At 44.1% G+C, this 1,110,163-nt stretch overlaps 8 protein-coding genes and 1 long non-coding RNA gene across 47 annotated transcripts; 4 read left to right on the top strand and 5 right to left on the bottom strand.

Moving 5' to 3' along the window:
• Positions 1-29,706: 29,706 nt before the first annotated feature.
• On the bottom strand, positions 29,707-56,685 carry CAPN14 (calpain 14). The gene is given in 21 exon segments (XM_050948545.1): positions 29,707-29,733; positions 30,467-30,522; positions 31,152-31,268; positions 32,682-32,760; positions 33,929-33,997; positions 34,383-34,447; positions 36,270-36,327; positions 37,945-38,007; positions 38,544-38,580; positions 39,234-39,439; positions 41,447-41,458; positions 42,647-42,810; positions 43,514-43,677; positions 44,373-44,447; positions 46,299-46,384; positions 49,234-49,299; positions 50,730-50,904; positions 52,171-52,307; positions 52,908-53,026; positions 54,150-54,219; positions 56,449-56,685. Coding segments are annotated over 21 exon segments (2,082 nt in total).
• A 14,923-nt stretch (positions 56,686-71,608) lies between these two features.
• EHD3 (EH domain containing 3) lies at positions 71,609-106,989 on the top strand. Of its 2 annotated transcripts, XM_050948563.1 has the most exons (7): positions 71,609-72,619; positions 80,361-80,537; positions 88,529-88,626; positions 92,844-92,888; positions 100,408-100,820; positions 102,485-102,649; positions 104,854-106,989. In XM_050948563.1, exons 1-7 carry the CDS (start codon positions 72,393-72,395, stop codon positions 105,379-105,381), a joined length of 1,653 nt encoding a protein of 550 aa, XP_050804520.1. In that variant the 5' UTR covers positions 71,609-72,392; the 3' UTR covers positions 105,382-106,989. The 2 variants fall into 2 exon arrangements, with proteins under 2 accessions (XP_050804520.1, XP_050804521.1); XM_050948564.1 differs by lacking the exon at positions 92,844-92,888 and having other exon boundaries at positions 71,611-72,619.
• A 48,211-nt stretch (positions 106,990-155,200) lies between these two features.
• On the bottom strand, positions 155,201-1,010,737 carry XDH (xanthine dehydrogenase). 4 transcript variants are annotated; one of them, XM_050948427.1, is made up of 37 exons: positions 233,268-233,781; positions 232,360-232,464; positions 221,936-221,993; positions 218,462-218,558; positions 217,364-217,472; positions 215,062-215,188; positions 213,816-213,877; positions 212,639-212,764; positions 211,502-211,588; positions 210,577-210,718; positions 209,594-209,686; positions 207,520-207,671; positions 205,584-205,677; positions 203,376-203,485; positions 198,031-198,215; positions 196,880-197,054; positions 196,110-196,199; positions 195,175-195,344; positions 192,537-192,660; positions 191,920-192,039; positions 188,583-188,679; positions 186,430-186,554; positions 184,617-184,750; positions 182,956-183,043; positions 182,106-182,192; positions 175,667-175,858; positions 174,998-175,143; positions 171,220-171,301; positions 170,443-170,538; positions 168,470-168,598; positions 166,448-166,522; positions 165,239-165,291; positions 163,739-163,853; positions 162,961-163,026; positions 161,374-161,562; positions 160,167-160,334; positions 155,201-157,374 (listed from the first exon to the last, which is right to left on the bottom strand). In XM_050948427.1, exons 2-37 carry the CDS (start codon positions 232,411-232,413, stop codon positions 157,324-157,326), a joined length of 4,068 nt encoding a protein of 1,355 aa, XP_050804384.1. In that variant the 5' UTR covers positions 232,414-232,464; positions 233,268-233,781; the 3' UTR covers positions 155,201-157,323. The 4 variants fall into 4 exon arrangements, with proteins under 4 accessions (XP_050804384.1, XP_050804386.1, XP_050804385.1 ...); XM_050948429.1 differs by lacking the exons at positions 232,360-232,464; positions 233,268-233,781 and adding an exon at positions 1,010,694-1,010,737; XM_050948428.1 differs by lacking the exons at positions 232,360-232,464; positions 233,268-233,781 and adding an exon at positions 231,901-231,967.
• Positions 284,068-291,169, top strand: LOC127048772 (uncharacterized). 2 transcript variants are annotated; one of them, XR_007773772.1, is made up of 3 exons: positions 284,068-284,355; positions 288,189-288,359; positions 291,015-291,169. It is a non-coding gene; the product is annotated as an uncharacterized LOC127048772 (long non-coding RNA). The 2 variants fall into 2 exon arrangements; XR_007773771.1 differs by lacking the exon at positions 284,068-284,355 and adding an exon at positions 288,025-288,075.
• On the top strand, positions 313,759-676,329 carry CDC42BPA (CDC42 binding protein kinase alpha). Of its 4 annotated transcripts, XM_050948407.1 has the most exons (38): positions 313,759-315,278; positions 416,521-416,612; positions 428,600-428,683; positions 453,522-453,617; positions 464,750-464,898; positions 528,342-528,435; positions 529,335-529,535; positions 530,131-530,379; positions 539,375-539,454; positions 541,905-542,071; positions 547,770-547,892; positions 558,277-558,410; positions 562,159-562,401; positions 562,684-562,794; positions 569,313-569,560; positions 588,507-588,612; positions 596,833-596,957; positions 606,105-606,210; positions 606,874-607,022; positions 609,149-609,240; positions 613,571-613,647; positions 627,892-628,011; positions 628,740-628,820; positions 631,254-631,359; positions 633,781-633,917; positions 634,644-634,783; positions 635,522-635,603; positions 640,292-640,508; positions 643,010-643,072; positions 644,005-644,598; positions 646,723-646,820; positions 648,182-648,266; positions 652,819-652,942; positions 654,323-654,440; positions 663,253-663,435; positions 669,578-669,695; positions 670,360-670,517; positions 671,970-676,329. In XM_050948407.1, the coding sequence occupies exons 1-38, from the start codon at positions 315,101-315,103 to the stop codon at positions 672,099-672,101; spliced, it is 5,460 nt and encodes a 1,819-aa protein (XP_050804364.1). In that variant the 5' UTR covers positions 313,759-315,100; the 3' UTR covers positions 672,102-676,329. The 4 variants fall into 4 exon arrangements, with proteins under 4 accessions (XP_050804364.1, XP_050804363.1, XP_050804362.1 ...); XM_050948405.1 differs by lacking the exon at positions 663,253-663,435 and having other exon boundaries at positions 313,761-315,278; positions 652,822-652,942; XM_050948404.1 differs by lacking the exon at positions 663,253-663,435 and having other exon boundaries at positions 313,762-315,278.
• COQ8A (coenzyme Q8A) lies at positions 681,120-841,984 on the bottom strand. 4 transcript variants are annotated; one of them, XM_050948539.1, is made up of 15 exons: positions 841,975-841,984; positions 734,064-734,258; positions 730,644-731,054; positions 729,288-729,354; positions 718,867-718,941; positions 702,808-702,930; positions 696,611-696,696; positions 695,178-695,318; positions 691,767-691,848; positions 689,694-689,787; positions 688,260-688,401; positions 685,954-686,061; positions 684,549-684,614; positions 683,267-683,353; positions 681,120-682,539 (listed from the first exon to the last, which is right to left on the bottom strand). In XM_050948539.1, exons 2-15 carry the CDS (start codon positions 734,238-734,240, stop codon positions 682,252-682,254), a joined length of 1,947 nt encoding a protein of 648 aa, XP_050804496.1. In that variant the 5' UTR covers positions 734,241-734,258; positions 841,975-841,984; the 3' UTR covers positions 681,120-682,251. The 4 variants fall into 4 exon arrangements, with proteins under 4 accessions (XP_050804496.1, XP_050804495.1, XP_050804497.1 ...); XM_050948538.1 differs by lacking the exon at positions 841,975-841,984 and adding an exon at positions 759,549-759,663; XM_050948540.1 differs by lacking the exons at positions 702,808-702,930; positions 841,975-841,984 and adding an exon at positions 759,549-759,663.
• Positions 778,832-807,165, bottom strand: PSEN2 (presenilin 2). Its single transcript, XM_050948583.1, has 12 exons — positions 807,048-807,165; positions 805,883-805,949; positions 801,123-801,287; positions 800,154-800,380; positions 798,688-798,829; positions 797,044-797,111; positions 794,882-795,102; positions 794,084-794,182; positions 790,269-790,346; positions 786,252-786,374; positions 784,508-784,626; positions 778,832-779,297 (listed from the first exon to the last, which is right to left on the bottom strand). The coding sequence occupies exons 3-12, from the start codon at positions 801,267-801,269 to the stop codon at positions 779,142-779,144; spliced, it is 1,380 nt and encodes a 459-aa protein (XP_050804540.1). The 5' UTR covers positions 801,270-801,287; positions 805,883-805,949; positions 807,048-807,165; the 3' UTR covers positions 778,832-779,141.
• ITPKB (inositol-trisphosphate 3-kinase B) lies at positions 841,975-959,163 on the top strand. 25 transcript variants are annotated; one of them, XM_050948463.1, is made up of 11 exons: positions 841,975-842,988; positions 843,034-843,078; positions 843,124-843,258; positions 843,304-843,348; positions 843,394-844,001; positions 932,664-932,763; positions 933,374-933,587; positions 941,782-941,986; positions 950,691-950,792; positions 952,132-952,203; positions 955,471-959,163. In XM_050948463.1, exons 1-11 carry the CDS (start codon positions 842,004-842,006, stop codon positions 955,684-955,686), a joined length of 2,727 nt encoding a protein of 908 aa, XP_050804420.1. In that variant the 5' UTR covers positions 841,975-842,003; the 3' UTR covers positions 955,687-959,163. The 25 variants fall into 25 exon arrangements, with proteins under 25 accessions (XP_050804420.1, XP_050804433.1, XP_050804434.1 ...); XM_050948476.1 differs by lacking the exon at positions 843,034-843,078 and having other exon boundaries at positions 843,214-843,258; XM_050948477.1 differs by lacking the exons at positions 843,034-843,078; positions 843,124-843,258 and adding an exon at positions 843,079-843,123.
• Positions 1,010,738-1,025,067: 14,330 nt separating the features above from the next.
• Positions 1,025,068-1,109,873, bottom strand: STUM (stum, mechanosensory transduction mediator homolog). Of its 4 annotated transcripts, none has more exons than XM_050948651.1 (4): positions 1,109,535-1,109,873; positions 1,109,036-1,109,479; positions 1,047,802-1,047,981; positions 1,025,068-1,030,797 (listed from the first exon to the last, which is right to left on the bottom strand). In XM_050948651.1, exons 2-4 carry the CDS (start codon positions 1,109,232-1,109,234, stop codon positions 1,030,763-1,030,765), a joined length of 414 nt encoding a protein of 137 aa, XP_050804608.1. In that variant the 5' UTR covers positions 1,109,235-1,109,479; positions 1,109,535-1,109,873; the 3' UTR covers positions 1,025,068-1,030,762. The 4 variants fall into 4 exon arrangements, with proteins under 4 accessions (XP_050804608.1, XP_050804607.1, XP_050804606.1 ...); XM_050948650.1 differs by having other exon boundaries at positions 1,025,068-1,030,635; XM_050948649.1 differs by having other exon boundaries at positions 1,025,068-1,030,635; positions 1,047,793-1,047,981; positions 1,109,535-1,109,747.
• Positions 1,109,874-1,110,163: the final 290 nt, after the last annotated feature.

Genomic DNA, 1,110,163 nt, shown 5'->3' with positions numbered 1-1,110,163 from the left:
CCCTCCGGCTTCTGCAGCCGCTGGGCCGGGCCCTGCAGCGCGGGGCGAGCGCTCGGCTCTGGGGCAAGGCTCCGCGGCGGGGCTGGTTCGGGGAGATCGGGGATAGGAAAAGCTCCGAGCCTGCCGCGGGAACTGCTGGCGAACCGGACTGCGGGGCAGGGGCCCTGCAACTTTCCAGCACTCCTGAGCTGAGCGGGAAGCCTCCAGGTTTGGCTCAACGCTCCGGGGCAGGGGCAACCTGCAGCCAAGCAGCCTCTCGCTGCAAGCTTGAGCTGCCCGGCTCGTGCCAGGCCGCCTGGCCAGTGCTGTGCACGGCGCTGCTCGGAGCCCGCCATGGGATGGGGGCTGCTTCCAGGGGCAGGAGAGTTATACTCCAGCAGGGTCACTGCCCATTACAGTGCGCCTGATTAGATGTTCCCTCCACCCCGGTACCTTCAGGGAAGGTGGTGGAGCTACCTCCAGCCTGAGGCTGGGGTGATGAATCAGGTTGTGTGCCGGCAGCCTTCTAGTTCATGAGTGAGAGCCTGTGTCCGCCCTCCTGCCTCGGGGGAGTTAGGGTTTTTTAAGCAAGTGGGGGCCTTATTTCAGTGGTGGGGTGAGGGAGCACGAAGAGGGCATGTTCCTTGGACATTACAGCACTGAGGGAGAGTGGTGGTAACTCTAAGCAAAGGATAAGGTACTGCTAATACAAGAGCCAGGGCTGATGAACAGTAGCTAAGGCCTTGCTCCTGCAAGTGGTTCCCTGATATAGGATTTCTGCACTCACCCAGAGTCCCAATGACTTCAATAGGGCTCTGTGTAGATACAGGGGTTTACCTGCAGTGAACAATTTACAGGGTAAGGGCTTAAGATAGGCTATTGGAATTGGAGCTCAGTCAGGATCATATGCTACTAGAAAGATGATAGCAACAACAAAAAGTCACATTTCAGAACCCGGTTTAGTACTCTTTCCCAACTTATTATTTTTCATTACTAACCTTGGCCAGAAGTGAGTAAGCTGACACTTCCCCTGCTAGAGAAGATGGAATAAATTAGATAGAGCAGATGTGAAGCATTTGTGTTAGTATCAAAGCGATAGAACAAAACCCTATAAAAACAGGAACCCATGCATAAAGCAACATATGGAAGGAATCAGTGATAAGCTGTCAGAAAGCTGGGCAGTCCACTGCACATGTTGCAAACACTCTCTTACTGTGCATTTTTCCCACTGCTCCTGTTTTTATGATTTCCTCCAGTTGTTCGTGTCACATTAATTTACTGTTTGTATTCTCCATCCTTTGTCCTCTTTTGATTTATTCCAACGCTCACTGACTCCTCTCTTTCTCTTAATGTAATCCATGCCTCTTAGGCCTGATGTGCTTAGAAAGATGTCCAGATAAAAATTTCATTAACAACAACAAAGAGACATTTAATCTTGTCTTTGTTTTAAGGGTGTGAGACTTTTCTGCCCAGGGGGTTTGTAGAAGGATAAAGTGATGAAATCCATGTCCATATGCAGAAGTCTTTAACAATGACAGAAGCAGTTGGTCCTAGTGTAGAGAAGACTGTCTTTGCAGCTAAGCAGGGAGGGTTGAGCTCGCTCAGCATGTGACTAAGGAAAACACAGGTGCTGCAAGATGTGGGGTTAGTAAATGTGATTCTACCACTCTTCTTACTGAGTCATTCTCCTAGCAGGCTGTATGCAGGTGAAGAGGGCCATTTTTTTTCCAGGAGACAATACAGAGATTCTTTTCCCCTTGTGAAAAATAAATTAATGTTCTTCTGCCAGTTAACATGGTTAAAGAGTCCAATGTTCTAGCAAGATTTCAGTTGGGGCGATTCCATTTACTTATAATCTTTCCCCCTAGTTTCAAAAACAGTATTCTCAGGTTCCCATCTTACACTGTTTGGCGCTATTTAATGGAGTGGAGAACAGGCTTGTAAAAGTTGCAGACAACACCACTGGGGGAGAGAGGCTGCCAGCCCCTTGAAGGACTGGATTTGAGTTCAAACTGACCTTGATAAATTGGAGACTTGGTCTGAAAAATCAACAAAAATGAAATTCAGTAAAGATAAAGTACTCCATGTAGGAAGGAACAAAAAAATCAAATACACATATACAAAATGTGGAATAACTGGCTAGGTGATAGTATTGCCTAAAAGCCTCTGGGAGTTGGAGAGGATCACACACTGAATAGGAGTCACTCTGATGCAGCTGCAAAAAAGGCTAATATTCTGGGGTGTATGAGTAGGAGTGTAATATGGGAGAATAATTGTCCTGCTCCAGGCAGCACTGGTGATGATGCCTCAACTCTAGCACTGTTCCCAATTCTGCATACCACGATTTAGGCAAGATGTAGATAAATTAGGGAGAGAGTCTAGAGGAGATCAACAAAGGTGATAAAGAAGTTTGCAAAACCTGGCCAATGAGGAAAGGGTAAAAAAAGACTGGAGCTGGTTAGTTTTGAGAACCAAAGACTGAGTAAGGACCTGATAAGTCTTCAGATATATTAAGGGCTGTTATAAAGAGGATGCGATCAATTGTTCTCCATGTCCATTCACGGCAAGACATCTTACTTTAATCTGCAGCAAAGGCTATTTAGGTGAGATAGTAGGGAAAAGTTTAACTATAAGAGTAGTTAGTCTCTGGAATAGGCTTCCAAGGGAGGATGTGGAATCCCTATCCCTAGAGCTTTTAAAGAACAGATTAGACAGACCCCTGTCAGGGATGGTCAAGTTTTACTTGACCCTGCCTCAGCAGAGGGTGCTGAACTTAGACATCTTGAGGCCTACAGATGTATGATTCTATTCATATTCTTCTCACTTACATTGTGCTCCCACCCCCTACCCCCATCTACTTCTTGTATCCAGTGACTGTCACACACTTTGTTATAAGCCTTTTATGGAAGAGCCCATCTCTTTATTAGATCAGGGTACCGGGTCTGGCACGTTGGAACTCTGATACAGTACCACCATACAAACTACCATTTACTTTGGTATGGGCATAGGTCCTCTGGTGCTGTCAGTGCAACACAGCTATTGCAGTTTTTAATTGACTAATAATTTTGTTCCCACCTGGTCATCAACATTTTTCTAGAAGATTTCACAGTGGGTCAAAAGGTTAAAAAAATGCAGAAGGAACTTGAGCAGGACAACTCACTTGTGGATTAAAATCTTGTCCTTTTTATGGTACAAACTTTTCAATAAAAAGTTTAACAATATAGAATGGCAAAGGAAATACAGTACAAATTAGATTACAGGTAAAGGTAATAAATAAGACATTCCTGACAAAGAAAATGCAATCAGATGATGCTCTCTCATTACGTTGAGAAACAACTCCCTCTACTGAGGAAAAGAGTTATTAACAGGGGCCCTGCTAATGCAATAAATAGCCAATGATTTATGTAGGATAAGTAGCTTGGGGCCCGTTCTCCAGTGCCTTGCACCTCGTGGTCATTTACACCTGTGTAAGGTGGATGTAGCACCACTACTGAGACTGCAGAATTCCAATCTGATAATGTTCTATAGTTGCTTTGCACAGATGCCAGTGACTCTGCAAAGTACAAGGAAATCCCTAATGGTGGACCTATGAACCATGCACGGTTCTTGCATCTGTAGGCTGAGGCAAATGGCACACAGTAATATATTTAGCAAGCGATCATGCAAGCCACAGAAAAAACAGTTCAGAGAAGGAGAAAATACATTCATTAGTTGGGAAGTTATATTTAGAGCCTGATTTTTTACACTCTCTCTCTCACACACACACACAAATGAGTTGTAGCAGCAGTGAGAAGAATTTGGTCCTTTGTATCTAGGTAGTGAATAGCAATGGGGAAGACTGGGTCCAGCGAAGCTTGATGTGTTCCAATAAGAGAGCACCTGCCTACTTCTGAATATTTTAACCCTGGGCCTGTTTCCAACAGGTTGAATATTTTGGATTGACTGTCAAGAGCAGCTCTTGGAGGAACATCAGACAGCAGGTGGACATGTCCATTTCCCCAGTTTGCTGCTCCTCTGCTGGTGCAGTAGCAGTGAGACTGCAGAAAAGCCACACACTCAGAAAGCTGTTACAGCAACAGATAGGTGACTTATACAGTATTTAGGTCAACCTAGAGCCAAAGACAACCGTAAGGGCTCTAAGAGAAGGAATTTCAGGCAAGTTTGAGGTGTAGGAAGCAGTCACCTTAGGAATGGGTCACTATGTTAGTTAATTCCAGGGACAGGGGAAATCAGGGGAGTATAACCAGGATCTGATTTTCTGGATGGAAAGGGGGCAGGTCTTAAAGCTCCAGCTCCAAGTTGCTACCTGTGGTGCTTTGTGAATGTCATGGAGTGGGTGGAGAGAAAAAAAGAAAGAATACTTGCTTCCAAGCATTTCAATGTTTGACTGTGCAGAGCTGGTTGGAATGTTTGATAAAATTAAGTTTTAACAAAATAAGCTGTGCCATCAAAGGCAAAACATTTCAAGGAGAGATTGGTTTTGACAAAGTTGTTCTCCCCAAGGTTTGAGAGGTCCAGGGCTTTCTGCTTACTTCTGACCAGAGAGACCCCCTCCCCCCCAAATCAAAAGTCTGGGCTTCTTGATTCTCCAAACAAAATTGCATCAGAGTCTGTTTTCCAAAGCCTTTGACAGGCTTTGGGTTTGCTCCAATGAGGAAGGAAAATAAAGTTTGAACCCTGAAAAGCGGTCATGAAATGGAACGGTTGTCCTCCAGACAGCACTAGATGTGTGGGCCCGCTGGGGAGGTCTGGCTGAATATTGCCACTTGCTCTGCCTGTAGCAATTTGAGCAGGGCAAGACTGAAGCACAATTCTTAGAATGTTGGGGATTTGCTGTCTAAAGAGAACCTGACAATGGGAACACAGAGGCCAGATGTCACCACTGGCCTAAGGGGGTGCAGTTCTGCTGATTTCAGCAGGCGTTGCCTCTGCTTATGCCAGGGCTGAGCTTTGTCAGAAGAGTTTCTCCTTCCACATGAATACAGACCAAGCTAGCAAAGACAACATGGACGGGGAGTACCTATCCTAGGGCCAACCTGCTGACATAGCCAAGCAAGGGGATTAGATAGTATTTCTTCATCCCCTAGCTCCTGATAAGCATGCAGCAGAACTATGATGATCTGAGACCAGGGGGTGGGCGGGAAAAATGGTGAGTAGATATTTCCCTCTTCACCCATTCCCTTCTCAGCCCCTGGGCGGAGGCAGACTGGTTCTACTGCACACTCAACCTACCTGAGGCGGTAGGTGTGAGTGGGACGTAGATGGGAGGAGGGAGACTGAGATAGAGCACATCTCAAGTTGCTTTTAAGCTGCCCGTTCTGGCACATGCTCCATGTTAGAGTTCAGAGGAATCCAGCCCTCCTTTGCCAGAGGAGGGATTAGTTATGGGGTGTATGGAAAGATGAAATCCTGGAAGAGCTCCAGAACAAGCCTACCCATTTAGAAAAAGGTAGATTCTGTGCTCCCTCTCCCATCCAAATGCCCTTGCACTGTAGCTTTCCTAGAAGAGTCACATTAAATAATCTGCACAACATCATACTCTAGACTAGCAAGCCCCTCAAATGGGTCCTCAGCTACAGCCCTGGAGGAGGAATTCCTGACCTTAGCTGACTGAGAATGCTTACGGGCTTGAAAGTGTTTGTAAGTGGAGAATTAGCTCAGGCCCATGAAATCTTTTAAACAAAACAGCAGTTGAGACATTTTGAACTTGCAGTGAATGTGCCTAACCATCAGTGAAGCGCCCCTGAGACCCAGGCAACGTGTTTGATATTGAAGCTTGCTGGACTGAGGATGTGTGCCCAGATTTCAATCATTGGGCCAGATTCTCAGCTAGTGTAGGTTGGCATAAGATCCACTGGAGTCAGAGCAACACTAGTTTGTACCCGCTGAGGATCTGGCCCACACAGTGTCCAAGGGGCTCACAATGGGTGAGGCCAATTAAACTAATATGTCTAAACTCAGTGACACCCCTACTCCATGATCTAGTATAGCAATTGCAATCAAGTTGGCCACTTGAACTAACAGGCCCATATTAAAGCCTGAAAGGGCCTAGTAACTAGTTTTGTTGGCTTGAGTGATACAGCGATATCTCATGGCTTAGTTTTGGTCACTGTCTCCTTTATGAGGGGGGAATTTTAAATGAAACTTGGAGGGGACACTAACATTCTTATTTTACCTACCTAAATTCACCTTCCAACTGTAACTGGATACTGCTGTCTATTTCCTGCCCTAAACCACTATGCAATAGTGCTGAACTGCTGCTGAGTTCCACCATAGAAGTGACTGAGCAAGCCCTGTCCACAGACACACACACACGTTAAGATCATTTATGATGAGGCGCTACAGAGCGCATACAAAGAACTGCTAAAATAATATTATAAAGGCTGCAAAATCAGAAAATAGCAAATGCCAGATGATGCAAAAGACTCTGGAGTGTTTGGGATAGTACAATTGGAATGGTCACAAAATTTGGAGGAGCCAGTGGTTCTTCCCCCTCCCCAATTCTGTAACTTGACCATATCTGAATTTTCAGGTGGACAGCAACAGATACCTCTGAGCCCACAACTATACCCCCCGCCAAGGTTCAGGTTGGTTTCAGTGTAGTTTTCAGACCAGTTCAGAAAAAAGATTACAAAAATAAAATAAACTACTTGTTGTTCCTAGCCTCTGTCTTGATTATAAATGGTTCGGGCCTCTTGAATTATTCTTTTAAATATCAATCTCAGAGAGCATTCATAGAAAATTTCAGACAATGCTCAAGTTTTGCTAGAATTAAAAGCAATGGAAGAGAGACAGTGTTAGGCAACCTTAAGAGAGATGCTGCTCCCACAAAAGAGTGCTCAGATATCCATAAGGACATTCCCCATTTAAAAAACAAAAAAGACACTATTTCTTTGTTGAAGTTTAGCTGCCTTTAATTCTTTTGGGGAGATCAGTCATTCCTCAGGAAGAGTTCCCAGCTGTGGGAGTCTGACACAAGAGAGCGCGGTGTACTCTAGTGTTGCCTTCCTTCCAGTGCAATGAAAGAGTGCTCTTGATGTTGCCTTTCCTTTGAGGGGACACTACACATGCAAAAACCATCCACACCATAGAGCGAAACAGAAATCATGCTGGATATTTCCAAAGTCTTCTAAGAGACAGACAGACACAGTGATTTTTCTTTTTCATGGAAGGTGGTGTCTATCTAAATCCCCTAGATTTAGACAGACACCGAAAAACATCTCAAACCTGCTCCTAACCACAGCCACATTGAAGCTTAAAAGACTCCTGCACTGAGGGCTGCAGATGAAGGCACTGAAATCTTCAGCACAATTGTCTAGCTCTGCTGCGCATATTGCATAGAACACCACTTCATTTCAGGAAGCCTTGGAGTGGATGCCTAGGAACTCTACTGATGGCCCAAAAATACATGCCAGAAAGATACGCTTCACCCTTTGCAGTGTCTTTGTAATGCAATACAAATGCATTTCTCTTTGTTCCTATGAGTCAGTTTGGTTTAGTCCTTCCAGAAGGTAGCTCCTGCGCAGAGCAATGAATTCTCCAAATATTGTATCCCCAAGGAGAAATTGTACAAAACAATTGCTTCTGTTTATGAGCATACTGAGTGTATAGAAAGTTTTCAGTACCTTTTTCATTGTCAAGCTAACTGAATTCTGGCTTGTTTCACAGCTGCAGCCTGAATTGGAGATTCAAATGTGATGCTTTAAAGTGCTTTATTTTCCACCAGAGCTGTCTTGTCAATACTGCACATCGCGTTAGCATTAAATGCATCAAAGCTGGAAATGGAGGAATTCTCGTGGGCTTCTCTTCACTCTTATTAGGAATAAATTGCAAATAGATTCCCCCCCCCCACTAACTATTGAGGATCTTTTTTAATTAAATCACAAACAGTCTTCTCTGGCAAACTTTCCTTGACGACGTCTCCAGTTAATTAAAAGGGTTAAGCTGTGAGGGTTAAGCTGTAAGCTATGCATAAAAAAATTAAAGAGGAGAGCTTCTTTAGTAGTGATGGTTAATTGAAGATCTCCTCAGACTTCCACAGTAACGTGCTGTTCCACACATATGGAGTCAGGAGGATTAAGACTCAATCAAGGGTTAATTAACAGAATTGTCTAATAGGCCTGGAAGCTGGACTCTTGCTTTCATTCTAATTCACACTGAACTAATTAAGAACAATGTAAGAATTCCTCCACTGTAGAAGGTAAGTGCAAGAACTTCTATCACGGTGTTAGTGGCACTTAAGTTGTCTGGAGAGCCTTTTATAAACCCTGTTTGCATGGACAGAGAAGAGTAAAAAAAACCCAGTCCTTGATGATATATTAAAGCTTTCCAATCTTTAGCATTGGTAGTCCAATTACTGATGCGTATGAAGTGCCGTTCATGCGCATATCCCCCCCTTGCTGTAACTGATTGGCCAGAAGTAAACCAGACATTGGCATTTTTACCAGTGTTATTTAACCCTGTTCCAAGCAGGTCTCAGTGTCATGGTGATGAAACTGTGAGAGCAGACTGATCATTAGCATTCCTACCTTTGCTGGCACTGATTTAGAGCGATGGGAGGAGACTACAGAAAAAGAAAACCCTCACTTTAAAGATCACTGCACAAACTGGGGGATGTTTTAAGAAGTCATCCAGTGGTGAACAGCCTCTGCGTCTAACTACATTAAAGTCAGTCGTACATGGGGTTTAAATTCATGACTGTGTCTCTTTAACGGTCTTGCCTATTGCCTTAGTGCCCCAAAATGTGGTGGGAGCAATAACCAGGTTCAGATGCCCAACCTCTTTGGACTGGATGCTTTTTTCCACATTAAGCAATAGGGTACGTCTACACTACAGGATAAATTCGAATTAGCTTAAACCGATTTTAAAAAACAAATATTATAAAGTCGATTGTGCGCGTCCACACTAGGCACATTAATTCGGTGGTGTGCATCCGTGGTCCGAGGCTAGCATCGATTTCTGGAGCAGTGCACTGTGGGTAGCTACTGTAAAAGAATGAGGCCAATAATGTCGATTTGCGTCCATACTAACCCTAAATCGATATAGTAATATTGATTTTAGCGTTACTCCTCATTTTGTAGGAGTACAGAAATCGATTTGAAGAGCCCTTTAAATCGATATAAAGAGCAGCGTAGTGTGGACAGGTGCAGCATTAAATCGATTTAACGCTGTTAAAATCAGTTTAACAGCGTAGTGTGGACCAGGCCATAGTCAGGTGAAGCAAAGCACAGAGCCTCAGTGCAGTTTCTTGCCCAGAAGGATGGGAAAAGCAGTTTGCAGAGGTCAAGGATGACAAATGCTCAGGGAGTTGCTGGGTTGGGCTCTTGGCAGACTTGACTCTGAATCAGGGCAATAGGCAGAGGATTGAAGCCACTCAAGGCAGCCAGGAAGTCACCAGCAGCTGAGCAAGGGAAAATGGGAGTGGCATCTTTTTTCCTTTCTGTGCTAAGTTACAGCTTTCGATTCACCTGTAGACTAGCGCAGCAGAATTAGCGGCTTATGTCAAAGCTACTCACCCAGTGCCTGGTGCTATCACCTTTTGCTTTCACAGACTTCAGTGTGGGAGCTCAGCATCACACAGGAGCAGGCCTCTGAGAAGCCTGGTGTCTTAATTCCAGGTCAGACCAATGGAAGGACCCAGCAGCACTGGTGGGGCAACAGTGAGAGTGTAATATACCTGCAAGACAGCACAAATATATCCTGGTCAGTTTATCATGGGGAGCACCCTGCTGACAGCTCCCTACTAATACTGTAGTGAATCTGTCACCACAGACATCACAGTTGTCATTAGACTGCACTCCATGGCCCCTGGCAGCTGTGCCCAGTTCTCGGACCCTCTTGCTCAAAAAGAACACTTGAGCTAAAGGAGGATCTTGTTTCACAGCAGTACAGGGCTTATGCTGATGCAGTTGAGCAGTTCCGATTCCATCCAGTAGAGGGCAGTGATGTGCATATACCCCCCAACTGAACATAGCTCTAATGAACATTGTCTGTCTGAGCCACATTTCAGATCAAAGCTTATCTGGATGTGAATGCATCAGCTCATCAGTCTCTCATCTGGCTGCATGATTATCCAGTCGCCACATTCAGAAATAGAATCACTTCAGACAGGTGTGTCATAACATTTTTTCCCAGATCTGGACCTTAGCGTCCAAAATATGGGTGTTAGCATGAAAACCTCCAAGCTTAGTTACCAGCTTGGACCTGGTAATGCTGCCACCAGCCAGGAATTATACAGTGCCTAGCTCACTGTGGTCTCCCCAAAACCTTCCCTGGGGGACCCCCAGACTCAGATTCCTTGAGTCTCACAACAAAGGGAAATAACCCCCCCCCCTTGTTTCCCTGTTACTTCCTCCCAGGCTTCCCTCCCTGGACAACGCTAGGAGATTCCCTGCTTCCAGTCCTGGAAACACAAGTACCGAGAGAGCTAATCTCTCTCCCCCACTCACCCAGAGGATATGCAAAGTCAGGCTTAGTAAATCTAACACAAAGAGATTTTCCCCCTGACTTCTTCCTCCCACCAATTTCCTGGTGAGCTGCAGACTCAATTCCCTGGAGTCCCCACTAAAGAAAAACTCCAACAGGTCTTAAAAAGAAAGCTTTATATAAAAAAGAAAGAAAAAGACATTAAACATAGTCTCTGTATACAGGTGACAATATACAGGGTCAATTGCTTAAAAGAAAAATGAATAAACAGCCTTATCCAAAAAGAATACACTCCAGCAACTACACACATGTAAATACAAAAAAACAATATAAACCTATTGTCTTACTATCCTTGTACTTACAACTTGGAAACAGAAGATTAGAAAGCCTGGAGATAGAAAAATCACTCTCAGAGCCGAAAGGGTCAGACAAGAACAAAGGACTCACACCCAAAACTTCCCTCCACCCAGATTTGAAAAAGTCTTGTTTCCTGATTGGTCCTCTGGTCAGGTGTTTGGTTCCCTGTGTTAACTCTTTACAGGTAAGAGAACATTAACCCTTAGCTATCTGTTTATGACAAGGTGAAATTCAGAGAGAAAAATAAAGAACCAAGCAAAACACTTTTATCTTAATTGGGTGTTGTCCCTTTACCACTATCCCATAATGTAGACACTGAGTAGTGTTTGGAGCCCAGTCTCTTCAGGCAGCTCTTTGGTCTGATGCTGGTGAGCATTCAGGCTTCAATTAACACAGCTGGCAATGTGTAGCTTTACACCTCCTTTTTGTAGATAGGAGTGTTTTCGTACTTGGACACCAGGCTTTGCCCCACATCTTCCTCCTGGTAAAGCTTGTAAGCATGCACAACCCTGACAAGAAAGCTTAAGGTATCAGGTGACAAAGCATGCAAACTTTCTTTAAAACACACTTCTAAGCAAAAATCAGAAGAGATTCATGCCCCCTAACTCCCCACAAAATGAGAGATCAAATAGCCCAGCTAGGCAGCTTTGAGACAGCTATCTGCTCAGGAGCAACTCTCAGCCCTAGCTACCCTATGAAATTCACTGTGTAAGTGTAGTTGTTTAATAAGCTTGGACAGTGCCTCATTTGTAATGAAAGAGGTACCAGGGCACAAGAAAACTTTTTACATTCATAACTGATGCGGGAAGTCCAGAGGCGCCAGCACTATGAACTGCCAGGCCCAGAGGTGCCAGGGCTCAGCCTTAGCACAAATTAAGCACTGAAGGAGGGGGCAGTCATGCAACAAACAGTGCAATCTTGCTTGGGAGCAGATGAAAATTTCCAGGGCTCACTCATGGCTTTATAAGTCTATGATAAGAATTCAGTCTCATCCACGTAGCTTGGACTTTGCCTGGGTTAGAACATGGCCAAGTCTAATACACAAGGTGCAGAGCTGAAATGTATAAACGCCTGTTTTTTGAGCTCAGGAGCTTCTAGCGCTAGGAAATGCACATGACCCCAGTTTAAGCCATCTCCATAAGTGCTGAAAACTAATTATCCCTTTGATCTATGGACTGACACACTGTACACAGCACAGAACGGAAAGCTCATCCAGGTACTTTGTTTCTTAGATGAAAAATTCACTCGTCCTCTTGTCTGATACTATCAAAGTTGTGTAAGTGCAAAGACTGGGTGACCTGCCATCTGATCACACCACCCTTGCTTTCTCAAAGCATCAGCTCCAAAGTACCAGCAACGGACATCTATACCTAACTACTCAGCAACCTGAAAGGCACACACAAGCAAGAGGTAGTTGTGATCAGAAGAGCAGGATAATCAGGAGGTGTCAGTCTGTCCCCGTGCAACTTTGAGTCACATCCATTTATTTCAGTGGCACAAGCACGTGCTTACCTCTGCAGAGCCAGTACCGCTATGGTAGAACAAGCTGGATTCTATTCAGGCTCATGCATATTCATCAGAACTGACAGCTAAATTCTGATTGCAGGGCCATTACTACTCATTGTCTATGAGGCAGGAACACAGCTTGATTTTCAGATCTCAGGCTGAGGTCTCAGGGCTACTGGTTAGGAAAAATAAAAATGATCTTTCAACTTGTCAATAGTGTGAATTTGATCTGGAGTCACTGAGGAAAAATTAAAAAAACCTTAGGAATCCAACAGTGTTTTTTTTTAGTTAAAACCATAAAACCTGAATCATCATCATAAAAACACTTCAATAACATACAAACTGTTAGAACTTGTTAGTCCCAAAGGCTGTTTTTTTAAAACCAGAAAGACCAACAGATACAAACAAAGCAGGTAAAGACAGGCAGTCCGTGTTCTAGCAGGTCTGAACTAAAGCCCAGCAAGGCACTGTAATAATTTCCACTGAATAAGCAATTAAACAAAGAGTGATACAGGACAAGGAGGATTTCTAGGTAGGATCAATCCAAACAGGGTGACAAGAAAGGAGAAGCCGATTCGACTTAATTGCACTGGGAGGATATTGCTCTAACTGGCAAAATATGTTCCAGCCAGAGTGGGTTGTGAGGGGCGGGGCTGGGGGCGGGGGGATGTTTCACAGGAATAGACATTGGAGACATGCAGAGGAACCCATTCCAAAATGGGCAGATAATTATGCTCAAGCATATGCATCATCTAAGAACGGTAAAACCTGGAAGGTTTCCAAACTCCATGGCAATTACCAACTTTTAAAAAATTAAAATAACCTTCCTTTGGGTGTCGGGCTATTATTCAAAGTGTCTTACGTCATTACAGTTAGCACAAGCAGCAGGGTAGGAAACGAGAGGGTTGCCTTCAGTTAGCAGCAGATGCAGTCCCTGGGAGGAGGAAATACTGCCATCCAGCTGCTGTTGCAGGGACATCACAAATCCCCCATAGATCCTTTATGAGAACAGAAACAAGAGGAGTAGGGAGCGCGTGAGTCTCAGCTTGGGCTCCCATGTTGCTCCTTGGGCCTCTTTGGCTGAGAATGTTCATGGACAGAGCTACCCTGGGTAAACAGATTCAGTAAATAGATGTGGCAATTACACAGACTATCATTCTCAGTGGAACAGCAGTAGGGAAGATGATTTGCATAAGAAATGTGGGATTATTCATGTAAATGAATGTGTTATTTGTTTACAAAAGCAGATTAAGATGTGTCTGAAGGCCTAGAACTAAGCTATACGTAAGAGTTAGAACTTAGCTAATGCCTTACGCACTTCAAAGTGCTCGGATGCATTTAGCTAATTAATAATGGGTGTGTCCACACAGTCTATTTTGTTTGGATTTTGCTCCTCATGGAGAGGGTAAATATTCCCCATCATTAAGGTGATAGTCACCTTTGTGGTAGGTGCTTGATTTTGGCAGCCACTAAAAATACTTGTTTCAAAATATATACATATAGAGTCTTTTTAGCAAACAGAGGTGGGTGTCAGGAAAAATCAGAAGAGTTCTTTCTGGGATACAGAAATTTGAACTCATGGATGAGTTTTTTAAAGCACACACACAAGAATGGTTTGGCTAATAGGCTAGCTTCTCTTCTGTGCCAGAACTCTGCTCAGCACTGGGAGGCGGCGGGGCTAGGGGAGTCCAGGCGTTGCATCTACTTCCTGGTTTTCAGGGCTGACCCCAGCCCTGAGGCAACTAAGCAGCCCAGCACCTGCTTTAAGCTGTGCCACTGATGTTGGGACCTTCTGGTGGAGATACTGACACCATACCCCCTCCCTAAGCCTCCCTTTCACCTTCAGCACACCCCCTTCACAGATGCAGGACCTGGCCTTGGCACAGTCATACCAACAGGAAGTTCTCCTCTGACAACTCTGCTGGACATTTGCAGCCAGAAAACAACCGCTTTGTACCACTTGAGCAGTGCAATGGGCTGTAGCACAGCACAGAATCTGTATGGGAATGAAAGATTTTAGGAAGGCTGCAAGTGTAGCTTTGAGCAGTTTTCACACAATTCAAGCAGGAGACCAACCTAAGTCTCATTACACAGTTACAATGAATTATCCAAGTTTTAAAGACAGGCAACAAAAGGTTCCATACGGGCAGTCTTGTTTCCTTGCTGGCTGCTCACAAGTAACACAATTAACACTAGGTAAATAATGTTATTGGAGAGAAGTTTGTAAATAAGTCCAACACCCACACACCCAGGACATGCTCCTTTAAGGTCAGACTTTAAAAAAAAATACACACACAACAACACAGAAGCTGGAAGTATGGAAATACAGAGTTAGAGTAGGCCACACAACTGTCATTCTGCCCCAGATCTCAGACACCCTATGAGCCCTCTGGCTTCATCCTTTTATCCCAGGATTGGGTTTGACACTCCCATACTCTTAAATAGGTAAGCAGGAGTACTGCAGATGCTCAGCCTCACCTCTGAATTACTGCCATGACTCAAAACTATGTTCCTCTCTCTCCAGGTTAGTTCAACTTACACACACACCCACATTTATTCCCTGCAGCACATGAATTATTTTCTATGTAAATTTAGCCTATAAATTCTTTATATGCTTAGCTGTTCCTGACTTTCATAGAAGGCCCCTTTCTTCTTGTGTTTGATGCAATTAGAGCAGTGAAAAACTCAGCAATTTCAGTTGTCAGAGGGTCATGCAAGTTACAAAACGCTGATCCAGCTTTCAGATACAATGATGTCCAAGGTGGCTCAGATCTGGGGGTTTGATTCAGTCATGTACACAGATGGGGAGGCGGAAATGAAATCAGTATTGTCAACCTGAAGTGTTCAAAACTCAACAGTCTGGCCCCAAAATTCATGCACTTTTAGAAAATAAACTCTCAATTTTTAAACCCAGACTTTTTAGGTTCTTTGTGTTTGCCATCTGGTCTTTGAGCATTTAGGGTTCATGTTTTCCCCCTCCCCCACAAGAGGACTAAAAGCTTACTTTTTTAAACTAAGATTTACACATGATCACCTGATGCCAGGAGCAAAGCCTTTAAGAGAAGACCACAGAGATTAGGAGACTTGTTATAAAATTGCAAGAGTTGGCAACAATGACTGACTCTCCAACATGAGGTAGTGGTCTATAAAGGTTCATTGAAAAGAAACGAGCAGTGGGGTGGAATTCATCCATGTTTACAATGGGCTTCACTTTTAACACACCCTGAGAAAAGCAAGTGGCCTCCTTCTTTAAAGGTGACCTGCCAAGGAGATTTAGAACACTGGGCTTGGGACTCTTTAGGGATGTCTACAGAAAGCCTGGAAGGTTAAGAAGAGTGGGAAACAATGTAGTTTAATTTTAGGGTCTTTAATTGATAAAAATCAGCCACCCCTTAGCCCCCATGATTTTGCCACAGGATTTCCTGCAGGGGGTTGGACTAGATGACCTCCTGAGGGCCCTTCCAACCCTGATATTCTATGATTCTAGGAATCCCCCTCCCGGGATGCCACCTGATGTGCTGGGGTCTCAATGAGCCCACCCTTTCCACCAGCCTGGGTTTCCTCACCCTGTTCTCTGTGCTAGGCTCTCAAGCCTTCTCCAGCACACACAGGTAAGGCCACACCCAGCTGCAGGCACAGACTGAAATCAGCTCTGTGTGGGATGGCTTAGCTAAAGGAACAGCCAGCACTCACATGCACAACTCCTTTGGGGTATAAACCCAAAATAATATTGTCTTGTGCTGTATAAAAAAAGAAAAAAGAAAAAGACCTGCACAGCACACACTCAAAAATTCACCCCCTCCCTCAATGTGGAGCAGGATACGTACAACTTTTTGGCGCCTCCCCTCAGACTTGAATTGCACAAACTGAGTTCTGTAATAAACAAAAAATGTTTAACTACAAAAAAATGTAAATTTTAAATGATTATAAGGGATAGCAAACAGAACAAAGCAGATCACTGAGCAAATAAAACAAACACACACAAACTAAGCTTAATACACTCAAGAAACAGGTAACAAAATGTAATTTCTCACACTAAATGTTTTAGGCAGGTTGCAGAGTTTCTGTAGCTTAGAGTTCTAGTTATTTCTCTTTGTAGAGTAGATCTCTGTCTTGGGCTGAACTCAGCCCTTGCCTTTCCCTCAGCTTAGTTCCTTTTCCTTCAGACGTTTTTAGCAATCTTCTTTCTTGGACAGGAAGGGTTCTGTCTTCTTCTTCTGGGAGAAGAGTCCTGACTGACTTATTTCCCAGCCTTAAAATAGAATTTACATGAGGCAAGAATCTTTTGTTTCTCAGTCTGACTCCTCCACCCTTACATCCCTTCTTAATGGAAAAACACTGAAAGTCCAAGATGGGGGGTCTAGTACCAGATGACCCAGTCACCTGACCCTGTAGTGCCAAAGCAGCAACCCTAGCAGCTTCTCAGGAAGGCAGGAGATTAGTATCTTCCAAGTCTTATTGTTCTTCCTAATGGCCCATTGAGGCCGATTGCCTACTGTCTGGTGGGTGTTCCCCCAAATGCACACACAGTTGTAATTGTTACAATATCAATATTCCTAACCTTAGATACAGAAATTATACATGCACACAAATTGGATAAACACACAAATCTTTTCAATGATACCTCTCATGACCCATCTTGCATAAAACATTTTAGTTGGACCATATTCTTATCATAACAATACTTCTATGAAGAATATGGGGTGCAGTGCAACAAAGGGAACTGGGTGTTGTATCTTTAGCGAAACCATGTCTCCAGAGTGTTCATCAGGCAATGGAGTTAAACAGGTGTTAACAAAAACAAATAGTTGAAGTAGTCCGACTGAGGAGTTCTTTCCTCTTTCATTTACTCGGCATAATTCTAGATAAAACAGTGTTTAAAGAAATTAAAGCACCCATTGGTGCCTTATCCAGGTTAGCACTTACATTTTTTCATTGTTGCAGTTGCATATAAGGGGAATGGGCTAGTGCAGGCACAGCTTTGAAGTCTTTTAGGCTAGGCAAGTCCTGAATTTCTAGTGGTAAAAAAAATAAAAACTTGTTTTGGGGTTGGGTGGGGGGAGAGGGATGACCATTTATGAGTCATCTTTAAAGGCTCAGATACAAAAGGTTTTCTTCAACCACAATCCAAAAAGAACAGCACCATCAGAGTTTCCTTCAGCCAAAGTCAGAACAAACTGATCAGAAATTTCTAATCCCCATTTTCTCACTCACCGGTTTCAACTCTTGCACCACATTCTCAAGGCCTTCTCAATTTCTTTTCTCCTTCCTTTCAGCAACAGCTGGCTTATGCCCATAAGTATCTTACAAAAAGGAGATAAATTCTGCATCTTCTCATGAAAGAAAGCTATTGGAGGAGGGAATCCCCTCTTTATTTTGTCAAGCCTTAATGAGCACCACTTGGAAAGATCTTCCTCTTCCATAACTGGCAGCTCTGCTGGGTAGGGAGGAGCATCTCCATATTTCTTTCTGCAGGTGATTAACCTCTTCATGCCTGTCTTGATGGGGGAGAAGGGGGATGTACTCTCTACCACAAGCCCATTATTAAATTGGATCTACATCAAGGTTCAGATTCAAGGCCCCCCTCAAAGAAGGGGGTTGCATTTATGGTTATGGTTTGGACCAGTGTTTAATTTTGCAAACCTTATTATGGGTTGAGGGGTTTGTTCTTGTGGGTTTGTGCTAGGGCTGGTTGCAAATTTTCATTCAAAATGGTTTTTCAAGGGAAAAATGATGTTTTCATGAAGTAAAATTTTGTATTGAAAATTTCTGAAGGGAGAAAAATCCCTTTTTCTCACTAGCTTTATTTTTCACATCTGGAATGTTGCTTTGAAGGAATCCTCCTACCTCCAGCCCCAAAGCAGATCTCAGCTAATGCTGCCGCATTTTACATAATTTTAAGATGAAACCACAATGTATCACATTGTTCCCCTGGTAAAACCAGCCCATACTGCACTGAAAGTCAACCTGGGAGTGTGGAAATCTTTGCAAAGCTTGGCAAAAAATAATAGCACTGACTTCTTATATCACTAGATCTCAAAGCACTTTGCAAAGGAGGGCAGTATCTTTAACCCCATTTTACAGACTGGCAAATTCCAAGATCCACAAATCAACTTCTATTGAAATGAATGGAAGTTAGGAGCCTAAATCACATGGTGATCCAGGGCGGAGGTCACTGGTAGTACAAGGAATAGAACCCAGAGCTCCTAAGTTCCACTCTAGCACCATATCTATTAGGCCACACTGCCTATATGGTAAGGTTTGGGTTCAGAATGACGGCCCCAACCATTTTGCTGCAGGGCTGTCATACAGTTCCAGCTCCCTAGACCAGTGTTTCCCAAACTTGGGGTGCCGCTTGTTTAGGGAAAGCCCCTGGCGGGCCGGTCGGTTTGTTTACCTGCCGCGTCCACAGGTCCAGCCGATCACGGCTCCCACTGGCCGTGGTTCGCTGCTCCAGACCAATGTGAACTGCTGGAAGCAGCGACCAGTACATCCCTCGGCCAATGGGAGCCACGATCGGCTGGACCTGCGGATGCGGCAGGTAAACAAACCAGCCCGGCGCACCAGGGGCTTTCCCTACACAAGCGGCACGCCAAGTTTGGGAAATACTGCCCTAGACTGTAAACAGCTGACCATTCAGATAGCTTTAACTTGCACCAGGGAGCAGACCAGCCTCAGGATCACTGCAGTGAAAAAGTGTCTTAAACCCACTCTCTTTTGGTGCTGAACACAGCTCAGCTGGATCAGAGGATTTGCCTCACTCTCTGTATGTTATGTAATCAGTAGATAAACAGGGAACTTCATTCTCATTCATCTGAGACATTTCACCAGCAGTCAACAAAAATCTACATCACCAAACAGATAGCTTCTGCCCACCTCAGATGGTTACAGCCACCGAAGTGCCAGTGCCAGCCATGGGTAGTCCAAGGCCATGCTCTGTATTCCGTGTGGCATTAATCTCTGGAGTTGCCTTGCTGGGGCAGTGAAGTTGTATTTTATAGGCTTTTCCCCCTTCATATGTGGAAAGTCAGCTTCTTCCATTACACAGATGATCGGAGAAAAACCGAGATTTGCCCGGAATGGGAGACATTCGTTCCCCTGGAATAGATGATGTAACAAATCAATCCCAACTGCACTGCTAAATTGGACTTCCAGCTTGGTGAGGCTCCTTCACAGGTGTGATCCAGTGTAAGACACAGCAGGAAGCCAAGCACAGAGAAGCATCATTTTTAGCATCTTATTTAGTGAAAAGCAGCTTGCTGGGAAAAACATTTCCTTCTCCCCGTCCCCCCCTTGTGTCACAACATCTGAGAAATGTAATAAGCTCTGTCTATCTGTCTGTGTGCGTGGCCAGGTGGCGGGGCCTTCCCTGATCCCTGCTGAACAACAGTTAATTTAAAATGAGCTCCTCTCGCCCCTCCCCATTTTCAGGTGAGGGATCGTAAATGGGGTGCTAGGGATAGAAGGGACGTCTACGCTGACCACTCCATATGGCAGCATGTTGAGTACATACCCACATAGGCCCCCAGCATGGGTATAACTAGTAATGTAGACGGTGAAGGACTGCTTAGGTGAGTAAAGACATACCTGAACCCTAGTGTATGTACTGTGATGGGGCAAGGCCAGATGGCTACAGTAAAGTACTGAGAAACAGGTATGTTAGCCCCAGGCTAAACAAATCCCTAGGACCCTGGTAACTAGGCCCCTGCCCCGTGGACCCAATCGGCCCCCTCACCCTTTCACTGCCAGCCGGCTGCATGATCTGCAGCTGGTTTTGTTCCAGACCGCGCCACGGAAACATCTGTACTTGCTCGTGCTCCATACCCTTCACTACCTCACCCTCGCGTCCTGCCCCGATACCAAATGGCGGGACCTCCTGCCACCTCTCGAGGGTGAGGAGCCCCGGTGGGCCAGCTTGTACTCTGCCCTGGTCCCGAGGCCCGCCGGGGATATCAGTTGGCGGCTCCTTCACGGAGCCGTGAGCACGGGCGTGTACTTGGCGCGGTTCACATCTGTCCCTAGCACCTGCCCTTTCTGTGGTGAGAAGGAGACCTTGGCGCACGTTTATTTGGAGTGCGCCAGGTTGCAGCCCCTGTTCCGGCTCCTCCTGAATATTTTCCTGCGTTTTGGTTGCACTTTTCCCCTCACCTTTTTATCTACACGCTCCCCATCCGTGGCCCCACGAAGTCGCGGGATCTCCTTCTCAACCTCCTCTTGGCCCTGGCCAAACTGACCATCTACAACACCAGGGAGAGGAGGTTGGCTGACGGGATTTCCTGCGACTGTGGGGCCTATTTCCGTTCCTCCGTCTGCTCTCGCATCCGGGCAGAGTTCCTCTGGGCGGCGTCCACTGGCTCCCTTGATGCCTTCGAGGAGCAGTGGGCATTGTCCGGGGTTCTCTGCTCGGTGTCCCCATCGGGTTCCCTTCGTTTAGTCCTATGACCTCACTCCTGATCCTGTTTTTTTCATTAGTTGTCCCCCGTAATTATTTGGTGTCCCAGACCTGTGGGTCCTCCCCTTAGGCTGGGGGGAGGCCCTTTAGAAGTGGGCGGGCTTTGCCCGCCCACCCCCGCTGGATGCCAATAGGACCCTGGTAACTAAACGGCAGGTGCTCCAGGTTAATCAAGGCACCTGGGGCCAATTAAGATCTTTCTAGAAGGCAGTGGAGATAGCTACTTTAATTAGAACACCTGCAGCCAATCAAGGCAGGCTAATCAGGGCACCCGGGTTTAAAAAGGAGCTTACCTCCCCCTCCCTGGGGTCAGGCAGGGAGGAGAAGGAATGTGTGTGAGGAGCAAGGAGTGAACTGCTGGAGGATTGAGGAGGACAAGCATTATCAGACACCAGGAGGAAGGTCCTGTGGTGAGGATAAAGAAGGTGTTTGGAGGCGGCCATGGGGAAGTAGCCCAGGGAGTTGTAGCTGTCATGCAGCTGTTACAGGAGACACTATAGACAGCTGTGATCCACAGGGCTTGGAGATGGAACCTGGAGTAGAAGGTGGGCCCAGGTTCCCTTGCAAACCTCCCAACTCCTGATCAGACACAGGAGGAGCTGACCCAGACTGTGGGTTCTACAAGAGGGGAAGATCACTGAGGTGAGCAAATCTGCCAATAAGTGCAGGACCCACCAAGGTAGAGGAGGAACTTTGTCACAGCACCCTACACAGCTCTCTACACACCCAAGCTGTGCCTCCCACAGCTATACTGCCATTTTTCAGTAGTGTAGCATCCCACTTGCCTTCCTGCTGCTTGAGTCTTTCCCTGCTGTGGGGAAAGGCTCTGGCTGCAGGAAAGCAGTGGGGAAAGGCTCTGGCAGCTCCCCACTGCTGAAGTTTTTCCCCACCACAGGGAGCTGCTGGAGACTCTCCACATCACAGGGAAATACTCTGGCAGGTAGAGGCAGCAGGGAAAGGCTCTGGCAGTATCCACATAAGACCAGCATCCCCGAGGCTGGAGTAGTTTCTCTGCTGCCTCCCCTCTACCATTGCTGTTCATTGCCACGTGTAGCTACACGCCGCAGTTTGGATGCAGCCTTCTTTTCACTTTGGCAACTACCTGGATGTAGCCTACGTGCCCCCCACCAGCAGTGTTCAATGTAGCCGAACCTAGAGAGAGAGGATACTGCCCATGGGAAAACAGGGCTCGTAACAGTGTTATGACCTCAACGTTGAGAGAGCTTTCTGTTACAGAAAGAAAGAATAAGCCTGTTATTAATGCACTGAACTGGGACACATGAGAGCTAGGTTGAACTGCAGGCTCTGCTACAGGTTTCCCTGGGTGACCTTGAGCAAGTCACTTAATCTCCTTGTGCCTCGATTACCCAGCTGTAAAAAGACTAAAAATACCTCTGTTCTCCCACCCTTTGCTATCTTGACTGTAAGCTCTTTGGGGCAGGGACTGTGATCAGTGACTAGCTCAACAGGGTCCTGATCTGAGTCAGGCCCCTATGCGCTACTCCAGTATAAATAACAACAGCAATTCTGTTTTTTTTGGCTTCTCAAAACTTGTTTTGATTTCAAGTTCTAAATATTATCCCTTGTGGGAACCCTCCCCGCCACATACCCCACATCTGTTGCTTGCACCTGTGTTTTGTTTAGGGGCAGTCAGTGCAGCAGCACAAAGCTTGGGAAGAAAAGAGTTATCCTACAAGCAGATAGACTCTCTCTGCCCAGCTCCTAATGGCTGTGGCCACGCATGCAACGTTGGCAGATGTAGCAGGGAGGCCACGGACAGAGGGGAGTGTGGGAGGGAGTTACCACCTCCTTCAGGTCAGCCCTGGAGCACTTTATGGGAACAATGGGACTCTGCTTTGTGGTGTCTATAGCAGTGACGGCCATTCAGTACCAGCCTGGGCAGGATTCAAACGGGTGATGCTCAGAAATGCAATGAGGCCCAGCATTGCCAACTCATGTGATTTTATTGCAAATCTTGTGCTATTGGATGTTGTTCCTAAAGCCCCAGCTCCTGGGGTAATTTTATGGGAGAATTGCAACTTTCATTTTTAAAACCAAGGAAGTTTCTATCCCTCATTGTAGAAGCAGTGACCCTTAAGGCCCCAAGCCCCAGAAGAAAATTAAAAGGACCCAACCTTTACAATTTTTTAAATCTCATGAATTTTAAGCCAATCATGATTTTGAGGGAGCTGACCCTTATGAATGTTTGGGTTTGGCAATATTGTATTTCATATCCCATCACCAGGCTCTTGATCCACCCCACAGCTGACTTTTCCTAAGCTGCAAAAGGAAAAGGATACCTTATGCCTTGTCGTTTTAAATATCCATCCATCCAACTGTATTTCCTAAGGGAAAACATTTTTCTCAGGATCTCATACTACTTTGGTTGTGTTTAAGACGGGCAGTCTTCCCTATCAGGATGGCGCACCATCTAGTGGTGATTTGTGTAATTCATGGAGATATTATTACTATTCATTACTAATGAAAATCTTCTCATAACGAAAAACCTGTTTCCGGACCTTAATGTCTGTTACTGTCTCAACGTATATGAAAACTGTGATGGTGGTGTATGTGATAACTGCGTGCATACAATGTCTTCCATCAAGGATCTTAAAGTGCTTTTCAGAAAGGTGGATGAGTTTATTACAAATGGGGATATTGAGACTTAGAAAAGATCAGTAACTTGCCCAAAGCAACAAAGAGTCCTGTGGCACCTTATAGACTAACAGATGTATTGGAGCATGAGCTTTTGTGGGTGAATACCCACTTCATCAGATGCATCCGACGAAGTGGGTATTCCCCCACAAAAGCTCACGCTGAAGACATCTGTTAGTCTGGATCTGTAAAAGCAACAAATAGTCCTGTGGCACCTTATAGACTAACACGTCTACCCTTCTGATACTTAACTTGCCCAAAGTTACACAGGAAGGCAACAGCATTCAGAAAAAGGACTCCACTCTCCAGCGCCCCAAGCCCTTGCTATAACCAATAGGAATCAGCCTGAAAACCACCAATTCATCTTATATATCTAGCCAGAAGCGTTCAGTGTCTGAAGGCTGTTTGGTGGAGTCAAGAGGTGTAGAGCCCCCATGCTGCCTTGGCACGTACAGGATTAATATGAAAACTGCATACTCATCTGAGGCTGATTGGGGGCCTCAAAGCAACTGTAAAGATAAAAGCCCTTCAAGGCAGAAGGGCAGGGAGGCCACCAGAGTGTGGATCTCCCTTCAACAGATTGATAAGGAGCTGCTAGGGAAGTTGGCCTTCTAGAGAAAACCTACAGAGGAAATAAGGTAGAGAGCAGCAAGGCAGTGGTTCTAGCTGCTCAAACTGTGTCCCTGAATTGGAAACCAGTGAAGTGGGCAGGTGGGAGTCCCCCACCACCTCCAACAGATGGCACAGTCAGAGACTACCCTGTGCTAAAGCCATGGGCCTTCTGACTCTATCACAGTGAAAGGGCCCATGTTATAACTTCAGCTCTCTGGGTGGGTCCTCATCAGGCCCAGCCAGAGAGGTGAGGTTATAACAAGGACTCTGTGTTTGCCACAGAGATCTGGCAGTCATGGATCCCGTGACTTTCTACGACCTCTGTGGCTTGTGGGGCGGCCAGTGTGGCTGACCCCAGGGCCACCCAAGCAACTGGCTCCAGGACAGCAGCTGCTCTGGCTTCCCCCAGGACTGCTACTTGGGGCCAGGGGGCGCAGCCTCACCAGCCCCTGCTGGAGCAGCGCCAGGGCCAGCTGCCCCGTCCACTGCTTGGGTAGCCCCAGGCAGTTAGCCCCCAGGGATGGCCCAAGCAGTGGCCAGTGCAGCTGTTCCCTTGGGACCGCCCAAGCAGCAGTCCTGGGGGAGGCCAGAGCAGCTGCTGTCAGCAGACCCTGGCAGTGGTCCCAGGGCAGCCAAAGCAGCTGCTGCTCAGTGGCCCCTGGCAGCTGGAGCCACTGGCTCCGTGCCCCCCAACAGCAGCCCCCTAGCAGTGGCCCTGTTTACAGTACAAGTCATGGACAGGTCATGGGCCGTGAATTTTTATTGCCCATGACCTGTCCATGACTTTTACTAAAAATACACATGACAAAATCATAGTCTTAGTTATAGCAAGAAATTGATAGACATAGAACTAAATGACTGGCTGTGTGAAGGGGAGAAACGGACGCGGAGTCAGTGTGGCACCCCACACAGCTCTGAGAGGGTGCTAGTGGGTGAAGGCTGTCTCAGACAGGTGACCTAGCCCTCTTAGATTTGAATTCATAGCCCAGAAGTAGAAAGGTAGGAATTGCCAGACTGGATCAGACCAGGGGTCCAGATAGTCCAGTACCCTGTCTTCAACAGAGGCCAATGATGGTTGCCAGAAACCATGCAGTAATTTGTAATAGGATAATTTGTCCCCTGGGAAAATTCCACCAGCTAAGTGTGTATGTGTGAAAAAGGAAACTTGCTCCCTTTCAGTTTCATGTAATGTCTCCTTGCTCTTGTACTCAGAGAAGCCATTGCTAGTCACCTTCTCTACATTATCCATTATTTTGTATACCTGTATCATGTCCCTGGTTGTTCATCTCCACTCTAGGTAAATCATTTCAATCCTTTCATCAAAGGCTCTGTATTCCCACTACTATTCCTCTGAGGCATCCAGTCCAATCTTCTGCTCCTTCCTACTCATCCGCTATAGCAACATCGCCCATTGCAAAGATCAGCATCTCTGTAAATGCCGGTGGTTACAAATGAATGCATCCTACAGAAACCTTTTATATCATTTTCCATGATGCACATTGTAAACGAGGAGTAACAGATCTTCAGCATTACCCAGGAAATGTTACTCTGCGAGCGACATAAAAGCTTTACAACATCTGAGTATGCATCATTGCCAAAACATTTTATTGTGATCCCGATAATGCCATTTGCACTGTACACATTTTTGTATAATAATTCCAGTAAAACATTCTTTACAATTGTGTAAGAGCAAGTCACATGGTTCAGTGTAGTTTATTGTTACAAATGCTTAGTTATACATGGCACAGATGAATTCTGTTCCTTTTCTGGATCAAATAATCAATAGTAAAATAATCTCTCTGCAATTACGTTGCTCAGCAGTAAATGGTGAGAAAATAAATATGTATAAAATAAATTGGATATAGGCAACAATCATACCACTGTATAACATAACGACCTTGGAAATGGGTCCTCCACCCCAATTCTAAGTATAACCCATGCAAGAGGCTATTCAAACCATGTCCAGCTTTAATCCTATTATTTTTGGCAAACTCCCCCAGCTGAAAATGATTCCTGTTCACCCTGAGCCCACTTTACAAAACAAACTAAGTGGCAGGCCTTTCCCATCTGGAATGCCAGGCGTCAATCTGCAATGAACTAACTGCCTACCCCAGGAGTGTCTGGGCAAAGCTTATGGCAAGATCAAAGCCCGTGATTCCTCAAATGTCCATGTGGTTCATATGCTGTTGGTATTACACTCAGTAAATCAGTGAGCTGAGTGAAAATTAAATCAGCCTTGTTTAGTTTGCACTGTCCCAACATGTTCATCTGCAGGTCAGGAAGGAGGCTAGAGGGTTGCTTGCTTGTGGAAAGCTGCATGCTTTGTCACAGGATCTGCTAAAAGAACCTTGGAGGGGGCATTCTGGATCTGGGATCGCTGGAACGACACCTATGCTCAGGAAACCATGCCATTTTCTATGCACCATACACATCTCTGCTAACCCAGGGATGGGCACATTGGAGAGATCTGAGCACTGGTATTTATCTATGTCGCAGCAGGCCACACAGGCAGACATGTTGTCTATTATAAATAAAACCGGATACAAAAAGTACAAAAATAAATATTTGAACAAGAATACTTTAAGTTAGAGTAACCACATGAGAACAGACTAACTATAACTGTAGAAATAGACTAACTGCTGGGGGACAATGCATCGTACTTTAACTAGTCCAGCTAATGAGCTATAAACATGAGCAGCAGGTGACCATGCCCTTGGGGGAGGCTAGCCCCTGGCTCCACCCCTCTGCCAGAGGCCCCGCTCCTTCTGCTCCCCCACCAGAGCCCAGAGCACACTGCTCCCCCACCCGCAGCCACTGGCCCCCCCGCTCTGCCCTAGTGCTGGGCAGGTGGGCAGCCCAGCCATAATAGCTCCAGCCCTAGGAGGGCAGGCAGGTGGTGTGGCCAAAGCATCCTCAGCCCCAGCATGATCCCAGTGCCAGGAGGGCAGGCAGCATGGCATGGCCCCAGCCTCGGGGTCTTGTGCACTGCAGCCCTCAGCCTGCCCGCCCCAGTCTCTTGGCCACAGAATGGAACTTGCAGACAGGAGGGGGGTGCTGGACCATGAGCGGGGTCATGCCAGGCTATTTGGGGAGGCACAGCCTCCCCCGCCTATGATACCTGCCACTATAAAGATTATCTAATCTATAGGCGGTGGCATGTTATTAAGGGCCAATTCTCCACTCATTACACATGTGCTGCTCCGTGGACTTTACTGGGGTATTGTACAGTATTTGCTAATCAGGATCTGAATTTGGCTCAGTTTCTTGTATTCTCTCTCTCTCTCTCTCTCTCACACACACACACACACACACACACACACACACACACACACACACACACACACACACGACCACTAGTGAGGCTGCCTGCGTACACGTCATTTGTCCCCCTTGTGCGTCTGCATTATGATACAGTCTTTAATCCATGGTCACATGCTCTGCCCCACACAGACGCAACCCCTGGCTCATTCAGTGCACAGGCTGGACTTGCTCTGGGGATGAGTCAGGGTTGTACAATGCAGGAGGACCCCTGCTTCATTTTCTGCTGAGCTGGAAGGTGTGTAATCAAAGAGGCAGGGAATTGCAGGAAGAGAAAGGTTAAGGCAGCTGAATGCCACCCTGGGAAACTGGATTTTGCCCCTGTCTATGCCACACAGTCCCTGTGTGATGCTGGGCAAGTCATTTCAACCAAACTTACTCTGTGATTGTGTGACTGAAAGACTGTTTCATAAGGCATACACACAAGGGGGCTGAATAAAGGCTGTAGATGCAAGCTTAATTCTGGCATTTCCTAACTTCTGAGTGCTTGACTTTGCAACCTCAGTAATCTTCTTTGAATGTAGTTAGTGACTTCCTAGATTTTAAAACAGAACACTGCAAAAACCAGCAATTCCGTTGTGTAGCACCGTCTTGATGCCCACATGGGTCAATCAGAAGAGTGGGGACCTTTAGATCCATCGCACAGCCCTGTGCCACTTCAGCTAGCAGACTACCTGAGAACAGGAATATGTTCCAACTCTCATTGTGGACCAGCACTAGAGGGGGATGGGACATTCTGGCAGTGAGTATCACAGCTATTCGCTGACAGCAGAGGAATGTGAGACTCAGGAATCTCTGGTTCCAGTCCCCATTCTGGAGAGGAGTGTGCTTTAGTGGGCACAAACTCTTCTGTCCATTCCCCCCGTGATCCCTTTTACCTATATCTTCCAGCCTGCTCTCATCTCAGTCCTGTGCCTTCTCCAACCCTGGTTCCTTGTCCCAATCCCATTCTTCTCTCTTAGCCAGGCCCAGTCTCTACTCCTCAGGCTTCTCATCCACCTCCCAAGTCTTCTTGTAGACAGTCCTAGTCTCTCCTCCTCTTCCAGTCCCTAGCCCCTTGCCCAGAGCATCCCAGTTCCCCCTTCCTTGCTCCTCCCCCAATCTGACTCTTTCCTTCTGCACCTGGCCTCCAGTCACCTCATGCCCATGTTCCCATCCCCACTGGCTTCCAGTCCCACCCAGGCTCCTCATCCAATCAGTTCCCATCCTGGCTCTTTGCCCAGCCAGTCCAGGTCCTGCCTCCCGCCCCTCAATTCCTAGTCCCAGATTCCCTTGTCATCCCACCCCCATCCCCACCTATAATATAGAGGACCAAATTCTGATCTCAAATCCACACACAATTCCCACTATTTAGACAAAGCAAGTGCATAATTAGACCTCACCTATGGGTATCTACATCATCGATAACAAATGCTCAGACTGCTGACTGCACACGAATTCTTCTACTACATTGGAAAATAGTGACATTAATGCTTAGAACACTGTTATTGCACCAAACAGTCCTTCACTGTCCTTTGCAGTCTGTAACTGGAAGTCATTACCCACCTTCTTATACAAACAATGATGTCTCAGCCCTAAACAACCAATAAGGGGGCCAGATCATCAACTGGCTTAATGAGCATAGGTCCATTGACTTCAATTTCCACCTGAGGATCCGGCCCTAAATCTTAGACTTCGGCTGCCAAACTCATTGATAGTTTTCAGTGATTCTTTTTACCCTTGGAGGGAGGAAAGGACCTGGATTACATTTGCCTGGAGCGGTTGTGGAATTTGAATGTGTTTGCATCTTTAGCACATAAGCCATTTGGGGCAAGGATCGTCTCTTTTCTAGGTTTGTCCATCACCCAGCATAGTGTGGGCCCAGTCCTAGCTGGAGCCTTTGGGCATTACCACAATATACACATCTATTACTAATTTAAGTGTCCAACTACAATCAACCTGAAAACTATGGGGAGCCTTACAGATTCAGGGCATCCAATAAGGGACTTTTCATCCTGGTATCTTTGCTAGTTATAAGAACTATGTGCCACCCTGGTCTCTGCAGTCCCATTCTAACAGTGGATTCTCAGAGGTGTCTGAAATGATGCATTAAAAATAAAAGCCAATCTTCATTTCACTGCATCTCGGGTCTTTAGATCCAATCTGTTCATAAAAGTAGATCCCCATGGGATAAAATCTATCCATGTGGAAAGAGCCTGATCCAGCAACCTGTATTCACTTCAGTTGTCCTAACACATTTAAGCCACCCCACTGGCTGACCGAGGACTGCTCGCATGAGTGGGGATTGCAGGGTTGGCCCAAAGTATCCAGCATGTATAACAAGTTGATAAGGAACAACCCTCCATGTCCTGGGAGGGGCCAATGTGTCTAAGTCCAACTCCTTCCTCCTCCGCTGCTTTGCTTTAGGAATAGAGAGTCATCATCATCCACTGTAAAATAACGGGGAAAGTGGTTTGAACTAGCACATCCAACTGGACTGCAGTAACATTCACTATTGAATGGGAGGGTTGTGGATTCTCTGTCTGTGGTGACACAGTATGAGGACCTCACATATGGCTGAATCCTGCTCACATTAGCGTCAATGAGGGCTTTACCATTGACTACAGTGGGATCACAATTAGGCCCACAGAGCAGGAACTAAGATCTGTGCTCTTCAGATCCCAAAACACATAACCCACCCCAAGGGTTCAAGAGAAGCAGCTCCATTACTACCAGCAACCTATGCACACTGGAGCCCGTGTAGTATCGATTCATCCAGCAGCAGATAGTGATGTGAACACATGCACACATCCAAACCATTTGCTACATTCTATAGCCCCAATTAGCCCTCCAAGAAAGTTTGATCTCTTGCATTTTATTGGTGGGCAGATGAACTTATGGCTAATGCAAAGGTTTGGGACTTGGGAGGTCTCCGCATTAATTGCTGTGTGACTGTAGTCGCTCCATGGTTCAGTTTCCCCCATGTATAAAATGGAGATAACTAACACTTCCCTACCTCACATGGGTGTTGTGAGGCCTGGTTAATGATGGTAGCATTTTACAGTCAAAGGTGCATGGCTGTGCTGAGTCAGGCCCTGTTGTTCTAATAAACCCTTTACTACAGCAGGCAAAGAGGTCTCAGACATGGTGTATTTCAGGGAATGGGCAAGTGCATGGCCTTACCTCAGATTCCTGGAGATATATCCCTTTGCCGTCTGTAGTTAAGTTCCGAAAGGCCTCTGTGAAGAAACAGAATGAGGAAAATTAATTCGATGGCCAACGGGGACAAGGACAACTCAGACTCGCCAGCCCAGGAGTGAACTGAAATGCGGAGCCTCTAGCAGTTCTAGGGGGACTCCATCCCATTCAGGATAGTTTGAAATGCCTGTGTGGTGCATATGGGACATTCGCCAGTGACATGTGGGGTACAGTATGAGCTGCCTCATGGTGCTGTGATGATTTGACTCCCAGGGAGATCAGAAGGTTTCCCTCTCTATGGCAGCTCTGGCTGGGACATATCAGAGGTCCTCCTGCTTCCTGCATAATAGGAACATCTCTTATTCCCTTAACTCCTTGCACAAGCAAACACTGCAGTGCCAGATACAAGACTTGCTCTCTCCACAGAACCAAACCTCTCCAGGTTGCCTGACCTAGGAGTCTGGGAAAGAGGCTTAGGGCCTGATTCTCCTCTAATTCACTTCATGATTTCAGTGGGGCTACTCTTGCTCTACACTAGTTTATCTGAGAAGAGAACCAGGCCCCATATCTTGGATCTTACAGCCCTGCGGACTGAGCTGAATGGCTTTGCAAGGGGCCCCAGACTTGTTCTGGAGTCCAGCATCAGAGACATGCTGAGTAACTTCCATACCCCCCATGATCTCCACTCGCAGCATGAAACAGACGAAGCTCTCAAAGCTGATTTTCAGGTCAGGGTTGCCGTATCTAATCGCCATTAGGTTACAGACTTCGTTGCTGAGCGAAATACCTATAGAAAGGAAGATAGGGACCAATAAGGCACCTCGCAGCCATTCAGAGCATCACAGGATAATTGCAAAGCTAACAGGACTTTACCCTTCTCCAGCATCTTTCATGTGAGGATCTCAAAGTGCTTGATAGACATTAACTATGCCTCAAATGAGGGATTGACCTAAACCAGGTCCTCAGATCCAAATGTAACCCCCAAACTTCGAGTGGTTCAAAATCTGGATCATCTCTACTCACAATATCCATGGGAGGTAGCGCAATATAACAGATCCCTCTACCTGCCACTGCAATGCAGCCACCTCTGGGGTAAGGCACAGAAATTGTTTAGCAGCAATATAACACAAGAGTTTAGGAAAATAGGTGAAGAAGAATATCCAGCTGAAACTAGTGGGGAAAATTATCCCTACACCATTTTCAGGGTCTGGATATCTCTCCACGTCCAGGTGGTTGTTTTTTTGTCTCACAAATAAATGCAGGTGAATTCACCCCAAGAGTCTTTCAGTATTTGTGCCTGGAAAGCACAACCCTTATGTTTTAATGTAAATAATGGCAATACATGGATTTGAAGGTTATCTTTCACCTCTTCATTATAGCTACAGTTTTGAATGTTGCCAAGCAAAATGACTTTAATTAACCAGATGGAGGCAAACTGCCAATAAATCCTGAGCATTTAAAAGCCTTGATCCTTAAAAGAACTGCATGAGTGAATCCTTTCTCCCACACAGAGCCTCACTGAAGTCAGCATGGCTCTGACCAGATGCAGGGGTCCATCTGTCTGGTTCTCCTGGCAGGATTGGGGCAAAGATTTTAAAGGAATAAAGTCTGACACTGCTACTGCTTGTGTGCTTGTCTAGCTGACATAGAGGGCCAGATCCTCAGCAGCTGTAAATCAGCATTAGCACCTCTGACTTTGATGGGGCTGTACTGATTTGTACCAGCTCAGGATCTGGCTCTCAAATATATGCCACCCCTCCACACACACACAACCAATTGGTTAAGGTAAAGTTAGTTATGACTCTGTGGGGAGCGTATAGGTTTCACAATAGGGCTTATAATGGAGTGTTAACTATGGAGTGGTTGCCTTCCTACCCCAGCAGAGAGCTGTTAATGAGACATGGATATACTGTACACAGAGCTAAAGTGAAACGTCAGGCTGCAAATCACTTTCAGAAGCCAAGGTCTGGGGTCCTTGTGACACTGATAAAGTATGGTTAACCTGACTGCTGGGAAAGTGCTTGGGAGAGAAGCTAGAGGGAGTAGCAGAAGTAGCTATGGTTAAGGGGGAGAGCGAGTTCTGTGTGTTTGCTCCTCTTACTGGCATTTGGTACAGTCTTTTAGTTCTTTCCCAGTTGGGGGGATTTTCCAGGCTTTTCTGAGGATGTGGTTACTTGCCAAAAGTCAGTGACCTGCTCACCTGTCTCCTGCACAGCTGCATGCAATTCCACTAAGTCCAGATTTCCTGATCTATCAACATCTTTCTTCTGGAAAACTTCCTGTTTTTTTAAAATAAATCAAATAAGTGAAAGAAACAAAAGTGAATCTGAGCATCTTAGAAGGGGAGATCTGTTGGTCAGCAGCATTGACACACAAACCCCACTTTGCTATGTGTGGGGCTCATCAACGTGGAGGTTTCAAAGCAATTCATATACTTAGTAGTAGAAATAATATAGGAAAGTAGTAGATTTTTCCAGGAATCTCTATTAACTTACTCTGCAAAGCAGCCACAGAGTTGGGACTTGTACCTGGAAAAGTTAAGGTCAAAAGTCTGTCTTTATTTACAATCTGACTCCAGTGGGATTTCACAGGGGGTGAAGTCAGGGCAGAATTTGGACCCAAGAAATCTGTTTGCAATGTGCGGATGAAGCACCTATTCAGGGATATGGTGTTCCCACGTGCAAGAATACGCCCTGACTAAAGTTTGTAGGGTCCAGAGTTCTGATCCCAGATGAACCAGTGACTCACTATGGAACCTTTCTCTAAATCAGTTGGGGCTAGATCCATGAAGGAACTTATGCATTGCAATGCCTAACTTCTAGTGTTCTGCTGCCAGGTGGAATTCACAGCCCTGACTTAGACGCCCAGGCTCCCTATACCAATGAACAGAGAGAGTTAGGCACCTAAGAATGGGATTCTCAGAAGCCAGCAAGCTGAGTGGAGAGTTGCCTAAACTAGCCAACATAAAATGCTGGGGAGAGGAGCAAGGCCTAAGCTCTGCTCCCAGGAGTAGCTCGGTGCATAACTCCAGGCCAGAGAGAGGTGCCTATATCTGCTCAGGATTCACAGCCATAAATGGTCTCCTGGAGCTGGATGCCTCAATCCCTTTGTGGATCCTAGCCCCCGACTTTCTTGTGTGTCAGTCACAGAGAGCAGGTCAACTGGGTTTTAAAAGCAGGCACCTCAGTGAGAACAAATGCTGCACCAGCACTGATCTTTCCTGGCTATCTCCATTCTTGCTGGATCCTCCCTCACCTCTGGCGACTGCCCTGCTTAAGACTATGTATTGCCCTGTGTCTTGACAAGCAGGCAACTTTCCCATCCAGTTCACATCCTTATGAGTCTTCATAGCTCCCCAGAGATCAGACTGGTTTCTTGGGATTTAACTGTTTCCTAGCCAACACCGATTGAGAAGTATACAGGGAGGCAAGTAAAATATTTTTGTACCAGATAGAAAAGCAGCCTCTTCCACAGGACCCTGAATTCCTGAATACTCAGTGTGCCAGTGGCATTAAGCTTAGTGGAGGAGTTAAGGTCGATGATGTCTTGGTTAAGGGGCAGAGACTCCAAAATTGAAAAAAAAAGTCAGTCAGTATAATTTTATGATGGTGGTGATGCTGATTCTGGGAAGTTCCCCCTTCACTATGAGCCAGCTCCTGCTCCCACTGAAATCAATGAGTGTTTTGCTACTGATTTCAAGGAGAGCACAATCTGGTCCTTTACAAAACAAACCCCGTTTCTTCCTGACTGAATTGTTGTTGTTGGGAGTTAGGAAATAAGTGAGCAAGGCAATGTCCCAATGATGTAGAAATCACAGTGTAAGTCCCTCCCCCATGAAGAATAAAGCTCAGGTAAAGTATTAGGTGCATCAAATAAATATACAGCCCAAGCTAAAGGATACGTCCAGCAGTGCCAGGATACCTTGGCAGGCATCCAGACTAAACCTCAGCCGAAAGCTCTGGAGATCTGGAAAAGAGAGGATTGTTCCGGTGAATCACTGAACACTGCTCAGAAAAATAGACTCCCAGGGCCTGAGCCTGCGACCCTTGAAACTCCGTGGTGAAACTGCCATTCATTTCACTGGGGATAGTACTGGGGCCCCCCAAACCTTCTGTGACACAGTTCCTCTGATTCACAAGTTTCATCACTTGTGATTCAACGAGGGCAATGGACAAATGTGAGACAGTGGGCCAGATTCCACTTTCAGCTGCATGAGTGTAATTCCCATGGAAGCCAATGGGAGCTCCCTGCGGCCATGTGATGAAGAGCGGAATATGACCCATTACCTGTAGCTAATACAGGAAATAGCAGTGAAAGAGCACCCCAAATATGATTTACTGGGTGACCTGGAGCATTCACTTGATCTTCTTAGGCCTAATTCATCTGTGGTGCAGCTTCACTAGCCACAACAAATTGAAACCCTTGTGCTTAGTGTTTCTCTCTGTCTCTCTTACAGACAGGCAGCTCTTAAACTCACAAGCGTCATTGAAAGCCTAATTCTGAGCATTCCTGGGCCATACACGAGTTACGGGAAAAGAAACAAAAAGAAACTAATCTTGTTGCAACTCATGATTACTGATTGCCTGTAGGCTTCCACGGAGCAGATGCCATAACTCACAAATCACTACTCTACAGAAAGCGAAGATGCTGTAATCTCATTATAGCTCTGTTTATTAAATATGCATCACATAAAGTAAAAGTTTTGAAACAAATGTCTTCAAACTGATTGCCTAGGAAGAGTAAAGACACTCCACCTGGCTTGGTTAGTTTCCTTACAGATTTCACAACACCCAACGGGTCACTTTCGAAAGATACTGACATGAAGATAATAAAGCAATCTTCATTCACCCTTGAGAAAATTAAAGGAACTTGCAACCCTTCAGATGTTTTATCTACCCAGAGACAGGTGCAATGAAAGAGACTAGTGCTGGTAAAACCCATTATTAGAACTGATCAGGAATTCTATTGTCTGCAAATGCCAATTTGTCAAATCAAAACTTTTCATGGGAAAGGGTCAGTTTTGACAATTTTTTTTACTTGAAAAATTTTAGGAAAAAAAGTTTTGAAATTGTCAAAACTTTTAATTTTGATATTTTCTAACAAAGAATTCTGGTTTTCTGGTTTGAAGCTGGATTGAAGATGGATCAGTTGATGATTACCTGTTCTGTTCATTCCCTCTGAAGCACCTGGCATTGGTCGCTATCAGAAGACAGGATACTGGACTGGATGGACCATTGGCCTGACCTAGTATGGCCAATCTTATGTTCTTAAGCAACTTTTGTCTTTAATTTAAGCTAATTATAATAAAAAGTCAAAATTGAAAATAAATGTTTCAACTGAATCCCGTTTTTTTTCCAAACTTTTAGTTTGTGAAAATATTTGAGATTTCGACTTTTTATTCCCATTTTTTATGGGAAAATTTGTTGAAGTCTCAAAAGTTTGTGGCATGAGAAAGCCATTTCCCACTCAGTTCTACTCATTACCCTCCCATGCCTACATCAGCCCCTATCTGCATAAGTATAAAGACACTCAGCCAACTTATTGCTCAAACTTTTCAGGCACTGTATTTTTGGGCCACATCTGTACCAAATCCTGAGAACTGATCCTTGCCAGTTTGGAATCCAATTTGGAACCTAAATTATCGGAAAAGATTCAAATCCGGGGTTTCAAACCAGCTCCTCTACTCCCAGAACTCAAGGAGGGAGTTTGGGAGTTATGGGTCCACTTCAGGCTCATTTCTAATTAGTACCTAATTAATGTTACTAAACTATTATCTCCTAGCACTTACGTGTCCAGACAACGTTATTCAGGATCCTCTGGAGTTGCACAGCGTTTATTTCAGGATGCTAGGGGAGACAAATACTATTGTAATAAATTTCCCCTCCTCTGGATTTCTCAGCATGTCCTGTCTTCACTATCTGCCTTTTCAACCCCACTCCAACTCCCACAGAAAGACACTCATTGACTCTGGGAGTGTTCAATTAGACCTGTAGATTGTTAAAAGCACATTCTCATCTGGTATAAAATGGTCGAAGCTCCACAGACATTCATGCATTTACAGTTATTTACACCAGCTAAAAATCTGGTCCATTATTTTCAAAAGACCCTCTTTCTCTTTTGTGTCATCTGTCACATCAAGCACATAGTCAGCAAAGATGGAAAATTTAAAAAATATTTCCCCTTCAGTTTTCAAAACAGAATTTTGTTTGTTTTATCAATTTTTTCATGGTTTCCAAAAACTGAAATTGAATTTTCTGGAAACTTTTGATTGCTGAAAAACTTCAGTTGCTGAAACCAAAACCTGTCCAAATCACAGAGAAACCCCCTGTGAAAGACAGATGCAATGAGTGTAGCAAGTATTTATGTGCACACTCATCCAACCAAGGAATCAAGAAAACACCCCATGACAACAATCAAAAGTTACATACGAAATGAAAATAATTTTGAAAAACCTGGAAAAAAATCTCAATTTGTTTTCATGAAAAATTAAGCCTCAACATTTTTCAAAAATGTTTACAACCAAAAAATGTTGTCAGAACCAAAAAGTTTTTGTGGAAATTTTCATTTGTGAACATATGCTGTTTTTTATGTGCAAAAAAATTATGTGCAAAATTATGCACAAAATTTTGACCAGCTCTAATTCTCAGAGTTAAACAGGGCCTGATCTTTAGAAGAACTGAACAGCTGCAGCTGGTATCAGTGGGAACTGCCAGCACTCAGCACCTCTGAAAATCAGATCTATAATAATAATAATTAACAATCTGTAATAATAAATATTGTTTCTCTATGAGCAAGACTATTAATCAATTAATAGATTCTGGGGTCCATTGTGGTCATCTAGTGTGACCTCCTATAGAACACAGGCCACAGAACTTCCCCAAAATGATTCTAAGAGCAGAGTTTTTAGAAAAATATCCCATCTTGACTTAAAAATTGTCAGTGATGGAGAATCCACCACATTGCTAAATTGTTCCAGTGGTTAATTACTCTCATCATTAAACAGTTATGCCTTATTTCCAGTCTGAATTTGTCTACCTTCAACGATTGTGTTATACCTTTCTCTGTTAGACTAAAGAGCCCACTATTAAATTATTGTTCCCCATACATACCAGATGATGGGAGTGGCTTTGCTAATGCCTATGTTAACTTTCTGAGCACACCCAGAGTAAATTAGTGGTTTTCAGAAGCCTAAGCAGACCCAAAGTGAGCTGAGTGCTCGTGAATTTAATGAAGAGTGCTTTTCACTAACTGGCATATTTCTCAGCTGCTTACATATTGCACAACTCCTTGAGTGACATTCATGCTGTACCCTTATGCCAATCTCCTACATTCCCCACCAGTTTCCAGCACACTCCAGCTCCCAATTTCCCCAGTATATTCTGACTTTTCTTTGCACAATTGTTCTGGCAGCACAAGCAGCTGGCCTTGAAGAATTTCCTTTGGCAGTTAATGTGTACACTTACATATTCAAAATGCTTATTGAAGAAATCCTCCCAAATCTTGCCTTCATGTTTATCAATTATTTCCTTTAGGGAACAAAAATGTCAATGTTAACTGAAGAAACAGAAGCAGGAGTATCCAACATACAATCACATTCTTCCCAAATTTCACTGCATTCCCTGTTCTGCTATCACCACTGCAATTACTTGCCCAGCCCCCAATGTGGTTTCAACTTTGCTAGTACACAAAAGGAGAAGAGTGGGGAGGAACACAAGTAAATAAAAGGGAGACCCTGTGCAGGCAGATGGAAAAGAAAGAGTGAAGATGAATTGTGATGACCTTGCCAAAAAGAATGGTTTACAGAGTAGTGAAAAAGCATCTGTCTTTTGGTTTGTCTGTCTTGTTCTGGGCGTTTATACCATGTTCACCTTCATGGTACAAGAGATTCTATCTATAGAACAAGACATGGCCTCTCATTTTTAAAGTGCTGTAACATGAGGTCTCACATTCCAACTCAACCCCGACCCATCGCTGCCCCAGAAGAGCACTGCCACAGGAGAAAAGCCAAAGTCCTGATCTGAAACACAGCTTCCGACAGTCCACCTCCCTCATTCCAACTAACCTTGGAAAGGATGAAGCTTGAATTTCTGCCCATTTCGCTGAAAATGGAAAACAACGGAAATGTTAGAGGGTGTCTCCCTTATCACATGTGATTCTCCACCTGCCAAGCAAAATGCCTTCCTCTGCTTCCCAGGCAGGGACCCCAACCTGCCCACACACAGCTGCTGTGTCTACAATAGGGATCCTCCCCAGCAGTGCAATGCCATTAGTGGAAGCAGTAGTGTCAATATGGCTCCAGGCAGCTGCTGGCATTTAAAGCACTGTATCAGCTAACCCTGCACAGAACAGGTCTCCTGGATGTGGTGGAAAGAAGGCCAGTGGCTGGTTGGGCCTAGTCTGCATTAGAGCTTTCGCGGTTGCTACCAATCATGGTGATGAACCAGTCGTAGCAATGGTGGAAAATGTAAGGGGAAATATCCTAATATAGACAAGACCAGTGTCCTGCGTCTCCCCATACAGTATGCACAGTGTCCCAAGTGCCCCTAGTTCAGTGACCTTGTCCTGTTGCACTTCTCTGGAAAGAATAGGACTAATAGCATTGTTTAGGCTATGGAGCAGGTACTTATTCTAAGCTTCATCCAGCCCAGTAGCAGACAGCACTGACCTGTGACTCCACCATCCCGATGGAAAGGCACAACTATTCCAGGAGCACCAAGAAAACACTACAAGCAAGGGAATGGCATCATCTCACCGGAGGACGTGCTTCCTGGAGAAAACTCGCAGGATGAACTCGGACTCCTGCTGGGGTTCTGCGGTGGAGGGAACGATGACATAGACCCCAGGCTGCAGCCGGAAATCCTGAGTCACTTCCCGCTCATTCAGGAAGAGATGCCTTTGGTTGATGGAGGGGTTCCTAGCAAAGAACGCTGGCGCCAGCCTTTTGTTGCTTTTGTGGTACTGTCCAGGGAAGAAACACTGGTTTCAGGTGAAAGTCATGTGGAGAACCTGAGGGGCATGCTTAAAGAAAACCTGCCATAGCACATCCAGTTTCCATAATCCACAAGCAAAGGAGGCAAACATTAAAGATCTAATCAGAGAGCCGAAAGACCAATTCTCCTTGTCTGTCCTCCTGCCAGATTGTCCTTATGGTACATTCTCATTGTCCAGTTTTAAAAGTCACCAAGCAATGGGGCTTCCACCCAAGTCCCTCCGCAGCCTACTCAGATCTCACTAGGAACAGTGGCCTAGAACTTGTTGGGGAGACGGGGCAAGAGTGGCCTTAGGCCACTTTTGCACCCTTCTTATTCTGGGCTGCTGCAGGGGTCATTTCAGCCCCCAGTGAAATTTATAACATCCAGGGGATGCCCTAAACTCCAGCAGCCTTTTGAGCACTGCATTACCCAGAGCAGCACAGAACACCCTATGTTGAGGGCTACATCCTCAGCTTTTTCGTCATGCGCCACAGCTCTGTCCCAGCATGCCCCATGCACAAGAGTTTTTTTTTGGGGGGAAACGGGAGTCGTGGACTTATAGGGTCACATATAGTGGTGGTCCTACACCGTATCTGCACTAGGACAAAGTGCTCCAGAACCTTAGTGGGGTGAGGGGAGAATTCCACCTTAAGTCTTTGCTACAGCTCCCAGGCCTCCGTGTGTGTATGTATCCTTTTGTGTGTATGTATCCCCAATATCCCAGGTCCTACTCAAGGATGCAGCACTCTTTGCTCTTACAAATGGTTTTTATTCTGCAGGACAAAATACTGCAGCCTCCTTATATGAGGTGTGCCACAAAACTGCTCAGACGTTTCACTCTCTTGCAGAATGATGGGGTTCCTATTCTTCTCCCTTTGTCTATATTTCTCTCATGATAATGCAGCAATCTCTCATCTAGAGGGACATGGGGTTGCCCCTTACCACGCATCATATATTACATTCATAGCTTTTATGCCTCTGTCAATACCATGATTCACTATAGTTCCAATTCCAAAAACGGTCTCGGTCTCAGCATTAATCCCGGTGTTCAATACAAACCTGAAACTGAACTCCCCACCACCACCATCCCTGGTCTCCCCATTAGCATGGATGCAGCACAGACAGTGCTGCGGTGTTTTCTTAATCCATGTCAGGCCCATGTGTGCTAGCAAATTTAAACTCACTTGTATTCCTAATGGTGCCCTAACATACCTAGTTCAGAAAGAGCCCATATCTAGGGCTACTGTTTCTAACACAAGGTAATTAACATTGCAAACATGCTGGGGTGACTGTTCGCTAAAGTTAATTCTTTCCAATCCAAGTTCCTGGGGACACTGATTTTGGAAGTGAGTTAAGTGGTTAGCAGGGCAGTCGGTGCAGGATTCCTAGATACAAGATCAGAGCTAGATCCTGCCCTGGCTTATACCTGCTATAGCCCCTTTCAGATCAAGGGATGTAAGTCAGGGCAAACTCACTCCTCAGTTTTTAAGTCCCAGCAGCCCAGCTCAGGTCCCAAATTTCCATGAGGAGGTGAAAGGGCTAAGAACATCCTGAAAATGTTGGCAAAGCCCAGGTGGCAGAAGACACCTGCAGCCTTTTCTCCAGGAGATCCCCAACCATGAGCTGGTGGGAGGGTGAACCACCTTGAGACTCCTCTAACTAACACTGGGCACCACCCCAGACCTTGGCTGATCCCAAGAGTGGGAGGGTGGTGTGCCACCTTTCCCTCCCCTTTGCCCCATCGCTGCTCAGAGCACAGCTCAGATGCAGCTCAGGAGCAGGGCCTGAATGCTGAATTGAGGTACACTCCTCTCGACACTGCCCAAGTCAGAGCTCTGTATTAATGGTGATTTCTTGTAATGCCTTCTAAAGCTTGTATTAAGGCATTTTGAACTGTGTGTCAAGAAACAAAGGCACTCATAGCTCCACAGGTGGTGACATAGAGTCTGAATGGCCCCCATGTGATGCCTACGGAAAGCAGAGAGGGACTTACCTCTGGGCCCACCTAAAGGGGAAGAAAGAGAGAGCATCCATCAGTCAGGGAGTTCACAGCCCTTTGGCTCACAGCTAACAGCAGATGTAGTTTAACAACTGGAGGCAATTCAGTCGGGCTCCTTAGCTTAAAAAGCCCAGATTTCCTCTCTTCAAAAACCTTTCCCAGGCCATCCACAGCCCATTCACCAGGCTAGGGTTGCTGAAACATGTGGTAGCAACAGGACCCTCAGCACTTTCAACAGTCAGGAAGGAGGCTCCCTATGGAAGGAGGTCCCTTGCTAATGTGGCCCATAGGACTGTGGTGCTATGGCTGGAGGAGCACAACGCCCCAGCGGGAAATATGGGAGGCTTTGTACCTGACTAAGGCACAGTGGCCCTAGTTTTCAGAACAGCTGAGCACCCACAACTCCAGCTGAAATCTGCGGAAGCTGGGGCTGCACACAATCTCTGAGGTTGCACATCCCCTCAGAGGAATTGATGCTATGGGCCACATCCCTTCCAAATGTGATGACTGCCGCATCAGGGATTGAACCAGGGACCTCCAGAGCTAAAAGCAGGATCTGCGACATCTTGAGCTAAACCTCACCAGCAGGAGCTGTTATTGATCAAAATCCTTTATGGCTGGGGCATAGAGGGGGAACCTATAGCACTCATTCACCAGGGTGTTACACATGGCTGCAACATCATACCCATGGCCAGCTCCCTGCCCCTCCCCACCCTCTGTGGGGTGATTTTGCCAATATGGATGGTAGCCTGAAAAGGACTCTGTATCCAGCGTTTTCTCAGGAGGCTCCTAGCCCTTCCCTCAGCCCTGGTGCACACACGTGTGTGTGCACACAGACAAACACACACACAGCTGGGCCCGGTGAAGCCCAGTGCACACTGGGGTAGTTGGAGCTCCTTGGCAGCCCTGCAGTCTGACAAAGACTATGCAAACACAGATCACATCCTGAGCTTGATGAAAAGCTCAAGGAAAGCTGTGTCTGAAGGAGCCCAACCGCACCAATTCAAGAGGAGATTCTTGAATGAATGGGAGCCACATGCAGACAGGGAGGTGAGAACACAGAGCCCATTGAGTTTTGCAGGAGGTATAACTCTGAGGGTCTGCAGAGCTCTCACTTGGTTTGGAGAGTTAGGAAGGTTCTCGCGCTGGGCAGGGCAACCTATTTATTCTACCACAGACCAGATTTCTACCCACCTTGAAGATGGAAAACCCTATGGGGAGGTGAGGTGCCCGGTTTCGGTGTTTGCTGCTGGGTTTCTGGATCAGGGACACCAGCACACTGCAGGAATGCAGGGACCTTTTGCTGCCGTCACCCTGCAAAACTTCCAGCCAGTACTGGGGATTCATCCAAAATGTGTCTGAGAAGCAAAACATAAAGACCTTCTGGCCATGTTTTCCATCACATGTTTTGTTGTCGTGTTTCCACGTGAGACCTGGCTTCAGGCTGAGTGGGGGAAGCAGCTCATTTATAATCCCCAGAGGCCCCAACCAAGGTCAGAGCCCTACTGTGCTAGGTAATACACAAACATGTAGTGAGAGAGAGGCCCTGCCATGGAAGATCTCACAGTCTAAGCAGACAAGACAAAGGGTGGGAAGAAGGAAGAATTATTTCCCCTCACTTTAGTGGGAACTGAATCACTGGGGCACCAATTGCCAGGGGTGCTGAGCAGCTGTGATTCTCACTGATTTCAACTGGACTAGTGAATGTTCTACATCCCTGAAAAAAATCAAATCTTAAGCGGTTTGCCCAAGTCACAGAGTCAGGAATTGAAACCAGTTCTTCCAAGTGCCGCAACAGGCCCATAACCACAAGACAATCCTATCTTTCCTTAGGAAACAACCTGATTTCAGTGGTAATGGAGAATAAGCTGGCTCCCTTGCCTGTTCATTGCCAGGCTTTCTAACCTTTTTTAAAAGGTGTCGAATGTTGGTTATGATAGTAACATTGGACTTTGGGTCTTGAGCTAAACTTTTCTTTGCGTGAACAAATTCCTTTCTTTACTATTTACACAGAAAAGTCTAAATCCGGATCCCCTAAAGTGCCATCCAAGTGCCATTCACCTTTGTAGGGCCTCATCCTGCCACCTGCTGTGCTTCCTTTGACCCATCTCCCAATCTGCAGAGAATACATCCACTTCTTCCCATCTTCCTGGCTCATCAGGTCGGGAGTTAATTTACAGATCATCAGATCTACGAAGTGGGTCTTAAAATCATGCAAAGACATCCTGTGAACAGACAGCCACAAGATGCTTAGTCAGCAGCCAATCCGTGTGGTTAAAAAGTAGAGGCTGGATATCCTCAGCACTGCCCCATTCTGAGTTACATATGGTAACCCTTACACATTATTAGCAAGTAAAGAAGTTAATGTTTGCTCCCACAGCAACATGCAGCAGTGGTGAATGCATAACTAAAGGCCCAACAAGGACAGCAGCAGAGAGATACTATTATGAGAATACAAGCAAAAGAACAAGTATAATGAAACTGGATGCAACATTGCCACCTAGTGGCAAAAATATATGGGACTGGGAAGCAGTTGAACAAACACTGTCTGCCTGACAAAGCTTTGCCTGGGTTTGTGTTGAAAATATAATGACAAAAATAGACTTTAAGGGAAGAAGGGACTGACAAAGATTCTTCCTCTGCTCTTAAAAGCGCTCTTAACTTCACATAGAACCACGCTTGTATCATACAGGCTGTTTCTCATGTCCCTTTACCACCAGATGGCAATGTAGCAGCCCCATGTCATTTATCCCTTTGTTTCGTTAAAAAACAAAAAGCGTTCCAATTGCTATAAAGCATCATGTACAGATCTCATCTTAGAGCACAGTAGAGAGAGACAGCAGGTTTAGCTTCAGCATTAGCTGTGGCCTTGGCACTGGGTGGAGGAGGAGTGGAGCTCAGATATTCACAGTTCCATTACCAGAATTCTCCATCATCTTGGTTTCTCCGCAGCAAAATCTTCTCCTTTGGGCTGAGCAGCTCCCAGTTCCCAGAGCTAGGGACAGAAACAAGGCAGCTGATTTTGAAGTGATAACTAAATAAATGCTCCAAATCTATCTTCAAGTTCAAGAAGCTCAATACAGACGTCTGCCATAAGATCAGTTCCCGCTGTAACAAATCTCTGGCCTCAAGCAGTTCACCGTTCGCACTAGACACTGCACCGTGGACACTTAGAATGGCATGGCAGAAGCAGGGCTAGAACCTAAATCCCCCTAGACCTAAAGCAGAGGCTTGAGCTAGAGGCAAATCTCCATTAACTGCTAGCCATAGAGGTCCTATGTAAAACAGCAGTTCTGAGCAGTTCTGATTTTCTTCTTTAGAGAGCACTAATGTTGGATAGCACACTGGCCAGAAGAGCTAGGGGTTGTCCCATTCCATGAGAATTTTTGAGATTTTGAATTTTTTTCCTGTCTTGAAAGAATGAAATGTTAAAATCTGAAAAAAAAGTATATACATTTTTACTATAAATTCACTTATGTTTCTAAAGAAAGTCATTTTGACTTGAAAAGTTGAAGTTTTTCATTTTGAAAATATCAAAATGGAACCTTTCAACAATTTAGAAACTTTTTTTTTTCATTTTTTTTAAATGAAGATGGGAAGTTCATCGAAACTGGCCCTCTCCTGAAAACAGTTTTGGTTTCAACTAATCAACATTTTCCAAAGAAAAAACATGTCAGAAAATTCCCAACCGGCTTTACTGGCCAGTTCATTAGATTATTCATGCTACTTCCAAATGTTTAAAATACAGAAGTTGGATTCTATTTTGTTTGTCAATTCTGTGTCAAAGGACACGTAATCAGAAGAATATTCTGCATCAAGTACCAGAGGCAGCTGGAAGTTATTTACAAGTCAGGCCTACGGTATGCTCTTCATTCCTTCTTCAGAGTGGCCAGCTTTCATGTTATCATGTGACAGACGCAGATCAGAGGAAAGTTACTCTCTCTTCATGCAAGGCAAAATCCAGACATGTTCACAACATCCCTTCATAAAACCTGAGCAAAGAGGATTTGTGCAGGGAACTAACTGGAGCTGCCAAAGAAGGAATCCGCCCCAACCTAAAATGAGGGTAGGTTGCAGCTCTACAGCACAGTACTTTTGCAGCTGTCACTGCAGCCTCTGAGCTGGAATAGCAGCCACAGTCCCTCTGTGACTGAGGGGCAGTGGCTACTATACTTACTATGCCCTCTGTAGAGGTAAAGGAAGTTCCCAGCTGCTGCATCCATGTAAACAGAGATTCAGGGGCTCTTCCACCACTTCCCTTGCCATCTCTACTTGTGCCTTCCACTTTGTCATATTCAGAGCCAGCCTGATGCCTACTTCGCTGAAAAGCAAGTAGCTCAGGCCCTGCAACCACTCTAATCTCAGAATCCTAGAAGCTGCAGTATATAGAAGGTCTTGCTTGATCCGCAGACAAAGGGGTGAATGTTCTGATATAGGATGGCAGATCACCTTACTATTCTAGTTGTCCTGGGATCAGCCTCGCTGGTAATAAGAAAACACCTGTGTCTGATGCTAGATCCCACCGTGTTCATCATTTTGCATTCTGAAGAACCCCCTTGACATTATGTGTCCTTTGACAAAAAAAAGCAGAACCAAAGTTCTGTGTTTTAAATGCTCGGAAGCAGCATGTGTGAAATAACTAAGTTAGTTGAACTGCATTAGCACTGGCTGATCTAGCAAAATACCTCCATGAAGTCATTGCCTTGAAACCAAAGGATATCTGAAAGCAGCCCCACCTGTTCTATTAATGCAGATGTCATCAGCACTAATTTATGCCTGCAGGTGGCAGCACTATTTCATCCACCCAAATCTCTCCTCAACATTAGCCCTGCCCTGTTTCACTCACCTATCGCTCCAGTCTCCTTTCCATTCAGTTTTTCCCCATGGATTTCTCAGTCTCACTAAATTTTCTGGTCCATATTTGCAAGTCACCTGCACAAAACAAATAACATTGAGTTTACCCAGGTCTCTGCAGCCTTTGTCTGGTTTATATTTGCATAATATGCCATGGTGACTCCTCTCCTTTTACTGAGTGTCAACTCGCGCTATTCTTTTCAATTACTCTGCTCAACACGGAACTCTGAACTGAGGCCCGGAGTGATTAAGTGTCTTGCCCTCGGTCATGCAGAAAGCCTGTGGCTGAGCCAGGAACAGAGCCCAGAGCTCCAGAGTCCTAGTTCAGGGTCTTAACAATAAAACCATCCTCACACTACAACATCTGTGTAACTCCCTAGCAATCAACCTGGAGTAGTGCCTGCATAGCCGAGGGCAGGGCTGGGCCATGAAGACTAATTCTATCAGTAGGATGAATAATCCAAGGCAACCTAGAACGTTGCTACAAGAATCTTAATTTTAGCACTTCCTGAAGTTGAATATAACTGGGGGAATGGAGGGGAGGGACATTGTGCCTGGCCTAGGGGGCAGAGAGAGAGTGAAAGGAGTTTCCTCTCTCCACACTCGCCTTCTTGTGTCTTTGCGCAGGTTCTAGGCACAGCAGCCACACTTGTGCTCTCCTGCATGGAAAGACTGTTACAAGGCAAGTGTTGCTGCTGCTAGCCCTCCCAGACATGACAGGGCTGTGGTCCCCAGCCACTAGGCATGCTGGAGTCAGGCACTCTGCACCTTGTGAATGGGATTCTCACTGAGCCGTTTCACCTCTCGTTCCGAAGGCACCTCATGTCTGCAATGACCTAACACTGTTGTAACAGACACCCATTTGGTGGCCTGATGAACTGAGTCTCAGTCCATTTCCAAACAGTGATCATACAAACCGCTACCAGAACTGGCTCCCATCTCAGCAAAGACACCAAGGAATAAATGGGGGCCAGGGAGGTTAACTCCTCTTTACCAGCAGAGGTTGAACCTTTGGGTCAGGGATGAGCCCAATGAGCAGGGTGAGGAGTGAGGACACTGCCTCCCCCACTTTGTGCACCTGCTAATGAATAAATAGAATGCTGATCACCGAGATGATCTTTCACTCTGTGTTTGCCTCATGGCCCAGGATCCGGGAGACCTGAGGTGGGTAGTGGCTTGCCAAGCCATCTGTTTGGTGGCCTTTTCTCCCCCAATAACAGCAACAAGAGCTCTTCCCACCCATGCTCCATCCTATCCAGTTGGCTTTGGGTCCAATGCTCGCTCTACTGCCTATCTCTTCCACTAATCCCTCCCTGCGATGAACTGAACCGATCCAATCTGGAGGCCAGGCTGTCTGATCAGTTGCAGGCTTGGATAGGGCTTCTTCGGTGCTTTTCCCTTAATCTTTATATCCTGCTGTGACACTAAGTGGTGAGACATTCTACCACTTAGTGAAGGTGAGCAACCCCAGTGGGCCAGCCTTTGCTTCACAGTGGTCCCACAGACAACCAGAGATGTTAACTGGAGGCTCCTCATGGAGCTGTGAGCATGAGCCCGTGGTTGTTGCCATCCACAGACACCCCTAATGCCTGCAACTTCTGCGGCACACCCTGGCACGGATCTATCCAGAGTGCATTAGGCTGCAGCACCTCTTGCTGGGATTATGGCTGCACTTTTCCCCACATTTGTCCCTTTATGCATTCCATGCCTGTGGCCCACAAAGTCACAGAGCCTCCTTGGCAGTCTTCTCCTGGTGCTGGACAAGATGGCCAGCCATCAGTCCAGAAAGATGCCAAGTGCTGAGGGTCTCAAACCCCAGTTCACAGGGCTCTTAGGAGCCTGTATGTTCCAACCCACCACTCAGTGACCTGTTAACAACGACCGGCAATCAAAGCTCAAGTCTGACAGAGCCCTGGGATCTGAATGGTGGAACACCAGGGATCCTGACTGGTTCCTTGCTTCTATTTAAACAAAACAGAGAAGCAAGAAGTCAACAGTGCAAGTAGATTTTCCTCGCTGAGGACTGCCTCCCCTGTGCTACCTGCTCCTATTGCCTGACTCAGATCTCCTGGTAATCTCACCCTGCCTGATTTCTGATGCCTGACTCTTGGTCTGCCCTCTAGGCTGTCTTGGCCTCTGATATCCTGGTATCCTGACCTGGTCTGGCTTCTGATTCCTCTTCTGACCACTAGGCCTGACTCCTATTCCAAACACTAGGTCCAACCACCCATGTTCCAGTCATGATCAAGGAGGAAGCTTGAGGGGAAGGTGCTCTGATTGTGGGGCCTATTCCCGTAACTTGCTCACAACATGTATCTGGGCAGAGTTCCTCTGGGCAGTATCCACCATCTCTTCGAATTGCTTAGTGGAACAGTGGGTGCTGTCTGGGGTTCTGTGCTTTGTGTCCCCATCCAGTTTCTTCATTTTAAACCTATGCCCCCATGTTCCTATTCCTGGTTTTCATTTTCCGTCCCATGCATTCAGATGGCTTCTGGGCTCTGTGGCCCCTCACTCAGTTGCATGGGTGTCCTAGGTAGGCTTAGGCCCACTTGCCCAGAATTCAAATAGGCCAGCCCCTTTCACTTTAAGATAAAGGGAATTTAGACAGCTCGGCTTAGCATGCTCTTGTAGGTTATACTGTCAGCAGAGCCCATGAGTCAATTACAGCCTGAGATTTACCCTAGGTCGAGCCAGTGTCCCCTATGTTTTAGTCCTGCTGGTAAAAAGAAGGCAGTTTTGAAAGCAAACCTGTCTGAAGCACTCCTCATTTTCAAGCCACCTGGACATCACTTAAAAGAGAGTGGATGGCGCATGAGGCTCCCCCAGCAAAGCACACAGCCTGCTCATGGTCTGACCAAAGGCTGCAACAGGGAATGCTGCTGGCATTAGAGACAAGTTTGGAGCTAGAGAACCAGCGTTGTCCTTACCTTTCTAATTCCAGTGACTGTGTAGGCATGGCCAGCCACCAGCCCATTCTCTAGGACCCTTGCTGTCTGCATACAGAGAAGAAAAAGAGAAAAAACTGCAATAAATGTATTAATAAAGCAACAGCTGAGCCCAATGCTGCCCTCAGTTCTGTGGATGCGGCTCCCAGTGGAGTCAAAGAGAGCTATACTTGTGTACATGAAGATGGAATTTGGCCCAGTGTAACTACAGACTGGTTCCAGCCAGAGGTGAAAGTAAGCTAGTATGATCCGGTATGGTGTACCGGCAAGAGTTGGTATGCCGTGCCAGACTGGACCAGCTTCTCCAACGGTGATTTAAAGGGCCCAGGGCTCCAGCCACTGCAGGAAGCACCAGGCCCTTTAAATTACCGCCAGAGTTCTGGCAGCCGGGCTCGGGTGGGGATTTAAAGAGCCAGAGGCTCCGGCTGCTGTGGGGAGCCCCGAGCTCTTTAAAGCGCCGCCCGAACCCTGCTGCCAGAGCTCCGGCGGCACTTCAAAGGGCCCAGGGTTCCCCACAGCAGCCGGAGCCTCTGGTCCTTTAAATCGCTGCCGGAGCCCTTCTGCCGCTACCCCAGGGATGGCAGAGCTCCAGCGTGATTTAAAGGGCCCACCGTGGCAGGAGCACCGAGCCCTTTAAATCCCCACCTGAGCCCAGCTGCTGGAGCCCCAGGAGCCGGGCTTCAGTGGGGATTTAAAGAGCCCAGGGCTTCCTGCAGCGGCTGGAGCCCCAGGCCCTTTAAATCACCACCTGAGCCCTGCTGCCGCTACCCCAGCCGCAGCCCTAGCCCGAGCCCTGCTGCCCCAGGGTAGTGGCAGAAGGGCTCCCACAGTGATTTAAAGGGCCTGGAGCTCCGCGGCAGCAGGAGCCCCGAGCCCTTTAATTTGCCCTTTAGCCCTGGGGCTCTGCCTCTGCAGCTGGTAGCTCCGGGGTGATTTAAAGGCCCTGGGGCTCCCAGCCACAGATAGAGCCCCAGGGCCTTTAAATCTTGAAAGGTCCTGCTTCTTCTGGTTGAAGTTATGCCTCTTCCGGTTAAGTTACTTTCACCCCTGGCTCCTGCTGCAAAATTCGGATCTGGGCTCCCAACACCGCCTCGTCTGCAGGGCATTTAGAATGGGGGTTTTAGTTGAGCCCATTACAAGATGGGGGCCATTTGCAAATCTCAGACGTAGGTTTGCAGTTCAACTCCACTGCCTACCCCAAACCCAGACCCATCTCTGACTGTAAGAAATGTGGAACGCCAAGGGCAGTTTAGAAAAGACATACAAACTTAAAAAGAAATCTGTGATTTTTAAATAAAGAATGTGAAACATACTCATGTGCATCATCTTAGATACCACAGAGATGGCAGCTATAGAAAAATGAGAGAGAGATCAGTATAATAATAAACTGCTGCTCAGGTTGGTGGAGGGAAATATTCCCAGGAAAGATGGGGCTGGTTTTAGCCCATCCATCCATTTGACATCAGATTGGGTCTCACCCCTACATGTGTCTGGCAACCCATGAGAGATCTGCTGTAGGTTGCTCTTGTCAGTATATCCCACAGATCAGGAGGAGCCTCTGCCAGTTTTATTGTCATATTAACTCCGCCTGTAAAATCCACCAGCGCTTCTGACACTTGTCCAATCTGCAGATCTTCATAGGAGCCATAGAGCCTAGCAAGAGAGATATCAGTTTATCTGCTATTAATCTGTGGTACAAACGTAGCTAATAGGGATGCAGTGATATTAGAGAGGGGCAAACTCCAGGATGGGCTTGCAAAACCAAAGTGAAGATTGAAATCCATGATTCATTTTATATGAATCCTCAACATTCAGGAGGAGGGGAAAACACTTAATGGATTTCAGGTTTGGAAGGAACTTCTGGTTTCCTCTATTTCTAGTCTAAGTCCCTTCACTAGGAAGTCCTGAAAGGATCTCCTACACTATTCCTTTCGTAATCGTATCTTAGCTAGTTTCTTCGGAATATCTACTGCATTTTAAGACTTTAATCCACTGTCCAATTTTCCTCACCATTAACATATTATTTCAAAATAGCAAAGCCAAATGGAATTGGCTCAAATTTTAGCTAGTCTCTCATTGACAGAAGGCTAGTGTCCAGTGAAGTTTAATTAATTTTCCCTCTTTCATATGGTCTCCCTTCTAATATCTATTTAGAATTCTCTCCCATTCTTGGGATCGTTTTTCAGACCAAATACATTAAGCTCCTTCACTGTCTCCATGTAAGATTATGAAGGTCATGGATCATCTAATTTGCTCTTCTCAGTGTTGTCTCATTTTTAATGTTGATGAATGAAGCTGGATTAACAGCCCGGGAGGAGTGGACTGGAGTGTTCAAACGTGACTTTGTGGAGTGGTTCCAAGCGAGTCCTTCCATTTTTGGGTGCCCAACTGGAGTCATCTTAAAAGGGCCTGATATTTAGAGGGTGGCTGCTCAGTCCTGTCTGAAAATGAGGCCCCTCTAAGGTGTCTCAATTTGGATAGCCAAAAAATGGAGGCACCCCAAATCACCAGTCATTTTTTGCAAATCTTGGCCTAAAGAACTATACGAGTCACAGAATAAGTACAGTGTTTACAGTGGCAATGTAAAGTTCCCCACCCCACCAACCATTTCAAGCCTACCCTAGAAGAACCTTCTCCCAGAGTGAGAGTGTATTTCTGTCTCCATGACCACTGCTTCTTAGGCTCCTATACAAGGGTTCTAACTGGGGCTAATCATCACGTAATTATCATTACACCAAAAAAAAAAAAGCTAGATTTGGTAGGTTTTAATTTTTAAAGTATAGAGATCAGAACCACACACAATATTCCAGATATTGCAAATTTTATAATACCTATTTGTTAGAGAGAAATAAATGCATATGCAGGAGGCAACAAATTGTAGACAGAGATTATCTGCATAAAGCATGACGATTCACTTACTTGGCATATGCCTTCTCCAAAAGGGCTCCCCAGAAGAGATTCTTACAAACAGAGGAGAGAAAAACCAGCTGACCAGCCTCGTTCACTGGCAGTCGGTCATCGACCACCACATCAACCCATTCGCCAAAGTGCCAAAACTGCAAGGGGACAGGAACGAGCAAATATTTCACTGGGAAGTAACCTGCTCTTCATCAATAGAAAAGGACCCATCTATTAGCTATGGGCTGTAACAGGCTGTCAGAGTAACATGTAACCTGTTAAAGGGTGATGAGTCTATTGTGGTCAGTGGGTTCTACCTCCTCACAGATGCCGCTAGTTTTTATACATGGGTGGGGTAAAGAGAGATGGGAGTAGCTCTCAGGCTAAAAGAGAGACCAAGTGTGTTAAGATTTGGAACAGATGGGTCCTGATTGCAGCCATGCTGAGGGGTGTAGGAGTGGCGAAGACTTAGGCTGGAGTATGGTAACCACAGGGGTAGCCAAAGCTGGATAGAAGGATTGAGCATAAGCTTTTTATATTCACCAAGAGGGGGGACTTTGACTCTCTGAGTGTGTCACTTCATTTAAAGAGGGGTTGGGATGACACCCACTTCCTGACTTGAGTTACCTATTCAGAGCGCTCACTGAGGGCAACGGGAATTCACATGGACTATCTGAGAACATGATCTTAATCACGGCACTGTCAAGTATAAGGAATAATTTTTGAGGACCTCCAGTGCTAGGGGGAAGAACGCTCACCCGGAAATGGAAAATGCCAGCGTACTTCCTATCAAAGCTTTGGTTTTGCGGCACGACCATGGCCAAGATGTCTTGGTGGAACGTCAGTGCTTCCAGCGCGGCCAGGAACTAACAGTTTTCTGTACCAAAAGAATGAGCAATTACACTGGGGTGGAATCAAGACAGAATGATTGCTGTCATTGACAAATATTTTTGGAGGAGGCAGCGTGTTGGATGCTTTTAAGTTATAACTACACCAAAAAAAATTGGGATGAGCTAGATTTGTGTTTTATTAAATCAAAACAGGTTTAGTGCTTTACTGTCCTCTCATAGCCTTTTCATTTGGAATGGAGTACAAATGAATTTGGAATGTCACAAAAAAAGTTTTCAGTGAAAAAAACCACCTTTTTTAAAAAAACAAACCTTTTTTTTTTCTCCTGTTTCCAACAACCAGAATTGTCCAAACCCTCAAACTGTTGGGGGCTTTCTATGAAAACTTGAAATTTTTCACAGGGAAAAAATCAGTTCCTGATCAGCTCTAACTGTAACAATCTGCATTTATTATACCTCAAAGCACTTTACAAATGTAACGAAGCCTAAGAACATCTGTTACCCTTTTAACCTGGGTAAACTGAAGCACAAATATGACTTGTCCAACCAGTAAGTCAGTGGTGGAGTTGAGAATAGAACTTGGCAGTTCTGCTCTCACCACTAGACAACACTAACATTTAGAAGTGAACAAATCTTACACACCTTCACTAACTTACCCACCCTTCCTCTTCTCACTTCATAACAGATGCAAGTCAAGGTTGACACAAAGCCTGCTTTGTGCCCACATACACGTATCGCAGTAGTCACAGGCCTTTCTGCTGTTTATGTGATATGAAATATATTACATGCTCTAGTGACTAGGCACAGTGACGAAGCTCCTATTGTTATCATTTGCATAGGATGCATGGCACTTTATAGCCTAGTATGAAGATAAGGTCAGTTCATGTTCCAGCACCAACATTAATAAAAGTCATGTTTATGGCATACAGTGGAGCTTTCAACTAGTTGGGACACTTCCCACCTCTTTGGATCACATCTTAGCCTAGAACATTAGCTTCTTTGTTGAGCATATTGCATAATTACTTAATCCATCTTATGCAGAGCTGGAATGATATTGAAATCAACACCCTTTATATGCAGTCTTACAGAGTTCAAATTAAGCTCAAATTGCTCCGTGTATAGTTATATATACAAAAGAGAAAGTAGCCGTACCAACCAATCCTTGGCAGAGATCAAGCCGTCTTGTGTTTGCAGTATAAAATATTGGAGTTTTATGCAGCTCCTGGAAGGTACAAGACCAAAAAAGAGAGAGAGAGAGAATGTCAAATCATTGCAGTGGTCCTGCAAAACTTTGAGGACTGGATGGCTTCTTCTGAAGCCACTTCACCACTAATGGAGTGAGTTTCTGAGGAGTAAAAGGTCTCTGACATTCAACCGCATTCCTTCTGGAAGTCTGTATCATGTGTCTAGAAGAGGGAAGTCACCTCATTCCTTTCTGACTAGACCTGGTCAAATCAGGGATTTTTTGCTTTGCTGGCAATTTTAAAAAGTCAGAAAAAATATCATTTTGGGTTGAACAAAACGTTTTGTCTCACTTTGAACGATTTGTAAATGTTTCATGATTTTTTTTTAATAATATGAGTGGAAACTGCAAAACCAAAAAACCAAAATGTTTCATTTTGAAAATGTTACAGTGAAATAATGTTTGAAATGAACAATTTGGTGAAACTGACACAAATTTGCAAAACAACAGTATTGCCAAATCGGCATTTATCATCAAAAAAAGAGTTTTGACTGAAAAATTTTACCCAGCTCTATTTCTAACAGGGCTACTTCTGCGGCTGAGCAGGTCGGATATCAGATCCTATACTGATGCCATGAAATAACTATACGATTATCACCAAGACATTGTGGTTCCAGAGTAAACTGATTTTTAAAGATACCTTAGGGATTTTTTTCTCCCTTTGTTCCTCTCATAGTATAAATACATAGCAGAGTTGAGATTGTTTCAGTGCCATAACTATGCATTTATTGCCTTAACATGTTTGGATTTCTTTTAGGTGTAGCCTTAACTTTGAATTTCCTGAGTTTGAATTGCCTGATTTGTAGATAATTAAAACAATCCCTATAAGGTTTTTCATTCTTGGGTTACTAACACGTATATTCAGATGTAACTTGGAATTCTATGCTGATGCTCATTCTTTTACTCTTAGTACTGAGATTCCAATGATGTAATTCACAACAGAGGCTACCTCCTGTCATGTCTTCAACAGCTATGGCTAGTAACTAGGCTAGACAATGAAGAAAAAAAACTAACTGATAGCTGCTGAAGAACTTTCTGTGGCCATAAAAACTCTGTGAGTAATAGTTCAGAAAGAAGACATATTATTACCTCTCCAGGCAAATTCATAAAATAAATGCCAAACTTCTCTTTCACTATTATGATCCACAAATTCCTGACTGTCCCCCAGAACCTCACCCCCATTCAACCCCATTTCCCCACCACCACCATCCACACTCCTGCCCCCTGACCACCACCCTGAACTTCCCTGCCCTCTATCCAACCCCCCCTGCTCCCTGCCCCCTTACTGCACTGCCTGGAGCACCAGGGACTGGTGGCACTACAGCCACACCGCCCAGCTGGAGAAGGGCCATGCCACCGCCGCCACCACACAGCACAGAGACCAGCACAGGCCAGGCTCTGCAGCTGTGCTGCCCCAGGAGCTCACAACCCCAGGAGCTCACAGCCCTGCCCCCCAGAGCATTGCACAGGTGGCGGAGCAAGCAAGCTGAAGCTGTGGGGGAGGGGGACAGTGGCGGAAGGGTCAGGGCTAGCCTCCCAGACCAGGAGCTTGGGGGCCGGGCAGGACAGTCCCACAGGCCGGATGTGGCCCAGAGGCCGTAGTTTGCTCTCTCCTGCTTTAAGACATAATTAAATGAAGACTGCAGACGAGTGGCCACCTCACACCACACCTGGTAGCCCCAAGGCAGCCCTGCAGGCAGCCTCTCACCTCATTTTCCCTTCTTGGGTCCTCAAATAAATTCCACATAGGATTTTTCCAGTCAAATCACACCAGCTCTGCTGATTTATTAACTTGAAGTTCAAAACTAGACACAACAGTGTTCCCTCCAGCCTTCATCTGGGTACAGCCGAAACTCCCCTGGTCTGGTCAAAGTCCTTCCCACCTTAGCCCTCCCCAGCTGAAGCAATTCCCTGACCTCAGGGTCTTTCCTGCAGGAGACTTTTGCTCTCTCTGCAGTCTCAGTACAGCCTTCTGAGCGTCCCCCTTACTGTAGCCACTTTCTCCTCTTTATAGGAAATTGCCTGATTCGCCTCAGGTGGGACTCATTCTGTAACCAGGGTTAACTTGCCCTAGGATCTTCAGCCCAAGGGCAAGCCACCTTGTTTCAAAGACCTATTAGTAGGTTGTTCCGTGCTAACACGGAACATTAATGGCTATCCAGCATAAATAATCCCTCACATAAGAGACATTCACTGAACATCACTTACATGTGGCCTCTTCCATTGTAGCTTTGGGGGCAGTTTCTGCAGCAATGATCCCATTCCAATGGAACGAAGGTCAGCTGGGAAGTTCTCATCCTTGAACAGGCATTTATTCTTCAAGCATGTCTCCAGCAAGGTCTCGTAATTCTGATGAAGAAGTTTGTTGGGTTTTTGAAAGGCTCCCTTGCATGAAGGCACCCGTGGCTTTGATTTCCCTCGCCTCAGGAACGAGAGCAAGGCCATGGTGGTGGTAGGAGAAATTCCCAGCTAATGACAATTTAGGGGTCTTGTCACCACACAATGCCACAGGACTCTCTTGACCTTCCTTGTGTGGAAAAGTGTCTCCTTCAGCAGAGTTCCTGGCTGTTAAAGTAATTGTAACAAGCAAGTTTAGTCATAACTGGTTAGTGCATTTTTCAAGAATAACCAGCAGGGAGAGATGACTCTCAAAAGCAGAGTGGGCATCTTACCATCTGACTAGCATAGGTTCTACCATTGCACCCAACACTGTGATATCTGAGGCTTCAACTCTGTAGACCTGATCCAACGCACTTTGAAGTCAAAGGAAGGACTCTCATTGACTTCAGTGGACATTGAATTGGGCCTTAAATGCAAGACCTTGATTTTAAGCAACACACAAGGATATTCTGAGTCTCTCCCCATATTACCTCCCAGGTGCAGTAGACTATTCTAAATCCCTTCTAAGACCTTTTCCTATCATGCCACAATCTTAGTAACACCTCTATTCTAGTCACCTGGAGTCATGCAGACATTACTAACAAAATGCCCATCTCTGGTGGCATAACTAAATGAAGACCTAGGAGTAGGTTGTTCCATGCCAACATATAACGTTGCTAGCTATCAATCTTAAAAATCTCTTTATACAAGAACCATTTACTGTACAACAACAAATCAAAGAATAATACTAGCTAGAGAAAACAGAAAGCCATTACTCATAACCTGCTTTTGGATATCCTCTGCTGAGTTTTCTTCCTCTTTCTAAGTTTTGTTAGATGGTAAATCCTTCTATTCTAATAGCCATTCCACCCTGCTGAATGCAACACACCCACTATAGAAATCACACCGAGGTTTCTCTTCCGTTTACATTCAAGTCAAGACAAGAATTTCTCCTCTCCTCTTATCTGCTGTGAGCCACATCACAAGTGATAATAATGATCTTGCACATATTTTTTATGCCACATGCCTGTTGGATTTCCTTTAGCAGCCATGCTAAAAGCTAACAGAACAACATCCTTTAGCTTAAGTGGCAGCGTCCCCTGTGCATGGAGCAAGAGAATCCGAGTTCTATTCCTGCTGTGACTGGGAATTTCCACACAGCACAGGTGCACATCTTAGTGATAACCAGGAAGTTCCTAAGGGACCCTGGTTATGCTACTACAGTATAGACTGAAAAAATGAATTTGTCGTGAAAGAAAAGTAGCTCCCAGGCAGTAATGAGAGGGTGAGCATTTGAGAGGCTCTGCTGCAACAGACACTCTGCAAAATTAAATTTCATTGCATCACAGTAACCTCAGAAATTGTACTCACTTGGAATCAGGCATTCCAGGCTCAAATGTGGCTCTCATCAAGGAACTCAAGTTGAGCTGCTTTCCCCATTGATAGCGCCTCAAGATTCAGAAGCCAGCCAAAGTGCTATATTCTACCTTCACTCCACTGGCACAGACAGGAGTTTTAACACAAAGAATAGAGGGGAGAATGTGACCCAGAGGCTGCAGTTTGTGTGGCTAGTGCCAAAGGACCTGAGGTGAAAAGATAGGCCTCTTTTATTTTAAGTGTTATGGGATTTTTCTTGTGTTGTGATTACCAGCCATTGACTTCAGTGGAGCTATGCTGAGTTACACCCACCAAGGAGCTGACACATGAGGTCTGATTTTTCAGATGTCCAGAGCACCCACAATGCTATATTAAGTCACTTGCAGCCCTACCCTTCTCTGTGCCTCAGTTTATCAATTCATTACATTTGTAAAATATCCACATTTTACAGGCATGTTTTGAAGCGTATTAATTATAAAAGCTAAGACATTCAAAAAGGGGTGCCTAAAATTAGACTCCTAGATCCACATTTAGGTGCCTAAATAAATGGCCTAAATTTTCAAACCTGCTGATCCAGCTACTCCTAGTGACTCCAGTAGGACTCACTGAAAGTCAATGACATTTGTGTTCCTAAATACCTTGCACATAGGGTGGCCAGGTGAGATGAAGAAAATACTGGGACACATCGAGGGAGGGGGGACAGGAAAAAAAAAAGCCGAGTGCAGTTGGCAGACATCCCCCCTCCCCGCAAAAAAACCCCCAATGCTGCCGGTGGAGCGAAATACTGGGACAAATTGCATCCTGACCAAAGATCAGTCGGGGTGCAGGACAACCACTCAAATATCAGAACAGACCCAATTTTATTGGGATGTCTGGTCACCCTACTTGCGTACCTTTGAAAATTTCCCCCTAGGAATCTAATTTTAGGCACCTAATTTTGAGCATCTTTGCCAAATTGCTTTGAGATCTTTGGATGACAGATGCCATGTAAATTAAAAGTAATGCAACACCTAATTACTTAGGTCATGGGCAATTATTACTAAGATGGCTACAGGATCCTTTCCCCACTTGTTTTAATCTTCTTCTTTCCCAATAGTCTCAGAGCCTTGGATGGAAGGGGCTGAAGATGTGCAAAGTACAGTGTATACAGAAGCCTGCGTGTATGTCTGTCAGTAATGTTACTGAATGTGGCTCTGAGCATACACTACTTATGCCACCTCCTGTAGTGGGGGCGGAATATGGTATGTGTCTTCCTTTTCAGTAAGTGTAGTTTCTAAGGACGAGCAGCTGTGGGTAACAGACAGAGGATAAGTGCTTTAACTGAAAGCTGTGAATGAGAAGGCTGGCTAGATCTGGCCCTGTTCTCTTTTCACATCTCCCTCTGGTATGTTTACTACTGGAAGCAGTGTGTCATCTGACTTACACCTCAGCACTACAGATTAGCAGTATGTGACCTCACCTGACCTTTCTCACACTGTTAGATGCTCTGAAGCTGCCAGGTGCTGGGAATGAGTGTCTCAACGACCCACAAAGGTTTTGCATGTAGTAAAAGCAGTCAGTGTACAAAGTAACTCTCTGAAAGCCTCTCTCTTCCTCTTTGCCCTGTGAGTGCACTTAAGCCAGCAAATCCTGAAGCAGGTTGTTTTCAGGGGCAAGATCCTCAACTGACGTAAACCAGTCTCGCTCCATTCAAGTCTTTACACTGGCTCTGCTCCTAAGTCTGTAGCTGTTAGGAGTGTAACAACCGCCTCTATGCTAAAAGGTGAATTTAGTGGACAATGCAATAGTCCTATCTTTTATAGCTGGTCATTCGTCGTAGCAGAATGTTAGGTATGAAAACAAAACACCAGTAATCAATCTGGAAACCTCACAACAAAGCTGAGTTTCCTAGGCTTTGGTAAAACTTGCAAGCCCACAATAATACATTGTGAAGACAGCACAGCAGGCACAACATCCAATCTTTGATTAAACAAGTGCATGAGTATTTTGGCACCAAAACTCTAATCCTGTGAGCTGATTTTCAGTGGCACTCACACTACCGGGTCCTGGCCACCAGTCTGGAGGACTCTGCATTTTAATTTTAAATTGAGCTTCTTAAATATTTTAAAAAACCTTATTTACTTTACATACAATAATAGTTTCATTCTATATTATAGACTTATAGAAAGAGACCTTCTGAAAATGTTAAAATCTACTACTGGCATGCAAAACCTTAAATTAGAGTGAATAAATGAAGACTCGGCAACCACTCCTGAAAGGTTGCTGACCCCTGATCTACATGCTGGGATTCTCATAGCAGCTTTTAAGCATCTTGGCTGAAATTTTCAAATTACCATTCAGATCATCAGATGCCACCCGAGCCCCATGGAAACCCATGACAATAAGCCATTTACACCTGCAGAAGATCTGGCCTGCAGTGCTCGTAGTTAAGCACCTGAATCCATATTTAGGCACCTTAATAACTGTTGTGATTATCAGAGGTGCCGAGCACATATAACTCCAATGTAGTCAATGGGCCCTTCTAATCTCTGCAACATGGATTGTGGCCAAATGTAGCCTAATGTCCCCGAAATGTATAGCTCTTGATCTTGAAATGGAAGTGTGCACAAGGTGTACATTAGTCATCTCCTCGCCCCCCAGCCCAATTCTCAGGAATTTGGTGGGCAAGAGCCTTTGATGTGTGGAACCCAGATCATTTGATCAAGTCAGTCTAGTTGTTAATCTAACATTGATTGCATCTGTTCTCTTGTTTGAAATGATCCGATATGAAAATACCCCGACTTCTCTTTCTTTCCCATCTCCCATTAAAGAGCAAAGAACAGCAGCAGCTTCTCTGTTCAGTACAGCTAATCGCAACATGTTGCAAATATGCCCATTTGAGCTGCTAAAAGAACTTCATCCAAGCATGATAAAAGAAAAGTAACTACAGCAGCACCAGCCGCGCGCCTCTCCTCCACTTGGAAAATCCTAATCTTCATAAGCGCATGCAGGCACCAGACATCCTCTGAACTTCAGCACCAAATCACTCCAACTACCACTTACAGTTTAAATGTCCTACCTTCTTCCAGGTGGCTTTGCTTCCTCACAAGAAACAGTAACATTCCACTGTCAACAACACTCCAATGGCACCTGTTTTATATATATACACTGTATATATATGCATGTGGTATATCCTGTCTATGCAAATCTGACATGTAGTTTCCACCTATCAAGCATAAGAGAGGGGAAAGAAAATAGGTTTAGTGGTATTGAGCAATAATAGGCATTTTCTGGAGACCTGCCCAGGAGGCAATGTCCTGGTCCCACTGGTGGACGTGAAAGAACACGTCAGTTCGTCACCTTTACCAGAAACTGACACATTCATTCTTTAAATGGAAGGCAGTTTCCTTGTTTGTAAAGTTGCTTTTCTACAGAATCTCAAAGATGAAACAGGTGACACTGTTCACATCCCGCTGATAATGCATGATGGGTGGATTTATTTGACTCCGTCCACATGCATTTACACTTGATTTCAAGAAAGGAATCCAGCTCAGAGTGGATTGAGCCTGTACAGTGTTTAGAATTGTGTCACATTGATGATTAAGACAAGTGCGGTTTCTGAAAAAATGGAAATTCCAGGGATATGATCATCTGGTACCACCATACAAATCATCAGAATTATTCAATAGCTATGGTCAAACCCTGTCAGCTCTCTAGACAGAAAGGATGGTCTTGTGGCTAAAAGAGGGTCTGTCTTGCTGCATGGAGCTCAGGTGATCTGAGTCTTTGGCAAACTCACTGTGTGAGACCTTTGGCAAGTACCTCAATGTCACTGTGCCTCTGACACCCCTGTGTAAAACAGGGTTAATAATACATAGCTATTCAGATTGTAAGCTCTTGGGGCAGGGGCTCTCTCACACTTGTGTATGTACAGTGTCTAGCACAATGGGGTCTTTGCACCCATCATAATATAAGTGATACTAAGATATTAACAAGCAGGAAGAGGTCATCTAGCTTTATTTGCCAACTACAAATCCTTGACTTTATCAGTTAACAGTTATTTATCCACATGCTGCAGTGCACGTATCCAGCATATTATGGTAGCCAATGTTCATACTGATAATCTAGACAGCTGTTCCAATAGAAGTCTCCTGCAAATCAAGCCAGTAGAAGCTGGGCTGAGATTATCATAGCTACAAATTGTCTCTTTACAAGTATTAAACCATCTTATCTTACCAGTCTTTTTATTGCTCTGTTTTAAAAAAATGAATTATAATTCAATTATTTATCATATGAATATACCATTGAATGCAATATTAATTCCTAGCCAGACAGGACAATCTCTGCAAGAGAAAATAGGCTGCTCAGGGTTTCCTTGGTGCTTTAGAAATGTGTTGTCTTGACAGGTGGGAAGAAGAAACCTCCTCCACCTGAAGCAAAGAGGATGTAGGAACATATGGAACAATAGAGTGAGATAGTAGAAGGGCAGAGCAGTGGAGAGAGAAAGGGTAGAGGGACATTTGCTATGTGGGCACTAGACACCCTAAAAGGAAATTGTCCCCACTTAGACACACATTTCTTCTGTCTCTCCATTGCAGCTCAGAAATCTCCCTCTCTTCCATCTATTGCCCTCATCGCGTCTTCTCTTCCATTCCACCTCAGATACTTAATGTTTCTCCCTCAATTACTCCCAATACTGGGATATTGAGAGGCTTGATCCATAGGTAAAAATGCATCAAGGGAAACTCTCCTTCCCATATATATTAAATTAATGACTGGTTTAACATTGGGGAACCCTATTACCCCTCACCTCCCACCTAGCCCCAGAAGTGCTGGAAGTAAGGGTGCTGCCACACCGCCTGGCTTGAAGTAACACGCCATTATATACAGGGTTTACAGTTTGGTTCAATGGCTCTCAGCACCCCCACTATACAAATTGTTCCAGCACCCCTGCCTAGCCCCTGCTCATTCTCCACCCATTGCTACCTAAACTCTTTGACACTTTTCATTAGGCATTTATGCTTAGTAATGAACAGGCCTCAATGCCTCTGTGACTGTTCTGCTAGGAAGTGGGTTTTTTCTGAATATATTCCTTCCTCAAACCTCCTGGAAAAGAGACAAAAAGCCAGGAGTTTATGGGACTGACTGAATCACCATTTGTTTTCAAAGCGAGGTGCCTTGCTCACCTTACCTTGACCTCAGATGGAGTCAACAGAAGACACACCTTCCAATACAACAGGGAAGCAGACAAAAAACAAAATCCCAAAACACTGTGTCATCGACACTGTGCATCGACGTGACCTTAGGTGAAACTAGCTGAATCTCGACAATGTTGTCTTTAAACAAGACTCACCTCCTTCCTATTTTACAGGAATGTGGGTGTTATTAGATTAAGAACACTAAGGGCCTGATTCCACCACCCTTCTTCATACAAACAAGTACCTTATCTAGCAAACCTAGACAGCTTCCCCATTTATGTGACCGTCATCATCTTAACAGGAGAGATTGAACCAGGGACCTATAGAGCTAAAAGCATCAGCTGCTACAGCTTGATCTGAAAAACGAACCTCAGCAGCTGGGCGCTGTAATAGACTGACATCCCCTCTGTATCTGGGACACGACACAACATGGACTGACTAGTGGGTTACTAGGAGAGTATATAAATTGTGACCTTACCACTAGTACTGATCAAACCATTTTATTGAAAACTGCCCTGTTCTCAACACTGACATTTTTCATGAAAACTCATTGGTTTTTGGAAATTTTTATCAATTTTAAAATCTTTTTTAAAATAAGGCATTCTCAAAAATTATTTTTACACATTTTTTATATAATTTTTCCTAGCCATATGACTAACCTGAACACATAATCACATCTGAAAATGCCCTGTTTCAAAAGATTAACAACAGTAAACAATAAAAACTGGATTAAACTTTTCAATGAATAGGTGGGAAAATGAAACAAAAATTATTCTGACATTTTTCTCACTTTTTTTCTGCCTTATTTTTCAATCCATTCTACTTTCCACAGGGTAAGGAGACTTTGAGAGACCATCTAAACAGACTGTCTCCCCCCTGGAAGGAGTTAGCAAGTAAGTCATTTTTTTTTAACCTTTGTAAAGATTGGGGGGTAGACACCTTTGAAAAATGTCTGAAAAAATTGTGAGGCTGTGGGCTCGTTTTGCTGAAATGAAGACCCCAAACTGGCGAACATTCGGTTCATAAAAGTTAAGGATGTGCATTTTGTTTCTTATTGTTTGGCCTGTGACATTTGTGATCAGCTTAGTGGTTAATATAAAACTCCTTTTCTAAGTGTCTGACTACTTCTCAGCTATAGTGGTTAGTTAGCTTAACTTTCACAACAAAAGTCTTGAACCCCTGTCCTGCAATTCATGGCTCACAGACACTGACAGTTGCAGGATTGGAAACTTCGTTCAGTATCGGATAAGCACAGTTCAACCAAATTTTCTACCTTGACTTTCCTAATAATACTAGCAGATGACATGTTCACATTCTCCTTATTTGGAAGATTGTCAGATCTTTTCAGCTATACTAAACATGAACTGAAAAAAGGCATATTTCATGTCTTGACTACAGTTCAAGATACTAGTGAAGTAGGTCAAACCTCTGACCAGCAATAGGCAGGTAATGTTATCATCTTAAGGTTCTGCAAATACTGTATGTACATAATATGTTATACCTGGATGACTAGTCTCTTAATAGATCACTTTAATTTGTTTTGTATGCATTTTTAACTAGACTCTCTCTTGTGGTTAGTTAGGACTGGGCAGAAAAACAAAAACAAAATGTATGAAGTTGTTTTTGTTTTTTAAATATTTAGATGGAATTGTTCTGACCAGCTATAGTAATGGTTAAAAGTGAACATCAATCCAATAAGTAAGAACACCCACAATAAAAGCTGTGAGCTCGATTCTGCTCTGATACATCAGAGTAAAGCCAGTGTAATTCTGTTACAGACTGCTGACTTCAATGTATTTAAGTGGATTTACACCTGGGTAACAGAGCAAAATCTGGCTTCATTGTATTGATCAATTTATACTAATAATCTCAGTAAATACTCTGCAATAACTCTGTTGCTCTCTCTTTTACTATTTATTAAAGTTCCCTTAACAGTATCGTTTTCATCAACATCAAAGCTATTGGGGACAATGTACATTTTAAGAGAGCATAATGTTCGTTAGAGGCAGATTGTATTGCACAGTGCAGAATAACAAAGCCTGGAAGTAGAGCTGACTGAAAACTTTTCTATAGATTGTTTTTCCATTGGAAAATGCTGTATTGTTGAAACTGAATTTATTCATGGAAATGTGTCAATTTCAATGAAATTTCACTTTGGAAAAAAACGAAAAAAGCATTTTGATAACATAATGTTTTCATTTGACATTTTCAGAATGGAACATTTTGATTTTTTTGTTTCAAAATAAATTTTTAGTTTTGAATAACCCAAAATATTTTCTGAAAAAAAATTCATTTTGTGGGAATTTTCCAAATTCTTTCTAGTTGTCCCAATTCAGAACAAAACCAAAAGTTGAAATCACTGAATATCCTGAAAAAATGGAAATTCCAGTTCCTGTCCAGCTCTATTTTGGAGCCACTTAGCCACACTAACCCCGTTAACAACAACAGTTATAACATTTTTTTGCCACTGTATAGCTTAACTTTAGTTTCAGACACTGCCTAGTCACTTTAATGTGTCAAGCTGCCATGAAAGCCTGATAGTGCAGCATTTTTAAGGACATATCCCTATTAAAATAACGTGACTGTACAATGCAAAATTCACTAGGTATATAAAGAGAGGTATCAATAACAGTTACAGACAGCCCACAAAGGTTGATCATATGACTGGTTTTATATGGCAGCTGTATTTATCTGTCAGTTTTCAAGCAGGCTAAACCAAATACCTTGGACAAGCAGTATTTCGCCAAGCTGCTCCACTGCCTGGGAAGTAGGAAAGAGAACAGGCTTTTATATTGACACCACTTCCAGAAAGGTGAGGTAGTGTTTGTGTAGAGCTGTTTGAGCAAAATATTGTAATTATTACAATTTGCGTTATGTAAAGCACCTATGGGGCCATTAGAAATCAGGGACTCACTGTGCTTGGTGCTGTACAAACACAGAGAGAGACAGTCCCTGACCTAATGAATTTACAATCTAAACACACAAACTTGGAGGGGAAACCAAGGCACAGAGCGGTAAAGTGAATTGCCCAAGATCACACAAGCAAGTCAGTGGCAGAGCCAGAAATAAAACACGTCTCCTGTCTCCTAGTCTCAAACTCTATCCACCAGACCAGGGGTGGGCAAACTTTTTGGCCTGAGGGCCACATCGGGGTATGGAAATTGTATGGTGAGCCATGAATGCTCAGGAAATTGGGGGCAGGAGTGCAGGAGGGGGTGAGGGCTCTCACTTGGGGTGTGAGCTCTGGGGTGGGGCCAGAAATGAGGAGTTCAGGGTGCAGGAGGGGGCTCCGGGTTGGGATGCAGGTGGTGAGGGCTCTGGGGTGGGGCTGGGGATGAGGGGTTTGGGGTGCAGTAGTGGGTTCCAGGCTGGGACCAAGAGGTTCAGAGGATTGGAGGGGGAAATCAGGGCTGGGGCAGAGAGTTGGGGTATGGGGAGGAGTGTGAGGGCTCCAACTGGGGGTGTGGGCTCTGGGGTACGGCTAGTAATGAGTGGTTTGGGGTGCAGGAGGGTGCTGCGGGCTGGGACCAATGGGTTCAGAGGGTGGGAGGGGGTTCTGGGATGGGGCAGGCTGTTGGGGCATGGGGAGGGGGTGAGGGCTCTGGCTGGGGGCGTGGGCTCTGAGGTGAGATTGGGGATGAGGGGCTTGGGGTGCAAGAGGGGACTCTGGACTGGGATTGAGGAGTTCAGAGGGCAGGAGGGGGATCAGGACTGTGGCAGGAGATTGGGGCACTGAAAGGCTCAGGGTGCAGGCTCTGGGCAGCACCTACCACAAGCAGCTCCCAGAAGCATGTCCCCTCTCCAGCTCTGAGGTGCGGCCAGGCGCCAGCCCTGAAGCTCCCATTGGCTGGGAACCGCGGCCAATGGGAGCTGCGGGGTGCACCTGTGGATGGGGTAGCGCACAGAGCCACCTGGCCAAGCCTCCATGTACTACAAAGGAGCCAGGGGGGTCAAGCCGGGGACAGAATACCAAATGCTTGACTTCCAGTGTGTTTAATCTCCTGAGGTATGATATGTCCAGCTACCTGACAAATTTAATGACACAAAGTTTGTGGCCATTATTTAATGTCTATACTTTTAAGATAGAAATAGAGATAATCATAGTGGCTGTTAGACCTAAAGAATTAGTATTTTCCTAGCATTTTTCATCCACTAATCTCATGGATATTAGATGTATGTTCCTGTGGGATAGACAAAGGATACATACAAATAATGTTCACTTCACCCAGCACTAAAATATATCCACCCTGGAGTGGAGCCTTGTAGCTGTTTAACATCAACACAAGGAACAGGTTTAAACAGGAAACAAAGAAAACAATATCCATTTGAAACAGCAAGGGAAATTTAGGTTGGTAAGATGTAATAATACCAGAAGCAGAATTTAACAGAGGCCTGGTCTACACTACGATTTTAGGTCGAATTTAGCAGTGTTACTTCGATTTAAGCCTGGACCCATCCACACGACAAAGCCCTTATTTCCGACTTAAAGGGCTCTTTAAATTGATTTCTTTACTCCACCTCTACTGAGGGAATTAGTGCTGAAATCGGCTTCGCTGGGTCGAATTTGGGGTAGTGTGGATGCAATTCGACAGTATTGGCCTCTGGGAGCTATCCCAGAGTGCTCCATTGTGACTGCTCTGGACAGCACTCTCAACTCAGATGCACTGGGCAGGTAGACAGGAAAAGGCCCACAAACTTTTGAAACTCATTTCCTGTCTAGCCAGCATGGCAAGGTGCAGGTGAGTGCAGATCTCATCAACAGAGGTGACCATGATGGAGTCCCAGAATCGCAAAAGAGCTCCAGCATGGACTGAACGGGAAGTATGGGATCTTCTCACCATATGAGGAGACGAATCCATGCTAGCTGAACTCCGTTGCAGTAAACGAAATGCCAAAACATTAGAAAAAGTCTCAAAGGGCATGAAGGACAGAGGCCATAACAGGGATGCGCAGCACTGCCGCATGAAAATTAAGGAGCTAAGGCAAACCTATCACAAAACCAGAGAGGCAAACGGAAGGTCCAGGGCAGAGCCACAGACATGCTGCTTCTATGCTGAGCGGCATGCCATGCTAGGGGGTGCAGCCACCACTACCCCAACCCTGTGCTTTGACTCCGTCAATGGAGAATCACACAACAAGAAAGCGGGTTTGGGGGAGGAGGAAGATGATGATGAAGAGATTGAAGATAGCTCACAGCAAGGAAGCAGAGACACCGGTTTTCCCAACAGCCAAGATATGTTTTTCACCCTGGACCTGGAGCCAGTACCCCCCGGACCCACCCAAGGCATGCTCACGGACCCTGTAGGTGGAGAAGGGACCTCTGGTGAGTGTACCTTTGTAAATATTACACAAGGTTTAAAAGAAAGCATGTTTAATGATTAATCTGCCCTGGCCTCCGGCCACCCAGCCACTCCACCCCAGAGGATTTCCCAAGCAACAGAAGGCTGGCCCTCAATAAGTTTTAAAGTTTTTAAGTTTAAGTTTTAAAGTTCAGTGTGGCCTTGTCCTTCCCTCCGCCTCCCCCCTTCCAGGCTACCTTGGCAGTTATCCCCCATTTGTGTGATTAATTAATAAAGAATGCATAAATATGAAGCAACAATGACTTTATTGCCTCTGCAAGCAGTGATCGAAGGGGGGAGGGGAGGGTGTTTAGCTTACCGGAAAGTAGAGTGAACCAGGGGGAGGGGGGAGAGTCATCAAGGAGAAACAAACAGAACTTTCACACCGTAGCCGGGCCAGTCGTGAAACTGGTTTTCAAAGTTTCTCTGATGCACAGCGCATCCTGCTGTGCTCTTCTAACCGCCCTGGTGTCTGACTGTGCATAATCAGTGGCCAGGTGATTTGCCTCAACCTCCCACCCCACATAAACGTCTCCCCCTTACTCTCACAGATATTGTGGAGCACACAGCAAGCAGTAATAACAATGGGAATATTGCTTTCGCTGAGGTCTATCCAAGTCAGTAACGTGCACTAACGTGCTTTTAAATGTCCAAATGCACATTCTACCGCCATTCTGCACTTGCTCAGCCTATAGTTGAACAGCTCTTGACTACTGTCCAGGCTGCCTCCGTATGGCTTCATGAGCCACGGCATCAAGGGGTAGGCTGGGTCCCCAAGGATAACTATAAGCATTTCAACATCCCCAATGGTCATTTTCTGGTCTGGGAAGAAAGTCTCTTCCTGCAGCTTTTGAAACAGACCAGAGTTCCTGAAGAAGTGAGCGACATGTACCTTTCCCAGCCATCCCACGTTGATGTTTCAAGTTCAGCAGCTGCATATCACTGGAGCACCAAGCCAGCGAGTACATAAACCGAAAGCGGTACTTTTCAATGCTGCAGATGATGCATTACGATCGGTAGCCATCATTGTCATATTCCTGGGTGCTCTTTTAACCGACCTCGGTGAGAACGGTCAGGGGCACCTGGGCAGACATGGGAGTGACTCAGCCAGGTCATTCCCATCTTCTGCCAAGCACTCAGGATGATGACAGCTAGCAGTTATAATGCAGCATCTTCTGCCGAGCACCCAGGAACTGATGATGACTAGCTGTCGAAGTGCACCATCTGCTGCCACCCTAAAGATGTAAAAGATAGATGGAGTGGATCAAAATAAGAAATAGACTCGATTTGTTTTGTATTCATTTGCTTCCTCCCTCCCTTCCTCCGTGAAATCAACGGCCTGCTAAACCCAGGGTTTTGAGTTCGATCCTTGAGGGGGCCATTCTGTGTGACAGTTGTTTGTGTTTCTCACTGATGCAAAGCCACCCCCTTTGTGGACTGTAATTCCCTGTAAGCCATGTCGTCAGTCACCCTGCCCTCCGTCACAACAGACAATTGTTTCGCGCCTTTTTTCAGCCCAGACACCATAGCACTGGGATCATGGAGCCCACTCAGATCACCGCAGCAATTATGAGCACTGTAAACACCATGCGCAGTATCCTGGAGTATATGCAGAGCCAGAACCTGCCAAAGCAAAACTAGGCAAGGAGGCGACGGCAGGGCGGTGACAAGAGTGATGAGGACATAGACATGGACATAGACTTCTCGCAAAGTACGGGCCCTGGCACTGTGCACATCATAATGTTAATGGGGCAGGTTCATGCGGTGGAACGCTGATTCTGGGCCCAGGAAACAAACACAGACTGGTGGGATCACATAGTGTTGCAGGTCTGGGACAATTCCCAGTGGCTGTGAAACTTTCGCATGCGTAAGGGCACTTTCATGGAACCTTGTGACTTGCTTTCCCCTGCCCTGAAGCACCCAGAATAGCAATATAAGAGCAGCCCTCACAGTTGAGAAGCGAGTGGTGACAGCCCTGTGGAAGCTTGCAACGCCAGATAGCTATTGGTCAGTCGGGCATCAATTTGGAGTGGGCAAATCTATTGTGGGGGCTGCTGTGATCCAAGTAGCCCACGCAATAAAAGATCTGCTGATATCAAGGGCAGTGACTCTGGGAAATGTGCAGGTCATAGTGGATGGCTTTGCTGCAATGGGATTCCCTAACTGTGGTGGAGCGATAGATGGAACCCATGTCCCTATCTTGGCACCAGAGCACTGATATGCAGCTGATATGCAAATTAGATACAATTAATTTAGGTTTGAACAAAGACTGGGAATGGTTGGTCCATTACTCCAGTCTATTTCCCCATGTTAAGTATCCTCACACCTTCTACTGGTCATCTCGATTATTACTTCAATAGCCTTTTTTTCTCCTTCTGATGACAGCTCATCTCAATTTATTGGCCTCTTACAGTTGGTATGGCTACTTTCACTTTTTCATGTTCTCTGTATGTATAAATATCTTCTTGCTGTATGTTCCAGTCTATGCATCCGATGAAGTGGGCTGTAGCCCACAAAAGCTTATGCTCAAATAAATTTGTTAGTCTCTAAGGTGCCACAACTACTCCTATTTTTTTTACGTATAAAAATGAAATCCACCACAATACAACGTTGCTGGCAGGCTCTGCGAAGACATCAAAGCCCAAAGAGGCCTTTGAAACTGAACTACCTTCTCGACCCCAGAGGTCATTCCTATGGGTCAGAACTGAGGTACATTTTGGAGGCAGTATGAAAGATCCTAAGGCTTCTCTCTCACGCAAGTAGATATACAGTTAAAGAGCTCTGTCATTCTAGATTCTTTGGGATGACAAGCACCATAATACACATACATTACAGTCCAGATTCTAACCAGACCTGCCTCGTCACATCACTTTTGCAGTCAGTGGAGCTATGCCAATGTATGCCAGATTAAAAATGAAAAACGAAGTATTTTAAATCAATAAACCGTGTCTCTGTGTAATCTGCTAATCGAGATCCTTGCGTCTCCCTCCAGAGGGCGCTGTGTCCTGATCCTCTCCCACCCCCGAGATGACTTTGTGCTTGATCGCAGCTTGCAATCTGACCATGCCCAGCAAACCCTGAGCAGGAGCAAAGCCAGCTCCTCCTCCAAACATGGTGCTTCCCTGCTCAGCCTCACCCTGCCCGCGAGAAAGGCCAGACCTTGCCAGGAGCTGATGACTTCCGTCGCTTGTCAATTTCCTGAAAGGCTGGCATTTAAACCCCAGCTGCGGCACCAGGGGAGGATGCTGTTGTGAGTCAGCCACCTCTTCTCCAGAGCTGCAGTATGCACCCTCCGGGAGCAAATCGGCGCCTCAGTCCCACTTCTACGATCTGAAAGGAGAGAGTGAATGAAGTTTAGCTTTTAACTGCCTCGCAAACCGGGCTGGGGGGGGGGGTTTCCTTTTGCATTATAATTGCAATTCAAGATGAGTTTTTATGCAAATGCTTAAAAAAGCCTACCTATTGCAGATTTAAAACAACAAAACAATCAAAACTCCAGTTGTGGATAACGAGAGATCCTGGAGGAAATCAAGGGGAGTCATCTCATCTTCCATTGATGCAAGAAAAAGGACGTTGTTTTGCAGCCGCTACGGGTATTTCATCCCCCCCTCTCCACTGCATCCCGCCCTAGTGTCTTGCTTTGCATTACAGAGAATGCTGTTTCCGAGAGGATAACCAGCAACCTCTGGAGATAAACAGAAATTTGCTGCTTTAACATAAACAAATATACAGAGACTAAATTTAGGAATTGCTGCCTGGAACCCTCCCTAGAAAGAGCTCCAGCTGAGCTATATACCTCTTCTGCTCTGTGCTTTGAAGACCAAGCTTCACTGAAAAGGAGAGAGCACTGAAAGGCAGACCCCTCTCCGGCCATTCCAGCATGTTCAGCTGGTTGGGTACCGATGACAGGAGGAGGAAAGACCCTGAAGTGTTCCAGACGGTGAGCGAGGGTCTCAAAAAGCTCTACAAAACCAAGCTGCTCCCTTTGGAAGACTACTACAAATTCCACGAGTTTCATTCGCCAGCCCTGGAAGATGCTGACTTTGATAATAAGCCAATGGTGCTGCTGGTGGGGCAGTATTCAACTGGGAAGACCACCTTTATCAGGTAATAACTTAACCTATTTATTTGAGGGGTGGAAAGTTTTGATGGGGTGGAAGCAGCCAGTTTTGCTGTCTGATACACATACAATTCCCATCACTGTCAATAGGGGTGGTACGGGTCTCTCCCAGGGCAGGTTTTGGCCAATTGTATTCTTTTGCTTATGTTTGAGGGCAAGAACAGCCCTGGTTCTCTTTCATTCATCTCCTGTGGTGCCAGCCACCAATGACTTACAAAAAGACTGCTTCATAGGAAATTATCAGAGCTGTTTCTTTAAAATAATGGGTAAGTCAAATTCTAACATGGCAGGAATGCACACTACTCAGATCAGGACCAAATGACCCACAGCAAAAGTGCTGGAGAGTTAGGGCATCACCCACAAGAAATAAGATGCATTGACACTTTTTTATTAGGTTTGCAAAACATTTATGCTTCGGTGCATGGTAAGCGTGACCCCTAATGTGGCCTTTCTATCGAATATCCCTCTGGCTTTTGGAAGGTGGTGGAACAGTGGACATTTCTCTCTCTAGGAATTCATTGATTTCTCAACTGACAAGTCCTGGATAAAACTTATTGTGGGTTCTTTGAGATTTATAATTTTTACATTATTTTAGGATTGTTTTTTCTTTGTATAGTGCCCTGGGGTGCCCCTATGAAGAAGGGTGGGAGGGTGAGGCGGTGGGTGTGAAAAAGGATGGTCAAACTTCAAGGCTCTAAAAGCAGCCCCTCCTACCTGTTTCAGATCCATCTAGCACCTATGTACTGACTGTGCTGCTGCAGGTGTCCAGTACATCCTAAAGGTGAACTGATTTCAGTGGAAGGTTAATGACAGATAGCAGCTCTGGTGGAAGACCAGCAGAGGGAGGGTTAAACATATTCACAATCTCAGGATAAGCTGGTCTTGATTGCAGGTCAATTCAGATGCACCACTTATATACCTCAGCGGTGATACTAACCCCAGGACAGCTCCCAGTATCCTCTCTCCTCAGATCATACTTGGGCTGCACCTTCTCCATTTCCTCTCTGGATTCACAAGATGAATATCTTGGGTCAGATTCACTACTGAATATCTCTAGTGTGATGCTGGGGTAACTGCATTGAAATCAAAGGAGTAACACGGGCATAAAACCACAGTAAGCTAGAGGTGAGGCCAACCCTTTATCTACCTGGGAGGAAGCTTTACTTTGTACCGACATTTGAACAGGAGTGTGGGGAGAATAGGAGAGGGCCAGTGAAACTGGCTGTGCCTGAACAACCTTGTGGGATGCTGGCATTTTTACCTGTTCTAATATTCCTGCAATCTAGTGCTGTAACCAAGAGCGAGACACAGAATGAATTTGCAATGCCCAGCCAGCCACCTGGCTGGTGCATGGCCCCTGTGTGCTAGAAAGCAGACAGTGCAGGGATCTTGCTTGGTCTCGTGAAATTATTTTTAAAGGTGGGTTGGGTGCGGGGAGGGAATTGCCCTGCATAAAGTGAAGCCAGACTGGGGGAGCTAACCCTGCCCTCCTCTCCTCCACACACCTGACCTGAATCTTTGTTCTTAAACTCTGCTTTGGACTTCTTGGAAGATCTGAAAGGTGTGGTGGGGATCACATGCTGGATCCCTCCTCATTTTCATCCTCAGCCACACTTCGGAGCGTAGCTGACTCCAGATTTGGGGAGGTCATTAATTCTTCCCTTCTAAGCTCGCTGCCTGCACATCCACTCCCTCTTTGCCTCTCAGCCCCCATATATACCCAGTGCTTCCTCCCTGGTCTCTGCAGCCCCCACTGGCTTCCCCCCACACTGTCTCCTACTTCCATCACTAACCCCAGCAGCACAAGACTCACCACCACCTACCCGCCTTCCCTCCTAGATCCCCTCTCTCACTCAATTCCTCTCTTCTCTCCAGGCCTGAGAGCTGGGCTGCTCACTAGGTGAGTACACCCAGGTGACACAAGTGAGACTCCACAATCGCTATGGCATAATTAGTGGCCTGAGGAGGTAGCATCCCCTCACCTCTTGGATTGATGCACTTGTTTGGTGAGTCGGCTTTCTCTCCTGAAGCAGCAAATTCTCATTAGTTACCCCATGCCTGGCTGCTCTGCTTTCTGCTCCTGCTGTGGACACAGATGTGATGAACACATTTGGGAGTCCTGGGCAGAGCAGAAGAGGCCAGCCTGTTTCTTCTCGGCAGCAGCTCCACCAGGAGGATGAGTGGGCCTTTTGAAGTGTGTCTGTCCCTCTGCATATGCCAATGGGTGGTGGGTGTAATTCGGGGGATGTAGGGGTGCTGGGACTGGATACAAAACCATAAAATAAAGTAAGAGGCTGGTCTCCAGGTAGTTCCAGCCTGTCGGAAGCAGGAAATGCCAGGAAGCTTTTTAGAGGTTTCCAGCCCGAGCTTGCAGACCCTGTGGGTCCAGATAGCTTCTGATGCTTTTATCCAGACTAACCACAACAGCAGAGAGGTAAGAGACAACTCCTCTGCCTCAGCATTAGGATGAAACTAGCAATGGCTCTGACCCATCCTGGGGACATTCCCCTCCAGATTTTTGAGCGGGACTCTGGAACAATGAAAGGACAGGCTCCCCCCAGAGAATCCTTCTTATCTTTGTGCTTCAGGGTACGGCTTGGAGAGATTACTCAGTCCTGTTGTGCTGTGCTGTGCAAATATGATCAATAAAACTCAGATACCTGACCATTGAGTCTCAGAGCACTGATTTAAGGAGCTCCCAGCGACAAACAGGACCTAAGCCACAAAATTTGGGTTTGCACCCCAAGCCTCCTCCCTGAAAGCTGAAGGGGGCCATCTATAGTCAAGGTTTAGATCCAGATGAAATGTTAAGGGGGGTCTCTCCCTCTCAAGGGCTAAGCGGCAGCATCTTGTGATCAGACTCTTGCTGTATCTGGAGGTGGGGGTAGAAACAAGACAATCAAGGTCATCTGTGAAATATTTCTAGCGGCCCGGCAGGGGGGAGGCTTGCTGCATGTTTGGAAGTCGGTGAAGTGAGACTGAACTGCTCCCTTTGGTTTTGGTGGAATCAGACTGTTCTCTTGTCTGCCTTTGGAGACGCAGGGGACTGAGCCTTATTTTGCTAGGTGAAAGATGTACTGTCCTGAATTTCAGCTTGTACATTTCAACTCTCCCATCACTCACTCCTCCCATTCCCTCCCAAGGTAGCCTTGGCAGAATTTCCAGATCCACAGAAAGGGCATACGTGCCCGAAGAGATGCTGTGAGCTGGCACTTTTACCTGGGAAGTTAAAAATGCTTCCTTTAACCACTAGCAGCCCAGTCTGATGTTAGCAGTGATGGCAGGATCCTATCAGAGTCTGGCTCTGCAACATTATTACCTTTTATGTTTCCTGCTTGGGGAGGGGACGGCAGGACAGGATGTTACTATTTTAATTAATTAGTGAGCTGTAGTCTCTGCTAAAAACAGCTCTGGCCTGGGTCCAGCCTCCTCGTTAATAAAATAAACAAGGGGCTAGAGCCCTGCTGTCGGTCAGCACAGGTTGCCTTTGGTGCAGCCATCTCCTCACTCCAAACATTCTCATGCTCTGCTCCCCAGGCCAGTTCCAAGCTGCCCCTCCAGCCACTGCTCCCTACCTCCCCTCTACAACCACTACATCATCTCTGCCTCGCCACAGCATCCTGCCTGACTCATCGCTAAAGCAACCCTCCCCTCCCCATACACATCCTGCAGCATCCTTGCATAGAGTGACCAGATGTCCGGATTTTACAGGGACAGTCCCAATTTTGGGGTATTTTTCTTATATAGGCTCCTATTGCCCCCCACTCCATGTCCTGATTTTTCACACTTGCTGTCTGGTCACCCTATCCTTGCATGAAAATCAGCACTTCTGTCCTTTCTAGCAGGAGGCAGCTGTGTCCTGGGGTTAGAACAGAGGAGCCTGCAAGCATGCCTTGGAGAGACTGCCAAGACAGTCTGGACCTGATAGACCACTGGGCAGTGGAGATTTGTCTTCCCTTTTATCCCTAGCAGGGGGTCTCCCTGCTGAGGGTTAAGGCACAGTGGCTGCTGGTTGAAGCTTGCACTGCAGCTGCCCAGTCTTAAGGGGTAGAGAACACTGGTGCTGTCACCCAGCACCTTTCACAAGCCATTACATTCACTGTGCCTGTGTATTTATAGAATTCCCACCACCCCAACTCCCACAAGTGTGTTTTGGTTTTCTTCTTTCAGCGCAGGCCCCTTGCTTCACTGACCATCAGACGAGTGTACGCAGCACTTCAGTAGATCACCTTGTGTTTGCCCACAGCATAGGAGAACACTTGTTCAGTAGTTGCCCTGCTGTACAATGCACCCAAATCTCCCAGAGAGTTCTCCCTGCGCAGTGTAAATTCTTTAGTATCTTAGAATCCACTTCATCAGTTTGATTTCATACCACTTGTTGCACATCAATTAGCTTTAACTTGTAACTCCTTTTGTATCTGTTTGTGTTCTTGGGGTTTTTTTAAGTGTTTTATATAATAAACAAAAACAGTTGAGGGGGTTACTAGATGAGTGAGGATGTGATAAAATTCATCCATTCCAAGTAGAAGAGGATCATTATTTGCTGCTTCTTTCTTAGAGGTCTTGTCTGTAACAAAGGTGAAACCAGAGGCTTTTTTAAAGTCTGTATTCACAGAATAGTTGCATGTTGTCATGGTGCTTGTGCATCACAGAAAGAAATGTAAAAATGATTTTATTGCAAAGTTAAAGGTCATGGTGGAGGTCTTCAAAAGGCACCTAAGTCCTCTTGATGCCTTTATCTCCTCAGACTATAATATCTATTTTCCTATCGCATTTTAAAGTAGGAATTCTAAAATATCTAACTCTGTGGATTCAATCTAGGTCTGTGTGGAGAGAACTTTTGTGTATATTGGCTCAGATAAAAAACATTGCAAAAAGATTAGAGGAAAGCCAATAGAAACAAAAGTATCTTAGGGCTATGCTATTGGTCTAGAGCAGGGGTCGGCAACCTTTCAGAAGTGTGTGCCAAGTCTTCATTTATTCACTCTAATTTAAGGTTTCACGTGCCAGTAATACATTTTAACATTTTTAGAAGGTCTCTTTCTTTAAGTCTATAATATATAACTAAACTCTTGTTGTATGTAAAGTAAATAAGGTTTTTTAAATGTTTAAGAAGCTTCAATTAAATTAAAATGCAGAGCCCTCCAGACTGGTGGCCAGGACCTGGGCAGTTTGAGTGCCACTGAAAATCAGCTTGTCTGCCGCCTTTGGCAATGTGCCATAGGTTGCCTACATCTGGTCTAGGGGCTAGACTTCTGCACTGCCGCACAGGAAGTCTATGTTCAGTTTCTAGAATCCATCAGTACAGCTTCCAAAAATGAGCTTTCCAGGAAGTGAACTAGCCCTTCCTAACGCAGAAAGATAGGCCCAAGGAATTGAATCCAGGTCCATGAAGCACTTGATGGTAGAAAGTTGGCTGGTCATCTAGTGTTGCTAAATCCCAGTAGAGGTAGGAAAACATGGATGTATGTTTTACTAATATTCTTGTACGTAAAGAGCTGCTATAACTGCCACAGAGAACCTCTGATCATGATCAGGAAGGGAAGTGGCTTATACAATCATGAATGAGAGGGGAGCTGAGCCCGTGAGATAATCTCTCTGTTAAGATGTGGCCCATCTACAGTAGAACCTCAGAGTTATGAATTGACCGGTCAACCACACACCTTATTTGGAACTGGAAGTATGCAATCAGGCAGCAGTGGAGATAAAAAAAGAAAAAAGGCAAATACAAATACACTGTGTTAAATGTAAATTGCTAAAAAATAAAGGGAAAGTTTCATTTTTTTGACAAGGTAAGGAAACTCTGTGCTTGCTTAATTTAAATTGGTTAAAAGCAGCATTTTTCTTCTGCAGAGTAAAGTTTCAAAGCTGTATTGAGGCAACGTTCAGCTGTAAACTTTTGAAAGAGCAACTCTAACATTTTGTTCAGAGTTACGAACAACCTCCATTCCCGAAGTGTTCGTAACTCTGAGGTTCTACTGTTCTGGAGAAGTTTGAGAACCTCTACAATAGTCAACTGCTCAGGAATTTCAGGTAGCCTCGTCTAGGAGCTATTGGGCTGTTGTATTTTCTTCTCTTCCTGTCCTAAATTATTTAGTGTTGCTGGGAACTGTTAAGCAGTTTCCACATTTCACCCTAAAGCTCCTTATTTTTCAGCAGTAGGTGAATCTTTCTAGTCTGTACAGAGCTTCGAAAGCACTGGGATGAAAGGCATGCAAGACAAAATGATTGTGATAGGAGAAGCAGGGCAAGACCTGCTCCTGCTGGAAACTGGAGGCTCACCGCTAGAGTTAACGCTGCTGTCGCGGCACTATTTGTTAATTAATCCCTTACAGGATCAATAGCCATCAATCTTGCATGCTTCCTTGCCACATGGCCTTTCAATTGGCTTTTAAATCTTATATTCGTCTGTAGTGTAGCTCCTCCTTGCTCAGCGAGAGTGGAAAATGCAGCTCCAGCCCAGGTCCCAGGAGTACAGTGTATCCAGATGAGCATAAAGGTTGTCATTCCTAATATGTCTATATGGTTTTGCTGGATGAGATGACATTCATTAAGGTGATGAGAAGATGAGAATTCACCCAAACGATTGGCCCATAGACCCTCACATGGAGGATGGATTATGGTGGCATGCCCAGTATCACCCTTCTTCATAAAACTCATCCCATATTAAAACAACATAGCTGTGAAAAGCTATAACCTCCCCCTCCTCGTCTCTCCACTAGCTGTTAAAGACAGTAATCTCAAAATGCAGCCTATTTTTTCCCTGTATTGACTTGCAAAGTCCATACAACATGTATTTTCCCCACCTCATGACAAGGTTCAATGGTGTGCTTTAAGCAACGGGAAAAAAGAAAGTACCAGCTACCTGGCTTTGATGATCAATACAATATTAAACTAAATGTGCACAGTCCAGCACTCTATTGCCTGTAGCAATCCAGTACTCACAAACTAGGCAATGCCAAGTTAGTATGTGCAGCCCTGTATTCACCAGCAGCCTTATAATCAATGCCCCATATACTGTGATAAACTTGCCCTAATTTTTGCAGCGTTCCAGCTTTGTCTACATTAAAAAAAACCTGAGGGTTTTATTGAGGAATGTTCTGTAGCACAGAATTGATAAGTAAACTGACTTACCTCCCCTCTACAGAGGTTTTGTAACACTGCCCCCTATCCTTTTAATGTTCAGTGTGCTATTGTAACAAGAATTGCATTGTAGAAGCTGTCATGGAGGAAGGGAAGAGAGATTTTGACAGCAAAGTATGGGATAGTTGTGGCTTTCAGCATCTGAGAAGCCGTTCTGGATTGTGGGCTGAGCCCATTAGCTGAACATTTCTGCTAAAATGATCAGCAGTGAAGTAATGTTAATATTGAATGTTAGGTTTCAGAGTAAACAGCCCCGCTTGCAATGAATGGGGGCAGTTTGCACTTTTCTTGGATAAAGAAACAGATCAGTTCTAAACTTCTAAGGGTTGTGACACAGACTTACAGAATGACCAATAATGATGAGAATCTCTTCACAGCATCTGACATTCTCTCAGTTTCTTCATCTGATTATGCCGAGGCAGCTGTAGCTCTGAGATCCCAAGTGAAAACCTACCATTGCATTTGCAGATTTCCAGTGCTAAAAATAGTCTCAAGAGGCTGCACCGAGCACCTCAGCAGCAGCTCTGATAGGAATTCAACAGCTCAGATCTCACGCATCATCATGCCCTGTTTTCTCTCTCAAAGGTACCTGCTGGAACAGGATTTCCCAGGGATGAGAATTGGACCAGAGCCTACGACTGACTCCTTCATCGCAGTGATGCAGGGGGACGTGGAGGGTATCATTCCTGGTAATGCACTGGTGGTGGATCCGAAAAAACCCTTCAGGAAACTCAATGCTTTTGGCAATGCTTTTTTAAACAGGTCAGTGTATTGCTCTTGTACACCAAGGTAGAGCTGCTCTGCAGTGTCATAATGAGTCCCCGGTGAACAGTACAATGAGTGTCATGGGGGTAAGACATCACCCAAGCTTCTCCCCACATTGCATTGGTGTGAAGCCACCTCAGTCACACTGGGCAGCACTCCTACCCTACAATTCCTTGTCATGGGCCAGACCATCAAGCATAATGGCCTGAGCTGAGCTGTTTTGTAACACAGACAAGCATTCACTAGAGAGACCTGAGGACACCAAACTTGCCGTGTGTCATATACTGCCTTGAAACTAACAGGGTTGAAGGATCACTGCATACCACTCCCCTGATTTTATATTCCTAGATTTCTCTACTATGCAATCACTTCAGTTCCTTGGCCAAATTAGGCTCTGGTGTAACTCCATTGAAGCCAGCGGAAAAATATCAGAAGTGAAAGATGATAAAGTCATTGCAGAGAAACTAAATGAATTCTTTGCTTCAGTCTTCATGGCTGAGGATGTTAGGGGGATTCCCAAACCTTAGCTGGCTTTTGTAGGTGACAAATCTAAGGAATTGTCACAAATTGAGATGTCACAAGAGGTGGTTTTGGAATTAATTGATAAACTTAACAGTAACAAGTCACTGGGACCAGATGGCATTCACCCAAGAGTTCTGAAGAAACTCAAATGTGAAATTGCAGAACTGCTAACTATGGTTTGTAACCTGTCCTTTAAATCAGCTTCTGTACCCAATGACTGGAGGATAGCTAATGTAACACCAATATTTAAAAATGGCTCTAGAGGTGATCCTGGCAATTACAGACAGGTAAGTCTAACGTAATACGGGGCAAATTAGTTGAAACAATCATAAAGAACAAAATTGTCAGACACATAGAAGAAAACTTATTGGGCAAAAGTCAACATGGTTTCTGTAAAGGGAAATCACGTCTTATTCATCTATTAGAGTTCTTTGGAGGGGTCAAACATGTGGACAAGGGGGATCCTGTGGACATAGTGTACTTAGAGTTCCAGAAGGCCTTTGACAAGGTCCCTCACCAAAGGCTCTTATGTAAATTAAATTGTCATGGGATAAGACTGAGGGAAGATCTTTTCATGGATTGAGAACTGGTTAAAAGACAGGGAACAAAGGGTAGGAATAAATGGTAAATTTTCAGAATAGAGAGGGGTAACTATTGGTGTTCCCCAAGGGTCAGTCCTAAGACTAATCCTATTCAACTTATTCATAAATGATCTGGAGAAAGGGGTAAAAAGTGAGGTGACAGAGTTTACAGATGATACTAAACTGCTCAAGATAGTTAAGACCAAAGCAGACTGTGAAGAACTTCAAAAAGATCTCAAAAAACTATGTGATTGGGCAACAAAATGGCAAATGAAATTTAATGTGGATAAATGTAAAGTAATGCACATTGGGAAAAACAACCCCAACTATACATACAATATGATGGGGGATAATTTAGCTACAACTAATCAGGAAAAATATCTTGGAGTCATTGTGGATAGTTCTCTGAAGACGTCCATGCAATGTGCAGCAGCAGTAAAAAAAGCAAACAGGATGTTCTGAATCATTAAAAACAGGATAGAGAATAAGACAGAGAATATCTTATTGCCCTTATATAAATCCATGGTACATCCACATCTTGAATACTGCGTACAGATGTGATCTCCTCATCTCAAAAAAGATATACTGGCATTAGAAAGGTTCAGAGAAGGGCAACTAAAATGATTAGGGGTTTGGAATGGGTCCCATATGAGGAGAGATTAAAGAGGCTAGGATTTTTCAGCTTGGAAAAGAGACTAATGGCAAATATGATAGAGTTATATAAAATCATGAGTGACGTGGAGAAAGTGAATAAGGAAAAGTTATTTACTTGTTCCCATAATATAAGAACAATGGGTCACCAAATGAAATTAATGGGCAGCAGGTTTAAAACAAATAAAAAGAATTTCTTCTTCACACAGTGTACAGTCAACTTGTGGAACTCCTTGCCTGAGGAGTTGTGAAGGCTAGGGCTATAACAGGGTTTAAAAGAGAACTGGATAAATTCATGGAAGTCAAGTCCATTAATGGCTATTAGCCAGGATGGGTAAGGAATGGAAGCCTCTGTTTGTCAGAGGGTAGTGATGAACGGCAGGAGAGAGATCACTTGATCATTACCTGTTAGGTTCACTCCCTCTGGGGCACCTGGCATTGGCCACTGTCGGTAGACAGGATACTGGGCTGGATGGACCTTTGCCCTTACCCAGTACGGCCATTCTTATGAAACTGGCCCAATGTGTTCATGTTTTATCTCTGGATTTCAGCATTGCTTGAGCATGACTTGAAACAGTATATGGATCTCTCCCTTCTGTTGCACTGGTTACAGATACAAACTGACTAGGGTTCCAGCCCCCCCGGGACAACCTCTGCAAGGAGGGATCTATGCTGTGTCACAGCTAGACGGGGGCCCTAAGCTGTGCTGTTCAGATCTTAACTTCTCCAAAATTCAAGGTCCTTGGTTTGAGCTCATTTCTCCAGGCCCAAGACAGCCAGTGTGAGCATTAGGTCTAAGCAGCCACACAGACCTTCCACACCCCAGGGGCCCAGCAACACACAAACCCTAATCCAGACAGAGCACCAGTCCCAGCCTCTCCCGTGGCCTTGACTGACTCCAGTGCTAGCATTGGCAGCAGAAACTGAGTTTTCTAATTGCCCTTCCTCACTTTCCCTGATGGTTCCTGATACGCAGACACTCTGCCACATGTTCTGCAGCATTGCACTTCGGCTCCACTCCTGGCTCCCAGGCTGTGAAGGTAATCAAAAAACAGCAGTGTTGCCACTAGGAGAGAAACATGGGGGTATTGCTGCAGCCGGGCAGGAGATAGCGTGGGCATACAGGGCAAGGGTAGAGAGGTGTTCTGTGACACAGAGAGTTAGATGGATTCCTGTAGGTGTCAGTTTGCAAACAGCCTCGCTATGCCTTTGGTTGACTGTGAAAGTGACATTTGATCACAGCACTGACAATGCCAATGTGATGTGGCACTAGTTCCAGAGAGATTTCCAGCTGTTTTCAGTGTCCCACAGGGCCCAGAACATCATCTGCATCCAGCTAATGACCAGGACTTGTACCAACCCACACCTTCCTCCAGGATAGGGGGTGGTTTGCACTGTGGAAATAACAGATCCCCTGCTTAGGGCTCAGAGGCATTGGATCAAAAAGACACCATTAAGAGCAGCTCAGAAAGGAGTTGCAGAAGTTTCCTCACCACAGAAAGACAATGCAGGAAACTTGCTGCCAGAAACATTCAGGGTAGAGGACAGGAGCAGTAATAAGGAGGCTACACAAAGTGTGAAATACAAATGGCACCTTACTTTGGCTGCTTGACTTATGCTGATGACCTAGTACAAACCATGAATCTTCATATTGTTGCTAAGCTTCCAGTGGACTAGCTAATCTCATTACACTGTGCTCTGTTCTCTATCATCCTTCTATGCTGAAGGAGCTGGATGGGTGCATTTGTCTGTACCAGTGATTCAATGGCAAGAGGAGAAGCACAGGTCCTCCTGTTGTTTCAGGGAGTAGCCAAGAAATCTGATTAACCTCTCTTTGCCAACACTATGCAGTAAATAGAAAGGGGCAGTGTTTTCTGAACAGCTGGCTGTAGAGACTTGAAAGAGGGAAGCCTGGCACAGTGCACATGGCAGAGTTGGAGGTGCATTTTGCCTAGTGCATACAACTACATAAAGTAACAGCCAACTGCTTCAGAAGATAAGTACATACCTAAAGAATTGTCCTGTTGCTTTATCCGTAAGAGGCCATGGGCCAGATCCTCAGTGAAGTGAACAGTTATACCAGTATGCACCAGCTGAGGATCTGGCCCACAGGCCAGAGGGAGGCAGGGTCTCCAAAAGAAGTAGGAAGCTAATTTTCCAAATGCAGCAAGTGCTGCAGTTGGGGAATATCCTGCTCTTGGTACATAGCTCTCTGCCAGTGAACACCTGCAGGATCTGCATATGCAGGGGAGATGGGGCTGTCATCATCCAGGGAGGCATTGGCTGCTCTATCCCTTTGCATTGTGTTCCATGGGTCATTCCAGAGAATGAATGTGCTGCTCAGTTCATTAGCCTTTCAGGATTTCAGTAAACACACTTCTGGAAAGAACATATCTTACATTCTGACAATTAGGCCATGAATAGTGAAAGCTGGGGAACAGAGAGCCAAATACCATCCTGCTTGGCTAATTCTGCCAACCTAGTAACACCAAGGTGAATTTGGCTCAGTATGTTCAATCTAAGGAGAATGGTATGCGGATACAGAGCTTCTTGGAGTTCAAATCCAACCCAGGCAAGTAGTGGCTACCATCAAATGGCTGAGATTGTTTAGCCATTATATTGCAGAGGCACCCAAAAGTCCCAATCAAGATTGGGAAAGATTATATTCTGTCCTGTATTTATTTCTATTGTTGAACCAAGTTTCATAGCGCATCCCCTGTATTTGTAGTGAACTGTGGCTGGTTATTTTAAGCCATCATTCTGGCACACATGATCAGTTGCCTGTAGAACTCTTGCCCAGCACTACTATTTTTTCCCCCCCTTTTTCCCATGGTAACATTCCTTAAGCAAATTAAGAAAATCAACCCATGTCTGAAGTGGGTGGAATTTCTAACTAAGACAAGAATTTCACCAGCCTGTTAAAGAAAGTAGCAAATATAACTTGGTCTAGTGAATGAGTCATCTGAGTAGTTAATCATAATTGTCAGCCAATCACCATGAAGATCAGACTACCTCTCCTTTGCCCTTGCATTTCAGGGCTGTAGCTGCGTAATGTGCTTGGAATTTTTCCTGGATGAAGATCCTGGTGCCATTTCATTTCACCTTATAGTGAAGTTAGATTCTGAAAAGTGGTATCAGCATGACAGCATAGGGCAGAGATCCCCAAGCTGTGGGAAGCACAGAGAAATGCTTGCGGGGGGGCCCACAGCTGGTCAGATCAGCCCCCAAAAGGAAGGGTCCAGGCCAGATTCAGCCTCCTTACCACATCCCTTTTCCCCCTCCCCCCAAGCCAGAGCCATGACAGGAGCAAGAGGGTACATGAGGTAAAAAGTTTGGGGACCACTGTCATAGGGGTTCATTTTTGTTGTTGTATTGGGCCAGGTTTTCTGCTGCATTCAGCTCCCACAGCAGAGATGGAGTAAGCAGCTAATAACTGTTGCTCTCAGTTTCTACAGAGCACCAGCTGCAGAACCCTCCACCAACTGGGAATCACTGAGGCAACATCATGCTCTGGCCCCTCCTTGACCATGAAATGCAATGGGGGCTGAAGTGAGGGACACACACACACACGCACTTTGTATCAGCTGGGGCTCCCAGACACTTGGAAGTATCCCCAGCAGAGAAGGTATAGGCCATGCCCACACCTAGGGCACCTGAATGGCACAAAGTGCATGGAGCAGGACCAAAAATCTGGCCTATCGCTTTCGCACCAAGTTTGCACCATTGGCCAAACAGAGTCTCCTTGTTTGTGTATTGTCAGCAGTAAGAGACACTCTGGAAACTAGTCTGCCCCCCACATATGATACAATTATGCAATCCTTACCATCTTCACCTGGGTTTGGCTCTGCAGCTGGAATTTAGCTAACAATGCTTGGGCCGGAAGAGAATCCAGCCCTCCTTTTCTTCCTCCACCATTAGAGGGGCGTTCTTACTCTCTGGATAGAGAGGGTATAGCAGGTGGAGTCACAGTCACACCCCCTGAAAGGCAGATCAAAACCCACCAGAGAAACAACAAGGAACCAAAAGAAACATTGCAGACTCAGTCCTGAGAAAACAGCCCAGCCCAGGCATGGTTCCTCCTAACCTTAGGTCCCAAGGCATGAACCAATTGCAGGGCAGCAGCTGCCTTCCACCTCACCACTGTGTCCAAACAAAACAGAAATAGTCTTGCCATGATCGTCTGAGCCTCCGAGGTCCTAGCAGGCCTTAACTTCCACAATTACTCTCCCCTCAGCCTAGGACTATGACAGCTACTGCCTGAGGAGAAACTCTTTTCTCCTCCTCACCCCCCCCCCCACTGCTTCCCTTTTATGGGCTGCTTCACACCCACCCTAGCACAGCTGTCAGTTGCTCCTCTCAGTCTCAAAGTCTGACAAGCTACACCTGCCAGCCCTTTCCCCACCAGATCTAGCAACCCTTCCTGCCCAGAGAAAGCGTTTAACCCCATCCTGGTTTCCACAGCAATGGGTATTAGATTGTATGCTCTGAGGGGCCGGGGCTATGTCTCATTAAGCATGTGAAGTGCTTAGCACAACTAATCAAGCATTATCTGTGGAGTAAGAAGGTGTCACTTGTATGTGGTTCCTTTCTCTGGTATAACCACATTTTAAACTCTGGTTTCATTGATCACTTTAGCAGTGGAATCATAGCAACTACACTGTGGAAAATACATTGCGGCTGCCTCCAAGTGGTGCAGAAAACCCATAATATTTAATAGACAGGCCTGCTTTTTTTTTTTGAGAAAACGGTACCTGAGGTGAGTGTGCTAGTAAATAAAATTCAGCTCAACCCCTCCCTCCCAGCTACATAACTACTGAGACACAACCATCTCTGCAGTGGAACATATTGCTGGCACACAGAACAGCTGCCCACACAACGTTTTAGTGAGGCATAACGTACGCCACCGGACACAACGACAGGATTGAAGAGCGGCCAGGATGCAATTACACGTACTGGCATTCTATTAAATCCCCTTCTTCTGGCCTCAGATCTAATCTCCTCTGTGGAATAGCTTCCCCAAGGAAAGTGCTGAAAGTCCCATTACATGAGTCATTTAAAACTAGCCCTGACAGAGTACTCAGGCATATACTGCAGGCAACAATCCTGTCTTGGCAGGGGATGGGCTATATGTCCTAATGGGTCTTTCTAGCTCTGACTGCACAGTTGATACGTAAGCTATGCAGTGAGAAAGCCATGCCAGAAATGCTGCTGAATACTCCGGTTTTGTTAGCTAACAATCATGCAGTGAGAAATGCCCACTTGCCAAGCTGGGATAGTGTTTGAACTGAAATCCCTAACCGTGTGGGGCAGAAGTTTGTGGGACTCCCATTGCCAGATGACTAAGCTCATTCCTATAAAAAACAGCTGTGTCATAACTTCAGAGTGAAAAGGTATTGAAGAAACAACCAATAGCAGTGGCACTAGTTTGTCCAGATGCCACGGTGACTTCAGCAGCACTGTTGGACTGTGTTCCCCCATCCTGACTGCACCCAGCCGTCCGGTGTGCCAAATTTACTTCTGGGTTGGGCCAAAAGTTCTCCTGGTGCTGCTGCTTCCTCCCATGCAATGCATGGCTGTTACTTTTCATGCCAAATTCCACTGCCTTCCGCCTTGCCCCACACACAACTCCCCTCCCTTGTGATACGATTGCAAAAGGGACACCCATGCAATGCTACCATGGGCCAGCAAGATAAATAACAGTGTATGTGTTTGGTCTTCTTTTGGCTTTCTCATCAGTGAGGTCAGAATGGTCAGTTTTGGTTTCCGTTTATAGCCAGCTTTGCTTTTGGGTTTCCTGGCATTAGCACTATGCTGTTGCTTTTTCAGATATGTTGCTGTTTCAGCTCCGTTGAGTCCAGAACCCTGCAGGGGAATGTTTACAGGAAGAAAAACAAAAATCCTTTCTCACTGCAAGCTCAACAACAAAAGAAAATAGTTTTCTCCACGTTGGGATTCTCACATTGTTTTTCTTTAGCAACCTACATTTGGGGCCCACATGGAAAAAGTGCCACATGCCAACAGAGTGAACATACAAATATTTTCCAGAAGCGCCAAATAAGCATAGAAGGGCCTTGATTCTGGCTTCATTTCTACCTGTGTAAATCCAGAGGAACTCCATTGATGTCAACAGAGTTCTGGATTTACCACAGTGTAAATGAGACCAGGAGCTGAATTATACATACATCCTGAGGTATCAATTTCTCACCAGACTTTTTTCCCCTTCTTTTTATACAGATTTGTATGTGCCCAGCTGCCCAACCCAGTTCTAGAAAGCATCAGTGTGATCGATACTCCAGGGATCCTTTCAGGAGAGAAGCAAAGAATTAGCCGAGGTAAGGGCTAGGCTGTCTTCTGGCTTGGAGACACAAATAGAGCCCAGTATTCAGAGTTTCTTTTCAAACTATTAGAACTCAAGAGGTAGGTAACCATAATGGGAGTCTTCAGAGTTACCTTATGGTCATATTGATCTAATATTGGACTTAGTGTGCAGTATTCCAGAATGGGCTGCCAACAGGGACTGATTTAATTGCATCTCACCCAAGCAGAGATGGGAGAACCTATACAAATGGAATAAGCATTGACCTGGAACCTAAGCTGAACTTTTCTGAGGCTTGAGAAGATCTGGTTTCCTGGTAATTTCCTCAGCATTTTATTTTATTTTATTTTATTTTATTTTCTGCACTGCAGGTTCTGGGTGGGCATTCAGCAGGAGTGTGGGCTGTAACTCACAGGTGTCTGACCTGACTCAAAGCAGAGAGTGGCAAGAGAGCAATGTGGTTCAGTGGTATTCAGGACTCCTTTGTGCTAACCCCAGCTCTGCCCCTCTACCCCTTGCTATGTGCTCTTGGGGGAATCATTTAGGACAGAAATGTCAAAAGTGTCCACTCATTTTGAGTGTCTCCATTTTTGGCAGCCCAGCTTGAAACATGCAGATGCCTCATCTTAGGCACCCAAAAAGAGTGGATAGCCTTCAGTATTTCGGCCATAACATCTCAGAATCTGTTTCTTCATCTGTCAAGTGGGATTGGTGACACTTACATTTCCTGAGATTAGGGTGATACAGCAGTTCATGTCTGCAGAGTGTCTTGATGACAGAAAGTGCTATTCAGGCACTAGGATGAATAACCTAGTAAGCAATACTGACAACCCCAAACACAGTTCTGAAAAAATAAATGTTTGTGAAGGTCATGTTTTAATGCTTGCTAATTAAATTGCAATGCAGGTCTTGCTAATCCCTCTCCCTCATCTTAATGCATGCCCTTCCCCTAATGTTTCTGATGCCCTGAATGCCTTTTCTAGTATTACACTCGTCTCCATTCCATAAATAGGTCTTTTCTTGTGCATTTCACTTTCTCTTGTCATTGAGTAACCAACTCTGCAATGAACAAGATTTAATGCTTTTTGCTGACACCCAGTAGCAAGTTCTCAGTTGAGAAACCAACAGAGGTATAAGATTCACAGACAATATCCTGTAGTAAAATGGACCAGTGTTTTCTGCAATTTCTGCTGTAAATTTCCCCACTGCTTTTCTTTGTACCTCTGAGGGTATGTCTACGCTGCAATCAGAGATGTGACTGCAGTATTGTGGATATTTCCAAGCTAGGTTGGATCTATCTAGCTTGAATAATGACAGCAGTAAAACCATGACAGTGCAGGCTGTACAACCCGACCCAGGAGCCTGTGTATGTACTCGAGTAGCTAGCTCATGCTGCCCAGGGTTATCGGCGCTAGCTAGGGCACAGCTAGCGTGGGTTACTCTGATTGCAGTGTAGACATACCCTGTGTCCTATTCCCCCATCTTAGCTATGGCAGGCAGCATAACGGGAGCTCTCTTGCTTGGAGCATTGTGTGAGTTGTTCACACAGTACCCGTTTGCAGATTACAGGCTGGAGGACTGCTTCAGCACATGGGGTCCAGTTCTTCCCTTGACTCTATTGACTCTAATGCAGTCAGATGGTGATGGATTGGGCCTGTGACTTGAAGTAAAAAATCAAGGGTACTGCTCCAGTTGCATCTTGGATCACCAACAACCGCCTGCCAAACAGTTTGTGTAAGGAAGAACATGGCCATCTGCTGCTGTTTGAGCAGCTAATTGTCCCACATGCCAAAGCCCTTTCTACACTAAAATCATAACCAAGTCAAGGGAAGCAGTAACAGCGTGGTTGTCCCCTGACCACCACCCAATCAAAGGGTACGTTGTAGACGAGACCTCATGTCCCCATAACTGAATTAAAATCCAGGACCATCTGAGGCTTTAGCCAAATTATGGGTATGTGGCTGGGTTGTGTCTACATTCATCTTGTAGCAGGTTGTACAATGAGCGGGTTAGGGTTGTTTGGACTAGATCCTCCACTAGTGTAAATAAGTGTAGCTCTGTTGAAATCAATGGCAAGATGGTGACTTGCACCACCGAAGGATCTGCTTTACAGCACAGAAAGGGTCGAAAGGGTCAGGGTGTGACGCATGAGGGAAGAGGCTGCCCACAGGAAAAACTTTTTCTCTAGGAGGGCACTGGACTGGGTTACCTAGGGAGGTAGTGGAATCTCTTCCTTAGAGGTTTTTAAGGTTCGGCTTGACAAAGCCCTGGCTGGGATGATTTAGTTGGGGACTGGTCCTGCTTTGAGCAGGGGGTTGGACTAGATGACCTCCTGAGGTCCCTTCCAACCCTGATATTCTCTGATTCTCTGATGCACGGCTCTTCTCAAGGAAGCCATCTTTGAAAAGGGGAATTTTAATTCCCAAGTATGATGGAGAAGAAACAAGAAGAGGTGGGGAGGCTGGCCCCACCCACCTGGCTAGCCAGTTGCTCTCATTGGCAAGCTGGTGTCAGAGGTGGGTGGAGCAGCAGTGTGGTTTCTGGAAAGAGAATAGGAAAGTGCCAGGAATTGCTGACATAGCAAAATGCTTCCCCCACCCCCCCCACCTCTCCCCACACACACACCTTGCCAGCTCACTGAGATTTCACTTGGGCACCTAATTGAGACAAATGTCTGGCAGATGTTTCCCAGTGGAGACCTTGAAGTGACTTAGCTGGGAACTCAAAATAGCTTGGAGCGGGGAAGGAATGGCTTTCGTTCGGGGAGCTCACTTGTAACGACTATGAAGCCTTGCTTTCCTCACCCCAGCGTACCTGTGGTGTCGGGTCCTGAAGGGGCAGCTTCCATGGATCCCAATATTTGAAAATTATTTGAAGGGGGAAATAAGGCTGATAATAGAGGTGGTGAAATATGTAGAATGTAGCGGATTTATTTCTCCACTTGAATGAACTAAACCAGAGTTTTATTTTATTTTTTAAACCCTTAAAACTAGGGGTTCTCCTTCCAGCTAGTAACATCTAGCTGGCATCTATAGATCTCCTTCTCCCACTGATGTGGAGTGGGCATTATGGGAAAACGGAGAACTGAACTACACTAGGAGACTCCTGCATGCTGTGTTGAAGGTGTTTAACCCACAGGAGCCTGGCGTGTTTCCACTAGTCCTTAGAAAAGAAGCATAGAAATAATCCCTGTCCCAGTGGTTCAGGGAGTCTTGGGTGCCGCCGGGACACACTGGTTCAAGGCAGAATCAGTACACGTTGGGGTCTGCATGGCCCAGGAGACTGAGAGTGAGGTATGGAGTCTCTCACTAACGTGAACCCAGCGAAGGGTCACGTTGACCAAAACTCACTGCGGTCTTCTAGGGTACTGAACAGCCACTGTCAAATGTGTGTGGGGGGGTGTCACAGTCCATTTCTAGTAGGCAGGTGACCCCTCAGAACACCAGCACACATTAGCACTAACTGCCCCCTTGCTGAGAGTCTCAGTAGAGAGCCTGGAGGTTAGGCACCTCACCCACTCCTAGAGGTGGTCCCTCCCAAGCAGGGATGAGGCACGCAGGAGTGCAGTGTCACAGCCCATGCTGCAGCTGTGCTATGGGTAAACAGAAAGGAAGAGCGTTGGCTTGGAGCTAGGTGCTAACGTTACCAGTGGTCACCCTACCAAAAGAATGTCCTGAGGGTCCTTGAGATTCTGGATGTAGGAACAGTCAGGCGCAGGACGCTGAGGAGCTGAAGGCCCATACTGTCTGTCAGTGCAAAGGTCCGGGGCGTCTAAGTGTGCAGTAAAACTCCATCGCTCGTGCTGCCAGAGTCAGAAGGCTGAGTGCCAGAGGGAAATTACACAGCAGGAGGTAGATGGCTGTGAAATGAGGAAAGGTATGGAACTTTGCCGATGAGCTGCCCATAGCAATCTGCCCTGTTCCACTCCTGGAGCATAGCACGCTCCTTGCCTAGGGATCGCTAGGGTCAACGCTGCTATGCTTCAGGGGTGGAGCTACCTCACTGGGAGGTAAAAGGTGGCTTGATTTAAAGTACCTGAGGGAAGTGTTGCCTGGAAGCCACAGCACAGGGCATCCCTTCACTGCTCTGAGCTCTCCTGGGCATGAGAAGAGTGGTCATTTGTTCTCTCTTTCCCTTGCTGAGATGACTGTCGGTGTCCACGTTTAAAGCATTTGTCATTATCTAGCTCTGTCTCTCACTCCATTTCCTTCCCCTTTCTTTTATTTCCTCCAGCTCAAGAGGAGGGCTATAGCAGTCTGCGTAGATGCCTGTATGGAGGTATTCGTACCAAAGCAGCGATCGCTTTGTAGTCTTGGCCGCTTTGATCATTTGATAATAATACTGAATACTTTGTCTCTTCAAAGCATTGTTCAGATATTGCGTAACTAATCCTCACCACGCTCCTGGGAGGGGAGTTTTATGTGCACCTGTAAAATGTGAATAACTGTGTCACAAGGGAGGAGGGTGCAACTTGTGCCATGTCACACAATGACTCAGTAACAGAGTAGGGACCAGGAGTCAGAGGCTTTGCCTCCTTGTCCCTATGTGCAAATCACTAGGCCATGCTGCCTCTGTTTATTTTGCAGCAATGCTCTGCATGGAGCAGTAAACTGCACCACGCTCCTAAATAAGCCAATAATCCTTTGATAACAATTACTCATCCTCTGCTATAGCAGTGCAGCACTGGAGGGCTAAGCATTGCACACTTTGCTAACCAATGATTGACAGCTTCACGCTGGCCTAAAGATAGCCCTTGGCTAAGCAAATGGAATTCCACTGAATGCAGTGGTGTTCTGGCTGGGCTGTATTGGGCTCCTGGTTGAGGTAAGGTTTGAATAGACATCCAGAAATCTGAGTGCTTGTTTGAACTAAATCTTCTCCTAGTGAAAATTCTTTAAGCCAGTCTGCTTTTCTTCCCCCACTAGCGGCTGAGTGTGAGGCCTGGTCTCCACTTGGGCGGGGAAGGAGGGAGAGGGTGCGATCGATCTAAATTATGCAACTTCAGCTATGTGAATAACGTAGCTGAAGTCCATGTACTTAGATCTATTCACTGCAGTGTCACTGCGGTGAGTCGACAGCTGACACTCCCCTGTCAACTCCGCCTGCGCCTCTCACTCTGATGGAGTACCCCAGAGTCAACGGGAGAGCGCTCTGCAATCAATTTATCACATCTAAACTAGAGGCGATAAATTGCCCCCCCCCCCCCCCCCGCTGTATCGATTGCTGCCTGTCCATCCTGTGAGTAATGTAGACAAGCCCTGAGAGCCTAGCCTGGAGATAAAAGATGAGAGCTGGTAAATTGGCTTTAGGTTTCATTTCCAACACATGCATTTAGCCACGTCCATTTTTGCTGGCTCAAGTCCAGCCCAGGGATCTGCACAGCCAAGAAAATGTATATTCTAGCCCAGATGTCTCTCTTATGAAGAATAAGCATCAGTGGTGAGAAATTCAGGGCAAAGTCATTCTTTTTAGAAGCAAGTCTGTCCATGAGAGTCATGCATTTTCATGGTACAGTGTAAAGTTGAAATCAATAACAATCTTATGTGACTACAGAACCCACCGATAGATTCTGCCTGTAATGGCTGTGCTTGGAGAAGAAAGGAGAGAAGCCAGAGGGCTTTTCACCTCCTATCCTGCACGAAAAATTAAGTTAAATTGACACTATCAACATGGAACTAATTTTACAAGAAGTTTCTTTACCAATATGATACAAAACTACTCAAGATAGTTAAGACCCAGGCGGACTGCAAAAAGCTATAAAAGGATCTCACAAAACTGGGTGATTGGGCAACAAAATGGCAGATTAAATTTAATGTTGATAAATGCAAAGTAATGCACATTGGAAAACATAATTCCAACTATACATATAAAATAATGGGGTCTAAATTAGCTGTTACCACTCAAGAAAGAGATCTTGGAGTCATTTTGGATACTTCTCTGAAAACATTCACTCAATGTGCAGCAGCAGTCAAAAAAGCAAACAGAATGCTGGGAATAATTAAGAAAGGGAGATAATAGGACAGAAAATATCATATTGCCTCTATATAAATCCATGGTATGCACACATCTTGAATACTGCATGCAGATGTGGTCACCCCATCTCAAAAGAGATATATTGGAATTGGAAAAGGTTCAGAAAAGGGCAACAAAAATGATTAAGGATATGGAACAGCTTCCACATGAGGAGAGATTAATAAGACTGGGACTTTTCAGCTTGGAAAAGAGACTACTAAGGGAGGATATGATAGAGGTCTATAAAATCATGAGTGGTGTGGAGAAAGTAGATAAGGAAGTGTTGTTTACACTTTCTCATAACACAAGAACTAGGGGTCACCGAATGAAATTAATAGGCAGCAGTTTTAAAACAAATAAAAAGAAATATTTCTTCACACAACGCACAGTCAACCTGTGGAACTCCTTGCCAGAGGATGTTGTGAAGGCCATAACAGGGTTCAACAGAGAACTAGGTAAATTCATGGGGGGATGTTTGCCAGAAGCTGTTTGCCAGAAGCTGGGAATGAGTGACAGAGTATGGCTCACTTGATGGTTACCTGTTCTGTTCATTCCCTCTAGAGCAACTGGCATTGGCCACTGTCGGAAGACAGGATACTAGGCTAGATGGACCCTTGTTCTGACCCAGCAGGGCTGTTCTTATGTAATATCAAGAACAGTGCGATAACCAACATTAAAAAGGGAAGAATTTTAAACCTGTGCCTAGTCTTCACCACACATGCTGTTTGCTTACATTTTGCTTTTCACTCAACTCCCAGGATGAAATTATATTGGTCAATTTCAACTTCCTCATTCTCATCCATTAGCACAATGCTGTTACAGTATTGCCAGCTCTTGTAATATTATCACAATATTTGGTGTTTTACCAAATGCCTTTGCTCCGGGAGTCATATGATTACATGAAACTCAGGTTTCTTTTTAAAAAAGCAAGTTGTAACCATCCTGGTTGCTGAGAAATGCTTGAAAATGTGACACTAAAGGCTTGGAAACCAGAACAAATAAAAAGAACCCTAGATTTATTTTTAATGTCTCATAATTTTTAAGCCAGTCTCATGATTTTTTTCACGGCCTTACTCATAAATTTTGAATGCTTAGTGATGGAAATGCTGCAGTTGCGTTGTGTTTCCACCAACAGCGGACAGGCAAATGTTGCATTTTTGAAATAAAACATTTTAATTCCTAATAGGTTTCTGTAAGATATTTTATTTTTATAACCATAGTGACTTAGAAAACATCTATAAGTGTCTCATTTATTAATCAGGGAATGTTCTATTATAGTTATGAATCAGATTTTAAATCAGTTCACAGTATTTAAGCAGATCACTTTTTCTTTCAATGCACTGAATAATGATTGATGGTAAAGGTATTTTGAAGTTGTCAGTAGCTGTGGCTGGATAAGTGAAGGTTCCTACTGCAGATGGTCATTAAGGGCTAGATTTTTCCAAGGCCTCAGCACTATCAGTTGGGGCCAGATTTTCAGAAGTCAATATTCGTAAATGGGATCAGATTTTCAAAAGAGACCTGGCCACAAGTGTCACGATAGAAGCTGCTGGATGCTGAGTGCTTTTGAAAATCTGGACCTTATTTATGTGCCTAAATGGGAAATTCGCTCTTCTGAAAATTTGGTCCCAGTTCTGGGTGCTGAGCACTAAAAATCTCACTTTGAACTCTTTTCAAAATGTGGTTCCAAGTGCCAAGAAATGCTTAGTCTGGCTGGTACAAACGATGAGATATAACACTTAAAGAAAGTACAATTATATTTTGTGTAAAAATAAACAGCCTGTTGCCAGGAATGTGGGTTCGGTTTAGAAACATGAGAACTGGCTCATCTCCCCCAAGTTTTACACCCATCTGACTCAAATGCTGTTGTTGAAATTATTCTTGATTTACCCTGTGAGAACAGAATCAGGCCCCTGGTCTCTTCTTAGCCTGAAACAACTACAATAAACACCACAAAAGCAGAGATTGCTCTGTTCCATTCCAAATACTTGTTAATGTAAATGTTAGTGTTATAAAGTTCACATTAACACATCATTCCTGACTGAGAAAGCAGTGAGATTTGTACTGCAGTGTGGTCACTTGTACCTTTGCTTTGGCAACATTTACATATCCAAGATGTGTGAGAGGTTTCCACTACCCAGTTTTTTTTTTCTTCTCTCTCGCTCTCTCTAACACATCCACATCCACCCACCCACCATTTTTCATGCACTATTAGTGCTTTAAATTGCTAGCTCTGTGTTGGATTATTTCCTTAAACACAGGCAAGGGTGGAAGTATCATGATGAGCCCTGCTCTGAGAATGATGACATGTTACATTCATATAAGCTTTTTCATCCTGAAGAGTTCCTATGCACTTTACAAGTACATCTGGAGAGGGAGAGAGAAATATCTTTACCCATCACTGAAATGCAGCCACCTCTGCGGAGGAACAGGGCAGCTGTTTAAAACAATAGGTTAGGACAAGATGTGAAGCAGAATATAGGATCCATCATGTCTCCTTCTATTTTCATCTTCCCTTTTGCCCTCCTGTTGCTGCTGCTCCCCCCAGCTCTAACTATACTCCTCACCCTATCTTCTCCCCATAAATCCACTTATCCTCTTCTCGAGAGGCATCTGCGCAAGCATTGGCCCGCCTGCCTTCCTTCGCACCTTTGTCTCCTCCCTTTCAGCCTTCACCCCCATGCCTCCACCCTTTGTTCCAGTTGGAACAGCCACTCCACCTCGACGACGATCACCACCCCCCATGACCTCCTCAGCTCTCCCTCCCTCCTTCGCCTGGCTCTGGCTGAAACCTAGAATCCCATGTCCCTGCGGCCACTGTCTCCGCAGCATTTTTGCACCCTCCCTACCTTGGTTCATGATAAAGAGCCATGGCAAGGGCACTGGGTTCCTCCTGTTTCCACCTCTAGGCCCTTCCTCTTCCCCCTTCTCACTCCTTCTCTAAAGAACTCTCCATCCAACTCTTCTCCATTTGCCCCCTCCACGTAGCCATCACTTATACCCACCTGACTCCCTGCCACTTCTCCAACACAGCCTTTTGCCTCTCCTTCCACTGCCCAGTTTCCTGCTCTCAACCCTGGTGGTTTCGGCTCCCAGGGTTGATGTTCTGTCTGATCCATTAGAGCCTGCCTCCTTCACCACCTCATTTGATTTCAAACCCTAGATCATCTCTCTGACCAAAGTGGCTCCTCACTCAATTGTCTCACTAAACTCTGATCACTTCGTGTGGCTGCTCTCTCTCCTGACTATCATCTCTGCTCCTTCAACATTGTTCATATGCCCCTCTCTGACTCTGCAACTGACTAACTGTGCAGCCTTGGTCAAGTCACTTAACCTTTCTGTCCCTCAGTGTTCACATCTGTAAACTGGGCATGATAAAACGTCTCTCCCTCCCTGGGGTGTTATGAGACTCAGTTCATTAATTTTTGGAAACGCATTGAGGTCCTTGCTTTAGAGGTGCCAAGTATTATTATTATTTAGGACTGATCCCTCCTACCTGGTGACATCTGATAAGATCATAGGCTGAGGGGGATGCAATGAAAGGATTACTCCAAAGTAGGCTGATGGAAACAGGTTAATGTTGCCTGGTGGGAACTCATTTGGCGTTAGCATGGGCAGTGCCAGTACAGAATGCAAAAGGGCCTAAAATAGTGCTGAAAACTGACCTACAGAGCAATCCCAGGTGTTCCCCAGAGCTGATATACTGTCACAGCAGTTGAGCCTATTAGTATTCAAGTCATGAAATGCCCCACGGGTTTGTAGCCCAGTGTAGGATGCCCTTAGGTATCCAGGAGGAGCTTTTTTGACTCAGAACCAATCTCTCCATGGATGGAAGATGCAATCTCACTTTCTTAGGGTTTTCGTTGGTATAAATTCAATGGCCAGATTCAAATTTGCAGGCAACACCAAAATCTGAGGTGTGCAGGGGTGGAAGTCACCAAAACACTGGTGGACGGAGCCAAACGGCTCAGGAAGCTGTGCCGTTTAGCACAGTGGAGGCTGCTGGCTACGAAAGACAATTGGGGTGAATAAATGGCCTGTCTATTTTATCCCCTCTTAGAGCTTAGTTACATGGGGAAATAAGATCAAGTGCCACAGAGTGTGCATGGAGCTGGGGCTGGCTACGGAGGTGTTCACAACAGGACCTATATCTCTTTAAATTTAGTCCACCCTATGAAAAATCCTCCCCATCAGACTTGCCGATTTGAAATGCTTGTCAGTCCTGGAGCTGGGATAAATCCGTTGACTGCCTCTCAAGCAGGCAGAAGGAAACCTGTCCCATGAAGAAACATCTGACTGAAGCAAATAGTTTTCCTGTTTATCTTGTCTGCTTCCCCTTCCACTGTCGGGACTCATTTTCCATTCATGCTCGAGTCTTGTGTAGCGGCAAGGGAATGTGATTTCAGCGCTAGAGTAAATGCCTGGAGCAGGGCATCCGCTTATATCTCTTGCTACGTTTTGCCAGTGAAGTTCCAGCAATCAGCACCATGAAACTCACTAACTCAAGCAGGCCATGGAAAGCCCAAAGGAATTACATTCTACTCAGCTGTGTTGCATTGCATTTGACATTCAAAGGAATTTATGAGCACAGCTTCTATTTGTACCAAGGAGAGTGATAAATAGCCCTCTAGCATGCACCAATGCTGCATTCCAGTCCTCCCTGTAGTCGTGTGCACTGACAGGCACAGCTAGACTCAGAAGGAAAACACGGGCAGGTGGGGGGAGATTTTTTAAAAAATGACAAAAGAGTTTAGAGAGGAGGAAAAGAGAGGGGTGGGAAATTCTGCACTCTACAGCACAGGACGATCTTTGAAAAGGAAAAGGGGAGATGGGTATGTAACCAAGGCTGGGTGTGGAAATGACTGAGTTGATGCTATAGCTACTCCTTTCATTTGGGTCCTGACAAGGTCATTAAATGTCAGTAAACGTCGTACACACACAAACGGTTGAAAAATATTTCCACTGATAATTGACATTTACAGATAGGCAACATAAGAGAAATGCTGTTTGAGAACTTTAAATTAGAGTTTGATTTAAAGATATTTATATATTTGTATTTTTTGACATGTGATGTTGGCAGTTTTTGTTTTACTAGTTAGAAAGCTTTAACTTTTTGAATTTCAGCATCTGATATCATTAAACAATTATTGTCTGATACCCTCCTATAATTTCCTGCAACTGTGAACATGGATAAAAATCTAAAAAAAATATTTGAAAGTAAACATCCATATTATCCCTCAAAATTATATATATATATAAAAAAATACAAATTGAATTTTGCCCCGGCTAAGTATAGTTAATATGGAGAAAGAAATACACCTCAGAGCAGGCAGGGTACAGGTTATAATTATCCAGAACCCTGCAGCCTTCGTGGGTTACCTTGATGAAAAGTAATTAAAAGGCTAGACTTTCCTGTCATGTGACTGGATATACCAGTTTGCATTCTGAACATGGCAGTTTCTTGTGTGTGTGACTTATAAGACTTGTCTGAGTGCTCCCGTATAGTCAGTCCAGAGGAGAGGACTATTGTCTATAAAAGAAACTGTGCATGTCTTAGGTGAACTAGTGTTGGTCAGAATGAGGTGCGGGAAGAACACATGTTGGAGTCAGGATATGGTGGAGGGGAGAGTGATGTCTCCAGTGCCTTTCTTATCTGGCTCCCACCGAGCTCTGCACAACCTGCAGCATGTTGCCTATTCTTTCTCAGCCTGTCAATGAATACGGCACCGCGTTGCCTCTCTCGTCTCCCATGTGTGTCTCTCTGCTCTTCCTCCTCCCCCATTAGGTTATGACTTTGCAGCCGTGTTGGAGTGGTTTGCAGAGCGGGTTGACCGCATCATTCTCCTCTTCGATGCCCACAAGCTGGACATCTCGGACGAGTTCTCTGACGTCATCAAGGCGCTGAAGAACCACGAGGACAAGATGAGGGTGGTGCTCAACAAGGCTGACCAAATTGAGACCCAGCAGCTGATGCGCGTATATGGCGCCCTCATGTGGTCCCTGGGGAAGATCGTCAACACGCCCGAGGTGATCAGGGTCTATATCGGCTCTTTCTGGTCCCATCCGCTGCTGATCCCTGACAACCGCAAGCTGTTTGAGGCCGAGGAACAGGACCTGTTCAGAGATATTCAAAGCCTGCCCCGCAATGCAGCCCTGCGGAAGCTGAACGATCTCATCAAGCGGGCACGGCTGGCCAAGGTGGGTCTTGCCAGAGAAACTCAGCCTTGTAGAGTGTACAGTGAGGAGGATGGAGGAGAGGTCTTGGCTATTTCAGCTCACTGGGTCATAGCCATTGCCCATCATGTTGCACTGGGGTGGGGGGGAGGGGCACTGTGTATATGAAAAAACAATTGTCCTAGCAGTGACTAGCCCTTGTTGCTGTACCCAGAGGTGCTGTTATAATGTGTGGGAGTAGGGTGAAGCAAAAGCAATCATATCAGGGAGGCTGTCAGCACAGGAAGTGGCAGGCGATGGACACCATCTCTTACAGTCTCTTTGCTTTAAAGTAGCAACTTTAAAATTCACCCCAGATCACCAGACTTAAAAACACACACCAGCACTTGGGCAGCTCTGGGCCTTTGGCTTCCAATTCTGAATAGTCTTAACAGAGCAAATCTGGCTCAGAGGAGACCCATGGGAACAATGCACACCAGAGAAGGAGATACAGTGCAATTCACTGAAACTGCTAGCTCATACTCTGAGCTTAGTAGCACTCTGTGGAAGTGTCGCTCAAAGTAAGTGGTGGAAACCCCCTCACTGGAACTATTTGAACTGGGCCAAATGTAGCTCTTGAAAATATATGGTAGGTCACTATCCTGCTCTGGCTGAAAAGAGGGACCAGGTGATACTTCAGGCTTTTGTATTCTATCTGGACCAGCATAACACACCATACTATTAGGGGAGGAAATAGAAGGATGGCCTCACCCAATACTGTAGGTCAGGTTAGCAATGGAGGCACTGGGACAGAGTCTGCCCTTAGTCACATTGATATAAGTTGATATCAGTGGGATTAGTTCCTCTGGATCGGCAGAATCCTTGCACATAAGATATTCATTTTATGTATTCATATTAAAGTTGGCCACACAGAAAATATGAACCTTAAGATTAAAGTCTAACTAGATCCAAAGTGCATGGTGTCTGCTAACCCAATTAGCATCGCTAGCTGGAAGCAGGGCCGGCACTACCATTTAGGTAGCCTAGGCAGTCGCCTAGGGCGCCAGAATAATTGGTGGGTGGCATTTTGCCGGAGGGGGCAGCAGGCAGCTCCAGTGGAGCTGCCGCAGTGGTGCCTGCGGAGGGTCTGCTGGTCCACGGCTCCAATGGAGCCGCCGCAGTCGTGCCTGCGGACGGTCGGCTCCTCACGCGGCTCCGGTGGACCGCCCACAGGCATGACTGCGGCAGCTCCACCAGAGCCGCGGAGCACCGGACCCTCCACAGGCACCACTGCGGCAGCTCCACCGGAGCTGCGGGACCAATGCGAAGAGCGGCGAAATTGCCATCCGCCTAGGGCGCTCAAACCCCTAGTGCCGGTCCTGGCTGGAAGGATGCTTTATCCTGAAGGGAGGTATAAAATGAAACAAAACAATTCCCTGTGACAGGTGACTTTCAAACATCTCCCAGCATGCACAGTGTTCTTGTGTCAGACCAATCAGGACGCACAATTCAGAACGGTATGTGTTCCGCAGTAGTGATAACCAGCAAGAGCAGGCAGAGAGGAAGAGCTCAGTGAAGGGGAAGGGAGAGAGGATAGGGTTTACTCCAAAGCTTGGATGCATGAGTACCATCTGCTGAAGATAATGCTCAGATGTACCCATTAATGCTCTCCTTGGTCTTCTTTCCCATCTCTTTCTTATGCCCGTCAGGTCCACGCCTACATCATTAGCTCCCTGAAGAAGGAAATGCCATCAGTGTTTGGTAAAGACAATAAGAAGAAGGAGCTTGTGAACAATTTGGGGGAGATTTATAGCCGCATCGAACGGGAGCATCAGATCTCACCAGGAGACTTCCCAAATCTCAGAAAGATGCAGGTAAGCACTGGAATAACAAGGCCGGATAATTGACCAAGGCAAGAACATTATAGCAGCTGTAGGGAGTCGGTCAGAAGCAATGCTGAACTGATGCTGTTACAAGTGTGTCAGGACTTTTGTAAGGCAGAAAGGAAACCTGTGTTATGTCCAGGCTATATTTAGACAGAGATATTTCAACAATGGCAGGTTAACACCCTCAGGAGAGGGAAGACTCCTTCACTTGAATCTATGGCACAAACAGCTCTTACAGTGAGTTACTTAGCTCCTTCTGTCTTATTTCAGACCCCAGGCTTAAAGCTTTCAGGACCAGCCTGGCCTCACAAATGCTACTGATGTAATATTTATAATATTCTGTATTCAAATAGGGGCTATTTTTTTTTTTTTTTTTGCTTTCTGCTCCCTTGCTTGTTTATTTCTGGCAAAGAAAGACTACTGTAGAGAAAGTGGATGTGATAATCAAAGTATCCCTCTCTGTTTTTAAAAGGACAAGCAGGTTTTCTGTGCTACACATTTGGGGACTGCGCCAACGGCCATGTAAGTCAATGGGAGCCTTTCCACTGACTTCAGTGAGTGCCGGATCAGGACCTCATACAGTGTATGCTAACCATGTTGGAGATGTTCAAACCACTGACTGGCTTCAATCCAGGCTGCAGCCTGTCTCCAGCGGTTGCATAGTGAAGATTACCACCACATCTTTATGGAGCAGATGGAATCTGCTGTTCATTTAAAGAGAAGGAAAATACCCTTAAGTCCTTGAGAGCCAGCTGGAGGATCTAGTTCATTAGTTGCTAAGATTGTTGTGAATTTTATACCACTGTTATGAGTAAATGGATGCTATTTAAGAAGGAAGTGGAGGTTGAAGGATAAAGATGTATGTCACTTGGCTTCTCTCAGTAGAGGATGAACTAGTAACAGTTACTCTAAGCACTTTTACTGGGCTGTGAAAAATCAGGCCAGTGGAGTTTGTCACATCAGATAAGTTCCAGGCCAGAAAGCAGGTGTAGAGAGTGACTGGTATCTGATGTTTCAGAGGAAAACAAGTATACACTCAGCCATTTGTACAATGCTGTGCTTAAGGGGAAAACCCCCCACCCCCTTATTCTCATGAGCAATCAGTTTATTCCCTGAAGTACAAGGGGTAGAATGAAATTATAGCTCATGCCAGGCACACCCTCAGTTTGCTCCATAAGATAATGGAGAGGGGCACTCGTGCATTTTTAAAGGAAGGATTACTCCTGAAATGTCACAGTTGCTTCTAAAACTATTTGGATGTAGATTGAACCATGCCTGTCTTTATTGTAATATGAGATAGTACATTCCCCTGCAATACTAGGGTTGTATGTTCCCACACAGTAGTCTGGAGTAGTAATTCCGTAGTACACGCCATAAAGTACTGGCCTCTTTTTCATGTCTTGAAATTGTGGTTCATGGTGGCAAAAATCAAAGCCATATAAATAAACAATTCTTATGGCCCAGCGGTGGCCTCCCTCCTCTGTGGAGAATGGGTGTGGGAGCTCTGCTGTGCAGAGCATCAGAGAGACAAGCTGGGGTGTAGCAAGCCATGCAGAAGTGCTCTGAGACACAGAGGCAGATGTGGGCTGCGGGGAGGGTGCTCTGGATAGTACTACTTGTGCCTGCTTTTGGCAAGAAGGTTCTATTCCTGGTCCTTATGTAAGTCTCTGATCCTCTCTGCATCCTGTCTCTCCCCATCTACAAAACGGGGATAATAATCTTTACCAAGGGTTAAAGTTAAAGTTGAATGAAGCAGGAGTGAGAGCTTTTGCCACATCAGCCAGGAAGGAAGGGGTCTGTCTACCTACTGCATTAGCAGTACCAGCCAAGGGGACAAGAGAGCTCTCCCTTTGCTTTTGACAAAGGAGGGTAGGGGGACCAGACAGCAAGTGTGAAAAATCGGGATGGGGGATAATAGGAGCTTAAATAAGAAAAAGACCCAAAAATTGGGACTGTCCCTATAAAATCAGGACATCTGGTCATCCCAGAGGAGGGGGACCCGTGCTCTCCCCTGGTCCCCCTTACTCAAGTCCCTGATCTTTACACACACCCCTTTATGAAAGTGCTTTGCGATCTATGGCAGAAAAGAGACGTACTGAGCACTGCTGTTGTGTCACCTCCTGCCCGGCAGCCCAGCTAAGTCTCACTAATGCTTGCAGCTTACCCTCTCTTTGTTGTTGTCCTGCTTTAAGGATCAGCTGCAGGGTCAAGATTTCAGCAAATTCCAGCCACTGAAGAGTAAACTCCTGGAAACAGTGGAAGACATGCTGGCCAATGACATTGCACAGCTCATGGTGCTGGTACGCCAGGAAGAGTCCCAAAGACCCATGCAGATGGTGAAGGGAGGTGCCTTTGAGGGCACCCTGCATGGCCCATTTGGACATGGCTATGGTGAAGGAGCGGGAGAAGGAATCGATGATGCAGAGTGGGTGGTGGCCAGGGATAAGCCCATGTATGATGAGATCTTTTACACACTGTCGCCCGTCGATGGTAAAATAACTGGGGCCAACGCCAAGAGGGAGATGGTGAGATCCAAGTTGCCCAACACCGTGCTGGGCAAGATATGGAAACTGGCTGACATCGACAAGGACGGGATGCTGGATGATGAGGAATTTGCCTTGGCTAATCATCTCATTAAGGTCAAGTTAGAAGGTCACGAGCTCCCAAATGAACTTCCTTCCCATCTCCTCCCTCCATCCAAGAGGAAACTGACAGAGTGAAAAGAAGGTCACCAGAGAGACACAAGGGAGGAGGGGGAAAGAGAGACATCCCAGAGACATGTTTACTTAAATTATACCTTTAGATGTGAGGTCACCTTTGGATTTATAACAATTTTAATGTACAAAGGAAAACCTAAAGCAAAACAAAAAAGCCCAGCCCTTTCTCATCATAACATGCAACTAACTCTTCCTATGTAATGTCCTTGCTTCCTAATGTGTAGTCTGTAAAGATGAAGGGAAAAGGAAAGGCTTAGAGACAGTGGCAGAAGCTGACAGAAGGGAGTGGAGGAAAGTATCAAGTAGGCTGTGTCTTCCGGGGTTGGATTAGGCACAAGTTATCTGGGGATAATCTCCAGAATCATTCCTGAACTTCATCCACGCTATTTAGTTGGGTTCAGATGCAGCCTGAGATTTGTGAAATTCCTGGTGGGAAAGGAGAAGCGATATAAAAGTCCCTGAGCTGCAGATTAAAGTAAAAGAGCACATCACCGTTAGTGATGAGCCCCCACAGAAACCCCAGATAAAAGCCCTCATGGACAGGGTCTATAGAGGTGTCTGCAGTCTGGATCCAGATCTAGTTCTGAATTTTCCAAGTGGCCCCTGTCATTAGGGCGGGCTCAGCCAAAACAGCACATCTGAATACACCCAAACTTCAGTGCTTTTGAAATCTGGATCTGAATTCGGCAGCTTGAATTCCTCTAACCACAGTGGGTCAGATCGACCAAGCTACTGAGCACCTTTATCTCCCATTGACACCAGTGGGAGACTCCGACTCAGGGCATGGCCAAGCAGATGATAATACAACCCACAGGAAAACAAAGAGAAGGAGGGGACAAAGGCATGGAAATAGTTGAATGTTTAGAGGCAGAGATCAGATGGTTTAGAGGGGAGGAATTTTCCCTGCTTCATCATCCTCAAATAATCCACTGAATGTGTCGTATGGAACTGCTCAGTGTTTTCCCCTTCTGAAAGCTTTCTGGGCAATGGATGGTATTTATCCTTCCTAGAAAGTGATATGTTTACCTGTTATCATAGAAGTGTGTACAATGAAAACCGCAAGCTCATGTTCTTATCTTATAAAAAAAAATCCAGCACTGTCAGATGAATCATCTATCATGAGTACAGAGGCACCATGTAGCAGTAGGAAGGGCTTGCTGTATTTTCTGTGTCCTTGTGAGCAATAGCCTGGATACCGGTAATGAGCCCCTGCTTAGCCCTCAGACAATTACTCTTTATTCCATCCAGAACTTCCATCCTGAGCCAAGAAATGTTCAACTCTTCCTTTCATTCACTATGACATTTCTGATTTCCTGGGATTTTACTTTGGTAATAATCCCTCCATTTTAGATTTGTTTTTCCCCCTTGCCCTTTTTACTTTTTTCATTTGGGACGGGGTATGGCTTCACTTCTTGTTGTCACTTGATATATGCTGAGTTCCTACTGTGATGAAAAAAACAAGACAAACATAACTTATTTTATATCTGTGTTGATATTATATAGAGAAATATATTCTATGTATGTAGGATGTGCTTACTGCAGTGCATTTATCTTTTAAAAATTAATGCATTAGCCTTTTTGTACCCTAGTCGTAAAACATTATTAAAAAAGTTAAAAAAAATCAGGACTGTTTCTTTCTCTATTCCCTTATATAGTGGAATAAAATATCGGTGGTTTCTTAAAGAGACCTCTGTTCCTGCCTGGAGGCTACCATAGAAGCAAACCATCCCAGGTACCATCCGTATTGCCTGTGTATAGAACAACCTTACTGGGCTTGTGTTGGGTCATGATTGGTTAATAACTGCATTAAAATTTCCTGCTACTTTCTGGGAATCTAATTGTAATCACAGGTATAGCATCACTGGAGCCAGTGAAATTGCACCCAGGATTAGTTTAGCTCAATATATGGGAAGGGTAGAACCCAAATAAGCTCATTTCTGCTCAGCTCAGTTGAAGTTTTGCCACTAGCTTCAGTAGCAGCAGGAATGGTCCCAAGTAATTTCTTTCCTGCCAGTCATGGAAGGAGAAGGTGCCAAAGCTCCACAGCTTCACTGGGACCGGAAATGAACCAAACCACATAGTCCCACAGCCCCTCACATATTCTTCTGAGCTTGCATTAAATCGACCACTGCGAGATGTGATACTTTATTGGAGTGACCTTTATCCCAGGTAACAACACAGTGAGGGCCCATCTGAGTGCTGGTGTAATGCTGGTAACATGTAGAAAGTGGGTGTAAGCAGTAACACAGCACAGATTTAGCATTCAGTGAGTATATCTAATGCTGTCCCGACACTATGAGCTAGGGTAATTCCCAGCGTGTATATGTGTAGTCGCACTAGCTCAATGAGGGCTAGCATGAGTATAAATAGCAGTGTAGCCACGGGAGTGCAGGCAGCTGCAGCATGTCTTAGCTAAGCCACGTAAAAACCCACCTGAACCCTGTCTGGATGTACATGGCCCAGCAAGGCCATGCCTCTGCTACCGTCACTGCTATTTGTACACCAGCTAGCTCTCAGTGAGCATACGCGAGTACACATGCGCAAGCTGGGGATCACAGTAGATATAGCCTTTGGGGGTAGTGTAAACAGAACAGCAATTAACACAAGGTTATATGCTAAAGTAGGCTGTGTCTGCTTTCCCACTCCATTATCAGAGTCCACTATTTTGTCAGTAACAACTGTTTTCCAACTAACTTGCATTGCAATTCACGTGTCAGCTGCATGCTAGTTTTCTCCAAGTTTGGCCACTTGATCTTAGCGGTTTCCGAAAAAGAAGCCAAGGATTGAACAGGCTGGCAGCACAGACAGATTTTGTCCCCAATTGAGGACAAGTCAGCAGAATGGCATGTGGCATGGCCACTGCCCATCCTGTATCCACTGTCTGGATATACAGAGGACTTCAGTCTCCATGACAGCCATTCTAGTAGCTTTCATCAGCTCTCATTTAAAAATGCTAACAGGAGGGATGCACAGAAAAGCTCTACCAACTGTTACAAGTGCCCAAAACACAGAAGATTTGTAGGTTGTAACGCAAAAACCACTTTGCTTGGTTCAAATGTAACTTTTCAGGCCATTTGGAGAAGAAAAACTAAAAAGACGTGAGTTTAGTTGCTTTGAGATCTGATTTATTATGCATTATGGTTTAACAACAAGACAGAAGAGGTGAAGCACCCTCAGCATTCAGTGAAAATGTGATGGTATGAAAGGGCAGGATGCCAAACAGGAAAGTTACAAATAAAAAGAAATCCATGTACAAATAATACTAAATTGCATTTACATGTTACATTTCATCCTCATGGGTTCCAAAATGCCCTGTAAACGATGAGACAGAACAAACCCCTTGGAGGGTAAAAAGATGCTTAAACCCCACACGTCTGCATACATAAAGTACATACAAATTTCTCTGGTAAATAGAGCCAGTCAAAAATAAAGCAAAATTGAAAACTTTTAAAATAAAGTGTTGAAATTTTGGCTATTTGAAAAAGTCTGGCCAAGCTGTAAATTGGATGAAAAACAGGAAAAAGAGACTTTTCAAAAATAATTCTTGCAAATGTTTTTGACCAGCTCTACCGCTGAGTAGGTGGAGTGGCCCCTCCAAACCTATGACCGCCTCAAAACCCACTAGGCAGTCTCATGGAGCTCAACACTCATGCTACGGCAAGCCCCAGGTCTCCTTGGCAGTTCTTCTCCAGACTGAGCCATGCTGCCATTGCCTCCCTATCTGTACCTGTCCCCACTTCCTCTTTCCAGGAGGTGTTTGCCAGAGTGGGGCAAGAAGTCCCCAAGAATTTCTGTGGAGGGCTCAGCATTCATTCGTTCTTCTGGTTTGTTGGAAGATGATGCCAAGCAGAAGAATGTTTCTACCACCATAGTCAGCCACTCTCCTCTCAGTCATGCCCTCCTAAATCTGAGGAGCCCCAAGCAGGCAGAGGAATGTTCCACAGACTCAGAAGGAGGGGATGATAAGATGCTATTTGGCTCAACTCCTATTACTCCCATTTTTTAGCCATTGTAATGGGTTTTCCCTCTACTTCCATTCCTCCCTGGATATCTCTCAGAGGGGACTATCTGGCCCTATGGATGATAGCTGCATTTTAGGGTTGCTGGATGTATATCTAGAGTAAGACAGCCACTTCGTACCGACACCACTACTCAGCAAGTTGTTCCAGGAGAAAATGTAAATAAATGGAATAAATTGTTGTTCCATTAAAACTTTAGGGTGCATTTAGGTTGGCAGAATGCAGTTAATTAGCCAACCTGGTGCTTTGCCAGGACAGTGAGGTCAACATTCCTACTCTGCAGTGGATCTTTAATCAAACAAACAGAACCTGTTTTACATCACATTAACTAACTGGCATAAAACTGCACACAACCAAGAAATTCAGCGTTAAGGCTGAAAACTGCCCTCTGGTAACTCCCGTTCTTATGCGTAAACATTTTGCCTTTGCATAGAGCTGTGGGTGATCTGACTTTACATAGACCATGATCTGCACCACCCACAATACAGCACTGGGGGAATACCAGACGGAGTGTCTGCAAAACTCATCTAGGCGAGTGCTACACATTCTGCCACTTTTCCAGTTGTCTCCCCCACTATTATTTCATGGTTTCCCTTATTATGGGGCTAGCTGTGGGAAGGGAGATTGTGGGGCTATTTATCTGGGCTTTGCCAGGTCAAGAGAACATTGCAGACCCAGTGAAATCTTTCCCCAGCCTTAGGATTGCTAAGTTTGGAGTGTCTGTGCTAGGAAAGAATTGTGGTGAGGAGGAGGAGGATACTGAATTGTTACACAGGAATAGCCGGACAGTAACCTTGTGGGTTATTTTTTATGATGCTTTCATAATACAGCATGCATCTGTTATTTTTGGTCTTTCCCTTTCCTTCCTTGTGCTTCCAAGTCTCTCCCTCCCTCTTTCCCTTCCCAAGGCTGGACTGGGGATGTTCAGACCAGAGTTTAGTTTGAGAACTCTGCACACAGAGAAAGTTCAAGGCTAATGTGGGCAATTCACTCAGCATGTCATTTTCCTATTCCTGCAGGTGGGTCAAATGGAACAATGAATCTGCTATTTCAAGGGAGATGCAGTGTACCTAAAACATCTAATCTCTGCCTAGGGAGAAGGAAATCCCTTGTGAATGTGACCTGCCTGCTCTGGGCTTTATTATATTGTACTGGTCCCTTGGATGGCATGGGCCTAACAACTCTGCAAAAGTTTCCAAGGTTTTAGATCAGGCCCATTTCCACTTAACATGTCATGTAAAGAAATTAGAATAAAAGGCTCCAGTAGCATATTTTAAATGGTCATATTGGCACAAACCACAGGAGGTATTTTTAGGAATAGTCCTGGGTAGTTGTGTGTGTGTGTGTGTGTGTGTGTGTGTGTGTGTGTGTGTGTGTGTGTGTGTGTGTGTGTGTGTGTGTGGTTTCTGTCGGTCTCTTTCCCCCACTGTAGTGAACATTGCATTAAATCAGCTGTAGGGTCTGAGTGTAAAATTCCACTCCTCAGCCTTAGCCCTACATTGATTGCAACACTAATGCTAAGTGGAGATTTTCTATCTATAGCTTTGTACACACTACTTGGCCTATGAAACTATGTCCTTACCAGTAAGATGAGAATGAAATAGGCTCCTACAAATATAGCACATGTAGGGAAAGAAATTGCAGTCACTCGGAGGGATAGGATTAAGCTATCTCACTAGCTTTCCACTGACTTGGACACGTTATTATTTCTGAAGTCAAGAATTTTAAACTCTTCAGAAATAAAGATACAAAGTAGGAATAAAAGTCAGATCCATCTGCATCTGTGTTATTTAAAAGATTCACAGATACAGCAGAGGGAATTCTTCAGATACAAACACCCTCAAAGTTTACATCTCAGGCTTGTAATTTGGGCCCATCTCTAATCTATACCCTAACTATGTCAGTGGACTCTCAAACAGGATATGTAAGGCCACAGGGGCTGGAACTAGGGGTGCTGCTGCACTCCCTGGCTTGAAGTGGTTTCCATCATATACAAGGTTTACAGTTTGGTTCAATGGCTCTTCCACCCCCCCACTCATTATGCAAATTGTTCCAGTCCCACTGTGTAAGACTCTCAAGAGCTTGAATGTAACTGACCCAAAATTTTGACGGAAGACACATATAGCCAGGTACAGATTTCCTCAGTCTGCAAGTTAATTTTTCTCTTCCTGGTAGGACATTCTGTTTCTCTGTACACCCTGAAACGCTACGGAAATGTTATATCCAATGGACATTTTATGCATCCATCTAAATCTAGCATAACAAAAGCATCTGTAAAGTCAGCAAACAAAAGGACAGTGGTGACAGTTCTCTGGCAGTCACAGCTTGTAAGTTCAGCCATAAAAATTATCTAACTCATCCAAGCTTTCTTATTAGCAGGTGCCAGGATCTGCTAGCTGTGGGCATTCATTGACCCCTTCCTTTTCTTTTAAGTCATATATATATATGATCTTTTCTTTTTGACACACATGACAACTCAGTGTCTAATGCTTTAAGGAAAATCTCCTGGACCCCAAGCAGTGTTAATTTTGATCCTGGAGTCTCAGTCCTTGGCTTTTGAGCTGTAAGTGTCTGCTTCTGAGTTGGAGTAAAATGTCCTAATTCTGATGCTAACAGAGCACCTGCTTCGGAGGATCGCTAGTAATTTAAAATGAAATCTCAGAGACTCACTAATACACGTGTGGGTGGAAAGGAGTATCTATAGAACTAGATTTCTTGAAATTGGTGGACTGTTACCACCAGATGTCACAGTGAGCCCTAAATAAAATATTGATATAATGGGCCAAACCCTCTGAGCCTTATGCCCTCTATGCTAGCAAAATTAGCAATGCTCCTTGAGTATTTGCTTGAATGGGCACTCTTTGTGCTGTGTGATTGAATATCAGTCACAGGATAATGTTTCTGCTCCCTATTGGATGATTCCCAAACCCACAAAACACTTCCAAGATAGCTGCCAGATCTGTATGGTGCAAGAACAACATTTGCATGAGCTCTCAGGATGGGTGCCAGCTGCTGCTTTGTTTCTGTGAATATTCTTGTGAACAAAAATGTACTGACATGAACATTTGTAGAAAGGAACTAAAGGGGTTGCCGACACCCTTTGTCACCCACAGCCCTGATTGAGCACCCCTTGGCTGGATACTCACCTGCCTGCTGTGTTTGGGCCTCACACACGGGGCCCGTATGCTCTTAAGCATCTCTTGATCTGAGTAGGCGGCAGTGTTGTCTCTCCCCTTAGCCTCTGTGGTACACTTCCCCAGGCACAGGCTCTCCATTACCCCTTCACAGAAACCAGGCCCTATAAACCAACTACTCTCGGTCTCCAGGACCAATGCTGCACCCCCCCACCAAAAAAAAAAAAACAAAAACAAAAACAAAAAAACAAAAACAAAAACCACAACCTTCCAGTAGCTTGGGAGCACAGCCTTTCCCAGAACTCTAACCTTGTGGGTACTCTGGGTTTACAGTTCACCTCTCCAGGGACATTAAGGACATTCAGGGCATTGGACTAGATGACCCTTGTGGTCCCTTCTAACCTTATGATTCTATGACATGATCATTGAAGCGAATAGACCCAATGGTTTTGCGAAGGTTTCTAAAACACAATCATTCTTTACCTTATATAACACAAAATATATACAGAGCCAGACAAAAAATAAACACACCTACAGACATTTCCCTACTTCAGTTTCCTCACCACTCTGGAGCATTATCTGGGTTTAGGTCAGAGTCCCATAGATTGTTCAAGATCCTTGCCCTGCAGTTCATGACTTCTCCTCTGAATCATGGAGTCTCTTTCTCTCCCTCCTCCAGATTAGCTTCCTTTGGTCTTGGCTAGTTCCTCCATCAAAACCAGTCCCCCATGATACAAAAGCATGCCCTGTTTTGTTCCTATCTTCTGTCAAAGGCTTCCTCTCTCCCTTGCCCTGTGAGTTGCTCGAGTTTGTAAGTCCTGCCACTAATACCTGGTTCCTTTGTCCGCTGCTGGGAAATTCCATTGCTCTGTCCAAACCCCCTGCAGGGAAATTTGAGAAAACTGACTTCCCCTAGACTTCATCCTTCCTATTGTTCTCTGTGGGTCAGATCAGTTCACTAGTTGATAGCCCTGAACCACTATCTCTTTCAAAGACAGATCTGTAGGCAGCATTCCCCTGTTCTTTAGGACAATGGACATGAGGCTGTACACAGTAAAAGACTCTTGTAAGATATATGAATACAGACACTCCATAAAATCAAACTGAAATTCCTAAGTGGAACAGCAGCAAAGAATCCTGTGGCACCTTATAGACTAACAGACGTTTTGGAGCATGAGCTTTCGTGGGTGAATACCCACTTCTTCAGATGCATGTGGTGGAAATTTCCAGGGGCAGGTATATATATGCTAGCAAGCAAGCTAGAGATAACGAGGTCAGTTCAATCAGGGAGGATGAGGCCCTGTTCTAGCAGTTGAGGTGTGAAAACCAAGAGAGGAGAAAAGAAAGTTCACACCTCAACTGCTAGAGCAGGGCCTCATCCTCCCTGATTGAACTGACCTCGTTATCTCTAGCTTGCTTGCTAGCATATATATACCTGCCCTTGGAAATTTCCACCACATGCATCTGAAGAAGTGGGTATTCACCCACGAAAGCTCATGCTCCAAAACGTCTGTTAGTCTATAAGGTGCCACAGGATTCTTTGCTGCTTTTACAGATCCAGACTAACATGGCTACCCCTCTGATACCTAAGTGGAACAGAGATTCTCCAAATTGTCACACCATTGAAATGAATCTGAGGTCTTTATCTGAATAAACGTTTGAATTTTTTTTTGGGGGCGGGGGGGCGAGAGGGCATTTCTAATCAAGACCACCACTGAAATGCAGCCACCTTTCGGGAAAGCGCTCTGCCACTTGCAGACCCCCTCAAAAATTTCAAATGGCGGTGCAGACTCCTTTAGAAATCTTAGACAGTCTGCAGACCCCCAGGGATCCACAGATCACAGGTTGAAAACCACTGCTCTAGCTCTTTATCTGCAGCTGCTTCCTTGGCATTGCCACTGGTGTCAGCCTCCAGCACAGCTATACAAAGAAATTTCTGCTTCGGGGGCGGGGGAGGCTGTTGGAGTGGAGGCAGACCACCCTGATGGGATGAGGCACCTCAAATGTGACCATGGACTCCTTTTTAAAAAAAATCTTCCCTATATACCCCCAGGTTGAACACCTTTCTGGTCTCTTTTTACTTCTTTCTATGGTAGAAGTGTAGTGACACAAACATTCCCCGCCGGCAGATGTGGTGAGACAAGAGGGGTGCGCATCCTGTCCCACAGGGGACCCCTTAGGCTTGGCAGAAGTAGTGGTCCTCACCAAGTGGCCCCTCAGAGTGCCCACCTGTGGGAAATCAGCCAGCTGGCATGCTCAGAAGGGCTTGGGATGTGGCAGAGGTGGCTTCTCAGACCAAAACTCAGAGAGGTCCACTGGAGATGTCAAAGGCAGCTAGTGGAGAATGGAGGGATGGCTTGTGAACCTGTGAAAGTTGGCTGAGACACAGTTCATCAGTGAACCACTCACGCAGACTCAGGCATTTCACATAGCCCTAAAGAGTCTCTGCCAGGACCAGGCCTTTCTGAGTGGCTGCGTCCTGTCACGAGACAAGGGTCAGCCCTCCTCACAGGAGAGGAAGTAGTTGGGTTTGGAGTGTGGGAAGAAAAGCACCTAACATGACAGTGAGGATTCTTTGCCAGGGTTCTTATCCATCTTGGGTGTCCTTGCCTTAACCCTGTAGCTCCTTTAGTAGCATGTATATTTCTAACTGCATTTCTACAATTCTTACAGCTAGATTAGAAAGGGGCAGTATTTTTTCACTGCCTCCTTTTAATGCATGGTTAGGAATAAAACCTGGGATATTATTCCCTTCCAGGTTTAGATTGCTTTAGAATATTCCACAGGTGAAGGAAGCAAGCACTCTCCATGCAGTCTGCAAAATCCCCCGAGAGCCCATGCAGCAGAAATGTAGTTTATTAGATTCTCACTAGAGACAGGCATGAACCTCAGAGTTCAGATCTGCAGCCAGTGCTCCAGAAAGTCAGAGCATTCAGGGCTCATGCGTTTGGTTTCATTCATTATAGAATTGGAGATGAAGTCATTCAGATCTGGAGTTCCCTCAAGTATGGGGCTGTTCAGACTGGTCTTTCATGTTCACAGTCAATTCTTACTTATTTAATGATTTATGTGATTGTTACTACTGTGTAATGATAGAGTGCCCTTCCAGTGATCAGAGCACCCCAGATAGTCTTCTAAAAATTCACAAATAATCAGACGTGTCACTTAGCCCAGATAAATTCAAAACAAATAATCCAGCCCCAGCATAAACATAACCTCCATGCACAACTAGCTGCAAACTACAGCTTCATCCAAAAACGAACCTACCCAGCAGGAAAAAGACTGGTGACATTAGAGGTCAAACAATTACAAAATGGTAACGCATCTGGTCTTGACAATATTTCATCAGACCTGCTGAAACATGGAAGCCTGAACTTAGTTCACTGGCTTCATAGCATTATCTTAGAAGACTGGAAAGGGGGCTGCATCATCCCTTCTTTCCCCAAAAAAGAAGCACACTCAGCTTACTCAAGTTATAGGGGAATTACACTACTGTCAGTCCCAAGAAATGTGTTTATGATCATACTTCTGAATAACTGAAATATTGTCTCAACCCTAAAATGAGATAACCAGTGTGGTTTCTATACAGGTTGTTCTACAATCCATGCTATATATGCTCTGTGGAATGTTAAATAAAAACAACTGGAGCAACAAAAAGGAAGGTAACACTGCATTTATAGACTCTGCAGACACTTTTGACTCGGTACATTGATCAGCACAGTGGATACTGCTATTCCAGTACGGGGTGCCTGATGACTGAGCACACCTAGTGGAAGAATTGTGTTGTGATAAATTTAGCCGTGTGAAGGACAATGGTTGTCTTGCAGACTGACTTTCAGTAGAATCAAGGGTATGCCAGAGATATATACTCTGATCTATGTTATTTAGCATTCTACTATACTAGCTGACAACAAAGGCGAAGAAAGCCAAAGAAAGTAGGGGGTATGAAATTTAAGAATCATCTTTACAGGATCTTAAGTATGAGGATGATATTGACTTATTTGGAGAGACTACTGACCAACTACAGCTAATGCTGGAATACTGCAAAAGAGAGAATCTATGGACGTTAAGGTCAGTGGTGACAAAAGCAAAGCTACGCATGCCTCCTGTAAATTGGAAATGAATGACCTGCTGATGCTGCATGTATATGGCAATGACGTTGAATGGGGTGAATAGTTTTATCTATCTGGGTAGTTGGTTGACAGCAGGCGGTTCTATAATTGCAGAACTTACACGTTAATTCAGTCTTGCTTCAATGGCATTTCAGAGTCTTCAAAGGCCTCTTTTTGGGCAGCAGGATATCTATGTGACAACTAGGAACAACTGTTCAGCGTGATAGTGATGACAGCCCTGTTACATGGAGCAGAAGTATGGCTGTTAAAAACAACTGAGGAGAGGAAACTAAACATTTTTCAGTGTCAAAAGTTACACTGTATTCTTAGGATGTCGGTTTGATTTTGTCACAAACAAGGAGATACGCAGAAGATCCTGACAAGCTGCAGTCTAGCACCAGCAGAGAATAGCACAGCTGCAATGGCAGAGTCATGTCCCACATGCTGAAGAAGGTATGCTTTTATAAAAGGTGTATAGAGCAGAGGTTGAAGGAAGCAGAGCAGGAGGATGATCATGAACGAGGTTAGAAGATGCAATTCTGAAGGATTTAAGAAGCCTAAACCCTCCCATATTGTCAAAGGAAGAAGTCTTGCAAGGAACCATTCAGCTTAAAAGTCCATTCTATGCACCACCACAGCTATATCATAGCCATCTGAATCTGCTGCCACACAAAATCTCTACACAGCCCAGCCCAACATCCTTACCCTCAAGGGCAGGGGAGAAGAGTTGGAGCCAGTCATGCACCCTGAGGACTAATATACTCAAGCTATTATGCACAAGGGGAAGTGAGCTCTGGAGGTCTGGAGCCTTTGTAGAGAATGGCCTGCAAGCCAACCCTCTCTCATACCAGTAAAGCTCCAGCTGAGACACCAATGCTGACCACAACTGTGGTGGTATGTCATTGGGAGAGAGACCATTTCCCACATAGATAGGTCATCACAACCTGTTGTTTTGCATGTTCATATCTGGAGAGCTGCTACTTGAGAAGTTACACCCTTTGAATCATTCTTATTCAATTGTTTACCCAGAAAAGCTGCACTTTGACACTTGACAGAGGAAAAAGCCCTGAGGCACAGGGAGAGGAAGAGTGATTTTACAGCCCCAGAAAAAAGCTATTTACTTCCTAGATAAGTACGACTGGAAACATCTTATCTAATCCAAGGACAAAAAAAGCCATTAGCTATGTTTACTAAGCCTGAGATATGTTTCTTCAAAAAGCCTAGTATAGAGGTAAGCAGATAAAAGACAAAGAGATGCACATACAACGAGAATTTTTATGCTACACATCTTTTTGTATCAACAACTTCTTTAAAAAACACATAAGCCAAGATTCTGAACAACCCAAAGTTTAGACTATAATTAGGCTCCAAAATCCATATTTAGGCACCTATATAGGTGGCCTGCATTCAAAAGTGAGGAATCCCCACAGATGATATTCAAACACCAATGAGAGGCGAGGTGGTCTGTACAATTTACAGTGAAAGAGGAGGTGTTCACAAGACACTCTCTCTGTTAGGATGTGTTCCACTCTATGACAAAGTTTGCAAACTCCTGTACTAAATAATTTCTGCTCAGTAATTTTTCTCCAAGTAAATTGTACTATTGGGACAGGAAGTAGTAAATTTTACTACTCATCTGGGGAACTCAGCTAGAAAGCTTCCAGTTAAGATGGTGACAGAGACCAACTCCAAAAGATTCATGTGAGAATCATCAGAACATTGGACATGAGACATGCAGTGGAAGAGAAATAATATCCCCTGGTGGGATTACTGTATTTGAAGGCAAAAAGAACAAGGAGTACTTGCGGCACCTTAGAGACTAATAAATGTGTTTGACCATAAGCTTCCATGGGCTAAAACCCACTTCATTGGATGCATGCAGTGGCAAATAGAGCAGGAAGACACACACACACACACACACACACACACACACACACACACACGACATGAAAAAATGGGTGTTGTCATACTAACTATAACGAGAGTAATCATTTAAGCTGGGCTATTATCAGCGGGGGAAAAAGTTTGTAGTGATAATCAGGATGGTCCATTTCCAACAGTTGACAAAAAAGTGTGAGTAACAGTAGGGGAAAAAATTAGCATGGGGAAATAGGTTTTACTTTGTGTAATGACCCATCCACTCCTAGTCTTTAGTCAAGCCTAATTTAATGGTGTCAAGTTTGCAAATTAATTTCAATTCTGCAGTTTCTCATTGAAGTCTGTTTTTGAAGTTTTGTTGTTGGAGTATTGCAACTTTGAGGTCTGTAACTGAATGACCAGGGAGGTTGAAGTGTTCTCCAACTGGTTTTTGAATGTTATAATTCTTGACGTCTGATCTGTGGCCATTTATTCTTTTGCGTAGAGACTGTCCGGTTTGGATGGCAGAGGGTCATTGCTGGCACATGATGGCATATATCACATTGGTAGATGTGCAAGTGAATGAGACCATCATAGGACCTAATCACATCAGCCATACTATCAGAGGCTTGTTCACCTGCACATATATCAATGGGAGGAGGGACAGCTCAGTGGTTGGAGTATTGGCGTGCTAAACCCAGGATTGTGAGTTCAGTCCTTGAGAGGGCCACTTAGGGATCTGGGGCAAAAATCAGTACTTGGTCCTGCTAGTGAAGGCAGGGGGCTGGACTTGATGACCTTTCAAGGTTCCTTCCAGTTCTAGGAGATAGGTATATCTCCAATTATTTAAATTTAAAAAAAAATGATGTGTGCCAGCAATGCCCCCCCCCCACAAACTTTACACCATTAAATTAAGCTTGAATAAAGACTAGGAGTGGATGGCTCATTACACAAAGTAAAACTTCTTTCCCCATGCTAATTTTTCCCCCCTACTGTTACTCACACCTTCTTGTCAATTGCTGGAAATAGGCCATCCTGATTATCACTACAAAAGTCTTTTTTTCCTCCTGCTAATAGCCCACCCTAGCTGATTACTCATTATAATTAGTGTGGCAGCACCCATTTTTTCATGTCCTCTGTGTGTGTGTGTATATACATTACACACACACACACAAACACACATACCCCCTTACCTTCCTACTGTATTTTCCACTGCATGCATCCAATGAAGTGAGCTGTAGCCCACGAAAGCTTATGCTCAACTCAATCTGTTAGTCTCTAAGGTGCCACAAGGACTCCTTGTACTTTTTGCTAATACAGACTAACACGGCTACCACTCTGAAACCTGTATTTGAAGTGTCGTGGTTGGAAGTGGATCCTTAAAGTGAGTGGGATAAAGCCTCAGCTGCATTGAGTTCATGTTGAGCTGAGGAGGGGAAAGTGGCTCTGAATATTCACTTTCTGAAAGTGCTGAAATATGGGGAATTGGATCTGGAATACTACTTTGGGCCCATATGAATAAAAAAAACCCTAAAAAACCCAAATCACTTAACCAACGCTTTAAAACCTCAACAAAAAGAGTCAGCTAATATTTTTAACACAAACAGATTTCCCAGGCTTAATGATAATATAAGATGAACAATGTACAGACACTTTGCTCACCACTCAGAGCTTTGAAAGTGGTAACTGAGCAACTGGATGCTATTAATAGGTTCTCTTCTTTTTATTACACACGCACAACACAGTTTGCAAATAATTCCATTGTAAAGATATTCATAATAGGCTTGACCACAGTGATAAGAACAATCCAAAAATACTCAAATATAACAAAAGGGAACTAATATTGGGTAGTGAGCCAGTGCTGCCTGTTCAGTAAGAATTATTAGGTACACTCCAAACCCAAAGAATACATCGCACTCAGCCTCTAAAAGTCAGGCCCCTTTAAGCAGTCTCATGTTGGACGTTTCAAAATTGAGGTGCCCAAAAGTACTTGTCAGTCTTTTATGAAAATCTTAGCCACTGTATATTTTGATATACATATATATATTTATACATACACACAGTATATATACACATACTTTGGGTTTGGAGCACATGGACAGACACATTATTTTATATGCTAAGAGTTTAGCAGATGCTTTTCCAGAGAATTTTATATCTTCTGCATCCCTCCAGATCCCACATTCTATACATACCAATTTCTATTGAATAATAACATACAAAAAGGCTAAGACTGTGTATTTTTTAAAAAGACGCAGGTTCCCTGCTTCCTGTATCTGAATATGGAACAAAAACAGGATCGTAATTTACCATAAAGAACAATGAAAATATTATCAATGTGAATGTACATTGTAAGATAATACAAGCTATTTCCCTTGCCATTTCCACCTTCCTCCACCCCTCTGCCACTACCCCTCCCAGGCAAAGGGCTACTCCTCCTGTTCATGGAAGGCTTGACGCCTATCTCAGACCACAAATTACTCACAAACAGCTCCTTAAAGTAGCAATGACCCTAAAGTAACACTTCCACAAAGCAATAGAACTTCCTGCTGAGCTGATAAGAGTTTCCTGTTTTGAGGTTTTTTAAAATAATTGACTCCCTCAGACTTCTGAGAGAGGACAGCAAGAGTCACCACTAGGTATTTTTCTCCCCCACATTTCTTTCATGCCACATGTACTGATTTGGGTTTGTTAAGTCTCAATTAAGAATTGAGTCTAACTACACAGACCACCAGGACAATTCAGGGAAGAGGTAAGAAGTTCTCGATCCAGGTCCATCACACATTCCAGTGAATGGATTTAGAATGCAGATGGCCTGTAGATCCTACATTTGTCACCTACTGATCTCTACTTCCTTAAGAGCCCAATTTTTTATTTCACAGAATCATAGAAATGTAGGCCGGGAAGGGACTTGGAGAGGTCATCTAGTCCATCCCCTGCTCTCAGGCAGGAACTCCTAGGGTGACGTTAAGTCCGCCACTACTGTAACTGAAGAAGTGACTGATACTGTGATAGTATTAGTTGTCAGTGCTATACAGGGCACAGTGACGGGCTATTCACCCCACACCAGCCCTGAAGGGATTAAGGTGGCCCAGAAGAGGCCAATTAACCTTCACAGTTGCACTTGGGGGGAGGCCCAGGAATTTACAAATACTCATTGTTGAGGAAGCCCAGCTGGGGAAGGAATATAAAGAGGAGGAGCTGCAGGGGGAGAGTCCCCTGTCTCTCACTGACAGCAGAAAAGGGGGGAGAGGGAAAGCCAAACAGGGGGAGAATAAGCCCTGGGATCCTAGCCATGGAAAAAGGGTCAACCCCAGACAAGCTGTGGAGAATGAAAGCCTGAGGAGGCAGGGTCGGAAGACACCAGGAAACAGCAGTAAGGAAGGAGATTGTGTAGCCTTTGCCTGCTGATTACAGGGTCCCTGGGCTGGAACCCAGTGTAGTAGGGGGGCCTGAGTTCCCCTGTCAGCCACTGGGAAGTGGCATAGGACAGCCTGGGGCACCATCCAAACAGCTGGTCCAGCCAGACTTTGAAACCCCGGAAGTGGAGACCATGTAGCAACTTAGCTGGAGGGCTGAGTCAGGAAGAGGCAGCACTGCGAATTACAGGAAGAGAGGCCATTTACAATGATGAAGTGAGCATCGGCAAGGGGAGCTATATGGGAATTATCCACTCTGTCATGCCTGGCCAAGAGAAGACTTCTTGCAGTGAGTGGACCCTGCTACAGGAACTCTCACAGCTAAGGATAGTAATGGTAATTTAGGCCGCATGGTCACTACTTGGTACCAAAAATAACTTGGATGCCAAGAAAGTCAGTGTGGAGACCACCTGTATCATAGGGGTCAACACTGGAATCATGGGCACCAAGGGCATTGGGGTGCACAAATGTTGGTAACAAGAAGTCAGTGCCAGTTGAAATGCGGATCTCGGCCTGTGACAGTACCATATGCGCTCTGACACCTTGTCAAAACCTGGTCTCTGAGGGACCCGATTTGGGCCATTACCCTTTGGCTGAGTAGCCTGAAGACATCTATGCCTTCTTTAACTAAGTCCTGAGGAGGGTGACCTAGGCCTGTGCTTACTGTGGGAATGATGTTCCTCCCCACTCCTTTCCGATAACTGGGTGGAAGATGACATAGCTGCTCTGCCAGTCTTTGTGGATGAAGGTGCTTTTCAAGAGCAAGCCTGAGAGCTGGGCGGTAGCTCACAGGAACACTGACAGATGAAGCCTGTTCAGGCCCAGTAGGTGCCTTCCTCTGATTCTGAGGGGGCTCTCATTGAGTGCTCCAGAGAAAAAAGTTTAGGATTGGCATCTCTTGTCTTCTATGTCCTCATAGAGAAAAAGTGACTGACAGATTGAGCATCTACCAGGGATAGGCCCTTCTCCCAGAGAAAGAGGCACTTCAAGTGCCCTTCCTTCTACAGAATAGGTACATCTCAGGAGGTACATGTACCAAACCCTGGGGACTTTGTTTCAGCCATAGCTTTGTACATTTGACAGTGGATCCATCTCCCCAAGGGGCGGTAGCTAGATTGAACAAAAGCTAACACTGTCTACACCAGAGGTTAGGTTGGCTTAGCTACATTACTTAGGAGTGTGGATTTTTCATACCCCCGAGCAACATAGCTGGGTTGATTTAACTTTTTAGTATAGACCTGGCCTCAAGTACATCTATGGCCCTGCATTACCATAGTGTCTGAGCCTCTCACTGGTTTTAAAGCATTTACTTCACAACATCACTGTGAGGCAGTCTCAAACTCGAGTCTGCTAAGGCCTAGACTAGTACCCCAACCACTGGACCATCCTCCCTCTCTTTGAATACATTGTTGTATTTTTAGTTATTTAAATCAAAATAAATACTGGAGCAATCAGACTAAACCATTACATTTTCCAGATAAACTCATTAAACTGTTATACATTAAAAGGGACAAAATCAGTTTGAAATATAGTCCAGTGCTGGAAATGAGGTAAAAGCAGTTTCAGGTACTACACCTGTCCCTGAGTCGCCCAGCCAAGTTTTGTGGGGTTTATGTATCTATTTTCCTCTGTGTTTTTCTCTCCCCAGATGCTATATGAAAGACCCACAGAAGCAAAAAAAGAAGCAGTTTTTTACAGGGGAAACAGTGACTCTGCCAACAAAGTGCAGTCAAATGCACAAAAGTAAACAAAATGAATTAAAAAGAAATGAAAATGTCTGATTTTAGGTATATTTATAACCACAGAAGATTTAAAATATTTCAGAGAGAAGCCTGATTTTTAAGTTGCTGGTGTCCCCCAAGGAAGTCTTAACACCCTTTTGACTAGTGCTTCTTTAAATCAGAAGGGATTAGACTTTGTTCTATTCCTCCTTTAAAATAAATTGTGAATGTTTGTGTAGTGCATGACTAAGCAAGCAACTACTCACATGCTGTAGCTGGGGCACTCTCATTTTCATTCATTTGGTAGCAGGCTTTCATTCTTCTCCATCCATGGGCCAGGCGCATGGACTGGGTTTTCCTAGCATGAGTCAAGTTCTTGCTTGCTCCGGTAACTGAAAGTTTCATATTTATGGTGAAGTCACTTGGCACATAACTAATTCCAAGTATGAGGGGAAAAATATATAAAATGAACAATACCAGTAAGTTGCAAAGTAAGCATCTTAAAAGATCAGATAGTAATAGAGGCCTTTGTATTGTATCATCCACATCATTTGCAGATATAGATTTCTGCTTTCTCCCCTCAAGTGTAGCCAAAGAAACAGCTAGATGATTGGTAATTACAGAATTCAGGCTCTATTCCCACTCAAATCAGAATGCATAATTTCTGTCTCTCTTCCCAAGCCCAGTGCTCTGTGCACTAGTGTCCAACCACAGGGAGATCTCTCTGTGCACCATAGCCACCTAACTGCCAAAACTTTTGATAGACTTTAGTTGACCCAAACCCTCCCCATATCATTTTCCTTTGTTTCTGCATTTGCCTTTTCTAGTTAAGACTGCAAATACTCCAATGCAAGGAGAAAGGCTGCTCTCAAGACATTTCTGGTCATCTAGGTCTATATCCCACTTGAAATCTCACTGCAAAGCATAGGATTTCCAGTCCAATTTAAATTAAGGGAACAAGCTAAGCATCAGCCTGTGCAGGATTGTTTTTAAACACATATGGCAAACAGGTGGAATGAGTGAGCTTCCAGATGAGAGAGTAGAGTCAAGATTTAGTAATGCATTAAAGAACAAAAGAGAATGAGCACACAGAGTTTAATAAATTAAAGAATTTGCCCACTATCACTTTCACATCAGCCATATTCTTTTTTCTCCCCTGTTAGTACAAAAAACAGTTAGCAATTGGTTGGTTTGAACTTACATTAAGAAGTGTTTAAGATCATGTGGGGGTAAAGATATCATGAAGCCATTCTATACAGAAGAGACCTATGATCTGCTTTGGGTTCAACACAACTATGCAATTACATAGACAAACACATTCACTTGGGCCTTCAAACTTTTTGGTGCCTGCTGTTTATCAGATCTGAACCTTTTGTGATTCCCTCTCCACCCTGTTTTTCCTGAGTCACTTCTTTGACTCATTACTTTCCTGGCTCTTTTACTGTAACTAATACCTACTTTGTTCGTACACTCACTTTCCTAAAACAGCCACCCCCTTCTCTGCTTTAACTCCTTCTTTTAAACTGAGCTGTACTCATCAGTGTCATCTGTGTGGAAGACCCTTCCCCCACTTCTGCACCCAGTCAGCCGACTGTTCACAGGATCAGCAGGTTTAAGCCATCTTTCATTTATGACTGAAAATCCTGTTTTACCACAGACAACCCCCACCGAGGCCTTTAAAAACCTTTCTGTATTCAAAAGTAATTTTAAAGTGATTCTTTCAGGGATCTCTAAAAAGAGATTATGTACAAATGGCATCTTATAAGTCATTCAACAGATTTGCCCCTTGGGTGTAATCAGTCACATCTACTGACTTTAGTGAGTAAGTTTTAGCTGCTTTTTGCTCCTAATAGCCCGGCAGAGCCAGCACAAATGAGAGAGAATGATCTGGGTTTACTTTGTTCTTCTCTCTGATCAACAGAATTGTCTACTAAATACCACTAGTTACACCTGAGCAAACCCACTGGTGCTAATGAAATTGCACAAGTGTCACTGAGGGCTTAATATAGTCTGCAGAACGTTTGCTGCCGGTGATGGTACACAAGAAGGAAAGCCCAGATCCACAAACTGAGGCATTGCAATGCTGGGTATCCCAGCCCCTAACTTTTAAATGCCTAGAAAATCACAGGAATGACAGCGTGCTCCAGAAAGGCAAGTTAGGTGCCTAGGCTCCCTATGCAATAAATGGAGAGAGATACCTGTCCTAGAATGCAGTCCACAAAAGCCAGCATCCTAGGGGGAGAGCACCTACAATAACCATTGCAACACCCCAAGTAGAGGAGTGTGTCCTTAGCCTCACCCCTCTCTCGGACATAGGTGCCTAAGTCCACGCTGTAGGAAGACACATATCTCTGTTTAGTCATCCATGAATGGGATCTCTGGCCCACCGACTGTTCCTTTATGGATAAATACATAATCATTGGGTAAGAAAGAGACAGAGAGACTTTGACATTTAAAACACTTTTCATAAAATTAGTACAGCAACCCAGTAAAAACAAGATCAATTATAAATCCAAAACAATTGCCCATCCCAAACAGTACAAAGTGCCTTTCCAATAGTCTACTGCTGAATAAATTGATCCAAATCACTTGTAAGAGTATAATATCTAAACTCCACATGCAGGTGTAAAACCAATAAAAACCTACAAAACTGAAGAACAATGGCAACCTCAGTACCAAATAATTTACATCATCTGCTTTTTAAAACGATTGTCTTTGCTTGCCTCAAATAAAGTTTGGAAGGCATACCACCGATCTATTTGTGAACCTAAACATAACAGTAAAAATAAACACAGTATGAGAAAAATGAAGGGACAATAACCAGAAAATACCCTGAAATAAAACAAATCATGTCTGAAACCTGAAACAAGTAAGAAACATATGAAAAGAAGACTCCTCCATGTCACAAAAAGGACATGACACTGACACCTCGGGAGTCAGATGATGCACAAACACATTCATGGCAATAGCCTCGTGAAAAAATCTCCATTGGAGATCACCCATCCTCTTTGCAATCAGAAGCTTGCACATGTGAGAACATAAGAATAGCCAAAGGTCCATATAGTCCAGTATTCTGTCTTCCAACAGTGGCCAATGCCAGGTGCCTCAGAAGGAATGAACAGAACAGGTAACCAACAAGTGATCCATCCCCTGTCACCCATTCCCAGCTTCTGGCAAACAGAGGCTAGGGACACCACACAGTTCGCTAGGCTGGATGGCTGGGGCCCATCACCAGCAGCTGTCTCCTCCATATCATATCAGAATAACCAACAAGCATTTGAAAATGATGACTCTTTTACAACAAGCATATACAATGACTTGTGGCTTAAGCTATGAAGAGGACCCATTAAGGGCAAGAAAGCTACAAGACTTGTCAACATCCCAATCCTCAGCAGGAACAACAGGCAAGAAGATAGAAACATTAGTATATTCAGGAATGACTCGCTCAAGGAAGCAACTGGCCAGCCTGGCAATACTGCCCCTAAGAAGGGCTGATTCTGCTTCTGATAAAAACCAAGAAATCCTGCGAATGGAATGAAAACCAAGCTTGACAGCCAAGTTAGCCACTGAGACCCATGTAAAATAAGTAAAATCAATTAAACGAACCAGTTTTGTTACACCTGCTACCATAAAGGAAGAGACAAGACTCCTAGAATCAAGATTATCAATCCTCACAGCATGGTTATAAACAAGGAGTTGCAGCAAACCACCTGTCCTGAAGCCTCAACTTTAAAAATCTCCAAGCATTAAAAGGAGTTTGATAAAAACTGAGTAATACCTCAAAACGGAGGCACTCATGGTCCAACAAAAAAGAGCCCAATCAAACCCCAAATCCCCCACCCGCCGAAGAAAAGCAAAGTCCAGTTGCTTCCAAGGAACAGGCTCATCCACAAACAACAGGTGCTGCAGAGACAGTGATTGAAAAGTAACAACTCTGGTGAAAAGATCAATGAGACCTTGAGCTCCTTCCACAGTAGGCAGATACAAGATACTTTGCCTCTGCCAACGATGGCCACCCCAGAAAAAATTCACAAGAAACTTCTGAACTTTTTCTAAACTTGTGGAGGGGAATCCAAAACAATACACTGATACCACGACACAGAGGCAATTCAATTCTTAATGACTAACACCCCCCCTTGGAAGGAGAGTTGAGGCAAATATCACTTCCACCTTTGCAATCTCCCCTCCAACCTTTCCATAACTCCCTCCCAATTCTGACCCAAATATATCAGCCAGTCCCAGCATAATTCCCAGTGCCCTAAAGTTCCACAATAGCCCCTGCCCCAGCAAAATCTCTTTTGCACTCAGTAAGCTGGCACTGGGGTACACGGGATTACTCAATTGAACCCGGACGAATTGGGGTCACCTAGCACAGTGAAATGCTGTGAGGCTGTTTATTGTCTGAATGATTTTGGGGTGTTGGGAAGGGAAATCATCTTCCAGCTTGTTCTGAAGCATCAAAACCCTAGAGACTTTGCACACAACTAATAGCTTGCAACTTTAGACAAGGCCTTAGCCTACCTTTAAAATCACATCCTGGCCTCACTAGAATATCTCCAAGAAGAACCAGTAGTTGCCACCTGCCAATTGACAAATAGTAAGGTAGGGTGGAAGACCACCTTAGAACACGGGCCTGGGTTCTATTACCAGCTTGGCTACTGGCTGTCTAGATGGGCTTAGAAAGTCATCATTGTCTCCACCTACAATGGTAGGACGATGATGATGATGATACTTCCCCTCCTCACAGGAGCATGGAGTAGTTTAATTAATTCATGCTTTTAAAGCACTTTGAGAATAGATGCTCAGAGGAAAGGCACTACAGAAAGGTGAAATACCATAGCAGTGTTAATTTACAGTACAATTCTCCTTGTAGTGCAGCACCGGTTGCTCATGGAGGAGGACACCAGGAACAAGCAGAATAGTTTAATTTTAGCACAACCCTTACGCAAGCACGTGTGCTTGTGTCTTTCTCCTGTATTTTTAATTCAAACATAAAGTAAAAATAGAATTTCCTGTTGCGCCGATAAGAAAATCCTGTTTTTGCTCTGTCTGGTTGGGGAGCCGGCAGTTGCAGGGTTATTGATGGACTCTCCGAAGGGTGACAGTATTCAGGAGGGGATGGAATCGCATTTGTTACTTGCATTGTTCATGGTCTCCTTAAATATAACAAGCAGTACTACCCCCAAAGTAACTATAATTGGATTACAAATTTCCGGAACAATCTGTGCTTTCGAAAATCTTTCCCCTTAACCCTGATTGGCTAGAGTATTTTTAGTAGCAGGGTTTGTTTTTGCATTCTGCCCAGGTAAGTATTTGTGTGGGGAAAGAGAACATTGTGAGCTCCAAGTGGGCGCATCCTGCTTTTCAATGTCAGTAATTAAATGGGGGGGAAATATAAGCACAGAGGAATATTGTCTTTCTTTCCCTCCCTTTCCTCTCCCCTGCACCATAGCTCCCAGATTCCTCAGTGGATGTGTGAGGCCAGGACAGTCCTACAAGCAGGGTGCTGCCCCTCAATGCTATTCCATGGGTCCACTGGAGAGCAATACGTGGCTCCCATTTGTCTCCCGCCATCAGATCTGAGTGTTTCCCTCTGTGCAGCTTTGTCACGGCGAGGAGCAGAAGATTGAACTTGGACCCCAAATTCAGATCCAGAATTCAGATCTTAAGTCTGGATCTCGAATTTAGAAACCTAAATTTAGGCCACAAGCCTGTGGACACAGGGGCCCAGATCCACAAAGGTATTTGGGCTTCTAACGTCAATGGAAATGAATGGTGGTAAGGAGCCCAGGCACCTTTGTGGATCTGGGCCTGAGTAATGTCACACATGGGAAAGCTAGAGGGGCAAAAAGTTATTCCAGTGTGTTAGCGGAATTGGGGTCCTGCTCAATTTAGATTCAGATCTTGACACTCAGATTTAGCCCCAGAACTCAGATACCAAACTTGGATCCAAAATATGGATAACACAGGATCCAAAATTTGGGTGCAGAGCTTGGATCTTAAATCTGGATGCAGAAATCTGATATCAAATTAGGATCCTGAACTTGGACACCCTCTCCCCACCCACTCCACCCTCTGTCATAAACAGATAGTTAAGGGTTAATGTCTCTTTTACCTGTAAAGGGTTACAAGCAGTGAACCTGGAACACCTGACCAGAGGACCAATCAAGAGACAAGATACTTTCAAATCTCGGTGGAGGGAAGTCTTTGTGTTGTGTTGTTTTTTTGTCCGTTGTTGTCTCTGGGTTCTGAGAGTGACCAGATGTACATACAGGCTCTCTAATCTTCTATTCCAATTTAGTAAGTACAAATTAGAAAGGCGGTTTTAGTCTTTTGATTGTTTTCTCTATTTGTAAATGTGTATTTTGCTGGAAGGATTGTATTTGTGCTGGGGGGAGGACTTTCCCTAGTGTCTATAAGCTGAAAGACCCTGTAACATTTGTCATCTTAATTTTACAGAGACAACTTTTACTTTTTTCTTTCTTTTATTAAAAGCTTTTCTTTTTTACAACCTGATTGATTTTTTGGTTATCTTGTGTAAGACTCCAGGGGAGGCAGTCTGCACTCACCAGGGAATTGGTGGGAGGAAGGAGAGAAGCGGGGAGGAAAAGCCTAATTTCTCTCTATGTTAAGATTACTGTCTCTCTCTCAGGGAGAATCTGGGAGCGGGAGAGAAGGGGAGGGGAAGGTGAATTCCTCTCTGTTTTAAAATTCAAGGAGTTTGAATCACAATGATCTTCCAAGGTAACCCAAGGAGGGCAAGCCTGGGAGAGGCAACGGTGGGGGAAAGGGTTTACTTTCATTGTGTTAAGATCCAGGGGGTCTGGGTCTTGGGGTCCCCTGGGAAGGTTTTGGGGGGGGGACCAGAGTGTACCAGGCACTGCAAGTCCTGGTTAGTGGCAGCACTACAAGATCTAAGCTGGTACCCCATCTTTTGGAAGCTAAGGTTCAGAGTGGGGGTTACACTATGACACCCTCATGGGTATGAATTGTTGTCCAAATGTTGGTCAGGGTTTCAAAAGGAGCTCCATTAGGAAAAAATATCTACTGCATATTGCATTTTAGAATAGTCCATAGATTAATCAGTCATCCCATTCCATATTGTGCTTGGCTATTTATGCAGCTAAACTCACAACTGCCTGCATGTATGATTTCATCATTAATCATACGGGTCTCTTTCTGTCTCCTGCATTCTCTCTCTGCCCAGATTGATGAAATTGTGAGAGTCTAGGGCTAAACAGTCTCCTATGCAGCCCTACTGTCTGGAAGCCCCATCCAGCACAGTTCTTACATCTGTTTATTCTAATCTGCTGTTAGTGTTTCTGTGTTATAGCACCATATACAAATCTGAAAGATTTATAAACCAGTGTGATTTATAAATTTGAAAGGGGCACATGCTCTTCAGCCAGTTGTGCAGCAGTCTTCACAGGATGGCATTCAGCTGGCTTGAGAAAACCATTTTCATTTTTAACACTGAACCAGGCCATCATGAGGAGCCGGGATTAGATATTTTCATAAAGGATCAGAGACAATGGAGCTTTCTCTTCTAAATCACCTGCGGCTTAGTAGGTAAATAACACAGAGAAAGACTTTTCAGGTGTGGGAAACACCACTTGCCACGCCAGTCAAAGATCCCTGGAAAAATACCAGACTCTGCTAGGTATGCAAGTATCTGAGTCTGTCATTTGACATGATGTCCAATGACTGCCGTGTTCTAATTCTAGAACATTCCCAGAAGCGTGATGTTCAATTTCCTTAAAGGCACAGTCTCCATTACCACATATGGAAAACAAGGACATAGTAACTATGAAACTGTGATGCCTTTGTTTTTGATGTACTCTGCCTTTAAACTCTAAGCACTCTGCCTGCACACAGAGAAAGCAGCCATTTTGTCCTCCAACTCACAGCAGCCACTTGCAAAGGAAACCCAAACACTATGCTGTCTCACATGAAGATGTTTTTTAGTGCTCTTGTTTTCCTTAATCTAAAAGAGAGCCATTTGGAGGGAAAGCACATGGCTGCCCTTGCCTAGGGAGAAACATAAGAATTCGGGTGATGAGGATGGGGTGTAAAACAAGAATGTGGCTATTGTCTCTGGAAACAGAATGTTTTAAATGCAGGACAGGAAACAAAGATCTCCCAATTTCAAAACTCCGGGTATCACACAATGTAGGTGGTTAGGCACGGAAAGCTGTTATCTTCTTCAGCAGCTTGGGTGAAATGAGTTAGCTGTTCTCAGTCCAGATCCTTGCTGTAACCATATAGAAAAGACACTAATAACATCAGAATAACTATATAAGAAAGAAACAATTGCAAGTGATTGTTGCTATCAAGGATCTTTCACTCACCAGCCCCTGCTCACTACTGGGCATTTCTTCTGCTTGAATTTCCCTGAAGTCCCTGTTACCGATGAGGTAATGGTCATAGCCAGTCTAAGAGCTAAGGAGAGGAACCAGAAAAATACAGAAATAGGTCATACTTTTCTCAGGCCTCTAACAAGGAAACTTCTCTCAAGCCCTAGAAACCTTCTCACCTGCTCCTGGAGATGAATGGGAAAGGGCTGGTATTTTTGCCTCGGGAAATGGTAGGTATATGTCTGTTTTTAAGCAGAAAAAGTTCTTGATTCTTATACACTGTAGCTAAACGGTGAATGCTGAAATGCATCATAGGCAGTGATGGCTCAAACCTGCTCTTGCTGAAGTCAATGAGAGGGCCCGATCCTGCTCTTACTGCTCGCATTGGTGATCCCCCAGACACACAAACACTGATTCTCCTCCAGCTCGCGCTGGTTTAAATCAGGAGCCTGTGCACTGAAGTCAATAGCACACATTAGCATCTGTGAGAAGAGAATGAGGTGCTCAGGTGGCTCAGGAATAAACCTGAGCTGAAAGCAGTGTGTTGTAACAATGCTGTAACAATGTCTCCTTAGGACAATGCCAGAAATCTTGTTCCTGCCATTTTGAATGTTGGGAAGAGGGAGAGAAAAGACAGTGATAAGAACAGCCTCTCATTAACCCACTACCTCTGGGAGAAAATTCTGGGCTTCACAATAGACCGTGGCAAGACAGAAAGACATTTTGTAAAGTTTCACGATGATCCAAACTTACCAATTCTCCGTTAGTTGGCCAAACCAGAACAGACTCCAAAGACCCTAAAAGTTTGAGAACCTTTGTAGTTAGAACCACTTCCAGAGCTGAGCTTCCCCATGAGGGGCCCATCTCTACTAAATCTATAGCACCTTTGTGTGTGTGTGTGTGTGTGTGTGTGTGTGTGTGTGTGTGTGTGTGTGTGTGTGTGTGATTTTCCAGATCCCCTTTATATGTCAGTAGCATTTGGTACCAAAATTAAAATATTTTATTCTAGCAATGAGACTGAGTAAATGGAAACTCTGAAGCACAAACAGTGATGCGCTGCTGTCAAATCTGATAGTAAAAAAAGACTTTGATCCTCTGAACATGTCATCACTGCATTTTAATGTCTGATCTCGTTATGCCAGTCACAAAAACTAGGCTGGTTTCTATTATGAGTTTTCTAGGCAGATCCCCTGCAATCCCATAATGCAGTAACAGGACATGAACTTGTATTGATAGATCTAGCAAGGACTGACTCACCTACTATGACACCAAAGTGGAGCTCAATAAAGGCAGTCTGATAGGGACAGGGAAGAGGGGAGTGCTTCCCCTTTTATTTTCAAACCTAAAAATAGGCTCAGCCTTCAAAATCTGGGGTACAATTTCCAAAAGCACCTAAATGACAAAATAGGACTTGGGCTCCTAAGTCACTTTTGAAAATGAAACGTAAGCTCCTAGGTCATTTGGGGGCTTTTAAAAACATTGTTCTTGGTCTGTGCAGGGTGTTCATGTCTAGGGCTTGGATTCAGGCTCTTCTCCACTAAAGCTGGGATTTTCAAAGGACCTTCTGGGAGTTATGAACCCATCTCCCACTGGAATTCAATGTGATCTGGGTTGGGTATCTCGCTCCCTAATATCCCAGGATAAATAACTACAGAATGTAATAAGGCTGATTATCCCCATCACAAGGTCTGTTCACACATGTTGTATAGATCATAGAATATCTGAGCTGGGAGGGACCTCAGGAGATCATCTAGTCCAGCCTCCTCCTCAAAGCAGGAGTAATCCCCAGACAGATTTTTGCCCCAGATCCCTAAGTGGCCCCCTCAAGGAATGAACTCACAACCCTGGGTAGGCGGGGCCGCCATGGTGGGGGAATGCAGCAATTGTGTCTCTGAATGGATAATGCAACTTATTATTATTGTTTAGCATCATAAATACACACACATCGCTTTCCAAGGTACACAGAGACATGCCACCTGCCACAAAGATCAGTTTTTACTGAGGCAAATACAATGCCATAAGATTTCAGTGACAGTATGGGAAAAATCCAGGATCCTTGTGAGTGAGAAAAGTGGCACAGACAAGCCTTTATAGAACATCCAGGATTTGAGGGGGGGAATGGGAGTAAGAGAGGGTGAACACTGGGCATAGGGAAGTGACAGTCTGTTTTAAGTGTAGCGAGCAGCATGGAAAGAAAAGCAATATCATGAATGAGAGAAGACAAAGGGAACAGTTATATATTCCCCTTACAGTAGTGCACTGTTTACTGTGCTAGCAACACCCTTCTACGCAGCAAGGACCTGGAGGCAGCTCTGTGATGTGAAAATTTATGATGAGCTGATTCTCTGTCTGTCAACTAAACAAGACGGATAAATGATAGTGATATATATATAGTTCCTTATATCCAAAGCTCCCAAAATAGTCCTCACTCCTCACACTGGTTAATGAGTTCACAAGCACACAGAGCATATGCACATCTCTTCATGCACCTCTGACATTAGCCATCTCTGAGGCTCACTGCAGCAGCAACTTTTAAACTGCACAATAGCACAGGAGAGGCAATTGGGGTGGATTGAGATTTTTCATTCACAACTTATTTTTGGGCAAAAAATGGCTTTGAGGGGGTCAATTTCCACAAGAAATGTCTGATTTAAATGAAATGGGGGGCGGGGAGGTTCATTAATAAAACAAACCAGCTTTTGTTTTCAAGGGAAACTGTAGCGACCTTGTGGCTAAGCTGGAGTGGGGCTTCTGGCCAAGACAAGGCACGCGCAGGAATGCAGCAGGGAAACTCCCTTCTAACCCAGGGGTACCTGTGCAAAACCCCCAGGAACAAATACACACACACACAATGAATAGTAGGATGAATATATCAAAGGAAATATTTATTTACAGAGGGATGAATGGAGAAAAATAGGAGAAAAGCTAGAGGGAGCAGTAAAATAGGGTTACACCCAACACGAGGACCCAGGGGCCAGCGGTACCACAGTATAAAAGGATAACAGATGCACCTACTAATGTGCAAAGAAAAAGAAAATTAATTGAACCAAACTGAGGGACACAAAGAATAAGCAACAAGCTGACTTTTCAAACAGTGTTGTTGGCAGTTAGATAAATATTGCAAATGGTGTGGACTAACTGATCCATGGCCTAATCCATTAACACAGAGCACTCATCTGATACTTTAATATTGTTATATTAACAATGCTGAACTTTGCAACTCAGTCTGGGTCTGGCTCTAAAATTCACTGCTGGGCCTTATCTCTCTGATGCATCAGCTCAGACCCCAAGATCAAAACACCTTTGAGCATTGGGGGAACTCAGCTCTGGATCCAGAAGTGAATTTTGCAGGTTAAGCCCATATCTCTTAATGATGTTTAGGTGCTTCAGTGATTCAAGTAAAGTTGATCTTGAGATCCTGAAAGAGCAGAAGATCAGGTATTGGAACCACCTAGTATTAGAGGCATGTGATATAAACTTGTGTGGGTCACACTGCCCTGTCTTTCTGCCTACCTGCTCCATTCTTGTTGGTGATGTGTCCCTGGAATAGCATGGGAAATGGGTATTGGTTTCTGGTTTACTGTCAGTGTGTTCTGAAACAATGTCATTTACGGGAAGGGGAGGAAGGAGAAGAGGTGACTTCTTGGCACCACTGAGATTGATGATGGCAGGTTGGGTTACATTGTTTTTCCACTAGACTCAGGGCCTCCAGATTTCCTTGGATGTGTTCAGAGGACTTTCAGCCCACAAAAACATGCACTCAGAAGGGGGGGAAGAGGTGGAAAGTGGGTGATGTCAAAGCTCATATGATTCTGTGCAAGCTTGTGGTCGAACTCTACCTTTCCTGCATGTTTGCTCCAATAACCTAACTCTGCAAACAGGGAAAAACAAGGTTACACAGCTCTCCTCTTATTCGTTGTCATCTCAGGCTTGGCACTTAATGAGGGTTCAGGCCTCAAGTGCATAGGCTCCAACTCCGTGGGAGCACCCACAGAAAAAAAGTAATGGGTGCTTAGCACCCACCAGCAGCCAGCTCCCTCCCTCCCCTCCCAATGCCTCCCATCCACTGTCAGTCCTGCCAATTAACTCCTCCCCTCCCTCCCAGTGCCTCCCACCCACCCGCCGTGATCAACTGTTTCGCTGCATGCAGGAGGTGCAGTGGGGGGAGGAACAGGGAGTGTGCTCATAGGAGGGGGCAGAACTGGGTGGGAAAAGGTAGGGTGGGGGAAGATTGGGGGCAGGAAGAGGCAGGGCAGGGTGGGGGCTTGGAGGAAAGGGTGGGTTAGGGGCGGGGCCTGGGGTGGAGCTGGGGCAGGACGAGGCGGGGCATGGGGGCTGGCTTGGGGGTTAGGGAGTGGATGTGGGCGGAGTGGGGGGTTGAGCACCCCGGGGCCCGGAGGAAGCCTGCGCCTGTGCTGAAATATATATCCAATCAAATTCATCCCTGGTGTCTCTCCAATGAGATCAATCCCTTGGCCAACTCTGTTTTTCTTACACTTCTCATCCAAACAGAGGTAGATGTGTCATTTTTCTTTCACAGGACACTGTACAGCCTGATCCCAATATAAACAACCTGGGCCAACTTACTAGGTTATTGTCTGGAAAAAAAGATAAACAAACAGCCATTAAGTCTTCTTCCCCCTTCCATTTCTGGTATGGTAAGGGCAGGGATCAAAGACTCTAGTTTTCCCGAAAACATTATTTATCCAAATTACTCATAACCTGGCTGGAAGTTAGATGTAGAGAAGGCGCAAGGGCTGGTCACTGACTCTATCTAGTATCTATTTGATCTGTAAAATATGCAGCCATCAACCATCTCTGGGCATTTGGACAGTCACTCAACAATATCAGCAAAAAGTGATAAATATCTGCTCGAAAAAGAGCTCATCTCATTCATACCACTCCCTCAAGACTGACTAGGGCCTTGTGGTATACCCTGAAGGGGAACACCCCCTCGGATGGAACAATTCCACAGCTGAGAGCTGCTTGCTGAGAACGTCCTCGCTATGTTAAGCAGTGTATAGTTAATAAGAGAGAGTCCCTGGTCTGGGGAGTTTACAGTCAAAATAGACAAGACAAAGGCAGTAGTATTAGCCCCATTTTTCAAAGGGAAAAGTGAAGCACAGACAATTTAAGTGAACTACCCCAGGAAGTCTGTGACACACCCGGGAATTAAATTCAGCTATTCTGTGTCCTTGTGCAGAGCCTTCACCACAAGATCATCCCTCCTCTCTGGGTTTTTGGGGCAACACAATGCCAGTTTACAGTGGCAGAGAGTTTGTGCCATATTTATTGTAGTCAAATTGCATGTTTGTCTTCTTTTTTGTCTTAAAATGGCAGCACCTAGAAAAACCCTTGATCTTCTTCCCATCTAGAAATGGAGCAATCAATGCCAAATAATTCTCATAGAAGAAATTATCAGAGCCAGATTTTCCACCAGCCTCAGCTGCAGCCTCCGTGTGCCCACAAAAATGTCTGTGCAAATGGGCAGCCAGGCACAAAAGGAGCTGATTTACAACAAGGCAATTACAAGTGTGGCTGCACATGCAGTTTTTGCTTGTGCACCACAGAGGTCCTGGGTATAGGTGGCCACCTCCACTGCAGCTGGCAGAGTAAGAATGAAAACACTGATCCAGTGTAGAGTGATTCATTCCCAGCAAAGCTGGAGGCAGGATCATTAGTGGCAGTTAAGATCAATCCCATGCTTCTCTGATTTACTGTGAATGCTGTCTGCATTTGATCTTATGGTATGGGGATTAGCTGTGTTAGGGCCTGATCCGAAGCCCACTGAAGGCAATGGGAGTCTTTCCACCAGGCTTTGAATAAGGCCCATAGGGAGACTATGCGCTTTGTGACATTCCATGAGAATTTTGGCAGAACTTTTCCTAGCATTTTTTCCCCTTGTGGTGTATTTGTTCAGTAAGAGTAGGAGCTTGGCCCAGATGTTCCGATGACAATGTTTCAGAATCCCAGATTCTTTTCATCTTGAAAATGTAATAAATAAAACAAAACTGTGGCTGTGGCTGACCCCAAGGTACCTGGGGCTCTTTTTTATTCCTGATTCCCTTGGGTAAATCTTAGCTACATCGTGGTAAATCTGGAATAACCACATGAGAGTCAACAACTTTACTCCAGCTTTAAATCAGTGAATTCAGCCCCTTGCATACACTGAACTGCATTCCAATGTGTGGAAATGCCCACCTTTCATGCAATTCTGGTCATCAGGTTTCTGGTTGCCAATAGTTACTTCCCAGTGTCAAACTGAAGAGACAATGAGCCTGTTTCAGTGCTCACCTCAGTTTTATGCCAGCGTAAGTGGGATCAGAATTGGACTTGGTATCTTGTGGAAAAGCACCCTTTCACTCACCCTCTACTGGAAACAGTGGGCCAAATTCTGCTCTCAGTTTTTCATGGTGTAAATGGAAAGTACCTCCATAAAGTCAGGGAAGTTACACCAGATTTGGGCCATTATAAATGAGAGCAAAATTTGTCTGAGTGGGTTTAATTACCATCCAGTATTTTGAGCCAAGGGGAGGGGATGCTGCCGCTAGACAGGAAAGGGCATCTGCTCAGGGAAAGGCTGATACTGTTAACTAGAAGGCCGAAGGAGAAACACCAATCCAGACTAGAGGGTTATTGCCACTAACCAAAGGAGGGGCAGTGCTCCTAGCCAGAGGGTAAGGGACACATGGTTCTCCCAGCCAGAGGTGGTGAGGGAGGGAAGAGATCACAACACCACTGTACTGGGTAGGTTGAAGACAATCCTGTCCACCCCCCTCTCCCTTTCTATGAACACTCTGCAGAGTTAGTAGTCAGCTCACTGAACCAGGCCTTTGTCGCCAGAAGCGTTTCTCTGAGCTGCTTTCTGATTTACAACAGAGTTCTTCTCAGTAAGAGATGAGAGCCTTCGGACAACTGCCATTCTGAGCCACTCGGTTGCCTCTCTTTCTCTTTTTCCACTTCATAGCCAGCTGAGTTGCATCTCTGCCTTTACTTGACTGTGGCCAAAGGCCAGGGTAAAGCAATAACAAAGGCAGAACATGCTCTGTCTTGACCCAGGTCTGCAGTGACAAACACAGGTGACAGCAGCAGTCTCAAAGCGCTGACTCAGGCCCTTCAGCACATACTTTCAGCAGCGGCCAAGCACTATCGGAACAACACAACTTTCATTCAAACAGCTGCTCACTGCCCTGACAGAAAGGTTAGGACCTGGGAAAAACCAAATGGCGGTGCCATGTAGGGAAAGAATCAGCTGTACATAACAACTCTGTTAGTCTGCTTAGCTATACAATTTGTGCTTGTTCTGAAAGTCACTGGGCAGCAAAATGCACATCTACTAATAGGAACTATGTGATGGTAAGAGGGGTGCTTTGCATTTTTCACTGTCACAATCTTGGGATGATTGTTTCACACAAGTGATGGAAAGATCATTACTATTATTTAACTATTATATATGACAGTAGAAAGTTAGAAGCCTCCCCCAAGATCAGAGCCCCACTGTGCTAGGCACTGTACATACACATGGTTAGAGACAGGGACAGCTCTGAAGAACTTCCAATCTCGGCAGACAGAGTGAGAGAAAGTCTGTGTTGTTATCCCCGTTTCACAGGTGGGATGTTGAAGCACTGAGAGAGTGAGGGCTTGTCTAGACAAAGTGCGCAGAATGCTGGAGTATAAATCTACCTCGCACTAGCCTGCCGCACAAGAAGTACATGTGTGGACCCTGCCCCCCGCAGTTCCCCAGTGCACTTTGATCTACTGCCGTTCCAAAGCAAAGGAGGTCAGTGAACACTAGGGAATTTTTAGTGCATGATAGCAGGGTCCACACAGACAGTGAGTGTGCAGCAGACTAGTGCAAGGTGGATTTACACTTCAGCTTACCACGACCTATCAATTCATCTAGTCAAACCCTAAGGAGCTTACCAGAGATCACACAGGAAGCCTGTGGCAAAGCAGAAACACGAAATATGAGGCTCTATGTTCCTGAACCTGTGAGACTCAGTTTGTATAAATGCTGCATCGGTGGTAGTCCAGGGAAGCACATCAACCAGCCTTGCACACATTTACACAAACCTGAACCTCCCCTTCACTTTGGTGCATGGATCACAAGGGAGAGATCAGGCCCTGGCTCCACGAGCAGATGCTTTAGGTTTGATTTTTCCTCTCCCTTCACTTCATTTTCACTTTCTTTTCTAGCAAGCTCTGAAGGCTCTTTGATTTAAGCCTTCTCTGCTCTGCAAGAGCCTCAATCCAGCCAGCATTGCCTCAGATAAAAAACAGAGGGCCTGATCCTGCCGTCAGTTTGTATGAAGAATTCCCATTGGCTTCAATGGGAGTTCCACAGGGGGGATTACCCATTCATTGGGTCACTCCTTCATTCCCTCCTCAACACACACAAAATATTAGGCTAAGGCGAGAAGGAGGGACTCAGACATATTGTGCCATAAATCTGAGTTATTGTGCTGATTATTAGGTGTAGAGGATTATTTCATAGACAACTCCATGGATCTAGCCTGTAATTAGCTAAATCCAAAATAGGATGGTGGTTTGGAAATGATCTGAGTCTGAGAGACTTAAGTGTGTGGAGACCTAAACTCATCATTTACCACCTACCTATTCCAGATCTCCGTGGATCCTAAAATGTAAGGTCAGTAGATAACCACAGCCTAAAGGAGGAGGTAAACTAATGGCCAGCACAGGAGCAGACTTTTCCTTCCCTTTAAAAATAGATGCGCAAGGAGAGGCAGAGAGCTAGATTTTCAGAATTAAGCATGCAGAAATTCACAGCACCTAGTTTGTGTGTGCAAGCATTGTGGCTTCCTGCATGTCTGTGCAGCGCCTTGCACATCTTACAAGTAGTACAGCAGTACAGTGAACCACACTAATAATCCTCTTTAATAACCACAAGTGGCCAGGAGTTCAGTTTCATGTCTCATGAGAAAGAAAGATGAGCCCCTTCTCTGTGGTGGAAGGTGGCAGCTTTGAAATAGTGCACAGCAACTCTATGCAGCTGGTCTGACAGGAGAACCCAATGAGAAGACGCAAACTAGTTGAGAAATACAGCCAGGTTGGACTCTATTCAAACAAATATCACACACACACACACACACACACACACACACACACACACACACACACACACACACACACACACACGTTATTAAGACTGCAAAGTCAAGCAATCAGAGGAAATTAGGAAATGCCAGAATGAAGGTTGCCCAAGCCCAAGCATATGCCTTATGATACTGTCTTTAATAATTACATGATCACATACTGTATTTTACACAGGATTGGGACTCAATCAATGCACAAGATGGACAAGCGCTCACTTAATGAGCTGTAGTAGGTTGTCATCCTGTATGTAAACCAGCATTAGCAGGGTATGAGCCACTCTGCCAGTGGGTTTCACAGATATTTCCTGACATTTCCAGTTCCATCCATCTGAGCCCCCCCAGGCCTCCACTCTTGCCCCCAATGTCCATGTTCCCCATCCTCACTGTCTCCCAGTCCTGATCTCCCTACCCAGGCTCTTCTTCCAACCTCAGTGCCCTCCACCCCAGCTTCCTGTCACAGTCTCCTTGCCCAGCCAGTCCCAGTTCTTGCCCTGCACACCAACTCTTTGTCAGCTTAGTCTCCACTCCCCATCCTCTCCTTCCCCATGCCTCACTCAGTTCTCAGTCCCAGTATCCTTGTCCAGCCAATCCCATTTTGGCAAAGTTATAAACAGCTGAAGGCAGGGTCTTACGATGGGAAGTATATGGCAACCTTAATATTAGATGGCACTAACCAGCTCCATCTATCATTATGGGTCTTATTCTGCTCCAGAGTAAATCAGGATTAAAACTGCTGAAGTGAATGGAGTTACACCAGTGTAAATGGGAGGTGAACTAGGCCCTAAGTATTGTAACATTCATGCAATAAACCTGTGTAGAGCACACTGAAGCACTGATATTTTGGACCAATTTCCAACTCCCAACTGAGGTCAATGGGAGCTGAGCACTTGCACACAGGCCTGAATTTAGCCAACCATGTCCAATTTATTGCTCTGCTGTTACAACACCCCTCATTTACAAGAATTGCATTTATCTTCCCTGATAGTTGAGGCTGTGAGACAACTGGTAACCAATGAGAATAAACCCTGTTGCATACCTGGTTTTGTTCTAACAGGCCTTGCAGATGCATAGCTCCTAAAATGGGAGATGAGGGGGGGCATGACATGACTAGAAATGCAATGGGGGGAGGAGGGTCTCATGTGGCTGAGTCTCAGCTGATTATGTTTATCAATTAAGTATTAATGTTAATGCAGTCTATCTGAGTGGATGTGTGTAACGGCTTACATTGTAATTAAGCAAAGCAGTATCACTAATGGTATGAATCCACATTAAATTACCAATAGTCCCCAGCATCTTGTCAAATCCTTTTATAATAGCCTTAGAAAATAACATTCTGAGCTGGCAAGAAGCCAGCCAGTCTGCATGGCAATAGTTAAGAATCTTGAGTGTTTATGGCCCTTTTCAAAAAAGCTTTACTGAATGCTTCCCCCTACACCCTCCCCAACTCTGTTCCTGGGAGTATTAAAAGCAGCACCTTGACTCAATCCGCCATATAAACATCCTGTTGCCCTCATACAACCTGATATTGTCTTCCTCCCAGGATGAGATGCTGAATAAGAAGTGACAATCACAGCTCCTGGCCAGAGAAAAACAGGAAGTGTCTGAGTTGTACAACCCTTTTAAACATTGTCCTACCTGTTTTACTCCTTGAATGAAATGTGAAATGTCTTTCCTTTCCCCTCTTATGTAACCTCTTCTGACCCAGAAGGATGATTCATCTAGCAATACTATTGCCTGAAGTTGTTCTGAGACTACATAAGGCACTGGGCTTAGGTGGAAGACACATTTGTGACTTGGACCAACCATGCTGCAGGTCTCTTAAAAACATAATGATATTGGCCCAAAGGCCTTGCCCTCAGACTCTTTTCTGATGGCCCCTGAGTGAAATGAGCTTGGTAGCATCAGGCCAGATGCTAGTGGACAAGTGTCCACATCTCCACCTGCTACTTTTGGCCCTGGAAATAAGCACAGAGAAAGGAGCTCAAAGAACGGGCTGATTCCTCAGCACTGCAGCCTGGCTAACTCACTCAGAAACAAAGTTGCTTCCCAAAGCCCCCTGAGTTTTGCCCATAGTGCCACGCTTCCTTCAAGGGCTCCACCTCCATTTGGTGGAGCCAGGCAGTAGAGAACCCAGGAATTCTGGTACCCAGTCCATCGCTTTATGACTGTATCCTTTCTTGATACAGAAAAAAGATTCTTCCCATCTAGAATGCCACTCTTGGAAGAGGGCTATTTATATATCGCCATTTCTTTGGAGCGACTGATGATACAAAGAACTTGGCAGCATTTTCTGTTCTAGAGCATTCAACAATTAGATCTCAAATCCCGGTTTCCAAGTGCCGGCCTCCCAAAAAGAAACAGGAGAAAAAATAGGTTTCCGATCTGCTCCTCCTTCAGGCAGCAGGGTAAAAATATCCCTTGATGAATTGGATGGTATTTGCCATCACATAATAAAGTTCACATTCCCATAAACAGACACCAACACACTCTGCCCTCCTCCACCCACACACAATCCACAAAAGCCATTTTAAGAAGGATTCCAGTGCAGCTTTGTCTGTTACATGCAGTGCAGAACAATAGCCCAGGATTTGCATATTCTTTGTAAAAGTCTTGATATGTAGGAGGAACTCTTGGGACCAAAAATGAGAGTGGTCATTGACACACAAAAATATCTTGGAATGGGGTTAGGTGTCAATGAGCAAAACAGAATCTAGCCCAAATAGTTACCATGTAGTCATCTTTGGGGCCAAATCCTGCAGTCCTCTCTCAGGCGAAGCTGCTGCTGCTTTTTCTTTTGAGGTAGGGAAGCAGTGTTATCACATGCATTTCATTGGGAGTTTTGCCTAAATCAAGAGTACAGGATGTAGCCCTTAATGAGGTGCATTGTCAGATAAGTACCGGATGCACTCTCCAGTATCAGCCATTGTATGTTTGCAATGAACCACACTCTGTGTGTACATTGTCCTTTCTTGGCTGAGTTAAATGCTGGTAATGGATGCTGCATAGACACACTTTACGCCTGGAGTCCTCTAGTCATCTATTTGGAAGTTTCAGGGGAGCAGGGGAGCAGCTATGTGAATTTTCCCACACAATGACCTCACAGTGCATCTCAGCTGTGTCGTGGAGGGTCCACCTCCAGGGGTGCTGATGCAGTCTTCATGCCCCACTCAGTCCATGGCCGCCAGGCCAAGTCAACAAACCAGGAGGCCTGTTGTGGGGACGAAGCTGTTTACAAGGACTCTGGCTGGCTAGGAGAAAGACTGAGACTGAGACCATCAGACTCATTTTACACAGGCCACTGACCTAGTTAGTAACGCCACGTTGTCCTGTTAATCCATTTTTGAGGGGTCTTGAAATTCATCCCCGCCTCAGCGCTAAGGCCAGCACTGGGTCAGAGACAAAGTGACTTGCGCCTCCCCTATTCAGGGGCTTCTCAGTGGTGAGGAAGGGGCAGTTGCTCCCCTGGTGTGGATCAGAGCTGTCTTAATTTGTACCCTTACCTGGAATAGCCCCTGTGGGCCTTGCAGGAGTGGTAAAATGCCATGGTGCAGGATGCCCAGGCCATGCGCCTTCCCTGCCTCAGTCTGCTCCCTGCATGACCCCAGCCTACTGCAGAGTGCCCCAGGCACCAGAGGCTCCTGAGGGGGGCGCTGAGCTTGTCCCTGGGAGTGGGCTTTTAGCATTACTGTCCCTAGTTGCACTGGCTATGCTGGTGCCTATCAGCCTCAGCACAGAGGTCAATTCCCTACTTTGCTTCAAACCAGCCAGACTTCAGAAGCATTCATTTCGAACATTATAATCTGAACCCTCATGTGCCAAGAGTTTGCTGTCCCCAGCACACTTGCTGCCAGAAACAGATGCCGTGAAACTGGGGCCAGACTTGCAGAATCTGTCTGTGGGCACCACCGGTAAATCCCTACTAGGCCATGTAGTCTAGCTCTGCTAGTTCAGCATATTCACAAGCCATGAGAGGGGACAGGACTGGAGCACACGATGGTCCAACGATTCGCTCATTGGCCTTATAGCTCCTGGGAGGCAGGGCATTGCTAACCAGCAGATGTTAGAGCAGCCTTTGGACTGTTCTTACTGTTGGCAGGGGATAGGCCAGATCCAAGAGCAGGGCAGGAAGAAAAGGATGGCTGCTTGTTCAGCTCAGGCCTGGCTGGGGCTTGAGCCCTATGTCTCCGTTACAGGTCTGTGTGAGGACAGGGTTGTATAGAGGTAAGATCATATTGTTCAAGTCCATCTGAGACACAGAACGATCATGTTGGCAGAGCGCTATTGCCAGCATCTGTCATACAATAGCTGCTTCTCACTGCCCCAGCACCGGCCAGCAGACAACACACACAAAAACCACATTTAGGTTCAACCTATTGGCAACCTCTAGTGGCCGTAGTGCAAAACTGCAGGCAGGGTCTAGCTGAATCAAACAGCTTTTGAAATACGTTTATTACACTAGATTAACAAACATGAATCTGAATTTGTGTCGTAATCCTGTTGATGAGAGCCCAGAGACATTTACTCAGCAGAAACAATAAAGCCCCTCACTGAACTCAGTCAGCTCTTTTGATTCACAGCATAATGCTGCTTGTCATCTCTTTGGGGGGTTTTCACTGTACATCAAACCTTGAATACACAGTAGATATAGTTTGCTTATTTCTCATGTTTAGCTTTAGGCTGCCAAAGTTTTATAGACATCACTTTCTTGAAATTAATGTACAAAGGTGGAATACATTTATTTTTCAGCCAGAGACTGTCTCTTCGCTTTTATCTCATGACTTTACCCTGATCAGCCCTGATAAAAATATATTACCCTGTTTCATAGCAGCAGCTCACTTGTAACCCTGTTTGGAATGGCAGAGTTTGGATCAATCCTGTAGAATATGAGAGCATTTTTTAAACAAAGGAGGAGGTGCCATCCAGGTTCCGGTGACAAATGCGTAATAGAGGGAATTCGCCTCACTCTCTTCTGGCCCATCTATTTATTAAACATTTGCTACTGATTAGCAAGAGGTGTTATGTAGCCTACAGGATAGCACACTGGGCTGGGACTCAGGAGACCTGGGCTCTATTGCTGACTCTGACACTGACCTGCTGAGTGACTTTGGGCACATCACTTCACTACTCTGTGCCTCTGTTTCCCCATCTGTAAAATGGGGATAACTATAGTGACCTCCCTTGTTAAGCGCTTTGAGCTCTATGGAGGAAATGTGCTTGATATTATTATTTCCCCTTCATTTGATTCCAGGCATCATCCTCTCCAACAGCATGGAGAAAATAGTTTGTTTCTGTTACCTTCAGGACTGGATCACTCTCTTGCACCGCCATACTGGCTGGACTGTACACTGAATGTTTGATTCCTTACCATGGTTTTGCAACCAGATGCAAAGTTCCATGCCTGTCCTCCACTAGAAAGCGACCAAAGGAACCCATGCTGCTGCTGCTTGGGTAATCTAGTCCCTTTGAGGTCCAAACCCAGGCGCTATTCAAACTGTGTTTCTGTGGGCAATGGTTATAAAATTAGCCCACTACTTCTCTGCATCCCCTGCTGAAAGTTCACCTGTGACTCTGACCTCTTTAGTGCAGTCCTCTGTTGAATTTGTCAGTGCACATGCCGGGGGGTATGCACAGTGGCAGTACTGTATGGGCAGGAATGCTCAGTCCTTGTCTTAGAAATGAGGCCCTGACGCTGAGGGGTGCTCACTGCCTGGCTTCCTCTGTAACACCAGCATACTGTCACGAAAGAATGTTGCCAATGACATTTCTCAGCAACTGCCCAAAATTCCCATCTGAACCCCATGAGCTCATTGAGACCCAGCTGGCTCCTACACCCACAGCCATTACTACAAACTCATCTAACCTAAACATTTATTTATATTGCAGCAGGAAAGGGTCTGTGTTATAAATAACCACATTCTATTCTCTGTTCTCCAGCAGGCACTCAGAAGAATCTGCAATGATTTCTCATGTCTGAAGCCCCCTCTGGTGGAAATATAGAGCTTAACTGCCTGTAGAAATTACAAGGAAACATACAAGATAGGGAAGGTTAGGTGCAGGTTCTGTGCAGCTGGCATGAATGTTCACCATTCCTTCACATGAGACCAGAGTAAGCAAAATGCCCTCTGGGTTTCAGCTTCCTATTTCTACGAGGTTCTTGTGTAACAAAACACTTTTACACACAAAAATATCCCTCCCACAGACTTGCTACCATGCTGCTAGTTCCATAACAGCCACACAACCCGGCATACCAATCACTACATAGGACATTTTGCTATCAGTCTCGAGCTCCCTCCCTCCCTTCCCTGGCTAATAGAAAGTAGCCCCTTTTTCCTGCCTTTAAGTAGCATGGACTCATTGGGTACAGAGGCTAACTAAGCTAAACTGCAACCAATTCCTTCCCATGGAAGAGTGCCTCCCTGAGCTGAAAACTTGTCAGCATGGCTAGGCCTCTCCCAGGAGGCAACATGGCTGCAGGGCTATATGCCATGGATGGAAGCCCCTGGCAAGGAGCACATCTCTGCATGAAGAGAAGGTTAAAAAATACTGATTTTTTACAGCCTTTGTTAACATAAAGATTCATCAGGCACCATCAAATTGGGCCGGAGCAAATCATAGGACTGGAAGGGACCTCGAAAGGACATCTAGTCCAGTACCCTGCACTCATAGCAGGACTACTAAGTATTATCTAGACCATCTCTGTCAGGTGCTTGTATAACCTCCCTAGGCAATTTCCAGTGACAGAGATTCCACAACCTCCCTAGGCAATTTATTCCAGTGCCTAATCACCCTGACAGTAGGAAGTTTTTCTTAATGTCCGACCTAAAGCTCACTTGCTGCAATTTAAGCCCATTGCTTCTTGTCCTATCCTCAGAGGGTAAGGAGAACCCTGTGGACTCCTGGTTGAGCACTGCCACCCTAGATGCCACAGTAGGACAAATAATGATAACATCGCAAGGTGAAAAACAAAACAAAAGCTATTGAGCAGAGTGCCTCAGAATGATCCCATAGGGGGGACCAGACAGGGCTACCCTCTGCCTAATTTCCCTTAGGAATTACGAGGTCATTTCCTTGGTTTGATGGCACTATATCTGCTTGTATACTATTATTTGTATTACCAGAGTGCTTAGGAGCCCTAGTCAGAGACCAGGCCCCCACTGTGCTAGGCAATGTACAAAAAGAACAAAAAGACAGTTCAGAGGGCAAAGAGTTTACAGTCTACATAGAAGACAAGAGACAGCAGCCGGCTAAAGATAGACACAGGTAGAAGACTCCACTGTGTAACCTTTCTGTGGGAATTATTTTCCCCCAGAGGTTTCTCTGACACTGGGGACGGCTATCCGTGAGCTGCGCTGTTGGACAAACAGTACTTTAACCCTGCTCCTGAGTAAACACACAGAGAAATGTTCTCTTGCCTTTATGTCGGGCCCATGCCTGCTCTTGGCTGTCGTTGTCCGCTCCTGGTGGGGCAGCTCAGAGATGCCCAAGATGCGGTTCCTCCTCCGCCTGCTCACCTTGGCTCTGCTTTGCTGCCTTTCCCTCTTGTGGTGGGGGCATTTTCTCAGGAGTCTCCCTCCCCAGCGAAGAGGTAATGTTTGCCTGTTCACAGTGATGCAGGACAGGTCAGAAAAGCTTTGAACATTATTTTCTATTGTCCTTTAAACACCCCAATCTGCCCAGTTTGGTGATGACTGAAATTTGTTACCAGCCGGCAGCTCTTTTATGGCTTTTGTGAAATGAACTGGTGGTTTTCTGTCCAGTTCTTAGTGGACAAATGTCTGCATCATGAAAGACACCCCCCACAACTGGCATTATTGGCCCCTTGTCATCAGCAGAGATGCCAGGGACTGACTAGGCCACAAAGACTGAACTACCCCCTTTCAGCCCTGTACCTCAGGAGCCTGATTCTTTGCTGCACTCCTCCTTGTACAGTCATTTATATCAGTACATGGTGAGAGCAGTGTGGGGATTAAACACTAGCATTCCTTGTGATCACATTGAAAATCCACTTTGCACTGGGGTAGATGACTGCACACAGTGGAGGAGGATGGAGGATCAGGCTCCATAGTTTCCAGTCAGATGGAAGAATATTGGTGGGACAATGTGGGAGGGTGGGGAAAAGGTTGCACTCCTTCTGTACTTCATACCTCTTCAGTGGATGAAGAGATGAATTCTTTCTTCCAGAGTTGTCAGTCCAGCACCAAATTCGGCAGACACCATCCGTTTGAAATGTAGTCAGTCAAAAGAAGTTACAAATAATTCCAGACACCAATTGTGTCCCTGAATCCCTTGCTCCCTGTCTTTCCAATGGGTCTTTCCTAGTTTTAAAGTGTCTTCACTTCCCTGTTGCTGTATGAAAGATCCACCCAAACAACATTGGAATTGGCAAACTATCCAACTATCCAGGGGAAACTGACTATCCCCTAAGAGCTGCCAGATGCATATAGGAACAACTGATAAAATAGAGACTAAGTCTTTTTCTCTAGTCTCTTTTAGCTAGAATAGACATATGAGGAGGGCTACTGGTTTTGGGGGGCAGTTATTAGTGTCATTGTTCAGGCTTTATTTTTAGCAATTTTTGAGTTGTATGTAGGTGTCCAAAAATCAGGGGGGATTGAGGCTTTCTCTTTGTATATACTGTAATGAGTAATGTATATCGTATACATTATGTGTAGTACATACTGTAATGAGTAATTTCTTTGTAATATTCCCTAGTGTGCTTTAATATAGTATTGTTGCTGTTTCAAACAGCACTATGTCAAATTGGAGTCGGAAACCTTTAGTGCACAACAGCAGAGTCTACATGAGCCAAATAATACACAATGTGTTCATGTGCTGTAGAAATTACACCCCGAGGTTCATATTATTGCTCTGTGTAGAGAAATCCTTAGATAAAAGTAACCATTTCTGGTGTTTTTCCAGTGTTTATTGGATAAACACCATTTTCTTCCTTTCTTTCTTTTTTTAAATTAGATGTGTTTTATCAATGCTTATCAGTTAAAACTGAAAATCAGAAGCCTGCCATATGAGTTACCTGTAACAATAGTGAGGAAAACATACCTAACACTCCAGCATTAGTGTGAGTTTTAAGCTGATGGAGTCCCCTTCATTTTAGAAATCAAATTAGAAAAAGTAAGGAGTGAAATTAAATTTTGCCAAATTAACAGCAACCATCACAAAAAAGGACTGGGCAGTTGCTTTTAAAAAAAAATGATTGCAGTAATATTTTCAAAAGTGCCTAAGTGACTTAAGAGCTTAAGTCATTTGAGGGGGAATTTAGGAGCCTCTTTCTTTTTTTTTTAAATGACAAGCTCCTAAGCCACTTTTGGAAATGTTACCTCTAGTCTTTAATTAATATCTCATGATTTAACATACCTTTGATAGCTCCTGAGTCCATAATGTGTTCTGATATTAATAATCAACTCAAAAGAGTTTATCATGGGGTATGTTCTAACTCACAAATCAACTTACCATTCCTATGGTTTTTATAATGTGTCTTACTCTTTTTGCTAGTTTTTAAACCCATCTCAACTAAAACCTGGAATCCTTACACAGGCAAAACTTCTTTAGGCCAAATCCAGATTGTTATTCGTGTTGACACTTAAGATAAAATCTTGCTTAGCTTAAGGCTTGCCTCGGAGCAGGAGTCCCATGATGTTTTGCAGTTAAGATAAAGATGTCTAAAGAAGTATAGAATTTTCTTCTTCAAGCTTACGTCTACCTAACTCTGTAAGCGTCTACATTAAAATGTCTCTTCCGCCAATGTAAGTCGCCCACTACACCAACTTTATAACTCTACCTCCGTGAGCGGCGTGGCACTTAAGTCAATGTGGTTAGGTCGATTCAGTGTCCACGGAGACATTGTGTTGCTTACATTGCCTGTCCCACACCATAGTGTAGAATCCTGCAGCACTGGTATGGGTGGAGAATGTTGCCCTAGGTTTCCTTATGTAGCTGTCTTGTGGGAATAATGCCCAGTATCCAAATGCCGTTTTGCAGGTGATCTGGAAGCAGACATGAAGGATGATTTACCTTTGACATTGGACACCCTCCTCCATGTTCAACAGCTCAGGAAAAAGACACTGAGGTCCTTCTGCAGCAAAACTGCTAAAGTCACCAAGCTTCCAGCCAGCCAGCAACAAGCAGCCAAGGTGCTTTCAAGGATCGCGGTGAGCACCAAGCTGGATTTCCTGTATTGCCAAGTGCCAGCAATTGGGCTGGAAATCTGGGAATGGCTTTTGGAGGTGCTAGAGGAGAAAGCAGATGTGACACTGGAGATGCCAGTTCGCCAGGCCCAGCAGCATGGTCTACAGAAGCGACTCAGTGAGTACAACTTGACAGCAATGGAGGCTATGCTGAGATCCTACACCAAAGTGCTGTTCGTCAGGGACCCTTTCCAGAGACTCATCTCGGCTTACATGCAGAGACTGGCAGATGGCTTAACTTTCAAAGAATTCATCCAGAGCATTTTAAACAGGGGACCCCAGAATGCCAGCCTGGAGTGGAAGCCACTGGTCAGCCTGTGCCGGCCATGCCTCATCCAGTATGACTACGTGATGATGTTTGGCTTCCTCAACAGGGAAGTGTGTCACCTAATGCGTCGCATGGGGCTGCCAATGGACTTCCACCTGCCTGAGTTCACAGACTCGCAGATCCGGAGCACTTATAGCTGGCTATCAGAGCAGTTACTCAGCGAGCTGTCACTCAAAGAAAGGCAGCAGCTGGTCCACTTCTATCGCCGGGACTTTGCTGCCTTCCAGTTTTCTAGCAGTTTGCTTTGGGACCTCCCCAGTACTGAAGGGAGCAAGTAATTAGGAGAACAATTACAGAGAGTAGCCATCCAATGACAGTCCTCAAATATGATAAGGACTATTATAAAGAAGGTGATGATCAATTGTTCTCCCTGTCCACTGAAGGTAGGACAAGAAGTAATGGGCTTAGTCTGCAGGGAAGGAGATTTAAGTTAAATATTAGGAAAAACTTTCTAACAATAAAGGTAATTAATGTCTGGAACAAGCTTCCAAAGGAGGGTGTGGAACACCCAACATTGGAAGTTTTTAAAGACAGGTTGGACAAACACCTGTGAGGGATGGTCTAGGTTTACTTGGTCCTGCCTTAGCGTAGGCAGCTGGACCTAATGACCTCTCGAGGTCCCTTCCAGTTCTATATTTCTATGATTCTGTTATTCTAAAAGCAAATGCTTCACAATTCAAGCTAATCACCAGCTGGAGTCAGGAAAAACCCTCCCTCCATGGTACATTGCAGTATAGTTGTCCAAGTGCACCACGCAGGGCCGCATCTTCCAAAGATGAGTCTAGTACAGACCACTGTCAAAGACAGGATACTAAACTAGACTGATCATTGCCCTGTTTTTAAATACTGCAGTGACAGAGGCTCTAGAAATGCATAGGACAGATTGTGATGGAGTAGGGGCTATCTGTGTGGGGGATGGGAGAGCCGGGGATTACTTTAGGTGAGGGACAAGTGCTCAGCCTGTAACCTGAGCCAGGGAGCAGGGAGGAGTGCCAACACCTTTGTCCGGGAAGGTGGACAAAAGAAGTGGCCGACTGGAGGGAGTGGAGTTCAGTTTCGGTTTTGGGCTGGGTGATTGGAATTCAGGGAATCCTATGCTGGGATCCAAGCACCCTGAACCCCCAGATGGACTCGATTGAGGGGTCCTGGTTGTGCCTCCAAGCTCTGCTATAACCTGCATTCCTGTTGTCCAATAAACCTTCTGTTTTACTGGCTGGGTGAGAGTCAATGTGAGTCCCAGGAAGAGGTGTGCAGGACCGGACTCCCCCACACTCCGTGACACAGATAGATAGGTGTATTTTGATGTAGCACTTCCTATGATTCTTGAGGACTTTTTCCATGAGAAAGCCCATTAAGGACAAGACAACTTTAAGAAAAAACAGTATTTCACGGAGCAGGTTTGCTTAGAGACCACAACAAAGCACAGGCAGTCGCATCTCCATCAACATCATTCCTTCAGCAATCTTCTGTGCCCCAGCGGAGTCCTGAATACCCCCCCACCCGTTTCATTTCCCAGATTCTACCCACCTTTGGGATTGGAAGCGTCTCCCTTTACAGCCTGTAATCATATCCCCACCATACACACATGCCCCAACAAGAAGGGAGTCTGCAAAATAAGCAAAACAACTTGTTCTAGAAAAAATAGAGGCAACATCTAAACTGTGAGGCCCTCTGTGGGGAAAATGCTGACCGTGTTTCCATTCCTGGCATGTCCTGAAGAAGGCCTTGCACTAACCATAGCTTTGCTCTATCTGTTCTACCATTACCAGTTTCCATTTTCATGGGCTCATATCCCTGCTGCTGCATTGGCCAACAGAGCAGACTGGCCCAGAGAGACATGCTCCTTCAGGTGGCACAGTGGTTGCTGTCCCTAGGAACTCTGGGAAGCATTGTGCGTCCTTTCATGGTTCTGGGCTTAATGGGCAAAAATCTCAGTGAGTAGGATCTGTAAGTGCTCACCATTTCACTTTGCTAGGTTACAGATATGTTGTACAGATGAACTACAGTTATTGATATATTACTGTATATTCTATCTTGTCTCAGCCAACTTGACATAACATGTTGAGATGAATAAAGCATCAGCGCTTACCTTAATAAGTGCTTTTCATAACAACACAGCTAAGTGGCTACTATAAACCTCTCTCTGCATAATGTGCACTTCTTGATTGAACATGAAAAGCAAGGGCTCTTAAGGAGAGGCTTTAAAGGAGTGTGACCTCTCTCCAAGAGTACTGGAGTGCAGGTTACCATATTGTGCTAGAGCTACATGGATATTTATGCTCATTATTGGCTCTGAGACGAAGAACTTGTAACAAGTGTGTGGCTGCCCATATGAAAACATGATCAACTGCTAAACTGCAGCAATGCAGCGCGGGAAACTTTTTCTGCTTGTGAGGTACTGAGTGCCCTCAATTGCTTCTGAGGTCAATGGGACATTATGTAGTTTAATTAATAAACACGTCAACCACTGAGCTTTTGAAATGGACAATGCTATTGAAGCACAAAACAGTGAGGCAATGTTGCCTAATGGATAGGGCACAGGCCTGGTACTCAGGAGACCTGATTGCTATTCCTAGCTCTGCCGCTGACCTGCTGGATGATTGTGCTTCAGCTTCTCATCTGTGAAATGGGGATAATCATACTGACTCCTTTGTAGACTGCTTTGAGCTCTATTGTTGAAAAGTGCTATATATGAGCTTGGTATTACTAAAATGTCATTACAAATCTGTTAAAATGTCCATTATTAATGCACTATCTTCTAGAATAACATTTATAAATGTTTATTTTGCAGTCATGTCCAGTTAATGCAGAATTTCATACACATTCATGTGACAAAGGTACCGACAACAACAGTGCTAATTAAACGAATACATGCAGTGTTGTTGTGGCTGGGTATAAATGCAAATATTTGTAATAAAAAATGACATTGTAAAGTGAGCACTGCACACTTTGTATTCTGTGTTGTAACAGAAATCAATGTATTTGAAAATGTAGAAAAACATCCAAAAATATTTAACACATTTCAATTGGAATACTGTTGTTTAACAGTGTGATTAATCACGCTTAATTTTTTCTAATTGTTATTAATTTTTTTGAGTTAATCATGAGTTAATGGCAATTAATCAACAGCCCTAGTAAATTTCCTTTTTTTCAGACAGGCTATATGACAGTCTGTGACATACTAGGGTACAGTCCCGACTAATGTGTGGCTGTGTCACCCCTGCCTTGGAACTTTGGGTGCCTTACAATGCCTTGCTGACATAGCTCCCACTTGGGCCACTCGTAAACAGCCTTCCAGCATGAAAGCCACACCCTGAGTATCTCTGTGCAACTACAGCCTGGCAGCCGCACTTGGATTACACTCTGGTTCTTGCCAGCCTGGGTTATATTGTGGGGTGACCCCAACACACCCTCAGTCTTAGATTTCCCCCCAGAAATGTATGTCTTGTACTAACCAGCCCTCTCCTGCAAGTTACATTAAGTCTGTTATTTCTTTAAAAGGAATAATATGTCACTCTTTATTTCAAGCAGTTATTTAGACACTTCAATTTAAACACACTGGATCAGATAAAACAATGAAAGAAGTTTATTAACTATAAAGAAAGATATTTTAAGTGAATACAAAATTTTAAGTGCGACATAAAAGTCAGAAATGGTTACAAGAAAAATAAAGATAAAATGCAACTCATGCCTAACTTAACAAACTATATTAAATTCAAAGCAAAGTTTTCTCACCACATGCCTTCAACAGTCTTACTTGCCAAACCACTAAGGTCAGGATACCTCTTCCCACAGTTCAACCAATGTTTCCTTTGTTGCTTTGGGTTCAGTGAATGTGATGGGCAAGAAGAGAGATTGGAGTTTTTATAGTTTTTATAGTTTCAGTCCTTCTCTGGAAAAACATTTCCAGCTGGGTACCAGAAGACAAAAAGTCTAGGTGGAAGGATGTTCTTGCTGCTTTTTCCTCACCTATTTAAGCTTCCTTTGTTTCTCCTTCCTGCTTACTGTTTATTGATTAAATGCAAATTAAGTAGAGTACACATTCCTTTGTTTAAGACTGGCCTGTTTGCCAGTCTCAGTTTGGAACATGTGTTAATAATACTATACAGTGAAATCTTATAGCTTCACACACAATGTCACCATACTTATTTCATCAGGATGATACTGATCAGCAAATTATGAGTTTTCAAATAATACTTTCAAGGCATATTTTGTACAAAAATTATTACAATTGGAAGTAGCATGTGAACATGGGGGCATATTCTGTCACTGAGCCATAACGTTTTGAGCTGAATTTTAGATATAAATATTTTTAAATGTCTAGCCTAGAAACTTGGTAAACTGCGTGCAAGCAAACAATATGCGTTCTGCTATACATAAATGTAAATGTATATACCTAAGAACAAAGAATGTAGGATATAGTTACAGAATGGGCGATTCTATTCTGGGAAGCAGTGACCCTGAAAAAGATTTGGGGGTCATGGTGGATAATCAGCTAAACACAGGCTCCCAACATGGCGTTGTGGCCAAAAAAGCTAATGCCATCCTGGGATTCATAAACAGGGAAATCTCGTGTAGGAGTAGAGAGGTTATTTTACCTCTCTATTTGGCACTGGTGTGACTGCTACTAGAATACGATGTCCAGTTCTGGCACCCACAGTTCAAAAAGATTGCTGATAAATCGGAAATGGTTCAGAGACGAGCCACAGGAATGATTAGAAAACATGCCTTATAGTGATAAGCTCAATGAACTCAATTTATTTAGCTTAACAAAGAGAAGTTAAGGGTGACTTGATTACAGTCTGTAAGTACCTACATTGGGAACAAACATTTAGTAATGGGCTCTGCGATCTAGCAGAGAAAGGTAAAATACAATCCAATGGCTGGAAATTAAAGCTAGACAAATTCACACTGGAAATAAGGCATAAATTCTTGACAGAAAGGATAATTAACCATTGGAACGAACAATTTACCAAGGATCATGGTGGATTTTCCATCACTGACAATTTTTAAATCAAGATGGGATGTTTTTCTAAAAGCTCTGCTCTAGAAATCATTTTGGGAAAGTTCTCTGGCCTGTGTTATACAGGAAGTCAGATTAGATGATCACAATGTTTTTTTCTGGCTTTGGAATCTATGAATCAATCAGTGCAGCCATTTAAATGTCATAAAACAGAGACCAAATTCCAACCAGCTGTAAGTGGGCAACACTCCATTTAAGTCAACGAAGTAATATCTGCTTACGCCAGCTCCGATCAGTGACTTCAAAGTGCAAATAGGAAAAAAGGCCATTTTGACTGGATTTAGCACATCCAAGTCCTCCCCAGTTTTACACATCTCAGAGTTTTATAATCATACTTAACAAAAATAAATGTTTTTACAAGCAAGCTTGTCGTAATCATTTCTCTGATTCTTGCAACAAACTTAAATCCTTGTAAGGTTTTTCAATTACACAGACAACAAAGCCATCAGTTTACTCTTCATTTACATTTCCATCCTAGCAATAACCTGCCATCAATACCTTTTCCTCATGAAATTGATGATTCAACAATTAGATTATAGAGCTTCATGAATCAATGGATGAGACACATGAATATAGATTTGTTTTCTGCTACAGAGTTTTTCTTTTTGGTTCCCTGGGGTAAAACCATCTTCACGAACAGACCTTATTCCTTAAACTTCCCATTTATACCCTCACGGACCATGGCTTAAAGGTCTCGGATTTGGCAGATGGACACTGTAAAAAATGAATACAAAAAGTTAAATTGACTGATGGCAGCAACAAATTGGAGGCATACACTGAATTCTTAATGTAGGCAGACTGACCAGATTGTTACCATTTGTGGAAGGTGGGCTTCATACTGTTGAATATCTAAGCTTAGAATCCCCATCAGACAGAGTACAGCAGGGGTACCCAATGCGGGTGCCCATGAGTGCCATCAAAATGTGCCCACGTCCTGGTTGGCGGTTGAGCATCGGTGGCATTTTGGCAGCGACACCTCTGGATGATGCCGCTTGGCACTGACAAGAGGCGTCTCCACCGAAATGCCGCCGAAATTCAGCGGCATTTCAGCAGATGCTCGACCGCTGCCACGGTCCTTCATCTGGTGCCCGCCAATGAAAAGGTTGGAGTCCACTGAAATACAGGATCTGTATCACATAGAACTATCAATGAGAGAACTGCAACAGTTCTGGTTCAGAGGCCGGATGACAAATATGCTGGGCATAATCCTGATATCCTGACACAGAGCTGGATGCTGCTCATCTCATCCACAAGACAAGTAGTAAGGCATGAACAAGGCAAGAAGGATTTGTCCCATAGTGTTTGCCCTTAACTACAATGGGGTTTATATTTGAGTAATGACCAATGCCCCAGTCTTGCAACTGACTGCACGTGGACAGATGCCTGCACAAAACCCCATTAAAGTCAATGGGGCTCCACTGAGATGCAGGGGTCCACCTGCATACACTCCTACTGACTGTAATGGAGCATTGCAAGGAAGCAGGGTCAATGCAGGTTCAGGGCCCGTATGAAGACTTTAAGATAGGCCCACAGATGATCAGAAGACTGGAGAGGTCATAATATTCAATGATGGTGATCAAAGCAGAAAGCACAAAGGCAGGCCTTAGCGGTACTCCTCCATTCTAGTATGGAGACCAACAATGTTAACGATAGACTTGCTAGATGCACTAATGTTTGGGAGGCACTCAGAAATAAGGGTGAGGAGCACCATGGAGATGCCAATGAATCATTTAATCTATGCCTTTGTATTACAGTAAGCTGGAGTCCCTAGGAGTTGCCCTATTCACATTGGTTAGTAGAGCCTGGGAGCAAGCTGAAGTTGAGACACTGTTGCAATTTGTTCTAGCCTGAGCCCCTGTTTTATTAATTAGATTGGAGAGAGAGCTGTGCAGAGAGCTGGCTTCTAAATTTGTTAGAATGCTGTTTTGAGCTCTGTTACTTTGAGAAAACTTTCTCTCTGTTTAATAAAAGCAGTGTAGTCTTCTGAGAAGGAAATCCAAGTGGCTGCTTTAGGATTCTTCAGTACACAGTAAGAATTTCCTCTCAACCCTATAATGCAGATAAATAGAAGGAAGAGTTTATGGGAGCCTTTCCCCCACTCTCCAGGTTCAGCACATGCAATATGGTCTAATAAGAAGATTATTCAGTTAGAGAGACCAGATGGGTGAGGTCATATCTTTTATTGGACCAGCTTCTGTTGGTTAGTGAGACAGGCTTGCGAGCCACACAGAGCTCTTCTTCAGGTCTGGGAAAGGTAATCCCAGCACCACAGCAAAATGAAAGATGGAAAAGATCATTCAGCATAAGTAGTTAGCACACATTGTAAAAGGGACCATTCAAAGCAGAGTGGCCCATTAACACCTCTGCAGTTATAGGACAAAAAGGAGTTAGTGGGTTACAGATCGTTGTAATAAGCCATAAATCCAGTGTCTCTGTTCAGTCCATGATTAGAGTAGTTACTCACTAAGAGAAGTCGGTCCAATAAAAGATATTACCTGACCCACATTGGCTCTCTAATATCCTGGGACCCACACAGCTACAACTACACTGCATACAAGATTCTTCAATACCCACTGTATCTTGTGCTCAATATTGAGCTGTTACTTAACAGGAAATCCAAACCCTCGTATGAAAGATTGTATATATACATTATGCACACACACACTCTTTAAAATTGTACCGATGCTGTTATCATTCCTTTAAATTAAAAATGAAAATATTTCTAAAAATCTATTTTTCATTGTTTATGCTACATATTTTTCACACTTCACTCAGTATAGATGGCATGCAGTGTAGTTGTAGCTGTGTTGGTCCCAGGAGATTGGAGAGCAAGGTAGATGAGGTAATATCTTTTATTAAACCAATTTCTGTTGGTGAGAGAAACAAGCTTTCAAGTCACATAGGGCTGAGGAAGAGCTGTATGTGTCTCAAAAGCTTGTCTCTCTCACCAACAGAAACTGACCCAATAAAAGGTATTACCCCATCCACCTTGGCTTTCGATATAGGCTGGTCAGTTTCATTTCCTGCTTAAATCCAGGGTCAATACTGAGTTCTGTTGCATTAACACTGTGGTGTAGGGGTTGGGTTTACAACACAGCAGAAAAATGTATAAATTAAGGAGATAAAACCTGCATTCATTGACAAGGTTTCCATCCATACTAAATTTTGCAATGTCTGTTCCCTGCCATGAAATTTTATTCTGTGGGTGAGCGGTATCCTGAATTAGGCGGATAATGTCCATTTAACATACTGAAGTCACAATACCACATTGTATGGAGGTCCTTCTTGTAATGGAAGCTCTCCATAAGCAGCTGATGTTTGGATTTGCATCTCTCTTTCAATAGCATCAGACCATTGGACACAATAGAAAGCTGCTATCGCTATTAAATGTCTGAATCTGATCACGCGATCTGCCCCACAGTGACTCATCTACAACCTGGGATGGGATAGTGTTGTTGAATCGGATCATGGAACGTTATGAAACCGAGAAAGCCTAAATACTGTACCAATTTGGTGAACATGTCGACACAGGCATTGCGGATCCTCTCTGGGGTGGCAGGGCTGTCTAGTCTGAATGGCCCTGTCAGGCCAGATTCTGCCCTTGCAGCGAAGATGGCATCTTTAATGGCATAAAACACAGAGGCAGACAGGAACAGGGGAGGCTCACCAACAGCCTGGACAGATAGAACACACGAGAGAATCAGACTGACCCCAAACAGACTCATCGTAGTCTGGATTATGGGTCTATTGGAGGGAGAGGAGGAGCTAGCAGAGGTCATTAGCTGTTCAGCTTACTCTTGACTTCCTTCCTCCTTTCCTGCTAACAGCATGAGTACATGATCATGATTAACATTAATAGACAAAAAATAGCCTTACTGGTTTGCAAGCACGTTTCCCTGGGGCCAGGGAGAAGGAGATGAGTGAGGAGACAGACAAGGTATTAACAAATATTTAGATAATGATGTTCTGGGGTCTCTTTGTGTGCCCCATTGAACTGACAGTAAACTGGACACTCGTTGAACCTGTGCTAGGGTCATATGTCAAGCTGCATACCGCTCAGTCCTAACAATATGACCAGCTAAAGAGAACAAAGATGATCTGCGATGGCAACAGCTGAAGAAAATTTACAATAAATTATTAACCCCTTATGGCGAGGGACCCTGCAACCCCGAAGGAAAAACAGCACTCTGCAACCAATGGGAAAAAAAGATAATGGAACTATAATAAATCTGTGTGGGAGTGACACTTTTGTAAATCTGTAGCTTGACAGTGGTTTCTATGCTGCGTACCACAGTTGCTCAGAGCTTTCAGAACAACAGGAGGAACAGAACTCAGAACACCTGCGCCGAAAGCACAGGCTACGTGAGCTAAAGAAGAATCTTTATTAGTGTTAGCAGTATAGGGTCTAGGACACAGGTGAGCAGTTCAGATTCTCTCCAGTACAGGGCAGTGGTGATAACATATTAGTCATTTCATCATTATATCTTTTAATATGGGTATTATCATTCATATTAACAATTACTGGTAGAAGGAATGCAAACAAACCGATTATAAGATGAACAGCTAATCAAAAGGCTGTGAGCTCTTCAAAGCCGAATACACCATTAACCTTCTCATTACTGTAAATGTGGTCTCTTTGCACAACACTGTTATCAAGTACAGCTTCCACGGAAATAAGGATTAGTAGAGGGCATATGGATGCCAGGAGGATACCTTGGATGAATAAATTGCTTTGCTGTTTGGACAGTCCCGGAGAAGAGAGACATAGAACTCTGTTGGGATGTCTCCAAACGCTGGGATCTTGTACATTCCAGGCCCTCGGGTATACAAATCTCCTTCAGGGGAATAGCGCAACTCCTCCAGGGTAAAGAGCCCAAGGCCTTGGATAAATGCTCCCTCTACCTACAAAAGAAAGAAAGACTAGATCACATTCTTCTTTGGGCTCTTTCATACAAAAAAGCAATGATCAGTCCAAATGGGACTGTCCTGGCCAAATTCCCATATGGATAATTACATTCTGTGTCCTAACATTTCACTTGCATTTGCAAAATGAGGAGGTGCTAGGCAGCTGCAGGGGCCTGCCTGAGAGCTCTGGGAGCCCTCACCACCCATGGGGGCTTGATGCTCCAGGGTTCCCCCCTCGCCCCCAGTTCTGAGCTGAGAGGTACCCCCACCACCAGATGCTGGGAGCTGCGGGGTTCCCCTCACCCGCAGCTGCTTGGAGCATCCAGTGCCCATGGCAGCAAGGAGCTACGGGGGTCTCCAGCCTCCTGCGACAGCCAGGAGCTGCATGGTGCCCCCTGCTACCTGTGGAGGCCAGAAACTCCAGGATCCCCCACCACCTGGGATCTCTGGGGGTTCCCTGCTGGCAGCTGGGGGCTGCAGGGTATGCCACTGCCCATGGCAGCTGGGAGCTGCAGGATACCCACGCCACCTCAGAGCTTGGGGGCCCCGCTGCCTTGGGTGGTGGGGATACCTTGCAGCTCCTGGCCGCCCCAGGCAGTGATGGGACTCTGAAGCTCTGAAGTCATGTTGGCCTTCAGAAGTCACGGATTCCTTGGCTTCCATGACCTCCATGATAAAATCATAGCCTTACTCAGTACTGCTAGTTACTGAAAAGTGTTACTGTGGGCTTGTTACTGTACAGAAGACAGAGGAAAACTCAGTCCCTGCTCAGGGAGCTCACAAGCTAAACTATTAATTCAGGTTTTAATACAGCTCCCAGCACCACTTGGGTATCTGAGCATGTTGGGCACTGATCCTGCAATCCTTACTGATGTAAGTACTCTTTACTCACACCAAACACTCCCATTGATTTTAACTGGACTACACACTGGGGTAAAAACTGCAGGATTGGGGCTTAAATTAGCCATCATACATTGCAGACACAAAACATGCCAGATGAGGATCCAATCTTCATGCAGTGCAAATCTTCTCTTCCCCCCAAACCCAATATGTTCACTTTCTCTAAATTCATTCCTCACTTGGGCTGAGGTGCAGAAAAAAACATCAGTGTGGTGATAACTGAAGGCCACATAGGAGTCTTAATAAACAATACCAAACAAGAGGATATTTCCCCCCTCCCCCAACAACCCTGTGTCTATTCCTGCTCCAATTTTGGTGGTCAGTTATTTCTCATCAGCCAGCCCAATATGCTTCTCTGTTTATACTTGCAGGGCTATGTTTGCAAAGTTATGGCCCGTAGAGAGAAGAACAGGAGAGGTGATCTAGAAATGGCCCAGAGCAGCATAATTTCCTGACCAAACAAAATGAGGTTGAATCGGTGACAGTAACACTTACTTGTCCTATATCTATGGCTGGGTTCAGGCTGGTGCCAACATCCATTACTATGTCCGTGCGAAGGTTCTGAAAGTTACCGGAAGTAAAGAATAAATAAGCACAGAGAATAACTGATCATTGAGCCACTGTGACTTTACACTTTTTAGTTAAGATATCCAACACTATCCACATTTTGGCCAGCATTTCTGTTTTCACATATATATGTGTATGGCATATAAGGACTTCTCACTCCCCATGGGTCATACGTTAAACAAAGCTGATTGTTGTCTTTAAATTTAATATTGAGCTTGAAACCAAATTCAGTCCTGGGGTAACTCAGATGAAGGCAATCAATTTTTCTCAGAGATTTGTTTGACCCATTATCCAGGATGCCAGTGATCAGTGCTTTGTATCTGAACACAACAAATGAAATCGATGTCAGGTTCAACCAAGCATTTTTTAATAAAAATTTCCCAGTCCTACTTTTCATGAATAACTCAATTCTCTAATCTTTTACTGCTGCTTTGGGCTTACATAGTGCTGGCACCTTTGATTTAACAACCTCAAATGGTTCTGCCAGGCTTGTAATACACTTGTGAGGTAGATAATTCTTACTACATTATACCAGCTTTACATACGGTTACACTGAGGAACAGAAAAGTTAAGAAATTTGCTCTGGGTCACAGTGAGTCAATGGCATAGCTGGAAATAGCCTAACTCCCAGTCTTTGATCTAACCACTAGGCAATGTTTTCATCACTTTAACTACATAGGGTTTTTTAATCATCTACCCCACTCACCTTATGGTCACCTGTCAGGCAGTCTATCTCAACCTCGGAGCAAGCAACCCCATAAGAGAAGTAATTGAAAGGACTTCCTTCATTTTTCTCATAGTCATACCAAATGTCAGGAGTTCTTAACAGAAAGAAAACAAAACATTTCTGATTGCATGAACAGCCAAAATAAATAAGTTACCTCCGAACCATTTTGGTCTTCATAAAATTGTATTTTCTTATACTTCATCCATTTTCCCTCTGTGTAGACTAGATATGCAGAAAGTAAAAAAAATAAGGAAATCCGAGGCTATCCTGCACTTCATAAACATAGTAAGACTCCGTGAAGGATTTTTATCAATCAGTTGTTTCTCTGGAACAAACATTTATAATGCTCACATACAGTCTCAATCCCAAGATTCCAATATTAAATACTTTATGCAAGGCATAAATTTGTGCATGTCCCAGAACCAGTTAAATTCTGTGCTGACGTGAAATGGAGCCAAAGAATAAGACTGAGTTGTGGAGCGATTCATTTTTCTGAAGTAGTTCACAGCAAATCCTGTGTTATGCAGCTGTGACCGTTTATGTAAATACTGGTGTTTTGTCAAACACCAACGAAGCCACTTGGCTCGGAGACAAATGCATTTCAAAGATGAAATAGAAATTGGCTCACATCATACATTTCAGTCCCATGTATCTATTGTCAATATCAAGTTTAATGTTTTGTGATGAGTCCTATGCCTTTTATAATGATGGGGTTGGGTTTGCCTCTGACATTAAGGCTGATTGATGGGAGAAATGTTTCATTTTAGAGCTACATAAGAACCAGCATTAAAAAGAAAAACTGTGTTTTTAAAATATGAGAATGAAATTGAAAACAATGGAAACAGCTCATGCACTGGAGGCCAGAATGTGGCTTTATTTAATTGACTGCCTCATCTAGTACCATTCTGAAAGCAACAATGATCCTTTTGGAGGTTTTCCTAAGGGGCAGATTGTGACCCCTTCTCCACTGGGCATGGAAAATCTAAAAGGCAATGAAAATCAGCATTCTTCTAATCTTAAGGGAAGGCAGAAAGCTGTGAGCCAATTGCCTTGCAGACCCCTGGGTCAGATTCACTTATATCTCTTTAAATCTGAACTAACTCCACTGAAGTCAACAGAGTTACTTCAGGTTTATAATAATGAAAATGAGATCTGAACGTGGCCCTACACTTGTCTCAGAGCTATGCTCCACCAATGACTTATCTTCCCTAGCTCAGGAGCATGCTTGAGAGTAGAGGTGTGGCTGATGGATGGGCTGCTACAAGCATCCCTCAGCTGACTCTGACCATGTAGGCCAGGACGTGCAACTGCTGAGACGCCGACTGCAGCCTTCACCGGCCGTAATAGCTGCAGAACAGCTTCATGGCCTGAGAGGAGAGTAATTATCCACACAGTGATCATCATGGAATGCTCCTGCACATAGACTATGTGACTAGGCAAAAGTATTACTGCACTACCCCAGCTTTAATACTCACTCACCTATAAAATCCTGTGGCTGACAGGCTAACACAGTTAACATAGGCTGCTCCCACCTGACAAAGTAAGCAGGTTTTTAAAAAGTTAGTATTATTAAACTAATTCTTGTACAATAACCTTCTGAGAATGCATTCTGAGGAAGCCTGTGGCCCACATACTCAATAGGGCAGTGTTTCCCAAACTTGGGACACCGTTTGTGTGGGGAAAGCCCCTGGCGGGCCGAGCCGGTTTGTTTACCTGCTGCGTGCACAGGTCTGGCCGATCGCGGCTCCCACTGGCTGTAGTTCGCCGCTCCAGGCCAATGGGAGCTGCTGGAAGCACCGGGCAGTACACCCCTCAGCCCACGCCACTTCCCACAGCTCCCGTTGGCCTGGAGCAGTGAACCGCGGCCACTGGAAGCCACGATCGGCCGGACCTGCAAACGCGGCAGGTAAACAAACCAGCCCAGCTTGCTAGGGGCTTTCCCTACACAAGCAGCATCTCAAGTTTGGGAAACACTTTAATAGGGGATGACGGTCACAGTAGAGCAGAGTGAAGAATTGATTTTTTGGGAGCCAAATATCCTCCAATTTCTTGATTTTTTTCATCTTTCTTGGAAGGTCTGCACAATGGTAAAAATATCCCTAAGCACAGGAGACTTGGAACTTGGAATCTGGCTGGGCGATTAACACATGGAGGTATTTCAACTTCAGTAATCCTTGACAATACAATACAAGATGTGCCCATTCTTTAGATGTTGGAGAAAGGAAACTATTGTCCACACTGAGGATGGCTGAAAAGTGTCCTGGAAGTTTCTTACAGAGAAGTCTTATTTTTTTCACAGAATCACTTTGCTGTGAGCAGAGATTTCATTCTCATCAGGACTGCAATATGACCATTGAGATACAATGGAACCATTTGGGATTTTTCTCTTAACTTCATTAGAGATCAGACTTCAGTAAGCCCAAATTAGTAATAAGCAGGTTCCTGTGTGAGAAATCTTCCTTGTAAAACCACAAGTGGAAGCTAGATGTCACACCTTTGGAGTTTACCCCTCTCAAGTATCCTTTTCCTCACAAGCTAAGTTGCTGCTACACTGTCTATCCTAGAGCCTCCTGGAACCTTTCCTACAGGATGAGCAGGGATGGCAGATCTGTCTATACGCTTGATTTACCAACAAAATAATTCTCCGAACAGCCCACATCTAATCGGTACCAGGTATAAACAACTTACCCAGTCCTTCCAGGAGCCTTTGGGGTTTGAATGTTTGAATGGCTCTAGCCTTTCTAAAATAGTCTGACACGCTTTCTAAAAAAGAAAACAAAATAAAGAGCAACACTTTTTAAAGTAGTGTAGTGAGGCTGTGTGGCTTCCTGCCACCCCAGAGCGGGACGAGCCCATCTGGAGACCGGAGTGGGTGGAGCTAGGGAGCTCGGACCCCACCCCTCAGAGGGTCAGACTGAGACCCAGACGTATAAAGGCTCGCCGTCAGAGCTCACTAGGGAGCCAGCCACCGGGCAGACCAGACATCTCCAGCCTAGCCCACGACTGGGAAACCCCCGCAGCCCAAGGTGCATGCCAGGACTGGCCTGATTTGCCCGGCGCTCGCTACCTAAAGGAGTTGCTGGACCTGCCCTGCACCCGTTACCCAGAGAAGTTGCTGGGCCCGCTGCTCGCCCACTACCCCAAGGAACCCATGGTGCTGGACCCCTCGGAGGACAACACCCTGACCCAGGTACTACCCCAGGGGCAGTCTGGAAGTAGCCTGGGGGCAGCCGACTGTAGTCTGGCTGCAGCACTGCCGGAGCCCCTGTCAGTGTGTTGCGGCCAGGATCCCACTGACTCAGCAGCGGGTCTTCTGCTGCTGCTAGGACCCCGGGCTGGGACGCAGTGGAGTGGGTGGGCCTGCGTCCCCCCTGCCTCCCACCTCGCGGGTGGAGTCTCCCCCTCTCCCTAGCTTTGGAGGCTTGGGCCTACTGTTATTGCTCAGCCCTGCCTGAGGGCCTGAGCTCCTGACTCCATATTGCCCCACCCTGACCTAGGGCCTGGGCTTGATACTATTTGTACTGTTACTGCTCAGTCCTGCCTGAGGGCCTGAGCCCCTGACTCACTATTGCACCGCCCTGACCCAGGGCCTGGGCTTACAGTGCTTATTCCAGGTACCGCAAGGGCCACCAGGAAAGACTCCCGCGGCCAGACTAATTCCCCAAACCTCAGCAGTGTGCAGTGAGCCGGGATGGCTCCCCTCCGCCCGGAGAGGGTCGAGCCCCGGCCAGCACCTCTACAAGTAGGCCTTGAAAATGTGAGCTTATTACACAATTGTTCACAGTTACCCTCTACCTAAATCAATGTTGTCCTTAGGACACTGAGGTATCATTAAATGGACAAGGTTCAGTAACTGGGAGAGCTGATCATAAAGAAACAGTTTGACTGGGAAATAAAAAGATTCTAAAGCTGATTGGTTATGTTTATGATAAAGGGAGATCCCAGTGATGGCACGTGGCCTGGCCAATTCTAAGGGTGGGGAAGCAGGGCGACTGTCCGTGGCACCAGCTTGCAGGGGGCACTGTACTGCAGTGGCCTGCCATTTTGGCTCAGCTCTGATTGGCTGGCCATGGTGATTTTGTTTTGTTTTTTGGCTCAGCCACTGTGGGCAGGGTGCCAAAAATGTTTTCCATCCTGGCAGGCGAAATGGCTAAGGCCATTCCTGGTATATGGTCTTGTGAGTCATGACACACACTATTGGATGGATTCTAGTTTATAAAGAAAACTTTGCCTATTTTAATCCCATCTGGCCACTTGAAAATATCTAGCAAGGCGAGTTTGTAGCAACATGGAAATAATTCACCATGCCTTCGTGCAATTCCCTATCCCATGCAACATTCCTGAGGATTTGATGCCAACTGTAGTCCCCAACCCACCTGCATGTTAACAGTATACCATGCTTGCAGTTAACACCACAGACATTACTAGGAAGCTATTTATTTAAATGGATGCCTTTCTTCAATTTACTAATTGGCAATGGACTGAACATGAGAGTTTCATAAAAACCTTGAAATAAATATGGTCATTCATTATCTGCTGCATCCTAATAATTGTGGTCATCACAAGGAATTATGAGGTATTGCGTGTTTAATATTTCCTTTTCAAGGACATTGGGCATCCCTTTTCTTTTTAAAGAAACATGTAGACAGCATATTTTTCTGTTCTGGAGCCATCGCCTAGAGAGAGGTTTGAGTTACTCAGTTGCCTTACAAGGACAGCCATCCCATTGATGTCTGCGCTGACAGAAGCAGCTGTTGCAGAGGTATTTGGAACGGTGTTAGTGCTGGTCTCACTGATGTGAATGCTGGTGGTCGGGATTCTCAGAGTTTTGCTGGCAACCTGCAGAACAACAAAAAATGACTGTCTCGTGTACATATTTGTGAGGCATCCCATTCCCTATCCACAATATCTATGCTGCAACCTTCTCTTCTCTCCCATCCCAAATTTCACCTATTTTGGTTGTTTAGTTGCTGGAGTTAGCTCCAGGGTTGTCACGGTCAAGCCTGAGAATTTGTGTGTTTGTCAAATGTCCTTACAACCATTTCATTATTCAGACATGTTTTTTCTCCAACTCAAGATTCAACAACTTTAGAAGACAGAGAGGAAAAAGTCCCAGTACATCACCCAGTCCATCTTCTTGCCAATGCAAGAAGTTTCGTCGCATCTAGCTTTAAGTGCCCCCAAACAATGAGGGGCATTTGCTACCTGTACATATAAAATATGGAGCAATATATGCAGAAAGTGCCCTTTAATTGCTATAGCATCTATTGCAGTTACTGTTTCTGTAACCTTCCAGAATTTAAGTCCACCCTGGGTATGGGCACTCCTGAGCTTTTACTGCAATTTTCCATTGGTACTGCAAATTTCAAACTCAAAAACATTACGATCTACTTGGCACTCTGTTTAAATGAGCCATTGTGCAAAAGCTTCTGGTTATCAGAAGATGATGCTTGCTGCAATACTGTCCTGCATGAATAGGTCACAATGACTTCCAGATAACTGGCTTTATATATGTCATGTAGTGTCACAGACCAGGTTATGGGAAATCATAGTGAGAAGGAGCAATGGAAGAGCCCAGAAGTTTGGGGTAAAAGATTTCTAAACATCTCTCTCTTAGACGTGAAATAAAACCTTAACATGTTCTTCGAGTCTTAGGGTGAAATCTTGGTTCCTCAGAAGTCCGTGAGAGTTTTGCCATTGACTTCAATGGAGAGAGGATTTCACCCACAGAATTCTAGAACCCATTAAGTTCTAAAATGTTCTGAATTATGGGTTTCAGATTCCCCCATCTCTAGCAAAGCCTTTTAAAGATAATTAAGTCAGATCCTAATTTTGCGTATCCCAATGTAAATCTAGAGCAGGGATCAGCAACCTTTGGCATGTGGCCCATCAGGGAAAGCTGCTGGTGGTCCGAGACAGTTTGTTTACCTGCAGTGTCCACAGGTTCAGCTGATCGCAGCTCCTACTCGCGGTGGGTTGCCATTCCAGGCCAATGGGGGCTGTGGGAAGCAGTTGCCAGCAAATCCCTGGACGCGCACCACTTTCCACAGCCCCCATTGGCCAGGAACGGTAACCCGCGGCCAGTAAGAGCTGCGATCGGCTGAACCTGCGGATGCTGCAGGTAAACAAACCATACCGGTCTGCCTGTGGCTTTGCCTGACAGGCCGCGTGCCAAAGGTTACCAATCCCTGATCTAGAGTAACTCCATCAACATCAGTGGAATTCCTCCAAATTCACACTGCCATAAAATCAACATCTCTCTTCATTAAAAGTTTAACAAGATATGTCAAAATACAAAAGACAAAAAGAAATATTAGTTTAAATATCATGTGAAAATTACAGTTTTATAGGATCAAAAGGAAAAGATGTAGCTTCTGGCAATAAAGAGTACAGCTTTATTCATACTGCATAGTCTGCACAGCTACATTAAACTGAACATATTAGTGTAAACCAATGTGTATAGATAATGCAGATTATAATCTTCACTTCCCATTACAACACCATTTTAGAAATCTAGCACTGGTGCTGATGCAATGAGGGTGATTATTAGAGTTTAGGTCCCTATGTAAACCTACAAGCCATTACAGCAGCTCCCTTCTGCCTGTTGAAAGAATATTAGGGAAGTGAGATTGGAATTTGTTTTAAAAGAGGTCTCATGGTAATGTGTCTAAACTCATCATTACCTGGATCATCTTGGTGTGAAGTCCTTGACCCATCTCAGTCCCACCATGTGTAAGTAGTACTGAACCATCTGTATACACATGTACCAGAGCCCCAGCCTGTAACAGGGATTATTAAAAAGATAAAGAGTCACCATAAATGAGCTAGTAAATTACCTGGCAGATTTCAGTTCCAGGGCACACAAATAAAAGCAGACTTTGGGACTAGACTAAAGAGGCAAATCTGGTGTAAAAGCTATCAGAGTCAAACTCAGGGGGATCATGCTCCTCTTTGGTATAATCCTCTGAGGCCAACGGTGTTCAGACTCACAATGAATTTGGCCCACAATCATCAGTATAACTAGGTTCAAATTACAGAATCAAAACATCAGCCGCAGTTTTCAGCTATGGGAGCTGGATAAGCCAAAATGAACCTGCTGTTAGTTACTTGTGAAACAGAGGAGCACCCTCTCATCCAAACCTGACAGCATCACCCAAAATCCAGCTAGCCCAAGATGTGTATGGACAATAACGATTACTGAATTTCAACAAAGCCAGCATGCTTAACACTGCTATTATTTTTTAAGAGATTGGGGTGGGCGGGAGCATGAAACGGGCTGTGCCGTAGGGTCTTCTGGACATATTTAAACCAGTAACTGTGGCATATAATGTCTGCATTGGTTTTGAAAGAGTCATGTCATTTATCCAGTGGGGACTTTCAGAGAAGGATACAGAAGGAGAACCTGGACTGGTGAGCATAACATCTAGTTAATCTCCTGCAAATTAATGAGACTTGCGGACCTGATTCAAAAAGGAAAGAGTGAAGCTGATCCCAAACTTCGTAGGAATAATGGCTATCCCCCTCTTCTTCCAGCGATTTTGTCTGAAAGAACAAAGCACCGTTAGTACTCCTTCAGCTCTCTTCTGTCAGGCTTTCATCCTAAATAGGACATTGTGCTTTCCTCTAATTCAGTAAAGACAAATACAATCTACTACAGTGAGGAAGGAAAAAAATCAAATGCACAACTACAAAATGGGAAATAATTAGTAAGGCAACAGTACTGCTGAAAAAACTCTGGGGTTATAGTGGGTCAAAAATTTAATATGAGTCACCAACGTGATGCAACTGGGAAAAAGGCTGATATTCTGGGCTATATTAACAACAGGATGGTTGTACGATGGGTTGCCAGGCATCTGGTTTTGGACTAGAACACTCGGTAAAAAGGGATCCTGGCAGCTCAAGTCAGCACCACTGACCGGCCCATTAAAAGTCTGGTCAGCGATGCAGCAGGGCTAAGGCAGGATCCCTGACTGCCCTGGTTCTGCGCAGCTGCTGGAAGTGGCCTGCATGTCCCTGCAGCCCCTAGACGGAGGGGTGATCAGGGAAGCTCTGCACGCTGCCCCCACCCCCAGCACTGGCTCCGCAGCTCCCACTGGCCGGGAACCATGGCCAATGGGAGCTGCAGGGGTGGCACTTGTGGGTGCCGGCAGCGTGCAGAGCCTCCTGGCCCCTCAGCCTAGGGGCTGCAGGGACATGCTGGCCGCATGGGAGCCGGCTGCATGGGAGCCGCATGGAGCCAGAGCAGGCAGGGAGCCTGCCTTAGCCCTGCTGTGCTGCCGACTCGGAGCTGCCTGAGGTAAGAACTGCCTGGCAGGAGCCTGTGCCCTGAACGCCCTCCCACACCCCAACCCCCTGCCCCAGCCCTGCATCCTCTCCTGCACCCTAACTTCCTCCCAGAGCCTGCACCCTTGCCCCAGCCCTGAGCCCCGTCCTGCACCCCAAACCCCTCATCCATAGCCCCACCACAGATCCTGCACCCCCAGACAGAGCCCTCACCCCCTCCTGCACCCCAACATCCTGCTCCAGCCCAGGGCCCCCTCCTGCACCCTGAACCCCTCATTTCTTGCCCCACCCCAGAGACCGCACCCCCAGCAGGAGCCCTCAGCCCCTCCCACACCCCAAACCCCTGCCCCAGCCCAGTGAAAATGAGAGTGGGTGGAGGAGAGCAAGTGACAGCGGGAGGGAGGATGGACTGAATGGGGATGTGGCCTCTGAGAAGGGGCAGGGCAGAGGCAGGGCCTCTGAGAAGGAGCATGGCAGGGCCTCGAGAAGGGACAGGATAGGATGTTTGGTTTTGTGTGATTAGAAAGTTGGCAACCCTAGTCGTATGCAAGTCACAGGAGCTTATTGTCCCATTCTAGGCAACACTGGTAAGGCCTCATCCTCGAGCATTATGTCCAGTTTGGAGACTGCCCTTTAAGAAAGATGTGGGCAAATTGCAGAGAGTTCAAAGGACAGCTACAAAAATAATAAGAGATTTTAAAAATGTGACCTGTGAGGAAAGGCTGAAAGAATTGGGCATGTTTAGCTTAAAGATGAGAAGGCTGAGGGGGGATCTCATAACAGTCTTCAAATATGTAAAAGGCTGGTGATAAAGAGAACAGTGACCAGTTGCTCTCCATGTTCACCAAGGGTGGGACAAAAAACAATCTGCTTAATTTGCAGTGAGGGAGATTTAGTTTAGATCAGCAGATCTCAAACTATGGGGCAGGCCTCCTAAGGGAGGCACAGGAATGTGTCAAGGGAGGCACGAGCTGTGTGCTTTTTTTTTTTTTTCAAAAAGAGCTCTGGCTGTCAGCCCCGGGTGGCTGGGGCTCATGCAGAAGGGCCATGCACACCCGGGAGGTGGGGATAAAGGGGCCAGCCAGAGCCCCACCCCCTGGATTGGAGCTCTCCTTCCCACCCCTCAATCCCTCACCAGGAGGAAGTCCAGGCTTGGGGTCAGGCTCTCTTCCCTCTCACCAGGAGGCAGCAGGTCTCCGGCTGTCAGCCCCAGGGTGGCAGCGGCAGTACAGAAATAAGGATGGCAATGGGGCGCTAAGTCTGCTGTGAAAAGTGATGATAAATATCACTTTTCACATTGCTTCCCTTGCTTCTGCGCGGCTGCACCCTTACCTTTAAGTCTGCTGTGAGAGTGATATTGACAAATCCATATTGCCACCCTTACTTCTGTACCACTGCTGGAGTGCCACAGCCTTCAGAGCTGAGCACCCAGCCAGCAACCGCTGCTCACCACTTTGCCTTTAGAGCTGGGTTGCTGTATATGTCCTTGGCAGGGGCAGGGCACATAAACGACTACAGACACAAAGAAGGGAGGCCTGATCAACTAAGACTGAGAACCATTGGTTTAGATATTAGGAAAAGCTTTCTAAGTCTAGGGCTAGTTAAGTACTGGGAATAGGTTACCCAGGGAGGTTGTGAAATCCCCGTCATGGGAGGTTTTTAAGAACAGGTTAGACAAACATCTGTCAGAGATACCCTACATATACTGAATCCAGCCTCAGTGCAGGGTGATGGGCTAGATGACCTCTCAAGGTCTGCTGTGACAATTGGTCTATAACTTTAGCTTGCTTATACATTTACCATGGAAAGTAGGTCAAGTTATTTTCAAGAAGGAATGTTACAAACAGAGGCAAAAGAACCAGACAGAGACTAAATTAGTCCAAACAAAAAGCCACATTGATATAATCCAAGGGCTGTTGAAATTATGCTTGTTAAAAAACAAATGACGTGGAGCCACAAGTTAATGAACCGAAATTAGTGTGTCAAATATTAGGCCTAATGGGTGGACAAAATAATAAGGGGATGGGCTATTCCACCCATTACACCCTTTATGGGTCCTTAAAGGACAAGATTTTGGAGGGGAAAAGAAAATACAGAAAGAACAGACGAAGAGGAAGATCTATTGGAAGCTACTGAGGTGAGTTTCACCATCCTATCTGCCACACCCACTATCTCCTTCGCCATCCTAATCCTGAGGGATGTCCTGACCAGATCAGGCCAGAGAGAGAGAGAGCCAAATAACATTGCCACCTCTATCGGCACCATCTGAATCCCAACCACCAACTGGGATGAAATAGGATCGGGCTTTAACAGCAGCATCAACAACCACCACTTCAGCCCATCTCATCTACCTTCTCTTTTCCCCAAAAGGATCATTACCGTCTCTGATACCATCTAAGAGACTGTCAGACAATCCTAACCACTCCCTCCAGCTAAAAGGAAAGCGGATAAGGGGTGTTGTTAAAATCAATGCCTTATTTAATACTTTACATTTTACATGTCTTAACTGCTTCTCCTTCTTTTCTGTATCATTAATACAGGGTTAGTACAAGATTTTTAATGGTGTGCTCTCCATGGTACTAAGAAGCCTCATGTCTTTATATTCCAAACCCCTAACTTTGTTTAACACTGTTTAATGTTGGACACTGGCATGGTTACATTAACACCTGTGGCCCATTCATTTCATCTAACTGAATATAACAGGTTCATTGCAGCCCTACCTTTCTAGGATACTAATGTAAAGCATTAGGCCAATTAATCCCAGGTGCAAGTCAATAGGATGACCTTGACCCACTATAGTACTAAGGGTCCTTCTCACAATGGGACTGAAGAGACTTCAAGAAAAGAAAAGGGGGGGAAAAGTCACACCTTTACCACATGACTTTGACTCTAAATCACCCAGGTTACTGATTGGACTTTAGTGCCTGTTATCTCGGCAGAGAGTAAAACACCTACCTATTGAATTCATCAATGATTTTCCTTCTGTGGTAATACTCTGAGTTCACTAGACACTCTTCCCAGCATCTCTGCAAAGTGAACTCTTCAAGCTTTTGGTTAAAATGGGTCAGGTCTCCTTCATTGTAAAGATTCAGCTTTCGCACCTTCCCAAAGAAAGAAATATTGATAGGGCTCATTATGAATAATGAAATCAGTGCTTTAGTCCAAGTCTTTTTATTAAATAATATCAAGAACAAATTGGACTTTAATTGTTCCTCCTCCTTTTCTGGCTCCACTGAAAAATATGTTGAAAGTCCGTGATTCGTTCATGAGAAAACCTGGTGACAAGAATTTAGAGCAGGATTTTCAAGGAAGCCTAAGTGATATAGGAATTCAAATTCCTTTTGGTGGGATTTGGGTTCCTAATTGCCTTAGGTCCCTTTGAAAATCTGAGCCTTAAAGCTGGAGTTACAGAATGAGACACAACTGAAATGACAAAGGAAATTCAGTGAGGCAGAAGATAATGATCCAGATTGCAATTTGGCCTATTGACTTCAATGGGCACATAACTGGGACCCATAACAAAAACAAATAGAGATTTCCTGTGCTTAATATCTAGTTGTAGTTGTGTGTCAAATTCCCAAGACTTAGCTAAAATGCTGCACTACAGTTTCAATTGATTTATACCTGCTCGGCTGGCAAACCACACATCAGGATAATGTCACTCATCCAGCACTCAGTGACCATCATTCCCTGGGGACCTCCAAAGCCACGAAATGCTGTGTTGGAGGGCAAGTTAGTCTTGCAAACTGTACCCACACCTTTGACGTTGGGAATGTTGTAAGAGTTATCCAGGTGAAACAAAGCTCTGTCCATAACCTAATGAAAAAGAAATACAAAACCGGGGGTGGCGGTGAGAGAGAATCACTTAACGTAAATCCCATGTCAGATTTTACACGTCTTGCTAAAGCAGTGATATGATTCAATAAGGCAGCAAGGGCTAATTTACAAAAGGAGGACTGCTTTCTGTGTGAGCCCTGGGATGCAAATCACCCCAAAGGAAAGCAGTGCAGGAAGCAAGGCCAGGCTCCAACCTGGACTGCACGGGCACATGGAGTTGCCGCACCCCAGAAGGAGGAGTTTGCTGCAGCTTCCCAAAGGATAGCGCAGTGTGTACACATACACTGTGCTCTGTGGAGCTCTAGGAGGTATTGTGACTCCTGGAGCAAAGTCCTTCTGAAAACTCCTCCTGGGATGGTGCTGCCCCACATTGGCCCCTAATCTGGACTGCAGCTAAATGCCACAATCCAGCCCTTAAAGAGGCACTATTTGTGAGCCTGACTTTGCTACCCTTACGCAGGTTGAGTAGTATGTTACTGAGCAAGTAGCCCTGCTGGCTTCAGTGTGAATAAGGGAAGCAGAATCTGGGCCCATAAGAATGAGGATGACTGCATGAGTAAGGGTGGTCATGTAGTGTTTGCAGGATCAGGTCCCTTCCCTTCCTTTCTGTCTTGTACAGCACCAAGCACACTGCCAGCACTAGGGTGAGGTTTTCAAAAGCACTCAGCATAGGTGCAACTCAGCTCCCACTCAAGTCCAAGGGAGTTTTACCATTGACTTCAACAGGGATTGGTCCTGCTTTTGGGGATTGGTCCTGCTTTGAGCAGGAGGTTGGACTAGATGACCTCCTGAGGTCCCTTTCAACCCTGATATTCTATGAACAGAGTGAGGCCAATGCTGAGCACTTTTAAAAATCCCATCCTATTTTAATAATGTGAAAGCTGGCTGACCCCCCTTAATAGATTACAAGTGGCCAGTGGGGGAGAGGGGTGAGTACTGCTCATGGACACAGTAGCCTGAATTTTTGCACTCTCTCTTTTCCTCTGCCTCAAAGCAGGAAAATCCTGCGCCAAACCAGTCAGTACTACCCAGATAATGGGAGCATGAGATTTTACACTTACCAATCAAGTATTAACACGCAAGGATCTTTGTCTGAATGTGTATAAAAAGTTTGTGAAATTTATGTAAGACAGAGTCTTTTGTACCAATGTACAGGCTCTCCTTTTTCTGCAGAATAAAGCATTTTTCCTTATCCCTGTCAGGCTGTGAATTGGCTCTCAACTAGGCAGACCCGATATTTCGGTAACAGTTTCTGGCGGCTCCGCCAGGACTCTCCTAGCTCGGACATTGGACTCCAGACAGCTGCGGCGAACTAGGAGCGGTGCCACTGGCGTGCTTAATCCCTCTTCCTCACTTCTCCGCAGCCCCTGGGGTTTGTGCTCCGATAAGGTGAGCCCTAATAGGATAAGGAAATACTATCTGGTTCTGGTTAGAGGCGGGCCTCTTATCTGGTTCTGGTTCTCTTCTGTTTAACTGGTTACTGTTGTTTTTCTGCTCTGTATACATTTGGGCATTAGGAGTGTGGGCGGAACTGAACCTCTCGTTCGTAATTCCTCGGAGTGGAAGCCATGCGCGCGAGGAAGATCTGAGGTCGAATTGAGATCCTTCTGTCCTGTCCCCTGTAGCGGTCAGTGTAATAGAAGTAGAAAAACCTGGATTAGACTGTAATTCCCTCTGTTCTCTGTGTAATTCTCTTTTCTGTTTGAGTGTCAGCAGACAGATGGGTGGGTCTTATGTTAGGAATTATGTTTTGTGTTCTATGTTCTGTCTTGTGGTGTTTGTCTTGTGGCCAGAATTGTTGTGTTTAGTGTTTTTATGGGATGGTCTGGTTTGGAATCAGGCAGAAGGGTTGAATTGAATGAACTCCTCTAAGTGGGTGTGCTTGTCCTAGCTTGTTGCTCCAAAGCTCTGTAATAAGGTTATTTTAGTGGAAGCGTATATGTGGCATACATTGAATAATAAGACTAATGTACTGTATAATGGCAATGTTTATGTGTTTGTTGTTGGGAAAAGGTGTATGAGTGAAGAGTAGAAGTTTCCTTTGTAGGTTAAAAAGAAGCCAAAAAGGGAGAAGGAAAAAGAACAGAATGAGTTAACTGGAAAGAAAAAAATAATAGCTAGCAGGCTGAAGATAAGACACTGGCTCCATTCAAGGACACTGCTCACAGCTAAGACTTGGCTGATAACCAAGAAAAGAGGGGGGGGGGGGGTGAACGTGCCCAAGCAGCTATGAGATCTGCAAAACACTGCCAGGTACTAATGAAATGTGTTAGGTTCCTTTTCTCACAGGTAAAGAAGCGCTACCCAAAGACCCTAGCAGCCCTGCCACTCCTTGGAATCAGGAGACTGGATCAATGTAAAGGTCCACCAACAAAAGACTGCTTTGGCTCCATGCTGAAAAGGCCCTTATTAAGTCTTGCTGACTATCAACACCACTGTGAAGTGCCAAAGACTGACTGCATGGACCCATGATTCTCACTGCAAAAAGACCCCTCCCCCTCGGGAGGATTATCTTACTGATGATTAGCCTATTTCTCCTTCCAGCTCCACTGTGCCTTCTGGACAGCAGGGGAAAAGTACAAGGTGAAGTGCTAGTAACCTCTCCCTTGTCCACTGACAGATCTACTGTGCCTTTGAATTTTTCTAGAAGCAGCAAAACCATTACAGGGTGATGTGCTGGTAACCTCTCCCCTGTAGGATGCTGAACCATGACTGTTTCTGGGAAGAAGAAGGAACGTTCACTCCACTGACATTGCCAAAGTCCAGGAATTCCTGACTAGAAAGGACATTAAGAACTGACCCTGGTGAAGAAACAAAGAATTATACACTGGCAGGAAAAATTTGTGGGACCCATGCTTGGGAATGTGGTATTGATTGGATTTTGGGGTTTGTTCTACAGGCTGCGCCCTGTGCTCTGGATAAATCCTTCAGTATGTATTGCTCTCCCTAATTGGATTTAAAATGACAGGTACCACAGGCACCTTGTTGCCCCTGCCATCTCCCCTGTTACCCTGTAATACACCCCCTCCTAGGCTATTAATGTTAATGCCTTTTTAAAATATTGAGAATAAATAACAGGTGTAATATAGTACTACACCAAGGAAAGATGGTATGAATATCACTGAGGCTGGGAAGGCATTGCAGTGGGATCTAGTATGTTTAGAAATTCAGGATTTCCTGAATGACCAGCTGATGGCCATTCGGAGTGATCTTGAGCACCAGACTTGGCCCACTGCCCTTACAGACACATCAGGAGTACTATCCGATCTGTGGTCATGGAGACATATTTGGACACATTCTGAGTGGAAGTGTGGACATTCACAGTGCTCCTTCCAAGCATTTGGACCAGTTAGGGGGGTGTGCGCTTCCACATACAGAATCCTGACGGGTCCATGGGGAGGATGCATGTGGGACTGGATTATTCACCGAGACATCTGGGAAATTAGACCACCTGGTATACCTAACTGATTTATAGTCAGTGCCCCAATCCCTTAGTTGTCAGACAAACAGGATTCCATTCTTTGTCCGTGCACTTATTCCTGAGTTGGAGGTGGCTAAGCTCAAGAGAGCAGTTGTAAATATTTCTGCAGAGCTTGAAAAAGCAGCTAATGCATTAATAGACGCCTTCCAAAAGTTGCAACAAAAGATTGATGAAGTAGCAGAAGTAGCTATGCAAAATAGACGTGTGCTAGATGCTATGAATGCTAAAAGAGGGGGGGCTTGTGCTCGCATCGGGAAAAAATGCTGTTTTTATGTTAATCATTCTGGCTTAATTGAACAGGATTTACAGGCTATTAAGAACGCTGCTGTTGTTTTTCATGCTATATCTCTTAATCACACCTTTAATTTTGAGAACCTTCTCCCAGACCTTGGGTCATAGTTTACTGGCCTTTTCCATACAATTGTTAAATGGATTATTTTCTGTCTGTTCTTCCTATGTATTGTTTGGATAGTAATACAATGCGCAAAATGTCTGTATAATGCTGTAACCAAAGGTTCTGTTGTCCGTAAGACAACTCAGTACCTGTCTCTTCAGCTTGATCGTAAATTACGTAACGGGCCTGGCAATCTGGGCTTGCCAGGCCCGAAGGGGGGATTGTGAAAGCTGGCTGACCCCCCTTAATAGATTACAAGCGGTCAGGGGGGAGGGGGGTGAGTACTGCTCATGGACACAGTTGCCTGAATTTTTGCACTCTCTCTTTTCCTCAGCCTCAAAGCAGGAAAATCCTGCGCCAAACCAGTCAGTACTACCCAGATAATGGGAGCATGAGATTTTACACTTACCAATCAAGTATTAACACGCAAGGATCTTTGTCTGAATGTGTATAAAAGGTTTGTGAAATTTGTGTAAGACAGAGTCTTTTGTACCAATGTACAGGCTCTCCTTTTTCTGCAGAATAAAGCATTTTTCCTTATCCCTGTCAGGCTGTTAATTGGCTCTCAGCTAGGCAGACCCAATATTTCGGTAACAATAACAAAAGACCCTTAATGGGCAATGAGCTAATCTCTGCGTGAAGGGTCAAAATCCATGTGCTGTTATGTAAAAACCTAATACAGGCTGTGTCAGCAATTTTTACAGGCCCAAAGTCCACAGTTTGGTCAAGAGGCCAGAGGCCCAGTAAACAGTGAACAATATTAGCTAAGAAAAGCAGAGCAAACAAAAGACAACCTTGCTTTTTATTAACATGAACTTGGTCTGCAAATGCCAGATGGGGAGCAATAATTGGTACTTTTATCTGAAGCTGAAAACAGGCCAAAGGAATGAAAGGAGCCCAATATGTTTGTGTCCACTTCTCTGGCAAGAGGAGGTGGTTACTCTCCCCACACATCAACCTTGAGTTTATGTTGGAAGAGGTTCAAACATGTCAGTATGAGATATGATATCCTCCCTCCTGCTTCCCACAGATACCAGTGCCTGCCTTTAGAAGCTCAAATGAGCAACATGGAATAACAGTTTCTATTGCCATATACTTTTTAAATATCTTTTTGTTTTAACCCCTAGGCATGTACCTGTCGGACAATCAGAAGAACTACCTCATTCCTATGGAACTCAAATCAGAATTCAACATATATATTTTATATTAAAGAAAAACACCTGCGTACTAATTGTATGTTACTTGTTAACATGAAACCATGGGCGGAGACATTATGTAATCTTTGACTATTGGCTACTGTACTTACCTTGTCTTGCTGCTAGACCTATCCAGGGGCTCGGGACAACCCACCCCCTTACTTCCCTCTGCCCATGGAAAATCCATATAATCCTTTATAATCAATTGTTTGGTAGTGTCTCTGAGCCTAATAAGCAAACTGACACTCCGCCAGCGCTGTGTGTAATAAACCCACGTGCTTGATTCTACACAGTGTCCATTTTGTTCTTTCACTGTGCTCCCATACAGCATGCCCACCCAGCTCACGATGAGTGCAATGGGAGCGACACTGATGTAATCCAGGGCAAAATGGGTCCCACATACAAAATGCAGGTCACTCTAAGAACCTAACTCCAAAATTGTGTTTAAAATTGTCGAAAAGCTACTGTAGCCCTAAAATTCCATTATTGTACATTTTTACATTTTGTATCATCTAATGCGTGTAAACTAGGTGTATAGAACAAGTGAATCGGTTCTTTTGCAATATGTTGTTTTACTATTTGTAATAATTGAACAGATAAAATCATGTCCAAATGTTAGTCCATGGTTGCAGAGTGCTTTGAAAATATAAAGCACCATATAAGCACTAAGTAGTACTATCAATATCAAATAAAGACATGCATGGTCATTTATTTCATTATATAGTAACTATGACTTTAGGAACTACATTGTTATACTGATAATACAGTATCCATATTGCACTGTGCAACAAATCTACTGCCGCCACCATTTGTGTTCATCTGTCTTATAAAGTAAACTTTCCTGAAGTCTCTTGCACAGTTGAATTCTTACAGCCATAGTGAGGATTGTGTACCATGTGTTATGACAGTCTCTGCTGGAGCTGGCTCAGACAGCAGTTATTGGTACTGCAGAATGGGCACATTCTGTCTTCAGTTACAATGGAGAACAAAATGAGTGAGTGTTGCTGGGGACAGCTGAAAATGAGTGCAACTCTGAAACAAAATGTGGCAGGACTCAGTCTCTAACATGTAGAAACACCGAGACAAGCTTCCTTCCCAACATTTCTGTCAGGTCAGTTTCTCTAGTTAACAGCCAGGACATTTTTTCCTACTTACGGCCATAGAAAGATCTTCAGAGTTGCCCCCGTTGCTGTAGTATGACACCTCCAAACTATTGATCTTACCATTCTTCATGAAGCCGACCTGTGTAAAAACAGTCCCTTCAGGTTTATCCTCACTAGTTGCTTCAGACCGTACAACCCATCCTACTGACATCTTGACAAGAAGATCTCACTCCTCAGGTAAAGAAGACAAAATGTCATAGCAACAACTTTGTTCCAAAAGAAAAACCAAACCCTGAATGGCCCTCATGTTGATAAAAGGTGGCAGCTTGTCAGGCCTGGGGGGTGATGTCTTCTGCTTGGTCACAGAACAACTACATCATAGACAGTACCAGTGGAGGCTTCTCTCACAAGGGGTCCCATCAATAAGCCTCAACCTTCCCCCAGAAGAAACACCTCTTGAGTGAGTGTCATTCATTCATGGTGGCCAAACACTCTTTTTTTCTCCCAAAAGAAAAAAGTCATATATAAAGAGAAGCTCAGTGGGGTTTTGAGAAGACATGAGGTAACAGAACTTTACATCAGTGAACACTAACAAATTCATGGCCAGCTAAAGAGTGTTACATTTGTCAATATGCCACATGTTGTGGTTGCAGTGGAGACAGAACTTAGATACTTCTGCTCCAAAAAAGCTCAAATGCTTCCTTCTTGAGCTAAAGGAGAATCTCAGTTAGGTGTCAGCAGCGTAGGGAATATGACCCAGGTGAGCCTCTCTGAGTCTATCCAGTACATGTCAGTGACATACACACTAGCTAGTTCATTACAATACCTCACTACTTAATTACTCTCATTAATGTGACATTATCTAGATAACAGATGTATATTTCTTCACAATATCTGTGTACCTTATAGTGTCCCAAAAAGGAGTGTCTCCCACCAGTAATCAGCATATCCTCATCTCGATCCAGCATGCATCGTACGGGGTGACCAGTCCTGTTAAAGGATACATTGATCATGCTGAGATCATGTTGAGTCTGAAACTTGCTACCTTCTTGGCACAAGGAATGACTTCTCTCTTTTTGTAAGATTTTTCATTACAACTAAGCTGCAGATTGGCAGTGGCTGCATGAGCTAGGAAACAAATCACCTGGATTATTGTCTTTCCTCTCAAGCAATTAGCAGTATTGATGGGCAGGAGAGGCTAAGATCTTTCTTCTTATAAAGTGGGATTTGGTGTTTTATATTCTTGCAATAGTGCCTAGATACCAGGGCTTCTTAGAAACATGGGTACTAATCATTAAGTAATTCATCATTAATTAACATCCTCTAGCCATCTTAATTATGTAATGGTGCTAAGAGCAACTAGCCTTCTGTTTGACAGCCTGGCTTTAGCTGTTTAGTTATTTAAGCGAGTTTACATTTCATCCCTTAGGAGGAAGAGTTGTTCTTCCTTTCTAATGAGCCTTCTGCCTTTCCTCTGCTTTTTCTGAGGTTTCAGAGCAGAAATGTCCAGGGATATGAAATACTTTATGTGGTTTACAGAGGAAGAACAAATAAATTGTTTTACTGATTCCTCAGAAAAGGCAAGAGATGTTTCTCTACCACAGCAACTAACCCCAGTGGACTCCATCAAAGTTACTGCCGCAGCACAGTCTCCAAGCAGTATCCTCGGCAGAATGCATCCCAGCTTTATGACGGGTTGCACACACATCTCTCACTTCAAGGTACATATTCAGTTACAAAAATGGAAACTGGACAATGAGAGATGGGCCCCCATCAAAGCCCCAGAAACAAAAACCTTAAATTTTGAATTTGTTTGAAATCCTGATCCAAATTTTACAAATGACCATGCTCCTTATGATGGTCTGAACCAAAACCCCAGATCCAAACACCCCTGAATTTGGGGGCAATTGACATTCAGGTTCAGTATTCTGTAGATTGGGCCCATCTCTAGGTACAATCAAAAGGTCAGAGGGTACAGAGAAAGAGCAGGCAGAGAGACACCAGTGGTGGTGTGGGGATACTAATAACAGCAAGAATTAGGATGGGGAACTGGTTGCCATATCCGTCGGTACACAGTGTAGCTGAGGTGAGGTTTGTGCTGGGTTCTGAAAGCGGCTGGGAAATCAGTGAAGTGAAAGAAAGGGACCAAGCATTTCAGATATAGTAGCTATATGGAAACACAGAAGGATCAACAATGCGGCTTTATTTCCTTCAGGTTCCCTCAGTTGATATTAGAGATGGCTATCATCCTGCTACTCTGCCCATCCTAGTCACATGTATTAACAAACCATTCAAGGGCTGCATCTGCTTGAAAGCCATTTAAACTCCCCTTTCCAGCTGAGGATCCCATCAGTGACCAACCCTAGGGATTCTCAACCCTGTTAAAAGCCTTTGGGAGTAAGAAGCTGAGAAAGATTCTGTCCAGGAAGCAAGTGTTTCAGCACCAGTCCTGAATCAAAAGCACTCTGACCTTCCTCATCTTGTTAAAAAGGACAATGGTATGCGACTCCTGGGTCTATGAAGTAGGTGATAAAGGAGCCCACCTCTCAACAGCAAAACTTACTTGAATGCAGCCACAGCTACTGCTGTTGACAAAAGAGTACTTCTGGACTCCTTGCCTCCAAAACCTCCTCCCATTCTCTTCACTCGAACTAAAATTCGATTCGCCGGGACCCCTAATGCACTGGCAACACACTCCTAAAGGGAAAAGGAAAGAGGTTAGTCATGCAGGCAGCAGTGAGGGCACTGGCAGCTAGAAATGAAAACAGCGTCTGTCTTAACTTTCTCTCTCTCCTATGTCTATAGCATCAGCACAGACACTGTGGTCATGGGGGGAGGATCATACAAGGAGACTGATGGATAGATAGATAAGACAAAGCCTCCAGACAAGTTTGTGCATTATCTCCACCTGCAGCAAAGGCTACCTGACCCTGGCTCTGTGTTTTTCAGGCAGGAAGCTTGTAATAAAGGAGCTGGAATCTAAAGTCATCTGCTCGCTAGGTTCCTTACCTATCAATACAGTCTTTTATCAACTTAAGAAGGAACAGAAGATTTGCCAGGCTGGATCAGACCAGCAAGTCCACCTAGCCCAGTATCCTGTCTCCAACAGTGGCCAGAACCAAAAGCTTCTGAGGAAAGGGTAAGACCCCTGCAGAAGGCAGATGTGCGATAATCTACCCCGCACATAGACACCTGGATGAGACCTAATAGTTTGAGATAGGCCCAAGATCTGAAGCATGAGGTTTAATATCCATTCCAAAAGTTTTACCGTAATTAATAACAAGTATGGATATTCCCAATAGCCATGTAAAAGTCCAGTCTCTTTTTGGAGTGATTGTAGAGCTCACTGGAGGTACATTATTGGCTATCTGTCTTCAAGGCTTTAATTTATCCATAAGCATACAAAAGCACAGGCAGAGCTCCCCCACATTTCCCTGCTTGGTCTGAAGTAGGGTGACCAGATGTCCCAATTTTATAGGGACAGTCCAGATATTTGGGACTTTGTCTTATATAGGTGCCTATTACTCCTCGTCTCCAGTCTCGATTTTTCACACCTGCTGTCTGGTCATCCTATTCTGAAGGGATCACCCCTACAGAGGAAAGGGTCATTCCAGTTAATTGGGTTTTATATTACCCCTGTCTCTGTAGTGCAATTCAGCCTCTGTGCCCATTCAACCCTCAGCCTCTCTGCTGAGATAGCCAACAACTAATGCAGGGATGGGCAAACCTTTTGGCCTGAGGGTCACGTCGGGGTATGGAAATTGTATGGTGAGCCATGAATGCTCACGAAATTGGGGGTAGGGATGTGGGAGGGGGCAGAGGCTCCAGCTGGGAATGCAGGGTAGGGCTGGAGATGAGGAGTCTGGGGATACAGGAGGGGGCTCCAGGCTGGGACCAACAGTTTCAGAGGGCAGGAGGAGGATCAGGGATGGGGCAGGGGGTGCAAGGAGGGCTCAGGGGTGCAGGCTCCAGGCAGCACTTACCGCAAGCAGCTCCCGGAAGTATGTCCCCCCTCCGGCTCCAAAACACAGCAAACCCATGACCCTGCTCCCCATCGGGAGCTGAGGGCCAGATCAAAAGGTCTGATGGGCCAGTTGTGGCCCACGGGCCATAGTTTGCCCATCTCTGGATGAGTGCAAGCTAAAATGGAAGGGTTTTTTGCAACATGAACACTTGCCACCAGGAACTGGATTGCAATTGGTGACCTAAATGTAAAAGACTTTATAGCCTAGTCCCATCTCTCTGAGCCAGCTTTCTATTTTCACACAAGAGAAATCTAGCATCTATTGCAGATGAATAGTTTATCCCAGTCTAATAGGAGTGATCTCCACCGCACCAAATTCACCATGGACAGCTGGGTGAATAAAAGAAGTTACCTGTGTCGTGGTAGGATTCTGGGTGGACACAAACAGTTCCATCTCTCCATCTTCACCTTTAGGCACGGCAATGGCGCAGTTAGTCTCCAGATAAAAGTGTTCCTGCCCACCAATGTACATTTCCCCTACAGAACCAAGGAAAAGGTTTGAAGAAACATGCAAGTCTGTGATGCTACAGGGCCGTTTGCAGCTCTGTCCCCTTTCTGGTCTCTCTGAGTGGACCCCCTCAGGTGATAGGCCTCATGTCTTTATCTGTTTTGAGGTGGAATGTCACAAGTCTCACACTATTGGACCAGGATCTGGGTACAACAACCCATCTATGACAGCTTATTACCCTGCAGATTCAACCGGATACCTGTGTTTCTTTCCTTCGGGAGCCAGTAACCAGTGATATATAGTGACCAAACAGCCTTCTTAAAACCAAATTTTTTATTTAGCAGTAGGAACAAAGCATTAGAGAAATGGAATTTTAAGAAAACAATCAAGTCTACACACCTGGCTATCTTATCTAAGGTCCTACTATCCTATAATGGTTACCCTAGGCAGACACCGCACAGCGGGTTCCTGTGTCTGATTCTCCTTCACCTTTGGGAGAATGTCCTTTTCAATCCCTGCCAGAGTTCTTTGTTCTCCTGTGTTTGGCAAGCCATGGCTATTCCATGTCAAGCTAGTTCCAGTGGCTGGCTGGAGGCTGAGGCAGGCGTTCCAGCTAACACTTCTGGCACTGTCCCTGAACAGCTCTTAATTGTTTGCAGATAAGTGGCTATTCTTCTCCTTCCTGCCTATATTCCAAAGATGCCCCTTTTGAGTTAAATCAAGATATTCATACAGACCCCAATAACTAGGTGTGATGGGGTCTCCACCCCACACATGACTTGAGGGAGTTAAGGTGGCCAGATGGGTCAATTAACCCCTCTGGCTGCACCTGGAGGAGGAGTCAGGGAGCAGGGATTGATTAAATGAGTCTCAGTTGGACAGGAACAGTAGGGGACTGTATAAAGCTCAGGAGCTGAGAGAAGAATGGTGCTGCAGGGAAGTAATCTGCAGTCACTCCCTGGGAGAAGGCAGGTGTGCATAGGGCCAGAGATAGGTAGCCTACAGTTCCTCCCTGGGAGCAGGGAGTTTGGGCTGCCAAACCCAGAGAAGGAGGAGAGCCAGAAAGATAGGAGAGGCTTAGGGGAAAGGCAGCAAGATATAGGATATCAGCAGCCAAGCTCTGCCCTGAGAGGGCCCCAGAGCTGGAACCTGGAGTAGAAGACAGGCCCGGGTTCTCCTGTCAGTCACTGAGGAAATGACACACACCAGGTGGTGGAGAGTGGACTGCCTGGGCCAGTTTGCCTTGAAAGACTTTGATACACCAGAAGGGGAGGATCAAAGTGACCTGACCGGAAGGCCAAGTCATTTACGGGAAGCTGCAGCTCTTGGAGTGAGAGGGGCCACAAGATGAGAGAAGAAGATGGGTGGAAAGACCGCCAGAGGAGGGTGCAGCACCTGGATGGAGCTAATCCCCAGAGCAGCCAGGAGAAGGTGCCCTAGTGGTGAGTGCACCCTGCAACACTAGGTCATATATAATATTAATAATTTACTACAGGACAGCTCTGTATTTGTCACAAGACCTAAAGCCAAAAGTCATTGGGGAAAACTTTCAAAAGGGACTATGCCCCCATTTTAAAAAGGGATTTAGGCACTTAGAAGCCTAAACCCATTGATTTTTAAGGAGACACAAGCTTCTGAGGCCTTATCTACATGGAGAAACAGACTGAAATAAACTGTTCCGGTATAGCTCTTTGTTTGAGCATTCTATTTCTGAATAAAAGTTGCTAAGTGGAGTAATTAATTAGCCTATAGTTAAGTGACTTTTATTCCAGAATAGTGTTCACACAGGGATCTATTCCAGTCAATTTCTCCATGTGGATGAAGCCAATGTGTCTAAGTCACTTAAGAAAATTTGATATAGAAGCTTTTGAAAGTTTTACCCATTGTTTATTTACACAGTTAATGAAACCTTGTGCCCAGTCCAACAAACCTTATTTACATGATAAATCTTACTCATTCAATTGCTTCTCTTGATTTCAATGGGATTTCTCACGTGAAGGTTGCAGGATAAGGATCTGTATCTGTTCGAAAAATAGAGTGGATATCTTTGTGCTCACCTTCCACAACACAATCGGATTCTTCAAATCCTTTCTGGACATTTCCTTTCTCAATCTTCTTTGGAGACTGATAAAAGGATTGTTTCTCAATAGCTTCCTGAGAAAACATAGTTACACATTAAGGTTTCCTGGAAAGATAGTAGATCAAAATATTTCAACCAGAGTGGCATCAGTACTTTTCTCTGATTCGCGAGAAAGTATGTGGGACAAAGCCAAGAAAACCTGCTTGAGACTAATTACGTTTTTAATTGTAAAGGCCTGTTGATATCTGAGTTAGGGCTAGTCGAAAATTTTCCATCTAAATTGTCTTTGACAGAGAATTGGGGTTTCAACAAAATATTGTGAAATGTCTGCTTTCTGTGAAAAAAAAATTTTTTTAGTGTTTTGGCCAAAAATAGGAGTTGTCATTTGCTCATCATGTTCCCATTATTCTCTGTGGGCTGAGATCCCCGGCTGGACTACATTTCCTATAATGCACCACAGACAGGGAACCTGTGATGCATATCTTCCCCTCAGCAAGAGAGGGAGACAGTGATGTATTATGAGAGATATAGTCCCATGAGGGATCCCAGCTCCTGAAAAGAATAGGGCCACAAGAAGCAAACTCCCATTTTCAGCCTAAATATTGTTTGTTTTTATCCCAGTGGAAAATTTTCACCAAAATGAAAATGCTTTCATTTTTGACAAAAATTTCCATTAGGAACAAAAATTTGTTTAGACCAGCTGTAATCTGGGCCCTTCCATGATCTAACATTTTATACTAAAGGTCACATCAATTATTTGATAGCCTCCAAAAATGAACAGTTTTCAAATACAGTTTGTGAATTCATAAAACTTCCTCATAAAATACTCCAAAAACATGAAAAGCTCCATTCAAGCTCTGTCAATGAAAGATATGTATATATCTATCCACTTTATACCTGTACAGTCAGATAAACTCATTTCATGTTACAAGTCACATGAACATGCAGCACCTACCATTACAAAATTCACTAGAATCCCATGAGCAGCAAAGAATGCTGCTTTTACAGATCCAGACTAACACGGCTACCCCACTGATACTAGAATCCCATGGTAACTTTAAATCCTTAGAATACTTATAAGTCTTATCAGTATTGTTTCTCTTATCCAGGAGTGATTTATGATTCAATATTGCCATTTGCTTGTATCATCAGAAACACACGCAATGGTCACGAATTGTATATACACAGAGTTCTGCTTTGGAAATTAGATGACTGATTGTATTTTCATGGGTTTGTTCTCAATGTGTCAATGGATATGTATAAAGTAAGTTTCAGGGAGCATTTCCCTAAGTTCATTAGTCTTAGAAAAGAGGCAAAATGTTCTGCAAAGTCTCACATAGAGTTAATACAGTAATGTTGTTAGAGGGCTCAATTTTCCACTCACACCGCTGCAAATTAGGAGTAACCCCAGTGAAGTCTCACCAGGTGTGCCGTCTGAACCAGGCCCAGAACATTGAAAATGAGCCAAATTCTGTGCTGATATACACCTGGTGCACACCCATTGACTTCACACTGACTGCACTATTTCACAGAACTCGAACCATTGCCTTCACAACATGGTATGTATTGGAGCATTCCTAGAATACTCCAGGAGCTGGCTGAGGAGATATCTGAGCCATTAGCGATTATCTTGGAAAACTCATGGAAGACAGGAGAGACTCCAGAGGACTAGAAAAGGGCAAATATAGTGCCCATCTATAAAAAAGGGAATAAGGGCAACCTGGGGAATTACAGACCAGTCAGCTTAATTTCTGTACCCGGAAAGATAATGGAGAAGATAATTAAGCAATCAATTTGCAAACACCTAGAAGATAATAAGGTGATAAATAGCAGTCAGCGTGGATTTGTCAAGAGCAGGGTAACAAGCCTCGTGGATGTGGGGGGAGCAGTAGATGTGGTAGGTCTTGACTTTACTAAGGCTTTTGATACTGTCTCACATGATGGCCTCATAAACAAACTAGGGAAATACAAAATGGGTGATAACTGGCTGGAAGACCATTCCCAGAGAGAAGTTATCAGTAGCTGATAGTTAAGGGGGGAAGATAGCTCAATGGTTTGAGCATTGGCCTGCTAAACGCTGGGTTGTGAGTTCAATCCTTGAAGGGGCAATTTAGGGATCTGGGGAGAAAAAAAAAGTTGGGGATTGGTCCTACTTTGAGCAGGAGGTTAGACTAGATGACCTCCTGAGGTCCTTTCCAACCCTGATATTCTATGATCCTAAGCTGGAAGGACACAACAAGTAGAGTCCTGCAGGGCTCAGGTCTGGTTCTGTTCAATATCTTCATCAATGATTTAGATAATGGCATAGAGAGCACACTTATAAAGCTTGTGGATGATCCCAAGCTGGGAGGAGTTGCAAGTGCTTTTGATGATACGATTAAAATTCAAAATGATCTGGACAAACTGGAGAAATGGTCTGAAGTAAAAAGGATTAAATTCAACAAAGACAAATGCAAAGTACTCCACTTAGGAAGGAACAATCAGTTGCACACACATACAAAATAGGAAATGACTGACTAGGAAGGAGTACTTTGGAAAGGGATCTGCGGGTCATAGTGGATCACAAGCTACACGTGAGTCAATAGTGCAACTCTCTTGCAAAAGAAAGCAAACCATCATTCTGGGATGTATTAGGAGGAGTGTTGTAAGCAAGACACAAGTAGTAATTCTTCCACTTTACTCTGTGCTCATAAGGCCTTAACTGTCCAGTTCTGGGTGCCACATTTCAGGAAAGATGTAGACAAAATAGAGAAAGTCCAGAGAAGAGCAACAAAATTATTAAAGGCCTGGAAAACATGACCTATGAGGAAAGATTGAAAAAAAACTGGGTTTGTTTAGTCTGGAGAAGAGACAACTGAGAGAGACATAACAGTTTTCAAGTACATAAAAGGCTGCTACAAGGAAAAGGTAGGAAAATTGTTCTTGTTAATCTTTGAGGATAGGACAAGAAGCAATGTGTTTAAATTGCAGCAAGAGAGGTTTCAGCTGGACATTAGGAAAAACTTCCTAACTGTCAAGGTAGTTAAGCACAGGAATAAATTGCCATGAGTGCAGGGAGATGGACTAGATGACCTCTTGAGGCCCCTTCCAGTCCTATGATTCCATTCCCAAACAATATAATATCAGAGATTTATTTTGTTTTATTTAGGCTCTTCTACCATACCCATCAGGATAGAGCTATGTCACAAATGCTAAAAACATGAGTGACTTAATATACAACAATCCAATTAGCCAAATTCAGGAAAACAGGACTGAAGCAGGCATTACAGGGTCTTAGACTGACTAATCATATGATCAAATCTGTGCCATCCTACCTGAATGGTGACAATAGGTGTGAGGGCTTCATATTCGATCTTTACAGCTTTAGCAGCTCTTCGGGAATGTTCATGTGTGTCTGCAACCACTCCACCAATGATATGGCCAATACAAGTGACCTATGCATAAAAAGAGATTCCAATACTCACCATAATAAATCACTGAAAGGCTCACATTGATTTCTTTTTGTGCAACATATTTTTTGAGCAAATAATTAAAACCAGCTTCAAGTATAGTGAGAAATATTCTGATTTTATCTACCCTAGTGTAAATCCAGCTTCATGATTTGTTGCCACCAACCTGGGGCTTAAGAGTCACCCAGACAGGTGGAAGTCGGTAAATACTCATATCCCACTGCATGAAAACATGGCACCTTCTATCATTGGTAACAGGACTGGGTGAGTTTGTTGCAGCTGTCTGCAGTTTAAAGAACATTCAGGGGCAGAAAACCTGGCCCCACCAAAGTTAATAGCAAAACTGCCATTGACATCAACAGAGTCAAGATTTCACTCCACATATTGCAGAGAACTTCCCCAGATGTAGTTAACCCTACAATCTCCTGGCCTTTTATATTCCATACAGACTACTTTTTTTAAAAGGATAAGAAACTACATACTGTGTTATCTGCAAAAACAGGTTCATCACGAGCAATCCCAGTGACATTACTCCCAGGAATATCTGTAGCAGAGACGAAACACACAAAACCGGGGACACTCTGGGCTTCAGTTGTATCTATAGAACTGAAGAAGTGAGGAACACAAACAGCAGAGAATTACTATTATTCTTGTACATGGCACTATAAATTTGCATGGCATATTAAAGATTCTACAGGGCCTGATTTTCTGCCCTGACTCGCTTGCCCTCTGTCCAGTCATTCACAGGTGTGCAGGCAGGTGTAGAGTGATGCCAGATCAGAATGGTAACACTTTGTACTGCTTTAGCACAGGTGTAAATGGCTACACAAGGGGCAGGGCAGTGAAGAATCATGCCAATGAAATCCAGGAGTCGGGATGGTCGAACACTCTGGAAGGCTGACTGTCTGGTTGTCGTCAACATCAAGAAATTAGTAGTTCATAAAGGAATATATTTAGATCCTTCTACAATATGCTACTCTGAGAGATAAGCATCTCACTCACATGAATTGTTAACCAATAAGAGAATGCATAAACAAGATATCTTAGTTAATTAGATAAAATAGATATACAGAGAGAGAGCTCTTTGTATTGGGTTAGTTGGGGCCATTTTTCAGCTCGCTTGTAAACCATTTACACTTGCCTGTAAGTGTGATTACAATTTAAAATCATGTAAACAGTCTGATAAAATGGTTGTTTCAGCAACCACTGACAATGACATTTAGCTAAAACTTTTTTTCTGCAGAATTCTGTTTTCAGCTACTGCCAATCAAAGGTGCTTCAGTCATCAATGAACTCTTAGTACACCAACATTTTCCAGACAAATGCATGCTAAGGAGGATGAAAATATCTATTATTATGGTTAATACAGGAAATAACTATTAAATACTCATGTGGTGGTTTTAATATACTGATTTCAAAGTGCTTTCTAAAAGGTATGTACGCACTATTATCTCTGTTTACGGAGGGGAACTGAAGCACAGAGATGTGGAGTGACTTGCCTAAGTTTACACAAGGAACAGAATCCAGTTTGCTTGACTTCCAGTCTGACTCCCAACCACTGAATTAATCTACTTTTCCAGACAATACTGTAATACACATCTTTCAGATAAAACATAACACTGTTTCGGCCTTCTGATCATTGTGGTTCTTAAAAATCTCATGGATCTTTTTGCAAGAGATGGTTTGTGGTTGGATGTGATGGCCAACTAGCCAGTTATATTTTGCCTAACTAAATTCCCCTCCCAGCTGCTATGTCACATTCCAGGTCTGACTAATAGTGCCAGGACTGATCTCTGTATATAGTTTATGAAACATGGGATTCTTCTGGGACAAAAGGTGCAACATAAACACAATAAACAGATCAATTTATCAACACTGAGATGCACCCCTCTCTGAGGAGAAACAGGGCCGGTTGTCTGGACGATGCTTGGGTCCTAAGTGTTCATTTATGATTGATGTGCATTTGAATGGATATGAAAGAAAAGGAACATCCAAAGACAAAAGATTTCATTAAATGTCTTCATTGGTCACCAATAAGGTATTTAGCCAAACATTTGTCTTCAGAAGCTGTATACAGACGTACCATTAAATGTTTGGAAGTGATGGATGGAACAATGACCAAAAAACTCATTGAACAGTTGATTTTTATATAAAGCTTTTCATAAAAACATATTACAAGAGACATTAGAGCTCACTCTGCAGCATTTTGTGATGTCAACGTGTAATTGCCTGGATTATCAATGGAACCATTTGACATAGAAAGGGCTGTGGTTTGTTTGCCCTGACTGAATGATGTATTGTCTTCGGCAAAATAGCTGCAGTATTATCACAGTCTGTTGGTTTAGGTTTCTAACACTCCCACACAAATTGAGCCCTAAAGTGGTAGTTTGTGCTGTGTCTGGACAAAACATGTCTAGAGCCAACTGTCTTTCTAATTAGTAAGGATGTGTATAATTTGTATAGTATACAAAGAGCTTTATTCCTATCATTAGAAACTCGTTCATCCATTCAATTATCATTCCACTGAGGCATGAGCCTGTCCAGATCAGGTGTGCAGCGTTATGTATTTAAGGTAAAAGATTGAAGAACAGGACAGGGGCACAAAGGAACGCAATCCTGCATTACCCAAATGAGTGCTGATGTGCAGCAACCAGTTGCTCCTGCCTAAAAGGTCAGCATGTAGCTAAGCAGGTCCCAACTGTGAATGGAGAATGGTATTTAAATCCATGTACCCTCAGACACACCCATTCAGTGCCCGTCCCTCTCCCCATTTTTACCCTGCACTCTTGAGAATAAAAAAGTGCAAGCGCAAAGGACATGAGACTTCCCTCTGCTTAGTGCAGAGGGCTTTGCCTAGAACTAAACTCACATCCATGCTGAAGCACAGCACTAATTTCACACTCACTGCTGGACACAATGCGTGCATGACCAGGAATGTTTTTTTTTTTCTTTTCTTTAATATTTTCTTTAGGGCGCAAACAGCTGCAACTTCCAATGCTCGACAGTTCAACTGCAGCTAATGATACTCAGTTAGCTAGAACTTCCTCGGAGAACATCCTCCAGCCCAACAGGAATGCTGGGTACACAATACAAACACCAGTGCACAAAAAGGGCACTCACATAATTTTGGCATGGGCTTTTGTGCTGGTGACCAGTGTTAAGTAGCGTTCGTTTTCATAGCAAGGTATGTCATCACAATAGACAGCCTCTCCACATGCCTGTTTGGCTGCTGAAAGGTGCACCATGGGCCGTCCCACCATATCTTCCACAGACTGTCCTGCTGGCACTTCCTGTAACAAAACACACACTAGGTATCCTTGCTCCTACCATAGGATACCCAGATGTTGAGGTTGGGGGCAGGCATCTCCTATGACAGTGATGGGGGAAGTAGGAAGTAGTTGGAGTGGGGAAGGGGAAAGTAAATATGGGTGAGTGAGTATGAGAGTGGAAGAGGTCGATGTTGTGGTAGAGAAAAAGATGGGGCAGGGAAATTTGGCTTAAAGACAACTCTAAGCTAAGGAGAAGAGAAGGGTTTGAAGTGTTCTTTGATATGACCCAACAGCTTGAAGGGAGGGCTAGCATGGGACAGTGCAAATTTAAAAGCATCTTCCCCTCTCTGCTGAGCAGAACTGGCCATGAGTGGAGGGTTAATGTTAGCAGGCAGGGGGTGTTTGTGGATTATGAAGACAGAGGTAGAAGGGAGCCAGCCCAAGAGGTTTTGGAAGCAGAAGCACAGTTTTGAATTGAATTTGGAACTGGATGGGTAGCCAGTGAATTTGACAAGGACGGGGGGAACGATGGAGCTGAATGGAAAGAGCTCTCTAGCTGCAGCCTACTGGGAGTCATACACTTAGACAATCAGGTTTCTGGGAAACTAAGGGAGAGAACATCATAGTACTCCAGTAAGGAAGTGCTTAAAGCCTCAATAAAGATCTCAGCTGTGACAGAATCCAGGCAAGGACAAATGCTGGCCATGCTCAGGAGGTGAAATAGAATAGGGGGAGTCTGGAATCACAGAGGAGGCAAGCCTGGACCGTGTGCATATCGCTACTTACTTGGAAGAGTTGGACATTGGCAACAGGATCTTTATGAAACACCTCAGTGGCACTCACGTATTTGGAGGGGACCAACTCATCAAGGTTATTCTGCCAAAGACATGTTAAAAAATGACCATCCCTTTTATCTGTTTTCTGTTTCCCTTTTCTCATGTCTCCCAGGTAGTCTCTGGCCTCTTCCTCTTTTTCATCTAACTTTCATCCCATACTGTGCAATTTCACATCTAACATGGGATGTAAACCCATCAGTTCAGTGGTGTGATGTGTCCCCTTTACAGGATGGTCCACATTAAGAAGTTAGACAACAGCTACTTTAGCTTAGGCAGTAGAGGCCCATGCTCTTAGGAGAGAAGGTCCAGGGTTCAATCCCCAGTAGGCTCATCCATCTTTGTACAATGCAAGAGGCAATGTTGTCACAGGCCCCTATGGATAGCAACAACCCTGATAACAGTGTGGAGAGAGCAGAAACCTAGGAGCCCACTTGCCTGCTACAGAGCACAGCCCACTGTAGGAGAAGTGAGGGTGGATCTGCTAGGCAGATGCTCTGATCTTTACCCTACACAGAAGAAGCAGCTGCTATTACAACACAGAGCGGCTTGACAGAATGGATTCCTTCTGCACCCTCTCCCCAGCACAGGGCTGTGCATTGAAAACAGCACTTTTAACTATGTGCTGAGAATCTGCTCACTCTGTCTGGGTTCAGTTCCACCATGCAGTCTTTTATTTAACCCTCTCTATTCCAGCCCCAGCAAGGGGAGAGCAGCACTCACATTCCCATTGGGTGGCTTGTTTAATTTCTGAAGCACTATCAGATAAAATTTAAAGAAGAAACTGAGCGTAAGCGTGCGTCGGAACTCCACCATCCCACCGGGAGCTGAAGGAGACAGGTTCATCTCATCTGCCAACAGGCGGCAGGCTTCCTGCAGCAGATTTTCATTCCACTCTCTGCACAGGAACAAATAAATAAATAACAACAATAATATAGAGCACTTCCCTAGCACTCTACATTGTCAAAACATTTGCCAGACATTCACTAACTAATCCTTCCAACACCTCAGCATGAAATCCTCACAATGACAAATCTCTGTCTCATTTCTCATGCCTTACCCTAGCAGAACTCCCACTGATTTAATTAAAATTAAGAGATTATGCAACTATGCACTGCTCTGCAACTGCATAATTGAGACCATTTCTCCATAGTACCTGCTCTGCTTCTGCTCTCTAAAACACTCCCCTGGTAGCCACCATAGCAATGGTATAATCAACAACATTCCAACAGATTGTTTTTCCATCAGAAGATGCTGATTCGATGAAATTGAAAAGTTCCTCCCGGGGAATGTAATGATTTCATCAATATTTAGGAATTACAAAATGTTTCATTTCAACTTTGTTTTGATTATATATGATATAAAAGTCCAAATAATAAATTGAAAAGGGAATTTTTGGAATATTTTGTTTCTCTAAAAATTCTGAAATTTCTGCTTTTCATCATGATTCAGGACTAAATAAAATTTGAAAATCTCAGAATTTCTCAGAGGACAAGAATTCTACTGTTTGACCAGCTCAATCAGTGTATTCAAACAAACAGTGGCAGATCTAAAACATGGCTATGGCTTAATGAAATAGCATAAGTGACAGATTCCACAGTTCTTTGAGGGTGCCTTAGTCCTTGCAAGGAGTACTGGAAATCACATGAGATCATGAAGAGGTCTGGGTAAGGTCAGACAAACCCCCAGAGCTATGCAAGTTTTATCCAAACTTCTCACCCTTCTGTCCCTTGTTTTTCACTACCTCTTACACATACCGTTAAGTGAGGTTTAAGAAAATTTGATCTCCTACTATAAAAATAACCCTTTAAAATGAACACTGTTGCACTAAGAGGCCCTTTTGTGCTAAAAAGATCAGATTAGGATTCTCCTACCTGCTGATAAGATCCTGGCAAGTTTTTTCTGCCAGTACGGTTGTGGGAGCCATTCCTCCATAGGTCAGCTTAATCTCCTGGACTCGGTTGCTACCTTCTTGAAACAAGACTCTCATTCCACAGGTCACTATAGCAATGTCATCCTCCCGACGGGAAGCCTGCTTGAAGGCTGAGAAATACTCATCCTAGAGGAAGAGAAAGAATTTGTTTTCAACTTGGGTCACAAGCAGGCCAGCAGAATGTGGACAGCCTAGTAATCTATCCCTGTGACCAGAATACCCAAGAGAATCCCAGACGGAGAGCTGACTTTGCATTCTGAATGAGGAATTATGCTTCAGACAAGACCATTTTTCACATGATTCAAAGCTGGGTGCTGGCGAGCTAAGAAAGGTCTGGTCCATCAGCTGTTATAAAGTCACTCACTTTGCCTGGGAAGGTTTGAAAACTGTTAGGGAATATTCTTTTGATACTTATCCTCTCTCTTCTCTAGCCTTGGAAAAGAAATTAATGACTATGGATTTTCACACTCCAGCTATATGAGTAACTGATTTTTTTGGTTCACTGGCCAAACCAAAACATTATTTTTAAAAAAATGTTTTAATTTTTTGGCAAACCAATAAGTTGAAAAAATTGTGTGTGTCTGGAAAAAATGTTTCATACAAAACTAAACATTTCATTTTGTTTTTGAGAATTTTTACCTTTTAAAAACATGAAATAAAAGTAAAGTGGATTTCTAAATGAAAAGCCATTTCTATCCAAAACAATCAAACCACTTCAACAGCAAACGTCAAAATGAAATGCTTTGATTTTTTTGTGAAATTTTTCATTTTTTTTGAGCAAAACAATTTGGCAAATTCAATATGAATTCATTAAATGTTTGGGTCACCACCTCTGCCTTTTTTTTTTTTTTTTGGAGAAAAAAGCTTCAGAGGAAAAATTTCACCAAGCTCTATTTCCCTCTCTCAACAATTCCATCTTTTTCTCATGTTAATTAAATACAGGCCTGATTTAAAAAAAATTAGATCCAAATAACCTCAGATCTAGGGAGTCCTTGAAATTTTAACTCAAATACAGAACTAAATTTCACAGCTGGCTGCCAGCTCTAAAATGGGTCAGACTAAGAGCATGGATCCAAACACCTCTTAACTTGTTTGTTCAGTTTGTTCTCTGCCAGGGCTTTATCCAATCTCCAGCAATGGGGCTTCCATCATTCCTTTTACTATTTAAAAAAATCTCAGGCAGTTCTCTTCAGCAGATCCTAGTATCTGGCATGGACTCCCTGTACTGCTCCAACTTATTGCCTCTTCGCCTCATTCCAAAATATTCCTCTTCTTTTCTCCCTTGCTTTCATCTCTTAATTTCTGCCTACTCCTTATACCTAACTGCTCAAAGTTTTTCACCCTGCAAGCCAAATTTGGAGCGAGGCTCCATTTATTAATTAATTCATTAATTAACAAGAACTGCAGGTGGATCAAAGTGTGCACTCAAAAGTCAACATGCATGTGTGTAAAACAGGCAATTGCCGAATTGCTGAGCTAAACACAGATTAAGGGAAATCAGCTAAACATCTGGGGCCAGAATCTAAGGCTATGTCTACACTACCACTTATGTTGGCAAACGTTATATCGCTCAGGGGTGTGAATATTCCACACCCACACACCCGAGTGACATACATTACATTGGCATATGGGCTAGAGTGCACAGCACTATGTAGCGGGAGAGCGTCTAGCGCTGCTTGTTGCGGGTGGATTAATTATGCTGAGGGGAGAGCCGCTCCAGGAGAGATCTTACAGAGGCGCAGCTGCATCAGTACAGCTGTGCCACTGTAAGCTCTCTAGTGTATACATACCTTAGTGTAAATCGGTATAGCTCCAGGGGCACAAGGGAACCCAGTCCTGCTTGACTGGGACTGCTGATGTGTGGCTACAACTTACTCCTATCTAAAAGGTCAGCATGCAGCTAAACTTGTCCAAAGTGCACACAGAGGATGGCATTTGATGGAATAAGGGAGTTGGCGGGCAAGGGGCTTGCAACTTTGTTCTGCCCAGTGCAGAGGACTTTGCCGAGTACTTGACTCACACCTATGCTGGAGCATAACAGCTGCCTCGCATTCGTGCTGTGTACCAGGAGTGCACTAGCAGGAGCCTTTTCTTTTTCAGAATATTTTCTTTAGAGCACAAATAGCTGCAACATACAAAGCACACCAGTTCACCTGCAACTAATGATGCTCAATGTGCACAAATAATGCCAGCTTCAACTAGCTGATAGGGAAGGTCTTAGTTCATATTGGACCTAGTCTTTCCCTGCCATGCAGGGTATGAGAAACTCCCACTGAAATTACTGGTATCCTGTGGTAAGCAAAGAATCAGTCCCTTTATGTCACTCTTTTCAGTGGTTTGCTGTAAAGAGTGTTCAGTGACGGCATGTATGCAAGACACTGAGCAGCAGAAAGTTCTGGTCAGTTAATTATTCCCTGGCAGCAGCAGCCAGAAGTGATCCCTCTATTGTTCGTAATGAGTGCACTCTCTCAAGGGTCTGGTTTTGTGCATTGCGAACTCATTACTGGACGTGCACAGCTGAAGCTTTCATTTCACATCCTGCATGCATCTTTCCACACATGGCCCTAATTAGTGGGCAGCCAGCGGATAATATGAGAGCAGCATGTATTGGTGCCCTCCTTGCCAGCACATCTCAGTGCACTTGGCTTGTTACACTACTTAACTATCAGAAAAGAGAAAATGCAGCCTCTGCCCTCACTTTGCATTTCAATGAGCTTTCCAGTAATGAAATGACAGTGAGAGGTTGACACTCAGCAAATCTCCTGCAGACTCCATATCTGAGGCTATGTCTTCACTGCCCAAAAGGTGCGATTTTTACAGTGAGATAACTAACACAAGCTAAACAAGGCACCTGCAGCTTGCCCCACCGTGTACCTACGCAAGGTCAACACTATGTTCCCCCAACACACTGCTGACCTTGGCTAGCTATACTATGGTAAATCTACCATGCCTTGTCTCCACTAGGATTTTACAGTGGGTTAGCTAACTTGCATTAGTTATTTGGCAGTAAAAACCCACATCTTTTTGACTCCAAGCAGTGAAGACAAAGAGAGAAGAGGTTTTCCCAGTAGCAGCAGGAGTTACAGATGTAAATCAAATGACCCTTTTCTTTCCCCTCCCCCACGTGTCAGATTGCAACATCCCCATCTTACATCACATTAACAACGCCAGCTCAATGGACAAAGTGTAATAGCCAATGTTCACATTTTCAGAGACATCAGTGCCACGTCAGCTTCTTTCCCCATCCCACCCACCTCCTCTCCCTCCCATCAATCATCACAAAAGAGGGAGGTCAGTGGAGATGTCCAATAATAACATTACAATTAGAGGACGCTAATTTGAGAAATGAAGGAGGGACTGGTTGTCACCCTTTGAATTTTCTCCTGCTGGGAAACCAATTTACATCATGAAGCTGAAGATATAGAGCAAAAATCAAGATGAAAAGATCCCAAAATGCAGGTATACAAACTAGAGGGATCAGCATTCACGAATGAAATGCCATCTCCATGGGATAAAACAACAGTGTAAAAAAACTACAGCAACACTGAACAACAGTGAAGATTGCTGAACACGGGGCTTAAAATCTCTATTTTGTTACACCAACTTTACACAGGTGTGACACCAGTGAAATCAACAGAATTACACCAGTATAAAACTGGTGTACCATGATGGAAAATTAGATTGTGTTAGCACTGTGTTAAAATTTAGGTTCTGAGGAGGCCAATTGTATGATTCAGTATTGATAATGCTATATAGAGCCTTTTACTTCTGTGTGACTTGTTAAAATTCAAAACAAGCCAGTAGTGAACAGATCAGATCATTGTTCAGTCTAAAGTGAGTTTCATGGCCTCAGTCCAGGTCCCAGCAGAACAAAGTCCACATTGCAAAAACCACCATCCTGACCAGCCCCTCTGTTTACAGTCTCAGCAAATAGCCCAAGGACTGTATGGATAACAGAGATTGCACAACCTTCTTATCCTGAAAGACTAACTTTTCAGCGCACAGTCAAGAAACATCGATCCATAGATTCCATGGCCAGAAAGGACCATGGTGATCATCTAGTCTGACCTCCTGTATAGCATAGAACATACAACTTCCCCAAAACAATTCCTACAGCTTTTAGAAAAGCATCCAATCTTGATTTAAAAATTGTCAGTGATGGAGAATCCACGACAATCCAAAACTGTTCCAATGGTTAATTACTTTAGAACTGCATGAGGAAGTTTGCAGTTCCACCAGCTTCACTGTGGTCCATAGGGAACTTGAATCTGCAGGAATGTTAAACTAGCACCTTCGGACAGATCTAAACTCACCTGGGGGGAAAAAGAGCCCCAAAACACTCAGGTGAAATGTTCTACTGATCTGATTACTTCCTGTGCTAGTAAAAGGCCTGCATTTGGTAGGCTCCTTTCTCTGTTTTCACTTATGTATAGCTGTGCATTTCTCCACAATGCCTGCTTCCCATGTCAGCCCTACTCTTGTGAGGAATGGCTCACAACTTCATTGGTCAACCGATCGATGCTCTGGTACTTTACCTCTCGAGCTGTCATCCTGCTGCTTATGGAGATGGAACTGAACCACAACACCCCATCACAGTGCAAGCAGAATTGTTTTTGACAATTAACTAGCAGTGAAGAGTCCAAAAAACAGCTGTAGTGGGGAATGGCTGAGGATAACAAGCCCAGTTTGGGACTTTCTTGGGGAAATATCTTGTTAGACTAGCCAAAACACTGGTAGAAAAGCCTTTCAGCTTCTCCCACTCACATCTTTACCCAACTCCTAGAAAATCACCCAGAAGGATGTTGAGATGTTCATAACACTTAAAATGTATTTTTTTAAAATTATATTGTCAGATAGCTTCAGAGAAAAATATTATCAACTATTGCAGTTAAAAATATTCCATTAATTTCCATTGGCTTGTTTTTATCTTCTGTGGAACCACCCACATTTCTTGATAGCCTAAAAGGTTAAGTACATGGAGAAGGTCTGTATGTGTCTGGTGGACAGACACTAGAAGAGACCTACATAACGTCTGGAGTTCCTCATCTGGTGGCGTATTACCATAGCCAAAATGAATACAAAACACTTGTGATCCAGAGAGGAGCAGCCATTCTAAAAATGACCTTCCTTCTAGCTGACCCTATAGGGGGCTAATTAAGCACATCTCTGCTGGAAGTCCATCTTCAAGGAAAGGTCAGTTTAGATTAGACATTTTGGGTCCTCTATAGGGGAACACCAGATCAGTTTTATACAGCCATTAGACTATTGTTAATTCCAGCATCTCACCTTCCTAGAGTAAGGCATCTCAATGGAAAGCAATATCTCCTTAGGCTTTAGTACTGTCTTTCTGTAACCAGTGAAGAACTTTTCATCCATTCTTATAGTCCTTCTGCCCTCTGTAGAACAAGGAAAGGAAAAATAAACATGATTGGGCAAGTGTATCAGGCAATAATCTCCCATTTCATCGAGGTAAAGAATTATTGTCAGGCATGTAGAGAGGACCTTGCAGTTATATAAACTAAATTTGATCTGATCTCTGTTATTTTTCCTCTTAATTTCTAACTCTTTTTAGCCAAATCCTAAACTACTTCCTCAAGTTCAGCTCAGTCCTTACACAGGCACAACTCCCACTGACTTCCATGGGAGTTTTGCCTGCATAAGGACCAAGTTAAACAGGAAATAAAGATTTGAGGACGTGTCCCTTTGATCATAATTCATTGCAAACACCCAAGTGAATCAGTTTCCAACATCCCAATTAGGTATGTGTGAATAAATAATTTTTCAGTTTGCTGGCAATTCCAAAACATTGGAAAAAAATCATCTTCCAGAACACAATTTTTTTCAAAATCTTCAGCAAGTCAAAAAGTAAATAATACTAATTAATCATTTTGTTTCAAGTTCAAGCATTTTTTGACTTTTAAATTTTTCAAAAAATTAAAATGGAAGAAAATTTTGACTTTTTTGGAATTTTTTTTTAAGAAGGAAGATTTTGGCTAAAACAATTTGACAAAACTAACACAAATTCCTAATGTTGTTGTAGCTGTGTTGGTCCCAGGATATCAGACCTGAAGAAGAGCTCTGTATACCTTGAAAGCTTCTCTCTTTCACCAACAGAAGTTAGTACAATAAAAGATATTACCTTACCCATCTTGTCTCACAAGTTCCCAACACATTACAATGTTAGTGAATCTTTATTATTTTCCCCAAAACAGTTTTGTTTGAAAAATTTCAGCCAGCACTTATCCCAATGTGCCTTTTTCACCATTCACAAGGGAACATTACAAATCAGCACTTTTTCTTAATTCCCAAAAGGATCCTATTTAATCTAACCCCTTCAATGTCTTCTGAATAGCAAATACCATACATGATCTTTAACATATTTAGTACGATAGTATGAGTCAACAGTGTAGCACTGTTGCAAAAAAATAAAACATCATTCTGGGATGTATTTGCAAGAGTGTTGTAAGCAAGACCCAAGAAGTAATTCTTCCACTCTACTCTGCGCTGATTAGGCCTCAACTGGAGTATTGTGTCCAGTTCTGGGAACCACATTTCAGAAAGAAGTGGACAAATTGGAGAAAGTCCAGAGAAGAGCAACAAAAATGATTAAATGTCTAGAAAACATGACCTGTGAGGGAAGATTGAAAAAATTGGGTTTGTTTAGTCTGGAAAAGAGAACACTGAGAGGGGACATGATAACAATTTTCAAGTACATAAAAGGTTGTTACAAGGAGAAGGGAGAAAAATTGTTCTTGTTAATCTCTGAGGATACGACAAGAAGCAATGGTCTTAAATTGCAGCAAGAGCAGATTAGGTTGGACATTCAGGAAAACTTCCTGTCAGGCTGGTTAAGCACTGGAATAAATTGTCCAAGGAGGTTGTGGAATCTCCATCACTGGAGATTTTTAAGGGGAGGTTAGCCAAACACCTGTCAGGGATGGTCTAAATAATACTTAGTCCTGCCATGAGTGCAGGGAACTGGACTAGATGAACTCTTGAGGTCCCTTCCAGTCCTATGATTCTATGAAAAGTCAGGCAACAACTCTGATCTCAAAGACCCACAGGGATCATAGAGTCATAGAATCGCAGGACTGGAAGGGACCTTGAGAGGTCATCTAATCCAGTCCCCTGCCCAGTCCATGGAACTACGAGAAACATGGACTTCACTCCCACAGTCAACATAATCCCTTTACTTCTTCCTCAGGAATGGACCTTTTCAGTTAATTTTCTGTGTGTGGCAGGGGAGGAGAAAGGGGTGTTAGTCGGATTCCTCTGAACATCTGCCATAACAAAGGCAAAAGGGATTCTTTATTGAGACTGTTGAACTTGTGCTTCTCCCTGGCTCTTTAACACCCAGACAAACTAAAACAGAGTCCTTAATGTAACATGCAGGGTTTTTTCCCCTATGTTCTGGCCTGAACTAAGCAGTCATAGGAAAGGACTACTGATTACCCTGCATCCCAGACTGTCATTTAAAACTTTGAATAAACTTACCATTTGACACCAAAGTCAATTTGCTGCCACATGCCATAAAGACTGGATTGAGATCGGAAATTGGACTAGCAGTCATTATATTTCCCCCAAGAGCCTGAAATAAAGTAAACCGAACACATGGATTAGAAGACAGCTGGGAAGGTATGTTTAGTGCTACTTCACTAACTATCACTGATTCACATGTAACCCTAGAGCTTGTCTAGATTCAGGTTTTATTTGCTACCGTGACAATTTTAGGTCCTTAATTCGGTTCCAGTGATGAACACACAAAACCCGCAGAGCCAGGATCAATCCTAAGGCATTTGACTGAAATGGTTTTCAAGGATGGTCCTTACCTGTACATAAAAAATGCCTCATGCTCTAATCATTCATGATAATGGTTCCAAAATTCAAACATTGGAACCACGATGAAGGGCCTGATCCTGCAAGGTGCAGAGCACCTCTTGAGAAATGCTCAATGGCTCAGTTCTCATTGGCTGTGCTGGGAATTGAAGACACTTATAACCTTGCAGCATAAGGCCTCATGTCAGGTTTTTCAGCCAGCTTTAAAAGTGATTTTCTTATTTAACAGGTCTCTGAGCCTCAAAAAACATAGCCCTAGATAACTTGCAAAGCACAGAGGAGATATCTAGTAGGATCATTAGATGCTCTCATTCTTGGTTAGCCCTAAAAGCAGGGCTTGAACTGGGCTTTGCAGAGTTCAGGGAAGATGCACCGTCTAAGCGTCAAGGCAGTATCAGCTTCCACACTCATCACTGAGCAGGATGACCATGTTAGAGCCTCACTGAGGTATGACAGGCCTTTCCAACCCACCTCTGCCCATCTCTCATCTTCCTTACAGAGTCAAAACACTGTGGGCATCGGTAGACTCAAACCAGGAAAAAGCCAGGTCAGGTCTGCTTTTCAGCACCCAAAGAGCACCTGGACCCAGGTACGGCCAGTGTCATTCAAACAGCCCTGTCGTAACACCACTCCAGATAAGCCCCTATTGAGGGCTGTCTTCTGAAGCTGTAACAGAGACTGTAGAAGACGGAGTCTCTTTTGCTTACAGAAGAATTATGGGGTCAATGCTCTGAGGCTTCCTGGTCAGGCTTTTGTTTTAATGACCCTTTGCAGTTTTGGATCCACCCTAAATGTTTCTTTGTTAAATGTCTCCTCATTTCCAGGCTGCTCTAGAGTTTTCCCATTTGTCTGGTAATAGTAATGAATGCAGCAGATTCCTTCTGCTTTTCCTTGGTGAGCTGCCCATGTCATATAGCAGTGGCGCTCAACCTTTCCAGACTACTCTACCCCTTTCAGATGTCTGATTTGTCTTGCGTACCCCCAAGTTTCACCTCACTTAAAAAGTACTTGCTTACAAAATCAGACAAAAAATATGAAAGAGTCACAGCGCACTATTACTGAAACATTACTAACGTTCTGATTTTACCATATAATTATCAAATAAATCGATTGGAATGTAAATACTGTACTTATGTTTCAGTGTATAGTATAAAGAGCAGTATAAATAAATCATTGCGTGTATGAAATTTTAGTTTGTACTGACTCCACTAGAGCTTTTTATGCAGCCCGTTATAAAACTAGGCAAATATCTATATGAGTTGATGTACCCCATGGAAGACTTCTGAGTACCCCAGGGGTACGTGTACCCCTTGTTGAGAACCACTGTCATATAGCAAACTAAGACAACACAAGGCAAAATAGTCTATAGCCTACACAGGCTTACAGTAGAATTTTATTGGAAAAGAATCCACAAGCAAGGGACATCATGTCTTTCAAATAGGGGCACAATATCTTTCAGATGTCCTAGCATAATAAGAGAAGCACTAGGCATGTGATACCGTCAGGGTCAATTATTCAATCTGAATAATTTCCTCATTTAAGTTTCCTGCCCCTCCCTCCAGCATTAGCTCACTAGCTTTCCTGAGTCACTTACTGCAACGTTTTTGATCTGTGGGCCTGCAAACCACCGCAGCTGTTCTAGTACAGCCTGGAACAATTCCGTTTTGTAGGAAGGAAGCTCAGCCACAGCTTTTTTCAGCACCACTTCTACACAGCTCAGGGTGCAGGCAGCACCAAAGGTAATACCTACAAGGGAGAACAACAGAATTTTTACCAACAGCCAAGGTGTATGTTTCCCAGGAAGATAGTTACACTGGGGCACTTGCAGAGAAAGGTGCATGAGGCAATGCATTTTTCCCATAAAAAATGTTTTTCATTCATTCACTAATACCATTTTCCGGTTGAAATTTTTCAACCACTTCTGACCGAACATGCACTAAACCACACAGTTCACCAACAACGGGCACACGCACAAACTGCACCCACCAATTAGGAACCACCCACAACTATACCAACCACCACTCTTATGCCAGCACTTACTGGGAGACTAAACGCATGTGGGAATTTCTCATGAGCTACAGAACCTTTCACTCATAGGTTGTCAGTGTAACATACAAGTTGTTCCTATCTAACGGGAGCCCCTATCTGAGATGAGTCTGATGCTTTTAAATTCCAACTCTCACATAATAAACTAAACACTAAGCCTTATATGAGTTGCTAGGCTCAACAAAGAGGTGAAGAACTGCACTGGACCATGGATACTGAATTACTTCTAGGGTATGTCTACACTGCAACCTAAGCCCATGCCTGAGCCTGGACTCAAGCATAATCCCCTTGTGACTACACTGCAAATGTACTAACTCAGGGCTTGGACCCAGGATCTCAGGACCCTGCAGGGCTGGAGGATCCATGCTCAAGTTATGTCGGGACCCAGGGTCCAAACTCTATTGCCCCGCTTGACTAGGATCCTGGAAGTCAGCCAGGAGTATCCCACAATTCCATGGGACAACTTCCTTACTCTTCTTTATCCCAAAAATCTGCCATCCACTCTATTGGAAATGGAAGTCACCCCGCCTTTGCAAGTGGCCGCCGCTAAGGTCAGCATTAACCTATTCTGTTCTGATCACCAATCTGCAAGCGCATGATCAGAGAGCCTCCTGGGTTTGCAAAGGAGCACAGATTGATCATGCCTTTTGCAAAGCGAGCTGCTTCCTGCTAATGTGCAGGGTGGGCAATAAAGTTTTCCCACAGTGCACCAAGGTCATAGAGCTAGAGCATCCATATTTGGGAGTGAGGGGAAGGAGAGGGAGTGGTAGGGACTCTGGGATATGGTTATTTTGACTTGGGTCTGCACCCTGCAGGGCGGATGCCAGAGCCCTAGATTTGAGCTTGGGTTAGAAAAGTCTTAAGACAGGGTTAATATACAACATAGATGCTCCAATCCAAGGTTCCCTAACATGGGTCATCTGACTCAAGTCCCACTAACCCTGTGCTTAAATTGCAGCGTAGACATATCCCTAGAGGTTGAGTCATACCGGCAGGGCAAAGTGTATAGGAAGTTTGCCCTGCTTCTGCCAGCCAGATAAGCTCAGGACTTCATTCATATGGGCTACCAAACCACTGCCTTATAAGCACAATTTTTTAAAACGAAAGATTATGGTCATTTGCAAATTATTTGCTAATATGCAAATTACCCCATTAATTTGCATAAACCATCTCACATGGAACTGCTATGAAATTTCTAATATTTTTTTCCAGTAATGACCATTTCTGGCCCTTACTACTATGTGTTTCCAGATCTTTACAACATCTGGGCACTGTGAAACCTTCGTATTGAAATTTAACTCAGATCTGCCTTCCCCCTCATCTACTCCCAGTAAAGGGGAAACCACTCAATTAGTTAATCTCAGAATAATGATGAGCAGCTAATGCGTGCTTCCCTTACTCATGCAACTTGTCCTATTGATTTCAGTGGGACTCCTAGCATGAATAAGCTGAACTGATCTGGCCTCAGAAAAGGTGATGGGAATAAAAGAAAGGGGCCCTTCATCCTAATCAAAGCAGTTCTATTAGTTTCTCTGTTTTTGGGGCGGTGTCCCCAGCCCCTCCCTTGTACCTTTCCCAAAGACCACACTGACTGTATAGCCTTATGAATACTCATTACCTACCCTCCTTTGTGTGCTGAACAAAGATCATTTCAGGGATCCAAGCTGGTGCTATTATCACTGGATACAGCATGTTCTTTAACCTCATCTCAATACCTCAAAGAAAAACAAGACTCCCTGAGTTAGACGCTTCTCAGGGAAAAGGCAGCATTATTGTGTAACAAAGATCAGTGAACTCCAGTAACCACATCCTATTCCGGTTATGTAACGGCTTAAAGAGTTCCCGAAGAAGGGCCACATTTATCACTGACCAATGGTGGCATTTGTGTAATGACATTTCAGGGCTAGAACCCATGAGATGTCTCTTCAATCTGCAATATCCACCAACCTCTTCCCCTGTGAAGGAGCACCCAAATTGCATGTGGACATTACTGACTCATTGCTATCATCGTGTTAGGCTGAACAGCACTTAACTGGGAAAATCGGATTAGATAGCAGGAGGGGAATTGTTCATGAAATCAGACTGGCTTTGCAAATCTCTCTCTCCCTGTCCACCCACTCCCAAAAAAAAAAAGAAAAAGAAAGGTTGAGAGCACTGCAAACCCTCGCTCCTAAGAGGTTTGCCAAGTCCCTGGACAACTTCAGACAAACAGGCAGAAAGTTTCAGGACTGGATTCACCCAAGTACATTTTCAGTGTCTCTCTTCCCTTCCTGCAAAAATCAGAGCAATCTGTTGTGTATCTGTGTGCCTCTTCTTGTCAACAACCCATTAATAACTGGCACCAAGTTAGAACGAAAGGCCCACCAATCTGAATTAGCACTTATTTAGCTTGCTCCCACAAACAGAACACAAGGATGTTCATGAGACTGATCCATGTGGGAAGAAGTAAAATCCTCCCCGACATGCCCTCCAGAAACCACTCCCACAGGGGTTTAACTCGGGCTGCTTTAAGGAAGTCCAAACTGGTTTTGCATTGTGCTTGGGAAAACCCTTCTGTGGATAACTTTAGCAACTGCTCAAACTGAGCCTCAGCTCTTCCTCTTACCAACTTCTGTGTTCCCTACAACAAGCTTAGCATCAGGGTACTGGGCCTTGAGTGCCAGCAGCTCCTTGAGTGTCGTGGGCCGTATCCACATCACACGCTCGCCTTTGAAGCACAGCTTTTCCTGGGGTTTGTCTTTCTGTGTCTGAGAAAATAAAATGGAACAGACTCAGATCGTGAAATGCTTCCATCAAGAATCCCTGCCCCGGCTTTGTTTTTGCCAATTCTCCTTATCGCGTGACTGCTGCTTATTAGGAAGAGGAAACTAGATAGGAGTCAGCCCAAATTGCTGCCCTCCAGTAACACGGGAACTTCTTACAAATGAAACAGAGGGAGCTGGTGTTGGCATAAACAAACTCATGAAGGGAGCACCAGCGTACTGGCTAATGTTGGGTTGGGTCAGGGGGAGCTGCCAGCAGCCGTAGAACTAACAACTGAGTTTTAAGGGTGATTTGTTAAATGTATAGGAGGTGGAGAACACAACCACCTGGTGGACCCAACCCTGGGCTATGATGGTGCAATCAGTGTGCAGGGCATCTGCTGGTAGAAAGTCTGCCCAGCGTTGGATTGCAGGGACACAAGCCTTCATAATTGTTCCTTCATAGGGAGGTAGGGGATGATCAGAGAGGAAGCCAGAGCAGCTCTGAAAGTGAGTAGTGCTGACTGGAAATGGCCTGGCCTGGGCAGCTAGGGGATGCACTGATTCAGCTTATCCTGTGTATCACATGGAAAGCGTCTCCTGGCAGGGCTCTTATGTGAAAGACTGGAATGCTAATGCCTGCTCTGGGTCAGCAAATGTGTCTTATGTTATTGGTGCCTGTCGTTTACACCGTAAGCTCCTTGGGGCAAGAGCCACATGGGTCACTCAACCCCCGTGTGAGAGAAACAGACCAATGAGCTGCATTCACTGCTGCATGAATGCACCTACCAGCAACTCTGGAGGGAAGATAGGCTCCTGGGTGGGATCCAAAGGCTGGAACTCAGCTGGGTTGAACAAGATGGAGGACACCATTGCCTGTTAAACAAAGCAAAGTGCTGTTAGAGAAATTTCTTTTCTCAAAACAAGAGGACTTAACTACAACACGGCTACCCCTCTGATATTCTACATCTACTTGTAACTCTGGTTCATATTTCCTTTCTGATACAATGCTTTTCATTATTTTATTAAATGATAAACAGTACAACTAATAGAAGCAGCAAACCATTCACAGTTTCTCCTCTCTTGGTTTTCACACCTCAACTGCTAGAACAGGGCCTCATCCTCCCTGATTGAACTGACCTCATTATCTCTAGCTTGCTTGCTAGCATATATATACCTGCCCCTGGAAATTTCCATTACATGCATCTGAGGAAGTGGGTATTCACCCACGAAAGCTCATGCTCCAAAACGTCTGTTAGTCTATAAGGTGCCACAGGATTCTTTGCTGCTTTTACAGATCCAGACTAACACGGCTACCCCTCTGATACTTTACAACTAATAGAGTGGAATTACACAGATGAATTAAACAATGGCCCAGAACTTGAACTCCCCACTTATATTTATTTGTCTTTAGCAGGAGTTTGCTTGGCTAAACACACAGGGTTTTATTCCAGTCTCACTTATAGCAAAGTTAGACTGGGGTAATTGAATGGACTCAGTGGTAGATTTGCCTGAGCACGGATCAAATAAAAGCAAAGTGAGGCCTTGTTGGTTTAACGAAATCGGTCAGAGTGTGAAAAATCCACAATCTGAGCAGCATTGTTAAGATGCCCTGAGTCCCTGTGTAGATAGTGCTAGGTCAACAGAAAAATTCTCTTCAAAAATCAAATTCAACTTAGCTACCATCTCTCAGGGAGGTGGATTACATATGCTGAAGGGAGAGCCCTCCCATTGGCATAGGTAGTGTCTACACTGAAGTGTCACAGGAGTGCTGCTATAGCATTTTACCGGTGCTTTGCCTCAATAAGCTCAGAGTAAAGATTCAGGCTTTGGCACGTACAAAATAAAAGTTGAATTACAAAACTCTAACAAAGGATAGTGAAAAGAAAGAAGAGGAGAAAAAATAAAGGCTTGGCAAGGCCTTACTGCATTGTCTTTTTTCTCGTTCATGCAGCAACCCGAGTCCTTGACTCTTCTACCACAACAGCCTCCATCCTTTCCAGTCATACAGCAGCCTGGGCCATTGATTCCTTTCCCACAGGAACTCCAGTCCTACATGGGCAAAAAATTGCTTAGAGAAAAACCTGTAGATTTCAAGCAAGCTAAATAGGTTTCATCTACTTGCAAAAGCAATTGTTCATCCATTTATAATTTCTATCACAGAAACAGAGAAATTGGAAATGGAAGAGGCCAAATAATTAGGTTTCTCCCTTACAGCGGATTTGAATGGCCCCTTACAGCATATTCTCTGCCATTTAGTTTTATAAACAACTCAAGTAGTGGAGCTTCCACCATCTCCTTTCGGAGATTGCTCCAGTGTCTAATGGATTTCACAATTACCTATATTTTCCTCTCTTTAATTTCATCCATTACACAGAACAAAATACACGTGCACCATGCTAAATCGTTGCTTTATATCTTGGTGTTCGCTACCCATCTGAGGTACATCCATAATACCAATCAGTGTAGTATCTAGATGCTCCATTTCTCCATACAACCCCCGGAGGAGACTTTTTTAAAAATAAGTTTAAAAAGTGTATGGCTGTGCTTAATGCTCCACCCCAGGTGGGTAGTGGGTGCGGGGAGGGGTATACTCAGCGCTGACATTTCAGCTTAACACCATTGTCATTTTAGTTTTGCAGTTCAACTCTCATAAAAGTAATTGCCCAACTGGGCTCTACAGTCATGCACCCTAGTCATGCACCGTAGTTAGGCACCTTTCTATACCTGCACATACCCGGGTGATCTGGGAGCTGCTCTGTTTTGTGGGATGCTGTATTTTTAAGAGCCTTAGCAAAAGCACTGTAAAAAGAGGCCTGCTTACGGGTGACCTGACCCACCGTACTGAGCGCTCTAGTTATTGAAGGGAGCTAAACTGAGCAACTGCTGTTAATGAGTAGGCCTTGTCATGTTATCAATATGTAACACACGTACTGACAGGAGTCAGGGCTGTGTTTAGGATTTGGTTGGGGAGTTAGGGGGCGTTGGTTGGCAAATGTATTTCCTTTTTCTCCCAGTCCAACAGTGTATTTTATCAACAGATGAGCAAGTCAGCCTGTTGAATGCCTTCCAGAAATTGGCAATGTTATCTGAGGCCACTTACTTTAGCAAAAGTCCTGTACCCCTGCAGAATGGGTCTGTATCCTGTACAGCGACACAAGTTTCCTGCATGGCCAGTGCAAAAGGGATAAAGGTTATGAGTCATTCAGTCAAGAATTTCTGTGCACACATTGGAGGCTGATTCTGTGGGGGTTTCCCCAGCTCAACATTAGACAGAGCTGATCAAAAAATGGGAGGAAATGAAATTTTGGGACTATTTCTGCACAAAATCCACCACTTTATTTTTTATGTAGAAATTCAAAATCGCAATGAAAATTTTCTCTGACATTTCAAAAATTTCAACTATCCCTATTTAGCATTCAGCTGCTTTGACTGCACGTGTTTAATCTCAACATGGCGGTTACCTAATGTCTGGAGCAAGAGAGAGCTCATTTCTCTCCTGCGGCTGACCTCTCTTCAGCAGGTGTGGCCACTGTAGTGCTGGTCACAACTCCATGACTCAGCACGAGCCCAATCCCAGCCCCAGCATTAAAGCAGAAAAGAGATTTCTGTAACCTATACAAGAGGAGAATTGGGATAACGGAGTTTTGCTCCTCCTCCCAACCCAGGGCACACCCCTATATGTTGGTGCAGAAGCTATCTCTGCCATCTCCATTGGCTCTATGTCAGCGAGGAGTTTCCCCCACCCATCATAAGGTGATTTATTTAGTTTGTAAGCTCCTTAGGGCAGAGACCACCCTTTTGTTCTGTGTTTGCATAGCACCTAGCACATGGGCTCTGGCATATGACTGGGGCTCCTATGCACTGTGGTAATGCAGATAATTCACAACAACAATGGGAATTCTCCTCTATTTCCAGCCAGAATCTGTTCACTTCACACTTCTGAGCAATGTAATGTGAACAGCCAGGGCTGGCTCCAGGGGTTTTGCCACCCCAAGCAGCCAAAAAAAAAAAAAAAAAAAAAAGCCACGATCGCGATCTGCAGCAATTCAGTGGGAGGTCCTTTGCTCCGAGCAGGAGTGAGCGACCCTCTGCCGAATTGCCACCGAATACCTGAAAGTGCCGCCCCGCTCAGGAGTGGCCACCCCAAGCACCTACTTGATAAGCTGGTGCCTAGATCCGGCCCTGTGAAAAGCTCATTCTGGACAATCTGGGTCTTACTTTGATAGTAACTGGCCAGTTTTAAAGCAATCAGATTAGGTGCACTCTGTCCTACTTGGGGAGGGAAATGTAGCCCCCCAAAAAGCACAAGATGCATGCCTGAAAGTCTGTTCTGGAATAGGCATTACCTTGAAAATTCTCTTCAATCTCCTCCATGTTTGGTTGCGGTCTGTTGCGAAGTAATGCATACATGGACATGACAATGCCAGGAGTGCAAAAGCCACACTGGGATCCATGGCTTTTTGCTATTCTCTCCTAAGAGGAAAAAGTGACCAAAACACAAACAGCTCTTGTTAGCAGCACTACACTGATTTCCTGACCTCATTAGCCAGCACTTCCTCACGTCTCTGGGCTGATCCTCCCAAAGGAGTTAGGGTTTGTCTACACTTACTGGAGGGTTGACGCACAGCGATCGATGTATCAGCAGTCGATTTAGCGCTAAATTGACCACAGATCCCTCTCCCATTGATTCCTGTGCTTCCCTGGATCAAGAAGAGTAAGGGCAGTCAACGGGAGAGCATCTCCCGTCGACATCCTGTAGTGTGGACTGTGTGGTAAGCAGATATAAGCTACATCAACTTGAGTTACACTATTTACGTTAACTCAAATTGCGTCGCTTAGATCGACTTTTCCCTGAAGTGTAGACAAGACCTTAGTCCATTCAGATGGGTTGCAAACAGACTCAAGAGATGAATTCATACTGCAAAATTGGGGTCTGAATTTCAGACACCCTCCTAAATCTTGGCTTACTGAAATTGATGGGAGTTTTGCCATTGAATTCTTTGGGGCCACGATTTTACCCCAGGTGTATTTGAGTCCTTCAGTTTTCATTTGATCCATCATAAAGATAGGGGCTATTGGTCAGAATCAGATGTGTCTTTGGATTTCAAACCCTTTTCCCTCAAAGCTTATGTGTTTGGATCCTGGTGGGAGGGGAGGTGGTAGGGAAAGGAAAAAGCTCTATCCAAGTGGAGCCACTCAATCTCCATCCATCTCACTTTAGGTCTAAGTGTTCTCTTTGTGGTTTACCATCATGGAAAGAATCTGTACAAACTGCTAGCTATGTGCAGAGGAAAACTTAATTTCCATGTCAAGGGCAGCATCTCTGTCAAAGATAAAAAAACTAGTGCCTCCAAAAACTACACTGTAGTATCACTGTATAATAGTAACACGTTCTCTCACAACTTCCAGAACCCTTTGGAAACATTACTGAATTAATCCTCAGCAATGCCCCTGTGAGGGAGGTAAATAGTAATATCCCGATGTTATAGGTAGAGAAAGTGAGGCACGCTGAGTTCCTGACCGAGGTCATCCAGGAAGGCCAAGGCAAAGCCAAGAATAGAACTTAGATTTCCTGACTCTCAGTCAAGACCACACAGAAGTTTAGAGGGACCCAGGAAGGACAAAATCTGAAACTGTGGCCTCCGGCCCTTCCAAAATATTACCATGGAGATGAAAGAGGTTAAAGAAGAGGGGAAGGGATGGCAGGTAAGAGAGGGCCCCAGGCCTGTAGGGTTGTTGCCCACCCCCATGAGGATGTGGGGGTTCTGCCTCCATGCAGCCAAGGGGCTGCTTCCAGTCCTGCCTCTCCCTGAGCTCTGGCCCCACCGCCAGCTGGAGTGGTATTCCCAACCTCTGACCCTACTCCGACCTTTGGGCTCTCAGCATGGTGAGTTACCTCAGGTCTGATTCAATGATGCCAACGCCAGCAACAGTGGGACGTGGGCCCAGCTGGGGCAGGCGTGTGGCTCTTCACACTATTGATGGCGGGCACCAAGCAGGAGTAGCACTGCGACTCCATGTGCCAGGTCACAATGCCTCTCACTCAAATTTGCCGCAGCCACGTATCCATCATTTTGGGGGCCCTTGCGCAAACTGCACTTTTTGTTCTACCTAAGCCCTGCGCAGCCATGGTCCCAGTCCTGTGCTTTACCCACAAGATCACTCCTGGTGTAGGACTTGGATCAATACAACGTTGCAAGGCCAAAGCAAAAACACTAGCAGTGTAGCTGGAATGACACCTAATATCATGCTTGCTTAAAACAGAGAGTTACAATATAGACATGTGAGGAGGTGCCATTCCCACTACCAGAAAAGTCTGTGCACACGGTCTAAGGTGAAACCCACACCCTCCAGCCTTTGGGTTTATTAACATGGAAAGTAAGAACAACCCAACCCCAGGGTAGGCTGTTCCAAGAGTTCCTCCAGTAGAAGCCGACTGTCCCAGGCCCATGGTCCCACTGCCCAAGGAGCTGGTCCCACCTCCCTTCTATCCAGTGCAGAGCTAACAAGCCATGCATGCCCCTAAGGGGTCAGCAGAAAGTAGCAACTTATCAGGTGTTAGAACCGTCCTCTAACAGGATGAGTCCGCAGAAGAGGCCTGCCACAGGTTACATTGTCTTAAGACTTAACAGCAGAGAGACAGCTCACCTGGACGGGATGCAACCTTGTCTTTGTGCTCCCTATGCCTTCAACAGTAGTCACTGCTACGTGATGCAATGCGCAGATGGGGAATAGACAAGCATTTACAGAATAGTGGCTAGAACCACTAGTTAAGGTCACTTCATTTGTAAAATCATTTGCCCACAGTGCTCAACAAAGGAAACAGGGAATCATGATGCTTGCGTGCTTTGCAGTCTCTGATATATAAAGCTGCAATTCCAGGCAGCCTGGTTATGATGAGCAAATGGGCTAAAGAAAGGCAATGTTGCCTGTGACAGAAGAATGGACTCATGACAGCTCCACTCAGGCAAAACAGAGTCCTTGTGAACTTTCCTCATACTTAGCTCTCCTGATCCCTGCAACCTGCTTAGCCTTAAAAATAAATTAAATAAATAAATATTCTGGCTGCTAAGGGACAGAATGATTGAAGGGATTTATTAATGAGATACCATATTTTTTCTTTTCTTGGTCACCCTCTGACCTCATTAGAGATGTTCACCAACTCATGGTAAAATACCCAAGGCATTTTCACTATTTGAAGTTTCTGCCTTTCTCCACAGACAATCAAATACCGAGAAGGACATAATCTCATGTGCCAAACGGAAAGAATTGTTTTGCAGATTAAATGGATAGCTGCAGATACAGTGGATATTGACAGACAGCCAGGTGATTCCAAAAATGTAATAGTAATAAAGATCCTAGCAGGGTAATTGTTATTTTATTCTTGCCAGGGCAAAAGCCGAGCTGCATTGCAACAGGAGAATGCTACATTAGGGTTATAAAGGTTACCACCATACCGGGAAAGACCATCTAAGCTGACATCTGGTCTGTCACAAGAACCTGTGCTCATCCTTCAAGGCAAGATGTAAAATCTTCATAAGCATTGTACAATACTGTTGGAGGAGATAACTTCTTGCACCTGCTGAGTTTATGTCCTGAATTGTGGACTGAGGCTTTGGCAGAAACATAACATTATGTAACTACATTTCTTTAATCATAAACATGCTGCATCCTAAAGGGAAAAACCTGGATTCATGACTATTTTCATTTCCATCTCAGTTTACAGGCTCAGCTTGCAAAGGATACACGATTTTCTTTTGGAAGTTGTCAAACTTGGATATCATAACAGTGCAAGCACCACATCCACCTTCTCCACAGCCTAGCTTGGTTCCAGGTAGCCCCACTGAGAGAACAAGGGTTAAGGAAAATACAGAAGCATAACAATAGCCCTGGCAAACGTACAGCCCACAATCCTTCTACAGCCAAAGTTTTCCAAAGGTTCTGGCTGAAAACTGAGTTCCTAATTTTCTTTACATTTTCCCTTATCAACAACTTAGTTTTTACAGAAGAAAAACCTCAAATACTGATGTGAAGACTACAGGATTGACACATGAAGATCTGATAATAAGGCAGTTAACTACCTAATATGCTTATGCTGGTTACAATTTTTTGAATCTTGACATTTTTCAATAATTTTTCACATTTTGACCAAAAAAAGGGGGGGGATACTGCTGAAATTTGTTTTTTTGTTTGTTTGTTTGTTTGTTTTTGCAGTGTTGTTGTATGCATATTGGTCCTGGGATATGAGAGAGACAAGGAAGGTGAAGTAATGTAGTTTACTGGACCAACATCTGTGGGTGGAAGGTACAAAGTTTAGAGCTACACGAAGTTCTTCTTCAGGTCTGAGGAACGAAATCAGAGTGTCTGAGCTAGACACAAGTTAGGGCTGACTGTTAAGTATAAGGAGTACACGTTGTAGGCAGCCCCTTGAAATGGAGTGGGCAATAAGAATTAGACTGTTATTCAAAAGGGGTTTGAAGTGGACTATTGCAGATTGGCAGGCAGGTGTGTTACAAATTCTCGTAATGAGCCATTAAACCAGGCTCACCTTTTGAAGGTGATGTGCAGGTTTCCTCTGAGGACAAGTCCTGAAAGATCAGGTATGGAGTGATTGCTTTGTCAAAAATGTTTACCCAAGGGTGATTGTAGTGGTTTTGTCTTTTATCATTTTTCTGTGTGAGTTCATTCAAGAGTGTAGATTTGTTATAGGGCATTTAGTGCACTGGATGAGATACACCACATGTTGCAGTAAGTATGTGTAGGACCCATGGATCTTGAAAGGTTTGTTGTGGGGTGTATTGATCATCGTAGCAGTGGATATCCATCTGCAGGTTTTGCATCTATTGTTCTGGCAGGGTCTGGTGCTGCTTTGAGTTGGTGGGTCCTGGTCTGCGGGGAGCCTGGTTCTGATGATGAACTTGACAAGGTTGGGAGAGTTGTTTGAAGGCCCAAAGAGGGGGTTCAGGAAAGATTTGTTTCAGGGTGTGGTCCCCATCAAATATGAGATGTAATTGTTTGATGATACCCCATATGGGTTCTACTGTGAGGCAACAGATGAAAACTAGGGATGTTGAAGTCAGTGTGTGGGGGGAGGGGTGGTTCTGTACTGAAGCAGGTTCTATGTGGGTATATGTTTGTGTACCTGCAGCTGAGATTTTGACACCAATACAAACATGTGGAACAAGTAAGTGAGCAAAAAGGTAGATGCTGGTACATACAAAAACATATATATAACTTGAGAAAACTAAATCAGAAAAAACATAGGTAGCCAATTTTAGTCAGACAGATTTAGAGTCCAGTTTTTCAAAATTTGTTTCTGATGGTCAAATTCAGGAGTCTGTAGAAACAATGCAACTAAAAAGAGTTGATGAAAACAGAAATTCTCTCCTATAAGTGCAATAGCTATGGAGATTCACGGATAACAGGAATTAAAGTAAGGCCTTGATTCAGCAAGATACTTGAGCATTGAGGTCGTCTACTCCGTAAATCCATCACCCATATGTCAGAAAGATGAATATACATGAGCAAATACGTCACACATGCAAAAAAAGTACATGACTGCATGCACAAAAACAAATGAGTTCTTATTTCCTGGGGCTGTATTACCTTTTCCATGGGGACTTCTCCTGCAAAGGGTTCTGGGGCAGCCACAGCCAAGGGAAGTTCTAATGGAGCCCAAAGGAAGGAGGTGCTGGGAGCCAGAGCCAGTAGAGAGACACAGGAGGATCCACCAGGTGCGTGGGCTGGCCCCATTACCTCATCCACAGAGATGGAGAGCATCTCCTATACCACACAACAAGATGATATGGGAAGAATCTACAAGACTATTCTAGTGGTGATTTTCTCTCTCCAATCAGTTCTTGCTCAGGTTGAATTTCACCCTGAGTATATTGGATCCTCCGATCAGTCTTAACTCAAGGCGCAGTCCCATAAGCCCTTTGTACACTGAAATCCCATTGATCTCAACAGGAGTTTCTTACACAGAGAGAACATGCAGCATCGAACCCAGGAAAAATGCCCACTGAAGCCCAGAAACATATAAGGGCTTTTCATATCATCCACAAATCATCTGGGTTTACATGAAGAATGTCAGAAGACAAACTTTTGCAAGCCTTTAGGATGAGAGGTGCTGTGTCAAAATCATATATTATTTATAATTATTTATCATTGTTTATAGTGAACTGGATCGGGCACTGCAGAGCAAGACAGAACTGATTTTCAAGGAGAAACCACCTTTGGTTGCAGTAAATACATGGCCACGCTGAGATAATCAATTTAGGCTTGCCCCTCCACCGTTGAAGTCCATTGCAAATTGACTTCAATGAGAGCAGGATTGGGCCCTTTCATACTAATATCATTGAGGTTCCCACTGGAATTGACCTGAAACTTATCTCTGCACTACTGTGTCTACTATAGCAGAACACAGATTGTTCATGGAAATCCATCAAGGCATAATCTAAGGGTTTTCTCCACCAATGTCATGTCAGTTTTATTAGGATGTGAGTGAAAAGCTCCCCAAGGAGCCAGAATTCAACATGTAGACTTTCCATAAACTCTGGATTTTTAAGAAAACAGAATCAGGAGCTTTCCCCACAGAATACCATCATCCCAAACATTAAATTATTTGAATTAGACATTGACAAGCTCAAACACCTAGGAACAAATAGTGACTCTTCATGAACAGGAGTGCCTGGAGATGGCTGCTGTGTCCTCTCTCTTTCTTCCCCCTTCCCTTGCGCACCCATGCTACATCCAGACAGAACGCTGCTGTTAGCTTTCCCTGAGCACAAGCGGGCTGGTGCCCCACACGCAAAAACCACACATGGCTAATGTCCTCCTTCCTCCTCCAAACCCTGTGCACCTGCCAGAATGTGGCAGCAAGCCTGAAGTAAGTGTGAACTACACCTTGTAAAAGGACACAGAGACAAAATTGGGAATCTCTTTGCACCGATGGCTTTGATGTATTGAAACAGAAATGGAAACAGCCTTAATCTGTCAGTGAGGAAATTGCTACGCAGTTTATATGTGATTAAAAATGAACCGTTCTCTCAATTTTATGGGCCTCTTTTTTGTACGATTCTCTCTCCCTGTCATATCTTGAAACACTAGCAAGTATTGGAGGCTTCCCTTCCAAGTACTAGCTAGATTTGATGCTGCTTAACTTAACAACAAAATGCCATAACCATTTGAAACCATACAGTTCTTCCTGACATTGGATACATTTTCTCCGTAGGTAGGTCAGTAAAGTTGTTTCTGGGTCCACATTTTTTTCCACCACCTGAAAGAAGAGAAAAGTATTGTAAAACATATAATCAAGATTTATATACCTAAAGAGACAGACATACAGACTCTGAAGATGAACTTCAGTCCTAGTGCAACTCCATTAATATCAGCGGCATTACACCAGTGATCTTTGTCCCTTCTTCCACTGCCTGTCACTTTTAAGATCTGCTTATATAGCATAAGAGAGGTCAGGAAAGTGGAATATCCCAGAAATAGGTTTAGCAGCAGATTAAGGCCTTATCTAGATTACACAGTTTTGTCAACAAAAGGCAGCTTTTGTCAACAAAACAGTGGAGGTGTACTCACTCCTTTAACTCTCCTGCTCAGCTGACAAAATTAAAACCACCTCAATGAGAGGTGTAGAGCTTTTTGCTACATAGTTAGAGTGACGCCGTGTCAGCGTAGGCACTGCAGTCCTTACGTTGCTGTAACTGGGTTCCAGGAAATATCCCACAATGCCCAACGTGACTTCTCTGCTCACTGTTTTGAACTCCACAGCCCTGCTGCCAGCTACACAGACATGCGCCCCTCCCCTTTCAAAGCCCCAGGAAGGTTTGAAATTGCTCAACACAGAGAGCTCACATAGCTACTGCCCAGCTGAGCATGCCAGCTCCCTAGCAGCAAACTGCACTCCTGCTGGACTACAGGGGAGGAGGTGGATCTCCTGGGTCTGTGGGTACAGGAAGCTGTAGGAGAACTTGGAGGGAATCTCAGATTCAAAACATTAACGTGGAATCCTGCTCTCCCCAGCAGTAGGACCACAAAAGCAAGTAGACAGGGTGGGCTGATGCTGGTGGTGGGAGGAGAGACTGCTGTGCTATGCAGAGCCGGGGAGGGAGGCAGGGCCTGGTGTCAGGATGTCCCCCACCCCCCTGCCAGTGTACTGGTCTCCACTGAGCTGCGGTGAGAGTTCAGGGAGGTGCCTGTCTGTGCACCAGCTTCTGCCTCACTTGCCCAACACACACACTGTCTCTCTCACACACACTTACTCCCTCAACACAAACACACACACACATTCCCTCTCTCACACACACACACACACACTTCTGTGGGCTTCTTGTGTTAGCGTTCAGCAATGTCAGTTTGGTCATATTACCGGGTGCTACTTTAAGAAGTGATTTAAAATGCATTACTTTTCAGGCACACGCAGCAATCATTACAAGGTTCATGGCACACTGCAAATAAACAATGCCAGGCTCAGCACACTATGGCAACACACATTACTGTGGTTTCGTGTTAATAGACTCCTTCAAGGCATCCCTCAGCCGAATAACCCCCTTCACTGAGCATCTCCTATAGACTTGTGTTCATAACGCACAGCACAATACTGAACAGCAATGCAGGAGCCATGCGTTCTGACAGAGACGGTGGGGTTGCAGGTTACCAGAGCAGTTAAAAAGCGGCTGGCAATCTAGTAGGATGCCCATGGAACAATGGGATTGAGAAACCATCATGTGACTCTGCACCCGCCCCTGTGAGGCAGTGAAATCCCTTCCCAAAACACCTTGTGCCTAGTTGCACAGTGGGATAGCTACCCATGGTGCACTGTTCTCTGTGTCAACACAAGAGCTGCTGCTGTGGATGTGCTCTGCTGACACAACAAGCATATTGTGGCCATACAGCAGCAGTTTAATTACAGCAGTAGCTGTATGTCGACATAATTTAAGTAGACTTAACTTCGTAATGTAGACATAGACTAAGGAGGGACAAAGCACTTGGCATCTTGGAGTTTATCCCATTGTCTCTCCTGCAGAAGCCCTGGTCCAAACACCATGTTCTAATAAATTTGGACGTATGTAAACAAATTCTGTTAGTGATGTGAGACCCTCAAGAAGTTTAGAGGTTTGATTCAGATGAGCAAAGAAATGTTAAGTGATCCAAAGTTCTGGATTGCCTGGATCAGGATTTGGTTTATGTCCATCTCTAATACTGAGTTAACTAATAGTCACTTAAACCCAAATGCTGACCTTAGAAAGTTATTTATTAAGATAAGATGTTTAATGCTTGCTAGATGTCATTTATTAAGGTAACAAGCTATTTAATTCTTGTTGGATCTGGGGATACAACCTAAGATTCAGCACTGATTCTGACTTGACATGTAAAAGCAGCAAAGAATCCTGTGGCACCTTATAGACTAACAGACGTTTTGGAGCATGAGCTTTCGTGGGTGAATACCCACTTCCTCAGATGCATGTAATGGAAATTTCCAGGGGCAGGTATATATATGCTAGCAAGCAAGCTAGAGATAACGAGGTCAGTTCAATCAGGAAGGATGTGGCCCTGTTCTAGCAGTTGAGGTGTGAAAACCAAGAGAGGAGAAACTGGTTCTGTAATTGGCAAGCCATTCACAGTCTTTGTTCAATCCTGAGCTGATGGTGTCAAATTTGCAGATGAACTGAAGCTCAGCAGTTTCTCTTTGAAGTCTGGTCCTGAAGTTTTTTTGCTGCAGGATGGCCACCTTAAGGTCTGCTATAGTGTGGCCAGGGAGGTTGAAGTGCTCTCCTACAGGTTTTTATATATTGCCATTCCTAATGTCTGATTTGTGCCTCTCTGCTATGTACATCTGCCAAACTGGACAGTCTCTACGAAAAAGGATAAATGGACACAAATCAGACATTTATAATGTCAGAGTCCTAAGTATAATCGTTACAGTTTATTTAAGATAATCTCTCTCAGTTTTGAAAGTCTGATTGAAGCAAAGGGCTCTTTTAGAACCTTGTGTTCCCCCTTCAAGATAAGATAATTAACCACCTTCTGTACTTCGAGTTTTTGTTCCCATAAGACCCACATTTTTATAATTAGCTCCTGAAAAATGTAGTTGGGCAGCAGTTACATATACAGCTCCTATATTTGTGACCATAAAACAGATAATTTGCTTGGCAAATGGACTCTGGCACTCATCACTATTGAAATCTTTACAAATATAATCTTTTCAAGTGACTGGCATCACAGAGGTATTTGCAGCATTCCCCTGAAAGTATATCAAGTATGGGGATTACCATCAAAGGTGATAGTAAGCTGGTACAATCTGGTATGGCACACAGGTAAGAAAGTGGCCCCGGTGACTGCACCAGCAGAACCGCTGATGGGCAGGGAGGAGCAGCTGGCCCGGGGCTCCCACCAGCAGCCAGAGCACCTGACCCTTTAAATTGCCACTGGAGTCCTAAGCAGTGTGGGTCAGGCAGTGCTAAAGGGCTGGCTGGGGGAGTCTGGCCCCAGCCCTGCCCCTTCTGCCAGAGGCCCTGCCCCTTGCCCAGAAGCCCGGCCAGCCTGCATACTGGTAAGTCCGTTAAGTTAATTTCACCCCGATTACCATACATAGCTCAGTAATATTGGCTCCTTTCAAGGACAAAGTTGTAAAGATTGTAATGGCATCAGTGTGAAGGTGCATATCAACCTGTTTACTGCACGTGATCTGGGAAAGTAGAGTAACATACTTGCAAAGTCAGGTTTTTGTTAACATGCTGCTGAGCCATTCAGGTTACACTGGGACCAAATTTAAACAGTAAGATGCACAAAGCTGGTCCATATTGTAACATACTCATTTTATAATTGTTAAAAGCGTAGGGTAGTCATAATTACGTTATAATAACGCAAAAGTCCCGAATTTCAGAGTTCATATTCCCACAGCAAATCAGGCCCCGTGGGCCCAGTTTTTCACACAACGCTAGTTATAATAGCTGGATATACACGCCAACATACGTGACTCTGAATTTCCTGAACTTGTGGAATTCTAATTCTAAAGTCTTCACTGCAACAATCTGAAAGAAGGGGCTCGCATCTCACAACCTCCATTTGTTTTTTTAAATAAGCATTCAATCAAAAAGGCACCTACATTCCAGAGAGCTCCGTCCCACACTGCCATTAAGCAATTGCTGAAACTGACGGGTGAAATTCACCCCCCTTCCCTGCCACACACACACAAAGCCCAAGTAAACAGCCTGCAACCCTGCAAGTCTTTGTGTGAGAATTGCTCTGGTGAGTAGGGGCATAGAATCCCCTCTCCCAACCTGGGGCCAGTATTCATGGCTGCCATTCTGGCCTTCAGTGGCTAGTGGCCTCCATTCCACCTGCAGTAAATGGTACCTCATTATGTGTTTATTTCAGTAATGAGAGGCAGTTTCCTATTTCAGATCATTCTGAGAATTACTATTTTTGGATCACACTATTCTCAAGCACTGTAAAATCCACTTCCCTTTCTGTGGTCTATGCACGTGCCCGGTCTGGCCCTTGCAAGCAAAGCTCTTTTTGAGTTATCCAGGCATAAAAAATAAGCCACTGGACAATTTTCTTAATGCTTCAATAAACCCAAAATGGCCAAATAGGTTTTCATGAGACTATCCTAAAAATATGCAATTGTGGACCAAGAATAAACACAATTAGTCTCATCACCAAATGGCCATTATTTGGGAAGTTGTAAATGGCTGAAAATATGGGCTTAGGCCCTGATTCAGCAAAGCCTTTAGACACCAGTTATCCAACAAAGCACTTAAGCATGTGCGTAAGTTTCACGAAAGTTAAATCTTTGCCAAGATGGGGCCTTGGAATGGAAGCGGCTCCTCATCATTGGCGCAAATACATAACACGCTGGGCACCCTCACCGCACCTCCTTTTCAAGTCAATAGACCAAATTCGCCTCTTACTCCTATCCTTGTAAAGCAGCATGAACACCATTATAGTAAATGGCATTTCCTAAACGTAAAACTTGTGTAAGCAGGAGGAATATCAGGCCTAATGGGAGTTATGGTGCTCAACACCACTCGGGATCAAACCCAGGGCTTGAATCAGACCACACACCTGTGTAAGTCAGGAGTGACTTCACTGCATTCCATAAAGTCCCCCGGGGTAAAACTACCGTGAGATCAGAACAAGGCCCCTCTTGTTGGCCCTGCCTTATGACACTGCTGTGAACACTGTTAATCTATGTAACTGCATGAATTTATTACCGTTATTTTGTCCTCCCTAGGGTCTTTCCTCCAACTGTTTGTTAGGCTCATTTGTATTGTCTCTAATTGGCTTTTAAACTCTTTGGGTGGAAATAATGCTTACTTATGTGTTACACAGTGTGTAGCATTATAGGACCACAATATTCATTCTGTCTGTCTGCTTGGGTACTCGATCCTTCAAATAGGATCTGAGTACCTCACACCCATACTCCTGCACAGTGCAAAATGAAATAATCCCCATTGATTTCAGGAGCAACCCCTTACAATTACAGTTCCAATAGGCAATGAAAGAGGACTGCCACCAACCAAGTTCTCTGCTGACTCGGTCCTTCTGTTGTGTTATGTCTTGACACACTTGCATAGGGGCTGATCATGAGGCTGCTTATTTCCAACCAGAGAACTAAAGAATGGCATCTGCCAGAACACTCTACACCAAACCTCGGCTCTCCTCAGACATTGGGTAGGCTCAGATCCAGATGTCATGGCTCAGTGCACTCTTTGTAATAGGTACACACCAGAGCTCATGACTTCAAACATCCTCAAAAGCTTAGGGAAGTTTGGATCCAAATCCAGATTGGGAATCAAATTCACAGCTCAGCCCCATCTCTAGCTGGGATAGGGTCATATCCTGCCCTCATGCACACCACGGCCAAGCTGATTAACTGCACAGCGCACAGCCTTGTTAGGTGAAAGCTGGGATGGTAGAAATCCTGCCCCCAGAATGCAGAACAGCAGCACAGTCACTACTGCAGCCTCTGAACCTAGAAACCATACAGCACGTTCACTCCATGGAAAAGAAAGGCCAGTGAATCAGTGTACTGATTCTCTGGCCCAGCCCCAACTCCTGCTCTACTCCTGAGCAGTGTGCAAGCAATCTCCATAGATCTGTGCTCCACAGTGCACAGGGGGTGCACACCTCGACATGGCTTCCCAGCATGCTAGTCTCTGGGCAGTAGCACTGCACTGGTCTCATTGTATCAATGGCCATAAAAGGAGAGGCAGGGTTTGCCCCACATTGAACATGGACATAGGTAAATTCTATTGAGAGTGCAGTGGAGTGGCAGTCCTGACTTGTTTCAGTGCCATGCAGGATGCAGACCACAATCCTGGTTAGCATTAAACCTCTGCAGAGTGAGGGAATGGTGTGAAAAATGGAATTCACTGTTCAAAGGCTTCCACTGTGTGCAGGAATCACACCACCCACCTCTGAAAGGCAGACACCTCTTGGGTGATCATTGGTATCTGATCGGTGCACTGTATGTGTTTTTATTAGTGCAAAACCAGTTTGATTGTAAACTGTGTTCCAGATGTTTAAATGCAGATGGGATGAATGTTTGACTGGAATTCAATTTCTTATTGCCTACCTTGAAGCACAATCATCTTGAATATATTATATATACACATACACACATCAGATCTGCTTTGGCTATTGAAACAGTTTCAGGTAATTACATAAAATTAGTGCATATCTTTACTTTTATGGTAATGTAACTTTCTAAGAAATGCTATTGAAGTGCAGCGATGTCTTCCCACAATGACCAGTGCTTCAGAAGGAATGAACAGAATGGGTAATTATCAAGTGATCCATCTCCTGTTGCCTAGTCCCAGCTTCTGGCAGCCAGAGGTTTAGGGACATCCAGAGCATAGGTTTGCGTCCCTCAACATCTTGTCTAATAGCCATTGATAGACCTATCCTCCAATCTAATTCTCTTTTGAACTCAGTTATACTTTTGACTTTCACAACATCCCCTCACAGCAAGTTTCTCAGGTCGACTGCATTATGTAAAGAAGTACTTCCTTATGTTTGTTTTAAAACTGCTGCATATTAATTTCATCAGCTGACCCTAAGTTCTTGTATTATGTAAAGGGGTAAATAACACTTCCCTACTCACTTCCTCCACATCATTATGATTTGATAGACCTCTCAAATAGCCCCCTTTAATAATCTCTTTTCTAAGATGGACAGTCCCAGTATTCCTAATCTCTCCTCATATGGAAACTGTTCCATATTCCTAATCATTTTTGTTGCCCTTTTCTGTATCTCTTCCAATTCTAATATATCTTTACTGAGATGGGGCAACCAGAACTGCACACGGTATTCAAAATGTGGGCATACCTCTACCCAGATATAACACAACCCGATATAAGGCGGGTTTGCATACAAGGCAGTAAAGCTCTGACACACTGCTCTGAGCAGCATTAACAGTGTTGGGCCAGGCCAGGGCCGAGGGGGTCAATAAGGGGCAGAGGGTCTCAGGGGCATTCAGGGGCTCCCGCCTCCTGCGGTCTGGGGGGCAGGAGCTGTGGGAGGGCACTTTTGGGGGCCCTGCAGTCCCAGAGTGGCCTGGGGGATTAGCGGGGGGCCAGGAGCAGCCCGCTCTGCTTCCCTCGCCCCTGCCCCAGCCGTGTCGCTCAGGGGAGGGTGCTTGGGGGAAGGGATTGCCCCCCTCCCCCCGCACTCACCAGCAGCGGTGGAAGCAGAGCAGCTCGGCCCCAGCCTGCTCCACTCTGCCAGCTCCCAGCCGCAGTGCTCCGCTTCTCACCACAGGTGAGTACGGGGTGGGGGGGGAACGTCCCTTCCCCAACCTCCCCGCACTCACCTGCGACGGGAAGCAGAGCGCTGTGGCTGAGAGGTGGCAGAGTGAAGCGGGCTGGGGCCGCATTGCTCCGCTTCCCACCACCGGTGACTGCGGAGGGCGTCCTTTCCCCAACCTCCCAGCGGAGCAGCCCAGCCCCCGCCAGCTCCACTCTGCCAGCTCCCAGCCGTGGCACTCTGCTTCCCACCACAGGTGAGTGCAGGACCTTTCACCAGCTGCCCCCCAGCGACACAGCTGGAGCTGGGGCAAGGAAAGCAGAGCAGGCTGGGGCCACGTCGCTCCACTTCCCACTGTAGGTGAGTAGGGGGGGGCATCCTTTTCCCAACCTCTCCACACTCACCGACACCAGGAAGCGGAGCGCCATGGCTGGGAGCTGGCAGGGTGGAGCGGACTGGGGCCAGGCTGCTCTGCTTCCCGCCGCTGCTGGTGAGTGCCTGTCAGGGGGTGGGGGATAGGGGTCAGAGCAGTCAGAGGACAGGGGTGTTGGGTAGAGGGTGGGGTCCTAGGGGTGATTAGGGATGGGGGTCTCTGGAGGGGGGCAGTCTGGGAACAAGGAACGGGGGCGGGGGGCCAAAGCAAGTTTGATATAACGTGGTCTCACCTATAACGCGGTAAGATTTTTTGTCTTCCAAGGACGGTGTTATATTGGGGTAAAGGTGTAGTGGCATTATGATATTGTCTGTCTTATTATCTATCCCATTCCTAAGGGTTCCTAACATTCTGTTAGCTTTTTGGAACGCTTCTGCCCACTGAGTGGATGTTTTCAGAGAACTATCCACAATGACTACAAAATCTCTTTCTTGAGTGACAGAAGCAATTTAGATCCCATCATTTCATATATATAGTTAGGATTATTTTTTCCAATGTGCATTAGTTTGCACTTATATAATTGAATTTCATCTACCATTCTGTAACCCAGTCACCTAGTTTTGTGAGATCCCTTTGTAACTCTTTATAGTCTTCTTTGGACTTAACTATCTTGAGTAATTTTGTATCATCTGTAAACTTTGCCACCTCACTGTTTACCCCATTTTCCCAGATCATTTATGAATATGTTGAACAGCACTGGTCCCAGTACAGATCCTTGAGGGACCCTACTATTTTCCTTTTTCCATTGTGAAAACTTACCATTTACTCCTACCCTGTGTTTCCTGTCTTTTAAGCAGTTACTGATCCATGAGAGGACCTTCCCTGTTTTCCTATGACTGCTTACTTTGCTTAAGAGCCTTTGATTTGGGACCTTGTCAAAGCTTTTCTGAAAGTCCAAGAACACTATATCTACTGAATCACCCTTGTCTACATGCTTGTTGATGCCCTCAGTGAATTCTAATAGATTGGTGAAGCATGATTTCCCTTTATAAAAAACATGTTGACTCTTCCCCAGAAAATCTTGTTCATCTATGTGTCTGATAAGTCTGTTCTTTACTATAGTTTCAACCATTTTGCCTGGTACTGACATTAGGCTTACTGACCTGCAATTGCCAGGATCACCTTTGGAGTCTTTTTAAAAAATCTGCAGTACATTAGCAATCCTCCAGTTATCTGTACAGAGGCTGATTTAGCCGATAGGTTACATACCACCATTAGTAGTTCTGAAATTTCATATTGGGGTCCTTCAGATGTCTTGGATAAATACCATCCTGGTCCTGGTGACTTACTACTATTTAATTTATCAATTTGTTCCAAAACTTCCTCTCCACTGCACCTCAATCCAGGACTGTTCCTAAGATTTGTCACCTAAAAAGAATGGCTCAAGTGTGGGAATGTCTCTCATATCCTCTGCAGTGAAGACCAATGGAAAGAATTCATTTAGTTTCTCCGCAACAGCCTTGTATTCCTTGAGTGCTGCTTTTAGCACCTTGACCATCCACTGGCCCTACTGATTGTTTGGGAGGCTTCCTGCTTCTAATGTACTTGAAAGACTTTTTGCTATTAGTTTTTGTGTATTTTGGTAGTTGCTTTACAAATAGGTTTGTTTGTTTCTGTATTGCCAACCTAATTATATGTTTACACTTGACTTGCCAGAGTTTATGCTTCTTTCTATTTTCCTCAGTAAGATTTGACTTCCAATTTTTAAAGGATGTATTTTTACCTCTAACTATCTCTTTTACTTTGCTGTTTAGCCATTGTGGCATTTTATTTGTTCTCTTACTGTTTTTTTTATACAATTAGTTTGAGTCTCTATTAATTTGTTCTTGTTAAATTTCCATTTAATAGTGTCTTCATTTTTGTGTAGTTTCCTTTTTTGAAGTTAAATGTCACTGTGGTGGGTGGGTTTCATTGGCATCTGTCCCCCCACCCCAAGGATGTTAAATTTAATGATACGGTTGTTATTACCAAGCAGTTTAGCTATAGTTACCTCTTGGACCAGATCCTGTGCTCCAGTTAGTAATAAATCAAGAATTGTCTCTCCCCTTGTGGGTTCCAGGACCAGCTGCTCCAAGAAGCAGTCATTAATGGTGAATAGAAATTTTATCTCTGCACCCTGTCCTACGGTGACATTACCCAGTCAAAACGGAGGTAGTTGAAACCCTCATTATTATTAGGTTTTCTGTTTTTGTAGCCTCTCTAATCTCCTTGAGCATTTCACAATCACAGTCACCATCCTGTCAGGTGGTCAGTAGTAGACTCCTACTGCTATACTTTTATTATTCAAGCATGGAATTTCTATCCATAGAACTATTATGATACAGCCCAAACTTTAAAGGTTGTTGTTGCTGCTCTGTTAGAAAACTTCAGTGGAAGAGAATATGATAAAATGATTAACACAGCCAGGATCCAAGAGCAAAGAGAATTAAAAAGTTGGAATCTCCCTTACCTTTTTGCCGTTCACAAAGAAAACCAGTTGATCGGTTGTCCTTTCTGAAGCCATCCTGTGCACTTGCCCAAATTCACTCTAGAGATCACAGAGCAGGCCTACACACTATAAGAAAGTAAGCACTACTGGCATCAAGACATGCAATGTGTGTCGACGTAGGAATGTTTGACCGTATTTCCACCCCCAAGTTGCATAAGAATCCATCTGGAGGTGTGCCAGTTGCAAGTGGCTAGTGCTTCTGCAGCAGTAATGATAGAATAGGAGAAACTGAAAGAATAAAGTGGCCTGCCCCCCGATATAGCAATAGATTAATTTGAAAAACTATTTAATTTCATTTCCATTCAGAAAGACACTGCCATGCTTGATGCACCCAAAAATCTGGCTCTATTAGAGCTTACAGAATTAACAGCATTTTGTGTTTGAGTTCCACATAGTTTTTCCAACCATTTATCACTGCACTGAACCAAGAACAGTTGTGATTTTTTTATACTTGCCCTTTCCAACAACAACCAACCTCAGCATCAATTTTCCCCCCTCTTAATTTTTACTTCATATACAGAGATCAGTTAGCAGAGTCACTGTGAGATTATTTCATCATTTTTCCGCATACAGTTTGTAACGCTCCAGTGCTTTTCATATGAAAGGAAATTTAAAAAATAAAATAAAATAAAAACACACTCTCTGCATGCTTGTAAAGGACTACTGATAACTAGGTCCTTATGCCCCAATCCAGCTGTGCATTTAAGCACCTGTGACCTTAAGCATGTAAGTAGCCATACAGAGGGCAATGCGGCAACTCACACGCTTAAAATCACAAGTGTTTAAACGTTTTGAGGGATCAAGGGCTAGGCATAATGTTCTCATTTTGGCTCCGAGGGCTTGGCCCTACTAGTTTGTTGTATCCTTACCTTATGTGGGTCTGGCATGTGGCATGACAGAAAACAACAAGGAAACAGTCAATTCCCTGGGTACGAATTTGTGTTCACCTTCCTTGTTTTTGTTTTTTCCCCAGTTTCTCTGTTAAACGACTGTCATTTCTCCTTGGTTTTAAACCTGGCTTCTCATTGGCTGTTCCAGGGCATTCCACAAAGCCCTCCACCAAGGCATGGCAAACTTGTGCTGCTGTGCATTTCTTTACCTAGGAATCATCATCATCATCTTAATTTCTAGTTCCATGTGAATTACCCTGTAGGTTCCAACACAGTTCCAAAAATCGAAGAAGAGAAAAATGGTCACTGTGTAATGACGAATCTTCTTTGCTCTACGCTGCTTTCTGTAACTTTTCCTTTGTTCATTTCCTTTCTTTATAGGCAGTCACTTCCAAGCACTTTGTTTTACTAGTATTAACTGCCTTTAGCATCCTCAAAATACCTGGGAAAGAGTCACTTCCAGCTGTTTTCCACAACTGCTCTGATCAGCTCAAGCAAGTTTAAAAGTGAAACTAAGAAACTGAAAACACCCACCGCACCCAGAAGCAGCGTCATCTTGAGTACTCTGGCAGACTGTCAGAGCAGCCACCACTGGTGCATGCATTATTTTACTAGCACTTGTTTGTTTTCTGCACTCTACCTCATGGGCTACTTAGTAGGAGAGCTGAGGACAATACCTGTCAGCAGTGGGTTTGGCATTGACTCAGCAGCACATTGTGTAAATGCCAGCATAGCCCAGGGCAGACAGCGTTCAGCCCCATTTCAGAGAACTTGGAAGACTTGCTCAAGCAGGTTTCGTGAAATGGAGCTGAACACAGTTTGGCCTGGATTACGTTTGCAGTTAATGCATGTGCATCATCAGAGCCAACTCCATGGGTTTTCGCTGCCCCAAGCAGCAGGGGAAAAAAAGAAAAAAAAATCACGATCGGCGGCAGTTCCACCATGCCGCTTTCTTCTTCAGTGGCAATTCGGCGGCAGGTCCTTCCCTCGGAGAGGGACCGAGGGACCTTTCCATGGGCCGCCCCAAGCACCTGCTTGCTGAGCTGGTGCCTGGAGGCAGCCCTGTGCATCATTCTGAATGGGTGCTGAAAGTGCTGTTGAGACCAGTTTCCTTGCATTCCTTATTCTGCTGTATGCAGTGCCAGCTCCAGCTTTTTGCCGCTCCAAGCAGCAAGGGAAAAAAAAAAACTATTGAGCTGCCGCCAAAGAGCCGCCAAAGAGGAAGACAATGAGTGAAGGACCCACTGCCGAATTGCCGCCCATCCAGAGAAGGCTGATTGAGCTGCCACTAAAGTGCCGCCACCGCCGGTCTGGACGTGCCGCCCTGACAACGGACGGACATGCCACCCCTTTCTATTGGCCACCCCAGGCACCTGCTTCCTTCGCTGTTGCCTGGAGTGGCACTGGCTGCATGGTAGTGTTAGATGAGTCACAATTTTTTTTTCCCCTTGAGGCAATTCTTTTTCCAGGGAATTGTTACATCGGTCGATATATCTGTGTGGTCATATACATATACAATATCCTAATGTAATAAAGGATCAACCTCGAATTCAACGTAATGTTTTAAAATTGGTTTGTAATATTGCAAGTGACAAGTCAAAACCATATGTATTGCAAGTAACAAGTCAAAAACCAAAATGTATCAAAGCCATCTTAAAACACTATAAACATGTAGAGTACTTATTTAAAGATCAAGTATATTTCAGTTTCCTAATCCTTTCTTTTCCCTAATGCAAGATGTTCTTTGTATGTTCAAAGAACACTGACAATTTAATGTGTAAATCACATGTTACTTAAGTAATGCCTGGCTCTGTACTGAATATTTTAGGGTCATGCCCATTGGTAAGGGTGCAACCAGCTCCAGCTTTTCATTATAAGGCTTATTTTAGCTCTGTCTACTTTATCCATGTACATAGCTCTGGACCTCATCACTATAGTATTTGTGCACCACACAAACATTAACGTACTTATTCTCAAGTCACCCCGTTGATACAGGGCAGCGCTATTATCCTCATTTCACAGATGGGGAACTCAGGCATAAAGGAAGACATTTTCAAAAGTCCCTAAATGATTTAGGAGCACATGGAACTTGTTCCCCTAGGTGTCTTAGATGTTTTTGAAAATCCCACCCAAGGATGCTGACTGTTATATGAATTTAGATGCAACAAATGGGCCCAAGAAATCAGCGCTGTTATCATGATCGAGTCGCTGTCCAACATTAAACAGTTTTAAATGAGGTTTGGGATAAAGACACAGAAAAGAAGGGAAAACAGTTAAAGCATTTGATATGTGAAGTATTAAATGAGGGTTTCATTTAAACATCCCCTGTTCCCTTTCCCTTTAGCTGGAGAGAGTTTTTAAAAGGAATAAAACTCTGTTTGACAGTCTCTTAGACGGGATTAACTCGTTTTTTGAGAAAAGAGGAAAGTTAGTTGACATTGTCTGGAACGGTCATTGTTGCTGTTAACAGCACCCCCTCCCCCATTTTCTAGAAGACAAATACACAAAAGGAGAAGAGAAAGAACAGCAAAGGTAGAATAAGCTTTGGTCTCTGGTGTTGACTCTCACTTGCAACCTCAGTGCAGTAAAAACAGACAAAGCATACAATTTTATCAGCTAATATGACATCTGGTGAATTTGTATGAAAATCAGGTTGTTTAGGGCATTGCTTTTAGCTGCCTCTTTCAGATCACAGGCTTATAGTAATGTTGCAAAATATGTGGTCTTGGCCAGCTAAACTAGGCTCTTATTAAACAGAAAGGAAAATGGCAGAGAAAGGGAAGAGATGAGATAAAGTAGAGAGGAGAAAGGACACATTTGGGGGGTGGGGGAAGACAGAAAGTTTCACATCCAAGGTGGTGTTCGGGATTCAGCCAGAGCTGATGGAGGTGGTGATGCTACCTCTCTGGCCTGGTCTGGTCAGGATGTCCATCAGGATCAAGATGATGAAGGCCTGGAATCCCAGGAGACTGTGGCCATGATGGTGAAGCTCACTCCAGCAGCCTGTTTTTTCCTAACACCCCTTTCTTTGAGGATCCCAAAAGGGAGTGAAAGGCAGAATAGCCCATCCCTTCATTATTTTGTCCACCAATTACTCAATCTCTCACATCCCAGTTTTGGTTCATTGCTTTCTGGTCCTCTACTCCTTTTGTTTACCAGTCATAGTCTTAACATAGTGCTTGAGTTATATCCGTAGGTCTTTTTGTTTGTACCATTCAGTCTGTCTCACTTTTGTAATTTTTTCCGTTAACATTTGTTGTGATAGGCTATTGTGACATCCACGAACTTTCATTCACTTCTTACAGCTGAGCTCACAATTAGGATAAATTTGTAGACCCAATTAACACAACAGGCCCAGACCCTCAAAGGTGTTTAGGCATCTAACCCCCACTGACTGCAGCTGACTTGCAGTTAGCGGAAGTTATGTGCCTAAATACCTTTGAGGACCTGTGCTCAAATGACTTGCCAAAGGCCACACATGGATCCTGTGTCAAGACAAGGAACTGAACCAAGAATTCCTAAGTCCAATATCAGTGGTTTAACCATACGACCATCCCCCTCTAACTTTAACAACAAAAGGCATCCCTTTGGTATAAATACCCTCATGTTTAACCTCAGGCTATAAGAGAAGTTTGAGTGTCAGAACATTGATTAGTGGCCACACTATTTTTGGAGGGCACTGAAAGTGTAACCAGTTTCTGACGGGTAAAAAGTGTCCTTTTGTCCACTCATAACTCAGAAGTGGGTTGATTTTACAAGTTCACATTTCCCACACACTCACAACTCCTTACATCACTAGTGCAGAGGGGAGTTTGAAATAAACTGAGTCTAAAACCTAAAAAATTATGGAAGTTTTTTTGCAGTCTGACTGGTTAATCCTGTGGATCTAGCAAGTGCAGTGAATTAATCATCTAATTCGTTAGGTGATTACTATTACTGATTATATATATATATATCACCAGCAGAAGGCCCTCCTTGTGTCAGGATGCAGAGTTTCAGGGACTCTTCCTTTCCAACATCCCCTGGGTCCTGGTTCTGCAATGATCTGCTGCCTCTGTGGCTTAGCCCTCCAGCCAGATCAGCTTTCAGTCCAGACCCCTTCTGAGGTAAGCGAAAACAAAGTAAATCTCAACTCAAAATAGCCACTAACCATTGAAGTCCATAAATATAAACACTAATCCTTCATACAGACCCAAAACCAGGAAAGGGTTACTTGGGTTAAGGCAGGGAGATCCTGTCTTTCCAATCCTGGCTTCATCCAGATCTGGCCTTTATCAAAGCAGCCAGACCTTTTTTCCTAGCCGGCTGGGCTCTGATTGATCTCTGCCTGCTCCTGGCCTTTCTAGATGCTAGAGGATCAACTCTAGCTGATTCTGCCTGCAGCTGAGCTTGAGAAGCCTCTCTAGGCACCCCCTGGAGGCCTGACCTGGCTGCTCTTCCCTTTATTGCATTTTATTTTTACTTAAAGTAAATTTAGTTGTTGTATGACAACATCCATGGGTTCAGCTCTGGTGGCTACAGTCTCAAATTCAACAGAGTTACCTGTGCTTGTTTTAGATTTAGAGCTCACAGGAACACATGAAGCCATGGGCAAGTAACAATTATAAGAACAAGGTCCACTATCTTTTATCCATTTTATTAAAGTTACCAACAAAGTTATGAATGTCAGAACATATACAACTCCTAGATATATCCATGCACCAATTGTAGCTACAGACATACTCACATCCTAATGTTAGGGACTGATGGGTTTCTCATGTATTGATCATCAGCAGAGGGATGGTGCCTGCTGGAGTTTTCCTGCAGGAAGCTCAATTTTCCCACTCTGGGCACCAAATGCTTGGTAGACCCTATTACAAGTGCCATAAAAGTATAAGGAGACACAGTTCCCGCCCTAAGGCATTTACCACCTACACTGGGCAAACACATGGAAGGATAACAACAGTTAACAAACAGATGGAAAAGGAAGCAGAGGGAAAGAGTTACAACAAATAAAGGTGATGAAGATTGGGGTTTTTATGATGTCTTTGCAGCTTATTCTGATTTTTCTGTCAATGGAAATTGGGGAAGTATGTGTGGATAGCACTGGAGGGCAGATTAGTGATGGAAGATTCAGTTGAAGAAGTGGCTTCTGAGTGGAGATTTGAAGGAAAGTGATGTAGATTGGTGCCCTAGAAGGAAGCTGTGGAAAAAAAAGGCATGAAGGCACTAATGAGAGGAGGAGGAGAAGAGAAAAAGAGCATTTCCTAGAAGCAGTCAGACTTTGGAATAGTCGAATATCTTTGGAAAATTGATTCCACAACTGGACACCCTTGATGGAGAATGCCTTCTTTTCAGGTCTCAGTGCTTCCATATTAACCTAAGATACATCTAGAATGATGACTGAGCACAGGTCCAAGCATGTGGTTGTACCAGAATCCCCCTACCTTCAACATCTCAGCTTCAGAAACATGGGTTTCAATGGCATGTACGAGACAAGAATGCTAGCACGTCTGAGCGGTGAACACACCTCTGGCTGTGGCACAGCCCCATACTCACACCAGTGTGTAGTGTGGAAGGGGCATGTACAGTGTCCTGAGTTCAGTAGTCCTCCAGCTCCATTCCTACGCTGTACTGGACTTTCTTCTTCCTGATCCTTTTGTGATCTGCAAAGGTCCCTGTCCCCAAATTCTCACCGGTAGTAGTGACCTGCACTGACCACATCAGAACAATTTTCCACTGCACTCTTTTCACCAGTACATGTGATCATATAAAATGCTCCAACAGCAGCCACCTACTCCGCTGAGCACACCTGGGTGCTCATCAATGTGTGGTCAGCGGACACCGTCCTCCACAACTTTTCCTGCAGCACCAGGAACTTACACCTGTATTAAGAAGTTTTGGAGGAATGCAGTGAGCATTGTACTCGGGCCCAGTGCAAGGCTCTGGTACTGGGGGCAAAAGACTCCAGCTGTCACTCCTGGAGGGGTCCTCCAACATACTCACTCTTCAAGGAACTGAGCCATGTGCTCTCCAGGGCTCCCAGTACTGAGCCTGAAGTGACACACAACCCCCTCCTCAGTCCTGCTGGCCTCACTATCCAACACAATACCCATGAAGGCCAGAAGATGGAGGCAGAGGGGACCACATAGGAAGAGGTGCACATTATCCCACACTTCTACTCAGAGGAGCTAATTCAGCAAGCCCCTCCTGACAAGCCAGAGGAGGATTCCGAGACTCAGCAGGAAGTGGACCCCAAAGCTGATAAGTTCAAATCCCACACTACTCACCAATATCCCCTCCTTCTTTGTCTGGGACTGCATGAAGAACTGGAACGTCAATGGTCCCCAACCAAGACATAACTGTAGATACAACATTTTGTTGAATTACCACAAATAACTATAAATCTTTTGTCAGAAGCCTAAAAAAAAAAATAAAGGGAAAGCAGCATTTTTCTTCGCGTAGTAAAGTTTCAAACCTATATTAAGGCAATGTTCAGATGTAAAATTTTGAAAGAACAACCATAATTTGTTCAGAGTTACTAACATTTCAGAATTACGAATAACCTCCATTTCCGAGGTGTTCATAACTCTGAGGTTCTATTGTATCAGCAAACTATCATATTGCCCCTGAGTCTGTGCATTTGTCTGCCAATAGGCTGACAGTGAGGGAGGAAGTGGAAAAGTCCAGTTTGGTTCTCCAAAGTTACATCTGTTTTCCGCTTCTTTCAAGATCATAGACATTCACAACAATAACCCTCCCCCCCTAAACACACACACATGGAGCCACACAGAAGGCTAGGTTCAGTTTAGTAGCAGGGCTTGTTACGTACAAGAAGAAGGGGAGTCTTTGCTCCTCCAAGGAATGTGACACAGTCACAGTACAAGTGTTTTCAAGCATCCCACGTCCTCGTGTCCAGAGCCTCCCTGCTCGGAGCCATGCTGCACAATCCAGGAGAAAAGGGGGTAGGTGAATAATCCACTCCAGTGGCTGCAAAAAACACAATGCTGTGTCCCTTTGCGGCAGGGAGCTGAGTGGCTTGTAGTCTTGAAAGTTTAAGGAACAATATACAGTTGTGACATGACTTTCTTTTCCCGTTCCTTTCTCCGCTTTTCGCTGGATGAAAGGGCCAGATTTACTGACACTGCAGGAGCTGGTTTGGAGATGGATGGGCATATGCAATGGTTAGCTTTTCCCACTCCACACAGGCACTGTCTTCTCGCTTACAACATAGTCTATCTCCATTCAAATTGCCTGCCAGTCCCAAAAGCATATGTCAGCAATTTTCTGGTGTTGAAGAAACTCCAGTTGGCTCTTAATGTTCAACAGAAGCACAAGTATGCTCAGTTCACCTTCATAGCTCACTAAGTCCCTCCATTCAGTGATTCATAGGGGGTGGCAAGCAGCGCAAACATCTCTCTGGTACAGAATGTCAGATCCACACTACAGGACTGGAAATTTCTAATTTGGTACTTTCAAAACTGCTATGTTCTCTCACTGATGGCCAGCCTTAAAAGAAGAAATTAAGAACCATTAATGTTGCACCTGAAATAAATGTGCACACAGCCCAGTCATACACAATTTTAGACAATATGTTTAAAAAAAAATTATTCATGCTACCTACCATTTTCAGCAGTGCTCCTTTCTGCAAAAGTTGTCCGCGGACCAAGGATAATGAAACAATTTTGTTCCTGAAATGCTGAGAAGAATCAATATCGTGGCCTTCAACAGCAAAGTTATACTATGGCAAGGCGGATTTCTTACCCACTTTCCAAGGAAAGATAAAATACAATGCTGCTCTTCTGACTGAACTGGCAGGAACAACAGCCCAGGGACAATAGGGGCAGACAGAGGAGGACACTGGAGGACCTGTTCATTGGGATCAATGGAAGGAGTCAGGAACAGTATGAGGAAAAGGGAGAAACGGGCTATTGAGTGGGAGGAAAGGCTGTGCAGCAGGAGGAATGTTTTTTCTGGAGGCCGGAGGCATTAATGATCTGGCTCCTGGAGCAGGTTGTGTGGTTCGGCGAACGGGAGCTTGCCAACAGGGAGCATGCCCTGTTGTAATCCCTGATACAAATGGTAGTGGGATGGATTTGGGTCCCACCTGCCACAACAGCCATTGCCAGTATCTTCTGGCACCTCCTCCTCCGGCTATTGCTCCTCCTGCATCTGCAGCCGACCATGCTCCTGAGGCTGCAAAACTCCAGGCACAATACCCTGCACTGGCACCCAAAACCACTCCCAGTGGGAGCTCTGTGACCATGCGGAAGGGGAACAATGAGCCCAAGACTGTGCCTGAAGGCCAGCATGTGTCTAGCCCCAATCCCCACACAGGAGGTATCCTCATTTTTCCCCTGGAATGTTTTCCACAGCTGTTCTGGGAAATAAAATCGCTTCCTCTCCATTAAATAAAATCCATATCTCCTCAGCACCCTGGTGTCATGAACTTTTCCTGGTGCCTGGCATTAATGTTCATAAACATCCCTTTGTGGTCCACTAAGCCTTGAAGAATAGGTGAGTAGTAACTTTTTCAATTAACATACTGGGTCTTTGTGGTAGGCAGGGCTGCGGCGGCCAGAGAAAGAGGTGACTTTCCCCAGCTCCAGGGCTGTGACTGCCTCAGCTCTGTGGCTGCTGTTGCAGGGGAGAGACCCCCCCTCTCCTTCCCATCCCCAGCTCGGGGCTGCTACAGCAGAGGAGAGAGCGCAGATCTATTGCATTAGAAAGGTAAGACTACTGATATTAAAATATGAGATGTGTGCTTTTACTTGTAGAACAAAAAAACCTTAATTATTAAGTTTTTTTATATAGCACTTTTATCCAAAGTGCTTTACAATAGTTAGCAAATGGTACAAACAACATTTGGAAAGCTCATTAAGTGCTCCCCCAAGACCCTCAGCGATTTTCAAGCGGTCTGCAAAAAAAAAATTTGAGAAGCACTGCCTTAACACATAGCCAGTTGCTTTAAGTTTCCCCTCTCAAAAGAGAGGGCTTGTCACAGAAAGATTTGTGCTGTATTCCTTTCCCAGCTCTCCTCAATCTCCTCTCTCTCTCTGCCTTCCCTATCACTAGCCACCCTGTCACTCAGGCCTGTAACCTGCCTCTTCTCCCTCCATACTATTTCCAAGAACCAGCCTTTTCTGTCTATTCTATGTCAATTAAAGCATGATCCTTGAGATAACATGAGGGAGGCTGACTCAGCAGTGACTTTACAAGAAATTGAAACTCAGTCAGTTGTTGGGGGAGGAGTAAGCTGGGAAAGGGTCCAGAAGATCAAAGTGCCTATCAGTGTAGGAAAGAAACAAGGTACAAGAGTCTTTCATGGGTAGAGTTATTGCAAGAAAGGTCAAGGCACCAAACGGGTGGTGCCTGAGATGAAGAATCTTGGCCGGGGTACTTGTTTTTCCTTTTGGACGATGGGTCAGGCAAGCCAAGGATGTGCGCAGCTGTGCACTCCTCTCTTCGGCCTTACAGAAATAGACAGGGCCCAGGATTAATAACTGGATAGCTGTGTAGCAGCACGTAGCCTCCTGTCTGGCTCATCATTTGCTAATTTGCATTCATTCTTACAACACTCCTCACCTGAACTATGCAGGATGAAGTTCACAGTCAGAAAATCATCTACTAAAACTGCAAAAAAAGGAGATGTAGAAAAGGTCTTGGAGAAGTCAGGCATGGTCTGAAGGGACAGAGTGGGAAAAAATGATAAGCATATTTCTGGGAAAACATGGGGAGAATTGCCATGTATTTGTGCATTCTGTCTTGGTCAGTTTAGATTTATCTACATCTAACCACCTTGTGAAATTTGCATGTCAGATAGTCTGCCAACTTGTCTTGCTCTTGTACTGTAACTGGTTTCACTAGCTGTCCTGAGAAGTTATAAAAAATTAACTTGGAAATCTATATTGTGCAATCAACAGCCTACTAATATTGCACAAGCTGTTTGTGCAGCTGACAAATCTTACATAAGGATACTTTGTAAACATCTTTTGTGTCTGTGTGTGTGTGCGTGTTCATTCACTTATAGCCATTTTTATACATATTATTTACCACAGAGATATAGGACTTTAGCTTATGCTAAATTTTATTTAAATGTTTCCCGTTTCTCAACTCTGTATTTTCAAAATATACCCAGAGAAAGACTCTATTACCTACCTAAAAAAACAGCAGCTTCATTAACACTGAAATATTACGAACCTCAATAAAAAACAAGAAGCCTTTGCCCAAAGCCCTATTCATTGTATCATAAAAGCCAGTCAGGTTCTGAATTTCAACTGACTTTGACCATAAGTGATATCTACAGATTGTACACACATTAGCCACTGCCAGCTGGAGCTGAAAGAATAATTCATATCAAATAATTTACTCAAAAAATCAGCTTTTTTCTGTTTGCAATCTGTCAAAAAGATTGCAATTATCTTGAATTACCTTGTTGTTTGAAATTACTCATCAGATCGTTTCACTCAATGACTCTTGGTCTGTAGATAATTTATAAGCAGATTGTTGCAAATGTTTGCTATTCATAGTTCAAACGGATTTTGGTAGTTGTGATTGGTCTCAAAAGTCATATGATATTGTGTTCATAGAATCACAGAATATCAGGGTTGGAAGGGACCTCAGGAGGTCATCTAGTCCAACCCCCTGCTCAAAGCAGGACCAATTCCCAACTAAATCATCCCAGCCAGGGCTTTGTTCCTTGACTGGAGGTGTCTAGTCAGTGGAGGATTGAGCTAAAGGGGCCTGTGCCCAGGGGCCCCAGCCAATTGAGGGGCCCAGGAAAAATTGGTGCCCCGCACTCCCACCTGCTCCACCTGCCTGCCTGGCACTCCTGCTGGGGAGCAGGGTTGGATGCAAGGGTTTGCCCCGCTTTGCCCACCCAGAGCGCCATCCAGGGAGTGGGGGAAGCCCCATTTCCCCGATAGGAGTGCAGAAGGGGCGGGGGGACTGCAGGAGAAAGGGGTGGGGAGGGGTCCCCACTTGCTCTGGCCCAGGGCTTCACAAAAGTTTAATCTTGCCTCTCTGTCTAACCCTTATCATCAGTTCCCAGTGGTGACTTCTCTTCCTTCCTTGGCTCCCAGGTGAATGCCAGTTCAAATGCAAAATTCTCACTGGCTTGGGCCCAGGCAATATTAGGGACTGTCTCTTTCCACAACCAGGAACTCATGACTTATGTATGCCACAGGGACAGTGAAACTGACTGTTTGGTTATCTAGGTGCCTATTCTACACCCACCATTTTATCTAAGCACCTTTCAGCTCCAGGAGTGAGACTTGGGAGAACAGAAATCAGAGCTTTCTTAGTTGCTTGGCTTTGGAATTCCCTTCCACAAGAGACTAATATGACTCCTCCTTTCAGAGAAAGAGAGTAGAGAATCAGTGATTAAAATGGATAAGATTGCATGGCGGACTCATGTCATTTTCTAAGGGGCTCAGATACCATGATGCAGACCCTTAATACAAATGCCTAAATATGTGGATTGCCATCACTGTGGTATCTTTTATTGTGACTTATATGAAGATTTTTTTTGAAAAGTACCGATCTGCTACTAGTTAAAAATACCTGTACAGCAAAAACAAACCCAGCAGCAACCCTCCACCCGGCCAGAAAACAAGAGCAAAACTCTACCCCTAACACCACCCAACAGAAAGAACTTTTCCAACCCAATCTCCATAAACAATCACTCCCATCAGGCCTTAACCTCTTCAGTCACCCTGACGGTCAACAGTCTTTATCTATTTTGGACCAAAAGTGGATGCTTGTTCCATAGCTGATGGTTCCCCACAAAGAATGTTATACAGCTGGCTCAGCCAGTGTTAAATCAAAGGGGAGTCATTCATCCATGTTAGCCTGGAAATTCCCTCCTTTGATCTTTATTGCTCTTGACAGGTATAGCAAGACAGATAAAAACTAGTTACACACCAACTATCACCTCCCTGGACTGCTGCTTTAGCAGTATCGTTCAGAGAGAGAGAGAGAGAGGCAGTTTTTCAAGCAGGCAGGTCCCAAGCCACTTAGAGCTTTACAGGGTCAAACCCACATGTAAAATGCTATCTGGAAACCCATAAGCAGCCAGTGTAAATCATGGAGAACAGGTGTCATCACCCCTGAAGTAGCAGTAGGAAACAGGGTCACGTTGCTTTCATTAGCTACAAAGCATATGGAACAGTTTGCCCCTCTTCTCCAAATTTTCCCCATTCTTTCTGTTCAGAGGGTCTGCCAACATCATTTTCCTATCTCACTTGAAACATGGTTTTCCCTCAAAACAGACTGAAAGTAATGACTCCTATATACTAAACAGAGCTCCATTGAAACCTAGAGGTTACATTCAGAGAGAAGCCTAAGTGAGTCTAAGATAATATAATTTATTACTTCTCAGACTTTTCAGGCACATCAGCTCCAGCAGCCTGGAGTCTCTCACGGCCACATAGAGCTTACACTTTCTTATGCATCGCCTCTGAAAATGGCCCTAGGTCTCCCTTTGATCTACAGTCTATAAAGGAAATGACTTTCCACTGCTTTCTCTCTCGAAAGATTCATGGCCTAATGCCTATTTTTCATATACTGTTTCAAATGCTCCTCCGCTAGAGAGCCATCAGTTTGACTGGGAGCAGAATTTGACCCACTGATGATGGATTGGGTGGGCTGAGCTATGAGATTTTTCGTCCAAGTCTTCAAGCATTTTATACATTTTTTTTTTATAAAAGAATTAGCCTCATGTCCCTGGCTCAAAATGTCCTAATATATTAAGATTAAAATCCTTATTCTTTCCTATGTAGGTCATGAGCAAAGGGGAACACTGTTCTTCCAGGTACTGCCTTCCATGTCTGGAATGGGATCTCTGTAAATATATGAAGATTATATGCACAGCTTGGTCTAAATATTATATACTACATGATAACTGTGGGAATGTAATGTATTTGTATGTTAACATTTTATCTTCACCTTCCTTTACAATCTCTGGAGCATTTTTCACTTACTGGGGTGCCCCTCTGCTTTGGAATCTCACTTCCCAACAGTAATGTATTACTTCTTCAGGGGGTGGGTTGTTTTTTTTCTTTTTTGGGGCGGGGAATTAAAAGCATAACACTGCATGAAAACCTCTGTGAAAGTGACTCACTACAGAAACTGAATTCAGCTAACTTTGCGCATTCTCTCTCCCCACCCTCCGCCCCCAACACCTTTTTGTTTTAATGTATTTAACATCAGACTCAATCCATCTTGGCAAATCTGGTACTTCCCAGCAGTATTTAAAGGATGTAAGTGTAACAAGTCCTGGGTGTTCGCCATGAGTTAAGCATTTAGATGTAAGTCTACTGGCAGTCTTACTGAAATGAACATGTATGGAAAACTCATGGCCAGGGGCGGCTCTATGTTTTTTGCTGCCCCAAGCATGGCAGGCAGGCGGCTTTCGGTGGCGCGCCTGCGGGGGGTCTGCCGGTCACATGGATTTGGCGGTATGCCTGCGGGAGGTCCGCCGGAGCCGTGCCATCGTCGTCCCCGCTGCCGAATTGCCACCAAAGCCGGGAGACCGGCAGACCTCCCGCAGGCACGCCGCCGAAAGCCTCCTGCCTGCCACCCTCACAGCGACTGGCAGGGTGCCGGCCCGTGGCTTGCCGCCCCAGGCACGGGCTTCCTGCGCTGGTATCTGGAGCCGCCTCTGCTCATGACACGGAGTTTGTTAATGAACTGTAAACACCACACATGTAGAATGCTTAAATCCAATGAACAAATCCATGTAATGCCAGAAGCTGGTCTTTATAATACTGCTCTCCTGAAAAACGGTGTCCTTAACGTTACCTTCCAGCTAAAGCAGCTGAACTGGAAAATGTGTGTCTATACAAGGTGGCAGAATGGTATGATTAGAAGCTCTGTCTCACCAAACACAGAACAAGATCTGTTACCCCTAAAAATTCCTTTTTTAAGCTAAATGACAAAATTGGCTGATTAATCATGAAAGTTCATAGAAAAGGTCTATTCTGTGGACAATACATTGTATCTTTATAGTATAGTGTTCTGTGACGTGCACATCTGTAGAAAAGGATACGGTAGAGACCATTTAGAAGTTTATATTTCCTGTAAAGTTATCATTCCAAATCAAGTTTAAAAGATCAGAGTTAAGGGTGTAATTTCAGTTTTTCAGTTTGATTTGCATATTAAAAGGCGCTGCAATTAGGGAATAAGGAATATAGAAAATTCTCTGAAATATTTGGTTTGACTGTAACTATGAAAAAAACTTAACTTTAAGCTAATTAGTATTTATACATCACTTTGGACTTCTAGATTGTTGTAAAATGGCAAAATGTCATTATTATTTTTCATGTCATACCATGCATGCCTATAGCTCTCAGGATCTGCAATCATTTTACAAACATTAATTAAGATTTACCCAACCCCCTAAGAGGTAGTTATCCCCATTTTACACATGAGAAAAAGTGAGGTACCTAAAGTGACTCTCTGATCATATAGTGAATCAGAGGCATCACTAGGAATAGACCCCAGAAATGGTGACTCCCCATCCTGTAACAACAAGTCTATGCTTGTTCCTGGTTCAGTTTGAGTGAATATAGTGTACTGTCAAACACTCCAATCATTTCAGAATTTTTTAAACTAACCTCTGGATTTAGATTTGTTGGGATTGTCTTTAAATTCATCAGCCAAAACCAGTGCACTTTCACTTTAGACCAACCTCCCATTATGAGAAGAATCAGGGCTCCTTCTTGAAATACTGGAGATCAGCTGCTGCATAGTTCCAACAATGAATACAGTTCTAAGAAAGTTCCCAGGATTTCACCTGCTGATGCTAGTCACCGTTGACTTTTGTGGCAAAGACACCAGCGGTAACTCTTGCACTCTCCTTTTGTCTGCAAGTAATCTTTTTCTCTTGCTGTTGACTTTGTCTTGCTTCTGCCCAGGTGTTATTTTGGTTTTGCCAAACTCACTAGTTTGCAGCTGCAGCTTCCCACATCACAATCGCTATATAAAAATGAGCAACAACTTAGTGTCCTTTATGAATAGCCAGCGAAGTTGAGCTTTTATTGGCGTTGGTACAGTGCTGATTGTTGCTACCTTTGCTGAATCATAATATTTGTGATTTTACCTTGCCACTTGGTCTGCATAATAGCTTGAAGGTGCTGCTGATTAATTTTCTCCAGAAGTTTGCTGTACCAGTGGTAACATACCTGTGGTTCACAGCCCAGCCATAGAATAAAGTGAAAAATCAAAACAATTTGTTCAAATAGATTTGGAGCTTATGTGTGACATTGTTCTGGTTCATTCTGTCATATTCCTTTTTAACTTGGGTAATTATTTCTTGGCCACTATTTGGAAAATTCCTTCCCAGTAAATAGATCTCATAATGACAATGAAACTGGCACCATTAATGCAATGCAAGATCCTGTATTTACTTCTCAAAATCTTTGCTTTCCTGTCTTTTGAAGTTTGCTCCTTGCAGATAGCAAAGATGCATGGCTCAAAGACCTTGAGGTCCTGGTTGCATTGATAATTTATCCCAGTTCTAGCCACCGGAGGAAATGCATTGGTACAAATCGCTGGTGGAGACAGCCAAAGCCATCAGTTTCACCAGTGGAATTTATCTCTACTTGAAAATGGTAAACTCCATTGATGCAAATCTTAGCTTATAGTGAATTACTCTGTTTATGTTAGGGATTTGCACATGTCCAGATACACCTGTGGCTGGCTGCAACGCAAATCTTCTGTGCAGACAAGACCTAATTTAGGGACTGCAAGGGTTTGCTGAGAGATGTTCCATTTTTCTTCTAGGAATGCTGCTAGTTCATGGTGTAGCAGGGCGGTCACCCCACTCTGGCCAAGAAGGGGTTAAAAGCCAGCCCTTGGAGAGAGCTGGGGCAGAGAGAAAAACCTAGGCTGATTGGAGAAAGAGCCACAGCTGGGGCCATGCCCCAATCAGGCCATAGCTGGCCCCATAAAAGGGCTGTGAGGCAGCTGCTGAGGCAGACTCTCTCTAGCTTCTGAGAGAGAAGGACTTGGCTGCCTGGGAGCTGAGCAGGATACCTGGGGAAAGGCAAAGGAGTGTGGGAACTCCAGCCTGGCAATACCCCAGGCTGCAGGCCTTGCTAAAGCCCCAAAGCAGGTACTGGGGTTGCAGAGGTGCAGCCCAGGGTTAGTAAAGTGATAAAGAAGACTAACCCCCGGCCCAAAAGCCGGGTTGTAATCAGGGTCATAATCATTTCAAGGCCTTAGGCCTCAATCATACTAACATATAGCAGAGTAAGAAAATTGATTTTCCACTGACCCTCCTGAGGCTCACTCTCTGATTTTACTATACACTATCCTAACATAACTATTATAACACTATTATATTACTAAATGCTGCTAAAATTGCTGCTATATGGGGTTAAAAAACTGGAAGATCCCTAAAATAACCAGTCTACCACTGCCAGAAAACTAACAGCTGTTGGGTCATTATAGGTTATTAAGTAGCTCCTGCAAGCATAAAATATAAATCATAATAACTCAACTAACAGAACAAATAAGTATTTTTGGAACATAAGTTCCCCAAAATTACTTGAGAACCAGCTGCTTAAAACGCAAGTGAGGAATAACCGGGGTGTCAAGGTCTTGGCAATAGAAGGAGCTTCCTAAGAGGAAGTAAAAAGGAACAAGCTTAGCAATTTTAGCTCTTTTTGCAATAATTGTTTTGAGAACATGTCATGTATCACCCAAATAAGGCAATGACAGATGTACAAGCTCATATGATAATTTGCGGTTTTAGGCTTTATAAACACAGGTATCTCTGCTGTAAGGTAGAGCGACTTACCTCTTGCTAGAGGACTAGTCGTCTCTCCATGCATATGCATGTATTCTCTGATTAATCAATAAAGGAGCCTCAGGCTGTCTGATCAACTCAACTCGTTGGTGGTCATTTTCCACGACAAAAGGCAGCAGGTCCAAACCCCTCTTGCCGATGATGAGTGGTTTATAGACTGCGGTCTGCCCAGTGAGCAGGGACTAGACAATGACTGGCAGTAGCCACTGAGGCAAGGTGGGGATAGAAGGTTGAGGGTTCCCTGGGGAAGGGAGACCCAGAGACTGTGAGGGTACTGTAGAGGGCAGACCCCTGAGGTAAGGGGCACTGGGGTCCGGAAGGGACACGGGGGCCTGAGGCAAGCAGGATATTGGCTATCACAGGGCACTCTGGAGCTGGACAGCTAATTCCCAGGATGACCAGCAGGAGGCGCCACGCCAATGAGTCATCGCCACACTATACATGGGTACTATAATCAAACCAGTCCTGGTTCCAAATCTGGCTCTCGTTTACATCCATATAACTCCAGTTATTGCTATGAATCCAGCAGTCTCCATTGCATTCTGAGACACACAATATTCATTAGTCTTTTCCTTTATTCTTTTTTGGTCATATTAATAGTTACCAAAGATGGCACTAATATGTGTCATTGGACTAACTTCTGTTGGAGAAAGAGACAAGATTTTGAGCTTACACAGAGTTCTTCATTAGGTCTAGGAAGGGTACTCAAGCGGTACAAGTTGGAACAGATTGTTAAGCATAAGGAGTTAATGCATGTTGCAGCCATATTTAATGCAGTGCTGATGTTCTCAACAAAAGCTTTTTCTGTGTTGAAAGCCTAAGGTATTTAGATATTAATACACTTGGAAGAGCTACCTGAAGCTAGATGCTGGTGTTTCTGGATAATTAAAGATAAGGTTGGTCATAGCAATAAGTCTAGCATTTTGCTCCAGATGTGGCTTTAGCAATTGTGGCATATTGCAGCCTCTGTGCCTGATGATATTATAATCAATAAGGGCTAGCATTTACTCCATAAGTGGTATCATGACATTTTGTGTGTTGAAGGGCAGTCTGAAGATAGTACTTATAGTTGTCAAATTATGATCATGACAGTTATTGATTAGCAGAAACCATTGCTGATTATCTTACACATAACATTGTGTCCAGGCCTCTCTTGAATAGTCACTTCCAAGTCAGGTTTCAGAGTGGTAGTCGTGTTCATCTGTATCAGCAAAAAGAACAAGGAGTACTTGTGGCACCTTAGAGACTAACAAATTTATAAATTTGTTAGTCTCTAAGGCCTGGTCTACACTACGAGTTTAGGTTGAATTTAGAAGCATTAAATCAAATTAACCCTGCACCCGTCCACACAATGAAGCCATTTTTGTCGAGATAAAGGGCTCTTAAAATCGATTTCTGTACTCCTCCCCGACAAGGGGAGTAGCACTGAAATCGACATTGCTGGTTCGAATTAGGGTTAGTGTGAACGCAATTCGACAGTATTGGCCTCCGGGAGCTATCCCACAGTGCACCATTGTGACCACTCTGGACAGCAATCTGAACTCAGATGCACTGACCAGGTAGACAGGAAAAGCCTCGTGAACTTTTGAATTTCATTTCCTGTTTGTCTGGCGTGGAAAGCTGACCAGCACAGGTCACCATGCAGAGCTCATCAGCACAGGTGACCATGCAGTTCCAGAATCGAAAAAGAGCTCCAGCGTGGACCGTACGGGAGGTACTGGATCTGATTGCTGTATGAGGAGACAAATCTGTGCTATCAGAACTCCGTTCCAAAAGATGGAATGCCAGAACACTTGAAAAAATCTCCAAGGCCATGATGAACAGAGCCCACAACGGAGACTCAACACAGTGTCGCGTGAAACTTAAGGAGCTGAGACACACATACCAGAAAGCCAAAGAATCAAACGGATGCTCTGGGACAGAGGCACAGACATGCCGCTTCTACACTGAGCTGCAGGCAATTCTAGGGAGGGCCGCCACTAGGGTGACCAGACAGCAAAGTGCGAAAAATCGGGACAGGAGTGGGGAGTAATAGGAGCCTATATAAGAAAAAGACCCAAAAATCTGGACTGTCCCTATAAAATCGGGACATCTGGTCACCCTAGCTGCCACCACTACCCACTCCTGTCCATGGACTCTGATGATGGGGTACTCTCAGTTGACATGCCTGAGGATTTTGCAGATGGGGAAGATGAGGAGGAGGAGGAGGAGAAGCAGGAGGACGAGGTTGAGGAGAGCACACAGCACACTGTTCTCTCCGACAGTCAGGATCTTTTTCTCACCCTCATTGAAATATTCTCCCAACCCTCCCAAGACGATATCCCGGACCATGAAGCCACAGAAGGGACCTCTGTTGAGTGTACCTTTGTAAATATAAAACATGGTTTAAAAGCAAGTGTCTTTTAATGATTAATTTGCCCTGAGGACTTGGGATGCATTCGGGCCAGTACAGCTACTGGAAAAGTCTGTTAACATGTCTGGGGATCAAGTGGAAATCCTCCAGGGACATCTCCATGAAGCTCTCCTGGAGGTACTTTAAAAGCCTTTGCAGAAGGTTTCTGGGGAGAGCAGCCTTATTCTGTCCTCCATGGTAGGACACTTGACCACATAGCAAGTAATCTGGTATCATTGCATGACAAAGCCTGACAGTGTATGGTCCCGGTGCTTGCTGGCATTCAAGCAACATCAGTTCTTTATCTCCCTGTGTTATTCTCAGGAGAGTGATATCGTTCATTGTAATCTGGTTGAAATACAGGAATTTAATTAAGGGGACATTCAGAAGTGGCCATTCCTACTGGGCTGTTTGCCTATGGCAGAAAATAAATCCTCCTCGCAGTTAGTCAAGCGGTGGGGGGTGGGAATTGGCACTGAGCTGTTTGCATTTGGCTAGCAGGGATCTTCCCTGATACCAGCCATGCAGTGCGGTGGGAGGAGTGTTAAAGCAGTCATCCCAGAGAAAAGGATGAGGGGTTAGTTTGGTTTCTACTGCCGCGTGTTAACATGAAAACCACAGCCTTAAATGAACAACTCATCAGGCTTTGCTTGGTATGGGAAAGGAGGGCACGGCTGTTATGAAGATTGCAGAAGCTGAAAGGTTATGGCTTACCATGGCCACCTGAAAGCCAAATTCTGTTGCCCAGCATGTTTGATCTCTAACACCAAAGCCGCAGGCACTCAATATAAAATGCAAAAAATGACCTTGTACCAAAATCACATGTACTATGTAATGTGAATAGTGTTGTTCACCATGGAAGAATATACCTATTGTTCTGTAAAATGTATCTTTTAAAAGACTTCTCTCCCTTTTTTTCTCCCACAGCTCCAAATGTTTCAAGCCTCCCTCCTCTGTCCCAAAGGCTATCTCAGATAAGGTGGCAAAAAAAACGCACATGCGATGAAATATTCTCTGAGCTCACGCAGGCGTCCTGCACTGAAAGAGCTCAGCAGAAAGTGTAGCACAGGACAGGAAAGCAGCCAGTGAACGTGAGGAGAGGTGGCGGCAGGAAGATCAGAGGAGGCAGGATGCAACTCTGGGGCTACTGCGGGAACAAACGGACATGATCCAGCATCTGCTGGAGGTTCAGGAACGTCAGCTGGAGAGACTGCCACTGCAACCAGTTTAACCATCCTCTCTCCTCCCCAAGTTCCATAACTGCCTCCTCACCCAGATGCCCAAGAACGCGGGGAGGGGGGAGGCTCCAGGCACCCAACCACTCCACCCCAGTGGACAGAAGGCTGTCATTCAACAAGTATTGAAGTGGCCTTTTCCTTCCCTCCTCCCACACCCCACACAGGCTACCTTGTGAGTTATCTCCCTATTTTTATAATCAATTAATAAAGAATATGTGGTTTTTAAATAATAGTAACTTTATTTCCAAGCTGTGATCATAGTGGGGAGGGCGGTTGACTTACAGGGAATGACAGTCAACCAAGGGGGGGCAGGTTTTCATCAAGGAGAAACAAATAGAGCTGTCACACAGTACCCTGGCCAGTCATGAAACTGGTTTTCAAAGCTTCTCTGATGTGCAGCACTTCCTGATGTGCTCTTCTAATTGCCCTGGTGTCTGGCTACATGTAATCAGCAGCCAGGCAATTTGCCTCAACCTCCAACCCCATCATAAACATCTTCTCCTTACTCTCACAGAGGTTGTGGAGCACCCAGCAAGCAGCAATAACAATGGGAATATTGGTTTCGCTGAGGTCTGAGCAAGTCAGTAAACTCTGCCAGCGACCCTTCAAACGTACACTCTACCACCATTCTGCACTTGCTCAGCCTATAGTTGAACAGCTCCTTACTACTGTCCAGGGTGTCTGTGTACGGGTTCATGAGCCAGGGCATTAAGGGGTAGGATGGGACCCCAAGGATAACTATAGGCATTTCAACATCCCCAACAGTTATCTTCTGGTCTGGGAAGAAAATCTTTCTGCAGCTGTTTATAGATTCATAGACTCTAGGACTGGAAGGGACCTTGAGAGGTCATCCAGTCCAGTCCCCTGCCATCATAGCAAGCATAGAATATTATGGTTAGAAGGGACCTCAGGAGGTCATCTAGTCCAACCCTCTGCTCAAAGCAGGACTAATCTCCAGAGTTTTACCTCAGTTCCCCCAAAGGGCCCTCTCAAGGATTGAACTTACAAGCCTGGGTTTAGCAGGCCAATGCTCAAACCCCTGAGCTATCCTTCCCCCTCAGGGGTTTAAACAGATCAGAGTTCCTGAAGACATAAGCGTCATGAACCTTTCCCAGCCATCCCACATTGATGTTGGTGAAATGTCCCTCGTGATCCACCAGTGCTTGCATCGCCATTGAACAGTACCCCTTGTGGTTTATGTACTGGCTGCCTTGGGGATACAGTGCCAAGATAGGGATATGGGTTCCGTTTATCACCCCACCACAGTTAGGGAATCCCATCGCAGCAAAGCCATCTACTATGACCTGCACATTTCCCAGAGTCACTACCTTTGATAGCAGAAGCTCAGTGATTGCTCTGGCTACTTGCATGACAGCAACCCCCACAATAGATTTGTCCACTCCAAATTGATTCCCGACTGACCGGTTGCTGTCTGGCATTGCTAGTTTCCAGAGGGCCATCGCCACTCACTTGTGAATGGTGAGGGCTGCTCTCAACTTGGTATTCTTGTGGTTCAGGGCAGGGGAAAGCAAGTCAAAGTTCCATGAAAGTGCCCTTACGAATGCGAAAGTTTCGGAGCCACTGGGAATCATCCCAGACCTGCAACACTATGTGATCCCACCAGCCTGTGCTTGTTTCCCGGGCCCAGAATTGGCATTCCACGGCATGAATCTGCCCTATTAACACCATGATGTCCACATTGCCGGGGCCCACGCTTTGAGAGAAGTCTGTGTCCGTGTCCTCATCACTCTTGTCACCACGCTGCCATCGCCTCCTGGCCTGGTTTTTCAGCTTCTGGTTCTGCATAAACGATAATGTGCGAGGTGTTTACAATGCTCATAACTGCTGCAGTGAGCTGAATGGGCTCCATGCTTGCCATACTATGGCGTCTGCTTGGGCAATCCAGGGAAAAGGGCATGAGATGATTGTCTGCCGTTGCTTTCACGAAGGGAGGGTTGAATGACGAAGTTTACCCATAACCACCCATGACAACTTTTTGGCCCCATCAGGCATTGGGAGCTCAACTCAGAATTCCAATGGGCAGTGGGGACTGTGAGAACTGTGGAATAGCTACTATAGTGCACTGCTCAGAATGTCGACGCTTGCCACAGTACTATGGACGCACACTGCCGAATTAATGTGCTTAGTGTGGACGCATGCACTCTACTTTATACAATGTGTTCCCAAAAATCAACTTCTGTAAAATCGGAGTAATTTCACAGTGTAGACATACCCCAATGTGCCACAAGTACTCCTCGTTCTTTCTACTTCCAAGTCAGGCATTGAAGTAACCTAGAATGATGTGTTTGCCAACATTTGAAGTGAGTCTAGTAGCTTTATTTAATGCACTCAGGCTGTTCCTTTGCCTTGTTGCCACTAGTTGTAGTAATGAGTAACTGCAGTGACTAATCCTGATAGCGTGCCTTTCTCCTTGAACTCACAACATCTGGGCTCCAAGATGTTCACTTATTCCCTTTGGTAAGCTGTGACTCTCATGAAAGCCTGTCAGCTTACAAAGCCCCAAGTTAGAATAAATAATTATTAATAATCCTAGCACTTTGATAAGGATTTACTTGAGAAAATGTTTCTACACGTCTAGCTTCCTCTTGTTGTTTGCCACATCAGAGACAGGCGTATCCCACACCGACTCCAATGAAATGAGCCTCCACCACAAGTCTAGTGTCACTATTAGACATATATTTAGAGTATGTGGTACCATGTTCTCTCTCTAGCAATCAGGTAAGAGGGAACTTTTAGGGTATGTCTACACTACGAAATTAGGTCGATTTTATAGAAGTCTATTTTTAGAAATCAATTTGATACAGTCGATTGCGTATGTCCACACTAAGTGCATTAAGTCAGCAGAGTGCGTCCTCACTACTGTGGCTAGCATCGACTTACAGAAAGGTGCACTGTGGGTAGCTATCCCACAGTTTCCACAGTCTCCACCAGCTATTGGAATTCTAGGTTAAGCTCCCAATGCCTAATGGGGCAAAAACATTGTCATGGGTGGTTTTGAGTACATGTTGTTAGTCGCCCCTCCCTCTGTGAAAGCAACGGCTGACAATTGTTTTGCGCCAGACACCAGGGTGATTAGAAGAGCACAGCAAGGCGCGCTGCGCATCAGAGAGGCTTTGAAAACTAGTTTCATGGCTGGCCAGGCTATGGTGTGACAGTTGTGTGTGTTTCTCCTTGATGCAAACCCCACCCCTTTTGTTGATTTTAATTCCCTGTAAGCCAACTACCCTCCCCCCTTCGAAGTAAAGTAACTATTGTTTTGAAATCATGCATTCTTTATTAATTAATTTTTTTTAATGAGATAACGGACAAGGTAGCCCAGGTGGGGTGGGGGAGCAGGGAAGGACACAGCCGCATTGATTTTTAGTATGACTACAATAAGCAAACTGTTTGAATGACAGCCTTCTGTTGCTTGGGCCATCTTCTGCAGTGGAGTGGCTGGGTCTCCCCCCCACTCCCCGCAGTGTTCTTGGGGGTCTGCGAGAGGAGGCTATGGAACACGGGGAGGAGGGGAGGCAGTTATACAACGGATGCAGCAGGAGTCTGTGCTCTTGTTGGCTTTCCTGCAGCTCCAACAGATGCTTCATCATGTCTGTTTGCTCCTCCATTAACCTCAGCATCGTGTCTTGCCTCCACTCTTCGTGCTCACTTAATTCTTTCCTGGCCTCTGCCACTGAATGCCTCCATACATTAAGCTGTCCCCTATCAGTGCAGGAGGACTGCATGAGCTCAGAAAACATGTCATCACGAGTGTGTTTTTTTCCCACCTTCTAATCTGTGATAACCTCAGGGACGGAGATGATAGGGGGAGCGTAGAAACATTCTATTCTCTACAATTCTAAGGGGATTGCAAGGTCTCCTGTGCTGTTGAGTTCACCATGCTGAACAAACAGGAAATGAAATTCAAAAGTTTCTGGGGCTTTTCCTATGTACATCAGAGTTCAAAGGGATGTCCAGAGTGGTCACAAAGGAGCACTCTGGGATAGCTCCCAGAGGCCAATACCATCGATTTGCATCCACACTACCCCAAATTCGACCCAGCAAAGTCGATTTTAGCGCTACTCCCCTCACCAGGGAGGAGTACAGAAGTTGATTTTAAGAGCCCTTTAGGTCAACAGAACTGGGTTGGTTGTGTGGAGGAATTCATTTTTAAATTGACCTAGTGCGGCTAAATTCGACCTAACACTGTAGTGTAGTCCAGGTCTTACTGATCTGAAGTATCCTGGAGTTGCTTATCAGTTCCTTGATACTTATTTTTGTAGTCACTATCTAGATGACTTATCAGCAGTGAAATTCTAACCTGGTTAAAGGAAGCAGAATTTGTGACATCTTACCCAGCCTCTTCTCTACTTAAGTTGAGTGATACAAGCCTAAATAGAGCCACCAAATCTTCCAGGGTATACCAAACACTGTTGCTACTTCCAATTTGAACAGTAAGTGACTAATTTAAGATTTATCGGTGACTGGAAATTTCCATATCATGACTCCCCTTAGCTAATGGAATACAAAACTGCCAGGCTGGAACTGCCAAACTGGAGCCATCTGAAGGAGAATGATGTAGCTTAGAGACCTGGAAGAGAGAGGCTGTGTTTATTATTTAAAAAAAAATGAAAGCACTAGTGGGAGGAAGAGGAGCAGAGAAAAAGAGTATTTTATAAAATTGATCAGATTTTGCAATTGTCTAATATCCTTGGGAAATTGGGTTCAAAGCTGGACACCTCTGGCAGAGCATGCCTTCTTTCCAGGTCTTAGTGTGTCCACAAAAAACTCATATGGATCTTTGTCCCCTTCTAGTGGCTGAACCAGGAATTACAAGTTTATGAAATGCCTATTGCTCCCATACTAGTGAATGTTAAATAGAACCTCACTCCTTTAGATCCAGAGATTCCCTGGTTTGGTTTGAGCAGATGACCCATATAAGGCAGTGCATTAGCCTTCATTTTTAAAATGTAAGCTTCATGCCTTTCCCTTGGAAAGATTCCCCTTCAGAATGTAAGTTTGGGTGATGGGCCTGAAAGTCTGTCATAGTTTAAATGTATCTTTGCTTCAAAGTAATGGTAGAAGTGGGAGGAAGTGCATGCACTCTGTTAACAAATTGACAATGTTAATTTTTGTCATTAATTTTATAATGAGCAGGTTAATTATTCCCGGTACAAACCCAGCTTTGAAAGAAGTTCATGATTACAACTTACGATTGTGGATTCTCACTTAGGGTTATCAGTGAATATTACATCATTATTGAATGAATGATAGTGTTCTGAGCTGCAGTATTACAGTATGTTGTAATTATATGAATATTACAGTGTTTTGTGGATTATAAATCACTGAAAGTTATAATCTCCTCACCAGCAACTTGAAAATGGGTGGAGTTTAATTACAGGCTTAATTCTAGCATTACCAGGTGGCTTCCCCCAACAGGAATAAGGCAGGGATACAAACAAGGTTAGCACACCATGCCTTTTGATGAAAGGCCTGACTTATTACCACCAGCCTCTAGAAGTTTCAGTAGTTGGCAGAATCTCAAGATCTCTGAATTCTTTCTTCTCCTTCCATAATATAGCTCCAAATTATGATGAGGTGGCAATTTCAAATTTCTATCCTTCTGAAAAATTTCCTTTTCTAATCAGCCAGATACTTTAATTCTTCCTCTTTGTCTATCTGCCTTTTCAACTGTTTCGGCACTTGTCTGTCTTCTTTACTGAGTACAGCCTCTAGGCTACATTAGGATGGCCCAACATGGATGCACCAGAAGGGGGCAAGGTACGATCTGTTCCCCCAGCTTGCATCCCTGTGCAGAGGCCAGCCATGATCTTTGTCAGGAGTGGAGCTACTCTTCTAACTAGCTGTGCTAGCCCCCTGGAAAGAGAAGTTTCCAAGCAGAACGCTGAAACAAAATGGCAATTCAAAAAGACATTTCAAAACAAAAACAAAATGAAATGTTGGCACAGTTTGTTTTGAAATGTCAAAACTAATTTGACTTTTTCCAGAAAGTTTCCCTTCATTTTTAATTCAGCCAAATTCAAGCCACATTCACAAATAGTTTGGGTTAATCCAAAACTCCATTTTTCACCAAATTTACCTTTTGACTGAAAAATATTCACCCAGCTCTACTCAGAATTAATTAATTATGCAGATATAGTCCAAGAATAGTTTCAGCCAGTGAGAGCATTAAACAATTATTAGAGGGATAATTAAGGAACCATTAGTGAAATCACACATACACCTAGTTAACCACAGCAATATCACCATGGCATACATGTAATCTCAAGACACTTGACTAAAGTAACTCTAACTAAGCAAATACAGTCCAAACTCTCTCTCCAGCCTTGGTCCCTGGGCCCAGATGAAGAACACCTCCTTCTCTCTGCAAGAATGACACCTGGTTCAGGCTTTCCTGTGGTCACACACCCAGGCTGCTCCTCAGTCTGCCTCTCAGCTCTGCCTGGGTTTGGACTTACTGTATCCCTGCAGCCAACACCATATAGTCATCATGCAGCCCTGCCCTGCATGTCCTTTTCCAAAGCTATCTGAAACAGTTGATTGGCCCAGAGCAGACCAGGTGGTGGCCCATAACCAATTACATGTCCCCACTTAGGAAGGGCTGTGTTCCTCATCTAGAGTGGCACTCTCACTGGCAGCAGAACTCAGGGGTAGGATTTTCCTGTCAGTCCCCAAATCAATCATGGCTCAGAGCAGTGGAGAGGCCAGATGCCCAAAGTCAAACCGGTCTCTAGGGTAAGGGGCAACCCCTTCACAGCAAGCGTCAGACCCATGCAGCAGGTCTCCCATTGTGCAGACAGGGGGCTCATTTCTGTATGGTTCTCATTCCTATTGCCTTCACTGAGAACACTCAGCACTTTGTGAGAGGCACTCAGCAATCTGAAGGGTCTAGTCCCGTTTTAAAGTAACAAACTATATATTAATGTTTGCAAAGCGTCCAGATGGACTGCTGGAGTGGGTGACAGCAATGGAAGGGTGACCAAAAGATGAGTCTTGAGGAGGGATTTGAAGGAAAGCATGTGGTTGTCTAGTATCAGGGAAGGTATTCCAAGCATTGGCTGTGTTCTTGGAGCTGTTTGCAGGAGAAGGAAATGAAGGCTTTCCTTACACTGACCCCTTTGTTAAATCTGTTTTTCAGGCACTGCAATGCATAGACCGGTATGTTACCCAGATGGGTCAGTTGGTTCTATAGGTAGGGCTGGCTCAAGGCACCAGTGCAGCAAGCAGCTGCTTGGGGTTGCCAACAGTGAGAGGCAGCACGTCCGAGTATTCGGCAGCAATTCGGTGGTGGGTCTCTAATTCCCTCTCAGAGCGAAGGACCTGCCGCCAAATTGCTGCCAAACACTGAAGCAGTGGCAGTAGAGCTGCATATCGCAATGGTGGCTTTTTTTTCTTTTATTACCCCCCATTTTTGCTGCTTGGGGCAGCAAAAACCCTGGAGCCGGCCCTGTCTATAGGTGAGGGACTGTTTCCTTTTTTTTGCAGAAAATCCCAAAGATGCATCACATCCTGACTTGAGGAATATTGAATGTAAAAGCATACATCACAACAATTCACTCTCTGCTGCTGGCTTATATCCCCAGGAATCCAAAGACCATGACAGGAAGCTGTTGCATTCTTACTGTCATTCCCCATTTCAATGCCAATTATTTTGGTGTTATGTTCTGTGTTTATATGCTCTCTACCTTGTTCTACGCATTCATTTTGCTGTCTTGTTTTCCTAAGTGTTAAGGCCTCCTCAAAACTCAGGACCTCATATCCTAGTGCTTAGTCTTGCCGAAGCAAGTGAGTGAAGGAAACCGGCCCCAAGCCATAGATGTTGTCTCAACTGCCAGGCATGGAGGTAAAGATCTCCCAGCAGAGCAGGAAAAGTTTGGGAACAGTCGGTGCCCAGGTACAATGCCCAATCTTATTTCCTTTTAAACCAATAGAAGTTTGGCCAATGACTTCAATGAGAGCAGGTTCAAACTCATAAAAGGGAAAATGATCATGTCCTGTCTCTCTTTGTGGTTGTTTAGCTTCTATTCTGCAAAGAAAGGATTGATTGTTTTCCCCCAGAGGAGAGGGAATGCTTTTCTTTTACTGAAGAGAAGATGGACTTGTCCAATGAAATCCTGAGCTAGAAGGTCTTTAAACCCTAACCTGGCTACTGCTGCTCACACAACTGGCTAAATACCTGACGCATCCCACAACCAGTCACCAGCCTGTTTCAATGCTCTTTAAAGATCAGTGATGTGGGCACTGACATTTTTATTTACAGAACTTCATTTCTGGGGTTTGAATCTAACTTATAAATGCCACCTTCCTGTTATAATTGGGTGCCGCAGAAAAATCAATATGGATGCATACTGACAGCTCCTCTTGGAGATCCAGCAAAAGAGAGAGGCTACTGCTTAGTTTTAGGTGACTGGAAACAATTCTGCAAATTTCATCTCATGCCCAGGAGGCCTATAGTTATTTTGAGCTGCTAACAATGGTTTAATTACTTATGGATGCTTTCAAATTCTCAGAACATGGCAGCTTAATTCATGTGATTTTCATTAGCATTCATGGAACTCACATTTGCAAAGCTCCATACATTTATATGAGGTGCCTGATTCTCGTTTACATTAAGGCCTCTTTACGCTGCTTCGGCAGATATTGTATCCTTCGGGATTATTCTCAGCATTGCTCATTTCATGTCATTCCCATTGACATACATGGGAATCCAACATGCAGAGGCAAGGAACTTATTTGTTAGCGATTTGTAGAACACGCATCACTAAAGTAGGATGCCAGAAAATTCAATCTGCACTAGCAAAAGCTGCGTGGTGGCTATGTAGTTAGTGCCTGGCAAAGTATGTTGCAACAGTCTGTGCTGAATATTACAAAGGTGAAGTTAATCAAAGTGAAGTCTTCATCAGGAGCTGGAGGGCAGCCTTACTGGCCAGATACAAAGGACCATTTTGATAATGGAAAGACACCATTGGCTGCTGCAGTCTAGATGCCACCTGCTCTTCAGCATACTTCCCTTACAATACTCCATATCACTTTAACCTAATCTAATACACACTTTTTAAGTGTATATAATATATAGATTTTTAAACTTTTTGGGCCTAAATATCCTCTCACATATATGGGTGTAAACCAAGAGTAACTCCACTGAGATCAATGGAGTTATACTGAGATTAAAGCTGTGTAAAGACTTGACCCACCCATAGAATTTAAGTAGAAAGGCTCCAATTGACTTCACTGGGCTTTGGATCAGGTCCTAGTGAGAGGACAACCAGGCTGTTACCATGCATGGTCCTGAAGATTTATTTACCTTCAGGTCTAGAAAAGTTTGAACAAAATCAAGGTATCCTGGGTCCCACTAAGACAACACTGACTTTTTTCTTAAGTTTCTCACCATTGCTACCACTAGTGAAGTCCTACCATTAGTCTAGGCAGCCATTGGTATGTTAACCATTATATCATTTACCTTGGCTCAGAGTAGGCCCGCATGACATAGTGGTTCAAATGCTGGTGGCTTCTGATATCTTGTTTACAGAGCAACATTGTTATTAGGAACAGTGGGAAATTTTAATAAGAGAAGTCTAGTGAAGGAAAGCACATAGTAAGGAAAACTGGGATTATCACTCAGGAGTTATTGGCTTCTAGATCTGTGCTCAGTAACTTGTCCAAGGCCCCACACACAGGCATGGCTGAGCTGAGATTAGCATTCAGGAGTCCTTCCAGTCCTGTGCTAAGTCCATTGTTGCTGGTTTAAAGGGGGGCTGCAGCCCTGGGACTCCACTTTTCTGAGGTGCTCCAATGCTTGAAATATATATTATCCATAAGGGAGATTTGGATCATATTAGTGCTAACACTAAAAATAAAAGAACAAAAAAAAATCATTTATATCCCCCACTGACATTGATTTTTGTCCCAGTTTCTTACATTTCACAGTTTAAATCACATTTTTCTCAGACGTTCAGTTGTTGGCAGTGCTAATCTCCACTTGCCAGCTGCTAATGACAGCACTGCACAGTACTTCTTTAGTATTGTTTAAACCTTCCTCTAACAAGATGTCTCAGCAACAAATTTCTAATCGGAGTAGAGAAAAGGAAAGCTAAGTTAGAAAGAAATAAAATTGTAAGTAAGTTACCCAAACTTACTAACTATTTCTCTGCTTGTACTGCTTCAGAATCATCTTCCAAAAATGCTGGACTGTCTTTCTCAGAAAACGATAATCAAAGTGAAAATATAGATATGAACTTGTTCCCAAAAGAGAGGGCAGAAGAAAAGGCAAACTTTCCTGAAATCCAGGACAAAAAAAGTGACGATGAAAAAGATGATCCACTTTTCCTATCACATGTCCACATAGGTGGAGAGAATAGTAGTGATAAAGAGGATAATGTTGCTGTTAGCATCAAACAAGATCCTACTAAATGGCCATCTTTGATAATAGAGGAGTTTAGCACCCTGAGTATCAAGAAAGGTCTGCTCTATTTTCAGAATTTCAATGACAAGTTTATAACTTCTGAGCAGCAGTATAAATATCAGAAAAGCTCTCTTGTATCTCTTTTTTTCAAACAAAAACTGTCAGAGGCTTTGGCTGATGTATTCTAATTCCACAGGAGCAGTATTCAGTTTCATCTTCAAACTCTTTTCATTGCCTAAGAAACCTAGCACCTTTGTAACCCCATGCTTTTCCAACTGGAAAAAAGCAGAGAAAATGTGTTCTCATGAAAACAGTGTGGAACATTTGAATGCCATGGTTACACGAATAGCACACATGCAAGACTAGAATCACCTCTACAGGGTGAACGTCTGTTAGTCTATAAGGTGCCACAGGATTCTTTGCTGCTTTTACAGATCCAGACTAACACGGCTACCCCTCTGATACTCTACAGGGTGTTACAGCCACTGCTAACAAACTGTTTACTGGAAGGATGTTATAAAGTGCATTGGCAAGTTACTGGAGAAAGTACATGCCAGCTCAAGCCTGCCACTGCACAATGACCTTTTTAAGCCACCAGCTCCACTTTGCTGTCACGTCGCCCATTATAGTCTCATACACCACGCCAGGATGTTAGGGCAGAAACGCTCTGGTGAGAGGTTTCAGAGTAGCAGCCATGTTTAGTCTGTATCCGCAAAAAGAACAGGAGTACTTGTGGCACCTTAGAGACTAACAAGTTTATTTGAGCATAAGTTTTTGTGTGCTACAGTCCACTTCATCGGATGCATGGAGTGAAAAATACAGTAGGAATATATATATATATACACACACACAGAGAACATGAAACAATGGGTGTTACCATACACACTATAAGGACAGTGATCAGTTAAGGTGAGCTATTACCAGCAGGAGAGAAAAAAAATGTTTTTTAGTGGTAATCAAAATGGTCCATTTGCAACAGTTGACAAGAAGTTGTGAGGATCAGTGGGGAGGGGGTGATAAACATGGGGAAATAGTTTTACTTTGTGTAAGGACCCATCCACTCCCAGTCTTTATTCAAGCCTAATTTAATGGTGTCCAGTTTGCAAATTAATTCCAATTCAGCAGTCTCTTGGAGTCTGTTTTTGAAGTTTTTTTGTTGTAACATTGTGACTTTTAGGTCTGTAATTGAGTGGCCAGGGAGATTGAAGTGTTCTCCAACTGGTTTTTGAATGTTATAATTCTTGACATCTGATTTGTTCCATTTATTCTTTTACTTAGAGACTGTCCGGTTTGGCTAATGTACATGGCAGAGGGGCATTGCTGGCACATGATGGCATATATCACATTGGTAGATGTGCAGGTGAACGAGTCCCTGATGGTGTGGCAGATGTGATTAGGTCCTGTGATGGTATCTCCTGAATAGATATGTGGACAAAGTTGGCAACGGGTTTTGTTGCAAGGATAGGTTCCTGGGTTCATGTTTTTGTTGTGTTGACTGTGGTTGCTGGTGAGTAAGTGCTTCAGGTTGGGGGGCTGTCTGTAAGCAAAGACTGGCCTGTCTCCCAAGAGACACAGGTATTTTTATTAAAAGTCATAGACAGGATGTGGGCAATGAACAATAAAAAATGGATTTATTGAAGCCCAAGTCCTAGCCTTACCATCCAGGGTGGAAGCCCTAGCCCTGTCGCCCAGGACTGAATTATTGGAATTTTCAAGAAGTTGCCAAGATCTCATAAAATCATGTAATCCGCAACACATTCCTAGCATTAGGTCATAGGACATGGGTATGGATTTTGTCATTCCTCTTGATTTGCTGAATTCCATGCAAAAGTTTGTCACAAGTTTACAGTTTACAGTCTCAGTTTGACAATTTTGAGGTGTAAGCAAAAAAATAATTGCTGTAAAGCAAAAAATTTATTTTTGCTATGAGGAAAAAGGAAATTTGAGATTGAAAGCTTTTATGTTGTCCTCAACAAAATAAGGAACTAAAAAGAAGTGAATGTTAGCTGAACTATCCACAAGGTTGGCATTCTTATGTTTCTTGATCAAGTACAAAGTGAAAAGGAAATGAAAATATGCCCTTAAGCATTGCTTAACACTCATCTAAATGATCAAAAACCTGAGCTTTTCACCACTATATATCAGTTTTCAACATTTATAAGATATTGTAACATGGATAACAGTACTACTGGAATCATCAAATTTATGCACAACAGAGAGCTGAGTAACATCTTCCCACATACTTTCATGGAGTTGAGACTGTATCCATTGCCAGTTGTGAAGCAGAGCAATTGTTCTCTAAGCTTGCCTTAATAAAAAAAAAAGTCTTTGGTGAACTATGGTAGAAATGAAGCTTAAGGCTCTTGCTATCATGTCAATTGAACAGGATTTACTTCACACAGTTGTTGAGGATACAATAACTGAATTCGCGGCATTGAAAGTTTGCAATACGTCAGTTTAATCACGCAGCATTTCATTTGACTCTTAATGTTTTCTGTTGACATCATATACAAAGGAGAGCAATAAAAATAGAGTATTTACATTTTCTGGTCCCTTTCTCCCAATAGCATCTAGGCAACTAATATATAATTGGCCAGACTATTCTCAGCTGCACTAGTATAAATCCAGAATAGCTTCACTGTAGTCAGTGGATTTACCCCAAGTTTATACTGGTGTAAGAGAGAGCAGAATTTGGCTCACTATCTCTTTCTAACATTAATTGGCCAGTATGAATCATAGATAAAATCAAACTGCAGCAAGGAAAATTAGAATTTCAAGCATCAATAAAGCTGCAATTCTCCTAAAACCCACAAGATGGCAAGAGCTGCTCAAGAAATCATCTTAAATCAACTCTGAAGGCCTGAATGCTTTTGTAGTTCTCTTCTGGCAAATGATTGCTCCATAAGGAGTTAAATGAAGCCACATTTTTTAATAAGACAGAAGAGCTCTGGCAAAGGCATATCAGTAATTACTTATGGATTTCTCTGAGGCAATGGGATGTTATGCCAGTGATTCAGCAGCAGTGACAAAAGATTTGGGGGAATGTTTCATGTGGGAACAATCTCCAGTATTTGCTGTCGGGTAAGGACAAAAAGCAGCCATAGGAAACAGTTATTGGCTCACGCAAAGATTTTATTTTTTAATATCCCAGCTTGCAGACACACTGCCTGGCACATTCCTTACGTTGCTTGCAGCATGCAGACACAAGAAATCCAGGAGAATGCAGGCAGCTTGTCAAAGCAGAGAGATTTTATTTAGCCCCATTAGTTTCCAGCCTACTTATCCTGGTACCATCCATCTCTTTCCACAAGAGCCTGGCTTCAACAAGCTTGTCCATTAGATCCCGTTACATACCAAGAATACTAGTTTTCAGCTGTGGATATTGCATTGTTGAATATTGATTGATTAATTGTCAGTTATTAATGTAGCTTAGTTGATGGCCCTGGTACTTCACAAAACAAAAATGAAGACAATGTTTTTTTAAAATTGAAAATACTCTTGAAACAACACCTGAAGCAACAGTTCAGATGTGGGAGGCACTTCAGGCTAACCTTGATGCGGCCAGTTTAAGAAGGATTTGCATAAGGAGGAGAGGGAGGCTACTCTGTGAATTAGAGAGAGAAAAATTGCAAATGAATTTAGTGCTGGTGAATGGTGTGAGAACAGCTGCTTCAAAGACAGAACTTCTTTGTCGATCCATAGAATCCATCTAGCACAGGCAGTAGCAAGGCAAGCATTCCCAACTCTACCTGCCAGCATGTCTCAGCTGGGACCTGATAAGACCACTTGTATGAGGAGACATTTCAGGCTTCCTGGCCCATTCAGCTCTTGGCCTCACTGTTGATAGAGCCATAGAGGTGCCTGTTAGTAACAGGAGGTGGACAACAGTCCACTGGACCTCAGTTTTTCTTAGATGGGTGACCAAACAGCCCTCAAAGGGCAATAACTGTTCACTGTCAAGTTTGCGCATTATTAATCCTCTGAACCGTCCGGTCTCTCTTTTCATGCCTTCTTTTACTTTTTTTTTTTAATAATAGAGCTAGAGCCTTTGGCAGACATTCTGCACTATTTCATATTTTACTTACTTAGAACTCAGGGTTGGGTTTTTTTCCTTCTTAGCTATAAATGTTTAAAAATGTATTGGGTTGTTTTTCTATGCTGCCCTTGGAATGCACATGCTTTAAATTCATCAATCTTCCCTGTGCTGTGTGGTTTTATGTCTGGCAGTTACTGACTGGTATTTGTGTTCTCGTCAGGTTTGCTGGAACTAACTCATAGCTGTTATATTAACTGTTCCTGATTCATATATAGTGGAGAGTTTTCTATTTGCCTGGTATTTCCCCCCCTAGTGGCCAGACACTAAATTGGATGTCTCCACTTAAGTCTCCTATTCAGTTGTGTGTGTGTACACACCTCCATTTACAAGTCTCCTATTCAGTTGTCTGTTTGTGCACGTGTGCGCGCTGCACATTGCCCCACCAAAAATGTTAACTGGGACCCCCATGTTCCAGAAGTGACATTTCTCTCCAAAAGGGGAGTTTCCTTCCAGTGGCACCAGAACAAGTCTTGCTAATCTTCTCTCTCTCTCTTTATAACTGGTGAGGACCAGGGTTGACAATATGTCCCCGGTAAGCCCCCAGCCAGGTAGGATGCCCACCTTTTCTTCTCTCACTGCTACCTGCCCTGAACACTTCCCATACATATCAGCACACTGGAGCGCAGTTTTGTGGCTGCCTCTATTACTGCCTGGCAAAGCGGAAGGGCAAAGGCATGTTTTCCTATCTCCCTGCAGTCCTTCCGTGCTACACAGATCTCATCTGTGTAGCAAGAAGGATTAGGGCACAGTCATATAGCAGGAGCCCTGTCCGGAGGTCTGAAAAAAATCATTCCAGCTTGAGTAAGAGAGCATCTTCTTATAAGTGTTTTGCTGGAGGACAGCAGCTCTTGGATAAAGTCTTAGCAAAAGGATAACTAGAGCCTCAGATGCATCTGACTTTATTATAAAGGTGGTCTTAAGCCTCAACATTCAGATTGGATTTTGAATATCTCAAAATTCAAGCATGTTCATAACAGCACGATTTTATGCAAAAACTGAATCCAGGCTTGAATTTCTGGGTCAAACAACCCTTTATAAAGATAGAGACAACTTGAAAATATGTGGCTACAGATATGAGTTCAGATTTCCAACAAACCATCCAAATGTGGGGAGTGTTTGAATCCAGGGGTTTTGAGCAAGTGCATCTCTAACCATACCAGTAATCTTTTATTAACAATAGTAATGATAGCACTTATCATTCATTATATGAGAGCTAAAAATAATCTATGCTCCTTGACCCTATGAGTTGAGATCCAACATCTGCAAATGCTTACACGCATGCTTGTTAACCACTTGGAAAAGTGATAAAAGGATAGAAGCCTTCATTTTTAACTTGGACAAAAAACAGAAGATGTGGTACCAGTTCAGGTCTGGAAAGTACTGGGGACATCCTGAATGTAGAAATGATCAGCAGAAAGGTACACTGAAGGTTTGAGCTTGAAGGAGGGACTACAGGGAGAGGAGGGGGTACTTGGGAGAAAAGAACTGTAAATCTATTCCAAGTTTAAGAGTCAGAATGAAATTGCACAGCTGAGAGCCAGGATTAGAAATGAAGGGTGCTGTGCAGGGAGAGGTTTGACAGGGGACTCTACAGCCTGGGGAAGAGGGAGTTCAGTTCTTATTCAGTTTATAATGTGGGCTTGGTGTAGGTCACTTGACAAACTTTCCATTCTGTTTGTTTTCTTCCTCTGTGTTTTTTAATTATATAAACCAACAAAAGGACTGTTTTCAAAAGTAAATCCATCTCATGTTATGGAGGTTTCATACATGCAAAGGCTTCCTCCTTCCTGAAAGCTGCCCCTGGATATATTGACATTAATCTATTTCAGTGATAGTGTTTCATCAAGCACCAAGTATACTCTTGGCAGCTGGACTGTTTGTGCATCTGGTTATAATAAAGAGTTAGGCTCCAGCTGGTGCAGTGGCTCAGTACACTGAACCACTAGGCGCTAGCTGGTTAGCTTTTTTTTCCTGCATCTTGAGTTCAAATCCCAGCAGCAAGTTGGAAACTGAACACAGAACAATCTCTCAGTCAAGAGAGCCAGACCACAGATGTGGGGGGGGGAGGGCTACCAGGAGTTGATTGGAGATTCATTCTTCTATAGGAGAGTCTCAAAGTAATTAAGTGACCACCTGAAGGAGGGGAAAAACACCCACAGAATGGAGTAAGAGAGTGTACCTTCAAGGGGTCAGGCAGGTAGGACAAGAGAGGAAAAACAATTCCCAAGCAGTGTGGGAGAAAAGAAAGAGGGACACTTGTGATGGGTTCAGTCACAGAGACCCCCTTGGGACTGTCACTTGATGTGCTGAAACTACCTCTGAGCCTGTTTTCTTTGCCAGCTTGGGACTTCAGAATCCTGTTTTGTTGAGTCAGACATACTAGCCTGCTGTAACACACACCCAGGGTCTGAACCATGCCCCCAAAGCTGCAAACTTAACTGAAAATAGCTCACCAAGTACTCCTGTCACCAGCTCCAAGACACCCAGTTCCCAATGGGATCCAAACCCCAAATAAATCCATTTTACTCTGTATGAAGCTTATACTGGTAAACTCATAAATTATCCATCCTCTATAACACTGATATAGAGATATGCACAGCTGTTTGCTCCCCCAGGTATTAATCACTTAGTCTGGGTTCATTAATAAACAAAAGTGAATTTATTAAGTATAAAAAGTAGGATTTAAGTGGTGTGACAAAGTTCTTCCCCTACCTTGGTGGGTCCTGCGCTTATTTGGCAGATTTTTTCACCTCAGTGATCTTCCCCAGTCTGGGTCAACTTCTCCTGTGTCTGATCAGCAGTTGGGAGGTTTGGGGGGAACCTGGGCCTGCCCTCTACTCCAGGTTCCAGCCCAGGACCCTGTGGATTGCAGCTGTCTATAGTGCCTCCTGTAACAGCTGCACAACAGCTAAAACTCCCTCAGCTACTTCCCCATGGCCTCCTTCAAATACCTTCTTTATCCTCACCACAGGACCTTCCTCCTGGTATCTGATAACGCTTGTACTCCTTAGTCCTCCAGCAGCACACCCTCTCACTCTCAGCTCCTTACGCCTCTTGCTCCCAGCTCTTCACATGCACTTCCTCTCCTCTGGCTCCTCCCTGCCTGACTGGAGTGAGCTCCTTTTTAAACCCAGGTGCCCTGATTAGCCTGCCTTGATTGGCTACAGGTGTTCTAATTAAAGTAGCTATCTCCACTGCCTTCTAGAAAGATCTTAATTGGCCCCAGGTTCCTTGATTAACCTAGAGCAACTGCCATTTGGTACCAGGGTCCTATTGGCATCCAGCGGGGGTGGGCGGGCAAAGCCCGCCCACTTCTAAAGGGCCTCCCCCCAGCCTAAGGGGAGGACCCACAGGTCTGGGACACCAAGTAATTACGGGGGACAACTAATGAAAAAACAGGATCGGGAGTGAGGTCATAGGGCTAAACGAAGGGAACCCGATGGGGACACCGAGCAGAGAACCCCGGACAACGCCCACTGCTCCTCGAAGGCGTCAAGTTACCAGGGTCCTAGGGATTTGTTTAGCCTGGGGCTAACATACCTGTTTCTCAGTACTTTACTGTAGCCACCTGGCCTTGCCCCATCACTGTGGTTTCAAGGGATAACAGACAGAACAAAGTTACCAAGCAAAATAAAACAAAACATGCAAATCTAAGCCTAATACATTAAAAAACTGAATACAGGTAAATTTCAACCTCAGAGATGTTCCAATAAGCTTCTTTCACAGACTAGTTTCCTTCCTAGTCTGGGCCCAATCCTTTCCCCAGTACAGTTCTTGTTAGTTACAGCTCAGGTGGTAACTAGGGGATTTATCATGACTGGTAGCCCCTTTGTTCTGTCCCACCCCCTTTTATAACTTTGGCACAAGGTAGGAATCTTTTGTCTCTCTGGTTCCCCACCCATCCTAAATGGAAAAGCACCAGGTTTAAAATGGATTCCAGTTCAGGTGACATGATCACACGTCACTGTAAGACCTCCTTCTTCATTACCTAGTAGCTGGAAGACTGTACATAGGGGTATGGCTACACTTGACATTTCAAAGCGCTGCCGCGGCAGCGCTTTGAAGTGTGAGTGTAGTCGGAGCGCCAGCGCTGGGAGAGAGCTGCGCCAGCGCTGGGAGAGAGCTCTCCCAGCCCTGGGAGAGAGCTCTCCCAGCGCTGCACGTAAACCACATCCCTTACGGGTGTAGCTTGCAGCGCTGGGAGCCGCGCTCCCAGCGCTGCGACACTGATTACACTGCGGCTTTACAGCGCTGTATCTTGCAGCGCTCAGGGGGGTTTTTTCACACTCCTGAGCGCGAAAGTTGCAGCGCTGTAAAGTGCCAGTGTAGCCATGGCCTCAGAAGGCTTGCAGGTAAACAAAACCCATTCACAGTTCATTGATTCTGAAGCACCCTTAATGGCTTCAACTTAACATGTTTATATCTTATTCTCCTAACTCCAGACATAGAAATAATACATGCAAACAGATAGGATGAACACACCTTACATGAGACCTTTTGCATGGGGCATATTCCAGTTACATCATATTCACACTTATAAACATATTTTCATAAAACATATGGAGTGCAATGTCACAACCCTCATGAGAGTGAGAGGGACACCCACAGGAGCATGGGGGCAGGGGAATGAATGCACACAGCACTTCAAAAGTGGGAGCCTAGTTTGGATTATTTATTAAATATAAGGTGGAATTCACCTTGGGTAGAGGGCCAGTACAGGCCTCTTGATCACTTAAGTCTTTAACTTAAGATCCAGCTATGAAAAAGGGCCATAAACCTGCCTTCAGTGGACAGGTGAGGAATCCACCATCAGAGGCAGAAATTCCTGGCTGATGTAGAGCTGGTGTAGCACAAGCAACACCCCCATAGGAGGCATGTCAGAAGTGTGCTGGGGAGGTGGCAAGAATACGTTGCACTCCAGCAGTCCCCAGCTGACAGAATGGCCCCTAGGGGACAGTATCAGGTGGTGGAAGTTAGAGCATCAGAAGGACTGCTCTAACTTCCCCTGGAGATCAAGGCAGCCCAGGGCAGCCCCAGGGATTGAGGAAGCACAGAGATGGCTTAGAGCCACTTTTTCCTTCTCCCTCAAACCCTGTACTAAACACAGCTTGTCCAGGCCCAAGTATTGTTCCATTGACCCATTGTCCACATTGGATTTGTACTGAAGTGAGGGCAGAAACTGGCTCTTAACACTCACAGAATCCAGCTCACTTTCCAATAAGCATATCTGCTCTTCAGCACTCGCAGATGCAAAACATAGTGCAAATCTTCATTTAACCATTATTTGAGCAGATACGACTCTCAGGACACATGGAGGAAACGGATGCGTTGAGTAGGAAAATGCCATTTTTACATTTCTATTCTTCAGTGTTGAGCCAAGTAGATCAGATTGAGCCTAAACTCCTTAGTTACATCATGTAATATTTACAACAGTTACAAGTCTGTGGACAAGTCTTCTTTATCAACCTCAGCACAAGGGGGCAGTGTACCAACACAAATAGGCTATTAAACCATTTTGCCTCATATCTCCCTGCTGATCCACACATACTCCATTTTAGAGTCACATTTGCCTTACTACAACTCCACAAGTCAAGGTTTACTTCTCCTTTAATCCTTTAATCCTTTACATTGGGATGCTAGATTAGCACACAGAGATTATAGTAAAGTTGTTTATTTTGCAGAAATGAAGCCCGAACTAATTTAAACCTCTTGGCACTATTCAACGTTTTCCTCTAAGACTCTGTCCCATATTTGGGCTTTGTCTAGCTGACAGGAATGCAGTCTTTATTTAAAGTGATAGTCAGTTAGTTTAATACCAAAATGGAGGATTTTAAGAACAAAGCCAAAAAAGTTGGCTAATATCCTCTATTCACTTCCTCATAACTTTCCAAAACATTCTTTTTTGGGCTGAAATTTTCCATGTTTGGAACATAGCTTTAGTCCTAAAAATAGGAAAGAAAGTCTATATTTTCTCACAGATAACTCAGAACTATCTGAAGGCCGAAAGTTCTAGGTGTAAAACTGGCACCTTCTTCCCCCACATACTTGCTGCCTGTGTATACTCAGAGTTATGTCTGCTTATTAACAGACAAAAATCAGTTTATACTCTTTGTTATTCCTGTTAGCCCTGCACAGCCAACACAGCTATAGGAAAGTGAGCTGGCTTCTGTTCTGCCTCAGTCAAAAGTTATCAACTAAGGCTGGGATTTTCAAGAGCACTTAACAGAGATGAGCAGCTAACTTCCCTTGACTTGCAATGAACATGGAGTGGTTAACTCCATCAGGCACTTTTTAAAATCCCACCCTAAATTCCAGCTGCTGATTGTATTGCTGGTGATGCACAATCCAGAAAAACCTATCTTAACTGTAAGGTTGCAGGTAGAGCTCCCAGCACAGATAGTTCATTAAAACTGAGCAGATTGGATCTGGAAATCATGTCAAGACCAATGAGGAATGCCAAGATACCATTCTGACAAATCACTTTTCAGAGCAAAGTCCTCACCTTACGCTGTGACTCTTTGAGAATGCAGTTTGGAGCACGAACAGAGCCACTATCAGAATCTGATGAGAGTTTTGCTGGTATAAGGACAAAACTTGTCTGTCTGCAAGTATGGATACACGAGAGGGAGACTGACAGCTACCTATGAAGGTCCATAGATGGAAGAGTGTGCAAGGGGTCAGATTCACAAAGGGACTTACACATTGTGACGCTCACCGTTGCAACATTTAATTGTTAGGCACCTAGAAACTCATTGGGATTCACAAAGCCTGAGCTAGGCACTCAGGCTTCCTATAGAATGAGTGTAGGGAGATAGGTGCTCAAGAATGGGATTCGCGACAGCCAGCATGCTAGGCAGCACCCTGCCTAAGCTAGTCAATGGGAGATGCCAAGGAGATGCATGCATGTTAAGCCCCTCAGGGAGTTTGGCACCTATCTCTGCTTGGGATTCTCATCTGTGAACCCTCTTGGACTCAGGCACTGAAGGTCTTTCTTGCAAGAAGCCAGGGGAGAATGTGGGAAAGACAGCTCCCTGAAAACTTATAGCCCAGTGGTTCACGTACTCACCTGGGATGCAAGAGACCCTCCCCCCACCATGACTAGAAGAGGTTTAAATAGGGATCTGAAACTTCTCAGGTGAGTACCCTGACTGCTGAGCTATGGGATATTCTGATGTGAAGCTCCCTCAACCTCTCCTGTTGAAACCATTCACTTTGGAAGTAGAGTGACTGGGCCAGCTAGAGATAGCCAGCAAGCATGAGAACGATGCTGTAACCCGGTTGTTCGAGCACTCAGCCAGGATGCGGCAGACCCAGGATCCAGTCACTGTACTCCAATAACTGTTTGTTTATCTAAGTGGAACAGCTTCAACAGGAGAGATTGAGGGAACCTCACCCCACCATAGATATGTCAGTGTTTGTGGCCCCTCAGTAAAGAGGTGGTGATCCTGTTCAAGTCTCTTCTCATCAGATAGAGGAAGGAGTTGAACCAGGGGTCTCCCACATCTCAGGTGAGTACCTTAACACCACTAGGCTAGAAGTTATCACACAGCTCCTGGCCCATTTTGTGAGGAGTTAGGCATGCTCAGGCAAACTAGGCAGAGGATCACCTCTTTTCCCTTGGTTTGTGAATGGCACTGGGGATTTGGTGTCCGGATACCTAGATCTAGGCAGCAGCTCATGCGCCCACAGGCAGAAACATAGGCACCTAAGGAATCGTTACTGAAAAAATGGAAGTCCTGAGTGAGTTTAGGCACATACAGGGTTAGCTGGCAGCCAAGCAGGGGTTTTGTGAATAGCAGTGGTGCCTAACTCTGGGACTTATGCATCTAAAGTGGCAAGCCCCTAAGTCTCATTGTGTATCTAGCCCACAGAGCCTCCCTGCCCTTTGGAAAGCAAACACATGGAAGGACTCATTGCTGGGGCATCCTTCATCACTGGTGTGGGATGACACCTCTTTCCCCTCTACAGCCCACGACAACAGCTGTCGTGGCTCTGTGGTGGTTACTTTTCTGAACTGGGGCTTTCTAACTGATCCCATTTTAGTCTCATCCCTTCCAGGGTAACAGAAACCTAATATCCCTGCATCTGGTCCTCAGCCCCATGGTCCTTCCACCTTTCACTCAGGATTTTAAAATCACCCATCTCCTCTAATGTCAGGGGCTTCATGTCACCTTCCCAGTGGCTGGTAGAGGAACCCAGGGCCACCTTCAAGATTAGGTTCCAGCCCAGGGACCCAAAGACAAGCACCTGGAGTCTGCTCTGTCAGACACTTTGCCATTGCATCCATGGACTTCTTCCTACCATTTGCCTTTCTTCAGGCCTTTCCCCCCATCTCCTTCCTGGCATATTTGTAATGAGCAACAGCTCCTCGGCTTCTCCCAGGAGGCCCAGTTCCTACCCTTGTGCCAGGGTCAGTCATAAGTAGCGTTGCCAATTTTGGTTGGTTGCATTCCTGGAGATTTCATCACATGACATAATATTTAATTAAATATTAATCTTTAATTCCTGGAGGCTTGGCAACCCTAGCCACAGGTGCTTGCTCTAATTCTGTGGATTCCAGGTTTCTCCTCTCCTCCACCCCCGCAGGCTTCCTCTTCACCCTGCAGGAGCCTTCCTGTTCCCCACCAATTTCTCTAGTACCCAGAGAGCAACTGCATAGTCCTTCAGTCTCTCCTTGAAGCTCTTTTCTGCTCCAGACTGCATGGCTTCATAGCACCACCAGTCTTCCCTTGTTGGGCTTCATCTTAAATTAGACCTGGCCTGCCCTCCAGGTGTGACCGGGGTGGGGTAAGAGGCCAACTTACATATTAACCCTTTCACCACCTGGAGGGGTAGACACTCCATCACAGCCTGTCAAAATTGCAGTCCGCACACTTGGGGGAGCACAGAATCTGCTTTCTTGTGGCTTTTGACACTTATTATAACATGAGAGGGAAAGGAGTCCAGGAGAGCTGGCTGTATTTTAAAGAATCCTTATGGAGGTTGAAGGAACAAACCATCCCGATGTGTAAACAGAATAATAAATATGGAAGGCGACCAGCTTAGCTTAACAGTGAAATCCTTGCTGATCTTAAACATGAAAAAGAAGCTTACAAGAAGTGGAAGATTGTACAAATGACCAGGGAGGAGTATAAAAATATTGCTCAGGCATGCAGGAATGAAATCAGGAAGGCCAAATCACACTTGGAGTTGCAGCTAGCAAGGGATGTTAAGAGTAACAAGAAGGGTTTCTACAAGTATGTTAGCAACAAGAAGAAGGTCAGGGAATTGAATGGAGGAGGCAACCTAGTAACAGAGGATGTGGAAAAAGCGGATGTATTCAATGCTTTTTTTGCCTCTGTCTTCACGAACAAGGTCAGCTCCCAGACTGCTGCACTGGGCAGCACAGTATGGGGAGGAGGTGGCCAGCCCTCTGTGGAGAAAGAAGTGGTTCAGGACTATTTAGAAAAGATGGACGAGTACAAGTCCATGGGGCTGGATGCACTGCATCCAAGGATGCTAAAGGAGTTGGCAGATGTGACTGTAGAGCCATTGACCATTATCTTTGAAAACTCATGGTAAACGGGGGAGGTCCCAGATGACTGAAAAAGGGCTAATGTAGTGTCTATTTTTAAAAAAGGGAAGGAGGAAGATCCGGGGAACTACAGGCCAGTCAGCCTCACCTCAGTCCCTGGAAAAATCATGCAAGTTAAAGAAGTATGGGTTGGATGAATGCACTATAAGGTGGATGGAAAGCTGGCTAGATCATCGGGCTCAATGGGTAGTGATCAATGGCTCCATGTCTAGTTGGCAGCCAGTATCAAGCAGAGTGCCCCAAGGGTCAGTTCTAGGGCCAGGTTTGTTCAATATCTTCATTAATGATTTGGAGGGTGGCATGGACTGCACCCTCAGCAAGTTTGCAGATGACACTAAACTGGGAGGAGTGGTAGATATCCTGGAGGGTAGGGATAGGATACAGAGGAAGCTAGACAAATTAGAGGATTGGGCCAAAAGAAATATGATGAGGTTCAGCAAGGACAAGTGCAGAGTCCTGCTCTAGTACAGACTCAAGTTACAGTGGGGGCGGTTTAGGTTGGATATTAGGAAACACTATTTCACTAGGAGGGTGGTGAAGCACTGGAATGGGTTACCTAGGAAGGTGGTAGAATCTCCTTCCTTAGAGGTTTTTAAGATCAGGCTTGACAAAGCCCTGGCTGGGATGATTTAGTTGGGAATTGGTCCTGCTTTGAGCAGGGGATGGAACTAGATGAACTCCTGAGGTCCCTTCCAACCCTGATATTCTATGACTCTATGATTAATGTAGATCCAGTAAGATTATTTCTGGACTATTCAATGTGAGTGAACATGAGAAACTTTGGATCTTGTGTGTAAATAAGTTTTATCAAAATCTAAGACCAACAAAAAGGTTTCCAAGAACTACTTTAAAAAAAAAAAAAAGAATCCAGTGGAAACGTTTTTGTTTTTAACTAGTAAGCATTCCCCTGCAGTGTTTGCAACCCAATGCTGCAGCATTCAACTAGGGCATGAAAGGGTAAATCGATTATAACTAAATGAAACCAATTAGTCTATTCTTGTCTGGCCTGAAAAAAAAAACCAGCAAAAAGCAAATAAACATTGAGGCAAATCTTGAAGTCCTTAGATTTTTACTTAGAGACTGATCCTGCTGAATACTACCTTACTCCATGATTTCATTAACATCACTTATGGAAACCAGGTGCTATTCAGCATGACCAAGCAATCAGAATCTGCCTCAGAGCCCATATTCAGGCTAAATTCTCACTAATTTTCAATAGGACTTTTCCTGAGAAAGGGCCGAATAAAAGCAAATTAAGGATAAGGATTTGGCCAAAGGAATGTGTGAAGAGCTTTTGGGGAGAATAACCCTGTATAGAGAAAGAATGAAGATTCAGAGAGAGGGAGGAATGGACAAAAAGAATAAAGTAGAAAGAGAAGGGAAAGGGGACTCCATCCAATATAGGCAGAACTTGCATTGGCCCATTGTTCCATGTCACAAGCACTGGTGAGATGCCAATCAATGGAACTCTCGGCACAAATATATACATAACAATTTAGCCCATCACAGTGGAGTGTGTGTATGTATAAGAGTGAGTAATTTTGTCTGATGAGGAAAAGACACAAAACTGGAGATAATGACGATAAGAGACCAGGATTATTGGACACAGTCTGGCCTTCTCTTATGCCTCAAACTTCATAAGTTCTCCTGTGAAAATTCTTGTAAAGTGTTTGACCATAAAAATTCTAGACTTTACTGTTGGCATAATTGATCTCAGAAATGTCACCACAGAAGGAGACAGAGGAGTATTCATGTGAGACATACTAATCTTGGAGGGAAGCCAAATGTAATATATAGTCTTTCCTTCTCAGAAAACCATGAATGGTGTTTTTGGAATGGGCTTAAGCTTTTAAAACCTGTTATCCAACATCCAAAACATTTAAGGTAAAAAGCTTTCAAGCACATAGTAAAATGCATTTGAATTTGTTGGAACTTTATCTGCCTGGTTTTCAAAAGTTAATTGGTTTATAATGCTGTCTTATTTACTGAAAGGAGGAAAACAAGGAAATTCTTTTTAAAAGTTAAACTCATCCAAGGATTCTGTCAGACTGAAAATCATGGATCAAATTCCCAGCTGGCATAAGTGGAGCAGTGCCCACTTAAATGAGTTATTTGGAGCTTACAGAAGTATTTTGCCCTACTTGAGTTACTGCTAAACTTTAGATTATTACAACTGTAAGAATTTTTTTAATCAATTTACCTTTTACCATTTATGCTGTTAATTTTTTACATTTTACTCCTCTTGGACAGTGGGGACAAATCAGTTTCTAATCAACTTTCTCCATTATGGCCTCCTGGCATCCTTACTTACTTCCCCCACAGTCCAAACTCTCATGCCAACTACATCATGTCCCCTGTTTTTTGAATTCCATCGCTAGCTCCCTTTCTTTTGCCACATGAAGTTCAAGTTCCTCATCCTTTCTTTGAAGGCCTTACTTCACTTCAATTATTGCTGTTATTATACTTTGTAGTTGAGAAGGCCCCAGAGGCCAGAACCAAGATGAGAGCCCCATTGTATTACACTGTAACACATAGGTGGGTAAGGCAATATCTTTGGACCAACTTTTGTCGGTGAAAGGGACAAGCTTTCACATGTACCTTTTCTCTCCAATAATCTGAAACCAACACTGCAAAGTGTAACATGCAGTAAGAGGTTAGCGTAAACAGTCAATACAAAGAAAAAGATGTTAAAAGGAAGCAATATCATTCCCATTTTACAGAAGGGAAAGCCAGCACAAATGCCTATTGAGATTGAGTGACTTGCCCAAAGGCACATGGTAGGACCAGAAACTGAACCCCCCAGTTTCTCCTATTCCCCTAACTCATTCCCTGTGCTTCTCTCACAACTCCCTTCATTACCTTTCACATTTGGTTTCACACCACATCTTTCACACAGCATCCTACTCTCTTTTCAACTATCCAGATATTTCTTTGTTCCTTCATGCTTGTTTTGTGAAACTTCACTATTTTGCAAAGAATGATCTCATCAACTAACTAGGTGTGTGCTCTTTCCCAATTGCTATTTGGTGTATCACTTGTCTAGTAAATCCAAAAAATTACATTAAAAGAATGTCAAGGTTGAAAAATCAAGCACTCGAAAATTAGGAAATGCAAGAATTAAGACTGCCCAGGCAAGCTTAATTTGGCTTCCTGGTGAATATCCATGACAAAAAAATTGAATCACGTAATCAGATACATTTTTTCCCCACAAGATCCCTGTCTCACTGAGTAAAAGGGTAGTTATTCAATATATACTTTTTTATCCTTATCATTTAATGAATGGTCCCATGTTATTTATTACATGCCATCCAAACCCTGCACTGAATACAGAATTATTAATTTCCTCCTAATTTCTATGAGCCAATCATCAAACTTTCTTAGTTCTTTACAAATACATTTCATTCCATAAAACCTCTGCAAGATGATGATGTGTTATTACTCCCTTTTTACACATTGGGAACTGAGGCACAGAAATTAAAGTCAGAATTGTCAGAAATGTCAAATAGTTTCGGGTGCCCAAGCTGAGATGCGGAGGGCCTGATTTTTCAGAATACTTAGTATTGTACAGCACTTCATACACTCAGACACAGCTCCATTGCGACTGGGAATGCTCAGCACTTCTGCAAATCAGACCCCAAGTTTCTCAGACTGAATGGCCAGAAAATGAGGAACTCACAGTGGCCACCTATGGAAACTTTTATATATGTGATTTGTCCATCACCACATAGTGACCCACATTGTTTATACTCCATGAGCTAGACTAAACTGTTTGTGGCTTGAGCCTCATCAGTCATGTACTTGAAAATGTCTGTGTACCCTTACTTCTATACTTCATATACAGCAAGATGCTATTATGTGTGGATTGACAAAACCAAAGGAGAATGTTTAAAGTGATACTATTGAGATAAAAAATATATTTAAAAAAACCCAAAACTTATTTACTTATATTATACAAGCACCTTAGATTATTAAAATAAAAACTCTAATCTGACTTTTACCGTAGCTGCTATTTGCTTGCTTTTCATATTTTTCTCAGCTTGGGAAGTAATAAACTATGTAGTTAGCTTCTCTGTCCTGTCCTTCCTCTTCTGTCATTTCATGCTCTAGTATCTGCTCTGCAAAATGAGACAGACCCAACAAGGACATATGGCCAGGCACTATGGGCCTGGTCCCACTTAAGTCAATAGAAAGCTACCCATGGACTTCACTGGGTTTTGGATCAGATCCTAACAGTTATCAATACAGATCTCCACCAGTGAATCAGAGAAAAGCTTGTTGAGGGAGAACAAAAGAAAACTGTCCTCGGGAAATATTGCCTGCCTACACCCAGGCTTCTCACAAGGTTAAAAGTGGAATTATTTGCCTGAATTGTGTGTGACATCTCACATGAGCATCTTTGAACTGTTAAATTCAGATGGGCTGCAGCTGGTGCCTGCCAATTGTTTGGTGGCCATGACTCACTGAGTGACAAGCAGCCTAGACATTATGCTTCATTGTCCTGTCTTCCTCTGCAGCTTCGCATCTGGGGTCTCAAGAGCAATGATTCTGGTGAAAGAAGTCCCTTGATTCCTGAGCAGTGCAAGACCAGGCTAATGAAGAGTTTGTAGGCAAAGTATTTAGGAAAGTGTCTGCACTTCCCCCATAACCCTTGTTATCTTTACTGAGAGTTGAGAGTGCTCTGTACCTTTGCCAGAGATGTTCAGTACCTCACTGGATCCACTCTCTGATTTGGGGATATTAGGAAACCAACTGACTAAAGAACTAGTTCCTAGAAATGCTAGCAATGCATAGCTCATTGCCAAAGACATGGTAGCAAACTGAGATCCTGAGTGTGAGGCTGAAAAGTGGATACAAACAGGAGTTGTTTAGGATGGTAGGACCATTAAAGCTCCTTTTAGAACAAATGCAATAGATACACATAGTCCCCAAACACAGTTGTGCAGAACTATGGAGTGGGCAATATAGTGTCAAGAACGGTATAAGATAGTGGTCTCCAAACTGTGGGGTGTGTCCTTCCCAGGGGGTGCAGAGGAACATTCGGGGGCAGGGGGCGGGGGTGGCAGGGCCCAGACCAGCAACCCTGGGCGGTGAAGAGGGAGCGCCACACTTCCAGCCCTGCTCCACCCCCAGCCTCACTCCTCCCCCAACTCCATTCAACCCCATTCCTGCTCTATCTCCAGACCTGGGCCAGCCCCATTGGGAGCAGGGAGGGAGAGCCACACTTCCAGCCCTGCTCCACCTCAAGATCAGCTCCACCGTCAGCCTCACTCTTCCCCCAGCTCTGTTCAGTCTCCAGTCCTGCTCTGTCTTCAGGCCTGGGCCAGCCCCCACTGGGAGTAGGGAGGGAGTACCATGCTTCCAGCCCTGCTCCGCCTCCAGACCAGTTCTGCCCCAACCCTGTTCAGCCCCTAGTCCAGCTCCACTTTCAGGCCCAACTCTGCCTCTAGGCCTGCTTCACCCCAACCCCAGCCCTGCCCTCATTCCCTCTCTGCCCCCAGACCAGCTTCATCCAAGTCCCAGCTCTTCCCCCATCCCTAGTTCCACCCCAGCTCTGCTGCTGAGACCCTTGTCTATACCGTAATGGAAGGAGGTTGTGGACAGATTCCATTAATAGTAAGGCGGGGGCCATGAGTGGGAAAGTTTACGCACCGCTGGTATTAAAGCTGAATTACTGTACTGTTATTTTGTTTTCTCTAGACTTCCATCCTGTCATTTGAGGTGCAGATTTGCCCCTGCTCCTGATGCATGGTGCATTATCCTGAGGGGATCTTTTAGGGAGCTGTCTGGGCTGATATATTGTAATTGCTGAGCCAAATGTAAATCTCAGGGACTGAATCAGTGGGGTTGTACAAGTATAACTGAAGTAGAGTTTGTGTGAGTGTCGGTGATTGTTATTAATAACTGTTTATTTCACAGTAGTGCCCAAGTTGTCCTAGCCAGGTCTATTGAGTGAGTATATGTGGAAAGCTCCCAGAGGAAGGAAGAAGCTGCTAAAACAAGCAAATGAGTGAACAGATGGAAAATAAACTGTAAAAAAGAGACATAAGGCATAGCGAGGAAAAAGGAATTACGTTAACAGAGACAAAATCAATGTAGAGGAATTAAAACAGAAGGCAATAAAATGGCTGCCATGCGGACATTTCCAAGTTGTATCTGTGTAAATACAAGAAGTCTGACAAATACAAGAACTAGAAACTTCTGCCTATGGAGGAGCTTCAGCCATCACGGGTTCACGAAACATGGCTGAAAAAAAAATCTGTGAACACTAATGTCTTGATCCTGCAGTCTTTACTGGACGAATAGTCCTATTGATTTCAACAGAGGATGGGGGCCTGAATATTGAGGTATGGAGATGTTTAGAAGGCACACGAGTGAACAGAAGAGGGCAGTGGAGCCCTAAATGTACAGGAAGATCTAATAATGAGATGGAGACTTGGGAATGCTACAGGCAGACTCCAGGTCAACCTGGAATCCATTGATAATGGGAACTAGCTAACATTTACCTGTTCAGAAGGAATACCAAGCAGATTTTTAAAAACAATCTGTGAACAGAGCCAGGTAATGGCAGTAATAAGGTATTTCAGCTACTGGTTTCCCCCTGCGAGAATCTAAAATACAGCAGTATGTAGAGCTACTGATAGCTAATCACAATGGCATATAATTATTCAATTATATAGCATGCCTCATGCAAAGACTTCAGATGTCACTGCATCCTTGTGAGGTAGGAGAACCTATTTCACACAGTAAATCAATGGCAGATTCAGAAATAGAACCAAGGAATCCCAGGTCCCAGTTTCTACATTAATCACTAGACCAGAGGAAGAGAATCTGCACATGCAAAGTGGCCCATGTTAATGGTTCAGGAATTTTCAGAATATTTATTTTACATATCAGAAGAGCAGACCTAAATCCATAATATAGATTGCCACGAAGAATTCTTTTAAGTGACTATTATGAGTTGTTTAAATACATAAAAGCATCTTAAACCCTTAGAACCAAAGTATGGCCTTACTTACACTGATGGAATCTTAGTTACATAGTGTAACCGAGGAGAGAATTTAACTTTTAGTTCCCTCCTATCTCACCACTTGCTGTTAGAGGCTGTCATGGATTCATTCATCTGAGATGTTCTAGGCTTCATGGGCTGGAACCACTGTGATGCGAACACTTTAAAGCACTGTAGTATATAAAATATTGTGTTGGAGAAATACTCACAAAGACTGCTATCGCTTAAACTATGCTCTGCTTTCTCCTTGACTCTGTGTTATGGCTGACACATGCCTTGGAGATCCAGCGGAGAATGAGAAATTTCTCATTAGAATAGAGGATTCCATTATTGCATTAGCCAGTCCATAGAATATACCTAATTTTGCAACACCGTACATTTTAAAACCCAACTAATAATCTGTAGAGAACAAGTGGCATTTTAAAGGAGGGAAATGATGCATTTGATTCTGAGCTGAATAATTACGTTGAATCATTTTGCATTCTAGATGTGACACAGAAATCATTTTGAATGTCACAGACAATGTATTTAATAACAGTTATATTTCTAGAGATGGGATGAGGAAGGTGAATTTGTGTTTTGCTAAGCTTTGTCAGTGGGAAGTTCAGTGTCCATGTTGGTTTATTGCTTGGTCTCTCTGCAGAGATTATATAGGCGTGAATTCTGGTGGTGCTTTTGGGGAGATGGGACACTTGTTCATAGGAAACAAGAATGAAGCCACCAAACTCATTTCACTGAGGCTACCACATATCCATTAAGTAGCTACAATTTATTAACTACTTAGACATGGGCTGGGTTTGAACTGGAAAACCAGAGGTGAAAAGTTCTACAGCCCCTTATCAGCCCCATAGAAATATACTTCCCCCTGGCCCTCACCTTCATCAGCACTAAATTTACTCTTAAAAAAAAAGCAGACTTGGGAGGAAACACATAAATGTGCTGAATGTTTGTTCAGGGAAATGACACACAATCCTTTTTCCAGCATCTGGTTATCCATGAATGACTGACAAACCTTTAGTAGCTTTGTTGACTTGCTGAAAACCGAGATACCTACACTGAGGGGAACCTATGATAAAAAAACAAGTTTGCACTTCAGGGCAGTTTGAATAAAAGTCTGGTGCAAAACGAGAGAGAGGAGGGGCATCTTCATTTGTTGTTTGGTGGCCCAAAAGCATTGACTACCTTCCTATCCAGACTTCTATTTGTAGCCAACCTCCAGAGCTTTAGACCGTATGGATAAATGGGAAGAGGTCAAAGTATCTGCCCTATTTATAGACAAGTACTCTCTGTGACAGGGTGTAGCAGGATGGACTCACCACGGGCTCATCCTTCGCACCTGGGTTTGGCATAGCAGCTCTTTCCTCATCTAGCACTTCTGTCGTCAGCTCCTCTGGTCTTAAAGTGGTCTGCCTCTGCACAGGTTACATTTAAGTTCCACCCCTTTCAGGGTAACCAAAAGCCCAACAAATAACAGTCCAGTGTTTTTACAAATGGTCTTCAGCCCCAACGCTGGGCACTGTGTCCCCATGCTCTTCTCTCAGGGCTCTCAGTCTTCCTTATACCTTTCTTATGGGCCTCACACCACCTTCCTCAGTGGCTGTGAGGGGATCCTAGGCTCACTCTCTATACTAGGTTCCAATCTATGGATGAGCAGCCAAGGTCTGCTCTGTCAGACTTCTTTCTGCTGCCTCCCTGGACTTCTTTCTATCATAGACTGCCATCTGGCATCTCCCACAGCTTCACTAGGTTCATCCTTCTCTCAGGGCCAGGACTCACGGGGCTTTCACCCTGGAATCCCCCAACAAAATGCCAAACTAACAGTAGAAATGTAAACCAACTTTTCCCTTCTCAGGCTTGATCTTTCATCCCTCTTTGTTCCTCATTTAAACACCTACCAGGGCTCTCCCCCTGGAAGTCCAGATCCTGCCCTTTTAGCATGGTTCCTCACCACCAGAGCCTTTGGACCTACTGGCCTCCTGGCCTACTAGCTGCTCACCCCCTCCATTACAACAGATCTCTTCAAGGAACCTACCATAGGTTATCACCCCTGGACAGTATCAAAATATAGGCCTCCTATTTTTTCAGAATACGTTGTTTGGTATCGTTCTATTTTATGTAAAATCAAGTTCAATATCACAGTACTGCACACCTGATAAATATTTATATTATTAATCTGGCAGATAGCATGACAAAGTAAACTTAGACCGAGCATGCAGATTGCCAAGGGTAAAATTGGCACAAATTCTGTAGACTTATGTGAAGCACAGGACTTGTGCTGTCCCGATGCACAAGGGGGAATTTCACCCTAAAAGCCTGTGAACTGAATCTGGCAGCCTAGAGCTCTGTAAGCTTAATGTAAAGCTGTTGGTGTTATGGGACCTGGTAAGATGTGACTGTATCTGCAGGGGAGCATAATAAAATGTGGAGGAGGGGCTGGGGAATTAAATGGGAGGGGATTTGCATTACTGCTTCATCAGAGTTAATCAGCTTTGTCCTTAGAATCTGGCTGCAGCTTGCGGGATGGACATCGTTCTGGTTTCCTGCTCTGGTCAATAGAATCCCGAGGGCTCTGACTTATAAAATGCCCTGCGGAAATACAGGAAGAAAGGAAGCAATTGTTCCAGTTAAGCTAGCTAAGTGCCTACAGAAACAACTCCCTATTTTAAGAATATATTGGCATGCCCAGCCTAGTGACATTGGTTGTTTTTTTTTTCAAAGCAAGCACATTCTAATGAATCCATGTATGGCATTAAGTTAAAAAAAGTAAATACACTTAAAATGTATTTTTTGTGGGCTATACATTTAATTTTTCTTTCTGTGGAAACCAAAATGATCTAGATGATCTAGAAAGTCTTTTTTATATATGTAATCTCATATGAAAACAAAGGCGGAAAAGTCTGGTTGCTCCAGGTTTCCTAATGGAATTCAGCATTCAGTACAGCACCTATAAAACCTCGGAGACCTCCTACATTGTACAGGCCACTAGACATTTCTCTATGGCAAACAAATGTCAATGCATTTCTGTAGTAGGGAGTAGCAATCTCATTTTTGAACCCTATTCTAATGCCATGCATTTGAAAGTGCAGCTCACTCTGAAATGCTGCTGAGCTTATATACATAGGAACCTAAGAATTGTCATATTGGGTGAGACCAGTGTCGGTTCTTATAGTCCAATATCCTTTCTTCAACAGTAGCCAGTACCAGCCACTGCAAAGGAAGGAGCAAGAAAACCTAAAGAGGACAGCTATGGAATAATGCCCCATCAATTAGAGGTTGGCTTAACTTGCACTCTGAAGCATGAGATATCCCTTCCAATCATATTTTATCTTCTCTAATGTAACTGTGGAGGTAACATTCTCCATATAAATGTCCAATTGTTTTTTAGATCCTGCTAAGCTCTTAGTAGAGATGGCTGGAGATAAAAGAAGAGACAGAGGAGCTCAGAAAAAAAGACCATCCAAAATGTAGGATGTAAACAAAGCTGGGATTGGGCAGAGTGACAGACAGAGTCTGAAATGGCAGAAGAATGAAAAACCCTACTGAAAAGCTGAACATGGTACGTATACTATTTCAAGGCACTCATTTGTACAAGCCTAGCCTTTTCTGTTGGAGGCAGAGGTATGGGGTGCAGAGAGTGTCTCCCTTAAAAAATAACAAGCTTGCCTTATGGCTCACAAAACACATAGGGTGACATTATAGGGGCAAATAGTTTGTGAACTCAGAACACTGTCGTTTTGGAAACCCCAAAAATAGGTCAGGAAAAAGGTCACCAGAAAGAGATGAGGAAAATCTCAGACTCCATGAGGTTTGCCTATTTCTATGCAAATTTGATAAGCAAAGATCTGCCTGGAGAGGACAGTGCAGCAGCCACTGGGGTTAATAGAGCCCTGATTAACCAGTATGTAACCATGAAGCGCCTGCAGGCCAGGTGCCCAACAGCTCTACAGAATCCATCCACCCAAAGCCAAATTAATGGGCTTGACATAGAAACAGGATTTGGCTTTTATCAAGTACATAGATCAGTATGGTAAGAGAAAAGTAAGAGTCAATTGACAAAAATGGGAATTGAGAATTGCAGTTGCAGTGAAGTCATCTAGAGTTCAGGGTGCTCTAGACTTGGCAAGATCACACCCTTAATTACTTGTGCCTTAAAAAGATGTCTCAACTTCTTTTCGCTTTTTTGTGATGCCAGTAATGTGGGATTGGTAGGAGGATTATTTCTGGAGACCATATGTGGGGAAAACCTCATGGGACATTGGGAACCCGCAGTAAATGACTGGCAGTGGCCTAAGGAAAGCAATGCCTATGAAATGTAAGGCTACCCGCTATTATGGATCTCATTTTTTTTTGTATATTCTTCCTGTAAGAAATCCAGCTGAAATAGTGATCATCTCTTGGGAGAAATGAGTTAAGAACTACATTACCAGCAGGAGCATGATTCCATAACAAAGCAAGAGAGAAAAGGACTCATAAAATCAGGATTAGATTACCACATTTAGATTAGTAAAAATGTTATAAAAGAGTTTGCAGAATAAATGGTAGATGGAACATGGTGTGCAGGCTATCAGACACAAGCCAGCGACTCATCTTGGTGAGTTCTAGACCACAAAAGCTTATGCCCAAATAAATTTGTTAGTCTCTAAAGTGCCACAAGGACTCCTCGTTGTTTTTGCTGATACAGACTATCACGGCTACCAGTCTGAAACCTACAAATTTGAGGGTCTATGTATCAGTAAGGCCTCTGTGGCCAGATCTACTGGAAGAGTTTAAGACAGGGTTCTCAAACTGGGGCTCTACATATTTAATGAAAATAAATGAATAACCGGACAGGGTGTGGGGCTGGCTGGCTTCGGGCAGGGGGGTGCGGCAGGGGCTGGCTGGACATGGGAGTGTGGGGCTGGCTGGCTTTGGGCAGGGCAGGGTATGTATGAGCTGGTGGGAGATGGGGTGCAGGGTTGGCTGGAGACAGGTGGTGTGGGGCTGGCTGGCTTCGGGCAGGGGGGTGCGGCAGGGGCTGGCTGGACACGGGAGTGTGGGGCTGGCTGGCTTCGGGCTCAGGGGTGCGGCAGGGGTTGGCTGGAGATGGGGGTGTGGGGCTGGCTGGCTTTGGGCAGGGCAGGGTATGTGGAGCTGGTTGGAGATGGGGTGCAGGGTTGGCTGGAGACAGGTGGTGTGGGGCTGGCTGCGGGCAGGGCAGGGGGTGCGGCAGGGGCTGGCTGGAGAAAGGGGATGTGGGGCTGGCTGGAGACGGAGTGTGGGGCTGGCTGCGGGCAGGGCAGGGGGTGTGGGGTTGGCTGGAGACAGGGTGTGTGGGGCTGGCTGCAGACAGGGCAGGGTGTGTGGGGCTGGCTAAGGGGGTGCAGCAGGGGCTGGCTGTGGGCAGGGCAGGGGGTGTGGGGTTGGCTGGATGCAGGGCAGGGGGTGCAGCAGAGGCTGGCTGGAGACAAAGGGTGCGGGGCTGGCGGCAGGCAGTATGGGGCTGGCTTCAGGGAGGACAGGGGGTGCAGCAGGGGCTGGCTGTGGACAGGGTGACGGGTACCAGAGCCGTCCCTAGATATTCTGGGGCCCTACGCAGCCCTCCCCCCATGGGGGGCGTGCCCCAGGCCTCTGTGGGGAAGGCGGGAGCAGGAGCGCCCCAGGCCTCCTCAGGGGGGTGGCGCTGGCTTGGAGGACAGGGGGGAACAGCCCCCCAGCACTCACCAGTGGCGCAGCTGGGGCCAGGTCTCTGCACTTCCCCCCGCCAATGAGTGCAGGCCTAGCCCTGCTGCAGAGCTCAGGGGAGTGGGGTCGGAGCGGGGCTGAGCATGGGTAGGGGCCCTGGGGCAGAGCCAGAGCAGCAGGGAGCAGCGCAGCGCCCCCGGTGGCCAGAGAAGGAATTACATCACTTCCCAGCCTACCAGCTGGAGCTGATCAAAGCGGCAGCACCCCCTCGCACAGCAGCGGGAAGAGGCTCACAGGTTTAGCAGGCACCAGGTGAGCATCCCAGACATTTTGGGCACTGCTTTTTGGTGCCCCCAAATCTTGGCGCCCTAGGTGGCGCCTAGTTTGCCTAGTCGTTGCACAGGCCCTGAGTCAGAGGCTTTCTGTGTGAAAAGGGTCACCAGTAAAAAACTTTGAGAGCCACTGGTTTAACAGACTGAGTAATGACATTTTAAAAGAATCTTCGTTCTGACGGATGTTAACACTGACATTTTACATTTCTTATCTCCAGTTGTTCAGCACTTGTGAAAACAACATGTGACTGCATTTTAAAACTATGCTGGTAATTTGACATTCACAAATGTGTTATCACCTGGAAAAATCTCCTAAATGTAACAGGCAATTATATTAATCTTGTTGAAAATTAATCTTATTTTATCATATCAGTTCTGGAAATAAACTCAATGTTAATACTGATAAATTACTGTTGCTGATGCTTCATTATGCAGAGGAAACATTTGTTTAATTTAGCTGGCCTTGGGGAGCAGAATGCCACTCTTAAAAACATCAATAGTTTGTTCTACATTTAAGTGTTGCAAAAAAGGTGGAAAGAAATTCCGTCCTTTTGGGGAAAAAAAAAGAAAGAACAATTATAAGTTTGGGGAGGATGTGTTTATGGAGCCTCTGGTATACAAGAAGCCACATCCTCAGGTGTAGGCCAACATGCACAGAGCACAGGGCTGAGATGCTGTGCAAAGGTAATACAAAGCTCTCCCTTGATCCTGGTGTTTCTCTATGTATGACCTTACACCAAGCTGTAACAGCCACAATGGACCAAAAATGCAGGCCATGCCCCTTTTCCTCAGTGACACCCACTTTTCCTGCTATGCTGGCAACGAGCAAATAAGTATGTGACATAAGAAAACCCGTTGTCAGCTCTATTGTAACTCCTCCCCATGCTGCTTAGCTCATATTTATGGGCAGATTATGCTGGATGAGAGATGCAAAGTGGCCACATCACACTGGAGGATCTGGTGTAAGGGTTCTATAGCTTTATTCTGGGGCCTACTTCTGCAAGGTGGTGAGCATCCTCAACTCCGGAATCATTTGGCATTGAGACCACCAGTATACTGCACCAGTCCCGACATACTATACTGGATTCAGTCCCTGGTAAGCATGATCTATGATCCATCCATATCTATGTCCAATCATGAGTCTATACATCTGTACAGGAGACATCTGCAAGTCAGGGATTGAACACAATAGCAAACTACTCTAGTGAAGCTTACACTTCTGCCGTACTAGCTCTGTGCACAGAAGACATCAGCATGTCATGCTGTGAATCGAATACCTTTCATGAGCACTAACTTCACTAATGTACTTGCTTTGTGTGTGTGTGATTATCATTTCATGTCCATCTTTTGGCTTAGACTAGGTGTAATATCTCAGGACCCAATCACTCCTTCATGCAAAAATGTAGGAAATGTCAGGAAAGAACATTCTGAGACTTTCTTCCAAATTCTTCCATCATGGTGTTGGGGGGAGGGATTATTATTAAACTTTATTGAAGCAGAAATTAACATCAACCATAAAATGGCATAGACAGAAGTCTCCTTTCAGACATCTCCCAGCCAGCAATTGGCACCCCCAAACCGTTCATACAGAGATATCGTGGGATCTCCTGGAGGCATTGTTCATTTGCACAGTGACCCTTTACCTCTGCACTGACTCTAGGCTCCCCCTACAACTCTCCCATGACTTCCGCTTCACCACAGGTATGGTGCACTGAGAGGGTAGGTTTTTACCACACTAATTCAGTTCTTGGCTTATGCATCAAGACTGCCAACAATGAACCTCACATGATGGTGCAATGTTATTTGGTCTTGTGGTTTATGGGATGTGGACACTGGAAACTGGACTAAGAACACCATCTTTTTCCACATAGGCCACCAAACAGCCATCAGTTGGTAACCACTTCAGCTATTACTGAGCTGGGCTAGATTCAAACCGATGCATAGAGGTAAAAGGTTCTGTGTTCCATTACCTGAGCCAAAATTCTGTTTTCTCACGTGGCTTAAATCATTCCTATGTGTCTTTACGATTTTCAAAAACAGCCATCAGCACTTCATTCTGTATAGCTAATCTAATAAATGCACAAGTAAAACAGTGAGCTGTGAGTGAGTGTGGGTATGGGGTGGGGGGTGAAGAGGGCAGGAAGGAATAATTATCCAAAATTACATGTTAATCTTTGGCTTCCACCCACAGCTTGGGTGAGGGTTAAAGGATTAGTGAAAAAAAAATAACTGTTTTCTAATGCCTGACGATGAAAATAGACATACTGGTAACTGTGAACAAAATGGAAAAAAGAAATTGGATCCATGAAATAAAGTGGCGGGAAAAAAAAGTTCTCAAAGAAAAAGATTCAGAAACTGTATTATATTCTCTGCAGGTTTAAACAGCCAAGGCTTTTTTTTTTTTTTTTGGAAAATTTCCTTTGCATCTGGATCCCCATCAGACTTGGAAGAATGAGACGTTTAGGAAGGCTGTGGTTTGGAATGTTCAGACATTTAATCACACATTGTTCCATCGTCTTTGTAATAATAGCAAATCTCTTGCCTCTGACATATATATGCAGGTCTTTGCTAGTCTTACCTGGGTTGTTTGTCACAGTCCAGAGGCTAAGGAAATTAATATACAGTGAAAGATGAAGGTGGATAATTATCCACAAGTAAGAATCTATCAGACAAGACACACAGATGCTAACTATCTTTGGCCTGCTCTACACTACGTGTTTATACCGATTTTAGCAGCGATAAACTGATTTAACACAGCACCCGTCCACACTACGATGCCCTTTAAATCGATATAAAGGGCTCTTTAAATCGGTTTCTGTACTCCTCCTCAACGAGAGGAGTAGCGCTAAAATCGGTATTATTATATCGGATTAGGGTTAGTGTGGCCGCAAATCAATGGTATTGGCCTCCGGGCCGTATCCCACAGTGCACCACTGACCGCTCTGGACAGCTATCTGAACTCGGATGCACTGGCCAGGTAGACAGGAAAAGTCCTGCGAACTTTTGAATTTCATTTCCTCTTTGGCCAGTGTGGAGCTCTGATCAGCACAGGTGACCACGCAGAGCTCATTAGTACAGGTAACAATGCAGTCTCCTGAGAATAGAAAAAGAGCTCCAGCATGGATCACACGGGAGGTACTGGATCTGATCACTATATGGGGAGAGGATTCAGTGCTAATAGAACTCCGTTCAAAAAGATGAAATGAAAAAACTTTTGAAAAAATTTCCAAGACCATGAAGGAGAGAGGCCACACCAGGGACTCAGTGCAGTGCAGAGTGAAAGTGAAGGAGCTCAGACAAGCCTACCAGAAAACCAAAGAGGCAAACGGAAGGTCTGGGGCAGGGCTGAAAACATGCCGCTTCTACGCTAAGCTGCATGCAATTTTAGGGGCAGGGCCGGCGCTACCATTTAGGTGACCTAGGCAATGGCCTAGGGCGCCAGAATTGGGGGGGGGCACTATTTTGCCGGGGGGGCGGTACGCAGGTCCGGTGGACCTACCGCAGTTATGCTAGCGGACGGTCCGCTGCTGGAAAGGCTCCGGTGGAGCTGCCTCAGTCATTTCGGCAGATGGTGCGCTGGTCTAAAGGCTCCGGTGGACCTACCGCAGTCACGCCTGCGGCAGGTCCACCGGAGCCTTTAGACCAGCGGACCGCCCGCCGGCATCACTGCGGCAGCTCTACCGGAGCCTTTCCAGCAGCGGACCGTCCGCCAGCATGACTGTGGTAGGTCCACCGGGGCGTGGAGGGTGGCGAAATGGCCGTCCGCGTAGGGCATCAGAAACCCTGGCGCCGCTCCTGTTTAGGGGGCTGCGCCACCACTAACCCCCCCCCGTCCTTGGATTCCGTGGTGGGGGTTGTAATCTCAGCCATGCCTGAGGATTATGCAGACGGGGAAGGTGAGGAGGAAGAAGAGGAGGACGAGCTTGAAGAGAGCACACAGCACTCTGTTAGCCCCAACAGCCAGGAGCTTTTTCTGACCCAGACGGAATTACCCTCCCAGCCCTCCCAAGCCACTAGCCCAGACAGTGAAGCCAAGGAAGCGACCTCTGGTGAGTGTACCTTTGGTGAGTGTACCTTTGTAAATATAAAACATGGTTTAAAAGCAAGCTTTTTTTAATGATTGATTTGCCCTGAGGGCTTGGGATGCATTCGCGGTCAGTAAAGTTACTGGAAAAGTTTGTTAACATGTCTGGGGATGGAGCGGAAATCCTCCAGGGACATCTCCACAAAGCTCTCCTGGAGGTACTCCAAAAGCCTTTGCAGAAGGTTTCTGGGCAAAGCAGCCTTGTTCCGTCCACCATGGTAGGACACTTTACCACGCCATGCATGTAGCAAGTAATCGGGTATCATTGCATGACAAAGCATAGCTGCGTATGGTCCCAGTGATTGCAGGCATTCAAGAAACATCCGTTCTTTATCTCACTCTGTTATCCTCAGCAAAGTGATATCGTTCATGGTAACCTGGTTGAAATTCAGGAATTTAATTAAGGGGACAGAGATGACCTTTTTCCTGCAGGGGTGTTTGCCTGTTGCTTACAAGAAATCCTTCCTTGCATGTAGCCAAGCAGGGGGAGGGGAGGAAGGATAGCGCTGAGCTTTCTCGCGTTTGGCTAGCAGGAATCTTCCCAGCTACCAGCCACGCGGTGGGGGGTAGGGGGGTGATTAGCAGTGATCTTCCATGATACCAGCCACGCGGTGGGGGGAGGGGGTAAAGTGATCATCCTAGAGAATTGGAGGGGGGGTGGGGGGGCTTCTGTGAATGGAAGTGAAAGCTGCTGAAGCCGAAAGACAATGGCTTACCATGGCCGCATGCAAGCTGAATTCTGATGCCTGGACCTGCGTCTGTGAGATCTGTAACACCAGAGCCCAGGCACTCAAAGTTATGATGCAAAATGCGACCTTGTAGTGAAATCACATGTGCTGTGTAAGGTGAATAGTGTTGTTCACTGTGAAAGAGTATAACCATTGTTCTGTAAAATGTATCTTTTTAAATACTTCTCTCCCTTTTTTCCCTCCCTCATGCAGCTGCACATTTTTCAAGCCTCCCTACTCCATCCCGAAGGCTAGCTCAGATGAGGCGGAGGAAGAAGAGGATGCGAGATGAAATGTTCTCTGAAATCATGGAAGTAACCCGCAATGAAAGAGCTCATCTGAATCAGTGGAAGGACGTAGTATCAAATTACAGGAAAGATGCCAGTGAACATGAGGACAGGAGAGATGCTTGAGATGAGAGGTGGCGTTAGGAAGATCAGAGGTGTAGGCAGGAAGATCAGCAGTGGCGGAATGAAATGCTGGGGCTGCTGCGTGATCAAACTGACATCCTCCAACATCTGGTGGAGCTTCAGGAAGAGCAGCGAGGTCACAGAGTGCCGCTGCAGCCCCTGTGTCACCACCCTCAGTACTCACCATGTTCCATATCTTCCTCACCCAGACGTGTAAGAACGCGTGGGGGAAGGCTTTGTGCACCCACCCACTCCACCCCCGTGGACAGCCCAACCAAAAGGCTGTCATTACATTGAAATGATTTTAGTGGCCTTTTCCTTCCCTCCTATCCTCCTCCCAAACCGCACCCGGGCTACCTTGCCAGTTCTCTCTCTCTTTTTATAATGAGCTTTTTAATAAAGAATACATGATTTTTAAACGATAGTGACTTTATTTTCTTAAGCAAGCTGTAATCGAAGGGGGAGGGTGAGTTGCTTACAGGGAATGAGTCAATCAAGGGGGGGAGTTCATCAAGGGGAAACAAACACAGCAGTCACACCGTACCCTGGCCCGTGATGAAACTCATTTTCAAAGCTCTGATGCGCACCGCTTCCCGGTGTTCTCTTCTAATTGCTCTGGTGTCTGGCTGCGCGTAATCAGCGGCCAGGTGATTTGCCTCAGCCTCCCACCCCCCCCAAAGGTCTCCCCCTTAATCTCACAGAGATTGTGGAGCACACAGCAAGCAGCAATAACAAAGGGGACATTGGTTTGGCTGAGGTCTGAGCAAGTCTGTAATGTGCGCCAGCACGCCTTTAAACAGCCAAATGCACATTCTACCACCCTTCCGCACTTGCTCAGCCTGTAGTTGAACAGCTCCTGACCACTATAACTTTCCTACTCAGATCTGAACCTTAGAGTTCAGAACATGAGAAGCTAGCATGAAACCTCCAAACTTAATTACCAGCTTGGATCTGATATCGCTGCCACCAGCCAGAAGATTCCAGTGTCTGGCTCACTGTGGTCTCCCCAAAACCTTCCCTGGGGGACCCCAAGACTCAGATTCCTTGAGTCTCACAACAAAGGGGAATAAACCATTTCCCTTCCCCCTCCTCCCCTCCAGGTGTTACCTCCCTGGGTTCCTGGAGAGATATCCAGATTCAAGCTCCATGAATCTAAACAAAGGGATTCCACCCTCTTTACCTCCTCCCAGATTTCCCCGCCCTGGGTACTCTAGGAGATTCCCTGCTTCAAGTCCTTGAAACACCACACCAAGAAATCAAATATTTCTCTCCCCTCACCCAGAGGTAATGCAAATTCAGGCTTAGTAAATCTAACACAAAGAGATTCTCTCTTCCCCCCGTCTTCTTCCTCCCACCAATTCCCTGGTGAGCTGCAGACTCAATCCCCTTGAGCCCCCACTAAAAAAATATCCACAGGTCTTAAAAAGAAAGCTTTATATAAAAAGAAAGAAAAAGACATAAAATGGTCTCTGTATCAAGGTGACAATATACAGGGTCAATTGCTGAAAAGAAAAAATGAATAAACAGCCTTATCCAAAAAGAATACAATTTAAAACATTCCAGCAACTACACATATGTAAATATAAAAAAAACAATATAAACCTATTGTCTTACTATCCTTGTACTTACAACTTGGAAACAGAAGATTAGAAAGCGTGGAGATAAAGAGATCACTCTCAGAGCCGAGAGAGTCACCGAACAGAGACAAAGAATAAAGAACTTACACCCAAACTTCCCTCCACCCAGTTTTGAAAGTATTTTGTCTCCTGATTGGTCCTCTGGTCAGGTGTTTCAGGTCACTGTTTGTTAATCCTTTTATAGGTGAAAGAGACATTAACCCTTAGCTATCTGTTTATGACACAGCTCCTGACCACTGTCCAGGCTGCCTGTGTATGGCTTCATGAGCCATGGCATCAAGGGGTAGGCTGGGTCCCCCAGGATAACTACAGGCATTTCAAGTTATTTTCTGGTCTGGGAAGTAAATTCCTTGCTGCAGCATTTTAAACAGAGCAGTGCTTCTGAAGACGCGAGCGTCATGAACTCTTCCTGGCCATCCCACGTGGATGTTGTTGAAACGTCCCTTGTGATCCACCATTGCTTGCAGCACCATTGAAAAGTACCCCTTGCGGTTTACATACTGGGTGGCCTGGTGCGCCGGTGCCAATATAGGGATATGGGTTCCATCTATCACCCCCCTCAACATTAAGGGAATCCCATTGCAGCAAAGCCATCCACTATGGCCTGCATGTTTCCTAGAGTCACAACCTTTTGTAGCAGTAGCTTAGTGATTGCTTTCGCTACTTGCATCACAGCAGCCCCCACAGTAGATTTGCCCACTCCAAACTGATTCCCGACTGATCGGTAGCTGTCTGGCATTGCAAGCTTCCACAGGGCTATTGCCATTCACTTCTCCACTGTGAGGGCTGCTCTCATCTTGGTATTATGGCATTTCAGGGCAGGGGAAAGCAAGTCACAAAGTTCCATGAAAGTGCTCTTACGCATGCGAAAGTTTCGCAGCCACTCCGAATCGTCCCACATCTGCAAAAATATGCGGTCCCACCAGTCTGTGCTTGTTTCTTGGGCCCAAAATCAGCGTTCAATGGGTAGAACCTGCCCCATTACCAGCAGGAGCTCCAAAGCGCAGGAGCCCGCGGTTAAGGAGAATTCAGTTTCCACGTCCTCATCACTCTCGTCGCCGCGCTGCTGTAGCCGCCTCCTCCTCCTCGCCTGGCTTTGCAGTTCATGGTTCACCATAGACTGCACGAGAATGCGTGAGGTGTTTATAACATTCATGATTGCGGTGTTGATCTGAGCAGGGTCCCTGCTTGCTGTGCTGTGGTGTCTGCACAGTTCACCCAGGAAAAAAGGTGCGAAACGGTTGTCTGCTGCTTTCACTTAGGGAGGGGTGAGGCTGTACCCCGAACCACCCGCGACAATGATTTTTGCCCATCAGGCACTGGGCTCTCAACCCAGAATTCCAAAGGGCAGGGAAGACTGCGGGAACTATGGGATAGCTACGGGATAGCTACCCACAGTGCAACGCTCCAGAAATCGACGCTAGCCTCTGACCATGGATGCACACCACCGAATTAATGTGCCTAGTGTGGATGCGTGCAATCGACTTTATACTATCTGTTTTATAAAACCGGTTTATGTTAAATCGGAATTATCCCGTAGTGTAGACGTACCCTTAGAGGTTGAAGGGACACCAACAGTCTCAGGCTATTGCATTTGCTATACCCACAGACCTTAGTATTGCCCCTATGCCTGCTATTTTGCCCCAGGTGTGAACAAAAACAGCAAAGTAACATTAGCAAGAGATATGTGCTGCACAGATCTTATCAATTCACTTTCTTGCTCTGCTCAAATATGGAATGGAGGAGGGTCTAGAATAAAAAAGTCCATATGCCATGCCAACATATACTAGTCCGATTTAATTCCTGATAAAAATATATTATGGCATATCACAATTGTGTTCAAATCATATCATTCATTGTGTTCAAAGGACATCTTGACATTCAGATTTAGTCAGGTAGTTCATGTTACTGTGTCATTTAGCCCACACATGTGAATGGTGCATTTTAGTGTAAACAAATACAACAAGTGCAGTATATATGTGTATAAAACACCAGGCTGAACATCTGCCCTTCTTTTGAGATCTACTATAACTATGTAAGCACAGATTACATATCTCAGTAATGATATCTTAAAACTGTAAACTAGGAATGTCCATACGTTTTCATTACTTTACAAAAAATATTGTTGAATGTGTGTGTGTGTGTGTGTGTGTGTGAGTGTATACACACACATTCAACAATATTTTATATAATATATATACCCACACACACACACAAATAATTTGAACAAACAACCTGTATACGCTAACTTGTATTTTTTCCTCTTCTTCCTATGATTTGTTTGAACGTGACAAAGTGGTCTGGTCTTTCTTGACATTGCTAGGAGTAATTTCTGCACATAGTGAAAAGATATTACAAAACAGAAATCCTTTTCATTATAACTGCCTCAGATCACTACAATTTCAACGAACTGCTTAACAATTTTGGTTTTTAAGGGAGGGGCAAGAGAGAAAATCATACAATGTGAGAATTATTACTGAGATCATCCTCAGTTTTAAAGGAAAAGAACATGCAGAGCCTTTCATCTTCAGGTCACTAATTCAACTGCAGCCCAGTCGTAAGCAAATAACAATATTAGATGAAAATTGTTACTGGTCTATGTCCAATGAGTTTGGTGATCTCAGTCCTGTTCCTAGTGGACAAATGTCCACAAAACCAAACCAACGCAACTGACATTTTCTGGCATCTCTGAAGGGAGTCTCAATAGAGACATAAAGAAATGAATGGCCCTTAGAAATCACATCCCTCCACTAGAGGTGGTCCAAATACAACAGGACAGTAGCTCTCAACCTTTCCAGACTACTGTGCCCCTTTCAGGAGTCTGATTTGTCTTGTGTATCCCCAAGTTTGACCTCACTTAAAAACTTCTTGCTTACAAAATCAGTTATAGAAATACAAAAGTGTCACAGCACACTATTACTGCAAAATTGCTTACTTTCTCACTTTTACTATATAGTTATAAATCAATTTGAATATAAATACTGTACTTACATTTCAGTGTATAGTATATACAGCAGTATTAACATGTCATTGTGTGTATGAAATTTTAGTTTGTACTGACTTCACTAATTCTTTTTATGTACTCTGTTGTAAAACTAGGCAAATAGCTAGATGAGTTGATGAACCCCTTGGAAGACCTCTGTGTACCCCAAGGGGTATGCCTATCCCGGTGGAGAACCACTGCAGCAGGACATGTTGATGTGTGTGTAAATTTACTTCCCAAGTTGTTCTAGGGAATGAATCTATATGGTCCAGAGAACTGACACAATTCCTATGTATCCCTCTCCTGTCTCTCGTACACACATAGAGCTGGATCCAAAACACTGGTCCCTTAGTTTTCAAAACACAGGATTCCCTCAACTGAACTAAAGAAGATCTGGTGTATGTGTCACTAGGCGACGGTTCATTATCCTTTCTGTGAACTTGACACTAGAGGACAATGTAATCACACACATAAATCCAGCATATTACAACAATATCTACTTCGGTGATAGAGGAGTTCAATTTCCAATGTTATTAATATGGCCCCTTTCATTATTATTACATAAATGTTTATATTAAAAAAATTGTTTAAGACCTGCTTTGCCATCACTGAAATTAAAAGCAACACACTGACTCATTCTGGAAGGTAATTTTATCTCTTTTAAAAAGAATTAAACTCATCAGAGGTCCTGGAACGGAAGAAAAATAAATGTTTCACATTAGTGACTTTCCCTGGCCAGCAAATCTGTAACCTTCAGCATTCTGAGTCAGGTCATTTGAAAGTGAATGTGATGTGTATACATGATAGAGCTTTTCTATTATTGGAAAGTCTAGCAAATTCCAAGAAAGACTATAGGCTTGCAAAGCACATTCTAGCTGCTCATGAATAGTTGCTAAGAACATTCTCCCTCTGAAATTGATGGGATCCAAAGAGCAGGTATTTTCACTAAAGCCAGAGGGTGTCAATGTTTTTTATGTTGTCAGAAGTGGGAGTACAATTCCCACAAATTGTGTCCAAATCAATTATTCTCTCTCTCCAACATAGCCTTCAGTTACACAGTCTCAGTGCTCCATGTTACAAGAAATGCTTTTATCCAAGGCAAAACTATATGTACAGTAAACATGGAACAGCTATCAGATCCATATTTCTATGGATTGTCCTTGTTTAAAACACTCATGAAACTGTACCAGTCCATGCAAAGATAAACAATAATAGGCCTCTCTCTCTATGTACTCATAGTTATATTCTTAGCATACTGTTGGGGCCACACTTAAAACAAATAATTAAACAGTAAAAATACATAGACACCCTCTGAAGAGCAGTGGCTGTCAAATGTTTTATCATCATGACCCACTGCTAGCAAAACAAATTAGCTCAGGCTGTATCTGATGGTGTGCTACAGAAAATGGGTTAGATTTACATACATATTCATATATGTATCAACTAGTAATGAAACACTAGAATACTAAAGTATCTAAAATATATCAACACTGGTCAGCATGCATGAGTTCTATGTGCAACCTGAGAAAGCCAGAAGTACAGTATATTCTTCCCCTCTCATCCACTGAACCCCAGAGCTGCCATGTTTTGTGCAATTCTATGCATGACATTTCTCACCACATGAAAACAGCCTCTGATCTGATTTATCTCTGTGGGGCAGGGGTTTGATCTGTGGGTGCTATCACTCACACTCCACAGATACATGGAGGTGGGGGTGGGGCTGAGGGAGTCATGGGCAACCTGCATTGGGAAGAGAGAGCCTGGGAGAGTTGTTGAGGAACAGAGGGACCTTGGAGCTTTGGGGAGGTGCTTGGCTGGGAGCTGGAAGAACCCTTCCCATTCCGTCCCTGCTGCGCATTACACCCCTCTCCTGAGCTCTCTGTTGCACATCTCATCTCTCCAGCCTGCTTCCCCTTCTGCCCCTGTCCCTTGATTCTGCCCCTCTTACCTGCTAGTGCTGCTGCCTCCTCATCCTTCTCCACATTTTCTTCTCTTTAGAAGTTCCATCCTGGCTGGGCACCAGCAGGGGAGAATGGAGAACAGAGGAAGAGACACTTTCCCTGCTCTCAGTGCTGGTGCTACACCTGACCCCAGGGCCCTATGAGTAGTTATTGCAGGGGAAATGCTGATCAAATCCCAGCAGCCTTGCTGCTTTCATGAGAGAGAGACTCGAGCTGGGATGTAATCATGGCCCTGCTGCCATCAATGGGAGTTTTGCCATTTACTTCGATGTGGCCCAGGATTTCACCAAAGGGAATGTGAAAGAAAATCTGCAGCCATTTGCATTCTCCTTTTTCAAATAAGGGTTTGGAATTTCAGGCCCCATTCAGATGGTGCCTATGTCCTCCACTGGGGCCTGGCTCCAAAGCTTGAGGAAATTTGCTGCATTGTATTGGCCAGACTTTCAGTTTGCTGAGCACCCTGATTTCCCATTACTTTGCTGGGAGATGTAGCATTAATCACTGTGAAAATTAGTTCCCCGTGTGTATATGACTTAGCATATATATTTCATCTCATTTTATTTACTGATGTGAATAGCACTTTTCAATTCTATCCTGTTTGAGATACAAGGATCTCAACAAACATAAATGACCTAAGCCTTCCCTCATAACATCCCTGGGAGTCACTAAATGCTATTAGCTCCATTTCATGAATGGGAAAATTGAGGCACAGAGATTGAGTGGCTTGCCCTAAACCACACAGCATGTCCTGGAAGAGTCAGGAGTGGAATCCAGGAGTCCTGGATTAATCCCCTGCTCTAATCATCAGACAACACTCCCCTCCTCTAAAATAGGACATTTTGATTGAAAACAGATGGTGCACATTTTTGGCACTGTATTTTTACCATATTAAAATGCTCTGAATGAACATGTGCTTATATCATACCTATCTATGTGTGCATAGATATGCATACACACTTTGTCTATGCATACAGAAATAGGCATGACATAAGGACATATTAATTTACATATCATATATAAATTAGTGGGTATGTTGACAGATACTTAACTACAGCTGCACAGCTGAGAAATATTTATATACATATACTGTATTCTTAATTGGTGTTGTAATTACACACTATGTACTCTTCTCTAGCTCTGTTCTTGAGCAAGGGACACTGATGTAATTCATGTCATGATTTTTTTATCTTTTCACATGAAACTCTGGACGGTTTCAAGGAGGAATGAATCACACCTTTTTTCACTGGATCCAACCTCTATCCCCATCCCAGCTTGAATAATGTGGTTATTGTCTCCTATCCTTGCGGTTTATTTTTTTCCAACTGAATCTCTACACGTTACTCAATCATTTTTGCTTTAAATATCAGCCTTTTCACCTCTCCGCAGTTTATTTCTTATCTAACAAGATCGACCTACCTGGTAAACCCTCTCTAAATACTCCCTCATGTGGGTTATTCCCACTCATGGATTGGAGAAACTCTGAGTTCGGATTCACTGAGACATTCTCTATTGCAGCAAAGGTGTTGGGGGCTGTCAAGGATCCAATGTATAGCTCCTTGATTCTCTGCCTGGCATGTCCCGAGCCCTGGCACAAGTTAGGATGGCTGTAACCCATGCCAACCAGTAAAGGACCAGCAAAGTCTGTCCACCAGTTGAGAACAGCCAAACTGCAATAACCCTTCACACATGCCTCCTTCTATCCCCTGCATGTTGCCAGACACTGGTAAGAGGCAGTGAAGTAAGGGGCTAACCACACCAGGAGAATTCTCAGCTGGCTAGATAAGGTTAAATTCTGACCTATTTGCATGAAGGAGCAGTGAACCAGAATAAGGGAGAGAATTTGGCCCTCTAAATTTTGATTTTGCCCCTCCACTCCCCACAGAAAAGACAGCGATATAGAAGCCAGTGCCACTCAAGTGCAGACTCAGAGACTGCCTGCAGATTACTTCTAGCTATCTCTTGCCCAAGGCCATAAAGGACACCAGTGTATCAGAGATGAGATTAGAACTCAGGAGTTCCTGTCTCCCAGTATTGTACCCACAGAAGGGGAAACCGAGCAAGGTTTTTATGGTCAGTCTGCATTAACTCATACTAAATTGGCCCATGGATTATGTAGTAAGGAGAGGAACAGTAATTCTGATATTGGCCACCCCCGAAATCCATTTCCATCTAGAGGCCAAGACCTGGGGAGCACCTGCAGAAGGGCTTTTGTAGGGTCAAAGCAAAGGACAACACGCCATAATCCTTGCTCATCCGTGGCCAGACAGAATACGGGTACATGTTAATTTGCTATAAGAGGAATAGGTTACTCTCCTCTCCTAGGAAGAGGTGAAGCAAAATCCATAAAAATCCAATGAAAATATTACTTATATAAATTGTTCAACTTATTGTTTACTAGTTTCACTGCCGATACTGTAATATTAAAAAAATCTGGATCTTGCTAGCAATTTTGCTTATCAGACAAGACTGTCAGTAGGCAACAGTTAATCAGGAGAGTAATTTTAACTATTTTGATGTGATATATATTAGACCAAGACCAAACAGAAGAGAATATCACTCTAAAGGCACAAACATACCTGTAAACTAAACATTAGCAGATTTTGTATTTCATTTTGCATAGAATGGATTATAATTGTAGTTTCTTTTTTTAAAGCCACAAAACTAATATCCAATTACAGTTACAATCTATTCTTACTAGATAGTTGTCATGCTAATTTCCATATGCATAATAAATGTGTTTTCAATTTATTGGAAAAAATTAGTAAGCATATGTATTCAGGACAGCATTCTTGCAAGACAGCACAGTAAATTATAACCTTGCAAAATTCAGCGTAAAGATCACAACGGAAGAAATTAGGCCCTGATCCTGCAAACACTTTGCTGAAATCCAGGTCCCACTGAAGTCAATGGCACAACTCCTAAAGTGAGGCCCTCCAAACTGCTTTTGCCCCTTTAGGTCTGGTATAAGGGCCCTAAAAGCCCCATATCTGGTCAGCAGAGGCACTGTAGAGACAGTGTTAAGGTTGTCTTGTGAGGACACATTGCAAGCCCCGATATGGGGGCATGTTGGGGCAGACCTGGGCATGAGAGGGTCATATCAAGGCAAGCCTGCAGCATGATGCTGCACTGCAGAGATTCTGGGCAGTGCTCCGACATGAAGGACAGCCCTGGACTTTCTAAAATATGCCAGAGGCCTCTCCCAGAACAGCCCAGGAGTGGGAGGACACAAAGATGATTCAAAAGCATGATAGCCCCCTGCTTTCTCCTCCCCTTTCAACTCCTCTGTGCTGCAGCACAGTATCACTTCCCTTGGCTTCAGTGGGTTCAGGACTGCACCCTTACTGTCGAGAACGCAAATTAACTTTTAAAAATATCTGCCATTTGAACATGTTATCTGATAATTGTCCATGATAATGAAAGATGATTTTTTTTTCATATATAAAGGGAAAATATGACAAACTTTAAGCCTATTGGAAGATGGGAAAGATTCCAAAGGACTGGAAAGGACCAAATATAGTACCAATCTATAAAAAGGGAAATAAGGACAACCTGGGCAATTACAGACCAGTCATCTTAAATTCAGTATCCAGAAAGATAATGGAGCAAATAATTAAGCAATCAATTTGCAAACACCTAGAAAATAATAAGGTGATAAGTAACAGTCAGCATGAATTTGTCAAGAACAAATCATGTCAAGGCAATCTAATAGCTTTCTTTGAGAAGGTAACAGGTCTTGTGGATAGAGGGGAAGCAGTAGGTGTTATATATCTTGCATTTATTAAGGCTTTTGATACTGTCTCGCATGATCTTCTCATAAACAAACTAGGGAAATACAACCTAGATGGAGTTACTATAAAGTAGGTGATAACTGGTTGGAAAACCATTCCCAGCTAGTAGTAATCTGTGGTTCACAGTCAAGATGGAAGGGCATATCAAGTGGGGTCCTGCAGGGACCAGTTCTGGGTCTGGAGGTTCTGTTCAATATCATCATCAATGATTTAGACAATGGCGTAGAGAGTACACTTATAAAGTTTGCAGATGATACCAAGCTCTGAGAGGTTTCAAATGCTTTGGAGGATAGGATTAAAATTCAAAATGATCTGGACAAACTGGAGAAATGGTCTGAAGTAAATATGATAAAATTCAATAAGGACAAATGCAAAGTACTCTACTTAGAAAGGAACAATCAGTTGCACACATACAAAATGGGAAATGACTGCCTAGGAAGGAGTACTGTGGAAAGGAATCTGGGGGTCATAGTGGATCACAAGCTAAATATAAGTCAACAGGGTAACACTATAGCAAAAAAAGCAAACATGATTCTGGGATATATTAGCAGGAGTGTTGTAAGCATGACACAAGAAGTAATTCTTCTGCTCTACTTGGCACTGATTAGGTCTCAACTGGAGTATTGTGTCCAGTTCTGAGTGCCACATTTCAGGAAAGATGTGGACAAATTGGAGAAAGTCAAGAGAAGAGCAACAAAAATGATTAGAAGTCTAGAAAACATGACCTATGAGGGAAGATAGAAAAAATTGGGTTTGTTTAGTCTGGAAAAGAGAACACTGAGAGGGGACATGATAACAGTTTTCAAGTACATAAAAGGTTGTTACAAGGAGGTGGGAGCTAGATTGTTCTCATTAACCTCTGAGGATAGGATTTAAAGCAATGAGCTTAAATTGCAGCAAGGGCAGTTACGGTTGGACATTAGGGAAAAGCTTCCTAACTATCAGGGTAGTTAAGCACTGAAATAAATTGACTAGGGAGGTTGTGGAATTTCTATCACTGGAGATTTTTAAGGGCAGGTTAGACAAGCACCTGTCAGGGATGGTCTAGATAAGTTTCCCAAACCTGGGACACCGCTTGTGTAGGAAAAGCCCCTGGAAGGCTGGGCCAGTTTGTTTACCTGCTGCATCCGCAGGTCTGGCAGATCACTGCTCTCACTGGCCGCAGTTCGCTGCTCCAGGCCAATGGGAGCTGCAGGAAGCAGCCCGGGCTGAGGGACATACTGGCCCCTGCTTCCAGCAGCTCCCATTGGCCTGGAGCTGCAAACAGTGGCCAGTGGGAGCCGTGATTGGTTGGACCTGCGGACGCGGCAGGTAAACAAACAGGCCCAGCCCACCAGGGGCTTTCCCTACACAAGCGGTGTCCCAAGTTTGGGAAACCTTAGTCCTGCCATGAATGCAGGGGACTGGACTAGATGACCTCTCTAGGTCCCTTCAAGTCCTGCGATTCAATGATTTTATTACTTAGAGTATGAGAATACAATTTACATTAGATCTGAAGTAAGTTTGTTTTTTCCTGTATATTGCAGCTTTTAGGAAAAAACAAACTTAATTCAGATCTAATGTAAATTGTTTCCCAAAGTGCCTGTCTCTCTGCCCTCTCCAAACTTTATTTTTATTTTATTGCAGTCTCCTTTCCACAGAATGTGAACCTTTTAACATTTCCCAGTTTACATATGGGAAAATGATGCCACAGAAAGGTTAAATGCTTTGCTCAAGGTCACCCAGTGAACTGATAGGAGATGGAAATGATGCCCTGACTCCCAGTCCCCTGTTCCAACTACTAGATAATCTGTCCTTGGCCCCAGTTCAGCAAAGCACTTAAGAACACGATTAACTTTAAGCATGTGCTTAAGTGCTTTTCTGAATCAGCAACCCTCTACTATTATTATTACTTTAGGTTAAGGTTAATATGGGGAAATGCCTTTAGAGCAGGAAATGAATGGGAGTAATAAATGAAAGCATAGTGGGAGTCATTGTCCTTTAGGGCTGTCAGAGAAACCCTGACCAAAGGGAAAACTAGGTTCTAGAATTATGGGCCAGATCCTTCAGTCTTGATTCAGGAGAACTCCCATTGCCACAATGAGATTAAGGACTGTAAGATTTGGCCCTAAGTTTAGCTATACAGTGAAGGAGTGTCTCATTAAAACATAATGCAGTAGCTAATTTAGAGCATCAACTATTTTCCTCGTTATTCAGTCACATTTGTACAGCTTCAAGCTACTGGAAAGGCTAAAAAAATATTCTTCACAGCCATCATTGTCTTTTTTGATAATGCATATCTCCTAGCTGACTACCATTTCATATTATAAACAATCATTTTCCTTCCTCTGTGATATGGTTTTAAAGATCATTTTATTGCTTCAATAGAAAATCAGTCTTTGTAGCATTTGAAATGAAAGATTCTTCTTCAGAAGACCATCAAGAACTCACAATGATCATTGGGCCTCCAGCTAGCACTGGAATTCACTCTTCTTTGGAGGCATCACAACCTCCATTTGTTAATCTTTCAGGCAAACTGTGAAGTTCAGATTTTGTCTTGGTATTCCAGGAAAAATGGTTTGAGATGTAGATCTATTATGTTTAATATTTCTGAGGCAAGTAAATAGAATATTATACTAAGTTTTACAAGCATACCATTATAGGCAGTGATTTTATTTTATTTCTTGTATACTTTGGCAAGATGTTAGGATGTCATGGAGAGGCAGTAGTTTATCCATAGTTTAAGACTAAAACCAGCTTCCATGATAATATGGTATTCCTCCTGCCCACCTCATAACCTTGACTTGGAAAATGATTTAGTCTGAAAATCGCCGCATGTATGTAAAGACAAACGAGACTGCAGGTGCAAAAACCGAAGAAAATCAGCCAGTCAGCCTTTGAATTATAGGTTATTAAAATGCACCCTGATCTGAAATTTTTCTTTTGACCTAAGTTCCCTCTAAGCTCCAGGCTATTAAGGGCCATGCAGGTCACAGTGGGGAGATGTGCCTCTCCCCCAGCCCCACTGGAGTTGCTGCGATGGGGAGAGGTGCTTTCCCTGAGCCCCAGGCTGCTGCAGCGAGAGAAAGCTGGGGGAAGTCTGCACCCAAATCCCTCATCCTTGGCCCCATCTCAGAGCCTGCATCCCCAGTCAGAGACCTCACTCCACCCTGCACTCAAGCCCTCTGCCCTAGCGCTGAGCCCCCTCCTGCACCCCAAATCCCTCATCCCTGGCCTCACCCCAGAGCCCACACCCCCAGCCAGAGCCCTCACCCACCACCGCACCCCAACTCTCTGCTCCCTCCCACACTCCAAACCCTCAGGCCACCCTCACCACACATCACCTCCATATTGGTGCACATAAAATTAATTCCGACGTAAAAAGTTAGAAGGAACATTGCTTTTGACTAACGTTTCTTTGTCATTGCCGTTACTTAAACTGATTTAGTTAAACCAGGGCAACTCACCAGGTAGGTGTAAACAAGGCTTTATCTTTCTCCTCCTCAGAAAGACTTCATATTCCACATTCAAACTTTCCATATAGTTACGTTTCCTTAAAAATGCATGCACTTGCTATAATATTGAGAAAACGGGTTGGAATCGTGCAAAGTTATTAACTGTTTTTGCTGTGGATAATTCTGGGTCTAAACCAATTCCATTAGTTTCAGAGGTAATTATAGACCCAATCCTGCTTTCACTGATGTCAAAGGCAAAAAAATCCTATTGATTTCAATGGGAGCAGGATTGGGCACCATGCAACTGTGTAACATTTTGCCGTCTGTGGGCTGGTTTCAGTTTAGAAAAAACATAAGTGTCCTTCTATACCACAAAAGTAATAGAAATTTTCTTGGAGCAGCAAAGGCCTGTATTTTCAACAAATGCTTTCCACGACTTTTACAAACCTTCTGGGATGCTTTGATGGGTCAATTCTTTCCACAGAAAAATTTTAAAATTACTAGGAAATTGGTTTGTTTCTAGTCATTATCAGCTTTGTCAGTGTCATTGCCTCTTTTAATTTAAATATTCTGATGATGCCCTCCATGCCATATATTTAACAAAATGATCCCAGTTTAACTACATGAAAGGAAAAAGAAAAAACCTGGGAAATTCCAAAACTAATATTCGTTGTTTTAAAAATATTAAAACTGATCAGCATTTTCCAAATTTTGATTTTTAATAAAAAATTAGGATGATCTTTTGTAAATAACTTTTTTCCTGCACCTTGGCAGGGGGTTAGATTAGATGACCCTTGTGGTCCTTTCTAACACTATGATTCTAAATACTTGGCAAAAAAACCTCAACAACCATGTTTTGACCAGCCCCAATATATACATTATTCTTCAGTTGTTTCATAAAGCACCATATACCCCTATGGCACTATGAAATAATAAGTGCTAAATATTATTCTGGTGCCAGTAAAAATTAGGATGGGGAAAAAATCTGACACACTGTGATTATTTTAGAAACACTGCAACCCAGGACTGGTCCCTTCCCACCCTTCAGTTTTATGAGTCTATGTCAGCATTATTTATTTTTGTATGTCTTATTTCATTGGGAGGCAGCATGGTCTATCTGTTTTGTTGTGTGGCCTTTGCCAAACCTCTCTGATTGTTTGTTTCTCCACCTGCAAAACAGAGATGTTAATACTTCTTACCTCATAGAGGTTTTGTGAGAACTAAACAGTTAGCATATGGACAATGCTGTGAAGTTGAAAAATGTCATTATATAATATGAAGTATTGCTTCTCATTCATTTGTTACAGGGGAATTAGATTCCTCATAGTTTGTGTGACAGAACTGGTGACTAGAAGTATTCTTCAGGTGATGTAATGGGTTGTAATGGAAATCACCTGTATGCTTTTGCATGCAGGCATTCTAGAATAGGCAACTGACTGCAAAGAGGAAAATAATTGCTGGGGCTGAAACAGAGCCACTTGTGAACCACAGAAAGACACATTTTGCCTTCAGATGAACTCTAAAGAGGGAGAATTTGGCTGAAAGCACTTCAAGAAGACCTGGTGTGATGTGCAACCTTCTGCCAGGTGCTGTTACCAGCAACAAGGGCTGGATTCAAATGTCATGCATGTTCACTTAAAATTAACAAACACTACCAGCTCAAGTCCCCACTCAGAAACACGGGGAAAATTAGATACCTTCATTAGGCACCCTTAACAAGCAATAATTCCCCAGTTGCAAGCACAAGACTCAATATAAAATTTGGAAATATTTTTATTGGGGAGAAAGGAACATAGCATTAACATACCAAAACACAGCAACAATATATATAAGTGAATAATAAGTGAAACCCTAGCAGTACGCCCTTAAATTCATTCTCCACTCATCAGCATAAATACCTCATATGCAAATATCTCTTAAATATGTCACTGTCCCCCCTTCCTGGACTGCTACATCTCACTCACAGTTTGGTGTCAGTAGATCATGCAGTCCCAGAGCCTTAGTGCAGTGAGGCAGACCTGTTTCCAGGCCCTAGGGCAAGTACTTGCCCAATTTACACCTGAGCCTCCATCACTTAATACAGCTTTTAGTGGTGGTTGGTAGGAGACCTTTCAGCAGAGTTCACTCAGCACCGTTGCTGCCCTCTATAGCTTCAACAAAGAGTGACCTCAGCACTCTCCCCTCTGTGGTCTTTCTTCCATTATAGGACCCTTGAACAGAGTCCATGCCATGATGGATGCATTCCCTACCACAAATTGGAACCCATTGTTCTGTCTTTTTCAGTTCAGTCCCATTATGCCAGAAATTCAGAATTCATGTACAGTTTTGGTGAGTTCTCAAATTGCAAAGAGGAGTTTTGGATAGGAAGCTTGTGCAAATGAATTCTCTCTGTAATTGTACTTTCCCCTGTTCACCAATAGTTGGGAGTAGAAAGCGCCTTCCTTATAGAACTACTCTCTGGAGTTCTGGATAAACAGCTAATAAAGCAGCTCTGTTCACCAACAGATGGTGGCAGACAGTTTCTTCTCCTATGGAGTTTATTCCATCTGCTCTTTCCACTGTTCACCAGCAAATGATAGTAGGGACTAGGGAACTCCCATCCCTACCCTCTATATCTTCAGGCCACAGGGTTTACAGATAAGATGCTGCCTTGCGTAACTCTAGGCTACTGAAAAGACTCATCTTTCTGTAAGTGTAGGGAAATGCTTTGGAGTTTCTCTTTTGAATCTTGATTGTGTAATGGTTAATTTTTATCTGTGTTTTCTTATTCTTTTGCACATACTGGTACAAATAAAACTTAGTGCTTTATGTTACCCAGTAGGAAAGCTAAGGTAGAAAATACCAGTATTGTATTGACCGTAGTTGTGGCCAAGACCAGCTGAAGCACTTTTGCTGACTGTCCAACTCCAGACATGCACTCCCAAGGACAGGGGGAAGCACAATGTCACTGGAGGGACCCTACCTGTGGAACTTGCTCTCTCTGGAACTCCGGCAGAAATGTACTTAGTTAGCCTTCAGAGAATAGTACAAGTTCACCTTTTCTGCTAAGCCTTTGCTGGATGGGTCTAAACCAAGACAGTGTTTTCTTTTCCTTGCTCTTCTGATGGAAAGGTGGTTACTTTAAGCTTTAAATGTTTCTTGGAGATGATGTTTATTTAAATCCCCCCTGGAGGTTCAATTAGATATTGTATTCTTCACATGGCATCTTTACACTGAATGGCATTGCCATGTGCTATTAAACAGCTGCCATTTTCCACCCCAGAGATGGCTGAATTTCAGTGCTGAGGAAAGTGATTCCTGGTGTGTATTAGGTTGCACTGTGCGATCCTTTGGGATGGAAGGTGTTGTATATAAGTGTAGATGTTCTCACCATGTATGATCAGGTACATTTTAAGAGATTAAATTTTGAAGTTTTTTGAATGTAACAGGGTTAGTATTAGCACCTGAAGCATTTCTAATAATGAGGCACGGCTTCTAGTTAAAAACAAGTAACATGCCTCACACTGCCCTCTGGCTCCTCAGGTGAAATAGGGGATTTTTTTTTTTTTGAGGAGGGGTGTAATTAGAGAAATGCCAAAACCTTGCCACCAAGAGGACATTGAAAGAGCCCAGGTAGCAGCCAAGGGCAGGGACCATGGAGAGAGAAGTTAAGTAGCTGGGGCTAGGTGGGTCTCAAGCCCACCGCTTTTTTTTTTTTTTGGTGGCGAGGGCGGACTAAGGGGGGGGCTGGGCAGCAAGGGTGGGGGGCTCTATGAGCCAGGGAAGCCATCCAGCTCCATCAAGGAGAGACTAGTAGCTCCCATCTCCTGCAGTAGCCCTCGCGCCCTTGCCTCCTGCTCTCCCCTCCTCCTCCCCTCAGTCCGCCTGTATCCCTGCATTCCCTGCTGCAGCAACGGCTCCCCCCGCTGCCCCCCTCCCTGAATCCCATCAGTAGCGGCAGCTCCCAGGCTCAGCGCCGCTCTCTGCAGCTGTGCTCAGCGGCTGCTCCGTCCGCTAGGGCAGGGGAGGCCGCCATGTTGGATCTTGAGAGCCCAGCAGCGGCCGCCGCCGCCTCCTGTGGGTGTGAGTGAGGGGGAGACCCGGGAGCCGGGCCGGCGAAGGGGGGCGTGTGGAGGAGCAGGAGCCGGCGGAGCGGAAAGCGGGGCGCAGGCTGTGAGCCCTCCCTGCCCGCCGCCGGAGGAAGATGCCCTTAGCCCGGTGGGGCGAAGCCGGGGCAGCATCTCTCCATCCCCTGGATTGAAAGCAGCAGCAGCACTTATTAGCACCTGGGGGCCTTACATGTCCAGTATCGTCTAATCTCCTCCAGCAGGAGGGGGGACACCCCGCTCCCCAGGGCCGACACCCGGCAGGAGGACTCGCACAGACATGGGAAGGATTTGACAGGGGTATTAGCCTGCCCCCCACCTTCCCTGGGTGGTGCTGGGATTTCGGGGGGACGCTTAGCGCCCCACTCCACACACAGCGGAGAAGAAGGTGGGGGGATGAAGCCTTTTATTTTTGGGGATCACTGAAAAGCCTTAAGGAGACTCGTTGAGGGGGAGGAGGAGAAAGGAAAAGCCTTCCTCAGACAGGACTTGGCTAAGCCCTAAGGAGGGGCTGCTTCCAGCGACCTGTTCCCCCCACCTTTCCGAAGAAATTGCCACTGATGCATTTACCGAGTGGTGCTGGAGGAGGTGGAGGTGGAGGTGATGGGTATTTTGCAGCCCTTTCCTTCCCCTCCTCTATGCATTTGATTTTCTTCTTCCTTTTATATATTTTTCCTTCTGCTGCTCCTTCCTGGGAAGTGAATTGCTGATGCAAACTGAATGGGGCTTTTACACTTTAATGATGCAGTGGAATTCTTTTCAGGATTGTGTTGCATGATTTGAATTTTGAATGAAGGAGAAGACCTTTTTAAATATATAAAAATATCTATTGCTCTATATATGATAAATTGGTGTCAGTCTTGGTTGAATTTCATTTTAATTATTATTATTTAAATGTCAAGAGCAACTATATATTTTTCTTTTTAAAAGTATTAAAATATTTTTTTTAGAATAACTTTTCTTTCAAATGTGTATATACTGTATATGTGTATGTGAGTGAAACTGACCGAGATTCAGTTTTCAGGCTAGGAACACTGAGGTGGATTGTAAATTCAGCACCACCTTTGCTACATTGACATTTGTTTAACAACATACGTTGTTGATTTTATTTTTTAACAAACCATTTAAAAGTTAGTTTTAAAAAAATTAATAATAATAATTAAAAAAGAAACCCCAATACAAACTGAAACAACCATGTCTGGAGAGGTGCGTTTGAGGCAGTTGGAACAGTTTATTTTGGATGGGCCAACTCGGACTAATGGGCAGTGCTTCAGTGTGGAAACCTTGCTGGATATACTCATCTGCCTTTATGATGAATGTAATAATTCCCCCCTGAGGAGAGAGAAGAATATTCTTGAGTATCTAGAATGGGGTAAGTCAGAATATATTTATTTTGTTTGCATGCTTACATGTTCACATGTGCTTTGTAGTATGTTGTTATCATATACATGTATAGCTGGGATCTGTTCATAGCCTATGTTTTATTCAGGAGTCTTATAATATCTATACTTTACAATTTTAATCATATTTCTTACAATAATTTCACATCAGTTATTGCAGGTGAAGAATTGTCATCTTTAGCGAAACCATCTTTTGACACCACCAAATTCTGGCATGTGGAGTTTTGTTTGTTTTTAGGCCTGCCTAACATAATTTTTTGCATTTGAAGCTTTTTAGGATGATGCTGGGTAGATCCCCTGTTAGGAAAAAAGACAAGTGCACAGTTCTGTAACTTTTCTGTGCAATCAGATTTATGGTCTGTTAAAGTAAAAAGCACTGATAGGAGAGAGGGGGGAAAAGCCAACCTTCTTAAATGATATATGCATTTGAAATGTCTGTTAAAATACAGAAAATATGTCATCTGTTACCTAAGGTCATTGCTGACCTGAATATAATGCCTGGTTTTTGGTAGGGATAATAAAGTTGGAAAGGAGAGTCAAGTTGTCTTCTTTTTTTCCTGCTATTTTGAGATTTTGCACAATAATAGACTGCTTAGAATTTTAATGAAATAGATTAATGATGATAATTAGTGGCTGAACTTTCCTGAATTCACGATAGAGCAGGATGTCCTGTTTTTTCTTCACCTAAATATAGATGTAGCACAGAAGATACAGTCCAACATAAGAATCCTGATGAGGACAGTTACTGTATGTGACCTTCAAGCTTCAAAGTCATGTTGTACTTTTAAATTGAATTTAAATTTATCATCTATATTTCACAAATGTACATAAGCAGATTGCTGTATTTAAGAACACCTTTCCAGTCTTCATAATTAGCATTGTATATGTTAAACACTAGCTGGAGTCTTCATAATGAAGTCACTGAAGGAAGATTATTGTTGGGTCAGCTATCAGTACAGAACTGCTTAGTATGTTTTGTTTGCTAATTTTATTTGTGTGCTCTTTCCTATATTCATACTGACATATAAAGAATATCTGACTCAACAATTGGAATTCTTGAACTCTTCATAATTATATTGGTGTTGTGCTTTTATTAACCTGAATAGCAGACTATAACACATTTTGACAAGCTGAAAAGGTAAATTTTTAATACTTTAAGAATTCATACTCTAAAATTAGTACTGTGACAGTTGTTTGCCATATTCTCTGACAGGGAATGTTTTTTTAAAATTTAGTGGCCCCAAAGAAGTCTTGCATTGGAGAATTTATTGCGCTAACACGGGTTCATTGGTTCAGCAAGTTGATACTTTGTAAATAGATTAAACATATCAATCGGAATGGGATACTGGAGTTTTTAGAACTTTCCGCATTACATCATGCAGTGATAGTCACTTGACATCTGACTCTGTCATCCTAAGATTCTGACAATGATTGCAGATTTTTATGTTAAGTTTGTGAGGGACCTACTAGATTACTTGTAATAGTGCAAACACAAATCAAATGCTATTTTGGAAAGACTGCAATAAACACTCTTGTATACCTGTTTCTGTAACTATTTTCTGCTTCACCACCCTTTTCTCCTCCTCTTGCAAGAGCTCCACACCGAAGACTCTCCACTTAAGGCTGAATTTCTACATTGTTTATAGGCAAGGGTCTGCCATAGTACTGCCATTCTGATTTTTAACTTGTAAATTTCAAATCAGTTTGTCAAGGGTTGGTAAGAGTGAAAAGTTGCAGCAGTGTCCTCTGATACTGAGACGCAAGGGAGGTGACTTATAGAATGAAGCCTTTCCCCTGCAAACCTGTACTCATGTGGGTAGTCCTTTCTCAAGTAAGTATTCCCACTAACTTCACTAACTACTCACATGAGTAAGGATTTGCAGGGTTTGGTGGTTGTTGAGATCTCATTATATTTAGGTATTAGAATGTATAATAAAATGTTACCTGGTTCTATTTTATAAGGTAGTCACACTCACACACTTAACAGTTCAGAGACGGGACAGGAATAGTGGGTGGAGGTGGGGGCAGTTACACATGTGTTTAGTGTCAGAGGCACCATTGGGATAGTGGTCTGAGCATGAGGATGGCAGCCAGGAAATCTCATTCTCCTGGCTCTGTCAGTGACACATGCAAGTCATTTCACATCTCTGTTTCAGCCTCCTCATTTTGTGGATGGGGAATATAAGATCTACTTTTCTCTTGGGGAGTTGAGAGAGCTACAGTTTATAAATCACTTAGAGCTCCTCAGATGAAAAGTGCTATACAAATGCAAAGCATTTGAATCTGTTTTTTCATCCGTGGACTAAAATTGATTAGGGGCCAGATCCTACTTCCACTGGAAGTCCACAGGTTGCTGTGTGGATGCAGAAATCTACTAGCAAAGAGCATTTTGCAAGATTGGGACCTAAGGCCTTATGACGTCCCACCAAAATTAGTGGGGCTACTCATGATTATAAAGTCAAGTGCATGTGTATTGCAGAATTGAGGCCTTGTATATTTTTAGTCTATTATTGAGCACAAGCTATAAACATAAAAAAAAAAGCCTCCTCCAAGTTGTACCATCATGTTTGAAGGTTTCAATAATGTCTTTCAAATGTCATTTTAAAAAAATCTTACTATATTAAGTTACAGCGTGTGTGTGTGTGGGGGGAATAATCAGTAAACTTACAGTTTTTATGCACTCCTATAAGTTAAAAATGTGAATAGATTTTTTGGGTTTTTTTGGAGAGGATGAGTTGGGATTTTGGATTAAGAAAATTGCTTCAGGAATGAGTCCTTTATATATTAAATTTCATGCTGGGTTGAATATTTATAGTGGAGTTCTAAACTCTTGGAAAAAAGTTAGGAGGAGGTTTAAAATGGAAAAGTTAACATAATCGTAGCAATAGCAGTATTATTACAACTATATTTAGTTAAGAATGTTGATGTTCTTGTACTTAGCTAGTCATTGGATCTTTTAGGTCAGTTCTTTGAAATATGTTATCTGTTCTTATTCAATAGTATGATTACTTATAAAGTGAAGCAATGTAGCAATGATGAATATCTTAACCAGGTTTTTCAGCTTTCATTTTGGATTGCTGTGGTGAATTTAACTTGCTAAACTGGGGGGAGGGGAGGAACTAATTTCAGTATAACTAGCCTGTGTTTTAATTTTTATTTAGCTTTCTATCTTTCTTTCAATCATAGTAAGAGTCATTAGAAGAACCTGAAGTATCAGGCTTATTATTTTGTGATTTAAGAATCTGTTTTTTTTTTTAAATCCTAGGTTAGATTTAAAATAAAACTTTTTACTCATGTATTCATATTTTATCAGTGATATGATGTACAATGTAATATGGCTTGATTATATATTCATCACTTATTTCGGTAAGGTAATAAAGACATTACATAACTCATTGATGGAAACAGTCACAGTGTGAATGAGTTCTGAGAGTTAATCAGCATGAATCTTGGAAATAAATGATATAGCCAGACTTGGTCCCACTCTGTGTACTGTGTGTGGTTTTAGTTTTGATGGTCAATTGTATTTCTGGTTCAGACTAGAGAGATTCTCTGGTTGCAGCAACTGGAGCCTGCCAGCAGGCGAGACTGAGAATGCCAGGCATGTTGTTTTTCTTTTCTACAACAGCATTGGTTGTCATTGATGCTTACAAGCCTGGGGGGTGATGGTAATGCAGGCCAGGATGCAGCGGATTAGGAGGAAAAAAATAGTAGTAAAGAGGAGGTGTGTGTTTAAAAAAAAAAAAAAATCAAGATTTATAAATATATTTTTGCTCTTCATTTTTTAAGTACTTTCTTATAGTTATTGATTTGGAATAGTCTCTTAAGAAAAGTGAAGAGAGTCACATTGCTTGGGATACTTTAAATCTAGATCAAAGAGCCTTCTAAAATATACAGGAGGAGAAAAAAATCACTGACAAAGGGATGAAATAGATGACTGTGTAAAGCTCTTTCATCTCTAACTTGTATGAGAAATATAAAATGACTTTCAGTACCATATTTTTTTCTGTTTCTGATAGGTGAAGTTTACTTTCATCACTTTATTTTTAATAGCATGAAATGATTATGGGTTTTTTGTGTGTGCGTGCGCATCGGCATCATTGATGATGGCAGCCCAGTTTTTGAAATGTAACTGTTCCCATTGAGACTGGAAGAGGGATATGTATCTTTTTTATTTTTTTAGTCCTGTAAAAATAATAATTCTGTAATTTAAAATTATTTTTGCTAAGACAATTTTAAAGGTTTAAACTTCTGAACAGTTTGTTTAAGATAAATGGACATAGAAATATAAGAGGATGTATGGTTTGGTTTTAGTTTTAGTTTTTTTTAGATAATTTAAAAAAACAAAACAAAAAGCCAAACTTACTTTCTCTGTCTCCGGTCAGTTGTTCAATCCTTTGTAGGTCATAACAAAAATAACAGGAGTTGTCAGGTACAGTTTACTCGTGTTTGCTTGTACATACAACACAAACCTGATAATTCAAACAAAAAATCCCACCACCACAACAAATCAACCCCCCAAAACAAAATAAACTCCTTAATCAGACCTGACTTCTCTGCAAAGACAGACTAGTTGACCGTTTTAGTTAGGTCTTCTGTTACTAAGGGTTCACTTTTTATAAAATATTGTCCAATATAATTGGTAGTATATAAGCTATTAGAAATAATTAAAAATAAATTATACTATTAAAAATAAATTACATTCTCTCAGGAATTGTCCTTGTGTGTATGTTTATTCACTTAGGACCCAGTCTTTAGTCTAATTGAAATTAATAAAAATGTTGCTATTAGCTTCAGTGGGAGCAGGATTAGCTAAGGAGAGCTAAGGCTTCAGTTCAGCAAGATAGATAGACAGGTGAGGTGCCTACATTTAATCACGAGTTGTTACATTGACTGGGGGGTACAAGCTGAGTATGGGGGTTATCTGTGTGGAGCCCTTGCAGGATTGGAGCCTATTTCACAAATTTCTGGAGCATAATTCGTAATGGGTCCCATCACCAGTCATTTATATGAATTATCAAGGTTCAGTTTTACTTGTTATACATATGGAATTTAAAATGTCTCTTGTATTGCCAAATAGAGGTTTCTGTCTTGCAGTTGTATCTTTTATCAGAGTAATTTGTGAATTTCTATACCAAATTACTTTTTATAAAGTGTAAGTGAATTTAGTGTACGTGAAAGTGAGAACAATAATAGCAACTTGAGCCATTTTGTATTATAAACCATGTAAGCTTGTAGCACACCTTTTTCTGTCTTGAGTGTAGATTACCAATTATGATAAATAAGGCAATAATTACTCTGTGGTCAAATGAACTATGAGACTACCAAACTCATTTTACTTATCTTAGTTTAGGATTTTAAGTCAATCTGCCAAAGAGTAATGTATTAACCCACTGAGCTGTCAGTGAATTTCTTAACTATGCAAGCTCAAGGTATCCTAAGCCTTTAATTTCTAGACTATTGTATGCATTTAAAAAATCCCTCAGAATTTATGAGCAGGTCATCTGCATTTGCAGCTATTCATGGGCTGCATGAAGGGCTCTTTTTGGAACTTTTGTGTTGTGGGGAAGTGTAGATTGTTTTGTTTTTTGATTTGAAAGGAGTACAGCTCTGTTTGATGAATGAGAACAGCACATTAGCATTTAACACATCTTCAGGAATTAGGAATTATTATATTCCTTATGGAAATTCTTAGCATGCTTTGGCTTAACCAAAATGAAAGGAGAAAATAGCATAATATCTCAGATAATTATAACTGTGTGTCATAATCCTCATGACATGATTAATAAACTAATCAGGATAAAACATTTTTCAGGCTAAAGTGTTAATCTGTTTATTTTATTTGTGGTATAAAATCATGATTTGATTTTTAAATATTCTGCTCGGACTGTTTAAAGATGTCTGTATAAATCCTTAACCTCTGTGGGAGGTAGGTGCAGTTTAATTTACAATGCAATGTATGTATCAAAATTAAACTCTTCCTCCGCCTCCCGCCACACACTGCCTCAAAAATACATTATACTAAACTGCATCTTTTATCTCCTATGATACATAAATAATTCACAAAGATATAGTGCTAGAAGGTTAATGGGCTTATTTTGCTCAATATATTAAATAATTTGGGCTCTGTTTTTCAGCAGACTGAGAGGCCCTGCCTCTTTCCTGTTTGCAGGTACAATTTGCACTCACGTATTGGCCCCTGCAATATGAACTGCAGCTGCAAAAATGAGTAACTTCACTTCTAACCATTTGATTTTCACCCATGGTTGGGTAATAATAGGTAGGAATAGGTGCAACTGTTCAGATGTGCTTCTGCTGTTCAGATGGAGGTGCAAAACTCCAAGCACAAAATGGATGGAGACCCTTCTGCAAATTACCCCTCTCCCTTGTCTTGCCTGATCTATAGATTTAGAATTCCCAAGTAACACTCTGAAATGTAGTAGGTTCTTGACCTAAATCAGGCTCAGTATTACTGCTTTGGGAACCCCATGGGGGCATGGCAGTGACAGAAACACTCAGGGAAAACCTTCTGTAATTGTAAAATTTTTTATTATTAAAACGATTAGTCCAATAAGTAAACCAATCCAGACAAGTAAAGTGATGTAATACAACGCTGTTAAGACAGGCAGTACCATTATAGGTATGTACTCACTGTATCCTTGGGAAGAGTTCTAGAAGTTGAGACCGATCATAGTCTGACTCGGTCACGCCGATGAAGAACTCCCAATGGCCATACCTGAGATCAGGGTGTTCTATAGACCTTGACGGTTCAGGCATATGTATTCATAGCTCATCTCTCCTTTACCATATTTTAATTTCCTCACTCACATACTGTTATCCTGTAGGTTAGTATATTAATGAAGATAAACTCATGAACATATATATCAGTTGTATTACTGTGGTTACCAACGATTAAGCATTTGCTAATGTTCCCTCCAAAAATACTCTAAAACTGGTACAAGTTGCCTTCTTGCAACACTTGTGACTGTTACAAAACAATAAACAGAGTTTTATGCCATCTTGTAACTTAAGATCACTGTTAGTTTGCTTACTCATGCCAATGTATTGAGCAACTACACTTACTCAGGTTGTAAGGCCTTATACTTACGCTAACTGCTTAAGCTATTCTTGTAGGTTTAGGCCTATAGGTCTCTTGTGTTCTGCTATCGATTTCTTATTCCTTTGTTTTATTATTACTGCTATAATTACTGTATGGCTATGCTTGTATTTTAGAGGATGATCTATACATTAATGTTTACCTTGCGGCTAGTTCTTTTCATAGTATTAGCCAATATTTTAACATCCTGAATTATATTTAAAAACAGCAGTAATCTATTTTGCCATAACTATGATCAATCTGTATAGAAAACATACAGAAATAATTAGTTGCCGTTGCCAAGCAGCAAAACATACATAGTGAATGGACTATTTCAGTGCTGGGTAGAGTAGGTATTTGAGACTGTGGGTTAGAAATCTTATATGGTATTCTGAAGATTGTAAAAGGCAAAAGATTTATACGATCTGAAGAGAAATATTAGAACACTGCCTTGGTTTTGTCTTTTGGGGGAAAAACTTCCATGAGTATATTATTTACATTAGTTTAAGCAGATTTCTTTTTTCTAGCTGAACATTTGGAATATTTTGTTCCTTTCTTGTCCGAGTTGCCTCCAGGTACATATTTTTTTAAAATCTTAATTAAGCTTGGGAATGCTACTGATGTGGACAAAAATCTTCTAAAAACTGCAGCTGATTTAGGTCAGTCATGCAAACTTTTGCTAACTGCAGGGTTTTTATTTCAAATAGTTTAAACATGACATTAGGCTTAATAATAAGTGCAAAAAACCTCTATTCAGGTAGGTCAGTTTACTTTATTCCTAGTAATAGTCTAATAAGGCTTACTTGCAGTTACCCCCGATAAAATCCAAATGAGTTGCACCCAGACTCTTAAGACTTTCTGTTTCATAAATCTTCTTTATCCGTATCCAGATTTGCAGTTTCATTTGTTACACAATTTAGTTAAACCTCTCTTATTCTCGAGGATTAACTTTTTGATAGGTAGAAGGTACACAGTTCTTCACAGCTCTTAGCATCTATTTAAAAGGTTTTGAATTGCAGCCCTACTTATATTGAAAACTATATTTTTTAGGCCACACTGAAACTAAAATCTTACATGAAATAGTAATTTTTGCATTTCAGCTGTAATTTGATCATAGTCTTATTATTAGAATTTTATGGCAACCATAATGTATTACTGGTTGTTGAGAGAGGAGGACAAGTCAAATTATTGAAGAAAAAATAAGCGTTTGAAAAATATTGTGCAACCATTTTTGTTTCTTCTTTTGAATTTCAGATTTTGTCTATAGTAGTGGTTATGCTTAAAGTGCTTCTAATTGTTTTCTTTTTCTGTGAAATTCTAAGCAGTTTGAGGCCTTGATTATTATGAGTTTTGTTAGGTTAGGCTCTGAGATGTACACTTTCATTACTGGACCTGGTCAACGGCAGTTTCTCTAATATTTCTGGTATAAAGTTAAAATCCCCATTGAAAGGGCCTCTCCCCACCGTTGCTACCATCACCTCCTTCTCCCCAGTTACTGAGGCTAAGCTTTCTTATAACCCGTATGTGTCAGCAACCCTATCCAATCATCTGATCTTGCTTTCCCCACTCTTACCTCATCCCTCACCTCTCCATAATGTGTCCCTAGTACAAGCATGTTTTAGTCTCTATGAAAACAAAAACCACCTTTGACCTCACTTGCTTCTCCAGCTGTTGCCCCATTCTCTCCCCTTCTTCATCTCTGGGCTCATTGAACATGCTGTCTGCAGTTGCCATATCATGTTCCTTTCCTCCAGCTCCATCTTATATCCTTGCCCCTTCTCAATGCCCTCTATATACGCTCTAGGTAATTTCATTCATAAACATAGCTTAAGCTATCATCTGTAGGCTGATAGCTCACAGATATACCTATCCACTCTTCTGTCCAAACCAAGATTTCAGCCTGTCCTCCTTATCTGTGATGAATTTCCAGCTATCAACTCTTTCTCAACATGGCTGAAACTGAGCTCTTGATCTTCCCGTTCCCCCTCCCGACCCTTCTCTACTTTCTCAGTCACCATGGACAGCAGCACCTTCCTCCTTGTCACTCATACTTGTAACCTGGTCATCATCTTTGACTTGGCACTTTCCTTAGACCCATGCAACCAGGCCATGTCTAAATCTTCTTGCCACTTCTTGCACGGTGAAGACCATTGTCATGAGAAATATGTGGCAATTGTGGCAGGAGATGCTGAATGGCATTTATGCATCAAAACATTATCTGTATTCACTGTTGAATTAAATTATAGTGCATAGCTCTCCTTATGTTTATACAAATACATAAGTATTGCAGATATCATGAAAGTGATAAAATTGTCACTGTTTCAATGTCCTGGTGATAAAGGTCTTTAAAAATAACTAATGTAATGATAGATAAGAATTTCAGAATGTACTTATGTGCCAGGGAACATCTGTTCCATTTTTGTAACAGTTAAGAAAATGGTCTCTCTTGGTGTGTAGTGGATAGGAACAATTAGTTTCCTAATATGTAGAGACCTCAGCATCATGATCAGTCTTTTGTAGTCCTTTGTTCAGGCAAAACATTGACTTTTTCAGTCTGCTTAGGCTGAGAATGCTTCTCCCATTAGGTTTTTATTTTTAGCTGGTACTTCATTAAATATGCTACTAATAATACCAGTTTTGGTATGGACCTGTGCATACCTCCTTGGTATTTCCAGTTTTGAGTCCCATAACTCACTGAACAAGCCTCCATTTCTCCTGTGCTAATAGCCAATAAATTTGCTGTTACACTGCTACCCCGATATAATGCTGTCCTCAAGAGCCAAAAAATCTTACCACATTATAGGTGAAACCGCGTTATATCGAACTTGCTTTGATCCGCCAAAGCGCACAGCCCCATCTGCCCCAGAGCGCTGCTTTAGCGCGTTATATCCGAATTTGTGTTCTATCAGGTCGTGTTATTTCGGGGTAGAGGTGTTTATTGCTCCATCATTTGTCTATTTTGACTTCAGGTTTTGCCATTTTCATTTTTTTAGTGTTTCCAGAGGTCTCTGAAAAGTAACTTCTGCTGGTTAACTCGTAATTTGAAATCTTTGGCTCTTGCCAGGTCTAGATGTTTCTGCTGAGCTTTCTTATCAACACTAGAGCTTAAAACTCTGCTTCAAAATCCCATACTTACTTTCAGAGAACTCTTAGTGTTTGATAGGAAACATCTCTAAATAGCTGCTGCATAATCTCTATATTTCCCTACAGAATTCAGGTATTTTAAGAACTGAAAACTGGTTGAAATGTCTTCAGAACTTATTAAAATTTAAGACTGATTTCAGAGTATGTAGATGTGGCCATCATTATCCAAATGTTAAGGTTTTTAGAGACCAGAGATAAATGATAATTAAGAAAACCTATTAGGTAAAGAAATCAGCATTGTAATGAGGAAGGTGGTTACTGAACGCTTTTGTGATCTGGGTTGCACAATGGTTACAGATAATGATGTTAGTACTTTTGGGACAGCATTGTCCCATGGTACTTGCAGCTCTCCCTCATTATAGCTCTTTCCCCATTTACCACACTCCCTTTTGTATTAAAATGCTCTGTTTAAATATTGTGCCAAGTCACATTCATGGTAACAAGTGTGTCAAATAGAAACTGGCATTCTTATTCTAGCTTGCTAGTGCAGTGTTGATTTAGCTGCTTTTTCTGCCACTGTAAGAACAATATCATGCTTTTTTTATATGGCTTTTGAGTCACAGTTTTTACCATGTGCATCTTATGCTGACTGAGGTAACACTCATAGAGTTTTCAGATTCCCATAGGAATAGCTGGACACTCTGTTCCATAAATGGTATTCTTTGTAAGTATGGATAGAATTCCAAAGAAGGGTTATTTCATGTCAAAAATATATATTTCTTGAAATAACTGTCTGTGTATTCATGTGTTCTGTAGCCTGAAGGCAGTTACCTAAAATAGTTCTTGAACACACCCAGAAAATCTGAGTTTTAGCATTTCAGATGGAAAGTGCCACAAGGCAGTTGTGCAGAGATAAGAAATTTTTTTTAGCCTGTTTGCCTTAGATATAGCTCAACTGAAAGACACTGATTCTTGTCTTAGCAGACTTGGAGCAGCTGTGTTATTTCCCCCAGCCCATGAAAAGCACTTGATGAACTATGCCATTCTGTCTTGGGATAATTTGAAAGAGTGTCTTTTATAATCTCAGCAGTGTCTGACACAAAAGACATTTTTTGTTATTCTTGTCATGATTTTATCTGTTAGAGGCAAGTTATGGAAGCAGCTTTCTTATGCAAATAGAGGGAAGTTTATGGAGAGAGCTGCACTTTTTATTGTCATTTTAGGCATCATATTTCAAATTCTTTTTTTACTGTGCATTTGTTTTTTTTCCCCCATGCCTAGAAAACCACCTTTGGCTAGAGAAATAGTAGTCTGTTTTAAACTTCAGTGGCATCTGCCAAAGTTATTTATTAACTCTTTGTGAAAAAAATTGGCCAAACTATCTTTAAAAATTGTCTAGTGGGGTTTAAAATTTTTTTGGTACCTTACTTGCTTTCTTGCATTACACCTGTCTGTAAAACTGAGGAATGATGGAAATCTTGTCAGGGATGAAATTTCAGACTCTTATATTAAAAAACAAACAATCTCCTATATGAAATCATGGCTGCTAAGAAACAACAGTGTATGGTACATGTTGTGTTTTGAAGTTTTTTTTGTTTGTGTTGTTTTTTATTGTCTAGCAATAATTTTATGTGCAATGTAACTACATAAGTAGGTAGATTTGTGTTTCTGTATGGATCATGCATGGCCTTATGCAATCTCTGTAGAGCTTTTCTTGTGAAGTGAGTGAGGAAATAACTAAAAAATAACTCCCTTTTATGAGTTTAGCTGAAATGCTTGTTGAAACACCTGGATAGGTAGCTTTAATTCTGAAACATAGTTTGTTTTTTGGGGGGGGACGAGGGAAGTGGGGGAAATAACACTGTCTGCATAAAACTTCACTGAAAAAAAATGGGAAAAGCATTTAAATTCTGAAAAGATATGGCTTTTGGTTGGTGGCCATTAGTAATTCTGGTAACCTGGCAATTAAGAAATATTCTGCTTCCTATTGGTGTTGATACATCTATTTACAGTCAAAAGAGTTATTAATGATGCTGGTTCACATTAGCTATGTATACTTGTAATGGGTTAGATTGGGCATGGAAGCTGGGGACCAACTGCTCTCTGTAACATCATTTCTTGCTTCCTCCATTAATATCTGCATAGATATGCTATTGAGAATTAATTCTGCCAGCCTTAACCACTGCAAAGTCCCTTCCTTTCAGGGCCAGTCTTAGCGAAAATGGTGCCCTGGGTGAACTTTCTTTGGTGCCCTTTATGTACTACTCACCCAGCAATGGGTGGCCACTCAGCAGTCAGAGAGGCAGCAGGTCGAGCGGTGGCAGAGTCGCAGGTGTCATGCTACTTGGCTCCTGCCCCACAGCCCCCTTTATCCCCTCCTCCTGGCTCCCTGGTGGGCACAGGCCTTTTGCAGCCTCTTGACCACATTGCTGTGCCCCTGACCACAGCATGCTGGGCAGTCCCCATGTCGCCAGCCCTGCTTCCATGACTCCTACTGTAAAGCTATCTGTCTGATTTAGCCAAGGGCCGCATCTTTGTGCTGGAGCTGTATTGTCTGGGGAAAAGAGGGAAGGACCAAATAGGGCATGGATGTGTTGAACTGTTACCCCATCCTGCCCACATGGATGTCAGGGTCTCCTCTTTCTAAGATGCCTGGGGAGCAACAGAGTTGGGTGACCATATTTCCATCTATTTTGTGCTCCCTAAAATTCCCACTAGAGTGGACACATCTTCCGGGAAATACCTTGAGATTAATGCTTTGAACTTTATGTTCACCTCCCCATTAGGTTTTCCATAAAAGAGAGTGATACAGCCCCAGAGTCTTTTGTCCTCTTAGTGCTGCAGAATCACTTATCCTTAGGCTTGACTACTGTTGATCACATGGTTGTCACCCTGTCAGAGTCAGTGACTAGTTGGTTTAAATCCAAAACTATTGGCAGGAGAGAAGCAATCATGCAAAATTGTTTTAAATCACATGTCCTTGTTCTGGCCAGTTAGCCTATTTTGTCAAGAGTGTAAAAAAGATATTTAACCATGTATACGGTCATGATATGAATCACAAATGCTTCTGTTTCTGCAACTATCGCATAAGCTGCTAACTATGGAGTAAATTGTTCCGGAATCTCACAAGCAGGATGCGTTAGATTCTAAAGCACAAAGAACTTTTGAGTATTGCAGTAGTGAACTGTCAATAAAAACTTTATCACATACACAAAAATCACATTACAGTTTAACTTGCCTAACTTATTTGAATATCTTATTTAAGAAGTAATATTGTTAGATGTTTAAACTGTCACTTTTAACATGCTTATTTGCAGCAAAATCAAATATTTAGCTCTCAATCTAAGAGCTATTTGAGCTAGTCTCTTTTAGTAAATGAGAATGTTGATAAAACACAGCTAAAATCTTTAACAACTTGGCTCACTTGTGAGATGGTACAGCTTCTTGGTTCTCTCCTCCACCCCCAAGTTTAAGGAATAATTTCTTGTAAGAGAACATTTGTGTCTATCAAAGGTAGACTAGGTCAGTTGGATGGGGCAAGTAATGTTTTTATGAGAAAGTAGAATAGTTTTGCATCATTATAACCATTCTAGTACGGAGAGTTGAGTATTCTAAGCTGGTAAATTTTCATGACTGTTTTCTAATGTTAAACTAACAGCGGTATTTGTTTTAATTTAGTTTTTCAGTTTTGTGCTCTTAAACTTGTCTTGTCCAGTTCTTTCTCTCTTTCTCCCTCTCAGTGTCAAAGAACATCAGTGCTGTGAAAAGAATGATATGGCAGGATGGGAAGGTCAATCTGTACTGCTATCATAGCATCAAGGGTACAAAAATCATTTCCTGTAGGACAAGGCAGAGGAAAACAGCACCAGGGAGAATATGGTGAATGAAGTAATTCTGGCAAAGCTACAAGGATTTCTTCTTCATAGTGTGCTGACCATTGTTTTTGATAATCCTTTAGGGGACCGGTCTTTGCTGTCATTGAAGTCTATGGCAAAACTCCCATGGGCTTCAATGGGAGCCAATTCAGGCACACCAAACTACAGTAATGTCTTTAGTATTAAACAAGTTAGACTTCCCATTGATTATTGCAAATGTTTGGTATTTAAAAACGTACAGTGTAAATGTTCTGCATTGAGTAATAACCTGCTTGTGTCTTCTACCCCCTTTGATCAGTATTTAAAAAAAATCAATATAGCTAACTAACAGAAGTACAGGTGTTGAAGTACAGTAGTATAGTGTAGCCAGGCTTGCTAGTGGATCTAGGAGGCCAGGTTTTTTTATTTTATAGAAAAGATGGACTGTGTGAAAATATATTCTAGTAATTAGGACAAATTTTTCGTGTTTATAGTGTAAATAGCATGAGGTGACTTATGAGTTATGGGGTCAAAATTGTGACTTATATTGGTAAGAAGAAGGCAATATCTGTGAGCCAAATTCTGCTCTTCATTACACAGATGTAAATGTGGAGTTACGTCATTGATTCCACAGGAATTACTTTGCTTTTAAACTGATGTAAATGCAAGCAGAATTTGGCCTTGGTCTATAGCATTCCAACTCAAAAATTCTTGTACATCATCATTTTGGCATCTTTTCAGAGACAATTTTTTTTAAAAGGGATATTATCAAGTAGTTGCAAACCTTACATTTAATTTGATTGTTAAAATAAAAAAGAGAGGAATAAAGTAGGGGTTACAAAACCAAATAGAAATAGAAATGTCATTATATTTGGAGAAAAAGAAGTCATTTTTTGGGAGTTCTAAACATTTGTTTGTAAATGTTCTGAACTGAAATCGCAGCAGTATTGGAAATAGAAGGTGAAAATGACTAATTTAAGTTTCCAAGCAGAGTTAAGTGCTAAGGTCTGAACAAACATTATAAACAACACAGAAAATAAATCAGATTGTTAAAACATAATTTATTTTAAATCTAAGGTAGTATTAGAATCACATAAAGAAGTTTGTTTTTTTAAATCTATTTTCACCTACTCATGTCCTTTCAAATCTGTTAAACCAAATAAACAGAAACAGAGGAGTCACTTAGGAACCACACTATTTTGATAGTAATTGACATCCTTTTGTGAGTTGTGTATACATTCTTGAGCTCTCTGCATTTAGAGAAGTTGTCAGGGAGAAAGTTGTGAACAGATAATGCTTTACACTTGAGTATAGTGCCTTTTTTGTCTAAATATCAAAAAGTGCTTTATTAAAGGTAAGTATTATCATGCCCTTCTTATATAGAGAGAAACTAAGGCACAGAGGTTATCTGATTTGCTAAAACACAGCAATCCAGTGACAGAATAGTGCATAGGATTAGGTTCATTCATCTGATGCATCTTCACATGCATTAAGGTTTGGATCACAGTTGCCAGCTTTCATGCAGTAAATAAGCACCCTGACTTTCACAATAAGCCAAAAATCAAGGCCAAAACAAGCGAATCTCTAAGAACCCCAACACTCTGACTAGATCACCCCTGTAATGCAGTCTGGAACTGTGGTGGGCCCACTGTGCACCCCGAACTCTCCCCCCGCCCGCCCCTGCTTGCCAGGAGCCAATCAAAAAAAGAGAAGCAGCAAGCTACAAGCCCAACATGTCTGAAGCCAAAAACTAGCCAACAAGCAACTCAAGCCAGTTAAGCCAAAAACAAGCCTCTTTTTTTGCAGATTTGGCATGTCTGGTTTGGATAGGGTTATTTATTATGAGACTACCTGAAAGTTTCTGTGTTTAAACTAGTGATTTTTTTTTTTCAAAATCCTTCAATTTACCATTTGGGAACTACATGGTGTTCCCTCTCTCAGTGTAATAAACTTTACTAGAGAAGTCTGCCTCATAATCTGGAGCCATCATTTTGTGACCTTACTGCTGTGATGTCTCTTTCTGCTTTGGCATAGGAGAGTTAACAGCAGCGGTGCTTATGTTTTTCTTAATCAGCGGAGTACTTTGAAAAAGTATCTTTCAGAAGTCAGGAGGATGTTTGCAACAATCGTATTCAGGGTAGCTGTACATGTGGGTTGAATTGGATCTCCTTTAGCTTTTGCAATGGTTTCATCTTTACCTTTGAAAATATTTCTTCCAGTCTCCCAAGGAGCTAATAATATGCTAGTGATATTATCAAGAAAAGTTATTTCAGAATATAATAATAATAATTGGAGATATACAAATCTCCTAGAACTGGAAGGGACCTTGAAAGGTCATCGAGTCCAGCCCCCTGCCTTTACTAGCAGGACCAAATACTGGTTTTTGCCCCAGATCCCTAAGTGGCCCCCTCAAGGATTGAACTCGCAACCCTGGGTTTAGCAGGCCAATGCTCAAACCCCTGAGCTATCCCTCCGACACAAAAAATCAGGGACCTTCTAACAGTGAGAAATCATAGATTATTAGGGTTGGAAGAGACCTTGAGAGATCATCTAGTCCAACCCCCTGCTCAAAGCAGGACCAAATGGCCATCTCAAGGATTGAGTTTACAACCTTGGATTTAGCAGGCCAATGCTCAAACCACTGAGCTATCCTCCCCTATTTTAAACACTAATTATAAAATCACTTAAGGCCTGATCTAAAGCCTATTGAAGTCAATAGAAGGGTACCTGTTGACTTCAGTGGATTTTGGACCAGACTCTTGGAGTTATTCAGGTAATCGGTTTATTGAACTAGCTGAAATCTAAATCACATAACCCATTTTTGTGCTGTGGAGCTAATTGCTGTAGGGAAGGAAAGGGGAAAGATGTAGCTCTACACCATAATACAATCCCCCTTGGGATTTCTTGGAAGCCCTTCCACTGAAGCTGTGGGGAGAGGGGGGAGTTTGAGGAAGGCAATTCTGAGGATGGAAGAGTAAGATAGCTGAAAACTATACCAAGAAGAATTTCTAACACAGTGAATTACCCATTGGAAATCCTCGTGGGAGTTAGTACTGTCTGAAAGAGTTATTACTTGATGATAACACAGCTTCTCAAGGAGTCTTGCTGCCAGTGGCGAGTGAAGGCAGGAGGACAGCACAGAGGAGCAATTGCTCTATGTGATTGCCTCTGTCAACTAGGAAGTTGCTTTCCTTGCTTGTCCCAGGAGTCTATGCTTCTTGCCCATTCCCACCACCTCTGAAATATCTCACCTTTTAGGAAATGATTCTACAGAAACTCGACACGGTGAACCCAAGTTGTTTCCTGGCCTCTGTGCCTTCTTCCCATGGGTCTTCCACATGGGAGTGGATACATTAGACCTTAGTTAATTTTGTAACAATATGTCATGTTTAAGGATTTTTAAATACCTCAGGGCACCATATAAATGTACGTCTGTCCATATTTATAGTGTCTCACTCATAATGTGCGCAGGATAGAACACTGAATTTTGCTTTCTAGTCCTGTTTAAAAAAGAGAACTATTCATGAGATTGTCCAACACAAGTGGAGTTTATTTCCAGGCACCTCATAATTAATATAATACAAAATGTCTTGTGTAGTACATTAACAACATCAGTGATCTTTTTTGTCTGAAAAATAAAATGATCTCTTTAATAGGGAGATATATTTATTTTTCAGTTTAAGTTTTTAAAAAATAGATTTTGGTTTTATTGTTGTGAAAACTTGCAGTCATTGCAGATTTTTGTTTTATGGTAAATTTGTATCTCCACAATTATTATAGTTTCTTTCTGATCAGTATTCCTAGTTCTAATTGCAAAAGCTGTGTTCATAAATAAATATTCTGTGATGGCTTGGAAATTTCTGACACTTACGCATCTGAGTTAGTGTGCGGGTTTCCTTTGAGGATTTTACCATATTCTTCTGGGGGAAGTGAGAGGTTGGCATTTACCTCCCTGATCTTGCTATCAGCCTGTTTCTCACATCTGCTCTGTTCTGTTCCCCAATCCTACATGAATGTTTTCCAGAACTGTGCAGGAGGTCTTCTAGGGTGATGGAGAATGCTGCTGTGGAGGTGACTATTCCCTGACCCCACTGTTTCCTCATTTATTTGTATTACAGTAGTGCCTAAGGGTCCTGGTGTCTGGTTGGGAATAGGACCTGGGAATCTTCTCTCCTTCCCCATTTGCAGTGGGATATAGCACTTGTATCTAACTCTCTGGAAAATCTTGAGAGAGATTGGATTTTAAATTAACTAACTAATTTTAGTCAATCTTATTATTTTCTCTCCTCCCTGTATAGTTGAACCCATGATACTAATTCATCCTGTCTTTACAAGTGGATAGATACAGAAAATTAGTTCACAATAAAAACATGAACGCTTACTTAAAACAATTATAAGGTAATTCTCTTTAAAGTATGATGTAAACAAAATACATGATGTAGTGTAAAGATTTTCAGCCTGATTGTTCAATACCTTAAACGTTTTATAGTTGTTTACCGTTGTGTAAAATATCAGATCAGAATGACAGTATTTTGTATTCACATTGCACAGACGTTAATGACGGCACAAGATGCAAGCAAGTGGAGAATCAGACCCCATGTTGGTACTTGTTTTGGATTACCTTGATAATGCCTGTTGTGATTAAAGCAGTCATCCCCATCTTATGCTGAGGAAAGCTTTGTACAAAGCTATCATTTCTTTGGTGCATTCTTTCTTTCCACACACACACAAACAGAGAAGTAGGTATGTATTAAATTAATACATAGTCTCTCCTTTGGTGATTCCCTTGAGCTCAACTTCAAGACTAGCTGAAAAGTTATTTTCCTGAGGATTCTTGTCTTTTTCTAGTAACAACAGAGGCTTCCTTTCATATCGTGTGTTGGATATAATGTTTTTTCCCCACCCCAATTGTGAGGTCAGCTTTTCAGTAGGTCAGCTCTGGATTAAGTGAAGAGTAATAGCTTTATATTCTTGTCCTTCAAATTCATTTCCTGCGCCACCTGGTTTGTTCGCCTGGTACTGGTTAATGTGAAAAGTGAATGTTGCAATGCCTCAAAAATGCCATAGACTTTAGTAGTAGTAATAGCAATTCAAATACATAGTTTTCACTTTCAGCAACTTCACTATAAAAATTGTTCCAGCACCACTGAGTGGCCCTGTAGCTAACTGGTGGTAGCACATCAGTTCACATGGAAGGTTATTTTTGCAGTCATGAATAGAGCCCTACCAAGTTCATGGCCATGAAAAATGCATCATAGACTGTCAAATCTGGTCTCCCCCGTGAAATCTTTGTGTGCTTTTATCCTGTAGTATACAGATTTAACGGGAGAGACCAGCGTTTCTCAAATTGGGGGTCCTGACTCAAAAGGGAGTTGCAAGGTTATTTGGGAGGGGAGGGGTGTCACAGTATTGCTGCTATTACTTCTGCCCTGTGTTCAGAGCTGAGTGGCTGGAGAGCAGCAGCTGTTGGCTGGAGAGTGGTGCCTGCTGATTGAGGCCCAGCTCTGCAGGCAGCAGTGCAGAAGTAAGAGTGGCCATACCTAGCCATTCTTACTTCTGTGCTGCTGCTGACAGTGACTCTGCCTTCAGAGCTGGACTCCCGGCCAGCAGCTGCAGTTCTCTAGCTGCCCAGCTCTGAAGGCAGTTGTCACTAGCAGCAGCACAGAAATAAGGGTAGTAGTACTGCAACCCCCCCTACAGTAAGCTTGCAACCCCTCCCCCCAACTCCTTTTTGGGTCAGGACCCTTACAATTACAACACAGTGAAATTTCAGATTTAAATAACGGAAATCATGAAATGTACAATTTTTAAAAATCCTATGACTGTGATATTGACCAAAATGGACTGTGAATTTGGTAGGGCCCTAGTCATGAAGGTTAGCAACTTTTAAAAGAGATTTTAAACTGATGATGATTAGGCGTCTGAATTTCCAGTGACTGCTTCCACGTGCAACTGGTGAGGGGGAAGTAGATTTGTAGGTACAAAATGTACTAGTTCTCCATAGGTGAAAAAAAGGCAGTGCTTTGAATGTTGCTGTCTAGATATTGTATGCAACTTCTGTTGCTGCAGCTAAGAAATTTTCTGACTAAGTAAGAGCTTGAAAAAAATCAAATTTTTCCATAAAGGAACTATAAAAATAGATACTGTGACCCCATGTTGCAAGAGAAAAAACTTTCAGGGAATTCCATATAGCCCTAAAGAAAGGAAGGGTGGTCATGAATCTCTTGGACTTGTTTGCAGCCTCCCCCACCTTCCAGTTAGAATCCATATGTTAAATAAATTTACATTTTGAATGGCATTTTTAAAGTTCCCTGAGTGACTTCCAATGGGTCTTGTACTCCTAAGTCACTTAGATGCTTTGAAAAGGCACCTTTTTGTGAAGTAATTTTCTTTTTACACTGAACACATTTTATTTTTTAATATGTGGATTGTTTTGTAATATAAATATCATGTTGCAAAGTCAAGCACTGAAAAGTTAGAAAATGACAGAATTAAGGTTGTCTCTGTAACCTTAATTCATCTCCATTGTGCATATGTTTTGTAATACAGCCTTTAATTACATATTCACATACTGTTTTTTCCACACAAAGATGAACGTGTTCTCGGGGTGGAACAAGGTTGTGCCGTGAAGGAGGCTGTAGTCTGTAAGACAGACTCCTGCTTTGCTAGTGGGTTTCACATATGTTTGCCGATAGCAGAGGAATGGTGAGTCTCAGGAATTTTGGGATCTGTTCCAGGCTCTAGAGGGGAGTTCACTCCAGGGGGTACAGTCTTCTGTCTGTTACCTCCCCACCCCCATACTTGACCCTTTTTTCCCATTTCCTCCAGCTATCCCTGTCCAAGTCCTGTCTCTTCTTCATCCCTGGCCCACAGCAGTCCAGAGCTGCAATTTCAGGGAAAGTCCTGCTCAATCCCAGGCCTCATGTGGATGGAGTTCTCAAGGAGGTTATCTGTCAATCTCTAGCAAGGCTCTGTTGAGCATGCCTGAAGTGTTTTTTTTTTTTTTCTTTTTTTTCTTCAAAGGCTTATTACTTGGCCAGATTTGGGCAGATTTTCACAGGAACGGCAATAAATAAATAAAATTCCCATCACAAAGGCCACTTTTGTGCCATATTTCAAGTCCCTGCTCCAAAGCATTGGGATACTAAAGCTTCTTAAAGAAAAGATTGCCAGAATTTTTTAACATGGGCAAAACAAAATGTCTTTCTTTAGCTTCATTATCAGAAATGAATGAACCATTTTGGCTGGCTGCGGGCGGGCGGGAGAAGAAATGTCAGCCTCAGGGAGATACCCAGCATGGAAGGTTTCAGCCCAAACAGTTAAAGTTTGATAAAGCTGTAAGCAAGTGAAAACAGGGTTTTATAATGAGAAGTGTTGGGCAACCTTCATAATAAGTAATGCTACCAGCCTTGCTCATAATAAAACAATGTGTACAATATTTTTCAAGTTATTAGGTTTGATACTAGGAGAAATTATCAATCTTCAGTTAATTTGTCTATATTTAATAATAGATTTTAGAACAACATTTTAACTGTTGTCATAAGTTCCTTTTTTAAATTTGGTTCTAAGTTACATGATTCTTTGTTTATGTACCCAAACTAAATCATCTGCATAAATTGTGCACTGCATGAGATTCATGCAGACTATTTTATGTATGGTTGCCATGTTACAATCCATTCATCATTCTTTTATGTAAAATAGATCTGTACAACTAGTTTCTCGGAATATTTCTTTGGGAAGAATGTTTTTTTTATTTAGAAGAGATTAAATATCACCCAGTCACCTTCTTAGAGATAAAGAAGCAGTCATTTGGCACTAAAATCAAGTGAGCAGATAGAGGGGAACCAACTATTTGACCGCCTGGAGTCCGCCCCAAAAATAGAATCAAATAGTGGGACTTTGGGTTTTATTTCTTCCTCCTTGATGTCAGCATTTACCAGTGAACCCTTAGAACTCTTCACATGAGCACTTCTTCCTGACATAGCTTTGTTACAGTCTATAGATGAACATACTCTACTTCTGGGAAGGGCGTCTGCCAATCTACTTTGACGCTTCACAGCTTTTGTCTTTCCTTTTGTAAGATCATAATTCAGGTCTAGTGATGCCGTCCAAAATGTTTTCCTTGATCATTGGCTTTTAAGTTACTTTTGATGGGGGAGCCTGGGGAAACCACAGTTGCTTCAGCAGGCACGATGTTTGACCATTTAAAGTAACATGCTTCAAAGCCAATAGGGAAAACAGCCATATCTCAGTTCCAGCTCCAACCACTTTCTCTGAACTGTACTGTTTCAGCTGTTGTGGCCAAAAGATAATATTCAGCTCCAGTGATAGTGGAAGTTCTATATGTATTCTGTTTAACTATTTTCAGGGCCAGAGCACTATGTTGTTGTTGTTCCTGTGCAAGTGGCAGGGTTGTGTATGTTGGAAATAAACCTCTCTCTCCAAATCTTAAGAAGAGGAGCAACATCTACTTTGTTGCCGAAGTTCAAGGCATTTCTTTATCATAGTTAGGGCTTATTTGTAGTAGGGCTATCATAGTAAGGGCTCACATATTTGTAACAGTGGCTCCTTAGCCCTCTTGCTTATTTGATGGCAGAAGTAGAAGTGTCAGTTACTGGCAGGAAGGAGTTCAGCCCAGCCCCTGAAGAACCAATCAGTTTTGAGTTCTGCCTCCAGGACTTCAGGGAGGCAGTTGCAGAGTTCACTATTCTAGGGTAGAAATTGAAACCAAAAGGAGCGGTTCTTCTAAATGTAGTCCCAGAATATTTGGGGTTGTGCTGCAAGAAGGGAGAGCTCTCCTTTCTATTCAATTGAGACTCCAGTAGCTTGAGCTCCTCTTCTTCATGCAGTTCAGCGTGGAAGATAAACCTAAAATCCTGTTAATATTCCTGCCTGCCTTCAGAGTACAGCGTGGCAGATGAACCTAGAAAGAAAACCAAGCTTGCCCCTCTGTAGCGGGGTGGTTACCCCGTTCCTGCCCTGAAGGGCTTAAAACAGCCCTGGGAGAGGGTTGTGGCAGGGGAAAAGCTGGGCTGACTGGGAAAGTAGCCAGTGCAATTAGGGCCTAGCTGGCCCTTATAAGAGGGCAGTGGGCCAGAAGGATGATCAGTTGGTCTCGCTTCCAGAGAGAGAAGGACTGGCTGCCTGGGAAGCTGAGGAGGATACCTAGGGTGGAGCAGTGCTGGGGGAAGGGCAGAGAGAGCTTGGGAGCTCCAGACTAGCAAAGCCCCAGGCTGCAGGCCGAGTTAAGGGCCCACAAGGGTACTAGGGCTGCAGAGGGGCAGCCCAGGAATAGGCAGAGGCAGCTGGTCCAACCCCCCTTGCCGATGAGTGGCTAACAGACTGCCGTCTGCCCCAGTGAGTGGGGGCTAAATGGAGACTGGCAGTAGCCACTGAGGCAAGGTGGGGATAGTGAGTTGGGGGTTCCCTGGGAGGGGAGACCCAGAATGAGGGGGCAGAATCCCTGGGCAGAGGGGTCGGGAAGGACACGGGGCCAGGAGCAGGCGAGACACTGGCCTGCAGAGGGTGCTCCAGGCTGGAAAGAGCTAATTCCCTGGACGACCAGCAGGAGGTGCTGTGATGGTGAGTCATCGCCCTGCAACACCTTCTCATAGAATATGCGGGTGTAGGTCGTTGTGTCTTGTGCAGTTGGAAGCTGGGTCCCTCATTTATGATCCCATTGTGGGAGGGTCTGCCTCAATCCTTCTCCCTGTTAGCACAAACTCTGGTAAGGAGATGCAGACTCCCCTCATCCTTCAGGGAGATGAGTGCCTAAATTCCCTTTTGATGAGCCAGAAGAAGTCCAACTCTAGGATATTTGAGCCCATGTTCATGATCCCAATCTTATTGAGTGCAGAGCAGATTTCCTGTCTCTCTTGATTCATTAAGATAACCGTGAAAGTTGGGCGACCCTGAAGAGCCAGACAGTAAGCCAGAACAGTGCAGTAAGGGGGCAGAAGACTTTGCATTATTTCAGAGCTGCATCAGCCCTTTAAGCCTATTCCCTCTAGCAGAATGCTTTCTGTAGTTTTACAGTGTGGAAACTTGGTCCCCTGGTAGGTTCAGATCCCTTTACTCTCCTCAGAATCTTGGTTCTGCATAAGGGTAGAACAGTGTGATCCTACTGCCTGGGCTCTGTCCTCCTCAGGGCTGTCTTCACAAATATAGTGATCATCAGGAAGCCAGCTCCTAGAGGCCAACAACATCAGGATCCTATTGTGCTACGGTGCTGTATATGTGCCAGTCCTAGCCCCAAATAACTTTCAGTCTTAAAGACAAGACATAGTATGAGAGAAATCAGTGAGGCAGGGTGGCTGCTGTGGGAAACAAGGTAATAAAAAATATAGGATATTTCCAATTTTTAGTCAGCCCTATCAGGGGCACATTGTAAAGGAGGGAAGTAAAAGTAATTAGCATCCAGCGGTGCTCCGCTCCTCTAAACTCTTAAGGAAGAACAGTCATCAGACTCTTTCCAAGGGAAAATCTATGCCCAAAACACTGGAGCCTGCGCCCACAGCCTCCACCCATAGATTGCAGTGCAACCACATCACCTCCCTTACTGCCTCAGAAAAAACAGAGGAGGATATTTATCTCAGCTCTGATACCAAGGAACAGGGAGAACATAGTAAGGGAGCATTCCCTGTTACCCTACAACCCTTTCTGCTCTTGTAACAGTGTGTCTCCCAGTCAATATTCTCAGATAATGCGGCCGAAATGGGTTGTGCTCTGTAGTGGTCTACTTCAGAGTACATGCTAGCTTTGTAGGGCTGGAGACCGTTTCCCACTGGATAGAGGTAACAAAACTTTTAGTTGTAGGTTATCAACTCTAAAAGAGTGGAGCCATGGGATCTTTCTCAGGGAGCTCAGTTAATGCCCCCAACCCTCATAAGAAATCTCATGCCTTCTTCCTGCAGGCCTACTAAAGGAAACTTGCTTGGTGAGCTGCAGGGAAAGAGAACAGTCTCTGGAAGAAACTAATACACAGCTATGGGAAGAGCAAACAGTGCTCCCCTCTCTTCCCTCCAATCTGAAGATTTCTCCAAGGAGTTCCTTCACTCTGAAGTGAATGGGAAGGAGAGGGAATGAAAGGAAAAGGGGCTACAAAAAGAGGTCCTCCCATTGCAGGCACCCCAAGAAAAGAGTCAATACCCCTATTGGAAGCGGCTGTGTGAAGGAAGACAAACTATCTCTAATTCAGACCAAGGAGGTTGGAACAGAATAGAGCAGTGGTTCTCAAACTTACTTGATTGGGCCCCCCTTTGTGTCTGTAGTCACTTATGGCCCCTGCCCTCTCCGCAAGTAGATATACCACCACCCAGCTCTGAAGGGAGAGCAGAGAGCAGCGACTGCTGGCCAGGCACTCAGCTCTGAAGGCAGCACCATGCCAGCAGCAGCACTGAAGTAAGGGTGGCAGTGTGAAAGATTATATTCATCAATGTCACTTTTCACAGCAGACTTAGCACCCCAGTGCCCACTTAACCTTTGTGCTGTTGCAGGCACATTGGGGCTGAGAGCTGGAGCCCCACCACCTCTAGGTGAGGGATTGGTGTAAGGGGGAAGGAGAGCCTGAACTTGGGCTTCCTCCTGATGAGAGAATTGGGCAGGGGTGAGTCTAGGCAACAGGGCTCTGTCTGTCCTCTATATTCCCTCTACCCATGTGTACATGGCCCTTCTGCACAAGCTCCAGCCGCCTGGGGCTGACAGCCAGAGCTCTTTAAAAAAAAAAACAACCAAAAAATACCAAAACACACACACATACACACACTCTCCTCCCTTGACACGTTTCCGTGCTTCCCTTAGGAGGCCTGCCCCATAGTTTGAGAAGCGCTGATACAGAGAATATCTTAGTCCCCAAAAGGGGAAAGTCAGACAGACTCAGCAGTTCTTCCCTTCTCTTTCCCAAGAAGATCTCAGTCTAGGAAATGCATTCCTTTTCCTGCGTGTTTTGTTTGCAGACATCTTCCTCAAGCTTAGATAGGCCTAAGGCTTGGAAGCCTTTCTCCACCCCATCTAACTGAAGATTTCTCTGGCTGCAGTCTTTATCTGCAGTGCTCTTGATGCATTTCAGAATTCAGGCAGTATAATGGGCTTCAGTACTGTGACTCACTGGCATAGGTGTTTGTTCAACTGGGAATTGGATGTGCAGGCTAAACTATTCCTTGCAGCCTCTGTGAATTCAGGTGGAAAAGTATTGGGATACCTGAAGAACAGGGTGGTGGTGGGACTTGCCAGTTAAGGTCGTGAAGTTACTGATCCTCACTAGACACTATAGAAGAGTACCAGTTTTTTGGCAGAACCTGTCAGGAAAATTCAAGATCAGAAAGAGAAGCTTCTTCAGTGGAAGATGAAGGCTACTTTCCAAGTAGAGCCACATGATCATTTAACCAGTCCATAAAGTTTCTTGCAGCCTAGTCTGGACTGAAACCCTGAGAAGGTGGTAATCTTTTTCAGTTTGTGGATTGTTCTCCACATTAAGCAAATGGATTTTAGAGATGGTTCAAAGGGGATATATTGTAAATCTAGCCAAGTCCCAGGCACAGATTCATCCTGTCTCCATGATCACCCAATCCAGAAAAGAACTGAAACAAACCTGAAGTGATCTGTGATCTGTTGCCTAATAGAATGATATAGCCAGTGCCATTACTCTGTTCCATTCCTGGTTTCAAAGAAATCTGACTGGAACAGATCAGTCCTCAGATTCTATTTCTAATTCTAACTCTGCCATTAATTCTCTTGGTGGCCTTGGGAAAGTCTCTTTTTTCTTCTAAGTTTCTTGATCTAAACATTGTGGACAACACTTGTTATCCATCTCTCAGTTTTGGGAGGCTTCATTAGTTAATGTTTGTGGTGTGCTTTGAAAATGGTAGGTAAAGTGAAATATAATGCTAAGTATTAAAAACCTGTAACTGAATAATTTAATTTTGGTCTGAATCATGCCATTCTGTGGTAAAATCCTCAGGAGGAGAATGAAGGATCAAAGAAAATTGTTGTTAATCTCATCGTTTTCAACGAATGGTTTCCTCGGAGGGGAGGACTTTGAATCCCATGTTCCCATGGGAAGTAAGCTCCAGACATACAGAGGGAGCTGGTCCTCTGCAGAGCTCTCAGGTGCTCTCTAACTCCCCCTCTCCCTTGCAGTCCAGGTTCTTTGAACCATGCTGCCATAATTCCTCTGTTTGTGCCTGCACAATATCCAGGTTTTTCATTCAGAGGTTTGTGCATGGAGTGTGATGTACTGCTGTGGTCTGCCTTGTTCTGAGAGAAACATGCCATGCAGAGCATCAACTCTCCCTGCCACCACTATGCCTCTCTCCAAATTTTTTAGAACGCCCAACAGCACAGTGATGGAGAGGCTGGGCTGTCACTGGTGCAGAGGAAAGGATGTAGTATGCCACACTTACTGCATTACCCTCCTTTCTCCTACTTTTTTTCCCCCCACTTATTTTATTTGCTTTCCTCACCTCCATAGGTTATAGACTCCTATGGCTGTAAATTATGCAGTAATAATTGGCCAGGCAAATCCATTGAATTCCACTTGAGAGTCACTCTGATTTTTTTCAGTAAAATTGTTTCCTTTCACCAGCAGCATGAGCCAGTTTCAGGCAAAAATGTGAGAAGTGGCACAGTTCCAAGATCCAACAGAAACTTGAAATACATCTGCTGCTGAAATCTCTGGCTTTTCTATCTTATAACCTAATTATTACTATCTTTTAAAAGATGCACAGACATAGCTGCTCTGCATGATTTATTAATATGATACAATTTATAACTTTCCTTTTGACATGGTGAGTTATCACTTTGTTTCCTCATGGGGAAATAAAAACAGTGAAACCTGTACAAGAGATCACCCTGATAAGGCAACTACTGTCTTAAAAGACCTCCCCAAGGTATCCTCAAAGGAAGAGTACTGTTGTGCTCCACATTGATTGAAAGACTACCTCTCTTAAGCAACTACATTTTGGTTTGCTCCGTGAATAGTCACTGAAAGGGGAAGGGTGTTGCTGTACACAACATGTCAAGTTTTTGTTGAAAATCTTGTACAACCTTAATGAACCATAACTATAATTTAAAAGGCATCTTATAGTAATCATGTTGCTGCTGATCATATATAAGTGAAACTATTTGTTTTCTGTAGCATCTGTGAACCAATATGCAATTGTTTAGGGTTCAGCCCTAAAAGAGTCAAGATTATAAAGTAATGCAAATTTACATAAGGCTTCTTGTAGTGTGATAGAGAAGTGCCATCATTTTTTTTTTTTATGCTTCTCACTCCAACTCTTTTCTTCACATCAGAAAGCAACTTAACAAGGCAGCCTATAAAGGCAATATTTTGAGTCCTGATAAGCAATGGATTGTTGCCCTTAGTCTTGAAGTGCCTGACTCTTGTGATTTTTTTTTTTTTAAATTGGAGCCATTGTAGGTTCTCAGATATAACTGTGGAGAGCACATTACAAAGCTTGTAAATAAAATAATGGCCATGTTTTTAATATATGTTTAGTGGTCTTTAAGATAAATTCCTATTTAATAGCTGCTAAGACAGAAAGACACACAAAAATTGATTTCATTGATAGTAAGGAAGAGAAAGGAAATTGAATGATTCTATGGAAATTCATAGAAAGGAAATTCTGTGATTCTAAGGAACAGAATGGAAATTGTCCATGTACTAAAAATGGAATTGAGAAGTATTGTTCAAGTTCACTTGATAACCATTGTTGGATTTACCTGACTCCACATTGAGGAGAATTGAGTCTTATAGACTGGTTCTCGTGAGAGAATGAAGCCTAGAAGCTGCTGAGATTTGGAATTTGTCTGAAATGGTAAGCTGGAGACATACCTTTCAGCTATTTGGCTTTGTGATTTTTGGAGTGGGTTTTCACAGTCATTTTTTGGTATTTCTGAAGCCTGCCATCCAAAAATAGCACAAGGAAATTTAAGAACTTTACAACATTTTAAAAAAATGAACCAAATTCAACTTTGTGGAAAGTGCAACTATGTTGGCTTCAGTGGAGTTATTGCTGCAATACTAGTGGTGAATTTGGACCTTTTATTCCTATTGGCCACATACTCTAAGAAACCTTATATCAGAGCACGTTGATGAGATCCTAAAGTTAACTGTTTCTGGATTTAGATATATAGATTTTCTAGACTATCTTAATAGTCAATGTGTGGAACCAGAGTAAACAACGTTTGTGAAGGAGATCAATACAAATAGTAGTGGGGTTGGAATTCATAGACTTAGTAGTGTCTGTGGCCAACTGCATGTCCCCATCATTCAGGGTTTATGACTGTGGGATCTGTAACCTGTGAGAATCCAGAGGCTATAACCTTCCCAATAGCAGGCCTGTCCAGCAATCACCACTTCTACACTCTAAAGAAATCAATTTCAGAATTCCGTTGTATGACCTTGCCCACTTGGTTGCCCTGCTGGGTAGCAGAATCATAGTGGGTCTGTTGTGTTTTGGTCTCTTGTGGCTGTAGAGGGGTCAAAAAGAAGTTCTCATCTACTACAATAGGCTTAAGGGTGTATGGGATTGTTTCAGAAAATTATATTGATTTTTTTTAAATCAAAAACTGTAATGTAGCCAAATAATATAATCCAGTACATGCCACATATTGTCTGCATTTATTTTTTCCTTTTCAGGATAGGCATAGAGTAACTTGTATGTAAGAAAGTGACTGTTTAGTTCTCTCATCAGTTATGGATCCAGTATAGATACAGCTCTCTATAGATTAATTTTAATTGTGTTTATGCTGACTTTGAGTGCATGTTTGGAGCGGGGAGGGGGTTAAATAATTAAACACTTGAGATTTGATTTTGTTTGGACTCATTATAAATACTTTCATGGCCTTCTTTGATTTTGATTGTGGAAGTAGAAGGTTGACAGTGGATTGATATCAGGCAAGTATATTGCTAAAGATTTCTAGTATTTTTTGCTATAGACATTATATTTGAAGAACCTAGTGTAATGGAAAGTAAATTTACTTCCCAGTGACATTTGCTACATCAGTGTTGACACTGACACTTTTCATGGCTGTCTCAGCTGTTAAGTCAAGGCTTGAATGAGTCATAGTGGCTAGACCTTTCCTCTCTTCCGTAGAGATGGTGCCTGCATGTCATCGTAGAGGCATATTTAACACTGTAGTCTAGGGAATCCCTTACTGTGACTCCTGTACCTGTTCCTATAGATTAAAAACAGGACTTATTTTTCTAGTATCTTTTGTTTTTTCTTTTTTCACAAATTCATTTAATTTGTATTTGCTCTCTGCTTTCTGCATTCGTAGATAAAAATAGCATGAGGTGGCCTAGAAGCAAAGTTAAATTTAGGCTAAGTCTACACTGCTATGTAGTTTGGACTATGGGAGTATGAATAGCAGTGTGCACCAAAGTGCTATGATGTAAATCCCCTGTGTGGATGCTGCAGGCGCAAACTGAAAGTTGAGTATGTTAATGCAAACTAGGAACCTTTTTAGTTCGCACCTTCAGCGCCCACATGGGGAAGTTACAGCGCAGCATTTTGGTACATGCTGCTGTTCACTCCCCCATTTCCAAACTGCAGGGCAGGGTAGACAAGCCCTTAGTCTTAGTTCTATGATTTTGAACCAGTGGTCAATATGTGGGGTTATCATAACAAAAGTAGAACATTATGGGTTAAAAACTCAAAAAACTTACTGAAATTAGTTCAGAAGTTAAGTGTCTTATGTAGTAGTAGTAGTAGTAAAGTTAATTTACCCATACCTTGCACATATATGTGCAAATTATGCTCTAAAATGCATCTATGCAACTCCCATTGAAGTCAGGCCCACAAATTCCAACTATCTGAGGGCAGGTTTCGCACATCATATATTGGGTTTACATCAAGGAGTGTAACTAATAATTTTAAGAGAATCCATATACACAGCTTAGTTAAGGTTACACTCTGTTTAGAACACTGAAATACATTGATTAATTTTCATTCTCCTATATGTCATTTTATGTGTTACAGCATTACATCACTTCTTCCTGGATGATAACAGGGTGTACCAGATGAAATATTAAGTAAATACCCTAATTTTAGGGCTAAATGTTCTGTTTTCTCAGATACTGACTATCTGACTTTTACATTATATCAGTAGACAGGAAGGAGTCTTTGTATTTGGAACTTACTGGAGCCTTTGGTTCACAGATTATTTACGTAATTCCAGCACAATGCATGTGGGTGGATTCTTGAGGAAGAAGATTAGCCACCAATCTAATCTAGATATTTTTAAGGGACAACAAACTTTTCAGTTGACCAGTTGAAAAGCATCGAAGATCTTCTCCTACAGCAAAGGCTTAGAGGATTAATTTAAAAGTTGCTGCACTTTTATAGCATTTTTAAAAAAAAATTTAAATCCCTGTTCAGAACATTATTTTGAATTTGAAATGTGTCATCAGGAATTTGTGAGGTCAAATTAGCCTTAGTGGAAGTCAAGGCTTCTACACTGGGAACAAAATAACGAGTATATTAAATGCATATTTCTATCCAGTCCTCTTAGTTAAATACTGAATCCCCCCCAATATTTAGTTTAAATAATGAAACACTTAAATTAGAAATTATTGTAGTCATGTGTTTTAGTTAAAATTATTAGAGTTTATTAATACACTTTATTCAAGCATGGATTTGAAATTTTATAACTACAATACATTATCTACATCAATTGCAATGTAGAATAGGGCCAATTAAGATATTTTAACACTGTGAATTTTAAAAACTTTGTTATTGACTAGAATCATTGTTATTTTAAAATATAAATATGTACTCACTGTGACTGCCTCTCCCACCCACTGTAATCCACTTCTCCATTGTTTTAATTTGTAATGGCTGTGGCGGAAACATTTCCTATAATAAAAAAAAAGAAAGGAAAGGGAAAATAAATAAAACTCTTCTACCAGCTGATTACAGGTTTGGAAAATTTACTGGAAAAAAATAAGGCTTAAAGCTTTCCATTAATAAATATTAATAATTAATTAAGACAACCTGGTCTATAATTTTCAGAATATACCACTGGTACTATTAAATCAAGTTTACTAGGTGTTTTTCAGTTTGTATTCCCTGCTTCTGATCTCAGTGCCTCTTGTTAATTTCCTACCACTTGAAGGTGTTAAATTGATGGTGATATAAATTAACTGTGAGAGGCATGGAAGATCAAGAACAGTAGAAAACTACAAAGAGCTAGTATGTGAAATTGTAAAGGAGAGGCAACAATTTAATTACAATTTACACTGGCATTTTTTTTTCATTAGACACCTCTCTGCACTTTCAGATCCAGATCACTGGGCTGCTACTTTTGCTCTCACAAGATTGGGCAGCAGCGTTAATGAAATGGCTGTCCAAAAGAATTATTTCTGTCTGAGATCTCAAATCATGAGCAGAATGTATGTATGGACTTACTGATTCCAGGTAAATCTGTTTTATATGTGAATTGAAGGACACTGTACCTATCAAAACCCAAGTTCATGGTTCTATCTACCACAGAATGGCTGATGGCCTCAGTAACAGTTAAAATAATGTAAAAAAACCTGCATCCCATAAATAGCTTTTGTGATGGTATCAATTGTTTTGTGGAAAATACAGAATCCAGAACGTAATCTAGCGGGAACTGGGGAAAAGGGGAAGTGGAACTGATTTTTTGTGCACGAGGGCTTATAACTTCTTACACAGGTTTCATATACTGCTACAGTTAAACAGTTCTCTCCACAGTCAACATGTAGACTTTGTTACTAATACATTTGTGCTGAGTAGAATACACCACAGGTTCTGTAGCACAGTTGTTTTTAGTAATCCCCGTCAACACAGGCATTGAAACTGTTCGCTACTGCCATGTTCTTAAACAGCTGTCCAAATGGGGCCGACAGCCACCTTCGAACGTTGCTGTAGCTAACACAGAAGTGCTTCCAGTATAGAGTGTGACAAAAACTCACTCTTTTCCTGATTGATCACAATCTAACCAATCAGAAGAGGATATATCAGGGAGAGGTCCTGTGTTACTGAGATGCAAAGATACTCCTTTCAGAAAAAGTGCCAATGAGACCTAAGCATATGGATGAAGTTAGGTACATGCTTAAGTGCTTTCCTAAAAAAGGATGGACTAACGTGCTTTCTTGAATCTAGGTTGAAGATCCTATTTATGGTTGTCACTCAGTTAAGATAATACACAGAATATTAGCTGTAGCCATGTTATAAGATCTTTTCCAGAAACCAATATAGAAAGCTTATGCTATTTTCAGAGATGCTTTCTTATTGTCAACAGCAAAAAGAGATGGTTGACCCGCATTGCAAAATATAAACATGAGTTTTAAAATAAAATAAATGGGCTTTGCAGAATTTTATTTTTATTTTTGTTTATAATTTTGACTGATAGTAGTAATTTTTAAACTTCTTTTTAGATTATCAAATAAAATTTTCACAGTTGTTGAAAAACTTGGGAATGTCAGACAATAATTATTTAATGACAGGACATTGAGATTCAATAATTTAAAACTTTACAACTGTTAAAACACAAATTGTCAGCATCACGTCAAAATAAATCAAACTAATAAATTCTCAAGCAGCATTTTCTCACTTTGTCTATCTGTAAATTTTTTTTCTCACTTTGTCTATCTGTAAATTTTTGTTATTGATGGAAATATTTGTTGGTTTGTGTGTGTATGGTGAAATAGACATTTACTGATAAAAATCTAATCCTTCCAAGCGTAAAAATAAATTCAGCATACTACAAGAAACTATTTAGGAGAGATCCTGAAAGGGGGAGGTATTCCACTAAAACCTATAATTTCTTCCCAGGAATTCTAGTTTGACAGGATGGGAACTCTACTCAAATTCTGATGGCAAAAAGTGCAAACTGTAATTTTTCTATGTCTATATTAGTGTGAAAATAAATATTTCAAGTATTGCTTAAAAAAAATCCACAGCAATATTTAGTCTGTGTTTAATTCTTCCTCCTCCCCAATCACTGTGCAGGTTTTACTCATCCTTGACAGAACCCTTTCATTTTCCTAGAACCATAACAATTAAAAATGGAAAAGGCCTAGATTGAGGTCATCAAGTGCATCCCCCCCACCAATGAAAGATTTTTCACCAGATTGTCTACCCTTGTGTTTCTGAAGTTACTCGTAGTCATCAGCTTTTTGTCAGAGGAAAACTAGACGAGGACTCCTTTTGGAGTCTGTTCATGCACTTTACTTGGCTAGAGCACTGTCACTTGGCTACTAGATCAGCCTAGCTTTGTCTCAGTTCTGATGTGAGGCCTTGTACTGAATGCATCATGGTACATAAAAAGAATGATTAACAAGGAGCATTTGGCAGATATGTTGTTGTTCGTATTGCCCTTGCATATTTAACATAGTGTCAATCTACTCTAAACCTTTTCTTAGAGGTAATGATAACCTGTTATATTCTCTTAGTTAATCAGTTTCCACTAGTTCATATGGATAACTGTAAAACCACATGTGTCTCCTATTAATGGCTTTTTCTCATGTAACAATTAATATGGTAGAATTTAAGTGAATTACAGGGCTTCTCCACATTGAAAAGACTGTACACCAATTATGTGAATTTTAAATTAATTTTATTATTTGTATTTTTTTAACTTAATTTTGATGCAGCATTGCCCTGTAGAAAATGCATCTGGTGTGGGTTGAAGCCAGATGATACAGACATCTATCCTAGGTAATGAACTGTGAAATTGGATTATATTTTGTGGCCAATAGACACTTATTCGCCCCCTCCCATTTTTAAAAAAACTTCATCTGTGGTGATGAAAATAGACTTGACATTTTTATAACTTTGTGTGCTACTTATTTCATAGTGTGTGCTTCTTTGGAAGACTGTTAATGTCACATGTCTAGCAGTACTATAGTGCTGACCTTGTCTAATTTACCTCACAGTAAAATTAAAGTGGTTTATCTCCACTGTGTCTTTTACATTGAGAAAGCTCATGTGTGTTAGTTACTCCGTGATAAAAGCACATCTTTTTTAACCACTGAAGACAAGGCCAAAAATTGCATTGACTATTTTTCCCCCATTCATTTTGGATTTGAAATGTCATTTTTTCAGGGACATCATCACTCCTCGGACTCTTTCAGAGTTACTTCTTCACTGCTGACTCCCATTTAGTATACGTTGAGGAATATTTTAACCTCATATTTGTTATCCTTTTATTTTTCCAGTGTGACTTTTCCAGAGTCATTCTCATTTTGTTGTTTTCTGCCATTTGTGTTATTCCCCTGTCCTCTGTTTGAAATTCTTTCCAATTTAGTATACTTTGTGAATTTCATTTCTGTTGATATAAGGGCTTGTCTACACAAACACTTAGTCTCCGGCAAGTGAATCTACCCCTTACTAGCTTGCCGTGCACTAGTTGTCCATGTGAACTCTGTAAATTAACAGTTAGTTATTGTGTATTGATTTAGTCCTCTTTGCATGACTAGATTGAAGTGAATTAACGAGCTGTTTTTGCGCGTCGTAGTCCATACAGATAATTGTTCTGTGGCAGGCAAGTGTGGAGTAGATTCAGACCCCAGCTTGTGTAGACAAGGCCTTATATAAAACCTATCCTAATGCCAGTCCTGTGATACCCTGCTGCTCACTTCATCCCAGCTGTAAACAAAGTTCTTCCTCCCATTCTACTCTGTATCCATAGGAAATCAACAATGTGGATTTCTACTGTACATTCCTCAATTAAAAATGTCACTATTGCTAGTTGAAGTTCTTAATGTGCAGAATATGCACTAGAGATCTACTATGTGGATCAGAGAGAACTTTGCCCTGTATATCTACTTTTTAAAAATAGGCTTTGTCTCCATAAGCGTCTTTCTTAACATTTCTTATTGTTGTACTATTACTGGTGCAGCTTCATTTGTGGTAGCAACAGCTGGAGCTCAGAGCAGGTTTAGATGACGTGATTAAATGCTAGTGACTCAGTCTACACCAGCACTCCCAGCATTGCTACGTCTGGTGGACCTGCACTGGTGCCAGTGCAACTTTGGGATGTATTAAGAAAAATACTAGTATACACAAAGCTATAATTTATACATACTCCTAATCTGAATCTACTGTTAATACAGACAAGCAATAGTTTTTGTTGTTGTTTTTTTTAAGTGCATAGAATGAATCAACAGGACATCCTTATGTTATAAATTACATAATTAGAACAGTCAGGCCTCAGTCTATTAGATGAGGTAAGTACTGTATTTAGAATAAACAAAATTTCTTAATGTTTTTATATCTCATGACTTGCATTGTTTGTTACACAACACTCTTGCATTGTTTGACTTGCAGCTGTTGTTTCCTTACTGGTTGGTTGTATATTGAATTTTGATGAACCCACAAAACTGAATCTCTTAAAGCAATACTTTTGAATTGTAGAATATTTATAATCTATGCTATCATTGGTAGATAATCTTTCTTCAGGCAATGCCTGTTGTCAAATGAGTAAGTTCCTTCTGGTTTCCTCCTGGTTTGTCATAGGAAGTCACATTTAATTGATTATGTGACTGTGTGGTAAGTGAGACAACCTCAGGAAATCCTGTGGCTAAAAGACTGGATATGTGCCTTTTTATTTTTATTATAAAAATATAGTGATTGAAAAATATTGCATTTGATTTAAGACTGAAGGACATTAAAAAGCACTATACAATATCAATAAAGCACACATTGAATAGATTAAGAGCTGTCTGACTGATCTCAAAAAGTGGTTGCCAGTGGGAAATCCTCATTGAATGGAGTATTTCTAGTGGGGTTCTCTGAGATTGGTGCTAGACTTGATGCTGTTCAACATTTTAATTAATCATCTGGAAGTAAATATAAAATCTCTACTGATAAATTCTGTAGATGACCCAAAGATTGACTGAGTGGTAACTAATGACAAGGACAGAGTAGTCATACAAAGTGACCTGGATCACTTGGTATGCTGGGATCATTCAGAGAAAATGCGTTTTAATACAGTCAAATGCAAAGTTTTGCATCCAGGAATAAGAAATGTAGGTGATGCCTACAGAATGGGGAACTTGTACATCAGTGACCTAGGCCCTCAGCGTTGGGGCAAAGTCTGTGGCCTCGTCTCAAAGTCAGAAACTGGGATCATACTTTAAACTTAATACAAAACACACTAAATTGTCTGAATGTTATGAAATATTTTGCACATTGAAATAACGTCGAAGAAATGAACTAGTATACTTGGGAAACATAAACTGGAACTAAGTCTTGCAAGATGGACAAAACTCAGTCCATTGGTTGCCTCAGCTTCTGTAATTTGACTGGATGGTTTCTCTTGCTTAGCCTTAAGGAAAATCCTGGCTTCCTCAGGTGACTGAAAGAAACAAGTACTATCTGCAGAATCCAAATGTGGTCTTGGTGGATACAGAACTACCATAGTGACATCTAATAGATGGGTAATTTTCTTGACTTATGCAAAACTCTCTTTCTTCATTTTAGCAGTGAGAGAAAGTGATCTGGGTATATCCCAACACGGGGCCCTTCATATTCAAGTTTTGTTAGTCTGATTGCTCTTAAACATTTATTAATTTGACTACAGTTTGTGCACACATAATTAGAATTGTTCTAGAGTCAATTGAAAGTAGACCTTTTACCTTAAGGACACTCCAACTAGTTTAATTGTTGATAAATACAAGGGCTAATAAGTCATGTTTCATACTTTACAACACAAACATTTGCAGGGTTCCCAGGAACACTGACCAGTCAAAAGTTAATAGCTCTCATTTTATTCTCTTCAGTGTCCTTGTTTTTAAAGTCTTAGTCTATGCCATGAAACTTGTAAAGATTACATCTTGCCCTGAAGCTTTACTTTCAAGATATGTTACTGAAGTTTCCATTTCTAGTAACTTAAATATTTTCCACTTTGCTTTAACAGTGTTAAGAGTCCATTTCCCTTCAATCATTTTTATGCATTTTGTTAAACTCCTGATGCTTGTAGTTTTCAGATCCCACAATTTTGCTTCCCACTCAAGGTCCACTTTCCTGCTGCTTTGGTGGACAGTGCCACCATTTTGAGGCTTCAATCCCTGTTGTCTAAAGAAATTTTCCATAGGAATTGAAGGCTTTTTTTGTTTGTATGTTTGTTTATACTTTCAGCTGCTTCAGTGGAAGTTCTGTTGAAAAGCCGTTTTGCTAAGATGAACAAACCAAGGAATAGATACAGACTGGCAGAGTGAAACAAAATGCATCTGCCTTCTTTCCTGCACATGCCTGTGCTCATGCATTATGTGGTGTATGTTTTTTAAACAAGGCATATTTTTTAATGAAGGATAAAATAGCTTTAAGTATGTTGTTCCTAGCATTGTACTGTGCATATTTTTTTTTACTCTTCCTTGATTGCTGTTATTAAGGGAAATTATTGTGATGATTGGAAATGGGCTAAAGAAAATATGATGCTGGTTCAGGAAAAGTGTCAGTCAAAATAAAGGGTAACAAGTGGTACTATTGTACCTGTCTTACCTTTCATTTAGTGTAAAGTCTCTCTCTTGCGCTTGTGCTCTCTCTCTCTCTCTCTCTCTCTCTCTCTCTCTCTCTCTCTCTCTCTCTCCCATTTAAATCTCTTCAAAATAAAATTCTTGGGCAGCCAAGGTGACTGACATACGGTGAGAGGTATCTTAAAATCTTCTTTCCTAGTAATAAAGTCCATGGTACAAAATACATTAGAGCAAAGTACACACAGCCTGAAAAAAATGCTGTAGCAATATATAAGGGCAGAATAACTTATTTATCCAAATTACGAACAAAATAATATTCCTTTAATTGTAATACTAACAGTACTTGCAATCTGCATTAAAGTAAGAATTCATATTTTAATAGTTCTCATGCCAGGCACTGCAGGTTTTAAAATGAAATTCATGAACTTAGAAATAACGTAGATTAATTCAAGAGGCTGCTAATATCTGAACATTCTGTGGGATGGCTTGAAGAAAGTGTTATCAGTGTTTCAAAATAGTTGTAAGTAGAAAAAAATTATGGGTTTTATGATGTGGCTGTGTGGTTGGGGATTTTTTAATCAGATTGCCAGAAAATGAATGAACACTTTACAAAAATCTTGTGTTTAAGATATGACTTTGCAGAAGACTGTTAATCAATTTAGTAATAAGAATTAAACTTCAGACCCTAAAGTTACCATTGTTTGTTTGTTTGTTATTGTTGTCACTAGTAAATTGTGGAAAAGAGCGTGCTATTTGATAAGTGCTGAGAGTAGGTTCATGATTAGCAGTTATCTAACTTAGTGTTGTAACTCATTGGGTAAGCCTGATTGTTTTGCTCTGAGAAACCTTTGAACTTGGTCTGGCTTCATGACAGAAGGTTTGTCATAACGTCACATCTGATTTGATCTCTTTTATGCCATGTTGGCTATAAAATTCATGGAAGTAGGGGGAAGGACAAGTGTTGAAATGAACAATTTTGATCTTATGATTATCTCCAGGACAAGATAGCCATAACAGGCCCTATCCTGAAAGTTGTTGTCCACCAAGATGTCATTTTGAAGACCTTACGGAATAAGGCCAATGGCATGTTAATACTTTAGAGAAGTTGTAAGGCAATCAGAACTCACTCATGAATTTATTGTAGGGGAAGGATCAGGCTTACTAGTTTCTAGAGTACAAAGGGAGCTTCTGCGGCTGCAAGTTCTTCGAGTGCTTGTTCGCATCCATTCCACATTAGGTGTGCGCGCATAGCAGCTCCCGTCTGGTCGGCAGGGGAGCCCCCTAGAGTGGCATTTCTATGCTGGTGCATATATACCTGTGCCGACTCAACCCCCCTTCAGTTCCTTCTTACCGTCTGTGATGGCGTTGGAAGAACTCTCTCTCGCTTGCGAGTGATCCCTTAGCAAATTTATAGCAGTTATCAGTAGTTAGTTAAGCTTCCTTTGTTTTAGGTGTCTGGAAGTTTGTTTCCAGCACCAGTCCTGGGCTATGGTGCATGCTGCAGGCCCAAGGGTTTAAGGCTTGTGCCACGTGCCACAAGCCTATACCAATCAGTGATCCCCACAACGCGTGTCTCTGCTGTTTGGGGAAATCGCACCAGATTGAGCGCTGGAAGATCTGTAAGGCTTCTAATTCAAGAACCAAGAAAGAAAGAGACTGAGTACTCAGAGGGGCAGTGCGGCCCCAGGACATACACTGGCACTGGTGGCACCAGTGGCTCCGTCGCCCCAGGGCCTGTCGAGCCCCAGGCAAGTGGGTTGAGTGCAGAAGAAGGGCTGGAGGACATCCTAGAACAGCCCTCCACGCCAGATACCTTTGAGGCGGCAAAAGTCCTCATAGAACTGTTGGTGGCAAGCCCCCTCCCTGGCAAGGAGAAGCCTCCGGCACCATCACCAAGGGTGCCGTCGAGAGGCCAGCCAGCAACGGTGTGCCACTCGAGGTCACCGCCCCAGCATCGCTCCTGGTGCCGGTTCCAGTCGAGCTCAGCCTCCATGGACTCCCAGTTACCTTTGACTCAGCAGGACTCGATGGCACCGGAACTGGGCCAGCATACGGCACTGGCTCCGCTGGCGCACCGCTCCCCAGCCCCGTCACTAAGCTGGCACCGAGGGGACATAAGGCCACAGTCCCCAGTCCTGGGCAGAGGGCAGCAATCCTGCTCCCAAGAGCATCAGTATCGATCCCGGTCGGTGAGGAGCCGCTGTCCAGCCTCCTGACGCACTGTGCCATGGCACCGCCTTGGCCTTTGAGGTCGGTGTCCTCAGAATCCGAGGTTGACTCGGGCCACTCCAGCTATGCTTGAAAAGCGCTGGCTAGCAGGGAACCACAAACCACGTGGCATCCCCAATGGGGCCTGCCAGGACAATGGCCCTTTTGGACACTGTGGGCCTATCAGCAGCAGCAAGAGACCTCCTCCAGAGCTTTGAGGTCCAGCTATTTGGTGCATTGGTCAAGGTCCCCACACAGGCAGCCCTCCGCACCCAGGGAGGCTACGGTATCATGCCGCCAGACGCTTATCCGGAACACCGGTGAGCGGAAGCGGCATCGAGCCCAGGGCTGTCTTGGGGACAACCAACCAGGCAGGGCTCGGACATGCCCCTGGCCTATGATGAGGGGCAAGAAGAGCAGATGGAAGAGGCACAGCAGTTCCTCACCTCCTCATCATCCACAGATGAATCTGTGGCGGGTACGGCGCTGTCAGGGTCTCCTCCGATTGACAGAAGGGCACATCAGGAGCTGCTCTGCAAGGTCGCCCACAACTTGGGCTTACAGGTGGAGGAGGCAGTGGAACAGAGGATCCTATGGTGGACATCCGAAGCCCTGAAGGCCCCTCCAGAATTGTGCTCCTGCTCGTAAAGACAATTCAGTCTAACTACAAGATGGTCTGGCAAACCTCAGCCTCCAGCGCACCGACAGCAAGGGGAGTGGAGAGGAAGTACTTCGCCTCTTCCAAGGGATACGAATTCCTATTTTGTCATCTGGCCCCCTGTTCGCTGGTTGTCTCAGCCGTGAATGAACGGGAGCGTCATGGCCAGTCCGCAAGGCCAAGGAGGCTAAACATCTGGACCTCTTCGGAAGGAAGGTCTACTCCTCTGGGGGCTTCCAATTAAGGATTGCGAACCAGCAGGTGATCCTAAAAAGGCACAATTTTAATTCCTGGGCAGCAGCTTCCAAATGTAAAGACTCCTTGCCCCAGGGCTCTCAACCTGAGTTCACGGCCCTTGTGGAAGAGGGAAAGACAGTTGCTAAGATCTCTTTACAGGCTTCTCTGGACTCGGCAGATGCAGCAGCCAGAACAATCGCCTCAGGTGTGGTGATGAGGCACTTGGCGTGGCTTCAGGCCTTCCGCCAGAGGTCCATAATACCATCCAGGACCTCCCCTTCAAAGGGTCTGGCCTCTTTTCCAACCAGACGGATGCCAGGCTGCATACTTTTAAAGACTCCCGGCCAACCTTCAAGTCGTTAGGAATGCACGCCCTGGCAACTCAGAGGAAGCCATTCAAGCCCCAACTGTTGCAGCAACGGCGGTACCAGTCTCGCCCTAGGCAGGAGCCTTATTGCAGGAGGGGCAGAGACAACAGAAGCAGGTGGATTAACACACCTAATCAACGCCAGAGCCAGGGCAAGCCCCAGCCTGGCAACAAGCAGGAGTTTTGAAGGTACACTTGAGGACAGCGTACCAACTCAGCTCCCGGATCTTTCCCCATGTTTCTTGGACCACTTGTCTCACTTTTACCAGGCATGGTCCCTTACAACATTGGACCATTGGGTCTTACGTACAGTACAAGTGGGTTACACGCTGCAGTTCTCCTCCTTCCCTCCTACCCACTCCTCTTCCCCGTTCCTCTTCCGGTACCCTTCTCATGAGCAACTCCTTATGCAGGCGGTACAGTCGCTCCTAGAGGCGGTGGAGGAAGTCCCTCAGGAACTAAGGGGGAAGGGGCTTTACTCCTGTTATTTTCTCATCCCAAAGGCAAAGAGGGGCCTTCAGCCCATTTTAGACCTTCGCGGGCTCAACAATTTCTTAGTCAAGGTCCGCTTCCACATGGTCTCCCGGGGCACTATTATCTCGTCCCTGGATCTGGGGAATTGGTACACTGCCCTCGACATGAAAGATGTGTACTTTCATATCGCTGTTCATCCCGCTCACCGGCGGTTCCTGCTGTTCGCTATAGACCAGCACCATTACGAGTTTATGGTCCTCCTGTTTGGCCCGGCAGCAGCCCCCCACATGTTCATGAAATGCATGTCAGTAGTGGCAGCCTTTCTGCGAAAGAGGAGAATATGGGTTCATTGGGGCAGTGCTGGACTTGGTGTAGGTGCGAGCGAGCCTCCCGGAATACAGGTTCCTGGCTATCCAGTGTGTCATAGACTCGATGCTAAGGTTCTTCACTACCACGGCCAGATGCTGCCTGCAGCTCCTAGGGCACATGGAGGCATGCCCTCACGTATGTGCAGAACGACTCTGGACTTTACAAGCGTGGCTTGCCTGGTCGTATCGCCCGGGCAGAGATCCCTTAGACCTTGTTGTGCCGGTTCTGGCCCAGGTGTTGGACTCCCTACGCTGGTGGCTCAAACGACCGGTAGTATGTGAGGGTATCCCCTTTGCCACACCGCAGCTTGCTGTGATGCTGGTGACAGATGCGTCAGACCTTGGCTGAGGAGTTCACTTAGGGGACCTAAGGACACAGGGCTTGTGGTTCAAGGCCGAGGTGTCGCTCCACATCAATGTGAAGGAGCTCAGGGTGGTTCGTCTAGCCTGCCAAACCTTTCATGCTACTCTGGAAGGTCACAGACTGACAGTTCTGACAGACAACACTACCACCATGTTTTATATAAACAAGCAGGATGGAGCCCGAGAGGCCCTTCTCCTGTGGGATTTTTGTATAGCCCGCTCCATCCATCTCATAGCATCATACCTCCCGGGAGAGCGAAACAAGCTAGTGGACAGCCTCAGCAGGTCGTATCACATGCACAAGTGACCAGTGAGATTGGACATCTTGCAATCAGTCTTCCAGAAGGAGGGTTTTCCCCAAATGGACCTCTTTGCCACCAAGGACAACAGCCAATATCTGCAGTTTTGCTCGTTCCAGAACCACAGTCTGGGCTCAGTTGCAGACGCATTCACGATCCCTTGGAGCGGGAGTCTGAAGTACGTCTTTCCACCGCTCCCACTCATCCAGAGAGTCCTCCTCAAAGTTCGCAGGGATAAGGCAATGATGATTTTGATTGCCCTAGCTTGGCTTTGTCAGCACTGGTTTACAACCCTGCTAGAACTCAAGGGACTGGAGAGAGTGTTCCCCCACTCTCACCCACCCGTCCCTCCCTGGAACCTTACTGGTCCTTTCCAAGCTTATGGGGCACCCGTTTGAGCCCCTGGCCTCTTGCTCTCTCCTTCACCTCTCCTGGAAGGTGGCGTTCCTGGTGGCCATTATTTCGGCGAGGAGGGTATTCGAGTTGTTGAGGGCCCTAACCTCGGAGTCTCCTTATACAGTTTTTTTTTTTTTTTTTTTTTAAATAAGGACAAAGTGCAACTCAGGCCACACCTGAAATTCCTCCCTAAAATAGTCTCTCAATTTCATGTGGGACAGGACATTTGTTTGCCAGGGTTCTTTCCTAAACCACACACAGACTCAAGTCACTGAACCCTGCACACTCTGGATGTTGGAAGAGCCCTGGCATTCTATTTAGAGCGAACTGAATCTTTCCACAAGGCAACGCAGTTGTTTGTCACCATAGCTGATAGAATGAAAGGGCTTCTGGTCTCAGCACAACGTATATCATCGTGGATTGCGGACTGCATCTGCGCATGCCATGAGCTCGCCAAGGTTCTGGCCCCGGCGATCATGGCTTACTAGACAAGGGCACAAGCGTCCTCATCAGCTTTCCTGGCACATGTCCTGATCCAGGAGGTCTGTAAAGCAGCCACCTGGTCATCAGTGCACACATTCAGAGCCCACTATGCAGTCAACCAGCAGGCCAGAGATGACGCGGCAGTTGGCAGGGCTGTTCTTCAATCAATTGCTCCATGACTCCTACCTTCCTCCTATGGTAAGCTTGTGAGTCACCTAATGTGGAATGGACATGAACAAGCACTTGAAGAAGAAAAAACGATTATCTGCTTTTCGTAACTGTTCGAGATGTGTTGTTCACGTCCATTACACTTCCCACCCTCCTTCCCCTCTGTCAGAGTCTCCGGCAAGAAGGAACTGAAGGGGGGTCAGGTTGGTAGGGGTATAGAAGCACCAGCATAGATGCGCCACTCTAGGGGGCTCCCCTGCTGACCCGATGAGAGCCGCTGAGGGAAAAAGTTTCCGACATCCGTGCACGTGGCGCGCACACACCTAATGTGTTATGGACATGAACAACACATCTTGAAGAACAACAGTTACGAAAGGTAGGTAACAGTTTTTTCCACAGGTCTGCATCTGAAGGGCTGCATCTTGTCTGTGAGATCACTACATGGAAACCATTAACAGACACCCATGATGTTTCTTGTCTCCATCTCCTCAGTACTCTTACTTAACCCTCTGTAATTTCTTCACTTCTGAAAGAGATGATTTTGACAATGTATGTGCATCTTTCATATGTTAAGAACAAGCACAGCCTCCCACTTCAGGGATTGAAACCCACCCAGAGATACGAATTATCTTGTGCTCATTCTTCCCTGAGTTCCTTTGAAGCAAGTGAGGTTCCTTTAATGTCAGAACTACACAGAATATAAATACTAGAGCTAAGGGAGACTTTTTTTTTCCCCCTCTTCTGCTTGCATCTCCTGCTCCACGCTGGCACAGTGTAGGACTACAAGGTAGTTAACCTTGATCAAAGCCTATCTGATCCAAATGGGGGCAGTGGGTGCAGAAAACAAACATATATTACAGGGCTGTTAATGGGACCACACAGAATAATAGAAATATAAGACTGGAAGTGGCCTTGAGAGAGCAGCTAGCCCAGTCCCCTGCACTGAGGCAGGGCTAAGTATTTGATGGGTGTTGGTCTAACTTATTTTTAAAAACCTCCAACCATGGAGATTTGACAACTTTCCTAGGTAATTTGTTCAAGTACTTAATAAAAACATCGTAACTGTAAGAGTAGTTAACGTCTAACCTAAATCTACTGTGCTGCAATTTAAGCCCATTACTTCTTGTCCTAGTCTCAGTGGATAAGGAAAACAATTTATCATCCTCCTCTTCATAACAACCTTTTAAATACTTGAAGACAGTTATGTCCCTGCTCAATCTTCTCCAGACTTAAACAAACCCAGTTTTTTCCATATTTACTGATAGGTTATATCTACCAGACCTTTAATCATTTTTGTTGCTCTCCTCTGGACTTCCTACAATTTGTCCTCATCTTTTCCAGGATGATGCCCAGAGCTGGATGCAGTAGTCCAGTCAAGTCCTTGTCATTGCTGAGTAGAGTGGAAGAATTATTTCTCATGTTGTGCTTACAGCACTCTTGCTAATACATCCCAGAATGCTGTTTGTTGTTTTTTTTTGCAACAGTTTTACATTGTCGACCCATATTTATTCTGTGATCCACTATAATCCCCCAGGTCCTTTTCTGCAGTACTCCTTCCTAGGCAGTCATATCCTACTTTATATTTGTGCAATTGATTATTCCTTCCTAAGTGTAGGTCTTTGAATCTGTCCTTATTGAATTTCATCCTGTTTATTTCAGACCCTTTCTCCAGTTCAAGATGATTTTGAGTTCTAATCCTGTCCTCTAAAATGCATGCAATCCCTCTCTGTTTGGTATTCTTCACAAACTTCACAAATGTACTTTTATGCCATTATCTGAATCATTTTATGGAAATATTGGCTAGAACTGAGCCCAGGACAGATCTCTGCAGGATCGCACTCAATATGGCTTTCTAGTTTGACTGTGAACCCTTGATAACTACGTTGAGTACAGTTTTCTAGACAGTTGTGCACCTACATTATAGTAGGAAGCAACAAAGAGTGCTGTGGCACCTTGAAGACTAACAGATGCATTGGAGCATAAGCTTTTGTGAGTGAATACTCACTTCGTCAGACACATGTAATGGAAATTACATGGAGATCAGGATTAAACAGAGACTGTGAATGGCTAGTTTCTCCTCCCTTGGTGTTCACACCTCAACTGCTAGAAGAGGGCTTCATCCTCCCTGATTGAACTAACCTCATTATCTCCAGACTGATTCTTGCCTGGATATTTATACCTACCTCTGGAAATTTCCATTACATGTGTCTGATGAAGTGGGTATTCACCCATGAAAGCTTATGCTTCAATACATCTGTTAGTCTTTAAGGTGCCACAAGACACTCTGTTGCTTTTTACAGATCCAGACTAACATGGCTACCCCTCTGACACTCTACATTATAGTGGGTTTGTCTTTTCCCTAGTTTGTCTTTGAGAAGATTATGTGAGACAGAGTAAAAAGCCTTACTGAAATCAAGATATCACATCTACTGCTTACCCCCATCCATAAAGCTTGTTACCTTGTTGAAGAAGGCTGTTAGGTTGGTTTGACATCATTTGTTTGTGACTGTTACTTATCACCTTATTTTCTAGGTGTTAAATTGTTTACTCCGTGATCTTTCTGGGTACCAAAGTTAAGCTGACTGGCTAATTCCCTGGATTGTCCTCCCCACCCTTTTTTTGATAGATAGTTACTATATTTGTCCTTTTCCAGTCCTCTGGGATCTTTCCCATCCTCCAGAAGTTCTCAAAGATAAATGCTAATGGCTCAGAGATCTCTTTAGCCAGTTCCTTAAATATTGTAGGATATGTTTCTACCAGGCCCTGGTGACTTGAAGACATCTAATATGTCTAAATAAGATCATGTCTACGCTACACAGTTTTGTCAACATAAGCCAGTTTACGTCGACCTAACGGTGGAAGTGTACACACTGTAATGCTCCTCCCGCCACTTTAACTCACCTGTTATGCCAACGTAATAAAACCACCTTGGCAAGAAGTGTAGAGCTTAGGGTGACCTAGAGCGACAGTGTTAGTGTAAACACTGTGTTGCTTATGTTGCCCTGAGTAGCTTCCAGGAGGTATCTCACAGTGTCCCCCCATGATCACTCTGATTATTGTTTTGAAATCCATTGCACTGCAGCCAGGTACACAGATGAATGCCCTTCCCCTGTTAAAGTCCCGGGAAGTTCTGAAGTTGCTCTTCCTGTTTGCTCAGTTTGGATAGCTAACATAGCAACTGCCCAGCTGAGCATGCCGGCTCCACACAGAAAATGCACTCCCAACTGTAGCATATGGGAGGTGGCGGCTCTCTTGGGTCTGTGGGGAGAGGAGGCTGTGCAATCCAATCCCAGCTGCAGGAACTTGCTCGGGGCATGGAGGGGAAGGGCTGTGATAGGCAGAGCCAGCTCTAGGCTTTTTGCCGCCTCAATCACCAAAAAAAACCCAGAACCACCTCCAGGAGCACAACTGTTGAATTGTCCGGAATGCCGCCCCTGAAATTGTGCCGCCCCTGAAATTGTGCCGCCCCAAGCATGTGCTTGGTTACTGGTGCCTAGAGTGGGCCCTGATGATAGGGACACACAGCAGTGCTGTGTAAAATTCAAAGCTGCAGAAGGCAAGGGAGGCAAATAGTTGCCTCTGGTGCAGAACTGCAGACGTGCTGCTTCTACAAGGAGGTGGCTGGGGTCAGTGTGATGGTTGATAGCTCCTGCTTTGAGCTCTGCCGATAGTCTTGTGTTCAAAATGCATAGCATAATACTGAAGAGCAGTGCAGGATCCATGCTTTCTGACACAGATGGGTGGCTAGCAGGTTACGAGGGCAGTTGAAAAGCAGCTGGAAACCTAGTAGGATGCCCATGGAATGATCGCATTGAGAAACCTGCATCCTGAGACACTGAACCTGCCCCCATGAAGCATTGCAAAGCCTTCCTAAAACACTCTCTGGCTGGTGGGATAGCTACCCATGGTGCACTGCTCTGTGTCAACACAAGAGCTGCTACTATGGATGTGCTCTGCTGACATAAGGATCATGGTGTGGACATGCAATAGTGGTTTAATTATAGCGATGGCTGTACGTCGACGTAACTTAAATCGACATAATTTTGTAAAGAGCCTAATTCTTTTTCTTTCCCTATATCAGCCTCAGATCCTACCCCATTTACGCTGATGTTCACAATATTAATCATCCGATCACCCTTACTAATCTTTTTGGTGAGAACTGAAATAAAAAAGGCATTTAATACTTTGGCTGTTGCTGCATTTTCTGTTATTGTCTTTCTCTCCTTATTGAATAATGGGCCTACTCTGCCCATGGGCATTTTCTTGCTTCTAATGTATTTGTCAAATATTTTCTTGTTACCTTTTATGTCCCTAGCTAGTTTAATCTTGTCTTGTGCCTGGGCGTTTCTAATTTTGTCCCTACGATTGTTAGTATTACACATTTCTCTAATTTAAGCAAAACTTTTGGATGGCTGCAGCCTAAAGAAACCTAAGTTAGTTAAAGCACAAGTACATTTACCTGAACATTTTAAAAAAACGGGCCACATCCTCAGCGAGTGTGTATTGGGATAACTCTACAGAAATAACTGAAACTGCCAGTTTATATTGGGTAGGGGGGTAATGGCTTAGTAAATTGAAATCTGTCTAAAATCACTTTATTTTCAGTGCTTTCCCCCAATGATTTTAAAAAAGAATTTGATAATTTTCTATTCCATAGAATAAGCCCAAAGGAATCTACAGATGTACAAAAGTTGAAAGTATTTTTTAAAAAAACCAACCCCCCAAATAATGTTTTTGTTACAGTTGATAGAAAAACGGTGTCGAATTTTTTGGCACTTTAAAGGTGGAAAAAGTTATAAAAACAGTGAGTGCTTACTTTTTTGTTTTAAATTAATTTTCTCTTTGCCCATGTCTTCCTCTTATACAGAGGGGGACAGAATGCCACACCAAGCCAGCATAAGTTACATAGTCTTATTAGGAAGTAGAAAATTTGGATATCACTGTCGTTTGTCTAGCTTTGGGTTGTCTTAAACAAAGGATTATGAGATCACTGTGGGATACAGTAGAATGTAGCATTGGATGGTTAGAGGGAAGTTGTTATTGAAACCCAAATGGTTTATGCTATGGGTAAAGAAGTGGAGATATGGAAAATAACCAGCAATATAAATAACATATCTTGTGTTCATAAATATTTTCTTCTTTAGGTGACTGTCCATTTTTAAGATTGTAGGAGGACATATTTGCTTCCCCCATTTCTGTCATCAAAAAAAAAAAATTCTCAGAGCTGAGTTTTGTTGAAACACTTGAGAATGTGCATAGAGAAAGAGAAAAACCTCTCAGCCTATAATTGTGGTTATAAGGCCAAGCAAATGTCAGTAAATGGGGCACAACCCCAGCAGACAAAACAGAAATCCTAGTTTGGAAGGATTATATTCCTATTTGTAGCATTGTTCTGCTTTGATGTGGAAGATATCTGTCTCCTCCCATGTGTCTGACAAACTGTAGGGAAGAGATGGCTGGAGGGCAGGGAGAGTGAGCAGTACAGTTCTTGACTATACATGGGATGAGAATGCAGTTCTACTTTCAGAAGTATTCCTAATACAGAATTACAAACCAGTGCCAATATATTTTGCTAGGAAGCGTCTTGGAGATTATATCCAAACATTCAGAAAACAAATGTTTTACTCCCACCTACTATGCAACCAGAATAAGTGCATTGAGAGGAGAAAGCATTAACAAGTGATATCTGAAAGCACAAAGAGAAATCTTATACAGAGCTGCATTTTAGGATTAACAGATCTTGGAATGTTAGTATAATTTACTCTTTTTAATTAGGAGGCTGCAGCTGTATATTTACTTTGCTTTCATGTTAATAAAATAGTTAAACACACATTGATTTTAATTTTTTTGGCTTTTAATTGTGGCTTAGCTTCTGTCAGAGACCTAAGAAGACCTATAGTCCCTCTGCTCCTACCTTCAGCCTTTAGGACATATGTTTCATCTGTTCTCCTTTATGTTAAGAAAGACAACCCTGCAATTGGATAACATGATATACGTGTAGTGAAAGATGAGAAAAAATCATTTTCTGGTAATAAGCTTTGTGTAAGTGACTCTGCCCTTGACTACGCGCACAGGTTGTACTACTTTAATTGTACAGGTATAGTTAAAGCAGTACAAACCCAGTAGTATGGATGCAGTTATACTGGTATAAAAGTGCTTATACTGGAACAGTTTATTTCTGTATGGGAAGAGAAATAAGCTACTTCAATCTAAGCACTTTTGTACCACGCTATGGGTTCTACCAATGTAGCTATTTTGGTTTGAAAAAAGAAATCTCCCCACTTCCCCCTTTCCCCCCCAACTGAAATATCTACACTGGTATAAAAACTGAGATTAGACCAGGACTTCAATATTTTTTTCTCCAATTATTTGGTTTTTTTTAAAACTGATGTGCAAGTATGATGATGAGTAATTTGTCTTTTGAAATTAGTTTGTTTTAAAGCTATACATGTGGATATGTGGGCTCTTGGTTTTTGAAGAAACTGACCCTAAGAATCAATCTTCCTTGTAGTGTGATGTGCAGCCAAGTCTGTTAGTAGTGTAAAAAGCAGCAAGCACAGGTACTGGAAATATATGCATACTTCTTTAATAAGAAAGCTGTTCACTTCCTTGGGAGAAATGGACCAGGCTAAATTGAAGGTTAATCTTCAGCTACTTTGCTACTCTCAGCTGTGTCTTCAAGATATTTTTTCTTCTGGAAATTGTTTTCTGTGTATGTCATTTTAATGACTAGGTTGAATAACAGAAGCCTCCTACAGAGAGATAATCATATATGGCATTGGGAATATGGTTCAAATGGACTAATTCCCGCCCCTCCTCCCCCAGTTGAGTGACTGGAACTTTGTGAGCTGTGTTCAAGAAACGCCACTTAACTGCAGGATGTGAAGATGTTTCTGCTTTAACAAATTATTTTACTTCAGTGTTGATGAAGACTGTCAGTATATAAAAATATGAGTAGCCACTCATCAGGGATAGATAATTACAAAATTTTATATAAACGGAATTTGCCCAGTTTAGATGTGGTTTTTTTGTTTGTTTGTTTGTTTTTTTACCATTTAGTCCTGTATTGAACATTTTAGGGCACAATTCCACAAGGCCTTCAGGGATATGTTGAGTGCCCTCCATTCCAAGTGGAGGGTGCTCAGCACCTGACAGGTTGACCCTTAATTAAATGACTAAATATTAGACTAAGCAGAGAGAGCACTTTTAGGGCCTGACCTAAAGCCCAGTAAAGGCTATGGAAAGATTCATCTTTCTTTATGAGTTTTGCATCAGGCCTTTACTGAGCTGAGATTATCAACTCACACAGTAAATTCTGGTGGTCTCTCCTAAGGCTTCTGATCCCAGTCCTAGTCTTCTTGCCCAATGAGTCCTAGTTTCGCCCCTTCTGGTCTCTCCAGTCAGTGCCAGTTCCCTCCCACACTCCTCAGTTTTTCTCTCTCTCTCTCTCTCTCCCCTCTGGCCTCCAGTCGCCTGCTCCCATCACCGCAATGCCCATGTTCCCCGTCCATGTTGGTTCCCAGGTTTCTTATCCAATCTCAGTGTCTTCACCTTGTCCAGCTCCTTATTCCAATGCCTTTGCCCAACCAGTCCCAGTTCTCCCCTGCCTTCTTCTTGTCATATGTCTCCCCTTTGCCCCCACCTGACTGATTCAGTCCTCACATGAGCTCAGTTTCTCCCCCGCTGGTGGCCAGACCAAGTCTCTTTGCCCAGCTAATTACAGTCTCTGCCCCTCTGCCACCGTTCAGTTCCAGTCTCCATCCCTTTTCTCCTCTTCCCCTCTGCAATGCCCTAGACCTGGCTTCTGTCCCTCTACATTTGAATCATACAGATTCCTCCCCCGTGTTGCCTGCATACTAGCAGAAGTGGAACTGAGAGTACAGAAGAGGCAGGCTCTCCCTGGCTCAGTTCCTGTGCCCAGTCCTACCATGACCCTGCAGCATCTTGGAGCACAGCCTTTACAGGGAAAGTCCTGCTTCACCTCTATAGCCCTAGGTAGGAGGGACCTTGCTCATTCACTCTATGAAGATGTTGCGCATGCAGCGGGTTAGCACTGGGATTTGTGAGACTTGAGTATGCTCAGTGAGGATGGTATATGAAGAGGTTGTAGCTGTTATATTTTATTAAGTCTTTCTACTAAGCATGTGCAAAGTGTGATTTTATTTTTTCAAAGGCTTGTTACTTGGCCAAACTTGGGGGAATTGTCACAGGAACAGAGAAAGGTACATCCCTGACGTATGGGCCACCCTCTGCCAAATTTCAGTTTCTTGCTCCAAAGCATCAGAGCACCAGTTTAAAAAAAACAAAAACAAAACAAAAACCATCAGAATTTTAACAATGAAAAATGTGGGTTTCTGTAAACTTTTTTCTCAGAAATGGCTGAAGTGTTTGATGAAAAATTTCAAACCAATCAGCCCAAGTCAGACATTCAGCATGACAAATTTCAGCCCAAACAGTTGAAATTTGGCAGAGTTCTAAGCAACTGAAAACAGGATCTTATATTGGGAAGTGTTAGGCAGCCTTACTACCAGCCCTGCCTATAACATCAGTACATCATTTATACAGCATAACAGAAAAGTTTCATATCTTAAATCCTTCATAGCAGACTCTCTACATCCCAGGGTTTTAGCCATTTGAAGAATTTCTTAATTCTGTATATAACCTTTCTGTACAAAATTGTAATAGTATTTAACTGCTATTGATATCAAAGGATCAAAATGTCCATATTTTGTCACAGATACACATATGTATCAATATTCATGCATCTCATTCACTGGAATTTATTTGAGATAATTTTGTTACGATCCAAGGCACCATGTACAGTATTTCAGAGTTTAAATATAAACGCACTGACATTTGACAAATTTTTATTCTATAAATAACTTATTTCTAAATCTTTGTCCAGCCAGAAATTCAAATCTTCTTCCCTCTGCTGTTCAGTTTCTTGCAACAGTTTTAGTCCCCTTGTAAGCAAAGGAATTTAAGCCTTTTTTTTTTTCCTTCCAGGAACTATCTTTTGTTTGTTTGTTTAATCCCAGACTTGACACTTGATCTTTCATTGTGAGTGATTTAAAAAAAAACTTTCTCTCCTTATGGCATACTGTACACAGATTGTGTACTAATTGTGCTTGTACATTTTTAAACTTGTGTGCTGTTTGTTGTCATATTTAGCTATGGTAAATAAATTGATATTATGTTGTAATTACTCCTTTACAAATATTGATGTGAATTTAGTGCTGGTGAAAGTTGCAAGATCAACAGTTCCATATACTGAAGTCTTTATCATATGTCTTTATCTGCAGAACAGATACAAGTATCAGAGGGGTAGCTGTGTTAGTCTGGATCTGTAAAAGCAGCAAAGAATCCTTATATAGGTGCCACAGGATTCTTTGCTGCTAGAACAGATACAGTACAGGCTGTCCCAATAATGTGCCAAATATCTTTTGGGGGTCATCTCTGGGGGAGTGAATAATTCAATATCCATGCCCTTTCAGCCCATGGTCTCTCTGATGAGACTGTCAGCAGTGATGTGAATTAATGCTAACTATGATGTGTGCACTCAAAACTGGGTGACACAACAAAATCACTTCACAAAGATTATTGAACAACCTTCAATTGTTGAAGATAAGTCAGTATCGACTTGGTCCAAATTCAAGCTACTGACCTGTAGAACTGAAGGGGTCTGTATTCTATTATGAATCCTCTAAGCTTTCCGGTTTTGTCTTACAGCTGAACCTCAGAATTACGAACACCAGAGTTATGAACTGACCAGTCAACCACACACCTAATTTGGAACCAGAAGTATGCAGTTAGGAGCAGAATCAAAAAAGACAAAAAGACCAAAAAAAAGCAAATATAATACAGTACTGTTAAATGTAAACTACTAAAAAAAAAGGAAAGCAGCATTTTTCTTCTGCATAGTAAAGTTTCAAAAGCTGTATTAAGTCAATATTCAGTTGTAAACTTTTCAAAGAACAATTATAACGTTTTGTCTAGAGTTACAAACATTTCAGTGTTATGAACAACCTCCATTTCTGACGTGTTCGTAACGTGTTAACATTAGCTAATTGTTGTGTCTGAATCTGATAATAGCTGGATCTTAATCCCCCAAAACCTCAATATGCAGCCTCTCAAACGCTAACATAAAATTAAAATATGACAATCCAGTATCTAATAGCCACAATGAAAGCAAATAAACAGATCTTGTATATCGTATTATTGGCACTGGGAGAATGAGAGGCAGTTAGAGTTTGGCTCCTATGGCATTATTGAGAATGATGGTCTTTGGGAGGAGATATGTGGATTATATCTTTTTCTTTGTCCTTTGTGGGCAGGTACAGAGGTAAGCTGAAAGGTTTTTTTTTAGGAGATGAGGGCTTGAACTCCTAGATCCTCACTCCATCAGTTCTTGACTTTTTCCCCATTATTTGCCACTAAGTCACTCTTTGCCATTGCATTAATCCCAGAATTGCATATTCTGCTCTGTCTCTGGGACTTACTTGTGTGAGGGTCTGTCTCTCTAGAGGCTGGAGAGAGAGGTGTGGGAGTTATTGAAGCAGCTTGTTCATGTGAAGGGTAGTAACTCAAGGACAAACTAGTCCTCATAAAAACTGTCTTTTTGGGTGCCATCCAAGATTTCTCTACAGCTTTGAGGCCTTTTATGATATAAGATTTCTGTAGCTGTTTTAAAACAAATAAAATACCAAGATTATTAGTATAACTATAAAACATTAAGGGCCAAATTCTAAATGGGCTCCTAAGCCCATATTTAGTCAACTAAGAGTGGGATTTCCAAAACACCTATGTGACGTGGGACCACAGGTCTCACTGAGATCAAAATGGAAACCCTGATGGAGAAGTTTAGCCTGGTTAAAAAATTTCAGCTGTCTTGATTTTTTGGAATTTCAACATGTTGGTAGGTGATGTTGGTTGCAGATCTGCCATGGGCTATTTGTTTTTCAATTGTGTGTTTTAGTGTGTGGTGTTATTGCGGTAAGAGTGATAATGAGGCCTGGGACTTGTTTCGGAACATTATCTTAAACTCTCATACTCTGAGGCAGAATTAATTTACAGAATAGAATCCTCATTGATATGAGAAGAAAGTCACTCCATCAAAAGTCACTAAAGGCTTGCTAGGAGAGGAGAGTAGAAGGATCATAAATAGAAACACACAGTGGAAAATATTTTGTTGCAAAAATGTACAAAAACTTAATTTCAGGATCTAAGATGAGAACTCCGATTTAGAATGTATTTTTTTTAATTTGTCACAGTATTTTTAACATATTACAGGGTTTGGGGGGTATTTAATATATTTTAAGAGGCAGCTATATTGTTAAAAAAAATTTCAGCTGTGTTGTGACATCTGATATTATAATAAATTAGTTGTCACCATAATGTTTTTCTCAAACTTAAAATATATAATTAAGCATTGTGAAGTCAGGGTTTCAATTAGCGACAAACAGATACATTTACTATTGAACTATATTAACTGTTCAGCATGGCAGCTTTGATTTCTGTGTGAACTCTTGCTTTGATCTTTGATATCTTTAGCTCTAAATTTTACTCAAAATTGCTTGTATTTGAGAGCTATTGCAGGGTAATGCCCATTGTGGTCTGCAGGAGAAGCAGTTGTTTGTTTCCAATTTTGGCACCATCTGATCTTCTCTTAAAGGATTCTGCAGCTGTTATTTACCTAGTGCAGTGTAACTAATTTCATTTTGGCTGCTCTAGAACTAATGAATCCTTATTATTTATTATTGAACACCATACATGTACATAATGTTGTACAAACATTACATTGCTCTGTGTCTTTGGGGGAATATGTTTCTCTGGTGCTAATGTATCCTATTTCAGCCATTCTGCATTTTTATTTTGTTTTTTAATTACAATATAGTTGTAATGAAAAACAGTAATCAAAAGTGTACTGATGATTATGTGCAACTCATATAGAGTGGAACATTACTTAGATACCATAAAACGCCTTGGAGAACAATAAAGAGGCCCAAACCCTGGGAATCAGTGCACATCCTGAGTAATGGACTGTGCGTTTGTGATCATCCAGGCTATGGGGCAGCTTGCAGCAGATGCTGCTGTGGCAGCAGCCAGTCTTTCCAAGCTCTGTGGCAAGCCATGCTGGCAGATCCACTTAATGGTGGCGTCACTAAGCTGCCCTGCTACGTGGTGGAGCTTGTGATGCGGTGCTTCAGTCACTGTTAGAATGGCGCCTTCTCCTGGTTGTTATAGGGAATAGCTCACAAGGTTGTCACCACTGCCTGCGGTTGCACACCATCTCTCTCCCTTTCTGGGTCTGCAGCCCCTCTCCTGCTCCACAAGCTGCTGCCGCCTCTTTGTGACTTGGCCTTCAGGCCAGGTCACTGGAAGTCTTCCTCTTCCAGCGTACCAAAGTCTCTTTCAACAATGCTGGGCAGTCTTCCTGTTGACTGCCTCGTAGTGCCACTGCCTCAGTGGCTGGCAGGGGAACCCAGGTCCACCCTCTACTCCGGGTTACTGCTCAGGGACCCTCTAGCCAGCAGTCAAGATCTGATCCTCTTTAGACCTTACAGCCTTTCCCTGAGCTCTCTCCTACCATCTAGCATTCCCCGCTCTCTGGGATTTGCCAGCCTCCCCCGAGTAACTGTGGGCTACCTGTTTCTGTAGCCGCCAAACTCTCCTCCCTTCTCCCAGGGAGTGACTGCAGACTTTCCCAGCAGTCCCCTCAGCTGCCAATTTCCTGTCTTTCTTTCCTCCTCACCTGGGCTCCCTCCTTCAGTCAGGGGATTGCTTAGCCATCTGATTCTCTCAGCTCTGGCTTGTTGAGTTAAATAGTCTCTGTCTTAGGGTATGGCTACACTTGCAGCTGTACAGCGCTGCCGCGGGAGCGCTCCTGCGGCAGCGCTTTGAAGTGCAAGTGTGGTCGTGGCGCCAGCGCTACAGGTACTCCACCTTCCCGTGGGGATTAGCTTACAGCGCTGGGAGCTATGCTCCCAGCGCTGGGGCACTGTTTACACAGCGCTGTAAAGCACCAGTAACTTGCTGCGCTCAGGGAGGTGTTTTTTCACACCCCTGAGCGAGAAAGTTGCAGCGCTATAAAGCGCCAGTGTAACCAAGGCCTTAGTCTTCATAAACCCTTCGTGGGTTAGTGTGGGGTGAACATCCCCTCAGAGAGCTTGACTTGTTATCAATTCTTCATTGTCAGCCAAATGGAAGAGGACTCCTGTTGGCTATGCAAAGGACAAAAATCAATTTAAAAGAGGATACTACAAACACAGGAAACTGATAACATTCATGGAGAAAGAATGGAACCCTTTCTACCATTAATATTTTTGTAAAACTCTCATTGAACCGTATTTTGGTCCATACCTGGAATTAACATAACTCCAAAAAGGACTCTTTCAACTTTGTGTTTGTTTTTTTAAATACATTTCTTTTTAGAAAGTCTTCACTAAGTGTATTTTTTAAAGGCATAATTGTTGAATTTGTCCAAGTCACAGTGAACAGGCTCCTTTCAGTAAATTTAAACCTATTGTAGTAATTTATTATCTGAGACAAAGTAAATTGTTCTAGGAAGCTGTTTACTATGTACTCTTATTTAACTGGCATCCCAAGCTTTCCTTCTCCTTTTGATTCTTAACAGTTCACAAGGATAACACTGCTCTACAGCCAAAATACTTCTGAAATAATTCTGGGTCACTGAGAATGAAAATGATGCTTAAAATTGTTGATTGGCTCTAGTTTTCAAGATATGCTATTGGGTCAATATATACGACCCTTGACTTGGGAATGGCGGAGGATAAATGAGTTATAAAGGGAAGGGATCTCAATTTAAACCAGAAATGACTAAAATACATCTTTGACTGAATCTATGAATAAATCTTACTGGGTTTGGACAGTACTTGCTTTTTAGGCAAAACAATGAATGATGCAATCTGAAGCTGATATTGCGTCATACATGATATGAATTGCATCATGTTATTCCTAGAAGTCATGGATGATGCAATCATAACGAAGCTTACATCACTCTGCTGAACAAATTGCCCTATATCAGCTCTAGAAATCATACAGTGTGGTGCTCTCTTATTTGTCAGTGTTTGATTTTGCAAAGGGACACATTTCTGTTTAGCCAAAGTGAGCAGAGATGCCTCATACTTGTGTGAACAGTGCAGATAACTTCTGCAATGTTTGTGGTGAAGTGACTTTTGCATCACAAAAGGGCAGTATAACCACTATGGTTAAGAAAGCCTATCACCTTTATTTTGGCTGCAAAACTGGAGATCAGGACAAGAGGTGGGCCCCACACATATACTGCAACACTTGTGCAACAAATCTTGGCCAGTGGTTGAACAGGAAAAGGAAATCTATGCCTTTTGCAGTGCCAGTGATTTGGAGAGAGCCAACAGATCATACCAGCAATTGTTACTTCTGCATGGTGCCTCCAGTTGGGAAAGTTGTGTCAAAGAAGAAAAAGTGGACTGTGCGTTATCCAAACATTCCATCAGCTATACGCCCAGTACCTCACGGAGAAGGACTGCCGGTTCCTGATGCACCAGAATCATTCTCACTTGAGTCAGACGAGGAAGAGGATGAAACTTCTGGTCCTGAACCATCAGTGTCACAGGACCCACATTTTTTCCCATCCTCCTCCTCTGAACCACACCTCATAACACAAGGTGAACTGAATGACCTTGTCAGGGATTTGGAACTACCCAAGAGTAAGGCAGAGCTGTTGGGCTCCAGACTACAGCAGTGGAATCTCATGGCAGGCTATCAGGGCAAATGGAGCCCATCAATGTTTGCAGACTATTGCTGGACAGTGACAAGAGGTGCTCCATTTAATGAATATAAGAGACAAGCCAAGAAGCGCCAAGTAGACACTGAATAGGACTAAGCTATGTACAGAATAGTTTTTTGCCTTTTGTTTCATAATAAATTTTATTTATATAACCCTTTTGCTGATTTTTAAAGTGTTACAGAAACAGGACAGGTGAAATATTATCACGTAAAGCAACCATAAACACATGAAAAGACGTAGGTTTACAATGTATGATTAAAACTCTACTATCTACACAATATACATAGACTAAAATGTAAAAACTTAAATATCTTAGAAACAGTAGCCAATCAGTTGTTTTAATTGTCATATTTGAATTCATATCACATCAAAATACATAATAAATATCACATTTTATCTCTGAAGTAGATGACTTCTCAAAAATTATAGACCAGTGTAATTAGTTTTTGGTGGATTAGCTTTAACCACCTCCATAGGAAAATCAATTGTGACCCTTAGGATGTTGTTAGTATAGTAATTTCTTCATTATTTGTTGCACATTTGTTGCACAAGTGTTGCAGTAATTACTATTTAGTACCTTAACTCCATAAATGCCATAGACATGAGCCAATGGAGCATTAGGCAGATGTGTAGGGGAAAGGGGAGTGGCAATATTTTATGAAGATAACTCCTAAAAAAAAATCCAGTTATTATAGTAGTTTGTTTGTGAAAAGTAGCACCAGTAACTCTTAGCAATCTAATCAGTTTATTTAACCAATTGTTATTGGTAACAGATAACAATATGCAGAATGTTAGTTAGAAGAATCCAAAATGATTGGGTTTATCAGTGTGCTGCTGTTCTGTGTATGTGAGTATGGGGAAGGAGTGATCTCTCAGCATATCTGACTCCTCTTTTCATAAAACAGTCTTGTGGATGGCTAACTTCAAATTAAATCTGAGACAATTGATGACTATTTTAAGCTGTAGGGTATCTCAGGGTCACACAGAATAGACTACAGATATTAGTAAAGTGTTCAGAGTTGGATTCAAACTCCCACAGGTCTAGATTCACATAACTAGACTTCATCTATAGGTGATAAATGTTTCTTCAAATGTGGCTTAGTTTGTGGATAGGAGTATAACCTCTTCAGAGACAAACAATGATGACCTAGTCCTCTTTGCTCTGTAACTGTCATACTTTTGGGTTTTTGTGGATATTCCTTTTCCCTGTGGCAAAGGGTTAGCAAACAAAAAATTAGTAATTTCTGTGAATCCCTAATATTCAGAGTGATTGTCACAAATTTAGGGATTTTAGTAGATACATTTTCTAATAACTATTTATCCAGCACACGGAGACAATCAACTTCAGTATATCAAACTGGAATGACAAAATGTGGAATCTTGTTTTACAGAACCTAAAATTTACTTTAACCCTAACAGTGATACTTTAACCCTAAATTGCTGGACAATATGGTACTGTCCTTGTGGCAGTATTGAATGGCTTTGCTGTTAACACTCACTAAATTAGTTAATTTGTTGCTGTTGAATACATTTAGTATTCTATATTCTTCTTTCTGGTTTATAATCACTTAAATGTTTTCACAGTTATATTGCCAGTATGTCTCGTATTTGTTTATTGTGGCTGAATATACCCAGTTGGTCCTTATGTTTCATTCATTTAAATAAGTGTCCCATAGGAAACTGATGCCAGAATACATTCCACTTTCTAATGGTAGTGAATGGGTTACAACAACAAACTGGGGCAGCTGGATCCTGTTTTGGTTTTGATTTGTGAGGAGCCAAGGGACTGAGAGAGTAGGGAAGAGGAAGCCAGTACCAGCTCAGTGAATTCAAATGCGGGGAGGGGAGGAAGCAAACTGTCTCCATCTTTCTCTGAATTTCAACTATTAATAGAAGTAGTAAAGCCTATTCAGAGAGCTGGGTTTTTTCATTTTTTTTTAATTATTTTTTCAGTTTTACTGTGTATGGCCATTGTATCTGAAGAGAACTCTTAACTTATCACATGATGCAGAATTTTCCAGGTCAGACACCCAGTTTAATCGTGAGATCTCCTGGGGTGCAGGAAGCAAGCTAAGAAGTTCTCACAATAACCAGGGAATAACATCCTAGTGGAGAAGCTCCTTCATGGGGGTCACTTCACAGCATGAGAAAGGGGCCCAAGAAGGAAATGGGTATAAAATCCTTTGCAATCTTTAACCCACAGCAATCTTTCAAGGAGCAGTTTAACTATTTGACTCCCACAGTTGTAATTAAAATATTGTCTTCCTTCTTCTGGCAAAATAGGAGCCTTTTCTTTATCCTTTATATTAGTGGTTTTCAACCTGTGATCTTCAGACCACTGGAGATCTGCAGATTATGTCTAAGATTTCAAAAGGGTTCCGCACCTCTATTCAAAATTTTTTTAAGGGCCGCAAATGAAAGAGGTTGTTCAATTATGACAGTATATTTGAGATCATCAGCGGTAGGTGAAGTTATTATATTGAAAAGGATACCTCTATGAATTTGTTCAAAGCGGTGTTGGTCTGACATCTATTATAGGAAGAACTGTCAGTGACATCTATAGTTAAGGTTGCCTAATGCTTTCCATTATAAGAGCCTGTTTTTAACTTGCTTAACATTTTGAAAAACTTCATCCCACATGGCTAAAATTGGGCACCTCGGTATCTGCTTCTCACTGATTTTTTTTAATTTCATTTTTTAAACTTCAGCTAAAACAGCTCTCACTGTTTCCTGGGGCTGCATGAGGTTGGAGAAGAGCAGGGGGAATACTTTTGTTTTACCTATGTTAAAAAATTCTTAAAGTGTTTCAGTGGGAAGAGCTAATGTTCCAAAGCAGGGAGACAGGGACTTGAAATTTGGCAAGATAAAGACCCAGGCCTGAATTAGAAGTTATGTGTAGATTACTAAAAACTTGTTGGTGAAAGAGCATTTTTTAATCTTTGGATCTTATGTGATGCATTTTGCTGTCTCTGTGATAATCTGTTCAGATTTGGCCTAATAATATGCTTCTGAAAATCACTCAGAAAAGGTTTGTCAGCAGCTGGCAGCAAAATTCTGTGAACATTCCGTCTCCAATGAATATGCTTTACCCCCACAGAGCTCATTGAGCAGGTTCCAGACCAGAGATGAGCAGGATTTTTGCTGCTATTGCTCCTCACTGCTGCTGAAGGCACTTTGGCACAGGCCCCCACTCTGAACCTTAGCGTCCAAAAGATGAGGTACCAGCATGAATTCCCCTAAGCTTAATTACCAGCTTTGAACTTGTAGTGCTGCCACCAACCAGGACTTGCAGTGCCTGGTACTCTCTGGTCCCCCCAAAAACCTTCCCAGGGGACCTCAAGACCCAGACCCCCTGGATCTTAACACAAGGAAAGTAAACCCTTTCCCCCACCGTTGCCTCTCCCAGGCTTCCCCTCCCTGGGTCACCCTGGAAGATCACTGGGATTCAAACTCCTTGAATCTTAAAACAGAGAGGAATTCACCTTCCCCTCTCCTTCTCTCCCCCTCCCAGATTCTCCCTGAGAGAGAGACAGTAATCTTAACATGGAGAGAAATCAGGCTTTTCCTCTCCCCCTTTCTCTCCTTCCTCCCACCAATTCCCTGGTGAGTGCAGACTGCCTCCCCTGGGGTCTTACACAAGATAACCAAAAAATCAATCAGGTTGTAAAAAAAGAAAAGCTTTTAATAAAAGAAAGAAAAAAGTAAAAGTTGTCTCTGTAAAATTAATATGGCAAATGTTACAGTGTCTTTCAGCTTATAGACACTAGAGAAAATCCTCCCCCCAGCACAAATACAAGTTTCAGCAACAGAGATACAATCCTTCCAGCAAATACACATTTGCAAATAAAGAAAACAAACAAAAAGACTAAACCGCCTTCCTAATTGGTCCTTACTAAATTGAACAGAAGAGGCTGTTTCAGAAATTTGGAGATATCTGCTTACATGTCTGGTCCCTCTCAGAACCCAGAGAGAACAAAAACCCCGCGAAACAGCCCAAAACAAAGGCTTCCCTCCACCGAGATTTGCAAGTATCTTGTCTCCTGATTGGTCCAATTGTCAGGTGTTTCAGGTTCACTGTTTGTTAACCCTTTACAGGTAAAAGAGACATTAACCCTTAACTATCTGTTTATGACAGCTTTACCCCCACTGAGCTCATTAAGCAGGTTCCAGACCAGAGATGAGCAGGATTTTTGCTGCTGTTGCTCCTCGCTGCTGCTGAAGGCACTTTGGCACAGGCGCTAGAATTGAGAGCGGGAAGACTCTCTCTTCTCTATGCTCACAGTGCTCCCTCTGCCTGTACCTAGGCAGTTTGGAGAAGAAAGAAACAGTTTGGGTGGTATGCAGAGAGTGAGGAGTAGAGCTGGAAAGGAAACCATTTTCCTGTCCAATGAAATGTTTTGAGATTTCAAAAAAATGTCCCTCTCCACATTGAGGTGAAGCTAAGCCCTTTCTAAGTATTTTTGCGAAGAGAAAGAAAGAGACATCAACTATCCCCAGGGGTGACCAGGGCGCTGGATTGTGGGAGACCCAAGTCAAGGCCCTGCTCTGCCTGATTCATGAACTTGGGTCTTCTGCCTCCCAGGTGAGTGCCCCTACCCTTAAGGTATTGGCTGTTGTTGAATTGTTTCATTACTACACAAATAGGAGACTATTTGATCTAGAGGATAAGATATTTCAATCAGTACTAAGTTAAAGGTTGTCCTAAATGAAATGAAATAAAATAAAAGTGATAGAATATTTCAGATGTGGTGTATTATGATATACCATGCGTATAGTAGTAGTACTACACTGGTATCATGAAGTATGGAATCATTCTCAAAACAGATTAAACAAACATTATTGTGCTTGATGTGTTTCCAAGTGTTCTGTAACATGATGGTGCTGTTGTTCAGAATATAATATGCATTTGCTAATAACTGCTAGGAACTATAAATTATTTTGACAAAATAATACCAGATTCTGTTCCCAAATGTATTTGTGTTTTATTGTGTCTAAATTAGAGGACATATAGGCCTTAATTTTGGATAAATCAGAATAATTTCCCTTGAGGTCTTTGGAGTTACATTACTGTAAAGTCAGTATTATAGAGGAGAATTAGACTCCGAGAATATTTCACCTTTGCTTTTGTCATTTTTGTTCACAGCGTCATAAAAAGCATTAGTATGTGTGTTTGTATTTAATAACAGGATTACTTTCACCTCATATCTTGTTTGAAAGAACAGACTGTAGTTTTACATTTTCTACATGATTAAAATATTCAGGAATATAAATATTCATAAAATATGGTATTTACAAGATGAGATAAAGTAAAGAATTGTCCTATTAGTACAGATTTGGATCTTAAATTCATACCTAATGCTTTTGTCACATTTGCCTTATACTGTCCCTGATTAAAAATTATGGATAAAAACACTGATCATGAAAAAGCAGATAAAATCAGGAAAACCAATTAAGTAACTGGAATTTTAATCTAATGGATTAATTCTGTCCGGTATATTTGATAATTGAATTTAAATTAGCTGTTAAAATATCTGTGATTCTTATTAATGTATGCCTCATCAGAGACAATATTAATTTAAACTCACATTTTAATAAATTATCTCAGTGGCTCATACAAACATAGAGGCAGTGTGTTTTGTTTTAATTAAATATTCTTTGTAGAGAAAGAAGATATCAGTGACCTTTTAAAAAGTCAAACTAAAGCAAGGAAGGAAAACTGCTGTTAACTTTTATGTAATGAAAATGAACCGTTTATTGTCCTTGGTCTTCACACATATGATACCAGTGATGCAACAGCAGTCTTGTGTATGTATAGAGGTCATCATACAGAAAGGGCTATGAACAGAGCATTCACTTGTGTTACCATCTTGATAGCTAACACAACAAGGTTGGAAATAGTGGAGATCAGGTGCATTTTCTTTTTAAAGTAGGAAACGGTGAGGTAGTCAGGAGCATTGAAGATGGGATGGAAATGAGTGGTAAGAGCCTCTTGATTGGGGAAAGGAATGAAGGAAGGATATGAAGAAACTAGATCTTTTAGGCAGTTCTTGTATTTCTTCTAAGAATATGTAATATCTGCACTGTCAGTAAATATCCTCAATTGCTGTTGAAGGGAAGTCAGTTTTTCTGTATTTTAAACTATGTAATGTTTCACAGATCAAAAAGAGTATTTCCTTGTTGTTTTGCTAAAATGTAAGAGAGGAAATTGTTTACTGGAACAGTTATTGTGGTCAAAAGATTTTTGGGAAGAAATCTTCCTTTTTATATAACCTAGCCAGCACTGAAACCTTCCTGTTTGATGCTATTTACTAGAGATGGGCAGGGTACTTTTTCTTCTTCATGATGTAGCCTTTGCATTGGCTGCTGGCCATTCACACTGCCATGTGGCTCTGTGGAACTCATACAGTTAGTGAACAAAGTTTAGTTGGATAAGTAACCTATTTTTTTGTCTTTGGAAAACATAGGACTTAAAAATCTTTCCTCCAGCAGGACAAAAATAGAGGATATCTTTTATAACATGTGAGGTTTGGTATTGACTATGATTTTTAGACAACTGTTTGGGTATTTTTTGTATTATACTTCTAGGATTTATTGTTAGAATTGTTCCATTGTAGTTATGTAAAACATTTGGATTTATTTGATGGGATAGGAATTCTTTCTTTATTCCATTTCTATATTCAAATATGCTATCTTCTGAAATCAGAATGCCCCTCTGAGATGTGAATGGTGGATCAGTTTCATTACCCATCTCTACTCCTATGCACAGAGCGCTCATGAGCATGTTAGAGTTGACATTTGCATAGAACTGAGAAAATCAGTTTATTGTTCAAGTAACCTGGAAACAAATTAGTAATAACGTGTTCTGCCTATTTTAGTGTATAAGTAGTTTTAATATCTGAAGAGATAACAATCAGTTCCTCCCACAGATGTCAGGAATATTTGCTTCTTAGATAGGTGAGAGGGATGTTTCAGGTATTTTTTAATGAGCTGGTGAGGAAATGATTTTTTCCCTCCTCAAAAAAAATGTACAAAACCAAATTATTTTGTTTTTAACCATTTTGGGGGAATGGAGTGGGGTATTGAAAATTCTGAAAACCAAAAAAAATTTTCATTTTTTGACAAAACCCCTGTAGAATGAGAAAAGGAGACATTTTCTGTGAAAATTTCCATTTAGTCAAAAAGTCACTTTTTTCCTAAAAATTCAAATGCCTGTACAATTGGATCTGTTTGCTTAGTATCTGTAGAACTGAGGTTACTGCAACAAAATATCCACTAGACAGCTAGATTAAAATAAATAGCAACTGCCGCCTTGGTGTTAAACAAACAAAGTAAAAGACTCATGTTCCGGATGTCAATAATTCTGTCAAGGAATTCTGAACAAGTCAAAAATGTTGTAGCTTTACCTTTTGTGGAAGTAGTTAGTACATGTAGGACTAAGGCCATATCTACCCTGCCTAACTTATGTCAGCACACAGCCACCGCAGTTATTAAATTGCTTGTGTGTGCGCATGCTTGGCTCCTTGTGTTGGCAGTGTGCGTCCCCACTAGGAGCACTTGTATCAATTGCATTGTTAGTATGGGGCATTGTGGGATGGCTCCTGAAAGCCAGTAGCAGTCAATGTAAGCAATGTACTGTCTACACTGATGCTGTGTCAACCTAATTATGTTGACCGTGACTCTACGCTGCTCGGGGCGGGTGTTAGTAAATCAGCATAGAGAGACACTTATGTCAGCGGGAGCCAAATTTAAGTGATAATACTTCCACAGTTAGGTTGATGCAAGGCAGCTTACATTAACCTAACCCTAGGCCTAACTTTTGCTTTTCTATCTAGATGTGTGGGAGAGGGCTGGAGAATAGATGCACAAGGGAACCTTTCCATTTCTCCAGCACCATCATCATCCGTGAGTGCTCACATGCAATGTTTAGGAGTGTGCCATAATTAATGCCCCTAAGGTGCTTTGGTGGGGAAAGAAGAGAGAAAAGTCTAGATAGTTCATCCAATAAAACCTCAAAGTCCAAACAGACCAAGGCCAGCTTTCCATCCTTACACTTGGCTTCGAGTGCTGGGGAGAGGACAGGTGCATAAAGATTTAAATAGCATTACATATTGTGCTCCCTTCAATTCTCTGAGGCTTGCTGATGCCATTCATCCTGAATAAGCAGAGTGTCTCAGAGCACCTCAGTTCCACACTGCTCATATTGCCCCACATCACTGCAGAGTTCCAGAGAAGAAGAGGGAACAGTTTGGTCCTTATTCATATGAAAAGTTATGAACAGTTTTCTGTCAGGAGACCTGATGGAGCTTTTCCAAGTTATTCTCAAAATCTTCGATACCAGTCTTGTCATGTTCTTATTTGTAAGGACATGAGGTGCTTTATAGCACGTGATAGTCTTCATGCATTAGGAAGTTTGTTCTTGTGCATCTAGGGATTGTGTGTAAACAACATCACAGCCTCATTCCACCGTTTCCGATACAAAATCAGAGAATTTTCATCAGCATCATTGAAACTTGCTCATGGGAAACGGCTTCCTAATTCTGACCTTGCTGTCGGTAGGTTTATACTAGAGCTTATGTCGCTCAGGGGTGTGGAATAGTGCCCCTCCCCCGAGCAACGCAAATTTTGTGCTGTCCACACCAGTACTATGTCAGTAGGAAACACTCTCCTGCTGATGCAGCTTCCGCTTGTCACTAAGGTGGAGTAGTTATGCCAATGGGAGAGTGCTCTTCCATCGTCATAGTGCATCTTCATCAGATGAATTACATCGATGCAGTTGTGCTGATGTAGCACTGTAGTGTAGACTTGCCTTGTGTAGAGTAGGTTGGATGTACATGTTAGGATTTTGCTTCCAGTTTCCTTAGATTTTTCAGTCATTTTCTTGATAGTATATGCTTTAGTGGGCCCAAGCAGGCCTTTTGAAGGTGTGCCCAAGGGTGCTATATCAGTTCCCACTTTGGATCTTGTCTCCCCTTTATTTTTGGACTGACTGTCTCACTTCAGCTTAGGGTGGTCCCTCATCACATTGGACCACTGGGTGCTAAATAAGTGGTGGGCAATCATATCCTTCAATTGTCATCCCTCCCACCCAACCATCCCTATCCCTTTTCAGTGATTCTTTTCATGAGTAACTCCTAGCCCAAGAGGTGCAGACCCTCCTACAGATGAGGGCCAAAACTTGAGAGGGAAGGGGTTTTACTCCTGATATTTTCTAATCCCAGAGGCCAAGGGGGCCTTTGGCCCATCCTGGACCTGCCTTGCCTCAATAATTATCTCAAGAAACTGAGGTTCAGCATGGTCTCTCTGGTCTCCATTATTCCCTCCCTCGGTCCAGGGGACTGGTATGCCGTCCCTGACTTGAAGGATGCTTACTTTCACATTTGCATCTTCCATGGTCAAATAAGATTCCTCAGGTTTATTGTAAACCAGACTCATTACCAATTCACCATTCTTCCTTTTGGCCTGTTCGCAGCCCCCCCACGTTTTCACAAAGTGCATGGTGCTGGTAGACGCCTTCCTCAGATTGTGTTCAAGTCTACCCGTACCTCGATGACTGGCTGATCAACGGGCGTTCCGAGGCTCAAGTGTTAAGAACAGCATCAGCATGGTCCAAGCCACCTTCTGAGCCCTGGGCGTGTGGATAAATGAGCAAAAGTTGACTCTGTTTCCAGTTCAGAGAATAGACTTTCTCGGGACAGGGTTTGACTCGACCCAAGCCAGAGCCTTCCTTCTGGAGGCCCGGTTCCAGAATATGTCAGACCTGATATCCAAAGTCATGGTCCATACAATCATGACAGCCCAGGTTTACCTCAAGCTCCTGGGACACATGGCTGCATGCACTTACGTGGTCTGGCACACAAGGCTATGCCTCAGACCCCTGCAGACATGGTTAGCTTCAGTTTACTCTCCAAACAGACACCACTTGGACTCAGTGCTTACTGTTCCAGTCCAAGTCCTTGACTCCCTCGACTGGTGGAAGGACCCACATTCAGTAATGACGCATGTCCTCTTTGTTGCTCCCTTGCCATCAGTGTTCCTAGTCTCAGATGCATCAGACCTAGGTTGGGGAGCCACCACGACAGTCTCAGGACCCAGGGTCTGTAGTCATGGGAAGAAGTCTTCCTGCACATAAACGTCAGGGAGCTCAGGGCAGTCTGCTTAGCTTGCCAAGTGTTCCTTCCCCAGATCTCAGGCAAGATACTGCAAGTACTGACAGACAACACCGGAACCATGTTCTACATTAGCAAGCCATGAGAAACTCGATCCTCTGCTCTGTATCAGGAGGCCATCCTTCTGTAGAACTTCTGTGTGAAGCACTCCATCCACCTTAAGGCTTCACATCTTCCGGGAGCCCGGAACACACTGGCTGATCACCTCAGCAGATCCTTCTCCTCTCACCGCAAGTATTCCCTTCCCCCAGAGGTCACCAGGTTCATCTTCCAAAGGTGGCGGGTCTCTTCAGGTAGACCTGTTACGACCCAGAAGAACAGGAAATGCCTCAGTTTTGCTTGCTGTGTGAGCAGTCTCTCTCCAATGCCTTCCTGCTTCTATGGACAGAGCCCTTTATTCTACACATTCACTCCAGTTCCTCGGGTTCACAAGGTCTTCCTGAAAATCAAGCGGGACAAGGAGAGAGTTATTCTTATAGCCCCAGTGTAGCCACACTAACACTGGTTCGGCATGCTACTTGATCTATTGGCAGCAACCTGCTACCCCTCCTCCAACTTTGCTGGTCAGTTACTCCACCCAGATCTTGACTCCCTTCACCTAATTGCATGGATGTTACATGGCTGAACCTGGAGGATCAGGACTGTTCGGAACAAATTTGACAGGATAGTGATATCTTCGACAGGATAGTAGGAAGTTGTTCACTAGGGCTACCTATCTCGCTAAATGGAAGTGTTTCTCAGCATGGTCATCCCAACGAGACTTCTCTCTGACTCTCTTCCTTTCAGTCTATCCTGGACTACGTGCTCCATCTAAAATACCAAGGGCTGGCTCTCACATCTATCAATTTAGCAGTGTCATGGTATAAACCCCCACTCTGAACCTTAGCGTCCAAAAGATGGGGTACCAGCATGAATTCCTCTAAGCTCAATTACCAGCTTAGAACCTGTAGTGCTGCCACCAACCAGGAATTACAGTGCCTGGTACACTCTGGTCCCCCCAAAACCTTGCCCGGGGACCCCCAAGACCCAGTCCCTCTGGATCTTAACACAAGGAAAGTAAACCCTTTCCCTCACCGTTGCCTCTCCCAGACTTCCCCTCCCTGGGTTACCCTGGAAGATTACTGTGATTCAAACTTCTTGAATCTCAAAGCAGAGAGGAAAATGCACCTTCCCCGCTCCTTCTCCCTCCCCCTCCCAGACTCTCCCTGAGAGAGAAAGTAATCCTAACAGAGAGAGAAATTAACCTTTCTCTCCCCCTTCCCTCCTTTCTCCCCACCAATTCCCTGGTGAGTCCAGACCCCGTCCCCTGGGATCTTACACCAGAATAAAAAAAAAAACAATCAGGTTCTTAAACAAGAAAAGCTTTTAATTAAAGAAAGAAAAACAGTAAAAATTATCTTTGTAAATTTAAGATGGAATATGTTACAATGTCTTTCAGCTATAGACACTGGGAATACCCTCCCAGCCTAAGTATACAAGTGCAAATTAAAATCTTTCCAGCAAAATACAAATTTGAACTCCTTCCAGCCAAATACACATTTGCAAATAAAGAAAACAAACATAAGCCTAACTCGCCTTATTTACCTAGTACTTACTGTTCTGATCATATAAGAGCCTGTATCAGAGAGATTGGAGAGAAACCTGGTTGCACGTCTGGTCCCTCTGAGCCCCCAGAGAGAACAACAACCAAAAACTAACAGCACACACAAAAACTTCCCCCCCTCAAGATTTGAAAGTATCCTGTCCCTGATTGGTCCTCTGGTCAGGTGACAGCCAGGCTCACTGATCTTGTTAACCCTTTACAGGCAAAAGAGATATGAAGTACTCTTGTTCTATTAACTCTTACTTATCTGTTTATGACAAGCAGCAATTTCGGCCTTCCACCCACCAGTGAATGGCAGGTTACTGTTTTCTCACAAGATGACAATCCACTTCCTTAAAGGGTTGGAGAGACTGTATCCTCAGGTCTGTGAACCAATCTCCCCATGGACATAAACCTGATTGCGTTGAGGCTCATGGGTACTCCCTTTGAGTGCTCTCTGCTGCTTCTCTCTTGGAAGCTTGCCTTCATGGTAGCGATCACCTCAGCCAGAAAGGTCTTTGAAATCAAAGCTCTTGCATCAGAGCCTCCGTACATGTTGTTCAAGGACAAGTTCCAGCTGTGCCTCCACCCAGCCTTCCTGCGAAAGGTGGTTTCGCAGTTCCATAGCAACCAGGCCATTTTTCTGACAGTCTTCTTCACAGAGCCTCACAGGAACTCAGAGTGTCGGCTTCACTCATTGGATGTTAGGAATGCCCTCGCCTTCTATATAGAAAAGACTGAATCCTTTTGCGGATCCACGCAACTCTCTTTGTAGCAGAGGCAGAGAGGATAAAAAGCCTTCCAGTGTCAGCCCAGAGAATCTCATCCTGGATAACTTCCTGTATTCGGGCGTGCTGTGAGTAGGTGAATGTCCCATCCCTGGCCATCCTGACCACTCACTCCACGAGTTCTCAGGCCTCCTCAGCAGCATTCCTCATGCAGTTTCCCATTCAAGATCTCTGCAGGGCCGCAACTTGATCATTGGTACCTATCTTTTCTTCCCATTATGCCATTTCCCAACAGTCTCAACACAACACCAGGATCAGGAGAGTATTGTTGCAGTCATCATATCCATGAACTCAAGCCCACCTCCTCAGATACTGCCTGTGAGTCACCTAACGTGGAATGGACATGAGCAAGCACTTGAAGAAAAATGGTTACTAACCCTTCTGTAATTGTTGTTACAATTGTTCTTCAAGATGTGTTGCTCATGTTCATTCCACAACCCACCCTTCTACCCCTCTGCTGGAGATGTCTGGCAAGAAGGAACTGTGAAGGTGTGGGGCCAGTGGTGCATGAGCTTGTGGCACCAGAGGGCGCTAGAGCTGGCTTTACAGTATACCGCTGAGGGGGAAAAATCTCTGGCAACAGCACATGCAGTATGTATGCACTTAATGTGGAATGGACCTGAGCAACACATCTCAAAGAACAACAGTTATGGAAAGGTTAGTATCTGTTTTTTCATCTGTTGACAGTTAAAAGCTACGAGTTATCATAACCTTAGTCCCAGATTTGGACCTTAGCGTCCAAAATATGGGGGTTAGCATGAAAACCTCCAAGCTTAGTTACCAGCTTGGACCTGGTACCTGCTGCCACCACCCAAAAAAATTAGAGTGTTTTGGGGCACTCTGGTCCCCCTGAAAAACCTTCCCTGGGGACCCCAAGACCCAAATCCCTTGAGTCTCACAACAAAGAGAAATAATCCTTTTTCCCTTCCCCCCTCCAGGTGCTCCTGGAGAGATACACAGACACAAGCTCTGTGAATCCAAACAGAGTGAATCTCCCTCTCTGTTCCCAATCCTGGAAACAAAAAGTACTTTCCTATTCCCCCAGAGGGAATGCAAAATCAGGCTAGCAAATCCAACACACAGATCTCCCCGATTTCTTCCTCCCACCAATTCCCTGGTGAGTACAGACTCAATTTCCCTGAAGTAAAGAAAAACTTCAACCGGTCTTAAAAGAAAGCTTTATATAAAAAGAAAGAAAAATACATATAAATGGTCTCTGTATTAAGATGATACAATACAGGGTCGATTGCTTAAAAGAATATTGAATAAACAGCCTTATTCAAAAAGAATACAAATCAAAGCACTCCAGCCCTTATATTCATGCAATTACCAAAGAAAAGAAACCATATAACTTACTATCTGATCTCTTTGTCCTTACACTTAGAAACAGAAGACTAGAAAGTAGAAACTACTTCTCCAAAGCTCAGAGAAAGCAGGCAGACAGACAAAGACTCAGACACAAAATTCCCTCCACCCAAAGTTGAAAAAATCCGGTTTCCTGATTGGTCCTCTGGTCAGGTGCTTCAGGTGAAAGATACATTAACCCTTAGCTATCTGTTTATGACACGAGTAGCACACAGTTCTTGTAACCATTCAGTTGCATTTTATCTCACCCTTTCAAACACTGTTAAAGTTTAAGACTTATGCAGACATGGTGTGGAATTTGTTGGATCCATTTGAGAATAATTGCACTATGGTATTTTTGTTATGTTCACCTTTTCAATAAGGGCTCTGAGGTTGTTCATTGGCACCATGCCTTGAAGAGGCATAGATTGCTTTGAGATTGCATCTGACGAAATGGGTATTCACCCACGAAAGCTCATGCTCCAATACATCTGTTAGTCTATAAGGTGCCACAAGTACTCCTGTTCTTTTTGCAGATACAGACTAACATGACTGCTACTCTGAAATCTCCCACTTTGTGATGCAGCAGCATTTTATTTATTTGAATTCCTCTGATATATGTCAATCACCATTGCTGACATGCACAGCCTTTCAGAGCCATTATAGCAGGCTAACTTGGAGAAAAAATGCTCTGTCATTCTCAATTACTGGTGTCTTTAGAAGTAAGAGGAAAGATTGGGTGTCCTATTTGGAGAGAGAACGTTTAAAGAGGACACAGTCAACTTGAAAAATCACATTTCTGTTTGGAAATATTTTGGTTATTTCAAGTTTTTATTTATACTCATCCTAGATACAAGACATTAGCAAAAAAGTTTTCTCTATATTTTCATTTAATTTACTTTTCGCTTTATGTAATTTTGCTGTTTTTATCATGATCAAGTGTACTTCCTGTCTCCTCTTTTTTCCCCACCGCCCCCGGGACTTCTGCATAGGGTTTTGGAACATAAGACGCTAGCAGGTGATTGTGGGAACCCCCTTCTTCACTCCCCTAACTTCTATTCTGGACTAGGGAGAAATAGCTGCCTGGGGGCAGAGAGTCTCCTCTTCCTTACCTAGAATTGTGCAGAGGGTCAGAGACCAATAGGAGCCTCACTTGGGTATGTTTGGTGGTAGTGTGCTTGGTCCCACACACTTTCCCATGCTGAAAAGAACCTTTAGAACATAATCAAAGAAGCATTAAATTGCTTATAATTTTTTTAATGATTTTTTAAAACACTCAGGACATATTGTTTAGTGTGATGCTGTCAGAAATATGATTTTTTTTTTAAATGTTGTCAGGCTTGCCAGGTTAAGCTGGTAGACGAGTTGCAGTCATCGCTGCATTGCTTGCAGTGTACAGTAAAATTTGAGTAGGCAATGGATTGCTCAGAAACTAAGTAATTGGTATAGAGAGAGTTTTGCGGCTTCACATTTGAAACTAGCCCAGGGTTATTAGTGAGTTAAATTGTTCAAGATTTGATGGCTATTTGGTGGCCTATGTGAAAGGATGTTAGTGGTCTCTGTCCAATTCCCAGTGAGCAAGAGTCACATCACAAAAACTATAACTGTTGGAACTAATTCAAATCCAGATGCATTGGAGATCAGTAACATCCAGTTATAGGGTTCTGTGTTCTGACCTGTCTTTTGGTGTGGTTGGCACTGTTCAGGGTCATGAATGATCTCCAATTAGCTTTATATCAGTGTCAGCTGGCAGGTTGGTCATGCTGGATCTCATTCATGTGAATGAACAGAGGTTGTTGCTTCAATGACTAGATGTGTTGTAGCGATTCCAGTCATACCTACAAGAGTCGGTGGTGCTGGGGCAATTGTGTGGTCACCACTGAAGGATTTGATACTTTATACAGCTCTATGTCGTTTACCCCTAAGACTCTGCCAATTCTGTCTCTAATCTGGAGGAATGTTTGAATGCTATTTCCATTTGGGTATTTCTAAACTACTTTGTCCTCCTCCCTGGGAAAACAAGTGGTAGTACTGACAAAAGTTGTAAGAGCAAGTTGCTTCTCTTTTGTGCCTCCATTTGTTGAGGTGATTTACTTGGAGGTAGTGAATTTGGTTGAGAAACTCTGGCATTAACTTCAGGCAAGCCCTTCCCACGAAAGCTCCATGTATTGAATGTGATATAAAGTGTTTCTCTTAATAGCTGAGTTTACACAGGCTACACCTCTGTTTATCCCATGACAACCTTGCGAAAGCAACACATATACACATGATCAGGAGGCTTGATTATTGTAACTCTGTCTTTGTAGGATTTACGACGGTTTCTCCATCACTTCTGGCTCATTCAGAGTGAAGCAGTTTGTTTGCTCATTGGGACTGAGCCAATTGTGAGCACATTATGTCCACTCTATAGTGTTTACATTGCCTGACTAGAAATTGGTGGATTGACTTTTGGCTGGCAGTATTTACTTTTAAAGCCCTTAAGGTGCAGACCCTGCTATGTTCAAGAACTTCTCCTTAAGGTTCATTCTGACTGCTATTTATAAGTAAACTTTTAAGAATTCTGCCATTGTGTTTATGTCCACAAATTGTTGTATCTTTGATATTGTGGATAGGTGTGTAACTTGCTTACTTCTGAAAAGCATCTTGGTTCAACTCTGTTTTCTTTTTAAAAAGCATCTAAAAGCACTTTTCTCAAAGAGGTTTCTAGAATGACCCAGTGTTGGCTGCCTGTATACTAACTTTCCCTCCCACTTATTTCCTCCCCGTTTTCTTAATCTGAATCTGTCAAATTAGTTTTAATTGTCAGTTTTAATGAATGAGCTTTTAATACCAACTATTTAATTATTTGGTGTAATTTTAACTCACTGTTTTGGATATTTCTGTGGTGCCCTGGATGGGGAGAGCAGAATCAGTAATAAAAGTATTGTTAGCATTTTTGCTAGTTTCAGCAGAGACCAAGAGGGTCATGGAGACAGAAATCACATCAGTTTTTTAGAGGAGACACTCCATTTGAACTGTGATCAGAATATATTCATGAGGACAGCGTAGGGAAACTTGACCTGCTGCTGTACACTAGGATCAACCTGCTTCAAAGACTCAGTCCACTGCTTTTCACAAGCACTAAATTCACTTGCGTACAAAAATACCTTTTAAAAAAAATTACTGTGCAGAGGTAAGGTGGGAACGCAAAAGCTTGATTAATCCTAAGGATCTTTTTCTTAACATTGACATTTTAATTAGTGAGCAATAGTCGTAGCTCCATGGTTCAAATTAAATCTAATTGTCAGTTATATAGATTAAAGGCCAAACTTTTCTCACCTTACTCATGTGACTATAGTAATCCCTTTGCCATCAGTGGTACTAGGTGAACAAGATTTGGCTCTTGGTCAGTGCTCAAGCTAATGGCTGTGCATTTAGGTATACAGACATTCTAGTCTGATTCTTCTTTGTTTCACAGCTGGAGTTGAGATAAAATTTGCTATGAACAAGAAACACTGAGTAAATTAAACCCATACAGACACTGTCTATTTTCATAGGTAATAATTCAATTAAACAAGCATTACAGAGAGCAAGTCTGTCCCTTGAGTTTCATGTCAAGTTCATGTTTAAAATATTTAAAAGGAATTTTATATTAACATATATAGTTCCTTTAGGTTTGCAAGGAAATACTTCAACTTTAACAGAATGTTGATGAAAAGTTTATTTATGCTGACAGCATTTTTACTGTGATTAACAGTATTAACAGAGTTGTGTGAATAAAAGTAAATAAAATACTAATTGTGGGTTAGAACAGATCTGCTAATGTGTGTATATTGTTTCTCAGTAGTTTTAAATCAAATAGCTTTGCACTTTTCTGACTTAAAAGGCTGTGTTACACTAGAGATCCTGTTAGCATTTGAAACAGTACAGAATAGCTCATTCTGTGTTTGGAACTTACTACCAGTGAGATTCCATCTCTTCAATGGCTGTTGATCCTTTGTAGGTTGCTACAGTGAATTAGAATTACTGCAGTTTTCTTGTGCATAGAAACATTGAAGAATTCTAGTAAGAGAAAATTCTTTCCTCAAAATGTAAATTTATTTCAGATGAACCTTCTAGTACTGCAGTTGTTAAGAGAACATACAGTAGCTGATTCCAATATAAACACCTTTTATGCAGGTGTTTTATAACCTGTCTGAAAAAGTTCCATCTTGGCTGAAACTTGGCATTTGAAATCTAGGCCTGGACTGTTTCTCAACCAACTTGGATATAATTTAGCGATGGATGCATAAGTAGACGATGTTTTGAATGACAGAGGTTTTATGTGGGATGTATTTGGAAATATTCAGAAAACTTAAAACTAACCTTCCCCTTAAAGCGGAGGTCTCAAAGTCCCAGCCCGCGGGCCATCTGTGGCCTGAGAACCTCCCCGCTGCGGCCCGTGGAGGAGAGACACATGCAGCCAGACTGCCGGCTCTGTCTGCTGTAGGCGCTGCACCCCAGAGCTCCAATTGGCTGGGAGAGAGGGACAGAGATACCATCACAGTCGGCCATGGAGGCAGTGTCACTTTTTTCCACAATGAATATAAACAAGTCAAAATCCCAAACACAACTATCTGATGCACACCTTGCTGCAATCCTGAAGGTTTCAACTGCTCAGTCACTGAGGGCAAACATCAACAGACTGACAGACCTGAAGCTCTGTCAGTGTCTGACAAACACTAAAAACTCTCTGGCAAGCAGACTTATATAAAGTTTTATGACCGTTTTATTATTTCTAAGAAATTTGAAATAAAAAATACAATATAAACGTTTTCTTTTTTGAACACCATCTTCAGTAACATTATTGGCCCGCTGGGAGGATTTGAGGACTGGCACTGGCCCTAAGGTAAACTGAGTTTGAGACCCCTGCCTTAAAGTAATTGTATATGAGGGATATGAAGTAATTCCATAACACAGGTTCATATATCACATAGCTGTAATTAAAATAAACATTATTTGATTTTTTTGATATATTTAAAATGCATTATACATTATGATGTCTGGTCATTATATTTTATATCACAGTATTTTTATTCCATATATCTAATGTCTCAAAACATGAAGAAACAACCCACAGTTAATTACAAGAAAGAATAAGTTTTCTCAAGCCTGACAAAGCTGTAGAAAGTTTTTCCAGTAGTAGTTGATAATTAGGAAAGGAGATAAATTAATCATTTAGGTAAAAAAGCAACAAATACAAAGAAACGGGAACAAGATGGGGAAAAGGAAAAATTATTCAAATTTAGCTAAATATTAGTTTCTTCCTTGTGAGATCTAGTGCTCCATGATTCATTACATATGGGTTCTTCCCCCTCAACTTCCAGCCACTCTCCTCTCTAGCTTCATAGCGTACTGACAACAGGCAGAGCTGTTCAGAGAACTGATTGCCTCACTAATTCCTGAAAGTCTCACCTCTACTTGGAGAAAGAGAAGGTTTCTTTACGTCTTTCCTCTCTTTCTCCAGGCAGATGCTTATTTCTAGTGTATGTCTTGTGAAAAATGTTTTTTCAGTCTTTCCCTTGGTTTTCTTCCATTAGAACCCTTATGATGGTATGAGACAGGTTAAAATAATACCTGTTTTGCTTCTTGGCTCAGTTTTCATGATGTTTTTAAGTTTCCCTTCCATTTGTGGAGATTTGCTTTAATGCTGGTTATTTCCCATTTGTAATGGAGTCCCAGCTGCCTGTGGGAAAGAATGTTAAAATTTACTTACATACCCATAATTCTGCTTTCTCTAAGTGGGCAACTGGTGCTTTGTGAAACCCCACCTATGAGGTTGCCTAATTTGGTTAATTTGCATTAATTCCTGTTGGAAAGGAAATATCCGTCTTCCCATTTTCCCTAATGACATGTTCCTGGAGAGAGATGCAGAAATCTTTAGATTTCCTCTTCTTAGGATCTTGCTTTAAGATGTCTTTGCTATTTTTTGTTTTATAAATGAAGATGTACATCAAGGGTTCCCAAACTGTGGTACGTGAGCTTGATATTCAATCCATTTACTTCACAACAATTTTTTTAAGAAGGTTGTACATGAAGAAATAAAGTTTGGGAGGTGTTGAAGGAGATAAATGTTAAGGGATCATATCTGGAGATGGTTTATCTTACACAATGTTTAGTCTCTTCTTGGCTATGGCAATTGGCTGAGGGAGTTAGAGTTGTAATTAGTTCTCTGAACAACTCTTCCCAATGGCAGTACTTTGGAAAGCTAGAGAGTGAGAAGTTTAGGAAAAAGATCATCCATATGTGGAGGATGAAGGAGAAGAACCCACTTGTAATGGGTAACAAAATAGCAGGTGATCACGTCAAAGAAAGCACTTTTACAGGTAGGTAAATACATTTTACCTTTTCTCTATCTATAATAGAATCCTCCTCTTCGTCTCTTTCCTGTGTAGCATCTTAAACTTTTGTTGTTGTTTGAGTTGCTTATTCAAAAACATTTTTAAAAATTGCTCTCTCAAGTCAATTGTAATTTTGCAGGATTAAAAAAACAACAGATGCCTGAACACCAATCCAATTCAATTCCTTTTTAAGCAATCCAATTCTATGCTTCCTTTTTTGTTTTACATGGGCTATCTGGGGAAAAATGTACACAATGGCTATCCTAAATATAAATTTCTTTTTGCTTCTATATTTTTTTTCAGTTTAGTGAATGTAATAACTTTATTTTTTCCATGATCATTTTGAAAACATGACAACAACAAAGTAATCCCAGGAGACCAGATTGTATAAAATAGCCCCGTTCATTAAAACCATTAGATAAGCAGCCCATTTCCTGTGAACTAATACTACTGAAATTGCTTACAGTAGGTACTGTATTTGAATTGAATTACTTCTGTATTCTCATTTGGGTGTTTCTCATTGTATAGATGTTTTTGGCCTGCACTTGAAGATAGATGAATTGAATTTAGATGAACAGTTGAGCACTTTTTTTATGACAAACTGGAAAATGATAAGTGTAGAAAGGACTAATCAAAGATAGATAGAAAGGAAAACTGGTGATTTGTGAGTTGTATTGGATAATAAATGTAATTAGTCAACAGTGTTAAACTGTTGAGGGGAACAATAAATGCTATTTTGTGTTTCATAAATCTGAATATTGCATGTAAATAAGGGAGGTGATTATTCTCTTGTATTTAACTAAGGGCTAAACACTCCAAAGTACAGTATTTAGTTTTAATACTCACATTCTATAAAATAAGATATAGACAAAGAACAGCAGCAAAATAATAAAGTCCTAGCAGGGCTGGCTCCAGCGTTTTGGCCGCCCCAAGCGGCAGGGGAAGAAAAAAAAAAAAAGCTGTGATTGGCAGCTTTATTCTTTGGCAGCAGGTACTTTGCTCTGAGAGGCACTGAGGGACCCGCCGCCGAAGAGCTGGACATGCCGCCCTTTTCATTGGCTGCCCCAAGCACCTGCTTGCTGCGCTGGTGTCTGGAGCCAGACCCGAGTCCTAGGAAAGTAAAACTGAAGAGGCAAAATTTTTAAAGCAGTGGGAATGTTCAGTTTAGATGCAAGGACCCAGAGGGAATACAGAATAACAGTCTACAAGTATGTAGAACTATGTTTTAATACTGGAATCAAAATAGTGATTTGAGAAGGGAAGAAGAAATATGTTTAAAGTACTGCGGGGAAATTGTATCCCCAAGTATTAAGGAAAACTTTAGGCAATGGAACATGTTGTATGGAAATAGTCCACAGGTTGGGGTGTAGTATTGCTAACAGAATGCAGACAGCAATATCTGTTAAAGTGGAGGTGTCTTGACATTTAGCCACCAATGCCATGAGGCGGTGTGCCTCAGATAACCCTTCTACACAGCAGCATGGGCCTGTTATGCTTTTGCTGCTGTGCCAAGCTTCCAGTCTGTTTACAGGTATAGGCTGAAAAGTAACGTGCTTGTGGAGCTGTCTTGTTGCCATCCCTAGCATGTACAACAGTTTCTTCCACAAATCAGGTATGTCCAACATCTTTAAAGGGTTTACCAATAGTATGAATTCTTTTGTTTTATCCCATAGGTGAATTAGCAAAAGACACAAGGTTAACAGCAAATCTGTGGTGGACAGGCTTCATTCACTCAATTTGACTTGTTTAGCATCTGTTGTATTTTCCCAGTTCTCTGTGCTCTTCTAATGGAGATTCTTCTGCCTCTTTGGGGAAGGCTTCTAATTCAGGCATATGTTTGAGGCTTTGGCAAGGAGAGGGTGTACAGCAGCCATGCCTGCCCTTGGCCCCTCCCTCTGGAATTTCTCTGGGCTGGACCCCACTCCCTTGTGAAGTTCCACCCGTGCAGAGATTCTCTCTCCCTCCTCCCCGGAGAGAGAGTTTTATCTCTTACAAGTGTAGCAAGAACAACATCTTTGAATGGGGTGCTTTGGACCCCTTTGGGCACCCCTCTTTCTGTTCCCAACAGGTCAGCTGGATGGACACCCTCCCCCGCCCCAGGATACCTGACCCCCAGGTTTCCCTTAAAACCTGATCTACAGGAGGGGGCTGGCATTTTAAATGCATACTTTTCACACTCCTCCTGGGAAAGTCCCTTCCTACCAGGGGCGGCTCCAGGCACCAGCACGCCAAGTGCGTGCCTGGGGCAGCAAGCCACAGGGGGCGCTCTGCTGGTTGCCGTGAGGGCGGCAGGCAGGTTGCCTTCGGCGACATGCCTGCGGCGGGTCCACTGGTCCCACAGCTTCAGCAGACCTCCCGCAGGCTTGCCGCCAAATCCGCGGGACAGGGAACCTCTCGTAGGCAAGCTGCTGAAGGCAGCCTGTCTGCCGTGCTTGGGGCGGCAAAATACCTAGAGCCGCCCCTGCTTCCTACAAAAGGTGGGCAGACTCTCTGCCCCCCCGCCCCCAATCTGGGCTCCCCTCTCTGGGCTTCCCTCTGGGTCAGACACTCCTGTGTCCCCCGAAAGGGAAGATGACCCTGGTCCAGCTAGGAGCTCACAGCTACCAGCTATGGTAGACTCTTCACTGGCCAGCAAAATTCCCCCCTTTTCACTTAGGTTGGGTCTGCTTCCAGCTACAGAGATCTTGGGGTCTGTTTCCACTGCAGTGATCACCAGGACCCCAACGTCCACCTTTGGGACACACCCCTCTATGCACCCCAGGGCAGGCCCTGCCCCCTGCTGACCTGCAACTTCCTGGCAGTCAGCAACTATGGTGGCCCCCCTGTTACAAGGTCCAGCCCTTCCCTCTGGAACTTTCCTTAGCCCTAGGGCTACAGGAACTGGCCATAACCATCCCTGCCCCATAAAGCTGCATTCTTTACTGCTGCAGAGGAATCTAAGAGACACCTTCATATCCCCCCAGCAGTCCATGTAACTTCACCCCCCACCCCTGGGGCTTTTAGCACAAGATTCCTTCTCACTGCTGACCAACCCTGGGACAGATTCTGCCACATTAAAGAAATCATTTCCCAGTAGAAATGGTGCAAAATTGTGTGCCACCGTTGCAGCAGTCAGTTCAGCCTGAAAATCCCGTTTGCATGTGTACTTTAGCTAAAGATGCAAGGACTTTGTAACCTCGGACCAGCTCTAATTCTGCCATTTTACCTGGCAGCAAATCCTTCTCCTGGATCAGGTCCCTCCTGCCCACAGAAATCTCAGTACCCGTGTCCCTCAATCCAAGAAGCACTTCACCATTAATTTTAACAGCATGCATATGCTCATTGCTTGGTTGTGTGGAAGCAAGCTTTACAAATCCTGTGTGGAAAGAGGCCACAGCCTGGCTCTGAGAAGCTGCAGCTTCATGTGTTACCTGTTGCCTGTTTCCACTCAGCAAGGGACACTTTATTCCTCAGGTGCTCAGTGGACTTACAATGATCACACCTCTTGGGCTCCTGTGCTTGCACAGTAAATTTGGGATGAGTACCAGGGGAATGAGGAGGTGACCGCCCAGCCTCCTTTTTCCCAGGGGTAAAACTGTGATTCTGCTTTCCCCCAACCCAGTACCCCTCTGCCAGTGGTTTTATGTTTGATTGCAGCTTGTGCTTGCTCATAAGAGTCTGCATAACCAGCTAAATCACCCACTGCACTGATCTTTTTGTCCCACAAATACTGTTTTACATCATCACTGCACATATTCAGGAAGTGTTCCTGAGTAACCAGATCACACATCCCTTCAAAACTTGTAATGCCTTTCCCCTGCACCCACTTATCTACTAAATCTCTCATTTCATTGGCATAAGCCATATTACTCAGTCCAGATCCCCACTAAAGACTCCTGAATTTAATCCAGTAGGTTTCAGGTGTAACCTGAAACTGTTTCAGAACGAGATCCTTAAATTTACCATAGTTTGAAGCATTATCAATAGGCATCTTATTGAATATGTCCAGAGCTCTGCCAGTCAATTTTGCTATCAGTGTGGTCATCTTTTGATCTTCAGGGATGGCATGGAGGGTGCCCAGTCTCTTGAAGGTGATGAAATATTCGGCAATATCGCTGGATTCCTCATACTGTGGACACAGTCGCTCCCATTTATGGATTTTTGGGAAAGTGGAGCCAGCAGGTGGAGGATTTTGTCTCTTCGACTCCATTACAGCCAGTTCATCCTTCTGGGCTTCCCTCCGGGCCTCCCTAGCTCTCTCGTGGGCAGCATCCTCTGCCTTCACCCTTGCTGTCTCTGCCTTCATAGCTGTCTTGTGAGCAGCCTCCTCCTTCTCCATCAGTCTTTTATGTTCATTTTCTTTCTCTTTTGATTCCAGTCTAGCCAGCTCCAGTTTGTTAGCTGCTTCACTGGTAGTCATTTTCTTAATTTCTTCTGCTGGGCCACACCCCCTCTGCAGTTCACTGAAACTGGGATGCACTCAGCTCAGTGTTCAGACTTTATTTTGTTTCCTTTTCTGTTCCTACTTCCCTCACCCGAAATAAGCAAACAGAAAATAACAAAACAGTAACCACTTTGTCTGTTCTCCAGCCACCTTGCTTAAAACTCACGTAAAATCACTACTAGTACCTCAAAGCAATCAGCTGTGCACAGATCATGCTCGACTACGCCACTGTGACAGGTTGGATCACAGAAACCCTCTTGGGAGCTGTCACTTGATGTGCGAAGACTGCTTCTACCCCTGCTTTCCCTGCCAGTTCAGGACTCCAGCACCTTGTCTTGCTGGCCAGATACTTCCGTCTGCTCCAACACAGACAGAGGGCTTGTCTACATCAGAAAGTTGCAGCGCTGGTGAGGGAGTTACAGCGCTGCAACTTAGGAGGTGTACACATCTGCAGGGCACCACCAGCGCTGCAACTCCCTGTTTGCAGCGCTGGCCGTACTCCCGTTTTGTCTCGGGTGTAGAGGATCCAGCGCTGGTGATCCAGCGCTGGTAATCAAGTATAGACACTTACCAGCGCTTTTCTTGACCTCCGTGGAATAAGCAGGTATCCCAGCATACCTGAGGAAGCCTCTCTGGTAATCAAGCTGGTCTCCTTCCCCGGTTTGCTCTCGCGTTCCCCGAACAAGCAGGTCTCCTTCCCTGCGGTTTGCAGGGTGGTTCCGGGAACGCGAGAGCAAACCGCGGGGAAGGAGACCAGCTTCGCCGCGGTTTGCTCTCGCGTTCCGCGAACCACCCTGCAAACCGCAGGGAAGGAGACCTGCTTGCTCGGCGGTTCGGGAACGCGAGAGCAAACCGGGGAAGGAGACCAGCTTCGCCGCGGTTTGCTCTCGCGTTCCCCGAGCAAGCAGGTCTCCTTCCCTGCGGTTTGCACGGTGGTTCGCGGAACGCGAGAGCAAACCGCGGCGAAGCTGGTCTCCTTACCCGGTTTGCTCTCGCGTTCCCCGAACCCGAGCAAGCAGGTCTCCTTCCCTGCGGTTTGCAGGGTGGTTCGCGGAACGCGAGAGCAAACCGCGGCGAAGCTGGTCTCCTTTCCCGGTTTGCTCTCGCGTTCCCCGAACCCGAGCAAGCAGGTCTCCTTCCCTGCGGTTTGCAGGGTGGTTCGCGGAACGCGAGAGCAAACCGCGGCGAAGCTGGTCTCCTTTCCCGGTTTGCTCTCGCGTTCCCCGAAACCCCTTGAAGCCGCCCAACAGCGCTGCAGTGTGGCCACATCTAACACCACTTGCAGCGCTGGTTGCTGTAAGTGTGGCCACTCTGCAGCGCTGGCCCTATACAGCTGTACTAATACAGCTGTAACAACCAGCGCTGCAAAATTTTAGATGTAGACATGGCCTCAGAGTCTGAATTACTTGCCACAAAGCTGCAGGTTTACCTAACAGAAGCGTTCCTATCTTTAACACTCAGATGCCCAACTTCCAATGGGGTCTAAACCCAAATAAATCCGTTTTACCCTGTATAAAGCTTATACAGGGTAAACTCATAAATTATTCGCCCTATATAACACTGATAGAGAGAGATGCCCAGTTGTTTGCTGCCCCAGGTATTAATACATATTCTGAGTTAATTAATAAGTAAAAAGTTATTTTATTAAATACAGAAAGTAGGATTTATGTGGTTCCAAGCAGTAACAGACAGAACAAAGTAAGTCACCAAGCAAAATAAAATTAAATGTGCAAATCTGTGTCTAATCAAACTGAATACAGACAAGATCCTCACCAGTTCCAGAATGCTCCCTTTTACAGCTCCTTTTAGCCTGGGTCCCCTGTAGTTACTGTCCTTTGTTCCAGTTTCTTTCAAGTATCCTGGGGTGTGGAGAGACTCCCTCTTTAGCCAGCTGAAGACAAAATGGAGGTGTCTCCCAGGCGTTTAAATAGACTTTCTCTTGTGGGTGGAGACCCCCTCCTCACTCTTATGCAAAGTCCAGCTCCAAGATGGAGTTTAGGAGTCACCTGGGCAAGTCACATGTCCATGCATGAATCACAGTTTTTACAGATAGCATCCATTGTTTACATGCTACCTTGAATGTCCTCAAGTAGACTTCTTATGTGGATTAGAGCATTCCAAGATCCATTGTCCTTTAAGTGTTTCTTGATTAGGTACTTAATTTCAACATTCCTTTCTCCAGGAACTGACCAAACGCTCTACTAAGGTTATTTAGAAATCAAGCCAGTACACAGCCAACATTCATAATATTCATAACGTCAAATACAAAAGTGATACATGCATGCAAATAGGATTAGTACATTCAGTAGATCATAACCTTTACGGAGATATGTTACATGGCATATGTAGCATAAAACACATTCTAAGCATATTTCCATAAAGCCTTATAGGAAGTACCATCACAGAGGGACCTTGTCAAAAGCTTTCTGAAAAACTAAGTACACTATAAATACTGGATCTTCCTTGTCCACATGCTTGGTGACCCCCTCAAAGAATTCTAGTAGATTGGTAAGGCATAATTTTCCTTGACAAAAACCATTTTGACTCTTCGCCAACAAATTATGTTCATGTGTGTGTCTGACAATTTTGTTCTTTACTATTGTTTCAACCAATTTGCTCGTTACTTAAGTCAGGCTTACTGGCCTGTAATTGCCAGGATCACTTCTGGAGCCCTTCTTACAGCATTAATTTTCCTATTAGGGTTGCCAGCTTTCTTCTAATAGAAAACTGAACATCCTTGTCCTGCCCCTTCCCAAAGGTCTCGCCTTGCCCCACCCCTTCTCTTAAGCCCTGCCCCATGCTCACTCCATCCTCCCCCGCACTTGCTCTTGGCACCCTCACTCACTAGCTCATTTTCACTAACCTGGGGCAAGGGGTTGAGGTGCAGGAGGAGGTGAGTGCTCTGGCTGGGGGTGTGGGCCAATGAGAGGGTTTGGGTGCAGGAGGGGCTTTGAGCTGAAGCAAGGGGTTGGAGTATGGGAGAGGTACGGGCTCTGGGCTGGGGCCAGAAATGAGGGGTTCAGGTTATTGGATGGGACTCTGGGTTGGGGCAGGGATTGGGGTGCAGGAGGAGGTTCGGGGTGTGGGTTCTGGACAGGCAGCGTTTACCTCAAGTGTCTGGCTCCCAGGAAGTGACTGGTATGTATGGCTCCTAGGTGGAGGCCTGGCCAGGCGGCACTGTGCACTGTCCCCGTCCGCAGGTCCCGCAGCCAATGGGAGGGGCAGGGGCAGCGGCAGCGTGCGGAGTCCCTGTAGCTGCCCCTATGTCTAGAAGCTGGAGGGACATCTTGCTGCTTCTGGGAGCCGCACGGAGCCAGGGAGGGAACCTGCCTGCCCCATTGCACCGCCAACTGGACTTTTTATGGCCTGGTCAGCACCGTCCACCAGAGGTCCTTTTTCAACCAGGTAGTACGGTCGAAAACTGGACATCTGGCAGCCCTATTTCCTCTCCCTACTATGGCAAAATCCAGTATAGCTACTGAAATATGTTACATCAATCACCTCCATTTTTCAGAAGGTGTTTGAAAAATTGTAAAGAACTGTAAACTGCATTCATTCTCTACGTTGATCAAAAATAGTTGTTTATAAATTAAGATATAATGTTTTTTTGATCCTGTAGTAATGAGAAATCCCTTAATTTAGTGTGTTAATAGATAACTGTTTTTTAAAATGTGCTCTCTACTTATACCAAATAAAATAGATGTTTATAGAAAGTTTCATTTTGTCACACTGAGTGGTTCATTTTATGGAGTTTACATTTTGTATAATAAAATGGAGATTTTGACTTTTAGTGTGGTTCTGGACTCTAGAAAGGTGATGCTAAAGATTATTTTATTAGACATACGAATTTAAGCATTTTTAAAATTCCAAGAAAATTTTAGCTCTGTTACAACCTGAGGTCCCAATCATACAAACAGAAGTGCCTGTTCAAGCCTTTGTGACCATATGGATTTCCATTAAGTATGCATGGGCATAAGGGTCTGCCTGCACAGATCCCTTTGTAGGCTGAGTACCTATAATGACTGTGTGAACAATATTGCTAGGACACATGAAAGACAAATTAACAGTGAAAGAAACTGTATATTGAAGCTCATTTGGACAAGGACCATAACTTTATTTTAAATTTTTAAATTTAGGTGTTACCAGAGAAAATTTTTAAATAATAATAATTAATGAAGTAACATGGAGCTCAGAAGTGAAGCAAAACATTCAGACAAGTTCTGTGCTGCAATATAAATAAGTATATAGCTACACTTACAAAATAATTGTATCTGAAGAAAAATGATGTATGTTTTTTTTTCCCCTGGTCTTAGAGCATTTTCTGTAGCTAGTGTTAGACCAGAGGGCAAAAGGCTTATCCAGCTTTCCATAGTTTTTTAATATATTTATTTATTTATTTATATACAGGAAATATGTCTTGTGTAAAAACAAATGATCCTGACTGTTTTCCTTATGTCCCATAAGATACAGTGAAATTCCCAACACCTGATGTAAGAATCAAACTGTCAAACTTAATACATTTATTATAAGCAATTGCTTGAAGATATGTAACTACTTCTTCTCTAAAAATGATGCAAGTAAAAGGAGACCTGACCAAGATTGTGTAGTTGATTTTTTTTTCTCTTTTAAATGTACATACTTTTGTTTAGTTTTAGGTTTTCTGTCAATGCAATGTAAGGAGCTATGCAGTTTAATATTGTTCAAAGCCCTCTCTTTGTTTTATTTGATATTTTAGATTGTTCTTGCCACAAATCAAACCACAATATTTTAACAGTTCGGAAATTGTCCAGGCCGGGTTTCTGCCTTAGGCTGCATACTTTTGGGAAATGTCATCCAAAATGGTTCAGCCATTTCTGAGAATGAGGCTGGTTCAAAATACATTGTATTGCCCATTTAAAAATAATTCTGGAGACCTTTTATTGAGAAACCGTAACATCCCCATGTTTGGAGCAGGTGTGTGAAATTTGGCAAAGGGAGGATGGAGTTTTGTGTCAAGGATGTGCCTTTTGCCATCCCCTTGAAAACCTGCCCAAATCTGGCCAAGTTATAAACCTTTGAGAAACTGCAGTTTGCATACATTTAGGAAAGAATTGCTGGAGCAACTAAACTCTCAGAAGATTCTGTCTACATTAAGCATGCTCCTGCCCAAGGCTTTCCATGCAATTGCTGCTCCTAGCTGTTGTGGGCTGGGCCTGGTCCAGGTGCCAGAACTAGGAACAGAAAGCCTCTCTCTCTCCTGTGGTTTCAATGCCCTTCCTCACGTTAGGCCCAGGCTGTGAAAAGGAGGAAGCGGCTTAATTCAAATGCTGAAGGGGAGAAGAGTGGGACCCAGAGGTGGGAATGGGAGGAGTAGATTGAGACAAGAGGGGACTGGGGAGACTGAGACTGGAGGTTGGCAGTGGGGGAGAGTGAAACTGAGGTTGGCTGGCCAATGAGACTGGAAGCCAGTGGAGCAGAGGAAGCGGGGACTGTTGGACAAGAAGACTGGAATCAATGTGAGAGGAGACTGGAACTGGTTGGGCAAGGAGACTGGAATCGGTGTGAGGGGAGACTGAAACTGGTTGGGCAAGGAAACTGGGAGCTAGAGAGGGAAATGGGGAGGACTGGGAGCCTATGGGCTAGAGAGGGGTAGGGGGAGACAGATTGGATGAGAAGCTGGTCAGGGCAGCTGGAACTTGCTGGGCAAGGGACTGGGACTAGAAATCAGCAGAGCAGATTGAAGAAGGTAGGGAGCAGAGGGGGAAGCTATTAGCAGGAGAGACAGGGTATAGTGGGGACAGCTAGGACTGGCTGGGCAAGGAAACTCGGATGGAGAGTTTGGAGGGAGAGACTGCAGTTGACTAGGTGAGGGGAATGGGGCTGGGATGAGGAGCTGGCATGGGTGAGGGCCAAGAAACAGGAATGGGACAGATTGGAGGAGATAGGCAGAAGGAGTTAAACTTGAGGGGGGATGGAGTGGGCAGGAAAGTCTGTGACCACTAGAGCCCACTTCCCTCTAGAGCCTGAAGGGGATCTTGGGCTCCATAAGTCTCAACATTTCTCTACTATGAGCAAATAACTGTGAAAACCTACTAATAAACTGTGTATTTTATCCCCCACTATTGCTGGTCCATATAGGGAATGACAATTCACTGTTGCTATCTGTTACTCCATTAGCTCAAGCATCAGAGGGCTGTGGTGTGGGTCTAAAGGTTGCAGCCTTGTTGATGAACTATGTGTGTGTCAGTATGACACCACATGATGGAATTTCTGTTTTTCAGTTTTCTTTTTAAGTTATACACAAAACACTGTGTTAAAAGAACATGATTACATTTGCAAAGTGAGGCAATCAAACAAGGAAACCTTTGCCCCTTTTTGTGTATGGATTATGATATGGTCTATAGTCTTTAATTACATGACCACATGCTATTTTTCCACAGGACTCCTGCCTCAGTCAGTGCACAGACTGGATTGTGCTCTCTTAATGAGCATCTCTTCTATATTTTGTTTTTTTCCTTATTGTCCAGGGACTGACCCTGTGCTTTATTTACTGCCCACTATTCAAACTCTGCTCTGAAGACAGAATTATGAATTTCCTCATGGGCTTATCTATGGGGCTTATGATTATAATGTTTCACAAACATTAATGGATGTATTTCACAATATGCAGGTAAGGTGAGGCAGTAGTATTATCCTCATTTTACAGATGGGGAACTGAGGCAGAGAGAGAGAGAGATTAAGGTTAAAAGTATCCACTAATTCTGGGTGCCAAATGTGAGACACCTAGGACCTGATTTTTCAGAGCAACTAACTTTAAATAGCACTTTGTATTTTCAAAGCACAGTTACTGTTGACTTCAGTTGAGGCTGTGAGTGCTGAGCATTTCTGTAAATCAGACCCCAGGGTCTCATGTCAGGCATCCAAAAAATGAAGAACACACAATTAGTTACCATCTGTGAAAAGTGACTTGTCCAGCATCACACAGGAACTTTGTGGCAGATAGAATCCAGTTTTCTAAGTCAATATCCAACTGCCTTAACATCGGCCTTCGGCCATCCTTTCTCTTCCTGCAGTCTACTACCTTGCTCACTATACACCACCTTCTCCTGCAAAAATAAGGCAGGGATCCTACAGACAACAGCCTCTTTTACTATGCAACCATGATTCATCCCCAGAGCAGGTCTATCCTATACACTGAATGAGGCAGGGGTCCTGTGGAAAAGATGGCACATGATTATGTGATTAAAGACTGTATCATAATACATACCCAAAAGCTTGAGGGCTTGACTTTGCATACTTAATAATGTTCTTTAAAGATGGTTTATTTTTGTGGGACGGAGATGCATTTATCCATCTTTGCAGTGGATATTTTGTTAACATTGGAGTTGTTTTGCATGTGATTGTTTTTATATGAAAGTGAAATCTCATTTCTTACCCCGATCTGAAATTCCCTGGTTAAGAATTTTTGGGGATAAGTTGTAGCCAAAGATGGCTGGATGATCTCCAATTGACCTAGCTGGGAGCACATTACTTTTTTTCAGTGTGAATAGGAGCCAGAATATTGTGTGTCTAACTATACCGTTGCAGTACAGGAACTTGCGGGTGTATTTCATATTTGCAGGAACTGCCAGCTTCTCTTAAATTGCACTACGGATGTTGGCACTTACTGTTCATCAGGAAAAATATTTTAAGAAGAATTCCAAAAGAGTGAAAACAGAGTCTTAGCTGTTAAAACTGAGAAGAATTTTGTGGCTTATATTTTACCTTGGTCTAAATAACATTCTATAATCCAGCTTCTATCACTGCTGACTGCAGGGTTTTGCATCTCATGTGCTAAACAGAGAGTTGGCAGCCAGTTCCAACAAAGCTTTTTTTGTGCCTTTGGGCTATCCTGGGGGCAGGGCTTTCTTTATTTTTCCCCACTTGTTTTCTTGTTTCAAGTAAATTGGTCATGTTTTAGACAGCTCCCTCTTGCTCAGTTGCTCACCCTCCCCTTTTTGTTTTTTGAAGTGGTGCTTACTGGAGATGTTTATTTTTTTACAGTGGTTTTGTTTTCTTTTCATCTGCACATCATCAGATCAAGAAGAAAGAATTATGGAAGGCAAGAAAAACAAAAAATCACCAAAAGTACACAGTAGCAGCACTTTGCAGACCTCCACATCAAGCTGATGCTATACCACCTGTACTGTATATGGGCTGCTCTGCCTGTACCAGGCTCTTTGAGTTTTTAGGAAGTAATCCTGTGGGGTTCTGAGCTCTGTCAGTGCCCTTAATAAGTATTGATCACTCTTTCCTTAGCAGTAGAGTCAAAAGGAAACCAGGAAATGCATCACCCGAACGAGACCATTTTTCAAGGCCAATTAGGTCAGAACTTCTGTACTTCAAAGCAGTCTCTTGGATCAACAAGGTCTTTATTGCCTCCATAGTCGTTCTAGAGTCTAACTCTGTGTGCCCACCAGAAAAGATGGAATGCATAGAGGAGAAAGGAGAATGTGAACCTCTGTGTGCTCCTGATCAGGGTATAGTTTCTATATTTCCTAACTCAACCCCCCCTCTCCCCCCAAGGCAGGGATTTCTCCCTAGGGTCCCTCAAGACAAGACAGAATCTCAATCTGTTTGAAAAGCACCCTGCACTTCTCTGGTGCTAAATAAACTGTAAATAATAGTAATAAGCTAATGCACTTCTCTGTGAATACATCAGGCAGAGTAGTGGAATCTTGCAGTCTAATGTAATATTTCAGTGTCTCCTCTTTTGCCTTTCTTCTTCTGGAAAGTTTTTATAGTTCTCTCTCTATTTGGGGTGGAGACTGTCATCATCCTGCATGGTGGTCAGGCTGGCTTGGCAGATGAAGATTTGATTACTACTACTTTGATTTCTCTTTGCATCCATGCTACTAAGCATATAGTTGCTGCAGTTGGAGCTTCAGTTCCAGAGCTTTAAGTAGACATTTCATACAGATTTGTATTGCTCCCCCTTTTTACTTATTTTATCACTCTGATCCATTAGAGGCATAACTGAAATGTTAGAAAATAAAAGGCGGGAAAAGAAGCATTTAATTATAGGATGTCTAGAAGAAACAGATTTGCTAGGGATACATTGTTCAGCAATTTAAGGTATTTTAAGCAGTTAATAGATAGGTTTCTTCTCCTAAGGATGAACTGTTAGATTGGTTTTCCTTATTTGTGATCGACTGGTCCTAGGTAGGGGCAAGTCTGAAAAGAATTGCTCTGGTTGGGTTCTGAGTATCACATAATTGTAGCTGAGTTTGTTTGTTTGTGTTTTTGTTTTGAAAGAAGCTGGTTTCACAGTTCATTGCTGCAGATGAAGGCTTAACTAGTCTGTCTCAGCCAGAATGGTAGGTAGAGCAGAATGGAACATTTTCCTAAAAGAGCTTACTCTAAATACTCAACATCTAGGCTTGGAAGGATTAGATTTTTATTGGTCCATGTCCATAAACGTTGATTTCATTGTACAGACTAATGAAAAAATGCTTTCATTGATGACAATAGATATTTACAGAGAAGCAAAGTAAGAAAAATCTTCTTGAGAGCTTATTAGAGTTTGATTTAAGGATATATATTTTTGTATATTTACATTTGTATATTTTGATGTGTGATCTTGACAGTTTATGTTGACTATAAAGCATTAACTTTTTTAAACGGTGTCTACTCTATTTAAACAATTATTGTCTAACCCATCCATAATTTGCCACAACCTTGAAAATTAATAAAATTTGAAAAAAATTGCTTAAAAACCATAATTTTGCACAACTGTGAACATTTAAATTTATTCAAATTGGGGAGGAGGGGAAAGCTTACAAATAAAAATGGATATTCTCCATTGAAATTATAAACAAAAATCAAATTATACAGCCTATCTATATCACATTTGGTTCACAGCACTAAGGACAAAAAAAATGATGCTCTTTAAAAAAGGGGAAATGGAAAAATCTACTGCCTTAGCTATTGCTATCACTGAGTTGAGGTACCGAAGGAAAGTCACATGCACAATCCTCTGCTCCCACAAATCTTTCATCTTGCTGAATGACAGTGTATCACCCAAAGTATTACTTGTCAAGGAAAACGTATTCCAGATCTTTCAGCTCTCAGGAGGGGTGCATGATTTATTACCACTAAACCTATCTTATTACCAATCTATTTAGCGTAGACAGCCCCTCAAGGGACGCAGTTAGAGAGATTTTCTTAAACCCTTCCCTTGACCTTGCAGTTTGCTTCCTTTGTAATAACTCATATGACCTTGTCAAACAAGTGGCATCAAATCTACCCCCAACTTCATAGCCAGGAGACCAATGTGTGTAAGACTGCTGTCAGAAGATATACCTTCCAATACATTTGACCAGGACCCATTTTCTGTACTTTAAATTATTATGTTGCCACAAGAACTGCAGATGTATGCATAACAAACAATGTTGATGACAAAGCAAATTGGCCTTTCTGTGGTACAAACCATTCTAAAATAAATTGCCTAGGGAATTGATTTTTCTTGGACTAGTAAGTATCTTTCTTTATGGAGCCCGTGGGCCATACATTACCATATCTGTTCTTGAGATAATAAAATAACCAAAAACATTTACAAACCTTCCACTAACATGACACCACGAATCACTATATACAACCTAAACCTATTTTTGTCTGTTGTGTTTTTACATGAGTAGACCTAGTGATGTTTATTTTTCCAGTATCCCTATGGGAACCATGGAAAATTCCAAAATATAATAATTAAAGAATGACAGGCCTTTCCTTGCGGTGAAAAGTGAACAATTGTTTGGTGATTTAAACAGCTATGTTGGTGCTTGTTAACAAGATATTTTACCTTGTACTCCAGCCAGGCCTGTAATGGTCAAAAACCACTGATATCACAAACTGCTCTTTTGTTCTTAGTCTCTCTTCAACATAAAAAACCCAACCTTTTAATGGGGTGCTTTTTATGTATTGAAAAATATTTGAACAATGATATTGACATCTTTACATTGGTTAAAATATTTCAAATGATGTAGTATAATACAATTTATGCTTGGCCAATAAGAAATCTTGTTTTGGTTTCAGCTCAACTATTCAAAAAATGGTTTAAGATATAAAAAGGTTTAAAAACAGAGTGGATGGAAGACGTATATTGTCTATGGAACCCTTGGCTTTAGAAAACCTGGCATCAAGTTCAGACTCTGCAACCCCTGAAACAGGGAAGGCTCCCAGAGGCCTGACCCTGCATTGTGGCATGCAATGAGCTCAACAGAAAGAGAAATTACTGCTGATGTGACTACATTTTAAAAATAATATTTATTATGATTCCTTAATGTAATGCTTTGTAATAGGGGAAGATATTGTAACCCTCTTGAGATAGAATTATTTCATAATAAACAAGTCATGCACTGTCAATATTTACCTAGCTAACCAGTGGAGGTTGTTGTCTTGGTAGTCCAACATACAACTGTTGCATTTTTTTTTCTGTCTTCAAACAGAAAATTCAGTCATTTTTTTTTGTTTGAGGACTTAGTTGTGCAGCGTACAGCAAAGTGTGCAGAGTTGTTGCTCTGCAGTTCATGTAACTGGAAGTCTTACATGGATGCCAGTAATATTAAGCATTTAGAAGTTGTTGTGCTGTGTGGTAGTTAGTCACAAGTCCCCTGTGCACTTGCAAGAATGCAGAATGAAGGATGATTACAGTTAGAAAGTGGCCATGTCTGAGGAAATATGAGTTTCAGTGTAATACTTAGCTTTAAATTTCCCTTTTAGGCTCTGAACCTGCAAAGGCAAGTACATGCTGAACTCAGGGGGACTAATCACATCATTAAAATTAATCCCATGTGTAAGTCTTTGCAAGCTTGGGGCTTTAGACCTTACTACTAATCCGAGAAAGAAAGAAAGTGTGTGTGTGCGTGCGTACGTACGTACGTACATATATAAGAAATTTTGGTGGGGCACAGGGGTAAGGGAAGGCACAACCCTGAAAAGTTTGGGGACCGCTGCTGTAGAACTAAATCCCATTGTCTTAAAATATTCTTCTTTACTTCAGTAGGACTGAAGTATACGAGAAACAGAATTCTGATATCCGATTGATATCCTTCTGGAATAAAAAAAAGCAACTAACTTTAATGAGCAAAGTAATTTTGCCTCGAAAAGGAATGACATTCACAGGGTAAAATATAATTAACCGTAACTTTTTGTGCTGTCTTCACTGGGTGCGTTTAATTGTGAAAATCGCTACAGTTTGAGAATAAATTTGATGAGGCTGTCATAAACAGATAGCTAAGGGTTAATGTCTCTTTCACCTGAAGCACCTGACCAGAGGACCAATCAGGAAACCGGATTTTTTCAACTTTGGGTGGAGGGAATTGAGTGTCTAAGGTCTTTGTTTTCCGTCTGCCTGCTTTCTCTGAGCTTTGGAGAAGTAGTTCTACTTTCTAGTCTTCTGTTTCCAAGTGTAAGGACAAAGAGATCAGATAGTAAGTTATATGGTTTCTTTTCTTTGGTATTTGCATGAATATAAGGGCTGGAGTGCTTTGATTTGTATTCTTTTGGAATAAGGCTGTTTATTCAATATTCTTTTAAGCAATTGACCCTGTGTTGTATCATCTTAATACAGAGAGAACATTTGTACTTATTTTTCTTTCTTTTTATATAAAGCTTTCTTTTAAGACCTGTTGGAGTTTTTCTTTACTTCAGGGAAATTGAGTCTGTACTCACCAGGGAAATGGTGGGAGGAAGAAATCAAGGGGAGATTTGTGTGTTGGATTGCTAGCCTGACTTTGCATTCCCTCTGGGGAAATAGGAAAGTACTTTTTGTTTCCAGGATTGGGAACAGAGAGGGAGATTCACTCTGTTTGGATTCACAGAGCTTGTGTCTGTGTATCTCTCCAGGAGCACCTGGAGGGGGGAAGGGAAAAAGGATTATTTCCCTTTGTTGTGAGACTCAAGGGATTTGGGTCTTGGGGTCCCCAGGGAAGGTTTTTCAGAGGGACCAGAGTGCCCCAAAACACTCTAATTTTTTGGGTGGTGGCAGCAGGTACCAGGTCCAAGCTGGTAACTAAGCTTGGAGGTTTTCATGCTAACCCCCATATTTTGGACGCTAAGGTCCAAATCTGGGACTAAGGTTATGTCAGAGGCTATGAAATTACCTATATCTAATGCCAAACCCTTAATATCCGAGCCTAACTAAGAGCTTTGTGGCGAACTCTTTCTCGAATTGAAACTTGAAAATTGCATTTGAAGTGGACTGGTTTGAATTTTAGTTAGAAGTTGCTGATGTCATTGTAACAGAGTAGAGTCACCATTTTAAAGTCTGTTCTATTATGGTTTCATGGATCCCTATAATATCTATTATGTTCTGTAACAAGACACTCATTGCAGTCTGCTTTCACTGATATGCATGGACATCAGTTTAATTGATGAATACTGTGGGTGCCTCTCTTCTTTGAACAAGCTAATTTAATAACAAGTCTGTCTTGTTTATCAGATGACATTTAGAGCACTTATGAATTTGATTGTCTCACTTATTTATCAAATCTCAGAATTGTGACTTTTCATTTTGTTGAAGTTTGTGTCTGTTTTTCTCAAGAAGGGAAAATATCTAAAACCAAATTTCTTAACTTATCATTTTGTGCTACTTCATTTTGGAGAGGGATTTTGTAAAGCTTTGGAGCAAGTTTTTATATCTGTATAATCTGTCTTGATTTTAAATAAAATGAAATGATTAGCCGGACACTTAAATATTTATTTTCCATCTAGATTGATTCATACTAGTGTTTTATTAAAAAAAAAATCTTTCGGAAAGCAATAACTTTTAATGCTAGGAGAATCCAAATTGGATTTTATTTTCTTTAGCATTTGTGTGGCCAACTTATGACAGCTATGCAATGGCACCTTGTTGCTGCTCTTGTACAGAAGAAGCAATTACTGTTTCCACTTAGAAACTCCTTTCACAGTTCTAGTCCCTGATCCTGGAAGTGAATCTGCCCACACACACCCTATAATGCACACAGTATCCCATTAAATCAATCTGAAAAGATTTGTATAGCCATATTTTCAAATGTCCCTTTTAAATCTTAACCATCATTTTGACATGCCCACCTATCTGCATCTTCAAATGCTATATGCATACAGCTAAGATAGCTTATCTGATTTAGAAAAACATGCCATTTTCCCCTCTCTCTGTCCAGGTACTTGTGTGGTCCTCGTCACTTTAGTATGTAGGCATCTCATTATCCTCTTAACACACTCGTAAGGTAGGGGACTACTTAGGTGGTGACGGTGAGTGTCACCATGCCTGACATTTAGGCACCTAGAAAATCACTGGGATTCATGAAGCCTGAGTTAGGTGCCTAAGCTCCTTATACATTGAATGAGGGAGAAACAGGTGCCTAAGAATGGGATTCACAAAAACCTGGCTTTGTGGTTAGGGAGACCCTCAGTTAAAGTCTCCTTCCACCTGAGCAGGATTTGAACAGGGATCTGCCACTTCTCAGCTGAGTCTCTAATCACTGAGCAATGGGATATTCTGATGTGGGGGGTCCACTAGTCTCTTCTGTTGAAACAGTTCCACTATGGATGAATAATTCAAATAGTCATTGGAGCAGAGGAACTGAATTCTGGGTATCTCACCTCTCAGGAGACCGCTTTAATCATCAAGCTACAGAGTCATTCTCGTGCTTACTCAGTCTCTCTCTAGCCAAGTGACTCTTTTGTTATTTAACCACAGTGGAATAGCCTAAATAGGACAGATTGAGGGAGCTCCCACATCAGAATATCCTGTAGCCTAGTGGTTAGAGCAGTCTCCTGAGAGGTGGCAGATCTCTGTTCAGACACCTTCTTTCCATCAGGCAGAGTGGGGACTTGCACCAAGGATCTCCCAGATCCCAAGTTATGAGGAAGGTCCTCTAGCAGATTTGTGCGAATTTGTATATGGTGTCCAGTCTAGTAGGTGAGTTCTGAGTTGAGTGAGTTTAGTTCCCTGCAGGGTTTGGTGGCAGCTTGGGGCAGTGGTGGTGGGGGTGGGGGATTTGTGAATCATAGTGGGACCCAGTGTCTAAGTTCTTTTGTGAATCTAGATCAAAGTATCTTAAGTATCTAATCCAAGAGCACAGAAGAAGCCTGTGGTGGAGCCGGGAATTGAACCTAAACTTCTCCTAAATCCCATTCCAGTTCCCTATATTCTACATCACCCTTCCTCTTAAATAATAGATCCTGCATTAGTAATGGAATTTACATTGTATGAATTGATAAGAATTCAAATAATTGCTTTATAAAACAAAATATATCAAAACAAGTGGATTTTTTTTAAATAAGTCTATTCATTTACATAATGTTTCTCAAAGAGACATGGCTCATGTCTCCCGGAGGACATGCAGATGGCTAGCCAGGATGGGGTGCAGAAGATTTAAAAATTAGGTGGGTAGGCCATTGACAACACATGGTGTGGGACTGAAAGAGAGACAGTATTAGTTTTCCTAAAATTCTTCTGATTTCATAATCCTGAACTGGAGTTCAGTTTTTAAAGACTAGAGGAATCACAACACCAATATTTGTAAAGTCCTTTGAAGATCCTGAGTGTTTAAATGTCGGTGGGTCAATGAACTTCCCCTCCAGGGAATTTTCTCCAGAACTTTTATTTGGTAGGACATTGCCCTTCAGTGGGAGGGTTCCGTGGCTCTAAGCAATGCATCCTGAAAATTTACCTTTTCATTTTATTGCCCATGGGATTTTGGGGAGAGAGGTTAGCACACTAAGTTAGAAAGAAGGTGTTCCACATGCAGAGAATCCCCTCTGCACATGGATGTAGGTCAGTGGCTCTCAGACTTTTTTATTGGTGACCCCTTTCACATAGCAAGCCTCTGACTGCGACCCCCCCCTTATAAATTAAAAGCACTTTTTTATATATTTAACATCATTATAAATGCTGGGGGCAAAGCGGGAATTGGGGTGGAGGTTGACTGCTCACGACCCCCGATGTAATAACCTCATAACCTGCTGAAGGGTCCCGACCCCCAGTTTGAGAACCTGTGATGTAGGGGATAAACAGTCTGTTATTACCTGTCGAGACGTGAAGCTAGACTTCTGTGTTTCTCTTGGAAGAGTTAATTCCAAACAAGAATGTAGACCAAAATGTTTCCCGGCATTCTCTTTGTGTTAGTACTGAGTTCAACTTAAGAGGGGCAATGCAGAATTCTAAACATGAATCTTGGCACATAATTTAAGGTAGACTTGATTTAAAATAGTCATTTTTACTTAGTTAATTCTCATGGCAATGTTTACCCTGCATTTCCACATAGCTGTAGGTGCTGTTACATAATTAAAACTTGCAAAATTATAAATGAAAACTACATAATGCTTGAGACATACTAGATAATGTTTTTAAATATATTTGTAATGTTTGTGTCTGCACATATGCTCTTAATCATTTGGGATCTAAAAGGCTTTAAAATATTGATTTCTAAACATTTCAGTTCACCTAATTTGTATCTGTTTCAAACTTAGTGTACGTATTATCAGCCTGGATTCAAATTTTCTTTTGGAAAAAGTCTGCTGTTTATAAACTTGACTCTGGAAAAAATACAAAAATTATTATATATATAAACACTAGAATTACCTGTGTGTGAAATGTTTTGTTCAAGTTTGGTCACCAAATTAAAATAAAATTATAATACACTGAAAATATATGACTTAGAAAAAGAATTTGGATGGAAATGGAGGTCAAAGCAAAAAACAAGCAAACCTACTGAACCAAGAGTTAAAGGTTAATTTATTAACCCTTGCACATAAAGTAGTGATCTCTCAGCAAGTATGTATTGATATACCTTCATGGGACAGTGTTAGCAGTCCAGCACCTTTTCATCAGCACTTTAATTTTCCTTAGAGTAAAATATTGATCATTAATATTGAGATAGTATAGAAGTTAGCATATTTCTGTCCAGAGTGAAGTAATAATTTTACCATACTATACTTTCACAACCAGACATACCAGTCTATAACACTTGGACACCTACTATATTGAAAATCACTGTATGGATTTATAAGAAATATAGAAGGATATAGGCAGCTTGATTCTATTTGTAAAAAATAGGTACTCCATAAATTTCCTTTCAGAGCAGACAGAAAGTTTGGCTTAGCTCTTGTTGGTCATTAGTTTCAGCTTTAAAGTTTGTAATATTACTTTTGAGAATAGATGTATATAAGCAAAATGTTCTGTTATTTTCAGGGCTCTTATAACTTAAAATTTTATATTATTTTACCTATTTTTTAATGATTGATATTTTTCTTTGTTTCAGCCAAACCTTTTACATCTAAGGTAAAACAGATGCGACTACATAAAGAAGATTTTGAAATCTTGAAGGTGATTGGTCGAGGAGCCTTTGGGGAGGTAAGGTGTTCTGGAACGTTGAATGTACTACAGAAAATTTTCTGCAGTCAGAAAGTTTTATTGGTACCAAGATATTGAAATATAGGTAATCTAGAAATACTACTAAGTGAGTTGGTAGGGATGCAGGCAGGGACAAAAATTAATTGAATTTGAAGTATTTTCACAAAACATTTCAAGTTCTATAATTCCGCATTTGTCAAAAAAATTACTGATCAGCTCCACTTGTGACCTGCCAAGGCAGTTCATATATTTGGGTACAGGAGGTATTAGTGCCTGCCTTCAGCTACTGTTTGCCAAAATCCATATCTGTGAAAGCATGCACATCTATTTCAGAATGTTTGGCAAAGATGCAGGCTGATGCTCAAAAGATCACCTTAAAAATCTGTATTAAGGCCACTAATCCAAGCATTTGGTCTGGTACAGAAGATTTCAAAAACAGAAAATTTACAGGGTAGGGAATATTTGTCTTTTTGTACTTTTTATCTGAAGATTTGAAAGTGATTTACAAAGTTGAGTAAGTGTTACTCCCATTCTGCATATGGGAAAACTAAGCACAGAATGATTAAGTGATTTGAAAAAGTTACACAGCAAGTTATTGGTCTTCTGTCTGTCTTTAATTTACATTTCTTATTTTGATGAGCAAATGGGGATAGATATGGATAAATCATAATTTCGCTATTGCTTTTTTCCACCAAAAAGATCTCTGCCCACACTCAAATAGGCTTTCCATGGTGGATAGCTGTGGAAGTACCATGGTTTTTGTGCCTGCAGAGCCCAGTCCTTGTTCAGAAGACCAGTGAGAAACTGAATTTCATCTATCTGCGTAGGATTTTTTTTTTAAATCTTAGTTTTATCAGGAAAAAGGGTTTTCACAATTTTCTTTTGTGCGTAGAAAACATTGACAATGATGGATGGATTCTACTGAAATTGTTATAGATTTCTTTGGTTTTCCACCCAGCCTGAGGGTCCTTTGGTCTGAAGTTGTACTGTTGAACTGGGACTGTCAAATGAGCACTTTACTAAACACTTAATGATGTTTTGTTTAGAAGGGTCCCCCCCCCAATCTTTAGTATTTAATGCTAGATAAGGTCAATCATGTTGCCCTTCAGGATGGTCTTGGAAATGTATCGTGACAGATGGAAATATTTGTGGCTCATGTTATCTCTTTTTCAGAATAGATATAATCTGTGACTTTTAATTGTTACAGTATATGTTTTAATCCAAGTGTTTTAGAAACATGAACTATTCCCTTTCTATTCCTCCCAATTTGCTTCCATTTTTGAATGGTTATTTGATTATATTTGCATTATGTTTGTTCTAAAACTAAACCAGACCTTTGTCATGACTCATTTGGTAGCACGTACAGTGGAGTTGTAAAGCTTTAATTTTCTGCTCCTGCTCATTTAACAGCCTAGATCAAAGAGTTTCCCTCTTCAGTTTGAACTTGCCAGACAGGATGACCAGTCACTGGCTTCCAAGGAACTGAACAGCCTGCGGATATAACAGAGACTGAAGTTTGCAGGTTGAAGAAACCTTAGCTTTCAGCCCCTATTTCTTAAGATCCACTAAGTGAACATGTCTCATGATTTCCACATACTAACAAGCAGTGCACATGCAGAATGGGTACTTTTGTGAGCAAACAGGGCCTTGAATTTTTTAACAGCCAAATGCTCTCGGGATAGGACCTCAAGGTGAATCCTCAGCAGAAAACATTCCTTATTGCCTTGGAAAAAAAATCGTAGGCAACAGAAAGCCAATGTTTTTTTTTGTTTGGTTTTGTTTGTTTTTTTTTTTGAGGCAGGGTCTGAGGAATATTCCTGTTGCCAATGGAATTTAAGGGCTTTCAGAATATTATGTGATTTGGGGTCTGTATGATGGCTCCTCTGGAGGGCATATACCATATTTGGGTGGCAGGGAAGAGGGGGCTACAAGGACATTTTATTTTTTTTCATGAGTAAGAATTAGGCTGTGCCTGCTTAGAGTCATGGAAGGCTTAGTTTCTGTAGCTGCTACTAAAGGAACTGTAACTTTTACTTTAATGTAGGTCCCTGCTACTGCTACCACCACCACCATATATACATGTATAAAATGTGAGAACCAGGGCCGGTGTAACCACTAGACGAACTAGGCGGCCGCCTAGGGCACCAAGATTTGGGGGTACCAAAAAGCGGCGCTCCCAAAATTTTTTTACATTATTGCTCCCGGCAGGGGGATGGGCCGCTCGCCCGCAGAGGTAGGTTCTAACATGCCTGCATCCTCTGCAACCGCGGGCCCCGCTGCCTCCCTCCGCCATGCCCCACATCGCTGCCCGCCCGTGCTCCCCGTGCAAGCCCTCAGCCGCCTCCTCCCCGAGCCCCTGGACTGCTGTATCGCTCTCTAGCCTGCTCCCTCCAGCTCTGGCAGTCTCGGACCCCCTGGTGCAGCAGCGGCTGCTGCCCAAGGGCTGCCGCCTGCAGACCAGAGCGAGTGACATCAGCCTCACCTGCAGCTGGCCCTATTTACAGCAATACAGCAGTGGGAGGGGGGCCGGGGTGGGGGAAAGGAAGAGGAGACCGTGGTCACTGGTCCACCTGCGGGGATAGATCATGGCTCTGCCAGAGGATACAGGGCTAAAGAGCTGCAAAAGTGTAACCCAGAATGGGGAAGTAACTTGCCTGAAGTCATCCAGTGAGTTGGTGCCAGGGTGGAGAATAGAAGCCAGATCCTGACTCTCAGCTCTGTTCTCTGATCCCCAAAACATCCCTTTCCAGATCCATGCTGGGGGTGGGGGAGAAAAGGGAACAGGAGGGACTCTAGCCACGTGCAGGAGACCCAAGGCCATTTATTTTCATTAAATATGTAAACTAAATAATGAAATTTATAAATTTTCAAGCCGAACATGTCTTAATTCTAATAAACAATGCTACATTATACAGTATTCATTTTTGAAAGTTTATAATAAGTGATGCTCCGAGGGGAGGGGAAGGTGCAAGATGGAAGTTTCGCCTAGGGCGCAAAATATCTTTGTACCGGCCCTGGTGAGAACCATTAAACAGCAGATACACATTGCAAGGCTACCAGGAGCAAGTACATTGCATTTATTTAAACTGTTGTTCCACTGGGATACGTTAAAGGAACTAGGATTTTTATTCTCTGCAGTCTATTCTCAGGACCATATGTATTGAATCCTAAATCATCTCCTACACTGGCTATCTTTGTGGGAATCAGGAAATTTTGCATTTGGAGTCAGAGTTCCCTCTTAGTGGGTGGTGTATTCCTCTCTACCTCTGAGGAACTGGAAGGTGTTTCAGGCCTATAAGCCCTTGCATCCAAGGAGATCTAGGGAGCTATATTCAGTTTCTCTTTGCAGACACCTTTCAGCTTGATGCACAGGAAGTAATTTTTCTTCTGTAAGATATTATCAAGGGGAGCTCATATTGGCAGATGCCCAACTCTACTCCCTTTTGCTCCTGCTTCAGTTGACTACACTCTCTAGCTCATAACTAAAGCATAATTTTCTCCACCCTCATCTACTGTCAGCTTTAGGCACTAATATGGAGATTCTGCACATAGGGTAGCTCTAGACCAGGGGTCGGCAACCTTTGGCACGCGACCCATCAGGGTAATTTGCTGGTGGGTCGCGAGACATTTTGTTTATGTTGACTGTCCGCAGGCATGGCCCCCTGCAGGTCTCAGTGGCTGCGTTTTTTCATTCCTTGCCAATGGGAGCTGCAGGAAGCAGCAGCCAGCATGGCGAACTGTGGCCACTGGGAGCTGCGGGGGGCTGTGCCTGTGGACGGTCAACATAAACAAAATGTCCCGCGGCCCGCCAACAGATTACTCTGATGGGCCGCATGCTGAAGGTTGCCGACCCCTGCTTTAGACTTTCTTTAGTATTTTTTTTTTAAATCTTCCTTAAAGGGTTACTGTCAACCTATTTAGTTCCTGACACCTGTCTTCCATAAAGGACAGTAACCAGGTAACTCCATGCAATGTTCCTGGAGAGCAATGCATAAAAGTGTCTTTTTAAAAGACTCTGGAATTTATCTTTTTTTTTTTTTTAAATGTTTTGGCTTTCAGTAAAAAGAAATGTTAACAAGCTATGCTGAAACTGGGCAACAGCTTTGTTGTTTAGGACCTTTCTGCTAACTCTCCCAGTCAGTTTGAGAGTGTAATTGACATGTTATTTTACATCTGACTATAATCCGCTCTTAATCTATAAGAAAAAAAATATTTCTGCACCATAGGGTACATTTTTAGCATAGTGCACTAAGATTCAGACACAACTCCCAGTAATATTAATGGACTGGAAGGGCTCAGTCCCCATGGTAAAATATAACTCACAGTGTAAATTTGAAATATGGGCCTCCTTCTTCATTGCAGACTGGAATAATAAACCTAGAAACTCTGTGATGAGCCATCTCTGTAGCAATTCTAGTTGTAGAATGGCAGCAGAACAGGGCCCTAATACTGCAACTAACCTTCAGCATTCCAGTTGAATCTTATCATAAATGACAGGCACTCATTTGCCTGTCTTTTGCATGAAGCAGGAAGAAGTTTATGTTAAGATTTCCTTGCACACTTCTGTAGGCGGTTCCACAACTGCCTATTAACTATTATTATTTAACACTTTTACATAGCACTTTAGGCATAAATATCACATTATCTTCTCTGTAAAGACACTATCCTTGCATTGAGGAATTTGTAATCTAGGTTATTGACGTGACTTGAAGAGGAGGAATAGGGCATCAGATGAGGAATTCTCCATCACTTGCAGTTTAAGTCAAGATTGGTCGTCTTTCTAAAAGAGATGCTATAGCAGTGGTTCTCAGCCAGGGATCTGGGGCCCCCTAGGTGGCCTAGAGCAGGTTTCAGGGGGGCTTCTAAGCAGGGCCTGCATTAGACTCGCTGGGGCCCAGGGCAGAAAGCCGAATCCCCATCGCATATGGCTGAAGCTCAGGTCCCAGAGCCCCGCCACTCGGGGCTGAAGCTGAAGTCTGAGCAATGTAGCTTCGTGGGGTCACTGTGGCATGGAGCCCCAGGCAATTGCCGTGCTTGCTACCTGCTAACGCAAACCTTGGCTTTTATGTGCAGAAAACCAGTTATTGTGGCACAGGTGGGCCATGGAGTTTTTATAGCATGTTGGAGGGGCCTCAGAAAGAACAAGGGTGAGAACTTCTGTGCTATAGCACAAAAAGAGGTGATGGGTTTGATGCAGAAAACACAGGGTAAGTTTCTGTGGCCTTATGATGGGTCCTCTCCTCCCCCCCTCACTCCCCCCAGGGTGCAACCTGGAACTGGGGTACTGCTGAACCCTGTCTCACCAGTCTGGGCTCCCTCTCACACTGTGCTGCTGTGACAAGCTGCAGACCGCTCCTGGTCCTGTTCGCACAAACCTTTACATAGGCAGGGACACACCCAGCTGCAGTTACATGACAGCTTCTCCTCCACCACCACTCATGAACTAACAATAGAGCAATTCCAGCCATTTCACCCTCCAGCTCCACAGCCTAGGTCCCCAGAGCTGTACTGTCTTGCCCTGGGCAAAAGCCTGACCAGTATATGAGTTATTACCCAGTCCAACCCTCCCTCAAAGTGGAGAGGACAATACACAAGCCTTCGTTAACTGATCTGAGATTTTTCCCCAAGCACTTCACTCAAATCACATTGTTTCTAGTTAAATATAAGAGAGATTTTAAGTAATTATAAATAATAGCAAACAGATCAAAATAGATTGTGGATTGGATTTGGCTCAAGTAGTGTTTCACCCTGTTAAATAGTACAAACAGTCTACCAAACTTCCATACACAGGCAGGCTTCCGTCCTTCCTGCCTGGGACCAGCATGTCCCCCAGTTCAGTTTTTGTCCCTGTCATGGTATAATTCCCCACTCTGAACCGTAGCGTCCAAAAGATGGGGTACCAGCATGAATTCCTCTAAGCTCAGTTACCAGCTTAGTACTTGTAGTGCTGCCACCAACCAGGAAATCCAGTGCCTGGTACACTCTGGTCCCCCCAAAACCTTGCTCGGGGACCCCCAAGACCCAGACCCTCTGGATCTTAACACAGGGAAAGTAAACCCTTTCCCTCACCGTTGCCTCTCCCAGACTTCCCCTCCCTGGGTTACCGTGGAAGATCACTGTGATTCAAACTCTTTGAATCTTAAAACAGAGAGGAAAATCCACCTTCCCCCCTTCTTTTCTGTCCCTCTCCCAGACTCTCCCTGAGAGAGAAAGTAATCCTAACACAGAGAGAAAATTAACCTTTCTCTCCCCCTTCCCTCCTTTCTCCCCACCAGTTCCCTGGTGGATCCAGACCCAGTCTCCTGGGGTCTCACCAGAATAAAAAAAACAATCAGGTTCTTAAACAAGAAAAGCTTTTAATTAAAGAAAGAAAAAAACAGTAAAAATTATCTTTGTAAATTTAAGATGGAGTATGTTACAGGGTCCTTCAGCAATAGACACTGGGAATACCCTCCCAGCCTAAGTATACAAGAACAAATTAAAATCCTTTCAGCAAAATACAAATTTGAACTCCTTCCAGCCAAATACACATTTGCAAATAAAGAAAACAAACATAACTTAACTCGCCTGATCTACCTAGTACTCACTATTCTGAACTTATAAGAGCCTGTATTGGAGAGATTGGAGAGAAACCTGGTTGCACGTCTGGTCCCTCTGAGCCCCCGGAGTGAACAACAACCAAACACTAACAGCACACACACAAACTTCCCTCCCTCAAGATTTGAAAGTATCCTGTCCCCTGATTGGTCCTCTGGTCAGCTGACAGCCAGGCTCACTGAACTTGTTTACCTTTTACAGGCAAAAGAGACATGAAGTACTCCTGTTCTATTAACCCTTAACTATCTGTTTATGACAGTCCCTCATGTGTTTGCAGGTGTTCCCTTGTGTGAGGAGTGAGGCCCAGTGGTGATGTCACTTCCTCCTTTTATAGCTTCTTCCATCTTGCTGAAAAGATCTTTTGCTTTGACCTGAGTCAAACAGTTCCCATTGTGGAGTGCTATCTCTGAGAGGTTTCCATTGCTTGCACTTCCTGGTGTAATCCTTGTGAGCATTTGTATTCTTCTCAGTGGGCCATTTGGCCTTTTTATTGTTGTACAGTAACTCCTCCCTTAACGTTGTAGTTATGTTCTTGAAAAATGAGACTCTAAGCGAAACAATGTTAAGCGAATCCAATTTCCCCATAAGAATTAATGTCAGTGAGGTGCGGAGGTTAGGTACCAGGGAAAACTTTTTTGCGAGACAAAAGACATTATATACAGTATGTTTTAAACAAGTTCTAATCAGAGGATTGTCTGAGAATCTGGTCGTGAGCTCCCTGAGCTTCTCCTAAAGCAACCGTGTTGATATCAGGTGAGATATTTCCCAGGGAATGCCTTGCTGCTAAATGATGAACTAGCACACGGCTGAACCCTCAAGAGTTAACACGTTGTTGTTAATGTAGCCTCACACTCTGCAAGGTAGCACCGAGGGAGGCAGGAGGGAGAGGAGACAATAGATGCATGGCAGCAGCTGCAAACACTTCCCATCAGAAACTGAACACGATGATGAACCCATACTATCCTGCTGGAGTGCACCACTTCCTCCTCCATACGGCACATGCACGGCTGCACAGGTGCCAACTTTCCAAAATGCCAGGGAGTGCTCAATCCCCGGCTCTGCCCCAGGCCCACCCTGACTCCACTCCCTCCCCTCAAGCGTGCTGCATCCCTTGCTCCTCCCCTCCCACCCAGCCTCCTGAATGCTGCAAAACAGCTGATTGCTGTGGGCAGGAGGCGCGGGGAGAGAGGGAGAGCCTGCGTACCACATCCTCATTCTTCCCTCCTTTCCCCCCTACCTCCAAGCCTCCTGAATGCCACGAAATGGCTGATTGCTGTGGGCAGGAGGTACGGGAAGAGAGGGGGGAGTTGCTAATTCGCGGGGCTCACCGTCGGGTGGGAAGAACTAGAGGGGAGCTGATGGGGCTGCCGTCCCACTCTGGTTCCAAGCCCTCACCCACTAGCAGTCAGCAGCCAAACAACATTATAAGCAAATATTGCGCAACTTTAAATGTGTATGTTCTCTAATAGATCAGCGACATAACAACGTTAACCAGGAGAAGTGAGGAGTTACTGTACCTGAAAGGCTGATTGTTGGGTGTTTCCAACCTCAGAATATGTTTCAGTGGCACATACATAGCAAAACTTCATCATTTCATATACAATGGTAGCACGTACCACTTAACAGGATATTAATGTTCAACAGATTAAGACTTTTAAAATGATACCTCACAAGGCATACTTTGTACGAAACATATAATTACATCACCAATGGTGAATATGGGATGCAGTGTGTCTTTTTGGGGCACAGAGTGTGTCAGGCCTGTGTTATGAAGCAGGTCAGTCTAGATGACCATAATGGTCCCTTCTGGCTTTAAAAGCTATGAAGTCATCTTTAAAAATGTGTTAGCAGGTTGTGATCAACTCGTAGGGTTAGTCACAACCAGTTAGCATGTTTTTAAACATAAATTGCTCTGTCTAAAATAGTGTTAGTTAAAACATGGATAGCTAACATGTTTTTAAAAACACAACATATTTTTCTACTAAACATGGTCAATTCTGTACTAAGCAACCTTTATTTTATGTAAATCTTCTACCATGTCTCTAGATGAAACTTATTCTGTATACATCATGGACAAAGTCATGTTTAAAACTGTGTTGGCTATGGAGAGTAACTTCCTTTGGGTGTACTGTATTTTGTGTTGTCTATCAAGTTATGTGGTAAGCTTTTTGGTCTAAAGAGTTTGCTTTTACTATGCATTGTGCAACATGAAACACAGTGGTGCTACTCAAATAGTAATCAACAAGGCTGCTATTTTTCTAATCAAAATTAAAATAAAATTCTGAAACATTGTATAGACGTGTGTGTGTGTGTAGATAGCATATGTAATACATATATTCACACAAACACATACACAATGGGCCTTTTTGATGCCCTGCTATCCTCAAAAAAATGTTTTTATCTGTCAAAGAAAGAGAGAACTCCCCTCTTTTCATCATAAAATGTCTGGTTCCTGGAACTTATTAAAACTGGACATTTAAACTTTTTTTAAATTTATTTTTTTTCCTATGAGCAGGCCACTGAAAAATGTTTGGTATGTGCTGATGTAAACATTTTGGTTTTAGTTGGATTTTATTTTCTCTTTCATTCTTCCAACAGTTTTACATATTTCCCACAAACAGCAGTGCTCCCTGGCATGCTGTCAAACTGCTTCTGCCCCTCATTAGCTAGGCTTCTCATCTCTACACTGTATGTGGGCATTTTTCTTTTTGCTTCTTCAAGTATTTTTCTAACAGAAGCTACCAAAAAACCCAAACTGACAATAAATGCCCTCTTGTTTCCCAGGTTAGCTGGGGTAGGGATCACTCTGCAGGCAATGATTGGGAGTTTCAAAGAGATCAAAGGGAGTTAGGGGCCTAAGTTCCATTGAAAGTCAATGGGACTTGGAGATCTAACTCCTTTAGCCCTCCTTGAAAATTGTAGCAGACCTGCTTAGGCCTTGTATCGTTAACAGCCACCATTATGGGCCAATTTGGAAGCACCTAACTCCTTGACAGAGTTTTAAAAGTCCACTTACTTTTTTACTAGTGCCAAGCAGAAGGGTTCCCTGGTAAATGAAGGAGTTTAACTCATTAATTTCTGCAAAAATTAACCTCTTCTTAAAACAAAAGAGAAGCTTTCTAGCCATTATGGTTGTAAAGGTCACCTTCCAAATATGAAAAAAATATAAACTGATGCAGTGTTGTCTTCTTGAATGAGACATCCAGCTCCACTGCCTTTGTTACTGCTCATAGATTTCTCAAGAAGCAAAGAGTGAAACTGAAACTAGTATGTTTCAATACTGCTATTTAGAACCTTGAGACAGTTATGAAACTGACAAGGAATCTAAATTTTTTTCAGTACCAAATTTGAGCAAGTCTTGTGACGCCCTAAGTCTGAACATGAAAGTCTTTTATGAATATGCATCTAAACTGAAGACTGTGGTGGATTTTCAATCATTGGCCATTTTTACCTCAAGACTGGAAGTTTTTCTAAAAAGAACTGCTGTGGTTCAAACAGGAATTATTTTGGGGAAGTTCTATGCCTGGTTTTGCAGTGTGTCAGAGAAAGTGTTCACAGTGGTCCTTTCTAGCCTTGGAATCAATATTTTTGGAATGAATCTTTGTATGGGAAACTAGGTTCATATGCCTGACCTTTATTGGGGGTAGCCTTTAAAAAATGTAGTTTGGAAACTAGTTTTAATAGCGAGGTCTGAGATCTTTTTATTTTCTCCTCTTTTCATTTTTTCTTGAATTTCATTTTATTTTCACAAGGGAGTGGGATGTGATGGAAGGCAGGACTGATTAATGTACCACAGCACCTCTGGGAATTAAGAGCTGTTCTACCCAATTTATAGTTTAGCGAGAGAGAGTATGTTTCTGCTTTAGACATCAATAAGAACTGTAAATGGAGTTCAACATGCACCTATACTAGCTTGATGAAGCTATTTCAGCTGGTGCCATCTTTGAAGAAGGGTTGAAAAGAGCCTTGCGTGACATTTCCTTCATCAAGCTGTCAGCATCTGTTGCATTTTCTTTCCTGTTATTACTTCTCTGGCATGTAGCCAGGTTGCTGAATACGAAAGAGATGGAGAAAGTGTAGAGTTCAACCCATGTATAACTGTGTGTGTGTGTATGTGTCACTAGCCTGCAGGGTAAAGATGATGCTAATCTGTGTGACAACATCCTGGTCTGCAACCAAAACAAAAACAATTGTTTCTCTCCTTAGGCCCTGAGAGTATGCCATTCTTTGCAAGGGAATGGGAATTGGGGTAGATTGATGTATGGATTTTAAAATTTATGAAGCACTGAGCTTTTCATATTTGAAGGTTAATTTTATGGCTCAAGAGGTTAGGAGTCCTGGGTTCTGTTGTTAGCTTTGCTTCAGACTTTCTTTGTTTTTGTGTCTTATCTGAACTAGGGAACTCAGGACTGTACCTATGATGCCTACATTGTGAAAACAAGAAGAATGATATATTTGTTTTGTATAAACGTCCCTACCTCCCACTTGCCCTGCCTCTTTCTTGATATGATCCCATCCTGGCTTTTGTCATATTGTATCTAATCTAGATTGTAAAATCCTCAAGACAAGGAGTTTGGGTTTATTCTCTTGGTAGAGTGCCAAATTTACCTGTGACTCCTAATATAAATGTTAAGTAAGAATCAGAATGTCTTTGTTTTTAAGTTTTCCCATCCAGAAAATGGGGATGATTACACCCCCATGAACTAAGGGAGTATTAAGAGACCTCAATGAGAGCATCATATGGAAAATGGTATAGGAGTGCAGAGTATTATGCTTAATTATTTTTATTTATTATAGCTTCCCCTGTTCATTGAAATGGATCTAGAAGATTTATCCTATAGCAGATCTCCAGTAAATAATTTATTGTACTCGCTGACATTCTAATATTCCTTGGTTTTGGGACCTGACTACTACATTATCAGGAGCTCTTTCTTGTTTGCCGCTGCAGCCATTTAGTTCAGTGATAGAAGAGAGTGGATTCAATAACTATTCCAAGTTCTGGGAACATATCCAGTGATGATATGGCAGTAATAGGATAGAGGGGGAAGGAAGTATGGAACTGATAGAAGTGCCATCTTTCAGCTATGTTCAGCTATTGTAATGGAGGAGGATATACTTTTATGTAGTGGAGGCTTAAAGGGAAGTTAAGAACTTTTACAGAACAAATTCCCTGGACAGCTGTGAAATTACTTTTCATGGTTTGTGATGATGAATGCTTGGTACAGCATCATGTATGGAGAGTGAAGTTATAAATCAAAGAGTCCAAAATCCTATCACAACAAAAATAAATTAAAGCAACTCAGCCGTCTACATATTTCAAAAAAAGGATTATTCTGGCAACCACTTTTTTTCCTATTTTAGGTTATTCATCTGCAATTTCTGTTTTCCAGGTTGCAGTAGTAAAACTGAAAAATGCAGATAAGGTATTTGCCATGAAAATACTGAATAAATGGGAGATGCTGAAGAGAGCTGAGGTAAGACTACAGAAATGTTTTTAGTGTTCATACACTTGCTTGTGAGGACTTTACTCAGTTACTCTTCTTTTTAAAAAAGTTGTGATGAATTTTCATAAAGAAACAAACAAATACAAAAAGGTAGTTGATTTGCAACTTGTATATGTTACCCAAAACCGCATTTTCCAAGAATATCCAATAAATGTATGCAATTACACGGCTTCACAACTGGTCTACCATACAACACAAAATCAGACAGTATTACACAGGCGTAACATGTTAGGGTTGGAGGTAACCAAAAAAAGACACACACAAATAAATAAAAGGGGGAGAATACAGGAAAAGGGAGGGAAATGGCAGAAAGGGTAGGTGCAATGGAACCCTGGCATTATTTGAGCTATCTCAGCATTCTTTATCCAAATGTATAAAGAATCAGGTTCAAAATTTCTTATAAATCATATAATTATTCTCAGTCTCAATGAGTTATTCTTTCTTTTGATGCTAATGCAGAAGGTCTGAATACCACTCCTCTATTCTGGTTATAAGCCTACTCCTCCGCTTTTGTTAAATTTCTGAACCAAATTCTTAGGGCTCATCTACACTGGCAACGCTAAAGCGCTGCCCCTTCATGCTTGAACGTGCCTTGTGTGGTCATTCTCCCAGCGCTCTAAAAAAACCACTTCAGTGAGAGGCATAGCTCCCAGCTCTGGGAGCCCGGCTTCCAGTGCTGGGGCACTGTTTATATTGGTGCATTACAGCGCTAAACTTGCTGCGCTCAGGGGGGTGTTTTTTCACATCTCTGAGTGAGAAAGTTGCAGTGCTGTAAATTGCCAATGTAGACAAGTCCTTAGTGGTGGAGATAAAACCAGGGTGTAGGTACATAACCTGGGACTATAATTTTCAACTGAGTTTTGGTTGCAGAAGTCAACAACTAATTTCACTCTTGAGTCTATCTGTTCTTCTTCGAGTGCTTGCTCATATCCATTCCAATTAGGTGTGCGCGCACTGTGTGCATGTTTGTCGGAAGATTTTTACCCTAGCAACACCCAGTGGGTCAGCTGGGCGCCCCCTGGCGTGGCACCGCTATGGCACCGAATATATACCCCTGCCGACCCGTCTGCTCCTCAGTTCCTTCTTACCGCCCGTGTTAGTCGTTGAAACAGTGGAGCGCGGCTTAGCTGATCTCCACTTCCCTAGCTATTCACTCGTTCTAGTACTTATTGTGTATATAGTTTTATAGTTGTAGTTAATACTTTTATTAACCTTTTGTTAACGTAATTAGTGTATATACTTCAGAGGGTTGGGGATTAGCCCCTTCCCCTCTCCTGGTGCCCAGGCCCATGCCTGGTTCACCGGGCTTCAAACCATGCTCGGCCTGCCGGCAGCCGATGCCAACGGGAGACCCCCACGACTCCTGCCTAAAGTGCCTGAGGGAATCCCATCTTACAGATAAGTGCTGGATTTGCAAGTCATTTAAGCCGCGGACAAAAAAGAAGCGGGACTTTCGTCTTAAGCAGCTCCTAATGGAGGCGGCCCTCACTCCTCCGTCTTTGGCACCGAGTGCCGCACAGTCCGCGCCGGGGAGAAGTGCCTTGTCGGCACCGGAGAGCACTGGCACCGCCAAGGTGCCCCGGCACCAGCCGTCACCAGCCCAGAAGCCAGCCCGGCACCACTCCCTCTCCCCGCGTGCCAAGAAGCTCAAAGCTCCTGCGGCTCCAATATCTACAAAGCAGTCTGAGCATCAGCCAAAACCGAGTCACCCGGCACCAACAACTGCCGCAGCACCGGCAATCTCGGCACCGTTGATTCCGGCCATGCAAGAGCCGTTAAGTCCGGTGCATGACAGCTCCCCGGCACATGCCTCGGTAGAGCTTATTGTTCCCACCATGCCTGAGACCTTTTCGACGGCGAGGGAACTCATTGTCCTAATGGAGCCCACCCTGCCTCAACCCCCGGCACCGCCGGTGCAGCTTGTTGCGTCAACAGGGAAGCCTGCCCTAGTCAGGCCACCTTCCATCGACACCGCAGGCAGGCACCACTCAAGATCGAGGTCTTGCCAGCGTTCCCTATCTCGCCGCCAGTCCCGATCTAGGTGCTGCTCGCAGTCCCGGTACCGATCTCCTTCTCGGTACCAGTCATACTCGCGGCACCGTTCAAGATCCTGCTCTTCGGACTGATACTCCAGACGGTAGTCCAGCTCCCGGCACCGTTCACGCCACAGCCGCTCTCACCATAGAGCTTCACGATCCCGGTCGACCTCCCGGCACCGTGCTGTCGCAGGTCCCGGTCAACCTCTCGGCACCGATATGACTCCCGGTACCGCTCACTGGTGCGGCACGACGTACGGTACCCTGCGCACAGGGCTCCTCCTCACGTGCTTTCTGCTCCACCATGGCCATCACGGCACCCATCTGTGTCTTCGCACGCTGATAGCACCGCATATGGGGATTCAGAACCACAGAGCTGTGTCCTCCAGGAGGCTCAGGGCACGGAACAAGCGCCTCAGTGGTCCTTCTTGGATGCCTTGGGCATATCACCAGGCCCAAGGCGAACCCACGGTTCTATCTCGTTCTGCCCCATCGGAACATTGTGCACCAGAGGCCACTGTTAGCCGCCCTCCTCCAGCAGGTACAGACGATTCAGCTCTGGCACCGGACCCTCAGGTGTTCCTCAGGTGACCCTGATGCTCCTCCGGAACAGGAGTCACTAAATGAGCCATCCGTGCCGGGTCTGTCGTCGTCCTCTTCACCAGACGAGGCAGTAGCCGGTACTTCATCATCTGGCCCGCCCCCGATCGACCTCCCGAGCCCACCAGAACCTTCTCTGATGAGTTTCCTTAAATATCAACCTCCAGGTCGAGGAGGTCCCGGAGGTGGAAGACCTGGTCATAGACATACTGTCGGCGGATGCCCCAACTCGCGTAGCTCTGCCATTCATCCGGTCCATCCAAGCCAAAGCAGACACCATTTAGCAATCTCCGGCGTCTATCGCTCCTACGGCCAGAGGCGTGGAAAGGAAATACATGGTACATACCCATCCTCCTCCATGCTCTCTGGTCGTTCAATCTGTGAATGAGTGAGAGCGCCATGGCCAGCAAGCCCCTGCCCCAAAATCGCGGGAGGCTAGAAGGATGGATCTATTGGGGCGTAAAGTATACTCCGCCGGAGGCCTCCAACTGCGGGTGGCTAACCAACAGGCCCTGCTCAGCAGGTATAATTATAATACCTGGCAATCGGTGGGTAAGTTCGCTGAACTGGTCCCACAGGACTCCCGCCCGGAATTCCAGGCCCTTCTGGAGGAAGGGAAGAAAGTGGCACAGACTTCCTTGCAGGCCTCGCTCGACGCTGCTGATTCAGCTGCCAGAACCGTGGCCTCGGGGATTACAGTGCGGAGAATATCGTGGTTGCAGGTCTCAGGTATACCTCCTGAACTACAACACACTATTCAGGGCCTTCCATTTGATGGACAGGGCCTTTTCTCTCAGAAGACAGACCCTGGACTCCAGAGTCTCAAAGACAATTGCGTCATCATGCATTCCCTCAGGATGCATACTCTGCAAACCCAACGGAGGTCTTTCCGTACCCAGCCTCAGCGCCCTTACCCCCCATCCAGGCCACGACAAGACTTTAGCAGGAGGTGTGGTCATGGGAACCGCAGACGGCAATCAGGTTCCCAAGGGGGCCAGAATAACGGTCCCGCCAAACCATCAGCGGGACCAAAACCCAACTTTTGAAGGTGCGCCCGAGAACAGAGCACCAGTCCTTCCCCAGGATCCCCTTCAGTTCTCCAACTGCCTTTCCTCCTTCCTCCCTGCATGGGCCCAATTAACCTCAGATCATTGGGTCCTACGCACGATGGAATTTGGATACCACCTCCAATTTATTTCGCCCCCTCTCCCCCACTCTCCCTCCTCGTCCCTCTTCAGGGACCCCTCTCACAAGCAATTCCTCTGGCAAGAGGTTCGTACGCTCCTCTCCATCGGAGCTATAGAGGAGGTGCCGGAGGAGTTCATGGGCAAGGGATTTTACTCCCGATATTTCCTAATCCCCAAGGCAAAAGGAGGTCTCCGACCCATCCTGGACCTGCACGGTCTCAACGTCTTTCTGAAGAAGTTGAAGTTCCGCATGGTGTCCCTGGGGACCATCATCCCATCCTTGGATCCCGGAGACTGGTACACTGCTCTCGACATGAAGGATGCATACTTTCACATTACCATTTACCCTCCGCACAGACGGTACCTACAATTTATGGTGCACCATCAACGTTTTCAATTTGCGGTCCTTCCGTTTGGCCTCTCCACCATCCCGCGCATGTTTACAAAGTGCATGGCTGTAGTGGCCGCCTTCTTCCGTCGTCGGCGCATACATGTCTTTCCTTACCTAGACGACTGGCTTATTTGCGGGATCTCCGAGGCCCAAGTCACCAGGCATGTTACCATCATCACGGACCTATTCGAGCGGTTGGGCCTGATGATCAATCTGGCGAAGTCTACTCTAGTGCCCACTCAAAGAATAGAATTCATTGGGGCCATTCTAGACTCCAAACTCGCAACAGCCTGCCTTCCGCTACCCTGGTTTTGGACACTAGTTTCGGTCATAGAAAGCCTTCAGACTTTTCCGACGACCTCGGCCCGTACCTGCCTCAGCCTTCTCGGTCACATGGCCGCGTGCACTTTTATAACCAAGCATGCCAAACTACGCCTGCATCCCCTTCAAACCTGGCTCACCTCAGTTTATCACCCAGGCAGGGACGCCATAGACATGGTCGTCACCGTTCCTCAGAGCGTCTTAGGCTCCCTCAACTGGTGGCCAACACCTTCCCTGATGTGTGCAGGAATGCCGTTCCAACCGAGACAGCTCTCAGTATCCCTAATGACGGACGCGTCGTCTCTCGGCTGGGGGCACACCTAGGCCATCGTCGCATGCATGGCCTCTGGTCATCTCAAGAGCTAGCGTTGCACATAAACGTCTGGGAGCTGAGGGCAGTCCGCCTCGCCTGCCAGATGTTCCAACATCATCTACAGGGCCGTTGTGTTCTAGTACTCATGGACAGCACAACAGCAGTGCACTACATAAACAAGTAGGGAGGGACCCGATCCTCCCCCCTTTGTCAGTAGGCGATCCAACTGTGGGAATTTTGTATAGCCCACTCTATAGACCTTGTAGCGTCCTTCCTCCCAGGGGTCCGGAACACTCTGGCAGACCATCTCAGCAGATCCTTTCTCTCCCACAAGTGGTCGCTTCGCCCGGACATTGTACATTCCATCTTCCAGAAGTGAGGCTTTCCTCACGTAGACCTCTTCGCTTCCCGCAACAACAGGAAGTGTCTGAGGCTCTGCTCCTTCCAGCGTCTTGCCCCGGGCTCAATATCGGATGCCTTCCTAATCTCTTGGGCGAACCACCTGCTTTACGCCTTCCCACCCTTCCCGATGGTGCACAGGGTTCTCGTAAAGCTTTGCAGGGACAGGGCTCGACTGATCCTGATTGTCCCTGCATGACCCCGGCAACACTGGTACACCACGTTGCTGGACCACTCAATAGCCAACCCGATCACCCTGCCCCTTCATCAGGATCTGATAATGCAGGACCACGGCAGGCTTCTCCACCCAGACCTGCAATCCCTCCATCTAACGGCGTGGCTCCTGCATGGTTAACCCAATCGGAATTCTGCTGCTCTGCCCTGGTGCAAGAGATACTCCTGGGTAGCAGGAAACATTCTACTCGGTCTACTTACGTAGCCAAGTGGAAATGGTTTTCTTGCTGGTGTCAAATGTGGGATGTACGGAGATTCCCATCCCCACTATTTTGGACTACCTCTGGTATCTTAAAGAACAAGGCCTCGCTATCTCATCTTTGCGAGTGCACTTGGCGACTATTTCTACTTTCCACCCCGGAGAAGGTGCTTACTCCGTCTTCTCCCATCCTATGGTCTCAAGGTTCCTCAAAGGCCTGGACCTTCTATTTCCCCTGGTACCATGCCTCGCCCCTTCCTGAGACCTCAGTTTAGTTCTGACAAGACTTACGTCCCCCCCGTTCGAGCCATTGGCAACCTGCTCACTCCTATATTTATCATGGAAAATAGCCTTCCTTGTAGCTGTCATAACCTTAGTCCCAGATTTGGACCTTAGCGTCCAAAATATGGGGGTTAGCATGAAAACCTCCAAGCTTAGTTACCAGCTTGGACCTGGTACCTGCTGCCACCACCCAAAAAATTAGAGTGTTTTGGGGCACTCTGGTCCCTCTGAAAAACCTTCCCTGGGGACCCCAAGACCCAAATCCCTTGAGTCTCACAACCAAGGGAAATAATCCTTTTTTCCCTTCCCCCCTCCAGGTGCTCCTGGAGAGATACACAGACACAAGCTCTGTGAATCCAAACAGAGTGACTCCCCCTCTCTGTTCCCAATCCTGGAAACAAAAAGTACTTTCCTATTCCCCCAGAGGGAATGCAAAATCAGGCTAGCAAATCCAACACACACAGATCTCCCCCCCGATTTCTTCCTCCCACCAATTCCCTGGTGAGTACAGACTCAATTTCCCTGAAGTAAAGAAAAACTCCAACAGGTCTTAAAAGAAAGCTTTATATAAAAAGAAAGAAAAATACATACAAATGGTCTCTCTGTATTAAGATGATACAATACAGGGTCAATTGCTTAAAAGAATATTGAATAAACAGCCTTATTCAAAAAGAATACAAATCAAAGCACTCCAGCACTTATATTCATGCAAATACCAAAGAAAAGAAACCATATAACTTACTATCTGATCTCTTTGTCCTTACACTTGGAAACAGAAGACTAGAAAGTAGAAACTACTTCTCCAAAGCTCAGAGAAAGCAGGCAGACGGAAAACAAAGACCTTAGACACTCAATTCCCTCCACCCAAAGTTGAAAAAATCCGGTTTCCTGATTGGTCCTCTGGTCAGGTGCTTCAGGTGAAAGAGACATTAACCCTTAGCTATCTGTTTATGACGCCCCCCAAATTGCAGACAGTGGGGAAGCTCACTGGCGGCGATTTCCTTCTAGAACTTGAAAATAAACAGATTAATACAACACATACACCTTTACATATACTCCTAAGTATATAACTAACAGACTTCTACATTTTAAGAACACTTTTTAACTACTGAATTCTGGGAAACTCTCACGGGAGAGTGCATCAGCTACTTTGTTAGAAGCTCCTGTGATGTGTTGAATTTCAAAATCAAAATCTTGGAGAGCTAAACTCCAACGAAGAAGTTTCTTGTTGTTCCCCGTGGCAGTATGAAGCCACTTTAGTGCAGCATGGTCAGTTTGTAGTTGGAACCGCCGTCCCCAAACATATGGGCGTAGCTTTTCCAGGGCGTACACAATGGCATAGCATTCCTTTTCACTGACTGACCAGTGACTTTCCCTCTCAGACAGTTTCTTGCTGAGAAACACGACAGGATGGAAGTTGTGATCTGTTGCTTCCTGCATGAGCACCGCTCCTATACCACGCTCAGATGCATCTGTGGTTACTAGGAATGGCTTGTCAAAATCCGGGGCCCTGAGCACAGGGTCAGACATGAGTGTTGCCTTAAGTTGGGTAAAGGCCTTTTGACACTCATCAGTCCACTTAACTGCATTTGGCTGGGTCTTTTTGGTCAGGTCGGTCAGTGGGGCAGCGATTTGGCTGTAGTGTGGTACAAATCGCCTGTAGTATCCGGCCAAGCCTAAGAAGGATTGGACCTGCTTCTTGGACCGTGGACAGGCCACTTTTGGATAGAATCCACCTTGGCCTGTAGGGGGTTTATGGTTCCTCGACCCACCTGGTGCCCCAGGTAAGTCACTCTGTTTTGGCCTATTTGACACTTTTTGGCCTTAACAGTTAGTCCTGCCTGCCTGATGCGCTCAAAGACCTTTTCCAGGTGTAGTAGGTGTTCGGGCCAGGAGTCTGAAAAAATGGCCACATCATCGAGGTAGGCAACTGCAAATTCTCCCAGTCCAGCTAGTAGACCATCTACCAGCCTCTGGAAGGTGGCGGGTGCATTTCGAAGGCCGAAAGGAAGGACATTGAATTCATACACCCCCGCATGGGTGACGAATGCTGACCTCTCCTTGGCAGGTTCATCTAGCGGTACTTGCCAGTACCCCTTGGTTAAGTCTATTGTAGAGATGAACTGGGCACGTCCCAACTTTTCCAATAGCTCATCGGTGCGTGGCATTGGATAGTTGTCCGGACGAGTTACCGCATTTAGCTTACGGTAGTCCACGCAGAAGCGTATTTCCCCATCTGGTTTGGGTACCAGAACCACTGGAGATGCCCATGCACTGGTAGATGAGCGGATTATACCCATCTGTAGCATGTTCTGGATCTCCCGTTCTATAGCAGCTTGGGCATGAGGAGACACCCGGTAGGGTGGGGTTCTGATTGGGTGAGCATTACCTGTATCAATGGAGTGGTATGCCCGTTCAGTCCGTCCTGGGATGGCTGAGAACAATGGGGCGAAGCTAGTGCACAGCTCCTTGATTTGTTGCCGCTGCAGACGTTCCAGGGTGGTTGAGAGGTTCACCTCTTCCACGCCACCGTCTTTTTTCCCGTCGTAGTAGACACCGTCAGGCCACTCAGCATCATCTCCCTGGACTGTAAACTGACAAACCTGTAAGTCTCTGGAATAGAAAGGCTTGAGAGAATTAACATGGTACACTTTAGGCTTTAGTGAGGAATTGGGAAATGCTATGAGGTAGTTTACAGCTCCCAGGCGCTCTTGGACCGTGAATGGCCCTTCCCATGATGCTTCCATCTTATGGGCCTGTTGCGCCTTCAAGACCATAACCTGGTCTCCTACCTTGAAGGAACGTTCTCTGGCATGTCTGTCATACTAGGCCTTTTGCTCTTCTTGAGCATCCTTTAGGTTCTCTCTAGCAAGGGCTAAAGAGTGTCGGAGGGTGCTTTGTAGGTTGCTTACAAAGTCCAGAATGTTAGTTCCTGGAGAAGGCGTAAACCCCTCCCATTGCTGCTTCACCAACTGTAATGGCCCCTTAACCTCGTGACCATACACAAGTTCAAATGGTGAAAACCCTAAACTGGGATGTGGTACAGCCCTGTAGGCAAACAGCAACTGCTGCAACACTAGGTCCCAATTATTGGAGAATTCGTTGATGAATTTTCGTATCATGGCCCCCAAAGTTCCATTGAACCTTTCCACCAGGCCATTGGTTTGATGGTGGTACGGGGTGGCAACCAAGTGATTCACCCCATGAGTTTCCCACAGTTTTTCCATGGTCCCTGCCAGGAAATTAGACCCTGAATCTGTAAGGATGTCAGAGGGCCAACCTACCCTGGCAAAGATGTCTGTTAGGGCCAGGCACACAGTGTTAGCCCTGGTGTTGCCTAGAGCTACTGCTTCTGGCCATCGGGTAGCAAAGTCCACTAAAGTCAGTACATACTGCTTTCCTCTGGGCGTCTTTTTTGGGAAAGGACCCAGAATATCCACAGCTACACGCTGAAATGGGACCTCAATTATGGGGAGTGGCTGGAGAGGGGCCTTGACCTGGTCTTGAGGCTTTCCCACTCTTTGGCATACCTCACAAGACCGGACATACTTGGCAACGTCCTTGCCCATCCCCTCCCAGTGGAAGGACTTCCCCAACCGGTCCTTGGTTCTGTTCACCCCAGCATGGCCACTGGGATGATCATGGGCTAAACTTAAGAGCTTCCCCCGGTACTTAGTTGGAACCACCAACTGTTTTTGCGGCTGCCATTCTTCCCGGTGTCCACCAGAAAGAATTTCCTTGTATAAAAGTCCTTGGTCTATAACAAACCGGGATCGATTAGAAGAGCTGAGAGGCGGTGGGGTGCTCCGTGCCGCCGCCCAAGCTTTCTGAAGGCTGTCATCTGCTTCCTGCTCAGTCTGGAACTGTTCCCTTGAGGCTGGGGTCACCAGTTCTTCCTCAGACTGTGGACTAGGGCTTGGTCCCTCTGGAAGCGATGTAGGTGATGGGGTTGTTTCCGTTGCTGGTGAACCGCTCTCCGATGGTGCACCTGAGGGTATTTCAGGCTCTGGCTGAGCCTTTTGGGTATGGCTGTCTTTTGCTTCTGCCAGTTCTGGCTCGCTGGCGCCCTCTGGCGTTGAGTTTGAAGATGTGGTTGCACTTGCTGGTGCTGGTTGCTGTTCCAGTTCCGGGCCTGGGACTGGAGATGCTGTGGCTGTTTCAGTGGTAGGCATGGAATCCGGGTCCACTACCTCTGTCTGGGTCTCTGGTAACACAGACGGGGCCTCTGTGAACGGCTCAGGAACAGGAATGGGTCTGGAAGCTTGCCTGGTTTGGCTACGTGTAACCATTCCCACTCTCTTGGCCCGCCTCACCTGGTTGGCCAAGTCTTCCCCCAGTAGCATGGGGATAGGATAATTGTCATAGACTGCAAAAGTCCACATTCCTGACCAGCCTTTGTACTGGACAGGCAGTTGAGCTGTAGGCAAGTCTACAGCTTGTGACATGAAGGGGTAAATTGTAACTTTGGCCTTTGGGTTGATGAATTTGGGGTCAACGAAGGATTGGTGGATAGCTGACACTTGTGCCCCCGTGTCTCTCCACGCAGTAACCTTCTTTCCGCCCACTCTCAAATTTTCCCTTCGCTCCAAGGGTATTTGAGAGGCATCCGGGCCTGGGATCTTTGGTGTGATGGTGGTGTAATGAATTGCACTCGCATGGTGTTCTTGGGACAGTTGGCCTTGATATGTCCCAGTTCATTACACTTAAAGCATCTTCCATCTGATGGGTCACTGGGCCGAGGTGAGTTACTGGAGACTGCTGAGGTGGAAGAGTAGGGTGTCTGTGGCTTTACTTGGGTGGTATGTGGGGTCTTTGGCTGTCCTCGGTTGTAGGGTTTATGGTCTGTGTGCCCCCTGGGGTAATCGTTCCCCTTGACAGTAGCTTTCTTGCTTTCTGCCGGTTCCATCCATTTGGCTCCAATCTCCCCCGCCTCAGCGATATCTTTGGGATTTCCATCTTGTATGTACCGTGTGATGTCTTCAGGAACACCATCTAAGAACTGCTCCATTTGTATGAGGAGGTGCAGTTCTTCCAAGGTTTGAACGTTGTTTCCTGTTATCCAGGCCTCATAGTTTTTTGCAATGTAGTAGGCGTGTTTGGGAAATGACACCTCTGGTTTCCACTTTTGGGTTCTGAAGCGCCGACGGGCATGATCTGGGGTTATCCCCATTCTGTATCTGGCCTTGGTTTGAAAAAGTTTATAGTCATTCATTTGCTGCTTAGGCATTTCAGCTGCCACCTCTGCTAAAGGTCCACTGAGCTGTGACCTCAATTCTACCATGTACTGGTCTTCGGGGATGTTGTACCCAAGACAGGCTCTTTCAAAATTTTCCAAGAAGGCCTCGGTGTCATCACCTGCCTTGTAGGTGGGAAATTTCCTGTGCTGTGGAGCAATAATTGGCGCCGGGTTGTTAGGGTTGGCTGGCACATGCAGCCCAGCTTTTGCCAACTCCAGTTCATGTTTTCTCTGTTTTTCCTTCTCTTCATTCTCTTTTTGGTGTTTTTCCATTTCTTTTTGGTGTTTTTCCATTTCTTTTTGGTGTTTTTCCATGTCTCGGCGGTGGGCCGCCTCTTCTTCTGCTTGTCTTCTTCGGTAGGCCACCTCTTCTTCTTCTAGTTTTCTTTTGTGTGCTGCCTCTTTGTCTTGTTCTTCTCTTTCTTTCATCTCCATCTCTTTTGTTTTATTTCCAGTTGTCGCCTGTGTTCAGCTTCTTTGATTTGTTCTTCGGCCTCAATTTTTGCCTTAGAAGTCATGGTTCTTGTTTTCTTGGGTTGGGGTGCCCTCCGGTGGTTATCTTCTGAACTGCAGGTTCTCTGTTGCCTCCTGAAGTCTGCCTAGCAACAGTGCCTTTAGCTAATCTTCAATGTTAAGTAAACCTGAAAAACCACTTTATTTGCATATATATAGTGCTGGTACTTGCCTCCTAATGGGAGGGCTATTGTGTGACAAAAGACCCTTAACAGTCTCTTAATGGCTTCTTGCTTATTATGCAAGCCACAAACTGCCAGAGAGAGCAGAAAAAAAAATTCTCTCTGGTTCCCTTTTAAAACCAAACTGTTTCTCTCTGCTAAAAAGCCCTTAGCAGAGAAAAGAAAAATATAATATTCCTACTGGCTTCTGGATTCTGTCTATATCCCACCACTGCTACACCATGTCATAACCTTAGTCCCAGATTTGGACCTTAGCGTCCAAAATATGGGGGTTAGCATGAAAACCTCCAAGCTTAGTTACCAGCTTGGACCTGGTACCTGCTGCCACCACCCAAAAAATTAGAGTGTTTTGGGGCACTCTGGTCCCTCTGAAAAACCTTCCCTGGGGACCCCAAGACCCAAATCCCTTGAGTCTCACAACCAAGGGAAATAATCCTTTTTCCCTTCCCCCCTCCAGGTGCTCCTGGAGAGATACACAGACACAAGCTCTGTGAATCCAAACAGAGTGACTCCCCCTCTCTGTTCCCAATCCTGGAAACAAAAAGTACTTTCCTATTCCCCCAGAGGGAATGCAAAATCAGGCTAGCAAATCCAACACACACAGATCTCCCCCCCTGATTTCTTCCTCCCACCAATTCCCTGGTGAGTACAGACTCAATTTCCCTGAAGTAAAGAAAAACTCCAACAGGTCTTAAAAGAAAGCTTTATATAAAAAGAAAGAAAAATACATACAAATGGTCTCTCTGTATTAAGATGATACAATACAGGGTCAATTGCTTAAAAGAATATTGAATAAACAGCCTTATTCAAAAAGAATACAAATCAAAGCACTCCAGCACTTATATTCATGCAAATACCAAAGAAAAGAAACCATATAACTTACTATCTGATCTCTTTGTCCTTACACTTAGAAACAGAAGACTAGAAAGTAGAAACTACTTCTCCAAAGCTCAGAGAAAGCAGGCAGACAGACAAAAGACTCAGACACTCAATTCCCTCCACCCAAAGTTGAAAAAATCCGGTTTCCTGATTGGTCCTCTGGTCAGGTGCTTCAGGTGAAAGAGACATTAACCCTTAGCTATCTGTTTATGACAGTAGCCATTACATCAGCTAGGAGAGTCTCTGAGCTTCGGGCTCTGATGGTGGACCCACCATACACGGTGTTCCACAAGGACAAGGTGCAGCTACGCCCACGTCCGGCGTACCTCCCTAAAGTAGTCTCGGCCTTTCATCTCAACCAGGACATATTCCTCCCGGTCTTCTTCCCCAAACCGCATACATCTCGTAGGGAGCAGCAGTTACATTCGCTCGACGTTTGTAGGGCACTCGCCTTCTATATTGACCATATGAGGCCCTTCCGCAAAATGCCCCAACTCTTTGTTGCAGTGGTGGACCGGATGAAAGGCCAGCCTATCTCTTCTCAGAGGATTTCGTCCTGGGTAACAGCGTGCATCCGGACTTGCTACGATCTAGCTCATGCCTCTCCGGGTCATATTAGCGCACATTCTACCAGGGCTCAGGCCTCGTCGGCCGCCTTTTTAGCTCAAGTACCTATTCAGGAGATATGTCGAGCACATACATGGTCTTCGGTACACACCTTTACTTCCCATTATGCCTTGGTGCAAAAATCCAGAGACGATGCAGCCTTCGGCTTAGCAGTTTTGCATTCTGCAGTTTCTCACTCCGACCCCACCGCCTAGTTAAGGCTTGGAGTCACCTAATTGGAATGGATGTGAGCAAGCACTCGAAGAAGAAAAGATGGTTACTCACCTTCGTAACTGTTGATCTTCGAGATGTGTTGCTCATATCCATTCCAAAACCCGCCCTCCTTCCCCACTGTTGGAGTAGCTGGCAAGAAGGAACTGAGGAGCAGACGGGTCGGCAGGGGTATATATTCGGTGCCATAGTGGCGCCACGCCAGGGGGCGCCCACCCCACCCGCCGGGTGTTGCTAGGGTAAAAATCTTCCGACAAACATGCACGCGGCGCGCGCACACCTAATTGGAATGGATATGAGCAACACATCTCGAAGAACAACAGTTACAAAGGTGAGTAACCGTCTTTTTCCACAGCTGCCTAGCTATTGGACAGTTCCTAGCGTATATATATCAGGGTTCCTTTTTTTATTTTTTATTTTTTATTTTTTTTAACTACAGCATCAACAAACTTCAGAGGACAAGGCTCCTTGATCGTCCAGCCTCTGTTGAGTCCAGTACATTTTGAATAAAATCTTTTGCTTTATCAGGCATAGCCTGAGATCCACACAAGCATTTTTAACATTCTATAATATGCTCTGCCATTGGGGTACTTTTAAGGGCTGTGTGATAATTCCCCTTCCCACTCTTTCACAGAGAACTCCAGGCCTGGTCTACACTACGCGTTTATACCTAATTTAGCAGTGTTAAACCGATTTAACCCTGCACCCTTCCAGACAACGAAGCCCTTTATATCGATATAAAGGGCTCTTAAAACCGATTTCTGTACTCCTCCCCGATGAGGGGAGTAGCGCTGAAATCGATATTGCCATGTCAGATAAGGGTTAGTGTGGCTGCATTTCGACGGTATTGGCCTCCAGGCGGTATCCCACAGTGCACCATTGTGACCGCTCTGGAAAGCAATCTGAACTCGGATGCACTGGCCAGGTAGACAGGAAAAGCCCCGCGAACTTTTGAATTTCATTTCCTGTTTGCCCAGCGTGGAGCGCTGATCAGCATGGATGGCCATGCAGTCCCAAATCCAAAAAGAGCTCCAGCATGGACCATACAGGAGATACTGGATCTGATCGCTGTATGGGGAGACAAATCTGTTCTATCAGAGCTCCGTTGCAGAAGACGAAATGCCAAAGCATTTGAAAAAATCTCCAGGCTATGATAGACAGAGGCTACAGCAGAGACTCAACACAATGCTGTGTGACAAGCGTAACGGAAGGCCAAAGAATCAAATGGACACTCATGGAGCGAGGGAAGGGGGACTGAGGACTCGAGCTATCCCACAGTTCCTGCAGTCTCCAAAAAGTATTTGCATTCTTGGCTGAGCTCCCAATGCTGGAAGGGTCAAAAACATTGTTGCCAGTGGTTCAGGGAATATGTCATCAATTTACCCCCCCTCAACCTCCCAAGAAAAGGGAAAAAAATCTTTTCTCGCCTCTTTTCAATGTCACTGTGTGTCTACTTGATGCTGCTGGTAGATGGGGTGCTGCAGCACCAAACAGCAGCATCCTCTCCCCTGCCCTCCCCGGTGGCAGACGCTACGGTACAATATGACTGATAGCCGTCCTCGTCTTCATCCTGTGAGTACTCCTGGCTGGCCTTGGTGAGGTCTGCTGGGGGCGCCTGGGCAAAAATGGGAATGACTCCTGGTCATTCCCTTCTTTAAACTTTGTGTCCTGGAGATTCAGTCCTGGCTGGTACCGTCCTCATCATAGCAGCGGGAGGCTGTGCTCCTCTCCCTCCCCACCCTTTAATAAGTAATGAAGATGTCCTGCCTGAAATATCATAGCAGCTGGAGGCTGCCTCCTCCTCATTTTATCTCACTAAAAAGTCAGTGTTTCTTATTCCTGCATTCTTTATTACTTCATCACACAAATGGGGGGATAACTGCCACGGTAGCCCAGGAGGGGTGTGGGAGGAGGGAAGCAACGGGTGGGGTTGTTGCCGGGGCACCCCCTAGAATGGCATGCAGCTTATCATTTCTGCGGGATATCTGGGGCTCTGACCTGGAGCAGCTATGCTCTCTGGTTCTCTAGTAGACTTGCCCCATATTCTAGGGCAAGAACTGACTCTATTTTTAGACAAAACATAAAGAAGGGAATGACCTGGGAAGTCATTCCCATTTTTGTCCATGAGCCCCTGGCCGACCTCAGCGAGGCCAGCCAGGAGCACCCATGACAGCAGCAGACAGTACAATATGACTGGTAACTGTCATCGCCAATTTCCAAAGTAGCAGACGGTGCAATAGGGCTGGTAACCGTTTCTTTAACCTTGCTAAGGCAAATGAATGCTGCTGTGTAGCACTGCAGTACCGCATCTGTCAGCAGCGTCCAGTACACATATGGTGACAGTGAAAAAAGGCTAAACGGGCTCCATGGTTACCATACTATGGCGTCTGCCAGGGTAATCCAGAGAAAAAGGGCACGAAATGAATGTCTACCGTTGCTTTCACGGAGGAAGGATTTTTAGTGACAACATTTACCCAGAATCACCCGCGACACAGTTTTTGCTCCATCATGCATTGTGATCTCAACCCAGAATTTCAATGTGCGGGGGAGACTGTGGGAGCTATGAGATAGCTACCCACAATGCTACGCTCTGGAAATCGACGCTAGCCTCGGTACATGGATGCACACTGCCGAATTAATGTGCTTAGTGTGGCCGCATGCACTTGACTTTATACGATCTGTTTTAAAAAATCGGTTTCTGTAAAATTGGAATAATCCCGTAATGTAGACATACCCCGAGACTGCTGGAGTTCCTCTTCGTTAATAAAGCATACATAGTGGACATGGGCCTGGGGAATGTATGAAACATTCCAGTGGTTCTTAGTAACTCTGGGTCCTGTGGCAGTCCTAGGGCATCCAGACCAAACTGATAAGTTGGCAAATCTTTTAGTTTTTAGTATAGTCACTCAACTAAGGGTGTCAGGTCATATTGTTTCTTGAATGTTAGAAATCTATATCATACCCCTGTTCATCCAGTTTCTCCAAGTTTTTTCCCAGTCTTCAAGTCTGGGTTACCCTAGATAGGTGCTTTTGGAGCACAGCAAGGATTAAATATGTACCTCTTAACTAGGACAGCCCAGACCCTTTCTGCAGCCACTGCTGCAGGCATCCTATTTTTCTCTATCAGACAAAAAGAAAAACTCAGCAGACCCACAGGGGAGGCAGATACATTAATACCTGTTCAGTTTCCACCCAGGTAAGTATAAGGGTGTTAGCATGCTGGAACCAATTTGACATCTGTGACATGATGAAAGGGTAATAGTAATTTTGTAGATCTGGGAGCATAAACCACTCTTGGATATTAGGGAGCTGGAGGTTTTCAAATGATAGTCATGTGTGTTGACCAGGGCCCTGCAGAAACGCTCTAAAAATGTAAATACATTTTTAAAAATGAAACGGGTATATACAGATGGGCCATTTAGAATATAGAGGAGCCTAAACAGAATATTCATTTTTACTGTATTGACCTTCTTGATAGGCTCAGGGACAGAAGATGCCACTTATTTGTGTCATTACTTATTTGAAAGAGTACATGATCTAAAGTTATCTTCACTAGTTTGTTAAAGTTTCTCGGTACTTATACTTGCATACTTAATTACATCAGGTTGCCTGTGGAAATTCTATTAAGAAAAAGCCACATGACATGACAACCAGGAGACTTGCAATATTTTTGATTTTTCCCGATTTATTTTTTAACTAGGTATTGCTCCAAATTTTTGAATTGGTGATAGGAGGGTTAGAATAGTGATTTCAAGTCTGGCTATATACAAAGGGACATTGTCTGCATATAACATCAGTCTGTACTCCATGGAACCAAGTTGCATGCCCTAGGTATCTGGATGAGTTTGTGAAGCTACTGTCCTCTTTAAACAAAAGGAAAGTGAACCTTATTGGGTTTGAGTACAGTATTTGTACCAGTTGTACCTTTGAATCCACCTTACAGTAATTTCATTTAGACAACATTTCCCTAGTTTGTTTATAAGAATGTCGTGTGAGATTGTGTTAAAAGCCTTACTAAAACCAAGATACATCACATATACTGCTTCTCCCCTATCCACTAGGCCGGTGACATTGTCAAAGAAGGAGATCAGGTTGATTTGGCATGATTTGTTCTTGACAAACTCATGCTAGCAATTCCTTATAACCCTGTTATCCTTCAGGTGCTTTCTTCCTGTTTGGAATGCAGCCCTTATTATGGGAAATCTCCCCCCCTCCATACTGAAACAAATACAATTGATTTAGGGAATATGTACACTTAAAACATTATAGCAGCACAGCTGCAGTGCTGCACTTCTGTAGACACTTGCTACAGTGACAGTTGGGGTCTTTCATCGCTGTAGTTAAGCCACCTCCACGAGAGGTGGTATCTAGGTTGACAGAAGAATTCTGCAGTTGTCCTAACACAGTCTTCCCTGGGGATTAGGTCGACAGCTATATCTCTCAAGGGTGTGGATTTTTCATAGCTGTGCTGATGTAAATTTTCAGTGTAGACCAGCCCACAGATATCATCAGTTTATTGAAAGTAGGAAAGGATAAATTATAGTAGTAAAACCATTTTTGTTGTAAATAAATTGTTTTAGAGGCTTAAATTATTTTAACATAGTATGTTTTATAAATGTGTGCTTGTGTAACATTTAAATTGCATAGAGTAAAAGTTAACCTTTGTACATGATGCCAGCAATTCCCCCCAAGTCTGGTATAACATCTTCCAGCTAATGTAATTAGTCCTGTATCTCAAGTGGTAGAAGTCTGTGCTACAGTGCAGAAGACTCAGGATTCAAACCTTGAAGAGATTACTGCAGTTCTGTGTCACAGAATTTTTTTTTCTTTTGTTCTTTAAAACATCCTAGGACATGACTTACAAAAAACTAAATTAAAAAGATATTATGTAGTTAGCAAAGTCAAACACTGAAAATGTCAGATTTAGAGTAGTCCATGCAACCTTAATTTGGCCTCCTGGGTATGGTTATGACATTAATTACATGACCCCATACAATTTTATCCGAATGGCCCCTACCTAATTCGGTGAACAGGTTGGACGCACCAGGATGCTGAACTAAGGTTGCAAGAGCAGTCATAAATCTATCATTTTCTAACTTGCATGCTTGCCTTTGCAACCTAAATACTTCTAACACTTTTTGTATGTAATGTTATTTAGTTTGACAAATGCCTTATGTTGGCTCACTGATCCATACAAGAAATCAATTGGCTGACTGTGCCTTGATCAGGGATCGGCAACCTCAGGCACGCGGCTCGCCAGGGTAAGCACCCTGGCGAGTAGGACCAGTTCATTTACCTGCCGCGTCTGGAGAGTTTGGCCAATCGTGGCTCCCACTGTCCACAGTTCGCCATCCCAGGCCAGTGGGAGCGGCAGGAAGCCGCGGCCAGCACATCCCTTGGTCCGCGCCGCTTCCTACAGCCCCCATTGGCCTGGGATGATGAACCGCGGCCAGTGGGAGCCACAATCGGCTGAACCTGATGGCACGGCAGGTAAACAAACTGGCCTGGCCCACCAGGGTGCTTACCCTGGCGAGCCATGTGCCAGAGGTTGCCGACCCCTGGCCTAGATTGTGGTGTACGTGGGATATAGTCTATCTAATGGAAAAAAAATCAATAAAATTGTACTATCAAAACATGGTAGTTACCCCTTGATCGCTTTCTTTCTCTGTTGTGCTCCTTTCTCTTATCCTCCATCTCTGTTTTGTATTTTTATAGTATAAGCTTTTTACGTGTACTTTGGTATTTGTGCAATATATTGTGTAGACTACTGAATCTTGTTGTTGTTTTTATAATAATAGGGCAGGCACACACTGGAAAAATTGAAAAGAATGACAATTTGCAGATATGTGGGGCACTGAAGGTCACTGTGTAATACAATTTAATTCCAGAAGGTTCTGTTTCCACTTTTTGTCATCTGGTCACCAAACCAGTGGAAAAATAAAGTTGTAGTTCTTTTTAGACTGGCTATGCAGACTTCAAGAAACCCACTGGGACCTGTGGGAAGAGTATTTTAAATACCTTGCAGAGAGAAGATATTTCAAAACTATTTATAACCTCTTTTTAATGGAAAGAAATACAATTTTTAAACTGGCTTTAAGAGGGTACATTTAAAAATAGAATGGAGTTATATTTCTAGTTTTGACTTATCTGAGGTGGCAAAGTTTGCAGATGATACTAAACGGCTGAAGATAGTTAAGACCAAAGCAGACTGTGAAGAACTTCAGAAAAATCTCACAAAACTAAGTGACTGGGCAACAAAATGTCAAATGAAATTTAATATGGATAAATGTAAAGTACTGCACATTGGGAAAAATAACCCCAACTATACATACAATATGATGGGGGCTATTTTAGCTACAACTAATCAGGAAAGAGATCTTGGAGTCATCGTGGATAGTTCTCTGAAGACATCCACACAGTATACAGCAGCAGTCAAAAAAGCAACCAGGATGTTGGGAATCATTAAAAAAAGGATAGAGAATAAGACGGAGAATATCTTATTACCCTTCTATAAATCCATTGTACATCCACATCTTGAATACTGTGTGCAGATCTGGTCTCCTCATCTCAAAAAAGATATACTGGCATTAGAAAATGTTCAGAGAAGGGCAGCTAAAATGAATAGGGGTTTTAAATGGTTCCCATATGAGGAGAGATTAGAGGCTAGGACTCTTCAGCTTGGAAAAGAAGAGACTAAGGGGGGATATGATAGAGGTATATAAAATCATGAGTGATGTGGAGAAAGTGAATAAGGAAAAGTTATTTGCTTGTTCCCATAATATAAGAACAATGGGCCACCAAATGAAATTAACGGGCAGCAGGTTTAAAACAAAAAGAAGTTCTTCACACAGTGCACAATCAACTTGTGGAACTCCTTGCCTGAGGAGGTTGTGAAGGCTAGGACTATAACAGGGTTTAGAAGAAAACTGGTTAAATTCATGGAAGTCAAGTCCATTAATGGCTATTAGGCTGGGTAAGGAATGGTGTCCCTAGCCTCTGTTTGTCAGAGGATGGTGATGGACAGCAGGAGAGAGATCACTTGATCATTACCTGTTAGGTTCATTCCCTCTGGGGCACTTGGCATTGGCCACTGTCGGTAGACAGGATACTGGGCTAGATGGATCTTTGGTCCGATCCAGTGTTGCCATCCTTACGTTCTTATGTTCTTGCTTTCATGCTGAAATAATGAAACATACCACATACTGTAATTTGTTCTAATTGAGGGCGGAGGAGGGAGGAGGATAGAGAACACCTCTAGCGTGGAAACGAGTTCCTGGTCAATGGGAGCTGCAGGATGTTCTGGCCGCCACTTCCTGCAGCTCCCATTGACTGGGAACGGTGAACCGCGGACACTGGGAGCTTCAGGGGGCCGTGGTTGTGGATGGTCAACGTAAACAAAATGTCTAGCGGCCCGCCAGTGGATTACCCTGATGGGCCACATGCCAAAGTTTGCCGACCCCTGGTCTAGGATTACATGGTCCTGCCACAGCACAAGCAACTGGACTTGATTACTTCTCTATATCCCTTCAAGTTCTACATTTCTATGATTCTGTCAATTAATTTGTTTAATGTGATATAATTTTCATAAAACGTTCGGGGCCACATAAATCAACGCTTGGTCTTAATTTTTCTTTGGAAATGCTCTCTAGAAACACAATGGATTTCCCATCAATCTTGCTTATTAAACAGTTGGCTGAGCATGTTGGAGATCATCAGAATATAAACACCAAGATGGAAATAAATTGGAATGCAAAAAACGCAGTTGAATTCCATCATGTGATAGTTATTTACACTGCACTTCATTCTAGGACTTTAACTAAAACAAGCTTTTGGTGTTGCTTAATATGAGGAGACTAAGTGTTGTAGAGCGTTGAGTGCTAAAGATCTAACACTTCATAAAATAGTTCTGATCAATAGATCAGCAAAAGATCTATTGATTAAAATTAAGGTAATATAATTTTGCACTTTACATACATTATCAAGTGTTTGGTAACATACACTGAAGCAATTAGTCATATTTGTCATATTTCCTTGGGCCTTAAATCTAATACTAAATTTGCTTACTGCTCCTTTATTTTATCCTTTAAGGGAAAAAATTAATCTGTCTTAACTTGCTGTCACTCAATCCTGTTGGCCTTCTCCTCAGCTGGGAAAGTAGGAGCACTGCATGACTTGTCCTGCAGATAACCGTTCTCAAGGCCCTGTTATTTATGCAATTTGCATAATTTACCATATACTGAGCACCATTATTATTATATGTTGATGGCCCTACATAATACAGTAGTAGACTCACAGAAAGCATTGGGAATGTCTGACGTGGGGAAGGGAAGGATTGGCAGTCCAAGAGAAGCTGTCCACAGAGTAGAGCCCAGACAAGTCAAGGAAAAAGTGAAGTACAAGAAAATTTGGCCAGACAGGCTGGGGAGAGGCACCCAGTAGTATTATTTACTCTGTCCAGACTAGAGGGAACCTAAGGGATATTAAGTTAAAGCAGATTTCATACATCTAAAATAAATGTTTATTTTTATACACATATGTTTTAAACATTTAGTTTTGATGTGTGTAGGTTGAGATTGTCAAAGCTATCTAAGAGACTTAGATACACATCTTCCCTAAAAGTGAATCCACATGGTAAGCCTCAGAATTTGTGTACTTGGAAAAGTTTCATCCAGCAGGAGCCCAGTGAAGTGGGGCTGAGGATCCAGGGAGAGGTTGAGTCATATGAGAAGAGCAGGAGCCCAAGACGGGTGAGAGAGCTGCTCCAGCTTTCTCCGCCGGGCTATTAAAATTTCAAATGTGACCTACTTCTGCTTCTGCTGCCAGCTCCAGGCATTCTGCCGAGGAGTGAGTGTTTTGGGTGCTCAAGGAATGCAAGCTCTTTTGTGAATTTGTGTCAGAGACGATGGCACAATAAATATTAGATAGACTCACTGTAGAAACCAGCTCCATGCCTCTGTGTAATAACATGCAGTTTGTTTACTTGTCATTTTGTTTGTGGGAATAACAAAGAGTTTATAGTTTCTCATTGTTCTCTATTTCTGGCAAAGACTTAAACAAAACAAAACAAAAAAACAACTCCAACCACTCTTCTCCCAAATTCTTTTTTTGTCCTCATTCTATATCTCGTTTGACTCCCAATAAAGATCTTTTGTTTATCGTGTGGTGTATTTTATTATTGAATCTTGCATCAGGTATTCCTATTCTCTCTTGCATAGTGTTACTATTCAGGTGTAAAAAGTGAGCAAGTGTTTCTTCTTTCTGACCTCTGTATCACATTTGCTCATTTTACTGGTCAAAACAAGGTTTGGTATTTTTTGGTTGCTCTTATAAGTTTAGCTTCAGCTCTGCGCAAAAATAATTAAGCTGCACTCTTCGTTTGTCCCTCTCCAAAGTTCACTGCCAACAATAACCATATTCATTCTGGTATTTGGCTGTTTTTGGAAATGAAGTGGAAAAAGTAATAAGGAAGAAAAACTTTGATTTTTCTTTAAGCTATTGCTTAAATATGAAGACACAGGATATGGTTTAAGCTGATGAAATTGGCCTAAACTGATTAAATGTGTATTTGGAGTAGCAGAATATTTACAGTATATCTTGGCAGAGTTTCTCATCTTCACTTTACGTCCAAATCTCCATCTATCCACTAATCTCCTCCTCTCTTTCATCCTTTTCTAGCCAGCTCCTCCTCAAAATCCAAGAATGTTAAGGTCTCTGCATCTTCAAAAACTAAAACAGTCCATCTGCCTCTTCAACTATCACCCTATGCCTCTTCTGCCTTTCACTCTGAATTCATTGAAGATCATTTATAACCATGGCCTGGAATTCCTGTCCTGCAGTTCCATCTTAGATCCTCTTTAGTTTGGCATCCTTCCTTTCTAATTTAAATCTGCTGTCTCCCAAGATTGCTACTTACATTTTCCTCACCAAGTCTCAAGGATTCTAATCACTTTGATCTGTCTCCTATGTCTGACACTGTTTGTTTTCCTTCTCAGCATTTTATCCTCCCCTGGCTTTCACAACTCTGTGGTTCTCCTGCTTCTCCAGTAATTCCTGAGGATCTCTTGGTGGTTTCTCTTCTCCTTTCCTACCCTGTGTGGGATCTTAGAGGACTCCATCTTTGGCTTGCTCCTCTTCTTGCTTTATACCTTTTCACTGGGTGATCTCATTTGCTGACATGATTTCAACTACTATCTTTAGACCAATGACTCGCAAATCTGCTTCTTTCAGTCCCATCTTGCATCTCAACCTGTCTCTAACATGTCCTCCTGAATGTGTCACCATCAACTTAATTCTAACGTAGCCAAACCCTCAGATATGATGCCAAAAAGAAATTGGCTAGCTTGACTAATAGATTGAGGGCAAGATGGAAGTAGCTGGAGGTTACTTTATTTATAATCATTAGAAAAATATTGCATATATAAAATATGACTACCGGTGTAAATCGGGAGTGACAGTGCTGTGAAATAAGCCCATAATATATAGAGCCAGATACTACTCCTGTGGGCTTCAATTGCCTTTTTATAGGGGTCATTGTGTTTGTGTACCTATATAAACATATTTGTGCTTATAAATTATATAATGCAATTAGTCTCACAGAGAAGCAGCTCTGATTAAAATAAAGAGTCTTGCTGTATTTTTTCAGTGCAGCAAATACATAGGTTGGGGTGAGAATCTGACATTGTCTTGTTGCTGTAGATAAAACAGCACTGTTTTGTACTGAATCAAACAATCTTGCAGTACAATTGTGTTGCAGTAATTTTTTGGACAAGTTATAAATCCTGAAAATGAGTGTTTATAATAGAAACACATATAGCTCACAGAAGAGATTGCGCACATGTAGGGCTAGTTCTGCCCTCAGATACCATAATATAATCTCATTGACTTCCCTATGAACAGGTCCATGAGCAGATTTTGACCTGTGATCTGGAGACAGTGAGCAGAAGAGTCTGTTTTTTCTGTCTTCATCCCAAGAACAATAACTGGGAAGTACAGTTGTACTCCAAGTAGATGTAAAGTGTTGATACACTGCTGGCCCCATGTTCTCAACATGTCAGGAGTGTGGATTAAATGGCTTTTACTGAAGGGGGATAAATGTATCTTGTAATGTCATCCTATGTATTTGATTGCCATTTCATGACATACATTTATTGTTTGATACTAATATCTATTGTAACTAAAATATTCTTTTCTCCCCTTCAGACAGCCTGTTTTCGAGAAGAGAGGGATGTATTAGTGAATGGAGATAACCAATGGATCACAGCATTGCACTATGCCTTCCAGGATGACAACTATTTAGTGAGTGTTCCTTTATATATCTATTAAAGTGATTTTAGGCTTTTAGTCTGTGATATTGAGATACAGATATAGTGTGTGTGCAACGGTTAGCCCTATGTTTGAAATTGAATCTCCATATGCATAAAACCTTGTCAAATGCATTATTAGTACATAAGAACATAAGAACGGCCGTACTGGGTCAGGCCAAGGGTCCATCTAGCCCAGTATCCTGTCTACCGACAGTGGCCAATGCCAGGTGCCCCAGAGGGAGCGAACCTAACAGGTAATGATCAAGTGATCTCTCTCCTGCCATCCATCTTCAGCCTCTGACAAACAGTTTCTAAGGACACCATTCCTTACCCAAATATAATAGAATATCAGGGTTGGAAGGGACCTCAGGAGGTAATTTAGTCCAACCTGCTGCTCAAAGTAGAACCAATCCCCAGACATATTTTTGCCCCAGATCCCAAAATGGCTCCCTCAAGGGTTGAACTCATAACCCTGGGTTTAGCAGGCTAATGCTGAAACCACTGAGCTATCCCTACCCCCATGTATGGAAGCTAGTCAGGGGATTTAGTGAATTTGGCCATGAATATCTCAAGATGCTAGTTTGCTTTGTTCTCTGTACAAGTCTGCAATTATTGGGCAGACTTCTGTAACCAGTAGGTATCAGCTAATCTGATTATTCTCCTTTTGGGAGTGCTCTTGCAATTATATTACATGTACATTTTCTATAATCTTGTCATTTATTTTGTCCCAGTAATCCTGGTCTGATTCACAGAATGAAGTAGCAGTTAATTTTTTCTCCTACTATTAAATGAGAGTTAGATATAAAAGTTTGTTTAATCTCCTTGATTATTGTTATATCTATTAACGGTCCTGTTGATTTGAAATTCACCCAACTGGGCTCTGGCAATGAGTAGAGAGGCATAATTTCAAATCTGAACTGTCTCCTCCTGCTGGCTGGGGGGCTTAACCACAGAAGTCCCAAAAGGGTAAAGAAAGCCATGGTATACCTTAAAAAAGCAACTTTAAAAAAAATCAATTTGCGAAGAATTGAAGATTATAATTGCAGATGAAAGTATCTAAATACGTTTTTGTTAAGAAGTATGTCTGAAATGTAATTGGAATGCCTTTTGGTTTTGTTCTGAAAAGTTCAGGTGGTTGTTATGTTACTTAGCTGTTTAAAAAGATAGTGGTTTGGTACTCTTCATAGTAAACTGAATTATTGCATGCTGATGCTGAAACTTGATGTACATTTCTAAAATGTATTTCCATCATAAATTTTACTGAAAGAATCTAGTCTTTCATATTACATTTAACTGTTAGGTAATATATAGGATTCAAGAAGGAAAATTAATTTATAAAGGATAATCAATTTTTACTAAATCTTTGTCATTTTAAAAAATAAATGGAGCACACTTGAATTGTGTTGCTAAGCTGATCGTATTTACTTTCCTGTCTTGTAAAGTACACTTGATACATACAATTTGCTACTTCCTGGTCATTTCACAGATGAAGTCACATTAACTTCAGTAAGATTACTGTAGTAAAGCATATATGATTTAGTCCTTAAGGTAAAGGAAATTCATGAATGTAGGACTTGTAGAATTGGGACTTTTGGTCATGATCCTGCAGTTGGATGCACTAGCACAGGCTCTTGCAATCTTGCAGCATTCCCTTGACCTCAGTTGGTCTTTCCACAGGTTCAGGGCTTTGCTTGTGTGTATCTGATAGCAGGATCAGGGCCCAGGTTTTCCATTTCCTGATTGAGTAATATGGGCCAGTAAAAACTATAACTGTGTTTTGACTGCTAGCAGTATTACTAAGAAAATATTACATGTTCAGTTCCAGCCTGCCAGAACTAATTTTAATCTAGCTTCTTTCCTTAATATACTCGTTGAGCAGAGCCGCTTCCATTCTTTATCATTGGTGGTCTGTTAACATGTGCTAGTTTTGCAAATAGTTTCATTCAGGAGAAAAAGGCAGGAAAACTGTCTGATTCTCGAAAACAATGAGGAGTCCTTCTGGCACCCTAGAGACTAACAAATTTATTTGGGCATAAGCTTTTCTGGGCTAGAACCCACTTCATCAGATGCATGGAGTGGAAAATACAGTAGCAGGTATATATGCATAGCACATGAAAAGATGGGAGTTGCCTTACCAAGTAAGGGGGTCAGTCTAACAGGACAATTCAGTTAACAGTAGAATACCAAGGGAGGAAATATCACTTTTGTAGTGGTAATGAGGGTGGCCCATTTCAAACAGTTCTCAGTATTTTAATACGTGCTTTGATCGTATTATATACATATTATATACATGGTAAAAGTACCCGTGATACAGAATTTAGGCAGATCTATGACCTGAATTGAATGCCTTTGTGTTAAACTCCAGCAATAAATACCTATTTAACAGCCTTAATTTGCACTTTTACCCTTTTAAACCAGGGCCACCCAGAGGGCAGGGCAAGTGGGGCAATTTGCCCTGGACCCCACAGGGGCCCCCACAAGAGTTTTTTTTGGGGCTCCTGGAGTGCGTCCTCCACTTGCTCCGGGGGCCCCGGAAAACTCTCACAGGGCCCGGGCCCCCGGAGCTTCTTCCGCTCCCGGTCTTCGGCGGCATTTCGGTGGCAGGGGGTCCTTCCGTTCCGGGACCCTCCGCCAAAGTGTCCCGAAGACCTGCGACGGGGGGTCCTTCCGCTCTGGCACCCGCCGCCGAAGTGCTGGGTCTCCAGCAGCAATTTGGTGGAGGGGGGCCCTGAATCCTCTGGGTGACCCTGTTTTAAACAGGTTTTTAAGAAATTGATTAGTTTGATTTTTAATTGTGGAAGCATTGTGATGCTGTGCAGTAGTGACTTGTGCAGTACATAATAATAATTATTAGATATGATGGGTCTGCACACTTTATAAAGGGATATATTGCCCAATTTATTGGTAGTGCAGTTTTTATTATAATGGAAAACTTCAATCTGCAGCTTAATCAACAGTTTTTCCTTCAATCTTTATTTTTTTATTGTCACAACTGTGAAAGCACAAGTGTAAAAAAATGTAAGGAACATTTTTGTGAAGAAGACTTTGACATACTATAAATATGCACAACTGAGTTGGGGTTACTGTGTCCTAGTGGCATCTTAATTTATTTGTACAGATGATATCTAAGTTTCCTTTTCAGCGTATTGTAGTCTCTTCTAAATTTCTCATCTACAGGTTTACTGCTGTCATAAAAATTGAGGGTATTTTAGCTGCTTGTTATCGGGTTACAATATTTTTCAGATTATTTGCTATAAATTTACTCAGAAACTGGAGAATATTTTGAAGGACGAATATTGTAAACTAATACAAATGTGAATTTTAAGTTTTAGGTTTTATTTGCTGTTCTATGTTCGAGTGTAGATAAATTCATATTTTGGTCCAACATTCATTCAGCAACTTCTGTGGAGTGAATTCATTTTCATCATGGTATTTGTATTATTTTGTCTATACAATTTTTTAAGCTGTCTATTAATGGTGAACAGTATATACAATGGACTTGCTGGAGTTGCAGAATAAATTAATATTTGGACCTGCTCTGTTTCCTATTTCATGTTCTTTGACTTGTGACTCTTTTATGAGTGTGGTATAAATGTGCACACTTGCTGATTTGATTCAGTGGTCACTTAAAGGATAGTCGTTTAGTGCTTGAAAAAAGTCATAATTTGGACGTTAGAATATTTTTAAGTCCCTTTAGGAGTATGCTTCCTTTTTCACTTAATCTCTGTATACAAGAGTATTCACACATGAGAATTAGATCTTAGGGAACTGACTTGAAATGAGAGAATATCATCATCTTTGGTTGAAGGATTCCTTGACTAACTCGTTTTTGGTCTGCCAAATGAGAACCAAGGAATTTTTGTGCATAGCTGAGAATTCGTCAGAGTTATATTGGGTAGAAAGGTGTATATATTTGCTATATAAAGAATGTATATGATCAGCTTTTAGTTCTTCTACTTCGCTCGGGATGGAACATGATGTAGGCACAGAAGACATTTGGTGACACTATTCAACTGACAACATGAGAACTGACCAGCCAACCAACTTGTGAAATCCATTGAACTGCACCTTACTACTGTATAGATAAAGAACAGTTTTTAAAAATAGAAATCTCCTCTTCGTAATATTCTTTCTTTGATTTTCTTAACAATCTTGGTTTTAGAAGAAAAAAAATAATGCATTTATGTGAATGAATGATACCACTTGAGGCAGTGGTTTGTATATTGTCCAAAGAAGTCACTCCATTGTTGCATTAAAAATTCACCTTACAAATTTAACTTTGATCCTGAAAATATTCGTGCACACCCTTAACTTCAAGCACATGATTAGTCCCAGTGACTTCAATGTGACTACTTACAGGCTTAGGCATTAGATGATATTTTGTTACCACTTTATTGCTTTTGTTATGCCTGGAAACAATTCTTTTATAATGGAATGAAGGTATAAAAGTGCTGTATAACAAGCAAACAAAAAAATCCCTTTGTATTATGATTGCTTCAACTAAATTTTTTTTGAACAGCTTCCAAATATATTGTATTAAAAAGGGTGAATGATCGCTGTAGACAAATACACAAGATCCTGTTTCAGTGAAGAAAAAGGAATGCTATTGCAGTCTTTTCCAGCATTCTTTCTCAGCAATAAGTAGGCTTGGCAGAATTCCATTTTTAGTTACAATTTTGATGGCCAATCTCAATGTTTATTTTTAAGCATTTTTTTCTGTTTTGATCGATGTAAATTTTCACAGAAATTATGGAGGAGGATCAGAAAATAATTATTTAATGATAGTAGATCTTGAGGTTCAAAAAGTTAAAGCTTTATAACAGTTAAAACACAAATTGTCATTATCACGTCAAAATATACAAACTCTGCGTTCTCAAGCAGCATTTTTCTTTCTTTCCCTGTCTGTAAATTTCTGTTATTAAGGTGAAAATATTTTTTGTCGGTTTGTGTCTGTACAGCAAAATTAATGTTTACCGACATTTACCAATAAAAATCTAATCCTAGCAATAACTAAAGCATGGATGGGTGAGAGCAAAACCACTACACATCAAATCAGTTAATAACCATCACATTCTGTATACAACCACTGCAGCTTTTAAGAAGTATTGCCGGGGAGGCTATCTGATATTACAGATCTCATTTCATTGATTTTTCAGAGCAGTGGTGACCATAGCTTATTTGCCTTCTATAAGGCATGCTGGCAAGACATCTCACAGCATAGCAGGTTTGCAACTCAATGGCAGACAGCAACACGGTAACATTTTGATTATCGATATTTTGAAGACTTTGTAGAAAGACTTTATTCATTTCTCCACAACAACTGGTAAATTAAAAAATGGTTCCCAGGAGGACGTCACAATATGTTTCAAGTTGTTACAGTCCGTGGAGTTCTAAAACACAGAATCCAAAACTATTTTTCTTTTCAACAGAATCTGTTTCCTTTTCAAACAGCATCTAAAATCTTTCAGCAAAAAACCTTAAGGATAACCAAATATGGAGGGGTAAACGTTATTCCTCACAGATGTAGACTCTAATGTTGAGGAGATCCCCCTCTCCCATTGCCTTGCTCACCTCTTAGGCAGGCAAGGCACAAGAGTCCCTACCTGTCCTGAGTTCCCCTGTGAAATTATTCTGGTTTTGCCAATCATTTTGTCCTATTTTAAAATGTTTTTCATTCTTCTGTTGCTGTTCAAAAGACACACACACGAAGGAAAATTGACTGACTGACTATGAAGGAACATTCATGAAATTGACTATCCACAACATGTTGGCACTGAAGTTAGAAATAGGCAGATTGAAAATATACAGCACCGTACCCTTGTGATATATTACTCCTAGATCACTGTATCCTACTGTAAAGAGAGATTATTGGAAACATGGATGTACACTGTTTTCCTTGAAAATAGAGAAATAGAAAATAAAGGATTGAACTTGAGAAAGAGACCGTCAAGTATTACTGTGAATTTTGGTGGAAAATTTGATCAATTAATTAGTCTTTCATCATGATGATCAAGGTTATATTATCCTTTCTTTCTGTAATAGGTGTTGAAAAGTTTAGTCCTATGCAGATTATCCAGACAATTTTCAAACCCAGCTGGATGTTTTTCCAGGGGGACCCATACTGTTAGCAATCTTTGTCAACCATAAATAGTTTTCCTAGCTTCAACAGGGCCAGATAGTCTAATTACACACTATATGTGGAACAATCCAAATTTGCCTCCGAGTTTCACAGAAAAGGTATCGTCATGCCATTTGGAGTGGCTCATGAGTGTGAGTTCTGAACTCAGGGCTGACTATCCAGGAACAGGGCACAAACACCAAACTGGCTGTATGTTCTGTAATTAGATTTCACCAGATAAGTACCAAGTATGAGTACCTAAAGTACTAGAATAGCCTTAACATGGAGTCACAGACACTGCTCTTAGGCACTCTTGTCTATCTTGCCACATAGGCAAGTTTGTCCCTGTGATAGATGGTCCCTTACACCAAAGATCACAATAATATTCAGGTCACTCCCAGTCCTAAAAGGACCAGTCTCTTACTCCAAGTCAACTGTATTTCAGCTCTTAAATCAAAGAAAATGCTTTTAGCGTATACTATAATAAATTATCAAAAGATTTATTAACTAGGAAAAAGAAATGTTTACAAGGTTAAAGCCGATAAACGTACACAAATGAATTAGTCTTAGATTTCAAAAGATAATATAGAGTTTACTTATTATAGAAGTTTCTATGTCCTTTATAGCTAACCCAGACTGAACACAGTTGGAGATCCCTTGCTTATGCCTAGAAATCTTTGCCGCTCAGAGATCAAGCAGTGTAGGGATAACAATTTCTCTTTAACAGTCACTTTTATTGCCTTCCCCCAGGGTTCATGCTAAGATGGGACGAGGGCTTGTGCACATACTACTTCAGGGGTGTGGGGGAAGCAATCAACGAAGTCTTTTGTTCATAGAGGCTTGACTGATGTCTATAGATCTTCTTTTGTTGGGGAGGAGATAACACTTCTTGTGGTAAACTAGCATTTCACACTTGGTAATGCTTCTCTCTTCACTGTGGGGAATTGACTGTCTTAGCAAACATTTTTATAGTTACAGAGCAATCCTATAAGTAGTATTAACACGTGCAGCATCCCACAAGCACTCCGTAAAGCCTAAACACAAAACCATTCTTATAATTCTAATATATATTTTAAGTATACTAGCACACAGGGAAGCCAGTCTGGTTTCCAGCTGTGCATTTGTCAGTGTTCAGTGAGGCATGGGGCCCTGGCAAGAGCTGGCACGGGGTCTGCCAGTGTGACAGATATTGTAAAGGCTTTTCAGCAACAGTGATGGAAACACTTCAGCAATGATACGGTGCCAGTTTTGTTTATTCAGCTGCTGATGAAATTCCGAAAATTAAGCTTTTTTTTTTTCTTTTCCCACTTTGCCTTTTCAGTTGCTATCCGTGATTCCAGAGTCTCAGAGCATGTCTACATGGAAGCAGTAGACTACGGTGATATGAATTGTATAGTGCACAAATGTGTTGCATTCTAACTGCCCTGTGTAAAACCTGCTGGCATAAACTAAAAGGCACCTAGTTTGTGTTGATGCTACCATCAACATGAATTAGGCATCTTTTTGTTCTCACCAGCGGAGTCTGCAAGGAGCAGTTAGGATGCAACATGTTAGAGCTCTCCACAGTTCACACCCCAGTATCCTCACTGTGTTGCTATGTAGACAAGCCCTTGGAGGACTTTTTCAGTTATGGGAAAATGAGGTACTCATAAGTCTGAAACATTTTTAGCTTATTTGATCTGTTTCAGGTCATCTTGACCACAAATTTAAATGCATTTTCAGAGTTTAGTTTGCATAATGTAGGAAAATGGAGTGAGGTTATGGTCTCTTCAAAATCTATGATCATCCCATCCAGTTGGAATCATATTTTATGTTGCATTGGGAAACACATTGACTTAACTTTAAATCAGTAAACTCAAAAACTGCTTTTCTCTGTGATTGAAATTACAAAATGGTAATCCCTTGCACTGTGTGTGGATATGTCCTATACTGTACACAATGTCAACAGCATATGGAATTATAATGTACTATGAACCAGCACTATGCATCTACAAGGAGCCAGTACTATGAACAGGGAATCTGTTGGTCCTTCCCTGTCCCAGAAATCGTTTAAGATAAAGCATTTATTTTCTGAATGCACAGATCATGCTGAGCAGGATCACAGCCCAGGGAGCGGCAGCAGCAATTCTTAAGTCAGAACAACATCTCAGTGGCCACTCAGCCTGACTCTCCGCTCCTTGACACACAGTGCTCACATTTTGACCGGCCAATTTCTCCACCTGACCTGGCTACCTTCACTAACAGCGAGCCTGATATGCAGCAGCAGGCGGAGTTCTCCCCACCTGCCTCTCCTTCTCCACTGGAACCTTTTGCACCTCAGGTCACGGCTCACAACCACCAGCCTCAGTTTCCCTACTTCACCCCCTCATGGGCAGCACCTAACTTCTCTTATCCCATGCCTTGTCCTCAGTGATACCCTTAGCCATCTCCTGCTGCCAGTCATCCTCATGCTTCCTCCACCAGATCATAAGCTTCTTCTGCACCTCTTGTCTCCAGCTCCATCTACTTCTAGAGCTCCTGAACCTACCCCCCACCCCTAGAACGAATCTATCCAGGTTCTAACCAATAATATAGAATGTATGTTTTACATCAACAGACGGGGGAGCACGATTGCACTCCCTATGTATGGAGGCCATCCGATTGTGGAATTGGTGCATACAATACCACATAGAAATTACTGCTTCATACCTACCCGGATGTCGCAACACTACTGCCGACACACTCAGAAGACACTTCTCCAAAGAACACAAATGGGAATTACATCCCACAATACTACAACAGCTCTTCTCCCACTGTGGCACCCCATCAATAGACATCTTTGCCACAACCCAGAAATGCAAATGCCACCTATTTTGCTCCAGAGCGGAATTTGGGACTGCATCCCTAGGAGACGCATTCCTCATCCCGTGGAACAACTCTCTCATGTATGCTGTTCCACCGATCCCTCTGATACACAGGATTCTACGCAAGATCAGAGACAACAAGGCGCAGGTCATACTTATTGCCCTAGCTTGGCCGAGACAAACATAGTATTCTTACTGGCTCTGCATGTCCATTTGTCCTCTGTGGACTTTCCCCAACAGACCAGATCTGCTTTCTCAGTTCAATGGCCGGCTTCTTCACCTGCAGTTCCAGAAACTCCACCTCACAGCGTGGCTCCTTCATGGTTCCAGACCCACTAACTAGGCTGTTCTGAGCAAGTGCAGTATGTCCTCCTGCATAGTAGAAAAGACTCCATTTCTAAGACTCATCTGCAGAAGTGGAAACGCTTCTCCATGTGGTGCTCCCATAAACACTTGACAGCCCATACCGTGACCTTCCCTAACATCCTAGACTACCTTTTAAAACTAAAACAGGATGGGCTCTCGCTCAGCTCCATCAGAGTACACCTTGTGGCCCTCACCACCTTCCATGATTCGCTGGACGGATATTCACTCTTTGCTCACTCCACCAGAAATGCTTTCTCATGAGCCTGAAAAATCTCTACCTTGAGAATTATCCATCGGCAGCTGCCTGGAATCTCAACTTAATTCTTCGTGATCTTATGAAGTCTCTCTTCGAGCCCTTAGTTACCTCATCTCTTCTCCACATATCTATGAAGGTAGGTTTTTTGATTGCTGTAACATCAGCAAGGAAAGTAGCGGAAATAAGCGCTCTGATGGCCTACTCTCCTTACACAACCTTCTCTAAAGATAAAGTTACCTAAGACCCCACCCTAAATTTCTCCCTAAGGTGATGTACACCTTCCATCTTAACCAACCAATATACTTACCTGCATTCTATCCCAAACTTCATGAGACTCCGCATGAAGCAGCTCTACATACCCTTGATGTCTGATGAGCAACTGCCTTTTATCTAGACAGAACTAAACCATTTCCTAAGTCCCCGCGGCTATTTGTCTCCACTACCTAGGGATTGACAGGAGCAGCTATCTCTAAGCAACGCCTTTCCAAGTGGATCTCTGATTGGATCAGCTCCTGTTACCGCATTCAGAATGCCCAACCACCCAAAGGAATCAGAACTCATTCTACTCAAGCTATTTCAACATTGGTTGCCTTCCTCCATAATGTACCTATTACTGATATCTGTAAGGCGGCCGCATGGACATCTGAACATACATTTACCAAACATTATGCTGTCACGCAGGATACCATGGCAGACACCACAGTAGGCCACACGGTATTGTCTACAGTCATCACTGCTGCAACTCCAAAGTCCCACCAGCCATAGTGAGTACTGCTTCACATTCACCTGGCGTGGAGCACCCACAGGGACAGCACTCGAAGAAGAAAAGGTTCCTCACCTTGCAGTAACTGAGGTTCTTCGAGATGTGTGTCCCTGTGGGTTCTCCACTCCCCGCCTTCCTCCTCTCTACTTTGAAGTACTATTCTGACTTCACGGTAGAGAAGGAACTGAGGGGCGATGCGAGACGTGCATGCTCAGGCAGACTCTAACGAGACCGTGAGACAGCAGCTGAGCATGTGTGTCCCGACATTGCTATTGAAGATCTCCAATCAACAGCGCCAGGACGCACCGTCACATGGAGTGGAGCACCCACAGGGGTACACATCTCAAAGAACCTCAGTTACTGCAAGATGAGTAACCTTCTCATGTTAACTTCGTGATCTTGTCTGTTCGATTCTGGAATGATGAACTGAACAGACACTTTCCCTGTCTTTTTGTTTAATTTATTTGGACATAGGTAAATATGAAATCTTTACCAAAAAAAGATTTGCTAAAAACAAGTTTATGGTTTGCAGGATAACAAGGAATGTCAAAGATTATTTGAAAAGTTAAATTTATGAAGGCTATTTTTTTTAAAAATGCTTCTTTTAATGTTTTGTCTCCATTTTAAGAAAATGTCATGATGAGCACTTCAGTGGTGTCTAAAGTATTAATAATTGTCTGCAGTCCATTAGCTATACTTGGATTGTATTGGTCTTTGAGTCATTGTGTAAACAGGTTTTTTTTCCTTTGTGTCTCCCACCGCTCCCCCTTACTCACAGTACCTGGTTATGGATTACTACGTTGGAGGAGATCTGCTCACCCTGCTTAGCAAGTTTGAGGACAGGTTACCTGAAGATATGGCTCGTTTTTATTTGGCTGAAATGGTGATAGCGATTGATTCTGTACATCAGTTACACTACGTCCACAGGTAAGGAAATCCAGCTCAGAAATACAGAGATGATTTAACACTGTGCATTATGGTCCACTTCCTGCAGTTCTAACTTAACCAAACTCCTGTTAAAGTTAAGGGGAGTTTTACCTGAGGGCAAGATTTTGCTTTGTTGGACAACTAGACTGGGAACAACTGGCAAATGTTGACTGAATTGGTGACCACTGTATATGCGGCTTCATCTTTTGAAAGTTCAAAACTGTTGCCAGGCTTGTTCGACATGCTTAAAGATATTTCTTGAAAACTCAAGAACATGTGCAAGTGTGGTCATTGGCATATTCTAAATCAATGTGCATGTTTTTATTTATTAAATTATGTGTTTAACAAAATATGGCTCCGATCCTGCAGTGTGATTTGCTAACTTGGATACCAGACATCTGTGCTGAATCCTGGAGGGTGGGTCGCATTGCACGATCAGGTCTTATGCTTGGATTGTGTCTCTTGTTTAGTTTCTTCTGTGCATAAATAATTCAAAGCACAAAATTAAGGGTTGGATTTTTATTTTTATTTTTTTAGTTTTGTTTTGGATTTGGTAACATAATTTCTAGCAATCTACTGCTGGTGGCTCCATGGTAGTGATTAAGTCATTTGTGCAAATAACTGAAAGCATTTGAACTTAATTTAAATGAAATGTCAAATGCAGTGCATTCATTTGATGTATAAAAATGGCTCATTCCTGCCATTGCTTTTAACAATGTTCTTGCTTACTTCAGTAACAGCTTCATAATGATGGCAGTGGCAGTTCCTGAATGATAATAGGATACTGCCTAAAGAGAGAGAGTGGGATGTCCAAAATTATTCAACATTGAGCTAACTTTGCTCCCATTGAAGTTAATAATAAAACTGCCATTAACTTCAGTTGGAGCAGAGTTAAGTTAACTACATGTAAGCCTTTTGAAAATTCCACCCAAGACTCCTTTTGAGCACAAGCAACACTAGTGATTGTTTGACCATTCATATTGGCCTGATCGCCTCTCCAGAAATGATCACAAGGTTTGCCCTTGGGATCCATTTCAGTTTAGCATGAGTTTGATATGAAGAAGTGTCCTAATGATTGGTTTTATTTTAATTTGAGGTTGCTCTTCATGAAAGCGTTCTAGCTAGGAGCACCTTGTGATTTTATGTTGGTAAGCTCTGATTTGTCTTGCTTAAGCATTGAATTAGGCATCATTGGAATTGGGTTCTTTTAGGTTCCTCATTTGTCATGTGAAATGTGTTTGAAGTCTTGTGACTCACCATTTCCAGAGGAGAAAAGAGCTGGTTGTTCTGTCAAGGGACTGAATTTATGTGGAAAGGAGCTCTTTGTGAAACTTCCTAATGGAAAAGACCCATTAAAAGTATCTTATTTATGATCTTTATGAATTCAAATCATTTCAAGTGTGTGTCTTTGAGAAGGTATGTGTTCTTAAATCATTTTGCACCTGATCCAAAGCTCATTGACGTCGATGGAAAGACTGCCATTGACTTCAATGGGCTTTGGATCAGGCTTTTAAAAAGTAATGTGTATGTGAATTGTTGAGCCTACTGACTATGACTATTTTTGATGGCAGTGAAAGAGCATTTCAGTTGTTAGCTAGGCTGCTAAACTTTTTCTTATAAGTCAGCCTGTAAAGTAGCTGCAGTTCTCAGACAAATAATTTTTAAGACTTTTCTTTCAGAAGACCATGTTGTAATTCCTGTACTGGTAGTACATAATGTACAACATAGGTGACATTTCTGTCTTCAAATTATGTATGGCCCTAATGTTAAATGGATTTGCATGTGAACTTGTGATACACAATTAAATGGCATCCTATTGGAGTTTTACAGCAACAGAACTGTTAGATTTGAAGATAGATGCTTGTAGGAATCAGTGTATGGACATATTAACTTACCCATACTTATTACAAAATAGACAGTCCTTTTGTATTATTATTCACAGCTTTGCCAGTGAGCTGCATGTAGCATATTCAGAAACCTTCTCTTTAAGGTCAGTCCAAAAACGACGCTTTTTATAAGTCAAATAGAAGTAACACAAAGTGTGTTTATAAGGAAAAAAGCTTTTTGCAAAGATGAAAAATTCAAAAGGGCCTTGAGTAAGTGTTAACTGACCAGCCTTTGAAATATGACCCATTTCCCTGTTACTTTATTGAGATGTTTGCAGCTGTTACAGCAGAAGAAAGGAAAACATTTGTAAGTACCAGCAGTGCTCTTTCCTGAAAGAATAACCCTGGTGTCCGCCTCCTTTGGAGGGGTGTGGGAGGGCATGTTGTGGGAGGTGGAGGGCAGGGGAAAGGCAAAATAGAACAAATATTAATAGAAAGTGATAATGTAATATCTGTTGTGGCAGTACTTCTGATAGATAAGCAGTACGCATAGGGATTTGAACTGTGTAAGTAGCTGGTGAATTAGAAACATCATATTCCATACATCTTTCTTTCAAGGTTATTTTGCTATAAAGATTCAGAACTCTACAGGGTTTTATTATTTATTCTTGCTCTTTTGGTATCCCAGTTCTTTCAGGACAGATTTTCACATTGACCACAACCAGTGTCTGTGATGAGAGCACTTCCCCCTCCTGCCTATATTTCTTATATACTTTTTTTATCCTTTATTCCTCATCCCTTTTATCTTTATCCTTCATCCCTTCCAGTCTTTTCTACTGTTCAATAAATGCTTTTGTATTCTAGCTGTAGAAGAGTATCGTTTTTCTGGAGGTTGGTGTTGATCACCATAATAGTGATCCTGCAAGATAACCCAAGAGTTAACGCCCAAGCCATTGTTTTCCTTCCAAAATGGACTATCTGGAAAGCTTATGGACGTGAAACACAAGCAACCGTAGCACTACGTGCCTCTGAAACTATAAACTATTGCAGAGCTCCTCTGCTTTGTGTTGCTGTGTTGCAAGTCCTTAGGCAATTTCTGAGCTGGCATTGCTGGATTGCAGAACCCTTATTTGGAAGTCTGTAAAGTCCAGAGAACGGTAGGTGTTAACTAATATGAAGCTTGTGTGTGTGTGTATCACCACTATATATGCATATATGGGTGCAGATAGACACACACACTTGTGTATATATGCTAGCACGCGCTCTCTCTCTCTCTCTCTCTCTCTCTCTCTCTAAACATCTGAAAGGAGCTGCGTTCAAACTTACATGAGGATTTTTCACCTGTGCTCATGAATTTCAGGGAACAAATTGTGTGGTGTGTTACCCCTTTGTTTTAACAAACTCATAAATTTAATAATCATTTTAACTGCATTTTCTAGTAATACATAGGTTAACTACTTTATTTTTGGTGCAAGTCACTAATGTGTTTTGCATTAACGAATGGCATTGAGAGCTCCATGACTGACTCTGGAAAGATTACTTAACATGAATTACCTTTAATTGAACATGGCTGCATATATACTTCCTGCCTGATTGTGCAGCCTTTACTCAAATAAAACTTTTGTGGGAGCTCATGTAAGAACTGTGTTTACCAGTGATACCTATTTAATTTATTATTTAAAATAAATATTAGATTATGTTCTTTTGGTAGTAGGCCACGGTTGAATATTGCCTTGTGCCATTTGTATATAAGTTATACTTTTCTGTACAGTATATGGTTTAACATGTAGGCAACAGAAACACTGTTAAGCAAAAGGAAAATGAAAAGGATCATAGCATCTTCATTATGTTTCTGATGAAATCTCTCAACTTGTATTAATGCTAGTTTGGTTGTTAAAAGTTTTTCTGTTTCCTCTCTGATTAGGAGTAAATCATTCCCTTTCATATGCATTGCCAGGCTCTGCTTCTATGCATCATTGAGTGTTTTGATGGGAATAAGGGTCAAACATCTTTGTCTTGAATTAGGTAGTTAGTCTTCATTACTGCATGTACAGCAATATGGCTGGCATTATGTCATACACACATGGAATTAGTGTCTCTTTTTCCTGTGAGATTTTAGTTTAGTCTTTTGCTTAAATTAATGCCGAGCCATTGACTATGGGTTGACTTGAGTTATTTAAATTAACACACTACAGTAATATAGATCAAAGATTTCACTTGAGGATAGATGTAACTTTTCATAATGCTCTTTACCTGGGCTGAAAGACTGCTATGTACAGTTAGAGACAGGGCTGTGCTGTAATCCAACCTCTTGTATATCCCATGAACCATGTTCTGATCCTCCAGGAGAATGGTGATATAGGTGATCATCCTGAGTCAAAAGGACACAAATCTCTGCCTTCTCTTGTGTTTGACACATGTCAGCAGCCTTTTTACACTGAATAACATTCAGGAATTCGTGAGCGATTGTGTTTTGCATTTTTTTAAAAATCCACTCACTTGATACTGGTACAGAAAAATAAAAATATTTGTCCATTAATATTGCATGATAATATTCATTTGTTAATATTTTGTTTTCATTTCACTCTGCATTTCACTTCTGCTAGTTTATATTTTTTTATAAATTATTATATTCACATAATCTGAGACTCCACTACAAGATGGAAAGGGTCCTATTCTAATCCAAGCAGTGGCAAAGGTTAAAACCATAATTCAAGTGTATCCTCCTTAGTTTGTGCTAATTTATGGATGCTTATTGGGTGGCCTGCAGAAGCCTTTTACCGTATGTAGATAGAAGCTCAGAAGCCAGTTTAGCAGATGCTAAAACAGATTCATAAAGTTAATGGACACTTCCATAATAGCAATAACAATTAATTTTATTTCTAGAGCTTTTCTTCCCTCTGCACTCAAGCTGTTTTGCAACAATTCATATTAGAACAATACAGTATGGAGAAATGTGTTCAAACTTTTTCTATACTAACGTGCCAAGAAGTGAAAGTTTCTTTTTAAGAAAAATGTTCTTCACTGTAGGTGGTTAAAGCTCCCCTTGAAGAATAGCTATTATCCCTAGGTCCCAATTCAGCGCTTGAATTATGCATGTATATTCCATTGACTGCACTGAGGGCTCTCTGAATGTACCCAATGGGACTTCCATTGAAGAGTTTGACATCTTAAATTGAAGTTTTTGAACAATAAAACCTTTCATTTAATTGTAAAACCATAGTTCTGGTTCCAAAGATAAATAAGAAAAGCCTTTAAAGTTGATATTTGTCAAATAGCAAAACAAGATAATTCTGAAGCAACTGTGTTGCTTAGTGATGAGAGAAGTGGACTAGTTTTTGGGTTCTGTTTTCAGCTCTTCTAATGACTTGCAGTTTGACCATGAGTTAGTAACTTAAACTCCTATCAATAAGCTTATTTTTCTGAAAAGTAAAGATAACACTGAAAAATAATATAAAAGGGTGCTGATGATGAATTAGTTAATATTTATGAAATACTTTAAATCTTCAAAGGGCTACGCTATGTAAACATGACTGAACTAAACCATTCTTTAGACAGAAACAATAGCTTATAGATTTTTAGAACGTCTGTACTTCCATCACTTAAGTTTGTTGAACTGAAATTCAGCATTGTTTGTTTATTCTCTTGGGGCCAAATTGTGTCATCAGATGCCTCTGCATTACCATGATGAAGATCATTAGGAATTGTTTATGCATGGAAACCCAAAATTGGGCCCACGACTAGACATTTTTGCATTGTTTGGTCCCTCTTCTCTGAGCGCAAATTTCAAAAGTAACTAAAGCTAAATCTTGTTACATAGGATTTCTGTTTTCTGTGTCACCAACCAGCTTGTATATAGCCTTTAACTCTGTGAGGTTTAGGCTAGACAGGCTACAGAAAATATTTGCAGCAAGCACATCTTGGGGTGGGGGGGTCGAGAAAGGTCTACTCTGTTTTGTATGCTTCTGACATATTAAGTCAACATTGTTTTTCCTAAAACATGGCCTGATGGCTGTCTCTTTGAACTTCCTTTTGCAGTTTTTTAGCTCAACTGAATCCTAAAGACTCAATTAAAGTTCATTCAATTATGAAGTTGTGTCACTGACATCCATCAACTTCCAGCTGATACTTCTAAATGTAATCTTTATGACACCTGCCTGGAGTTTGTTTTGTAGTTTTTCAAAACAATGTCTGATAAGGTCTCTGTCTTACAAAGGTGATTTCCTTCCTGAGGATCTGCTCTAGGGAAACATTGCAACTTGCTTAATTTTAAGTGTTCAGTTAAGCATCCTTCCTGAATAAGGGTGGTTTTCTGAATCAGAGCCTGAGTACTTAGCTCTTATATTTCATTTCACTGGCCACATCAGGGCTGATACTGTGCGGTGCTGATCAACTTCTGAGACGTGCTGAGGGTCCTCAACTCTGTGACTCTAAAGATAATTGAGGATTCTCAGCAAGTTAGACATATTGAAATCAAAGCTTTGTTCATTCCTCTTCTTCTTTTATATTTAAAAATATTTTAGAGCAGAGTTCTCTAGCTAGACACTTCATGCAAAAATCTGGAGTGTTTAATATTAAACGGGGTGTCTGGTTCTGCAAGGTGAGTTTTCCACCTCTCCTTGACTTCAAAGAGAGCACATAGCAGTCACAAGCTTATTTGCAGGCTTGGGCTCAAATTTTTACTTCTATTTGACAATTCTTAACTTTTGTAACTATTTTTTAAAGCAACATCAGAAGATTTTATGTCTTTTTTTTCAATCTTATTTTAACTCTTCAGCTCTTGAACTGTGCTGTACTTCGTGGTGTATAGTCAGTTAGTTCATATGAGACACTGATGGACTTTTAAAAAGGCAGATGTCCCAAAAGGAAATAAAACAGATTTGATTATAACCTTAAAAGTTCAAGCAGAATATGCCTTTTTTATATATCTAAGAACCTTCCTTTTTTAGCTATGAAATTCTTGTGATACTGTTTTCCTTTCTGACGTAGATTTACTGGTAGAGGCTTTGTACGTTTATGAAACTTCTGATACCAGTTAATGTTGTTCCAGTTAATTTTGAGTTTTAGAGAACAAGGGCCATGTTCATAGGAGAAATTCTTCTGACATTTAAAAAGAAGAGGCTTGTGTACAGATACACTGTGCATACACTTCAGCAATACCACCTTCTTGTTTGAGTGATGTTCCCTGTGTGTATTACACTAGAGGTACAGATACACTCCATGCACCTGAGACTGGAAGATGTTTCATTAGCAGGGTGCATTGATCTGTACCTACTCCCTTCTCCTCCTTGGGCTCTAAAGCAAGGATACAAGATGAATCTCTCTAGTTTTTCTGCTGCCAGTGGTCTAAGATGGAACTTCGCTAGCGTCCGCAGCTTTAGCTAGCATCCTTTTTTTAATTAGTGTAAATACACCTCGATATAATGCTGTCCTTGGGGGCCAAAAAATCTTACCATGTTATAGGTGAAACCATGTTATATTGAACTTGCTTTGATCCACTGGAGTGCGCAGCAGAGCACTGTTTTACCACATTATATCCAAATTCGTGTTATATTGGGTGGCGTTATATCGAGGTAGCAGTGTAGTTGTAAATGCTGTTAGCCTGATAAAATTCTGATTTTAGTGTTAGGGGGTTTTTTTAGTGAATTTTTTAGAGGCTGGGGTACCCCCCCCAATCTCGCTGCATAAGTATCTAGAATGTCCAGGATACCAGGATTCAAGACCTGTGTAGTCTGCCCGTGGGCCTTCCCAGTTGGCGATGGCCACTTGTCTGTGTTGCCTCAAGGAAGCTCATGTCCCCTCCAAGTGTAATATCGAATGGCTCTTCCCTCACTGAATGAATCAGTCCTGTGAGCTCAGAGGTCAAACATTCTTGATGCATCACTCAATGAGGCCATAGTTGGACCCTGACCGATCAAAATCCATGTACATCAGGCAGAGGCACTGAGAAGTGCCCCTTCAAGCACATTGGCTCTGACTACTAGACCTCAGAGAGCAGAGTTTAAGGACTCTAGCAGTAAACAAGGCAGACTGGAGGAGGATTAAAAGTAAGTGTTCTCACAAGGACAGACATGAGAAACCCCTCTGTAAGTCCTCGTCTAAGAAGATAACTTCTTCCCTGACCTGTTTTAAGTTGGTGAGACTCTGCGCCATGGTATGGGTTGTGTCAGGAGCTCAAAAGGAACATGTTACTGGTTCCTCAGAACTAGGATCCAGAAGTGCCTCAGGACTGTCCTCCACAGACGTGGCAAGACTATCCTCCATACTGGCAAAGCAAAGGAGTGAGTGTATGCTGACTTGCATGTCAATTCCCATCACCTATGGAGGATCTGCCCTTCAAGGGAAATAACCTGTTCAGTGACAATGATTTGAAAGATGCTTTTTCCATATAGATATCTGTCCTGCACACAGGCGGTCCCTGCATTTTACCATTGACCTGGACCATTACCAATACAGAATGTTCACAAAGGTATTATTGGTAGTAGTGGCGGCATGTCTGCATCATCAGGGCACTTCAGTATTCCCTTACCTGGAAGACTGGCTGCTCGCAGGAAAGTCATACCAAGAAGTTCAGGTGACAACTTTATTGACACTCTGACTCCTACAATCATTCGGTCTAGAGCAGAGGTTGGCAACATTTCAGAAGTGCTGTGCCGAGTCTTCATTTATTCACTCTAATTTAAGGTTTTGCATGCTAGTAATACATTTTAATATTTTTAGAAGGTTTCTTTCTATAAATCTATAATATGTAACTAAAATGTTGTTGTATGTGACGTAAATAAGGTTTTTAAAATGTTTAAGAAGCTTCATTTAAAATTAAATTAAAATGCAGAGACCCCCGGACCGGTGGCCAGGACCCAAGCAGTGTGAGTGCCACTGAAAATCAGCTCGCATGCCGCAGGTTGTCTACCTCTGGTCTAGAGGTAAAAGCAGAAAAGTCCACTTTAGTTCCTACAAAGACTATAGACTTTATTGGGGCCACCCTGAATTCAGTCACGGCCTTGCCATACCTACCTCAAAACTGGTTGCAGACTATGATGGAATTCATCACTCTACCCAGAGTGAGCCCCTCTCATCCTCCTAGGCCACACTTTCTCAGGTACATATGTGATGTCCTTTGTGAGGCTCCATCTATGAATATCTACAGTAGAGCCCTGCGCAGGACTCATATAGAGCACTGGAAGTGCGCAGCATCTTTCAACAAGAGGATTCCTGGTGAGGGATCTCTTTGCATCTCCTGAGAACAGGAAATGCTCAGCCAACTGTTCCTAAGTGGTCCTGGGCCGCAACTGCAGAGAGGATAAATTTCTAGTCTGGTGGTTGGAACCAGTAATTTATGTGTTTCTGTCTAGCCCTGTCTTAACGTGAGTTCTGAGGAATATCAGAGAAGACAAAGCAACACATCCTCCAGATGGCCATGCGCCCATGTATCCACATTCAGCTCTTGCCAGACCTCTTAGCCCAGGACAGAAGTAAGGTCCTTGAACCCAAGCCAGCATCACTCCATCTGACAATTTGGTATTTGGACAATAAACTTAAAAAAATCCTACTTGGTTTCTGTACAGCCCATCCTTAGCAACAGCAGAAAAGACACAAAGGAAATACTATATAATAAAGTGAAAGATTTTCTGTATGGTGTCAGCATCAGCAGCTGCCCTTGGAGGATTCCGAGATTCCAGCTATACTGGTTTACTTCCTCTCTCTGAAAGTGTCAGGGTTGTCCCTCAGCTCCTTATGAATGTACTTGGCAGCTGTTTCACTCTCCCAGTGGATGACTATACAATCTTTGCTCATCTGATTAAAATTTCTGAAGGACCTAGTCAGAAACTTTCCTCTGGTGTATGGGACCTCAATCTAATCCTATCTGTATTAACAAATTCCCTATTTGAGCATTTTGTCTCATGTTCCTTTGTTCATCTATCTATGAATTTGCCTTTTTGGTTTGTCACCTCAGCCAGAAGCATAGGAGAGCTGAGGGCCCATATGGCAGACCCTCTAAATGCAGTCCTACATAGGGATAAAGTTCCCTAAGGTTACATCCTAAGTTCATTTGGAAGGTGATCTTGGTATTCCATCTGAACCAAGTCATCCACTTTCTTGTCTTCTACCCAAAACCCCATGCCACCAGAGAGGTCAAGAAGTTCTGTCTCTCTGGATGTCCAATGAGTCTTGGCCTTCAACCTACAGAGGACAAAACCCTACAGAAAATCCCCTGTTTTTCTCCTTTGCAAATGCAAAGACTTTGTAAGTGTATTTTCCGATATATTCTGCTTTGCTATGAATTGACCGTGACCCCACCCCAGAATGTGCGAGAGCCAAATTGACTAGAGTCCAAGCTACATCTTCTGGAGATCTGTGGCATAGCAACAGGGGGCTGTGTGCATAACTTTAGTACACATTACACCCTGGCACAGGCTTCTACAGCAGATCCTCCTTTGGCAGAGTGGTCCTTCTGTCAGTGGTACAGCAGGGTCCCTTGCACCTTTTTTCTCAATGAATAGTACTTCTGACTCACCTACAGTGGAGTACACATAAGGACCATCACTCAAAGAAGAAAGACTGGTTACTTACCTGGAGTTCTTCTAGGTGTGTGGTTCCTATGTGTATTCCACTACCTACCCTCCTTCTCTTCTGCTTTGGATCCTTATCCTAGGGCAGCGGTGGGCAAAGTATGGCCTGCGGGCCACATCTGGTCATCAGACCATTTATTCTGGTCCTCAGCTCCTGCCAGGGAGCAGGGTTGGGAGTTTTCCCTGCTCCGGCGCTCCAGCCGGGGAGCAGGATCAGGGGCTTACCCTCACTCCGCGTGGCTCCCAGGAGGCAGCTGGCATGACCCCTCTCCAGCTCCTGTGTAGTACACAGAGGCGTGGCCAGGCGGCTCTGCACACTGCCCCATCCACAGCTCCCGTTGGCCATGGTTCCCGGCCAATGGGAGCTGCAGGGGTGGCACTTGCAGACAGGGCAGCGCATAGAGCTGCCTGGCCATGCCTCGGAGCCAGAGGGGAGACATGCTTATGGGAGCTACTTGCGGTAAGCACCGCCTGGAGCCTGCACCCCTGAGCCAAACCCCCCCGTACGTCAGCCCCTTGTCACAGTCCTGATCCCCCTGAAAACGCCTCGCTCCCAGCCCAGAGCCCCCTCTTGTACCCCAATCCTCTCATTCCCAGCCCCAGCCCAGAGCCCACACCTCCAGCCAGACCCCTCACCCCCTCATGCCCCAAAAGCCTGCCCCATCCCTGATCCCCCTCCTGCCCTCTGAACCCATTGGTCCCAGCCAGGAGCACCCTCCTGTACCCCAAACTCCTCATCTCTGGCCCCACCCCGGAGCCCACACCCTCAGCTGGAGCTCTCACACCCCTCCCCAGTACCCCAGCCCAGATCCCCCTCCTGCCCTCTGAACCCACTGGTCCCAGCCTGGAACCCCCTCCTGCATCCCCAGCCCCACCCCACATCCCTCACACACACACACCCTGCACCCCTAGCCGGAACCCTCACCCCCTCCTGCATCCCTACCCCCACAATTTCCATACTCCAATGTGGCCCTCAGACCAAAAAGTTTTCCTACCTCTGTCCTAAGGTTATTCATGGCAGAGAAGGAACTGAAGAGGTGGTCAGTCTGCACTGCCCCTTATACTCTTTGTTCAGAGCATGAGGAAGAGAAGGCACATGCATGGACCAATGGACACTGCTAATAAAACATCTTCTGGTCTGAAGTGCATGGAGCACATGGGCACCTTGAGTGGAATACACCAAGGGACCACACACTCCAGATACTGTACAAGGTCAGTAGCCAGTCTTTTCCTGTTTCTTTCACATTTAGCATTGTCACAAATGTCATGATGTCCTTGTCACGATACACATCCATGTGTGGGAGATAGGTGACTGCAGTGACGTGTTTTGACAACTGTTGGAAAAGTTTCCATTTTTGTTCTTGTAGTTGATTTTAATAATATTTCAAAAACAAGGTCCTGGAATAAATTGTGGCAGGTTTGAGGGCTATCAATCTCATGATCATAGGGATTCCATACATGGCAGTGAGGAAGAATCAGAGTAGGCAATTTGGTGCACAGTTAAGTTGCCTACTGGAGTGTATTGGGCTATCTCCCTTGGCATAAAGATCGAGGATGCAGGAGTAGGAGGAAGATGGGTTCAGCCTTGGAACTAGGAGGAAGTAGGTGTAAGGGACATTGGATTAGGAGGGACTGTCTGAAAATGTGAGAATATATCTGAGGAAGACAAAGGGACTAGGATGGGAAGAAGAATCTGTGGGAGGAAAGCTGAAAGCAATTCTGTTTGGGAGATTGTACCAGATCCATGTACACCTGGACCTTGTTTAGCCTGGTCTGACCACAGAAAAGGCTACACGGGGAAAAGACTGAATACATTCACAAAGAATAAATTAAAAGTTCAGGTCTAACTTTCTCTTCAAACTTAGTTTTTCACATTCTTAACAAATACTTATTTATTTTTGCCTAAGAATATGTATAGCGATGTTTTTGAGACCCATGTACCACTTACTAAGCTAGAACCTGATCCAGCAAATGACTGCTCATGGGTAGAGTAAAGTCAGTGGTGCTCTATACAAGCTAAATTCTGTGCTATTCTCTTAATAATACTTAACATTTATATATTACTTTACACCAGTGTTTCCCAAACTGTGTTCCGCGGAACACTGGTGTTCCATTAAAGAATCGTAATTAAAAAAAGAAAAAAAGGTTTAAATTTTTTTTACTTTTACATTTGGTATATTGAAGCGTAGTTTGCAACTCTTTTTGAATGACTATAATTAACATAAAACTCTTTTTCCGGTTATTGATAGATCTTGTATTGAATATCATGGCGTAAAGAGAACAAGGCACAGAAGCATGTTGACGTCTACCCCTTTCGGGCATGTTTCAGTTAGTGACGTTATAGCCCTTCAGCTTGAGGCTGTGCAAACTGCAGCGGTATGCACACACCATTCTCTTTACGCCATGTTGAATATAACATTCGCTCAACATGTTCAAACCTGTGGGTCTTTATTGTGTATGCGATAAGCACAACTAAACTAGCTTCACTCGAAACAATATAAATATTTGTGACAAACAAAATTTGACAAAAATCAGTATTTCTAAATATTGTTACTAAACCTAATCACCATGGATTTGTGGCTAAAAGAAGGAACTTTGAAACGACAAGGAAGTTCTTCTGGTACTCCAACTGTGGCCAAAATAAACGAGCAAAATATTGTGACACTTCAAAGTGAGGATGAACAATCGCAGTCTTTTGTTGCCGAAAACTCTGTTAGTGCTAGTGAGTTATCCAAGGTGAAAGAATTTCCACCGAAGTATATCAAAAAACACGAAGAAGCAGATGTTAAAAGACCGAAATGAAAGTATGATGAAAGTTATTTGTCTTTCAGTTTTACGTGTGTTGGAAATAAAGATGTTCCTGATGTGCAGTGCGTTGTGTGCAACAAGATACCAGCAAACAGTTCATTGGCTCCTGCTAAACTTTGTAGGCATTTGGAAACCAAGCATGCTGAATACAAAGACAAAGATGTAAGTTTTTTCAAGAGGCAGTGTGACTCACTTGGAAATTGTAAACTTCTGATGATTAATATTGCTCAAACGGACAACGAAAGTGCAACAGAGGCATCTTATCGAGTAAGTTACTGTGTAGCGCTTGCCGGAGAAGCTCACGCTATTGGAGAAACACTTATCAATCCTTGCGTGAAAGACATTGTAGCGTGCATGTTGAGCGAGCAGTCTGGAAAAAAAATTGGTGCTGTACATTTGTCAAATAATACTGTTGCACACCATATTACAGATCTTGCCAATGACATAGAAAGAGCTAGTTTGCCGACTGAAAATTTGCCATGAATATTCATTGCAGCTAGATGAGTCCACTGATGTTTCAGGATTTGCTGTGCTATTAGTATTTGTCCAATATAGATTTAATAATATTATTGAAGAGGACCTGCTCTTGTATGAATCTCTGCAAAGCAACATGACTGGAGAAGAAATATTCAACTGCATCAACAATTTTAACAGAAAGCATGAAATTAGTTGAGGAAATTGTATTGATGTATATACTGACGGTGCTCGGGCAATGATCGGGAAGATGAAGGGAGTGATAATGCGAATCATAAGTGTGGCACTAGAAAGCACTAAGAGCCATTGTGTTCTATACAGACAAGCACTTGCAATTAAAAAAATACCAGCATATCTGAAAATTGTGCTCGATGAAGCAGTACAAATTATCAATTTTGTCAAATATCAACCATTTCAATCCAGGTTATTTAAAATTTTCTGCAAGGAAATGAGTAGTTAGCACAAAATGCTTTTACATACGGAAGTGAGGTGGCTGTCCAGAGGAAAAGTGCTTGTGAGGTTTTTTGAGCTTCGTAGTGAACTACTAAAAAGAACGGGTACTTGTGGCACCTTAGAGACTAATATTTATTTCAGCATGAGCTTTCGTGAGCTACAGCTCACTTCTTCAGATGCATAGAATGGAACCCACAGACAGGAGATATTTATACATACAGAGAACATGAAAAGGTGGAAGTATGCATACCAACAGGAAGCATCTAATCAATTGAGATGAGCTATCATCAGCAGGAGAAAAAAATAACGTTTGAAGTGATAATTAAGATGACTCATAGAAGATGTGAGGAGAACTTAACACAGGGAAATAGATTCAGTTAGTGTAATGACCCAACCTTTCCCAGTCTCTGTTTAAACCTAAGTTAATTGTATCTAATTTGCATATCAATTCGAGTTCAGCAGTCTCTTTGGAGTCTGTTTTTGAAGTTTTTTTGTTGCAGAATTGCCACCTTCAAGTCACTGAATGGTTAGAGAGGTTGAAGTTTTCTCCCACTGGTTTTTGAATGTTATGATTCCTGATGTCAGATTTGGGTCCATTTATTCTTTTGCGTAGAGACTGTCCGGTTTGGCCAGTGTACATGGCAGAGAGGCATTGCTGGCACATGATGGCATATATCACGTTGGTATATGTGCAGGTGAACGAGCCCCTGATGGCGTGGCTGATGTGATTAGGTCCTACGATGGTGTCACTTGAATAGATATGTGGATAGAGCTGGCATCGGGCTTTGTTGCAAGGATAGGTTCCTGGGTTAGTGTTTTTGTTCTGTGGTGTGCGGTTACTGGTGAGTATTTGCTTCAGGTTGGGAGGCTGTCTATAAGCGAGGACTGGCCTGTCTCCCAAGATCTGTGAGAGTGAGGGATCATCTTTAAGGATAAGTTGTAGATCTTTGATGATGCGCTGGAGAGGTTTTAGTTGGGGGCTGTAGGTGATGGCTAGTGGCGTTCTGTTATTTTCTTTGTTGGGCCTGTCCTGTAGTAGGTGGCTTCTGGGTACTCTTCTGGCTCTTTCAATCTGTTTTTTCACTTCAGTAGGTGAGTATTGTAGTTTTAAGAATGCTTGATAGACATCTTGTAGGTGTTTATCTCTGTCTGAGAGATTGGAGCAAATACGGTTGTATCTTAGAGCTTGGCTGTAGACAATGGATCGTGTGGTGTGTCCTGGATGGAAGCTAGAGGCATGTAGGTAAGTGTAGCTGTCAGTGGGTTTCCGGTATAGGGTGGTGTTTATGTGACCAACTCTTATTAGCACAGTAGTGTCTAGGAAATGGACCGCTTGTGTGGATTGGTCTAGGCTGAGGTTGATGGTGGGATGGAAATTGTTAAAATCACGGTGGAATTCCTTAAGGGCTTCTTTTCCATGAGTCTAGATGATGAAGATGTCATCAATGTAGCGCAAGTAGAGTTAGGGGTGTTAGAGAACGAGAGCTAAGGAAGCATTGTTCTAAGTCAGCCATAAAGATGTTGGCATACTGTGGGGCCATGCGGATACCCATAGCAGTGCCACTGACCTGAAGGTATATATTGTCCCCAAATGTGAAATAGTTGTGGGTGAGGACAAAGTCACAAAGTTCAGCCACCAGGTTAGCCATGATATTATCGGGGATACTATTCCTGAGTGCTTGTAGTCCATCTTTGTGTGGAATGTTGGTGTAGAGGGCTTCCACATCCATAGTGGCCAGGATGGTGTTTTCTGGAAGATCACCGATGGATTGTAGTTTCCTCAGGAAGTCAGTGGTGTCTCGAAGATAGCTGAGAGTGCTGGTAGCATAGGGCCTTAGGAGAGAGTCCACATAGCCAGACAATCCTGCTGTTAAGGTGCCAATGTGAAGTACTGGTATTCTTCACTTCAGATAATTCAGGACGAAAATGTAATAACTATCTGACAAATTCCACATGGCTAATGAGACTTGCATATCTTGCAGATATTTTTGCAAAATTAAATGAAATTAATCTGTCGCTGCAAGGAAAGAATGTGACCATTTCTACTACAATGGATAACATTTTGTTGTTAAAAAAAAAAGTGGAATTCTGGGCATCTTCTGTAGAACAGAATAACTTCGACTGCTTCCCTACAGTACATGAATTTCTGACTGAAATGAATTGTACAGTCCATGAAGAAGTTTGCAGCATCATTTTACAGCACTTAGGTGACTTGCAGGCCTCTTTATTAGAATATTTTCCTACAACTACTGATGATAATGCTTGGGTTCGAAATCCATTTGTAATTACAGCCAAACCAGTCAGCTTTACTGTGCATGATTATGAAAGCCCAATTGACTGAATTTCTGACTCTAATTTGAAACAAAAGTTTAAGGATCTTCTGCTGAATAATTTTTGGAGCACCCTAATAGAAAAGTACCTTAATGTGGCTAAACGTGCAGTTCGAGTGCTCCTTTTTGCTACAACTTATTTGTGTGAGACATGATTTTCGTATTATATGCAGCACAAACCAAATATAGGAATAGACTTGATGCTGTGCCTGACATGAGGATTCAACTTTCCAGCATTATTCCTAATATTAAGCGAATTTGTGATAGAAAAATGTAGAAACACTAATCCTGTTAAATCCAAGTTTGTATTTCTGTTTATAAAAATAGATTTTCCTAGTAAAAATCTAATTTGTTTGGTGTTTGTGTATATATAAAAACAGGTTTTTTTAAGTAGAACACTGTTTTTAATTTTGATTCTTGCGCTTGATTTTTGTACTACTTTATACTGGCTTTCCAGTTAGACATTGTTATTCAAGTTACTGTAAATTTGTATTTTTGCTTTGTTTTATAAAATAAAATATATGTGAGCATAAATAATGCAATTTTTATTTCAAAACCGAAAAAGTCTACAAAATAATATAAGTGTTCCGTAATAGATTAAAAAGAGTTCTATGGCCAAAAAAGTTTGGGAAACGCTGCTTTACACGTTCAAAGCATGTTATAATCATGAATTAATCCTAACTACATATGTATGATGTAAGTGGATAAGTATTCTCCCCATTTTACACATAAGGAAAATAGAGGCAGAAATTCTCACCCCTGCTCCCCTTCAGCCCCTTTATGTTAGGCAAAATGGCCCTAAACGCCCTGGCTCCCCTGAAGAACAGTTCTCCCAGGCACTGCAGAAGATAGTGTGAGGATCCCTCTTGAGCTCTAGCATAGGGGACTGTGAGGGGGTTGGGATTCTCCGCTGCAGCACCTCCCTCTTGTCGCTCTGGGAATTAGCTCAGTCCATAGGGAGCGCCCTCTCCTGGTGGTGTCCCATCCATCCCTCGCCCTCTGTTGGCAGCTGGACCCACGTTGCTCCCTTCTGCTCGCGGCGTCCCCTTCAGGACACTGCTCTCCGGTAGTGCCCCCTAGTCTGTTCTCACCCCCTTCTGGAAGGCTCTGTGTGTGTGTGTGGGAGCTTAACAGCAGTCCTCCACCTGCTGCAGTGGCCATCCACACCCCAAAGTCTAACCCCTTCCATCAGGGGTATAGCGTAGTCTAATATGTCCACTTCCCACAGCTAGGTGCAATATAAGGGGGATGGGGGGGACCCAGGCCTGCCCGCTACTCTGGGTCCCGACCCACGGACCCTCTAGCGGCAGTCTCCTTGCTCTTCTTCTTTCCCCTCGCTTGCTGTCCACTCTCCCTGGGTCACTTCCCCTCTGATCCTTTTCACCCTTTAGGCCCTTCCCTCAGGGCCTGCAGCCTGGCAGGTTGTGGGCTGGAGTTCCCTTCGGCTCCCCCAAGCCTGCCCAGTACTGCGCTATCCCTGGTGCTGGTCTCCTAACTCAGGAGGACAGACCTTCCCTGTTGGAGGTCTGGGAAAGACTGCCTGCTCCTCTCCTAGGCAGCCTTTATATAGTGCTGAGCCTGGCCCTGATTGGCCGCCACTTTCTCAGCCCTCATTGGCTCTCCCACAGGCCTTCCTTGATTGACTGTCTCTCGGCACAACCGCTCTGACCTGCCTTAGCCCAGTCTCTCATAGGGGTGGGGCAGCCGCCCCACTACAAAGACATACCAGGGTGGAGATGGGCATGGTAGAGGCGGGTTGAGATTGGGCTGCACCATTGTGGAGATTTCAGGCATCACTCTGTGGTCCATGGAGTAGCCTAAGAGGCTGCCATTAATTTAGGCCTCTAGGGCTGTCTAAATTACACCAGAAATGTCTTCAGCTCCCAGAGCAGCCCAGCATCAGGAGGCTACAAAGGTGGCTTAAATCCACCTTAGCTTTCACCTCTTGCTGGGCTGCAGCTTCTGTGCCTCTGAGAGCAGGGGTGGACACCTGAGCCTGAGAGAGAGCCAAAATTTACCAATGTACATTTCCAAAGAGCCACAGTAATATGTCAGCAACTGCCCGCAACTTCCACTCTCAGCACCTCCCAACCACCTGCAGCCCTGCCGATCAGCGCCTTCCCCTCCCTTCCCACACCTCCCAATGAGTTGTTTCATGGTGTGCAGGAGGCTCTGGGGAGGAGCAGCGAGGGCATGGCAGGCTCAGGGCAGGAGGTGGGAAGGGATGGAGTAGGGGCAGGGCCTGTGGCAGAGCCAGGGGTTGAGCAGTGAGCACCCCCCGGCACATTAGAAAGTTGGCGCCTGTAGCACCAGTTCCGGAGTTGGGGCCTGTACAAGAAGCTGCATATTAACTTCTGAAGAGTCGCATGTGGCTTAGAGGTTCAAAGCCACACAACGACTCATAGCACACATTATATGGATTAAAAGCTGGCTAACTGATCAGAAGTGGTTCTTGGCCCTATGCTAGCTAACATTTTTATCATTAACCTGGGAGAAAAGATAAAATCATTACTGATAATGTTCGCAGATGACATAAAAATTGTGGGGGGGGTGATCAATAATGAAGAGGACAGGCCACTGATACAAAGCAATCTGGGTCTCTTGGTAAACTGGGTGCAAGCAAACAATATGTGTTTTAATTTGCAGCTAAATGTAAATGTATATATCTAGGAACAAAGAATGTAGACCAGACTTCTAGAATGGGCAACTCTATCCTGGGAAGCAGTACTCTGAAAAATTTTTGGCAGTCGTGCTGGACAGTCAGCTGAACATGAGCTTCCAGTGTGATGCTGTTGCCAAAGGGCTAATGGGATGCTTGGATGCATAAACAGGAGAATCTGAAGTAGGAGTAGAGAGGTTATTTTATCTCTGTATTTGGCACTGGTGAGACTGCTGCTGGAATAGTGTGTCCAGTTCTGGTATCCCCAGTTCAAGAAGGATGTTGATAAATTGGAAAGAGTTCAGAGAAAAGACATGAGAAAGATTAAAGGATTAGAAAACATGCCTTACAGTGACAGATTGAAGGAGCTCAATCTACTTATCTTAACAAAGAGAAGATAAAATGATGACTTGAAAGCAGTGGTGCTCAAATTTTCCTGTCGCTCCCCACCTTACCAGTAATGGAATCTGTCCATGCCCCTCTCCATTACTTCACAGTTGGCTCAGCTGAGGAGCTTGCGCAGACGGGAGAGCTGGGGCCAGTATTGGGGATGAGAGGAGCTGAGGCTAGAGGCGGAGCTGGCCTGGGGTGGAGAGGGAATGAGAGCAGAGTAGGGAGCTGGGCTGGGCTGGGGCTGCCAGCTGGGCCTGAGCTGGGCTGGGAACAGAGCAGGGAACAGATTGGAGCTCTAGCTGGCAGCAGAGCTGGGCTGGGTGATGCTCCCTCCCTGCCCCTCTGAACGTTTTCTCTAGGCCCTCCTGGGGGGGGCATGCCCCACAACTTGGGGACCACTGGTCTATAGGTACCTGCCTGGGGAACAAATACTTGACAATCAGTTTTTCAGTCAATCAAGAGAAAGGTATAACAGGATTCAGTGGCTGGAAGCTGGAGCTAGACAAATTTAGACTAGGAGTAAGGCGTACATTTTTGACACTGAGGATAATCAACCATTGGAACAATGTACCAAGGGTCATGGTAGATTCTCCATCATTGACAATTTTTAAATCATAATTGGATGTTTAAAAAAGCTCTTCTCTAGGAATTATTTTGAGGAAGTTCTCTGACCTGTGTTATACAGGAGGTCAGGCTAGATGATTGCAGTGGTCCTTTCTGGCCTTGGAATGCATGAATCTGAATGTTAGAGCCAGTATTAGAATTTGGGAATATTCAGCTCCTAATCTCATGATACCCCAGATTGTCACGAAGCAATTATAAACATAAGAATATCCACGTACTGGCATGTGCCCGCATATATTGGACATTTTTCTTAGTGACGAATGACAAATCCTCACTTACATCCGTATTGAGAAAATATTTTTGAAAGATTAAACATCTGTGTCCTTTTTGGTCAGTGCTTCAGAAGTGCAGCTAAGTATGGGATCTGAGCTGTCAAGTTCTAGCTATTCATAAATTTTTCCGATTCTTACAGCTGAAAAGATTAAATATGCAAATGATAAACACATGTAATTCCTGAATGCTTTGAACAAGTACACATGGCCCACAACCCTGCTCCATCTTATTTTATTTCTGGACTCCTAAAAGTTGTTCCTATATTTTCTCTGGAATGGAATGTATTTTGACATTTTAAAACCAGAAATATACCAGATCTTCTACTTTTTTTAACTTCAGCTTCTGTTCTGAAATTTAATTTTTAGCTGGACTGTATTAGAGAGCTCTTAAAATGGAGCAGTTGAATTCTCTGCAGAGCTGACATCCTTTCTGCAAGAGAGCTAATGTAAGAATAAATCTGTTAAAAGAATGAAAGCGCTCTCTCCTCTCCAGTCATGATTGCCTCTGCCTTGCTTTTAGTAGGAAAATACCATTTTGTCCTCAGTAAAAATCCTCCTGTGGACATCCCTGAAATATTTCCTTTCACCTAGCAGAGAGTTTAGGATTTAAGATCATTCACAAGATGCCCTTCATTTTTCAGCTATAAACTTTGTTGCCAGTATGTCCATTTTTGATGTGCTGAGTCGGGAGTTTCTTGTCTTCTGGGTGTGTCCTGTATTTCTTGATCATTAATTTGCTTAAGTGGAAAATTTTGGAGTGGAGGGCACATCTGAAAAGTTAGCAGAATTGAGTGGTGTGTGTGAGTCAAGTCGACACAAGAGTGAGCCAAATGTGCTGGGTTTTGGTAAAGTGAACCATAATTGTGGCTTTAAAAGATCACAACTGCATATTTTAAGCATGTTTACCAGACTCTGCAACAGACATAATGTCCAAAACACATGAGAATATGTACTTACCAAGACTGCTGAGAGTGAAGGAAACAGGCAGAGCTGGAAAGGAAAAAATAACATAGATTATTTTAGTAGTCTAGTGAAACTGTATTGCTTTGAATTGTTGTAAGATTTAATTTTACATTACCGAGTATAGGACTGGTATTGATTTTAGTGATCATTCATAAAGCTAATGCTCCTCTATATAAGTTATTCCTTTGTAAAGGTAAAGAAACACTGTGATTCGGAGCTTTTTGAGTTTCCTCCTCATTCTTCCATTGAATAGGGCAGGAAATCAAGGACATTTCCACAGTCTCTGGGTTTCCATATTTCCTCCAGGCCCCTTGGCTACAGATGTCGATATCTTTTCCCAGAGCCACCCTTCAGGGAGGTTTCCAGTCTGTGCAAGCTAATGCTGCCTTGACATAGATTTTCTGGCACCAATGGCTGTTGCTGCCAGGTTTTCCTGAGGAGTTTGGGATGGGATGGAAATATTCTGAAACTACCAGACTCCAGGATACTGATTGTCCAATGGCTTCTGCGCTAGAGGAGATCTAGTCTCATCCAGACATCGAAAGATTTCTTAGAGCATTGTCTCTGCTAGTTCAGCATTCTGTTATGGGGCTTTAACCTAGTTTAATGTTATTAAATACCCATTTAAAATACTACATTCTGTGTTACTCAGGGTTGCATTTTTAGTGGCTGTAACCTTGGTCAGAAGAAACTCAGAATTGGAGGCCCTAGTCACAGAACCATGGTATTGCTTATTCCACACTGATATGTGGTATTAGAGATCTGGTTTTTATTAAACAAGGCCTTTTGCAAGTCACAGGAATTGCCCTGAACTGGTACATCTGGAAGAACAAGAAAAAGCAGTCCTGTTGTCCACAGAACCCTCATGGTGTGCTTAAATATTAAAATCCTCTTCCTTCATCTTCTGACACCCAGCTTTAGAGAAGAAAATCATTGATTACAATATGGCCAAGTTGTAGGAGGCTGGCAAGGCAAGATCTCTCCTACTTTATCTGTTCTAATGAGTCTTTCATTCATAAACTTACCAACCCCTTGGGCTGGGTGGTTATAATCCGAAGAAGAAAACCCTTAGCAAGCTAAGAACTTTTCAGGTAAAAGACACATTTTCCCCTTCTTTATTATCTTTTTATACTTGTTCCCTTTCTCACTGCAGATAGATTTGGCAAATCCCCTGTACACATCAGCTTGCAAGAGGCATAGAAATGGATTTGCTATATTCCCATTTAGAATGGGTTTTAATGTGATTTTTTTTGTAACAAAGGGATGAAGATCATTGCCTTAGGTGAAGATGAAGGATGCAACCAGGAAGTCTTTTTCTTTGACTGAGAAAGGTGCCTGTTAGTCCTGTGTTCTGATTGGAGAGACTTAAAGATCAATTCTACCCACTGATATCTGTATGGCACTTCCACTGAATTGGACCATATAAAAAACTAGCCTTGCCTTCCACGTAATAGTAGTTATAGCAAGGTTTATTAGTAGCTGAGTGGGATGGAGCTCTCAGAGGTACAGCTAATTTGGGCCTGAGGGCTGTTCTTCCTTGGACTATGCAACATCTTTTTTGTTGGTTTTTTTTTAATTGTTATTTGAATAAGCCATCCTCATTTGGAATATTCCTGCTCTGGTGTGAGGATTCTTAAATTACTAGGACACTCAAACTCAGATCTATAATCAACTGTTACTGAACCTAGTTCCTCACTATTGGTGGCATCCCTCCCAACCAGGGTTTGTGAGGACATTTTGATCTAGAGTCAACCAACCCAGATTGGCAGATATAGTGAGCAGAAATTTTGTTTAACTGTGTTTTGGATTGCTGTTACTCAAATCCTTTAATAGGAAATCCTCCTGCTTCCTTTTCTCTGCAGTAGGTTAAGTTAGTTGAAATGTTTCCTCCTTATATCCTTCTAGAGAATTTTCATATGGAGACTCTGAAACAAAAGAATCTGATTGCTAAAAGTGGAGATAAGGAGCTGTCAGTCCAAATGGTCAGAAGTGTATTGGAGAAATCCAAATAGTAGTAAGCATTTCCCTGGCGCTACATCCTCAAAAGATCCTGTATAATGTCATTTTTCTTTAATGACAGAATGTTAATACCTTTTAACTTGCTAGACTAGAAAGATGATTTGAAATGATGTAAATTAGGATATTGCACATGAAGAGAAATTTTTGTATAAGGTCACACTTGGTTTGATGAAGTGAGGCTTTGTGGTTGGGTTCAGTGAAGCTAGGTTTTATATCAAAGTTATATCAAAGGCTTTTATTGACTGAAGTGCAGCAATGTTTATGCTGTTCAGATGTTAATAAAGAAAATTTGGGGGGAACTTTTAGTATTTCCTTGAACAGCAGGACCCTGTGATCTTATTGCCACTATAACTTGGTGCTGGGGAAAAACAACAACAACAAAGGAGAAGAATCCAGCTAGAAGAAGAACTATGTTATGGACAAAATTAAAAAGTGGTGTAATTCCAGTGAGGTCAGCAAAGTTTTTCCCCGTTGAAGACTGAATGTGTACTAATGGCTTTTATACAGAAGACATACTGCCTCTTAGGGCCCAGTCTTGCAGTTCTTTACTCATGCAAAATTGTAGTTAACATTACTAGGAGTTTTGCTTAAGTAAGGACTGAAAGATCAGGCCTTAAACAGACTTTTCAATACACTTCTGGTTTCCATATACATTTAATAAAAATCAGCATTTTATTCTGTAAAACATCTGTGAATCTCAACTTGTTTTATGTATTAGCAGAATATTATGGTGCAGGCTTTGTGATCAAAAAGGCCCTTTGCTTGTGTGACACACAACACTAATATCATGGAATGGTATGCTGGTATAGCTGGAATTACATTGGGAGTTAAGGCACTGTATTTGAAGTTTGAGTGATACATACAGACTCTTAGAAGTTGCTCTAAATCAGGCTATGCACTCAAGAAGGTTGTTTCCATGGACATATGGAATGGTAGGGAGGGGGGTTTTCAGCACCTACACAGTGCGTTTTGGGGTTGACCACTGAAATGGGTGTGTACTGGGAGGCACCTTTAAAGTTAACCTCTTAATAAGCATAATCTAGCAGGAGAGTTCCAGGGAGTTTTTCAAAGTCTGGTTATGATCCGCATCTTCCAGAACCCACTCAGACTGTGTTCATACATCACAGATGTCATTTGTTTTGGCCTATTTACTCCCATCTTTATGGATCATTCAATATCAAATAATCTTTCTAAGAACCAGCGCTTTCATTAAGAAATTTTTTCATAAAAATGAATTATGGCTAGCAAAACAATCAGTCCTCTGACTCAGGGCTTGTCTACACTGAGAGATTTTTTTTGTTTGTTCACTGAATAGCCACACTTTGTGCAAACCCCTGCTGTTGACACACACAAGTGAAGTGGCTTACTCCGGGTTCAAATTAGGGTAAGGTGTATCAGTCTAACTTTTTATGTATAATTAAATATTAATTGGGTGAGAGAGAGAACAAGAGAGACACTTTGACTCTAGAGCCAATTGGTTGGGGCACTTACGTGGGAGGTGAGTGACTCCAGTTCAAGTCCCTGCTTCAATGAATACTTAAAACCATTCCACTTTTTGTAAATAATTAACAGGATCATTTTTCCTATGTTACATTTAATAAAAGGGTGTTTGTGTATAATACGCACATATGTAAGGATATTCTAAGTATGTGCATAAGTGTTTGTGTGTATATATATTTTTATGTTTGTGTAATTGTATGTAAAATAAATATACAAATTATATTGTCTTTGCTATGCAAAGAGCAAATTGCTTTGATAAAATCTCTCACGTTGGACTAACCTGAAGCACTAACATTTTCTACAATTTAAAACAGAACTCTACATGTTTAATGAACTGGCTGATTGACACTTACTCAAAATAAATAAAAAATAGTGAATTTAATGCTCTTTAAAGGTGCCTGACAATGAAGATCTTTCTGTTTCCTGATAGATCAGATACAACATAAACAGTATAAACTTTTTGTCACTGTTCTTCAGGCCTCTGGTGTAGGGACTGCTTCTAGGGATGAAACCCTAAATAATGTCAACACCTACTATAAGGTCCTTTTAGACTGCTAGATTGGTGTAAATAGGTTTTGGTATAAATGAGAATCAGAACCTCTATCCTCTGTTCCACTGTTCCCTGAGTCTTCCAGTTCTTAGCTATTTAGGTTGTTTTTTAATGTAGATAAAAATACAGTAATAATTACTGTCAACTGCTTGCCAGGGTTCTAAACAAGAGACCAGATCATCAGCTGATGTAAATTAACACTGTTTTTCTGATTTATACCAGCTGCAGACCTGGACCAAAATCTTATAGAAAAGTTTGTAAAATTCTGTTCACATGTATCCATACTGACATGATATATGCTATAATGGTTCCAAAGAGTACATTATATTCTATGGAGTAAATGATTCAGAACTTTAATGAACATAATAGATCTGAATAAGCCATTATATCAGCTCACTTACAGGAGCCATTTGTTTTTCTTTTCTATTACTATCATAAATAAAAAGATAGTAAATTAAACCACAAAAACGTGTTTCACAGTAACAGAGAACATCAAATGCACAAACAAGAAAACTTGGAGGTAAGGTTGAAACTCCAGGTTGACATTTAACGTTTTGCTCGTCCTATTGTGTCTCTCAACTGTAGTTTATACATAGCAATGTTCTGAGACCTCTTGCAGTACTGATTTCCTAATCACTTGTGAAAATCAAGTCTCATAGCAGTAAACATCCTGGCTGATTTCTATTTGGGCACCATATGGAACAAGTACAAATGGCATATACTTCTTCCTCACTACCAAAAATCACTCAGATCCTAGGCATTTGTAAAAGCTGCAAAAATAGCATTAATATGCCCCTATATCTGGCCTAGGATAAGCTTTGTGCACAACCCCTTCACATGCTTAATTCCTCCAAGGAAGAATAATTTGCATGGGATTGGAAGGACGGGGAGGAGCTTTGCATATAGTATGCTGTTTAGTTTGGGCAACCATGATGCGTAAATACAAAAATACGGTACATAAAAACCATACCTACTCTACTGATAGCTGTGTCCCTTCCATTATTTCAGACATGAAGCACTTGCAGAGCAGTCTCTTTGCAATTTTCCTGAGAGGCAGAATCAATATATCTAATTTTGTCCTACTCTTCTGTCATTTTTCTGTGTGCATATCATCTGCCAGAATTTCCTCCATAGGTTGTAAATTGGATGGTAACATTTGTAGAACATGTTGGGATCCAGGTGTATGAAAAGTAGTATCTCTATTTGTCTGCCTGCCTATCCTCCTTATGCCATCACCTTTGTATCTTAGTACCTCCCATAATTATGAAGTGTACACAGAGATATGTTTATTTTTCTCCTCCTTCCAGTCAGCATGAATCTAGCACTCCTTTGTTTGCTTGTTTGTTTTCATGTGGTGTTGTGGTAAAATTAATGTAAGATCACCATCATTGCAATGTCTAGATGTGTATTGCAAAGAGCCTGCTGTAAAAGTCTGGAGTTTCAGCCTTAACTTGGAATTTCCTTCCTTTTTATTAGCTACCAACACTAAGCCCCTGTCTGTTAAAAAACAACGTGTAAGGTTTTAACCACATATCTGCCATTCAAATCAATAGGAATTCCCTGCACAACTTTTGAATATGTTACCCCTAATGTTGTTCTGGTTGATTTCTATAATGTAACTTACATAACTCTTATGTTAAGAGTACCAACAGTGCCTTAGCACTCAGGAGTCTTCAGATCTGCTGAGCATCGGAGTGATGATGAAATAATAGTGTAATTGTCAAAAGGCACAGAAGCAGTGTTTATTACCATAGAGAACCAAAAGGATGTCGAGCCCAAATAAAGATGATTCTGGGATCAAACTGGAAAATTTGGGCTAATCCTGGTTTAATTCTATGGTTTTGTTACCAGTGGAACCCTGCTCAAACCAAGCTGCTTTCCTTCACAGTCTCACCAAACTTCAAACCTTCTATTTTACTTTTCAGTTGTTTGCCATGTGTGTAATATATCTTAATTTTACTGATATATCTGGGTTTGGTTTAGCTGGATGTCCATAGCAACCACTTGATACAGCATCTTTTGGAATCTTATGAATAATAAGAATAACTAATAAACATTTTCTGAGCAGAAAATAAAAACCATGTGTGTTTCTAGAGAAAATGGTACCGAATTTTTAAAGCATTGCAGTTAGTGAGGACCAAGTGTGTGCATTTAGAGTAAAAATGAAAGAGGTAAAAGGCCTATTCTGAAATAACATGTTATTATAAATATATTTTTTATGCTGCAGACTTAAGTGTATTAAAGGTTTCTCTACTGTGTTTGTGTTTTACCATAATGGGAATTCTTAGGTTAAATGTCTCTGACTGTGTGACCTTTGTTTTGTGTGGTATTCAGATTTCATCAGTAATACTTCATCTTATCGGGGTTTGTAATTACATTTGCATAATAGATTAAATATAAGAGCTCTGGGTATATCAGCTGCCATGTGCTACTTCACAGAAGGTCAGAGCCAGTCACTTAGATTAGCTTTACGAGGAGGCTTGAAAGCTGACAGTAGACAGACAACAGGCAGATAGAGAACAGAGTGCAGCTTAGGGAAGCAAACATGATTAGCTCAAACAAAATTCAACAACTGGAAAATACTTACTTATTTATTGTTTGTTTTTGTTGAAAGCTGTTCCTTTCTCCCGTGCAGTGTTTTTCACAAGAATGCAGAAAATGGATAGCAGTTGCCATTTACCAATATAATTTTTCTGGCTCTCAAAATAAAATCTTTAACAAAATTAATCTAATTGAGAATTATTTTTTTTCTCCCCTAAATTTCTGCTTTTAGTATTTTTAAATAGTTCCATTCCATTTTATAAAAGGAAAGACAAAGTCTCTTTTTATATGCCTTGCAAAGGTAAACCTTGTGCAGGATAGCTAACTGAAATAGTGCCAAAGGAAGGTTTCATGTTAATGTTACGTCAGTATAGTTTTGCAGTGTTCAGGTCAAATTCAGCAGTGGTGTAAGCAGGTGCATCTCTCATTCGTGGCGTATCTTAATGCCTTAGCTGAATTTGATCAAGACATGATTTTATGTATCATGTAAACCCATTGACTACAGTTGCAAGGTGTGTAATTCAGACCAGAATGTGGGCATTTCTGTTTTAATTATTTTTTAAAAAACAAATCATTGTAAAAGAGTTTTTCCCCCAAATGCCAGAGTGCACTTTCCCACTACTACCATTCTGTAGTCTCTTTAGCTTCAGATCCATTGATACCTTAGAACAGGGGTTCTCAAACTGAGGGTCAGGACCCCTCAGAGGGTCGCGAGGTTATTACATGGGGGGTCGCAAGCTGTCAGCCTCCACCCCGAACCCTGCGTTGCCTCCAGCATTTATAATAATGTTAGATATATTTAAAAGTGTTTTTAATGTATGAGGGGGGTTGCACTAGAGGCTTGCTCTGTGAAAGGGGTCACCAGTACAAAAGTCCCTGAGAACCATTGCCTTAGTCGAAGAGAGATAATCCATACTGGCATTTCAGATTAACTAATCTGTGTGGTTTTGTTTAATGAAAGCAGATGTCTAATTTTTCCTATACCTGTGACATATTGATAACAACCATCATTTATTTTCTAAACATTCAGCTATTCCACATTGAAAGAGGAAATAATAATTTCAGATGAACTTGAGACAGTGTTTAATAGGAAAATGTGTATTTTCCTTTACACCTATAAAAATAAGTATATTATCTGGCCTAAACACTTATGCAGAAATATTCTTTGTCTCCACTAAATATTCTGATCATTGGATTGATAATAACAAGAATTGTAAGAAACATTTTTATTTTTAACAAGCAATAACCTGCTAGCAGCCATTTGGCTGGTAGTGAATTCTGAAAAGTAGAAACAGCATGTATCACAACTGGGGCTGAGTTGGAGGCACCAAGTATGATTTTTGTCTCAACACCTTAAAAACAGGAGTGAAGTTCCTAATTATTGAAATTCTAAGTGTTAAACATTATCTAGAGCTCTGCTAATACAACACATGTGGCCTGGGGGTGGGCTTTGATTTTAATTGGCTTTTCTTGTCTCTGTGCTTATTATAAGGTTGAAGCTTGAAAATGGCTCCTCCCTGCCCTGCAGAAGATAGTTCTCAGTTTAATTTCTAGAGAGGAGGGCAGAGCAATGCTCAAATCTCAGCCAGTGAATAATGGCAAATCCAGTAATCCATCAGGTGGTGATTGATCAAAAAATCACTCAACCCTATAAAAGCAATTGGCTAAAATTATGGTTATTAAATTAGTTCAGAAACACACCTACTTCAGAATTATGTACAGCTGTCACTGAGGACACTTTCTGTGTGTCTTGGTCATTAGAAGTGTAGTAGACAAGTAATGCTACTTAAACATGATGACAACAATTAGATTAACAGTAGGCTAAGTGATTCTGAAAATAGCAACTTCATCCTAGGAGTGACCTATTACTTGAATAGGAAAAAAAAGACATTGGTGTCTCTTTGAATATTTAATTCTATTGTTGTTCTTAATATTCATAAATTGCTTTTACGTTATTAGTGAGTACTCATTCAATACTGTCTCTATTCAGTAGTACTGAGCAGTAGTGTGGGTCTCTTTAAGCAAACTCACCCATTTTCTCTCCCCCTTTTTATACCACATTCATCACACTGGTATCTGACTAAAACTTCTCAAATCTGCTACATATTAATCCTCTACAAAACATTTAGTAATGCTAGTAATTTAATATCATGGTCACCTACTACATTTTCTCAGATTTTTTTTTAACTTCCCAATATTTATTCTGTCACAGGGTCTTAAAAAAGTACCTTAGTGACTTGAGTCAATGGGATTTATGCTCTTAAGTCACTTAGGTGCTTTTTAAAATTCTACCCAAAATGCCTCCTGTACTTAATTAGTCCTTTTCCACTAGGCAATCATCATGTTTTGTTTTTTTCATAATTTTAAAGACTCATAAAATCATCATCCTTGTGTTGTTTGTTTTATTTGTTTGTTTGTTTTTAACTTCAGGTCATTGGTTCGTTTTCCTCCTTTTACAATATCTCCTTATATCCTGTTACATAAGGACAGCCTTGCACAATTCTACTTGTCCAGGGTAAGAGGCTGTTATTAATGGGTATATTTTCCCCTGATAATCATCATTATAGTAAAAGATGAGCAAGTAGATTTTGTGCTTGGACTTGTAAATATTCATGACAACTTGGAAAGACTGCTTAAACATGAACTGTGAATGTAAAGCACAAAAATCAAACATGGATTGGTAAAATTGGACTGTGAGTAAAAACTTGGATTGGTAAAATGGACTGTGGCTGAAACTTGGGAGAAGTCATGTCCCCAGTAATCACAGTAGTAAATGACATTCAGAACATGAGGAATTTGAAACGTTTACTCTTTCTTTGCATATGTTCCCAGTGGTCTAAGTTCTTTGGCTCCTGTTTTTAATGCTGCTGCTCCAGGGACAGTTAGTGACCATGTGTCTATTGGAGAAAACACTACTGGAGTATGGAGCTGACCTGTAAGGATAAAGTATAGTAATATTTTTAACTTCACCTTGTTGTTCTTGTTTTTATTGTAATTGATGAAAGGTGAAATCAAATTCCTAATGCCTTATGGCCACTTAGTATTTCAGAGCTCTCCTTGCAAGAGTAGGGTTTTGTAACAGGGCAGCAAGTTCTAGGACCCTGCACTAGGCTTCTCTGCTGAAACACCCTAACATCTAGTGTTAAAACTGTAAACAATGGCATTACTTTCTGTTATTTCTGCTGACTCATGCTGACAGGTCTGTCTGGACTGCCAAAAGGGTGTGCTTTTCAGTTGTGTTAGCTCAACTGAGTTAGCTCAATCTTTTTAGCTGACCTAAGCTTTACAATCACCTTAAACAAATTAATTTTAAAAATGCACCCATTTTGCTTTTTGCCTGTGATAAACTATCCAGAGCAATCAAGAGAGAGGGAAAGAGTGATCCCCATGAAGAATATATTTCCTATATCTTTCTCTGCTCCTTGACTTTGTTTGGAAAGTTGCATCACTGCTTCTGAGTGACTTCTTCCTTGGCTGTTCAGATACTTCCAGAGGTCAAATTGCTAATGATAAGTGTGTCTCCTTCATAGCTTCCAGGGGTTCCCCTTTAACAAACACACAGATTAGGTAACATTGTTTCAAATGATTTGAAAGGCAATATGTTTGTGTCTAGTGACTTAATATACCTGAGCTGAAGGATTTTTTCAAACTACTTTTTTGGTTTTCTTTTAGCAAAGATCATTGTACAAGTGATTTAAAAATAGATAAGTATTATAGAAGCTGCAAGAGATTATAGGTATTACATTCCAAGAAGCATAGATTTGTGACCTACATGATTAAAAATCCAGAACTGGCAACAAAGTAATGGATTATTTTTCTCCACTTTCTTGTATACCTTCTCTCTTTCTTTTACCTAGAGACAAATTCTCAGTGAATATTGACTGCCTTAGAGACTATTTAATTAGTACATTTAAAATACACTTTGGATGAACCTTTCAACATCTGTCAGGCAGTGATTTGGATAGCCTGGGGCTCGGAGTTGGGAATGGACTTATAAATTCTAGTATGAAAAGCTTTCAGAAGGGTGACGGGGAAATAAATGAAAATTCCATACAGAAGATTTAGAAGCTTGGAATATATTTTAACTTGGTAGTTTGTGAAATGTAGAGAAATAGTGGTGAATATATTCATTAAGGACATTGTTTGCAATTGTGTAGTGACATACAGTAATAGAGATATGTAATTTACTTGGTTCATTTGAAAATTTAATATTTCCTAGGGAAGAGTCTGTACTCCTCATGGAGCTATGAATCCCTCTTCATTTCTTTTTACTTTACTCTCTCACTCGTGGGTTCTTATGTCATGGCTATGTTGCTTTCTATTGGGTGGAACGCTTCAGAGGGACCCAAGGGCATTGAGCAATGAAAGGCACAGTCTTTCTCCTCTGCCTTGGGAAGCAAGAGGCCTGGATCAACTCCGTGTTGACAATGGAGAATTTTACTTTTAGGCACTAGGCTGTCTTAATAAATCATATGTTTCACGTGAAAACCGTAAAAAAGATAAACTTGTTTGTTTTGAATGTGAAATAATTTATACTCTCTATATATTTATATATTTTTAATTTAGTAGCTTTACTTTTCTTTACCTGCCTAGTTTGTCAATAAGCTTCTGTTTCTTTTGTTGCTTTTAGGCTAAAAGTAACAAGAAAAACAAAACCCCACCACATAGTTATTCACCACCAAACCCCCCCGCAAAAAACTAATAGCTGGAAAATTACGATAATAAATGTAATGTCATATTTGCAGCACAGTAAAGAAAGTGATAAAGTTTCAGTAAGAAAAGAAGGCTATCAATTTAGTTTGATCACCATAGATACATGGCTTCTTTGTGCTACAGTGTTCTACTTTTTATCTGCTTACTGTGGATGATTCTTTCTCCCTAGTAAGCATTTAACCTATATACTGTAAATTGGAGCATACTTATTTAGAAGACATGTTTGCAAAGAACCGTGCCTTCATGTCCTATATTATATATCAGTAGTCCTTTCTGCCTTCTATGTATATTTGTCACTTGATAGCTTTAATGACCTTAACTCTATTAAAAGGACAGGAATCATAAAGTTCTGTAATTTAACTACTGAGTAAGTCTTCAGTATATGAAGGGACAAAAAAGAGATGCACCCCTTATCATATTAATATAGCTGGATAATTTTATTTTTAGAAATATTCTTCCCCTTTCTAATCAGTCTCCCCAAAATGTCATGCAACCCGAAGAGGTACTGACCTGAAACAGAGGTAAAGTATACTGAATGCAATGGCTGCTCTAGCTGTGTTACAAGATATAGGAGCAAATACTCCAAGCATATTTTTGTCCTTTTGAGCTGACACTAGTTTTCATGTCACAGTTCAGTAATTTAAACCTTTAGGGTTTATTTTGAAGCCATCCTACTTTCATTCCATTCATTCCCCATGTAAACAGCTCAAGAATGACAACAAACCCCTGGCTCTGTCTTTGTCATTTGCTCTGTCTTCTCCAATGTTTGACAGGTTTTGAAAGTGCATTCTTCTGCTCTTTGGATTGTTTAGTATATTTTTATGGCTTTGGGACTTGTGATGTCTATTGCTGATGGAGTAAATGAAAGGAAGAGGAGTTAGATCAAGTTACTTATATTAAGAATCTATTCCCCTCCTTTGTTAAAACCCATATAACACATACAGTGGTCCTGTTCCTCTTTTTAAGTATATACACACCTTTTTTTCCTCTTGTCTCCCATACCTCTCGATGTATGCAACAGTCATGTACTGATTCTTAGGAGGAGGAGGGCAGGATGGACTATGAGATGAAGCATGGAACCAGCGGAACAATTTGTGTGTTGACCAGTCCCAGAAAACCTACTTGTCCTCAGCTAACAAAGTTGTGCTTCAGCTAAGGAGATTAACAGACATTTCAGATGGCAAAAAAACTGTTTGGTCCTCTTGTACATTCCATTGCATGTCAGTATTCTCCCATGCAATGCTTTGTTTTGCCATCAGTCCATTTCTTTTTGGCAAGTGGATAACAATTTTGGCTGTCATTGTCAAACAGAATCATCGTCCCCTGTTTGTTGTCTAATGTACCCTCCAAATTGTTCAATAAATTGAGATGTCTAAGAGAGGACCTGTAAGGTGGTCCTGAAATACAGAGAACAAAAGTTTCCACAACCTATATTAAATGAACATTGAAATGGAAGAAAGCATTTGTCTACCTAAAAGTATATACTGAGGTTGTAGCATCAGGGAACAATTTATGTTATAACAGCTGAGCATATTCTGGATTCCTCTTCAGCCTCTTTTTCAGGATTTCTTTGACAGATGGTACCCCCAGATGGACATGACATTCTTAAGAAGCTTACTCCCTCTGTGCCTTTATCGGCCAGTAACTCATAGCACCATAGAAATCTAAACGCTTTGACATGAATTAGACTTACTTAGCGGATTTTAATTTTTTAATCTTTAGAATATACTGCTGGGTAGTGGTTGTGGAGTTGTTAAATTGTCTAATTAAGGTCTCAGTAACCAGAATGGAATCAGAACAATAGTTAACATTCCAACACAACAACATCGTATATATTCATTTTTGGTCAGGCCAGTTTGGGTAATGGTTTTTAGTGAGTCATTTTGTAGGTAAAACTGCAAACAAACGGAGAGAACACATTTCAGCAACCTATAAATAACTGTGTCAGCTAGAGCTTCAACATGCTTTTTTATTTTCTAATTATATAAAACCTTGAAACACAACAGTGTTCTATCATGGACATACCCACAATATGTTTTGTCTGTTAGCTAAACTCATCATTACTCATTAATGTAAATTAATTCATTTTTTTCCCCCAGTCCTCTATACTGGGTTCCCACTGCAAGAGCAGTCAGCTACTTGCAGTGTCAATGTTAAAGAATCATGTACAAATTCCATTGTATGGCAATCACGTGACTCCCTTTAAGTTCTTGAGAGCTGAGCTAATACAGAAGCTCAGCTTATTAATGCTCGTGTTTTGGAATCCACACTGCAACACGGGACTGTAACCTGAAAGCCATAATTCTCCGAAGTGTTGAAGCAAATGGGTGAGTTCTGTGTAGCATGTTACTGGTGTTAAGTTTCTTTTGAGGAATGTGAAGGTTGGCCTGAATTGCAGCAAGCAGAATGGTTGACTCAAAAACAAAAGCATTGGGCAGTCTGGCAAGGTATAGATGCAAGAATATCCTCTGCTTTCTGATGAGTCCTGTACTCTCATGATTCAGAAGTTTGTGGAAATGAGAAGAACAGACCGGGGGAGTAAGGATACAAAATCCAAGAAATCACATCCTTTGCTTTTAAAACATTTGTTTAAACAAACAGATACTGTTTTCATCTTGGAATAAAAATTGCTTAATTAGCGTCAGTCTGCCTGTTTCAGGTTATTACTGTTGTCAGGCCCGCTGATAGCAATTCCGGGCCCCAGGGCAGAACATCAATGGGCCCCTGCTGGAGCCCAGTGAGCTGCTGGCTGCGCTGCTGGGCACCTCTTCCAGCATGGCCAGGGCTTCCACATGCCCGCCTGGCTGCCTTCGCCGCTGATGGTACTACCCCACGCTCACTTAGGAGCATAGGCACTGACTTCCAGATTTCCCAGGGGGTGCTTGACCCCCCACTCTGTCCTAAGCCCCTACCCCTCAATGCCCCACCCGCACTCACCTCTTCCCACCCCTGTTCCACCTCCTCCCCCGATGGCATCCGATATACAACTGGTGCCTGCCCATATTGTGGGGGGGCATGATCTAAAGGGCAAGTCACATGTATCCCATCCCCCTGCCCAGCACAGGGCAACCACGCTATCCCTGCATTGTGTTACCTGTGGGAAAGCGCTTTGTTCTCCCACTGCTTCTGCTGCTCTCCCTATCCGCCAGGAACCTAGGCAGGGAGCAGGAGGGAGCCGCTTATAATGCTGGCCCTTCCCGGTCGTTCCTCTGCAGCCCTGCCTGGGAGCTGCTTGAGAGAGCCTGGCTGGGGAGGTGACTTCTGCTCCCTGCTGGGCTTGGCTGCCAGGGTCCCTGGCACCCAAGCCCGGACAGGGAGAGGAAGTCACCTCCCCAACCAGGCTCTCTCAGGCAGCCGCCACGCAGGGCTGCAGAGCAGCATCTCACCAGCTAGAAGGGGCTGGTCCTCCCCCCCCCCCCCGCCCCCATTGCACTCACGGCATCTGGGCCATGTGTCGCCCAGGCCTGCTCCCACCCCGCCTCTTCCCATCCCCGCTGCTCATCCTCCCACCAGAGCCTCCAGCATGCTGCCAAACAGCTAACAGCGGTGGGGGACAAGCTGATCAGCGGGGCCTGCTGCTGGCAGGAGGAGCTGGTGGGAAGGAGAAGCCTGCTGGTGGGTTCTCAGCACCCACTCAGCGTCTATGCCCAGGAGCCCTGTGGCCCACCCGTTTGATTTAAAAGGACCTGGGGCTCCTGGCTGCTGCCACTGCTACTGCAGCAGTGACGGCAGCCAGTGCCCCGGTGCCCTTTTAAGTCCCCAGGCACCTGGGCAATTTCCCTCTTTGCGTTCTCCCCCCACCCCCGCCATCCGATCAGTGAGCCTGGCTGTTGTGTTTTAAGAACGTTACATTATTTGTTGAAAAAAAAAAACCATAAATAAAAGCCCATAGGTTGAAGAGAAAGTGGGGAAGACATGAGTAGGGGAAATCAGAAACTAGGATGGGAGAGGTTGCTGACAGGTGGAAGGATTAGAGGAGGAGAGCAGAGGAGAATCTGTAATTTCAGTGAAGGAGAATAGGGAGAAGGAAAATAGGGGAAGGTGAAAGGAGTTCCTATCAGTTCTTACCAACTTTTTAATTGAAAAAGTCAGCAAGGTCCTAAGCAGACAGGGACGAGAGGAAATGGTTTGAGAAGGGAGTTGAAAGAGGCAAAAAGAGGTGGTTGGTTGAGTCTGTGTCCTAAACTTCCCCAATACTAGAGTGGCAACAAGAAAGGAAAGAATATTTGAGCTGGTTTGACACTTCTCAGTGGCTCTGAAACTGTTTCATTTATAATGGCTTAGTTGCATACACATTCTTTTGCTCAGTTTTGACATGGTGCTCCACATTGTTTGCTTGTCTAAGATACTTATCTGTTGTACAGTGTCTTCTCTGTATATAAAATGAGGATACTTCTTTTAAAAATAATTAGGTTACCTCTGAGGTTTTGCCAAAAGGATGTTAGAGGAAAGTGATCCAGAACTACATACTTTTTTTATTAAAAACAAAACCAAAAGCTATTCTAAGCCTAACATTTTAGTCTGCAAGCTCAGACCATCTTTAAGGAAAATTAGTAAATAAGAGGCTTGTTATGGGATTTTTTCCACTGACTTAAATGGAATCAGGATTAGGCCAAAAGTTAGTAATAACTTGATTCAATGTATAAGGATCTAAAGGAAACAGTTAAGAGGCAGTGTGTAAAGCTGAGTAATGTTGCAGCTTACGTTAGAGTGTTATAATAAAGATTTGCATTTCTATAGAACCTACCATCTGTGGATCTCAAAGCAGTTCACAAACATTAATGGAGTAAATCTCATAACTCCCCTGTGAAATATGTATTATTCTCATTTTACAGATAGGGAAACTGAGGCACAGAGCATGTAATAAGTTGCTCAAGTTCATGCACACAGTCCATGGCAGCATCAGGAATTGAAACACAGATCTCCTGTGTCTTAGATTTTTCAGTATCATTCACCTATCCATTTCTGTGGGTGTTTGTGTGGTCCTTCTCATTGTGAGGCACCCAGCCATGGCAATCATTAATGGATTTTAACGTTACAACACCCTGTGAGGTAGGGAAGTGTTATCTTTATTTTACAGATGGGGAAATGAGATACTTGATAAATCAAGTAAATTTCACAAGTTGTCACAGGAAATCTGTGGCTGAGGAAGGAACTGAATCAGGACTCCTGTGTTTCCCTTACAGCACCTGACTAGATCATCCTCCTTACCCATCACCATAGTATCTGAGCAGTGCACTGGGAAATTAAATCTGCATAGTGAAGTCCATGGAGTTTTCTGTTCTTTCACAGCTTCTCAGCAGCTCTTCTGGTAGATGTATAAAAATAACATGTATATATAAACTTCCTTTTTTTTTGTGGCGAGGAAACTATATAAAAAAGGTGAGGCATGCAGAGTGACTCTCAGTCTCTTTCAGTCCTCTGCTTTAGACATTATTGTTGGGAGTGATATGAGTAAGACAACTTTTGCTATAGAGCTCTAATGGCAGAAATCCTAATAACATTAGAAGACCCTCAGGGCTAGATTCACAAAGGATCTTAAGCATGGCAATGCTCATATTTGCCACACCTAACTTTTAGGCACCTAAAAAAAAATCACAGGTATTTATGAAGCCTGAGCAAGGCACTTGGCTTCCCTAAGCAATGATTGGAGAGAGATAAGCCCTAAGAAGGGATTCACAAAAGGCAATGCGCTTGGCAAAGCTAGCCAGTGGAAGATGCCAAAGTGGGGTATATGTGCAAGCCCCACCCCCTCACAGAAGTTGGCCCTTCGCTTCTGCTGGAGGGAGACACCTCTCTGTGCTTGGGATTCTCAGCTGCACACCCTCCCTTGCTGCTGTTTTTTGCAAGGGGCTGGTGGGAGGGGGGACTACCTCCCTGATAACGTTTAGCCCGGTGGTTAGGGTAATCACCCAGGATGTGAAGAATCCACTCCCCCTGCTCCTATAACTTTTTATTTATTTATCCTCAGTGGAACAGTTTCAACAAAAAAGACCGAGAGAGTTCCACATCAGAATAGCCTATAGCCCAATAGTTAGAGCACTTGTCTGAGAGATGGCAGCTCTCTGTTCAGATCCCTTCTCCCTCTCAGGCAGACAGGGGACTTGAACTGTGGGGGTCTCCTATGTCCCAGCTTGGGACAATTGGGCTAAAAGTTATGAAGGACTTTCTCTTCCTCCAACACACAGACATTCACTCACATTGTGTGAACTTGCCTGTGGGGCCCCGATCCAGTAAACGTGCTTGGATCTCACCTACTGGATTGGGACCTGCAGGCGAGTTACGCAGCAGAACACCTGCCTTCCCTCTGTTCATGTGTCACACTGGGGCTGAGATGTCCAAGTGCCTAGCATGAGGCTGCGCTGCGCATGTGCAGAGGTAGAAACTTAGGTGCCTAGGGATCTTTTATTGCAAAATGTAGGCACCAAGTGAGTTTAGATACCTACAGGGTTCAGCAGCAGCTTAGCATGGGTTTTGTGAATCCCAGTGGGGCCTGATTCTGGGATGTAGACACCAAAAGTGGCAGTTAGGCATGGTAATTCTTGCTTACATGCACAAGGTTGAACTGATCATCAGTTTGGGGACAGGAAGTTATTACTCCAGAACTATCCCCTCACCCTTAGAAGTGATCCATCTGTGTTAAGGTTCAGGTGCATTGGGTTGGGTAGTGTGAGAGTATAAAGGCCATCAGTCTGCAGGGCTGTCAGTCAGGGACCTTTTGCGAATAGTTAAAAATGGTCTTTACTTAAATGTGGGGTACTGTCAGTGAACACTGCTGACTGTCTAAAAATCACGTTCCTGTGAATTTAGGTAAAAACCCTCTATACTCTATGATTGAAACCATGCCAACTGTACTTCCAGTAAGAATGGAAATGTTATATATGGGTGTGTCTACTCTGCAATAAATGACCCTTGCATGGCCATGGCTGGCCTGGGTCAGCTCACTCAGACTAGCAGGGCTTGGGCTATGGGGCTAAAAAATTGCAGTTTAGGCATTTGGGCTTGGACTGGAGCCTGGGCTCTGAGATCCTGTGAGGGAAAGAGTCTCAGAGCTCTGGCTCTGGTTGCCCGAATGTCAACACTGCAATGTTTAGCGCCACAGTCTGAGTCCTATGAGCCTAAGACTGTTGACCTAGGCTCTGAGACTTGGTGCCGTGGGTCTTTTATTGCAGTTTAGACATGGCCTTTAAGGCCACCAGTCACTATGGCTTGGCTTACATTGATTAAATTAAATGCACATTCTATCACTGTCCAAAAAAATACGAAACTATAAATACTATTGCAACTATATATATAAAATCTGTCCTAAATGCATTTGAGAATTGAACGTTGAGAGTTTGCATTATATTAAAACATCATCCTCTTGTGGAGACAGAAAATTGAAAAAGAAGCTTTGCAAATAAACGTAATTCTGGATTAGCTTTAATTAATGAATGGCATGGTACCTCCAGAGCCTTGGAATACTATTCTGTAATTATGTCACAATTTATCTTGTTCCAGCTGAAGATTATTTATCTCATTTCCTCATGATTGTCTCCTCCTTGAGCTTTACAAATTGAATCCAGCTAGCAGCAATTTTTACTAATTTCCCCTGATAATGGTTGGAGTCTTCAGACCAAAACAGTGGTCTTAAAATGGCTTTTATTTTTAATAAAATGGATAATTTTCTTATTAGCTCCCTTTTTTGCTAAACCTTTAAGGTAACCAAAATTTTGCTGTCTTCAGTTTTGTATTCTATTATCCTTCATAAATCACTCACCATAATTTTTCTTCTTTTTATTGATTTTAATTACGGTATTTTATTTTGCTATAGGGCTTCTTGCCTGGTAAAAAATGCCAATAAAAAGCTAAATTAAATTTTAAAGCCCAGCTATTTTAAACTATGGAAATTAATATATGCCAAATGGTGCACAGAGCTGAGTGGACATAGCATAAGTAATTATATAACACACGATATTCCTTCCACCATATTTTTTATATCTGCATTAGTGCACTATCAAAAACTTACTCCTGTGCACTTCACACAGATGAGGTCCACAAAATCCCCATGTGCATATCCAAAGAGAAATTTTGTCCCCAGATGTTTGAAGTGTGTTCAGTTTCCCACAGGTTGTTGCTTTTTAAAATAAAGTATATGGTATAAACATGTTGAAATAGACAGAAAAACTAGTATACAGTCTGAACTGTCAGTGGGATTCCAGTATGAATTTAAACACCCTGGACAAGCAGTTTAATTGATTGTTTGTTTTCTAAAGTACATCCATATTCATCTCAAAAATTAATTTGAATCTGGTAAAACAGCTACAGTTTTTGTTTAAATTAAATATTATTGGCCATTCTGTATTAAAGCAGGCATAATAATGCCAATAGTTTGTTTCATGTTGTATAGATAGTATTCAAACAAAATCCCTCTGATCTAGTTATTTGTAAGTGGTGTTTGTGGGGAAACTGACTCTGAAAGTACATTGCTCTGTACATAACATTCAGGAACACCAAGGACATCTGAGCTCCACTGCCTCATCCTTTGACTTCAGTGGGCTTTGGATCAGACTCCAGTCCAGGGTTTCCTAAACTCTGGCACATGTATTACTGTTGGTTCATGAGTTTAATGTTCCACACAGTCACGTCACAACCATTTTTAAGGTGATATATGGGAGCCACTGCCCTAATCATTTCCATTTCAGTTAATCTGATTTGAGGTGATGCAATGGAAACTGAATGTGGTTGAAGATAAAGCATTGTTTTATAGTTTTTTTTCTGAGCTATTAGGGATTGTCTCGATGATGCATTAGTCTGAACTAGAGGGATGTAAATTCTAGTGTGTCCTAGGCCTGGTCTATGCTACGGGTTTATACCAAATTTAGCAGCATTAAACCGAATTAACCCTGCATCCGTCCACACAACGAAGCCCTTTATATCGATATAAAGGGCTCTTAATATCGATATCTGTACTCCTCCCCGACGAAGGGAGTAGCACTCAAATCAGTATTGCCATTTTCGAATAGGGTTAGTGTGGTCGCAATTCGACAGTATTGGCCTCCGGGAGCTATCCCACAGTGCACCATTGTGACCACTCTGGACGGCAATCTGGAGTTGGATGCACTGGCCAGGTAGACAGGAAAAGCCCTTCAAACTTTTGAATTTTCATTTCCTGTTTGCCCAGAGTTGAGCGCTGATCAGCACGGACTGTACGAGAGATACTGGATCTAATTGCTTTATGGGGAGACAAATCTGTTCTATCAGAGCTCCATTCCAGAAGATGAAATGCCAAAGCATTTGAAAAAATCTCCAGACAGAGGCCACAGCAGGGACTCAACACAGTGCAGCGTGACAAGCATAACGGAAAGCCAAAGAATCAAATGGATGCTCGGGGAGGGAGGGAGGGGGGACTGAGGACTCCAGCTATCCCACAGTCCCTGCAGTCTCTGAAAAGCATTTGCATTTTTGACTGAGCTCACAATGCCTGAAGGGTCAAAAACATTGTCCTGAGTGGTTCAGGGTATATCTCGTCAATTTATTCCCTCCCACCCCCTGTGAAAGAAAAGGGGAAAAAAATAGTTTCTCGCCTTTTTTCAATGTCACCGTATGCCTACTGCATGCTGCTGGTAGACGTGGTGCTGCGGCGCCGAACAGCAGCATCCCCTCTCCTTCCTTTCCTGATGGCAAACCGTATAAAATGGTGGAAAACTGTCCTCATCATCCCGTGAGTGCTCCTGGCTGGCCTCGGTGAGGTCGGCCGGGGGTGCCTGGGCAACAGTGGAAATGACTCCTGGTCATTCCCGGCAGACGATGCAAAAGGATTGAAAACCGTCCTCATCATAGCAACTGGGGGCTGAGCTCCATCAGCCCCCCCCGTTTCATGTCTAATGAAGATTCTGTACTGCCTGGACTATCATAGCAGTGGGAGGCTGCCTCCCCCTCATTTTATCTCACTAAAAAGTCAGTGTTTCTTATTCCTGCATTCTTTATTACTTCATCACACAAATGAGGGGACACTGCCACAGATGCCCAGGAGGGTTGAGGGAGGAGGGAAGCAACAGGTGGGGTTGTTGCAGGGGCACCCCCTAGAATGGCATAATCATTTCTGTGGGATCTCTGGGGCTCTGACCCAGAGCGGCTGTGCTCTCTGGTTCTCTAGTAGACTTTCCCCATATTCTAGGCAGGACTGACTCTATTTTTAGACAAAACTTAAAGAAGGGAATGACCTGGGAACTCATTCCCATTTTTGTCCATGCACCCCTGGGCGACCTCAACGAGGCCAGCCAGGAGCACCCATGACAGCAGCAGATGGTACAAAATGACTGATAAATGTCATCACCAATTTCCAATTGCAGATGGTGCTATAGCTGGTAACGGTCTCTTTAACCTTGCTAAGGCAAATGAATGCTGCTGTGTAGTACTGCAGTACCGCATCTGTCAGTAGCATCCAGTACACATACGTTGACAGTGACAAAAGGCTAAACGAGCTGCATGGTTGCCATGCTATGGCGTCTGCCAGGGCAATCCAGGGATAAAGGGAGCGAAATGATTGTCTGCCATTGCTTTCACGGAGGAAGGATTGAGTGATGACATTTACCTAAGCAGCAAAGAATCCTGTGGCACCTTATAGACTAACAGACGTTTTGGAGCATGAGCTTTCGTGGGTGAATACCCACTTCGTCAGATGCATGCATCTGTTTTTTAAACTAATTTCTGCTGTTCAAACAGCTATTTGTGAAAGGTCAAACTTTTTACCTCCTGCATGCATCTGACGAAGTGGGTATTCACCCACGAAAGCTCATGCTCCAAAACGTCTGTTAATCTATAAGGTGCCACAGGATTCTTTTGCTGCTTTTACAGATCCAGACTAATACGGCTACCCCTCTGATACTTGACATTTACCTAGAATCACCTGCGACACTGTTTTTGCATTGGGATCTCAACCCAGAATTGCAATGGGCGGGGAAGACTGCGGGAACTATGGGATAGCTACAGGATAGCTACCCACAGTGCAACGCTCCGGAAATCGACACTAGCCTCGGTACATGGACACACACCGCCAAAATAATGTGCTTAGTGTGGCCCCATGCACTTGACTTTATACAATCTGTTTTAAAAAAACAGTTTATGTAAAATCGGAATAATCCCATAGTGTAGACATACCCCTAGAATTTATACCTCTCTAGTGTAGACTAACACACCATCTAGACAAGCCCTCTGTCTCTATCCCCTTATAATAGTTTAGGATCCTGTTTGCTTTTTATAACTACTACAGTTCAGTGATCAGACATCTTCATTGAACTATCTGTGCTGATGCCTAGTGCTTTTTCTTTAGAAGTTACAAGTGCTTGAGAGCCCATCATGTTAATGTAGGTGACATCAGACTCATTAGTTATCTTTATATGTACGTGTATTAAGTGAGCAAATTTTGTGTGCTGCAATCTTGTCCAAATTGATTTTTTTAAATTTGGAACTATTTAATCTAAATTTTACCTTTTATATACTGTAAATGCCTTCGATTTAAAACCATGTTTCTTTACAAACCAAACCAAAAAGCCATCCTGTTGCTGTTCTGTGAGGCTCGCAGAAGGATAGAGATGGTTCTTAAACAACAACATAAAGGTTCTGAACTGCTCTTTCTTCACAGTGATAGGTGAAGGGAGCATGTTCTGCAAATAAAAGCCAACCCACCCTCACAAACTCTATCAGCTGATTGGGATTTTGGAGGAGAAACAGTAGCAGCCTGAACTATAACTGCTTTAAAGCCATGATCACTCTCCAGCTGAATGATGCAGGGAACTTATTTTTTATTTTTATTTTTTTAAGTAAGAAGGAAAAGAAAAGAAAAAGATTGAGAGTTTTCAACACACCCTCAGACAAAAGCAGGGTTTTTTTTTTGTGTGTGTTTTAATTAACCCTAATTCTAGGACTACAACATTTTGGAGACATCCAGTATTTTACAGCAAATAAATATATAATGCAACAATTTTCTTTGGCCGATTAGTTTTTAAGATGCTACAGTAAAACATTTTTAATTTTTTTGCTTTTTTAGAAGACTAATTTATAAGTTATTTAAAAATGCCAGGATATATTCATCAGCTAGTATGTGCACGCAGTATGTGTGTTCAGGAATGAACCTCCATTTCTGAACACACCCAAAGTGTGTATATGTTGGCTGGCGAACACACACCCTCTTGTGTGTTGTTGCTTACTTTATTAACATTTGAAATTCATAAAGAAAACCAGATACCAGGAGGTAAAAAGTTTAACCTTTCACAAATAGCTGTTTGAACAGCAGAAATTAGTTTAAAAAACAGTGTAATTCTCCGGAGTAGGATTTTTTTTAATAATGACAAATAAAGTACATCATTGACTTAAAAAAACCCCTAAAATACCAGCCTCTCCTTAAATTTAGATCGGGGGTTCTCATACTGTGGATCGGGACCCCAAAGTGGGTCGCAACCCTGTTTTAATGGGGTTGCCAAGGCTAGCTTGGACTTGCTGGGACCCAAGGCCAAAACCCGAGCCCTACACTGCCTGGGGCCAAAGCCTGAGGCTTCAGCCCTGAGCAGCATAGCTCAGGTTACAGGCCACCTTCCTGGGGCTGAAGAAGTTCTTGAGCTTCGGCTTTGGCCTCCGCACCAGGGCTGATGGGGCTTGAGATTGACTTTGCCCCCCACCCCCAAGGTGGCGGGGCTCGGGCGGGTTAAGGCTTCTGTCCCCCACCCTGGCATTGTGTAGTAATTTTTGTTGCCAGAAGGGGGTCGTGGTGCAATGAAGTTTGAGAACCCCTGGTCTAGATTATGTATATCTTGAGACTCAGGAGATCTGGGTTCGACTCCTGACTCTGCAACCTTGAATGAGGTATATGTACCTTAGTAAAGTGTGGAAAATAATACTGCTTTTCTCCCACCCTTTATCTTTTTAATCTGTTTAACTTGTTGGCTCTTCGTGGTCTCTTTCTTAGTATGTGTATGTAGTGCCTAGTACGTTGGAGCCCTGATTTCTGTTGGAGCCTGTATGCACCATTGTAATACTACTACCAATAATAATCTTAATTTGTTGTGTATAAAACTGTATATGTTGTGAAATCATATACCCATTTTCCATAAATATTCCAGTCTCCAAGGGCTTGGGAGTTGTTCCCTTGAGGCCTGATCCAGCTCTCGTTGTACTCAGTGGGAATCTGTCCATTAACTTTAATGAGAGTTTAGTTTGGGCTCTTAAAGTATTGGGATTCTTCTAAACTAGAGGTGATTTTTAGAGTAATACTGAGAGCAACTGAGTGGTAAAGGCTATATTAGGTAACAGCTAATAAGAAAATAGAGTAAAGTTTACAAACATAGGATAAGATTTTTCTAAAGAATGAAAATTATAAATCTACCCCACAAAAATACAATGTGTAGAATCTGTTCCATTTATCCCCTGTTGATTGTATTTTGTTATGAAGGGCTCAATCCTGCGAATTTTGGGCATGTCTTATTGACTTCAAAACTATTTACATGCTTACATCTTTGCAGGTTCAAACCCTTACGTTGTCAGCTTCATAGGGCAGAGTCTGATTTATATGTAAACATAATGGTGTTGTTTGGGCTCTGTGTTAATAATATTAATACAGGTAAATATATTTTGATCAAAAGGTGATTCTGAGTTTAAGTGAAATAAGTTTTTAGGGGTCCCACGCATGGGAGAAGGGCATGTCTGTTTAGGTAGAGATACAGTGGAGCCTTGATAAGAGGCTTGGTCATAGGAGTGTAACAAAGTCCATTTTTCTTGTGCTGCTATCATGAGCGGTCTTTTTTACTGGGATTACTGGAGAATAGCTGCCAATTACCCAAACCTAATCTGACTGCAGTGTATGCTGCTTTTTTTGCCAGGTGGAGCTTATTTCTAGCTTTGCTTGCTGGAGTTGAGATAAACTTAAACTGGCAGAATATGGCAATTCCAGCATTTGATGTAACTCAGCACAATGTAATGGAAAATAGGAGTAGATTCTCTCTCTTGAATTGCTGTATGTTTAACTGTGACCATTCCAAATCAAGTGTCTCCCAGACTTGTTGGAAGATCACCAAATGTAGCGTTTTGAGTGTCTCTTAGGGCTCACTGTTCTGCATTGCTGAATGTATCAATAAAACCTTTGTAAACAACAAACTGACTTCTTTAGTTGAAAAGTAGCCAAGCATAAATGTGTCTTCATTTTTATTTATGTATTTATTTTTGGTGTGAGCCTAGTTTTATTTCACCAAAGGGTAGTGGGGGAAGAAAAGTTATTTCTGAAACAAAAGAAGGGAGAAGCACTGTTTGCCAGCCTTCTGTCCTAGTAGGGGAAAATCTTTGGTATGGAAGGAACTCTGGAGTGAAGGTTCAGCCATTATGGTAGGCAGGTCTGTGCTAGCATTTTTTCCTAGGGCAGGTAGCTTGGCAAAAAGAATTGCTGCCTATTGTAAAGAGTGAATAATTATAACCAATAAATGTCTGCTTCTGACATGTGGTTTGTAATTGTAGGGAATTCAATACATGTATAATGATTAAATGATCATAGAATATCAGGGTTGGAAGGGACCTCAGGAGATCATCTAGTCCAACCTACTGCTCACAGCAGGACCAATCCCCAGAGAGATTTTTACCCCAGTTCCCTGAATGGCTCCCTCACAGATTAAGCTCACAACCCTGGGTTTAGCAGGCCAATGCTCAAACCACTGAGCTATCCTTCGCCCATGTTCTATAGGACCTTCAGTTAGCAGTAAGCCATCAATATCAGCTTCCCTGTGCTAATGTCTAGCAACTATACCTGAAACCACTATTCTTTCACAAACTAGTAGTTTGGTTTTAACTTTATAACCTAGATAGGAGGGACATAGAGAGAAATACTGAGAATTTGGAGAATTCACAGAAAATCTGTAATACCTGATACAGTTCATGCTTTTTACTTTATGGTTAGCAACAATAGTACATCTTGAGCCTTAGGCCAGGTCTATAAACTTACATCAGTATAACCATATTTCTGAGTGCTGCAGTTATACCAACCTACCCCACAGTGTACACCGAACTATGTCGGTGGGTGGACGTCTTCAACCTAGCTACTGCCTCTCATGGAGGTGGATTAACTACATGAATGGGAGAGGCTATCCCATCAGCGTAGTAGCGTCTTCACTAAAGTGCTACACTGTCATAGCAGCATCTGTGTAGTTGCGCCGCTGCAGCATTTTAGGTGTAGGCCTGCGCTTAGGGTGTGACCCTCCCCCATTGCGGGGTCTCGGAACCCAGGCCCCAGCCTGAGCTTGAATGTCTGCACCTGTCATAAACAGATAGCTAAGGGTTAATGTCTCTTTCACCTATAAAGGGTTAACAAACAGTGACCTGCAAACACCTGACCAGAGGACCAATCAGGGGACAAGATACTTTCAGATCTCATGGAGGGAAGCCTTTGTTTGTGGGTTTTGGGTTTGGCTTTGTTCTCTCTAGGTCCTGGACGAGACTAGAGGTGCAACCAGGTTTCTGCCAATCTCCCTGCTACAGTCTCTTATCTATTCAGAATTGTGAGTAAGAAAAGGTGGTCATAGTCTTTTAATTTGTTTTTTTTTCATTTACATATGTGTACTTGCTGGAAGTAGCTTAAATTGTGTTTCTGCTGGAGAAAGTTTCTTTCTATTGTTTCTAAGTTGAAAGACCCTGTAACTTTTTACCATCTAAAGTGCAGAGATAAACCTTTTACTTTTTTCTTTCTTTCTTATTAAAAGTTTTGCTTTTTAAGACCTGTTGGATTTTTTTCTCCTAGTTAAGATTCAAGGGAATTGGTGGGGAGAAGGGAAGGATAAATTTTCTCTTTGTGTTATATTCACGCAGCTTGTATTACCTCTGGGTGATGGAGAAGGTAACACTCCTCTCGGTGTGGTGATTCAAAAAGTTGAATCAGGCGATCTCCTAGTGTTCCTAGGGCGGGAAGGAGCTGGGAGGAAGAAGGGAGGGGGGAGGGAATGGCTTATTTCCCTTTATTGTGAGACTCAAGGAATCTGGGCCTTGGGGTCCCCTGGGAAGGTTTTGGGGGGACCAGAGGGTATCAGGCCCTAAAAATTCCTGATTGGTGGCAGCCTATCAGATCTAAGCTGGTAATTAAGCTTAGAGGAATTCATGCTAGTACCCATATTGTGGACGCTAAGGTCCAGAATTGGGAATTATACTTGACATGACAAATTAAAAGACTACGATCGCCTTTTCTTACTCACGATTCTGAATAGATAAGACACTGTAGCAGGGAGATTGGCAGAAACCTGGTTGCACCTCTAGTCCCGTCCAGGACCCAGAGAGAACAAAGCCAAACCCCAAACCCACAAACAAAGGCTTCCGTCCACGAGATTTGAAAGTATCTTGTCTCCTGATTGGTCCTCTGGTCAGGTGTTTTCAGGTCACTGTTTGTTAACCCTTTATAGGTGAAAGAGACATTAACCCTTAGCTATCTGTTTATGACAGCGCCACAATTAAACAGCCCTGTAGCCCGAGACCCGCGAGCCCGAGTCTGCTGACATAGGCCAGCCACAGGTGTTTAATAGCAGTGTTGACATACTGTTACTGATTATGAGGGAGAGAGATAATGCAAATGAAATCATATTTGATTTTTAATTATATGTATATATTTTTGTAACATGAAGATGAAGTAATGCTTATGCATGAGATCACTCTATGTGTTTAACCAGTAGACTAAAATAAACTGGTAGCTTTGTCTATATTTCTAAATATAGAGTAATACTGTAAAAGGGACTTTTCTTGCAATCATTCTTCATATAGGACTCCCACTAAAGTCACTGAGTTTAAACCTAGAGCCTCTCCTAGTGCTAAAAGACACAGAAATGAAGGACAGATCTGTGGTCTGACCACTGCTACTCCAATGTTTCTTCCCTTTCAAAAGGTGGGGCATGAGCCATTGTTGATCCCAGAAGGTGAGCAGTTAGAATCTGGAAGTGACAACCCATGCTGCTAGACTCGGGCTCTCTTGCCCCATCTGACTCTGCTGCTCAGGCATATAGCCTCTGTGACGCATATAAAAGTTGCAGAGGAGGACTTGCGATTGTTCCATTTCTGTCTGATAGTCCTTTTTATAAGAGAAGAACATTCAAAAGTACAAACGAATAAAATAAAGTGTGACAAACACACATCCTGAGAATTCTTGCTGTAGGCTCGTCAAACTATGCAAAGCATTTTCTCTGTATTGTTTCCTGATATTTTCAGGCTTTCTAATTTCATCATAATTTTTAACATGTGAATTTAATATGTATGTCTGCAAGCTGGCCTAATGCAATAATCATTTGTAATAGTGTTCTCTGACACTTCTTCATAGCTGTTCTGGAATACTTGTTCCAGGAGAGAGAGTAAGCGAGAGATTAAAACAGCAAGAATCTTAATAAATTTAATCTTTGTTTTCCTATTGCAGTTCTCCAGATGGATTCTGTTATCCAATTACTTGTAGAGTGGTGCAGGTGAACCTGAGCACCTGAGCAGACTTTGATACCACCAACATAATTGTGCAATAAACTTAACTTCTGTGATTTAAGAGTCCAGTAAACAAAACAGTAGCAGTAGTAAATTGCTACCTGCATGATTTCTGGTTTTCTAGAAAACCCGGAAACACAGAAGTGTGAGCTGTAAGAAATGTATTTTATTTCTCAATATTCATTATTGCTTCACAGAAAAATAAAAAACTACCTGCTGTGCTGTTTGCCTTTGGAAATAGTAGTCCCAGGCCTATAATGAAGCTATACTTGAAAAACAATCATTACATAATTGCTGTGGTCTTCTTGACAGATATGCTTTCCCTTGGATCTTACATGCCAGCATTTGCAATGAAGTGTGGTACAAATTTTAACTTTACTTAAAATTCAATTATAATACACATTTCCAATTTGCAAAGGTCTGAATGTTTCTGTAGTAATTTTGTGTCTCAGAAGTGAACCTAGTCAAAGAGGCTTTTTTAAATAACTGATATAAAACACTGCTACAGATTTACTAAATTTCATAGTGAACAGTTTATTCTTGAGCCTTAGTAAACAAACAGAATTTCTATCTGGTTCATTAGTAGGATTATTGCCATTCATTTTGATTTCTCTAACACCTACTGTAATCCCGTATTAGAACACTGTTAGAGTAACTCAGCGTTCAGAATGACTAATCTTTTAATTGTGGTTAGAGGAAAAACTAATTTAAAGAGAGCTGGGTGAACCCATTCGGAGAAACAACCTGAAGCTTTGACCAAATCACAAATTAAACAAGATTCTATTATGAGGTTTGAAAAATGTTCTGTTAATATTTTAAATATTTTTTTCACAAGCCTCAGTGCTTTTTATTTTCATTCTGGAAGCAAATTTACAAAATACTCATGAAAGCAGGTGTTCCCCCAGTATTTCCAGGCTGATCAGAAACAGGAAGTACCTAAAATTGCATGGACAATCACTTCTGACAAAGTTTCCAATGTGACCCTGATCCTGTGCAATGTAGGATGACCAGACAGCAAGTGTGAAAAATCAGGGCAGGGGATAGGGGGTAATAGGAGCCTATATAAGAAAAAGACCCCAAAATCGGGACTGTCCCTGTAAAGCTGGGACATCTGGTCACCCTAGTGCAATGCCAAGCATCTACTACAAGGGGCTAAGTGCCTACAACTCCCATTGCAATTCACAGGAGCTGAAGGCATTCGGTAGGTCATGTGATTGTTTCCCATGTTGCAGACTCAAAAACTTTACGTAAGCATCTGTATGTAAGGGTGGTCTCATGCTCCAAACTTCTAGGTCTTTTGAGTTTCATGTCACTCATTCCAAATAGAAATATAGACTTTACTGTGAGACCTCACCCGAAGATGACATTGCTGTGAAGCGGAAGTCAGGGCACAAAGTTGTACTGTTTCCTTTGATCGTTTGAGCATCCATGCCCTTTAATTCTTCTTCGAGTGATTATTCATGTCCATTCCAAGCAGGTGTGTGTACGCTGGAAGATTTTCCCCTAGCAGCGCCGTAGGGTTGGCCTGTGCGCCCCCTAGAGTGGCGCCTCCATGGCGCCTTATATAGGGGCCCACCAACCGTCCACCCCCTCAGTTCCTTCTTACCGCCTGTGACGGCTAGCTGGAACTTTGCTCGCTCTTGCAGCAAGCCTAGCAGTGTCTCTATTAAGTGTATATAGTTTTTTTCTTCTCATTGTTTAGAGATAGTATTAGTTATAAGATAGTTAATAGCTGTTGAGGGGCTTCCCCACCAAGAGCATTGGTTGCCCCTTCCTGGGGCATGCCCGGGTCCCCAGGGTTTAAACTCTGCATGGACTGCAGGAAGTTTATGCCGAAGAGTGACCCACACTCTTCCTGCTTGTGGTGTCTCGGGGAGAGCCACCAAAGAGACCAGAGCAGTATCTGCAAGGGGTTTTGTCCCAGGACTCTTAAGGACAGAGAGCTGAGACTTAGAGTGTTCCTGATGGAGATAGCCTTACAGCCACACTCGGATGCCGACCCGGCGCCCAGCACCTCATCTTCAGTGTGCAGCGCTCCGGCACCATTAGCAAGAGAGAAGGCCCAGTCTAAGAACTCTTAAGTCCCGGTACCGGGGAGAATCAGGACATAGAAAATTGGCCTCCATGCGGCATCGATCAGCATCACCGATGCCCGCGAAAAAGAAGAGGCTGGTGAGGGGCCAGTCACCCCACCAGGACCTTAAAAGGCCAGCGGTGTCCAGAGGTGTGGTGGGACAAGCTGTGCCATAGCCACATCCTCCCAAGGTCCCATTGACTCCTGTCCCCCGTGGGAGTGCAATCGAGTCTGGAACGGTCTAGGTCCCTGGACCTCAGCGAGGATATGCACCTCCCGGTGGCATTCGATGCAGCCTCAGACTTATTAAGCCTCCTGGTGCTGGCCTCCCCACGCTGGAGGGAAGAGCCACCAGGGACAGCCCGATCCAATCAAGGGGCAAGCCGACCATGATGACACCACAGGCTCCACCCCGCACTTCTTCAGCGGTAACGATACAAAGAGAGTGTTCCCCAGCCTTGCGGCACCACTTGCTGGTGACAGTGGGTACTGCCCCTCCTTGGTCTTCATATTCGGAAACTTCGGCATCGGAGGCGGAATCCTACCACTCCAGTAGATCAAGGAGAAGGAGATCGGCTTCACAGGCAAACCAATGACCTTGCCTGGCACCGTGATAGCAGCAGTGGCAACCGCCCTCCCAGTGGCCGTTCTAGACTCCCTGGGCTTACCATCAGACCCTGGAACAGGTACACGGTCTGTGCTCCAGGTCTGCATTGGTTTCCTCGACTTTGGTGGCTCCGGCGCAAATGCCTCCACCAGCAGCACAGCTGTCTGACAGGAGTGTGCCACAACAAAATCCGGCACTGCCTAGTCAGACACCAGCACCTATGGGGACCAAGTTTTTGATGCTGCAAGTACTGCCCAGCACTCCTCGTCGTTCGGCGTTGACCCTGGTACCAGTCACGGTGCCACATCCACACCGGCCATGCAACCAGAGTACCGTGTGCTGCAGGACCCTGCAGAGGCTGAGGGTAGTGAGGAAGGTCCCCTGCAAGTGATGTCCTCCTCTTCCTTGCTGGATGAGGCAGTTGCGGGAATGTCGGCAACATCTGCTCTGCAGGACAACTGGGTGCTTCAGCAGCTATTTAAATATGCCACACAGAACCTTGCGATCCAGGCGGAGGAGGTCAAGGTGGATGTAGATCTGGTAGTGGACATCCTTGCTCACTCGGGCCTGTCTAGGGTCGCGCTGTCATTGATCAAAACAGTAGCTGACACGTCCCGCACCCTTTGGCAGAGACCAGCTTCTTTGGCCTCTATGGCCAAAAGGACAGAGAGATGCTACTTTGTACCCTCCAAGGGCCATGAGCGCCTATATGCTCACCCTCCCCCGGACTCTCTGATTTTAGATGCAGCCAACCAAAGAGAGCGTCAGGGGTTTCAAGAGTCTACACCAAAGAACAGGGAAGCCAAGAAGTTGGACCTCTTTGGTAGAAAGATGTACTCAACAGGAGGTCTGCAACTATGCATAGCCAACCAACAGGCTATAGTGAGCTGTATGGCCATAACACATGCTCGGCCTTGTCCAAGTTTGCTGAACTCCTTCCCCAGGAATCGCGAATGGAATTCTCCGCTCTGGTGGAGAAGGGGAAGCTGATTTCGCGTGTATCCCTCCAAGCAGCCCTGGATGTGGTGGATGCAGCCTCCCGCACACTGGCCACTGGGCTGGTGATGCGGCGAGGGTCCTGGCTTCAGGTCTCAGGCCTTCCACATGACGTCCAGCAGACCATCCAGGACCTCCCCTTTGAGGGGCCCACTCCATTTTCCGAGAAAACGGACAAGAGGCTCCATAGCCTAAAGGACTCAAGGGCTACCTTACGCTCGCTGGGCCTGCGCACTCCAGGCACCCAGTGCAGGCAATTCAGGCCGCAGCTGGCTCCGCAACTGTACCAGCCCCAGAACTGCCTGGAGCCCTTGCATAGGCAGAGGAGAAGTGGCAGGAGGAGGCAACAATAACACTTCGGACATTTGTCTGGCCTGCCGCGGCCTCCGTCGGGGCCTAGACCCCAAATTTGATGGTGTGGTCGAGGACGACCTACCAATCAGGACTTTGGATCCTACCAGTCCTGCCTTTTTGTCACGTCTGTCCCCCTTCTATCGTGCCTGGTCACAAATCACATCGGACAGTTAGGTGCTCCGCACGGTAGAGAAGGGATATTCTATCCAATTCTCCTCCCTCCCGCCCCACTAGCCCCCCTCCCCATCCCTCTTCAGGGACCCCTCTCATGAGCAACTTCTAATTCCAGAAGTGCAGTCCCTCCTTGTTGTAGGGGCAGTGGAGGAAGTTCCTCAAGAACTCGGAGCTGGGGGTTCTACTCCTGGTATTTCCTAATACCAAAGGCGAAAGGGGGTCTCAGACCTATTCTGGAGTTGCGGCGTCTGAACAAGTTTGTGAAGAAGCTCAAGTCCCGTATGGTCTCCCTGTCCTCCATCATTCCCTCCATGGATCCAGGACACTGGTATGCCACCCTCGACTTGAAGGATGCATATTTCTATATTGCGATAATCCCTCAATACAGACGTTACCTTGAACTCAGCCTCCTGCTGAACGAGGCCAAGTTTACCATGTCTCCTGTCCAGCGGATAGAGTTCATGGGGCAGTTCTGGACTCGACGCAAGCCAGAGCGTACCTACCGGAGTCCAGGTTTCGGTCCATGTCTGACATCATTCTCAGTCTCTGGCATTTCCCCACTACCACGGCAAGGAACTTCCTCAAGTTGCTGGGGCATATGGCTGCATGCACCTATGTGGTGAGCTACGCCAGCCTCAGGCTGCGCCCTCTTTAGTCCTGGTTAGCGACTGTGTACTGACCAGCCAGGAATGCGCTGGACTCTGTGGTGACGCTTCCCCTAACGGTGCTAGATTCCAGTGGTGGCTTGACCCACAGGAGGTCTGCATGGGAGTATCCTTCGCTAGCCCCCAGCCATCCCTATCCTTGGGAACAGACACGTCAGATCTTGAGTGGGGGCGCATCTGGGGAATCTCAGGACCCAATGCCTTCGGTCCCCAGAGGACCTCTCCTTGCACATCAATGTCAAGGAGCTATAGGTGGTGCATCTTGCCTGCCTGATCTTCAGATTTCACTTGGCGGGCAGGTGTGTTGGAGTTCTCATGGACAATACCTCGGCAATGTTCTTTGTATCAACAAATGGGATGGGAGGGGGGTGCACACTCCTCTCCCCTGTGCGGGGAAGCCCTCACGTTATGGGACTTTTGCGTACAAAACGGAGTTCACCTAATGGCATGCTACCTCCCGGGGGTGCAGAACAGCCTAGCGGACGCCCTCAGCTGCTGGTCACATGGTCACGAGTGGTCCCTTCGCTGGGACGTGGCATGTTCAGTCTTCTATCTCTGGGGCTATCCGCAGATAGACATGTTTGTCTCGCGGTACAACAGGAAGTGTCAATGGTTCTGCTCCCTCCTGGGGCGCAGTCCGGTGTCTCTCACTGATGCCTTCCTCCTCTTGTGGGAAGGTAGCCTGCTTTACGCGTTCCCTCTGATTCTGATGGTCCACAGGGTACTCCTCAAGATTCACAGGGATCATGCTTGAGTCATACTGATAGCACCGCCATGGCCGCGCCAGCATTGGTTCATGTCGCTACTGCAGATGTCTGTACAGGCACCCCTCGTGTTGCCCCTGCTCTTGGACCTGATCACACAGGATCAAGGCCACCTCCAGCACCCGAACCTGGAGTCGCTCCACGTCACAGCCTGGTTGCTCCATGGCTAAACCCAGTAGAAATGCAATGCTCGCAGCAGGTTAGATAAGTCGTCCTTGGTAGCAGGAAAACCTCCACCAGGGCCACATACATGGCCAAGTGGAAACAGTTTTCCATCTGGGCAGAACAGCAGGGACAGGCCCCATTGCTCACCCTGATCCCACTCATCCTTGACTACCTGCTTCATCTGAAACAGCAGGGTCTGTCCCTCTCTTCGGTTCGGGGTCCACTTGGCGGCCATCTCCGTGTACCACCCAGGAGCTGATGGTGGTTCAGTCTTTGCAAACCCACTGGTTGGTCGCTTCCTGAAGGGCCTGGATAGGCTTTTCCCGCATACTTGACAACCTTAATTTGGTCCTTTCTTCCCTCACAGGGCCCCACTTCGAGCCCCTGGCTACGTGCTTATTACCATATCTCTCTTTTGAAGTCGCATTCCTCGTGGCTATCCACTCGGCTAGGAGGATATCGGAGCTCAAAGCTCTGATGTCCGAGCCTCCATACACTGTTTTTCACAAAGACAAAGTCCAAGTCAGGCCACACCCGGCGTTCCTTCCTAAGGTGGTCTCCCAATTCCACATGGGTCAGGACATTTTTCTCCCTGTGTTCTATCCTAAGCCACACTCCGCCAGCACGAATAGGTTGCATTTCCTAGACGTTCACAGGGCCCTGGCATTCTATATTGAAAGAACCAAACTGTTCAGGAAATCAATCCAACTCTTCATTGCTGTCGCCAACAGGATGAAGGGGCTCCTCATCTCATCACAGCGTATCTCCTCATGGATCACGGCCTGCATCCGTGAATGCTACGATCAGGCTAAGGTGCCTGCCCCGCCGGTCACAGCCCACTCCACAAGGGCACAGGCTTCCTCCACAGTGTTCTGGCTCAGGTCCCGACACAGGAAATATGCAGAGCTGCTACGTGGTCTTCAGTCCATACATTCATGTCGCACTATGCCATCATGCACCAGACCAGAGATGATGCAGCCTTTGGCCGTGCAGTGCTCCAATCCACAGTGAACTCCGACCCCATCACCTAAACTCAGGCTTTTGAGTCACCTGTTTGAAATGGACATCAACAATCACTCGAAGAAAAAACGGTTACTCACCTTTTTGTAACTGTTGTTCTTCGAGATACGTTATTCATATCCATTCCAATACCCACCCTCCTGCCCTTCTGTCAGAGTGCCGGCAAGAAGGAACTCTTCTTGGAGGGTCGGCAGGTCCCTATATAAGGCTCCATGGAGGCGCCACTCCAGGGGGCGCACAGGCTGACCCTACAGCACTGCTAGGGGAAAATCTTCTGCACTCGGCGCGCACACACCTGCCTGGAATGTACATGAACAGCACATCTCGAAGAACAACAGTTACAAAAAGGTGAGTAACCGTTTTTTTATTTTGCAGTCAGTTTGAAGTATTTGTAGCAACTCAGGATAACAAGGTAACTCCTGGAGCCTGTATGCACAGTGTGTCATGCAACTGGGTGGAAAAGGGCTGCTCTGCTCTTGAACAGGGTGTGATTTTGTCAAGTCGCTTACGGATTCCATAGAGCACCATGCTATCAAACTTCTTGAATTCAGCATCTCTTCCCTCTATAAATGTGATTTACAGAATGGGTTTGCAAATAGATTCTATTTTGAAATGGGGTTTTTTTTCTGTTTAAGATTAGCATGTAATATCTCTTTTGAAGCTCCCTCACAGGATTGAAAGGTTAGTAAAGAACAGGTGCTCCATACGTAGCCTGCTACCCAGGTAATATTGCCACTTTGCACTTCTTTAACACCTTTGGTCACAGGATCTCAAAATATTTTATAAATATTAACAAATGAAACCTCTCTCTTTAAACTTTCTATATCTGCTGTGAAGAGTCATTTAGTTTTAGAGAGATCCTGGGAGCACCCACAAGTGGTAATGGGGGGGGAGCTGTTAGTGCTGAACACTCCCTGCAGTAAGACCTTGTTTCAGTTGCTTATATCGTTGCCAAACGTTCACCATTTGGACTGAAGTTTTCCATCCCAAGTGTTTGCCTAAAGTAAAAATGGTTCAACCATTTTCAAGGAAGTGATTAGAAAAAATTACATTCTTTGCTTATGATTTAAAAAAAAGTATTACAATATTTCATGGAGAAGCTCTAGTGCCGCCATGTTTTGGAGCAAGGGCTTGATATGTCATCGGAAGGCCATCATGGTGTCAGGGGTATGCCATTTGCTGTTCTCATGAAAAAACACCCACATTTGGCCAAGTTTTAAGCCTTCAGAATATCTCCGTTTGCACATGTTTTTTAGAACTTGACTGCTACATTCTCCAAAGATTCCTTCTGTACTGGGTAGGCTCCATCCCAGAGCTGCAGGGACTGAGAAGAACTTTCATTGTAATTGCTGCTCCTGGTTTCTGTAGTCAGCAGTAGTGCAGGGCACCAGAATAGAGAGCAGGGAGATGGTCTCTTCTGTGCTGAATGTTCCCCCTTCTAGTCCCCACGTCACGTGGAGGAGGAAGCCATTTATCTCAAATGCAGAGAATACAAGAGCCTGACTGGCAATGAGTGGTGTGGAGGGAATAATTGGGAACAAGAAACCTGGGTCAGGAGGAAAGGCTGGGAGCTGGCAGAAGATTGGGGGAGACACTAGGATTGCCTGAGCGAGAAGAGTTGGACTTGGAATGGGGGGGATAAGAAAACGGGAGTAAGTGGGGACTGGGAGAGGAGAAGACTGAGACTAGATGAATAGCTGGTGCAAGGGGAGGCTGGGACTGGCCAGGCAAGGAGACCGGAAGCCTGGCCTGGTGTCAAAAATGGCTCTTAAAAAGAAATATTTAGCTACAGTATTTCCAGTGCCTTGTGTAATTTGTGTGTGAGTGCGTGTGTAATACTGACGATCACAGCAAGATTTGTCTTGGTTCTATTTTGTGGAATCTGTGAACTCACTGTCTGTATTTTTCTAAATACTCTTGGGTATATCTTGAAAGACAGATGACTTGGGTAACGGTGCCTCAAAGGTAATTCCTGTTTTTTGTTTATCTTGTTCTTGGTCCAGATTTTGAAATCCAATTTGATTTTAGATTTACTTTTTGCAGATCATTTAACACCAGAGTTGTTTCCCAAGGCATTGGTAGTGTGTTTCTGTTTTTTTGTCTGAAATGTACTTTGAAGAGATAATGTAAAAGTAAATTTAAAAAAAATCTCAAACTGACAATAATAATTCTTTGACATGTAGTGTCAGCAACATTCAGCAAAACTGGGACTGAAGAATGTTGCTTAGTGGATGCTCAAATGCTTATTTCAGTTTACATTTTAAGAATTAGCCATTATTTGTTGGGCCCTCTTCTGAGATTTGAAAATTGTAATTCGTCTAGTAATACTTGCTTGCCTCTTGATAAATGTATTTGCTGTGCTTCTAGAGTGGCAGGAGCTCTTTGTTAGAGTGAGTCACTCCAAACCAGTGGCTGTTTCTAAATGTTGTGAAAATAGAGCTTTTTTCTTTGTGTATTTTACTTCCAAGTCAGTGTTTTTCTGCATATGAATACCAAACACAGTAAGATCTAAATACTATTGATCTAAGACTGTTTGGTTTTAAATTTGATTTGAGTCAGAAGTGCCTATTTCGTAGCTTTACCAATTATTCTGATCATCTTTAAAAAGTTAGCTACCCACTCTAACTGGCAGCAGTACCCATGATAATGCAGTATTAACTTATACTTGCAATATGCTGGACTGAGTATATTTAAGGCAACATTAACCCTCCACCCTGTACTCTGTGGTATCCTTTTTCTGAGTCAAAGCTAAGCTTGAAGGTCAGTGGCCAAGGGAGATGCAGGTTTGCATAGCTGTCTGGGATTCCCTTGAATGTCTACTCTCTTCTTGTCTTTTTGCATGCTGTTTGGTGTAACTGCAAAGAATGGAGCAATCTCCATGCATTGCGCTCAGGGGTGTGAAAAAACACCCCCCTGAGCGCTGCAAGATACAGCGCAGTAAAGCCTCAGTGTAATCAGTGCCGCAGCGCTGGGAGCGTGGCTCCCAGCGCTGCAAGCTACACCCGTAAGGGATGTGGTTTACGTGCAGCGCTGGGAGAGCTCTCTCCCAGCTTTGAAATGTCAAGTGTAGCCATACCCCCATGACTGGGAAGGGTATAGGCATAAACAATGAGGAAACTTCACAGCTTCATTAGTAAGAGTTCCCTTCCAAGTGCTTTTGTGAAGTAGGGAATTAAGTGGACCAATGTCCAGTAATAATTTTATCTGAGAACTTTGTGAAAATCAAAAGACTACCTTGAAAGGGACAGTCAGGAGGAATTAGCTGTAGGGACAGTTCTGCTTTTTACAGAAGTGTTTCTGTTAATATGCGTCATGATTGAGTCAGGAGCTTTGATCTGTGAAAGTAGACAGAAAACTGAAACCATGTACTTTTGTCAACTTCAACCATAACAAATAAATGTTAGCATCTGTATAAATCTTCATTAATTTCTTTTCTGATTGATACTGCACTTGTTGAAGTGGTAAAAGCTCCCATTGACTTAAGTGGTGCAGTATCAGAACCTAAAGAGCAACCTTTTTTTGACAAAATAAATTTCCCTCAAAACACTAAATTAACCCTATTTTTATTGTTACATACTATAACAACTTAATACAAAGTATTAAACGTGTGTAAAGCTTGACATTTTACCCCTAGTGCTATAGAGTGTATCATCTTTCCCATTATAAACCTTTAATTACAAAGGTTTATAAACCAGTCTTAATTTTTCTCTGAGGTATAGCAAAGGCCTCTAAGGTCTCAGACTGTGAATAATTCAGTTTACTGTTTACCAACATTTGGAAAAAAAGTTGATTAATCATTTATAGGTTGTATGCAGTGTTGTAACAATATTGGTCCTAGGATTTGAGAGAGACAAGTTAGGCGTGGTGGTATCTTTTATTGGACCAACTTCTGTTGGTGAGAGAGAGATGAACATTTGAGCTCACGCAGAGCTCTTTTTAAACTAAGTGGAGCTAAGTGTGAGCTTGAAAATTCATCTCTCTCTCACCAACAAAAGTTGGTCCAATAAAAGATACTGTATTACCTCAGTCACCTTGTTTCTAATTTATATGTTAGTTATTTATAGGGTATTATAAGAATGAAATAAAGTTAGTATTTTCAATTGCTAATTTTTCCTGTTTTGTTCTTATGCCTCATAAATAGCTCAAATCTTTGAAAGCTAACGTTGTGGCAGTCAATTCATGGTCTTCCTTTTGAATATTTTGGGTCAGGGTAGGATGAGAGTTTAATACCTTTGCCATATTTTTGAGAAATGCAGTTTAATGGATAAATGCTATAGTTGTGTTTTAATTAATATTTATTTGTATTCTATTGTTTGAATAATTAAAATATATATTGCATTTGGACCTCATCCAGATGCCTAACCACCAAGATCTTAGTTCTGCCCTTGTCTCCATGTGGGTGTTCCCTCACACAGTCAGCTGCAGAATTTGGGCCCAGTTAATCTATGAATTTCAGATTCCCTGTGTACTCAGTTACCTGGGAGACATGAAAGCCTTAGATCAAAAACTGTCAGATTTATACAAGAAAAGCGCAATCCTATAAAGGTATGTGCAAGGATGGACCTCATGCCTATGCACAGAGCCCTGCAAACCTGTGGCTATCAGCTTTATATCCATGGATATCTGCAGATGCGGATATCCGTGAACCATGTTTGTGGATTGCGGATGGATGCAGACCCAACTTTTATATCCATGCAGGGCTCTACCTGTGCAGATCCCTTTGCGGAATCAAGACCTAATTTGGTGAAATAAAAATTCACAAACAGCTAATTACAGTTGTCATTACTCTTAAAATTTTAGCTTAATTTTACAGCTCACTTTGTACTTAATACATATTTTAAAAATATTTTGAACTTTCATCAAAGATTTTTTAAAATTTACAATTTAAAAAAAAAACCCACAACTCTTCCTCCTCCACCTCCTCCCTCTTTCCCCCAAAAATCTAAAACAAATCTCCCCACAAAAAAACCCACTAAATTGTAAGGAATGACTCCTGAAATCTATTAGATATCAATCATAATTCTAAATCCCATGGCTTTTATAGATTTGAGATAAAATCAGTACTTTAACAGAGTTTATGTTGTAAATTCCTTAAGTTATGTATTCTTTTATGACCCTCACTTTCTCCACTCTTCCCTCTTAGAGATATTTCATGGGAGTACTTTTATAACTAGGACCTTTGAAAGTGAAGGTCCAAAATCTGTCCCTAATTACGCTGGGGTAAATCTGTCATAATGCCACTTCAGGCAATGGATTTACACTTCAGGTCCAGAGAGCCCAAATCGCCGTTGAATTAAATTGACTCCTATGAAATTACTGTGGCCGATGGTGTCACAGAAGCAGCACACACAGAATCAAAGACAACTGACATATGTGGGTTCAGCTCCATGAAGCTGCCAATGATGAACATGGCCCTATTTATTTATGGCCTCCAAGTTCTGGCTGTCAGGTTAGACAAGACATCTGTTCCTACAATCCTGTTGCTTACAGAATATAATATAGTAGTCCTACCCCCAGGCTGGCAGATCATCAGATTTCTTGAATTAATTGTTTATGCTTAAGAAATGTTGAATGACAATTCTCAGAGTTCATGTGGGGTTTATAAAACCATTGCGTTCTTACAGGAGAGCTGTAGCTGTGTGCTCATGGTTTGTTGGTTTGTTTGAATAGATTTTTCTTTAAATGTGTGTGACTCAGAAAATAAAAGTGGGTTTTCAAACCAACACAAGTTGACTACTCACAAGGGTATCACCAACAGTTTTATGAGCAGGCTGTAAGCTAGTACAGGATCCTCCTCAGAGACCTATCAGCAGGTCTATGAAATGGCATTGTCACTAATTCCAGATTGAACATCCACCCAGCCTTATGAGAGGATAATGTGAACTACAATAAAAGAATGTGTTTGTGTTGGGCATGAGAACACATAATAGAAATACAGAAATGTATAGATGAAAAATGCTAAATCTTAATACTGCATAAATTATTTGTTGTAACTTTGTTCCACAGTTACATATGGGAGATGTTTTCTTAGCCTAGTGCCAGTATGTCATTTAAGAATACCCCTCTAGACATCTTGAAATGATTTAGATGTCTCTGTTATTTTAGTGAAATATTAGATTATAGCACAGTCTAAAGAATGCATAGGACTATGCAGACACTCTTCTATTGTTTTCTTTATATGGATACAGGTGTAAATTGTCTGTGACTTGTGGAGTTTGACCATGTGATTATTATTATTATTAATGGTAGTTACATGGTTAAATCCCTGGATGCTATATTGAAATTTTCCAATTGTATGTACCGACTGGATGGCAAGTGTTTTATGAATAAAGTCATGTAGTGAGCCACTCAGTTAATGATCTTGCACTGCCAGTGAATGAAAAAACAAGTTTCAAAGTTTTTGCCCAGGAGGATGCATTATGTTTTTTCTTCATGCTAATTATTGAATACATTACATTTGCAGGGACATTAAACCAGACAACATCTTGATGGATATGAATGGACATATTCGGTTAGCAGATTTTGGTTCTTGTCTGAAACTGATGGAAGATGGAACGGTAAATTAGAAAGAATGTTACAGCTATGATATCCCCCCGCAACCCACTTTCCTTTCTTGTCTCTACTTGCCAGTGAAATTTCTGCTCACAAAGAAGTCCTGTTTGTGCAGGAAATGTCATTTTTTAAGTGCACATTTTTAGTATTGACAGTGATAGCATTTGTACAGTTTTATAATATGGTTGTGTTTGGTTTCAGTTCAAAATATATGTGCATTCTATTTGAATTCTGTCTTTGTTAAATGCATTTTTATTTCATTTTGTTAATAAAAGTTAATAAAGGGAGGGCATATAATCAAAATTAGTACATATCCATAGGAAAGGTGTAAGACACCCAGTTTTAAGCCTCATGCCATAATCATTATTCAGGCAAAGCACTGATTGATTTCACTCAGATCAGGGCTTTGGCAGAATCAGAATCAGGTACCATTGATATCACTTCATCCTATTGCAGTGCTGTGTTTAAACTTATACAATGTGTGGTGTATATGGCAAGAATGTAGTTCCAGTATGATAATCATACCCTGGAGCATCTGAATTAATAATATGTGTGATTATCAGGGAGATGATGATTAATTTATAACTGCAAACTCAGAAACTGCCTTCTGTTTGGCATTCATCACAGTTCACAGCAAAAGTAAGTTATTAGAATACCAAATAAGTTTTTTCAGAACTTCCGGTTTGAAACACTGAAGTAGCTCAGACACATGAGAACATTTTTCTTCTCATCAGTTGTTATTTAGAAACCTTGTTTTTTGTATTAGAGTTCACTGTTTATAATTTGAATTACAAACTTACATATGCCCGATACCCCTCAACCTCTTTCAACCCCCCCCACACACTGACACTACTGTCTGTAACCGTGTACGTCATTTTTACTCATGGAAATGCTAATGCCGCAGGTCCAGTCTTCGGTGGCAGTTGGAACTCCAGACTACATCTCTCCAGAAATCCTGCAGGCCATGGAAGATGGAAAAGGGAAGTATGGACCTGAGTGTGACTGGTGGTCCCTAGGTGTTTGCATGTATGAAATGCTTTATGGAGAAACGCCCTTTTATGCAGAGTCCTTGGTGGAGACCTACGGGAAAATAATGAACCACAAAGTTAGTGTTTTTTCTATCTTTTGTAAACTAATTTTAGTGATTAAAAGGAGTTAGCTTAAAGGTCTATTTAGAAAGAAAGTTCTTATGTAATGATCATATACATGTTCATAAATCTTAAATATAAATTTGGTTTCCATACATTACATTTTGTGGTTATGAATTGCAACTGGCTTTGCTTTTGAATAAGATAGTCCAAAACTAAAAACCTGGTTATACAATGGTGGCTATTAGTTCACTCCAAGGATTAAGTCTTGGCTATGCTACATCACTCTTGTTCTGTTTTTTGCTGGTGGATCCATTTGTTGGCTTAGGAAAGAGATCCTTAAACATTCTTCCACCTGGAGGCAAAGATAGATTCCAAAAATGTACATGAGACATTTGAATAAATAAAAAAGGAGGAGACAGTTATTGCATTTTCAATATTTTTTATCATCTGGGGAAGATTTTTTCCTTGAAACTTATTGCATTCATTTAACAGTGAGAGCCTGAGTATTTGCAAAGTCCTATTTTTCTGTACAGAAACAACCATGAAGGAACCTGACTTTTGTGACATTTTCTTGGTAATAAACTATTTCCTCCTGTTTTATTCTTTAAGGAGAGGTTTCAGTTTCCTGCACAAGTGACAGATGTGTCTGAAAATGCCAAGGACCTCATTCGAAGGCTCATTTGCAGCAGGGAGCATCGACTTGGGCAAAATGGGATAGAAGACTTTAAGAACCACCCATTTTTTGTTGGGATTGAATGGGATAACATTCGGAACTGTGAAGCACCTTACATCCCTGAAGTCAGCAGTCCAACTGATACATCAAACTTTGATGTGGATGATGATTGTTTAAAAAACTCTGTAAGTCTAAGATTGACATTTTTCCAAATCCTGATTTTCTTCATTTCTTGTGATTACAGAGATTTCCAAAATTTCACACTGAAATCTCAGAATGCTTTGGTGCTGTATGATACCCACCAATGCTGTGTACTAGGCAGATACAAATGCTCATCCACGTAATGAGGCTTGATCCTGCAAACACTTAAGAAGATGAATAAATGTACTCAAGTTGTGTAGAAGTCAGTGTGGGTACTCACTTGAAGAAAGTTACACATATACTTATATGTTTACAGGATGAGACACTTAGGGTATGTTTACAATGCAGTTAAACATCTGTGATTGGCCCATGTCAGCTGACTTGGGCTTGCTGGGCTTGGCTGCAGGGCTGTGAGGTTACAGTGTAGATGGTCAGGCTCAGACTAGAGCCCAGGCCCCATGGGAGTCTCAGAGCTTTGACTCTAGCCTGAGCCTGAACGTCTACAGCAGTGGTTCTCAAACTAGGGCTGCTGCTTGTTTCGGGAAAGCTCCTGGTGGGCCGGGCCAGTTTGTTTACCTGTCGCATCCGCAGGTCCGGCCGATCGCGGCTCCCACTGGCTGCAGTTCACTGCTCCAGGCCAATGGAAGCTGCAGGAAGGGGGCCAGTGCATCCCTCGGCCCGCGCCGCTTCCTGCAGCCCCCATTGGCCTGGAGCAGTGAACCATGGCCGGTGGGAGCCGCGATTGGCTGAACCTGCGGACGCAGCAGGTAAACAAAACAGCCCGGCCTGCCAGGGGCTTTCCCTGAACAAGTGGGGGCCCTAGTTTGAGAACTACAATTCTACAGACCCATAGCCTTAGCCCTGTGAGCCCAAGTCAATTGACGTGGGATAGCTGCTGGTGGTTAATTGCAGTGTAGACATACCCCTAGTCCAGAATAATAATAATGTTCGAGTAACTTTATTATTCTATAACAGTGGATTATAATCATCTGCTCAAAATTGCTCACAGCTGTGCCAATTTTTGATCATTGTAAATGAAATTTTCCATGCCTGATCTCTGCCTCAGGTTGAATTTTTTGAATGTTTGAGTGAAAATGGTTTTGAACAGGAACTTTGAAATTTGGTAGGGGGACAGCCCTAGCATCAGAGAGATGCTTCTTGCTGTCCCTGTGAAAGTACACCCATAAGAATATACATAAGAACGGCCGTACCAGGTCAGACCAAAGGTCCATCTGACCCAGTATCCTATCTACCGACAGTAGCCAATGCCAGGTGCCCCAGAGGGAGTGAACCTAGCAGGCAATGATCAAGTGATCTCTCTCCTGCCATCCATTTCCATCTTCTGACAAAGAGAGGCTAGGGACACCATTCCTTACCCATCCTGGCTAATAGCCATTTATGGACTTCACCACCATGAATGTATCCAGTTCTCTTTTAAATGCTATTATAGTACTAACCTTCACAACCTCCTCAGGCAAGGAATTCCACAAGTTGACTGTGCACTGCGTGAAGAAGAACTTTCTTTTATTTGTTTTAAACCTGCTGCCTATTAATTTCATTTGGTGACCCCTAGTTCTTGTATTATGGGAATAAGTAAATTACTTTTCCTTATCTACACTCTCCACATCGCTCATGATTTTATATACCTCTATCTTATCCCCCCTTAGTCTCCTCTTTTCCAAGCTGAAGAGTCCTAGCCTCTTTAATCTTTCCTCATATGGGACCCTCTCCAAATACCTAATCATTTTAGTTTCCCTTTTATGAACCTTTTCTAGTGCCAGTATATCTTTTTTGAGATGAGGAGACCACATCTGTACACAGTATTCGAGATGTGAGTGTACCATTGACTTATATAAGGGCAATAATATGTTCTCAGTCTTATTCTCTATCTCCTTTTTAATGATTCCTAACATCCTGTTTGCTTTTTTAACTGCCTCTGCACACTGTGTGGACATCTTCAGAGAACTATCCACGATGACGCTAAGATCTTTTTCCTGACTCGTTGTAGCTAAATTAGCCCCCATCATATTGTATGTATAGTCGGGGTTATTTTTTCCAATGTGCATTACTTTACATTTATCCACATTAAATTTCATTTGCCATTTTGTTGCCCAATCACTTAGTTTTATGAGATCTTTTTGAAGTTCTTCACAGTCTGCTTTGGTCTTAATTATCTTGAGCAGTGTAGTATCATCTGCAAACTTTGCCACTTCACTGTTTACCCTTCTCCAGATCATTATGAATAAGTTGAAAAGGATTGGTCTGAGGACTGACCCTTGGGAAACACTACTAGTTAGTTACCCTTCTCCATTCTAAGAATTTACCATTAATTCCTACCCTTTGTTCGCTGTCTTTTAACCAGTTCTCAATCCATGAAAGGACCTTCCCTTTAATCCCATGATAGCTTAATTTATGTAAGAGCCTTTGGTGAGAGACCTTGTCAAAGGCTTTCTGGAAATCTAAGTGCAGATTTATTATAAACCACAAAAGTCTGCTGTTTGCACATGTGCAGTAATGCTTGTTCAGCATTTGCTTCTGAATTTTCTGGACATGACAGCTGCATTGTATATGCGCCCAGGCTCCATTGAGTGTTCTATATTGTTCTGATGCAGCCAAACTGACATGAACCTCCAGGTAGGACATAGACAAAATTAATCCCTGCTCCTGCTGTTTTCCCCCATCAAAATACCTTTTGTCATAATGGAATGTGGAAAGGCCCTTACTACTGGAACTCAAGTGGTAGAGATCTATGCTATATAGCTGAAGGTCTTAGAGTCAGGTCGTGCAGGGAATGTCTACAGTTTTACATGATAGTGGGTTTTTTTGTTTGTTTTTTTCATTTTTCTTTTCTTAAGTTTTTTAACCTTACGTACAAAGATATATGTTAAAAGAACATGAAGGTTGCAAAGTCAAGCACTCAAAAGTAGAAGTGCCAGAATTAAGGTTGCCTATATGGAGATATGTTATACTGCCATCATGTACCTGATCACATACAATTTTTTCCACAGGATCTCTGGAGGAAAGGAACAGGGGTCCTCTGACTGGCATTTGACTCTGACTGAATATAACTAGAATCTATCCCTGGCTCTGATACTGGGCCAGTCACTTAAATTGGACACTAATTGTTTAGACTTCGTTTTCTGGGTGCCTAATATGAAACACCTAGGTCTGCTTTTCAGAAGAGCTGCGCCCTCCAGCTCCTTTTGAAGTGAATCTGTGGATTCTCAGAACCTCTGAAAAATCTGACGCAAAATTAATGGACATTTAAAAAAAATTATTGCAAATTTTGGCCTTAATATTTCTTTGCCTCAATCCCTATCTGCAAAATGGGAATGATTATACCTCCCTGTCTCATAGAGGTGTTCTTAGGGCTGGTCTACATTAGGGAGGGGATCGATCTAAGATACGCAACTTCAGCTACGTGAATAACGTAGGTGAAACCGAAGTATCTTAGATCGAATTACCTACCATCCTCACAGTGCGGGATCGACGTCCGCGGCTGCCCCTGTCGACTCCGCTACTGCCGTTTGCGTGGGTGGAGTTCCGGAGTCGACAGGAGCGCGTTCAGGGATCCATATATTGTGTCTAGATGAGACGCGATATATCGATCCCCAAGAAATCGATTGCTACCCAGCGATACGGCGGGTAGTGAAGACGTAGCCTCAGAAAAGTTCATTAATGTTTGTAAGTTACTTAGGTACTATAATCGTGCCATAGTAAAGTCTATGAGGACATTAATAATTTTTTTATACAGTGCAGGGTTTGGATGTTGTGCAGTAAATGAGGTAAGGGGCCACACATTCAATCCTGGGGATAAAAGGAAATACTGACTAGCTGCCATATTTACTGATAACTGTCCATCTTGTAAATTTGAATGAAGCAGGGATCCTATGGAAAAGTAATATATGATAATGTAATCAGAGACTGTATACACATGCATATGCACAAGGAAGCAAAGTTTAGGTTGCACGGCTACCTTAATTCTGACATTTTCTAGCTTTTGAGTGCTTGACATTACAACCTTCATACAACATTTGTTTAATATAGTTGTTTTGTATGTACTGTGATACGTTTAGATTACATTTATGGTACTGTCAGCATAAGTGTATTGAACTTACAAATTGCAGAAAATTTATATCTTGATCCTTTTGCAGCAATCCACAAAACATCAATGTACTCCTTCAGAAACCCTACAGGGGTTTAAAATTGCATCTATCATGTTGCAGCTACATAACTGAAGATAACTATCCTATCTCCTTTATGTCATCTTTTCATTAGACTGTTTGTAATCACTTCCACCACCCCTTTCTGCTTTGAAATTGCCTTTGTTTTATTGTGAAGGTAGAAACAAAGGCCCCAGTCCTGCAGTGTGGTCTAGTAGTATGGATCCTTGCACTCTTGTGGAGTCCCAACGACCTCAGTGGAACATTGCAGGGGTCTGTGCTAGCGTATCCCATTGTAGAACCTGGGGTCAAAGCTTAACATTTTCCACTCAATTCTACTTTTATACTACATTGACATTATTTTTAAAAGGGACCCTTTCAAGATTGCAGCAATAATATGCACAATTTTTAATGAAGACATTGTTAATAAATAGTACAACCTTAAATTACTAGATCTGAAAGATTTTTTTAAAATCCAATGTACTTTTAGCTAGTTTGCAGCAATTGTATACATTGAGGTAAGACCAGTCAGTTACCCTTTCCGATACTTCGCAGTCGTATATTCATAGTGTATTTGGGTTCCCCGAATCACCTGAGAACATTCAAATATATCTTCCTTCCAAAGTCCATCTCTCACCTCCGTCTTTTTCCTCCAACCCCCACCAAAAAAGCCTCCAAAACTTTATAGCCCTGGTTCTGCAAATGTGCTTAACTTTAAGTATGTCGGTATTCTCGTGGGGTAAAAACTTGGCAAAAGCTCTGACCCAACATGCTCTCTTGCACCAATACTACAGTGATGATTGTGCATCACATTCAGCAGAACATCTGGAACTCCATTCCGTTCAATGTGAGCCAAAGCGCTGACCTGTGGACCAAGTGTAAAGCCACATTGATGATGATACGGACCACGCGAAGCAGGCAGTTAAATTCTAGGTGTACCTCAGCCAGAAGCAGAAGGTTAAGGACAGCATCTATTGTCAACTGCCTAACAGCAAAACCTGGTTGCTGAGGATGACAATGTCTCTTGAGGAGAGGCTGCATACTACCAAGCAAAATGTGAGCAAAGACCTTTTGAGGGACTGTCGATAACGATGTCAGCCTGTAGTTGCCACACTCAGCGTGAGATCCTTTGTCCTTGTACAAGGACGCTATGATGCCATCTTTCCATTCTGCTGGTATTTTGCCTGATGTCCACACTTAGGAACAGCTGATGCAAACCAATGTCCACTGGTTCCGAGGCACTTTTAAGCAACCACTGGTGTGTGGCAGAGGTGCATTCTTGTCCCAGTGCTATTCTGTTGAGTTGTCGCCTGCCTATTAGAATGTGCTGAGCCGCACCTCTGAATCAAGGTTGGTCAAGAAGTATTCACCAATCAAGACTATGTCGATAATGCTTTCCTGCTTGTGAAGAAGTCACCCTCCAAGGTCTCCAAGATGCCACTTGTGTGATAGAGTTGAACATCTCATGGCAGAAGACCAGAACCTCGGAGCTGGGCCACAAGAATCTCCGGTAAAGTGGGATCAAGGACTATGAAGAGCATTGACTAGTTCATCTACCTAGGCTGCAAGTAGAGTTCAAATGGTTGTAGCAAATTAGACGTTCTTCAATGAATAAGTCTTGCCTCCTCCTGCATGAAGTCCTCGTCTTGCTTACAGACACAAATGTCTTTGTGCTGAGACAAAGTTTAGGATCTATCGAAGCGATATGCTACCTGTACTTCTGTATTGGTTAGAAACCTGGGCCCTCTTCCAGGCAGACTTTGAGTGTCTAGAAACATTCCATATGCGCTGTCAGGAGCCAAATCCTCAGCATAACGTGGTTTGACTTTGTGTGAAATGTCAGTCTTGTAAAGATTTGACCTTTCTTCAGTCATTCATTACATTTGAAAGTTGTGTTACCTGCTCTTTGCCTGTATCATCAGGATACATAAAAAATCCACACTGTGCTCTGAATCTCTCCATCAGTACACAAAGGGGTGCTTGCTCTGACCTTGCAAGGTACTGCCTGCCAGACAATCCCAGATAATCATGGATTTAAAGGCTTGAGCCAGATCTGGGAACTTCACTGTATGATGACTTGTGTGACGCCATCAGGCGTGGTCACTCTAGTCCTCAGTAGACTATGCATGTTTGATTAGTCTCATTGAAATCAAGTGAACTATTCATATGCTTAAAATTAAGCATGTGCATAAGTGTTTGCAAGATCAGGCCTAAAACTGTATTTGCTGAATTAAAATAAAATAATTTCTTATCAAATCTGTGAATGTCTGCATTTGTAACCACCTTTTAATTTTAAGGCAAAAACTTAATTTCAGTCCTAAACTACTTACATGTTCCTTTAAATTCTAGTGTGCATTATGTTGGTACTTTGCAAACCAGAATGTTTGAGGCTTGTTTATACTAAGTTTATACTCCACTCAGGAGGTATTATGATGCTGTTTTTTGTAAAATACGTCGCTTCAGAGTGAAAAATAAAATATCACACTCAGTAGGTATGGTCATTATTATGAGGGGTTATGTGCTGGGAAATGGAGTAATTCAAATTTTGATATTATTAATCTGAATTCCAATTTTACAAACTTCTGATATGCTCCCTCAGCTATTTACCAAATCTGTCTTTGCTTGCGTAGTAAAAGATTTGTCTTCTGTTTAAATATTGCTTCTTCAAATTTTGACTCCCAGTTTAATTTGGAAGAGTGTCTTCTAGAATGATCTAATGTCATTTTCACTCTTTCTGTTATCTGAGTATAAAGGTTTCCAAGTGAGAGTAAGGAGAAATGGGCTGGGATTGCAGGGAGTTGGGAGCTGACAAATTATGGGCAATGTCTTCAACCATTTGATTTTTGCATGTTGAAGTGTGTTTTCCATCGTTAAATTTCTGCCCATGACCAAAAAAGTGTTTCACTTCTATAGGAAATTTTGAACTTGCTTTCTTTTGTTCTAACTCCTACTACTCCCTGATTGGTGAATTTTCATATTATATCAGTGGGAATGATTTATTCACTGTTACTTCAACTGATATGAAGTTTTGGAAGGGGATTCTTCCACGCCAGGTACAATCTGTGAACCCCAGAAGGGGACTGAGAGTATATTAAGATTATCTGCAATAGTGATTGTAAAGCAAACGTGCATGTATAGTCATGGAAATTCTTGTACACACCAGTGAGTGTTCTAATTAGATGTCAGGTACTAGAATTTGAAATTAACATGGGATGCAATCAGAGGTTATTTGACTCCCCAAAAATATGGATTATTTGTTGTTTTTCTAAATTTTTATTTAGATAAAGAGCTTTCCAAACTTAAATCTTCTAAATATGAGGATAGAAAAGAATGCAGAAATCAAGGAATTTTTTCTCACTGTCTGTTTCTATCCAGCCATCCTTTAGATTTTACAATGCCCATTGTGCTAATTAAGGAAGTACTATATAGATTTTGACATTCATTTTTCGCACATTTTAAATTTTAACACAATTCATTTCTGGTGATAAGTGACCATAAGGACTCATCCATAATCACTAAAAGGCTGTGGACTGTTGCATACTAAGCTGTATCTCTTAAAAATTCTTACAGTACTTAGGCTAGTAATTCTTGACTCCGAGTGTCAAGAAGTTAAGATTCTTCTGGAATGCTATCCAAAACTGTCATTAAAACATGGCTTTGGTTCTTCTGAATGACATGTTATTCTCAGTCTTTTCCTGCTTGATTTAACATGCAAAACTATAAAAAAAAAACACGTAGAGAGTTGCTTTCCACTTTACATTTGTTCATCTTTTCCTAAAATGTAACCCTTTCTTAAAGTGACAGGCCCTTTTAGAGCTTTCAAGGTGATAGTCTTCTTCAAAATTAGTTTTTTCTGGTGATTAAGGTGATGTAATAGGATGCAACTACATAAGAAAAGCTGGGAGATAAACAAGAGTATAAAGGCATGAATCTTGCACCCTTATTGAAGAGGATATTACAGTATTTGGAGTACATACCCCTCTCCAGCCCCATAGTGATTGCAACTGTGTGGCCTAGTGATATCTTAGGGTTTGTACACACTAATGCTTACTTCAGTATAACTTAAGTCCCTCAGGGGTGTGGAAAAGCCACCCCCCTGAGCAACATAACTTACACCAACCTAAGCACTGGTGTGGACAGCACTATGTTGGCGGGAGATACTTCCCTGCCAACATAACTACTGCCTCTCAGTGAGGTGGAGTAATTATGCTGATGGGAGAGCTCTCTTCTGTCAGCATAGAGTGTTTGCAAAGCAGCACTACAGCAGCTCAGCTACATCTGTACGGTCTAGCGTAGACTAACCCTTAGTGTTAGCACACGGAGGATCTGAGTTAAAGGCTTGAGCTTGGTATGTTGTTCCTGGGCTGGCAGAAGCTAGAAGCACTGTGAAGGAAGCATGCTCAGTCCATTGATAGAGTTTTGAGCATCCTATCATATCATTCTTTCCAGCAACCACTCTGATTGACATTCCCTCTAGGGGAATCACTAGGCTATCTCAGGAGTTGGATTGACAGACTTCAGAGAGGGAGAACAAGTTGACTCAAGAGGTAGGGAAAGTAAAGGAAAGGATAGCTCTGACAGCATCTTCAAGAATCCTTAGGGAGAAAGAAAATAATGAACCAGCTTTTAATTTCCATAATAACCTTTAATGATACCACATCTGAATAAAAAGTCCTCTTCCTGTGAACTATTTGTATCTTTTTGAATTCAGAGCCAGATTTAGATTTTGCTGTTTCATATTTAATCTTCAAATAAAGATCATTGTGGATCTGGTTAGTGAAACAGCAGCACTAACATTTGATGATTCATTACCATGCAGTAATGTTTTTCAAAATTGGTAGAATTCAGCTTAACCAGATGTTCTTTTATCTCCTAGGAGACAATGCCTCCACCAACACACACTGCATTTTCTGGTCATCATCTGCCATTTGTGGGTTTTACATATACAAGTAGCTGGTAAGTCAGAGTTCTTCAGTTGTCAAAGTATGGTGGATACATGAATGTGCTAAGCTTCTGATCTGTTGTGTGCCACAAGTTTATATAAACCTATAAAATAGAGTGAAGAAACAACTGCACTTGGCTCTTGAGGAAAATGCTTTTATTAAGCAGATTATTGTATGCTCAGTAGTTGAATAGGACACATCTAAAATCAGACCCTGTCCCAAGGAGCCAATTCTCTTACAGTCTGGTCTACACCTGAAACTTAAGCTTGAATTAGCTATATTGCTCAGAGGTATGAAATATCCATGTCCCTAAGATGTAGTTAAGCCAGCCTGTGTCCCTGTATAGATGTTGCTAGGTCAATGGGAGAATTCTTCTATCGATCTAGCTACCACCCCTCGAGGAGGTGGATTTAGGAGCAGCAATGTAAAAACCTCTTCCGTCACTGTAGCAAACGTCTACACTACAAGCAGTGAACTGCAGCAATGCCACTGTAGTGCAGACATAGCCTCAGGCTATGTCTTCACTACACACCAGTGGTGGTGACATGTAGTGTACCAGTAGCTACATGCTGTAGTGAAAAGCAGGCTGTGTCGACACTGCAGTGTGTAGCTATGCAGACAGTGAAAGGCTCTGGCAGAGGGGAAGTGCTGGGGAAAGGCTTCAACAGCTCACTGCTGCTGGAGCCTTTCACTGTGGCAAGGAAAGACTCTGGCAGGGGGGACGCACAGGCAAAGGCTTAGCCTTTCCCCATTGCCAGAGTCTTTCCTTGCATTAAGGATGAGCTCCAGCAGCAGGGAGCTGGCAGAGCCTTTCCCTGCAGCAGGAAGAGGCTCTTCAGTATAGAGCTGCCCAGAGCCTTTCTCTGCTGGGAGGAGTCTTCCTGTGGTGGGGGAAGACTCTAGCAGCAGGGAGATAGCAGAATGCTACATTGTTAAAAATAGCACTGGAGAGAGGGAGAGACAGCTTGTGTGAATATAGAGCACATAGGGCAATGCTTGATTTTGTGCCAGGGCTTGTCAGGGCTGACCCCCGGCACCTCTAGGCTTGGCGGTTCATAGCCCTGGCACCTCTGGGCTTGGTCCACCAGTTATGAAAGTAAAAATACTGCTTGAGCCCCAGCACCTCTTTTATTACAAATTAACCACTGGCATAGGGTATGTACTTGCATACATATTCACATCCTTCAGACATGTCTTTACTCTGCTTGCCTAAGCTATGCCTCACTGGCTACACTGCTGTTTATACCTGTGCTAGGAGGGCTGAGTACGTATGTATTCTACATGCTGCTGAAAGAAGCATGCAGTGTAGACGATACCTTACGGGTGCAATTTACTCCTATGCAGAGAGCCAGCATAAGGCCTGTTTTAAGATCTTATTCTAGCTTCTGGCCAACATGTGATTTTCACCCTAAAAGAGACACAGAGGTAAGATAAGATGCACTGGGAGACTCAGAGAAGGTATCAGCTTTAACTGTTTTTTAAATTATTTTCTTTCCTGTCCTTTCATGGCCCTTAAATATTAATGGCATTGAGAAGTTGTTTAACTATGTTGACTAGAGTTTATAGTTTTCTTAGAAGAAGCGAGCCTTTTGGAGGAAATTGAACAAGAAGAGAGTAGAGTCTTAGACAGTACCAGTGAAAAGTGAACGAACATTAGCTACTGTTGAGATGAGTGTGACAACTGATGCAAGTTTTAAGTTTAACTTTGGTCAGTATTTACCTAGAGGTACAATAAATACTAATGTACCAAAAAGCCAAGGGCCTGATTCTGGCAAACATCTGTGGTTAATGTTACTCACATGAGACGTTCCATTGACTTCAGATAAACTACTCACCTAAATAAAATTAAGCATGTGCATAAGTGCTTGCAAAATCAGGTTCCTAGCCCTTTCATTATGTAGTTACATACATGTCTTTATGAGAAGGATCTGGATATGTCTCAATTTTAAATTGTGAAATTTCTTAAGTGTCATTTTTTCAAAAACAAACATTACAAAGGGGGAAATTAAATTAGAAATCTGGGAGAAATTAATTACAGAGAAGACCAACCAAATTACATTAATTTCCATCTAATAATGATACTTAAAATTGATATTGTGGATCTTCAGAGTACTTGGCAAACAAATTAGTAATTAATATGAGCTGATATATTAATATAATTTTAGATCTTGATCTTGTTGACCATTCGGAAGGTGACTTTTAGTTAATTGGCTGATTCCAGACTATCCTTTTTGCTTATCATTAATCAGAATTATTTTTTACTTGTGGCATTAAAAAATGCATTCACAAGATAACTAATGTTGGTTTCCCTAATTAAGTTGCTACAGTCATTAAAAAGTTTTATTATTTTACTGTGATGGAAAAATTTAAAACAATCATTTACTGGTCTGGTCAACTGCTTGAATTTTATTTATTTTTTTTCTAAAATTACCTAACATTTAAAATCTTTTTTTTTTTTTCCAGTGTGCTTTCAGACCGCAGTTGTCTGAGAGTTACAGCTGGACCACCCGCTATGGACCTTGATGCCAGTGTTCAAAGGACTTTGGAGGATAGCTTAGCAACAGAAGCTTATGAGAGGAGAATAAGGCGCCTGGAGCAGGAAAAACTTGAACTCAGTAGAAAACTGCAAGGTAAAGCAATTAGAAAGACCGTTTTGTCACTTTCAGTTGGATTAGGCTGTAGGTTTTGTGAAGTACTTTCAATATTATGGAAAAAAAATTAAAATGTGTTTCCAGGAATGCTTCCCTTTGGAAATTAATCTGCTTCATTACTTCTATTGACAGATTACACTTAGTTTTTTTTTAAAGTCCTAAAGCATCCCATATATGCCACTTACAATCTGTTGAATTCGCTGAAGCCATGGGTTGGTTATAACTCCAGCTGTGAACACTACATACTTATTATCTGGGGTGGGGGAAGAATCTAGATTTGTGTATTTGGTGCCTGCTGAAGTAGAAGTAAGTAGAAATTGTATGATTTAAAGTCCCCATCCTACAAAAACATTTGCATGTTCTTAACTTTATGTATGCAAGTAATTCCATTGATGCCAGTGGGGATATTCACACGTGTAGTCTTTACAGCGTTGAGCCCTAGTCTGTTTACAGAGAGGCAGGGAAAGCTATAATACAGAAATTAGTGTACAACCCCACAAAACAAGGCTCATCTTTAAGTGTAAGGTACAGTATGTTGTTCTTTCTTCTTTAGAGGCATTCAAATGTATGGATTGTTTCGATTTTCTGAAGCATCCCTTGTTTCTTTATTGTGTTCTCTTTTCCTGCTTTTGTGAGTGCACACACATTATTGTAACCACAATTTAGGCACCAGTGTTTTAAAGTTTAACCAATGTGTTTGTTTAATATACCTCAGCAGATACTCTTTTCATAGATCCATGGAGTTTATAGCCAGAAGGGACCATTAGATCATCTAGTCTGACAGGCCATTGATTTTCATCCAGTTACCCCTTTATTGAATCTAATAACTTGTCTTTGACTAAAGCATAACTTGTGTTTGGCTCACGCATATTTTCCAGAAAGGCATCCAGTCTTGATTTGAAGACATCAAGAGATGGAGAATCTACCACTTCCCTGAGTAGTTTGTTCCAGTGGTTAATCACACACTCTGTTGAAATTTGTGCTTAATTGAATTTGTCTGACTTCAGTTTCCAGCCATTGGTTCTTGTGATGCCTTTCTTTGCTATATTAAAAAGCCCTTTAGTACCTTGTATTTTCTCCCCATAAATATATTTATATACTGTACTCAAGTCACCTCTTAATCTCCTTTCTGATAAACTAAAATGATTGATCTTTTTAAGTCTTTCACTGTAAAGCAGCAGTTCTCCAAACTTCATTGCACTGCGACCCCCTTCTGACAACAAAAATTACTAAATGACCCCAGGAGTGGAGACCAAAGTCCGAGCCTTCCCAAGCCCTGTGCCTGAGCTCTGCTGCCCCGGGTGGGGAGTGGGGGCCCCCAAACTGAAGCCCAAGGGCTTCTACCCTGGGTGGGGGGAAGAGGGGCATGTAACCTTAGCCCTGGGTGGTGGGACTGTGGCTTCAGCTTTAGCCCCAGGAAGTGGGGCTTGGGCTTCGGCCTTGGGCCCCAGAAAGTCTAACACTAGCCTTGGCGACCCATTAAAATGGGGTCCTGACCACAGTTTGAAAACCCATACTGTAAGGCATTTTCTCCAGCACTAATTTTTGTGGCTCTTTTCTGCACTTTCTCCAGTTTTTTCAATATCTTTTTTAAAATTTGAACACCAATATTGATCTCATCAGTGCCATACACAGAGATAAAATAACCTTTTTATACATCAAATCACTTTATTAGCCCCTTTTGCCACACCATCACCCTGAGAGTTCAAGTTCAGTTGCTTGTCCACTATGACTTTTAAATCCTTTTTGGCATCACTGCTTTCCAGGATATAGTTTCCTAGATATGATCCGCATTCTTTATTCCTAGGTGTATCACGTTGCATTTGACTGTATTAAAACACATTTTGCTTGAATGAGCCCAAACTCATCCAGGTTTGGCAAGTTTTATCAGCGATGATTTTATAGTTACTTCCGGATCAGTGATGAAAAATGTGAATAGTAGCAAGCTTAGTACTAATCCCTGTGAAGTCCAATTAGAAACAACACCATTCAGTGATTTCCCCATTAACTGCTTTTTGAGATCTGTTAGCTAGCCAGTTCTTAATTCATTGAGTGTGCTTTATTGATATTGTATAGCACTAATTTGTTAATCAGAATGTTGTGTGATATTAAGTCAAATGCCTTACTGAAGTCTTAATATATTACACCTATACAGTTGCCTTTATCAGCCAAACTTGTAATGTCATCAAATAATGTAATCAGGTTTGTTTGACAAGACCTATTTTCCATAAAACCATTTTGACTGGCATTCATTATATTCCTACCCTTTAATTCTTTATCAGTTGATTTCCAGATCAGCTTTTCCATTATTTTGGCCCAGATTTGTCAGGTTAATGGGCCTCTAGTTTCCCAAGTCATCCCGCTCACCCTTTTTGAATAGTGGCACAACATTAGCACTCTTCTAGTCTACTGGGATATTCATGATAGTCTAAGTGTTATTCATATTAACATCAGAGAGCCAGAGATCTCCTCAGACAACTCTTTTAGGATTCTTGAATGCAAGTTTATCCAGGTTTTCTGAGCCAGGATGACCTGACCACCACAAAACACAGGATGCTTCTCACCCCCAAAAAAGAGCTAGATAGTATGCAGTGATAGATATAAATTATCATCATCATCACCTGCATCCAAGATACTTGGTTCCATTTCTCCACAGTTTTTTTACCGGCATGGTATGTCCATAGTTTTCTGTGGAGGCAGGCCCCAGCCTGTGCCAAACTCTCCTCAAACCCGGTAGCTTTTGCTCAGCAGGTGTTTCTGCCCCTGATTCTTTTCCCTAGACACTCCTAGATACAACTCCAGTATTCCAGAGCACTGTCTCATCCTTCTTTCTTCTCCTTAGAATGAGCTGGTTCTAACTTATATAGGCCCACACCCTTCCACTCTCAGCTGTCTTTGAGAGGACTACTAATTGGAGTCAGCTGCTTGGGTATTTTGGTTTTGTTTTCCTTCCCTCCCCCATGTGACAGTTCACTCTGTTACACCCTATTAGATATTGTGTAACTTCCGTTACTAATGGACTGGATAGTACTTCATCATCCCCATGTGATACAACCACACCATCCTGTTCCTTTCCAATACAGAACAAAAATATTAATTGAACCCTTCTGCCTTTTCTTCATAATTAACATTTTACCATCTCTTTTGTTCCTAGTACACTTTTTTAAAACTTCTTGTCCTTAGCCCTGCTATCTATGGATTTTTTCCCTGATGTTGTTAGCTTTCCTTGTCAATTTTCTGAACATCATAACTTCTAATTTATATCAATAGTTACCTATTCCCCCTTTTTCAATTTAGTAGATACTTTTTTTTTATTTATAATTTCTGTCTTCCCTCACCCCCCAACCAGGATGGGCTTTTAGTTGAAGATGTTTGATTGTGGGATCATGGCTTTTTAGCCATCTAATAAACTCTGCTTAAAAAATCTCCCAATTTTCATTTGCATTTTTTGTCTAAACTTTTCCTCTCAATCAGTTTCACTCATAATTTTCTTGAGCTTTGGGGAATTATCCCTTTTGAAGCACCAGGTGTATATCTATAATTTTTATACACTCTAATGATGTTTTACTACTGGATGCATTAGATCTCCAGCATGCGTTTACCAAATTGAAGTGTCTTGTAACAACACAATTTCCTCCCCACCCCCATCCCCCCACATTACAGACAGGTGTTTACGGAGTAACTCATCCTGATCTCTAGTTTGATTTGATGGTCTGCTGGTTAACACCTTGATCCATGTGCATTAAAAAGCATGTGCTTCTGAGTTACCAATTACTTGTAATTGTGCCCTTAGTGTACAGTGTCACTCCTCCACATGTGCTATCTTTCCTGAACAGGTTATAATCAATGCTTTTAACATTCCAAATAAAGCAGCTGAAATCAGTAAGGCCAAGTATATCAAATTTCTTCACGTCAGTATGAATTTTCAATTCCTCCTGTTTTTTTCCAGTCTCCTACCATTGGTATAGACACAATTTTGTGCACTTCTCCACTTACACTGGTCTACAATTTTTGAGAAGTCGTCTGCTTCAGAGATAAAATGTGATATTTATTATGTATTTTGATGTGCTGAATTCAAATGACAATTAAAACAACTGATTGGCTACTGTTTCTAAGATTTTACATTTTAGGTCTATGTGTATTGTGTAGATAGAGTTTTAATCATACATTGTAAACCTAGGTCTTTTCATGTGTTTATGGTTGCTTTACATGATAATATTTCACCTGTCCTGTTTATTTAACACTTTAAAAATCAGCAAAAGGGTTATATAAATAAAATTTATTATGAAACAAAAGGCAAAAAACTACTCTGTACATAGTTTAGTCCTATTCAGTGTCTACTCGGCGCTTCTTGGCTTGTCTCTTGTATTCATTAAATGGAGCATCTCTTGTCACTGTCCAGCAATAATCTGCAAGCATTGATGGGCTCCATTTGCCCTGATAGCCTGCCATAAGATTCCACTGCTGTAGTCTGGAGCCCAACAGCTCTGCCTTACTCTTGGGTAGTTCCAAATCCCTGACAAGGTCATTCAGTTCACCTTGTGTTATGAGCTGTGGTTCAGAGGAGAAGGATGGGAGAAAATATGGGTCCTGTGACACTGATGGTTCAGGACCAGAAGTTTCATCCTCTTCCTCTTCCTCGTCTGACTCAAGTGAGAATGATTCTGGTGCATCAGGAACCGGCAGTCCTTCTCTATGGGGTACTGGGCATATAGCTGATGGAATGTTTGGATAATGCACAGTTCACTTTTTCTTCTTTGACACACCTTTCCCAACTGGAGGCACCATGCAGAAGTAACAATTGCTGATATGATCTGTTGGGTCTCTCCAAATCATTGGCACTGCAAAAGGCATAGATTTCCTTTTCCTGTTCAACCACTGGCCAAGATTTGTTGCACAAGTGTTGCAGCATATGTGTGGGGCCCACCTCTTGACATGATCTCCAATTTTGCAGCCCAAATAAAGGTGATAGGCTTTCTTAACCATGGTGGTTATACTGCGCTTTTGTGATGCAAAAGTCACTTCACCACAAACATAGCAGAAGTTATCTGCACTGTTCACACAAGTACGAGGCATCTCTGCTCACTTTGGCTAAACAGAAGTGTGTCCCTTTGCAAAATCAAACACCGACAAATAAGAGAGCACAACACTGTATGATTTCTAGAGCTGATGTAGGGCAATTTGTTCAGCAGAGTGATGTAAGCTTTGTTATGATTGCATCATCCATGACTTCTAGGAATAACATGATGCAATTCATATCATGTATGACACAATACCAGCTTCAGATTGCATCATTCATTGTTTTGCCTAAAAAACAAGTACTGTCCAGACCCAGTCATAGATTTATTCATAGATCCAGTCAAAGATGTATTTTAGTCATTTCTGGTTTAAATTGAGATCCCTTCCCTTTATAACTCACTTATCCTCCGCCATTCCCAAGTCAAGGGTCATATATACTGACCCAATAGCATATCTTGAAAACTAGAGCCAATCAACAAATTTAAGCATCATTTTCGTTCTCAGTGACCCAGAATTAGTAAAGTTGGACTACATTTATTTCAGAAGCATTTTGGCTGTAGAGCGATGTTATCAATAGTGTCACTTTCTTCTGACATCTTAAAGAGTATATTGGGGGAGTGTGGAAGGCTTATCTCATGGTACTCTTCTTTGTTTTTAGAATCCACCCAGACAGTCCAGGCTTTACAGTATTCAACTGTGGATGGTCCAGTAACAGCAAGCAAAGATCTAGAAATTAAAAGCTTAAAAGAAGAAATTGAAAAGTTAAGAAAACAGGTAACCGGTAAGTCTCAAGTATTTACATACAATCTTTCAATGGAACAGATGCACTTATAAAGTTATCATGAACAAGGAAAAAAATGACTTTGTTATTGAGAAAAACACTCCTTTTCAGAGTAATGCTGATTTCATGAGAGAGCATCTACTTTTTGATGTCCCATCTTAAATTAACCATTCAGCAGTAACTACTGAGAAAAATGTTTTTCTTCTCATTCTATTACATTTATATGTCTGCCATTGTGTATACATTTATCATTGAGGGCCTTATTCTCCTTTACTTATTATGCCCACTGAAACTCCTCTAACTTAAATTGAGTTATTCCTAATTTACACAATTATGAATCAGGCCCTAAAAGAGTAGCCGTGAAACCTCAATTTGCATTGCTATAAGTTTTTCTAACAGTATTCTCAGGAACAGATTAAGACTTTCAGTTGCCTTAATTGTTGTGAACGTACAGCAGCAATTTAGCACTCAGGTTTTTCTGCAAAGTCAAAGGCATATGTGTGCACACATTAGCACTTCTTGCTGTCCCATCCCTTGCTGCATTACTATATTCAAGCAATAAAGTGAAACTGGTCAATATTACTTTCATGTTCTTGCTTATGTTTGTAAACCCAAGAAGTGTGAATACATTGTGGCCTGCCAGCCTTAGCAGATTTTAAAAACTGGAAGTAAGCATTATTTATATCACTTCATCCTTCTTGCAGAGTAATCTGGTGCCATTGGAGCGTGTGGTAAATTCTTAAGTGAGTTAAATTTGTTACCTGATATTTCAAGCATAATGGGCTGTCATCATAATTCTGATTATAATTCTACTTGCTTTAAAGCATGTTTAAAATCAACAGTGTGTCAGCCAGTATGCAGTCTCATAGTTTTCTTTACCATTTTAAAGTGCATCCAGCAGTTTGGCTGCAGTAGTGGAATGAAATTAAAAGATAAGATTTTTGTTTTATCTGAAATATCCTAATGTGTAGATATTTTTTTCTGCGAGTTTAGCTTTTTCTGGCCAAAACAAGTAGAGATGAATGAATCAAGTAACTATGACAACTGAACCTTGTTGCGGGGGAGGGGGAAGGTTAAAATTTCATGTTACTTGTGTAAGACACATATCCAGGTTTTAGGGATTAAGAATAAATTTATGAATAGTGCTCTGTTGTATGGAAAACACCCCTTGTTCCAAGAAATGCGCCTGAGCTGAACTCTTGAATTCAGATCCATCTGTAAATACAGGGTTTTGAGATTGAGATCATGTGTCTGATAAATGGAATCACTTACCATTTCACTTGGTGAGTCATTGGCAGTGACAATGAGACATTCTAATGATCTGTCTATGTCTGATATGCAAAGCATAAAAAATTTGCACATGAAAGATGATTGCTTTGAAACAGGCAATAGAGATCTAGACAACTTTATTCCTCACTACATGTCTCTGAGCATCCTCCTGTCTTGGTGGTAAGGAGATGGTTTTGAATGAAGTTTCTACATTCTGAAGTTTCCTAGTTTGAGACATGATGTCAAGTTGTTTGGCCGAAATTTTGTCTAATCTGTTAAGTGGGATAGTATGTAGGGATTATCCACTGGCTCCTAATTTTTCTATCACATCTGCAGCTCCTTCAGAAAGTCAGTAAGCTATATCATCATTTAATTCTTTTTAGCTTCATTTAACTTTAAAAAAGTAAGTTAAGAAACACAGAGTTCTGTGCATTGTTGCAGATACCTGTTAGGCTGGTGTCCAAAGAAAAAGGAACTATGTTGGTTTGGGCTTTATTAGAAATGCAGGTAAAAACAACTGCTAACATGTACCCAATGCACAAATATTATGGACCAAACAGCCACTCGTAAAACTAGCCGTTGAGAGGGTGGAATGAGCAGAATATCTCTCAAATGTCCCAAAAGCTGTCGGACGGAGGAGGGTTGTACCTATGAGTGTCTAGACTTCAAGCTGGGGGTGTGATTCCCGCTCAAGGAGACATACCCACACTAGCTCTCATCAAGCTGGTGCACTAAGAATAGAGTGTAGGTGTGGCAGCGCAAGTGGCAAAAGGGGCTAGCCTCACCAAGTCAGAGAGACTAGGTACATGCACGGGCCAGCTAGGCCCTCCTGCCACTTGTGCTACCGTGGCTACGCTCTGTTTTTAGCACAGCAGCTTGTCAGAGCTGGACATTGCATCTCTCAGCTCCTCAATGTCATCCTCTCCCTTTCCTCTACAGACTCCTTTGTGTGAGAACTTTGTATAGTTCGGGCCATGCAAGTTTTGGAGATCATGATCAGGAAAGAATTCTTCTTGACATTGTAGTGGGGTAACATTATATTTTAATGCATACATTAATGTTGACTAGAGCAGGGGGTGAATCATTGATTTTTTTTCAGTTCATCCAGCAAACCGAAAAATCAGAACAAATAAGAAGTTTGCTGAAAAATTCTGAACATTTTTGGAAGTGAACTGAAAAAGTCTGGTCAGCTTTTGGGTGGGTGAGTGGGTGAGTGAGTGTTTCCTCTTATAACCTTTAGCCCAGTGATTGGGGCACTTGCCAGGGAAGTGAGAGACTCAGTTTTGAACCCCCTTAAGAACAGGAACTTAAACTCAGCTCTCCATCTCCCCCTACTCCACCCCCAATGTGTATCCTAACCACCAGAATATAAAATGTTCTGGGATTAGCCTCTCTCAGTCTCTACTGTTGAAGCTGTTCCACTTTATGTAAATACAGGACATAAATATTCATTGAGCCAAAGGGAGTAAGAACGATGCTTTAGCTTGTGATCAAGGGTACGTGTAAACTGCTCTCCCCCCCCCCCTAAAAAAGCCATGGCAGCGAATCTCAGAGCCTGGGTCAATTGACTCAGGCTCGTGGAGTTTCTGCCACAGGGCTAAAAATGTAGACATTCCTGCTCAGGCTGAAGGCTGGGTGCTGAAACCCACCACCTTCACTAAGTTTTAAAGCCCAGCTCCAGCCTGAGCAGGAATGTGTACACCGCCATTTTTAGCCCTGTATTATGAGCCTAAATCAGGTGACCCAAACTCAGGCCTTGGCTACACTTGAGAGTTATGGCGCTGGTGGTGGCTTTACAGCACTGTAACTCACTCCCCGTCCACACTGGCAAGGAACATACCGCACTGTATCTCCCTGGCTACAGCACTGCTTGTACTCCACCTTGATGAGAGGAATAAAGAGAACAGCACTGCTGTTGCAGTGCTGGGGTGCCAGTATAAACAGGGAATAATCTTACTATGCTGTAACTGACCTCTGGAACCTTCTCATAAAGCTTTTAAGTAAAGATTACTCTCTTTGTTTTGTTGTGATGCCTCTCTTTGTTTTGTTGTGAACTCTGGGCTCCTGGACCTGCTTATCAAAAAAACAAACACAGCTCCTGTTTGCTGTGAAGGAGCAGAGGCAGGGAGCTTCCTTTGGAATGCCCACAGCTAGTGTTTGCTTGAAGAGAGGGGGAAGGAAGGGGCTTGAGGCGAGAAACAGCGTGGCTGGCGGGGAGATGGGGGTCCGTTTCGGAGCGGCTGCTTATCTGGTCTGTGGGGAAAAAAACAAAGAAGGCTATTTGCTTTCAGTGAGTGAGAGAGGGGTGGGGGAGAGGGTTGGAACTTGCAAGGCAGGGAGCTGACACAGTGTCGGCTCCAAAAATCCACTCTCTCCCCCCACGCTTGCTCTCACACTCCACCCCACTCCCCCCTTTTGAAAAGCATGTTGCAGCCACTTGATCGCTGGGATAGCTGCCCATAATGCACCACTCCCAATGCCGCTGCAGATGCTGCAAATGTGGCCACGACGGTGCGCTGGTAGCTGTCAGTGTGGACAGACTGCAGCGCTTTCCCTACTCAGCTGTACGAAGACAGCTTTAACTCCCAGCGCTGTACAGCTGCAAGTGTAGCCATACCCTGAGACTCTATGCTGTGGGGATTTTTTGCAATGTAGACATACCCTTATGCACTCACTTGGAAGGCAGGAGATGTAGCTGCCAGATTAAGAGGAGAGATTTGATTCCACATCTTCTACTTCCCAGGTGAGTGTCCTAATAACCAAGCTGTAGAGTCATTCTTATACTCTCGCTCATTGGCCCAGTGAATAATTATATAGTTATACAACGTAGAACAACTTCAACAGGAGAGATTGAGAGAGGCTCTAGGCTATTCTGGGATTAACTTGGTGCTGAGGGCTTTTACCTGAGAGGGGAGAGACCCTTCCCTACTCCAGTGAATATATTTATATAAAGGACAGGAGAGACTTAGAGCTGTTGACTAGTCTGAGGTGGTCCACTGGCATTCGTTCTGTGCTCCCCTTACCATCACTCCCCTCCTCAGATATGAGAGTTTTTAGGCCTCTGCAGGGTTCCTGACAGAACTCTGTGCTCCTTTAGTAGCCTGCAGAGGACAGCCCCTGGTTCTCCACATCTATGACATTAAACCTTCACATTATTGCTGAATTTTCCAAGTAACTAGCTCGTCTGTGGGTTTTTCCACAAGCGTGAATGTGATGGCCCTAACTCAGTAGGGTAATATATTTCTTTGGCATGCTTCTTAGTCAGGGATATAAATAATTCATTGGCAACAGTTTCTCTAGTATAAAAACTAGATGATGGCATCCTTTTTATTTACCAGATCTGTAGCATAAATTGAATCATTGATTTAATAGATTTAAATGTGAAATCTACTCCTCTATTGATCTGTGAAATTAAGTTACTTAGTTACCATCACCTCACAATACTTCCTATCTAACAAAGCTAAAACCTATCATAAAGATATACATGAAGCAGTGGGTGGCAAGGTGGGCAGATACTGTCTTTTATTGTAATGACTTCTGAGACTGAGAGAAATAAGCATTCGAGCTACACAGAGCTCCAATAAAAGATACTACCTTACCCACCTTGTCGCTCTAATATCCTGAGCCTGACATGGCTTCAACTACACTGCAGACAGGTATTGGGTGGCTGCATTAGTCGCAGCTGCAGAGTGGTAGCAGCAAAGCAGCTGCTGGAATTTTAATATTGTCAGTTTTTCTGCTGCCTGGTAAACAGCAGAATTGCAACTAGAGCTATTGATTAATTGTAGTTAACTCACGCAATTAACGCAAAAAAATTAATCGCGATTTTAAAAAATCACAATCGCAGTTTTAAATCACACTGTTAAACAATAGAATACCAATTGAAATATATTAAATATTTTTGGATATTTTTCTACATTTTCAAATGTATTGATTTCAATTATAACATAATACAAAGTGTACACTGCTCACTTTATATTATTATTTGTGATTACAAATATCTGCACTGTAAAAGTGATAAAAGAAATAGTATTTTTCAATACACCTCATACAAGTACCATAGTGCAATATCTTTATCATGAAAATGAAACTTAAATATAGATTTTTATTGTTACATAACTGCATCAAAAACAAAATGAAGTAAAACTGTAGAGCCCACAAGTCCACTCAGTCCTACTTCTTGTTCAGTGAATCACTCAGATAAACAGGTTTTTTTATGTTTATGGGAGATAATGCTGCCATTCCAGAGGACATACTTTCATGCTGATGCCGCTCATTAAAAAAGTAATGTGTTAATTAAATTTGTGAGTGAACTCCTTGGGGGAAAATTGTATGTCTCCTGCTCTGTTTTACCTGCATTCTGCCATATATTTCATGTTGTAGCAGTCTCGGATGATGACCCAGCACATGTTGTTCATTTTAAGAACACTTTCACTGCAGATTTGACAAAATGCAAAGAAGACACCAATATGAGATTTCTAAAGATAGCTACAGCACTCCACCCAAGTTTTAAATATCTGAAGTGCCTTCCAAAATCTAAAAGGGACAAGGTGTGGAGCATGCTTTCACAAATCTTAAAAGAGCTATGCTTCTGTTTGGAAACTATGGAACCGGAACCACCAAAAAAGAAAATAAACCCTCTGTTGATGGCATCTGACTCAGATAATGGAAATGAACATACATTGGTCCACATTACTTTGGATTGTTGTTGAGCAGAATCCATCATCAGCATGGAATGGTGGTTGAAGCATGAAGGAACACATAAACCTTTAGCACATCAGGCATGTAAATATCTTGTTACACCAGTTATAACGGTGCCTGTTCTCACTTTTAGGTGACATTGTAAACAAGAAGTGGGCAGCATTATCTCCTGCAAATGTAAACAAACTTGTTTGTCTGAGAGTTTGGCTGAACAAGAAGTAGAACTGAGTGCACTTGTAGACTCTAAAGTTTTACATTATTTTATTTTTGAATGCAGTTATTTTTTGTATATAATTCTACATTTGTAAGTTCAACTCTCATGATAGAGATTGCACTACAGTACTTTTATATAAGGTGGACTGAAAAATACTACTACTTTCATTTTTTACAGTGCAAATATTTGTAATAAAAATAAATATGAAGTGAGCAGTATACACTTTGTATTCTGTGTTGTAATTGAAATCAATATATTTGAAAATGTAGAAAACATCCAAAACTGTTTAAATAAATGGTATTTTATTTTTGTTTAACAGCGTGATTAATTACGATTCATTTTTTAAATCCTGTGACAGCCCTAATTGCAACATTAACCTTATTCATCAATCTACATTTTTAGAGCTAATAAACAGAATCTTGGACCTGTGAGTTCTCAAAGATTTGTGAACACTTAATAAAATACGAAAATACCAAGTATCTCTGTATTTTAAGTTGCAAAGGCATTATTGGAAACTTCTTCAACTCAAGATTGAAATTCCCCAAATTAGTGAGACATGGAATTTTGTTACATGAATCCACTTGCTAGTATTTAGGTAATCAATGCTTTGAATTAAGTTAGGGGGAATTTCTGCACTCATAGTGCTAACTTTGTTTTGGGCTGGAAACTTTAGCCCTAGAAAATGTATGGGGCAAGGCTCCTCTTTCTCTCAACCTACCAGAATGTATCCTAGGAAAAGGAGACTGTTAGTTTGACTTTAGCACACATACTTCTCTGAGGAGAGTCCGAAGCCCATGGTGTCTCAGAGGAAAAAAATCTGGGGAGATGCTGTTTTTCTTTTCATTTGAACACTGCATTGGACTTCATTAGTTTGACTGAAACTGTCAGTTCTCCAGGAAAAATCTGAAACCCCAGTAGGAATGCCTGGAGGAGACATGTTGGTTGAGCTTTATTTCCTGTCTGTCTGTCTGTCTGTCTGTGTGTCGGTTTGCTTGTTTGGACTTTGCCACCAGAACCTGGGGAGGGGCCATGTTTCTATAACTAAGGCTACGATTTAGTCATGGGCATTTTTAGTAAAAGTCACGGACAGGTCACGGGCAATAAACAAAAAGTCACTGGGGTCAGCTGCACTGGCAGCTGCAGAAATCATGGAGGTCCTGGAAAGTCACAGAATCTATGACTTCCGTGACCTCTGTGAAAGACTCGCAGCCTTATCTATAACCCACAGTCTGCTATAGTATGAATAGCTTATAAATTCAAATAAACCAGTACTTTAGACATACAGTTGTATGGCATTTGGGCAGATTTTCAGGTGTGATGCACTACACGTTGGGCATTATTTGTACCTGAAGGTGGCTCAACTGGCCCAGGGGGGCTCATCCCAGTGTAAGGTGATCCTCCACTGTCATTCAGTCAGCACGGTTAATCTCACTGGGCAGGTTTAAATGGAGGGAATTGGCAGTTAACTATGTGGAGATTTTTCTTTCAGTACTCTACTTATCCATTCATAGTTTTCAGTTTCATTATGCACATCACTTAAGTAACCATGTGTATTTACTTGTACATACATTATGTGCTCCTCTCTCTGGTTGGAACTGATCATTTTTGAACTGCTCACGCAAAAACTTAAAGGTATTAACAAAATGAGAGGTAAAATAGCTGTCTAACTTAGGGGTTCTCAATCTTTTTCTTTCTGAGCCTTTCTCTCTCCCCCCCAATCCATGCTATAAGAATTCCACGACTCACCTGTGCCACAACAACTGTTTTTCTGCATATCCAGTAGATTAGAAGTCAGGGCTGGCATTAGGGGGTAGCAAGCAGGGCAGTTGCAAAGCTAAGTTGCTTGGGCTTCAACTTCAGCACTTGGTGGTGGGGCTTGGGCTTCAGCTTTCTGCCCTGGGCCCCAGCAAGTCTAACACCAACCCTGATCTCTGGTTTATTTCAGTGGACCCCTGAAACCTGTTTTCAGCCCCCCAGGGTGCCCCAGTCCCTGGTTAAGAACTGCTGGTCTAACTTATTGTGAGTAGAGTATGATTACACAAACAAGAGAGAAAAAAGAGCTATACAGTTACCTAAATTGTTCCCTGCCAAGGCATGTTTTTTCCCACAATGTATACTTGAATGCCTTGTTTGGTCCAACTGTTAAAGTACAGAACAATCTGGGCTGCTCCTTATGTTCTGACTAATCTGATCCTATCCAATAAACGTTTGTGATGGGACAGGAATGTTGCACTGTAGGTGTTTTCATATGCTTTTTACAGCATAGATTATAAAACTTGGCTATTGAGAAGAGATGGGCCCAAACAAAATACTTGTATCTGAACGCTTCCAAACTTTGGGGGAATTCAGATCAGAAGCTAGAGCCAACATTCTGGTTGGCCCTTACCTCTAAACACAAGCCCTATGTCCTCTGAATTTTAAGAGAGTTCAGATTTACGCTTTGTGGTTTTGGCCCATCCCTATGACTAATGAATTAAGTCTATAATTAGAGCCCTGCATATCTGCGGATATCTGCTTTATATCCACAGATATCTGCATCCGGATGAAGAGTTATTGTTTATCATTAAAATGTAGCTACCAGTTCTTGGTTCAAGTCTTTTACCTGCTTTCTTGACTAGTCTAATAGTGAAAATTAATTTAGAAATATATCAGATTCAGGGTTCTCCTCAATGAGACCTTCGTAAATCATGACATTTTTGTCTATTCAGTCTTCCAGGAAATGACAACCAAACATATGCTTTCAATTTTTGAGGTTAAAGTTGTTTGGGTGTTTTGGTTTTTTTTTGTTCTCTAAGTCACAGAGAAGAAAACTTTGAGGAATCCTTCATATTGCCAGATATATAAAGGATAGCAATAGAAGAAAGAAAATAGAGCTATGGAACAAAGTAGTTCACGCATAAAAGAGAAATTTATCTTGGATCAGTATAGCTGCAGATAAACTTTCTTCTGCTGGTGACTTCAGAGTAGAATACATGAGACAGGCAGTTAATAATCTGTGGCATTGAGCTCTATCTGTAGTTTAAGCACATTCTTTTAAAGTTTTAAAATAAGAGTCAACAAATTAAAAGAGTATAGAGTGTTTATAGGGGTAAAATTTAATAGTTATTCATCTGCCTATAAAATCCTTGTGCTCCAAAACTTGCAGCTTTTAAAAATTGTGTGTATGTATGTGTATTTGTATTTGGTTGCTCTAAGAGCCAGGCTGTTACAGTCGCATTTCTGAAAATGTAGTAAAAGTAAGGTCTTCAGGTTTTTATTAAAAGCATGTATGTGTTTCTGTTTGTACTATGTAAATACAAGCATATGGGGTGATATCCTGACCCCACTGATGTCAATGGAAAAACTCACATTGATTTCATAGAGCCGGGATTTAACCAACAGTTGTGTATATATCCAAATACACACTTTTAAGAAAAGAGGTAGCAAAGAACAGGATTTAATTTATGATGCATTTTCCTTTCTCTCACAAACTTCTTAGTGGTCTACTATATTTTCTGCAATTCTGCTTTTGAAGTTGTATCTTTTGGGTATACTTATATTTCACATAATCTGGATATGCTTTGAAAATTACTTTTGTTTTCTAAGTGCGTAACAGTTTATAAGAAACCATCTTCAGAAATATGTGCCTTCCTGTAGTTACAGTAATAATAAACAAAGCAGGTCACATAAACACAAATGCTGTTAACTCTAGAAATAAAACCATCTGAAAATAATTTGAAGATCATCAACAGAAGGCGTCTTGCCAGCTCTTGAGTAACCCAGCATTTTTTTGCTTCTGCTTTTTGCTTGAGGGGGGAAGAAAAAAACATATTAGGATACGGTGTCATTTGAAATGTGTCAGGTAATATGCTGCATCCCAGTGTACAATAGCTAAAGACACGTCATACTGTATTAAATTATGAAATGAGGTATTATTTGCCAAATTATATCACATAATGAAATGACAATGTATGTCATTTGGCATGCCACACTGTAACATGTAACTGTGTCTGTTCCATCACATTAAAAAAAACATGGCAATCAAAAAACATAGATTTTTAAAAAGACCCCAAAACACCAGCCCTAGTTTGAGATTATATTTGTCATCCTACCTGCATAAGGGAAGGCAAATGAAAACAGTTTAGGTCATCCAAACTCTATGCTAATGGATAGTAAGCATGATTTCCTCTTAACATATTTAGCATTACCTTTTCTTTTTAGATTCCGGTCAGCTGGAACAGCAACTGGAGGAGGCCAGTTCTGCACGACGAGAATTAGATGATGCTTCTAGACAAATTAAGGCTTTTGAGAAACAAATTAGAGCACTGAAGCAAGAAAGAGAGGATCTTAATAAGGTACAAAGTGCTTTGTCAGATACCTTTCTAGACAATAAAGCCAGTTTTACTTTTATTATATTTCTCTTAAAATGAGAGTTGTCTTAATATCTCTTTGCAGAGTAAAATTAATTGGAAGGTGATACAAATGTATCACTCATCTTCTGCATTGACTTCTTTTTTTGACACACAGAGATTACTTAAAGCATTATGTATACTGTCATATGGGTGGTCCTAGCAGATTGATTCCAGACATTAAACAGATCCATGAAATGATCTCTGCGTTGGCTGCACAGAAAGCCTTTCTTGGCCTCAGATTAAGGTGATAATTATACAGCTTGTAGGCAAAGCATAGGTGAATGACTACAGAGTAAGGATTTAATCTGAAGTCTGATAAGCATAGTGGGAAATGTTGCTCCAGCTATTCAAAAAACGTTGACTTTATGGTATCTGGACACTTCCAGGGGAGGGAGAAGGAAGATCTGCACATCTGAGGATTTAAGAAATTATTTGGAAGGAAAAAAATCAGTATTTTTCACCATTGCCATTTCTTCTCCTCATTCCTTTATTTTTCTGTATTTGCTTGGGCAGTTGCAATCCTCTCTCTTGTATGCAGATCTTCCTACCATAAATGCATGCTTTTCACAGTGAATTCTACATGGGGCTATACTTTAAAATCAACTTGGAAACAGGATGTCATGCAGAATATGCAAACATGCTTGTTAAACGGGGTCCCTCACCATGAAAACATGCAATTAGTGCCCTGGATTCTGCTTTGTGTGCTAATTTACCAAGCGAAGTTAAAGATGTTGGTTTTAACCTACAGAGCCCTCCGTGTGTCCTCATGTCTTCCAGAGAGACCATCTCTCTCCTCATGACAATACTGGGCATTGATGTTCCTTTAACATGCTAGAAAATTTGGAAAATGCTCTTGACTTTGTGTAGCCAGCAAAGTTGCACATTTATTTTTTTCCTCTAGTCCCTGTTGCATGTATACTCAGGCTCTCTTTTCCTCACTCCTTCTCCACTGGTTCACTTTGATTGTTTCATGACATCTAGCCAAACTGTTGTGGAGACTCAGTCTTACCATAAAAGCAGCAAAGAGTCCTATGGCACCTTATAGACTAACAGACGTTTTGGAGCATGAGCTTTCTTGGGTGAATACTCACTTTGTCGGATGCATGTCTTACCACAGTAGCTGAGGTGTATTATCCTTAGAGTTTACTCTAAACTCTGTCAAGCTGAGTTGTTATCCTGGAAAGTTATCCACAGAAGATAGACTTCCCTATATTGTTACCAGATTTGCCCGTTACTTTGGGGTATGCTCATTTATTCAAGTTACTCTTCTGGGAGAGGGGATTCTGTAATTCTGTCAATGTGCTGCTTGTGTCATGTGTGTTTTCATATGGAGCTCTACTTTTTCCTTCTGCAAGTCCCCTCCCAATGGAGCTATCCTGCAGGACCTAGGTTCCCTAGGGCTGGGTTTCTTCAGCCCCAGAACCAGATGAACACCCACACCCACACACACATTAACAGAGCAAGTCTGAGTGTACCGGGTCAATCAGCACTGTCAAGTTTAACTCTTATATGTCTCTGGACTCAATGGGCTGGATGAAGCAGCACTTTCAAGCTGCCTCTCCTTATATGCCCCTGGGCTCCATGGACTGGGTCAAGCAGCACTTTCAAGCTGTTACTATTATGCATCCCAGATTCAGCACTTCCCTATCCCCATTCTTGCATCACAATTGTACTGGCAGTAACCTACTTGATAAGCAAACCCCACAGTATTCTGGGCACTGCAGGGATCTTTAGCTTAGGTAAAAGAAGCGTTGCTGTAGAGTGAATGGGGGAAGCTAAAAACACAAAAGAGTAAAGTTCAGCAAGAGAGAGAGAAGCAACCAATTAACCATAAAATTTATTTATTGAATAATAGTGATAACTATACAAGGAGGGCTAAACCAACATAACATGCATTATTAAAGGTTAATACCTAAGGTAGAAAAGACACCAGAGAGAGAGAAAGAGGGGGGATCTCACCCACTCCATGAGGCTTGAACTGGTCGCGGTTCCGAGGTGATGGTGGTAGCTCAGGGTCCTGAGTGCTGGAAACAGGCAGAGCCCCCAGCACAATCAGTCTGGAGAAGATGGAGTCCCAGTGGAACTGATGCATAGTTTGGATCTAAGCATCAGAACACTGACTGGAGGGTGAATAGGGATTTTTGTAGCGAAAATACAGTGGTTCAAGGGAGAACACGAGATTTTGTTTATGGGTAAACTGATGACTCAAGCGTTTTCTTTAGGCTAGACAATAGGAGCTGATCACTCTTGGCTATGGGTAGTGTTTTCTTCCAGGGAGCTCACAATGCAACTAGGCTGCTTCAGTATTTTGGATATCAATCAAAGATTCATTACTAGAATTGGTCTGATAACTGCTGAGCTGGGTATGTGTAGGCATAGGTTCATTAGCATCTGGGGCAGAGATTCCCATGATGCAGTGCTTCCCTGCTTTTTCTGGTCCCAGAGTTCAGTACGGTTCTCTGTTCTCCATTTTGTATGCAAATTGAGATGTCTCCCTGTCCCATCTTTCATGCAGATGAGGCTAGGGGAGTTGCCTCTATTCTTCATTCTGTATGCTAATGGAGATATCAATCTTGTCACCCTTGTCAGGAGGGGTCTAGGTGTGTCTTCCAACGCCCTTCACTCTTCTCTGCACGTTTTTTCCTCTGATGAGTTTTGGTTTAAGCAGAGGCTCGTGAGGGGTGTGTGTGTCTTTCACGAGTCAGGCTGGATACTGCACCCTGGTTCCTCAAGAACACAGAGCTGACTGGTATCAATATGCCCATGTTCCTTTAAAGGGATAATTCTCTTGTGTTGGTGCTACTTGCTGCAGCATTCAGTACTGTAGTGTAGTGTATGTAGACTTGGCAGCATTTGATTTTTATTATTTTATAATTTCAACCAATAATATCAATGTTTATTTTACGCATTTTTTTTAGATTTTTTATAGATTTAAATTTTCACATATATGCTAGGAGGGCAGTCATGCAATAATTATTTAACAACAGTAGCTGGTGAGATTCAAAAAAGTTAAAGCTTTGTATCCATTAAAACACAACTTGCAACATCACATGTCAAACTATACAAAGTAAATATTCTTAAATCAAACTCTAAGTTCTCAAGCAGCATTTTTCTTACTTGATCTATCTATACATTTCGATTATTATAAATGGAAGTATTTTGTAGGTTTGTGTGTGTACAGTGAAATCGTCATTTATTGATGTGTAGTGATGATAATTGAATCCTTGCAACCCTAAGTTTATGGGAGTTATAATGACTGTATGGAGGAGGTTGACTTCCAAAGAGTTTGTTTTCATTCACTTAACATTGCATTTTTTATTTGACAGCTAAAATAAATGAATGATTCAACTCTTTTTCTACTTCAGTTAAGTGGTACTGGAAACGATCATGTATTTGATTAGAGCATAAAAGTATTGAAAGTCTTTGCTTTAGATCTACATAATGGCCAAATTTAGAGTATAGATTGAAGGCATTCCACTGACTTCAGCTGATCATAATCTGTCCCACTACCTTTACAAAGCATTCTCACTGCAAGCACCTGGTCTGTGTCATATATTGTTACCAGTTTTCTATCTTTGGTTGCATATATGTGGCTCCCATTCACTTCAGTGAAACCCTTATGCATACATCCAAAGGCAGAATTTGGCCCTAATGCTTTATAGGTTTATAACTTTTTTTTTAAAAACTGTAGGAACTGATGGAGTCTAGTGAGAGACTAAAATCCCAAACCAAAGAGCTAAAAGATGCACACAGCCAGCGGAAACTGGCCATGCAGGAGTTCTCAGAGATGAATGAGCGGCTGACAGACTTGCACTCTCAAAAACAGAAACTTACCCGCCAGGTCCGAGATAAAGAGGAAGAGATGGACGTGATGATGCAAAAGGTGGAAATCTTAAGGCAAGAGTTACGGAGAACAGAAAGACTCAAAAAAGAAGTAAGTAGTGAAAAGAAGTCTGTAGAGTCCTTAAGGTGGTAATTATATGTGGAGGATTTTCATACAGATAATTCATGCTTACTTCACTGCCTTTTAAAAATATGTTCAAGTCATAGTCTGTACATCTTTAATTCTTCATTCATTTGATTGTTACTTCATATACAAAATCTAATTTCTCTTTAGGGATTTGAATTTTTCACTCTAGTCTTTAAAATTCAACTCTTACACCAAAAAATTTAACTTTTGTTTTGAAAAATAAGAATGTGTTACCCTTTTTTGTAGCTGGAAGTCCATGCTGAAGCTGCAGCTGCTGAGGCGTCCAAGGACAGGAAATTGCGTGAGCGAAGTGAGCAGTACTCTAAGCAGCTGGAGAGCGAACTGGAAGGACTAAAGGTTAGTCTTTTTTGGTTCAACGATTTAAAGTTAATAGCCAGCTTAGAGTTGAGCTGTAAAATTGCTTTCAGTACCAAAAGGGTATTGTGAATTTGTGACCTTACTCTGTGTTGATCTTAAAGGCAAATTTGTATAAAATTGTCTTTACGAAAGGCTATGTGAAAAACAAAAACTTCCCACAATTGTAAACTATTAACCAGTATGTTCTTTTCATCCTAAATGTTAGCTATGTTTAGAGGAGCATCTCTATCATAGTGACACCTGGGTTTTCTGTGTTTATTCCTGGTCAGTGACTTCATAACTATTTGCTCACTTTACAAGTCAAAAGAAGTGTTTTATAATGTTTGATATTTCAGCATGAGTGAGTAGTTGCGTATAAACTTAATCAGCACATTCAGATCTTTGTGGAGATGTATTAAACATTACTTTATGATTGCATATTTCAATTATCTTTAAATCTAAATAGAACCAAATGTCTAATAACTGATGTTAGCTGATGTCCCTGTAAAGGAAAATTTCTGAATGTATTGTTACATAGCTCAGCCACGTATGGGGATGGGTCCCAATTCTGCAAATACTTAAGTGTGAGAGTAACTTTATGCATTTAAATAGTCCCACTGATTTCAGTGGAATTACTCACATGTGTTAGTATTTCAGGATCAGGTACTTTATTCAAAGCACAAATGTTATCTTGTGGTTTGGTGTTGTGTGGTGTGCTCTGTAGGTGTTCCACTTTCTGAAGATATGTGCCTCAGAGTTGATGATTAGGAACAAATTGGTATTTTGGTTTCCATATGAAGGTGAGTGTGCATTTAGGGAAAAAACATGTTCTTATCTAAGTCAGTAAGGTAATTAACCACTGGAACATTTTATCAAGGATGTGGTGGAGTCTTCATCACTTTAACTCTTCAAATCAAGATAGCACGTCTTCCCAAAACATATGCAGTAGTTCCCTGTGAAGTTATGGGCTTGATACAGGAATTGCTGCATGAAATTCTATGGCCTGTGTTAGGCAGATCAGACTAGATGATCATAAAGGTCCTTTTTGGCCTTAAAATCTATGAATAATAGTTTTGCCATTGATCTCTGCGGGACCCTTACCATCCACAAGTCACTCTTCATAAACTCTCTTGCGCATATTTACAGTAGAACCTCAGAGTTATGAATTGACCAGTCAACCTCAAACCTCATATGAAACCGGAAGTATGCAATCAAGCAGCAGCAGAGACCAAAAAAAGCAAATACAGTACAGTACTGTGTTAAATGTAAACTACTAAAAAAATAAAGGGAAAGCAGCGTTTTTCTTCCTCATGGTAAAGTTTCAAAGCTGTATTAAGTCAGTGTTCAGTTGTAAACTTTTGAAAGAATAACCATAACGTTTTGTTCAGAGTTACGAACAACCTCTGTTCCTGAGGTGTTCGTAACTCTGAGGTTCTATTGTATTCATTTTGCCTTCCTTTCCTAAGTAGAATACAGAACTTGGGCCTTAAAAGAATCCGTTTGTCCCGAACACAGGATTCATAAAGCTGTTAATGCTGCAAATCCAGCCTATCAGCTGGAAGTGAAGCTGTGTTCCTTTTGCTTCATATATCTTCATCAGCAATAAAGAGTCTGGCATCAAAATTTAGATGGCAATTGTGGATGGTGCATGAGGCCATATAAGACATAGTTTACTCTCAAAGACCTCTATGGGTTCTGTAGTGTTGACAGTAATGAAAAGTCATTTGTGTTAGTAAACTGAGCAGATAACTTGGATGAAGGGAGAAGATACATGCAGAAGTAGGTTACCATTTGTATTTGCTTTTGTAATCATAACAAAATTTATTGTTGAAAATAGTAGAGATATAAGTAACAAAATAAGACAAGAACTGTGTTCCCATCAAAGAGCAAATGTAATTTTCTTTAAATATTATTCAAGAAGCATTTTTCGATTTCCAGATTACTTAATTGTATTGCTACTATTATTAATAGTGTATTTCTATAGATGTTATATCGTCTTCCATGTCCTGTTTATTGCAGTACACTTAAATGTAAATATCTAGTGCTGTTTCTTCCAGCAAAAATTAAAAACCACATTTATTATATTGCTGAATAATTTTAATGTTTTTTGTATGTTAAAGTTAGGTCAGCAGAATTTCCAACTTTCTCTATTATCCCAAGCTATTTTTCTGAGAAGGGAAGGGTGAAGTGAACAGGAAGGTGTGGTGTGAGAGTCGGAGTTGAGAGACTGAAGTTTTTGAACATCAGTCCCATTTGCTTGTTGCATGATTTTTTTATTAATATTTTGTGCATATTCCCAGAGCTTTTGGATAGCAACATTGTAAACAAATTTAAAATGAATGAATTAGGCATGTTAAATATTTAGACTGCATTTATACTGAAATTCCCAGCCCCACACCCCTTTTACTTTTGTTGCCTATCTGAGTAAGAACAAATTATTAAATTAAGAAAAATAATAATATAAACAAAAATTGTATGGCCAATATGTACCGTATACCTATTCAACATATATGTATATATTTCATCTTCCCTATCAAGTTGTATCAGCCAACCTTTTATAGCCACAAAACCTTTAAATCACTTGTTAAAAACCCTTTATATCACAAATTTGGATTCTTGACATAGCTGAGTCTGGTAAGTGTCCCTGCCTGCAGGTATATGGAATCTTGGGGAGCAATTACCACACAGGTGGGGTGCCAATTAATTTCTTTATTAAAGGAAAAAGGAAGTGGTGGGAACTTAACAATGAAATACGATGGGATGGGGTGTATAGGGTGTTTACAATAGACAATGATGGGGGGGTTCTTCTTATTGAACAGTGTAGGGAGTTCTAACAGTGGGGTACAGTAAGTGGGGTTCAGGACAATGGGGTACAGTACAGTCAATAAGCGTATCAAAAAGAAATGCAAAATAAAATGATAGCTTCTATATAAAATGGTCAACAATCTTAGATAGAATGTGTTAAGTGGTTGGTGGCCTTATACACAATGTAACACAATGGTATCGGTGCAAATACAACATATATTAGAAAAGTGGAAGCAACCAATGGGGTGTTATAATTACAAGTTAAACGTGAATATAAGTGAATTTATGCAATGTAACGGTATAAAAGAAAAGTAATGACTTAATTTGTGAGGCTAGGATAGCAGATAATCTGTCAAGGAACAGGAGGGGGGAGGGGAGTGAATGATTAGTGGCAACTGATGAGAGGAGAGTGTGGCTGGAAGCAGCGAGGGACTCTGAAGCCCTGCAAGGTAAGGACAATGGAGCAGCGTGATGGTGATCTTCAGTAGGGGAGGGGCAGCGGAGAAGGGCTAGAGAGAGGTTTAAGCAACAGGCGGACGCCAAAAACAAAGGAAAAAAAGGCGGCAAAGGGTTTGGGAAGTTTCACAGGGGGAGAAGCAGCAAGGGGTTTGGGGAGTTCGGAGAGAGTGCAGATGTGGGGAAAAAAGCAGCAAAGGGTTATAACAGGAGACATGGAGAAGCACACAGAGGGGGAGATTGGAGCGGGGGAAAAGCAGACACGAATTCAAGCGGCAAAAACCTTGTCTATAGACACGGAGAAGTACACAGAGGGGGGGGATTGGAGCAGGGAAAAACAGATACGGGAAAGTTCAGAGAGAGGTCGGGACAGCGGGAAGATGAATTTGAAGCAGCAAAAACCTTATCTATCTTAGCCAACGACTAGGCAAAACAACAAATATCACAATTCTAAGCAAAACTATAACAAGCAACTATACGGAGCAACAAAACAGTAAACTATAACAAGGCAGGTGAAATTTACAAGCTCTACAATCTTAACAAACTATGACTTATTAAACTAAAAGAACAAAACCTATGGTGCACCTTATGCTATGGGGAAGTCACAGAGGGCAGAGTGGTATGTGCCCAGGATACAGCTCCCAAGGAAGCCAAGGGATGGTGGCTGAAGCCAAGGGATACAGCTGAAACAGGGAGCCCCGAGGCAAAGCCCACAGGAGCAGAGCTTAGCAGCGGCACAAACTTATTTTTAGCAGCAAAGTGCCGCGGAGTTTAAGAGAGGTTTTAAGACACAGACCAAGGTTTAGCTTGAGTCTGTGTGCTGGGGAAACAGAGCCAGCAGCTAAAGTAATAAAATAAAAGTAGGGAAAGTTTCACAGAGGGATTCTTGCCAGTCCCTAAGGCAGCAGCAAAGGCAGAAGCAGCAGCAACATCCGAAGAAGCAAGGAGGGCTCGGTACAGTCTCAATAATCAGGGGATCTCTCAGGTAGCAATTTGTTCTTCGTGGGGGGGGGGTTCAAAAAACGGGGATACGCTCAAAAAATAAAACGAGAGCAGAGAAAGGACCCCCCAGAACCCCTGGCTGATCAGACCAGGCAGCAATGCAAGAACCTTTCCGATGTTGGTTTCAAAAATGTCTGTTTTTAAAGGCAAACTCAGGCAGTTTCCCACCAGTAATCCTGATAGGCTCCCTCTGTCACAGGGGAGGAGGCACAGGGAAAAACTAGGCAGATGAGCACAGAAACATGTCTGGGCAGAGTCCTGTGCAATAGGTGACTCAAAAGCACATGAGACCTATGACTCATGCCCAGGATCTTAAAAACACAATAGGTCTTGCAGCTCTGGACATTGCCTGCCCTACACGGAGCCCAGGTTCAACGAGGTGATAACAGGACTAATCCTTTGAACAGGGCAGTGGTCCCATTTAGCACGCAGCACAAGTGGCCATCCCTTTGAGAAGGGCAATCACTCTTGTTAAACAACTCAATTGGCCCTCCCTTTGAGAAGGGCAGTGGCCCTGGTAAGCAACTTAACAGCCAGGGAAGGGCAGCCACAGGAGGAGAACAAAAACAAAATGGAGTATGGGAAAATAGGGGGATAGCTGTAACAGACAGTAAGATCCTTGATTTTTTTCTCACCGCAGATGATGATGATGATTCATCTACAAAGGGAGATACATGTCCTGAAACAAACTAAGCAAACTATAGCAGTGTCACTAAAAGTTAATCTCTCCGAAGCCAAGCAGAAAATCTTCTGTGTGTCCCCATGTAGCTAGAATATCAAAATAAATATTTTTTGTTTTTCTGTGGCTGAGTTAGATAAAATCTTGTGATGCTATAAACTGGAACTGCACAGCTCATGGATTTTGCATTCCCATGCTGACACTAGTTGCAAAGCTCATTTTTTCTTGAGGAGGTCTCCAGCAGTCCTTGCATTCAAATCATCTGGACTTTCTTGCACAGCATGCAGCCAGCAAGTTCTGTTTAAGCATCAGCAGAGGTAAAGGTACAAAAGTCAAGCTGATTGATTCTAACTGAGAATATTCTAATAGTGCATAATACAAAGTGTGGTTATAACCGGGTACCCAATACCTCATGTGCATTAAAAGGCACAAGGCCAGTTTTAATCACCCTAAATACCAGGTCTCCACTATAATTGCACTTCCTGAAGCACAGTTTTTCTTTATTAAATATTTTTTCTTTTATGTATTTAAAAATAAGAAAAAAAGTTTTCAGGGGGTTTTAAAAGAGAATTAGCACGTTTTTATTTTAAAGAGGACTCGTGCTAAAAATGAGTGTTGGGTTTTAATGTAAAATAACATAAGATTATTAACGGTGCCAATCACATAGGCCACACCTGATTTTGAGCCTGATCTTGCTGCTGCACTAATCAATGGCAAAACTTCAATTGACTTCAATGGGTGCAGGATTAACCTCATTCATTCAAAACTAAGTTAAGCAGTATCTAAGAAGCATTCAAGTAGCAAAATAGCTTGCCAAACAGCTCTCCAGCACCCTAACTGACATAGAATGAAGTAGTACTAGCTGTTTAGCTTTTATGCTGTGATAGAAAAGATAAATTAAATATGATGGGCCATGTTCTGGGGCTTTTTGCTGTTCCTGACTTAAGGGTACAAAATGATGCAATCAAAATGGTACTTGGCACCGGCACTCTGACCAGCATTGGAGTTTCTGCACTGCCACTACAAATTGCTCATTCTAGGAATTCAAGCAAGGGGACTTGTGTGTAGGGATTCAGAGGAGGACATGCTAAAATATGTGGACTTTGGACCCAGGATCCTAACCATCTTACTCCATAATGTCGCTGAACTTGATGCCTTAAGCCTTCCAGATATGTGAACTCAAAAGATTTAGGGGGAACCAGGACTGGGATATACAAGAATTGAACCCTGTGATCTTTTTCTGACTGAGTATGTATATGAATGCCAGAATGTGGCCTGTTACATTGTAGAATGTGGTTATACTGTCATTTTAAAAGACCTGAAAATTATGCTATATTTAAGTGACTAGCTCACTGATAAAGAGAGGCATATCAGTCCCAACTCTACTTTCATGCTGACTTTTACGCAGTTGAGATAAATGTATATATTTAACTGTAGTCTATTGTATAAATTATACCCTCACAGTATGCCTTCTATAAACATCAGCTTGTGTATATCAAGATTAAATTATTATTAAGCGTATGTTTTTGGTGATCTGCAGTGCAAGAAAACTAATTTTGGGATGTTCCTTTTATAGCAAAAGCAAGTTGGTCGCTCACCAGGGGTGAGCAGCACAGAACATCAGCAAGAGATCACCAAATTAAAAGCTGAGTTGGAAAAAAAGAGTGTTTTCTATGAAGAGGAACTGTCCAAACGAGAAATAATACATGCTAATGAAATCAAATCCCTGAAGAAAGAACTGCGGGATGCAGAGAGCCAACAGCTTGCCCTCAAGAAAGAGATCATGATCTTGAAAGACAAGTTAGAAAAGACCAGGAGAGAGAGGTAAGTGTATCCCTGCAGCTCACCAGTGAACTCTGGACACCTTAATATCTTCAAATGCATTTACAGACCACACCATCGACCCAGGGTTCTGACTGCAATAAGAGACATATTCGTATATCTAGTGTCATAGATGAAAATAAATAAACTTGAAATCTCTATGTGATGGGTTCCTCCAGTGTGCCACCTGGATCTGGGGTACCACCGAGCCCTCTGAACTGGAAGTGCTAATAAATAAATACAACTATGACATTATTGGCATTACTGAAACTTGGTGGGATAATACACACGACTGGAATGTTGGTGTGGATGGGTATAGTTTGCTCAGGAAGGATAGACAGGGGAAAAAGGGAGGAGGTGTTGCCTTATATATTAAAAATGTACACACTTGGACTGAGGTGGAGATGGACTTAGGAGACGGAAGTGTGGAGAGTCTCTGGGTTAGGCTAAAAGGGGTAAAAAACACAGGTGATGTCGTGCTGGGAGTCTACTACAGGCCACCTAATCAGGTGGAAGAGGTGGATGAGGCTTTTTTCAAACAACTAACAAAATCATCCAAAGCCCAAGATTTGGTGGTGATGAGGGACTTCAACTATCCAGATATATGCTGGGAAAATAACCCCGCGGGGCACAGACTATCCAATAAGTTCCTGGACTGCATTGCAGACAACTTTTTATTTCAGAAAGTTGAAAAAGCTACTAGGGGGGAAGCTGTTCTAGACTTGATTTTAACAAATAGGGAGGAACTTGTTGAGAATTTGAAAGTAGAAGGAAGCTTGGGTGAAAGTGATCATGAAATCATAGAATTTGCAATTCTAAGGAAGGGTAGAAGGGAGTACAGCAGAATAGAGACAATGGATTTCAGGAAGGCGGATTTTGGTAAGCTCAGAGAGCTGATAGGTAATTAAGACTGAGGGGAAAAACAACTGAGGACAGTTGGCAGTTTTTCAAAGGGACACTATTAAGGGCCCAAAAGCAAGTTATTCCGATGGTTAGGAAAGATAGAAAATGTGGCAAAAGACCACCTTGGCTTACCCTTGAGATCTTGCGTGACCTACAAAATAAAAAGGCTTCATATAAAAAATGGAAACTAGGTCAGATCACGAAGGATGAATATAGGCAAATAACACAGGAATGCAGAGGCAAGATTAGAAAAGCAAAGGCACAAAATGAACTCAAACTAGCTATGGGAATAAAGGGAAACAAGAAGACATTTTATCAATACATTAGAAGCAAGAGGAAGACTAAGGACAGGGTAGGCCCACTGCTCAATGAGGAGGGGGAAACAGTAACGGGAGACTTGGAAATGGCAGAGATGCTTAATGACTTCTTTGTTTCAGTCTTCACTGAGAAGTCTGAAGGAATGTCTAGTATAGTGAATGCTTACGGGAAGAGGGTAGGTTTAGAAGAGGAAATAAGGAAAGAGCAAGTAAAAAATCACCTAGAAAAGTTAGATGCCTGCAAGTCACCAGGGCCTGATGAAATGCATCCTAGAATACTCAAGGAGTTAATAGAAGAGGTATCTGAGCTTCTAGCTATTATCTTTGGGAAATCCTGGGAGACGGAGGAGATTCCAGAAGACTGGAAGGGGGCAGATATAGTGCCCATCTATAAAAAGGGAAATAAAAACAACCCAGGAAACTACAGACCAGTTAGTTTAACTTCTGTGCCAGGGAAGATAATGGAGCAGGTAATCAAAGAAATCATCTGCAAACACTTGGAAGGTGGTAAGGTGATAGGGAATAGCCAGCATGGATTTGTAAAGAACAAATCGTGTCAAACTAATCTGATAGCGTTCTTTGATAGGATAACGAGCCTTGTGGATAAGGGAGAAGCGGTAGATGTGATATACCTAGACTTTAATAAGGCATTTGATACGGTCTCGCATGATATTCTTATAGATAAACTAGGAAAGTACAATTTAGATGGGGCTACTATAAGGTGGGTGCATAACTGGCTGGATAACCATACTCAGAGAGTAGTTGTTAATGGCTCCCAATCCTGCTGGAAAGGTATAACAAGTGGGGTTCCGCAGGGGTCTGTTTTGGGACCGGTTCTGTTCAATATCTTCATCAACGATTTAGATGTTGGCATAGAAAGTACGCTTATTAAGTTTGCGGATGATACCAAACTGGGAGGGATTGCAACTGCTTTGGAGGACAGGGTCAAAATTCAAAATGATCTGGACAAATTGGAGAAATGGTCTGAGGTAAACAGGATGAAGTTCAATAAAGATAAATGCAAAGTGCTCCACCTAGGAAGGAACAATCAGTTTCACACATACAGAATGGGAAGAGACTGTCTAGGAAGGAGTATGGCAGAAAGAGATCTAGGGGTCATAGTAGACCACAAGCTTAATATGAGTCAACAGTGTGATACTGTTGCAAAAAAAGCAAACATGATTCTGGGATGCATTAACAGGTGTGTTGTAAACAAGACATGAGAAGTCATTCTTCCGCTTTACTCTGCGCTGATTAGGCCTCAGCTGGAGTATTGTGTCCAGTTCTGGGCACCGCATTTCAAGAAAGATGTGGAGAAATTGGAGAGGGTCCAGAGAAGAGCAACAAGAATTATTAAAGGTCTTGAGAACATGACCTATGAAGGAAGGCTGAAGGAATTGGGTTTGTTTAGTTTGGAAAAGAGAAGAGTGAGAGGGGACATGATAGCAGTTTTCAGGTATCTAAAAGGGTGTCATCAGGAGGAATGAGAAAACTTTTTCACCTTAGCCTCCAATGATAGAACAAGAAGCAATGGGCTTAAACTGCAGCAAGGGAGATTTAGGTTGGACATTAGGAAAAAGTTCCTAACTGTCAGGGTAGTTAAACACTGGAATAGATTGCCTAGGGAAGTTGTGGAATCTCCATCTCTGGAGATATTTAAGAGTAGGTTAGATAAATGTCTATTAGGGATGGTCTAGACAGTATTTGGTCCTGCCATGAGGGCAGGGGACTGGACTCGATGACCTCTCGAGGTCCCTTCCAGTCCTAGAGTCTATGAATCTATGAGTCTATGAGACCCACGAGCCTGGGCTCCTTCTCACACTGTGCTGTTGTGACAAGCTGCAAAGCCCTCCAAGCTTCTATTTTCACCAGCATTCACACCAGTAGGGACACACCCAGCTGCAGTTACATGCAGGCTCTCTAACCACCAGCCTCCCAACCTAGGCCCCCAGAGCAGTACCATCCTACTTGGTCAGATCTGGCCAGTATATGGGTTTAACTTGGTCAGCCTCTCCCTCAATGCAAAGAGGACCATGCACACTTGGGGTAACCAAACTGAGATCATCCCCAGACACCTTAGTCAAACACACACTGGTTTGGATTAAAAGATTAAATAAGTTTATTAACTACAAAAGATAGATTTTAAGTAGGGCTGTCAAGCGATTAAAAAAATTAATCACTATTAAAAAAATAGAATAACATTTATTTTAAATATTTTGGATGTTTACTACATTTTCAAATATATTAATTTCACTTACAACACAGAATATAAAATGTAGAGTGCTCACTTTATATTTATTTTTTATTACAAATATTTGCACTGTACAAAATAAAAAAAATTCAGTTCACCTCGTGCAAGTACTGTAGTGCAATCTCTTTATCATGAAAGTTGAATTTACAAATATACAATTATGTACAAAAAAAACCTGCATTCAATAATAAAACAACGTAAAACTTTAGAGCCTACAAGTACACTCAGTTCTACTTCTTGGTCAGCCAATCACTCAGACATACAAGGTTGGTTACAATTTGCAGAAGACAATGCTGCCTGCTTCTTGTTTACAATATCACCTGAAAGTGAGAACGTTCACATGGCACTGTTGTAGCTGGCATTGCAAGATATTTACATGCTAGATCTGCTAAAGATTCATATGTCTCTTCATGCTTCAGTCACCATTCGAGATGACATGCTTCCATGCTAATGATGGGTTCTGATTGATGCTTAATGAACCAAAACAGTGTGGACTGACACATGTTCATTTTCATCATTTGAGTCAGATGCCACCAGCACAAGGTTAATTTTCTCTTTTCGGTGGTTTGAATTCTGGTTTTCACATCAGAGTTGCTCTTTTAAGACTTCTAAAAGCATACTCCATACCTCGTCCCTTTCAGATTTGGAAGGCACTTCAGATATTTAAAACTTAGGTCATGTGGTGTAGCTATCTTTAGAAATCTCACATTGGTACTTTCTTTGCATTTTCTCAAATCTGCGAAGTGTTCTTAAAACGAACAACATGTTCTGGGTCATCATGTGAGACTGCTATAACATGAAATATATGCAGAATATGGGTAAAACAGAGCAGAAGACATACAATTTCCCCTACAAGGAGTACGGTCACAAATTTAATTGACGCATTTTTTTTAAATGAGCATCATCAGCCTGGAAACATGTCCTCTGGAGTGGCGGCCAAAACATGAAGGGGCATATGAATGTTTAGCATATTTGGCATGTAAATACCTTGCAGTGCCAGCTACAAAAGTGTCATGTGAATACCTGTTCTCACTTTCAGGTGACACTGTAAGTAAGCGGGCAGCAGTATCTCCCGTCAATGTAAACAAACTTGTTTGTCTTACTGATTGGCTGAATAAGAAGTAGGACTGAGTGGCCTTGTAGGCTGTAAAGTTTTACACTGTTTTGTTTTTGAGTGCAGCTATGTAACCAAAAAAAATCTGAATTTGTAAGTTACACTTTCATGATAAAAGAGATTGCACTTCAGTACTTGTCATTTTCACAATGCATATATAAAGTGAGCACTGTGTACTTTGTATTTGTGTACTTTGTATTCTGTGTTGTAATTGAAATCAGTATTGAAAATGTAGAAAAACATCAACAAATATTTAATACATTTCAATTGGTATTCTATTGTTACAAGTTTGATTAATCGCAATTAATTTTTTTTAGTTAATCGCGTGAGTTAACTATGATTAATTGACAGCCCTAATTTTAAGTGATTATAAGTGATAGAAAACCGAGAGCAGATTATCTAGTAAATAAACAAAAACACAAACTGGGTTTAACATACTTGATGAATTAGCAAATTCTCACCCTGAGTGATAAACAGGGTGCCTTTGCATTGCAGCTTGGGTTTCCCAGTTTTTCATACATAGGCCTGGGGCCATCATTTCCCCCAGTTCAGTCTTTATTCCTCAGGTGTTTCCAGGTGTGTTGTTGTAGGGAGGTATTGTCATGATGTCATTTCCCCCTTTTAAATCATCTTTCCGCTTGCTGGAAAGCTCTTTTGCTGTGACCTGGGTCAAACAGTTCCCATTGTCTAGTGCTAACTCTGAGAGGTTTCTATTGTATACAGTTCCTGGGGTAATCCTTATGTTTGTGTGCATTTCCACAAGAAGCCATTAACATTGTTTGGCCTTTTTACTATTGTACCTGAAAGGCTGCTTGTGGTGTTTTCAATCTCACAGCATGTTTCAGTAACACATACATTGCCAAACTTCATAACTTCACATACCTGATAGCACATACAATCCAATGAGATATTAATGTCTTGCAAATCAAGACTTCTAGAATGATACCTCACAGGGCATACTTTTTGCAAAACATATCCTAATTATATGACAATGATGAATAAAGGGGTGACAGGATGTCACACCCTATACTAGCCATCTTAAAAAATATATTTGAGAAGGTGGAACAGTTACTCTTCCTTGTGTCAAATTCTGCACTGTCTTACCACTCCCATTAAAGTAACTGGATTTGCAGAGTTGTAAATCAGGGAAGGATTTGCCCTATTGTAGCTTAAATAATTTTTAGCATTTTTCTCTGTTTGATGGTTTCATCTTTTCATTGGACAAATAATATGCTAGAGATTAGCTACTGCTTATACTTTCTGCTGGCCCGGGAACAATAGTTTAAGGTGGGCAGATGCTCATCTGCACTGGTTTTATTCAGTGCTAATGTCTGTCACCATGCCACTGAATATACAAGTCTCTTCATGGGTACTGAAAGGGTGATTTGTCAGACCTACTTTTATTGTCATGTGGGGGAGCTTACAATTTGCCTTGAATGTTCACTGCAGGGCCAGCCTTAGGGCCAGGCAAACGAGGCCCACACCCAGGGCGCTGTAGCCAGGGGGCGCCACAAGGGACTGGGGCTTCCCCTGGCTGGCTGTGGCCGGACTCCTCTCTTTTCCAGCCCTTCCCCGCTCTGGGCTTCTCCCTGACCTTGCTGCCCTGGCCCCTCCCTCACTCATGCCTCAGCCAGGCGGCTGAGGGCTCCAGATCTGCCCCGGTCCTGGGGAGCCCAGAGTGGCACAGCCGGGGCGGTAACTGGTAACACAGCCCACTGCTCACTGCCCAGAGTGGAGCCAAGTCCCTCCCTGCCTGCTGCCTTGCGCCGCTTGGTCTCCAGCAGGGTCAGGCCAGGGCCAGGAGGAGCAAAACTTCCACGTGAGTCGTGAGTGGGGCGGACTGAGCCAGGGGAGGGGGAAAGGGAAGGAGGACTTAAAGTGACAGTACACTCACTGTCTCTCAAACTTCCCTCACACACACACACACCCACACACACAGGCTCTCACACCCACATACACTCTTTCTCTCACAGTCTCCCTACACAGATTGTCTCAGACACAGTCTCACACTCCCCAACACACACTCTCTCTCACACTGTCCCCCAACACACAGTCTTTCTCTCTCTTTCTCTCTCTCACACACACACCACACACAGAGGCGCGCTCTCTCTCTCTCTCTCACATGCGCGCACGCGCACACACACACTCGTGTATTATTATTATTGTTGTGGTTACTGCTTGGTACTTCCTGTCAAAATGCTCGTGGTGAGCCAAGAGTGGATAGGGTCTGCAGAGGGGCCGTGGGTTCTGGCAAGATGCAGTCTCCATGTAACAGCACAGAGCCTGCCTTGAGCCACAGGCCAAGCGCCAGGCACCACAAGCCATTGCAGCAGCACAGAAGTGTGGCAATACACCATATACCATGCCACTTTTACATCTATGCTTCTGTTGACAGTGGCCTAGGAATTTGCTAGTTGTAGCAGTTACTCATTATAATGTTATCTGATTAAAATATGACCACGTAAATCATTTACAAAATGTGGCATGTAAGATGTCTATGAAAAGGTTATGATTTGCTGAATGTTTATGCTATTTGTATGCATGTATCATTTTTGTATTCGAAGTTATGAATATTGGCGCTATACCTATATTTCAAGTGTTTGTTCCTGGGGTAACGCCAGCACATCTTGAAGGGACTAGTCAAAGTAAGTGGCTCATCAAGGGATTCTTAACTCCCAGTGAACCATGGGAGACACCCATCTACATTGAATGGACTTTCCTGTAGACATTGCATATGAAGTATAGGTAATGGCCCAGCAGTGATGGGTGGGGAGGGAGGAGGAGCCCAGGGAGCCTGTAGGAGCCAGGGGTGATGGTGGGAGGGGGAGGGAGGGTGCCAAAATACAAGTTCGCCCAGGGCACTATTTTCACTAAGGCCAGACCTGGTTCACTGAATGGTATTTGTCAGTAAAGGCAAGTACATCTAACTGGATAATGTAGCAGTAGTAATAATTGCTTGAGTGTAGCGCCATCATTGATGAAGATTTCAAAGTGCTTTACAGGCAGTGGCCCATCAGTTTCCTTAGTCTTTCTCACAGCAGGAAGCAAGATAGAAGGACCTCAAAGGTGTAGTTCATGCAAAGAGGAAAGGCAGGTGTATGAGATCTTGCACTTCCATGACCACAGTGTGGGAGCTGAGCAGAAGAGTGAAAGATAAGGCAAGAGGCAGGGAACAGCAACTTAATGCTGTGTTCTTCTTCAAGTCCCTATAGGTATTTGCTGTGGGTGTGCAGGCACTCCATGCTCATGAGACTGGAAGATTCTTCACTAGCAATGCCCTTGGTCCATGCCTGCATCTCCTCAGGCTCCAAACCAAGGGCATAAGGGTGGCACAGACCAGCCATCTCTCCAGTTCCTAGCTACTGCTCGTGGTCCAAGACATAACTCCAACAGTATACACAGCTTTGCTAGCATTCCTGCCTTCTACTCAGGTTTTCTTGTAAATAGTTTTTATCTTTGTGCAGATTGATAGCTATATAGATAGTGTTTTGAGATTAGGAGTTCTGCCCCCGTTATCCCCACAATTCAGATCACCTTTTATGCCTTAAATCTTGCATAGCATGCCCTAGGGTCTTCCCAGTTGGTAATCCCTATGCCTCTTGCTTGTACTGCATTGGAGAGGCTCACATTCCATTCAAGTGCAAGATTTATTGTTCATTTCCACCTCGTACATGATGCTCTTGCAAATTCTGATTTAGGATGCATCTGATGGAGCTCTCCATGAGGCCACAACACAACTCTGGGTCTTCTGATCCTGCTAAGCATCAGCAAGATCCACCTATTACTGCCTATTTGGACCAGGTTTACCTTAGTCCCATTTTGCCCAAGTCCAGACTTAAAGGCTCTAGCAGATACAAACAAGAAGAGGATAAGAAAAAACATGCTAATAAGAAGTGGGAGAAATCCCCACCTAAGCCCTCTGAGAAGAGGAGTGCCTCCCCTACAGCTTCTAAGTCAAGTGAGACTCTGCACTTAGTGTAAATTGCCAGGGAGCATAGGCCAGTATCGTCAGTACTGAGAGCCAAGAACACTCAAAGACTGCCACCTATGCAAGGAGCGAGTCCTGCTCCATTATTAGTGATGGAGGGGAGAGAGTGATTTCCATGTATACCACAAGAAAAGATGCCAAGACTTAACATTAGACTCAAGTCTGCACTGTCAGCTCCACTTACAGACATTCCCACTACATCTGGCTATACCATCCTTGAGGACCTAGCAGTTAATACTGACCTGTAGTTGTCACTACTCTCAGATCCAGTAATTTCCATAGTGGTACATATGCCGTCAGTACATTATTTGCTAGTCCCTTCCACCAGCTGTGGTTTCAGCTGCTGATACTAATGGATCTGCACATAGATTCCGAGAACTTGTATTCCTCCGGAGAGATTGAGGCTGATTCATTGACTTGGCTTTAGCCCCTACAGGAATTCCAGAGCCTCATGGTGCCTGATCTCTCCTACAAGACAGTCTATTGACCCCAGGACCAGTGGCACCATGCCCCATGAGCACCACCTCTGTATCCATACAAGCCTACATTCTCACCCTATTGAGGCTCCCGATCCTTACTTTAGACCTCCTGTCTCCAGGAGATCAGAGCTGGACTACAGACAGAGAGCACCTCATAGGAAGAACCTCAGCCCACTCAGGAGTGCTGTGAGGAGAAGGAACAGCTGATCAACCGGAGCCACTCGATCCACTTGCAGTTCTCGCTTCCTCATGTCCTGACGAGGCAGTGACGTTTGACTCACCTTCACAACCTGATAATTACAAACAATTTCTGGACTGTCTGAAAAGAATCAGAGAGGCTCTGCAGATTTACCTGGAGGAAATTGAAGACCTTGCTTACAAGCTTCTGGATATCTTCCAGACTACAGGCCCTAGCAAGATGGCGCTTCCCATCAATCATGCCACTTTGGAACCAACCAAGGTTCCAGATGACAGAACAAGGAGTAATGGTCTCAAGTTGCAGTAGGGGAGGTTTAGGTTGGATACGAGGAAAAACTTCTTCACTAGGAGGGTGGTGAAGCACTGGAAAGGGTTACCTAGGGAGGTGATGGAATCTCCTTCCTTAGCGGTTTTTAAGGTCAGGCTTGACAAAGCCCTGGCTGGGATGATTTAGCTGGGAATTGGTCCTGCTCTGAGCAGGGGGTTGGGCTAGATGACCTCCTGAGGTCCCTTCCAACCCTGATATTCTGTGATTCTAAGGTGGTTTGACATACTCAAGCCACCTGAACCCCAACTCCGAAAGGGATGGAGAAAAGATACTTTGTTCCACCTAATAGGAAGGAATTTTTTTTTCCCCATTCCATCCCAAATTCTCTAGTAATTCAGACTGTCACTGAGCACAACAGATTGCACCAGCCTCGGTCTACCCCTTTTGACAAAGACACTAAGAAACTGGCCCTCCTTAGGAGAAAAAGAGTATCTTTTGCAAGCCTACAGTTGCAGATAGTAAATTACCAGGCCCTTATTTTGAAAAATGACTTTATTAATTATAGTAAGCTGAGATCATAGCAGTTGTTCCTGCAAGTGTTCCTCAATGTGTCTGACACTGTACCATGGTGACTTCAGTAGTCATCGGGAGGTGGGCTTTTGGCTTCACTCCTCAAGGTTTTCTAAGGAAGTCCAAGCTATGGTGGATAACCTCCCCTTTGAGAGTAACATTCTGCTCAGCAAAAAATGGATGTGTCATTACACTCTCTCAAAGGTTCCCATGAGCCTCCTTTCCCTGTGGAATTATACCCCAGCACGTTGGAGGAAGTACTCTAAACCATCTCTTTTCAGTCATCACCCTTCCCCCAGCTCCTTGTCAATCAACAGACTTACAAGCCACCAGGAAATACCAGAAGATACACTGCAGCAGACAGCATACTCACAATTTTCCATCCACAACCCCCTGTCAAGAAGTCATTTCAAGAGCTCCAGCCAGTCTCCACACCGCCAGATTACCCACATTTTCTTTGGTGGCTGTCTCTTCTGCTTCTTTCCAATGTAGCAACATCTTACACCAGACAAATGGGTCCCAGAGATGATCTCTATCGGCTACACAATAGAATTCCTTTCCATCGCTACATGAAACCCCTCTCCCCATCCCTCTTCAAGGACCTCTCTCATGAGAGGTTTGTCAGATAGGAGAGAGATTACCTTCTTCAGCTAGGAGCCATAGAGCCCATGTCCCCTCAACACAAGGGGAAGGGTTTCTGTTCGAAATACTTCCTTTTTCCCAAAAAGAAGAGCAAATGGAGAGCCATGCAGAATTTATTGCAGTGACTTTGGACTCAACTTCAGCCAAAGGCTATTTAACTCAGGACAGGTTCCTCGCAATGAGGAACTCATTGCACAGCTCCAACTGACTTGTTCCTATTGGATCCTTTTAGGTCACATAGCCACCTGCTCTACGTAACACCCTACGTAAGGCTCCATCTTCATTATCTTCAGGTGTGGTTATGCATGGTTTATGCTCTGAAAATTAGATACCTTAGTTTAGACAAACCAGTCTCAATCATCACAGAGCAACCAAGTGGCACCAAGTTTTTGGACCCAAAAAGAATCCCAGCTACACATCAATCTACTCAAACTTCAAGGAAGGTATGAGGCTTGCAGAAGGTTTCTGTTTTTAGCACATTCCCAACATGTTCTGGTCATGTTGGATAACATGACCACAGGGTTCTACATAAATAAGCAGAGGGCAGTGAGGTCCAATTCTCTTTGTGCAGAGGTAATCAAACTATGGATTTGGTGCATCCAACCCCAGATTAACCTGTCAGAGGTGCAACTTCCTGGAGTAATGAACACCTTAGCTGACAGCCTCAGCAGACACTTCTACAGGGACCATGAGTGGGAGCTTCACAGCTTGATGGTACAGAACTTCCAGCAGTAGGAGGTCCCTGTCATGGGACCTCTTTGCATCACAGGTAAACAAGGAGTGTCCAACCTACTGCTCCTGTACTGCTCAAGTGCACAATACTACAGGGGATGCATTCTTGGTACAGTGGTCAAAACCACTGATGTATGCTTTCCCAACTATTCCCATTTTACCTTTGGTCCTTAATAAGATCAAACAGGACAAATCAACAATTATCCTAGTGGCAACTTGGTGGCCGAGACAGTTTTGGTTCACTAGCAACTTCCAGATGTCCACACACCCATGTATCAGCTTACAACCATGGCTGACTCAAGACAAAGTTAAAACCAGCGATCCCAACCCAACATCTTTCCATCTCAAAGCCTGGTATTTGGATGGGCAGTGTGCTTGGAGAGCTTATGCTCAGAAATACAATCCATTCTCACTAACACCAGAAAGGCTTCTACAGAAAAATGATATACTGCCAAATGGAAGAGGTTCTCCATCTGGTACCGAAATTGCCATGTACTTTTGCTGTACTTTGCAGTCACTGCCATCTTGGCATATCTCCCCTCGCCGAAGTAATCAAGTTTATCCACTAGCCCATCCAGTAGTTTATTTTGTGTACATGTGGCAATGATTAACACATTCTGTGCTCTGATAGACATCTTCTTGGTAATCACCTATGCTACAACCAGTTTTTCTGAGAGGTCTTCTCAGAACTTTTCCTCCAGTATCAGCACCAACTCCTAATTGGGACCTTAACCAAGTGTTGTCAGCTCTTATGAATCCACCTTCCGAGCCTTTGGTCTCTTGCTCCCTTCTCCATCTACTCGAGAAAGTGGTCTTCCCGATAGCAGTCATCTCCACCAGGAAAGTAGGTGAGCTTTCATCACTTTTGGCAGACTTTCTCCCTTTGTGGTGTTTCATAAGGATAAAGTCCCTGAAGTTGCACCCCAAGATCATCTCAAAGGTTCCCTCTGAATTCCAACATACATATACCAGTATTCTACACATAACCTCATGTCACCAAGGAGGACAGGAAACTCCATTCTCTGGGTGTACATAAAGCCCTGGCTTTCCATTTGTAAAGGATGAAACCCTTTAAAAATCTCTGAGAATATTCATCTTTATTGCTGAGTAGATTAAAGACTCTGGAAGTGGATTTTGGGCTGCATTCTGCTGTTCTAGGAACAAATGGAAACCTCTCCTTCTCAGGGTATGAGCACCCATTCAGCTAGAGCACATACTACTTTCATAGTTTCTTTCCAGTGAATACCTCTCAGATAAATCTGTAGAGCAGTGACATGGAGCTCACTGCATACCTTTGCCAGACATTACACGCTGGTCCAAGCTTCTTCAGCAGATACGTCCTTAGACACAGCAGTACTGCAATCTGTGATGCAGCATAGTTCCTTGCACCCTCCTCCTCAGCGAGTACTGTTTGTGAGCCACCCACCGTGAAATACACATAGGGACCAGTGCTCTAAGAAGAAAGGAAGGTTATTTACCTTATAGTAACTGAAGTTCTTTGAGATGTGTGGTCCCAATGTGTACCTGCCCTCCTTCCCCTTTTGATCCTTTCTAGTTGATTTGTGGTAGAATAGCAAATGGAGAGGTTGTTGGTCAGCGCCACCCCTTATGCCCTGGGTTTGGAGCACAAGGAGGTGCAGGGCACAAGTGTGGACCAACAGACACTGCTAGCGAAGAATCTTCCAGTCTCAGGTGAATAGAGCATATGTTTGCACACCCACAGTGAATACCCATAGGACCACACATCTCAGAGAACTTGTTACTATAAGTTAAGTAACCTTCCTTTTCTCCTCTCACAGCAAAGTTAAAGAACAGACTACATTGCAGATTCCTGTTGTCCTGAGCAATGGTAGCTCTTGTTTTTGGCTTTAACACATTGTAATGTCTAAATAGATGGGGTGTGTGGGAGGAGGTCAAATGATTCTTAGGATAGCATAGATGACTGCTATATTTCAGAAAAGTATAGGCAGCTGGGGTCCACAGGAAATATCTCTGTTGTCCCTATGGATATCCTCCAGTTCTAATAAAAATTGGATATTTCCACTACTTTTATTGATCTGCTGCTGATAGTAGAAGGTGGGATGAAATGAAAAATGGCTTTTAAAAAAGCCTTGTAAATGGGGGGGGAGCAATTCTTCCCTAATGCATTGTTTTATGCAAGAGAGAAGTGTGCAAAGGAATCACTTCAACTACTGCTGGAATACAACCATCTTTGGGCCAGATGTGCAGCAGCCCATTGTGTGTCGGTACATTATACCTCTGTTTTAGGACAGGAAGTGAATAATAACATCCAGTTGAGACAATAGGGGTAGTTTCCATAAGTAGCGTACTATCACTATCACAGTTAAAGTTTTGACAAAATACTGGGGTCAGAAACCCTACAAATGCAAAAAAGGCTACCACATTTTTAGTGATCTGAAATGGAGTTACGGCTGTCACCTGAATACTGTAGTGACTCTTTAACACCATGTTTGCATGTTAGTTCAGTACTGACTCAGTGGGGAGCGTCATATAATGAATCACCAACACCACAACCTGTCCAAGTTTTTCTTGGAGCTTTCTCATCCAAATATTGACCAGCCCTGACTCTGCATGGTTTGTGAGAACTTATCGGGTTACACCCTAAAGTTGTGCAGCTGCAAAAGTCAAAAGGTAATCAAATTTCCGATTCTAATATATTAGCTGAACAGTTTCTGCTGTTTCATGTTTGCTGTTTATAAATCTAATTCCAATAGGAGCTTTTAGATCTCTGTAAAGAAAAAGTGAACGTCAATGGAGTCTAGCGTGAATGGGACAGTATTTATAATATATATAATGGTACTGTGTGTGTGGTGTGTGTATAATGTTTGTAATATAGGAAAGCCTGTGAAAATCATAAACAAAAATGTATCAAGTATCCAAAATTAAGGGCTTTGACTCTTCAGTGGGAGTCAAAGACCTACAGTACAGGAAGGGCTCAGCATCTTACAGGATCAGCCTTCAGGAATATAAAACATTCTTTATAAGGGCCTGACCTTGCACCAGGCTCTTCTAGAACTGGCACATATGGAGTCCCATTGCAGTCATTGGGACTCCAAAGAGATACAAAGAGATACAAATCTACCCTAGATACTAATGCGTGACTGGGCCTTAGTAAGTGAAAAAAGTTGACCTGACTTGGATCTGAAGTAGCTCACTGATTTATGAGTGAAGAATTAAAGCTGTTGCTCCACTTTAAGTATTTGATGGTCTGCTTTAGAGCACATTGTTTTAGTTTATAAAACTTTATTGCATTTTTCTCTTTACCTGCAATGTTTTTTGTTTTCATAACCAGACATAAAAAGTTTTCTGACTCTCTGCCAATAGTAAAGGGGCATTAGATAGCAGTATTGCAAAGGATGAAGAAACACCTGGGAAGTTTTATACTGAACTTATCCGATTATTGAAACAAAGACATTTCTAAAAACATACCATATACCAAAATGGAAATTAAAAAACAGGTCTTGCATAAAAATGAAAAACTGTCAGTATTTATATCTGATCCTGTGTGTTTAAAAAAATGATAACAAAAAGCTGAGATGTGACTGAAAGATTTTATCGTCTGCATTACTTATGAATGGCAAAGAAGATAGGAAGTTATATAGGTTGTTCCACACAGGAGCTAGTAAGAGCTTTATACCATAGTATTCTGAATATGTTAAGTGTTTTCAGCAAAACTGCTTTTGTAAACTCATAGTTTTTTAAAAACAATTATTGGTACTATATTTCAGATCCCTCCACTGCTAAAGATAAGATTTTCTTAGTACCAGTAGTCCAAGTGCATAGGTCTCAGAGGGAGAGAAAAATGCTACTTTTTCCATACTGATGACAGTATGCTAAGGTGTGATAACTTGTGATTTACCAGGGCATGAAACAAATGACTTATACCACTGGAACACAGGAATACAAGATCAGACCTGTAATCCATCTAGTCCAATATTCTGTGTCTGACAGTTATCCGTGCCAAATATTTTAGAGGAAACAACATGAAACCTTCATTGGACAATATGGAATAGACTGTCCTTAGGAGAAGTTTCTTCTGAACCTGTGAATTAATTGATGGTTTACAGAGCACAGAAGTTTATAAGTCAGTTATGTATAGGGTGTGACACAGGTCTGTCAGATATTGGAGGTTTGAGTTTGACTTCAGGGCCCCTTTTTGTTGTTTCAAAATAGCAAGATAAAATAATTTGTGCCCTCCCCCACAGTCACAGTTATGAGGTTAAGGGTTACACAATGTCTGAGAAGATGTATTTCACATTAGTTTAGTTTATTGTGGCTCATTCACAATTATTTTGAGAATAAAAGACAATCTAGTGTATGTGTATACTTTCTATCACTTGTCAGCAGATAGACAGCTACGGTTTAGAGGAGAATAAAAGGTTGATGGGAGAGAGAGATTTTGATCTTCTTCCCTGCCCAAGGTGTATGCCAGTGGATTTCATCACTTTTCTGAGACAGGTATTCGAGGCTTGTCAAGGAGATACTTGAGGGCAGTAGGTGGAGCTTTCCATTTACCTCTTATTTCTGAGGCTGCATTTTCCCCCATTACATTTCTTTATCTCCTCCCTTTGCTTCCCTTGCCTCATCCCTGATCAGTCTGATTTACTGGTATAGGGACTTATCACTAAGGCTACATTTTAGTCACAGATATTTTTAGTAAGAGTAATGGATAGGTCATGGGCAGTAAACAAAAAATCATGGCCCATGACCTCTCCATAACTTGTACTATATATCCCTGACTAAATCTTGGATGGAGGATGCCACAGGTGCTTACGGGGAGTGGCTGGTGGGTGCCATGGGTGCTTGGGTGGCAGCCCGGGGTGCCACGGGTGCTTGGGGGGCAAAGCAGCCTGGGACCCCTGCTGGTGTGGGTGGAGGGTGTTGGCTGAGCTGGCAGGCTCCCTATCCAGCTCCTTGCGGCTCCTCACCCAGCTCCTCATGACTACATGGAAGCGACGACATGTCCCTCCCTAAGCTCCTAGATCCACATGCTGCCTCTGCCCCAAACGCGGGCTCCGCAGCTCCCATTGGCCAGGAAGTGCAGCCAATGGGAGCTTGTGGGAGCGGTGCCTGCGGGCAGAGGCAGCGCATGGAGCTAGGAACTGAGGGAGGGAAATGTCACCTCTTCCAGGGGAACCCCCCCAAGGTAAGTGCCACCCAGAGCCCTCACCCCCTCTCATGCCCAATCCCCAGCCCTGAGCCTCCTCCCACACGCACCCAAACTCCTGCTGCTGGTGGGGGTGTGTGTGGCAGTGGCCCCAAGACTGCCGCAGCCAGTGCGGCTGGCCCAGGGGCTGCCTGAGCTGCTCAGGTAGTCCTCAGACCAGCTGCACCGGCCTCTGCAAAAGTCATGGAGATCCTGGAAAATCACAGAATCTGTGACTTCCATGACAAACTCGCAGTCTTAACTATCACCATTGCAATTAAGAACTTCAGTTACAAATACTAAAAACATGTCAGTTATGTATCCTGTCCCTTTTCTCCCCTCTCCAGAAACAGGAGTTGACAGAAATCCTAAAAACCCATCAACACAGTGGCTGTGATGATCAAGGCTTTACAGAGCAAATATTAGACAAAATTCATAGGAACCAAAACAAATCATAACAATAAGCACACAAAACTAAACAAAAAGAGTTAACCAAACTCTTCTTTTTTTTAAGGCTTGATCTACTGTTTGAGAAGTTAGGCTTGATTCTGCTTCTCATACATGGCAGTGAGACTCATTATCCATTCCTCTAATGCTTTAATCTGTTTCTGGCTATTGCCCAGTCTACTCATCATATGCATGGAATCTCTTAGTCTGAGAAAGGATTGGTGGTAGATTTCAGAATTGGAGTTTAAACAGTAATAATTAATATGGTACATTGGTAGAATAGAGTGTTTTGTTTCAAAGGATGCCTAACAACAAACAGTTTCAGAGATTAACCTAATATGGTGTACTATATTTCAAAGCCTGGTTGAAACATTAAATGAATTTCAAATTAGGAGTAGGAAATTCAAACCAGGAATACTCTTAAACGAGCTCAGCATAGCCACCATCGGCCTCTCAGCTTTTAAGGATGTTCTTGCAGAACTGTTATAACTCTTTGCCAAATTCTTTCTCAAAGACAGAGTAAAACCAGGGTATAATTTCCTCATCACATAATCTGAAACACTGACCTGTTTGCAGTTAATTTCACACACTTCAAGACAGAGTTTTTGATGATTATTTTATCTGGCTTTTTAGTGAGTACCTACTAAGTATTTGAATAGATGAACAAAGATATTTATTGAATTAGTACTTGTGTGTGACACAGCCCAATTAGCCCACTGATAAAGTCCATCCTTGTTACCTACCATTAATGAAAGTAAAATGCTATAAAGTGCTCTTCCTGAAATTCTGCAAGTGTAGGTGATCCAAAAAGGGTAGATTTGAGGTGGTGATGGTAGTATGTGGAGGGGGGAGCGGGAGGAGAGTAGCTTTGCTACATCGTATTACCCTTCTTCTGATCCCACAGACTGAGAGAATTGTGCTCCATTTAGCAGGGAGAGAAAACCACAGCATCATCATTCACCTGCAAATCCACAGGGATTCCTTCAGTTAGGATAATGTTGATTAATTCAGCATTATATTACACGTGTTGCCTCTCTGGTGAACAAAACCCACCTGAGTAGGCAAGCAGGGAGCAGGAGCTAGCCTGAAGCTTTTCACAGAATGAGCATCTGAACAGGCTTGAGAATCTGCTGATTCTGATGTCTCCAGTTCAGTCATGATTGTGTCCTGGTTGGTCAATTGATCCATCTTCTTCTTGCTGATACTGATGGGTGAATCGTCAATGAGTAGCCTTTTAGGCCTGCTAAATTAGCCTGGCAATATTGTAAGCAGAAGCTTTTCTCATCACTGGTTTAATCCTGCCAGTCCAATGACTGTTCCACACATGGCATGCTATTAGCTCGAGGTCTCATCTCTGGCAGTTCTGCCTTTAATCCTGCCTGGGATCAGGAAGTGTAGAGATATACGGAAATTTAAAATGCCATTTTAACAAAGTAGGATATATGAAGGTTTTACCTTTAACTGTGAATGTCTGAATTTGTGGTGATGCCTTTCCTATCTTTTATTCTGCAAAATTATAATTGCTGAGCATTTGGAAGATCTACCCAAAGAATGAAGTACTTATAAGTAGACTGAGAAATGTTAGTTTCCTGAGGCTCTACAGTCCTGCAGTGAAGGAAGGTTAATTTTGTCTAACGATAACACTAAGCACACTGACTTACTGTCCTAATACTAAGAAGATAATCATGTTGTTCACATTTTAGGGGGGTTAATATTTTTAGTAATATGTTTAATATTTTTACTTTCAGCTGCTGTATGTATTAATTTTTAGAGCCTTACATACTCACACATTATAGTATTCATTTAATCAAACAATATAGTGGATTGTTTGCAGTATATGAAACTTTTTGTTATATTTTATATTATACCTTAGCCAAAGTGAAAGAGAGGAATTTGAAACAGAGTTCAAACAGAAGTATGAACGGGAGAAGACTCTGCTAACAGAGGAAAACAAAAAGCTCTCAAATGAGCTTGATAAGGTGAGTGTTGCTTGACTGAAACTAGAGAGTTTTACAAGCATCAAGTACCCTGTATGAAGACAACAATATAGGATCATAGTAGAGATGGATAAGACCCATTTTAGGTTACTGAATCCAACATGTAATCTCTAATATAGGATATATCAGAAGTTCAGCTGATCCTGCACAGAAGAGTGTCTCCCATTTGGTTTGAGAGGGGAATCGAGTCTTATCTGATCTTTAAAATGTTTTTTTAAAAAGAACTAAATTATGTTGATTTTATGGCTTTTTCACAGAAACTCTTGACAATTCCTTAAGCCAAATTAAAACAATAATGATTTGCTTGCATGACCCAAATAACTATGTAATTGACCAATACTGCGATTACCTTACATGTAATTGCATGTAGATTACTATGCAATGATTTGGTCATTTCTACCTTGGAAGATGAAGTGTTACTTTGAGATCTTAAAAAGCTACAAATTACAGGGCAGCTGTGTTAGCATTACCATGTGATGAGTGGAAAAGAAAAATTGTGCAACAAATAATTACGCTAGGTTATCTCTTTAATGTTCAGTTTTCACTGGGTTGTTCCAGTTCATTGCTGGTTGGCCAAGGTTACCTACAGCAAGAAGCTCATTTGATTTTTTTAGTTGCTTTTATGTATATTTTAAAAAATAATGGAATACATTTTAAAATTACCATAGTGTAAGAGTATTTCCATACAATGTAGACCTTTATATAGATGTAGCTTTAAGTACTATAAGATTAGAGGCCTTGATGTTTTTGTACTTTGCTTTATTCTGTTAGTTTCATTATGTCTTGCAAAATGACGTGAATTTTTTAGATAGATTAACATTCATAATCACAAATCATTAGGACCTGTAAAAAGTGCTCAGGGGACTCCTATTTAAATATTATTACAGATGTTGGCCATAGAGGAGACATGTTTCACTGATAAATATACAATTTAATAATCATGTTGGGGAAAAAAGAGCAAAATAGATTAAATTTTGCATCATTTCAATTTGCTGTTATAATTCAGTATTTAAAGAAATACAGGTTCTTCTTCGAGTGATTGCTCATATCCATTCCAGTCAGGTGCGTGCGCGCCGCGTGCACGTTCGTCAGAGAAACTTTTACCCTAGCAACACTGGGCGGGTCGGCTGGGCGCCCCCTGGAGTGGCGCCGCTATGGCGCCGGATATATACCCCAGCTGACCTGGCCACCCTTCAGTTCCTTCTTACCGCCCGTGTCGGTCGTTGGAACAGTGGAGTGCAGCTTAGCTGACCTCCACCTTCCCTAGCTACTCGTAGTTTTTCTTCTCATTGTTATATCCATAGTTGTAGTTAATTGTTCTTCTATATATAGTTCGTTAGATTTAGTTATAGTTCATAGTTATAGTTGTTAGTTAGTAATTGTTTGCGGGGTTCGGGGGGTAGCCCCTTCCCCGCACCCGGTGCCGGAGCTCATGCCTGGCTCACCGGGTTTCAAGCAGTGCTCGGCCTCTCACAGGCCGATGCCAACAGGAGATCCCCAGGACTCCTGTTTGAAGTGCCTCGGGGGATCGCACTTATCTGCTAAGTGCTCAATTTGCAAGGCTTTTAAGCCAAGAACTAAGGAGGAGCGGGACATCAGGTTAAAGCAGCTCCTCATGGAAGCGGCCATGACACCTTCGCCTTCGGCACCGAGCACGAGTCAGTCGGTGAGCAGAGGCACCCCTACGGCACCGGGCATCGCCGGTACGCCTAAGGACTCCTGGCAGCGGCCACCGCTGGCACCGAAATCGACTCCGCGCCGCTCCCTCTCCCTGAGGTCGAAGACGGCGAAGGCTCAGACGGCCCCGACAACACCCACGTTGCAGCCAGAGACTGTGCCTAGGTCGGACCGCCCGGCACCAATACCTGCCGCGGCGCTGCCTAAACCGGCACCGTTGACTCCAGCCTCATGAGGGCCATTGAGTCCGGCGCCTGATAGCTCCCCGGCACCTGCCGTGGTAGAACTCACTTTGCCGTCTACTCCGGAGACATTTTCTGCGGCGAGAGACTTGATTGCCTTTACCGGTGCGGCACCGCTCCTACCCCCGGCACTGCCGGTGCAGGCACTACAATCCATGGGCAAGCCGACCCTGACCAGACTGCCGTCTGTCAGCGTAGCGGACCGGCACCACTCAAGGTCACGATCCCGCAGACGCTCTAGGTCGAGACGTCGCTCCCACTCTCGACGCCGCTCCCAGCCCCGGCACTGTTCCTCTCCACGGCACCGGTCGGACTCGTGGCACCGGTCGGACTCGCGGCACCGGTCAGTCTCTCGCTCCCCGACCCGCTACTCGCGGTACCGCTCCAGTTCCTGGCACCGACCCAGGCACCGTACCTCCCGGAGCAGATCACGACGTAGAGACTCGAGATCCCGGTCGACCTCCCGGCACCGGTCTGGTTGCAGGTCCCGGTCTCGTTCTCGGTACCGCTCTGCATACCGGCACCGGTCCCCACGGTCGAGGGGTGCGAGATCCATCGGGACTTCGGCTCCAGGCTTCTCTGCTCCTCCATGGCCGTCCAGACAGACGTCCGTATCCTCCCATGCAGACAGCTATTATGACCAGGACCGTGATACGGAGGTGCCTACAGGGGTTTTTCAGGACTCAAAGCCTCAGGATGTAGGACCTCAACAGTGGTCCTTTTGGACACCCTGGGCATACCATCAAGCCCAGGGTGCTCCCCTAGTCCAGACCCGCTCTGCTGCCTCAGAACATCGGGCACCAGAGGCCACCATTTCCCGCCCCCCCGCGGCTGAGTCGGAGGAGCACGTGACACATCCTCCGGACTCCCCGGGACAGCTGGAGCAGGAACCGTCCCAGGAACAAGAGGCCATCCAGGACCGTCTCATTCCTGGGGTATCATCCTCCTCCTCCCCGGATGAGGCTGTGGCAAGGACCTCATCATCAGGGCCCCCGCCGATAGACCTCAGGGCCCATCAGGACCTCCTTCACAGGGTGGCCCTCAATATCAACCTCCTAGTGGAGGAAGTCCCGGAAGTCAAAGACCCCGTAGTGAGCATCCTCACCGCCAGTGCCCCCACCCGGGTGGCACTGCCGTTTATTAAGACTATCCAGGCCACTGCCGACACCCTCTGGCAGTTTCCAGCCTCCATTCCACCAACGGCAAAGGGAATTGAGAGAAAGTACATGGTACCCTCTCGGGGGTATGAGTACTTGTACGTTCATCCTGCTCCCTCCTCCTTAGTTGTCCAGTCGGTCAACGAAAGGGAACACCATGGCCAGCAGGTGCCTGCCCCAAAGTCCAAGGAGGCCAGGCGGATGGATGTCCTGGGTCGTAAGGTGTGCTCAGCGGGGGCCCTACAGCTCCGAGTGGCCAACCAGCAGGCTCTACTGAGTCGATATAACTATAACACCTGGGCGGAGGTGGGTAGGTTCACCGAACTGCTACCCCCGCACTCACACCAGGAATTTAGTGCGTTCCTGGAGGAAGGGAAGAAAGTGGCCAGGACCTCTCTCCAGGCCTCCCTACACGCGGCCAACTCGGCAGCCAGAACTTTGGCCTTGGGCATCACCATGAGGCGTATCTTCTGGCTCCAGGTCTCTAACCTGCCTCCTGAGCTTCAGTACACCATCCAGGACTTACCCTTTGATGGCAAGGGTTTGTTCTCAGAAAAGACTGATCACAGGTTGCAGAGCCTGAAGGATAATAGGGTCATCATGCGCTCGTTGGGCATGCAGACCCCTGTAACCCAACGTAGACCCTTCAGACCCCAAACACACCGCCCATACTTTACGCCTCGGCACAGACAGGACCTCAGTAGAAGGCGCGGGCGGGGTGGCCGTAGACGCCAATCCGGTCCCCAAGGGGGCCAAAACCACGGGCCCTCTAAGGCACCACTGGGGCCTAAGTCCAACTTTTGAAGGTGCGCCCGGGGACGGCGTACCAGTCTCAAGACAGGATCCTTCCCCTCCTTTCTCCAACCGTTTCTCCTACTTCCTCCCGGCGTGGTCCCAACTGACTTTGGATCTTTGGGTTCTACCCACGGTGAAGCAAGGATACCACCTCCAATTTGCTTCATCCCCACCCTCCCGCCCCCCATCCCGGTCCCTCTTCAGGGACCCCTCTCACGAGCAAGTCCTCTTACAAGAGGTATAGTCTCTCCTCACCGCGGGAGCCATAGAGGAGTTACCATTAGACGAGAGGGGGAAGGGGTTTTACTCCCACTATTTTTTGATTCCCAAGTCCAAAGGAAGCCTCAGACCTATCCTAGACCTGCGAGGACTCAACAAATGGATGCTCAAGTTGAAGTTCCGCATGGTCTCCCTGGGAACTATTATCCCGTCCTTGGATCCTGGAGACTGGTATGCCACCCTCGACATGAAGGATGCGTACTTCCACATTGCCATCTTTCCACCACACAGGAAGTACCTTCGCTTTATGGTCAACCACCAGCACTTCCAATTCACAGGCCCCCCCTTCGGCCTCTCCACGGCCCCGAGGGTGTTCACAAAGTGCATGGCCGTCATCGCCGCCCACCTCCACCAGCAACAGATACGTGTTCCCGTATCTGGATGACTGGCTCATCAAGGGGACCTCTCAGACTCAGGTCCGACAGTATGTTGGCATAATCGCGGACCTGTTCTCCCGGTTGGGCCTACTCCTCAACACCGAGAAATCCACCCTGGTCCCCACACAAAGGCTGGACTTCATAGGGGCAACGCTGGATTCCACTCAAGCCAGGGCCTACTTGCCTCAGCCCCGCTTCCAGGCGATCGTATCGATCATCTGAGGTTTGCAGGCCTCCCCAATCACCTCAGCTCACACCTGCCTTGGCCTCCTGGGGCATATGGCCGCATGTACTTATGTGACCAAGTATGCCAGACTCCGCATGCGACCCTTTCAAACGTGGCTCCATTTGGTCTTCCGCCCGGGCAGGGACCCTATAGACTTCCTGGTGACAGTTCCCCCGAGCCCCCTCCACTCCCTTGATTGGTGGCTAACTCCATCCCTGGTATGCGCAGGGACGCCGTTCCATCCACAGCCGCCGTCGCTGGCCTTAACGACGGATGCGTCATCCCTCGGTTGGGGGGCCCATCTAGGTCACCTTAGTACCCAGGGCCTTTGGTCATCCCAGGAGCTGATGCTCCACATAAACGTACGGGAGTTGAGAGCAGTCCGCCTCTCGTGCCATGCGATCCAGCAACATCTTCACGGCCGTTGTGTTTCTGTGTTCATGGACAACACAACGGCCATGTACTATATCAACAAACGGGGGGACCCGCTCGTCTCCCCTGTGTCAAGAGGCCATTCGACTCTGGGACTTCTGTATAGCCCACTCGATAGACCTGGTGGCGTCCTTTCTCCTAGGGGTTCGGAACGCTCTGGCGGATCGGCTCAGCCGGTCCTTCCTCTGTCACGAGTGGTCAATAAGGCCGGACGTCATCCATTCGAACTTCCAGAGATGAGGATTTCCCCTCATAAATCTGTTCGCCTCCTGCTCGAACAGGAAGTGCCAGGAGTTTTCCTCCTTTCAGGGTCTCTCTCTAGGGTCGATCACAGACGCATTCCTCCTGTCGTGGAGGCACCACCTGCTATGTGCCTTCCCTCCATTTCCTCTGGTGCACAAGGTCCTGTTAAAGCTCCGCAGGGACAAAGCGCATCTGATCCTGATTGTGCCTGCGTGGCCCAGACAGCACTGGTACACCACCCTGCTGGATCTGTCCATGGCCACCCCAGTTCCCCTCCCTCTCCTTCCAGACCTGATCACGCAAGACCACGGCAGGCTTCGCCACCCAGACCTGCGAGCCCTCCACCTCACGGCGTGGCTCCTGCATGGCTAAACACAGTGGAGTTACACTGTTCCGCTCCGGTACAGCATATTCTCCTCAGTAGCAGGAAGCCTTCCACCCGCTCCACGTATTTGGCGAAGTGGAAACGCTTCTCTTGCTGGTGCGCAACACAGGGCGTTACTCCCTCGGAGGCCTCGATTCCCACAGTCCTAGAGTACCTCTGGTACCTTAAGCAGCAGGGCCTGGCGACATCCTCTCTGAAGGTGCACTTAGTGGCTATATCCACTTTCCAGCCAGGCGAGGGTGGTCACTCCGTGTTCTCCCACCCTTTGGTCTCTCGGTTCATTAAGGGCCTAGAGCGCCTCTATCCCCCTGTACATCGCCCTGCCCCTACCTGGGATCTCAATTTGGTCCTAAACAGACTAATGCACCCACCTTTGAGCCACTAGCGACTTGCTCACTCCTGTACCTATCGTGGAAAACAGTCTTCCTGGTGGCCATTACATCGGCCAGGCGGGTCTCCGAGCTGAGCGCGCTCACTGTGGACCCGCCGTACACTGTCTTTCATAGGGACAAGGTACAACTGCGATCTCATCTGGCGTTCCTCCCTAAGGTTGTGTCTGCCTTCCATACCAACCAGGACATCTTCCTCCCGGACTTCTTACTGAAGCCCCACTCTTCTCGGCGAGAGCAGCAGCTACACTCCTTAGATGTACGCAGAGCGCTCGCTTTCTATATTGAGCGGACGAAGCCCTTCCGGAAGTCTCCCCAGCTGTTTGTGGCGGTCGCGGAACGGATGAAAGGCCTGCCAGTCTCCTCCCAGAGACCCTGGGTGACAGCATGCATCCGCACATGCTATGACCTAGCTCATGTCCCTTCGGGCCATCTCACAGCGCATTCTACCAGAGCTCAAGCGTCATCAGCTGCCTTCCTGGTGCACGTGCCTATCCAGGAGATATGCCGTGCAGCGACCTGGTCATCGGTCCACACCTTCACCTCGCACTACGCGCTGGTCCAGCAATCTAGAGATGATGCAGCCTTTGGCGCAGCGGTTCTGCATACTGCCACATCTCACTCCGACCTCTCTGCCCAGGTGAGGCTTGGGAATCACCTGACTGGAATGGATATGAGCAATCACTTGAAGAAGAAAAGATGGTTACTCACCTTTGTAACTGTTCTTCGAGATGTGTTGCTCATATCCATTCCAAACCCACCCTCCTTCCCCACTGTCAGAGTAGCCGGCAAGAAGGAACTGAAGAGTGGCCGGGTCGGCTGGGGTATATATCCGGCGCCATAGCGGCTCCACTCCAGGGGGCGCCCAGCCGACCCGCCGAGTGTTGGGTAAAAGTTTCTCCGATGAACGTGCACGCGGCGCGCACACACCTGACTGGAGTGGATATGAGCAACACATCTCGAAGAATAACAGTTACAAAGGCGAGTAACCGTCTTTACTCTATGGTAGATTCAAGCCTGCATAGTCTCTGGTCCAAATTTGACCTATACGAATAATTATGTAGTCTAATTTGTCCTTGATCCCCGATTTTAACACAAACCAATTATGGCCTTGATCTTGCAGGGTGTACATATGTGAATAGAACCTGTATGGCGGAAAGGAAGGTTAACCACTGGGTATATTCCTCTATTTATGCTTGGTCTATACCACAAAATTTTGCCAGCGTAGCTGTCAGCTTGGAGTGTGAAAAAATTATACACCCGAACTGTATTATCTATGCTGGCAAAATCCCTAATGTAGACACAACTATGATAACAGATGACTGTTTGGATTAGCATAGCTAATGCCATTCAGAAAGGTGGTATGTAGCTATATTGGCAGAAGAACTCCTGCTGATTTATTCTACTTTAGGAGACTCTGTTGGCCTAGCTATGCCAGCACAGTTGTACTGGCAACGGCTCTGTGTAGAAAAGGTCTTGGAGAATTGTAGTAAATTGCAAGATGAATCCCACTCTATAAATGTGCAAGGTAAAAAAGAGATTGGGGTGAGCAGAGAATGGGAGTGTCTGATGAGACACAGTGGTACATTCCCCTTATAGGCCTCACTCCTGCTACTAAGCAGGAATAACTTGGTGGCTGTCTAGCAGAGTTGTAAGACAGGATCGGACTCTCTTGCACACCCTGTCTTGCTCAACTCTTTTAATGTTGTGCTTCTACACGCAACACTACACACCTATACTGTGCAAGATCAAACTCTTAAGATATGTCCGAAATGTCACAAGATTGTAATTCTCAAAATCAGCCTAACTTTGGACATGAGAAGAAAATGTTTCAGCCTTTGTTGTCACTTGCAGTTTATTCTGATAGGTGATACTGATTTTTAAAGCGGGCGCCTAGGGATGTGGCACAGGGAGGCAAAACTCCTTGATCAGGTAGGTGAGCAAGAGGGTTAAGTTACAGCTCTTTATAGATTAAATGTGTTTTTTTAATCCTCTTTCAGCTCACCACCATGTTTGAGAGGCTAAGTATGAACAACCGACAGCTAGAAGAAGAAATGAGAGACCTGGCAGATAAAAAGGAATCTGTGGCACACTGGGAGGCCCAAATTACTGAGATCATCCAGTGGTGAGTACCCAGTCACGGCAGAGCTCCTTGGCACAAGGCAGTTGTGGGGCAGGGCTGCTAATGCATTTTCATTATTAGCATGTTGCGTCAGGAAACCCAGACTCTCTTGGTGCAATCTCACAACTGTCTAGGTTTGAGCTAGGTTATTTCCTGGATGTTTCCTTATGTTCAGGCTTTAGAAAACCTTGTTCCTCCTTAAGAGCAAAAGTTGTCCTTAAAACTGCAACTGTTTAAGCACCAAAGAATCATAGCCATTGGGTGTGACTTGTGGCTTTAGGAGAATGTTGAAAGGAATCATTTGTTTAGCTCACTCTTCCAAAAAGGGGCTAAGGAGGCTGGGAGGAGTTGTATAATTTTTCCTTCAATACTGACTCCTGTGGGCTAGTTTATGTGTGGGAGAGTAAAACAAACTCAGTGCAATTCATATGCAGTTTTACAAGGGAGCAACAATTCCTAAAGCTCGAGCACTTAGGGTTAACAAGTACGAAGTTTCATTGGAGTGAACCCCCCAATAATACTGTCATCAAACTGTCATGTTGTATTTATAATGGTTCCTGTCTCTTTCTAGAACACTGAGGGGAAAATACAAGTCTGAGTTTAAACTGTTAATGGAAAGAAATGTTGCTGGGTATTACTTACTTATTTTAAAATATTTTTTCTTTTTTGGCCCATTGTGATGTTTAACTTATGTGAAAGCAATTTGTATCCAAACATTTCTACGTATCAGTCACTTTGAGGGGATTTCAGTATCTTACACTAATTTTTTGTTGTTATTTCTTAAGCTGTTTCCCCCCCATTTTGGCTCATCTTGTAGCAGCTGAGTAATCTGACTTTTCTTTTTTTTGCGTGTCAAAGCAAAAATGGGTCAACATTGCCTTTTTAAGGAAACCTGGTTAGGTTGACAGTGTTTTGACATCAGTGTAATTTATTGTCCATATTTGGACAAAGCTTTGGTTTTTGAATATGACCACTCAATGCCTATCAAAAAAAAAGTCGGGCCCTGGAACTCTGGACATTTTCCAGGCCATGTAGTTTGCTTCATGAATGTACATAATTCGGCCCCATGTAGTCAGGTCCATATTCTCTGAAGGCATCGTTTTCACAGAGGTAGAGATTAAAAAAATCAAAGCAGCCTAATCTGTGGATGTTCTTTTCAAACATTTTGTCACATTTCCAAATCTCTCATGCAAATGTGAGTGTAGTAGACTCTATGCCAGAATTACAGAAACCAGTAATGCAGTAAAACCATTCAGATGAAGTCTGTTGTTTTAGAATTGATCAGAACTATTTGTACAGTTAAAATCAAAACAGAAGACGAAAAAGCTCGGTCATTATAAGTAAAATTATCAGTTTTGTTTTGTTTTTTTTTTTAAACAAAAGGTATGGTGACCTAGTTAAATGATCAGAGTAACCAAACCCAATAGAATTAGCGTGTTGTCCAAAGCCTTCGTAAACCAACACTTGAGAGCTGTGAAGGAAGAAAAGTCAGAGATAGTTGTGTATTGTTTTACTTGACCTTTTAGATGGATAAAACTTTTGCGTGTAATTATCAAGCAAGCCATTATTTCTCGTCTCCTCCCTCTTGTCCTTCTCTGTTTGCTTTTTTTACTATGTTAATGTTTTTGAAGAAGTACTACTCTTGTTGAGACCTATGATAGTGGCATGAATGCAAATAATCAGGTCAGACCCAAAGAAAACTATGTAGTCTGAAAATGTGTGTGTGCTTTTTTTTTTAAAGGAAAACAAAACATCAATGGTATTTAAACTATAAAACTTTTAGAACCAAAGTTAGACTCCTATTTGCTAAACTATACGAAGGTCTGGGCTTATTTGGTCCTGCCAGAGCACAGGGGGCTGGACTTGACTTCTTTAGGTCCCTTCCAGCTCCACATTTCTATGACCAGTAAGGAGGCCCAGGCAGCCTATCTACATTCATATTCTTAATGCCTACACAACTTTGGATTTTTTTTTTTTCCATCCTGAGGACACCCAACAGCATTCATTCAGCAGTGCTCAGCCACCATGTCTTTACTCAATTTGTGCTGTTTGTACCTTTCCTCTTCCATTTGTTACTTAAATAATCTTGTAGCATCCTTCTCTTCTCCTTAGAGTTCTGTGCTGCATACTAAAATGAGATGCTCTGTTGGAGATATATCCCTCTGAATACATACCTGGAGTCCTCTTGAACATCAGTGGGAACTGTATGTGTTTTGAGAGGAAAATATCTCTTCATATTCAAAAAAGAAGATCTAGTTTGGCTATCTTCAAGTTCTTAATTTTTTTCTCAGCCAGTTGCAGTTTCAATCCACGTCTCCATGTTTCTTATTCTGGCACCCACAGTAGCTCATAGCTGACAGAAGTGAAGGTGGAGTGGTAAGCTGCCTCCAAAAATTTGATAGTTTTCTTTCTAAATTACATGCATGCTCCCCACCCCTCAATAAAAGGTGTAAACCAGCAGCTTTCTTCAGTGCTAAAGTTATGACAGAATCATAGAAATTAGAGAACGGAAACACCTATCGGGTCACCTGGATCATCTCCACAGCCAATACATTGTTGCTCCCTACAATATTTACAGGATTATTTCCAGCCTAGTTTTAAATAGCACAAGCAGTTGGATTTCCATCACTTCCCTTGAGATGCTTTGCCACAATTTAATAAAGATCGCTGTCAGGAAGTTTGCTCTGGTATTGAACTCACAATTTATTCTGTTCATTTCACCCCTTTACTCACAGTTGATACCTCCTTGAACCATCCTAATGTGTTCTTCCCTCTCTCAGTAGTTATAGCATGCAAGTAATTGTCACTTGCCCTTGACCCTGTTTACTCTAACATGCTGGTGGCAGACCTTCACAGACCATCCAGCCCCTTAATGGAGTTCTTAGATTGACAAGCCAATATTATTCAAACCACTCCAATCCTTGACAAGAATAAGAAAACATGAGACTTATATAGTCAACTATAAATTTTCTCCTTAGGTACCAGGAAAAGGACTCATTACATCTAATGCTAATGCAGTCACTTTTAAACACCACACTTTCAAATAGCCAGGGATACTGTGCTTCAGGCCTGTGGCAGAAAGGAGATGAGCAGCAATCTGCTGTTGATTCACTGAGTGATTTTGCAAGGCACTTAACATGTCTGTGCCTTAGTGAGCCCACCTGTAACATGAGTGTCGTATCTACCGCACAGGTGTGAGAAGCTTAATTCTCTAATGTGAAGTTTTTAATGTGCTTTGAGCCTTTTGGATAAAAGGTGCTATACAGTATAGCATGACTGTATTTATTAGTATTCATTATCAGTAATAATACAGTAGAACCCTGTTTATCTGAGCCTCCATTATCCAGCTCTCCGTATTAACCGAACCACCAGCTGTCCAGGGCTGACAATGGCAGAGCTCAAGCTGTCAGCCCGAGCAGCTGGGGCTCTTGATGTCAGCCCAAGCCCTGCCATGCGCGGGGCTGACAGCTCAAGCCCTGCCACCCATTCTCCAGTTTATCCAGTTTTTTGGTTATCTGAACTTGCTCTGATCCCAATTAGATTGAATAATCGAGGTTCCACTGTACTTGGTGAAGGACTGGAAAATATGCAGTACTTCAGAAAAACGTAGGTATGGTGCAAAGATTTTTACAAAAGCTAGATCTCAACTTCCACATAATATTACATAGCAAACTTTCTCTGCTGTAAATCTGTTCTTTAAGGTATCAGAAGTGGCCTTTTCTCTACTTCTGAAATTAAAATGAAAGCCTTTTGTCTTAAGCCTCTTACTTTCAGTATATGGACAGGTTATCTCATTTAGAAGGTACATATGGACTCATAAAATGATATTTGAAGGAGACCAGAGACTTCAGAATGCCAAACCTTTCTTTCATTTTCTCCCATTGAAACTCAAGTTATGCTCTGGGAAGAAGGGTAAGGCTTGTATTTAAAATGTTTAGTTCACCCAGCTCAGGACTTCTTTGATTTCTCATTAAAACACATTCAATCAAAGAGAAAACAGGTGGAGTGAACCTTAGAAAATTTAGCTTCAGTTCCTGACTCAACTGCAGGTTTGTTTATTTTTTGTAACTTTGGACAAGTCACTTAATCTCTTGGTGCTTCAGTTCTCTATCTGTAAAATGGGAACAATACTTGTCTCACCTTTGGTATATCTTGTCTGTCTATACTGTAAGCTACTTGAGGTAGGTAGTGTCTCCTAGTCTTTGTACAGTATCTAGCACAATGGGGTCTCAGTCTCAGTTGGGGTGTGTAGATACCACTGTAATACAAATAATAACTAGAAGATTTACCTGATATTTGTGGTGCAGTCTGGATGTTATTAGTTAGAAACCAAGCACTCAGTCCTAATAAGTGTTTTCAGGACTTTTTGTTAAAAATGAAAGGGAAAAAAGTCCCAAAGCAGCTACTTGAATCTCAGATCCCTTTGTTCTCAGTAGAAAGCATGCATGCGTTATGGATCAGGCTTTAGGCGTCTGAATGGAAGTTGAATCTCAGCAGAAGTTTTGCTAATTGATTTAAAATGTAAGAGTAATAGAATTTTAAAATATCACTATCGAAAATTTTTTTCTCAGATGTATTATTTTTGAGGTAAGAAGTGAAACTTTACCTCACAAAAGTTTTTATTCTCCCTATTTTCCCAAATTCTCTTGGATTGATAGGTATAAACCAAACCCTTGTTCTTTTTAACTTTTAAGAAAATGAAATGATAAAAAAAAGACTTGCCGGTCCAAGCAGTGTAAAAGGGACATTGTTATATATGAAAAAGATTGATAATCAAATTGTTTAGTAAAAGAGAAAGAAGGTACATTCAGTAATCCAAAAGAATCTACATTTGTTAAGGGGCTGCGGGAAGAAATGGGAGACCTGGGAGAGTAAGACTTTGACAGGTCTCTATTAGGCCTAAAACAAGTTCAAGAGCTTCTGAGGTCACACAACACTAGTTTGAAGATGGTTCAATCATTGTGAGCCGTTTGCCACCTACTGGTTATCAGAGGGATAGCAGGGCACTAAATTGGAGCAAATATTTCATATTTATCTTCCACTTTAGCTATTTTCTGATCCAAGGGATGCTATCCATGCAAACCTTGGCCTTAAATATAGATTTTTCTAAAAACAAAAATTTAAAAACAATTAAGCTTCAACTGAAACACTTTCTCTTAAACATTCTTCTGCCATTTTTGCAGTCCCAACTTTGCAATGCTAAGAACCAGAAAGTACAGACAACATAAAACAAATGACTGAAATCGTTTTTACTGTCTGAGCTGAGGGAAATGCATAGGGTAAACAGACTTCATAAACAGTGACAAGCAAACTGGGTCTTTAAATTCTTTGTTTTAAATTAGTAACAAAAATAAGAAAACGTGATTATTTAACATCTGTGTATTTTTAATCTCACGTATTGCTTGCAATCTGCGTCAGCGATGTTCTTCCACATACCATAGAACAAAATCCTTAAGTCATTCAAACAAATGACACTCCTCCTTGGTGACAGGGGAGTGAGGAGGGATGCAGAAAGCCAGTGGAGAGCCAGCAGCGAGCGGAGAAGTGAGGAGGCTCAGCCAGGTGCTGGGTCCGGTAGCTTGGCCGGGTGGGGGCCTTCGGGGCGAGGGGGTCTGGCGCTTGGAGGGCTGGCAGCTTGTCCTGATGCTGTTGGTGAGGGCCAGCATCTTGGCTGGGGAGTGCCTTCAGGGGTGGGGGTGGCTGGCGGTTCAGCCTGGGCAATGGAGCTGGTCTGACACTCGGGGGCTGATGGCTCGGCTGGGCAGGCTGCCAGAGGTTGGGGGGGGGCAGCTCATCCTGACACTGGGGCTGGCCTGGTTCTGGCGGGGGTTAGTGGGTAAGGAGGGGGGGCAGGTGGCTTGGCCCAGAGCTTGGGGGGGGGCGGCCACATGGCTGGAGGGGTCATCAGGTGTGGGAGGGCCAGTGGCTTGGCCTGATATTAGGGCTGGCCTGGTGCTGGCGGGGGAAGGAGGGAGCAGTGGCTCAGCTGGAGGGGATGTCGGGGGGGTCGGTGGCTTAGCTTAGCACTCGAGTGATTGGCAGCTTGGCCTGGTGCTGGGGCTAGTGGCTCAACCCTGCACTGGCGGGGGGGCCGGTGACTCGGCTGAGGGGGTCATCGGGGGCAGGGGGAAAGGTGGCTCAGCCTGGTGCTGGGGCTGGCCTGGCATTCCAGGGGGCTGGCAACTTAGCCTGGCGCTCCGAGGATGGGGGGCAGTGGGTCAGGGAGGCCAGCGGCTCAGGCCGCTGTAGCTGGAGTGAAGAGGTGGACCAGGGCTCCTCCAGTCATGGGGGGGCCCCTCAGGGCTTCTCCTCTTAGGCAGATGGGGTTTTGGGGCTCCGGCTTGTGGGGGTAAGGGCCTTGGGTGGAAGGGGTGGGCTGGTGGGCTAGCCTCCCCAAAGTGGGGGTTCACCCCCGCCCATGCATGGAAGAGTGACACAGATGGGCTGAACATAAGACCAGGCAAGTCTGAGAAATACCTTGGGGGTAAAGGCTGATCTGTGGATCAGATTCTCCAAACCAGCATTATCCGATAAACTTGACACCTGGCTCAAGAGGATCGACAGGGCACTTCTCAGGCCTTCGCAAAAATTGGACATACTGAAAATCTTCACCGTAACACAAATTATCTGTCTGGCAGACCACACCAATTGTAAGAGAACCCTATGCTCTTCCCTCAGTGACAGCATTAGGAAGGCCATCATTTGGTGGCTTCGTCTACCTGCAGTAGATTCATTTATGCCAAATCCAGAAATGGGAGACTGGGAGTGATGAGACTTGCTAGCCTCATACCATCTGTTCAGGCAAGGTAGTTACATAGAATTGCACACTTCACAGATGTGACAATTCGGAGCATTGCATTGACTAGTGGTATTGAGGATGAGTTCAGCAAACTCTGCCTGGCAGTAGGTGGGACGGTAGAAATGGTACTTGCAATAACAGACCCAGTTCTGTCCTTTGACAATAACAGAATGCTACAGAGCATCCATGAAACACTAAATGAGTGGGAGAGGCCAGGTCCCAGGGTCAAGTACCCAATCCCTGTAATTGAAGAGATGCAGAATTCTCCCGGTGGAAGGAACCACCATGCCATGGTAGTGGAATCGAACATTTCTGCAGTGATCTGATCAGCGATGACTGGATGAGTTATCATCAGGGTTTCACGGAATGCCAGTTTCTAATGGCTTTGAAACTGAATGCAAACATATATCCCACCAGGGAATACCCAGGGCGTGGAAAAAACAATTCAGTCATGAAATGCAGACACTGTTCTGCTAAATATGAATCTCTATCTCATTCTTTGGGACGATGTCCACATCAAAAGGCATAATAAATTGTGTTAGATTTTGGTAAAAGAAATGTGAATGCTTGAGTCGGTTGTATATCAGAAACCAAAACTGCACACTGCTGAAGGCAAACTAAGAAAACCAGACCTTGTATATGCCAAGGATGGGACAGCCCTGATGGTCAATATCACAGTTTGTTTTGAATACAAAGAAAAAGTCTTCCCAGATGCAGCAGCAGAGGAAGTCAGATACTATCATTCTGCCAAGGAAATAAAAAAAAATGATGGGAACCAAATGGTTTCCCCATTAGTCAAGTCTTATCATATCTCTGGATGCTGGAGTACAGGCAAAAATGAGCTGCTAGACTGTTCAGTTGGAGAGCTTTGCTATGCTCCACAGATGTCAGTAAAAACTTTGCCACCAGAGGGACGGGTGCTGGAAATCCTGCTGATATCAAGCCCGATGGGACTCCAAGGCCACATGTGAAAATCTCATAATGAATACTGTCTCACTTAATTCATGATGGTGTTCACTGGACATGGCAAACAGAGTTGGACAGGCCACCTTGGGTACGGCATGCCCCAAATAACCTGGGGGGAAAACACGTGGGTGTTTTTATTTAGGTCATGGATCATGACCTCTTTCTCAGGCCAAAATATTTGAGTTGCACCTCTATTCCTGCAAATACTGGAAGGAGCTCAGACTTATCCATGGCACTCCAGTACTTGTCCCTTCTGTCTCCTCACTCCTAATGCATACTTCCAAAGCTGTATTGAAACACTAAATTCTTATTAGTAGAATAAACCTAAACTTTTTAGCAATAATGCTTTATTCAACCATATTAACTACGTACATGAACCCTGAAGAAGCCACTGTGTGGGTACCCAGCGGACTTACTTTGATGGGATGGCTGAGAGAGAATTCACAGAAATGAAACTGCCAGGTAACAGATTTACCATTCTAGATCACGGTCTCTCTCCAGGTCCAAAATACTTGGGATGTAATAAACAGTAGTATGAGGCGGAACGGAGAGAAGTAGGATAGAGGAACAAGATTTCCTCCTTCCCTAAAAGTTACGGTCATTACAGAGTTTAGGGACCACTGCTTGGGGGATGTTCCTGACAAAATATATTTGTATGTTCAAAGTCAGTGGCCCTTTCCATCCGGGTTACCAGTTGGGGTGTGCCAAACTAGCTCTGATCCCTTCTGGGACCTGCTTATCTACAACATGGGTAGGCTTTGATGATACAGAATTTGGTTCACCTGCCTGTGGAGAGTGGAGTCTGAAATACAACCTTGTCTTCTGGAAGATGCAGTGAGGCTCTTATCTTCAAAGAGCAGGAAATTTGGAGACTCTTGTTGACATGATCAGAACCAGAAGGGATGTCTTTATGCAAGGCAAATTCAGGGAATAAGATGCCCTCATCTCACTTAGGCTGTTTAATAAACTACTGTAAGAAACAGCTATTAAATAGGAACTGGGGGAAGAGTCTGATGTCACTAATGCAGTCCGTTATAACATCTTGGAAGGATTAGAAAGACAACTCTTAAGCCTGACGTTGCTTGGATGCTCTAACTGTTAATTTGTGGTAGTATATTTAATTTTTAACTTGATGTCTAAGAATAAACTGCTGCATTTCATTGTTACAATCCATATTTTGGTCAGATGATGCTGGTCATGACAGATATTTATTATTTGCTTTCTTAAGCTTTGATATTTGGTTTCTTTATCTTCATTTTGTCTTTGTAGCATATACTGTATAATTTAACTGTGCAAAGTCGCATAAGGTTTAGCCTTTACAATTAGTGAGGTTGCCTTGTTTATTTTAAATTAATAGTTTTTATTTTTTGTTTTTTTGCACTTAGGGTGAGTGATGAAAAGGATGCTAGGGGGTATCTACAAGCCTTGGCCTCTAAAATGACAGAAGAACTAGAGGCTCTGCGGAACTCCAGTTTGGGTGCAAGAGCAACCGTAAGGATCACACTTAACATACCGAAAAACATTTTGTAAAAAAAAAAATAATAATTATGACTTTGTGTCAATACTTGTCAGTTTTGCATTCAATATTAATTTATCTAAAGAGGCTGTCTCATGAGATCTTGCAAGTTTAGGGATTTTTCTTTCCTATTAAATGACCACCACAATTTAACTGTTGTCAATTAATAGAATGACACCTCTTCTATAATGGGATTTATGTGTAATTTTTTTTAGATGGTTACAGACAATCTTGTATTAATGTATTGAAAAGATGTTTGCATAAAACTGCAGAGGTGAAAAAGATCCGCACTGTCACATCACGGAAAGTATTCTCTTTGAAGGAGCCATTTCCTTCTGTGAGTCTTACCATAATTGCAATTCGAATCCCTGCATGTAAATGACTATGGTTCACAAAGTTGTGAGAGTATGAAAGCATGGGGCAGTCATCTTCCTCTTTTAGAACTTGAGGAGAAAAAAGAGATGATGTGTTTGGAGGCTTTCCAAAATCCTTTTTGGACTGATGAGCTCTCACATCAAGAACATAATAGGCTGAGGACGACGACTACTACTACTGCTAATAATAATAATAATAATTAATAAGTAATAATATTGAAATTAATTGCATTCTCTCTGGGTTATTTGTTTTGTTTTTAATAGGACATGCCCTGGAAGATGCGCCGCTTTGCTAAATTGGATATGTCAGCAAGGCTGGAACTGCAGTCAGCCCTTGATGCAGAAATCCGAGCCAAACAGGCCATTCAAGATGAGTTAAATAAAGTTAAAGCTTCCAGCATCTCTACAGAATGGTGAGACTGAATGGTTCTGTTGGAACTTCACTATGATAGCTTGCCAAAGATTTCTGGGGAGAGAACATTTAGTTATAAGTGTTAAATATCTTGTCTGTCAAAATCTGATAATGAATGGTATGTTCGTTTCTTATAGCTGTACCTAAAACAAGACCGTATTCTTTTGTATTCTGTGAGTAACTGAAAAGGTACTGTGAAAAACTGGAGCACTCTCTCTAGACTTTCAGCTGGCACCTTTTCATACACCAAATAATTTCTCCCACAAACATTTTACAACTTTGGGGCTGAGTAACAGGCAATTGTTGTTTGTCTATCTCAAAAGATATATTCCTTTCTACTCCATTGACAGGTTTATTGGATTGAATGGACAAAATCAATTTCTGCATGTTGATTTGTACAAGAATAAAGCCTGCCTATCGAGATTTAAGAATTCTTTTCTTCCCTGCTTCACTGATCCCTGCTTTACTTCAATTTCAAAATTCATTTGATTAGGGGGACTGGCCAAAGCAGAGGATTAGTAATTGGGAATAATGGGGCATTTCACTTGTAGGTCATCAGTTGCAATCCAGCCAAGGTTAGAAGTTACCAAATGCTGGTACCATAGAAGTTTCTTGGCAGCCTGTGAAAATAAATTTGGTGGCATGAGTCCAGTTCAAACACTCACATCACAACATCCACTACTGAAATTGGTACTGATTATTCCCTTTGTTGGTAGCCTGAGCAGAGAGGTTAAAGACAGAGCAAGCATGAGGGCTGAACAGCTTTTTTTATCCCTAAAAGTGATCCCTCCAATTCAGGACTGAGCTCATTGTAAGAGAAATGTGCACTGCCACTATCCATGCTGCCCCTATTCTGTTGGAAAGTGGCGGACTTCAGTTTCCTGGGCTGTCCTGCTGGAAAAAATGCCCTATGATGTGTTTTAAAGGTATCATACTGGTAACTTTTAGAAGCCTTTGAATTCCTTTTCTCTAAACAAGGAGATTAGACATGTGCATGAACCTGTCTGTTGAAGTCTCTTTATAAAGCATGTATACCTGTAGTACAGTAGCTAGGCACCTAAACAGTAGACATAAGACATGGAAAGGACCAATAGTGGTGAATGGAATAAAGATCTAATATGTGAATCACAAAATGAGAGAGAAGTGATGATTTTCTCTCTTAGCTGGATCTGTAGGGAGGTTGGAGCTGAGAAGTCGTGTAATTGTGGCAAAATTTGATTTTAATGTGTGTGATGGGTATGAGTGTATACCTTCAGCTCACTGTACAAGGCATTTAGCCACTCGATTCCCATTAACACTAATGACAGTTAAGGAGTAAAAATGTGTACATCAAGTTGAAATTGGACCTCTTCATGTTTTTGATCAACCTGTTCATAGAATAAAAAAGTCCTTGAATGTTTAGGCAGTGCAATCGAGTGACTAGAATTGGGGAGCAGAGCTTTGGAGTTCAATGCTTGACTCTACCACTGATTGTGTGATTTGGGATTAATCAATTTTTCTGAGCCTCAGCTAACCTATCTTAAAAAGCAGCAGCATGAAACCCTTAAGATAGAGGAATAACTAGCATTTGAAAAGTGCTTAGAGCTCATTGGATGAAAAGTGCTGTAGAATTGTATAGTAATAATATTTATTTGATTGTGAATCAGAGAATTTATAAGGAGAAAACTAAGCTGAGCATTATATTACCAAAATGTTTTTATGGTCTGCTTTGTGAATAACTGAGCAGAAAAAACTTCCAATGTTCAGTCCCTGAGCAGCACCAACTTAATGAATTAGCAAATGAAATGATCTGCTTTATGTTCATTTTTAAATGTGGTCTTTTCTTCTCATTCCCAGGGCATGGGTTCACACAGTTGTTCATAAATTAGAGGCATGGGTCAACCTAAAGGGTAAACAAAGCCAATTATTCACTCCTTTTTCCAAGGTCCCATACTAAACAAGTCATAACAAAATTCTGAACTCAGCCTTTCATTTGATGACATCATGCTTTGTTTGACAACGCAACTTGGCTAGCATTGATTTTAACTAAACAGTAGTCCAAATAACATCCAAAGATGGACCAAAAAAGAGAGAATTTGCAGTGCTGGCTCTCAATAATTGTATTTTTTGTTTCTTTGTTTTTTGAAGTAAACTTCAAGAGTCAGAGAAGAAGAACTTGGAACTGTTGTCAGAAATTGCAAAACTGAAAAAGGAGACAGAAGACCTTAGATCAGAAAAGGGTATGGCAACTGGTGTCAAAATAAATGAGAACATACTGCACAGTAGTGGGTACATCTTATCAGTTAAGAGTGTCATCTTGCGGTGCAAATACAAGAACCATGATGCTGAGAAATTCTGACATCTAAAATGTTAATACATCTATTGCATGGTAAAATGTACCCGCAGCAATTATATGCGAATCTGTTATATAATATTCTGGAATTTTCTTGGTGCACTTGAAGCATGAGAGTCATTTTGATTTGAACTAAATTATTTTTCTTTCTACTTGTATATAGAATTGACCACCATATAACCCTTAGTAGTACAGAATATTCAATACACACTTTTTCTTTGGTAGCTAAGGGTTTTTACACTTCAGTGTAGTCAGTCGGTACTCTCCATTTCTGAATTATCTGGCTACATCTACACTAAGAGAGGAAACAATAGCAGGGGCATCGATAACATTTAATGGTGGTTTTTCCTGCAGCAGATTACTGCTTACACATAGCAATGCTGCCATGGACAGAATCGATTTACTAGTTTTTGCCTTACTGTGATTGAACCAGTGTTGCTGGGAGCAGACTCTCTTGGGTAATTTCCAAATACAAGCTGGAGCATTGAGACTGTACTCCTGGTGGAATTCTGTGCCAAAAATTAAAAATTCTGCAACAAAAAATTAAACATTCTGCACAAAGTATTTTAAAATTCTGCATATTTTATTTGTCAAAATAACACAATATAATCACACCAGTTTCAATTATTTTTAGTAATTTATTTCAAAATACCTGTCAGCAGGTATGTCTGTAATAATACAGATGACAAAAAAGATTCAGGAAATCTCTTTTGACAGATTCCTTACTAGGCATATTAATACAGAACTCTGAGTAATAATTCATTTAAACTACACTACAGAACCGTATTTCCCATGCCCCTCAGAAGCAGAGCAAAGGTCTGGAAGGAGTCGGGTAACGGAGTTGCTGAGGAAGAGGGAAGTAAATTGCTGGGAAGGAGCCAGGTGTGAACTTGGAGGGTGGTTGTGTGTGGGTGGGGAAAGTAAGGAACAGGTTTGGGGTGAGGGAGGGGGCAAGAAGGGATTGATAGGGAGCTTCCCCCATGCAGATCCTGTCTGGCCCCTAGCCCCTCCTTCTCAATCAGGTACATCTGCCCCTGTCCTCATGTGTGTCTGTGCCCTCACCCAGCCACTCCCCTGTCCCTATCTAGCTCTACCTCCCTTCCCCCTGTGTCTTTTCACCTCCCTTCCCCCTGTAACTCTTCACCTCCCATTCAGCCCCTGACCCAGTCTGCCCTCCCCCACTAGCCTTTATGAGCCCCAGTCTCCTGACCGGGCCTGACAAGGGCTGGGAAGGCAGCGCTCTCTTCCCTCCTTTGGGGAGTTGCAACTTTGTTGTATTGCCGTAGCACCCTCTGGTGGGCAAAAGGCAGAACTGCAGCAACATTTTGGCAGAAGCTTTTTTCTGCGTGAAAAATTTGAAATCTGTAGAGCTTTTAAAATATGTGCACACGCAGTAGCGCAGAATTACCCCAGGAGTAATTGAGAGATGGAGTTAGGAGAATCAGCTACCTGGTGTAGCTGTAACTTTTGTGTCTTACCATCCGGGCTGAAAGAAACAATTGCAGATTGCACTGTTTCAGGCAGACATGAATTAAAGATCTTATGTCACTTTCTTAGGTGCAGCAACTAGTTGTTAGAACGCAAAACTTTCTCAAAACTCAAAAATTTGTTATGCTTAGATTCAAGCATTTTATAGGGTTTGCAATCTCCAGGCATTCCAAACAGTTGTCGTCTGCAACTCCTTTTCACCTAGTGTAGATAGGCCTCTGAGTGCAGCGTGACAGTTATGACAGCCCAAGAGTACTTCACAATATTCAGAAATGACTGGTGCTGATTAGCTGGTAAGAGGAAATTATTTATAGTACTGATACTTGCTCATCTTGATGCTTCACACTAATATTCAGAATAAATATAATCTTGATATTTATGGAGATGCAAAATGGGAATTTGAGGCTAGCTTATTGCTTTTGAAAACTTGTCCTTGTTGATGCTTCTTTTCCATATGTTTATCCTTCCATTTATAGCTTCATGAACAGTATACAAGTACTATGCTCCCAAAAAACTAATTATCAATCTGCTGAACAAGTCTACCTTGCAGTAATTAGTCATAAACAAGAATTTATAATTAATAGTTTACCAAATCTGGCGTATTCCGGTGTTACATTTTTGTGTTAATAGAGAGAGTTTAATTCTATTTCTGGAAAGATTGTAAAACTTACTTTGAAAACTTCCTGGATTAAAAAAAAATGTCAGAAGTAATTAGTATCCTTTTGCCAGAAGCAAATTCATAACATTGTATGTGGACTGTTTAAATATTTATCTACTGAGAAACACTCCTTAATCCATATTGTTTATTATATTTTAATTTGTCTCTTATAAGTAGAAGTATGTTGATAACTAAAAGATAAACATTGCAGAGGATTCAAGTGCATTCATTTTATGTGATAGTGGCAGATTAACTCACTGTGCCTGAGTATTGTTTTCCAAGAAGGGGTAATTTAGATTAGCAGATTCATCCTGTGCACTTGATGGGTATATTCTGAAACCTGGGAGGGTGAGAAAATAACACAGGGAAAAACTGATTTTATAGAATGACAACTCCTTTGAGAAATATATTCAGTCTGGGTTATGGAGTTTTGATAGAGAAGTAATGTATATTTGATATTTTAGAAGGAAAAGTCCTTCTTACAACATTTAATTTTTAATTGTGAGATAGGTATGGAGTGGACAGGAAGATATCCTAGTTCAGGGGTTCTCAAACTGGGGGTCATGAGGTTCTTACGTGTGGGAGGTCACGAGCTGTCAGCCTCCACCCCAAACCCTGCTTTGCATCCAGCATTTATAATGGTGTTAAATATATAAAAAAGTGTTTTTAATTTATAAGGAAGGGATCACACTCAGAGGCTTGCTATTTGAAAGGGGTCACCAGTACAAAAGACCTAGTTAGAGAAGAAACTGTAATGTAACAGATCTCTTTCACTCTCACTCTCTCTCTCTCTCACACACACACAGCATTTTAGAAGAGAAGCTCAGATGTAATGACAAATCTTTTGGGGAAACAGCAATTCAGGCATACTCTTTGGTCATCTTATTTCTGTTAGAGCTTATTACAAGGACCTGAACAATGTCAAGAAGAAACATGAGACATACTGGGCTTGATTCACCTCTAGGTTGTGCCAGTCCCTGTATCTTCATAGGGAGTAGACTCCTCCTGGTGAAAAGACCGCCAGGAGTAGAACTGCATTTATAAAGCATCTGCAACACCTACACTAGGTGCTCAACTGTCCTCAAATACTTAAAAGTGGGTGGTGCTGGCTGGGCGTGGGGCACCGTCAAGGAACCCAGATTAAGTGCTGATTCAGCATATTTCCTTTGCCATCAACGCTGGCATATCTCCTTGGAACCTCACCCACAAGCTATCTATGCATTCCCCATCCGTGGCCCCACAAAGCCACAGGACCTCCTGATCAGCCTCCTCCTGGCCCTGGCTAAAATGGCCATCTATAAAACCAGGGAGAAGAGGTTGTCCAATGGGGTCTCCTGTGACTGTGGGGCCTATTTCTGATCATTCACTCACGCATCTGGACAGAGTTCCTCTGGGAGGTGTCTGCTGGCTCCCTTGACATCTTCAAGGAGCAGTGGGCACTGTCCGGGGTTCTCTGCTTGGTGTCCTCATCGGGTTCCCTTTGTTTGACCCTTTGACCTCACTCCCATCCCTGTTATCTCATTAGTTGTCCCCCGGAATTATTTGGTTTCCAGGCCCTGTGGATCCTCCCCTTAGGCTGGTTCCCAATAGGAACCTCACCCACAAGTTTAAGCTGCCTTATCCTGACAGAATTTCTAGAGAAGGGCAGCAGCACAAAGGCCACCTGCACCCCACAGGGGTGCACCTCTCCTGGGATATAGAAATCCTACTGACACAAGGTGTGAAATGAGTCATGTTACATGCATGTATGTGAATCAGGATTAACACATTGTAAAGGGACGCATACACATTAGATATCTGTGCATTACACAGCCTATATACATATGTGCAGTATATCTAATGTATCATCTTGGCATTACACACGTCTGGGGAAATGAACATTTAACCATATGCTGTATACTCTCTGCATGTGTGTTAAAAAGGTACCTTCTGTTGTACTGAGTAGCAGACCAGATGTGACAGTCCATGATAAATTTTAGATGATCCACCTATAACCAGATTCAGCAAGACAAAGGGCCTCCATGAAACAGTCATTTTTCTGTAGCTTAAAAAACTTGCTGCTGTTTTCTAGGTGTAAAGCACCAAGACTCACAGAATTCTTTCTTGGCATTTTTGAATGCTCCTACCTCTACTCTGGATCAATTTGAAGTAAGTGTGCAGCCATTTGAATGTCTTTGGCAATCATGGAAATGTTTTATTCTTGCTGTCATGCAGGTTGTGTGTATACTTGCTTAGGAGTTAATACTATCTTTTAATCCCATTGTCCTTCTGCATTTTGAACATCATTTTAAGTTACAGTAACAATTTATGATAATTGTTTGCTTTACTATGCTTCTTCCTGTTCTTGAATAGTTGTAATCATGGTCCATTCTCTTTAAAGGTCATATATGGTGAAATGTGAGAGTCCAAAAGAAAGATGAAGTTAAAATGACCTTTCATTGTAAAAAATAATACTTAGCTAACACAGATTACATATCCTCCATTCATTTTTATAGGAATTTGTAAACCAAGGGCTAAATTCTGCCTTTGGATATACTCACTACCATTGAGATCAGTGGTACCATGCATGTGTCCAAGAAAATCAGAGTGAAACTAAAGTAAAACTGTTTAATTCCTTTGCAATTTTTAGATCAAATCCTGGTAAACAGAAAAACTGGACGAGAAAACGTAAAATGGAAAGATATATTTCACACCTTCTTTTATTTATCTAAAGCAAACAATGTAAAATTTCTTTAAAATATTAGGGCTTAAATTCTGGCTCTATTTAAGTCAATGACCAAATTCCCACTGACTTCAGTTAGGCCAGGATGCTACCCCTAAGATCAAAGCCTATTCTAGAATTTGTTCATGGCTCCCACAGATGTCAACAGAAGATGCCCATGATTATCTTTAGTACAGCAGAATTTGATCCCTACAATTTAAGGAGAAAAATAATGATTGTTACAGACAGGTTTGAAAATTTTACTCTCCTCTTTAATGCATATTCACTATTTTCTAAAGTCATTGCATTCTGATGAATTCTCCACATCTGATGTTCATATAATTTGCTTTTAATGATTTATCAGATGTTGGTTTTAATACAAAAATTCTGTCAGAATTTGGAAATGTTTTTATTGAGTGAAGGATAGAAAAAGCATTAGGCTGCTTTTTTTATGGATGGTTTATGGATTAACTGTCTAAGAAACCAAAAGGCAATTAACAAAGACTCTACAACTTTAACTGATGTAATTGTTACTTGGCATTAAAATCATTTACCATTTTTCTTTAATTGTTTTTGCAACACTGTATCATTATTTATTTTTACTGAATAGTTCTCTTCATCCATTTTTTTTTCTGTTTCTTTACTGCTGTGTTCATTAAATAGGATTCCTTTTCTTCTTCTTCTTCATCCTCATTGATTGATTTTATGGATGATGTAAGTCTTTGACCTTCAAACCAATAAATCCCTCAATAAAAGAAATTGGTTGATTGATCTGGCAAATTCAAACATAATGCAGTCAATTTAAGAATAGAATGATTTCAAGTGCATCTGAGAGTACAGAATTCTCCTGCACTAATATATCTACATCTTTGAATAGATAGATAGATACTATATAGATACACAGTATGAAGAAATATATTTCTTTCTTTAATGCAGGTATTTCATTATGCTTTGCAAAATGCTTTTGTATTATGGGAAGGTGCTGTGAGTTTTTTGTCAGTTTGTCAGAGGTAATCTACTAAATTGTCACCTACTCTCAGTCCTCTGACAACAGTTCTGAAATCATCTGTGGTATTATATAATTCAATTCATTATGTTGTTGCATATTATACCCATTTTCACTAACTGTTTTCTAGCAGTTTTTAGTCACTTTGCTGAAGATTTTTTTCTCTGTCTGGATGACTTCTGAAGTTTCTTTTTTTAGTTTTCTCAAATAAATAATAGATTTTGCATTTTTAGTGAATGGTCTTTAGTGAATGGTCTTTAGTGAATGGTTGGGTAGGTAATTGTGTCAAATTTCACCATAACCAGGACGAGTATAGCAATTTGTTTTTGTTGTCATTTGGAATTTATGTTTTTAATGTAGGAAGACATTGAAATGTGTGCACTAGTTTGTGGCAGACTTAGCTAGCGAACCATTTTAAAAACTGTAAATTGACTGCATTATTTGTTTTCCAGACCCAAGTAGTAGGCTAGTAGATTTAAATATTTAGAAGTGTTGTGTCAAAATAGGCACCTTTTGACCTCTTTATAGAACTCTAAATTATAACACTGTTTGATATAAGTTATGGTCTCAGCTGCATTAAAATGCCTTATAATTAATTGTGTTGTAAAACACCATTATAAAATTGAAAATGGGAGTCCATCAAGACTGTTGAAAGAGAGGGGATGTAGTGTGTAATCCTAACCTTATAATATCCTTTTCACAACAGAAATTCTTAGAAATATTTCTTCTCATGTATGTGGTTTATTCCTGTGGTTGGAGCACATACTGTGTGAGTGTATGTTTGTGGTACCACATTAGAAGTATTAGACCGTAGTCTGTATTATCAAACAAGAAAGATTGCTTTTCTGACATTTTAGATATATCCTTATGCCTAGAGACACCAAAGCAATCTTTGTCATGATAACTTTTATCCTGACTGTTTATGTTTCTATATTTGGGTTAAAGAAGTATTCTACTTGGTGGGACAGCATTATGAAAAGGTTGCCCAGCTCAACCTGCTCTTTAACATAGACTGAGAACCATGATATTTTAGAACACACACCACTCCCTCTTCAAAACGTTTTAGAAGAGTAATAAAATAAATGTTTGGGAGAGCAGTTAATATGGCCTACCTTTGTAGAGGGGACCTAGACCAATTTAGGAAGGAGATGGGAGAACGAAGATCTGCTGCTGGGCTTGTAAACTTAGCTCTGAAAAGCATCAATAAATAAAAAATAATAGTTGTTAAAGCAGAGACTGCATATTTTTCACAAATACTGCAACTAAATCAAATATATTATTTCCCCTTATGCAGGTGAAAAGGCATGTTATGCATCTTTCAGAAAAAATAATCATTTACAATAGTTCCAGCATAATTCCGGCAAAGTCTTGGGCATGTTATCCATTGGTTCACATCACAGCTGTAACATCATTATAACAACCCTGTATAATGCCAAGCTGTTGATCTTGTGGCATGTGGAGGGTCAACTGTCAAATGAGTACAGTTTGTATGTGTTCCACGGTTAGCTAACTTGCTTCAGAGCAGTGGTCGCCAACCTTTTTACTCACAAGATCACTTTTTGACTTTAAGATCAACCCAGGATCTACCCCACTCTTTCCCCGCGGCCCCACCCTGCTCACTCCATTTCCCCCTCCCTCCGTCGCTCATTCTCCCCCACTTTCGCTCATTTTCACTGGCCTGAGGCAGGGGGCTGTGCTGAGGGAGTGGGGTGCAGGCTCTGGACTGGGGCTGAGGGGTTCGGAGTGTGGAAGGGGGCACTGGACTGAACCTGGGGCAGGGTGTTGGGGTGCAGGAGGGGATGAGGGAGTTTGGGTGCAGGAGGGGGCTCTGGGCTGGGTCAGGGGATTGGAGTGTGGGAGGAGTGGAGGAGTGTAGGCTCTGGGAGGGCGTTTGGGTGAAGCAGGAGGTTCCAGGCTGGCACAGGAGGGTCAGGTGCAGGGGGGGTGCGAGGTTCAGGCTCTAGCCAGGAGGCGCTTACCACAGGCAGCTCCCAGTCAGTGGTGCAATGGGCCTAAGGCAGGCTTCCTGCCTGCCCTGGCCCCACGGAAACAGCTGGAATGACTCTGCGGCCCCGGGAGTTGGAGGCAGGTGGCTCCACACACTGCAGCTGCCACTGCCCCCCCAGTACTGACTCCACAGCTCCCATTGGCTGGGAACTGTGGCCAACAAGAACTGTGGGAGTGGTGCTGGGGAGGCGGGAGCAGCAGCAGCACATGGAGCTGACTGACCACCCCCCCACATTCCCAGGGGCCGCAGAGACATGTCAGATGCTTCCAGGAGTGGTGTGGAGCCTGGGCAGGCAGGGAGTGTGCCTTAGCCCCACTGTGCTGCCAGACTTTTAGTGGCCTGAGATCACGATCGACTAGCAGAGGCTCCAGGATAGACCAGTTGATTACGATCTACTGGTTGGTGACCACTGCCTTAGAAGATGGTCGTCTTGATTGGTCCACCAAGATTTAATCTTCTCCTAATGCTGATCTTGCAGTTCTTAGCAAGACTCTAGATATCATTGTATATATTGTTAAAGTTGAAAGGAGTTAACATTTTAATGCTTAACATACAAAACATGAGACATTCATCATTGGGTCTTCAGGCTGAGTTTAGTGGGAGGTTCTCTCATCTCAGTAGACAAGAGTACAGTTTGGAACAGTGGTTAGGTGGAACAGAGGATAATACAGGTAACGTAGAGGTAGAGTACTTTCTCACTCTGCAAAGACGCATAAAGAAGTCACCATCTTTCCAAGTGAGGATAGAAGCCATCACAGACAAGTGAGATATATTTACTTAATTTCACCTGCTATTATCCTGTATCTCAACTAGTTATTAGCTAGAGCTGGTCAAAAAAAAATTTAGGGGAACAGTTTTCCATCAAAAATGCAGTTTTGTCAGAATTTAAATGTTTTGCAGGAACATACAGATTTTGACAACATTTTCAGTGGGGAAAAAGTTGAAAATTTTTTTTTGACTTTCTTGTTTCATTTTGATAATGTTGCAATTTTTCATTTTAACTTTTATCATTTCAACTTTTATATTAAAATATTGACTGTTATATTTATATTTAGTATTTCAATATTATTGTAACTAAACATCTTGATGATTCTAAATAAAAAAAATCTAGAATTTTTGTTCTGCAGGAAATTGTGGTTTTTCATTCTAATTTGGAATGGAAACAGATTTCACCATAGAATGAACATAACATTTTCCAACAATCTCTTTTATTAGCCCCTCTAGTTAATTTTTAATGCATATGATAAACTGCTAGATTGCCGCTGAAGTTGAACATTCCAGTTATGCCCAGATAGAACCAACCTATTGTGCTGCTGAATGTAGCAGGTACCTCTTCATATTCCATTGCATACAGTAAGTGAATAATGAATGAGGATAGCATAGAGGTTGCTGTGGGAAAAGACCAACAGCAAAAGGGTCATACATTAAATAACTGTTTTAATGTTGTTAATATATATTTGGAGGGGGACATTTGAATTTGCACAAGGTAAATATGCTATTTTTCATGTAATTGATCATGATCTAATTTATCAAGTAACACCCTTAAGAGATTATCTCTGAATTACAAAGATTAAACAAAAAATATAAAAGTATCTATATGTTATTCATAGGTAGCTCGGTTCCATGCTCTAGACCTATTAAACAAGTTTTATCTCAGTATATCAATCAGAACTTTAAAAAGTAAAATAGGAGTCTTAAAAAATAGCACTATCAGCCTAGACATGGCCTCCATCCCCTATTCAGTCTCCCTAATTGACAATAATAGCCTGGAAGAACAATGGCAGGATTTTGTAGCATGGCTTGAAGGGAATCAAATTTAGACTCTGTCAAACCAAGAAGGAGTGTGAGTTCCAAAACCAAGGGCCTTTCACCTGCCACCACCCCCTACCCAATCAAGGCTGCTAGCTAGAGTTCCTGAGGAGATTGCAGTTGCTGCAATATCTCATGAAGTGTTCTCCTGAGTAGGACCAGCAGTGGATATTGCTAATGGCCTGTATCATCTTCTCCCTATACATGCAGTAACCCCATGCTCCCCCTAAAATGCTGGTAATAGTTTAGAAACCAAGATACTGAGTTAAATTTTACCTCCATTTTACACCCTTTGCAAGCCCACTGATGACCATGTAATTTCATGGGTGTAAATCACTTCAGAATTTGACTCACTAAATATATACTTTAAAATTATCTATTTACATACCAGGGTAGCGCTCTGCTTGAATCTCTGCCATCCAAATAATTGAACTGTTTATAGCAAACTATGAATGATCGTAGTTTATTCTAATTGTATCAGCTAGCAAGACTATAATTTCCCCAGTTCTGTTGGAGAAAAATAAAAATAGATGTCTGTTCTCCAGCTGCCTGTGACTGGAGCCTGCAGATGCTTCAGAAGGAAAAGAAACATCTCACTGTGCTGATGATTCACTATGCCCCTCCCCATATCAAATAGCAACTTGGGTTATATTTTAAGCGTAATGATTGTGATCATTTTTATATTTCATATTAAGTGGAACCTACTGTGGTGCTAGCAAGCATTTGCTCTACTTATTGGAACAGATATTTTTTTCATTCTTAAAAAATAATTGTAAATGAAACATGTGTCTCCTGAGTAACTGAAGCTGGTGTTTCAGGTCCTATCCTATCAATCCTTGCCTAAAATTCCCTTTAGCTTCAGTTGGACTACCACACATGGAACATTGAATCTGGCCCTCATAAGCCTCCACTGTATGAACTGTATCCACAACTTTCATAGTTAAGTAATAGCTGTTTGCCGCATTCTGTAGTGAGAACCCTGGCTGCACACACACATTGATAATTCCTTAGGTTTTGAAGAATTATGGTTCTTAATGGTATTTTAAACTGAACACATTGGGCTTTCAAGAGAAGAAACTATCCATCTTGTATTGATCATAAAGGTGTTTATTGTGGAAGTCATGCATATGTGATCTAATGTCGTGTACACTCTAGAGCATTATTGTCTGCTGTAAAGTTACAGGATTTGAAATAACTTTCTTTCCTATGTTTTTTCCTCGTGTTGTTCCACCTTATGAGTAACATCCCCAAAATATGTATAAAATATTTGTCTTAGAAATACTTATTTTTAAAATATATTTGTACATGTCTACAGTTTGTCTATTAGCATAGTGACAAATTCTGAGCTAGTGTGTGTGCCTTTGTTTTAAGTATTGTAACGCATTTTCCTCCTTTCTTTGTTGAAGCGCTCTCCTTCCTGTATTCCAGCTAACAAAGGCAGACGTGTAAGATGCTGTCTTACTCTGTGTGGCCCTTTATTTTTGCCTGTGGTGTACATGCCTTTGTTTAATGTAGACTGTCCTATGTTGACTATTTATGGCTTGTGTATTTATCTTACTGCATGTCTTGTGCTGCTGTTACCGCTGCTGCTGCTGCTGTGCTATTTGTTGTTTTAAAGCTATGAGTTCAAAGCTTTAGGAATGTTTTTTTTTTTTTGGTAATATTTCTGTGACCAGAATACCACAGTAACTGAAGGTGGTGCTTTGGGTTTTATTCTTTTTTGATACAAAAGGGAAAGTCACTAAAACTCATCATGAAAACTGATCAGATAGCAACACAGGTGGATGAGCAGGATTCAAGTGAGAGCCTTTTTCCTTTTATTGCATTCTGAAAGAGCTTGGGAGATATTTTACAAGAATTTCTCATAGAAAATAGAAGTTTGGCAGTCAGGGTGACATACTTTGGATCTATCATAGCCCAGAGATGTTTTCTTAAAAAAAATAGAATTCTAAGCAGGTAATTTAAGTAAATTCTAGTAACTAGTAAAAGCAGAAACTCATATCCATGATAATATATGATGCTAAATATCTTCAACCTCAGAGGTGCATCTGAAGCAGAGGTGGGCAAACTATGGCCTGCGGGACCCTCCTGCCCGGCCCCTGAGCTCCTACCCCAGGAGGCTAGCCCACGGCCCCTCCCCTGCTGTTCCCCTCCCCCGCAGCCTCAGCTTGCTCCGTCGCCAGCGCAATGCTCTGGGCGGTGGGACTGCGAGCTCCTGGGGCAGTGCTACTGCAGAGACAGGGCCTGACCCGGTGCTCTGTGCTGCACGGTGGCATAGCTGGCTCCAGCCAGGCAGCACAGCTGCCTGTCCTGGTGCTCCAGGAGGCATGGCTATAGTACTGCCAGCCACCAGTGATCCAGGCAGCACAGTAAGGGGGCAGAGGGGGTTGGATAGAGGGCAGGGGAGTTCGAGGTGGTGGTCATGGGTGCGGGGATGTGGATAGGGGTCGGAGCAATCAGAGGGCAGGGAACAGGGTGGGTTGAATGGGGCACAGGTCCCCAGGGAGCACTCAGGAATGAGAGGAGGGGTTCGATGGGGCGGTAGGGGACAATCAGGTCAGGGATTCCAGGGGCGGTCAGGGAGAAGGGGTGGCTGGATGGAGCAGGGGTCTCGGGGAGGGGGGAAGCAATCAGGAAAGAGAGGAGGGGTTGGATGGGGTGGCAAGGGACAGGGGTTCTGGGAGTTGGATGGGGCAGGAGTCCCAGTGGGGCCTTCTGGGGGCAAGAAGTAGGAGGGATCGGATAGGGGATGGGGCCAGGCCACAGCTGGCTGTTTGGGGAGGCACAGCTTCTGCTAACCAGCCCTCCATACAATTTTGGAAACCTGGTGCGGCCCTCAGGCCAAAAAGTTTGCCCGCCCCTGATCTAAGGCCTTTGGTGGATTTATAAAAATTTCTGAAAATTTATATAACACACAAGATTGTATCATATCAAAGTATTGTCAGAATGTGTTTGGGATAGGTGCATTACCTTACAAAGAGGAATATGTCTGTCCTGAACTGTCACCACTTTGTGATTATATATGGCATAGAGTATTGGAAAAACCACCTATATTAATATTCAATAATTAGGCTAGCGATTTTTCTCTCTTTAATAATAATAATAAATTTATTAATAATATGTTCGCTGCAGTTAAAAACACAGAATATTGTATTTTACAATGTACAATACCATTTACAGTGTACAGTATCTCCTATTTAAGCACTATGGCTCTGATTCAGAAGTCCATCTCAGTTCAGCGTGTACATAAGTGCTTTGTTGGATATGGATGGATTTAAATACATACTTATATACTTTGCAGAATTGGGGCCTGTGGGCTCAGTCCTGCAATCCTTAAACGTGTGTAATCCTGTGGAAGTCATCAAGACTGCTTGCATGATTAAGGGCTGTGCAGTTGGGTGATACAACACATGCTTTAGATAATCTAATAGTTAATAGTGCTTATGGGCTAATTTGAAGAATTATAATGTGGCCAGTTTAGGACCTAAACATTACTAAGACCTTGTCTACACAATGTAGCAATATACACTATGAGGGCGTGAATTTTATATTGCAGTAACTGGCCCATGTGGACCCTTCTCGTATGCACTAAAAGTTCCCTAGTGTATTTTAACTTAGTACTATTTCAGCACAGGAGGGAAACTTTAGTTTGTACCCACAGGTTCTATGCAGGCCAGGTAGTGCACAATACGTTGTTGTGCTTTAGAATATACCCTCCTGCTGTGCACGTTGCCACATCAGATAGATAAGCCCTAAATCCACTTTGTTTGGAAGTAAACGTTGGAAATATTGCAACATCCAACAAACTAAGGCCCTGCGTCTACACTGTTAAAGTGACTTTCGATAGTGCTGGATCAGGCCCTAAGTTAATTTTTCAGTTTAATAAGTGCAGTAATAAACATTTCTTTTAACACAGTAGATAACTTCCTAAATGCAAAATTATGTAGATCTTTCCAGAAAAGTTTCATAATTTCTACTACATTGGTGGCAAATGGTTTATTTTTTAAGGATGTACCTTGAAGATGTTCTTCTGTATGCACATATTAGGTTGCAAGGTAACCTTATCTCTCCAGCAGATATTCCTTTTTTTCTGAATATTTTGAAATATTTAAGAAATTCCAGATTAGATCTCTAAATTTAACTACAAGAAGGGTGGCATTTCTGTCTCTTGCTATAGAAGTTTCTCCTACAATTTATTGTTGGGGTTGAGTTTTTTTGTTTGTTTTATTCTTAAATGTCAGTGGTAGGGATTTTGAGTGAGACCCAAGCAATTTCATATTTGGATTTTGCAAAATAATTTAAAATGCCTGTAGCACCATTGTCATATGGTTGGGGATATTATTACTTAAAGGCATCATTAGTTTCTGACATTAGTGAAGATTTGGAGTTATAATTTGCACCTGGTAAATCTGAGCACAAAAAAGTTTGCTTACCGCTAATTATTGCCATAATGCTTGAAACATATTTTCTACATGTAGCAAATAGGCATATTGGTAAGTAGGAATTTTTACTTTTCAGTATGGAAAGAGAATTCATGCATCATAACTGGTAGAAATCTTTATCCATCTTGACTTTTTTTTAAGATGAAGAACATTCTCCACCAATAGTTCTTTAAAACAGTTTGAAGCCTTTGTAAAAATTACAAACTAGAGCAGTTCCTCATACTAGTTTTTAAAAAATTCTATGATTACACCTGTTCACTACTATAAATATATTTTTAGATGGAAAGGACCATTTATGGATGTTCAATAAGGGCAGCTTGGAAATGTAACTTGTTTCCTGAAGGGTCATATAGTTTATGGTACTCCATCAATAACAATAGAGAAAAGTCATCACTGGGGTGATTATAGTTTCCATATTGTTGCTGGGCAGTTATTTTTTTTTTTATTACCAGGGTGGCCATTCCCAACTGACCTAGCAAGGCATTATTTGGTGGAAAGATGGGAAAATTGTGATGTTTGATAACATTTCTGTAGAAAAGACAGTCATCAACAATCTAGCCTATTGCAAACATCCTTGGTCTCCTCATTATTTTTAGTAGTTTAGTTGCTAACAGAGAGAAAAGCAGCTACTTAGTCAGTCTACTTTTTAAAAATATATTTATACAGAAAAGTTCAACTCAGTGGACACATCTTGTTCTTTGAGTGGCTCTGCATATTCCCACTAAAGTGTACTGCACAACCTTGTTGTGCCTTGAGGTAGAACCATTTTCTAGTAGTGTCAGCCAGAAAGCTCTTGCACCTCCCCTCCCCTCAGCATCATGCCCACTGAGGGCAAGGCTGTATAGGTGGCGGGCCACCCTCGTCACCTCAGTTCCTTCCAACTGCATGCCACCAACAGATGTGACCTGCTCTGGTTTCTTCAGAGCCAGAGCGTCTTTCTACTTAGATAGATAGTGTTATCTATTAGTTTAGTCAGTTAGTGATTCTTTTTCAGTTCTCTGTTATGGCAGAACTTAAGCAGAAAAAGGCAGGTTTTAAAAGGTGGCTTTCCTGTTCAGCTGTCTTCCGAGCACCCGATGACCACGCTTTGTGCTTCAGGTGCCTGGGACAAGGATATTCACCTTCTGATTGTTCGATCTGAAGGCCTCTTCCCTCAGAGCCCAATAGGATAGGGAGACTCACCTGCAGCTCCTTCTCCTGGTGAAAGCTTTCAAAGCCAGACCCTGTAGTTCCAAGTAACCCTCCAGTCAAGAGTCAAAAAGGCCAGTCTTAGCCCCTGTTGCTCCCACCAGCAAAGAACTGAAGTGTTCCAATAAGTCACATCCCTGACTGGGATCAGATCCAATTCCTGAGGCCCCCTCAGTAAAGTCTCTGAGACTGCACAGGGCCAAATCAAGGACAATATGGTTAGATACCACTGCCCTGGTTCCAGAAGAGAGACCGAGAGATAGTTGTCTCTAACATCTGACAGTCGAGGGCACTGATCTGGTCAGGAGAAAACTCTGCACATCAATGTATTGGAATTAAGAGCTGTTCATCTGGCTCTCACATCATGCCTCCATCACCTGCAGAAGAGGGTTGTGTAAGTGGTTAGAGGCAATGCATCAGCAATGAATTACATCAACAAGCCGGCAGGTGCTCATTCTGATTTTCTGTGTTCAAAGATAAGTGTATGAAATTTGTGTATTTGTCACAACATTTATCCTGTGGCTCTGCATCCAGCAGGGGAAAATAATGTACTTGTGGATCATCTCAGCAGAGACAACTCCCAGGTGCACAAATGGTCCCTAAAGGATCAATTGGTTGAGACTATTTTCCAGCTGTGGTCGACCAGACATAGACCTGTTTGCAACCAGACAACAAAACGTGTCACCTCTTCTGTTCCAGAGCATGTTGGGACAGTCAGTTTTTGTCAGATGCCTTCCTTCTACACTGGGGAAGGTCCACTTCCTCCAGCCCCCTCATGCACCTTCCATTGATCCAGAAGGTAGTAAGGATAGTATGACAGCACAGGGCAGGGATGATACTGATTGGCCAGCTAAGGCATGTCATCAGTGGTTGACTGATCTCAACTGTGTGCCTGAGTTTTCATCTTCTACTATCCCCAAATCTCCTATCCGAGCAGGACATAGGATCTTTCATCCAGAGCCAGTCTCTTCACCAGTGAAGTAGTGTGAGTGATCTGACTTCAACTCAGTCTGCTCTTGAGCACTCGTGTTCTCCACCTGTGCCGGACATACTAGTTAACTCTGGAAAACAATCTGCGAGAAACTGTTACCAACTAAAGTGGTCCAGATTTCAGGCATGGATGAAGGGAGATTCTGACTCCTATATTGGCTTTGTGTTCTGGAATACTTAATATACAGTACTTAAAGAACAGCTTTTATTATAGCTATCATGTCAGTCAGGAGAGTATGTGAATTGAATGCCCTTGTGACTGATGCACCCTTCACTTGTTTCCTTAAGGAAAGGGTTGTTCTCAGATCTGATCCTAGATTTTTACATATGGTGGTGTCTGATTTTCACATCAGTCAAACAATGCCAGTTTTTTCCCCTAAGCCGCACACTAATAAAGGAGAATCTGTCATACGTGCTTTGGATGCCAGAAAGGCTCTCACCTATTACCTGGAGAGGACTAAAAGTTTTCATAAATCTTTCAGATTGTTTGTGCCATATGCCAAAAGCCACATGAGACATACGGTTTCTTCCCAGACTATTTCTCGGTGGATTAAACAATACACCACTGAACACTATACAAAAGCAAAAGTCCCTGTACCTGCTGCAATTCAGGTACATTCCTCTAGAGCTGTGGCTACGTCCTTCACCTGTCTTAGGCAGGGGCCAGTTGTTAAAATCTGCAAAGCTGCAACCTGGGATTTTGGTGCATACTTTCACCAAGCACAATGCTTTGGACTTGGTTTCTCGGGCCGACATAGGATTCGGCAAGATGGTGCTTCAGTCTCTATTCAAGTAGGCCTCTGTTCCCGCCTGCAGGTTTGTTTCAGCACTGCTTATTAGTCTGTCCCATAAGTGAGAATATGCAGAGCCACTTGAAGAAGAAATGAAGGTTACTTATCAGTAATCAGAGTTCTTTGAAATGGCTCTGCATATTCACACTTGCTACCTGCGTTCCCCTCTTTGTCAGAGTTCTTGTTTTCTGGGTCTCTGCCTTTGCAATGGAAGAAACTGAGGTGGGGAGGGCATTTAGCCCCTGACCCTTGGTGGCACAAGAGCGCTCTAGCTGACACTGCTAGAAGACGGTTCTACTGCAAGGACCTCAAGGTGGTGCAGTACCCATAAGTGTGAATATGCAGCGCCATCTCAACTAACTCTGGGTACAGCTCAGTAACCTTTGTTTTTCAGTGAGGACTTGCTTCTGTCCAGGATTTTCAGGTAAATTGACTAAGGTCCAATACTACACAATAGAGGGATATAGTCTTGCCTCTGTGCCCTGTGGCAGTAGAATTATCTCCTTAGAAAACCTTGGTAGCTCAGTTAGGATTGAGTGTCAGTAGCTCATACAATATTAAGGATAAAAAAAAACCCCTGCACTAGCTGCATCTGTACTCAGGATGGCTTCACTTTCCTGCGGTTCAAATGGTATACACCTGCGACCTCAAAAAACAGCCATTTCTGTAGAAACAGTGGTTTCCTTAGCAAAGGAAATTTGTAGTTTGCTCTGTCTTTTTACTCTGATTGTTAAACATAGTATTTAGCAATTTTGTAGTAAGTTGCTAAATTTACTTGGCAAGGGATTTTTTTCATATAATTTAGAAGTGTTTGCAGTAACAGATAGAATTGTCGTATTGTTTTTCAAAATACTGTGAATAATAACCTGAAGAATCATCAAAAGGGAAATATTCTAGTATGTACTTTATTGCAAACTTTTCATCCATCTTTGTTTAAAACATGTTTCTTTAGAAAAGTTGCATTTTCCTTTTCAGCTGATTTTCCATTTTTAAACATTCAGCTCTTCTTTCCATTTAAGCCCCTGTCCTGCACTCAGATTCCCTGTATCTTTGCAGCATCCCACTGCTGTTAATGGGATTTTAAATGTATAGACTCCACACAAGCAAATCCCATTATAGGAGTGGGACCAAAAAGAGTAGTGTTTGAAAATATCCTAATTTGACCTTTGAAAGGGCTGCATAGTCAGCCTCATCAAGAACTCATTAAGGTCCTGAACTTGCAAATGCTTAGGAACATGCTTATCTTTAAGTATGTGAATAGTGCAGCTGAAGTCTGCAAATACTCACATACAAGGACATTTAATTCTTTTAGTTGTATATCCCTTACAAAAATGTTTAACTTTATAATTGTATTGTTCTCTCATAGAAACTCTGCTGTTTCCATATTTTAGTTTGAGAAGAACAGTGAATTATTAAAAGTGATTTTTAAAATTTTTTTCCCTGTCATGTTTCCATAGATTGATTCAGTTGAGAACTTTACATTGTCTAATACTCCTTCACGGGATGAAGATATCAAGTCTCACCTCCATTCAAGATCTAGGTCTCCTTCCACAGCTAGTGACATTGAACCAATTGAGGTAATTTCAGTGCTGATGCTCTGACATTTTACTTACGACCTAACAGATTGTTCTGTACAGAAATGACTGCTGCAAACAGAGGTTGTCCTTCTGTTTAGGCTGAAATTCAATCACATGCAGAGGCCCCATGCAAGGACTACGCACCATTGTAAGCCTTTAAACATGAGTTCTCTGCACCGCAGGGAATTTCCACTTTAGAGCAAGTTAAATTTTACCCAGAATACATCTGATTGGGGAGTACACAGGGAATGAATTATTAAGTGCACACTGTCTCTTTTAATAACTCCTCTTTAGTCATGGTATATATTTAAAAAGTCTGTGCTAAAAATTACATTATACTGTAGTCTTGTTTAATGACTCATTCTGAATCACTTTCCCAACCATATTAGGGCAAAGTATTAAATAACTATAATAATGTGGCTGTATCTCCTTGTTAGAATGTAGATTTTTGAAGAGGAGAAATTTAAAGTTGGAAATTAGGACTGATTCTTTCAGTACAGACCAGGCAATTTTAAACCACACTAAATTAATAAGCAGACCATTTTCTTGACATTTTCTGCTGTGAGTCTTAAGATTTTATTTTTGCTGTTTTTTTTCCTATATTAGTCCGTGTCCTCCATTTTGGTTGATTTTCTGTTGGTTTTTTTTGCCTTTCTGTTTTAGTCAAGCATCTTTTGATAATGTGCCTTTGATGCCTCTCACTGCTTTTGTGGGGTTGTTCTGTTCAGGTTACAGATCATCCTCCACGCTCGGTTCATACACCAGCCATGAGGACAGCATATATTGGATCAGGACTCTCTGCACCAAAGGTACTCAGTCACACCTTCAAAAATTCTGTATAGAAGGGGGAAATATTTCATTCCTAAACAGTGGCTTCAGGAAACTTGTTTATCAGAATTTTTTTCTTAGAGTTATCTAGGTGGTTTGTGTTAAATTAAACCCCTTGCTGTTTGGGAGACTCAAGGCTCCAATCCCTGGACAACAAGATGCAAAAGATTGGAGTTGATTGCCTAATGCGAAAATACATGGAGTTGATCGTTTGCTCTGCATATCTGGTCACAGCAAAAGTGCCAACTTGGGCCATTTAAAAAGAACAGAGGGAGATTATGGAGCTAGAAGATAATGGAGGAAAATAAATGCCAGAGAGAAATGAGGGGAAGATTCTCCCTTGCTGTGTCTTTGTCACTCAGCATGAAAAGCTTTCAGCTTCTGCTGGAAGTGACTGAGAGATGAAGATTTGGGGATAAAATTCACTACTGGTAAGGAATGATAGTGCAAGAAGCTCCCTGCCACTTAACCACTGCATAGGGACTGTGCTGGGGGGTTGTTGACTGAACAGCTGTGCTGGGGTGCTTGGATACCCTCTGCATGCTACGAAACTGACTTCACTGACCAATGTAGGCCCAACATAGAAGCTCCTTATTTGAGCAAGCTGAGAGCGGAGGAGATACGGATTTGACTATGCAGATCCAGGAACCCCAGTATCTTTTGTGACCAGCACATGGTGGCACAGTCAGTCCCCACTCTGACTCTGATTGAGAGAGTGAATTCCAGTTCTCCAACTTTCCTGCACTCCACTTGCACAGAGACTCTATATTTGGACTTCATGCCAGCCAGTGGAATTAATTTCACCCTTAGCTGAATAGTTTCATGTATTCAAGCAAGGATAGAAGAGTTTCTGTGGGCAGTTTTGAAACCAAAGACAGTAAAATTTTCAAAAGTGGCTGAATGACTTAGGGTTCTAAGTCCCATTTGAAAATGTTACCCTATCTCTGTTAGCTGTATTTCTGAAATGGTTGATAGAAGTTTACTCATATGAAAATATTAGAGAAAAGAAATGCATGTTTCCTCCAGTGGTTATGTCAGCGTTTTATACACAGATGGGAAACAGACGTAACCACAATATAGCAACAAGATTTACCAAAGCTCCTGCTAGGAGCTGTATTCAAGTGCCAGTTTTAAGTTTCTTAACAAAAACTTTTTGAACCTGTGAAATCTTGTGAAACAAGCTTTTTTTCCTGGAAAATTAGACTGTTTTTGTGAGCAGTTCATCATTGCACTAAGTAATAAGTGGTCTTCTGTCCTTGGAGCTGCCTAAATGGTCATCTTACATTAGGCTCAGCCACAAGCTTTCTAAAATGGGACTTATTTTCTCATCAGTTTCAGTCTGTAGTCAGAAAACTCTCTGCATATGAACCAAACAGGCTGTGTCATAAAGATGGATGCAGTCAGAGTCTTTAATTGGTAAATATCTTGAACAGCTAGCTAAACTAATATTCCTAGCCATCAAAAAATATTTAACAAAGGTCCCTCTCTCTCAAATCCTAGACATTACACAGATGGATGGTGATATTTTGCATTTGGGAAATGTACAATAGGAAAACGTTCTGTTCCCTTTCCCACCACAATCTACTCCTCTAGAGGAGACTCTCTTCCTGGGCAGAGTGGGAATAATCTATCTACAGGAAATATGTGAGGCAGCTTCTGGGGCATCATGGAGAACCTTTTTATGAATCAAAATAGACTCATCACACAGACACAGTCATTTGTCTCTGCTATCTTTGTGGCAGCATGTTCACCCTGAGGAGGAAAGGAATATATACATTGGTTCAGACAGTGCATGTTCTCAGGAGTCCTGGAGAAGGGAACTCCCTTCAAAATCAGCCTTATGTTGTCTCTTACCTTAAATATTTTACTATTGATGTTATGAAACCACCCAGGCCTAGCACTGTAAAACTGAACTATATCATCCATTCCAGTATTTACGTCAGTATTTGAAACTATAGTGACCCACCCACATATAACTTTCCTCTTCCAGCTCAGGCCCACTACCCTTAACATAAAGCTTCTATGACCAGCATTTCCAAAAAAAGAAAGTTTGCCTGCAACTTCTGCAGGATACTATTGCAACAGGGGACAATTTATAGACTACTGACCTTGACAGCCTTCCTTTCAACAGTGGCTGCAAACTCATATGCTGGGACATGGTCCAAGTTTCAATAGTTAGTTTACAGAGGGTGATAGCAGCAATCCATAAAAATTGAGCTGTTTTAAGACCCGATAAGGGCTACAAGGTAAATTTTCAGCCCAGGAGTCATGTACACAGCTCTTGCTTTTAATAAACATAAGCTGAGCTTTTAAGATCACATGTATGCTCTTTTATCTAGGGTATGTCTGTGAAAAAATAATTGTTTGTGAAAAATGTTACCAGAAATTAACATCTGTATCTATTTGTTTCACAGCCTAAGGCCCACCAGTTTGTAGTGAAATCTTTTAATACCCCTACAAAATGCAATCAGTGCACATCTCTGATGGTTGGTTTAATAAGACAGGGCTGCACTTGTGAAGGTGAGTGTGACAAGCGTAAATGGGAACTGAAGTGCCTAGAGTCTTTATGCAAACTACACAAGCAGTGTTGTTATGTTGAAATAATGCTAACTGGGCTCCAATTAAATTGGGGTTCTCAAACTGGGCATCGTGACCCCTCAGTGGGTTGCAAGATGGTTACATGGGAGTTGCGAGCTGTCAGCTTCATTGGGATGACAGCCCTGACAGCCCTGAGCCCCATTAAATTATCCCCCCTCCCCTGTTTTTAATTTATAAAGAGGTCTCACTCAGAGGTTTGCTGTATGAAACGGGTCACCAATACAAAAAGTTTGAAAACTACTGAAAATACTCTGAATATCATGAAAACTGAGGCATAAAACTTGTACACAGTATAATATATGATTGATTATTAGTTTCTATGGACAGATGAGATAATAAAAGCATTCCTTTTCCCAGAAAAAGGTTTATTCCAACAAGCCAGTTCAGAAGTGATTTAGTAGAGTGATACTATAAAGATTGCAAAGTCGTCAGAAGAAGGGACTTTGATTCTTTCTTTGTATAGCACCAAGCACAGAATTAGTACATTAATAATAATAATAATGGCTACCTAGATTCTGTAAACATCTTATGCTAATGTGCATTTTGACTTGTGGATCAGTTCAGGTTTATCCTTTGTTGCTTCCATTTTTTTCTTTATAAGAATTTCAGTTTTAAATGTTTTTTAAATAATATTTGATTTGGGTTCTAGAAATATCTTTGTATGACTCTGCTTGGTATGTGTGCATCTGAAAAATGCCTTCAGAATGATTAAATAGAATTTGTACCACGCTTTCAAAAAAGTTACTCTTTGGGCTGTGAACAAGCTAGATACAGTTAAGCCCAAATGCTAATTCTCTTCAGACATTTGAAATAGCAGGAAAAAGTGGCTTATTAATATTCCGTCTTGTCCAAAAGAGCAGTGACATTGACTAATTCGAGACTTCTAGGTAATGCATGAGATAGTTGTCTTTTCAATGGTCAAACAGGACTATGAACTAAATACCCTGAAAGATCGTGCCCTTATTAAATGCTATAACCTTCACTGCAGTGGTGAAGTAATGTCAGGCCATAGAAATCTTTTAACACAGTTTTCCTTGTGTTCCTTCAGTCTCTGTGAAAGCAATGAGGACATTCTGATTGAACCTTAGCCCCATGCAAAGATCAAAGAATATGACTTCTAGTGCAAACCCTAGGGAGGGTGAACATATACTGGAAATAACAGTTGTAGTTTGGTCAGGAGTATATTCTTATTCCTTTTGGGACTGTATCATATACTAGCATCAAAGACACCGAGAGCCATAAAAACGTATTGTTTGCAGGAATAACAGTTACTGCAAAATGTATAAACACTTGTGCAAGTGTCTGAACTACCAAAGTAACAAAGCAAATAGGAAGGTAAAGAGAGCACAGCTATTTTGCAAAAAGCCTAGCCTTGTTTTTAAAACTATTAACATGGCAATAAAATCTTAGACTGGCCTGCAGCCCTATATAGTTTTCTGTCTGCAGGATAGATTGGAAAAATAACAGCTAGTCATTTCTAAAACACATTAAGGTAGAATTGCCAGAGGAGATATAAGATGGCAGAATAAAAGAATGAAGCCAATTCAGTTTACTATGAGATGGGAAAGATATATTAAGGTAGGATAATTTGGTTATAGTGACTGTTATATAAATGTAATACGTGATGTATATTTATAACAATATCACAGAAGTTACAGTAAGAAACTAGACCCAAATCCTGCTAACATTATGGAAGACATAATGTTTAACTCATGTGTTGGTGTTCTTCATCTTGCAACCTGTAACAGTGTGGGCTAAGCATCCTGGGCATCTCACACAGAGGATTCTACAGTAAACTGTGTAAGTGGGGAAATGGCATGGTGTGAAATATTTAGAATATTATGGTTGATAGTTGAAGACAGTTTAGTAATTTATTCTAGATTTAAAATGGCAGCAAGGAAACATAGTGGTAGTCAGGTGTGCTGACAACAGCCTGATGTTGGGGAAAATGAGAAGCAAGCTGACACTCAACCCCAATTTTACACCAGAATAGTAGATCTGAAGTCTGCAAGTTCCTCAATCCTAACTTCACAACTGACACCTCTTTCTCTCTTATATCCCAAACCAGAGAGTTGGAACCGGGCACTCTGAACTTTGAAGAAGTTTGAATTCGTATCAGAGTCTGGCTTTTCAAGGCCATATATTTACTGCTCCTATGAGTAACTTTACTTTCCCCTCTTTCAGTATACCAAGTTTTATTGAAATAATTTAGTTATTGACAATGGAGTACACTTCAATAGCAGGAGAATCTGCTTTCCATGTATTATTACCCCAGCTTTCACATTACAAAAGAAAGGAGATTTTTATATGAAACATTAACTATCTTTTTTCTCCCCTGATAAGTATGTGGATTCTCATGCCATGTGACCTGTGCAGACAAGGCCCCAGCAGTGTGCCCAATCCCTCCTGAACAGACCAAAGGCCCTCTGGGGATAGATCCGCAGAAAGGCATAGGAACTGCATATGAAGGTCATGTCCGAGTAAGTATCAGGAAACTGGAATGGGTAGCTTGCTGTTAACTTTGCTGTTGTCATGATCTGTCAGGAAATTAAAGTCTAGCTCTGAATTGTTTTATTGTGTATATTGTTCTGTTTTAAAGTTGCAGCCTTGGAGACTGAAGACCTCTGATTGTTCACAACACAGTTATAGCATTGGTAGTGGCAACCAAGCTCCTCTCATTCTGCTGTGCCAATGTATTTTGAACCTGTCTTGGAGGGACTGCTTATAGAGAAAGAGGCTAGTTCAGTCTACAAGTCCAGTCAATCTTTGGGCCCTTCTATTGCGACTAGTGTCAGCTGTGGTGGTGATTTCTTCTAAGGTGCGTGGGCATCGTACTGAGATCATCCAACAGCTGTCAAATGTTACCTCACTATCTGTCTGGCTGGATTCCAGCAGGTGAACTAGAGAGCTACAAGATTCTGTTTCTTCTTGTATCAATCCCTCTGTTCCTTTGTTATGAGTTTATGGGTGTAGAAGGGTGAGATAGGGCCGGAACCCATGGCATTAGAGGTTTTCTGTAATATAGTATAGCGTTCACATCTGACACTTGGACAGGCTGCTGAGCTGGCTCTCATTTCTTTCACTGTACACTTCTTCTATTACTGAGGCTACTCTTCATTGTCACTGACAGACCCAATACAAATATTATGCTCTTTTGAAAACACAAACTAATGAAAAGCTGATTAGTGCAATTTATTTGACTATAGGTTCCTAAACCAGCTGGAGTAAAGAAAGGTTGGCAGAGAGCGCTGGCTGTGGTCTGTGATTTCAAACTCTTCCTGTATGATATAGCAGAAGGAAAAGCATCCCAGCCCAATGTGGTAGTGAGTCAGGTTATTGACATGAGGTAAGCTGTTTAGTGCTGAGTGGGGTTTTCTGTGGAAAATGAGAGACAACAAATTCTTCACTTTGAGTTCCTTGGAATGAAGGTTACCTCCAGGAAGGTTCTGTATCCCTGAGCAATATTTTAAACTGAAGCTTGTTTTCCAGTAAACTTCATTCCTATTGAAAACTTTTAGTTAAGACATCATAAAAATTTGTTCTGGTATAAAACTTACCACACAAGGTCTCAGCCAGGGAGCAAAATAAACCTTTTGTTGTTGTTGTTGTTGTTCTTATTAACCAAATGTGGTTATAACAACTGATAGTGATTCCTGGCTGTAGCTGAAGTTATGTCTCTCTTGCTGTACAAATACCCAGTATGTGCATTGCTGTACAAATACCCAGTCTGTTCTTATATCTCTATACCCAAAAGTTTGTTCTGACACCAAGAGTCCAGGGTTACGGGATGCAGGGAAATTGGGTTTTTTGTTGGCTTTTTTTAACCTAAGTAGAAACCTAATGCAGAACAGCTGAGTAGATTTATCTCTGTGAACATTTGTGTAGTCAAAAATTGGTTACAACACACTTGTAAGTTATTTCTGCTGATACTGACTGGAGGATGGAAAATCAAACTATTTCAAAAATTAGGTCTGGGTGCTACATTCTTGTGTGTTTAAGATAATAGCTCTACGGTTACTGTGCAAGCACAAGTGAAATGTCAGGCTCTTACTCCCTTTTAAATGATACTTGTTGTCTCTCTAAGGGATGAAGAATTCTCAGTGAGTTCTGTCTTGGCCTCTGATGTCATCCATGCAAATCGAAAAGATATTCCCTGTATCTTTAGAGTAAGTATGTATGTTTAAACCTGATTGGTCTAGGCCCAGCTTTGTTAGCATGGTGCAATGGGACTGAGCCACACACTGCCCTTCATTTTTGAACATTTCTCTCCATTGCTAACACTGATCCAGCTCCACCACGGTAGCAGTGGTGCACAGAATTATTATTCATTATTTGTGTTGCTGTAGTGCCTGGGAGCCTGAGCCATACATAGACCAGGACCCGAGAGTGCTAGGCACTATAAAAGAAAAGATGATGATGGTCCCTGCCCCAAAGAGATTTACAGTCTAAGTAACATTTCAAGAATATACTTGCACCGCATTCTCATGGTAAAACTACTTTTGGTACCTTTTAGAGGATCTATGGTCTCCCCTTTACTGATCTCTTATTTTTGTTTATCCTCTTGAAGTCTCTTTTCTTTTTGTTATTCTTTAGTTCTGCAATGATCTTCTACAGTTAAATTTTCTGACCTTAATCTTCCCCCACATCTGTATTTCATATTATTCCTTGAACCGTAATGCATACATTTATTGTATATATGCATTTTTCTGTTGAATATATGGGCTTGATCCCTACAAACTCCCATTCATGTCAGTGGATAGGAATTGAGTACAAAATACACACAAAAGATATGGATTGTAGATCTGAAAGTAGGATTTTATCTTCATTGACTTTTTCTTATATTCTTACCCTTTTTTTTACTAGATGGTTCCCACAAACTTCAACAATGCATTGTTTTATCTTTGATGCCTGTCTGATTCTCCTCTTACTAACTTCCTAATCGTTGCTCTATTATCCCATTCCATTTTATTCCATGCTTTTTCTCTTCTTTTGTTCATTGTGCTGGAACAAAAGAGAAGCCCAAACCACAACACTGGATCCAGAACTATAGGGAAGATCAGGAGTGAAATCCTGGGCCTATTGAAGTCAATGGAAAAATTCCCATTGACTTCAGTTGTCCCAGGATTTCATCCCAGATTCGGATGTAACGGTACATCTCTTGCTGAAACTCAGCATCTACGCTTCCATTTCTTTTGTGTCCTCCAAGTGCTAACAGATGACATGCTCACATTCTGTCCCATTTACTGTACATATAGTAAATTAAGTCTTTTCTTTAATTCAAAACCAATTAATGAATTTCTTCCTTTCTGATTTCCCCTTTTGCATAGAATGGAAGGAAGCAGTCCCATGCCATGGCAAGAAACATTTTGCTAGATGTATACTTTTCACTCCACGACCAGGAGCTGCAATCTCCCATTACTGCTAGTTATGCCTTTTCCCAAACTTGTTAGAATCCATCTACCTCCTCAGCTTCGTTGGTCCTTCTAATCAAGCAATTCAAGTCTGATTCATATCTTAAAAAGTCTGCTCCCTTTGTTGTCTTTAATTTCAGGGCATAATGATTATGCCCCCTTTTTCCTTTATAATCTTCCTTTTTAGATCCGGAGCCTGCAGTGACCTCCCAGTGGTAAAACCCCCACACCCATATGGAGTCCTGTTGAAGTCTGCATCTATGCAGAGATCACTTCAGGATTGGATGAGTGCCTTACTCCTCTCCAGCTGTTTTCTACTCAGTCTCTGAATTCTAAACAGTTTAGATTCCTTAGTGCTAGTGGAAATACTGTAGTGAGTGATCCTGTAAAATGCATGGGATTAGACTAAATGAGTCAATGATCTGAGTGGGAGTTGGTCCTCTATCTATGATTCTGTATTTAGTCTTTCTTGATATTCAGTCCATTTTAATCATGGTCCTGGTCCTGAATTCTCATCTATGTGCATATTCCTTTACTCTTTCCATTTTAGATAATGTTTTAATTTGTATTGTATATTACAGGCAGTTAAAACTTTGAGCCAAATTCTGCATTCCTTCACGGAGCAAAACTCCTGTTGACTTTAATGAGAATTTTGGTTAGTAAAAGACTGCAGAACTTGACCCTTTGCTACTGTGGCCATTGTCAGACTGACTGGATATTTAGCCCACTTCTTCTTCACTTTAATATTTGTCATTACCTTATAATCTTTTCTGTTTTATTTAAATTGCTTCCTCTTTTCTGTGCTGGTCTCTGTCTCTGGCCATCTCTTTACAAATTAAAACTCTCACCCAAATTCACATCCCTATCGGCCAGTATGGTGTTAGCAGTGTTGTAGCTGTGTTAGTCCCAGGATATTAAAGAGATTCAGTGGCTGAGGTAAGATCTTTTATTGGACCAACCAGTATTTTGTCCAGTGTAGCCCATTCCATTGTATAGTTCTATTGATTATTTTTAAATCCCCAGTGTCTCACAGACCTAAAGTGTCAGCAGGATGCTTAGATTCCTAATCTGCCACTGAATGACTTGGCCTCGATCATGCCACTGGCAGTATTTCAGAGAATATTTCTCTTACATTCTGTTATTTCATCCTATTACTTAAATCCTCAAACCTGAACATCAGGAGATCCAGTCTGCTTCCACCTGTGTCATTGGTTCCAACATGGACCAAGACTACTAGCTGCTCTTCAGTTTCTACCAGCAGCTGGTCCACCTGGGATGTGATGTCACCTGCAGTGGGATGCAGAAGGCAACAAACCTTGCAAGATTCAGGGTCATGTCTGAACACTGTACAGTCTCCATTTCTAAGTACTGAAACCCAGCATTACTGTCTGCCCTTTCTCTATGCCCCATTCTGTGTCCTTTGTTGTGGTTTGTGCTGTGCTCCATGGTGCCATCAGGCTTTACTTCCTTACCCTTTGTCATGGGGCTGACTTTGTCAAAATCCAATTTTTCCCTCACTTGAGAATATATTTAACAGAAGCATTGCATTTTTCCTCCCCTTCCTTTTTATTCTTGCTTCCTAGTAGTAAAATAGTTCCTTTTTATTGTTCAGTTTTCAGTACCACGTGTTCAGTATCCCCCTTGTTATGCCATGGTTCCTGGCCTAATTTCAGAGAGTCCTTCTTAGGAAGCACGTACATAGCAACAGGAGGGAGGGATAGCTCAGTGGTTTGAGCATTGGCCTGCTAAACCCAGGGTTGTGAGTTCAATCCTTGAGGGGACCACGTAGCGATCTGGGGCAAAAATTGGTCCTGCTAGTGAAGGCAGGGGGCTGGACTCAATGACCTTTGGGGGGAGGGATAGCTCAGGGGTTTGAGCATTGGCCTACTAAACCCAGGGTTGTGAGTTCAATCCCTGAGGGGGCCATTAAGGGAACTGGGGTAAAAATCTGGGGATTGGTCCTGCTTGGAGCAGGGGGTTGGACTAGATGACCTCCTGAGGTCCCTTCCAACCCTAATAGTCTATGATTCTATGATTCTATAACTGAAAAAGAACATGAAAAACACAGTAAAGATAGGTTACAGGGTCCTTCCCACATTTGCCACTCACGCTCTCATAACTACGTGAGTATCATTTGGATTAAACTTTGCAGTTACTAGAAATTTAGAGGAATGAAATAAGTATATTTCTCTTTGAGGCTGTTCAGATTCTTTTATTCAATACTCTTATTTGTGCTCTTATTCAATACAAAAAAGGAAGTGTTACCAGAAAATAGAAGAAAAAATAAATGAAATGAGCTAGATTAGGGTAAAAAAGTCAACTGTAGCCCAGATAGATTCAGTTATTCACAAGGAATCACAGCAGACTACACTCAGGCATTGTCTCCTGAACAAACCCACTTCCTTGGGGGGAGAAAAACACCAAACAAAGGTGTGCTTCTCTGTGAAGACTTTTGCTTAGGGCTTTTCCTAATTTATTCAACAGTTGCTACTCTAAATCCATTACAAACAGCCCAGTTAAAACTGAACATGTCAAATGCAAGTCTTCAGCTGACCCTACCCCAGACAGAAATAAATAAAAAAGAAATACAATATACTTTGCTTATCTGAGATCTCTCCTCTCACACATTTGTCTTCCCCAATGTCTCTTCAAGTTACAGTCTCTTGCAATAAACTAGCAACTCCATACTTCTATGAGGTCAGTGATATTCTCAGGCTCGACTTTTTAGTAATTTAGGTAGAGTGAATCATAAAATACTTTTTAGAAAAGATCTTCCAGAACTTTCTCTCATTCAGTCTAGTGAGTGACACTAGGATTTGTTCTAAAGGGAAACAGTTATAGAAAGCATGTCAAAGCATGAAAAAAAAACCCCAAATAATAGTGAATATTTGAATATAATTTAGAATTAGACTGCTGGATTAACAGCCACTGGCATTAAAGAAGTTAAATTCCTAAAAAGGTTGAGTTTGATACTGAATGCAGTTTCAAGTCAGAGATGGTTTTTCACTTTTACATATAAACAAGTGGTCCAGGTATTTGAAAAATTTCACAGGTCTGGGTTGCTCATGCATAGTTCCCATTACATTAATGTTAACAAGAATTGTAGGTGTGTACCAAGTACAGAATAGTCTTTCAGAAATACTTGGTAAGCATGTTTTTCATTTATAAAACTGCCTTAAGACATACATACCCTAAATAATTTAAAGTGGAAATCTCTGAATTATATCACTAACAACAAATGAAGTTTTCTTGGTTCAATCACCTTCACTAGATTATTTTTGCATGGATTTCTGATGCAGAAACCCAGTTCTTCAGTTGATTGAATACAGTTCAAGTCAGCAACTAATGAAAAGGATATTGATAACCATGGACTTGTTTCAATAACTAATGTTGAAGCCTCTTTTCCTTTGTTTCTTAAACATATCCATTTAAAACTTTTTCAGGTTACAGCTTCCCAGCTCTCCGCATCCAGTAATAAGTGTTCAATCCTGATTCTAGCAGACAGTGAGAATGAAAAGAGCAAGTGGGTAGGAGTGCTGAATGAATTGCATAGGATTTTGAAGAAGAATAAGCTCAAAGACCGATCAGTCTATGTTCCCAAAGAGGCTTATGACAGCACCCTCCCTCTCATCAAAACAACCCAGTCAGCAGCAATCATAGGTATGAAGTTGATAATCTGCGATAAACACTTCTTGGGTGTTACTGGACACAGTCACGATATTAATACTTTCTGCACTCTCCTTTCTTCCTAGGCAGTGCAACAAAGCCCTTTCCCGGGAAATTATGATGAGCCATAAATATACATCTAGATCTTTTTTTAAAATATAGAGCAAGCTCATTTGTAAATTAGGGGAGCCAAAGGGTTTAAGGTGCTGTGTTAAGGTTGCATTCTACCATGGAGGGCTGAGTTCAGATCCTACCTATGACAATCTATATAGAGAGAGATAGATAAATTCAGTGCCTTTGTTTTCTCCCACCCTCTGAAAATTTAAGAACAGTAAAGCTTCTGTATATGACTTCTGCTATTCCAAGATAGATGTGCATACACTTTACTTAAACAGAAATGTCAAAAAAATTTTAGATTCTAGATCCAAATAATTAATTTCCATTTATTGTGTTTATTATTAATTGTGCCCCTCAACATTCATTAACTTGGTTTTGCACATGCAAAACAAGTATTTGCATGAGCAAAAGCCACGTGTGCAAATAACAGATTTACCCATTCAAAATAGTGGTGCTTGTAAATCCCATTCATGCAATTGAAGCTAAATCCTGAGACTCCCTTACTCAGTTTTTACTCAGGCAACTTTCCAGCAAAATTTATTAAACATTTGGGAATTTTCCAGAGTAAAGCGGACTAAGGAAAAGTGGGTTAGAACATTAGGATTTGGCCCTTCAGGAGGCCTGCTCAGACTCTGGACCCTAATGTATGCAATTCAGCACAAAAGTAATCTTGAGTTAAACATCAGCGTGAAATATAGTTTGGATAGAAGAATTACCCAAACAATGAGTTAAATTACCCTCTCTATTGGCTACTGAATAACATTTGTTGAGCATTTTATGCCATATGGCAGTATGGATGATGCTATGGGGAAGTTGGTAGGATGCTCAGTGTTTCTGAGAATTTCCTTAAGAGCATTCCCCCCACCCTATTTCATAACTAACATCCTTGTGGCTAAGGAGTGGGCATGATTTACATTGTATTCTGTGAACACAGCTCCTTAACTATCCAAAAGTAGCACTACAGAGTGAGTAACACAGAACTTCCTTCACCACTTTATCATCTCAGGACTGAAGATACAGCTTCCATTAGCACTCCTGTCCTCTGTAATTAAGAACCTAAGACAGAGATTCAGTCTGGATCTATTACATGCTAATACACAGCAGCTGTAGTTTGATTATGTAAATTTGATGTTTTATTTGTTTACTAGAAAGTCGGTACTGTGCTTAAGTGCTCTGAACAGTTATGTATAATGTTACATAGTGACATATCTACTAGCATGAGAAATAGAAAAAGGCTGTCATATTTCTTTCAGCTTTACTATGAAAGAAATAAAAAGGGAGGCTACCAGTGCATTTTATCTTCATATAATTGTTTTGGTTTTGGAAGATAGGATTAGAATTCAAAATTATCTTGACAAACTAGAGATGTGGTATGAAATAAATAGGATGCAATTCAATAAGGCCAAATGCAAAGTACTACACCTTAGGGGGGAGGGATAGCTCAGTGGTTTGAGCATTGGCCTGCTAAACCCAGGGTTGTAAGCTCAGTCCTTGAGGGGGGCCACTTAAGGATCTGGGGCAAAAATCAGTACTTGGTCCTGCAAGTGAAGTCAGGGGGCTGGACTCAATGACCCTTTCCAGTTCTAGGAGATAGGTATATCTCCAATTATTATAAGAAAGAATAATTGGTCGCACAAATACAGAATGGGAAATGACTGCCTAGGAAGGAGAACTGCAAATTAAATATAAGTCAACAATGTAAAACTGTTGCAAAAAAAAGTATTAAAAGGCTGTAATAGCAGGAGTGGTGTTAGCAAGGCACAAGTAATTCTTCCACTCTACTCAGCATTGATAAGGCCTCAACTGGAGTACTGTGTCCAATTCTAGACACCACGCTTTGGGAAAGATGTGGACAAATTAGACAAAATCTAAAGAAGAACAACAAAAATTATTAAAGGTCTAGAAGACATGACCTACAAGGAAAAGTTGAAAAAATAATTTGTTTAGTCTGGAGAAAAGCAGACTGAGGGGGGACATGATTACAGTCTTCAAATACGTAAAAGGTTGTTATAAAGAGGAGGGTGCTTTCCTTATCCACTGAGGACAGGACAAGAAGCAATGGGCTTAAATTGCAGCAAGGGAGATTTAGGTTAGATATCAGGAAAAACTTCCTAACTATAAGAGTGGTTAAGCACTGGAACAAATTACCTAGGCAGGTTGTGGAATCTCCAACACTGGAGGTTTTTAAAAACAGGTTAGACAAACACCTGTCGGGTAATACTAGATAATGCTTAGTTCTGCCCCAGTGCCGGAGACTGGACTAGATGATCTCTTGGGGTCCCTTCTAGTCCTAGAATTTTATGATTTTCTATAAGTGACCAAAGAGAAATGCCTCACCCTTTTTTGTTTTTGTTTTATTTATTTATTTTCTATCATAGATCATGAAAGAATTGCTCTGGGCAATGAAGAAGGGTTGTTCGTTGTGCATGTCACCAAAGATGGTAAGATATAATGAATTGTACTAATTATACTCTTGTTCAGTTTGAGTAGTCAGAAAAAGGACTCTAAACTTTGTTCTCTTTCAGTATCTTCTAGATTCAGTTTTCTAAGTTTGCAGTTTCAAAGATGATTTTAATAACTGCCAGCTGTGTAGCTTCCACATGGGAGCAGATAACCAAGCTGTTCTGTGTTGTTTCTGCCTCTGGCATCACTGCCAGTAATAAAGATTCTGCGATTGAAATGTAGCTTTTTTGCTATATTTGCAAGATTTTGTTGCATTAAGCAGCATGGTCTCTGCAGATGTAACAGAAATAAAAATTTGTAAATTCTGTAAAGTAAATAAACCCACCACAATGGTGCAGACCTACTTGTTGAGTAAATATTTTTACGTAGTCACTTTTCTGACTGTAGGCACTTTTTAAATTAATGGTTTTCACATAGAATTTGCTTTCATTGATTTGCAAGAAAAATCCACTTCTCCTCCCTCACATAGCTGTTGAGAGGAAGAGCAGCATACACCTCTACCCCAATATAATGCAACCCGATATAACGCAGTAAAGCAGTGCTCCAGGGAGGCGGGGCTGCACTCTGGTGGATCAAAGCAAGTTCAATATAACGCGGTTTCACTGACAACACGGTTAAGACTTTTTGGCTCCCGAGGACAGCGTTATATCGAGATAGAGGTGTATTTGACTGAGGTCACTACTCGGGTCCTCAAGCAGAGGAAGGGGAAAATTAGGACCTAGTATTTCTAATATAAAAACAAGTGGAAAAATGGTCTTAGTGTTGTAATTTTGAGACAGTGTCTATATGTCCTAAGAGAGCAGTAAAGAGTTTTCTTTGCTATTCTCCTTTAAATTAACCATTTTTGAACTAATTTTTTTTAACCAGAATGCATTTTAAGATAGGTTTACTTCAGATTTTTGTTTTGTAGAGATTATTCGTGTTGGTGACAATAAGAAAGTTCATCAGATTGAGCTCATCCCTAATGTACAGCTCATTGCAGTGATCTCAGGACGAAACCGTCATGTACGGCTTTTCCCTATGGCAGCCCTGGATGGAAGAGAGACTGAGTTTTATAAGCTGGCAGAGACAAAAGGCTGCCAGACCATAGTTTCTGGACAGGTACGCCATGGAGCCCTGACTTGCCTATGTGTGGCTATGAAAAGACAGGTCCTGTGTTATGAACTGAATCAGAGCAAGACGCGTCACAAAAAGATGAAGGAGATCCAAGTCCTGGGAAATGTCCAGTGGATGTCGGTCTTCAGTGAGCGTCTCTGTGTGGGTTACCAGTCAGGATTCCTAAAATATCCCTTGCATGGAGAAGGGAACCCGTACAGTTTGCTCCACCCAGATGACCACACCCTATCATTTATTGCACAGCAGCCAACTGATGCCATCTGCGCAGTCGAAATCTCAAATAAAGAATATCTGCTGTGTTTTAGCAGCGTTGGGGTTTATGTTGACTGTCAGGGCCGAAGATCTAGACAACAGGAATTGATGTGGCCTGCAACACCATCCTCTTGCTGTAAGTGTCTCTCTGTATTAATATCATGTTTGTGTGTGTATATAATTATCAGTTACTACCCTTTGTATTTGAACTGCATGTGCAATGTCCCAGGTGCACTCACAGGGAGGCACTTTATGAATGTATTACCTAAAATTGTGCCTGAGTCTCAAAATCTCTTCAGAGGGCCTAGTTTTACACTTATGTAACTGACTTATGCTGCTGTTAGTGAGAGAACAGTAGAGACTCAGGATTTTCAAACTTGAATACCTAAAACCATCTAAATAAGTAGCCTGATATTCAGAGTGTTTGAGACCCATTTACTCCTTCTGAGGTTCATGGGATTTTCATGCGTTCAACACTTTTAAAAAATGTCATTTTATTTAGGAGCCTGAATTTAGGCCTCCAAAAGTGAACATTTTGGTCAACGTCTGGAGCTGTCAGAGCCATTCAGTTCTGGTTGTTTGGTTCATACCTGTCTCTAATATTGTTGCTTTTCATTGCTTTTCACTCCTTTCCTCCATCATCTCCATTTTCTCCTTTTTCTCCCCACCCAACTCCTCTTCTCTTCGCCTTCTCCCTCCAAAAAAAAAAAAAGGAAAGAAAAGAAAAGAATTCTGGCAAACAGGTGGTATTGACCATACATGCCATGAGTTTAAGAAAAAATCATCTTCCTTGTCAAAACATGCCAAGATTTCTTATTCCAAGAAGTTCTCTCTCAAATATTTATTGCACACTTTTCAAGGACATGACTTTCAGTCTACAAGAGTAAAAGAACAAAATAAAACCATATCATACTTTTCTTATGCCTTTAAAAGACTGTCTGCATTCATTTTAAAATTAGTTTAAAATATACAGAAGTCCTAAAATTTTCCAGTTAATAAACCTGGTATTATATTTCCAATTGGATTTTGTTGGTTTTTTGGTTTTTTTATAAAATTGAAATTCTTTCTTTGCTGTGAAAGCAGCATACTCAGCCTCTGGGAAAGGAGGGTTTCACATTGCATGAGTGTAGCCCTTTTTGGCTGTTGAAGGAGAAGCATTGATAGGATCCAAAGGCAAAACTGTCAGCATTCAAAAGGATGGAGACTGCTATCTTAGGGCCTTAAAATGAATGTGTCAAAACAAAGAGAAATGTGCACTGCCTATGCAAAGGACTGAGATTTTCACTAATAGGCCACAAGTTCAAAGACTACCCAATGTGGTCATTACCATTTTTAAGACTTTTTGGTTGCCTATGTGAAGCAGGTGGGTGTTCTAATTCCAACATCCAGTCTCAGAAACCACTATCACAATCATCACAAATTGAAACTTTCAATAGTAAATTCAGCAGAAAGGCCAAATCTTGTTGATACGGATCACAGTTAGATTTAGTCCCAGCAGAACTAAGTGGAGGCACATTAGAGAGGCAGTGCACTATTTCTTCTATGCTGTATCTGATCTGTGGATGAATGGAGGACTTAACTTTCTAGAGCTGTCAATCTTGCACATTTCACCAGCAGTAAATTCTAGAAATCATTCAAATCTAGAAAATAGGAAATGAAAATCAAAACCAGGGGAAATGTGAGGACTCTCTTCTCAGTTCCTGGTTCCAATTGCTGTTCAGTATAGAGTTCCAGAAATGAACAGCTTGGCTTCAAAATCCACTAACGATGACTGTGTACTTGTCTGCCACATCATTTCATTTACAGAACCTACACTCTTAAAAGCAAGGAAATGAATAATTAAGAGTTCCATAAAAAGATAGAGAGAACCATTAAACAAAAATTAATTTTTCAAATCAGAATAATAGTTAATGATTTATAGCTCAAAATAGTTTGTTTCTGCAGAGTCTTAAGAAAATTAATCATTCTCCTTTGCCTTCAAAGTAAATCTTACGTCAGTTTTGAGGTCAATCAGACTTTCTAAGCACATGTTATAGGGCTGGCAAAATACAGTTTTGTGATGAAAGTCAGTTGCATCCTTAACAATAGAGATGGCTTCTCCTTCTCTAGAATTGGAAGCTAGCCCAGTGTTCTCAGAAGTATCAGTAATACTTGGAGTATATTTCATTGAATGCAGTTAAACTATCCTTAAGAAAGTCTAGGCTATGAATCCTGTGTTGGCTAAATGCATATGACAGTGTATTTAATCCTTCCCTCTTAGGTTACAATGCACCGTACCTCTCAGTATACAGTGAAAATGCGGTCGATATCTTTGATGTGAACTCCATGGAATGGATTCAGACTATTCCACTTAAGAAGGTAACTAGCCTTGGGCAGCAAAGCAGTTTGGCCAGGCTATGATACTCCTAACAAATGTGTCTAAAAAGTTGATAGCAGCTGGGATATGGGACATCATTAACGAATATACTTGAACTGAAAAGAGCTGCTAATAGAAAGATTAATGTGCACCTTCACCTGCTGTCTGCTTTGGCAACAGTTTCATCATGGCAGATAATGATGGTGAATCAATACCCAGGAAAGTCTTTTGCATTTGTTGGTTTTATTATAAATATTAATGTCATAGAAACCGATTATTTCTGTGTTATTGCCATAACCTAATAGATGTTACAGATCAAAAAGATCTGAACAAGTCTTGCCCCGCTTGGAATTTCAGGATGTTATAAATCAGCTATGGTTGGAAACACTTTGGTGGGACCAGCACAAATACTAGTAGAGTTAAAATGCTTTTTTGGAGCACTGGTCCTACATCAGTGATAAGGAGGAAATATTTTCATTGCAAAAATATAACGTAACACAGCAAAGAAAATATTTTTGCTGGGAGAAAACTGTCACTTCATTACTAAATACTGTATTTTTCTGCATTCAAATGTTCAAGAGTTGAAAACTGTTGTCACACATTGCACTTGATTGACCAGTGTGTTGCTCCAGTTTTAAGCAGCCAAAACATTTCATTCCTGCTTATCAAGGTGAAATTTATAATCTTTGATTACTGGTAAACACAGAATGTTATTGTAACAAATGAAGCCACTTTTCAGCAAGATGGGAGCTGCTGCATGTAGGAGACTCAAAGATGGTGATTTGATAAAAAGATTTTATTTTTGAATAGAATATACAGTCTAAATATAGTGAGAAATGGTTTTCATCTTTTGAAATGTGAAACTGCAAAAATCTGTGTCATGACACTGCCACAGAATATCATCAAGTTGCAAAAGCATCATCAAGACATGATGCTAATACCCTGGTGCTCTCTGTGCTTAAGGTCTGAAAAAAACTAGATCTATTGCAGAACAATATGTTTGAATCCTGGGACTTTAGCCCTTCATTTGGTTAAATAAATTGTTTTATGCACTTTACTGTGGGCAGGTTACTTAGATAAAGCCTTAAAAACCAGGATTGTTTCTGTATTGGGTGATCAAAGATGCATTGTCATTCCTTACCAGAGCAGAGATTTCCCATGCACCATTGGCCAAAATTTCTTTTATGCTACTGTTGTGCTGTATACTCTGCACCAGTTGGCTCCCCCCAGTCCACCTCTAAGGTGGCTGTATCTCAGTAATGCTTGCTTAATACAGTTTGTAATGCTTTTTGGGATCTTTCAAGATGAGAGGCACTATACAAATATGATTTATTATTCAAATATTTGTTTTCAATTGTTTCAGGTACGACCATTGAATACAGAAGGATCATTAAACCTTTTAGGACTGGAGACAATTAGATTGATATATTTCAAAAATAAGATGGCAGGTAAGTAAGAGAGAGCAGGTTTTACTACTGCTATTGCTTCTTTTGAAATAGCACCTTGCCAGCATGACCTGGAGATTTGAGTTGTGGCTTATTATATTTCAAACCTATCTGTATTTATTAACTTGGAAGCAAACCAGGCACTGAGATACCACAATGATTTGGAGAGGTATAAAAGCCGACTTTAGTTAGGGTGAACCTTTTTCTCTTTTCAAACTTGCAATGAAGAGTATGATGTTTTTAAACTTAACTTTAGAAAATAAGAGGTTAGAGCCCACCAAAAGACCAGGTTCATCACCTTAAATGTTTGGAAAATCCGTGACTATATTTTACCTCAAAATTTGGTTCTTGTATATTGGTGTGTTCAGATGACAATGCCACGATCCTAGTTATGGTCTTTAATTTATTGATGATAAAGTAGAGGATTAGAGCAACTAAAAAACTGTTAAAATCCAGAATCCGTTCCCTCCAAAAAATGATTTCTAAAAATACAATAGGGAAAATTTAGGCTTCCATGAGGCTCTCTCTAATTCTGGCTTAAAATCATTTTTACACATATTCAAACCCCTCCCCTTCCACCCCAAAAACAGTACCCTGCGACTCAGAACCTATTAGTGTCAGAAAGCAGTGCAGTACCATTCTTCATAACATACTGACAAAAGCCATCTGCATTTGTGTGCCAAAGAGTTGGCTTTGAAATATTGACAATTTCTTATGCTTCTTTATAGCACATTGCTATGACATCTTTTTGTGTTTCTTCAGTAAATATAAGTTTCAGACACATTTTTTGTTGTTATTTTTACTTTAAAGTACTTTTACTGTTGGTGTGTGAGGATTTTTTCTAATTTTCTTTTTATTGGAAAATTAATAGAATGTGGCAAATGCTACATTAATAGTAACAATAGTTACAATAGTATCATAATCAGATTTTACAGTTAAATATATAAAATGGATCCACAGAGAGAAAAGAGAATAACTAGCTTAAGTAAATAATTTTACTGTTGTGAGTATAAAAATATAAATGCACAAGAGGTGGAATAAACAGAATGATTGCAGTGGTATGTAAGTTTATAACTGTACACCCAAAAAGCCACCAGTGGCCTCTAAAAGTTAAACTAACAGTAATATAGTTTTCTAGAGAGAGAGTTAAGTATCTATTGAGATCCAGTTATTGGCTAGCAAATTACTCTAAGTAGGATAGAAGTGGTAGAGAGGAACAATGCGTGAGAGTATGTACAGAGAATTTGCAGATCTAAATGAGGGTTGGGAGTTAGATCAGGAGCTAAACTACCCCATAGAGAAGTGAGCGAAACAGGTTTTTTGCTCCTCTACACAGCTCAGCATATGCCATAAAAGGTTGCCAAGCAGTATGTATTCTGCAAGTTTATCTCCTTTAAGATTTGTAATTTTTTTTTCATTACTAATATAGACCATGCTTTATAAAACCAGCCTTTAATCTTAAGGAAAGAAGGAGTTATATGCAAAGTTACATGCAAAACCTAGTATGGTAGTGTGCAGTTGGTATTGGATGAATTCATGCATAGTACGTGTCTGTAGGCTCCATATGTTCAAAACCAAAAAAGCAGTTTTAGCTTTGTTTGAAAGCTGAGGAGGACCAGAATATCGTACAAGAAGATCTGGATGACTTTGAACACTGGAGTAATAAAAATGGGATGAAATTAATAGTGTAAAGTGTAAGGGGACTAACTGAGGGACTAACAAGAAATTTTTTTACTATAAGCTAGGAATTATCAGAAGAAAGTGACAGAGGAGGAGAAAGACCTGGGTATATTGGTTCATCACAGGATGATTATGAGCCACCAATGTGATGAAGCTGTGAAAAAGGCTAATGCAGACTGAGGATGCATCAGCCAAAGTGTTTCCAGTAGAGACAGGGAAGTGTTAGTACCATTATACAAGGCACTGGTGAGACCTCATCTGGAATACTATGGGCAATTCTGGTCTCCCACGCTTAAGAAAGATGAATTCAAACTGGTCAGTTGCAGAGAGAGGCTACTAGGATCGTCCAAGGAATGGAAACCTGCCTTATGAGAGGAGGCTTAAAGAACTTGGCTTGTTTAGCCTAACAAAAAGAAGGCTGAGCACAGATATAATTGTTCTGTATAAATACATGAGAGAGAGAAATACCAGGGAGGGAGTGGGGTTATTTAAGGTAAGTGCCAGTGTGGACACAGGAACAAATGGTATAAACTGGCCATCAACAAGTTTGGGCTTGATATTAGATGAAGGTTTCCACGATTAGAGAAGTTCTAGAACAGCCTTCCAAGGGGGGCAGTAGGGGGGAAAAACCTAACTGGCTTCAAGACTGATCTTGAGAAGTTTATGGAGGGGATGGTATGATGGGACTTCCCACAATGGCATATAGCCAATCTGCCACTGTTAGCAACAAATATCTCTAATGGCCAGTGATGGGACACTTGATAGGTAGGGTTCTGAGTTACTACTGAGAATTCTTTCCCAGGTGTCTGGCTGGTGGGTCTTACCCACATGCTCATAGTCCACCTGATCACCATATTTTGGGTTGGGAAGGAATTTTCTCCCAGGTCAGACTGGCAGAGACCCTGGGAGGTTTTTGTCTTCCTCTGCAGCATGGGTCCATGGGTCACTTGCCAGTTTAAACTAGTGTAAAAGATGGATTCTCTGTAACTTGAAGTCTTTACATCATGCTTTGAGGACTTCAGTAACTCAGCCACAGGTTATGGGTCTATTACAGGAGTGGGTGGGCAAGGTTCTGTGGTCTGCAATGCACAGGAGGTCAGGCTAGATAATCATGATGGTCCCTTCTGACCTGAAAATCTATGAACCTGTTAATCTACTTGGACATGACTAGGCATGACCAGTACATGGTGGGGGGGGGGGGTCTCCCCTTTTCCCACAGTTGTGGCAAAAGATATCAGAATAGGAGTGTTTCATAAGAAATAGTCTCTTTGGAGTAAGATATGAATGAAAAAGCAGATTGCATTGAGTTTCCAGATGTTTGGCAGAAGTATGATGTTCTAGCGATTTTAAGCAAGGTCTGCTAAAGAAAGTTAAGTGTGTGAGGCCTGAGATCCTTTCTCTGACCTTCTGAATGTTTTTGAGCTGTTCTAGCCTTCTTTGCTATAAAGTTGTATGATGAAACCTTGTAGATTTTGTTGGCGTGGAGAAAATAAATTCTGTATTTTGTAGATTTTCAAGGGCATTGACTTTTCTTTGTCATTACACAGTGCATTAATTGAAAGAATTGATAGAAAGGTATTTTGAGAATGGAGCATATTTGCAGCTCTACTGTGAAATTGAGAAGAGCTTGTTATCATATGACATACCCCATAAATCCAAAGATGTTTTATTTAGCCTTGGTAGGAAATTAGGGTTATCTGAACTTGCCAAGAAATGAAGTGAGAAAGGCATTGAAATTGAGTAACACAATAGATTTTCTCCATGCATTTAGGGTATTCAGTGTAAGAGAGTTTGAAACAAAAAAATATTTTGGGTAGTTTGAATAGGAGACTTTTCCCCAATGATTATGGTAATAAGCAATTTCTTTCTATTTCTACCCAGTTGTTATTTTAATTATTGATCAATATTTGCATTGCTGTAGCACCTAGAAGCCCTGATCAAGGCCCACTGTGCTAGACAGGGTACATGTGTAATAAAGGCAGTTCTTGTCCTAAAGACCTTAAAAATTAGCATATGAGGAAAGACCAATACATGAAACAACCAAGAAATGGGGAACCTGAAGGAAGGACAAGGTGATGTGAAACTGACTTGTTTAATGTTATTCCATAAACAGAAACTACTTTTTAAAGGATTTCAGTTTGTATTGCCCCCAAACTCTTAAAACAAGGAAATATGAAGCCTTGGGACACTCTTTTCCATACTGTACCCTGTTGTGCACACAGCACATTTCTACTGGCAGTGACAGACTCCATATTTTCACAAGGAACTTCCTTCTGCCTCCAACTGTTAAGGAAATGCACTACTCATGACACGTTGATCTCCCTTGCACTAGAATGCACACATTTAATTGCAACCTCATCAATAGTAGAAAATATTCAGCGTGCATATATATGCATGGGTTAAACATGCTGTGTATTCTGTTTGTGGCGGGAAAATGAAGTTATATTTATCACTGAGACTGCAGTGGGACTGTTCAGTTGTAATGTTGCAGAATCAGGCCATTACTGATTAAACTACATTTTTAAAAGCTTTGTTGTTCTGTTCATAGTATTTCTGGTTGCTCAGGCATAACTTGGATTATGTTTTTTCCTGAGAGGATGTGACTTCTGGGGTGAATCCTCCAGTGTGACACTAGAGTTCACCGAGTGTCCAGAGAGCCAATATATTTTGATCCACCACTGAGGATTTTTTAATTTATTCATGACCTTCCTGTTTTCCTATTTGGGCTTCTGAACACCCACCAGCTTTTTATGCTCTCTTACGGGGCAGCTGTCAGGTGATTTAGGTACAAAAACTAAATACAATTATTTGTTCTAAATGGTTTATTACATTACCAAGTAAGCAATCTCTTGGATATTTTTGATGTTGATTCTAGAAGGAGATGAACTGGTAGTTCCTGAGACATCAGATAACAGCCGGAAGCAAATGGTTCGAAACATCAACAATAAGCGTCGTTATTCATTCAGAGTACCAGAGGAGGAGAGAATGCAGCAGAGGAGGTCTGTATTCAACCTGTACTTGTCTTCTGTACATGCCTGTAAGCCCTGAAGGAATGTCTGTCTGATGTCAGTGTAGTATTTCATTTGTTAGAGTGAGTTGTTTTCAGACATTTGTCTTTTCACCATTGTGTTTATCCTTGATGTATAATTTGTATTAATACTAGTCTGAATTTTAATATGCACTGAATATTTCAGTACTTTGATTCCTTTTTTAATAAAATATTTGTGTGAAACAGTTACTGTAACTTGGAATGCATGCCCCCACATACTGTATATACATATATATGTGTGTGTGTGTGCATATACTGTATATATAAAGATCTATAATAAACATTTTACAAAAGGAGATTACATTGCTAACTATGCATATGGATTAATTACTTTCAGACTCTGGTTCTGCTTTTTATTGTTTAGGGCAATAACATCTTATCCTCAACAGTATTCCAAGGCATCTGTCTTTTAAAATGTATTACTTAACTGATGAGTCTTACGGAACTGTCATAAGCATTCTCTAAATCATTGAGAAGTCACCTGGAGGGTGGTGCTTCAAGACGTGTATATGAAATATATATGTCTTTAAAGGACTGTCAATCAAAATAGTCCAGAAGTATCTTTAGAGTTCACATCAAACCTAACTTTCATGTTACTGGCCACTTCAGCAACTTGAGTTCCTTTTGCCCACAAAAGATTGCCAGCAACTGTGTTAAAACACATCTGAAGAAATAAATGTTTTTGTTCGCTACCAACTTTTCCAGTGGAAACATGGTTGACTTTCCACTTTGCTTCTTGTTCAGCTCTAAGAAAAGGAACAACAGTTGTGCGGTGGTGCCTAAAATACATAGTTCTTGTCTTTATCTTTTCCACGTTGCTTGGGGTTCTATCTTTTATTAAACAAATTATTTTGAATTCTGAAGTGAATGCATCTGTGCCATTTTTGGAGAGCTCTTAAAGTAATTCTGACCATAGAATGTGAAAGGTAGTCAGTATTCTAATTCTTCTTTTATCTTCTATCCTTCATCTCTGCCTCCATCTTTGCAGCACCAAGTCACCAATGAGCCCGCTTCTGCATCTTTTCTTGAGTACTGTCTCAGCTCACACTGGTTGTGCAGTCTCTGAATCTCAGTAACTATTTTGATTCTCATGGGTGTGGGCTGTTAGCCTGCAAAACAACATTCCTTTCTTCCTGCCCCCTCTCCCGTTTCCCCAGGCCTGGGGCTGGGATAGATCAGCAAGGGTTATCCTTCTGTTTAATGTGGCCCAATATTTAATTCAGCAATTTCTATTTGAAAGTAACAAATAATGAAACTATATTTATTTGATCTTTTTAATGTCCATCTTTGTCATGTATAAAATATCTAAACTAAATATTTTCTCTTACAGGGAGATGCTACGAGATCCAGAAATGAGAAATAAATTAATTTCTAATCCAACTAATTTTAACCACATAGCACACATGGGTCCAGGAGATGGAATACAGATTCTCAAAGACCTGCCTATGGTAAGCAAGTGGGAGAGAATATATGAATAAATGAATATATCTGCGATTGCATATAAAAGAGATATTAAGTTTGGTTAGTGTTAAATATATGTTTAAAATGTTACCATCTTTCATACAAGTAGCAACATAATTAGTGAAAATGGATATAACGAGTCTGTACTGTCCAAGGTGGAATTTAAAATGACATTCACAGATGGGAGCTTAAGCATGAATGTGTGCAATTACATACTGGAGAGGCAGCTCATGGGTGGCTCCCGAGTTTATACCAGGGCCAGCTCGTCAGTCCAGACAGGTGAGGCTCAGCCTAAACAAGAATTCCCAAAAGCTACAAAATACGTTTTCCATATTCTTTTTTATGTAATTTGATAAAAAATATGCAGTTTTAAGAACAAATTGTGATTTGATTTAAATGTCATGACTCACTCTCTCCAGTAGTGAAATGCAACACCAGAAAGTTTGAAGAAAGTGCTGCATGAGGCTCAGGGCTTGATATAGCTAATTGTGCCTCAAGAAGCTGCCTTGTTATCGTTGCAACTTACCATGCCCAGGAGTTGCTTTCTGAAGGCATTGCTGTGGTACCCGCAGCTTGGTGAGGGGATGCAGTTAAGGCTGGGCTGCTGAGGGTTTGTAGGGAGTAGGTAGGGATGGGACCTGTGCCCTGCACGTCCCCAGCTCCCTCCCCCTTTTGGTGGGGCTCATGCATGTGCACAAGTATCCGATGCTGTGCCCCAGGTCTGCTTCATGCTCCACCCCTGCTCCAGCCCCTGGGTCCACCTGCTGCTTCTTTACTATAAGTAAGGTAAACTGTCAATAGCTATTACATTAAACACTGGGCAGAGGTGGTGTAGCGCAGTGGTCACCCCAGGGCCGGTGCAAGGATGTTTCGCGCCCTAGGCAAAACTTCCACCTTGCACCCCCCCCATGCCCCTGCCCTGAGGTGCCCCTTCCCTGCGGCAGCTCCCCCCTCCGCCCTGAGGTGCCCCCCTTGTGGCAGTTCCCCACCCTCTGCCCTGAGGCACACTCCCTGCCCCAGCTCACCCCTGCTCCATGCACAAGCACCCTGAGCACGCCGTTGCTGCTTCACTTTTCCCACCTCCCCAAGCACGCCATCGCTGCTTCACTTCTCCCGCCTCCCAGGCTTGTGGCACCAATCAGCTTAGGCACCGCAAGCCTGGGAGGTGGGAGAAGTGAAGAAGTCACGGCGTGCTCGGGGAGGAGGTGTGGTGGGGTGAGCTGAGGCAGGGAGTTCTCCTGCATGCTGCCCCTTCTCCCCTTACATGCTGCCGGCGGCCCTCCCCTGCCCCAGCTCCCTCCGCCTAAATGCCGTTGGTGACCGGGGTGGCTGAATATCTGGCCACCGAGGTCACTGCCAAAGAAAGTGGCACATCCCAAATCCCAGTGCCTTAGGCAATCGCCTAGGTCGCCTAAATGGTTGCACCAGTCCTGGGTCACCCGCTCCTGCCTTAAAAGGCTTAAAACAGCCCAGGGAGAGGGCTGTGGCAGGAAAGGAAAAGTGGGGCTGATTGGGGAAGCAGCCTCAGCTGGGGGCCAGACTGAAGCTGGTTTAATGAGGACCCAGTTGGCCCTTATAAGAGGGCTGGGGTCAGAAGCCAGAGACACTCTCTCTATCTAGTTGTTGAGAGGGATGGGCCTGGCTGCTGGGAGCTGAGCAGGGCTGGGGGAAGGCCCAAGAAGCTGGGGAGCTCCAGCCTGGAAACCTCCCAGGCTGCAGGCCTTGTTAAAAGCCAAAGAAGGTATTGGGGTTGCAGCGGGCAGGCAGAGGCAGCAGGTCCAAAAAAACCCTTGCTGGTGATGAGTGGCACGTACACTGCAGTCAGCCCCAGGGAACGGGGGCTAGTTGAGGACTGGCAGTGGCCATAGACTGAAGCGAGGTGGGAATAGAGGGTGGGAGTTCCCTGGGGAAGGGAGACCCAGTTTTGTGTGGGTACTGCTGGGGCAGCACCTTGGCCTGAAAGGGGCACCGAGGTCCAGAAGGGACTCGGGCCCAGCGAAAGGCGAGACACCAGCCTGCAGAGGGCGCTCTGGAGCTGGAAAGAGAGCTAATTCCCAGGATAAGCAGCAGGAGGTGCTACCGGTGAGTCATCGCGTCGCTACAGTTGGAAATAACGATTTTGTCATTTGTGCCTCACCTGTCAAGAAAGGCATGAGCCACCATTAATTTATGCGCAGTCACTCAAATGAGCTGTTCATATAGCACACATTCTGAGGGAGAACAACAACCTCTGCTCACAGTCCAAATTAATAGAGTTTGGACTTGGGTTCTCTGTGGAAATAAGGAGGGATGGGTTCCCCTGCCAAAGGCCACGCAGCAGCTTTGACACTGCTATTACAGTCTCAGAACAGCAGTAGTATCTGTGGTGCCTGGTTTTGACTCACGCATGGAATGGCCATTCTCCTAACTCCAGTGTTTCATTGCCATATGTAGAGCCCCCTGCTTGGTCTCTCTGCAGCCTGCTCCCCTTGTATAGTGGAACCATATCAGTTCTACTGTGTTTTGGGCCCAGGTTTTATCGATGCTGAAGTTCCCATTTTCCACTGTCTCCAGCCAGGCTGCTGTGTCTGCTCGCATCACTGAAACAGAGCCTCTTGTGTGAAAACTACAACTTATTTATCTTTTAATAATTAAACACCCACTGAAGTGAATGAGTTTTGAGGGGTAGTGGCCTGAATAAGGATTTGTTCATGTAACTTGTAGGCATTTATCATAAATACAATGGGCATGATCACCCTTAACTGAAGTTTATGGGCAGAAGGCAGTAGAAATCGTTTGCAACCATTAATGGTCCTTGAGAAAAAGTGGAAAGGATAATGGTATTGCACTACCTAGGGTTTGGGGCATAATTTCTGACTTCAGAATGTTTGTTTTACCTCAGTTTTGCAGCGGATGGTACTTTCACATTGCACATTATCATAAAGCCCTGCCTATTGAACATTACCTACTTTGGCAGTATCTGGTCATCACCCGAGGAAAGTATATGTGCAGAGAATGAACACTCTCTAACCAGTAATGGAGCACTCTGAGAATCATGGTATTGACAGCATGTGTAGTGAGAATAGGCAATAAACAACAAAACGGTAATTATTAGTCAAATAAGAACAAGACAGGTAGTGAAGTGCCTGAGGCAGATGTATGGGAACTTGGCAAACAGCCAGCATTTATCTCACTAATAAAGAACTGCTGGAAAAGGGCTGGTTTTGGATCCCAACTTCAGTTACTTTAAAAGAAGGTAATAATTTTTGGAGGTGAAGGGTTTAGGGTTAAAGCTATACATGGGAGAACATTTCTTCTCCTGGAGGTGGGTCAAAAAGCAATACTGTTAGTCACCTTCAGTGGAAGGGAGCATATGGGAGCCAATAGGTGCAAAGACTGTGGACTTAGCCCCACTCCTAGGAGCAAAACTGAACTGAGTGGAAGTGTGAAGTGTCCCTTTCTGAGCTAGTTTATAAAAATGCATTAATCCAGTGTTAACATTTTGGGAGCACCATTGTTTTTCCTCAGCGTCCCCAGTTCTAAAAGACATTTAGCTCTAAACTCGTTCTGATTAAACAGGCTTTATTTTAATTAAATGGTCTCATATTTAGAGATAGGATTAGTTTTCTAATTCTCACCTGGGAATATGAAATTTTGGAGAAAATGTGTGATTTCCACTTTGTTCTTAGAGTGGATTAAAGGACATTAAATTTATATACAGTGTAGGACGACTTCACTACTGCAGTTTAGTACTGAAGTTAGCCGTAAGAACTCACTGCTAGAGGTTAACATATGGACCTCAATGTTAGGATATATTACTGAGGTTAAATTGGATTTGACATTCATTATTACAATTGTGCCTGCAGTGCTACTCGAATTAGGATAAAAATGACGAGTTATGTCAATCACTGTGGTAATCCCCTGGGGTCAGGAAGAAAATTTCCCCTAAGAAATGCTACGTGGGGTTCTTTTACAGCTTCCTCTTGAGAGAGACACGGGACTGGACTAGATAGATCTTTATTAGTCTATTTTGTTCACACAAAGGAAAAGCAAAAAGGAAAAGGGGACATCTGTAGTAAGAGCAATTTAAACCTTGACAGAAATTCTCTGCACTCCCTTTGCGTACTTTCAGAATTTGTACCTGGATAAGGATTCTTCTCCAGGCAGCTGTTTCCCCTGCTGCACTGAAGTCCAAATACCATGTTTCTGGCATTACACTCTGTTACCATACAACTGAATGTGATGTTACAAATCAAATGTAATTTATGATGACTTCACTCAAGGATCAGTTGGGAATAGAAGATGGGCTGGGAGTGGGCAAGCCATTATCTAAACACAGAATAGTTTTAAGGACTAGAACACGAGGTACAAAAATAAAGAGAAAAGTGAAGAGACTGAAGTGTTAGTCTGATACATCTCTGTGCTTTTCCTGTATGACAGTTCCCCTTTGAAGGAAAGGAAATAAATGCCTTTGAAATTACTTCACAAGCTCACAGCTTGTTATGAACGTTTAAATAGTGCTGTACACCTGAGTGGGTAGTAGTTCTGATTTGGGACTTTTTTATTCATGGTGCTCAGATTGCATTTTCTGCCTTAGAAAATAAAGTGTTCATGAAAATTATTTCCAAGAAATATGGAAAAGATTGGAACATTTTATTTTTTGAACTCCTTTTTAAAGCAGAACTAGACAAGGACACGCTCAATTCTTTTTACATTTCTAGGTTTCTACCACCCGGGGGTGCAAATTGTGCAGGTTAATCATGTCACAGCTAAAATGCATTTGTCAGACTATTTTTATCAGCTCTAATTTTTCTTTTTATTTGAGCAAAGTCAAAGAATTGCATTTGGACAGTTTTGTATTTAAAGTAAACAATGTGTCTTTTAAATGTTATAATGCAACAATGTTAAAAAAACAAAGGCTGAAAATACGAAGGAAAAAAAGGGCTCAATTTTCCACCCTTATTCATGTGAGTGAATCCTTAGATACCCCAGTCCTACATGAGGAGCTGCTAGCATGGACCCATACTCCCAGTATGAGATTTCATTGAAGTCAATGGGATGCTGCACAAACAGAAGGGTCCTTGCCAGTAGATCCTGATGCAGGATATTTATTTATCATAGGATTGATGAGAGGAGTTTGATTGTGAGATATGGAGACTTTTATCTCTGGGTCTACAGTTTATATCTAGCTCAAGATGGTAGTAATGTCAAATAACTGTTGTCTAACATCTCCTTGGTGACCATTGTCAAATGGGTTGAGTTTCTAGTGGGGAACTGTCCCTACAACGAACGCATCCACTATCACAGTTGGCACTATCTGAAATTCTCAGGGGCAAGGCCAAAGACTGGATGAACTATAGAGTTTAAACTCCTAAAGTTGATCCTCCGGATCCAGGCTGAGGCACATTGGCGCAGGGCAGTGTGTGAGGAAATCCTGTACTGTCTATGCCCATGCTGTACCCATTTTTTCATGAGCAATAAAATGCCCTTTTAAAAAATTGAGGGGCAGGGAGGAAAAGGAGGAAACAGGCTTAATTTTGTACGCTAATCCCTCTTCTGTGTCTTATCTGTGTGTTCCTTTTGGAGTACAAACTTCTCTGAGCAGGGACTGTCTGTAAATATGTCTTGTACAGCACTAATTTAAAATTTAATTACAATTTTAAGATTTTAATTTCAAAACCTTAGTTATAAAATAATAATTAGTAAATTGAGAGTTTTTAGCTGTTCCAAACTGTGGGACACATTCTTCAAAATAGATTCCAGCACATGGACATACAACTGCACAGCATGTATTTTTGAATTTGCCTGTAACAATATGTTCATAAAGATGTCATTTCTTTGTGTGTGCAGTTTACAGGTTTGTGGGTGCTTATATGTACTTTGTGAGCACAGTTCAGGCATCTGTTTTTGAAAAGTTGACTGTTTAAGGAGTAAATCAAACTGTTGGATGTGATTGGAGTAAATTGCTGCCTTTTAACACAATGCTACACTGTACTCGCTTTGGATTTACCCATGCATCTGCACATAGCCCCATTGGTCTCAATAGGTATGTCTACACTGTAGCTGGGAATGAGTCTCCGGCCTGTGTTGACAGACTCGCACTACAGGGCCTGCACTAGCATGTTAAAATTAGCAGTGTGGACATTCTGTCTTGAATAGAAATTTAGGCTCTCTAGCCCACCCAGTCCTCTAGGCTTCAGAGCCTGAGCTCCAGCCTAAGCCAGAACATCCACACTCCCATTTTTAGTGTGAGTCTGCCCACACTGGAAGGCTTACTGCCAGCTGCAGTGTAGACATACCCAGACTCCTGTGCAGACAGAGCCTGTCCGAGCTCGGTGTAGGATTGGGGCCGTGATGGTGAAAATACAAAAGGCAATAAAACTGTAAAGTTTTTAACAACTATACTTCCATTATATTTTAATAGTGAGTTTGAGTCTCTTTGTGGTAAGCGGGTTCACTTTCTTAAAGGAACAAAAGTTCTTATCTGCCACTAATCGCGCTGTAATTGTATATGTTATATGTACTTAGTCCTGGATCACTGTCTTGATTTGTGTAATTTAGAATCATTCCTGTTAGTATCCCCAGACTTATGTATTTACACTTTTTTCCCCTAGCAGCCTGTCACCAATTAAAAACACGTGAACTTTTGTCCTGGCAATTCAGTATATTTTCTGGCCTCCCTTCTGCCCTCTTGACTCTTGAAGCCACTTTATCATGGATGCTCCCTTGTAGTGAAGATCCGAATTCTGGAATTACACTTACTGCAGCATATACCAACTACCTGTGTCCATCACATATGCAGGACTGATCTTACATTCATACTCTGCATGCCTGATATTTTCCTTACAGGACTATTCTTGACAGCCATTATATTTGAACTGGTATTCATTATACTTAAATCTGACTTCATGATGCATAATTCATTATATTTCAGTAACCAGCCAGATTTACTGAAACACATAGAATTTTACATGCAGAGGCATTCGGAATAATTATTATTATGTACTTTTAGTATTACGTAAAGCCAGTGGGAACCCTGCATTTGAAGACATACTATGATCCTTGGAGGAAGGATTGGTTTTCAAAAGTGCTGCTGTATCCTGGCATTTCCACATTAATGCATGCTGGCTAAACATTTTTATGGTCTGCTGTGGGCCTGCTGTCTTGCTTCCAAGCTTCCCTTACTTATTGGCTTTTTAAAACATAGCTTCATTCTGCAGCAAGTACGCTATTTTCTGCAGCTGACTCAGCAATCTCTGCTTTCCACTTGGGACCATTATCAGAAAAGTGGCTTCCCTTACACTGATGATAGTACTAATATCCTAGATTCTGCTAACCGTATTAATAGCAGTTAGTATACATTATACACCAAATGCTGTAAATCAGTAATTGATGCTTTATTGATGTGCAATGCTTCACAACACAAAAATGCTAAAAAGTAAATTGTTGGGATTTTACCAGCTCAGATTAAGGGAACAGTAGAGAACAGTAATAACTATGGTTTGATACTGGAGATAATATATATTGGACTATCACTTAATGTTTTCCTAAACTTCCATAAATTCCTTGGGTAAAATGTAGTGCCTTAGGTTTAGCAGACAAGTCACCTGATTAATTTGCAGCTATCTTGCATCGTATTTTTTTTTTTAAATCCTAACATTGCTCAGGTTCTTTTTTTCAAAAATTGGTGAGATTGGTTCGACAAGGGAAACAGAAAGGGCTGAAGATTAGGAAAAACTGGTCTGGTTTGCCAGTGACCATTGGCCATTCCAGCCTGAAGCAGAATGACCTGCTGAATATGTACATATGGAATGATCCTGTAGATGGAGGGAAAATGAGAGTTAAAAATATTCAAATACATCTCCTGGATATAGATGTCTTCGAATCACAAAAGCACCTGTGTCAGCACATTCTTTGGAGACTAAGTAGAAAATGGTTTTGTCAAATTTGCACATTTAATTCACTTTTTTCCTTTGTCTATATTTTACATTTTGGGAGCAAAGCACCCAACAATGCTGAGTTGACCTATAAAAATACTTACATTTCTGAGTATCTTTCTGCCTCATGCATTGATTCACTGCTGCACAGAGAGACAGTACAGGGCCTAAAGTCCGATAGGTCTTATTTGGGTCTTTATTGATGCATAGGCCTTGCCTTGTCCTTCTACACCAGGTAAATTTAACCGCACTAGCCTGAAACTAACCAGTTCCCTTTCCCATGCTCACCTCCATTCCTGCCCTGCTGATACACTTTGTTCCCTGAAACTATAAATATAATATATCCTTATGTTGACTGTTTTTTGAAAATGAAATCCTCAAAATGTCTGCATAACAAGAAGTAGGTTTTAAGCTTTTTCACTGTCGTACCCCCAAATCTTCCCTCCCTTACCATCTCATCTTTGTTCACCTTCCCTTGTTTGTGTTATGTCTAATTTAGATTGTAAGCTCCTCAAGGCAGGGATCTGATGCTTTTCCTTTGTCTGTAAAGCACCAGGCACATCTATGGTGCTGTTTGAAGTATTAAATACTAATAAATATTAGAATCCATTCCCAATGAGTTACAAGTTTGATTTGTTTAAAGTTTATGGCTGTAGCAAGGGTCACAGGGACATGGGATACAATGTAAAGAAGATGATAAGGGGGTGGGGAGGGTAATCTAAGGATCTGCCTATTTTCTTGCAAGCAGGATACTTACAGTGAATTTGATCCAGTCTTTCAAATTATGCTTATCCCTGCAGATGGTGTTTGTCGGTAATTTTGCCTCCTGTATAACCAGTGAACCCATCCCTCATTATCTTTTTCTCTCTGTTGTCTTTGATAGCCATGTTTTCCATATCCATCCCCTCATCACTTCAGTCTGATCTCCTCTCCGAGCAACTTTGAGCACATTTATCACATGACTGTTAATTCAGCTGAAAAATTCCTCTTTTATGATTCCATAAACCCTGCATACTCCCCATCTCTGCGTTCTGTTGCTGGTACCCCAGCCTTTGTGACTCTGAGGGTATGAACGGCTGAGTTGGGTGTTCGCTGTACTAACACTGTGTGGTTTTCCTTTTGCCTAGCTAATAACATGGGAGAAACAAGATGTTGTGAATGGTTTCTTTCACCTCTTAACTCTCCCTCGGCTGTTTTGTATTTTCATTCCATCCTGATGTTTTCCACTGTTGGTGACATATAAAGAAACAATTTTTCATAGCTTAAAAAATTACTGAGCAAAATTATTGGACTGAACCTTTTTCCTATGAAAATAATGTTATTTTTTCAATTACTAAAAAGGGTGTGGAAGATTAAAATTATAGAGCTTTATATTCCACAGTGTTCAACTTCTAGCAGTCAGCAATGGAAAGATATTCTGTATTCTTGATAGGTTTGGGCTGGAAAAGAGATCAGGATATACCTATGTTGAGCCAAACTTCTGAGCTGTTTATTAAAAATAAATTTTTCTGTAGTGCAAGAACTTTGTATGGTCCTTTACAAGAGTTAAAAGAGAGACTCATTTTGTGGCCTGAAGAGTTTACAGTCTAAATTAGACAAACCTAGAACAAGATAATAGACAAAGAGAGTGACTAAGGAAAAAAAAACAAAAATGGTGTGAGCTTCATTATGGAGAAAGCAAATTCTATAACTATATTTAAGCAAAGACTGAGCAAGGACAAGAGACGATGAACAGACACTTGGACTTGGATGGTAAAATCTTTAGGGTAGAGACAGCCACTTTGTACTGTGTTTGCATAGTGCCAAGCACTGAGAGGTCCATGGTCCATCACTGGGAATCCAGGGCTCTATAGTAATACAAATAATGAATAATATTAAAATGCTCATAAACATACATTGCAAAACATATTGTTACTGTGCACCATGTTCCAGCCTACAGTTCTGTCATAACTGCCCTGCCAGATTATCTCCAGTAGGACCAGGAATAATCTGCAAGGGAGATTGTACATAGCTGTCATTGCTTGATCAGGGTTGTATGGGTCTGATTCAACGCTCACTGAACTCCAAGACAAGACTCTTGTTCACTGCTGTGGACTTTGGATTCAGGCCCTTTATGCATCTAAATGCAAAACCTTGACTGCTAGACTGCTTGGAATGCCCTTTCACTGCTTCTTTTGCAGAGGGCTTATAAAGCAGTGTATCTGCAGATTTGGGTAACAGGTTCCTGTTGCTGGATATGGTTTTCAGGTCTGTGCCTATGTACAATACTCACAAGAATTTGGACCTCTGAGGGAAAGTTACTCTTTTCATATAAAAGGGGAGGAAACTGCAATATGGAAAGGTTGTCAGCAGGAAAGTTCTGGGGAATTATAAGAGGGCACCATGCACAATTAAATCCCGAGGTCTGAATACATGGTCAGTTGTCACTGTCAGAAAAGTCCTGACCATCACAACCACAAAATAACCAAAATCAGAGCAACAGCACTTTGGAGAAGATGGTCTATATGTGGTTGTCTGCCTCTGGTTTGTTCAATCTGTTTAAACTTGTGGCTTATTCTGTTGGGTGGAGAGTTGTGTGGAATATGTGAGAAGAATACCCAACTTAGTGCAAAAATAACAACAAACCAACATCATCATCCTTATTAAGTAGAGTTAAAATTCATGTTTCGTGCAAAGGCCAACGCAAGGCTTATGCCCCACTGAAGTCCCACTTTGCATCAATGACTATCCCCCTTGGTGCACACATTATTTTCTATACTTCAAACATGCGGGTGTATTTCAGGACCCAATCCTACATCCCTTCCTTACTATTGTGAGTGACTGCACTGAAATCACTGAGGGCTGCTTGATTGGGCCCTTGCTGTGTAAAATCCTGGTAAAAATAGAGCACCCACAGTACTAACATTGCAGTTACATTGAAATCAGTGATGTTACACTAGTATAAAACTGGAGTGACACCAGTAAGTCAGGAGCCCTCTGTGTGAGGCTCAGCTCAAGCTCCTTAGAGCAGAAGATGCTTGGCTTGTGTGAAGGAATGCATCTTCTCTGCTTTGCTGTGGCTGGAGGAGAGATGTTCGGGTTTTTTTCCACTTAGCCTAAGGACACGGGAGGTACTCCAATACCAAAGCAATGAGCACACTATAAGAACCTGAACAGGATGGACTCAACAATCTGAATTTAAAAAATGGGTTTGTAGCGCACATGGGCTCTCATATATTGCTTTGTGATTTCATATGACCAAAATAACCCTATACAGTGGGAAATAGTAAGACAAGGCTTGTTTGGTGATAAATAAATATAAATCCCAGTAGGAGGCTGTTTAGAAAATACAATGGAAATCTCCTATAGAGACAAATTTCACCCAATCACCTGTGGCTCTGGAAGGCCCATGTGCAGCAGAACTGGTGTAGTTTCATTGTGTAAAGAGGTGAATTAAGGAAGGCCACATGGAGGTACGGTTTGGGGGTAGATTGGTGGCAACATGGTAGAGGAGCAGGAGGAAAGCCCATAGATCCACCATTATGCAGATCTACCAACCATTGTATCTGTGCAGAGTAGCAACCCTCCCCGCGTCTGTTTCATTCTCTGACTGAGATCATGATCTGCATTCTGATACACTGAACTAAGGGACTTTCACCCTCCATCACTACAATGAACTCAGACTGCTCTGCAAGCAGGTCTCTGCAATTATCTTCTATTCACTGTTTATTTTTGCTTGGTTCAGTACTGGTGATGGATTTTATATGTTGAGATTTGAATTGTTTGATTTGTGTGTGTGTTTAAATGGCTGTCTCAGGGATATTTTTTCTTAATGACTTGCTGCTCTTTGCTATTTTATAACCACTGCTTTCAAATGCTGTTTGTTCTCTTATGTGAATTCTTTGTCTGTGTTGTGTGCATGCTGTTTTGTTACTGTTGTTTCTGTTCTTTACTGGCACTGATTTTTATTTTTTTTTAGAAGAACGGTGAAACATTTGTTCTGAAGGGATACACATATATAAGGATTACATGGACTTTCCAAATAGATATAAGGGAAAACAATGGTGCTCACAGTTTGTGTCTGCCATCTTTAATGGTTGAATGTGTTACAGCTGATTTCTTTAAAAGAATGTATTCTTTCCAAGTAACAACATTTTGTTCCCAGCCCCACCCGCTTCATTGATTGAGGTTGCTTAGTTTCTGTTAAGGAAGTTAGCCACCTTATCATTAAACACACCAGTTCTCTTTGAAGAACCATATGCTCCTCATCTGACAAGCATAAAAGCCCCTTTTTGCATTTCCAATGTCTTAATCTCAACATATAACAACTCAAGGTGCTGTTGTTGGCTTTCCCTAGTGTATCTCAGAATACCTCAAGAGCTGAACACCCTTGAGTACTTAATCCCTTACCATTCTGTGCAGTCTTTACTGTTGCTGTACTATCCATATGCTCATGTTGTTGTAAACTATATCAAAATTGCCTACCATGTGTGTCTGGACGGCACAAGAACAAGCACTAGATATTCCATTTCATGTTCTGAGAGTGAGATAAGGTTGTTGTCAAATATATTTCATTTGTTCACTGCTTTCTGAAAAAAGAGCATACAAACAATTCAGGACAATATATTCTTGGGAATTATTTGAAAGGCACTTTTTAAAACCTGCAGGTATTTGCTAAAGTACTGTTGGGAACAATCCAACATTGGCAGGGAGACAGACCGGATAATCAATAGGACTTTTCCATCCCTAGCATCTCAGATTCTCTTATGTTGGTAACTGAGAGAGATCTTGGAAAGAAATTCACAATTCTTGTTTGCTTATTGCAAATTAAAAATGAATTGTTCTCTCCACATGTGAGAGTGAAGAGGGGGCATCTCTTATTAACTCAGAAGGACTGATTGTAAGTGCAGCATTAAAAACAATGGCAGTAACAAAAGGAAAGTAACAAACAATAATTCTTAGCACTTTACATGTTCTAACTGCATTGCTAATTTAATCCATTCATGATCTAGAAACCTTTTTAGCTGTAACCTACCTAGAGAAATTGATACTTTAAATTATTGTACATATTCTTACCATCTGTTGGAGGAGACGTAAGTGTATAGATATGGAGATGTGTTTTATATGCCTGTTTATCAACTGATGAGAGCTACAAAGTGGTGTGATGCAGACTGTATGAAATAGTTCATGCTCACATTTTCCCCTGTACACTGACTTTAAAGACTGATTTGATATGCCTGTATTATGACTGACATGCTATTAGACAATAAGAAACCGTAATTTAATATGATTCTTCTATAAAAGGAAAAAAAGTATTGTTTAATAAAATGGTCTGGCACTAGACGTGTGTTCAGATCTTTTTAACCTCTCTCGCTATGGGGGTTGACAGTGGCAAGGGAATGCTGATTTCTTCCTCATGTTTTCTTCCTAAAGGTAGATTTGAGATTCCTTGCTGCTAAGGTATCTCTTATGTAGTAATAAATATAGTATAGGTGAGAGAACTGGTTTTAAAATCTAATAATAAAAGCGTTACAAATTACGTATTGGGAACACGATTTTGTGCATGAGGGGAAGGGCTACGGAGTCTGCAAACTGTTTATGAAAAAAAATGGAAATGGCATGACAGCAATGGAATGTCTGGGTTAGGGCTTTTCCCTGCCATAAACATGGTGTGGATCTGGCTGAGCTGCTTTATTTTTTGTGGTGCAGGATATTTCACTAACAAATTATTACATGTCTGATTCTCTCTGAGAAAATCCCCATAGGAGGGTTGGACAGAGCCAATTTCAAACTTTTTATTGCATTTTTAAGTTTCAGTAATAATCTTACTTCAGAAGGCAGCTGCAGTTGTGAATTTTCTTTCATACTTACCTGCGTTATCTTAGTATAATGAAGATTTCATGGGTATTAGAGATTTAAAAAAAAGAAATATAAGGAGAGGGTGGATTTTAAGGACAAAATGGAATGAGTGCTATAAACTGCTCAGTGCTATAAACTGTTTGGGTCTGGGGTTGGTTTTTGTTTGTTTGTTTTTTACAAGGGGGCTGTTTTTCCACCTCTGTGTGAAGAGGTTTGAGGTACCTAATTGCCATTAATGCTAATGAGTTCTCTATACAAATCACCTGAGGAGCAAGATAAGTACATGCTTATGTTTAGCTAAAGCTCCAGAGACAGGCAGTCACATTGGAAACAGTAGAATGAGCCCTAATTTGGGATGACAATAAATGAAAATACTTACAGAAAACCAAAAGCGTCTGATTAGAGTTCAGACTAAAATATTCTTGTCTGTGCAATATAACCTGAAAACAGAAGGCCAAAGTTTGCTCTTAACTATTCCCATGAAGTTCTGGAGTAACTCTACTAAAACTGGCGGAGTTACTTGAGCATAATTGAAAGCACGGTTTGGCCTAATATGTCTGTAAAACTGCAAGAAATACACTGCAGGCATTGGTGCTGATTAGATAATCATGTCAAACAAAATATATACAAGCCACAAATTATGGCATTAAAGAGATACATTTCAATAAAATACTACTTGGAAAGATATAGCTAGAAACAATGCATTATATTAAGCATCTTTTTTTAAATGACTATATTCTAAATTGTCAGTTGTCAGGCTCCTTGTCAACATCAGCAAGAAAATTCTGATTCTATTAGAACAGGGGTAGGCAATCTATGGCACGCGTGCCAAAGGTGGCACGTGAGCTGATTTTCAGTGGCACTCACGCTGCCTGGGTCCTGGCCACCAGTCCGGGGGGGCTCTGCATTTTAATTTAAATGAAGCTTCTTAAACATTTTAAAACCCTTATTTACTTTACATACAACAATAGTTTAGTTATAGACTTATAGAAAGAGACCTTCTGAAAACGTTAAAATGTATTACTGGCATGCGAAACCTTAAATTAGAGTGAATAAATGAAGACTCAGCACAGCACTTCTGAAAGGTTGCCAACCCCTGTATTAGAATGTTCTTTCAGTTGTCTGCATATGTCCATGTAATTCAAAACTTCACTTTCATGCTGTGTGTTCTTCCAGTCTCTGCACTTAGGTCAGCAAATTTGCAGGATACTATTTTGCAACTGTCACCCAGAAAATTAGAGAAGGTGAGGGAATTTAGGGTTGTGTTTTTTTAACTTGGTATCTCCGCCCTATAGCATCCACTGCTGACTCAGTAGTAAATGAACTAATGAACACAAACCTTTCTCTCTTTGTGTCTCCCTGCACTGCAGAATCTTCGGCCTCAGGAAAGTCGGACCATGTTCAGTGGCTCTGTCAGTATCCCATCTATCACAAGATCCCGCACAGAACCAGGCCGATCGATGAGCGCCAGTAGCGGGTTGGCAGCAAGTGAGTGTCTGTCTTGCCACAAGCCCTGTGCAGAAACGTTATAACCTAACACTGCCCCATACAGGAACATTACAGCTGTGCTTGTTGAGCAGGATTTTCAGAGTTGCTCAGCAGTGGACCAGCTCTGTTCTCACTGAAGCCAATGGGAATGTTTTACCAATTAGACTAATGCTGAGAACTTCAGAAAATCCCGCATGGTGTTTGCTGTTTCTTAAAACATATAAATCTTGATGGTATTAGAATGATCTCAGAATTAGTACTGTATTCCTCAATACTGTGATTTCTTGACTGCTACTTAAAGGCTTCATCCTGCCGTCATTGAAGTAAATGGCAAATTGTCCATTCCCCGCAATTTTTTGGTTTTTTTTAACTTTGTTGTTAGAGTTAATTACTTGGAGCCTTCTGTGCATGTAACAGCACTGGAAATTTGGCTGCTGACATGGAAGGGTTAAATTTTACTCCCATCATCCTGCCTAGATATTGCAGGGTTCCAGTGCATGAGCACATCCACCATGTAATCCAGTATACATGGAAAACAGGGAAGTAAGATTATGTAGAAGGAGGTTCTGTAGGAAAGCAAAACTAAACAAAGTAACAGCTAGCCAACTTCTTAGTGTCTTGCACACACATCCATGATGCAGTTTTATTCACACACACTTTTTAGGATCATCGGCACAGAACGGCAGTGCTTTGCGGCGGGAATTCTCAGGAGGGAGCTATGGAGCCAAGCGTCAGCCCATGGCATCGCCATCAGATGGTTCACTGTCCTCTGGTGGTTTAGAGCAAGGCAGCGATGTGCCGACAAGGGACTACGAACGAGAGGTGAGTAACAAGAGCGAAGGGAAGAAAACTGCAAACTGTGGATACTGAATAGGGCCCAAATTCTATTCTCTGTTTTGCTGGGGTAAATCTGGAATAACACTGGTGCAACAGAGCAGGATTTGGTCCTAGGAAGCTTAGAAATCATTGTTCAAAATAAAATGTTCTATTGTTTGTCTTTTGAGACTTGTTGACAGGATTTTAGTCAGACTATGTCAGCTTTAAACATCTGGGCAGATGTGCAGAAAATGCATTGAGGTGGTATACTCAGTACCCTGGAATCAATAAGGCTCATGAATGTAGTAGCTTGATAAAGTAACTGCACAAACTTGATACTGACCTTTTGTAGCTAAAAGGAACAGTACTCCTTTTGGCCTTTGGCAGCAAGAAAGCTTTAGGCCATGAGCAGATGAGTCATAAAAAAGACGCATTGGTTTTGTGTTCATTGAATTAATCAGTTAACATGTAAAAATTCAAAAAAAAATCTTTTCTCTTCAGACAAGTTTTATCTGCATTCCACCAAAATATTGAAAGGGAGATGAGAAATTAATTATTGTTTCATCCTTTACACCATTTATAAAACACGCCGTTCACTACGTCTGTAGAAGCATGTACAAATAATACCCCTCTGAGCCACCACCTCGCTGCATCCCCCCTTCATGCTCCTCAGGCAGAATCCTGAGTAAACAGATGAGCATTAAGGTCAGAGTAATAGAGAGAGAGAATTCCATTGTCAGGAGCCCTTCACAAGGAACAACATGCTCCTGCTGGTTCAAACTGAAGATGGCTGCGAAAATGCCTCAGCCAATCTCACTCTCTGCATTATGTAGGGAGAGATGGGGGCTTTGAGGTTGCCAGGGCGTTTATAGATCAAAATCAACACTTTAGATGAAAGTGAACTAAGTGCCAGCTCAGACTGCAGAGTGGGCAGGTGCATTCTACACTAACTGAAGCTTTGACATGATCTCAAGGGTAGTCCATGTAGAGTGCTTTGCATCAGCATTCACTTTGAAAGTTACAGAGGGGCAGATAACTGTGATAAGGCACACATCAGAAAGGAGACTTCTTAACCATACCCAGGGGTGAAACAAAGTGTCTCCAGCCACCACTAATATATGGGAGTCCAAGAGCAGCTGGGGGTCCAGACGCAACCCAGCGTTGCAAACCTCAGTGAGGCAATAGACCCAACATTTGTCTGTAACAAGGGCAGATGTGTCTTCTGTGTACCATCATTACTTATGCCTTGTGTGCACTGGGCTTTAGACAACTCGCTCAAATGCACAGAAAAGCAAATATTGAGCAAAGAGTGTTATTGGATAGAAAACTTAGGGGGAAATGTATGCAGACCTTTAGCTCTACCCACTCCTGGTCAAATGTATGTCCCCTTTGGTCTGACTGATTTATTCCTGTTGTGTTATTGCTTATTGATGATGTTCTGCATTTTTTGGGCTGCAGGATTCTGATTCTCCAAGGCATTCTACAGCTTCTAACAGTTCCAACCTAAGTAGTCCTCCCAGCCCAGTTTCTCCTCACAAGACCAAAAGTCTCTCCCTGGAGAGCTCTGACCACGTGAGTTGGGACTCATGAACTGCTTCAGCATTCAGATCCAACATCACTGCGGCTTATTATCCCCATGGCTCCCCCTTCACTCAACCCAGTACTCACTTTCATCGCCCTTACCACTCCCTCTGAAAATGTTCTGAGGGGAAGGGAGGGAAGAAGATAAAAGGTTTGCCTTCTCTAGCGCTGTTCAGTGCTGCTTCAGCCTCCCCAGATTTAGCAGCGGCAAACAAGCAAACCTAGGGTGTTGGTAAACAACAGATGCCATAGATTTGTATTAGTACTGGTTTCATTTCATGTGGCTACAGCTGCTTCCGTTATTACAAATAAATTTACCCCACTAACTTGGAAAAAAAAAAAGTAGCTTAAATAGACCAGAACAATATCAAAGAATAAATCAGATGGATTGTTTCCATACAAGAGCTAATTATCTTGTACAAGAGTAGCACAGAGACCCCACTCCTGGTGGGGAGCAATCAGTCCATCAGAGGCACATGAAAGCTTTCAGCTAGCCACGTTTGAATGTCAATCTGATTGTCGCCAGCAAATCCTTATTAAAACGATGCATATTTTACTACAGTAGAGAGTTTAAATAAATACACAAATTTAAGAATTAAATACGTATGTATATATTCAAGGAGAAAAAGCATCGTGTATGCAGAAGAAGATGGATGCCTATTTAAGTGAACCTTTAATTTAAAAAGATTTGTGTTGTTCCCGTTTTCATGCTAAGTAACACACACATTGGAGGCCTGGCATATATTTATAATATGCAGGAGCAGGAATGTTCCCTTTGGGTGGCACTTCAGTGTTTTAGGAGAAATCCCCCACAGTGTGTTCAGTGACCTTTATTCCTCTTGTCAGTAGCAGAACGAAAGCTGTAAGCCTCATTTTGAAGGTGCCCCTTCCTGTCATCTGTAAGAATAACATTGATTTGAAAGTGAACCACTCTCCCATCTACAACAAAGAGCAACATTCAACCATGTTGTCGTCGTCATGGTTTCCAGTGGGGCGGGCACTCGTGCAGCTTGACACCTTTGGCACTCATGGATCTCTGCGGATACAGTATACACCATACAACAATAATGAGACAGTGCAGAAGAAATCATAGGTGATACCATTTCTAAAGAAGGTCAGTGACTGACCTGGTTTAATGATGAAGGAAATGGTCTTCTGAGCCTCCTTGGCCATATGTTAACCAGAAGGCTATTACCTTGATTATCCAATGTTAGCATACAATCTACATCAATCAAATGTGAGTCCTGTTAGCCCAAAAAGAGTCTCTGTGGAATATGTTGTTGCTGTAGCATAGCAAAGAACCTTGAAGATGCTGACCGAATACTGTTCATGCTGTGGCAGGTTCAAGACACCTGGTAGCCCAGAGCTGCCATGCTGATGAGGTTAATGATTTCCCTCTCCCGCCATTTTTGACTGTGGTTTCAATTTTTTTCTATACAATACCCTGCTGTTTGATTCCAACAGCGATGCAGGTTGCAGGCAGAAATCACACCACCAGAGGACAGGATCAGCAGAAGATGCAGGCCTCTCTTTCAGCAAAGAGCCTGACATTTAAATCAAGGGAATAAAGAGGAGGCAAGATAAAAAGCAAACCGATGTAAAGCAGGAAGATCGTCCATTCCCTTTTCCAGTGGGATCATTGCTAGCTTTATGTCACGACCCCACTCAAGCATATAAAGGGCTTTTTGTATTTAGAAAGCTGGTTTTCCTATGATTTGGCATTTTTTTATGGCTCCTATCAAATCATTCCAAGTGCTTACAGTCAGTAATGTAACATGGTCCATTCACATTAATAGATGCTGAAATGAGTGGGAATTTTCCAGGTTCCCTTCACTGAAGGAATTTATGGGTAAGTTCAAGTAGGGCTCAGACAAATTAGGTTCATTTACAGGCACAACCAAAACACAGTGATGAGACACAGATCATTGCCTTTACTGTGTAACCATGTCTCCTAGGTGCTAGTTCTGTGTTTTATTCTGCATGGAGTGGATTGTCCACACACAAACCCGTCATTCAAAGGTTGGTTGCTTGGTTGTTTTTTTGGGACAGGGAGGAGGGGGAATACAAAAATTTCTATAAAGTATCATGTCAAAATTCTGCCTGTCCTGTTTGGTATCATGTTGGTGCCATGTGTTTCGTTGTCACAAATGAACTTAGCATTGAATAGTAAAATCTGTACCAAACAGGCAAACACTGAGACCCTTCCCAGCATAGTAGCTTTTTATGTCTTTGCAGGAGACACACAGAGACATGTCAGAAGGACTGGCATTATTTAAAGTCCATAGTCACCTTTTTCTTAAAGGTTGTATATTGTTCCATGTGCACCAAAGGCTTCTCTTCCTACAATTGCATCCTCCTCCTGGTGTAGCCCACCATGGCCTCACACATTTCAAAGTGTTGCAGACTAGTTTTGTATTTACTGTATGTTGTAGTTAAATGTTAATCATATTTTGATGTTAACCTGTTAAAGGGAGGATTTGAGGCTGCTAGGAAAAACCTGTGAGATAATCCTACATGGGAGGGTCAGTAGCAGAACTGGAATCAAACTGTGTATTCCTTTTGCTTCATCTCTGCTCCATTTGAAAATGAAACCAAAGAACCAAGATACAACTTACTTTTAAACTAACCCTAAACAAACAAATAGATTTGCTTATTCTCCTCTTATGGTGAATATGAACCTGTTTAAATGTACATTTTCAGATGGAGCAGAGATTTGTCACTTTACAGAGCTGAATTCCGGAAGATGAGACCCATCCTGTGCGGCCTAGCCTGTTAAATACAGTACTTATGTTGGTCTCTGGCCCTTGGCAGTGTCCTTTTCAAGATGACTGTATTTGGTCTGGTACTGTACGTTTTACACAAATCATGCCTTTTAAAAAGAGGGAGAAATAGCAATTGTTTTCTCAGTTGAAAACCAAATGTCCACATACATTATTTGAAAGTAAAGAACATTTTAGGAATTATAGTTATATAAGGAATCGGTTCTGATGGGTCCATATAAGTGTAGGCCACTTGAAATTTTTGTTGTGAACACATTACAAAACATGGCTGTTGCAGGTGTGCTTTTTAGATTCTCATTGGGATAAGAAAAATAACTTGGTCATTTTAACTGTAAGACTCTTGTCTGATATCTCAGAGGCAGTTGGCTTGTAAGGTTTGGTGTTTGCTACTAGGCATTGTTTAAAGTTTCCAGTTATATATGGTTGCATTTATCCAGGCAATGTATACTCTCCCATTGAATTTTGACTAATATATTAGCATACGTTCTGTGTACACTATATATATATATTTTTTCTTTTTTTTTGCTAAGACTGAAACCATTCTTCATTTATCAGGACATACTCTGCTTAAGCAAATACCTTTGCTTCAGTCACTGAAAGGCTCCAAATAGATTTAAGCATGTCCCTGAGGACCATAGCCTCCAGAATGAAAAAAGGTGCAGGAAATCAATTTAAGCTCCCAAAAAATATCACACGTCCCACATTTCATAATTCCCAAACCAAGCTTTAGCACTTTGTTTCACATACCACGTCTAAACCCATTGCATTTGCTAGTTTTAAAATACAGTTCTATCACTTAGGCAGCTTTTCTCTCCATCTCAGTCTCTTACTGGCTGGCTTGTTTGTTATAAATGTGGATTTTTATTATTCAACAGTTTTGCAGTTTTGACTTGTGCTGTTAAGAGCCATAATCTTGATTTTGATAAAATTACAAACACCACATGTTGCACTCAGATATATGGTTTATGAAACAACAGAGCAGAGGGATGCAGTGTTCTCTACGTACAAACCAAAAGCACAGATAATGTATTTGGTGGATGTAGCTAATTACAACTACAACCTTGGGTTTAAGCAAAACATTCTTCCTAGAACAGTGTCAGACTTCCAGAATGATACACTGCAGTCAGAAGAATTTTTGACAAATGGGTGCACCCTGATAATATACGTTTCGTACATCAAGAAGCTTGGATGGGTTAGGCTAAAAAGAGAGCAGGCCTAGCCACTGAATGATAGATAAAAGGTTCCTAAAATTCCAGCTATTTCTAGGTTGTTGGAAGCTTTTTTTCTTTCAACCATGTTCATAAAATTTGAAAATTTTGAAGTTTTTCACCAGGCTATGAATCACCCTTGAGTAGAGGGCTTATGTACCACTTAAGTAAGTTCTAAGGATAAGGCTTCAGTGGTATGTAGACTTTGTGCAGGCCTGCTACTGTGCTGACATGAATCTCACCCCACAGCTGTAGGCATGAGTATAGCTCTAGAAGATTAAATGGACTTGTGTACTCAAATCCTATCTGAGAAAAAAGCCCCCAAAGAGCCAATCTGCTGTAGATCTCGAACACCTTGTTGTGCAGTGAGGCAATTCCACAACTTGTTTCTTCTTTCTTTCCAGCCACAGTTAAAAAAAAAACAAAAACAAAAACCAATTTCATTGATGGAGAAGAAATCCACAAATAAAACCACTCTTGGTATTTCAGAGCAATTATACTTGCTTTTGGTTTTTTTAAATGTATGACAGTTTCATATCATTTATTTTTTAAAAAAAATATTTTTTAGGTTTTTTCATTGTAATATTATTGTACAGTTTTGCATGGCATAGATGTAATCACTTTTTGTTTTAGAGTATAAGAGCTGACAAGTGTGCGTGTGGGGAAAAGATATTGCTTTTGGCCTCTTCTCACTATTTTATTTTGTTTTATGCCCTCACTGTGGTAGGGGACATTGTAAGAGATTCTCTGCTACAGAATGATGTAGATTCTTTTGCACAGAAATATTTAAGGTGGAACAGTCAACAATGTAATAAATGACTTGACACCAATATTTTATGTTGGTAACACTTAATATTAACCTACTTTGATGTACTGCAATAAAAACAGAGAACTGTTAGAAATACTGATGTTTTGTGGTTTTTTTCCCCATCCTCTCCCTCTCAATCTTTTGGAAAAGGGGAGGAATCTTGTATTCCTGGTAAGTATAATCATCAGGTAAACCTGCCCTTAACTAAGTGATATTGACATACACAGATGAAGATCTTTTTACAGCTGCCACCAGCCTCCTTTAGACATTCACACTCACTGCTAGAGTTGAGTTCTGTTGAACTTTAGCCACCTTTCACTTCAGGACATTGAATGGCATCAGCTACAGCTCCCCTGAGCTTTTTGATTAATTCAATCTGTTCCACTGTAATTAAACCTCTGTTTTCATCAGTAGTCGGTCACCAACTTCCTTGCTTTTCAGTGAGATGTCCTAGACAGTCACAGTGGGGCAACGGGCAGGCTCCTGGAAACAGGGAGAGAGGGTTCTGTTTTTCTGAGCTGCATGTACTATGGGGGCATTTGCATCTTCTAGAGCTTCATCTCAAACAAAGCTGCAAATTTGTCATGCAGCCCACCAGGCCTGTCCTTTTTCTCAAGGATGCTGAACTCCATATTCCTATGCAACTAAGTTGGTATTAAGCTCCTGGGCCAATCCTCAGAGTCCAGCATCTTCACCAACAGCCTATTGGCTCTAATCTGTTCCTAGTGGAGGCTGGTGACTGAACACTTGTATTCCTATCTTGACAGTAGCCTCTGAGTCCAGTCCTTGTACATATGCCCAACAGTACCTCAGGTGGCACGTGACCAGGATTCATACTGAATTTGGCTTCCCTGGCCTAGGGCAGGTACTGACATGCTGATCTATGCCCCCAGTGAAGTCCTGGGATGGATTAAGTAAACTTGTACCTACTGGGTGTCTCCCAGAAATGACATCACCTGCACACAGTTCATTAGTGAGGTGGCTAAAGCCTCTGTAGGGCACAAAGGGACCTCAGGAATTCATCAAGTCCATGAAGCTGTTCTGAGGCATGACCACATAAACCTAGACCATCCCTGACAGGTGTTTCTTCAACCTGTTCTTAGCCTCCAATGATAGGCTTCCAAAGATGGTTGTGGCATCCCTATTCCCAACTTGAACTACCTGTGTAACAAGAATATTTTTCATAATAGCTAAATCTCCCTTGCTGAAAATTAAGCCCATTACTTCCTGTCCTATTTTCAGTGGACATGGGGAACAATTGATCACTGTCCTCTCTATAAGAGCCCTTAATATAGTTGACATCTTACCTCCTCACTCTTTTCTCAAGACTAAACAAACCCAGGTTTTTTCACTTTTCCTCATACGTCAGGCTTTCTAAACCTTTTATTTTTGTTGTTCCCTTCTAACCTCACTCCAATTTGTCCACATCTTTCCTAAAGAATGGCCTCTGGAACTGAATGTAGTCCTTTGGCTGAGGCCTCATCAGTGCCAAGTAGGTGGGACAATTATCTTCCATATCTTACATACAACATTCCTAAGAATACACTCTAGAATAATTTGCCTTTTGCACATCATATTGACTCCTGTGCAATTTGTTATCCAATCCTTTCAGCAGCACCACCAGCTAGTCAGTTAGTCCCCATTCTGTAGTGATGTATTTAATTTTTCCTTCATAAGTGTAGTACTTTTATTGAATTTCATTTCAGAGCCCTGACACCCACAGCCTTCCTCCATCAAGTTCTACCTTAATCATAACAATTGTGGTCAGTGGGCCATTCCATAACCTGTGTGGGTTTGATCCTGTAGGCTTAGCCAAGAGTGAAGACTAGACAGGGCATACATGAAGCTAATGGTCCTCTGTCTGAAAAAGCCTTTTTCCCAATACCCTGGCACAAACTATAGTAGGTTCATAGCTTTACTCCCTTCCCCCACAGCTGTAGGTGTCCTACGGTAAGGTGAAGGGCTATACAGATTCAAGGGAACTGGGCAATGAAAAAGCAAAAAGAGCAGGAGCACTGTGCTTTGACTTCATGCTAGCTGCTTGGCTCTTCAGCACTGGGGAACCCCTGCTACTAAACACCTATGTCCTGGCTTGAGTGACGGACTTCAGGTGCCATAGGCAAGGCCTGACTTTGGTGGTCTGGCCTCCACTCTTCTCCCTGAAAGCTGTCTTTAAAGGGAGAGCAAATCTCAACTGTTTCAAGTTTATAGCAAAGAAACAGAGGTGCTGTTTCCTGGAGAAGAAGAGGTTCTCAGAGGTTGCAAACTGTCTGCTCCAGAGCAGATGCTTTCACATCCTTAACCTAATTCCCATATTTTGAGCACCTTTGCTAGCTAAACTACATTGAGAGGCACCAATACAAATTCTACATCAGTATAAAATAGCCTGGACTTTCTTCTGGCCAGGGCTTGAAGACAGGGTACTATGTGATATTGAGGCATGAACACTAGGTCACCCTTATGTCAAGAGGGTTTTACAGTGCATTGTGCTACAGCAGCCTCAAGATATATAATCCCATGATGGCACTGTGGGACTTGAGTAGTTACAAAGCCTTGCTTTGAGCCTATATATGAGGCCAGGAGGGCTAGAGCCTGAGCTCTGATCATCAGTGCTGCAACAAAGCCATGCTTCACCTTCTACTGGAATTTATCCTTAAGGTGAATCCTACATTCTCTAACAAACCCACTAACCTTATCCTAGCCCAGGTATCCCACAGGAGACACTGTCTTTGCTCTAAGCTAGACATGAGTACCTCCAGCATTACATGTAGTAATAGACAATAGGTCCCTAATTACAGTCACAAGTACAAGAATCTGATCAAACTCTCCATTCTGAATGCTACTTACCAATATGCTGAAAACCCCTTTAACCAAGTTATGACTTTTGAGCCAATTCACCACAATCTGAATGCACTAGCTCTCGCTGTATTGCTTGCATGTTGCTATAAACAGTCCTCTGCAAGGTCACCTGGTCCTAGTTCCTTGTCCACTTTTTAATGCTAACATAAGCCTTAAATATTTCACTTCCACTGATATTAGAAGAGCCAGGTCTCGACTTCCATGAGCTTTAAAGCCTTCAGTAATTAAAAATTCTCCCCCTCTCCACACACCACCACCTACAGCTGACACTTCAGCAAACCAGAAGCGTAGCAACACAGTAAATTCAGATAGTTAAGAAGAGAGTTTTGGAGATCATGGGTACAGAAGGCTATGGTAGGGACATCTGTTCTGTACATAGGGCTGCTGCCATCAGTGATGAAAGAAAAAGTACTGCATGCTACAGGACTAGAGTAAAAGCCTGCCTTGTTTATATCAGTGGGCAGGGGCTAATCACTGTTGGCCTGTGTACAAGAAGATTATTGCACTGGCCAACAGACAATAGAATCAGTAAGATTTACACTTTTCTAGCATGTCCTCAACTTGCTGGTTTATCACTTTTTTTAAATCAAGCAGGCCATAACTTTCATGTGAAGCAAGTTCCATGTTTTGTCTATGAGCTTGGAAAAAAGGTTAAATTAGACACAAATAGGAGTTTAATTCCTACATACTATTTTTTTTAATAGTCTGCAGGAGAGGTCAACTTTGTACACTTACCAGATTACAGAAGGCTGTGCAAAACTGAGGGACTTGGCATATTCCATCTTCATGTTTACGAATTCTTTGTTTAGTGCCTGTAAAGTACTAGCAAACATGCTAAATTCTGTTTAACAGTCTGCTGAGTGTATTAAAAGTCTAAAATACATATTCACCCACTGCCTTTTCCCATCCTGGGCAGACCAATGAGCTGACAGCTGTTGACCTACTCCATTTGATCCCGCTGGGAAGTAATTCCCTTTCAGCACCCAGTACCATCCAGACACAGTAGAACTGCACTACTGACTTTAGTTAAAGCATTAATGCAAGGGGACGTTTTTCCTCCATCTGTTTGGGGAGGAAGGATGGAATGTGTCCACTCCAAGAGGCTCATAATGAAGTGACATTCAAATCTATTCCCAGGCCATGGAGACTGAAATAGGCACTGATAGAAGTGATTCTTTTGCAAAGTCACATTTCCCTTCCAGGAAAGGATGGAAGAAATATTGGAAGAGGTTCTCTGATCCTTCTCCTTCAGGCCCCATTTCTTCTATTCATACTGTAGAAGAGTCTATCTGGTTGCATGTTACCACTTGCTATTCTTCTACCCTGGTCATGGGAAGCAGAGGAGATGGAGTAACTGCAGGCAGAAGCCCTCTGCACAAGCACTTTTTTATTGAAATCAGTAAGTCATACAGATACAAGAATTGTACAAAACCCTAACAAGTTAAGTTTGCTAGTCTGACTCCAATTCTTTAAAACTGTGCGTTTGACTATAAACATGTAATACACATTTCAGCAAAAGCTTGAAATGCCCATAAGAGGATAAGAGAATCCCAGAGAACATTTCCCACTTCCCTCAAACTCTGCATTGGAGGGCACAGGAAGGCAAAGAGACTAATTTCTTTGCTGGGACTCTAACAAGCCAAGAAGTGTCAGGGCTTTGGCCATCAGGGGAGCTGATGCATACCAGCTAGGGAAGATTCCCACTATTTGTGCTTATGCACAGCTCCTTCGTTTATACATTCAGCTCAAAATTAAAAAACAACTGACTGACTTTCTGAGCAGGAGTTCTCTGTGGATATGTTTAAATATAAATTTTGGCACTCCCTGCATCAGATAGTTTTAGCCTGCAAGCCAAAGACAGAAAGGGAGGCAAAAGGCATAAAATTTCATCCGATGTGTACACATCTTACATGATATCCCTGTCAGTAAAACCCAGGCTTCTCACACGACCACCATTCATCTTACAAGACAGGGGTCTGTTCTAGGTTACCATGTATGTTATTCTATAATTCACAGTATGAAAGCCATTCAAATTCCACCTTAACAAAAAGAAAGGGGTGAGGGAAGTTGTTTTTTTTTTTTTTTATGATTTTCAGAGAATTATAAACAGATTTCAATATAAACTAGTCCTGCGTTTGTTCTCTCTAACTCTCCTCTCAACCCTGCCCAACACATGATAAAAACCCAACCACAGTATGCAGTCACCATCAATATTAAAAATGCACTAGAGATAGCTGGCTGGTGCTTTGAACAGTGTGGAAGAACACAGCGGACTAAGCCCCACCACCTCAGGAGGACAATTCCTGTAAGCCATGGGAGTCTAATGGCAGAGTCTAGGACAGATGCTGTGTTAAAGAAAGACTTGTCCTTGTGAAACAAACATTGAACTTCCAGCACACAGGCTGCTACATCTCGAGATGAGAATGTGTGACAGACTACATTGCTCTTTGCTAGATACAGTAGGATTGGGCCTTAAGAACGAGACACTTATTAGTTCATCTTCACTACTGCTCCTTGGCCCTCTTGCTCCAATATTTGCTATAGGCCTCCTGGAACATGTTTTTGCAGGCGATTTTGGCCTTCAGTTTGGAGCATATGAGGAAGGAGCCCCCCATCTTCCGGTGGAGCGAGTAGGTCTCCTCTGGCGGAGGGACAAGTCGATGCTTCAACATGACCGGGATCAAACCATGGATCTTTTCTGTGGTGCTCTGGGTGCCGAAGTCAAATGGCTCCTCAGATGCAAAAGCCTCTCCCAGGATGAGAACAGCTTCTAAGTGGGCATTTTCCATCTCCTGCCCAAAAACAAAGAGGAGTCAATAACACACAAGGATGACTCCAGTACCAGCTGCTTTTAACACATAGAGGAAAAGACCAGGGGGCTAGTGCTCAGCCGTAGGCAAGGAAAAGGTGGTGCCCTGCCCGAGGTAAAGTCCAGTCTCCAGCCCAGAGACCCGGAGAAACTCTACAGTGGCTCACTTACAGCTGTATTAAGAGTCTCACAGGAGACCTTTGGCCACTGAGTTACGAGAACTCAAGAGACTGTGCAACATGGAGGATTCAACTGGGATAATGGGAGGGAGTCACCAGGAGGAAAGAGAGTTGTGCACGAAGGACAATATTTACAGGTGCATTCATGTCCTGGGGAAAGGGATACAGATTCTTACTCTGCTTTGGGCATGTGTGTAGGGCTCTCATCAAAGCCCGTGCTGCATAGATATAAAACACGAAGGTGGCTTTGCTGCAGCAAAGGAAGTGAAGGGAGAAGCTTGGATAAAATACATCCTGGCTACAGCCAGTGCTGTGGTTTTTCTAATTTCTAGCTCGATTTGAAGAGAGGCTGACTTAGCTGTGTCACAGAAATCCTGTATCCTTTCCTTCCCGCTGCCAACCCCAAGAGTGCAGCTTTCATGGATTGTCACTAGCTTCTCCCTATTACAGGATCCACAGAACATCAGACCCAAGGCACTTAAAGAGCTCTGCAGCCAGCCAGCAATAAATGGGGAGGATTCCATTCCATACCTTGACTTCATAACCAGTAAGGAATTTCATTTCTATCGACTTCCTCAAAACTGTCTCTCTGTCCTGATCTGCAGCCGCCTTTATTACCTGAATAGGAAGAACACCATCAAAACAAGGAGACAGGAGTCTTGCATCCAACACGCCTTTATGCTACTAAGCAATTGCAGCAGCATTTGCTATCGAGCAGCCTGGTTAGGTTCACACTTTTCCTTGCCCCTCCCCCAACTGCTTTGTGGATTGCATGGCACCAATCTGGAAAATGACTAGTTTCAGAATTAGTTGCATAAACGCATCTGCTGCAAAGAAGCCTTTCCGAGCAGGACTGGACTCAGTGGCCCACAGAACAAGTGGCCCTGCTTCCTGTGGAACTCAAGAACCAAATTTGCTAGGGGCACCAGCAGTTTTCGAAGAGATGGCAAGCCCCAGGTATTTGGACTTATTTTATGAAGTACAGAATTCAGTACTCTGATAAAGGAATGGACATGTAATTAAAGTGGCTAAGTGATATTAATTGGCTTTATCACCCAATTTATAAGCAGGCTGAAGTTACAGGAGATGAGCAGAGTATGAAATGCTTCACATCCATGCATTTCAACCATATCACTGAATTCCCAGCAGGCAAAAAGGTACCACGGCCGTTAAGATAAGCACTACTGCTCAGAGAGCAATATTTCAATTCGCTACAGTAGGGTTTGTACATGTTGAGTCAGTGAAAGAGACTGGAACTTCAGGAGAGAAGTCACTGTGGCAACCAAGTCCTTATCACATAACTATTACACAGCAGGACAGCAGCTCAACTGCAACAACCAATTGTAGGTTCTCCGTGCCCCACTGGGGCGAGACGAGACTCAGTGTGGAGGGAGCATGAAGTAATAGGGATGGGGGAGGTGTTAGTTCCTCACTGAAACATGTAGGACCAAATTCCAATCTCCAGGACATCCCAGTAGAGTGGAGTTACACAGGGGAAACCCAGGACACGAGTCAGACCTTTATAGAGCAGCAGCCTCATGTCTCCTTGTTTGTGATGTAAACTTACAACAGGGTAACTGGGATAGCAGCAGGTTTGTGAGGAATACAGGTGAATCTAGGAGAAGGGGGCAAAGCTGTGGCGTGATCTCCTGCAACATGCCCCAGGCCGGGTTTCCTCCCAGGAGCAGATTCAGCTGCAAACAGAAGTGTGCCTCAAACATGCAAGATCTTGAGACCCAAGTTAAGCAGGGCTGTGCAAGTAGCACGGTTCTCCCTAGCGTAGCAAGGCAGCATGTGCAGCAGAAGTCCTCACCTCAATGTAGAGGTCAGTGAAGTCCTCGCCAAACCCACGACTTGCGCCGAAGTCCAGTAGGGCCACCTGGATATGGATAAACCCTTCTGCATTACAGTAGAAACCACTGCAAAAGAGCGCAGCCAGGCATGGGAAGCCTACAGCAGTGGTTTCATTTAGCTCAATTGTCACAAGTCACCTGGGGCTGGAGGTCCTTCTCAAGCATCTGAATTTTCACTTAACTAACCAGTAAGGAGGGAGGACTGTCAACAATTAAACCCAGTAACATACTTCATAGCATATAACACAGAGTCATTCCTAGGCACATACATATGCTCAGACAGCAGAGGCGGCACTATCTATGATATCTGATGGGTTTGTAGCTCCCACACCAATGGATTCTGCTCTGGAGCACATCAGCAAAGAACCTTGCTTCAAGTCCAAGATTTCCTAGACATCCCCTAGCACCAATGCCATTTCCAAACCTACCTGACAACGGCACAAATATATGCAGCAGCCAGAACCCTGGAGCGTGAGGAAAGAAATTCTGACCAGACAGGATCACCTCACTAGACATCAATATGTTTAGCATAGCACAAATGGCAAGCATTTGACTGAGGTGTCTCTTACTCAATAATATCTTAACTGTTCTTATGGTAGAAAATACGCATGGTTGAGATTTTTCAGGGACAGATTTCAGTAAAGTCAGAACAGACCCAGAGTCTTAGACTGGTCTTGGATACAGGGCAGAGCAGGTGGGCAACCAGGGTAAAAGGGACCCATTCTCCCCCCACCATCGGTTGATGAGGAATGAAGAAAGAGGCTGATTCCATCAGCATGGCTGGATAGCACCAAAGTTCATTCTCAGCCCTTTAAGGAAGGAAAATGAGACATCATTTGATACTTCCCATTATGCTTCCTTGTTTTTAATGAAGCTGGAGGACATGTACAAGCTGCCCTGCCCATGCAAAGGTCTTCTGAGGGTGCTGGCAAGACAGTTGGTTCTGCTGGCAGCTCTGCCTACAGCGACTGGAAGTTTCACTTTCAGGGGACAGTGGTCAATGGAATTGGGGTACCCAAGATCTTACTCCCTCCTCCCACTAGAAAGCCTTAGCCTCCAGCATAAGCATATTGCTACTGAGGAGTATGATACAACATTGCTTCACACAATATACCCAAAGGCCAGGGTCTCTGCAGGTCACTGAAATAAGCCTACTTGTTCTCCCAACAGACTGCAGTGTTGTGAAGACCTCTCAGCCCTCTTTGATAGATAACCCACTATGGCACCACACCCCCTGCCTACCTTGGGTCTGAAAGAGAAGGTTCTATAAAAGAGGTGCAATAAGAGACTATTTAGCTTTGGGGGTGGGAGAGTGTCAAACAAAAATTCCTGCTTACTATAGGACTAGCTGGTTGCTGGGCTTACCTTGTGCAGCTGTGGGTCATAAAAGAAGTTAGACCAGTTTGGATCAGTCTGCATGAACCTGAACTCAAACAGCTCCCGCAGGCACAGAATCAGGATGTTGGAGCAGATCTTTGGAAGCACAATGGAGAGAGAAAATGGGTGAGGAAAGCAGCAAGTCACGGCTATCAAAGTGTTAGACACACCACCCGCCCCAGATTTAAGCACACAGAAACTACATCAACATGCTGGCCAGGTGCTGAGGGAGTAACAGTGTGCTGAAATACATCTGACCTATTCTCCCCTAGACACAGAACACCCACTGACCTCAAGCCACCAGTGGGAGTTCTGTGCAGGAAGCTGCTGCAGAACCACATGCTACATGTCTCGTTTAACACTAGCAGCTGGACAACTGACAAGACAATAGAGGCCCCATTACCGCTCACTCCTCATGGCAATTTCTCATCTCCCTCAAATGCTTTCAGAGCCAAAGGTGGCTTGTGCACACATACATGCCCAACACATGACTAGGCCCCGTTGTCTACTTAGGCCCCTGTTTTTTCCTAGAAAGCGAAGCTTTTAATAAAGTTATGGAAAATTCAGCATGAGCATCTATCCTCCACCTAGCTGCTCCCAGTCACAACTGTTCCATAGGAGACAATGAAAGGAAGGCCTCGTTTTCCACAGGTATGGTGATCCCTTGCTAACTGCTGGAATCAGAGAACCTCGATGCAAATTCTACACTAGTGCCAACTGCATGGACTTGCTGGCTATCTAGAGGTTAGCATCAGCCCCCTGCCAGTCCACATGTGGTGAGATACACTCCTCTTGCTCAAGACACAGCACACACAATATCTATACATTCTTTCCTTGCTGATTAGAAGGAAGTTTGCTAAGTGGTAGTTTCAGACTGCAGTTGCAGCCTCCAGGGGACATCAAATGGAAGAGGGGGCACCAGAGAGAGAGAGCAGGAGCGCATCACTGCAGGTACTTGAATACACAGTCCCTTTCAGTTCTGCTGGCCTGCCCAGCTTTTACAGGATTTATGGTCTCTCTCTCCCTGGTGTCAGCAAGGGCAGCTCTTCACAATGCAAGGAGATCCAACAGTGCAGAGACTGGGGAGGCCAGTGGAGCAGCAATTATAGTTCACCCTTGTGCAAGAATCCTGTAGAGCTTAGTCAGGATGAAATCAACAAAGTTCTATAGAAATGTAACAGGGCTCTAGAGAAGTTATCCTTAAAAACCTAAGGAAGTAATAAAGAACAAGACTATCGATCAGCGTTATGAACCTTACGCAGAATGCTGCAATATATAGTTGTCAGGTGAGCTATTAAAAAACCATCACCAACACACAAGCAGCCACATTATCACAAATGACAAGTTCAAGAACGACCAAACAGCCCAGAGGTCATAGGCAACTGGATCTGGTACAGCTCCAAAGTACAGTGTGTTGCTAGGATCTGTTTATCTATGGGAACATACTCTGTGCACTTCCTCAGGGACCTGCCAACAGCTGATAGCTCACACCAGCCCATAAACAACTCAATCCAAATACCAGGGCAGTTATTTCTGCTAACTGAGCAGCAGCCAGAGCTGCCTGCCTTGCTGTAACTCTCCATCCCTTGCTATATTCAGCACTGATGCCTTCACATCCCTCCCCTTCCCTCCCTTCTGCTTGTTTACTGAGAGGTACTTTTGCAATACCCTTGTGCTACACAAGCCAATCCAGCAGGGGAAGCTATATTTGACTGCTAATGCAATGGGAAGAGACACATTTCTGTGCTCTTGTTTCAAGAGAGCAACTGCAAGCAAAGAGCCCCTCTCAACAAGCTGGGAACCTCTCCCAAGGTCAGCTCTGCCCCTTGAGAGGTAGAGAAGAGAGGCTGCCTCTTATTAGGGTAGCAATACAGCATGCTGCTTCAACTGTGTAGTGATACACAGCACAACAGAAAGTCTAAAAGAGCTGGGGGGACACGACATGCTCACAGACATCTCCTTGGACAATCAAAGCTCCACTGCCATTTACTCCCCCCAGCCCAGAGAGCATGACCATTCTTGGTAATAATGCCTGCTTACAAGGTCTAAACTCAATCACAGAACTTGCCAGAATCACCATTACAATCCATAAAAGCTCAACAATTATAATCCTGAGCTGCCTCTCTCAAGAGACCACAGAAAGAGTCATCAGTGTTCCCCTGCCCTAGCAGCTCTCCCTCCAACTTGCAATTTGTAGTGATCAAGTCACTGTCACAAACGAAGGCTCCAAGACAGTGACCAAGCAAACACGGCTCTCTCGCTGCACACCCAGCCACATAAGTGAGGGGTAATACCTCATTCCGGATTTCCTGGCTCAATCCTTCTGCTTGGTCCAGCGGGAACCCAGACACCAGATCCGTGGTCAGGACATGCTGGCTGCACAGCTCATCCACTACATCAGGCACGTAAAAGAAAGGGTGATCCTTCAACAGCTCCCTAGGGACAGCAAGGAAAGGGTTAGGAGATCCCAAGGAGGCAGTCACTTCTGCAGTGTCGCAAATACAAAGTCTCTTTACAAGCAGAGACCAGCTGCCTACAGGTCACACAAATGCCCTGTACTGGCACTGCCTGGGGTCCCCAGCTCCTGCAATGTGAGATAGGGAGAGAGGAATCCCTCACATTCAGCAGCAGAAACTACTCCAGCTGGTTCAAGCCACTGATGGCTCTGAAGGGAGACTCCATCTAATCTCAGCCAGGACTGTGGTTACTAGAAATGCTCAGAGCTCCCCGGAAATGGGGGACACACCAAGTTCCCTTTCCTCTGCCTGACAGAGTTCAGACTGCATGCAGAAGCAAGGCTGGCAGTGAAGGCAGTAAGGGTGACACCTGCTGCCACTGGGGATGGAAGAATCTTGCTACTAGGAATTTCCCCCCAACAGGAGAGCACACGTGTAGCGCCGCAGGGTATCTGGAGAGGGTGCCCCCCTGCAGGGGTACCAAGTAGGCACAGGGACTAGAGAGAGCAGGGAATGCAGGGGCAATTTTTAGAAAGAACCAGATGACATTGTCATGAGGGCACAAGCTTTCTAACATTACCTCTGCCCCAATGAGCCCAGATGGCCCCCTTGGCAAGTGCAATGTACATGGCAGAGCCAGCCAGCAGCTATGCCCAGGGACAAAGCAGGGGACCAAGGGGAAGAGGAGCTTGTCTCCCATCTTTCCCCCACATAAAACAGCCAGGCTGCGCTCACAGTGAGTGCACTCCACAGCGGGGCAGATGGCGACAAGGGAAGCAGAGCTGTGCTCTGAGCATCAATCACCTGAATGGGCTGAGAAGTCTGAAGGGAGACATTTATAGTGTCATCAAAGAATACGTGTGCATTCCTACCACCAGGCCAAGAGTGCCCAGCAGACAAAAGAGCAATTCAGTCCTGCCTCAACAGCTGGCAGGACCCCTCCCCAGGTGGCCAAACAGGCAGTTTCATCAATTGTGCCCTGGATGAGAGAGAGCAGTAGCTGCTCTACCTTGCTCCTAGCTGGGCACCACTGGGTGTCCAACCAATAAAACCAGCTCCAGAAGCAGGGAGCTCCACTGGGCATGACTGGGAGCATTTTACACTCCTGCAGTTCTAAAGAACTACACTTCCCCCAGGCCATGCATGCCCAAAAACTTCTGGGAGTCAATGCCACTGCAGAAGCCCTAGCACCGGGATTTAAATAATGGAGTCCCTCCTCCCAATATCATGCACCAAGGGGAGAAGCCTCAGAAGGCACCACTGTGAACGCACTTGAATTTCTTAGCACAGGCAGCTTCTCTCTTGTAATCACACTCCATGGCCAATTCTCTGCTCAAAACTTCCATCATGTGCTCATGAAACAGACCTAGAAACAGAATTGCAGAAGGAAGAAGATCTTTAGGCAGCATCAGGCATAGGAAATGCTTAGTGGGTCAACAAGGAGCAAGCCACTGGCGGAGAAAAGAACTTGCAAGGCAAACAGCTTGGAGCCAAGGCAACACAGCCTCCCCAGGTGCCTCACATTTCTGATTCCATGCTTAATCACAATGACCAAGTTTGGTTCACACTCATTCCTCAGTCTCTGATCAGAAAAAGCAGGTGTTCACCAGGCCAGCGAGGGCTGAGATTGAACTGGGGGCCACATATGCAGGATCCGATTCCCCAGGTGCCCAATGGGATAATTCCTCTTACTCAGCAGCAACCCTTTCCAATACACTTAGCAGCAGCATGTGCAGAATCCCACCCAGCTCTCCAACTACTGCAATGGTGGGGGTGGGGGAGAGAAATACATATGCCCTTGTCGGGGATTACACATTTGTATTTCAGGTCAGGGGAAGGGTCTGACCATGATTGTTTTCTTCCCTGCCATCTTCACCTCCATAGCTGGAGAGAGCAGGGAGTGAGTACAGTTGTAGGACACGAAGAAGAGAATGGATTTTGCTGAACACTGGGATTTGTGATGGCAAATAATAGGCATTAAAGAGACACTCCATAAGCCAATGTCCACGCTGTGCACACACCAGCACAGGAAGTCACCAGAAGCAAGTTCTCTCAGGCACTGCTCAAGCCAGGCAAGAGTCCCAGCAGGTCCCCTCTGCACAAACAGGCAGAGAAAGGAGTGGCCCTGTACATTCCCTATTGATCTCACATCCCACCCCTGACCCAGACACCCCCACAGGACGGTTTCTACATGGGGCTCCCCAGCCAAATAGATATGATTATTGAAGCGTTAATGGCAAAACAGACCCATCAGGCAGAGACTCCACACCAGGAAAGCTGGGCAGAGGGAGAGTTCCCTGTGCTTATGCTAGTGAAATGACTCATGCTTTTGCACGTGTGCATGCAGCGCCCTCTTCTGGAGCACGCAGCATTTCCACATGGAGTCCTCCTCCCAGGTGCTGCTGCTGCCTAGTCTAGATCAGCAGTTTCTCTGGAGAATGAAAAATCTGTGTCCAGAGACTAAGAGGACCACATGCCATAGCCCACCCAGAAAGAGCTTGACAGAATGTTCTCTTTTACATGATCTGCCTCTTTGGCTAAGGCTCTGATTGTGGGAGCACAAGGTTTCCGAAGGGCTCCACAGGGTCTGTTTTTGGCATAAGGGACCGAGGAAGGTCACCTCCTTAAATGAAGAGTTTGTTCCCACTCACAATCAGTTTAGGATGCTGGAAGAAAGTGACATGAAGGTCAGCTGAGTCTTTTTTTGGGTTACTATCCTGGAGGTCTGCTCAGACCTAGTTTTTAGCCACGCCATGGACTCAATCAGGTTGAGTCGTTTTTTCAATTCAACTCAACCCTTCCCCTGTGAATCTGAGTCACTGCCACTGCCACCACCTCCAGTTTGTGAGGTTAGAGCAACAGCAGTTACATGCTCTGCTCCTGATACCCACTGCCTTCTGCTGCACTGCATTCGCACTGTGACACCTCCCCACAGACAGGAGGAGGAGAGCCAACCCAAGCCCCAAAACTCCTGGTTCTTTGCCCACCTGACCCAGACCAGGCATTTGTAGTTGGGTCCCACTGAGTTTGGGTCAGATTGCAGGGTTCTAAACCGTAGGCCTGCATGACTAAGATCTTAGCTGTGCCAACCACAACGAGGAGACATGGGTCTGGAGTGGCCCAAGATCCATTATGTTTATGATGGTGCAGCACTGAACAGGTGGTGGGGAGAGGCGATGCAAAGAGGCCCAGCACAGATGCTGATTGTTAAGGAGGTGGCTACGTAACCAAGGAGAGGTACAAGTAGGTGTCTGAACCATCCCTCCTCCTCCCAACCTTGCCTCACGGGACCCTGCAGGATGTTTCTACCCTGGAAGGCTTCAGCCAGCATGCCTGTTACTTTACCTTCTGGGAGAACGTTGCTCATGCTCAGGACGGTCATCAGATTGCTAACATCACTATCGATGCTCTGGGCTACACCAGGGTACTGCAGGGGAAGAAGGGCAAGGACATCAGTGAAAACAGACCATTCCAGGATTAGGGCACCTTTAGGCTACTGCAGGATTCTCTACCATAACCAGAATATCACTTACAATAGCCACCAATACTTCCCACCTCAAAAATACACCCAAGCAGAGCTTCCTATAACACCAGAAGAGAGAAGACTCAACGATTAAGTTTTCCACTATGGACCTCACTATGTATATCTATTACCTGGAAGGTGCTCAGATATATGATGATGGGCAACAGAACAAACCTCATAGAGAGATGTTAGATTCTACCCTAATCTCCCTGCAAGTAAAGTGACCGGCTATGACTTTCTGATGTAGGGATCCCAAGAGAAATAAATGCTCATGAGATACCAGACTCTCACTTCACTATCACTGCTGAGACACGGCAGATTGACTGCCCTGGAGACTGAAGCCTGTTTATCCACAGAACAGAACTGCATGGAGAGCAGCAGGGTAACGTAACCTGCCCTGCGTGCCAACGTGCTCCAACCCTGAACTGGCAAGAGGCTGGATCAGTTTCCTCACCTGTTCAATACTTCACTTCTCTACACAGGACTGTCAAGAAGGGAGCCAATTCTACACTGTTTTTGTGATTTGAACACCTGTCAACTGGGAGTTGAAATGACACCATATAGTAACCTTCCATCACTATTAACTTGGCCTGAATTCAAACAGATGCCCTAGAAATGAAAGGCTCTAGGTCACATCACGAATCGTCTAAGCCAGCCAGTATCCACAAAATATCTCCTGCTTACAAAAGGAGCCCACAAATGACCAACCCAGGTGGAGACATAGATCACAGAGGGAAGCATCAAGACCTGCACACATGGCTTAAGATCTGTATCATCAAGACATTTAGCTCATCTAGATCAGTGGTTTTCAAACTTTTTTCTGGCAACCCAGTTGAAGAAAATTATTGACGCCCACGACCCAACAGAGCTGGGGATGAGGGGTTTGGGGTGTGGAGGGGGCTCACAGCTGGGGCAGGGGGTTGAGGGCTCTGGCTGCGGGGGGATGAGGGTTCTGGCTGGGGATGAGGGGTTTGGGGTGTGGAGGGGGCTCAGGCAGAGGGTTGAGGTGCAGGGGTGGGGCCGGGAACAAGGGGTTGGGGTGTGGGAGGGGGCTCTGGGCTGGGGCAAGGGGTTGGGGTGAGAGAGAAGGTCAGGGCTCTGGGCTGGGGGTGCAGGCTCCGGGGTGGGGTCTGGGATGAGGGATTTGTGGTGCAGGAGGGGACTCTGGGTTTGGGGGGGCTCAGGGCTGGGACAGGGGATTGGAGCGTAGGCTTATCTCCAGCCGTCAGTGGCGCAGCTGGGGTGCAGAGGCAGGTTTCATGCCTGTCCTGGTGCTGCGCCCAAGGCAGGTCCGGCTCCTAGGCGGAGGTGCCAAAGCGGTTCCACATGGCTCTCGCCCGCAGGCACCACACCCCCCAGCTCCCATGGGCTGGGAACTGGCCAACAGGAGTGCGGAGCCAGTGCTCGGGGGAGCATGCGGAGCCCCATGGCCCCCTGCCTAGGAGCTGGACCTGCTGCCGGCCCCTTCCGGGGCACAGCATGGTGTCAAAATAGGTAGGGACTACTAGTTTTTACTGGCCAACCACCAGGGTCCCTGGGTGCAACCCAGTGCCTTGCATTCTGCAACCCAGTACTGGGTTGCGACCCGAAGTTTGAAAACCACTGATCTAGATTACAAATGTACGACACTGACAGACTTCGTTTATATTAGAGGCACCAAATCTGTGTCAACATTGAAACCAGTTTGAACACACACAGTTTGTGTTGCCCCGTTGACTGTTTTAATTACTGACCATTTTATTGTGCGTAGGTAAACAATGTCATGTATTGTTCTGACAGACACTGTTCAAATGCATGAGAGCTGTTACGTGGCTGAGGGCCTGCCAGTTCAAATCTGACTCACAACCAGGCTGCCACAACAAGTCAAAGATTTTTAAAACAGCCACTAGGCACTAGTCAGGAGGACTCTTTTCATGGGGAAAGTCACCTAAAGGTGAATTCTGATCTAATCTTCAACTGTCCTATATGCTATTAGGAACATATGAACTATCATTCCGGATCAGACCCCTGGTCCACTAATCCAGTGTTCTGTCTGACAGCAGCCAGAACCACATTCCTCAGAGGAAGGTCCAAAAAAACCACCCACAGCAGGCTGAAGTGAGCTAGTCTATCCCTTATGAAGATCTCATCCTAATCCCTAAATAGCTAGAGACTGGTTTAAACCCTGGAACCTGTCCATGCAATACTCTGTGCTTTACTCCAGGGGAATTCTGCTCCAAAAATTTAAATTCTGCAAAATTCTGCATATTTTATTAGTCAAGACACCACCAAAACAATCACACCAGTTTCAATTATTTTGGTAATTTATTTAAACTACAATACAATGGGTGGAGAATGGGAGTGGGGAGCATTTGAGGAAATCCCCCAACTCCCCTTTGTCTATTAGTAATATAGCTAGTATTGATCCTTTATTTCTAGTTATTAGTCAACAGATATACACAGCCATATGCTCAGTATTACATCAGAGGCAACTGACGGCTGGAGAATCAAACTCAGTTTATATTGGCTACTGACCATCTTCAGGAAGGTCAATAGTAAACAGCTACCGAACCACATTTTGATAGGAAAAATTTTCAGTCCAAAAATTTAGACCAGTTCTAATCACTAAAGCACCATAAGCATTTACATGGCCATACTGTCATTTACAATAAGGCTCCTTTACACCACTCTGGCAATGTAAAGGAGCCTTAAAACTTTTACACCTGTTTTATGCTCCTGCGGGAATTCACTAAGAATGCTGTTAGTGAAATGTTCCCAATGGGAACAACTAAGCAGGCAGGCTACTACATTATGCTCTGCCTGAGGGGACAGAGTCCCTCTACACCAGGTGCACTGCAATAGCAAGCCAGGGGGACAGTCTCTCTCATATTCAATCAGTTGCACACCCACCCAGCACACTGATTTACATCTCCACTGGCTGCTTTGTGCTGCCGGGGAGGAGAAAGCGACCACTCGAGGCTTCCCTTTGCCTCCCCTCAGAAGTCATTTTTTCTGTGGGGAACCAAAGAAATATGCGGACAACATAAATCCTGCACTCACACAGGGGCGCAAAAGTGCTTGCACCTAATTAGCACAGCCCTGGGCATGCATGTTATTCATATAACACTTCAAACCCCTCTTTCAATAGTAAATATGATATGTCTGTGTAGAGGGAAATGGAGCTGGAGGGGATTTAGGGCCTAAACAGGAGTTCATGGTGCCCATCTTAGAGCCAAGAGAAACTGCAAACCCACCTGGATCTTCATGGCAACTTCTTTACCATTCTTTAAGCGTGCCAGGTGAACCTGGCCAATGGAAGCCGCAGCAAAGGGACGCTCTTCAAAGAACTCCAGTTTATCCCTCCAGTTGGGACCGAGGTCGTCGTTCAAAGTTTTCTAGCGACACAAAAAAAATCAGGATAAAGGAAAGCTAGGGTCTGAGCCGATGGAAACCACCCGGTTCCTCTGAGATGCCTGGCAAGGTCCAGAGAGCCTCAGAGTCTGAAACCCCCTGTGCTTTCTAGATCATCTTCCCTCCGTAGCCACTGCAAATCTAGCCAGAGACATAACACAGCCTATCCCCAAATAAATTCAGTAAAATTCAGGCTCAAACCAAACAGGCACAGTCTTGCTCAATCTACAGAGACATGCAATGCAGTAGAGGCCCAAGATCTTAAAACAAAAACACACAGCTACAGAAGGAGTTGGTTATCATCAGGGTATCAAGGCCTTTTATCTTCTTGTTTTTCACCATCTTCCAGAAAAAGAGGGGGGAGGGGGAGAAGAGGGCAAGGGGATATTCCCTCTTTATCATCATCATTCCTACCATGCTGCCAGTCTGAACAAAAACAACGCAGGCAATGGCAGAAAATTGCTCTAGGGAGGTGCAGGATATAGAAAAGTACTTGTAATCTGCTCTTAACAGCATTCTGATACACTGTCATCCTGTTATTTCACTTTCCACTCCAAACGTGTGGAATTTTACTTGGGTCAGAATCTTATGAGGAACAAACTATTCTCATGGGTTAATCTGCCTCAATCCCCTTTAGTGTTCTTTATAGTTTAAAAAAAAAAAAAAGATGGCAAAAAACTCATTTACTTCATTTTGACCCTGCTTGAAAGTGGGTGAAATTTCACCTTGAAAAGTTATATGCTAAAATCTTCAGTTTGCCATATTGATATTTTCAACTTTCAACCGCTGACTTTCCATGGGGCTGAGACACCTAAGTGTCTGAGTCACTTTTGAAAATGGAACTTCGATACTTTTGGCAATTTAACCCACTCCTGCTTAGGAGAGGCTGGAAAAAGAAGCAAAGAAAAAAAAAAGCGTAACAAATGGAAAATGTAATGTAAAACAGCCCCAGTTACACCACCCTAGCTTGGGGGGGAGGAGGGATCCCCACACTAATACAGAGAATACTCAGCACAGTACTGAATTTCCCATGGATGGGTTTAAGTTACTGGAAAATAAAAGGTCGCTTAATCAAGTTTTGTAAAACCTTTCAGCTTCACTAGCTGCTCCTTTCAGCTCCACTAGCTGCTCCCATATCTTATAAAAGTCAAAATATTTCCTGAAAGAGTACTCTAAAAACACCAACCCTTGCCTTCACCTGGGGCAAGTCACAGGGTGTGTTTATTCATACTCCTACACCCTCTCCCCCTGTTAAGTAGGACAGAATATTCCTCACCATCATTTGCTTTATTGGCATGAAGTCTGCACTCTGACGTACACGCTCAAAAATCTTCTGGAGATGAGGGTTGATGAAGGCGTTATCTGCCAGGAGGAAAGTACAAGCTGGTTAGAAAGAGCAAACTACACTCACAGAAACTCTCACTTATAAACACGCTTCTAATGACTAATGAGCATATGGACCCACTAGGTCTCTGTGCCCCAAAGCCCTCTCCTGTCAATTACAACTCTTCAGGTGTACTGCCAGGTATAGAAGCCAAGTCCAAGATTATACTGTCAGCATTATGATTCAAAATTCTTCCCAACGCTGAAAAAAATACCATTCTAGACTCCCCCACACAGAGCATTACATTTGGGAAGTTGGGTAACCAGTAGAAAAGACACCTGCACAAATCCTGGGGCAAGAGAAGAGGCAGGAGCAAAGGACGGTTGGGGACAGAACAGCTGGGACAAACACAGCTTGCATTTTGTCCCCATCCCTCCAGACCAGAACAGAGTGACCATGACTGTGCTGCAACGTTGGAGAGGGATAGCTCAGTGGTTTAAGCACTGGCCTGCTAAACCCAGGGTTGAGAGTTCAATCCTTGAGGGGGCCATTTAGAGATCTGGGGCAAAAATCTGTCTGGGGATTGGTCCTGCTTTGAGGAGGGGGTTGGGCTACATGACCACCTGAGGTCCCTTCCAACCCCCTGATATTCTATGAACATGGCTGCAACAAAGAAACTGATCAGTACTGTACTTTTCCACACACCGTCCCCCATCACAGTCACAAACTGAAGCATAAAACACTTATAAGAATAAAATCTCTTGGCACACGCTATATTCTACTATTGGTTTTCCAATGTTAGTCTGCTTTGTTCACTAAGATTCTGATGGAACATCAGCATGTTCTATGGCAATCCTGCTGCTACAGGAATGCAGGGAGGAATTATTTGTGGTGCTGCACCTCACTAAGAATTGTGGTAGGGATAAATCCAAAACAATGAAATGGCATTTAACACAAAATACACAATGTACTGCACAGGTCTGTCCCCCACATATCCAAAATTAGCACAACATTTGTATACATATACAGTCACTATACCACAATGTGTACAATCTTAATTCTGGCTGATTAGTATCACACAATCCTGTAGAGAAGTCCCAAAGATCAATACCCAGTCACACCCCAAGCACCAAATTTTGGCTGAGAAAATGAGATTCTATCTTTGTCACTTAGCATGCACTCTCTTGGGGGAAGAAAGGTACTTCAGAGATAAGACACTAGCACACTTTCTCTATCAGATGCTGTACCAAATCATCCCTGCATCTCCTGAGATATCTGCGCAGTAAGAGGACAGTGGTTCATCATACAACTGACACTGTTCCCAGCAGCTGTATGCCTGGAGAGAGCTGGACATGCAACAGGTACTTTTAGTTCATTAGTTTTATCACCATTACTTATGTCCAAGAAATGCAAAAAAATTTGTACATTTGTAAAGAAATATGTTCTAGTTCAGGTTGCTTGATAGCCACTGTCTTGTGGTAGCAGCACGACAAGATGCCAGCTCAGATATGACTGCAGAGCAATCATAGAATATCAGGGTTGGACGGGACCTCAGGAGGTCATCTAGTCCAACCCCCTGTTCAAAGCAGGACCAATTCCCAACTAAATCATCCCAGCCAGGGCTGTGTCAAGCCGGACCTTAAAAACCCCTAAGGAAGGAGATTCCACCATCTCCCTAGGTAACCCATTCCAGTGCTTCACCACCCTCCTAAGGAAAAAGTTTTTCCTAATATCCAACCTAAACTTCTCCCACTGCAACTTGAGACCATTACTCCTTGTTCTGTCATCAGGTACCACTGAGAACAGTCTAGATCCATCCTCTTTGGAATCCCCTTTCAGGTACATAATAATAATTTGAGACATACGTATCTCAGAGAGCTGGAAGGGACCCTGAAAGGTCATCGAGTCCAGCCCTCTGCCTTCACTAGCAGGACCAAGTAATGATTTTGCCTCAGATCCCTAAATGACCCGCTGAAGGATGAACTCACAACCCTGGGTTTAGGAGGCCAAGGCAAGTTGAAAGCAGCTATCAAATCCCCTCTCATTCTTCTCTTCTGCAGGCTAAACAATCCCAGTTCCCTCAGCCTCTCCTCATAGGTCATGTGCTCCAGCCCCCTAATCATTTTGTTGACCTCCACAGTGCCAGCAGTGAAGTCAGCAATACTACAGGGAAAAGGATCATGATGTGCAACAAATGTGCTGCTGAACAAGGCTAAGCCGCTAAGTAGTGAACTTATGAGATTGTCCAGAAGCTAAACAATGCAATTGTGAAGACCAGCAATATAGGCTGGAAGACAAATTCACCCTTGGCAGAAGCAGCTCCAGTCTCACTGACTTCAATGCATGCACTTGTGCTTGTGGTGAATATGGTCCCAAGGTACTCATTAAACACATGTGCACGCGCACCTCAATCTAACAGCTCCTGCTAACTCAGCCAACTTCTAAAACCAGGGCCAAGAGATTTAAACAAGCATAGTATACCAAGACACACCAAATGCAAGCTATTCTCCTGGTGATAACCAATGCTTTCCTGGAAAAAAAACAAAACAAACCAAGGAAAAAAGGCAGAGTAGCCCATACATGTGACCTTGCCAGACCACAAGGTGGCAGGAATTGCACTTGTTCTGATATCTCAGCAGCCAACCCAAGAATCAGACCCATCACAGGATGGTGGCACCTACATTTTGCTACCACTGTCAGCAACAAAGTTACTGCAGCCCTATCTTCCCCCCAGAGTAACAATATAGCAACTATACTATACAAGAGCTGAAGGGGAGAAAACCTACCATTAAAATGCCTGAAGGTCTATAAATATTAGAAAGATGACAAGGTGGATGAGGTAATACCTTTTATTGGACCAGCTTCTGTTGGTGAGACAAGCTTTTGAGCCCTTCTGCAACAGATATGGCTACAACTACACTGCCTACAAGTATTAGAGACAATAATTAAGTCAACTAGTAAATGTTTAACTCTCATATTAGAAGGCAGGAAAGAGAAAGAAAATCCAGAGTGCTTCTGCTCCTCAGATCGGGAAGTCAGCACCTGTCCTCCCTTGTCCCCATGATTTCAGAGTGCACACAGACCATGATTGCAACTCATTCTAATATACAAAGTATTTAAAGTGTATTCCCTCCGGCAAGTAATCTGGCTTCAGGACTATGCACTGAATCAAGGCTCACTCAGCTCTGGACATTTGGATCACTGGGTGCACAAGGTGAAGGGCTAAATAATTCTTCCTGAAAAATGCACTAGAGCAGAGGTTGAGGAGGAAGATACCATACCTTACTCCACTTCCATCCTGGCACCTCTCCACACATCTGGCTTTGTTGGGCAACAAACCACAGAAGCAAGGTAGTGGGTTTCCTGAGGGTGAGGCAACTGAAAACAGATGGCAGCCTGCAAAAAACTATCAACTGCTGCAGATAAGAGCTCAGAATGAGCCACTCTATAAAAATAGATTCTGTTTAGCACCACTTGTCTCCCCTGTTAGCCTGTGCACTATTCAGAGGCCCTTTAAAATCTCCCCTGGCATTTCTGGAAGGTAAAGGTCAGGCAAAGGAAAAGCCCAGGAGGAACTGCTGCCTCTCAGCTGGCTTTGTTAGCAATGTCTTCACCCTTTTGTTTTTTCAAAAAGCCTCCAGTGGTTTTGTACGAGCTTATGTCTCATTCATGTACTAAAAAAGCCCAACTGAGAAGGAACCTGTAGAGAGACAAGGTAGGTGAGATCATAGCTTTTATTGGACCAATTTCTGTTGGTGAGAGATAAGCTTTTGAGCTACACAGAGCTCCTCTTCAGGCCACCGCCTGAAAGATGCAAGGACACTGCAGCACAGGGTTCCCTTCTCTGACTGCAGGTAGCCTTGTTCCCCAGAACCTTCCCCAAGCCATTACCCTTTCTGTTCAAATCTCTCCTAACACTAATTCTTTCACATGTAATTCAGCACTCTGGAATTGCCCATGACCTTACTGAGTAACCACATCATCTTTTTGTTGTTTTGGCTCTGTAGATTGGGAGCTCTTTGGGGAAGTGACCTTGGTCTTGCTATATTACTAGTCATGCAAAGTATCCAGCTCTTTTTTGGGGAAGGATAGCTCCGTGGTTTGAGCACTGAATTCACAACCAATCCTCGAGGGGGACACCTAGGAATCTGGGGCAAAAATCAGTACTTGGTCCTGCTAGTGAAGGCAAGGGGCTGGACTCGATGACCTTTCAGGGTCCCTTCCTCCTCTATGAGATAGGTATATCTCCATATATTAACCTTGCAAGTCAACATCTGGAAAGTTCAAGCTGCAGCATAAAACTGACCAGCCAAGTGGCTCCATATTAGGAGCAATCAGAACCTCTCTAGTTTATTCAGTAAAAAGGACATCCTCAATTTTGTTTCCAGCTGATTTTAACTGATTCATTTCAGTTAACTCAGAGCCCTTCCCTTTGGGGAAAAAGATTCTAGAGGTTTAAATTGAATCATCTGTTTAATTTTTTCCGAGCTGTTTTTTGTCACTACTGAGAACTAACATACAAGCACCACTCATTCAGATTCTGGTGCTGTCTTTACAGCATAGAGTAAATACCAGTTTAAAATACCTTTATAAGGAAAATTACTACTGATGTAGCAAGATACGCCTTTTAGGGACTGCTGTCAATTTAAACCAAAGCTGCTACAACTGTGGATCTGTCCAAATAAGACATCAAGTGACAGAACTGTCCGATTCCCTAGGAAAAAACTCCTCCAATGTTTAATTACCTGCACTTAAAATGTAGAGCTTATTGATAGTTTGAATTTGTCTACCTTTAACCTCCACCCACAAATATCATTATGCCTTTGTCTGCCCAAAATTGAAGAACCCACTGCTATCAAATCTTCTCCCCAAGTAGATTCCTCAGAGATGATCTGAGCACAGTCTACAATCTAAACTGACTGGTAAACAGAAAATGAAAGGTTCTATTGTCCCACCAATCCAGTTCCCACTTTTCCATATTTTAACCCTAAGGATACTGTTCTTCTAGAAACAATCAACAAGACTCTTACCCCCTTTGGCTTGTCAGCACTGCTCTTAGACAGATTTTGAACAGAATATGTTCCGAGAAACTGGTCTCATGGTGAAAGTCTCTGTGGCTTCATTACCAATCCAGTCACCCAAAACGACCCAGCTTCAATATAGCAGATGTACATGTGAATATGCCGGAAGATACAGAGCAAAATAAAGGGTTTGGAGGAGGGCACCAGGCATTTGGTACATGGAGAGAAGTTAAATGAGGTCACACTCACCCCTGCAGCAAAATGAAGACCATTTTCCAGACACCGCATTAGCCAGGTGGTGGAACATTCACTTTTCAAATCACTCTCACCATGATGGGGATTTAGATTTCCCTACTACACCCAACTAGGTTTGGTCTCACCATCGGCAGCAGTCTCTCACCACCAGGAGAGTTCACCGGCCAGTGAACCATGTGAACAAGCCAGGCAGAACTACACAAACCATCACTGCACTAGATAGCACAATCTGTACCTTTGCACAGAGCAAGGGTTTGGAGGCAGACTTTAAAGGCTTGTGTCGATTGCAGGACTGTGCTCTCACTTGCCTTCTCCCTCTGGCAAGTAGGTTTTACTTGTTCACAATTTGACCAAACTCAGTCTGTAACACTTGTGTTAAGTTTCAGGATTTGATTTTTGCCTTCACTCAGCCTCATGGTATAGGGCCATCTTATTTCAGGCCAACTGCAGAAGGTCTAACTAGGCTTCAGGTAGTTACTGGAGTCTGGCAGTCTATATAGGACTCAATGCACGTTTACAATATAAACATTGTGGGAGGAGGATGGATGTGTGTACAGAGAAGGGTCCAACACCCACATTCCCTGCCACTTCAGGGAACCACAGGGAACTGAACTAATCAGAGTCAATTGTGCAATTTTGTAATCTTCATTCCCCTATGAGGAAACTGCTCAGTTAACCTGTCACCATTCACAGGAAGCCATTTGACTGACTGAGGACAGTCTGCTGTGCTGCTGGCTTGTTAATCGATCTTGATGTCCAGTCTCTCTTATTAGCAATGACTTCACATCCTTCCTGCCCTCACTACAGTAAGTGGATTGCCCCAGGTGAGTTCACTAAATAAAAGCTGAGAAACACCAGAGACCTGTTACTTACCTTGAATGCTCAACATCTGTCCTAGTTTCAGTGCAGCTCCCCGCACTTTGCACAGAGTTCTCACAATCCTTTCTGCATTGGCCTCTGACAGAAAGGGGCTGGAATCCATAACTGCTTTCTTTCCTGAGGACGGGAAGAGAGATTAAAATGCTTTATGGATCCCAGTGTGATGGACTGTGCCAACAATGACCTCACCCCACCACATCATCCTATTTTACCCTACACCCCCTTCTCTCAAGAAATCAACATACCCATTTATCCTCCATCCAGCATATGGCCATTCCCAGAACTCCTCAGAGAGGCAGCTTTGAGGCATGTGTGACAGTCAGGGTCCAGACACCATGGAGGGAGAACAGGGGGTCTGAACCCCCAAAAGTAAGCAATTGTATGAACTGGTTGTATAGAATGGTATTGTGTATAAAAATATGTCAAGTACAGTCTTTTATGAAAGCCTGTAATGCTTTGAGCTTGCTGGTCATTACGAGGTTATACAGTTATAGTTATGAATGTATGCATGTAAATATAAAAAAGAAATTGTAACTAACTATGGTGCAACTATCTCACAACAAGGTGGTGAAGGAATCAGGCAAGGAAGTGTAACCTAAGCCCCAGCCAGTTGTTTACATGAAACCAACTTCAAGTACCCATCCATTGTCCAGCCCAGAAAAGGATAATGGTTAAACCACTAGTGTTAATGGAAAGACAAAGACAAATTGGAATTCCCCTCTGCATAACCAGGTGTCACCATGCCAAGACAAAAAAAATTATTTTAAAAGAACAGGCGTGTGAGATTTTGTATCCAGAAACTGAGGAGCAGATTCTAAGCAGAAAACTGTTCCTGATTCCCTCTACAACAAAAGGTCTTTGAACAGTTTCCCTGCATGCCAATAGGTAATTTATATTCGAAAAGAGAATTTGTTTAATATGAAAGTGTAAAGCCTGAGGTTACATCTTCATGTTTCTTTTCTGTGTAACTTGCATATGCTCTCCCTCATTATTTAATCTTTGAACCTGTGATTTTTCATTTAAATAAAACTTTATTTTTATCCCCAGCAGGTCTCCAGTGTGCAAACTGCATGGAGTGTGCATGGCGAACTGAAACAACAACCAAGAGCTGTTTTCACACCTTCGGGGGTGACAAATCAGAGGGGAAAAGTCCAAGTGTCTGGTAGTTAAGAGCTTGGGGTAGATGGATTTGTGGAGACTTGGAAGGACTGTTGGGGACAGCCTGCAAGGAGTAACTGAGCTGGCGGAAGCCAGGGTGAGACCTTGTACTTGTAGGCTGGCTACTGGAGTCAGGGCTGAGCCACAGCAGCACAGCATTAAGGCACCCGAAGTTACAAGGCAGGCAATGACAGAACCCCTTATTGATCTGGGTGATCCCAAAACATCACAGGGTAAAAGTGCGCAAAGGCAAATATGGGTCCTGTTAAAAGTCCAGTGGTGCTTTATGAGACAGGCGAAGGCCACACCACAAAGCTGTGCCAATCCACGTGCACGCTCACCAGCACACCTACCCCTGATATTGCCATCCTGTAACAGAGCAGAGACACAGCTGGCATCCACTAGGACTAGTGAACACCAGAGACTACCAACCTTTTCTCTTCATTTGGGATCTAGACTAGGTTAGAACAAAGTGCCTGTGCAAACTGATCCAATTATGCATCAGATACAACAGCAGAACAAGGTCTGTCCCCACCCTATATGATCAAGTAATTTGCAAGGGATGACAATATGTACATGCTTGCAGCTTTAACTTCTTTTCAACTAAGAAAAACTGCATCTCTGTGGGGTTTGGTTAAGATGCTGTTATTGGGGTCACTCACTCAGCGATGTTCACTGCAAAGGATTCCTTAGTCAGCTGCCTGCTATCATTCCAGATATTTGTGACTATGCAGGATGTTTCAATTCCACCTACTTTTCAAACCAAGCTGCTTTTTATTTTAAGACTCCAAAATTCTTGAATTCGTTTGATTCACTTTACAACATGCATTTTATTCTACTGGAGATGTATTCCTCCTTTCCTGGGCTGCTGGACAACAGAATGATGTAGGAAGAGGAATGTCTTCCAGCCACTATGGTGCCAGTTCCTTTACCCATTTACTTGTGGGGCCAGCTTAGCCATCCCCTAACTGGGGACTCAAGTTTTAATTTCTGTCACTTCTACTGTGCTTTTTAAACAGAGCAACAGCTCACTGTTCTGTCTGAATTTAAGACCTATTTCCTCTACAGATAAGCCAAATACTATTGGTCTTACTCTCACAATTACACCAGTATTAAAGCATGTGGGATTAGGCCCAATGTCAACATGATTCACTTCCCCCACAGCGCAGGCAAAATCTGCTACTGGACAGGTTCACCTGCTGGTTCCTACAGGCACCTGTGACAAGCCTTCAGTTCGTTACAACTAGTTGCTACAAACCATAAGAACACGCCTCCTTTAAAGGGTGGGGGAGGAGAAGGAGGGGGAGACAGTGGCTTAAAGGCTCAACTCACAATCCGCAAGTTTCCTTCCAGAGGCCAAAAGATGCTAAGAAGGAGCAGCTCTGTCTAAGACATCAAGACTGGGAACACAGGGTCAGCAATGGCTCCAGCCAAACTTGTCTACTTCCCTGAGAGCACTACCACCTCTCAGTGTGATGGACTGTGCCAACAAGGATCAAAGGGTAACCTACCACTCAAATCTCCTACAACCAAGCCACAGGCAGGTTTGTTACAGTGAAGTACTGCAAGTCAAGTTTGTAACATAGGGCTGTGCACAGAGCTAAAAAGCCCTGTGCACGTCACTGCCTCTGCTCCCTGAGGATGAGTTGTTTGTTTAGACAAAACTGACTGCACATGGAATGTGAACACACCACCATACCAATTTTGGACAGGAAGAGATTACATGAGGACACTGGTGAGAGAGAAGAGAGAAAAAACAGACTTATCAGCTACTGAAGCCAAAAAGGAGTACAATGTACTCAGAGTACTATGTAATGACAGCAGGTGAGAGGCTTCTCCCCTAGTGCTGAGCAAAGGTAACTAGATGGAGGAGGGAACCTAGGTTGGCTGGAGGAGAGGTGAGATCCAGACACGTTTGGCTGTTCCATAATGAACTCTGCTGAGTTAACGTGGTTTGGTATAAACTTTTTCACTGGAATGTCCAGTTTAGAAGAAGCCGCTAGAACTGAGTCACAAACCTGCACCTGCTATCCAAATGAATAGGCACGTGCACAATCAGAGTAGCTACTTTCCTTCACATAGCCCTGGTCAACATGCCTAAGGCCCACAAAGAGTGGCTTCTGAAGACAAAAAGGTACAAGTGGTCAGGATCAGAATTCCCCTTACGTCATGCATAATGTTGGCAGGCAACATGCTCATGGAAGGTGCCTGGCACTGCCCTCTTCTGGACTCTGCAGCTCCCACTTCCATTGGCTGTTTCTGGTGTTGCCAGCTGAGGAGGCGAGGACTTCCTCAGCCCCCTGCCCCAACGGAGTAAGAGTGTGGGAGGGTGCATGCGTGGAAGACATGGAATGAAAGAGGAGTGACTAGAGGAGCAAATTGAATAGGAAAGAGAATAGAGTGGGGGAGGGGCAGAAACCAGGCTCAGGTTTAAATTGGGGCTCATGCAGTCATTTGTCACATGCACAGGAAGAGTTAGAAGGGAACATTGCTCGGGATCCTGGTTTCAAGGAGTCTTCTGAAAGACAGAAGGGTCTTCTGGACCTGCCCAGTCCAACAGGATTTAGATTAGTTTTGAAGTTTTTTTTAATCTGCTTTCAAACAAATTTGAAATCTCCCCGTTCCCTTCACCTCCCAAAGATCACTGGCTTTTGACTGTCCCTGCCAGAAAGCTCTTCTAAATCATCAGCCATGAGGGTAGGAAGGTAAATAACCCAGCACACAAGTGGCTCAAAATACAGTTGAGCCATGAAAACTGAATCATCATCCCTGTGTCTGTCTGAATCTCACCGTTTCCCATCATACACACATACACCCCTTCCGCATACAGCAAGCTAAGAAAACAGTTAATGATTAAGGTGGTTCCAAGAAGCTAATAAACCCTAGTAGCTTAAAAACCACCTTATCAGGGAAAGAAAAATCCCCAACAATAACACTCCATTTCCTCCTGGCACTTTTCTCCCCAACAAACAAAAAACACACAAACACTAACCTGAACACAAGTCAGCCTTGTTATTAGCAATGAAGTGTTGCCTGTTTATGCACTGTCCTAAAAATGGACACAGCCCAGAAGGTGATTTGAAAAAGGGAGATAGTTTATGTGAACAGTAGGTAAAAGGGAATCATTGGCACAACAAAAGGAAAAAAAATAGACTTAAAGGGATGATTGAATAAATTTCATAGAATACACCCCTCAAGCCAGTTCAGTTCATACATAAGCAAAATGGTAGAGGTAGGCTAGCTCTTCTCAATGACAGAAATAACACTTTACTCTCATACACAGCTTTTCATCTCTAGATCTCAAAGCATGTCAAAGCTTGTGAGCATCTTCACCCTTGTTTCATAGATGAGAAAACGCAGACGAAACTCTGGGGCAGAGAAAGGAAGACAACACAGAGTCCGAGGTCCACACTCCCAGCCTTGTACTCCAACCCCTAGACCACACAACTCCTCCAGAAGTTGGCTGCTAAGCTTTTCTCTACGCAAGCCATGAGAGCACCTTCAAGAATTCTAAACCACCATTCCAATCCCAGAATTGGCCCAGCCTCCTCCAATTTAAGTTGGTCTCAGCTGCATAAATGCTCTCAGTCTTGACGCACCCCATACAATCTCTGCTGATTTCTTCCTTACAAGTAAATTGTTATCCACTTTTAAAATCAGAGCAAGTCACGGCACAGAATGTTTTGGGGTGGTTGGTTTTTTTTTTTTGGTTTTTTTTTTTTTTTGAGGACTGTCTGCTTTGCATCAGCTTTGGGACACAGCCTAGAACTTAGCTGTGCTATCATTCCCTTCATTTTAAGGAGGAGGGCATTTCTAGAGACAAAGTTCAGTTCTCCACTGACTCTACGTGAGAAAAGCTGATTGCTAGCCTTTTAGGCAGAGACCTACAACAGGCTCTTTGTTTGCCCAACACCTAGTACAATGAAGGCACCATTGTAATATCAAGCCATTAATAACGTTAAAATTGACCTTGAAGATAAGGTCTCCTTCGCCAGCAATGGAGGGTATTTGTCTGGAGGTGGGGTTTCATTTTTTTTATTCCTGAAAACTTTGTTCCAACACCTATGTTAGCCTTGTGCTTTAAATACACATTCTAAATAATACACACACTGTGCAGCGATAGTGAGACTGCTGCGAAGGTCAGCGGTGACCCAAGGGGCTATTTTTAATTTGCTATCTTGACAAAGACAGTGAAACTAATCCATGCTCCATACTGGAAATAACGTTGTTCCCTTTTTAGAAGAGCCAAGATTTTATTTATAAAGTGGTTCCCTTAAAGTTAAAGGGATTGCAGCATTAAATCGTGGAGTCCCTCACTGTCTACTCCTATAACTAGGGTTTCAGCAGTGGAGAGCATCAGTATGGGCATCAGGAGGCAGATAGTGCCTTTGTCAGCGCACGTTCACAGTCTGAGGGGAAAAGTGACTCCTTTGCTTGAGTCCCCAGGCCCTACACATCCTAACCTACAACACACACACACACAGAAAGAAAGGGATTGAGGAATATGTGAGAGATGGAACAAGGAAGAAGGGCTAAGAAACCAAGAACAGAGAAGGGTATGAAAAAATAGAGTACAGCTCAGCTAAAGAGGTTAGCACAGCTCCTAAATCCATATTCTCAACTTGCGGACTGCAGGCCACTTGCGTCCCAATCAGCACAGAGTTGTAGCCTATGGGATATCCTCTGGCCACACAAGTAGTACTGGATGAGGCCCATAGTGGCAAATAGGTTGAGAACCACTGTACTAAATCAATTAGAATGGGAGCAGAGATCATGTGTGACCCAAACACGTGGAGTAAATGGACAGGGTTATTAGTGGTGGGAACACAGCCAGATATGAACATAAAAAAAGGAAACAGACTGGCGGGTGGCAAGATCTTTAGCTCCAGCAGTACTGGCCTCTGACCTGGAATCCAAGAAAACAGGCATGGAGACATTTTAGAGTCACTCTTCTGATCATTTATATTATATAGTTCGCCTAGAGTCACAACCAGGATCGAGGTTCCATTTCACTGCACACTGTGAAAGGTGAAAGGACTTCCTGAAAGTTACACAGCAGATCTATGGAAGAGCCAAGAGTAAAACCCAGATCTTCGGATGCCTGGTCCAAATGTCCTAATCACTAAGTACTGCCACCTTATTCTATCACTGCATTTTCCATCAAGGCCTGCTTAAGACACCCTCACAACTATCAGTACTTGGCTCGAACTACAAAGCAGGCTATGGACAGTCCATTTAGAATTTACAAGTAATCCAAGCAGAGTTTTGTAAAAAAAATCTCAAGTGCAGTTTCTTCATGCTGCAGAAATGTATCAATTTCTCTCTTAACAAAATCTTTTCCCCTTCTCATTTTAAGGAAAAGGTTCAAAGCTCATTATCTCCAGCAAGTTTCATAATTCTGCAGTGTTTATGTTTTCACTTTGGCAAGTGCCCAGCTAGCAGGTACCTGGCAAGGAGAAAAATATAAACAGCAGTGCAATCCCTCCTCAGTTAAAGCTGGAGATAGTCTCCATCTCACGGCAGATAAGAGCAACTTGACAGACAAGGTGTTAGTGCTGCAAGCAAAAGCCTTCAAGGATTCTGCAAGCCAAGCCAAGTTTGTTCACACACATTCCAGATAGTGCCAATGTGCAATGTAGGTCAGAGCAACAAAAACTAACCCTTGCAGACAGATGTTGCTTCCACAGAGCAAGGACTCTCAGGATTTTGCATGAGGCTTTGGTTTTTGATTTGTTGTGTTTTTTGTTTGCTTTTTGAAAAAAACTTTATATAGAAAGGAAGGCAGGAGAGGATGCAATGAGAGATTTCCAGATGACCACAGATGGAAAGTGAACACTATACTATGAGGAAATTTGCTATAGCCTGTCCACTCTGTCTCCAAGAGATTGGCCCATCATCACATTGTAGCATCAGACAACTAGACAGGGATTCAATCTCAACACTCAACATCCTCGTAGGTCCAACCAGCATTGCAATATTGAGGGATATTAAAATGAAAAAAACACAGCCTTCACAGATTTAAATATGCACTTCAAACAAAAGCCTCTGAATGAGGAGCACTTTGGCTTCATTTCCTGTGCTTATTCTACCAGTTAAGAAGCTGAAGAGGAAACAAGCAGAGAGTGGGTTAAGTAGGAGGTCAGAACATATCGAGTATGCCAGGCAGAGCAGCATGTGCCTCCTAGCAGGACAGAAAGGGATTTATACTGGGAGAGAAGCATTTACAGCATCATACTGATGTTACTACAGTCAATCACAGTAAGAACAATATAGTAGTGAGAGGTTGCCCACTGTACCCAACACACTGATAGCATAGCAGATGCATTCAGTAGTACTGAAGTGGAGGAGAAATCCAGGCCTTTGAAACAGTATAGCATGGTGTGCCAAATTGATGTGTCTATATGCAGCCTCTCCTGCTATAAGAGATACATTTCCCTCCACACCAATTCATACAAGCTTCAGAAGCTTGTGCTGATTTTCCAGAAAGAAGGAGTTGCCAAGAGTCTCAGATACAAGAGAATCTTGTCATGATGGACAAAGCCTAGACTGAGCCACCTGAAACGGTGATGAAAGTCACTGCTCCATCCATCCCCAAACCAGACCATTAGGTGCTGAATGCCCCAGCATCTAGGCTATGTGAAGCATTTAGTACACTTTGTACTTGATTCAGCCTGTGATATGCTGGTACAAGGCCAAAAGACAAAGTAGTTCATGACACCTGCTCTACCTCATGGCTTGCAGCCCAATAACAGAGCCAAAGATCAGTGGCACTTGCCAGTCAGGGGGTATGGCTAGGGTGCGTGCTGATTAACGTGCAGCTCCAAAGCAACCTACATCAGTGATGTCTCTGTGGAGACTAAGCTGCAGTTAGCCATGTCCTGGCTTCAGTGGAATTCCTCCAGGTGCTAGCACAAATACTGCACATCCTGAGGATGGATTCCACCCGTTTACAGTTTCCTCCCTTTGGTTCAGGAGGGTGTGGTTTGCAAAAAAAACAAAAAAAAAAAACCCTCCCCTTCCTAGCCAGTAATGGCAATATCTGAAAGATTTAAGAAGTGACCAAGTCTGTTTAAAAGCCAAAGTAGAGACAACTGAATGCATCACAAGAAATGGCCACAGCTCCATGGGCAACTATTTCGTCTCGGTTTCTTAGATGTGGTTTTGGGCAAATGTTACTGCAGAAACTCCTTGCGTCTGTGCTTAAAAGCCCTCTCACCCTCCATCACTGTGGTTATCCGAACGCTTCAAAAAAAGGCATCCATGTAGCACATGATCATCAACAACATTGGAATCAGGCACTAGCTGGAAAAGATGCAGGGTCTGAAACAATCCCATGTTTATCGTGGCTGCAGTTGGGTAAGATGCAAGTAATTGCCATTGCTCTGTGTGCACTGCAATCAGAAGTGTCTCTCGCTGCACCTGCATGTTATCAATTTCACAACCCCTCACTGCACAGAGAAAGCAAACTGCCTCTCAACCTGAGTAACAGCCAGGCTCTGGAAGAAAAAGCAGAAGCAGCAGCCTAACAAAAAAAACAAAACAAAACAAAAAAACAAAAAACTTTCTTTTGCCCTCCCCCCTCCAACATGAGAGTAAAATACAACGACAAGGGAGTCAATCCTCTGAACCTGGACTCTACTTGTGACTAACTTCATGGGCTGCTTGAGAGGGAGGTTATGAAAACTTTGGAGGCAACAGAGTGGAGTTCCATGTTGTCTCATTAAGCTTAGAAAGGGAGAGACAACAAGAGAAGAATATCAGAGGTCTCCTAACAAGGCACATGGTAGAACTGGTATCTATCCCCACACAGTGACAATCCTGGCCATCCTCATGGGGAGTTTCAAAGCACCTCAATTAGACTGAGCAAGGGAACTTAAACAATGGACCCAGAATAAAAGGGCCTGGAAATCCTGTCCTCATCTCCCCCCACCACCTCTCCTTTCTGACAGTCTCTGCATCCGATCCACCTTTGGGTCAGGTAAGGAACAGATATTGTGGGAGCGAGCTTACAATATGACCCCAGGGGTGACCCACTGCACAAAGCCTGCAATGGTTAGAAGCATTTTCCTTATCTAACTTACTCTGTAACCTTCACCTCAGTGACAGATGGTTAGCCAGACACCAAGGTAAGGCAAACAGAAGAGCTATTTATGGCAAAACAAGAACATGACATCTCTTATATTTTTAATTTTAAAATGGAAGAACTGGGAGAGAAGTCCAAAGAAAGTTTTGTTACCATGCATCTCTGACCTTCTTTAAACTCCTTAAACATGCCACAAAAATCAGATAAGGAATATAAACTTGTTTAACTGCTTAGAGGCCATCAGGCTGCTGAATTAGTTTGTAGATCTCCTGTACAAAATAATTCCTTCTAGAGCCATGCAGAATCCAGCTAGGATGTGGGCGGTTTCCATGTGACAGCCTGCAGCCAACTGCCCTTGATAAGAAGTCTACCTTATTGAAACTGCTAATGCCGCACAGGAACAAACAAATCAAACCTGGCTGTGGAAGCCTTCCCCTCTTCACCCTCACCTCCCTGCCCCATGTGTTCAGATGTTTACTTTCCAATTCTACCACTTTAAGAGGCAGACAGTGCTGAGGTTGGGGATGAAGAGATTCAGCTCCATGAGATAGTATCATGCTACAGGATGCTCGTTTAGAACATATGGAGGATCCATATAAACAAGCCTTCAGAAGGGCTGTGGGGAGGCACTGAGTTCTGAGGCTAATAGTCTTTGATACTATCCTCTCTCCAGATGTGCACACCAAGGCCATTTCTAAATCTCATGACCTTCCTCTGGTACACCTTTAAATATCTGGCCTCTTCACTGCCCATAACACTAGCATGGACCCTGGTCCTCGTTTCCAATTTTTACTGAAACCTTATCTCTGACTTCCTCTCACTCACTTTGCCCCACTCAGTTCAAAAATATTACTGCTAACCTCATCCTGGCCTGTTCTGACCAGGTTATTGCTTCTTTCAATCTCTGCCCTGGCTCCCTCTGCACCACACAGTACAAGCTTCTTGTTTGCCATCTTCAAGAACCTTTACAGCTTAGTCCCCTCATTTGCTCTCAGTTTCTTATTGCATCACTCTTCCTGTCCCCTCCCGATCAAATTATCTGCCAGCAATAGCAGCCTCCATTTACCACCCCTCCACTTCCTACAAGTGCCTTGGTGCACAGAATGCACTCTCCCCAAACTAATCCATAATGCCACTATCCTGTCCTCCAAATCCCTCAAGATCCACCACTGCCACAATGCCCACCAAAAAATATCACCTGATCAATAGGGATATCCAATATTTAACTGAACTGAATCCATACAGGACTAGCTACAGTGCAAAGCTACCTAACTATGATTTCCTATTACTGTAATCCTCAACCTCTCCCCCGTTTCTTCCACTCATTGCGCCCCACTTGCTGCATCTTGTCTTCCAGATTGTAAACTCAAAAAATGGTTACGCACCCTTGTAACTGTTGTTCTTCGAGATATGTTGCTTATATCCATTCCAATTAGGTGTGCATGGCCATCAGAAAGATTTCCTCTACAGCATTCGTTGAGTCGGCTGTGCAGCCCCCTGGAATGGCGCAGCGAAGGTATGCACCGAAGACCAAGTCGCTACCCTGCAGATCTCTTGGATCAGTACCTCGGCCAGGAACACCGCTGACGAGGCCTGGGCCCTAGTGGAGTGCGCGGTAAGAACTGGGGTTGGCACCTCTGCCAGCTCATAGCAAGTGCGGATGCAGGACGTGATTCAGGAAGCAATTCTTTGAGAGGACACTGGAAGACCCTTCAACCAGTCCGCCACCATAATGAAGAGCTGGGTTGATTTCCTGAACGGCTTAGTGCGCTCGATGTAGAAAGCTAGGGCTCTACAGACATCGAGGGAATGCAGTTGCTGTTCTCAGGGACCAGCAAGAGGTTTTGGGTAAAAGACAGGCAAGAAAATGTCCTGGCCAGTGTGAAAAGCCGACACCACCTTGGGGAGAAAGGGCGCATCCAGCCTGAGTGGTACCTTATCCTTGTGGAAGGCCATATAGAGCAGCTTCGAGGTAAGGGCCTTCAGTTCAGAGATGCATCTCACCAATGTAATGGTGACCAGGAAAGCTGTCTTCCAGGAAAGATACAGGAGGGAGCATGTGACCAGCAGTTCGAATGGTGGCCCCATAAAGCTCGAAAGGACCAGGTTAAGGTCCCATGTAGGGACAGGCTGCCGGACCTGAGGATAGAGACTGTCCACGTCTTTGAGAAAGTGATCAACCATAGGGTTAGCGAAGACAGAGCGGCCAGATGCACCCAGGTGGAAGGCCGAGATGGCAGCAAGGTGAACCCACACGGAGGGCACTGCCAGGCCTTGCTATTTCAGATGCAAGAGGTACTCCAAAATGAGTGGTACCGGCACCTGGAAGGGGCATCCGCAGCAATGGTCACACCAACACGAAAACTGTTTCTACTTCACCAGACACGTGGTTCTATAGAGGGCTTCCTGCTGTCCAGCAGGACCTGCCTGACTAGGTCTGAACACAGAAGGGGTTCAACCATGCAGCTTCCAAGCCACGAGGTGGAGGGACCACAGGTCAGGATGACAGACGCAGCCATGGTCCCGAGTGATCAAGTCTGGAAGGAGAAGCAATGTGACTGAAATGTCCACCGACAGCTCTAACAATGTAGTTTACCAATGCTGGCAAGGCCATGCTGGAGCTACCAGAATGACCCTCACCCCGTCCCTGAGGATCTTGAACAGGACTTTGTGCACATGAGGGAATGGAGAAAAGGCGTAGAGCAAGCAACCCGTCCAAGGAAGCAGGAATCCCAGGCTGTGACCCTGGAAGAAGCAGAATGCTGGGCACTTCCTGTCACTGCAGGTGGCAAACAGGTTGACCTGGGGAAACCCTCACTTTTGGAAGATGGGGTGGGCGACATCTAGTCAGAGAGACCACTTGTGAGAGTGGAAGTACCTGCTGAGGCGGTCCGTCAGTGCATTCTGGAGCCCGGAAAGAAAGGATGCAACCAGATGAATGGAGTGAGATATGCAGAATTCCCACATCTGGGAATGGTTTCCTGGCAGAGAGGGGAGGAATGGGCTCCCTCTTGTTTACAGATGTAGAACATGGCTCCGGTGTTGTCCGTGAGAACTGCCACACAATGACTGTGCAGTTGCACCTGGAAGGCCTGGCAAGCAAGGCGCACCGCCATCAGCTCCCTGACGTTGATATGGAGGGATAGCTCGGACTGAGACCACATGCCCCAAGTCTGAAGGTTCCCCAGATGTGCACCCCACCCCATAGCTGACGCATCCATGACCAGGGACAAGGAAGGCTGGGGGCTGTGGAAGGGGACTCCCTCGTATACCACTCAGGGGTCGAGCCACCAGCGGAGGAAGGTGAGGACCTGCTCCAGGACAGTGACCACCAAATTTAGGCTGTCACACCCCGAGTGTGAGACCAAGGTGTGCCATGCTTGTTGTGGCTGGAGCCAGAGCCTGGTGTGACGGGTCATGTACGCACACAAAGTCAAGTGGACAAGGAGACTCAAGCATCCCCTTGCTGTCGAGGTCGGGAATCGTTGAAGGCCTTGAATGATGCTCCCGATAGGCTGGAAATGGGAGTTCGGTAGGAAGGCCCATGCCTGAACTGAGTCTAGGTCCACCCTGATGAACTCTATCTCTAGGTTGGTTCCAGGGTCAACTTCGCAACATTGAGGAGGAGACCCAGCCATTGGAACGTATATCTGATCAGGCGGAGATGGAATTGCACCTGCTCTCTGGTGCAGACCCGAAGCAACCAGTTGAGGTAGGGATACACCTGCACCTGCCGTCAATGGGAGGAAGGAATCCACGACCGACATACACTTGGTGAACACTCGAGGGGATGGAAAAGCTGAATGGAAGGGCCATAAATTGGTAATGTTAACGGTTGACCACAAAGTGCAGGAAGCACCTGTGTGCCAGACGAATCACTATGTGGAAGTAAACATCCTTCATGGGATGATTTAGCTGGGAACTGGTCCTGCTTTGAGCAGGGGCTTGGACAAGTTGACCTCCTGAGGTCCCTTCCAACCCTGATATTTTATAATCTTATGTCGAGGGCAGCATACCGTCTCCAGGATTCAGGGAAGGTATAATGGTGCCCAGGGAGACCATGCAGAACTTTACCATGAACTTGTTGAGCCCGCGCAGGTCCAGAATGGGCAAGAGGCCCTCTTTGGCCTTAGGAAATATCGGGAGTAAAACCCCTCGCCCCTTATTTCCGATGGGACCTCCTCTACCATCCCCAGGGTGTGGAGCACCTGAACCTCCTGAATTGCTCGTGAGAAGGGTCCCTGAAGAGGGATAGGAAGGGGGGTGGGAGGGTGGGAAGAAACAGAACTGGAGGGAGTATCTCACTTCTACCATGCGAAGGACCCAGCAGTCCGAAGTTATTTTGGGACCATGCACAGTGAAAGTGGGATAAACGATTCAAAAAGGACAAGGAAGGATCCACAGATAAGTCTGGTATGCTGTCCTCGGGTGTCCCTTCAAAAGGCCTGTCTGGATCCTGACTATGGCTTGGTCGGGCCCTGGCTTTGTCCAGATGGGGGGCTGGAGGGCTTGCTCCTGCCACTCCGCCCCTGCCACCTGTAAAAGTCCTGCTGCAGCCGAGGGTAGGAGCGCTGCTGTGGCTATTGGGGCTTGAAGTGCTTCCGCTGGGGTGTGCATACCCAGGCTCGCCCTCGAGTCCTTAAGGCTATACAGCCTAGAGTCAATCTGCTCCGCTAACAGGCCCTCCCTGTAAAAGGGCAGGTCCTGCAGCATCTGCTGAACCTCCAGGTGCAGGCCAGAGGCTTGCAGCTAGGAGGTGTGCCTCATGGCAATCCCCAAGGACAAGGTACACGCAGTTGACTCTGAAGCATCCAGTGAGGCCTGTAAAGAGGTCCATGCCACCATCTTGCCCTCGTCAACAAGAGCCCCAAACTCCTCCCTGGACTCAGGAGGCACAAACTCCTTGAACTTCAGCATGGAGTTCCAGGAGTTAAAGTTGTTGTGGCTCAGGAGTGCCTGCTGGCAAACAAGTCCAGCTGCTTGGCATCCTTCGACTTGGGCGCTGGGGCCAGCTGCCCGTCCCTCTCCTTCTCATTCACAGTCGCAACCACCAGCGAGTATGGCTGCAGGTGCATGAACAAATAGTTGTACCCCTGTGAGGGGACAAAGTATTCATGTTCGAACCCCTCGGCCATAGGGGAAATGGAGGCCGGGGTCTGCCAGATGGTTTTGGCATTGGTCTGGATGGTCTTGATGAGGGGCAGGCCCACCCTCGACGGATCTTCTGGGGCCAAAACGTCCACCACCACGTCCTCTGATTCCACCATCTCCTTGGCCTGCAGGTTCATGTTGCATGCTGCCCTACGCAGATGAACACAGAGACCTATAGGGGGTGGCCCAGAGACAGAAGTGCCTGCCACAACTTCATCAGCATTCTATATCTAAGCAGACTCCCATTTTCTTTTAGGAATACCGAGCCTCCGTTTACAAAAGCCAGGATTTCAAGGATGGTGGTCAGAACCAAAGGGCAAGAGCCAGAAAAATGCTCAGCTCCAACACTGACTACACTATAAACTCTCTGTTAACCTGTGTGGTACCAAGACCCGCGTTGTGTCAAGTCAAACATAACAGGAGGGATATTGGGTGGCAGGCAGGAACTTCATGGAAAGTGATCCTGCATCTGAGCCAAGCTTTTGTGGATAGGAAACAGAACAAGAACATTTACCCAGCCACAAACCCCGAGTAAGCTGCTTTTTCCCAGAGTAGGAAAAAAGATCATGTTCATATCTATCTTCCACGCCTCAGTACAAATGATTGCACTAGCTGCTCCCTACCATTATGTGGGGTTGGATCTCTCCCAACTAGAATACAGGTGCAGAAAAGCAGTAAACATGTTAGTTCAGACCAAAAGGAGACATACCCAGAAACAGCATCCCTTATCTTAAATTGGGGGGGTGAGATAAGGAAGACAAATGCAAAGTCTGGTATAAACCTGCTTGTATGGCACATAGCCTTTTCTTTGTGCACGTCTACAGAACAGTCAAGAGAAAGATACTGAAAGAAGTGAAATGCCAATTTAGTGTCTGAATAAATTATTTTCCCCATGGGTTTTTTATAGCAGTCATCACTTGAGTATCAAATAGGTAGAATATTGCTGAAGGTCAAGCAAATCTTTATTACTTCAACCACTAACACCACAAGGTTTCAGATACTAAGGCCTGATCTACTCTCAGTTTTTGTACTGGTATAGTATCAGAGGGGTAGCCGTGTTAGTCTGGATCTGTAAAAGCAGCAAAGAATCCTGTGGCACTTTATGGACTAACAGACGTTTTGGAGCATGAGCTTTCGTGGGTGAATACCCACTTCCTCAGATGCATGTAATGAAAATTTCCAGGGGCAGGTATATATATGCTAGCAAGCAAGGTAGAGATAACGAGGTCAGTTCAATCAGGGAGGATGAGGCCCTGTTCTAGCAGGATTCTTTGCTGCTTGTACTGGTATAAGTATTTCACTTAGGGGTGTGGGGTTTTTGTTTTTTTTAGACCTGAATAGTTAGACCAGTAGAGCTTACTCCCCTTTCCTTATGGAACGAGCTATATCAGTTGAAGCACCTTTACACGCATAGAACTGTGTCCATAAAAGGCAAGTTAGTAAAGCAGTACAACTGTATTTAGATGGGCCTTATGAGGTTAAAAAGAAATTAACTCAACCAAAAGAAACTGGGTGAAAAAACCACTCCACTCCTAACATACTGCATCACAATCACAACGTTTGGAGACCTCACAGGATTTTATTCTTCTACACAGTAGAGAATGCCTAAGAGAGAAAGCAATTAGGTTTTCTGTTCAAAACAAGCACACCAGAGAGCTCACCATTGCGTTCTTCATGTCTAAGGCTCTTCTTTGCAACTTCTGCCAAGGCCCCAATGCCAAGACCAACAGCTAGTCCTTTAAAACAAGAGAAAAAACAAACAAGTCAGTGGTGAATGAGCACAAACATGCCATCTGTGTATGCTTAAGCCATTTGATACATTCAGAGGATACTGAGAGGTAGCTCTTTTGAAATCAGCCCTGACTGCATGGACTGCAGAAATATCAGCTTTTCCTACAAATAGGGGAGACAAGATTTTAGCATTTATAAATGTACAAAGTAACTTGATTAGAAGAGTCTGGCTTTTATGATAGTATAAGCTAACAATTCAACACTAACCCACCATTCTCCTAGATCTCTTAATTCACTCTGGCATGTCAAGGCTACATTATTATTGACGAAAAAGTTCTAAAACACTCAGCTCACAAGCATGCTGCAAAAGAGTGAAGCAGTAGGGTTCCACGCTCCAGTTGTGACAAAGCTTTAAAAAGTCACCCTGGAAGAAGTCTATTTGGGAAGGCAGGTTACAATACTGCTTTTGACAGCACAGTTCTCAGGAAAGAAAAATCCTCCCATGCACACTTGTCAAGAAAATTGCAAACATGTTCAGACGCAGAGGTTGCTAGCGAAGTTTCAATAGTACAGGCAGAGGCTTAAGCCAAATCTACATAATAAAACCACTAATCACACTCATAAGCAGATAGCTACACTGTTGGGTCTAAATGCCAATTGCGCCCAAGCCATCAATGTGGTTTAACAACAAGGTCTGGCCTATGTTATATAGGACAGTGATTTTCAAACTGCAGGTTGCAACCCAGTACTGGGCCATGAAATGAACGTAAGGCACTAGGTCAAAACGCCAACTGGGCCGTTAAAAGTTCCATTGGCGGTGCTGCATGGCTAAGGCAGGCTGGTTCCTACCTGTTCCGACACTACGCTGCGACCCAGAAGTGGCCACCAGCAGGTTCTGGCTCCTAGGCGAGGGGGTCACAGGGCTCCATGCACTGCCCACACCCAAGCATCGGCTCTGCACTCCTATTGGCCAAGAACTGGGGGGGGGGGGGGGGGTGGAGCTGCCTGGCCACCTCCTGTCCACGGGGCTAGGACATGCAGAAAGCCTGCCTTATCACCCCGCTGTGCCGCTGACCAAGGAGCCACCTGAGGTAAGCCCATGCCCCAACTGCCTGCCCCAGTCCTGAGCACCACCCCCCATACTCAAAGCCACCTCTTGAACTCCAAACCCCTCAACCCTGACCCCATCCCAGAGCCTGCACCCCTAGCTCAGACCCCCTCTTGCATCCCAACCTCCCGCCCCAGTCATGAGCTCCCTCCCACACCCTGAGCCCCTCTTTCCCAGCACCACCCCCCAGGCCTCAGCCCCACCCTCCAACCCTCTGCCTCAGCCCTGAGCCCCTCCCACACCCAAACCCCTTATCCCCAGCTCCACTGGATGACGGACATCAACAATTTTCTTCATCTGGGTCACCAGAAAAAGTCTGAAAACCACTGATGTAGGAGGTCAGGCTGAGATGATTAGAGTAGTCCCTTCTGGGCCTTGGAATCGATGAATGCCACCTGCACAGTAACTGTCTCCTCAGCTTGTGCAGCACTTAAATCAGTGCTCCCCCCATAAAAGTTGAATGGGAATCCAAGAGCTACAGTGATAACCACGCACTACCTTTGCTAGGGGTATAGGCTGGCTTCCTTCCTTCATTCTTTCAGGCTGTAACATTTAATTTCCTGGTTAAATCAGGACCCCAGTGGTGTTAAGGTACCCAAGCCAGCCAGCCCTACATCTCAGCTCTGCACATCAGGATATCCCAGAATGTACTGCCCCCATACTGCTAGCATATGTTCCATATGCATGTCCTCCAAGGACTGTAGCCCCTGCTGAGCACCCTGAGATAGTATCCCATAATGCACTGATACAAAACAGCCAAGCAACATATGTACAGACACACAAGGACAACTAATATGGTGGTGCTTGGAGATGGGAGGGCACTTGTGTATCAAAAACAAGAAGAGTTCTGTGATGCCAGTTTAACAAGCATGGGCCCAAACCAGATGACACTCTTGGCATAATGGGTCTCTCTCCCCTTCCTCCCAATTAATTCTAACTCCCCGTAAGATTTTAACTGATAGCATACGTACTCTCCACCCAGAACATAGCTCCACCTTTATCTCAGACATCAACTTCTCCACAACCTAAATACCCAGTGCAAGGTTAGGCATTGCCACAAGCAGCTCCAGTGATGTTACAGTGGCTTATTATTAAAAATTAACCAGCAGTGACTATTTTTCTTTGAGTGATTTCATTTCTGTTTACATATTTTATTCTGATAAGGCAGTTCACTTTCAAACTGAACTTTCAACCTCTTGTATGGAGATTTAACAATATATGAAGCATGCAAGTTAAACAATAAAACTCTTTACTTAAAAGCATCTTTTAGGGGATCTCAACATGTTTTTTTAAAAGGTAAGGATTTTGAAGCTATCAACAGTAATAAATCTCTCAGATAATTAGTTACAGGACCAATAACCTTGCTCATGCTGAATAACTGTGTAGCCATATAGCCTCAGCAGTTGATAGCAGGGAATAATCAAGGCTGTTTTGCTCCCACAACAAAACATATACCTTATTGGACACAACTTGACAATAAAGGTTAGAGCCCAAGTTCCCAGTAAGCTGTGCAGCCGCGCAGGCACTCAGGGACCCACCTGGCTGGGACCTGCCACAGCTGGGGGAGGGGCAACCCTTCCAGTCCCTCTCTCCCAACCCAGCCCCGGCCCAGACCTGCCACAGCCGGGGGAGAGGCGGGCCCCAGACCCAGAGCTGCCACTGCAGAGAGAGGCACCTCTCCCCCTCAGCCCAGGTGCTGCTCTGGGAAGAGCTGGTGGGAGTCCTCTCTCCCAGCTGTAGCCCCGGAGCACCCTCCTGAACCCCAAACTCCTCATCTCCGGTCCCACAGAAGAGCACCCCCAGCCCAGAGCCCCCTCCCACATTCCAAACCCCTTGGACTCACCCCTGCCACAGGAGTTTTATTATGTGCACCAATATGGAGGTGATGTGTCACACATTATCTCCATATTGATGCACATAAAGTTCATTCCGCACATGCATGGGAAAAATTAGAGGGAACACTGGGTTAGAGCCACTGAAGGACAAGACGACACTCAAACATGTCAGACTCCATCCAGTAGACTGCAGGCGCTAGCAATGGGCAGAAAACAAGAATTCTATTTCATGAAAAATGATGGTTCCAGAATTTGTTTTCATTCCATACTGGAACAAGATGGGGACCTTTCAAAGTTTTTGCACAAGAGAAACCACAAACAAAAAGACACCTCTGAATCAGACAGAGCATACACTCCAACCTGGGTCTCCCAGCTACAGATGGAGGAATTTTTCTAGAAAAGGCATTTTCCGATTTAAAAAAAAAACCTATTCATTGGGAAGGTTTCTGAGGTCCAAGACAGGAAGGAGCTATTGGCTACGGCCTCCTTCCCAATGTGGACCTGAAAAACTTCCTTGATGAATCAGCACTTTCTGATTATAAAACCTTTCCTAGAAAAATTCCTCCATCTGTAGGTGACACACATACAATAGCAAGCACTATATTACAGAACTAACAGTAGCAAGCAAAAAGAATCAGACAGGAACACTTAAAGAGAGCAAAGAGTCCTCACCAAAAGGCAATTTTCTAGGTTGTGAATGAGTGCTGATATTAAGCTCCAAGATACAGCTCATTCAGCATCAGATCTGTTGGCAACACTCCTATTCAGAGCTCTGTTTTATTGTTACTGCAATTCTGAACTAGTTTGGCTCTAGTCTAATCGGTCTCTACAGCATCCCACTCAAATGAAAGACTACGGACCAGATTCTATCTCAGTTACCAGTGTTAATCAGAAGCAAATCTAGCACACTTAGAAGAATTTTTGCTTTACAATATTACAACTGAAATCAGAATCTGGCCTAGTGCTCTTCAGCCCTCAGCCTAAAAAGAGATTCTAATCCATATTTAAAAACTACAAAGCAACAATTCACCCCGTGAAGAGGCTGCAAGGATTTGCACTGTATAGAGCAAGGGATTAAAAAGGAGTTCGTTAAAAGTAGCACTTCAAAATTGGAAAATTCCTGGGATTTTCTAGCAGAAAAGTAACAAGTGTCAGCCAACAACTGCTCAAAACAGGAGGAGAAGAAAAAAAACCCACTAGTCTTAGGCAAGCTTAAGCCTTGGCTGTATTTATACTCCAGCCCCTAAAGACTTTAAGGCTATCAGCATCACTATGGTGGTCTGAATCTGAGTTATTGTCCTGTGAGCATTATACTGAAATTCAGTGCAACAACTCCACAGCAGGTCTGCTGATAAAATGAACTATTTGGAACTGTAACAGGGAATAAGACAATATACAAAACTGGTCTAAACAGGGGGGAGGGAAGAAAGTGCCCTTGGGGTGGGTGGGATCCTGCTGCTTTGATTGTTGCTATACAGCAACAAAATCTGCAAAGACAGTAACTGACTGTACTGCAAACCCACTCCATTCATCAAGAAAAAGCAAACAAGCCAGACAACAAGCTAGTAAAAATATTTTAAATAACTTGAAGGCTTTTATTCCCATGAAGAACACATCAGGCAGTCCCCTCCTCAAGAACTGATGCATTTCACTGGTCCTTAAGGCTTACACAGAGCACTTTTTTTAATCTTTGAAGTTTTCACAGTTTCAGGTCTCTCTCTATTCCCCTTCCTGTGTTATTTACTGTAAAGTTGCAAAATTAAAAAATTAAGAGCATAGGCCTAATTCATTGCTGGTGTGTAACTCTACTGACTGCAACAGAATTATACTAAGGACTAGTTTGAGCTTTATTTTAAAAACACTACAGTTCCTTTTTCACTAAACTCATTTAGCATTCATTGTTTATGGGCTCTTTAAGGTATTTCTCAGCTCACACAATAAAGAGATTGGTCACCTTCCCCTTAACCTTCTTGTGAACTAACAAATATTGCAAATATTTAGGCTTGGCAAGATTTGATCTAAATAGATAGATGTGGGTAAACATCTAGCTCAGCTGACAGATGGAATCGACAAAAAGATATTGACTAGTAACAGTTGGTGGGAGTGCAGCCTCCCCTCCTTGCTCCTGAAGGGATCAGGTGTCACTGGCCTTGCTGCAGTGCGGAGAGTCCTGGCTGTCATGGCACACTCCCTCATTCCTGTGACAGCTGGACAGCAATGGGCTCTGTGAGCTTCTGCAAGGCCAGTGACACTGGAACCCTGCAGGTGCACGGCTACGGTCCTGGCCCAGCAGAGCAGAGACCCCCAGCCAGGACAGTGAGGTAAAAAAGCACCCGCCGCAGGGGAGGCCATCTTGGTGCTGAATGGCTAGGTCCTCCTCCTCCTTCTCCTCATGGCCCTAGGATTCTGCTCTGCCATGCCAAGAGCACAGGCTGCCCTTTCCCCTTTTGCCTATCCCTTGTGCTTGCAGGGATCTGATGTCACCAGCCAAATACAGAGAGCCCTCTGCAGCTCCACCATGAAGGCCCTGCTCACTCACTCAGCAGCCAGGAGTGTGGGAGCCATCCCTGAGCAGGAACTGTTCAGCAGCACCCAGGGATGGCTCTCATCCTCCTCCTTCTTGCATCCCTGGCTGGGGGGTCTCTGCTTTGCCATGCCCAGACCCGCATCTTGCGCCCCAGGTGTCTTGGGCCCCTCGACCATGCAGGGAGCCCCCAGGAGCAGCCTGCAGCCTCGCTACCAATACTGCCCTAACCTTAACCGCAACCCCCAATCCTACACCCACTTAATTTCCAGCAACTGTAAATATTAAAAAAATAAAAAAAATCTTAAATAAAAATTGAATCCTGCCAAGCCTACACATACTGCAAAGGATTGATTAGACCCAACAAGACACGAATTTCAAGAAAATCCATTAATATTTGTTTTTCCAAACTTCTACATACCCACCCATCCCAAAGGCTGTGGTTTTAGGCCTACACTACCTGACTGTTTACCTCTGAATAGTCGAGAGCCTTCTATAACAAAATCCATACGCTTCCAGGCTGATTTTCAGAGGTGCTGAGCATCCAGAGCTCCCAGAGAAGTCAACAGGAGATGAAGCTGCTCAGCACCCCTGGAGGGGGCAGGGGAAGTTTGCTGGTGTCAAAATATGAAGTGTAACTGTCAACTATGTTTTACCGAGGCATATAAGTAATTTCAAGGCTACAGCCTACAGCTTTCTTCTCTACTAGTGTATTGTTTTAGACATGTGCCAGGTGCTTGCTAGTTCCCATTATGCTACAAACTGAAATGAAAACATGAGCCACTCTGAAAGCAGGTCCGTTCAAAAGGAATGCGCTCACTGAGCAACTGACATAACAAAGCTGATGGATGCAGAACAGTTTGCTACTGCTCTGCACAGCTTTCCAAGCTCTGAAGGTGAAAGTTATTTTCCCCTCTAGCAGCATGTGCTCTGGGTATGGTCATGTTGTACACTGCAAGCACTATACAGTGTGCTGAACTGCAGGACAGACTGATCATCTGCATGCGACAGCTTTGCACAGCACAAATCTAGCCATTGGCATCGATTCCACAGCTTCCTGAGCACTAAACTCACCCCTCAAAAAAGTAAACAAAATAAATCATCAGTCCTGAAAATATTTTAATACAATAAAAAAAACAGCACCTGTACTTTGTGGTGAGTTGCTCAGAAACCAATTACAGCTAGAATAACTCCACTGGAAGTTTCTAGCATTTAATAGCCTCAATAAAACACTAAGCTCAGCAGAACCAAGCATGTATAATACATGCAAGGAGAGACCGAAGTTCAGGGAAGGAATTTACTTCTAGTCAGCATTAAATTCCAGTTAATTCATAGTGTTCTATGCACACGCTGCAGGAAAGATTCCTCAAGCTTTAAGGCAGTCTACACCTCTGCTTCCAGGAAGACTGTGATTCCAGGCAAGTTCCCAGCAACAGACCACATACTTCACACCCTCTGTTACTGAAACCTCAAGCATTCCCGTTTCAGCATGAGGGCGCCAATAAGGCAGCTGGAAGATGATGTGCTGTTAATTCCCATTAACCTGTGAGGTACGGTCACCCTAGAGGTTCCCCTTCACTGTTCAACATTTTGTCTCTCTTGCCCTGCCTCTGTTCTGTAGCATGTCTCAGCATATGGCTACACTTAGAGCTGCATAGCGCTGCCGCAAGAGCGCTCCCGCGGCAACGCTTTGAAGTGTGTGTGGTCGCAGTGCCAGCGCTGGGAGAGAGCGCTCCCAGTGCTGCACATACTCCACCTCCCCATAGGGATTAGCTTACAGCACTGGGAGCCGCGCTCCCAGCCCCGGGGCAGTGTTTATACTGGCACTTTGCAGCGCTGTAACCTGCTGCGCTCAGGGGGGTGTTTTTTCACACCCGAGTGAGAAAGTTGCAGTGCAGTAAAGCGTCAGTGTAGCCAAGCCCCTAGACTCCCTTCTGCAGCCGTTTCCCAACCACTGGCAGTGTAACTGGTACCTCTCTTTTAGATCATCCTAGGTGCAGTCTTCTTGTCTCCAGCACATCTTCTGTTGAGAGTACAAGCTGAAAGGAAATGTGGGGAAAGAACACTATGTAGCTACAGGAACTCTTCAGCAGATCTACTAGTCTAAACTTTGAAGTGGGCCATCTGCTTTGCTTCAGGTTTACTCTGCCTTCTTTGAAAGGAAAACTAGTCTACTGGACAGGTCTAGGACGCAGAGCAGAGTTCAATTTCTATCTCAGTCACGGACTTCCTCTGCAACTTTGCACAAGTCACTTAATGTCCCTGTGCCTTAGCTCCCTGCATATAAAAATGGGAGTAATACATCTCCTGTGAGGCAGGAAATGACATCCACACAACTTGCAGGTATCCAGTACCAATGATGAAGGCCATGTAAGACTTTCTGCCCTCTCCTCAAAGGAGAGTTATAGTCATTCAGAACCATTCTTCAGCTCACCACAGTTTCAATGGAAACGGCAAGCATTTGGCACCTCCAATAACCAGGCCCTGAGCTTTGAAGTTACTGTGATTACTGTTGCAGAGCAGCTCAAGGAATCTCACACAGGCAGTATACACAGCACCTGAGTTTAAAATGTATTGTAAAGATTTAAGAAGAAGAGGGCATTCACCTCAGATTAAAACAAGTGAAGTAAAACCACTGTCTGAGTGTTACCAGGTATGGATTTGCAGTATACTGTTTTTATTATTAAGTATATGTGCAGGCCAAAAACAGTTCTAAACTTAGAGTAAATAATGTACAAAAGCTGCCTTTAATTGTAAATGGAGCCAAATCTCCACACATACAGACCCCACACTTGCTTAAAGTATTCTGAAGTTACAGTTATCTCTCTCAAACCAGCCAAGACCCAGGTCTCTTAATTGAAGAGCTTTCCCTCTTACTCCAAATGATCCATCATTCCTCTGATTCTGTGTTACCTTCTCCTTCCTTCAGAGGAGAAAACACTTCTTCAAACATTAGCCAACCCAGCCACCAAAGGAGAGGCTTCGTCTATTGAATCAACCCCCCTGCTGCTTAGAAGCTAACAAGAATCAACCCACCTCTTAGAAGCTAACAAGATCACAGGGAAGATCATACTTCTTATTGTTGCAGAAAAAAGTCTTATCAGTTCCTGACACTATCAAGGAAGAACCCATGGTGGTGGGGAAACTGAACAAAACCCCCTCTGTTCCTTCACCAAGATCCAAAAAAGCAAATCAGGAACAAAGAAGAACAGGCTGAAAGCAATAGCCCAGCTGTTCTTGACCTCAATTTCTAACACCTCAGAAAGGAGAGTGATGTATGGAGGAGTGGTATGTTTTCTAAGTGACCCTGATTGTAAACAATGTATTCTCTGCCCCTCTCTACCTTTTTTTTTTAAATAATATTAAAGAAGTTTCACTTCTCTCCTCCCCACCCACTAAGGGTAACTTTCCAGCTTGAAGCATGAGTCAGCCATTCCTCATGCCACAGTCTTGAATGCAGAGACCTGGAGCTGTGTAACCACAGTACTGAAAGTCCAGAGACAAACAGCATGGACAGTTGCCATTTCACATCAAGCAACTGTCAGCAAGAAGCCAGGATAAATCTGGTTACATGGAAAATATGAATAGCCAGCAGTAATGCAACATGCTTTCTTCAAAACATGGGTTAGGCTGCAGGAAGCACTAATGTCAGTGCTTCAGGTCTGAGGCCTGTAAGCTCTCAGAGCTTCAAAAAAATTGTTTTAAAAGAGATACTGTTGTTACTCCAAGAAGTGGATCATGATGCATTGTCTTCTTTATGCAGCAGAGCAGAATGAGGTAGGTAAGGAACCCTGCACTGAAATGCAGAGTTCAGATTCCCTGCAGGCGTTAGGAGTCTTCTCCCCGCATCCTGTAATTTAAGTGTTGCTTATCATAAGCAAGCTACTCTGCAAGAAACTGTTCCTTTCCAGTTTTTTCCAGCATGCATAATCCACACAACACACACACACCGTCAAATACAAGTAGGCCAAGGGACTACTCCTGTGCACTGGCAGGTCTAAACATGGTATTAATGATTTGGGGATGTTTAGATTGTGTGTGTGTGTGTTTCAAGCAGATTTTGTGAAGTCCTGATAGCTGTGAGAGGCTCTAAAAACACTAATTGAGAGAAAACTCACAATGTAATTATGCTGCATTTACCTATAAACAATATGATCACATCTATACAGAAGGAAAAAAACAGGCTGCAAGTTTAATGATAGGGGACTGAGAATCATGCACTTCCATGAGCATTTTCCCATTTGAAATCTGGGTATAATACTTCCCTTATCTCACAGGGAGGATACTGTGCAGTTTCATTAACATTTGTTATGCCCCTTGAAATCTCCAGATGCAACGTGTTATGCAAGTGCCAGCTATTATTACTGCTATAAAGATGTTTATCTTGAAAAGCACCTACTCATTCAATATGAGCCCAATCCTGCAAGCCATTCATGATCAGAAATCCCACTGATTCAAGCAAGAACTCTTCACAAGGAAGGCTTACAGGATCAGGCCCTACATATCTTCCAATTAGAAAATGGTTTATTAATGAGTTAAATCCATCATCCATATCTGTTCTGCAGGTAAGCTCCCCACCCTTCACCAGAATCACACAGTTCATAACATTTGGCCACTAGTCAAGTGAACAGTATGGATCAGTTCAAACTAAGGCAAGCTAGTGTAGTACTTCATGCTGTTGAAGTAACCAGAGGAAGAATTCCCTCAAAAAAGGATGCAAGTCTGCAGGAGCAGAGGCATTTTTATTGGATAACAGGTAACTAAACAAAAAACAAAGATGAAGGAACAGAGTATTATCATGGCCATTGACTAATACAAATACATGCACAAGTGCCAGCCTCCCGCCCTCCCTGGCCCCCCACACCCACACACCCCTCACCTCACCTCCAAAGTTAGCGAGTCTCCCAAGCCGTGTGACTGGCACCTTCCGCTCTCGGGCCCGTTCACTTAGCTGCATGATTGGAAGAAACAAAAAAAGAAAAAATCCACAGTAAAACTCAGCTAAGAGAGGTTGATGCTACCAAAGAAAACAACAACATAAACTTATTTGATGTTTGAAGACCTACATCATGCTAGAAATCAGCATCCCACAAATCCCACCCTAGGTATTTCTAGGGCACCGATCCCTATAGCCTCTAGAAGCTCATGTTTTTCCAAGTGAACACAGCATACCATGCAAACTGTAAACCAAAGCAAACATTAAACATCTCCAGGGGCAAATACCAGGAGAGCCATGGAGAGGAAGCAAGAGGGATTAAAAGGTGTGTGTTCACTTCTAAGTAGCCCATGTCTATAGCTAACTTGGCAGCCCTTTGATCTACAGGACACACACCTTGCATTAGTGAAATTAATGCTCTTGAAAGTTACCAGGTTCATAGCACTATAGACTACCCCTCCAGTTACAGGTGCAGTACAAGCACAAGTGGGTTTACTAAAAGCAGCCCAGTGGGTTAAATCAACTGTGAATCCTGGGAACATCTGGAGTAGGGTTTGGAGAAGGAGAGAGAGACCAATAATGACAAATCTTCTCGCTGTGCACTCTGTCATTCCACTATAGTCTCTCCTCCCTCTTTCACGTGAGGGCATGGTAACCCAGTCAGCATTTGCAAGATTATGCCACTCTTAGGTACGCTTATATTCTGGGGTGGAAGTTCAAGCTTCCCATACGCTATCCTAACAGTGGGGGCCACCCTGACCTGGACTGATCACTCTCTCAGTTCAGAGGAAATCAGCATACACTGCCCACTCAATCTTTCACACTCCTACTGAGATTGCCATCAAGCCAGCACAGTCCCCTCCAGACCAAAAAGGATTATTTCAGAGGACATTCCTTACACTGCCAAAGCCTACAGCTGTCTGCACCTGCTCCATGTCTCAGTCTGCAAGCCAAGAGTAAATATAGACCCTTAATTATCCTAAGCATGCAGTGGCACATGAGGGCCCAGCATGGCGAGTGACAGGTGAGCACCTGTTAATAGAGAACAATTATAATTTCATGTACACATTTTAACCATCCTCTCACAGAAGATGAATTGGGGGGGGGAGGGGAACATGCAGGGTGTGAGAACAACATTGCATAGACTAAAATTTAAAAAAAAAAAAAAAAAAAAAAAAAAGACACCATCCCCTTACCACCCAGGTAGCAATAAGCCAAATTCGGAGGAGGAGAAGCAGAAGGAGAGGGTGAGGAAGGGTGATTATGTGGCTAAAGCAGAGGACAGGAAATTAATAAATACATACCATTTGTTTGTGAGGTTTGTGTTCCGGATCAGTTTTGGCCTGCCTGGCTTTATCAATATCTTCAGCTGTTAGCCCACTGACAGAGGAATGGTCCTGGTGAAAAGCCCTGTTTTGCCCAATAGCAGCAGCAAAAGGATTTCCAGGGTCCCTAAAGCCTCCAAATAGCTTTGCGTTCACTTTTGCAGAGAAGGGAATTTGCCCTGGGCTTGCATCTCCAATCTCGCTGACATTTCTAAAAGGTCCATTTGTGGCGTAGGTGTAAGCTGGACCCTCTGTACCGTTACCTTTGTCAGGCTGGCCTGGAGATGAGTAGTCCTTTGTAGCATTTGATGACTCTGGCCCCGAGAAATTGTAATCGCTCCCAAAATCCTCACCGAGATCAGTTAAGTTGTCTTGCTGTTTACCCAGATCCTGCAAGTAACATTGGAATGGGTCGGAAACCAGAAATTTAAAAAACCCCACAGGACACTCAAAGATCCTCTCAAATGCGCATGTAACTAGGTCGTACTGATTTTAAGGGGAGGTACTCCAAGGTATAGCCAGTCAAATCCACATCACACACACAGTCTGGGTACACAAGAAGGTACAAGAATTCTAGAGACTATTTATATGGAATATAGTACTTAGCTACTACAGTGATGGGTGCAACAGATCTGATGACAGAAATGATCTGCTATTTCCCATCTGCCCGCCCCCAGCATCCCTTCACACATCCTTCCATCACTCAAGACTTCAGTTTTCATCCTTCTTGCACTCTTCCCCATTATTCATGGTTTAGGTATTTTTACACCTTAAACTCTTTCAGAAGTGCTAACTGAATGTCTAATTGTAGAGCAATTTAGCTCAGCCCCACATGACTGATCCCATGAATAACAGAAAATAGTATTTCTTTAACAAGCCAGTAATTTATTGTAGTATTTGTACATTTCACTGTGAGCATGATTATTTCGTGCTTAAAGCAAGGGTGTGACCTCACAGCTAAGCTCAATGTGAGGTGTTGCTGGGCAAACTTTTCCAACCCAGATCTGCCAACACACTTGGGTCTTGACTTGTGATACCTGCCTTGCTATTCTAGATATCTGTGAATGTCAGAAAGTGATTGACAGCATCAAAGCAAGAAACAGAGCATTAACTCAATGAACTGTCTAGTGCCCCTGGGACTCCAGTTACCTGCCTCAGCCATAAATTGACCCTGTTGCTGAGAACTGTAACCAAATCCAAGTTTTAATTCTTTTACAGTCAGGCAGATAGCAGCATATCCTAGGCTCTTTCCCAAATGCTAATTATTTTTCCCCCATTTGAGGAAGAAGTGCAGGACACAGCCCTTCCCGTTATGCAGGTAGGTCTCGTGTAATTCCCAGCACCAACATTACTGAGGGAGGAAAAAATCTTTAATCAGTGCGGTGGCAGCAGCCACGTCCCACCAGGGGTATGAAGTGAACAAATTTCTTCTTGTCATACTTGACCATTTAAGACTTAAGATAATTCTTAATATTCGGCAAGGAATGCAAGGGATGGAGACAGTTTCATTTACAGCAGAAGGCTCTTTTTTCCATTATTATGAATGATCATGTAGCCAGGTGTCCTGTATAATGCAGACCATAGAATCTCATCCAGTGATTACAGCATCAAACCCATAACTTATGTTTCAGCTATAGCATCTCTTTTAGAAAGACATGAAAGTTTTGATTTAAAGACTCATGTCCTCCCAGGGCACTAAGCGCTAGGCTTTCAAGAGATGTCAACACCCTGGGCGTGGAGCACTTTTGTAAGTCTGGCCATAAGAATCACAATAGGACCTCCTGAGCACTTTTGAAAATCTGGCCTTTATTTAGGTTCCTATATGGGAAAATGACTCCTTTGAAATTCCAGCCCAATTGTGGCCACTAAACACTTGAAAATCTGACCCTGAGTTCTTCAGAAAATACTACCTGCGCCAAGGAGTATGGCAGAAGAGTTGCAAAGCAGCAGAATTCCACAGAGGAAACAAGAACCGGCTACGTGCAAAGGTAGAAAAAAATTCACCTTATACAAGTCCATTCTCATAGCCAAATGAGAGAGATAATCACTAGCAACCGAAGTTTGTAAATATTTAAGCTGATGACCTTTCCTTTTCAATATTAGTCAGACCTTAACTTTTGACAAGAAAGCTTTTGGTCCATAACTGGGATTCCCATGCATTACCACAATATAAATAAGTTATCTGAAGGGACAAAAAATTCCTACTGGATATTTATCCTACTGGAGAACAAGATCTCCCATTTGTTTTGTGTTTTCATACCACAGTCTCAGGAAAGAGTCCTCTAAACCTTAAATCCTCAGCCCCACCTCATGACTCTCTCCCAGGGAAAACAAAAAAGCAGCCATGAACAGTAGACCTCCCAAGTATGTCTTCGCACTTGGAACACACCATGCTGTCCTTTTGTGCTTGCATTTCAGCACCTTGCCTGCTCACGAGAGCATTGCTCTCAAAGCACTTCAGAGTGCATGACTCATCCATATGCAAATCCCTTCACCTGTGCACAGAAACAAGATGATGTGTGCCCACTCCATTTACCCAACAAAAGACAAGTACCCAAGAATTCTGGTTTGGTTGTGCGACAGTCACTCAAAGCTGCTGTATTTCAAGAATACTGAAGAATGAAGTTAAAAAAAAAAAAAAGATTCCCCACCCAAACTGTAGAAATCACTATTTTGACAAAGATAAGATAATTTTCTTCAATATTCTAGAAGCTATTACCTGAATTTTCCATGGTTTAGCATTAACAATCCACGCCTTATAATATCAGCAGACCTTGTCTATGGTCTCAGCATCCTGCAGTAGCTGGAAGGACCCTATGTTACTCCTAGGGGAATTCTGTGCAGAATTTATGTCCCCTTTCTTTCCTCCCCGGCAGAAAAATGATTTTGATGGGGAAGCAAAGGGAAGCCACAAGAGCAGTCATGCAACCCTTCACAGCAGTATGTTTTCGGTGCCCAGGGCAGCCAGCAGAAGAGCAAATCACTGTGGGGCAGGAGTCAGGACTAGGGAAGACCCAGCTGGTGGCTCCTACCCTGTGGCAGGCTCAGCTGCTGTCATGGCTGGGGAGGATGGGACTTCCTCATCCCCTGCACAGCATCCAGGGCCAAGTCAAACCCACCACACAGTGATCTCCGACCTCTGTGCAGCCAGTGGCCTGTGCTACCCAATGTCATGCTGGAGCCTCCACATTTGACAAATAAAATTTGCAGGATTTTAAAATACTGTGTGCAAAAGTTAATATTTTTGGCACATAATGCTCTCAAGAGTACTATGTTCAGAGACCCACCCATTACCTCTTAGACAGACAACCCCTTTCACAGACAAGTAATCTACAACCTATGAGAGAGAGAAGCCTTAGCCCTGGGAAATGGCGAACGCATACAAAAAGTCTTCCTTACCTGCATCTTTCCCATGGCAGCACTGAATTGCTCTTCAACAGTGGTCTGAAAGGTTCTTGCAAGGATAGCTGCATCACCACCACCAACTCCTTGCCGCAGCTGTCCTACTTGGGTCTCTATGATGGCCTTACTGAGCTTAGCCAAGCCTCTGATCAGCATGATGGCATCACCTGCCATGACTGACCCCTTTCAGCGCTGAAAAACACAAATAGAGAATCAAGGAATACAGCAACAGTACGCAGCTGAAGACTTTCTCTTATTAAACTGCTCATGAGAGTCCTGTGTTTCCCTGCAGAAAATGTCAGGGAAGCAAAGGGAAGCCGTGTAGGGGAGGGGAAGTGACTATGGGCACAGTGTTGGGGAGGAACTGCCCCCAAAAAAACACAGACAAGGCATGGGGGACGCATGGGGTTACGTGCCACACACACACACACACACACACACACACACACACACACACACCCCTCATTTCTGCAAGCACAGACTGCCCAGCTGAAGGAGGCTGCCTCTGGGCTCTGCTGAATCTGCAGCTGGACACCATATCCTAGGTCCCAATGCCAGTTGTGCTCCCCTTCTGTGTGCCTTTCTGTGCAACAGTGAGTGCCCGTGATGGGGCTTGGTGGGGGAGGGGAAAATGAGGGAAGGAGGGGAGAGGGGGTGGGGGAAAGGCAGTAGGAAAGGAAGGGGATAGAATAAGGCAGGGGGAAGGGAATGTGGAAGTGAGGGGAGAGGGATGCAGAAGAAAAGGAGATAGGGGAAATCACGGGGGGGGAAGCAGGATCCCGGCACGTAGCATCCTCTCAGCAGCAGCTGGGGCTCCCCTGTTAAGCAGGCCCATCAAACCCTCATCCTGACAAGCCCCATCTCCCTACACCTGGACCCCTCTGATGAGCCCCCCCACACCCAAACCCCCACTCGAAGGCCCATTCCCCTAGCACCCAGACCTCCTCCGCTGAGCCACAACCACCTTCATCTGGATCCCCTGCAGAGACCCACTGCACCTGCACCTAGAACCCCTAAAAAGCTCCTGTGCATCCAGAGCTCCTATTGAGCCACCCAGAAACCTCTCCCCCACACATGGATCCCCCCCTACACTGAGCCCTCCATACTTGGATCATGCTGGGCTTAGCCTGCCTGCTACACCTGGTGCACTTGGCATAGAGGGACAGGCCCAGCCCTTCACTGTGTCAGGGTCAGGTGCAGTCTCACTGCCAAGTCGCTGTACTGGGAGAGGTGGGGGCTTCAGGGTGATCTCCCACCTCAATGCAGTCAGTGGCCTGTGCTCCCCACTGCCATGCCGGAGCCACGTTTATTTATTGACACACAAAATTTGTAGAATTTTGCAGAATTTTTAAATAGTGTGCATAATTTTTGGTACATATTTTTTAATATTTTGGTGCATAATTCCCTCAGGAATAAATTGCCCTCCACCCCCTTTGGGCAATTGCTTATCTTAGGAACCTCCACTTAGCGATCCAATAGCCAATTGGCCAACCTGAATGCCAGCCAAAAAGAAGCCCCGTTCCTACAAATGTGCACAAAGGACACTATTTCAGGACTCGCATACCTTTAGGTCAATAGAGAACTGTTCTAGGGAAGGCAGAGTTAGGTAAAACCAATAAACATAGGCATATGGTCCCACTTCCCTTCCTAGTCTATGCACACAAGCATCAGTGTATGTGTTTGACATCTGATTATCGAGGTCTGAAAGATTTCCTTAATATCTACATCCTGCTAGTCTGAGTGAAGAGTACCTGTAACTGCCATGCTCTCTCATTTGCATACCCACCACACTCATGCCCAATTAATGTACATCTTCACTCCCCCACCAGTAAGTAAACCCTGACACTGCACTCTAGTTAGTTAATTCTGTCCCACCAAAAATAGTATTGCTAGCCCCCGCTGCACCACATGCACCCCAGTGGGTCAATTCTCAGCTCTCACATACACACACAGTTAGACTTGTTCTCAGCTGTTCTCCTCCAACCATCCGCAACAACTGAGTTCTAGGAGTTCCTTCCTCCTTTCAGAGCTTTGTTGCTGCACCACCTCCTGGCCATGAAAGAGGTACTCAGCCTCCCAGCTCCAACTTCCCATGTGGGCCACTCTACTGCTCCCTTTTCTTACATGAGAGGTATGGTTGCATTGCTTTGTTTCCCTTCTCTTCCCACCCACACGAGGAGCAGCACTCCTGCCTCTCTTTCCCCCCTCCTGAAAAATAACTAGTGGCACTTAACCATTCTGCTGTTTTCCTCCCCCTTCCTAAGTAGCGGCCAGCAGGTTCCGCAACCATGCTCACCTGGACAAAGTTCCACTCACTTCTTTTTAGGTGACAAATCTGAGGAACTCTCCCAGATTGAGGTGTCAAAGGAGGTTTTGGAACAAAATGATAAACAGTAAGAAGTCACCAGGACCAGATGGTATTCACCCAAGAGTTCTGAAGGAACTCAAATGTGACATTTTAGAACTACTAACTATAATTTGTAACCTAAAATTTAAATCAGCTTCTGTACCAAATGACTGGAAAATAGCTAATGTGACACCTATTTTTAAAAAGGGCTACAGAGGTGATCCCGGCAATTACAAGTCGGTAAGCCTGACTTCAGTATCGGGAAAACTGGTTGAAACTATAGTAAAGAACAAAATGTCAGGCACGTACATGAACACAATTTGTTGGGGAAGAGTCAACATGGTTTTTGTAAAGGGAAATCATGCCTCACCAATCTACTAGAATTCTTTGAGGGGGTCAACAAGCATGTGGACAAGGGGGATCCAGTGGATATAGTGTTGTTAAGATTTTCAGAAAGCCTTTAACAAGTCCCTCACCAAAGGCTCTTAAGCAAAAACTGTCATGGGATAAAAGGGAAGGCCCTCTCATGGATCGGTAACTGATTAAATGATAGGAAACAAAGTGTAGGGGAACCCCCCCCCCACTCCCTGTCGCCTGACTGCCCCAACCAGACCCCAGGACCCCCACTGTAGGGGGACCCCACCCCATCCAACCCCCCCACTCCCTGTCCCCTGATTGTTCCACCCCCTATCCACACTCCTAACTGCCCCCCCCGGGACCCCGCTCCCTATCTAACCGCCCCGCTCCCTGCCCCCTGACAGCCTCCTTCACTCCCAGGACTCCCATGCCTATCTAACCCCCACCTTCCCTGTCCCCTGACCCACCTACCATCCAGAACCTCAACCCCATCCAACCTGCTTGGCACAACACAGAGAGAGTAGTATAGTGCTCCCTGTCCCCTAACTGCCCCCCAGGACCCCACCTCCCATCCAACCCCCCCGTAGTTTGCCCACCTCTGTGCTACAGTAATACAAATAAATAAGCCAAAAGTGCTTTCTTCTGAGCATAACTGTTCCTCATATTGGAAGAGCCATGAGTGAAACATAAACAGGACACTCACTACTCTCTCTGTGTTGTGCCAAGCAGGTTTGCAGTTATGCGCAAAACAGTGTTTTCTTTTTATTTCACTTTCGTGTCCAGCTACTTCACTGTACAAATGGTCCTCCACAACAGTTTTCAGGACTCTGAAATGTCTCCTATACAGTCCTGGCTCATCCACTCACTCTGACAGAGAGCACAGAGGCAAACACTTGGGCAAGGATGCCTTCTAAGGCTCGATCCTCAGTTGGAGGAGAATTCCCTATACTGGCCTCCAGATAACGTCCTTAACACTTCTGGCTGCAGCCTTCATTGGGCACTGCCAGAGTTACTGTGTATTTTAACTGTTTCCTGGGTAACTGCAAAGGCACGTTTTCATTTTTAGAGTGTGTTCTGTCAACATACACACACACACACACACACACGCTATATTATATATATATGCACAATGATTATAAACGGTTAGTACATTCAAGTGCTATAAACTCAGACAACAGCACATATGGTATTACGCCCTACTGCAAGCCATTAATGACTGAATCAAGTTATTTTCTGAGCAAATGCAAAGACCCTTCTTATAAGCCAGCTCCGTTTATCAATCACATAGAAGTGGCATGTGTTTCCTTGCACTAAGATAGCTGAATTCCAGGGAAACCTAACTGTTTCTGTAACTCAAATTTCAGGAGTATTTGTTTAATATAACAGAATAATTAATGCCCAGGACTAAGGGTAGTCCAAAGTAACAAAAAAATATCAATTATGTGGGTCATGCTCTAACTACAGCATAAATCACACAGCCAGAAACACTGGTGCTGACAGTGTACTTGTGGCACAATGAAACCAATATAGGAGAATTAGAATGAAGGCTCCATATGCCACTTTTTTGCAGGGGTCACTTTGTAGCATGTATCTATAGGCTTCAGAATAGTAAAAAAAGAGACCAAATAAAACTTTGATTTCTGAATTTCACTGTTTTGAAGAGTTTAAAGTCAGCCTCTTAATATTAATGCAAAGTTGCTTTATGTATTTTTAAACTTAAAAACTGTCTTGTAAGATAAGGAAAGAGGTACTACATCTATCAACAAAAGGTTTTTTTCATCCTTAAACACTGGAAGTTTTTGCTAGGTCTTAACTTAGAGTATGGCTACACTTGAAATTTCGGAGCGCTGCCGCGGCAGCGCTTTGAAGTGTGAGTGTGGTCGGAGCGCCAGCACTGGGAGAGAGCTCTCCCAGCGCTGCACGTAAACCACATCCCTTACGGGTGTAGCTTGCAGAGCTGGGCACTGATTACACTGAGGCTTTACAGCGCTGTATCTTGCAGCGCTGAGGGGGGTGTTTTTTCACACCCCTGAGCGCGAAAGTTGCAGCACTGTAAAGTGCCAGTGTAGCCAAGGCCTTAAAGAAGTATCTGCAGCATTATCCCTGCAAATCAGACCGAGGGGGGAAAAAATAGGCAGTATAGTATTTCAGCTTAGACTATAATGCTAAGTATACAAATTCACCATTATGAAGTAGTTAGGGTTTAATCTTGTGTTTGCAGTAATGCAGGCAAAGATCACGCTTGAACACACACACTTCATTTTTTACACACTTGGAGCAATGAAAGAGATGGTGCAGTTACAGCTACCAGAGCAAAACCAATGGAATCAGGGAAAATAAGGGACTGCTTTTTAACATGGTGTCCTTCTAATACAAGTTTAAAGAAAACTATCTGGGTGAGAGGAAGAGGAGTTCATGAAATTGTTCTGTTACCATACCATAAAACAATGTGGGTGATAAGACAACTTATTTTGGAAGACTTATTAATTTTGAAATTAACAGAGAAATTAAAGTTACAAATGGAAATCATATATTGCTCAATGTGCCCTCATCCTCCACAGCTAAATATATCCATGAGTAAATATGACCAGTTCCTCTTTGTTAGTTTTAGTTGTATAACAGATACCGGGCCAGATTTGCTGCTGACAAACCACCACTGATTTCTATGATATTACATCCACTTGTGCCTGCAAGAATTTTAACCCTACCACTCTTAAGTGTACTGTGGGCCATTTGAAAATGCAAAGGCCTCACCGATGTGCCCTTGTCCTGAGCTGCAGGAGGACAATTTACTGGAAGCAACGCATACAATCTGGTACTCTCCTTCATTCAGCTAAAGAGACATGGTGAGCTCATTTCTATAAAGAGGTGGGGAGGAATGTCACAAAAAAGTGTTTAAAATAATCAGTGTTACACTTTCCTATACGATATTTGTAGGGTATCAAATCAGAAGCCACCACACTAAATAGTTCCGGAGTCCACTATGAAGCAAGATTTGAAAGAGGGCTCCAAATCTCCTATTATACTAAATCCCATTACAAACATCAAAAAGTAGATCATATGAAGGAAAAGGGCTTTTCCACACCTGGCTAAATTGGAAATAAGTTTGCTTGCTTAACTGTACACAGGGAATACAGAGTATTCCTGCTATGTTTTTTTTTTTTGGGGGGGGGGGAGGAGGGGGGAAATAAGACCCATAATGCCCTGGAGAGCTTACATTCAACTTGATCAAAACCCGGGCACAACTGAGGTGCATGAAGAGGGGAGAACATCAGTGCTAAGGAGGCCACCAACAAATGAAGGCTGACAGAAGTGAGTCTCAAACAAGCTTAGTGCTCAAGAGAGCACATAAAACTCTTATTCTGGAAGAGATGTGGAAAGCAGAAGTCAACGAGACTACCAGGGCGAGTAGAGGAAAGCATGGATGAGAACAACCTTTAAAAAAGGAACAACAGGTAATCAGCAAAAAAAGAAACACAAAGTTTATTTATTTTAATGATATCAAGTGAGGGACCCAGGAAGAGAACAGACGGAAGTTGTTAAACTGAAAAGGGTGAGGGGGGGGGAGAGAAAGAGAAGCACATCACAGTTGCCACACTGGGCTGAAGAGGGTTTGGCTGTTATTGAGTAGAGGGACCAAACTTTTGTGAACACCCACTGCAACAAGCAGGTTTTGTTCTACAAGGACTCTGTTCCACTAGGACGCCACCTACATTACTAAAAAGACTGTGCTAGCAAATGCTCAATGCAAAACTTTCTTAAGGAGTGGCTTCAGCCTCAGCTTTTCAGAAACCATTTTAACCACATTGTACCCTGCCTTTGCCATTGTCAGGACAGGCAGGCAGAGACTACTATACTTTGCATCCAAGGTATTGACAAACTGGGCCTGTTTTTATGGTAGCAGGTTTATCAGCCTGGCTAGAATAGGACCTGTGGCTGGCTGACAGACATCAACCATGGGTTATTTTCCTAGTATAGACAGGGCAACAGTGCTTGAGTTAGTTAACCTTTTACAGCTTAATGCATCTCTGGAAAGAGTCCCATAGCTCTTAATATGGGGGAAGGCAGAATGCTGTTGATGAGGCTGGAATCAAGTCATTCTAGAGTATATAACAAGGTGAACATGGTAGGGTTTTTTTGTTTTTAAGCTACATGTCACACCAGTGAGTAATCTGCTCTCCTGCTACTGTACTGAATTTCAAACCCAGCTGAAACCTTGCAAGCTAAATCAAGGAATATAGCAGAACACAGCATGCTATTAGGAACAAGCAGGGAGCCAATATGTATTTTAACTTTTTCTTCAGAGGAGTTGTTGCAACATTATAATGAAGATTTAAGGCAAGTACCGCACAAGAAGTGTGCAGTTATAACAAGGCACTCCCTCAGAGTGTATGGTGAGGCATGGGATCAAAGTCCAGCTGTATAACCACTGGACAAGAACCATTATCAGATACAATTTAGATTCTTGCATTTATAACAGCCCCTCCACAATTAAATAAAAAAAAAAAAAAAGAATGAATCAACTGGTCAACTTCTGACCCCTATGTGGTTCTTCTACCACATACCAGTAGTCAACGCTTGTGAAAGACTTCACAGACTGGGACCACGTCCACATTACAGGCACTAAAGCAGCATAAGTATGGCCATGTAGCTATGCTGCTGCAGCCCCGTAGTGTAGAGAGAGACTACAGCAACAGAAGAGACTTTTCTGTCACTGTAGAAACTCCACCTCCCCAAGTGATAGTAGCATTCTGTCAACCTAGCTCCATCTACACTGGGGATTAGGGCAGCACCACTATGGAGCTCAGAGGTGTCGATTTTTCACATCCTTGAGTACAGTAGCTATGTCACCATAATTTTTTAAATGTAGACCAGACCTGGGTCTACATGAGTTTTTTCCCAAAATTACCATCATTGCAGCCACCGTTATCTAATCCAAACAAGGAGAGACTAGGGATGCTGGAAGCTAATCTATGAGTCTCCCCAGTGGCAACCAGCTTTGGAACTCCACTAGTGGTGGCAGGAGTAGGTATTTTGGAGAAAAGTGCTAATAGAGACAATGCACAAGCAGTAGTTTTTATCAATAAACTCTGTGTGTGACCATGAATTAAGTGTAGCGGGCTACAGTCTGGAAATGAAGAATACCAAACTCTTATAGAGCGCTTTTCATCAAGATTATTTCTACTTCCCCTTGTACATCTGATCCAAGTCCTTACATACTACACTAGTAGCAGTTTCATTTACAGCCTCTTCAAGTTTTGCCCCCTTACAACTTTCCCACACCCCCACAGAAGAACACCAGGTCCTCATTAGAAGTGTGTTCTCATTAACTGGCTTTCTTGTGTCCAGACTCACCCAAATCTCAGCTGAGCAGGGAGCACAACAAACAGTAATATTTAAGGGGGAGTGGCCATTTCCTCTTCAAGAAAGGAATCAAATCAGTCAATAAAAGAGCAGGATTTTATATAATAGACTAAAACCTCCAACAACAAGGTTTGTTTAAAGAACTGACTGGTTGTATAGCCAACAAGTCAATTCTATTTTAGGAGTCACGGTACATTTGCAGGGTGGCCCTGACATACAATTTAATTAACCTGTAGAGTCTCAGAGAACATTTTTGTAAACATCCTTGCACAAATTTACCAGTGACATTTAAAACTGAAGCAACATCAAATATAGCCAGCACTCAACCTCCTTCCCCAAAATTTCAAGATTAGTACTCATTTTGACTAGTACTGGCTGACTAGGAAGCCTACACAAGCAGTTTTCCCCATACATGGTTTGAAATACAATATAGAGATTTAAAAAAAAAAAAAAAAAAAAAAAAAAAAAAAAAAAAAAAGAGTCTGATGCTGGCTTTGGACAATTTGAGTGCGTGTGCTGTCTACTTTATTTTAGGCACAGATACATCAGTGCAAAATGAATGTTCTAGACTGACGGTTTTATTTACTTCATTCTGATTAGGTCAGACATTGTCTGGAGAAATGCAAAACCTTAGTCATGGTCCACGTGCCTGGAATTGATTAAACCTCTTTCTACGTCGGTCAGGGATCTAGAAATAATTCACTTGCATCAATTAAGATACTAATGTGAGACTGCATTATAGGCCACTTGCTGCACTCAGTACATCCTGAAACACTACAGGTACCCTGCTAATGAACGTTCTACAGCCCAAATTCTACTCTTAGTTCCACTGGTGTAATTTATTTGATTTTGGTGGGGCAGCAGGTGTGTAAAACAACACAGAATTTGGCCCATGCATCAAAAGCATGTGTCTCCCAAGTTTGAAGTTTCACACTGGGAAGACACATGAACAGTTCTGTGCTTCTATCATTCTAGTCAAGATTTTAAAATACTGTTTTGCAAAGATAAAATTTGATGCTATTCTTGGTTTCTCCAGGAATCCATAAAACAAGCTGCATGAAGCTCACACATCAGTTGGGCCCTGCAGCAGCAGGATCCCAGCACCCGAAATCTGGACCAGTCATGCCCCAAGCTTGATTCCTTCTTTTAAGGAGGACTGACCTCACCTTCCAACTGGCCTCATATACAGTAACTCTTCAAAGTCATTCTGGTTAACGCTGTTATGTTGCTGATCAATTAGGGAACATGCTCATTTAAAGTTGTGTAATGCTCTCTTCTAACGTTGTTTGGCAGCCACTTGTTTTGCCCACTGCTTGCAGGAAGAGCAGCCCATTGCAGCTAGCTGGTGGGGCCTGGAACCAGGGTGGACCGGCAGCCCATCAGCTCCCTGCTCCCTTAAGTTCCCTGTGCTGCTGCAGCCGCCCAGCAGCTATCCATCAGCAGTTCAGCTGTTCCTCCCCCCACTGCCATGTGCTGCTCCTGCCCTCTGCCTTGGAGCTGCTCCCAGAGACTCCTGCATGCTGTGCAAGGAGGGAGGGTGGGCCAATGTCAGGGTGTTGCCCTCCCCCATGCTCCATACAGAGCAGGGAGGGGATGCGGACGGAGAGAGACAGAGAGAGCTTGGGGTAGCAGCTGCTGTCTCAACTTCCTGATCCACTTAAGACGACAACGCACTTAAGAGTGGGTCAGCTTACTTAATGGGGCAGTGTGCATCTCTCTCTCCCACACACAAGATGTGTGTCTGCCTGCTATGCTGTCTCCCTTCCCTCATGTTCGTGCTGCCTTGTGTGAGAGGCTACATTAACAACATGTTAACCCTTAAGGGCTCAACCAAGCGCTAGTTCATCATTTAGCAGTAAAGCATTCCCTGAAAAATATCCCTCTCTCTTCCACCCTCTAACTTCACCACCTAAACAAAGCTTCACAATTATTTTCGGGCTTGGCAACACTGGAGAGTTGCAGCGCTGGTGGGGGCTTTACAGCAACTCACTCACCATCCACACTTGCAAGGCACATACAGCGCTGTATCTCCCTGGCTACAGCACTGGCTGTACTCCACCTCGGCCTGGGGAATAACAACTGCAGTGCTGGTGATGCAGCGCTGCTCCGCCAGTGTGGCCACCAAACGCGCTGTTATTGGCCTCCAGAGGTATTCGGAGGTATCCCAGAATGCCTGTTCAGCCACTCTGCTCATCAGTTCGAACTCTACTGCTCTGGCCTCAGGTGACCCACCCTTTCAATGCCCCGGGAATTTTAAAAATCCCCTTCCTGTTTGCTCAGCCAGGTATGGAGTGCAATCAGTGAATCTTTCCAGGTGACCATGCCTCCACGCACCAGCATGGAGCAATGGCCAGTTGCTGGACCTCATCAGTGTTTGGGGAGAGGAAGCTGTGCAGTCCCAGCTGCGCTCCAGCCGTAGGAATTACGATACCTTTGGGTAGGTATCAAGGGCCATGCTGGAAAGGGGCCATGACCGGGACGCACTGCAGTGCAGGGTTAAAGTGAAGGAGCTGCGGAGTGCCTATTGCAAAGCACGCGAGGGAAACCACCGCTCTGGCGCTGCTCCCACGACCTGCCATTTTTACAAAGAGCTGGGTGCAATACTTGGGGGTGACCCCACTGCCAATCTGAGGACCACAATGGACACTTCAGAGCGGGGAGGAGGGAGGAGGAGGAAACCGAGAGTGAGGGTACTGGGGTGGGGGGAGACACCTCGGAATCCCTGGAGGCATGCAGCCAGGAGCTCTTCTCAAGCCAGGAGGAAGGTAGCCAGTCGCAGCAGCCGGTACTTGGTGGAGGACAAACAGAGAAGCGGGTTCCCAGTAAGCGGCTTTTATTTTCAGGATGGAAATTTTTCAGGAGAGGAGGGAGGGTTCTGCATGCATGCCTAGATGTGGAATAGCAAAGGGTGGGGGGACCATTGCAAGATACAGACAAGCTGCATAGGGGCCAGGGCAGAATCCGCATTGCTGTAGATTGGCCCCCACCAGCGCTGCAACTCTCCACCAGCGCTGCAACTCTCCAGTGTAGCCAAGCCCTAAAATAATTGTGAAGCTTTGTTTAGGTGGTGAAGTTAGAGGGTGGAAGAGAGAGGGATATTTTTCAGGGAATGCTTTACTGCTCTTCCCAGGTGACCCACAGCAGTGAGATATCTTCCAAGATCAACTCCTGCGGAAAATGTTGGGAGAGCATTCAGTGTAGGTGCCCCCTGCAGCTGTTTGCTTTCCCCAATGCACAGAAACCCCGAGGACAGTACAGCCCGGAAGCAATCAGTCCCCTTTACTCACCATTTCAGGGCTCCTGTGGGTTACGTGCGCTCTCTTTGGTATGGGAAAATTATGCTATTGTGAAGAATGTTACTCCTTCACTGTGTGGGAATAACTGTCCGGGATATAAACAATGCTGCCTCTGTTAAGTGTTGCCTTTTTTGTCTTTCCACAAGCAACCTTGAGTTCTTGGCTGCTCGTGTTATCAACAGCTCAAAGGCTCCAAAATCTTCGGAAGAAGCAGCGAGAAAGCAAAGAAGACCTGCTGCTAGCAGTTATGGATCACTCTGCCACCAAGAATCAAAAAGTGCAGGACTGGAGGGAAAGCAAAAGTAGGATCCGCCAGAGAAATGCAGTGGCCAGGAAGAAAAGCACAAAGCAGCTGATAAGCATCCTGGTGTGCCAAGCAGACTCTATCCAGGCGCTCGTAGCCATGCAGGCAGAGCACTACCGCGCCGCCCCTTGCCCCATCCCAAAGCTCTTTCCCTTGTGCCCCAATATCAGCTCAAAACCCCGTTCCCCAGCATCCAGGTTCTCACCACCACCAGTTGCCTCCAACACCTATACGTTCACCAACCAGCCCTGAGAACTACGACCCTTACCTTCTGCACTCAACCCCCATCATCATGCAGTACAGGCATCCTGAAGTGCAGCAGTCATTGCACAGCACTCCAGACAGGACATATACAAACCTGTGACTGTACAGTTCCCCTTCCCACCCCACCCCCCTGCCTTTTTAACTTCTCAAAATGTTGTGTGTCTGTCAAAGTTATTTTCTTTTCAATAAATGAATTCTTGGCTTTGAAAACAGTCTTTATTATTGCAGAAAGTCAAAGATACCTTAGCCCAGGAAAGAAACAGGCACTGCAAATCAGCTTAGGAAAAACAGATTCCTACTAACATTGTAATCACTGCACTTCACTCCCATGCAAGGCACCAAACACTACTGTTGGTTTTCAACCTCAAATTCCTCCCTCAAGGCATCCCTAATCCTTGAAGCCCTGTGCTGGGCCTCTCTAGTAGCCCTGCTCTCTGGCTGTGCAAATTCAGCCTCCAGGCATTGAACCTCGGAGGTCCATGCCTGACTGAATCTTTCACCTTTCCCTTCACAAATATTATGGAGGGTACAGCACAGGGATATAACTGCAGGGATGCTGCTTTCCCCCAAGTCTAGCTTCCCATACAGAGATCACCAGCGCCCCTTTAAATGGCCAATTGCACACTCCATAGTCATTCGGCACCAGCTCAGCCTGTTATAGAACTGGTCCTTACTCCTGTCAAGCTTCCCTGTATACAGTTTCATGAGCCAAGGCATTAATGGGTAAGCGGGGTTTCCATCACAATGGGCATTTCAACGTCCCCTACTGCGATCTTCCGGTCTGGGAAAAAAGTCCCTGCCTGCAGCTTCCTGAACAGGCCAGTGTTCCGAAAGATGCGTGCATCATGCTCCTTTCCGAGCCAGTCCGTGTTAATGTCAATGAAAAGCCCACGGTGATCCACAAGCGCCTGGAGAACCAAAGAGAAATACTCCTTCCGATTAAAGTACTTGGATGCTAGGTGGGGTGGTGCCAGAATAGGAATAAGCGTCCTATCTATCGTCCCTCCACAGTTAGGGAAACCCATTTGTGCAAAGCCATCCACAATGTCCTGCATGTTCCCCAGAGTCACGGTTCTTCTTAGCAGGATGCAATTAATGGTCCTGCAAACTTGCATCAACACGATTCCAACGGTCGACTTTCCTACTCCAAACTGGTTCCCGACCGATCGGTAGCTGTCTGGAGTTGCCAGCTTCCAGAATGCAATAGCCACCCGCTTCTCCATCGGCAGGGCAGCTTCTCCATCGGCAGGGCAGCTCTCAATCTCATGTCCTTGCGCCGCAGGGTAGGCGAGCTCAGCACAAAGTCCCATTAAAGTGGCTTTTCTCATCCGAAAGTTCTGCAGCCACTGCTCGTCATCCCAGACTTCCATGACAGTGTGATCCCACCACTCAGTGCTTGTTTCCCAAGCCCCAAAAAGGCATTTCACGGTGCTGAGCATTTCCGTGAATGCCAGAAGCAATTTAGTGTCATACGCATCAGACGACTCGCTTTCATCATCAGACTCCCCATCAGTTTGTATCTTAAGGAACAGCTCAACTGCCAAACGTGATGCACTAGCGAGACTCGTCAGCATACTCACCAGTTTGAGCTCCATTTCCCATACAAATCGCGCTGCACAGACACCACTGAGAGACTCAAGATGGAGCCAAATATGGACAGAAAAACAGGGACTGCTGGGATGTGAAGCAATGCATCACGGGGCGTTGAGACAGGAAGCAGAATGACCCGCATCCTCCGCCCCCTTCCCACAACCCACAGCACCAAAATGGGACGAGGTGCTCTGTGGGATAGCTGCCCATAATGAACCACTCCCAACACCGCTGCAAATGTGGCCACACTGCAATGCTGGCAGCTGTCAGTGTGGCCACACTCCAGCGCTTTCCCTACACAGCTGTACGAAGACAGCGTTAACTCCCAGCGCTGCACACCTGCAAATGTAGCCAAACCCATACCTGTGAACAGTACTAAATTGTTTAAAACATATACTGTGTGTATATCTATATAATTTTTTGTGTGGTGAAAAAAATTTCCCTGGAACCTAACCCCTCCCATTTACATTAATTCTTATGGGGGAAACTGGATTCCCTTAACATCATTTCGCTTAAAGTCACATTTTTCAGGAACATAACTACAACGTTAAGCGAGGAGTTACTGTACTGTAATTGTTTGTTTATCAACAAGACCATTTCTACTGTTTCCTATTTCAACAGCCAGAACTTAACCACACATTTGAGGAAGTCATGCTGGCTTCTTCCCCCCACCCGCCAACTTTGTTTATCTAGAAAATGAACGACCACCACCAAGAAAGCAGTCCTTAACCCAATCACAAAATAGCAATTCTGCTGAGAACATGCCACAGGCTCTGTTGTGCTATTGCATAGCGAGGCCAGTAATTTAATTTCTCAAGCAATTAGTCTATCCCTATAAGTCTTAGAAAGGACTATTGTGTATCAACTGCCTAGTCCCCTACCCAGTAACTATAATTTCTAGCACATTGAAGTGGTTTATCACTTTAAACAGGCACTGCCAATTTAAAAAAAAAACAACACTCTGGTCTGAAAGTCTTTCTGTCTAGGTAATTATATGGCCCCACCCTGTCACTGTAGTACCTAGGCACCTATTACTGTTGTAGGGAGCCCCAAAGATTAGGAAAAAAGCCTACATTTTTTCCTATTTCTTCAGTTTGTGAACTTAGCACTCGCTGAAATATACAGTCTGTTTCATTTTCTGCTGTATAGGAAGCTAAAGCTCCAATTCTGTAAACATATATGTCTAACTTTACTGAATGAGTTCAGTGGGACTACTCACATGATTAAAGTTAGACTCAGTCTTGCAAACACGTGTGTTTCATCAGTTTCCCTTGGTTGTTTTTTTCTTTTTTGGCTCTTTCATGCAGCAACAGGGAAGAGAATACATTCAAAAAATTGGAGAGTATCACTGCAAAACCATGTAGATTTGAAGGGGGACCCAGGAGTAGCACCTGAAACTATTTATCCCGTTTTCTGACACTGACCAGATTTCAAGTTATGCCCCTTAAGTAACATTTAAGGCAAAGTTATACAAAAATGAAGATTTTATTCTACATTTGTCAGTTATGCATCCTAGAATTTTAGAGAACAAAGGCTTCAGACACTATAATTTACAGCCCAAAATAATGTATCCCTTTTATAAACCACTGCTGATTGGAATTCTTCCATTTTTGTTTCAAATGAAAGATAGTTTCAAGAGAAAGATCTGTTTACTGAGCCCAGGAGCTACATTTCAAATAAAACTAAGAGCACGAACCTCTCTCATAAAAATTGCTTAACAATCCCTTGCAAATTAGTTCCATCCTGCCACAAAAATCTCTTTACCAACTACTGTTCTATTTAGGGTTTATCAAAGTTCAGTTCCCTATCTTCAGCAAACATAGAAAATTGCATATCTACAGAGCACTAAATTCCAAACATGTAGCAAAGAGCTCAGAAGGGCCATTCAAACTTCAAGTTGTGGGATACAGCCTGTAACAAAGGGATTTCTCCTTAATTAGCTGGTAATTGACTTTTGGGGGCAGTGTATTATTCTATAACCAGTTCTCTTTTGGGGGAGTTTTAACTTTGTGAAAGCACACAAAGTACTGGATGGGGATTATAAACTAATAAGTTACACACACACTTCAGAAGCAAGCCTAGAGTCCTTCAGACCCAAGAAATAAATACCCTGTAACATGAGATAATCTATAGACTGCGGAGAAAAATAGGAGCTTTTCCTCTGTGATGTGATTAATGATAGTATGTCTCTGAATGTACAGTAATAACCCACCTACAGAGCAAAAAATGAACCACAGAACAGGACAATTTGCTAGCCATTTCACCAATGGTACTATGAAAGGAAGCATCTGATTGGTTGAAGGCGTTGACTACTTAGCAGGTCGGAGTTCTGCAACTTATAGAAGAGCAGTTATACATGATGTGCAGCTGTACCAGGCACCCACATTTACCAGATGTGGTAAGATACTTTGGTTTTGATCTTGTGCCTACATCCCTCAGACATACGAGATAGAGCTACACATCTTATCATAAGTTACTATTTACATAGTCATTGGCCCTATGTGCACATACTGTGTGCAACTCATAGGAGTGCACACGTTCTCTGCCCATGTGCTGAAGATAATCCTATCATGATTCTGAACTGGAGGTGAGCTACCCCAGACTCTCACTATCGATCCAGGAGGTACATATATCTAACCAGACTTGCTCCATAAGCTAGAATTAAGTTCAAATTTAGCCTCTTACAATTCATACAAGATATGCTGCCTATTTATAGGCCAGTTAGCAAACTGGAGTCCTAGCTCCTACAATAAATGTACAGTTCTGTTTTTGCTACAAGTTCTCTTGATTATCATAAGCATAGGTTTTAATGCCCAACTAAAATACTCAAATTTCATCTTAAGAGCGGGAAATCTGGTCTACTGGAATCAGGAATTCCTGTGTGCCAATTCCAGCTCTAAAAAAACAGGAGTACTTGTGGCACCTTAGAGAGTAACAAATTTATTTGAGCATAAGCTTTCGTGGGCTACAGCCCACTTCATCGCATGCATGTAGTGGAAAATACAGTAGGAAGATTATTATATATACATACATACACACACACACACACACACACACACACACAGAACATGAAAAAATGGGTGTTACTATACATGCTATAGGGAAAGCGATCAGTCAAGGTGACCTATTATCAGCAGGAGAGAAAGATAACAGCTCACCTTAACTGATTACTCTCCTTATAGTGTGTATGGTAACATCCATTGTTTCATGTCTATTTCCCCATGCTTATTTTCCCCCACCCCCAGTTCCTTACATCTCCTTGTCAATTGCTGGAAATGGGCCATTTTTATTATTACTACAAACAGTTCTTTCTCTCTCCTGCTGATAATAGCTCACCTTGACTGATCACTCTCCTAACAATGTGTATGGTAACACTCATTGTTGTGTGTGTGTGTGTGTGTGTGTGTGTGTGTTTGTGTTTTTTCCTACTGTGTTTTCCACTACATGCATCTGAGGAAGTGGGCTGTAGCCCACGAAACCTTATGCTCAAATAAATTTGTTAGTCTCTAAGGTGCCACAAGTACTCTTGTTCTTTTGGCGGATACAGACTAACACGGCTGCTACTCTGAAATTCCAGCTCTGGAGATTTACCTTGGACAAGTTAGTTAACCTCTCGGTCTTGGTTTTCCTGTTCATTTATATGAATATAATCTGGTGTCCTGACCATTAGTGTGCACAAAGCACTTGGAAGACAGAGAGCTTCAGTGCTATGTATTAATGCCAGAATAGTTTACATATTTCGTAAGCTCTCAGACTCATAATACAAAAACTAACTCCATCCCCCAAACCACAAGATCCATGGCTGTATACAGAATAGTAAGTTATAGGGGAACTGAGGGGGATGCACTTTTACAGCTGGATTTTCAAGAGAATCTAAGTGATTTAGGAGCACAAGCTGCACTGAAAGCACAGCATGGGCAAGACTGCTGAATATAGAAAGAATTAAACCAGTCTCTTCTGATAGAGTATTTACTAGTATCTCTAGGTCTCCATAGCTATCTCCTATAGCTATATACACCTCTACCCTGATATAATGAGCCAAAAAATCTTACCGCGTTATAGGTGAAACCGCATTATATCGAACTTGCTTTGATCACCTGGAGTGCGCAGCCTCCCCCTCCTCACCCCACGCACTTCTTTACCACATTATATCTGAATTTGTGTTATACTGGGTCATGTAATATCGAGGTAGAAGTGTATTTAATAGTCTAGTTGCCCTTGGTTGTTTTTAACTGTTCCCTACTATCACCTCCCTCTCCAAAGCACTTCAAAAAGCCATCAAGATATGGATTATAATTCCTGCCTCATTAGGACTGGAGGGTCACTTTCCTCCACAAGGAACTGTAATCTGATGCTAAGCATACATGCTTAAACCTATCTTCTCTCACCGCAAACATGTACACAATAGAGCAAAGTATCCCATGCTCAACCAATGTAGATACACTACCATACGATTCCAAGAGAATCTTCACAATCATCCTTTTCCTTCACTTAGTCACTTGGAAACAAGTCTCCACTCTTCGACTGCACATATGTAACTCACATTCCCTGAGCATTAAAGATCCTGTGAGGGAACCTCCCCTCTGCTATAGGCCAAGTATGCTGTAAAACCACTGTAGAGGCCAGGGGAGAACTCCCGGAGGGCAGGCATCAAGTATGAAGGCTCCTTCACAAGCTTCAGTGCAAAAGTTAGGTCTACAGCAGATAGGGCTACAGGACTTCTGGTCAGTGTCACTGTCTGTGGGTAGTCTAGGATGAACTGCTTTAAATTAGAATAACTCCAGGGCTGTTTACATTACACCAGGAACTATTTGGGCCCCAGGAGCAGCCCAGAATACAGAGGTTGCCAAAACGGCACAAAGCTACCTTTGTGCTCCAATGCCTCTTTCCCTGAGCCGCAAGTTGTATACTGCAGCTCCAAGAAACACCGCACAGAATATCACTGCTCATTTGCCGAGACTGAAAAACTCCTGTCTTGGAATTCTAAAATATTCAAAAAGTTTGAGTTTGTAATTGTGCCTGCTCCCTTCTATACACCCACAATCAACATAAGCTTTGCCCGTATGCATAAAACATGATTAATTCAGATGACTGTCTCTTGTGGAAAGTCTTTATTTCCAGAGAGTTCCTTAAAAACAAAAGATATAAAGAAATTCTCACTTTGCTCTAAGCTCTCTTTCTTACTGCAATTTTCTTCTTCTACCCTTCTCACAGCCCTGATCATTATGTGTACACGTACTCTGTCACAGTGTGCTGGGATTTGCCACACTGAAGACAATAGAAGCTGTATGAAAGTTAGAATACTAAATCAGGCCTCATTAGAGCATGCCAGAGCCACAGGTAGATCCAGGTAAGGGATGGGAGAAGACAACACACCTGAGGAGATCCAGATAGCAGCAGTGAGACTGAATAAATGAACCCCTAAACTGGGCACAGAAAATGGAGTAATTGCAGGGGCAAAAGAAGGGCAGGGAGAGACTTGAACACAGGAAGAACTCTATGTTGACAGTACAACAGCATCAGCCTCATCCATTAGCACCACAAAACTGTCCTGTGACTGTCTTAAGTGCAAGCGGACTATATGCATTGTGTCTCTTCGGGTACTGAATCTATATGATTTAAGGGTGACATGCGGGCCTTTATTTTTAAGTTTCAACAGTTACATTCTAGGGTGATTAGATTAAGTTGCTGGATCACCAGAGGTAGTAGTTATTTATAAACTCTGATTTGGTTAGGTAAGCTGTTTCAAGAATGAAGTAAATTTTAAAAAAAAAATCAAAATTTAAATTTGTAACATTTCTAAACAAGAAGCTCTGTAATCACAAAACCTAACAGTTCTTCAGAGCAGTGATCATCTGTTTGCTATGTTCTGTAAAGTGCTTTACACATCTGAGGTGCTCTATAAATAATTTTTAAATATCTTCCTCATGCAGATCAACATGCATCTGTTCACTGATTATCCCCCTCAGTGAAAAAACAAAAGCCTTAAAGGGGAAAGGGGGGAGGAATTGATGCATGGTTATGGGCAGAGAGGGCAAAACCTCATGCCATGTCAATTCTTGGCTTGGCTCAAGACAAACTCAACTTGACTAAATGCAGTCTGCTAGAGCAGGGGTCGGCAACCTTTCAGAAGTGGTGTGCCAAGTCTTCATTTATTCACTCTAATTTCAGGTTTTGCGTGCCAGTAATACATTTTAATGTTTTTAGAAGTTCTCTTTCTATAAGTCTGTAATATATAACTAAACTATTGTATGTAAAGTATTTAAGGTTTTTTAAATGTTTAAGAAGCTTCATTTAAAATTAAATTAAAATGCAGAGCCCCCCTGGACCGGTTGCCAGGACCCTGGCAGTGTGAGTGCCACTGAAAAATCAGCTTTTGTGCCGCCTTTGGCACACATGCCATAGGTTGCCTACCCTTGTGCTAGAGTTTCCTATCTTTTACAAACTAGAAGTGGTAGGTAGGTAGACAGAAGAATTCTACACCAACACTCCAACACAATAAGTCATGAAGGCACACTGGGCCGCAGCCATCCTTGGTGCCACTTTACTGAAGTCAGAGTGACACCCACAATGAACTTGACCCAATAGCTACTAACAAATTTTGTGTGAACTATCAGCTAGGTAACTCCAGGGAAGCGAGAATGCAGTGATCCAACTATTCTCCCTCAATCAGTTTCTACATCTCCACAACAAGAGTTAACCCCAAGAAGAAAAAGCACACAATCTGACAGACATGATAAGAAATATGCAGTGCTGTTGTAGCCACCTTGGTCCCAGGATATTAGAGAGACAAGGTAGGTGAGGTACTGTAATATCTTTTATTGGACCAATTTCTGTTGGTGAAAGAAAGCTCTAAAGCTTGTCTCTCTCACCAACAGAAATTGGTCCCATAAAAGATAAGAAATAACAGACTGCCACCTGCCTTTGGGAGGGTTATTCTGGAGGACAGCAAGCCTAAAAACAATTCTCCTCACCTTGCACACATTCAAACTCAGCTATTTTTAGTCTGCTTTTAAATACTGCAAATGAAACACTCACTAATGCATTGAATAGCACAGAGTAGCTGGAAGTCTGATTGTACATACATACAGTTCTTCTTGGCAGTAACAAAACAGAGAGCTTCAGTGCTATGTATTAATGCCAGAATAGCATACATATTTTGCAAGCTCTCTGTCATAAACAGATAGCTAAGGGTTAATGTCTCTTTCACCTGAAGCACCTGACCAGAGGACCAATCAGGAAACCGGATTTTTTCAACTTTGGGTGGAGGGAATTGTGTGTCTGAGTCTTTTGTCTGCCTGCCTGCTTTCTCTGAGCTTTGGAGAAACAGTTTCTACTTTCTAGTCTTCTGTTTCTAAGTGTAAGGACAAAGAGATCAGATAGTAAGTTATATGGTTTCTTTTCTTTGGTATTTGCATGAATATAAGTGCTGGAGTGCTTTGATTTGTATTCTTTTGAATAAGGCTGTTTATTCAATATTCTTTTAAGCAATCGACCCTGTATTGTATCATCTTAATACAGAGAGCCCATTTGTATTTTTCTTTCTTTTTATATAAAGCTTTCTTTTAAGACCTGTTGGAGTTTTTCTTTACTTCAGGGAAATTGAGTCTGTACTCACCAGGGAATTGGTGGGAGGAAGAAATCAAGGGGAGATCTGTGTGTTGGATTGCTAGCCTGATTTTCGGTGTTTATCTTCTGAACTGCAGGTTCTGTTGCCTCCTGAAGTCTGCCTAGCAACAGTGCTTTTTTCCTTTTCTCTCTCTAGTTCTCCAAAGCTCAGAGAAAGCAGGAAAACAGACAAAAAGACTCAGACACACAATTCCCTCCACCCAAAGTTGAAAAAATCCGGTTTCCTGATTGGTCCTCTGGTCAGGTGCTTCAGGTGAAAGAGACATTAACCCTTAGCTATCTGTTTATGACACTCTCAGACTCATAATATAAAAGTAACAAAACAAAGTGGTCAAAGAGTAAACATAAAGGGAACTCTCCTTTTCTTTTGACCTTTTCTTGTCCTTATCACACTATTTTAACAAAGCAGAAACTGCTTGCCATTTTCCCCCTGAAGGTCAGCCATTTTTCTCCTGCATATCTGAGGACAATGTACTACGAATTACTACAATCAGGTTTTATCTGAGCTTTCAAGGTTACAAAAGTCACTGCTGGTAAACACGTAGTGCAAAAGAAACACACAGCATCTGTGACATATTAAAAGAAATTTGAGTTGTCTGCTCTGATACTAATTCAAATCACACAATGGTAACCACATCAGTTTCAGTTAAACTGTTCCTTCCATCAATCTTCTCAGAAACAGAAGCAGTCAAAGAACCTGCTGTATCAAAGAAACTCAGGAAACACCACTGTATTTTGTTTATACTGAGACAAACACCACTTTGTCATCAACTTTTCCATCTCAGGATATTTCTAGTCTACCTGACAATTCTTTTACCCTGAACTCAATGGTACTCAAGCACCATGTTACACCAAAGTAATAATTTTGAGTTCTCGGATTCAATAGTTAAAGCCTAATCCAATGCTCATTGCTGGGCACTGTAAAATACTGAACAAGAACTGCATTCCAGCAAAGTTAACAGAACCTAAGAGCACAAAAAACTTTCCAAAACGCTGCTATTGAAAGGCAGCAGACTTAAGGACCCTCATACTATCAAGTTCTTATTTGACAATTAACAGTTTTAATTATTAAAACAAAAGAATATTTAGAATCTTTCCACATTTCTCTCAGCTTGGACCCTTTACTAGTCAGTTTCTCCTTGTTTATAGCTGCTTTCACTTTCTGGTTCAACACAGGTCCCAGAATGTTGAGAGAATAGTTCCTCTACCATCGCCTTGCTGTACTTGATTGAAACTGGATGTATATTAATATATTGTTGAGATACCAAAAGAAATATACTTGTTACTACAGGCTAGTCTACACCGAAAGGTTAAGTCGATCCAGCTATGTCACTCAAGGATGTGAAAAAGCCTCACCTCTGAGAATGGCATAGTTAAGACAACTGAACGCTGGTGTAGACAGTGCTAGCCACAGCAGCTAAGGGAAGTGGATTAACAATCGCGATAGGAGAACCCCTCCCACCACTGTAGTGAGTATCTACATTGAAACGTAACAGCAGCTGTCACCATAGCATTTTAAGTGTATACACAGCCTCAGCAGCATAGATTTCAGCAGTTTAGAATAGACCAGGGGTAGGCAACCTATGGCACATGTGCCAAAGGTGGTACGTGAGCTGATTTTCAGTGGCACTCTCACTGCCCAGGTCCTGGCCACTGGTCCGGGGGGCTCTGCATTTTAATTTAATTTTAAATGAAGCTTCTTAAACATTTAAAAAAACCTTATTTACTTTACATAGAACAATAGTTTAGTTATACATTATAGAAAGAGACCTTCTAAAAACATTAAAATGTATTACTGGCACGCAAATCCTTAAATTAGGGTGAATAAATGAAGACTCGGCACACCACTTTTGAAAGGTTGCCGACTCCAGGAATAGACTGTCAATAACTATTGTGAATATAGCCAGCACTTCAATCCATTTATCAGAATGTTTATAGTTCAAGTAAACACTGAGCAAACAAAATCAGTCTACATCCAAATCTGTGCCCTGACCACCACCCGTGTGTGTAAGCTCAAATGCTTGTCTCTTTCACCAACAGAAGCTGGTCCAATAGAAGATATTACCTCTCTCATCCTCTTAAATATTCTGGATTAACATGGATACAACAACAGTGCAAACAGTCTATATCCAAAACACTTTTGAAAAGGTTATCAAAAGAAAGTCAGTGTAGGTCTAGTTCCTGCCTGTTTTTGTAACACAAACTAACAGATCCCTATATGAAATATAAGTTTATTTTTCTTTAAAATTTTACAGATACTGAATGGTCTAAGTTTTCATTCACATTTTGGTCTCAAGACACATTAAATTAATTACTTTGTACTGATGTCTGTTAGTTGATTTTTTACATCTCTGCAACTTCTTACACTGAATCATTCGGAGGAGGGATCAGTTCCGCCATCAAGTTATATCAGGATCCTCAAATAGGCTGGTTTCTAAGGCTTCCTGCTACACTTATGCAGCAGGAGATGGAAGTTCAAGTTTCTATAGCGGTGACAATGGCAATGTGCCAGAACATATACTATGTGAAGTGATAGCAGATTCTCCTCTTTCCCCATAAACAAGATGTTAGGAATTCAGGCCGAATATATAAGCTTCTTTTAATTGGACAACCATCCCCAACTCCCACAGCAAAAAAAAGCCATTTTTCACTGGGATCTTTACAATAAGATAATCACCCAACCCTGCTGAACACATGCAACTGAAGTCAGCACCTCACAGATAGGGCCCAAAACACAAAGATTAACCTTATAAACCAGTTATTAATACAATTTGATGGTGTGTGTGTGTGTATACATATAAATAAAAAATGTGTATATATATATATAAATAAAGTGTGTGTGTGTGTGTGTGTGTGTGTGTAAATAAAGAATGCATCACACAAAAAGCCAAATATTGAGCAAATTTTGAATTGCAAACATTACCTGTTAAGCAACATCATGCATTAAGGTCCAATATCCATGCGTGCCCTTTTACCACTAGCAATCAGTCAAAAAATGATAGCTTTAAACACTGTTTATGGTTATAATTCTCAGCCTCTACCTAATAAAGAGGCAAGTGATATATATTGCTAATGCAGCACATTAACCCAGTTCTTTAATCATAGCCCTTCTAAAATGAAGAGCTCTGAACTAACATTGATTGGTGTTTGTTTTATTTTTCCAAGTGTTTCTATAAGGCAATATCATAATCTGTTTGCTTCTACTTGGATCCATACCCAAAAGAAAAAAAAAACGTTTAACCCTTAGATCTATTTCCATTAGGAATCTGTAACTGACATAACCCACTGCAGACTACCAGCACCATGGTCACTGGTACCACGTTGTATAACCCCAAAAGTAAGTAAAAATTGGCCAAGTGGCTACCACACAAAGACTTCAAAACACCACTCACGGCACTAGTCGTACTTTATTAGGGCCCCAGTAAGGCAAAGTTTCTTTCTACACTAAAACACAGTCAATACAACCATCCAGTCTAAGAACAAGATCTTGTGTGTCCTCAAAAAGCACTGAAGTCAGTGGGATTTGAGGGTGCTCAGCATCGGGCACAGAGGTCAGAGATCTGTAGGATCAGACCCCCAGGACATTCAAAGGCCACACACACCCCACACCAACTGAATTGTACGGGGGAAACAGGGAAGGGAGAACTGGAAAGGGAGCAGAGCCACTGCAAAGCGAGGGGGGGATCTCATATGTCTGCAGCAGGGTATTCTGTGAATCTAGAGGAATTCACGGTTTCCCACCGTGACTCTTTGCGGAGCTAGGCCACGTTCCCACTTACATTCGGCACAAAGTTAAGACCCAAGACCATGGATGTACATTAGTGGCTTTGGGTCCCTCCCCCCTTCTCGTGTCTGCTGTTTGCAGCCTCACGATGGTGCCACCGTTTCGGTCTTGACGGCTCTTTACTGCTTTTACCCTCGTTACCCTCACGGCCACGGCTCCGCACGCCGGATTTCCCCGCAGAGGCTCCCGCCTGCCGAGGAGGCACCTGGCACAGAGACCGACAGAACGAGCCGCCCCGCAGCCACGTATCCGCCGCCGAAGGCCCGGGACGCTGCGAAGCCGCAGCACGAAGGGAAATAGCCGATGGGCAAGGCGGCCCGCGGCGGGAGGGCGGCATGAAGGGCGCCCCCGCGGCTGCAGCAGCCAGCGGGCCGCCCGGAGGAGGGGGGAGCAGCCCCGCGCTGAGGGGGCAGGGCCCGGGCGCCCCCACAGGGACGGGCCTACACAGCCTGCCCCCCGCCGAGCTGACCGGGGTGGGGCACAACTCCTCCCCCCCAACCGCCCGCGGGCCGCCCCGGAGGGAAGGGAAGGGGCGACGTTCGCTTACTTGCCCCCCGCACAACGCCACGTCCGACTCCGCCGCGCCCGCCCAGCCGCACCACGAGGCGCGGGGCTTGTTTACCAACTTGGCGGCTCCTGGCCGGGCTCAGCCCCCCTGGGCCCCGCCCCCACTCCTCACGCCCATTGGCCGCGCTGCGGCTGCCTCCTCCGCCCCTGGCGCATCGGTCTGGGAGGAGCGCGAGGCGACCGCAGCCAGCGCGAGCGGAGCGTGCTGGGCCCGTGCGCTCCGCGTTTCCTCCAATGGGGGGAAAGGACGTGGGCAGCCCCAGCCAATGGGGAGGCGGTGATGGCTGAACCCCCGCCCTGCTGCGGGCCTCTCTGGCAGCGGGCAGGAGGCTGCAGAGCTGCCTCCTGAGGGGCGGTCGCTGCATGGAGCAGCGAACTTGCCGCGTGTGGCGTCCGCAGCCCTCCCCCACCCCCTCAGTTCCTCAACCCCGCTGCACAGCCGCGAGCTGCTGCCTCTGTGCCGCGGGTGCGGGCCTCCCTCTCTCACCACGTCCTGCCCACGCCACAGGCGGGGGGCGGACAAAGGGAGCCGGGGGCTGCTGCCAGACCGTGCTGCTCCCGCTCCGCGCCCCTGGGCTCTGCATTTCCGGCTACGTGTGCAGGCGATCTCCCACCGCCAGCAGTAACGCACGGGTAGCTCCCCCCGCTGGGAACAAGCGCTGTCGTGTAGCCCCGCTGCTGGTGTTTTTACCCCCCTGAGCAGGTCGAGGGGACAGGGCGCCGGTCCCTGGAACATGCTGAAATGTAGATAGAGCCTGTGGGTGGATTTAAATGGGAGGGATTCTGTTATTGTAGATCAGTGCAGTGAGGGTGAGATAGCAAAGTGGTAAAAAGGCAGGAGTCACTTGTGGAAGCAGGGAGGGAGCTAGGTGCACACGTGCTGAACAATGCTTATATATTTTTCTAGTGTAGACTACGCCTAGCTTATACATGTGTTCATCTTACGCCTTCATATAGTGCCTGTGGTAATATCGGGTACAAACAGCTGAGATTTGCACTTACAATTGGTCCGCTCTTAGGAGAGGGAAAAAAGGCTGAGGAGCGAATAGAGGAGAGGGGGTAAAAAGCAGTGCTAGAATAGAAGTGATAGGGAGATGTCATTGCGTGTGGATGACATTGGGAATTGAGGCATGATGTACCAAGGAGTAACTGGGAATGGAGAAGAAATGGCAATGTTAGGGATGTCACTGTAGTAGGCATAAAAGTGGGGATGTCCACATACTCTGGATGGGTAGTGTAACTATCTGCCAAGAGAGACATGGATGTTATTGAATTGCTCTGCCTGTCTTGTTTTGAGAGCATCTGAAGAAGTGAGGTTTTTGTACCCATGAAAGCTTATGCCCAAATAGTCTTTAAGGTGCCACCAGACTCCTTGTTTTTGTGGATACAGACTAACAGGGCTACTGCCTGTTACTTGTTTTGAGAGTGTTACTTTGTTAATAATCTAGGACAGAATAAGGTAATTATTTTGGCAAAACTGTCAGAAAGGAAGGGAAGGGCATGGAATTGCAACATTTTGGCAATACACATGACATGGGCCTGGAGGCTGTTTATTAAACAAACAGGCACACATGACACATGCCAACGAACAGAATGAATTTCAGTGGAGAAGCGGCAGAAGGAGCTATGTACCAACCATTGTCCAAGCAAGTATCAAGCTATAGGAGCACTATAATTTTGTGGTGCCATCTGTACCAAGAAGGTTACTATTGACTGCATTACTGTAAATCGCAATTTTTAAAAAGTCAACATTTAAAATATAACATCATTAACAATGTCAAGGTGTGTGTGTGGATATATGTTGCAAATAGAACCCACACACACTATATTTCCAAAGCACTGGCTCCAGTAACTGGTGTTTCAAAGTTGCTGAGGAAAGTTAATAACAAAAATAAATAAATATATTCTTCGTGCTCTGTTCAGCAGCAAACATTGCTTAGTATTTTTAATTTAAATCACTTTCAATAGGTTTATTTTTAAAAAGATTTAAATTAAAAAATAATTTTAAATATTTAAATTTGTTACTTTAAAAATACACCTCTACCCGATATAACGCGACCCGATATAACATGAATTTGGATATAATGCGGTAAAGCAGCATTTGGGGGAGGGGCAGGGCTGCACAGTCCAGCAGATCAAACCAAGTTCGATATAATGCAGTGTCACCTATAACACAGTAAGATTTTTTGGGTCCCAAGGACAGCGTTATATTGGGGTCGCGGTGTAATTGATTTTTATCCACCGTTTGTCAGCAACTTGCTGTGACCATATTTTCAAATGCAATTGCATAAAGATAAGCATAAAGATAAATCTACATATTAGTACCTGAATTTAAATCAGTGGGAGATGAGGTGCTCAGCATCTCTGTAAATTACCTTCATCCACATGTAGGCAGCTATTTAAATGTAGGCATCCATATTAGAAAATGTTGGCATTAGTTTCTCTAGCCCAGCTCCTCACAGGTATTTTGGAGACTCGCTCCCATTGATTTCAATGGGAGCTGAGTGCCTAAATAGCTTTGAGGCTCTTGGCCTCTTTGCCTCAGTCTCCCCATCTTTAAAATAGGGATTATATTTATAAATCTACTTGGTAGTGGTGGTGGTGTGAGGATTAACTGGATAATCTTTAGACCATGTAAAGCATTTTATAAGGGTTGCATATTGTCTCTGAGTTTATTAAGAATAAATCAGTTTACATATCCAGTGAATACATGTTCAGACTGCCAGTTATATCGGTGTGCTTTGTCCACTAGGAACTGAACAGAGACCTATAAAACATTTAACTCATCGTGTGCATGGGGTAACAAGTTTCAGTCAGTACCAGGAGGGGCTAGATTTGAACTACCACCATAGAGGTGAGACGATCCAGTGAGGAAGACTCCCTCTTGACCTTTTATACTACCCTATGTACAGACTATATCTAAATAGTTGTGGCTCTAAAACTGAGTAGGCAAACATGACATTTTCAACCAGATGGATCAACACTGGATCCCCTTTGTATTAGGTGTTGTATAGATTTTTTTTTTGTCAATGTATTTCCCTCTCCCTCAGCTCCTGTATTACCCACGACACCTTGCCCAAGCCTTTGCACTGTTTCTGAGGGGTGTAGGAAATAAATTTCTGTATTGCAGTTAACAAATTAATTATGACTCAAAGTTCTGTATTAATATACCTAGTAAGGAATCTATTTGTAAAAAAAAAAAAATTGAGTCTTTTTGGTTGTCTGTATTGTTACAGACCTACTTGCTAACAGGTATTTGCCAACATAATTGAAACTGGTGTTATTAGATTGTGTGGTTTTGACAAATAAAAAACTCACTTTTCCCACCTACACCTAACAACCCTTCAGGTTCACTCCCAAGCTCCTTCCCAGCAATGACCCAGTACAGCCATTCTTATGTTTTTATGAGTCTGTTCTGTTCCTCTACAGGAAGTTGAATCTCCCATTGAAATGTAATGTTTGGGAACAATACCATAATGCAGTTTAGGATACAGTTCTACTTAAAATTTATCTTTTAATAAGTCATACTTATGCTGAAATGGCTCCTCACCCAACTCCCATATTCCAGATAAACAGACTGAAATACTATATATGATGTGGGAAAGGGAGTAGTTAAGCATGGTGATGTTTGTATATACAAATACCCATTTCATCACTGTACTGGAAAATATAGCTGAACTTAATTTTCTGTGGAATTTGAAGAAAGTTTAACAGCCCCAATTGTTTTCTGTGTTAATCAGTATATGCCTGAAAAAAGCATATGCCTTTTAAGAGAAAAGAATCAGTCCACTCTTACTGGAAAAAAAATCCTTCCAACTGGTTTTCAGAAGAGTGCTACAAGACACAGACATAATCTCATGAGCAGAGGGCGGAGAGGATACCCTCCCATATTCTGACCAGCAAAAATAAATAAATAAATAATAATAATAAAATCTCACAGTGGCAGAGGTTCACAGATCTGCAAACCTAAAAACCTGTATGCTTTAAACCACCTCAGCACATGCCAGGTTTATGAACATTAAAAAGTTAACGGCAAAGGAACATTGAAGCCCTTTAACCTGAACGTGTGCTAGCCAGTATGCCCTCACTGACTAAAGATGCAGTCACACCTGAACAGCTAAAAGTCAATCTTGCCCTTTTAGGCTAAACAGAGTCATGTCACTGGCCCCATCTCTGCTGTTTCATAACAGATAACAAAACTCCAGTTGTGCTGGCACATAGGGTCCTAGGTATGTGGTGTGTGATTTTTCAGAATCTCTTTTGGGAATAGTCATGTACATGAAATAGCTGGTACTTATGATTATACTATTTTTATGTATGTGTATTCATAGTGTATCTGAAGTTATGAGTATTAGCTATGTTTACTATATGTTTGCTCCTGTGGTAACGCCCACAAGGTATTTAGCCAGCACATGAAGGGGCAAGTCAAACTGAATGGCCCACTCAGGAAAACTTAGCTCACAATGGACTCTGGAAGACACCTGTCTACACCTAATGGACTTTTTGCGAACATTCTAACCAGGGCTGCCCAGAGGCTTCAGGGGGTCTGGGGTCTTTGGCAGCGGTGGGAGCCCCCCCCGCTTCAGCAGTAATTTGGCAGTGGGGGGGGAGTCCTTCTGCTCTGGGACCCGCCGCCGAAGTGCCCCGAAGACCCACAGCGGGGACCCCCATCGCCAAATTACCGCCAAAGACCCGGCACTTTGGCGGCGGGTCCCGCTTCGGCAGTAATTCGGCGGTTGGGGGTCCTTCCGCCCCAGGGCAGAAGGACTCCCCGCTGCCGAAGGCCCGGAGCAGAAGAAGCTCCAGGGGCCTAGGCCCCGCAAGAGTTTTCCAGGGCCCCTGGAGTGAAGGACCCTGCTCCAGGGGCCCCGAAAAACTCTCATGGGGGCCCCTGCGGGGCCCGGGGCAAATTGCCCCACTTCCCGCCCCCCCCCCCCGGGTGGCCCTGATTCTAACTACAATATGAGTGGGGCTAATGGACATATAACTTGCCCATGCAACTCCAAACACCATCTTTCACAGTGAGAACAGATTTCCCTCTACTTGGCACAAGTGAAAAGGCCCTGGCCTGGAAATATCTCCATTTTGCCTCTTTCCTGCTCCAGCCTCCGGACTATGAACATATACTAATGGGAGCATTCTAACCAAGGGACTGCAGACTTTAAGGTAATCTAGAGCCTTCATATTTCCTTGATCCTTTGCAGATGGATTTATGAGCTGGCTATGGTACAGAGACTGTCCTAGCCTCATTGATTGTCCATTGCAAGGGAGAAATCAGCAAAGATCAGATGTCTGCTCAATTTCTCAAATGAGTCATCAGGCTTTGATACCTGTGGTATAAGCAACATAGTCCTTGCTTGAGTGGTTTTGTTCTTTCGTCTCCAAATGTCAAAGCCTATTCCCATCGAACTCAATAGCAAAACTCCTTTTGATTTCAATGAGGACAGGATTTGGCCCCAAGAGATCAGAGAATGTGATTTTGATCAATTGCTTATCTGTCCAGAGGCAGTTCTTATGCACGTTCTGCCAGGCTGATTTTGACTGCCCTTCCTGTATGTCATGTTGAAGAAAACGATAAAACAATTTGGGCTGTAGTTCTATCAAGATGTACATGGCACACACAGTTCTATGTCTCTTCTCCATCAAAGCCAGATGGCTCAACATCTTTGCTTTCCTAGTGCCTGGCGGAGAGCAATACTTAGATAAAAGGTAAGTCAGCAGAAATGTAGTTTGTACATAAGGGAAGCGCTGATCATGTGTTAAGGGAAAGTGGGGTGATTGTCTTTCCTATCCTTCTTTCATTTAAGAAGTTTTCAATTTGGCATGCTGCTGGATCCTCAATGACACCTGGAAATACTGGTGGTACCACGGTCCAAGGCATCATTTTACAACTGCATCTGTTCAACAGATACAGTTGTAAAATTTTAGACAGGTAAGGGGGGTTGTTGGAGGGGATAGGGAGAGTATGGAGGCTCTGGGCTAGGGTGGGGGAGGAGTCACATGAAGGGTCATGTGCCCCCGCTATGAGTGCAGTACTGGCAAGAAATTATTTCTACTTGCACCACTTGGGCGGGGGGGCACTGAGGGACTGTTAGGCAGTTGGGAAGCCTCCCCCATGCAGACCCTTAGCCTGTCATTCAGTCAGAAACATCTGCCCCTGTCCCCACGTGTCCCTGCACCCCCTTCATTCACATCTCTCCCGCATCCACGTTTCCCTGCACCCGCTTGCAGCCACCCCTCCTTCTGTCCCTGCACTCCCACTCAGTCACCCCCTTTCCCATCCCCACGGAGCCCTGCACCCACATTCCCATTCAGCCCCTGCCTCAGTCTGTCCCCCACACTAGCCCTTTCAAACCCGTTTATGACTCCCCCCAGCAGCCCCATGTGCCCCACTCTGTCTGCCTCCCCTCCCATATGCCATACCTCTTCAACTAGCTCTACAGTCAGGGTGCTGTGAGGAATGCAGCCTTTTCTCCTCCCTATCCACAGTTAACTGCTCCCCCCCTGGGAGCAGCTGCCTTCTGTTCTGGAGCAACAGCAGTCCCTGGTGGGTGAAAGGCATAACTGCAAATGTATTTTCTGCAGAGAAAAACAAAATTCTGCGGGGAGATATGAATTCCGCACGTGCGCAGTGGCACAGAATTCCCCCAGGAGTAAAATAGTCATGGGGCCAGAGGGAGAGTGTGTGTGTAAGAAAATGACTCTGTAGTCCAGGAATTAGGGTGGGAGATCCTGTATCCTGTCTCCCTGCTCCAATCACTCTTTCATTATTTATCCATAGTGGAACAGTTTCAACAGGAGCGACTGTGGGAGAATACATCAGAATATCCCATTGCTCAGTGGCCTTAGGGAAAATGGCATCCTGGTCAAACTTGTATTTTGGAAACCCTAACCCCTGCTGCCTCCTCATGCTCCCTACCCCCTGGCTGTTTTGTATGAGATCAAGGCAGGTGTTGGTTGGAATTATTAATATTTGAAATTATAAATTCATTTATTAAATCCAAAGCCAAATGGTACTTCTTTATGCAGTTACTCTAAACATGCCTTAAAAAGTCTAACTAATAAGCAACTCACTATATCCAAATAGTAACAAAACATTTATAATCATTTTAATCAAGATATTTACAAATGGGCAAAACCCAGGGATGCTCAGACCTATAATGATCTGCTCCAAAGTGGTCAGACAGATATTAGCAGTGAGCCTTTTAAGAGTTTATTTTTTATAGCCTTTAACTAACAAGTGATGTCATTGCCAATTACTGACTTCAGCAATAAATTTGAGACAATTCACCCTTATTTCCAGTCTTCATCCAGATAAGGTTTACAATCTCCTTTCTTCCCAAGGCCTTTACTCCCCTCCTTTTAGCTGTGCAGCAGTTTCCCATTGCACCTGGGTTCACACAAGCTTTGCCAGTGGTGTGTGGGTTGGAAGGGCTGTGTCAGCTCATTTTAAGATAGATTCACTGTTTGATTTAAAAACCATCACCCCTATTGGTCAGAGGCCTTCTTTTTAGAAACTTCCCCTTATCCAATTAGTTATTTTTTGAACCAGATATCCTCCCTCCTTTATATCTTCTGGCCTTATTATTTTCAAGGTCTTCCTTCTACTTGCTAGTTGGGACCTTTCTTTACAACACATATATATTTCCTTAACTAAACTTTAACTTTAACTCTTTAATTTTATACTTATCCTACAGCACCTAACCCATTCCCACAAGAAATGTCTTAGGCAGCTGGTTCCTATTCATAGAGTGCTAAGCAGAGGCAGGCTTCAGCCTGGATTTAGGTGCCTATCTCCAAGAGGGGGTGAGGCTTAGAACAGCACACAGCACTGCTGTCAGCATCTCCCACTGGCTAATTTAAGTGGCTCTGTGGGAGGTCCGAGGGAAGGTGGTGTCTGCCCTGTCCTTTATGCCCTCATATGAGAACACAAGGAAGGTCAGGGAGCTTGCATGGTCCCAACAGACACTGCTAGGTAAAAAAACTCCTCTGGCCTTGTGTATGAGATGCACGCACATCAACAGTGGCATCCACATTGATGCATACTGAAGAAGACCCATTGTGTCAAGTTACATACAAGCAAGGGGAGCTCTTACATTCTGGCTCTGTGTCAGGCTTGTTGAGAGGGAAGATCACAGTTATCAATAACAAGAAAAAGGGGGAGAGTCCTACTGGATCCAGCTTCTTAGAAATCAGGGCTGGTTAGATCCCAGCTGCACTGGCTCTCAGTAGTTTAATACCCACTCCCAGAGATTAATTCTAACTTAGTCCCTCTGGAGGGTGAGAAGCACTGGGGATGCATTACTCCCATCTGAAAGTATTACTCACAAGAGAATATGTTTTCTTCCATATTGCTGAAGGCTGTTCTTTGTAAGCAGGCTGCCCTGAGAGAACTTCTATGTTTCTCTCATGCTACTAGCAGCAGAACCAACTGAGAGGGTTGGAAATGAGCTTCTGTCCTTCTAACAGACTGAAGTGCTGGATTGTTTAAATTCAAATGGATGTGCTTTAGGTGCAAGTCACTAGTTTGTGCGGGGGAGGGGGTTTTCCAGTTTGGGGAGAATTCAGCTCAGTACCAGTGATTGGTCCATTACTAGTAGCCAGTCCTTTAGGGATGGGAGATATCTGCACATTTGAGCTATACAAGGCCCTTTTACCGCTGTTTGTAAGTGGATGGTCCATTCCTGAGGTCAGTCAGGGAAGGCTATTTAATTCAGCTATGGGGCTCTACCTCCATGTTTGTATTTGTGCAGATAAAACCAATTGGTGGCAAAACTAGCCCTCTCTGGCTGAGCACAGACACACATCGGTTAGACAGAAAAGAGTTCAACAGTAAACTAAGGACCCTGAAAAAGTATGATTGGTCTGGAGGTTAAGACACAAACATGACAGTCAGCATATCTGGGTTCTGCCACAGACTCACCGAGACCTTGAGCAAACCATTTAACTTATCAGATCCACTGCCTCACCCTGCTGTTAATGAGGCTTGATCCTTTAAAGTGCATAACGTGCTTTGAGAGCCTCCTATGAAAGGCCGTAGGGAAGTGTGTTATTAGTATAACTGTAGAGCTCTCCCTAGTTGCTTTTCTGGAAAAGACTCTGTCCTCCAGGTCCGATGTATGAGGAATTACATCAAATCTACAAATGGTGTAGATTTCACACTCCTTATGGATCCCAGACTATTCCACAGAATCATATAATTGTGGGACTGGAAGGGACCTTGAAAGATTATCTTGGGTGTCGAGCCTCCAATGGCTCAAGGTGCTACCTTGTACTCACTTCTCTCAAAAGACAGCCCATGGCTACATATTGCAGGCTGATTCATTTCTGCATTGTCTACACTACAAACTCACACACAGGGCTGCTCGATATTAATCTATATAAAAAGGCCAAATCTGCTCTCAAACCCTGGACAGCGTAAGCCTCCTAGGACGGAGACTCACTCATCATGGCATTGCTTTTAGAGAAATCACAGGATGGTCATGCAGGAAATGGCAAAACTCCTGGAAACAGTTTAAAAAGTCAGGTGTCTTGGCATTGTTTCATGCCCTAAATAACCTTTATTTCCCCAACCTTCTCTAAGTTCATTGAACTGTGCATATGCACTGGTAACAGTGAGCAGATCTGGATAAAGAAGCTGTCACTTCAGAACTGACCTTTATAGGCCTTTGGCTTTTTTTTTTTTCCTCCTTAAAGCCTTAAATTCTTTACAGTCAGGGAAATGAAGATCTCACTGGGAGTCCACTGCTCTGAGGCTTTGTGTGGCCAGAGCATGACTGCTGAGCACTTCTCTGGGTCATACACAAAGCTAAGGAGAGCAGTTTGACTTGGCAGCACTAAACGTTCTCTGAAACTGTTTGGTATGTTTGCCATCTCATTCACCCACCCGCCCCCCAGAATCACACCATGACAAATCATGGATTTTTTATTTTAAAAAAATAAAAATAAGTAAAAAAACCACACGATCTATAATTCTTGGTTACTAGTTATTTTGAGTTCAAAGTAGCCCAAATTTGTCAATCTTCCAGGCACACTGCAAAAGCCATGTTTGATAGGGTTTTTGGAGAGGGCTGGGGCATGCTTCCCAGCATGATGAAAGGCTGGAAGTGACTCTCTGAGTAGCTGGCTGAGTTCCTGTTTGAAATCATATGAAAGCTGCTGTGATTTCATTGTGCTGCTAATTTGATCTCAGGGCACCTTGAGCCTTGGAAAGATTTTTATTATTTAAATGTGAATAAAATAAATTCAGTATGAAAAGGTAGTATATGGTACTTTCCCGGTACACAGAAAAATACTGGCATGAACTATGGGGAGGGATAAGTGGCAAAAATCTTGTTAACTCACAATTATCTGGTGGCTCCTGTGTGCTATTTACACCACTTTGATATGTTGTGGGTAATAAAATTAGACTCTTCTGTAAAGAGATGCAAGTCCCCTTGCCTTCAATGGGAGCTGCAGCAGGTTTGAGTTTAGCCTTGGAAGAGTTGAGGATGCTGTGGGATAGGTTAAAGGACATGACCTGATTCCTCTCTCACACGCAGTGGTTTTACTCAGGGGTGCTGGAACTAGAGGTGATTCCGGTGCTGCAGCACCTCCAGGCTTGACGTGGTTTCCATCATAAACAGGATTTACAGCTTTTTCAATGGCTTTCAGCACCCCCACTATACAAATTGTTCCAACACCAATGGTTTTACTCTATTTAAATTAGGAACAACCATGGAGTTACTCCTTATTTACACTGATGTGAGTCAAGAATCGGGTCCCGAGCATGGCGATCTGTTTTATCTGATAGCAGCTAGGCAGAGGCTATTTGTGCTGTGCCCCCTTCTGAGCTGTGGCTCACTCATTTTGCTTGTCCCTGGAAGGCTGGGATCATGCACGTTACACTATTTCTGTACTAGTCTAACCCTGAGATGGCCTTGGGAGCTGACACTTAGTTCAGGCTGCAGTTGACACATGCACCTCCCCATTTTGGGAAGCTTCCATGGCAGCTGCTTGGCCCTGTACCTAGCTCAGCTATAAAGGACTCCAGCTGCCATCATTTCAAAGCCTCTGTTTATTTATATCTTTTTTTAAATATACCAAAAATAGTGCTGAGCATCAACACCTTCAACCCTGCAGACAAACTGTGCCCTTACTTGCACCAGCCAAAACAGTTAAACATGCCATATGTAGTGGAAGATAAACAACCCCGTGCTTAGACTTGGTTAACTCCTTGAGTACCCAGAGCATACACAGCAGCTTGACTTAGGGCACAATATGAGATGCATGCCAGTAAGGCCATAGTAAAGGATGAGGCCTGAGAGGAAGTATAACCTAGCCTTCAGAGCCTTGGCCTGAGACACTAGTTCTAGTCCCTGCTCTGACATGGATTTCTGGCCTGACCTTGGGCAAGTCACTTAGGAAGTCTCTGAAGAATGGGGATAAGAGTATTGCCCTATCTCACAGGGTTGGGGGGAAAATAACGACATTAAGGATTGTGAGGTGTTTGGGTACTACAGTAATGGGAGTTACTTGGGTGAAAAATTTGATAAGGACACAAAACCTCCTACATCTAATAAAAATTCTCTATTAAACTGAAGTACCTCTCTTCCTCATTGAGACACACTGGGCCTTGGCGCAGTTACAAAAGACCCCTTTCACCACTCCATAAAAGGAGCCACAAAAGCACAGGGGGGCTCCTGGCCCATCTACAGCTGGTATAAGGGCTGTCCCAAACACCTGCCTATGGGGCATATTGGAGAAAGAAAGATGGGACAGGCAGGGGGTGTGAACAGAGCACAAAGCACTGGTGCTACTGTTTCGCCTCCCCAAACCTACGGTCCCCTGGAAAGCAGAATGCACATTAGAAAACTTGAGGCTGCTTTAACTTAGGCCATGTCTACATCTAAAATTTTGCAGCGCTGGTTGTTACAGCTGTATTAGTACAGCTGTATAGGGCCAGCGCTGCAGAGTGGCCACACTTACAGCAACCAGCGCTGCAAGTGGTGTTAGATGTGGCCACACTGCAGCGCTGTTGGGCGGCTTCAAGGGGTTTCGGGGAACGCGAGAGCAAACCGGGAAAGGAGACCAGCTTCGCCGCGGTTTGCTCTCGCGTTCCGCGAACCACCCTGCAAACCGCAGGGAAGGAGACCTGCTTGCTCGGGTTCGGGGAACGCGAGAGCAAACCGGGAAAGGAGACCAGCTTCGCCGCGGTTTGCTCTCGCGTTCCGCGAACCACCCTGCAAACCGCAGGGAAGGAGACCTGCTTGTTCGGGGAACGCGAGAGCAAACCGCGGCGAAGCTGGTCTCCTTCCCCGGTTTGCTCTCGCGTTCCCCGAACCGCCGAGCAAGCAGGTCTCCTTCCCTGCGGTTTGCAGGGTGGTTCATGGAACGCGAGAGCAAACCGCGGCAAAGCTGGTCTCCTTCCCCGGTTTGCTCTCGCGTTCCCGGAACCACCCTGCAAACCGCAGGGACGGAGACCTGCTTGCTCGGGGTTCGGGGAACGCGAGAGCAAGCCGGGGAAGGAGACCAGCTTGATTACCAGAGGCTTCCTCAGGTATGCTGGGATACCTGCTTATTCCACGGAGGTCAAGAAAAGCGCTGGTAAGTGTCTATACTTGATTACCAGCGCTGGATCACCAGCGCTGGATCCTCTACACCCGAGACAAAACGGGAGTACGGCCAGCGCTGCAAACAGGGAGTTGCAGCGCTGGTGGTGCCCTGCAGATGTGTACACCTCCTAAGTTGCAGCGCTGTAACTCCCTCACCAGCGCTGCAACTTTCTGATGTAGACAAGCCCTTACAGTGGGAGTTGGCAGGGCCATGCAAAGCCCTAGAATAGGGCCTTCAAGCTTTGTTTTGCTTAAGAAGAAAGGCAAACCACACCCACAAACCAAAAATTACATCTGTGCAATACCCCAGCACATGCAGTCAGAACTGTGGCTGGCTGCATGTTTTAAACAACGTCCACCAGAATCAGCTCACATCAGCTCAAAATCTGTCCCCAGCTGTGCCAAAACTCAGGCAATGTTTGGAAACCAAAGTTTGCCTGCTATCTTGTTGCAACAGGGTAGGTTAAAAAGGCTTTAGCTTCAGCAGGAGGGGAAAAAAGGGTTGTACGAAGAGAGCCAAATGATTAGGGCCCTACCAAATTCACAGCCATGAAAAACATGTCCTGGACTGTGAATTTGGTCTCCTCTCCCCTTTTGAAATCTGGTCTTGTGTGCTTTTACCTTACAGTAAACAGATTTCATGTGGGAGACCAGCATTTCTCAAAGTGGGGGTCCAGACCCAAAGGAGGGGTCACAGAGTTATTATGTGGGGGGGGGGGGAGGAGGAGTGGGGATGAGATCATGGTATTGCCATCCATACTTCTGTGCTGCCTTCAGAGCAAGGTGGCTGGAGTATGGCAGTTGCTGGCTGAGGGCCCAGCTCTGAAGGCAACAGCATAGAAGTAAGGGTAACAACATCACACTATGCCATCCTGCTGTGCTGGTATTCAGAGCTGGGCTTGCAACCGACAGCCACCGCTCTCTTACTGTCCAGCTCTGAAGGCAGTGCCGTCACCAGCAGCAGCACAGAAGTAAGAGTAGCAATACCCAGATCCCCCTGTAAACCTGGCACACACACACACCCCACCACTTTCCTTTTAGGTCAGGATCCCTCTAGTTACAACACTGAAATTTCATATTTAAATAGCTGAAAAAGTGAAATTTACAATTTAAAAATTCTATGACCTTGAAATTGACCAAAATGGACTGAATTAGGTAGGGCCCTACAAATGAGCTTGTAAAATGGTTGGTACTATTTGCTATATATGTGCTGCCCTCTGGTGGTGGTCATGGGGTATCTCTAGCTCCAATAGCTGTTTAAGTCCAGAAAGTGAAGAAAACAGGAAATCAAGAAAATTCACCCAAATTCAATTTAAAATGTAGATGAAATTAGAAGCAAAAAGAACATTAAGAATAGTCTGTGCCTTTAACTTACAGATCAGGTGGTTGAGAAGAGTAAGACAGAACTGACTGTGACTGGGAGCTTTGTTTTGAGCTACAGACTTTTTACTTTAGTGAACGAGTAGTTAAGGGATGATATGGTCAAATTAACCTGCAGTAGTAAAGACAACGAAGACAAACACGGAGAAGGTGATGAAGGGAGACTGGATGACTAGTGGTTCAAGCAGGGGAGTGGGAATCAAGCCTGCTGGCTTCTCTCTCTGGCCTTGCCAGCGACACACTGCAACAGTGAGCAAATATCTTACACCCTTTGTGCCTCAGTTTCCACATCTGACAATGGGGCTAACAGCATTGAGCTCGTATGTGTTGTCAGGGGCTTAAATTAATGCATGGTCATAAAGCAGCTGGAGAGACTTGGCTAAGAGGTGGCACAGCAGCACCGTACACATCCCTTAATGCCAGCTTCATTTATGGCTTTGCTGCTGCTTACGGTATATTATACATGGACAAGTCATCACAAACCTGATTTCAGTGCAACATTGGCCGTGAAGCAGACAGCAGGAAGTGGTAAAAGGTGACAGGTCAACAGACTCAGACCTCCAGCCCTCTTTTGAATGATGCAGTAAATGCTCCAACTCCAAGTAACAAGCAGAAGACCCGTCAACATCTGCCAATCAAGCTGCTAGAGTCTCAGCAACCACTTTCACCAGCAGTTTTCCCCCAGACAGAGCCTCCAGTCTCTGCTAGGTGGGGAAGGAAGCAACGGTGACCAGAATGCCCCGATCCACAATAGAGGCAGAATAGAAAGAGATGCCCTCTCCCCCGCCCCACTCTTTTCTGGAGGTCAGGAAACTGGAATCTTCCATAGGAATAGCTGAGGTATGGCACGTTCAATACAGCTGTCGCTCCCTCTGCCTCATAGCTTGAGAATACAAACAGTGATCCCTTTTAAGGCATCTCATGCAGTGGGATCAATTAGTGCTGAGGATTTCTCATCACATCCATGGGAACATACAGGACTAGTCAGTACCAATCACTACATTAGTCATAGTCTTTCCTCTCTACCCAGCCTACAGCCAGCATTACAGCACCTCATATTAGCTAGCAAGGAGGCGAAGGGCAGAACACCTGCAGCTCCCTATTTACTGCAGCTGTTGGTGCTGGGCACCTCTGAAAGCCAGATCCTAGGTAACTGGGTGCTTAAAGTCCTAATAGACTAGCTAGACCAGTCTCCTCCCATGCTCCATTTCCATCCCTTTCCCAAAACCCACCTTCTGCTACTCTCACTACATGAGATACACACACCACATCATCCACTTCCATTCTGCCTCCAATGCACAATTATCCAGTATCTACACTTGCTTTAGTGTTTCCCTGGTCTCTTCCAGGCATACAGCATCTGTCTGAAAGGTAACAGTCTTTCCTCTTAGATACCATCATCCTCAGCTAATATAAGTGGCATGGCTCCCCTGAAGTAAATCTAATGAAGGCTCAGACCCTGTAAGGCATTCCCTGAAGGCTCAACACAAAACTGAGACAACCAGTTACATAGCAGCTTTCAGGATCAGGACCTTAATCTTGTAAGCCCCTTGCAGCATAGATCTGGCCATCTATAGATACATATAGTCCCAGGTATAATTATGGTGAAAGAGTAGTAATGTCAAGTTTAAACAGCAAGTGCCTCCTGAAGATTCTCAAACTGGGGTGAAAGAGGAGGAAACGGCAACTAAAAATGTGACTGGTTTTATCATCATCAATCATCATCCAGGGACTGTATGTAGGACTGTAAGATAGCACCACATTAAATCTGCAGATATTTCTAAGAAACAGAATTGGCTGCTTTTTTTTGGGGGGGGGGGGAGGGTTATTAACTTGTTCAGGAGAGAATGGGCCAAACCCTGTTCAGTTATACCACATACCCCCACATTTGGCTTCGTTTTAAAAAGTTGGTCTTTAAGAATGTTATCACAGTTAAGATACAGAATCTTGGTCTCTGTGCCGTGCCTGGTAGAGTCCCTTTCCCTCCTACTGATACTAGTTATTTATAGCACAGCAGCAGCCAGAGACCTACTCAGAGCAGGGCTCCAGTGTGACGTGTGCTGTACACAGAGTAGGAGACAGTCCATGTCTTGACTAGCAAGGCCACTAAAATCCCAATTCAGCAAAGCACTTAAGCATATGCTGAAGTCCCACTGATTTTGTTGGGTGTTAAAGCACATGCTTATGTGCTTTACTGAATCAACACACAGAAAAACACACCACTGACCTAAGAATATTAAGTTTTGGGTCACAGGACTGATTTTCCTTGCAAGTGCATAGGTAAAAGGTTTCACATACTGGACACTGCTGCAGCTTACAAATTCTCCTTCAAGTCTTTGGCTAACCTGAGCTTTTTCCATTCTCCTTTCCCTTTTCACGTTTTCTGCACCACACTAATATCATGAGCAAAGTTTCACTTTTGTGCAAACACCTGCACATCAGAGAACTTCATACTATGTAAGAATCACTCAGTCATTTTAAAAGTGTACACATATAAGTTTATATATAAACTTTTGCACAGTTAAACCCACCTCTAGTGTAGACACACAGTATACTCCACCACCCCACCTCGAGGATATTGTCAGCGCAACTAAGCAGTCTGTTAAAAGTTGCCTTTTAATTATATTACATTTTATGCAGAGGTGCTCATTCAAGGCTAGATCCTCAGCTGATATACCCAGGGCCACCCAGGGGGGTGGCAAGTGGGGCAATTTGCCCTGGGTCCCACACGGGCCCCCACAAGAATGTCAGAGGCTCCCTCCGCCTCTGCCTTCCCCCATCCCCCAGCACCTCAGCGCGCCGCTTCCAGGAGCAGCCCTGGACAGGGCTAAAGCGGCGTGGCTCTGCTGGGGCCTGAGCTTCTCCCACTTGGAGTCGTGTGGTAAGGGGGCGGGGCTGCAAGCTGCAGTCAAATGACAGGAGCTTAAGTTCTGTCCCAGGCCACTTCTGGATGCAGCATGCTGAAGATCCGAGAAAGGGAAAAGTAAGCAGCATGGTAAGCACCTTTGAGCTGGACACCGCCCCTAACCCCCCACTCCGAGCCTAGCTCCTCTGAGCTGGACACCACCCTGACCCCACCCCCCACAGCCCTGACCCCCAGCTCTGAGCCCAGCCCCTCTGAGCCAGACACCCCCCAGTTCCCTACCCAGCCTTGGGCAACAGCAGTGCCACCCCCAGGCAGCGACAGCCCATTGGCACCAACCATCACTTAGCGACAGCCCGTTATGTAACTGCAAATGTATACATACCATTAAAGCATTTAATGTTTTTAAATAATGTATTTTGTGTATTTTCAAATTAAAAATTAATTATTGACTGTATTTCACTTGTTAGTATCATGTATTTGGAAATGTAAAATATATAGTATTTCAGCTTTTTTTTAAATGGAAGGGGCCCCCGAAATTGCTTTGCCCCAGGCCCCCTGAATCCTCTGGCCGGCCCTAGATATAACCAGTACAGCACCATCAGCCTCAGTGGAGTTGTCTCTTTACCCTAGATGAGTTACCCCTTCGTTCCTTCACTTACAATTTCAGATTGTCTAAAATACGTCTGTTCTCACATACATAGGCCACAAATATAATGAAGACAATCCTGCAGGCTACATGCATATAAAGATCTGACACCCACTCCACACTTATCTGAGGGAAAAAATTCATCTAGTTAAAATTAGATGTGATCACATTCAAATCTGGCCCAAAAATTTAGAGATTTTATTAAAAGACCAAAAACACTTACAAACCTTAAAACCAAACAGAAATATGCTCATTATTTTTAGATTCTCATGGAAACACCTTTTAGTAACAACTACTCTGCTGTAGCATTTGTAACAGAGCAGTAGTGAGAAAAATGACAGCAACACAGACTCAAAAAGCAGAACTGAGTTGTTTAACCACGTTGAGATGCATAAAATCCCTAGAAACACCCACATTAAAATTGTTTAAACTATTTGAATGAATCTTTATTAATATTCTTGATATTAAATAAGCATCCTTTTAAATATCAAAGTAGGTTAGATTTAACAAGTCTATTGGAAAAACAATTTTAAAAATAAATTATCCAGTGCCTCTTCTAAAGAGAATATCTGCAGACATTAATTTTTACTCCTGTGGATCATATCACATTCGTTCACACAAGCCTTTCACAATACTATATTTTGCACATTGATTAACTGTTGAGGACAAATAAGTGCTTGTTTATGCATTTGACAAGCTAAAATCAAAGGAGTTATATTACTTAGAAATGGACTTTTGGAAGAAAAACACACTGAAAAACAGAATGGTTAACACATCTAACAGGAAGCTTGAGTCAGACATGTGATGTTAGCTAGCATCAAGCGCTATAGTTTTAAATGGGGTCATGTTAGCCTTGTTTATTCAACTTCAGTCATGCCTTATTTAGATTAACAGACTGAAGATCAAAATCACATCCACATTTTGATACAAACTGTAGCAGTGTATTTCCAAAATAGTCACTCTTACATTAAATATGTATATAGTTTTTCTAAGCTTGTCATAAAAAGTATTTAAACCAATACAAAAAAAGAGAGATAAGTTAAGCCTAGGTCAGCATAAGAATCTCTTTATAAAGGAGAGATAACAGTTCTCCCTATACTGATTACATTACACACAGGAATCAGACCAAGAATACACACAGGAAGTTACAGGTCAACTAGTTTAATTGAAGTTCTGTCATTTTTCCAACCTTTTGGGTCATCTGAGGTTTGTAATTGGTGAACAAAGATGTTTCCTAATACTAACTGCCAGGAAAAGATAGGATAATGTAACTCTCACTTCTAGAGTGGCTCATCCACTTAGGAGTTTATACATAGTCTTTGAGCTTTTAGCTCAGCCTGTAGAGGTTCATGCTTTTAGATCCCACCCAAAGACATCTTTTTACAAAGCAGGATTTCATTTGTCACATCCCATTAGGGTAATAGTAAGCAACTTTTTTTAGACAAAGGGCCAGATCCAGATTTTAGTGAAGCTTCCAGAATTGGGCCCAAAGTGTTGGAAACATCCCTATGGGAATAGCAGTCTCCCTGTCTAACATTCACAGCCAATTACATTAGTCTACTCTCCTGAGTGTATGAAGACCACCTCATTTGTCTAATTAGGATTCTCTGACTTACTTTTACTTTTAATTAGTGTTAGCACTTTTCACTTTCAAAGTGCTGTGCAATTTAAGTACAATTAACCCTCTTTGCAACTCCAGGTCAAAGTGTAAACGCAGATCCTAGGCGTAGGGTTCTTCATCTCTCTGTCAGCCTGTACTACATGCAGACTCTATTTGCACCAGGTGACATTTATATCAAGTGCATTCAAGTACTGCTCAGGCACCAACGCCAAAGCTGGGTTTTCAAGGAGCCCAAGTAAGTTAGGTACTCAACTTCCTGTGAATTTCAATAGGAGTTGGGTGCCTAACTCCCTTGAAAAAGCCCTGGATGTTAGCTACTAGATTTTATTAAGTATCCCATGATAGTTGTAAAAAAAGTTCTTAAAAATATATGGCACTAAGTGTAAAACTATACAACTTCCTCATTTAAAATGCCATACTTCACAGCAAGGCTTTAAAAAAAAAAAATCTCTCATCTGTCTGCACCTTTAAATATACAATTGGTGGGATGCAAGGGTGTCCATGAAAGGTCGCACCAGGTTGTCTGTTGAGAAGTAAAATACCAACCCAAAGGTGATGGAGATGGGAAGAGCAGGCAATGCTTTCTTGAACACAGCCAGCAATAAAAGAGTCAGGCATAATCCCTACCATAGAGGGGAACAAAGACAAAGGAAGACATTACACATAAGAAGTGCTTTCATTATAGGCACCACAGTACATGAACAATATACTATATACTGCATAGAAAAGGGAAGTCTGCCTGGGCTAGAGGGGATAGGATGATGTAGTCCCCTACTTCACATACAGTGACAGACTATTTTCTGACCCAGTTTGAGGACACATGGGATTCCCTTAGCAATCTAGATCACAAGCTCTCAGCCAGGAAGGCAGGATAAGCGAAAGGCACCAAATGTCTTTGTTAAACTACAACTAACATTGAAAAGTTAATTTATTTACATATTATTTCAAATCTTCATTCTATACCTTTATGTAGCATTTATTGATCAGTAACAGATAAATGTTCAAATTATAGTCAGCTACAAACACAAGCTTCATTTTCCATACAGAGATTAGCACATAATAAATATTTAACATCTTTCCAGTTGTCAAGGCCTATGGAAAAAAAACAAAAACAAACCAACTCTGGTTCCTCTGACTAGTTCTCTCCTTATTCTGGGGTAAACACTATAGGTAGCTGAAAAGCAGGCCAAGGTCTCAGTTTTAACTAGAGCATCTTCATCAGATCCCAAAGTTGTAGTTTTGGGAGGTTTTTGAGAGAGAGAGGGAAGGAAAGTGCACACGCACATCTGGGAATTGTTTCCTTGGCATATAATTCAATTGTCTGAATTCTTTTCTTTAAAGAATTATCAACAGTAAGAGATGTCAGGTTTCCCTTCAACTTCGGGGAACATCCAATGGCCAGTGATAAGCAGACCCAGCCCTTTTTTCAATCAAGATCGCTAGATTTTAAGGCTGATTAGAACCTAATTCAAGTCAGTCATTCAGTGTTGCACTCTCTCCCCTCCAGGGACCTCTTATCAAGGAAATTTTTCTCAAACCCCTTCCGCAAAGAAAGGCTGAGTGAGCCATGCACACACTGCCTCTGCAACACAGCTCCTCCATACATGTAGAGCAAGACACTGGGACTAGGAAATGAACCAGTTTTTCCAGAGGACAGAGCAGTGCACAAGTCAATAGATTTCTACTGGCTTTTATAAGCAAAAATCTTCTGTTAAGACTAGCTGTTCAAACCTAGCCTGTTTATCTGAGGAAAACCACAGGTTCCACAACCCTTGTTTATATATGTCTTTTAATCCAAAAAAAAGATACCTAAGCACTTTGAAACTACAATAGGCACGTTCACCACCAGCATCGCTAAGTGAAGAAATCTCCAAACCTGCCCATTCACATGGCAGACTCTTTGGGGGAAGTCCACTCCTGTGCAAGGACAATTTCACCTCACTATATAGCGATGGGTGGAGCGAAATTTCCACTGCCTCCTCCAAGTCTGAAACTTCACTTCAGTAACATGAAGTAGAGCTGAGGGGAAGATTTAGGTTTTAAATGAGAACTAGTGGAGTGGAGACAAGTAAGGCACCACTGCAAGCCTCAGCAACCCATGCCTCAAGCTGGGGCACAAAATCAACCCCTCGCTGTAGAAATGCAGCCCAGCATCAAAGCTTTAATTTTGTACTGCTTCTTAGCATATGCACAACATGCACGTGACCAGGATACATTACTGAATTTGGTCTGCTGGTTGGATCATTAGCTTTCCCAGCTTGGGCAGGGTACAGATGAATAGTGCGACAAAAATATGATTTTAACCATCATGGTTATGAAGAAAGTAAAAAAAAAGTGTAATTGATTCACTGTTTTCTTCCTGACCCACAGGCAGTCTGAAGCAAACAATAGCTATGAGGTGGTTGGCATGCCAGATGGAGATGGATGGGGTAGTTCCCTCTGAAACCTCAAGATAAATTTAAATGTTACCATTGTTAGTTACTTCACCACTGATCTTTTTGGCAGAAACATCCAGCTAATGCAATTGTCAGTACTGTGCTTTTACAGTCTCCAGTCAACTCAACATCTTCCCAGGTACCAAAGCACCAAGACTTAGCACTCTCAAATGGGTGTACCCTCTTAAGTTCCTCTGAAAATTCTAGCCTAAAGCGTCTCCCCACCCTCAGTCCAGCTGCCAAAACCTCCAGCTTCCCCCAATGACTTATGCAATATAGTTGTGTCACACTGCCAAACTGTGTTAAAAATGGAGATAAGAGACTGCCACACTGGGATTCCTATATTGATGCCAAAGTGCTACAGAAACCAGGGAAAGCTTTATTGCAGAATTTAGATTTAGATTGCTTGGGAGCTTCAGATATAAGAGAGAATTTGGTTACTTAAAATAATGACATTATGAAACTAAAATTCTCCTTTATCTAAGGCAACTGGCAGTTTAAGGCCACTACTACAGCCACATGAATCCCCATATCCCTTCCACTTCTTTATGGACAGCACAGGCTCTCTACGGTCTTTGGACAAAAATACATCAGGGCTGGCCCTACACTCTTCTCAATGGGCATCGTTTCTTTCTGCATGTGCTTTCTGTACGAGGATGGCTGAGCACTACAACACAGAGCATTCTGGAGCTGGAAAGTCAGAGAAACAGGACCGTAGCAGGGTGGACCTCTGCTCCTGCCCTGAAGGGGTTAAAAACAGCCCTGACAAGGGGCTGTGGCTGGAGAAAGCAGCCTTTCCGCTGGGCTGATTGGGGGAGTGGCTGCAGCTGGGGCCACGCCCCAAACTGAGCAAAAGGTCCTCATAAGAAGGCCAGGGGAGCTACAAGCAGAGAGTCTCTCTTTGGCTGGAGAGGGAGAAGGGCCTGGCTGCAGGGAGCTAGACAAGGTACCTTGAGTGGAGCAGGGCTGGGGAAAGGCAGAGGAGCTGGGGAGCTCCTGCCTGGAAAGCCCCAGGCTGCTGCCCTAGCATTAGGCCAAGAGGTACTGGGGGCTTGCAGGGAGCAACCCTGGGGTAGGCAAAGGCAGCAGGTCCAAACCCCTTTGTCTATGATGAGTGGCTGATACTGCCGTCTGCCCCAGTGAACAGGGGCTAGGTGGAGACTGGGCAGTAGCCTATACTGAGGCAAAGTAGGAATAGAGGGTGGGGGTCCCTCAGGAAGGGGAAACCCTCAGAGAAAGGGATGGCTGCTTGGGGGCAGCACTCCATGTCAAAGGGCACCGGGTCCAGGAAGGGACACAAGGCCAGAGGACAGGTGGATCACCAGCCTGCAGAGGGTGCTCTGGAGCTGGAACCGAGCTAATTCCCAGAACTAACCAGCAGGAGGTGCCGCGGGGGTGAGTTGTCCTGTCTACATGGACCTTGAAGCTCGTAGATTTCTATGACAGCTACAATATGGTAATTTCTTCACAATGAAGAGGACCATAGGTGCCAACTTCTCCTGGTGCCAGTGGGTGCTCGACTCCTCCCCTTCCACCCCAGCCTTGCCCCCATTCCAACTCCTTCCCTAAAGTCCTTGCCCCAACTCCACCCCCTCCCTGCCCCTATTGGACTCCTTCCCCAAATTCCTGCCCCAGCCCCAACTCTTCCCTACGTCCTCCACTGAGCGCACTGTGTTCCCACTCCTCCCACAGCTTGTTATGTCACAAAACAGCTGTTTGGTGGCAGCAAGCACTGGGAGAAGCAGGGACCCAGCATGCTCAGGGGAAGAGGCAGGGAGCTTGGCTGCTGGTGGGTGCAGAGCACTCACAGGGTCAGTGCATATGAAGAAGACTGTTTCAGAGGAGTTAGTCTCCAGCATTTCTGTTGCTTCCCAGCAAACACTGGAACAGAACACACTGCTGTCTGAAAGCCTGAAACTGATGAGGATTCTTTATCTTGACAAGTTGACGAGCTTTGTCAGGGGTTACTAATAGAAGAGGTCTGTGCTTCTCTCTTGTATCTTCGTGAAGCAGCTCCTGTTGTCCATAGGCAGATTGTTTGACCCAATCAAGCCCAGAGATCTCAGTACTCACTCTTAATTGTGAGAAGTCCCTGATCTCTAGCCACTGAAGCAGAATTGAACTGCTGGTGTTCTTAACTGCTTTCCCCACATCCTTGTTCCACTGCCCCATGATGTCCACATCAGCTTCTGCATGGAGCTTAAGGCTTGTCTACACTACCATTTATAATCCACACCCCTGAGCAATGTAAATTACACCAAATTAAGTGCCAGTGTAATCAGCACTATGTTGGCTGGTGGACTCTGTCTGCCGACAGAGCTACCACCTCTCACAGAAGTGGTGTAACCAAGTCAACGAGAGAGCTCTCTCCTATAGTCTTAGAGCATCTTTGCTCGACACCATAGAGCAGAGGTGGGCAAACTTTTTGGCCTGAGAGCCACATCAAGGTTGCAAAACTGTATGGAGGGCTGGGTAGGGAAGATTGTGCCTCCCCAAACAGCCAGGCCCCTGCTCCCTGACTGCCCCCCTCAGAACCCTCAACCCATCCAACTCCCCCTGCTCCTTTTCTTCTGGCCACCCCGTCCTGGGACTACCCCCAGGACCGCCTCCCATAGCCAACCCCTCCTGCTCCCCACCCCCTGACATGCCCCCCCCCCAGGATTCCCACACCTATCCAACCCTCTCCTGTTTCCAGTTCCCTGACCCCTCCCAGAACCTCCACCCCATTCAGCCTCCCCCTGCTCCCTGACCACCCCAACCCCATCCCCACCCCTAACCACCCCCAGGACCCTGCCCCTTATCCAATCCCCCCTGCTCCCTGTCTGCCCAACCCCTATCCACACTCCTTCCCCAACAGCCCTCCCCAGGACTCCACCCCCTACTCAAACCCCACCCTGCTCCCTGTCCCCTGACTGCCCTGGGACCCCCTGCCCCTTATCCAACCGCCCTGCTCCCTTACCATGCTGCTCAGAGCAGGAGCAGTGGGCCAGAGCGCTGGTGGCGTGGCATGCTGAGGCTGCTTGGGGGGGGGGGGGGATTGCGGGAGAGGGGCCGGGCACAACAGGCCCGTGGGCCATAGTTTGCCCAACTCTGCTACAGAGGCACAGTTACGCTGCTGTAGCGGTTCTAGTTAAACTAAGCCTTATTTGTTCCTTAAGGATTTTTTTGCCCAGAGGCAAAGTCCAGAGTCTATTACATTCTTGTCCTAGATATCAGAGTGCCTGACTATGCTGATCACCTTTACATACAGTATGATGGTTAGATTCATGTGTGGGTTTCTCCCTATATTACACAGCAGTAAATATTGAACAGTGACCAGTTACTGATATGTCCATCAATGTTACAATGCCACAGTTTTTTTTGTTTTAAATATAAACACCACTTGTACAGTTACTTACTATAAGGATGGCTACAAAACAGGCCAGTGTTGTATTCCAGTCTCCGCTAGCAGTGGCAGCTGCTTTCCCTACAAGCACACTGTAAAATATGAAGTCTCCAAGACCCAGCTTGACACCTCCTGTTAAAAGTGAAAAATTCACATCAATGCTCCTCTTTCTCTTTGTTTTCCTTGCTTTACACTCATCCCTTCTCCCTCCTCCAGCAAAACTGGTCAAAATTTCTATTCTTGACTAACAACTCATACCACCAGGCTGACAACATTAAAGTGTTCCATGGCACAGTTATTTGGATCCTTCCTGTATCGACAACCTACTTTTTCACTTCACAGAAGCCAATGGACTTTCCTCTAAAGAGGCACAAAACTCCAGGACATTTCTTCTGTCAAAACTACCTAGGCCTGGTTGGAAGATTTCAACTGGAAAGAATTTCCTCTCCTTCTCCCACCCTTGGCAAACCTAATCTCCAACCTGCCCCAGCGTTATTATTGTTTGGCCTGTTGGATGCCACACAACAACATGACACTTTCTCAAGCTCAATGGGCACCATTAAAATAGTAAACATTTGCACGGTAAGGGCTGCTCTACATATAGATTTTGTACCAGTTTAACTATACTGGATTAGACACAGATATAGTTAAAATGGGTCCAACTCCTTAGCACAGGCAGTTATATTAGGATAAAAGTGCTTAAATCAGCATAGCTTATGATTACCAGACTTTAAATGCCCTTATACCAATTATAACTAAGGCTGAATGTCTGTCACAGAGATGGAGGATTACATGACCTCCATGATTTGGCAGCGGCTGTTGCTGGCTCATGGGCAGCCCAGCAGCTGCAGCAGTTTGGGTGTGTGGGAGAGAGCTCAGGGCTGGGGCAGGGGTGCATGGTGGTGCTTACCTGGGGTGGATAGGGGAAGAGGAGGCTCCCTGGCTCCCACCAGCATGCCCCTACAGCTCTTAGGTGGAGCAGCCGGGAGGCAGCACTCAGCATGCTGCCTGTGCCTGCAGGCCCCATCCCCGCAGCTCTCATTGGCTGTGGTTCCTGGCCAATGTGAGCTACGAGGGTGGTGCTTGTGGTAGGCATAGTGCACAGAGCCCCCCTGGCTGCTGCTCCCCCAGGGGCTACAGGGATGTGCCGGTCGGAGCTGGGTAGGGAGCCTGCCAGCCCTGCCAACACCCCACCCTTCCCCCCCCCCCCCCCACACACACCCACCCACCCCTGAGCACCGCAGAGCCCCTGGCCCAAGTTTTAGTTAGGGGTATATAGTAGAAGTCACGGGCAGCAAACAAAAATTCACAGCCCGTGACCTGTCCATGACTAAAACAGCCTTAATTATAACTGCATCCACCCTGGGGGTGGGGGGAGTGTTCTCCTGACAACTATATCCATTTAGAAAGAAATAGAGTTACATCAATTTCTAAACAGCTATCGTTAAATTGGTACCACAATAAAACAAACAAACAAAGCCAACTGCGTGAAGACCAGCCCTTAGGTATAAGAGCCTCCTGTTCTAAGCATACTTAGAACAGGTATTGCAGCATGAAAATCATTTTGGATCAGATTCTGATATGACTGAATGCAAGTCAGAAAAATATCTTACTGTTCAGATAGTCCCATTAGTTTCAATAGAACTTCTCAGAGAGCAAGGTGCTCCCAACGTGAGTAGGAGCGGGAGAACTGACTATTACTGTGTACGGCAGGATGCCATTTAAAAGCAAGTTTTCAAGAAACTCATTTGCCTTACTTTCCTCCTCTTCCAGATCCTCTAATAAGGAAGTGGTTGGATGGGTTGGTGCTGGACTCCTGGCCTCAGAGATTTCAGATTCCACATATGCAGAATTGTCATGGATCTCTCTCACGTCTTCAGCTGGGTTCACCCAAAAAAGGCACCAAAGAAGAGACAAAATGAAGGTATCTACATTAACATGTTTTGAGAAACATGAAGTAAGCAGCCCTTAGGAAGTGGCTTCTCCATACCAAACCAAGGATGAATGGGTGAAGTCTCAATGTACAAACTGTAGTGTTCCTTAGGACTGGATAAAATACAGATTCTAAACGGCTGTGTCAAGAGTGCATGCCCCACAGTATCATCAGAAATAGTAAAGATGCCATCATACCCAGGGGCCCCTTTAGCAATTCATTCAGAATTCGAGGGCCGCACTAAGCTTGCCCAGACATATGCCTCTCTTGTCTTTAACATGATGGTGCTCAATCCAGCATGCACTGAAGTCAACAAAAATCTTTCCAGCACATCACCCAGACTGATCCAGCAGTGAAGTTGACTAGCCTGTAAAGATTACAGATTCCATCAAGGTCTGTTACACTTTTCATATAGCATTTTTCTTTTAAACACACAATAACCTGCCTTGCTGAAGTAAAATGGTTTGAACACATTTCCCTGTATGTGATATAACGGGAATGTTTAGAGATCCCCCTCCCCCAATTACTGTTAAACATGTTGCTGCAAATGCAAGCAGACTACAATGTTGGTATTACCCATCACCAGATAGTTTGCTTCTAGTCCACACAAAAGCATGATTGCCGCTCTACACTTAGGCCTGGTCTACACTACGTGTTTAAACAGATTTTAGCTGCGTTAAACCGATTTAACGCTGTACCCGTCCACACGACGAGGCCCTTTATATCGATATAAAGGGCTCTTTAAATCTGTTTCTGTACTCCTCCCCGCCGAAAGGAGTAGCGCTAAAATTGGTATTACCATATCGGATTAGGGTTAGTGTGGCCACAAATCAATGGTATTGGCCTCCGGGTGGTATCCCACAGTGCACCACTGACCGCTCTGGACAGCGATCTCAGCTCAGATGCAGTGGCCAGGTAAACAGGAAAAGCCCCGTGAAATTTTGATTTTCATTTCCTGTTTGCCCAGCGTGGAGCTCTGATCAGCATGGGTGGCAATGCAGTCCCAAATCCAAAAAGAGCTCCAGCATGGACCGTATGGGAGATACTGAATCTGATTGCTGTATGGGGAGACAAATTTGTTCTATCAAAACTCCTTTACAGAAGACGAAATGCCAAAGCGTTTGAAAAAAAAAAAATCTACAAGCTACACAGTGCTGCGTGACAAGCGTAACGGGAAGCCAGAGACTCAAATAGATGCTCATGGAGGGAGGGAGGGGGTACTGAGGACTCCAGCTATCCCACAGTCCCCAGCAGTCTCCGAAAAGTATTTGCATTCTTGGCTGAGCTCCCAATGCCTGTAGGTTCAAACACATTGTCCGGCGTGGTTCAGGGAATAGCTCGTCAATTTACTCCACCCCCCACCCCCCCACATGAAAGAAAAGGGAAAAGTCATTTCTTGACTTCTTTCAATGTCACCCTATGTCTACTGAATGCTGCTCGTAGACGCGATGCTGCAGCAGTGAAGAGAAGTATTCGCTCCTCTCCCCTCCCCAGTGGCAGATGGTGCAGTAGGACTGGTAACCGTCCTTCTTATCAACCCGTGAGTGCTCCTGGCTGGCTTCAGATGAGGCTGGCTGGGGGCACCTAGGTGAAAATAGGAATGACTCCCGGTCATTCCCAGTAGATGGTACAGAATGGCTGGTAACCGTCTTCATCATAGCAACCGGGGGCTGAGCTTCAATCAGCCCCCTCCCTTTCAGGTGAAAAGAAAAGATTCTGTACTGACTGGACTATCATAGCAGTGGCATGCTGGGCTCCTCTCCTCCACACCGCTTAATGTCCTGCCTGGACTATCATAGCACTGGGAGGCTGCCTCCCCCTCATTTTATGTCACTAAAAACTCAGTGTTTCTTATTCCTGCATTCTTTATTACTTCATGACACAAATGGGGGGGACACTGCCACGGTAGCCCAGGAAGGTTGGGGGAGGAGGGAAGCAATGGGTGGGGTTGTTGCAGGGGCACCCCCCACGAATGGCATGTAGTTCATAATTTCTGCGGGATCTGACACAGAGCAGCTGTACTCCCTGGTACATTGCTTCTCTAGTACATTTGCCCCATATTCTAGGCAGGACTGACTATTTTTAGAAACCATAAAGGAGGGATTGACTCGGGGAGTCATTCCCAGTTTTGCTTTTGTGCCCCCGGCCGATCTCAGCCAGGGGCACCCATGATAGCAGCAGACAGCACAGAAGGACAGATAACAGTCATCTCATTGCCAAATTACACTGGCAGCAGACGGTACAGAACGACTGATAACCGTCTCTGCTATCATGCAAAAGCAAATGAATGCTGCTGTGTAGCGCTGGAATATCGCCTCTGTCCGCGGCATCCAGTACACATACTGTGACTAAAAAAAAAAAAAAAAAAAAAAAAAAAAAAAAGCTGAACGGGCTCCATGGTTGCCGTGCTATGGCGTCTGCCAGGGCAATCCAGGGAAAAAGGGCACGAAATGATTGTCTGCCGTTGCTTTCCCGGAGGAAGGAATGACTGATGACATTTACCCAGAACCACCTGCGACAATGATTTTTGCCCCATCAGCCACTGGGCTCTCAACTCTGAATTCTAAGGGGTGGGGGAGACTGCGGGAACTATGGGATAGCTACGGAATAGCTACCCACAGTGCAACGCTCTGGAAATTGATGCTAGCCTCGGACCAGGGATGCACACCGCCGAATTAATGTGCTTAGTGTAGCCGCGTGCACTCGACTTTATACAATCTGTTTTATAAAACCGGTTTATGTAAAATCAGAATAATCCCGTAGTGTAGACGTACCCTTAGTTAGTGCATTGCATAGGAGCCAAACTTTCCCCAGCACCGGTGGATGCTCACGCCCCCCATCCTACACCCCCACCCTCATTCCAACTCCTTCCCCAAAGTCCCCACCGCAAGTCTGCCCCCTCCCTGCCCCTATTGGACCCCTTCCCCAAATCCCTGCCTCAGCCTCACCTCTTCCGCAAGCACACCACATTCCCCTTCCTTCCCCCTCCCTCCCAGCTGTGTCAAACAGCTGTGTCGCAGCACAAGAACTGGGAGCTAGGGGGAAAAGCGGGCATGGCGTGCACACAGGGAGGAGGCAGAGGCAAGCTGGGTGGGGAGCTGCCAGTGGGTGCTCCGCACCCACCAATATTTCCCCATGGGTGCTCCAGCCCCAGAGCACTCACAGAGTCAGCGCCTAAGTACACTGACCAATCTAGTTTAGCTTGGTTTATTCCGAATATAAAAAAGTGTTCCTAGTTATGAAGCCTTAAGGTCCATTTGTTTTGTTTCCTTTCTTAAAAAAAGAAAAAACTGTTTAAGAGAGCTACTACTGGCTTCTGAAGTGCAGCAGAAGCAGCTATTTTTAGTGATTAAATGGGAAAAACCATTTATAGTAAAACCCCCTCGTGCTCCAAGATACATCATGATGTCAGGTTTAGCTCATTCATTTTTAAGATGTGCAGTTTTGCTTTAAATTTACATTCTAAAGCAAACTAATTATCCAACCCCTATTATGTGAAAAATCCAGAAGTACCCCAAGCATTTAGATAATTGGGGTTTTACTAACTGCACTTAAAGACATATTAGAAAAATGCTTTTATCAAAAGTGATGAAGCTTTAACACCAGACCTCCCTACAGCACTCTGCTAATCTTTATTGACAAGCCAGGTGAGGATTTGAGAGAGAGAGAGAGAGAGAAACAAATCAGTGAGGTTTTACTAGTCCTGCCTAGCATGCAATAGAAGTGAACTGCAAAACACACAAAAGTTTAATTTAAAAACTTACTGCACCACAGATTTTCAATTTGAAAACCAAAAGACACTAATTACAGTACGTAGTTCTCCGTTAAGAGCAAAACTGACCTGAATCCCATGTCTGCTGAGTAAGGCTCCTTGATGCTGCATCTTGCTTTGCCATTCCTACTGTCCACACCATAGCAGCTGTAGGGAAAGGAAATTACGTGTCTAGAGAGTTGTAGGGTCACTGACTGTTCAGAGGAAGTCGGACAATACTTCAGTGGTTCTACTTTCATCCTGAATTTTACACAGCAGGCAAAGAAACCAAACAATCACCCTGGGGAAACACACATGTTGGTTGGCATATTCCCATTCTCTAGTAATTTACTTGGCAAGATAGGAGGGGATGGAGACAGCATATTACACGTGTCAGCACTCAGACCACAAATTATTGCATGCAAGGAAACCATTTTGTTTTCTATGGCTCTCAGAAAGCTAAGGCCCCTTCATCTCCTTCACTTGATCTTCTAAAGGAAAGAGGTGGCCCAAGAAATAGTGCCACTAAGGGCAGGGATAGTGGCAGGTTTTCTGTAACATTCTTTGTTAACGAGAGAATGCTGCAACCCACCTACCTAGGGTGGTGAGGGATTTTTCTGTTTTTTTATTTCTGATTGGCCACCCCTTCCCTCTTGTTTTTCTGTAAGGGGGGATGTTGGAAGCCTCCTGGGAGGTAAGTGGGAATATCCAAGGGCAGGCAGAGGATGGTTTGGGGTTTACTTTTGAGATGACTCCCTAAAATAAAGAAGGCAGGGACCCTTTTGAGATCAGAAAAGAGGCAGAAGTTTACTTGAGATTTACACTAGGGCTCTGGTTTCCTTATGGTTTATGAGAACACCAAGGCAGATAAAGACTGTGATTCCATATAAGGCTCAGTTGCAGCAAGGAAGCCTCCACAGACTGCAGTCTTACAATGGAAACATGGATGTCAGGCTAAATAAACTTTGTTGAGCTACTGTCTTCTGTGGTTTTTTCCTTCTCCGATGGAAGAAGTTCTTGATTAGCTGTGCTGAGAGTCAGACTTCATCCAGACCTTTCCCACTGCTTCTCTCCCTCCCACAGCATAACAGAAGCCTTGCTAAAAAAAAAAAAAAAAGCACAACATCCCAGAAGAGTCCTTTCCAATCACTCCATGGCAGCAGGATGAACCAGGAAAAGGCTTCATTAAAGAGCAGCTATATTAACCTGTCAATTTCCACCTGCCAGACTGAACATCCTGTATCCAGAGAGGTTCATTGTGTACTCAGTGCCATTCAGATAACTTCTGCAGCTATGTTGCTATGGCTGGTACCACAGTATCACTGCTCTCATAATAAGCCCCCTATCTTAGGGATTTATTCTCATAAGCATTTCACTTCCCTTTTAGGGTAGAACCTGGTAAGAGGTTTGTCAGCCCAGGAAATCTGGGTAGGCTAATAAGCGATAAAGAAAACTCCCACACCTTCCTATACAGGTTTAATATCTTAGCGGAGGTGTGAGACCATTAAACAGCACAGGTCCTAAGCCCTTTGAAGTAATTGTGCCTTTTCTGAAGAATATATTTTAAAAATGGGGGGGGGGGGGGCAGGGGAAAATGCTGAACCAATAGAAAGCTCCCCTCTGCTTCCCTATGAAAATGGGTAACAACCAACAACAAAAAGTTACACTGCACCTGCAATTCTCCCCCTGGAGGGAGAATGAGAAAGAACCAGCCACATGACAGATGTTTGAGATGTTGCTTATTGCACTGCTGAAAGGTGCTCAAATACTAGTGTGATAATGGCAGAGATGTACCCGTACAGGATAGAAAAAGCACAGAGGCTGACTGCAGGAATGCTACAGAGTAATTTTGCTGTCAGGATTGTTGCACACAGGTTTCTGTGGTGTGGGTGTGGTCATATCAGTGCAACATCTGGGGCATGCAGGCCAAATTTCTCCAAGGCATTGGACATGAAGAAGAAGGTAGCTGGGAGACTACTCTAACAGCTACTGCCCTGTACTGGCTAATAAAATAAGACTATACCCTTAAAGATGCCATGTCAAAGTTGTATGCAGGGATCAACACAGGCATAAATGGGTTTCCTTTGTATCCTGTGGTCACCTGCTAAAATATTAGTACAAATCAGATGATTTAAGTTTCTCTCTAGGACTTCTGATTCTGTGAAGGAGACATTGGTTCTCATGCATACCACCTTCTAAGACAGAAATCTTATAAGTGAGACTGGTAGCACCATCCATTATAAAGGTTGTCTGCTATCTCCCATAAGTCCCTGCTTTCAGTTGCTTATAAATGTTATGGCTTGAGCTGAATTTCACACTGGACACATGCCTATGGTTGAATTTTTTTTTGGAAAGTATCGGCCAAAAGATTGTAGCTGTTTGCAAGACGAGGCTAGGAAAAATTATTATTCACTCATATGAAAAAAAAAATCTGGTGACCTTTTCCGTGAGAAGTTCTAGTACCGCCATGCTTTGGAGCATGAACTTAAATTTAACAGACAGGCCACCCTGTGCTAAGGATGTGCCTTTTCCTGTTCATGTGAACATCTGCCCAATTTTGGCCAAGTTTTAAGCTTCTGAAAAATCTTAGCTTACACATGCTCAGTGAAGACTTCTTACAAGTTAGCAGCTAAAGTCTCTGAATATTGCATGCACAATGGGCACACTCCAGCACCTTACCGCATAACCCTCTTGTGCTACATCATCATGTGGTCTTTAATTGCATAATCACTTTTTACCTATTGGAACCCTGCTTCATTCAATGCACAAGATTGACGTGCACCAAGGATGAATCAAAGTTGTAAAGTGAAAGAGCCTGTTGTCTGAAGTACCCCTCCTTCATTTCCTGCAGAGTTAGAAGGCATGTGGTAAACAAGGCAGGGGATTGCAGGAAGAGAAAGGAAAGGACAGTCTCACGGTTCAGGTAGTTGAATGCTGCCCTGGAGAACTAGATTCTACCCCTGCCTTTGCCACAGAGTGCCTGCGGCATGCTGGGCAAGTCACTTAAAACCAAGTGACCACCTGTGAAAAGCTAAGTGGTATATTCCTCATTTTCTGCATGCCCAACTTGAGACCCTACAGTCCGATTTGCAGAAGTGTTGAGCCCTCACAACTTCAACTGAAATCAATGGGATGTGTGCTTTGAACATGAAAGTGCTATATAATGCGAAGTACACAAGTACCCTTTATTTTGACGTTTCCTAAATAGGAGTGCTTGACTTTGCAGCCTTAATGTTCTTCCAACATAGCTTGTGTTTAATACCACAATAGGCTGATTCGTATCTTGAAAGATGTGGCCTATAACCCACATAACACACTGGTAAATCAGCATTTAAAACTCCTCAATTTCTAAGGGTATGTCTAGACTAGGGTTTGTGGCCATATTCTAGTTTTAGTTCAGGGCTCAGCAACCTTTCAGAAGTGGTGTGTCGAGTCTTCACTTATTCACTCTAATTTAAGGTTTCACGTGCCAGTAATACATGTTAACCTTTTTAAAAGGTTTCTTTCTATAAGTCTTTAGATACAACAATGGTTTAGTTATATATTAAAGTAAATAAGGTTTTCAAAATGTTTAAGAAGCTCCATTTACAGTTAAATTAAAATGTAGAGCCCTCTGGACCGGTGGCCAGGACCCAGGCAGCGTGAGTGCCACTGAAAATCAGCTCACATGCCGCCTTTGGCACACGTGCCGTAGGTTGCCTGCCCCCATTTTAGTTAGTTGATCACCAGTTAACTTGAATTAGCCAACTCCTTTATAAATGCTAGTTTAGATGACAAACACACTGGCAGTTTTGAGAGCAAGTAGTTAAGGAAAATGCTGCTCATTGGTACAGTGTGGCTATAAGCTTGAATTGATATAAATCCAGTTAAAACATTAGCATTCAAATGTAGAAGTGATTACTCACAAGAATATATTAATGCAGGAAATATAGGTTCATTTCTCTCCTGTGCAGTTTCTACCAGCATTCTCAATGGCCCTCTGGGACACAGCACAGCGATCAGATCTGTGAAGAGAAAAAGGGCCAGATTCTCTGATCTCAAGCCACATCTTCTGTGCATTTCAAATCTAACAGGTAATTCTTTCCCCCCCTCCGCACCATCTCTCTTCAAAATGGCATCTAGAGCTATTTTATGCACAACAGTCATGATGTAAAGTTGGTAAGATTACCATAACACCATCTCATAATTAATTATTCTCTGCTTGAAGATCCCCTGTGCTGAAATACAGTCTCCCAGTTCAGTGTTAAGATTTTTAAATGTGCTGGCTAACATTGTAAGTGCCCTTAAATATGCCTTCATTTCCTTAAAATAAGACTATAATGTACTTGAGGTGTACAGGATCAGACTACACATAGAATTTTTTATTCATGTTTCAAAACCCTTATTATTGTGTCTTTTATATAGTTCATGTCATTTGTACATTTCATTCCTGTGAGCCAGTTTATCCCCTTCAGTGCTCCAAACTATTTAGAATGTCACCTGGGGTAAGTTTCCCCCAGTTCCACAGGTACAGACAGCCTTTTTACTTAATGCTAAAAATCTGGGATTTCCCAGTAATGAATCAATGAGTTTTGCATTACTGACAGGTTACTCCTGGTAAAGCCCACTGCCCACACCAAGGGGTTCCATAAATTAAGTCATTCCTCCTGCATAGGTTCTGCACATTAAAGACAGACATTATTACAGTCACATCCAACCCTTACCATAAATGGAAATGGCTCCTAGAATGACCCACGCTGACCATTCGGGCAGATATTTAATGAAAACCAATGCCATCAGCGCACTGATCATAATGAGATAGGCCTGCTGGAGGTGCAAGGGACCCTTCCAGTGGATACAAATCATCCCAACTGCTCCAAAATTCCAGATGACAAAGAACAAGGTGAGGTAATCCATAGCCACGTTGTAGGTCTTCAGCACTTCGCTGCAGAATGAAACCAAAGGTGATTTAGCTAAGCAACATGCAGCTGACAGGCAAGACACCTTCATGGCACTAGTCAAACAGGCAGATCTCAGGCCTGACTAAGACGAAGCAAGTCAGGTCCTGAATTTAAAAAATTCCACTTGCCAAAGAGAAGGAATGCAACAGATCTGTAACATGAGCCTGTCCATTCCCAACATCAGACTCCTCAGCAGGGCCATAGCTGGTCACTCTGAAACTGAAGGCCATGCTGTCGAATGTGAGCTGATGGGTGCAGCAATCACAAGGCCCAGCTGGAAGCAGCAGCAGTTCCACAAACTCGTTGCTCTCACCCAAAGCAGAAGGTGCCATCATTGCTTCCCATCCCTAATTGTCCACTTGCCTTGCATCAATGGCTGCTTCCAGTTCACTATAGTTTTACGGCAATAGGGTGAACACGACACTAACCCAGGAACCTATCCTTGCAACAAAGCCCGATGCCAGCTCTGTCCACATATCTATTCAAGTGACATCACATCAGCCACGCCATCAGGGGCTCGTTCACCTGCACATTTACCAAAGTGATATATGCCATCATGTGCCAGCAATGCCCCTCTGCCATGTACATTGGCCAAACCAGACAGTCTCTTCGCAAAAGAATAAATGGACCCAAATCTGACATCAGGAATCATAACATTGAAAAACCAGTTGGAGAACACTTCAACCTCTCTAACCACTCAGTGACAGACTTGAAGGTGGCAATTTTGCAACAAAAAAACTTCAGTAGTCTCTTTGGAGTCTGTTTCTGAACTCTAATTAATATGCAAATTAGACACAATTAACTCAGGCCTAAACAGAGATTGGGAATGGTTGGGTCATTACACTAATTGAATCTATTTCCCTATGTTAAGTTCTCCTCACACCTTCTATGGGTCATCTTAATCAATCACTTCAAAAGTTCTTCTCCTGCTGAAGATAGCTCATCTCAATCGATTAGACTCTTCCTGTTGGTATGCATACTTCCACCTTTTCATGTTGTTATCTGTATGTATAAATATCTCCTCTTTGTGTTCCATTCTATGCATCCGAAGAAGTGAGCTATAGCTCACGAAAGCTCATGCTGAAATAAATTTGTTAGTCTCTAAGGTGCCACAAGTACTCTTGTTCTTTTTGCAGATACAGACTAACACAGCTGCTACTCAAACTGCATAGCACACAAGTACTGAATTGCCTTACACTTTGGAGCAGACAGCGAGAGACAACGATCGGATTGTGCATTCAGGTTAGTAAAATTTCTAGATAGAGCTGAAAATAAGAGTGCAGCAGTGTGAATAGCATTTAGTAGAGATGGCAAACGAGAAATGTCCTGCCCAAGGTACAATTGTCAAGACAAATAAATACGTCATTAGCAAGCTAGATGTGAGGTGTGACCAAGCACTGAAGTTAAGGGGAAAGAAAAATTTGCAGAGATGTGAGAGAGTAAAATAAGGCACACTGTCAAGTCAGAGTATCCCCCTAGCTTGCCCCACCATCAGAAAAAACTCTCGGGCCCAGCTCTCAGGTGCCACTACTGCACCAACAGCCCATTCTGAGAGCTCACTATTTAAGTGGCAAACGTCAGTGATAGCACCCTCTCCAAACAGGGAGCCTTCTGTTACAAATTAGCAAGTAAACCATTTTTAAAAAGCAAAGATAAGGCAACCATAGTTTTTACTGTCCACTGAGGCTTAGTTTGCTTGACAATATTTTGTCAACCTACGAGCTGATGGACCATAGCATGTTTTGTAAAGACAACGAAGTGTGAGCAACAGGCAGCCTCACTACAACTACTCTTCAGGCTTTGCTGAGAGATGGAGACACCATTATTTTTCTTGGTATGAATTAGTCAAGTTTCACTGTCTACCGCAAACAAGGGTTTAATGAATTACTCAATTACTACAGTACAAGCAGAATGTTGGCACTTACCCTAGATAGATGTAAGTGAAAAGGAACAGCAGCATCAGTGATGAAAGAATCAGCCAACCATGGATAAACTGTTCAATGGAAAAAGACAAGAAAGTAGTTGACATGACTGGATAGCTTTTTCTTCATGGTGTAGTGCTGTCTGCACCAGTATTGTCAGGGACCTCCACGAGTTGCCAGCCTTTGACTGTCTTCCTCTCTTTCCTTCAATACATCATGCACTCCATAGGGAAGAGAGAGGGAATCCCCCTGGACTATCCAGTTACCTCAGCCTCTCTCTATTCCTATCTTTCTTTCCAAGCTCTTTGAGCACGCTACCTGCGCCCTGTTGCTTTGGCTTCCTCTCCACCAATTCCCTTTTGGATCCATTGCAGTCTGATCTCCAACTTCTCCACAACACTGAAACTTCCCTGGTTCAACAAAAACAATGAGGAGTCCTTGTGGCACCTTAGAGACTAACAAACTTATTTGGGCATAAGCTTTCATAGGCTATAACCCACTTCATCAGATGCATGGAGTGAAAAAATAGTAGGTAGGTAGGTTCCATGGTTCAAATCATGAATGACTGGCTCCTGAAAGCCAGAGGAGGGCTCTTATTATCTGCAGTTATCCTGATAAACTTATCTTCTGCTTTCACAGCTGATTACCTCCTCCTTGGGCTTTCACAACTGTGCTCAGATTGTCCTTCTGCTTCCACACCTGACCTCTTAGTACTTTCCCCTCCTCCCCCATAGCCTGTTGATGTCCCCACAGGGTTCTGTTGCTGATTGTTCTCTCTCTCTCACCCTCATCCCCACCCCATAAATGAAATCTCACATCTCTTCCTGGGCAGTCTGCTGCCACTTTACACAGCATGACAAGAACTGAATTTGCTTTTTCCTCTAACTACTCTCCTCTTCCTCCCACCACCCCACCCACCATAGATGACTCCAAACCAATCCTCACAGCCAGGAACTATCCACTTCCTCAGAAAGCTGGTGTCACACTCTTGAAAAAGAGGAAACTTATGGGACAGTGCAGCTATATCAAAAACATCTTCATTTGTTAATATCAGTCTGGACAGAGTTTAAACTCTGAAACCTCTTCACTCAAAGCTACAGGATTCAAGCCAAAATGGAGACTATAGTACAAAGTCACAGACCTTTAACTTATAGGAGAGGATAACTAATGGGGGTAGAAAAATCCACAAATTTCGTTAAATAAACTCAGATTAACCTGGAGCCTAGACAGAGCATTCATACTGCTCTGTTACATGTGAAATTTACTCTCTCCAGTACTTACAAAATTCCAGAGACTGACCATACTTCAAAAACAACTGCAAGAAATGGAAACAGAAAAAATGCAGTCTCTGTTCAGTGCAGAACTTCGACTAAAACTTAAACAGCTTCCAACAGCCAAAAAATAAAACCAGCATCAGTCTAGTTATCTGTGAATGCCCACTCGCTGTGAAGAGAGATGATAATAAAGTCTTTAACTGCTGGTAATGGCTACTCTAAAAGGAGATTCCTATGATGTGCATAATCTAGGAGAACTACTAATGCAATGCCTATACATCTCTCACCAACACACAAGCCCTCTCAAAACTAGTCTGGGATACTTTCACTGATTACTATATGATGTATATTTTGTCCAGCATAAATACCTTACCTTGTAACAACGATATTTATACAGCACAACTAGGAACACGGTCATCACGATGATAACACTGATCATTATGATAGTATTCAGCACGGAGTTCAGGAGACGCTGGCCCACGGAAGGTGTATCTTCACTAAAAGGGGTGTAGATCCTGCAAAGAAAAGAGACGTTACGTCACTGACAGGTACATACTATGCTATTACACTGCCACCAAGATAAACTGTCCTCCAATGTCTGTGTGTGACTCCCATGATCACTGGAATCCCAATCCTAATCCCCAGAGCGTGCTTAGAGAGCACCCACAGCAGAGAACCCTATGGATCACTAAGGGAAGAGACCATTAACTTCAGCATCTTTTCAACAAAGACGTTTCATTCTTTCTGCACACAGAGGTCTCTCCAGGCCACTAGTTATTTTTGTTCCTTGTCTCTGGACCCTTCTGTTTCTGCTGTACTTTGTGTGTGATAAGGTTAAGACTGCACCATTGATTTCCAGAGTCTCTTATTTTTCACACGTCCTAACACTTTGTTTTCTTCAGCTATATTTCAGGGAAGTGCCAGTCCCCTTTTAATCCCGTATGAAACATCCTCCACTCATAGGCGCCGACTCCATGGGTGCTCTGCACCCACCAGCAGCTCCCCAACCTGACCCGACCCCCCGGGCATCTCAGCTCACCTCTGCTTCTGCCCTGCCTCCTCCTCTGAGCGCGCTGCTGTGTCCTGCTTCTCCCCTCTACCTCCTAGCGCTTGTGCCAGGAAACAGCTGTTTCATGTGACAAGCGCTGGGAAGGAGGGGGTAGGAGGAGAAGGAGAAGAAACGCGGAGAGCTCAGGGAAGAGGTGGGGATTTGGGGAGGGGTCCAATAGGGGCATGGTCAAGGCGGGGGCATGAGCATCCACCGGCGCCAAGGAAAGTTGGCGCCTGTGCCTCCAGTCCCATGTTGCAGCCCCAAAAAATGTCCTCAGTCACTGTCCTGGTCAAGAGGGCTGGATGGAACTCTCTCTATGCCTATTAACATGAATCTTTAAAAGCCACAGAGATCACTCAGCAGTGAGAGACACTTTTCCATCCATCCGAGTGTGCTATATCCCATTTGCTGACAGCTGATGCCTAAAAAAGAGAATCCAACCAGAGTTCCTATAATGTGGTGGGAAGCAACCTCACCACAACTTCTGAGGTAGCCAGAGTAAAAGCAGTTTAAGTCCTATCCTAACATCAATGCCCTTTTCCCACCTTGGTTTCTAACTGGTCCATTAGGATCCATTCTTGTCAGATGAACTTAGTATATTTTGCCCAGTTCAAAAGAATAAAGTCTTTGCCTGTTTACAGAGTTAGTTTCTAACTGAGTGGGTAGAGGTTCTCATCCCACTGTGGAAGGCCTCTGGGTACATGCATCTCTGTGTATATGGATACAGAATGTGTTTGCAATGCAAGAGATCATAGCCACACACACGCTGCTTTTAGGAACCTACTTACAACTGCCCATTTTTCTCTGTGTAGAAGCGCACTGACTTTATGGTGGCAACGACAACAACCATACACAGCGTGACAGGCACAAAAAGCATGATCACATGCTTTGCTCCATATTTCAGGGTCAGTTCCTCCTCCTTATCGTCCACAGCAATCTCTCTTACTGGAATTCCCGAGTCAGAATTACCACCGTCAGCATCACTAGGGCTACAACTGCCACCAGTACGCCTCTTCTGTAAAGAGAAGATAGAGTATGCATAAGACCCTCTTTATTTTCCATGCAAAGCATTCACTCATTAGATTTCCTGGTGACACACTGTCACACCCTATACTATAGCAGAAAGTTCTAACTACGTGGAAGTGAACATGTAAGCCCCATGACTAGAGATGCAATCACCACCTGTGTCAGACATGCTATGAACTGGAAAATGATTTTTTTTTTGAAGTCTAAAGCATAAACATCTGCAGACATTTAAAATGGGGGAGAAGGGCAATGCACACAATTGGAATTGAAGGAAATTCCAACTGAAGGGTCTGATGCCCAGCCATTTGAATCTGTTTTCTCAGCAATCCTGTCCTTGCATTACATGGTTGCTTCACTATTACTTGCATAAGATCCTAATTAACATCTGATTTGTTTGCCCAGTACTGAGGAAGCTCTGGAGAAGAGCTCAGGCAGCTAGTTTGGCCCTTTAAACAAACAAGGAAGCTTAGAGAGAACATCCCTCAGGAAAGTCACGGGTATCAGACATGCTTTAAACTCACAGCTCTAGCAACTGGGAGGGGAGGGGCATGAAAAGACAGGGAAAGAACAGACTATTGCTGTTATTTAAGAAATACACAAAACTGCAGTACCCCTGAAACGAGGCCTGGCTGACCCTAGGATACACTAGAAGGCATTAAGTGATTTATTCAGCAGAGCAGCAATGGCATCATACCACATTTTCTCTCTTTCTAGATGCAGTGCAGACCTACCCTGTGTGTCTGCGTTTCTGCTGCTTCTGGTGCTTGCAGGCCATCCTGGTAGGAGGCTGCAGGGGGGCTGTCCGCTGATATCAGTGATGTTCTCTCATTACAGGCTTCCTCTTCACTGTCGGAGCTGTTCATGAATATGATCATCATCAGTTTCTCATACAGTGCCTAGAAGCAAAAATACAACAAGAGGCGAGACAGAAAATGTTAGAGCCATGATACAAACTAAAAGCCACAGACATCGAGTTGGAAATCTAAGCAAGAAGTACAGTTGTAATGGGGATATTCTGGCAGGGGCTGCGACTACATCTCTTAGTACAACATGATAAAACTCGCATATTGAAAAATGCATCATGCTCTAGACGAAATTAGATAGTGGTTTGGGTTTTTTTTTCTGTTTCATCTTTTAAGCTGTTGACTACTAATCTAGCCCTGAATTTCACTTCCCCTGTCCAAGTGAGAGTCAAGTCCTCTTTTTAGCCACAGAGTGCATGGCTGCTGCAGCTGTTCTCGCCTCCTCACCACGGTGCTTTGACTTTGAGAGAGAACTACTGTCTAATGCTTAGAGGTCTGTCATTTTCCATGGCCCAATCAAAGCTTCACCTCTGTCAAGTGACAGTTGTGAGCCGTCATTTATCTGCTTGAAAGGAGACTGCGTCCAATGCCCACAGGATAAATCAAAAAGCAGCAACCAGACAGTGGTAAATTTTTGGTCACTAAGAGCCTGGGCTATATTTAAGCCAATCTGCTGAAATGTAAGTACAGTAAAAGCTGTGTTATCTGGCCCTGTACCAACCAAAAAGCTCTATAAACCAGGATTTCTAATCTTCATAGAAAGTTCAGTTTATAGTCTGGTTGGCACAGGGCTGGTAGGCTCCCTACCTGGCTCCGTGAGGCTCCCTGGAAGCGGCAACCTGTCCCAGCTGTCTCCCAGGTGGAGGTGTGGCACTGCCTCCACCCACAGGCACTGCCCCCACAGCTCTCATTGGCTGCAGTTCCTGGCCAATGGGAGCTATGGAGCCAGTGTGCAGGGCAGGGTCAGCACACAGAGTTGCCTGCCATACCTATGCCTAGGAGCAGCAGGGACAGGTCGCCGCTTCCAGGGAGCTGCCCGAGATGAGTGCCACCCAGATCCAGCTTCACAAAACCCCCTCTGTATCCCAACCCCCTGCCCTGAGCCCCCTCCTGCACCCAAACTCCCTCCCAGAGCCCACACACCCCAATCCTCTTAGTTAATTGGATTTTTTTTTTAAGAAAAAAAAAAAAAAAAAAAAACTTACCACAACTCCCCCATTCCCCCAACATGCCAGATAGATACAGTAAAAACTTTTACTGTATCTAACAGCCTTATGGATTTCCTAGGGAATTACTCCCCTCCCACACTAAGCATGGTAAGAAAACTAGTTTCCTGAAAGAGGAGCTCTCTCTCACTATGTTAGCCAGCATTGTTCCAGCTGTATAGTTTCATAGAGAAAGAGCAAGACACTTGGAAGGGCAACAACTTGGAGTTTAACAGCACAAATCTCATTGTTTTGGCCAGATTCCATACGCTGCTGCTCAGAAACAACAAAGTGACATGGAGAAGAGTCAAGAGGAACACCTCTGTTTATTTTATCCACTAGAGCAGGGATAGGCAACCTATGGCACATGTGCTGAAGGCGGCACGCAAGCTGATTTTCAGTGGCACTCACTCTGCTTGGGTCTGGCCACCAGTCCAGGGGGCTCTGCATTTTAATTTAATTTTAAATAAAGCTTCTTAAACATTTTTAAAACCTTATTTACTTTACATACAACAATAGTTTAGTTATATATTACAGACTTAGAGAAAGAGACCATCTAAAAATGTTAAAATCTATTACCGGCACACAAAACCTTAAATCAGAGTGAATAAATGAAGACTCAGCACAGCACTTCTGAAAGGTTGCCGACCCCTGGTTTACAGTCTAAATAGACAAGACAGAGTGTGAGAAATGAAGCATTGTTGTCCCAGTTTTACAGATAGGTAGCAGAGGCCTACAGACATGAAGTGTCTTACCCAAAATCACCTTGGAAGCTCTGTGGCAGAGCTTTGAACTGACCCCAGAATTTCTGAGTGCCACTCTAGTGCTTTCACCACAAGACCAACATTCCTCCCCTAGAGCTGACTTCTTAATTCCAAGACCGATGAATTCTCGACCGTGTATGACTTAATTGGAAGGTTAGGCTGGGGCACCTTTGGCTGAGCCACTAAAATTAAGTGTGGTCTGCTCTGCTTGGACCTTTAAAAATCTTTACAGAATTTCCTAGTAGACAAATTTACTTGATTCTAGGCCAAGATTTCACCTCTCCTTGCTCTTTAGAAATATGCTGGCTTATTGCCACCATTCATCTCCGAGATAGCTGACTACGTTGCTGTTGCCATATGGTTTACATAGCACTATAGGATTCTTGGGATGAAAGACACTCTGTACACCTACAGTATTTATTGCCTCTCCTATTAGGACTCAGAAACAACTGTAACAGTGTAACTGAAGCAGGGATGTCTATGCCAGTCCACTGAGCCTGTAACAATAGCTCCGAGGTGTGAATTGCCCTAGGTGTTAACTCAGATACCCAGTGGTGATGATTTAACCATCAACATTTAAGGCCATGTCTACAAGAGAGAGCTTACAGCTGTACTGATGCATCTGGGCCCTGTAAGATTGCTCGTGTAGATGCTCTATGCCGATGGGAAAGAGTTCTCCCATCAACATAATTAAACCACCCCCCAACGAGCAGTGGTAACCATGTCGGCGGGAGAAGCTCTCAGTTTACTATGATTGATATCTCATTTTGGTGCCATAAGTGGGTGGTGGTTGGGAGTCAGTGGACGCGTAGTATCTCCTAATCAAGATGGAACCAACCCCAGGGAGCCCAGTGGAGGACATGGATATAATCAGGCCCTGCTGAAGAGGGGCCTAGGCATCGCTCAGTATCATGCTTTGAATATCTATGCAATTTACTGCGAGCCTCCTATCATTTTGGTGACTTGCATAGGTGAGGCTTATTTTTGTGGGTGGAATTTGTAAGAGTAACATCACCTCTGTATTTGTTTTCCTGGTTATTTTCTAAAAACTAATTCCCCTCTCCCTGTTTGGTGTATTTACCAACAACAGTGACGCTTGCAACTTAAACTTTAAGAAAAATCTTTGTTCGTTCCTTCAGAATCTTTTTTTTTCCTTGAGCTAAACATAGCTAGAAAAAAAATAGGCCTCCTCACCTAATTACCACCGAAGAGAACTGCATAAGTAGGTCTCATAACTTTCAAGTCAATTAATAAATCTCCTGCCAGTGTAGACCAGCAATTCTGTTCCATATATACTGATATTATACACCTCTACCTCGATATAATGTTGTCCTTGGGAGCCAAAAAAAGTTACATTATAGGTGAAACTGTGTTATTTTGAACTTGCTTTGATCCACTGAAGTGCGCAGCCCCGCCTCCCTAGAGCACTGCTTTACCGTGTTATATCCAAATTCATGTTATATCCCAGGGGTCGGCAATCTTTCAGAAGTGGTGTGCGAGTCTTCATTTATTCACTCTAATTTAAGGTTTCGCGTGCCAGTGATACATTTTAACGTTTTTAGAAGGTCTCTTTCTATAAGTCTAATATATAACTAAACAATTGCTGTATGTAAAGTAAATAAGGTTTTTAAAAGTTTAAGAAGCTTCATTTAAAATTAATTTAAAACACAAAGACCCTCGGACTGGTGGCCAGGACCTGGGAAGTGGGAGTGCCACTGAAAATCAGCTTGCATGCCGCAGGTTGCCTACCCCTGCTGTAAACTCTTCAGGCACTCACCCAACCATGTAGAAAGACTCTCTCTGCTATGTACAATGGACTCTAATATCTTTTAGGGCCCCAAGGTGTAATAAAAATATTTTGTCATCATCATCCACCCCTGGATTTGGCTTTGTGGTTCCAAGGAATCTAAACATTTCGGTCTTGTTGCTTTGACCAAACATGCTTCCCTTCAGGCGGAAAGCCTGACAGACTTTTGCTGCGACAGATAGTATTTGAATTCAAATACTGACAAGATGAATGATGTATGCATGACTTAGAGCAGATTTTCCTCAGCCTCCTCTTACCTACCTCAGTATATTTTTAAGAGAGCAAACTCCGTCTCAGATCCACAGAGAAAACTGTGAGCTGTGGCAGTCCACTCTCCCTACATGCCTGGAAATTCCAGTATGAGAGCAGAAAAAGTGGACCACATCCTCCCTGATTGAATTGGCCCTGTCAGCGCTGGTTCTCCACTTGTAAGGTAATGCCCTTCTCTTCATGCGTCAGTATATTTATGCTTACATCTGTAATTTTCACTCCATGCATCTGAAGAAGTGGGTTTTTTACCCACAAAAGCTTATGCCCAAATAAATGTTAGTTTTTAAGGTGCCACTGAACTCCTCGTTGTTTTAGTACTAAGAATCAAGACCTGGGTTTAATTCATTGCACCGCCTCAGTCTTACCCTAGAACAGGGATCGGCAACCTTTGGCACATCCCTTGGCCCATGCCACTTCCCAAAGCCCCCATTGACCTGAGATAGCAAACCGCGGCCAGTGGGAGCTGTGATCGGCCAAACCTGCGGACACGGCAAGTAAACAAACTGGCCCTGCCTGCTAGGGGCTTACCATGGCAGACTGCGTGCCAAAGGTTGCCGATCCCTGTCCTAGGACCCAGTAGCCAGCCACTCTATATATTCATATCTCATTTTCCTTATTTAGAAAACAGGGACAAATGCTCACCTTCCTTACAGTGGAGATGTGAGGCCAGATGTTCAAGGAGTGCTTGGAGATCCTCAGACAAATAGTGCTTGAAAAGAAAAAAGGTTCATGAAAGGGAATATTCAGAAAGGAACAATGTTAACATCAGTTCATTCTGGAAGAATGAGGCTGTGCAAAAACTAATATTTAGCTCCAGTGTTTTCAAAAAAATTCCTCTAAAACAATTTTTCCATAGCTGTCTTGCAGTCTTCTCAAGCCAAACACCACAACACAAGACTAGGACATCAGCAACAGAAAATAAAATTAAGGCTGGTGTGAAACTGACTGGTTTAGTTTTGGTCATTGGCTGTTTCAGATCTGAACTAACAGTATAAAGAGTGAGAGACTTTTAAAGTTGTTTTGGCCTTAACCAAAGGTATCTTTAGAAAACAGAAGTAAGGACCTGCCAAAACTGCTTTTAACAGCAAATACAGACAGGGGTTAAGCTCATGGGTGCTGGACCAATTTTTATAGTGGGGGTACTGAAAGCCATTGAACAAAACTGTAAACAATGTAAGTCAATGGGTGCTAAGACACCCCCTACGTCATGCGAGTCCACATCCTTCCTACCAAGGCGGCGATTTCACGTTGCCAGTGTGTACGCAGGGACAAGGAGCCAACCCCGGCCTGGGACGGACACCAGGAAAGTGCCTAGAGAACTGAGCCCAATAACCCAACTTCTACCGCCCCGGCTACGAGGCAGGAGAGACAGGTCGGCCAGCGAAGGGCGTGGGCCTGGGAGCCCCCTGCAGGGCCGTGACTTGCTGGGCGGGGGGTCACCCGCCAGCCCTGCTCAGCAGGGAGGGCTGTAGGGGGACATTACCAGAGGCCCCGAGCCGCAGCACCAGGACTGCCCCGGCTGCCTTGTCCCTCTCCTGCCCCTACAGCGCGGGCCCGAGGAAGGGCCCCCTCGGAGCACGGTGCCCCCACCTCAGGGCTGTGTATCTCAGGGCTGTGTATCTCAGGGCAGTGCCCGAGCTCTCCAGGCACCCACCCACCCGCCAGCGGCCCGGCCCGGCCCCGCCCAGCAGCGCACTGGGGGGAACCAGCGCCAGCAGGAACCGAGAGCCTGGCTCCAGGAAGCCAGTGCAAGGGGAGCTCGGGCGGCCCGAGCCGCAGAAGCTCCCGCAGCTCGGGGTAGCCTTACCCGGCCCAGTGCAGCGCTCTCCCCCAGCCACATCTGCAGCACCCGGCTCCGCACCACTCCGAGTTCGGTGAGCTTATTTACCCAGCCCCGGCAAAACCCGACCCCGCTCCGCTCCCATTGGCTCCTCCGCCTTCCCTTTCCGAACGCGGAGTTAGGATTAGCGCGGTCTCTGATTAGCCGAGTCGGCTGTCGCTCACCGCCTGCTCTTCCCACCCCGAAGCCTCTCCTCCAATGGAGAGGAGGGGTGTTGAGGACCAGCCAATGGGAAGGCGTCGTGCGGAGTGGGCGGAGTTCCTTATTCTCCAGCCGGTGTCTGGGTTATATAGCGCGTGCTAGTGATTACGCTCCGGGAGTGTGTAGAGGTTTATTAGTTTGCCCGGTTTAGAGCAGCTTCGGAGCCTGGGCTGTTTGGGTCCTCATGGTTTAGCCTAGCTAAGGTATTATTGTGGTTTGACCCATACTTCACTTTGAAACGACGGCGCAAGGAACCGGGCAGTTCAGAGGATTTTGGGGTGGTGCGAAACTTTTGGTTCAGTGTTGTCATTAGTCTGAGCATCTGCTATACTATTAACAATATCAGCATGTTAGATCTTCCTTGGCACTGCAAGCTGCTATGTGACTTAGCATTAGCTTTTATCTTAAAAAAACCAACCAACAAACCCAAAGGTGTTTTGTCTTAGCAGGTACAAAAGTAACGAGATTCACTTTCCATTAGAGCAAGTGGGCTCACTCTCCATAGAACTGGAAGAATTCACTCTACAGTAAGTCTGACCACTTTCGGGAGATCCTGCAATATTCTTCTCCTTCACAAATTATTTGGACCCTAATCAGCAAGATAGTGAGGTTTTAAAAAGACTATTCCCCAAGCAGTCTCCTTATCTGGGGAACCAAGAACTTAGAGGAGAAAATGCCATTAAGTTCCCCAAGGACCTCACCATGCAGTTTTAACTTACATAGGAAATGATTACTAGCTATTATGGTAATTGGCACTATAGTATATATGCCCAGAGCCCTGTCACCTTGCTTGCCTCACTCTTGGTTTCTTCCGATTTGGGACATTTCTAGCTATATATCTTAAATGATCACAGTATTGTCTGGCAGTTTTAAAAACTGTGCCCCTTGCTGACTCCTTTGCCTTCTTGGATTATCTTTCTGGACTAACTGACCCTTTGATTTCGTTTCTTCTGTCTGGCTCTAGTCGCCAGAGTAAACAAAGCACCTGGGATTATCAAACTAGGTGTCTACCTCTCCCCAACACCAGCGCTCCCAAAGCTGCAGGAGAAGAAGGGAAATTGAACAAAGACTTCTGCAGTATTGCCAAATATAAGTGCTCAAAAATCATGAGACAGACCCCCTAAAAACACAAGATTAATTTTAAAATTATGAGATTTAAAATAATGTGAGATGCTTTTTATTTGCCTTCTGTTTTTTTAAGCCTTTATGGTGCATTTGGGCCACATTTTCTTATTTCCCTCTGCAACTATCAGAACTAGAAACTTATTTTGTTTTTTACATTAAAGCTGAGATCCTTATGTATTCATATGATTCCAGGAGTTGGGGCTTTAAGAAAAATGCCAAATATTGCAAGACTCACAATAAAATTGCAAAATGGCAGTAGGGGTGCCATCACTGAAGTACAAAAACCTTGGATTTCCTGAGCCCATAAAACTGGACAACTGGCAGTGTGCTGAGCACCCTTACAGATTTTCCAGGACAGCTACTTCAAAAAAGGGACAATCCTGGGAAAACCTGGGCAGGTGACAACCCTAACTACAATACTACGGTCATGTAGGGTTCATCCTGCTTCCCTCCAAGTATATGTGTTGTCTGTTTTATGTCTGGTTTCGGCAGAAAAAAAATCGGCTTTAGCTATGCGTCTCTGTGGTATGTGAGTGAATAATTCTAAGACAATGTGGTCTGTCAGACCCTTTCCTTGAGAGTGCCTGCTAAGAAACTTTCAGCCTGGGAGTCCCTTCACATGCTATTTCTGAATACATCCCTCAAGAAGCATCTGACCTTAAAGGAAGCTAAAGAATCCTTTCTACTAACTGCCCAATCCATATTAGTGTGTGCTCTGGAAAAAGGCATTCTGCTGTGTTTTTTTTTTTAACAAACAAATTTGTGCAGTCATTTCCTTAAAGCACTTTTCATAAATAATATAGAGAGAAGTGGCTCTTATGAAGATCTGGCAAACGAAACCTCAGCTTTGCAGCGCAGAAGGTCACATTCTCTTTCCAGAAACTGTTGTCAGCTGGCTGACTGTTTTTCTAAACACAGGGAGACGTTCATAGGGGTTGCCCTCATAGGAGAGAGCAAAAGTTGGACCTTGCTGATCTGTCCTAAACTGTTACAGTTGTCCAGGTGTAGGCAGTGAGTCATGGCTATTTAATGTCAGGAGGTATAATAATAGCTGGAAGTGTGATTTCTGATAAAAGTGAAACAGTGAGATGCTAGGTTGGCTCTCCAGTGGCAATAGGCACAACACTATCCATCAGAATAGCATTAAAGGCCTCTTCAGTTACCTAGATGACATGCAGGAGGCTCAGTCTCTGGTGTGGGTTTCTGGAACATTTACTCTAGACTACACAGACCATGTTCCTCAAGACCCTTAGTAGGTTTGTCATAGCCTGGAAACCTGCAACCCCTCATGTAATTACTGAAGTGTAACAGGGTGGTCTGCTTATCTAAGGGTCAGTCAGCCCTGATCAACTGGCCTTTCTCTGCTACAGCTGTGTTGGAAGTTGGACTTAAGAGGAAGGCAATCCAGCAGCAGAGAGCTGGCTGGAGGGGAGAGCATAAAGCTCTGGTGGGCTGGAGGAAAGCATGAGGCAGGCAGAGTCCTGTGGAAGGCTTGAAGTAGGAAGGCCTGGGAGTGGCTGCTTGGGAAAGGAGCTGTCATAAACAGATGGTTATGGGTTAATGTCTCTTTTACCTGTAAAGGGTTAAGTAGCTCAGTAAACCTGTAACACCTGACCAGAGGACCAATCAGGAGACAAGATACTTTCAAATCTCAGTGGAGGGAAGCCTTTGTTTGTGCTTTTTGGGTTTTTCTTTGTTCTCTCTGGGTTCTGAGAGGGACCAGACATGTATACAGACTCTCCAATTTTCTGAAACAGCCTCTTCTGTTCAATTTAGTAAGTACCAGTTACAAAGGTGGTTTAGTCTTTTAATTGTTTTGTTTATTTGCAAATGTGTATTTTGCTGGAAGGATTGTATCTCTGTTTGCTGCAACTTGTATTTGTGCTGGAGGGAGGATTCTCTCTAGTGTCTATAAACTGAAAGACCCTGTAACATTTTCCATCTTGATTTTACAGAGACAATTTTTACTTTTTTTTTCTTTCTTTAATTAAAAGCTTTTCCTTTTTATGAACCTGATTGTTTTTTTAATTCTTGTGTGAGACCCCAGGGAGACAGGGTCTGGTCTCACCAGGGAATTGGTGGAAGAAAGGAGAGAAGGGGGGGGAGGAAAAGCCTGATTTCTCTCTGTGTTAGGATCACTGTCTCTCTCTCAGGGAGAGTCTGGGAGGGAGAGAGAAGGGGGGGAAGGTGAATTTCCTCTCTGTTTTAAGATTCAAGGAGTTGAATCACAGGGATCTCCCAGTGTTACCCAGGGAGGGGAGAATCTGGGAGGAAGAAAGGAGGGGGGAATGGTTTATTTCCCTTTGTTGTGAGACCCAAGGGGTTTTGGGTCTTGGGGTCCCCAGGGAAGGGTTTGGGGGCCAGAAAGTGTCCCAAAACACTATATTTTTGGGTGGTGGCAGCTCTATCATTTCTAAGCTAGTAATTAAGCTTAGAGGGGTTCATGCAGGTACCCCATCTTTTGGACGCTAAGGTTCAGAGTGGGGAATCATACCTTGACAGGAGCCCAGGAGGGGCTGCGTGGAAAGGAGCCTGGGAAGGGCCAAAGCTGAACCCAGAGTTGTGGGCAGAAGAGTAGTGGACTTAGAAGATAGACCCTCAGAACGGAGGACCTGGCTCAGTGGGAGACTGGGACAAAGACTGTTTGTTTTATTTTTGTTTTTTGGATTAGGAGTACCCCAGAAGGGGTGGACTTTTGTTAATGACTTAGCTGGAGGGTGAAATCACTGCAGCAAGTCACCTGTACACCTGTAGTAGGCTGAGGAATATAGTGGGGAAACTGAGGCAGGGCACTGTAGCAGCAGGTCTTGCTGTGAGAGGAATGGGGAGTCATGTAACATCAAGGTGCACATCTTTCTCATACAAACGCTGGCTGACACTGAGGTGGGTCTGCACATTTGTTGGACTTTCAGAACTTTGCAGTCTTTTGAACTGCAAACTCTGAGATGCTGACCAGGTGACAGGCATGGAATGGCATACAGCAGGAAACCCGTTCTTTTGCTGCTTCTTTGAATTAGTGTGCATACCAGATGCTGCTGTGTGGCTTCAAATCCAACCCCACATCCTGAATTTGGGATCCAGCTCTGAACAGTATGGCTGGCCTTATTATTATTATAATGGACAGAACTAAAATCTGGATTAAAACACTCCAAGATTCTAGGGACATTTGGGTTTTAGTCTGAACTTTGTTCAGGCCCATATCTACTTTGAAAAGGCACTTGCTGATTGACAGTTGGCTGAATGTTCCCTGATCATCCACGCTGTGCTGATGCATATGCCAAGTAGGACCTAATGTTCCACTGACTTCCATATTTATAACATGGCAGATACTGTGGTTATGGATGTCATAAGACAGCAGCGAGCCAAGCAAGATATGAGACCTAAACCAGTTGAAGTGGCATGGGCCCAAGGTGGTAGGGTGGAGTGGAGGATCGGACAGAAAATTTCTCACACTTAGGCCATAATCTTGCAACCAGAGCCACACACTCAGACAATGGCACTAGTGCTGAGGTTTGATTGAAGTGGGACTTCGCACAGGCATAAAGGTCAGATGGCCCAGATTAGACTATAGGATCAGCAATTTACTTAGGCAGAGGTCTGCACGTGCATATCAAAGCAGTAATCCCATCCAAGCTAAACAACAATGCGCAACTAGCAGGGAGGCCAACAGTAATTCAGACCAACCCATTGAACTGATGACACTAAAGATCTAAAATGTTTTAGAACTGATAAACATTACTCTTATCCAGAACCTGTCAAAATATGAAAACCCCACTTAAAGCCCAATGCTCGGAATTGGCGTGGCAGTAGGAAAGGACTCGGGCAGGGGCGGCTCCAGGCACCAGCACGCCAAGCACGTGCTTGGGGCAGCAAGCCTCGGGGGGTGCTCTGCCGGTCACCGCAAGGGTGGCAGGCAGGTTGCATTCGGCGGCATGCCTGCGGAGGGTCCGCTGGTCCCGCGGCTTAGGCGGTCCTCTCGCAGGCGTGCCGCCGAATCCGCAGGACTGGGGACCTCCTGCAGGCAAGCCACTGAAGGCAGCCTGTCTGCCGTGCTTGGGGTGGCAAAATACCTAGAGCCGCCCCTGGACTCAGGCCAGCAGTAAAAGTGTTTAGCTCCTAAATTTCATTTGTCATAAAATAGGCATGACTGGGTGTGCAGTGTTCTCTCATTTCTAAATGTTTTGAATCAATCTCTGTTTTTCTGTGTTCAAGGCACATTCTCCCAGCTGCTCTCCCCCCTCCAAAAACACCAACAAAAGCCACTGTTTTGCTGAGAGAATATGCAGCGTTGCCAACCTTGCAATTTTATTGCAAGTCTCATGATAGTTGGTGTTTCTTCTAAAGGCCCAGCTCCTGGAATCACATGACTGTTTTCACTGGGGAGGAAAAAAAAAATCAGCTCTTATGGTTGTGAAGAAAATCTGGAAAACGTGACCTGAGTGCACTCTAAAAACTCAAACCAGAAGGCAAAGGAAAAGAACCCAAACTGTATTTGCTGGAGCTCCCCCTAGTGTTCTGGAATAGCATTGAACTTAGAAAGTCTGAGCCTGATTCACTGTTGTCTTAAGGTTTCAAAGTGGTAGCCATGTTAGTCTGTATCAGCAAAAACAATGAGAAGTACTTGTGGCACCTTAGAGACTCACAAATTTATCTGGGCATAAGATTTCATAGGCTAGAACCCACTTCATCAGATACATGGAGTGGAAAATATAGTAGCAGGTATAAATACACAGCACATGAAAAGATGGGAGTTGCCATACCAAGTGGGAAGTCAGTCTAACAAGACAATTCAATTAACAGTAATGACCTATCCACTCCCAGTCTTTTTTCAGGCCTAATTTGATGGTGTCCCGTTTGCAAATTAATTCCAGTTCTGCAGTTTCACTTTGGAGTCTGTTTTTGAATTTTTTTGTTGAAGAATTGCCACTTTTAGGTCTGTTATTGAGTGACCAGAGAGATTGAAGTGTTCTCCTACTGGTTTTTGAATGTTATCATTCCTGATGTCAGATTTGTGTCCATTTATTCTTTTGCTTAGAGACTGTCCGGTTTGGCCAATGTACATGGCAGAGGGGCATTGCTGGCACATGATGGCATATATCACTTTGGTAGATGTGTAGGTGAAGGAGCCCTTGGTAGTGTGGCTGATGTGGTTAGGTTCTGTGATGATGTCTCTTGAATATATGGACAGAGTTGGCACTGGGGTTTGTTGCAGGGTTTGGTTCGTGGGTTGGCGTTTTTGTTGTATGGTGTGTCATTGCCGGTATTTGCTTCAGGTTGGGGGGCTGTCCATAAGTGAGGACTGGCCTGTCTGGACAATTTATACCTTCAAGTCAGCGAGACTGCTATGAGTACCCGCATGGCCCCACAGTATGCCAACATTTTTATGGCTGACTTAGAACAACGCTTCCTCAACTCTCGTCCCCTAATGTCCCATCTCTACTTGCGTTATATTGATGACATCTTCATCTGGACCCATGGGAAGGAGGCCCTTGAGGAATTCCACCAGGATTTCAACAATTTCTACCCCACCATCAACCTCAGCCTGAACCAGTCCACACAAGAGATCCACTTCCTAGACACTACAGTGCTAGTAAGCGATGGTCACATAAACACCACCCTATACCGGAAACCTACTGACTATACTTACCTACATGCCTCCAGCTTTTATCCAGACCACATCACATGATCCATTGTCTACAGCCAAGCTCTGTGTGTGTCTTTTTGTTTGAGAGCAAGTGTATTTAGGATTAAGATGAATAACTATTGCTGTAGAAGGTTCTAAGACACAAGGATCACAAGAGTGGACTGGAAAACAAACAACATGGAGTTGATAATGCAATATCACATTAATTAATACTTAGCGCTCATGAACTTCTTCCACCAAAGGATATCAAAGTGTTTTGCAAAGGTGAACAAGCCTCAATTACTGATATGGAATCTGAGGCAACTGACAAGGCTAGCACAAGGAGGTATAGTCTGGCCCAAGGCTCCTCTCCTCTCCTTAGTTTTTATATCCTTTGGATACTTATAAACATTCACATCTCTACTTTAGCCAGGCTACAACCAGGGCCAGCTCCAGCTCTTTTGCCGCCCCATGCTTCGAAGGGAAAAAAAAAAAAAGAAAAAGAAAAACCTGATTGAGCTGCCGCTGAAGAGGAAGAGAGAGAGTGAAGGACTCAGCACCGAATTGCCGCCAAAGACCCGGATATGCCACCCCAACAACGGACGGAGTGCCGCCCCTTTCTATTGGCCACCCCAGGCACTTGCTTCCTTCACTGGTACCTGGAGCCAGCCCTGGCTACAGCTCACATACCAAGTTCCTTTAAATGATCCTCACAGGTCAGTCCTGCTAGCCCAGGAGTTCTCAAACTGCGGATCAGGACCCCTCAGGGGGTCGTGAGGCTATTACATGGGGGGTTGCGAGCAACCCAAACCACGCTTTTCTTCCAGCATTTATAATGGTGTTAAATTGATAAGGGGGTAGTTGCACTCAGAGGCTTGCTATGTGAAAGGGGTCACCAGTATGAAAGTTTAAGAAACCCTGTGCTAGACCCTCTAGTTTCACATAATGGAATGCATCTGTTTGGGACACTGTACCCATTTCAGTAGTTCTTATTCAAATAAGAGCCATCAAGGCAATACCATCTACACCCTGACTGCCCACTCTGCTCTTTGCATTGAGTTGATCTTGGCACAGGAGAGAGTCTTGCCCTCAGTTTTACTAATGTAAGGTGTTAGTAACAAAGCTAAGGATACTTCTACTAGATCATTTCTATCCTTTACATCACAGCATGCGAAATGAAGTCGTCAAGTTACTTTTGCCCTTCCCAGAACTGTTTTGATTCCCATCAACAGTTTTGATTCTAAGAACTGTAAGAGGCTCACTCATGGGAACTACTGGCTGAGAGAGATTTTTTTGTGTTTTAATGTGACGCCCACAGCAAGACTTTCTGTAAATTCCTGACGATTTTGTTCATTAATAAGACATTAACCGGATAGCGGCGTGTCTGAAATTTGGACAGAAATCAAATGACTCCTTCAGGGGTGAATGTCATAGACTGGAAAAATCAGTATTGTCCCTCTGAAGCTTTGGGATTCCTCTTGGCTTTGCCAATTTAAGGACAAATCCTGTTTACCTTAGTTCCAGTGAAGCTGACAGGATTATGCACATGAGTAAGGCAAGCAGGATTTTGGGCCCACGCCTGCTCCAACTGAAATCAATGGCAAAACTCCCATTGTCTTAATGGGAGCAGCATCAACCTTGGGATAAAATAAAGTACAAGTTTTAAAAATATACACTATACAAAAAAAGTTCTTAGTAATGATATGGATGGGATCCATCCTCCTCAGGTGGGATCTGCCTAGTCACAGTGCCATCTGCGCACAGAAATGGAGGGAAGGATCTGGACCTAGGAATTCAAGTTTATCCGTTAGTATTCATCATAGCTCTAGGTAAGCCTACATAGCAGCTGGGAGGGGGCTTTCCCACACACGCAATCCTGCCCAACGTCCTGTACATACTCAAGCAGCGAGCCCGTACTGTTGTGGCCACCCTGCTATTTTTAGTGCACTAGCTCTGCTCAAGTTAGTGTGTGTCTGTCTACTGGCACTGGGAAGCAGCCTCCCAGTTGCTGTGTAGATGTAGTCTCTTGTATCCTATAAGAGATCCTTAGAACGCACACTAGGGGGCAGAGGCCTTCTGTGTATGGATTTCCATCTGCAGCAGAACCTATTGTTATACACATTACTGCTTTGCAGTCTGTTACCTTTCATGACTGTCTCTGAGGCAGGGGCAGCTCTAGCTTTTTTGCCGTCCTAAGCATGGCAGGCAGGTCCCGGTCCCGTGGATGTGGCAGCATGCCTGCGGGAGGTCCACCTGTCCTGTGGCTTCAGCATACCTGCCGCTGAATTACCGCTGAATCTGTGGAACCAGTGGACCTCCCGCAGGCAAGCCGCCGAAGGCTGCCTGACTGCCGCCCTCGCGGGGACCGGCAGGGTGCCCCCCAGGCATGTACTTGGAGCGCTGGTACCTGGAGCCACCGCTACTCTGAGATGTATTTTATCAAACGTATGTGAAATTAATTGACTGTTCTCCTTTATGGGGAGTTGATCTGTAAAATGTCTCTTGCAAAATTCCTGGCACTATTTAAAGCTATTGTTTCGAAATTGCATTCCGTCTGCCAGATTCTGATATGCTAGTCAGACATGTCTAATTCAGCGCTACATCTCTTTTCTAACCTCGCTGCTTTTGTCTGGTGCACTAGATCTCACCAAGATTTCTCAAATAAACCTCATCTGAAGGTTCTCTCTCAGATATACCAATAAGCGTTAGAAGTGTGTTTATAGTAGCATCCAATTTTTCTGTGTCTCACCTCTTTAAAGCAGCAGGTTCAAATGACATGTCCTGTCCACATTAGGGCTCCTCTCATTGACCCAGTTCAGCAAGGTCCTTAAGCATGTGCATAACTTTATTCATAAGAGTTGCCTTATTGACTTTAATGGTTGAAGTTATGCATGTGCTAGAGTATCTTACTGAATTGGGCCTTTTGGTACCACTGGTGGTGGAGCTGAACTGATGGTAAGAATGGTAGGAAATCTGAGCTATCAAGTTTTGTTTTTGTGGGGGATATTTTGACTTTTATAAAATAACAATCTGGCCTTTGATTTTAATATTTGCTTCCCCTCTCTGAAGTTCACCTACTTCTCCACGTTAATCAGTGGAATTCCTTTGGATTAAATGTCATACTATTTCTTAGACTCTGTCTAAACACAGAAGTTGCACTAGTCTAACTAGATTGCTTTTTAAGCCAATTAATGAAGCTGGTGCAAACCCCTGAGTAGCTGCTATTTTTATTTCACAGTGGCTAATTTTGCTTAAGTTTAAAACTGTTCCTAGTCAATGTAAACTAAACCAGCTATGCCTAATTTAAACTGAAATAGGAGTGTCTACAGAGGTGCTTGTACTGATTTAACTAAATCAGTTTTGACTCATGCTGTTAGTTTCTCCTACTGTACCTTGAAACTGTAGGAGAAATAGAACAAAGGACATGTCTTTATAAAACAGAGGTTGAATGGATGCTTTAAGTGCAGAAGTCAGTGCAACTTAACAGTGGTTCCTACCTGCTACCACAATACAAACTTAAAACAGAAACTGGAAACTCTTCTAGCATTTTCACCATAAGAAACTTTACTTATTGTTTTCCCATGTGATGGACACGATCACTTCAAGAAGGGCAAACTAGCTAATTAATCTTAACGTCTGTGGTTGTCCTGGATACTTGGAAGTCTAACACTTAATTAATGAGTTGTGCACCTCCTTTCATGGTCACCATTTATTATTTTTCATAAGTGCAGTAAGGCTGGACTATTTCCATTCCCAAAAAGCTGGGCTACATTTCACCTAAATCACCTTAGTATTGATGTGTTGTCACAATGATATGACTGCAGCATTCATACTCACGCTAATATGTAGTAATTTGCACTTCTATAGGGATTAAACTGTACACACATTCAGGCTGAAATTCACCCCATGCAGAGGGCCAGCCCAAGTCCTATGCACCACTTAAGCATCTGAGATCAGGATAAAGAAGGATTTAATTAGTGCATAGGTCTTGGGCTGGCCCTCTGCCTTGGGATGAATTTCAGCCTAACAGTTCAGCCTCAGGCCACTCTTGTGTGGCAAGGTTATATTAAAATTACTTCTTCCAGTGCTGGTGTAGAACACAGTAGCTGTTTAACAACTCACAGCAACACTACCCAGCTGTTAAGGCCTGGGAATGAAGAAGAGTGCCATGCTGAACTGAAACTGCTGGGGGCATTTAGGGAGGCAGTATATAAAGTTAGTGACCTGGAATAGGACTGAGTGAGGACTAGATATGAATGAATATTGCAAATGAGTAAACCACAAACATTCATTTGAATACAACCTGCAAGTCTGCATCCAAAGTATTTGTTGAACCTTTGTATTTGCTTTTCCCCCACATCCGATGCGCAAAGTGTTGTTTGCACAAAGTCTCAGAGAATGTTGGGTCCTGAGACAACAAATACAGTAGAAAAGACAATGTACTGCAAGCAAGCAGGGTGGAGCAGAGTGTGATGCTCACATCACCATCTGTCTCAGTACTCTACTGCAGTCAGAATCTCTTTACATGAGGGTGGCCTTCTTCATAGCAAAGGTGGGATAATCTGGTGGCTGAGCAGATAACTCGCCTGACTCCGGTCCAGTCAGAAGCTCTTTTAAGATTGTCTTTAATATGTTTGTTCAATGCCTAGCATGATGGAGCCTTGGCCTCCAGGCATAGTTGCAGTGCAAATAGTAGTAATTGCCTTCAGTAAATAAGGATGGAGACAGGAGATGAGGTCTAGACAATGCAAATATAATGAAGTCTTTTGCCCCATAATGGGCTGGTGGGAAATGTTAGAAAAGCAGCAATGAGGGAGCGAACAAAGCGGCAATACTAATATGCAAGTGAGAAAAGGGTTGGGCTGGTTGTGGGACAGTTGGAGACATTCCAAAGTTACAAACAGGTTCCAAGCTGAATGTCAAAAAAGCAGGTTTATATCTTCACTGTGTTCAGAAAAAGACAACAAGTGTTGGTGACTGAGCTTCGGACTCTATTCCCAGCTCTGGGTCTGACTCGCTGGCTTCCTGTGGACCCTGGGCAAGTCACATAGGCCAACATTTCACAAATGGCCACTCATTTTGGGTGCCCAGCTTGAGACATCTTGACCCTAATTTTCATATGTGCTGAGCTGGCACAACTCTGCATGAAGTCAGTGGAAGCTTTGGGGGCTGAGCACTTCTGAAAATCTGGTATCACAAGCTGGGCATCCAAAAACAGAAGCACCAAAAAGCAGTGTCTAGTTCTAAAACTGTTGGCCTTCATCTCTCCTTGCCTCCATTTTCCCATCTGTAAAATGGATGTGATGATACAAAGGGCAAGTCTACACTTCAAACGCTTCATCGGCATAGCTGCATTCATGCTGCTACTCTGCTGTAGCACTTAAGGGAAGATGTTTCTATGCCAGTGGGAAAGAGCTCCCGTGTTGGCAGGTAATCCACCTCCCCAAGCGGCAGTAGCTATGTCAACGGAAGCAGCTCTCCCATCGACATAGCACTGTCTATATGGGCGTTAGGTCGGTAACTGCGTTGCTCGGGTATAGATTTTTCATATCCTGAAAGGCGTAGTAATGCCGATATAGGTCTGTAGTGTTGACTTGGCATCACTGTCCTTTGTAAAGTGCCTTGAGATCCATGGATGAAAAGTGGTATTGAAGTGCTAAGTGACTATTATCCTTAATGAAGATGAATGATCACCACTTCTCCAAGCTCACTGCCAGCTGTTAAATACCTTCTCACTCCACCTCTGCTTTCCTTCCAAAATTCCTTCTGTAGCCTAGTGCAGAGCTGTTTAATCTCATGTTTGTTTATTTCAGGCCTCTTGCTGAGGGCTCCCTAACTGTCTCTGATTCATTTCATGGTTTCATCCAAAGCAACCATCTTAAATATCAGTTAAATGATTTCCCCTGTTAAAATATTTTCATGGCTCAGAAGCACAGCATGAAAATATTTTTATAAGGTCAAGTCCTGCCATCCTGACTCAGGTAAAACTCCTGGTGAACTCCGAACTGAGTCAGGGTTGCAAGATTTGGCCTGTAGTCAATACAACCAGTTCTACAGTGACTATAGCCTATAGTCAAAACAGCCAGCCTCTACAGTGGAGATATTCAGCAGTTATGAATGATGGGGTGTGAAGTCCTTGTAGACTAAGGTCATGTCTACACATACAGCGCTGTAGTGGCGCTGCTACAGCATGTCTGGTGCTCTATGCTCTCATGTTGGCATAATAAAATCACCAACGTGAGCAGCAGAAGCTATGTTGGCGGGAGAAGTTCTCCTGCTGACATAGCGCTGTCTATACTGGCCCTTCTGTTGGTGTAACTTACGTCACTCGGCCGGGGGCGGGGATTCACACCCCTGAGCAATGTAAGTTCTGCCGACGTAAGCTGTAGTATAGACATAGCCTAAGTGTTGAAGTTTCTCCCACTGGAATGGTTATGCCCCTATATTTTCAATAGGTCTGAGTTTAACTTCTAACCTCAATGTCGAGCTAATCTAGCTATTCCGATTATCCCCATTCCTTGAATGGATACCCCCTACATAGCAAAGGTCCAGTCAAGCCTACTCCTCTGAGGACATGGAGAGCCCTTAACCACCAGACCCACTGCAGGAAGGAAGTAGGAGGATTCAGAAGAATTGAGGAAGGCTGGCTTTTTGTGGATAAGGTACTGAATAAGAACCTAGGTTATTATTTCCAAGCTCTGTCACAGACTGCCTGTGTGATCTGATAAGATGGGGATAAGAATTCTTCCTTTGCTGTCTGGTCTATTTAAACTGTAAGGTCTTTGAGGGAGGGACTGGCTCTTACTAAACAAGTGAGTGCATAGTGCCTAGGTCAAAGGGACCCTGATCCCTCACTTAGCCTCTAGGTGCTATTGTAATACAAATAGCAATCATACATGAAGTTTGCTCTGCAGAAGAACCCTGCATCCCAGTAGAAAGGGATTGTTTGGGGGAGAGTGAGGACAGGGCCAGTGCATCTGTTACCTGGGGTTCTTCCAACCCAAAGCTCTTGGTAACCTTTACTCTGTGTGAGGTGGTGTCAGGAAATAAATCAGGGGAGACATGGCTGTCCGACAGACAGATGGCTGGCACAAATAGGACAACACAAGAGTGCTTTCACTTAAAGCTAAACTTTACTTAGTCTCAAGCATTTACACACATCCACAACAGTTTAGTAAAACACCCCCAACCCTTGATAATTACCGAAGCTGAGTGTGACAGCTCTCAAGTGGCAAAGCAGTAGCTGGTGGGGAACACAAGATACATCCAGAGGAAGAGTCCCTGAAGAGCCCCTTCTGAGAAGTCCCCCCACCTCAAACTTTTCTCCCCTATTTATACATGAGTAATACAATGACATATCCCTTAAAGAAAACTTGCTAAGCAAGCAATTTTTAAAGGTCAAGCAAGAGGTTTCCTTATGATCATCAGTTAACCAGATATGTTTTTTTTTTTCAGTATGTCCATGCCTTGGGACCCTGACAGACATATTCCTAAGGGTACATTATAGACACGCTTCCTGTTTATCTAAAATATATATATCGGCAATTTCAACATTCTTCGCAGGAAGGATGTGGGGTCAAGCTGCCCGGTCTGAGGCACCTAAAACCCCCTCCACTCCTGCCTTGGTTATGCTAAGGCTGCTGCATGACCAATTTACGACCTAATGACTTGATTACTTTTAGCAATGAGCAATAGCGGTTTCAGGCACTTTACTGGTTTGTCAAAATCTCCCCGTACACATCCACTATTAGACTGGTCGTTTTCTTCCTCATGGAAGAGAAACGCACTGGCTGCAGGTAATGGAGCTCTGATGCTGAAAAAGTGGCTGCAGAGCAAGCTGGGGGAAAGATTCCTTCCCCCCCAAAATGTGTCCCACAGAGAGCTCCCATACTCATCCTAGCCACTTAAGCTGCCTGTGGACCAAGGATTTGACTCACAATAGTTGAATGGGGTTTGCTATAACACAGACTAATGGACAAGAAAAGTACTGTCATGGTATTTTGAAGGAAGGTTAATGCCCTTATTTTGTTCTGATGTCTAAACGGGTTACCAGATGTGTAACACAGACAGACCAGCTCAGATCATGGCAATAGGGCAATTCACTTATGTATGAATATCAAAGAAGGGTTGAGTGTATCAATATGTATTCAGACCAATTCACTTGTGCTGATAGAAATCAAAAGAGAGGTTGATTGTATTGTTTTCATTTGTCTGTATCCTGTACTTTATTAGCCTTAGACTGAAATGTGTGTTAGTGTTTAAATGTGAATTGACTTGTTGTGTAAAGCTGCATGAAAACTAATGAAAAATTGTTTCTGGCTAATGTGTTTACATTATGTATAGCCATTGGAGACTGGAGCCTTAGAAATGTAAATGAAGAAACATGATCTTTGTGTGTTCAACAACGATAAATCTGTAGATCTGTGCTGTGATGGAAACGTTTGCCAGACTGTTTTCAATTATAAGAAGGAAGTGATTCCGCAGCTCTGATCTATTTGGATGCTGTCAGTGAACGTTCCAGATACAAGACAGAGGTCCCATGAGCCATTTTGGGCAACCCTGAGAGACTTATGGGAAACTAGTGGATACCACATCACTGCTATCATTTGAACTTACAAAGTCTGACTCACCTGTTATGTATTTCACCTGCTTTAACCTCTCAATAACCCCCATTTCTTTTTCTTCACTAATGACTCTTGAGTTACTTTACTAAAGGATTGGCTATCAGTGTTGTTTTTAGTGTGAGATCCAGAGCATCCATTGACTTGGGGTAAGTGATTGGCCCTTTGGGGCTGGGAGTAACCTAATGTGTGGCGATTTTTGGTTTTTAATAACCTTTCATTACAGAAGTCCAGCTTGTCGGAGTGGCAGGGTGCATTGGAGAGCCTAAGGGGACTGTGAGTGGCTCCATGGTGAGACTAATATAGTAATCCAGGAGTGCACATTTGTTACTGGCTTGATGGAATCTAATTATAGAATATACCATCAGTTTGGGGGGCGTCTGCCCTGTTTTCTGACAGTCTGACCTAATATCGGCACACTGAGCTGTGAGCCACATCAGACACCATGACATTTGTAAATTACGCTTCCTTGTCTACACTGAGTGATGGTGGCACTTATGCTGTGGGATGATCTATGTGGTCGTAGACAGCAAAACTGCTACATCACAGTGACAATACCTTGAGTGAGGTAAATTCCTCAGCACTGTCATTAAGGCCTTTGCTGCTTTCTTTTGTCTTACCATTTTCTTCCCCTAAGTAATTTCTCTCTCACATTCCAGGGTAAATTTATTTGACTTCACATTCTGAAACTACATCACAGAGATGTGGCTGCTAACATACGCACATGCAAAGAAGGATGTTCTGAGCTAGAAAAATCCTGGAATTAAACCAATATGGTTCTGTATAAATTATTGCAAAAACCTATGGAATTTAAAAGAAAATTATAGGGTTGAGCCTGTAAGATGTTGAGCATTCTGATCCTGATCCAGCAACTTGTGCACTTGTGCATGTGCTTACTTTTAATCACACAGTAATTCCACTGAAGCCCATACGGCTGCCCATGTGCTTAAAGTTAAGCACATGTGTAAGTGCTTTGCTGGAACAAAGTCAGAGTGCTGACGCAGGCTCCCGGGGCTCAGGTTGCAGGTTATTAAATTGCAGTGTAGTTATTCGGGTTTGCTCCCGCCCGAGCCGGAATGTCTACACAGCAATTTTATAACCCTGCAGCCTGAGCCCCACAAACTCAAATCAGCTGACCCAGGCCAGCCCCTGTGATGCTGCGAGGCTTTTGCTGCAGTGTAGACACATCCTAAAGGTCCCCTGCACAGATCAGAGTGTAAGGCTGTGGCTGGGGCCAGAGTTTGTTTTGCTTTTAAGAAAAATGGATGACAAATTTTAAAATCTCTTTCACACTTCTTCAGCTCTGCTGTTTACTTTTTGTTTTGGTCTTTTTTTCACTCTTCCCCTTAGGCAGGGAAAATGGGCTGGCCGCTCCCACTTTCTGTTTAGTCAGTTTCACTCTGGGACTTTCCTGCCCAGTGGATTTTTCACACCCCGGAGAGATGTAGGTATGCTGATTGTAAGTTTTCAGCGTAGATCTGCCATCATTCTGTGTGTAACCTTGGGCAAGGTACTTCAACTCTCTTTGCCTTAAGTGTCCTTATCTGTATAATGAGACTAATAGACTCACCATTGTAAAATGCTTTGAGTTTCTTGGATGAAATATGCCAGTGACTGTAAGTTCAGAGTATTATTAGTAACCCATTCATCTTGTTGCCGACACAGCTGTCCCTTAGCAGGGAAGGCTGTCTGTGATCGTTACCTGAACTGTGAAATGGAAAAACTGTCTAACCAATGGAAACTAATTTGAATCGGACAGACTACCTAGTGGCTTGTATGTAAATCCTCACTCTGCTTTTTGAATAGCACAGATGAAAAAAGGAAAGTATGGAAAAAAATGCTTCCTGGCTAGTATTGGCAAACAGTGTGAAAGTTGAGTCTGAATTTAATTCTGAGATCAGTCACAAAGAAAGATTTTGCAACAGTGTTTAACCCAGAGGTGGCTGCATTTCAGAGATCGGGGAAGTGTTCCCTATACAATATATAGGACCTGATCCAAAGCCCATTGCAATCCATGGGAGTCCTTCCTTGAACTTAAATGGGCTGTGGATGAGGCCCAGGATTTGTTTAATCTGACATTTGTGAAGAACTTTGGGATCCACAGTTTCAATATAAATGCCACATAGCTGGCCAAAGTCATCTGTGCTATGGCATTATTCATTTCAGTGGAATTACACCAGCGACTGATTTGAGACATTAATTTCAAATTGTTTTGTTTATGTCAAATGCCATAAAAATGAATTAGAGGTCTGGCACACTCATTTCATACACCACCATAACTCAGGTCAGTGTGTTGCTCGATACTGGTGCCTCACTGAAGAGTGGTATTTGTGCTTTGCTCTCCTCAGACATCAGACAAATACTGTACTGTGGGATTTCTTTGCTGACCAGACAGTTACTACACGGAAAAGAGAATCAACCAAGGTGAGTGTGTCTAGCATTCAACAACAGCTCTGATTTAATGGACAGGATAAAAGATCTCTGGCTGATGAGGAGAATGGCATTTGTTTAAATTTTAGGGACTAGATCTTCTGGGTTCCTTCTAGTGGAATAGATTTTTCCTGTTGACCACAGTATGAAATGGGTTCACTAGATCTGTATGGGGCTACTACAGCCTCATCCCAATTGTTGTAATAGCTTAATTACACTTACTCGTTGAAAAAGTTTCAATAACTGTTAATGTTTAAAAAAACAACGAGGAGTCCGGTGGCACCTTAAAGACTAATGGATTAATTTGGGCATAAGCTTTCGTGGGTAAAAAACCCACTATTTTGGTTTGCATGTAACCAAGTGACATTTTATCCCAAAAGATCTTGTTAGGTTTATTTTGTTGGTATTTTGTACCTAAATTTAAAGCGTTTGAAAGTTAGTTAGGAAAAATAAAACCAGATGAATTTTTCCAAAATTATCCCATCAGACTTCTTAAAATAATATCAAAGGCACTATTCCTCATTGAAGAATAAATCAGAGGGAGCGTTTCTAGCTCATCCACTGTTGAGACAGGGTTTGGGGGAAAAAATTAAGAAACTCCTCAGAAAGTGCTAATCTCATCCTACCTTTTTCCAAGATACCCTTTCTGACAAATGCCTGGGCTGACTGCCCCCTGCTTTGAAAAAGGCCTTTCTGTCATGAGATCAAGGATGAAAAATTTGGCTTAGTTTTGGTGAAGTTAGCATAGGGGTTAAACATCAGGTTTAAAATGGAAAGCTAGTTGTACCACTGACCCTAGACATCTCCCATCTTGTGATATCAGGAGAGACCCAGCTTGTATTCAATTGCCAGGCAAATGCAGCCAACAAATGTATATCTGTTAGTGCCTCTTCCCTATCATGAGTACAAAGGGCATCATAACTGTCTTCCTAACATGGCTAAAATGTGATCCACTGAAACACAGTCCTGTTTCCATTATAGATGGAAGTGCTGCCTTGAAAATAATCAATCTTCATTGATCTTTTATTCTTTTTGGCTTCTAAATAGTAAATAATCTTTAGCAGCAACTCCAGTCCACTGCACGAGCAACAGTTTCTGGGACAGATTCTGATGTCAGTGATGCTGCTCTCAGAGCAGAAGAATTCCATTGTCTCCAAATTTCCCATGATGTAGCTGAAGTTCTGGTTTCTCTGTGTGATACAATGGGAAACTTTTGTGTGCACCATTTGCTCATTTGGAGGGAGACTCCCCCATTTGCAATAAACATTAAGGTTGTTTTTAAAGCCTGAGGGAGGCTTCTGAAGTGCTTGTATCAATGAGACACTTCAAGCCTCAGTCATTATTTTTATTGACAACTCCCATCATTTTAGATTCTCATAGATAGAGAGCTCTGCAAATACATGCCTCTAGTGAGAACGCAAAGTTAGTGCTTGTTTCTAATTGTTATTGTGCCTTAAAGAAACTTCTGGGTACCATAAGCCAGGATAACATGGTGTGGAAAAAGCATCCTTACCCTGGTTACTTTTAGAATTGTCCCAGGCCATTACTATTACTGAGGATGGACGACCCTTTTAATGGTTGGTTGCTTTCAAATGCTTTCACCATTTCTAACCTGCACGCATCCCATTTTTTGACTTAAACTTAGGTTCTGAACCCTGTGGTTCTTAAAGTTCCCCCAGCACGGTCTTCTTTTTTGGGTCATTAACTTCTTGGTGGCAAATAGGTCAACAGCTCTAATGTTAGCACCAATGTTTTTTTTTTTTCTTTGCCAGGAATGTGGAGTTTCCAGATGTAGCCACGGCAGCGCTTTGAAGTGTGAGTGTGGTCGCAGCGCCCGCGCTGGGAGAGAGCTCTCCCAGCGCTGCACTTACTCCACCTCATGGGGATTAGCTTGCAGCGCTGGGAGCCACACTCCCAGCGCTGCAGCACTGTTTACACTGGTGCTTTACAGCGCTGTATCTTGCAGCGCTCAGGGGGGTGTTTTTTTCACACCCCTGAGGGTATGGCTACACTTGCAGCTGTACAGTGCTGGGAGTTACAGCTGTCTTCGTACAGCTATGTAGGGAAAGCACTGCAGTGTGGCCACACTGACAGCTACCAGCGCTGCAGTGTGGCCACATTTGCAGCATTTGCAGCGCTGTTGGGAGTGGCTGAACAGGCATTCTGGGATACCTCCGAATACCTCTGGAGGCCAATTACAGCGCTTTTGGTGGCCACACTGGCGAAGCAGCACTGCATCACCAGCGCTGCAATCGTTAAACCCCAGACAGAGAAGGAGTACAGCCAGCACTGCAGCCAGGGAGATGCAGCGCTGTATGTGCCTTGCAAGTGTGGATGGTGAGTAAGTTGCAGCACTGTAAACCCACCACCAGCGCTGCAACTCTCCAGTGTAGCCAAGCCCTGAGTGAGAAAGTTGCAGCACTGTAAAGTGCCAGTGTAGCCAAGGCCCTAGGTCCTAAGATTCCTGCCCTGATTCCTGCCAATGAAGATTTAATTTTTCCAGAAAGAAAACGAATATGGGGGCAGTGGGCACTGCATCTTTGTTTGAAGAGTCAGCCTGGCCAGAGGCCAGCAAGGCCGTCAATACCCTTGTTCAGCTAAAATAAAGTATTTTAAACATAGCTGCAAACTAATCATGTACCACAAATTAACTTGGGACATGGAAGAGCATTACTCAGCTACTGGAAGGACTAACTGCACTTGCAAAGAGATAGGAGGGAAGAGTGAAATTCCTTCTGTTAGGATAGCCAGCCATCCCTCTACATCCGTGTTGGTTTAACTTTGAGTGCTTGGGGCCTGATTCTTCTCTTATTTGCCTCCATTTTCTCCTAGTATAATTCCTTTGATTGCAGGGTTGTTACTTCTGATTTACACCACTGGCGAATTGGGTTGTCGGGATAATTCTCAGAACCAAAGCAACACTTTGAGAATAAGGAGATGGGTGTGATGACGCAGGAGCAAAGTAAAACCCGTTACAAAGAAGGGGCTTCAGTGAGAGATCAGAAGCAGGGAGCTGTTATCCTCTGGAGCCATTCCACAGCCCCACTGACATCATCTTCATGAATCATGTGTTTTCCTGGGCCAGATCTCCCTCATCATTCCAGAGGATCCCAAAGCCCTTTACAAACCCTATCTATGGTGATCACTTCTCATCTTTTGGTGAATGCAACAACAACACTCCAACTACCTCAAGGCCCTTTTAGGTCAGGGAGTGTGAAGAATAATGTGTTGTTTTGAAACCCCAGTGATGATGTCATTAGGCAAATGTAAATGTCTCAGCTGGGATTAGGTGAGGATGCTGGGGTCAATCCCTTATTCGTGGGGAACGTGCTGGTGGTCTTAAATGGGCAAGACTTTCATGAAATGCAGGTCAGTTGGGCTAGAAGTTCACACTTTTTTTAAGTCCCATCCAACAGTCAGCAGGCCTGATTCTCCTCTCACTTATACCTTCAGTACAGCTACTTCTGCTTCACAATAGTATGAGTGAGAGGGGAATGAGGCTCTGCACCTCCCACAAGACAATTCTCACTACTAGCACCATCCGCTGATATCTCACTGGCTCACAGAGAAAGTGCCACCCCATCAGTCACCAGTGCAGCTGCCTGGGTTTTACATACAGTCTGCTATGTTCTTTTGACAGATCTCCTTTCCAAACAACACAAATAGGGGGTGATTCCCTGGTGGTGATCCCCGATTATGACTCCAATGCCACCTTTTTTACTAGTTACTGAAAGTCTTTGTTCAGCACCATCCACCCCATTTGCAACGTGTACCAAGAGCTGTACAGTAAACTTTCTCCTAATGACAGATGGGGCGGGGAGGGGAAGTAAGTAGTTATTCCAACATTTTGTTCTTTTTGGGAAATGTCAAATACATAAAACAGAAGGAAACAAGGTTTCTTCATAAAGTGCACTCACTGTCTGCTCCAAGAATTACTCTGCAGAGGGATGCAGAAATTTGGGTGCATGGCTGGGGAGTGGATCCCAGTTCCGATTCAATATGTCTGCCAACAACCCCCCTCCCAAAAGACTGGTGTCTCAGGACATTTGTGGTCTCCACTATCAAAATGGACTTTTTCTGAGGCATTTCTGTGGCTCCTTTTAGCTAAGTCTCTCCCTCTGCTTGAGGTTTGGATGGGAAAGGGTAAGTGTTGGCTGGTGTATGTTGTTCTGTCCTCACCCTTGGCTTGTACAGGACCAAGCTGCCCTCAGGCTCACTAGTGATCTGTGCATAATCTCTCCTTGCTTGCTCTCAGTAAGCAGATCCAACATTTCCCTGAAGCTGCACAATCCGGGTAGTGTGGGAGGTGTTATTAGTGAAAGGAGAAAATGTCATGAAATTGGCAAACCCAAATCCTTTCTCAAATGAAACGCTTGTGTAGTTAATCTGTGGTGTTCTGTCCAGCTCTCGCTCTCCTGCTTCTGAGGAGCCTGATCTTAAGAATAGAGCCTCATTCGGCTGTGGGTGAGATTAAAGGATCAAAATTTAAAACTGGTCTTAGGTTCTATGGCTGTGGGTGCAAGTCTCAGCATTTGCAAATCAATCCCTCTGCCACCTCTTCAAGGCACCTCTAGATTGGGGTATAGAAATAGCAGCATTTGTGCCAGTTGTAATAGTGGAGCAATCAGCTGGCAAAGGGGCCTTTTGGGACCAAAGGATTCTGTCCCACCTTGGCAATGAGAGTGGGGGCAGAGTAGCTCACCCAGTCTCCCCCTCCACAAACACTATATATGGGCTCCATCCAGTCTATCTTTCCCCCTCACCAGACAGCCCCACATTTCCTGCATGCAAGATTGTGGGGATCCGGATCCATGGAGGCACAATCAGAAGGGGCACAAAGAGCTTATTTGCATGAACTTGCCACCATGGAGTGGCTGAACACCTGCTTCACATCCTTCACTGCATCACCTTGAGTGTCTTCTGAGTTAGCAGGAGAGATTCCCCTACATGACAATAAAGGAGAGCAAGCTGACTGGCCTCAGGATTTGGCCCAATACTAGTGCAGCAGCATATAGACTCCTGTGGGCCAACTTCTCCCTGTCTCACTATCACAACTCCCATGGAGATTAAAGGGAATCACACTGCTGTGGCAGAGGAGAATCTGGTCCAGATGAAGAGGTGTGTCAGGAAGAGAGCAAGGGATAAAGGCAGAGCAAAGAGTGAAGAAAACACAAGAATTCTGCTGTGGGATCAGGATAGGGTTACCAATAGCAACTGTGAAAAAACGGTACAGAGGGTGGGGAGTAACAGGCACCTATATAAGAAAAAGTCCCAAAAATGGGACTGTCCCTTTAAAAATGGCACATCTGGTCACGCAAGATCAGGAGCCAAACTTCTCTTCCCCACCCCCCATCCAGGTTTTTGTATTGTTCTCTAAAGGCAAACCCCTCTCCAATACCCCCTGGAGTTCTCCAAGAAGTGCCAGAGAAGTAATTCCCATCCTGCAAGTTTAGTGTTCCAGAGCCCATGAGGTCTAATCTGACCACCTGCTTCGGGTCTGATTCAACAGGCTGTGGAAATGGGTGGCTAATGTTTACTCCTGGGCCACAGCTTCACCTTCGTTGGTTGTAATTACTCTCTAGACATTTCATCTTATCATCTTCACAGAACATAAAAACTTCTTTGCATTTTTAAAAGGAAAAATAAGTAATCACGCAGCATTTGCTGAAACATGGAAGCAAAATTGCCAGAATCATCCCTGGTGAAAAGCCATTGACTTCAGTGAGAATTGTGGGTGTGCCACATCCCTGAAAATTTGGCTACTTATTTAGGCACCTAAATCTGGATTTAGGTGCCTACCTTTAGGGAGCTGGATTTGAAAATGTTGGCCTAAATGATTTGCCTAAAGGCACAGAGTTAGTCAGTGGTTGAGCTGGGAATAGCCCCTCTAACTCCTGGTCCCATACTAAATGCTACACCAAGCCCTCCAGCTTCTCAGAATGAGCTGAATCTTGTGAATCTGCAGTATTGGGTTGGAAATCTTGTGAGAGGAAGCACCCTTTCAAGATTGCCAGCCCTTCCAGTTCTAGAGGAGGGTGGAAATATGTGCAGGTGTGTGCACCTGAGTGTGTGTGTGCACGCACGCATAGGTTCCCACTCTAACACGCCCCCCAGTAGTGAAGCAAGGGTAGAACACATGAATGTGTTCATACTGTGATGGTGTGTTTACTCAGACTAGGAGCATATGCATGTGTGCATGTCTGTGTGAATGTACACGCTGAGTGAGTGTTTGCTCAGGGTCAGAGCTTGTGTGCACTCCCATTCCATATTTGACTGCGCGTGTACATGTGCATAAGTGTGTGTGGTTGTGTAAGGCAGTCACGGTTCTCTTCCCGTCTGTCAGGGAGTGAGACCACACCCTATTGCTGCAATGCTCCTAGAGAAGGGGTAGGCAACCTATGGCATGCATACCAAAGGTGGCACGCGAGCTGATTTTCAGTGGCACTCACACTGCCCGGGGTCTGGCCACCAGTCTGTGGGGCTCTGCATTTTAATTTAATTTTAAAATAAGCTTCTTAAACATTTTAAAACTCTTATTTACTTTACATACAACAATAGTTTAGTTATATATTATAGACGTATAGAAAGAGACCTTCTAAAAATGTTAAAATGTATTACTGGCATGTGAAACCTTAAATCTGAGTGAACAAATGAAGACTCGGCACACTACATCTGAAAAGTTGCTGACCCCTGTCCTAGAGTGACTCTGTTCAGGGGGGAATTAGTCGACTGTTGATAGGCCCAAACCAGGCCGGGCAGCAATTGGCTCTGTGAGCCCCTGGCCCTCAGCCAGAGCTGGGCAGCACACAGTTAATGGTCCTGGCCCATGGTCGGGCAGAATAGCAGTAAGTTTATAGGCCTGGAGCCCTCAATCAGGACGGGACCATAATCAGTTAAGGGCTCTGGCCTGCAGTCAGGCAGAGCAACACAGCAGTCTACGGGGGCTAGCTCTCTGGCGGGAGATGGAAAGAGCCAGAAAAACCATCTGGCGTCCTATCTCAGGTGGGTGTCAGACCAATGCAGGCCTCCTGGCCTAAAGGTGGGGCAGCAGGGGGAGGGGGATGCAGGCCCACCTGCTCCACTGCATCCCAGCCCAAGGCCCTAAGAATGGTGGAGCGATCTGCCACTGGGTCAGTGGGGAAATCGGCGCAACACACTGGCTGGCCTGCAGTCAGTAACATGGCTGAACCCTATTCGGCTTCCATGGGCTCCTTCCTACACTCCCAGTCAGGGGATATCTGGGTTCCAGGGTGTTGTCGGTCTCGCTCGGGTAAACAGCTAGTGGCAGCCCCAACACACCTCGGTGTCCCCAGTGTCTGGCAGCTCCAGCAGTCCCTCTGGGTCTCTGGCACTGTAGCAGCCTCCGTAAGGTCCGGGCTCCAGCAGCAGGAGGGAGAAGTCCTGCTCCTCTGGCAGCTCTGCCCCAACTGAGCTGGAGAGCCTGCCTTTTATATTTCCAGTTGCTGCCCCGCTCCTCTGCTTCCAGTGGGGTGGCTGTGGGTGTCCTGGTTCTGCCCACCAAGGGGTGGTTGTGGTTCTCTCCCCCTCCGTCAGGGAGGGAGACCATGCCCCCTCACTACAGGGTGCATGTGTTATTATTTCCATAGAGGTTTTGGTTATTTCCATCTCTGGTTTTTCAGGGAAAAGCAGTGGCTTTCCCTGCTTGAACTAGAATATGGATTTCATTCGAGCTGGGGAAGATGTTCTTGCTTGGGCCAATTGTTTTTACATTTAAGGACTGGTGGTTTTCAATGAGTGCTGTAGTCCAAGCTGTCTTTCAGGGTCAGAGGTCCGTTGGCCTTTGCAATTTGTTGCTTGTCAATGAGAAGTACTGTATACAGAAAAGAGTACACTGTTGTCCAGCAGCCTCATTTAAGGATATTTTCATCGCTTGATTACCTTAGTTTTCAAAATTATTAATAATCACCCATGAGCTGCCAGTTTATTAAAATCTGCTGTGCTGAGTCAAATCTGGACATTTTTCCTTTCACAGACCTAAGAGAGTGTGAAGAATATCTGTTATTTTTGGGGTGTGTGCTTTATTACAAATATTTTGGTAAATCCTTAAAATGTATTATGCCACAGGCCCTCAGATGTATGTAACAATAGATTCCCGCGTGGATTCTTGCTACTTTATTTTTAATTAAATGCATTAAATGTCCATCTCCCACTGTGGGATCTAAAATTATAAACCAAATCTTCCTAAGTTCCTCCCCCTCCCCCTTTTTCTTTCCTCCAAAAGCAGAGGCAGCTCATTACAGAGAATGGAAACTTTGACAACATTTCCTGTGATTTCCTGTTCAGCTCATCCCTAAAAAGGTACTGTGGATTATCTCAGCCGTGTCATGTAATATATATCCATTGTATTTCACAAAAGCAGAGAGAGCAACCAAGCCAGCAGCGGTGAAAAAAACCTCATATGACATGTTGCAGACTCTAAAAAAATAGAGCTTGCCTTTTCCTTGCCATAATAAAAATTATCTAAAACAAATGCAAAGCTGTCCAATTATGGTTACATGGTCACAGTCCAATGGAATAATTGTGACCGATGACCAAGAAAAACCTTTCCAGACACTGAAATAGTATTTGAACAGTTGGCGTTTTAAACCCTCTTCCAGGCCCTTTTGTGCAACATTTAGTAGCCTTAGAAATAATGAAGGAGATATATTCCGTTTGCATCTTTTTTTTAATGAAATAAAAAATATGCATGGTTTATTGTGTTTTTGTAATGCTCTTTGGAAGGACTGTGCAAAAAAGGAAACCTTAATGCTGACTCATAGGACACACCACAGATATACAGCTGTACACATATTATTATTAATAGTAAGTAGGAACTTTGGGTCAACTTGCTAATCTATTGCAGAACAGTAAAATGTGTTTATGACACACCCACATACTACAGATCTAGGCCTGATTCTTCTCTCACATTAGGCTAAATAAGGAACAACTCTACAGAACTCAACGGAATTACATTTACGCACGCATTTTAGAATGTTACCTAATGGAACAATGAAGATATCCCCCCCGCCCCGGCATGAATGTGTTGCACCAAACAGAACAGTAATATCTCAGATCTATGATGGGTGCTTAAGCCTAGTGCAAAATTTCTTTTTCCCTGTCTTGCTGCATGTGTGTCTATACATAATTTCTATTCTTTAGCCCTTGTATAATACCTTTCATCCAGAGATACCAAAGTACTTGAGTTCTTTCAGAGTCTGCCAACCCCCTGCTACAAGAGCTATAACACATCATCCAGCCCCATGTTCTTAGAATACTACTACTACTACTTTGCACATAGCTTGTTTCATCCAAGAATCTCACAGTATGTGACAAACATCAAGTGATATAGAGCCATAAACAACCTTGTGAGGCATAGTAGATATTATTATACCTGTTTCACAGACAGGTAAACTAAGACAGAAAGATATTTAAAAAAATAACATCCCCAGATCATGTAGCAAGTCAGCAGTGGAGCCAAGAACAGAACCTAGAAATCCTTGCATCAGATTCTCTGCTTCACTGGGCTTCTACTTGGCACAGCAGAGAGGGAGGCAGATTTCAAACAGCCACAGCTGACTCCTTGAGTCTCACAGTGATTCTATACTGAGTTGAGTCCTAGTGTAGGTTAGTGGAGCCCAGAGGCAGCTCTAAATTCTAACAGCTATTTAGGTACCTAACTCCCACCGAAGCCAATGGTAGTTAGGCACCGAAATACCTTTGATGATCTGGGCAGATACGCCTGCTGAACAAGAGCTGGAGCACAATGTTCCAGCCACACCCTCTTCCCACCTCAATATTCTCTCCATGCTGGGAGCCAACTACATGTGTGTGAGGGGGAAGATGTTGGCTCGGTCATCTGGTAAGCTAGCTATGACCCAGCTGAGAGCTGTCCCATGCCAAAGAAATTCTCAGCTGGCCGGAGGTGTCTGCTTTCTGGCCCCCTTGAGACACTGAAACAATGCAAAAGACGAGTACAATTGAATAACATTCTAGATCTTTATTCCCATTCCTTTGTGTCACCCACCAACCCACTCTATCTCCCTGGAATGATCAGAAGTGTATCATTCTTGTGACAGGAACACTCATGCTTCATGAAGAGTTGCCAACCCACAAGGTTAGTTTTGGCTTGTATTTCCTGTTAGGTCATGTATGAGTTTTTGTTTTTTTTTGTAATAAAATAATAGCCAAATTCATTCTCAGTTACAGTGAGGTAAATGTGGAGTAAGTCTGTTGATTTCTGTGGAATTACTCCACATTTATGTACATACTCATATTTCCTATTGTTGTAGAACTGGACATTCTGCTTGGAAGAATCAACAAGATAATACCTGCCACTGGGTGGCTATAAACCCCATTCCTGGTTGCAGAAATAGATAAACAGTGACAGGCACACTCATTTTTAATACACAGTGAAAACTTTCTTAAGCAAGAGCCTTGCAGAGCTTGGTTATTTAACAGGGATGGATCTTGTAACAGAAGTGGGACAGAATTCCATTAGGAATGAGGATATTTTGGGATTGTTGTTATTATTAGACAGGATGAAATATAAATAGACAGGGGGAGCGTTATATCAGTTTTGCTGATCTTTACAGTGTAGTCTTCTTTAGAACATATGTATAAGTCACTGATCACTGCACTGTACATACAAAATACTACAATATCATTACCTTCGAGAATCATGAAGTTTCTCTTCCTAAAATATTCCCATCCTCTGTCGGTGGGAGTCTTTTACACACCTTCAGCTCTATGGCCTGCTTTCATTATTTTTCTCCACTTTGCTTCCCAAATATATAGGTTGGGGTCTGCAAACCTTTCTTCAGGTGAGTAGTTCTGTTAATTTCAATGGCAATGTTCCATGTGAGTAAGGACTATTTGCATGAGTAACGGTTTGTAGGCTCAGGTGCTTGTATATTATCCTCTCAGTCCATTCAGTGTCTCCCCTGCGGTACAATGATTGCATTTGGAAGCAGTGGGTATAAACTTAGATGTGAGGATTTGGACCCCGGTCCTACTTCCACTGAAGTCAATGGTAGGTTTGCCACTGACTTAGGCCTTTTGTGGTTTTTTAAGAATTTTACTTTTACTATACAGGTATTTAGATTGTAAGCTCTTTAGAACAGAGAATGTCTTTTTAGTCTGTGTTTGTGGGGTTCTGGTCCATGACTGGGGCTCCCATGTATATTACAGTAATAAAATAATAAACAAAAAATAATAAAATAATAATAACAGAGCTGATTATCTTATGAAAGAAATATCATTTCCCCCCTCCTTCATGTTTTTACATAGCAAGAATATGACTCCATAGGACCAATAGTCTACCTTTGTGACCTGGTTAGATTTGTGATTGGCACTTAGTCTAACTTATGTACAGCATAGGCCTATCTTCTGCAGATTACTTGGGGGGAAAACTAGTGCACTGAACTTTATCTGCTCTCCATTATATAACGATCGCCACTATGTGGTTCCAGTGCTGGAAACTATAATTTCCTTGCCTTATCTAAACATCACAAAAAGTTATTTGTTTCTAAGAGGTTTTTTCCTTTTCTTTCAATTTTTATTAACCACTCCCTGTATGATTAAAAGAGTGATGTATGTAATGTACGCAGAAGAAATTTAGATGTGGAGGTCTGATTTTCTGACTCTTTAAAATAATATTACAGTACTCTTAGGCTGTCTACATTGGGGATTTTTGTATAAATGTAGCTGCACTAATGCAAACTTGCAGTGTAGATGTGCTGCACGGGTGTAAGATGGGGCTTGCACTCATGTGACTTACCCTAGTCACTTACCCTGGGGTAGGTCACACAGAGGCAAGTTGCATTTTGCACCAGAGCAGTGGGTCTGCATTAGAGCTTTCTACTAGTGTAGGTACACTAATATGGTTAAACTTGTGCAAAATCCTTAGTCTAAATAAGCCCTAAGTAGTAGTCTAAAATATGCACACACGGCTATATGGATACATATCAACACACATGTGAACATGCCATTGCAGAATACTTCAGATTCACACACACACACACACACACACACACACACACAGCATAGACTGGGAGTTAAATCCTGCAAACTCTACTCACATTGAACTCAGTGTATCTGCTTATGTGAGTAAGATTACCCACATGCTTAAGTCCTTGAAAGTCCTCAGATCAGGGGCAGCTCCAGGCACCAGCACGGGGGGTCGCCTGCCAGTCGCGTGAGGGCGGCAGTCAGGTGGCCTTCGGTGGCATGCCTGCGGGAGGTCCGCCGATCCTGCGGTTTCGGTGGCAATTCGGTGGCGGGGATGCCGAAGGCGAGGGACCGGCGGACCTCCTGCAGGCGCACCACTGAATCTGTGTTACCCGCAGACGTCCCGCAGGCACACCGCTGAATTTGTGTTACCAGCAGACCTCTCGCAGGCACGTAGCTGAAAGCTGCCTGCCTGCTGTGCTTGGGGCGACAAAACACATAGAGCCGCCCCGGCTCAGACGCTGCAGAAAAAGTTGCTCTTTTTGTGGAAAGAGTCTAATACTCTCTTTTCCTGCACAGAGAGCTAAATAAGATTTCTTGGAATAGAAAAACAAAAATGTGCTCGCTCTGTCTATCTGTGTGTCTGTGAGACTGGCAATCCACACCTCCTGCAGGTTCAGAGAACTTTCTGCCCCCTGTTCACTCCAGAGGCTATGTCTTTACTGCAAAAAAGAGGTATGGTTTTACATTGAAATAGCTATCTCAGTATGAAATCCTAGCAGAGACAAGTCATGGGTTGTTTTTACCTCAGTGTAGCTAGTTGAGGTCAACCCTATAACCACCAGCCAGCATTATCTTAGCTACACAAGGGTAAAAACTGCAGTGCCTTGCCTCCACTATGGATTTTATATTGAAATTAGGTATCTTGATTTTAAATATCACCCCTTTTCATAGCCAAGAGCCTGTTCTTGCTGCCAAATGGGAGTTGTGCATAAGCCCTGCAGGAGCTGAGTGTGGGATACCTGTATCACATCTCTCCCATCAGGAAGGACAGCCTTCCTTCTAGACCCACATTTAAGATGCTATCCTACAGAAATACAGGGGGCAGATCCTAAGCTAAGTGAAGTTACTACAGAGCTATGACAGTTTATATCAGCTGAGGATCTACCCTAAGGATCCCGATTCTCCATAGCCCTGCATCTTTAGTTATTTCCACCAGGGCAAAGTAGGTAGTAAAACATACCCCATTGGAAAGGTAACGGTTTGCACCCTCTTCGTACGATGCAAATAACCAACAAGGGGCAGGGCAGGGGAGGGGAGAATTTAGTCCAAGTCATGTCCTCACTTTGGGAGAAATGCACCCCTGGGCACAAGGACACCACAAGACAAGCCTAAGCACCACTTAAGGCTTCAAAACAGGATGTAGGTGGGACTAAAATAGCCTTAAACACACTGGCCATGGGTAGGCCCTCTGCACAGAGGTGCATTTAACCCTCACAGTACTGGCATTAGAATCCTGAAAGCTAAGGTTATAAAATATGCTACTTAGGCTAGAGAATTAATTTGAACCCACCTTGTTTTGAAGCTTCTTACAATATGACTATTTCTGGTACCTATCCTAGGACTGCCTCATGAGCCTTGGAAGCCTGTGTACTAGATGCAAATAGCAGCCCATGTGTGGGTTAGGCAATGACCCAAGGATCTTCTTTGTGAAAAAGAACTGAAGTTGAGGGTTTAAAATAGAGCAGCAAGTGATATACATAGTAAGATCAAGCTGAGGTTGGAAAATGGATCGTGTATCTTTAACCCACAGAAGAAGAAACTTTTTTTTTTTTTTGCTAGTTAACAATGGAAACTTTTTTTTTAGTGTTTCCCTCCAGCGGTCCTGCCAAGCAATAGAAAGGAAAGACACACACACACAGACACACACACACACAAAAAAAAAAAAAAGAGAGAGAGAAAGAAACTTGTTCCGCTGAGTTCAACCCCAGACAGGCTCACAACTTCCTTCCTGCCTTCCTACCCCCCGCCCCTCCCTAGCTCGCTCGCCTTTAATCGCACATTGAACAAACATTCAAGAAACTGCAAAGCTGAAAGTGACAAGGCTGCTCGCGCGGTTGGCGGGGAAAGGAGAATCAGTTAGCAACGCAACCAATCGGTGACGGCAAGCCCCACGATTCAACACAAAAAGAAACTAGCCCATTTTTTAAAACCTCTCGTATATAATATAGACAACTACAGTTTAAAATCCTGATCTGGATGAGGAAATGATTTCTGGAGCATTTTGTGCGTGTCTCAGTTCCTGCGGGTGTTTCAAGGGGTTGTGAACTAACAGGACTATGAAGTCTGCATGAGTCCCTGATATACCAGGTAAGGCTGGACTGTTTTTCGATTCCCCCCCCCCTTGGCTTTCTCTCGATTAAGCGGATCTCTCTTTATTTGGGAAGAACGGCAAGGCAGGAGGGTTGGACCATGGGGAAAAAAAAATAAATTGCACAAGTTCCACAATGTTTCTCAAACGTGCCTCCCTGCAAATGCCATTTCAAGCCGCCTTCTCCACTCTTTAATGAGTAACTGTTGTATTTTCACTCCCCGGCATTAGCCAGTGCATTATGTTGCAGGCAGGAGCAAAATAGCTGCCTTTTCGGGCGAGCTGAACGGTAGCAGCGAATGCATGTTTGAAAAGATTATTGTGGTGGCAAAATGCAGTTAGCTCATTTTCTGTGAAACGTGTGAACTGGTCGTTCTGCAAATAATGTACAAGAAAAATACCAATAGGCTTGTGTGCGCTCAGGAGCTCTCTGCAGGGAGGGGAAAGCAAAGCTGTCAGCAAAACTGCTCAGCCGTCCGCCTTGCAGGGCATCTCTGGATAGGAGTTGAGTATGAAAGGGTCTCCCAGTATACAGCAGGATAGGCGCGTTCAGATGTATTTCTCCTGAACGCTCCGATAGAGATGGGCATGTACACCCCCCTCCCCCACATCTTCACACCCAGACGCTCACCCGTTTCCACACTGTCACAACATGACCCGGTGCGAATAGCAGGCTGTACTTCTAGAGATGCATAGGCACCGAGCTAATAGCCAGGACACCCCGATGTACATGCCCACCGCTGCAAATTATACCCCGGAGCGAACTGATGCCTTTTAATTAATATTAATACAAAGACAAAACAATACAAAGGCATTTAGCATATAGACTCACAAGGACACACAGAAATACACGAGCATACAGTTGCACACAGGTCCATTCAAAGACACATCTACAGCTTGTGTATGCACACGTGCATATAAATAAACATTTACACATACACACAACACACTCATGCATATTTTTCATACATAGAATTCAAATGCTCCAACGTGAAAAGAAGGCTGTAATTCTAGCTATACATACATACATACATACATACATACATGTACAAAGAGACACACCGAGCTAATATAAACAGATGAAGACACATGGACAGAGGGTTACCCACACAGGAAGAATCACAGACACACAAAAGCACACAGAGCTGCAGCATACACCCATACAGATGTCTATACAGGGAACACAAGCTAGACATGCCCAAGAGTATAGGTCAGACTAATTCAAGAGGTGCATACACACTCTTATACCACACAGCGTGGACAGACCTAGGGTAAACACATCTAGATCTAACATACGTGGAGCTGTACAAAGCCATACAGATGCACACACACAGACAGAGCGAACAGCAGACACATGGATCCATAATAAACAAAGCCACACAAAGGCATAGACCTATCCACACTTACACTGAAAAGAAACACATTCTCGAAGCAGAATCTAATTTGATCTTCCTGTCATAGGAGGACAGACATACACACACATACCCACAGCATAGACAAAGCCACACCAATACTTAGCGCATATTTCAGCCAAAATCTTTTAGTCAAAACTTGAAAACTGTTATTTAGAAATTCTGTTGTGGTGCTCTATGGGAGTTGTAGTTTGAGTGTTTCACGCCCTCATTCTCTTCTATAGGCTGGGCTCCTTGGCCAGGCTACGCCTCTCATGAGACACAATAGTTTGCTCACTTGCTGAGAGTCCATCCTGAGAGATGTAGTGTGGCTGGAGAGCGGGCCTATAGAGAAGATAGGAGCCATGAGGCAGCTGAACTACAAGAAGTGTGCGTTTTTAACAAAAAGTTGCATTTTGCCACAGAAGGCAGACACTTTTTTGTGAAAGATTTTGTTTAGCTGAAGTCCCAGTTTTCCACTGAACATCAGTTTTGACAAGAATTTTGATCAGCTTATGCGAATAGATGTAGCGCACACACACACAAATGCAGATAACACATGCACAAGGCAGTAGAAATACACAGGCAGAAGTTATACAGAGCCAGCCAGAAACCGCTCCAAACAATGAAGTAGACATGAAGAGATGTAATCAGATGAAGAGACATACAAATACACACCTGAGTGGTAGCCATAAGTATATCTGGCATACTCCATGTCTTGCAGAGACACACCGAACATACACAAAGCTACAGATCTGCACACGGACAGAGTAAATAGACATACACGTGGAGATACACTCAGATTCAGTGAGACACATACACAGTAAGAGATTCAGGCCCCAAGGCGAACACACACGGAGAAGCAGTAGATATAGATGTATATAAGTGACTCTTAGCACACGGAGGGCCACAGCAAAGCAAACCATAGACACTCACCCTTTGCTCATGGGCCGAGTCTGCAGCCTCTGTGCCTTGCCCCATGCCCATAGCGCTGTTGCTCCTGGCTCCAGGCTCATGTCTCTCTCTCTCTCCTCTCCTCAGCTGATTTGTTTATGGAGCTTTGGGCAAGGGCCAGGTCAGTTCCTCCGCCCCCCTGCGGCTTCCCAGGCGATGGTGCTGCCCCCGGCCCAGGGAGGACCCCGGCTGCCCCGCAGAGGCTGACCCAGGAGGAGGAGGAGGAGGAGGCTTGCCCCGCGAGCGCCCGGGCTCAGTACTATGGCTGTGTACTGCTATGCGCTCAATAGCCTGGTGATGATGAATAGCAGCAACGAGGTGAAGAGCGGCGGTAGCCGGAGCAAGACACCTCCTCCCCGGGGGCAGGTGCTGCAGGTCCCGGAGCCGCACGGCGCCTGCTGCCCCACGCTCAGCCCGGGCGCCGGGAGCCCCGGCTGCCCCCGGAGGAGCTCGACCTTCCTCTTTCCCCCGGGGGAGCAGCCGCCGCCAGAGGAGCCGGGGAGCGCCAGGACTCCCGAGGGCAGCAGGCGGCCCAGCAGCCCGAGCTGGCTGGGAAGGGAAGAGCCGTGGCGGCCCCGCCACTGGGAGCTGCAGAACGTGCAGGTGAACCAGAAAGTGGGGCTCTTCGAGGCGCACATCCAGGCGAGCAGCTCCGCCACCCCACACCTCAAGAGCCCGCGGCTGGGCAGGAGATCGCCGACCCCCATCCCGCCCCGCCGCAGCCGGCCCCCCGGCGGAGACCCACGGGAAGCGCCCAGGAAGGAGGAGGAGAAGGTCCGGACAAGCCCCTTTCCCTGGCCGGCGGCGCAGAGGGGGATAGCACAGGATCCAGCAGAGACGGGGAGGAGGCGTGAGTCCCCCGGGGCGCAGGTTTCCGGGGATACGCAGAGGGGGGGTGGGCACTGTGAAGCGCAGATTGCCGGGGAGATGGAGAGGGGGAGCAGCACTCTCGGAGCGCGTTGTACAGAGGAGATGAAGAGGGGCGGTGGGATGCCCAGAGAGCTGGGAACGAAGGAGATGGAAAAGAGCAGCGGGTCCTGCGAACAGGAGGGACCGGAGGAGACGAAGAAGTGGAGCGGGTCCCCCAGGGCTCAGAACTCAGAAGTGATGGAGAGGGGGAGCAGTGGAGCGCGGAACTCAGAAGTGATGGAGAGCAGGGAGTGGGTTCACCCAGCGCAGGGCTCGGAAATGATGGAGCGGAGGAGCGAGTCCAGTGGAGTGCGGAGCTCAGGGGTGTTGGAGCAAGGTGGGGGGACCCACAGCGTGCAGGGCTCTGGGGTGATGGAGCGAGGTGAGGGGACCCAGAGCGTGCAGGGCTCTGGGGTGATGGAGCAAGGTGAGGGGACCCACAGCGTGCAGGGCTCTGGGGTGATGGAGCGAGGTGAGGGGACCCATAGCGTGCAGGGCTCTGGGGTGATGGAGCGAGGTGAGGGGACCCACAGCGTGCAGGGCTCTGGGGTGATGGAGCGAGGTGAGGGGACCCACAGCGTGCAGGGCTCTGGGGTGATGGAGCAAGGTGAGGGGACCCACAGCGTGCAGGATTCTGGGATTATGGAGCGAGGTGAGGGGACCCACAGCGTGCAGGGCTCTGGGGTGATGGAGCGAGGTGAGGGGACCCACAGCGTGCAGGATTCTGGGATTATGGAGCGAGGAGAGGGGACCCACAGCGTGCAGGGCTCGGGGATCATGGAGCGGGGCAGGGTAGCCCTAGAAACTCAGGGTTCCGCATCAACAGAAGAGAGGAGCGAGAACTGCGGATTGCGAGGCTCGGACTCATCAGCTGCCCCAGAGCAAGGGAGGGGTGAAGAGCAGCATTGTCCCCTCCGGACTGGCTGCTGGGGGGAGCTCGGGAGTCCGCTGGCCTGGGCTGGCTCTGTGGAGGAGCTGTGCCCAGTGCCTGGGAGCTCCTTGGGAGCAGTGGATCAAGCCTGTGCCCAGCTGCAGCAGGACCACCTTGGAGACCGTCAGCTGCTGGTGACGGCAGCACTCACAGAACAAAAGGGGAAACCCCCGGGGGAGGGCTGCTGTGGGAGCAGCATCCCAGCTGTCATCATTACTGACCTAGGGGGTCAGGAGGAGGAGGCCGGGGAGAGCCCCCGAGTGAACATGCCCATCAGAAAGCTGTCTTCCTCTTCGGCTTCTTCCACTGGCTTCTCATCCTGGGAAGAGTCTGAGGAGGACATCTCCAGTGACCCCGAGCGCACTTTGGATCAAGCCCAGCCCTTCCTGCAGACCCTGGACCAGCACAAACCCAGAGTGGTAAGTCCTGCCCAATGCAGCTTCCCCTGGGGTTGTGGCCCCCAGTGTTGGCTCTAGTACTGGTGCCCCAGACTTCACCATGGCTTCTTCTGTTAATGCTGGGCCGGGGACCAGCCTCCCTAACTGTAACCCACCCACTGGCTTCTCCTGCGTCCTAACTCCCCCATCCTGGAACTTGGTTGCTCACCATGCCCATCTGCGTTAGGCTGCAGGCAGGTAAATTACAGGCAGGATCCACTGACAGGGGTAGCTGAGGTCTGCTAAATGGGTACTGTTGCCCCAGATCCTTTGGGAACCACTCTTCTGATGCATCATCACCCTGGCAATTATAGTAGAAGACCTGCCAGTTGCCCTTCTTTATTTCAACTCATTAGCCATCATCATTAACCACAAAGCCTGTGTGCTTATTAAGCCCTGTTGAAAGACAAAGCCAGAGTCAAACTTTTTCTGACCTGGCTAAGATCATATTGATTGGTAGGTGTTTAGAAGATGATTGCAGTCGTTTAAGAGAAACTTTCTCTCTCTCTCTCTCTCTCCCTCCCTCTCCTTCTCTCTCTCTCTCTCACACACGCACACAGAGATAACAGTGTGTTGATGGTCATCACCTGCTTTTAGGAGAGATCTTGCAAAACCAATTGGAATGCCCAGTCTTGTAGTACTTAGGCAAAACTCCTAACCAAGGACTGCAAGCCTGGTTGCAGAGAATTTACCTAGAACTATTTATTATTCTTTTAACTTCAGACTATGGTGTGTTTCTTTTTCTTCTCACTGGCACCAGTTTTACACTAGTATAACTTCAATGGCGTCTGAGGAGTTTCCCCTGATTCGCTTGCACATTTCCTCTTCCGAATTCTTTCTTTCTTTCTTTTTTATCTATCTATACTGCTGCCCACCGCTGTGGCATTTGCATACCTTTCACATAAAGTGAATAGCAATAATGAAATCCCTAGTACATTTCATGGACTCTGGCACCTCTCCATTTTTGGGGTAAAAACTTTGCTCACAGTAGCATCTAACATTTGTTATTAATCTATTTTTATTTATATGTTTATTTAAGGTTGGTTTATTTTGGGGTTTAGTTGGTAGGTTGGTTTGGGATTACTTGGGGTTTTTTGGGCAAAGGGGAGGTGCCAGTGTTGTGAGTGTCATTCTTGCGATGGTGGAAAGACCTTTTCAAAGAGGAAGGTTTTGCAGCATTTCCTAAAGATGGTCAGATTCTGGATTCACCTGATCTCCTCTGAAAGATTGTTCCTTGGCTGGATCCTCTGGACAAAGCATGCTTTTTCCTTCGCTCTCAAATGCTTCATCCTGAGCTTCGTGAGGCGAATTGTCCCTCGTCACAGTGTTTCAGAGATCGAAATTCTGTCTTTAATGTAGCTGGGGCTTGATCCACTAATTGCTTTAACATATAGGACCAAAGCCTTTAAACTGTCAAATCCTGAAAGCACCCACAACTCTCATTAACTCTAATGGGAGATCTGAGGGCTCTCTAATGGGAAATCTGGAGCCTCCCTCATGATTCGATCCATTATGTTTAAACAGCCTTAGGCACATGGCAGTGAAACTCCTGTTGATGGCAGTGGTATGAGTACAGTAGAACATAAACTGAATAGAGGATCAAGCCCCTGAAGAAAGGATGCTGTGCGGTTTGTGAACAACTATCAGGCTGAGATATAAATGAAAACCACCTCTTTTTGGCTGCCTTTTTCTTCCCATAGTAAGGATCCAGGCCCAATTCTGCGGAGGACAGAGAAGCAGCTGGGCAGAAATACTGTTGGCAAAGTAATGAATGCTGTAGCTCTTAATGTTTTCAAATAGTTTGACATATTTAGATCCTATGAGTCACTCTCTGGGCTCTTTGTTTTGTGATATTCCTCTAGCTGACAAATTTTTGTTCTGTGTATATTAGCTTTAGTAATCGTTGTCCATCACTGACAACTGTTATCAACAATAAGCCCCGCTGAACCTATGCTGCAGACAGTTGAGTGCTAGTGTGGACGGGACAAAACCAGCTTCCTTGAGTCTCAAAACGGATTTCTGTGCAAAAGTGTCAAAGAAAGCTTTGTTTCATCCTTTTTGTGGACAAGGGGTTTCCTAACCTGTTTCAGCAGGACCCACTGCTGACAATGGGCATGATTCAAAGCTCTTTGAAGTCAATGGAAAGACCCCTATTAACTTCAGTAACTTTGGTCAGGCCCAGTTGTCTAGCAGTGAGTTTGCTAGCATAGGTATGCTTAATTTGTATTATCAAAGGGCCAGATTCTGATCTAAATCTGGTGGAATACCAGAGTAACTCCGTTGACTTCAGTGGGATTACTCCAGTCTAAGTGAGACCAGAATCTAGCCCAAAGTGTCTCCCAAAAATCTGGGGAAGGTTAGCCAGTATTTCTTTTTGCTTGGATAATTCCCACAATACTTGCTGGGTTGCAGCCTCTGTGGGGATTCTCTACTATAACATGCAGTTCCACTGTGGGGTTGATCCCCTGCTTTGCAGTTTATAGTGAACATCTCACCAGGATTGTGAGCAAATGCCTGGTAATCCAGTGTTGTTTTCTGCAGATTCTTGATTTACTTAAATAACAAAACATGCCCAAACCCTAACTCCATGTTCTCACTGTGAACATTTCAGAATCCATAATGAAAACAGAAGGGGGCTACTTGAATGGTCTCCGGTTATACACACGTTTGTTTTCATGGGTTTACCAATTTCCATTTGACAAAGCGTAACCATCTGGAAATGAAATATACTGTGAAGGAACTTGCATAAGGAATTGCGACTACGGATCATACTAACATTTTCTTACAAGATAAACCCTGGTGGCCAAATCCTCAGTTGATGTAAATCAGTTGAGCTCAGTGATGTTGTACTGAATTATACCATCTGGGCCTGCGTATGTGCATCTGCAATTAGTGATGTTTGTGTGGGTGGGAAAGGTTACGGCACCTGAAAAGGAGGTAGCAATGAGCAACAGGAAAGCGGTTCTCAGTGTTTGGGGTTGTAAGCTTCATGCTGGGTGTTTACAGATTCAGTAAACAACAGGCTCACTGCTGCTCTTCCTTTCTGGAGGCTATCTGGCTAGAAAAGCTATCTGGGATGTCCGGCTGTCTATTGTAGTTCCTCTTTGGGTTCTTTGTATGGTAGGGCAGGCAACTTCCTTCAGCTGGACTTCAGAACTCATCCTGCGTTAATGTTGCAGATATGTTGCTGTCTATGTGTATTTTGCAATCCCCGCTATCAGGTCGGCTAATCAGACATTAATCCCGCGAACGATTGGGAACATTAAGTTGTTTAGCATGAAGAATGTGGATGGGTTAGTCACCTCCTTTTGAGACAAGATACATTTAGAAATGATGTTTTCTGTGTAACTCTATAGCTAGGTACCTCCACAGATCTCTCTCCCCGCCCCCAACTGATGAGGAGAGACCTACCGCTCCTGTTCCTGGCTACTCGGTAAACTGCCTGTCTGTAAAATGCATTGGGGCCCTGCAGAATGAATGGTGTTAGAGAAGATTGACATAGAAGATATTATAAAGGAGTGTGATAGTGATTCTCAGTGAAACGACAATAAGTAAATTAGACAATTTTTTATAGTAATCCCCCCCCAAGGTTTAAATAAAGCATAAACTGTGTGCGGGTTTCTGGCGCCATGGTTTTTACTGGGCCGCAGATAGTTGCTTGGGGGAAACCCCAACCCCGTTTGTGCAAGCTTGCAAGGCTCAAAAGGCAGCAGAGGTATTGCACTTCTTAAGCAATGTAGGAGGAAGAGCCTGTCCAGGGGAATCTGCAAACCAGTGTGCCGCAGAGTAGTGCTCCACAGAGCCTCTGGGCCCGCAGTGTGGTTGTGGGCTGGCTGGGGAAGGCGAGGGAGTGTGCCCAGTGGGTCCACATATCCTACAAACCAGCTGCTATTCCAGTCTGGGTTTGTCTAGCAGCCACCCCATAGACGTGTCAGTGCTTTGCATATTGGAAAGGATTCCTTTCTTTTGTCACACAGGCTCTTTGCTTAGGAGATGAGGAGAGGGGCTTACTGTCCCAGCAGCTGTGCCCATTCAACTCCCACTGGAGACAATGCAGCTGCACAGGTACAGCAGAGGGGATGATCAGGCCCCTGCAGAGGATTTCACCCTCATTAGGCACCTGATCGTCCTGTCGCAGGGTAGGTGTAACTCCCATTGCCTTCAGTGGAGTATATGGCCCTGCATGTGTTTCTTTGCTAGAGGAGCCCTATTCTCCTGCCACAGGATCTGAGTAACTCCTGCTGCTGAAGTCAGTGGAATTACTCATGTCTTGCAGCAGGTGACCTGCCCCCCTGCAGCTGGTTAATTCTCCACTCTGACTCTTAAGCAAAAGACTGCTGCAACTTCTTATTGCTCGCTATCACCATGTGCTGATCACTATATGCTGAGTCGCTGCTATCCAAGCAAAATCCTTGATTCCTCTATAATTCAGCAGCCAGAGAGAAGCAACACTCGGTTTGTCAGAACATCCTTTAACTATTCCCTTTGTGAAAACGAAGGCTTTTAAACCTCCTGTGACAAAGTTCCTCCTCTACCTTGGTGGATCCTGCACTTATTGGCAGATTTGCTCACCTCAGTGATCTTCCCCACAGTCGAGGTCAACTTCTCCTGTGTCTGTTCAGGAGTTGGGAGGTTTGGCGGGAACCCGGGCCCACCCTGTACTCCGGGTTCCAGCCCAGAGCCTTGGGCTGTCTATAGTGCCTCCTGTAACAGCTGCACAATGGCTACAACTCCCTGGGCTACCTCCCCATGGCCTCGTCCAAACACCTTCTTTATGCTCACCACAGGACCTTTCTCCTGGTGTCTGATAACGCTTGTATTCCTTAGTTCTCCAGCATCACACCCATACCCTCACTCTCACCCTCACCCTCACCCTCTCAGCTCCTTGCGCCTCTTTCTCCCAGCTCCTCACACACACTTCCTCTCCTCTGGCTCCCTGCCCTCCACCTGACTGGAGTGAGCTCCTTTTTAAACCCAGGTGCCCTGATTAGCCTGCCTTGATTGGCTGCAGGTGTTCTAATCAGCCTGTCTGCCTTAATTGGTTCTAGCAGGTTCCTGATTACTCTAGTGCAGCCCCTGCTCTGGTCACTCAGGGAACAGAAAACTACTCATCCAGTGACCAGTATATTTGCCCTCTGCCAGACTCCTGTACCCCACTGGTTTGGGTCTGTCACATATCCCTCCCCTCTGCTCAACACCAAGGGGTTGGGCAGCTTGGGATGCCAGACAGTGCACACGTGACAAGCCATCGGCATCGCCATGACGGCTCCCTGCTCTGTGTTGCACACGGAACTGGAAAGGTTGGAGGGATAAGAACCACCTGGTCACCCTTGTGTTCTTCTCCTTGTTCTGCTGCATCCATTGAAGAGGGCATGGTCGGTCATGAGGACAAATCTGCGCCCGAGCAAGTAGTAGCGCAATGCTTCCATGGCCCATTTTACGGCGAGGCACTCTCCCTCCACCACTGCATATTTTTGTTCCCTTGGAAGGAGTTTCCTACTGAGGTAGAGAATTGGCTGTTCCTCCTCCCAGACCATCTGTGATAGAATGGCCCCCAACCCTACTTCCGATGCATCTGTTTGCAGGATAAATTTCTTGGTGAAATCAGGGGCTATCAGTACGGAGTTACTGGAGAGGGCAGTCCTTAGGTCTGTGAATGCTTCCTCTGCTGCATCAGACCATCTCACCAGATAAGGTCCACGAGCTTTTACTAGGTCTGTCAGGGGGCTTGCCCTTGTGGCAAAGTGGGGGATAAATCGTCGGTAATACCCCACTATACCTAGGAATGCCCGGAGTGGTTTCTTGCAATGTGGTTGGGGCCAGTTTTGGATGGCCTCCAACTTGTTCACTTGGGGTTTTACCAGACCTTTTTCCACAATGTAGCCAAGATATTTGGCCTCTGTAAACCCTACAGCGCACTTGGCAGGGTTTGCTGTAAGGCCAGCTCGCCTGAAGGTATCAAGGACTGCCTCCACCTTCTCTAGATGGGTTTCCCAGTCTGGGGTATGAATGACCACATCGTCTAAGTAGGCAGCAGCATAACTGTTATGCGGGCGTAATAGCTTGTCCATGAGGCGCTGGAAAGTAGCTGGGGCCCCATGTAGTCCAAAAGGGAAGACAGTATATTGAAAAAGACCCTCTGGTGTAGAGAATGCAGTCTTTTTCTTTGCGTCTTCCGCAAGGGGAATCTGCCAGTACCCCTTTGTCAAGTCTAGGGTAGTCAAGTCCGGGCATTCCCCAGACGGTCCACAAGCTCATCTATGCGAGATATGGGATACGCTTTGAACTGGGATACTTCGTTTAGTTGCTGGAAGTCGTTGCAAAACCTTGTGGTGCCATCAGGTTTGCACCAGCACGATTGGGCTGGACCATGGACTGTGGGATTCTTCAGTGATCTCCAACTACAGCATTTTTTTTTACTTCTGCTTTTATTTCCTCCCTTTTGGTCGCTGTCACCCGATTTGGCCCTGGAGTTCGTGACGATGTGGCGATATGTCTCAGTTGTTCGACCCGGTTTTGTTGAGAATGCATCTTGGTTCCGGAAGATCATCTCAAACACCTCATTCTTCTGGTCTGGTGTTAAATCGGGAGACACTCTCACCTGTTTGGAAGGCTTGTTTTCCTGGGTTAGGTCTTTTTGGACAGTTATGCACACCTCTTGTGCATGCCAGGGTTTCAGAAGGTTGATATGATAAATCTGTTCTTGTTTTCGGCGTCCTGGCTGCCGCACCTTGTAAGTTACTTCCCCCACGGGTTCAGCTACCTCATAGGGTTCCTGCTATTGGGCCAGAAGCTTGCTTTCTGCCGTGGGTACCGACACCATCACCTGATTCCCTGGTTGGAACTGTTGGACTTTTGCCTGGCGATTGTAATGGGTTCTCTGGGCCTCCTGTGCCTTTTCCAAATGTTCCCGTACAATAGGGGTGACCCAGGCTATCCGGTCTCGCATCTGTATTACATGTTCTATTATATTTCTCCCCTCATTGGGTTCCTCTTCCCAAATCTCTTTGGCGATATCTAGTATGCCACGAGGATGGCGCCCGTATAATAACTCGAAGGAGGAAAACCCAGTTGAGGCCTGAGGTACCTCCTGGAGAGCGAACATAAGGTAGGGCAGTAGAGGGTACCAATCCTTCCTGTCCCGACTTACCACCTTCCTTACCATAGCCTTGAGGGTTCGGTTAAACCTTTCTACCAACCCATCATTCTGCTGATGGTAGACTGAAGTTCTCAGGGTATGTATATGGAGCAGCATACAGAGGTCCTTCATTAGCTTTGACATAAGTGGGGTTCCTTGGTCTGTTAATATCTCCTTTGGTAGCCCCACTCGGGCTCTTTGTCTATCATTTTAGAGGCTGTGTTCCGCAGGGGGACGGCTTCTGGGTAGCGAGTAGCATAGTCCAAAACAACAAGTATATATTGGTGGCCCCGAGCTGTCTTCTCCAGGGGTTCCACTAGGTCCATGGCTATTCACTCAAAAGGGACCTCTATGATGGGAAGGGGTACTAAAGGTGCCCTCAGGTCGGGATGGGGACTGTGCAGCTGACACTCTGGGCAGGACGCACAGTATCTTCGCACTTCTTCATGAACTCCGGGCCAGAAGAACCGTCATAGGACTCGTGCCAGGGTCTTCTCTACCCCCACGTGCCCCCCAAAAAAGATGACTATGAGCAAGACTTAATACAGCGTTCTGGTGTTTCTGAGATACTAGGATCTGCTGTACCTCCTGTTTCTGTACCGGTGCAATCCGGTATAAGAGATTCTTCTTCATTATGAAGTAGGGTCTTGGTCCCTGGGTTTTCCCTTCATGGGGACCTCATCTATTTCAGTCACCTCCTTTCTAATGTTGTCGTACCTTGGGTCTTCGGCCTGGTCCCGTCCAAAATTTCCTTTTCCGGGGCTAATCTGCCCAAGATCTAGGGGCCCAGTCTCTGTTGCCTCTACTGGTTCAGAAGTGTTAGGGTGGGGGTCAGACTCGGGTGCTTCTCTTCCTTGGGTGGCCTCCTTTTCAGCTGCTCGGGTCCACCTACCTACAAGAGCGACCCTCTGGCTTTGAGTCAGTATTCGGGTTCCCAAGGCCTTAGCTGCCCTCCTTTCCGTTTTTGACTTTCTACCCTGTCTGGGAATGGAAAATAAATCTGGGGATATTTCAGAGAAGACTGGGGGTTGACAGTCTACTGTGAATGCCTCACTAACTTCAGGGTTTCCCTCTTTCTCCAATTCTCCTACTGGGAGTAAGTCTCCAAACCCTGGGAAGTCCCTCCCTATGAGCACCGGGTATGGGAGTTTAGGGACTACACCTGCTGCTACCCCAGTAGTGTTCCTCTGAATCTTGATTTTTACTGGGATAGTGGGGTAATAACCAACTGTCCCATGGACACATGTTATCCCCGTACGCTTAGCCTGCAGCAGCTGACTACACTTCATGAGCTTCCCCGAGACAAGCATGATAGCACTCCCCGAATCAACCAGTGCTGTGGTCTCTACCCCATTTAGCTTTACTGGTCTGGTGTACATATGTGGGGTTAGTGAGACCCCCACAAGGTGGATTAGGGAGCATGGGTCTGCCCAGTTCCCCAGGTTACACTGAATAGGCTCCTCAGCACTGGGACACTGTGCAGCTATGTCCCTACTCCCCGCAGGCATAACACCTGTATGGGGCCTTAGGCATTCCCCGGGTCTCTTGGTTTGGGCAGTCTAACATCACGATCCTCTTCTCCCTCAGTACTCCGACTCTTTGTGGTTTCTGGTGGGTCTTCAGCCCCTCTCTTTTTCCACCTGTGATCTCCTGGTTGCCCAGTCACCCAAGCTCTAGGGCTTGGTGCTGCTAATTTAACCCGGGGTGTCTCTTCCTTAACCGATTGGGTCAGCTCCCTCGCTCTCCTTCACCTCTCTACCAATGCGACAACCTCATCATAGGTGGACGGTTCGTTCTGGCTTACCCAAGCATGAAGGTCTGGCGGTAGCCCCCTCATGTATCAGTTGATGACCAGAATCTCTAGTATCTCTTCCGGACTCTGGGATTCCGTTTGCAACCACTTTCGTGCGAGATGGATGAGGTCATACAATTGGGACCGAGGGGTTTTGTTTTCCTGGTACCTCCACTCATGATACCGCTGGGCCCGCACTGCAGTTGTTACCCCAGATCTGGCCAGGATCTGTGCTTTCAGCTGGGATAGTCTGCTGCAGCCTTTTCAGGCAGATCATAGTAGGCCTTCTGGGCCTTCCCACACAGGAATGGGGCAAGGATGCCAGACCACTGATCTCGAGGCCAGGCCTCCCGTAGGGCTGTCCTCTCAAAGGCCAGAAGGTATGCCTCTACATCATCCTCCCACGTCATTTTCTGCAGCCAATGGCTGGCCTGTATGATCTGCGTCCCATCATGGCCGCGGTTCAGCTCTGTATGGATCTTTACCTGGTTTACCAGTTCCCGCAACATAGCTTGGTCTTGAGAAGCCTGGTCCATCAGCAGGAGATTAGTCTCTTGCTGCAGCTTCACTGCCTCCTGTTGAGTGGCTGCCTGGACACAGGTAGCCTCCTGCTGGGCCGCTGTAGCTTATATCAATGCCCGCAGTAAGTCATCCATTGTGGTGAAAAAAAATTAAACCCTCTCTTTTTTAATTTTTTTTAAATCACCCTCCTTCTTCCGCCGCGCTGTGCACGCCTAATCCCACGCTTGAACCAGTTGTGACAAAGTTCCTCTTCTACCTTGGTGGGTCCTGCACTTATTGGCAGATTTGCTCACCTAGTGATCTTCCCCACAGGCTGGGTCAACTTCTCCTGTGTCTGATCAGGAGTTGGGAGGTTTGCGGGGAACATGAGCCCTCCCTCTACTCCGGGTTCCAGCCCAGGGCCCTGTGGATGGCAGCTGCCTATAGTACCTCCTGTAACACCTGCATGACGGCTACAACTCCCTGGGCTACTTCCCCATGGCCTCCTCCAAACACATTTATGCTCACCACAGGACCTTCCTCCTGGTGTCTGATAACACTTGTACTGCTTAGTTCTCCAGCAGCACACCTTCTCACTCTCAGCTCCTTGCGCCTCTTGCTCCCAGCTCCTCACACACACTTCCTCTCCTCTGGCTCCCTGCCCTCCACCTGACTGGAGTGAGCTCCTTTTTAAACCCAGGTGCCCTGATTAGCCTGCCTTGATTGGCTGCAGGTGTTCTAATCAGCCTGTCTGCCTTAATTGGTTCTAGCAGGTTCCTGATTACTCTAGTGCAGCCCCTGCTCTGGTCACTCAGGGAACAGAAAACTACTCGTCCAGTGACCAGTATATTTGCCCTCTATCAGACTCCTGTACCCCACTGATTTGAGTCTGTCACACCCCGCTTCCGCTGGAAAAAGTAGCATGAGATGCCCTTAAACCAGGAGTCAGCAACCTCTGGCACGCAGCTCGCCGAGGTAAGCACCCAGGCAGGCTGGGCCAGTTTGTTTACCTGCTGCGTCGGCAGGTTCGGCTGACCATGGCTCCCACTGGCCGCGGTTTGCCATCCCAGACCAATGGGGGTGGCGGGAAGCCGTGGCCAGCACATCCCTCAGCCCGCACCGCTTTCCACAGACCCCATTGGCCTGGGACAGTGCTGTGCAGAGCCCCCTGCCACGCTCTTCCCATCTGGTCTTGTTCTATAACCCTGAATACCCCCAAATGCATTGTGGCACAGTGAAGGTGCTTAAGAAGATGGATGATACCATTTTGGCTCCCCTCTCTTCAGCAGTTTTTGAGCCAATGGAGAAGAATTTCTATTGCATTCTCCCCCTCCATGTCCTATAGCATGGGGATTATATGGCACATATTACACCCTTTTATTATAGGCACGTGTTTACCAGCACATTTATTCACTCTGGTGGTTCTGAGCAATTCCAAACTGAAAACATTCATAAAAGAAAGCTGGGGAGGTTTCTGAGAACTCTTTATTTGGGATTCTAATTCTGTGTTGCACAGTTTTGTGACCTCTGGTGCCCGAAGGATAATTAGGAACCAGCTTTTCAAAATAGTCCACTCATTTTGGGTGCCCAGCTTGACACACTGCAGGCCAGCCATTCACAGATCCCACTGATGCCTGCTGGAGTTGTAGGTACCTCGCACCTGTGAAGTGTCTCAGATTGGATACCCCAAAACTTAAGCTCACTAAATTAGTGGGGACTTCTCACATTTTTGTCTACATCTTTACAGAACCATAAAGTGTTAAAAAACAACCAAATGGCAGCCAGGACCTGTGTCATGTTTTCTATGTTATTTCTATAACAAGTTAGAACAGATATACCTGAAGAGATAACATGAGCTCAGCACTCACTTTCAATCATTGGGTGGCACTTCTTGAGTATGTCGGCATTTATTTCTGGTATTAAACATCACTTCAGCTAGATTAGTCCTGTACAATTATTAGAGCTCACTTTTTATCTATACCAGTGAGTGAATTGGTGCACTTATTCTGATCTGTTTTAATTAGATGGAACTCAGCTAGAGCTTCCTAAGAAATATGTTAATATCTAATAAACACTGCAAAAATAAAATATGGGTATAATGTTTAGAAGTGCCTATGTGACTTAGGAGTCTAATTCCCATTTTCAAAAGTGACTTAAACACGTAGGAAACTAAGCTCTATTGATTTTTAGTGAGACTTAGGCTCATGAGTGCCCAAGTCACTTTTGAAAATAGCACTAGGTGCTTTTGAAAATTGTACCCTATGCCAGCCAAATAGACTTTTCTCTCCACAGCATGCACAAAGGCTATGAGTAATTCAAGAAGTTATTTAAGTATTATGTCCATGAGCTTCGAAAGTGGGTGCCTACAATTAGGCTCTTAAATATCTATTTAGGCAACTAAATAAGTAGCCTAATTTTCAATATTATTGGCTTCAACTGTCCTGCGGGTATTCAGAAACTCTGAAAATTAGGCTGCCAGTGTCAAGTTGGGAACCATAATGGAGGTTTGGAATATGTAGATCCCAACTTCTATATACCTCAGTTTTCCCTTCTACAATATGGGTGTGACACTATTTACCTAGCATGCAGGGCTGCAGTGTGACTTTAGTGGATGTTTGCAAAGCTCTTTGAGATCTTCAGACAAAAGGCTCTAGAGAAGTGCAAGTTACTATTACTGGTGAGCACCAGTGCTTTCTGCCTTTGTGTAGTTTTTCGTAGATGTGCAAAATTAAAATCTGAACTATTTGAATGTTGTTAAGACTCATGTTGTCATTCTTCCACCTGCTACAAGGTTATTTGCAATGCTATCATGCATTTCTGTTATGAAAAAAAAGGAAGATTTTATAGTAAAAATAATTTTTATTATTACACAGGGAAAAGGAGACAGTCTAGTAAAGAAACATTCAGTCCTTTCTTTCAGATCTAAGATTTGTTGCTGATCAAAACACAGGGATGATTTTGGGAGAAGTAGTATGTTACTTGCTGCTTGAAACTTTTTTCTTGTAAATAGTATGGTAGTATCTGAGGAGCACTACAAAATGGGAATGGCATTAACAATCAGTACTATAGGGGTCTTTAAGCAATGGGAAGGCATCCCTTATTCCCCAGAAAGGACAAACACAGTCTCTGGAGTCAGATGCTCACGTCTGAATGAGTTGGATTTGAAGTACACTGTTAGCTGCTCCCTGCCCTTGAGGTCTGATTTTCAGAAGTGTTGAGCACCTACCATTGCCATTGGGCAAAGACCTGGCCCCCTGAAGCTAATAGAAGTTTTGCCCAGGATTTCACTCCTCAACTTCGGCTGGACTAGTTGATGCTCTGCAACCATTGAAACCAGGCCCTTAGATGTTACCAAACACAGTGGGTCTTATCCTGCAGTCCTTATTGAAGGAAAACTCCCATCAGCCTGAGTGCGTGTGCTTGGCCTGCATAGAGACTGGCGTATCAGACCCAACGATAACAGGAACAGCTTGTTGTCAGGACTGCAAAGACCATGTGTGGCAGCTTTGACTCTTTCGCCTTTGCATGGTGTCAGTAATGGGGCAGGTTTTATTAATGGAGTTGCACAGAGTGGAAGTCAGCACAGGATTTGGCCCAGCATGTTCACCTGCCTTAGTAAGCAAGAGCTTGCCCCATCTGCCCTCTCACTCGGCTGCCTTCCTGAGAATTCAGATTAGGAAAACCTGAACTGTTTGTCCTTTCTTGGACAATGCATATGCAGGAAGACAAAACAGAACCCAAGCAACACTCTTTCCCCCACCGAACTGTTAAAGAGGCACTCGGACACCATGGCAAAGGGCTCGATGCCCATGCTAAAAAGGAGACCAGATCAAGGCACTGTGGGAGGAGTCTCCCTCCTTCTACAGTCCTTGTACATGGCTTGGCTGCACGTGGTGGCCATAAAAACCCCTTAGGTGGCCAAAGGAGAATCCCCCCATTGCAAGCAGAGTGCAGGACAATCATAGCTGTCTTATAAGGTCCATCACACAAGCCTTGGCATGGGGGGCTTATTGTGAGTGGGATGGGTTTTACTGGGGTGTCCATTTGGAACCCTATAAGGAAACTATAATGTAGTTTCTATTACCAGTAGTTTATATTTAACACATTGCAGAGAGTGTTCAGACCTGCAGCTGTAGGAGGGGTGGGGCGAGGTGGGGGGAAAGACAGGTTGATTATCCCAGTGATCTGCAGGCCAGAAAGATAAATCTGCAATCTCTGTTGGTATGTTTTATGCTGGTGGATTTTGTTAAATTAGAATCAAAGCTATTGCATCCTAAGCCACTCACACTAAATGTTCTTCCAATTTTAGCAGCATTCTTTCCAGGCTCAGCTACATTTGTTTTTATCTTCTCTATGGCAATTGATGACCTAAGTCTGAATATGTATAATTCTGCATGATCTCCTGTTATATATTTCTTCCACAGCTGCAGCTGAATCAGGACTGTCTGATCCAATCACATGTTGCAATGCCTAATGCTTTCTTTAATAAATTCCAGATTCTCAGAGTCAGCAAAGTTTACATATCCCAAGTAATAATTTTAAACATTAATAGAGACAGACCCTGAATTGGATTGTATCTTTATTTATTTTTTTAATCTTCTCGAGTCTGACCAGAATCTATTTGTGGGAAACCTAACCGAATGGATAAATGATAATGAGACAAACACTTAATCTTTTAATAATATCAAGTGAAAAATCCAATGGCAGGTTAGCATAGAAGTTAAATAAGAAACGACAACTAAATCCTTATTGGGGACAAGGTCAGGTATGCTGAGCAAGGGATGTAATTAGAGACAAGCCTGAATAAGTGCCCCAGAGTCACACAACTCTCTGAACTTTGAAACAGTGGGCCTGATTTTTCTCCCATACCAGTTTTATTCCAGTTTAACTGTATCAGGCCGTGCCATGCTATGCCCCTTCTGTAGTCATTGATACCAGTGCCCTGTGAATGCAAGGGGAGTGTTAAATTCTCCCAAATGCAAATAGTAATATTTTACACCTACTCTGCATTAATTTTGCACTGGTGCAAGTGATTGCCCAAAGTGCATGTCAGTGCTGAATTCGGCCCATAGACATCCATAGAGTTACATCTGATTTACAATAATGGAAGTGAGAGTAAAATCAGGCCCTGATTTGGAACCTGAACGTGATCTGGTGCTGAATTTCAGAGGCAACCCCTATTTTTATAATGAGCCAAGCCAAAAAATCCAGCTCCAAGTACCCCTCACCTTTGAGTGGATCTTCAAAATACATACCTCATATTACAGCTTGGGACAATCACTGGTTGTTATGATTGGTTATGCATTAAAAGCAAGGCTTGTGGTCACAGTATGAGGAGGTACCAGGGAATGCAATTGCTAGTGTGTTTAAGCTGCTACAGAAAAATTGTTAATTACTGTCGCTTCATAGAATCATAGAATATCAGGGTTGGAAGGGACCTCAGGAGGTCAGCTAGTCCACCCCTCTGCTCAGAACAGGACCAATTCCCAACTAAATCATCCCAGCCAGGGCTTTGTCAAGCCGGACCTTAAAAACCTCTAAGGAAGGAGATTCCACCACCTCCCTAGGTAACCCATTCCAGTGCTTCACCACCCTCCTAGTGAAAAAGTTTTTCTAGTATCCAACTTAAACCACCTCCACTGCAACTTGAGACCATTACTCCTTGTTCTGTCATCAGGTACCGCTGAGAACAGTATAGATCCATCCTCTTTGGAACCCCCTTTTCAGGTAGTTGAAAGCAGTTATTAAGTCCCCCCTCATTCTTCTCTTCTGTAGACTAAACAATCTCAGTTCCCTCAGCCTCTCCTCATAAGTCATGTGCTCCAGCCTCCTAATAATTTTTGTTGCCCTCCGCTGGACTCTTTCCAATTTTTCCACATCCTTCTTGTAGTGTGGGGCCCAAAACTGGACACAGTACTCCAGATGAGGCCTCACCAATGTTGAATAGAGGGGAATGATCACGTCCCTTGATCTGCTGGCAATGCTCCTACCTGTACAGCCCAAAATGTCGTTAGCCTTCTTGACAACAAGGGCACACTGTCGACTCATATCCAGCTTCTCGTACACTGTAACCCCTAGGTCCTTTTCTGCAGAACTGCTGCCTAATCATTCGGTCCCTAGTCTGTAGTAGTGCATGGGATTCTTCCGTCCTAAGTGCAGGACTCTGCACTTGTCCTTGTTGAACCTCATCAGATTTCTTTTGGCCTAACCCTGTACTTTCTAACTTCAGTGATATATCACCATAGTGCTAAAGGTCCATCATGCTAGGCTTGAGCTGCAGGGACACCCCTTGCTGTCAGAGGGTGGGGTGGAAGCTCCAGATAAAGGGGAACAGAACAAATAGAGAAAAGAGATTTCAGAGATTGACTTGTAGCTGCTTAAATTATAGTAACATTTTAAAAGGCTGCACAATGTATGCCAAACCTGTGATTTGACGAAACACTGTCAAGTGTTTTCTCCTCAGCTCCATTGTTTATAATTTTCTCCAGGAACTTGTAAATACAACTTCATTCCAAATAAATTTTGCCCTCTTTCTTCTTGGCAAACCTTAGGTTTGTTTTGCCTGTGTTTTTAACAGAGCTGAGATGAATTTCATTAATTTGCAAAACTAACAAAGTGAACCTAGTGCTCATGACACTGCCTGTCTTGACAGCAAAAAGGATGTGCTTTTCTGTTTTTGAGTTAAACGTCATTGAAAAGTCTCCTTAACATGCAATAAGAAGCTGGCTAAAACATCTGAAGCTCTGCTGGCTGGTCTTGTCTACATGGGAAAATTACGCTGGCTTATTTATGTCCATTTTTAAGTCAATATAGTGACACAGGTCCAAGCACCTGTGTGGACATGCCTATTTGGATTTCAGAATGCCTTATTTCAGTTTAGCTTAAACCTGCTCTCAAGTGACTTAGGTCAGGTCTACATGACAGACCCATATCGGTATAACTACATTGCTCAGGGGTGTGAAAAATCCATACCCGGAGTGACGTAGTTATACCGACGTAACCCCCCCCCCTCCTGTGTAGACAGTGCTATGTTGGCAGGAGAGCTTCTCCTCTGAACATAGCTACCTCCTCTTGGGGAGATGGATTAAGTACACCGACAGGAGAGCTCTCTCCCATCAGCGTAGGAGTGTCTTCACTTAAGTGCTACAGTGGTGTGGCTGCATTGGTGCAGCTGTGCTAATGCAGTATTTTAAGTGTAAACTGCTCACAAACTAAACCAGAAAAAAGTCACTTTTAAACTGCAGTCAGAGAGCCCACACAGGGATTGGCACTGGCTTAACAGTATCAATTTATCTCAGCTCCTTACACTATATGGTGCATCTTCCCAAGGCCTAATCTAAGGCCATGTCTACACTACAAAATCAAGTTGAGCTAATTTACATCAGCATGCAGCTGTCACAGTAATTACATCACTTGTGCGTGTCTACACTTTGCTCTTTGTGTCGGTGATGTGCATCATCACCTGGGACGCTTGTATTGATTGTACTGTCAGTGTGAGGCATTATGGGACAAGCCCTGAAAGCCAGTAACAGTCCATATAAGCAACACAGTGTCTACACTGACACTGCTTCGACCTAATTACATCAACCTTGACTCTAGCCGCTAGTGGAGGTGGAGTTTGATGTCGGTGTAGTGAGGCAGTTATGTCGGCGGTAGCGAAATGTAAGTGTAGACCCTTACATGGTTAGGTCGACGTAAGCTGCCTTGTGTTGACCTAACTCTGGTGTGTAGACCAGACCTGAGGGTATATCTACATTGCAGTTGGAGGTATGATTGCAGCTCAGGTAGGCATACCCACGCTAGCTTTCATCTAGCTAGAACAGCTATCAATAGAAGCGAAAACATGGCGGCAGAGGCTTCAGTGCAACTGTGGGTACATACTGTATCAAAGTCTGTGCCATCGCTTCTTCACTGCTATTGTTATTTGAGCTTGCTAGATTCAAGCTAATGCAGGTATGCCTACCCCAGCTGCAGTCACCCCCCCCCACCCCATTGTTGTGTAGACATACCCCAAAGGGGTTAAACTAACTTGACTGAGCTAACATGATTGAAAAACACACCCTCTTTGCCACTCAAGACCAGGCTGGAGGGGTTTAACAACTTAGCCTTGAGCCAGATGGCCACTGTGCAGCCTTCTCCCATACATCAATCTGGAGTTGCAGGTGTGCAGACAGCAGTGTCTCAGCTACCTGAGCCCTGGGCTTCTCTGGAGCAGAGCATGGCTTAACTGCCATGAGTTTGGGGAGGTGCACAAAAGAGGACTAGGAATAAAAGACCCATTAGACTTATTTTCAGTTGAGGGGTACATGGGCATTTGAAAAGAGCTGTGCAAATAATTGACTTCTTGGTTTGCTGGCCATGCCAAAAAATAAAAACAAAATTGTTTCGAGTCAACACAAAACAATTTTTTAAGAAAATTTTTAGAAAACCAAAAAGTTGGAACAAAAAATCCTTTTGAGACAAACTAAATATTTAAAAATAAAATTGAAATGAAGTTTGAAATGAAAAGTCATTTGGATTGTTTTGGATTTTTTTGTTGGTTCCTTTTTTTGACTGAACAATTTGGCAAGTTCAGCATGAGTTTTGGTTCACCCAAATCTGCATTATTTGGCAAAAAAAAAGTAGTAGTTTTGGCTGAAAATTGTTGCCTAACTCACCATCTGAACTCAGGTCTTAATGCGTACAAGCAAAATGCTCAGTATGTGGAAGGTTTAAGGACTGTTCATTGCCCAAATCTTCCCTTCATTTCGGCATATGTCTCCTCTCAACTCTGTCCAAACTTAGAAAGGAATGAACTGCTACAGTTCACTCTCCTTTAAGTCCCTCCCACTGGAGCAGTTCTCTCCATGTGAGCCAGTCTCATTATTCAAGATTACAGCAATATTTCATGGAAATGGCACCAAACAGCGCATCTCACAGTATGTTTACTAAAACCTTTTGGACCTTTGCTGGAATGCTGTTGTGCCCTTTGACAAAGGATGCTACTAAATCTGCACATACCAATTTGAAAACTCACCCTAGAGAATTTATCTTTGTCAGTCCCTATATAAAGCTTTTAATGCAAGGATCTCAAAGGCCTGGTCTGCATGCAGAAGTGGCCCTAGTTTAACAGCAAGTGTGAAGTTAAATTGTTTTAGCTAAACAGATGCAACTTTCTGTGTAGACACTCTATGCAAGCTAAACTGCTGAAAGCCAGATTTAAAACAAAGTAGACCTACTCTCCGAATGAGGAGTAGCCAATGTGGAACTGGCTACTGGAGATAGCAGTGGGATTTCACCAGGTGGCAGAGAGCCGGAATAACAGTTTTATGCTAACTCCCTCTGTCATCCCTCAGTCATGTGCCTTTGGGAGAGAGGGCATGGCCAATCCCTGCTGGGCTTCTGTTACTCTTGTCTACATCACAAAGTTGCAGCGCTGGTGAGGGGGTTACAGCGCTGCAACTTAGGAGGTGTACACATCTGCAGGTCATCACCAGCGCTGCAACTCCCTGTTTGCAGCGCTGGCCGTACTCCCGTTTTGTCTCGGGTGTAGAGGATCCAGCGCTGGTGATCCAGCGCTGGTAATCAAGTGTAGACACTTACCAGCGTTTTTCTTGACCTCCGTGGAATAAGCAGGTATCCCAGCATACCTGAGGAAGCCTCTCTGGTAATCAAGCAGGTCTCCTTCCCCGCGGTTTGCTCCGGTGTTCTCCGAATCCCCCCCTCAAGCGGGTCTCCTTCCCCGCGGTTTGCAGGGGGGTTCGGGGAACGCGAGAGCAAACCGCGGGGAAGCAGGTCTCCTTCCCCGCGGTTTGCTCTCACGTTCCCTGAACCCCCGTGCAAGCAGGTCTCCTTCCCCGCGGTGTGCTCTCGCGTTCCCCGAACCCCCGTGCAAGCAGGTCTCCTTCCCCGCGGTTTGCAGGGGGGTTCGGGGAACGCGAGAGCAAACCGCGGGGAAGGAGACCTGCTTGCACGGGGGTTCGGGGAACGCGAGAGCAAACCGCGGGGAAGGAGATCTGCTTGCAGGGGGGTTCGGGGAATACTGGAGCAAACCGGGGAAGGAGACCTTCGCATTCCCCGAACCCCCCTTGAAGCCGCCCAACAGCGCTGCAGTGTGGTCACATCTAACACCACTTGCAGCGCTGGTTGCTGTAAGTGTGGCCACTCTGCAGCGCTGGCCCTATACAGCTGTACTAATACAGCTGTAACAACCAGCGCTGCAAAATTGTAGATGTAGACATACCCTCAGGTGATGGAGTCAGAAGCAGCCTAGAGAGTAAGTCAGAGTAGCCCGAAAGCTTCTCTGATTTATGTCAAAGGCTGGGCCAAGAATAAATGAGAAGCAGAAAGGTAGCAGAAAGCCACCTGTGCCTTCCCTCTCAATTTTGGCACTGAGCATATCATGGCCAGAACTGATAATTGGCCCCCAGATCATTACAGCAGTTTAAATCTGGATCCAGATCCAAAGTGTACGATCCAGTTTTCCTCTAGGCCCTGATCACATCAGGTGCTGAGATCTTGCAGGATCAGCCTCTTGTAGATGGTTCAGCCTGATTCTTTACCTGCTAAAAAGTGAGTACAGGCAGTAGAGTTGCCAGCCCTCCAGGAATTAAAGATTAATCTTTAATTAAAGATTATGTCATGTGATGAAACCTCCAAGAATACGTCCAGCCAAAACTGGCAATCCTGCTATGGTAGGTAAAACCCTATCAAATCAGAATGGTAGCATTTACACACATGTTGCACTGGTGTAAATTACTTCACAAGGTGCCTGGCTGTGGAGAATCAAACCTCTGGATCTCATTACAAACCTGGGGCCCAATTAAGTTTCCATTGAAGTCAATGACAACATTTCCAATTACTTCTGTGGGAGCAGGCCCAGGCCCCCTGCCTGCCACCCAGTTCCCCTGAGGGGGCTGGTTTTAAATTGAAGATGTATTTGTGGGACCACAATCTGTATATGATCTGGAGGCATCGAGGGCTAGAATGGTTTCTTGGGGAATTTCCCCAGTGTGGGTTGTTGTAGGGCTGATATCGGCAGCTCTGTGCTGCCCTCCTGTGCAGCCCCTTGCAGAGGAAGAAGCTGGAGGCGTAACTGGGCGGGAGGGTGGTGTCTATGTGTCAGGGGAATGGCCAAGCACAAAATGTTCTGGTTATTCTGGGCTGCAGAGCCTGAAGTTGCCCAGAATTAGAGGTACTGTAGCAGAGCCATGTTTGCACTCCATCCCCAGTCTCCTGGGCTGTATCTTCTGTGCTGTGCTCCTGAAGAGGGGCAGCACGGAATCTGTCCCCTTGTCTCTGGCCCAGAGTTAGTGACAGCCCCTCAGCAAGACAGAGGCGCCTCATGGCAGTGCTGTGCTGACAAACCCTTAGCTCTAATGCCATGAACAAGGACTATAGTTTAATCTGAGGTCAACCACACTTTACTGTGATTCAAACTGAAACCTGTGGTATCAAATGAATAGGAGCAGCAAGGGCTTTACATAACTGGCAGCTTCTCTGGAAGGTGCACTGCCGTGGCTCATTTAGAAAAATAACCTAAACTTACGGGGGCCCTGAAATCTGATCTGGAAATCTTCAGAACGGCCTGAATTTGCAGGGCTGAGTGGCAGACTTTCACTCCTCCAGACCTTCACACTAGGCTCATTCAACAGACTCAGGAAAAGGGAAACACAGCAGCTGGCAGCTAGCTGGAACCTCACCATGGCTTGTATAAACTGCATAGGTTCCAGCTACAGAGAAAGAGCGAGAGACACGAGCACACGCATGTGCTGTATGAAGAAGCGTCACAGAGCTTTCTCGTCACTGCTGCCCTTTCTGCATTGTTTGTATGGACTGTTCCCTCACCTGGTGTAAATCACTTGATGACATCAATGCAGCGAAGGGGATTTACGCCAGCTGAGATCCAGGGCTGCCCAGAGGATTCAGGGGGCCCCCCCGCTGCCAAATTGCTGCCAAAGACCCAGCACTTCGGCGGTGGGTCCCGGGGCGGAAGGACCCCCCACCTCTGGAGAAGCTCTGAAGTCCCGAGCCCCGCGAGAGTTTTCCGGGGCCCCCGGAGCGAGTGAAGGACCCCGCTCCAGAGGCCCTGAAAAACTCTCGTGAGGCCCCCTGCCTTCCCCCCCGCTCGGGTGGCCCTGCTGAGATCTGGCCCCCTAGACTCATCTCTTTGGGGGATTTGGGCAAATAGAGAAACAGGAGGCTATTGTGTGGTAATGTTAAGGTTTTAGCAGCAGCTTTTACTTGCCATAAGTCAGTAAAAGAACTCTCTCTGCAGTAATGTACTTGAAACTGTCTCCACTAGGAAAGTTTGTAAGCGTTTTTGTGCACCAGTGCAGTTTTAATGGTGGGTGCAAGGTATAGAGTAGCCACGTTGCAGGTGTTTTTACACTGCACCCACTACACTACACTAACCCTGCTCTGAACATGTTGAGTATCCTGATAGAGTAGCACAGTATTCAGTGTGCATCTGTGCATAAACCTCATAGGTGGGTCAGTGCACCACACAAAGGAACCAATGCAGCAACCACGAATAGCAGAGTCCAGTAGCATTCAGGCAATGACCCTAGTGCTGACATGCCTCCATGCTGGACGCAATGATGGGCTAGAAAATTCTGCTAGCTCTATGCTATATCAGGGAGCCCATTAAGTGGGAGGAGGGAGGCACACAGGACTGGCCCCTTTATAGGGGTGGATTCTGCATTAAAGGACTGCAGCATAATCAAGGACAACGTTTTGCCAAGCTTCATGGCTCAGCCCAGATCTCTACACAGCAGCATTACGATTGCAGTCTTTCAAAAACTCAAGAGATTTTAAAAAGAAATAATAATTATGGGGTTCATTTTATTTGTTTGGGGGGGGTTGAGCCTTTAGGTTGGACATGGGGGGGTCACATTTCCAGGCTTTTTATCCACAGCCATGAGGGCTAGAAACTTCCCTTTTTAAAAAAAATAAAAATGGAAATTCTCAATTAATCACCTGGGGCTTTATGGAAAACACCAACTATCACGAGGCTCCTGATGAAATCACAAGAGTTGGCAACACTTCAGTTGAAATGGGTCCTTCTGTCTGTCAAGAATTCCACTGACTGGGCTGAAAGGCCATAAAGCAAGCCACACCTACCTACTAAGCGGATTTTGCTGACTATAATAAAAACTAACAAGATAAAGGAACCCCCAGCCACAAGCCTCAGTGCTCAGTCAAACAGTCTGCTTTCCTGTTGGTACATGTGCCTGGGGGCAGCGATAGTGGAATCAGCCTGACTCTGATAACTATGTGGAACTTACACAATATTATCTCTTGGACAAAAAGTGGAGATAGGTGGACAAATATGGATAACAGAAGAACTAGCACCAAACAAATCCTAGACCAAGGGCTAGATGGATTTCCAGTTGATTTTCACATAAAACCTTTAAAATAGAGATCATTCCTTAAGAACATAAAAATGGCATATTGGGTAAGACCAATGGTCCACCTAGCCCAATATCCTGTCTTCTGATGGTGGTCAGTGCCAGGTGCCCCAGAGGGAATGAACAGAACAGGGAAATTATCAAGTGATCCCCTGTCATCCAGTCATAGCTTTTGACAGTCAGAGGCTTGGGGACACCCAGGGAAGGGCGTTGCATTTCCTGACCATTCTGGCCATTAACCACTTATGGACCTATACACCATGAACTTATCTAATTCTATTTTGAAGCCAGTCATACTTTTGGCCTTCACAACATCCCCTGGCAATGAGTTCCACAGGTTGACTGTGCATTGTGTGAAGTATTATTTCCTTTTGTTTGTTTTAAAGCTGCTGTCTATTAATTTCATTGGGTGACCTCTGGTTCTTGTGTTATGTGAAGGGATAAATAACATTTCCTTATTCACTTTCTCCATACAGTTCATGATTTCATAGACTTCTATCATATCTTCCCTCCCCATAGTAATCACTTTTTAATCTCTTCTCATATGGAAGCTTTTCTATACCCCTACGAATTTTTGTCACCCTTTTCCAATTCTAGTATGTATTTTTTGAGATGGGGTAACTAGAACTGAATGCAGAATTCCAGGTGTGGACGTACCATGGATTTATATAGTGATATTATGATATTTTTCTGTCTTATTATTTAACCCTTTCTTAATGGTTTCTAACATTCTGTTAGCTTTTTTAACTGCTGCTGTGCATTGAGTGGATGTTTTCAGAGAACTATCCACAATGACTTCAAAATCTCTTTGTTAAGTGGTAACAGATTTGGACCCCATCATTTTTTATGTATAGTTTGATTATGTTTTCCAGTGTGCATTACTTTGCATTTATCAACAATGACTTTTATCTGCCATTATGTTGCCCAGTCACCAGTGCCATAACGAGGGCAAGGTGAGTGTGGCACTTGCTTTGGGCATGGAAGGTGAGGGGCGCAGAAAATTTCTCCTTCAGTGGCAATTTGGCAGCAAGTCCTTCCCTCCGAGAGGGACTGAGGGACCTGCCGCCGAATTGCTGCGGGTTGTCGGCAAGGGAGAGGGGCAGCACATCCAGTTCTTCAGCAGAAATTTGGCAGCGGGTCCCTCAGTTCCTCTCGGAGGGAAGGACCTGCCGCCGAAGAACGGCGGGAATTTGACGGCAGGTCCTTCCCCGCAAGAGGAACCTGCCGCCGAAGAGTCAGACGTGCTGCCTCATCCCTTGCGTCGGGCACAAAAATCCTTAGTTACGGCTCTGCCAGTCACGTAGTGTTGTGAAATCTCTTTTTGTAACTCTTCATAGTCTGCTTTGGACTTAAATATCGTGAGTAATTTTATATCATCTGCAAATGTTGCCACCTCACTGCTTACCCCTTTTTCCAGATCATTTATGAATATGTTGAACAGCACTCGTCTCATTACAGATCCTTGGGGGACACCACTATTTCTCTCTCCATTTTGGAAACTGACAATTTATTTCTAACCTTATTTTCCTGTCTTTTAACCAGTTACTGATCCATGAGAGGACCTTCCCTCCTATCCCATGACTGCTTACTTTGCTTAAGAGCCTTTGGGTTGTGACCTTGTCAAAAACTCTTTGAAAATCCAAGTACACTATATCCACTGTATCATCCTTGTCCACATGTTTTTTAACACCCTCAAAGATTCTAGTAGACTGGTGAGGCATGATTTCCTTTTACAAAAGCTGTGTTGACACTTTTCCAACAAATTATGTCAATTTATGTGTCTGGTAATTCTGTTCTTTATAGTTTCAACTAGTTTGCCTGGTACTGAAGTTAGGTTTACTGACCTGTAATTGCCAGGATCACCTCTGGAGCCTTTTTAAGAAATTGGCGTCACATTAGCTATCCTCCAGTCATCTGGTACGGAAGCTGATTTAAGTGATAGGTTACATACCATGGTTAATAGTTCTGCAATGTCATATCTGAGTACCATTAGAACTCTTGGGTGAATACCATCTGGTCCTGGGGATTTATTGTTGTTTAATTTATCAGTTTGTTCTAAAACCTCCTCCATTAACCTCAGTCGAGACAGTTCCTCAGATTTGTCACCTAAAAAGAATGGCTCGGGTTTGGGAATCTCCCTCATGTCCTCTGCAATGTAAAGAATTCATTTATCTTCTGTGCAATAGCTTTGTTTTCCCCGAGTGCTCCTTTAGCACCTCAATCATCCAGTGGCCCCCTACTCATTGTTTGGCAGGATTCCCGCTTCTGATGTACTTAAAAAAATTTTTGCTGATAGTTTTTGTGTCTTTTCCTAGTTGCTCTTCACATTCTTTTTTGGTCTCCCTAATTAACTGTTTACACTAGGAAAGTTTGTAAGTATTTTTATGCACTAGTGCAATTTTAATGGTGCTACCAAGGGGTGCAAGGTATAAGGTAGACAGAATGCAGGTATTTTTACATTGCACCCACTGCACTACACTAACTCTGCTCTGAATATGTTTAATATCCTGATAGAATAGTACGGTATTCACAGAGAGAGACATAGCATCTGTGCATAAAACCTCATAGGTGGGCCAGATACTGAGAGAGGTGCATTCAGAGCGCTTTGATGCTAGCAGCTACAGGAGATAGGAAAGCAGCTCTGATTATGTTAATCTTAAACAGGAAACCAGCACAGAGGTTGTTGGCCAATATCTGTCCTCGATGCAGATTGCAAGATTTTAGCAAAAATCTTGACTTTCAAACTAAACAATTGCACCTGCACAATGATCTATGACGATCAAGCATAGTTTTATTTACAGGCAAGATTAGGTGCTGACAATATCCAGAAAATATCAAGCAGGGTTATCTAAACATCCTGCAACTGCCATACAATTGAATGCTACAAAGGCATTGGACAGATTCCAATGGCTCTGTTCTCTAACTGTACTAAAGGACTTTGGATGGTTAAATAGATTGAAATATTTTTCCACTTGAATTGAAAAACTGAATTGTTTGCCTCTTTCATTAATAATGGATGGACATACATCTTTGCTGCATTCTAAGATAAAGACTTTCTCCTTTCCTTTTCAGTGTCTTCTTAGAGCCTCTTGAAATGTTTAGTTGTAATAATCCACAAATCAAAGTAATCAACATTAGGTGTAGCACCTTTAAAGTCAATGGACCAAATTATGTTCTCAGGTACACAATCTGTTATGCTGACTTTGATGGATTTGCACTAGTAGAACTATGAAGAAAATTGTACCCATTGTATATTACATGCATATGTTCTTTTGGAGGTCACCAGCACATGGGTGGATTAGCGCTGCCTAATAAACACAATTAGAACATTTCCAGGATATAAAATTAACTTGGGAAATAAGTTTACTGGATATTATCCAAAAACATATGATTGCATAACATTTTCCATCTACGCTATGCAATGAAATAACTTATTTGGGAATTAAATCGTAAACCAGTTTAAACAGCTTTGCCAGCTGTAACAAAACACACATTACAAAACAAATAATGATTACTATTACTAAGTGACAACATTTATTGAGCAGAATGGGGATGTCAGAAGTAAACATGGCCCAAGCAAATACTAACACTGTGATAGCACTTAACATCTTCAAAGCATGGCTGCACAAGTCTTACATGTTAGGTATACCCCTGAAAATACCATACTTCTGAAAATACCTGCTAATCCCTTCCAACCCTCAAAATATACTAAATTTCATACTGGATAATTAACAGCCTCAAATTTCACTCTCAGTCTAGAAATGTATTGGCTCATATATAATGTGAGTGGCTCCCTGTAGGGATGAATCTGAATCTGTCTTCAGATGCATGCACAGTTCCTGTTGACCTTGATAGAACAAGCACCCACACCTCTGACTGCCAAATTCGGCCCATGCACTTTACTTAGCAGTCTGTCTTCTGCCACTGAGAGAGGTTGACTCAGAAGAGCACAGACTGCAAAGTCTACTAACTGGCTTCCCTGAGTTATATGAACCTACGACTATCATGCTTGGGTAACTGGAATGATAGAACATTGTTTCACTTAATTTTGAAGCACCATAATGACATTGGGCCAAATTTATCTCTGGTATAAGTGCACTGAGTCCAGAGGCTTATACCAGGAATAAATATGACCCAATGTATGAAAGGCATGAAAATGGAGGGTTAGGTGGGTTGGTTCAGGGTGTTCATGTTAGTGAGAAATAGGAAATGTCTATGAGTGGCCCCGTGCCCAAAACTCTACGCGTTCAGCTGTGAAACAACCTGAACATTAAGGGTATGTCTACATTGCAATTTAATGCTCATGTCTTGCCTGTGTCAGTTGACTTGGGCTCACAGTGCTTGGGCAGTGGGGTTGTAAAACTGCATGTAGACGTTTGGAGTTGGACTGGAGCCTGGTCTCTGGGAGCTTTGCTCATCATGGGGTCCCAGAGTAGCCCGAGCCCCAACACCTACATTGCAATTTTAAAGCCCTTTAGCCTGAGCCCAGGTCAGCTGAAACGAGCCAGGTACAAGTGTTTAATTATAGTGTAAACATTCCCTCTAATAACAAGAAAAAGATAACATCAATAACCAAGAAAAGTATATAAAAACAAATTAAAATATCTTCACCCTTTATTGATCCAGAAACAGAAAGCAGACTCAAGGTACGTCTACACGGCAATTAAACACCTGTGGTTGTCTTGGACTATCTGACTCAGGCTTGCAGGGCTCGGGCTGAGGGGCTGTAGAATTACTGTGTAGATGTTTGGGCTCGGGGTGGAGCCTGAGCTCTGGGGACCTTGGGAGGATACAAGCTTGTTTCTCTCACCAACAGAAGTTGGTCCAATAAAAGCTATTACCCTGCCCACTTTGCTCTGTAAGGTCATGAGTCATTCTTGTGCTAAGCTCCAGCCAATCCACAAGCCTGGAGCTGGGCTGGTGCCCCAGGACGGGTATATAAGCCTCACAGGACAAACAGCACTTCAGTCTGCTCAGCGTCACTTCATGATGTGGGACTCTCCTCTGTCTGATAGTGGGTAACAGATTCCACAAGCCTTAGCCTGCTCCAGCCCCGTTCCTAGTCCTGCTCCAGCCTTCATCTTGCTCTGGCCTTGTTCTCAGCCCTACTCGTGCGTTGATCCTACCTTGCTCTGGGCTCCTGATTCTGGATCTGACTCCTGGCTCTGACCACTAGCCTTGACATCCCCGTTATGGTTTCTGATACTGAAATCCTTACGTAGTCAAATCTCTCATTAACTTCAGTGGAAGTTTTGTTTGAATAAAGACTCCCCAGTTTGGTCTGTAAAAACTAAATGAGGATTGATGGTTTATGTGACGAGAGCTGATGGACCCAATAAAGATGCTAGTCTGTTCAGGTGACCATAACACAAAATCCACCCTCACAACTGACACGATTGAGCTCCCTTTGACAGTCTCAGCAGAGAAAGGCCAAGGATGGAGTGAGCTGTGAAAACTGAACTATCTTCTTATTCCTAGAGTAGATGTCTCTAGTTTGGGGATGAGGTTCCTTGGCAGGGATGTTTAAGTGAAGGTTGCCTGTGATATACTAGAGGAGCTTACACTTCAGGGCAATCAATCCAGCATCTTTCTTCACCAGTAAATTCACAGACACATTTGTAGACCAGAAATAAGAACTGTCCGTCTTAGCTATTTCCAGTCATCTCAAAATGAAGTTAGAATTCAGCAGTTTTTTTTTCTCTCTCTCTCAACATAATTGCTGAGCTCTCCTGTGGAACAGGAAGTAGTTTGAGAAGCTGTCTGAGTGACCAGTATCATCTGATCAATGGAAAAAAAATGGTTTGAGATGGTTTGCAAAAGTGCAGCAGGCTATTTTGAAATTACTGTACTTTCTCTTCCCAGACCAGAGCAGGCTATTCACTGCCAAGGGGGCCTCTACAGTTAAATGGAGCATTGCTTATGGATTGTTTACCTGATGTACCTTGGGGCTGATCCAAAGCGCACCGAAGGCATTGAGAGTCTTGTCAGGGCCGTCCTTAGGCATAGGCAGAATAGGCAGCCGCGTAGGGCCTCATTCTCCCTGGGGGCACCACTCTGCAGGCAGCCCAGACAGTGTAGAAGCAGGGCTGCTGGGTCCTAGAGAGAGCCGAATGCAACACAGTCTGAGGAATGGGATTGGCTGCTGGGGTCTCTGGGAAGGGGAGGGGGTAGGGTTGGGGAAGGAGCTCACCTGTGAGTGTGACTCTTTTCCCCCGGCTGAGGTCAGGTGAGGCAGGCTCTGTGGCTCTGGAACCAGTATCCTTTGTTGTCCCCCATAACATCCATTCTTCTCCCCCCAGCCCCACGGAGCACGCCCTCCTTTCTCCCTCCTCCCCAGGAGCACCCCTCTCTCTCTCCTCCTTCCCCTCCGTCAGGGCTGGGTTGGGTGAGGTGCTGGGGGGGAGGGGAGGCTGGCTGCCTGCCTGCTGAGGAATGAAAGTGAAAGTAACTCACTTCCTGGGCAGGCAGCCAGAATTGGAATGTCACACAGGGCTTGGCTGGGGTTAGCCAGATGTGTGAAAAATCAGGATAGGGGATTGGGGTACAGTGATCAGATATCCCTATTTTATAGGGACAGTCCCAATTTTGGGATCTTTTTCTTATATAGGCTCCTTTTACCCCCCCACCCCCACCCATCCCTGTCCTGATTTTACACACTTTCTGTCTGGTCACTCTAAGTGGGGGTAATTTGTGCCTATATAAGACAAAGCCCCAAATATCGGGACTGGCCCTATAAAATCAGGACATCTGGATCTGGCCACCCTAGCTGGGGAGCGCCTCTCCCCCGGGCTGGCAGCTGCCAGCGATCCATCTCATCCAGGGGAGCTGCACAGGGCAAGATGAGCTGCTGTGGCTCCATGGGTGCCCCGTCCCTGAGATCAGATGCTGTGCTAACTTTACCATGGTCTGTTGGGCTGGCCTCGGTGCTCATTGGCGTGTGATTGGACCTGAGGGTTTGCTGCTGCTGTTGCCACTCTGCACCCCAAGAGGTGGATTTTGGGGTCCTGCAGTTTTACACCTATCTCCTCCTCTACTGCGGCTGTTGGACCAGCAGGCTGGGGGGTGAGCCAAGCATGAAAGCAGTACTGTGTTGCCATTTAGATTGTCATTTAACAACTTTGTTTGCCAAAAATTCTTGCTAACAATCCTGAATCCAATTTCAATATTTTTTTTAAAAAAAATCAGTATCTTAGCCAAAAACAGAAAATTAAGTTGTTGACAATTATTAGTGACAGGTTTGGTTTGAAGCAGGGAGTGGGTCAGTTTTCATCAGAGAAACAAAAAATGTTGACTGACTTTCCTATAGCCTGTTACTCCTGATAAGAGCCCTCCAACAACTGTAATATGCTCATCTCCTTACTAGTGTATAAAGCAGGGGTCGGCAACCTACGGCACACGTGTCAAAGGTGGCAGGTGAGCTGATTTTTGATGGTATGCAGCAGCAGGCTGAGCAGCTCAGCCCATCACTGCTCTGGGGTTCCGGCTGCTGCCCTATTGCCAGCTGGAATACCAGCCATCGGCCCCACTCAGCACCTGCTGCTGGCCTGGGGACCCCCAAGGAACCCCAGGCTGGCAATGGGCTGAGCTGGCCAGTTGAACCACTCAACCTGCTGTCAGCCTGGGGTTCCATTCACTCAGCCGGCAGCGGGCTGAGTGGGCTGGTGGCGGGCTGAGCGGGCTGGTGGCGGGCTGAGCAGGGCCGGTGGGAGGTTGAGTGGGTCAGTCTGCTGCCAGTCTGGGGTGCCAGCAGCACTCAGCCTACTGCTACTCCGGGGTTCCGGCTGCCGGCCCCTTGCCAGTCAGTAGCTCAGCCACCAGCCCCACCGCCAGCCGCCAGCTCCTGCCAGCCTGGGTGAGCAGAATCCCAGGCTGGTAGCGGGCTGAGGGGGGGGGGGGTTGGCGGCCGGGATCCTGGCTGGCAGGAGTTGGTGGTCAGAACCCCAGACCAGCAGCGGGCTGAGCAGGGCCTGGGATCCTTGTCTAGGGTTCCAGCCACCAGCCCGCTGCCGGTTTGGGGCTTCATTTACTCAGCTGGCAGTGGCCTGAGCAGGACCGGTGGCCAAGACCTCAGATAATAATAATAGTTTATTTATATAATATAGACATAGAGAGAAACCTTCTACAAACATTAAAATGTATCACTGGCACGAGAAACCTTAAATTACAGTGAACTTGGCACACCACTTCTGAAAGGTTGCTGACCCCTGGTATAGAGTGACCATATGTTGTACTAAGATTCTCCTGCTTTTTTTTTCCCTGTGAGTCAGTATAACTTTTGCCAGCCCAGAAGTTGGGCAGCCAATGTTTTATGTTTTCAAAATGTTTTCTCCAACTTTCATAAAGTAAATACATAGCTAATATGAGTTAAAAAGGCCAGGGACACTTCTTTGTGAAGAATCTGTACAGCAGATCGTGCCCATAGACGATCCAGAAAAGAAATTTGAGGTTGAATTTTTTAATGTTGTGGTGGATAAAGCAGTATCTGCTGTTGATGAAAGATTTAATACCTTGCAAGTACACCATGAACAGTTTGGATTTTTGTATGACATAACTAAATTCAACGAAATAGGAAAACAAGAGCAACTAATGACAAAGTGCAAGAATCTAGAGAGCCTCCTGAAGCACGGTGATAGTTTTGATTTAAATGGACTTGAACTGTACGAAGAATTGAGTACACTGTCATCAATGTTGCCACATGCAAAATCGGTGATGGACATTGTACAGTTTATTCATACCCGCAAACTTGTTGACATATATCCTAATTTGTACATTGCCACTCGTATTCTACTGACAATTCCTGTAACAGTAGCATCAGGAGAACGGAGTTTCTCAAAACTAAAGCTCATTAAAAACTATCTCCGCTCTACAATGAGTCAGGAACGCTTGACTGGTCTTGCTATTCTTGCGATCGAACAAGACACGACTTTGTCTTTGTCATACGATGACATTATTACTGATTTTGCAGCCAAAAAAGCCAGAAAGATTGCTTTTAATTAAAAACAAATCTTTGTTTCAATACCTCTTCATATAAATTTCCAATAAAATTTTGATAAATTAAAAAAAATATATTATTTGCATCATTCTGTCATATCAGAATTTTTTCTATAGTGCTGCTTCTTTAGTGCTAGTCCATCAGCATTACAGTGTGCTTAATTAAGTTAAACTGGTTTTAATAATGTGAATGTGGCAAGTTTTCCAATACTATAAGCTTATGTTGTGTTGCTAAGAGCAGATCAGGCACAGGGGCACCAGTTTAATAATCTCGCCTAGGGCACCATAAATCCTAAGGCCGGCCCTGAGTCTTGCCCTTGAATATTTCCTGGAAAGACTTCTATTGCCATCCAGGGGGTTAAATCAGGCTCAGAGCAGTTGGTCACTATAGAGGACAAGGCCTCATGTAATTTAACATGGGGACATAGCTTTTCGATGGATTCTCTGGTGTCTGTTGTCAATTGCAGTGCTCTAGAGAACCTAGGTTCACTGGGGCAGGGGGAAAGAGAGGGAGAGATAGAATAGAGAGGTACCATTTTGCTACTAGCAGAGGGATGCAATATAACTGAATTCTTTCCCCCTGTTCTTAATAACGAAGCTGGGGCTGACTGTATATCTTAGTGACACCTGCAGCTGCTTTCATCTTTTACAAGCTCAGTTGGGAACAGAATGACCCATCCCCTCAATTGAACTTTTAAATGAAACCAGAAAGGTTGAAAGTACCCATCCACCACAGGTTGATTTATTTATTGCATAGGACTTTGAAAAAAGTATTTAAAATACATCTACTGTCCTTTCTCTGATCATCTTCTCCCTTTGCATTCCTTTGTCTATCTCACTCCTTTTTCTTTTTCCCCTCTTTCCATTCCTCCTTGTCCCTGACTCTTTCTGTTTCATCTTTCTTATAGAAATCAGAGATGTTAGAAACCTTTTAGATCCCACCTTGCCCAACATTTGGGGGCTGAACTTTTCTTTACAACGTGTTCTCCAAGATTTTATCATGTTTGGGTTTAAACATTCATCAACCTATTTCACAGTTTGTCCATTATGTTGGTCCCTAGAGTCAATGAGCCTTTGGCATTGCATTGTTTTTTGTGGCACTTTTGCCACAAAAGACTCCAGAAAGTGTTTCCACTAGAGTTGGTTTGAAAAAAAAAATTCCACTGAAAATTTTGATTTTTTTTTTCAGTGGAGATTTGAATACCCCCAACAAAGAAGGTTGGCCTAAATCCAAAATGTTTTAGCTGAAAATTGAAGTCTTTTGATTTGGAAGTGCTGAGCACAGTGCCACATAGAAGTTGTAGTTTGAGTGCTTCATGAGCCCATTCTTCTCTATAACCTGGGATCCCTGGTCAGACTACATGTCCCATGATACACTGTGGTCTCTCCTCTTAGTGTAGAGCAGAATGGGAACTGCAACTACAACTCCCATAAGGCACCACAGCAGGATTTCCAGACTGAAATATTTCAGTTTTCAGGTGTTAGTTTTTTCAGTTAAAAAATCAAAAATTTTTGTGGAAAGCAGACACAGCACACAAAAATTTTAGTTAATAACCTAATTTCCTGTCAAAAAACAGTTTCAATGGAATTTTTTTGACCGGCTGTAGTTGCCAGCTTTTTTTGTTTGTCCCAGAGCACTTTCTTGTTGTCTGATAATGTAATGACCCAATGTGATAATGATGGCATGAAAAAGGACCCAGTCCTGATTCCCTTTAAATGACTGTCAAAATTCCCCATGTACTTCAGTGAAAGCAGGATCAATATTAACTTCAACAGAAGGCCAAAGAGCTGTGATGTGTTTCTTAACAAGATGGTTCTGCATTGGCACCAAATCATTTACATAGTATTTGAATGGTCCTGCAGGAATAGATGGACATGGAATGAGCCCCCAGAATTAAGCATTAGTGGGCAGCCAATTTTTAAGAAAAGAATGCTGAGACACTTCTCAGGTTACATGTTAGACTTCCTTGTACCATTCAGTTCAGGTTAGCAGGAGAGAATGGTCTAGATCCACAACCTTTGAATTCATCAGGCTATATTATTATGGGACCCATGCAACTTTCCATGGACTCCAAAACATAGTCCTGATTGCAGATTAAGACTGTATATGGCAGAACTGTAAATGGCAGAAGTATGGGGTTTAATGGGAGATGTAAGACATTAGCTTCAGCAGTTAGTAAGGCTTTGGGTCTATGAACTTTGGCACAGAATTCTTAAGTTATCAATATAATTAATTAAATATAATGTATAAATAATTAATACATAATCTATAGATTGGGCAACAGTGATGTAGTAAGAAGACAAATGTTAGCTGGGCCCCTGCCTGTTAGTTGCAGCAAAAGATTGCAGTGCTAAGTAGGAGGCCTAGGCAAAATGAGTCAACACCGGGGATAGAATGGGGAAACCTGCAACAGGAGAGCAGGGGCAGCTCTGGGAAGAGAGAGAGCAATGTGGGATGGGAAAGAAGGAGCTCAGCAGGGAGAGCCAAGGGGGCTAGGTGTGCAGCCAGAGGGGAGCTGAGGGAAAGGGCAGGTGAAGAAGGGAAGTGAAAAGCGGGGGGGGGGGAACCATTAAGCCATTTGGGAACCTGCTGCTACCAGTTGTGGGTCCCATAAACCCTGGCTGCAGCTCTCCCCTTCATAGGCCAATACACTATTTTTCCAGATGTTCTATAGCAATTCCTTCACTCAGCCCCTCGGAGGCTCCACGGATAGCAGTGTGCATAGGGAGGGGTGTAGAGAGGGGAGGGTATCACTGTGGGGGGGCAGTGAGTGAGTGGCTGTAGGGCTGTGGGGGGCAGTGAGAGTGTGTATATGGCTGTTAGGGAGTACAGCAGAGAGAGTGGGTGTAGGGCTGTGTGGGAGAGGGGCAGTGAGTGAGCGGTGTAGGGCTGCCGGGGGCCAGGGAGTGAGTGGGTGTAGGACTGTAGGGGAACAGTGAGTGAGCAGTGTAGGGTGGTGGGGGGCAGTGAGTGAGCGGATGTAGGGCTGTGGAGGCAGGGAGTGAGTGGGTGTAGGACTGCAGGGGAACAGTGAGTGAGCGGTGTAGGGCTGCAAAGGGCAGTGAGTGTGGAAGTGTGGAGCTGCGGGGGGGGCAGTGACTGAGCGGGTGTAGGGCTGTGGGGGGCAGTGAGAAAGCGGGTGTAGGACTGTAAGGAGGGCAGGGAGTGAGTGGGTGTAGGACTGTAGGGGAACAGTGAGTGAGAGGTGTGGGGCTGCGTGGGGGCAGTGAGTGAGCGGTGTAGGACTGCGAAGGGCAGTGAGTGAGGAGGTGTGGGGCTGCGTGGGGACAGTGAGTGAGCGAGTGTAGGGCTGTAGGGGGCAGTGAGTGAGTGGGTGTAGGACTGTAGGGGAACAGTGAGTGAGCAGTGTAGGACTGTAGAGGGCAATGAATGAGTGGGTGTGGAGCTGTGGGAGGGGGCAGAGAGTGAGTGGGTGCATGGGTGTGTAGTTGGGGGAAGGGAAGGGAAGTGAGTGGGCGCTTTGGGTTTGCATGTTTGAGCGGGCAGGCAAGTTCAGTCAAGGCATATATGTGATTGGGCCCAGTCAGCGTCTGGGGGGTGTATGTGTGTTTATGTCAGTACGTGAGTGACAAGTGTGAGTAGGCTGTGGATGGGGAGGGGAGTGAGGGGAATGTCGACAAAGAGGGAGCTACCGAGGAGGTGATTGCCTGGAAGAGTGAACCGGGGAAGAAGGAGGGGATTTCATGGATGGAAAGGGGCAGAAAAGGAGGAAGGGGTATAAGAAATTGAACTAAAGGGAAATAGGCACTGGAAAAAATGAGGAGAGTAGGGCAGAACTGCTGCACAAGATTATACCCAAAGAAAGTTACCCAGGGAGAACAGCAGCAATGTGGGATGGGAAAGAAGGAGATTAGCAGGGAGAGCCAAGGGGGCCAGGTGTGCAGCAAGACGGTTGGATTTTAAAATGATTTAATGACAGCTGGAATCGAAAGGTTACAATAAATTCATGTACGCCAATGGCATTGGATTTTCTATGCACAAGGTGATCCATGCATGCACACATGCAGCAGAGGTATGCCCCCAATCCGGTGCTTGTGCATGTACAGCAGTTAGCTGTGTAACTGGTGCCTAGACATGTGAATACCTACTTCAGCATGCACACATCTGAGATTTGGATGCACAAGCTAAGCACATGCAAATATCTGTGCACCTCTAACTCTGAAAAAACTGGCCCATATCATTTGAACAGGTCATACTACCATTGCACCTGAACTGCCCTTGGTTTACTAGTACATGTGTTTAATATACTCAATTCTTCATAAAAGGTTCTGGTAAAGGGCGGGGAGGTGTGCTACACTTTTGAGGGTTGCTGATAATGTCTGATCTACTAAGCCAGGCCTGGGCTTGTGGGAGAATCCTGTGAGCTGGAGGGTCATTAATGAGTCCTACTGCAGGAGAGAGAGGAGGGGATTTTGTGGCCCAACCACAGTCCAGGTTTGGGATAGAGGACTGCACCTTCCCACTTGCTCTGGCCAGTCTGTCTCTCTGCAGCTCTGCTCTCCTCCACACAGCCCTCCCTGGCCAGCTCCCAATCCCAGATTCTACAGTTAGGCCCCAGTCCCCCGTTTCTTTGCCCAGTGGGCATTTATCCTTAAATCTGTCCCTGCAAATGTGATGCCATCAATACACATGGATTAAAATCTGAGAATATGCTCCTGTCATTGGAAGGTCGTAGCACAGTGAGAGGGGGAACTGGCTGAATTGTAAGGAACCTGATTCAAACCTTAATTCAATCTTCCCCATTAACTTGAGGAAAAATGTAAATGCATCTGAAAATGCATACAAGTAAGCAGCAAATTTTTCACTGTGGTTGTAGTATCTGAAAGCTTCCCACACTACTGGAGCTTTGTTGAACATGCATCACTTATTTAAGTGAAAGTTGATTGCTTTTAAATCTAGTGACTGACGTTGCCAAACAGATGTAATGCTTGGGTTCAGATAAACGATGGCATCCTTTGCTTAGTCCTTTTCCAAGGTACCTCATTCTCACACTGTTCATATCCCCTGGCTTGAAGAGCAGTTAGACAGAAAAATTAATATTATGAAGTCATGTGTTCTCCATATTACTTCTCAAGAATTCCAGAAGAGAGATGATCAATTTAGAAGTCAAGAGAGGACTTCTAATTGCTAAACTTTGCAAACTCTAGACAATAGTTGTGTTCTTTCTGCCTCTTACATCAATCCCTGTAATACAGGGGCATCAGACAGACAGTCCTTAGCTGACAATTTTGTTGATATGATGCACTAGTCTGTGCAGAGTCCAGCTTGCTGAGTTGGGCAATGCCATAACTGTATAAAGCCATGTGTGTCAGTAAATGACTTAGACACAGAGGGTTTGATTCTCCATTGCCCTGCACTTGATATAATCATTGACAGTAATGCATGAGTGTCAATCGTTTCCATTCTGGTTTGGTAGTGTTTCACACTCTACACCAGTGCAAACACAAGGTGCGGCGCAATGGAGAATCAGGCCCAGGGAGCTAATAAGCTAAGAAGACATTATTTGTATATAATAACTTATTTTAAATAGACCTTAGCTACACTTTAGGTCTCTTCCATGTGCATGCATTCTGGCAGACATGAAGGCAGGCCATGGGTATCCCAGGGGCAAGTGGTGTCCTCTGAGACTGTAAAGTCCCTTTGCCATCTACTTGCAATACCCACAGGGAACAATGCAAAGGCTGCCCTCTCTCTCTTTCCACAGTCACCATGTTTAAATAAGTGTAAATAATGTTTAAATAAGTCATCTCAGAGATCACCAAACCCGCAAGACATCTGTGTGGAACACTCAGTGCTTTTTAAACATTAACTCATTGATTCCACACATCTGATCAATGCAATGGTATTTCAAGATTATTTTGGTTGAAACCTGGCTTTCTAAGTCCACCCGACCATTGCAACCCCTGGGCTGAAATTGAAAAGGTCCAGATAACGAAGATGGTAGGATTTACATGGGAGAGATTGCAAGACATAGGATTACGATTTAGCCTGAAAAGAAGACTGAAATGGGGCTTGAATGAAATATTTAAGGTTATTGTGAAAGCTAATCAGTTCTTCCTTCCTACTTAGCCTGCCTCGTAGTACAAGAAAAAGGCACGCTTAATGAAATTGAAAGTGAGTAAGTTCAGACCTCTGAAATAAAACACTTCTTCATTCTGTGTATAGCCAGGCTGTGGAACTCACTGCTGCAGGCTGTCATAGAGTCAAAAACTGGCTGGATTTTAAAAAAAGAGTAGCAACATCTATGAACTTTACATTTGTAAAAGCAGCAAAGAGTTCTGTGGCACCTTATAGACTAACAAATGTATTGGAGCATGAGTTTTCGTGGGTGAATACCCACTTCAAAGTGGGTATTTACTTTGCTTTTACAGATCCAGGCTAACACAGCTACCCCTCTGATATTTTACATTTGTAGTTATGCAGGCGACGATTTGTAATTATGTCATGTTTCAGTTCAGAATTTCCACACCACATGGATAGTGTGGCACAACTGCTGACAAAGATTATGAGCCTGATTCTCATTTACATTAAGGTGCCTTTACTTCACTCTAGCAGTGTAAAGGGACCTTAAAGTAACTGTAATTTATGCCCACTTTAAGGGCCCTTTATACTGCTAAACTGATAAAAAGTGGGACCCCTGAGAGTAGGAGTACCATGGACTACCAATTAAGCAGGCCAGGCTGGTAGGGGTTTGATACGGCAGAAAGCAGAATTCTAGTCTTGACAAACCAATGGTCTGATCCAGCGTAGAAAACTGTGTGCTCATGGAGGCATCCTGTAGGATTTACAGCATTATTGGAATGATTCTTTTGTGGACATCAGCGTAGAAGAGGTGGCTTGAATGGGTCTGTATTGATATGCTCTGGAGCACAGATCTTTTGCTGGTGTAAATGGCCATCGTTTCATTAACTTCCATGGAGCTCCCCTAGTTTCCACCAGCTGAGAATCTGGCCCATAGTCTCCAACTTACATAAATAAGTAACAGCTCAGTTCAGTTACAAAACCCCACCCTTTTCCTGTCGTTGTGACTAGAGAGGCTGTACCACGGTGATGCTTTATCACAACAGAAAATAAGAGAAACGTGGAAAAAACAAGGTGATCTGACATTTGGTATAAACTGCACAGCTTGCCTCTGTTGGAGGGCGGGGGGAAGACATTTGATGTATGGGAGGTATTTTTTAATAAATTTTATTAAGCAAGAAGGAATGAATCATACCTGAAATGTACTTATATGGGGTTAATTGTGGTTAGGTCTATGGAGTGGCTTAAATGGAAATGCTTATTTGTGCACTATCCAAGCAGTCATACTACTATAGCATATTCAAATCAAATTAACTTCATATGTGTGTGTCTGTTGACTTTGACTAATCAGTAGCCTGACATTTCAGCAAAGCTAGTTTTCATACACACTTGAGTCCTGATGTGTTATTTAAAGCCCCACTGGTTTAATTGAGTACTTTAACTTCCAAAGAAGGAAACCGACAGGGCTGGGGAGGGTTTGGGAAGGATAGGATGGCTTGGTCAATAAGGTTCAGAGAGGATAAGTGCCGTATTCAGTGATCATATGTGAGTAAAGTGCAGGTCAGTCACAACAACTGTAGTGTCAATGTTTATAGTGCCTCTTCATGCTAAGATATTTCAGGGCCCCTTCCAAAAGCTGTACTGAGTTATGACTACTTGACTGTTCCCTAGGGAAGGTCAGGTGAGATTGGCTATTTGTCCATTAGTTTTGGTCATATTTGAATTTTTTTTATAGATACCCAGTCCTGACAGTCATACTACTACAAATGCTTAACTTCTACAGTAAATCCCTGGTGCAAGAAAGCACTTAAGCATGCGTGACTTCAGTGGGGTTCCCCATATATTACAAGGTGCAAGCTTTGCTGGATTGGGACCTGAGCTAGTCTGTACACTGTACAACGTTACCCTCCCAACCTCTTGAGTTCAAATCCAGCTGCAGGGAACAAGAGAAAATGAGTTTGGTGAGTCTCAACCAAGGGGCCCAATGGCTTTATTTCTTCATTCACGTCTCCACACAGTTGAAGCTAGCCATCAGGAGACACCCGGATTGTTGTGGGCCAGACTGGGGGACATGAGCAGGACTTTGCAGCTCAGTAATAACACTCAGTGCTTTTTAAACATTAACTCATTGATTCCACACGTCTGTGAGTGCGTTGGTATTGTGTGCCATGGTAATCAAGTGGCAGAATGGGTTAGGCCCCTCAGAGCCTCCCAGTGATGAGCAGGGCAATAAGGAGTCACATAGGACAGCATAGATTATATTGGACAGTTAGACAAAGATGGGTTACAGCAACAGAGCCTTCTGCTCTCAGGGCACAGGAGTTCCCTGTGTTCGCTACCTTACCTCACTGTCGTTCTCCTGGCTTGGGATAATCTGCCCAGCACCTTGGAACAGTGGATATAAAATAGTGCCTGCAGTATGGCCCTAGGGCTATCAGAGTTCCATGCCCTCCCTCTTTAACGGGGTTCAGCCAAACACAAGACATGCTTCCAGGGTCCAGCAAAACCCATTCCTGCCAAGCAGCCTCTCCCCCTCTCACCAGTAGTGGCCCCCCAAAGCAGGCCAGAATGCCTCTATTTCACCCTGTGTTCTAGGGCTTCCTACCCAAATTCCCCTCTGTGATTGGAGAGAGATTCTATTTCTTCCCATCAAGAAGACCGCCAGCAAGGTCAGAACTTGTTGCTCTGCTACCTGGGCAACCCACGCAAATTGCCTCCCCTACCAACCTGCAGTCGGACTTGCCCACACAAGCACTTACCAAACCTTTTGCTACTCATGCACATTCACCCATTTTGCCTGTATCACAGAGCTAGTCTCTGATTGCCTCCTTTTTATTTCCTGCTCCCTACTGTCCCCTAGCCCTCCCACCTAGGATTGCCAGTTTAGGTTGGATGTATTCCTGGAGATTTCATCACGACATAATCTTTAATTAAAGATTAATCTTTAATTCCTGGAGATTCCAGGCCAATGCTGGCAGGTTGGCAACCCTACAGTCCCACCACGATAGGCAGCCCTGCACTTTCTCCAAGGTGAGGCAAGTACTCACTCCACAGCTGGGGTTTAACCCCTTCTGTGCCTAGCTAGGGCTGGAAGTCTGTACAACTGATCACAATTATTATCTCCATCTGCTTGTGCTCTGGCTAGCTCTGGCTATATGCCTCCCTTCTTTTCAGGAGCTACTTCCAAAAAATAACTGAAGCAGAGGCCAGTGGGTTAAGTCCCTTTTCTTTCCGGGGATCTACTACTGGGAAGAACTGCATTAGCTTTCTGCATCACTAGAAATAAGTGTGCACGTTACAACAGTGTATGAAAGAAAATGCATCTATTGTCTGGCATGCATTGGAAGGTAGCATATCCCTACCCTCTAATGCAAGAGAAGACAGGACTCTACAACGTTTCCTTCTTCTGAGGGCAGCTTGCCACGGCAAGGACGTTAGAACTGATAAAAACATCTCTCTGCAACCCAGAAACTGGGGTGTACGGGTTTCCTCTTTGGATTTGCATTTCTCTTGCAGCCTTTTTGAACTGACCTGAAGTGCAGTAACATGCTGGCGGAAGAGCCTCTTATGAGTGTGGTTAATTGTAAACAACCTGAGGGGGAATGAGAGGGTATGAAAAAAAAGAAACAGAACATTGCTTTCTGTTACAGGAGATCAGCGTTCTTTCACAGCACAGCCTCTCTTTCCTCACACAGCTGGCTCATATGCTGCGAGAGCAAGAGATAGGAGACTGACTAGCAAACTCACACACACGAATGGTGTGCACATGTACAGACATGTATGGTATACACACTGTAGAATGCATATACCACCGCATACTAACAGAGACAGACACTTACACACAAATTTGATTGTCACCATTTTGGCTAACACAGGGAATTGAACTAACAACCTCCAGAGCTAAAAGCATGAGTATCTATAGCTTTAGCAAATAGGTTGAAAGTAGTATAGAATAGGAGGGTGTCTATAACAAACCCATATTCCTTGTGGCTCAGGCATAGAGGGGGATGTGTCTCTTTCTCACACACACACCAGCTGCTGGTCCATTGAGTAGAATGTTCTGACCAGTTCCTAAGTGCAGTGTGGGCACCATTAGTACCCAGTGCGCCAAATCCTGAAGTCCTCATAATTTTTTCCCTCAGTCCTTACTCAGGCAAGACTCGCATTGAAGTCCCCGGGAGTTTTGTCTGAGTAGGGACTAAGCAGAAAATGAACGAGGACTCCAGGATTTGGACCACTGTGAACTTTGCTTTTTCTTTTTTCTCTTTTTTTTTTTTTTATTAAAATGACAAGCATGCCAGGATTCTGTAATAACTGAGGCCAAAGGAAAAACAGCTGTTCCCTGTGGGTGCTGGGAAGAGCTGGTGAATGTTTAAACTGACAGTCCAGATCGACATTAAAGCCTCCACGTTAAAATGGCTAGTCTTGGGTCAGCCCAATGGTTAGCAACAATGTTTGAGGCTTTCATTAAAGAACCTACAGCCAGGCAGAATGTCCTGCCTCCATGTTTCATTACAAACCAGACACCCAGCCCAGGGACTTTTGTCTCAGCAAGATTTGGAAGATGTCGGCTAGCTGGGCCAACAGGCATAGTGGGGAAAGTGGTCATATGAATGTGTTAAAGGAAAAGATGGACTATTTGCCAAAGAGCCGACAGTGCATCTGAGTAAACATGCCAAAAGCAGGAGGAGCTACAGTTTCCGAACACTCTTGTTCTTTGGGGGAAATTTAGTTCCAAATCCACATTCGGCAGCTGGCTCGTATCTCTTTAGTGGCCTGAACTAAACACCTTGATCCAAACAGCCCCAAACTTTGAGACTTGATCCACATTTGCTAACTGGCCCCTGTTTCTATAATGGGCTAAGACAACATTCCAGTTCTCACCTGGACCCAAACTTTGGAGCAGAAATGTGATAGAATTTGCTACTAACCCTGTGATTATAGCAATGCATATCTGAGGCTGAGGGTTTGCATCTGGCATAGAAATTCAACTAAGCTGTTCCTTCAGCCTAACTTCACCTTCGATAGCTGGGGAGTGGATGGGAACTGTCAGGAGAACTGTGTAAAGAAACTGACATCACACCATCTTCACCCACCAGTGTCAAAGAAAAGCAATAAAAAATGGCACTGATACATAGCACTTCTAGTCCTTGTACACATGGAAGTCAGGTGTTTGCTAACCACCATTGTGTTAAAGATGGTTGTTGCTAGCAGGAATCTAGCACAGCTTTCCTGGATTTGGATTTTTTTCTGAGAACTGCTTACCCTAGTGAGTCGATGCCTCAGATATGGACAACAAATCAGTGGCACCAGTGATTTGTTGGAGCAGGTTCTTGGGGGCTTCCAGGTACTCCTTGTTAAAATTCCACCCCTAAATTGAAGTGATTTCCCAGCTACTGACAATCACCCCCCACTGGATCGACAAGAGATTTTTGTCTCTGGAGCTTCATAAAAATGCTTTTGAAGAGCAAAATGCACCACATTTCACAAGGCGTTAGGTATTTAGACTGTAAACTCTTTGGGGCATTATATTATTGTACAGGGCCTAGCACAGTGGGGCCCTGATTCCTGTTTACATTTAGTCCTACCACAATACTAATACGCAGAAAACTTAGATTTTTTAATTGCCACGGAAGGATCCCCCAGGGTCCGCCAGTAAGATCTTCAGTTTTCCCCCATCCTCACTTACAAATCACATAAGTCAAACACTCCATTATACTATTGATATGCTTGGTAGACTTTCTTTTTTTAAGGAACAAAGTATAAGATTTTCTGGTGACATGCAGCTTAATGTAAGTTTTGTTTGCCTTGTGGTGCTGCCTCTCTCCTTAATTACAGTTATGAGTAAACACTTTTGTTTACATGAGAAAACAAATGAGCAGACCCCTTCAATCTCTTGTCCTTCCTCTTCATGAACATGTAAACCCTGGTACACGGGGATTATCACAGGCCAAGGTGGGGACATTTTGGTTGAAACCCTGTACTAAAATATTGGCAGCACATTACTAAGTGGTAGAAAATTTGTGCCAGTAACAAACACACGGTTATAGCTAACGTGATTCTGTTCCCAATGTTAACAGCACTAACTAAACGTTAACTACCGTACATCATCCTTGTTGGACAATTTAAGCGAGCATCAATTTCTCCCATTTTACAGCTGGGAAAATAAAGGCACAGAACTTCAGGTCAACATTTTCTAAAGTGTTCACTGATTTTGGATATCTCTATTTTTTGTACCTAACTAAAGACACACAGAGCCTGATTTGTTGGATGTGATGTGCAGCTGCTATTGATTTCAGCTGGACTTGTGAGTGTGCACCACCGATTGAACATCTGAGCTACTCCAAATTAGTGGCCACTTTGGAAAATGTTGGCCTATGTGAGCTACAGACAGTGTCAGTGCTGGGATTAGAGTGCTGGAGCACAGTCTTGTGCTCACCCCCTCGGCTAACTCCCCAGTTTCCCAGGAGCACATGCCCCCATTCCGTAACATAGACCAGCCCTTAAAATGACATTTAACTCTTTTTTTCTTATTTCTCATTTGTAAGTGACTGTAAAGCCTGTTCCTTTCAGTCAAATAGAGAACGAGAGAATTCAGAAAACAATGTGTGGTTTGCAGTGGAGCAGACAGTTTACAGGAACTGGCTATTCAGTACAGTACGTGCTGTGAAATAACAGTTCTAACTTGGCACAGGTTGGAAGGACAGAGGTGACTAAGCAGTAAAATTGATTAATAGCAGTAGCCATTTACAGTAGATCCAGGAAACCTCCTTGAAAACCATTTCATAGCTTAACAAATTGCCCCCTGAGAAGCATGAACCTTTCAGTACACAGTCTGGACCAGTTTTCGGAGCACTACAGACTGGGTGTGAGAGAAGGAGGGACACACAGCTGGTGGTGCTTTCTCTCCATGGGACTCCACATTCTGGGCTGCCGCTGGGTAGAGGAAGTGCCATGGAAGGCTGGATACCAGTGCAAGGGGCTCAAGGGAGAGACATTAGCAATGGAGCGGAGCAACTGGCACGGGGATTTTGGTCTAAGGTAGGGAGTCATCAGGACAAGTTATTGGGGGTGGCAGGTGCTCAACAGCATCTAGATACTGTGGTGGATGGTGCTCTCTTTTGTTTACATGAATTAGATTCATGTAAATAAAAGAAATATGAGTCTGAATGCTGAAGGGCAGCATTCCAAAGGAAGATAAGGGTCTGATCATCAGAAGTCCTGAGCACCCATTGTTTCCACTGCAATCAATAGATGGAGAGGATGCACAGTACCTTTGAAAATCAGTCCCTTAGTGTATTGTATTGTAATCCCGTCCGCAGGGCTGTGTGACCGCTTCGGGCTATCTTCTGTATACAGATTCATGACATACTCATTAATAAGGAGGCAAAGCTGTTTCCCCTGATAGGATTTAATCACTCATGATGAAAAGACTTCCTAAAAGAAAATTTTTTTTTTAAATCTTTGTCACACACTCTGAGCAACAACCCTGCAGCTACTATGCTTGCTCCTGTTACAGATGAGCATTGGCACCATTATCACTGTTCGCTTTGTGCACATATCTTACACAGTCCTTTCACCTCCTCCTCCACATTGACCTCATTTGAGGTTTTACCAGCATGAGAACCAGAGATTTTTTTTTTCTCAGTAGCGGCTGAGATTAGTTGAACCAAACTTTGTGAAAAGCCTTTGAACTGATTGAGGGCCTTTTGGGGCAGCCAGGTAGGATAGTACCTCAGTAGAAAATAAATGGCCACGCGCATGGATTCAGCTGAGCAGGGCATGCATTCTGCAGTGCATTTGGGTGGCCATGTAGCAGAGGAATGTCCTAGCTTTCCATCCCCACAGTGTGAATATTATCTGATCCAAATATCAGCCACTCCTGGTCCCAGACCTGCAGCTCTTCCCTAATGCTCCCTTCTCCAGCAGGCCACGAGCTTCCTTCCTCATTCCAGCTGTAGTCATCTTCTGCAGGACCCTAATAGCCTTTTACTCCCTATCTCTTTTCCCCTGTGTTTTGGAGAGCTGGCTGATAGGCCCATTGGCACATTGCCCACCAGACCAGGCCAGGGTAAGAGGCTCTGGCAGCTGGGCAGTGGGGAGAGAGACTTGCCTTCTATCCTAATCAATTCTCCTCGCTCCTGATGGCCAGTGTCAGCCACTGCATGGAAATCGGTCAGAAACATTTAGCCATATTTATGTAGCTGGTATGTCTGCTGCCTGGGAAATTTGGGGTTCCATTTGCCCATCCCCAGCAGCTAACAGTGAAAAAAGCCACCAGGGAAATGAAGGCCGTCTTGACAGTGATAGTGTGTGACTGTCCCATTGGCAGCAAGGGCAAAGAACAAGGGAAACCTAAAGTCAAAGGGAAAGCCAAGGGTTGATAGGAGTTGGTTACTTGAGGAGGAGAGCAGAGAAATGACCCTTTGCCACAGTGATTAAGGAGGCAGATGCAGTTTACTGTGAAGAGAGCAATATTCTCCTTTGTCTGAGATCAGGGCGTGAGATAGTCCCGGGCTCTTCCAGAAGGGTTGAAACCAGTGGTATTCTTTCTGGATATTCATAAGGCCAGAAGGGACAGTTGTGATCCTCTCGGTCTGACTTCCTGTGCAACACAAGCATATCTAGATCTAGTGCTATGTCATGTGCAGCAGGAGTCAACTTCAGGTATGATGGGTAGGCTTGGGGAGGAACGACATAGAATGGAAAAATACAGCTTGTCATCAATCTAAGGGGCTAAATCTTTGAACGTTCTGTTCTCTGAGCCCCGCATCTCTACCAGGCCTAGAAGAACCTTACTGTGTAGGGGGCAAGAAACAAGCTGAAGCCAGAGGATGACTGTGTGGCATTGTGAGGATAGGATGAACCTGCTTTGGCAGAAAAGGTGTCTCCAGGGCCACTGTCTAGCAATCCTGGCACTGATACTTTGCTCATCACTGTGGTAGCAGAACACCCCTTAGTGCTGCTCTATGCATGAATTTGTTCTGCAATAGTGATTCAGGAATAATTCAGAATATTCAGGAATAACTGTTCTTATTGCAGAAAAAGAGTGTCCACACATGGAGTTATGCAGGAATAGCTTGCACTTCAAATTTACCCCCTTAATCCAAATTAATTTTCAAGTGTAGACAAGCCCTTACCCCACTTGAAAAGATGGAAGAAGGAGAATACCCACAATGGAAAATACAGTATGAGAGAATCAAAATACTGATTGCCAGTTTATCTCAGGTCTAAAGTACTTGGCAGTGCTAGTATCTAATCTAATCTAATGTCTTTCTAAGGGAGGTGCTTTTATGTGTGGTCCAGTTGCACATTTTTTATTGTCTACAATAAGAATTTTTGTTACACTAAATAGCTCAGGCAGTCTAATGATTTCTGCAGGTGTGTTGCTGTTAAGGGGTAGAGGAGGCAATAGCAAGTTACTTGCTAATCAAGATCTTCTTTCAGCTGAACTATAAGAACAAAGCTCACAGCTGGCTCTGTGCAGACATATGCCTCACAATGCACCAAAGTTTATAAATTCTTGGTACTGGGCAGTGGGGCGGATGCTAACATCATACAGTCCAAAGGGGTAAACCAGTGGACTATTTCCTGATGACAAAAAGTGATAACATAAAGGTATTGTTTATATGGTCAATTGTTTCCAGAACTGTCCAAACTTCTGGGGGTGGAGATTGTACTTGTCTTGAAAGCTGGATACAAGAGCCTTAGTGCTAATGTGGCTGCTGTTTTTGCAGCTGATAATTAAATATACTCATAATAGTGTTTATTGTTATCAGTTATTAAGGATGCTAAGGCAAACTTCAAGCTAGAGAAGCAATAAAGGAGACTCTTGGCCATCAGGAATGATGTACGATAAAGCTTCTCCCCCTCCGAAAGAAGCCACAGTTTTGTTTGCCATGGATTTAGTCAGCTACTTGCTCAGCTGTTGGCTGAATTGCTTGAGCCTTGAATATTCCTTCTATATAGATAAAAGCTAATGAAGTATGGTTCTGACAAATGAACAAAGGGGCCTTTCCACACCAGCCAATGTCTTTCTGTGCTGGTGGAGTGTATGTGAAAGTGCAGGTTAATTTGAATGAAACAGATCTAGATCTAAGTTTAAGTCTAAAACTGCTGGCTGAAACCTGATTCTATTTTAGTCAGTGGCAAAATTCTCATTGACTTCAATGGGACCAGGACTTCACCTACTGTTTGTGGATTGATATAATGCTGTTTAATTAAAATTCTAAACACTTCTCCATTTCTTACTCTAGTGTTCTTTAAAATACTCCTTACCTGGTGGCCAATTCTCCCTTTCCCACTTCTCCTATTAGGGCTGGTCCACACTATGGGGGGAAATCGATCTTAGATACGCAACTTCAGCTACGTGAATAACGTAGCTGAAGTCGAATATCTAAGATCGGATTACTTACTCGTCCTCACCGCGCGGGATCGATGTTCGCGGCTCTCCCTGTCGATTCTGCAACTCCGTTGGGGTTGATGGAGTTCCGGAATCGATATAAGTGCGCTCGGGGATCGATATATCGCGTCTAGATGAGACGCGATATATCGATCCCCGAGCAATCGATTTTAACCCGCCGATACGGCGGGTAGTCTGGACGTAGCCCAAGTCTGCGGAATGAAGCTAAGATTAACATGGCTGTCTTGTAGTTTAAAACCCTCACTGTGCTAAATAGCTGTCTGTTAAACTGCTGCTGAGAAGTTTCTGGGGGGGGTCCTACAGAAATAGCAGATGTTAAATCTCAGCAATAGAAAATAAGGCTTAAAATCCAGAGGCAAACCCACATCGGAACAGTGAAGTCCAATTAAGGTGACCAGACAGCAAGTGTGAAAAATTGTGATGGGGTAGAGGTGGGGGTAATAGGAGCGTATATAACAAAAAGACCCCCAAATCAGGACTGTCTCTATAAAATCGGGACATCTGGTCACCCTAGGTCAAATCCTGGCTTCAGAATCCTTGTCAGTGCTTCTCTAACACTAGCTAATCTGTAACACGATAGATGTGGTGTGGGTATACAGTTCTGCACAGCTTTGTTTCTTCATGCAGATAGAATCTGCTGGCTATTGGCTAAGTGCATATGCTCATATCTCCCTCTGTTTATGGTCTACATTGAGTACTTCCAGCTAAAGGAGTTGCCACAGGTTGCTGAAACTGAGAGCTTTGTCTTGTGTACTATACCTTCCTAACGTCCAAGAACTCTCTTTGTGAAGAAACAGCAGCCATCATGTCTCTTTCTGCAACCTGTTAGCAGAAAAGCTCCCTGTGTCTTTCACAGAGATGCTGCTATTGTTTATTATGTCCCTTAATCAGAAACCTGTTATTCAGTCTGGTCTCTCGAGGGGTTTTATCCTCATTGATGAGTCAGGGTGGCACCAGTTACGTTATATAAACTGTGTCTCCACAATAACTATTGAACTGAAATAACTGAGGAGGAGATGAAGAGGACACAAAAGGGGAATCCTTCCTGTTGAAATTTCAAAAATGTATCCGTCACCAATGTACTGCAGAGTAATTGTCCAACCTGTCTGACTCAATGCACACAAATATTCACACTTAGCCTTGTTTGGAAATCAGACTGCACCCAGGAACCAGCAGTAGCCTGCTTAAATCTTGATTGCATTCACAAACTCTCTGTAGAAGCTTCTTACAAAGGTCCATGCTCTATCTATTCTGGATCCTCATATATGTTACCAGGTGGCTGCTTGTGCTGCTGCTCAAGATGAGTCTCTCACACTGGGATAGATTACATGATCCACCATAATCAGGGCCAGCTCTAGCTTTTTTGCCGCCCCAAGCAGCAAAGGAAAAAAACACACACAAAACCCTGATTGAGCTGCCACCGAAGTGCCGCCAAAGAGGAAGAGAGGGACTGAAGGACCCGCCGCCGAAGACCCGGACGTGCCGCCCCAGTAACGGAGGGAGTGCTGCCCCTTTCTATTGTCCGCCCCAGGCACCTGCTTCCTTCGCTGGTGCCTGGAGCCAGCTCTGACCATAACTGACTACAGCTTATTGTAGGGGGAAGGGGGAGCCTCCTGGTTCAAGGGGTGCACCATACTGAAGTGCCCAGGGGCACCAGCCACTACCAGCAGCACGCTGTGCCCTGGCACCATAGTAATGTGGAGGGGAGGCTCTGAGGGTGGAGGTGGGGAACGGCTGGAGCGCAAACCTGCCCCATGCTCACCCCACAGTGGCAGCTCCTGTTCCACAGAGCTGGGCCGGCACCTTGCTCCAGATATTGTCACCTGGCACACGGGGTCTGAAACCTAGGGAGGTGGTTGCAGCTCCAGAGCTCTAGCCTAAGCTGCAACCTCTACACAGCTATTTTCAGCCAGCAGCCAGAACCCCGCAAGCCTGAGTCTGTCGACCTGGGCTCTAAGACTCACTGCTGCCTGCTGTGGAGACGTACCATATGTTTCCATTTCCCCATCCATAAAACAGGGGTGATATGCTCTGTACTTGTCTAAGGTTGATGAGGACTAACTAGTTAACATTTACCAAGTTCTTTGAAGTCTGAAGGGCGCTGCGTGTAGATTTACCCTTATTTCTGGAAACTTTTAGCAGAATAGACCAGTGCTTACTTTGCGGGAGGCAGAGAAACTGTGCAGGGCTTTGAATTACATGAGGTCAAAAACTAATATACAATTAACCAGTGCTCTCATTGGTCTGTGCTACCACCTTTAGTGCTTCTAAACTGAATTGCAAAACTGAAATCTGATCAGAGGATGCACTCTCTTTTTTTTTTTCCTGTTCAGGCTTGGCTCAGTGTTCTCTCTCCTGGTATTTTGGCAGACTGCTGAATGGATTTATTGCAATAAGAGCCAAAAATGACTGTCAGTAAATCCCTGGGGTCTGGGGGTTCTCCCTTTAAGACAAACCTCTCATATTTTGCTTGTACATCCTGTGAAATATCAAAATATCTGTGTTGGGAGGACTTCTAACATTAGTTCCAGAAGGCGTGGTCAGGGGGATAGTCTATCCCATAAATAGAATTTATTATAGGTGCTGGGAGTGCTGCCACACCTCCTGGCTTGAAGTGGTTTACATTATATTCAGGGTTTACAATTTGATTCAATGGCTCTCAGCACCCTCACTATAAAAATTGTTCCAGCATCCCTGGAATGTATGTACTAATCTTATAATATCCCAGGGCTCTTGGGCACAATCTGTATGGGTCAATATATGAAAGCAATGTAGAGCTTCAGGAGACTTTTGGGGTGATGGAAACTAGGCTGGAGGACGAGGTATAAAATGGGGGCATTACTGACAAAATATTCACCATATTCACCATACTATTTGAGAAGGGCTCAGACTAGGTCTTAGTACAAAAGGGCAGAACTCCTATGGATGGAGTCACGCACAAAAGGGCAGAACTTGGCCTGAAATATAGTGGCTTATTGGCTGATCTCTTGCAGAGAGCTTTCATACATGTCCAGTAGCTGAAGGCATGTTAGTAACTTCATCCTGCATGCCGCTGTATTCATGTAACTTCCTGGGCTAAGCTTCCCTACAGGGGAATAGGCAAAGGCTTTCTGTTTATCCATCTCAGTGGAAAAGTTTAGCTTTGGCCTGTCTCGCCAAGGAAGGAATGAGTGTGCCAAAGTGATAATGCAGCACACGCTGTCTGCATACAAATATGGGACAGAGTGGGAAGTTGGGAGTCGTTCAGACATCAGCCTGCCTGAATTGCATGTGTTACAGTTACAGGCAATTGTAAGATGGAGTAGGGAGATCTGCGTCTGGAGCAGAACCAAGAAGCAGACTGCCAGAATGACCCTGGGCAAGTCACTTAATCTGTTTCTGAGTTTCCAGCATAAAGTGGGGATAGAGCTTACTGTTTTGTCTATTTTGATGAGTTGGTTGGGGCAGGAACTGGCATCTGGTGCAATGTAGAGTGGTGCCCCAACCTTGGTTGGAGCCTATAGGTGCTACTGTAATTCAAGTAACAAACAACAGTAGTGTCTACAAACAAACACTGATGTCCCACCAACGGTACACTATGACTGGTCATTCAAAAGAGAAGCTAGAGTTTAAGGCCAGAGGGGGGCCATTGTGATCATCTCGTCTTACCTCCTGCATAGCACAAGCCAGAAAACTTCAGCAAGTGTTTCCTGTGTCAAGACCACAACTTTGGGTTAGTTACAGCAATGACTGAGCAAACTCCCAGGAAAAACAACAACAACAGAGTTCTGGAAAGAATATAAACTCCTGTTTCAGGGAATAAGCCAATGACTATCTAATGAGTGTCAGGACAAAATTCTCCTCCTGGGCACACTCTTATATATCTACCTACTGCAAAGTACTTTGCACCTTCCTCTTAAACAGCTGACTAATCACTTTTGGAATGAGATACGAGACTAGATGGATTTTGAACTCTGCTCCCAAAAAATAAAGGCTACAGTCATATGTGGGGCTCTGTTCCTGAAGGACTTCAAAGTAAGGCTGCCCTGTTGATCTGTCAAACTTAGAGGTGGCTATTTCAATGACAATACCCTGTTAACTGTCTGAACGGGTATTGGGTAGCAGTGCTCTCTGGTGCAGTTGAGAATCTTGCTCTATATAATGTTTTGCACGTATACAGCCTTCTTTACTCCTAGAGCTCAAGGCAGCACACAGAGGTAAATCAGCACTATTCTTACTTTGCAATGGGATAATTGAGGCAGAACAGTTAAGTGAATAGCTCAGGGCTCCATGCCAGTCTGGGAATACAGCCCAGGTCTCATGACTCCCAGCGCAATGCTGGGAATCAACTAGATCGCAGAGCAGAGCCTACAGTAAAGGGCAGACCCGTCTGAATACATGTTTTTAATTGACTCTAGTTGGAAGGCGTAGGAAGCAGAACCAAACAGACCTAGAACTGGCTCATTAAATCCAGGTCTCAATATCAGTTATTTCAACTGGGTAACCTTTTTGTATATTGTACCCCTTCTTGTCTAGGGAAACAGCAGGGTTGTGAAGGAAAAGCCAATGTTTCTTCCACCCTATACATTACCTGTGTCGCTTTCTCCAAAATTTTCCATTTGCAAAAGAGAGCACTTTCTCCTGAGTGAATTCAAGTGTTAATCCCAAATCCCAGCTCTTATAACTGTGTAGCAGAAAATACTGCAGCAGTTTCCCTGGTGATTTTGTCCCGTCTTGATTCTGTTAACACTTCTGTTCCTATCCTTGGAAGCAGTTCGAACTGTACATGAACACCTCCATCCCTTCTATATGAGCAGTTTATTTCTAATTCTGTTAACTGTTTGCTAAAGTGCTGCTTCTTTTCCAGATGTTACAGGTGACCCTTTCTTAGTTAGCAGTCTCTCTGAAGTCAGCCAGTTCCTATTCAACATCTAACAGTCTCTGTGATGTACAGGGTGTACAGCACAAATTAACACCTCAAACACAACTCTAAATCCAACACCTTTTTTATTAGTACTTCCAACACGCTGGCTATTTTGGATACCTCAGTTCATTAGCAAGACACCATTTCTGGCACATACACATCTACCTTCCAGTGTGATTGAACTTAACTACATGGAAGTCATACAGCCGCTTATAGACTGAATTGGACGGGAGTTCTGGCATCTGCTGACACCCTATCCCCTATGCCATTGTATGCAACAGGAAGGGATCTGTTCTAGTCCTTCCACAATAGTATATAAAGTGCCTGTAAGATGTCTGGACCATGTTAAGCAAACATTTACTCATGTTAAAGACCCTGTTTTATGCCTTTTTAGGGCATCCATCACCTCAGTATCTAGGCACAAATATTCAAGTTTAAAAAATATTCAACTTTAGCTCATGACTCCTTGGGTTTTAACTCTGGTCCCATTCCTCATGGCTCTATTTAATGCGATTGGTGCCACTTTGCTGAGGATGGGGGATCGCTACATTTCCTTAAGGCTTTCAGAGGGACAGGTCTTTGCATTCTGTACTTTTTGGTAACTCCACGCTAGGGGTGTCCAAACTTTGCAGCTCTGTGGGACATGCTAGTCACTTGCCAGGTGTTTAAGGGCTGCACCTAACTTGCATATACATTTACACACCACTTTTAATCACAAATGTATGTAGCCATGATATTTGCATATGTGTCTATTTTTCTCTGAATAGAAATTACTGCTACATAAATTGCAGTTGTCCTTCTTGGGCAATGCATGTGGCAGTTCTTTTTTGCCATACCAAATCAGCTGTCAATAACTGAGAATACCTGGTCAGCTCCAGTGTATCTGGCCTAGGAAATGGTCAGAATGCTTACCTCTAAAACAAGTATTATTCTGGTATAATACTTAGAGCAATATATCTGTCTGGCTCTATCATTCCAATTCATCCAAGAGAATGTTCTTGACTTGGTCCTACTATTGCTCAACTTTGAGCAGAGGGTTAAGATACTTGGCTTTTTCTTGGCCTATGGTATCTGTGGACAGTTGCCTAGGCTGCTATCATTAATTGATAATGCATCTTATTCATGCAACATCATTTGGGCTCCATTGGCCTGCTGCTGTTTGAATATCCTTGCCTGATCTGGGAGGAAGAAAGCAGAATTTCTCAAGGGAACATAATCTTTGCAGGTATAATGATGAGGGGGAAAGGGCTTTTTTGCCATTAGCTTCCTGGTTTTTTTAGGCAAGGGGTCTTGATGTTTATACATAGCATTCAAATCAGTGTCATGCAAAAAATGCAAATGCAGCTTTCCATTTGTAGCTTTTAAAATCTACTACTTTACATGTGACAAGAGTGATGGAACTTCTTTCCTGTAAATACCTGATTCTCTTTCCTTAGAAGGATGTATCTAACCCTCTGTTGTTAGAGCTATGTCACCTGGTTCTAACATCCCATATATGATTGCTACAATCATGGCCGAGGCTGTAATGTGACTGTACAACCATGTTGTTCACAGTGCAAATAATAACACTTTTGGGACAAGTGTTCAAAAATAACTCATGACTTTGTAGCTATCTGAACTTTTGTGTACCCAGTGTGAGATCTTAAAGGGCCAGATCTTCAGAAAGAGCTAATCAGCCTCAGTTTAAAGAGGGTGGGTGTTTAAGGTGTCAAGTTGGACACCCCAAATTACTGGTTACTCCTGAAAATCTTGCCCCAAATGTCTATCAGGTTAAGCAGCCTTATTACAATTTCTTCCCCAGCTTTTCTGGAGTCACAGACCTTGTTATGGTATGGAACAGTCCTAGAGTTCTAAAATGCCCTGTGTTCTGCAGAAAGGGCAGTTTCTTTACAAGGTAACTCAGGATTGTTGAATTAATACTTTTGTTCTCCCACCATTTGTCTGTCCTAGGGACTGGAAGGAGGATTTTCTGACTGTGTTTGTACAGTGCCTAGTGCAATGGCATTCCAGTCTCAGCTGGGGTCTCGTCGTATTTCTGTATTACCAAAAAGTAACATAGAGAATTAAATCTGTGGAGCAAAAAATCTGCAGCAGCAGTGACAGCATTTACCACTTCCAGGCTGTGGGCAGTATGGAGGTGCAGGTCGTGTTATTAATGACAGTATAGCAGCTCTCCTGTGGTAGAGTGGAAGGAATAACTCTAGGCCAAATCTGATGAAACTCTAACAAAGGGAGAAGTGCAAGGCTCTGACTTTTAGGGGGCATTCTCCAGCCTCTTGGATTTTCAGTTGCACTTGGAGCAGGTGAGTGACTGTTCTTTGTAAATGAAGAATAATCTCGGATTGCCCATGTTCATCAGAATACTGGCTTGGTAGCATAGCCAGGTGTCCATCTCTAGAGGCTTGGAGCAAACTAATATCTTGTGTAACTTACTGCAGACAGTGGCTTTACACCAGGGGTAGACAACCTATGGCACGTGTGCCAAAGGCAGCACGCGAGCTGATTTTCAGTGCCACTCACACTGCCTGGGTCCTGGCAACCAGTCCAGGGGGGCTCTGCATTTTAATTTAATTTTAAATGAAGCTTCTTAAACATTTTAAAAACCTTATTTACTTTACATACAACAATAGTTTAGTTATATAGTATAGTATAGAAAGAGACCTTCTAAAAGCGTTAAAATGTAGTACTGGTATGTGAAACCTTAAATTAGAGTGAATAAATGAAAACTCGGCACATCACTTCTGAAAGGTTGCCAACCCCTGCTTTACACAATGGATGAGCTTGGCCCTTGGATTCAGAGCTGGCTTGGGCCACAAATGAGTGATGGTTTCAGCCTAGTTCCTAGTAAACACTTGTTCACTAATACTGGCAATCTCCGTTTGGTAGCAGTTCAGAACTAATGTCTGAATTGCACTGGTTGTGTTCTGGGGAAGCTTGGACTGTCTCTGCATGTATTATACTTGGCTCTGGCTCTTTGTTTCATGAGCACCGAGATCCTCTCCTCTCAGGATGTGGGGTGTGGCTGTAGTTTTGCCCTTCCCTTTAGAAAAGTGTAGAGGGCCAAACCCTTCCAAACTTTAAGTGTGCAGAACTGCTGCTTTCTTTTAACCAGCTCTGGAAAAGGGCTGCTCTCCTTTCAGATAAGGATTTGCTGGGGAAGATCAGAGGAGGGAGAGGAAGCGAGCTTTAGCAGGTAAAATTCTCTTGCTATCAGGCGCTGTAACAGTTTTTCTAGTGGGGGTGTCAAAGGCCATTGAACAAAGCAATCAAATGTATGGTTTGTTGTTATTAATTCAAGGCAGGGGATCCTGCCCCCCTCCCCCCACCCCCAGCATCCCTAGCCTGGATAAACAGTCTTGTTTTTCCTACTTGTTATGTAGGACACAGTCTGATAGCTTAGAAGCTACAGTGGGTGCTGGCTGCAGCTGTTGCTTCGCTGTACAGAGCATAGCGCAATGGTGAACCAGAGACTCCTTTCTGGCTCCTTGTCTTACTTCTATCTTGGTAGAGCAAACACTGGAAGAAAGTGTCCTTGCCTTGAAGAGTTGACAATCAGACTATGAACCAATGAGGGACAGCTTGTTTCAGGGTGCAATCTAAGGCAATTAGGGACAGATTCTGTCCCCCACTGCAGCTCCTGCTCTGGCCTTCTGGGGAATTCCTCAAAACAGGGCTAACTTAACCAGCTGTATGGCATCCTTTTGCATGAATCCTGGCATGGGGGCATGACGAGGGTTGGAGAAAGCAGATGAGTGTTGGGGGGAGTGGCTGAATCAGTTGGTGCTTTGGCTTCTCCTCTTTAGAGGAGCCCACGGGCAGTCATGTGGGCATCTGTAGATAGAGTTGGTCAGGACTTGGATAAAACTTTAGTTGGGAAAGGTCTCAGGTCTAGGATGGAAGGGTGTACGCGTGTTTGTCCATCCATCTCTCTTCCAGAGCAGCCGATTGGTTAGAGCGCTCGCTTGGGATATGGGAGACCCCACATGAGTCCCCTAACTCTAGGGTGGGAGTCGGGTCTGCCTTTTTTTTTTGTTGAAACTTAGAAAGGTCTTGGTTTCATCCTGATGCAAAACAGAAAAAAAAAATCAAAATCACGAAGGTTTTCTCAGGATGGTTTTGGCCCAGCTCTCCCTGCAAGCTAATGTAGCCCTTGGAGTTGATCTGATTGTGTCAGGAACTGCACCAGTTCTGGAGCAGCCCATTACCTCAGGAAGTGCAAAGGCAGCTTAAAGCCGAATCCCCTTGGATTCAGAGTCCTGTGGTCTGTACAATGAGAGGCACAGCACAGAATCTAGCCATCTATGTTTCTTAAGTTCTGTATGGCTAGGGTCGACTTCGCTTCAGATAATCACTCTCCTTAGTCATTTTCATGACCTTTGAGGTCAGCTGATGCACCCTGGCTAGCTGCCTACAGTGTCACGGAGTCTAACTCCACTACTTGTACTTTTACCGCCCTCCCGTTCCACTTCATCCCCATATTAGTCATAATAACTTGCCCTTCCAGACACTATAAAAAGCCAAGTTGGGAGTGTGGGTTACGTTATGTTTGCACCTTATTTTGGCACTGGTCAATTTAATGTTTAGTGTTTACTGGTACTCAGTGTGTAGTGAGGGGTGTATGTGCAGACAATAACCGGAGCCCCCATTATCTTCTAGTATGAACTGGAACGGTTTCTGGCTCTGTTATACCTTCTAATTTAAATGTAATGTAAATCGCAGGTAGTATGCCCTGCGGGCTCTCACAATCTCTTGCTGATCTCTAGTTAGCTCCCTTGAGAGAGAGACTCCTGTTCTGCAAGCTCCAACCAACACAGTGTAATGGAAAAATGTAGAAGTAAAGCCTGGCTGCACGTCATGTGGTATCTTAGCAACCAACCACCACACTACTCTTTAATAGGCAGGCTCGCCTGTCAGTTTCAGTACAGTGATCAAGTGCAACATTGAACATCCTTCCCTCCAGCCCCCTCCTAGTGTGGTGGCTGAGAACAGGGAAATACCAGGGCTTTCTGGTATCACTGTAGCCTGCTGTGTGCTAACAAAGCAGTAATTTATGAGCTTCACAAAGAATTTCACCAGCCTTCAAGCAGAACAGAAGGGCTGGCACTTGGCCACTGTGCTAATATCAATATAGGAAAAACACTCCATTTCTTCAAAGCTGCAACAGCACTTCCTATTTTTAGGTTAACAACCCAGATCCTGCTGCACAGCATCAAACATAAATAAATATTGAAGACCTATTTATATTGTTTTGTAGTAAAGTTTAAGCAACAGGAAGCTGGAACCAGTGAGGGTGCCTTTTAGAAGCTATTATGAGCCTCCAAAAAATGCTCCAACCGCAGTTGTAAAATGCATTGGCTGTATAGAGGTATAAGCAGGGTTGCCCTCTGAAAGGGGAACTTTGCCCATCAAGTATGGGCTTTCTGATAGCATCGAATCTCTTATTTCAGTTTGGAGTAAAGAAACCCAAAGTCCAGTTCTGGTTGGGCCATGCACTGTAAGTTTTGTTTGTCTCTTATTAATATTTGGGCTCTTTTACATTGTCTCCATGTAGTCAGTTTTTTCCCAGGCAGAATGCAGATCCAATAATGGTTGTGGCCTTTAGGTGCTTCCAATACGGATCAGGGCTTCATTGTGCCAGGTGCTGTACAAAAGACAGGGTCCTTCCCCAAAGAGCTTAGTATACTTTAGTTTAATCCTCTTGTTCCAAAACATTGAAATTAACATTTTTATTGAGGCTAACTATTCCTTCACATGCGTCCCTAAAAGCAATCTTGTATCACATTGTGTCTGAAACCACAGAAAGCTAAGGATGCTGTTCTTGTACTGGTTAGAGACAGTCATCGTTACTGGCTGTGAGCACAGAGAGTATGAAATCATCCAGTCTGTTTTCCTTCCCACCTGTCCATACAATGATATCAAACTGGAAAGTGTGCCAGGTGGCAGCTGGCTTTGCAGAGGGAGAGGTCTCCATTCCAGCACCTCTTTAGGGGGTGAACAGAGATGGGACAACTCACTGTGGCTGATGAGGTTTCATATAATAAATTGATTAATTCCAGTATTGGCAGAAGCTTCTCCTAACTTTAATGACTCCTTCACTCCAAGAACTCTGGCTTCTTGGCTGGTGTACCATAGTCCCCACAGTAATTGCTGCTTTGAGAGCTAGACATTGGCATTTCTGTTGGAGATGGGAGACATCTCTCTTTTTAAGTAGTCTAAGGTCAGCCATGTCTTGTGTTTTAAGGGGCAAAAACACCTTTTGTTATTTTGTAAGAGAACACCTGAACCATATTTGTTAAGTTGTACATCGTTCCCCCAAATGATCTTGTAGCTCCTCGGAACAAGCAGAAAGGTTTGAGAGTGTGTAAATCATATTTCACTTTTGGAAATGGTGAAAATAACTTGTCACTTCATTTGCTGAAACTAGCGCCCCAGTTTTGGCCAAACTTAAGTGAACAATCAGCTGTATCATTTACCTTTTACTATCCGAAGCTTGCTGTGTTCTGTTCCCTTTAACAAAAGAGAAGTCACACCATCTCCACTGCCGAGCAGCAGCTGTGTGTTCAGCCCTCTCCAGGGTCAACACGCTGCTCTCTCACTGACTGACCTACAAGATAGCTCTCTGTTTGGCAGAGCATACCAATGATGACTGCTAGCCCCTTTCACTCACACCCTCCTCAGTACATGTTGATCAGCTGCTTATGCAAGATGGAATCTCCTTTAAAATACCTAGTCAGGCCTAAAGTTTCATCCAACATTTGTTGCTGAGACACATGAAAAAAATAAGAGTAGATAAGGAGAGAAGATGTTTAAATGTTCCCCACCTCATTCCTAATGGATCAAACATAGCTTTCTGCATCTGCATCACTCTCCTGCTACACCTGTAGGCTGCATCCAAGAGCTACAAATTTCTTTCTTCCAGCAGAGTCAATGCAACTGTGGGAGAGTGGGCTGGATTCTAGTCTGGAACTTGGCCCTTAGTTCTGTCAATATCCATACCATACTCTTACACTTACGTAAATTTGAAGCCAGTGGAGTTACTCCAGATCTACGCCATGGAAGTAGCAGCACTTGATCCAAATTCCAGTTGCAGTGCTACATCTTAGTTTCACATACTCCTACTTCAGTAAGGTTGCAGAGGTGTCGCTAAGGACAGAATCTGGCCCCAGTAGAATCTTTATTACAGGTGATCCATAATGGGCTTACTCCACAATGGTAACATTTTCCTGGAATTTTCTCTTTGCACTGGCCTGCAGTTGTGTAAGCAGCCCTGCAGACAGTTTTCCATTATTAATGCTCAAAAGAAAGTTCCATTTTCCTGTTTCAGCTGAGCATTTCCCCTTTGGGTTACAGAAACCACTTCCTCCTTAGCACCCAATGGAACACTGTAAACATGAGTTAAAGCAGTAAATTCCTTTCTGAGTTTTTTCAGGGTCTTTTTTTTTTTTTTTTTTAACCTGAGCATGCTGAATCACTTATCATTGTCCCCTTCACCTGACCTTGCTGGGATACTGCATACAGGAATCAGTGGCTTTTTGGGGAAAAGTTTTTGGGTGGTGGTTCTGGGCATCTGCCCTTTAGATTCTACTCTCTTACATAGGAGCTGCATACAGAGTGATTTTCTTTCAAGTTCCTTAGGTGTTTAGGGTTAAAGTTCTCTGATTGTCTTTTTGGCTGTATCTCTGTGTGTCAGCGTGAGTTCAGCTGAAACTAGCCATCGGTGTTCAGTACAATTTTAGTTATGTTTTGGGTTGGTCAGTTTTGACATTGTTCCTTTTTGCTCCATGGAGACCAGAATCTGTGAGCTCGTCACTATATTTAAAATGCATTGAAGCCTGCCTGAGTAGTTGGAATTGACAACCCAAAGCAGACAGGCTGCCTTGAAAGGCAAAAGGAAACCCTCTTGCCAATTTGCCAGCAACTCGAGAATCATCTTGGCTTGTCTCAGTTTCCTCTCCCAGCTCTGCCCCTCCTGCCTTCCCCACGCTGGTGCTGCCTGCTCATCTGCCATATTTGTCAATTTAAAGGGAAACCACAGCTCTCTGACCACATCTGAATATCATTACTGCCCTCCCCTTGTTCAGCAAGGATAACTGTTTTACTTGCCTATTTGTGTAGATGTCTTCCTTTGTGGTCATGACACTTCTCCACTAGAGGTAGGGTTACCGCTTAACCTCTGTTTAAAGGTTGACCTTTCCAAGTCCTCTAAAATTGACATGCTTAGTCAGATTCTTTTAAATCTGGTGTGTCTCAGGAGGGTGCAGGGTAAGACTAGAGACCCAAACTTGGGGTCATTTGAGTTAGGGACTGCAGTAATAGAAGCCCTGAAAAAATACCCATTTTTCAGAAAGTTTCTAGATGGGTGTTTTGCGCAGAGCTAGAGATCAAACTATTGATGTGACATGGATCAAAATAGTCAATCTGTCGAGTTTTAGCCAAGGTCGTGCATGGCCCCCGTTAAATCTCGGACACCCAAACTGAGAACACTATTTAAGAAAATGTGCATGTTTTACAGGGTGCATGTGCCCAGACAGAAAAAGGGCTAGAGAGTTTCCATTCCTGCCATTTTATATGCATTAAACCAGGGGTTCTCAAACTGGGGGTTGGGTCCCCTCAGGGGGTTGTGAGCTTATTACATGGGGGGTCATGAGCAGTCAGCCCCCACCCCAGCCACTGATTTATAATGATGTTAAATATATTTTAAATATATTTAAAAGTGTTTTTTAATTTATAAGGGGGGGGTTGCACTCAGATGCTTGCTATGTGAAAGGGGTCACCAGGACAAAAGTTTGAGAAGCACTACTTTAAAGCTGAACCCTTGTAAGTGCTTTAAAGTCTGAATGGTAATTCAAACTGCTTTGGAGTTTGGTGTGCCTCATGGAAGCACAGAGCAGTAGCATTAGGCCTTGTCTACACTACAAAGTTGCAGCGCTGGTGAGGGGGTTACAGCGCTGCAACTTAGGATGTGTACACACCTGCAGGGCACTACCAGCGCTGCAACTCCCTGTTTGCAGCGCTGGCCGTACACCCGGTCGTGCCTCTGGTGTAGAGGATCCAGCGCTGGATCACCAGCGCTGGTCATCAGGTGTAGACACTCACCAGCGTTTTTGTTGACCTCCGTGGAATAAGCAGGTATCCCAGCATACCTGAGGAAGCCTCTCCGGTAATCAAGCAAACTCCACTGCCCTCCAAGCAGGTCTCCTTCCCCACGGTGTGCTCTGGCGTTCCCCGACCCCCCCTCCAAGCAGGTATCCAGCCCCGCGGTGTGCTCTGGCGTTCCCCGACCCCCCCTCCAAGCAGGTCTCCTTCCCCGCGGTTTGCTCTGGCGTTCCCCGACCCCCCCTCCAAGCAGGTATCCTTCCCCGCGATGTGCTCTGGCGTTCCCCGACCCCCCCTCCAAGCAGGTCTCCTTCCCCGCAGTTTGCTCTGGCATTCCCCGACCCCCCCTCCAAGCAGGTATCCAGCCCCGCGGTGTGCTCTGGCGTTCCCCAACCCCCCCTCCAAGCAGGTCTCCTTCCCCGCGGTGTGCAACAGCGCTGCAGCGTGGCCACATCTAACACCACTTGCAGCGCTGGTTGCTGTAAGTGTGGCCACTCTGCAGCGCTGTAACAACCAGCGCTGCAAAATTGTAGATGTAGACATTAGTGATCTAAATTTGGGGTCAAGTGACTGAGTGGTTCCTGAGTTACAGACATGCCCTCTCCCCCCAAAAAAAGGTTTCCTTCTGCTACCTTGTACTGTTTAACTGAGAGGTACTAAAGACTGGATGAATCACCGACCTCCTTGAGAATGATGGCCGTAAATTCACCCTTCAATTAACATAACTAAGGACCCATTCATCCCAACCTCCCACCTAAGACAAAAGGAGTCCTGGAGTGAGTGGCTGGAGGTTGCTAAAATGTGAGTCGAGGGTGGCAGTTTTATTTTGTGGGGAATGTAACCCAAATAACTTTGGGGGAAAATTAGATGAATGCTTCCTAGGAGTGGTACTGGAGGCTGAGAAGTAGAGGAATAGGAGGAGAAGGGTTTGGGGCTGCAGCATTCGGGAGGGATAAATGAGAACAGATGGTTGGGGAGGGCAGGAAGGTTGGGAGCTCAGGTGAGGGAGCCCTGCCCTAGGGGTTAGTACAAGGGTGCGCAAACTTTTCTAGTCATACCCCCCTTACCATTAATGGAATCTGTCTGCGTCCCGTCCCCCCCATTACTGCACAGCCCAGGCTTCCTCAGCAGTGGAGCTGGGGCTGAAGACAGAGCTGGGGTGGAACTGGGGATGCAGGAGGAGCTGGGACTAGAGGCAGAGCTGGTCTCTGGGGGTGGAGAGAGCATGAGGGCAGAGCTGGACCTGGGGGTGGATCTGGGCTAGGACTGAATGGGGTTAGGGGCAGAGCTTGCCTGGGCAGAGTGGGACTGGAAGCTTGGTGCTTCCTCCCTGCCACCTATGGGGGCTGGTCTGGGCCCTGCTGCGTGCCCTCCAAATGTTCCTCTGTACCCCCAGGGAGCGCACCCCACCGTTTGGGGACCATTGAGTTAGTAGGAGTGGAATGGTGGGACACTAGGAAGATGGACATGGGGGTAAGTGGCCAGGGAACTGGGGGAGAATAGGGGCAGGGGCACCCATCTGTCCTGCTAATTCTATAATGTACGGAATTCTGTATTGAAATGATCTCCTCCTGGAGGGACACATACAGCTGTTCCCTTTGCTCATGCACCTCAGAGGCTATCAAACACAGATCTCTGCCTATTACGATGACAGCTCTGTTACACACCTCAAGGTAATCCACCCCTGTCCTCATATCCCAAGTACACCTTTACCAAGGAGGCCCAACTATTGTCTCCACCATTTAGAATAGGGACACCTAACACACAGCGCCTGGAGTGTATTCAGATAATTTCCATTCTGCCAGCTGCAGGGCAGGAGAGGGAAGGTGATGTGGATAACTTCCCCCTCTCCCCACTTTTTTTGGTCCTTTACCAGTGTTAGATGGAGTCCCATGGGTGAGAGAAAATGGGTTATAAAAGGAGGTGAAGATCTTGTACACTTCATCAGCTATGGAGTTGTCAGAGTAAAGCTATGTGTGTTAGCAGGGTGTATTGGAGCATTGCTGAAAAAGGGCAGAGTTAAACTTGCAAGGGCAACCTTAACTGGGCATTTCCAGGTTTTCAGCAGTCTGAGTTTTGCTCAGCTCAGCATTCTGTAAGGGGACAACCTACCAGCAAGAAACCTGAACTTCTGTTAATGTAGCTTTTTGCCATTGATTTCAATAATACTAACGCGTATGCTGAGCAGCATGTCCGTTTGAACAGTCGGTGTTGCATACAGTAAACTGGATCAAGGATTCTAGTCTTAACCCGGGACATGACATTTTGAAGACTCCCAAATAAACAAATGTCCTGTGTGCGTGTGTTTGTGTTTGAGGGACATCCTCAGTCTCTAAAGGATTAGTTCAATAAAGAACGAATTGATATGAGGCTGTCCCTGAGATCTGACCACTGCTGATATGACTCCACATTAAGCGTTTCTGCTTTTGTAGGTCAAAGAGCACTTGGTGTGTCTGCCACTCATGGAAACGTCTCTCCTCCCTAGTCCGAAAGGTCCTTGGTGTCCACACAACATACTGAGCTGATGGAGGATCAGTCCTTCTGACTCTTCCACTAAGTTCCTCTAACAACTGTCTCCACTGAGTTAACTAAACCCACTTCCAAGAATGTGCTGGTATAAAAGGCCTTGGGAGCAAATAGGTTTATATAAAAATGACCATGATAGTCCAGATCCTCAGCTGGTGTAAACTGAGGTAGCTCAAATGAACTCAGTGGAGATATGATAGTTTACCTAGCTGAGGATCTAGCCCCAGTAATTTGAAGTTGCTGTACATTGAAATTGGGAGCGCTATGGTAGTTACTGGCAGACCATGTGAGATGTCAGTCCTTCAGACCCTGTAATTAAATGGCTTATGGAAAAAATACAAATTCTGACATGCTAGGACTTTGATACCACATGACTACAATGCAGTTTTTGATTAATGTGTACTGAAAAGAAGAGTGCTTTGTGCATTTTTTCTGTTCAGCACAAAATACAGCTGGAAGGCTGGGGGATAGGCAGTGTGAAAGAATCCTTCACCTGACCTCTTGGGTTTAAATCCAGCCCTGGTTAGGAGTGAATGTGAAAGGCAACTCTTATGGAAACTGATCTAAAATGAGTTCTTTCTAGTGGACAGATGTCCACGTTGCAACCAATATTACAATTTGTTCTAACTGCCTGCCCCAAGACTGCCAGCAGGGGTGCCAAAGACTGATCTGCTCAAACCCTGGTCAAGAGGTGATCCCTCCAGGTCTGGGATGAGTTACATTACCAGGCCAGTACGGAGAAGCTTGTACTTCCACCACACATACTGTGCTACTTGAACGCTGCTGGAAACTGACATCCTCTATCCAATTATATGCCTTCCACCAGCACTTAATGTTTTAATACTGCTCCCATTTGGCGGGGCAGTGGGGAGGTCTGCAGATATACCATTCTTGGCACTAAGCATCTCTTCACCCACTTGAGCGAACTGTACATTTTGTCTGGACAAAAATAAACTTATGTGAAATAGGCTTCCTCAACCAATTTTCTCGACTTCTGAGGCCCCTGTTGCTGTGCACGCCACCTGAAAAGGTGGAGGAGAATCAAAGGATCTGTGTCTTCTGAGATGGAACATGGGTCCAGAAAAATTGCTTCTTACTCATAGATGTATTTACTTGGCTCCTGATAAAATTCAGATACAATCTACAGTTACGGAGGGAATGTGACTGCTGTGTGTTACTAGTGTTTTTCTCACTTGCACATCTTTGATTCAGATGGTCTGTAGCACAGGAAAAATTAGGCTTAGATCGAGGGGCTCAATAGTACATCATTTGTGCACGTAGAACTTCTACATTCACCATTGATGGTTGGTTGTGCATATATACAGCTGATGTGACAACTGGTACAAAAGACACAGGTTCACCTTGTCATAAACAGATAGCTAAGGGTTAATGTCTCTTTCACCTGAAGCACCTGACCAGAGGACCAATCAGGAAACCGGATTTTTCAACTTTGGGTGGAGGGAATTGAGTGTTTCAGTCTTTGTCTGCCTGCCTGCTTGCTCTGAGCTTTGGAGAAGTAGTTCTACTTTCTAGTCTTCTGTTTTTAAGTGTAAGGACAAAAAGATTAGATAGTAAGTTCTATGGTTTCTTTTTTTTGGTATTTGCATGAATATAAGTGCTGGAGTGCTTTAATTTGTATTCTTTTGGAATAAGGCTGTTTATTCAATATTCTTTTAAGCAATTGGCCCTGTGTTGTATCATCTTAATACAGAGAGAACATTTGTACTTATTTTTCTTTCTTTTTATATAAAGCTTTTTTTTAAGACCTGTTGGAGTTTTTCTTTACTTCAGGAAAATTGAGTCTGTACTCACCAGGGAATTGGTGGGAGGAAGAAATCAAGGGGAGATTTGTGTGTTGGATTGCTAGCCTAACTTTGCATTCCCTCTGGGGGAATAGGAAAGTACTTTTTGTTTCCAGGATTGGGAACAGAGAGGGAGATTCACTCTGTTTGGGTTCACAGAGCTTGTGTCTGTGTATCTCTCCAGGAGCACCTGGAGGGGGGAAGGGAAAAAGGATTATTTCCCTTTGTTGTGAGACTCAAGGGATTTGGGTCTTGGGGTCCCCAGGGAAGGTTTTTTAGGGGGACCAGAGTGCCCCAAAACACTCTAATTTTTTGGGTGGTGGCAGCAGGTACCAGGTCCAAGCTGGTAACTAAGCTTGGAGGTTTTCATGCTAACCCCCATATTTTGGACGCTAAGGTCCAAATCTGGGACTAAGGTTATTACATGAGTAGCAGCGGTGGGAGATAGACAGAATCCAGAAGCCAGTAGAAATATTGTATTTTTCTTTTCTCTGCTAAGGGCTTTTTAGCAGAGAGAAGCAGTTGGTTTTAAAAGGGAACCAGAGAGAAATTTTTTTTTTTTTTTTCTGCTCTCTCTGGCAGTTTGTGGCTTGCATGTTAAGCAGAAGTCGTTAAGGACTATTAACAGTCTTTTGTCACACAATAGCACTCCCATTGAGAGTCATACCAGCACTATATGAATGCAAATAAAGTGGTTTTTCAGGTTTACTTGACATTGAAGATTAGCTAGAGAAAAAGATCAGATAGGCCAAAACAGAGTGACTTACCTGGGGCACCAGGTGGGTCGAGGAACCATAAACCCCCTACAGGCCAAGGTGGATGCTATCCAAAAGTGGCCTGTCCCAAAGTCAAAGAAGCAGGTCCAATCCTTCTTAGGCTTGGCCGGATACTACAGGCGATTTGTACCCCACTACAGCCAAATCGCTGCCCCACTAACCGACCTGACCAAAAAGACCCAGCCAAATGCAGTTAAGTGAACTGATGAGTGTCAAAAGGCCTTTACCCAACTTAAGGCAACGCTCATGTCTGACCCTGTGCTCAGGGCCCCGGATTTTGACAAGCCATTCCTAGTAACCACGGATGCATCTGAGCGTGGTATAGGAGCAGTGCTCATGCAGGAAGCAACAGATCACAACTTCCATCCTGTCGTGTTTCTCAGCAAAAAACTGTCTGAGAGGGAAAGTCACTGGTCAGTCAGTGAAAAGGAATGCTATGCCATTGTGTACGCCCTGGAAAAGCTACGCCCATATGTTTGGGGACGGCGGTTCCAACTACAAACTGACCATGCTGCACTAAAGTGGCTTCATACTGCCAAGGGGAACAACAAGAAACTTCTTCGTTGGAGTTTAGCTCTCCAAGATTTTAATTTTGAAATTCAACACATCACAGGAGCTTCTAATAAAGTTGCTGATGCACTCTCCCGTGAGAGTTTCCCAGAATTCAGTAGTTAAAAAGTGTTCTTAAAATGTAAAAGTCTGTTAGTTATATACTTAGGAGTATATGTAAAGGTGTATGTGTTGTATTAATCTGTTTATTTTCAAGTTCTAAAAGGAAATCGCCGCCAGTGAGCTTCCCCACTGTCTGCAATTTGGGGGGCGTGTCATAAACAGATAGCTAAGGGTTAATGTCTCTTTCACCTGAAGCACCTGACCAGAGGACCAATCAGGAAACCGGATTTTTTCAACTTTGGGTGGAGGGAATTGAGTGTCTCAGTCTTTGTCTGCCTGCCTGCTTGCTCTGAGCTTTGGAGAAGTAGTTCTACTTTCTAGTCTTCTGTTTTTAAGTGTAAGGACAAAAAGATCAGATAGTAAGTTCTATGGTTTCTTTTCTTTGGTATTTGCATGAATATAAGTGCTGGAGTGCTTTAATTTATATTCTTTTGGAATAAGGCTGTTTATTCAATATTCTTTTAAGCAATTGGCCCTGTGTTGTATCATCTTAATACAGAGAGAACATTTGTACTTATTTTTCTTTCTTTTTATATAAAGCTTTCTTTTAAGACCTGTTGGAGTTTTTCTTTACTTCAGGAAAATTGAGTCTGTACTCACCAAGGAATTGGTGGGAGGAAGAAATCAAGGGGAGATTTGTGTGTTGGATTGCTAGCCTAACTTTGCATTCCCTCTGGGGGAATAGGAAAGTACTTTTTGTTTCCAGGATTGGGAACAGAGAGGGAGATTCACTCTGTTTGGGTTCACAGAGCTTGTGTCTGTGTATCTCTCCAGGAGCACCTGGAGGGGGGAAGGGAAAAAGGATTATTTCCCTTTGTTGTGAGACTCAAGGGATTTGGGTCTTGGGGTCCCCAGGGAAGGTTTTTCAGGGGGACCAGAGTGCCCCAAAACACTCTAATTTTTTGGGTGGTGGCAGCAGGTACCAGGTCCAAGCTGGTAACTAAGCTTGGAGGTTTTCATGCTAACCCCCATATTTTGGACGCTAAGGTCCAAATCTGGGACTAAGGTTATTACACACCTAGTCTAAATCCAGCTGCAATCTGGGAGTTGGGGCCCCTACCAAAGTAAGGTATCGTGGCTTCAGTTTCTGCTGAGGTGAAAACTCCTGATCAGTCACTTAAAAAATAAATGGGTACTTAGGCTCTAGAAGCAATGCTTATCTTTAGGTACCTAGATAAATTATGTTGATTTCCAGAGAGTGCTGAGCTTCCAGAGACTTGTTGAAGTCAATGGGAACTTCTGGGTGCTCTGCACTCTGAAAATCAGGCCACTTACTTAGTAACAGAGCTTCAGATATATTTTCTTGGCTTGACCTCTATTATGATGTGTTCCCCCTGGGGTGCCACCTGGAACTGGGATACTGCTGAGCGCCCCACCCCCCGACCCACCAGCCTGGGCTCCCTTTACAATGTACTGATGTGACTAGGCTGCCAAGCTCCAGCCTGTCCTTTACCAGCACACATACAGGTAGGGACACACCCAGCTGCAGTTACATACAGATTCTGTGATCAGCTCTGCCTGGGGAGGCACAGCTAGGGCACCTCCCAGTTCCTCGGGCATGCACCTCCTCTCTGGAGTGTGAACCCCAAATTATACCATCTTGCGCTGCACAGAGAACTGTACAGCGTAAGCTCATGAAATTTGCCTCCTCCCTCTATGTGGAGAGGAAATATACCACAGATTTCTGCCCTGAGTTATGATTTCCACACATACTGGTTTTAGACAAAGCAAAAACAAGTTTATTAACTACAAAAGATAGATTTTAAGTGATTACAAAGGATAGCAAACAGATCAAAGCAGATTAAATAGCAAATAAATAAAACATGCAAACTAAGCTTAATATACTACATAGATCAGATATGAATAGCAAATTCTCACCCTAAATTATGATGCAAGCAGGTTGCAGGCTCTTAAGAGGCAAGATGCACTAACTTACACCGTGGAATCCCCAGGTATTTCATTCACTGGCTAAAAATCCCTTTGGCCTGAGTTCAGCACTTCTCCTCAGTTCAGTCTTTGTTCCTCAGGTGTTTCCAGAAGTCTCTTTGGGTGGGGAGTCAGTGAAGAATCATGATGACGTCATTCCCCTGCCTTATATAGCTTTTGTATATGGCAGGAACCCTTTATTTCAAAGCTTGGTTCCCACACCAGTCAGTGTAAAAATACTGAGGAGTCCTTGTGGTACATTAGAGACTAACAAATTTATTTGGGCATAAGCTTTCATGGGCTTAAGGTGCCACAAGGACTCCTTCTTGTTTTTGCTGATACAGACTAACACGGCTACCACTCTGAAACCTGGAAAAATATTGGTATCCCAAGGTGGTGTCCAACACCAGATGACCTGGTCACATGTGCTGGTAGTGTCATAGGAGCCATGAGTCAGAGGCTGTTTGTAGCATCCTCAGGATCCCTGCCTCCCTCTCCTCTCCCCGCCCCCCCCCCGGGGTGGGGGATAAGCTTCTTCTAAGGCCTGTTGTTTTCTCCTAATGGCCCTTTAACCTGAATGGGCCCTTCCCAGCCACCAATTTAGACTGAGTGCATTCTGCCTAACAGATGTTCCCCATGTGTAAGCACATTTGTAATAGATACATAGACAATATTCCTAATTTCAGATACAAAACTGATACATCCATACAAGTAGGGTAATCATATTCAGTAAATCATAACCTTTTCAATGATATTTTACATGACCTATCTTGCATAATTATTGTCTCTAAAGGATTTCTAGAAGGGTCTACCTGACCTGTCAAATGGATGCTTTCTGCGAATCAGTACAACACAGCAGACATTGGGCCAAACCTGAAGGTGGTGCCCATTTGAGTCTTAGTCTCTGGCAGTCGTGAAGAAGCAGTGATCTTTGTCAGTTGTCCAGGTTTCCTTTAAATGTCTCATTGAAACACTGCCCATTTCTGCAACCTGCCAATCAATTCAGATGTCACTGAGATACTTTCCTTTCTGAGAATAGAAGAGGAATCCAAGGAGCAAGCCAGACTGGCACAAAGTAGGCTGCCCATTCCTGCAGGAGTCCAGCAAGTCTGGGACCAAATTGTCCTCTGTATTGCGCAGTGGCCTTACTGCGGGAAGAGTGTACAGGGAATGTCTCTCTCTCTCTTCCGCAAACCCCACACTGTGCAGAGCAGGGCAAGAACGCAACCTAATGTTCAAGAAAACTAGGGGAGGACTGGCTCCTGCCAGTGATGAGACAAGAAGGCACCCATGTAGCTGAGGGTGGCAAGGCTCCAGACATTCATGCAACTCTTTTCCAGAGCAGAGTATGCTTGACAGTTTGTAGGTCTGCCCTGCACCAGCTGGATGGCTCCATTGCCAAATGAGGGGCTAATCCTGCTCTTCTACTCAGCTCCATGGCTATGTCAGGGCAGGATTAAACATCTATCTGGGAATACATCTGGAAAGTGACAAGTTATTCACCTACGTTGGTGTTCAGTATTCAGTGAGGGGAGGCTTTTGCTTATTAAAAGAAATAGACTCTGAGCTTGGCACAAAGTACATATCCTATTGATGGCCTCCAGCCAGGATGACCATTTGTCGCCTTGACCTTTGTCCCCGTTCCATGGCCATACTCATCTCTCCCATGTGCCCTGTTCTTATAAGACTACTACTGTGAGTTACAAAATAGCGGTTGAGCGGAGATTCTGATTTACAGAAGCTACCATGGAAGTGGAGAGTTTTCACTCCACTTATCAAAGCATTTGCTGATGCCATTCCAATGTGGGAGAAACAATCAAAGTTTAAATAGCACTTTAAATCTTCAAAGTGCTGTCCAAACATGAACTCATAACTCCAAATATAAACCAAAGAGCTCAGCTAACTTGAAGGGAATTGAGAGGTCAGGGCCATTCATCATTCCTTATTCATAGGGTTCAATCATGTCTGTGAAATTCATAATCCACGTCTCTTAAAAATGCATTTATTACACTCCATGTGCTCAATGCATGTGGGTGAACACATGGCCTTGTGACTGAATTGCTTGTTCCAAGCAAAAGTGATTGAGGTAAACTTGTGATTCACAGCAGAGCAAATGCTGTAAAAATTCCCTTTTTTTCCAAAAAAGCGTGAATCGTTGAAAACGCTCATTCAGTATTTCTCATTCTGTTGGGGATTTATCTTTATTTTATAGAATGAAATTTAGCTAAAGGCAAATAGTTTAATGGACTTGCCTGGTTAAATGGGGATGAACTGCACAAAATATCTTGAATGGAAATATATTTTTAAATCAAAATATTGTACTTCCATTTTGAGTTGTTGTGGAGTTCCTGAGGACTAGGAGTAGGCTCCAAAGATGACGGCAATCCACCAAGAATGCCCTACCTTGGGGACTTCCATTCCAGGAATGACTGCTACAGTGATACACAGGGGGAGAGTCTTTCCTACTACCTAAATTCGCAGCCACTTATGCATTTATAGCTAGTTGGCAACACTTTGAACTGCATCCAGAAGTGAATATGAAGCCAGCACAGAACTCCAAGTCCAAGTATTAGTAGTTCATATTGGACTTGTCTGCCAACTGGCTATCTCATCTTCCATGGTCCTGACCAAATATCTCTAAGGAATCTGTAAAGTAATATCAGTGTTTTGGGTTAAACAAAGTAGCCCATTAAAACCCACCCACTACAAAATGAGAAAGACATACAAAATATCTAAGAGGTACGTCTGACTCTCTTATCATTGCATTTACTGTGAGCACTTGTACACTTTATGCTTTCTCCTGGTCATGGCAGCAGTGTCCACATGTACAATACAAAGCAGCAACATCGAGCATTTCCCCACAGCTGACCACTTTGCTAGCTATCTCCCCTCCAAATGCACAGCTGTCTCTCGTACTCCAGGTAGGCTTCTTACCATGAACCTGTTCTCTGTTAGAGTTGCCATCCACCTAGAAACTTTCCGGGTGGCTTTGTAAGAGCTGAATGTCATGTGGCTTTCAAACTGCAGCCATAGACTCTTTTGGGGCTATTGAAATTGCATATCAGCTTGATGTTTTAGTTCAGCTATTCTAGTCACAAATATGACTGAAGCTGAAACAAGCATTTCCCAGCAAGAAGGGATGAGTTCTGTTCTCAAAACTCAGATGGTAACCCAGTGTAATTCCAGTTCAGAGTCTATACTAGCCGAGTGGCCAGGGGTTGAGTTACTGGTTGATTTGGGTGAGGCTGGTGAGGGACATGGGGGGGAAGAAGTGTCCTTGCAGGGCAGATAAAATGACAATGGGAAATGGTGAAATCAATATTGTGTCAGCACTTTCAGGCTGTTCTGTGGACCAGCACTAGTCTCTGGGTCATGCTTTTTAATGTCAAGCTAGAAAGACTATAGCAGAGGCAGTTGCTGAGCTGAAGTCAAACTTGGAGATGGAGAAACAGGGGATGTAGTGCACAATGCTGCTGTTGTAAAGAAATCAAACAAGTCTCCAGGGCCCTAATGCTGCTTCATCAAAGTCCATGGCATAGATTCCATTGGCATGAGTGGTGTTGGGTCAGGCCCCAGGAGAATGTGTTGCATTTGTCGAGTGTGGAAAACGGAGCTGTCTGAAGTGAATAGCTGCTCTGTGCTTTGCTTACTACTCACGAGCACTTCACACCAATGGGCTGCAGGTCTGCTTGGAGTGTGCAGTTCTGACTGCCAGCAAGGGTATTTATGATTGATAGAGTTCAGATAGTTTAAAGCTTGCCATCCGTTGAGGGAGCAGGAAAATCATGTGACTTCAGTATGTGGATGGCCGCCTAAAATAATGAGTGGCTGTTCATGAACTTCTCTGACTCTTGGGCTGAGAACTGCCTAGCCAACGAAATTAGTGTATACTTAATGAATGACAAATACAGTCACTGAAATCTGGATTGGTTCCCAAACAGAAAGAGGCTAAACTTGTCTAACTCTTTTGCAATTAATAATTCAATCAGCTTTACTGGAAGGCCAGTTATGACTAATCCATATTAGGAAGTTTTCAGCTGTTATTTTAAAATAAGGGCTCTCTTGAGAGGAAATTTATAATGGAGATGTACTCATGGGTCTGGAGCTCAGTAAATTCTGAGTTCTAATCTCAGCTTTACCCTCAACTTTCTGTAAAGCCCTAGGTAAATAACTTCTCTGCTTCTGTTTCTCCTACTGTGAAATGGGGAAGTATTGAGGCTTTATCACTACAGTGATAGCCAGCAATATGAAAAACCTATGACTTAGACTTATTGTCTGTAAAATTCAATCATATCTAGCTCTCCCATGATGCTCTCCATCCATGGATGTCAAAGGGCACGTCTACACGGCATTTGGAGCCCGCGGGAGTGAGCCTGTCAACACCGGGCTGACCACCATGCTACCGCTCTAATAATAGCTGTGTAGACAGCACAGTGAAGTTGCAGCGTGTCTGCGGTGCAGGCACCTAAGCCAGCGGAGCGGCGTGGCTGCCCGAGGCCCAGCTTCAAAGTGCTGGCTGCACAGCTATTTTTAGAGTGCTAGCACAAGCTCTGCTAGCCCAAGTCTGTCAACCCGGGTCAGCCTGGAAGGCTTGCTCCGAGGGGCTCCAAAATCCAATGTCGACATACTCAAAGTGCTTTGTAAATGAGGTAAGAATCATTGTCCTCATTTTACAACTAGGAAGCTGAGGCTTGGACTGTATACACACAGTAATTTACAGAAATGTGGAGGATAATGTATATACTCAGCCTGCTCCCTCAACTGCTATATCTCCTTCTAATCTGTAGTATACCAGAGAACTCATTCTCTCAAATCTGCATTTTTTTTCCAGCCTGTTTTCTTCTTTCCTGCATGGGTGGCATGAAGAAGGAGTCTAGCTGCTTTGCATGCTGCCATCCCCCAATATGCTGTAATATTTTTCAGGGATCCAAACAGATGTTACTAGGTTCCACAAATAGCATCAGGGCTACTGCAGCAGCCTTCATAGGTCAGCAGGACTAGTTAAGAAGGCAGAGCACATCCTAGGGGTAAAGATCTGGGAGGCTGGGCTCGTGGAGAGGCTGTTCCTCCTCCTCCACCACCTGGAGACCACTCTCACTGAGGTTAAAGGGAGCCGCTTGTATCTTGTGTGATGCTGGCAGATCGGGGGCCAGCTCATGCCAAGGTCCCCATGTCTCAGCTGAACACTGACAAATACATAGCTGAAAACAGTCTGGTTCACCTTAGCCCTGTTAAAATAGATATTACAATCATAAGATTGTGTGTGTAGACTCTGCTGAATATCTGTGAGTTGCTGCATTAATCTCACTTATAACACCAGTATCCCATATTGTAAGGTACTATTTGAGCATTCGCACTATAAACCTTTGTAACGGTGTATATCCCCAGACAGGAGAGAGACATGAATTAGTGTGAAATGCTGGTCTCCAACAGGCTGTGTTATGTCCTGCCTGGCCGGGAAGGCTCATCCACACCAGACTGAGTAGGGTTGAACACTGAAGAGGACAAAAGACTTTGTTCTTTAGCTCTCTTCCCCCCTTCCCCACATGAAGGCTAGTCTTGCAAGTGATTGCCCTTTGCCTGACACTTAGGGGTGGAGAGAACCTGTGATAGGCTCCAACAAAATTTCTATTGGCCTCATCTGTTTGAGACAGTAAAAAAGTGTTAGAATCTTCTTATGTCAGAAGCATAAGAGGTTAAAGCATTGGTTCTCAAACTGGGGGTCCCGATCCCTCTGGGGATTGCGACCCAGTTATGCGGGGGGTCGTGAGCCCTGACCTCAGCGTGTGACTGCAAGTTGCGAGCCCCAACTCCTGCGCCAGGCTGTGAGGCCCAGCTGCGATGCATGGCTGTGAGCCCCAACCTCTATGTGGAGCTGCAGGACTGCAAGCCCCAACCTGGGCGTGCGGCTGTGAGTCCTGACCCCGACCTCTGCGCCGGGCTGTGAGCCCCGACCCTGACAGGGACGCATGGCTGCGATCCCTGACTCCAGTGCACGGCTGCGAACCCCGACCCCGAGCTGCAAGCCCTGACCTCGACAGGGACACGTGGCTGCGAGTTCCGACCCCGGCGCCGGGCTGTGAGTCCCAACCCTGTCAGGGACGCATGGCTGCGATCCCTGACCCTGGTGCGCTGCTGTGAGCCCCGACCCCTGTGCCGAGCTGTGAGCCCCAACCCCTGCACCGGGCTGTGAGCCCCGACCCCAGCGCATGGCTGTGAGCCCTTACCCCGAGCTGCGAGCCCTGACCCCGACAGGGATGTGTGGCTGTGAACCCCGACCCCAGCGCATGGTTGTGAGCCCTGACCCTGACAGGGACGCATGGCTGCCAGCCCCAACCCCAGCGCCAGGCTCTGAGCCCCAACAGGGATGCATGGCTGCAAGCCCTGACCTCCCATGGGGCTGTGAGCCCAGACCCCAACCCTGGTTAGGAGTGGGGCTGTGATCCCCAAGTCCGACCATCACGCGGGGTTGCGAGTCATCCAGGAGAGGGGCTGTGAGCCCTGAGCTGGGGCATCCAGGACGCTGTGAGCCCCAACCCCTGTACTGGGGTTGTCAGGTGGAGCCCAGCCATGCGGAGGGTTATTACTTGCTTCAGGTCTTAAATTGCTGTCAAGTATTAAAATAAAATTCTACTTTAAAATAACTTTTCCACTTATATTTAATTTGATAAATATGTGTTTTAGTCTTAATTTAAAAGCAGTGAGAAAAAGTAAATTCATTTTGAGCAATAGAGTTTAAATTTAGTATTTAACATAGTGTTATATATCAAAAATGTGTTTTTAATTTCTAAGGGGGGAGTTGTACTTAGAGGCTTGGTGTTCAAAAGGGGTCACCAATACAAAAAGTTTGAAAACCACTGGGTTAAAGGGACCCTGCAGGGCACCTTTGCCATCATTGTCCATCCTTAAGGAGGTGTTAGCCTGAGTGTCTCAAGGTATCATGGGACCACTACCCAATCCTTCTAGGAATAGAAAGAAATATGTACTGGTTGTGGTGGACAGCGGCTACCCGGAATCCACAGCACTAGCTAATATAGAAGCTGAAGCTATGGCTACTGAACCTAATTCCCATTTTTAGCAGGGAAACCTCATCCTGCCATGGTGTAAATGTCATGTCTGTTGTTTTCAAAAAGTTATGGGAGTCGTGTGGCGTGAGACATATGAAGGCCACCACCCATCATCCAGAGACTAACAATCCGGTAGAAAGAGTCAATGGGACATTGAAGTTTATGCTGAGTATGTCTGTTACCTGGGAAGAGAGTGAGTGGAACATGTCGCTCCCTTATTTGTTATTTGCATACAGGAGTATACTCCAAGAGGCTACAGGGTTTACCCCCTTTGACCTCCTTTATGGGAGACAAGTGAGGGGACACCTTGATTTAATTAAGGGTCTTGGCAGCATAGTACGGAAGAGTCAGGACAGCCTGTAGGGGAGCATGTCACTTGTTTTGAAAAGGACGTAAGTCTATGATAGACTTAGTGCATCAGCACCTTGAGTTGAGTCAGGTGTCTCGGAAAGCTTGGTCTGCCAGGCATGCTGGAGAAAGATCTTTCGATACGTGTGACTTGGTCCTCGTGTTGATTTCAGTGATGAAAAACAAGATGCACGATTGTTGGGAAGGACCTTTTGAGGTGATAGAGTGAATGAGATCACTTAGGATGTAATGAAACCCCCTGGCGTGGGTGGTAGCTGTGCAGATAGTACATGTCAAATGACTGAAAGCTTATCATATAAGAGAGAGAATATGATTTGTTCCTCTGATGAGGAAACATTTACTGCCCCTTTAATTGATTTGGTCAGGGAGAGTCCAGGACAATCTCTTCCTTAGAGTATCAAGATTTGGAAGAGTTTGAACCCAACCCCAAAGCAGGAAATGTTGGCCCTCCTGGAATACCACAGGCAGATATTTTCTAACTGACCAGGTTTAACTAACAAAATAGTGCATTCCATTAAAACTAATGGGCCCCAACCCCACCCTGTTCCTAGCAGAGCATACCAGACTAAAGGTGAAATGCAAAGACAAATTCAAGAGGAAGCGGAGAGCATGCTAGACATGAGTGATCTCTAAATCAGAAAGCCCCTGGGTATCTTCTATTATGATGCTGCCTAAAAAGGATAAAACCATGAGATTTATAAAAAATTTATAAGTACTCTGGATTGACTAAATTTATTTAGACAAATTACCTTGTATGCTGCTGCGCCAGTAAAGTCAGTTTAGAGGAATCTGGTTTATAGGAGTTTAAGATTATGCCTTTTGGGTTAATTTATACAGGGGCTACCTTTCAGAGGTTTGTCAATGAGGAGCTGCAGGGTTTAAAGATCTTTGTCAGGGCCTGTGTAGACAAATGACTCTTGGCAAGACTATCAGAACCATGCAGGAATTGAATTATAGAGACTTAGAGATGCGAACCTCACTGTCAAGGTGTCTGAGATAATGCAAGAAGCCAAGGTCATGCAAGACGGAGGCTATCTTTATTTAGGGCACTAGGTGGGCAGTGGGTTTGTTTGCCCTGACCCTTTAAATCAAAAGCCATTTGGAATTGGCCTGCCCCACAAACCAAGAAGCATGTCTAATCCTTTATCAATCTGGCCAACTGTTGCTGAAGGTTTGTAAAGGGTTTTAGTGATGTTGTGGCCCCATAACAGACCTTACAAAAAAGGGGAAGCCGGGCCTGTGAAAAGGGCTTTAGACAAAGCGTCTTTTATGTCCTTAAAGAGCCAGTTTTGGTCAGCCCTGATATCAGCAAACCCTTTGTGCTGTGCACTGATGCTTCTAAGATTGGATTAGGTGTAGTGCTAATGCAGGATGGGGTGGGCGGAAGAGGCATCTCATTGCCTTGAGTAAAAAATTGACCCCCTCCCCCACTGAAGAGAACTGTGTTGTCATTGAGTGTGTGCTGTGCCATAGTTTGGGCTCTTATGCAACTTAAGCCTTCTCTGTATAATAGAAAATGTAAGGTTCTAATGGGCCGCTCAATAATATGGTTGTATTGAGCCAAAGGGACCAATTTGAGACTATTATGCTGGAGTCTAGTTCTACAGGAGTTTGACAGGGAGATCATCCATATCAAGGAAAGGAAAATGTAGTGGCTGCTGCTTTGTCAAGGACAGGGGGACCCTAAGGTGTATTCAGAAGCATCGGTGACACCCCTTCCGATGTCATTTTTGTGTTGGGGTTGTGTTGCTGGGAGATCAGGTGCCAGATCATGTCAAGATCTCCATGCCTCAGTTGAACACTGACAAATCCATAGATGAAATCAGTCTTGCTCATCTGTGTGTTTGCATTGTTCAAACAGACATTAGAATTATCAGAATATGTTTGGACTTCATTGAATACTTGTGAGTTGCTGCATTAATCTCACTTAGACAATCTGAATCCCAGATTGTAAGGTAATAGCTGAGCATTTGCATTGTAAGCCTGTGTAACGGTATAAATCACCAGACAGGAGGGAGACATTCGTTAATGTGAAAAGCTGGTCTCCAACAGATGGTATGATGTCCTGCCAGACAAGGAAGGCCTATCAACATCAGACTGATTAGAGTGGAATATTTAGATGACAAAAGATTTGTTGTTTACTCTACCGCCCCCGCCCCCACCGCCATGAAGCTGAGTCTTGCAAGTGAATTCCTCCCATCTGCTGAGTTTGCAGCTCAACGCAGAAGGGGGGAAGGGAATAAAAACACATAACAAGGAGAAGCTATCTTTATGCTGCTTGGACTCTGGAGGGCCTGGATTACTTGGCATAAGCAAAAGATCCCTAGTGCTTAGCCTGGGTTAGCTCTAAAGGACACATAGAGCTTGCTTAGCATAGACATTTCTATTACATTGGATTTTTAAGATTGTAAGTCATTTGTGTATGTATGTTTACCTGCTTTACCCTTGTAAATAACTTGTTTGTTTCCTTTTCCTATTAATAAATCTATATATAGTTCAATAGGTTGGCTACAAGTGTCTTTGGTGTGAGATCTAAGGTGCAATTGACCTAGGGTAAGTGACTGGTCCTTTGGGACTGGAAGCAACCTAACTATTGCTGTGATTAGTGGTGTAAGGGACAATTTATCACAAAAGCAGAGTCACCTGGGTGGCAAGAGAGATCATGGTACCCAAGGGGACTGTCTGTGACTCCATTTTAAGGCTGTTATAGTGCCTGAGGAGTTTACACTTGATGATTGGTTGGAAAAATCAAAGTGTAGAACTCATAACCAATTTGGGGTTTGTGTCGTGGCTCTCTTAACAGGCTGCCCTGAGGTTGGTACTCAAGCTCATTGGCCCTTTAGGACAGCTTGACAGGATGACCAAGCCCTTGTAATGTAGAATTATTCTGACTCTGAAAAAGCCTCGTGTCTAACTTCACAGAAATAATACACACACTACCATATCCATGCAGTACCAAGTCTCTGTGTTCGATGATGGGCTCTCCGGGAGATGTGGCGAGAGCAGATCTATCCTCGGTACTATACCATAGTATCTGATCACTTCACAATCGTTAATGTATTTGTCCCCACGTCACCCCTGTAAGGTAGGGCACAGCTATCATCCCCATGTTACAGAGGCATAGAGTGACCTGCCCAAGGTCATACAGAGAGTCTGTGGTGCAGCAAGGGCTCGAACCTGGGCTTCCAGAGTCCCAGGCTAATGCTCTAACGCTAACCACCGATGATCCTTTGTGCAAAATCAGGCATTAGTCATAAGAGTATCTTTGCTTTGCATGTACCATAGTGATGCGTGCAGTCTAAGAACCAGATTGGCATTTGCTTAGGACCAGATTTTGAATGAACTGCTGAGGTTGAATCCCTCATACGCATGAATTAAATGCCTATTTGACTAGACAAAAAAAAAAAAAAAAAAGATCCGAAGCCTTTCCCTTTTGAACTACTGCTTTAACAAATAAACCCATCTCTAGCCAGTGCATCCATACCAGCAAGAGACACGGGAAAGGAGGGGTTCCTAGGTGAGGCACAGTGGGTATAATATGGAATGTCAGCTGCTGAAGATCTCAAGGGCAGTTCATTACCTTCTGTTTTCCAGTGAGTTGAGAGTGTGGGCCCTTTTTGTGGCTCTCACAATTGCAGGGGACAGCAAAGTTGCTGATTGGACCAACTGGATGTCCAATATGGAAGCCGATGGAGACTAGGAATGGTCTGATGATGGAACCAGAGAAGTCATAAGATCACTGTCTCTCTTCTTTCCCCATGATTGGGAAGAAGGAATAGCAAGTTCTCCACTCTGAAAGGAAGGAGCACAATTGAGCTCTGTTACAGATTCCTTCGGGAATGCCACCCTAGTGTCTTCTATTAAAAGTCTCTTTAGGTCAGCTCTGTTTTGCTCACTTGTGTGCCAGAACATTCCAGTGCTCTGAAGACAGGTTAACAAACTTGGTTGCAGAAATGAGCTATTCAGCCGGAAGCATCTGCCTGCCAAGGCTTGCATACAGGTTGTGCTGTTGCAATCTGCACATCAGCGGCTTATACAATGAATAAAGCTGTCCTTCTTATCGCTTCAGGAGGTACAAGGTTTTTCCTCATGAAGGGAAACAATCATCACTAGGGAAACCTTAACTACTTTTTAAAGACTGAAAGAAAACACATTCATTCTTTGAAACATGGAAAACTAAATGGCCTTTTTTCCCTTGGCTGCGTGTACCATGGCCTCAGAACAGGCTGACATACAGTGAACTCTGTGGGCAAACACTCTCTGCTTTTTATAGTACTCTGATGAATGTTGTGCAAAATCTGCCCTTCTCTATTGTGAGACAAGGCAGTAGGTTCTGGAAGCAAATCGCTAACTTTAAACCTGAAATGTGCTTAACTGAACCCTCCTCTCCCCACTCCCCGCCTTCCCCAAAAGCACTCCCAAGTCCTGCTGAAAGTCACTGAACTTTGTAAAAAACAACAAAGAGTCTTGTGGCACCTTATAGACTATCAGACATATTGGAGCATAAGCTTTCGTGGGTGAATACAACCAAGCAACCCCTATGGCTGGAGTTTCCTTTTTGATGGGGCTGATGCTTTCACTTTAAATCTAAGGGGCAGAGAGAATTGCTGCACTGCAGGTGTGCATTGATCCCTTGAGGGTATTTTGATCACTGCACACTGTGACTCCTATCAAGCCTAAGGGGTGGGGGTAGGGAGTGCGTGAGGGGAGTGTGGGGGACAAAGTTCTCGGCAGGTTTTCTACACACTGCAGTCTTTCAAGCATTGCACGAGAAGTGAATGGCTTGCAGTGGTCATTTTAAGGACATCATTAAATGCATGGGTGGGCATGGACAGTTTTTCAATAAATGCTGGGGATTGTTGACTGTTAATGTGCCGCACACAGGGACGTAGGACTGGAAGGGGCCTCCTGGGTCACTGAGTCCAGGCCTCTGCTCTGGCCGGCAGCCCCACTGTATGTAATCCTGTTCATACATTTGCCAAGCTCTATCTAGGAACTAGTTAGCTTGCTTGCCCAGCAAACGTAAAATTCAGTATCTGTTTCTTGCATGAATTTTAGAAGTTACTCAAGTTCACTCCCTCCTGCCATGTCTACTTGTGAAAATGGAAACCCAGAGGGTAAACTGTCAAATCCTAAAGGAGGAGGGAGTGTCTGTAAGTGAAGTTAGGAACCTGGTTTCTATCCCTGCCTCTGTCCTTGACTCCCCTTATCCATTCACTCTGTCCAGTATGGATTCAATATAATTAGGGCCTGACTTTTCAGAAGAGCTAAGCATCTGCAGCTCCCATGAAGTGAGTGGAAACAGTGGTTGCTCAGCACCAATGCACTGGACTGTGGATCACAGCCTCCTGTAAAGACTGCCTCAGCTCTTCTTGACATCTCCCTCGGTCTGTTTTGACTCCAGTCTCTTTCACGTTCTAAATGAAGTGACATTGTTTTTAGGATATGGAGTAATCGCTGACTGAAAGTGCCCCTGGACTCTCATCCTCTTCCAAGCCTGAGGTCGACTTCAGTCTTGGCTAACATAATGTGCTCGTATTAAATAACAATAAGGAAATAATTCAGTACAAGCCTGACTCAAGCAATTTGCAGGAACAATTGGCCCTATAAAACTGTTGGATGCCATAATTGCAGCTAATTAACCTGGTTGCCACACATCTCTGGCTCAATATGGAGTAAGGGGAAGTTACTCACAAAGCAATCTGTAAGGGAAATAATAACAATAAAACCCCCTCAAAATCAGGAAAGGGAGAGGGAAGGAGGGTCTCTGAAGGTGCAACTCCTTTGACTAGTCATGCTCCACCTGCTTGAAAGAGGCATCTGCCATAGGGCAAATATACAGCAAACCTCAATCTCATCAGTCACATTTTGTTTAATCTAATGAAACAAAATATTTCCTCTGAACTTCTGGGTTGGCACTGAGTTCTTGTCTGGTTTTTCCATATAAGCTCTGTCGACAGATAGGGGAAGCCCACAGCCTGTCTTAAGCCTCCCGATAAGTAAGGTAAACACAGTAGATAAAACAGTGTTTTCTCTATCCTCCTCCCCCATATGCCAAAAGGGAGCACTAGAATTAAACATCTGACCCTGCAAGGCATTGAGCTACCCCTCCTCCCCATCTAGGGCACTTATCCGGACTGGCCCCAAACTAGCATCTGAAGATGCATAGACGAAAGTTAGTCAGTAGCTACTGCCTTATTGGGCCAGAAGAAGATGTAGTGAATCTGCAGCTACTAAGAGTTCTTGCAGAAGTAAGTGTAGAGAGTCTACTTATATAGCTGTAATATTTAGCTTCACTGCCACATAAGTGTCGTAGCCTGCCCCATGGGGCTCTTCACTGAATATTTTTCATCACTGCTGAATAGTTTAGCACAGAATAGCTAATCACTCTGCATTTGCTGCTGCTGTTAGAACAGATCAGATGCAGCGAGAGAATACAAAATGTATAACACCTTCCCTAGCTGCCCCACTTATGCACTCTCTAGCGGTGCTGCAAAGTTATATTAAATTAACCCTTGCACCTTTAACGGGAGAACTGGCTCTTCCGAACCTCCCCTAAGGACAGCATACATGCAGCATGGCTGTGCATGTCATAGACCCTGATCATGCAAAGAACTTAAACATGTGCTTCATTTTAACCATGCATAGTGCCATTGACTGCAGTGCAAACAAGCCTTCCTGAAATGGTCAGACACATGCATAACTTCACCAAAACCACCATCTTGTGTACCAACTGACACTTCACTACTCTATAACACCACAAGACTCTTCCAAATAGGCTGGTTCCTGGTGTTCCAAAGAATAATTTACTCAGAGTATCTGTGCAACCACCTGCAAGTAACACTCTCCTAGTAACTGCATATGCAGTCTGACCTACACAGGTAACTGTAGGCTTGATCTTATACCTAGCTCGGAATAACTTCCTGAAGCACAAACAAACAGTTACGTTAAAGCTCAGAGATGATGCTCTTCCATGGAACACCTCACCAAAGGGCCTGTTTAAAAAACCTTGTTGCCTGGATTGCTGTGTTCCCATTCGCAGGTGCCAGCAGGAATGAGTGTGTGCATGAGTGTGTGTGCAGGGGAATGCTTGGGCACTCCAAGGGCCTGGAGCCCCTCTTGCATCAGGATGTGTTTTCGATGAGGGCGCTGTGTACCTAGGCAGACAAGCCAGGAGCCATGTGGGAGATGTGAATAGGGAAGGGGAAAGCTGTGGGGTGAAGAGTGGGCTGGGAGAGTGACCCCTCTGTGAGGGGGAAGGTTTGTGGATTCTTGGGCCATGGCAAGGTTTGTGGTCACTGTGAAACTTGACAGAGAAAAATAATCCGTGTGTCTCCTCCAGGAGATGTTAGATCTCATTTTATAGTGGACAGAAGTGTCAGGCAGGTCCCCAGTTCAGTAGGGCAGTTGTCCCTGGTAAACATTCTTGCTTGTTAACCACTGCAGTAACAGAGAAGCCAAACACTTGTTTTTCACCTAACCAATACAATTCTAGCCAGCAAAACAAGCTTCTCTGGCATTCTGGGCTGGGAATAATACACTATAGGCCTTGGGCTGATGGCACAAGAGACCTCTATTGGTGAAGCAAACTTTTCCTTGTAAAGCTGAGAAGTGCTTATCTCAGGCCAAATGTAAAATAAAGATGGCTCCAAAAGGAATTGCAGGGTCAGAGACTAAGCACAGTCTGGCCACATCCAGACTACCCGCCGTATCGGCGGGTTAAAATCGATTGCTCGGGGATCGATATATCACGCCTAATCTAGACGCGATATATCGATCCCCGAGCGCGCTTATATCGATTCCGGAACTCCATCAACCCCAACGGAGTTCCGGAATCGACACGGAGAGCCGCGAACATCGATCCCGCGCGGTGTGGACGGGTGAGTAATCTGATCTTAGATATTCGACTTCAGCTACGTTATTCACGTAGCTGAAGTTGCATATCTAAGATCGATTTCCCCCCCGAGTGTGGACCAGCCCAGTGTCTTCTGTACTGGGAGAGCTCAAGTGAATTTCTGCCTCTGAGAAACCAGGTAGAAATGGCTACTGAGAAGTGGGGTGGACTGTGACATTGGGTAGGTCGCAGAGATTTGATAGGCTGAGCCTATAATAGGGTGCTTATTCCCACACACCAGAGCCAACTTGAAATGCTGCTAATCATGGCGTGAAATTTCCCAAATATCCCCATAGAAAACTCTAGCAAGTCATAGGCACACAAGTATACTCCTGGTTCACCAGGGTCATTTGAATTCAACTGGATCTGACTTCTGCAGTTTGAGACAAACACTGCCACTCTACTCAAAATCCTCTGCACAGCTGCTCCAAGTAAACATCTCCTCCCCTTGAAATACAAGGCCACTCAGTAACACTTTAGGTTTTTTCCCTATCGTCGCATCTCCTTGCTTGGATGAAGGTCTGACTGCTTGGCAGGGCTTGAGGTATTGTTTAGTATGTGAAAGCCTGCTGGAAAAGCAGTAACTCTGAAAACGGGTTGTGCACTTAAGTATGGCTTGCAAACTCCTGTCCTAGATCTGGATCAGAACCCTTTCCTGGGGGGTGTAAAGTAGTGGGAATGTGCTGTGCTTGTAGACATGCTGAGGACAGGCAACACTGGACCCTGGGTCAGCTGGTCATTAGATCCCTATCTTGCTTAACTGAATAGAAAGTGCGCTCTGTCAGTTCAGTGCCCTCTAGTTAGCACACCAGGTTAAACAGTTGCCAGGGGCAGAGGTTTAGCCCATCCCAGAGTTGTGAGAACTCTATTTTCTTTGCCAATAAGGCCTTCGGGTCTGGTGTAGGAGAAGAAAGACAGAATTGACAGAGCAGGACTTATCTGGATACCTCTCAAAGCCTCTGCTGGGGAAGGCATTGAGATGGCCACCACTACTCCAGGAGTCACTTGGCATCATTTAGCTCATGCTTTGAAATACTTCAAGGCTTTTGCTATAAACCTCTAACCACCGAAAAACAAAATCTTGGCTTGAGAACAGTCGTTGCCTTGGCTTGTATCCTGGGACTGAGTGACTTATGTTTCTGCGTTGGTGGGAGGATTCCCCCTTTTATTTTAGACAAGTTGGGTCACATTGATCTGAAGCCTAATTCCCTTGCAGACTGGAGTCCTTTTTTAAATAAATAAATAAATCAATTAATCAGTGACAGTCAGAACTCAGTGTTACTATTTTGAAAACAAAAGGAGGGGGAAAGCCCCTGTGCACTCTGCCAAGAGAGAACAAAGAACAGCCAAAGCACACAACTTCTGGCATTTTACTTGGAAAGAAAGCGTTCATCCACATGTCAGGTAGGGAGCTGCCTTCTGCATTCTTGATCCAACCTTGCAAAGTTGCAGCTTGAATAAATAAATCCTGAACAGCAAAGTGCAAGAGAGACAGAGGCCCCAGGTGATCTTAATGTTTTGGAAGCTTCCTTGACAAACATTTGGTCTATAAACAAGCCCAGGACCAGACTGACATCCCTGATTCCCCAATAAGTACTTGGAAGGGTGAGTGGCCAATCCATGCACTCTGGTAGGAGAGATGGTACGCCCAGTTCCTCCCTGTCCCCTCCCTCCATTGTGCATCCCATGCAAGAGCCTGACACCTCGGGAAGTGCAGGGACTGCTCTTTCACTGTGTCCTGCAAAGGTACCTGGCCCTACCTCATCCTTACTCCCTTTGGAAGGTCAGTCTAAAATCTGGTGCAGCCTGTTCTCTCTTGCATATGGCTACCCTGAGGAGGCAAAGCCGCTTCACACTTCCCCTTACTTGGGTCCATGCTGAAATGGCATAATTTAGTGCATGCTTCTTGCAGTTTAATGTTAAAACTTCTAATGCCACATGCCCCTGCACTCTGTAAAGTCACACCAAGATAGTAGGAGAACCTGCTGTCTGAAAACTGAGTTCAGAGCTTCAGATAAGTGGCCACCCCACATCTGTGTATCTCTGTTGCTAAGACTTCACATAAATGGTCTTAGCAACCATGATGAGTGCAGTGGCCCCAAACTCATACAATGGTGACTTTCAGTGGGATGGCTTAGGAAATTAAAAACTAATCTGTTTTCTGCACCCAGATCAATTCCCTCTCCTCAAATGCATTGGCTACAATATTAGCTGCCTGGCTCTGGCCTGTGACTTCACCCCAAGTAAATGCCCTAAGGACTGGGAATGTTGGATCACTCATTCACCCTTTGCAGATGGATAGGGAATGAAGCTTGGTTCTCCAGACTGTATGGAATGAGATAGATACTCTCCTACATGCATTTTTAAGGTTGAGCAAATGAAGGTAACTTTAATGTGCACTTCCAAGCTGAACTCAATTGCTCTCGAGTCACCAGGACAAAAGGACTGGTTGTCTCATCTTGTGCAATTAGGCATTTTTCCATTGTTGTTGTTGTATATAGCCTGCACGGATTGTTTGCACAGCCTTCTGGTGTTGAGATAAGAAATATCTCTGCCTCTTACTAACTGTGTGTTCCATCAGAACAATCTAGGGAAAACAACTTTCTTCAGGAAAGACTGCGTCTTTGAAAGAGGCTTTCCTATGTTTGAATTCAACCCCTCTTGGTACACACAAGTATTTATACTAATAAATCTATCTAACAACAAATACCATATGTCAGAAGCAAACTGTTCTCTCAAATGTGTTGACTCTGGGTTTGGCTCGTCAGTCAGACATTCATGGACTCAATACTTAATGACCAAAGCAGCTGTCTTTCAGTGGGAACAAAAATAGGCTTCTCACTTGTGGATCTGAAGTGGAGTTTTGCCAGCCTGACTAATGCTGGCATACCTGTAAAATCTTACGACGACTCCTAGAATTCTAACTCACGAGCTGTCCAAGGTGCACCCCAGAAAGGAGCTGACAGCCTGTCCAAGGATAGCAGGTGACTCTGTTGTATATAATGCAGATAGGTGCTCTCCTGAGCCAGTGGGCCTGATTCTGATCTTGCTTTCACCAGTGTAAAACTGAAATTCCATTCACTTCAATGGAGTCACTCTTGATTTATGCGAATGTGAGCTGATAATAGAGATCCAATGACTTATTTGCTTCTAGCCCAGCCTGGCACAGGGGCAGAAGAAAAAGGGGAGAAGCAGTGTTCCCTGTGCTTCTTTCTCTTTCACCTTTCTGTGTTGGCCTTCTTTTCCCCGGTTCCCCAAATCCACAAACTTGCTCTCTAAGCCAGCTTTATGAACAGCAAAAAATTGACCCACTATATGCCTTTCTCTGTTTCCTTAGAGCAAGTCATGGCGGAAGATCAAAAATATGGTGCAGTGGTCTCCCTTTGTTATGTCCTTCAAGAAAAAGTATCCTTGGATTCAACTAGCAGGGCATGCAGGTATGAAGGTTGAGCTGTGCCATGTTATCAAGGGAACCCTCCAGGGTGTGAGACTAATGAAGTGCTGGGAAGTCTCCTGATTGTTCAGTTAATCAGCTCCCTGTGTTGGCCTCAGTTGTCTCTGTGACTGACCTTGAATCAGAGTGTGGAGATGAAGGAGATCCCAGTGTGGCATGCTTGTAAAGTGTAGTGCTATCACTGCTGCCAGATGCTGGACTTACTCCTATCATTCCAGCAGTAAAGGTTTGTGCTCGGCTGATGAAGGTTCCAAGTTTAAACCCTGCCCCTTAGCAATGTGCGGGGGTGTTACTCTCCTTTATCAGTCCCTGGAAGCTACTATGCTTAGAGGCAGTGGTTGAGGGGGCAGGGAAGGAGTGATAGCAGTCCCCCCCAAATGAGTAGTACATATAGCTTTGACTCTCACTTGAGGTCTGTCATGTCAGATCCTGTTAACCTTTGACACTATGTAACACTCAATAGCAGTTCATTATACCTTGATTGTTCTGGGTGGGGGTGTCAGCAGGGGCAGGAGGTTTCATGACTATCTGCCTGCTCCCCTCTGTGAATGGTCTGCACCCAAGTAAACACTGTGTTGCCTTTTGTCTCTCAGGTAGCTTCAAGGCTGCAGCCAATGGCAGGATACTCAAGAAGCACTGTGAATCTGAGCAGCGCTGCTTGGACCGCTTGATGAATGATGTCCTTAAGCCCTTTGTTCCTGCCTACCATGGGGATGTGGTGAAGGATGGGGAGCGGTACAATCAGATGGAAGACCTGCTGGCTGAATTTGACTCCCCCTGCGTTATGGACTGCAAGATGGGAGTCAGGTTAGTGCCGCTAGGTGCTTTGGCTTGTAACTGAGCAGAAAGGAGCAGCCTGAGTTCAAGAATCCAAATCCAGTGCTTAAAGCAACATAATATCCGAGTAAAGAACATCCAGAGCAAACTGGCTACTCTGACAGGCTCACTTGGCCATGGATGACTATTGCCCAGGGCTTAAGAAAGGGAAGCCAAGCGAGTGGAGGTGGGAGACACAAGAGGAAACCTGGCCTGAGAAATGGTGGAACAGACTCCTGCAGTCACATGGTGGTGACTCTGTGGTGTACTGTGAAAGTGGATTGCTTGGTGTTGCATCAGTCTGCACTAGTAGCCCATTGCTGTTCCAGGGGTCTGGGGGATGGCAGCATTTGAGACAGTACCTTGCCCTGCTCTCTTAACCACAAGGGGCACCAATCTAAGGGGGGAGGGGCATTTCAGGAGTTGTATAGGGGTCAGAATAGAGACCCTTGAATGAAGCAGCTTTAAGAAGAGGTGAGACACAGAGAGATAGCTCTGCTTGGGAGCTCCCACCATAAGTTTGCCATAAGTCCAAGCAGGGGTAGCATTTCTTAGCCATCACACACCTAGACCAAAACACAAGCAGTGCTGTCGCACACCCAGCTCTGGCTCTGGGGTGAAGAGCACCAGGGAGTTGCACCCCTCTCTGAAGGAAGAACAGCATTTACCGCCTAATGTTTTACACTATCAAAGTACATTCTAGCATGCTGGGACAAGGTCTATCCGGACAGCCAATGTTCTGGGAGATGCCCCAATGAAAACATCAGGGCACATGTGTATTCCATGTGGGGCTCTAGCCCATTCAAGTTGCAGTGAAGGCCTTGGTGTTAGCTGTCAGCCTTCTTGTATCTCTCTGCCTGACGCACTCCTCTTCTAACAGCTTTTTATCCTTTCCCTTATTTCTCACTTGCTCTTGCATGCTCTTTGGTATACAGCGTATAATATTCTGCTCCAATGGCTCTCAAACTTGCGACCCTCTGAGGGGTCCCGACCCCCAGTTTGAGAACCTCTGCTCTACTCTGTCCTTCATCAATGAATCCTGAAGCCTTTCATAAAGGGTGAGCATACGTATCCTAGTCTTTCTTGGAATCCATATACGAACTATTAATATTCAATCCTGCAAACACTTAGGTATGCAGACCTTAATCATGGAGCTAGTCCTGTTGACTTCATTGGGACTATTTGGCCGAGTAAGGATTAGACATGGGCAAGCATTGCACGATCAAGTTCTTAAGTTTTTATGTTGAAACTCAAAGCCAGTATGCAGATTCAGGCCAGATATAAACCACTAGCCAGCTTGGGTTTTAGATCCCCATAAAGGACAGGCTTAAAGCTTAGATGTGGTAGAGACGCGTATGCTTTCTGGAAAAGCAGACAGCTCTTGTGGGAAGAGAGGAATTTCTTGTTTTCTTTCTTCTTCCCCTTTTGAAATCCTGATGTGAAACACGAACTGGCATGTTAGACAGTCAGACACAAAACCCATACTCCCCTCCAGAGGGGGAGGAATGCAGGTAATGGAATGCTGGCGGTCTCCAAGCTAGCAGCATCTCCCCCACTTCATCCCCCAGCACTCGGGCATGGGTTGAAGTGTAACTTGGAGGAAATGGAGACTGGGTCTGTCCCCTGGGGTGACAATTAAATCTTGTTCTCAAGAAAACCCACTGTCCTAGTAACTCTGCCCATGTGCTTTTCTTTGTATCTCTGAAATGAGGCAGGCTGTTCTGCTGCACTGTTTTGGTTGGCCTCTGCTTCACAGAAGGGGAATGAAGTTCAAGTTACTGCATGAACAAGTAGAAAAATATTCTGAGCAGGGTTAACCAGTGCTTTGCCCAAAAGAGCACATCCTCATCAAGGAGGTTACGGAAGATCATTTCCTTAAAATTTGCTTGCACTGGCAGTGACGGTAGGCCTGGTCTGTGTTGGTGTCATTGACAAGCCGGGAGGCTACAGCAGTGCAGGAAGTTGTGAAAGGGGCTGTATATCCCTTTGCCACACTGTTATTGGTGGGTGGAATTAGGCAAAATCATCTGCATGTGATTGCTAAGCAGGTAGCTAGAGCTTGACTTTCAGGGGAGATCTGCAATGCAGTGGAGTCAAAACAGCATTTGTGTTAAAATATACATAATGGTGCAACAAGGTGCACACTAAAGCTTACCAACGAAGATTCAATAAAGAAAGCAAATTGCATTTTCAACTCCTAATGCCTCCGGGGTAGGATCTCGACAGTGGCTAGGCAGCTGGGGTGCTGTGACTGCTGTTTGTTACACCAGACCTGGCTTGCTGACTGTGGCCTCCACATGCTAGCATAATAAAGAAAGAACTGTCTACTTCCAGCTGTATACAGCTCCTAACACATAGCTGCTCAGGGTCCCTAGGTGTTACCACAATACAAAACGAGGCTTATAGCCATAATTGCTGCTACATGAAGCTTACAATGTTCAGTGGCTAGCAGAGGATTTAGGAATCTAGAGAGCAAGGGTCCAAGCCAAAGGATTGAGACGTATACTCTGGCTTGTCAGAAATGGGATTTTGGTTCAGGCTTATCTCCTCAAATATGTTCACCCCAGCAGGTTAAAGCGTTCCTCTAAGCAGGAGCTGTGGGTTTTCCCATTCTGGCAATGCTGTGAAGATAGTGTACTCCATACGGTGTTGTGGGTGCAGGCAGAGAGGGCTTGTTTACGCCTTGCCACCCTTCTTCTTTCCAAGTGGGACGCAATACTGCCTTGCTTTGGAAGGCGTCAGCCTCCTCCAGTTGCCTTCAGCCTAAAGTCAGATTCGTAGGGGCACAGGTGATGGATAAAGCCTAGGGGAGACTGAGACGGGGAGAGAAGGGTATCCACAGATGAAGAGACTCTGGACTTCTCGCTATGCTCAGAGGGTGAGTATTTCAGACCACACTGCCTGCTCCCTCCCCGCACCCAAAAGTTACATGCTAACTCAGGGGTCGGCAACCTTTCAGAAGTGGTGTGCCAAGTCTTCATTTATTCACTCTAATTTAAGGTTTCACATGCCAGTAATAGATTTTAATGTTTTTAGAAGGTCTCTTTCTATAGGTCCACAATATATAACTAAACTATTGTTGTATGTAAAGTAAATAAGGTTTTTAAAATGTTTAAGAAGCTTCATTTAAAAGTAAATTCAAATGCAGAGCCCCCTGGACTGGTGGCCAGGACCCGGGCAGTGTGAGTGCCACTGAAAATCAGCTCGTGTGCCGCTTTTGGCACGCATACCATAGGTTGCCTACCCCTGTGCTAACTGAAGCCACAGCCCTTCACCACTTTGTTTTAGGTGAGGTTTTAAAAGAGAGGAGGCTCTGGTAATGTCCTGTCTTGATTTCTGAAACAGATATAAACTGGCCTAGTAAGGTCCCATGAGAAATATACATAACCCTGTCTCACATATTCTCTCTAGCACACGCCCCTTTGGGTTCTACTTGAGATATGGAAGTAAAGCGCTCATTGAGAACCACTGCCTGGGCATAGGCAAAACAGAAAGAAAGCATGGCCCATCTGCAGAGGGCTAGTCCTTAGCTACCTAAGAGAACAGCTTTGTTGTAACTAGTCTCTGGATGTGAAATGTTGAAGAGTGAAGGGATACAGCAGGGTTATTTGCTGCATTGTGTCTTGCTGGGGTATCCAATCTGCCATACCAAACTATTTGGACTCTGACAGGATCCTAATGCAAAACAGGATTGAATTGAGACAGTAGCTGGCAGAGAGACTTCCAAAAACCATGCTATAGGGCAGAGGTGGGCAAACTATGGCCCACAGGCCGCATCTGGCCCGCCAGCCATTTTAATCCAGCCCTCGAGTTCCCACTGGATCTGGGGCTTGCCCCGCTCTGGAGCTCCAGACAGGGAGCAGGGCCACTCCACGCAGCTTCTGGAAGCAGCAGCATGACCCCGCTCCAACTCCTATGCATAAGGGCAGCCAAGGGGCTCCGCTCCACATGCTGCCCCCACCCCAAGCACTGCCTCCATAGCTACCATTGGCTGTGAACCACGGCCAATGGGAACTGCAGGGGCAGCGCCTGCAGACGGGGCAGCGTGCAGCAGAGCCACATGGCTGCACCTCTGTGTAGGAACCAGAGGGGGGACATGTCACTTCTTTTGGTAAGCGCTGCCCAGAGCCTGCACCCCTGAGCCACCCAACCCCCTGCCCCAGCCCTGATCCCCCTCCTGCCCTCCGAACCCCTTAGTCTCAGCCCAGAGCACCCTCCTGTACTCTAAACCCATCATCCCCAGCCCTACCCCAGAGCCTGCACCCCCAGTTGGAGCCCTCCCCCCTACCTGCCCCAGCCCAGAGCCCCCTCCCGCACCCTGCACTCCTTATTTCTGACCCCACCCCAGAGCCTACTCCCCCAGCCAGAGCCCTCACCCCATTCTACACCCAACCCCAATTTCGTGAGCATTCATGGCCCGCCATACAATTTCTATACCCAGATGTGGCCCTCGGGCCAAAAAGTTTGCCCACCCTTGCTATAGGGAGTGGAATTTCAGAAGGTGATACTTTTTCTCAGTCTGTGTCAAAGCAATTTCCTACCATTGTGTAGATGGCCCTGTTCTGCTATTCTGAAGATGTAAAATCAAGGTTTTGATCCCTTGTAGCTATTAAAGATGTGGTGCGACTTTATGAATAACCTCTGTATCCTGGCCAGATTCACATTGTGGTAATTACATTCTGCCTTCCTGAATTCTCACTGCATTTCAACTGGGTGGCATTCCACCTGCTCTCCTAAACTGTTAAATGGCTGCCCCAGAGCTAGATGCATTTTCACAAGTAGGTTAAATGATTCTTTTAGAATCTTTACTACTTCAAATGGGCTTTGAGGATTATAGCTTGTGAAATACTGATTCATATGTATTTCTAGAGTGAAACTTACTGTTGTGGGCAAGGCCTGTGGGTAAAGATGGGGAATCCATGAGTCGGAAGATTAAGGCCTGATATCATGAACAAGTCCTCTGTTTGGGAAGCAGCAAATGGTGAAGGTTATTGAATGTCTGCTACCGGAGGAAGGGATAGAATTTGATTTTTATGTATTTATAATTTTGATGGATAATATCACCAATGTGTATTTGTAAGCATTTTTTTCTATTGTTAGCTATTTAAATTTTCACAGAGGTGTGAAATTCTGGGGTCAGGGGTAGGGCAAAAATGGAGGTGTCAGAAATAATTATTTAATGGTAATAGATATTGAGATACAGAAAGTTTGACCTTCATAACCATTAAAACACAAATTGTCAACATCACACGGCAAAATATGTAAAGTAAAAATCCTTAAATCAGACTTTAGTAAGTTCTCAAGCACCATTTTTCTTACTTGGCTGAGCTGTAAATTTTGATGATTGTCGATGGAAAGATTTTTTTTGTCAGTTTGTGTGTGTGTGTGTGTGTGTGCGTGTGCGCGCATGCACAGTGAAATTGACGTTTGCCGATAAAAATCAAATCCTTCTAAGCCTACCTATTGAGCACAAATCAGTGCTGTGAACTGTGACAACAGGGCCGTGGAAAAGAGCCGTGGGGATGCCAGACCCTGCACAGAGTTTATTCCTTAGCAGATCTTGTTAGTTCAACAGATGGTGGCAAAAGTATTTGTTCTGAGAGAGACTTATCCGAAGGCAGGTCATAGCTGTTGCTTGTGACTGAGCAGATGCTATCTCAGCATTCCCACCCTGTCCTAGAGGAGCCTGCCCTTTTCCCACCCGCAGGTTTCTCTAGGAAGTGGCAGCTTACATCTGTCTGGAGGTTGACTTGAAACCACTGCAAGACTTCATTGCCAATCCCCCTGATTTATCACAGTTATCACTGTGGATGACTGGCCAAAATCCACAGCAAGGGTAATAAACACTCTGTATGTCTGTTCAGAGAACAGGATTTCAGATAAATGGGACCCAGAATAATAAAATCTATGGAAAAGGACATATATGTCCAATGGAGGAACACGCACTCCAGCCCCACCCAGTTGTCTCATTGTTTTCCATTATGAATCGTACAGACCTGTTCAGAGTTACACATCTTCATCTGCTCTGTACTTTACAGGAGTGGGAAGAAGGTTGTGCCTCCTTGATAGTCCAACTGAAACAGACTAACGCCAGATGAACTAAGCTATCTCAAAACAGCTCTGTGTGAAAACATCCTGTTTAATACCCTGTTTGCTGCAGCACACCGTGGTGTGCGGTGAGGGGGCAGGGTCATGTACCAAAAAGAACAAGACAGACTTCAACAAAAGTCAGAGCATGTCAGCTGATTCTCAAAGGGAACATCAGCTGCTGTTAACAGTCAAGTGTCGAGATGTAGCAACTTCTCTCTCGCGCTTTTTGAATTGTGCCAGTTTCCATGGTACATGGTCAGTTGACAGAGCACATTTTGAAAGCTTCATTTAGCTTGGGAGAATAACTCCTTGTTTAGGTTTGCTCAGCATTTCAAACTAGTTATCCAAGACAAACCTTGAGTGATCTGCTCCTAACTTGTTCCAGAGGAGAAGGCTTGAGTGAGAGAGAAAACCTCCCCCTCTTGTTGGTGACACTGATTTGGTGTCTGAAGCTTGAGTGGAAGTTAGGTAGGGCCTTGAAAGTGATTGCAAAAACCTCATGCAGTTGTGCAGTGGCCAGTTCAATGGTCATGGAAAATGATCCTGCCGGCTGCGTTTCTGTATGGGCTGGAGGCAGGATCGGCGCCAGTGTTTTTAGCGCCCTAGGCGCACGGCCATTTTGCCGCCCCGCACACTGCTCCCGCGGCTCCGGTGGACCTGCTGCAGGCGTTCCTGCAGAGGGTCCACTGGTCCTGCGGCTCCGGTGAAGCTACCACAGGCGTGGCTGCGGGAAGTCCATTGGAGCCGCGGGACCAGCGGACCTTCCGCAGGAATGCCTGCGGCAGGTCCACCAGAGCCGCGGGACCAGTGGACCCTCCGCAGGCACGCCTGTGGCAGGTCAACCGGAGCTGCGTGCCACCACCCCCGGCAAAATGCCACCCCCCAATAATCCTGGCGCCGTAGGCAATTGCCTAGGTCACCTAAATGGAAGCGCCGGCCCTGACTGGAGGGGATGTTGTGGGAAGGGCCACAGAAGAGGTTACAGTAACTGGAGTGGTGAGGGCCCAGACAGTTTTAGCTGAAGGCTGATCTTTGGAATGAGGGAGAGGAAGACATGTCAGGATTTGGACGTTGCACCGTGCAGGAGAGGTGCTTACTACCTCGCAGGACAGGTCCGTTGGTGGAGAAAACCTACAACTCTTAAATACCACATCAGCAGCATCCTAAGCTTATCCAGTATTTATCCAGGACCGAACCTGGTCATTTGTTTCTCTGATATCTTTGACTTGCTTCAGCAAATCCCAACAGAGTCACCTCTCTGTTACATCAACTCTACCTATTGATCAGAAGAAGACACCATCTAATGTCCCAGAGTCCTGTTAGATATTTAGCAGTGAGAGGAGGGTATCTGTGTTGGAATAGATCTGACAGAGGTGTTACCAGCCTGCCTGGGTCATCAGAGCCCACTCGCACCTGTCAGGAGGGAACTGTGGGGCCCCAAGGATAGGCAGTGCGGAGAAACTAATCTGATTTTAGCCATATTAATTTTGAATCCTGAGTAAATTCAGAATGTCTGAAGTATTTGCAACAGGGTGGAAGCTTGGGGTACTAAACTGTGCAGGATCAGTTAAACAAGTCTTTATGTAGGTTAATGTCTTCACATTTCTTTATTTCTGGAAATAAAAAAGCTTTTCTGTGCATGCTGCATTTGCCTTCTGTATCTTTTTTCTTGGTGTAACTGAAGGTAGCTGATGGACTTTTCTTGTACCTCGTCTCAGGTCGCTAATGTTGAGTTTTTATTTGTAACATCTGTTCATGGGTTACATGACCTGAGGCTCCCGGGCATGGGAGGCCTCTATACAGATTTATTGCAACCCCAGGTGTTGGAGGTTCTTGTTCTTTGGAAATTGCCCATACGACACTGCCTCTTTAGGTCTTAGTCCTGTGAGGACCTTGCATGCCCTCACTTCCAAGTGAAGTCAGTGGGAATTGAAGGCATTTGTACTTCCTGTTACAGACTATATTGGGGGATCAGTCCCTTAGTAAGGAGAGCCATCCCTTCTCAGTGCTATTAACATGTTCAGACAGTGACCACAATACATTGGAACCGTACCACACTCATCAACTGCTAATAATCTTTCCACCTCCTTTGCAGAACGTATTTGGAGGAAGAGCTAACAAAGGCCAGAAAGAAGCCAAGCCTACGGAAGGACATGTATCAGAAGATGATTGAAGTAGACCCCAATGCCCCGACCGAGGAGGAGAATGCCCTGCATGCAGTAACTAAGCCCCGATACATGCAGTGGAGGGAGACCATTAGTTCTACAGCAACACTGGGATTCAGAATCGAGGGAATAAAGGTGAGGTTGCTTGACCTATCTCTGTGTCATAACACTGGTCACTGGCAGGGTTCATGGGAAAACCAACCTGGGAGAAGTATTAATTTCCCGCAACCGCTATTAGTAGCATGAAGTTTCTGTAGCCAAACTTGATTAAATGTGCACGCAGAACGATCTCTCTGAGCCAGGCTCATGGCATTTCAAGATGTCCTGTGCCACCTTATGGCTTCTGAGGGAGAGCCTTGGAAAACTGCTCTTTCCACCCAAAACAGCATGCAAACTTTGACTAAACTTTTGGGTCCTAACTTGCCCCAATAACAGAGAACTGAGTCCCTTCCAAACTTTAGAGAAATTTCAAAAAAAAAATTGGGATCCAACTCCGTGACCTGAAAATTCAAAGCAGAATTTGTTCTGCCCCTTCCCCTTCCAATCTCTCAAGATCTGGCTGTATAAGAGAGGAGTGAAATGTTGTGATAAAGGCACAAGTAAACTGGGAAAAGTCTGCCTGACAAATAAGTCCTCTGTAAAAACTCTGCACATTTTACTCATGTTTCACTGAGTGCCATCGTCCCGGGTTGCACTCGAGGGCTAGGAACTCTAACTACTGAAAAGCTAGGCCATGTAGCTTTGCCACGGTAGCGCCACAGCGTAGATCCTTTCTATAGTGATGGAAGAGATTTTTTCCATCGATGTCGGTAATCCACCTCCCCGAATAGCAGTAGCTAGATTGACAGAAGAATTCTTCCATCGCCATAGCCATGTCTGTGCTGGGGCTTAGTTCGGCTTAGCTATGGCATTCAGGAGTGGGGATTTTTCACAACCCCGAGTGCTGTAGTTATGCGGACCCAACTTGTAAGTGTAGACCAGGCCCTAGACCAGAGGTGGGCAAACTTTTTGGCCTGAGGGCCGCATCGGGTTTTGGAAATTGTATGGGGGCGCTGGTTAGGGGAGGGGAGCGTGGCCCGCCATCCCCCATTTCTTGCTCCCTGACAGCCCACCCCCGGGACCCTGCCCCATCCACCCCTCCCCCACTCCCTGTCCTCTGACCGCCCCTGGAACCTCTGGCCCTGACTGCCCCCCGCCGTGCTATCCAACCCCCCTCCTTTCTGACTGCCACCCCCTGGACCCCTGCCCCCCATTCAACCCCCCTGCTTCCCGCTCTCTGACTGCCCCAACCCCTATCCACACCCCCGCCCCTTGACCACTACCCTGAACTCCCCTGCCTTCTATCCAACTCCCCCTGCTCCCTGCCCCCTTACCACGCTGCCTGGAGCACCGGTGGCTGGTGGCACTACAGCCACGTACCATGCAGCATAGAGCACCAGGTCAGGCCGGGCTCTGCAGCTGTGCTGCCCCAGAAGCTCCCAGCCCCGCCACCCAGAGCATTGTGCCAGCAGCGGGGTGAGCTGAGGCTGTGGGGAAGGGGGAACAGCGGGGAAGGGGCCAGGAGCTAACCTCCTGGGGCAGTTTGCCCACCTCTGCCCTAGACTAATAGTTGCTGTGTAACATCCTAGGAGTTTAAAGCTGCCCTCTAGAGGCAGCCTGTCTAACTGACTTTGCAGCACTTCTCACAGAGGCTGTGATCCTAATTGCATCTATGAAATTAAAACTATAGTAGATTGGGGGAGAGGGTTGGGGAGGAACAGACAAAAACATGATCCAATCCTTCTAGTACATGAAACAGTCTTTATAATGAAGAGAAGCAAAAGCCTATATGGATCTGAACTTTACCAAAGCTCAGGGTATCTGTTTTGGTGTCGGAAATTGTCATGCTAAAGTTCTGAGCTGAAATCTTGATCCAAACCAGAATGTGGGTTTTAGTTTGTGCCCATCTCAGATTGCAGTATCAAGGCATGATCATGATCAGGGGCTGTGGAGATTCCTCTCCCACGTAATGAGATGCTGTGTCTCTTTAAACATGATGGGTAACTCTTGCAAAAGTGCTGAGGGACTTCACTGCAGAATTAATTTAAGTTATCTGTGCTTGAGTTACTTCTCTCAATTTTAGCCTACCTTGAGTGAGAGCAGCCAAACTGCAAAATAGCATGCAAGTTGCTTTGTCCACTCAGGTGCTGCACTCACTTGTGTGAGGGTCTAAGAATTCTGGGGGCTGTCTCACGGTCCTTGGCACTGCAGTAAGCAGAGCCACTCTATGAATTAGCTCCTAGGGAATTGTGGAAGAACTTGTCTGTCCCTTCATGAGGACTGGTGGTTAGGGGAGAGGAATTATGGGAAGGCATTGGAGGACTAGTGGCACATGAGTGGAACTAGCCTTCAGCCACACTATAGGATGGTCATGTTAGCAACTAATGAGTTCTGCTTACTCGAGTTGCAGCCTGAGCCCCCTTATGAGCCAGCCAACCTTATTTACAAGCACCACACTCAAGTGAAGGGTTAGTATGTGTGAATGGGGAACAAGTTACAACTTTGCAGTGAAGACAAGCCCTAAGTGACTGAGGGTATGTCCACACTACAGCGACACAGCTACAGCACTGCAGCTATGCCACTGTAGCACCATAGTGTAGATGCGTCCTGCCTCAACAGAAGGGGTAGGTAATCAATGTAGGTAATCCACCTCTCCAAAAAGGTGGTAGCTAGGCTAATGGAAGAATTCAACAGTGGGAGTTATATCACCCTAACTGCATGGCACAGGGCACAAAATTTTTCACAGCCTTTAGCGATGTAGCTAAATTGATGACATTTTTAGGTGTAGATCAGGCCTTAGAAGCCCAAGTCTCATGGCAAGTTAATGGGTCTTAGGCGCTTTCAAACCCTTTACTAGAGATAAACATTGAATAGCGGTAGAACTGAATTAAAATGAAGGAAACCCTGCTTTGAACTGGGGAGAAGGGCAGAAGGGATTAAGAGTTCAGCTCCACTAACCAGTGGTCAGATTGATGAAAACAAGCTGAGGTTAAAACAAGTGGTAAGTGGTGGTTAAAATGAGTAGTGGCACTTGCTGCAACTGACATCCACACCCCAGCTGCTCCTTCAGTACTCTGTGGAGATCCTCCTAATAACAGCTCCATTTCCTAACACTCTTTGATCAGCGGGGAAATGACTGACGTAGAGATTATTTGTATTGTCATTAGTCATTGGATTTAGAACTCAGTCAACATTCTCACAGCTGCTGTTTCAGGCTGTCTGCATAACTGGGCAGACGTCACTGTGTCCATTTACATTAGGGAGGGCTTCGCAACCACTAGGTTGAGAGACTTGGAAAGTGCTGGACTAAATGCAAGTGTACATTCTGGTGCAAAGACAGTGCCCCGTTGAAAAGCACCTTCTTACTGAACTGCTGTCACTGGACCACTTCAACCCATGCTCCTAGCAAATGTTTTTCCTTGGACAAACGCTGAGCAATGAAGGCGATCCCACTGTGAGAAGAGGAAGCCTTTCTGAGGTTGAATCAATGCAACAAGATTCATGACTAGCGGGTGGTATTGCATTTGTATCTGTCTGTGTCACTCAGGGACTGACTGAAAGGGGCTAAAGTAAGAATAATCATTTTTTTCAGCATGGTTGGTGTGCTGCAACATAGCCGCCTTCCTGAGAGGCCTCCACCAGTGGCTACCTACCCCTTAAAAAACTTTTGTCATCTGGCCACAATCCACACTCCTTCATCTGTTCCACCAGTTCTGACCACTGCTCAGTTTTCCCCTTCCCCTCCAGTTCTGTTGGAGGCTGATTCTTAACTGACACCTTACTGAGAACTGTCCCATTTCACAGACTTTCCGAGCCCTCTTCAAAACACCAATAAATCCCCTCCTCTTTGCTCCCTCCACCCAGTGAGACAGTTCCCTATATCAGCCCTTAATCTGAACAACCCTTCATCCATTTCCATTGCTGTAACTGTCACTGTCTAGCGGGTGCACTTTATGAAATTAAAACTAAAAAGTAGCTGGATCAGTTAGGACTAAATCTTGCATATGGTGATTCGTCTGTTGCTTCTCTCTGTCCTCATGCTAAGATTAAGTGTATTTATCTGTTGATAGTTTTCTGGGCCACATGCTTGGTCTAAAGGATTATATATAGGGATACTGCAAGGGGATGGACTCATCTAATTGAGTCTTTTGCCTCTAATTACTGTAATTCTCCTTAAATCCCTCAATTCTTAGATTCCCCCCACCCCCAATCTAGAGAACTGACATTCACTTTGGTTACTGGCATAGATCTTTCCCTCTGCCTATAAGTTGAAGTTTTACACAGAGCAAATGTTGCTGAATTGTATTACTTTGCTTGCTTCATAGCTGGATAAGCATCCCCTGCTGAGAACAGGCATTCAGTATCTTGAAGCTGCTATTGAAGCCTCAAGGGGAAACTTAGGAAAGTTTTATTGAGAGATGGTTCTTGGTTTTTCCTTCCTTGCTTTCTCACTATGGACATCTTCCTGGAAAAACAGGATTGTCTGGAGTAATCTACCCTGTAAGTTGTCCGTAGTGGAGATCTTGATACAGAGGATCTTGTGCTACAAGTACCGATAGGCAGAGTGTTGTGGGGTGGAGCAAGAGACTTGCATGAAGAGAGCCTTAGTGAATGTATCAAGTTTCAGCAGGAGGGCAATGGAATCTAGTAGGCAGACCGCAAGACTGGGATTTGGGAACCCATTCCTAGCTCCGTCCCCAGCTTGCTGGGTGACTGTAAGTAAGTCACTTACCCACTCTGCATCTCTCTGTCTGGACAATTAGGACAGTGGTGCTTTCCTGCATTGAAAAGGCTAGGAATGCCAGATTTTATCAAAATAACCAGGGTAAAACTCAAGATGGATCCCATTTCTACTGGTAGTTAAAACTACCCTGAGGCATCAGTCACTCTCAGAAGTATATGCCCTGCATAGTGCACTGCTGTACTGATGTATGCACATTTATATAGTCACACAAACTCCATTGACTTAACTTCCTTAGACTCCTGAAAATCCCACCCAAACACCCTGGCTACCTGATCTTGCTGACTGCAAGTTCTAGAATTCCAAAGAAGAAACAAGTTAGCCTTGATGCTAAAGTTACCATAGGCCAAAACTGGTGCTAAAGTGGGGGTGGTGGCAGGGAAAGCCCAGTTGCTATGGCCCATCAACCAGCCCTACATTTCTTCTTTGTAAAGATTAACTCCCTGGGGCTAGAACACCTGTAAATGTCAAGCCTATGGAAAACACCACAGCACTGCCTGGCAGCTCAGGGAAAACTTCAAGAGAGGAATAATTATAGGAGCAGCATTATAAATATTCTAGCTGGCTTTCCTGAAACTGAGCTAATGCCTTATCTCAAAGCCCATCCACTCTTTCATTTATTTATAGCCCCATGTAAGACTCCACTCATAACCATATACCTTCCTTCTTGAATGCTTTGTGCAAGGCTGTACTGCAGTTTACATGTGAAACTAGTATGATAGCCCTTCTCCAGGTTGGTATCTGTCATCTCCAAGGGGCAGGGTCGGGGGAGGTATAGCATATATAGCATAGCAGCCAGGGAACTCTCCCTCTGGACAACAAGAGGGATTAAGTTCCTGAGCAAGCAAACCTCCTCTGAAGGTACTTCCTCACTCTCTGAGAGCACATATTCTGTCAGCACAGTTTCTCTGATCTTGGCCACCTGCAACGGTGCACAGGCCCTGAGATGATCTCAGGCTGTCATGTCCCAAAGCACTTAGGACTTTATGCATTATAAATGGCTCCCAATTGCACTCACACAAACAGTAGTTTTCCTACACAGGTGTAACGTCCCACAGATCCACTCCACTGAGCATACTTTAGCAAGCAAGATTGTTCATCATCTTTAGTTGTAGGTTTTAGTATTGCTTAAGTCAGTTTACATAATGTGCATACTCTTGGGTTACATTTGCATATCATTTACTGACTAAATTTGGCACACTGATTTACATGATCAGTCTACTCGCCCCCACAATTCATGCATTGTACACACACATATTTCACCTTCCATTTCTTTGGGAATGGTGCTCAATTGATTACTTGGAACGCCCCTGGAAGGCTTTATAAGGATGTCTAAAGCTACAGGACAGGATATTCATTGTACTCTGTTCCTTCCCTCATCCTCTGATCCAGTTCTTCATTCTTACTTCATCTTCCCCAGCATAACAGGATGTCTTTCCGGCTCCCATCCATTGTGGGCAAACAAGTCATCCTTCATGGAGCACTAGACTATGGACACAAAGCTGTGTGTATAGGACACACTTTAAAACTAGCCTCTACAGCCAGGAAGTGCAGGTCCCAAAGGGAATTCTGATTACCCAATGGTTTATAGAACCTGAACAAACAATGAAAGAACCCCATCTATGCTCTTCATTTATAGAGCGTCTGAGGCTCTCAAAGTGACTTAGCATCACAGTAGCTTTCTTAATTTGTTTGTGAGACTCTTCATCCCCATTTTATAGCTAAGGAACAGAAGCAGAGTTAGGTTAAGAGACTTGGCAAAGATCCCATAGAAAGTCTGTAGAAGAGCAGGAATGGAACCCCAATCTTTTAACTTCCAGTTGTTTGCATACTTCCTTCCCTAAGACCTTTGGGAACAGAATAATAGGAGAAGAGAGCCTTTTGGGGACAAAGTTCTACTGGGAAGTGTGCTGTAATCCCACATCTGATGCAGACATGCAAGGGTATTGTGCTGATTCACTATTGGTGCCTGACATCTGACAATTGCCTTGCTGTCAGACTGCACTCCATGTGTCTGTGCTGCCTGGTAGCCTGTAAGCTCCTTGGAGCAGAGGCTTCTTGCTATTTCTGTCGTGCTGTGCACAGAGCTCCATTAAATGGAGCACTTAACCATGGCTAACTCTAATCCTGGGATGTATTCATGTTGCTCTTGGGCTGTGTCTGCATAAACCTTTTCTCTTCAAATTTCCCACCATTGCTATTGATAGAATAACAGAAATGTAGGGCTGGAAGGGACCTCGAGAGGCCATCTAGTCAGCCCCCTGCACAGAGGCAGAACCTAGTATATTGAGACCATCCCTCAAAAGTGCTTGTCCAATCTGTTCTTAAAAGCCGTCAGTGATGAGGATTCCATAATCTCAATAGACTAGCTTAGCCATGGGTGCCCCACAGCCACCTCACTTAGAACAGGCCTAGATGACCGAATGAGAAACATGCTGGCAATCTGTCTACCTCCTACCACTGTGGAGCTGCACCATTCATAGCAATGGTGAGAAATTTAAGGAAAAACACTTACCTCTTCACTGCATTGGACTTTGTTTAGGTCAAGGGTAAAAGCTGGAGATGCATATTCATGACCACTGTGTCTTTTTTTTCATGCAACTCCTTTTATTGCCTGCTCTGTGGCTTTTGGGAGGAGAGAAGGTATTGAATGATAGACCTGACCTGACTCTTCAACCCACGGTCAACTACATAGGTCACAAGCCTTCAGTGTGGACCTTTGTCTGACAATGACACTTAAAGAAATCTTTCCAGGGCAGATTCTAACATCCTTGCTTGTGTGGAGTAGCTGACTTCAAGGGGACCCTTCCTGGAGCAAAGTACCGCTCGCTGCCAAGTGATGGGAATCTGGCCTTGAGCCATGTGCCTGTTTCCTCTGCTGAGCAGGAGTAGATGAAAGCGGGCCAGTTCATCTGAGTCCCTTCTAGGGCTGGACTGGGTGCAGTCTGAGCAGATGAGATGTTCAGGTAGCCATGGTGCTCAGCTGGAGCGGGAGGGAAGAGTGTACACAGCTTGCTGAGTTTTTACATTGTACGTATCAGTCCTTGAACACAGAGGTGATCATAAACAGCTGACAGGCAGGTGTCTTTTACGACTCTTGGCCATTATCAATGGGCTGGGGACCCGGGTCTCCTGCAGACGCACTGTTTTTGTGGTTTTCAGTAGGGAGAAAAGCAGGTATTGCCCAGGGCCTATGTGTGAGCTGCTGCAGCCTGCATTATGCCTTCCCACCCAAAAGCTGCCCTAGTGTTTCAAATCAGACTGGCTATCCAGGGATTTTTGTGTCCCCTTCTAGGAAATGTCTACGTTTCCCTTCCCTCCATCTTCAGATGTTTTCTAGCATGACTTTAATGCTTGTTTCTTCTTGAAGCAAGAATACAATAGGAGGCAGCCGCTGGCTATTAGACATTCTGGTCAGAGAAAGCGAGGAGAAGGAATTCAGGAGCTACATAGCAAAAAATGAGTGGTACTTACTTCTAGGACCTGCACTTGGGGTTAGTCAGTGCTATGGTCCCCGGATGGTAACTTGCCTATGTCATTAGTGGCCTTGGTAAGTCTCTGTGACACTTGGGAGCTGCTGCTCAGATTCCTTATTAAGTAATGGGCTGGCTGCAAGAGCTGAACAGCAGGTCAGTATGTCTGCTGACCTCTTCAGTAAGGCAAACAGTCACTACATCTGACCCTTCCTAAGCAGAGGACTATTGTGCCCTACAGAATAGAACACTAGACTGGGATTTGGGAGACCCGGGTTCAAATCTTGGTTTTGGCCCTGCTGGGTGACTTCTCAGTGCCTCTATTTTCCCATCTGTAAAATAGGGATAATGATATTTATCTCCCTCTATAAAAAAAACTTTGAGCTGAAAAGTGCTATGAAAGAGTAGGTGTTTATTATTATTTCATGGCACTTACTTGAATCTTGACTACCTGTCCCCTTGCCCTCAAGGAGGCCAGTCTGCAGTCTGGTTCATGACATGCCCAGCAGTGTTTCAAACACAAGTCACCTCCTCTAACTGCCCGCTCTCATGACAATGTGTCTGGGTTTCTGTCTCCCTTTTTAAGAAAGAAGATGGCACAGTGAACCGGGATTTCAAGAAGACAAGAACAAAGGAACAGGTCACAGAGGCCTTCAGAGAATTTACTAAAGGAAACCGTAACATTCTGGTGAGTCAGCAGTTGCATTAGGACGACATTGCCCAAATGCCTGCCAGGTGCGAGAGTGGACTCCTTCCTCCTCTAGGCTCTTGCCTTGGTGATGTATTGCCTAATGCTAAGGACCACAGAATTAATCTTGCCACTGCTGTGCCAAGCCTATTGGAAAATAGCACCAGAAGGGCAAAGTAGAGACCTCTTCCTAGCCTGGAGAAGGTGCAGGGGTAGGCAGAGGCTAGGAGAGAACACACTATTAGCTGTAATGGCAACACTCAGACTTTGCACTAGGCAGCCTGATTATATCAGACAGCTAGTAGGATTACAAAACCATCCACTGACGGAGGACAGACGCGGAAGGGTAGGCTGGTTGACTAAACGAGGGGAGGGGAAGTCTGCTGTAGAGATGGAGAAGAGGCTGCAGGCATGGGATGTGAGGAACAAGCTCCCATCAGTAGTGGCTGGGGCTGGTGAAGAAAGGCCAGACCTTTCCATTTGTTTCTTACTTCTGATCTCTGGCTGCTTGGCTGGAGAAGATTTCCTTCCTATACTGTGAGCTGCCTCATAAGGCAGGCTGTAAGGGTGCCCAGTATCCCTGCCATCCAGGGGCATTGGGGAGGGGACCATCTTGTCTGTAGCCATCCCTTTCCTGGGCCTGAGCGCTGCAAACCCATGTATCCTGCATATACCAAATGGTGCTGCTGCGTGTTGCTAGGTGAACTAGCTGTTTAGCTGTACATGTTTTACATACACTGGGTGAAATATACAATTTGATAAACTAGCTCCATTTTAGGCCCTACCACATGAAGCTTATTAGCGAATGACTCTAAATGGCCTGACTCTTAGCGCTGCCGACTTCAAACCTGCCTGTTTACTTTGACATTAGCTAACTGGAGTTTATTCTTGGTTCTTTGAATGACGCTGCCCAGCTCTGGTTTGGCCAAATTGCTCCCATGTACGCAGGTGGACTTGAAGTTCTTTCAAACCACTTTGACACTGTTTAAGGCTTGGGCTAATGAGAGGTGAATCTAATCAGTCAAACTGCTAACCTCCTGAAGTCCACCGCTCTGCAACCTCCCACCAGAGACAGAGTTTGAGCGGTTGATTTGACTCCTCTTAGAAGAGGGGCTGGCAGCATGGTTAGCCAGTACTGTATGTATTAGAATATTTATAATTTAGCCTGCTTTTTGGATTAAACCAGGAACATTGGTGTGATTAGCAAGGGGACTTTGAAGAATTCCAGAAATTCACCGTTACTAGTCTAACACGCCCCTCTCTAGGTCTTACTACTGACTTGCTTGAAAAGACTTAAACTTGTAGTAGTACTTATAGCTTATTTTCTTTATCATTCCAGAACGGTTACCTTAATCGGTTGAAGGGGATCCGTGACACCCTGGAAACATCGCCATTCTTTAAATGCCACGAGGTAGAACTTGCCTTTCTCTCTTGAGACGATGCTTAGCTAGATCTGTCCCTATGGGTACTGTGTAGCTTCTGTCCAAGAAAAGGATATTGTCAGTGTTAGAACTCATACATTTCTAAAACTTGAGTTTATTCTCAAATGTGTATTTTCATAGATTTGTCTGCTTAATACCTGCAGGGAGATCATATGTCCTACGACTTTGATGTAACCTTGTCACATCTGACACTAAGTGAAAGCTACCTTTAAATTATATGACCATCAATTTTTATTAGTCCAGGAGCTCATGTTTAAATGTTTGTTCAATATCTTTATGCTTATATGTGACTTCAGGAATATTCCTGGCTATTCTATCATAGAAAATATAATATGATATCTGTATGCTAAAGTCTACGTAAGTGCAAGTTCCAGATAATGGTTGGCTTCCAGCATCATGAGTTATTTAAACATGGTTCCAGATGCCTGAAAGGATGCTGGGAGAGTATCTCAAAACAGCACTTATAGAGCTTGCTGGCAAGAGCTGGTCAGGGGTCTTCTGTCAGAATGATTTTCTGTCAGAAAATAGTTTCCATATTTTTCCCTACACGTTTTTGCACCTGAATAACAAGTCTCAGGGCAATTGAAATGTTTAAATTACTTGAAACAAAGAGTTTTGGGTCAGTTCAACAAACCAAAATTAAATATTTAGATTGCAGCAATGTCAGGTTTGTTTGTTTGTTTGTTTTTTGAGCCAATGTTGAAACAAAACCTTTTGACATTTCCAAATAGACATCTTTTGGAATTTTCATTTCACAGGAAACTTCAAAATAACAATCTGGTTTGGGACTAAAATAAATATTGAAAAGTCAGCATTTTCCATGGCCTTTTTCAAAACCCAGTTACCAAAGAGATGAGACTGAAGCACTTATGCAGGAATAGCTTCTTTAAAGCGAAATGGGTCCTTCAGGGCAAAGGGAGGCTATGAGAGTGGAAAGAAGTGCTGCTGATGTGCATTCATTCCCAGACCCGTTTGTCTCTAGGAAAGCTCCAATGCACTGAGGGAAGAAAGCCTCCTCACAAATGTAAATTCATAACAACTTGTACAAACTCTACGTGCTTCTGTTTAAAACCTTTTTTTCTATAGGCAGACCTAAAAAGGGTGATGCTTCAAACGTGGTAGCACTTCTGTTTGAAATGCTGACATTGGTTGAATTCTTCTAGAACTGCATCACTGTTCTTTCCTGGGGATTGCTTCAGGGGACATGTTAGGCTCCAGCACTCCCCCCACCCCCCAATGCTGTCTCGAACTGGTGATTAATAGGGAACATCTTCTGACCAGTCTGGTGACTGGTCAGATGGTCTTGTTAGTTTAATTTCTCCTGTTTGGATCCCTTTCAGCTAACAAATTTCTCTTCAGTCCCTTTCGTGGTTCAAGAATGGCTTCTTACAATTGGCTGAGTCTTTCTCTGCTAGCTTCCAAGTCTCGTCTGCATTCCCTGTCTCTTATTTGAGGGGCTAGCTGAAAGTGCCCACTTTTGCTGCTCCTGTAGGGGTTGCGCTAGCCATTGCTACCATGAATAGCAATAGTGCAAGTCAGTACAGAGTTCATCAAACAACTGCACTTATGGGAGACACATTATTATGGCCCTGACTCTGTAAAATGTTTCTGTTTGGAAAGCTTTCTTGAGTGTTTTCCTGAATTGAGGCCTCTGCACTCACTGAATTCTTTTTTAACTGGGGAAGCAGAAGCTATGTGAGGCAAAACTATGCAGTGAGGATTACGAAATGTGATCCTGGCGTCCATGTGCACAGCTGAAACACAGTATTGATGTAAAAACAGACTCAAACCCGGCACTGGGTCAGAACCTTGGGGAATACCTTAGGTGGAGCAGGCAGTGGGATCTGAAAATCCGCATACCTGGGCTGTCTTGGCCCAGTAGGGGAAGCAACTATCATAGGCTCTTCAGAGGTGCTGAGCACCCACAGCTCCCACTGGAGTCAGTGAGCTCTGTGGATATTCAGCACCTAGCCAAACTGGAAATAAGGCCAGGTATTAAAGGAAGGAGAAGTGCAGAGGGGGCCATTCCTCTGCATGAGTTTGTGTGAGCTCTTTTCCACCTCCTCCTTGGCTGGTCTGGTAGGGATTCCCCCAGGAGTGGAAGCTGCAGCAGGATTACCTTCTTCAGGCAGGTTCTCTTAAAGTAACACACAGCCAAATTCTACACACGCAAGCCCTCCCAAACTCCTGTTGGATTCAGTGGGAGAGGTGCACGCATGCACGCTGAGGACAGACAGGATTTAATTGTTCAAAGGCTTATCACAATGTGAAACAGCCTGTTGTAGTAGTGGCAGCAGCTCACAGAAGGGAGATCTGTTACCCTACTGTCCTGTAACTTATCCGGATAGACTTACAGAGGCCACAAGCCTTGGTGAAACCTACCCCAGTCTCTTTTCTAAGTGTTACTAGATGAAGCATCAGTCAGGGAGGGGACATTTTGTCCATGCATAACTTATATTCAAGAACTTAAGCACAATTGCTGAGGCGGTGTTTGTATATCATAGGATACAGACCCAGCGAGTGTAGCTTAATTCCAGGCACTGATCATCCGTAAAGAACTTGGGCTGTGGAAAGCCTTATTCTAAATGCTGGTGCAAAGGGCATGGCTATACAGGGACTCCCCAAAATTAAGACAAATGCAAGTATGATGTTAATGGGCGTAAATGAAGGCACATGAATTCCTGAGTGGATGCTCTCGTTTAAAGTGGCCTACATTTGCTGTAGCTTTATCCTCCTTTGAAGACTCTAGAAATAGGAGGATTAAGGTCCAGTAAGGCCACTTTACTTCTGAATGGCAGCGTTCATTCAGTGGTTTTGTGTGCTTTAACTGATGTGCGTTAACCTCATATCTTCAGTCTTAACTTCCCCGAGTGCCCCATGAAGACAAACTCTATGTCTTCCCCCTGCCAGGAACCTCCACTTGGCTTCTGAAGTTTGCAGCTGCAATTTTATACGCCCAAAGTTTCATGCTCCTCTCTTTGGCAAAGCTTCTTGCATGCACAAAATCTGTGACTTGTGAGTAAATCCAGTAGTTTACATTTCTGATTTGCATGTGCAGATACAGCTGCTGTGCACAAATCCAAGTTTTTGCACATGCAAAAACTCAAGCGTAAAATATTGCAGGTGCAGTTTTAGATAATGGGAGTGTGATGACGGCAAAAGCAGCTATATCCTGACTGGCATATATGTCTGTTTAAAACTGGAAGCATGAATACTGGTGTCTTTTCTCTCTGCAGGTAATTGGGAGCTCCCTCCTCTTCATTCATGACCAAAAGGAACAGGCCAAAGTCTGGATGATCGACTTTGGGAAAACCACACCACTGCCAGAGGGACAATTCCTCCAGCACAACGTGCCATGGGTGGAAGGGAACAGAGAGGACGGCTACCTCTGGGGGCTGGACAACCTCATTGAGATCCTAATGGAATTGTCACAGAGCGAGGACCTGCATTAAAGCCATATGGCCAACTCCACCACTACCCAGCATCCTGCCCCCCAAACTGACTCTTCTGAACTGCACTACAAGACACTTTCCAAGGCCCCCCCGCCCATGTTAAAGCTATAACTTCCCTATTTAAGGTGGTTTTTAGTTTTTGTACATATGTAGATCACCTGCCAGAACAAATGCTGAACTTGAAACCTTGGCTTTGCTCTATAGATGGGAGCAGATCGTGTCGCTCGTCGCAGGCGCCTGAGCAGCGAGCAGCTGTGGTCTGGTTGGCTAGGTGAACGCACGCTCTTTCCATAGCATTTCTGGCTCTTAGTCAATCTCTTTTGAACAAGAACGTACGTAGTGAGCAGTTGTGCAGCTGATGCGCCCTCCAGTTGAACGAAGATGATGTCCGAACCCTGAGTTCTGTTGCTCCTGAACTGTGTAATTAAAGCCCTTCCTGCTAAGTGAATGACAGAATTTATTCAGCTGTAAGGCTCATCTGTCCTCTAGTGGCTGGTGTTGGTAACACACCATCCTCAAAGCAGTCAAGGCTTCATAGCTTTTAGATTGCCATTTTAAGTGTCTTAGGGTTTATGGAATAAGGAAGACACAGATTCTGGAGAAGGTGAAGGCAGGGATACCAGATTGGGAGCGGTTTAGTTACATTTAATAACATCCTTCGTCCTAGGAAGCTAGAGGTTTGGAATCCTTAGGAGATCTAGGTTTCTCTCTCTTCGAGCAACCTTGTTATCCACTTGTGATTGTTCCGTTATTTTCGAGTGGCCATTGGAATTGCGAAGTCTGTTCTTGTCAATAACCAAGTTTGGTGTGACTGTGGCTCTTACTAACCTATTTGGTGCTGGATGATGAGCTTCCCTCTAACCACTGAGGTGGGCTGGCGTTGTCAGCTGTAGATGTTTATCATGGGCCTGTCTTCAAATTGAAATCGCCTTTGAGCAACTTAGCAGTAGGGCAATGTGCTGGCACGTGAAGATCTGAGACTGATGCTCAGACCTCCTAGGCCAGCACTGACTGGGAATACTGTAGAACCAATAGTCTGAACCAAGACAACAAAGAAGAGATTTCTCTTCTGTCTCCAGCGATCCTGCTCCCATTATAGGAGCAAATTCCAGCCCTCCTAACCTGGGATGGTGGCCTACCATGTGGCTTGAAGCCTCAGATGAGGCTGAAGGAGAGTGAAAGTGGCTATAGGGACCATTGTGAAACTTTAAAAAGGCTTCAATGTTGGAGGATATTTCCTAGCAATTATCAAGTTAGCTGTCCTCTGCGCTGTGTAAGGCTAATACTGCTAAGTGTGCAGAAAGGGATGGGAACCCCTGGTAAATCTGGGTCAGAAGAGAGTTCACAAGGGGAGTGGTCTCCATTATTTTTCAATGCCTTTGAGCAGCTTTTGTAGTATCCTTGTTACAAGCCCTTACGATTGGCAAATGCCAGGCATACTTATGGGTTCTTGTAGAACCAGTCCTGGCTACATCTCAGACAGAATTGCATTAACTGATCTAAAAGGTTTCTTTCATGTGCAGGGCCGGCTCCAGGCACCAGCCAAGCAAGCTTGTGCTTGGGGCGGTAGATTCTACGGGGCGGCATTCCACCCAGTCCTAGGGTGGCACGGCCACAGTTTTGTTTTGTTTTTGTTCGTCAATCCGGCTGCCCTGTAGAGGGTGGCGGCGCGGAGGAGGGGAGCGCCCTGCAGCAAACTCAGCACGGTAGCCTGTGTCCTTCCCTCCCCCCCACTGGAGCGGTGCAGAACCCTCCTGGCAGGTGGCGCAGCAGTCGAGGTCACGTGGCGAGTGCCCCGCTGAAGCGCTGGCTGCCCCCCTTCTCCCTCTCCTCCCTGCTCCCTCCCCCTCCCCTTCGCTAGCCGGGGCTCGTCTGCAGTGCAGGGAGTCCCCCTGCTCCTTGGCTCTGGCCGCGCCGTGGTTCTCCCCCCCCCACCCCCGTGCTTTGCCGCTCCAGACGTGCCGTGTTTTTTTTTTAACCCGGCTTTGCCGCTGCAGCCGCCCTGCACCCTTGTTTTTGCTTTGGGCGGCAAAAAAGTCAGAGTCAACCCTGTTCATATGTGCAAAGAACCTGCCCCTAGTGGTGTGCATTTGAGAGCTCTTATATCTACAGCAGTATATGGAGGGAGTTAGGGCAGGGAGGCAGCTCTCAAGGTTATCGCCTCAGTTTTACTGGTAAGACGCAAGGATTTAAGGCAACCCCACCTTCCACACACACACCTTCCTTGTTACCCACGTAGCTCACTAAATCCAGCTCTGGTTTTCACAAATAGTTCCCTAATCTGCTCTACCTAAATTGGATGTAGACGTGGCCTTTCTGTTTCAAGGCTTGTGAAAACAACCAGTTCTCTATTTAGGGTGGAGGCTCATTTTTAGCTTCCTGGAACATTTGAGCTAAGCAGCATGCTTGCAGCAGAGTTAGCTTGCTAAAGGTCAGATATTGACGTGGGAGGGGAAGGCCGTTGGTGCCTCTTGGTCTTCCTGGAGAGCTTGGAGTTCTCCAGAACTTAGGACATAAGGACAGTATTGAGCTTGGATCATGAACAATCCTGCAGTTTTTTCTCCATGAATAACACAAGCTAGCTAGGAGTCTGGCAGAAGTTATGAACCTTTCTCTCCCCCTACCCCCCAACTCTGAAAGACCATTGTCTCATCTCTTTTCCCGGTAGTGATGCTATCAGCCTGTTCTGCAATAATTAGATGAGTGCAACTTTCTTTGTCTGGAAGGAACCCTCACTGTGGCACTAGGTGTGTGTGTGTGTGTGTGTGTGTGTGTGTGTGTGTGGCTGGGGGAGGGCGCAACTCGGTCATCTGTTGTTCCCCAGCCATGCACAAGTCTCTCTTATGGAGGTTAAAATCTCGTCAGACTTTCTCAGTTCATATCTCACCAGGCACAGGTCTGTAGTTCTGAGCGTACAGTTGTAAATGGTTGCACTGTTCAGCTTTTTGCCCAGGTTTCCTATGCTGCTTAGAGTAGCCCCTGTGGAAGTGCCTTACGAACTTGCCCCTATTCCATTAGTGTCATGGAAAAGGTTTTTAAGTTATATTTATTTTCCTTTCTTTTTAATTGCACAAAACACTACGACTTAATGCATGGAATCTTTTTTTTTTTTAAAAACAACCCTGTATTTTTAGTTTTTAAAATGTCCTTATCCAGCTTTGGGGAAAGGGCTTTAAGCAGCAGCCTAGATATGTACCAGTTTAGCTGTAGTTTAGCTTCGCATTGCTCCTGTATATGTATATTATTTTAAAGTCTGTTTTGTAAACTCAATTCCTTGCTTTGTGGCTTCGAAAGAAGCAGATTGTTTCCCCGGATGTCTTATGCCTTCCTGGAGGCTGGAACTGTTGCTGTGAGGTATTCCTTGCCCCCTCCCCTTGGTCACTGGGTGATGCAGAGTAAATCTGAACTGTACTGAAACACCAACGCACAGTGGCTGTAAAGAGCCTATAACTTCCAAATAAAGGCATATGAAAACCAGCCATGTTTGTTTGCAAAGGGAGTGTTCATTCCAGGTCATCAAACCTTGGAGTAACTCAAGAGTCGGGACCTGTCCTGCGGTGGGCACCTGCTCATTAAGGGCCTGATTCTGTTCCTGGATACACCAGTATCAGGAGTAACACTGGGTGTAAGTAAGAGGAGCACTGGACCCTAAACTGGGGGATGGAGAAGAGCTTACATTAAAGGGAAATCAGACTTCATCTGGGAGGCAAACCAAAGCCAAACCTGTAGGGATCTTGGCTGCCAGATGTCTGGGTTGTGGGGATTAGAGCTTTCATTCGCCCACAGTCAGGGACAATGGCTACTGCACTCACAACCTCCCAGCATGGTTTGTCTGGAAAAATCCTAATCAAAGGAACTGCCACTTGAGCTGTTTCCCAGTGTGTTGCAGCTCCTGTCAATCCCCTCTTTAGACCCTTGTCTCTGATCTCTGCTTTGGACAAGGAGAAACCATGGATAACCAAGCACTTCTTTGTAGACCACATACTCTAACATGTTCACATCTGTATGTCCTCTCACTTCCCCTCTGTACATACACACACAACCCATTTGCAGTAGGTAATGTGACAAAGTTCCTCCTCTACCTTGGTGGGTTCTGCACTTATTGGTAGATTTGCTCACCTCAGTGATCTTCTCCACAGTCTGGGTCAACTTCTCTTGTGTCTGATCAGGAGTTGGGAGGTTTGGGGGGAACCCGGGCTTGCCCTCTACTCCAGGTTCCAGCCCAGGGCCCTGTGGATTGCAGCTGTCTGTAGAGCCTCCTGTAACAGCTGCATAACAGCTACAACTCCCTTGCCTACTTCCCCACGGCCTCCTCCAAACACCTTCTTTATCCTCACCACAGGACCTTCCTCTTGGTGTCTCATAACACTTGTACTCCTTAGTCCTCCAGCAGCACACCCTCTCACTCTCACTCTCACTCTCACTCTCACTCTCACTCTCACTCTCACTCTCACTCTCAGCTCCTTGTGCCTCTTGCTCCCAGCTCCTCACACACACTTCCTCTCCTCTGGCTCCTCCTCACCTGACTGGAGTGAGCTCCTTTTTAAACGCAGGTGCCCTGATTAGCCTGCCTTGATTGGCTGCAGGTGTTCTAATCAGCCTGTCTGCCTTAATTGGTTCTAGCAGGTTCCTGATTACTCTACTGCAGCCCCTGCTCTGGTCCCTCAGGGAACAGAAGCCTGCTTCTCCTGGGGCCAGTAGTGGTTCTCCCTTAGCCGCTCTGCTGTAGAGGAAGGAGGGAGAGGGCTGCTGCTGCTGCTGTTGTTGTTCCTGCTCCTGCTGCTCCCCTGGCTGGGCTAGACACCACCACCTGCCCCTTTCTCTGCTGTCAGTTTGCTGGCTGGCTAGTGGTTCCCCCCCCACCTCAGTTACTGCTGTTACTCCACCTACAGCCCTGGGGGGGAGGGGCTGCTGGCCTGCTTTCCAGAGAGGAGGGTGTCATAAACAGATAGCTAAGGGTTAATGTCTCTTTCACCTGAAGCACCTGACCAGAGGACCAATCAGGAAACCGGATTTTTTCAACTTTGGGTGGAGGGATTTGAGTGTCTGAGTCTTTGTTTTCTGGCTGCCTGCTTTCTCTGAGCTTTGGAGAAGTAGTTCTACTTTCTAGTCTTCTGTTTCTAAGTGTAAGGACAAAGAGATCAGATAGTAAGTTCTATGGTTTCTTTTCTTTGGTATTTGCATGAATATAAGTGCTGGAGTGCTTTGATTTGTATTCTTTTGAATAAGGCTGTTTATTCAATATTCTTTTAAGCAATTGACCCTGTGTTGTATCATCTTAATACAGAGAGACATTTGGATGTATTTTTCTTTCTTTTTATATAAAGCTTTCTTTTAAGACCTGTTGGAGTTTTTCTTTACTTCAGGGAAATTGAGTCTGTACTCACCAGGGAATTGGTGGGAGGAAGAAATCGGGGAGATCTGTGTGTTGGATTGCTAGCCTGACTTTTGCATTCCCTCTGGGGGAATAGGAAAGTACTTTTTGTTTCCAGGATTGGGAACAGAGAGGGGGAGTCTCTCTGTGTAGTTTCACAGAGCTTGTGTCTGTGTATCTCTCCAGGAGCACCTGGAGGGGGGAAGGGAAAAAGGATTATTTCCCTTTGTTGTGAGACTCAAGGGATTTGGGTCTTGGGGTCCCCAGGGAAGGTTTTTCAGAGGGACCAGAGTGCCCCAAAACACTCTAATTTTTTGGGTGGTGGCAGCAGGTACCAGGTCCAGGCTGGTGGCTAAGCTTGGAGGTTTTCATGCTAACCCCCATATTTTGGACGCTAAGGTCCAAATCTGGGACTAAGGTTATTACAGAGGGGAGTGAGGGACCCCAGCTCTTGTTGCTGAGGACACCACCATCTGAGCGGGGTCCCTCCTGCCTGGACGCCAGACCACCACCACCTGGAGCTGCTGGGACTGCTGTGGCTGTTGCTAGGGAGCTGTTGGTGCCTGGAGGAGGAGAGGAAGGAAAAGAGGACCACCTGCTGCTGGAGACCGTATGCAGACCACTGTGGAGGGGGCTTTTCTGGACTGAGTCTTTTTCGAACTGTGCTCTTGTGGTGGGGGTTTGGACTGTGTCTGCTGGGGCACCGGGGGTGTGGCGTGGAGCCTGCCCCTGGTCCATCCGTGTCCACTTCCGCCCCCACCACCCCCGCTGGCTGTTTTCCTTCTGCTTTGGACTCCTGCCTCTGGGTCTGAGCTGCTCGCCTGGCTCACCACGCCCACTTCCACCATTTGGGCCTGCAGCAGCAGCAGCCAACCATTGACTTTTTGGCACAAGTGCCTGTGAGCGCACACCCCCCACCCCCTGGGCTGACCCCCTCCCCTTTGCCACATTTGTCTGCCCCACCCATTTCCCTCTGTGGCCCTGATAGTCCTGCCCCAGCCCTGTAGCTGTCCCCATGGTCCCTCTACTGCATTCCCAGCTCGCCCTTCCTGCCCCCCCACCCTGTGCTCCACCAGCCCTGATCGGTCCCCCCCCTCGTGGTCCCACGCCCCTTCCCAGGTGCTTGTGCCCTTCCCCATTTGGTTTCCCCTTGTTCACTGCACCCCTCCTCTGCCGTTGTCCCCCCTGCTCCCCTAGTGCAACTAGAGGAGCCGGAACCCCCTCTGCATCGGTGCCCTGAAACCCTCCCACCCTTAGGTCCTTGGTTGCTTCCCACGCCCCTTTAGCCTTCCCTTTCTGACGCCCTCCTCCCCTGCCTGCAGCCTAGCGGGGAGGGGTGGCCGCCTCCTTTCCTTCCCCTCCCCTCGCTGTTTGTCCCCCTCCCGGCTCTCATTATGGTGGGGGATGCGGCAGGGGAGACCCCTTGCGATGCTCCCACTGCCCCTCCTCCACCTGCCCCCGTGTACCCTGCCCAAGCCTCTACCTCGTCCGCCGCTGCCGATCCACCTACCACCGCCCCTGCTGGGGCACCGGCGGCGGCGAGTACCGGGGGGACCTCCGTTGCTGCCACGTCTCTCGCCCCTTCTGATTTGGGGGGAGCCCCCCCAGCCAGTGGGAAGGGTTGGGGTGGGAAGAAGGGTAAGGGCCCCGCTGAAAAGGCCAGGCCCTCCATGGCAGAGACTGCCCCTGCTACCGCAGCCCTGCTACCGGCTGCGGCATCCCTCCCCGCTATTCCCTCCACCAGCTCTGCAGGTGTCCCTCCCCCGGCCCCCAGGGCGTATGCCCAGGTGGCGGTGGCCCCCCCGCCTGCCGCTGCTCCTCCGACCGCCGCTTCCGCTACCATCTACAGCGGCCAGGCCCCTTTCCCACTTTGACCAGGAAGCACGGCGTCCGTTGCCTCCTGGTGCCCGCCTCGCCCCACGTGGAGACCTACGTGCGGGCGTTGGCGAGGGTGGTGGGGCCCACGGCCATCGTGGCAGCCTCCAAAATGTACGGGAAGGTGGTCTTCTTCCTGGCATCGGAGGCTGCCACCCAGGAGGCGGTAGAGACGGGCCTGGCAGTGAGGGGGGGTGTTCGTTCCCCTGGAGCCATTGGAAGACCTGGGGGTCCGCTTAATCTTGACCTCCGTCCCTCCCTTCCTGCCCAATGCTGCCCTGATGCCCGCCCTTTCTGCCCTGGGACGCCCCATCTCCATCATCAGCCCTCTCCCCTTGGGCTGCAAGGACCCCGCCCTCCGTCATGTTCTCTCGTTCCGCCGGCAAGTGCAGCTTCAACTGCCGCCGGCGGCACGTGGCGGAGAGGCGCTCGAGGGGTCCTTTCTGGTCCCCTACCAGGGAGCCCACTACCGGGTGCATTACTCAACAGGGGAGGCCCGGTGCTACCTCTGCCAGGCGATGGGGCACATCTGGAGGGACTGCCCCTTGGTCTAGCACGGAGGAGCGTCCGGGATCCCCGAGCTCCAGCAAGGCGCCGGCCCTGTCATCGCCGGTCCCCCTGGCTGCCCGGCACCCGAAGCTGCCCCTCCTCCTCCTTCTCGGTCCACCTCTGTGGAGGAGGGTGTGGCGGAGCTACCGCCGGACGTGGGAGAGGGCTTGTCCCAGGGGGAATCCTCCCCGGTTTCTGCTGTCCCACCACTGCCTCCCCGAGTCCCTGAGCCATTGCCCTTGCCCCCCGAGCCGACCCCTGTTAGCCGGCCCCCGGATAATGCCATGGAGGGCTGGTCCTTAGTGCAGGGGAAGCAGGGCAAGCGGAAGGCTCAAGTTTCCTTACCTCCTTCGGATTCGGAGGGCCCCCAGAAGAGCAGGAAGGGGGGCACCGATGACGAGTCTTCCGCCTTGCCCCCTGATGACTCTCGTTTTGTGGTGCCGACTGGGGACGCTGTGGCAGCACCGGAGGGTGACACCACCCCTCCTCCAGGGTCCCTTCCTGTGGAAGTCCCCGAGGGAGTCTATCTCACCCCCTTCCCGCTCAATGCCTCTGCGAGCGCCATGGTGGGTATCGTCTCGTGTGCTGGCGGGGAGGACCCTGGGGTGGTGGACGGTGATCTCCCTCCCATCTACGAGGAGATCGAGGCCCTGGGTCTGACCCCTGTCACGCAGGGGGAGGACGACCCTCTGCCGGCGGGCCTCGATCTGGGCGACCTCACCACGGCCCCCCTGTCCCCGAGTTCCCTTCCCCTAACCACTGCTTCTGCTCCCACCTCTGAGGGTCCACTGGAATCTTCTATCAACCTGGCTGCGGGTGGCACTCTGTTGACGGCCGCCGAGCCCCTTGGGGTGCCGGCCAGTGCCCCGCTGCCGTGACCCGGTTCCCAGGGGGTGTCCCTCTTGGGTGTGGAGGACCCGCCCTCCTTCCTCAGCAGGTCCATTGACCAACATCTATCTCTGAATGCCGAGGCTGCCGCACGTGCCACAGTGGCTGAGCCCGGCATCGTTAGGGATCCCCTTCTCACTTTCCAGATCCCTGAGCCTGGCCAGGAGGAGCTACCGTCCGGCGGCTCAAATATAGAGGCTCTGGATCATGCCTCTACCTCCTTCCTGACTTCTCTCCCTGATCCCCGCCCTACTCCTGTTAGCCCTGTCCTTGTCCCCACCACCTCCTGTGATGCCAGTGCCGCCCCTGGGAATACCCCCCAGGGAGCGGCTTCACTAGTTTTTTCCTGTCCTGACCCCCTAGGGGCTGCTGTTCTCCTTCCACCGCCCCTTCTTGAATCTGGGAGCGGGGCGGGTCGCGTGGCATCGGCTCATCTGCTGCCACGTTGGGGGTCTTCCCCCTGCCTGCCACCTCGGTGGGCCACGGGGCTGTGACGGGGGCCCCACTGGGGGACAGTCATCGATCAGTGACCCCACCGCCCCATGCGCTGAGGGAGAAGCTGTGGGAGTTCCTTGAGGACATCCGTGGCTCCCAGAACAAAGTCCATCTTGCACTCCAGCAGTTGGGGGATTTCCATCAGGTCCTCCGGGCTGCGAGGGCCCTCATGGGGGAGGGTAAGAGAACCGGGAAGCAGGCCGCCGCGGCCTACCGGGGGGTCCGTGTCTTCCGTGACTCTTTACTCACCTATGGGGTAGGTCACGGATTGCTGCGCGGCCTGCCGGAGGCCTTGGGCGTGTCTGCTGGCGAGGATCCCCCCCAGCCCTCCTCATGGCGCTGATTGTCCTTGCCACCTTAAACACGCAGGGCTGTAGGATGGGTCTTCGCAGGAGCCAGGTGCTCTCCTTCCTCCGGGAGGGGGGTACTCTGTGGTTTTCCTGCAGGAGACCCATACGGATCTGGCCGCTGAAGCTAGCTGGCGGCTGGAGTGGGGGGACGGGGCCTACTTTAGCCACTTCTCGGTCTGCACGGCTGGAGTGGCGACCCTGTTCTCCCCCGACCTACGGCCCGAGATGCCGGGGGTCACCGAGGCTGTGCCGGGTCGCCTGCTGCACCTCCGGGTCCGCATGGAGGGGCTTGTGGTTAATCTCGTCAACGTTTACGCCCCGACATCGGGCCCGGAGAGGCTGCGTTTTTATCAGCAGGCATCCGCCTTCCTCGGATCCCTGGATCCTCGTGAGTGCCTGGTCCTGGGAGGGGACTTTAACACCACCCTCGAGGAACAGGACCGCTCGGGGACCGAGCAGTGCCTGGCCGCCGCGGACATCCTCCGGGAGATCGTCGAACGCCACTCCCTGATGGACGTCTGGTGCGACCACCACCCGGACGACGTCTCGACGTTCGCCTTCGTCCGGGTGGAGGCCTATTGGTCACGCCACTCCCGGCTGGCCCGTATTTACTTGTCGCGTTTCCACCTTTCACGGGCCCACTCCTCCAGCGTTCGGCCGGCCCCCTTTTCGGATCACCACCTTGCCACCGTGACGGCCTCTCTCTGCGCAGAGAGGCCGGGGCTGGCCTATTGGCACTTTAATAATAGTTTTCTGGAGGATGCGGGCTTCGTGGCATCCTTCCGGGAGTTCTGGCTGGCCTAGCGAGGGCGGAGGCACGCCTTTTCCTCGGCACGGCGGTGGTGGGATCTGGGAAAGGTGCGCGCCTGGCTCTTCTGCTGTGACTACACCCGGGGCGCCAGCCGACGGAGGCATGCGGTGATAGGGCAGTTGGAGCGGGAGGTCTTGGAGCTGGAGAGGCGTCTGGCCGCCAGCCCTGAGGATCCATCCCTCTGCGGAGCGTGCCGGGAGAAGCGGGAGGAGCTCCGGGCCCTTGAAGACCATCGGGCCCGAGGTGCTTTTGTTCGATCCCGCATCCACCTCCGGGAGATGGATCGCGACTCCCGCTTCTTCTACGTCCTGGAGAAAAGGAGAGGGGCCAAGAAGCACGTCACCTGCCCCCTGGCGGAGGACAGCACCCCCCTCACGGATCCGGCGGAGATGTATGAGAGGGCCAGGGCCTTCTACGCAACTCTTTTCTCCCCGGATCCGACCGATCCTAATGATTGTAGAGTGCTCTGAGACGGACTCCCGACAGTCAGCACGGACGACCGGGACCGGCTAGAGCTGCCTCTCACTCTGGCCGAGTTCTCGGAAGCCCTCCATCGCATGCCCACCAATAAATCTCCGGGCATGGACGGGCTGACCATGGAGTTTTACCGCGTGTTCTAGGACATCCTCGGCCCAGACCTGGTCACCGTCTGGGCCGAGTCTTAGCAGAGCGGGGTCCTCCCTCTCTTGTGCAGGCGAGCCTTGCTCGCCTTATTGCCAAAGAGGGGGGACCTCTGCAACTTACGGAATTGGCGTCCCGTCTCGCTCCTCAGCACAGACTACAAAATCGTTGCGAAGGCCATCTTGATGCAGCTAGGGTCTGTGCTGGCAGATGTGGTCCATCCAGACCAGACCTACACCGTCCCGGGCCACATGATCTTTGATAACTTGTATCTGGTCCGGGACCTTCTGGAATTGGGTGTAGGGATGGTCTGTCGTTCGCCCTCTTGTCCCTGGATCAGGAGAAGGCGTTCGACAGAGTGGATCACGGGTATCTCCTGAGCACTCTGCGAGCGTTCGGCTTCGGACCCCAGTTTGTGGGTTTTCTCCGGGTACTGTACGCTTCTGCGGAGTGTCTGGTTAGGCTCAACTGGACCCTGACCGAGCCGGTCAGCTTCGGGCGGAGAGTGTGGTGCCCCCTCTCGGGCCAGCTGCACGCTCTGGCGATCGAGCCGTTCCTCTGTCTTCTCCACAAGAGGTTGACGGGGTTGGTGCTTCGGGAGCTGGAGCCGCGGCTGGTCCTGTCGGCGTACGCTGACGATGTGCTCCTCGTGGTCCAGGACCCGGGCGACGTGGCGTGGGTGGAGGCTTGCCAGGCTGTGTACTCGGCGGCCTTCTCCACCTGGGTTAACTGGGTCAAGAGCTCTGGCCTGGTGGTCGGGGACGGGTGGCAGGCGAGCTCCCTCCCACCCACGCTTCAGGCCATCCGGTGGAGCACAGGTCCGCTGCTCTATCTCGGCATTTACCTTTCTGCCACACATCCTTCTCCACCGGAGAACTGGCACAGTTTGGAGGGTAGGATGACGGAGCGGTTCCGGAAATGGACAGGACTACTCCGGTGCCTCTCCCTTCGGGGGGAGGGCATTGGTGCTTAATCAACTGGTCCTGTCCATGCTCTGGTACTGGCTCAACACCCTGGTCCTGGCCCCGGATTTCCTGGCCAACCTCCGGACGGCGATTCTGGCGTTCTTTTGGCCAGGGATGCACTGGGTCTCTGGAGGAGTCCTCCACCTGCCCCTGGAGGAGGTGGGGCAGGGCCTGAAGTGCCTACGCACTCTGGTCCATGTCTTCTACCTCCAGGCCCTGCAGAGGCTCCTGTATGGTGCAAGTAGTCCGGCGTGGAGCGTATTGGTGCACGCCTTCCTCCACCGCTTCCGAGGGCTCCAATACGACTGGCAGCTCTTTTACCTCCATCCGAGAGGTCTTCCGCTAGACCTCTCTGGGCTGCCAGTCTTCTACCAAGACCTCCTCCAGACCTGGAAGCTCTTTTCAACGACCAGGTCCGTGGCAGCCACTGTGGGGGCCGACCTCCTCGCGGAGCCCCTGCTACACAATCCTCAGCTTCGTGTGCAGGTGGCTGAGTCCCCGTGGTGCGCCAGAGGCTGGTCTTGGCGGGAGTCACCAGGGTCGGAGACCTCCTGGACTATGACCGGGGAGACTGGCTGGATCCCCTGACGCTCGTTCAGCGCATGGGGCTCTCCAGACCTCGTACTCCCCAGCGCGTATTTCAGGAGGTGAAGGCTGCTTTACTGCCTGCTGCTCGGGCTTACCTCGACCGGGTCCTGCGAGAGGGCACGCCCCACCCACGCTCCACCCCTGGCCCCGTGGACATTTTTATCGGGCCCCTACCCTGTGGACCCAATTGACCCTCCCACCCGTTCACTGTGAGTCGGCTACATGATCTGCAGCCGGTTCTGTTCCAGACCTCACCACGGAAACATCTCTACACGCTCGTGCTCCACTCTCTTCACTACCTCACCCTTGCATCCCACCCTGATACCAAATGGCGGGACCTCCTGCCACCTCTCGAGGGTGAGAAGCCCTGATGGGCCAGCTTATACTCTGCCCTGGTCCTTAGGCCTGCCGGGGATGTCAGCTGGCAACTCCTTCACGGGGCCGTGAGCACAGGCGTGTACTTGGTGCGGTTCACCCCTGTCCCTAACACCTGCCCCTTTTGCGGCATGATGGAGACCCTGGCGCACATTTATTTAGAGTGCGCCAGATTGCAGCCCCTTTTCCGGCTCCTCTTGAATACCTTATTGCATTTTTGGTTGCACTTTTCCCCTCACCTGTTTATCTATACACTCCCCATCTGTGGCCCCACAAAGTCGCGGGATCTCTTTATCAACCTCCTCTTGGCCCTGGCCAAACTAGCCATCTATAAAACCAGGGAAAGGAGGTTGGTGGACAGGATTTCCTGCGACTGTGGGGCCTATCTTTGCTCCTCCATCCGTTCACGCATCCGGGCAGAGTTCCTCTGGGCGGCGTCCACTGGCTCCCTTGACGCCTTCGAGGAGAAATGGGCGTTGTCCGGGGTTCTCTGCTCAGTGTCCCCATTAGGTTCCCTTCCTTTAGCCCTATGACCTCACTCTGATCCTGTTTTTTTCATTAGTTTTCCCACGAAATCATTTGGTGCTACAGACCTATGGATCCTCCCCTTAGGCTGGGGGGAGGTCCTGGAAGCCAATAGAACCAGACTCCTGTACCCCACTGGTCTGGGTCTGTCACAATAAGCAGAACAAGCCTCACTGTGTTGACGAGGCACCAGTGTTCAGGGTCTCTCAGGTGGTCAGCATTGGGAATAGGATGATTGCCCAGTCTCTTGACTCCTAGCTCCAACCTCAATCCATTAGATCACCATGCGCTTACACAAACCCCTTAGCCCTTCTCTTTCCCCATCTGTGCAACAGTGGTAAAAATACTGTTGCTCTACCAAGTGCTCCCACTGGAGGAGAAATCAGTGGTGTAGTCTGGGTATCCTTAGTACAACTTGTTTGATATACACCAGTCCTTGAACAGAGATGATCAAAAACAGCATGCACGCAGTTGCCTTTTAGGGCTCTTGGCCAAAACACCAATACTCAGTTCCCTGACATCAATTCTGCCTCAAGGACTGACTCTAGTTCAAAACACTCCCTTCAACGCCCTTGCTGCTTGCCAAGGTCCCCAAAATTGTATCCGAAAATTAACACAGCATTTATTCCAACAACTGCAAACTTGTTTGCATGCTAAGAAGAAACTTGTAAAACTGTGTAACACGCCATATAGTGAACTCTGGAATAACAATACTTAACTACATCATACAGGCCCTGAGAATTACTAATATATCAGTATTGCCAACTCTTTAGCACAAGTCTGGGGATATTTGATGCTCTATTTATAACCATAGCTCCTGGAGACAGGTGAGAATCTCAGCTTTCATTTCAAAAAAAAGTTTCCTGACCTCATAGTTGTAGAGAGGAGCTTGGAAATGGATGTGAAGTGCACCTTAAAGGCTCAAACCAGATGGCAAATAAAAAACCTTAAATCTATATTTTACTACATCGTGAGAGATTTTTCCATCATGATTGTTTTGAAGGAGGGGAGAGGTTGACTCAGGTTGGATTGGTAATGCTGGAAATTGAAAATGGAAAGTGCTACATACAAATCTGATGCCCAGGCCGCAGTTTTGAACAGGCGGCAGCTGGAGGGCAGAAAACATGACTACCTGTAGTTGCTTCGATCCTCTGCATTCTCCAAAGGGACGTTTCAGCTCTCTGTCTCTCTCAAATCTCCAGCCTGCCTGAACACCTCATGCACCTTGTTAAATTCTGGCCAAGTATACTGGAAGACTTATAGAGTAAGTTCCTGCAAACTGAGGGTATTGCTCTACATTTTCACTAACAGGCAAATTTTACAGTCGTTCTTAACCCCCCTCTCTAGTTAGAAAGCTGAAACAAACAGTTTTAAAACCCCTCCTCTTAAACAGTCCTGAGGTTGGCACCAGGCACTCATTCAGAGTGTGAGAGAGAAGGGGGAGAAGCTAGCAGGTTAGCCTGTGATATATGTTAAAATCTTGTGAGAATATGGGTGCTGCGCTAACTGATATAACTGGGAAGTGTTTATCACTCTCCCCCCCCCCCCCAGTGGAACTGTAGGGCTTATTTGTATTGGGCTGCCTTTGTCTGAGCCTTGAGTCAGGCTAACTCTGAAAGCTGAGTGTAGAATGGCCTAGAGAGCCCTGACTCTCTTGGCCAACAGCATCTTACTTGGAAATTGAAGCTGACAAGGTAATGTTAACTTGTCACTTGTAATTACCCATGGAGCAACCAGCTGCTCCAGCATCTTTGCTCACGCTGACTCCCAAGTGCAGATTCCTCAGGGGCTGGTGTGTAGACATGACTGTCGAAGCAGTGTGGCATAGAGGCACCTCATGCCTTGGTTGAGGCATGGGCTACAGTGCCTTTAATGCTTTCACCCAAGCCACTGTTAGATGAAATGTCATCAGTCACTTGTGTCTCTGGCACAGCTGTTGTACCTGGCGAGGAATGGCATTGTGCAGCTTGCAATCACTTTTATCCCAGAAACCCCTCTCCCTTTGGCACATGGCTGGAGTGGGGAGATGGGAACACAAATGGCTTGTCAGTAGTGCCCTGAATATGGGCATCACGCTGCCATCAGAAAGTGCTGGGCCTTTACTTTGCTTTTCAGAAGGGTGGCGTGTGGGCAGCTCCTAGGCCCACGCGTGCACAGAGAAAGAGATGGGGGGGTGGGGGCTGAGCAGATTTGGGTAGTGGCCCCACCCAAAAGCCTTCAGCCACAGCAAGGAAGAAAACACCCTTAGAACTGTGGTGTGAGTGTAGGGGGTTTCAGATTATTTTAACATTCAGACCTTTTCATTAAGGTGCTGTTAGGGTGTTTAAAACCAAGCGGACAGCGTCGGCATAGGCGTTGGGAGATCTGAGCGCTAGTCCTGACTCTGCCACTTGGTGACATGAGACAAGGCCGTAACCTTTGTGTCTCAGTTTTGTGATCTGTAAAGTAGGGAGAACACGTAACTGTTTGGTGGAGGGGTTAGGGCTCCTAAGGCACCTTCCATACGAGGACTTTAGCAAGCTTGGCAAAGCCTTATAACTTAACCTTTTGGTTCCTGGTATGTATGACCAGCGCTGGGGTAACACGTCAGTTACACTCTTTGGTTTTGAACCAGCAAGTCTGGCTTGAAGTGTGGTATTCCTTCCCCTGGCCGCCTAATAATGTGCCATAACACCTTTCACAACTCCCCCAACCTGTTGGAGTATATAAACCCCACACTGGGTAACACAGGGTTAATGAGGGCACAAGTGGCCTCACCCTGCCACACAGAAGCTGAAAAAGGGGGGGAAATAGCAAAGTTGATGGGGGACTAGACTGCTAGTGTTCTGCTTCTGGAGACATGGCTGACTAAAGAAAAGAGGGTCCTGGGTGACTGCTGCATGCTGGACCCTGCCTGGAGGGTGGGCCTGATGCTGCTGACTCACCTTTGGTGGGACTATTTCTCCACATTAGCCTGTAAACCTATCTGGGGCTAAAGCTTAACAGTAGCCTGCCAAAGGAACAGAGCCTTAAACCACCTGTGCAGAAGCTTGTTTGGGTCAATCCTAGAAAAGTCAGACTGTCTGGAGCTGAGCCTTTTATGACTGGGCTGATGAGGTGGAACACTTATTGCAGACCAGAGGCTTGGGGGAGTGCAGGGGCCTGGCCCAGGGTGGAAGAAACTTGGTCACACCCTTTACCATCCACCCCCACCCCCCCCCCCAAAAAAAACCAGCAAAAAACTAGAAAAGCACATGTTAAAAATAATCGCTTTTCCAGCTGAGTAGGAGAAACTTGGGCATTTTGACCTATCTGCAATTGAATCAAATGTCCACCAGCCCATGGCATTTTTGACCCATGATGTGTTTTCAGTGATCCATAATCCCTGCTGGTTTAAAGCATACTTCCTCCCAGATGTCTGCTGTTGCACAGTAAAGCCAAGAGATGGCAATGTTTAATTTGTATTAACCTATGAAAATATCTATCAAGGCATTGTGATCTGAAACATTCGTCCCTTACTCTGGGCCTGGGCTGAAAGAAATGATGATGGAATTCACCTGGCTGAGATAAACTCATAGTTCTGGACTAAAAGGAGTCCCTAGTCTCCTCGGGAATGCATGAACCACACCTGATTTACACAAGATCCCAGATGTCTGGAAAGTGGCAGAGGGACCTTGCCAGTTTGGGGAAGGGAGAGACTGAATTTCTCATTCTAACAGTGTATTGCCTGTCTTCCCCCTTCTCTTCCCCCTTTCCTATTCTCTGTGTAGTCAGCTGCTCTCCCTCCTATGTTCCACATTCCCCTCTCATCAACCTCCATTCTCTTCTTTCCCTCCCCGACATCAAATGCCCCCCATATCAGTTTTGAGTGTACCCTCTAATGGCCTAGGATTGCCCAGAGAGCAGCTTTGGAGTGGCCAGCTAACAGGAGTGACCCTCCAAAGAGAGAGCACATGAGTTTGGTATTGTAAGTCCCTATAAAGGAAAGGGATGAGGATGGATGGTTTAGGGGCTGGCATTGGAATGTGGCACCAGCAAGGCCCCAGCTTATATCCTGACTAGGTTAGTAATGGCCAAAGATGATTGCAGCTGCTAAATGTTCTGTGAGAGGCCAAGGGCTGAGGCCCAGATCCTCCGGGTCATTAGATACTTAACTTCCGTGATTTCAATGGGCGTTAGGAGCGTGAATACCTCTGAGGATTTGGATCTGAGTGAATACCAATAGTAAGCTGTCCTCCTGCCCATAGAGGTGCTCCCTCCCACTCACTTGAGCGCATTAGTTGTCCTCAGAGGCCACAATGGAAGGTGTCATGTGACCATGACAAGGACTCACACAGTTGCTTCTGAACAAGGCACTGTACTAGAAGAGATAGTATCCTGAGAGCACCTCCCTGCTTCAGTAGAAAGCTTCTGCCTAGTACAAAACCAACCCCCCATCCTGCCTGGCTTCCTGCTAGAGCTGTGACCAGCACACATGTGCTGCGCTTTGGGAGGTGATGCTATTTTGCTATGCTGTACCGGTTGGAGGCAATAGAGAGAGCAAGAACGTCCCCTCTATCTGGACCTTGCTGTCTATTGTGCAATACCTAGCTTGGTAGAGTTACCAGAGCCCTCTGGACATGGGGGTCGAAGTGACCATCTTTCTCTCATAAATTTTATTCCCTCCTTATGTGACTCTGCACTCTAGTCCAGCCTCAAATCGGACGCCTGACTTTCTTTAATCTCTGAAATGCTGTTTGTGTGACGTGTGGATCTTTCTAGCCCATCAGTAGCAAAATAAGGGCAGATCAAAATGAAAAGTGGATGCTACTTGGGCAAATTCATCCTCCAGTCTGTAACGAGATGGATCTGGTTCTTACATGAGGCCTGTCAATGTTACTTCTGAGTAGGTTGGAGAGTGGTGTCCTTCCCCTGCAGTAGGCAGTTTTGCCCAACTAATGGTCATGCTGGCAGCTTCCTGGAAGCCTTCTGGCTACATCATATGGAGCTGCACACAGCCTCATCTGTTCCAGTCCTGCTGAAGCATTATGTTGTCAGTGTTGCCAGCCCTCACCATTGCAGTGCAAAGCACACTCTATTTATTTAGTGCGTTTCTTAAAGCCCTGGGTCCTGGAGTCATGTGACTATGTGAGACTCATGTTTCATTTTCTTTAAAAAAGAAAGTTTTCTAGTCATGAAAGCTAGAAAAAGCTTGTAATGGAACACCTAAGGGCTCAAACCAGAAATCAAATAGAGCCCCAAAAGTTTTTCTAATGTTGAGATTTTTAAGCCAAATTCCAAATTTTTGTTTAAACCCCTGGAGGTGGCAGCACTTCATGTCAGGACCTGTGGTCTCCCACAGGCCATGTTCCATGACAAAGCTGTGGTAGCCACATGTAGAACACAGGGCCTTTTTGCTTGTGAGCTGCACTTTGGCAACATCTGGTGCAGGAAAATATGAGACCTTCCCGTAGGCCAAATGGCTGCCTCAGCTGCGCTCTCACCTTTTCCTAGCTCGAGATGCACTGAGGCACTATGCTTGCAGCCCAGACGCTTTAGGGCTGAGCAATCCCAGCCGGTGCATAGCTCTCTGAATACCAGACTTCACAAGTTACAAGGTGGGGTTATTTTAGTCTTTTTTATTGTTCTGAGCAACCCGCTGATGTGTGTGGGTGTGTCTATTTTCTACAGGCAGGTTTTTATCTTCAGTCTTACACTTCTCCCTCCACCCTCAGGGGGACTATTTTTGCATCACAGGTTCTGAGAATCAACTGGCTTGAGTTCACTCTGTCCTTCAAGCGACCCTCGGTCTCCAGACCATGAGACCTAAAGGCAGGAGTCCATAGAAATGCCCTGATCCACAGGGCTTTAAGGCCCACTGGCTGGAGTCCATGGAATCACCTTGCTCCACAGGGCAATAAGGTCACATGACCCATGTCCAGGGGGTAGGCCTTCTCTGCCAGGCAGCAAGGTCTAGTGGCCAGAGTCCATAGAGGTACCCTGGGGTTTGCAAGACCCAATAGCCAAAGTCAATAGAGATACCCTGGGGCTACAGGGCAGTAAGGGCTAGTGGACAGACTCATTAATGATCCACTGAGTTCTCTGGCAGCCAGGTCCAGCGGCCCAAGTCGATGGAGAAACCCCTCCAGGCGTGGCTGTATGGCCTAGTGGCCAGAGTCCATAAAGTTGCCTTCTGGGCATGGCTGTATGGCCTACCTGCCAGAGTCAATAAAGTTGCCCTTCAAGTGAGGCTGTATGGTCAAGCTCTGCTTGGGATAGGGGAGGTGTGGGACGCCACCCAGGGGGGAAGGGGTGGCAGCCAGGTAGAGGGACCCAGGACCTCCCTGCTTCACTGGCTCCCAGCTCAGGGACCTTGCAGTGGCAAGTGAGCCCGTCACTGGGTCAGCTGGGATCCATCTGCAACACACTGACCGGCCTCAGGACAATGGCTTGTTCCCCCTGGGCTACTTCCTACCTTGTCATGCCAGTCTGTGATCTGGGCATATTTGGGGTCTCTGGGTTCTTCGGCCGGTGCAACTCCCTGTAGCTCAGACCTCCCTGAGGTGTCCACAGGTAGCTGGGCATCTGTGAGGGTCTCAGTGCCTCTGGCGTCTGCAGTCCTGGGGCTCCAGTGGTTCCTGGGCAGGAGCCAGCAAAGAGCATCCTTCTTCTCCGGTGGTCAGCCCATAGGCACTGACTTCTACTGGTGCTGATGGGTACTCGACCCCCTCTCTACCTCCGGCCCTGCCCCGACTCCACTCCGCCCCCATTCCAACCCCTTCCCCAAAGTCCCCGCCCCAACTTCGTCCTCTCCCTGCCCCTATTCCAACTCCTTCCCCAAATCCTCTCCCTGGCCCTGCCTCATCCCCTGAGCATGCCATGTTCCCGCTCCTCGCCACTCCCTCCAGGAGCTTGCTACAGCTGTTTGGTGGCAGCAAGTGCTGGGAGGAGCAGGGACGCGGCATGCTCAGGGGAGGAGGTGGAGGCAGAGGTGAAGGTGAGGTGAGGCAGGGAGGGGAGCTTGGCTGCCGGTGGGTGCAGAGCACCCACTTATTTTTCCCTGTGGGTGCTCCAGCCTCAGAGCACCCACGGAGTCGGCACCTATGAGTCAGCTCAGATTGAGCTGGGCTGCTCCCTCTTATACTGCTGCTACTCCTGGAGCATGCCCGGTAGGGGTGTGGGGGCATGGCTCCTCTACCCACAGTGAGGAGTTAACCCTTCCCCGTCCAGTGCGGGCTGAGTTCACCCCATCACAGACCTTTACCCATGTGATACTGTGGACACCACAGTGGTATTCTCCTTACACAGCTTTACAGTATCTCAGTACATGTGGCATACCAGTGACTCTTGTGAATGGAGATGAATGGACTTCCCTTGGTCTCACATGAAGCTGCAAGATGTTCTTTAATCTTCACAGTAAGTGCTTCAACTGAGGGCCACTAGATAGACATGGGGATGTGAACTGGTGTTACACACACAGGCGCTCACTCATTCAGCAGGTAGCTAGGTCCAGGTCCTCAAAGGTATTTAGGTGCCTAACTCCCATTGATTTCAGTGGGAGTTAGATGCCTAAACCCCTTAGAGGATATGGGCCGTACTGTCTATGTGTCTGACTGTTTAATTTTAAGTCAAGGAAAAAGAACCAAAGTTTCCATAAGAGCATGGTGTCTCTCACCAGTGAGGTAGGCTACTTTTGAACCCAACTCAAAATGATGGCTGCCTCCCACAACAACGAGACTACTGAAAACAGAAACAAAGTTATGGAAATATCTGAAAAAATGTAATTAAAACCTGACACTTCCTCCAGAAACTTGATGGGTTTTTTTGGTCAAAAAATATTTAAAATGAGAATTTCAGCCAGCTCTACTGGAACTATGGTGGGAGCAAAAGCCTTCCTGGTAGTGTCCTGGCTCCTCTGCTTCTGGTCTCAGTCAGAACCCAGCTGTGCAGAGGGAAGGGGGGACAAACAACAGGGTTGGGGAACACAAACCTTAACTCTGGACAATGTTTGATGTGAATTCCTAGCAAGGGCCCAGAGAGTGCAAGTTGAGGCAGGTTTCCATTAGTGATGGGGAAATGTGGAATGTCAGGTTGGCCCCAGAAGAAACATTTTCAAAGTTGTGCTCATTATGGAGCAGTTTCTTAAGAGGCATGTGCTGAAATTCCATCATGGGAAGGTTTGGAGAAAACATCTGAGGAGGTACCTATCAGCCTCTTGCATCATCTCGTCCTGGGGTGCCCAGCCTATGGCCCATGGGCCCACCAGAGTATTTCATGGGGCTCTGGCTGTCAACCCCAGGCAGCTGGGCTTCGGCTGTCAGTCCCAGCCAGCAAGGCTCAGGCGTCAGTTAAATATAAATATAAATCAATACAGGTGACTTTAAATCTTAGTAAAATAGGTAGAATCTGTTTGGCCCACTCAAGGTTGCACTTAGGTTTATGTGGCCGTCCTGTGTAATAAGGTGGGGCACCACTGATCTATTCCATAATCCTGTCTCCTTTGCCAGGACACAATTGATGCTTTTAATTTTCTAGTGCTTTGCCTTGTCTCCTGTAATTTATTCCGGTAATGCCCAGAGGCCCCAACTGAGATCAGAACCCCATTGTGCTAGGAGCTGTACAAACACACACAAAGAGGCCTTGTCCCTAAGCGCTTACAATCTCAGACAAAGAGTGGAAGGTGACACAGAGGTTCAGTGAGGTTAAATGACTTGCTGCAGGTCACACAGCAGGCCAGTGGTAAAGCTAGGTCTCCTGATTCCTGGTTCAATTTGTCTTATCCATTAGATCACACTGCCTCACTAGCCTGTTTTGAATGCTGATTTGAATGGTAGACTTGGAATCTCTGAATTCCCCTCTTGTTATATACAGCACACACCTGTTTATCTGACGGGCCTGGGGGTGATCCAAAACTTTTGGATAACTAGGCATGTAGATAAATGGAAGTGTCCCTTAACCAACGTGGGCAACACACCGCGGATCTGGGTAACTAGGATTACTTTGAATAAAGGGAATTTGGATAACTGGAATTATACTATATTTCTATATATTATTATAGATTTCTATATAATATTCTGTTATACACAGAAATCAACAAGATCCCCCTTTCTCAAAAGAAAATAAGAAGGAACAAAATTAAGGTCTGTGGGAGAGAGAGTGAAAGAACGTGGTGTGTGTCTCTCCTTAGTAAAGAGCAGCTCTAGGGCTAACAAAGGACATTACTCTTCGGCACTGTCAGTGCAGCACCTGTCACCAGCACTACATCTGTGCATTATAAAAAGGGAGTGGGAAAGAAAGTACTCCTGTGATTGGCTCTGCATGGTGCTGGCATGATTGTTCCCACTCTAGCAGATCTCCTGAAGGGAGGTAACTCCTTGTGGGCGGCCTACAATAGCTTTAATTATGGGAATGACCGATATGTTCTATTTGTAATCTTGACTTTAAAATAAGATGTTTCAGAAGTGAACCAAACGGAGGAAGATATAGAAAGAAATAAGAGCTGTAGATGCTCTTGGAACTGCAGTCTGCTGAGGCTTACGCTACCTACCCAAGGTATTTGCTGCAGGGAGGACTAAAGCTCCCACATGCGGATGAGGGTGTAGAAAATGAACAGCCATTGAACATCTGAACGTGCAAGAGAAGGAAAAAAACTAGTTTTTTTCTCTTACCTTCTTCCTCTTCTCCCCACTCCCCTCTCTACCCTTTCCATGCCGTACAGATGCAACTTTTGGCTTCTTTAGAAGCACATGCCCTAAAGCCAAAGCCCCTTGTCTTTCTCTCAGACAGCAGTTCCCCCAGGTACTGCCAAAAAATAGGTTGTGTTGAAGTTAGGAGTGATTTTCAGGTTCTAATTCTAAGGGAAATGATCCCTCCAAAGACAACTTCCGACGCCCTATGGTTCACTTTGGATGATCTGTGGGAATTCAGAAAGCTTGGAGGCCCTTTCTTCTCATGCATTTTTTCCCTCAAAATACATACAAATATTTCTTGTTTAAAAGTCCTGTCAGTGATGTATGCGAGAGTTAAACCAACCTCCTCTGAAATGAAAACAGAGCCATCTTAAAAAAGCTGCAGTTAGGGCTGGAATTGGCATTCTCTCCACTTGCTAACAACATCTGGTGGTTGGGTCAGGGCACCATTTTAAAGGGGGCAGATGTGCAATGTTGATGCTGGCTTAGTAGTGGCTTCTTGAGGATGGTTTTGCTGTATGCAGGCCTCCGCCCCAAGGGGAAAGCTTGGTGGAATAGACAGTGAATGCTATGGGGGAGTTAAGTGCATGCCATGGAACTGAGTGAATTTGGGGTTCAATGATTTTACAGTGGAACTGACTAATAGGGCCAAATCTCAGTCTCGTCAAAGTCAATGGCAAAACTCCTCCCATTGGCTTCAGTGGGATTGGGGCCAGAGTTATCTGCATGCCATGGAACCTCTGCTTTTAGTGAGCAGAATGAAAGGTGTGCTTTGCAGTGCGCACCTATAGTACTGGGCCACTGATGTGCACTGGATCTGCTAAGCAAGGAACTACAACTCCCATGCGCTCCCTCCCGACTGCATATCCCTTTCCTTAGCCAGGTCAGGGGAAGGGTTCTGAACCACGAGGTGGCCAGACTTTGTTAGGAAGCATCAGCCTCACAGCTAGCCAAGAACCGCAGAGAGGCTGGATTCCAAGAGAAACCCCCAGGAGCTGGATGCAGAGCGGAATGTGGGACACGCTGTGCCTGCATGTCTCTGTGGGACTTATAGGGGGACAGAGTTGGTACAGAGCAGAAAAGTAGTAGTGAGGGCAGAGGAAAACTGACTGATACTGGATTTAATCCAGGCCCATTGTGAACATGCCCTACCATGTGGGTTACGTGGCAGGTCTTGCTCCTGCTCTAATGTATACTGGGTGCAGGGGGAGGGAAGACATGGTTTCTTCTGGTGGCTGGCCTTTAAATAACTAACAACATTAGTAGGTTGCTTAGGGGACTAAATGTACAGACCTATGCTTTTGGAGTTGAAGGTCAGTTTTCTTGTCCTACCTCTGCAGGTGTCTGCAGGTGTGAGGTTTATCTAGTAATTGTGTCTGTCTGCAGCACAGAGATGTGTTACACTGACAGCGCCTAGCACTGTGGCCAACAGCAGCACCTCATGGGTACAAGGCTCAGGCTCAATCTGCTGGCCCAAGCTCTGCTTCACTTCAGCCCACAGTCCAGTCACAGGAGCACATGCATGCTGAGTGACCTCCCCGTGGAGCCGCTGTTGGATAGTCCACAGTGGGCAACACTCAGAGGGTGACCAAGTGTCTGGTTTTTGATCGGAACATGCGGTTGCAGAGGGACCCTGGCAGCTCCAGTCAGCACTACCGACTGGGGCATTAAAAGTCCGGTCGGCGGTGCTGTGGTGCTAAGGCAAGTTAGTCCCTACCTGTCCTGGCTGGCACCGCATTGCACCCTGTAAGCGGCCAGCAGGTCTGGCTCCTAAGCACGGAGGCCGGGGGCTCTGTGTGCCTCCCCCGCCCCATGCACCTGTTCCGCACTCCAATGGGAGCTGGGGAGCGGGTTGGTGCTTGCGTGTGAGAGCACTGTGTGGAATCTCCTGCCCCGCCCCCAGGACCCAGACCTGCTGGCTGCTTCCAGGGCATGTGCAGCGTGGTGCCAGGACAGGTAGGCAGCCTGCCTTAGCCCCCTCCCTGCTGCACTGCTGACTGGGAGCTGCCTGAGGTAAGCCCATGCCCCAACCCCGAGCCCCAACCCCCTGCCCCAGCCCTGAACCCCCCAAACCTAGAGCACCCTCCCGCACCCCAAACTAGGGTGATCAGGATGGGGTGGGAGGTAATAGGAGCCCATATTAAAAAAAAGCCTCAAATATAGGGACTGTCCCTATAAAATAGGGACATTTGGTCACCCTACCCCAAACCTCTCATCCCTGGCCCCACCCCAGAGCCCTCACCACCTCCCACACCCCAACCCCCTGCCTCAACTCGCAGCCCCCTCTCACAATCCAAATCCCTCAGCCGCACCCCACAGTTTGGAGCCCCCTCCTGTTCCCCAAACCCCTCATCCCTGGCTCCACCCCAGAGCCCACACCCCCAGCCAGAGCCCTCACCCCTCCTGCACCCCTACTCCCTGCCTCAGCCCAGAGCCCCCTCCTACACCCCAATCCCCAGCCCTAGTCCAGTGAAAGTGAGTGGGGTTGGGGGACAGCGAACCACTGAGGGAGGGGGAATGTAGTGAGTGGGGTGCGGCCTCATGGAAGGGGTGGGGAAGGGGCATGGCCTTAGGGTAGGTGCGGGACTAGGGTGTTCAGTTTTGTGTGACTAGAAAGTCGGCAATCCTAGCAGCACATGGCCCCAGGTGAGCAGGGAAGTTGGGGCTAGAAGCAGTCAGTGGAGGATGTGGAGCAAAAGAAGAAAAAGAGCCAAAAATTGGAGAAAGAAACTCAGACAACATGGAAACAAGATGAGAGCAGGGAGAAACAGAGGGACAATGGAAACTGTGCCTGGGCACGGGCTGGGAGTACATGAGGATGCAGGTGCCAAAGCCACCAAACTACAACAAGGGAGATTCCACCAGAAATGTCAAGGACCTTCTGTTTTCTCCCACTGGTGACAGTACAGTGGCCTGGAGCACTCTGATGGCTTCTCAGGGTTCCCAAGACTGAGTCACCTTATTACTCCCACCTCAATGAGAGAGAGATTTGCTTGTGCTTAGCTGGGAGTCAGGTCCCTGACTCCATCAGCCTGTTAACCACTCAAATGATCTCCTCAGGGCTCTGCCAGCCCTTACATTGCCTTGTAGGTAATAATAGGTACCCCAGTCTCCAAGCCCCTTTGAAAGCATCCCTCTGTAGTACTCAGCCCCTGTTACTGGACACTCACTGAAATCACCAGGTTTGCTGTCCCTGGAGGAACAGCGCACACACAGCTTGACTGGCACAACTCAGAATCAGGTCTTTTATCACAACACAGCACTGAGGCATACATGCAGTGAAACCATCATACCTTTATCATCAAAGACAAGGATTTAAGAGATTGTGAGTAAGGATAATAAGTGGAAATAGAAATGATTGCATATAAAATAAAAGTGTAGCAGGCTTCCTATAGACTAAACTCCACTTCAACAGGCTAACCATCTGTCTGACAGCAGTCTGATCTCACTCAGAGCTTTCTTGCACCATTTCCAACCAGGACAGCTTGGGATCCCGTTTTCACAGATGTAAGATGAAGATGATTGCTTCTTCAGGTGCAGGATAACAGGGTTCTGTCCCTGTCCCCCAGTTATAATCTCACCAACCTTTGAAGTGCACCCTCAAGACAAAGCTCCCCCAACCCCTTCTTGTTCTTCTCTTCATGTTAAAGCTCATCTGCACTTAGCTCAGACTAGTGATTGTGAGGGAAACACTAACTGACATTTCATCAGATAGGTGGCTAAACATCTCTGATCTGGCAGAAGACCAGTTTTTCACCTCTGCTGTGGAGTAACACCTTGACACAGACTATAAGGCCATTTTTTCAGTTCACAGACATAACTTTTTAAATACCATCAGGACATACATTTCACAATGACATGAATGATCAGCGTGATCCTGGCTTTCACTTAAGATCTCAAGTGGCACTTTATAGATAAATACTATGTGTTAGGTGTAGTGAGTTTGTCAGGCCCGACAAGAGTTGCTGACACAGAGCAGCAAACCCTTTGCCAGCTGGCACCAATGATCCTCTCTGGTACAAGCACATACAATTATTCTTGCTCTTTCAGAACTGTCTTCCAGGGGCTAAAGCTGCTTTCAATTAGAAGGAAGTCAGAGGAAAAGAAAACAGAGCCTGGAATGTGAGAGGAGTAGAAGGGTCTGAACTTGGCAAAGCTTTTAATAACTCCTAAGATGTTCTGTCATGTGTGACTGGCCTACTGAGATATAAAAAAGGCTTAGGACACGGATGTGCATAAGAATAGCATGTGCAGTTACAAGATAAAATTACAAGGCCTCTCGTTTCCTCCTGGTTCAGGACATGAGTTAATCACAACTGAGGTCAGAAAAAAACTTGCCTTGTGGCAGTACAGAACTATTTTACACTGATAATTAGATGATGTGTGCAACCTGTTAATGCATTTACTAAGCAGGTTAATTATCTGAGTGTATGAACATGGGCTAAATTGAAGTCCATATAAGTTGCTGTATTTCTGTTGCCTAGATGTGCCTGGCAAGAATGTCAGATGACAGATTGTTGCAACCAGTGTTTTAGCTTGCACCTGTATTTAATTAGTCTGAATACCATGAAGCTGTGTGGAGGAGCTGGTTGTTCCAAAGAAAACAGCTTTGGAAAGCCACTATGAGATCTGTATGATAAGCTACTATGAGGTGGGTGTATAACTGGTTGGAAAATCATCCCCAGAGAGTAGTTATCAGTGGTTCATAGTCATGCTGGAAGGGCATAACTAGTGGGGTCCTGCAGGGATCTGGGTCTGGTTCTGTTCAATATCTTCATCAAGGAACTAGATAATGGCATAGAGAGTACACTTAAAGTTTGGATGATGCCAAGCTGGGAGGGGTTGCAAGTGCTTTGGAGGAGTTGGAGAGGATTAAAATTCAAAATCATCTTGACAAACTAGAGAAAAGGTCTCAAGTAAATAGGATGAAATTCAGTAAGGACAAATGCAAAATACTCCACTTAGGAAGGAACAGTCAGTTGCACACATACAAAATGGGAAATGACTGCCTAGGAAGGAGTACTGCAGAAAGGGATCTGGGGGTCATAGTGAATCGTAAGTTAAATATCAGTCAACAGTGTAATACTGCTGCAAAAAAAGCAAACAGCATTCTGGGATGTTTTAGCAGGAATCCTGTGAGTAAGACATGCGAAGTAATTATTCCGCTCTACGCTGATTAGGTCTCAGCTAGAGTATTGTGTCCAGTTCTGGACACCGCATTTTAGAAAAGATGTGGACAAATTGGAGAAAGTCCAGAGAAGAGCAACAAAAGTGATGAAAGGTCTAGAAAACATGACCTGTGAGGGGAGATTGAAAAAATTGGTTTGTTTAGTCTGGAAAAGAGAAGACTGAGAGGGAACATTTTAACATTTTTCAAGTACATAAAAGGTGGTTACAAGGAGGATGGAGAAAAATTGTTCTTCTTAACCTCTGAGGATAGGACAAGAAGCAATGGGCTTAAATTGCAGCACGGATTGTTTAAGTTGGACATTAGGAAAAACTTCCTAACTGTCCAGCTCTGGAATAAATTGCCTAGGGAGGTTGTGGAATCTCCATCATTGGGGGCTTTTAAGAGCAGGTTAGGCAAACATCTGCCAGGGATGCTCTAAATAATACTTAGTCCTGCCTTGAGTGCAGGGGACTGGACTAGATGAACTCTTAAGGTCCTTTCCAGTTCTATGATTCCTCTGACTCTTTGGAGAAATTTTACTTTGCTTAGTAGGAGTTAGAATAATCAAGTTGTACATACAAACTAAAAATGGAGGAGTTTCCTGATGATTCAATCTGAGACCTGTCTTCCTCTGACAGTTACAACATTAGCCACTGTCAGAGGCAGGACACTGGACTCAATGGACTATGGGACTATTCTAGTCTGGCTATTTAATTAATAAAACAAAAGGGACACTTATGTCAAATTTACAAAACACTAGATCCATAAAAATGTTTCTGGAAAACCCAATAATAAAATCCACTTGGAAAGAAGTTTTAAAATAAACATTCATGGGCAGTCTTGCGTCCCAAACAGCTAACATGTTAGTGCATGGGAAGCTCAGGTTGGACTGAAACAAAACTACAGACAAAAGTGAAACTGAGGAGCTTATTTTCATTTTTGGAGCTGAGAAAACCCTACAAAGGAAGCAACCAGCATAACTGGTGAAACATAAACTAGCTGTTTAAGTTTCCCTCAGTTTTAACAATCTGAAGATGCTCTTGGTTACAGGTAGGAGCATTTGCTTAAAAGAAAAAAAACCCCAAAACCTGTGTGCCTGAGTCTGCAGCCCTTGTTCAGATGAGCACCTCTAGCTCATGTGGATAGTCCTACTGGAGCCAGTGGGACCATTTGCCTGAGAAAAGGTAACATGTTGTGACCCAACGTGATTTTAAATCTGACAATGTCCCTTTAAAAATAACTTAAAATTCCTGCATATCAAATACCTCCATGATGCAGTGAGTGTGTAGCCTGACTGTTCATAGAAGGGTCCTATATAGAAGAGTCTTCTCACTTCTTCCCCTCTAGCCCAGCCAATGTCCTCTGGCTGAAATGGGGTCCGTAGGACAATCTCTGCAGTTGAGCATTATTCCTTGCTCATCCAAAAAGGTCACTAGAGGTGCCAAAGAACTGAAGCAGGCTGCTGCTGTCCTGGGGCCCATGGGAACCAAATGTGCACCTCTTCCAATGCAAAGTGCTTCCCACAGGCTGCCAAGGGATATTAGTATCTCTGTAGAATAGTAAGAACTGGACCCTTTTTTGGGGGGAGAGAGTGCCTGCTGCAGCAAGCTAATCTCTGACCGGAACTCCTCCACATGGCTCCACTTGACATTAGTGGGTGTCCCACATGCATTGCAGTTACAGCCTCTGGTCCATTGGAATAGCTATCTTGTCCTGACACTATACCAAATACAGATGATGGCTCTTATGGATGTAATAGGAAAATGAGGGGATCTTGTTTCCCTGCCAGTTTTTGGTGATCTGCTTGTGCCCTGAAGCATGTGGATTAACAAGCTCTTGTCACGGTGAGATCTATGTTTGCTAGAGAAGAGAAAGACCTGCTATTATTGTGTACTGCCTCCAAAGTGGGGATTGAGGGTGACCCTCCACCAAACCTTGCAGAAGAAAATCGTGCAAAACAATTAACTGAGTATGCAACATATAGAACATTATTTCCAGAAAGTATGTATCTGCACGTAAGGATGCATAGGCAGATTCTTGGCCAGCTCTCTGCAGTCTACTGTGTTGCATTTGATAGGACTGGACACAGAATATGTACTGGTTCAGATGATTGCTTGGTGAAAATTTGTTCTACTCGCAATGGCCGGTTGCTCGTCACACTACGAGGTCATTCAGCCAAGATTTCTGATATGGCTGTGAATCATGAAAACACTATGGTTGCAGCTGGAAGCTGTGATAAAATGATCAGGGTATGGTGTCTGAGAACTTGTGCACCGGTTGCTGTGCTCCAGGGACACACGGGATCCACTGCATCTTTACAGTTTAGTCCAGTGGTCAAAGGCTCTATGTGCTACATGGTGTCTACTGGAGCAGATGGAACAGTTTGCTTTTGGCAATGGGATGCAGATTCCACGAAATTCAGTAATTGGCCAGTGAAGTTTACAGAGAAATCCAGGCCTGGAGTTCAGATGCTTTGTTCTTCTTTTAGCGTTGGTAGTCCATTTCTAGCAACAGACAGTACAGCTCATGTTGGGGAGGGAGGGATAGCTCAGTGGTTTGAGCATTGGCCTACTAAATCCAGGGTTGTGAGTTCAATCTTTGAGGGGGCTACTTAGGGATCTGGGACAAACATCAGTACTTGGTCCTGCTAGTGAAGGCAAGGGGCTGGACTCAATGACTTTTCAAGGTCCCTTCCAGTTCTAGGAGATTGGTATATCTCCAATTATTATATCAGCATGTATTTTTTTGGCTCTGAAACACCTGAACAAATAGCTGAACTGGAAAGCCATGCTGACAAAGTCGAGAGCATTCAGTTTTCAAACAGAGGTGAGAGGTTCATAAGCGGCAGCAGAGATGGAACAGCCCATATCTGGCATTTCCAGCAAAACAGAATGGAGGAGCATCTTGTTGGATATGGCAGAAGGGAAGTGTGAGGGGCAGGTGAGGACATGGGGACATGCCTGTGAAACTCATCAGCCATTGGCACCTCTGTGCTTTGGAGGAGATTTCTCCTTTTTATTGTTCCTTGCCACAATATTGATTAACACACACGCATCCGGTAGTTTAGGCTCCCACTCGCGGAGTTAACAGTGATTATCTGACAAGCTTCCAGGCCTAGTGACATATTTATTTCTTTTCCCAGTTGAGTCTAAGGTCCTGGTTTTGTCTATTTTTACTCTGCTGCTCCTCCCCCGGCCCTGACAAGACAAGACCTTCTGGGGAGAAACAAAGGCGCTTGCTGCAGTATCCAGGCAAACAAAGACTAGAGAACAAAGAACAAAAGTGATGGCTCAAATCTAGTCATTAGGTTATGAAACTGCGCTCCCTAGACTCCAAGTCTGGTGAAGGGTGGTACCATGCGTGCCTGAAGAACTCTGTCAGGTTCATTAGACAATTAAAAATGACTGTAAACAAAAAGTTTTCTTTTCTTACCCTTTTCTGGAACACAGAGAGAGAAGGTGGTTGTTATTATTTTTTTTTATTTAAACTTTTCAGCCCTGTCTCTCCCCCACAGCATAATTTTTCTGTGTAAATTTAGTGCTGGGAAACCGTGGCAGTTCTGGAAAATGTCTTGCTATTGCCACTGGCCTGGTATGGCATGGGCAGAGCTAAAGCAACCGTTCCTACTCTGCCCCGGTTGTGGTGGTGACACAAGGTGAGCTTGAGTACATCAATATTCTTTTCATTCTGGCTGCTGAACACTGCTGAACCCAGAGTTTGTCTCAGCAGCAGTAAGCAATTCTCTGTTCTGCTCAGTGTGCACTGAGCCCTGCTTTCTTCTCTGGAGAGCGACCTTTACACCTCTTACACCCTCGGACAGCTTTAACAGCCACCCCGTAGCATTCCTCCGGCATGTCTCAATCTATCTAAATAGGACTTCATAAACAGACATGCTCATGCTTGCTCTATCTGGGTGTCACTTTTTCACACACGTCGGTTAGCCCCATTCGTTCCAGCTGGCAGCACTGTTGCCACAGTAACAGAAATGCCTCTGTTATGGCTTGATTTCATTTACTAATGGTTCACGTAATACAACTGAACACAGATAACTGCTTTGCATCTCAAGTGATGTGTGATTCTAATAGGTTCATGGGCTTCAGAATGCAGTTGTTGCCAAAATATCCCATCCTGTGGGCCACAGGAGAAGCATGGCCTCCACGTGATGCTAAATGAAAGAGCTGAACCCTCTGGAAACTGTAACAGGCCTTTCTGCTAATGCACAAACCTAATGAACACAGCAACTTAAATCGTCTTCTCTTCAGGCCACATCTAAAATACAACTATAATCAAGTCAGGAGATCCAGTTAAACTTTGGGTGGGGCCTAACTGTGTCCCTGCAGACTTTCAGGATGTTAGGGTGACCAGACAGTAAATGTGAAAAATCGGGTCAAGAGACAGGCAGGTGGTGGTGGTGGGCTGAGGGCCCAGGAAACTAGTTTTCTGTTTAACTTCAGAACAGCTACAGCATGTGCGACAGCAGTACGGCCTTCCTGAAGACATCGTTTTTGCCGTGCCCCCACTAAGGTGACCAGACAGCAAGTGTGAAAAATCAGGATGGGGGTGGGGGGTAATAGGAGCCTATATAAGAAAAAGATCCAAAAATCAGAACTGGTCCTATAAATTTGGGACATCTGGTCACCCTAGCCCCCGCCAAAGCACCTGATCTGGAGCAATTGCCTCTAAATATGGAGGGTGGTTCATTCTCATGGGTTTCTTTGTGCCATGGCCTCTCTCTGGAGACTGACACCAAGCTTTACAATTGGTGTTCATGGAGCCGCTGTTTTTTTATGAGCTGGACTGACACTAAACAGCTGTCAGATGGCAACAGCTTTTGATCGCTAATGACCTGGGATGGATGCACCTCTAGATACTTAAATAAATGGCCAATGATAAAATGTGTCATTAAAAACAAAAGATGTCTAAAGTCTTCCCCTGAAGCACAAATGACAAGTGCCTCTGTCTGCCAGCTGAGGTAAGCTAGTTGTACGTTAGAGCTTCTGTGGCATCTCTGTCACAGCCTTCATTGTTCTGAAGACTTTAATGGAATTGGACCAAAACTGTACTGGCAAATGGACAGCGCAATGAAAATTAACTAGCATATACTAATTATTGAGAACTCATTGAGTGTACTGTCAAAGTGATTCTTCTATGGCTTTGATTCCTTATAGAATTACTTCTTTGCATGGTCTTTTCTTATGGCAACTAGACACAGGGCCAGCTCCAGGCACCAGCCGAGCAAGCTTGTGCTTGGGCGGCAGATTCTACGGGGCAGCTTCCGCCCAATCCTTGAGCGGCAAGGATGCTTTTTTATTTTGTTTGCTGCTGCTGCTGCCCTGTAGGGGGCGGAGGAGTGGAGGAGGGGAGCGCCCTGCAGCAAACTCGGCAGGGCAGCCCGTGCCCTTCCCTTCCCCCGACTGGAGTGGTGCAGAGCCCTTCTGGCAGGTGGCACGGCAGGAGGGGCTGCAGAGTGAGTGCCCCACTGAAGCGCTGGCCACCCCCTTCTCTCTCTCCCCCTCGCTCCTTCCCCCTCCCTCCCACTAGACCAGGTGCTCACTCTGCAGCACAGGGAGTCCCTTTGCTCCCCGGCTCCAGCCACCCTGTAGGGTTTTTTGTTTTGTTTTTCCCTGCTTTGCCGGCCACGCCGTCCCCCACCCCTTTGCCGCTCCAGCCGTGCTGTGTTCTTGTTTTGTTCCCAGCCGCTGCCCCCGCCCTTTTTTTTAGCTTGAGGCAGCAAAAAAGCCAGAGCCAGCCCTGACTAGACATATATGGATATTTCCTCACCCTCTCCATATGTCTCATTGCTCTCTTCATCTTGTTTACCTGGGATACTCAGAAAACTTAAGGCAAATCAATTAAAGGTGTGAAGTCAATGTAAATAAGGTAAAGTGCATTAACTAACAGGTAGAAGCTCTCTTCCTTGGAGAAGGATTAGTGAACTAAGAGCACTTTACTCCTGAATGAGTTAATGTGTTTTAACTTACACGTTGACTTCCTCACGCTATGGTTGGCTCGCCTTAACTTTCCTGACTGCGCCTGTGTAAACAAGCACAAATTCAACACTGCAAACCCAGGGCATTTTCTTGAGCCTCTGCAGAGCAGCAGTGCAATGTACTAGGTCCTCCAGCTCCATCTTGGAAGTGATAATAATATCCAGCTTTGCATGTGGGTCAGTGGCCAGACCAAGCTCTGATTCTAGCATATGTGACACCAGCTGCATACCTGACAGATTATTTTAATGGTCCATTGACTTCAGATACATCCATTCTGAGCACTGTAGAAAAGAATCCCCATTTGTGGTTATTTGTCAAGACCACCAGAGCTGAGCAGAATTGATCATACTGTGCATTGTGTAACAGAACACCTGTGGTTATTCTGAATTGCTGCTTCTTAGTAGACCCCTGTGTATATGTAGTTGGGGACTGTCAACTACAATGATCCTTACCAGCTTTTATGTGATGCTGCTTTGGAATGGATAAAGGTCGCAGTCTTCTCTGTGTCTTTGATCCAGCCACCAAAGCAGTTGCCTGCTCTGTGCTTGGCTCCTCTGATGTTAGAGATTGGTTTACTCACAGAGGGCATCAGGAATCTCCTGCCCTAAATAAAGAGTCAGGTATTCAATTGAAGTTAACTTGGCTAAAGGGTGGCTTTGTTGGCACTTGTCAGAAATAGAAATGGGGCAACAAGGGTATCCAAACGTGGCGATGTGGAACATCCTGGTCTGCGAGTGAGCATCCAAGCATTTGCTGAGAAGGGCACTGCCCAGTCCAATGAGCAGCACAGGGAAGCCAGCAGAACAATAATAGCCAAGGACGAAAATAGGAGGTTGGGGGCAGGAAGGAAAACTGAACAGACAAATTTGCAGGGTATCTATCTGAACAGGGTCAGGCTTTAGCTCAGATGTGTTTCTAATGGGAGTCAATTCCTACCTGAAGGTGTTCCCCATTCTCCTGGCACCCCCACATGGTAGCTTTAGGACAAGCAGCTGATGCATACCTTTCAAGCACACGGGTCAGCGTGAGGAATGGGGGAAAAGCAAGTTCTGGGATAATAGACAACTGAGGGGTTTGTAGACAGTAACTGGTACCTTGAATTACACCAGAAGGTGCACTGGCAGACAGTGCAGAGTACAGAAGTAATATGTGTTGTCTTAGTCTGACCTATTTTAAGGCAGGCAGCTTCACTTTGCAATAGCTGAAGCTGCCAGGTAGCCTCAAGTAGAGTGTGTGGCAGTAATCTGTAGTATTCTCTCCTCAATGGTGTGTAATGTTGCTGTTTGCTGTTAACAGCTGCTGCATTCCCATTCAGAGATGGCTGCACTTCAGTGATGGGTGAAAAGATCCCTGCACATTTGTGTTGCATATCAGTAAAATGTTTCCAGCATCCCCTGACCTCCTTCCTGTATCTACACCAGACTTTTTCCATTAAAAGTTCCAACTGCTGGTAACACCAGTACAGCTCCGCTGGCAGAAGCAATGTTGGAAGCTCTGGTGCACACTGGGCTTCTACTGCTGCTGGCATTTTAACACCATAGCATGCAACCCTGCTCAGCACATATCTAAATGACGTGGCTTTAACAACACTAGTGGGTGTAGGGGCCTCGTCTACATTAGGGCTCTCATCATTGCTATCACTTGTGGACTGCATCTGTATTGGTGTTTTCAAAACATCTTGTATAGACAAAGTCTTGGATGATGAGACCTATTGTGTGGAAATGTCAGTCATTAATGAATTCTGTTAGGGTATGTCTATGCTGCATAGTGAACCCAGGCTCTGACTCTATTCCAGCCAACCCCCCCCCCCCTACTGTCCACACAGAGAGCTCTCTGACACAAGTGGAACCCTTACTCACCCAGAGGTATGGGTCAGAGTCTGTGTCCCCCTATAGCACATGTGCAAGCCCACAAGCTTTGCAGTGTAGTGGTGGCAGAAGCCTGGGATGCCATGCTCAGATTCTAAGAGTTCGTCAGTGCTATTCCACAGTCCCCTGGGCCTGTGGGTCCCGGCCCTTCTGTCCCCAAACTACCCACTCGACTTCCAGGAACCAGAAGCAACCTCCTCATTCAGTCACAGCTATTCGGCATGTAACCCTTCCTCTCCACACTAACTTTTCGATTGTAAGCACACGTTGGGGTATTAGCCATACTGAGCACTGATTCATATTTCCACATGTATGGTTCTGTTTATAAGTCAGCCCCACTGAGATGACCTCTGAGCACAGCTGAAATATCCTGGGCTGCCTGGATTATCAGTCCAAATTGCAGCAGTGTATATGTCTCCATCCTACATGATCATCTTACTGATTTTGTCACCAATTTTCACCCATACCTGACTAAGGATGCAGGCAAACTTCTCACTCAGAAATGTTGGTTACATTCCAGGGTAAGGCATACTTACTAGGGCAGGCTCAGTAGCTCATGAGCCCCTCCATTTGTAGGTGTGCTGCTTAGTTACCAGATGCAACAAAAATTCCTTAGTATAGATGGATGGTGTTCCTCCGCTGGCCTGGAACAGAAGCCCTCACTGCCACTCAGATAAGCATCTTCCAGAGCTTGCCCTGCCTGAAAGGATGGTAAAAGCTAATCTAGTAACAGATTCCTTCCTTCTAGACTGATTCTTGCCTGCATATTTGTACCTGCCCCTGGAAATTTCCACCAAATACATCTGACGAAGTGGGTATTCACCCATGAAAGCTCATGCTCCAATACATCTGTTAGTCTATAAGGTGCCACAGGACTCTTTGTTGCTTTTTACAGATCCAGACTAACACAGCTACCCCTCAGATTCCTTCACAGGATACCTCCGCCTGGCCATGGGAAAATAATTTAATGAGACTTTTATATGAATTTAATTAATTTTATTCTTCTTATCATAATGTTTCTTGGCTTGGGTCATGGTTTTCTGGAGCTTCTGAATAGGACAGTTGAAAAAGGATGAATAAAATAAAACCAAATGATAAAAAGCCTTCTCCTGTGACTTTACAGTGACACAACCTCTAAAAATGGTAGAAGTCCTGTTTTTTCTCTTGGCCAGACAATAATGTGCTCTTTCACTTTCCTTGGCAGGCCCTGCCAGAACCGAGGGACTAGGAATCTGGGGGAGTGGATGCTCAACCTATATGGGAGAAAGAAAAGAATAAAGGATGAAATGCAGCAGGACATTCTGTGTTCAGTCCCCATCACATTACCAGTTCATGGAACAGTGAAATGTACCCAGAACTACAGTCTGCTCCTGTGCAACCAAGTCCCATATGTGCAAAATGCTCCAGAAAGGGTAAGGAAAACGCAGGGGTCATAATGTCCCATGAGACTGTAGCATAGTTTGGCAGTTTTGCAATTTTTGTGCTTGGGCTGTATATTCTGCACTTATTTTGTTTTAATGGCTTTTGCCTCTTGTTGGCAGCTGGTCTGCCATTAAGGTTTGTTAATTGAAACATGCTCTTAAATAACAAAGTGTTTTGTTTGCAAACAAGAACAATTCTCAAGGTTACATGAACCATTTTAATTAAATTCATCAGCTGCTTTGGCCCTAGAAATTCTGGGATATGTGTGGGATAACATAAATGTGAGAAGACTATAGTACATCATTTCTCCATGTCTACAGCACCATGCAGACCCATGATGTGGGTGCAAAAGGCCCTTCTGGGCATCCCACTCCAGTAATGATAGGTGTACTTTCTGTCTGCATGTGACATTGCTCCAATCCAGCAGTGTCTCGATCCATTCTGGGTGAAATGGTTCACCTTTCACCTTGCAAAAATTGTGCAGTGCGCATCAGGCCACAATATGGTGGATGATATTGGCAATATTGGCATCCAAATGGTTCTGAAGGTAGCACCAGCTTGACTTCCTCCTGTCAAATGTGCATTCCACGGCCATCCTGCAGCAGCTACTGAGCATTTAACTGAACTTTGCATTGCCAGGCCTTCTGAGGCCAAGGGACCGTTTCATAAACCATGGCAGAAGAGGGTATGTGGAGGTCTCTTGAATAACAGTGAGGACAGAGGCTACATTTATAATAATCTCATCTTCTGGAGGGAATAATGTCCTTGCTTGTCCATGAAGGTGAAGGTCTCTGCAAAAGCCTGGCAACATGCATCCGGCCAGTACCTCCCATGTTTGTGCCCATGAACCTGCCTCTGTGGCCACCAAAGCCTGTGTAATGATGCAGTAGTACTCTCTGTGGCCTGTGTGCTCATTTGCTTCTTGTGGAGGACAAACTGTGGGCACATGAGTCCCACTGACAGCCCTAGTGGAATTTGGGAAGCGCATTGTCTCACAGCCGGCAATTATTTTGGGAACATTGTTTTTGCCAGCCTCCTTTGGGAAATGACAGCAAGAGACGGTCACCCACCAGTCCTGGATCCATCGCCTGGTGCTGGTAGAAAATTTTCAAATCAAATGCACAGTGGGCTAACATTAAAAGGAGATTCTTAAACAACGATCCAAGAGTAGCTCCCATGATATTACAACCATTATTTTGGGACGGGGTTTGGAATTTTATTTTTTTTTTCTCTCACTAAAAGGTTTCACAGAGCCAAGTCACTTATAGTAGATATTTTACTTTGCAAGTGCAGGTTAAGAGCACTTTGGGTCGAGAGCCATGGGGTGGACAGAAAAGTTCTCCCACAATACACCATGAATCAAGTCCTAGAATGGCTACAGCTAATCTGGGAGAGAAGAACTCTGGGATACACCCCCAGAAGCCGCAGCGCCTGACTCATGGCTGCACCAGTATGTGGCATGCATAGCAATGCAGTGTGGCTGCTCAAGTGGGAGCCTGGAAACACAAGGGTTTGCAAGTGTGGGTGACATGATTCCGGATTTACTATGCCGTCTAGACATACCTTTACAAACTGTTTGACTTCCGTTAGTACATCAGGGCTAACGCTGGCAGTCTGACTCTACAAAATACACATTGTTGTATCAAAAAAATCCTTTGGCTGCAAAGAACGTCTGGATGCCAAGGGAGAACTATAATATCAAGCACGGCAGGTAACTATAGAGCTATATTATTCAGGAGGTTTGTTTTTTTTATTTGTCTGTTAACATCAGCGTGGGACTCTGGTGTGCTAACAGATTTGGCAATTTGTGAGCTGTGGACTCTGTAGCGCTATTAAACACGTGAGGGAGGAAGTCGGTTACGTTAGAGAACATGGCTAATTCTCAGTCCTGTTGTGCAGAATATGTGTCACCTCCCCAGCTGTGACATCTCAATGGAATGTGCTTCCGATACCAGTTAATCTCATCTGAAGAATGCACCATAGACAGAGATCTCTGCCTGAGTGGGAAATGATTTTTATGCAGCTTAATATATTGAATTAAGTGAAACACTGATGCAAGACAAACACTCCTCCCTCCCTTCTACTGATGGCTCTGACACTTTCATAGGCTTGGGTTTCATTACTACTCAGTGTTGCTGCAAAATTTACCAGCTCAGCCTGGAACTTTCCGGGCCCATGCCAAAAAGTGTGACCAATGCCTCTTTTTCCTTTCTACTGGGCTCTTACGATGTTAACTACCAACTGAGGGGAGTTGATGCCTAAAAGGAGGCTTAGTTTGCAACAGTCCTGATCTCAGCTGTGGCTGCATTACTGGGGCGTAAAACAGCCCCAGTGGTGACAGCCACTGAAGAGAGAGGTGTCCAGTGCAGAATCACAGACACAAGAACAGAGCTTGTAACAGATGAAGCTCATGATATTAAATAAGATTCTTATTGCACACTTGATGAGTTTGTTCCTTAATTCTCATCTGCTTCTTCAGTTTCTTGAACCTTTGCATCTAACAGTGCTATTTTCTTGTCTGAATGCCTGGAGACAATCTGCCAGGCTAAAGGCTGGCATGTTTGTCATTCTCTCCCTGTGATGTTTCATCACAGCTTGAGTTTATTTATTTTTTTGTTTGCACTGTTGTTGCATTTAAATTAGCCAGATTATTATTTTTAACAATAACAATCTTATTCATATAATATTTTGCATCCAGAAGGAAGCCACAGAACTTTTCAAACTGCAGAGGGATGCTTCATCCATCACTGAAATGCAGCCACATATGGGGTGAAGCATAGCAATTAATCATGCACAACAAGAGTAGAGAGCATCTTAGGATATGAAGTGGACAAATAGCTTTTCCAGCTAGATTCTTCAGAATCTAATAGGCAAAATGTTATTCCCCAAACTGGAATTTGGTTAGGACAGAGGGGCTAAACTCCTACAAAAAAAAGGGACCTTCACTGACCAGGTTAGCTCATCTGAAGAACAGCCCTGTGCTGGTGCCTTGGTTAAGCACTAGGAATCATAGGAAAGAATATTGCCTATTGCCTATTGAATCATTACCACCATTTGCTGTTGCACCTTAGGGTACATCTAAACAACAGAAAAAAGAGCCACAGCAGTGAGTTTCACAGCCTGCGTCTACTGACTCAGGCTCACTGGGCTCATGCTGCAGGGCTAAAAATACCAATGTAGGCATTCGGACTCAAGCTGGAGCCGGTCTTTGAAACCTGGTGATGGGGAAGGTCTCGAAGCTTGGGTTCCAGCCTGAGCCCAAATGTCTACACTGCTATTCTTAGCCCAACAGGTCAAGCCCTGCAAGCCTGAGTCAGCTGACCTGAGCTCTGAGACTCGTGGCTGTGGGGTTTTTTTTGGTTGTGTGGCTGTACCCTTAGAAGTTTAATGCTGACTCAGCCTGACATTGTTAAGCTTCTCAGCTCACAGCATAAGGTGATAGGGCTGCATAGCTATAATAAAATAATAATAATAATAATAATAAATTAATAATAAAGGAAGAAAGAAGAAGCTTTATTAACCACTGAAAAGCAGCCACTGGGGTGAAATGAAGCTGCTTTTTAACAGTGCACATTTGAATCAAGGAAGTGCAGAAAAATCCCATAAATAGATGAATACAATGGCCCAAATTCTGCTCTTGGGAACACCATCAAAGCCCCTCCATATGTAATTCTTCAGGTGAACTTTAGGTAGGAAAGGTGTGGTGACCTATTAGGAGTGGTCAGAAAATGGGTTTTTCTTCTGTGGAAAATTTTGACTTTTTGTGACCAAGCATCCAAATCTGAAATTTTTTGGCTGAAAACATCAAAAACTTTAGGCCAAAACCCAGAAATTATTATTTGGAAGTGCTGCTATGGTGTCTCATGGGAACCATAGTAAAGGTGCTCCAAGGCTCTGTTCTCTTCTGTGGGCTTGGGTTTCCTGGCTGGGCTGCAGCTACCATGGTGCACCACAGTCTCCTCTCTTGCAGAGTCACTGCAGTGTAACTGGTCATAGTGACTCATGGAAGCTGAAATCTGGTCAGGGAACTTGGCCCATATTGAAGACTGGGGGCATGACGCTGTTGAACTGCAGCTCCTATGAGGCACCATGGCAGCATTGCCAAACTGGAGGGTTTGGGGCTTTGGTTTTTCAATGAAATGCACATTTCTTTGGTGAAAACCTATTTTGCTTGTGAAATGCGGGTTTGATGGAAATTTTTCAATTAGTCGTTACACCTATATTGGAATTTGTCCAAGATACTGAAACCAACACCCCTAGTCCTGCAGAAAATGCCCTGAGAGTTTTAAGGACCACAAGTAATCAAGGCCTGGAGTTTACATCTCAGTTTTTCAGGAAAACCAGGTAGAATATACCGTTAGGAATTTCTCTTGCTTCCAGGAGAAAGGTCTTTCTCAGGCAGAAAGGCAAGCCAGACCACACGGCAAATATGCTGTACAGTGCTTACAGAACACTGAGAAAGCAACAATATTTCCCATCAAATAGAGGGTAGACATTTTTCCAACCATCTCCACGTTCTATGAAATGAAAAGTGACCAGAAAAGGCAGAAAGTGTAACTCCTGTTTTTCAGATTTTAGTTGTCAATGTTCTTAATCTAGGGTGACCGGATGTCCTGATTTTATAGGGACAGTCCCACTATTTGGGGCTTTGTCTTATATAGAAGCCTATTACCCCCCACCTCATCCCGATTTTTCACACTTGCTGTCTGGCCACCTTATCTTAATCTGAAAGCTCCTTGGAGTCCTAGCCTGTGTTTTCCTATGTTTGTGCAGTGTCTAGCACAGCAGGTCCCCATCCTGTTTAGGACCTTGGGGTGCTATAATAATAATAAAGGGCTAGATTCTGCCACCCCACTCACATTTAAAACCTAAATCCATAAGGAGTCTCATTAGTTTCAATGGGGCTTCCTGCCTGCACAGTAGGTTACTTTCAGCATGTCAAGGTGGAACAGTCTGGCAGTAAGGAAGCAAAGGTATAACGTACAGACAACTGACTACTGTGAGTGGAACAGGGAAAATGATGCCACGAGGGATTCCTGAAGGACTTTTCCTCACATTACCACAGACACAGTATTTATTGAATCACATAGCAGATGTGTACTGCCAAGGAGAGCCTGCTTATTATAATGTAATATACCCATCACTTATTAATCCAAATTGCAGCATTCAAAGCCCATGCCAGACAAGCGAGGCTGTCCCTGTGCAGACAGAGGCCAGCAGCGACAGGATAAATATCCATCATTTCAATAGGAATGTGGATCACTAGGCTTTTGGGGACGACTCATTCCAAGTGGGCGTCTCTCAGTTTTAATCATTCTTCTAGCCGCTTAATCCATTTTCACAATGTGTCCCGCTGAGGAAGTGCTGACCTTTGGATGAACTCCAGATGGGCCCTTTTGAGCTAGAGAAAAGAAACGCTCAGGAAACAAACGGATGCAGTTATTTAAGCCCTGGTGATGACACAGGCCCCTAGGCCCTGCTGTAATACAAATAATAAACAATAACAACACAGATGGGCCTGGGCTGCAAAGTTTGAATCTGGACCAGCCATACCCAAGATCGGCAGGGTGCCTGGCATGGTGGCTCAAATTTGACCTGAAAAATTGCAATCTGCGGCTCAGTTAGGTGCAGTGGAAATTAAACATTGCACTTACAGAGGGTGCCTTTCATCCAAGGACATCAACGTGCTTTAGGAACAATCATTTCAACAAATCCTCAACACACTTTTGCAAGCTAGTTTTGCTCTCCATGTTATAGAGGTGTAAACAGGGCCAGAGGTGTTCACTGACTCCGTGAGTCAGTGGCAGAACTGTGGAATCCTGCAGCTCCTCCTCCCACCTCTCCCTCTAATCATTGAACTAAGCAATCTCCCTATTTATAACACAGGATCACCCAGAATTTTTTCCTTTTGGGATCAGATTACCGTTGTTGTTATTATTTATTATTTGTATTGCAGCAGCATTTAAATAAATAATAATTTGAGATATACCTATCTCATAGAACTGGAAGGGACCCTGAAAGGTGATTGAGTCCAGCCCCCTGCCTTCACTAGCAGGACCAAGTACTGATTTTGCCCCAGATTCCTAAGTGACCCCCTCAAGGATTTAGGAGACCTAGTCTTGGACCCCGCTGTGCTAGGTGCTGTACAAACACAGAACAAAGAGAGCTCATGGTGAGTTACTGAGAGCTTCCTGAGGGGCTGAAAATGAATGTGCTAAAGAGCTCCTGTACATCATCCAATGTAACCAGCTGCTAGCAGCAGAACCTAGGGCAGGCTGTAATGTCTCTCCTTGCTTTTTTTTTTTTTTTACAGAAAGATGAATAACAAAGTGGCATTACTGATAATGAAGGATGCTTTATTTCCAGCCCTGAGACTGGCACTCTCTAGCCCTAGCATAGGCACATGCAGGAGCAGTGTAAGCATCTGCTGTAACCTTCTTCTGTAATTACAACTTATCTCTAACAGAGAGAGATCCCCTCTAGAACTGAGACATAATTGGCTCCATAACCATAAATATAGCCTCTTCTGGAGTGGAGACAGGCAGCCACGCCAGGGCAGGGCCTCCCAGAGGATTCAGGGGGCCTAGGGTCTTCGGCGGCAGAGAGCTCCCACTTTGGCGGTAATTCGGCGGCGGGGGGTCCTTCCGCTCCGGGACCAGCCACTGAAGTGCCCTGAAGATCCATGGTGGGGGCTCCTCCCACCGCTGAATTACCGCCGAAGACCCAGCACTTCGGCAGGAGGTCCCGCTTCAGCGGTAATTTTGCGGCGAGGGGTCCTTCTGCCGTGGAGCGGAAGGACCCCTCACCGCTGAAGACCCGGAACAGAAGAGTTTTCCGGGGCCTCCAGAGCGAGTGAAGGACACCGCTCCAGGGGCCCCAAAAAACTCTCGTGGGGGCCCCTCTGGGGCCTGGGGTAAATTGCCCCACTTCCTCTCCCCTCTGGGCAGCCCTGCGCCAGGGGCAGGAGGGGAAATTTCTAGCCACCAGAGTAAAAACCTACTCCTGCAAAAAGAGGTATCAAGGCTTGATCTGAGATGACAGGTCCTCTGGTTTCAGGGTATTGCTGGAAAGGCACCTCATTAGTAAAAAGCATGAGATGCTAATGATCAGCCTCAGAAGGTTACAAGGTCCTGTGGTTTCTGAGCCTGTGACTTCAAGACATCTAGATTTTGCAAACCTGAATTCTTAACTCTGTAGGCATTCACATGCCACTGTGATAAATGTGCACGGCCAGCCATGCTATACTGGTAGTGGTTTATGCTTATGGCTAGAAGATTTCAATCTCCAGTCCGTTGGTAAGTAGCCATACTGATTTCCCCCTACTGTTACTCACACCTTCTTGTCAACTGTTTGAAATGGGCCACTCTCATTACCACTACAAAAGTGATTTTTCCTCCTTTGGTATCCTACTGTTAATTGAATTGTCTCATTAGACTGATCTCCCACTTGGTAAGGTAACACCCATCTTTTCATGTGCTGTGTATTTATACCTGCTACTGTATTTTCCACTCCATGCATCTGATGAAGTGGGTTCTAGCCCATGAAAGCTTATGCCCAAATAAATTTGCTAGTCTCTAAGGTGCCACAAGGACTCCTTGTTGTTTTAGACAGATCCTGTAGCTGGAGCATCCATTTTCTCCAATTCATACCAGTTAGGAGTGTTCATGGTCTTAGTATTATTGAAACTCACATTGCAGCTATTTAAAAGCTAACATAACAAAACAGAATTTAATTTCAGTTTAGTGGAGCTGGAGCCAAGACACAATTTCTTTATAAATATGCAACCAGTTTTAAATTGCTAATAATCAAATGTCCTTTCACATAAAGCTCCCATGAGATGTTTTTATTAATAAACCTCTCGTACTGGGTTTCAAAAGGGGAGAGGGAAAGAAAGCCAGCAAGTTTGGAACTTTCACAGGGGCTGCCTATATGAGACTTACTGAGTATGAGACAGCTGGAAGCCAGGACAAACATGCTCTGTTTCTAAAATTAGACAGAAGGGAGGTTCTTTGCATACGGCAAACATTTTCCATTCGGGGGGAAGGAATAGAAAAGGTCTTGGTAGTGGCCAGGAATGCAGAACTTTTAATTCAATTTTCTTCAAGTTTCCTGGCACAGAGTCATGCTAGGAATAAGCACAATAAAAGGAACATATCCCCATTGTAGTGTCATGATTGTGATTACAGCTGGTTTAAGACTAAATGTGTGGCACGCATTGGGCCTCAGTCCCAAGGGATGAGAAGAAGGCTGCCTGGTATCTTCCAGAGAACTTAGGTTCTATTTCTGTCAAAGCCAGGGGTGGGGGAGGGTCCAGACTATTCCAAACCTGCTTTTCCAAAGCTAGGGGCTTTCTTTGCTGAGGGCCAATTCCTCTCTTAGTCCACCAGTGCTTGTGGGAGTCGTGTTTTGACTGCCAAGGAAACAGGAGAAAAATGAGCATTAGCTCCTCCTACAGCACAAAGAAAATGCCAATGGACGGGTCCTGCAGCCTAGACTGGGGGCAGAGGCCCCTATTAACTTACAGCCATTTTAGTCTTCACAAAATGGAGATGTGGCGGCTCTGCCTATAGGCTGCCAGCAGCATTTGGGCTGCAGTGATGAAAGCTACAGTAATAGGTTGTTACAATATCTCCTAGTAGACCAGCTCTGAGAGGAGGGAGATGACATCCACTCTGCCACTGAGGTTACATAGCCAACTGTGGGAAGGAACACGGCATTATTTAACAATGAACTACAGCAGTTTAGGTGAGAGAATGAAGAAGAATGCCCCATCCTAGGGAACGTGCAGAGGGAATTCAGGTAGGCAGAATATTATCGCCCATAAGGATACACGAGCTAACTCTCCTACTGTTGCAAAAATGCCATGGGATCTTTAATGACCCCAAGTGGTTGGGATTACTGTTCTGCATCTCGGGATAAAGAGCCTGGTCTGGTGTTAGTCACTGAGGAAGTAGAAATGCCTGACTCAGAAGAAAGGAAAGTTAAAATAAGGAACTGGGTAACAAAGGGACTGAAAAATAAAATCAACGAAGGCCTAGCGAAAGCCTCTGCAGTACACAATGTCCTGTGGTGAGGTGAAGAGGACCATGCACATGTATGCATAGGGAGTCTGTGGTTAGGGCACTAAACTGGGACTCAGGACCACTGGGTCCAATTCACAGCTCTGCCACAGCCCACATTTCCTATGGGAGCTTGGACAAGTCCCTGCATCTCAGTTCCTGTAAAATGGGGCTGTAATATCACTTCCCCATCTGCCTTGTCTGTTTAGATTCTTTGGCAAAAAGGCTGTCACCTGCTCTGTGTTTGTACCATGTCTAGCTTCCTGGGGCTCTGATCGCAGACAGAGACTTTAGATGCTATTGTAATACACATAAACAGGTAACCTAGAGCCAGGGGCAGCTCCAGGCACCAGCGCACCAAGTGCGTGTCTGGGGCAGCAAGTCGCAGGGGCGGCAGTCAGACTGCCTTCGGCGGCATGCCTGCGGGAGGTCTGCCGGTCCCGCGGCTTTGGCGACAATTCAGCGGTGGGCACGCTGAAGGCACGGGACCGGCGGACCATCTGCAGGCGCGCAGCCAAAATCCGCCTGACTGCCCTGCTTGGGGCAGCAAAATACATAGAGCCGCCCCTGCCTAGAGCTCCTTGCTCTGAGACGTGCCTTTCGTAGGATACTGGTGCATACGTCCTCACCCAAAAGGTGGTTAATGGCCCAACTCTTTGTCTTGATGAAAAGTAAAATCATAATTTTTTTTTTTTAAAGTTGAAACAATAAATAAAGACCGGCTGGCAGTGAAAGAGAGGCAGGCCCTGGAATTTCTGTGTATGTGACTGCAGCGGAGGGAAATTAATAACACAATAAAACCAGGCAGTGCTCCATAAATGTAATTTGAACTGACAACTGTTCCATTTCAATAAACAATAACCACTTCAAGTACTAAATGGTTGGAGCTGAAATTCCCCCTTATGAGACCAGGTTGTGCGCAGTGACTGTAATGCCAGCACTAGGTCTATAAACTCAGCTCATAACTTTTGCACAACAGCTTATTTAGAATTTAAATACATCTCTTCCCTCACTGCCCCAGGTATTCTGGCAACTGCTGTGACTTAGGTACACCATAATTCATCCATACCACATGTGGGCCTCACAGGGGCGGCTCTAGACATTTCACCACCCTAAGTCCTCCTGGCGACCGGCAGAGCTCCCCCCCCCCGGCATGCCGCCCCAAGCACGTGTTTGGCATGCTGGGGCCTAGAGCCCTGCCTCTGGGGCCTCATCCTCCAAGCACTCAGTGTGCTGAGCTCCTAGAGTCTTCCACAGGAGGTCTCTGCAAGGAGACCTTGCAGGGTTGGGTTCTCTGTTTTTAAATATCCCTGTTGATCAAGGGTCAGTTAGCTGGATTTGGGGAAGGAAACATTAACAGCTGACACCTTTAGGATACTAAGAATGTGAGACAAAAAACTGCAAGGTTCCTATTTAACAATGCAACATCACGACACAGTGCTAGTTTGACCAATTTATGAGTCACTGTTTTGTTGCCCATGGGAAAGTCTATGCTTCTGTAGCACACTTGCACAGCATGTATGATGTCCCTCCTCTAGTGGCTGGTTCACAAAGGATATGTCTGCACTACAGCTAGAAGGTGTAAATTCCAGCTTCAGGAGATGTACCTGCACTAGCTCTCACAAGCTAACAATAGTAAGTGTAGCTGCAGCAGCACAAGTACAATCCTGTCTGAAACCCTAGGCATAGATTTTGGCAGCTAGTCCCTTATGTAGCTGCAACTACGCTTCTATTTTCAGTAAGCCAGCTTGATCAGAGCTACTGTGGATAAGTCTACCCAAGTAGGAAATTACAGCTTCTAGCTCTACTGTAGCTATAGTCTTAGAGGATAACAGTCTACCTCTGCTCTCTGATAGTGGAGTTACTCCTTTAACTCACATGATAGAAGTCTCTGCTGAAGGTCTTGGGTTCAAATCCTGATGATGACCCACCCATCCTAGGGTTGTCCCTTGTGTTTTCCTCTTTGAACTAAGGTTGGGATTTTTTGTGTCCTTCAAGCTTGGGAGTGTGGAAAATGAAAACCAAATTGCAAAGGGCAGCCATCTTAGAAAACCATTAAGATGTCCCGTGTTTATTAAATGGCTTCTGCATCAATTTTTCTCAGTTTGCGTCAATGATGATTTTTCTAATGTCCAGCCCTGCAAACACACAGCCTGGGATCTGAAAAATCAAGCCTTGTATTTTTCTACCTCTGCATTACCACAACTAATAGAGCTCTGCAATCAGAACTTAGGCGGCCATTTTGCAGATGAGAATAGAATCCAGCCCATTCCTCTAGAGATACGTTGGCTCGGCAGGGCTAACAGGAGTAGACAGTTGTTTTTGTCAGTAAACAGGTAGTTTAACTATGAAATCACACAGGAAGCAGATGCCAAGGTACAAAGCAGAACTTGGTACTTTCATCATTACAGCTAATTTTTTTGTTAGAAAATTATCCACAAACAGATTGTGATTTGTACAAGTTTGTTCAATGTTCATAATTGTTCGGTGGATTATTAGCATGAATGAGTTTTAACCAAACATTGTTTCAAGCAATGGTCACTCGGTCATTGGCTATTTGTTATCTGAGCCAGATGATTGATTACTGCAGTCACACAGCAATAGTTCCGTTCCCTGACTGGATAACTTCAGATTCAGAAATAGTTGGGAATCCCTTCTGTTTACAAAATATCCATGAGAATTGGTAACTGTGTGAATCCACTGTGCGGAACAGAGATATGAGTAGAACTGGTCAGGGATTTTTTGACAAAACTTTTTTTTTTCTCAGAAATGCTTATTCAGTGAAAGCAAAGCTTTTGGTGGTAACATACCATTTTTGATGAAACTCTCATTGGGAAAGGGATCTTAGGTCTGGGATGGAATTTCTGATCAAAGTCAGAGCATAAGGGAAAGAGAGTAGCCAATAGTTCAGTGCTAGACCAATTAGCTATGAGGTGGGAAACCCCAGGTTCAGTCCCTAGTACCTGATTCATAGCAGAGACTTGAACGTATATCTCCCACATTTCAGGTGAGTGCTCCAGCTACTGAGCTGTGGGCTATTCTAGGATAGGTCTCCTCTCTGTTTTTTCACAAGAAACTTTGAAAGGGTTGAATGGTTGTCCTGATGCAGGATGTTTGAAATCTCAAAAAGCTTTCCAGGATGGGGGAAACATTCTCTGTCCCCACCTCCTAGGGCTAGGTATGAGCGCTTCTAGCACATGTACTCTCGCAGGCATTCATTCTTGCACATGTGCAGGATGCTTTTGTTTTCCCTGACTATTCTTGCAAATAAAAAAGTGCACACCCATAGTGCTGGTGAATACATAAAGAAAATGGCCTCAAATACCAACAAGGTGAACCAGCAGCTTTTATCTGCAAAAATATCCACGGATACTCTTAATGCCCCATTGGGTGACCTGGAGTGAGGCACTTTCTTTCTTTTTTGCAGGTGTCAACATTTTAAAATTAAAATGAAGGGTTCTGGTATGCTAGAAGGTGATTATTTCTGCCATAAACCGGTTCTTCGTTCTAGAGAGAATTACAGAAGCTCCTGGCTTCTGCTAACCCAGTGCCAACGGGTCTATATGCCCCCCTCAAGCCCTCATTGTATCATTTCATTCCCCCCCAGTGTCACAGGGCGGATTGGACCCTTTATCTCCCTCGGTCCTTGGTGGCAGTTTTGGGTTGGGCCTTAAGGGGCGAGGGATAGCTCAGTGGTTTGAGCATTGGCCTGCTAAACCCAGGGTTGTGAGTTCAATCCTTGAGGGGGCCATTTGGGGAACTGGGGTAAAAATCTGGGGATTAGTCGTGCTTTGAGCAGGGGGTTGGACTAGATGACCTTCTGAGGTTCCTTCCAATTCTATGAAGAGGCAGCTGGTCTAGCACAACTGTGCCTCATGAATAGCCTTGCAAGGGAGACAGATAGTGGGCAGCTGGTCTCTTTTGGGGAACTGGGAGAGGCAGTTGTAGCAGATGCTGCAGAAAGCATGAGATGTTTGGCTTGGTAGAAGGGTTTAGATGCAGAGGCCCACTTGGACACAATAAGTGTGTGTGTGGGGGAATTACCAGGTAAGAAAGGCCCAGGAGTTTCTGCAGAGATAAGGAGCAGAGGAAGACTACAGATAGGAAGGCCTAAAAGTGGATACTCAGAAGAGAACAGAGGGTGTTTGAAGGAACTCAGGGTGGGCTGAGGGGAGAGGCTGACCGGAGCCTGGAGAGGGCTGAAAAATTGTGCCCAGCTTGAAGATGGAGAGACCCCAGGGAGGAGGGGCTGTGACAAGTGTGAGACTGGGGGAGAAGAGACTTTATTTTATGTTGTTAAATCAGACTGTAAGAAGGGGTGTTGTTATTGGACACACTCCTTTGTGGTGTTATTAAGGAGCTCGAGGGAAGGCGAAAGTGAGGCAGGGTACTGCACTGGCACCCTAGGCCATGAGGGGGTGTTTGGGAGGTGACTGACCCTGTTACATGTGATGTAGTCTGCAGGATAATGAGAACCTCCTCCCATCAAGGAGGGATGCAGGTGCATTACAGACAGAGAACCACCATCAAGTTAAGTATGGCCTTGCAAACTAATTTCATGATAAAGTGGTTCTTTTTTTCTTCAAATAATTTTGCATACAATTTTTTCAAAGGCACACAGGTGAAACTGACAGGGTGTGTACATGTAATAGATATAGAATATATATATTATATTCTATCAACTCCACCACCATCTTTAGATTTTAGTGTCGGCCAGGACCGGCGCTAGGGGTTTTAGCGCCCTAGGCGCACAGCAATTTCGCCACCCCGCGGTTCTGGTGGAGCTGCCGCAGTCGTGCCTGCGGGAGGTCCACCAGAGCCGCACAAGCAGCCGACCGTCCGCAGGCACGGTTGCGGCAGCTCCAGCAGAACCACGGACCAGCGGATCCTCCTCAGGCACAACTGCGGTAGGTCCACCGGAACCGCCTGCCCCCCCCCGGCAAAACGCCGCCCACCAATAATCCTGGCGCCCTAGGCGATTGCCTAGGCCGCCTAAACGAAAGCGCCGGCTCTGGTGTTGGCATATCATCTACATGTTATAACTTCAGGGGGAAATAATCAACTGGTACTACATTAAAAAATCTCTCTCAAGATAACCATTCCTATACTTTGCAATGAATTCTGTTGCGTTTCCGTAGGGATGTTTTAAAAGTACAATAATATTAATATATCAGATTTGATCCCAAAGCACTTTAGATACTAAGGGGAAATTACTGAATCCCTGTGCAAGACCTGGGCGAAAGCCCTTTGTGGAGTGAACAATCTATAGGAATCAAAGAACAGAAAACTCTCCTAAAGCAGTAGAGAGCTAGAGGACTGTTCTAGTGAAAGTGCATTTACTTACACCAGATCTGAATTGGCACTTTGGGTTTTGTCGGAGGTTAGCTTGTGTTCTGGGGCTTCTGTCTAATGTGGGATTTGATTTCACTTACAGCATTGCGAGGTCACACCATACTTTCTACTAAACACTTTGATCCAAGGTGGGCAATTTGACTTTCTGACTTGCTTGCTGGAATTGATCCTGTCTTATAGGGACACTCGGGGTTTCCTAAAGTCTGCACCTCCCTCTCCTTCGTTAGTTTTCTTAGTGAAGAAGAGTATCAGACTTTCTGCCCAAGGAGCCTTTTCCTAAGCAGCCCACTCTGTGGGGTCTTTGAGCCTCTGTTGGTCTTCACACTGGAGCCTTGTCTTGGTGACCAGCAATCCACAACATTCTTTGAAGAGTCTGCATTCCAGTGCCGCTTGTAAGGGCTGATTAAATGGGGTCTGCACCATCAAAAAACTCCAGAGCCTGCCAGATAATGTGTTACTTCCAGCCCATCCTAGGTGGACTTTTAGAGACCACAGCTGGGAAAGTGGGACAGTCTTCCTCCCCCTTGTGAGTGCTTGATCTTCCTCCCAGCTGAGTCCATGCAAGCAGGCGGCTGGTGAGCAGCAAACAGATGCATGTCACAGCGCTGGCTGCTGCTCTCCCTCTGATTCACTGCTGAGATGAGGCCATCTTGAATCTTTCAGCCTCACTTGCAGGATTCCTGTCTTATCTTGTAGGACCTTAAGGATGAATATAAATATTCTCACTAAATTACTGGGAGGTATCAAGGGTGAGCAAGCTTCCACATGCCCACCACCCCCAAATCCTTCTCACCCGTGGCCCACACTAGCACAGCTCTCTCCTTCTGTGAAATGAGCCCACTCTATGTTCCCATCTTCTCATCCCTCCTCCCAGTGTGTTTGAAGAGCATTTCCACCAGATAGTTGAGCCAGCCTCCCTCACCCCAACTGCCTGCCCACAGCACCCAACCTGCTCTTCAGAAGGGACCTACTCTGGGTCTTATGGCAGGAAGTTCCTGAACTCCCAGCCTGTGCCAGAGTCACATGCCACCTCTCACCAGCAACTTCCTGCGCTGTGGGGGAACGTGGCAAATAAATACAATCAATGACAATTTGAGAGGAAACAACCCAGCAGCCGAGGAACCAAGAACTCAGCATGGAAACAGTCAAGGACTAAAACGGGGGAAACAGCCAGCCCTGCAGGCAAGTCTGAGTCACCCCTGGCATTACAAACACAGGGCTGCCAACTCTATGGGATCTCCAGAGTCTCCTCTAGGCGTAGGGATGCCTTCTCCTCTCCCCTGTCTCCTGGGGAAAAGCTGCCAATCAGAGCTGCTGCCTGAGCTGAGAGATATCTTGCTCCTTCAGCTCATGGAACAGGCAGAGCTCCCTTTCCTTGGTAAAGGGCTGGGATGGGAGCGCTCTGGGAGTACTCCGTCTTGTTCTCTGCTCTCCAACTCTCAGTGCTGCATGTAAGAAAGTCCAGGATGACCTCAGAGTGGGAGTGAAGAGCTGGGGATGGATGGGGGGATGGATGGGGATGTTCTGTTCATTCCCTCTGAAGTATGTGGCATTGGCCACTGTCAGAAGATCAGATACTAGGCTAGATGGACCCTTAAGTCTGGCCCAATATGGCCTTTCTTATGTTCTTCTGAGCCGCCACCTTTCTTGGCCTCAGACAGAACCAAGACGAGAGTCAGGGAAAGGAGCAACTGGAAAGGAACCTGAAGCTCAGAGAGCTGAAGAGAATCTGAAAGTGGCTTTTTTTTAATGGAGTTGGGGACCCCCCACAACTGGTGTGGTCTGTGTATGACTGGGATTCCAGTATTAAAGGAGGAATGGAGAGAGGGAATCTGAGTGGGAGTGACCCCAGGATTAACAGAGTGGGAGATACACACTGGTCCCTCTCCTTTGAGTTAATATGGGTATGTGGGAGGGACGCTAGTATTGATGGAGACAGAGGATCTGTGTTTCTGGGGGAACCAGTAATGACTGGTGGGAGGGGCTCTGTATGGGGAGAGGGTGCCAGTAATTGAGAAGATCTGTGTGGTCCTTTTCATAGGGGGTGGTGTGTCATCAGTGTGTTTGGTGGTGGGGGAAGAATTTGACTCTGGAGCAAAGAAGGGGGAGGGAGGGAGAAAGGAAATCCTCTAAAATCTAGTTGCCACTCCCTCCAAATCCCCTCTTTCCTCCCTATCCAGATTTTCCCTTTATTGCTTTACCCAAACCACTTTTTCCATGCCACCCCCTGTTTAATAAAATGAAGCAGAAGTTTGGAAGGAGATGAATGGAGATAGGAAGACTATCTCCCTAGAGGAGAAGGGCCAGGACCCCCTACAATGACCACCTTATTCACACAAATCAGAACTAGAGTAAGGTACTCTCCCTCCACTCTCGCTGGGCTGAGCAGCAAGCCCCATCAGCAACTGCTCTAATTCCAAATGTATGCAAATTTCTAATCACCTGGATGGTTTTGCCTGAGAACATTGACAGGTAGGCGGAAGAGAAGCTACAGGTGAGATCAAGCTGAGGCACTTTCAAAGGAATAGATTTTTTTTTTAAATATCCCACATCAGGTACCCCATAGAAGGCTCAGAAAACTGCCACAAACCGCTGCCCCAGCCAAAACGTGACATTAATGCTTGTTACATATGTAACCCTTCTGCCCCTCTGAGTTGGCAGCAACAAGGGCCGGGTTCAGTATCCAGGGGTTCCGTTTCAGTAACACAATGCATAACCGGCTTGAGCCCCCACCCAGTGACCTGGGACATTCATATACCACACCCCCCTGGGCGCCTCTAGGAGGCAATACTTCCCCTCTCGCAAGCACGGAGTCTGAGTGTAGCAAAATCCTTTTAATAAAGGAAGGAATCAATGCAGCATCCCACTGGAGAAACACCACAAACAGGGTTATAACACAGACCATAAACAAAAAAAACCCACCTCCAAGTACGTTTGGCACTGTCCTTTTTCCCTTTAGGGTTTTAAGTCCAATCACCCCAAAGTCCAACAACCCAAAAGTCTCTGGTCAATGCCACCCCAGAGTTCGAGAGTTTGTCTGTAGAGGTCCCTCCCCCCAGCCTGGATAGAAAGGGGCACCTTACGTGGTCCGGGGCCAAACTGCCCTGCCTCTCCTTGGGTTCTGTTTCTGCCTTCTCCACGAACTGCTCCGCTTTACCAGCTGCTCCACTCTGCTCCTCCAGCCGTCCTCAGAAACTGCTCCGCTCCACCAGCTGCTCTGCTCCATGAGCTGCTCTGCAAACTGCTCGGCTCCGCTCGCTCTGTGGGCCGCTCCACCCGTCCCACAGCTACTCCGCTCTGCCAGCCGCTCTGCTGCCACCAGCTGTCCCGTGATCCGCTCCAGCCGTCTCCGCAACTGCTCCACTCCGCCAGCTGTTCTGTTCCACAGTATATCTTCAGGCTCCCCCACTAGTTAGCACAGTACTCAGTGCTCTCAGCTCAGTTATTTCAGCTCTTTAGTGATTTCCACTCTTAGTGATCTCAGCTCTTAGTGGGGGAGCCCCAGTGCTAGTGCACCATTAGCCCAAAGTGAATTCAGCTCAGTAACCTGTATTTAGATTCTTGAGGGAATAAAAAAAATCAACTCTGACATTCCACAGTGAAGAGAGGAGGGGGTGCAACTGGTGCTTCTGGCTCCACAAGGAGACTGCACCACCAGGTACCAATATCTGTCCCCAGCCTCTCTCAATTCACTGGGGTTTTGGAACCCATGTCCCTTGTCTACCAAGTACCACCCAACTGAGGGTGAGTCATTTGTCACCAAGCAGTCCCACAGCTCAGCAGTCTGGGATAGGGTAGGCGTGCCTATGCAAATACACTCTCTGACATTCTTTCCACCAGATGTCAGGGTAGAGCTTATCCTGACTCTGCTTACACATATAAATGCAGGGAAGGCAAAGCAAAAGGTATTCAAACATTCATGTTAAAAAAAACCTCACCAACTCAGAGCCCGCCAAGAAATGCTATGCAGGTATGTGTGTGTACACATGTAGCTCTGTAACAAATGACACTTTAGCAATGCCTAATGTTAAAGTTGCTTATGTGTTTCCATTGTGAAGGGTCACTTTGTAGCTTACAACTTTTTCAAAGTTTCACCTTTTTGGCCTGAACTTTGACACACTTTCTGTCAGTCAGGGAATGAGCTTTTTCAGAAAGTTTTACTGAAAATAGTTCAACCATTTTCAAGCACATAAGGAGTGAAAAATAATTTCTGCTGTGGCCATGTTTTGTATTAACAGCTCTAACACGTTAGGATAATATAAACAGAAAACTTGGCAGGCACTTGGGGCCAGCTTTTTAAAGGTAATTAGCTCCTGAAGATGCTAAATGCTTTTGAAAATCCAGATAGCAGCTATCTGCATCCTTAGGGCCCTAAATACCTTTTTAAAATCTGGCACTTAGTCCCTAAGTCCTAGGACAATAGATGGACCACAGGTCTGAGTCACAACCATACCTCTCTCTGGTTGTAGCCAGCAGGGCTGGCCTTAGGGGTGGGACGTGTGGTTGGGGGAATGCCATGTGCAGCATAGATATACACACAGAAGTGCTGCACATGAGCAGAGTTTGGGGGGAGCACTCACAGAGGTGACGTGTGCAGGAGCACTCAGATTTCTCCCTGCTTCTTCCTCATGGTGGATCGTTCGGGGTGGGAGTGTAAGTGGTGACTCAGAGCACCTGGCATTGCTGCTCGCCCCCCTCCCCTCCAAACATTCCTCTGTTCCCCCACATGGGCGCAGGAAGGGAATGCAGGGATTAGGGGAGTATTGTTATTGTATATTTTACGAATAATTTCAGACATATGTTTCAGATTTGATGCCTGAAATCACATTCAATTTTATCAGTGACTACCGTCTCTCAGCTTCTCTGCACTGGTACAAGATGAGTCCATCTTCCCCTCTGTCTGCCTGGATTTTCTCCTTCCCTTATTTTATTCTTGGGAGCATGCAGCAACCTATCAGCAGGAGCCAAAGATTTGATCCTGAAACATTTACTCTGCCAGGACTCCTTACACATACGCTTAATCCCATTAAACTCATGAAAGTTGCAGGATCTGTCCCCAGCTCCTGCTGTAGTTTAGCAGTTGAGAGTTTTGGAGCAGCACTATATTTGTGTTGATTTGTCTGCAAACATTGTAATGTTTTGTTGCTATCACGAGGGATAAAGAATGATTCTATGTTCTACCATACAGTCTTTGTATCCTGAAGTAACAATCACATATGGCAGACTCCTGTTGGCTATATATAGCATGTGTTGTGAGAGAGAACATGTTTTCTTGCTGATTCTGACACAGACATTGAAGATGTGTAATGTCGTTAAAGCTAGAATGTATGGGTTTGCACAAGAGGAATTTCCCTACAAATTAATTCCTAATAAAGATAATTTCTTCAGAATAAGCACTGGAATCGATTTTTGCAATACTGATCAGCCTAATCAAATTATTATTTTTGTAAACATTGTTTAACAGCAGACAGTGTATGTCCAAGTTCAAAATTTATACCACTTATGCTATAGTTTTTGTACTTGTTTATATATTTTATTATTGCTTTTTTATTTTTTAGCCAACAGAGAAATTGCTCTGCCTTTGCTAAGTTATACAATTATAACAGCAGAACCCTGGCAAAGCAAGTGCTGTGTGTTCTGTATTCTGTTTGACTGGTTATTGTGAATATGTTTTCTAAGCCTTAATTTCTTGAGATTCCAATTCCACAGCTATAGAAAGTGGAATTCCTGTAGTAGATGAAGCAGTGTCCATCCTATTTTACTGGAATGTGTGAAAGAGTGTGCTTCTGGTTTAGATTACAGTAACTCCTCACTTAAAGTTGTCCTGGTTAACATATTTTCATTGCTGATCAATTAGGGAACATGCTCGTTTAAAGTTGTGCAATGCTCCCTTCCAACTTCATTTGGCAGCCACCTGCTTTGTCCACTGTTTGCAGGAAGAGCAGCCTGTTGCAGCTAGCCGGTGGGGGCTTGTAACCAGGGTGGACCAGCTGTCCTCCTATCAGCTCCCCGCTCCCCTAAGTTCCCTGTGCTGCAGCTGCCCAGCAGGCTAGCAATTGGCAGTTCAGCTGTCCCTCCCCTCCACTGCCATGTGCTGCTCCTGCCCTCTGCCTTGGAGCTGCTCCCAGAGACTCCTGCTTGCTATGGTGGGGGGGAAGGGCTAATGTCAGGGTGTCCCCATGCTCCTGCACCCCACTTACCCCTTCTCCATACAGAGCAGGGAGGGGACACTGACTGAGAGAGACAGAGAGAGCTTGGGGCAGCAGCTGATGTCTCAACTTCCTGATCCACTTAAAGAGACAATGCACTTAAGAGTGGGTCAGCTTACTTAATGGGGCAGTGTGCATCTCTATTTCCCACACACAAGGTGTGTGTCTGTCTCTGTCTGCTATGCTGTCTCCCCTCCCTCATGTTCATGCTGCCTTGTGTGAGAGGCTACATTAACAAAAATGTGTTAACCCTTGAGGGCTCAGCCAAGTGCTAGTTCATCATTTAGCATAGATTCATAGATTCTAGGACTGGAAGGGACCACGAGAGGTCATCAAATCCTGTCCCCTGCCCTCATGGCAGGACCAAATACTGTCTAGACCATCCCTGACGGGCATTTAACAGTCTATCTAGCAGTAAGGCATTCCCCGGGAAATATTCCTCCCTCTTCCACCCTCTAACTTCACCACCTCAACCAAGTTTCACGATCTCATAGCTGTGAACAGTATTAAACTGTTTGTTTAAAACATATACTGTGTGTATATCTATGTAATATATAGGTTTTTGTCTGGTGAAAATTTTTTCCCTGAAACCTAACCCCCTCATTTACCTTAATTCTTATGGAGAAATTGGATTCACTTAACATCTGTGACAAAGTTCCTCCTCTACCTTGGTGGGTCCTGTGTTTATTGGTGGATTTGCTCGCCTCAGAGATTCACCATGTGCGTCAGGAAATAGCCCAGAGACTTTCCCCTCACAGTCCAGGTCAATTCCTCCTGTGTCTGATTAGGAGTTGGGAGGTTTGGGGGAAACTCGGGCCTGCCTCTACTCTGGGTTCCAGCCCAGGGCCCTGTGGACTGAAGCTATCTAGAGTGCCTCCTGGTACAGTTGCACAAAGGCTACAAATCCCTGGGCTACTTCCCTATGGCCTCCTCCTAACACCTTCTTTATCCTCACCACAGGACCTTTCTCCTGGTCTGATAATGCTTGTACTCCTCAGTCTTCCAGCAATATGTCTTCTCACTCTCAGCTCCTAGTGCCTCTTGCTCCCAGCTCCTCATATGCACAGTAAAAACTGAGGTGAGGTCCTTTTTAACTCAGGTGCTCTGATTAGCCAGCCTGTCCTAACTGATTCTAGCAATTTCTTCTTAATTGGCGCCAGGTGTCCTAATTAGCCTGCTTGCCTTAGTTGGTTCCAGCAAGTTCCTGCTTGTTCTGGAACTGCCCTTGTTACCTTACCCAGGGAAAAGGGATCTACTTAATCTGGGACTAATATAACTGCCTTCTAACACAGTCCTGTAGCCATCTGGCCTGACCCTGTCACATATCGGTTTGCTTAAAGTCGCATTTTTCAGTAACATAACTAAAACATTAAGCGAGGAGTTACTGTACTTACATCCTACTTTTAAAGTTACAAATACAAAAACAAAACAGGTAAAATAAGTCTTTATCTTCTTTGTTTTAAAATATTAACTCTGCAATAACAGACCAGCAAGAAGGAAAGCCGATCTATAAATGATCCTTTCTTGTGGCATTGTATTAAACTAGTCGAATAGAGCAGACATAAGAGACTAGCTCTAGGAAGTGGCATCTTTTATGATGTACAGAAAGATCTGTGGTTCTGTATAGCCTTTTGAAATGTTTTTTGCCCAAATCACATGACGTGACACATTATGAACAAATTTCTTGTAACTTAGCAGTTCTCAGTTTTTTTGCCTTCAGAGCTGGGCGGTCGGAAAGCGGTGGCGGCTGGCCGGGCGCCCAGCTCTGAAGGCAGCAGTGCCACCAGCAGTAGTGCAGAAATAAGGGTGGCAATAAACCATATATTATGCCAGCCTTACTTCTGTGTTGCTGCTGGTGGCAGTGTTGCCTTCAGAGCTGGGTGCCCTGCCTGCAGCTGCTACTCTCTGGCTGCCCAGTCAGTGCTTAACTTCAATACAAATTAAGCACCGGAGGGGACGCAGCAGAGTCTGGGATGATGGAGGGGTGGGGAGCCAGGGGTTTCTGTGGGGACCAGAGATGCCAAAATACAAGCACCCAGGGTACCATTTCCCCTAAGGCTGGCCCTGGTGGCCAGTACCAGCTGTGTTAGAGGAAGGTGCAAGAAACCATGCAGGAGACTGTTACGGAATTGCCTGCCTGCAAGGAAAGTTTCTTTCTAACATTCATAATTCAGAGCCTAATTTGTGCCCTATTGCATAAATGCCTTTCTCTGATCCAGTGAAAACTAGATTAGATTTGATGTTGTTATCATGGTTTAAATGTAGTATTTCACACGGGCACACTGGATTATGCTAAATAAAAAAACTAAAACTCCATCAATGTGCCCTTGATGATGCATGTGCTTTAAAGGTGTGGAAATCTCTGTTGAATAGAGGATGTCTCAAGATTTGTTGGATGTGGATGAGGGATCAGTGAAGTGGAACATGGCACTTCAGGTCTGATGAGTAGATAGTTGTGATTGGGGTGGCAAGTTTGTATAATATTTGGTGGTGCCCAGAACGGGTCCAAGTCCACCCCTCCGCACCTGCATATTGGTGCACATAACAAAATTAATGGGGTGGGGCCAAGGGATTTGGAGTGTGGGAGGGGGCTCAGGGCTGGAGCAGAGGATTAAGGTGGGGGTGTGAGGGCTCTGGCTGGGGATGAGGGGTTTGGGGTGTGGGAGGGGCTCAGAGCTGGGGCAGAGGGTGGGGTGCGGGGGGGCTGAGAGCTCTGGCTGGGCATGCAGGCTCTGGGGTGGAGTGGGGCTGGGCTGGGATGCAGGCAGGATGCCCTGGGGTCAGAGAGGAGGACTCCACAGTTCCCCCCTGCCCCCTCCCCCATGGTAACAGCGAGCTCTGGGAGAGGAGCCCCCTTTTCCCCTCCGCCAGCACACTCACCCGGCACCGTCACTGGATGTGCTCCCAGGAGCCGGGCCCCATTCAGGTCCAGGAAGCCCCCTCGCTTCCCCTGTGGTGGTTGCCGGGGGAGGGAGGGCTGCCATCATGTCTGCACCTCCTCCCTTCCTCCCTCTGCAGGTGGTGGCACAGGCACCACCTCAGCCTGCCTCCAGCGCCGCTTCAACAAGGGAGCACAGCGTGGAGCAGCAGGGCAGCCGCCCATTGCCCAGGGCAGGCAGGGACATTCTGGGGAAGGCTCATGGGGGTGGCAGGTGGGGCCCAGGGATGCTCTGGGGGAGGTGCACCAGGTAGCAGGAGGGGCTGGGGGAGAGACCTGACTCTGAATATTGGTGAAGCCAGGTCCCCGGGCCCTGAATTTGCTGTAGCCCAGGCACACTGGGCCCATATAACTTGCCACCCCTGGTTGTGATCTATGATCAGTTGAGGTGATTGTGGAATCAGGCAGGGCTCTGAGGTAAATTGTGTAGCAAATTGGTCGAGGTTTCAAAGCTGCCTGGCTTGTTCACTGCTCCAGTTGTATAGTACAGAGTGAATGAGGTTGGTGTGCATATCACACTTGCCTCATTCTCTGCACAGGTGTGCAGTAAAAGCACGAGGCATGGGACCACATGTTTACCAATGAGGACAAAGGGAATTGTCAACTAACTGCCTTGTTCCCTGAGCACCAGTCATTCTGCAAACCAAACAGGGAGGGTTTCTTTGGGAAAAATAATACAGGATAGTGTGATTAAAGAGGTTATCATAATGCATACACACAAGAGGGCTGAGTTAAGGTTGCAGGGGCAGCTTTGAGTGCTTTATTTGCCCCCCTAGCATTCTTTTAATGTAGTATTGTTGAATGGGATATTGTATATGAAAGTGTGTGTGTCAGTCGCAAGCTCTTTCCCATCACACATACAAGAATCGTTTCTGTGATGAGAAACCTAAGCCCTTGGAGAAATGCAAAACTTCCAGAAGAGACTCATCAATTCACAACAGCACTCAGAACAACTGGAAGTGATGCAGCAACACTGTCGAGAAAGACCTTTCCGTAAGTTTTGGCCTGGGGGTATGGGATGATACACTGAACAGTAGCAATTCCTGCTCACATGCAGGAATCGGGGCTAGGAGGTGGGGATACTTCTTGCAAAGGCAGTACCTTTGTTGTTATGCAAGCAGCTTGTTTAAACCTATAGTCGCATGGCACCTATACCCAAGGGCAAGAGACAGCCAAAGTTATGAGCAGGCTCAAGGCCATCCAAACAACCACATGAGAACTGGCAGCCAAGAGACATCATGTGTGGGTATTTAAGAGCCAAAACATTTGCTAGGTCTTACATCCCTGCCAATATATCTTCTAGGTTTTTACTCCCTTTCCTCTATGCACTGAATAAGGATAATTCGTTACTAAAAACAGGGGATCACACCTGACTGTTTTTTCTGTGCAAGTGCAAGGCATTGGTGGACCTCGGCTCTTTCCATCTTCCATGTCTATATTTAGTCATGGAGGCCCTGATTCTCCACTGCCTTGCAGCCTGTGTAGTCATTTATACCTGTGCAAAAGGAGCACCAGGTGGTACCAAATCAGCATTTTACATCCACTTTGCCCTGTGTAAATGACCGTGCAAGATGCAAGCGAGTTGCGAACTAGGCCCAAAGACACGACTCTTTGTACATGACCACGAAAATCAGTTTCACAGATCAAAAGGTGAATTATGTATGAAGGGTCCATGTCAACCTATTTAGGCTCCCTAATGGATTTTCCTTTAATGGAAGGTGAATTCCTTGCTGCCTGTCTGGAGCATGCCTAATAAACACTGTCTGTTAATATGGACATTACTGTGGACAGGGATCTTTGATAAGGAGTTGTTATGGACAACTCTGATAGTTGAACATTCCCTATATACAGATTCATTAAAATGTGACAATCACCAATCAAACAGCCCCTTGCCTGTCTTTGTTTGCTGAGCAATGGTAAACTTAGGTTGGCTAGTAGGAAAATCTTCCTACAGAGAGATGGCTCAGTAAGACTGTGGACTGATCTCCCAAGGGAAGGGATCCCCATTGCTGGAGTTATTTCAAAGCTGGACAAATCAACAATGAAAGCACCACAGGGAACAATTCTGCCTTTATCAGGGTGTAGCAAGGTGGTGTGGCTCCCCTCCTCCCCAGGGAGGATTGAGCCCCGTCAATCACCCCCCAGGACGGAACCGCTGGGAGGAAGTCCCGCCCCTCAAAGGGTCAGGCGGCGACCCGGAAGGATAAAAGCCGGGCCCCAGCCCTCAGTCAGGGCTCGGCCGCTGGCAGGAGCAGACGTGCCCGCTGACCCTCATCACCGGGAAGCCTCTGAGGCCTGAGGCCGGTATGACGAGGAGCTGCTGGAGCTGCCCTGCAGTCGCTACGATGAGGCGCTGTCAGAACTATCCCGTCCCCACTACGGCCCCGAGGAGCCGTCAGACCAGACCTGGCCCGCCGTCCCGGAGGTATTCCCGGACGTACAGGCCGGCCCTGACTGGGAGGAACCCATGGTGCTGGACGCCCCAGCGGACCAGGTAGGAACCAGGGGAGAGGCTGGAAGTAGCCCGGGGGCAGCTGACTACAATCAGGCTGCAGAAGGCCCTGCGCCTATGTCAGTGTGTTTCGGTCAGGATCCCCACTGACCACCGGTAGCGGTGACGGCCGCTACCAGGGCCCCGGGCTGGAACGCAGAGGAGTGGGTGGGCCTGCGTTCCCCCTGCCACCCGTAACTGGGTGGCAGACTCCTCCTCTTCCTGCCTAGTGTCAAGAGCTCTGCCCTGCTCCAAAGGCCAGAGCTAACTGTAACTGTGTTGGTTGGTGCCCCGCCCGACCCAAGGGCTGGGCCCCTTTTGACTTTGCCACTGCTCTGCCCTGCCCCAAAGGGCCAGAGCTGATAAACTGCTTCTGTGTTTGTTGGTGTCCCGCCTGACCCAAGGGCTGGGCCCCCATTGACTTTGCTACTGCTCTGCCCTGCCCCAAAGGCCAGAGCTAACTGTTACTGTGTTTGTTGGTGCCCCACCCGACCCAAGGGCTGGGCCCCGATTATTTAACTGTGTCGCTGTTTGGTCCTGCACACAGGGCCCGAACTGCTGGAGAGGACTGCGGTCCCGAGGGCAGAGGCCCTCGGACGATGAGACGAGGCCGGTGTGGTTCCCCTCCTCCCCAGGGAGGGTTGAGCCCCAGCACCCCCTCGTCCGCAAGGGGGATGGACCAAGTAAGCTAATGGGTCTTTCTCAATCTTTGATTTCTAGGCTGTGGACTCAGGTTACGTTAGATGGGAGGGAAACAGCAAAAGTATCCCTGTGTGGCAGTTTGGCCACCCAGCATTCAAGTCTGCATTCGCCCAATGGCCTCATTTCATTAATGCCTGAGAACGCTGGGCCATGTCCCCAGTCTCCCTTCAGACATCATGGGTGTATGCTTATGTTTACTCAGAGCTACCATGTTTATAACTGGTGGGCAGGAAGAGAAGGGCTCATGTTAACTTCAACCCAATAAGAATACAGTGTCTCACAGCTGTATAGAGAGAATCTCTTCCACTCCATTCAAACTGTACAGCAAGAGAATATATTTAACTAAAAAAATCCACAGTATCAAAACACAGCAAGTCACAGTAACATACTTTGTGATATAAATAGGCATACAATTTTTTTCAAACCGTTTGGCACTCTATGCAATCAGTTTGGACCCTTTATATGTACAGAGTGTATGAGTATATATATATGAATTAAAATCAAGACTAACCATTGCATTGCAAACCTCTTAGCTTCCTGAGGGTTATAGAGAGGAGAAACCAGACATACACAGCCATTGCCTTTTGGGATGTAACATATGAAACAGCAGATTAAAAGACTATTTCCTGATGCTCCTTGAGCAGCATCCAACTTTTATTTGGTAGCAAAGAATTTTACCCTCTCCTATGTAGGGGCCGCAGCACTTGCGTAAATACTTGCTGAAGGCATTCACTTCAGGAGCTCTTGTTAATCTTTCAGGAGGTCCACTATAGGCCATGTTCTGCAACTAGTTATATTAGTGTAATTCCGGAACAACTCCAGTGAAGTCAACGGACCAAATTCTTCTCTGAGTTGCAAGCATACTATTCCCAATCAACTCAGAATAGCATCCTTGTAGCTGAGAGAAGAATTTGGTTCAGTGAATTATCAGTGTAAATGAAAGCACAATTTGAATCTGTGTGGAGACCTTCCTAATAGTTATTTGTTTGTCTTCACTGTAGATTTTCCCCCCAACATTTTATTCTTTCATCCTGGAAAGGAAACAGGACATATAGTTTTCCTTTGGCTTGTTCACTGATGCACAGGAATACCGATCAGTTAATCCTAGCTTAGCCCTAGCAATAAATACATATGATCAAGAGGAAAAGGTATGGGTGCTAGGTGAACAGTGGAGGTCATTAGAAATCATTGAAAACTGACTTGTGGGTACAATCTGATTTCACATCAGATCAGTTGCACATGAGGGGACATAACACATACTGTGGTCCTAATTTGGACAATGAATTGCAGCATTACCTGGACATGTATAGGTGTCTGCTTGAACGTGAAGAAAAGCTGGATGTACAAGTTTACTGAAATATTGTCAATAATAGAAAGCACTGTTTTCTCCAGGATGGAATGTCTCACCTATTTGAGTCTTAAGGTTATGTCTTCTAGTGGCTGGATCCTAAGTGTCTCTAAGCCCTTATTACTGCTGTACATCCAACAGATGTGTTCTTTTGGCTCAAATGGGAAAAGACTTGTGTTTGTGGCACAGAAGGTCCTGACTTCTACCCTCACTATCATTTGCTGTGATATTCTGTATAACTACAATGGAGTGGCACAGTGTATTTTGATATGCAGCTGCAATGCCCCAAATAAATATGATGGAAATGGAGTAGGGGTAAAACCTAGCTTTTTTGACTGGTTTGTGGTTCTCCAGCTTAAATATATGTGATCTTTGCAGTGCTTTAAAACAGAAGTTCTCCCAAAAGATCTTGCGTGCTTCATACAGTGGAGAGAGATTAGCACAAGGACAATTTACATCAGCACCTAGAGGGCTTTTTAATCAGTTGTGCATCTCCTTTCACAAACTTAAGGCGCATGCATTTTTTTAAAGAAAGTCCAGGATGTAGCACGGACAGAGGGATCCTACACTTATAACCATTGCTCTCATTTTCCTGTGTGCTCGAACAGTGCTTCTCAACCTTTTCAGGCAAATGGATTAATTTGCCAGATGTCCAGATCCACTGAGTTCTTATATTAGTCAGTGGCTGCCACCTCCCATTCAGATGTGAGAATACCTTGAGATGGCAATCTGGAACACCACCGTATCCATGTCTGGTCCAAGCATTCATTACTGAATGGGAGGTGGGCAACAGTGGCACTCTGATCCCTTGTAGACAGGACCATTGGGATAGGCAAAAAGAAACTAGAGTTACAAATACCAAGGAACCATGGCAATAAAGCTCCTTTGAAAGCCCTTATTTTTATGTTAAGAAATATCAACAGGCAACATTTTGGTGCAGTCTTACGCCTTCAAGCAAATGGTGATGCAGAAGATACAAATGCTGTCCACCTTGTAAAATTTTTATCACAAACACATTCGTATTTATAAAGGGGAAAATGACATCTATATACCCTGGCGCTGTGCACATAAGAAATGTAGATCAGATAAACAGCTAGATTATACAGAGATCAACAGCAGACAAAGTCATAGGCTTTTGGAATTTTCTTCACTGAGACTATAGAATTAGGAAATATTTGGCAGAGTTTTGGTGGAAGCACTAAAAATGTGACTGAGGTTCCTGTTTCCTAGTTTTTCTCACAAGGAGCTGGGCATTTTGCAGGTAACCTGAGTAACATGGTGTGGCAGGAGTTAATGCAATGAAGCATTTGTATTTCTCCCACTAACAAGAAGGCGAAAGATCAAACCCATATTGCCTGCTGGAACGTTGGGGGAGGCAGCCTTCCTCTGCTGCAGTTTTTTCAGAAGGAGGCATAAAAGTTCCGGGTGATGAATCCAGCCCCCTCCCCCCCCCCCCGCCAAACCAACCAACCAAACAAAAAAACACCCTCTTCACTCATGTGGAGGAAAAAAAACACCCTCCAACTGAGCACTTCTATAAGAGTTTTCCCTGTATGACTCTTTCATTACAGGAATTGAATCCAGGATCAATATTTAGCTTTCATTTATGAGTTGACACTAGCTTCCCTTCTGTGAGTATTTGAAATTCTCTCTGTTTATGAGCAACGTTGGGACTTTGATGAAAGCCTAATGCTTAGAAATTGTGGGGTTCAGTGAGGCCTCCTGGCCTAAGGGAGGATTTTGAGTGCTATCCAAAAAGGGAGTGGTTTTCAGCTCTTTCCAATGAACTACATACAGTAGGGTTGGTTCTGCTAGGCTCTGTTCCTTGCTCACACTCTTAGGAAGCAGTGTTTCTCCTTGTTCTAATAATCCTATACTGGAAGGGAAGGTTGTCACTGCTGGTCTTGCAGGGGGTACTGAAAGCCTTGCAAATATCAATTGCAAACCAAAGAAGCCCAGTTCAGAAGGGAGTTGAAGGGATAGTGCTGTGATTACGAAGACCATTGTTTGTATGGCAGAACACGCTGCTTAGTCCCTACCTAAGCTTGAATAGGAAATTCACAATGCAGCAATTAGCTGGACAGGACAGGAAGGCTATTGGGGATCATTCAGATCCTGCTTCTAGATTTAAGGGAGAATTGTGCAGCTACTTTGTTAGGCTCATTCTTCTCAGTGTTCTTTTGCGGGGAGCGGGAGGGAGATGGGAATGACTAGAACCCTCCATTCTAAACATTGGGACATCTGGATCCAGACCCAAACTTCATGGCTGGCCCTGCCCCATACAGTGGTCCAGACTAAAACCTCAGATCTCAACTTTGGGAAGTTCAGCTCTGGAGGGTTAATGGTGCAATGGGAATTGGAGCTGTATAATTGAAAGCAAGATTTGGCCCTATCTAGTCAGTCTTCACAAGTGCTCGATGAGGTATTAGCCTCACTTTACAGCTGAGGGAGACAATGAGACAGAGAAGTGAAGCAATTGTTCCAAGGCCACATAATTAATCAGTGGCAGAACTCCGGGTGTCCTAACTCCCATCCTGGCTGCATTCCTTCAGGTTGTACTGTCTCCAAAACAAGACCGACTCATTTTTTAGTCAGAGCAATTAGATAGGAATGAGGCGATTATTTATTTGAACTGTGGTACTTTGAGGAAAATCCAATTCTGTGCTTGTTCTCTAGTCGCCATTGAGAATCAATAGCATCAACAATAAACGGCACCAGCTGGAATGATCTGACCAATGATCTGATTAAAACTGATTAAGCAAATCTAAGGTGCTAGGCAAAAAAAATTGCCTTTTGTGTGTCACAAGCAAGGCTCAGTGTCGCCTCGTCTTAAATACTTCAGAACTTGCATGTAAATTATACATCCTGTAGCCTGCTTATGCAATGCATGATGCTGTCTATGCCAACATCACTAACGCAATAAAAGCAGCCAAGACACAGGCATAATTAAAAAGCTGCAGTCTCAGAAAATACAAGGCAGCCCCTCCGAGTTCAGCATTTCCATAGCAACTATCCCCTGATTAATCCCATTTTCCTGTCCTTGCTAGAATGCACTGATGGAAAACACTGAACATTAGACAAAAAAGAGACCCGCCAAACCTCAGCAACGCAGACAAGCCGCTAAATCCTTTCTCACCTTTTGGTACCAAAAGACTTTCTGAGGTGTCCTGAACTCTAGCATGTCAGACCCAACAGCTGTGCCAGAGGCATCTGTTGGCTGGATCTAGAGTCTGGTACCTGGTGTCACAGGAGACATGTCTGTGGACAATGTAGTGTCCTGTGGCAACACTGATCTGTTTACAACACTGAGGTTTTCCATACTGATTTCCAAAGCAAGCATGCAAACATTCAGACTCCAAAGGTAAGAGCAGCATCTGGAGGGTTTGTACTATTGTCTCATCTCTGAGCTAGTGAAACTCTTGACAACCAGAGGGCTCTAAGTTACATCCCTCACCTCAGCTGAATCACTGACCCTTTGAACTGGGCCAACCACTAGTTGCAATGATGCTAGGTACCCAGACCAAGAGCTATTCCCAGTGGCCAGAGCACATGACAGTGGAGTTGTTCTTGGGTGCACCACAGACTCACTCTCTGACCGTGGTGAGGTCAAGGCCTCAGTTTTCCCAGCTGTAAAAGGGGGATCATATTCTATGGCACAGTAGGTGAGGACTAAGGCCAAGTCGACACTACACACCTATATCAGTATAGCTGCATTGTTCAGGGGTGTGAAAAAGCCACACTTCTGAGTGAAATAGTTACATTTCTCTACCCTCTCCCCTACCCCTCTCCCCCCCACCCCTGTTTAGACAGCGCTATGTCAACGGGAGAGCTTCTCCTGCCGACATAGATACCACCTCTCGGGGAGGTGGATTAACTACCTCAGCATAGCAATGTCTTCGTTGAAGTATTACAGTGGTGCAGCTGCAGCCCTGTATGTGAAGACAAGCCCTAAATCCACACTGCTATACTTGTCTTGCAGGTGTTTTGAAGCTTAATTCTTTAATATGTGTAGAGTTCTGTGAGACTGAAGAAGCTAAGAAGTGCAAGGGACTATTATAATATTGATCAGTGAATAACGAGCCACCATGCAGTAATGTATTCTAGTTGGTATAAATTACCAGAAAGACACAAATTCTGAGGAGAATTCCTGTGGGTAATTCCTGTAGTAATCATAGTCCTGATGCTTTTATCACTTGGCATTAATGCAGGTGATTCACATGATACTTTGATAACATTTCCAGTGTAATTCGCCAATGATTAATTAGGCCTTGATTTTTAACATGCTGCTGTTGTGGAACTTTCTAAGGGGCAAAGTGAAGTAACCGTCTCTCTGCCTCTGAGTGTTGCATAATCACTCCTAGCAGCATGTTAATCTTTGTTAATCACTCCTAGCAGCGTGTTAAGGAGAAGCAAAAACTGGCACCTGTCACTCAAACAAACCTGAAAAAAAACAAAACTAAACCTCTCTAGGGTTTGTGTTTTGGTTTTTAAATCTACCTTCCTCCAAAATTTTAAGGGCTAAACTTCCCTCTCTGCTCCACTCTGCAGAGCTCTTCTCTACAGTGCAGAGCTGAGAGGCAAATTCTAGCCATGCACAACAGCCACGTTTTAATAAAGGATATTTATTTATCTTTAATAAAGGGTATAAAATGCTAGGTGTTTAGCTTAGCAGTGTGGTCCAATGCATAGGGCATCAGGCCAAGGCCATGGGCTTGCTGTATAATCTTGGTCAGTCATCTGACTTCCCCGTGCCTCAGTATCTCATTGGTAAATTGGAGATGATGCCTACATTCATTAAGTGCTCTGAGATCTACAGGCAAATAGTGTTATTGTTAGAATTCAGCCAGGCCATGTGAAGGGCTAGCTCAGGCAGCTCTGTTATGGCAAGAAAAGCTAATCTGATTGATCTTCTGCCAATGCAGTGCTGTTTGATCTTATCCTGAGTGATCTGTCCCCAGTACTACTCCTTTTTCTGAATTTGTGCTGGTTTTGCTTGAAGAACCAGATGAAACAGGCTTGTCCACCCTCCCAAGTTAATCAAATGCTGCGTCCCCCTTCCCCATGTGATGTAGACACATTTTCAGCTGAACATCTACATTTTCACAAGTAAACCCGGCATTTGTGTGAGCGTGTTGGCTGGTTAGAGATCTTCCTAGCTTGGTACTTACACATCAGGTAATGTCTGTGTGTGCCTAAAATATATCAGCCCAGCAAAAATTGGGCCTAATAAATATATAACTACATAAAATCCATTGTTTATATTAAGGATTTGGTAGATAGTCTCCTTGCAATCTCCATGTGTGATATCAAGGCAGTTGAGATCAGCTAAAGTACTTGAGCTAGCAGCCCCCAGGTTTAAATGGAAGAGACTTAGAAAATTTCAGTGAAGGTTCAGTGAACTCACTCTCCTTCCTTTCCATGCCTGACAGATCCTCAACCTATTGCCCATCAGGGTAGTTTGTTGACTGAAATGCTGATCTATTTTCCCATGCCTGGTGTCTGAGTAAGTCTACACTGTGTTTTGAAGCCCACTGCAGGAAGTCTCAGAGCCCAGATCTAGGCGAGGTATTGCTAGTAGAGATAGAAAAGTGTTCTCACCGTTACACAAGGCACTGGTGAGGCCTCATCTGGAATACTGTGTGTAATCCTGGTCTCCCATGTTTAAGAAAGGTGAATTCAGACTGGAACAGGCACAGAGAAAGGCTCCTAGGATGATCAGAGGAATGGAGAACCTGCCTTATAAGAGAAGACTTAAGGAGCTTGTTTAGCCTAACAAAACAAAGACTGAGGGGAGATATAATTGCTTTCTATAAATACACCAGAAGGATAAATACCAGGAAGAGAGAGCAGTTATTTAAGTTAAGGGCCAATGTTGGTACAAGAACAAATAGATATAAACTGGCTATTAATAAATTTGGGCTTGAAATTAAGCAAAGGTTACTAACCATCAAAGGAGTGAAGTGCTGAAACAGCCTTCCAAGGGGAACATTGGGGACAACAAAACCTAACTTGTTTCAAGACTGGGCTTCATATGTTTAGAGAGGGGGTGGTATGAGGAGGTTACCTACAATGGCATATGGCCCATCTGTGAATGCTAGCAGCAAATATCTCCAGTGGCTGGAAATGAGACACTAGGTGGGGAGGGCTCTGAGTTACTAGAGAGAATTCTTTCCCAGGTGACTGGCTGGTGGGTCAAACTGATTGCTACATTTGGAGTTGTGAAGGAGTCAGGGAGGGGTGTCACCTTCCTCTGCAGCATGGGTCACTTGCTGGTTTGAATGAGAATAAATGGGGCATGCTCTGTAACGTGAAGTCTTTAAATCAAGATTTGAGGACTTCAGTGACTCAGTCAGAGGTTATGGGCCTATCACAGGAGTCGATGGGTAGAGGTTCTGTGGACTGTGATGTGCAGGTCAGACTAGATGATCATAATGCTTCCTTCTGGCCTTAAAGTCTATGACTTGGGCTCATGCTGTGGCACTAAGAACAGCAGTGTAGACATTACAGCTCAGGCTGGGAGGGAAATGGGTTTCAGATCTTAAGCTCCAGCTTGAGCCCGAATGTCTACACAACTGTTTTTAGCGCTGTAGTGTGAACCTGAGTGTGTAGTCCCAGGCTCTGAGACTGGCTGCTGTGGGTTTTAGAATGCAGCGTAGACCTGCCTGAGAGAGTGGACCGAAGGAGAGATGGATCAGCTCTGTGGAATAGGAAGGTTTTGATGTAGATGATGGGTAAGCCTGAATTATTTTGATTGGTACTAAAAAAATAATAATCTGTCTCCAGCTTCTGTTGAAGTCAGTGGGAGTAGGACCTTAAATCAGGGGCAGGCAACCTCTGGCACGGGTGCCGAAGGCGGCACACAAACTGATTTTCAGTGGCACTCACACTGCCCTGGTCCTGGCCACCGGGCTGGGGGGCTCTGCATTTTATTTAATTTTAAATGAAGCCTCTTAAACATTTTAAAAACATTATTTAATTACATACAACAATAGTTTAGTTATATATTATAGACTTATAGAAAGAGACCTTCTAAAAATGTTAAAATGTATTACTGGCACGCAAAACCTTAAGTTAGAGTGAATAAATGAAGACTCGGCACACCACTTCTGAAAGGCTGCTGACCCCTGCCTTAAATTATGCCTGCTCCATGACCGTGGGAGAAGTGATTTTTTCTGAGTAGAGAGAAGTGTAGCGAGTAGACCGGTGTCTCCCCTTCTGACAGCTTTCTGATGGATGCACTGAGGAGCTGTCTTAGTTATTTCTGAAATCCAGAAAAAGATGAATGAAATGCACTGGTGAAACCCTGACAGGAGCAGGAGGATGTGAGGGTGATGTGGGGGGAGGAAGGAAATCCAGGCTTCTCAGAAGAAAAAGGAACACATCCTTCAATGAAGACAAGCCGCCCAGTTACAGCTGGGAGAAGAACATTTGAGATTAGAGACAGTCTGAGCTACCTGCTTTGTAGTGACAATAGTGTTGAAATTAGGTTACTGTCCCTCCCATGCTACCCGTGGTAGTTATTTACATACAGGTCTACAAAATGCAGGCCTCATCTCAGTCTGGAAAGAGGGGCTGAGCTGTGGTGTATCTAACGATGTAACTGTTATTTCTTGGTTTTCTGAGCACTACCACTTTAAATCTGAAAGGACTTGGCTCTCTGCAGAGCCAGGCAGCCATTTTTGTGTTCAGTCCAGTGCAGACTTTTATAGAGGGTGTCCACATCTGTCACTAGTGCTCCATCATAGAGACTTTACTTTTGTTCTTTATTCTCTATAACGAGAATAAAGGTCATTCTAAGTGAACAGCTCCGTTGGCTCTGAAAAAAGACAGCATTATCCAAAAGCAAACAGGGAGTGGGAGATCTGGATAGAAAGCTATGTGGAGGTGGGATTTCATGCCCTAGCCCCTCTCCCACTGGTTTTCTTACCTATGAAACAAAGCGGGATGTGTATGAGAGAGAGAGAGTTAATGAGCAATCTTGCACTTGGACGTGTCTCTGTTTTGATGCATCTCGATTAAGGCTATGGGAATTTTTAACTAGTTTGCTGAAAGGATAGTTCCCAAAGAGTGGCAACGGCAGTATGATTTTGTTGCTGAATGGCTCCTCTCATCATCTTCTCATAGATGGAAAGTGACTGGCAAACATGGTTCTGTCCATTGTTCGCAATGCCCTAAGGGGCTGATATTCAGAACTGCTGAGCACCCACAGCCCCTCTGAACATCAGGCCATCAGTCTTCACATGAATTTCATCTGGTGTGCTGGATGGAGGGGCCTGGAGACTTAAGCCCTTTCTTTATGCTGCATCTATTTGAAGGTTAGCCAGTGGCAGTGCTTCACAATATCAGTATGGCTTAACCCTGACCTGGAGGGACCACCACTCTAGGCTTGAAAGGGTAGTTAATTTTCCGTGCCCCTGTACACCCTTGGCCTTGTGGCTAAGACTGCTAACATGGTGTCCAGTTAGTGCCATCTGTTGCAGTGGTCTTTGAAATATGGGCACTTGTCCACTGGGAAGAGGACCGAGACCACTATAGTATGCAACATGGGCAACAAAACACACACGGTAAGTATATTAACTTCCACATTATGGTGCTATTTATCCACAAGTCTCTTTCATGGGCATTTTAGTCTCTGTAAATAGCAGTTTAAACCGTTAGCATTAAACAGCACAAAGCCTCAACCCACCCACCCCCCACACAAAGCACACGTCACACCACAGCGTCCCAGTTCTTTCTAAGAACCAGTTTGTTGCTGGCCCGTGGCAGGTCCAGTCTTTTCTCTTCTTTCAGCAGGTACAAGCAGGTAGGGCATATTCACAGCCTGGGTCACCAGTAAAGTATGATTTAGAGCAGCCACAAGCAAAACGTCAGAGCATCTGCAACGACAGAGGTTCAGTGAGCATCATAAACACACACAGTAGGAGAGGCTGAGCTGAGCCCCTGTTATCACAAAACAGTGAAGAAAGGACTCTCAGGAGACAAGGTACCACTCAGCTTTGGCTTTTACATACTGGACATATATCTATAAATATATCCTTCATCTTGATGTTCACAGCTGGGCTCCTTTAATGGTGAACTACAAGAAGGGCAATTATCTCCAGCTGCTTCACACCCAGTGGCTGGAGAAAGCAGCATCCCCACTCTTCTCACCACTGGTCGAAGTGCCATCTTCCACAGTAGCATCTCATTCTACCAATGTTTTCCTCCCTCCTCGGGATTGGCCGCCCATCACGACATGCTGGCTGTGCCAGTCCTAACCCACGTCATGTTTGCCTCATCGCTGGTTCTAAAAGGGATCAGTGAAGGTCTCCATCTGCTGCTCTGCACCTCCGCTCCGCTGAACAGACGCACGCATTGGTTTAAAAAACAAGAGAAAAGAAAAGTGAAAATGGAAAGATCCTTCTGCCCACAGCTGCCAAACACAACCTCTCGCCATGTTCCTTGGAACACCCTTGTCCCAGCCATTACAGCTGCTGTGGAATCCCCTGTTCCTTGTAGCCTGTGGGGGTGGGTGGGAAGGGAACATGATTAAAATGTGGGTTCGTGGTTCGCAGCCTTGGTGACTGCAAACAAGCAATCAGCAATGGGTCACGTTTAACAGGACCCACCCCACTGGTCAGCTGAGAAGGAGGAGAGAGAGAATTTTCTCTGTCACTTCTTTCCCCCGTGCAAGGGCATGAGTTGTGGGGGAGTTGGTTTTGAGGTCATCATTGTTGACTTAGCCCATTTTGGGGCAGATTAGTAATTCCCTTTTCTGATGCGCAGTTCTGACAGGAAATTGGGCCTGGGTTATAGCTTTTGCAGCCACATGTGCATTGGGGCAGGCTGACAGGCATGGTTTGCAGGACGCAGAGCTGGCCCATTCAGAGTGCCTCTTAGGGCATTGTGAAAAGTACACTGGGGAGCAGTGGCTGCAGCTCCCTCCCTTTGGGCTGGCCTCAGAGTGCTAGGGGGCAGACAGGGTGAGGGGAACTGGCAGTGCCCCCATCCTGCTCTGCCAGGATCCCCTTTGGGATGGGTTTTATTATCTTTCAGATCTCCCCTTAAAACTCACCTCTGATGTGGTGCCTACAAACACTTGACAGCAAACTGGGCAAGTGGTGTGCTGGGACTGCAGCTTATTTTTCTGACTGTAACCATCTCACTGTTCCCTTGTCTGTTTCTTGTATCCACCTCTTGCCTCATCATAAACGTAGAGCGTATGATCTTGGGGGGAGGGGCTGTCTTTTGTTAGCTGTGTGTACAGTACCTAGCACAGTGGGGTCCTGATGGGGGCCTGTAGGAGCTAGCACAGCACAGTAATAACAGGGTGTCTATGCTGCCCTGGCCTTGCCCACGTGCCATTGCACTCACGGAGTGCAAATGTTAACATTCTGGCTGCCTGCTGCATGCCCTGCCCCTCACAACGTGCCCTTGTAACAGCAGCCACACTGGCCTACAGGGTACCCATGTCCCTAACACAGATTTCCTAATGGCAGTCTCAGCCCTTCTGGTTCACAGGGGGCTCCCAAACATTTTCCCCAGGGCAGTGCATGTGGGTTCATGTTGCCATGAGTCTTGCTTTGAAATTGGGGATCAAACCCATCCTACAGCCCCCAGGAAAGCTTAACCAAAACAGCCCCATTTTGACTGGTTTCCACCCAAAGCCATAAATCCACCCAGGTCTTGGTTGAAATTTGGCTCCAAGCAGCTTGCTGAATGGTCTGTGAATCTCTGGAAGGGAAGCCGAGGGCCTCCATCAAAAATGAAAACAGGTCTTTCCCCTGCTTTCACAATGAAGGATTTCCACAGTGCTAGTTTTAACCCAGCAATTCTTTTGGCAGGTTTCCCCTGTGATGACAAGCATCACCCTAGGTCTGGCTGTCCTGCTCAGTCTGGAGGCATGTGCACTGGGTGTCACAGGGCACACAACTTCCTGGAGGCAACATTTCTTCTGGTGGCTGACTGGCTTTTCTGGTCCTCCCCACTGCCGGCTCTCTGTCTAACTGCACCTGCTGTTAGTAACTGTAGTGTGTGCAGCGGCAGGTCTGCCTTGAGAGGGAGATTGCAGAAGTGCATATAGGGCAGGGGTAGTAATGGATGAGCCTATGGGGACAAAATTCAGTGGTGTTCTGTGCTCCGCACACCCCGTCCTGTAAATGTGAACTTTGCTGCCTACGTTATTGGATGCATGTATATTATTTTTCAGGAGGACAGAGTTAAGGGGAATGAAAACATTCCCCTATTACTCCGAAGGCATTTCAGCAGCTGCAATTTTCAGACACTGCTGGCTGGCTTAATAACTTCTGTGATACTTTCATCTGAGATGCTAAAGGAAAGTTTGCATGTTCTTTTATTTAAACTTGTATGAATCTAGTGCTCACTAGAGCGTGCTAACAAAAACCAGACAGGAGCTGTGCAAACTCCCTTAGACAGCCGCTTTTCCAGGCTTAGCTGAAATACCCCTGGCTTTTTCCAGGCATGGCCCTCTCTCATAGAGCTCCCCAGAAGTGCCAGATTGTAGGGTACTCTGGTGATGGGGACAAACATTCACTAGAGATTAAGATGAGATGTAGGTTATGGGCTAATAGACCAGGATTGGAATACAAATCTCAGGCCTCCACCAGTGAGCTCACCCCTTCATGCTCCCTTCCTCAACATCCATGTTTCTGTGGTCTTGCTGAACTAGCACATCTGAATCTCATGCATTCTAATCAGGGCACAGCGGTGCTGATGGTAGTGCAAGGAGTTGCAGTGAAGAAATCAATTGCGCTGGGTGGCTTCTCGATTCTGATATAAGACAAAGGAGCAGGAAAGGCTTCTCTCATTACGTCCCAGGCCTTGCCCACCCTACTCCGATAAAGGTAACCAGTCACTGTTTGCTTATGTCATCATCAAGGAAGCAACGCACTAGTGGCTTTTCCCTATGGTCTATAGAAATGCAGGAGTCCAACCAGAGGACTTCAGTACCCAGCTTTAGACACTCCAAGAGCTGGGACCCAATCCCCTATTCTTCCCTGCTTCTTGTCTTCTCTTCCATCTTTCTCCTGGGAACACAAGAACTGCCTTCCCAGATGGTGCCATGGGTTCCTGTGTCTCATTCCTCTGGGAACACAGAATTTGCCCTCCTGGATGATGCCATTGACACGTGCTCATGAACTTGGACCTTTGTAGCTATTTTTCCACACCTGGTGGTTGAGTTGGGGGTCTATTTGGGGCACAGCTGCAGGTAGAACTCCATTCCCTGTGACTACTCCCCAGATGGCTACGGTCAGGGGAGAGGGGCAGGAAAACCTCTCTCCACTTGTTTGTCATGATGGCACGTGACCATGACGGCATTAGTTCTTTTAATTTTATCCAGGTGGTCACAAAGTCTTTACTAGAATTACCATCTGACTTTTCCCAATAGAGCCGATGGTTATTATAATGGCATCAATGTGGAGCTCATCTATTTAAGAAAATAATTGTCCTTATCTCTGTCGCCAGAAGCAATGGAAATGTTTAAAATGAAATAATTAAAAATGCAATTTCCTTCTTCCCCCCCACCCCCCATGTGGACAGCGAAACTAGACTGGTCAGTATAATTTCTTGAATCTCAAGCAGTTTTCAAATGCCCAACATTGCAGGGGAATATTTAAATCCTGAAACAGCTTTCCACTCTTTCATTTTCTTTACATCATTGTTTGTAAAACCCTTTGAATACAAATGCTGAATGAAAACTACTGGAAAGTGTCTCAGTCTGTATCTTTGAGGGACTTTTATGACAAGTAATAGCCAGAGATAGAGATTTAAAAAACTAAACCCAAGATAGGAACATCCCTGCACATCAGAAAAATTCAGATCCAGGTGCAAATCTTGGGGCCTGACGTTAAAAAGGGGTGCAAAGAAAAGAGATTAGCACTCTTACTCAGGGCCAGCTCCAGAGTTTTTGCCACCCCAAGCAGCAATAAGAAAAGAAGAAAAAAAAATGCCGCGATCCTAATCTGCAGCTCTACCGCTGCCACTTCAGTATTTGGCGGTAATTTGGTGCCTGGTCCTTCGCTTCAAGAGGGAGTGAGGGACCCACCGTAAATTGCCGCCGAATACCCAGACGTGCTGCCCCCCACCATTGGCTGCCCCAAGCAGCTGCTTGCTGGGCTGGTGCCTGGAGCCGGCCCTGCTCTTACTATTTCTATGTCAATTTTCAGTTTTGTTCTACATGTTATAGAACATTCTGCTTTTCCAAACAGCACTTTCAAAGTAAATCAGGAAGGTTTCCTCTGCATATCTTAACTAGAACATGGGAATTAGGTTTGAAAGCAAGATTAAATGACAAAAAATCCTAAAAATGAAGGGCCTCTCTATGCACAGAAATTGCACTGATTTAAGTTAAAGCGGTTTAAAAACCAATTTAGTTAGACTAGTACAAACTCCTGTGTGGATACTCTTGATTATATCAGTTTAGCTCACACTTCTAAATTTACAGGTGCAAGGTAAACCAATATAAGGCCTAGTCTACCCTTAAAAGCTTTAATAGTATAATTATTTGGTTACGGGGGTGATTTTTTTTTAAGGAAGTAGTTATACCGGTAAAAATCCAGATTCGCATTCTGGAGACTATAGTGGTATAGCTATGTTGCCATAGCCCAGTAGAGTACATACAGCCAGGGGTTTTTCTGTCAGTGCAGGAACACCACCTCCCTGAATGCAGTGAGCTAGGTTAATAAAACCTCTCTTCTTTTTTTCACACCCCTGCCTGACATAGCTATGCCAATATACAAATTTTCAGCATTGACCTAGTGTGGATGCAGTTATACCTATGTAAAAGTGCCGTTTATTGATATAGCTCAGGGGTCGGCAACCTTTGGCACGTGGTTTGCCAGGGTAAGCCCCCTAGCGGGCTGGGCTGGTTTGTTTACCTGCTGCGTCCACAGGTTCGGCCGATCGTGGCTCCCACTGGCTGCAGTCCGCTGCTCCTGGCCAATGGGGGCCGTGGGAAGCGGTGCGGGCCAAGGGATGTGCTGGCCGCGGCTTCCTGCAGCCCCCATTGGCCAGGAGCAGTGAACCACAGCCAATAGGAGCCATTATCGGCTGAACCTGCGGACTCAGCAGGTAAACAAACCAGCCCGGCCCGCCAGGGGGCTTACCCAGGCGAGCCGCGTGCCAAAGGTTGCCGACCCCTGATATAGCTATTCCTCTTCCCATAAAGAACTAGCAATCCTATTATAAAGCACCCTTATACCAATATAACTGCATCCACACTAGGAGGATTGTGCCCCTTCACCATACCAGTATAGTTAAAGTGGTACAAGTTTCTAGTGTCAAGAGCTTTTAGGATTAAATTGAGTTACACACAAAATTGCACCAGTTTAACTAAATCAGTTTAACACCACACATTTAAGTAGACGGAGACAGCTTTGTGTATAGACTGGGCCTATGAAAAAATGCACAGGGACAAACTCTCTCTTGGCTGTGCCTGTAGAGATCTCCTACTCAGGTGACTTGGAGCTGTGCAAGGTCAGATTTTGGCTGAAAATGAGTAAAATGTGCTGAACTGAATCCTCAGGTCTCTAACTGGGGCAAACATTCATTGACTTCAGTGCAAATTTGCTGGGGTAGGTAAAACAGGATTTTAGCCACTGGAAGTTAAGAGAAGAATTAGAAGAAAAACTTACCTTGTGAAACTTTGAAGATGAACAAACGGAGACAAAGGAAGCATGAAAGAAAGAGAGAAGGGAAAAATATAACAATACAGGTAACATTCGAAGCATATAAAGAACTAGAAAAGAATAAGTAAATTGAGGCTATGTAGTAAACAGAGAACAGCTCCACCACAATTAAACATTCACACACAGGCTTTCTTTATTAATATCCTTCAATTTCAAGAAGCTGATTTCATCTTGTGATGGGAAAATCCCTACTTGCTTTTACGTAACTGGACCTAGGCCAATAACAAACTTTGACACTTCATGATCAAAATGATTATCTGACAAAACCTACATTAGCAATGTAGCCATTTCATGTGTGTTGGAGAAGGGGAACTGTTGAGATTGGGGTATTTAGGAAGCAGGACATTATCACACAGGAAGAGGTGTATCCTATTTGTTAAAGTAGGGGACTGGAAAACAAAACTCCTGGGTTCTTTTGCTAGTTTTGCTACTGATTTGATCTGTGCCCATGGATAAGTCACAGCAGGCACTCTGTGTCTCAGTTTCCCTGTTTATGAAATGGGGATAATGCTTACCATTCCGTCAAGTGTTGCAATGGTTGGTTATAATTAATGTTTGTAAAATGCTTTGCGAGTTTTATCCTATTACAAAGTAGATCAGTATTGGGTCTGAAAGTGCAGAAAAGGCTACTTTTACATACTTTTCTCTGGCAGAGGTGAAGTGCAGCTTTAGGGGTTTAAAAAAAAGTAAATAGAGGTAAGTAATCACTGTCTCCTCAAAATGTCTTTCATCCCAGGAAGGCTTTCTCAGTCAGATAAGTGGTTCTGGCTTTGCTTTTATTGTGTGTTTTAGCAACACTTAGCAGCTGCAGCATGAAGAAAAGAACGCTGGATCTGCCTTTTTAAAGTCCCCTACAATCTAAAAGTACAGTAGCGATGTTATCTTTCTGTGCTGCTAGCAGGTTCTGAGCACTGCAGTTAGCAAACGAGTGACAAGTGGACGGCATGATTACAGGTCATTTCTTATTACCAGTTGGTAATGAAGACTTGACAGCCAGCATCATAACACCTGTAAACCTTCTGAGATGTGACTGTGAGAGTCTGCTGCAGCCCATGAAAACCAAGTGTTCCTTGAACCCAGAGTAATTATGGCTGCAGTGATTTGTGGGCACAGACAAACAAATTGTAAGTAGAAAACAAGAGGCTGAGCTAGGGACTCTTTAAAAACCATACTCAACTTTTTGTCTATATCAGCTGGCTTATTTAAAGGGGAAAAGGTGTGAATTGACTCTTTAGCTCCGATATAAGTGGTTTTGATGGGCAGAGTGTCCGGTACATCAGAGAGCAGGATATTAATTTTAATGTGAATTTGGTGCTGTTGAGAGGTGCTAGATTGACAACCCTGTGGGCCAAAGGCTCAGACAGGTAAAGCACCATCAGCAGGAGGGCAACCTTCTCCAGAAAATGCTTAATCTGTGATCTGAACAAGCAACTCTGGCAGTGCTTGGGGAGCTTATTATCCAGGATCTGTCATTTTCTGTTGAAACCACTGACTTGGAGAGCCTTTCTGCTGCAGACAACTTGTCCACTAGGACTTGGGCTGAGATCTAACCCCAGCTCATTTCACATACAGTGACAGTCAGATGGTAAACAGTCTCAAGTAGGGTTCAACCTAGAGGTGAAAGGCTCCCCCCACAGACCATTACCAATCCCCTGAACCAGGCAGTCCCTTACTTCTTCTATCCTCACTACCTAGATATGGTATTGACTATTTTGTAGATTGCTTTCAACAATTAGTGTATTTTTTTTTACAGTGAGGCACTGCTAAAGCAAATGGGTGAGCTTCTAAAAAGGACAAATTTTGTTCAAACTATCTGACATTCATTTGGTTAACATTTGGGATGGTGGGAACATACCCCAAGCACTGATTTATGTGGGAGTGGGGGAGGGGGGGAACTCGCACAAAAACATCTGTCTGATTGGCCAGGTAACTAAAAATTAGCTCCCTTTCACTGTAGATCTTTGCAGCCTCCACACGGATGCAATCAAAGATTCACAGAGACATTAGTCTCTAAACACTGCTCAGAAGCTAGCAGCTGGGGAGGGGCTGGGTGGTGATCAGAAAGTCAGGAAGCTTTAGAGCACAAGGGGGCTGCCAAGGGAGAGTTAGCAGTCATTCTCTGGGATTAGAGATTAGGGAAGCCAAAGGGGAAAGCAAGTCCTGGGATCCTTGCCTAAGTGCAAGAGGCTGGCAAATGGCCACAGGTGACACAGAAGAGGCATCGGAGAGGAGCTGGCTCTGGTGGGAAGCCCTGACAAAAGGGCAGGAACTGGACATCCATGGAGAGGGATGCGTCTAGTTGAGAGGGATGTACGGTCAAGCCCAAGGAGGGAGAAAGTGGGTTTTTGTTTGTACTTTTATGTTGGGACTTTGTTAGGGGATTCTGGGAGAGGGGGGCACCTGAGAGTTCCACCCCTGAAACAAGGTTGAATTTAGAAAAGTTGAGGGGGAAAAGGCCTGAGAAAGGCTGGGTAGAAAGAAGCCCTGGGAAACAGCAACAAGGATTAGGATGGAGCAGCCCTTGGCTGCTGGTTATAGGGTCCCTGGACTGGAGGGCCTAGGTTCCCCAGCCAGCAGAGAAGGTGTTGTGAAACTCCTAAGAAGGGGATAAGGCCCAACAAAGAGCTCTGTGAGGGTGTAATGACCAAAAGATCTGCAGTTGGGGCCAAAGACCTTTGGATCCTTTATTTGCTCGACATTCTGTTACCCTTGAAAGCGTGAACTAAATTGTGCCCTGGCCAGAAGGCTGAATTACCGGAAGAGAGATCACTGCAGTGCCAGAGTGATTGGCAGCAGGGAGCACTAGGTCAGGAGAGAGCTACTCTGCCACATCTGGCCGCAAGGAGGCACTCTGGTGAAGAGTCGCCCAGATCTACTGCCAGCAAGCTCTTTTTGCTTTCAGGTCCCAAATGAAACAGGAAGGTGTTTCAAAAGCCATATATGGTTGGTTAGAGATGATACCTTTTTGGTAGCTAATGAGGCCAGCTGGCAAATCCCATACAGAATGTGAGCATCTTCCAGACTCTTACAGCAAGAGACTTTGCAAAGTGACCTTAACCTAAGCTTCTCTCTCTAAGAGTTTACAAATAGGATTTATAGTTTCACCCAAACCCACGAGGTTCTTGAGGAATCTTTGCAGGTATCTAAAATGAGGTGCTGGTGTCTCTTCTCTAAGTACAAAACTCTCATATGAGAAAGGCAGCTGCTCTTCTGTCTCCTTCCCAGGGTCAGCTGTAAGCATAAATTGCCTAATCCATCCCTCGACTGAGACTGGGACCGCTGTGGTCAGTAACTCACCAGACCATTTCCTAGTAATTGAGTTCAGTAGAGCTGTAGTGGGGTCCAGAGCTGGAATTTGAGAGTCACTGATCAGGACTGAGGAACGTTGGCTATACGGTGGCTCAGAAGTAGATCTGGGTGAATAAATGATTTTTCAGTTCATTGGCCATTCAGAAACATTGGGGAAAAAAATGTGGTTAGAGTCAAACCAAATCTAAAAATTCCAAAGAGTTTTGATGAGTCCCAAAAGTCTATTTTGGGTTGAACACAACATGGTGTTTGATTCAAAATGTTTTGTTTCTGGGCATCTTTAAAGGGCAAATTCACAAAATGGCCAGAGGAGTTAGGGCTGTCACTGCCCTCCTTATAATGTTTTGTGCAGTGGTGCGGTTAGGACATTCAAATAGGATGTGCGAGATCCAAGTTGCAATCCCCTCTCTGGTGGAGCTCTCCCTGGGCAGGTGAGTACCCTAACCAGCAGCCTATAGGCTAATCTGTGATGGGCCTTCCTCAATCTCTCCTGTTGAAGCTGTCCTGCTTGGTCTAAAATATAGGAGCAGAATTTGGGCCAGAGAGAGAATGACTCTATAGTCTGAGCACTCACCGATGACAGGATGGGAAGAAGAGCCAAAGTGAAGTCCCTGTCCTCACTCCAATCAGGGCCGGCTCCAGCGTTTTTTGCCACCGCAAGTGGCAAACAAACAAACAAACAAAATTTTAAAAAAGCCACGATCGGCGGCACTTTGGCAGCAGCTCTGCTGCCACTGCTTCATTCTTCAGTGGCAATTTGGCAGCAGGTCCTTCCCTCAGAGAGGGACCGAGGGACCTGGCGCCGAATTGCTGCCAAAGCCCCGGATGTGCCGCCCCTTTCCGTTGGCCGCCCCAAGCACCTGCTTGCGGCACTGGTGTCTGGAGCCAGCCCTGACTCCAATGAATATTTGTACAGAGTGGAACAGCTACAATGGGAGAGATTGAGAAGGCCCCACCTTAGAATAGTCTATAGGCAGGGGATTCGGGTGCTCCCCTAGGATGGGGAGACCTGTGTTTAAATCCTTGCTCTGAACCTGGGTTTCCCACATCATGGGTGATGGCTTAAACCACCTGGCTACAAGCTGGGCGCTACCTCCTCCTCCAGCCATTTTGTAAGCTTAGCCTGGAAAAAATGTACGACCAGAACTATTTGGCAAATTAATGTCGAACTTGTGAAATGGGGGCGGGTCAGCCAAAGCTGCGGTTTTTTGGTCAATAAACTATTTGTTCTGAAAATATGTGCCCAGCTCTACTCAGGCCCAGAGCGGCAGGGAGAGTCACAGTCACAGGATACAACCACAACTACAAAGCTACCATTAGGCGGCCGAAGCCTTTTTCAGCACACAGTGCCCCACACCTGCATCTAGCCAATAAGACTGGCACTAGTCCCTCACTAAATACACACAAAAACCAAAAGCAAAGTGGTGGCCCAAAACAAGGACCTAGGACTCTCCTTCTTCCTGGCCCCTTTTTTCATTGCTGGCCCCTTTACCCTTAGATATGATGCACTTTCTGATGCCTTTGCCCCCTCCCCCCAAAAACCCACCATGATCCATATAATGGCACATCTATAGGTCCTTATGCCAGCTCAGTGCGGGGGAGGGCCATTCTTGTGAGATGATGCCAAGTCAGAAGCTAACCCAAGCTCCAGCTGCCAGATTGTTACTAGTTGTTGTCACGTGTATTTCCTTGGAGAATAAAATGTGCTTTTGACATCTCTCACTCTCCCTGTGCAGAACAAACAGAGCAGCACTCGCTAAATCCTGCTGTTATGTTCCAGCACCTCTTGGCCTGAACTTAATCACCTGCCTCCTGCTTGGCAGATGTGTGTTGCTCTTGGAGATGGTATCTGCCAGCTTTCAAATTCATCAGAGGGAACTACACTGACAACAGGAGCCACTTGTGACAGATACTTCCCAGCTGCACCTTCCTTCCTAGTAACCAGGCTGGAAAATTACTCAGAGCCTCTTGAGACCCAGCCTTTCTGCCTGCTGCCCAGATGATTGGCATTGCGTTATTCACTCACCAATGGGACTTGGGGCTCATTTTCACTACAGGGTTATAGCTCTATAGATGCAGTGGTTCAGATATGCCATAGTCACCCCACAGTATAGATGTGTCTTACAGCAATGGAAGGGGTTTTTCCATCGCTATAGGAACTCCACCTCTCTGAGCAGCAGTAACTAGGTTGACAGAGGCATTCTTCCATCGACCGACCTGTGTCTACCCCAGGGGTTAGGCTGGCATAGCTACAATAAATGAGAGAGGCATAGTTGGACCTTGCCTAGATCCTAGACTATGGGAAAATGTGCTTTTTTGATTAAGTTGGTTCAAATGAGCTAGTTTAACTTGATTGAAAACTTCACTTAGCACCAGTATTAGACATAGTTTAACAACTTTAGCTTGATTTTTAGCAGGTCAAGTTATAGCCTGGGTTGAAGCTAAGGAGACAATACAAGGTTAGCAAACTGGATGTTCTAATTTGTTTTCTTTGGGCTATGGTTACACTACAAACTTTGGTCAACACAAGTGAAATCAGCAGGCAGCTGCCAAAGTTTGTATATCACTTGGGCACATGCATAATTTGCTTCTTGTGTCGGCACAGTGCCAATGCACCAGGAGTGCTTGCATCAAGGCAAAGTGCAGTGCATCACTGGTAGGTAACCCAGTGAGCCATGCACTACCATCTGATGCAATACCTTTTGGGAAGTTTTCACAATAGAAATGACTCAGCCATGGATCTCTGGGAGGTAGAGGTCAAGTTCCCAACATTCAACTTCCTTCATCCCATAATGCCATACATATCCCATCATTTTTGTGCCTTTTTAAAAAAATCCTGCAAACCCATCCAGCAGTTTTTGGAGTCCACCATCTCAGACGGAGCCTTTAGAGCTCTGCACTATTCTCATGAACACTGCAAGTACAGGATGCATGATTCTCCTGTATTTGCAGCCCTACAGTAAGTACACAGCAACAGAGGACATGATTTCTTCTAGGGACATAGCAAAAAACAATAAAAGGTTGTTGGTGGCATTAATGGAGCAGCTGCTGATGGTGGAACACCACTTCTGGGCCCGGGAAATGAGCACTGACTGGGGGGAATGTACTGTAATGCAGGTTTGGGACGATGAGCAGTGGCTGCAGAACTTTCAGACGTGAAAGGCCACTTTTCTAGATCTGGGCCAACCTTGCCCTAGCCCTCCAGAGCAGGGACAGTACAATGAGAGCTGCCCTGATGTTGAAGAAGCAAGTGGCCATCGAACTCCAGAATCTTGCAGTGTCGGATTGCTGCTAGTCAGTGAGAAATCATTTTCATTCTGAAGCTGGAAAATCCACCGTGGTGGCTGTCCTCATGATTAATGTAGGACCATTAATCATATCCAACTATGCAGAACCATGAGTCTCATCAATGAGCAGGACATAATGGATGGATTTGCTGCAATGGGGTTCCTGAACTGGGGCAGTAGATGGCACACATACTCCTATTTTGGCACCAGCCCACCTGGCCACAGAGTTCATCAACAGAAAGGGCTACTTTTCTATGGTTATGCAAGAATTGGTGGATCACCAGAGATGCTTCTCCACAAGCAATGTAGGCTGGAAAGGTGCATGATGCTCACATCTTTAAGAAAACTGGACTGTTCAGAAAGCTCCAACCATGGTCATTCTTTCCTGACCGGTGGATTACCACTGACAATATTGAAATGCCTATAGTGATTCTAAGGAACCCACCCTGCCCCTGTCTCATGAAGTTGTACAAAAGCCACTTGACAGCACAAAGGAAAGATTCAACTCCTCACTCAGCAAGTGCATAATGACAGTTGAATGTGCTTTTGGTAGCCTGCAGTGTTTACTCACTTAGACAGGAGCTCAGTAAGAACGACAGCCCAATGGTTATAGCAGCCTGTTGTGTCTTGCGTAATATCTAAGAGGCAAAGAGGGACAAGCTGCCGCCAGGATGGAGGGTGAGCGGCTGCCTGTGGCCCTTTGAGCAGCCAGGGGCCATTACAAGAACCCAGTGGGGAGCTATGCAGTTGAGGGAGGCTTTGAAAGAGATTTTAACAGTCAGCCACAGTAGTGTTCTCTGGTGGCATGTTCTCTGGGCCTTTGGGTGCTGCTAAGGTTTGCAGTGCATTTATAAAGAGGACTCAGTGTTTTCCTGACGCTCTGAATTACGTGGTACTTGCAGTACATTTACAAGTATCGTTCCCTTTGAGTGTTGCTGTGTATTCTGCAGTATGCACTGTCAATGAATAAAGATAATTTTATTCTCCAAAAATGGGGCTGGAGACGAGGGGTTTGCAGTGCAGTAAGGTACTTAGGTCTGGGACAGAGGGTTGGGATCTAGGGGGGTGAGGGCGTCTGCTGGGAGTGCAGGCTCTGGGGTGGGGCTGGGGATGAGGGGTTTGAGGTGCAGGCTGCCCCGGGGCTGTGGTGGGGAGAGAGAACTCCTCCCAGCTCTCTCCCGCCACAGCAGCCCAGGGCTGGGAGAGAGGCACCTCTCCCCAGCCAGGGCAGCTCCAGGGTTTGGGCTGGAGGAGAGGTGCTTCTCCCCAGCCAGGGCAGCTCCAGGGCTTGGGCTGGGGGAGAGGCGCCTCTCCCCACTGCATGCCTGCACATCTCTTGATAGCCTGCTGCGCGGCCACGTGACTGCATAGCTTAGAGGGAACGTAGCCTCCCAGGAATCCTCAGTGGTCGGCTGGGTGGGGTCTCCCCCAAATCTGACATGCTGCTTGTTGTAAAAGCAGTAGATCTATGGGGCACTACCAGATCTATTGTTGACCTTCCTGGCCTTGTGGTATGCCTGGCTAAGTTCTTTTGCTTGCACACAGCACTGCTGCTGATCCCTTACCCCTTTTCCTGCATCCCCTGTTCATAGATATCCTTGTTCCTACCTGGTCCATATCTGTGCTTGCACAGCCTCTTTCCCCACAGACCCAGGAGATCCAATACCTCCTGCCTACTCCTGGCAAGAGCAAGTTTAGCACATGGAGCCAGCACGATCGGTTGGGGAATTGCTCACAAGGGTGAACTACTTGGTGTGCTCACAAAGGTGGGTGATGTAGAAAAAGCATTTCAAAAACATGCAGAGGATTTTAAAGGGGGATGCTTCCAGTCTCTGTTGCCCCTAGGCAGTAGAGGTTACAATGGTGACCAGAGTGGTCAGTGCTGCAGGGCACGGGGCATTATGGAAGAGCTGCTGGAAGACTATGCAGGTTGGCATAGGCCATACAGTGTCTGTACTTGCACCACACTGACCTCAGTAGCCTGACCATGGCTCCATGCTGTTCAGGGAGGTGGTTTGACTGTGCCACTGTAAAGTGACACTTAGATCGGCCGGAGAGAAATTTCAGTGAAGATGCATGCACTTATGTCGACCTAACTTTGTAGTGTAGACCAGGCCTTTTAGAGATGCATTTGTCTCTTTCTTCCCTAAGGCTGAGGTCTTTCTTGGCCCTGGTCTAACTACAAGTTTAGGTCAAATTTAGCAGCGTTAGATCTATTTAACCTTGCACCTGTCCACGTGACGAAGCCATTCTTGTTGACTTAAAGGGCTCTTAAAATCGATTTCTGTACTCCTCCCCGATGAGAGGATTAGCGCTGAAATCGACCCTGCTGGGTCGAATTTGGGGTAGTGTGGATGCAATTCAACAGTATTGGTCTCCAGGAGCTATCCCAGAGTGCTCCATTGTGACTGCTCTGGACAGCACTCTCAGTCCAGATGCACTGGCTAGGTAGACATGAAAAACTCTGCCAACTTTTGAATTTCATTTCCTGTTTGGCCAGTGTGGTGACCATGGAGTCCCAGAACACCAAAGAGCTCCAGCATGGACCAAACGGGAGGTACTGCATCTGATCACTGTATGGGGAGATGAATCCAAGCTATCCAAACTCCATTCCAAAAGACAAAATGCCAGAATATTTGAAAAAATCTCCAAAGGCATGAAGGACAGAGGTTTTAACAGGGACCCTCAGCAGTGCTGCGTGAAACGTAAGGAGCTCAGGCAAGCCTACCAAAGAACCGGAGAGGCAAACGGCCGCTCCGGATCAAAGCCCCAGACATGCTGCTTCTATGATTAGCTGCATGCTATTCTAGCCAGTTCCTCTACAACTACCCCACCCCTGTGCTTCCCTCCTCCCCAACCCCTCCCGGTCTACCTTATCAGTTATCCCCCCATTTGTGTGACGAATTAATAAAGAATGCATGAATTTGAAACAACAATGACTTTATTGCCTCTGCAAGCGGAGATCAAAGTGGGGAGGGGAGGGCTGTTGGCTTACAGGGAAGTAGAGTGAACCAAGGGAGCAGGTTTTCATCAAGGAGAAACAAACAGAACTTTCATATTGTAGCCTGGCCAGTCATGAAACTGGTTTTCACATCTTCTGTAATGTGCAGCATGCCCTGCTGTGCTCGTCTAACCACCCTGGTGTCTGGCTGAGCGTAGTGATCAGCCAGTTGATTTGCCTCAACCTCCCACCCCGCCATAAACGTCTCCCCCTTACTCTCACAGATATTGTGGAGCACACAGCAAGCAGTAATAATGATGGGAATATTGGTTTCGCTGAGGTCTAACCGAGTCAGTAAACTGCACCAGCAAGCTTTTACATGTCCAAAGGCACATTCTACCACCATTCTGCACTTTCTCAGCCTATAGTTGAACTGCTCCTTACTACTGTCCAGGCTTCATGAGCCATGGGAGCAAGGGGTAGACTAGGGTAGGTGCGACTGTGCAGTGCTGCCGGCTGGGAGAGCAGCCTGAGGCAGAAGCCTCCAGCTGGCTTGATATTCCAGGCAGGACTGAATCTCCATTAGACGAAACTTAAAGAAGAGAATGACCTGGAGTCATTCTCATTTTTGTCCAGGTACCCCCGACCGACCTTACCAAGGCCAGCCAGAAGCACCCACAGGACGATGATAACAGCTGGCAGTGGTATTGCACCATCGGCAAGGCAAGGCAAGGGGACGCTGCTGTGTAATATGGCAGTACCGCATCTGCAGCAGCACCCAGGAGACATACAGTGACGGTGAACTGAGTGGGCTCCGTGCTTGCCGTGGTATGTCGTCTGCACGGGTAACCCAGGAAATAAGGCAAGAAATGATTTTTTGCCGTTGCTTTCATGGAGGGAGGAAGGGAGGGATGGGGGCCTGATGACATGTATCCAGAACCACCCGCAACAATGTTTTTGCCCCATCAGGCATTGGGAGCTCAACCCAGAATTCCAGTGTGCAGTGGAGACTGAGGGAACTGTGGGATAGCCACCACAGTGCAATGCTCTGAAAGTACGCTAGCCTTGGTACTGTGGACACACTCCGCCAACTTAATGCACTTAGTGGGGACACACACCATCGACTATATCAAATCGATTTCTAAAAAATTGACTTCTATTAAATTGACCTAATTTCGCAGTGTAGACATACCCTTGGTGTTTCAAGGTCTTGAAAGGGGACTTTTACATTGGAGAAAACTTTAAGATGCGTTGATAACCCCGTTTGCCTGCAAATTGAATGAGATCCTAAGAAACCTTTGGATAAATGGGATTTATGAGGAAGTGGGGAGCCAGTCACTCAGAGAGTGAGGAGATTCAGGGCATCTGAGGCTTTGTCTACACTATGAGCACAGTTGAGCCATGCAGAGTACAACCCCGTGATGGGTACGTACTCCACATGGCTCAGCAGTGCCTCCACTGCCACTACCCATGCTACTGCGGCTACACTGCTGTTTATACTCATGCTAGCTTCATGACAGCTAATTTTATGTGTACACGAGCAGGAGACTCAGACCCGTAGTGTAAGGTGTAGATGTAGTCTAATAGTACAACACCAGAGAGTTTAACTAAATTTGGGTTCACCTCAGTTAGCTAGAGTATGGTTAAATGGCAGGATGCCGTGGGACTGCTGAGGGCAAGAGTGCTTATTCGAACACCAATTGATGCAACATCAGGAAATGGGGCCCTATAAAGCAGGGGTTGCGCTGAACCAGAAGGGGGCAGTATTCTGTGCCAGCACTTCTTTGGTGCCCCATTGATTTCTACAGCTTTCATTCTAAAATGGAAAAGCACATTCCTGGTCTTAATGGTTGTGAGGGGATAAAACCTTTCCAGTGTGAATCAACACCATCCTGTCCACTTGAGTCTGCAGAGAGACTGTGCAACAATCACTTGGGGAAGTGGTGGCTACTCCTGTTGAGTGCAACACTGAAGCATAACAATGCCAATTGAAAGATGAACTTTAAGTATTTTACAGAAACATTCAGCTACTTCTGGGGCTGGGAGCAGAGCTTGATATCATGGGAATAAATCAGGCAAATGCCACCAGTAGCCTCCCCATAGTGCTGGGGCAGATCCTCTCTTTATGTCTCTTTTCCCTCTGTTTCAGTGTGAATGTCCCCATTTAATGAAAGCTGCCTGGTACTGTTTCCACCTTCCTCATTTCCAGGGCTGGGTCTCAGGATGCTAGCTGAGCCCTAACAACGTGGGGGTGGAGACAATGATTGCACTGTACTTACTAGCAAGAATGACCATGTCCATCCCCCAAAATATACTCATGATCCAGCCAACCATCACGATAGCCGTCAGAATCTGAATCAGCGCCGCAGCGATGTTCAGCCAGAAGACGCAGCACATGTGCCTGTCGGGGAGGTCAGTCCGGGCTCCACACAGCACAGTGAAGGCAGACACGAATGTCCCTGTGGAAGCAGCAACAGTAAAGACTCAGTGGAGAGCCTGACATAGAAACAGCAGGAGCCGGGATGTTAGTGCCTCCCCAAAAAACAGCAAAGCTCCTTCCAGACCCCCACACCAAACTCTTGTTTTAGATCAGGTGTTCACAGCATCCCTCTTTTTATTGCTGCTGCTATAGAAATGCTAAAAGCATAAAACTGTTCACAAAACGCATCACAGTATTTGCCCAGACATCTCAAGAGTGCTGACTCCTTCCGAGAAACAAAGGCTCAATCAAACTGAGGCTGCACCTTGATTTTAGAGATCAGCCAGCTCTCTAGGGGACACAGTCCAGCTGCTGGGCATACCCTGGGCTTGGGGCATCCAGAGTACAGCCTGCACTGGATTGCCAAGAAACCAGCTGCCACAGCCCTCTTAATCTGATTGGTGTTTGGCAAGGCAGGCAGCCTCCTCTTACTGTGCCCTGGCCTCACTTCCCCAGTATCTGCCCCAGAAAAACTATGTACAGCATCACCTCCAGGCTTCAGCTAGGCAAGGCCACGCTGCATTTAGTAGCCAGACAACATAGTGATGAGCGCCACAGAAGTGCATGGAATAATCATCCTTTAATAATAACTTAGCAACAACCAAGTGCCACTGAATTTAAAACTCCAACCTCTCTTTTATGGCAGTATTGGACATTGTAGGGACACATTGCTGCATGTTTTAATAAGCAAGTCTGCCTCTCTATTTAGGGCTTGGTGGGCTGAGATCTCCTCACCCCTCAACACACAGACTAGCAAAGTTATGAATTTAAGCTTCCAGGCTTGTCTTTTGAACGTGTCTTTTGAACATGTCATGTAGGATGAGGATGAGGACTGAGAGGTCAGATGTAGAGTGATCACTTTGTGATAAGTGTTCCCTCATAGGTGATAGGGTGTTTTTGTCTTTTGTCATTTTCCTGTGTGAGTTCATTTGAGAGTGTAGCGATAGTCTCGTTTCACCCTGAGAATTGCTATTGGAGCATTAAGAACATTGGATGCGGTACATTAGATGACCTCCTTAGGTCCCTTCCAACCCTGATATTCTATGATTCTATGATAGACATGTGTAGGACTCATGGCTCTTGAAAGGTATGTTGTGGGAGGTGTTGATCATTGTAGCAGTGGCGAGCTGTCTGCAGGTTTTGCATCTATTGTTCTGGCAGGGTCTGGTGCTGCTTTGAGTTGGTGGGTCCTGGTCTGTGGGGAGCTTGCTTTTGATGATGAACTTGGAGAGGGTGGTGGATTGTTTGAGGGCCAGAATAAGAGATTTGGGAACGATTTCTTTCTGATGGGATCCCCATAAAGTATGGGTTGCAGTTGTTTGATGATACCCCGTATGGGTTCCACTGTGGCGTGGCAGATGACAGCTAGGGGTGTGCAGTCAGAGGAGGTTGTATTTCTGTATTGATGCAGGTTGTCTCGGGGTATTGGGTTGGCCTGTTCACTATGCAGCTTTGTGCTTTCCTGGGTAGGCATCACAGCCCTTATTTAAAACCAGCCAAATTTATGAAACTTGCAAACTCTTAAAATTGCCTAATAATGCAATACAAATGTAGAGTTTCATGGACTTATGGAAGTTAGAGCTGGGAAAAAACCCACTAGGTCATATCATCCATCTCCTTGCTAATACAAAGGGGTTCCCTACAATACATTTTCTAGTGTTTTGTCTAATGTTAAATGTCTGCAAGAATGAAGCTTCCACAACTTCCTATAGGAGACTAGTCTACAGTCTGACAGATCCCACTGTTAGGAAGGTTTTTATTGACTTTTCCATATTGAATGAGACCATCAGTTGATCAAGTCCAGTATCCTGCTTCTGTTGGTAGCCAGTCCCAATTGCTTCAGAGAAAGACTAACCTCCGCTATAATTTGCCTGACTAATTGTGCAACGTTCTTGACAGGTGGGAAAAAATACCTTCCTGACCCCATAATTAATGAGTTGCTGGCCTGAAGACTCAACTACTCATCATAGTGTGTATATCAACACATGCTGTCATGATGGAATTGTCTACCAGGGCTGGCTCTAGGCACCAGCATTCCAAGCTGGTGCTTGGGACGGCAGTCTGAAAGGAGCGGCAATCCCGGTTGTTTTGCCCCCAAGCAGCGCGCCGAATTGTCACCGCAGAGGGCGGGGGGCAGTCCGTGTGCCCTTAGGGTGGCAGGTGTGTTTCGACGGCAGCTTCTATGTTTAGCTGTCCACGGCGGCTTCAGCTAAACATAAAAGCTGCTGCTGAATTGCCACTGCCGTGGAAACGCCCCTGCCACCCTAAGGGCACAGGGACTGCCCCTGCTGTCCGCGGCAGCAATTTGGTGCGCTGCTTGGGGCGGTGAAAACTGTAGAGCTGGTCCTGTTCTCTACAGTGCTTTCTTGAATCCAAATGTTGTTGTGCACTGTATCTTACACAAGACACATCTCAAAATACCAACAACAGAAAGACAAAGACTAAAGAATAGACAAGCGGTGACAGAAATAACCCCCTCCTAAACCTATTTCTTTGATGAATGTTTGGCCATAAAGGGTGCAATTAGACACCCACGGCTGGCCTGTGCCAGCTGACTCTGGCTCCTGAGGCTTGGGCTAAGGGGCTGTTTAATTGTGGTCTCAGGCTGCAGGGACCCTCCCACCTCACAGAATGCTAGAACCTGGACTCCAGCAGCAACTGGAATTTCTATACCGCAATTAAATAGCCCCTTAGCTCCACAAGCCCGAGTCAGCTGGCACAGACCAGCCACGGGTTTTAAATTGCAGTGTAGACATGCTCAAAGAGTCCTGTATAAACCTGTCCAGTTATCTCTATGCTCTGTCTATGCAGTATGGCTCCAGTCCCGCAAAGCACAGAAGCATGTGAGCAACTTTACACATATGAGAGTGGCTACATGCTCCAATGCTTTGTTGGGCTGTGGGCTCTGCTCTAGAGAAGGGAGTAGGTCTCCTGCTAGAGAGAGCGCCAGGTCTTCTGGGACGATGTTCTCCAATGCTCCACTGACGGAGATGGACTCTCTGATCTCATCCATTTCTGATGTCTTTGATTCTGTGAGCTGTGGGGAGATGGGGCAAAGGAGAGTGGACAGCCAGACAACTAAAAACCTGATGAAGGCTGAAGGAGAGATGCTGCAGCCTATTTTTAATGTCAAAAACTTCTGCAAGCTCCAACTCCAGTTGCCGTCAAATGCTTCCCGAGCTCGTAAAGCCCCCACTTCTCTTCTTGCCGCTGCCTTGAACTTATTTCATACTCCCACCTCATTTCCTTTGCAGCAGCTTGAAGATGGGAGCAGAGAAGCAGTTCAGAGGCAACATAGAGAAATGGAGTAGGTGGGAACTGCTGAAGCAGTGGGAGGCAGCCCCGCATTGGAACATTGTGGGGAGGGGAGATGGGAGTTCTTCCCCCATGTGAGAAATCCCCTCAGGGTTTTAGCCTCCTACTGCTCAGGCTCCGATATCCAGGGTTTTACATTTGGAGCTGCTGAAGCCTGAAGTTCCATCTGTGTAGTTAACCCCTTCATTGCTGCCACTAAGACAAAATGTACTTTCAGTGCCAGGGACACAGGCTGGGAAAACTGTTGTCAGCCCAGGACAACCAAAGCCTCATCTCAGTTTCCTGGTAAACAGAAACTGTGCCTATGCTGTTCTTTGGAAACTGTACTTCCTCTATTAGCCATAACAATGAGGAGTCCTTGTGGCACCTTAGAGACTAACAAATGTAGTTAGGCATAAGCTTTCGTGGGCTAGAACCCACTTCATTCTAGCTCATGAAGGCTTATGCCCAAACAAATTTGTTAGTCTCTAAGGTGCCACAAGGAGTCCTTGTTGTTTTTGCTGATACAGACTAACACGGCTATCACGCTGAAATCTATTAGCTATGTGTTCTCTTCCTGGGGGACTGTATGGCATTTACCTGGTAGAGAGGGATCTGAGGAGGAGTCTAGCAGAGAAGTGGGGAGGACAGGCAAATCTTCCAGGTCTTCCCAGAGTTTAAAGGTGGGGACATGTAGTTGTGAATATATATTACCCACTGTTCAGCTTGTGCTGTGTGTTCCTGTCTAGAGGCTGCTCCACCGCTGCCACCAGCTTTTGGGGTCCCAAGCTGAGTCCTCATTGGCAACCCACGATGGCATAAAAGAGACATGTGCAAATGTACATGCACTCAAATGTCAGATGTACATGCACGTATCAGGTATATTGCATACAGATGCACATCAGCTATATTGCCTCTATGCATATCAGCTACACTGTTTTTGCCAGTTAGATCTATATGTAATGTGCACATGCTTTGCACATTCAGATCAGATGTTTGCATGCATGCTGGTGCCCATGCAATTGCCTGTAACTACCACTGATTATCTGGACTTGTTTTATTCATCTTGAGGGCTTTTTGCCAGAGGCTGGCGGACAGGCAGGGAGTATAATTACAGTAGTATGCCAAGAAAGCTGAGTTAATGTGATAGGAATCTGAGGCAGAGGACGGGGAGATGAAAAGGTAGGAATCTAGCTATGATTTTTTAAAAAATCTCCATGGTGGAAAGGCCTTTTAAAAGCCCTTTGAGTGGCAGCTGAGTTGCTGTCACCCTGCATCCCCCGAATGAACTGTCATTTTACAGTCACCTTTCTCTTTACCGATGGGAAAAAATGCAGTTTACAACTAAGAATCTAAAAAAGAGCTCTGTGTAAGCTCGAAAGCCTGTCTCTCTCACCAACAGAAGTTGGTCCACTAAAAGATATTACCTCACCCACTTTGTCTCTCTAACTAGGAGAGGATGGGGAGGGGATCCTCCTTTGGGAAGCAAGGACAAGTAACATTAACCACTCTGGTGCCACCTGGCTGTGTGTAATCGGTGAGGTGGGATAAGGCAGATTGTTTTCTGGGACAGATGCCTGAGCCAATAATGGGCTCGTCCACACTAGGGGGGGGAAATCGATCTTAGATACGCAACTTCAGCTACGTGAATAACGTAGCTGAAGTCGAATATCTAAGATCGGATTACTCACCTGTCCAGATGGCGCGGGATCGATGTCCGCGGCTCTCCGTGTCGATTCCGGAACTCCGTTGGGGTTCATGGAGTTCCGGAATCGATATAAGTGCGCTCGGGGATCGATATATCGTGTCTAGATTAGACACGATATATCGATCCCCGAGCAATCGATTTTAACCCGCTGATACGGCGGGTAGTCTGGACGTACCCGGTTGGCTGGGCAGGAAAGTGGATAGGGGTTAATTATTTTAATCCCTCTGGGTATTGCAACAGCTTTACCCTTGCTTGTTATCATAGGCAACCCGCTCTGACACAGTTGCTTTGCTATCAGTCCAGAGGAAATAGCCTGATGTCTCCCTCCTTACCTTCCCTACTTTTCCCTGTACCGTATGTTTAGAAAGGCAAGACAAGGAGTTGGAATATTCCCCAAACCTTGTAAAACTGGATTAGGAGACCTTGAGATCAAACTTGGATCAGGGATAGCTTAGAGGATGGATGGATGTCAGTATGCTAAGTCTACATTTAAAATAACCCTCCATCCTCTCTCCCCCACCTGATTCTTCAAGCTTATGAAATAGTTTGTAAATGAAAAATAATTCTCAATACTCGAGGTTCTATTGTACAGCCCCTGCCAATGATGTTTTTATTCAACACTTCATACTGGCAGAATGCTGTCCTGCATTAGCTAATTAATCTTCCCAAACACCCTGGTACTGTAGAGAAGCATGTTTGTTCCCATTCATAAGATGGGGCAGCACACAGAGAAGTTTGACTTGCCCACACCTAGAGAGAGAATTTGTTTATAAACTAGGATACATAGATTCATAGATCATAAAGCCAGAAGGGGCCATTGTGATCATCTAGTCTGACCTCCTGGATGACAAGATGACAGCTGGATCCACAGCCCCTCCAGCTTCCCTTCCTGCTCCTCTCCTTTCCCCCAGCTTCCCCCCCACACCTCCGCTCTCTGGCAGTGTCCTCTTTTTGGGAACCTGAAATATGGTAACGCTAGACCTCCCAGTGATACTCAGTCTGCAGCTACAAACCCCAGTGAGAAGTCTAATAGAGCTGAGTGAATAGTTGGGTGGGGAAATCACCAGTGAATATTTATTTTAATTCTGAAACAAATTAACTTGACCATGCCTGGGACCTTTGAGTGTTTGCATTTCCCTGAAGCATGTAAGCTTCCCTAGGGTAAATGCCCACAAAGTGTGATTCACAAACTTGGATACTGGCTCAAATGAGAATTTCAGGTTGTTTATTTGATTGTAAAATTTGCAACTTGCACTGTGCTGGTTAGTTAAGTTGGTCATGTGATTTTTTTTTTCTGTTCCCTGATTGGAGGACTGATGTAACTAACCAACATGACATAGGCACCGACTTCCCCTCTTCCTGATGGGTGCTTAATCCCCTGCCTCCTCTGGCCCTGCCCCTGCACCATCCTCACCTTGCCCCCCTTCCACCCCTTCCCCAAAGTCCCCACTCCCTTCCCACCCCCATTCCACCCTCTTCTCCCAAGTCCCCACCCCAGCCCTGCCTCTTCTTCACCTGCTCCCCTGAGTGTGCTGCATCCCCACTCTTCCCCCTCCCCCAAGGAAAGTCGTAAGCACCGCCTAACAGCTGTTAGGGGGCGGGGTGGTGAGAAGCGCTGGGAGGGAGGGTGAGGAGCGGAGATGCGGTGCACTGTGGGGGGGAGAAGGAGGCAGAGAGGGAGTAGCTTGGCTACCAGTGGGTGTGGAGTACCCACTAATTTTTCCCCATGGGCACCCACGGAGTCGGCACTATGTAACACAATGTAAGATGCTAAAATTACAATTGAATATACATTGATGTTCCTGAAAACCCTGCAATCTTAACCTAATGTAAACAGATGGACTTCTTTGAATATCTGCAGTATTTCCTTGTACTTCCCTATAGGTAATATAAGAAATACCTTCAAAATGGCAAATACAGAGGTTAATCTAAATACAAATACATACATGGAGCATGATCCTGGTTCCTTTTCTTGCACTGAGTACTATTTTCATTGACATTTAGCTCCTGGAAAGCTATGGCATGAATCTAACCTGCACTAGCCTGCCATGCAGTAACTGCCCACGTGGACTCTGCTAACATGCACTAGCAGTTCCTATGGTGCACGTTGATCTAGTCCCATTTCAAAGCACTATATATCAACGCACTCTATGGAACTTTTAGTGCACATCAGCAGGGCCTACATGCACACTTAGTGCAGCAGGCTAGTGCAGGGATTTACACCCCAGCTTGCCACATATTGAGCGTTCACTTAGACAAGCCTTTACTCCAATAGTAGTTTCATGGAGGGCTGCCCAAAGGTGGGGGGACAAAAGGGCATTTTGCCCCACCCTGCCCCTGTGAGAGGGCCCCCCAAACCACATGGGTTTGAGACTGACATGCAGGGGTCACAGTGCCATTAACTGAAATTTGGCCTGACAGCTCCTCTGTCATGATGGAGAGGCAGCTGGGCCAAACTTGAGTTCTGCAACCCTACATGCCAGATTGCAATGCTCAGAGTGGAGAGCTGGGCCCAGCCTTGCAGGACAGGAGCCACCATGGGGGGATGAGTGCGGGGCGGGCTTGCTCTCCAACTTTCTTCCCCTGCTTCCCCTCAGGGGTAATTTTTTTTGAAGCGTGGGGGGGGCCTCCATTTTAGATTTTGCTCTGGACCCCCACAAACCTCTGTGCAACTCTCATGGTTCTTTTACACCTCACGGGCAGTTCCATTGAAGTCAATGGGACTACTGAAGGATTAAAGTATTGCTCAGTGTGTCTAAGGGCAGATCTACACTACAAATATACAAATTTATGCTGCTGTACTGTGTCTGGTGAAGATATTCCATCGGCTTAGTAACTCCCCTCCATGAGAGGCGGTAGCTATGTCAGTGGGAGACACTCTCCTGCCAATATAGCGCTGCCTACACGGGGGCAGGGGTTTAGGCTGGTATAACTATGTCCTTCAGGGGTGTGGATTTTTCACACCCTGAGTGACTAGTTATACTGAAGTATGTAGTGTAGATCAAGCCTAGCCCTCAGTTGCCTAAGGGGATTGCCAAATCAAGGGCCCTACCGTACCAAGAAAAATTTGCACTAGGCAATACAACACAGACTGTGAATATTCACAAGAAGTTTCTCAGGAAACAACTAAGCATCCAAGAATTATCTGCTTCAAATATTTTGTAATAATATGGAATAGTGAATACATGTTGTGATCTCTGTGTAGACAAATTGCCAAAAATAAAGACAGACTGTGTCAAATAATTTGTCAGCTCTGCCTAATGATTATGGCACTTCAGCTCGTCAAGGCCTATCACAACCCCCTGAATGATCGTCACAGGCGCTGATTGGGCGTGTTTGTTTTACCCCCTACAGCCTCAGCTTGGAATCTGGTTGGAGCTCTCAGGCACTAAGCCCTGGGGTGATGGGAAGAAACCACAGGGTGGATTGGGGTAGAATTTTGCCTCTCTACAGCAGCTGAGGGACACAGATGCAGCAGTGACGGGCAGATGCAGGAAGTCTGTGACACTACCATGACTCTGTTTGTACCAGACATGTCAGTAGGAAGTAGGCACCGCAACTGGTAATAGGCAAGCAAGGAAAGAGAGACTGCAGGGGAAATGGGAAACAGCCTTTGGGAAGCTGCATTTGCTTTTGCTATGAACAGAATCAGACAATTTCTTATTATACAAGCAAATTTGGGAAGGCTTCAGTTTCAGCAGTTTGACCCTTTGAACCTGGTGGGGAGTATGGTATATTCATCCTGAGGGGACTTTACGGGTACGGCTACACAGCCAGCAGCAGCCTGCGGCAGCGAGGCTCTGAGCCTGGATCGACAGACTTGGGCTCGTGGAGTTCGCGCTATGGCATTAAAAATAGCTGTGTAGATGTTCCTGCCCAGGCTGGAACTCGAGGTTTGAAGCTTCCCCACTTTGGCCTCAGACCCCGAGCTCCAGCCTGAGCCAGAACGGCCACATAGCTATTTTTAGAGAAGTAGCCTGAGCCCTGCAAGCCTGAGGATGTCAGCCTTGGCTCTGGGACAAGCTGCTTCTTGCTGTGTAGACTGAGCCAGTCTGCCAACTCCTCTCCTTCCCTGTTCCTGCTCCCTTTCTCCTCTCCTCTACCAAACAAGTCATCATGTTCTTCCCTGATGACCATCCAAGATGCAGCCCTCCACTCCACCCCAAACATGCTAATGGCTTCAAACTGCTGGCTCATTCTCTCCATTGCCAGCTGTCCGCTGGTCTTCCCACACTCCCAGCCTTCCCACCGAACATAACTTTCTGGTTCCTAGCCTGAGAGAGGAGTGGGGGAGTCTGGTCAAAGCAGGCGTGACAGCCAGGGGATAAGGATAATGGTGTGAGGAGCTGGATGCACAGTAAGTGTAGGGGCTTTGGGTGCCCTAGCCAACCCATATACAGGCTTTTTAAATTAGCTACAGGTCTGCAGGGGAAAAACCCTCATCAACAAGGAAATCCCCATCTGATTGTCTGCCTTAGGAGGCAGGGGAATGGGGAAGAGCAGGCAATCAAAGCTGCTACATGTGATGATGGACAACCGGTCTCTGGGCATGTGGAGCAGCCAGTGCTCATGCTCCCTCTCCCATGCAAACACAAGGGCTATGTCTACACAGTAAAGAAGAACTGGTGGCTGGCCCATGCTAGCTGACTTGAGCTCGCAGAGCTCAGGCTGAGGCACTATTTAATTGCTGTGTAGACTTCTGGGCTCAGTGGGGAGGTCCCAGAGCTTGGGCCCCAGCCCAAACCTGGAAGTCTACACAGCAGTGAAACAGCCTTCAGCCCAAGCCCCATGAGCCTGAGCCGGTACGTATGGGCCAGCCAGGAGTGTCTAGTTGCTATGTAGACAGACCCAAGATCTGAAGCACTAGAGCTGCAAGCCAGCTGGGGAAAGCCCCTCCCTGCTGGCTCTGCAATTCTGTTGGTGGACATCCGTTCCCCCTCTCACAAAACTAGATGATGCTCCTGATACTGCCCCCATAGCCTGAAATTGGGGCAGAGGGCAGGGCTTGAAGCTGGCTGAAGATCCCCTTCCCCACCCCCAGCAGAGAAAACAAAACCACTTCATGGGCAGGGAGAGCAAGGGGACGCAGTGGTGAAAGAGCCCAGGGCAAAGGGACACAGTGGCAGAAGCAATAAAAGGGACTGTGTAGGAGGTAGGCAGGGGACTCGGTGGTGAGAGATAGAATTAGATTGTGGGAGGGCAGGGCAGCAGAATTAATTGGCCTGGAATTGTTGCAGAGTGTAGAGCTGCATTTCCATGAAAATGATGCTCAATTGTTGTGTTGGACAATATTGGCGGGTATGTGTGGGTGTGGCGATGTAGTATTTTGTGGAGATGTGTAGTGAAACCAAGCCCTGATCAGAGCATGTGATAGCAAAAAAGAGGGAGAAAATGTGTGTGAGGATTGCTTTTATTCCAGGTGTGTGCGGGTGTACATGTGTGCCTGTAACTTGCTAGTCAGTGTGTGTTACGCATCCCCTCTGGGTGTGATCCACAGAGGATGTGAGTCTGCTACAGGACTTGGCTCTTTAGGTGTAGCTGTAGAGACTTGTGTTTTTTGGCTTTGGACATCCTCAATTCAATCCCCAGAGTCAGTCAAGATGGTGGTTGACAACTCTACAGTATGAGGAGCGATAAAAATAACTATGGAAATGCTTAGCCAAACAAGAAGAATGTCTGTTAACTGTCTAAACAATTCGTTGCTCCTTCCTTGGATTTTCCACCTTTCAAGTAAACAGAGTGCTGTCCAAGGGGCACTGCTTACAAGTCACGGAATGAAATTGCAAAATAATAAAATTCAGACTGATGATTTGGGAACATTTCCTGAGCGTGAGATGCCTTATACTTTGGAATAGTTTATCAAAACAAGTTTATCCTTGCTTGAGATGACAGACACTAGTTAAAGCCCTTGAGAATATATTGTTAGGGACAGAGCTTCATTGGCCAGAAGAATAGAATGAATATGACCCTTCCATCTTCAGCTGCTGTGATTCTGGCTCTAACGAGGGCCTAATCTATACTAGAAAAGGTTTGCTGGTATAGCTATACCAGTAAACTCTCCTAGGCAAAATAGTGCTTTTGCCAGTATAGCTTATACAGATTCTTCAAATGGAATAAAGTATGCCAGCAAAAGCACTTTTATGCTGGTACAACTGCATCTACACTACGGCTACTGCCAGTAGAAAAATTTCTTTTTAAATCACAACCTTAGCCAATATTGCTATACCAGGTAAAGCTTATAGTGCAGAACTGGCCTGTCTCAAATGAGCAGGTGATCAGTTTCTAGCTCAGGATGGGCAACTTTTTTGGCCTGACAGCCACATCTGGGTATAAAAATTGTATGGCGGGCCATGAATGCTCACACAATTGGGATTGGGTTCGGGACAAGGTGAGAACTCTGGCTGGGGGTGCAGACTTCAGGGTGGGGCCAGAAATAAAGAGTTCAGGGTGCGGGAGGGGGCTCTGGGCTGGGGATGAGGGGTTTGGGTTGCAGGAGGATGCTCTGCATTGAAACTGAGGGGTTCGGAGGGCAGGAGGGGGATCAGGGCAGGGACAAGGGGTTGGGGCGCAGGGGTGCATGTGTGGCTCAGGGATGTAGGCTCTGGGCAGCACTTGCCTCAAGAGGCTCCCAAAAGCAGCAGTTTGTCCCTCCTCCAGCTCCTACGTGGAGGTGCAGCCAGGCGGCTCTGCTGCATGCTGCCCCATCCGCAGGCGACGCCCCTGCAGCTCCCATTGGTCACAGTTACCAACCAATGGGAGCTGGGGGGGTGGCACTTGGGGCAGGGACAGCATGCGGAACGGTGCCCCTTGGCTGCCCCTACGTGTAGGAGCTGGAGGGGGGACAAGCTGCTACTTGTGGGAGCTGTGTGGAGCAGCCCCAGACCCTGCTCCCCAGCAGGAGAGCTGGAGTGGGTCAAGCCTCAGACTCTGCTCCCTAGTGGGAGCTCAAGGGCCAGATTAAAACAGCTGGCGGGCCGGATCTGGCCCGTGGGCTGTAGTTTGCCCATCCCTCTTCTAGCTGTATTCAAATGAAAGAACAAATCAGTTAATGATCCAGTTATTTTCTTTGCTCTAGAAATAAGGCAAAACATTACTTGGCAAACTGTAGGATTACACCTATAAGGAGATATATAGGTCAATGAAACGCAACATGCAGCACTTAATTACTCAGTTAATCTAAATGCTAGAATTATATTGAGACTCAATCTGTGCAATTAGGTGCCTCTCTTCTTGAAGAACTGGTCTCCTAAACCCAATATCCTGACAAGTTTCCCTTTTCAGATCAAGTTTTACTGGATAGCTATGCAAGCTTCATCATCCCTCTTGCTAATCTTACAAGGCCTACTCACTCTCCTCCCATCTAAGGTGAAAACAGGCTAGGATGCATAAGTGGCTAGAACGGATGAAGAGAAAGAGAGACGGCTCAGTAAACAAAGGTTTATTCAGTCCCAAAGAACATATTTTAGAGTGGGGAATTTGAATTGCAGATCCATGGGTCAATGTCGATCACTAAGCATGATGACCTTCAACGTGTCAGACAAAATCATGTCTTTGGGTTGGAAAGAAGAAAAAAATCAGCGGGCGATACTGATGGACACATGCAGCAATGAGACCAATTACTAACTACCACAGATTTCAAAGCTCATCCCAGTAGGCGGGAATGCACACAGGATCCAGGTGACACAAATGGGAGTAGTGAGGATAGGAAGAGGGATGGAAAAGACTAGAGGAAAAATGATAAGCAAATGTGATGGAATCCGGCCATTGCCACTCAGTGCATCTCTCGTGATTTTTTTGTCTGCCATGAAAACAGCTATGTTTAAAATAACATTACAAGGTTATGGCAGAAGCAAAGCAAACCAAGGAAATTCTGTGTGAAGCCTGACTCTGTCCAATCCTTCTTGACTCACCGTGAACAAAAATATACAACAGCTTGATGCGTGAAAGCTGAAGAGTCGGATTTGCACTTGGTTGGGTTTGTCCCAGCTTCAACGTCGCTTTAAGAAACAGCTTTTGATATTGAATTATCTTGTTAGTTGCAGCATTAAATTTAAAATGTCTTTAAAAGATGTTTACAAAACACATAATTTACTGAGTCAAGGTAGATTGGAACAGCTCCAAATATGTCATTAGAGCTTAGATAAAGAGCTGCAGTTGTTTACATTATAGTTTGGTTTGTTTCATGCGTTCAGCCTGGCTTGCATTATTATTAATTTGCCTTGTGGTAGCACCCACACAATACTTAGTGCTGTCCCTACACACAGGAAGTTGGGATTATTTTTGTTCCATGGAAAAAACGGTTAGTTAATTTTGAAAAGTTCAAGTCAAAATGTTTGCTGTGAAGGTCAAAATTTTGACTGTAAAGTGATTTTCACTGACACTTTCAAATATGTGAAAATATAGACAGCAAAAATTTCAGGCTGTACAGGTTTGTGTGAAAGTAAAGTGATTTATTGAAGCCCCTGTTACCCACAGATCCAGTAGCATTATTTCTATCCTCTAACCCTGCTATATTTTGTACTTAAAAAACAACAACCGGAAAACAAAAAATCAACAACTACTGATAAATAGTTAGACCACAGTACAGCATGTTCTCCTGCCAATGTTTCCTAATAATTTTCAGAGTTAGGAATCCGCCTAAGGGCCCAGTTCAGGAAAGCCTTTCATCATGTGTTTAAATTCCATTGACTTCATATTTAAAGTTAAGAAAGTATTTGAGCACTTCTTTGAATTGCAGCTTAAGGCCCCAGTCCTGTAATGGGATCGGCATGGGCAGACCTATCTGGAGTCCTGTGGGACGCTTGCATTTGCATACAGGTCTGCCCATGCCAATCTCATTGGAGGACTGGGGCCTAGTGCTGCTGATTTTGCAGTTGTCGTGACACTTGCTCAATAGCCTGATGACTTTTTCTCTTCTAAATAGTGTTAAATAAAAACATGTTCCCAGCACTGAGATTTTTTAGGCAACATTTTGGACCACAGTGATATTCTTGGGTGAAGTTTTAACCCCTTTAAAGGAAAAAAAAATGTTACAAAGGAACTTAGGAATAGTCGGAAACAGGAAAGACTGGGACTGCCAACCAGTGCTTGGAACCTGCAATCACAAGAAACTGATCAGTTGGGATAAACTCTCTTGATCCTAAGGGATGATCCTCACTCAGTTTTAAGGAATAATAACCCCGCCCTCCCAAGGTACATCCCAACAGGGTGAAATTCTTTCCCAACTCTACATTGATGATCAGTTCAACCCAGGCATACAAATAGCAATTGCTATCTATTCACGTTTATGCCCTGAGATTGTGCTGATGCCCCATTAATAATAATTATCCCTGTGCCAGTCTATACAGTCTTTCATTCAAATCACTTTGCAGTCATTAGTGAATCAAGTCTCTCAATCAGGGCTGGATTTACACTTAGCATGCCCCTCGGCATAGCATCTTCAGCACCCCCCGCCTACAGCCAATCTTCATGTTGCACACAGTTTTAGAGAGATAAGGTCTCCCTAGAATGCCAGTTCCCTTAGGCATGTGCCTACTGTGCCTAACTGGAAATCCAGCCCAGCTCATGATACCTCTGTAAGCCAGGGAATGGTCACTATCCACACATTACAGATGTGGAACTTGAGGGACCAGAGAGGGTAAGTAGCTTGCCAACTGTTGCACAGTCAGTGAATAGCAAAGTTGTGACTAGAACTCAGAAGTCCTGGCTCCATAATCCTCCTCACAGAACAGGTTCTCTAAGCTGCAAGTACTTCTGACAAAGTATAACATTACTATTTGGGCCTTTTCCAGCAAGAAGCTGACTGCTTCAATTCCAGTTACAATCTGTGGGACCTGAAAGTGCTTGCCATTTTGCAGGATTGGGCTCGTAAGCCACTGAGAATTTCCTAAAACAGAAAATCTAACGAAATCCATCCCTTGTTTTCATATGGCCTTGTCCTCTGACCAAGAGGATTCCCAAATTCATAAACTATGACAAGTGGTGATTTTCCTAATGGGGAGGTTGAAATAATAGCCTCTGCATTAATAAGCAGAGTTAATACCTGTGGAGGGCTTAAACTGGCAACTTTGGCTGTTTTCTGTGCAAAATACCTGGAAGGGCACGACGTGGTGGGGAAAACATGTAGCTGCACGTGTAGCTCTCTCCTTTCCCCCTTTGTACCTTGGGCACCTCACCACATCTGCTTATGGGCATTTCATAGTTTGCAGCTTGGGGTCAGAGGTCGATGATGGTAGTATACAGCAAGGAGATGAGAGAGAGAGGTTATATGACTGGTCCAGTGCCACACAGTGCATCAGTGGGAGATGCAGGGATAGAGCCCAGGAGTCCCAGACCTTTATTTTAACCAGTAAAAAACCTGACCTGCTGAGATAACCAGCAAGGGTGGGGATTGTGGTCTTGGTTTTTGTGGTATGGACACCTGCCAGTAGGAACAGGACTGAGACAACCGAACAGACCACCAAACACAACCATCAGGTGGTAAGGACTTTCAGGCACTATGGACCTGCCTTGACATGCCAGTTAAATTAGCACTTTCTCATTTTTTCCTCTGTACCCTATAACTGTCCCAGTGACCACATCCCCTCCTGCTTCATGGCCTTCATTGCCCCTCATGCTCCAGCTGTTCTATTCTAGCCTATTCAGGTTTTTATATCCATTCCCTTCCTCATTATCCATTCATTCTCCTGGGGCTCCGTCTCCTGACAATTATGTTCTTATGCTCTTAAAGTGAAGATTGGCTCCTTTTATGTGACGTTGCACTCCATATGCTTTATGAAAATAGGCTTGAAATGTGAATATAATGTAACTGGAATATGCTTTATGCAAAAGGTCTCTTGTAAGGTATCATTACAAAGCTTATAATCTACTGAGTGTGGTCATCCTATCAGTATTAGTGTATCGTTCTTGTATCTGAAGCTAGAAATATGAAGCATTACTCTGAAGTCCTATTGTAACTATGCAAAGTGTGGGCCATTAATGGTGGCTTAGAATCTTGATGGCTCCCATCAACTAGGACAATTGGTTGTAAATGGCTCTGTTTACTTGTGGGTTCCAGCCAGTGAGTAATGAAGTCTCACAGGACAAGTGAACATGTCACATGATACTGGAATCCATCTTAAACCTGGTGCTTTTCCATTTAGGAGGAAGGGTAGGAACCCAGAGAGAGACAAAGGATTCCCACCTTGTGCCAAATATATATAAGGGGGTGGAACAGAACAAAGAGGGCTGCAGTCATGAGAAATCCCCTAGTTACCACCTGAGCTGGAACTAACAAGAACTGTACCGGGGAAAGGATTGGGCCCAGACTAAGAAGGAGTCTAGTCTATGAAAGAAGCTTATTGGAACATCTCCGAGGGTAAGATTTACCTGTATTCAGTTTTTTAATGTATTAGGCTTAGACTTGCATGTTTTTTTTTATTTTACTCAGAGACTTACTTTGTTCTGTCTGTTATTACTTGGAACCACTTAAATCTTACTTTTTAGTCTTTATAAAATCACTTTTGTTTATTATTGAACCCAGAGTAAGTGATAAATTCCTGGGGGAGCAAACAGCTGTGCATATCTCTCTATCAATGTTATAGAGGGCAGACAATTTATGAGTTTACCCTGTATTAGTCTTATACAGAGTAAAACAGATTTATTTGGGGTTTGGATCCCACTGGGGGCTCGGTGTCTGGTTGCTGGAGAGAGCAGTACCTTCTGAGTAGTTTTCCGTTAAAGCCTGTAGCTTTGGGGATGTGGTTCAGACCATGGGTCTGTGTTGCATCAGGCTTGCATGTCTGGCTCAACAAGACAGGGTTCTGGAGTCCCAAGATGACAGGGAAAACAGGCTCAGAGATAATTTCAGCACATCAGGTGACAGTCCCAGGGGGGTCTCTGTGACCGAACTCTGTCACAGTTTACATAAAAATCCTATGGTGGAGCATTGCATTCTGTCACCATGCAGAAGATTCAGATTCAGGAGTCCAGGCAAGTCAAAGTTGTGATGAAACTCATTAATTCTCTGATTTTTTTTAATCCCATGTCTTCAGCCTCCAAATGAATAAATAATCTGATACCCATGGTCAGTGATTGGTGCTTGAATAGAATGGGAAGGGCATACGGGTCTGTATAGTCTCAGGGCTAGTTTTTGAAACAGCCAGCCATTTGTGTATTAAGTTTTGTGTTGCAATCTGTAAATTTCAAGACAATGCTGAGTCCAAATCTTGCAATCTTCAGATCAGATGAAGACTGTTTCCTTTGGTCAGAGATTCCCTTAACAGCCATGTTACAGAATAGCCCAGTCAATGTGCCCTTGGAATAAAATAGGCATGGACAAATGCTTGTAACTAGACAGGAAAATTGACTTTCTTCTGAAGGCTTGTTTATACATGATTTAATTGGTGATGACACCTAGAAACTATGGGGATGGCCTAGAAATATGAGCTATAGACAAAGTGCAATACAACAATACACTAAAATGCAATAATGATTAATAATTTGTAATAAATATTACAGTGGCATACTAGCTGATGCACAGCACCCATCACTTCTTGTTTTATTCCTGGCTGATACAGGCAGCCATACAAGCGTTCCATTTGTTGGGAAATGGCAGGACTTAGGGCTGATCTATGGCTACACTAGCAGCACATTGCCAATATAGGTAGACGGGTACACTACACTCCTCGTGTGGGTGCAGTTTATACCAGCAAAACTCAGCACTTTTGCTGGAATAGCTTATTTCAGGCTCTGCCCTTCCCCATGTGAGACAAGCTGTAATGGCAAAAGCGCAGCTTTGATGGAATAGCTGCATCTGCCCTAACAGCTTTTGCCCACACAGCTGTCAGTCAGAGATCACACCTCTTCACCCCCCTGACTGACACAGCCATGCCAGCCAGCAGATGGCTGTAGTGTAGACCTGGCCGAGAAAAGGTATTCTGTGTTGGTCAGGAGTGTGTGATATTTTTTAAATTAATATAGATATACCAGCACAAGCCCTTGTGTGGATGCAGTTATACTGGTTTATCTGTGTCTTGTACTGACATAGTTTATGCCAGTCCCTGACCTAGCATAAGCTATACAGGTATAATATACACTTTTACCTGAATCCGCACTAGAAGGGTCTTACTAGTTTAATGATACTGGTATAGTTAAACCAGCAAAGTGTGCTAGTGTAGGGTAGCCCTAAAAGTCAACGTGGTGCTTTGCAATGCTCTGGCCACTCATTCTGGCCCTAAAACCAGTGTTGAGAGAACCACTCCCTCTATCTGCTGCTAGCATGGTAGGGAAAAGAGGGTGTGGCCAGAGGAAAAGGGGCATGGTTAGGATGCCCATGTTCCACACCAGTCCCCAGCTGTGGTTTCAACTCTTTGGGACCATTAGCAGCCGGTATAAGTTACAGCAGCCCTCAGGTTGCTCTAATTCAGCACAAGGCGATCAGACCTGCACACTCAGCAGCAGCAGCAGCAAGGGAGTATACAATTGACCTTTAAGCCACTGTAGCAGGGCAGTTACCCTGCTCCTAGGGAAAAAGGTAGGCTGATTGGGGAAGTGGACACAGCTGTGGTGACACCCAATCAGGCCACAGCTGGCCCTGATATAAGGGCTAAGGGAGGAATTGGGTCAGTCTCACTCCAGCCTTGGAGTGGGAAGGACCTAGCTCTTAGGGAGCATGGGGTACGCAGAGCAGAGCAGAGCAGAGCAGAGCAGAGCAGAGGACAGGACAGGACAGGACAGGGAAGGCAAGGCAAGGCAAGGCAAGGCAAGGCAAAGCAAGAGGAGCTGGGGATCTCCAGCCTGGCAACTCCCCAGGCTGAGGCCTTGTTAAAGGCCTAAGGAGGTACTGGGGCTGCAGAGGTGCAGCTTGGGGATAGGCAGAGGCAGCTGGTCCAACCGCTTTGCCAATGATGAGTGGCCATGACAGACTGCATTTTGCCCCAGTGAAAGGGGGCTAGATGATGACTGGCTGTAGCCACTGAAGCAAGATGGGCACGAGACAGGGGGTTCCCCTGGGAGGGGAGACCCAGAGTGTGGGGGTACTGCTGTGGGCAGAACCCCACAGTAAAGGGCACTGGGGTCCAGGAGGAACATGGGGCCTGAGGCAGGAGAGACACTGGCCAGTAGGAGGTGCTCTGAAGCTGGAGAGCTAATTCCCGAGGTAACCAGCAGGAGACTCCATGGCTGTGAGTCAGCAACCTGTTACAGCCACCCACACCTATGCTCTATGTGCAGTCCAACAGTAGCCAAGGATTAAGGCCTGTAACTAGGACCCTGTCAGATCCTATATCCTTCTCACTCGGTCTCTTCAGCCATTATCTCCAACTGAGTTGTTAATCTAATCTGGCCCTTTTAAACTACCTAATAACATTTCTTCATTTATGGAGGAACAGATGAAATACTTCCTAGATTCACTCCTCAATGTGTGGTGGTTTGAATCTGGGTTTACTGAGATGCCCTAGAGTCCTTTTACCATGGAGACAAATTACATTAATTCAGGGCTACAGAGACATGAGACAGAATCAACTTTATTAAAAAGTTAGATGCGGACATGTAGCAACTAGACTGGATACAGAACAGAATAACCTGAGTGTATCTGTAATTGAGTAAGTGCCCTAGCACAATAGGAACACAACACAAAGCTGATCATGCACTTTTGGGTTCTGGAGTCATATGTGTAACCAGCTCCCAAGAGTATTGGTAATCTACACTGATGGTGGGCAAAGAACAGTTTCTTATGAAGGCAGAAATAATTCTTTACACAATCAGTATAAAATTTTTTACACGAAACCAGCATTTTTGAAACATGGAATTAAAAGGAGCCATAGCACAACATTTAAAGAATTACAGTGTGAGGCAAAGCAGGGTGGCCTTGTGATAAAGCCACTGGACTGTGATTTGGGAAATCTGGCTTCAGTTCCCAGCTCTGCTGCAGAGTTGTTATATGATCATTTTAATCTCTCTGTGCCTCAGTTCCCCATCAATAGAACAAGGATAATAAAACTTCCTTTGTTTGTTTTTTGTAAATGCTTTGGGGGCAGAGGACTGTCTCTTAACTATGTGTCTGTACAATTCCTCAATGGAGAATGATCTCAGTGGTGCTACAGTAATACAAATAATGACCATCACTCTCTTTATACAGAAGAGAACTGTCACAAGCTCCATGTTCTTGTTTCTGTGGACGACCTCGTGCTGCTATCAGCAAAGTCCCTTATTTTGATGACATGTACAATATTCAGGGTGATTCTCAGTTTAAGATAAGGTGACTTACTCCACAAATCTGGCTATCATGTTGCTCGGATGGATGAATGGCCACAAGAATTAAACATAGTAGCCACTTAAAACCAGTAAGGAAAACAAGCCACTTGTCCTGATTGGGAAAAATAGGAAAAGGTTTCTGGGGCATAACCAGTCCTACCTTTAATCACAGGCATCTAGATAACTGCCCAGGAGTCAGAGCAAACACTAACACCCAGGATCATTTCTAGAAAGGAATAGCATGGAGTGAGGAAGACAAGAGTCCCTATGAATTCAGACTGCAATCAGGATGGGTCTGATTGGCTAGATCCTTTTTCAGCCTATCCGTTTTAGAATCGTGATAAGTGAAATTCAATGCAAGGCCCTACACACAACATATGCCCTGCAATTTGGCTTCTCAGGGAAGGATAGTGGGAGGATCACGAGTGCAGAGGTATAACTACATCCTCCCTACATGCAATAGAGAGGTGCTTTATGGTAGCCCCAAACAGTCCAGCATACAGGGGAGCTGTGGTGAAAGGCTGAAGACAGTACTGTAATGCCTGTGCCTTGATACCACATTGAATGGGCACTTTATAAATACCTAGAGACTCTAGATCAGGGGGGTCCAGGCTGCAGAGATTCTGCAACCTAGGAACTCTGTGTGCACGGGGGATGTAGAACGACAAGGGCTGTTGTTATTTCACACACTGATCACCCTCTGACAAAGCCAAAGCTCCGACTTTGTGGAGATGAGATGAATTTCACTATCTATGTGCACAGCAGATACTGTACCAAACTAGATAAGAGAGCCCATTTTAGGAATAAGCCAGGCAATATACACCCAGCTACAGATAACGCACACAGTGTTCTGAACAGAAGGTTTCCTATTAGGGCTAACAAAATGCAGAGAATATGAAGGCTGATGCACTGTACCAGCACTACCAGGCAGTTAGTAAATATCCTGTGATATTTCAGGAATTCCAGCCAGTCTCTTCTGGGCTTTAGCTGATATAAATAGAGGTTGATTAATGGGAAACCTAATACGGACTCCCCAAACCTTTGGAAGCGTCTGTGTTTTACATAGTGAAAAATAAACTGCTGATAAAGATCAGCCTGTGTAATATCTAAGGGGAGTTTGCCTTCCCCTCTCTTATTCCCTTGTCCCTGTGTCTAAAAAATGAAGTAATATACACTCTGCCTGGCATGATCGACATCAAAATTCAGCTTCTTTCTACCGGGCAACATTCTTGTGCCGCCATGTCATGGACCGCCCTTAAACACAAGCCACTCATGGATGTGGAGCCAAGCCATATTCAGTTATTTGATACCTGAACATATGGGTCCAGTTACTCTCCTAGGAATTAATGTCTAAATGGGAAATACTTTCACAAGAAACCACATGCCCAATAACTTGTGAAATGTAACTATGTAAAGGCAGAGTCCCACAACATTCCTCACCACTACTACCACACACACACTGTTGTCCAAGCACTCTCCTCACTTCCTGGGGTTTGCCTTTTGTAGCAAAGCCTTAAAGCAGGACTGTGCTTTCCCATGTAAAAAAGTTTATCTCAGTCAAAGTTTTCTTCCCCAGAGAGCCACTCAGCCATTTATATCTCCAAATGGAGGCTGAAGGAACCCACCTCATTTAGCTGCCAAGGTGAGTCAGAGAAATAGCTCTGCATCACCCCATATTCAGCATATGGGTCGTTTGAATCCTATTAAGATTCTTTAGGCATCATCTCATCCCTTTTTACTCTTTCATACAGCTGTATTTGCACTGAGACCTGATCAGGGCAGAGCTGTGAAAGGTATGTGCACGTGAGATGTATCTGTTGTACTTACTAGAGATGGGCCAAACCAGAATCATTTATCTGCATGTCCCACACCCACCACTGCCTCTGGGAATTCTTGGGTTTCCAATTTACAGGAAATTGTACTTCATCTACCCTTGTTTTGGGTGTCACAAGTTTTGACCATGTATAGATAGATATTTAAATGCATGTGAGTGTATAATATACATATTTATATATTGGTGTGTGTCTTTGTAGGTGTGAATGTATATGCCTATGTGTATATACATATCAAAGAACTATATTCTTAGCATCACATACTTTGTGTGTGTAGCAAGAAGAATAACAACTCTCTTATGCAAAGATTCAAGAATGCCTTGCTTTAAAGATTAGATCAGAGATACACACAGGATTGTGAAGTACACCTCTACCTTGATATAACGCTGTCCTTGGGAGCCAAAAAATCTTACCACATTATAAGTGAAACCACGTTATATCAAACTTGCTTTAATCCACCAGAGTGTGCAGCTCTGCCCCCTGGAGCACTACTTTATTGTGTTATATCCGAATTCCTGTTATATCGGGTTGCGTTATATCAGGGTAGAGGTGTATTAGAGAATGTGCTATAAAAGGTAAACCAGAAGTTATCAGGATTTCATACTATCTGTGGTTCTTTATTTTATCTGAGAATTATAAAAGGATAAATTGGGCTTTGGGAGTGGATTGAAATAGTTTAAATCTCTACTGGAAGAGTACTGGAAATACTGGCCTTAATATTAAAGGGACAATAAAAGTCTCACATTTGTATAAATTTCCTCTCCTGGGTATAAGATCACCTCTAGATTATTAAGAGGAAACATTCTGAAAATCAGCGTTGACACTGGTATGGCAGATATCACAGGGACAGGCAGAATGCAACCACCTAAGCAGAAAAGGATAGATTGCGTTTACTTTTTTGTAGTTGCCTTAGCTTGGGAAAGAGGACTGGTTTATAGCCTGTACCTGGTCAGTTTCTCTTTCTGGTTCTGTAGTCTTGGAAAGTGCTATTGTGTTTGGGTTTCCAACACTACAAAGAAGTGGTTCTCAACCTTTCCAGTCTACTGTAACCCTTTGAGGAGTTTGATTTGTCTTGTGTACCCCAAGTTTCACCTCACTTAAAAACGACTTGCTTACAAAATCGGACATAAAAATACAAAAGCGGCACAGCGCACTATTATTGAAACATTGCTGACTTTCTCACTTTTACCATATAATTATAAGATAAATCAATTGAAATATAAATATTGTACTTACATTTCAGTGTATAGTATATAGATCAATATAAACAAGTCATTGTCTGTATGTAATTTTAGTTTGTACTGACTTCGCTAGTGCTTTTTATATAGCCTGCTGTAAAACTAGGCAAATATCTAGATGGGTTGATGTACCCTTGGAAGACCTCTGCATATCCCCAGCAGTGCATGTGCCCCTGGTTAAGAATCACTGCTACAAAGGAAAACAAACTAAAAAGCCAGTGTTTTGATTAGATCTAGTTCATTATTATTTTGTGATTGTTTGTTTTCCAGTAGCACCTAGGAGCACCATGGAACAGAACCCTATTGTGTCAGGCACTGTACTAACACAGAACAAAATGATTGTCCCTGCCCCAAAAAGCTTCTAATCATATTGGAGTTTGTCATTTTTTCAACACCTACATTTTGGGCCCGCTGTCCCTGACAGTGTCCCTTTAAACTATTGTGTGGACAGAGTCTCTGCTGTGCCTCACAAGGACCACTTAGGGGCTGCTGCAGGCTATGGCACAGTCCAAAATCTCTGTGAAGGGGACAGTGTAAGGCCTGGGGGAGTAACTGCAATATCTTTATGGCCTGGTGTATAGGGACCGCTCTAGCTGAAAGGGCAAATTTTCAACTCGATTTTTCTATTGTTCTATTTCTACCTCCAAAAGAATTCTATTGGACCCATATTCGTCCCTGACATAAATCTACTGACTGCAGCGGAGTTACACCGAGGATGAATTTGACCCACCAGAGGACCTTCGCAGCAATTCAGCAGTGCAAACACCAGGAAGATGAGTCAAAGGAACTATGTTTGCAGACCACAACAAACAATGTCAGATTGGAGTTCTACTTCTCAGTGTGTGGCTGACAAATCAAATACAAACATAATCCTGAGCAGGGCTGACATGAGTATGTGTCTGTGAGGTTTAGTTAGGATTAGCTAGCTCTTAAAGAGGATTCATAATAACAAATTCATAAGGGGCCCCAAAGTAACTTTGGAGTAACATCATTGATTTCTGAGACATTACATCAGGGATGGATTCAGCTTCCTATACTGGCTGGTGTCGTTGTCACGCTATAACAATCAGAACCACGGGCCTTGGCAATTCTGCAGCCCTCCAGGACCAATCTGTGCAGAAAGGCTGTGGCAATTTGGATGACATATATTTGTGCTGACTTCTGTAGCACTGCTAAGAAAATAATGGGCTCACAGTTACCAAATGTTGCAGCTGCACTGGAATCCAGCAGCCAAATTCTGACATGGCTTCAGAGAAGCTGCACCCACTTACAGCCCACTGGGGTTGCACAGGTGGAACAGAGGGCAGAATTTGCACTCACTCACACCAATATATATATATATATATATATATTCCCTGGTGTAAATCTACTGACAGAACAGAGTCCTCTAACTTTACCTGCTTCTCCAGCCCACTTCCCAATCTACCTCCGCCCCCTCATCTCTAAACTCATTGATTGGCCCGACCACAGTCATTGCTTCAAATTCCTCTCCTCCAACTCCACCTTAGTTCTCTTCAAATCTGGCTTCTGCCCTCTGTATTCTGCTGAAACTGCTATTGGTAACGTCTTTAAAGCCCTCTTCCTGGCCACATCTCAGGGCCTCTACTCCATCCTCAGCCTCCTGAACCTCTCAGCTGCTTTTGACACTGTCAGTCATCCTCTCTCTCTCTCTCCCCCCCTCCATAAGCGGGCTGTGGGGATACTGTCCTCTCCTGTTTCTCTTCCAGTCTCTTCAGTATCTCTTTCAGTGGGTCATCATCCTCTTCTCTCTCACTGCGGGTATATTGGAGCTGAGAGCAGTCAAGGAGATATACCCATGCTAACTCTGATCGAGCTGTATCGGCACAAGTGGCAGGAGGGGCTAGCCGCCTCAAGTACATACCCAGTGTCTCAGAAGGGATTGTGTCCAGCGCAACTGGCCCCTCCTGCCTCTCATGGCTACACTTCTATTTTTAGTGCACTAGCTCAATCAGAACTGGCATGGGTATGTCTCCTCAAACTGGAAATTACATCTCCAGCTTGAATTGTAGATGTACCCTGTGGTGGGCAAGGGGGTACCCCAAGGATGTGTCTATGGCCCCATTCTCTTCTCACTTTACAGCCTATCTCTTAGCCACTCAAAGTTTCAACTGCTGTCTCTGTGCTGCTGACTCACAAATCTACTTCTTTATCCCTGGCTTGTCTCCTTCTGCCCTGCCCCAGTTCTCACACTGCCTGTCTGCCATCTCCTCTTGGATGTCCTCTTCTTGTGTAAAACTAAATGTGGCCAAAATCAAACTTCTTATCTTCCCTTCCAAGCCACATCCCCCATTTTCCCTCACCGGTGACAACAACACCATTTTCCCTGTCACCCACGCCCACAATTGGGCAGATTAATTTTGTTAAGCCTTCCTCTTCTTTAGCCCATGCTGTAACTCAGAAGCCCATTGGTGCCAGCTGGCAAAGGGTTCACTACTCAGGGTCAGGCCTGATAAACTCACTACACCTAACACACCACTTTCATACTATTTATCCATCAAGAATATAATGTAAGGTATCCAATAAAAGTTCATGTCAAACTGATTCTGATCATCGCTGCGAGTGGGTGCGGCTTCATACAGATGATATTTGAGGAGTTGTGTCTATGTGCTGAAAATAGAGCCTCATAGTGTGTGTCAAGGTGTTACTCTCCAGCAGAGATGAAAAACTGGTCTCCTGCCAGACCAGAGATGTTTAGTCACCTATCTGATGAAATGTCAGTTAATGTCTCCTTCACAATCACTAGTCTGAGCTAAATACAGATGAGCTTTAACAGGAAGAGAAGAACAGCAAGGGGGGGGGAGAGCTTTGTCTTGAGAGTGCACTTCAAAAGTTGGTTGGACTGTAATTGGGGGACAAGGACAGCACCCTGTTATCCTGCACCTGAAGAAGCAATCAGTGATTACATCCGTGAGAACGGAATCCCAACTTGTCCTGGTTGGAAATGGTGCAAGAAAGCTCTGGGTGAGATCAGACTGCTGTCAGACAGATGGTTAGCCTGTTGAAGGGAAATTTAGTCTATAAGAAGCGTGTTACACTTTTGTTTTACATGCAACCATTTCGTTTCCACTTATTATCCTTACTCGCAATCTCTTAAACCTTTATCTTTGATACACTTATGATTATTTCCAATACACCTAAATTTCAGTGCTGTGATCTTATAAAGAACCTGATCCTGAATTGGACTACCAAGCTGCATGTGCACTGTTCCCTGTGGGACAGCACTCTTGGTAATTTCTGTGAATGTCCAGTGAGAGAGGCTGGATATTACAGGGGGGTGCTTCCAGAAAGGCTCGGGGGCTGGGTGCATCTGCTGTTAGCCTGCAGGGCAAAAAAGATCTGGCAGAGCTCTGAAGAGATTGTTTGGGTAGCCCACAGACAGGTAGTGTCAGGCAACTTGCTGTCATGGAAATGTAAGACCAAGCAATGGATTAGAAATCTGTATGAATAAGAAAAGCACCTGCAGTTCTAACAAGCTGAAATAAAATGACAAAGGCTTGACATTCTCATGTCTCAGGCATGAACTAAGGTCAGGAAAAAATTTCCCTCCACCATTGTACTGTTAACCAGTGACACAAACTGTGGAGAATTGACACTTTCTTCTGAAGTATCAAGTAAAGTGTGCTCTCCAAGGCAGGCAACGGAGCTAGACAGACCATTGGTATGTTGCAGTATATCAGTATTATCTTCCTATGCAGGATCCCTAACTCTGCTATTTTAACTCATATAGCTGTCTATGGCATAATTATGTAGTCATTATAGCCTACATATAAGCATTAAATAGCCCCACATTTCTAGCTAAAACAATTCCTTTTTCTTTCTTTCTCTTTAAAGGTAGGAATGTGGCATTTTTCTCCCATCAGGCATTTACAAAAAAAGAATTTTCTAAATTCAATATCATTCGAAAACAGCTCTCTCTGCCACATTAGATGGAGCCATTTTGCCCTTTTCTATCGTGCATGCTACGAAAAAATAAGCAAGTATTTTTAGCTAACTGCTATCCGGAACAGACTGATTGCAGAAGCTTGTCTTCAAAAGAACATTTGCTTAACAAGATGCAGTCATAAAAAAATTACCTTCATTTTTATTATCATAATGTTCTACAGATAAAGTCTGCTCGTACCAAGTGAAATCCAGAGATACCAGAGTACCAGGGCCATGCCACATACTTCTATCTTTCCTCTGAGATGTTAGAACAGGATCAACCAGACACTGAGACATGCATGGCCACATGGGAAAAATCATACATAACTTGCACTGACCATCACAGTAATGAGCACAGTGTAAGAACTTCAACAGGAGAGAATATCATAGCCACTGTATAGCCATATACAGTACTGTAGATATACTACCCTGCAGGGGTGGCTCTAGGCATTTTGCCGCCCCAAGCATAGCAGGCAGGCTGCCTTTGGCAGCTTGCCTGTGGAGGGTCCACTGGTCCCGCGGCTTTGTTCGCTGAAGGTACGGCACCAGCGGACCCTCCGCAGGCAATCCTCCGAAGGCAGCTTGCACGCCGCCCTCCAGGCAACCGGTAGAGTGCCCCCAGTGGCTTGCAGCCCCAAGCACGCACTTGGCGTGCTGGGGCCTAGAGCTGCCCCTGCTACCCTGAAATGTATCGTTTTCTGCTGCAGTAGACAGCAGCAAATTGGCACATATCTCAGTAGTGAGGGATGGGCACTTTAGAGCCAAGAATGATGGAGCAAACACTTGCTCTTATAAAAAGCACCATAGGATCTTTAATGACCACATGCAGCCAATCTCAGAATGTATGGTCTCATCCAAACTACCCTTGCCCAATAACCTATGCAAAATCTCTGCCTTGGACAAATGAAGAGCTGCACTGATGCTAAGAGGATTTGAATCATGGGCTAGGCTGTGGTTGCTTTTTAGAGCAGTGGTGGTAAAAAGCAGCCCTAAAGCTAGAGTAACTGGTTAATGAGAGATCACCCCAGAGCAGGCTGATCATGAGGATGCCCAGATGCCTTAGCAGCTCTTATTCCATCACTCTTCCTGTAACTGGCAAAAGTAGGTTGGGGCTGGCAGAACTTAGGCATGGCTAGAAACTTTGGATCTACTTGAAGTCTTAAGGTGCTCCAGCCACCTCCAGTGTGGCCCTGGGATGATTTGGGGAATCAATCTGTACTATTTATGAACTCCATGTGAGATTCTGAACTCTCTGTGTGTATCTTAACCAAGTGGCATGCTCTATTTTCAATATGCAGCACTTTACCTTCTCCATTGTCCATTTGCCTCCACATTAGACTGAAATTCCAAGGTTGGGTGGCAAAGGGCTAACAAAAGAGGGTAGTTGACTTAAGGGCTCTCCCATTGAAATGTAATCACTCTTAACAAGAGACTGGCTGCCAACTAGGAGAACTAGTTTTAGCAAGGGAAGGTCACCAACAACAAAATCACCAGGTAGGACTCTGTGGTCCCCTGTTGAGGTTGACACCAGGAAGTCTCCTGATGGAGGGATGAGAAGATTATAAAGGGCAGAAGCTGCTCTTGTTGCTCTCTCTCTTTGGTAATTTTTTACCAGCTTAAGACAAGGGAAGCTGCTGCAGAAGCTGGATGAGGTGGGCAAGGGAGAGGAGGAGGAATGCTGCCTACATCTCCCAAGGGAAGGGGGAGCTAGAGTGAGTGGAAATCTGGTGGGTTGCTGGCAGGGAGAGCCCAACTGGAGCTGTGGCAGAATGCACTAAATTCAGGTTCAGGGGAGTAAAAACGTGACTTAAAGACACCTTTGTGTCCTCCTTTCTAAATTACACTATGCTTTCTTCAGCCACAGTGGAGGACCTAGGTCTGGATGTGTCGAGCTCAAGGTTTAGAGCATTCTACCAGCTGCTACAACTATCACAGCTGATGTTATTTGTATCTTGTTTGATAGATCAGTGGTTATCAGTCAGGGGTACGTGGACCCCTGAGGGTACTCAGAGCTCTTCCAGGGGGTACTCAACTCATGTAGATCAGTGTTTCTCTACCTGGCGCTTGCAGCTCTAAGGATGATCATGGGACAGGTTTACAGGGGTCACAAATGCAGGGCTGGCATTAGGAGGTGGCAAGCAGGACAGTTGTCCGGAGCACCATGCCATAGGGGTCCCCCATGGAGCTAAGTTACATGTTTCAGCCCCAGGCCACAGGACTTGAGCTCCAACCCTGGGCAGCAGGGCTTGGGCTTCAGACAAGGCTCACAAGTGAAAAACAGGCTCAGTATCACAGTGAAATGTAAGTACAAAACTTATATTCCAATGGATTTATTTGATAGTTATATGGTAAAAATGAGAAAGTGAGCAATGTTTCAGTAATAGTGTGCTGTGAGACTTTTGTATTTATGTCTGATTTTGCTTGGAAGTAGTTTTCTAGTGAGGTGATACTGGGAGTACTCAAGACAAATCATACTCCTGAAAGGGGTATAGTAGCCTTGAAAAATTGAGAACCACTGTGATAGATGACCAGAAATTGCCATTTGTTTAAGGTCCCCTTGACAAGCAGGCAGATATGAGGTGCTGTACAGGACTCCATAGATGCCATGTGATCTTTTGTCTGCATTTTTGGAACCAGAACAATGCAGAGACCTTTGAAACATGGTTGATACAAAGACTGTAACAAGCCCTCAAGCGTAAGTTTCCCCAGCTGATTTGTTGACAACTTGCTGTAAGTCCATACAGAGCTGACTAGTCACATGGAACAAGCTCTCTTCTGTGTGGCCAGCTAAGCATGCAAGGCCCCATAGGTCTAGAACCCAGGCTTGGGGAGCTTTTAGGTAGCTGACAGCTCCATCCTGCCACCTAGCAGTAGTTATAACTACCTTGTGCTCCACTTCCCTTGACCCTCTGTGAACACAGATGATGGGAAGTTCTGCCTCAAGTGGTTGACAGATAGTAGGCCCATGGCACGTGACTGGCTCCCTGCCCTGTACAAAAAGGGGCATTCCAGGAAGTGTCCAGGCAATGGTGTGGATCTCCTATAGCTGCCATGACTGTTCCTGGCTCTTGAATTCATGGCTTGACTTGGACTTTGACCCTAGGTATTGATGTTGGCTTGGACATGACTACGAACTGCTTGGCTACTTCTAGCCTCAGATTTGTCCCTGCTCTGACCCTTGGCCCTGACTGCCTTTATTGGTCTCCTGACAGAGAGGGGGAGGGGGATAAGAAATGGAGAGAAACAACAGGCAGCATGAGCAAGACTTTTCACAATGGCCAGAACATGTATTGCACTAAGGCAGATCAATGAAGATAGAAATCATTTCTTAGTGTTACTTTCCCTGTAAGCAATTCCTCCAGGGACGGCTGATGGCACTCCACTCTCCAAAGACTATCAGCAGGTGGGTTGGAGCATTGCAAGGGCACTGCTAACACGTTTAAAGTTGGCATTTTTATGTATGCTTTCTCTAGTGCCTTGTAGGCATGATTCCTGCATAATGCAGACATAACACCCCCAGTCATGACTACCTGAACTTCTCTTCCTTCCCTAATATGTCTCAGCACTGCTTACACCCTCTGTGCCCCCTATTACATCTCTAGCTGTACAAATATGTAGGAGAGTTAGGAGAGAAGTGACAACGACCATAATGTCTGTACAGTACTATTTAGGTGCTAAGTATCAACATTGTTAGCTGCAAGACAAATGGTGTTAGATGGGTACAACCCCATATCACAATTGTGATCCAAATGTACTTACAAAATTTCATATTCCATCCCCCCCATACAAAACTCCTTTTTCCAAAGTATCTTATTTTCTAGTTATTGCAGAATATTAGCAACCAAGCCAAATTTCTTCCCAAGGAGACATTACCAACCCAGCGCTCATATTTCTCAAATGTCTGGCTCAGAACTATTTATAATTCATAGGTTTTTTTTAAAACATATGCAAATAACTCTGCACATATCCTCCTGTTTTGTTCTGATTTGAACACACTGCAGCTTCTCACCTAACTCATCTAAGTAGTCTGACTGAAAGTGGCACTTTTCATCTTTGGTATTTCGTACACACTTCACAGGTAGGTCTGCATTATCCTTTGGTTTACCTCTGGGGAAACTGAGGCAGGGAGATTAAATGATTTGCCAAAGGCCCCACTGGGAGCCAGTGTCAGAGCTAGACTGAAATTCAGGAGTTCCTGGTTTAAACCACCCTGCTCCTCAAGGCCTTCTGCTGTGATGAAAATGGAGCCTACATGCTGGCGCCAGTAGTCTCCTCTCTATTAAAGATCTACAAATTGTAGAACTCTGAAGGCCACATTTGCCCAGCTGGTCACTGTGACCTAAACTGTTACCATTAGTATTAGATCTTCTTTGCACCAGCAATTACGCTAGACGCTTTACAGTCAGGCCTCAAGGCAAGCAAGCAAACAAGATCCTTGGCCCCAAGTTTGCAGTCTAAACAGACCCTGTACAGATGACAGATGGGCTGCAACTCAAATAGTGAGAGAGAAGTGACGTTTACCATCAGTCTTGTTACTTCAAGTGTGGTAGCCATGTTGGTCCCAGGATATTAGAGAGACAAGATGGGTGATCCAGTAAAAGATATTACCCCATCTGCCTTGTCAGTTCCAGGAATTCTTTAACTCTTCATAACAATCAGGATGAGAGTTTGTAGGTACAGCTGAGCAAATAATTGGTGTGTTTTGGGCAGGGTGTTGGTTCAGGGGCTGCATTGCACCAGATGCCCTGGGGTCCCCAGGTCTGGGGTAATCCGCCTGGAGGATCTGCTCTGGAGCCTTAGCATATGTCTACACTACCCGCTGGATCAGTGGGTAGTGATCGATCTATTGGAGATCAATTTATCGCGTCTAGGGTAGATGCGATAAAATCGATCCCCGATCGCTCTGCCATCAACTCCGAAACTCCACCGTGGTGAGAAGCGGAAGAGGAGTCAACGGGGGAGCGGCAGCGGTCAACTCGCCGCCATCCTCATGGCCAGTAAATCAACCTAAGATACGCTGACTTCAGCTACGCTAGTCGCATAGCTGAAGTTGCGTATCTTAGGTCGACTCCCCCCTAGTGGAGACCTAGCCTTAGAGTAGGGACCCTACCAGCCCTGAGAGACCTGGCTCTAACCAGGGCTCAAGGGACTCACATATTCCCTGCCACAGAGCTGTGAATTGGCAAACGTTTTGTCAAATCTGCAATAGATTCAGCTAAACATTTTAGGCCAATGAATCTGCATTTCCCAATGAAACTATGTTTCTGACCAGCTCTATTTATAGGACTAAATTAATTGTAACTTGTTGCTCTATCCTTAACACTAGAGGGGAAATTCCTTAAGCTTTACAAACTGCTTTGTGGTGTTACTTACGTGATCTGCCAAGTATGCCAAGATAGGTTACCAAATCAGAAACCTGTCCTCAGCAGCTAACTATTGATGTCTGCCATTCTCCACCATGTGAGCTCCAGGGCATTTCTGCGATGAACTGTCAATCACACAAGGTGTAAGCCATTCCTGGGAAAGCCCCTGTTGGTTGTAAAAGGCTCCTCTTATTCTACTGAATTAAGCAGAAAGATGTAATTGCTTCTAACACTTCATAGCAATGATGCTTTGCACTTTCATCCAAGGACCTCTAAGCACCTGGTAAGTGTTAAACAGTTGAGCCTCATAATCCCATCTAAAGTAGCATAGGATTGTTATCCTCGTACAGATGGGTAAACTCACAGAAAGCTTACAGCAGTTAAATGACTTGTCCAAGGTTGCACAGCAAGCCAAGAGCAGAGGTGAGACTAGAACATACAAGTTCTGCCTCCTAATCCCCTCATTTTTCTGCTAGACTACGCTCCCTATCTAGCTAGTAAGGGTCACCTCAATCTTGAACTCAAGAGAGAACAGCCATGGTGTTACAAGGTAGTGACACTACCTTGGGGCTTGATGTCAGAGGAAGAAAATGAAAATAGCCCACACTGTCTTAGCGCTTTATTTGAAGGATTAGCCACCTTTTATTCCCGACAACCTTTCCTGAGAAGGGACCAGTTTCCAAGAACAGACTAATGTCTACACGTACAAAGCCCTCTCCTGTCAGCAGCACCCTCCTTTTAATGCAAGTTCCCCCCATCGTACCTTGGAGGTCTGCAGCTATTCTAATACAGCCAGACACAGGCAGTCTTTGGATGCTTATCCCCAATCTACCATGCACAATGCGGAATTTGTGTTACTGAAGGGCTGCCATATACTTTGCTCCAGCTGAAGCAGCATATGGAGCTGCTGCTGCTTGTGTAATCCAGCCACGCACAACTGTCATAAAAACACATCCGCGGGGGAAAAGTCTGCAAGTACTTCTTGACCTGCCCCACTCCCCTATTGCTTCTGCTGGCACATGCTCCTTCCCATTCCTTGGTGACTCCCTTTCTCTTCCAGCTGTGTCCCCGATGGCTCTTTCTGCCTTGTTTTTGTTTCCTCTTGGCTAACAGGTGCTTTGGAAGGGAAACAGGATCCTTTCTGCCATATAAGGCTAACAAGATCTACACTGCATTAGAAATAGGGAAGAGATTATAATTTGTTATCGAAATCAATGGCATGTCCTCCTCTTGAATACTGTTTGATATGGTCACCCCATTTCCAAAAGGGTATAGCAGAAACACAAAAGGTCCAGAGAAGGACAGTGATGATCATCAGAGGCATGGAAAGGCTTTTATGTGAGGCATGATTAAAAAGATTAGGATGGTTTAGTTTAGAGAAGAGATAAATAATATGGAAGGTTAGATCGATATAAATTAATGAACACTCTAGAGAAGGTCAGTCCAATTTATTCTTTCTCATAATTATAAGAACAAGAGAACAATAAGATGAACAGGCAATGCATTTAACGTTATTACACAATACTTAATGTGTATGAATAACAAGAACATTCACCATTAACTAATTGATAAGCAATATGAACTCAGGTTTCAGTGCATAAGTGAACCAATAATTACCTATGTTAGAAATAAATTTCCACCATGGGCTGATTATCAGGGCCCATGCAAGGATGTTTCACACTCTAGGCGAAACTTCCACCTTGCGTCCCTCCCCGCCCAGTGGCAGCTTCCCACCCTCTGCCCTGAGGCACCCTCCCGCCCCAGCTCAACCCTCCTGCGTGCACGAGCACCCCGAGCATGCTGTCGCTGCGTCACTTCTCCTGCCTCCCAGGCTTGCGGCACCTAAGCTGATTGGCGCTGCAAGCCTGGGAGGCAGGAGAAGTGAAGCAGCTCACCCCTGCCCCGCCTCCTCCCCGAGCATGCGGTGGCTGCTTCACTTCTTTCACCACCCAGGCTTGCGGCGGGGTGAGCTGGGGCGGGGATTTCCCCTGCGTGCCACCCGTTCCCCTCCCACTTGCTGCAGGTGGCCCTCCCCGCGCTCCCCTGCCCCAGCTCCCTCTGCCTAAATGCCAGCGGCGACTGGGGCGGCCAAAGATCCGGCTGCTGTGGTCACTGCTGAAGAAAATGGCACCCCCCCAAATCCTAGCGCCCTAGGCGACCGCCTAGGTCACCTAAATGGTTGCACCGGCCCTGCTGGTTATTGTACAACTGTTCATTACGGGGTTTCCTGTACCTTCCTCTAATGCATCTAGCACTGGATAGGACACTGGACTAGATGGACTATGGGTTTGATCCAGTGTAGTGACTCTTATAGCCCTGATGTAAAATATGAAGTTATTGTGGAAGGGAGGAGAGGATCTGAGCTGAAAAACCTATTACTTTTAAAAAAAAATACTTTCATCATTCTTCCCTTTAAAGCAAGTCAGGTGAAAGCAAGTTCTTTCCCATGTCTATTTGCTGTGATCAGAGTCTTTATCAGAATGACCTTGACCACTGCCTGAAGGCTTTGTAACATTGATGAAATGCTCCTACATGTTCAGGAAGATATTGCCCAAATTTGACTGTTTCTAGTCCTTTTATACTGCATTTTTCTAGTGGGCATCCTTTCACAACATGACAGGGTTCGCGTGGCTTAGATGAGCACTGTTGCTAAGAAACAAGTCCCAACTGTGCCTTTAAAACTCTGTGTTTAAACAGACAACTCAGGAAAATATTTGTCTTTTCACTTAATTGCATTGTGTGTGTTTTTATTATAGATTTCTTTTTACTAGGCTTGATCTAGCTAGATCAAAGCTAGCTCAGCTATGTCTACACTTGCTGCAATCACTCCTCCTGACTCCAGTATAGACACACCCTAAGGATATGCTGTCCAGCTCGGATACACATACATGTGCTAACTCTGCTCAAACTAGCATGCTAAATGTAATAGGGTGGCCACAGTGGCCTGGCTGGCCGCTCACGATAGCCCCATGAGTACAATCCCGTTGAGATCCTAGGTACGTATTTGGGTGACTAGCCCAAACCACCACCCATGCTACTGCAGCCATGCTGCTGTATTGAGCACATGAACTCAAGCAGAGCTGGCACATGTACATCTTCCCAAGCAGGAAATCACCTCCCAGCTGCAGTGTAGACATACCTTGAGCTGGGAATCTCATCCCCAGCTCAAAGGGGTGACATACCCATGGCTAGCTCTCATCCAGCTAGTGCATTAAATATAGAGTGTAGCCATGGGATGGCCTAGCCACACCAAGTAGGTGCCTAGCATCTGATGGGCACACACTAAGGCTTTGTGTAAAGTATCTAGATTCCAGAATCTGGGGAAATGCAGGACAAAATTAGAGCTAGAAGAATAAATGCCTGGCTCAAATGGAGAGAGAGAGAGAAGTGATGTAGTGTGTGACAGGAAAATACCAGTAAGATTAAAAAGGAAAGTCTATAAAGCAGTGGTCCATCCAGTTTTAATGTATGGTGCTGAGTGTTGACCAACAAAGAGGAAACCTGAGCAAATGACTGTTCCACAGAAATACGACGGTTAAGGTGTATGAGTGGCGCGTAAGCAAGACGTGAGGAATGTGTATGTTAGGGACATACTCAAAATACCGCCCATAAATGAAAGAATGAGGGAGTGCAGGCTCAGATGTAAAGCCTGTAAAAAGGTCATGTAAAGTGCAGTCTTGATAACTAAGAGGGTAAGAGTCAAAAAGATCAAGACTGAAAGAAAAAAGAGAGGCCAACCCAAGAAGAAGTGATGGAATCTCATGAGAGAAGGTATGTTAGGTTGTGGTGTGATAGAGGAAAAGGCATTGAACAGCTCACTTTGGGGAGAGAGTACTCATAACGCAGAACATAACGGCCATACTGGGTCAGACCAAAGGTCTATCTAGCCCAGTATCCTGTCTTCTGACAGTGGCCAATGCCAGATGCCCCAGAGGGAATGAACAGAACCGGTAATCATCAAGTGATCCATTTGATGGGATTAATGCAAGGAAGCAAACTTTTGTCAGTCTTGTCTATTTAGATAGTCAGCAGTTTGGATGCAGGGATTGTCTTTCAGTATGTGTTCGTACAGCACCTGACACAATGGAGTCCTGATCTTGGTTGGGGCCTTTAATTTCTACTGTAACAAAAATAATAATACAGCCAAACCTTGCTAATATGCCTACTCTATGCTTCAAACACAGTAATTGCCAGTCTCTGCTCACTTCTTAGCAAAAATTTCATAGCAGTCACTGGAGTGAGGTCTCCTTTTATTAAGACTTCATTATTTTTACAAACTATACTACCAAACATTGACTAGTACACAGTGAAGCACCATAAATAATTAAAACTAAATTGCGTTTCTCAAAGAACAGTACACTTTGTGAAGCATTATGCTGGGATTTTTAATCGTGGTTGTTTGCTCATTTGGAAAACACAATAATTCTCAATGGATTTCGTAGTCATTAGTGCAAATAACCAGAGTCTACTTTACTCTATTGTTTGGTGTGCTACCTGGGGGCCCCATCCTGCAACCTTTTCTCACTGTGAGTAGTATTTAATCACATGAGCAAACCCATTTATTTCCATGGGGCTGCTCATGTAAGTACAACTCTGTGGGCCTGATTTTCTCTCTCTGTTTTTACACTGGTGTAACTCCATTGATATCAGTGAAGCTATCCCTGATTTCCACGAGTGTGAGAAGAGAGTCAGACCCAAGGTGAGCAGAAGTTTCAGAGTCCGGTCCTAAGGGCTTGATTCAATAGCGCCCTGCACTTTGTAAAGCCACAGCTGTGCTCTCTGGGTGTAGAACGCTGTCAGTTCTGAAAGATGCCATCTTACACCCACTTTATTCTGGTGTAAATTACTGCACAGGTGCAAGGGATGCTGGATTAAGCCCTTAGTGCAATTAGAAGTAAGGAATTCTATGGGCCTGATCACTTGCCTCATTACGTGGATGCCAATGTATTAAAAGAGCAGTGACAATGTCGTCAGTGGATTTAAAGTATTGTGAGTGAGTGGACCTTATGGGCAGATCATCCGCGGTTGTAAATCAGCCGACCTCCATTACATGTATATGCCACAAGGGTCAAATTCTCTTCTCAGTCACCCCTCACAGGGTCCTAGAGCCCAGGCTCTAGCACAGGCCAAACGACTACACTGCAGTTTCATAGCTCCACAGCCTGAGCTCAAGCCAGCTGGCACAGGCCAGCCACGGGTGTTTTGTTTGCATGTAGACACACCCATGGAATCCCTTCCTTCTTATCACACAAAGGGCTTGCTTCAGCATTGCCCTGCACAGCCCTGAACGGCTACTTACAGCAGTGCAAAGAGGACGTAAAATGCCACTGTTCAACTGGGCTCTGCTCATTTGCACCAACTGAGGAGCTACCCCTTGAGGTGTACGAATGAGGCCATCTCAGAGTACCTGAAGTTTGTCTAAAACATCAGTTCCACTGCAGCTGAATGTCCACTTCACTAAGGCCTGGTCTACACCCAAAACTTAGGTTGACCTAGCTACATTGCTTGGGGCGGTGAAAAATGTCACACCCTGTGGGATGTAGTTAGGCCGACCTAACTCCCACTGTAGATGCAGCTAGGTTGACAACAATTCTTCTGTTGACCTAGCTACCGCCTCCCAGAGAGTGGTGTGACAAACAGGGTCCAGACTCACTGAGGAGAGAACAGCAGGTTTAACACCACTCCCCACCTTCCAATGAGCAATTAAACCAACTGATTGCAGGAAGTATTATTGTACTATAAAAGTATTATGAGTAATGTCTTTTATGAAGGTTTGTAATGTTCTGAACTTGATGGTCATTATGAGATGTAGACAGATTGTGGTCATGAATTTATCTATTTGTGTATATATAAAACTATGCTCATAATTTGTGCTTCAAAATTCAGCTACATCTCACAGCTGGGCAGTGAGCAGTTATGCCCCGCAACCAGGCTCCAAGCAATTATCCACTGTCCAGCCCAGGAAAGAATAGTGGTGGACCACTGAAGTTAATGGAAAAACACTGAGACTACTGGGAATTTCCCCAATCTGAATAGCCATGAGTCACTGTAGTCTGAAAAGGGGAGGGTGGGGTGGGGGGAGAAGGAGAAGAGGAAATAATCCCTTTAAAAAGGAAGCTTGAAACTGAGGTCTTCATCTAGAAACTGAAGCCTGGTCTATGCTATAGAGTTAGGTCAATGTAAAGCAGCTTATCCTTATGTCGACCTTACTCTGTAAGTGTCTACACTAAAATGTAGCTCTCATTGATGTAACTTGCTCACTACACTGACTTAATAACTCCACCTCCGTGAGAGGCGTAGCGCTTTGGTTGACGTAGTTAGATCAACGAAGAGTCACTATAGACACTGTGTTGCTTACATTGACTGTTGCTGCCTTTCAGAAACCATTCCACAATGCCCCACACTGACAGTTTAATTGGTGCGAGCACTTGTGGGGAGGACGCACACCGCTCACACAAGGAGTGTAGTCTGGACATGCAAAAGTGACTCAGTTACTGCAGGAGTTGTAAGATGTAACTTACGTCAACTTAATTGTGTAGTGTAGTCTTACCATTAGGGACAGTGACTGGGCGGGTGCTGTCTGTGAAACTTTAGGTCCCCTCTATGGCACAGGGCATTCTGGGAAACTGGTCCGAGGCAATAAGTAACTTGTATTAGAAAAGGGAAGGTATCTAATTTGAAAATGCAAAGCCTCAGGCTGCATCTTTTTACAGATTTTCTGTGTAGCTTGTATATGTTTGCTTTGCCTCATTATTTCATCTTTAAATCTGTGTTTTTTCGGCCTGGTCTACACTACGCGTTTATACCGAATTTAGCAGCGTTAAACTGATTTAACCCTGCACCCATCCACACAACGAAGCCCTTTATGTCGATATAAAGGGCTCTTAAAACCAATTTCTGTACTCCTCCCCGATGAGGGGAGTAGCGCTGAAATCGGTATTGCCATGTCAGATTAGGGTTAGTGTGGCCGCAATTCATCGTATTGGCCTCCGGGTGGTATCCCACAGTGCATCATTGTGACCACTCTGGAAAGCAATCTCAACTCGGATGCACTGGCCAGGTAGACAAGAAAAGCCCCGCGAACTTTTGAATTTCATTTCCTGCTTGCCCAGCGTGGAGCGCTGATCAGCATGGGTGGCCATGCAGTCCCAAATCCAAAAAGAGCTCCAGCATGGACCGTACAGGAGATACTGGATCTGATCGCTGTATGGGGAGACAAATCTGTTCTATCAGAGCTCCGTTCCAGAAGACGAAATGCCAAAGCATTTGAAAAAATCTCCAGGCTATGATAGACAGAGGCCACAGCAATGACTCAACACAGTGCTGTGTGACAACCGTAATGGAAAGCCAAAGAATCAAATGGCACTCATGCAGGGAGGGGGGGGACTGAGGACTCCAGCTATCCCACAGTTCCTTCAGTCTCCGAAAAGTATTTGCATTCTTGGCTGAGCTCCCAATGCCTGAAGGGTAAAAACATTGTTGCCAGTGGTTCAGGGAATATGTTGTCAATTTACTCCCCCTCCCTCCCTCAAAGAAAAGGGGAAAAATTGTTTCTCGCCTCTTTTCAATGTCACTGTATGTCTTCTGGATGCTGCTGGTAGACAGGGTGCTGCAGCGCTAAACAGCAGCATCCTCTCCCCTCCCCTCCCCTCCCCGGTGGCAGATGGTATGGTATAAAATGACTGATAGCCGTCCTCATCATCATCCTGTGAGTGCTCCTGGCTGGCCTCGGTGAGGTCGGTCGAAGGCGCCTGGGCAAAAATGGGAGTGACTCCCGGTCATTCCCTTCTTTAAGCTTTGTGTCCTGGAGATTCAGTCCTGGCAGATGGTGCAATAGGGCTGGTAACCATCCTCATCATAGCAGCTGGAGGCTGAGCTCCTCTCCCCTCCCTCTTTCATGTCTAATGGAGATTCTGGACTGTCATAGCAGCGGGAGGATGTGCTCCTCTCCCCCCACCCTTTAATGAGTAATGGAGATGTCCTGCCTGGAATATCATAGCAGCTGGAGACTGCCTCCCCCTCATTTTATCTCACTAAAAAGTCAGTGTTTCTTATTCCTGCATTCTTTATTACTTCATCACACAAATGGGTGGATAACTACCACAGTAGCACAGGAGGGGTGTGGGAGGAGGGAAGCAGTGGGTGGGGTTGTTGCAGGGGCACCCCCTAGAATGTCATGCAGCTCATCATTTCTGCGGGATATCTGGGGCTCTGACCCGGAGCAACTGTGCTCTCTGGTTCTCTAGTAGACTTGCCCCATATTCTAGGCAGGACTGACTCTGTTTTTAGACAAAACATAAACAAGGGAATGGCCTGTGAAGTCATTCCCATTTTTGTCCATGAGCCCCCGGCCGACCTCCTGGCGAGGCCAGCTAGGAGCACCCATGACAGCAGCAGACGGTACAATATGACTGGTAGCCGTCATTGCCAATTTCCAAAGCAGCAGACGGTGCAATAGGGCTGGTAACTGTCTCTGCTACTTTGCAAAGGCAAATGAATGCTGCTGTGTAGCACTGCAGTACCCCGTCTGTCAGCAGCATCCAGTACACATACAGTGACGGTGACAGTGACAAAAGGCAAAACGGGCTCCATGGTTGCCATACTATAGCGTCTGCCAGGGCAATCCAGAGAAAAAAGGCGCGAAATGATTGTCTACCGTTGCTTTCACGGAGGAAGGATAGAGTGAGGACATTTACCCAGAATCACCCGCGACACTATTTTTGCTCCATCATGCATTGTGATCTCAACCCAGAATTCCAATGGGCAGGGGAGACTGTGGGAACTATGGGATAGCTATGGGATAGCTACTCACAATGCAACGCACTGGAAATCGACGCTAGCCTCAGTACATGGACGCACACCGCCGAATTAATGTGCTTAGTGTGGCCGCGTGCACACGACTTTATACAATCTGTTTTAAAAAACCGGTTTATGTAAAATCAGAATAATCCCATAGTGTAGACATACCCTTCTATTTAAATACGTTTTTGTTTATTTTTTACCCCAAGCAGGTCTCTCCTGTGCAAACTGTGGAGTGCGTGTGTCAAAGGAAGTGGTGTCTGGGTGACTGGTTTTACATCTTTGGGGGTGATGAACCAGAGGAGGAAAGTCTGAGTATCTGGTAGTTAAGAGCTCAGCGTAGATGGATTTGGAGAGATTTGGGACTGGAAGTGCTGGTGGGGTCACCCTGCAAGGAGTAACTGGGTTGGTGGAAGCCAGGGTGAGACTTTGTGCCTGTGGGCAGGCTACTGGTGTCAGGGCTCTAAACCACAGCATGAAGGAACCCAAGGTCACAGGGCAGGTGGTAAACAGAACCTCTTACTGGTCTGGGTGATCCCAAAACATCACAGGTGGACTTACTTCAGCGATAGAAAAACCCCTTCTGTCAGTGTAGTGAGTGTCTAACTACAGCTGTGTCGCTGTGGTGCTTGTAGGATAGACATACCCTAAAAGTCAATGGGACACATTCTGCTCAGTTACATCCATGCCATCCCATTGGCTTCAGTGGGACATCTGGATGTAATTGACAGTGAAATTAGGTAAGCAAATAATCATTATCACTTAATGTTTTAAAATAAAAACAAGGAAAAGGGGTTGTGCTCACACCAGTCACCATCCATGGAGCCCGCTATTTGGTTGCTCTTTTCTACGACACAAGTGCCTCCTAGAAGCTCCTTGTTCCTTTCAGTCACACAAGCAATAGCCTGTGTAACCATAAAGAACTGCCAGCAAGAGAAAAAAAATGGATGTCTTTCCAATACCGAGACCAAAATATTAGTTACTCTGAATATCTCTCTCTCAATCCCCTTTTACCTCCTCAGACGTTAATCATAGTTTGTTTGTCAAACTCAGAGCTCAGAAATGCCTTCACTCCTTTTATTCCAAATACACATGATAAAAACATATACAATCATTGCCATTTATATGGGCGGAGCTGGCGGTGTTTTCAGACTTGTTTGGAATGTGAGAGCTAATGTAAAGCCCCATCCTGAAAATCCTTACTTCACTGAGTAGTCTTCCTACAGCAAAGCCAATGAGCCATCATTCACACTAAATAACTGGAGAAGAAATCTGGCATAAATGAGACCAGAATCAGGGCTTGCACTACACAGGGCTTCAGAGAGAGTTGTAACCTACCCAGGCATGGCATGGGGAAACTTGGAATACTATAGGCTTCCCTCACAGACACATGAATAGGTGGCCAATGGAGTCTCATAATCATTACATCACTGGCTCCACCATGCAGGGGACTGTACTAAATGACCTCTTGAGGTCTCTTCCAGTCCTATGATTCTATGTCCTATTCCAAAGCCATGACAGAAGCCATAGAGAGGATTATAAGGCAATGGGAGTTGAGGGTACTCAGTAGTTCACAGGTGCCGTTCTTGTGACTGCTTTGTAGGTATACAACCATTTGGGGTCCATTTCTGCTTTCAGACAGAATTTGTACCTAGGATTCTTAGAATCAATTTTTCAGCCTTTGCTTGAGATTCAGAAAAGGGCTAGTCAGTTAAATGGATAATGCAAATTTCCACCTTTACAGTAGACACAGAGATCTAAACCCTCATGATTCCAGCACCCGAACTAACCAGTCATAGGAAAGAACTTCCCTTATTCGGCAAGCTATGTAATTGTCCATTACAGGGTTATTTGCATCTTACTCTGAAGCATCTGGTACTGGAAACTGTCAGTGACCGGACACTGGACTAGAGGGGCCACTGGTGTGATTTGGAATGGTAAATTCCTACGTTCTCGTGCCAAGTTGCCACCTACTTTTTCCAATACTGCATACCAACTAAAATGTTGAATATGCACTCACACACACAATCATGTTTATGGAAATGAAATTGTCATGGCAACAGCAAAGGTCTCACCAGTATTTTAAAAATAGCAAATTAACAAAACCCATGTATGAAATCCAAAATCCATTCTTTTATGAATACATTTAAAAACAGATTTAAAAAAATGTTTTCCTAGCTACACAATAAAGAAATCATCTAAACTGAAGATTTTGCCTCCTGATATTGGTGGATCATTTTTTATTTTTTAATTAGAAAAGCAGAGCTCAGTTTCAGGGTGATCATTATTCAGAACACTTTAGGGGTTATTAGTTTCTCACCAGGTAAAATATTGTCACACAAATAATATTATGATTCATACTCAGTGAGATTATTCTGTTTTTTAAACTGGTACATTTATAACAGTGTTTAATCCTGGTGTCTCTATGACTTTGTGAATCTCCATTTAAAAACCCAGTTTCTCAGGGGGTTATAACACTGTTCTGAAAATGTACTTGGTTCCCGGGTTACAGCAAAGCAATACTTTGTTTGTTTAGATTTGTTTTCTTTTATAAATTTTCAATAAAATCAATTTGGCCATTTAGGCTCTGCCTTTGCTAGACATTTGGTCATGGTGTAACTCAAGCTTATTGCTTGCCAATGAACTTGTGTTAATTACCCTACTATGAACTCCAGCATAGACATACATAATGTTTGTGGTTTGCTAAAAGCTCAGCCTAGAGTAAATAACAAATATTTGTGGCTTTGGACAAACCTTTTTTAAAAGTATATTAGGAACACAAAGAATCCTAGCAATGGTATTGGTCCATTACGTGATGGAAATGGTAGAAATATCAATAATAATGCAGAAAAAGAAGACACGTTCAATAAATATCTCTGTTCTGTATTTGGGGGAAAAGATGATGTTATCATTCAATGATGCATTCTTTCCATTCCATTAGTATCGCAGGAGTATGCAAACAGAAGCTACTAAAATCAGACATTTTAAATCAGCAGGTCCACATAACTTGTACCCAAGAGTTTTAAAAGAGCTGTCTGAGGAGCTTGCTGCACTGTTAATGCTGATTTTCAATAAATCTTAGAACACTAGGGAAGTTCCATAAGAGTGGAAGAAACTGAATGTTGTGCCAATATTTAAAAAGGGTAAATGGGATGACCCAAGTATTTATAGATCTGTCAATCTGACATTAATCCTAGGCAAGATAATGGAGTGGCTGATTTGAGATTTGATTTATGAAGAATTAAAGTAGGGGAATAAAATTAATGCCAATCAACATGGGTTTATAGAAAATAAATCCTGTCAAATTAACTTGATGTCTTTTTTGATGAGATTACAAGTTTAGTTGATAAAGGTAATAGTGTTGATGTAATACACTTAGACTTCTGTAAGGCATTTGACTTGGTACTGCACATTTTGATTAAAAAACTAGAACACATACAATTAAGATGGCACACATTAAATAGGTTAAAAGCTGGCTGACTGATAGCTCTCAAAATGTAATTGTAAATGGGAAATCATCATCAAGCAGGTGTATTTCCAGTGGGGTCCCGTAGGAATCGGTTCTTGGCCCTATGCTATTTAACATTTTTATCAATGGCCTGGAAGAAAACATTAAATCATCATTGATAAAATTTGCAAATGACACAAAGATTAGAGGGAGTGGTAAATAACGAACAGGTCACTGATACAGCACAATTTGGATTGCTTGGTAAGCTGAGCGCAAGCAAACAATATGCATTTTAATACAGATAAGTATAAATATAAATGTAGACATCTAGAAACCAAGAACATAGGCCATACTTTAATGGATGGGGGACTCTATCCTGGGAAGCAGTGACTCTGAAAAAGATTTGAGGGTTGTGGTGGATAATCAGCTGAATATGAACTCCCAGGGTGACACTTTGGCCAAAAGAGTTAATGTAATCCTTGGATGCATAAACAGGAGCATCCTGAATAGCAGTAGAGAGGTTATTTTACCTCTGTAATTGGCACTGGTACAACTGCTACTGGAATATTGTGTTCAGATTCAAGAGGGATGTTGATAAATTGGAGAGGGTTCAGAAAAAAGTCATGAGAATAATTAGAGGATTAAAAAACATGCCTTATAGTGATAGACTCAAGGAGCTCAATCTATTTAGCTTGCCAAAGAGAAGGAGGTGACTTGATTACAGTCTGTAAGTACCTACATGGAGAACAAATATTTGATAACAGACTCTTCAATCTAGCAGAGAAAGGTATAACATGATTCAACAGCTGGAAAATGAAGCTAGACAAATTGAGACTGGAAATAAGGTGCATATTTTTAACAGTAAGAGTAATTAATCATTGGAACAACTTCCAAAGGGTCATGATGGACTCTCTATCACTGGCAATTTTTAAATCAAGATGGGATGTTTTTCTAAAAGCTCTGCTCCAGGAATTCTTTTGGGGAAGTTCTATGGCCCATGATGTATAGAAGGTCAGAGAAGCTGATCACAAGGGTCCCTTCTGGCCTTGGACTCTGTAAATCTTTATGATATGTCTAATTTAGCATTTCCATAGGTGTTTGGCCTGGTCTACACACAGATTTTGTACCAGTATAACTATTTTAATTAGGAGTGTGATTTCTTTTTACTGAAATAGTTGTACTGCTATAACCCCTAGTGTGGATGCAGTTATAGCAGTGTAAAGATTCCTTATACTGGTATAGCTTATTCACTTCCTAAATAAGAATAGCTGAAGCAGTAAAAAAGCACCCTTAAATCTAGTCCACACTAGGAGGTTTGTACCACTTTAACCATATAGATCTCAGGCTTTGCCTATACTACAGGGCCTTTGCCGGTATAGATATGCCGGTACAGCTATACCACAGAAGCCCCTAATGTAGACACAATTTATGCCAAAAGAAAAACTCCTTGTTGGCATAGTAACACCACCTTCCCAAATGACATTGGCTATTCAAAAGCACTCTTCTGTTGGCACAGCTGTGTCTGCATGGGGTATTTTGCCAGCCTAGCTGTGTCAGCGAGGGGGGTTGGTTTATTTACAGACTGACTGACCAGCAGCGTAGCTAGCGGAGTGCAGAGGAAGCAGCCGCTTCCTCTCAACACATTTTTCAAAAGCGACGCCTTAGTTAGGGTTTACCATGGCGCCAGCAGGCACCCCTATAATAAAGAATCCCTAGGCGAGGCCGGCGGTGGGCGTGAGCAATTCCAGTGAGGTCAGTGGTGGGCGAGCTAATGAGTGGGGTGTCTGGCAGGCAGCTGCCGGAGCTCTGGGTCCCTGCGTGGCGTGGCTCAGCTCGGCAGTGGGAGAGAGGAAGCTACTGTGGCGGCAGCCCAAAACATTCCGGCACTAGGCAGAGTGCTGGCGGCTTCGCAGCATGGAGGGGCTGCAGCGGGGTGCCCGGCTCGGAGCACGGGAGAAGAAAGTGAGGGATGGGAGGAGGCGCTCCCACTGCCCAGGCACAGGTGCTGCTGCTCCAGCTCTCTGGGCAGTGGGGTGCCAAGTGCCCCCTGATCAGCACTGCCCGCAGGGGGCCTGGCCCCGGTACCGGAGCAGGGCTCCCAGCACTGGAGGGCGGAGATCTGCTCCTTTCCCTAGGGGGCCGCTCTAAGGTCCCCTCCCTCCAACCTTCCTACCGGCTCCGGCATCTTCTCTCCTCCATCACCGTGGCCGCCCCATGCTGGCTTGATCCTGATCGGGCCACTACCATCCTGTCCCGTCCAGTGGAAGCACTTCAGCTTCCCTGCGGAGGAACAGGGGAGAGGCTCAGAGGACTAGCGGTGGTACATGAGATGGGAGGGAAGGCGGCAGCGGGGACACTGAGGTGCATGTGCAGCAGGGGAAGGGGAACATGGTGACACCATCCAGAGCTCAGGCACAGTTGGGGCCAACCTGTACCTCTTACTCCACGGCAGCCGGGTGGAGGAAGGTGAGGTGGCAGCGGCAGCACGTGTCGGGTGTGGGATTGGCTGTTAGAGGTTGTGGTGCAACATTTAAAGTGAGCGGAGGGGGACTCAATTAGGCCTGCACAGTTCAGAGCGCCTCAGGTTGAGGGACGCTTCCTGGCATGGACCAGGCTGAGCCCTGCCTGTGAGGGTGTGGAGGGGTCGGTGGCACCCCGGGAGAGCCCATCGGAGAGGGGGGAATAATGGCAGGGACTGGGAGATGTGTCTGTTGTCAACTCATGGCACGCTCTGCCGGGGGACCCGTCCCGCGTTCCTGCCGCCGGGCTATATCTACCGTGACCCATTCACGCTTCACCTCCCTGCACTATGTGATGGATACTGCAAGGGAGGTTTATGCAGGGCCGTCACCAAGGCGTCCTGCCCCAGAGAGCCCCCAGTCTGAACGAGGGAAACACAGGGGCTAACCCGGCCAACAGGGAGGAGAATTACAGTGAATAATATACGCTAGCCATCCGTGGTAGCGCTGCTGGAGCTGTGAGTTGAGCGCAGCACAGCATGCGGAGAGGAGTAGATAGCTGGCTGAGTGGTAATGCTGAAGAGCAAGGCCTGGGGTAGGCTTGAAACAGGTTGGCCTAGCTACCTCCTGGACCAAGCCCCTCCGAGGCTAGGTGCAGCATGGCTGCAGCGTGGCCGTAGGAGTCAAGGGTGGAGGGGACGTGGTGCGGCCGGAGGAGCCAGTGGGGTGGGAGGCAGTAGAGGAGCCAAGGGGGGCATGGCCAGGGGAGGAGCCAAGGAGGGGCACCTTTTTTATGTTTGCTCCCCCTGCACTTAGAACCTGGCTATGCCACTGATGAAGCCCCCTCAGGTCCAGTCCTCTCCCGTGCATGCTCCTTTCTCCTCCCACACTTGACTTTGTGCTTTTCTTCATATCATACCTTGTGACTGGAATAGCGTCCTTTAAATTCACTTTATTCTTGTAGTCATATATCACCAATCCCTTCCTGTTGTCTGCTCCCACCTTCACCTTTAATCTTCCTAAAGTATCTGTCTAAATTACATTAGGGAATGAATTGGATTGCAAGAGATGCTCAGCGAACTCTGTCTTCTTGGTTATTTGTTAAGTTCAATGTTCACCTATGACATTGTACAGACAACAGCAGAGAACAGACGTGCTTTTATTCACTTGTTTTTCTCTTTTCCCATTTTGATGAAAATAGGAGGAGGGGTTGTTTGGATTTAACCTGGCACTTCAGTGGCTGCAGTGCCAGACTGACCATTAGACACAGTAGGCACATGCCAAGGGGCGCTGGCATTCAAGGGGTGCCTAAACATTCAAATTTTGCTACTCTTGGTTCCATCAGAGGCAGGGCCAGGGCTGGCTGATGGGGAGATAGCCCCATACAGCTCCGCTGGAGTGCTCCTCACTCAGTCCGGCGGACAGAGTCACCACCTCCCAGTGGGGCTGGTGAGTGTGGCCGAGGGACAGGGTTTGGAAGAGTGGGTCTATGGAGGGCTTTGAGGCGGGGCTCTGGGCAGTAAGGGGGGTGCTGGGCTGTGTGTGGGGGGGGGTTGTGAGTGGCTCTGGGCAGTGGGAGATCTGTGGGAGACACTGGGAAGTTGTAGTGGGGCTGTGTGGGGGGTGCTCCAAGCCATCGTGGGCAGCAGGGGCACCTTGCAGCTCCCGGATGCCATGGGCAATGGGGGAGGGCGAGGCTGCGAGCCACTGCAGGTGGCAAGGGGTGCTCCAAGCCACCGTGGATGGTGTAGGGGGTGGTCTGAGCCCCTGCACTTGGGGTTCCCCAGGTGTAAATCCAGCCCGGAGTTGCTGCACCCCAAATACTGTGGCACTGGGCTAGTGCATGACAGCCTGAAAATGAAACTGACTAGAGAGTCACTAAAATCAAGAATAAAACTGACCAGACTACTTTCGCTGGTTAAGCTGAATGAAGTGAAAAAAATAAACAAACAACATAAATACAAATATTATTCTCTGTATTGTGGTAGTGCCCTGTGCTGGGTCAGCCACCCCACACAGGCAGATGGAAGGTTAAAGCAGCCTTCAAGAAGGCTGTGCAAAACCCAACCAATGGGAGGAGGGCTTGTAGAGAGACAATCAGAAGAAGGCTTGTTGGAGCAGCCAATCAGGGCCAGGGAGGGACATATAAGAAGGGCTGCTCAGCAGAGCAAAGGGAGTCTCTCTCTGAGGGGCAAAGGAGAAGGGCTGGCTGTCTTAGGCCACGTCCAGACTAGGAATTAAAATCGATTTTAGATACGCAACTTCAGCTACGTGAATAACGTAGCTGAAGTCGAATTTCTAAAATCGAGGTACTCACCAGTCTGGACGGCGCGGCATCGATGTCCGCGGCTCTCCGTGTCGATTCCGGAACTCCGTTCGGATTGATGGAGTTCCGGAATCGATGTAAGCGCGCTCGGGGATCGATACACCGCGTCCAGACTAGACGCGATATATTGATCCCCGAGCAATCGATTTTAACCCGCCGATGCCGCGGGTTAGTCTGGACGAGGGCTTAGAGGAGTACTTTAGATAGAGCTGTGTTGGTCAGGTGAGCAGTAGGGAGCTCCAGTCTGAGGCCTGCCAGACTGAGGCCCCTGGTACAAAGGGCTGGGAAGATGCTAGGGCTATGGGGAAGAGGCCCAGGGAAATAGATGGTGGGAGTTGGTGGAGCCCTTGAGTTGAGGGGCTAGGCTGAAGGCTGCAGTAGGCCACCAGTGGCAAGTGGATGAACTAGAGACAGCTGGTTTCCCCTGGAACGGGGAGAGAGCAGGGCACAGCTGGAGGGCTTTGCCCAGAAGAGGATGCCAGGGAACGATGTGTGTCTTAGAGGTGTAGCAGAAGTGATGGCAGTGAGACACCACTAGGGGAAGGCACACCGGCAACCAAGAGCTAATTTCCAGCACGGCCAGCAGGAGACACTGCGGTGGTGAGTCTCACCCTGTTACATGCCCCCAATCAGGATCAGGACTTCCTTCAGCTAGGCAGCATATATAGACAGCCATGTCCCTGTCCCAGGGAGCTGAGAACTGTATTTATAAAGCACAGCCATGCCTGTCCTTGTTCAGGTGCTTGAAGTATTGTAACAATAAATTCATACTCTCTTAAAGCCAAACAGACAAACCCAACTAAAGGGGTCCAGTGCATAAAAAGTGGAGAAGAGGAAGGTAATAAGTATTGGGGCAGCAGTGGCCACAATGAAATACAACAATGGGGTGGAAAACAGTTTTGAGATGTTCCTTAGACATGGGGAGAGATGGATGGAGGTGGCCATCAAGGAGAAGTTAATTCCATCTAGTGCACAGCACATCTAAAACCTCAGTCCTTTCTGACCTGAGACATGGCTGGAGCCAGGAGGACTCTGTAACAAATCATTTATTGGATGAATGTTGCTCTTTCTTCTGTACACAAATGATCTGAACAGACATTGATTTTATGAGTTTGCTTGTTATTCCACATCATCCAAACTCTTCACGCTACGAACATATTCCAGACCCATTTGACCAAATCTTTGACCAGTTATTATTTGCAGTCAGAGGCCTAAGGCTTTGTCTACACAACAGGGAACAATCAATCTCAGCTATGCAGTTTGAGTTACATGAATAGCATAACTCAAGTCAATGTAGCTTAGATCTACTTACCACAGGGTCCACACTACACAATGTCGATAGGAGATGCTCAGGGGCAGCTCTAGCTTTTATGCCGCTCCAAGCACGGCAAACAGGCTGCCTTTGGCGGCTTGCTTGTGGGAGGTCCCCAGTCCCGCGGCTTCGGCGGCTTGCCTGTGGGAGGTCCACCGGTCCCGCGGCTTCGGTGTACCCGCTGCTGAATTGCCACCGAATCCACAGCACCGGCGGACTTCCCGCAGGCAAGCCGCTGAAGGCAGCCTGACTGCCACCCTCGCAGGGACTGGTAGGGTGCCCACCATGGCTTGCCACCCCAGGCATGCGCTTGGAGTGCTGGTGCCTGGAGCCACCACTGGAGATGCTCTCCCATCGACTTCCCTTACGCATCTCGATCCAGTGGAGTACAGGAGTTGCCGGGAGAGTGATCTGTGGTCGATTTAGCAGGTCTTCACTAGACCCACTAAATCAACCACCGATGCATCAATTGCCGCTCATCGATCCCCTAGTAAGTGTAGATGAGCCCTTAGACATATGGTATTCTTTTTGATTTGACTGAAACTTTTGTAAACAGGAGAGAAATCAAAGGCCTTCTCTACACTGGCAAAACTGGGACCTGCAATGGTGGAAGCTGTAGTGTATACGAGACTCAGGTGTTCTTACTACTGTCACTGTGTTACCTAACCCTGAGCTCCAGCTCCAACTTCCACCACTGGGGCACCAATGATGAATTACAGGTCTTCTTCTGTTTTGACAGTGCAAATTCAGCCAGAGTTCTGTACTGAGAGCTCCACTGTGAACCTTCACATGAATCCAAATGTGCACAGGTGTTTGATTTCCACAAACTTGCTTGCAAACAAACCAAACAAAATCACTCATTTCCACATTTGTGGACAAAAAATACAAAATACCACAATGAATTCCTGGGTTTAATGCACAGAGGTTGGAAAAGTCCTTTTTTCTTTTTGTATTATTCGCCAGATACTAGATGTGACAATGAGACTGTTTTAAAATTCTTCGATTTAATAAACTGAGGTGCTGTTGGTAATGGGGTGACCAGACATCTCAATATTAGGGGCTTTGTCTTATATAGGAACCTACTAACCCTACCCCACCCCCGGTCCTAATTTTTCATACTTGCTCTCTGGTCACCCTAGTATTGGTAACAAAGGGAGGAGACTTTGTCTTGAGACATCCATTTAATTAATATGACAGCAGAAATAAATAGGATATTGATATCATCATGCAGATTTCATTCTTCTGACTGTTGCAGGTGATGTTTTGCATAGAGAACTCAACAAGGCCCTCTGTCACAGAGTTGTAATTAGAGCCCTTAGGCAGATTGTCCATTTGAATAAATAGATGTAGCTCCATTCAAGTCAATGGTACTACACGAATTTATACCATCTAAGGATCCAGCCCTTACACTTCAACAAGGAGACTGTAAACTGAATAAACAGATGGAGAAGAAGAGAAGAGTTGTGATCAAGAATGGAAACATTCAGGATAAACAAGAATTGCATAGCACTAAAGAAAAACATTCAGTGGGATGAGAATCATTCCCTGTCTCTCTGCATATCTGTGGGAGGCCATGGACCACACATCCTTCAACTTGGATCTTCAGGGGTTACCTGGTGGTGGCTCGCCCATCATGTCCTCACATTATTTTAAGCTATTTCTTTCAGTTAATGCACAAAGATGCTCTCTTTAAAACCGCCAAGTCTGAACAATACAGGACATGGTCCAAATGTCCATCCCCTTCCGAAAGGGGGTTTTCATACCAGAGAATCTCTCTCACTTTCAGATCATTTCACTCACTTTTCATATTTCCTCCAACATCCCCCACAGCACCATGTGCGTTAGTGGAGGAGAAATGTGTAGGGAGGGGGGCATGACTTCAGTGTATTGGCTCAGGGGGAATGCTAGAGAGCCATATCCACTCCCACGCTGGCTGGCACATGGCAGCTCCAAGGGAACATAATCTGCCAGCAAAGGGGCATGGCCAGCCCCTCATCTCAGCTGCCATCTGCAGCACATGCTAGCTGGTGGCTCGCACTGTGAAATCCAGCAGGATCTGTCAAGGGTGCTGGAACAACTTGTACAGTGGGGGTGCTGAGAGCCATTGAACCAAACTGTAAACCATGTATATGATGGAAACCACTTCAAGCCAGAGAGTGCAGCAGCAATCCCCGCATCCCTAGTTCTAGCACCTACAGGATCTGTGGAGCAGAAGATGCACCTGAGGACCATCTCTGGCTCCTCTGACTGCCACTCTCAGGGCTGGCCAGAGAAGGATTTAGTACTGAGGCTTAAAAACAGCCTCTCTTCCTGAAGTTCTTACTGCAGGATACAGCTAACTCCCATAGACTTCAAAGTGCCTGTAACAGAGCTAGAAATAATGCCTAGTTCTTAGATAATATTTTTCATCAGTAGATCTCAAAGCACTTTACATAGCAGAGCAGTATCATTACCCCCACTTACAGATGGGGAAACTGAGGCATGGGGATGAGAAGTGACTTGCCCAAGGTCACTCAGAAGCTGAGCCAGGAACAGAAGCCAGATCTTCTGATGCTCAGTCTTGTGCCTGGACTCTGGCTCTCCCTTTTCTTTCTCTCAGCCTGTATCTTCCCCTTTTCTGACCTGAACTTGTGACACCACCATTATTTCTCTGACTGTGCTTTGTATTGTCAGAAAAGCAGAGCAAGGAGAGATGCAGCTAAGGCGGATTGATAATTCTGACCCAGCACCTCCACAAGCTTTTATGTCTAAATATCGCAGATGCAGCCAAGCAGTGTAGGAAGGTAAGTACCCTATGTTCTGCCATGCCAGCATACAATGTGATGATCTAAAGGGACTCGTGCAGGTCATATTTGGCCCGAAGTTATGGCAAAGCAAGTGGAAGTGACTAACCTATTTTCATTGCCCAAAACGGAGCAATTAGCATTAACAGTGAAAAGTAAATTAGATGTTTAAAAATTCTCAGATTTCACAATCTAAGGTAATTAAGTTTGGTTTAGTACGTGTTGTGGTGGGGCACATCCCTAGCCCAGTCAGGAAAGGGTTAAAGAGCTCCTCTGCCCATAATCAGCCTCAACCCAGCGCACCTGGCAGGCTTGTTTAGCCTAGAAATGGGCAGGTCCTTAAAGGAGAGGATCTCAGCATAGTGTGACACTCTGCGGGGAGTGGGACTGTAACTCAGAGCTCCAGGGCCCCTGGAAGCAGGGGATGCTAACTGGCAAAACAACTGATGAGCCTGGGCGGCCCTGGTCCTCTCAGAAAGGAGAAGAGCTGATACTTTTCTTTTCATTGGCTTCCTATGGGCCTAGGACTCTGCTTTTTGTGGCCTGAGGAATCACACTGACTTTTGGTGTGGACAACTTTAACTCCCCCCTTCTTCCCCCTCGTCTCCCGATCTCTGGCAAAAGGGTCAATACTTTAAGTAGCACAGCCAGAGGGCCGTGCCCCTGAATCTGACAGGAGCAGCGCCCACCCTCTCCCCAAGGGGGCAGTAGAGAGGTATAGCCGGCTACAATTGGCAGTGAATGCAGGCAAGTGCTTCCCAACCCTGACACAAGTGTCAATTAGCGGGAGCTGGGAAACCCATGCACAGGAGACACAGAAAATCCAAGCAGCACTGATCCAGAGCAGGGATGCACATGGCTGACGGAGAACCACCGACAACAGGCAGCCATGGCAGTTTCTGCATCAACTGTTACAACAGTGGACCACTCAATAACAGCTTCAAACAACCCAACAGCAGCAACTGCTAGGTGAGATGGCAACCAGCAGAAGGACCTGCAACCAAACTTGCTACAACTACTGACAGGGCTGCAGCCTGTCAGGGCAGCTGGAGTCTGGCAGCCAGGGTGGCAGCCTGGGACCTCTGCTTCCACCAGTACCAATGAAGCTGACTAAGATTGGGCCTGGCAACTCCCTGAGGCTTTCTGGACCATTTCTGAGTGAGTGGCAGTGGCCTCCCAATGGCCTTCAGAACATTGAGCCCTTGTGCTGGGCCCCTACCCGACTGGGCCAGCCTAGGCAGCCTACTGAGGGTGTGACCCTGTGGGATTACACAGGTTATGGCTGCTATCCTGAACTTTCTCAATATCTGAAAAGAGATGCACTGCTGCCACTTCTGGATGCAAATAGGAGCCCAGCTTGGGGGGGTGGGGGTGGGCAGGAGCGGGAGTTGGCCAAAAAACAGAAGGAAAGTTCCTGCTGATGGTTACGGCCAGATGAGCAGGCTGCAGCCCAAGTGGCTGAGTCAGAACTGGTTGAACAGTTCATACAAATATTGCCCCACTGGTTGATACTGAGACACCACCCAGGGTCTCTATCAGAGACCGTGCAATTGATGAGAAAACTTTATGGCCTCAGGGGAACCCCCTGAACTAGGGGGAAGGGACAACTGGGACTAAGAAGCTAACCCAGCCTGAAGTGAAGCCAGCCAGATGAGACAATAGGCTCAAGCACTACAGGGTTTCTCATGTGGGCTACTGGGACACATCTGAAGAGAATGCCCCCTGATGGACAAAAGGACCCACCAAAACAACAGTCTCCATGTTGATCAATGGGACCAAAGTGAAAGGTCTGTTGGATAACAAGGGGAAGATATTAAGATTGCATACTCAATAAGCCAGCATCCCAAATGGAAGTCCACCATGAGAGCTGAAGCAAGCACACATGACTGGAAATGTATCATGCACACAAGAAATATGGCTTGAGAGATAAAGGAGGTGGCTGGCCCTAAGTCTGATGAGTACCTAGGCAAGAGACAAAATGGCAACACTAGTAGTGAGGAAACACTTAAAGAGGAAGCAGTAACAAACACGCAACAGTAGGTAGAGATGGCTTAGGATGTTATATTGGGATGAGATGGTGAGATCTCTTGTACTGGATGCCCCTTGCAGCACATTTAGGCACCTACGGCTTCACGTCATGTGTAGCCTGAGACATATTACCAGGATTTGGCCAGGACAGTCAAAAGTCACATTCACATTGGCTGTTTTAGTGACCTTATGCCCCCGGGGTAAATTTCCATTGAAATGTGTAGGCTATTACCAGCTTCATCACAGGACAGACTATGTGTCAATAAGTCAAATTTAGAGCCAAAATCTGCCTCAGATGCAAATGTATTATTCTGACCAAAGTCAACAGGAACCTGCGATGGGCTATACAAATCCCGCACAGCACAACGTGGGCTTAATGAGCTAAAGAGGGCTCAGGTTCTTCCAATCTGCTGCAGCTGTGAGAAATGACAGGACTGGAGGGAGACACTTCAGAGGAAAAGCCCCAGCTCAGCTGATGGCAGACCAAGAAGGAGAGCAAATCTTCAATGTTCAGCTACTGAAGAGAGGGCTGACTGATGGCAGGTGCTCCCCAGCTGACAGGTGACTCGTGTTGCCTCCTCAGAAAACGGAGGGCCAGATGCTAATGGATATTGAGAGGGAATCAATCCCTTTTACCTGTGAACTCAATTCCTAGTTTTTGTTCACTGATTACCCTCGAATGGGAGAGACTTTGAAGCGACCTGGGTGAAGGACCAATTCACAGGAAGAGACAGATCACCACAGGCCAGGAGCAACTGTCCACAGAAGGTACCTGATGGGGAGACAGCTGCTATGCCAAGCCTGGCCAGAAGAAGTCACTAGCGGTGAGTCAACCCCTTCTCAGAACCCCATGCACAGATGTAGAAGGCTGGTATTTTTTCTTTGCTGTTGCTATTACAGCTGAAAATCAGAGTGGAAAGTGGTCCAGCCACAAAGTCCCATTGAAATCAATGTGAAGAGGAGTCTGAATAATCTAGGGATCTTAAGAAAAAAGGACTTTGGGTTGGCCTAGGGATCTGATGGTAATACAATATGCACAGATGCAGAGATCCAAGTCCAAGCCTAAAGCTCCCAGCCTGGCAAAGACTGGAAGTATTGTGAAGGTAGGAGCCTCAGGCCTTAGAAGGAAGGGAATATCTTCTGCAGAGAATGGCACTGATGAACTACAGAGGACTTTCAGCAGGGTTTGGTCAGGGAGAAAACCCTGTACAAAGAATGAAAGAGATCCATAAAGACAGCTCCCCTATGCCCTCCCATGGTGGCCCAGGGAAAATGATGAGACAATTTTTAGGGTTCTGAGTAGCTTGTAGTAGTCCCCAAATAATGTCAAATAAAGAGGGGAAAGGGTACTGACCGCCTCTCCTTTGCCAGATATTCTTATAATTCTACAAAGGGGTGTGTGTAGGTGGGTATTTTCTCCTGTGATAGAAACAGGGCCGGTGCAAGGAAGTTTCGCGCCCTAGGTGAAACTTCCACCTTGCACCCCCCACCCAGCTAACCCCCACCCCCCGGCAGCTAACTCAGCCCCCCACCTGGGGAGCCCTGTCGCAGCAGCTATCCCCCCATCGTGACAGCTAACCCCTCTCTCCCCCCCAGCCCCCCACGGCAATTAACCCCGCCCAGGGAGACTCCCCCTGTCCCCCCATGGCAGCTAACCCTGCCTGGGGAGACTTCCTCCCTCGCCACGGCAGCTAACCCTGCCTGGGGAGATCTCCTCCCGTGGAAGCTAACCCTGCCTGGGGAGCCCGCCCCAGCGCACCTCGGCTCCGCCTCCTCCACTGACCACGCTGGTGCTGCTCTAATACTCTTCCCTGCCCAGGCTTGCAGTGCTGATTGGATGAGAGCTGTTCCCCTGTGTGCCCCCTCCCCCGTTACTGTGGAGAGCCCTCCCCATACGCTCCCCCCGCACGTCCCCCCACCCAGCTCACCTCCACTCCACCTCCTTGCCCGAGGGGACTTTTAGGCTCCCACCTAGTTTGCCTAAATGGTTGCACCGACCCTGGATAGAAAGATAGAAAAAGACTTTGGTTTTCAAAATATTGGGGGGGGGACATGGAGAAAACTCTACATGATAAAGGGTCACGTGATAAAGATACTGAGGCACTCAACTGGAGTATTTGTACATGGTCCATTCATCTATGTTCTAGGGTGGCTGAGTACAAGGAACACTAACATAACATACCTGAAGGGTGTAATATGGAAGCATGTACCCCAGTGTCAGAATTATATAACAAAACTTTTTAAAAAATCAATATTTTCCTTTGAAATAGATCCCTGGGTTTTTTAAAACATTGCGTATGTTGTGTAAAGACATTAGTTTGTATATGGTGTTGCACTTACGTAACTACTTTCATCACAGGAACTCAGTCATTAGGCATGCATTAAACCATACAAACACACCTGCAAAATAGGTGTGGCAAGGTGCTATCCCTTTAAGAGCAGGGCAAGGTGGGAAATCTTTCTAGGATATAAAATAATCTCCAGAGAGAAGGCTCTGATGAAGGAAAGATCAGCAGGAACAGTAGTAAGGATTCTACAGCCCAGAATGGGAGTTCTGAGGTATGGGTTGTTCCTAATTTTTGTTTGTTTTTTTTTTTGTTAAACTGTGATTTGGCCTTGCATTCCTTGAATCCTTGTACTGCTAAGGCTCAGGCATCTATATGGCTCTGATTGCAGTAGGCACATATCCCCATTGTACAAATGAGGAAACTAGGGTTAAAGCTAACATTTTCAAGAGCAGTCTCAGTTGGGGACTATCCTACTACCAGAGTAATCAGACGTCTGATATTCAAAGATATTGGCATCCTCAGCTTCCATTGGACATCATTGATTGGTGCCTATTGCACTTCAATGCGCCTCAAGGAGAGCACCTAAAAATGGAGGCCAACAAAATTAATGGAAGTTTCCAGAAATGTTGACCTCAGTGGCTTGACCATGGTCACTTAGTGTAGTCACTATCCGAGCTAGGATATTAGAACCCAGGAGTCCTAGGTGCCAGTCCTCTGCTCTAACCACTAGACTGCACAGCTTCCAAACAGTCTGTGGAAAATCCCTGCCTAAAGGGCATGCTAACTGGTCCAAAGGGGTAGACATTCCTGAGAGCTTTATGATAAGAATAATTACTGGATTGCTGGGTCTCTGTGCAGCCACAACTTCAGCTGTGAACCCCACAGAGTGAGTACAGGGTAGGGGGAACCAGACGGATGCCATCTCAGCCTTGGCATCATTTCCTGGCTTCTGTAAAAATTCATATTTTGGCATTTCCATCATTACTTTTTTAAAAATAAATGAAATATAAGATGTAGTATAGTGGATGCTATTAATTCCTGTTTTAACAGATGAAGAAAAAATATGCTTTCATTCTAGCAGGTGGAAAATTCTGCTGTGACTAAAATGACATTCGCCTGTTTCCTGTGTCTAGGCTGTCTCTTTGATCAGAGCTGCAGGAAGTGAGACACAGCTGAATGTCACTTGTTCAAACAAACTGATTTTTCAGAAGATAGTTCTTTTGAGTATTAAAAAAAGCAACAGTTCATTTTTGTGCCACTTCTTAAAAGGGATGGGGGAAGCCACCGGCTTGTGTGTGTCATTATTTAGAACAATGCAAAGCAGACAAGAGTACAGAGAAAGGAGAAGAGGATAAATACATTCCCGAACTAGGAACAGAAGGTGAAATCTTGATCCCATTGAAGACAAGGGGAGTCTTGCAACTGACTTCAGTGGAGACAAGATTTCATCCAGAGTTGAAGGCTGGAGCGGGTCCCCTGATGCTGTTCCCACCCCCCCAGTCTAGAACAAAATATTCATATTTAGTTCTAGGCCCTTAAGAAGAACTTTCTGCCGGCAAAAGTAGTGACCTCAGGAGACTGATCTATAAGCACTTCCTCTACAAAGCACAGCAGGTTGGTGAAAACTCCAGGGTGCCTGATCCAAAGCCCTTTGAAGCCAGGGGAAGAGATTTAGGCCCTCCGAGCTCAGCAGCCCAGGGCACAACTCAGGCTCCCCCACCCCCTTGATTCTCCGTGCTTTTAGGTCTTTACCTACTGCACTCCACCCCCTGCAAAATGCCTTTGCAGCGCCGAACACCCACCACCTTGTGCCATCGCCGCGGCACAGACGCTGGTGCATGGGTGGAATCGAGGGCGGGCGCCTGGCATCTCTGGAGCCAGCTGGTCCTTCCCTGCGCTCAGCAGGGCCCTGTCTGCCACATCCCGGAAGGACGCCGGGTATTGCGTGACCAAGCGGCCGGGCGGGGGTTCAGCCCCAGACGTGCCTCTCTCTCTCCCCAGAGGTTTACAGCGCTGCACAATCCGAAGGGCAGAACACACCAGGGCCAGCGAAAGGGCAGATCTTCGCAGGGTCCCAGAAAGAGGGAGAGGCAGGTGCCCCCCTAAGAGCCAGGAGGTCTAGACAACTCCTCCCCCCTACCAAATTGACACACACTACTAGGTGCCCGGAGTAGCCCCATCCGCAGCCCAGCCTGGGGCGATCTCCCGCACTGCTTCGGGCGAAGAGGTGGCCAGCTGGAGAGGGAAAGCCGTGTGAAGTGACTAAAGAGGGGTGGCCTCGCCCCTCACCTCCTGGCATCAGCCGCCCTGATCTGAGTTTAGCGAAATCAGACTGGGGTTACCGAGCGAGGGCAGCGCCTGCCCCAGGAGGAGGGAGGGCAGGGCACTATTCCTCATTCCCCGTTAGTTCGGGCTAGGAAAAGTTGTTAGCAGCCTCCCCTCTCTCATACTGTCCTAGGAAAGTGGCGGTAGCAGCATCTAGGCTGAGGAGGGCGGGTACGGTCCAGTCCTCCACGCCCCCCGCCCCTATGGGATCCCCCCACCCCGCTGGGATCGCCCCATCGCCACGCCACTCTCAGCACCCACTGTGCGGTTAACTAACCGCTTGCAAAATCTGCAAGCAGCAGGGAGCAAACTGGAGCCGAAGCTTGGGGGCAACCAAGGACAGAGCCTGGCTATTGCCTGCGTAGAAGGGAAGGTGGTTCGCTACAGTAGCAATAACACTGACAGCAAATCCCCTGGCCTCACCCCGGAGCCCTTGGAGCCGGGAAGGGAACCCCTCCATGCCACACACCGTAACCCCCGTTACATACCGTGACCCTTCCGTGCCCGGGACAGACCCGCTCCCCTACCGGACAGATCTATACGGTGCCACCTGTGCACAAAGTAGCCCTGAGGTCTCTCCCCGCCACCCTTGGTTTGCAAGCACAGAAGCGCCCTTGCAGTGACCCCCCGGCCGGGCAGCTCGGGGGCTCCTTACCCAGCCCTGGCACGAAGGTGTTGAGGAACAAGCAGATGACCGCCACGGGGAACGGCATGTAGGGGATGGCAGCGCGCAGGGGTCCCTTCTTCTCCCGGACTTGCACCACCACCCCGCTGGAGGAGGCAGTGCCCCTGCTGGGCTCCCCGGCCCCTGCCGCCGCCGGGGCAGGCTCCCCTTCCTTGGGAAGCGGATCCATGGCTGGCGCGGAGCTCGGCCGCTGCTAGAGGCGGCCGCGCCGGAGCGGGTCTCGGCTGAGCTGGGCTGGGGGCACAGGGAGCCTGTCTGTGCTGGTGTGTCTGGCTCAGGAGTGGGAGCTGCAGCTGCTGCTGTGCTGAACGAGCGCTCCGGCTCCTGAGTGCTCGGCTTAAAGTGACAGTGCGCTGCCACAGTCACTCAGGCACACTCAGTCTCCCCCCCATACCCTCTCTCTCTCTCACGCACCTTTTCTCTCACACACACATACACAGTCACTCACACACACTTCACACACATGCACCTTCTTTCTCACACACACATACACGATCACTGAGACACACACTCCACCAACACACTCCCTCTCTCACACACACACACGCACCTCCTCTCTCACACACACATACACAGTCACTCACATACACACTCCACCAACACACTCCCTCTCTCACACACACACATGCACCTTCTCTCTCTCACACACATACACAGTCACTCACACACACATGCACCTTCTCTCTCACACACACATACAGTCACTCACACACACACACTCCACCAACACACTCTCTCTCTCTCACACACACTCCCACATACAGTCCTCCAACACACATGCTCACACACACTGTCCCAACACACACACACTCTCTCACTCTCACAGTCTCCCTCACACACTCTCCTACACACACACACACTCTCACACACACAGATTCTCCCTCACACACTCCCCCAACACACACACTTCCTCATACACACAGTCTTCCTCACGCTCTCCTCAACATGCACTCTCTCTCTCATGCACATTCCCCCTCACACACACACTTCTCCACACACCTACATCTAATCTCACTCCTCAATTTCTCTCTCTCTAGACTAGGATAGATGATCATGTTTAAAATGTATTAACTAAACTGGAAAGGGCACTTTGATTCT

Source organism: Gopherus flavomarginatus, chromosome 4 (genome assembly GCF_025201925.1).
Source record: "Gopherus flavomarginatus isolate rGopFla2 chromosome 4, rGopFla2.mat.asm, whole genome shotgun sequence".
NCBI lineage: Eukaryota > Metazoa > Chordata > Testudines > Testudinidae > Gopherus > Gopherus flavomarginatus.
This window is presented reverse-complemented; position numbering and strand designations above follow the sequence as displayed.

Coding starts and splice junctions, on each gene's coding strand:
- PSEN2 (XM_050948583.1), bottom strand. CDS start 801,269: ATGATGATCATATTCATGAACAGCTCCGACAGTGAAGAGGAAGCCTGT. Junction 795,103..797,043: donor TTCACTTACATCTATCTAGG/GTAAGTGCCAAC, acceptor TTCATTCTGCAG/CGAAGTGCTGAAGACCTACA. Junction 784,627..786,251: donor GGATCTGGAAGAGGAGGAAA/GTAAGGCAAATG, acceptor CACTTTTAACAG/GAGGTGTCAAGCTGGGTCTT.
- XDH (XM_050948427.1), bottom strand. CDS start 232,413: ATGGCTTCAGAAAGGACAACCGATCAACTGGTTTTCTTTGTGAACGGC. Junction 218,559..221,935: donor GACCTACCTACGGAGAAAAT/GTATCCAATGTC, acceptor TTGTTCTCTCAG/TGGGGCTACCTGGAACCAAG. Junction 182,193..182,955: donor CCTTTTTGGGACACTATAAG/GTACACAGATAT, acceptor GTTTTTACACAG/GTCGGCTTCATGAAGAATGG.
- EHD3 (XM_050948563.1), top strand. CDS start 72,393: ATGTTCAGCTGGTTGGGTACCGATGACAGGAGGAGGAAAGACCCTGAA. Junction 72,620..80,360: donor GGGAAGACCACCTTTATCAG/GTAATAACTTAA, acceptor TCTCTCTCAAAG/GTACCTGCTGGAACAGGATT. Junction 100,821..102,484: donor AGCGGGCACGGCTGGCCAAG/GTGGGTCTTGCC, acceptor TATGCCCGTCAG/GTCCACGCCTACATCATTAG.
- CDC42BPA (XM_050948407.1), top strand. CDS start 315,101: ATGTCTGGAGAGGTGCGTTTGAGGCAGTTGGAACAGTTTATTTTGGAT. Junction 315,279..416,520: donor TCTTGAGTATCTAGAATGGG/GTAAGTCAGAAT, acceptor TCTTTGTTTCAG/CCAAACCTTTTACATCTAAG. Junction 669,696..670,359: donor CAGTAGCGGGTTGGCAGCAA/GTGAGTGTCTGT, acceptor CACACTTTTTAG/GATCATCGGCACAGAACGGC.
- ITPKB (XM_050948457.1), top strand. CDS start 842,004: ATGGCTGTGTACTGCTATGCGCTCAATAGCCTGGTGATGATGAATAGC. Junction 842,989..843,123: donor CTCAGGGGTGTTGGAGCAAG/GTGGGGGGACCC, acceptor TGATGGAGCGAG/GTGAGGGGACCCATAGCGTG. Junction 941,987..950,690: donor TCAGAATCGAGGGAATAAAG/GTGAGGTTGCTT, acceptor TCCCTTTTTAAG/AAAGAAGATGGCACAGTGAA.
- STUM (XM_050948649.1), bottom strand. CDS start 1,109,234: ATGGATCCGCTTCCCAAGGAAGGGGAGCCTGCCCCGGCGGCGGCAGGG. Junction 1,047,982..1,109,035: donor CACCTTCGTGCCAGGGCTGG/GTAAGGAGCCCC, acceptor CTGCTTCCACAG/GGACATTCGTGTCTGCCTTC. Junction 1,030,636..1,047,792: donor CATTCTTGCTAGTAAGTACA/GTGCAATCATTG, acceptor GCGTCTGTTCAG/CGGAGCGGAGGTGCAGAGCA.
- COQ8A (XM_050948539.1), bottom strand. CDS start 734,240: ATGGCAGGTGATGCCATCATGCTGATCAGAGGCTTGGCTAAGCTCAGT. Junction 729,355..730,643: donor ACAAACCTCACAAACAAATG/GTATGTATTTAT, acceptor CCAATCATGCAG/CTAAGTGAACGGGCCCGAGA. Junction 689,788..691,766: donor GAGCAACGTTCTCCCAGAAG/GTAAAGTAACAG, acceptor TTCTGTTTCTAG/GTCTGTTTCATGAGCACATG.